Source organism: Rhinatrema bivittatum, chromosome 1, assembly GCF_901001135.1.
Source record: "Rhinatrema bivittatum chromosome 1, aRhiBiv1.1, whole genome shotgun sequence".
Taxonomy (NCBI): domain Eukaryota; kingdom Metazoa; phylum Chordata; class Amphibia; order Gymnophiona; family Rhinatrematidae; genus Rhinatrema; species Rhinatrema bivittatum.
Window position 1 is genome coordinate 98,170,764 of NC_042615.1, and position 1,153,433 is coordinate 99,324,196.

The window sequence follows — 1,153,433 nt, forward strand, 5'->3', positions numbered from 1 at the left end:
TGACAAGGTAATACTCAGGACTCATCCCAACAATCAGGACATTTCACTTCCCATCTTCTTTCCCAAACCACACAAGAATAAAAGGGAATCTCTATTCCATTCCTTGGATTGCAAACAAACTTTTTAGCTTACTATAAACAAAGGACCCCTCCTCATTGGAAATCCTTGCAATTATTTGTCTCTTTCAACCCTAACTCGCTAGGAGTAGCAGTCTCCAAGAGGACAATATCCAATTGGATCACAAATTGCATTGAATTCTGTTACAGTTTAGCTCAGGTGCCCTTATTGAGTACAGATTCTGCTCATCAACTGTGAGCCATAGAATCCTCCATTGCACATCTATGAAATGTACCCATATAGGACATCTGTAAAGCTGCTACTTGCTCATCAGTCCACACCTTTACCTCCTATTACTGCCTAGACCAGCTAACAGCTTCAGATAGCAGTTTGGGACAAGCGGTATTACCAAGTATGCTTAACCAGAAAACTATGTCCATGGGGGATTAAGGTTAAAATAAATACATTCTGATAATATAGCAAGAACAATGAAGTTGCTTGCCTTTGTTCTATACCTTACATTTTCTTTTTCCCTTAAGCTTGGGACTTCCAAATAGCATGGCTAATTCAGCCTGCTTATTGACAGGAAAAAAGCAAGTTTGCTTACCATAAACTGTGTTTTCCGAAGATAGCAGGATGAATTAGCCATGTGTACTCTCCCTGCTCCTGGACATGTTTTCTCTATCTTTCTTTCATCTATTTTACACAAAATCATCTATGGAGAACAAACAGATTGGTTAAATACAGGGAGGAGGAATAGCCTAGTGATTATAGCAGTTGGCTATGAACCAGGAGACCAGGGTTCAAGTCCCGCTGTCGCTCCTTGTGACCTTGGGCAAGTCACTTTACCCTCCATTGCCTCAGGTGCACACCTTAGATTGTAAGCCCTCTGGGGATAGAGAAATACCTACAGAACCTGAATGTAAACCAATGTGATATCTCAGATCGAATGTCGGTATATAAAAAAAATAATAATAATAAACCACAGAGAAACTTGAGATCAGCTAATACAGTACTGCTAACAATACCATCTGTAAAATCTGCCCATCTTGGTCAGGTATGAGAAAGAAGTATCTCCCTGGCTGGCCCAAAACTGTAGAATGAGATGCCTGTTGAGTTAAGGACCCAAGCAGAGAGAAAATAATTTAAAAAGAATTTGAAAACCTGGCTTTTTGGAACTGCATTTGGAGGGAGTGACTAAGAGCTATTTTTAATACTATTTTAAGTATTTATTTATATAACATGAGGCACTTAATTTTTAAAAACTGAGGGAGACATTTTATAGCATATATATATCAGGGATTTTAATGTATTTTTAAATTGTTTTAGCAGGAATATATTTTACTATGTTTAATTTTGTTTTATTTACTGTTTTTTAGGAACAATTGCTCTTTATCTAATTTATTGTTATTTATGTTTTATACATGGAAACCGTTGTGATGGCCAGTCTGAACGATGGAATATAAGAGCTTAATAAATAAATAAATCTAATTATAGTGCTGCCTTCTAGCTTTATTACTCTCACTGAAGAGATCAATACTCACTTCGCACAGGAAGTGTCGCACAGGCGTAGCAGAATCAAAACTTTGACTCGGAGAACAGAATGTCCGCGAGAGCGCCATCGGTGACTACCCAAGTAGCATGGCTAATTCATCCTGCTATCTACGGAAAACAATTTTTACGGTAAGCAAACTTGCTTTTCTCTTACTGGCTGTTTGTATTCAGTGAATAATAGCACTTCCAACAGTTTTGGCAACCCAGATGGGACATGGAGAGAGGAGGAGGCCAGTGTGGCGTCTCTGGTGAGTAAAAGGGACCTTTCCTTTTCACATGAAGCTCTGTGTGTCCCCTACCCCCACATAAGGAAATTCACTGATTAGGAAAGAGACAAATTTGACTTTTAGATTTTTGGCATTTGAGGTTAGCCTCTATATCTAGAGCTTAGGGGTTCCATTGCAGGTCAGTCAACTAGAGTATTTACCCCTAGGATGTCGGGCAGATTTCCATGGTAGCTGTGGGGCAAGTATATGATTGGGTGAGCCTAGGCAAACCCCAGGAACATGGAACAGGTGGTTCCCTGAGCAGTGCTGGGAAGGAGATCTCCATGGTGTTGCAAAAGAGATCTTGGAATAGTAATAGTGGTGTGAACTTGAGGGTTAAAGCCACTGGGAAGATTCCCCCATTAGAGACAGGTGGAATCTGTTTCTTAAGTCAATAAAATTAAGTGTGAAAATATGCTTAAGACTGAATGTATGTTTTGTCTGTTTTTTGTCAGAGTAACTTTAAATCTTGTGAAATGCATGAGTGGGCCAATTTTGTGTTTAAATCGTTTAAATGTTTTTGAAGTCTTAATTTTTCTTCCTGTAACCTCTGGGAGACCCGAGTAGTTGTAATAAGCTTATTGCATAGAGAACATAATTCTCATAGAATCCTGCCCATTGTGATAAGGAGCCTGAGTTTTAGCTTAATAAGCATAATAATTGATTACGTTTATTTAACTGATGCAGATTATTGCAACTTTGTGTATGTACATTAGAGATGTGCATTCGTTTATGACGAATTAGGCAATTTCAACGAAATTGCCTAATTTGTAGTGGTTCGGGGGGCCCTGCCCCCGAAACAGATTTTCCCCGAACTACGAGAAAAATTTGTTTTTCGGGTTTGTACGGGGGGAGGGGCACATTTTATTTTTTTTAAATAAAAAAACTACCCCAAGCATTAAAATTTAGTATGTCACAGGGGCTGACCAATGGCACCAGTAGCCCCTGTGACATAGTATGGGCAAAGGCTATCGGCGCCATTTTGATTACTGGCAGCGACGGCGAGATCGCTCCTGGACCCCTGCTGGACCCCCAGGGACTTTTGGCAAGTCTTGGTGGGGGGTCAGGAGGCCCCCCAAGCTGGCTAAAAGTTCCTGGGGGTCCAGCAGGGGTCCCGGAGTGATCTGCTGCCCTCGGGCCATCGGCTGCCAGTAATCAAAATGACGCCGATAGCCTTTGTCCATACTATGTCACAGGGGTTGCCGGTGCCATTGGTCAGCCCCTGTCACGTGGTAGGAGCACAAGATGGCACCAATGGCCATGTGACAGGGGCTGACCAATGGCACCGGTAGCCCCTGTGACATAGTAGGTCAGAGGCTATCGGCGCCATTTTGAGCGAGGTAGGCCCAAAAGTCAGAAAGCATGGAGGGACAAATCACTCGCGGGACCCCGCTGGACCACAGGGATGTTGGTAAGTCTTGGGCAAGGATCAGGATGATGGGGGGGCTTGTATTTAATGTTTTATAGTAAATTTTAATGCTTGGGGGTGGGATTTTTGAGCTTCGTTTTCCCGCATCGTTTTTTGGGCCGGTTTAGTTTTTCCTGCTTAGTGTTTGCATTTCTCCCTGCTTCCTGCACTTCCATACTGCTCAGTCTTCAATCTGGATCTGTGTCACTTGATTCAGATCCATTGAGAGGTGGACTTGCTTCTCAAACATCGGCGATGGAAATAGTGAGGCACCAGTTCTATAGACGGGGGTTCTACTTCTTCTATTTCCTTATTCCCAAGAAATCTGGGGGACTGAGATCAATCCTGGATTTAAGAAGCTGAACAAGTGCATATTCTGGGAGAAATTCAAAATAAACTCCCTCCACTGAAAGTTTCTACCAAAGATTGTGTCAGCTTTCCATATTAATCAAGCCATCATGCTACCTATATTCTTCCTGAAACTTCATGCACATGAAGAGAGAAAGCCATTTATATCTTAGACTGTAAATGATTCCTGGCTTATTACAAAAGAAGAACTCTGCCTTGTCAAGCTTCTCAACTATTCATCTCATACGATCCCAATAGATTGGGAATAGCAGTGGCCAAATGTACATTGTCCAACTGGCTAGCAGACTGCATCGTGCACTGCTGTAGGCTACCGTAACAGGCCTTCAAATTACAGGCATTATCAAGGCTCATCTGCGAGCTGTGCCTCTCGGGCATCTGCAAAACTGCAACATATTGTCAATACACACTTTTACGTTCCGTTATTGTCTGGACAGTCTCTCAAAGAGTGACAAATTTAGGCAAGCATTTTTGTGTAGCCTGTTCATCCAGTAATGTACTCTCCATGGAGAACTGAGGTTGCTTATTCAGTAAAGAATCCACTGTAATCCTCAGCTTAGGATTCTCCACATGTTTTGGCTAATTCAGCATTCTTATTGATGGAGAAATTAAATATGCTTTCCTGTCGTGTAGCCAGATGGACTCAGAACAAGTGGGTATAGTGTGCTCGTGCTAGCGGTTGGAGACGGATCTGACGTCAGCACGGCTACATATACCCCCACAGGAAGTGAAGCACTTCAGTAATTTCCGTCTCCAAAGCAGTTTGGAGAGCCTGCACACTCGCTGAGCGTGTTTCCAATCTACTTTCTATTTTCTACTTTCTACTTACTAAATTTCTACAGGAACATCGAGCCCCGCACTCCTGCGGTGATACCATTCGGTCCCTCCCCCAGTTGAGTTTCCCAAGGTGATTTCCGAGATCCCTCGGAGGTTTAGGCCTCGGTCCGGTGGCCGAATCGCGGCAGGGACCTAGCCCCCGAGCAAGAAGGGCTTGGGTCGGGCTGAGAGGCGCCTCGGTCCCGGCGTGGACTTGGGAGGCAGCGGGTGCATTCCTCAAGCGCAGCAGTGAAGGTATTTCCCCTCTCCCCCCGCAGCCGGAGACCACCCGGGTTTCAGCCGGGAAGTGCCGAGGATCAGGTAAGGCGTACAACTTTTACTTTTGGTCTCCGAAGTACGAGGATCGGCGGCGTTGCCTGTATGCGGAGGTCGCCATTTTGTCGGCCTTGTTCAGGTATTGAGCGCCCATGATAGGCGCCTGTATCGTATTAAGCGCTTCTTATTGAGCGTATATTGCATATTGTTGAGCATATATTGTATTGAGCGTATATTGCTGACCGCATATTATTGAGCGCATATTGTATTTAGCGTATATTGCTGACCGCATATTATTGAGCACATATTGTATTAAGCGTATATAGCTGCCGCTTCTTATTGAGCGCATATTGTATTAAGCGTATATAGCTGCCGCTTATTATTGAGCGCATATTGTATTAAGCGTATATAGCTGCCGCTTATTGTTGAGCGCATGTTGTATTAAGCGTATATAGTTGCCGCTTATTATTGAGCGCATATTGTATTAAGCGTATATAGCTGCCGCTTATTGTATTGGGCGCTTATTGTATTGAGCGCATATCGCTGCCGCATATTATTGAGCGCATATTCTTCAGCGCGCAATGGAACAATCGAATGCCCCGGCGTCCCCTGATTCCGGCGTGAAAGCTCTCGGCCTCTGCTCAGCATGCCAGCTCAGAGCCACGCACAGCGAGGAACCAGACTCCCTTTGTGCCCCATGTGAGGAGGCAGTGGGAGCCTCGGGCCAGGACCAGTCTCAACCGAGGTTTGTTGACAGTTCCCCAGGGGCCACCCCGGAGCTAGCGGGCAGTCTCGAACAACCTGGGATCCCGGGGGACCTGGTACTCCGACGACTTGAGACCACTTCCATTTCCTGGGTGGATCTCTTTAAGGGGATCCATGCCTTTGTACAGATGCAATCAGCTTCCCGTCCAGGCCCTGCTGTTGCTGTTGCTGCTGCTCCTGTTGCTGCTCCAGCGGATCCTGCCCCTGGACCTTCGCGCCCTTATCGTGGGCAAGCACACCCGCCTCCGGCCAGTCCGGTTCAGGCGGACCCTGATGTTTCAGAGGACGAATCAGAACCCTCCGAGGAGGGGGAACTTCCCTCGGGGATTGAGCCATATCGAACCATGAGGCGGTTCTTTCCCAAGGAAGATCTCTCCAACCTAGTATCTCAGTGCCTGGCGGAGTTGGATATTACAGGCCCCAGCACTACGATGCCATCTACACAGAACCCTCTGCTGGAAGGTCTTCGTCCTACAGCCTGCCATTTTCCCTTCTTGCAAGCCGCACGGCAACTGATAGATCTGGAATGGGCTGCACCAGCAGCCTCATTCAAAGGGGGTCAGGGCCTGATAGGCATGTACCCCCTGGATCCGGCAATCAAGGAGATGCTGGTGTGCCCTCAGGTGGACGCCTTGGTTAGCGCGGTGGTTAAGCGCACTACCATTCCAGTAGAGGGTGGGGTGGGGGGGGGCGGCCCTCAAGGAACCTCACGACCGGCGACTGGATGCCATCCTGAAACAGACATTTGAGGTGGCAGCTCTGTCTTTGCGAATCGCAACCTGCTGCACAGTGGTGACGCTTTCCTGTTTGTCACAGGTCAGGAACAATGCTCCAGCAGTGGACATGGAGTCCGCTCTCTCATTCCTCACGGATGCTGCATCCGACCTAGTCCGTACAACAGCCAAGGGGATCTCATCTTCTGTAGCTGCCAGGAGGCAGCTCTGGATACGGAATTGGTTGGCCGATGCTCCTTCGAAGACACGCCTCACCAGAATGCCCTTTAGGGGTTCTTTCCTGTTCGGCAGCGACCTTGATAAACTGGCCAGCACATGGGGTGCCTCTCCAATACCTCGACTGCCGGAAGACAGGTTCAGAAGGAACCAGCGTGCCTTTCCGAGGCCATCCAGAGGCAGAAACTCCCAGCGCTTCATTCCCTATAGGGGTCGCTACCAGGCACCTCGTCCTCAGGCCAGGAACCAGTCCTTTCGGCCCAAACAGCAGAAGAGGGGAGCCGGCTCGGGTTCAGGGCCCGGCCGCACCTCCCAATGAGAATCAGCCGATCCATCCAGGGGATGGAGCCATAGGGGGCAGGTTAACCCTCTTCTACCCCAGATGGGTCGAGATAACGTCGGACCAGTGGGTCCTCGCCATCATCCGAGAGGGTTATTATCTGGACTTCCATCACACCCCTCCGGACAGGTTTGTGGAGTCTCCGTGTCCAAGCCACAAGAAGACGGCATTAGAAGTTACCCTGGTGAGGCTCCTGTCCTTGAAAGCCATAATCCCAGTACCTGCATGGGAAATGGATTCTGGGCACTATTCCATTTATTTCATGGTACCCAAGAAGGAGGGCACTTTCCGGCCCGTACTGGACCTCAAGTCAGTCAACCGATACTTAAAGGTCCCGAGGTTTCACATGGAAACTCTGCGCTCAGTCAAGACCGCAGTACAGCCAGGAGAATTCCTCACGGCCTTAGACTTGTCAGAAGCCTACCTGCATATCCCGATCCATCCGGATCATCAGCACTACCTACGCTTCAAGGTTCTGGGACGCCACTTCCAATTCCAGGCTTTGCCCTTCGGGCTAGCCACGGCGCCGCGGACCTTCACCAAAGTGATCGTAGTGGTAGCAGCGGCGCTCAGATGGGAAGGAATCCTGGTCCATCCCTAACTAGACGACTGGCTGATCAGGGCGAAATCACGAGAGGAGAGCCATCGGGCAACCAACAGAGTGATCGCCCTTCTGGAAAGCCTGGGATGGGTAGTCAACCTAAACAAAAGTTGCCTACAGCCTTCCCAATCACTGGAATACCTGGGAGTCCAGTTCGACACTCAGGCAGACAAAGTCCGTCTCACCACCAAGAGAAGGTTAAAACTTCAGACGCGTCTCCAGTCCTTGATGGCGGCCAGCCGGCCCATAGCTTGGGATTATCTGCAAGTTCTCGGCCTCATGGCATCCACCCCGGAAGTGGTACCCTGGGCAAGGGCCCATATGAGACCTCTACAAAGCTCCCTGCTCTCTCGCTGGAGTCCCCGCTTCCGGAATTACTCTGTGCATCTACCTCTACCAGCCAGAGTGCGGACCCAGTTACGGTGGTGGTTGCAGCCCAACCACACGAGTAGGGGGTCGAAGATGTCATCCCCTACGTGGATTCTGCTCACCACAGATGCCAGCCTGAGCGGATGGGGAGCACACTGTGAAGAACTCACCGCACAAGGGCGGTGGAACAGAGAAGAAGCGGGGTGGAACATCAACCGCCTAGAGGCACGGGCAGTCCGGTTAGCCTGCCTGCACTTTGCTCACAGACTGCGGAACCGGGCAGTCAGAGTGATGTCCGACCGCCACCACGGTGGCATACATCAACCGTCAGGGTGGAACCAGAAGCCGACAGGTGTCCCTAGAGATAGCCCCGCTGATGGCTTGGGCGAAGGCGAATCTTCAGGACATCTCCGCTGTCCACATTGCCGGAAGGGACAACACCATGGCAGACTTCATCAGCAGAGAAAGCCTAAATCTGGGGGAATGGCAGCTGTCGCCCACAGCCTTCAGATGATTGTGGATCACTGGGGGATTCCGGACATGGACTTACTAGCGGACAGGTCCAATGCTCAAGTACCCAGATACTTCAGCCGCAAGCGAGATCCGTTCTCTCACGGGATCGACGCCCTGGTTCAGCCATGGCCTCCAGGGGCCCTGCTATACGCCTTTCCTCCATGGCCCCTGCTGGGCACCCTTATCCATAAGATTCAGAAGCACCGGGGCCTAGTTCTTCTAGTGGCACCAGATTGGCCAAGAAGACCCTGGTATGCGGACATGAGAAGACTACTGGCAGGGGAGCCCCTTCCCCTGCCTCCGCTCAGGGACCTGCTACGTCAAGGTCCCATCCTTCACGAGGATCCAGCTCAATTCTCTCTTACGGTCTGGCCATTGAGAGGGCTAGGCTGAAGAAAAGAGGTTACTCGGAGCCGGTGATAGATACACTCCTCCGAGCTCACAAGTTTTCCACATCCCTCACCTACGTCAGGATTTGGAGAGTGTTTGAAGCCTGGTGCGACACTCATGGCACCAATCCACATGCGACTACAATCCCTATTGTTCTGGATTTCCTGCAGGATGGACTTCAGAAGGGTCTCTCCCTCAGCTCCATCAAGGTTCAGGTGGCTGCGCTGTCTTTCTACGGTCCCAGGAGGGATGGCAAGACCATTGCCACGCATCCAGATGTTTCCCGCTTCCTGAAAGGAGTCAAGCACATTCGTCTGCCACTGAAGTGGCCAGTGCCTTTGTGGAACCTCAACATAGTTTTGGATTTCCTCGCGGGATCCACCTTCATACCCCTTCGGGGCCTGTGTCTCCATTCTCTCACTTTGAAGATGGTGTTCTTGCTGGCTGTGTGTTCAGTACGCCGCATCTCAGAGCTACAAGCACTGTCTTGCCTTGATCCTTTTCTCAGAATCACTCCTGAGGCTATCCATCTTCGCACGGTTCCATCCTTCTTGCCTAAGGTAGTCTCTCAATTTCACCTCAACCAGACCATATCCTTGCCAACCATGGCAGGTTTGAAGAAATCTGAAGAAGGGCGTTTGCTACGCCATCTCGACATCGGCAGATTGCTGCCCAGATATCTGGACATGACAGACACAGTACGAAAGACTGACCATCTGTTCATCCTTCACAGCAGGAAGAAACAAGGAGAAGCGGCCTCATGGCCCACCATCGCCCGCTGGATTAAAGAAGTCATCAGAACGGCCTACGTAGAGGCCGGTAAGTCACCGCCTCTACAAGTCAAGGCCCATTCTACCAGAGCCCAAGCAGCATCTTGGGCGGAATCTAGGATGCTGTCGCCTGCAGAAATATATGTAAAGCGGCATCATGGTCCTCCATCCATACCTTCTCCAGGTTCTACCGTCTGGATGTCCAGGCCAGGGAGGACACAGCATTTGCGAGGGCAGTCTTACACGGTCCTCAGGCAGCCTCCCGCCCAGTCCGGGAGTAAAGCTTTTGTACATCCCACTTGTTCTGAGTCCATCTGGCTACACGACAGGAAATGGTGAGATTACTTACCTGATAATCTCGTTTTCCTTAGTGTAGACAGATGAACTCAGCATCCCGCCCAGCTGCCAGTACACATGGGTTTCACCGATTCAAGGTAAGCCTTATCACTTCTTACATGAGTGCGTCCACTCTGCCAGGTGTCGACGCCTTCCGGTTGGGAATGCTGGCGCTCTCCAGCTACTATCAGTCGGTCAGGGGAATCCTGTTTTCTCTATTTCATTGATCGTCAGTACACATATATCCATAACAGCTTTTGCAAGGAAGATTACTGAAGTGCTTCACTTCCTGTGGGGGTATATGTACCCGTGCTGACGTCAGATCCGTCTCCAACTGCTAGCACGAGCACACTATACCCACTTGTTCTGAGTCCATCTGTCTACACTAAGGAAAACGAGATTATCAGGTAAGTAATCGCACCATTACTGTAAATGTTGTTTTCCATAGATAGCAGGATGAGTTTGCCATACTAAATACCACCCCTGCCTCCCTAGAGTCTCGACTCCCTAGCTAGACTCTCTTAAATCAACTGAGAGGGCTCATAAGACAGTGTCCAAGTGGGTTCAATAGTGCAAAATCTTTACTAGCTATGAGAAAGGTTCGATTTGTGCCGCTGGATGACAGCACCCACATGTTATGGCTTATTCATCCTGCTATCTACAGAAAAAACTGTTTACAGTAAGTAAACTTGCTGTATCCTAATAACAGTAGTAGTAGAGGGCACTCCATAAAACTAGCAACTGGCAGATTTAAAACAAATCATAGGAAGTATTTTTTTTCACTTGGTGCATTATAAAGCTATAGAATCTGTTGCCAGCAAATGTGGACAAAGCAACTAACATAGGGTGACATTTGCTAAGCATTTTCCCCATAGATAGAGAATGGGAGAAAATCTTTAGAAAATAGGCCCCATAGTTAGGTTCAAAAGAAAATTGGATATGTTCCTGAAGGAAAAGTCCATAAACTGTTATTAGCTAGGTAGATTTAGGAAATGAGATTCAAGAAATATTGGGGATCTGCTGTGTACTAGCTGGAATTTAGTCTGATCTAGCATGGCACGTATGTTTGTTTATTTATTTTATTTATTTAGATTTATATTCCACTTTTTTTTTCAGCACCTCAAAGCAGATTACATTCAGGTACTGGAGGTATTTCCCTATCCCAAGAGGGCTTACAATCTAAGTTTGTACTGGAGGCAATGGAGGGTAAAGTGACTTGCCCAAGGTCATAAGGAGCAACAGTGAGACTTGAACCCTGGTCTCCTGGTTCATAGCCCACTGCTCTAACTACTAGGCTATTCCTCCTGCACTTCTTATGTTTGTTTCACATAAAGTATCATTTATCAGGGCTGGACAGATAGCTCAGTGGCAGTGTTGTTTGCTGCCACACAGGAAATCTGGGTTCAATTTTGAGCCTAGCTTGTGTACCTCAGATTGGCAAGGTCTGGGATGCTACAGTGGCATTGTTCACATTCCCTGGCAGATGATTATCGGCAGGGATCTCAGTCCTTGCACAAAGGCAGCACCTAGTAGTAAGACTGTAAACACACATCCAGACACACACAATGCATACCAATTTCAAGGTTCGAGATAGAGCTGTGGTCTGTGGCCCCTGACCAAAGTTTATCACTGTGAGGGCTAGGATAGCTAGAAAAGGGAAGGATACATTTAAAATTAAAGGCTAATTTCACTGTAGTTAAAGTAGAGAGCAGTTCCAAGTGAGCAGGAATGCAGAAGGAGGAGAGTGCTGGGGCAATATAAAAAGCATCATTTCTCTTTTCTTCTTTATATGCCTCTTTCTTTCCTGCTCCTATTTTCTCTTATTCATTCTGACTCACTTTTTTCTTCCATTGACAGTAGATTTATGCTGCAATTGTTCTTGGATATGTACTTGTACTTTCTATTCATTACATTGATGAACAGAAATTGGGGAACTGCATTGATGCAAACAATGCAATGTACAGAAATTAAAAAAAAAAAAAAAAAAAGAAGTGAAGTATACATTGAAGGGGGCACAGATACATTCTATAGAGCAGTGGTTCTCAACCTTTTTTCAGCCGGGACACACCTGACAGATGGTTCTCACATGCGTGACACACTGAACATGTGACCGTCATGGGGCAAAATGTAAATATACATTCTGCATCCTCAGGAACCCCCTCGACCCCCAACAGTGGGTACAAAGCAGAACTAGGGCATTGCCCATACAACTCACCATACAAAAAAAGATATTCTGGTTCGGATGACATCTCAGTAAAAGCAAAACAAACTCTCTTTACTGGCAGGTACAATACCCATCCTTATGAAAAGATAGTAATTTACCATTATGCATGTCCTATTGAGAAAACACAACAAATACGATTGATCAGATAAGATTTACTAGCCTACATGCTAGTAAAATACCTCACCTCTGTCATACCCCCAGAACTGACCTTCACCAAGTACAGAAAGACCACAAATTATAAATATGGAGACAAACTGGAATGGAAAACCAAAACAGCCACTCTGCATGCAGTGCAAGCCTGGGGAAATATAGTACTTAACATAATAATGCACACAAACTAACCCGCACAAAGTTAAACCTGTATTATGGAAAACACTCAAAACAGTAACAACCCTATCTATGAAAAGGCAACTACAAATATTTAACCAGGCCCTAAACACTAATATACTTCCTATTAGGAAAACAGAATAAGCCAAGCTGCTCTAGATCTCCAAACAGAAATAACTGTAAAGCTATACTAATAAATGTTACAAACAACTGATGAACAGAATAACATCCAACAATTAAAAACTCTTAAAAATTATTAAAAATTGTTCAAATATCAATTTAAATATTTCAAAACAGCAGACACATCACATAATACCTAATAATTAAAATGGCAGTCAATCAAGAAAAATAAACTTAAAAAGCTACCTTTACTTACCCTCTCCAGCAACTCTCCTACTCCTTTCCCTTGCAGGCCAATAGCACTCACCAGAAGCAGCAGTAGCTGCTGAAGCTCTGTCCTCAACGTCCTCTTCCTTAGTGCCCACAACCAGTCAATCCCACACAGTCTCTATCACACACACACCAGTCACCTCCCTGACCAGTCTGTCTCTCTCACACACGCACGCACACACCAGTCACCTTCCTGACCAGTAGAAGAGGACCGGAAGGCTCATCTGCATACTGCTCCCAGCATCCCCCGGGAGAGGAGTCCAGAGGACACCGCAAGCGATCCAGGGATTGAATTCCACAGTCCTAGCTTCCAGGGGCCCTGCACCCTTTGCAGTAGAAGAGGACCGGAAGCACGCACAGTTCTCCAACCCTTCAATTAACTGAGTGAAGATCAATTTAATGGTGGCTATAGAGGATTGGTAAGTATTGCTTTGGGAAATCTTTGGACTTATTATTTATTTATTTATTTAAAACAATTTTCTATACCGTCGTTTAGTGATATACCATCACAACGGTTTACAAATAGGCACATAAATAAATTCAAGATGGATTGTACTTTAACCAGAGGGTGCCGCAGTTGTTCAGATACATGATTCAATATTATAAGCTATATGTAAAGTGTATTAAAATTCCCTTTATGGGCTAACCGTAGATGCGGTATACTGTAATTCTTTAACTTAATACTTAAGTGTGATAAAATAAAAATAAAAACACACATGTTCTCAGGTGACTTTTGCTTGTGTGTATAAGTCCTTTTCTTGTTTCTTAGTACTACCTATTTCCCATTCTCACTTTGAAAGGCTTTTTTGAAAAGCAATGTTTTTAAGCTTTTTTTGAAAAGTTTTTGATCCCTCGTTAGTCTTATTTCGGGTGGCATTGAGTTCCATAATATAGGGCAGACTAAAGACCGTGCTCTCTCCCTTACTTGTGTCAGTTTAGCTGTCTTTACAGAGGGTATGGTTAGTAAGGCTTTATTTGCTGATCTAAGATTTCTTTGGGGAACATGTAGTCTTAATGCAGTGTTTAACCAATCAGTATTTTCTTCATTAATTATCTTGTGGATTGTGCAAAGTGTTTTAAATTGTACTCTTTGTTCGATTGGCAGCCAGTGTAATTCGGCAAGAGTTTGAGTGATGTGGTCCCTTCTGCTTTTTCCAGTTAGGACTCTGGCTGCAGAGTTCTTAAGATTTGGAGTGGTCTTAGTGTTGAATGTGGTAATCCAAGGAAGAGTGTGTTACAATAGTCTGTGCTAGCGAAAATAAGTGCTTGAAGAACAGTTCGAAAGTGCACTTGGGTTATAAAAGTTTAGTGAAGGGTGAAATAAAGGGATACATTCTTTAGAGTTTGTGTGTGACTGAGGTAATAAGCAAGCCAGAGATAGTTAATTCTAATGTCTGTCTTTCCAACCCACTCAACCCTTGAATTTTTAGGCAAGAGACACTTTCTCATAAAAATCAAGTACTCTAATTCCAACTCCCTTAGTATTCTAAACTTAACTAGGAACTCAATAAAATTAAGATGAAAGCAGCAGTCAGCAGCAAGAGGGGGGCTTTCCAGTCTTTTGCATTGAGTGTCAACATGTATGGTTTTTTACCCAACAGTGAGAGATTGTATGTGTGCACTCTGTGCAAAGAGCGCCTGGCTCTCAGGGAACGAGTCTGATCTCTGGAGGCTAGAGTAGCAGACTTGGAGGAGCTAAGGCAGACAGAGAGGTACATTGATGAGACTTTCAGGGACATAGTAGCCAAGTTCCAAATCCAGTCTGGCAGCCCCAGTGCTGCCTTGGATCAGAAAGGTCTCAGTAGGAGAACATCACCCCGATGTAGCAGGAAGTGATCCTGTAGCAAGGACCTACTCTCCAGGTGATGTATTGTCCTCTTGCACTGAGGACAAATCTCCCAGGGCTACTGCCCAGGAGGGAAGGGTTAGACCGGCCATCATAGTTGGAGATTCAATTATTAGAAATGTAGATAGCAGGGTGGCTGGTGGAGTTGAGGACCGCCTGGTAACTTTCCTGCCTGGTGCGAAGGTGGCAGACCTCACGCGTCTCCTAGATAGGATTATATACAATGCTGGGGAGGAGTCGGCTGTCGTGGTACATGTGGGCACCAAGACATAGGAAAATATGGGGGAGAGGTTCTGTAAGGCAAATTTAGGATTTTAGGTAGAAAGTTGAAATCCAGAACCTCCAGGGTCGCATTCTCTGAAATGCTTTCTGTTCCACATGCAGGTCCTCAGAGGCAGGCAGAGCTCCAATGCATGGATGAGACGATGGTGCAGGGAAGAGGGATTCAGTTTTGTAAGGAACTGGGGAAACATTTGGGGAAGGGGGAGACTTTTATGAAAGGATGGGCTCCACCTTAACCAGAGTGGAACCAAGCTGCTGGCACTAACTTTCAAAAAAGAGATAGAGCAGCTTTTAAACTAGAACAAGGGGGAAAGCCGACAGTCACTCAGCTGTGCATGGTTCGGAGCAATGTATCATTGAAGGATACTAATGAGAAACAGGAGAGTTAGGGCATCCCAACAGAAAGGTTCCAATAAAAGAAAACGTAGCCCATGTGCCTGTATATAAAAAATCACCGAAGCTAATGATTTCCAAATTATCCCAAACAACTGAAAAGCAGGTTGTTAAAACAAACAAAAACCACACTTTGAAATGTCTGTATGCCAATGCCAGAAGTCTAAGAAGTAAGAGTTAGAGTGTATAGCAGTAAATGATGAGATTGACATACTTGGTGGAAGGAGACAGTGCTATATCAGGGTACAAATTATATCACAGTGATAGGGAGGATAACTTGGTGGGGGTGTGGTACTTTATGTCCGGGAAGGTATAGAGTCCAACAGGATAAAGATCATACAAGTGACTAAATGCTCAGTAAAATCTATATGGATAGAAATCCCATGTGTGTTGAGTAAGAATATAGTGCTAGCAGTATACTACAGTCCACCTGGACAAAATGGTCAGACAGATGATGAAATTCTAAGAGAAATCAGGGAAGCTAACCAATTTGGCAATGCAGTAATAATGGGAGATTTCAATTACCACAAAGTCACTGGTGCAAGTAAAGGAATAAGGTTCCATTCATTAATATAAGAATCTTTATTAAGCCAAAATTTATAAATTATTCATTTAACACGGCAACTCCATACGGGTAGCAGCAAGAAGAGTTAAAGTCCCCCGACACGGTCCCGTGTTTCGCGGTGGCTGCATCGGGAGGGACCAACAAAACGTTTATTCACATCTCTTAGAGTTTCACAGGGCGCTCCTGTGAAACTCTAAGAGATGTGAATAAACGTTTTGTTGGTCCCTCCCGATGCAGCCACCGCGAAACACGGGACCGTGTCGGGGGACTTTAACTCTTCTTGCTGCTACCCGTATGGAGTTGCTGTGTTAAATGAATAATTTATAAATTTTGGCTTAATAAAGATTCTTATATTAATGAATGGAACCTTATTCCTTTACTTGCACCAGTGACTTTGTGGACTTGTTTATGTGCAAGATTGCTTCTGTACTTTTCTAGATTTCAATTACCCCAATATTGACTGGGTAAATGTAACATCAGGACTTGCTAGAGACATAAAGTTCCTGGATGTAATAAATGACTGCTTCATGGAGCAATTTTTTCAGGAACCAACAAGAGAGGAAGCTATTTTAGATTTAATTCTTAGTGGAATGCAGGATTTGGTGAGAGAGGTAACGGTGGTGGGGCCACTTGGCAATAGTGATCATAACATGATCAAATTTAAACTAATAACTGGAAGGGTAACAATAAGTAAATCTACAGCTCTAACACTAAACTTTCAAAAGGGAAACTTTGATAAATTGAGGAAAATATTTAGAAAAAAACTGAAAAGGTGCAGCTGCAATGGTTAAAAGTGTTTAAAAATGCAATCTTAGAGGCTCAGTCTAGATGTATTCCACGCATTAAGAAACGTGGAAGGAAGGCAAAACAATTACAGTCATGATTTAAAGGTGAGGTGAAAGAGGCTATTTTAGCCAAAAAAAATCCTTCAAAAATTGGAAGAAGGATCCATCTGAAGAAAATAGGATAAAACATAAGCATTGTCAAGGTACTGTATTTTTCGCTCCATAAGACGCACTTTTTTCCCCCAAAAAGTGGGGTGAAAAGGTATGTGTGTCTTATGGAGCGAATATAAAAAAAAAACTAAAAATCTAACAAACCCTCCCCTCCCTCCCCCAAGACCTGCCAAACATCCCTGGTGGTCTAGCGGGGGTCCAGGAGCGGTCCGGGAGCGATCTCCTGGGCTTGGGCCGTCGGCTGCCAGTAATCAAAATGGCACTGACGGCCCTTTGCCCTCACTATGTCACTTGGACCAACCAATGGCAGCGGTAGTCCCTGTGACATAGTAAGGGCAAAGGGCCGTCGGCTGCCAGTAATCAAAATGGCGCCGACGGCCCTTTGCCCTCACTATGTCACTGGGGACCGACCGCTGCTATTGGTTGGTCTCGGTGACATGGAGAGGGCAAAGGGCCATCGGCGCCATTTTGTTTACTGGCAGCCGATGGCCGAAGCCGAGGAGATCGCTCCCGGACCCCCGCTGGACCACCAGGGACGTTTGGCAGGTCTTGGGGGGGTCAGGAGGGTGGGGGTTGTTAATTAATTTAAAGGGTTGGGATTGGGTTTTTTTTTGGGGGGGGTGGGGTTCCCAGAGAAAGAAAAGTTTTCTGATCTGGGGAGTGGACCGAAATGGCCCTCCCCAGACCCGAAAACAAAATGGGGAGAAAAAAAAAAAGCTATGCACTCCCCTAATTTGCTCCATAAGACGCCCAGACGCAGAGCTGGTTTAGCACAAATTTTTTTTTTTTTTTTTTTATTTTCCCCCTCTGAATCCTAGGTGCGTCTTATGGTCAGGTGCGTCTTATCGAGCGAAAAATCCGGTAAGTGTAAAACACTGATAAGACAGGCGAAGAGAGAATTTCAAATGAAGTTGGCCACAGAGGCAAAAACTTATAATAAAAACGTTTTTAAATATATCTGAAGCAAGAAACCTGTGAGGGAGTTGGATGGACCATTAGGTGACCGAGGGGTTAAAGGGGCTCTTAGGGAAGATAAGGCAATTGCAGAAAGACTAAATGAATTCTTTGCTTCCGTGTTTACTCATGAGAATGTTGGGGAGATACCAGTTCCGGAGATGGTTTTCAAGGGTGATGAGTCAGACGAACTAAACCAAATCACTGTGAACCGGGAAGATGTAGTAGGCCAGATTGACAAACTAAAGAGTAGCAAATCACCTGGACTGGATGGTATGCATCCTAGGGTACTAAAGGAACTAAAAAATGAAATTTCTGATCTCTTAGTTAAAATTTGTTACCTATCATTAAAATCATCCATTGTACCTGAAGACTGGAGAGTGGCCAATGTAACCCCAATATTTAAAAAGGGCGTGATCCGGGTAACTATAGACCAGTGAGCCTGACTTCAATGCCTGGAAAAATAGTGGAAACTATTCTAAAGATCAAAATCGTAGAGCATATAGAAAGACATGGTGTAATGGAACGCAGTCAACATGGATTTACCCAAGGGAAATCTTGCCTAACAAATCTGCTTCATTTTTTTGAAGGGGTTAATAAACATGTGGATAAAGGTGAACCGGTAGATGTAGTGTATTTGGATTTTCAGAAGGCACTTGACAAAGTCCCTCATGAGAGGCTTCTAAGAAAACTAAAAGGTCATGGGATGGGAGGTGATGTCTTTCATAGATTACAAACTGGTTAAAAGACAGGAGCCAGAGAGTAGGATTAAATGGTCAATTTTCTCAGTGGAAAAGAGTAAACAGTGAAGTACCTCAGGGATCTATACTTGGACCGGTGCTTATATATATATATGGAATACGATGAGTGAAGTTATCAAATTTGCAGACGATACAAAATTATTCAGAGTAGTTAAATCACAAGCGGATTGTGATACATTACAGGAGGACCTTGCAAGACTGGAAGATTGGGCATCCAAATGGCAGATGAAATTTAATGTGGACAAGTGCAAGGTGTTGCACTTAGGGAAAAATAACCCTTGCTATAGAAGAGAAAGAGAGAAGAGCAAGACAGGCAAGCCTGTCTTGCTCGGCGTTTATAACTTGGGGAGAATCAGCGAAGGAAGGGACGGCCAGAGGGTGGTGGGTTTTAGGAAAGGTGGGAAGGAGGGCCAATGAGGAAAGGGGAATCAGAGGGCGGATTAGCCAATAGGGTTAAAGGACCGAAGTGAAGGGAGGTGGTAGCGACGCCAACGGTCAGCAACCTGAGGGGAAGCTAGGTGGCAAGACTTGTTTTTTAGCAGGTGGGTAGGTTGTGTGAGACAGAGACGTTGATTAGTGAATTTGTACAAAATTAAATAAACAAATAATTCTAAAGAGCGAGGGAAGGTTGAGGAGGTACTGACTGCCGCCTTATACTTGAGTAACGGCTTGACTAATGCCTCGCGGCAGGGAAAAAAGTGCTAGGCCCGACCAGGGTGTAGAGGCGGTATACAAGAAAGGGCGTAAAGCCCAGGGTAATATGACGAGCGCTTCCAGACAGCATACGGAGCAGGTTTTCCGGGAGCAGGATCCAGTGCCGCCACCACCGAAACAGGCAGCCAGCTCGGGGGAAAGCGGTCCAGAAGTGGCCCCTGAGGAGGAGGACGCGGTCGCTCATAAGAGCGGGCAGGGCACCAGGCTCCAGGTCCTGGATATGTCCTACAGTGCTTCGGGCAGTGATTTTCAGGTGTCGCCACCCAGCAAACAGGTTTCCTTGCCTTCGCCGCCCTTACCGTCTGAGCATCAACAGTATGCCCCCGCAGACGCGAGGCCAGAGGAAGCAGTCGGCGAGAAAGACAGACAGGCGATCGATGGTGGGGCACTCTGAGTGCAGGGCCGGGACACATGGGAGAGAGCGGGCGTGTGCACGAAAGATGGCGCCCAGCAAATTTGGGTGGGAAGGAATGGGTCGACAGGCCGCAAGCCTGAGCAGATGCGGAAGAAGCCGGCAGACAGAAATCGGGAGCTGAGCTGGGAGTGCGTGGTCGGAGCCGGGGTATACACCGAGTCACTTTTGAAGCGGAGGGTTGAGCAGCGCGGTGCGGAGAAGTAGCAGAACAAGCATGTGGTGAGTGCGGGCATTTTTATTTATTTATTTAACAGTTTTTTATACCGACCTTCATAGTAAATAACCATATCGGATCGGTTTACAGTTAACAAGGTATAACAGTGGTAACAATTCAGGTAAACAAAAAATGAACAATAGGAAGGAATAAGTCAAAGTTACAATCAACAGGGAAATAGAACTTGGAAGCTTGGAACAAGCTGGAAAGAAGATAAGGCAGGAAATAAATATAAAGTGATATCATAGAGCGTACGGGTTAAAGCTTAATGGTGCTTTAACCTGTAAGAGTCAGGGTCCATTCGGGAGTGTATATGCCAGCGCGGGTAAGCGTGAAGGACAACTAGTGATTGTCAGGTGGATCGGCGAAGGCTTGGTGAAAGAGCCAGGTTTTAAGCCTTTTTCGAAAAGTTAAAAGGCAAGGCTCCAATCTGAGATTTGATGGGATGCTATTCCAGATGGATGGGCCAGCTATCGAAAAAGCTCTGGCTTTGGTCGTCGAGAGGCGAGAGGCTTTAGTAGGAGGGCACTTCAGAGTGCCTTTGAGAGTGTCTCTGGTTGGTCTGCTGGAGGAATGGAGTTTGAAAGGGATTTCCAGGTCGAGTTGAAGATGATGATGGATGGTTTTATGAATAACGGTGATTGATTTGTATAGAATTCTGAAATTAATTGGTAACCAATGAAGGTTCCTGAGGATGGGTGATATGTGTTCACTGCGGCTGGTGCTGGTCAGCAGTCTCGCAGCCGCATTTTGTATCATCTGCAGTGGTTTGGTAGTGGATTTGGGGAGGCCTAGGAAAAGGGCGCTGCAGTAGTCTATTTTGGCGAACAGTAGCGCTTGGAGGACTGTCCTGAAGTCATGGAAGAATAAGAGTGGTTTAAGTCGTTTTAGAACCTGTAGTCTGAAGAAACAGTCTTTGGAGGTTGTGTTGACCATTTTCTTAAGGTTTAGTCGATTGTCCAGTATTACCCCAAGGTCTCTAACCTGCTTACAGGTAATGTGGGACATGTGTGGTGATGGTGAGGGGGTATTGTTTTCAATTGAAGAAATGTGGAGTAGCTCTGTCTTAGAGGCGTTGAGAACCAGGTTTAAGCTGTTGAGTAGATTAGTGATGGATAGAAGGCAGTTATTCCAATGGGTAAGCGCTTTTGAGATTGATTCTGTTATCGGGATTAGAATCTGCACGTCGTCTGCGTACAGATAATGAATTAGGTTGAGATCTGTTAATAATTGGCAGAGGGGGAGGAGGTATATGTTAAAGAGGGTTGGAGATAAGGAGGAACCCTGAGGTACACCAAGAGATGCTTTTGTTAGGGGAGACTCTTTATTGTTGATTTTGACTTTAAAAGTCCTATTGCTGAGGAAGGACTTGAACCAGTTGTGGGCAGATCCGGAGATGCCGATATCTGCTAGGCGATCCAGCAGGATGGTATGGTTGACGGTGTCAAATGCCGCCGAGATGTCTAACAGGACTAACAAAAAGGAGTGTCCTTTGTCTAACCCCATGATAATATGGTCAGTAAGTGAAATGAGGAGGGTTTCCGTGTTACGTGATTTACGGAAGCCATATTGCGAGGGGTATAGGATCTTGTGGTCTTCAAGATATTCAGAAAGCTGGGTGTTTACCAGTTTCTCCGTTAGTTTGGCGACGAATGGGAGGTTAGAGATGGGTCTGAAGTTGGATAGTATGTTAGGGTCTAAGTTGTGTTTCTTGAGGAGGGGCTTTAGTGAAGCTGTTTTTAGACTGTCTGGGTAGCTTCCTTGCATTAGAAGGCTGTTTATGATACTGGTCAAAGGTCCTGCAATCACATTTGGGATGAGGAGCAGGAGTCTCGATGGGATGTTATCAGCTGGATGGCTTGATGGTTTCTGTCTTTTTAGAAGGGATTCAATCTCTTTAGTGGAGATAGATTCGAAACTGTCAAATTTGGGTCTAGTAAGAGACTGGGTATTCTCGTCTGACTTGAGAGGTGTAGTATTTGGAGGAAGGAGGGCAATGTTGTTCAAGATCTTCTGTTGAAAGAATGAGGCATGTCACGCTGGTGACCAAGCAGTCTATAATAGCTAACCGGGGGGCAAGATTGGGTAGGGGATTGGCACCGGCGATATTAGGGAGGTAGCAGAGGGGACTGGCACGGGAATTCAGGAGCATGAGGAGGGAGGTGGGGAGTACAGGCGGACAGAGTTTGACATAGGGGGAGGGGATAGAGGGGAGGTAAGTGGGAGCCGGGATACATTAAACTGGATTAGGAGGCAAGAGGGACAGGGAGACGAATGGGGGGACAATATCCTTGGAACGGAGGCTGCTGGTGGTGTGTCTTCATTTGCAGGAGGAGCGCTCAGACAAGAGCAGGGAGCGTCGATGGAACAATGGAGGGGAATGGTCTAGGGATGAGAGGGACTACCTCGGTAGGCAGCGGGTCGGTGTTGAAAGCAGAGGAGCACAGGTGGTTATGGTTCATTTGACCCATGGTTCGACAGCAGGTAATGAGGGTGAGGTTATCAATACGAGACCGGCTCACAAAGCTAATAAGACAAAGAAAGGGCACATGGGGAGTTCTAGCTCCAGTTTGGATTCCTCGACTTCATCCACGTCGGATAGTAGTGCTGCAGCGGCATTGAGAAGGGCAGGGGGGTCGGGGCAGAGCCAGGATATGGGGCATTCTGTATTGGCATCACTCAGAGTTATGGGAAGGGGTTCCCAAAAAATTACAAATGAGGATCAAGAGAAGAAGATATGTAAACATTTTCCGCTTGTTAGAGGGCAGGAGGGGAGATAAGAAGGCACACAAGAAGAGCAAGAAGAGGAAAGTGGACTGCAGCGCTGGGTCAAGATTTCCCAAAAACATAATTAATTAGGTGAGAGATTTCTTTAGATTAGCCAGCGTAGTGGGGCATTATCAGCCAGATCAATATGGAGCCCTGTTGTCTTATGGGGATAGTATCTTGGAAGCACTTAAAGATTATAAAGGGTGGGCATGGTTAAATTATGACGAGCGCTTTTGGGAAAAAATGGCGGGGAATAGGTTTATGTCATGGTAAACTCAGGAGATTAATTTATGGTTGACCCAGATGACCAATAAGGGTGCAGGGTCGGGGAGAGCAGGTCAAGGCGCTATCACAACAGGAAATGAGGGAGGTAGTGTAGGAGCTAGTTATTCGCATCCAGGTAAAGCACCGGGGAATACAGTCAAATCTAGCAATCAGAAGATGGCGGCGTTCACCACCGACATGTTTTGGAGATTTAATAGGTCCAAATGCTTATTTCCGGATTGTAAGTTTAGGCATGCATGCTCGGCATGTAACGGATCACATCCCGTAGTTAAATTCGGGACAGTGCAACCGGCGCCAGCGGGCAAAAATGCGATACAGGGAAAACGCATATAAAAAAAACCCCTTTATATACATAATACTACATGGGGATCAGGGGGCGGATTTCCGGAAAAGGGAGGGAGAGAGGGAGTTTCCAAAAAAAAATTGAGGAACAACATAAGAAGAGAACTTAAATGTTATATTCGTGATAAATTACTCGTGCAAATACTTAAGGGGGAGGGCGAGGTTTACAGGAATGTATTGTCCATGTCCTTGCAGAATTTTATGGGTATACACAGAAGGGCGATGGATGGCCAGCAACTAGCATCAGGCACGGTGTCGAAGAGGAATGGGAGCTGCTCCGATGTTCAGTTGCCCCAGCGACTTGGAAGGCCTACCTTCAAGGAGCTAAGATGGTCATGGGTTTTTTGCAAGATAAAGGGTGGACTGGGGGTCAGGTGTCTGAACACTCTGTAGTTGAAATTATTATAGGGTCCAGGAGGGTTGGGTATTCGGTGGCATCAGTACGGTCCCATTTAGTGGGTTTTGCGTTCTTTCAAAAGGTATGCGGGTGGGGCAATCCAGCCAGCAGTTTTAGGGTAAAGAAAGTGTTAAGGGATTGGGAGCAGGGTTCGAATAAGATGGAAGATGGAAGATTTAGATTGTTTGCATCTTTGCCGCAAGTTTGCAAGTCACGTTATGAGGTCATGCTGTTTCGAGTTTCGTTTTCCTGGGTGTTTTTCGGTGCGCTATGGATTAGTGAGTTGGTAGCGTTATCACGGCGCAGTGTACGAGATGTCTGTCTCTAATATCAGTTTGTATAGTTGCTGGAGTCCGATGTAAGACTCTTCATTGCAAAGTCAAAAACAGACCAAGGGGGAAAAGGAGTCGTTATTAAGTTAGGGCGCGATGTAAACCGAAAGGTGTGTCCAGTGAGGCTAGCCGAGAAATATATGGAAGTTAGACCGAAACATGAAAGGGCCTTTTTGATTCATGAGAATGGGAGTCCTTTGACGCGTTATCAATTCGGGAGCGTGTTGAGTGCAGTCATCGGTAAGATGGGACGGGATGTGCGGGTATACAGTTCACATTCCTTTCGCATCAGAGCGGCAACCTTGGCAGCCGAGGCAGGTCTCTCGGTTAGTAGTATCAAGGGCTTGGGGAGGTGGCAGCCAAATGCATTTCGGTCATATATTCGATCATAAGGGTCCTTAAGGGGACGGGGGACGGGGGGGGGGGGGGGGTTTGGGGTGTAATTAACGATCTGAATCTATTTTGCATAAAGACGGGGGTCGAAGACTTTTTCAGGATGTGCCTGGATCGTGGGCCATTCATACATCCACAGGGTGCAAAGAAGAGCGCTGAAACGTCCTTACGGGGGGAATTTGGAGTTAGACAAGAAGGTATGGCGGGTAGCGTGGTTTAGTAAAAGGGGTATGATTTGGGACGAAATCCTACCTTTCCTGTATGAGAGGATCGACATGTGGGGAGTGCCAAATATTCTCATCATTCACTTGGGTGGGAACGACATTGGATATAGAACATACAGGGAGTTACTTACCTGTATGAAAAAAGACCTGTCGCAGATTTGGATACGGTGGCCGCACATGCGCTTCGGTTGGTCTGACAACATAATTTGTTTACGTAATATTTATTTATTTATTTTTAGATTTTTTTTATACCGGTGTTCCTGTATGAAATACAGATCACATCGGTTTACATTGAAACACAACATAAATTTTGCCTAGAGGCATTACATAGAACAAGGTTATGGAACTTGGAACAGGGTAAACTAGTTCAAAATTAACATTGTAATGTAAACATATTTGCTAACAATTCTCATTGAGCAGCAAAAACAAAAACATAAAAGCAAAACAGTAAATGTCACGAGTCCTGCAGCAAGAGATTGGATACAGAGTCGAGTAGTAGTATAGAACCTGGGGTATGCGATGGTGAGGAACTCTTGCTGGCTGTAGGGGAAAAAATTGCTTATGGTCCTGGAAAAGCTTGTTTAAAGAGCCAGGTTTTAAGTTTCTTTTTGAATGTAGAGTGGCAGTCGTTAAGTAATTACATTTTAAATTAATACAGAAAAAGTTATTACTTAGATATGCTGAATTTTAAATATTTTGAGCAGAATTTCCCTAGAAATTCACTGTAAGAGTGTCCCTTACACTCGCTCTCCCTACTCCCCTGGCCACTTTGCCCTCTCAGACCCCAACTCCTCCACCTGCCAGTATCTCTCCCCTCCACTTCTAGGCTCAACCTCTTCCACTTTATTGCTAGAACCCAGAGTTTGACCCCGTTCTCAGTACTGCCCCTCACACAAGCTCCCTCTGTCCCTCCCTCTCTCACACACATGCTCCCGCTCTCTCACACACACCCTCATACAGGCTCCCTCACTCTCTCGCACACACACATTCTCTCATACAGGGTCCCTTCTCTCTTGCATACACACCCACACAAGCTCCCTTTCTCTCTCACACATACATCCTCACTCAGGCTACCTATGTCTCTCTCTCTCACGCATTCCTTCACACAGGCTCTGTCTCACACATACACAATCCCTTCACACAGGCCAGCACCCTCACATACACACAATCCCTTTTTCATACACATGAGTTCCCAGTCTCTCACACACATACACAATCCTTCACAATTTCCTCATATAGACTCCCTCTCTCTGGCACCCACACTATAGTAAATAATATATAATATATAATATAATATAATATATAATAGGGAAGAAGTACTTTGGCAAACGGGAATCAAAAAACTGAACAGGCAATTGGGTAAATGGATGGGGTGGGAAGAGGGATTTTGGATTAGGCACACGTGGTCGTGGATGGAGGAAGCAGGGTTGTTCGCGGGCGATAAGGTCCATTTATCCGACGTCAGTATGGACCTGTTTAACTACTCCATATAGGAAGGGTTGGAAAGGGAAGTAGAAAATTGGTAGAGCTGCAGTTTTGGGGGGAACAAGTTGAGTAGATCAACTTGTTTGTGGTGGAAAAAACGAGCCCAAGAGGAATTTGTAAGGGGGTTTACAGGGGGGGGGGGGGGGGGGGAAGCCTCATGTAGCCGGAGGGGGGCCGCTACACAGGGGACCGAAGAACTATGGGGTCTGGTTCTCGATATTAGCTTGCTCTCGCTGGTACAAGGCGGAGTGAGCGGGTTGGGGGGTGGGTGCTGTTAATTCACCATTGGGGATAAGGTGGTGGAGAAAGGGGAGGAATAAAGGGGGGGGAAGTTGAGTTGAGTTTATTCAAGTTTGTAAGGGTTCGGGTTTAGTTGTAGTAATAAACTGCGGCGTATATAATCCCAGTTACTGTATTTGTGTATTTTATTCAAGGGGGAAGGCAGGTCGAGCTGGTATTCTACACGATGTTAGGTTCCATATTAGAAACTACCACCCAGGAAAACGATCAAAGTGGATAATACTTTAAAATCGTCGGCTCAGTGTGCTGCAGCAGTCAAAAAAAGCAAACAGAATGTTAGGAATTATTAGGAAGGAAATATTAATAAAACGGAAAATGTCATAATACCTCTGTATTGCTCCATGGTGAGACCGTACCTTCAATACTGTGTACAGTTCTGGTTGCTGCATATCAAAAAAGATATAGTTGCGGTGGAGAAGGTTCAGAGAAGGGCAACAAAAATGATAAAGGGGATGGAACAGCTCCCCAATGAGGAAAGGCTGAAGAGGTTAGGGCTGTTCAGCTTGGAGAAGAGACGGCTGAGGGGGTTCATGATAGAGGTCTTTAAGATCATGAGAGGTCTTGAACGAGTAGATATGAATTGGTTATTTACACTTTCGGATAATAGGACTAGGGGGGCATTCCATGAAGTTAGCAAGTAGCACATTTCAGACTAATCGGAGAAATTTTTTTTTTTCACTCAACGTACAATTAAGCTCTGGAATTTGTTGCCAGAGGATGTAGTTAGTGCAGTTAGTATAGCTGGGTTCAAAAAAGGTTTGGATAAGTTCTTGGAGGAGAAGTCTATTAACTGCTATTAATCAAGTTTACTTAGTGAATAGCCACTACTATTAATTGCATCAGTTCACCAACTTGAACGTTTTCAAGGGAAACCTTGTCTGGTGGTTTTTTGTACGGAGGTTTTTGATCAGGGTAACCAATTTGCAGTTATCCTTTTCTTCACCTCCATCTATTATTCTTTTATTATTTTTAAAGATATTTCTGAAGATATTCACTTTTTTTGTTTTTCTTATTTATTCTTAAAATCCCTTCTCCCCGGCTGCTTTACCGACCCACTACTATTTTTATTTCATACTTATCAAGGTCGCCGCCTTTGTTGATGTTCATGCCATGCCTGCCTGTCCGACATTGGCCATGTTTCGGCACTGTGTGCCTGCTTCAGGGACTGCGGGAGAATTTACTGTGCCCTATATCGGGTTCACAGTATCCATATCACCTTCAACATATAACAGTGTTTACTTATACAATATGTTATAAAAACATTATTTCAAATTGTTTTCAATTTTAAATCTATTCCCACCTTCTCAATGAACAATTACTTACTTTTCAATTTGTCACGTGTCAAATGCGCGACGCCTTCCGTGCTTGTCTGTTGTGCAGGTTGAGGCTACCTTAAGTGTGTGCAATCTGGTTTGATTGTCCTCTCTGTATTCCTCCTCTAGAAGCTGTTATTTTACTTTTTGAGTGACCCAATGAATCTTCTATTGCTAACTACAAAACCCTTATGTTACGTATAATTCTATTTTTGTAACCAACCATGCTATCTTATTGTTTTTATTTTAATTTTTGCAATTTTTCTTTTTTTGTGGCTGGCGGACCTGATTGAAGTCTGTGTCGTTTTTGGCTTCTTTGCTTTATTTAAAGGGCGGACCTGGTGGGGAACTAGTCCCCACTACGTCCGCTGGGTGTTCCTATTTTTTACTTGACGTCACTAATTAACATTGGGGGCGCATCAGTAGCATGGGATCTTCTTGGTGTTTGGGTAATTGCCAGGTTCTTGTGGCCTGGTTTGGCCTCTGTTGGAAACAGGATGCTGGGCTTAATGCACCCTTGGTCTGACCCAGCATGGCAGTTTCTTATGTTTTTATGTTCAGTCTCTTCCCCCCCCCACACACCTCCATGACCAGTCTCTGTCTCTCTATCACTCACACTCACACCCCTCCCTGACCAGTCTCTGTCTCTCTCTCTCACACACACACACCTCCCTGACTAGTCTGTCTCTCTCTCACACACACACATCTCCCTGACTAGTCTGTCTCTCTCTCTCTCTCACACACACACCTCCCTGACTAGTCTGTCTCTCTCTCTCACACAAACACACCTCCCTGACTAGTCTGTCTCTCTCTCTCACACACACACCTCCCTGACAAGTCTCTGTCTCTCTCTCTCTGTCTCTCTCTCTCTCTCACACACCCCTCCCTGACAGTCTGTCTCTCTCACACACACCTCCCTGACCAGTCTCTCTCTCTCACACACACACACCCCTCCCTGACTAGTCTCTGTCTCTCTCTTACACACACACCCCTCCCTGACCAGTCTCAGTCTCTCTCTCACACACACACACCACTCCCTCCCTGTCCAGTCTCTGTGTCTCTCTCTCACACATACACACACACACCTCCCTGACCAGTCTCTGTCTGTCTGTCTGTCTCTCTCTCTCTCACACACACACACCTCCCTGACCAGTCTCTGTCTCTCTCTCTCACACACACACACACCTCCCTGACCAGTCTCTGTCTCTCTCTCTCTCTCTCTCACACACACCTCCCTGACCAGTCTGTGTCTCTCTCTCTCTCTCTCTCACACACACACACACATACACACACACCTCCCTGATGGTCTCTGTCTCTCTCTCTCACACACTCACCTCCCTGACCAGTCTCTGTCTCTCTCTCTCTCACACACACACCTCCCTGACCAGTCTCTGTCTCTCTCTCTCTCACACACACACCTCCCTGACCAGTCTGTCTCTCTCTCACATACACACACACCTCCCTGATGGTCTCTGTCTCTCTCTCTCTCTCATACACACACACCTCCCTGACAGTCTCTGTCACACACACACCTCCCTCCCTGTCCAGTCTCGTCTCTGTCTCTCTCTCTCACACACACCTCCCTGACCAGTCTCTGTCTCTCTCTCTCTCTCTCACACACACTCACACACAAGTCACCTCCCTGACCAGTCTCTGTCTCTCTCTCACACACAGAGCAGTCACCTCCCTGACCAGTCTCTCTCTCTCTCACACACTCGCACAAACACACACACACACACGTCACCTCCCTGACCAGTCTCTGTCTCTCTCTCTCTCACACACACACACACAGTACTCATCTCCCTGACCAGTCTCTGTTTCTCTCACTTAGATACAAGTTCTCAATAACACAAATGCTCTTGCTCCCAAGCTGTCACTCATACACACACAAGCTCACATGGAGCCTCTTCTCATTGTTTGGCCCAATAAGCCTGGCCTCCGGTGGCACACATAGTCTCTTCAGCTGCTGCCATCCTGCCTTCCGTCAGTACACAGGGTCTCTCCACTCTTCGGCCCCGCCCCTGGGGCAAAGGGAAGCACAAGTGGAGCAGTAGGACACTGAGAGCTGCGATGCACCTGCCAGTGCTTGGCGACACACTGGTGTGTCACGATACACCGGTTGAGAATCGCTGCTATAGAGGATAAAAACAATCCTTGGAGTTGATGCTCTGATATATAAAGGGGGGAGTGATGCTATTCTAGAGTCAAAGGACATAAGTTTTTACAGATGCTCATCTTATCGGAGGGGAAAAGAAGAAAGCAAAGGAGATGGCAAGAACAATCTTTCCACCTGCTGATTCACTACATATATTTGTTTATTGTATTTATAAACTACCTAACACTAAGAAGGCCTAGGCGGCAAACATAAAAACATACACAATTTAAATCAAGAATAATAGAAAACAACATACACTATTAATTTGTTTAGTTTCTCCTGGAAATGAACAAATTAAATCTCTTAGTGATTTTGGAATGGACAAAATCTGATATTAAATAAAGATGCTGCCCCTGAAATTTGAGGTCATGAATGAGGAAGGGAAGCAAGTGGCTGCCCTAAAATGAATGTGTCAAAATCAATACCAGGATGAGCTGAAAGAGCTGAGCAAACATGAAAAAAAAAATATGCGATAGAAAATAGGCCTGGGTTTTTTTTTTTTTTCTGTTTCACTTAAGAGCAAGCTGTTTCTACTTCCTACTCCCCCCTTGCCTTTTTTTTTTTTGTTTTAATCATCTTGCCTCTAACAGTCAGACACAAAAGGGATATATCAGTCAAATTTAGCATCTGGTATGTAACATAATTTACAAAAATGGGAATGTGACAAAACATAATTAAAATAAATACAAAGGTGGTCTGTAAATAGCCTTCTATATCTACTCAGTCATGTTAGATGTAAATATGTACAACCAGTTATCCAAAGGGAGAAGTGACCTGAGCTCAAAGAGCTGAAGTCAATTTGATCTAACTAAGGAACGTCGGTCATTTGAACTTTGTTAACAAATGATGAGACTTAAGGTTTTAAACATCTGTTTAGAAAGGATTAACACTACCTAGAATCACACTAACAGCAATAGTTTTTGATTGGCATAGACTATTTTTAAGCACTGTGTGATTATAAAATCAATGTATTCTCCAATAAACATTCTCTTATCATGGAGCTTCATGTAACGCAACTTTTTATTTATTTATTTATGTTTTTTGAAAATTCCATATTTAGAGAATCCTAAAACTAAACAGATACATACAAGGTGTGTATCTCTTTTATTTCTGAATGTGAGGTAATAAAATACCAAAGAACAAGCTGCAAGCTGTTATCGAGTTGGTACTCAAAGAATTAATTTTATGCTGGCATATAATTAGAAATGAGTCTGTGCATCATGATTAAAATGGTAACTATGGCAACCAGAGAGAGCAAAACGGGTGTTAGGAGACAGCCGCAACAGACCGATACTAAGTTCCTTTCCCTGAATTTGATTATTCGAACAGAACTGTTATTACAAATGACCATGCTAATGTTTGAAAATATAATCTATTATAATAAACTTTTGGACCGATTCATTTATTCAAGTCTGATTATATTGGATGAACCTGCTATACTCTAGGGATTGTAGATTGTGTTTCTTTGGAATCTGAATTCAGTAAACTGAGGAATCATTTTACATGCTGAAGAAGTATTCTGTGTGGTAGTCCATGCTGTGAAATATATCAAGAGATGGCGATGCAAGGGCTACTCTCTAAATGGCTATACTAGGGGTTTCGAATAACTGGTTCCATTCCACTAGTGTAATTGACCAATAGTGGATGCCTTCTGCGGCTCAAAAAACTGTTATGCCTTATTCACACTACAGTCATGTCTTTTACTGCTAAAACCAAAAAACCTAGCCACCAGGGGAACAGAAAAGCATCCATTTTACTTTGTGCATACCTGGTAACTTAACAGTGTAACAGTTTTCTTAAATTGATTCAAAGAACACTACCTGAGTAGATTTGTTGCATCTTAATGGTTGGGCATAGTTTGAAATTCATGTGGTCATTTAAGCTACAGGTGTAACACATATCATACCAATTTGCTGCTCTCTTCCACCTATACTTTAAATTTTAAATCTGCTAGCCAGAAAAATACCCTTCACTCCAGTGGGATGACAGCAGACTCACCTGTAGGTCCTGGTTATGCGGAAGGAGGTATGGTATGAAGAAGACTAATATTGCCAATTATTTTCTATTAGCCGTAATTTACAAAATCCATGTTAGCATTTTGCATGTTTGTATAGCATCAGCCTATGAGCTTTACTATTCCTGTCCATGTTCCTTAAAGAAGCATCACATGTAAGAATAAATTATTTACTTTTGCTATGTCAGAAGCAACACTACCTAAATTCAAAATATCAACATCCTTGTCTTGTGGTTCTGCTCTTTCTGTTTTGGTTTTATTCCTGCATCTTTCTTTTTTGTCCTAATTTAGTTTATTTTCTACAGTTTTATGCTTGTATTGGAAAAAAAAAGATGACCCCTGTTTGATTAAAAAACCCCCCAAAACAAAACACTAAACTCAAGTTGATCCTAGTACCTGTATGTACAAATCTAAGTAATAAATAGTAGATTCACATACTATATGTTGTTTTGTTATAAAATACTAACAAAAACACAGAGTGAATCAAATATTTATTTGTTAAAAAAAAAGGTAATCTCTGAAATTGTTATGCTGTTGTTCATGTTATGCTCATATACCAGGGGTGGGTAAACTATGGGCTTCTGGCCAAATTCTGCCTATCACTAGCTTTCTTCTGGCTCACCCTTCTCTTGTAAAAGTTACATTATGTGTGGCCCTTTGATGCTCAGACTTGGCTGCCAGAGTGTCACTCTTGATGATGCTTTAAAACACATGACATCGGGCCTTGACTGATGTCAGAAATATGGGCAGGCAGGTCAAAGCAATGGTGACATTTAATGACATGCTGGCCACCCCTGCCAGCAAGAAGAGGCCCTGTGCCACAGTGCTTTGTAGTGAAATGCTGGCAGGAGTGCTATCCTGCCTCTAACAAGGAGCCTCACAGCTCATGGTAATGTGCTGGCAGGGTTCCTACCCTCACTAGTAAGAAGAGGCCCTGAACTACAATGCCATGTAGTGATGTGCTGGCAGGGTTCCCACTTCCCTGCTAACAAGAAGAGATTCTATGCCATGTAGTGATGTGCTGGTGGGGTTCCCACCCCCTGTCACTGAGAAGAGGCCCCAGATGGCAGCGGGCCCAGAGTTGACCTAACAGGCTTCTGGAGCCCAGCCAGCAGGGAGGAGAGGTGAGTCATGTGGTAGGTTGTAAAGGGAAGGAATATGAGTAAGGGAAGGAAAGGAGGTGAGGGTGGTGAATGACTGAGAGGGAAGAGAGTGAGTGGGGGAAGGGATGGAGTGAGTGAGAAGGGAGCGTGACTGAGAGGAAAGAGGGTAAGAATGAGAGAAGGGAAGGGGAATGAGGGGGAGTGAAGGGGTAAATGACAGGGATGGGAAAGGGTGAGTGGGGGTGAGGGAAGGGGACTGAGTGGGAGGGTGAGTGACTAAGAAGAGAGGGAGGTAAGAGTGAGTGACCTGAGAGGGGAGGGAAGGGGGGTTGAGTGACTGGGGGGGGGGGAGGTGAGGTGGGCGAATGACTGAAAGGTGAGAGGGAAGAGAAGGGGAGGAGGTAGAAGACAGGGTAGAAGGATTCGTGAGTGTGAGTTTGTGTGTGAGAAAGTTTGTGTGTTTCCCCCTACCCACTAATCCACTACAATCTCAGGGTGACTGGAAATCAGAAGTTCCCAGGCATGGAAAGGGGGAAATTTTTTATCCTTATTAATTTAAATTATTGGGTATGAACATAAGAAATTGCCATACTGGGTCATACTAAGGGTCCATCAAGCCCAGATCCTGTTTCCAACAGTGGCCAATCCAGGCTACAAGTATCTGCCAAGTACCCAAACACTAATTAGATCCCATGCTACTGATGCCAGTAATTACAGTGGTTCTAAGTCAATTTGATAAATAGCAGTTAATGGACTTCTCCAAGAACTTATCCAAACCTTTTTTAAACCCGGCTACACTAACTGTACTAACCACATCCTCTGGCAACAAATTCCAGAGCTTAATTGTATATTGAGTGAAAAAGAATTTTCTCCAATTAGTATTAAATATGCTACTTTCTAACTTCATGGAGTGCCCCCTGGTCCTTCTATTATCCAAAAGTGAAAATAACCGATTCACATTTACCCATTCTAGACTTCTCATGATTTTAAAGACCTCTATCATATCTCTCCTCAGGCATCTCCTCTCCAAGCTGAACAGCCCTAACCTCTTTAGCATTTCCTCATAGGGGAGCTGTTCCTCCCCTTTATCATTTTGGTCGCCCTTCTCTGTACCTTCTCCATTGCAGCTATATCTTTTGATGTGGTTGTATTTCTGAAATATTTAATTAATTTTTGGGAAGTGTTAAGTGTTTGTTTGTTTTTTTATCCTTATTCTTCTTAATTATATGTTTTGAAATATTCTTTTTATTAGTATTGTTTACTATTATGATTAATTATTTATATTTCTTGATTTTTGTTTTATGAGGAATTGTGATTATTGCACTGCATACGAGTCTGGCATGTAGTGGTTCCACTTCAGTTTTTTTGTCTGAAATTTTCTATTTTTACTATATGGTATTTTTATTCTTATTTTGGTGAGGGTCTTTCTATGTATTTGACTGAGGGGAAGTAGTCTGTTAGCCGGGAAAACGGTTTATATATCTTGCCCTTAAAATATATCTGTTAGGTTGAAGGTTTTGCTGATTTTGGTAGAGGCTGGGATCTATGATTGCAGGGCTCTTCAAGTTTTTACTAAGCGGTTTAATTTTTATTGGAGCATTTCAATTGATAGATGCCAATTTTGTTTGTTTTTAAAATTATGAATGTTAATTTTGTAAACCGTTGTGATCTTGATATGGAGCGATGGTATATAAAATGTCTAAATAAATAAGTACTAAAAATGGTGGTGCTTAAGGCTATTGGATACTGAGATGCCTGCAGCAAGTGCTGGGCTTTGGTTGTGGCGAGGAGCTCCCAGGGGGACCCTTTCCACCCTATTGTGGCCGATTAACTTGTAATGTGGCCGCAGCACAAAAATGTTTGCCCAGCCCTGTATTGTACTGTATACATCAGTGTGATGCCTACAATGGATTTTAATAAAGATTCACACAATACCACCCTCGTTTACCTGCTTTCATAATAACATAAGGTGGTTTCAAACTACTATAATAAAATCTGTAGTAGTCCTTCCAGAAAAGCAAGATTTATTATCTCTGCAGCAAGTAATAGTCAATTAAAAGATGCTTCAACCTAGGCTATACAGAATATCAAATTATTGTGGGGCCATTAATCAAAATGATGTATGCATGTAAACTTCTGTTTACCCAAATAAAAAGTTTTATTTCTCCCCATTCTCCTTTATGGGTAAAAGTGTACACACTGTGAAGAAAGCACTTAAAGGGGCAGGGAAAGATATAGGAGGAAAAGTATGCATAGACAGACCAATGCAGTAATCTGCGCATTAAGAACTTATGCGCTGAATTTCAGCGCACAGTTTTAATGCAGAAATTATGTTTTTTAAAAACTCCCTGATGCAGTAAAGCTGTTGCTATACTAATGCATAGGGAGTTAAAAAAAAAAAAAGCATTGACACAGGCTGAATGTACATTTTAACTTGGGGGAGGGGGGAATGTTATTGCTGAAATAGACAAGGAAGCGATAAATATTATCTGGTTACGTGGTAGCTTCCACCGCAACTTAGCTGGCTAAGTACTGACTTATCCGGCTCTCTGGCTGCAGTTCACTGCTGCCACTTAGCTGGATAAGTGCTGACTTATCCAGCTTTCTGGGTGACCTGTAGTCAATGGGCTTCTATTGCTGCTACTTGTGCTGGCAACTCTTGAGGGAGTTTTGACTGGCTCCCTTATTCTATAAACAGAACACAATAACAATACAGATTCATCAGTGAATGAAACATATATTATGCACTAGTGATCCTCCTCTTCAATGTATTACAAGTATATTAAATAGACTGTCATAATAGGCATCATCAGAGAAGATGTAAGCACTTTTACTTTCTTCCGCCTTATATATAATCATAGGCCTATGGCTATATGCCAAATATTTTGTGTGATTTTTTTTCTATGTAATTAAAACATAACAACAGTCCAAGAAACTTGTCTTGTGATTTGCCATGCATAGCAGAAAAAAATGCCAAATAGCCACCATGGAAAATTTTCAAGAAACACCCGACTTTTCTCAGCCCATTATGGGACCATGTTTTGAACTCAACAGTTCTTCATCAGGGTGCTGCTATTAAAAGCTGGTCTAAAAACAAAAAAAATTTGTATCAGATTTAGCATAGAAGTATTCAAGTTCTTACTGCCAAACAAAGGACTCACTTGCCTAGTGGTGTCAACTGGAATTATGACAATCGTCCCCGTCCCCCCCCCCGGGCCACTTATCTACACATTTTTTTGGCACATCAATCAAATGACGTCACTGACAGTGGCAGGAACTCTGTAGAAACTAATCTACATAACTACAGTAACAAATACCAGTCAATCTCATTATTGAGGCCATCAGGTTGAATTGTTTTTGTAATTGAGCAGGTATGTCGGATCCCCACCTTGTTCATTCCTGCGTACATGCTCAATCTCCCGCCACAAGATCTTTAAATTGGTGAGAGAATTCAATGCAGTGCTGTACCATCAAGGCTTGCAGTCTGCGGGTAGATATACAACTGTGGTGTTCGATTATGCGTTTGCGCACTAGACTAGATGTTCTTCCAATGTATTTCTTCCCACAGGGACAAATGATCATGTATACAACATTTGAGGTTGTGCAATCGATTATAATGATACGCATTATATACCATACCCATGGTGTCCTCACACCAAGATGGGCCGGGAATAGATTGGGGGTGCAGTGGGTGTTCGATATGTGGACAATGTCCCTTTTGAGCAGAGACTTCCTCAGCATTTTCTGTTGCAATAACAGGCAACCATGAATGTACAACATGATCACATATGTTCTTAACATGCTTATATGCTATCATGGGTCTATCTGAAAAAACTGTTTGTAATTGCAAAAGTGGCCAATACTTGTGTATTAATGAAGCCATGGCAGATACTCTTGCCGGGCACTTTAATACACAAACAGAATTCTCATCTGTGCGATCATCATTATTATCCAAAAGAAACAATCGTCTTTCGACATAGCTTGCCCTTTTGAACGCACACTTGATAATTCTATATGGGTATCCACAATTGAATAACATTCTGAATAGAAGTTCCGACTGTTTTATAAATTCTTGAGTCATGGAGCAAATCCTTTTCAACATTAAGAATTGTCCCATAGGTAAATTCTCTCACACATGATATGGGTGGAAACTATTGCAATTCACTTTGACTAGATTTTCGAAATACACTAGTCCTCAACAGCTAACAGCTGTTAAGGAAGAAAAAGATTACGTAATAGGATTTCTTATTTCCAAAGAGGCCAATTTTTTGACCATCGAACATTCAAAGATCCCTACTATCTATATGGTTCCTAAAATCCATAAAAATATGGAATGTCCTTCAGGAAGACTCATAGTTGCTGCTATTGGTTCTGTACTGGAGTCACTTTCAGTATTTGTTGATCATTTTTTACTATTAGATCATATGTATGCAATACTACAAATATGTTAAAGATTTTGGAGACTGTGACTGATGTACAAAATATGCAGTTGGTCACGTTGGATATACAATCTCTATATACAAGTATTCCACAGGAGGCGGCACTTCAGGTTATACAGAAACACATGTGCACCCTCATAAAATTCTGACTGAATTTATTGATACCATAGCTGATATAGTGTTGCGAGAAAATTTATTTTCTGTGAAAATCTTTTACAAAGAAATTCATGGTACGGCTATGGAGGTCTCTATGGCCCCCAGCCTTGCAAACCTGTACATTGCTAGCTTTGAGGAGTGTCATTTATATATAGCGTCCTTTGGGCCTGATATATTGATGATATATTTTTATTATGGTGATTGAATGTCACAGCATTAAAATCCTTTTTCACATGGCTAAATACTTTGGATTCAAATTTGGACTTTACTAAGACATACCATTCACATAGTATCAGCTATGCAAAGATACATTTCTTAGACTGCTGTTCAACTTATATGTTTTCATTGCAAAAAAACACAAAAAAATTTGGCATATAGCTGCAGAACTATGATTATATATAAGGTAGAAGATAGTAAAAGTCCCTTATACTATATGCACCTCTGCTGCAGCCATGAGGGGCCAGTAGTATGTCTATCTTAGAGAAAAAGTGAGATAAGGGAGATATGATAGAGACATTTAAATAACTCCATGGTTTACATGAATAGGAGGCAGGCCTCTTTTAACAGAAAGGAAACTCTAGAATGAGGGGTCATGAGATGAGGGTGAAAGGGAGTAGACTCAGGAATAATCTAAGGAATTATTTCTTTGACATCCAGTGGGGAGCACTGAGAGGAGAGGATCACCTTGGTGGTGGCTGAAAGGAATCAGTAAGTTCTACTTGGGAAATTGTTTGAAAGTATTGGGGAGAAATAAACTATTGGGGTATATTTTTTAGTGTGTTTATTTTTTTAAATAGTCAGTAAGGCAGATAATAAACAGAAGTGGATGTGTTTGTATTTCCACATCCTCCCAGCCCTAGCTCATCCTTTAATTTATAGGCAGATGCCACTTTCACACTTAAAAAAAAAAAAAGCCTTTTAACTTCACTTCACGAATTCCCCACACCTTATTGAGAGTTTGATCATTCCCATGTAGGCCACTACCAACTATATAGTGAATACACTATTACATTTAAAGGACCCTAATTAGACACATTCCTGATCCCATAGCAACCTAAAACTTAACTAGGAACTGAACAAATTTGAGATGAAGGCAGCAGTCCATCAGCAAGGAGGGGCCTCCCAGTATTTTGCACCTGGTATCATATGTATGATGGCTGGATGGCTTGCTAAGTGGGGTAGGGAATGTTAAAAATATGGCTGCAGGGGTGATTGCTCAGGGTTAGGGTGCTTGGATGTACTTATGAGAAGTAGGCACTAGTGGCTGGAGGGCAGGGACCATTGTCCCCCCTGCCTCCTCCTGTCTTGTCTGGGAGGAAGAATAACGGCAGAGGTTGGATTAGGGAGCACAGTGCTTTGTCTGCTCTAGATGCTGCTTTGCATCCCCCCCACCACTGTTGCTTTTTTGCCACAGTCTACCCCTGTTTGGGGCAGGAAAGCCTGTAGGCATTCTGCTGCCTGAGGTCAAATCACTAAGAGAGCCAAATGGGACAGTCCTGTTGCATGGGGATCCCTTGGAGCTTTGCCCTTATGGTGATTTGAAATACTGTAGAGGGGGAGGCAGGAGTCTGGGTTTCCACAGGTTTGGAGAATGTGTGTCAGTGAGAATATTTCTAGGAACCTTGCAACCCTACCACATTACCAGTAACTCTACCATCTGCCCTGCCCCCTGCTTCAATATCTGACCCCCTTGGAAGATGGGAGATGGATGAGTAGTGGAGGTCTGTGTGTGGTGCTCTCTCTCTCACATATCATTTCCACACACTCCTGCTCCTTCTCTTCTTCCATACTCTTTCCCCTAACTCCTCCCTTTTCCTATTCTTCCCTCACTCACATCCCCCTCCCCCTTTTCCTTCCCTCCCTTTACTTTCCTTCCCAACCTCCCCTCACACCCCAGGGGTCTTCCTACTGCTAGCAAGAGGTGGAAATCCTACCAACACTTCACTAATCTGTGAAGTGCAGGTCTTTTTGTCTTACACACAGAGGAGTGGCAAATTGGTAAACCATTCTGCTGCATGGGTCTTCTTCCTCCTGCCCTTGTAACCCACCTAGATTGGTAGGTTTTTTTTTAGCATTCAGACAGGTTAATCTACATCAGTGGATTATGCACCTCTACCAGCAGATGGAGACAGAGCAAAGCTGACAACATGGTATATATACTGCTGCACCAACATCAGCCCTCCTTTATTCTTCTTCTGCAGTAGATGGTAGAGATGGAGAATCCCCCTACTGAGGATTGCTTAAAAACAATTAAAAGGAGAAAAGAAGGAAATTAATTTACCTCGCTCTCCTGTGGTGATACCTTATGGTCCCTCCCTCAGTTAAATTTTCCTGAGGTGATATCTGCGTATCCCTCCTTCAGTAGAATGCCTCGGTCCGCTACCTGGTTTTCTGGCATGGACTTCTCTGTAGAGAGAGAAACAGCTGAGAGGTTAGTGGGTGCAAGAAGCCGATCGTGGCAGTGAATGCTTTTGCCTTCTCCCCCCGCAGCTGAAGACTGATTCTATACTCGGCCGGGACCGGTTGAGGTTTGGTAAAGAGTAAATATTAAAAAAAAAAAAAAAAAAAGTGAAGAATTCCCTTCCCCTTTTGGTCTCCGAGTCCCAGCGCACCGATCCAACGTCCATTCCTACCTCTGAGGGAGCTTGGGGAGTTGTGATAGCTTGGCGGGTTGAGCAGCTTTTTGGCTAGGCCCCACTCTCAGGCTTTGCTCAGACACCGGGTAGTAGGCCGCAGTGGCGTTTGTGTGCTTTTCTACTTGAAAATTTCTGACGTCAGTGAGCTTGAGTGGGCGCCTAAATTTTGGGCGTCCGTAGTGTGCTCTTATTGGACAGAGCTTATTTTGGGTGCCCTGTCAGACTCTCTTATGCATACATGCAATTGGGCGCAGAATTGTCAGACACCTTTGGGAGCGTGCTGCTAATGGGTATTTATTCATGGCACCAATAGCAAAGACATATACTCAAATTAACCACCAAGGAATGTAATGATATTAGAAAAAATAAATTAGCATCATTCCATAATCTTCACAAACTGGACTAGAAATGGCAAAAAATATTTTTTTATCCTTTGAGCAAAAGGAAAAAAAATTTAATCCAAAAAAGGTTTTAATCAAAAAAATGTTTTGGAAGAGAATGATGGTTTCATAATAACATAAAAGCTATTACCATCCCAGTACTCAACGCCCACAATAAAATATAATCATGAAGCATCAGCCTCGTTCCTCTTTTAAATGTCCATATTTTTATTGAAAACATTTTTTGTAAAAAATAACTACTGATAAATTGTACTAAAGTGAAGCTACTACAAATACGAAATATATCAATTAAAAAATGGAATTTTTTTTGAAAAGTCAGTATCCCAATTCACGCGGTCCAATTGACCTTTTTTGTTTAACTACATGGATATCATTGGTTTTACCATTGTTGCCTGTTTTCATTGGTTAGTTTAAGATCACATATATATCTAAGGTTTTGCCTGGTTTTGGGGCTCCACTAAAGAAGAGAACTCAGTGGGCATAGAACAAACGCCCCCTGGTTTTGGTATGGATACTTCTACCCTTTCTAAGGTGGAATGTTTTCAAGGACTGGAGTCCTTTCTTTAGGCACAGTTATTTATTATTTATTTATTTAACACTTTTATATACCGATATTCATGTAAAAAATTACATTTAACTTCGGTTTACAGCAAAATGAGAACAAGCATGTAAGAATGCATTACATCAAACAAGGGATACAAGAACTGGGATCAACAGAACAAATAATAGGCTCTTCCAGAGAGCAGGAGATTAAAAGGGACAAAGAGTCATGTTACTAAGAGATTAACACAGTGTCATGTTGCTAGGGTACATAACTTGGACTGATCCTCTGAAATAGGAAGGATAAACTGAGAGCTAGTCCATTACTAGAAGAGGTAGAATGCTGGAAGGATCATCTGAAATTAAGGAAAGGCTTGATCGAACAGCCAAGTTTTTAGTCTTTTTTTGAAGTAATCAGGCATCGTTCTAGCCGGAGCTTGGTGGGAGAGCGTTCCATTGCGGAGGGCCAGCTGTGGAAAGAGCTCGTTTCCTTAATGTGGTTTTGGCGGAGGGGGCATAGAGAGTGTCTCTATAGGCAGATCTCACCGGTCTGGAGGGTATGTGTGGACGAAGTGGGATACTAAGAACAAGAGGAGTGAGATTGTGAATGCCTTTGTGTAAGACCATTAGGACTTTGTACATAATTCTAAATTTGATTGGGAGCCAATGCAGGTTCCGCAGGATGGGTGTAATATGTTCTCTTTTATTGGTCTTAGTCAAAATCCTGGCTGTGGCAATCTGCAACATCTGTAAGGGTTTGATGGTGTTTGCTGGGAGACCGAGCAGAAGCGAGTTGCAGTAGTCAATTTTTGAAAAAATGATTGATTGGAGAACTGTATGGTAGTCTTGGAAGTGGAGGAGCGGTCTCAGTTGTTTTAGGACTTGTAATTTAAAAAAGCAATCCTTTGTGGTATTATTGATAAATTTTTTTAGGTTCAGTTGATTGTCCATGATGACTCCGAGGTTTCTTACTTGGGAGGAGAGGGATGGTTGAATGGTGGGATGATTGTTGGAAACTACATAATTGACATCCTGGGAGACGAGGAGGAGTTCAGTCTTGTTGGTATTAAGGATTAAGTTGAGGCTTGTGAGAAGATGGTTGATAGCTTGAAGGCAGTTGTTCCAGAAGCGGAGGGTTTTGTGTAGAGTCAGTAATCGGGATGAGTATTTGAACATCATCAGCGTATATGTAGTGAGTTAGCTTTAGGTTGGAAAGTAGCTGGCAGAGCGGGAGAAGGTAAATGTTGAAAAGGGTAGGGGATAGGGAGGAGCCTTGCGGAACTCCCAAGGTTGAACTGATGGGTTGTGATTCTTTGTTGTTGATTTTGACCTTGTAGAATCTGTTTTTGAGGAAAGACTTGAACCAACTAAGTGCAGTACCTTTGATGCCGATGTCAGCTAGCCGATCCATGAGAATTGAGTGGTTCACAGTGTCGATAAGTCGAGGAGAATGAGCAGACAAGGTTGTTTATTGCTGAGATTCAGAAATATGGTGTCTGTTAGTGAAATTAAGAGGGCTTCTGTGTTTAGAGATTTACGGAAGCCGAACTGAGATGGGGCTAAGATTTTGTTTTCGTCCAGATATTCTGAAAGTTGCTTATTGACTATTTTTTCCAAGATTTTAGAGATGAATGGAAGTTGGCCGGGTCATCAGGTGACAAATTGGGTTTTTTCAGTAGCGGTTTGAGAATGGCAAGTTTCAGGGGGTCTGGAACTAGGCCTTGTGTTAAGGAGCAGTTAATGATTTCTGCAATAGGCTTGGCAATGGCTTTAGGGATGGAGATGATAAGATTTGATGGGATCGCATCCGTGGGGTGGGATGCAGGTTTGAGCTTCTTTAGTACGGTTTCAATCTCTAAGGAGGAAGTAGGCTTGAAAGCTTCCAGGCTTATGGTCTGTTGTAGAGAGGCAGAGTAAGGGGGGGGGGGGAGGAGGCTGACCCTTGTTGGCAATTAGCGGTGATATCAGATTGGTGATTTTTTTCTTGAAGTATGAGGCGAGCTCTGAGGCTTTGCTAGCCGCTTGATCGTCCGGAATAGTTGTGGGAGAAGGATTGGTGAGGGTTGAGACGTATGAGAATAAAGCTTTCGAGTCGAAGATGAAGTGGTGGATTTTCCGTGAGAAGAAATCTCTCTTTGTTTGGAGGATGGAGATCCTATAGTGGTGCATGAGAGATTTGTACGCAGCCTGGTTCGTTGATGAAGGATGTTTACGCCAGAGGTGTTAACTGCTTCTTAGTTGGCGGAGCCAGCCAAACCTAAGAGTTCAGGATCGCAGACTGCGAATTCCCGCATACCTGGTACCACGGGTAAGCATCTGTGTATGTCTAGACCTGCTGTGGGTCATGCTGATAGGGACCCTTACTCCCTGGAGGATAGAGAAATTCTTCCATAATTGGAACTGTATAGAACAATGTTGCCGGGTCTGATCTCCCAGACAATGAAGATGCTAAGGGTGCCGGGTGCTGATTCCATTTTAGTTTCTTTGCATAAACCTTTATGGATGTTATTCAAGAATTGATTAATATTGAATGGGGCGCCTCTGGAAGCAAATTTTAAAGGGTGATGAGCCTTGGAAGTGCTCTACCTCCCTGGATCCGGCGGTGAGAGAGAGCAGTTGCGCTTTCCGAAAGTGGATGCGCTGGTGTGTGCCGTCACCAAGCAGATGATTACCCCCGTAGAAGTGGGAGTGGCATTTAAGGATGAGCAGGGTAGGAGAATTGAGGCTATCCTTAAGCAAGCTTTAAGGCGTTGGCAATGAATTTGCAGATAGCCTCTTGCTGCTCCCTGGTGACTTGTTCTTTCTTGAGTTTTCTCTTAGGAAGTCGATGAGTCTGGTTTGAATTCCAGGGCAGCGATGGAATCGGCAGCCCTTTTGATTAAGGGCTAGGACCTAGTCCACATTTCTGCCTGAGGGGTGGCTTCGGTGATAGCAGCCAGGCGTCAGCTATGGCTGTGGAATTGGTTGGCAAATACAATTTCAAAGTCTAATCTTACGAAATTGTCTTTTCAGGATCCCTCTTGTTTGGGAGTTAAAAAAAAAAAATAGGGGTTTCAAATGTTTTTGACCCCCACAGAGGAGTGGCTATATTCTGGAGTTTCTCGGCGTTCCTCGGGACATTTTCATGCTGTCTCCCTGCAGCTGTCTGCAGAAGAGGCAGGCAGTGGTGTGTATATTGTCAAGGCTCTTCAGCCTGCAGGCCATGATCCCAGTGCCCATGTTACAAGAAAATATGGTCCGACATTCCATTTATTTCATTGTACCTAAGAAGGAGGGTTCCTTTCGCCTCCATCCTGGATCTCAAGGGAGTCAACTGGCTTTTGCGAGTGACTTGTTCCTGCATGGAAACCTTATGCTTGCCAATAATGGGAGTACAATCGTGGGAGTTTCTTATGTCTTGGGATTGTCGGAGGCATAATTGCATATTCCTGTCTGTCTGGAGCAGCAACGGTTTTCTACGTTTCACTGTTTTGGGGTGACATTATCAGTTTCGAGCTCTACTTTTTGGTTTGGCCACCAAGCCCAAAACCTTCTCCAAGGTCATGGTGGTGATAGCAGCAGTGTTGAGAGAGGACGGCATTCTGGTCTACCTGTACTTAGATGATTGGCTAATTCGGATCAAGAGCATGAAAAACAAATATTCAGGCGTCGCGCAAGGTGATCTAGCTACAGGAAATAGGTTAGGTGGTGAACTTGGCCAAGAGCAATCTGCGGCCATCCCAGACATTGGAGTATCTCAGTGTTCTTTTTTGACACAAAGTAAGGCAGGGTGTTCCTGCCGGAGATCCGCATTCAGAAACTGATTGTGCAGGTGCGACTATTGGCAGAAACAATACGCCAGGCGATGTGGTCTTTTTTACAGGTGCTTGGTTGATGGCAGCTACCCTAGAGATGGTTCCATGAACAAGGGTTCATATCCCTTTTCTTACTTGATATTCCTCTCTCTATGCAGCCCAGCATTCTTCTGGCTTTAGCTATTGCCTTGTCACATTGTTTCACCGACTTCAGATCGTTAGAGACTATCACCCCAAGGTCTCTCTCCTGCTCCGTGCATACCAGCCCTTCACCCTCCATCGAATACAGTTATTTTGGATTTCCACACCCCATATGCATGACTCTGCACTTCTTGGCATTGAATCTCAGCTGCCATATCGTCGACCACTCTTCCAGCCTCCTTAAATCCAGACTCATTCTCTCCACTCCTTCCAGCATGTCCACTTTGTTGCAGATCTTAGTGTCATTCACAAAAAGACAAACCTTATCTTCTATCCCGTCTGCAATGTTGCTCACAAAGATATTGACCAGGACCGGTCCCAACACCGATCCTTGTGGCACTCCATTTAACACCGCTCTCTCTTCAGAGTAAGTTCCATTTACCATCACACACTGTCTTCTGTCCGTCAACCAGTTTGCAATCCAGGCCACCACCTTGGCACTCACTCCTAAGCTTCTCATTTTATTCACCAGCCTCTTGTGCGGGACCATATCAAAAGCTTTGCTAAAATCCAAGTAGATGACATCGAGGGCTCTTCCTCAATCCAATTCCTTAGTCACCTATTCAAAAAGGTTGATCAGATTTGTCTGACAGGACCTTCCCTTGGTGAAACCATGCTGCCCCTGGTCCATCAATTCTGCTGCTTGTAGATAGTACACAATTCTTTCCTTCAGCAGCGACTCCAATACCTTTCCCACCACTGAGGTGAAGCTAACCGGCCTGTAGTTTCCAGCCTCCTGTCTGCTCCCGCTCTTGTGAAGCGGGACCATCGTCGCTCTTCTCCAATCACTCGGCACCACTCCCGTTTCCAGGGAGCTATTGAACAGGTCACACAGAGGAGCTGCCAGCACATCTCTGAGCTCCCTCAGTATCCTGTGATGAATCTCATCAGGCCCCATGGCTTTGTCCACCTTCAGTTTTCCTAGCTCTTCCCATACATTCTCTTCCATAATCGGAGTTTCATCCATTCCGCTTCCCTCCAGTTTCTTGTTAACTAGTGTCGGTCCTTCTCCGGGGTCTTTAGTGAATACCGAACTGAAGTACTCGTTTAATATTTATGCCATTTCTTCATCTGTCTCCACCCATTGATCCTTTTCACCTTTCAATTTCAGTATACCACTTTGGACTTTTCTCCTTTCACTGATGTATCTGAAAAATGTTTTGTCACCTCGCTTTACCTCTTTGGCAATCCTTTCTTCCGCTTGAATTTTCGCTTTCTTGATTGCTTTCTTCGTTTCCCTCAGTTCCACCAGGTATTCTTCCTTGTGTTCCTCCCTTTGGGATTCTTTATATTTCTTGAATGCTGTTCTTTTAGCTTTTATTTTGTCAGCCACCTCCTTTGAGAACCAGATAGGTTTCATTTTTCTCTTGCTTTTCTTTACTTTTCTAACATATGGTAATTTCTCCTTTTAGTTTGGTCCACTTCTACTCTCTTGTTCTCCCAGCCTTCTAGTTCTTCCTCCAGGTACTTCCCCATTTCATCAAAGTCCGTGTTTTTGAACTGCAGAACTCGAGTCTTCGTGCTTCTTCTCCGTATCCTATTTGTGATATGAAACCATACTGTTGATGATCACTGGTGCTGAGGTGGGCACCCACTTGGACATTATTTATTATTTATTTATTTAAGAACTTTTAATATTCCGATGTTCTTGAGACACATTGCACCGGTTTATAATTAACTCAAGAAAGGATGAATTACAATGAACGAGGAACAGGGAGTGGGAGCAGGCGAGAAAGGGGGTGAGGGGGCGGGAAGGAGAAAGAAAGGGAGAAAGAGAAAGGGCAGAAGTAAGAGAAAAAAAGGATCAACCATAATAATGGCATAGGGAACTTATTTACAACATTTCTTAAATTACAGCAGTGGGGGTGGAGTACACAGGGAAGGGTATGGGACATGAACAGTTAAAAGGAAAAATACACAACCAAAATCAAGAACATAAAAGGGGGGTGGACGAATTCTGAGTGGAGGGGGGTAGGATTGTCTAGGTTTGATTGGCCTCAGGGTAGGCCTGCCTGAAAAGCCATGTCTTGATACTTTTTTTGAAAGAGTGCAAAGATGGTTCAAGACGTAGGTGGGTGGGGAGAGAGTTCCAAAGGGTCGGGCCCGCAATGGTGAAGGCTCTTTCTCTGGTCGAGGTAAGGCGTGCAGTTTTAAGGGGTGGAGTGTGTAGAGTGCCCGCAAGGGCGGATCTCACAGGGCGCTTAGAAGAATGGAATTGGGGCATTATCTTGAGCCAAGCGGACTTATTTTTATGGAGCGCATTGTGGAGGATGGTGAGGGTTTTATATTGAATACGGAAGGGGATGGGTAGCCAGTGCAGATCCTTTAGAATGGGGGTGATGTGTTCTCTCTTACGGGTATTGGTTATGATTCTCGCCATGGCGTTCTGTAGGATTTGCAGGGGTTTAATAGTAGAATATGGGAAACCTATAAGCAGGGAGTTGCAGTAGTCTAATTTAGCGAGGATGGTCATTTGCAACACTAGACGGAAGTCTTGGGCATGGAGGAGGGGTTTAAGTTTTTGAAGGATGTGGAGTTTGTAGAAACCCCCCTTTAGTAAAGACTTAATGTATGGTTTAAAGTTAAGGTGTTGGTCAAGGGTGACTCAGGTCTCTTACAGAGGGCGGCGTGGGGTGGGTTAGTGTGGATGAAGATGTGGGTTCTAGTTGATTAGTGATGATAAGGATTTCTGTTTTTGCTGCATTAAGTGCTAGGTGGAGGTTGGATAATAGAGAGTTGATGGAGGCTAGGCAAGATTCCCAGAATTGCAGGGATTCTTTGAGGGTATTTTGAATGGGGATGAGAATTTGTACATCATCTGCATACAAGAAGAAGTTGAGGCCTAGGTCGGCGAGGAGGTGGCAGAGGGGCAGGAGATAAATGTTGAAAAGGGTAGAGGATAGGGAGGACCCTTGGGGAACGCCTTGTGTGGGAGGAAAGTGGGAGGATTCAGACTTGTCAATTTTTACTACGTATTCTCTTTTTGAGAGGTAGGAGGAGAACCATGCAAGTGCTGAGTCAGAGATACCTATCACTGCCAGCCGGGAAAGAAGGATTTGGTGATTGACCGTGTCAAATGCTGCTGAGATATCTAGGATGGCAAGTAAATATGCTTTCCCTTGGTCCATGCCTATGAGTATAGTGTCTGTGATAGCTAACAAGAGATTCTCGGTATTACCTTTACGGAAGCCAAATTGGGATGGGTGTAGGATATTCTGGTCTTCGAGGTAGTCTGTGAGTTGAGCGTTGACTACCTTTTCAAGGATCTTGGAGAGGAAATGCAGGTTGGAGATGGGCCGGTAGTTTGCTGGGTCAGAGGGGTTGAGGGTAGCCTTTTTAAGGAGAGGCTTGACGACGGCGAGTTTGAGAGGGTCTGGGACTTTGCTGGAGGTCAGTGAGCAGTTTATTATATCGGCAAGGGGTTTGGCTATGGTGGTGGGAATGAAGAGTAGAGTTGTTTTTTTTTAAATTCTTTATTTATTAATTTTAATACATAAACAAAAACAATTTGCTTATAATGAAATATTGCGTTTCCAATACCAAACATATTATTATTTTGCCACCTACATTATTAGACAACACAAAGAATATACCTTCCATGAAATAACTTTTTTAGATATTATCTAAACAGTGGTGACCAAAATCTATATAATTTTTTAACATTATTTAATGTATTGAATCCCGCTCCCAGCAAAATAATTATTAATGGATCCGGAAATCTTTTAAGGAACAAATTGAAAAAAAAAATTATATATTCATGATTAACTGACTGCTCGTAACAACACCTCTTAATTTTCAATTTAGGTTAAGATGTTAATTTTCCAGGCCTCGATAAACTCCTTTAGTTGCTCAGGAATAAAAAACACATAACGTTCATTTTCTTTCATGAGAAAACACTTGCAAGGAAACGGGAGAGTAGAGTTTTTGAGGGGATTGTATCTGCTATGTGTGACGCAGGTTTCATCTTTTTTAAGATGGTTTCTATCTCCAGGGTTGTTGTGAGGTTGAGGGCACCAAGACTGCTGCCGTTTATGATTAGGAAGGGGGGGGGGGGAGTGTGGGTGGACTTGATAGGGAGGCAGAGGAGGATATTGGAGATTTTGTTATGGAAGTACTTTGCAAGTTCTTCACATTTTTCCTTGGGGTTTTCTTCGTGGGATATGGGGGGAAATGGTTTTGTGAGATTTTCAACATAGGAGAATAGAGCATTAGAGTTGAATTGGTAGCCATGGATTTTGGATGAGTAGAAGTCCCGTTTAGTTTGGAGGGTGACTTGACGGTATTTGTGTAGAGACATTATCTCCATTAGTGAGAATTAAGTCGAGTATAGCTCCCTCCCTTGTGGTTTCCATTACCATTTGTTTGAACAGAGCCCCTTGCAGGGCATCCACTATCTCTCTACTGCTGTTAGATTCTGCAGAAGGGATTCTCCAGTCTACATCCGGCAGATTAAAATCTCCAACAATCACCACTTCTCCCTTCTTTCCCATCTTTTGGATGTCTTCAACTAGATCTTTGTAAAGCTCTTCCATTTGATTTGGAGGCCTGTAAATCTCTCCAATAGAAACGGAAGCCCCATCATCTTTTTTTTAGGTCGGCCCATAGTGCTTCTTCTTTGCCCCATCTTCCTTGCAGCTCAGATGCTTGGATATTGTTTCTGACATAAAGAGCTACTCCTCCCCCTTTCCTGTCCTCTCTGTCCTTCCTTAACAAGTTATAGCCTGGTATTGCCGTATCCCAATCATGAGAGTCCGTGAACCACGTCTCCGTGACAGCAACAACGTCCAAGTCTGCCTCCACCATTAGGGCTTGCAGATCTGGGATTTTATTGCCCAAACTACGAGCATTTGTGCGCATAGCTTTCCAGCTTTTCTCGTTCAGGTTACTGCTTTTCTTGGACTCCTTTTGGGACTTATTTAGTTGAGTTTTGTTAACCACTTCACCCTTTTCCATTGCATTTGTTTCTGCAACCCCCGGCTTCTAGTTTAAATGCCTTATGACATAGGATTTGAATTTATCTCTTAGAATCCTTTTTCCTGCCACAGAGAGATGTAAGCCATCTTTGACATAGCTTTTTGTTGTTCCATACACTGCCCCAGCCCCCAATAAATCCAAAACTTTGTTTCTTACACCAGGATTTGAGCCATACATTGAAGTTATCAATATGGCTTAGTCTCTCCTTCCTCTGTCCCTGAACAGGTAACACTTCTGAAAAGGTGATGGTTGTGGCCATGTGACTAATCTGTTTTGCTAGAGACTGGAAATCTCTCTGTACCGCTTGGATCCTGTTAGTAGCAAGGTCGTTGGTTCCCATATGGATGATTAATATCAGCTTTAGAGTTTTTGCTTTCTTCTTGGATCGTTCTGACTATCTGAAAGGCATTTCTGCTGGCCGATGATCCTGGGAGGCATTTAACTGTAGTGTTTCCCTCTAGAAGAGTTCCCAAATTAGTGCCTCTAATGATAGTCACCCAGCATTCAGCCATAAAAGATATGATTATAGCAGAGTGGGATGCCTTGTACACAGCCTTAAATGCTAGACCTATAATGGCAAGTTGTACCTTTAAAGCAGTAATGGTAGAACAATTCTTTAAAGGGCCTAAGGTAGACGACCCTGTAGCGGCAGTAAGAAGGAAAACAACTATTCCGGTGGAAGGATGCTCAGCCCTCAAAGATTCGCAGGACCAGAAGATCGAATCTTTATTTATTAAAGAGGTCCTTTGAAATTACCAGTTTCTCTTTACAAACAGCACTTTGTGAGGGATTTGTAGACAGGGCTGCTAGGAAGGGTATTAAGTGCCATCAGTCTTGCACCCCCCACCTCAAGATTTATCTACTGGCAGCCCTTCAACAGTTAGCGGAATGAGCTCCTCTGATGGCCTTCAGCCTCCTCCCATGATTTTGATGTCTCTCATAGTGACTGCCTAGTTTGCCTAATGGAAGTACCAGCTCTGAATAAGAATTAATTCCTTATTTATTTATTTTGTAAGTTCTCAGAAATCTTTTTTTGATCATTTTGTTATATTTATATTCCATCTTTCAGCCACTTCAAAGTGGATTACAATCAGGTATTGTAGGGATTTCCCTTTCTCCAGAGGGTTCACAGTTTTGTACCTGGGCAATGGAGGGTGAAGTGACTTGCCCAAGGTCACAAGAAGCGAGATTTGAATCTTGCCTTCCCTGGTTCATAGCCCACTGCTTTAACCACTAGGCTACTCCTCTCCCTTATGATATGAAGAATTCTCACTAACTTTTCTATGAAAACCAAACTCATAACCTTTTGGATCTTTATATAGGACAGAATGCTCAAAAGTCGTGCAGATGTTGGGTGGTTTACTTGTTACCAAATTATTTAAGCACCTGATTCTAATTAGCCAATTAATTGTGCTATAGAAACATGGGATTCAATTACTATTTCACATACCAATTCTGAATTAGCCTTTTTGTTCCTATTTTGTGTCTCAAGAAACATAGAATTGTTTAGAAATAGAGGGTATAAATTAAAGACCAATTTAAATTAAAGGGAATCCTAGTAAGGACTTGTAATTTTCATTATTATAATTCCAGTTCACAAACTCTTTCTGAGCACTGTTCATGCGTAGACTTGCTGCCCTGACCTTCTCCAGCCCCCAGACCATCTCTAAGGCTCACACTCAATATGCAAATATGTTATGTTTCCCAATAGCAAAAAGTACATGTACTATTATATAGTGGGTGTACTGTTTACCCACAGAGTGACTGAACCATGTTATGAAATGCAGTTTATGCCTGTGGTTACGTTCCTTTCCACAGGAATACCATAATATGAAAAACTTGTGTTCCTTATCCTGCTGCACCAGACCAGACTAACGGGTTATCGCGGCCTATTTGCAGATGGAGACAGAGCATGAACCCTTTTTCAGTGACATCATTACTTGGTATATAGGCTGGTGCTGCACTGGTAATAGCAGACAGTGGACACATGCTGGGCTTGGATTTCTTGGCTCCCAGATCCATGGCCTTTGCCCCAATCCCGGATGGCGATTGATCCCAGGGCAAGAGCTTGCATGCTTTTATCCTGATGTAGCTGGATCTTGGCTCCTAAGGCAACACTTTCTGTGACTGTTCCTCTAGTGGAGCAGGTCTGGATCATAGCTCCCAGGGTTCCCTTCAGGGCCTGGTTGAGCAGCATCTGGTAAGCGACTCCCAGGTTCCCTTCAGGGCCTGGTTAAGCAGCATCTGGTAAATGGTTCCCAGGTTCTCTTTTGGGCTCGGTTGATCAGCATCTGGTAAGTAACTTACTGGTTCCCTTTGGGCCTGGTAGAACAGGACCTGGCAGGTTGCTCAGCACCCTGTGGTTAGCTTCCAGGTCTGTTGGGGGAAACGTTTGGCAGTTACCCTCTCTGTCTGAGGCTTGTGAGTGTGGGCCCCCTTCCCCCATGCTGTTTAATTCTTTTATATCTAGACTTTACTGGGCTAAGCAGGAGTAATGCTGCTTTTATCAAAAAAAGAAAAGAAAAAATTGTAACGGCAGCTGCTGTCCTTCAGTAGCTGCTTCTGAAGAGAGTTTACTGAGACGTGAGCAAGGAAGGGCCTTCTCCTTTCTGTAGACCCTCTGAGGAGGCACAGGTATTCACTGCTGTGATGAGACCTGCAGCCATTGGGGAACACGGCCTGCCATTATAAGTCACTCTGGCTTTTTTCCCTCTCAGAGATATATTTGGACGGGGGCCGCTGCTTTTGTGGAGACAACCCTTAAGGGGAGGATCTCTGAAGCCCGACAGGAATCTTTTTGGTGGCAGGCTCTGCAGTTATTCAAAGAGAGCTGGAATTTTCAATTGTTTGTCCTATGCATGGAAAAAGCCTCAAAGCAGAAGGAAGAAGACAAACCTTGCCTCTTCGGTAGCCCACAATGCCAGTGCCAGACATCAGTTTGAGGTATCTCTTGTGGCCTCATATTTGTCACTCATGCCGATATTGGTTAGAAGCCCTTGGCCGAGCGAGTGACCAGGCACTTTTTTCTTTACATGTGTACAGGTGATGTAAACCCAGTGAGACTGCACTTTCAGCACAGGGCTCATTTTCAGCGGGCATCATGTTAAAAGCATTATAAAGGACTGCAGTTTAAACCATACATGGAGAGCCTGTTTTACGCTCTCATTCGTGGGAATGTCCCAGGTTCCAAGTAAAAAGTACTGCGTGCTCCTCTCAGACTCCTTGAGTACTAGTCCTTCTCGAGCCAGTCACTTAAAACATTTTCGGCCTGATACAGTAAACCACGCGGGAGAGCGGGCGAGTGCCTGCTCTCCCGGCGCGCACAGGCCACTCTCCTGTGCACGCGATTCAGTAACTTAATTTATTTAAATTAGGGCCCGCGGTAACAAGAGGTGCTAGAGACACTAGCACGTCCCTAGCGCCTCTTTTTTTCACGGAAGCGGCAGCTGTCAGCAAGTTTGACAGCCGACGCTCAATTTTGCCGGCGTCGGTTCTCAAACCCGCTGACAGCCACAGGTTTGGAAACCGGACGCCGGCAAAATTGAGCGTCCGGTTTTCAACCTGCGAGCCCATTTAAAATTTTTCTTTATTTTTAACTTTTTTTTAACTTTTGGGGGCTCCGACTTAATATCGCCATGATATTAAGTCGGAGGGTGCACAGAAAAGCAGTTTTCACTGCTTTTCTGTGCACTTCCCCGGCACTGACAGAAATTAACACCTACCTTTAGGTAGGCGCTAATTTCTTAAAGTAAAATGTGCAGCTTGGCTGCACATTTTACTTAACTGTATCGCGCAGGAATAACTAATAGGACCATTAACATGCATTTGCATGTTGCGGGCGCTATTAGTCTCGGTGGGGTTGGACGCGCGTTTTTGACACACTATTACCCCTTACTGAATAAGGGCTAAAGCTAGCGTGTCGAAAACGCGCGTCCAAATGTTTGGTTAACAGTGCGCTCCACCGGAGCACTAGTTCCTGAGTGTTGCAGTCCATGAGCCATAGTGGAACTCTTCTTCCCTCTTGCTAAGCACCTTCTTCCATACTGGAATCTAGTGTCCTTCCTCCCTAGGCTGGATAATGAACCCCGGGCTCCTAGGTGGCCTCCTCCACCAGAGGTATGATGTCCGTAGGTTTCATAATATTGAGTGATTTTTAAAAAAATATATTACGGATTGACTAGGAAAGCTTTCTCTTTTAACCAGTGCCATTCTTCTTATCCAAGGTTGTTTTTGCCTTCAGTTAAAATGGCGGTATCTCTTCCAGTGTCGAATAAAAGGGAATGTGATAGTAAGAGTAGACTCTCCCCTTATTAAAGGCTCTTTGAACCATTCTCAGATATTTAAAAGTTGGCTAATTCCTTTTGACTAACCAATAGGCCTTTATTTAGTGGACATTGTGGAGAGAGGCAGCTTCAGAATCCTCATTGTCTATGTAAATCAAGCAGATGAACCCCTCAGCATTTGTTGAAGGGTCAATAGTTTGTGAAGGTACTCTGCGCTCATTCTATGAGGGCTCAGGCTTCCTCGAGCAGAGTCTAGAGCACCTGCTCTGGAGGACATCTGTAAGGCAGCCACCTGGTCTTTACATTTTCTCGTAGACACTATTAGTCCTGTAGAAATTCTGCACTGCATAAGAACATGCCATACTGGGTCAGACCAAGGGTCCATCAAGCCCAGCATCCTGTTTCCAACAGTGGCCAATCCAGGCCATAAGAACCTGGCAAGTACCCAAAAACTAAGTCTATTCCATGTTACTGTTGCTAGTAATAGCAGTGGCTATTTTCTAAGTCAACTTAATTAATAGCAGGTAATGGACTTCTCCTCCAAGAACTTATCCAGTCCTTTTTTAAACACAGCTATACTAACTGCACTAACCACATCCTCTGGCAACAAATTCCAGAGTTTAATTGTGCGTTGAGTGAAAAAGAACTTTCTCTGATTCGTTTTAAATGTGCCACATGCTAACTTCATGGAGTGCCCCCTAGTCTTTCTATTATCTGAAAGAGTAAATAACCGATTCACATCTACCCGTTCTAGACCTCTCATGATTTTAAACACCTCTATCATATCCCCCCTCAGCCATCTCTTCTCCAAGCTGAAAAGTCCTAACCTCTTTAGTCTTTCCTCATAGGGGAGATATTCCATTCCTGCAGAATTCCCCTCCTGTGCAGTTGCGCAGAATCTGCGCAGAATTTGGCAAGCCCGGGTATGCTGTGAGCCGGCCGGCCTCTGCTCGTGCCACGCCGGGGCCTGCTTCATTTTCTCCGCGAGCAGGAAGCCTCCCCTCTCTCTCACATGCAGACATACCCTCATACAGCCTCCACCTCTCTCACTCACCACTTCATAGAGGCTTCCTTTCTCAAGCATACACCCTCACACAGGTCTCTCTCATACACCCTTGCCCACTGGCTCCCTCTCTGGCTCAGCCCCCCCCCCCCCCACCACACACACACATAGGTTTATCTCTCTCACACATACACATATCTCTTCACACAGGCTCTTTCTTATACATACACACACCCTCACACAGGCTCCCTCTCTCACGAACAAGCATCATCACATACACACAATCCCCGTTTCACATACAACAGCACCCAATCTCTCACACAGATGCACACGCCTTCACAATCTCCTCACATAGGCTCCCTCTTTCTGGCAGCCATACCCACACCCACGCACCCTCACATATGCTCTATCTCACCCACCAGGCTTGCAGTCTTATGTACACTCACACACTCTCTCTCACTGAGGCCTGCTCTATCTTTGCCGTGGAGAACGGCCCGCTTTTGGCGAAAAATGAGCAGGCCCCGACATGCTGCGAGCAGAGGCCATTCCATTCATGATGAAGATGGAGCAGACCTCAGTGAGAGTGCGTATGTGTGTAAGACTGCGAGCCTGGGGGGTGGGAGAGAGCATGTGTGTTGGTGCCAGAGAGAGGGAGCTTATGTGAGGAGATTGTGAAGGAGTATGTATATGTGTGAGACATTGGGAGCTGGTGTGTGTGTGTGAAAAAGGGATAGTGTGTATGTGAGGTTGCTTGTTTGTGAGAAAGGAAGCCTATGTGAGAGTGTGTGTATATGTAAGAAAGAGAGCCTGTGTAAAGGGATATGTGTGTGTGTGTGAGAGAGAGAGAGAGACTGTGAGCATATGGGTGAGCCAGAGAGAGAAGCCAGTGTGCAGGGGTGTGAGAGAGAGATAGATAACCTGTGTGAACGTGTATGCGTGAGCATGAAAGGGAGCCTGTATGAGGGTGTGTGGGTCCGCAAGAGAGAGATTGAGCCTGAATAAGGGTGTGTGGGTGCGTGAGACAGTGATTGAGCCTGTATGAAGGTGTGTGTATGTGCAAGAGAGAGAGAGAGGGAGCCTGTATGAAGATTTTCGTGTGTGAGAGAGAGGGGGAGCCTGTATGAAGGTATGTGAGAGAGAGAGGGACAGAGGGGAGCCAGTGTGAGAGGCAGTATTGAGAGAGGGGTCAAACTCTGGAAGTGGTGGTAGAGTGGAAGGGGATAGTGGCAGGTGGAGGAGTTGGGGCCTGAGAGGGCAAAGTGAAAGGAGACTGGCCAGGGGAGTAGGGAGAGAGGGTGGAAGAGACACTCTTACAATGAACTTCTAGGGAAATTCTGCTCAAAATCTTTAAAACTCTGCATTTTTAAGTAATAACTTTTCTGTATTACATTTTAAATTAATTACTTAGACTGTCTTGTAAATTGTGTTATTTTGACCCAATATAAAGCATGCAGAATTTTGCAGATTAAGTTTTTGTATACAGTATTTTTAATTTTTGTGTGCATAAATTTACATTTTTTGCACAGAATTCCCCCAGGAGTAACACTATGTAGTAGATGTGCAAGTCAAGGGAAAATACTGCCTTAATTCAAGCATTCTCGGAGCAGCCTATCCCTGATTCAGCCTATCCCTGTTGGAATAGGCTTGGGTATGTCAAACTAGTCTGGACTGGTGTAGCAGGGTGTGATAAGAGAGGTGACATTTAATTTTATTTATTTAATTTCCTTTCCTTGAGTCCTGCTACACCAGTCCAGGACCCTCCCAGGGCTTGCACGGTTATCCTTGGCAGAGGACCTTGGGTTTTTGTAAAAAAATTTGATTTCACCTTCGAAGTGTGCCAAAGACTGCTGCTTCTGTGCTTGTTTATCGCTCCTGTGGCAATACTTGGCATTCCTGAACATACCCAGATCAGTCCAGACAAGCAGGTTTTATTCATCCCTACCAGCAGATGGAGGTAGAGAACAAAACTTTGGGCACTGCCAAGTATACGAGAGTGCCACCTGCAGTCCCTCAGTATTTCCCTACCTTCAGCAGATGGTAGAGGTGCTAACCCTACAGTACCGAGTGACTGGATATTTTAAGGAAAATTGCTCCCCGAGGTGACGGGCTCCTGCAGAAGGGTCATCCCTCGGGTTGAGCCGGGCAAACAGGGGGTTGGATGCCCCTGGCCAGCTTCAGCCAGTGGTCTGGTTCCCTCAGTGGGCCCGAAGCCCCTCCGCCTGCCCAGGACAGAGAAGAACCCTTACTTTTATTTTTGTGCTTTCCTTTGTGTCTGGCCTTTAAATCTTTGTTGTGTAAAAAAAAAAAAAAAAGTCACCTGCAGCTGTCTGCTTTTGCAACAGCAGAAGCATGTGGCAGGCTGTGCGGCCTAGCAGGCTCAAATCCTCGGCGAGATCGTCGGGTGCAGGCCGGGCAGTAAGTGGGCAGATCGGGGGATCATTCGGAGGAGGTTGGTCCCAGTCGGGGAACATTCACTCCAGTAGGGGCTGGCTGTACTCCTGAACGAGCCGCACGGTTTTCAGTGCACACTGACATTCACACAAGTATTTGCGCCTGCGTGCCCGTTTGAAAGTTACCATCCCTTTGAGTTGTGAAGAACTGAATTTGTGAATCTTTTTGGATCTTAATCTACTTGGCGTGCACCCATATTTTAGTTGAAAGAAGCTATAGTAAAAAAAATCTTCTCACTGAGCACATTCGCCATTCCTTGGAATCAGGATGCGACCTATGTGTTTTTATTGAGACCACTGACTTCGAGAAAGAAATAATCCCATACTTTGTGACATTCGTTTATTGGAAATAATAAGGTAGATAGTATTGACTAATAAGTTTTCCAATTGCATTCCAAATAAAATTTGTGATATAATTCAATAACTAGGAACGTTTCTTCCTTTTTTATTTTTTTGCAATTTGAAAGTTTCTGGGTTTAACAGCATGAAGTTTTGAAGAGAAAGCAATTAATAGGTAAAGTGCTTAGCCAAAATAAATATTGTTTGATAGAAATAAGAAATGTATCTGTTTTATGGTCTTTATCTCGGCAAGTTAACTTTTGTAGTTCCATTGTGTGGTAAAAGGATCTACTTGTGGTATTTCACGATGATGGGATAAATTCTACTGTACTGTTCCCAGAATCTACAGTTTGGTGGTAATTCTGAGAACCCATATGTATGCAGTAATATTCTGTTATAATTGGAAATAATGGTATGTTCTTTCCACTGGAATATCTGAATATGGATGTTTTCTCTCTTTCCCGAGTTGCTTTCAGCTTTTATAGCCCTAGTACGAAAGAAGCTGTATATCCAACTCCTTGCATCTATTTATTTAATGTAATTTATCTATTTTTATTTAACTTCTCAACTGAGTGAAGCTTGGTGAAATGTAAGTTTTAGCATAGCAAGTAGACCCTCTTTCTGTGGAAACTGTCCAAGATTTTAACTTATTGTCTGTGCAGGTGCAAGGCAGAGAAGCAAATGCTTTGAGCACCTATGAGGGGGGGTTTAGCAGGAATCTGGTGGTATTTTCTAATGAAAAGGAATATAGCTAGAAATTACTATAACTTTTTCTAGTTTGATGTTTTTCCTCTTTTACAGACCCTATGAGGAATGACATAGCAATTCTAGATCTTCCAGGTGTTCTGCTCCTTTTGTCTCTTAAGGTGGATTTCAATTGCCTCAGCTGATGCTCTGGAAGCAGCTTCATAACTTACTTACATGGTATTCTATATTTAAATGGTCATTATTTTTGATCCTCATCCTGACATTTTTCTTGGTAGAATGGGTCGATGAACTTTTCCTTTTTTTTTCTTTTTAAAACATTGGTTCGAGTCTTGGTAGTGGTGTAAACCACTGCTGTGTTTGAATGTATTGAAAATCTACTTCATAATCAACTTATTTAACCTTATCCTCTTGTTGGCATCTTGACCTTTATTTTTGTTTTAAGAAAGTTACCTTTTCAGGCAATATTATATTACCTAATGATTTTGTTAATGGAAACTCCCACAGTTGATCTATGCCTGTCAAATTTTGATAAGCACATACAGATGGTTTTTTTTAAATCAAATTTTATATTCCACAAAGCGTGGAGATTATGTGATCATTTTTGACAAAATTGTTTTCCTTTTGCTTTTCTCTGCTAAAGGATATCTTGCCAGAAAGTGACTCTCTTTAATTTGATGATTGCCAATCAGAGAGAAAATTTGATCAAAATTTCTCCACAAAGGGAGCTGCAATCCAGATGTGATATAATAGGAAAGTGTTTCCTTCCTGTTGGATAAGCGATGGGTTGCCTGTGATTTGGAGCTTTGACAGCTCTGGAGTGCGTTTCAGCGCTACTATAGTTACTGTGCTGTACTTCTAGGGCTGATGAAGCCTCTGTGCCACAGTTCCAGTGCCAGTATGCTTAAAGGTGAATTTTAAAAGCGATAACGTGTTCTTCAACTGGGAGATGGATACCCATGTATCGCTTATTCATGACCACTCGATTTTATAAGCTGGCCACGTATGTGCACAAGTACCGATGCGCGAATATCTCGCATCAGGAATAAAAAGAGAGGAATTTTGTCAGGGCATGGGTATTCCGGGGCGGGGCTTAGAGATATGCGCGTATGTATGTATGCATGCACATGGGCGCATATCCAGGTTCACTGCAGCGCAGCTTTACTTCTGCTGTAGCTGAGGTGTAAGTCAGAATAAAACAATTTCTAGCCATATATGAATTGACTGAGGGGTCTGGGTTAACTAGGGGGAGTGCAGACTAAAGAACCAGGGGGGTCGAGGACCCAGCTGTAGACTGCACAAACTGGTGAACGAACTGGTGAAACTGGTCATGTCCTGGATGCGCATATGTTGTTAAAATTCCCTCACTTGCGCGTCTCAGTCATTTCTCTGCTGTGCATGTACACGCTTAAAGTAAGCACACATACACAAGTCCAGCCTATTTTATAACATGTGCGTGTACCTGCACTCAGGATATAAAACTGCAGTTCATCTGGCCGCTCTCATTTTAAAGTTACTGTCCCTGTACGATATGCCTTTGATGCTAATGTAGCCACTGTACTTTGGCTCCGGCTGTAATACAGTCACTCCGCTACGATTCTGGTGCCAGTGAGTTTTGTGCATTATTGCTTTGGTGCCAATTGTGCCTATGCCATATTTTGAAGCCAATTTCACTTACGGTTATGTGTCTTGATACTGATGAACTGTGCTCCAGCTATGGTGGACTTATGCAGCATCGAGTTAAATGTTTGAAATTTTGGTGCCCTTACATTGCTCTATGAATATTTTTTCAGCACTACTACAGCCCTTTACACCACGTGCTCACCGCAAAAGTGTTTTCTCACCTGTAGACCCTAGTGCCGATGGCACTTCAGCATTAGATAATGAATATATCAAACTTTGACACTACTGTTATATCTCATCTTATATGGCTCATGATAGTTTTAAAGTGGATATCTCCCTGGAGAGATTAAGGCTCTCCATTTCTCTCACATGACTTCCTTAACAAATTAGTAAATCGTTTTTTACTGTCAGGAGATTGTATGATCAGGCACAAGGAACCTTTACTCCCACAGGGGTGTCTTTTTTTTTGTTTTTAGCTAGTCATTTCAGGCAGAGATCTGTTGATCGGGTAAAGTTTAAATTTTCCTATTCTTCCTCTGACAAATTCTCTTCTTGTGACTTTTCTAAACTAAATACTAACTTAAAAACTAAAATTTTTTATGGCATTGTGAAGGAGAAAGCAAATGTTCCAACAGTTCACGGAGTGGATAAAATTAGATTGAAGCAGCTTGCGCAGTGGCACTGACTTGAGAAGGGACTGCGCATGCTTAGGAAAACTCCAGTGAAATCCCGAGCTATGAAAGAGGCACACACTCGTCTTGTTGCATTTGGATGACATCACCAAAATGCGCAACTGATTTGTCTAACTTGTCTACAGAGAAAAGGTATCACAGCCTGTAGGGAACCCATCACGAATGATGCACCTTGACTGCCTAATATCACAAAAAAGTTGTCTCTGTTTCATGAAATTGTGAGAAAAGATTCTGCAAATCCTATGTTAAGTTTGATTCTTTAGTTTCCACCATCTTCTTTGGCTGAGAATCAAGGCCTTTTCCAAGCAATGACCCTTCTCTGAGAAAAATTTCAGAAGGTCAATTTTGGAAGAAATCTCTGCTGTACATTGTCTCAGCTAGTGGGGTCTACTAGTGCAGTAGTTCTCAACAGATCTGTCGGGACACAGTAGTGTGTTGCAAAGACCCAGAGGTGTGTTGCAGATTCAGCAGATCTTTCCTCATCAGCCTGGGCAGGAGTTAGCTGACTTCTCTTTTATTGGGTGTGACTGGAATCTGCTCTTTCTTCCTTCTCTTCTTCCTGGCCAGTGGGAGGTTGTTCCTTCCTCCATCCAGATCAGAGCGCGATATCACCAACTCCTGTTCATATGGGCCCGTAAGGACACCAACTTTATCTTCCCCTGTTTGTCCTGGCAGTGAGGTTGCTGATGTTCTTTTCACCCCATGGGGCCTGGATGTGAAAATAGGAGCATAAGGGAGAAAAGTGCATGCTCTGTAGATCCGCTGCTGTTGCCGCCTCATCTTCCTATCCTCAATGCTTCTTGCCCTCACCTGCCCCTGATAAAGAGGGAGGGAGATCCTGGATTGGACAAGTGTTTTCTGCTGCCTGGGAGCCAGGAGGAGGGGGAAATGTATTGGGCAGGAAGGCGTGGGAAGATAGGGAGTCGAGGGTGGAGGAAAGGAGGTTGGGGTTGCTGGGTAAGGAGAGATTGAGGAAGGAGATGGTGAGATGGAGGTATGGGGTGTCTGGGTCGGGGAGTGGGGACTGGGGTATGCTGAGCAGGAAGGTGTAGGAAAGAGGTGGTCAGAAGTATTCTGGGTAAGGAAAGGGGAGGGAAGGGCAGAAAGAGTTGAACAGGGGGGAGAGAGGGAGCCCGGGGAAGAGGATGTGGGATGGTGGGTGTTGGGAATGTTGGACAGGGATATGAGCATGTGAAGGGATGATTGAATAATTGGGAGAATTGCTGATGGGGGCATGGAGGGGAGTAACTGGCTACACGGGCCATACACTATCAGTTTTGAGAATATGCTTTCTCTTCTTTGAACTTTGCTTAGTGTAGGAGGAAATATATTTTTGTTTCTAGTCTCCAGTTTTGCACTGCATGCAGAAGGTGGTCTTGGGGTTTCCATTCCAGGTTTTGTTTACACATTTGTAATTTGTGGTCTTTTATTCTATATTTGGTGAAGACAGGTCTGTCTGTGTTCTGTATGTATGCGACTGAGATGAGGTACTTTACTAGAGGTTTGTATCAGCCTTAGTTGTTGTATTTTCTCAATATTGTATTGCACTGGTGGTGAACTGCTGCCTTTTCATGGGTAGGGCTATTGCTGTTTCATTTCTTGGAGTTATTGCTGCTGAGGTATGGCAGGTTTGATAAACATGTACAGAGTGGGGTTCGTTTGTATTATTCTACAATGCACCTGGTAGTAGAGGGAGTTTGTGATATTGTTATTAAGATGACACCAGAATCAGAATATCTTTTTTTGTATGGTGAATTGTACAGGGAAATGTCTTAGTTCTGCTCTGCACCCATTCAGGCCTATCCTGTAAACAGCCCGATACAGTAAAGTCCGTGGGAGAGCGGACGAATGCCCGCTCTCCTGGTGCACGCACCAGCCCTTGGCCGGTGCGAGCGATTCAGTATTCAAATGAGCTGACGCGGTGCAAACGAGGAAAAGGAGGCGCTAGGGACACTAGCGCGTCCCTAGCGCCTCCTTTTGGCCTGGAGCGGCGGCTGTCAGCGGGTTTGACAGCCGACGCTCAATTTTGCCGGCGTCGGTTCTCGAGCCCGCTGACAGCCACGGGCTCGGAAACCGGACGCCGGCAAAATTGAGCGTCCAGTTTTCGGCCCGACAGCCGCGGGCCCGAATTCAAATTTTTTTTTTTTTTTTTACTTTTGGGGACCTCCGACTTAATATCGCTATGATATTAAGTCGGAGGGTGCACAGAAAAGCAGTTTTTACTGCTTTTCTGTGCACTTCCCTGGCGCCGGAAGAAATTAGCGCCATCCTTTGGGCGGCGCTAATTTCTTAGAGTAAAATGTGCGGCTTGGCTGCACATTTTACTTACTGGATCGCTCGGGCATACCTAATAGCGCCATCAACATGCATTTGCATGTTGAGGGCGCTATTAGGTGCCGCGGGTGGGCCGCGTGTTTTCCTCCCCTTACTGAATAAGGGGTAAGGGAAAACACGCGTCCGGAGCAGGGTGACAGTGCGCTCCGACAGAAGTGCGGCCGTGTTTACCCTGCTCCTAAGCCGCTTCTAACTCACGTTCCGGCCGCGTTAGCCCTTCCTGCGATCCTGAATCCCCTTTAACCTACTCCTACCGCGTCCTAAATTCCCCGGGCAACCCCTTCCGCCCGCGGCATATATATTGCATGCAAACGAGCGAATTAGCTCGATATTGCATGCAAACGAGCCAATTAGCTATTCCCCTAGCATCCCGTAACCCGCGCCCCGACTAACGCTACCTTTCCCTGCCGTTTTGTCGCGCGTTTAACCTGCAAATTTACCGCCTACCCTGACCCAGGCGGTAGAGGCATGGGTAAGGGTAGGTGGCAAGCTTTCCCCCAGCCCCCGCTCACCTGCCCCGGCCGCGATCATGGGTGCCGGTCTCCGTGGCAGCCCCAGTCCTCTCCCCTACTCCCGAAGCCAAAAAAAAAAAAAAGCGAAAAAAACGTTGCAGCCCCCCTCCGATGTCCGGACTGGGGCTGCCACGGAGACTGCAACGGCAAAGCGACTTTTCAGTGTCCCCCGCCCCCTCTCGGAGCAGGGCGCGAAAAGCCGCCTTGCTCCGGGAGGAGGGGGGCCACTGACAGCGGCGAAGCTTTCCCCCAGCCCGGACACCGGCGAAGCCAGAAGACAGCGGCGGAGAACGGCGAAACGACTTTTCAGTGTCCCCCCTCCTCTCGCAGCAGGGCGCGAAAAGCCGCCTTGCTCCGGGAGGAGGGGGGACACTGACAGCGGCGAAGCTTTCCCCCAGCCCGGACACCGGCAAAACTTGCTGTTTTGCAGCCACGAGCAGGAACGCGAAGATCTGGCTCCGATAGCTCCTCCCGACAAGATGGCCGCCTGCACGGGGAAAGAGTACAATTGGCCGCTGAAGACGTGACGTCTTCAGCGTCATGACGTCACGTATTCAGCGGCCAATTGTACTCTTTCCCCCAGCCCGGACACCGGCAAAACTTGCTGTTTTGCAGCCACGAGCAGGAACGCGAAGATCTGGCTCCGATAGCTCCTCCCGACAAGATGGCCGCCTGCACGGGGAAAGAGTACAATTGGCCGCTGAAGACGTGACGTCTCAGCGTCATGACGTCACGTATTCAGCGGCCAATTGTACTCTTTCCCCGTGCTGGCGGCCATCTTGTCGGGAGGAGCTATCGGAGCCAGATCTTCGCGTTCCTGCTCGTGGCTGCAAAACAGCAAGTTTTGCCGGTGTCCGGGCTGGGGGAAAGCTTCGCCGCTGTCAGTGTCCCCCCTCCTCCCGGAGCAAGGCGGCTTTTCGCGCCCTGCTGCGAGAGGAGTGGGGACACTGAAAAGTCGTTTCGCCGTTTCTCCGCCGCTGTCTTCTGGCTTCGCCGGTGTCCGGGCTGGGGGAAAGCTTCGCCGCTGTCAGTGGCCCCCCTCCTCCCGGAGCAAGGCGGCTTTTCGCGCCCTGCTCCGAGAGGAGGGGGGGGGGACACTGAAAAGTCGCTTTGCCGTTGCTTCCTGGTATCTGTCATTTCAAATGACATTTGAAATGACAGATACCAGCGTGGCGTGAAGCCTTAGGCCCGCGCACCCAGGATCCTGTATAGGCGCTCTATCCAGTATCCTGGGTTGCGCGGGCCTAAGGCTTTTCGGACGCGGCTTACATTTACATATAATTAGGCTTCAGGATCGAGCGGTAGGTGAGCTGCACTGTGCGGGCGGTAACCGCGGGTGCCGTAGGCACTAACGCAGCTCTTCCTACCGCTCGGTACTGGATAGGCCTGATTGTTAGGAAGCGGAGGACTCTTGTGGATGCAGAGCATATGCTTATATTAAGTCCCATGATGGTCACGTGTTCAGTGTATCATGCATGTGAGCATCATCTCTCAGGTGTATCCTGATAGGAAAAAAAAGGTTGAGAACCACTGTACTAGTGAGTACTGAAGCCGCACGTGATTTTACTGAACTCATGGTATTTGTTGAGACTCTTGAGTATCTTGCTGCTGCTCATAACATAGGTAAAACAGACAGAAATTGTAACTTGACAGACCCTTCTGCTGTTTGACCCTGTGCATTATTCAACCTTTTCAGCATAACTCTGTAGATGTATTCCAAAAATGGATTCCAAAATTGAATTAGGCCTTTTCAAAACCAACCAACTCCAAATCCTCCTCACCTATGCTCCACCAGGACTTCTTGACTCTGACGCCTCCCCCATTATAGAATTTATTGCAAAACATACAAATCTGGACTCCCCAGCCATGATCCTAGGGGATTTCAACTTCCATGTTGATAATATCCCACGCACCACCAATTGTGAGGCATTTCTCACCTCCCTCACAGCCATAGGCTTCAAGCAGATCATCAACAAGCCCACCCACAAAGCAGGACACACCCTGGACCTTATTTTCATAAACTCCGGCCTCACACACTCTTACACCCCCAAATGCACCCTGATACCCTGGTCGGACCACTCTGCTACCTTCACTATGGAAGAAACCCATGATACACAACCCCTTCAATCCTCTTTTCACTATAGGAGAGCATGCCAATCCGATGTCCTCAGCAATCACCTAGCCAAAGAACTTCCTCACTTAGACCTCTCAAATCCCAACTCAGCTCTCCTTTCCTGGAGCAATATCACAGAGACAGTAGCAAATACACTATGTCCACTATCAACCAAAAAAATCAACCCTACCTCGCACAGAAAACAACCGTGGTTTACAAATGAACTACGAAACCTCAAACAAAATCTCAGACAGGCAGAAAATAAATGGCGTAAAGCCCCATCCACCCGCACACTATCTGCTTACAAATCTGCCCTCCACCTCTACAGGCATTCAACCTTACGATCAAAAAGAGATTTCTACGCACAAAGGATCCACAACCTCACTTTCGACACTAAAGCATTATTCTCCTACGTATCTAATCTAACACAAACCAGCGTCCCATCTATTCCCAACCACCAAGCACAATCCAAAGCTGACGAACTGGCACTCTTCTTCCAAAGCAAAATCTCAAACCTCTTAACTCTTCTACCTCCATGTCCATCCTCCTCTCCTAGCTCCTACCATCTCCCAAACAATGAGATTTCACTTGAATCGTTTGAACCCACTACCGCTCTGGAGATTCAAACTCTGTTGAAGAAAATGAAACCCTCCACCCACCCCAACGACCAAATTCCAACTAAACTACTCTTGCTGATACCTGACACCATCTCCAAACCTCTGGCTGATATCATAAACTGCTCCTTATCACAAGGTATCTTCCCAGACACCCTTAAACTCGCCTCTCTTAAACCTCTTCTAAAAAAGCTAACTTAGATCCCAATGAACCTAATAACTTCCGCCCTATTTCTAACCTACCTTTTATAGCCAAGATTATGGAGAAATTAGTCAACTCTCAGCTCTCGGATTATCTCGAAGATCACAAAATACTCCAATCTACCCAATACGGGTTCCGTAAGGCACTAAGCACCGAATCCCTACTCATCTCATTGACTGACCACCTCATCATGAGTTTGGACAAAGGACAATCCTTCTTACTAATCCTTCTTCACCTCTCAGCGGCTTTAGATACCGTAAACCACTCCATCCTCCTCGACCGACTAGCAGACATCGGAATAACAGGAACTGCCTTTAGTTGGTTCAGATCTTTTCTCAGTAACAGAGGCTACAAAGTAAGAATCCACAACAAAGAGTCCCCTCGCATCAATTCCTCCCTAGGAGTTCCTCAGGGCTCCTCCTTGCCCCCCACCCTTTTAAATATATACCTACTACCCCTGTGCCAACTGCTAACTAATCTAAAACTAAAACACTTCCTATACGCTGATGACGTCCAAATCCTGATCCCAATAACAGAATCCATTACAAAAACAATCAAATACTGGGAAAATTACCTCCAAGAGATCAACCTCCTCCTCTCTAGCCTAAACCCTATACTCATTCCAGCCAAGACTGAAATCCTCCTCATCTCACCGGATGACAGCAATACACCTCAAAAGTCACTAAAAAATAACTTTGTCACTCAAGCTAGAGACTTGGGAGTATTAATAGACAACCATCTGAATCTAAAAACATTCATCAACAACACAACCAAGAACGGCTTTCATAAACTGCAAGTACTAAAAAGAATTAAACCTCTTCTTCACTTTCAAGACTTCAGAACGGTCCTCCAAGCTGTCCTATTCTCCAAGATAGACTACTGCAATTCCATTTTGCTAGGTCTACCCACCTCATCAACCAAACCGCTTCAGATGCTTCAAAATGCGGCAGCCAGAATACTGACAAACTCGGGCAGAAGAGAACACATCTCCCCCATCCTAAAAAATCTTCACTGGCTTCCTATACGTTTCAGAATTCTACACAAGTCCCTGACAATTATCCACAAAATCATCCACAATCAAGTACCTCTTAACCTTCAAATCCCACTCAGACTACACACCTCATCCAGACCGATGAGAGAAGCCTACAGAGGATCCCTATACACCTCTCCAACCAAAGCGACTCACCACATAAGCACAAGAGAACGGGCCTTCTCTACAGCGGGTCCAACCATTTGGAATACTGTTCCCTCTGAACTCAGACAAGAGCCCTGCCTACTGACTTTTAGAAAAAGGCTTAAGACTTGGTTATTTAAACAAGCCTTTACATAAATTCACTGATTTCCATAGCTAAGGCCTCCGATTCGGTGAAGTGAAGTGACACATACCTATAGAGAAAAATGCCAAAAAAGAAAAGATCTCTTCTTATATATTTTCTAGAACTCGCAGAACACTCCAAATAACTGGCATTATTTTCGAGTTACCTATGCTCTGTCGTCTTCTTCCCCCAGTTTTTTCACCCCTGTTTTATTGTAACTTTTTTACTTCTTTACTATGTTAATGTTTTAAGGTTATTGTACCCCAGTTTTCTGTAAACCGACATGATATGACACTCTCATGAATGCCGGTATAAAAAAGCATCAAAAAAATAAATAAATAAAATGTATGTTGACAAGAGAGATGTATTAAGCAATGTTCCTGTCAGGTAAAAAAATAAAAAAATAAAATAAAAATAAAATATATATATATTACAATGTCCTTTCAAGGTAGATTCAGAGCATCCACAGAATGTCTGTCTGAATTGGAATTTTTGTTCCTTTAGTCACACCTGAAATTGTTCCCTCTTCCGCTAGATAAAGGCTGTGCAAACTTCATTATGCAAAAATATAGTTTTATTTGGGCTTTTTCATTCATTTACTGTAATTTGTTTAATTGTTGAATGTACTAGAATAACTTTCAATGGATTCTTTGCAAAAATAAAATAGGCTGGCTTTTAAGAGACCTATTTAAAATATTTTTTTACCCATGCCTTCCAAAGTTCGGGATGGGTTATAGCAAAACATACATAATAATTAAAACATAAATACTAAAAACCATATGTATTTAACCAGCATGATCCATAAGTGCCACATTACACTGTGGTCCAAGCATTTGTGCTGTCTATTGCCGATTACTGTAACTCCCTGTTTATGGAACTGCTTTAAAAGCAGCCCACCTGATATTGGGCAGTCAGCATTGGGAGCATATATCCCCAAGGTTGTGGGAGCTTCACTGGCTTCCTGTAAGATACTGGATTGAATTTAAAATTTTAATTTTGGTTTATAAGGCTTTTAAATTAGAGAGCCCTAGTTATTTGGCAAACTTACTGAAACCTTATGCCCCAATCATGTGTTGAGATCTGGTCATAAAAATCTATTAGCAATTCCTACAATCAAGACAGCACGGTTGCAAGAAACATGTTCAAGAACACTTTTAGTTCAGGGTCTAACTCTTTGTGGAACTCTGCCTATAGCCCTGCGGGCTGTCAGTGTTATCAGTGTTATTCAGAAAGTAGTTGAAAGCACACTTATTTATGCAGGCTTTCAAACTGTAGGGATAAAGATTGCTCTTTGGTACTCAAACAGAAATTTAGATATTGTTTTTATATTATTGATTTTATGTTTTATAATTGTTTTAATTAAGGTATTTATCATGTATGATTGTTAAGATGATGATTCAGCTGTGATCCACCTAGCACGATTTACCATTATAGGCAGAATATAAATATTTCTAAAATTAATTTAATTAGACTTCTCAAAGGCTTCTTTAAAGAGATGGGTTTTAAGTAACTTTTTAAAGAATTTTGTATATTGTGTGTTCCTGATATTAATAGGAAAATCATTCCATATTTTAGGTCCAACAATTTGAAAAAGCCCTGTCCCACGTCTCTATCATATGGGTTTCTCTCTGAGAGGGAATATCCAGCAGATTTTGAGTTTTAGAACAGAGGGATCAAGATGAGGTATATATTTAGAGGGTTGCACTAATCCATTGTGTATTTTTGTTCATTAACAGCTTATGTGTAATGGCTGCTGTTTTATATATAATTCATTGGTGGACTGGAAGCCAATGAAGCGAGTGTAAAACTGGTTTTTTTTTGTGTTCAAAATTCAGTTTCCTAGCGTGTAGACAAATGGACTCAGGACCAGTGGGTTTATGCTCCCCTGCCAGCAGATGGAGACAGAGGAAGCTGATGTCATAGTATACATAACCCTGCAGTGACCTAGCCTGCCAATATTCTCTGACTCCAGCAGAGGGTGGACAAGCATCTCCCTATGGGGATTGCTTTGAGCTTTTTGAAAGGAAAAATTTGAAATTCTAAATACAGGAAAAGAAAGCTCCACTCTCCTGGTATGATACCTAAAGGTCCCTCCACCAGTAGAGAATTCCTGAGACAATACCTGTGGTCCCTCAGAAGTGTTCCTTGGTCATAAGAACATGCCATACTGAGTGTTCCTTGGTCATAAGAACATGCCATACTGAGTCAGACCAAGCATCCTGTCTCAAACAGTGGCCAATCCAGGCCATAAGAACCTGGCAAGAACCCAAAAACTAAGTCTATCCCATGTTACTGTTGCTAGTAATAGCAGTGGCTATTTTCTAAGGGGCGGATTTTAAGAGCCCTGCTCGCGTAAATCCGCCCGGATTTACGCGAGCAGGGCCCTGCGCGCCGGTGAGCCTATTTTACATAGGCCTACCGGCGCGCGCAGACCCCGGGACTTGCGTACGTCCCGGGGTTTTCGGAGGGGGGCGTGTCGGGGGGCGGGCCCGAACCGCGCGGCGTTTCGGGGGCGTGTCGGCAGCGTTTTGGGGGCGGGTACGGGGGCGTGGTTACGGCCCGGGGCGGTCCGGGGGCGTGGCCGCGCCCTCCGTACCCGCCCCCAGGTCGCGGCCCGGCACGCAGCAGGCCCGCTGGCGCGCGGGGATTTACGTCTCCCTCCGGGAGGCGTAAATCCCCCGACAAAGGTAAGGGGGGGTGTAGACAGGGCCGGGCGGGTGGGTTAGGTAGGGGAAGGGAGGGTAAGGTGAGGGGAGGGCAAAGGAAAGTTCCCTCCGAGGCCGCTCCGATTTCGGAGCGGCCTTGGAGGGAACGGGGGTAGGCAGCGCGGCTTGGCGCGCGCCGGCTATACAAAATCGATAGCCTTGCACGCGCCGATCCAGGATTTTAGTGGATACGCGCGGCTCCGCGCGTATCTACTAAAATCCAGCGTACTTTTGCTTGAGTCTGATGCGCAAGCAAAAGTACGCTGTTCGCGCTCCTTTTAAAATCCGCCCCTAAGTCAATTTAATAAATAGCAGGTAATGGATTTCTTCTTCAAGAACTTATCCAATCCTTTTTTAAACCCAGCTGCACTAACTACACCAGCCCATCCCCTGGCAACAGATTCCAGAGTTTAATTGTGCGTTGAGTGAAAAAGAACTTTCTCTGATTAGTTTTAAATGTGCCACATGCTAACTTCATTGAGTGCCACTAGTCCTTCAATTATCCGAAAGAGTAAATAACCGATTCACATCTCCCTGTTCTAGACCTTTCATGATTTTAAACACCTCTATCATATCCCCCCTCAATCGACACTTCTTCAAGCTGAACAGTCCTAACCTCTTTAGTCTTTCCTCATAGGGAAGCTGCTTCATCCCCTTTATCATTTTGGTCGCCCTTCTCTGTACCTTCTCTATTGCAATTATATCTTTTTTGAGATGCAGCGACCAGAATTGTACACAGTATTCAAGGTGCAGTCTCATCATGGAGTGATACAGAGGTATTATGACATTTTCCATTTTATTCACCATTCCCTTTCTAATAATTCCCAACATTCTGTTTGCTTTTTTGACTGCCGCAGCACACTGAACCGATGATTTCAATGTGTTATCCACTATGATGCCTAGATCCCTTTCTTGGGTGGTAGCTCCTAATGTGGAACCTAACATTGTATAACTATAGCATGGGTTATTTTTTCTTATATGCATCACTTTGCACTTATCCACACTAAATTTCATCTGCCATTTGGATGCCCAATTTTCCAGTCTCACAGGGTCTTCCTGCAATTTATCACAATCTGCTTGTAATTTAACTACTCTGAACAATTTTGTATCATCTGCAAATTTGATTACCTCACTCGTCGTATTCCTTTCCAAATCATTTATAAATATATTGAAAAACACGGGTCCCAATACAGATCCCTGAGGCACTCCACTGCCCACTTCCCTCCACTGAGAAAATTGTCCATTTAATTCTACTCTCTGTTTTCTGTCTTAGCCAGTTTGTAATCCACGAAAGGACATTGCCATCTATCTCATGACTTTTTACTTTTCCTAGAAGCCTTTTATGAGGAACCTTGTCAAATGCTTCTGAAAATCCAAATACACTACATCTACTTTGTCAAACGCCTACACTACATCTTCCGGTTCACCTTTATCTACATGCTTATTAACCCCTTCAAAAAAGTGAAGCAGATTTGTGAGGGAAGACTTGCCTTGGGTAAAGCCAGGCTGACTTTGTTCCATTAAAACATGTCTTTCTACATGTTCTGTGAATTTGATATTTAGAACACTTTCCACTATTTTTCCTGGCACTGAAGTCAGGCTCACTGGTCTGTAGTTTCTTGGATCTCCCTGGAGCCCTTTTTAAATATTGGGGTTACATTAGCCACCCTCCAGTCTTCAGGTACAATGGATGATTTTAATGATAGGTTACAAATGTTTACTAATAGATCTGAAATTTCATTTTTGAGTTCCTTCAGAATCCTGGGGTGTATACCATCCAGTCCAGGTGATTTACTACTCTTCAGTTTGTCAATCAGGCCTACCACATCTTCTAGGTTAACCGTGATTTGATTCAGGCCATATGAATCATTATCCATGAAAACCTTCTCCGGAACACCCACTTCAGTAAACACAGAAGCAAAGAAATCATTTAATCTCTCTCTGATGGCTTTATCTTCTCTAAGTGCCCCTTTAAGCCCTTGATCATCTAACAGTATAACTGACTCCCTCACAGGCTTTCTGCTTCGGAGATATTTTAAAAAGTTTTTACTGTGAGTTTTTGCCTCTATGGCCAACTTCTTTTCAAATTCTCTTAGCCGTTCTTATCAATGTCTTATATTTAACTTGTCAACGCTTATGCTTTATCCTATTTTGTTCTGTTGGATCCTTCTTTCAATTTTTGAATGAAGATATTTTGACTAAAAAGGCGATGTCCTTTCGTGGATTACAAACTGGTTAAAAGACAAACAAAGAGTAGGATTAAATGGTCAATTTTCTCAGTGGAAAAGGGTAAATAGTGGAGTGCCTCAGGGATCTGTACTTGGACTGCTGCTTTTCAATATATATATATATATATATATATATAAATGATCTGAAAAGGAATACGACGAGTGAGGTTATCAAATTTGCGGATGATACAAAATTATTCAGAGTAGTTAAATCACAAGCAGGTTGTGATACATTACTGGAGGACCTTGTGAGACTGGCAGATTGGGCATCCAAATGGCAGATGAAATTTAATGTGGACAAGTGCAAGGTGTTGCATATAGGGAAAAATAATCCTTACTGTAGTTACACAATGTTAGGTTCCATATTAGGAGCTACCATCCAGGAAAAAGATCTAGGCATCATAGTGGATAATACTTTAAAATTGTCGGCTCAGTGTGCGGCAGCAGTCAAAAAAGCAAACAGAATGTTAGGAATTATTAGGAAGGGAATGGTTAATAAAACAGAAAATGTCATAATGCCTCTGTACTGCACCTTGAGTACTGTGTGCAATTCTTTTTGCCGCATCTCAAAAAAGATATAGTTGCGATGGAGAAGGTACAGAGAAGCGCAACCAAAATGATAAAGGGGATGGAACAGCTGCCCTATAAGGAAAGGCTGAAGAGGTTAGGGCTGATCAGCTTGGAGAAGAGATGGCTGAGGGGGGATATGATAGAGGTCTTTAAAATAATGAGAGGTCTTGAACGAGTACATGTGAATCGGTTATTTACACTTTCAGATGATAGAAGGACTAGGGAGCATTCCATGAAGTTAGCAAGTAGCACATTTAAGACTAATCAGAGAAAATTCGTTTTCACTCAACGCACAATTAAGCTCTGGAATTTGTTGCCAGAGGATGTGGTTCGTGCAGTTAGTGTAGCTGGGTTCAAAATAGGTTTGGATGAGAAGTCCATTAACTGCTATTAATCAAGTTTACTTGGGGAATAGCCACTGCTATTAATTGCATCAGTAGCATGGGATCTTCATGGTGTTTGGGTAATTGCCAGGTTCTTGTGGCCTGGTTGGCCTCTGTTGGAAACAGGATGCTGAGCTTGATACACCCCTTTGTCTGACCCAGCATGGTAAGTTCTTATGTACCCCCGATCTGGCTGTGAGAGAGCGTTTGCGTTTTCTCAAAGTGGATGCTCTGGTATGTGCCGTGTCTAAGCGGACAACTATCCCCAAAGAGGGAAGAGTGGCCTTGAAGAATGTACATGATAGAAGGAGCGAGGCTATTCTTAAGCAAGCCTGAGGCAGTGGCGATGAATTTACAGATTGCCTCCTAATATGTGCCCTAGTGGCGCGATCTTGTCTGCTTCTCTCTCAGGAGGTTGATGAGTCTGAAGGAAGTTCCATAGCGGTTGTGGAGCCTGTTGCTGCCTTTTTAGCAAACGCAGGCTGTGATTTGGTCCGCACCTCGGTCAAGGGAGTGGCTTTGATGATAGCAGCCAGGTGTCAACTCTGGTTGCGAAATTGGTCAGCTGACACAGCTTCCAAAGCCAATCTTACCAAGATGCCCTTTAAAGGCTCACTCTTGTTTGGGAGCGAGTTGAACAAACTGGCTAGTAAGTGGGGCAAGTCTCTGGTGGAGGGCTGTGGTTCCGGTACCCACATCTCAAGAAGGTATGGCGCGATATACCATTTATTTTGTTGTGCCCAAGAAAGAGGACTTCTCTCATCTCAAGAGGGTCAACCATCACTTAAAGCTGACTCCTTTTCGAATGGAAACTTATGCTCTGTAATAATGGTGGTACAGTCGGGGGAATTTCTGACCTCCTTGGATCTGGCAGAGACTTACCTTCATATTCCCATCCAATTGGAACACCAACCCTTTCTACGCTTTGTGGTGTTGGGGCACCATTATCAGTTTTGGGCGCTGCCTTTTGGTATTGCCACTGCTCCCAGAACATTTTCCAAGATTATGGTGGTGGTAGCGGTGGCCTTGCGAAAAGAAGGAATCCTGGTGCCACCCGCATTTGGACTACTGGCTGATTCGAGCCATTACTCAGTAAGAGAGCTGCCTGGTGACACACAAGTTGATCTCATTGCAGGAGCTCGATTGGGTGGTGAATCTGACCAAGAGCAATCTTCAGCCACCTCAGTCGTTGGAGTATTTGGGGGTCCAGTTCGACACGGGAGAGGACAGATTTTTCCTACCGGAAGTTCGGATCCAGAGATTGGAGTCTCAAGTGCATCAGTTGATGAACACCGTATTCCTGACGGTGTGGTCCTACCTGCAAGTACTTGATTTGATGGCAGCTACCCTGGAATTGGTGCCATCTTCAGCACTCTCTGCATTCTTGTTGGAATCTGCAATTTCAGGATTATGCAGTTCGGCTCCACTTGCTGCTGGAAATCTGCTCCCGCCTCCAGTGGTGGTTGCAGGAGGATCATCTGAGAAAGGGAGTCCCCTTGTCCTCTCCGACCTGGTTGGTATTCACAACAGATGTGAGTCTCCATGGTTGGGGGGGGGAGGGGGCTCACTGTCTGGAGTTAATGGCCCAGGACCGCTGGAATGCCGGAGTCCCGCTGGAACATCAGTCACCTGGAGACCCTGGCGGTACGGCTGCCATGCTTGTATTTCAGCCACAGGCTGCAGAATCAAGCGGTTCACGTGATGTCGGACAACATAACAGTGGTGGCCTATATCAATCCCAGGGAGGAACCAAGAGCCAGCAAGTGTTGCAGGAAATAGACCAGCTGATGGAATGGGCAGAAGGTCATTTGCGATGATTCCAGCTTCTCATATTGCAGGAAAAGACAATATAAGAGTGGACTTTCACAGCAGTGAGCATCTGGAATCAGGAGAGTGGGTGTTGCCAGCTGAGGTATTTCAGTGATTGTGGATAGCTGGGGCCTTCCGTTCTTAGTTCTGCTGGGGACTTCTCAAAAATGCAAAGGTTCCTCGCTTCTACAGTTGCAGGAGAGATACATTATCCCTGGGCATAGACGTTCTCATACAGGTCTGGCTGGAAGAGAGATTGCTTTATGCCTTTCCTCTGTGGCCCTTGCTAGGCAAGATAATTTGCAAGATCGAAGGCCACAGGAGGCTAGTACTCCTTGTGGCGCCGGATTGGCCCAGGAGTCCTTAGAATGTGGATTTGCAATGACTCCTGATGGAGGCCCCCCCTTCGTCTTCCGCCGCACAAGGATCTGCTTCAGCAGGGACTGGTTTTCACGAGGATCCAACTCTATTCTGTCTTACGGTTTGGCCCTTGAGAGGGCTCGCCTGTTAAAGCGTGGTTATTCCTATGCAGTGATTGCCACTTTCCTCCACATTCTCAAGCTCTCAACTTCCTTGGCTTATGTGTGGGTTTGGAGAGTTTTTGAGGCCTGGTGTGAGAAGCGGGGGTTTCTTCACTGTTCAGTTAATATCCCTCTCATTCTGGATTTTTTGCAGGATGGATTGACTAAAGGCTTGGCCCTTAATTCCTTGAAGGTGCAGGTTGTAACTTTTTCCTGTTTCAGAGCCCTGGTAAATGGTGTTTCCTTGTCTTCTCATCCTGATGTGTTCCGTTTTTTTTGAAGGGAGTGAAGCACCTTAGGCCTCCCTTGAGGTTACCGGTTTCATTGTGAAGTCTTAATTTGGTGCTGGACATTTTGGCAGGCCCTATGTTTTGACCACTGCGTAGCCTTTCCTTACGGTTGTTGACTTTGAAGACTGTGTTCCTGGTGGCTATATGTTCTGCGCGACAGATTTCTGAGCTGCAGGCCTTGTTTTGCTGGGAGCCGTTCCTTCGGGTGACTCCGGGGGCGTTACAGCTGAGTACTGTTCTATCCTTCTTGCCGAAGGTAGTCTCGGACTTTCATTTGAATCAGACCATCTCCTTGCCATCCCTGGATAAGGTCAGGGATACGGAGGAGTTTTGCCTTTTGTGCTCCTTTAATGTTAAGCATCTTGTCGTGCGGTATCTGGAGGTCTCTGAGTCTTTTTGAAAGACAGATCGCTTGTTTGATCTCCATAGCGGGAGTAAGCATGGTGCTCCAGCTTTGCAGGCTACCATAGCTTTGTTGGATTAAGGAAGTGGTTGGCTGCATATGTGGATGCTGGAAATACATTGCCGGCTCAGGCAGTGTCATGAGTGAAGGTTAGTCTGTTGTCTCCCGTCGATATCTGCCGAGCTGCGATGTGGTCCTCCTTACACATTTATTCCAGGGTTTAATCGTCTGGATATGCAGGCCCGGGAGGATGCTGCCTTTGCATGTGCGGTGTTGATTGTACCGCAGGCAGCCTCCCACCCTGTTGGAGAGTAGCTTTGGTACATCCCACTGGTGCTGTCCATCTGTCTACATGCTAGGAAATGGAGAAATTTCTTACCTGATAATTTTGTTTTCCTTAGTGTAGACAGATGGACTCAGCTTCCCGACCTCTGCTGCCACCTGAGTGTGTCAGTAGTCCTCCTTTGGGGCTCTGGGTCCCAAGGGATTACCTGTAAGTGTTCATCCACTCCCTAGCTTGGGGTACCTAGAATCTTATGTGAGTTCAGTGTTTATGGTTGGTTGAGTACAGTTCTGGTTACCTGTTTTTAATCATGCTTTTAATCAAGTTTTTTTTACTAATCTGCCCACAGTTGCTTTTGAAGAGAATACTGGCAGACTGGGGTCACTGCAGGGTTATGTATACTGTGCCATCAGCTTGCTCCATCTCCATGTGCTGGCACGGGAGCATAAATCCACTGGTCCTGAGTCCATCTGTCTACACTAAGGAAAACAAAATCAGGTAAGTAATTTCTCCATTATGAGATTACATTCTTCAGAAGTGAAATTGGTTCTTCTTGATTTATCAGTCTAGAATGGTGTTTCCCGACTTTTTCAAGCCCATGGCACACTTAGAGTAATAAAAGTGTTGTAATGCACACCAATCTCCATAGGGCAGGCAATGCAAACATGGAGAGGACTTGTATGGTCAAAAGAGAAGCATTGAAAGCCCACCAATATCTTTCAAATTTTAAAACGAAGGGAGCGAAGGGACAGAGATGCACCTAAACTTGTCACAATGGACCAGTTTGCTCTGTGTACAAGTGCAGGAGAAGTGAGAAGTCTGTGATGTGAACTGCCATCTCATCTAGTTACCTTGGCTGCCTCACGTGGCTGCCAGAGCTCCTCCAAAGCTGCGGCTCACAACACTCAGAATGAATTGCATCCATTGCTCCATGCATGCTCTCCCTGTCTCACTCAGCCTGGGGATAAGGCAGGAAGAACTCAAAGGAAGAAGCTCAGAAGGGGAAAAGGAGAAGGTACTGTGTGTGCCAAACAAAGTGGAGTAAGTTATCAGAGTCTTGCATGGTGCCTATTTATTTATTTATTTATTTGTTTATTTATTTGGTGGTTTTTTATATACCGCGGCACGTTAATAACATCACCTCGGTTCACAATAAACAGTAAATTAGCAACAGGCTTTACAGACAATGTAAAGAAATGAGAACATATATCATAACGTGATAAATAAATTAAATACAAAATGTAATACATTTAACACTTAAACTAAGGATTGTCAAAATCTAAGGATAATGGCAGATTTAATTGCAAATAATTGTGGGGAGAGCGACCGATAAAGTTTAATAGCGGTAAATAAGGAGTAATATTTGTGAGTAAGCGTGCTGCAGCATTTTGTAGCATCTGTAGCGGTTGTATGTTGTTTTTGGGGAGACCAAGTAGTATGGCATTGCAGTAATCTAGTTTTCACAATATAGTGGCTTGCAGCACTGTCCGGAAGTCATGTGGATGCAATTACTACTCTCCAGGACTCATACTCCACCTAGGAAGAAGAGGAATGCATGAATGGACATGTTTTCAGAAAGGAGCTTCTACATGTTTAAGAGCCACTACTGGTGACTGTTTGTGCTGAGAGCAGAGTTCAGCTACTAGTCTGGTTCTGAACATCAGGCAATGGTGACTTTTCCATGGCACATCTGATCAGTTCTGAAGGCAGATGAGTATGATACTACTACAGTTGCTTCTACAGTTGCTACCTCAATCAGGTCATTCAGGGAGGCTGATCCAGTTCTGGTTTTGTCCCAGTGCATACAAGTAATTGTAATTCTGATATCCCTAAGAAAAGTAGGACTGAATCTTGCATGCAAATGCATAAAATTAGAAAGAGATCAATGTTGAGTTGAACTGGTGAAATTCAACTCTTACTATGTTGTCTTCATATATGGCATATTCTGTCATAACTGGAATGGAAAAAAATCCATTTCACAGTCTTGCAAACATTTCTGCATCAGTATCCTCTGTTTGATCATCTGTTTCCTCTAAATGTTTGGTCTCCTTTAATATAAAATGACAACTTTATCACCTTGTTTCCCTTGTGGCAGAAATTATTTAAATATCTCAGCAATCCAAGTAATCATGTCAGGTGTTAAGTTAAATTGAGCAGAGCTGTTTTGATTAAAGGAACTATGAGCCTCAATGTACTTCTGACATGACATTGCAGTCACTGCCTTTACTTTTAATGCCTTCTAGTTCCTAGATTATTTACATAGTGACACTGTAGAACTCTGGGTGGGCCTGAATACTTGGTATCAGTGCTGTGTACTGCCATATAGGAAATCTGGGTTTCATTTCTGAGCCCAGGCCTGAATGTACCAATAGACAATGTAGGCAGTTGCCTCCAATACAAAAAGTGCCATCTGATCCCAATACCAGGTAACTCTCCAGAAATACATTTGAAAGTTACTCCCCTTTAGGCTCCTGCAGGGAACAGGAGGAAGGGAGTAGGACAGTTTTCTGTTCTGCAGTGTCTGTTCCAGCCTCATTCCTCCCCTCCTGTGTTATCAGGCTGCATGTAGGGAGAAATGGGAGGGAAGGGGCTGTAGTAAACACAGCTCAATCTACAATTCTTTGTGATCCCAGGATTTGGGACACAGCTGAAGACAAAATGGCAGAAAAGGAAGGAGATCCCAGAGCATAAGTCAGGGAGCTGTGAATGATATATAGAGGGTGGAGGGGGAAATAGAGTGCTGGAGTCAGGCCTTGAAGAAGGAAGGGTGCTGGGGTTATCCCTGGAGATGGGATAAGAGATGGAAAAAGAGAGGTGAGTGTCTTGAGAGAGTATGAATTGGTTGGAGGAGAGTGGGAGGGAAAGTTGATATATTTCCCATCTCACTCCAGCCCTCAACTGCTAATTAATAGCAGTTTCAGGAAGACCATAAGAAATTGCCATACTAGGTCAGACTGAGAGTCTTTCAAGCTCAGCATCATAAGAACATAAGAAATTGCCATGCTGGGTCAGACCAAGGGTCCATCAAGCCCAGCATCCTGTTTCCAACAGAGGCCAAAACCAGGCCACAAGAACCTGGCAATTACCCAAACACTAAAAGGAACCCAAAAAGCCCGGGGTTTAAGTATTGTACCTGTGGAAAAATCATGTCGATGACCGGGCATAATTATTGCTATTTATGCCTCTGTCCCGACTGTGGAAAGATGTCCCCACGGACCAGAAGACAGAGAAAAGAAAAGATGGAGAGATTGAGGCAGACATATGACCCCTCTCCGATGGATGATCGATCGACTAAGTCCTCCCCGGGTAGGCAAAAGCCCCGATCCGAGGCCCCTCGACACGTGCATTTGGCATCTGAGGGCCATGCGTCGCATAATGCGTCAGCATCCACGCATGCTTCGGCTGCTCCGCAGAACACAATGCATGTGCCGTTAACACCGGCGTCGCGTCCTGCGTCGATGCCTTGTACGAAGCTACCGACACATTAGTCGACCCCCATCAAAGAAGTCGATTTCTAAGACGCACCACGATGCATCTTATCAGTCTACACGCAATTACATCAAAAGACTAAGAAACCTTCTCCCCCGCAACCGGAAAAACCAGTCTCAACACCGACAATTCCGAATAAATCGGGGAAATCTCTGTCAAAGACAAAACATACTACAACTCCATCTCATCAAGGAGGTCATGACTCTCTCTTATCAGGTGTTATTATTGAGGACTCTCCAGGGGGCTGGGAATCATCCCCAGATCGTGAAGCTCGTCCTAAACCATCCAAGAAGAGACCAATGTCTCCTCATTCATCAATCCCTAGGACGCCGTCTAAACGATCGAAAAAATTGACCAGATTACCTGTCCATCCACATCGTCAATCAGCTGAAGAGACAATGTCTCAAATAACTACGCTGTTACATATGTATTTTCATGGTTTATCATCTGATCCTAACGTTTTACCACCTGATCCTCAGATTCCTACATCACCGCAGGGGTCTCTGGATCCATCTCAGAACCTACCATCTCCACAACAATCACCTCTCTCTTCTGTTCACACTATCTCACCAGATCCTTCTCCGGTATCATCGCCTGGAAGCTCAATGGGTATTCCATCGGACCCCCCACAAGATCTTCCTCAACCAACTTCCCACCGGAAGATTTAACTTATCCTAAATTCCTAGAAAAACTGGGATTAGCCTTAAACATAGAAACTCGAAAACTCCCAGATCTGAGATCTGAAGTTATGGGGATTCTCCAAATACTAGATGTTCCATTTGAACCAACTACTCTACCTCCCCACCAAATATTGGAGGGTCTTATGGATAAAGTGTGGGATACTCCACACCTTCTTCCATCTATTTCTAAGAAAATAGATTTAAAATACCGGATGCAGAAAACTTCCCACTATGCAAACGTACAACTTCTGCCCAATTCAACAGTCGTTGAATCGGCAATGAAGAGAGCAAAGAAAAACCGGCTATACTCCAACACACCCCCTGGAAAGGACAATAAACTCTTAGATGACTTTGCTAAGAAAATTTATCAAAATTCTATGCTTAATTCTAGAATCAACCACCACCAATTTTACATAATACAATATTTATTTAATTGTACTCAACAGCTTCAGCCTTTTCTTACTATGTCACAGGGAGATGGTCCACTACCTCAGCCCTTCCGGAATCTGCAGGAAGGCTTGCGTCATTTGTTGCAGACATCATATGAAGCCTTTGACACCTCTGCATGATCATCAGCTACTTCCATTTCCGCTAGACATCTGGCATGGCTCAGAGCCAGAAGCATTAGAGAGGACGTACACGACAGGCTAACTAATTTGCCTTGCAGACCAGATAACCTCTTTGGAGAAAAGTTACAAGAAACGGTTGTCTCTTATTAAAGAACAGAATATAGCTGTCCAGTCTTTCACGACGCCCCCTGGACACGCCTTTGACATCTAGACACTTCTTGGGTCAATATAGAAGAGGTTACCACTATTGCAGACCATACCGCTACTATCAACCTTACCAGCCTAGTTATAGGCAACAACCTTACCAGCCTCAAAGACAGCAATCCCAACTGCAAGGACAGAGAACACGTCAAAGAACACCAAGACAACAAAAACCACAAACCTCTCAACAGATGCCAAAAGCAGTCTTTTTAAATCATCTTATCTTGCCACAACAACAGTTTCACGTGGGGGAGACTATCATTATTTCATTCCCAGTTGGTCCACAATTACCACGATCGATGGGTTTTAAGTATTATACTTCAAGGGTACCAGCTGCCATTTCAGCTCCTTCCCAGTTCTTCCACATCTCACTTTCAAGACTCCCCAAAATCAAGTCTCTTCTCTCATGACAGAAGTTTCCATTCTCCTTCGCCAGAAGGCAATCCATCCAATTCCCTCTTCTCAGAAGGAGAACAATTTCTACTCCCAATATTTCCTCATTCCAACGAAGTCGGGAGGCCTACGCCCTATTTTAGATCTTCGAGCCCTAAACAAACACCTCACAAGAGAAAGATTCAAAATGACTTCTCTCAAGTATTTCCCTTTCTACAAGCGAACGACTGGATGTGCTCACTGGATCTAAAGGATGAGTACACTCACATTCCAATCCACAAGGATTTTTGGCATTACCTTTGTTTTTAAGATGTGAGTCATCACTAACAATATAAAGTACTCCCATTTGGGGTCTCCTCTGCCCCGTGAGTATTCACAAAATGTCTTGCTGTTGTTGTGGCACACTTACGCAAATAGGGAATCAACATATTCCCTTTCTTGGACGACTGGCTTCTGGTGTCTCAAATCCACAACTCCTGAAGCAACAAGTGGAATGCACACTCCTTTGTCTACAAAACTTGGGATGGATAGTGAATTACGAAAAGTCTCAACTCCATCCCTCCCAATCCATTCAATTTATAGGAGCATTGATTCAAACACCACTATCCAGAGCTTTTTCTCCCTCTGGACAGAATCAAAACCTTACAGTCCCTTTCTCAGAATCTTTTACGTTTGACAATAGTTCCAGCTCATCAAATACTAGTGCTTTTGGGACATATGGCGGCGGCAATTCATGTAGTCCAGAATACCTGTCTGCATATGAGATGTCTCCAGTGGGGTCTAAAATCTCAATGGAATCAGTTGACCCAGCAAATGTCTCACAAAGTAAGCGTGACACGCTCCATGAAAAAAAAGACCATCAAATGGTGGCTCCGACCATCCATTCTGGAAGAAGGAAGCCCTTTCCAGCTTCCCCCCTCATCAGATAATACTCACAACAGATGCTTCTACGACAGGCTGGGGGGGGGGGCCCATCTCCTACAACCTTGACACTCAGGGTCTTTGGTCCGCAGCAGAACAAAGTCTCGCAAATAAATCTGCTGGAATTAAGAGGCAATCAAGAACTCTTTGATATTCCAGTCATGGTTACGGGGGGAAGTCGGTAATGATCCATACCGACAATCAAGTAGCCATGTTCTATATCAACAAACAGGGGGGATCGGGTTCGTTGACACTATATAGGAATGGGCAGAATGCAACAAGATCTTCTTACAGCATCCTACCTTCCAGGTCTTGCGAATACAAGAGCGGACAAACTAAGAATTTTCCATCCCCACGAATGGTTGCTCAATCAAGTGGAAGCAGACAAGATTTCCGCACAGTGGGGAACTCCGGACATAGACCTCTTTGCATCAGAAACCAATTGGAAAGTGCAAACGTTTTGTTCCCTTCTTCCCAGTGCACACAGAATGTCACAGGTCGCTTTCCTGATTTCTTGGGGGAAAAGTCTTCTGTACTCTCTTCCTCCCATTCCGCTAATTTCACGCACAGTTTAAAAATGTATTGCGGACAAATCAGACCTAATCCTGATCGCTCCAGCGTGGCCGAGACAACCATGGTATCCTTATCTACTTCATCTCTGTCACCCAGCCATTATTCTTACCGAAAGACCCTTTTCTTCTTTCTCAAGATGCAGGAAATTTGATTCACCCCCTGCAGTCCTCCCTTCATCTGACAGCATGGAAATTGAACGGCAGTTACTCAGTTCTCTGAACCTTTCTCCAGACATCTTGGACATTCTCGTAGCATCACGAAAGCCTTCTACAGGAAGAATTATGCTTTCAAATGGAATAGATATTCAAAATGGTGCACCAATCAGAGGCTTGACCCTCTATCTTGCCCACCTGAGACGCTGTTGACTTATCTCCATCATTTATCACGCTCAGGCCTGGCAATAACTTCTATTAGAGTTCACCTTAGTGCAATTGCAGCTTACCATCTCACGAATGACGGCTGTTCCATCTCTACCCATCCGTTAATCTCCAAGTTCATGAAAGGCTTGCTTCGTCTGCACCCACCCTTCAAAAAGCTGATAGTACCATGGTATATTAACATAGTTCTTGAATCGTTGATGAATCCACTCTTTGAACCCATGTTAAACTCCATGCTTAAATTCTTAACGTGGAAGCTGCTTTTCCTAGTGGCCATCACTTCGGCCAGACGAATCAGTGAACTTCAAGCGTTAGTGATCAATTTTCCTTATCTTCAATTTCACCGTGATAAGGTGGTTTTACAAACCCACCCTTCATTTCTGCCGAAGGTAGTGTCTGCTTTTCACCTGAATGAAACAATCTCTCTTCTGGTTTTTTCCCCAAAACCACACTCTGACGATCGACAGAAGTCTCTTCATACCTTAGATTGTAAAAGAGCCTTAGCATATTACAAGAACAAAACAGCCTCACTCAGACGTTCATCTCAGTTATTTGTCTCCTTCAACCCAAACAATCCAGGTCAAGCGATATCAAAAAGAACACTCTCTAATTGGCTTACCGCCTGCATCCAATACTGTTATTCTACAAAAGAAATACCTCTTATTGGTTCTATAAAAGCTCATCAGATTAGAGCCACTGCAGCTTCTATAGTGCACATTCAAGGAGTACCTATCTAAGACATTTGCAGAGCAGCAACCTGGTCATCTGTTCATACGTTTACATCACACTATTGTCTCGATCAACAGTCTGCTTCAGATTCCTCCTTGGGATCTGCAATTCTAAAATACTTTTCATAAATATTGAGGGCTGTCCACCTTTCATTGGTTGCAAAAAAAACCAAAAAACTTTCTCGATTCTGAATGTCTTTTGCAACCTATGTGCTTGGGACTCCCACTGTGCATGGCTAAATGCCCTGCTTATCGCCAGAAAAAAGCAAGTTTGCTTACCGTAAATGGTGTTTTCCATAAATAGCAGGGAGTTTAGCCATGCACTCCCACCCACCTCCCTGGACAGCCTTCCCTCCTCACAACACCTACACCAGCACTTAGCTTGGAAAACCAACTGAGAGGGAGCTCGAGGATCGCAGGAACCACAGAGCAGGCGCACTTCAAAGCTCTTTGAGCTAAGAGAGTAGCTCTGCCTTCGTGACATCACGGATGATGTCACCCCACTGTGCATGGCTAAACTCCCTGCTATCTATGGAAAACACCATTTACGGTAAGCAAGCTTGCTTATATTAGTAATTCCTAAGTTTAGGGCTAGAGGTTTGATTATTATGTTATCTCTCCTTAATCACACAATTTCCGTGGTTTCTTTGGGTTTAAAGTTAGTTCAGTTGAAAAAGTTTTTGTTGTATGGCCGTCATGGTTGCTGACAGAGATGAGGCAGTTTTTTTTAAATGTTTTGTCGAAAGGTATGTAGAATTATATGTCATCTGCATATTTGCTTTCATCCTCATTTGCTGTATCTTTCTTGGTCGCTGTTAACCCATTTGTTGCCTTCTCCAACTGCTCTGCTCTGTTTTCCTGCTTCTTTCTCTTAATGTTTCTTGGATGCTTCTGCACATCTCTTTTAGCTCTTTGTTTCAGATCTCTTCTTTGTAGCATTTCTGCAGCAGCTTTTAATGACTTAAAATTATATCACATACATATTTTTTTCCTTAATTTTTGTTATAAAGGTCTTAAATTTGGGTCAGTTGCTTTTAATAGCTTTTCCTTGGATAGTATGCTTAATTCTTCCAGTTTAAGTGCTTTCTTTCTTAACCCTCTTGATTTAAATATAGGGTTTGTGATATAAAAATAGTAGTGTATTATCTTCTTTTTGTCTTCGGAGGTTCAAGTAACTGTATCTCTTCCTTTTCTTTTCCTTATCTTTGTGAGCGACATTGCGGAAGGGATAGAAGGTAAGGTATGTCTTTTTGTGATGACACTAAGATCTGCAACAGAGTGGACACGCCGGAAGGAGTGGAGAGAATGAGACGGGATTTAAGGAAGATGGAAGAGTGGGTCGAAGATATGGCAGCTGATATCAATGCCAAGAAGTGCAAAGTCATGCATTATGGGGAGTGGAAATCCGAATGAACTGTATTCAATGGGGGGAGAAAGGCTGATGTGCACGGAGCAGGAGAGAGACCTTGGGGTGATGGTGTCTAATGATCTGAAGTCGGCGAAACAATGTGACAAGGCGATAGCTAAAGCCAGAAGAATGCTGGGCTGCATAGAGAGAGGGATATCGAGTAAGAAAAGGGAAGTGATTATCCCCTTGTACAGGTCCTTGGTGAGACCTCACCTGGAGTATTGTGTTCAGTTCTGGAGACTGTATCTCCGAAGAGACAGAGACAAGATGGAGGCGGTCCAGAGAAGGACAACCAAAAAGGTGGAAGGTCTTCATCAAATGACTTATGAGGAGAGATTGAAGAATCTAAACTTGTACACCCTGGAGGAAAGGAGGAGCAGAGGTGATATGATACAGACTTTCAGATACTTGAAAGGTTTTAATGATCCAAAGACAACGACAAACCTTTTCCGTAGGAAATAAATCAGCAGAACCAGGGGTCATGATTTGAAGCTCCAGGGAGGAAGATTCAGAACCAATGTCAGGAAGTATTTCTTCACGGAGAGGGTGGTGGATGCCTGGATGCCCTCCGGAGGAAGTGGTGAAGACCAGAACTGTGAAGGACGTCAAAGGGGCGTGGGATAAACACTGTGGATCCTAAGTCAAGAGGCCGTCAATGAAGAGTGGTGGCTCGCCAGACTGACGGCTACTTCTGCCTGGAGATAATACCCTTAGTCAATAAACATACACATGGTTACTGTGACTCCAACATCGCTCTAAGCTTCAACAGCAAGAGGAAATGTGGAAAAAAGGATTTGCACTCAAAGCGGGGAGTAGCTGGCTTGTTACGGCGGTTACTACCCCAAACCAAATAAGCCTGATACTTCACTTTCAATGCATATCCAGCATAGCTCTCTGCTTCAACGGCAGGGGTGAAGAAAAACTGATACTTCACGCATATCCAGCATAGCTCTCTGCTTCAACGGCAGGGGAGAAGAAAAACTGAATCTTCATGCATATCCAGCATAGCTCTCTGCTTCAACGGCAGGGGAGAAGAAAAACTGATACTTCACACATATCCAGCATAGCTCTCTGCTTCAACGGCAGGGGAGAAGAAAAACTGATACTTCACGCATATCCAGCATAGCTCTCTGCTTCAGTGGCAGGAGAGAAGAAAAACTGATACTTCACGCATATCCAGCATAGCTCCCTGCTTCAAACGGCAGGGGAGAAGAAAAACAACCAATAAGGGCTGAATAACATAGTCTGGGTAAAACAAATAAGCATGGGTGTAGCTTGCTTATTGCGGCGGTTACTACCCCTACTACCCCTAACTAATCAAGCTTGATATTTCACTTGGATGCAGCTCCATCACTGCTCTCTACATTAATGGTGGGGGTGGAAGGGAAATAGAACCAAAGAGCTAAGAGAAACAGATAAGTATGAGAAAAGAATGTGTGAAGCTTGCTGGGCAGACTGGATGGGCCGTTTGGTCTTCTTCTGCCGTCATTTCTATGTTTCTATTTTTTAAATTAAATTCTGTTGTCTATCAATTGCTACAGTGGGTCCATGAACAAGTTCACCATGGCCTATAACTGTACCTGGATTATCTTTATCTGAAGAATCTATATTATTGCTAATCACTATCAGCCCTAGTGGTGAGGCTAAGGGTGGGCACCTATTTATACCGGACAATGCGCGGCCAATATGAATTTTTCTTTTTATTTTCTGTCATACTTTAATCATAGTGTTCACTTTGCTGAGGTTTAGTCCAGATGTAATTCAAAGAGGTCACGATATGAAGAGACTTGGTGGGAGAAATTTACTACATTCAATTTGTTCTCTTACCTCAGGCCTACCCTTTCCTTTTCTGTAGGTGCCTTGTGGTGTTTATGCCATTATAGTCCATGCCCTATGCTCCTCTTTAGGTGCCTTGTCATGTTCATACCTTGCTTGTTGGTGCCCGTTCTTGGATTTTAGGTGCCTTGTGTTGCTCATGCCATTGTTGCTGCTGTTTTGTTGCTCTTTAGGTGCCTTGTGATGCACATGATACTATTGTTGGTGTCTTTTTTTTTTTTTTTTCTTCCCCCCGTATAGGTCAGCTGCATACCTGAAGGCCAATCTAGGCTGGGTCCCCCCTAGAAGAGTTGTGGTTAGGTGATGGAGGAGACCCCAGAGCAGGAAGGGGTACTGGGCAGAGAAATGTTGGGAGGGAGGTGAAGGGAAATGCTAGGAAGTGGGGATGGAGGAGAGAGAGGAAAGAGATGATAGAAAAGGGGAGAAAAAAGAGAGGTGAGATGCTGGGAAGGGAAGAGAAAGGGGAGATATGCAGTCAGGGGAAGAGAGAGAGGCTGGAAAGGGGGAGATATTAGAAGGAGAAGAGAGGGGGATATGTGAATGGAATTAGAGAGGGAGTGTGGCACTGTGTGCAGTCAGAATGGCCAGAGAATAGATGCAGGCTATAGGGTCTGGTTATTCATGAACTTTTATTAATTCACAACAGAAAAAAAAGAACTCTGCGTCTCTTGCAGCTTAAAAACAAAGTAGCAATACCATAACTTAATCTCTCAGCCTGGGCCTTTCCTAAGGTTCCTCCTGTTTCCCTGGGTCTTCCTGTTCCCTCCTGGGCCTGGCTAGATATACATTGTTTCAGGGGGCTCTGCCTGGACCAAGATTCCCTGTTGTCCGAGACTTAAGGTGGACTGGACCTTATTTCTAGATCCAGCCCTTTAAAGTATTCTGGGGTTTGCTTGTATATACCCCTTCAGAGGGAGAAATGCTGAGGAGAAGAGATGCTGGGAGGGGAAAGAAGAGGAGAAGGATGCTGGGAGGTGGAGAGAGAGAGGAAATATGCTGGTAAGAGAAGAGAGAAAAGGGAGATGCTGGGCAGGGGGTTGGTGCTAGGCGAAAAGAGAGGGAGATTCATGGGTGAAGAAACCCAGTGAGGGAGAAATAGAGGGATGGGGGAAGGCCATGAAGGGGAGAACTGGAGGGTGAAAGAGGAATAGAGGGGGTGAAATCTGAGTGAATACAGAGGAAGAGATAAAGAGCTGGATAAAAGGAACAAAATAAAATAAAATTGAAGATTAATATTGGAGACAGATGTAGGGGAGGAAGTGAAGAAAGTGGGGAAAAACATTAAATGACAGGAGACCCTGGAAAAAGATTTAGAAGATCAACAAGATGAAAGCAGAATAAAGAAACCAGGACCTATGCAATTAGAAAAATAAAATGACCAGACAATATGGGTAGGACAAAATGTTATTTTTCCTTTAGTGATTGAAATAAGTCAGCTTTGGGAATATGCATCTCTTAATCTTTGTACTATGCTTAGTACAGGAGAAAAATTTCTAATTGTATTTTTCTAATGTTGCACTGCATGCAGACTCTAGCTTTCTGGTGCTCCTACTTCAGTTTTTATCTGAACTTTTGAAATTTTGATCCCTTATTCTGTATGTTGTGTGGATGTCAGAGTTCTGCGTGTGTAACTGAGCTGAGGGATACAATTACTATGCAGTTTCTGTGTAAGCATCTGTTGCATACAGCTTGCGTTTTTCTCCTAGGAGGTGTATTGATGTTCTAGGACTCAGTGTAATATTCTCAGTGTTACTTTTGAGTCTCTTTTGATTTGACAGGTATACTAGATATATGCTGGACACAATATTCTAGGAGAGGTCTCACCAATGACTTGTATAGTGGCAGGTTTACTTCCTTTTTTCTTCTGGTTATGGCTTTCCCTACGCATTCCAGCATCCCTTGGCTCTAGCCAATGCCTTGTCACCCTGTTTCACTACCTGTGTTTGGAGAGGGCTTAGGGAAACCTGGATCATATTTTGAGGGGGGAGCAGTTATTGGTGGTGTAAGAGGGGAGGGGGTAGGGAGCAGGGCGGGGGAGGGGCGAAGGACAGAGGTGTAGGGTTAGGGTGGCAGGTTTCTCTTCCAAATAGTTAGCAGCCCTAACTTTAGTAAACTACTAAAGGTACCCTGTATGTTTCCCAGCAGCTGCTGATTCATCATAGCACTGCTGTGAAACAGGGGAAAGTACATGAAACCCTGGAGCTGTGAGATTACCCAGAAAGCAGTATTGCACTAAGGAGCCTACATCTACAGCCCTAGACTTCCCACAGTTCAGAGCAGAACTGTTGTCAGTTACCTGCTGCCAGCAAGTTGCTGTAAAACATTTTTCTTGTCTGCAGAGAGAAGGGTTGGGACCAAGAATCCTATCTCCCTGTCTAACCCTCCAGCCCTGCAGAACTCGCCTTCTGCACCCACTCTAGCACTGTACAGAGGTACCCTGTATGTTCCTCCTCCACAATTCGGGTATTGGGCGCCCTAGGCGACCCTTGCGCTGCCGCCCCCCCTCCCCGGTCGTGCCTTCCCCCTACCTGTTTCGGTGAAGACTGCGTGCTTCTCAGGGTGCTGAGCCGTAGGGGATGCCGAAGAGCAGCTATGTGGTGCCGCAAGCGGTGGCCTGTCCCGCTCGCGGCAAAGAGAAATAGAAACGGTGGGCGCCGAAACAGGTTAGGGAGGAGGGGGCGCGACGCTGTTGTGCTGCTCGCGACCCTGAGAAGCACACAGTCTCTGTTTGCCGCGAGCGGGATAGGCCCGGCTTGCCCGCAGCACGTAACTGCTCTTCAGCGCCCCCTACGGCTCGGCGCCCTAGGCGACCACCGAAGTTTCGCCTAATGGACGCGCCGGCCCTGGTTGCTAGCTAACCTGCTGGAAGTCTGCTGCTTCTACACCAGGGAGCACGTGGAGATAAGTAAAGCATTCTAAACCCTGACAGCAGAGCCGATTGCCCAGAGATTTTCCTTGCATGTGTTTTCCTTGCTCTGAGTGCCTGCATAGCACTAAATACACAGCCTGCATTACTTTAGACTGTGCCATCTGTTTGCACTTCACTTCAAACACTGCTGGATGTACAGGCTGAATAGGATTTCACTCCTGGATAAATAATCCTTGCTTCTAAAACTGGGACACCCTTGTTGTCATCTGCATCAGCAAATATACAGTTGAAAAAAACATTTACCCAGGAGTGTCCTTCGTATACCAACCCCCTGCAGCCTTTTGTGAACAGTGTTTTTCTTTTTAAGAAAGGTCGGGGCCCCACAGAGTTTTGTTCAGGGTTTTGTATGGTGGGTACACATGATCAGGACTGGGGATCGAGTTGCGCTTGGTGGATTTTCTTCTAGTACACTGGTGCCAATATATTTTAGGGTTGGGGTAACTGCCTTCTTCGTATAACCGGGTACACTGGTTTTGAGGTAGATTGTTCATTTGATCTAAGTGGTTATTCTGTTTGTATTTTCCCTTGGGTTTACTATTTCATCATTGCATTTATGGTTCTCTCCACCAGGTAAAAGAAAACCAATTTAAGTGTTACAGTATGTGGTGTTTTATCTTGAGTCACTCTGCTCAGGAATTAGGGATATTAATAGCACTGCATCAGGGGTGCCTGGGTCATTTCCCAGTATCTGAGAACTCACAACCCCATCTGGTTCTATTACACGTGGGCTGGTGGGGGCTTCTGTTGCAGCCCACATCCAGCTATTGGCGGCAGGGTTTCCCCCACGTCGCCTGGTGGGGGTGCTGCACAAATACACAAGAATATCATGTAACAAGCAAACAAAAACCATGAATATCAGATCTAATCAATCAAGACATACCAAAAATAGTGTATTCTTTTATGAATCCCCTTTCCAGAAAGGCAGAGATCATCATAGCTACACTAAAATAGCAATTATCATATGGGTGCAGAGCAGAACCAGAACAGTTAACATTTACAACCAAATATGCAAAAACAAAATATATTCAAATTCTGGTGTCACCTCAGTAAAACAAAATCCTTCCACTGTTAAACACTTTGTAAATTAACACAAACCCCTGCAAAAAAAAAAGACATCTAGAGCCTTGCCATGCTATATGTAGCGCCCCCACCAGGCGACGTGGGGAGAAACCAGCCACCAATAGCTGGAGGTTTGCTGTAGCAGAAGACCCCCTCCAGCCCCTATGTAATAGGGCCAGATGGGGGTTGTGGGTTCTTTAGATACTGGGAGAAATGATCCAGGCACCCCTGATTCAATGCAGTTAGTACCCCTGTTCCTGAGCAAGTGACCCAGGATACACCACGAGATGCTGAAACTTTCAACACAACTTTACTCTTTGTCAAAGGTGAAGAGGCATAAATTCAGTGGCAAAAGAACAGCAGAATAATGCCCCACAGTAACAGATATATGTATATGGGTGTGTATATATATCCTGCTTTGATAAAAAAAAATATATACATATATACACATATATACACACATACACAAAATTACATTTAAATATCTATCCCATTTCTTATGTAGGGATTCTCTAGATTCCCACTGTACAGTTTATCCTTAGCTTATACTCTAGGCTAGGATCTTAGGTAAGAAGTAGGAGTTTGCAGGCACCTCCTGTGAGATTACTTGGACTGGTCAGCAGCCTCTGTAAAAGGAAGAGGAGTATGACATTTGTAGTTAACATTGTGGCATTTCTAGTTTCTTATTCTTGAGGTTTGGAAACGTTTTAGAGTTCTCCCCATTTTAAGACCCACAGACAGAAGAGGGCTATAACTGATCAGTACTCTCCCCCTCGCCTTCCCCAGGGACTGGCAGGGAGTGTTTCTGGGAGTTGGAAGGAGGGTGGTGTAGGAGAGGCTTGTTTTTGTGTGAAGGTTGGTCTTGCCTCAGGAGGATTTTCTTCCTGCCTAGTGGAAGTCAGGATAAAGTGCTGTAATTCCCTGCCTGCAATACAAATGAGGGATAGCAATGTCTTGGCAAAGAAGAAGAGGAGAGTTTTGGGAAAGAGTTTTGGTCCTCTTTGTTTGGGAGGAATTTTTGCTACCAGTTCCGGCTCTGGAGGAGGAGAAAAGATTTTGATTTTTGTACTTTCTAACCCAGAGGTCCAAGAAAAGCAAAGGAGAAAGAGATCAGAACGCAGTCCCGACTAGGGAGCCACCTTCTATTACTCAAGAATGTTGAATTTGTTTCTTAGTGCCTGCCATCTGAAAGGACACTAACTCAACTGTGCAGGTCTGAGACTTTTGGAATTTTGTTGAGAAGAGAAATGGAGAATTTTGGTTGATAATTGAAGATATTATTTGGTCGCAGTAAAATTTTTGTTGGAATATCACACCAGCTTGATCTGTATTTTTTGTGAGAATACAAGGTGCCCCTAAACAAAGACAATCCCAGTTGTGAGCACATCTGAAAGAGGAGATATTGTGCTTTTTCCCCTGGTTTGGAGGTTAATCCTCCCCCACTAGAAAGGATCCAAGCACCCTGGGGCCTATGGACTGTGAGGAGAAGAAGAGAGAAAGTGAGTTTGGCCCAGGACAGCATGTACCTCTATCTTCAGGAAATCCACCGAAAAGTGGGGTCACACATATAAAATATATTAAGTATGTATTTTGAAAACTAGTCAACTCTGTTTTTAATGAAGCATATTTGATCAGCTAATGAGCTTTACTCCTTAAATGAAATCAGTTTTTTTTCCTCAGAAGACATTGTATAGTTAATTTCCTGGATTTGGTTGGTTTATTATTGGCTGTATTTTTACATAAGAACATAAGAAATTGCCATGCTGTGTCAGACCAAGGTCCATCAAGCCCAGCATTCTGTTTCCAACAGAGGCCAAACCAGGCCACAAGAACCTGGCAATTACCCAAACACTAAGACGATCCCATGCTACTGATGCAATTAATAGCAGTGGCTATTCCCTAAGTAAACTTGATTAATAGCAGTTAATGGACTTCTCCTCCAAGAACTTATCCAAACCTTTTTTGAACCCAGCTACACTAAATGCACTAACCACATCCTCTGGCAACAAATTCTAGAGCTTTATTGTGCATTGAGTGAAAAAGAATGTTCTCTGATTAGTCTTAAATGTGCTACTTGCTAACTTCATGGAATGCCCCCTAGTCCTTCTATTATTTGAAAGTGTAAATAACAGATTCACATCTACTCAATCAAGACTTCTCATGATCTTAAAGACCTCTATCATATCCCCCCTCAGCTGTCTCTTCTCCAAGCTGAACAGCCCTAACCTCTTCAGCCTTTCCTCATAGGGGAGCTGTTCCATCCCCTTTATCATTTTGGTTGCCTTTCTCTGTACCTTCTCTATCGCAACTATATCTTTTTTGAGATGCGGCAAAAAGAATTGCACACGGTATTCAAGGTGCGGTCTCACCATGGAACGATACAGAGGCATTATGACATTTTCTGTTTTATTAACCATTCCCTTCCCAATAATTCCTAACATTCTGTTTGCTTTTGTGATTGCTGCAGCACACTGAGCCGACGATTTTAAAGTATTATCCACTATGATGTCTAGATCTTTTTCCTGGGTGGTAGCTCCTAATATGGAACCTAATATCGTGTAACTACAGCAAGGGTTATTTTTCCCTATATGCAACACCTTGCACTTGTCCATATTAAATTTCATCTGCCATTTGGATGCCCAATCTTCCAGTCTTTCAAGGTCCTCCTGTAATGTATCACACTCCGCTTGTAATTTAACTACTCTGAATAATTTTGTATCATCCGCAAATTTAATAAATTTCCAGATCATTTATAAATATATTGAAAAGCACTGGTCCAAGTACAGATCCCTGAGGCCCTCCACTGTTTACCCTTTTCCACTGAGAAAATTGACCATTTAATCCTACTCTCTGTTTTCTGTCTTTTAGCCAGTTTGTAATCCACGAAAGGACATCACCACCTATCCCATGATTTTTTACTTTTCCTAGAAGCCTTTCATGAGGAACTTTGTCAAATGCCTTCTGAAAATCCAAATATACTACATCTGCCGGTTCACCTTTATCTACATGTTTATTAACCCCTTCAAAAAAATGAAGCAGATTTGTTAGGCAAGACTTGCCTTGGGTAAAGCCATGCTGACTTTGTTCCATTAAACCATGTCTTTCTATATGCTCTACGACTTTGATCTTGAGAATAGTTTCTACTATTTTTCCTGGCACTGAAGTCAGGCTCACTGGTCTATATTTACCCAGATTGCCCCTGGAGCCTTTTTTAAATATTGGGGTTACATTGGCCACCCTCCATTCTTCAGGTACAATGTATGATTTTAATGATAGTTTACAAATTTTAACTAATAGATCAGAAATTTCATTTTTGAATTCCTTCAGTACCCTAGGATGCATACAATCCGGTCCAGGTGATTTTCTTTCTATGTTGATGGCTTGTAAGATATGTAACTGTTTTGTCTTACTGCAGTTACCTTTCAGGATTCTTTCCCTTGGGTGTTTTTTCTATTGTCATATCTTCATTAATGTCTTCATGGATTTCTTTCTTGAACTATATGTTTATATGCTGTTTTAATTATTTTATTTGTTCACCTTATTTTGTAGTCCTTTAAAATATAATTCACATATTTGAAAATCTAATAAATAGAAAATTTAAAACATAGATTTTGTGAAAGACCACAACACTAAAAAGAAAATTCCATAGATAAAAACTACTTTTTATTTTTCTTAATGGAAATCGATCGTCATTTCATGCAGTTGGAAGACCTCATTGTGTAAGTCTGCTGATAGCTGTGTGTGGAGTTAGAAAGTCTTTCTTTGGGGGTGCAAATCATAGGGAATGTGAGAGTCAGAAAGCCTTCATTGTGGAAGAAAGCCACAGATAACTTGGGATGATAGTATATGAAGTCAGGGTTCTTTTTTTCTCTTAGGATCAATAAGTGTTTCTCAATGTTTCCAAACCCAAGGGCCACCTAAGGTAACAAAAATGATGTATGGCACACCAACCTCCACTGAGCAGGCAATGCGGACTTAGAGGGGATTCATATGGTCAAAAGAAGAGCTAGGAAAGCACTGAAAGTCCCACCAGTCTATCTTCCAAATTTTAAAACAAGGGGAGAAAGGGGTCAGATTAGACACACATGAACTTGTCAAAATGGACAAGTTCCCTCTATATACAAGTACAGAAGAGGAAAGAAGTGAGTGTGGAGTGGGCAACCGGCTCAGTTAATTACTTTGCCTACTGCATGTGTGTGGCAGAGTTCCTCTATTGCTGCTGCTCCCAGCATTGAGTGAGTCACATCCAATTCTCAGTACATATACGCCCTATCTCACTTAGCCTAGGGATAAGACAGAGGATGGATTGACTTGCCAGGAGGAGGAAGATAAAGAGATACTGTGCTCAGCACAGAGCAGAGCCAGCTATCCAAGCTCTGCATGCTACCCATTTATCTATTTATTTATTTATTTATTTAATATTTATTGACCACCTATCAAAATTCCTAGGTGGCATCCAAGCCAAACATTCATAAATCATAAAACATAAAGCAAATCTGTAAACATAAAAATAATAACAATGAAACATAAACATAAAAACATACATGACTAAAACATTTCATAATACATAAAATAGATATCAGTCCTCAAAAATAATGGCACAAAATCATCATTATGTGAACATTCTTTCATCAAAGCCAGCACAGACAGCATTTTCATACCCATGACTCCATTGGGTACCTTCTTCTTCACAATATTGTCCTCTAAAGGCCTGCTGAAATAGGCAAGCCTTGATCATTTTCTTTAGTTTAAACAATTTGATTGGTTTTTCAAATAAACATAAACATACAAACAACAGAGGAAGGTTGGTTCCTCACCTACCCTCTGAGATCAAACAACCAACTTACAGAATACATCATCTCCTTCCGCCCTCCCCAACCCCCCTTTTCCTCCCTAACCCTCGTCGTCCTGGTCAATGGAATGTCCACAGTGAACATAACTATGTTATCAATATGGGATGGTCCATCAGTCATTCAGAACCAAGCTCCGAGCCCGGTGTGGCAGTTGCTGTAAATAGAGCGTCCAGGTTTTAAGAAACATCTTCCGCCTGCGAGGAGTGACATGTGAAGACAGGTTTTCCATGGTCATCAAAGCATGAAATTGATTCCGCCACGCCCAGAATGATGGGGGGGTCGTTGAACGCCAAACTGACAAAATTATCTTTTTTCCAACCAAGGTAGCCTTGTGTAATAATAGGCGAGAGCCAGGATCCCGGATCTGAATAGGGGAAATACAGCCAAATAGAAGCCATAAAGGAGAAATAGGGAAGGCCACATCTAGGACATCAGCCATGTAGTCAGCTATCTTGCCCCAAAATCTACGTATTGGGGGGCAAGACCAAAAATCATGAGAAAGAGTGCCCACCGAAGTTTGACACCTCTGACACAGCTCAGAGCTTCTTATAGATTGCTGACAAGCGATTTGGGGGGGGGGGGGGGAGACATAAGCTCGGCTTAGGAACTTATACTGCATTTCCCGGTAGTATTGGTTACCAGAGATCCTGGCTATCCGTCGGAAACATACCCGCAATATTTGGCAAGTGACCATAAATTCCCCATCTCGGTTCCAACGGGTAGCCAAGTGTTGACTTACATCCAGTTGGCCTTTTTTTCTTAGGAGAGCATGATAAGCAGACAGAGACGGGACCTTAGCCTGGGCAAAATGGAACACCTCATCCGCCTCATACCTCGAAGGCAATTTAGACGGCTCGGGTAATGAGGTGATATAATGGCGAATTTGTAAGTATGGGAAGATATGAGATTTCCCCAGCCCTGAAATTTGACCAAATTCCGTAAAGGTCAGGATCTTCCCCTCCCTAGACAGTAATTGCCCCAACCAGTATAATCTTCGGGTTTCCCATTCCTGAAAAGAACCGTTTTGGGAACCTGGTGTAAAGTCTACATTCCCCTTTATCGGTAGAAAGTAAGCACATTCGCGTGAGATTTTAAAAATTCTGGCCAACCGTTGCCAGGTGAGCCTAAGCGGTTTAATCACCGCCGCCTGGGATAAAAAGGGAGGGAGAGATGCGGCCTGCGACTGGAGGACATAAGAAAGCGCCAGGGGATGGGTCATCGCTCTGTCTGCTGCCTGTACATCATCCTGCTTTGTGTCTAGCAACCATGCACGGAGCACCCGCAAGTTACATGCCAAATTATACAGTGCTAAATCAGGAAGACTCAGACCTCCATCCCCCCATCTTATCTGGAGCCAGGTCAGGGGAAGCCTCGACTTCCCACCCCGCCAAATGAACCTACGAATAGTACTATTCAGCAGATTAAGATCTTTCTTTTTCAGCCATAGTGGTATATTTTGCAAAAGATAAAGCCATTTAGGCAGTATGGCCATTTTAAATAGGTTGATACGGCCCCCCAAGGAATTGATCATTTTCTTAATCTTTGTAGAGTACTTTCCCTTTCAGTTCTTGGGGAAATGAGTTCCATAAAACCAGCCCCTGGATGTAAAAGAGATGCATGCAGGATTTGTACAAATGAATTACTCTAAATGATGGAACATTAATTACCACATTCAGAGCTTATGCTATAGTTAGGAAGGAGAGGCATTCATGCTTTCAAATGTTCTCAGAAAGGAGCTCCTATATGTTTAAAAGCCTCTGCTGGGGTCTCTTGTTGCTGCCAGATGCTAAGATCAGAGCCCAGGTGCTGGCCTGGATCTGATCACTGGGCAGCGATGACATTTTCTTAGCCTTTAGACAGGAGGATCCAGAACAAGTGGGTTATGCACCTCTATCAGCAGATGAAGACGGAGCTAAGCTGACATCATAGTATATGTACCCCTGCAGTGACATCAGCCTGCCAGTATTCTCTGTCTCCAGAAGATGATGGACATGCATTTTCCTTTTGGACTACTTTAAAAAAAAAAAAAAAATAGATAAAGGAGAAAAGAAGAAATTAAAGGAGACCATATGCACCGCTCTCCTGAGGTGATACCAAAAGGTCCTTCACTCAGTCCAGTTTCTCCTGGGGTGATATCCATTCGATCGCTCTCCCAGTTGAGTACCTTGGTCCAGTAGCTGGTTTCTGGTGTGGACTTAGCTGATGGGAATTCCAGCTGAAATGCTAGCAGTTGCAGGAAGCTGTTTCCGGCGGTGAAGACAGTAGCCCTCTCTCCCCACAGCTGGAGACTGGAGCTGTACTCAGCCGGGAGGGGCTGAGCTTAGGTAAAGTTATAAAAACAAAAAAAATGAGATTAAGGGGGTAGAGAGTATTAAGGACCCCTCCCCCATTCCTGTCTCCAAAGCCTCAGCACGCTGATCTGACTTGATTCCCACCTCCATGGAGGGTTTGGGGATCACAGCATCTGGCAGGTTGAGCAGCCTTTTTAGGCTAGGCCCCATTTTCGGGCTTTCCTGTGGTGCCGCATGGTTATGTTCATGTGTTTTTGTTCTGCACATGTCCGCCGCACATTTGGGCCTGCAATTGGTTCACATCTGCGTGTCCAGGTGGGGCGTTTGCCTGTGCCGCGTACTTGGACATCCAGGTTTTTTTATATGCGTCCAGGTTTCAGACGTCCAGGTTTGTGTTCAGTTTTTGGACATCAAGGTTGGGCGCCTGGGATAGACATTCTTTTTTCTTGGCCGTCCTTATTTTGGACTGACGAGCAGTTTGACGCTCTGTTGTCCAGACGTTGTTGAGCTTGTTGATAGTGGACGCATTCCATGGCCCTGGTGATAATGAAGCCTGAGTGCCTTGTGCTGTGTGCTGCTTGCCATGTTAGGGCATTGCACCCTGGTGTTTCCTCTAAAGTGTGTCAGCGTTGCCTGGAGGTTCAGGTAGAGTTCTCTGGTGGATTTTGCTGTCCCTGACCCTTCCCTAAAATAGTGGGAATGGGGCCGGAGTGGGATGTGTCAGATGTTTCAACTGCTTTTGAGGCCTCCCTAACTGGATCGTCAGCAGGGGAGGAACACTCAATGGGTACTAGACCGCTGCCCCCCTGCTTTTCATGGATTCTTCCACCTTTTTCTTGGATGGAATATTTTTCAGGGGATACAGTCCTTTCTACAAGACATTAAAGGTGGAGCCAACCAAGGTTGACAGTCTGAGATTGCAGACTGTGAGATCCCACAAGGCTGGTGGAGCGGGCAGGCGCTGGGGTACATCTTGCCCTGCTGCGAGGCATTATCATGATGACATGAATAATGATGTGAATCCCTGCTCCCTGGAGGTTAGGGATATTCCTCCGGTTTGGAGCCATACAGGAAGTGTTCCATTTCTTCTGAGGGATGAATTGACATTTCTGGGTTCCAGATGCTGAAGGTTATTGATGGTACCGGGTGCTGAGACCCCGGCTGAGCCAGGAAAGATTCCCATTTTGATTTCTTCTGGTAAAGCCTCATGCTTTTTCCCCTATATTGGAGGCCATTCCAGAATTGATTGATCTTGAGTGGGATGCCGCTGAAATGAATTTTAAAGGGGGCTGAGTCTTGGAAGGAATGTACCCCCTGGAGCCAGCTGCAAGAGAGCAGTTATCCCTTCCAAAAGTGGATGCGATTGTATGTGCTGTCCCCACCAAACTATTATTCCCGTAGAGGGAGGAGCAGCCTTGAAGGATGCACATGATAGAAGAATTGAGGCCATCCTTAGGCAAGCATTTCAAGCAATGGCATTGATTTTGCAGATAACATTTTATTGTTCCCTGGTGGCTCGCTCTTGTTTACTTTTCTCTCAGGAGGTCGATGAATCTGGTGTGAATTCCAGGGCAGTAATGGAACCAGCAGCTGCGTTTTTGGCAGATGTGGGCTGTGATTTGGTCTGCTCCTCAGCCAGAGGGGTGGCTTTGGTGTTAGCGACCAAGTGTCAGTTATGACTGGGTGGCCGATATGACCTTCAAGTCCAACCTACAAATTTGCCCTTAAACACTTGCTTTTGTTTTGGAGCGAATTGGAGAAAAAGACCAGGAAATGGGGCTAGTCCCAGGTTCCTCGATTGCTGGAGAATAAGAAGCAGATGCGATGTCCCTTTAGAATGAGAGTTGTTCTAGGGAATCCAAACGTTTTCTACCCTACAGAGGAGTGGCCTTTCAGAGGACTCAAACTTTGGATAGGTCTCAGTCCTTTCATCCCAGACAGTCCAGACCGTGGGTCAATATTTCGTCAGATCAGAGGGCCTTGGAGGTGGTACGAGATGGATGTGCACTGGCGTTTTTGTTGTGTTCCTTAGGACATCTTCCTGCCACTACGCACAGAAGAGGCAGGCAGTACAGCATACATTGTCAAAGCTCCTCTGTCTGAGGATTGTGGTTCCACTGCCTATGTCTCAGAGAGAAAATACAGGCAAATATTCCATTTCTTTCATTATGCCCAAGAAGGTCTCTTTTTGCCTCATCCTGGATCTCAAGGGGGTCAACTGACATTTGTGGGTGGCTCGTTTTCACATAGAAACTTTGCACTCCGTGGCCATGTAGTTGGGGGAGTTTCTGATGTCCTTGGTGTTGTCCGAGGAATACCTGTATATCTCCCCATCTGACTAGAGCATCAGCGATTTCTACGTTTAGCAGTTTTGGGCGTCATTATCAGTTTCGAGCGCTACCTTTTGGTTTGCCCACCATGCCTAGCACCTTTTTTCAAGATGATGGTTGTGGTGGTGGCAAAGTTGAGAAAGGGTGGGATTCTGGTCTACCCTTACTTGAACCAATTGGATGCTTGGGGCCAAGGTTCTGGAAGAGAGCCTAAGCTCGGTTGGGTGGTGAACCTGCCCAAGAGCAGTCTTTAGCCTTCCCAGTCGCTAGAGTCTCTCCGTGTCTGGTTCGACACATAGCAGGGCAGGGATATCCTGCCAGAGGGTCGTGTTCAGATGTTGATGACGCAGGTGCGTCTGTTGGTGAACATAATACGCCCAATAGTGTAGTCCTATCTAAAGATGCTCAAATTGATTGGCGGCGACCCTGGAAATGGTACCGTGGGTGACGGTGCATATGCGTCCTCTTCAGCGCACTCTGCTGTCTTGTTGGAGCCAACAATCTCAGGACTATTCAGTTCAGCTTCATCTGCCAATGGAGGTCTGCAGACGCCTGCGGTGGTGGTTAAAAGTGGATCATCTGAGATAAAAGGGAGTTTCCCTAGGCTCTCCGGACTGGCTAGTACTCACGACAGGTGCAAGCCTCCAGGGTTGGGGAGCTCACTGTCTGGAGCAGGCAGCGGAAGGGCGCTGGAGTGTAGAAGAGTCTCTCTGGAGTATCGATCGGCTGGAAGCCTGTGCGGTCTGGTTGGCATGCTTGCGGCTGGGCAACTGAGAATCAGGCGGTTCGAATATTGGACAATGTGATGACAGTGCTTTGCATCATTTGGCAGGGTGGAACCAAGAGCCAGTAAGTGTCACAGGAAATAGCCCAACTTATGGAGTAGGCGTAAGTGCATCTTCAGGAGATCTCAGCCTCACACATTGCAGAAAAAGACAATGTAAGAGCGGACTTTCTCAGCAGACAGAGTCTGGATCCAGGAGAATGGGAATTGTCAAACGAGGCGTTTCAGGTGGTAGTGGATCATTGGGGCCTCCCGTTTCTAGACCTACTGGTGACTTCTCGCACTTGAAAGGTTCCTCGTTTACTCAGTCACAGGAGAGATTTGTGTAGGAGTGGCTGGAGGGCGAGCTGACATATGCCTTCCCCTGTGGCCCATGTTGGGCAGGGTGATTAGGAAGATCGAGAGTCTCGGGGGATGGTGCTTCTGGTGGCACCAGATTGGCCCAGGAGACCATGGTATACAGATCTGTGAAGGCTCCTAGCAGTCTTTCCATTCCGGCTTCCGGCGCACAGGGATCAGCTGCAGCAGGAGCCTCCTCTTCACGAAGATCCAACTCAATTTTGTCTGATGGTATGACCCTTGAGAGAGCTCGCTTGTTGAAGTGTGGATATTTTCTGCAGTGATTGCTACTTTGCTGCGAGCAGGAAAGTGTTCCACTTCCTTGGCTTATATGCAGGTTTCGTGATTGTTTGAGGCTTGGTGTGAAGATTGAGAGGTTGTTCCTTGTTCGGTTTAGATCTCGCTCATTTTGAAATTCTTGCAGGATGAATGGAATGAAGGGTTGGCCCTTAATTCCTTGCAGGTACCAGTTTCGGATGTTACCTGTTTCAGGGGTCAAGTGAATAGCGGTGTTCTGGTGGCAATTGTTCAGCGCGTAGAGTATCCAATCTGCTGGCCTTGTGATGGCGGGCGCTGCCTCCTTTGAATGATTCCGGGGTCAAGACAGATGCTTACTGTTCTTCCTTTTTGCCCAAAGTGGTTTTGGATTTTCACCTCATTCGGTCCATTTCCCTGCTATCTTAGGACAGGGAAAGAGATTTGGAGGTATATCACCTGTTGCAACCCTTGGATGTCAAGAAGCATATCATGAGGTATCTGGAAGTTTCTAACATTTTAGGAAAATGGATTGCTTGTTTGTTCTTCGGGGTGGAAGTAAACAGGATGAGCCGGCTTCATGGACTATAATAGCTTGCTGGATTAAGGAGGTTTTCACAGCCGCGTATGTGGATGCTGAGTAGCCATTGCCTAGTCGGGTTAGAGCTCATTCAGCTAGGGTTCAGGCAGTGTCATGGGCGGAGGTTAGATTGTTGTCTTCCGACAACGTTTGCTGAGTTGTGACATGGTCCTTATACGCCTTTTCCAGGTATTATCTTCTGGATGTGCAGGCTCAGGAGGACGCAGCCTTTGCTTGTGCAGTTTTGACTGGACCACGGGCAGCCTCCCACCCTGACTGGAAGTAGCTTTGATACATCCCACTTGTTCTGGATTCACCTGTCTAAACGCTAAGAAATGAGAAATGACTACTTACCTGATAATTTCCTTTTCTTTAGTATAGCTATATGGATACACCTTCCTGCCTTTGGTTGACGGATGGTTGTGCTATTGTCCTCCTGCAATCCTGTGTGTTTCCAGGGGTTACTGGTAAGTGTTAATCCAGTCCCTAGACTAGTTTTAATACATTGTTTGTCTGAGCTCTGTATTTCCTGTTGACTGAGTGCTGGAATGGTTATCTGTTAATAATCAAGTTTTGTTAGTCTGTCCACATCTGGCTTTTGCAGAGAATACTGGCGGGCTAATGAAATTGCAGGGGTATTTATACCATGATGTCAGCTTTGCTCAGTCTCCATCTGCTGGTAGAGGTGCATAACCCACTTGTTCTGGATCCACCTGTCTATACCAAAGAAAAGGAAATTATCAGGTAAGTAGCAATTTCTCATTCTGTGGCAAACCTGATAGGGTCTTAGGGCACTCTGGTTGAGAAACACTGGAATAAATGAGCTATGCTATGGAATCTCTATAGTCTTTCTCCCAAAATTATTTTGTTTATTTGTTTTATAATTAATTATTAGCTCTATGGAACTAAAACACATAACGTTTTATTTTTCTTGGTTACATGAATGAAAAATAAAATATAAATAATGAAACACTGTGAATCTATTCTTTGGAGTACTGGCATTTCCTGAGTGAAATATAAAATTTAAGGACAAACTAGATAACATACCTGGCAATTATGGTAATTTCCTTATAATTACGTAAAAGTATGTTTCTGAGCCTAAATCTTACTAGAATGCAAACACCATGCTAACAGACAGGCCGATTCTGTAGGAAATGCGGGAGATCGGGCGCTCCGTTTTGAGCGCCCACTCTTCCGACACGCGCCCAGCCACCTCTCCTGGGCTCGCGATCCTATGTTTAAATTCGGGGTCACACTAAAAGGAGGCACTAGGGACGATTTCGCGCCCCTAGCTCCTCTTTGGCCCAGGAGAGATGGTTCTGGTAGCGGGTTCAGGAACCCGATGCTAAAATTTTAGGAGCTTCTGTTTTCAAATCCGCTGACAGCGATCGGTTAAGAAAACTGATGCTGTTAAAATATCGCTAGGTTATTAAGTTGGAGGGTGTACTGACAAGCAGTATTTTCTGCTTTTCTGTATACTTTTATGAGCGTAAATTGTGAGGATTAGACACACATTTTACTTTTTGAATCGGGGTGACTGACTAATAGCCTCATCAACATGCATTTGCATGTGATGAACAATTTTAGTTTTCAGGGGATTTGGCTCTGAGTTTTCGAAGCGCTAAATCCCTTACAGTAGAAGGGGTTATAGACTCCCATCGAAAACACGCGGCCGAGCGCACTTTACAGAATCGGCCTGAGAGTTAAGAACATAAGATGTGCCAGACTGAGTCAAACCAAATGTTCATCCTATCTCTGATAGTGAGCAATCTGGGTCACGAGTACCTGGCAGATCTTAAAGAGTAGATCCATTCCTTGTTACTCATTCCCAGGAATAAGCGGTGGCTTTCATAAATCTGTACCTTTTCTAGTTCTGCTATAACATTTTTTAGATGGGGTGAACAGAACTGCATACAGTACTCAAGATGTAGTTGCACCACGGATATAGAGACATTATGATATTCTCCTTTTTATTCTTCATTCCTTTCCTAATAACTCATTACATTCTATTTGCTTTTTTTTTTTTTTTTGACTGCCACTATACACTGAGCTGAAGATTTCAATGTATTGTCTTCTTTGACTCCAAGATCCTTTTCCTGGGTGGTGACTTCTAATACGGAACCCAGCATTGTATTTCTATAGTTAGGATTATTTTTCCCTATGTGCATCAATATGCTATCACTGTCTTGTCACCCTGCTAGCCTATCAGTTCCTTCCCCCTCCCATTCACTGACCATTGTAATGTAATCTAGAATTCACTTCTATGTTCATCTTTTGTTCTGACCTGATTATTTTGGTTTTGACCTGAGAAAGGGAGTGCTAGCTCCCAAGAGGTAGTGATGATATGCACTGTATTAAGTTAGTCCAATAAAAAGGTATCACTTTAGATCATTTGTTTTTTTTTTGTTGTTGTTTATTGACCTTTTATTTCCGTGCATTCAATTATAGGGCCTTACAGGTTAAGCCTGTCTTCATCGTAGAATACTTGTTCCCAGCCCTTCAATGAGTGGATCAGAACTTAACAGAAATTGGAAGTGTAATCCACTTGTAAAGGTAGGGTTACACTATTACATATACAAATACTGAACATTTGATCAGTTAGCAGACTGAAAAGAAAATGTCTGGAACAGACAAAAATATATATTGAGGCTCAGATATTGCAGGTTTGTATTATCAATGAAAAAATGCATTTGAAATAACATTCTCAACAGTTTTATGCTGCTCTAAGTCTTTGCTGACCTCTACTGGAAAAAAAATAATATTATAAACATCAAATTTAGCAAACCTCCATTGTTCTCATTTTACATCCTTTAAATATCACCCTCCTCTAAAAGGAGATTCAGGAGCAATTTTTAGAGCCCCAAATGCAAAACAACTTACTCATTTTTAGTGTATTCCTTTAAAATTTTTCTTATGCATTTGCTTTGTCTATACAGATATCTTCCAAATCATTTGAGCTAGGGCAACCACATTTTTAGGATAGGTATATCTGTATACAAGCTAGAAACCAAAATAATAATTTTCAGTATGGAAACTTATGGAAGTTTTGCATGCACATTCTTTTTGAAAATTGGTATGACTTATCTGCGTATTTGGTTACAAATGTATATGGGCTTTTACAAAATTGACCCCAGTATGAATGGAACTAGCTCAAAATTGAAAAAAAATTAATACTTTTTTCTTTTAAATTTATGAATCTAGTATGAAATTGAAAAGAAAAAAATAATTTTACAAAGAAAGCAACAAAAAAACACTTATTAATTCCACTCATGCTTTCAGCCAGTCATTTTATATTGTGCTGGTGGAAAACACAGGTGAATAGAACTGATTCTGCAGCATTATGTGGCAATTTTCTGGAGAAGCTATCACCAAAAGACTTGCACCGTAATGCTACAGGAGAAACTGCAGCATACGTAATTCTGCCCGGTAATACATACACTGCTTAAGCCTATGAGAGAAACAAGACTGCAGCAGTTTTAGTAGATATGATATTCAAATATTGTTAGTTTACCACTTATGATGGTGTGGACTGCTGAGGGTGTAACCCAAAATCAGGAGTGGGCTGTGCACAGACAAGGTGAGATTGGTGGGTTGCAACTGGAGCATTAACAGGGTGTCTTCTGCTTGTGATGGCCATCTTCTACTCGGTTTGAGCCCTCAGGTGCTGGTGGCCTGCAGGACTAGGACAACAGGAAACACAAGGCATATGTGGAGACAAGGATAAACTCAAACCTGGAGACATGAAGACACTCACAGAACCAGTCTGGATACATTACGAACAGGATACATGAAGCAATCTAGGACAAATCAGGAACAAGAAATGTAGGACCAAACATAAGGCAACAAAGTAGGGCAAACACGACCACAGTCTAAGGCCACGAAGTAGGTCCAAGGCTGGATTTAGGCATAGGAAACATAGGTGCATATCTTGGGCATCAATTCTGAAGAGATCTAAAAATGGGCACTTCCCCTGCTGTTCTTTGAAATGCCCTTATCCCCTGTTCACAGTGTATAGGTTCCATAATCTTAAATCAGGCCCTGAGTAGGACTAAACAAAGAACCACATGTTGGACCAAGTTCTAGCAAAGTATTGACAGTGAGCCTGGAATATAACTGTGTCTACACAGGATCTAAGTGGCCACCAACAGAAATTGTGGGCCATAGAGCTGGAAGGACTAACTAAGAGTGTTTGAGGCCCACAGAGACCCTCTGCTGGCAGGAGGCAAGACTGCCCAAGAGGACCTCACACCACCCCTTTTTCTTTTTCATGTTGGAGTAGGGAATGAGGGTAGTGTGATGACTTTTTAGGAAGACATGCATATTGCATTAAAAATATATTTGCGGTCAAATTGGTCTTATGCCTTCTGTTTTAGATGAGGACAAATAATAATGCAAAAGAATATTTTTGAAATATATAATAGGAATGGCTGCACTTCTTTGAATCATGGAAGAAGTCTTGACCACATTTTATTCTAAGATCTGTTTGAATTGGATAGCTATCCTGGATAAGTACCGTATTTTGTTGATACAAAAATTGATTTTTGAAAAAATATTAAGTTCCAAGTTGGAGACCTACCTTTTCCCTCCATGCTGATTCTTTAAACAAAAAATATTGATCTTGGATTATGATCAGAAAAATAATTTCTACCAAACCTTGACTGACCACATACTATTCACTCAAGTCAAAATTTACAGGATCCAAAAATCTGACTTTCTAATTAGAAGATGTCTTAAATGAATGATGAACTTTTACTTCATGGTGTTATATAGAGTAGTTTTAGGTTGATGTTATGATTCAGTGAAAACAGCTCTGCAAGGTCAAGTATAAAGAGAGAGGCCAGACCTGGATGACTAGGCTTTTTATTCCCCCTCCTGCCACCCACCCCCACCAGACTGGCGATTTAATCATTTCAACTACTGCTGTGTTATCGCACCAGAATATCATCCTCCTCCTGCTTAATATGAGGTACCTCACATCTGCAGGGCCTACACAACTGGGAAGAGCTTGAGGAAGGCGATATTGATTGTGACACCTGAACCCATCCACTCACTTAGCCATGAGGCTGTGCATCATGCCCCTTGACAACAGACCCCGAAATCCAATGTGTATAGAAGCATTGAATTACAGGGAAGATCAACACTGGAGACAGAAGAGGGAGCCACATTGAAACTTTATTAAATTCTGAGATGAAGGCTTCTCATACTGCCTTATCTTCTTTTGATGTAGTAGAGTCCTGGATTCTGTGACTGTCATGTTGCATACCTATTGTGATCAGCATAAGCCTCTGTAAGAGCATTTAACCCATAGGAATGACACTGCATGTGAATCCCAGAGATCCAATGAGTGAGCACAGTTGCTTCTTTGCTGATAGGGTCTCTCATACCATTCTATTCCTTTTTCTTTATCTCCTATACCCTCCATCTCCTCAGATTCCTCCATCTGGGATGGAGGATTGCGATGGTATGGAATGGCGGATGAGATTTTTAATTGATGTATAATGTATGCAGATGTTACCTGGTTGAGATTGGGTTTATATGAATTTATTTAAAATATCTGGTTCACTGCCTTTTCAGTTCTCAGGAATCGCCAAAGGCGGTGTAAAATAAACATGAATAATAAACTTTCAAATAACAATAAACATTTGTGCCATTCTCCAAAGACAAGAGGATGGTAGTCCTTGCTCATGGGTGACACCATCAGACACACTGAGCATGCTTAGCATGCCGCCCTCCACACGTCAACACGGGGTCCCTCTTCAGTCTGTCTTTTTCCGTGAAGCTAAAGCCTCTCGGCTGTGGAGCTCGCACTTTTTTGCTGTGGAAAATAACTTTTTTTTCTTCCTTCCCGAGTCCCGTTGGGTCCCTATGCATGTTTTCACGTCTTTTCTCATGGTATTGGTAGTTTATTTTGGTACTTTGCAGTCTATTATCGCCTCCCAGTGGCTGCCGAGCATCAACTGCGCACCGTGTTCTTTTTGCCATGACGTCATCTGGCTTCTGCCACTGCCCCCAGTGCCCCCAGACGATGTCCATCACAGACCCCCACAAGGTCTGTCTCATGTGTTTGGGGGCATTGCATGACGTCTGTGGCTGTAACCTTTGTGCCCAGATGACCCCCAAGGGTCGTCGGGCAAGCCTGGAAAAATGGAGAAACTGTTCGGCACTAAAAAATCAGAATCATCAACTTTGGTGTCCGGGACTTCAATGCCGCAAGGAAAGGGAATCTCGGCCTGACCCCCTCTGTGTCCCCTCTCTACCAAGCTCCAGCCGAGCAAGATTGATATCTTCACGATCCAGATTAGGTTTCTCTCCATCTCCATCGATTCCAGGATAGGACTGAGGTGAGCACCAGGAAAAGTCCAGGAAGCACCGACACCAGTCTTCCTCCTCAAAGACCTCAGACCATGGGAAGACATCGACGTCATCTGTGCCTGCCCTGAAGCGGTCCCTTTTGGAGGCTGTTGTACACCCTCCGGACATCCTGAGGATTCTTGGCGGTCCCCATCGATACCGGTGGAGGGTTATGTCCCTCCACCACGATGCCGGTGGCAATCCAGTTCCTCTGCCTTCTCCTCCTCAAGTCATCTTGTCCTTGGCAGCCTTTGAGGAGGAGTTGGAGAGACGTGTGCGACTGGTGGTTGGCCGGGCACTGCAGGGCATTCAGCCTCCAGTTCCACCGGGGCCGCCACCACTGCAGGAGCCAACTCTAGTGGTGCTTGCATTTCTGTTGGAGCGGCTGGACCTACTGCTCGGTGTCTACCGGTGCAGTCAGCTTCGATGCCCCGAGTCCCTTCACTATCGAAGGGTGCATTGCTGCTGCCTCCACTGGTTCCCATTCCAGTGCGTGATTCCTTAGATGAGGAAGGTCCATCGGGGTTGACAGCATGATGCCCTGACAGGCGCTAGCCCTCCGGGGCCTTTGGACCTGGTACCCTCGGAGCCATCGATTCCCCTAGCGCTCCCGATGCCTATGGATCCACTGGTGCCTTCAGTGCCGACTTCGGTTCCACTGATGCTCCCGAGACTGCTGGGGTCTCGGCTTAAGAATCCGGTGGGGGCTCCCCCTCATGTGTCTCCGGGCATTCAAAGTCAGGAGGAAGCCCCACATAATCCTTGGGAGGGAGAGGCATCAGTTTCCTCCACAGAGTAATCTGGGGACCTGCCTTCCGAACCCTCTCTATCAGAGGAGAGGCGTAAGTCCCCACCAGAGGATCTGACTTTTGTTAGATTTGTGAAGGCCATGGCGGAGTCTGTGCCTTTCCAGCTCTTAACAGAGCAAGATTTTAGACATAAAATGTTAGAGATCCTGCAATTTATTGATGGTCTTAATGAAGTGGTGGCTGTGCCAGTACATGACATTTGTTAAGTAGCTAGTCATTTGTCTCTGGGAACATCCCATCTCCATCCCTCCAGTGAACTGGAAGACAGATGCGGTATATCTAGTCCAGCCCATCACAGGTTTTGAATGCTGGCCGCTTCCACACCAGTCTGTGATAGTGGAATCGAACTTGAAGAAGGCAAAGAGGATCTGGACTCGAGCTTCAGCCTCCCTCTGGGTCGTGAACACAGAGCTGTTGACGCTCTTGGATGGCAGGTATTCCAGGGCTCAATGTTGGCAGCCCAGGATTGCCTGCTATCAACTTTATATAGGCCAATACTCCAGAAACCTCTGGAAACAAGTCCAAGATTTGGTGGAACATCGCCCACAACAATTTTAGGACAAGTTTGAGAAAGTAGTTCAACAGGGCCTGGAATGTGACAAGCATGGAGTCCGCTCTGTGTATGATGTGTTTGAAACCGCAATAAGGGTTGTGGCGGCCAGCATTGGGGCTTATCGCATGGCCTGGCTGTGCCTTTCCGACCTCTGCCCTGAAGTGCAGGATCGTCTGGCGGATCTTCCCTGTACAGGAGAGAACCTCTTTGGGGACAAAATTAAATAGTCCTTCTCTTGTGCCACCATCTATCACAAAACCCTTCAACAGTTGTCAGCCAGCACTTTGGACATTCAGCCCTCGGGCAAGAAGCCTCCCAGACAGTATACAAGATGCCCATTTTACCGGCCACGAAAGTATTATCCGCCAACATCCAGAGCAAGACCCCAGCGGGCGCCAGCTAGATCAAGGGCACGGCAGCCCCGTTCTCCTCAACCAGCCCCTGCCCCACCTCAGAATCCTGCCTCAGGGTTTTGACTGGTGGCGAGGGGGTTTGAGCCAGCAAACCCTACCCCAAGACACCTATTGCCCCCACCCCCAGTGGGGAGCTGCCTGCAGCTCTTTGCCGACCGATGGATTTCAGTCACCTCGGACAAATGAGTCCTGTCTGTCGTAAGGCAGGGGTACAGTTTGCATTTCCAAAGGACTCCTCCCCATTCTCCTTGGTGCTTTTGGTGGAGAGATGCAGAGAACCAGCAGATACTCGAGCAGTCAAACCAGTGCCGCTAGGCCAGCAGGGAGATGGATTCTACTCCAGGTATTTCCTGATTCCCAAGAAAACTGGTAGCCTTTGCCCCATACTAGATATGAGGGCATTAAACCATTTTCTTGTAAGAGAAAAATTCAAGATGGTCTCGTTGGGAACCCTGATCTGGCTCCTCACTCTACTCCCTCAATCTCAAAGATGCATATGCCCATATCTCCATTTCTCCCTCAGATTGGAGGTATCTTTGATTCTTGGTAGAAGAGGAACACTGCCAGTATCCGGTGCTGCCTTTTGGCCTGGTGTTGGCACCCCACGTCTTCACAAAATTGCTATTGGTGGTGGTGGCCTATCTCAGGAGGCAAGAGGTACATGCCTTCCCTTACCTCGATGATTGGATCATCAAGAGTGATTCCAGGCAGGGGGCGTTGCATTCCCTACATTCTACCATACATGCCCTGGAGGGCCTGGGATTTCTAATCAACTTACCCGAAATCCCATCTCCAGCCATCACTACAATTGGACTTCATTGGAGCCAGGTTGGGTAGTGTCCAGAGGAAGACCTTCTTACCCCAAGACCAGGTAATGACCCTCGCTTCTCTGGCAAGGGTAGTCTCCTGCAGCCCTCATGTTTTGGCACACCGATATCTGTGCCTTTTGGGGTACATGGCAGTGACAGTTCATGTCACACTGTTTGCTCGGCTGCAAATGCACAGGGCACAGTGGATGTCGCGCTCACAGTGGCGCCAAGCCACCCAAGATGCTGGGGGTCGTATCCTAGTCACCACTGCACTTTGGCAATCCCTCATGTGGTGGGAAACTTTATCCATTCTGGAGAAGGGGATGCCTGTCTAGGTCTTTCAGCCCCAGATCATCCTCACTACAGATGCATCTCACACGGGTTGGGGAGCCCATGTTGCAGGCCTAAGCACCCAGGGCCATTGGTCCGTGCAGGAGCGATATTTCCAGATAAGCTTCCTGGAGTTACAAGTGATCCGTTTCGCCCTCAGGGCGATCAACAAAAGTAGTCCTGGTTCAAACCGATAATCAAGTGGCGATGTGGTATTTGAACAAGCAAGGCAGGATGGGATCGTACCTCCTCTGCCAAGAGGCAGTGCAGATTTGTCCTGGGCTCTCATGAGGGGCATTTTCCTCCGAGCCGTGTACCTCCCGAGGACAGACAACATCCTGGCAGACTCATTGAGTCGGGCCTTCTGACCCCACAAATAGTCCCTGAAACAGAAGGTTGCAAACCGCATTTTCCGCCTGTGGAGGAGACCCAGACATCGATCTGTGCGCTTCCCCAGAAAACAATTAAGTGGATCATTTCTGCTCCCTGGACCAAGTGGGCAGGGGATTGGTGTCGAATACCTTTTCACATCACTGGGGCACCGGTCTTCTGTACGCTTATCCTCCCCTGCCATTGGTCTCGAAGACACTTCAAAAGCTCATCCAACAGGACAGAGGCACCATGATCCTGATCACACCCTTTTGGCCATGCCAGATTTGGTTCCCGCTTTTACGGGAACTGGCCTCATGCCCTCCGATCCGGCTGGGGACTGCTTCAGAGCTGATCATATAGGACCAGGGCAAGCTACGCCACCTTAACCTCCGAACCTTGTCCCTCACGGCATGGATGTTGACCGGGTGACCGTGCAGGCCCTGGGCCTTTTGGATGACGTGTCTCAGGTTCTCTTGGAGTCCAGGAAGCCTTTCACTTGAGATCTTACAATCTCAAGTGGAAGAGGTTCTCAGTTTGGTGTGGAGTGCACAGTCTGGACCCGTTCTCATGTTCCCCACCAAAGCTTTTGGACTACCTGTTGCACCTCTCCGAGACTGGCTTGAAAACCACTTTGCTGAGAGTTCACCTCCGTGTCTTCGGGGCATATCAGGGGATGGATGGCTCTTCCATTTCCACCCATCCACTTGTAGGGCATTTTATATGAGGCTTTTTGCAATTTAAGCCTCTGACACGGCCCCCAGCGGTCTCTCGGGACCTCAGTGTGGTCTTGTCCCATTTCATGAGGGCTCCGTTCGAGCCCCTGCGATCTTTTGATCTGGAGTACCTATCCTGGAAGGGTAGCTTCTTGGTGGTGGTCAGCTCAGCGAGCCGGGTCAGTGAGCTTCAGGCTTTTGTGTCATATTTATTTATTTATTTATTTATTTATTTATTTAAAATCTTTTCTATACCGTCGTTCAGTAAAGTACCATCACAACGGTTTACAATGAGGCACATATCCACCTTATACAAAATTTTGTCATAAGGTGGTTCTGCGTACATACCCGAAGTTCCTTCCAAAGATGGTCACAGAATTCCATCTCAATCAATCCACTGTATTGTCTACCTTTTTTCCAAGTCCTCACACTCACACTCTGGATTGTAAAAGGACCCTGGCCTTTTACCTGGAACGAACAGTACCTCACTGTCTGTCTATTAAACTCTTTATCTCCTTCAACAGACACAGGTTGGGAGTCGCAGTGTCCAAACAGAACTTATCCCATTGGCTAGCGGACTGTATTTCTTACTGCTATGCTCAAGCGGGACTACAACGAGGGCCACATCAAGGCTCATTTGTTTCGGGCCATGTCTGTTTCAGTGGCTCACTTGCATGTTGTACCCGTTCATTAGATATGCAGAGCGGCAACCTGGAGTTCTCTCCACACATTCGTTTTTCATTATTAAGAACATGCCATACTGGGTCAGACTAAGTGTCCATCAAGCCCAGCATCCTGTTTCCAACAGTGGCTAATCCGATTTGATTTGATTTGATTTGATATTTGTATCGAGAATGTCGGTATATAAAAAAATTCTAAAAAAAAATCTAAATAAATAAATAATCCAGGCCATGAGAACCTGGCAAATACCCCAAAACTAAGTCTTTTCCATGTTACTGTTGCTAGTAATAGCAGTGGCTATTTTCTAAGTCAACTTAATTAATAAAAGGTAATGGACTTCTCCTCCAAGAACTTATCCAATCCTTTTTTAAACACAGCTATACTAACTGCACTAACCACATCCTCTGGCAACAAGTCCCAGAGTTTAATTGTGCGTTGAGTGAAAACGAACTTTCTCTGATTAGTTTTAAATCTGCCACATGCTAACTTCATGGAGTGCCCTTTATTCTTTCTCTTATCTGAAAGCGTAAATAATTGATTCACATCTACCCATTCTAGACCTCTCGTGATTTAGAACGCCTCTATCATATCCCCCCTCAGCCATCTCTTCTCCAAGCTGAAAAGTCCTAACCTCTTTAGTCTTTCCTCATAGGGGAGCTGTTCCATTCTCCTTATTGTCTGGGCAAAGATGGGCGACGTGTCAGACATTTCGGTCAGTTTGTCCTCTGTAATCTATTTCAGATATGAAAACCCAACTCTTCTTTCCTTGGACCCTTTCTTTGGGTACAGGTTTGCTCCCAAAGTTTTAGCAGCTCTAGTTGTGCATATTTGCCCCTGTTAAATGCTGCCTATGTTGCAAGCAGCCTGTAGCTACATATTCACCTTTGTGTGAGGACTACCTTCCTGCTTGTCCTTGGAGAAAGCAGAGTTGTTTACCTGTAACAGGTGTTCTCCAAGGATAGCAGAATGTTAGTCCTCACAAAACCCACTCGCCACCCCGTGGAGGTGGGTTTCTTTCAATCTGTTATTTTATTTTTTCGCAAATTCTATATTGTAAGACTGAAGAGGGACTGTGTGTGGACGCATGGAGGGTGACTTACTGGGCATGCTCAGTGTGTCTGTCAATTTCTAGAAACTTTGACAAAAGTTTTCTGTGCCAGGCTCCATCTGATGATGTCACCCATGTGTGAGGACTAACATCCTGCTGTCTTTGGAGGACACTTGTTACAGGTAAGCAACTCTGCTTTAATATTTCAGAAATCTCATACATAACACCCAACCCATTTAACTCCACCCTCAATCACACATCTTATTTTTTAATAAAACTGTCAACCAATATTAATATATAAAGCATCTGACATTATTGATTAGAAAAGAGCCAAGTCTTAATCTTATAGCAAAAGTTTACATAATCTTTGTCATATCTAATGCAGTCAGTGTGTTTTTGTTGTTCAATGCTTTAAGGCTTATTATGATAGGAAAATGAGGTATCAAATAATATGGTACTAAATTAATAAATAATGCCTCCTTTCTCATTCCTCCGCATTTCTTAACCCTTGCCTCTATCAGTCCTCCATTTCTTTCTTTCCTCCTTCCTCCTCCAACATCTGTTCCTGCATCTTCCCACCCCCTGCATTTTCCCCTTGCCTTTTGCCTATCCCCTGCATTTCTTCCTTCCCCAACATTCCTCCCCTATTCTTTCCCCCTTCCCTGCCACTTCATCCCATCTCTCAGCATTTTTCCTTGCCATTGTGAGTGTCAGTCCTGGGCTGCATGCTCTCTTCTTCCTCCTCACCATGCCTCAGGTAATTGGTCTGCAGTTTGGCTTCATGTTCAGCAAGCCCAAGGGGACAGGAGGAGGCAAAAGAATTAGTCAGTTACTGCACGCTGAGGAACAGGGAGAGTTGCAAAACATGTACCAGGCCCACTCAGTGTGGTATGACATGTCTATGGCTCCCCACACATCTGGGCTCGGCTGTCTCCATGGATCACCTTGATCTGCTTATAAAGTTGAGCACCTGAGTAAGATCACCTTGATCTGATCACCTTGATCTGCTACACCCTCTCAAACTGCACTCGACGGCCAGACCTTTAAGGGATGCCTACAAGGGATCCTTACATGTTCCTTCTATCAAAGTTGTGCACCACTCAAACATCAGAGACCGGACATTCTCTATCACAGGTCCCTCCATCTGGAACACCATGCCTCCGGATCTCAGGCAAGAAACTTGTCTACTAACTTTTAAAAAGAAACTAAAGACATGGCTGTTCTGCCGAGCCTTCCCCTCCTCTTGTCCAACAGCTTGACTTGAATTGTTCCAGTAATTATTTAAGGAAATAAATGCTAAATCATGTTACAAGTTACTACGAGGACGGCTCCTTGCCCTTCACATATTCTCTTGTATATTGCACTTTATCTTCATTTCCCCCTTTCTTGTTTCCTACTCCCAGTTAAGGCATCCTTGTTATAATGTAACTTTATACTCCTTCAATTTGTCTCTTGTTGTTTGGTTTGGTTATAGTTACGGCCTTGTTCGATGTAAACCGAGTTGATTTGATTTGTATCAAGAAAGTCGGTATATAAAAGCCTTAAATAAAATAAATTAAATTAAATAAAAGCTAGAGGTGCTGCTGCTTTTCTGTATCCTGCTGGGCCAGATGTGTAGTGTGCATTGTACTGGAGGAAGGGTGCTTATGCTCACACCTTAGGGGTACAGTGCAACACATCTCTTTCTTTAGGTAGGAGCTTTCTGCTCTTGTGCAGGAGAACAAGAGATGAACTCCTGGAGAGGGAGACTCTAGCCTAACGCAAGGGACTTGGCCAGTCAGCCACTTGGAAGCACAAGCAGTGAGTTTATACCCTTTAGTGCACATATAGTATCTTCAGAAAGGACGCATTGTCTCACCTTTTAAAAAGTAGTATATGTGTGCATTGTTTAAGGATTTCACTGATGTGTGTTCTGTGAAGGCACCATGTGCTGTTTAGTGAAGAAAGAGGGAGAGATGAAAAAAGGGAAAATGGAGAGAAAGTAAGATAATTAAGGGATAGATGAAGGAAGGGTACAGAACATGAGACTGGGAAAGAGAAAACTAAAAGTAAAAAAAAAAAAAGATTTGTTGAAGATCAGAGGCTGTAAAACTTAGAAAATTCAACTAGAGTTTTAAAACTATGTGTGTATTGAAATTTCCCCTTATCCCTCTTATTTCACCATTGAAACGTTTTAAATCCTTCCTTAGGGAAATGTTACATGTCCATGAGGAAGGTTTGCCTCTTACTAATAAGATTTTCTACCTTCCCACTGAAAAAAATTCGGTGGAAGGTATATCAGCTTCTGGGGAACTTATGGATGTCTCAACAGACAGCTTGGACTTATCTGGCTTCCTGGAGAGATTTACAGAAGAGGTATCTAGCAGGTGTTTGTAAGTTACTTTTGCATTCCTGCAAGATGTGAACTCTATTTTACATCTGTATTTTCAAAATTTTAAATCCTTATTTAAGGGGTTTAAAGTCTAGATATTTCCTGATTTGACTAGGCCAACTCGGAAGTGCAGGAAGATGTTTCTTTTTATGTGCTCTGAGATGTTAGTATTTCGTGCCACGTGCATAGTTTGTTTTCTATGTGAATGTATAGCAATATTAGCCTCAGTTAAATATATTTTCTTTGAGCCATCTCAAACTAAGATTTTTGTTGGACTAAGAAAGTAGCTATAGACTAGCCTTGTGATCAACAGCTTAGGATTAGTTGCAGTAAGTCGATTCACATAGAAGTCACGATTCAGATAAATTTTCTTTTTACATTTTTCTTTTTTTTTTTTTTTTAATTCTCTTTTTTATTATTTTCATTCAAGAGTTAACAATACATATTTAAATGCATCTTAGTAATATAATCGAATGAATAAACATTTAACATAATAAAATTACATACTGGAAAGATTATTTGTCCTTTTCATAGGATTATTTAAGGAAAATAGAAGTGCTTCTTCTTGAATCGAACGGTCAAAAGGAAAAAATAAAAATATACATATAGTAATTATGCATCGTTGATCCCATTTCATACATTACCGGACATTATAATGCAAGAAGATTCTTTAACTCTTCGGGATCCGTAAAAGAATAGTTTTTACCATTCAGTTTAACTAAACATCTACAAGGGTATTTCAAATTAAAATATCCACCCTTTTCCAAGACTTTCCCCCTATACTGTAGAAAATTCTTCCTACGTATTTGCGTTATTTTCATTAAATCTGGAAATATCCATATTTTATCACCATAAAAGGTGGTTGTCCTATTCTGAAAGAAAGATCTCATTACTAGGTCTTTATCTGTAGAGAAAGCCAGTTGAACTAATAATGTCCTCCTAGACTTAACTATTATCTCATCCTGAGATTTTTGCAAAAGTTCTGACAATTCTATGGAAGTACTAATAGCTTCTTGTTCATTTTGTTCTTTTTGTTCTTTTTCCTCTTCTACTTTCCTATCCTGATCTACTTTAACCTTTTTTCCTCCTAAGTAGAATGCCTTTACAATAACAGGAAGACTTTTCTCAGACATTTTTAATATTTGCATCAGATAGTTCCTGAATAATTCAATTGGATTAATCTTTCTTATTATAGGAAAATTGTTGACTCTAATGTCCAAAGATCTCACAGTATTTTCTAATATTTCCAATCTTCTACTCACAACTTCTTCTGATGTAACTTGTTGACTTTGTATCTTTTCTATTTGTAATATTCTTTTCTCTAATATATTCACTTCCTTTTTCTGTTCTTCTAATTCTGCAGTATTTGATACAGATGACATAGATGTCTGCATTACTACTTCGGTTAGCTTATTAATTGATATATCTAGCTTAACCATGTAATTCCATAGTGTTTCCAAGGTGATACATGCCGGCTTTGAGATATTTTCTACATCAATAACTACCTTAATATTCCCATTCTTTTCTTTATCCATTTTATTTATTTTTGGTGTACTAAACTCTTTAGGGGAACTCTGTAAAATGCTCAATTGGACTTTCTCTTGATGTTTCTGATTCAGTTCTAATACTTCCTTTTTCTGAATGGAACTATCTTCTACTTCCGATGGGTTTAATATATCGTCCTGCTCTTTTTACATTTTTCTGTATAGTTGTATACCTATGGAAAGCCCCCTAAGTATTTTTCTCTTGAATCTTCTCAGTTGTGTGGTCTCTTTGAAGTGTTTATATTGAATTTACTTTAGTTTTCTTTTTTTTATTACTGTGTATTTTTTTGTATACACCTTTGTTTTCTCTTCAGATATTTTTATATTTGACTGAAATTTAAATGCAAATGCTTGCCAAGATCCAAGAGTCTTTTTAAGAGGCTTAGGAAAGAAAGCATGGGTAATCCTCTACTGATCTGATAAAAGGGGCGTTTCTATCCAAAGCTAGTGGCAAATGTATTAAGGGATTACTTACAAACTGTTTACTGACCTTGATATCTAGCATTCTCCTATATGCACTGGAAGAAGATTTGTTTTAGAACCAATGGGTCGATACAATAAACCATGTGGGAGAGCTGGCGAGCGCCTGCTCTCCCGAGGTGCACCCAAGCTACTCTCCTGGGTGCCCTATTCACTAAGGAAAGGTATGCAAATTAGGCCCTGCGGTAAAAAGGAGGCACTAGGGACACTAGCGCTTCCATAGCGCCTCCTTTTTGACAGAAGCAGCGGCTGTCAGCAGGTTTGACAACCGACATTTAATTTTACCGGCGTCAGTTGTTGAACTGCTGACAGCCACATCCGTTTTCCAACCCACGGGCCGCGGGCAGATTTTATTTTTTTAAGATTTTTTATTTTTTTTTATTTTTGGGGCCTCCGACTTAATATCGCTATGATATTAAGTCGGAGGGTATACAGAAAAGCAGTTTTTTTCTGCTTGTCTGTACACTTTCCCGATGCCAGCCAAAATTAACTCCTGCCTTTGGGTAGGCGTTAATTTCTGAGAGTAAAATGTGCGGCTTGGCTGCACATTTTACTTTCTGTATCTCGCGGGACTAACTAATAGGCTCATCAACATGCATTTGTATGTTGCAGGCGCTATTGGTTTCGGGGGGGTTTGCCACGCGTTTTCGACGCGCTATTGCCCCTTACTTTATAAGGGGTAAAAATAGCGCGTCGAAAACGCGTGGCCAAACGAGGGCTAACAGTGCGCTCTGCCAAGCGCACCATACTGAATCGGCCCGTAAGAAAGTAGAAAAAAGGTCTAGGACAGAATAAATGTTTTGCACACAAGCATGCAGCAGCCTTTACCAGTCCAGGCTACTTCCCAGAATGCTGAAATAAAAAAGGCTGAAGCTCCACACAGCATCACAGGCAATGAGGAGATAACTGCTCACAGCATCTTCTCTGTGAGTGACACAGCAGAGATTAACAACTGAGAAGGAATTGAAAACTCAGAGACCGTGCCTGCAAGTAAGCAAAAGACACCGCTCGCCATACCTGGATGTTGTTGCTGTTACCATATCAACATTGCACAATGCACCTCCTCCTGGGACAACTGAGGCCTCCCATCTCCTAAGAGAATGAGGGCAACCCTTGCCCGACAGTCAATGCCATTCTCCATTCCAGAGTCACTTTGTGGCTCAGTCATGCAGCAATTGGTAGGAGCTGGAGGGCAGGGATTGACACTGAGCTGGCTTTGATATGAGTGCGGCAGGTTTTGCTGTTTCTGCACTTTGGCGGTGTGCCAACTTCTGCTCTGGCACATGTAGGAACAGAATACACAACTTTAAAGAGGTGTGACCAGACCTGACATGATGTGGGAGGACAGGCAGGGCTGGGCATGCCACATGCCACAGAGGAGGAGTGGTGGTAGGTTAGAGGATCTGCAGGATGAAAACTGACTAGATTGGTATCATATAAGTGTCTTTCATGTCACTCAAAGGCACAGTGCCATAATCTGGTGTCAACTTAGACATAATTATAAAAGAAATATATAGAAAAAGATAATCAGTGCTCAATATTGTTAATGTATTCTAAAGAATCTTTGTGCACTTCATATCATAAGCCCATAATATAAAAGTAATGCAAAAATACTTAGTTTTTAGTAAATAGAATCCTCACAGTCTGCTGGATGGAATTTAGGACTAACCATTGCCGCTTGAAGATAAAAGGTATCCTCATATGATATCAAGTTTACTACATCGACAGTTCCAGCAGATCTTCAATGTGAAAGTGTCACGATAAATGTTAAATGCAAAAGTATCTATGTGGTGCCAAATGCCTGACACTGCAGTGTTTTGGTTATATCACCTGAATCAAAGGCCACAACTGGAGGAAGAATATAAATTTACATGGAGGCCAGTCTCATAGAGTTCATGAACAGCTCAGGAACCTGCCATCCTGAAATATTTTTTTCTGTATTGGGAAGGAGGGTGTTTCAGGGCTCCATGTTAGTAGCCCGTATCACCTCCTATTGTCTGTACATGACCCAATATACATGTAATCTCTAGAAGCAGATCCTGGAGGTGGCAGACAGCCTACCCCAACAGCCCCAGGACGCACTTATATCCATTGCTCAGAAGGGCTTGGAGTGCGGAAAGCATGAAGTGCGGCCTACCTATGACATCTTTGAAATGGCAGGCCGAGTTGTGGCCGCCGGTATTTCTATGAGGCGTCTTGCTTGGCTCCGTGTCTTGGACCTTTTGTCCTGTGGTTCAGGAAAGGCTGGCTTACTTACCTTGCACCGAGGATAACCTTTTCAGTGACGAAGTGAAGGATGCGGTCGCACAGCTGAAGGATCACCATGAGACACTTCAGCATCTGTTGGCCTGTGTATTTGCTTCCTCTTCCAAGAGGTCATTGAGACTGGGTCCAAGAAGGCCCTTCTACAGGCTGAGAAAGTACTATCCTCCTGCCCCTTGCTCCTGCCCGCAGCAGGTCAGTTCTAGGGGCAGGTCCTGGCAGCAGCGGGCCCCCAAGCCTCAGCCCCTGCCTCAGACTAGCCCCACTAGGGTTTTGACTGGCTGCAGAGGGAGCACAAGCTAGGGTTTTCAACCAGAGGGCCCACCAATCAGGGACTGCCTCCAGTTCTTTGCGGACCAGTGGCTATCTGTGACTTCGCACCAATGAGTCCTGGCTATCATCCGTCACAGTTACAGGATGAACCTTGTGGAGGATCTGCAGGATTCGCCCCCATGTCCATTTTGGGATCTCATCTTGCATCCAGAGTTGCTCCTAGCAGACCTCTCTTTCCTCTTAATGGCCAGGGCTGTGGAGCCTGTCCCTTGGGACCAGCAGGATCGAGGTTTTACTCCCGTTATTTCTTGATTCCAAAGAGAACAGGAGGCCTCCGCCCCATCCTCAATCTGTGAGCCTTGAATAGATTTCTCCAAAGAGAAAAGTTCAAGATGGTATCCCTGGGCACCCTGAATCCCCTCCTGCAAAGAGGGGACTGACTTTGCTCCCTCGACCTACAAGACCTATGCACACATCGGAAACTTCACAGATCACAGGAAATATCTCTGCTTTGTGGTGAGTCATCAACATTTTCAGTACTGCAAGCTCCAGTTTGACCTGGCTTCTGCACTGTGGGTCTTCACAAAGTGTCTGACCGTGATCAGGGCCTATTTGCGCCAGTGGGGGATCCAGGCAGGAGCTTTGCAGTCACTTCACCGCACCATTCGGGTTCTGAAGTCCCTTGGGTTCCTGATCAATTACTAAGTCCCAACTTCATTCGTTGTCATGGCTGAACTTCATAGGAGCCGTGTTAGATGCGATGCAGGCGAAAGCTTTTTTGCCCCATGACAGGACAGACACATTGATGTCCCTGGTGGGGAAAGTCCAGCAGCGCCAGAGATTATCAGCACAGCATATGCTGTAGCTACTAGGACACATGACTGTGACCATCCATGTCACCCCTTTTGCCCGTCTCCACATGCGCCGGGCCCAGTGGTCCCTGTGATCTCAGTGTGCGACATGCCATCCAGGGAATTCAAGTTCGCATCTAAGTCTCCCCCTCTCTCAGGACCTCCCTGTCTTGGTGGAGAACTCCTTCCAATCTGGAGCAGGGCATTCCCTTCCATGCTCCGCCCACCCAGATCGTGCTTATCACGGATGCCTCCCACCTGGGTTGAGGGGCCCATGTCGACGGCCTCCACACCTAAGGCCTCTGGACCACCCAAGAAGCTCTGTGTCAGATCAACTTCTTGGAGCTGTGGGCAATTTGGTATGCTCTGTCATCCTTCCAGGATCGGCTAGCTGACAGGGTGGTCCTCATCCAGACCGACAGTCAAGTAGCTATGTGGTAAATCAACAGCAGTTTAACCCTGTACAAGGTTCCAAGCAAGAAAATAAATCTACCTGCCTCATCTTTAACAGTTCTTTCCAATATAAAGGAAAGATTTTGTTTATTAAAACTGCCACTCCTCTCTGCCTTCTGGAGATAGAGGTAAAACCAAATATATCTAATCTTTCCTCAATTTTAAATGTTCTGCATCAGTCAAATATGTTTCCTGCAAATAGGCAACCTGAACCTGTGCTTTCTTCAAGAAAGTAAATATCTTGGTGCGTTTAATAGGTGAATGTATACCATCAACATTGAGGATAGCAATTTTCACATTAGCCATTGTCACCTAGGGATAGAAGGGCAAAAGGATTTGGGAACCCACCAACTGTAAAAGCTAACAGCCCATCACCCATAATCCAGTGGAACTTAAAGTAGTCCCCCATCAACCCAAACTACCACCCCCAACCAATATCATATATATATCATAATCCAAATAAACCTAAAGTGATCTCCCACCAATCCAAGCTCTTCACCCCCATACAAACATCATACATATGCAGTCATCCAACATACCAGTCAACAAAACATTTTAACCAATTCCCCTCTTGCTCCAAGGGAGAACTCCCCCATTGTTTCTGCCACATGCCCTTTACTTCTGCAACCAGGAGAATGCACCCATGTGAGGACCCCTTAAAAACACTTTATCAATATGACCTCCCCCCCAAGAGCACAGTAGAAAACAATAGCCTGCGTAACAATAAATCAATCAATAAATATATTTTTATTGTATATAAAAGTGAAACTGTCTGGAATACAGTGGGGCATTACAAACCTGTCCCAGAAAAGACATCTCAAGTCAGCTGTATGATAAAGAGAAAAAAAAAAGAAGGAAAAATGTTATTGAATGAGAGCTGCATATCCAGATCCCAAACCATTACTTGAAAATGAAGCTATACTGTCAATTCTCAAACCCAGTAAGAGTGGGCATCAATTTTTGGAACACAGTGTGCCATGAACCACTGTAAACTCCATGATATCAACTGAAGTTGGAAAGTACATTCAATGTGTCACCTAAAATGATGGAAAACACAGTGTCCATAATGAATAATCAAAACTGGACTCCAATTCCAAATTGGTTGTTCCAGCTTCTGCAGAAATTGCTCCACTTGCTGCTTAGAGGTGAAATAGAATATTTTACCACCATGCCCGACTCAAAGTTTAGCAGGGAAAAATAGATTGAAGCTCACTCTCTTATGAAACAGCTCAGCACATATGGGGGACATTTCTTTCCTTTGCGAGGCAACATGCTTAAGTAATCATTAAATGTCAATAAGCGCTGCCCTTCATATTCAACTGGCTGTCGTGCTTGAAAAGCCTGAATAAGTTTTATCTTGTCAGAGCAATTCAAGGTTCGGGCAACCACTGGATGCGATCAACCGCCATTTTATTTTGGTAGTTCTACTCTGTGCGCCTGCTCGCATGTTAGGATATAATGTTGCAGGTCCAGGCCTAGATGTAGATGCTTAAAAATATGAACCAGCTCCACTTCTTTCACTGTTTCAGGTTAACCTTATAAGCTGCAGATTTTTCCGCCTTCCCTGTTTTTCACATCTTCTATTTATTAGAGGAGCTGCTCATTCTCCTTCCTCAGCTCTGCCAGTCAGGTCGGGAACAGAATCCGCTGCAGGTCAGTAACAGAATCCTCTTGCGTTTCAGTTTTGTGCTCCGCCTATGAGAATCAAAGTTGTCTCAGATTTCATCCATAGCAGATTGTAATTTAGAAAGCTGCTGAGACTCCCTTTGAAATATTGACAATCTCTTCCTCTGAAAGCATTGCAATGGCATTTTTCTGAGGCCTCCTTCACTGGCTCAGAAGCCATTTTACTCTCAACTCTTTTGGGCTTGTCACGAGTCACCCAGTCAGCCTTAATGCTCAGGTCTCCAGCCTTAGAAATCATAAATCTGTTCATAAGATAGCAGCAATTTGTGAGCAGCTTTATAATAAAAATGCAAAAAAAAAAAAAAAAAAGAGGTGCAGGTAGATTCTAAAGGGTCCTCCCAGAACAGCTCTAGCTCACATCCAGTCAGGTACAATGTATCACCGTAAGGCCATAATAAATAATATTTTGTGTACATAAAACATGATTTATGCACATTACCATGTGCAGAAAACATGATTTGTTGCTTCTAAAAGAGTGTTTCCAACCTTTTATGTCTAAGGCACACCTATATTAACAAAAATGTGAGGCACACCAGCCTTCATGGGGCAGGCACTGCAGACATGGAGATGATTCATATATCCAAAAGAAGAGCTAGAAAAGCTCTAAAAGCCCTAATAAGTATTTCTTCCAAATTTAAAAAAGGGAAGGAGGGAAAGAGGCATATGAGGCCATCACAGTGGACCACTCACTCTATGTACAAGTGCAGAACATAAGAACATAAGAAATTGCCATGCTGGGACAGACCAAGGGTCCATCAAGCCCAGCATCCTGTTTCCAACAGAGGCCAAAAACCAGGCCACAAGAACCTGGCCATTACCCAAACACTAAGAAGAACCCATGCTACTGATGCAATTAATAGCAGTGGCTATTCCCTAAGTATAATTGATTAATAGCCATTAATGGACTTCTCCTCCAAGAAGTTATCCAAACCTTTTTTGAACCCAGCTACACTAACTGCACTAACTACCTTCTCTGGCAACAAATTCCAGAGCTTTATTGTGCGTTGAGTGAAAAAGAATTTTCTCTGATTAGTCTTAAATGTGTTACTTGCTAACTTCATGGAATGCCCCCTAGTCCTTCTATTATTCGAAAGTGTAAATAACCGAGTCACATCTACTTGTTCAAGACCTCTCATGATCTTAAAGACCTCTATCATATCCCCCCTCAGCCGTCTCTTCTCCAAGCTGAACAGCCCTAACCTCTTCAGCCTTTCCTCATAGGGGAGCTGTTCCATCCCCTTTATCATTTTGGTTGCCCTTCTTTGTACCTTCTCCATCGCAACTATATCTTTTTTGAGATGCGGCGACCAGAATTGTACACAGTATTCAAGGTGCGGTCTCACCATGGAGCGATACAGAGGCATTATGACATTTTCCGTTCTATTAACCATTCCCTTCCTAATAATTCCTAACATTCTATTTGCTTTTTTGACTGCTGCAGCACACTGAGCCGACGATTTTAAAGTATTATCCACTATGATGCCTAGATCTTTTTCCTGGGTGGTAGCTCTTAACATGGAACCTAACATCGTGTAACTACAGCATGGGTTATTTTTCCCTATGTGCATCACCTTGCACTTGTCCACATTAAATTTCATCTGCCATTTGGATGCCCAATCTTCCAGTCTTGCAAGGTCCTCCTGTAATGTATCACAGTCTGCCTGTGATTTAACTACTCTGACACAAGTCAGTGTGGTGCAGGGAGCTTTTTCAGTTAGTTACCTTGGCTGTCACATATGGCTGCCAGAGCTCCTTCACTGCTGCTGTTCCCAACACTCAGCGAGTCACATCCAGAGCTCAATGAATGCTCTCCCCATGTCACTCAGCCTGGGGATAAGACAAAGGCTGGAAGGACTCAAAATGGATAAGATGAGGAGGCACTGTGTGCAATGTTTGTGCTGTACAAAGCAGGGCCCAGCTATCTATGCCCTGCATGCTGCCCATTAATTACCATACTCAAGGGCTCCTGCTGTTGCTAGGATAAAGAGGCATGCAATTTACACATGTTCTCAGAAAGGAGCTCCTGCATGTTTAAGAGCCACTGCCACTGCTTTTGTTGCTATGAGGTGCAGAGAGGAGAGCCCAGGTGCTAGCCTGGATCTGAGCATTAGGCAGTGGTGACCTTTCTTGGCACCTGATCAGGTCTGAAGGCACACTGGTTGGGAAACACTGTTCACAAAACGTGAGTTAGGATCACAAAACATGTTTTATGCGCATAAATCCCAATTTGTGCCCAAATCCCGAGTCCAGAACCCCCCACGCTATGAACTCCAGGTTCAGCCCATTGACTAATATTAATCCCCAGAAACTTTATTCCACCTTTGATCCACCATTTCCAGCATTAAGAAAACACGAGTTAAGCCTATGTACCTGTCTGCATCGGGGAGTATTAGCTGATGCCTTTAATATGGGATTTACATGGAGGAATGATAATTTGTCCCCACAGTTTAACTCACATTTGTGTGCGCTAAAGTCCTTGATAAACTGGGATTAAAATTGCATGCTGAAAAATGTATGCATAACTGCATGCTAATGTGTGCACAGCCAAGCACACCTTATTGTATCAGGCCTAAGAGAGCCCCTTTTAACTTTGGAAGAAAAAGTAAGCATGCTGAGGGGAGAGCTTTCAAAGCTTTTATTGTATTGTATTTGAAAAACGCTATCCTTGTATTTTTCAAAGGGTTCTTTTGTGGTGGGTTTGTTTATGAGCTGTCAAATGGATGGTGACATGCTACTCTTTCTGCTCCTCTTCTAGATTTTTATCTTCTGTAACTTCTAGCAGGGTTTTTTTTATGCCCTTTCCCTCTGTCTCCTACAGGGAGCCCAGACTTTCTCACCTTGTACTCTTTATCTTCTCTTGCTCCCTTTGCCCTTCTTTCCTTAGGCATCTGCTTATTTCACTGAAACCCTTTGCCCCTCTTTCCTTCCTCTGTGCTCCACTGTTAATATACCTCTCCCTCCCTTATGTGTCTGTCCTCCCTTCCCTTCTCTGTACATCTGTCCTTTTCCCTCACCTTCCCTTGTATTTTGCTGCACACAATCAAAGGAACCAGGGTACAAATCCCACTACCGCTCCTTGTGACCTTGGGCAAGTCACTTTCCCCTCCATTTTCTCAGGTACAGACACAGGGTGTGATTTACTAAGGCTTTTCTCCCATGCTATTTCAATGGCAGGAATGCTTAGTAAATGAGGGCCTTCGATTGTAAACTCTCTGGGAAATAGGGAAATACCTACCGTATCTGAATATAATCCACTTTGAAGTGCTGAAAAGTGGAATATAAATAAATAAATAAAATAGATGGGGCAGAGAATGCCCTGTTGTAAGGATGAGTTTCTATTAGAAACAGCGGAATCTTGCCCCGGGCTTCTCCCAGATATTCTGTGCCCCACCATCACTTTCCTGGTGGCTACAGGTTCTAAAGAAACTTGCTACTGGAAAACTGTAGAACCTCAAAAAAACAGGCACATGTTTTCAAACAGGACGGAGACCATGAAAGCTGTTATCAGCAGAACGCGAAAAATGAACAAGGGTGTGAAGACTTTTATAAGCCACTGAAGTAAAGGTTTAAGTTACATAAAAGAAGTTCTTTATTTTTCTCCCTTATCATATGTTCGTATTTCTGTAAATTTGAAAGAATGGGGCTATTTTGGCTTGTTTGGGGACATAAAGAAGAAACAATGTCCCCCCCCCTTCCCACCAAAAAAACCCTTAAAGAATGCCTCAGGCAAGCAAGTACTCTCCCAGGAAATAAACATTCTCAGTGTTAGACCTTCTGCAGGGCGATAACTCGCCTGTGGCAGTAGGGGGATGCTTCCAAAGCTTTATTAACATCCCATGCCATTGAGATCTTACCCCTATTCATAACATTGCTTGAATAGTTTTTGCTTCCAAGAAGCCAAATAATGTTTTCAAGTGCCTTTTTCTGTCGTTACAGCTTGATAGGAATTTGCTGCACGCTGTCACTGGTGCATCTGCAGGTTCTTGCAGATATGTGCTTAGGGATAGTTAGGAGTGTCATTAAACACCTGCTTCTATAGTGTTTCATTGTTCAGAGCACTGGATAGACATTCATTTCTAGCCAAATTAGCTTCACATTGTTGCTGTTGGTGATACCTCTGTCTGTGTGTGTTTTGTATAACTAAGCCTGCTACATTCGTTTATATGTTAAACTCCGTTATTTTAAACTTAGTTATGTATAACTTATTATACTAATTGTGTGCTTTCGCTCTCTACTCTCCCATCCTGTAAACCCCTTGTTCTTTGTAACTTTATTTTCATAGTTAATTGGTTACCCCTTGTTTCAATGTAAACCGGTACGATAAGACACCAGTCTTGAGTATCGGTATATCAAAAGTATTTAAATAAATAAATAAATAAAATGAAGCTATACACAAACACACACAATACTTTCTTTGTATAACAGGGATTGTGCCAGTGCCTAAAGAGGATTGGTATCAAGATTTTGAATTATTCTAAAATTAATGTATAACAGTACATTTAAGAGACATAATTTGTGTTTTGTTGTAATCAAGATTTGATACAAAGGTGGTTGTTGCTAAGTAGTGCCTCTGATTTTTTTCTCTAATTGTGAGTAGAAAAACTTTTTAAAATATTTTCCGCAGAGAAAGGAAGTGGAGGACTAATTTTACACCCTTGGGAATTGTGCACTGGAAACCCCCCCCCCCCAAAATAATGCATAATGAATTATTTATACATTGTGGTGGTAATTTTCAAAGAGTATAAAGTCGGTACATAGTTTCTACCTGCGACTTTACATTAATTTTCTAAGCAAAAGTACATGGTGTGTGTTTGAAAATAATCTCTGGAAAACTACCCACATGCAATTACACTTTGTAATGCGTGCGACTAGTTTTTCCAGCAAAATTTACACACATATTTTTATGAAATCAAAAGGTATATATCTAAATCAGAATACCTCCCTGGCAATACGCATGTGGTATGTGGGTAAAATATGTGCCTACAAGTATATTTAACAAAAACTGAACATTGCCATGATTAAGTTGCTGGCTATCTCGATTTTCAAGCTAGAATTAGGTAAAAAAAATTACAGTGTAGTCTAGTTAAACATAACTTTTTAAATTTAATATTTACTGTATAAAATTCAGCAACTTCTTAAACATTGTATGAATGCACCATAAAAACTAGGACATTGATGATAATGCAAGACTAATATTGAGAGCGCTCCACAAAAACCTGTTTTTTGTTGAGCCATGTTTGTTTTTATTTAAAAAGCCAGGCAATGATTGGCTCGGTGGGTGCTGCCCTCCTCCTTCTTCCACCCCCTTGTTACAAACTATGTGCTAAATTATGTGAACTCCTAATTGCATTTTTCCCTATGGTAAGGGGTAGTAAGCATATTAAAAAGCTTTTTTTAATTTTAATTTTTTATTCTTTGCATTAAAATTAAATCACAAGGAAACATGTTTATTCCACTCTCGAAATAGACAAGAATAAAGACAAGATACCACATCACATGAAAGAACAGTGACACGCCTCCTCCTCCTACTACTACACATTGATATAACACTACACAACATATGTAGCGTTGTACAAAGAGAGAGAGAAGAGGTAGTGAGGTGCTGCAGAGGGAAGACATTTGTAGATTAGAAAGAAGAGCTTGAATATATGCGGGAGAGAATAGAGAGCCAAATGCAGTGCCTTCAGAAGAGAGGTTATGTGAGCATAGTGACTTTGGCGAAAGATAGATTATGCAGCTGAATTTAGGACAGATTGCAGTGGAGAGAGTTGGTTTGCTGGGAGACCTGTCAGGAGCAGGTTGCAACAGAGTAAGCGGGAGTAGATTAGAGAATGGATAAGGGTTCTGGTAGTGTGTTTAGAAAGGAAAGGATGGATTTTGGTAATGTTATAATGAAAGAAACACATTTTAGCAGTGTTTTGGATATGCGTAGAGAAGGAGAGAGAGGATTGGAAGAGGACTCCAAGGTTACGGGCTGAAGTGACAGGGATGATGTTCGTGTTGTCCACAGAAACAGAGAAAGGAGGACGAGGGGAGCTGGGCATGGGGGAAAGATTAGGAGCTCTGTCTTGACCATGTTGAGTTTAAGATAGTGGTGGGACATCCAGGCAGCGATGTCAGACAAGCAGGCTAAGATCCGGGACTGAATTTCTGGTGAAATTTCTGGTGTGCAGAGGTAGATCTCCGGGGAGTCAGCATAAAAATGGTATTGAAAGCCATGAGAGGAAATCAGAGCACCAAGGGAATTAGTATATAGTGAGAAGAGGGCCCAGGACAGAGCCCTGAGGCACAGCAATTGATAGTGGAATGGCAGTAGATGAGGAACCACCAGAGGAAAAGCTAAACGTGTGATGGGAGAGGTAAGAAGAGAACCAAGACAGGATAGAGTCCCGAAATCCAAGCGAGGACAGAGTATCAAGGAGTAGGTAGTGATCAACAGTGTCAAAAGCAGCAGACAGGTCAAGGAGGATGGGAACAGAGTAAAGTCCTTTGGCTTTAGCCATAAACAGGTCATTGGAAACTTTGGCAAGGGCTATTTTGATTGAATGTAGAGGGTGAAAACCAGACTGGAATGGATCAAGAATAGCTTGAGATGAAAGAAAGTCAAGATAGTGGTAGTGAACAGCATATTCAAGTACTTTGGAGGCAGAAGGGAGATGGGCAGTAGTTGGCAGGATGGGTAGGATCCAGTGAGGGTTTTTTTTTTTTTAAAGGAGTGGTATGATTACTGTTGTAATCCTCTTGTTAACCTACTATTAGCTTCTCCACCTGAGGTAATCCTCTTGCTAATCTACCATAAGCAATCTCTACCCCCTCGCATACCAGATCCTTACCCTCCTCCTGCCACAAAAGTAACTCTGAGTACCTCAGAGAAGGTGGTGGTCATTTCGGTTCCGTTTCACTCTTGTACGTTATTTATTTTATATGTTAGCATTTTGTATTTAACATCCTGGGTCCCAGTTCGATGTAACCCCTATTCTATGTAATGTTTTTCCAATTAATTTGTTTCGCTGTAAACCGATGTGATATGTATTGTTACATGAATGTCGGTATAAAAAAGTTCAAAAATAAATAAATAAATTTGAAGGTAACAGGAGCAGTAACAGTGGAAAGTGATAGATTGAAGATGACGGATGAGTGCAGTGGAGATGGAGCTGAGGAATCAGGTGGGGACAGGGTCAGAGAAACAAGTAGTTAGTTTGGATGAAGAGAGAAGACTTAGCAGTTTCCACCACTGTGACTTTAGGAAAACAAAGGAGGAGAGAGTGGTGGAAGCTAGAGAAGGGGAAAGGCAGGTAAATATGAAATAGTTGAGAACTCAAGATTAATTTTGTGATTCTTGTCATAGAAGTAGTCAGCCATAGTCTGGGCAGAGAGAGAAGGCGAGGAGGGAGGCGAGGGAAGTTTGAGGAAGGAATTGAGAGTGGCAGAGACAATAAGGGGTTGGATGTAAGAGAGTTTGTCACATGGACATAGTAGTCTTGTTTGGCAATAGCATATTGGAAGGTGATCAGCAAGAATTTGAAGTGTATGAAGTCTGCATGGGCACAGGATTTTAACTAGAGATGTTCTGCAGAGTGGGCACAGGAACATAGGTAGCAAATTCTCGGGGTGAGCCAAGGCTGGCGTAAGAGGAGGGGCAAGAGTGTCAAAGGCTGAAGAGAGTATAGTGTTGTAAGAAGAAACTGCTTCATCAACAGATTCAGACAAAGTTGTGGAAGAAAGGAGAGATGAAACAGCAGTGGAAAAGATGAAAGGAGCAACAGCTTGGAGATTGCTGAAAGTCCTATCAGACAAATCTGATTTTTTTGTTTGGGTTACAAAAGAATTGGATTGAGGAAGAGCGCTCTATGTCATCTATTTGGATTTCAGCAAAACTTTTGTTATTGTTCCACATAGGAGGCTTGTAAACAAAGTGAGAAGCTTCGGAGTGAGCTCCAAGGTGATGGAGTGGATTACAAACTGGTTGACTGATAGGCGACAGCATGCAATGGTAAATGTAACTCACTCTGAAGAGAGAGCCGTGTTAAGGGGAGTGCCTTGATATCTGTTGATGCACCTCCATCATTGCTCTTTGCTTCAACGGCAGGGGGAGAAGGGGAATTGGATTCGTTCAGCAACTGAGGGCCCCGACTTTTACAGTCTGGGGGTAACTTGCTGATGTGGCTGATGCTACCCTTAAACAACAACTCAAACATTGCTGTCTGCTTCAACAGCAAGGCATAATAGGGAATTGGATTCATCAGCAATCAACGAGGGCTAGTGTGGGAAACTAAGCATGGGGGTTGGTTACGGGGAACGGTATTCAAACAGCCGAGGGCCCTGACTTTTATGGTCTGGGAAACATATAAGCATGTGGTAACCTGGATGGCACAGGCTTACTGGGCAGACTGGATGGCCCATTTGGTCCTTTTCTGCTGTCGTTTCTATGTAAAACTGAATTCTTCTTCCTTGCACCATTGTCTAATCCACACATTGAGACTCCAGAGCTCTGCCTGCCTCTGGAGACCTGAGTGTGGAACAGGGAGCATTTCAAGGAATGCTATCCTGGAGGTTCTGGTTTAAGCTTTCTATCTAATAGCCTAAATTTGGCTTCCAGAACCTCCCTCCCACATTTTGCTATATCGTTGGTGCCCTCCAATCTCTGAATGATGATACTTGCCTCTCTGCTCAAAGAGGCATTTGGACCGCCTGCTTGACTCCAAAACTCAGCCCCGGATCACCTGCAGTGCTGCTTCCCCCCTCGGTGGCTGACCACGCCTCCGCCTGACATCATCACTGGCTTCCTATAAAATATAGAGTAGAATACAAAGTATTAACAGTCACGCACAAAATCATCTGTGGAGAAAAAAACTGACTGGCTCAGTACTGCTGTAAAATACAAACACCACAGCGTAACTTACGCTCAGCCAATCAAGGCTTATTATCTATTCCCTCAATAAAAACTACTCAATTAACACAAGTAAGAAATAGAGCAATTTCACTTGCCAGTCCAAAATTATGGAACTCACTACCTGTTCAAACTCGCCTACAACAAAACATAAAAATCTTTAAAAAGCAGGTCAAAATATGGCTCTTCAGGAAAGCATACTCTGATTCTAATTGATATATACCCTTAATATATATTATACCACAATTTCTAACTCTCACTTTTATCATAGAAAATTTTTATCCGTTATTATATTTTATGCATATTTGATCATTGATAACTATTACGTGTTCTTATAACTCTTAATTATGCCAATAATTCTACCATATACTATCTGATAACTTCTTATTTTAACTTTGAAACATTTTATTTGTTCTTAATATTTTAAGTATAAATGTGCCTTGACAGCTGGCTCCTCCCCAGCACTGTCTAAAATCCTATCTAGGTGACACGTGAAATCTGCCACCTTCGTACCAGATAGGCATATTACCAGGCAATCTTCGTGCCCACCTGCCACCCAGCTATCTACATGCCTAATAATCGAATCGCCAGCTATGACAGCCAACCTAACCCTTCTGTTCTGGGCAGTAGCCCTGGGGGAGACCTCCTCGGTGCAAGAGGACAATGCATCACCTGGAGAGCAGGTCCTTGCTACAGGATCATTTCCTGCTGCAGCAGGTTGATGCTGTCTGGCCAGGAGAACTTCCGCCTCCAAGACAGAACCAGGGCTGCCAGACTGGAGTTGAGACTTGGCTACTATGATCCTGAAAGTCTGATCTATATACCTCTGTCTGTCTCAGCTCCTCCAGATCTGGCACTGTAGCCTCTTGAGATCGGTCTCATTCCTGAGAGACAGGAGCTGTTTACACTAGGTGCACACATGCAACCTCTCACCGGTGGGTAAAAAAATCATACACATGACTTGATGTAAAAGACTGGAAGGCCCCATCTTGCTGCTGGACCACTGCCTTCATCTTAATTTTGTTCAGTTCCTAGTTAAGTTTAGGTTGCTTTGGGAGTAGGAATACATATAATTTGAGTCCTTTGAATAACCCCTAATCTTTGTACCTTTTGAAAGAGTAAACCGATTTGCATTTACCTATTCCATTATGCTTATTATAGACTTATATCCTGTCTCCCATTAGCCATCTCTTCTTCAGGCTGAAGGACCTCCCTCTTTAGCTTTTTCTCACAGAAGAATCATCTCATCCCCCATCTCTGCACCTTTTCTAATTCAGCTGTATTTTTTTGAGATGCGGTGTCCAGAATTGCACACAGTAATCGGTGTGGTCATGCCACGGAGCGATATAGAGGCATCATGATATTTCCTGTTTTATTCTCCGTGCCTTTTAAAATAATTCCTAGCATTCTCTTTGCTTTCTTGGCCACTGCTGCACACTGAGCAGAGGATTTCAACGTATTGTCAGTGATGACGCCTAGATCCTTTTCCCAACTGGTGACTCCTAATATAGCTGTAATTTGTTTTGCTGTTCACTATGGGGCGGATTTTCAGAGCCCTGCTCGCCTAAATCCGCCCAAAACCGGGCGGATTTAGGCGAGCAGGGCCCTGCGCGCCGGTAAGCCTATTTTACATAGGCCTACCGGCGCGCGCAGAGCCCCGGGACTCGAGTAAGTCCCGGGGTTTTCGAAGGGCGCGTGTCGGGGGCGGGCCCGAACCGTGCGGCGTTTTCGGGGCGTGTCGGGAGCGTTCCGGGGGCGTGGCTACGGCCCGGGGCAGCCCGGGGCAGCCCGGGGGCGTGGCCGCGCCCTCCGGACCCGCCCCCAGATCGCGTCCCGGCGCGCTAGCGGCCCGCTGGCGCGCGGGGATTTACGTCTCCCTCCGGGAGGCGTAAATCCCCCGACAAAGGTAAGGGGGGGGCTTAGACAGGGCCGGGTGGGTGGGTTAGGTAGAGGAAGGGAGGGGAAGGTGAGGGGAGGGCGTTAGAGGATTCCCTCCGAAGCCGCTCCAATTTCGGAGCGGCCTTGGAGGGAACGGGGGTAGGCAGCGCGGCTCGGCGCGCGCCGGCTATACAAAATCGATAGCCTTGCGCGCGCCGATCCAGGATTTTAGTGGATACGCGCGGCTCCGCGCGTATCTACTAAAATCCAGCGTACTTTTGCTTGAGTCTGATGCGCAAGCAAAAGTAGGCTGATCGCGCTCCTTTTAAAATCCGCCCCTATATGCATTACTTTGCACTTGTCCACATTAAATTTCATCTGCCATTTGCATGCCCAGTCTTGCAAGTTCTCACAGTCCTTTTGTGATTTAACAACTTTGAATAATTTTGTGTCATGGTGCTCATTAAATTTCTGTCTTTTTCTTAATTGTTCATTTTTCTGCTTTCTCCTTCCAAAAAGTTTCTTGTAAGGCATTTTTGTGGGAGGTTAACTAACATATCTATGGCTTCCTCTTTTTATTTCCAAAATCACTCTTATCACAACTCTCTAAGGACCAGATAGATGTACTTAACATTTACCCCATATACACAAAATGTGAAAATCTCCTTTAGTACATCTGTTCTTACGTGGAGTTTCTTTAAACAGTGCAAGGAAAAGAATGGAAAAGGGGCTCAGGAGTAAGAAATATAGCCAGGGTTGCTTCTTATATATTGAAAATGATAAAACCTCTTAAATCCTGGATACCAGCTCAATTGTTCAGAACAGTATTGCAGTCCCTAGATCTGGGGCAATTAGATTACTGCAGCAGTTTATATGTGGGAGTTGCTGGATAAGCTGCTGCATGCTCTACAATTGGTTCAGCATGCAGCAGCACGTGTATTTAAGGGATTACCAAAATATGAGCACATTTGCCCAGTGATGAGAGAATTACATTGGCTTCCGGTTAAGTACAGGTCACAATTTAAACTGTTAGCAAGCACGCATACATTGATTTTTTTCAGAGAATCATTGTATATGTTAAATAAAAAGATTCAGAGGTATATACTTGCACGCTTATTACTCTCTGAAGGGAAAATGTTGTTGCAAATACCTGCAACTAGGGAAATTAGACACCAACTTACTCGTGTAAGGGCTTTCTCATTTGTCTCGCCAACAATGTGGAATGCCATTCCATTGCAGCTATGGGAAGAAAGGGATGTTAAAGTATTTAGAAAGGGTGTTAAAGCAGTTCTTTTCAGGGGAGCATTTGGATGAAGAAATCGATCAGAGTTTTAAAACAGTGAATTATGTTTGTTACATATATTTTATGTTTTATCACAATTTATTTTTTGTAAAGCTTTATTAATTTTTTCAACTTGCCATAATCCATGCTTCTTTAGGAATGATGTATATGAAATATTGCTGGCCATATGATATTAAGGGACATTGTGAAGATAATAATCCGATAACACTATGGGCTTAGCATTCTTTTTATGTAAACTCCACTTAAGAAATATGGACCATAAAGTGACTTACTGGATTAGAAACTGGTTGAGTGGAACACAACAAAGCGTAGTAGTAAACAGACACATTGAAGAAAGGGGTTTTAACAGTGTTGTTCTGCAGAGGTTGGTTCTCCAGCATTCTTTTTAGCAATATTGTGGAAGAGCTGTTAGGAAAGGTTTGTCTTTTTTTGGATGATATTAAAATATGCAACAGGTTAAACACCCTGAAAGGCATGTAAACATGCGAGAGGATCTAGTGAAGCTGGAGGAAAGGTCTAGATTGAGTCTGGCGGCTAAGATTTAATGCAAAAAAGATGTAGGGTCATGCATTTGGGTTGCAAAACCAAAGGAAGCAGTACGGTATAGGGTGTGAAATTCTGTGCACAAAACAAGAGCAGCATCTGGGGGTGATCCTATCCGATGATCTCAAGTTGTTGAAAATCAAGAAGGATGCTTAGATGCATAGGAAGAGAAACAGCCAGCAGGAAAAAGGAGGTGATATTGCCATAAGAACAGAGATCTACCATACTGGGTCAGACCAAGGATCCATAAAGCCTAGGATCCTGTCTCCAACAGAGGCCAATCCAAGTCACAAGTACCTGTCAAGTACACATGCATTAAATGGATCCCATGCTACTAATGCCAGCAACAAGCAGTGACTATTCACTACTGATTAATAGCAGTTTATGGACTTGGAACTTATCCAAATGTTTTTTAAATTCAAATACACTAACTGCCTTAACTAAATCCTCTGGCAACGAATTCCAGAGCTTAATTGTGCATTGAGTGAAAAATAATTTTTTCTGCTTTGTTTTAAATGTGCTACTTGCTAACTTCATGGAGTGCCCCCTAGTCCTTGAATTATCTGAAAGAGTAAATAACCGATTTACATTTACCCATTCAAGTCCTTCCATGATTTTGTAGACCTCTATCGTATCCCTCCTCAGCCATCTCTTCTCCAAACTGAACAGCCCTAACCTCTTTAGCCTTTCCTCATAGGGTAGCCTTTCCATTCCCTTTATCATTTTGTTTGCCCTTTACTGTATGTATGTTTGTTTATTTATTTAAAGGAACTTACTGCATATTCTGCTCTCATTCATATTATGTTTGAGGTGGATTACATGTTGAATATACAAAAAGGACACACATTAAAATAATAAAATTACAATCACAAAGATAAAATCATAAATAAGATAGAAACAAAAAACACTACTCAATATCAGTTTTTGCACATGATGTTTCAATTAGTGACTACCTCACCGAGAACGTCTGTAAATAAGTAGACCTTTAAAGCTTTCTTAAAAAACTTTGAGCATGTTAATAACCAGAGTTGTTCAGGCAAGGTATTCCAGAGTTTTGGACTAGCAACAGACATTGGTCTTTCCCTTGTCGTTTCCAGATGGCAGGTTTTAGGGGAGGAATCTCTAACAAGTTCTTATTGGCTGATGTCAAAGTGTGTTGGCTTGTAAATGTGCAACACAGCATTAAACAATGGTATAGACTCATTATGAAGCAATTTATGTATTAATGAAACAGTTTGTATTGACTCTGCCACTGGTAATCAGTGCAAAAAGATAGGGGTGATATGATCACTTATCCTTATACTGGTCAGTAACCGACCAATTCTGGACAATCTGCATTGCATGAATTATATTTGTTGGAAGTCCTGCATACAGAGAGTTGCAGTAATTGAGACCTATTTAAAGGAGTGCTAAAAACACTGTTCAAAATTCCTGAGGGTTGAGGAGTGGTCTCAGCTTCCTGAGCCATATGCAGCTTATAAAAGGAGGTTTTCCCAATGGTCTTAATATGGGTTTTCATTAACAAGTTTGCATCAGTAATCATTCCCAAGTTCCTCACATATTGTTTGATGGGAATACTGTGACCACTAAAGCTAAATATTGAGGAGTGTTGGGTAATGGATCTTTCAAAGTAGTGAGAATAATTATCTCAGTCTTCTCCACATTTAGCATTGATTTATTATAGAATAAACATTGCTTAATAGAACTCAAAGGGAGACAAAGCTAAAGGTTTGAGACCATGAAGAGTGAAAAAGGGACAAAGAATTGGATTTCATCAGGGTAAACTTTACAGTTTACACTGATCTAAGCCAAAACTTTGTGTAAAGCGGTAAGATGTATGTTGAATAAAGTTGCTAATTAGGCAGAGCCCTGAAGTATTCCAGAGATTATAGCATTCCAATCTGATACAGCTCCGCCAATCCTGATTTGTTGAGAAAGATTGCATAAGACTCTGATGAGACCTTATTTGGAGTACTGTGTACAGTTTTGGAGTCCATATTTTCAAAAGAGCATAAACTGAATCAAGTGGTCCAGGGGTGGAGGAGTTGACGTTTGGGATGAGGGGGTGGGGCTGGGCCTACAACTTTTAAACCTTTTTGTAAAATTTTTAACAGCTCTGGCTGCAGTGGGTGTGGGAGAAGTGGGTCTCATTAGAACCTGCTGACTTTTACCACTCCAGCCAGGGGAACATTGGGAGCTGCATGGCTCCTTTAAAAGATGGCCACCTCAGGATGAGGGGCCACAGTTAGCTGAGTACCACCAAAATGGTCCCAGGCTAAAGGACTGCCATGAATTGAATGGTTCAATTGGTCCAGAGCATCCCCCATCTGCAATTGTTGCACAGGCCCTGGGGGTCTCGCAAAATCCCCTGGCCCACACCCCTGCCGGCCCTTGAGGCAACCAAAGTTTCAAAAATAAACTTTAACCCCCCCTGAAGTAGTAGTTCAGGTCTCGCCTCCAAATCACTTCTATTTCTCAAACAGTCCGGAAGCCAGCCCCTACACTAGCCCCCCATTCCTGGCTGGTATGGAAAACCGAAGATTTGCGCAGGTAATCAAACCGAGGTCCTTTGCATGGCAGTGCGCAGTACTGCCACTGAGCTACTGGTTGGCCCCTTGTTGAATATCTTATAAGTTTTTGCTCTTGTCTATCGCAAAATCCACAGAATTATTTTTTTCTGAAATTTGGGATACTTATATGGCTCAGGACTCACAGAGGGGTACATTTTCAAAGGTACGCGCGGGCGTCCATGTGCGTGCGCTACCTGGCACGCACATTTAGATGCCCGATTTTATAATGTGCGCATGTTATAAAATCGGGGGTCGGCACGCGCAAGGGGGGTGCACAATAGTGCATCTTGCGCGTGCCGACGCCCGCGCCCTTCCCCCATTCTCTCCCCCCTAATCTAACCTTCCCACCCTTTCCCCTAACCCTCCTGCCCCCTAGTCCTATCCAACCCCCCTCCCCAATTCCATTAACTTACCTTTTGCGCCTGCTCCGGGCAGGCGTAAGTTGCGCTTACCAGCAGCCTGGTGGCACGCAATCCTCCGACACAGCGGCAAATGGACGCTGTGCCGGAGGCATCTGGCCACGCCCCTCGGACCTCCCCGCCCCTTTTTCAAAGCCCTGGGATTTAGCTGCGTCCCGGGGCTTTACGTGCGCCGCCGGGCCTTTATAAAATAGGCCCGGCGCGCGTAACCCCCATACGCGCGAAAAGCTTTGAAAATCTGGCCCAGAATGTTTGCCAGTTTTCAGAAAAAAAATTGTTTTCTCATTGAAATCATCCCACACTGTCCAAGGTCAGATGTTTATACAAGGAGTGCAAAGCAACATAGACATAGAAGATGGCAGACCCCTGCCCAAAAGGTAGATATGGTACAGATAAAGCATAAGATGGATACATGGACATGAGAATGCAAAGCCAAGAGCAGACTATGATGATTGTAGCAGAGAGGGCATAGTGTATGCTGTAGACTGGAGTTTGTATAGTAGACTCCACTGAGGTGAAGAGAGCTGTGGCCGATGAGAGCCTAAGGTGAATAACTGGTCTGACGTTCTCTTCACTCCCCCACATTGCAGAAGCAGGCAGAGAGAAAGATAGGTTAGGACAGAATTACTGCTCGCAGTCTTCAGTAAGGTCAAATTGCTAGCAGGAGAGAGCTGGAAAGAAAAGAACAATAGGTGGGAGGTGCAGCAGGGAGGATAAAAGAAACTGATTCCAGCCTTTCAGCAATAGGTAACTTGGAATTTGAACTGAAATTATTTTGAATGACATTTAGTTTAATGTTCTTGGAGGCCTATAGCATCAGAGAGCTGATTACAGGCACTAAAAAGGCTGTGGAAGGACCAGGGTTGCTGACTGCAGTGGTAATAACACGAACAAGGTATGCAGATGACATTCAGATAGTAGTTTCATTGGATGTGGACAGACAGAGATATTTCAGAGTTGGAATCCAAGTTGACAATAGTATCAAATTGGTTTTTGCAAAGTAAATTGAAATTAAATATAAAGAAGACAGAATTGTTGGCAACTGGTGAACTTACTGGTGAGTTTCAACCTTTAACCACGGTAATCAAATCTGAAAAGACGATTTCATTGGTTAAGATGAATGATGTAGGCATCAGATTAGATTCTAGTTTGTCGATGAAATGTCATATATCACACTTGATTCAGGGACTTTATTAAATGCTGAACATGGTAAAGTGACTTCATCCATTTTTAGAATCACCTGTATTTAAGACTGATCCAAGCATTAATTACATCGCAGTTGTATTACTGTAACAGCCTTTATGGGGGCTTTCCAGAAAAGCTCATTAGTAAGCTTCAGGTTATTCAGAACACTGTGGCCTGGTTAGTGATGGGGGAGTCCTGAAGGACTGCAGTTCAGTCAGTATTGTATAAATTGCACTGGCTGCCTATAAAATTACGATCACAGTTTAAGATCTTGACATTGACCTTTTGGGTATTGAGAGGTATGGATCCTAATTATTTGTTGAAAAAATTGCAGTGGGATATACTGAAGTGATCATTGCAGTCCAGTCAAGGGACCTTATTGGTCATTGCAACCTTTAAAGATCTGAGGCATATTCCTTTGTGGTCCAGGGCTTTTTCCAACATTGCTCTCTGCTATGGACTCTCTCCTGCTTGATGTTAGGTTAGAGGAGGATTAAATGACCATTTGGAAAAAAGTGAAAACATGGTTGTTCTCTCAGATATGATATGCATTCATTGGGTGGTGGAAAGAGATGAGAGAGGGAACAGAGGAAAATATGATAAAAATTAAAACTGATTTGATTGTATATATTGTATATATGTTTCATTATTTTTTTATGTTAACTTATTTGTTTTAATGTATGTTATTTTGTACCCTGCCTTAGGTGATTTATTAAATTGGGGAGGCTAGTAAGAAATATATTAAATAAATTCATCTGGCTGAGGAAATCAAATATAGATACAATACAATTTAGTTAAACTGAGCAGGTTTGGAGTCAGGTTCATGTGCCCATGAGGAAAAGAGAAGGAATGCCAGAAAATAGGTAATTTTTCATGTATGCTGATGGTTCCCTGCTAACAGCACTTCAGTTTAACTAGTTATTGAAGAATACTCTGGCATAGGTGGGGCAAATAATTTGGGAAGTATTGGTTTAAAATAGGATCAGCAACAGAAGGTGCAGCTGAGTGACAATGTTATTAAAGAATTTGAAATGGGACTCTGACAGTTTCAGAAGTTACGGTATTTTAGAGTACAAAAGTGAGTACAAAAGTTAATCCATCTCTTGGATATTTAATGACTCCTTATGCTGATAGCAGGGTTTTAAGTCAGCAGTGCATCCCCTTCCCCCTTTCCATCTATTTATGATCATTTGTTGCTCTCTAGATAATAAAAGATTTTGGTCAGTCTCTTGTTTAATCTTTTATCTATTGGGGATGTAGATATCGTTTCTATGAGAAAAAATGGTTTGTTGGTTTGATTACTGACTTTGGATTGTTGGGTAATGGAAGTCTGCCAAGAGCATCTGCATTGCTTATGATTACAAATTTGAATATAAGCCAGATCTAGCCAAGCGCAGAAAATGTTAAGGCATATCTCTAAATCACAGTAATCAAGGATATGGCAGTAGATTACACTATTTGCAGTTACTTGTTTACATAAGAATTTCCATACTGGGTCAGAACACGGTTTTATCAAGCCCAGAATCCTGTTTCCGTAAGTGGCTAATCCAGGTCATAACCTGACAAAGTCTCAAATAATAGATAGATTCCATGCTGCTAATTCCCAGGGATAAGTGGTTTTCCCCAAATCTACCTGGTTAAAAACTGTTTATAGGCTTTTCTGCCAGGTTCCTCATCTTCGACCTTGGCACTGGAGAAAGTCTGGGCTGAGCATCATGGGAAGACTAAGAAGCATCAGCACTGGTCCCTGTCGATAGACTGTGCCAGGCTCGGGGATGCAGTGGCTTTTGCCACGATGCCCCTGAAGCGACCCTGTGACGAGGATTGCCAATCCTCCATCGATGCCTGGGGTCTGCGAGGGTCTCCACCGGTCCTGGTGTCAGTTGCTGATTCCCATTGAGGATCCGAGGAAGATCTGGCCACCCCTCCTTCCTCCCAGTCGCTATTGGCATCGGCAACATTTGAGGAGGAGCTGGAGCGTTGAGTCCAGCTGGTGGTGGAACGGGTGATGAAGGCCTACGGTCCTGTGGTACCGACAGAACCGGAGCCGGTACCTCCTGTTCTTGAAACGCTTCTAGAGAAGCTCAAAGTGCTCATCGGTGCCATACCAATCCAATTGGTATCAGTTCCTGGGCTGGCACCAGTGCCCAGTGGGAGACCGAGGCCACCTCCTACCAATATGGTGGTCATTGCCAGTTCCTATGAGGAAGAAGCTCCACCAAGGCCAGTGGAATCGCCGAGGCCTTTAACCCATATCCAGTTCAATCTGTGCCTGTACCTCTGGATGTTGACCAAGCACCTAGGGCCCCATCCCCTGTGATATACAGTGAGGATGAGGCTCCCTGTGATCCCTGTGTGGATGATCAGATGGAGTCTTCCTCTGAGGACTCGGATGATCTCCCATCAGACCCTACTCCTCCAGAGGAGTGAATGAAGTCTCCACCTGAGGACTTAACCTTCGCAGGTTTTGTGGAGGCTCCTAAAGAGATTGTGGCGGTCCCAGTACAGGAGATTCTTTTGAGTTGCTGCTGAGGATTTGGGAACACTCCTCACAGTGTCTCCTGTCAGTATGAAGGCAGACAGGGTTTACCTTGTCCAGAATGCTGTCAGATTCGATAAGCGTTAGCTGCTCCACCAGTTGTTGATGGTTGAATCCACCTTTCAAGTGGACCACGCACTCTCGAACTCACCCCTCAGTGCCCCTGGGGAAGGACCACAGAGCAATGGACGCTCTTGGGCGGAAGGTGTTCCAAGGCACCATGCTTTTTGCCCACATCACTGCCTACCAGCTCTTCATGAGCCAATATATGCAGGATATCTGGAAGCAAGTGGCTGAGCAACTGCCTCAACAACAGCAAGATATGCTCATGTCGCTGGTGCGCAAGGGTTTGGAGTGCAGAAAACCTGAAGCCTGTGCAGCCTACGATGTTTTCAAGATGGCATCAAGAGTCTCTGCAGCAGGAATTGGCACCCGCAGAATGGTATGGCTGTGGGCCTCTGATCTCTGACCGGAGTATAGGAACGACACTCTGACCTGCCGTGTTCAAGAGAGAATCTCTTTGGAGATAGTGAGAGGGACACTGTGGTCCACATTCAGGACCATCTCGAGAACCTCCTACAACTCTCCGCCAGTGCTCCAGACCCGTCCTCCTTTTCCAGGTGGTCATCGAGGCAGGGGCCAAGGAAGTTCTGACTGGGCCACAGGGAGCATCAGCCAGTCGCCTGTACCTAGGGCGATGGACTCTTGGGTCCTTTGCGAACCAATGTCCTCGTGTAACCTCGGACCAGTGGGTTCTGTCCATCGTCCTTCATAGGTACTAATTAAATCTATTGGGTGTCCCACCAAATTGCCCTCCATGCCTGTGTTGGAGGCCGGTAGTCATCAGGAAGTGCTGCTAGCGGAGCTCTCCTCCCTCTTAACGGCCAGATGGTCGAGCCCATTCCACCATGGCAAAGAGGGTGGAGATTTTACTCCAGGTACTTTCTGATTCCAAAGAGAACAGGAAGACTTCGTCCCATCCTAGACCTGAGGGCCTTGAACAATTTTCTAAAAAAAAAGTTCAAGATGGTTTTCCTGGACACCTCGAACCCCCTTTTGCAAAAAGGGGACTGGCTATGCCCCCATCCTACAAGACGTATACACCCACCTCGAGATCTTCCATGGTCACAGAAAGTATCTCCGGTTTGAGGTGAGAAAACAGCAATTCTAGTATGGGGTGTTGCCTTTCGGGCTCACGTCCACCCCAAGGGTATTCGCAAAATGCCTGTTCATGGTGGCAGCACACCTCTGCAGACTGGGAGTGCATGTTTTTTCCCTATCTGGATGATTGGCTGGTCAAGAGCATGTCTTGGGCAGGGGCAGCCATGTACATGCACTTGACCATTCGGGTGTTGAAATCACTAGGGTTTGTTCTCAGCTACTCAAAGTCCCATCTCATTCCATCACCTCAATTGTATTTCATCAAAGCCCTGCTAGACAAGGCTTAGGCCAAGGCCTTTCTGCTGCACTAGAGGGCTGTCACAGTAGCGGCTATTACGGCATATATTCCACAGAGCCAGCAGGTATCGGCTTGGCACATGTTGAGGTTGTTGGGCCACATGGCCGCTACCATTCATGTTACCCCCTTGGTATGATTACACATGTGCAGAGCCCAATGGATCCTGAGGTCTCAATGGCAGCAGGCCACATAGAGCCTCTAAGATTGCATCTAAGTCATCCCATCCCTCTGGAACTGCTTGTCCTGGTGGCGGATACTTTCCAATCTGGAAGAGGGAATCTCCTTTTGCAGTTTTCCCACGCAAATTGTGTTAACCACAGATGCATCTACCCTGGGGTGGGGAGCTCATGTTGATGGGCTCGGCACCCAGGGCTCATGGTATACTCAAGAACATTCATGTCAAATCAGCTTCCTGGAGCTCACTGGGGATCAGTACGCATTATGGGCTTTCAGAGATCTGCTGTCCAACAAAGTTGTCCTGATCCAGAACAACAACCAAGTAGCAATGTGGTATGTCAACAAGCAGGGAGGCAAGGGGGACTGTCCCTCCTGTGTTAGGAAGCGGTCCAGATCTGGTCATGTGCCCTGTCCCACGGGTTGGTGCCTAGGGCCATATACCTGGCCAGGACAGAGGATGTGGTAGCTGACTTGCTGAGTCGAGCCTTCAAAACCCATGAGTGGTCCCTGGAACAAGAGGTAACAAATTGGATATTTCACTTCTGGAGGAGCCCAGAGGGAGATCTATTTACATCCCCCTGCAACAGAAAGGTGCCTCAGTTCTGCTCCTTGTACAGGACAGATGGCAAGCCAGCCTCAGATGCCCTTGCCTGCCATTGGGGGCACAGGTGTTCTGTATGCGTATCCTCTGATTCCCTTAGTGGTGAAGACTCTCTTGAAACTTCAGGAGGATAGAGGGACTATGATTCTTATAGCCCCTCACTGGCTGAGTCAGGTTGGTTTCCATTCCTTCGGGAGTTGTCCATCTGGAGACAGATCAGTCTGGGGATTTCAACAGATCTCATCACGCAGCAAGTTGTGGCACCCCAACCTCCAGGCCCTGTCTCTCACAGCCTGGATATTGAGAGGTTATTTCTTCAGCCACTCGATCTTTCGGAAGATGTGTCTCGAAAAGCCTTCCATTAGAATGTCCTTTGGACTGAAGTGGAGGAGGCTTTCCATGTATTGTGAGCAGAAGGCGTAGATCCATTCTCCTGTCCCACAAAAAAACTGCTTGATTACCTTCTACACCTATCAGAGGCTGGCTTAAAGACTGCCTCCATTAGGGTCCATCTTAGTCGAATTGGCGCTTACCACCACAGTGTAGATGGTATGCTCATCTCTCTACAGCCTATAGTTGTACTTTTTATGTGGGGTCTGCTTCAGATGAAGCCTCCCATAAAGCCTCCCGCTGTGTCTTGGGACCTCAACGTGATTTTAACTGAGCTGATGAAAGATTCTTTCGAGCCTCTGCACATCTGTGATCTGAATACCTGACATGGAAGGTCATATTTTTGGTGGTGGTCACTTCAGCGTGCAGGGTCAGCGAGTTCCAGGCCTTAGTGACTTATCCACCTTATACTGAATTCTATCAAGACAGTATTATCTTGCATACGCACCCTAAGTTCCTGCCTAAAGTAATGATAGATTTCCATCTTAACCAGTCAATCATCCTGCCAATATTCTTTCCCAGGCCCAATTCACAAATGGCAAATGAGCACTGCACAGTTTGGACTGCAAGCGAGCCTTAGCCTTCTATCTGGAGCAGACAGATGCCCATAGACCAGGGGTGGGCAAGTCCAGTCCTCGAGGACTTGCAGAAGGAGATGCAATCTGCTAGCCAACTGAATAGTGTCTGTTTGGCAATGCTAACGCCCAACCTATTCTTATCAAAAGTAACAAAAAGTTGGGTAAACTGTCTATGGCAGGGGTGGGCAATTCCGGTCCTCGAGGGCTGCAAACCAGTCGGGTTTTCAGGATATCCTTAATGAATATGCATGAGAGAGACCTGCATACACACTGCCTCAGTTGTATGCAAATCTATTTCATGCATATTCATTAGGGGTATCCTGAAAACCTGACTGGTTTGCAGCCCTCGAGGACCGGAATTGCCCACCCCTGCCATAGACAGTTTACCCAACTTTTTGTTTCTTTTGATAAGAATAGGTTGGGCGTTAGCATTGCCAAACAGACACTATTCAGTTGGCTAGCAGATTGCATCTCATTCTGTTATACCCAGGTGGGAATGCATCTTGAGGATCATGTCAAGGCTCATTCTGTCAGAGCCATGGCAGCATCCGTGGCCCTCTTGTGAGCAGTTCCCATGGAGGAGATCTGCAAGGCTGCAATGTAGAGTTCTCTTCACACATTCACATCCCATTACTGTCTGGATAGGGATAGCTGATGTGACAGGTTCAACCAGTCTATCCTCAGGAACCTGTTCGAAGTGTAGAACCCAACTCTTAACTTAGGGCCCATTGTTTGGGTTCAGGCTGTCTCCCCCTCTGTTAACAACTGTACCAGTGTTGTGCCCGTTGGCACCTGGGTTAGGTGTCTTTTGGTCTTCTTTTGTGTTGGATAGAAGCCTGTAGCTAGGGATTCACCCATGTGTGAGGACTTCCATCCTGCTTGTCCTTAGAGAAAGCAGAGTTGCTTACCTGTAACGGGTGTTCTCAAAGTAGAGCAGGATATTAGCTCTCACGAAACTCACCTGCCCGCCACCCCAAAGAGTTGGATTTCTCCTGTTTTTATTTTATCGTAATTGTATGTAACGAGACTGAAGAGAAGACCCTGTGTGGTATAGGGCATGCTCTCAAGCTCAGAGTGCCTAGTCAAAATCTTTGACATAAGTTTTCTGTATTGGGCTCCATTTGATGATGTTACCCATGTGTGAGGACTATCATCCTGCTGTTCTTGGAGAACACCTGTTACTTTTTACTGTTACTAATAGCAATTGTAATATCTCAACTGTGCATGTGTCTTCTTTATTAATGCTTTTACTCAAACTTGTTGACCAGTAAACAGTATGTGTATGTCATCAACTAGTTTTAAATGGTGGCCACAACCAGTAATAAAGCTTCTCTTATGATGGATGCAGATGCCTGAATATTCACTTCCATTGTTATGCTTTTCCCATTTGATTTCAACATTCATTTGTAAGGGGGTTGATTGTCAAAAGGATTTACATGCGTAAAACCTTTTTTATGTGCGTAAATTGACTTTTGAAAATTAACCAGGCGCCAACTTGATTAGTCATGTACTTTTATGTGCAGTTGCAAGACAAATTTCAGGGGATAGAGTTAGGGCAGGGAAAGGATTGATAAAATATGAAACCTATTAAATGCTTACTGATATAAACTGAATATATATAATTGCACAGCACAGCTGTAAATGTGCAATAATATACTCATACTTGCTAACTTATGTAGTATAACTACAGGCAGCCATTTAGCTTGATCTGTTTGGATCTGGAGCAACCAGAGGGAATGGACTGCAGCGAAAGAGTAGTGTGGTGGGATAAAGAAAGAGACTGGTAAGAACATAAGAAAATGCCATACTGGGTCAGACCAAGGGTCCATCAAGCCCAGCATCCTGTTTCCAACAGTGGCCAATCCAGGCCATAAGAACCTGACAAGTACCCCAAAACTAAGTCTATTCCATGTAACCATTATTAATGGCAGTGGCTATTCTCTAAGTGAACTTAATAGCAGGTAATGGACTTCTCCTCCAAGAACTTATCCAATCCTTTTTTAAACACAGCTATACTAACTGCACTAACCACATTCTCTGGCAACAAATTTCAGAGTTTAATTGTGCGTTGAGTAAAAAAGAACTTTCTCAGATTAGTTTTAAATGTGCCCCATGCTAACTTCATGGAGTGCCCCCTAGTCTTTCTACTATCCGAAAGAGTAAATAACCGATTCACATCTACCCGTTCTAGACCTCTCATGATTTTAAACACCTCTATCATATCCCCCCTCAGTCGTCTCTTCTCCAAGCTGAAAAGTCCTAACCTCTTTAGTCTTTCCTCATAGGGGAGTTGTTCCATTCCCCTTATCATTTTGGTAGCCCTTCTCTGTACCTTCTCCATCGCAATTATATCTTTTTTGAGATGCGGCGACCAGAATTGTACACAGTATTCAAGGTGCGGTCTCACCATGGAGCGATACAGAGGCATTATGACATTTTCTGTTTTATTCATCATTCCTTTTCTAATAAATCCCAACATTCTGTTTGCTTTTTTGACTGCCGCAGCAAACTGTACTGACGATTTCAATGTGTTATCCACTATGACACCTAGATCTCTTTCTTGGGTTGTAGCACCTAATATGGAACCTAATATTGTATAACTATAGCATGGGTTATTTTTCCCTATATGCATCACCTTGCACTTATCCACATTAAATTTCATCTGCTATTTTGATGCCCAATTTTCCAGTCTCACAAATCCTCCTGCAATTTATCACTGTCCGCCTGTGATTTAACTACCCTGAATAATTTTGTATCATCTGAATATTTGATTACTTCACTCGTCATATTTCTTTCCAGATCATTTATAAATATATTGAAAAATAAGGGTCCCAATACAGATCCCTGAGGCTCTCCACTGCCCACTCCCTTCCACTGAGAAAATTGTCCATTTAATTCTACTCTGTTTCCTGTCTTTTAGCCAGTTTGTAATCCACGAAAGGACATCACCACCTAACCCATGACTTTTTACTTTTCCTAGAAACATCTCATGAGGAACTTTGTCAAACGCCTTCTGAAAATCCAAGTACACTCCAACTACCGGTTCACCTTTATCCACATTTATTAACTCCTTAAAAAAAGTGAAGCAGATTTGTGAGGCAAGACGCAGGAGCAACTTGCAGTACTTGGAAGTAGGTGAACTTGGTGTTCTGCTGCTGTGGCAAATTGCATTTGGGAGCTGCCCTTTTATAGGACAACACCGGTGATGTCATCTTCAGGGGCCACAGGGATTTTCCTTCTGTGGTCCCTATAAAAGGCGAAGAGAGACACGTGCGCCTAGTGTTATGACTCCGGAAGTGGACCCCTGTTCCGAAGTAAGGTTATCACTGCCAAAGGGGGAGTTAACCCTCTTTGGTCCTTACTGTCGGAGAGCAAGGCTTGAAGGTTCACCAGTCGAGTAAAAGACTTCGCCCTGGAAGCTCGCGGTTCCGCCAGGAGGAGCCTGTAGGAACCCGGCCGCTGGAACTTAGGAGACTCCCTCAGGACTGAAGATTGGTCTGGATGCAGGCGCCTCCTGCAGGTCGTTGATTCCAGATGGCTGGCGCCTCCAGCAGGTTGAGTCAGTCCAGGAGTCGAAGCCGAAGAGTAGTCGAAAGCCGTTCCGAGGGTCGAAGCCAGAAGAAGGGTCCGCAGCCAGTCCAAGGTCAAGCCAAACGAAGAACAACAGCCGGTCCAGGGGTCGAAAGACAAGAATCAGTCCAACAAGGAAGGAGAATAGAAGCGGTATGAAAACCAGGAACGGAGACCAGGAACACCAGCGCAGAATCCGGAACTAGAAGCCTCAATACCAAGGCAAGGTCTGAGGGGCAGATCTTGCCTTAAATACCAGGATGAAGGAGGAGTCACAGAAGGGAGCCACAACCATTTCCTGTCGTGGCCCCTTTAAATCTTATCTTCATCCTCGCGCGCTGCTCTAAGGCAGCCAGGAAGGGGGAGGAGTCAGCTCAGCCCCGCTGGGCTCTGCGGCCAGCCTAGGCAGCGGCCAAGGCCACGGGAAGAACGCTGAAGGAGGCTCCCTGCTCCTGCAGGATCCTCCGGGCTCACCCGACGCCGCGGGTGAGTACCTTGTCCCGGCGGTCATGACACTTGGCTCCGGTCGTGGCTTGCTGCGGCCGGCGGCCATAACAATACCCCCTCCTTTAGGCCTCCTTCTAGAAGCCTTGGGTTTATCTGGGTGTTCATTGTGAAAGGTCTGGAGAAATGCTTTATCCAAGATGTTCTTAGCAGGCTCCCAGGAATTCTCTTCCGGTCCGAATCCTTCCCAAGTCAGCAAGTATTCCCATATGCGACCTCGTTTATGGACATCAAGTACCTCATGCACCTGATAAATCGTCTCTTCTTCTGCCCTAGGCGGTGCGGCTTCAGGGACCTTGCGGGCAGGCCAAGTGAGGACCAACGGCTTCAGCAGAGACGTGTGAAAGGAGTTATTGATTCATAATGTCGCTGGTGGACGAAGTTGATAGGTCACAGGACCTAGTTGTCAAAGCACCAGAAAGGGCCCAATATAACGAGGAGCTAGTCGCATGGACGGAACTCTCAGGCGGATATGCCAGGTGCTCAGCCATACTTTTTCACCTGGACGGAACCGAGGGCCTGGTTGACGGTGCCTATTGGCAAAGTTTTTGGCAGAGAGTGCTGCTTTACGTAGCATCTGCTGAGTATGGACCCATAGCCGTCTTAATTGTGTAGCAGTGAGCTGTGCTGCTGGGGATGGAACCGGTAATGGCAAAGGCAAGGGTGGTCTGGGTTGCTGTCCAAACGTGATCTGAAAAGGTGAAGCCCCCGTAGCCATACAGGCGTGAGAATTATGGGAGAATTCAGCCCAAGAGAGAAGAGTTGCCCAGTCATCTTGGCGAGAATTGATATATACGCACAGAAATTGTTTTAAAGTACGATTCGTACGTTCAGCCTGTCCATTGGCTTGCGGGTGAAATGCGGTAGTAAAGTCCAAAGAAATGTGAAATTTTTTTACAGAGATTGCGCCAGTAACGTGCAGTGACCTGAGGACCTTGGTCAGAAACAATGTGCTGCGGCAGACCGTGAAGTCTGAAGATATGGCGCATAAACAGTTGAGCCAACTGAGGAGCAGACGGGAGGGAGGGTAGTGGGATAAAGTGGGCCATTTTTGAAAATCGGTCACTACCACCCATATAACAGTATTGCTCTCTGAGGGCGGAAGTTCCACAATGAAATCTGTGGAAATGTGTTTCCAAGGTTTCAAGGGTGCCGGTAATGGTTGTAACAGTACTTGTATTTTCCCAGTAGGAATCTTATGTTGGGCACAGGTTGGACAGGAAGCCACATAAGCTTTTATATCCTTACACATTCCAGCCCACCAATAGTACTGTTGTAAAAGTGTCTGGGTCCGGGCTCATCCTGGGTGTCCTGCTAGCTGAGAATCGTGTCCCCAGGCCAACACTTAATTCCGCAGTCTCTTAGGTACCACCGTTTTTCCAGGTGGGACCGTGAAGGTGGCGGCTAGGGTGATGCAGGCCAGATCTATAATATGCTGAATGGGTTCTTCTGTGTCTTTAGTGGAAAACGATTGGGATAAGGCATCAGCTTTAACATTCTTGTTAGCTGGGCGATATTGCAGTTCAAAGTGAAAACGTGTAAAAAAGAGTGCCCACCGAGCTTGGCGCGGATTCAAACGTTGGGCCTGTTGAAGATATACCAAATTCTTATGATCCGTACATACCGTTATACGGTGTTGAGCTCCTTCCAGCCATTGCCGCCACTCTTCAAAAGCCAGTTTTATGGCAAGTAATTCTTTGTCCCCAATGGAGTAATTATGTTCTGCTGATGAAAATTTCTTAGAAAAATAGGAGCAACGATGGGAGGTCCCTGAGATGTCATGCTGGCTTAAAACAGCTCCTACTCCTTCAGCAGAAGCGTCCACCTCCACAATAAATGGACGTTTAGGATCGGGATGTCGAAGACGGGGTTGCTGGAGAGAAGAGCTTTTAAGGGCTTGAAAGGCCTGCTCAACTTCAATAGGCCATTCCTTGATGTTCGACCCTTTACGGGTAAGCGCGGTAAGGGGTGCGGCCAGTTTGGAAAAGTTCTTAATAAAACTACAATAGTAGTTTGCGAATCCGAGGAACCGCTGAAGTGCACGTAATCCTTTCAGCTGGGGCCACTCTTTGATACATCTTAATTTGGAAGGATCCATCTGGAAACTGTGTTTGGAAATAATATACCCCAGGAAGGGTAAGGATTCCTGTTCAAAGATACATTTTTCGATCTTGGCGTATAAACGGTTCTCGCTTAAATGTTGTAACACCTGAATCACATGTTGCTGATGTGTCTGTAGATTGGAGGAAAAAATCAAAATGTCATCAAGGTAGACTACCACGCATACATAAAGTAGGTCTCAGAAAATCTCATTAATGAGATGCTGGAACACTGCAGGGTCATTAGTCAATCCAAAGGGCATATCAAGGTATTCATAATGACCATCTCTGGTGTTAAAAGCAGTCTTCCATTCATCACCCTCCCGAATCCTGATTAGATTATACGCTCCTCGTAGATCCAGTTTAGAGAACACTCTGGCTCCCTGTAGTCGGTCAAAAGGTTCCGCTATCAGCGGTAGAGGGTATCGGTCCTTGATGGTAATCACATTAAATCCACGGTAGTTAATTCAAGAGCATAACGTACCGTCTTTTTTTCCCAACAAAGAAAAACCCGGCCCCTGCTGGAGACTTGGACCATCGAATGAATCCCTTCTGTAGGTTTTCCTGGACATATTCAGTCATAGCACGAGTCTCCAATGCTGATAACGGATAAACCCTATCACACGGTGGGGAAGTTCCAGGAATCAGGTTAATGGTGCAATCAAATTCCCGGCGTGGAGGCAACATATCTACAGCGTTCTTAGAGAAAACATCGATGAATTGTTCATACTGGGAAGGAAGGCCCTCCAGACAGGTGGTGCAGATAATGGTACTAGAGTCACTGGATTCTTTAATGCAAGTTCCACGACAGGCTGGACCCCAATGAACCAGTCTTAGTGATGTCCAGTCTAACTGTGGGTTGTGCCGTTGCAACCAAGGAATCCCAAGAACAACTGGGTGAATGGCTTTCTGAACGATATAAAAGGTGATGCTTTCGGTATGATTTGGTGCAATATGGCAGTCCAAGGGAATTATGTGATGAGTTATTCTCCCTGGTAGAGGGTCTCCATGGATGGAAGAGATGATTAAAGGCTTGGGGCACAGACTGGTAGGGATATGTAGTTGTTCCACCATATCTTGCAGGATGAAACTTCCTCCAGCCCCAGAATCTACTAACGCCAATGTAGAAAATTTGTGATCTCCTAGAAGCAGGGTTATTTGTAATGTGAGCGGAGGAGCAGGAGTAGTGATGCCTAGAATCCAAGGAGTGAGGCAACTCACGGGCTGCCATTTCGTCTTTAATTTTGGATGACAATCCCTCCAAAAATATGGTCCGTAGACAGTTCTCCTCCCAATGGAGTTCTGATGCAAGAGTTCTAAACTCTATGGTGTAGTCTGCCAGTGGATGACCTCCTTGGCGGAGTTGAAGAAGCTTGGAGCCAGAGACTACTTGTTTCCCTGGATCATCAAAGACTGTTTGAAACAGATTCAAGAACTGAGGAAGATTTTGTAGAATAGGATCTGATCGTCTCCAGTAGGGGGAAGCCCATGCTAGTGCCTTGCCTTCCAACAAAGATAAAATATACGTAGTCTTGATTAGATCATCCGGAAACAGAGAAGCTTGTAGCTGAAAATGTATATCGCATTGGTCGAGGAATCCTTGACATGAACGAGGTTCACCAGCATAACATGGAGGAATAGGCAAAGAAATCATAGATCGGGCATTACCCAGCCTTACGGATGGTGGCGGAAATGATGGAGGAGCTGTCTGGACCGCAGTAATGGAATCCAGTCGGGCGTTGAGTCACTCCAGGGAGGCGGCAATAGATTCTAATATCCGTTACTGCTCCCTGACTTTCTGGGCTAGTCCGGGAATGGCCTGACGAGCAGAAGCCTCTGCCGGATCCATGGCCTTGGTATTCTGTTATGACTCTGGAAGTGGACCCCTGTTCCGAGGTAAGGTTAACACTGCCAAAGGGGGAGTTAACCCTCTCTGGTCCTTTCGGAGGGCAAGGCTTGAAGGTTCGCCAGTCGAGTAAAAGACTTTGCCCTGGAAGCTCGCGGTTCCGCCAGGAGGAGCCTGTAGGAACCCGGCCGCTGGGACTTAGGAGACTCCCTTAGGACTGAAGATTGTTCTGGGTGCAGGCGCCTCCTGCAGGTCGTTGATTCCAGATGGCTGGCACTTGAAGCCATAGTCGAAAGTCGTTCCGAGGGTCGATGCCAGAAGAAAGGTCCGCAGCCAGTTCAAGGTCAAGCCAAACGAAGAACGACAGCCGGTCCAGGGATTGAAAGCCAAGAATCAGTCCAACAAGGAAGGGGAATAGAAGCGGGACGAATACTAGGAACGGAGACCAGGAACACCAGCGCAGAATCCGGAACTAGAAGCCTCAATACCAAGGCAAAGTCTGAGGGGCAGACCTTGCCTTAAATACCAGGATTTCCTGGTATTTCCTGTCGTGGCCCCTTTAAATCTTATCTTCATCCGCGCGCGGCTCTAAGGCAGCCAGGAAGGGGGAGGAGTCAGCTCAGCCCCGCTGGGCTCTGCGGCCGGCCTAGGCAGCGGCCAAGGCCGCGGGAAGAACGCCGAAGGAGGCTCCCTGCTCCTGCAGGAGCCTCCGGGCTCACCCAACGCCGCGGGTGAGTAACTGGTCCGGGCCATGGACTGCCGCGGTTGGCGGCCATGACAGTCGGCCCCGGTCACGGCTTGCCGCGGCCGGCGGCCATAACACCTAGGGAAGCTGCAGTGCACTAGAGTCGGTGGCATTCTGCAGCATCATGACCAGCGGCTTCCTGCCATGCCAGGGAGTGGCACCTTGCTGTGTCAACAGGGCTTCCCCACGCCGAGCAATGGCATGACTGGCCCAGGGCTGGAGGTAAGGCTGACGGTTCATGAGGTTAGCCTGCAGACCACCGAATGCAACATACAAAGGATAAAACATTCATAAAATAATTGTACAAATCAAATGGATAAAAAGCATATATAACGTCAACTTAAAATATGCACAAGATTTGCAACAAAGATTTAAAGTTAGTGCCAGCAGTCGAGTTCCATCCTGGTTAAGGTGGAGCCCATTCCGTTGGAATAGGCTTCTCCTTCCCCAGAATATTCTCCAGTTTCTAACAAATCTATAGCCCTCTTCCCTGCACCATTTCTTTATCCACGCATTGAGACTCCAGAGCTTAGCCTGCCTTTGGGGGTCCCATGTGTGGAACAAGGAAAATTTCTGAGAATGCAACCCTGGAGGTTCTGGATTTCAATTTCCTAGCCAAAAGCCTAAATTAGATTTCTAGAGCCTACCTAAACTTTTGAATATCTACCCCAATATATATTAGGACAATAAAAGGAGACCTAGGATTAAAAACAGAAAAAGCAGTAACAGCAAGATAAAACTATAAAGTGATATTCTGAGGTATTTGGCTAGTTTTGCTGTTTTATATCACAAGTCCATGTCCGATTCATGTGCATGAATGATTTATTCCAAACAGGTAGGTGACTTGCAACTAAAATCAAACATAGGCCAATGATAGCAGTGAGTGAGCATAGTGGAAAATGTGGACAGGTAAATAAGTATAAGGGGCTGCGTTATGGGGGTAATTTAATACAGGCAGCATAAATTTGCAGGCAGTTATGTGCCCAAGATAAACCAATTTTCAAAGCAAACTTAACATGTGTAAGTCCGCTTTGAAAATTACCCAGGTAAATCTACATGCAGACAATTACACTTGCTATTTGGCATGTCTAGATTTACACCTATGCCTTTTGGGCTTGATTTTAAAAGTGATTTATGCACATAAAGCCCTGTTTAGTGCACATAAATGTTGCTTTGAAAATCAGTTCGAGGGTTGTGCATGTAAAAGTTTGCCCAAAACCTCATTTTATGCAGACGTTTATCACATTAGGAAGAAGGCATTCTGGAAAGAAAGGGTCGGAATTGGGGTGGAATAAGCGTTTTATGTGCTTGCTTTTAATTTTTAGAAGTACGCATACACATATAGAAAGTTATATCTGCTCAGGGGCAGGTGCCAAGACAACCCACACATTTTCAAAGCAGACTGTTGCTCTGTATGTAATCTGTTGTAATGTTAATCCCATGAAATAAAAAATAAATGCCTGTAACTCTCGCCATTATCCAGACTCCACCCCTCTAGAATTCCTCTCCCTTAAGGATGAGCATTATTTTTCTAAAGGGCCATTTCTTTGGAGCACTACAGTACGCATAGAAGCCCCTTTCCAAGTTACCCTTTCTATGTTGTAAAAACTCACTTCCTAGATATCTAATGCTTTCTGCCTCACAACCAACACTTATGAGTTATTTTTAGTTAATTGATAGTAATTGCCTGAGCAGGCATTTCTGGGTAGACAATGGCCTTGCAAGAAATTACCATTCTGAAGGGTATTACTTTTATTATGACCTGTCTAGCTTGAAAAGAAAAGAAGCTGGCTGTCCTTATTTTCTTCTTGCAGCACTGGCAGTGAGTTGCCATGGCAATGAATAATGATCCTTACTGTGAATCAATCAGAATGCAGAATTCTTGTCCTGATGTTTGAAATGACTACCACCACACGCGCACTCAATTTCTACTTCAATGTGTACTGTGCTCTGTTGTGTTTTAATAAATAATTGTAAAACCCTATGTATCTTAAATGAACATTTCATCTCAGACTATAATAGTTCAGTAAACTCTTCATAAAAATAAACTAGGACAGGGAAAGCAACTGTAACTGTTATGAATAACTACTGTAAGTGTGCAGTAACTACATTTCAGCAAAAGGAAAGCAAATAATGCAAGTCATGGGTAAGTCTATTTATTTATTTGTTTATTTATTTAGAGTTTTTCTATACCGGCATTCATGATAAAATCACATCATGCTGGTTTACAATTAACAAGGGGTGTAGATGAAACATAAATATGGAACGAGTGCAAAGAAACCATGAAGTTACAATAAAACAAGGGTGTTCAAACTGGGAGAAGCTAGATAGATTTAACAAAACGAGGAGTAATTATTTATAGTATGTAAATAAGCTGTTTAATGAAATTTATAAACTGCTTTCCTGATTTAAACAAATCACTCAAAGCAATGTAAAATCATAAATACATTAATATACAACATTAAAATGATAAAATAAAGTAAACCAGTAATTCTGAGTGACCGTGCTTTCTTTGAGTTGTAGGGTAGATAATGTGAAGAACACTGCTACAATCACTTGTAATCCAGTGTACGTGTAGTTGCTAAAGTTTTTAAGATTAGATTAATTGGTGTGCATATTTTGGTGCCATTTCCATAAAGTCTAAAAATGTAGCTGGACATTTGTTCCTGTGTAGCTTATAGTTCAGTTTAAAAAAAAAAAAAAAGGGTAAAATAATAAAACAAAATTGATTTTGGGGGAGTGGAAAAGTGACTTTTCCAAATGTGCTTACTAATATTCTTAAACAAATTTATCTTCACTTTGCCAAGAATAAATTTAATAATTATTTACTATTATTGAACTCATACTTATTCCTTCTAAAGTGTGCTCCTTTTTGGATGCATAGCATATCAAAAGAGCTTAAAGTGTGATAATCTTCAAAGCTCAAGAACATCATCACATTTGGATGATAATTATGGTGGTCTAATAAAAACAAACTTCACAGTCTGCAAAGAATCCAGTTTTGTTGGAAGAATTGAAAACTGTATACTGTCTCTGGCTTTGCCATTCCGACATACAACAAACACACCTTCATAGCCCTAGTTTATTACAAACCATAGACTTTGGCAAAGTGCATCTACTCACCAGTTGATAAAGAAAAGCAATTTCACTACATCATAAATAGATGATTATATTTACAAAAGTTGCTCTCTCACATATCCTATAGTGAATAAAGTACTGTTGTTTGTTTATTTATTTGTTTTTCTATACTGACATTCTATTCAAAATTTCACATCAGTTTACACATAACAGAATTGTGGGGTTAGTACACTTAGGGGTACATTTTAAAAGAGAGCACGCGTACTTTTGTTCGCTCATCAGGCGCGAACAAAAGTACGCTGGATTTTATAAGATACGCGCGTATCTTATAAAATCCGGGGTCGGCGTGCGCAAGGGGGTGCACATTTGTGCAACTTGCGTGTGCCGAGCCCTGCGCGCGCTGCCCGTTCCACCCCCCCGCATCTTCCCCTACCTAACCCACCCTCTCGGCCCTATCTAACCCTTCCCCCTACCTTTATCAGAAAAGTTACTACTGCCTCCGGGCAGTAGTAACTTATGCGCGCCGGCGCGGCAGGCCCCGACATAGGCTGCTGTGTCGGGGCACTCGGCCATGCCCCCGGACCTTCCACAGGCCCCTGACCACGCCCCCGAACGCCCCTTTATGCAAGCCCCGGGGCTTGCGCGTGCCGCCGAGCCTATGCAAAATAGGCTCGGCGCGCACATGGGGGTTTTAAAAGGGTTACGCGCGTACCTCCTTATATACGTAACCTTTTTAAAATCCAGCCCTTAATACGCAGACAGTAAAGGTCAAAAAAACGTTTTTGGCAATATCTTTCAGTAGGACTAATTTAATATGTTTTTGATTAGCTCTCCAGGGCTATTGCCCCTTCATCAGATCACTTCCTGTGTGAATGATTATGGTGCCTACAGTAATTAGCACTTGCTGAGATACCAGAACTTTTCTGTTAGTATAGTTTGTTTAAAAAAAAAAACGGAAAAAAAAAAAACCAGGGTTGGGCAGAAACTAAAAAAAGGTGGATATTTAAAGATTTACCTGGTTAAATTACCTTATCTCTTAAAAATTTGGTTCTTTTAACTAGCTAAATTTGTGCAGTTAAAATTGCAAGCTGCACAAATTTATCTGGATATATGTGACGGACCCTCCAGTTGGGTCACCAGTAGGACTTGGTGGAGCCCTTTTTTCAGCCAGAGAGAGAGAGAGAGAGAGAGAGAGTATGAAGGGAGGATGCAGTCAAATACATCCTCTCTTTCTGCAGGGTCTGGAATGGCCAGACCACTTGAAATAATATATAACCAAGCCCTTGCTACAGCTTGGAAGTCAGTGTATTTAGGTTAGCAGAGAGTGCAGAGGTGTCAGGATTTAACTTTTGTTGTTTTACAGGCCCAAGTAAAGTTCGGCTAACTCAGGCTGTTGGTCCTGACCAGGGTCGGAAGGGATTTCCTCTTCCAGTACACAACCAATCTGGTTGAGTTCCCTCTTGGTCTAAGTTTAGGGATTTTTTTTACTTTTATTTATTTAGGAGCCTCCCTGGATACTTGGGCCTGTCTTGCACATAGGTATTGGGGAACTCTTTTTGTGAACTGCCTAGGGATAGTAAAGATTCACCCCTGAAGTGGTGGGGACCTGCTTTGAGGAGGGGACTCTGCTGTTGTTTTTCCTAGGACAAGCAGAATGGTTGTCTTCACATGTGGGTGACATTATCCGATGGAGCCCAGCATGGAAAACTTTTGTCAAAGTTTCTAGATGCTTTGACCAGCACCCTGAGCATGCCCAGCATGCCACTATCCGCACGTCCATGCGAGGTCCCCCTTCAGTCTCTTCTTTTCCACGGTGCAATTGCCTTGAGGTTAGTGGAGCTCCACTCTTTTCTTGTTTTTTTGCTGAAAAGTGTCATCTTTTTCCTTTTCCGCGGTCGGTGCCTTCTCAGCGTGGTAGGTTAAAGTTGCCTTAGTTTTTGCTTCTTTGCAGTCGATTCTTGACATCTCGCTTATCTGTGACTGCCGGTCATCGACCGCATGCTGGGTAACTTTTATGGCATTGTCCGGTTTTCATCGGTACCCCCAGTGCCCGCAGACCATGTCCATCACTAATCCGCATGATGTTTGTATCCTCTACCTGGGGGCCTCGCAGGATGTCCGATGGTGTCGCAGGTGTGATCAGATGACCCCCAAAGGCCATTGTGCACGTCTTGATAAGATGGAGAACCTTTTCGGTTATTCCAAGTCTGCTCCATCCATACCTGTGTCTGAGTCATCGACACAGAGAGGTCGTGGGGAGCCCTTTGATGTGCTCTCTCTCACTACTCGTCTCTTCGCTTTTTCGAAGGATCGCGGGGACGGTGACAGATCATGATCTTACCGATGTCCCAAACATTGGGATCCTCTGCCTCCTTGGCACCAGGGAAAGACCGGGCCGAGTACTGTGGGAGATTTATTTATCTATTTATTTATTTATTTATTTATTTATTTACTTATTTAGAGTTTTTATATACCGACATTCTTGAAAAAAAAATCAAATCATATCGGTTTCCATTGAAACAGAACAATCGCGGTTATGGCGTTACATTAAAACAAATCGTCGAATAACAAGTATAGATAACAGGTATAAATAGAACGGCAAATATAAATAACAAATATAAATGACAATATAAAACAAATATAAGTAACAAGTATAATAGAACAGCAAACGGAGCTAATAGGTCGCAAGTCGACAAATAACGAAGATAAATAGAATCGCAAAATAGTGGTGATAGGCGTTGATAGGCGTTGTATGATATAGGGCGTCAAGAGGGTATCACTATGAACCTGAGATCCCGCAAGCATCAACACAGTTACCGTCTGTGCATGGCTCTGGTTCTGGCGCAGTACTGGCGGCGGCTATACTGCCACAGAAGCAACTTCAGCCATCGGGAGGCCCCATCCTTCGATGTCCTCGGGAGTCCCAGGCATTCCCCACCAATATCTGTGTCGGGCACCATGCCACTTCAGAGACCTGAGGAAGAGCCGGTGATGCCTCGTCCCCCTCCTTCAGTCCTGGCCTCACCGGACATTCAGGAGGAACTGGACCACAAGGTTCAGACCGCGGTGCTCAGAGTTCTCCAGAGCGTCTAGCCACCCGTGCCACCGGCCCCTATACTGGTGCCCGAGTCTCCGCCGGCTAACCTAGCACCCCTGCTTGAACGTCTGGATGTCCTTTTAGGTGCCCTACCGATGCAACTGGTGCCAGAGGGGGCCTTTGATTCCCCAATGGCCACTGATGCCCACGACTGGAGCGATCCCGATCCTTGGATCCTCCTCCGAGGAAGACGTGACCAGTGCCGCGTTCCCGAGGCCTTCGTTCCCCTAGCATTTACCGGGTCCTTCTGGCCTCCTTTGGCCCTCGGTCCCCTTGATGCCAAGGGAACCGTTCATTCCTGTGTTGCCCTCAAGGCCTCCAAAACCATCTGAGCCCAGGACTGCTATCCCCCACAGGCCTCGCCCACGTCACGCTGGCACTACTGAGGAGGAAGGGCTTTACGACCCATGGCAGGATGATTCCATGGAGTCTTCCTCTGACTACTCTTACGACCCCCCTCTCAGAGCCTTCCCCACCTGAGGAAAGGCATCCTTCTCCCCCCGAAGATGTGTCCTTCGTGGGGTTTGTCTGTGCCATGGCTGAGGCTATCCCCTTCCAACTGCTCATGGAAGAGGATGCGCGACACAAGATACTGTGTTACGACTGTCGCTGCCCAACGTCTCCACTCTGCCCACCTTACCTTTTTTGCGACTCCTCCGCGGCAACCAGATGGACGTCTGGTTGCCGCGGCGTCCGCCTGCCGTCCTCTCCGGCGTCCCCGGTCCGGCTTGGGCGCTGCATCCCGCCATGTTGTCCAGGTACCATAGAGCGCGTGCGCCGCTCGGCCCTGCTTATTCTCTCTTTGGCACGAATCTCAGGGGCGTCCCCCTGTGATGATGTCACGCATCCTGTATACAAAAACCTACACTTTTTGCTAGCTAATCGAGTTAGCAAGGGATCACCTTACGGATGGGATTCGCTCTCAATACCTAGCTACTCTGCCTCTCCAACTTTTGGACTTTATCCTAACGGGGTACCCGCTCCTCGGGGGCCTCTCTCATTTCTTGCAGGTCGCTATCAGGAACCGGTACTCGCTCCTCGAGGGCCCATGTTCCCTGACTCGCTGCCGCTCACCCTTCTTTACTTGGTGCTCAACAAGCCTCCATCTAATGTTGGAGTGGTGCTGAGTGCTTTAGCCGTGACAAGCGGGTTTTACAAGCCTTGGGTTTCGTGATCAACTACCCAAAATCCCACCTCTGCCTGTCTCCTCAGCTGGACTTCATAGGTGCCAGACTATGCACGCTGCAGGCAAAGGTGTTTTTGCCTCGCTATCGGGCTCTTGTCCTCGCCTTGCCGGTGGCCTCCATCCGCAGCAGCCGGCAGGTGCTGGGCTACATGGTGGCTTCTGTCCATATTACCCCTCTCACCCATTTGTGCATGCGGAAGGCTCGATGTGCCTTGCGGTCACTGTCGCGATAGGCCTCTCGGGACCTTGAGACTTGCGTTGCAGTCATGGAACCTCTGCGGGCATCTCTGTCCTGGTGGGAACACCTCTCCAATTTGGAGCAGGGGATTTCTTTCCAAACTGCTCCACTTCAAGTGATCCTCACTACTGATGCCTCTCCTCAGGGCTGGGGAGCCCATGAGCTTGGCCTTCACACGCAGGGTCTCTGGACCGCTCACAAAGCCCGCTGACAAGTAAACTTTCTGGAGCTTTGAGCGATCCATTACGCCCTATGGACGTTCAAAGACCAGTTGTCATACAAAGCAGTCCTAATCCAGATGGACTACCAAGTGGCAATGTGGTACATCATCAAACAGGGAGGCACTGGCTCGTTCCTCCTCTATCACTAGGTGGTACAGGTGTGGACCTGGGCCCTATCACAGGGGATGTCTTTGCGGGTAATGTACCTACATGGGACTCTGAATGTGTTTCTCCTTCCAGCCGCACGAATGGTCCCTGAACCCGGAGGTAGTGGCCAAACTGTTTCATCGGTGGGATACACCAGATGTGGATCTCTTTGTGTTCCCACACAATCACAAGGTGAGCAGGTTCTGCTCTCTGTCGTCAGGGAGTGGACATCTCACCTGCGATGCCTTCTCCCTCGACTGGGGAGAGGTCTTCTGTATGGCTACTCTTTGCTCCCGCTCCTCCTGAAGATCCTCTGAAGCTTTAAAGGACAGAGGGACCATGATCCTTGTGGCGCCTTTTTGGCCTAGACAGACTTGGTTCCCTCTCCTGTGGGACCTGTCAATCAGGCTCCCCATCCTGCTGGGGACTGCGCCTAATCTGCTCACGTAGAATCAGGGCACTCTGTGCCATCCGAACCTCCGGGCATTGGGCCTGACGGCTTGGATATTGAGTGCCTAGTTCTTCAAACTTTGGCCCTCTTGGACAGTGCCTCCCAAGTGTTGGTGGCTTCTAGGAAACCTTCCACCAGAAAGTCCTTCAGCTTGAAGTGGAGAAGATTCTCCATCTGCTGTGTGGAGCAGGGCTTGGATCCATTTACTTGTCCCCTTCCCCAGCTGTTGGACTACCTGTGGCACCTTTCCGAGTCTGGGCTTCAAACCAGCTCAGTCAGGGTCCATCCCAGCGCTGTGAGTGTGTGCCATCGAGGCTTTGCTGGTATACCCGTATTGGTGCAGCCTTTAGTAGGTTGTTTTATAGGGGTCTGCTCCAGCTGAAGCCCCCTCTTCGGCCCCCTGTTGCATCCTGGGACCTCAACATTGTCCTGGTGTAGCTCATGCGTCATCCCGTTGAGCCGCTGCGTTCCTGCAACACAAAGTTTCTCACCTGGAAAGTTTTATATTCCTGGTGGCGATTACTTCAGCTCGTAGGGTCAGTGAGCTTCAGGCCTTGGTTACGTACCTGCCATACACAAGGTTTTTTCACAATTGTGTGGTCTTGCGTATGCACCCTAACTTTCTGCCTAAGGTTGTGACTGATTTCCACCTTGATCAGGCCATCTTTTTACCCACCTTCTTTCCTAGGCCTCATTCCCACCCAGGGGAACGGGCTCTTCAAACTCTGGACTGCAAGAGGGCCTTAGCTTTAGATTGTACAGCCAGTCACAGGCAGTCCACTCAGCTCTTTGTGTCCTTCGATACAACAGGCTGGGAATGGCGGTGGGTAAACAGACTTTGTCCAACTGGCTGGCGGATTCCATCGCCTTCTGCTATGCCCAAGCTGGCCTTCTGCTGGCCGGCGAATTTAAAGCTCACTCTGTGCGGGCCATGGCGACGTTGGTGGCCCATCTGCGAGCAGTCCCCGTTGTCAAAATTTGCCGTGACGCAACGTGGAGTTCTCATCACACGTTTGTGTCTGTCTACTGTCTAGACAAGGATGGGCATAAGGACAGAGTCTTTGGTCAATCCGTCCTGCACAATTTGTTCCAGACCTGAACCCAGCTCTTCCTGTCTAGTATCCCTGGTGGGAGCCAGGCAGTCCCCTGCTGACCAACAGCCCTGCAGTTGTTGTTACGCCCGTTGGTATCTGTTCAGTAACTGTAGGTCTCACCTGCTAACAGGGACAGCCTGGAGCCTGGTACTCACCCACATCCTGCTGTTCTAGGAGAACACCTGTTACAGGTAAGCAACTGTGCTTTCTTTTAGGGGAAGAATTCTAACAAAAGTGGATCCAGGAGGGAGGCTTTTGGCTGCCCCTTCCTTCCTGCTAAAAGTAAGAGAATTGCTTGTTTCAAAGAGGGTCCCATACATCAAATATCCAGAGAGAGTACTAAAGAGACTGTGTAAGATCAAGGAGATCTGCTTTACGTGAGTAAAAGAAAATAATTCACTGGGGACACCCATCTGGTGTTTACCACCCTGGGGAGAAAGAGAGTGTACCATAGACTTTGCTATTTTTATCAGCTTGAAAGGGGTTTTGACCATCCTAAAGACCCTGCCATTTGGGAGCTCCACTTTACCTTAATCCAAGAAGAGTGGGTGTCTGCCTTGCCCTAATATGGAAAGAAGAGGCTGTAAAGGAACTGATAGAGATTTCTGTGGTGCTGCAGTTTGTTTTGTGACATTCACCATCATTGCTTAACAGTAAAGCCTTTTATTTTGGACATATTAACCAAGTGGCTCCAGAGTATTTATTTCTGCACTCATTTCACGCACAACAGAGACCAGTATCCTCCTAGGGGAAACACTAGGAAATGTGTAAGAAAACCACCCCTGTCACATCAGGATCTGAGAGGAGTCTTTCTTCCTCCAGTCTAGCGAATCCACACCTTGGGAAGTAAATGAGATACAAGAGCTAGTCAGGGTTCCTGCCCCAAAGAGTATAAATAACTTTATGGCTTTACTTGTGCTAGACTGGCACATAGGGATGGGGTTACATATAAAAGAGATTAGGACTGAGTGGGTCCAAAGTTGGCAATCCTGCCACACCCCTAGCAAGCTTGCCCCCTTTCTCCCCCCACCCCCCACCCCCTTTCCCATTATCTCTCCATCTAAGTAATAATAGTAGGGCAGTAGGGATCAGGGAGGGGAAAGTAATTGGTTGGTGGGATGGGATATTTGTGTTTGTGTGGTGAGCACTCTTTCGCATGCGCCCCTTGCACTCCTTCTCTACTTCATTTCCTTTACCAATTTCTTCTCCCTTTTCTCCTCTTACTCCCCTCTCTTGCAACATGCTATATTCGTGATATGTACAAAACAACCCCCTCTGGAATCCCTAATCCAAGAACAGACACTCTGATGTGGTATCGGGGTTATAATAATAATGAGGACTTCTGCACTCTGTACCTCCAAAGCCTGCATCTTTAGGGGGATTAAAATATCCATGCCCCCACTCCTACAGCTTTGAAGAGATGCTGACATGGTTAAGAGTTCTAGGAAACTTCATCCTCACTTGGCTTTTCTTGGCAGGTCTGTAGAGCCCATGCCTCACTACTATAGTTACCTTTCCTCCATGACCAGCATTGCCTCCATGACGGCTAAAAAAAATCTTCATGGATGCCCTTTCTTTGGCCCAGGTTGCTCCAACTGCACAAGTAGCTTTAACACCAGCAATGCATAGTGCAGCCAGTTAGTGGTGGCCTTCCACTGGCATATCTCACCCAAGTTGCTCTGTCACGCTGCCACTTGCACTTCTGACTTCAGGTGTCTGAAATGGCAGCAGTAGTGGAATGTGTTCCTGTCCCCGCCACTGCAGGCCAGGTCAAGCTCCTGCGGTTGCTGTCCTTGGGCCATAGTTTGGAGACCCCTGCCTCAAATCCTGCTTGTCTTTCCCTGCCACCAGGTCCTTTCTTTCCAGCTGATAAATCCATTTCACATTTGCTCTGTAGAGTATATCACAAGCTGTGATGTGGCCATATTAAGCTTGCAAATCTTATTAAAGCCATTTCTGTGTGCTTGTAATTCAGGTATGCTGCTCCCTCCATGGAAATAATTTGGTAACTCTGATACAGCACAGTCTGCCTTAGAGCTAGGCAGTGCTGTTTCATTTCACATTTAGTAGTGTGATCATCTTTGAAAGCCACTGTAGAATGGCTTCTTTGTGGCCTGTATAAGCCCATTCCTTCTCTATAATCTCCTGTGATGTAGTAAGACACATGATAAATCTGTTAGACTTCCCTAGAATGGGATTTGTTTTCCTGTCCTCTGGCTTCTCTGCTTCTAATACCAGGGATAATACCATCTATCTTGTTAAGAGCCCTGTGCCTGATTTTGTGAATAACCTAGGCCAGTTGGACTGGGGATGCTGCCAAACCAGCATTCATAGGCCCAGTAAGGGACAAAGTCCCAGCCTGATGGTCAGACCCAGGATACATGAGTATCAGGTAATGAAAGAGCCACAATCGGACCCTAACCAAAGGATAAATACTGTAATGTTTGGGTTAGAAAGAAGGTGAGGGATGGAAAAAATAGGAGAAAAATCACTGGGTATTTGCAAATAAAGGCTTATGATGCCACAGCATCCTTAATATTTTCCCAAGAGAAGACCTGGCACAAAAGAAATTAACTGTTTTATTGTATAACCAGTGAAAAGCATACTAGTGTCTCTGTGATAGAAAAAAAATTGCTTACTATAAAGGTGCTTTCTGTAGATTGCAGGATGAATTAGCCCTTACATATGAGTACATCATTTAGCAGCATCAAACAGACTCATTTCTCCAAGCTAGTAGAACTTTGAGCTCTACTAAGCATGTGTGGGAGTTGCCTTATGAACCTTCTCAGTCTATATCAGAGGTTGGGGAGTACACTATCAGGAGCTGACAGCGCAAGGGCGCTGGAGCGCAGAAGAGTCTCTTTGAACATCAATTGGCTGGAAGACAGAGCAGCCCGGTTGGCATGTTTACAGTTCGGCGACAGGCTGCAGGGTCGATCGGTCTGAATAATGTCTGACAATGCAACGACTGTGGCTTACATCAATTGGCAGGGAGATACCAGGGAGGTTGGCGAGTATTCCATGGCTAATTCATTCTGCTATCTATGGAAAACATTTATGATAAGCGAACTTGCATTTTCCATCAATAAGCAGGTTGAATTAGCAATGATATTTGGGGAGTGCCAAGCCAAGGGTTTCAGTGGAGCATTTTCTTAGTAAGCAACCCAGCCCCCACCGTGGAGAGTAATCTACTACAAGAACAGATTTACTGTCAGTCTTTGAGAGGTTATCAAGGTGGTAGTGGGATGTAAAAGTGTGAACTGAAGACCAGTTTTACAGATATCTTCGATGGGTACTTCTCAAAGATGTACAACAGAAGCAGCCTGGCTCTCACTTGCTGATGCTTAGGCATAGAGATGGTGAATGCATTCATATAGCCAGTTAGACAAAGTAAATTTGGTGACCACTACTGCTACCTAGTATGTTGGGGGTTGCATGAGATGAACAGTTGGAAGGTTTGACAGTGCAGCTGAATTTGTTTCTTGTAAAATGCTAAGGCCCTTTTGCAGTTCAGATTATGGAGGGCTTTTTTGACTTCATGTGCATCAGGCCTAGGAAAAGTAGGTAGCAGATGGGTATGGAGAACCACTCTGTTGTAGAAGAATTGTATATATGGAGGATAGTAGATGGAAGCTTAGAGTTTGCTGACTTTTCTAGCTGAAGCCACTGTGATGAGGAGCACTACCTTCCATGTCAAGTACGTGAGAAAAGCTGATTCCAGTGGCTCAAAGGGAAGCTTTATTAGTTAGAAAAAGACTACATTTCTTAGCATCTAGTCAGATGATTCGGGAGCAAGTGGGTTATGCACCTCTACCAGCAGACAGAGCAAATTGATGTCACAGTATATATACCCCAGCAGTGACATCAGCCTGCCAGTATTCTCTATCTCCAGCAGATGGTGGACGTGCATCTCCCCACCAGAGACTGCTTCATTTTAAAGAAAAGGAGAATTAAGGAAATAAATTTGCTCCGATCTCCTGCGGTGATACCAAATGGTCCCTTCCACAGTTGAGAATTCCTGAGGTGATATCCGTGGTCCTTCAGATGATCGATTTGGTCCGTTAGCTGATTTTTCAGCCAGCGTGGACTTAGCTGTTGAGCGACTGAAAGATAGTGGGTGCAGGACGTTGAGCACTGCGGTAAAGGCACATGCCCTCACTGTACTTCACCAGGTAAGGCTGAGCTCCGGTAAATATAAAAAAACCCAAATATACAGAGACTTAGACAGAGGTTTTATGTTGTTCAGGGCTTCCTCCTTCCTCGGTCTCCATAAATGGTGCGCCTATCTGACGTTTGTCCTGTTCCGTGGGAGGTCGAGGGACATGGGCAGCCTGGCGGGTTGTGCAGCCTCCTTAGCCTAGGCCTGCTTTGAGGCTTTTTGCTGCATGCTGCATGGTAGGCTGCAATGGCATTTCACGCGCTTTGTAAAGTTGCCTTCTACAGGATTGTCAGTCCGGCATCTATGTCTAGCTGTGCGCCCAGGTTTTGGACACAGTTGAGCTTTGTAGTGTGTGTGTTCATGTTAAGTGACGCCGTAGTGGCTGCATACTTAGGCTTTTTGTGCACTTATTTTTTGGGCACCCAGGTGTGTGCACCTAAGTTTGGACGCATAATTTTTGGGCACCTAGGTTGAATGCGCATAATAAAGAAACCCCAAAAAACCCAGTAAAACAGGCAGATGCATGCCTCTGGCCGCTGCTCAGTACGCTGTAATGGCACTGAACTTAAGCCTAAGCATCTTTATCTTTGCAATGCTTGTCATATTTAGGAATCTCGGCCAGAAGCGCCTGCTAATTTGTGTCAGCACTGTTTTGAGGCTAAGGGAGAATTGTCTTCCACTGAAATCACTAAGCCTAGTTCTTTCTAACCAGATGTGGGTCTGGGTAAAGATGGCTCAGATGGGGTGCCTGATTTTGGAACTCTCCTAACTGGCTCCTCAGCAGGGGAAGGTAGCTCAATAAGTATATACCCCACGTACCTCCTAGTCTGGATGCTTCTACATTTTCGTGGGTAGGATTTTTCCAGGGGTTGAAGCCTTTCTAAGTGCAGTACTCAGCCCTGTCCAATCCTCCTAGAGCAGAAGCACAGGTAGGAACTTTGCCTGGACCTTTTGTTAAGCGCCAGAGTACTCCTAGAATGGTAGCAGGACCTCTGGATAGAGATCGGGATGGCATGGATGATGACGCCGATCCAGCCTCTCTGGAGGATGGTGAAATTCCCCTCTGATTAGAACCATATAAAACTGTTACAGTTCTTTCATAGAGATGAGCTACCAGCTTTGATTTCCCAGACCTTGAAAATGCTTGGAGTTCCTGAGGCAGATTCAGTGTCTGAGCCAAAGAGAAATCCCATTTTTGTTTTCTTGCGTAAAGCCTCTTGTTTTTTCTCCGTGATGGAGGCCATTCAAGAATTGATTGATCTTGAATGGGGTGCCCCAGAGGCTAATTTCAAAGGGGGTTGGGTTTTGGAAGGCCTATACCCTCTGGATCCAGTGGTTAGAGAGTGCTTTTGTTTTCCGAAGGTAGATGCACTTGTGTGTGCAGTCTCTAAGTGCACCACTGTTCCTGTGTAAGGAGGAGTGGCCTTGAAGGATGCTCATAATAAAAAGGTTGAAACTATCCTTAAGCAAGCATTTGAAGCAGCGACGATGACCTTATAGATCGCTTCTTGTTGTTCTTTGGTGGCTCGCTCTTGTTTGCTTCTCTCCCAGGAAGTTGATGACTCTGAGGTAAACTCCAGGGCAGGTATGGAACCAGCTGCTGCTGCCTTGGTACATGCGAGCTGTGATTTGGTCCGCACTTCAGTCAGAGGGGTGGCTTCAATAGTAGCAGCCAGGCATCAGTTATAGTTGAGAAATATCATCCCATTCTGGACCTCAAGGGCATCAACCGTCATCTGTGAGTGAAGCATTTTAGCATGGAAACATTGTGCTTGGTGATAATGGCCATGCAGTTGGGGGAATTTCTGATCTCTCTGGATCTGTCCGAGGTGTTATCTCCACATTCCAATCTGACTAGAACATCGTTTCCTGCGGGTTGAGGTTCTGGGATGCCACTTTTCGTTTCAGGTGCTATCTTTTGATCTGACCACTGTTCCCAGAATGTTTTCCAAGGAAATGGTGGTAGTTGAGGCAGAGTTGAGAGAGGATGGAATCCTAGTACACCTGCATTTAGACGATTGGCCAATTCATGCCAAGTCACTGGAAGAGAGCTGCCTGGTGACTCACAAGGTGATTTCCCTGTTGTGGGAGCTCGGCTGGGTGTGAACCTAGCCAAGAGCAGTCTTTAGCCTACTCAGTTGCTGGAATACCTGGGGGTTCAGTTCGACACGAAGCAGGGCAAGGTGTTCCTGCCAGAAGCTGAAATTCAGAAGTTGCTAGCTCAACTCTGTGTGTTGTTAAGCACTCTGTGCCGACTGTATAGTCTTAAATCAAAAACTCAATCAAACTGTATGTATATGACGTAGGCTATTAGTGAAATTCAAAAAAACATCATATTTTCAACATATACATAGAGCTGCTACCGTGTAGTTTATATTACAATATAAACTAGACTGTATAGTCTTACCTGGCAGCAACTCTGGAAGTGGTACTATGGGCATATGCATCCTTTTCAGTGCTCCTTGCTGTCTTGGTAGCATAACCAGTCTCAGGGCTATTCAATTCGGCTCCACCTGCCAATGGAGGTCTCCTCCCAACTGCAGTGGTGGCTGCAGGTGGATCATCTATTGAAGGGAGATTCCCTATCCCCACCGGACTGGGTAGTACTGAAAACAGATGCATGTCTCCTTGGTTGGGGAGTTGATTGTCAGGAGCTGAAAGCATAAGGGCACTGGAGTGCAGGAAGAGTCTCTTTGGAACATCAATTGGCTGGAAGCTAGGGCAGCCCGGTTGGCATATTTACGGTTTGGCGACAGGCTGCAGGGTCGATTGATCTGAATAATGTTGGACAATGCAACGACTGTGGCTTACATCAATCGGCAGGGAGATACCAAGAGCCAACAAGTGTTGCAGGAAATAGATCAACTTATGGAATGGGTAGAGGTCATCTCCAGATGCTCTCAGCCTTGCACACTGCAGGCAAAGACAACAGAAGAGCAGACTTTATCAGCAGGGAGAGTCTGAACCCAGAAGAGTAGGTGTTGTCAAATGAGGCATTTCAGCTGATTCGGGATTTCTGAGGTCACCTGTTCATAGACCTGTTGGTGACTTTGTGCAATGCAAAAGTTCCGTGATTCTTCAGCTGCAGAAGAGATCTGAGGTCATTGGGGATCGATGCCCTAGTGCAGGAGTGGCCGGAAGACAAGTTGTTGTATGCCTTTTTTTCATGGTCCATGGTTGGGCAGATTGATTTGAAGGATTGAGCGCCACAGAGGGCTGGTGCTCTTGGTCGCTGCAGATTGGCCCAGGAGACTGTGCTATGCAGATCTGCTGAGGCTCTGGTGGATTTGCCTCTTTGACTTCTAGTGCACAGGAACCTGTTGTAGCAGGAACCTTTTCTTCACGAAGATCTGACTCAATTTTGTCTTATAGTATAGCCCTTGAAAGGGCTTGCATGCCGAAACATGGATACTCTGTAGCAGTGATTTCCACCTTGCTAAGAGCTAGAAAGTTCTCCACTTCCTTGGCCTATGTGCGGGTTTGAAGAGTGTTTGAGGCCTGGTGTGAGGATCGAGGTACTCTTCCTTCCTTGGTCAAGATTCCGCTCATTTTGGAAATTTTGCAGGATGGCTTGAATAAAGGCTTGCTCTTAATTCCTTAAAAGTACAAATAGCTGATCTCGCCTGTTTCAGGGGTCAGGTAAATGGTGGATCCTTGTTGGCTTATCCTGAAATGGCCCATTTTCTGAAAGGACTGAAACATCTTCGTCCTCCTTTGTGGTTTCCGGTGCCTCTATGGAGTCGTAATTTGGTTTTCAATTTTTTTGGCAGGCCCTACATTTAGACCGCTGCGTACTCTGCCCTTGCGGTTGCTGACCTTGAAAACATTTTTCCTTGTGGTAGTCTGTTCTATGCGTAGGGTTTCAGAACTGTGGGCTTTGTCTTGCTGGGAGCCATTTCTCCAGGGTGGTACAGCTTTTTACCGAAGGTGTTCACTGAGTTTCACTTGAATCTCCCTGCCATCTCTGGACAGAGAGAGAGATGTAGAGGAATATGGTCTGTTGCGACCCTTGGATGTCAAGAGACATACTGTCAGGTAACTAGAGGTTTGCGGAAGTCGGCTTGCCTGTTTGTCCTTCATGGCTATACTAGACAGGGAGAGCCAGCCTTGCGGACCACAATAGCTCGTTGGATTAAGGAGGCAGTCATGGCTGCATACGTGGACTCATGGAAACTGATACCTAGTCGGATTAGGGCTCTTTCCACTAGGGCTCAGGCAGTGTCATTGGCGGAAGTTAGATTGTTGTCTCCCATCAACATTTGCCGAACTACAACATGGTCCTCCTTACACACGTTTTCCAGATATTATCGTCTGGATGTTTAGGCTCGGGAGGATGCAGCCTTTGCGCGTGCGATTTTGACTGGACCGCGGGCAGCCTTCCGTCCTATTTGGGAGTAGCTTGGGTACATCCCACTTGTTTTAGATTCATCTGACTGGACACTAAGAAATGAGAAATTACTACTTACCTGATAATTTCCTTTTCTTTAGCACAGTCAAATTAATTCAGCTTCCCTACATTGGCTGCCGAATTACTGTATATTGATCTTCCTGTGTGCCTACGTGTTACAGAAATTACTGGTAAGTGCTATTCCAGTCCCTAAACTAGTGTTATTACATTCTTGTCTGAGCTCAGTGTTGCCTATTGGCTGAGTATTGAAATGGTTATCTGTTTTTAATCAAGTTGTTAATCAAGTTTTTTTGCTAGTCTGCCCACAGTTGCTTTTGAAGAAAATACTGGCAGGCTGATGTCACTGCAGGGGTATATATATACTGTGTCATCAGTTTGCTCCGTTTCCATCTGCTGGTAGAGATGCATAACCCACTTGTTCTAGATTCATCTGACTGTCCTAATGAAAAGGAAATTATCAGGTAAGTAGTAATTTCTCTTTCAGGTCCCACAGATTAGGTGAGCTCTGTACTGGGGGCTTGATGTACCATAGACCTTTCATGAATCGAGAGATTAGTGGATGAGTAGAGATTGGTTTGCTATCCACTTAAGTGTGGTAAGCCACTATAGTTCTGAGGAGCACTCATACCGAAGAGGTGGCGAGACCTGAGTCAGAAAGGTGGAACAAGTATTTCAGAAGATGCTTGAGTTTGCAAGAAAATAGGTCCAAAGCATTTTGTTGACCCCATTTGGAGTACCTATTCCATCTAAAGGCATAATTTCTTCTAGTTGATGGCTTTTTACATGAGAGTAGAATGTCCACAGACTCTATATAGATAAGTGAAGATCCACAATCGCTGAGTGCTCAACATCTAAGCTGTGAGGGTGATGTTACAGCCCCGGGACCTCCACTTACTTCAAGGCCGGCCTGGGCCGCTGGAACGTTGACAAGGCCCGTCCTGGCCTTGGCTGTGGCGCTCCGCCGCATCTGGCCCTGCCCCCTAGGCATGTGCGCATGCAGGGGTTCAGAATTTAAAGGGGCCAGTGCGGGAAACCACAGGACTGCCTCCAGATGACGTCAGACGCTGCAGGGATACTTAAACCCTGCATCTAGACTCTTAATTTGCCTTGCAACGAGGTTCACTCTGTTTAGAGTTGCTAGTTGCTGCTTCGGATCCCTGATCTGGTCTTCGGCTTCTGACTTCTGGCTTTCGACTCCGGCATCCGTCCCTGGACTTCCGATTCTGCTTCTGTCCTTGGCTTTGTCTTCGGCTTCTGACCCCTGGCTTCCGACCTTGGCTCATCCACTGACTTCTGGCTTCAACTTCCGTTCCTGGCTGGACTCCAGCTTCTGGCTTCTCTTCATCCACTGGTATCCGGTTCTTCGCCCACTAGGGGGCCTCGCCTAAGTCCCAGTGGCTCGGGTCCTCACAGGCTCCTCCTGGGGGGACTGCGGGCTTCCAAGGGTGAAGTCTTCATCGACCTCTTGGTGCCAGCTGCTTCTCTGGCCTATCTCTTCTGGTCCTCGGTCGCAGAGGATCTCGCCTAAGTCCCAGCGGTTCGGGTCCTCATGGGCTCCTCCCGGGGGGCCCGCAGGCTTCCAAGAGTGAAGCCTTCCAGGGTCATCTCTTCAGCACTGCCTCCCGGCTGCAACGTCCACTATGGGTTCCCACAGAGCATCACCATCCGTCTCAGCCAACTCAAGGGTACACGTTCCTAACAGGTGAAGGCTGAAAGGTTGGAATGATACAGTGTCCCATCTTCCTGTTTTAACAATTCACTGTCTGTTCCCAGATGTATGGGAGGACTGCTGGAAAATTGTACAAGATATGCAAGTTAGGGCTATGAGGATTAGCGAAGCACAGCCCTGGAAAATCGTCTGCACTGTCCTGGTGATTAACAGTAATGGCAGAAAAACAAATGTGAGTTTTGTCCCCCAATTGAGGAGGAAAGCATCCTGAGCCTGTCTGAGTTCGCTTGGCAGAATTTGAGTAAAATTGATTTAGTTTTGTGTTCTGTTGTGATGCGAATATGTCCACCAACATCAGACCCTATAAGCTGAACAGTTCATTTGTCACTGATTGCTGTAGAGACCATTGCGTTCGCAAACAAAACCCGCTGAGTCAATCTGCCAGCATGTTGGAATAACCTGGCAGCTAGATAGCCTGTTAGACAGCTTTATTTCTTTCCACCCAGTTCCAGATTTTTAGGGACATGATCCCATACCTCCTTCCATTTTTTACATCAACAACCAACTTGGTTGTTTGGTTTGAATCAGGATGCTTTTTCCCTGAAGGAGCATGCCTGATTACTCTAGACTCCAGTAGATTTTGACAACTGCTCTCCTGAAAGAGACCAGATGCCCTAAGTTTGAATGGTTCCAGTTTGCGTGATCCCATCCATTGATGGAGATATCTGTCACCAGTACCATTTGGTAAGAGAGGGACTGAAGAGGGGCTCCTTCCTAGAGAAATCAAGGGTGCAACCACCACTGAATCCCTTGTTTCATTGCCTGTAATTTGCACCAGAGACCACAGTAGTTGATTAGTTAATCTCATGGGGTATGTAGACCCCGTTGGAAGTAGCGGATAAGAAGGCAGGTCTGTAGAACCACATGAATAGTCACTGCCATGTGACCAAGGACCATGAGGAGTCTTCTCCCTGTTGAGCATGTAGAGGACAGTAACTTGCAGATATATTGGTGTTTGCTCAGGATGCCGGAATGCTCTTTCTTGCAGCAAGTCTATCCAAGCCCCGATGAATTTGAGTTTCTGAATGCATTCCAGACTTTATTCTTAAAGTTTACCAGAAAACACAAGTGATGCAGAAGACAAATCTTAGTGTGCAGGGAGTGGAGCACTTACTCTCGGGAGTTCGCTTTGATTAGCCAGTTGTCCAAGTATGGGAAGACTTGTATTCCCCAGTGATGCATATTCGCCGCCACTACCACAAAGCATTTTGTAAAGATCCTTGGAGCTGACAACAGGCCAAATGTGAGTACTTTGTACTGGTAATAGGAAGAATCCACCTGGAAGTGGAGGTAGTACCTCTGTGAAGGGTGGATGAATTTGTGAACATATGCATCCTTTAGATCAAGGGCACACATCCATTCGTCCTCTAAGTAAGGGAGAATCATGCTAAGGCAATTCATTTTTAATTTCTCTTGAAGTATATGTATGTTCAGATGTCTTAAGTCCAGAATGGGCCGCAATCCCCTTCATTTTTATGGGGATAAGCAAATATTGGGAACAGAAACCCTACACATATTGACATGCTGGGATTGGCTTCATCACTTGTTGTAGAAGTGATTGGACTTCCAGATGAAGCTGCAGCAGATGATATTGATCCAGATAGAGTGCCAAGCAATGTGAAAGAGATGGTGGTCAGGAGAAACGTATCCAGTACATAGAGTACATGGTTTTCAGTTGATGGGTTTCTTGGCTGGAAGTGGTTGTTGATGCTGGGCCAGAAGGAGCAGCAGACGATACTGTTGAAAAGACTGGTGGGGCCAGTCTGTGGAAGTATAGTCATTTTTATGGGTAAAAGTGATGACTCGATGTGCAGGGCTGTTCAGGAGCCATAGAGAGAGATTACACTGCCACGTTTTGGTCTTTTATCTGAGTGATCTTTTCCCAGGGCTTTTTGCCAAAAAAAAATTGTCCCCAAGCATGGGAGTCCTACAGTTTCTCATAAACGTCCTCATAGATACTGCTTGTCCAAAGCCATGACATACATCTAGCTCAAGTGGAGGCTGAGGAGGTATGTGAAATAGAATAAAATCATTCATAGACAGATCAGAGTAGGTGGCTGATGCCGTCTTCCACATCCAGGAGTGGCTGGAGGTAGTAGTTGCCTTGCTTGATGGAATGTAAGAAAAGCTTTAGCTTTTAAATATAGTCTTGAATATATTGTGTCATGTAGAATTGGTGGAGAGATATGAGAGCAGAAAGCATTGTGCTTTGAAAGTCCTTCTTGCTGAAGTTATCTAGACATTTGTGGTCTTTTCCTGGGGGAGAATTCAAGTGAATGTGTGTTGTCTTTGCCTTTTTCATAGTAGACTCAACCGCTATGGACTGATGAGGCAGTGACATCAAAATCCAGTGATTGTTGGACTCTGTATTTGAGGTCCAGCTTTCTAGCCATAGGAGTGCCCAAAATGGGAGCTTTCTGCATCCTTATCTGGAGAGTGTTGAGGATGTTGTGAATTGGAAGGGTTTCTGGTTCAGCCAGGAGTATCCAGGATCTGAAGAATGCCAAGGAGTTCAGAACAGGAGGGAGGGGGTCTGTCTTTGCAGACATGGTTGCCTAGCATTGCTTCCATTTTTCCACAAACTTGGAATAGGTGAGATCCTCTAGGGGCATGATATGGTCTGGAGGATGCGGAAGTGGGTGAGAGAATATGCTGGTAGTGTCTTCATCTGAACCTAAGGGCACTGACTCACTTATCGAAGACTCCAGTGATGAAGAGAGTGAACCAGGAAGTACTTCCAGTTGACCCCAGTTGGCATTAATATAATGCACTCTGCCATAGTCCAAAGAACTTTACATCTTAAAACATCCATAATCATAAAATCAATACAAATAATAAAGTCTAAAATGAACAATTCACTATCAAAGACAGTTAAAACAAAAAAGTAAAAATGATAAAATACATATTTATTGGACTCTGCTGCGATAGCGTGGGACTATTAAAAAAACTAACCCTAATCAAGGCGAAATTGGGGCTCTAGTCTGTGGTATTGCCTTTGCTCTAGAGGAAAGGAGAGGCTGGAATGTTCCTTCTATCTCCTTGGTCAGAGAGGTAAAGAAAATCTTTACCAAATCTGTGATTTTGTCGAGCGACTTGTGTGTCTTCTAGCTTGTGTTAGGTGGTGGGACATCCTCTTCCGAGACCAGAATAGACTTCTTCATTAGAATGGGCAACCTCTTGGAGGTGAGTAGGACTAGAGAGGATACCAATTCTGCAGTCTCCAGCTAAAGTCCTTCTGCCACTATTCTAGGTGGAGTAAGCGCCCTGGTTATTGGAGCGGGCAGAAGCAACTTGACTCCTTCCCCTGCAGATCTAGGATGGGCCGTGTACAGCTGTGTTGGCAGAGCAGCTTAATAAAGCAAAGGCTGAGGCAGATGCTTCGGTAAATTCAATGGGTTAGAATGCTTAGACTCTTTAGATGGCTTGACATACTTCAACTGGGCTTTAGAGATGCATGTTGAGGAATCTGGTACAGGACAATGATATTATTTTGGTTGCATCAAGGCTGTGGCGGGCATCCATGCAATGTGCCTTAGAGAGAATCAAGTGCACTGTGTAACTGAAAAGTGGAGGTTTTGATGGGAATCTGTGCTGCTTGCCTCACAGGCTTCAGTGCATCTAGTACACCAGTGTTTTGAGCGCATCAGTACATCGTGCGTCTGGCAAATGGATATACCATGCATAGAGAGCGGGCCCTCTCGCTGGTCCCACCCTCTGGAATACCATGCCACCAGACCTACGACTAGAGCCATCTTCCCAAAAATTAAAAAAAAAGCTAAAAACTTGGCTTTTCAAGCAAGCTTTCCCTGAATAACATCTCACCCCCTTCCTCACCTTAATCCTCCCCCTCTCTGTATGCCTCATCTTTGTCAAGCTCTTTTCTATCACTACCCCATGTATCCTTATGTAATTTACTTGCCTTCATAATGCCCTCATAATGCGCCTCTGTTTACTCTAATTTATATATTTCTCACCTGCTCCTTCTCCCCTTTTCATATATTAACTCTGTTTTCCATGCTCCATGTAAGCAACTCTATCATGCTCAATGTTACCAAATATTATACCCCATTATATTATTCCCCACACTGTAAGCAATTCAATCATGTTCATTGTTACCAATTATTTACCCCCTCCAAGTTTTCTCACCCTGTTCTTTGTATTTCGTTCAAGTTCTATGTAAACCGATATGATGTACCCACAAATACCAGTCTATAAAAGCATTTAAATAATTTAAATAATCAATGCAGGAAGCATTGGGCAACTTGATGCATTGTGCATTGGGAATGCCAATGCTTCTTATGCCAGGCCACTATGATAATGTCATCATCATCGCTAACGATGGCTGCATCGATCAGTGCCAATGCACTGTGCTTTAAATGTTTTTGCTTCTTCGATGCAGGGCTGCGATGGCTCCAGTGATTGATGTTTGTCTTTGAAGCAGGGTGGCTAGCAAAACTTGACCTATGGCTTCAACCTGAGCAGATGGGAGAGATTTTGAGGAGCTCCTGCTCGCCTCTTTTCCTGGTGAGGCAGATGCTGCTGCTGCACTGTGGGACAAGGACCTACTGCAACTTTGGAGAGATTTATGCAGTTCCTTGATATGAGGCATTCTAGAACGCTATATTCACAGGCATAACGGTTCTTCTGGTCATGCTCCAGCCTGAGGCATCAGTAACACAGCTCATGGCCATAATCTTGGCCCAGATAGAACTTTTAAAACTGCTCACCATTGCTAGAAGGTAGGGCCATGCTGTTTTTTTTTGGTTTTTTTTTTTGAGTAACACTGAAAAGTGCTGTTGTGGGGCTGCAGAGGCAGTGAGGCAACTTAGAAAAGATTTTTTTGAAGCAAAGAACATCAAAAGAAGAGATATTTAGAGAAAAACAAGAGGAGAGCCAGAGTACAAATCTGCACTTGTGCTTAGACAAAAGAATTACTGAGGAGGCTTAAGAGGCAACACCTTCATGGGAACTCACACATGCTCAATAGGGCTCAAAAGTCTATTGGCTTGGAGAGAGAAGCCTGTTTGGTGCCACTAATTGACATCTCCCACATGCAATGGCTAATTCAGCCTGCATATCAACAGAAAAAAAAAGACCAGAGAGTCCTCCTCTTATATATGCCTAGCCTGGAATGAGCTTCTTCTCATCTGTGAAGAATTTGAACTCTTAAATCTACTCCAGATAGGTATCTGATACCTATATTGATTTAGAAATGGTTTAAATTGCAGTGAGGCAGTGCCCCTAGTGTTTCCCCTAAATGCCTGGTCCATCTTAAATCCACTAAGGAGAGTGTGCTCTATGGTGGGATCCTGCAGGGCAGGTGGGGCTCAGAGAGCGTAACCAGAGATTGAGAAATAAGAATGGGATCCAGGTGGGGATAGCCAGACCAGGCCCAGGTCTCCAGGAGGAAGGCAGCTCCTATACATAACACTGTCCAAACACTGCGCAGAGATGAAGCAGTACAAACTATGAGTAGAGAGAGAGTACACTGTCTGAAGGTAAAGGATATGATTGAAGCTGTGAATAAAGATTATATTTTAAGAAAGGCTGGAGTCAGACTAGTTTTATCTCCAGGCCTCTGGGAATCACCGCTCGTTCCCACACATGCCTTTTACATAATTCTTAGGAAGAACTGCATTATTGTACTTTTTATATGTTTTATGTATCCCCCTTTTGTCTAAATTTAATTGTAATTTAAAATAATTTATAATCCACCTTTCCTTGTTAAAAATCACAATACGATATACACAAACAATAACTGATAAATAAATAACATAAATAATATAGAGCAAGGGTTAAAACAATCAAACATCATAAGTATTTCGTATGACATATTAATATGAAAATCAGCATTAACATTTCTGCAGATCTGGGATCCTTATCTGCAGGCTTTGCCACACAGAGCACACAGTTGGATTTTGAATGACTGATATATTTTCTCTACTGGTCTGTCCCAGGACTGCTAGTCGTTGTGATCTGGCTCTCACATCGCAGTATGAACGTGTTTGGCTTGGTTGGGGGTGAGGGGTGAGTGACAAGCTGGGGTGTTAGCTAATTGGTTTGTTAACAGGTATTGCTTCACGATGTTGAATGCTGAAGGGCCACTGTGTTCAGCACGCTGTGTTGTTATTGATGCTATGTTGGAAAAAGCAATAAAAATTGTTAAACAAAAAAAACAAAACAATTAATCATAATAGATACTTCATATAAGATATACAGAGGGTAATTTTCAAACATTCCGCATAACATGCTGCAAATATAAGGATAAGTTACACAAATTTCAAAGCAGACATACGTGCTTAAATCCACTTTGAAAATTATCTTACCAAAACGACCCTCCACAAGTTACACCTGCTGTTTGTTGCACATAAAATGTCCTTGAAAATATACATGGATATTGTTATGGGAGTCTCAGTTTAGTGGACCCTGGGGCCGACCTGCTGGAGACTGGGAAAGGTGGTCAATGTCTCTAATGAATAGCAGGCCGGGAGGCAGATGTTCAGGCAGGACGTAGATGCTCTTCACCCTGGAAGCTGGTACTCCCCCGGGAGGAGCCCGTAGGAGCCCGGCCGCTGGGACTTAGGTGGGTTGTGGATTAGGACAGGTAACTGGAACCAGACTAGGACAGTAGCAACACTGTGACTGGGCTCGGGTTCTGGAACCAGGCAGGAACTGTAGCAAGACTCGGGTACTGGAACCAGGCAAGAACTGTAGCAGGATTCGGGTACTGGAACCAGGTAGGAACTGTAGCAGGATTCGGGTACTGGAACCAGGCAGGAACTGTAGCAGGCAAGCAGGAACCAACCAGGTACTGTAGTAGGCAGGCGGGAACCAAGCAAGCACTGTAGCAGGCAGGCAGAACCAAGCAGGTACTGTAGCAGGCAGGCAGGCAGGAACAAGCAGGTACTGTAGCAGGCAGGCAGGAACCAGGCAGATACTGTAGCAGGAACGGAGCGACGAAGCAAAGCGAATCACTCTGGGGCACAGCGCAACAGGAAACCGGGAGGCTAACCCATTGCAAGGCAAAGACTGGATGGCCGTGGCCGGCTTAAGAAGGCCGCGGCTTCTGACGTCAGGAGTTGGGCGGAGTCACCACTGGCGGGAAACGGCCTAGAAAAGCACCCAAGTGGCGCACGCGCGTGCCTAGGAGCCGGGCGTCCAAGGGAGACCTCGCAGCAGTGCAGCCCCAGCGGGGACGCCGCCAAGCAGGCCGCAGACCAGGCCTCTGGAAGCGGGAGCAGGTCCGGGAGCCCGGAGGTAAGGGCCTGGCCTCGGTGCTCGCGGCCAGAACCGCAACAGATATGTTCAAATTTTCTAAGTACTTGCCAGGTTCTTATGGCCTGGATTGGCCACTGTTGGAAACAGGATGCTGGGCTTGATGGACCCTTGGTCTGACCCAGTATGGCATTTTCTTATGTTCTTATGTTCTTAAGTATGCTGCAGGAACAACTCTGCTAAGTCCAGTTAAATTATATGTGAATGTGACGTATACATGTTAGCTTACCTTACCTACATATTAGGAGGGCAGTTTTGTAAAAGACCCTTTCTGCACATAAAACACTTTTACACCCAAAAGTCCCTTTGAACATTACTCGCATAAGGTCTTAATCTACCTTTGCAGAGCAGACCCCAAAATTTAATAAAGTAAATAATTTGAATCGTCAAAGAATAAAATTAGCTATTGCTACATCTAGCACTAAGCTTGGAAAAATGTTATTTCTAGAATAACCGGTGAATTTTAAAAGCCCGATGTGCACCAAAAACAGAAGCTACATGATTATGTCGGGCTGGTGCGCACCAAGCGGATTTTAAAAGCCGCCCGGGTATGCGCATATCTCCCGCTGCATACACAAATGAAAAGTTCCAAAAAAATGGGCAAAGTGTGGGAGAGGAATGGGCGTTCCTGGATTTTAATTTCAAATTAGAGACTAAATACTTACGAACACAGGCACGTGCTGGAGTCCCCTCTGCTATGGATAATGTGTAAGTAATAAAATAAAGGTTAATAGATTGGCGGGGTTTTAAGGGTCGAGGCTAACAGGAGAGAAGGCAGGCTATTAAACTAGGGGGTTTGAAAGCCCTATCCCTTATCTGGGCGAACTTGGAACGAACTGGGAAAATGGTAATGGTGTCGGCGCATGTGTGTTTTAAAATCCCCCCTCTTACCCGGTAGAAACGGCATTTGCGTGCACAGGTGGGCATCCACTTAAAATTGTGTGTACATTTGCACACGTTCAGGCTATTTAATTACATGTACGCGTATACGTGTGTATGTTATAAAATTACTGCATTCCTGGGCGCAGGCTGACGAACGTGCGACTGTCTGCATATTTAGCCACCTTTGATTTTATGAATTAAATCAAAACAATGAAGGGCATGTTACCTGCAATGTTTGGTTTACTATGTAGCAAAATTATTATGGTTTAATGTTTTATGACTTTTTAAGGAAAACAAAGAATTGCAATATTAAAATATGATAAAAACATGGTGATGAAGCAATATGTTGCTGCTTTTTACTGATTGCTACAATGTGGTCATGTGATATTTAGCTAGAAAAAAAGCTTACTGTTTTGTGTAGCTGAGCTTGTATGTTACTCCGATACAAAGTTAGAGCAAATAAATAGAGAACATTAAAAAAAAAAGGAAAAATAGATTAGGGGATAGCAAATTGAACAGATATCTATTAAAGAGCTGCAGTTGCCAGGCTACTGACTCTGCCGTTCTGTGAATGCGTGTGCTTGCAGTGCGACACAATGCTCAGGTTTTCCTCCTGCATCCTTTAGGAAGTGTGCACTGTTCTCTGGACAGGCAGGGCTTTAGTTCCTTCGTTAGTCAAACGAAGTGGGTTCGTTCTGCATCCAGCCCAGGAGACTGCAATTTGTGGAGCAGCAAGGATTTGGAATGGACATGGAAATTCTTAAGTGGTTCACAAAAAATGATACCTATGCTAAGGTAGGGAATAACACACCCATTTGTGTCAGTGTACTTACAGTATGCTTTCTCTACTTGTATATATAGATAGATAGATAGATAGATTTGTATACATATAAAAGGCATAGTACATGTTGCAGCCTTTTCTGTGTAAAAGAATGTTCTTCAGGAAATATACTTTCAATATAGCATTGATTTCTACATTTAGTAGCCAGAAAAGATGCTGTACAATACAATTTCGTTCTAGCTGATTACCAAAGAAAACACATTACTGGCTTCCCCTGTTTCTGTGGAAACTAGGCATTTTAATATTAGCTGCTCTGGCATTTTGTTGATTTTGTAGATTTTTGGGGGGAATGTATCTGATCTTTCAGTACAGATGTGTAAATGGTACAGAATTACTGACTCAGTTCATGGAAGGTTGTTTTAATATAGCTACAATAATATGATATATAATCAAAAAATGGTGAATACCGCACATGATTGCTAAAGGACTAGCACATCATCAGAACTGTGTTAAACACACATTTAAAAAAAATGAATTTGCTGCCATTTTGTTGAGACTGAGCCTTGGCTGAATGCAGCTTTCTGTCTCATACTCCAAGCATGGTTGATTAAAACCTGTAATCTTAGGGGAAATCAACAGGAGACTGTTGCGAGGAGTGGTGGTGACAAGAGATGCAACAGTCACTTTTCAGTGAGCTTGAACTTATTTTTACTATGATATTACCTATCGGGAATAGGGAGAAGGCATTTCTTTTATCATTACTTAGCAAATAATGTGTCTTATAAATGTACATTTGAATTTCAGTGGAAGTACAAGGTGTCTTAAACCAGTGTGGGAAGTGCCATTGCCTACAATGTGTTAATGGGTGTCAAACAGTTTAGTAAGAAAATACAACTATGTTGTAAAGTATAATGTAAACCATCAAATTCACAATATATATACTTTATTTAACATACAGAATAGTTTTTTTTTTAAATCAAATATAATGAAAATAGGTTCAATACTAAATGAAACAGAAAATATAGGTATACAAACCTGATAAACAAATGAGGTTATATCTGCATTATATATATTTTTTATCTTAAACTATTTTATACATGAAGGGATTAGTCACTTGTGCTTTTTCATCTGTCCCCTTTCTCTGAAAACTAAATCAGACTGATGTAGAAATTGATCACCAGTATTTCCATTATTTTTTAACAATCTGGGAAATGCTATCCAATCATTTGTGTGTGCGTGTAATTGTTAATTTATGTTATAGATATAGCAAAGAAGAGAAATGAATTGTACTACAAATATTTCTCTAAGAATAGAAATTCAGTAAGGAATGAGTAATTTTTCAGCAGTAAATATGATAAGGGTGCAATAAGTGGAAAACAAGATGCTTTAATACTGTGCATATTATTGACATAACTAATGGACCTTGTTTTCTATGAGAGAAATATCTTTCCTGTTTCTGCTAACAGATGAAATTGATGTTGTCTCTTGTTTATGGTGTGTTTTAAGGCAACTATAGATATCAACTCAAATGCAATGAAATGACAGTGATCTTCCAGTAACCTCACAAAAATAAAGTGCTGGTAAAACAGGCTGATGAGTAGGAAAGTAGTTTTACAAATAAATAATCCCTAAAATGCAAATTATTAAGTCTAAGCAAATCTCTGATGTGCAGTGCTGTCCTGGTGAATAGTAACAGTCCTACTATATGTATTATGTTATGAAGTTTGTGAATCTTTATAGAAATAGTCAGTCATAGTCTGGGCAGAGGGTAAAATGGGGGAAGGAGGTGAAGGAAGTTTGAGGAGGGAATTGAGTGTGGCAAAGAGACAGCAAGGGTTGGATGCAAGAGAATTTGTCAGATGGACATAGTAGCCTTGCTTGGCAAGTGCAATAGCAGACTGGAAGGAGGTCAGCATGAATTTGAAATGTATGAAGTTGACATGGGCATGGGAGTTTAGCCAGAGATATTCTGCAGAGCGGGCACAGGAACATAGGAAGCTAATTCTAGGGGTGAACTAACGCTAAGGTTTGGTGTGCCCTAAAGGATGGGTGAGGAGAGTATAGTGTTGTAAGAAAAAAACTGCTTCATTGGCTGACTCAGAAAATGTAGTGGAGAAATGAAGAGATGAAACAGTAATGGAGAAGGATACAAGGGTTAACAGCCTGGAGATTGCTGAAGGCATAAGTGGTGAATGGATGAGGCTATGGGGAGAGTGGTTTAGTATGAAAGTTATCAGATGATGGTCTGAAAGAACTGAGCTGGAGGAGTTTGAGAGGAAAGGACTAGTTTAGAGCAGTGGTCATGTTTTAAGTAGGGATGGTAGAGCAGATTTGGAGATTAAATGAGGATGTTAAGGGATGTAATTTTGAGGCATAAGAATCAGAGGGGTCATCAACATGGAGGTTAATCCACAAGAGTAAGGGAAGTGGAAGATAGTTCAAGGAAGAAGGAAAGTCAGGAATCAAAGTCAATGAGAAAGGAAGTGGGGGATTTATCAGGGGGTTGATAAATGACAGTTACTTGGAAAGGTAGTAGAGTGAATAGGCGAATGGACTAAGCCTCACAGGAAGAAAAAGCGTGGGATTAAGGTGGAAGAAGTGTTTAAAACCTACAGGAGGGGGAGAGCAGCAGTCCAACACTACCACCATGACCTACTGTGCAAGGCATATAGGAGAAAAGGTAACCTACATGATGGAGAGCAGCAACTGAAGCATAGAAATATAGAAATGACGGCAGAAAATGACCTAATGGTCCATCTAGTCTGCCCAGCAAGCTTATGCTAGGATCTGCTGCATCATGCAGGCATGGCCAGCGCTAGCTTCTGCACCACCCTGTGCATAGAGTCCCTGCTGCCGCCGCATACTTTGAGCTCATACTTTGAGCTCATATCCTCTTCCAGGGGCCGAAGAATGAGAAAGCGCCATCGCTGCCGACCGGATGGCCTACCACCTCCCCGGGTGTGCCGCTCCGTGCAATTGCATGATTTGCACACCCAGTCGCGCCAGGTCTCCGTGCAGGTTACTCCTATACTTATTAGTTTCCCATACCGTAAAAGTCAGGGCCCTTCTTGGTGGTTGTCTGAATGCAATTCCCTGTTACTTGCCATTGAAGCAGAGAGCAATGTTGGAGTTGCATCAAAAGTATCTGGCTTATTGGTTAAGGGTAGTAACAGCCGAATCAGCAAGTTACAACTATATTTATTTGATTCCCCAGACCGTAAAAGTCAGGGTCTTTGTTAGTTGCTATCTGAATCCAATTCCCCTTTTCCTCTTTTCCTCCTGCCGTCGAAGTAGAGCAATGAGGAAGTTGCATCAACAGTACCGCCATATTTCGACAAGGGCTGGCCGAGAATATAAAGGATGAATTGGCTGGCAGGGATCCCCCGGATTCTTTAGAGGAACTTATCCGGCTAGCCATTCGACTGGACCTACGATTTCAAGAAAGGGCGCGGGAACAGACTGCCACTCGAAGGACCTTTCGATTAGCTCCCACCTTTCAGCAACCCATCATCGTTCCGCGACCGACTGAAGCACCCGGGAACGTTGAGGAACCCATGCAAATTGACAGATTTCGTTTAACTCCTGAGGAACATCAACGGCGAAGATTGAGAAATCTCTGCATGTATTGTGCTGGTTCAGGCCATTTCATTAACAAATGTCCCAACAAATCGGGGAAACTCTCGGACCTAGGTCGGGTAGGAGAGGCCTCCCTGGGTCCCACCATTCCCTCTCCTCAACTACTAATTCCAGTAACCATTATTCTTAAAGACAAACCGATTCAACTTCAGGCTTTCATTGATTCAGGGGCGGCCGGCAATTTCATTGAAGAAAGCCTGGTTAAAAGCCATAATATTCCTGTGGAACCATTACCCATTTCCCTTTCAGTTACCTCGGTATCTGGACAGCCCGTGGGAATTCGGATATCTCACATTACCAAACCCATTTTACTGAATTCTAGAGTTCTTCATCAAGAGAGCATTCAGCTGTATGTTCTTCCATTCTCGGTCAACCAAATAATCTTGGGTCTACCCTGGTTAAGGACACATCAACCTCGACTGGATTGGGCCTCTTTACAACTTACCAGTTGGAGTCCATTCTGCTTTCAAAATTGTCTAAAACAAGTTCAGAATTGTCGAATCCAAACTACGCAGCTCTCTTCCAGTATTCCCGCCCCTTATGAAGACTTTGCAGATGTTTTCAGTCAACAACAAGCTGAGTCTTTACCACCTCATCGACAGTACGATTGTGCAATTGACCTTCTCCCCGGGAAGATTCCTCCCAGGGGTAGGATTTATACCCTATCAGAACCCAAATCGGCAGCCCTGAAACAATATATCGAGGAGAACCTAGCATGAGGTTTCATCAGACCTTCCACGTCACCAGCTGGAGCAGGTTTTTTCTTTGTTAAAAAGAAGGATGGGTCCTTAAGACCCTGTATTGACTACCGATGGCTTAACAACATCACCAAGAAAAATAGATATCCTATTCCCCTTATTTCGGAACTATTTGATCGGATTAAAGGAGCTCAAATCTTCACTAAATTGGATTTAAGAGGGGCCTACAACTTGATTTGAATACGAGAGGGAGATGAATGGAAAACGGCTTTCAACACCCACGATGGACATTATGAATACAGGGTAATGCTGTTTGGTCTTTGTAATGCCCCTGCCGTATTTCAAGCCATGATCAATGACATCTTTTGCGACATCCTCTATTCTCATGTCATTGTATATTTGGATGATATATTAATTTTTTCCAACAACCTGAAACAGCATCAGCAGCATGTGCGACAGGTTCTGCAGCGTCTCAGAGAAAATAAACTGTTTGCCAAATTAGAAAAATGTGTGTTTCATAAAGACCAGTTACCATTCCTGGGATATATCATCTCCAACAAAGGATTATCCATGGACCCGGGCAAACTTAAAGCCATTTTGAACTGGCCCTAACCGATAGGGTTGAAAGCTTTACAAAGATTTCTGGGCTTTTCCAACTATTATAGACAATTCATTCCGAATTTCTCGTCTCTAGTGGCTTCTCTTACTGCTCTCACTAGGAGAGGAGCGCCTATTCAGAAATGGCTGGAGGAGGCCGTCAATGCCTTTCTTCAGTTAAAAAAGAAATTCACCAAGGACCCATGTCTCAAGTGCCCCGACTCCTCCAAACCCTTTATCCTAGAAGTTGATGCCTCTGCAGTAGGAATGGGTGCAGTCTTGCTACAAATGGCAGACGATGGAAATCTGGTGACGTGCGCCTTTTTTTTCGAGAAACTTTTCATCTGCGGAGAGAAATTATACCATCGGAGATCGGGAACTTTTAGCGATAAAGTTGGCCTTTGAGGAATGGCGTCATCTCTTAGAAGGCTCTCAATATACTGTGACTGTTTACACGGACCATAAAAATCTAGAATACCTGGCGAAAGCTCAATGATTAAATCCTCGACAAGCCCGTTGGGCACTTTTTTTTTTTAGCAGGTTTAATTTTGTTCTGCATTTCCGACCTGCTCAGAAGAATCTGCGGGCGGACGCTCTCTCGAGAAGCTTTGATCGTGAAGATATACCTGACCCCCCTCGATACATAATAGATCCTGCACAGATACAGCTGGCTGCCACCTTCACGGTTCCCATTGGGAAAACTGTGGTTCCCAAACGATTGAGATTAAAAGTTCTTCGTTGGGCGCATGACGCTCAACTAGCAGGGCATGCCGGAATTTCACGTACCAAGGAGCTGGTATCCAGACACTATTGGTGGCTCTGGTGGGAGAAAGATATTAAGGCCTATGTGGATTCCTGCTCGGTATGCGCAGCTCAGAAGACTCCTCGACAGAAACCCTGTGGTCTTTTACAACCATTACCTGTCCCCACTAAACCGTGGACTCACATTGCCACCGATGTTATCACTGATCTTCCGACTTCGGACAATAACACTGTCATTTGGGTGGTGGTGGACCGTTTTTCCAGAATGGCTCATTTTATTCTGCTGCCGGGATTACCTTCTGCATCAGAGTTAACTCACCTATTTCTTCAACATATTTTTCGTCTTCATGGCTTACCTCTCAGTATTGTTTCAGATAGAGGGGTGCAATGTACAGCTCGATTTTGGAAAGAACTGTGCAAACTTCTACGAATCAAACTTGAGTTTTCTTCAGCCTACCATCCTCAATCCAATGGACTCACGGAATAGACGAATCAATCTCTGAAGGCTTTCCTTCGATCTTATGTCAATCAATGACAAGATAATTGGGCTTTCTTGTTGGTCTGGGCAGAAATCTGCCATAATAATCATTTAACCAAGCTACGGGGAGGTCTCCCTTTTTTGTAGTCTTTGGTAGACACCCATGACTCCCGTTGCCTATTGCTACCTCTTCTATTTGTCCGGCCGTTATAACACAACCAATCGCCTCTATGATCAAGTTGTGGGGGGAGACACGAGCCTTACTATTAAAGAATGCCGCTAGAATGAAGACCCAAGCGGATAAGAAGAGATGTCCCTGCACCTCGACTCCAGGCTGGAGATCTCGTGTGGTTGAGCATGCGCAATCTTCGATTATGCATGCCATCATTAAAATTTGCGCCTTGCTTTATTGGTCCTTTCCCTATTGAGAAACAGATTAATGCAGTCCACCTTATAGACTGTGTTTACCCATCCTCCTTGCGGGATTCACAACGTCTTCCACGTGTCTTTACTCAAACCCTGCCATTATATCTTGGCCTTCAGAAGGAGAAGGCCTAATACGCACATAATACAGAATGATAACCAATTCAAAGTGGAGGACATCCTGGATTCCAGAAGGTGTAGGGGACAACTCCAATATTTAATTTCTTGGAAGAACTTTGGACCTGAAGAGAACACTTGGGAACCTGCTCATAATATACAGGCACCTCGATTGCTTAAAAAGTTCCATCAACGCTCTCCTCTCAAGCCCAGACCAAGAGACAAGAGAGGAAGGCCTTGCAGGGGGGGTACTGTTACCTGCAGGAACTCTCCCGATTGCGTCGGCATTTCCCCCCTAACACTGGCTTCTCTCGTGGTGCGGCTCCGCGCGAATCGGGGCTTGGCCATGCCCCTTATGACGTCAGACGCCGGCGGAAGCGTGGGGCAGCGTGGAGAACTCTTGCCATTATATTAGAGAGCCTCTTCTCTTTCACCTTGCTTCGGCCACAAGTGTGTTGGGGAGTTTCTTTGCTGTGTTTCCTGCTGCTTCCTGCCTGCTTGACCCAGACTGCTTTTTGGATTACTCTGCTTGCTGCCTGCCTTTGGATAAGTTGCCTTGGTTCCTGTTGCTCGCTGCCTGCCCTGATCTGGACTGTTACTGGATTACTCTGCTTGCTGCCTGCCTCTGGATAAGTTGCCTTGGTTCCTGTTGCTCGCTGCCTGCCCTGACCTGGACTGTTACTGGATTACTCTGCTTGCTGCCTGCCTCTGGATAAGTTGCCTTGGTTCCTGTTGCTCGCTGCCTGCCCTGACCTGGACTGTTACTGGATTACTCTGCTTGCTGCCTGCCTCTGGATAAGTTGCCTTGGTTCCTGTTGTTTGCTGCCTGCCCTGACCCGGACTGCTACTGGATTATGTTACCTGCTGCCTGCCGCTGGACTACTCTTTCTGGTTCCTGTCATCGCTACTGGCTCTACCTGGACCACCAGGGGTTTCCTACCCAACGCCACTCTCCGAGTTTCAGGTTCCAAGGGTCTCAACTACTCAAGGTAAGCGGTCACCGGCCTTGGTTCCACATACCATTGTAACACCTTGTACTCTTTTCTTCATTTCCATCCTCTAGCCTTTAGGGAACCACAGTGTTTAAAGCATGCCCCTTTGAATTCTTTCACAATTGGTGTCTTCACCACCTCCTCCGGAAGAGCATTCTAAGCATCCACCAACCTCTCCATGAAGAAATATTTTCTGACGTTGGTTCCGAGTCGTTTTCTCTGGAGTTTCATTTTGTGACCCCTAGTTCTGATTTCTTTCCAATGAAAAGGTTTGTTGATTGTGCATCATTAAAACCTTTCAGGTATTTGGAAGTCTGTATCATATCTCCCCTGCACCTCCTCTCTTCCAGGGTGTACATATTTATGTCCTTCAACCTCTCATAAGTCATTTGATGGAGATCCCCCACCATTTTGGATGCCTTTCTCTGGTCTACCACCATCCTGTCTCTGTCCCTTTTGAGATACGGCCTCCAGAACAGAACACAATATTCAATTACTCCAGATGAGGCCTTAACAAGGACCTGCAGAGTCCTCAGCAGAAAGCCAGGTTTCAATCAAGGCAAGAAGATGAAGAGTATGAGAGATAAAGAGATCATAAATATAGGCAAGCTTGTTGGAGATAGAGGTAATTCCACAGGGAGAATGAGAAAAAAAGAGAAAAGGTAAAGTGAAGGGGAATAGTGATAAGATTGGAGGGGTAACTCTTTGATATGAAAGGATGGGGTGAAAATTGCCTTGGAGGGCCAGGATTGGGATTGATATCCATGTCTGAGAGTAGAAGGAGGAGGAGAATATGTAGAAGAGTGGTAGAGGTGTGATGACAGCGATAAGAGTGAGATGCTGTCAGGGAGCATGGAAATAGCTGGATGAGAGGAAGAAAACTTTGAAACGCAAGAGCAGTAGACAGTGCAGATGACAGAATGGGATATGAGATAAAGAATGTAGGTAATATAGAAGATGGACTTGGTGTTAGGAATGGTTTACATCAGGGAATAAGACTGGGGAGGATTAGCATCAGGAAGAGAACATTTAATGGGGCTATAGGAAATAAAAAGAGGTCTGCAACCTCCCCAGTACCTGGCCAGCTGCTCAAGGAATGCGGGGCGGGAGCAGTTCAGGCCCAAGGTGAGTTGTGGTGCGTCAACAACTGAGGCAACTGGGAAAGTATGCAGATGACTACAACCTCCCCAGTATCTGTTTCCCTTTGTGAACTCACACAAAAGAGAAGGGAGATGCAGGGAAGATATACAGTCCACGACTTAGTTAATGGATAAAGTAATTTTTCCTTTTTATTTTTCTGTGAATTCAAAGCGGCTCATCCAAAGCTCATTACGATATGAGACTATCCTCAACAAGGTCCCCCAATTAAAAAAGAAATGAATTTCATCAATACATACATACAGACTTTAAATGGGGACAGAACTCTTCATGAAAAAATTTACCGTCTCAATTTTTCAACAACTTGTGCTTCGCCCCTGCCCAAAATTGTATGTAGGCAAAACCATCCGACTGGTGCGTACCAGGATGATTGAACATCGTTCTAATATTCGGACTGGCCGAGAGTCTGCACCTTTAGTTCCCCATTGGGTCAGTTGTGCGCACACTGAGATGAATTTAAAATTTCTGGTAATTGATACTGTACCTCCTCCTGTATGAGGGGACAATTTTTCTGAAATATTAATACGAAGGGAGCAAAATGGATTTACAAACTGGACTGTTGAGCTCCTGGAGGCCTTAACAACGAAATAGAATGGCATTATTTCATTTAATGGGATTTCGGTACCTGCTTTGTTGCTATTTGATTTTGATTGGTGGATACGTTTTGTGCTGGTGTTGTCTGACTGGTGCAGCTTTTTCGCGCCAAAACCTTCCCTTTAAATTCCTGTTCTAGTTGGTACTGTCCGCTCTCCCTCGTTTCAGATATGGACGATTAACTAAGGTATGTGTCTCGGCGTCATGAAGAGTTCTGCCCCCATTTACAGTCTGTATGTATGTATTGATGAAATTCATTTCTTTTTTAATTGGGGGACCTTGTTGTGGACTGTCTCATATTGTAATGAGTTTTGGATGAGCCACTTTGAATTCACAGAAAAATAAGAAGGAAAAATTACTTTATCCATTAACTAAGTCGTGGACTGTATATCTTTCCTCTGCATCTCCCTTCTCTTTTGTGTGGATAATTTTTGGAGTGCTGCTTTTGTCTCCTGCACGTTTGTTGGATTGTATCCCTTTGTGAACTGCCAGGTTCTGGTGTAGAGGGCAGTGCTTTTTAAATGCGTGACAGAATTGGGAGGGTTGAGGCAGCAGTCCCCTGGATTTGCTCAGCTTGTCCAATGGTCTCCTGATTTTATTTATTTATGAATCACTTTACAGATTGAAACACTTGTCCAAAGCGATGATTTATGATATTGGGAAGTTATTTCCTCAAGATCCCCCTGGAGAAATAATGCTGATGATACTATTGTATATTATAACCAGGTTAAGAATTTGCTGTGACTGGAAAAGCTGAAAATCAGTTTGTTTGTTTTTTTATGAAGTTCATATCTAATATAGTTGCTTAATATAGTTCTTGCAAAACCTCTAAAGAAGTAGAAGTCCTGGACAACAAGGTTTTAAGCTTTCATGCATAATGTCATTCATTTATAGAAGTCAATGTAGTCAATTCTCCTTCAGTCTCTTTAGGCTCCAAAAGATGGATATTTAAGAAATACATGTTTGCTGAATAACAACTGTTGAAAAACAAAAGTCTAATCAGGAGATATGCAGAGGAGTCAAAAATATATTTGGCATAACGCAAGCCAAAATTATGAGCATGTAGGAGGCGCAGAGTCAGTGTACACTCAACAATGACATCCTCTTGACCAGCTCAAAAGTGATTATTCACCCTCATGCTTATACTATTCTTATTTGCTGCTCTGTCTTAAAAAAAAACCCTGAATGTTTACGCTTGCCAAGATAAGGAATATCGCTAAAGGATCCTGTGCTGTAACTGCAAAGTACACATTCTTATCCATAGGGGAGATTTTATTTAGTTTCTTTTCATAGCATTGCCATTTTACTCTATCACAGACTATAAGAGGGAGGGGTCACAAAACTTTCTTTTGCCTTTTTTTTTTTTTTTTTTATATGGACCAAAGAAGCTGGAGACATTTTTTAAGTTGTACTGATCTTTTTTGGGTCCTAACTGGAAGGGGTAGGATGTGGAGAATGGGTAGGGGGAACTGCCAGGGGGAATGAACGGTACTCCGCTATAACTGTGTCCCTTTGGTTATCTTTTTTCTACAAGATCTTAGAGATGCCTCTTATGTCTATTCCAATATCTTCGCAGTCATGATACTTTTAATATCCCAGTTTTAACTGTATCAGACACCTCACTCAACCATGAACTCCTGAGCGACTGATGAGTTTCCCTCCAAGATCTAATTTTGAAAGTTCCTTTTTCATTCTTAATGCCAACAACTGGGTTCCAGTCTGTTTTAAGTGGAGCCCATCCTGTATAACCTGTGCTATTGTGATGTATGAGATATATGCAGCCGCAATGAATGTTCTTCTAAGAGTTTACCAGCTAAGTTTACCAGCTAAGGTTTAGTACAATAATACTAACAGCAGTAATAAGACCATATTAAATAATTAAACATATATAAAATATGTAAAAGGTTGATGGTTGTGTTACATATAATATAAATACAGCTATTCAAATTCAAGTATATTAAATTAATTGAAAAGTAATGAATAGATTTAAAAACCATAAAAAGATCTGCAAGTAGGTACCTCATTAGTTGAGAAGGAATTGGGATGGAGTGTCTGGTGCACAGAGATGCCTGGTGTGCCATGTTAAAGAGCACACAGACAAATAAAATTTGTCTAATGTTCAAATTCGAGCTACAAATCCTACAGGCTAGTATATCCCTCAAAATAACTCTATATTTTCTGAATGAGGTATTGAAGTCTGAGCCCAGGACAGGTAAGTGATCTTTTTAGTTTCACACAGTGAGTTGTATAAAGGAAGATCTAGTTGGGGTCTCCATATTTAAGAAACTGTGAAACTGGCTGCTTCCGCTCAGCTTCCCTAGTCTGCAACAAAATGTGACCTTGAATAAGTGTCTTTTTGGTGAGTGAACTATTCTTCTAAATTTTCAGGTTAATATTTTGTTCCTGTTTTTTTCTTTTTAAAAAAAAAAGCCTCAAAAAAGCCATGAAAGAAATTTCAATTTTAACCTCCCCTTCTGCTTCCCCTGAAACTAAAATTCCCAAACAAGCCAACAAAATTCAGGCCAGTCCTGAATGTTGGCCATAGTTGCACAGATGTCCTGGTTTAGGCTTCCTCTCTTTTGGGGCTGGTGGAATATGGGGCTTCACAGAAGTGATACATTCATATTTCAGAAGAGGAGGAGGATGACTTAGTTTATAAATAGTGCTAAACGAGTCAGCACTAGACAGGTTTATCCTTACAGCCCTTGTCCCACAGGAAGGACTTTTTCATCAAGGAAATTTCTATGGGAAATATGGGTGAAGAGATGGAAGGTAGGAAAGAAAATAGGGCATAAGATCAACACAAAAATGGTGAAAAAAAGCTATTTGTTTCTATAGCTTGACTCCTTTTTAGTAATAACCTTTGATTTTGTTTTGTTTTACAGTTTTTAGTCATGTTAATCTATTTATTTTATTCTTCATTTACAATGTGTTGCATTCTGTTTGCTTGTCCTTGTTTTATAAACATCAATTATAGAACATGTCGAAAACTCATGTTTTCTTTAACCCAGTTTAACGATGCATCATTTTTTCTTGTCTTAACTTCATGTTTCTTATTGTAGGCTAAAATGTCACAGGTCAAGCAGGTGGGTCTTTTAGCTGCTGGATGTCAGCCTTGGAACAAAGATGTATGTGCTGCTAGCGGTGACAGATTTGCATACTGTGCTACTCTCGCTATTTATGTCTACCAGGTATGATTTCTATTTATGAAGAAATGGACGACTTCATTCCTTTTGCTATGTGTTCTGAATTTATCACTCAAGCTTTGGTCTCTTTAGAATATGCTCTCTATTACAATAATAATTGTAGATTTCTGTGATTTTAGGAAGCATGCCGGAATCTGTTCTTGTTCAGTATGTGATTATACACACAGCTCCATGGTTTTGTTTTTTTTTGCAATTCTGCTGCAAAAGCCACAAAATCTGACAGGTCTCTGCAGAATGTTGTGAAAGAAATAATGAATTGCCTGATCTGATACAATACTTTCCACCCAGATCTGCAAATTCCCCCACCCCACAAACCCCATACTTTGCTCTCCCCATTGATATTTTCATTTCTTCACAGATCCTCTCCCCCCCCTCCTGTAACATCTCATCTCTCCTGAAGTGAGAGTGTTGGAGCCAATCTCTTTGTTTTATCAGTAGTGACTGTGGCAGCATCAGGAAGTCACCAGGAAGACTGAGATATAAGGCAGCCAACATGTTTGCAGGTTTCACTTTCTCCTGCCTTCCATGAGGGGATGGTGCCAGTAAGCATACTGACTAGCTCAGTCTCTTGATTACGTCCTGCTGCTGCTTCAGCCAGTGGTCCTGGGATTGATCTCAATACTCTCATTGCACTCACTTTTGAAGAGGTGAGGATCACAAGAGAGATGGGCATTGAGGAAGGGGAGGAAATGTCTGTTATGGAGGAGGAGACTTACAGGTTGGTCGAGGTGGAAGATAGGAATTCCAAAGCGGGGGGGGGAGAGGAGAGGGATATCCATGGTCAGATTGTAGAGGAAAAAGATTTGCACTAGGGTAGAGGGGAAGGCAGGACAGGGTCCATGGCAGGCAGGATAAAAGAGGAAGGTTCACATTTGGTGGTGAGGAGAGAGAGAAGGCCCTACTCTCTTTCGCTCCTAATTCTAAATATTCCTCTTGGTCTTGCTCCTCCATTCCAGATCATCCTTTCTTCTCCATCCTCCCTCCTGATCCCTCATATCTCTCTTATCCTCTCACCACAATCCCTCTATTCTGTCTTCCAGTCCTTCCTTCCTCCCCAATCCAAGATTTTCCTCTATCTTCTCCCCACTTTGTTTGTCTCCCGATGTTTCTATTTTTTCTATCTCTTTCATCCCTGATACTCCTCCACCTCAATCCCTGAGATCCCTTGTCCACTTTTTCCTAATCCCCTCTCTCTGTCTAACCTATTCCTTATTCGCTTTTACCCTCCCTCGCGCATACATCTGAAATCCCTTCTCCCATATCTAAAACAAACAGAAAAAACAAACAAACAAATCAATTAGCCAGCCACACAATAAAGATTGAAAAACCACTTTGAAGTTAATTTTCAAAAGGGTTGGTTTGGGTAATTTTTGGAGTACTGTGGACAAATGCTGAATTTTAAATTTTTTGCCCTGCTGATCAATTGAATTTTACCTTTGTACGTCATTATCCGGATAAAATTTAGCTGGATAAAAAGCAGGATGGGGAGGGGTGTTCTGGGGTAGGGCTTAACTTTAGCAGGGTAGCACTGATATGCACTACCTGGGTAAAGTTAGTTGGGAAAGTCTGATCGTGAAGATCACTAACGGAAAGTTACTTGGGTAACTTTTAGCCAGATTTATTCAGCAACAGATTTGAAGGGGTAAGTGCTGCTGAATATCCTGGCTGAAGTTACTCAGGTAACTTCCTGCTCTCCACACCTCTCACTATGGTCCTCTTTATTTTTATAATGTAAAATATGGTTTACATTATTTAGTCCTTCATAAATTCAGGAAGATTACATAAATGAACTATGTTCATTTATGTAATCTTTGACTCAGAATGTTCCAACTTTTGCTATAGAATGTACCTTAACCTGCCGCAGGAAACTAGGGACTGTATCTATACATTAAATTATTTAGAGGCCAGTATTCAAAAAGCTGGCGAATAGACAAGTTATCTGGCTTAAGTTAGCTGTATAACTTTTCCTGGATGTACCCACCTAAAGTTATCCAGTGAGTATACCTTTCGACAGATAACATTCAAATCTAACCAACTACATTTTAAGATAACCAGTTTGGTTTGAAAGTTATCCCACCATGTGTGGCCAGATAACTTGCTACTTAACTAAAACATTCATTAAATTTGTTACCTTTCTTTGCCTGTTATTTCATGGATAAGATCGATAGGATTTGTATTCATCTGAATGGATGGCATAACATAGTTTCTACCCTTCATACTGTTGAATGTGAGGGAGATGAGTGGACTACATTTAGAATCATTTCTTTGAATGAACTTATCTTCATGGTGGGAAGTTTAAAATCTGCTTTCAGTTTGGTTAAGACTTTAAAAGATGCCTCTTATAGTTTTCTTTCGTCTGTGGTTAATAAGTCCCTGAATGTGAGGGGGTTATACCACTATCCATTAAAAAGTGATCATTAGGATGGTGCAGAAAGATGACGCTTTGTTTTCGGATATGGTATCCACTTACTGTTCAATATCTAATTTGCCAGTGCTAAGCAAAATATTAGAAAAATGTGTTAAGCAGCTTGAGGAATTCTTGGAGGGTAATTCAGTTTTAGATGTTTGTCAATATGGTTTTCATAAGAAGCATGGAACAGAAACATTATCTCTTTCTTTTGTTAGATGTCCTTTTATGTGAGTTGGATTAGGTGCAGTCTGGGATTTTGGTCATCTTGACCTTGTGCTGGCCTTTGACACAGTGGCTCATGGGCTATTAGCACAGCTTGCCTGAATTGTGGTGGGTGGGTCAGTTTTAGCTTTACTCCTACCTAACTAGTAGAAAACAATGGGGCCGATGCAATAAATTGCACCAGGCTTAGTGCACAGGATTACACATGATTGGACACTTGTTTTGGACGCGCTAGACTAGCACCTGATGCTATCAGGAGATTAGCACATCCAAAATGCATGCCCAAACAAAGGTGTAGCTGGTAGTGCCCATCACATGCAAATTCCATGTAGAAAGGGCTATTAGCTGTTCCACCACCCCCCTCCCCCCCATATGCCGAAAATCACTAGGCAACCAACGCACGCTTTTAAATGCAGCACATTTAAGTCCAGCCCCAGAGATGGTGTAAGGTCAATCTGTGAGTCGAGGGCTCATGAGAAATTTAAAAAATACTATCCTCTGTGGTTCCTCCTACTTAATATCATTGTGACACTTTCTGCTTTTGGTGTTGAAAAATATATGTATATTGATTTGATTTTAAAAAAAAATTCTTCTGGATGCACAATTTAGATGCCCGTAGCAAGGGGCGTTTAGCTATGGGTGTCTTAAGCAACCTCAGCAAAATCAGAGAGAACAAGTGGGATTAAAAATGTATGCTCTTATTGAGCGCCCGATGCAATTGTGGGCACCCGATGCATTTGAGCACTATAGACGCACCATTCTCCCTGAGCCCGTCCTATTTTACAAAGCCTCTCATTTAAATAAAGCATCGGGTGCTCAGGGGATGTGGCCGCGTGTGCGTTAGGAAAACGGGTGCTCAATAGGAGTGTCCATTTTCAGCGTGTTTCTTACTGCATCGGCCCCAATATGTGCAGTTGGGAGAAGTATCTTCAGATTGGATGTCTATTTCTTCTGGTGTCTCCCAAAATTCATTTTTATCTCCTATTTATTTCAATAAATACCTGCAGCCTTTATGTGAAATTTTACAGAAGCTGAGGAACTTTCATTTTTTTGTGCTGCCCATGTTCAATTTTTTATTCTAGTAGAAATGAGCAACTCCATAGGGGAATTATTCTTCAAGAAGTGTATGGAGGCAGTGGAAAATTAGCTTAAGGAAAATATGTTAGCATTAAATGTGGCAAAAACTATTATGGATTGGTAGAGAAGCACCAGAATGTTTGCCTGTATTTGAATATGATGGATTACGAATTCTGGTTGTAAATGTGGCCTGTAATTTGGGTGTTGTGTTGGACTGTAGTTTATCCTTCAAGAACTAAATCACGCAGGTGGTAAAGCTGTATTTAAGTTGAAATTATTGAGGCCCCTTAAATGGTTGTTATCTGCAGGCTTGTTTCAGACAGTACTGCAAGCCATAATTTATGGTCTATTAGACTATTGTGATGGCCTTTATATGGGATTGCTTCAGAAGCATCTTAGAGCGTTGCAGTTAATTCAGCATACAGTGATTCATATGTTGACTTGTTTGAAGTGTTCAGATCACATTACACCTGTAATATGTAATTTACACTGGCTTTCGATAGATATGAGGATTAGATTTAAAATAGTTGCTTTAGTACATAAACTCAAGGAACTCTTGTTCCTTTACTAATAACTTTTTGACATATACGCCATAAGCGTATACTCCGTTCTTCAAGTGTGCATTTGTTGGCTGTACTTTCCCTACAGAACTCTGTTACAGATGGATGAAACTTGCCTTGAGTTACAATGAAAGCCATGAGCTAAATACCCAAAATAAATAAATAACACACTGCTGTGCTTGTTCATATTTTGCGCCACTTCTTTGGAATGCTTTGTTCTTGACATTGCATGAGGAGAGGGATATAAAAATATTACCGAAACATGTGAAGGCATTGGATTTAGTGAGGCTTATGGAGCTGAGGAATGATTGGTTGATTTTTTTGATGTTTGTCTGATTTTATATTATGTTTCATTCTGTATGCTTTATTAAGTGTGTGATTTGATTATGAATGTTTTAATTCTGTACTGTGCACTGAACAAAATAGAAGATGTGATATTAAAATGTTTTAAATAAATATATTCAAAATATAATTGGTTAAGTAGCTGCAAAATAGAACTTAAAAAACCCAAACATTGGGGCCTTCATGCCTGAACCCCCAGCCCCTTACCCCAGAAAGCACTTACAAATAAGTGCAGGTGAGGTGCCTGATTTCCTCTCCCCAACTCACCAAATTAAAAAAAAAATGTAGCAGGCGCTAGTGCCCTGAAGCTGCCACCCCTTTTTCCTGTTTCAGTGCTGCAAAATCACAATTCCTTCCCCACCCACACGTAATGTCTATTCCACCCCGGACATCCTCCTGAATCCCAAAACCCCAGCTGGGATGGGATAAACACTGTGGATTCCTAAAAGGCTAGAGGATGGGAATAAATAAAAAACGTAACTGGCACGGAGTGGCAGTTACTACCCTTAAGAGAAACATGGGGGTAACCTGCATGGAGCGGCAGTTACTACCCTTAAGAGAGACATGGGGGTAACCTGCATGGAGCGGCAGTTACTACCCTTAAGAGAGACATGGGGGGTAACCTGCACAGAGCGGCAGTTACTTCCCTTAAGAGAGACATGGGGGTAACCTGCACGGAGCGGCAGTTACTACTCTTAAATGAAACATGGGGGTAACCTGCACGGAGCGGCAGTTCCTACCCTTAAGAGAGACATGGGGGTAACCTGCACGGAGCGGCAATTACTACCCTTGAGAGACATGGGGTAACCTGCACGGAGCGGGTTTGGGCGGGGTTTATGAAAAATGAGGGATGTTATCGTTGTGTGCGATAGCGTAATGCACGTTATCGCACATTTTAACACTAGAAATAACTACACCTTTTTTCCTGGCGTTAAGCTGTGTGATATGCCTGAAACCTGGGTGCTATCAAGCTAGGGAGAGAGTACAATGTACAAATCTCATCTTTTTGTACCTTTTCTCATTCCAAATCATATCAAATCTTCACTGATGTGTACTGTGCTGTCCGTACCTCTGACTGTGCATTTGAAACTACCCTTCAAACCTTGGACCACCACCAAAACCTCACCTCGAGTTATTAGTTGACCCTTTTATAGTGATATAAATAGTTGACTAATATGAGAGCCTTATATTTTCTGTCTCTCTCTCACTCGCGCTCTCTGCTCTTTTAGAGCAGCCCAAAACAATCGCGGGTATCATAAATTTAATGTGCGTTGTGGGAAAATAGCGCACCTTCCAGTTCCTCAAAAATTAAACTGGCCACGTCCGTTTATCACGGGTGTTATTCATGCGAAATTTATAGCATTTTGATAAATTTAGGGGTTAGCCAGATATCGTTGAATATTGGCTAAGATAACTGGATAATTGTTTTCTGTCCCAGAATGCCCTTCGTCTGCTTTTTTTAATCTAGTTACGTTTTAACTGGATTATCACTTATCCAGCTAAAGCGTAGCAGTTGATGTACATATCAAATTTGTCTAGCTAAGTCTGGAACTTAGCTGGTTAAATGCTTTTGAATATTGACCTCATTTCTTTTTAAGTGTTTGAAGTTTTACTGTACTCCAGTGATCTCTTCCATGTCTCTTGTCTCAGAAAGCTGGTAAGGAAGTTTTTTTTGCTGTTTAGCTTTCTTAATTTTGTATACTTCATTATTTTAAGTTTCCTTTGCTCTAGAAATGGATAGGGATTTAGTAATGAAACTTTTTTTCAAGAATACATCACTTCAGTGTTTGGAAGATAAGGTAAATGTTTTTCCTGATTTTCCTAAGTCCATACAGATGCAGCGAAAATCCTTTCTTCAACTAAAACCCCTAGTCTTGCGATTAAGAGCATCCCTTTTTAAAAAATGTTTTACCTGCAAATGTGTTGTGGTATTTTAAGGGAACAAATTTATTTTTTATGATTCTGTGCAGTTAAAAAGGGTTGTTGATGACAAATCCAGTGTAGAGAGATTTATCGACATATTAGAATATTGGTTTTGGAGTACTTCTGGTATTTAAAATTACTTGCCTAATTGGTATCATCTGTCTCTCCAGTTATAAACTTTGTTTTATGATCAATTTTCTATATACTCCTTTTTTCTTATTTGTTTTCTTAAACAAACCTTTCTTGTACCGCAAAATATTTCTTGTTGTACAATTGAAAATTCTGTAAATAAGTAAAAAAACCCCAAAAGTTTCAAATACAAAGTGGTTGATTTTAAAAGCATTGCTCGTGGAAAAATATCCACATATGCATGTATGTGGGCTGCACGCGAGCAATGTGGATTTTAAAAGCTGCAAAATATGAGCATATTTACTTGTGAATGTGCCAAAAAAAAGGGTGCAGAAAAGGGGCGGGACATAGGTGTTTCGGGACCTGGCCAACACTTATACGTGTAACTCCATATTTTAAAACTGGAGGCCACAGCGTGTATTGGCTTGTTAACTGTGTAACTACTGCTGTTCCTCATGAAGAGCAAGTCTGTAGATCTCATGTTTTAGGGTTTATGGGACAAGGTGAGAGGTCCGGGTCAACTGGGGTGGTGTGCAGGATGAAGAAATAGAGGGATCTGGCAAACTAGTGGACTAATTGGAAAAACTGGGAATGCCCCTCGAGTGAGCAAGTTTTAAAATTTGCTTACATACATGCCTTAAAGCCGGAAAAGTTCTATGGAAGATAACGCGAAGTAGGCTTGCTCAAGTAACCTCTTAAAATTAGGAGCGTACTTATGCACGGTAGGCATATTTTAAATTATACCCGCGCAAGTGCATGCATGATTTAAAATTCCAGCTTATCTCCGCTTTTGCGTCTATATGTGCACATATGGGCACTCACTCATTTTAAAATTGGTCTGCAAGGGTTCTATTAAGTTATATCTATTATTATTATTATATCTATTAAGTTCTATTAAGTTATAATTGCACTATCTTATAACTTGCTTAATTCATATACACTATGTAAATTTGTACATAATTCTTATCCTGTAAGCACCCTCTCCTGCTTTTTGCCCTTCTCTCCAGTTAGAATTTGTTTAACCTATCTTTTCTCTAACAGCCTAGTTCCACGTTCCCTGTTATAATGTAACTTTTGCTTTCTCTGTTAACTGGTTCCCCCTAGTTTATTGTAAACCGGTCCGATAAGACCTGGTCTTGAGCATCGGTATATTAAAAGAATTTAAATAAATAAATAAATATCAAAATTGAATCGTAAAGCCCGATTTTAATGCAAGCACCAGCAGAGTTTTTAAAACTCGATTTACTAAAAGGGAAATGCCTGTAGTAAATCCAGTGTTACAGCTTTTTTAGATGCCAAGGCTTATACACAGAACTTTGCTGCTACTCCCTCATATGTTTTTAAGAAAATTCTTGCAAGGTTTATCCTGATGCAGGTGGATATTCTGAAACATGGCCATGTTGGGACACTTAACATATTTTAGAACCAATTCTATTATGTCTTACAATTTACTATACATGGTTTATAATTACATTTATTTTATATGTTTGTTATCATTTGACATTATATGATATGTTGCTGCAAGTTTTATAACTCTAGTAGCACCAGTGTGGTGTTCTTACGTCCTTTTTCTTGTTTCCAGTAGTAACTACCCTTAACAGAAGGCATGAGGGTAATCTGCACGGAACGGCAGTTGCCATCCAAGCAACTTGCTGGGCAGACTGGATGGAACATTTGGGTCTTTATCTGCCGGCATTTACTATGTTGCTATATTTTTCTTTCCTAGCCTGAATATTAGAACTGTTTGAAACCTCTGAAAACTGCAGCCATTAACAATCAAATGTTGTCAGTAATAATAATAATAAAGACCAAAATATTTACTGTAAAATAGTACTCTGACAGATTAACAACCTTTGGCATCAGGACCTTAATTGCTTAATAATGCTCTCCAGTTTGTTTATTATTGCTTAAGCATCCTGTAAATTGAGATGTTGGTAAAACATTTTTTTTTATTATACCTACTGCAATTTGGCGGTATATTTTTATGCGTAAATCTTCATACGATACACTTGTATTTTATTCAGTGTTTCTCACCAGTCAACTGCATAGTTTGTAGACTCCAAATGAAAACATACTGAAATATGTTTTTCAAATTTATTTATTTATTTTTAGCTGGATCACCGCTATAATGAATTCAAACTTCGAGCAATTATGTCTGAGCATAAGAAGACAATCACAGCTATCTCCTGGTGTCCGCACAATCCTGATTTGTTTACAAGTGCAAGTGCAGATAATCTGGTTATCATCTGGAATGTATCAGAACAAAAAGTTGTGGCAAGATTAGACAGTACAAAAGGTATTTGTGGACTATGTTCTATTTTATTAGCAAAACGTTGGCTCTTAAAATGTATTCAAAATATTCTCCGAGGACAAGCAGGATGATAGTCCTCACAGATGGGTGATATCATCAGATGGAGCCCGGCATTGAAAACTTTTGTCAAAGTTTCTAGAACTTTGACTGGCACACTGAGCATGCCCAGCATGCCACTATCCATGTGGGATCCCCCTTCAGTCTCTTTTTTTCCGTGGTGTTAGTTGCCTCACGGTGGTGGAGCTCTGCTTTTGTAGTGTGTGTTTCTCCAATTTTCTTACCCTGTTTTGCGGGTTTTCAGTGTCTGGTCCCCCCTTCTCTGGTCGGTATCCCTTTGGTGGTGTGGTAGGTTTATTTTTATCTTCTTTGTGGTTGATTCCCGACATATTGCTCCTCGGTGGCTGCCAGCCATCTATCACTCGCCAGCTGTTTTTCATGGCGTTGTCCGGTTTTCGGTGCCCGTGGACCATGTCGATTACCGAAACGCACGAGGTTTGTATCCTCTGCCTGGGAACATCACACGACGTCCGAGGGTGTCAGATGTTTGATCAGATGACCTCCAAGGGCCATTGTGCCCGGCTGGATAAGATGGAGAAACCTCTTTGGTCCCAAAATGTCTCCTCCATCCACTCTGGCATCGGAGGCGTCGACACCTAGGGGCTAAGGGGAATCGCGCAACATGCTGTCCCTATTCAAGCCCCCTGCGGGTTTGTCCAGGGAGAGAGGAGCCGGTGGTAGGCCATCTCCTGTGTCGGCGCTCTCAAAGACATCAGGCTCTTCAGCTTCCTCGGCACTGGGGAAAGATAGGGCTGAGCATTGCAAAAAGTCATAAGAACATAAGAAATTGCCATACTGGGTCAGACCATGGGTCCATCAAGCCCAGCATCCTGTTTCCAACCATGGGCAATCCAGGCTTCAAGTACCTGGCAAGTACCCAAAAACTAAGAAGATCCCATGCTTCTGATGCCAGTAGTAACAGAGGCCATTTCCTAAGTCATCTTGATTAATAGCAGGTAATGGACTTCTCCTCCAAGAACTTATCCAAACCTTTTTTAAATCCAGCTACACTAACTGCACTAACCACATCCCCTGGTGGCAAATTCCAGAGTTTAATTGTGCGTTGAATGAAAAAGAATTTTCTTCGATTAGTTTTAAATGTGCTATATGCTAACTTCATGGAGTGCCCCCCTAGTCCTTCTATTATCTGAAAGAGTAAATAACTGATTCACATTTACCCGATCTAGACCTCTCATGATTTTAAAAACATCTATCGTATCCCCCCTCAGCCATCTCTTCTCCAAGCTGAACAGCCCTAACTTCTTTAGTCTTTCCTCATAGGGGAGCTGTTCCATCCTCTCTATCATTTTGGTTGCCCTTCTCTATACCTTCTCCATCACAAGTATATCTTTTTTGAGATGAGATGAGATGACCAGAATTGTACACTGTATTCAAGGCGCGATCTCACCATGGAGCGATACAGAGGCATTATGACATTTTCCGTTTTATTCACCATTCCCTTCCTAATAATACCTAATATTCTGTTTGCTTTTTTGACTGTATTATCCACTATGACGCCTAGATCTCTTTCCTGGGTGGTAGCTCCTAATATGGAACCTAACATCGTGTAACTATAGCATAGGTTATTTTTCCCTTTATGCATCACCTTGCACTGATCCACATTAAATGTCATCTGCCATCTGGATGCCCAATTTTCCAGTCTCACAAGTCCTCCTGCAATTTATCACACTCCACCTGTGATTTAACTACCCTGAATAATTTTTTATCATCTGCAAATTTGATTACCTCACTTGTATTCCTTTCCAGATCATTTATAAATATATTGAAAAGCACTGGTCCCTGTACAGATCTCTGAGGCACTCCACTGCCCACCCTCCTCTACTGAGAAAATTGTCCATTTAATCCTCCTGTCTTTTAACCAGTTTGTAATCCACAAAAGGACATCGCTACCTATCCAATGACTTTTTACTTTTCTTAGAAGCCTCTCATGATGAACTTTTGTCATATGCCTTCTGAAAATCTAAATACACTACATCTACCAGTTCACCTATATCTACATGTTTATTAACCCCTTCAAAAAGTGAAGCAGATTTGTGACACAAGACTTGCCTTGGGTAAAGCCATGCTGACTTTCTTCTATTAAACCATGTCTTTCTATCAGAGATGTGCATTTGTTTTTCATGAATTAGACAATTTCAACGAAATTTTCTAATTTATAATGGTTCGTGAGCACTGAGAAACAAACAGAATTTTTCTGAAATTTCGGAAAAATTCATAGTTCGTGTTAGTGTGCACTAACAGGAGTTAATGAACTTTAACTCCCATTAGTGTGCGCTAACACAAAAATCGGGACCCATGAAAAAAAAAAAAAAACCGGGGGAAAAACAAAATTTCCCGCAGGGGATCGAAAACGAAGCCCGAACTGATAGTGGTTAATAATGCACATCCCTACTTGCTATTTGTTCTGTGATTTTGATCTTTAGAACACTTTCCACTATTTTTCCTGGCACTGAAGTCAGGCTAACTGGTCTGTAGTTTCCTGGAACATCCCCAGAGCCCTTTATAAATATTGAGGTTACATTAGCCACCCTCCGATCTTCAGGAACAATGGATGATTTTAATGATAGGTTACAAATTGTTACTAATAGATCTGAAATTTCATTTTTTAGTATCTTCAGAAAAGGTGCATACCATCCAGTCCAGGTGATTTACTACTCTTCAGTTTGTCAATCAGGCCTACCAAATCTTTAAATACATTTCTCACAGGACAAGCAGGATGGTTGTCCTCACAAATGGGTGACATTGAGGATGGAGCCCAACCACGGAAAACTTCTGTCAAAGTTTCAGGAACTTTGACTGGCCCCTACTGGGCATGCCCAGCACGGCACTAACCCTGTAGCCAGCAGGGGTCTCCCTTCAGTCTTCTTTTATCCGCGTAGCAGTTGCCACGCGGTTAAGGAGCTCTTACCACATTCCTGACAGGAATCTCTTCAACTTTATTCTTGAAGAAAAAATTGCCCCTCAGGGGTCTCCCTTCTTCAATTTTTACTCTGCGGTACTTCGGTAAGTTTTTTGCCGTCGTTTTTGTAGACTACCGTCGAATTTGGCCCTCGAGGCCTGTTGGCAGTCGACTGTCCCGCGGCTAAATTTTTGGCCTATGGCCATGGCGTCGGGGTTCCGTCGATGCCCGGACTGCACACGTACTATGTCCATCACAGACCCACATAGAGTCTGTGTTTTGTGTTTAGGGAGTGAGCATGATGTCCTGACTTGCACCAAATGTGCCTTAATGACACCAAAAGGTCGCAAAGCTAGAATGGAGAAGATGGGACTCCTTTTCCATGCTCACACTCCGACGCCATCGATTGCATCGACGTCATCGGAACTGGCACCGTCGAAGTCCCATCATCATCGACAGCCTCCCGGTGACCGTCCGCGATCGACGTCTTCACAGCCATCGACGCCTGTCCCTTCCCCCGAAGATAGAGGGGATTGGAAAGACAAACATCGCCATCGACATCATAAGTCTCGGACCGTGGAGGAATCAAAGTCATCGACCTCCGAGCTGCCCGAGCCTCCGTCGAAGAAGTCTCGACCAGAAGTGACACCGTCCACTCCTGTCTCGCAGACACCGAGGCAACCCTCACCCCTCCGGGGTTTGGGAGCCGCGATTCCACCGGTGACGGTGGTCCCTCCTGCTCAGCCTCAGCCTCCCTCTCCCGTAGAGCCGGGTCTTGTTACCCCAGGTCTCCGGGTAGAACTGGACCGGCTGGTCCAGGAGGCCATCGATAAGGCGATGCTACGGTTCCAGACTCCTTCGGCACCGACCCCGGCACCGAGAGTGGAACCGGTCACCGACCCGATTCCAGCAGCACTGGCACCGCTGCTTGCTCGGATGGAAGCGCTTATGAATGCCCTTCCACCGGCAACACCCGGGTCACCGACAGCCTTCTCATCAGGTGGAGAAACACTGTACCGAATTCCCCCTTCGGGGGTAGTTCCATCGGTGCCTTGTCGTCCCTCGCCACCGATACATTCCTCGGGGGCGATATGCACATAAGCTCCACCAAGATTTTCGATGACTGCACCGATTCCTTCGATGCCGGCACCGATTCCATCGAGGAAATTCTCGATACCCCCGGTAACTCCTTCGAATCTCTCGGAGCCTCAACCGGGGCCTTCAGGTATACAGCCCCCTCATGTACTACAGGTCAGCAGCCTGATCCTTATGACACCTGGGGTGATGATACCTCTACTGACACCGATGATTTGCCTTCACCACCCTCTCCTGCGGAGAGTAGAAAGCGTTCTCCCCCTGAGGACCTCTCTTTCATAAATTTTGTGAAGGACATGTCGGAGTTGGTCCCTTTTCAGCTTCAATCAGAACAAGATGACAGGCACCAGATGATGGAGTTGCTCCAATTCTTGGATGCCCCTAAAGTCATCACCTCTATTCCAATTCATCAGGTTTTTCTGGACCTTCTAAAAAAGAATTGGGAATCTCCTGGTTCTGTTGCTCCAGTGAACAAAAAAGCTGACTCTACTTATCTTGTACAGTCAGCACCTGGCTTTCAGAAACCACAATTAGATCATCACTCTGTTGTGGTAGAATCAGCTCAAAAGAAAGCTAAAAGATTAAAGCCACATTCTTCCATACCTCCTACTAAGGAAAATAAATTCCTAGATAGTATAGGTAGGAAAGTATACCAAGGAGCTATGCTAATTTCCAGAATAGCTTCTTATCAATTGTATATGACCCAATACAATAGGGTCATCCTGAAACAGATGCAAGAGTATTCAGATGCCTTACCAGAGCAGTTCTAGCCACAGCTTCAGTCCCTACTAAATAAAGGGTTTGAAGCTGGGAAGCATGAAAAGAACAGCTTATGACATCTTTGATGCTTCCACTAGACTTTCTGCTACGGCCATCTCTGCCAGATGCTGGGCTTGGCTTAAGTCGTCTGACCTTCGCCCGGAACTTCAGGACAGGCTCTCTGATTTGCCCTGCCTAGGGGATAATTTATTTGGTGAGCAAATTCAGCAAATTGTTGCAGAACTGAAGGATCATCATGAGACACTAAAACAGCTCTCATCTATTCCTTCTGACTTGCCTTCTAAACAACCATTTAAGAAGGACTCAAAAAAATCATTCTTCCGTCCACGGAAGTATTATCCCCCACTAGCGAAATCTAGGCCTGCGAGGCCTTACCATAAAACTCAGCCTCGTCAGTCTCGAAAACAAAAACCCGCAGCAGCTCCACAACCCGGCCCTGCATCGGGTTTTTGACTTTCAATTAGAGAGCAGATGCCAAATCCCTCTTCCAACTATACCAGTAGGAGGTCGGTTAAGCCACTTTCTAGAAAAATGGCAGCATATCACCATAGATCAATGGGTGATAGCGATAATTGCACAGGGTTACCACCTCAACTTCCTGACTCTCCCTTCGGACTCCCCACCCCTGCAGGCGTGGAGACTCACCGATCACTCTATTATTCTAGAGCAGGAGGTTTCCCTTCTCCTCCAGTCAAACGCTATAGAACCCGTTCCTCCCTCACAACAAGGACTAGGGTTCTACTCCAGGTGCTTTCTGATCCCAAAAAAGTCAGGAGGACTTCGACCAATCCTGGACTTACGAGCCCTCAACAAGTACATTCACAGAGAGAAGTTCAAGATGGTAACCCTGGGCTCGCTTCTCCCTCTGCTGCAAAGAGGGGACTGGCTATGCTCTCTAGACCTAAAAGATGCCTATACTCACATTGCGATAGCTCAGTCTCATCGCAAATACCTCCGTTTTTTAGTAGGCCGAAATCACTACCAATACCGAGTGCTCCCTTTTGGCCTGGCATCTGCACCACGAGTTTTCACCAAATGCCTTGTGGTGGTTGCAGCTTTTCTCAGGAAGGAAGGTGTCCACGTCTACCCCTACCTGGACGATTGGTTAATCAGGGCCCCAACCCAGCAAATTGCTCGGTCCTTCCTGACCCTAACAATTCAAACTCTGCTTTCTCTAGGGTTTCTTGTCAATTACGAGAAATCCTACTTAGTCCCATCTCAGACCTTATCCTTCATTGGGGAAGACTTGGACACCTTACAGGCAAAAGCCTTCCTTCCTCATCCATGGGTTCAAACCCTTGTGTCCCTAGCTCGCCAGCTGCAGTCTCAACCTACAGCTACAGCTCGCCACTTCCTCATTCTACTGGGACACTTGGCCTCCTCAGTTTGTGTGACTCCTATGGCTCGTCTGGCCATGAGAGTCACACAATGGACCCTGAGATTGCAATGGACCCAAGCTGTTCAGCCTCTGTCCTCCATTGTTCGCATCACCGATGCACTCCGTCTGTCTCTTTCCTGGTGGACAAATCAATTCAACCTCCTACAGGGCTTGCCTTTTCTTCCACCAGACCCTCAGATAATCCTCACCACCGACGCTTCCAACATCGGTTGGGGAGCCCATGTAAACAATTTACAAACTCAAGGATTCTGGTCACTAGAGGAAGCCAAACACCAGATAAATTTCCTGGAGCTGCGAGCAATTCGCTATGCTCTCAGGACTTTTCAGGATTGCCTATCGAACCACGCAATCTTAATTCAGACGAACAACCAGGTGGCCATGTGGTACATAAACAAGCAGGGAGGCACAGGCTCCTTCCTTCTGTGTCAGGAAGCTGCGCAGATTTGGGCAGAAGCCATCTCCCACTCTATGTACCTCAGGGCCACCTACCTGCCGGGAGTAGACAATGTATTGGCAGACCAGCTGAGCCGTGTCTTCCAACCACACGAGTGGTCACTCGACCCCTTGGTAGCGACCTCTCTGTTTCACAAATGGGGTTATCCCCACATAGACCTCTTTGCGTCCCCTCAGAACCACAAAGTAGACAATTACTGCTCTCTCATTCGGAGCCAGCACTCTCGGCCGAGGGATGCATTCTCCTTCACGTGGACAACCGGTCTGCTCTATGCATTCCCTCCACTTCCTCTTCTGTCGAAGACTCTCGTGAAGCTGCGTCAGGACAGGGGAACTATGATCCTGATAGCACCGCACTGGCCACGCCAAGTGTGGTTTCCCATACTCCAGGATCTCTCCATCCGCAGGCACATTCCTCTGGGAAAGGACCCGCATCTGATCACTCAAAACGACGGATGCCTCCTCCATCCCAACCTCCAAGCCTTGTACCTGACGGCATGGATGTTGAAAGGTTAGTCCTTCAGCCTTTTAACCTTTCAGATTCAGTTTCTCGTGTCCTGATCGCTTCACGAAAGCCTTCCACAAGGAAATCTTATTCCTACAAATGGAAAAGGTATACATCATGGTGCACTTCTCAGTCCCTTGATCCCCTTTCCTGTCCAATTTCTAAATTCTTGGACTATCTCTGGCATCTATCAGAATCAGGTCTAAAGACCTCTTCCATTAGAATGCATGTCAGTGCGGTAGCCGCCTTCCACAAAGGTATCGGGGGTGTCCCTATTTCAGTACAACCCCTTGTTACACGCTTTCTTAAAGGCTTGCTCCATTTGAAGCCACCTTTACGTCCTCCGGCCCCATCTTGGGACCTTAATTTGGTTCTTGGTCGCCTTATGAAACCACCTTTCGAACCTCTTCACTCCTGAGACCTAAAATATCTCACATGGAAAGTGTTATTCCTTTTGGCTATCACTTCGGCTCGCAGGGTTAGTGAACTTCAGGCCTTAGTTACCTATCCGCCTTACACTAAACTCCTGCAGGACCGGGCGGTACTCTGCACTCACCCTAAGTTTTTGCCTAAGGTAGTTTCGGAGTTTCATATTAATCAATCCATCATACTACCTATCTTCTTTCCCAGGCCCCACTCCAACTCCGGGGAACAGACTCTGCATACCCTTGACTGTAAACGAGCTCTAGCTTTCTATCTAGACCGTACAGTTGCCCACAGGAAGAGCACTCAATTATTCATCTCTTTCCATCCTAACAAGTTAGGGCAACCTGTGGGTAAGCAGGCTCTTTCCTCCTGGTTGGTGGATTGCATCTCCTTCTGCTATCAGCAAGCTGGCATTCCTTTTCAAGACCGTGTTAAAGCACACTCTGTGAGGGCCATGGCGACTTCAGTAGCACACCTTCGATCGGTGCTGCTTCCTGACATCTGCAAGGCTGCAACCTGGAGTTCCCTCCATACATTTGCAGCCCACTATTGTTTGGACAAAGCTGGAAGACAGGATTCCATCTTCGGCCAATCTGTCTTGCGTAACCTTTTTCCAACATGATGTACCAACAGCCTTCCACCTTCCCGGTAGGGTGCGGATGCCCTCTCCCAAATTCCACCCCAGTTGTTGTGCCTGTTGCACGCCGTTGGGTGCATTTGGTGCATGTTAGGACATCCTCAGCTCGGTACTCACCCATTTGTGAGGACAACCATCCTGCTTGTCCTGTGAGAAAGCAAATGTTGCTTACCTGATGTAACAGGTGTTCTCACAGGACAGCAGGATGTTAGTCCTCACGAAACCCGCCCGCCACCCCGCGGTGTTGGGTTCGTTTTTATTTTATTTTTCGGCACTGCCTGTAGCTTTGAAACAAGACTGAAGGGAGACCCCTGCTGGCTGCAGGGTTAGTGCCGTGCTGGGCATGCCCAGTAGGGGCTAGTCAAAGTTCCTGAAACTTTGACAGAAGTTTTCCGTGGTTGGGCTCCATCCTCGATGTCACCCATTTGTGAGGACTAACATCCTGCTGTCCTGTGAGAACACCTGTTACATCAGGTAAGCAACATTTGCTATCTCTTTCAAATTGCTTTCAAAATGACTCCTATCAAACAACAATTATTTTACATCCACACCACCATTCTTCTCTCTCCACATTTTCAACTACATGGCACTTACTTCGATTATGTTATGTCTGAATGTTGAAATTTAATAATTTATGGATTTTTATTTATTGTTTTTATTTTTATATTATAGTTTTTTGTAATTTTAATTGAAATTTTATTTTTATGATTTATATTTTTGTACACCGTTTTGACTAAACCTTGTTTGTAAAAGCGGTATAGAAACATTTTAAAATAAAATAAATAAATAAATAGGTTAACCGTGATTTGGTTCAGTCCATTTGAATCATTACCCATGAAAACCTTCTCCAGAATGGGTATCTCCCCAACATCCTCTTCAGTAAACACCGAAGCAAAGAAATCGTTTAATCTTTCTGCGATGGCCTTATCTTCACTAAGTGCCCCTATAACCCCTTGATCATCTAACGGTCCAACTGTCTCCCTCGCAGGCTTTCTGCTTCAGATATATTTTAAAAGTTTTTACTGTGAAATTTGCCTATATGGCCAACTTCTTTCAAAATTGTCTCTTAGCCTGTCTTATCAATGTCTTACATTTAACTTTCCAACTCTTATGCTTTATCCTATTTCCCTGAAAACACAGTCACCGGTCGCCATTGGCGCACAGCTCCAAAACCGGTGCAGCACTGGTGGCAGCCGTGTCACCACTGAAGCAACCCCGTGGTGAGGAGGCCTCATTCTCTGACCGACCTGGGAATCCCAGGCATTCCCAACAGATATCGGTTGCCGGGCATCGAGACTCATTGGGGCTCTGAGGAGGCTCTGGTGATGCCTTTTCCTCCTCCATCAGTTCTAGCTTCACCAGACTTCCAGGAGGGGTTGTATCACAGGGTACATATGGCGCTGCTCCGAGCCCTGTGGGGTATTGCTCTGCCCCTGGCATCGGCCCCCATACCAGTGCTAGAGCCTGTGCCAACTCTTTTGGCACCCTTGCTAGAGCATTTGGACATCCTACTCTGTGTCCTTCCGATGAACTGGTGGCCGGGGGACCCTCTGTTCCCCAGAAGCCACCGATGCCCCCCCCCCCCCCCCCCAGAGCGATTCCCATTATTGGGTCCTCTGAGGAGGAAGCCTTCCTGCAGCCACTGGCGCCGTTGGGTCCTTTGGTCCTTGCTATCTGAGTTCCCCAAGCTTGTTCCTAGGGCATCGGGAGCCTCGGTGCCTTTGCTGCCCTTGATGCCACCGGTGCCCCCAATACCCTCAGTGCCCAGACCCAAGGAGCTTGGATATGGTCCATCCAAGCAGGTCCCCAAAGTGTCTTAGTGAGGAGGGCCCATCTGACCCTTGGAGAGATGATACCTCGGAGGCTTCTTCTGAGGACTTTGGTGAGCTCCTATTGGAACCTTCACCACCAGATGAAAGGCGCAGGTCTCCCCTGGAAGATCTTTCCTTTGCAGGTTTTGTCTGGGCCATAGCTCAAATCATCCCCTTTCAGCTCCTCCCAGAGGAGGATGCTCGACATAAGATGCTGGAAGCCATCCAGTTCGTCGACAACCCAAAGGAGATAGTGACTGTCCCAGTCCAAGATATTTTTAAGGAACTTCTCCTTAGTATTTGGGAACATTTGGTGTCAGTTCCTCTGGTTAACAGGAAGGCAGATGCCATCTATCTGGTCCAACAGGCTTTGGGAATTGAGAGGCGCCACCTCTCTCACCAATCGTAATGATGGAGTCCGCTCTCAAAAAAGCCAGGCGCTCTTGTACCCATGCCTCTGCCCCTCTGAGCTGGGATCGCTGGATGCCCTAGGTAGAAAGGTATTTCAGGGAGCTATGTTCATCGCCCGCATCGCCTCCTACCACTTATATATTACCCAATACAACCGGAACCTGTGGAAACAGGTCCAGGAGCTATCGGAATGCCTGCCACAGCAGCAACAAGATGTGTTCTCTGTGATAGTACAGCAGGGTCTGGAGATGGGAAAACATGAGGTGAGGTCCACCTACAATGTTTTCAAGACGGCAGTGAGAGTAGCTGTAGTGGGCATTGGCACCCGCAGGATGGCCTGGCTCTGTGCCTCAGACCTTAGACCGGAGGTCCAGGAGGCACTGGCTAATCTGCTCTGCGCGGGAGCAAATCTCTTCGGGGGACAATGTGAGGCGGTAGCCCAATTGAAGGACCACCATGATACCCTTCAACAGCTATCGACTATGCTTCTGATCTGCCATCCTCTGTCAGGAAGTCCTCACGACAAAGCTCAAGGAAATCCTTCTATTGTCAAAGGAAGTATTACCCTCCAGCCTCGCGGGCTCGCACACCCTGCGCTGGTTCTAGTTGTTCTCATCAGCCTCAGACCCCCAAGTCTCAGCCAGCCCCCCCAGCAGAGCCCCACCTTGGGGTTTTGACTGGGAGCGAAGGAGCGCGAGTCAGCCTGCCATACTTCCAGCATCCTCTGGTTGGGGGCAGGCTGCTTCGCTTTGCCCACCGCTGGCCCCTCATTACGTCAGACTGGTGGGTTCTCACAATCATCCGCCAGAGGTATCAGCTGAATTTCAGGAATATTACTGTGAACTTCCCCCATGTCCATTGTAGGGTTCATCCGCTCTGCAGGAAATACTTTTGACAGAGCTCTCCGCCCTTCTAATGGCCGGAGCGGTAAAACCCATTCCCTTCTGCCAGCAGGGCTGAGGGTTCTATTCAAAGTATTTCCTGATACCAAAGTGAACCGGGGGGCCTATGCCCCATTCTCGATCTCAGAGCCTTGAACAAATTCCTTCAAATGGAAAAGTTAAAAATGGTCTCTCTGGGAACCCTGATCCCACTCCTCAGAAGAGGAGACTGGGTCTGCTTCCTCAACCTGAAAGATGCCTATGCCAACATTGCAATCTTCCCAAGTCACAGGAAGTATCTTCGCTTTGTGGTTGGAGAAGCTTACTACCAGTATCGAGTACTGCCGTTTGGTCTGGCCTCAGCCCCTCGGGTCTTCACTAAGTGTCTGGCAGTGGTGGGGGTGCACCTTCGATGTCAGGGAGTACATGTGTTCCCCTATTGGACGACTGGCTGGTCAAAAGCGCCTCCCAGCAGGGAGTGCTGCACTCTTTAATTCTGACCATCCGAGTGCTGCAATCTCTGGAGTTTGTCATTACCCAAAGTCCCACCTCTGCCCATCACCCCATAGGAGCCAGATTGGACATGATTCAAGCCAAGGCATTTCTGCCCCGCAATCAGGCACTTGCCCTGTCATCGCTGTTGAGCTTGGTTCACAGCCATCAGCAGGTTCCTGCTTGCCTGCTGCTTTGTCTTTTGGGCAACATGGCTGCCTCTGTCCAGGGCAATCTGTTGGCCCACCTCTGCATGCGCAGGGTGCAGTGGATATTACAGTCGCAATGGCAACAGGCATCCCTGTACCTCGAGTCACATGTCTACATCACACCACCTCTGCAGGTCTCCCTGTCCTGGTGGGAGAATCTCTCCAACCTGGAGCAGGGAATCACTTTTCAGGCTGCCCCACCTCAGGTAGTACTTACCCGCGATGCCTCCCCCCACAGTTGGGGGGGGGGCGCATGTGGACAACCTCCATACGCAGGGTCAGTGGACGGCTCAGGAATCTCTATACCAGACAAACATCATGTAGCTTCGGGTGATTCATTACGCTCTTTGGGCTTTTTGAGACCACTTGTGCCACAAGGCAGTCCTTATTTGGACAGACAATCAGGTGGCAATGTGGTACATCAACAAACAGGGAGACACGGGATCATTTCTCCTCTGTCAAGAGGCGGTACGGATTTGTTCCTGGGCTCTGTTGCAGGGCATGTCCCTGAGAGCGAAGCATCTAGCCAGAGCAATGAACGTGATGGCGTACGGCCTGAGCTGTACGTTTCAGCCACACGAATGGTCACTGAATCCAGCAATGGCAGCCCAGATTAACTCCATCTGTGGATCTCTTTGCCTCCCCCTGCAACAGTAAGGTGAGCAAATTGTGCTCCCTATTTAGGACGGACAGACTTCCAGCCTCGAAAGCCATTGCCCAGCTTCGAGGCACAGGTTTGCTGTACGCATATCCTCCTCCACTGGTCATGAAGACTCTCTTGAAGCTTCAGCAAGACCGGGGGACCATAATTCTCGAGGCCCCGTACTGGCCCAGACAAGTCTGGTTCCTGCTTCTTCGGGACCTGTCGATCAGAGAGCAGGCTCCATCTGATAATGTCACCCATCTGTGAGGACTAGCATCCTGCTGTCCTAGGAGAACACCTTTTACAAGTAAGCAACTCTGTTTTCTTCATAATTAGAGTTGCCAGTAGGCATCATTTGTTTGGGATAGGTTGATCCAGTCTGAGATTTCCTTCATTGCATACACAGGAGTCCATTTACTAAACTATGCTAACTGCTGAATTTGGTGCCTAACCTGCATTAAACATGTATTAATGCACAATATCAGTAATGCCTGCTTAAGCATAAACAATACCATTAAAATTTCAGGCCCAGCACACAACAGATGATAATGGGCTTAGTCACAAGTAAATGCATATAATACAGTTCATTAATATTAAAATGGCTTAACAAGGGTTGCGATAATTCTCCTAGGACAAGCAGGATGGCAGTCCTCACACATGGGTTACATCATCGGATGGAGACCGGCACGGAAAACTTATGTCAAAGTTTCTGGAACTTTGACTGAGCATGCCCAGCATGCCCTATTCCACGCGTCCACACTGTGTCCTTCACTTTCTTTTTATCCACGGAGCTTACGCCTCATGATAGAGTGAGCTTTTGAAAACATTTTCACCGACCTTTTTGGTCAGTGAAAATGAGTTCACTGAACACTGGTTCCTCTCGGTTCCCTCTAGTTTCCCCAATCAGGTTTCTCAGTGGTTCGGTAAGTCTTATTTTGCTTCTGTCCCCCCCCCCCCCCCCCCATGGTGGTAGTACCTCTGTGCCTGCTGGTGTCAACTACCCACCGTCACTGTCTCTCGATTTTTCCCTTTTCTTTTCGTTCCTCATTGCCTCATCCAGTTTCCGTCGGTGTCCCCAGTGTCCGAGGACCATGTCCATCATGACAAAATGGAGAAACTGTTCAGGTCAAGGAAGTCTGAGACATCCCTGTTGGCGGCATTTTTACTGATAGACCTGGGAGTCGCAACGATTGACACCGATCCATCGGCATCGGTGGGGCTGTCTGTTTAATCGATGCTGTTGGTGGATAGGGGCGTTGGGGACTGGCCCCTGTCAGTCTCTTCCAAATTGAGGACTTTGGGTTTGTCGACATCACTGTCAGCACTGGGGAAAGTTCGGGCCGAGCACAGAGTGAAGCCAAGGAAGCATCGGCACCGGTCAGCCTCGATGCACGGTGAGGGACTCGGGAAGGCGCTGGCTCATGCCGTGATGCCCCCGAAGCAACTCCGTGGCGAGGAGTGCCCATTCTCCATCGATTCCAGGAATCTGCGATTGTTTCCACCGGTCCTGTTGCCAGCGTCCAATCCGCCTCAGGGACCGAGAAAGATGTGGCCACCCCTCCCCTCCCACTCTGTTTTGGCATTGGCAACTTTTGAGGAGTTGCTGGAGCAGAGGGTTCAGGTGGCGATGCAGCGGGTGTTGCAGAGCATGAAACTGGCGGCACCAACGGTACTGGCACTCGCCCTGCTGGAACTGCTGCTGGAACATCTCAATGTGCTTATCGGTGTGTTACCGACCCAATTGACATCAGTTATCAGGAGGCCCAGTGATGCCTAGCGGGGCACCAATGCTTCCCCTGACTGATATGGTGCTCATTGCTGGTTCCTCTGAGGATGAAGCTCCATCAACGCTGGCAGAGACACAGAGGCCTGCAGCCCTCCCCCATCCAACTTTGCCGAGGCCGGCACTGGTGCCACAGATGCCCATATCTCTGGACGAAGGCTGATCACCCAGGGCTCCATCCCATGTGGACTACAGTGATGATGAGGCCCTATATGACTCCCTGGGGGGACGACACTGCGGAATCCTCCTTCGAGGACTCGGAGGGTCTGCCTTCAGAACAGTTCCTCCAGATGAGCGAAGGAGGTCTCCTCCAGAGGACATGACCTTCGCAGCTTTTGTACGGGCGATGGCAGAGGCCATCCTTTTCATTTAGTAATGGAGGAGAATGCCAGGCATAAGATGCTAGAAATCCTCCAGTTCGTGGATGCCCCTAAAGAGATTATGGCGGTCCCAGTTGATATCTTTAGGAAATTTCTGCTTAGGATCTAGGAGAACCCCCTCACAGTACCTCTTGTCAACAGGAAGGTGGATGGGGTTTATCTCGTCCAACAGGCTACCGAATTTGAGAAGCATCAGCTGTCTCACCAATCGATCCGCTCTGAAGAAGGCCAAGCGCTCTTAGATCCACGCCTCTGTGCCTTAGAAAAGGATCATAGAACGATGGATGCTTTTGGGAGAATAGTGTTGCAAGGGGCCATGCTCATTGTCTGCATTGTCTCTTACCAGCTCCACATGAGCCAATACTCTTGCAACCTGTGGAAGCAGGTGCAAGAGGTGGCCGAGCGACTGCCTCAACAGCAGCAAGACCCCTTCTTATCGCTGGTGCATCAGGGCCTGGAGTGTGGAAAACATGAGGTTCGTTCAACCTATGATATTTTCAAGACGGCAGCAAGAGTCTCTGCAGTGGGAATCGATGTCCGCAGAATGGCATGGCTGCGGGCCTCGGATCTCTGACCGGAGGTACAGGAAAGACTCGATGACCTGCCGTGCATAGGAGAGAATCTCTTCGGAGATAAGGTGAGGGATGCAGTGGCTGAATTGTGGGATCAGCATGAAACCCTCTAACAGCTCTCCGCCAGCATTTCAGACCCACCCTCAGCCAGGAGGTCCGTGAGACAGGGTCTGAGGAAGTCTTTCTAGTGCCAGAGAAAGTACTATCTTGTGGCCCCTTGCTCCCTTTCGCAGAGAGTGAGCTCATGAGGCCATCCCAGACAACTGAGAGCTCCTAAGCCCTAGCCAGTTCCCCTGCCAAATCCTGGGATAGGGTTTTGACAGGATTGCAGGATGTATATGCCAGCCACCTGTACCCGAGATGCTGGACCCCCCAGTCAGGGGCAGGAAACAGTTAATTGTGGATCGGTAGCCCAGTATAACCTTGGACCAGTGGGTTTTGTCCATCATCCATCAAGGATACCAATTAAACCTATTGGGTGTCCCACCAAATTGTCCCCTGTGCCGTTTTGGGGACCAATAGCATATTAGAAAGTACTACTTCGGGAGATGTCCACCCTTTGTCCACCAGGGCAAAGAGGGCAGGGATTCTACTTCCGGATTTCAAAGAGAATGAGGGACTCTGTCCCATCCTAGACCTAAGGGCCTTCAACAGATTTCTCAAAAAAGAAAAGTTCAAGATGGTTTCCCTGGACACCCAGATTCCCCTCCTGCAAAAAAAGGAGTGGCTATACTCCCTTGATTTAAAGGATGCATACACTCGCATTAGGATGTTCCCAGGTTACAGGAAGTATCTCAGATTTGTGGTTGGAAAACAGCACTTCCAGTACAGTATGTTTCTATTCGGGTTAGTGTCTGCCCCACGTGTCGTCACAAAATATCTGGCCACGGTGGGGGCGCACCTCCGCAGACTGGGAGTGCATATTTTCCCGTACTTGGACTTTTGGCTGGTCAAGAACACCTCTCAGATAGGGGCCGATCGGTCCTTGCGCTTGATGATCCGGGTGTTGGAGTCACTAGGGTTCATCATAAACTACCCAAAGTCCCATCTCAGCCCATCATCTTGATTGGACTTCATAGGAGTCCTGCTAGGCAAAAGTTTCCTGCCGCGGTCCAGGGCAGTCACCTTGGTGTCCATAGCTGCTGTGGTTCAACAGAATCAGCAGGTTTCAACTCTGCACATGTTGAGGCTGTTGGGCCACATGGCCACAACTGTCCATGTTACTCCCTTGGCACATTTACACATGCGCAGAACCCAATAGACCTTGAAGTTTCAGTGGCGCCAGGCCACACAGAGCCTCCAGGCTCGCATACGAGTCACTCCACCTCTCCGGGACTCTTTTGTCCTGGTGGCAGGTTCCCTCAAATGGGGAATGGGGAATATCCTTCCAAAATCCCCCTACCCAAATTGTCCTAACCAAGGATGCATCCACCTTGGGATGAGGAGCTCATGTAGAGGGCCTCCCCAATGCAGGGCTTATGGTCCTCCCAGGAAACAAAGTGTCAGATCAACTTCCTGGAGCTCTGGGCAATCAGGTATGCACTATGGTCTTTCAGAGATTGGCTGTCAAGCAAAATTGTCCTGATACAGACAACCAAGTTGTTACGTGGTATGTCAAAAGTAGGGAGGCACAGGGTCATACCTCCTGTGCCGGGAAGCAGTCCTGATTTGATCCTGGGCCCTATTCCATGGGATGGTACTCAGGGCCATGTATCTGGCCGGAATGGAGAATGTGATAGCGGACAGACTGAGTCATGTCTTCAGACCCCACGAGTGGTCTCTGGACCAGGGGGTAGCGAACTGGATCTTGCACCTCTCGGGAATCCCAAATGTGGACTTGTTTGCATCCCACTGCAACAGGAAGGTGATGCAGATCTGTTCCCTGTACAGGTCAGATGGAAAACCAGCTTCGGAACCCTTTGCCTGACATTGGGACAGGGGTCTTCTGTACGTGTATCCTCCGATTCCTCTAGTCACGAAGACTCTCTTGAAGCTTCGCAAAGATCGATGGACTATGATCCTCATAGCCTCTCATTGGCCTGGTCAGATTTGATTTCCACTCCTTCGGGAGTTATCTATCCAAAAGCTGATCAGTCTTGGGACTTCCCCATATCTCATCACACAAGATCAGGACAGGCTGCTGCATTCCAACCTCCAGGCCCTGTCACTCACAACCTGAATGTTGAGAGTTAATCCTGCAGCTTCCAGAAAGCCTTCTACTAGAAAGTCCTATGGACTGAAGTGGAGGAGGTTTTTTGTGTGGTGTGAGCAGAAGGACCTCGATCCTTTCTCCTGCCCCCCACAAAAACTGCTTGACTATGTTCTATACCTATCGGAAGCTGGCTTGAAAACCAACTCTGTTAGAGTTCATCTTGTTGATTATACCCGGGTCAACTGCTTGGAAGGCAGCTATGCTCACCACTATACCACCAACGCAATGCAATTGGCGCATACCACCAAGCTAAAGATGGTACATCCATCTCTGTTCATTCGATAGTTGTACACTTTATGTGGGGCTTGCTTCAATTGAAGCCTTCCCTAAGGCCTCCTGCTGTGTCTTGGGAACTCAATGTGGTGTTAGCTCAGCTGATGAAAGCTCTTTTTGAGCCACTGTGCTCCTGTGACCTGAAATACCAGATCTGGAAGGTCATATTTTTGGTGGCAGTCACTTCAGCGCACAGGGAGAGTGAGCTCCAAGCAGAGTCTTATCCACCTTATAATAAATATTATCATGATCAGGTGGTCTTGCGTATGCACCCTAAGATCCTTCCTAAAGTGGTGATGGATTTCCATCTTAACCAGTCAATCGTCTTGCCAACATTCTTTCCCAGGCCCCATTCGCAACAAGGCAAAAGAGCCCAGTTTGGTTTGCAAGAGAGCCTTAGCCTTCTGTCTGGAGCAGACAGAAGCCCATAGACAGTCTACCCAACTTTTCATTTCCTTTGATAGGAATAGGTTGGGAGTTGCCTTTGCCAAACAGACACTATCCAATTGGATAGCAGGCTTCACCTCCTTCTGTAATGCCCAGACGGGACTGCATCTTGGGGATCACGTCAAGGCTCCTTCAGTCAGAGCTATGGCAACGTCGGTGGCCCACTTGTGAGCAGTTTCCATGGAGATCTCCAAGGCTGCGACATGGATTTCTCTCCACACATTCGCATCTCACTACTGTCTGGATAGGGATGGTCAACGTGACAGTAGGCTCAGCCAGTCTGTCCTTTGGAATTTCTTTGAGATGTAGAACCCAACTCTCCCTGCTATGGCCCATTGTTTGGGTTCAGGCTGTCTCCCCATCTGTTACCATCAGCACTGTGGTTGTTTGGCCCATTGGCACCTGGTTGGTGCTTCTTGGTCCCATTTTGTGTTGGGGAGCAGCCTGTAGCTAGGGATTCACCCATTGAGGACTCCCATCCTGCTTGTCCTTGGAGAAAGCAGAGTTGCTTAAGAACATAAGAGCAGCCATACTGGGTCAGACCAAGGGTCCATCAAGCCCAGCATGGAATAGATGTAGCTTTTGCATACTTGCCTGGTTCTTATGGCCTGCATTGGCCACTGTTGGAAACAGGATGCTGGGCTTGATGGACCCTTGGTCTGACCCAGTATGGCATGTTCTTATGTTCTAATATAGCCGAGATATCCAGTTTTGGAGTTTCTATTGAGGCTAAAACTTGCATGTCGTTTTTGTCCAATGGCCTCTTCTTGACAGGAGGAATGTAATATAACCTTGAGACTAGAGGAAGAGTCTGTTCATTGATTTTAAGTATTTCCAAGAGGTATCTATTCCACATGTCTTTAGGAAGAACATGTGGTAATTTAGGAAAATTTATGCATCGAAGATTTCTTCCTCTAATTTGATTCTCCATGTTTTCAAGTTTGAATTGGAAAGATTAATTTTCTTTAGTTAAAGCATGTTGTAAAACAGCAGTGCTTTCAGATCTTGTAATATAGCTTTCCAACATTTTTTTTATTTTCACAGCTTTCTTTCTCCAATTTTGTTAAATGGGACTCCACATTCTTGACATTCTCAATAAGAGGGCTAATTTGAACCATAATATTTTTATTCACAGTCTGTATAGCTTCCCAAATAGTCTCTAAACTGAACATAACTGGTCTTACCAGTTCCACTGGGTTAAATTGTAGGAAATCCACCAGTTCTCCTTGATCCTGCTGTGCTGCAACCCTGCCAGCAACCCCCCCTGCTATGCAGCAACCCTGCCAGCGTCCTCCTGCAGTCCCCCAGGCTCAACGTTCGAAAGTTTGCCGCCCACGTCTTCCATTGGCTCCCGATCTCGCTGCAGGGACAGATCTCATGCTTCTGCTGGGTTCCCAGGGGCAAATCATTCCTCCGGGGACAGAGATGTTAGTAGCTCAGCGAGGTGGTCAGGCTCCACTTCCCCCCGATCCACCTCCAGCGAGCCAACTCCCGGGGGCAAAGTAAAAGCTCCTCTTCGGACGTGAGCGTCCATCGGGCCGAGGGTTTGGAGGGAGAGCGGCTGAGCCTTCCCGCTCTCTCGCCCTCCGTTTTCGAGCCGAGTGTGGCATTGAAGGAGAAAATTGAGACAGAAGGAAAAAAAAAGATGCTCACAAGCTCTGTGCTCAAATGTTTTATTTTTTAAGATATTTTGAACTGTAATAAAATGTGATTCATGAATGTCTCAGTTTAAAACTTCCAGTTGGAAGCATGCAGGGGTGAAATAGGAAGGATAGGATTATAGCATTCCTTTTGGCCTCAAAATGTATTCATATTCACAACTATAAGAAGTTGTACTAAAAATTCACTCACTGTTTCTTTGTTATATGAAGGAAGAAGAATTGTATGATTACATCTGAAAGCAGTCTATTCCTAGCCATAAGGTTGCTTCTTGTTCCGTCTCATCAGTCTTACTAGAATTAGGTGTGAATAAGTTCTGGCATTGCACTTTTCACAGTGATACTATTCCAGAAAAAGAGAAAAGGGATATCAACTAATCCTATAGCTTCATGACATCCAAACTATACCCCAGAAATACCCAAGGCCTCTTTATGCTTAGCTTAATTCATCCTATGATTAAAAGAATATGAAGCTATTACGGAACATATCCCTGGTAAAGCTTCAGTCTTTTACTTCCTGAAGTCCTAAAGGGAAGGTCTCAAACACATTTTGTTTTCTGTTTACATAGCTTGGGTGGCATTTCTTGCATTTTGCTGTTTGTTTTGATTGTCTCAACAATTGCTTGTCGCTATTTCTGATAGAACTATATTTCCCAGAGCACTGCTAATAGTGAAATTCCTTTGATAAAATTCTGCATGCAATATTAAATTTAAATTTGATATACTGCCTTATCATACAGAACCTCAAGGTGGTTTATATACTGTAAATCAAAATACTCAATACATAAAATAGACAAATAGTACTCATTTCCCACACAATACATAAATTAATAAAACTCCATTTAATAGACATTCCATCAATTATTCGTTAAATTAAACAGAAATAATATGAAAATCTTTTGACTGCATACTCCTAATCTCTAATTTTCAATGTGATTGAGGATATAAGGTTCTATTACAAGTCCAGCTCTCCCTCCATCCTGCCAGTGTTCCTGATAACCTGTGCAGGGCCCTCTAACCACTCCAGTTTGAACAACGTGGGGTCCTATGACTTGTGGGCCTGCAAGTTCTCATGGTTCAATCACAAGACAGCTATGGCATCAGGTGTTTGGAAAATAGTTGAAGGCCCTTGCACAGGTTTGTAATAATAATAATCCAGATTACAAGTCCACTTTCCAGAAGTATTGAGTAAAATAGAAGCTACACATAAAGGCAGGTATGTATGCATAAGAATATTTTATATAAATTATAAGCTTGTTACAAATCTCTATATGCTTAGTACTGTGCTGCTGAGAGAGAGAAAATGTGTATAATGATTCAGAGCTGATAGAAGCAGTGATAATTACTTGTAGCAGCGGAGACGAACATTTTCTACAATTAAAATATTTTGCAAGGCTTGCAGACTTTCTTTTCTCAGCAGACAACTAATATTATCTGCTTATGAGAATGTAACAACTACTCTGTGGACAAGTACAATTATCAGCCACACAAGTGAAAAAACAGATAACACTTTCAGATCTCAGAAAGACCAAGGTCTCTGAGTATGTGTAGGCCTTCCTGTACAGCCACTACCCCACCAGATTACTCAGAATGTTTTCTTCCACAGCATGAAAAGGCAAGGTTTGCTGTCTTAAAAACTATAGCTGCACATAATCATTTTTTTCCTTCAGGGTTTTTTCTATTTTCTTTCTTTTCTTTTTCATTCATGAATCTGAGGACTGAGTTTGATTTAGCTTCGATCACACTGTAATCGACTTTGAAACCACTGACCAGCCATGAAAGGCAGAATAGAAAAATTAGATTAAATCTTCTCTTTACTCTTCCCCTCCCCTACTACCCACAACATCTCCTCATCATTCTTCTCTAAACATCTACCCTTCTCTTTTTCACTACTCCAACTTTCCTCCCCCCCCCATACCATGCATCTTTCTTTTTCTCTTCCTCGCTCCTCTTCAAGATGGCAGATGACAAGCCGGAGTTCAAAAGATGTTCCCATTGCTTTTCTAAAATGATTCTCTCACATCAGCATGACTGTTGTGTCCAGTGGTCTTCTCACATGGCCTTCCCATGAATTTTCCTATAGATTGCATTAATGGGAGTTGGAAAATCAAATCTGATATTCTTTTAGTATTTTTTAAGTAATCGAGAATGTCAGCTATAGCGCATCCTTTATTGTACCTAATTCATTTCTCCAAGGGCCATAAGGTCAAGAGATTACATACTGAAGGAGTTTTAAAAATCTCCTCAGGCTTCCATCTCAGCAGTTAAGGTGAAGTATTCTTCAGCTCAGAGGCCATCAACTAAATAAAAAAATGTTCACTTTTCTCAATATCAGTGCCATGAATCTGAAAAGTCTTGGCACAGAAAGGGTGGTGACATAAAGTCTAGTGCCTCTATGCTGAAATGTGTATGTGCCACATTGACTGTCTCTTTATCAGCATAAAGTTGACCTCCTTTGGCATAGTCTCTCCTCAGCACCAAAACCTTTTTGGCACCATCTACCATCAAAGCCATGATACTATCTGGTACAATTCTGGAGACTGCACCTTCAAAAGGATATAAAGCAGATGATCTAGAGGGTAGCTTCTAAAATGGTCAATGGTGATAATGGTAAAGCATAAGGAGACAGACTTAAGCATGCATAAACTAGAGCAGATGGTCCCCAAACTATGGTTGAGGTTATTTTTCTGGCTTGCCTACCTTCAAGGAAAAACATAGTGTCATGGCACATTAAAAAATATATTTTCTGCCGCTTAATGGCATGGCTGCAGTCAGGGCGGTATGTCTTTTTCCTAAGGACCATAGAACCTCAACAATTCTTCAGGTATCAACCTCCCTCAACTGGATATCAATGACTAGCTGTCTACCATAAATCTTAAGGATGTGTGTACACACATTCCATTTCAGAAAAATTACAGGAAATTTCTCTGTTTTACCATTATCATTATCGAGTTCTTCATTTGTGTCTCTTGGCAGCTCCAATAGTAATCATTTATTTATTTATTTTATTTAAGACTTTTTATATACCGGAGATCATGTACTAGTACATGCCTTGTAGTAGTTCTTGCTCATCTAGGGCTATACAATGTATTTGTTTATTGCTACTTAGTCAACTGGTTCATATAAGGCTGATCCTTTCTACAAATTCATTATTCCACTTTTCATATGATGAGAACCGTTCAATCTTTCAGATTCATCATCAGTTTGCTAAAACCCAATATAAAATCCTCTCATATGGTCAATGGTGTATAGAAGTCTATCTTGATGAAACACAAGGGAAAGATTTTCTTTCTTTACACACAGCAAGAGTCTTCAACAAAATTCTGACACGCTTAAAAAAAAAAAAAAAAAAAAGTTACAGCTTACCGTTTTACATGGATGTTAGGTCACATGCTAGCAACAATCCATGTCATCCCTTTCGTATGCCTTGCCATGAGACCAGCTCAATGGCATCTAAAATTCCAGTGGAACCAGCATCTCCCAACTACTATCTTACATCATGCAAATATCTACCACGCTATTCCATTCTCTCACATAGTGGTGGAAGGAACCCTGGTAAATATCCTAATGTACCTCACATGCCTTCCAATTTGGTATAAGGCTAACCCTAGAGGAATATCCCTAAGCACTCCCAGGTCCCCACCTAATTATATCAAATACAACTAAAAAGCCATGCTAACAGACTCAAATAGGTAGGAATGTATCCACGTTTATTTGCAGCTTCCAAACAATAAACATAATGTTTCATAATATTAGATAAGATAAATCATCACACATTATTATGACAATTTCAATGACCCAGTCTAGCCTAGACCTGTTACTATTCTATATGGTTAGTTTCTGGTAAGTCTATTCACCTTCAAACATCTTATTATTGCCCTTTTAGTGTATGGTCAGCTCTGTTTTAGAAAGGAAGAAGTACAAATTCCACTCCTCATGGAAATCTCTCACTCATAATATGAAACTGGGAATTGCCAGCAGCCATCTGCTTGTCTCCAGAAGATGTCCTTATATCCTCTATGGATCTGTTTCTCTCTTTTTCTGCATTATTTATGATATAAAGAAAGGCAATCAATCAAATACTAAATAAACTAAACTAAAAATAAACTAAAGCAGATACTCTGAATGCTGCAGTAGTTGTGTCTGCTGTGGATCGTGTCACTAATACTATAAACCTGTATTGCAGCCTATGTTAGGCAGTGATGCAAAGCTGTTATTACTTCAGTGATGCTGCAAAGCTATGTGTGTTTTATTCAGTATCTGTCTTTTAGTTGCTTATAATTTTTTCAGCTTAATCAGAGGAAGTCTTGCCATAACATAACAAACTCTGTTCATGCAGGATAGTTGAACTTTTCCAGTTCTGCAAACTTGACTCACTATTTGCTAAATGTTCAGGACTTGACACAATTCACTTACTAACATAAAAAATTCAGCACTTTGAAAGATCAACAGATATTTAAGCTATCCTTGCAGTTTCTTATGTCCATCTTTGATTAGTTAAAGACCACTGATGTATATCTGGCATTTGCACAACTTTCGGCTAATTATCCAGTTCAGTTTGTGATTATCTAACCTACCATCTGCTGTAAGAAAAATGTTCCTTCCCTTCTCCCTTATTGCACAGAACAAGAAGTTCAACAGGAAGCTAAAACAAAAGCAAAAAAACATTTAGCTTCTAGACCAAGAAAACCAGGGTTTTGCTTAAAGTCAGCAGAATTCAAAGAAAGGAAAAGGAAGAAAAATTATCAAATCTACCTTTAAAAATGAATTGCTTACTTCAGTAATAAAAGGAATATATATATGTGTAAAAAACTGAGGCCAAAAAATACACTGGTCTTTAACAGTACTAATTTACAAAATGTTTCCAACCCGCTCAGAAGTATTTTCTTTCACCAGCATCAGTATCGGGTAACAGTAACTATAGATGCTTGGGGAGCTCACTTCAACCACCTATATTCTCAAGCAACCTGGCTGACAAAAGAAAAATTACTTCATTTGAATTGAGAGCCATATTTGGTGCTCTGAAGGTATTCAGTCCCTTGCCAAAGAATAACTGTATCCAACCCGACAACCAAGAAGCCATGTTGTAAACCAACAACAGGGAGGGACAAGCTCGTTCAATTTTTATCAGGAAGCCTGCAGGATTTGGAAGTAGGTAATTTCCTAAAGAATATATTTTCATTATCTTTTAAGGAGAGAAAATAAGCTAGCAAACATAGTACGTCACCAGTTACAGCCACATGAATGTCATTAGATAATTGAGTAGCCCAGGAACTGTCCCACCTCAGGGGCATTCCAATGATCGATCTATTTGCAACACCATTAAACAACAAAGTTCCCATGTATTGCTCCAGGATACCAGCATAAAACAGCCTGCTGGCAGACACTTTCTCAGTTCCATGGAACCAAGGACTGGTTTATGCATTTCTCCCAATTCCAGTTATAACCAAGGTCCTTTAGAAGAGAAAGATCAAATGATTTTAATAGCTCCATTATGGACTTGCCAAGTCTGGTTACTATGACTACAATGCCTAGCTGTTCAAAAACCTGTAAGTTTGTGCATTGCAAAAGAATCTCCATCAATCCAGTTAATTTTGTTATATCAGGATTGCTGTTTAATGTTTTCGTAAATATTTATTTCTGATGTCATAAATATTCCTGTAAAACTTTCTTGTTAAAAGGAGTTTAAATACAACAGGAGAAAGATATATGATTCGCTGATGCTTTCAATATGGCCTGTAAATGGAAAAACAATATTTGACAGACATAGTATATATAGTATATATGTATAGCATGTAGTAAAACTAATCCAGCATTCCATATATATACATATTTTTCTGTTTCAGGAATCCCTGCCTCCCTTAGTTGGTGCTGGAATTCAGGTGAAGCTGTTGCGTTTGTTTCTCATAGAGGTCCCTTATACATTTGGACTATCTCAGGGCAAGATAATGGGGTAGCTGTTCATAAAGAAGCCCACAGTTTTCTGTCGGACATTTGCCTGTTTAGATGGCATCCAAAGAAGAAGGGAAAAGTAGTGTTTGGACACATTGATGGGAGTCTCTCTATTTTTCAACCAGGTAAAATTATTTTTAAATACTACATATTCATCCAGTTATAATACACATTTATTTTTAAGGATGTTCAAGGGCTTTCATTTTGTTGTGTCCTTCTAAAGCAAACGCTAAGAACATAAGAACAGAAGAAAATGCCATACTGGGTCAGACCAAGGGTCCATCAAGCCCAGCATCCTGTTTCCAACAGTGGCCAATCCAGGCCATAAGAACCTGGCAAGTACCCAAAAACTAAGTCTATTCCATGTTACCATTGCTAATGGCAGTGGCTATTCTCTAAGTGAAGGTTATTAGATGCTGTAACTTTAATTTCAGTGGTGTATTCATTCACTTCTTTTTAGTAGTTGTAAGCATTCAACAAGATGTTGTAAACTGCCTCTTAAGGTTCTTTCAGGTTTAAATGTAACAGTTGAGAATGTATTTTATACAGATAATCTGTAGAATTCATTTTCAGAATCAGCAGTAATTATAAAATAGGCCTTGAAAGTTTTATGAAGGTGCAGTACTGAGGGAATGCACAGCTTTCTAGGAAAAGTGCTGAATTATGGAATTCCATCCTGTTGTCCCTTAGATTAGAAAAGGCCTCCTGCTGAGAGAGGAGACAGTAGTACTAATTCAAAACAAGGGTTCTTAGATAACTGTACACACAGACTGAACTCTATAGGGAATTTTTTTTCTTCCTAGTTTAAACTGTTTGCTTCATGCAGGCCTGGATTTAGTGCAGAGTTTTACTTTGTTTTCTCATGGCCAGGAGCTAGAACTTTTTTTTTAATTTAAACCCTTTTTGTGCCCGGAAGCCAAATCTTTTGCAGTTTAAATCCTTACTGTGGCCAAGCAGCAGACTGCGTCCTCCTAGACCTGGATATTGAGAGAAGTTGTTGTTGGAACTTGGAAGAAAATAACATTTATTTTGCATTCAAATCACTGAGCTCCACTTCAGAGTGTACTGGAAGAGTGTGACCTTCACATATGGTGATAGCGATAGAATGTTATTTCTTGGAGCCTGTCCACGGGGACAAAGAGCCCAGTGCTGTTTTTTGTTTGACTGTATTATGATTAGAAATTCTGTAATATTATTATTGATCAGTTTTTGCTTTTTGTTAATATTGTGAAAGCTATAAATAGTTTTAAAAAAGATAAGAAATCAGAACTTCGAGTCTACCTTTACCAAACAGCATGCTCTCAAAAGTCAAATTGTGGCTGGGTAAAAAAAATAAATAACCTTTCTGGTGCAGTACCGAAATGCCTAACTTAAAAACATAAAAAAGGAACTCTACCTCTCCTTTGCCATAAAGTCTTGATTATAAAAAAATAACTGGAAAAAGGTAAATCTGATGAATTATCCCTTGGGCTTGCTAAAAGGCATTTCCTATGTCCTTGGAAAACCTCTGAATAAAAAAGAGGAGTGAATGCCAGAATAAGGAGGAGATGCATTTTTTGCTCTACAATTTTTTTTCAAATCTTGGCCACTGTGGGAATGGTTGGTTCACAGCTATTCCTTTCCTCTCCTCCTGCTCTACAAAGATATATGCTGATAGGGTCAAGGGCATAGCTGCATTTTCTTCAACATTTATTCAGTGAGCATGAGTTGTGCATTTGCACAGAGAAAAATAGCTTTAAAACATGTTCTCCAATGATATATTTGAATATTGAGAAAACCAATCCCTCATACCTCTTTGGGTAGATTAATGTTTTGTAATTAATATGTGCATTTTTTTCCCTGCCAAAGATAGTAACATACGGCAGGAAAGGATAAAATGATTCATCCAGTCAGCCCACCAAGTTTCTTATGATAGTATCTGCCACACCATGCAGGTTAAATATATCTCACAAAGTAGTTTCACAATGATTGAAAAACAGGTCTAGTTATGGGTATCCGAGAGATTAAAAACAATATCTGAAGAAGGATCAGCATTTTGACAATCTTGACTCTTCCCTACCAAGAAACAGCCATATCTTTGTTTGCCCAGATCTATCTAATTACTTCTAACAATTTTCAATAATTTCTATTGATATAAAAATGTCTAATCATTCATTATTGTTACATCTAAATATTTAAAGTGGTGTCTACCTGACTACCCTTGTTGGCAAGAGCAATTTTTCTATCCCCAGATGTCTTACAGGCCATTATTTTGGCCTTAGTAAAAGTAACTGAGAATCCCGAAATTAAACTAAAACTACCATACAAATCTATTAACTGTGGAATCGAAGCAGTTTGATCCATTAAATATATTATAAATAAATAAATATTAGATTATAATCCACATACAAAATTATGGACTGTTTCCTCCCCTACTGTAATCCCCAGAGTTATCCCTATTTTCTTTTCCTTAGGCAGCAAGTGACTCAACTGCTAGGACACAATGTTGATGGGCAATTTTGATGCATGCTCTGCACTAAAGAGAAAGAAGAGGTTCAAACATTAGTCTTCATCACAGTCAAAGGAGCAAGATAAGAGTCTTAACTCAGCCAATAAAAATGGCCCAAAACTAAATTTAGGCAAAATCAAAACAGTGGAAGACCAAGCCATCGAAATATATCCGAGCAGGAGAGGAGTGATCACAGATTCAGCTGTCCATAGTTTTAGGAAAGTTTGGGTACAGATCTGAGGTTCCTCTTGATGCAGCTAGTTCAAAACACTATCCATGGCAGGGGACCATTTATTTGGATTAAAAACACAGTGTTTGTGACAAAGCATCATACTTTAATAAATTTTTGTACCAGTGTTTTACTAAAACTGTGGACAGCTGAATATGTGACCACTCCCTCTCCTGCTTGAATATATTTTGATGATTTGGTCATCCACCATCTTGATTTTGACATTGTTACTGTGATGTTGTTGAATGGCATCTCTGAAACATCCTGACACTTTCAGCTATTCTGATGAAGTGCTAACATCTTTGTTTCGGAAGCATCTCTTTTTGCATGTCCAACTACAGAAACTCCTGCTGTGTCCTGGACTGATGATATTACTTTACAAAAGTGGGCTACCCAGGTAGAACTTCGTGGCGACTCTTATTGAGTATTGCAGAGTCTGGATTCCCCGTGGACTCCTTTAGAGAACCAAAATTTCACTCTGACAATTCTCTGTTCTTTACATGTTGGAACCAAATACTCAATAAATGTGTTTTTGACCTTATGATCCTTATTGTTGAGAGAACGAAAAAGATGGCTTTCACTCTTGAAGAACAGGTCCAGCTACAAATTGACATTTTCAAGCTTCAACTTCCCGTCGACTCTTTCACTGCTCAACTTGTGGACTTTAACTCCAAGTTGGACACCATTATGACTGACATGAGTGTGAACCTTTTATGCTGTGGCGTAGTTGATGCAGCCGCGTAGGCGAACCTATGAAGCCTACACCAACTGCCGGCAAACGCGCTCTGATGCAAGACAAGTTGGAGCATTCCCTGTACCAGCTGCCTTCCCCACAGGTTCAGCCCTTAGGTTCTGGCAACTGGCAGGACTTTAGAGAGCAAGAGTCCAAGGGCAAACTGCAGACTGGAGGTAACGGGACAGGCCAAGGTTCAGGGCAGGTGGCAAGTAAGCATAGTCAGTTGCAAGGCAAGAGGTCAGATCGCATAATGTCCGGGGGTGTGCATTCTGTGCCCAGATGACCCCCAAGGGTAGCTGTACATGCCTTGATAAAATGGAGAAGTTATTTGGCTCCAGGAAGTCTGATCCCTCGAACTCAACTTTGGGGGCACCGACACCTTGGGGAAAAGAGGACCTGGTGGCTACCGGTCCCGTGTTATCTTCTCCTCTGCCAGGATCCTAGGTCGAATTAGGCACTGGGGACTGCCTCTTTCTATTTCTTCTTGTTCCAGGTCCAGATCTTCCCCATCTCCCTCGGCTCTGGGGTAAGACCAGGCCGAACATCGGGGGAAATTGAGGAAGCACCACCATCGGTTGCCATCCTCGCATGAGTCCAAGCTCGGGAAAGCACCGGCATTGGCCAAGATGCCCCTGAAGCGACCCCGGGCCGGGGAGGCATCATCCTCCACCATGGCCGAGGGCCCAAGGCAGTCCCCACTGGTTCCAGTGATTGGCTCCCCCCTCGGGGCTCCAAAGGGGACCTGGTCTCGCCTCCTCCTCAAGCTGTCTGTTATAAATCTCCTCCAGGAGAGGGGAGTTAGCAATCTGTTATAAATCTCCTTCAGGAGAGGGAGGAGTTAGCAATCTGATGTAAATCTGCTCCCCAGAGGGGCGGAGTTAACAATCTATTATAGATCTCCTCCAGGAGAGGGAAGAGTTAACAATCTTTTATCAATCTGCTGCTAGGAGTTAGCGATCTGTAGTAAATCACCCCGCCAAGGAGAGGAGTTGGCAATCTGTTATAAGTCCGCTAGGAAGTTGGCAACCAGTTATGGATCACTCCTCCAAAGGACAGAAGCTTAACAGGTGGTGGGAGGGACCACCGGCTAGGCTGGAGTATGGAGACAAACACAGATAGTTATTTTATTAGACAGGAAGTGGAACCACCAGAGGTGGCAGTAGTGAGCTGATGTGCCCGGCAGGGCTGAAGTCCCTCAGATACTGGAATTGCGGTCTCTGTGTTGCTGAGCTGTAAAGAGAGACTATAGGTAGTGAGTAGACAGGGTATGCTAGATACTTAACCAGTAGTAGATGATACACTCACAATTGTAGATATCTGTAATGGCTTCTATGTAATAGAGAATCTTCATCATATTCAGGAACAGGAACAGGAGCCGTAGGCGTGTACTGGTTCCTATATGCAGTCTGGAATGAGAACTCACAATATCTGGGGAGCAGATTTACATCAGATTGCTAACTGGCTAAAATTACACAATGTTGGGTTCCATATTAGGTGCTACAACCCAAGAAAGAGATCTAGGTGTCATAGTGGATAACACATTGAAATCGTCGGTTCAGTGTGCTGCAGCAGTCAAAAAAGCAAACAGAATGTTGGGAATTATTAGAAAGGGCATGATGAATAAAACGGAAAATATCATTATGCCTCTGTATCGCTCCATGGTGAGACCACACCTTGAATACTGTGTACAATTCTGGTCGCCGCATCTCAAAAAAGATATAATTGCGATGGAGAAGGTACAGAGAAGGGCTACCAAAATAAGGGGAATGGAACAGCTCCCCTATGAGGAAAGACTAAAGAGGTTAGGACTTTTCAACTGGAGACGAGACGGCTGAGGGGGGATATGATAGAGATGTTTAAAATCAAGAGAGGTCTAGAACGGGTAGATGTGAATCGGTTATTTACTCTTTCGGATAATAGAAAGAGTAGGGGGCACTCCATGAAGTTAGCATGGGGCACATTTAAAACTAATCGGAGAAAGTTCTTTTTTACTCAATGCACAATTAAACTTTGGAATTTGTTGCCAGACGATGTGGTTAGTGCAGTTAGTATAGCTGTGTTTAAAAAAGGATTGGATAAGTTCTTGGAGGAAAAGTCCATTACCTGCTATTAAATTCTTAGAGAATAGCCACTGCCATTAGCAATGGTAACATAGAATAGACTTAGTTTTTGTGTACTTGCCAGGTTCTTATGGCCTGGATTGGCCACTGTTGGAAACAGGATGCTGGGCTTGATGGACCCTTGGTCTGACCCAGTATGGCATGTTCTTATGGAATAGAAGAGAGTCTTTGGAGAGTTTTAGGAACATAGGCCCTCGTGGAGCGAGTACCGGTTCCTATCTGCAATCTATAATATTAATTCACAAGATATAGGTTTGCGATATAGGTTTGCGATAGCTTCTGAAATAGAAGAGAGTTGAGAAAGGGTTTTAGGAACATGGGCCCTCGTGGAGCAAGTACTGGTTCCTATCTGCAATAGTGACTCATGATCTCCGTACCTGTGATAACGTCTTAGACAGAAGGGAGTCTTTGGAGATTAGGAACATAGGCCCTCGTGGAGCGAGTACCGGTTCCTATCTGTTATAGAACTCACAGTATTCACGCCTGCGATCGCTTCCAGGTAGTAAGGAGTCTTCTGAGCATTCAGGGACGTAGGCCCTCGAGGAGTGAGTACCGGATCCCGTCTTAGCAATTTGAAATCGAGAAGAGAGAGCAGGGCCCCTGAGGAGCAGGTACCCCTTGGTAAATTTGTGGAGGCAGAGCAGCAGAGAAAGAATTCCCCTTGCTAACTCGATTCGTAGCTGCAAGCAAAGACCTTTTGAGTTGGAAGCGGATGACATCACTACGGGGGGATGCCCCCGAGGTTCACGCCCTTGCCGGTACAAACTCTGGAGCGCACGCGCCCTTACGTCATCAGGAACATGGCGGATCTGCAGCATCAGGCCAGCCCAGGGATTCCAGGAAGAACGGCGAGGAGAAGCCACGGCAGCATCTGTCCATCAGACCCGAAGGGAGTCACCACTAAGGTAGAGAGGGTGGAGCGAGGGCGAGAACAGGCACGAATACAACACTATCTTATCTTTGTCAGCGTTTGAGAGGAGTTGGAGCACAGAGGATGGTTGGTGGTTGGCCGAGCCCTACAAGGCATCGAGCCACAGGCACCATTGGGGCCACCTCTGCCAGAGCCTGCTTCATCAGTGCTAGCACCGTTGTTGGAGCTCCTTGGTGTGCTGCCGATGCAGCCATTGCTGATGCCTTGGGTAGAACTGATACTGCCTGCATCTGAGGCTATTCCGGTGGTTGATTCCTCGGGTGAGGGGGAGCTGTCGGGACCAATGCTTTCACGGAAGACACCACAGCTGACGTTGCCTGGAACCCTCTCCTTGGAACCCCTGGTTCCCTCGGGGCCCCCAGTTCCCTCAGTGCCTCAGGAAACTGCGGGGTCTCCAATGCCTGAGGGGATCTCAGAGCCTTTGGAGCCTCATCTTAAGGGCATAACTAGGGCTCCTGCACCGGGGTCCCTGGGAACCCTGAGTGAGGAGGACACCCCTTATGACCCCTGGGAGGATGAGGCATCCCTATACTCTTCATAGGATTCCGAGGACCTGCCCTCTGAGCCGTCTCCCCAGAAGGACTTGATATTTGCCAGTTTTGTGTGGGCCAAGACAGAGTCTACCATTCCAGCTCCTCAATGAGGAGGACTCCAGGCACAGTATTCTGGAGGTCCTCCAATTTGTGGATGCGCCCAAAGAGGTGGTGGCAGTATCGTACATGACATTTTCAAGGACTTATTTGTTCGGCTTTGGGATCACCCCATTTCAGTACCCCCGGTGAACTGGAAGACAGACGTGGTGTACCTAGTGCAGCCTACCATGTGTTTTGACCGGTGTCAGCTTCTGCACCAGTCTGTGGTGGTGGAATCCGCCCTCAAGAAAGCAAAAAGGTCTCAGACCCATACTTTGGCTCCTCCAGGCTGCGATCACAGGGCCCTGGATGCCCTGGGAAGGAAAGTCTTCCAGGGTTCCATGCTGGTGGTCCAGATTGCCTGTTACCAGTTATATATGGGCCAGTACTCCAGGAACCTCTGGAAGCAGGTTCAGGTTCTGGTGGAGCGTCTCCAGCAACAACTTCAGGAGGACTTCCTGAAAGTTGTCCAACAGGGCCTGAAGTGTGACAAGCAAGAGGTCGGGTCCGCCTAAGATGTTTTTGAGATGGCGGACAGAGTGGCTGCATCGTGCATAGGTGCCCAGAGGTGCTGGAATATTTTGTGGACTTGCCCTACACCAGAGTGAATCTCTTCGGAGATAAAATTAATGAGGCAGTGGCACAGCTGAAGGATCTTCATGAGAATCTCCAGCATCTCTCAGCCAGCACCTCTGACTCATGATCCTCTGGCAAGAAGTCCTCAATGACAAGACTTAGACATCCTTTTTACTGCCTGAGGAAATGCTACTCACTGGCAGTCAGGGCACGCCTCTGGAAAGTATGTACTCCTCGCACACAGCCAACGCCCCAGCAGAGCCCTGCCACAGGGTTTTGACTGGCCGTGAGGGAGTATAAACCAGCAACCCGTACCCTTGATGACAAACCCCCCAGTTGGAAGCTGACTGTGGTTTTTTGCAGACCACTGGCCAGCTATCACCTCAGACCAGTGGGTCCTATCCATCGTGCATCGGAGGTACAGGTTGAATTTTCAAAGGGTTCTTCAGACTCTCCTCCTTTCCCCTCTTGGGATATTTTGGAGAATCAGCAAATACTGTTGGAGCTCTCCGCCCTTATAAAGACCAAGGCAATCAAGCCCATTCCACCCTGTCAGTGAGGCAGAGGGTTTTACTCCAGGTATTTCCTGTTTCCCAAGAAAACAGGAGGCCTCCAGCCTATTTTCGACCTGAGAGCCTTGAACAAATTCCTAGTATGGGAAAAGTTCAAGGTGGTCTTGCTGGGTACCCTAATCCCTCTCCTGTGAAGGGTAGACTGCCTTTGCTCCCTCAGTCAGAAAGATGTCTATGCCCATGTTGTGATTTCCCATGTCTATCGGAGGTACCTCTGATTTGTGGTGGGCGAGGATCATTTTCAGTACCGAGTGCTGCCTTTCAACCTGCCGTTGGCGCTTTGTGTCTTCACAAAGTGCCTGCTGGTGGTTGGTGCTCACCTCCTGAGACTGAGTGCAGGTTTTTCCCTACCTGGACGATTGGCTCATCAAGAGCGGCACCAGGCAGGGTACAGTGCAGTCTACACTCCACCATTCGGGTTTTGGAGACCTTGGGTTTCCTGGTCAATTACCCAAAGTCTCAGCTGGTACTGTCTCTGCAGCTGGATTTCATTGGTGCCAGGTTCGACACAGCTCAGGCTCAAGCATTTTTGCCCCAGGACTGGGCACTCGCCTTAGTGTTTCTGGTGGCAACAATCTCTGAGTCGCAGGTCTCCGCGCACCATATGCTGCGGTTGTTGGGTCACATGGCAGCAATTGTCCATGTCACCCCTTTCGCTTGGCTATACGTGTACAGGGCGCAGTGGATGCTGTGGTCTCAGTGGCATCAGGCCACTCAGGACCTTCCGGAGCGGAGGAGTGACCTGGACGTGCACCCGGAGTCCTTATCATGGTGGGAGACCCCGTCCATCTTAGAGGTTGGGGTCCTCTTTCAGGTTCCCCCTGCTCAAGTTATCCTCACCTCAGATGCTTCCCACCTGGGCTGGGGAGCCCGATTTCTGGGTCTGCATACCCAGGATCGGTGGTCCACATGGGAGGAACAGTGTCAGACAAACTTTCTGGAGCTCCAAGCGATCCGGTACGCATTGTGGGGTTTTCGGGATTGCCTGACCAACAAAGTGATCCTTGTTCAGATCAACAATCAGGTGGTGATGTGGTACCTAAACAAGCAGGGAGTCTGAAGATCATTCCTCCTCTTTCAAGAAGCAGTCCATATTTGGTTGTGGGTTCTGTCCCAGGGCATCCAGCTCTGTGCCATGTAATTGCCAGAGACTAAGAATGTGGTGGCGGACAGCCTGAGTCATTCCTTCTGCCCCCACGAATGGTCCCTGAAGCAGGAGGTTGCAAATTGGATCTTCCGTCTCTGGGGGACCCCGGACGTGGATTTTTTTGCTTCCCCCTTCATAAAGAAGGTACATCAGTTCTGCTCCCTTTGACCGCCATTGTGGCAAGGGCCTCCTGTATGCGTACCCTCTGCTTCCACTGGTGTTGAAGACTCTCCTGAAACTCCAACAGGAACGGGGAACCATGATTCTCATCGCCCCCTACTGGCCGCGGAAGATCTGGTTCCCACTTCTGCAGGATCTCATTTTATGGGATCTGATCAGTCTGGGGACCTCCCCAGACCTCATCATGCAGGATCAGGGCAGACCACGCCATCCCAACCTCCGGGCTTTGTCCCTCATGGCTTGGATGTTGAAAGGATAACTTTTACAGGCCCTGAACCTCTCGGAGGATGTGTCTCGGGTCCTGGTAGAGTCCAGGACCCGAGACACATCCTCCGAGAGTACTAGGAAGTTCTATGGCCTGAAATGGAAGAGATTTTCTGCTTGGTGTGAGTGCCAAGGCGTAGACCTGTTCTCCTGCTCCACCTCGAAGTTTCTGGACTACCTTCTACACTCTCGGAGACTGGCCTGAAGACCATCTCCATCTGAGTCCATCTCAGTGCTACTGGGGCTATCTCCATGGGGTGGATGGGTCGTCCATCTCAGTGCAGCCTATTGTAGGGCGCTTTATGCAGGGCTTGCTTCAGCTGAATCCTCCCCCTCAGGCCCCTCTCTGTCTTCTGGGACCTCAACGTGGTCTTGGGCCACCTTATGAAGGCTCTGTTTGAGCCCCTGTGCTCCTCTGACCTGAAGTATCTGTCCTGGAAGGTCCTCTTCTTGGTAACGGTCACCTCAGCGCACAGTCAGTGAACTTCAAAGTTTGGTGTCTTAACCACCTTATACAAAGATATTTCACAATAGGGTGTTCCTGCCGAAGGTGGTGACGGAATTCCATCTGAACCAGTCCATCATCCTGCCCACCTTATTTCCCAGGCCACATTCACACCAGGGCAAACGGGCCCTGCACAGTCTAGATTACAAGAGAGCCTTAGCCTTCTACTTGGAGTGGACAGCAGGCCACAGGCAGTCTATGCAACTCTTTGTCTCCTTTTATTGGGAGTTGCCATTACCAAGCAGACTCTGTCCAACTGGCTTGCAGCTTGCATTTCTTTCTGCTATACACAGGAGGGACTATAGCTTGTGAGCCGTGTCAAGGCTCATTCTGTCAGAGCCATGCCAACCTCGGTGGCCCACTTGCGAGCAGACCCCGTAGATGAGATCTGCAAGGCTGCTTACAAACAATATAGGACAAACAGCACTCATCCAGGTGCCAAATGGCACAACAACCTAGTGCTGCTGCAACAGGGGGAGACAGCCTGAACCCGAACAAGGGCCTTAGGCTGTCTCCCCCTGTTGCAGCAGTACTAGGTTGTTGTGCCATTTGGCACCTGGATGAGTGCTGTTTGTCCTATATTGTTTGGAAGCAGACTGTAGCTAGGGGATTCGCCCATGTGTGAGGGCTACCATCCTGCTTGTCCCAGAATTGTTTACCTGTAACAGGTGTTCTCCTAGGACAGCAGGATGTTAGTCCTCACAAAACCTGCCCGCCATCCCAGGGAATTGGGTTTCATTATGTTTATTATTTTATTTTTCGTAAATACTATATTCTGAGGCCACACGGATAGTGGCATGCTTAGTGTGCCTAGTCAAAGTTCTAGCAACTTTGACAAAAGTTTTCTGTACCGGGCTCCATTTGATGATGTCACCCATGTGTGAGGACTAACATCCTGCTGTCCTAGGAGAACACCTGTTTACAGGTAAGCAACTGCTTTATCCATGGATGTCCTGACCATTAGCACCAAGGAAGAAAGTCACCTTTGACTCTTTGTCTTCCTCAGACGACTCCTCGGGTGACGAACTCCTGCACTCATCCTCCTCTGGCTCTTCTTTGTCTACAGTTCCCTCTGTCTTTTTTGGACCAGCATGCAGATTCCTGCCCACCCAGACAACAGTGATCCCATGGCTGCTTTCAACCACCCAGTGCTTCACATCTGCCAAGAATTACCAGATCTCAACATCTTCTGCAAAAGAATCCCTGGCACTGATATGTGCACAGACATCATTAGTTATCAATTTATCATTCTGGACCATATCACCAACTGAGACTGCACTCCTTTGCCTCACTATGATGCTTTTGATGCCTTGATGTTTTTTTCAGTGCTTCCTTCACATATTCTGGATTAGACTATTCTTCTCTACTCATCCCTCTATACCTGATGGTTCCAGAATATTGTGCAAGTCTCTTTGGCACCCACCTGACCAAGCTAATCCTTTGCTAGTATCTTTTGAGAGACTTATGTTTGATTTACAGAACTTTGAATCAGAACATCGATACTTTTTTAAAATTATGCCTAATTTGACCGCCTTGCCTTGACATCACTCCTGTCTGACAACAAAATTATCATTAAACTTGCATACAAGGGAGGTAGCATTATTATGGATTGCACTGCTTATGTGACCTTTATCTACTGACTCTGCTTTTGTACTATAGGATCAGATTTCTGCCATCATTCTCCAATTCATCAATGCTTACATCACAAGAAGCTAATTTTCTTACGATAGCCCCAGTATTGCCTGCGTATATACATCTCTATGTTTGAAGGCAGTTTTTGATCCTTCATTAGACCAAACATCCATAATGTTTTTATGGTATGGGATAGGTCTGAAATTCAATTTATGTGTTTCTAGACTAGCTCAACACTTTGAACTCATATCTTTGGTTCTCTGCAGTTGAACATCCATCTGAAGTTTCTTTCTTGGACATTGTTATTGATGAACTATGGCTGTTTTTTAATACAATTTTCAGAAAAGCCATTGACAAGAATAATTTATTATCACGTAATAGTTATTTCCTGTGCTCCTTGAGTGGACAGTTGAATCTGTGACCACGCCTCTCTTGCTCCAAAACGAAAGCCAGCATACTAACTAAATAGGGCCATTCAGTCATACAGAAAGCTTTTTCAGCATCAAATGAGACATTAGTGGGCTGATTTACCAAACACCTGATATTGTCAAACTCATATTGCCCTTTTATGAAACCTTCTTTGTCAGGATGCACTATTCTTGTGATATAAGTCGCCATTCCAAAACATAATAGTTTTGCAAAAAATGTATAATCCAATTGAACAAAAAGTTTGGCCTATAATTGGTTTACAACATGGGATATTTCCCCTGCTTGTGGATTATGGAGATTGAGGTATCGTAAAAGATTTTCAGGTAAACTAACTTTTATCAGAACTTCATTAATGATGTCTAATAAAATCGGAGCAAAACAACAACCCATGGATTGTCTTATGTAATTTTGTAAGCCACTTAGGACCTCAGATATAGTGGCCTATAACATTTAAAAATAAATAAATCAATCTTGTCCCGCCTCCCTTAATATTCTTTAAACTCTTAATTACCCTTTGCAGCTTCTAGTAAAAAGAAAGACTTATCAGTGAAGAACTGTGAATCCCCATCTATCGTTGGTAAATTTAAATTCTCTAACTACTGAGATATATAACCTTGATCCATTGTGTGCTGTGAAGAATATATCACTTTGTAGAACTCAGCAAAACATTCTGCCTTTGGATTAGGTATGGCTGTTTCAATCATTTTATAAGGTTTGATCTTATTGATTTTCTTTTGAATTTTCATCAGTTTATCATAGCATAGATTTAGCAGGTTTATTTGCATGTTCATCAAAGTACCATTTTCTCCTTTTCAGATCGTATGCCATATGAGAGCTCTCAAGTGCATTGATCCTATCCCCTGACATTAATTAATTTTTGCAGGATATCTTCTTTTATATTGTTTATGCACAGCTTCCAACTGTAACAGCTGAGCTTTAGGTGAAGCAATGTTATCTTGCTTTTGCTTCTCGACTGCCAAGAATAAGGGTGTGATTTGTCCATGAAGCACTGCTTTAGCAGATCCCATACAGTGAAAAGATTACAATTTAACTGTAATAAGGATGTTAAATATTCTCTCCAAGAATCAGTAAACTTTGCCTCAAAATCCTGGTCTATTAATCAACGTCTATTCATTGACCAACATTTGGGAGTTTCAGACTTCTTTAGGTCAACAAGGAGGGAAGTATGATCTGAGAGCAAAATAGATCTAGTATCACATGCTTTTGTGTATTTAATAATTCACATAAGATAAAGCAAAAATTGATATGTGAGTAGGATTTGTACACCAATGAGAAAAAATTATAATCTCTTCCCTCTCTATTCTCCTCAGTCCCCATTTCACACAGCTCTAATCTTTTAAAAAAGATTTTAACTGTTTGGTGCCACGTATATTCTCCAGTTTGTTTTCAGATCAGTTTGAGGAAGAGAATACATTTAAAATAAATCCCTTCCCAGGCACACATTTTCAGTTTGGGGGAAAAATCATTAAAAAATACAGATAATTCAAAATTTGGATCACAAATGTTAGCAAATTTAAATGTCAAGCCATTGTTTCCCTATTAAAATAACATACTTTCCATTTTTATCTATTACCTGCTCTTCGACTATGAAAGAATAATGTTTAGCTATTAGAATTACAACTCTTTTTAGAAATGTAGGAAGGAGAGTAACTTTGGCCAAAGCAATTCTTTTAAAGTATAATATGTTCGGGGGCAGATAGATGATGTTCTTGTAAAAATGCTATAGAGACTTCTGCTTTCTGTAAATTAGTCAGTAATCTTTTCCTTTTTGTTGGGCTATTCACCCCCTTAAACATTCCATGAGATTAGTTTTAAAAGCTATAATTTAAAATCAGGGAAGAAGTTAACTGTAAAGGAAAAATTTGAATTTCTGTTATCACTTGAGGAAGAGAATATTAGTTCTCCATAGTTAGTCAAGAAATGTATTGTTAGTCCAATAACAAGATATCACCTCATACCATGGAGGTCACAGGTAGGATACCAGCCTCCATCTCCCTCCCCTATCAACACACAATATAGAAACAGCAGCAGTCAGACACAAATCAGAGCTAGAGCAAGGATGAAAAAGAGCAAGAAAATAAATGAAAGAAAAAGAACATGAGTCTCATGATGCATACAAGAACAAAGGTCATCCAAATTAGTATTGGGTCAAACAGTAAAAGAAAAGGATATGTCCAGCAGATATCCAAAATAAAATAATAAACATAACCTGGGTGGTGGTGGCAGAGTCAAGATGGCAGGCAGGCTGTAGCTGCAAACTGGAGCTCCATGCGAGAGAATCCAGTCAAGGTTATCAAGAGGAAATAGAAACAAAGACCCTATTCAGATACATCATCGCTGATGGTCAACTCAATTGACTCATTTGTCGCCCATATCATACAGTTTATATTTTCAATGGGAGAGTAATTGGGAGAGATGGGAGTGTGTCTCTGCCTCTCATGAGATGTCCTTGAGTTCCAATGGGAGATCACCCTTTCCTCTCCACATTTGGTAGCAGCCAGTGTCAGCCAGTGTTGTCTCCTTGGGAAAATCATCTCAGTCTGATGATGCAGTGAGCTTGATATCGAAAGTGTAGATGGAAGCCAGTAATAATACCTGCAGTTATTTGTGTGGAAGCTATATCTGATCCCTTGAATCAGGGTATGGGAGAACGTGTTGTGTTGAGCTAGGAGCATCAACACAAGTGATGAAGGAAGAAGTGATGAGAATTTGTCTGTTTTTCTGTCTCTCTTCTCTCCCCCCAACCCAATTAAATGTGTGCAGGCTCCCTTGCTTAGGACTCCTCCTGATGTTTCATTGGGATAGGTTTGGGCTATGGTATCCCAAATGGAAGCCTCCTGCATTGGTTGTGTTTCTCAACTTTGTGACTTTACCAAAGAAACCTCTGAAAAAATTATCTCTCAAGATAGACTCTTATTTAAACAAGGTGAAGGCCTTGCAGAGTGTGAAAAGAATACTGCAACTCTTTTGGCTACAAATCAGCACTTAAGTTAATCAGTTTTTGCATACAAAGGCCTAGATTCATCATTTTGCTCTGTTTATCTCGTGAATAATGCGCACAATATAAAAAAGGGGCGTGTGTATTCTAATTGTCGGCCTGCAACAGCTAAATAACGCATGCAGTATTGCATCATCACGTACTACCCTGCATCATCACGCAGTATGTTTTTTTTCCTGTGTAAATATTCCTTCTTGCTCGTGCCTCTTTGAGGGTGTGTCAGGAGTTTCTTGCAAGGAGGTAGGTAAGTGTTGTTGGTGAATAGTTGGAGGTTATTTAGAGTGATTACTGATTGCATTGTCTTGTTTGCTATTGTCCTCTGTTTCCCTTTCCCTTTGACTTTTGTCATCTTTGTTGGAGTGAAAGTTTTTGTTTGTTAGTCCAGTTTATCTGTCTGTTTTTTTGTGTGGAGGTAGTGAGGTGTATGTGTGTGTGAAGGAGGTATGCTTGGAGGTTGTGGAGAGGATGGAGCATGACAGGTATGGGGAGAGAAGAGAGAAGAGGCATCAGGATAGGAGGGGGAGGGCACTGGAGAGGGAGGGGGAGGATGTGGGCAAGAGTGCTGGAGAAGGAGTAGGAGTAGGGACAAGTGCAAGAGTAGAGAGAAGCAGCATGGAAGGGATAGGAGGGTGCGGGAGGGGGAAAGGTCTAGTCAGGCGAGTTCAGGGGAGGAGTAGAGCAGGCTAAGGATAGACAGAGAGGGCAGAGGGCGAAGGGAGTTGGTAGGCAGGGGAGAAGGGAGCAGGACAGAGAGTGAGGAAAGGGAGGACACCTCTCTGGAAGAGGAAGTGGCACCTCCTTCAGTTAGCCAGCCAGCACCACATGTTCCTCTAAGGGCCATAAAGTTCAGCATGCAGGAGAACGACCTGGTGATTGCAGGGGTCTTGCATAACTATCCCCTGGGTCCATCAAGTCCAGCATCCTGTTTCCAATAGAGACCAAACCAGGCCACAAGAACCTGGCAATTACCCAAACACTAAGAAGATCCCATGCTACTGATGCATGCTACTGATGCATGTCTGGGGCCTTTGGGTTGACAACACATAGTAGTGCTGCATGTACCTGTTACCTTACAGCATTACTATAGCTTTTGGGGTGCCAATACCTCTTTCTCTGTTCTTAGTTGTAATCATGATTCTGCCTAAAGGGTAAGATGCAATGCCTGTATATGTAATGATGCCATTTTAATGTATTAATGTACAGGTGTACACTGATTATGCTGTTTATGAAATGCACAATGTTTTTTTGTTCTTAGCTATCTTGTCCTTGCAGAATGTGATTACCTAAGACATTGACTTTATTTAAAACTGTGCACTGCATATGTTTGACAATAAAGGGGTAGATTTTCAGACGAGCGCGAACAGCCTACTTTTGTTTGCGCTCCAGGCGCAAACAAAAGTACGCTGGATTTTAGTAGATACGCGCGTAGTCGCGCGTATCGGCTAAAATCCTGGATCGGCGCGCGCAAGGCTATCGATTTCGTATAGCCTGCGCGCGCCGAGCCGCGCAGCCTACCCCCGTTCCCTCCTAGGCCGCTCCGAAATCGGAGCGGCCTAGAAGGGAACTTTCCTTTGCCCTCCCCTCACCTTCCCCTCCCTTCCCCTACCTAACCCACCCGCCCGGCCCTGTCTAAACCCCCATCCTACCTTTGTTGGGGGATTTACGCCTCCCGGAGGGAGGCGTAAATCCCCGCGCGCGAGCGGGACTCCTGCGCGCCGGGCTGCGACCTGGGGGCGGGTACGGAGGGCGCGGCCACGCCCCCGGGCCGTAGCCATGCCCCCGTACCCGCCCCCAAAACGCTGCCGACACGCCCCCGAAACGCCGCGACGACCGGGCCCGCCCCCCGACACGCCCCCGACACGCCCCCCTCCGAGAACCCCGGGACTTACGCGAGTCCCGGGGCTCTGCGCGCGCCGGGAGGCCTATGTAAAATAGGCTTCCCGGTGCGCAGGGCCCTGCTCGCGTAAATCCGCCCAGTTTTGGGCGGATTTACGCGAGCAGGGCTCTGAAAATCCGCCCCAAAGTGTTCACTGCAAGAATCTACTACTGTGTCCTTTCATTGTGTGGTTTTGTGTTCATGGTTTTGAAGGTTAAAGCTTTGCTCTCCACATGACCTTGCATGCTAGAATGCCATGCCTCATTCCAAGTATACAGTTATCGAGCATGCAAGACCATATGGCCAATGGCATAACGTGAAAGCTGAATGTATGCTGGTAAGGAAGACAGGCAGAGGTAAAGAAGAAGATCATTTCTGGGGACCTTCACTATTGCCTCTTGTTGCCTTCTTCACACACCATACCATTTGGTTACCCATGCTTACATGCGTGTGTATGTGACTTGCTCAGTACCTTCATGGGCAAACATAATATAATGTACTTGAGTGGTGTAAAGTCGAACTTTGAGTCGTCATGGCACAAGACATTATTTTCTGCCCCCTTATTTCTGTCAGGAGTGCAAGAGTTTGTGAAGACAATCATTAGTAGCTTACACTGTAAACCTAATTCGATGTGTAGTTGCTGACTCTTGGAACACATTGTCAGCTGCTGGGTGACAAGTATGGAAGAGGAGTGAGGGAGTACCATCTGCTGAACAGTGTCCATGGGCAAACACCAGAGGGCCTAGAGGGATGCTGCTGGTGCTGGGAAGCAGGCAGACTTCCACTCTCTGCCTCTCTCCCCTGTACTGGCATGGCTTGGGGGTCTGTATAATATGTGTAAGGTAAAGATTACCTTACAGATAGCATTCAGATCCCAAAGGCAGGCCACTACAGGAATGGCAATCAGTCTGTGGAAGTCTGCCTGCTTCCCAGCACCAGCAGCACCCCTCTATGCCCTCTGCTCTGCACCTGAGATGATTATGTACCACACACTAGGCATTCGTTCCTCCTCCCTACTTGTCACACAGCAGTTGACCCTGTGTTCCAAGAGTCAGCAACTACACAGGGTAGTGGAAATGAATGTTTTATTACTGGACAAGTGAAGCTCCTACAGAATTTGAAGGCAGCTCTACTGTACAAGTGAAGCTCTTACACCATTTGAAGGCAGATATAGGCGCACCACATCTATTTATTTATTTATAACTTTTCTATACCGATATTAGTGGGGACATCATATCGGTTTACATCGAACAACAAAGCATAAAGAAATTACATAAAACAGGGAGGTGTGGATGGAGAGATAGGAACTGTAAGAAAGTAGGTTGAAAGTACATAGGAATCAGGCTACTCTGAAAGATAAGAGAGCCAAAGAACTTTGGGATTATATTTGTATAACCAGATAAAAACAACACAAATAACTATATATAAGGGTTCGGCATGGATTTGCATAGAAGGTACAGGAGTGTTTGCATGGTACCAGTGTGTTTGCATGGTGGTGAGAAGGGTGTTATTGTTGATAGGCTTGTTTGAAAAGCCAGGTTTTCAAGTTGGCTCTGAATTTAGAGGTACGAGTCTCGAGTCTAAGATAGGGGGGCAAGGAGTTCCAGAGCGTGGGTCCAGCAATAGATAGGGCTCTTTCCCTTGTGGTAGTAAGGTGTGCTTTTTTTAGTGGGGGTATGTGGAGTGTTCCATTATTGGAGGCTCTGGTGGATTTGTTGGAACGTACAGGGCAGAATGGCTCAACGAGCCAATTTGAATTGTGTGTGTGTGTATAGCTTTGTGGGTCAATGTTAGAGTTTTATATATAATGCGAGAGGGTATGTATGCACAAAAAAGGTATTGTCCTTCATATGGGCGGAAAACAGTAGGTCTACCATTCCACCATCTACACAGCACAAAGTGACTGTTAAAAGATGGGGGCTGGTATGCCAACCTCTATGTGAAGTGTGCAAGATATAGAGAGGTGGCAAACGAGACCAGTGCCATAGAAAAGGGAATATGCAATAGGAGTTTGGCAACGCCTCTGGCACGTGGCAGGAAAACCAACAGTACCCACAGCCCCCCATACACCAAACCCATGCCCCAGGTATCTCAGTAACATGCAGTGTATAAAGCAGCATGATAGTAATCACTCATCAGGACTTCCTTGTGCATCAACCAGTCTCTGAACATCCATATGGCATAATGGATCGCTCAAAGCTCCAGAAAGTTTATTTGACAGCAGGCTTCATGAGCGGTCCAGAGACCCTGCATGTGGAGGCCATCCCCATGGGCTCCCCAGCCCTGAGGAGAGGCGTCAGTAGTGAGGATCACTTGAGGCGGAGCAGTTTGGAAGGGAATCCCCCGCTCAAAATTGGAGAGGTTTTTCCACAAGGGCAAAGACGCCCAAAGAGGTTCCGTGACTGCAACACAAGTCTCGAGGTCCTGAGACGCCTGTCACCATTGTGACCGCAAGATCCATTGAGCCCTCCTCATGCCCAAACTGGCGAGAGGGGTAGCATGGACAGAAGCCGTCATGTGGCCTAGCAAACAGAGCAGAAGGCGGGCAGTCACCTGCCAGCTGCTGCGGACGAAGGCCGCCAGCAAAGTGAGGGCAAGAGCCCGATCGCAGGGCAAAAACGCCTTTGCCTGCATTGTGTCTAGTCTGGCACCTATGAAGTCCAGCTGAGGAGACAGGCAGAGGTGAGACTTTGAGTAGTTGATCACGAACCCCAAGGCTTTTAGAGTCCGCACTGTCAGGGCTAAAGCACTCAGCGCTATGCATGGAAATCACTCTTGATTAACCAGTCATCTAGTTACGGGAAGACATGCACCGCATGACACCTGCGATATGTAGCCACCACTGCTAGGCTTTTGGTGAAGATGCAAGGGGCTGACGCCACCCCCAAAATGCAGCATCTTGGAATAATAGTAAGCCTTCCCCACCACGAATCGGAGTAGCGACTCACAATACTGAACCCAGCATTGTATACCTGTAGTTGGATTATTTTTCCTTTTGTATATCACTTTGCATTTTTCCACATTAAATTTCATCTGCCATTTAGTTGTTACAGTCTTCTAGGCTCACAAGTCCTTCTGCAGTTTCTTGCAATCCACTGCTGTTTTAACAAATTTGCATAATTTTGTGTTATCTGCAAATTTGATAACCTCACTTATTCCCTTTTCCAGATCATTTATGAATGTTAAACAACAGAAGTCCCAATACACATCACAATGGTACTCCACTAACGACTTTTCTCCATTTAGAAATTGATCATTTAGTTCTAACCTCTGTTTCCAGCCTTTTAACCAGTTAACAGTCCTCAGTAGAACACTGCCTTCTAGCCCATGTCTTTGTAATTTTCCGAAAAGTCTCTCATGATCCACTTTGCAAAATGCCTTCTGAAAATCCATACACTATATCAACTGCTCATCTTTACCTACATGCTTATTTACACCTTCAAAAAATTCTAAAAGATTGGTAAGACAAGACATCCCCTTGCTAAAACCATGTTCATTGTTCCCCATTAAGCCATGTTTATCTATATGCCCAGTCATTTTTGCTCTTAAGAATGGCTTCTACCATTTTTGCCTGGTACAAATTTTATTCTAACTGGTCTATTGTTTACTGGATTACCCCAGAATCATTTTTAAAAGTGAACATCACATTGGCCACCTTCCAGTCTTCAAGAATCTTATCTGTTTTAAATGATAAGTTACAAATTACTAGTAACGGGTTAGCAATTTCATATTCTAGTTCTTTTAAAACTCTGGGATGGATGCCATCCAGTCCCAGTGATTTGTTACTCTTTATCTTGTCAATCAGATCATTAACATCCTCCATGGTCACAGATATTTGTTTTAGTTCCAAATTTCCAACATTAAATAATGTTTTGGGTGTGGGTATGTTCCCAACATCCTCCTCAGTAAAGACTGAGGCAAATAATTCGTATAGTTTTTCTACTATTTCCTTCTCTTCCCTGAGCACCCCATATGCACCTCGGTCATCTAGCAGCCCAACTCATTCCCTAGCAGGCTTTTTGCTTCAAATGTACTTGAAATTTTTTTTCTTAGTTTTTGCTTCACTGGCAAGCTTTTTCTCAAAGTCTTTCTTGGCCTAACTATTGTTTTCACATCTAACTTGTCAGTGCTTATGTTTTTGCCTATTTTCATTATATGGGTTTGTTTCCATTTTTTAAATGATGCCCTTTAGCTTTAACTGCCTTCTTTACCTCATGGAAGAGTTATTCTGTTTAATGGACCACTCTTGATTTTGCAGTAATGAGACTCACCATCATTCTTCATGTTTTGTCAGACACTGGAAGCAAACACTACCATAAACCTATTCAGTTACTTTACAGAAACAATGTAATTGCCAGCTTTGTATTGGTCTCTACCTATGTCTTGAAAATACCATCTTAGTATGGTCAGGTCCTATACATGTGGGACCTCCAGATCCCATTGGTTCCACTTGTGTTATAAATCATCAGGCAGCTCATCATCCCATTTTATAGGTCTCTCCCATCATAAACCATGAATGTGTGGAGCTCAAAGCCAGATTCATCCTCCTCAGTTTGCCATATTTAGCCAAAAACCTTCAAAGATGGTGAGCCTAATGGTTTGTTGTCTGTCTGATTCACTCTACCAATGTGCTTTGAGTTCTTCAAAATTGGTCTAACACTTCCAAGGGTCCATTCCTGCTGCTGAGAAAATTTGTCTAACCTTTTGGTATATGTTGAATGCTTCATCTACATCATTAGTTCTCATTTACATAAGGGAATTGAGGAGAGGACTTTCCTTCTTGCTTAGATGATCTCCTGCCCTGGAGACACTTCCGCTGATGTCATCAGGAGGCATTTCGACTCCTCTATATAAGGCAGTGCCCTGTGGTCACAAGTGGGGACTGAGGAGAAGAACCTGCCCATCTGCTTCGCTGTTTCTCTGGTCCTGGAACATTTCCTGCCAGTTGGGGAGCCCTGGAGACACTTCTGCTGATGTCATCGCGAGACGCCTGGTCTCCTCCACATAAGGCGGAACCCTGTGGTGCACAGCCGCCGGTGTGCTGCTGAAGCCACATGCTAAAGGGCCACACCCTGGGAATAGGTTTTGGTATCAGAAAAATTAGATCTTAAGAACATAAGAAAATGCCATACTGGGTCAGACTAAGGGTCCATCAAGCCCAGCATCCTGTTTCCAACAGTGGCCAATCCAGGCCATAAGAACCTGGCAAGTACCCAAAAACTAAGTCTATTCCATGTTACCATTGCTAATGGCAGTGGCTATTCTCTAAGGGGCGGATTTTCAGAGCCCTGCTCGCCTAAATCCGCCCAAAACCGGGCGAATTTAGGCGAGCAGGGCCCTGCGCGCCGGTGAGCCTATTTTACATAGGCCTACCGGCGCGCGCAGAGCCCCGGGACTCGCGTAAGTCCTGGGGTTCTCCGAGAGGGGCGTGTCGGGGGTGTGTCGGGGGGCGGGCCCGGCCGTCGTGGCGTTTCGGGGGCGTGTCGGCAGCGTTTTGGGGGCGGGTATGGGGGTAGGCTGCGCGGCTCGGCGCGCGCCGGCTATACAAAATCGATAGCCTTGCGCGCGCCGATACAGGTTTTTAGCAGATACGCGTGGCTCCGCGCGTATCTACTAAAATCCAGCGTACTTTTGTTTGCGCCTGGAGCGCAAACAAAAGTAGGCCTATTCGCGGAGTCTGAAAATCCGCCCCTAAGTGAACTTAATAGCAGTGCTGACTGATTGGCAGTGCTGACTGATTGGCAAGCTCCTTATTCTCTTTTCAACAACTTGTTTTCTTTCTCTCATTATATTTGAATTATGGTGCAAAGGAATTGACAGTTGTGAGTTTCTTCTGCATGGCCTCTCTCCTCACAGCAAACTGTTCCACAGTTCTTGATGGGGAACATTGAACTGCTGAGCTTGGGAGAATTCCTATTGCTGGTTGCACTGGTGGGATAGCGCTGAACCTTCCAGAGGCTGAAATAACTTTAAACCTCGAGAACCGCTTACCTCTTTTGGCAACGGATTCCAGGAACAGTATTTTGTCCACAGCAGCTGTGGCTTGGATGGAGATGAGTGATGCAGTCTCGGCTGTGGAATAGTTTGTGTGGGCAGACTGCTGATGTCTTTTTATAATCAGCCTTGGAGAGACCTGCAATCATTGGCCTGGAGGATGTTTGGCAGGCTATAATGATCCTGGAAAGGACTGTGAGGAAAGGTTTGGGTGATTTCTCTTCCAATATAGAGTCAATGAATGGACAGATATCTGTAACTCAGTTGGTTATTGTGGGCCAAGAGAGGATCAAAGTTTTGAAATCTCAGAACTTGGTGTCTCAAGAATTTTAGAGTTCCTTCGGTTAAAGACAGCGCTGTTATACACAGAAGATTAGACATTTTTGAGTACAGGTAGAGTTTTTTAAATCTTCAAATACTTAATTTTCCAAGATCCCCTCTTATTGGTCCTAAAGAGCTTATAAAGAAGTATATGAAAAAAAGTCTTGTGTATTTCAGAGGAGTCTCTGCCCCTCCTATTTAAGATTTTGTATTTACCAAATAAGAAAAAGGATGATAGTGACAGATATTTCCTCTGTTTAGTCTAAAAGTTTGAATTTAATTAGTTTTCTTGAGCAGTTCACTGATGTGGTAAGAGAGAATGCAACTTTGTTGATTTCCTGTTTTCTCAATCTGATTTAAAACCTTATACTGCTGATTTTTAGTAATAAATATTCTTCCTTCATGGGTCAGGAAGTACGGGTTTTTCTGGATGCTTGTAAGCAGACTCAGAATAGGAAGCAATCTCTTTTTCAGTTGTAAAAAACTGTTAGGTTTAGGGGTAGTTTTTCCTAAGATATCCTGCTAAATGTTTAATTGTAAGCTGGCAGTAGATATAGTTTTTTTCAACCTTGTCAATAGAAGTCTCTTTTGGATAGCAGGATTGTTGTGATTCCTGCTTCTATCCCAGAACCTGTTTAACTCATCAGAATGTGGTTTATCCTTTTCTTTTTAATTGTCGTTTCAGTCCTCACTTGTACTCCCAATACTGGGGACTTGATAGAGTATTATCTTAATTGATTTACTTATTTGGAAGATTGTTTACACTGTAATTATTCTGTATATAATACTCTGTAAAGCAGTCATTTTGCTGTTTGTATATATGTTTTAAAATTATAAAGAATGTTAAATAAAATATCATCTACAAAAAGGCATTCATTTAGCATTTGACATACAGTGGAACAGTCCATCTGATGCTGTTTTATGTGATGTCTTATTGATGCTGCCAGCCTCAACAGGTTTGCAGTTTTGGTTCCTGTTCCTAGTGGCTGTTTGAGTTCTTGAACCACAGAAATCTAATTATCGCAATTCTGCTCTGCTAGCGAAATCTGGAGAAAGGGCCTTGCTATGTCTGCTGTGAATGCTGTCTTGCACTGGCAGAATCGCAGTACCGTACTTAATAAATCTGGGTTCAGATTTGGCCCTGTGCATAAGCAAACGTTAAGGGGTAGATTTTAAAAGGAGCACGCATGCATCCATGTGTGCGTGGTTCCTGACGCGCGCACATAGATGCGCCGATTTTATAGCATGTGTGGATGATGTGCACGGGGGGGGGGGGGGGGGGACACGAAAACAAATTTTTGTTAACTATGCGCGACAACGCAATTGAGCCTCCCCCAGTTCCCTCCCAGTATGCTCCAATTAAGGAGCAAATCCACTGAGCAATTAAGTTTTTTTAACTGTTCTGGTGACCAGCATTGAACAGTCTAATTACATTCCTTTTCAATCCAATGGAATTAGTGGAACACTTTAACGGGTGACCTTCATCTGATTGTGGATTATAAACCTGTTCGTAAAAAACTGAAGGCAGGTTCAAGAAGCGTTCTTTAGTTGCTGTGTTAGCAGTCCATTACTCTCAGATTACTTTTAGTGGGGCTAAGGGTGGGTAATTTTTATGCAGCGCCTTTATATGAGTAAATCATTTTCGAAAATTGTCCTCTTAAAATAGCCAGTGGCAGTGATGTACAGCAAGTAGATCAGGATTTACATGCTGATAATAATTAGAACATTTGCACATACCCGAAAGTAGTAAAAATAGAAAATTCATTGTTAGATCAGCAACTTTTGTAAAATTGTTTTCTGGGGACATTCTTTAACCTGGCTTCTGTTTAGGTTGTATCTATACAAACAATTATGCAATAACTTTGTTCTCACAATCAGATACTGCCACTCACCATCACTTTCATACTGATGATTGCAGTATTTAACTGAGAGCAAACATTGTCTCGATCTTTGACTATTCTGTTTCTTTACTGAGGATAACAGATGATCTCTCCATTCAGTCATTGCTGCCTGTTTGTGTATACACAAAAAGATTCAGTATTTGAATTAATATTTTTCTAACTTTTACAATTAAAAAGTTGATAATGAGACAATCATAGCTTAAAAATGATTACTTTCATTGTTTATGATACCATTCACAATAGTTAATTGAAAATTTGCTATGGGATATACAAGAGATTGGGAAGGAATAAAGCACAAAAATGCATGTAATTCACCTGGTGATAATGAGGTTAATCAAAATTCATATTAAGTGCTTGTGAACATATTGTACTGGAGCCCTTGTGTCACCAAACCAGCTTTTCTTTTCTTTTAAGGCTGCAAGAGTCAAAAACATGTCCTCAGACCTGAGTCTTTGGAAGGAACGGATGAGGAGGATCCAGTCACAGCTTTGGAATGGGATCCACTTTCAACTGACTACCTTCTTGTTGCTAATTTACATAATGGAATTCGACTGGTAGACTCAGATTCACTCTCTTGTATTACGACATTCAGTTTTCCAAGTGCAGCTGCATCAGTGCAGTGTTTAGCCTGGGTTCCTAGTGCTCCAGGGATGTTCATAACAGGCGGTAAGCACACTTTGATTGAATTTTTAGAAATATGGAATTTAGACTCCATCATGCATACTTCTGGGATTTTTTTTGTTTGATGCTGGAGATCATCCATATGCTCTGGAATGTAGCTATAAATCCCTTATTGACTTAAGAAAAATCATTAGAAACCATGGTTTTCCAGTGGGAGCACTGAGAGGAGAGGATCACCTTGATGGTGCCTGAAAGGAATCAGTAAGTTTTTGCTTGGGAAATTTTCTTTGGGAATATTATTTAGTTGTTAGTGTGTGCTTGTGCTTTTATTAGTCAGTAAGGCAGGGAATAAACTGAAAGTTAGTCTGTTTGTATTTTTAAATAGTCAGTAAGGCAGCTAATAAGCAGTAGTTATTTTGTTTATTTTTAATAGTCTGTAAGGCAGCAGAAGTTACAGTGATTGTATATTAAAAAAAACAATAAAAAAAAGTAGCCAGAAGCTAGAAATAAGCTAGGAGCAGTGTATACCTAAGTAAAAAGGTTGAAAAGTTCAACACTCACCTCAGAAAGGTGTTAAGGTAATGTGATTTGGTTTGATTAGGTACTAACATTTGTTAATCAAGAGAGCAGTGAGTCACTCTGGCTGACTAACTGAAGTTAGACTGTATTTACCAACCCATCCCTAGCTCATCCTTTAATTTATAGGCAGGTGCCACTTTCACAAAAAAAAACCCCTTATTAAGATTTTGATCATTTCCCTGTAGGTCACTACCAGACATATAGTGAATTCACTAAGACATTTAAAGGATGTTAATTAGACACATTCCTACTCCCATAGCAAGCTAAACCTTAACTAGGAACTGAACAAATTTGAGATGAAGGCAGCAGTCCAGCAGCAAGAGGGGGGCTTTCCAGTCTTTTGCATTGAGTGTCACATGTATGATTTTTTACCCGCCGGTGAGAAATTGTACATGTACATGCGATGCAAAGAGCTCCTGGCTCTCAGAGAACAAGTCCGATCTCTGGAGGCTAGAGTGGCAGACCTGGAGGAGCTGAGGCAGACAGAGAGGTATATAGATGAGACCTTCAAGAACATAGTAGTCAAGTCCCAACTTCAGACTGGAAGCCATGGTGCTGCCTTGGAGGAAGAAGGTCTCATGATCGGAAAGTATCAACCTGGTGCAGCAGGAAAGGATCCTACAGCAAGGATCTACTCTCCAGGTGGTGCATTGTCCTTTCGCACCAAGGATGTGTCTCCAAGGCCTACTGCCCAGGAGGGGAAGGGTTAGGTCGGCCATCATAGTTGGAGATTCGATTATTAGGAACGTAGACAGCTGGGTGGCTGGTGGGCGTGAGGATCGCCTGGTAACATGCCTACCTGGTGCGTAGGTGGCGGACCTTGCGCGTTGCCTAGATAGGATTTTAGACAGTGCTGGGGAGGAGCCGGCTGTCGTGGTACATGTGGGCATCAATGACATAGGAAAATGTGGGAGGGAGGTTCTGGAAGCCAAATATAGGCTCTAAGGTAGAAAGCTTAAATCCAGAACCTCCAGGGTAGCATTCTCTGAAATGCTCCCTGTTCCACGCGCAGGTCCCCAGAGACAGGCAGAGCTCCGGAGTCTCAATGCGTGGATGAGACGATGGTGCAAAGAAGAGGGATTCAGTTTTGTAAGGAACTGGGGAACCTTTTGGGGAAGGGGGAGTCTCTTCCGAAGGGATGGGCTCCACCTTAACCAGGGTGGAACCAGACTGCTGGCGCTAACCTTTAAAAAGGAGATAGAGCAGCTTTTAAACTAGAACAAAAGAAAAAGCCGACAGTCGCTCAGCAACACATGGTTCGGAGGGAGGTATCTTCAAAGGATACTAATGATGCATTAGAATTAGGGCATCCTGACAGTGAGGTTCCAATAATAAGAAAAGTAGTCCAAATGCCTGTAACTAAAAACTCGCCTGAGCTAAAAAATTCTAACTTATCCCTATCAATTAAAAAGGAGAATGAAAATACAAACAAAAAACAAACTTTGAAATGTTTGTATGCTAATGCCAGAATTCTAAGAAGTAAGATGAGAAAATTAGAATGTATAGCAGTGAATGATGACATAGACTTAATTGGCATCTCAGAGACATGGTGGAAGGAGGATAACCAATGGATCAGTGCTATACCGGGGTACAAATTATATCGCATTGACAGAAATGAGCACCCGGGAGGTAATGTGGCTCTTTATGTCCGGGATGGCATAGAGTCCAACAGGATAAACATCCTGCATGAGACTAAATGCACAATCGAATCTTTAAGGATAAAAATCCCTTGTGTATTGGGGAACACTATAGTGATAGGAGTATACTACCATCCACCTGGTCAAGATGGTGAGACAGACAATGAAATGCTAAGAGCAATTAGGGAAGCTAGCCAAATTGGTAGTGCGGTAATAATGGGAGATTTCAATTACCCCAATATTGACTGGGTAAATGTATCATCGGGACATGCTAGAGAGATAAAGTTCTTGGATGGAATAAATGACAGCTTTATGGAGCAATTGGTTCAGGAACCGACAAGAGAGGGAGCAATTTTAGATCTAATTCTCAGTGAAGCACAGGATTTGGTGTGAGAGGTATCAGTGGTGGGGCCGTTGAAGTTCCCCGTAGTAGGTAACAGGATGAATACAGATGACGTATAGTGGGAGGTCTTGTGGAGAGACATTTAAAAAGAGCATGGTAACTATTGAGTGCACAGCCATGGCATTTTTTGAGAATGAAGAAGGAGTTGGGTCATAAGAAACTTTGGTGAAATTATGGAACAAAACTATTAAGGTTGGTAGTTGATATTTATGGGTATTTTGAATGTTTAAACTAATGGTTGAGTAGTTTGATAGTAATATATGTAGTTGGGATTCTTTTATAGCAATGATGGCGTTCTTTGAGTAAATGAATATAACAGCCATAAAGACTGTGGCTGAATGCTGAAAGAAGGGAGAGGAAATATCAGCAATAGATTCTATAGGGTATTTGAATTACCCGAAGAAGTGGTTGTAAAATAAGAGGAGGTGATATATGGTGATACTTGATGGATGAGATTTAAAGTATCTAGGTGAATTGTGCATCGAAACGATTAAAACATTTTAATAATGAATGTTAGTTTGAAAAAAGATTGTTTAAGATTGAAATTGACTTTGTCATGTTTGTATCGATAAGAATAGGTTAATGAAGATTGACAGACCAATTATGAAGTATTATTGAATATTCCCTACATGTGCAATAAATAACTGATGAGAGATATATATTGGATGTTCCCTGTATGTGAAAACAACAAAAATGATGAGAAATGGATCCCCTGAGGAAACCATCGGGTGAAACAGGAGTCTCTTGTCGGGCGGGTTTTTTAAAGAATGAAGTGAATTGGGAGTTGTTGAAGGGAGTGTTTTATAAAGAAGGGAAAGGAAAGAAAGAAAAAAAGGGAACATTTTGAGTTTAGTGAGTTTTTGAAGAAGGGAGTAATTCCAAAATATAGTAGTTTAAAAGATAGGACAATAAAGGAAAATTGTAGTAACAAGATAGAGGGGAATTAATTCAATTAAAATAAAGCTGCTATTTGATGTATGTCTTTAAAAAAAATGTATTTCTGATAGTATTGTATTTGTTTGAATGAGGGAGGTATGAGTGATCATTAAAAATGTAATGTCAATGTTTTTATAAAGGAAATGGTGTTTGTAATAAAGTAAGATATGTTTTCAAAAATATAAACAGGTATATATTGTTTGATTATTCAAGTTAAATGTAAGACTAATGATGCATTAGAATTAGGGCATCCCGACAGTGAGGTTCCAATAATTAGAAAAGTAGTCCAAGTGCCTGTAACTAAAAACTCACCTGAGCTAAAAAATTCTAAATGAAATGAAAATACAAACAAAAAACAAACTTTGAAATGTTTGTATGCTAATGCCAGAAGTCTAAGAAGTAAGATATCCCCTAACGAAAAGTCTAAGAAGTAAGATATCCCCTAACGATAACAACCCCTTCGCCAATAATGCAATTATTCCACTAGCTAGCCAGGTTAGAGACCTTGGGGCCACCCTTGACTCTAGAATGAATTTCAAAAAGTTCATTAACACTACAATTAAAGAATGCTTCTTTAAGCTACAGGTCCTGAAGAAGCTAAGACCGCTCTTACACTTCCAGGATTTCCGTTCAGTGCTGCAAGCCATACTGTTTTCAAAGATCGACTATTCCAACGCTCTACTACTCGGTCTTCCCGCCTCTTCTACTAATTCTTCCCGCCTCCTCTACTACTAAAACTGTTTTAATGTAACTTTTTCACTTCCTATGTTTTTATTGGTTTCCCCTTGTTATTTGTAAACCGGTACGATAAGACCTGTCTTGAGCATCGGTATATTAAAAGAACCTAAATAAATAAATAAATAAACCTCTACAGATGCTGCAAAACGCAGCAGCCAGGATCCTTACTAACACACGTCGTAAGGACCACATCACACCTATTCTAAAAATCCTTCATTGGCTACCCATCCAATATAGAATACTATTCAAGACTCTCACCATCATCCACAAATCCGTATACCAGCAATCCACACTCCAACTCTCCATCCCTCTCGAACTACATACTTCCGTAAGGCTGATCAGATCCGCCTACAAAGGTTCTCTCAAGGCCCCCCCTAACAAATCCTCGGTCCACAACTCCATTCATAAGCGAGCACTTTCGACTGTGGGTCCGCTCCATTGGAATTCGCTTCCCCCAGATATACGCCAGGAACAATGCCATCTCTCCTTCAGAAAGAAACTGAAAACCTGGCTGTTCACTCAAGCTTACCGTTGAAGGAACCTTTATCAACCACATTGACTCTCACCCTGACCGCTTCCCTAACTCCCCCCCCTCCCTGTCTTAGTCCTTGCCCAGCCACCACCCCCCTTGCTTACCTCTCCATGTTTCCCCCGTCCTCAAGATATATGAATAATTACCTAAGATAAACCTACAGCCGAGCTCAATCTAGCTGATTATGTATCGTTTTCTATTGTTTTTCATTGTTTTCACTGACTATTTTACCACTCTTCAGTTGTTATCGTTTTAAAAAATCTTTCCTGTCCTCCAGCTCCCATGTTTTTCGCTCCCTGTTTGATGTAACTTTTACCTTCTTTATAGTTGTTAATTGGTTTCCCCCTGTTCTATTGTAAACCGGTACGATAAGACCGCGTCTTGAGTATCGGTATAGTAAAAGAATTTAAATAAATAAATAAAATAAAAGATGGGAGAATTAGAATTTATAGCAGTAAATTATGACATAGACTTAATTGGCATCTCAGAGACATGGTGGAAAGAGGATAACCAATGGGACAGTGCTATACATGGGTACAAATTATATCGCAATGACAGAGAGGAGCACTTGGGAGGAGGTGTGGCGCTTTATGTCCGGGATGGCATAGAGTCCAACAGGATAAACATCCTGCATGAGACTAAATACAAAATTGAATCTTTATGGGTAGAAATACTTTGTGTGTCGGAGAAGACTATAGTGATAGGGGTATACTACCGTCCACCTGCTCAAGATGGTGAGACGGACAGTGAAATGCTAAGAGAAATTAGGGAAGCTAACCAAATTGTTAGTGCGGTAATAATGGGAGACTTCAATTACCTGCTAGAGCAAACTGCACTTTAAGGAAATATCACATCATACGAGAAGTGCAGGGAAATTGTCAATCCTGACAGAAGACTCCAATCGGATCTCAAAAGTGCAATAAGTTTTTATTGATTCATTAGGCAGCTCCACTGATTTAAATCACAGGTAACTTTACGGCGTCCCCCGACACGGTCCCGTGTTTCGCTTACGGCTGCATCGGGAGGGCTCGCCAGCAGGAATTCACATATGAAGTACTAAAATTAAATAATTAAGAGGTCAGGATGCTATATAGGACTTACAGCCGAACAACAATACAAACAAATTAAACACCACTCTTACCTGACAGCTGGTGTGTTCAATTTTGACAGGGAGCGCACTTGCTCTGAACGCTGTCAGGTATTTAAAGAATGGCAAATGGCGCCAAAAACTACAGGTGAACCAATGACGCGGAGCTGATAGCCCCGTTCATTGGTTCCCATTCCTGTAGCTCGTCATAGCAGCATTGAATGTGACCAAGCTTAACTGTGAGATCTAGGTGAAAAGGAACCATTCTATTTCCCGATTAAGTCCTTTCGGGGTAACTGAATCTAAAATAAAAATCCACCGCTGTTCAATGCGGCCAAGTTGTTCTGCATAACAGCCACCGCGAGCAGGTCGTGGAAACACCTCAATGACAATAAATTTAAGATCTGTGAGATTGTGAGATTTTTTTACCCAATGATCTACCAATGGTTCATTTTCTCTGGAATGCCGCGTCATTGGTTCACCTGTAGTTTTTGGCGCCATTTGCCATTCTTTAAATACCTGACAGCGTTCAGAGCAAGTGCGCTCCCTGTCAAAATTGAACACACCAGCTGTCAGGTAAGAGTGGTGTTTAATTTGTTTGTATTGTTGTTCGGCTGTAAGTCCTATATAGCATCCTGACCTCTTAATTATTTAATTTTAGTACTTCATATGTGAATTCCTGCTGGCGAGCCCTCCCGATGCAGCCGTAAGCGAAACACGGGACCGTGTCGGGGGACGCCGTAAAGTTACCTGTGATTTAAATCAGTGGAGCTGCCTAATGAATCAATAAAAACTTATTGCACTTTTGAGATCCGATTGGAGTCTTCTGTCAGGATTGACAATTTCCCTGCACTTCTCGTATGATGTGAGACTTCAATTACCCCAATATTGACTGGGTAAATGTATCATCGGGACACGCTAGAGAGATAACGTTCCTGGATGGAATAAATGATAGCTTTATGGAGCAACTGGTTCAGGAACCGACGAGAGAGGGAGCAATTTTAGATCTAATTCTCAGTGGAGGAACTCCTTACCTGGGTAACATCAAGCTAGGTTGAGAGAACCTTGCCCAAATCTCATCTTGGAGTGAGTTTCCTCACTCTGAAGGCCAGCAAATCTTCACAAGAGACCACTGTTCTGTTCGTACGTCTCACGTTGAATGTAAAAGTGGCCCCTAACCCCCTACACTCATACCTAAACCCCACCTCGAGTTACTAGGTGGGCCTCCCATAGGGATACAAATAGCTGTCTAGGGAGGAGGCACTATAGCAAGTCTCTCTCTCTCTTTCTCTCTCTCTCTCCCTCTCCCCCTCCCCTGAAACAGGCCTGTCCGGAAACATCATGAACCGCGATATACTGGCAATGTAGCCCAAATTGGGCTAATAGTGCGACTTGCGATAACACCCTTTCGCATAGCTGATATCGCAATTTGCGATACACATGCTTATTAGCATAAGGTATACCCCTTTTTGATATCGCATGCGATATTGGAAAATGAGGCCCTTAGTTTTTGGGTACTTGCCAGGTTCTTATGGCCTGGATTGGCCACTGTTGGAAACAGGATGGTGGGCTTGATGGACCCTTGGTCTGACCCAGTATGGCATTTTCTTATGTTCTTATGTTCTTAAGACATTGATAAGACAGGCTAAGAGAGAATTTGAAAAGAAGTTGGCCATAGAGGGAAAAACTCACAATAAAAACATTTTTAAATATATCCGAAGCAGAAAGCTTGTGAGGGAGTCAGTTGGACTTTTAGATGATCGAGGGGTTAAAGGGGCAATTATTTATTTATTTATTTATTTGTGGTTTTTATATACCAGACTTCGTAGGACAACATTATAACTTCAAAATGAGCAAAACAGAGGCTTTACATAGAACTTATAGGAAAACAGTGAATAAAACAAAATTAAATAAACTATATAATGAATGAGGCTATTAGAGAAGATAAGGCCATCGTGGAAAGATTAAATGATTTTTTTTGCTTCAGTGTTTACTGAAGAGGATGTTTTGGAGATACCCGTATCAGAGAAGGTTTTCATGGGTGATGATTTAGATGGACTGAACCAAATCAAGGTGAACCTAGAAGATGTGGTAGGCCTGATTGACAAACTGAAGAGTAGTAAATCACCTTGACCGGATGGTATACACCCCAGGGTTCTGAAGGAACTAAAAAATGAAATTTTAGACCTATTAGTAAAAATGTGTAACCTATCATTAAAATCATCCATTGTACCTGAAGACTGGAGGATGGCTAATGTAATCCCAATATTTAAAAAGGGCTCAAGGGGTGATCCTGGAAACTATAGACCAGTTAGCCTGACTTCAGTGCCAGGAAAAATAGTGGAAATATCAAAATCACAGAACATATAGAAAGACATCGTTTAATGGAACAAAGTCAGCATGGCTTTACCCCAAGGCAAGTCTTGCCTCACAAATCTGCTTCACTTTTTTGAAGGAGTTAATAAACATGTAGATAAAGGTGAACCGGTAGATGTAGTATATTTGGATTTTCAGAAGGCATTTGACAAAGTTCCTCATGAGAGGCTTCTAAGGAAAGTAAAAAGCCATGGGATAGGTGGCGATGCCCTTTCGTGGATTACAAACTGGCTAAAAGACAGGAAACAAAAGAGTAGGATTAAATGGACAATTTTCTCAGTGGAAGGGAGTAGGCAGTGGAGTGCCTCAGGGATCTGTATTGGGACCTGTACTTTTCAATATATTTATAAATGATCTGGAAAGAAATAGGACAAGTGAGGTAATCAAATTTGCAAATAATACAAAATTGTTCAGATTAGTTAAATCACAAGCAGATTGTGATAAATTGCAGGAAGACCTTGTGAGACTGGAAAATTGGGTATCGAAATGGCAGATGAAATTTAATGTGGATGAGTGCAAGGTGATGCATATAGGGAAAAATAACCCGTGCTATAGTTACCCAATGTTAGGTTCCATATTAGGAACTACATCCAAGAAAGAGATCTAGGTGTCATAGTGGATAACACATTGAAATCATTGGTTCAGTGTGCTGCGGCAATCAAAAAAGCAAAAAGAATGTTGGGAATTATTAGAAAGGGAATGTGAATAAAACAGAAAATGTCATAATGGCTCTGTATCGCTCCTTGAAGTTAGCATGTGGCACTTTTAAAACTAATCAGAGAAAGTTCTTTTTCACTCAACACATAATTAAACTTTGGAATTTGTTGCCAGAGGATGTGGTTAGTGCAGTTAGTATAGCTGTGTTTAAAAAAGGATTGGATAAGTTCTTGGAGGAGAAGTATATTACCTGCTATTAATTAAGTTGACTTAGAGAATAGCCACTGCTATTATTAGCAACAGTAGCATGGGATAGACTTAGTTTTTGGGTACTTGCCAGGTTCTTATGGCCTGGATTGGCCACTGTTGGAAACAGGATGCTGGACTTGATGGACCCTTGGTCTGACCCAGTATGGCATGTTCTTATGCACTTTTGTATCAGTTATAAAGAAAACCAAATGTTAAGGTTATTGAACCTGTTTCACACTGATTTGCATTGTTGCAATTACCATCCCATTGGTTATTTAACCAACAAAATAAAATAATGTGAGATATTAAGCTTTTCTGTAATGGGACGATTCATGGGAGAACAACAAAATTTTGCTGAATACATTAAAGAATATTAAAATAAACCTAAAAAAATCTAGTTTTCTTTCATTTTCTGGTTTTCCATAATGTGTTCAAGACTTCCTGAGGTCCATATTCAAAAGCATTTAGCTAGATAAATCAGAAGTTATCTGGCTAAATGAAGATTTGGGAACTTATCTGGCTAAATTCTAGCAGGATAATAAATTGGGCACCTTTCTAGCTAATATTAAGATAGCTGGATGTATTGCAATGCAGTTGTGCCACTGTGTATATATAGATTAAGTTAGATAAGTTTATTTGGCTAACTAGCCGAGCCACACAGCGGCTAAATATGGATCTCAAATTGAGCTAAGGTTTCAAGAGCCTTCTTGTAGCATGATAAATGCAACATTTATAATTTCCCCCTTCAATTTTGGATATCTTGTACTGTTCCAGAAGATCCTTTTGAATGTAGTGGGATACTTGGCAGTATACATTCAGGTATTTTGGCAAAACAGCAGGTAACAAATGTTTCTACTGTATGTAATCAAAATAATGGCTATAAATGAAAACTGTTGACTTGTTGGCTGTGCCTGTAGCTCTTGACTAGCTTTTTACAGAGCCTTGTGTTTGGACATGGGAGAGATGGTGCATTAGAGGGAATTAAAAGGAGATGTGGAGTACAAATGTGGAAGACAAAAGTGACTGTCCTGAATAGGGACATAATCTTGCAGGAGATCACACTCTGTGACTGGCAGCTGGGCTATATCCTTAGCATTTTGGACAGGATAATTGAACAGACTGGATGAACTGACTGGTCTTTTTCTGCTGACATCTACCCTGTTACTTTGTTGCTATATGAATAAACTATATAGTGTACATCAAAATCTAAGCAAGACTTAATAGTTCTCATACTGATTTTTTACAGTGTTGCCATCAAATATCCTATGTAGAAAGGTGGTATGAATGGTATTGCTGGCATTTAGATGCTCAAATCTGAGCATTAAGCTCAAAAATTGGCCCTTTTGAAAATTTACTAGGGCTGAGTGCCTAAATTTAGAATCCTAAAAAGTGGATGATTGAGGGCAGAATTAGGGCAGGGACAAATGTTTTGTGTGCTTGGCACCTAACTTAGGGTCCTAAATCTTGTCAACTGAATAGCAGGCCTTAATTTTGACTCTTAAATTTAGGTAAATTTTCTGCTTGAAACTGGGAACCCGATTATTGAAAATGAACTTAGCGAGATAAATAAGACTTATCTGGGTAAGTAGCAGTCCTGAATATCCAGCTATGTTCAGGGGTTGCCACTTAGATAAGCTACATAGCCAGCTAACATACATAGCTGGATAGTCAGTAGGTGGGCAGTGGGTGGATCGGAGTGGTGCTACTTAATGCCTAACTTAATCAGATAAGTAGTGATATTTGCACTTATCCAGTTAAGTTTACTAGATAAGTTAGACCTGCCATAGATCAGATTTAATTTAGGAAGATATAACTTATCCTGCTAAGTACTGACTTTTACAAGGATATTCAGTGGCATAGCTGTGTTGCTGAATATTCCATGTAATTTAGCCAGATAAGTTGTATCCGCCTAAGTTTCATACCAGGATATTATTGAAAATTGGGCCCTTGGGTCCTAAATTTAGGTGCTCAGCTTTTTTTTAATATTCGCCTCATAGTGCTTGTGTTAGCGAATTATGGTTTATATTGTCTTCATTAATCAAGCGTTAACATAGGGACTTGATACTAGCTGTTCGTGCAATACATACACATACTTGCCCCTTCTCCCTGAACAAAATGCACAGAACAACAATGTGGCATTAAATAACGGCCGCAGTTTATTAAAACATAACCCGAGCCAGCAAATTATACAAAATTCCAAAGTTAATTCCCCCAAACCTCCACCGCCCCCATGCCCCTCTTCGCTTACCACTGCGTCTCAATGGTAAGCCGACTTTAGGCACCCCCCCATCACTCACCCCGCCACGGCACCAGCGAGGGTAAGCATGCGGCCTGAGCATTTGCCCCCCCCCTTGCTCTTTAGGCCTTCCCGTGTAGCAGCCCCAAACTACACGAGCATTTCCCCCCCCCCCGCCGACTTTAGGCACCCCCCCATCACTCACCCCGCCACGGCACCAGCGAGGGTAATCATGCGGCCTGAGCATCGGCCCCCCCCTTGCTCTTTAGGCCTTCCCGTGTAGCAGCCCCAAACTACACGAGCATTTCCCCCCCCCCCTCCAATGTCCTTTACAATTCCAAATAATACATTAAACATATGGCTCGGGTTTTTCCGCCTCCACTGCGACATATATACAAACACTCATAATATGATTAACAGCAATATAAAATTTCGGGAGGGAGGGAGGGAAGCAAAAACCTGCCCTCTGCTTGCTGTTGAATTCCCAACTGCCGTTCTAAGCTCTGCTCCAGCCTATTGTTTAACTACTGACCAATAGCATAACAGCATTCAAATTGCTGATGCTGCTATCGGTTACCAAACTCCCCTTTTTTCCCCCACCCCCACCTGCCTTTGCTAATCCTATTCCTTACTCACAGCTGCTCAAGCCCATGTTATCTGCGTCGGGCCCGGACCGCCTTCCCTAACATAGGGACTTGATACTAGCTGTTCGTGCAATACATACACATACTTGCCCCCTCTCCCTGAACAAAATGCACAGAACAACAATGTGGCATTAAATAACGGCCGCAGTTTATTAAAACATAACCCGAGCCAGCAAATTATACAAAATTCCAAAGTTAATTCCCCCAAACCTCCACCGCCCCCATGCCCCTCTTCGCTTACCACCGCGTCTCAATGGTAAGCCGACTTTAGGCACCCCCCCCCATCACTCACCCCGCCACGGCACCAGCGAGGGTAAGCATGCAGCCTGAGCATCGGCCCCCCCCCCTTGTTCTTTAGGCCTTCCCGTGTAGCAGCCCCAAACTACACGAGCATTTCCCGCCCCCCCCCGCCGACTTTAGGCACCCCCCCCATCACTCACCCCGCCACGGCACCAGCGAGGGTAATCATGCGGCCTGAGCATCGGCCCCCCCCTTGCTCTTTAGGCCTTCCCATGTAGCAGCCCCAAACTACACGAGCATTTCCCCCCCCCCCCCCCCAATGTCCTTTACAATTCCAAATAATACATTAAACATATGGCTCGGGTTTTTCCGCCACAAACAAAGGCAAAATATTTGCCTTTGTTCCCCCACTGCGGCCAATTAACCTAAAAGCTGCTGCTTGAAACCTTCCTCCAGAGCATTATTAAATAAATCAATGCCCACGTCAGAAAGATGAACCCCATCTCCCAAGAAAAAACCACCTAAGGTTTCCCATGACCATGTGTGTCTAACCCAAAAACCACCTTGTTGAACTAACCATTTACCGACTTGCCTATTCAATTTATTTTTTAACACCCTTTCGCCATAAAGGCTCCGTGGAGTGTTTAATACGAATTATAATATCAGACCAGCCAATTTTAGTATTATGCATGTAATTAAGGTTAGTAGCCAAATGTTTGCGTATGATCGCTACTAATTCACGACATGTGAATTTACCAATATCATTACCCCCCAGATGAATGATAACAATCTTCAGAATTCCCCATCTTATCATTTTATTCTGGAGAAAGGTAAGCAGATTCCCCCAACGCATTCCCCCGTTGCCGAACCAGCGAACAATCCATTCTTTATGATTCAGATTCTGGTTTTCGCCATAAGGCCTCTTCCCCGCTCTTCGCAGAGCACGATGCAAAAGAATGGCCCACGACCCAAGCACATTCACGGATCCACGCCACCCTTTTTATTTCTGCAAAACAAATTTTTTCAATTACTTTCATGCAGAACATCGTATTCCCATATTCCAAGAAAAAGCTACTTCCTTACATAACTACGATAAACCTCCGACTTCCAGCGTCCCAGCACTTGAATTCTCTGGGCAGACCACCCCAATTCCGCAGCTGTAGTTGCTGCGCCGATCCTAAATGAATGTGCCAAATATTGCCCCGCTTCCCACCCCAAACCAACAACCGCACAGAATAAACTGAACCACTGCTCTTTCATCAACTTCTCCCCCATTCCATCCCAAAGAAGACAAAAAACGAGACACTAATCCTCTGCCTGCTAAGTATGATCTCCATGTAGCTGTAGCCAGGGATTGTCTGATCAAATTCCACGTTTCTTCGTGCCAAGATGCCAAAGGTGTTCTGGTATGCTCTCTCCCAACAAACTGGCATGAGGAGCTTCGGCCCTGAAGACATCCCACTTAAAACGCGAAAGAGCATCAGCAATCATATTCAAATTCCCCGGTACATGTCTTGCCCTTATGGTTACATTCAATTTTAAACATAACATCACCATTTCTCTTAACAAAGCAGAAACTCTCGGACACTTTGCTGTTTGCTTATTGACTACTTGGACCATGCACATATTGTCACACCACCAAACTACTTTCTTGTTAGACAGTTCCTTGCCCCATATAGTTAAAGCAACGATGATAGGAAAAAGCTCCAAGAAAGTTATATTCGATACTAAACCATCTGAAACCCATTGCTCTGGCCACTGCGCTGCACACCACTTGCCCCTAAAATACACACCGAACCCAGTTGCACCTGCTGCATCTGAATACAATTCCAAGTCTATGTTAGAAATCTCATTCTCCTGCATCAAACAAATGCCATTAAAAGAATTCAAAAAGTCTCCCATATTGCTAATTCTTCTTTGACTGCTTGTGTAATCCTAATAAAATGGCGACCGGCACGAATTCCTGATGTTCTGGCAGACAACCTGCGAATGAATGCTCTACCCATCAGTGAATTGGTAATAACCGAAAAGCTGATTCAATATCAGCTTTGGCTAACAAGGCCCCAGGACCTGCCTTACGGACCAAGTCAATGGCTTCATCGAATGATGCATACTTGACTGAGCACGCCTGTTTAGGGATGAAATCATTAACTGAAGATCCCTCAGGGTATGACAAATTAAGAATTAACCTAAATTTTCCCTTTTTTTTTTTTTTGGAATTACTGCTAATGGTGATAAGTGCATATGCTCAAAAGGTTTACAAGGAAATGGCCCGGCTACTCTTCCATACTGAAGTTCCACCTGTATTTTATCTCGTGCGACCTCAGCCATCCGATAAACGGATTTAGAATTCTTAGCCCTCCCCCCTACCCCGGGACCTTCATAAGGGATATGGAAGCCGCATCTAAATCCCTCAGACAACATAGCAACAGCATCTCTGTTCGGATACGATTTCAAACCTTCAACTAAAGCTGCAAAAAACTATGGGAGAGTCAGCCTTGCTATACCATGGAGATTCACTTAGCGCTTTGATAACATTGGCACCTTGACCTTGCTGACATTTGACAGCCGAATGCGCCCCACTCCCCCCCCCCCCCTCCCCGCAAGTGGCACATGCGTACCTGAATTTACATTCAGGGAACAGGCAAGTGAGCTTATTAAACCTCCAACAGATGTCAGACTCGCTTCCCGTACTTTTCGTACCAGACTCGATTTTGCGAAAAGTTCCGAGACCACAAAAGGAAGTATTCTTACCAATACTGGAGGATAAAGTACCGGAACTAGCACTAAAGCCAGCACTCCCTGTCCCACTTTTACTAAAATTGATTCCGTTGTTGGTCATCTGAGTTAACCATAAATGAATGTCCTGAGAACCCCATGACAAATTTGTTCCCAGCCATTTTATCCCAGAACGTTTCTTCATAATTGAGCCATGCCCAACCCTCATAATCCTTAAAAGCTCCTAGAATACTATCTGCGTAGGACAGAAGTGCTCCGTACTGAGTAGGATCAAAATGACTAACAACACTTGCTAATCGCAAAAACCCCCGTACCCAATTGACTATATTCTTAGAAATTTTTTTTTTTAGGCCAGCACTACCTTTCTTATTCTTCCTTTTAGACTTCTTAGATGTTTTCCTCCCCCTTTCTTCCCTCTAACAATTTAAAATATTAACAAAATTTTTTTTTTTTTTTTGCCTAATCCTTTTAACTAACCGGGTAGGCACCTCCTCCCAAAGCTCCATTAAAGAAGCTAAAGCCGGATGACCCATATCATAACATGGCCCTACAGATAAAGCCGTATGCTGACCTGGCCCCTTGTCGCTAGTACTCGAGGAAGACGAAGAAGAGCTTAAACTACTACTAGAATGAGACCTCCTTCTCCTCTTATTATCTTTCTTACTCTCCCGAGCACTATCTTTTGAAGTCTTACCTTGCTCAGCTCCCAAAACACTGCTGCCTTGTGTTCCCGATGCCATGCCACTCCTGTCATCCGCAACATTCCTCTTCATTCCTTTCTGATCTCCCTGAGCAGTAAAGGCTTGCGCTGACGTATCCAACTCCCTCCAGGCCTCACGACTGGAAGGTCCAGGCACCTCATCATCGGCTTCATCTGCAAAACAACCTGTATCCGCAACAATCCCCCCCCCCCCCCCCCCCCCCCCACCACCAAATCCCCTTTTAGTGCTCCTAAATGCAAAGGGATCTTTTGTAAAGGAGCCCCTTTTTGCTTGCCCACAAGGGGCCACCCTTTTTATTCCAACATCCTGAGGATAAATCTGATTTAAAGATGCTCCTAATTCTGAGGGCCAACCTCCTATACCTTCCTCACCTCTCCCTCCACCCCCTGCACCTGCAGAAAATTAACAAATCCTGCTTTAGCCATGTGACCTAAAATATTTGCAATAAAGGCAGCTGTATCCTCGGCGCTAGCACCGACGGGCACCGAAGGGGCAACTGGCTGACTGGGAAGTCTGCTATCAGATTCATTATCCCCTGCTGGGAACTTGCTCTGGGAAGAATCTATTAACTCGCTCTTTACTCTGCTGCTTGCCTGTTCTAGCAGCTCTTTTAAAACACTGCCCTTAAAAGAATATCCCGTCATAACAGGAGATATAGCAGGCAGGCGTCGGCTAGAGAATGGGGGTTTTCTACTGACACTAGAGCAGGCACGCTCCTTCTGTTTCTTAGCCTTTATCGGATTCACATTTAAATGTAAATCACTCTGTAACCCGAAATCAATTGGTTTCTTCCCAGTAACCTCAGCACTGACAGCCTCCTTCACACGGAGGCGAAAAAACAGGTACAAGGTTGGGGAAACCGTAAGCAGTAGGAACACTGACACGAGGCTGTCCCATAGAGGCTGGGATTTGCCTGAAAGGAGAAGAGGAAAAAGGGAGGGAAACAGCAGGTTCTGGGCCGCTGTCACCTGAATCCGTGAGGGAGGAGGGACAGCAGGGCACGAGGGAATTGGGGGGGGGGGGGGGGGGGGGGACGTCAGTGGGTGAAGACGAAGCCGGCTGGGGTCCAGACCGGCAGTCACTTACCAAATGAGGCCTGCTGTGATCTGTAGAGACCGTCCCCCTGCCAGCCCGTGACGACCTCGCTGAGGAACGGGATGAAGTTCTACCCGATGCGGCCACCTCCGGTTTGTTTTTGACTCTCTTCATTTTGCTAAATAACTAACTAAAAGACCGCGAAAATGACAGTTGGAAAATCCTCAGCGCAGCAAAGCAAAAACCTGCCCTCTGCTTGCTGTTGAATTCCCAACTGCCGTTCTAAGCTCTGCTCCAGCCTATTGTTTAACTACTGACCAATAGCATAACAGCATTCAAATTGCTGATGCTGCTATCGGTTACCAAACTCCCCTTTTTTCCCCCACCCCCACCTGCCTTTGCTAATCCTATTCCTTACTCACAGCTGCTCAAGCCCATGTTATCTGCGTCGGGCTGGGACAAGCCCGGACCGCCTTCCTTTCAGACTGAGAATAAATACAAATTGTCTTCCAGATTTAGATTGGCTATTTGGTTAGACATTACCAGTAAAGAGACACGGGGTGAGAAGTTCATTTACATGAACTTTCTTGCCCATTGCACAATGCATATAGAGCAGCATAGGCCTGAAAAACTACAAACTTGTCTTCATTGAAGTTTTTTGATAACAAAAGTTATTCCATATATTCTAGGATGAATTCTGGCACACTGACAATATATTTCCAGCTTCTTCCCTACTGTTCATTGGTCTCTCTTGTGTCTTAAAAACTCATTGACTTCTTAGTTACTAGAGATGTGTATCGGATGGCCCAATCGTTTCAGGCTTTGTTATCAGGGAATCACAGGAAATTTCGTATTTCCCACGGTTCGGGTGGTTTTTTTTTTTTGGCCAACCCGAATTTCGAGTTAGCGTGCACTAACCCCGAAAAACGAAATTTCGTGAAAAGTTCCTTCATTTTTTGGGGTGGCCGAAACAGGATGAATGCACATACCTAGTTGTTAGCAATATATTGGCTGTTGTATTGAAAATGAACTTTTGAGTACATGGCATAGGACCCCCTGGAGATGTTGTCAGGATTTAAGTGTCTGGCACTGTGGGAATTTTTAGATAGGCAAAAAGAAGTTTGGTATGAAGAATGACAGAACAGCTTACTTGATAGTACCTTTTTTATATAGGAGCAGACATTTGCTAGTTAATTGACAATACATTGACAGACAGTGTTGAAACATTCAGGACTATTTGTTGTTTAAGATAATGTTAAAAGATATGTACACTACACAACTATGGACAGAAAATTAGTAAATGAAAACCTCTGTTTTTGTATTAGATTCTCAGGTTGGTGTGCTGCGTGTGTGGAATGTTTCAAGAACAACACCCATAGATAATTTTAAACTTAAGAAAACAGGCTTCCATGCTTTACATGTACTAAATTCTCCTCCAAAGAAAAAATGTAAGTATAAATGTGTGTCCTTTTGTGTTAATTATTTTAAAAATAGATACAGTACATAATTTACTAATAGAACAGAGATAAGCAAGTCCGGTCTTCAAACATTACAAGTTGATCGAATTTTCAGAATATTCACGCTGAATGTGCATGAGTTGTAATGGAGACCGTGCATGCAAACGCATCTCATGAATATTTGGTGTGTATATTTTGAAAACCTTACCGGCTTGTGTCACTTGAGAACCACAGTTGTCTATATCTGGATTAGAATATAGATGGCATTGCTGAGTCTTCTGATAAATTCCAGCTAAGGTAAGTTAAGTAGTAAGAATGTGCAAGCGACCCCGTGATAATCCACAAAGGGTTCCATTGAAAACATTTGCACTGTTTTGCTATGCATATGATATGCTTTCCTATTCTTAACAGGGCTTCCCAATGTTTTAGCCAATGCTACCCTATTTTAGTACTGAAAATACATATGATGTCAAAGAATGACCAAAAGAAATTAACAGGGTTGTGGTGCCCCTCCAGAAATTATTCCACTTTCACTCTTACTACTCTCCAGCTGATCTCCTCTTTCAACCTCCACCCCCTCCAGAGGACCTCCTCTTTTGCTCTTCTCTCTCCAGTGAACTCCTATCAACTCTGCCCTTCCAGTTGATCCCCTCTTACGTCCCTCAGCTCCTCCAGTCCTTTTCACATCTATACAGCTTGATCCTCTTTCAACCCAAGCCCTTATTATAATCCTGAACTGATCCTGTCATCCCCTAACTCCCATCTCCAATCCCCTCTCCCTCACCTCCTCCCCTCCAACCCTTCTCTCACACCCCCTTCAGCTCATCCCTTTTCACTCCCCAGCTTTTCTATTTCATCTACCAGTTGATCTTCTGTCATTCCCCCCCCCCCCCACCCCACACGCTCCACAGCCAATCCATCTCCAGCTGATGTAATCCTCAGATCCCTCTCTTCAAACAGACCCTCTGCCAAACATTTTTCTGGCCACCTGTGAGCAGCAACATTTTCCTTTGGGTCTCAGGTCAAAAGTGTCATCCTCTGGTGGTAAGAGAGGATAGACTGATGGCAGCAGCAACATTTTTCTCTTGTGTAGGTAGGTGAGGCGGGACAAGCAATGGCCATCTTTATCAACCTGTGCACACTCCCCTACACTCTTGGCTGGTCTCAAGCCCAACAATGATCTGCAAGAGGAGTGGAGGAGTAACCCAGGAGTGGGCTACGAACCAGAGAAGTCAGGCTTAAAATCCCACTGCCATTCCTTGTGACTTTGGCAAGTCACTTTAACCTCTTTTGCCTCAAGTACCTATAGTACCTGAATGTAATCTGCTTTGAAGTGGCTAAAATGTAGAATATAAATCTAAGTAAATGAAAGCCAGTGTGGGGACTTTGAGCCAGTGCAAACTCACAGTTTCTGCAATGGACCTGATCTCTCCTCACTCAGGGCTTCCTATTATGACAAACTCATGTGAGGATGGGGCCACTGCAGGGCCTGTGAGTGTTTGCTTGCTCACAGGCCCCATGCTGACTTCACTACTAATGCTGCTGGTGCCTGAAGAACACTGCCATTTGAGACACTTCAGCTGGTTTTGTGACCTCATTTGATATCCTGACCCACATTCTGGGAAGCACTGTTTTTGAGTCTGCACCTGTTAGGGCATAGACAAACAGGAGGCTTGAAGCCACAGTAAGTTTAAATGTAGTGGGTAGTATGCTTATTTCCAAAAATTGTTCGGAGATAAAAGCATCACTTCTTTGATGACTCAGTCTTGTGTGTACTGTAGTCTGATCTCATTCATTCAGGATCAGCTTCCAAAGCAGGGGCATATCTATAGAAGCTACAGGTGGGGAGGGTCCTTGGGGGCCTGTACCCTCTCCCATAGCAGCAGGATCATGTGACATCTGAGTCCGTCCTTAAAACTGCAGCACTTAACAGGGCTTGGAGACAGTGTAATCACTTCCAGTACATGATCTCTTGCACCTTTAAAAAGGCTAACTTGAACAGGGAAACAACACTGCCCTTGGGTTAGTCCTGAAAAGATTGAGACCTTCAAAATCTGTCGGTTTACTTTTAGCAGGCAATTATCCCCACCTTTCAGCACATTAAAAGTTCAAGAATGCCTGGCCTGGTTAGAAGTCTGTTTACATAATTGCTCTATAGCAGCCTAAGAGATTAACACTTGATTAATGTAGCTGCCATAACCAGAGAGGGAGAGTAAGAGACAGCTAGGGCTTTGGAGAGAATGAAAAGACAAAGTACAATGTTACCAGAAGAGTTTTTTAGCCACTGCAATGAAGAACTACATAAGGTGGGGTAAGGGATTGGGGTGGAGTGGAAGGTTAGCACAATGCCCCCCATGTAAATCTTGCCCTCCTCTCCTAAATATTCAGTTCTGGCTACACTCCTGTTGCAAAAATTACAGTTTTTGGCTTCTTTTGCACCCTGGTAGTTTACAGCTTCCATGCCAGCATAGTCTTTACACACAAATCAGATCAATTTAGTTAGCTTTCTGGGAACAATCTAGCAGAAGTTACTTGGTTTATCAGCACTCGCAATAGCCTCAACTTCCCAGCCTTTTGGATCTGTGTTCATCATTCTCTGGACACCTTTGAAGCCCTAGGGAAAAGGGGGTTTTCTTTCTTCTAGCAAAAACAGCAAACACTGCACCCAGTTTTGCCCAGGCTGTCTCTCAAACTTCTCAGAAGGCCTAACGGGGCTCCAGTTTCTCCCTCTTTCGTAGAGCACTACCCTCATGGATCTACCAAGAACATGAGTTGGCTTCTGCTTGCATTTTTCCTCTGAAATTCTATTCTCTGGTTCTGCTTTTTTTATCACATTTTTAAAACAGGGACTTTACACCCCGCCACAATAACCCAACATATTAAATTCCTTTCATGAAAAGAATAGCAAAAGTGAGACTCTTAGTATAGTATTAACAAAACATTTTTAACCTTAAAATATCCTTAATTAAAAACACATTTTTTAGTGACTGGTTCATAGTATTTATACATCTGTCATATGATCATGCACCTTGGCTCTGCTTACCAAAGTACTTGATATGATTTGGCCTTTTACGACCAATGTAGCTGGTCTAGTAATACGATGATTCTCAGCTTAGTCCTCAGGACTCAGCCATCCAGTCAAGTTTTTAGGTTATCCATAATGAATATGTAATTGAGGCAGTCCAGGCAAATCTATTTCATGCATATTTGTTGTGGATATCCTGAAAACTAGACTGGTTGGGTGTATCCCAAGGAATGGGTTGAGAAACACTGCTTTAATGAATAAAAAAAGTCTGTGATTTTCTCTTTGTTTTTATCTGATCTTCTGTCAGATCATGGTCCTAGGCATCAGAAACCTTCAGTGTGCATCTTATCTCTCAAAGTAACATAGTATTGTCAGCAGAAAAAGACCAAATGGTCCATCCATATCTGCCCAGCAAGTTTCCTATGGCAGCAACTGCCGCTCGATGCAAGTTACCCCCATGCCTTATGTTAAGAATATAATACTTATTTTATCGCTGCATAGAGAGAGGAATAACCAGTAAGAAAAAGGAGGTGGTGATGCCCCTTGTGCAGGTCCTTGATGAGGCCTCACCTTGAGTACTGCATTCAGTACTGGAACCCATATCTCAAAAAAGATAGAGGCAGGTTGGAGGCTGTCCAAAGAAAAATGTTGTATTTTGGACATTGAAGTGTGGGCCCTTGGTCGTTGCAAGAGATGGAACCTCCCAACAGGGCGGAACCCTGCGGGGACTTGCAGCGATAGGCTAGCTCCAAGCAGAGATGGACACAGAAAAGCATAGTTTTTATTGTACTGCAATGTAGATGATGACCCGAGGAGTGGGTACTGGTCTAGCCAAAAGAGAAGGTCTCTGGTGGCGATGTTCCGTCTGATGACTGCAGAGTAGAAAAGGCAGTAACACAGTCTCACCACATCCTGAAAGGGAGATGGGTCCAGCAATGGCCCTTGAGGCAGGGCAAGCCTGGAACCCAGGCCCATATAGAAAGGCCAGTAGATCCGGAGGTGGACTGCAGTGAGACAAGGCAGAGACAGAATAGGAGCGGCAGTACTCACTATGTAGTTGGGATTTGCAGTAGAAGAGAACCCCTGAGGAGCGGAGGTCTGGGATGAATTAAGGCCCCTGAGGAGTGGGTACCTTTGGCGTCCTTGTTGGTAGCAGATAACCCCGAAGGGTATGGAGGAATGAAGCAAGGCCCCCGAGGAGCGGGTACCTTAGGTGTCCTTCAGGGAGGAAACACAGAGCAGAAGGCATCAGGTCACCAAAAGAATCAACAGAAAGGAAATCCCTGGAGAAGTGGAATTAGAAAGAGAGTCCTTGCTAACTCACCAGAGGACTGAAGGAAGGATCCTTAAATACCCCTGCAGGGGCGAAGGACATCCAGGGAGTTGGCCCAAGGTTTTCCCACCCTGGCAACTTAAATTAAAGGGCTTTGATGGCGCGCGCATCTTAGCAGTGTCGGGGGTGGGGCCTAATTGGTGGCGGCGTCTCAGCTGCGAAGGAAGGCCTCGCGACTGCTGGGCAGCCCCGATGTGTCGCCGAGCTCTGTGTCGGAGAGCACAGAGGTGGGAGGCCGACCGCCGCAACAAAAAATGACTAAAATGGTGTGGTGTCAGCATCGGAAGATTTATGAAGAGAGGCTGAAGGATCTGAATATGTATACCCTGGAAGAGAGGAGGTAAAGGGGAGATACCTGAAAGGCTTTAATGGTGCATAGTCGTTAAACCTTTTCCATTGGAAAGAAATCAGTAGAACCAGGGTCATGAAATGAAACTCCAGGGAAGACGAATGAGAACTAACGTCAGGAAATATTTCTTCACAGAGGGCAGTAGATGCCTGGAATGCCCTTCCGGAGGAGGTGATGAAGACAAAAACAGTGAAAGAATTCAAAGGGGCATGGGATAAACACTGTGGAACCTTAAAGGCTAGAGGATGGAAATGAAGAAAAGAGTGCATGGGAGTAACTTGCTGGTGTGGTAATTACTATCCTTAACAAATAAGGCTTGATAGAATCTAACAATAGTAGAGAGATAGTGGATGCCCTGCAAGGGGGCTCTGTTCAAACAAATGGTAGTGGAACCCACAAGGGAGGAAGCTATACTCGATTTAGTGCTCACTAATGTAGATAACGTCTCTAATGTCCAGGTGGGTGCCCACTTCAGCACCAGTGATCATCAAACAGTATGGTTTCATATCACAAATAGGATACGGAGAAGAAGCACGAAGACCCGAGTTTTGCAGTTCAAAAACACAGACTTTGATGAAATGGGGAAGTACCTGGAGGAAGAACTAGAAGGCTGGGAGAACAAGAGAGATGTGGAACATTGGACCAAAATAAAAGGAGCAATTACCAAGGCAACTAATCTATATGTTAGAAAAGAAAAATGAAACATATCTGGTTCTCAAAGGAGGTGGCTAAAAGAACAGCATTCAAGAAATATAAAGGATCCCAAAGGGAGGAGCTCAAAGAAGAATATCTGGTGGAACTCGGAGACGAAGAAAGTAATCAAGACGGCAAAAAGTCAAGCGGAAGAAAGGATTGCCAAAGAGATAAAGCGAGGTGACAAAACATTTTTCAGCTACATCAGAGAGAAGAGAAAAGTTCAAAGCGGTATAGTGAAATTGAAAGGTGAAAAGGATCAATGTGTGGAAAGAGACGAAGAAATGGCAGAAATATTAAACAAATACTTCAGTTCGGTGTTCATTAAAGAGGACCCTGGAGAAGGACCATCGCTAGTTAACAAGAAACTGGAGGGGAGTAGAGTAGTTGTAACTCCATTTATAGTAGAGAATATATGGGAAGAGCTGCGGAAACTGAAAGTGGACAAAGCCATGGGGCCTGATGAGGTTCATCCAAGGATACTGAGGGAGCTCAGAGATTTATTTATTTGTTTTTATATACCGGTGTTCGATTTACATGTCATATCTGTTTACAAATAAATTGAAAGGTGTGGGAAGGGAGTCCTTTCCTTTTGACAGGTACAGTAAATGATTAGAGAAATGTCATAAGATATTATAGCAGCAATATGGGTAAACAGTGCCGAAATAGCATAAATAATAAGTGTAACAAAAAGGAATAGAAGCATAAATAGTGGTATAATAGTAATTAGCATTGGAATAACAGGGTAACAATAATGATCATTAGGTATATTTTGTATCAAAGACAGTAATAGGAATAAATAGCATTAGTAAATAGCATAAATAGAAATATAATGGCAGTAATTAGCATTCGAATAACAGGGGTGAATTTATTGATGCAGTGGTGGGAGAGGGAGTTGCTCTGAGTGCAGGGTTAGGGTCTGGTTTAGGGTTTGTTCGTGTGTGATGTTGGAAAGACTTTGTGGAATAACCATGTTTTAAGATTTTTCTTGAAAGATTGGGTGGATGGGTCTGTTCTTAGTTCTGTGGGGATTTTGTTCCATAGGATGGGGCCGGCAAGAGAAAATGTTCTTTCCCTTGTTGATATCCATTGAGTGGCTTTAGGGGGTGGTGTTTGTAGGAGGCCAGAGTTTGAGGAGTGAAGATTCCATGTGGGTGTATGGAGGAGAAGTGGGGTAGGCAGCCAGTTGGTTTTGTTGTTGTGGATGATTTTGTGGAAGATGGTTAGAGTTTTGTACTGTATTCGCTGAGGGATTGGAAGCAAGTGTAGGTCTTTGAGGATGGGTGTGATGTGGTCTGTTTTCTTGCTGTTTGTGAGTGCTCTGGCTGCTGCATTCTGGAGTAGTTGAATGGGTTTGAGGGTGGAGGCTGGGAGGCCTAGTAGTAGAGCATTGCAGTAGTCCAGTTTAGAGAAGAGAAGAGCCTGTAGAACTGTTCGGAAGTCTTGAGGGTATAGCAGTGGCTTGAGCTTTCTTAGGGTTTGGAGTTTGTAAAATCTGTCTTTTAGTAGGGGGGGGATGAAGATAAGAGGATTTACATTCCGACAACAACCAACAAGGACTGAATTGCATAATCTGGGTAAATAAATAAGCGTGGGTGTAGCTTGCTTGTTATGGCGGTTACTACCCCGAATCAATTAAGCCAATACTTCACTTGAAATACATATCCAGCGTAGCACACTGCTTCGATGGCAGGGGGAATGAAGAAAAGAGATTTACATTCAGACAACAACCAACAAGGCCTGAATTGCACAGGCTGGGTAAACAAATAAGCATGGGAGTAGCTTGCTTATTGCAGCGGTTACTACCCCTAACCAATTAAGCTTAATACTTCATTTAGATGCAGCTCCAGCACTGCTCCGATAAGCATGGGGGTAACCTGCACAGCACGGCAGATACTTTCTGAGCAAAATGGATGGACCATTTGGTCCTTTTCTGCTGTCATTTCTGTGTATCTATGTATGCTTCTGCAAGCAATATCAAGCAACTGTCAAACCCATAACAAACTTACTGCAACATTTTTACTGGTAAGCAGCCTTCCTGTTAATTTCAACAATACTGCTTTAATGTTCTTTGCTTTTTGGACTTGGCCGTAGAAGCTTTATCTTCATTGTCAGCATATCAGTGCTCCCCCATATAAACCGTAAACGTTGGTGCCCTGCATTGGCTGTCTTCAGTATCCAATACCCTTTTTTCCCTGCCCTGCCGTTGAAGCACTTTACATAAAAACATAGAATCTGATGGCAAATAAGAACCATAAAGCCCATCTAATGCCCAAATTTATTTTAGGAAAAACCTTTTTTTATTATTATTGAGCAAGAGAGCAACATTATTCCATTAACAGTTTGTAGCAATCCACAAAATACATGTACATACTTTCAAGTAACATACATGCAATTTTCAAATAGTAGCAAAATAGCAATTTTGTATTGCTCTCTTACCCCTCTATATTACCCACCCTTGCCCATCCCCAAAACAACCAAACCTAGGTAATCAATCTAGTTTCAATGAATTTAAAATGGAACTGCGTAGCCTAGGAGATAAAGATACTAGATATGGGTACCAAATATCTAAAAACGTCGTCTTCTATTTTCATTGGACAGAAAGTTTTTCCATAAGCAGAAGTTGGTGCATTTGAATCCTCCATTGCTTTAAGGTAGAGGAATCCCTACTCATCCATTGTACCAAGATGCACTTTTTAATAATATAACGGACTTCCTAACATACATTAATGAATTATTGTCTGACATATTATAATCATCAAAAATATCAAGTAAGCCTAGAACCACATCCAGTGGTTCTAGGCTCCTTGCCCAGGTAGAAATATGACTGTGATACCTGTCCAAAACTTTGAATGGACGTACACCTCCAAAAACAATGAAAAAAATTCCCAACTTGAATCTCGCATTTTAAACATCTACTGTCCGACGCAAAGTACGTAGCAGTGAAAAATATAGTCTATGGATTACTTTAAATTATATTTCCCGGAGATTGGCACTTTCTATAAGCTTATTCACCTGATCAAAAGAAAAATTTAAATCATCCTTTTCCAAAGGGATACTTAAATCCTTTGAACATATTTCCATCAAATTTGCAAGAGAGTCTAAATTTTTTGTGCCTATCATATGTCTATACAATTTAGAAATCAAGCCCTTCTCATATACAGCTGTCTCCAGTGCCCTTTCAAATCCACCTGCCTTAAAATTATCTCTCTGACAGTGTAGCAAAGAAGCAATATAATGGTGTAATTGTAAATAAGTGAAAAATGCCTATTATCTAATTGAAATTTGTCCTGCAGCGCTTGAAAGGTGATAATTGTTTGGCAAGATTCTGCAAGCATCTGACCAATCCTCACATATCCTCTCTCTTCCCAAATACGAAAAACCTCATGGTCGAAACATGGTTGAAATGCTTTATTACCCTTAATTGAAAGATAGAGATTCTCAGAGGTACATTATAATGCTTGCGGACCTATTGCTAAGCCTGTATTATAGGCAGGTACAGTGTGCTACCTCGTAGCCCTATAGGGATATCTGCAATCGTGCCATGTAAAATATATGACAGTCACTGGGGAGATCATAATGCTATCCATGTCTAGATCTGTCACTGTAGTCCGCCCTGTGAGCCAATATCTAATTTTCTTAAATACACACTCCACATTATACATTTCCAAATTGGTCAAGTATACACCACCGTTTCTACCACTATATTATAGCCCTGAAAGTTTCAAACAGGGTTTATTCCTATTCCAGATAAAACGAGAAATTATCCGATTCCAGGCCAAAACATCCTTTCTCAGAAGGCATAAAGGCAATATTTGAAGAATGTATAACCATTTCAGTAAGATAACCATTTTTACCAATTGAATCCGGCCAAGCCAAGAAGGCAGAAGATGTTGCCAACTATTTGTTAATCTTTTAGTATACATTAATAAGGGGTCCACATTGCTACGTATACTTTTGAAACATCTCTAGTTACTTTTAAACCTAAATAAGTAAGTTCTCCCTTGCCCAACTCAATGGAAAAGAATGCAATTATTCTGAAATATCTAATGCTAACAATTTCCCCATATTTGAAGCCCGGATAATAATGCAAAGTTGTGCAGTATGTCCATTAATTTAGGTTAAGATGTCTTATCTGGAGATATACACACCAATAAATCATCAGCAAACAATGCTATTTTCATTGCTTTGGCTCCACGTTGTATTCCAGCTACCAATCAATCAGTAAGTATACCTCTGGCCAAAGGTTCCATACTTAAAATAAATAAAAAGGGGGAAAGGGAGCAACCCTGTCTAGTACCTCTCATCAGGGGAAAAGCTTGCAAAATCAAACCATTCGCTGTTACTGCCACTGCCACCAAGGAGATCAATACAATATTTATTTATTTATTTTATTTATTTATTTATTAACTTTTATTTACCGACATTCGTGAAACACATCATGCTGGTTTACAAAGAACTCAGGCGGGAAATACAATAAAACAATATAAAACAATATAACAAAATAACAATATAACATTGATAGCAGAAACAAGAATCAGAATACAAAATGAACCAAAATGGAGCAATAACAAAAGGGGGGAGGAAGGTCGTAGGGAGGGAGGGAGGATAGGGGGGAGTGGGAAAGGGGGGCTGGGGAGCCATCATATATATATATATATATATATATATATATATATATATATATATATATATGCCAATAGAGACATCATATCAATGTACTGGCCTTGGAATCTATATTTATGCAAAATAAATGATCAAAGACTTTTTCTATATCGTAACTTACCAAACGTGTATCCCCATCCTTCTATTGTCCACATATGAGACTAGCCATAATTCTGTGCACATTAATCATTACAGTATGGCCTGGCACAAATCCTACCTGTTCTGGTGATATAAGGCTTGGCAAAATTTGTTAAAGCCTATTGGCTAATACTTTTGCATAAATCTTGCTATCTGTATTCAAAAGTGATATTGGCCTTTAAGACATGGTAATTTAGAATCCAGTCCTTTCTTAGGAATAATTTTAATAAGAGCCTCTTTCAAGTCTCTAAAGAAAGAAAGAAAAAGAATTTGCAATCTGAGAATCTTAAAAACCTCTGCCAGAAATCCATCTGGACCAGGAGTTTTATGACATTTAAGGCTCTGTATCACCTTTGAAATTTCTCCCCCAGAAATAGGTTGATTCTGATTATGTTCCCCGGTCACAAAAAGATTTCAGATTAGGGACACCAGATTCTTCTTGAGAGCACAGATATCTATAAAAATGATGTAAAATGTCTAGAATCGATTTATTAGAACTATGTCTCATTCCCTGATCATCCTGTATCACTGGAATAAACCTCAAGCTGTCCATAGTCTTGATTAATCTCGCCAGACTTTTCCCCACCTTATTTCCAAATTGAAAATATCTGTGTTTTTGGTATAAAAGAGTGTTCAAAGTGCGATGGTGAATCAAGGTATTCACCTGTCCCTGTGGTATAAATTTTTTTTCCGGTTTTCTTCAGTCATATCCCTCGCCAAAGTACGGTGTGCTCCCTCAAGTGATCTCTCTAATCGAAGAAGCTCCTTAGCCCCTTGTTTTTTCCTATAATTAGAGTAAGAAATATTGCCCTGTAATGCAACCTTTACTGTTTCCCAGTATAATTGAAGATTGTTTGCATGTTGGGCATTATGTTTTGCAAACTCTTCCTATTTGATAATCAAGACTTCCTTGAAATTAGCAACTTCCAAGAAATAATAGGGCATGTGCCACAAATAAGTCTTATCCCTTCTACAAACCCCCACCCCCAAATTACTGGGGAGTTGTCAGAGATCTTGGGGGAGCCTGATTTCTACTGATTTTACTTTAGAAAAACAAGTTTCTGAAACTAAAATATACTTTGACATTGATGAGCTCTAGAAGTATGTGCAAAGCCTTTGGCTCCAGGGTGTAAAGCCCTGCAAGAATCCACCAAGCTGTTATAAATCTGCTGCTCGGAGTTAGCAATCTGTTATCGAGCTCCTCCTGAAGAGGGAGGAGTCAGCAATCTGTTATGGCTCTCTTCCTGGAGAGGGAGAAGTTAACAATCTGTTATCAATCCCTGCTGCTAGGAGGAGCAATCTGTAGAAACTACTCTCCAGGGGCGGAGTTAGAATCTGTAATAAATCATCCCGCCAAGGGGAGGAGTTGGCAATCTGTTATAAGTCCGCCAGGGAGTTAGCAATCTGTTATGGATCACCCTGTCATGGGGAAGAGCTAACAATTGTAATACTTTGTAGGCGGAGTTAATGATCTGTGGTGGGTTGGCTTCCCACAGTGTGGCAGTCTGTATAATACCGCTCTAGTAGTGTAAGGAATGAACACTTAAAGTAAATTGGAGAATCCCTGGGCCGATGGCAGATGACAGCGCCCCCCAGGTGGATATCCCGAGAGGGACCACCGGCTAGGCTGGAGTATGGAGACAAACACAGATAGTTCTTTTATTAGACAGGAAGTATAACCACCAGAGGTGGCAGTAGTGAGCTGATGTGCCCGGCAGGGCTGAAGTCCCTCAGATACTGGAATTGCGGTCTCTGGGTTGCTGAGCTGTAGAGAGAGACTATAGGTAGTGAGTAGCCAGGGTATGCTGGATACATAACCAGTAGTAGATGATACACTCACAATTGTAGATATCTGTAATGGCTTCTATGCAACAGAGAGTCTTCAGTATATTCAGGAACAGGAGCCGTAGGAGAATACTGGTTCCTATATGCAGTCTGGAATGAGAACTCACAATATCTGTGTATGAGATGGCTTCTGAAATAGAAGAGAGTATTTGGAGGGTTTTAGGAACATAGGCCCTTGTGGAGCAAGTACCGGTTCCTATCTGCAATCTGCAATAATGACTCACGATCTCCATACCTGCGATAAGGTCTTAGACAGAAGGGAGTCTTCGGAGATTAGGAACATAGACCCTCGTGGAGCGAGTACCGGTTCCTGTCTGTAATAGAACTCACAGTGTTCACGTCTGTGATCACTTCCAGGTAGTAAGGAGTCTTCTGAGCATTCAGGGATGTAGGCCCTCATGGAGCGAGTACCAGATCCTGTCTTAGCAATCTGAAATCAAGAAGAGAGAGCAGGGCCCCCGAGGAGTGGGTACCCCTAAGTAAGTTGATGGAGGCAGAGCAGCGGAGAAAGAATTCCCCTTGCTAACTCGATTCGTAGTTGCAAGCAAAGACCTTTTAAGCAAATCCTGCCTTAAATGAAATTGGTGCAGAGGCAGCATAACACCATCCCACCCAATCTCTCTTTAACTTATTATGTTCAACTTCTGACAAGTGTGTCTCTTGTAATAGGGCAATACTCGCCCGTAACCTGCATATATGGTACCTTTAAAAACATTTTTCTCCTAGAACAAGCCGGATGGTAATCCTCACACTTGGAGCCTGGCATGGAAAACGTCTGTCAAAGTTTCTAGAACTTTGACTGGCACACTAATCATGCTTAGCATGCCTTAATTCACGTGTCCACGTGGGGTCCCTCTTCAGTCTCTTTTTTTTCCGTGGTGCTGTCATCTCGTAGTCTTGGAGCTCATTCTCTTTTCTTCTGGAAAACTTCCACTTTTTAGCTAATTGTTGTCTTTTTTCCTGCGCCAGGTCCCTCTTGGTTCCCCCTGTGTTAGTTATTCCTGTGGTGCGGTAAGTCTTTGTTGCGAGGTCTTTTCCCCATAGTGGTGGCCCGCAGGCCATCGACCGTTCATGGGCCTTGTTTTTCGTTATGGTGTTGGGTTTTCGTTTGTGCCCCTAGTGCCTTCGGATTATGCCCATCGTGTGCACCCTCTGCCTAGAGGCATTCCACGACATTCGGGGATGCTGGCTTTGTGATCAGATGACTCCCAAGGGCCGGCGGGCCCGCCTCGACAAAATGGAGAAGCTTTTCTGTTATAAGATGACTGAGCCTTCGACATCGGCTTCAGTGTCTTCGATGTACGGAGCTGGGCTCTGGCTGGCACAGGTTCTTGCCGCGATGCCCCCAAAGCATACCTGAGGTGAAGAGGCATCGGCTCTCCATCAATGCTGGAGTTCCGAGGCGGTCTCCAACAATTCCGGAGCCGGGTACCGACCTCCCTCAAGGCTCCAAGGAAGATCGTGCCACCCCTCCTCCTTCTCAGCCAACGCCCCAGCATGCCACTGGCTTCAAGAAGCATCAGCGCTTAAGGCCGCAATTAAGAAGGCCAAGTGCTCCCAGTCCCATGACTCGGCTCCCCCGGGGAGGGAACATTGTGCCGGGTCAGGAAAGTCTTTCAGGGCACCATGCTGATAGTCCGAATTGCCTCCTACCAGCTCTATATGACGCAATACTCCCGTAACCTCTGCAAGCAGGTTCAGAAGGTGGCCGACCAACTACCCCAACAGCAGCAAGAGGCGTTGCTGGTGGTCGCACATTAGGGCCTTGTGCAGGAAGCATGAGGTGCACTCCACCTACGATGCGTTTGAGATGGTGGCCAGAGGTATAGGAGAGGCTTGCTGACTTGCCATATACTGTTAAAAATCTCTTTGGCGATAAGGTGAGGTATGCGGTGGCTCAGTTGTGGTACCACGACGAGATCCTGCACCTTTATGTCAGCACTTCTGACCTGGCCGTCTTCATCCAGGAGGTCAGCATGGCACAGCCAAAGGTGCTCTTTCTATCCTCAACGGAAGTATTACCTGCTGGCATTTTGCTCCCGCCCACAGAGGGTGAGCTCTCAGGGTTGCTCCAGGCAACCGTGAGCTCCCAGGTCTCAACCAGCACCCCAACCAATCTCCGCTCTGGGGTTTTGACAATGGGATGGAGTGAAAGCCAGCCACCTGACCCCCTGGTCCGAGGTCAACTATGATTGTTCGCGGATTAATGGCTTGATGTCACCTCGGCCCAAGGGGTTCTGTCCATCATCTGGGTGGGGATAAAGGCTGAACCTATTGGGTGTTCCGTCAGATTCTTCTCTGAACCACCTTTGGGGGCCAACAGCGTCACAGGAGATCCTTTTGGCAAAGCTCTCCGCCTTAGTAACGGCCAGGGCGGTTGAGCCTGTTCCACCAGGACAGTCGGGATGGGGTTTCTACTCCTATTTTCTGATTCAAAAGAAATTTTATTTATTTATTTATTTAATAACTTTTCTATACCGTCGCTAAGTTATATACCATCGCAATGGTTTACAAATAGGCACATAGACTAAGGTAAGTAAATGTAGGACATCTTACATTCTAACAGTTGCCAATAAAGTTCGGTTACAATTTCATAAATAAAATCATTATTTGAGTAATGTTGTTCAAGTCCAGGTATATTATTGAGTTACTATCGCTTTGAAATATTACTTCTTAAAAGTAGGATTGATTAAATTCATTCTCCTCTGCATTACCTTGTACTTTCATTCTCTACCCTCCACACTCTTTAGTGAAGGCTTTTTTAAAGAGCCATGTTTTTAGATTTTTCTTAAAAGTTTTGAGATTATTCAGTAATCTGAGTTCGGGTGGCATCGTGTTCCATAGTATGGGCCCAGCCAATGATAAAGCCCTTTCTCTCACGTGGGTTAATTTTGCTGACTTTACTGAAGGTGAAATCTGGGGTTCTCCGTCCCATCCTGGATCTGAGGGCCTTAGACAGATTTCTAAAAAGTGAAAGGTTCAAGATGGTCTCTCTTACGAAAAGGGGACTGGCTGTGCTTCTTCGATTTAAAAGACGCCTACACTCACATCAAGATCTACCAAGATCACAGGAAGTATCTCAGGTTTGTGGTGAGTGAACACCACTTTCTGTACAGGGTGTTACCACTCGATCTGGCCTCCACACCATGGGTCTTCACCAAGTGCCTGGCTGTGGTGGGGGCACATCTGCGAAGGTTGCGAGTGCAGGTTTTCCCCTACCTGGACAATTGGCTGGTCAAGAGCACTACCCAGGTGGGAGCAACGTGTTCCCTGCACTTTACCATTCGGGTGCTAGAGTCATTGGGGTTCGTTATCAACTACCCGAAGTCTCATCTCAGCCTGACACCTCAGCTAGACTTCATCAGAGCTGCTGGACACAACTCAGGCGAAGGCCTTTCTACCCTACACATGAGTGCTGACCTTGGTGTCCCTTGCGGGGGTACTGAAGTGGAGCCAACGGGTCTCCACAAGGCAAATGTTGAGGCTGTTAGGGCACATGGCTGCTACTATCCATGTTACAGTCTTTGCTTGCTTGCACTTGCACAGGGCCCAATGGACCCTGAGGTCCCAGTGGTGTCAGACCACCCAGAGCCTCTGGGTTCTCATCTGGGTTACGCTGTCTTCCTGGGACTCCTTGTTCTGGTTGGGGAACATCTACGATCTGAAGCAAGGGGTGTCATTTCAGTCTCCCCCTGTTCAGGTTGTTTCACCAGGGATGCTTCTATCCTGGGGGGCCCATGTGGAAGGGCTCCACACCCAGGGACTGTGGTCCATCCCGGAAGCACAATGCCAAATCAATTTCCTGGAGCTCCGAGCGATCTGGTACGCTCTCTGGGCTTTCTGGCCGGCAAGGTGGTCCTGATCCAGACCAGGCTGTGATGTGGTATATCAACATGTAAGGGGCACGAGATCATTCCTCCTGTGTCAGGAAGCAGTCCAGATCTGGTCCTGGGCCCTGTCCCAGGGGATGGTGCTCCGAGCCATGTACCTGGCCAGAACGGACAACGTGATAGCGGACCGGTTGAGTTGAGCTTTTAAGCCCCACGAATGGTCCCTGAACCAGGTGGTGGAGAATCATATCTTTTGTCTTTGGAGATTCCCGTATGTGGATCTGTTTGTATCCCCCTGCAAAAGGCAAGGTGGCTCTGATCTGCTTCCTGAACCGGACAGACGGCGCTTCAACCTCGGACAACTTTGCCTGTACCTGGGGTCATGGCCTTCTGTACGCGTATCCTCCGATCCCTTTAGTGATGAGGACTCTCTTGAAGCTTCACCAGGACTAGAGGATTATGATTCTCATAGCCCCTCATTGGTGAAGGCAGGTCTGGTTCCCGCTCCTGCGGGATCTCTCCCTCCAGGAACTTCCCCAGACTTCATCACTCAGGATCAGGGCAGCCTGCGGGATCCCATCCTTTGGGCCCTGTCTCTCACGGCCTGGATGTTGAAATGTTGATTCTGTGGCCCCTTTCTAAGAAGTCTTATGGGCTGAAGTGGAGAAAGTTTTTGGTATGGTGTGAGCAATGTGGCCTGAATCCCTTTTCTTGTGCCACTCACAAACTGCTTGATTACCTCTTCCACTTCTTGGAGGCTGGTTTGAAAACCAACTCCATTAGGGTTCACGTGAGCGCAATTGGAGCTTACCCCCAAACTGTGGTGAGAAGTCCATGTCGCAGGCTTGCAAATCTCCTCCATAGGAACTGCTCGCAAATGGGCCACCAAAGTTTCCATGGCTCTGACAGAATGAATCTTGACATGACCACCAAGCTGCAGGCCTACCTGTGTATAACAGAAAGTGATGCAATCTACCCACTGGGTCAAAAAAATTAGCTTTGCTGCCAACTTTTTTCACTGAGTGAAGTGCAGCTTATCCTGATTGCACTAGTAATATTGGGCTGGTTCCACCTATTGTCCTGCTTCCAGACACATGCCCAGAACCTCTTGTAGTCCCAGATCCTCTTGCCTCTCTGCTGAGTACCCAACTTCTCCTGCCTGACTCCTCCTGACTTTTTCTACTGGTCTCTTTCCTCCTACTGCCATAGTCTAGCCCAATGTTTCTAACCGCCCAGCTTTTCTGTGCACCCAAATTACTTCAGCCATTCCAATAGGATTCCAACTCCTTCAACAGCCTCAATATGGGCCCAACTCTTCTAGCCACCTCAATATCAGCCTGTGTCTTCCCAGGCCCTTTTCTGTAATGCTTTATGTCCAGGCCTTCCTGAATTGTGATTAGACCTAGCATATTGCATGGTTATGGAGGAATAGTCTAGTGGTTAGAGCAGTGAGCTATGACCCAAGGAAATTAAGATTCAAATCCCACTGCTGCTCCTTATGATCTTGGAAAATTCACTTTACCCTCTGTTGCCTCAGGTACAAAATTAGATTGATGTGCCAAAAAAGCGGAATATACAAATTAAATATCTGAAATAAATAAAATATCCCTATCCCTGTGCTCTCTGTACCTTCTATTTCTGTATGCTTTCATTACCATTTGACTAACTTCTCTAAGTGCCTTTAACAGGATATTTGCTTTTAAGTTTGTGTTTAATATTTTATTCATTTCTGGGAAGTGATTTTAAGTGGCATGAATTTGATGAGAGCAGTCAACTCTACCTTATCTTATTTCATGCCTTTCTTCAAACTACACCTAGTTGATGACCAAATGTAATATAGTCCCCAATGAAAGTATAAACTAGCGTGAAATGTTGCAAAAAGGAAACTTACAGGCATGGTCATTTTTTAATAGTTTTACTTTTTCATTAATGTAGTAAATTAACTGTAGAAATTTAGAATACAAGAAAATGTAATTGATATACCAAATATTGTTCTCAAGATTTACCAAGATATGTTTTCTCTTTTTTCTTAAGCATTTTCAACACATTCCCCTACCAAAAGCCATTATACATCATCTACTAGTGAGGCTGTTCCACCTCCAACTTTCACTCAAAACCAAGCCTTCTCCCTCCCTCCTGGTCATGCCGTATGCTGTTTCATGGATGGTGGAGTGGGGCTTTACGACATGGGAGCCAAGAAATGGGACTTTCTTAGGGATCTGGTATGACTTTACCTTACTCTACAAAATTATCCAATAAGACGATGGTGTTGATAGTATCAACCCTTTTGAGTTCAAAATGTATCTGATATTAAAAGGATATCACCTTCCAAAAAGAAATTCCTGGATAAAGTGATTAAGATATAGTATTTGTTTTTTGTCTGATGTGATGTAAGGAAATGAGTAGAAAACATATTTTCCTGCTTATTGCTATGTACTATCTTGTAGATTGTTTCCACCCATATTTCCCTCTTTATAATCCCACACACCAGACAGCGTATTTAGGCAGACTGGAATCCTTGCAAGCCTCAAGGGTGAGAGGTAAGTCTCATTCCAGATGAATCCTCAGCAGGGCCTGCTATAGAAGTGCCAGCCATCTTTCCCGCTTTCCTAAGTGTCTCCAGTTCACATGCAGATTTTTATATTTTTGTTTGCATTGTTATCATTTTAGAAAAAAATATGTAAATAACTACCGAAAGAGAATGACTTCTATATGCATCTGTTGTCATAAGTAGACTTCTAGACTTTATTAAAAAAAAAAAAAAAAAAGTAGCTGAAAACCTGAAAGAATGCACATACTGCATCATGTACACATAGTGGTGCCCAGCAATGCTAAACAGGGTGGGGGAATCCTTTAACAACAAGAATCCATTTTATTGAAGTTTTTGTGGAATTATACATTTTTTTCTTTTCTTTAAATGTATTGTCTTATCACAGTAAGAACCATGTATAGAGCGCCTCTTAGACAAGGCTCTTCAATTGGATTCAGAACATATGAAAAGAGAAGCTGAAGACTATTTCATATCATGAAAAACTTTCATAGGTTAAGAACTTAAGAAATGAGATTCTGGGTTAGACCAATGGGCCATCAAGTCCAATATCCTGTCTCCATCAGTAGCCAGTTTGGCTCTCTTAGAAGTATCCAGCAGATCAAAATGGGAAGATCCATTGCCTGTTGTAATCCCTAAGGCTACCTGGCTAATAGTTGTAAATGAACTTGTCCTCCAGCAACTTGTCCAAACCTTTTTAAACTCAGCTATACTACTGGACTTGAATATGTTCTCTGACAACAAATGATACAGTTTAATAGTGTATTGAATGTAAAAAACAAATTCTTAAATTTGTTTTAAATCTGCTACTAGTGTCCCCTAGTGTTAGTACTGTTGGAAACAGTAAGTAACCATTCGCTATTTACTTGTTCTACAATACTTGATTTTATAAACCTCTCTCATATCCACTGTCTTTTTCAAGCTGAAGAGCCCTAACTTGTTAAACCTGTTTTCATAAGGGAGCCATTCTGTACCCTTTATCATTTTCATTGCTCTTCTCTATTCCTTATTCTAATTCACCTATATCTTTTTGGCATGTGGCAACCAGAACTGCGCACTTCACTCAAGATGTGGTCGCACCATGAATTGATATAGGGCATTATTATATTTCCTCTCTTGTTTTTAATTCATTTCTGAATAGTTCCTAAAAAATTTTTTTTATGGCTGCTGCATATTGAGCTGAGGATTTCAGTGTGTTGTTCACAATAACTTTTCCTGAGTGGTAACTCCTAACATGCAATCAAGCATTAAATATATATAGTTAAGATTATTTTTCCCTGTGTGCATCACTTTGCACTTGTCCACTTTAAATCTCAACTCTCAGTTAGTTGCCCAGTTCCCCAGTCTTGCAAGGGCCTCCTCCAGTTCTTCACAGCTTGTATTTAAGTATTTTCAATAATTTTTTGTCATCTGCAAATCTGATAATCTCACTCATTGCTCCCATTTCTAGATCATTGTAGAATGTTAAACAACACTGGGGCATCTCTCTCCATTGGAAAAAACTTATCAGTTAGTCCTACTTTTTGTTTTCTATCCTTTAACCAGTTACTAGTGGACAAGCCTTCTACATCATGATTTTAATTTGTGGAGGAGTCTCTCCTGAGGGACTTATCAAATGACTTCAGAAAATCCAGATACAATATATTGACCAGCTCACCTTTAACCTCATATTTATTTACACTGTCAGACAATTTAATAGATTAGTAAGGCATGATTTTTCTTCATTAACTCCCTCCTGGTTCTTGCTATCCATAGGCCCAGTAACTTCCTCCATTTATCCTAGCACTTTGACTAGTCTATAGTATCCTGAATCATCCCTGGAGCCCTATTTAAAAATTGACATGTTGGCTACCATCCAGTCCTCAAGTATAGTGGCAGATTTTAATGATAGGTTGCAGATTAATTAGTAAGAGGTTTGTAATTTCATATTTGAGTTCTTTCAAAACTCTGGGGTGAATACTATCAGGTCCTTGAATTATTCATTAATAATAATATGCTTTGCATTTACAGTATATAATGGCTTTCATCCAGCCTACATCTCATGTTCTGTATAATTTAATGCCTTATAAAATCCTCTAGACATATCTGGGTTTGGTAAATTTGCTTACCAGTTGTTTTGCTTCGCTTGTGTGACAGTTCCTAAAATGAAAATGGAAGAAGGAATAATAATAATATAGTCCTTCTCATACTGCTACATCAGTCCAGAACGACTAAGTTATGTTACCTTTCCAGCAGATGAAGGCAGAGCACATGACTTTTTCGCTGACATCAACACTATTTACGTGTTGTGCAGTGACAGTTAAAGCCAGATTCTCTGCCTTCAGCAGATGGTGGTGCAGCAAGTTTTTGATTTCCATTTACCCTATTCTTTAAATTTAATTAAAACAAATTAAAACCTGCAGTAAATACTGCATTTTCTGAGCTGTTCGTGGGCCAGGCACCTGAAATATTTCAGAGTAGTGAACCCTTAATTCATTGCTTCCAGCCCAACAAGGGGTGTTGGCTGAGCCTAAAAGGAGCTTTGCGCTATTATTTAAGATAGAGGATCCTCTGAGAAATTACTGGCATTCCTTTAAACTCTCCTTCCTCATATTTTCTATGTAAGCAAATACAAAAAAAGGGGGGGGGGGGGGGAGTTAAGAAAGTAGATATTCACACAGGAGAAATCAAAATATATTACATAGCCAAATGCTGCCTCGTTTTCTGTAAGAAAGGTCACTTTAAAAGTATGTCACTATACTGTAAATTTAAGAAAGTCTTATGCTGAAGTGAGGCCACCGCTGTATGACATGCATGTGCAGATGATCTAAGGCTGCAAATGGCACACAATTTCAGATTGCCTATGTGACAAAATTGGTACAGAGGACTCTTCAAAATCAAAGCAAATAAAATCATTTTGAAGGCACAAACTCAAATAATGCATTTACAGCCATATCCAGAGGCAGTGGCAGAATCCTAGACAGCCATTGTATCTGGAACAGCTCAAGCTTTTTACAGCATTGAACAGCAGCAGACACATTTTAATGCCAGAAAATGAGCATACTCTGGAAGTAGAAAGTAATACAAGCTTTCCTAGCACCAGTGAAGTTTCAGCAGAGTTTTTCAAATTTCTTCATCAGGAATTTTGTGCTTTATAGAAATCAGGGGAAGGATTAGAATCTTCAATTGTAAAAGCACAAAAATCACCAACTACTTCAGGCCAATTCCCAGACAGATTTTAAATTTCTCCAGAAACTAGTGACACAGTTCTTTCACAATGTAGCAACTACCATATATATACATAGAGGTTAATAATAGGGGGAGAAGATGTGCATCACTAGAAGAAGGGGAAATTAATTTAGAAGGAGAAGAAGATTCAGCAATCAGATTGTTTTATAAAGATGAGATTTCTGCATTATTTTCACAGGTAAATTTGTCTCTGAGAATCTGCAATCTTTGTGAGGTTCGCCTTAGAAGTCGCATCTGCTGACCAGTTTCACAGCCATAGCTGTCTTCTGGCTGCTATCACTGAGGCCAATCCTCTGGACAGGGTATAGTCAAGGTCAGAGGCCGCATTCACTAAAAAGAAAGCGGCAGGCTCCATAGCTTATCTGGAATATGCCCCTGAGTCATCCACCTCTCTAGAGAGGAGCAGGCATGAGCGAGCCACCAGGGCACAGCAGGAAGCAATCTGTAAGGTCCTTGCTGTCGCATCAAAGGCTTGCTCAAGGATGGACTCCATTTGCCTATCAGTAGCATTCTTTAAGGCCGTTCTTCCCTCCACTGAGATAGTTGCTTCGAAACAGCACAGATCAGCGCATCCAATTTAGAGAAGCGCAGGCGTTTTCTCGTTACCAGATCTAGTAGGTTTAGAGCTTCTAATGCTCGACAACCTTTAAAACTCGCTTCAGGGGCATTCCATTCCAGGTCAATCAACTCCTGCATGACTTCCAGTACTGGAAAATAGCAAGAGGCTTTCCGTAGAGGCATCAGAAAGGGATTCTTCTTAGGTTCCGTCATGGAGTCTGCCCCAGGACCTCCCAGCGTCTTCAAAGTCTGGGAAACCAGAAAAGACAATTCGTCTCTATGGAAAAAACATAACATGGTCCAATGTGGTTCTAAACCTGGAGGGATTTCTCCATCTTCCAAGGAATCTGGATCCCCTTCTTCGGCCGTGCTGTCCGAGTCCCTGTCAGGAACTCCCTTGATGAGACGAGGCATGTCTTGAGGTCTTCTGATAGGGCTGGGATAGAGACACCTTTCTGGCTGTGGTTCTGTCCGGACAGGGTAAGTGAAGTAGACTGTGCCTGTTATGAAGGCTTGAAGGCCTTGAAAAAATTCCACCCAAGGGAAGGCCGCTGGGTCGATACCTAGCCCAGGAAGAGTAGGTGCCGCTGAATTTCCATCTCCTACGGAAGACCCAGCCCTGGGATTATTCAGATCCAGGGTGCTTCTGGTTAAGGTTGTGGCTGACCCATCTTCCAAATGGGAACAACCGGGCTTGGTAAATATCTGGGGAGGTCAACTCTCCCTGGGCCTCCTCACAGTGCTGACGTAAGTAAGAATCCAGATCAGACTGAGTAGCCCTAATATGGCAAGCAGTGCAGAGAGAATGGCGCTTATGTTTCTTTGCTGCTGGAGCCATTAGCAAAGGCAGTTGTGAATTCATCCGGCTCACGCTTGAAGACTTTGTACGCACAGATTTCGGGCACTTCAGCTGGCTGTGGCGAGGCGCATGCACAGCCCGTGCGGTCAGGAATTTGCGCAGTCAGTGCACCCATCGCTACCATCGGTACCCCTTTTAGACTGTCCTGGATTCTTCGATACCATCGGTACCCCTCCCCCCGCGGTTCACTGATGCCATCAGTCCCTGCATTGTTTTTATCAGTGCCATCCATGTTTTTCATCCATGGCACTGATTTTTCCTTGGGTTTCATCAGTGCCATCATTGCCCGGATGGATGCCATAGACGCACACCTTTGTCTTGTTGGTGCCATCCATGCCCGGGTCGATGCCACCATTGCCCAGGGCACTTCCATCGATGCCAGGGTCATTTCCATCAATGCCATCCTTTATTTTATTGATGTCATCGATGCCTAGGACATTTCCATCGATGGCATCCGTGCCAGGGTCGATTCCACCGATGGCATTGATGCCAGGGTCAATTCCATTGATGGATTCATTGCCAGGTCGACTGCATCGATGCCAAGATTGATGGCGTCGATGTCTGGGTCGATTCCATTGGTGTCATCGATGCCCAGGTTGGTGGCATCGACGCCAATGTCGATTCTACTGGTGGCATCAATGCCAGGGAGGATTCCATCGATGCCAATGTCAATTCCATCGATGGCATCCATGCCAGCATCGATTCCATTGGTGCCCATGTCAGTGCCATCGATGCCCATGTCGATGCCATCGGTGCCCGAGTTGATCCAATTGATGCTGTCGATGCCCGTGGCCATGCCACCGATACCGTCGGCACCCTCCTCCATACATCGATGTCCTCGACGCCCACGTCGTTTCCATCGGTGTCTTCGACTTTCCTATCGATGCGGTCATCGACTCCGTTGATGCCGGTATCATTTTTCCGATGCCAACGATGTTTTTTCGATTATTCGATGCCACATTGTTTCCATAGATACCTACGCCGATGCCATCAGTGCTTCCGTCACTGTCATCATTGCTCTGCCCAGGTCATCGACGTTTTTTCACATATATTTTTGACGATACCCTAGAGGCCGCTTCGGCCGCCATTGACACCATCAATACAGACATAGCACCTCCACATAATGCCCTCGCCTAAACATAGTGCTCCATGCTTTGGGTTCTTATTAAAGCCCCGTATTAGCCTACAACACTACATAGTGCCAGGAGCAGTGCATGCATGCTGACAGTCCGTCATCACTCGCCATCCAAGACAGCGAGGGCACCCATCTCGGCGCTGGGGAAAGACCGGGCCGAGCACCGTGGCACGCATCATCATTTACATGGTGACCGTCCGCCACCGACGCTATCCAGCACATCGGTCCTATCCTTCTCAGTGCTGGAGAACGCCCGGGCCGAGCAACATCACTACTGCCATCGTCACTGTTCCGCACAGTGCTGGCAGACCTTGGTGCTCCAGAAACACCGGAATGAGTTCTGTAGAATTCTGCCCTGGCGTCACGAGACATCGAGCCGCTGCGACGAGGACCGGGTTCATAAGCCAAAGATGGCTTCCCTGTTTCTGTGGTGTGCCCCACCGACATTGGTGCGGGATTGTGGCCCTTCACAAAATTACTGTGGTAGCGCCAGCCACGCTCAGCCTGTCTCGTCTATACCTGCACCACCATACCAGGCATCAGAGTTGAGACGGGCGTCTATGTCCGACAGGCTACCCCTCGATGACTCCTGAAATCCACGGAGCCAGCAATCTTCGCCGGCTCGTCCTTCGGCGATCCACTTCGGATGATAAGTACCCGCTTCTGTGGCATTCCCATTGAGATGTGTTCTCTAATTCGGGCCACATGGTTTGAAAAGTTCTATGTCATGTATCTTTCAAGAACCGTATTAGTGTCACATATTGTTATGCCAGCTATGTCAGCCACAATACCAAGAGAAACCTCTCTATCATTTCTTTGGGATTGCATCAGGACATCCTCCCATTTTCAGCAACGGGGCTCTGTACTGATTAATACTCTGGCTTCTGGTTCCTAATTCAGAACCAAAGTTCCAGATGCATTTGCTGATCTGCTAAACACGAGATCCAGCAAATACTACCTCAAGTGCAAGTCCACCTCGAAGCCTGACGACAGGTCTCGATGTCTCCTTGTACAGCACACAGAAATGCGGGTAAGACTTTACCACTCACGCTCCCGTGGGAGGTTACATGATATCCAGATTACATCAGCCCCTCCAGTTGGACACCTCCTGGTCTCCCAACTAGCCGGATATCAGAGCGGCCACCCCACTTTGTACCAAGGTTCCCGGTACACTCCCCCAGACACTACAAAGTGCAGGAGGTGGGGTTGGGGAGTTTTAATTAGACTATTCTTTCTTTCAACGGAAAGTAGTTACTCTCCGCCCATCCTGGACCTTAGAAATACCAACTTTCTTCAGAAGGCACAGGTAAAATGGTATCTCTCGTCACCATGCTACCATATCGCAGTAAGTACATTACCTCTAATCTTTCTGTATGCTTCATGGTGAGTCAACAATATTACAATCCCAAGCTCTGCCGGTTGCACCAGCTTCGGCAACTGGGGTATTTCATTGAATCACTATTGGTGACTGCTGTTTCTCTACAGAGTGCAACATCATTCACACTTTCCTTGCATGGACAGCTGCATAACCACAGTCAGTCCACGCAACGAGTTCTAAATTCTTCATGACTCACTATAAATTTACTATCTGGGATTACTGTCACTGCCATAAATCCCTTATACAACATTTCTGGACACCACAGTCACAATGACCTTCCTGTCCAGCAACCGCATAGACATTCTAATAAATTCCTACATGTCCCTGCGCGCTTATTCCATAACCTCAGCCCCTCAATTCTTCATTGTCGGGCTATGGTGTTTTTTCACTATGCACTTTCCTCATAGATCCAAAACTGCTATGGGTTAGATTCAGTGAAATTCCATTATCAGTGGGTCTAAGCTGTTCAGCCGCTTACGTCCCTCATCTATATTGCAGATCTAGAACCAAAACCTAGTCTGATCCTGCTCATGCTCACATTTACTCAGTAAATTTTACTTGTAAATTTGACCTAGTGTTCTCAACTCAATATGCGTCTATTCCACGCCAGGCACAGTTTCACATAAACTTCCTGGAGCTTGTAGCCATGAGTTATACCCTTATGCCTTCCAATACTGCCTCTGCAACAAATCTTTGTGCATACAGACAGACAGCATAGGAACAATGTGCTTTCCAACACACAAGCACGCACAACCTCTTAGCTGCTCTGCAAGGAAGCTGCGCAGCTCTACCCTTGGCCCTTGCTCACTATATGCATCCTTGGGCCACTTATCTAAGAGACTTACTGAACGCACTAACAGACCTTCTCCATATAGGTTCCATCCTCTCGAATGGTCTCGGGCTACATGTGTGGCGAGAAAAATCTTCTAGCGCTGAGGTCAACCGAACTTGCCCTCTGCGACCGAATCGAACCATACAGTGCACGGATTCTACTCCCTATACAATTTTCCAATGCGTTCCCATAGACACCTTTCTTCCATCAAAGGCCTCTTAAATGTGTCTCTTCCGCTGCCTCTCATAGCCAGCACTCTTCTAATGCTGAACCGGGACGGGGTTCACTGTTCCTCAGACCCACGTCCTGGCCGAGACCAGTATGCTTCCCATACTTCTCAATCTATCACACCAGTAACCAATTTGCCTTCTCTCCAGTCAGTCACAATCGTAGACTCACTGATGTTCTCAGGTACTGGTAGCGTCACAAAACCTTCCACACATAAATCCTACCATTCAAAATGGCATGATTTACCACATGACGCATACAAAAGGGTATTACCCTTTTTCTTTTTTCTACACCACTCTTTTCTCTTACTCCCTTGGATTCTGCTCCCCAGATATCCTCCACATAGGTACACCTCTGTTCCAATTGGTGTATCGTTTGGGAGTGGGGATACCCAATCAACGGTAAACCCCTTCTGAGTCAGCTTACCATGGATTATCCACTGATCAAGCCACCTCTATTTTCACTAGTCACGGAATGGAACCTATATTTCGTGCTTATAGGTCTCATACGTTCTCCGTTCGAGCCTTTCCATTCCTCTCATTTCACAGTTTGGCATGGGAAATTCTTTCCCTCATAAAAGTCATTTCTGCCAACAGGGTAAGTGAGTTACACACCTTGTTAAATACTCATCCGACCCTGCGTTCCTCCATGACCGAGTGGTTTTACGTATTCAGCTTCATATCCTTCTTAAGGTAGACGTTGCATCTCACCTTACTCAGAATATACTCTGCCCATTTTTCCCAACACCTCTCTCTCACCAAAGCGAGAGGGTTTTCCACTCCTTGGACAGTAATAGTGCACTTGCATTCTATCTAGATCACACTACACTCCATAGGAATTCCACCTAACTCTTTCCTTCTGTGGCAAGAGTCAAGCTGTGAGTTCCAGTGGGCAAACAGACCTATTCCTCCTAATTGACGGTCTGCATCTCTTTTCCTACCAACAAGCAGGCATTTCACTACAACACTGTGTGTAACCACACTCTGTTGTGTCCGTCCCAGCCTCAATAGCTTCCCCTCGGCCGCTGCTGCTTGTACATATTTATCAGGCTGCAATCTGGAGCTCTCTCCATACCTTCGCAGCCCATTATTGCTTAGATACGACTAGCCAACATGCTCCATGTATGGCCAGTCCTTCTACTCTTATTCTTTTCGGTTTAACTACCCAACATCCTTCCACCAACCCGTTACAGGTTTCAGGATGTCCTCCGTTCCAAATTCCACCCCCGTCATTGCGCCTTTTGCTCATCTTGGGTGCATTTGGTGCACTCTCGGGCATCCTCAGCTCAGTACTCACCCATATGTGAGGACTACCATCCTGCTTGTCCTGGGAGAAAGCAAGTGTTGCTTACCTGTAACAGGTGTTCTCACGGGACAGCAGGATGTTAGTCCTCACGAAACCCACCCACCACCTCGCAGAGTTGGGTCTGTATACGTTTTTACTTTTATTTTAGTTTCGCTTGCGCTTTTAGCTATAAGACGAGGCTGAGGGAGACATCTGTGGTTCCAGGGATAATTGTAGGCTGAGCATGCTCAGTACACTCAGTGTGCCAGTGTCAGTCAAAGTTTTGTAGAAACTTTGACAGAAAAGCTTTCCGTACAGGGCTCCATCCTGTGATGTCACCCATATGTGAGGACTAACATCCTGCTGTCCTGTGAGAACACCAAGAGGTAGGCGATCTATGATAGCCGTCAGGAAAACAAAAACAAAATAGATGCCTCAGTCTTATTTCAGTATTTATTAGAACAGAGATGTGCTCAATGAATGCCCAGGTAAGCAACAATTGCTAAGTTGAATGTTTGATTTCAATAGGCTGCTGCTTTAAAAAAAAAAACTGAAGAAAAAGAACTTTTATAAGCTCATTAAATATTATTCATGTATACTCCATTTGCAAGGGTTGCTGTTGTAATGCTCTGTAACTAGACTACATTGCATGAGGCCAGCATGGGCAGAAGCATTATTAAATAAACAGAAGAATATGCAGATTAACCAGATAGCACTAGCTACTTCTTCCCTGTTGTTCTGTGACAATATAGAAAGAAATTATTAAAGACTAGCTTGCTCCTGGCCTTGCTAGAGATGCATTTGTTCACTTATCCATATCATAGAACAATAAAGAAATGCATAAGACACAAAAGTGTACTGAAAAATGTTCTTCAGCATGTTTTTGGAATTGAAAGACATTTCTGTTAAGGAGTAATTCTTCAAAGCCATTTACACGCATAAAGGACATGTTTATGCACGTAATGAGCATGTTTTAAAATTGCCTGGGATTTGTGGTAAAAGTATGCACATGCATACTTTTATGCACACAAGAAAAAGAGACATTCTGAGGGGAACAATTGGGGTGGTGTTTGAATTTTAAAAAGTATGGGGTACATTTTAAAAGACAGCACGCGCGCGTACTTTTGTTCGCGCACCAGGCGTGAACAAAAGTACACTGGATTTTATAAGATGCGCGTAGCCGCTCATATCTTATAAAATCCAGGGTCAGCGAGCGCAAGGGGGTGCCCATTTGTGCAACTTGCACGCGCCGAGCCCTGCGCGCGCTGCCTGTTCCCTCTGCCTCCCCCCACCTTCCCCTCCCTTCCCCTACCTAACCCACCCCTCCCCCCGGCCCTATCTAACCCCCCCTACCTCTATCGCACAAGTTACGTCTGCTAGAGGGAGGCGTAACTTTGCACGCGCCGGGCCTGCTGCCGTGCGCCATGTTCCGGTCTGGGGGCTGGTCCGGAGGCCGCGGCCACGCCCCCGGAACGCCCCCGGTCCGAAACCACGCCCGCGGCACCGCCCCCGGATGATGCGCCGACCGCATCACGCCTCCTGACAAGGCCACCCCAAGAAAGCTCCGGGACTTACGCTCATCCCGGGGCTTTGTGCGTGCCGGAAGCCTATGCAATATAGGCTCGGCGCGCGCAGGGCCGTTTTAGAAGGGTTACGCGCGTACCTTATGCGCGTAACCCTTTTAAAATCCAGCCCTATGTGTAGAAATTCATCCCCTCAGAGAGCAGCTTGTTATTTCACATAATTTTAATTGGTGTAACTTTGCATGTATCTGCTGTATAAGTTTATTTTATTTATTTATTTAAACATTTGTAATATCGCTTGTTTGTAACATCTAGGTGTTTTATCAGCAACATTATAAAAATTACTCTCTGAAATAAAAAAGGTTAACTTTTAAACCTGCATGCATTCATCCATGTGCATGTGGTTCCCTGCGCATGCACATGGTCGTGCCGATTTTATAACCCACGCGTGTCGACACACGCATGTTAGAGAATCTGCAACCCGCATGCACATGTGCGCCTGATTTTATATCGGCGTGCGCATGTGCGTGCGAGCGCTGACTCACATGTGTAATGGGAGTAAATGTAACAAGCGTGCAGCAACACAATAGGACCTTTCCCCAGGTTCCTCCCAGTCCGCTCGATAAAGGAGTGGACTGGGAGGGAACTTCCTAAACCCCCTAGCTAACCTGCTTCCCTTTTCCCCTATCCTCCCCAACCCCTAAACCTCTTTATCGGTTTTTTATTTGTTTTTATACTTACCTGCTCTCCGGGGCAGTATTAGGTTTCACGGGCTGGCTGACTGTCAGCTCGCACTTCAGCAGGACAGAGCCTAATTACGCTGTCCTGGCCCACCCATGTCCCACCCATGCCCTACTCTTGGCCTGCCCTTTTTTGGTTAGCTGGTCATTCGGCGCATACCGAGAGATATGCGCGTGGCCTTACCACATGGTATCTCCCGGCATATGCGCGTGTATGGCTTTTAAAATCGAGCCATTAATACATACTTAGGATTTGAGTTTTTATATGGGGTTCTTTTTCAGTTGCAGAGTGGCCAATTTGTTTACTATATTCAGCAGCATGGTCATGGTGCTCAATATTCCTGGCTATGTAAAAGTTAGCCAGGTAAGTTTATCTGGCTAACTTCAGGACTTCTGTCCAGCAGTCCTAAAGTTATCTGGTTTTATTAACTAGATACCAGCTTCATCCTGGACACACCTGACAGCTGGCTAAGTTTTTAGCTTGCTAAAAACTTGTCTTGCTATGTAGGGCACAGTCAAACCGGCAGGATTTTTCAATCCTCTAGTTTGTCTGGCTAAGTCTGAACCTAGCCGGAGAAATCACTTTAAATATTGACCCTATATTTTATGTGCATGTGTCACTATTGGGTATGATATGTTTTCTGTATGGGAAGAGGCTATGTATGGATTGAATGAAGTTTTACGGTATTTGATGCATTGTTTGGGGATTTTTATTTAAGGGAAGGACTATGTGTTGTAGGAGTGATAGTGTTGTGGCATCATTGTATTGTATAAAAGTTTAGATGTACATTTTTGAAGAATTACTGTTTAATTATTATATTATGATATATATAATAATTAGTGCTTTTATAATTGTCCCACAGACTTTCATTTTATATTGCATCTTAGTTAAAAACACTTGTTTGTTATAACACCCTTTGGGCTGTTAATAGAGGCAGTATATCAATGTAAATAATAAATAAATAATGAGAATCTTAAAAGTTGTGAAAAAGGAGGATACATTTATAGAATTGTTATTAAAATCTCTGTAGGGTGTAAATTAAACATGTTTCAAGAAAAATGGCTCTTCATTAGGAAATGCATTGAGGTTACTATGGAGGACTTTAAAATTATATTGACTAGAAGCTTAAATTTATTATTCTTGTGAAGGAATAAGGGATATTTGCCTCATTTATATAATCCTCCATAAACTGTAACTCTGCATCTTTGGTAACTGCCTGTACACACTGTTGTAGCACTGACAAACCCGTGAACCTCAGTGCTGTGTCATTTTCTCTCTGGATGTTGAAACATGGATTTATTCTTTTGTAGATTTTAGTTTCATGCTGTCTGTTCAATGTTGCAGATTTTTTAAACTAGCATGAAAAGTATTTCCAGGTTCTCCCTTAATAAACCACACAAAACTGTATTACATTTGCAGAAATATAAAAGTCTACTGAAATTAAACAAACCAATTTTGAATATGATAATCTTATAAATGTATCTTCATGTAGGATTATCCTAAGAGTATCTTCGGTACATTTTTTTGCTAGAACATTTGCATGTTGACATTTACTTCACAGTAATCTATATCCACAAATCCTGCAAAAACTGTACTAAAACATTTATACCATATTTCAATCAATCAAAACCTCACCTTCAGTCTCGTATATATTACTCAAAATATGTGCCTATTCTTTACTCCATGGAGCTCAACTGATCCGGTTCACGTAACTGACCAGATGACATCTTACTTAAGATAAGTCCCCCTGATGCAGGAGATCTGAAATACCAGCTGATTTATTTATTTAAAAGGTTTATATACCGCTTTTACAACAAAAGTTCGTCAAAACTGTCTACAGGTAATATACATAATGTCAGGGTTTGGTTCTCTTATGTCATAGTTCTTTTCTTATACTTTTGTCTATAGGTGTTATTATTTGCAATTTATAAAACTGTGCACTAAAATTGCTTTGGATGAATTTTACTATTTGCGTTTGGTTGTGGGTGGATGATTGAGAGGTCCGGGTAACATCCTACAATAAGGAAGTCTTACACTTTTGCCCGGCTTGCTGACACCCCAGATTCTGATTAATATATGAGGCTGAAGATAAGTTTTTGCTTGATTGAAATATGGTATAAATGTTTCACTTTTACATTGGTATAAATGTTTCACCTTTACATTGTATCTACTTTTCGAGTGACTAATTTTACAACACTCTTCCTACCTTGTTATGTATATATATACATATATATTGGCTAAAGATGTTGCTACCTTTCTCTCAGTCTTCCAGTGCAGTTATGTGAAGACAAACACACTTTTAGCCTCGTAACTGACGTCCAGCTCTCACAAAACATTTGGATTATAGACTAGAAATAAACTATAAGAGACTGAACATTAATATTCTTCTGACAGATGACGGTACCTTGGAACCTGGCTGATTTAGCCAATGTGTTTGTCAGAATTTTCCAGAAAATGAAGCATTCCCACCTGCATATCACCTTTGTATACTGTATATTGTAGACTCGGAAGTTATACAGTATGAAAACAGTTAGTAATATTCATGACTAGTTTTGACACACTAGGTTAACTTTATGTTTAAAGATTATAGTGTTAACTTTGTAAAATATCATTTTAGGGACATGTTGAAACAATCTTTGATTGTAAATTCAAACCAGATGACCCCAACCTTCTAGCTACAGCATCGTTTGATGGCACCATAAAAGTATGGGATATAAACACGTTAACCGCAGTATACACTTCTCCTGGTAATGAGGGAGTCATTTATTCCCTTTCTTGGGCTCCAGGTAAGTTTGTTTTGCTCTAGATGTATGAACATGCAACAATTATGAAAGCTTTCTAACCTGCCTTTAATAAATGTTTTTAAAGGGGATCTGAACTGCATAGCTGGTGCAACATCCAGAAATGGAGGCTTTATATGGGATGTTAAAAAAGGGAAAATGATAACCCGATTTAATGAGGTAAGAATACATTTTTAAGCTATAATGTTATTTTCTAATCTCTGTACATCATTGTAAAATAATTTCTCAAATCAAATTGTTTCAGTTATTAAAAAAATGTCTTATTGTTCTGTAGTTATTTTTCTTAAAATAGCGGTCCATATTCACAAGATTCGTTGGGTGGGGGGAGGGTTCCTAAGTCTGCATTCATAGACTGCAGAATCAATATGAATAGGTTTCCTCTCATCTTTTCAGTCTGACAAATTTTGGGGAAAACTCTGGTCCAGAAATTCAGTGTGGTGTTTTGTTGGTTTTATTAATTACTCAACATAATGTTGAAAAGTCATGAAATTATACTCAAGTTCTTTATTACAAAGGCAAGTTTTGAGAATTTTTCCAGATTTGTCAAAAATAATGCAAGAAAGTTGGAAAAGTTTCCTAGCTTTGAGACAGGAGGCCTTGTGGCTAGGTGTTTCCTTTTTACTAAGAAATCCATGTAAATGTGTGATAAGATATAATAATAATTTATTTTCTTTGATCTGGAACATCTGAAATCCTTCCTTGATTCGAGAAGTCAAACATCTTCACCGGCTCCCACAGGAGGATCTTTAATGATATTAGTATTAGTGCAGATTTTTGTAATCATGTTAAGCTAATTTCTTTTTTTTTTTTCTTCTTCTAAGTCTCTTTGTTTTCCTGTTCTTCCTCTCTATCTTTAGATTTATATTATGTGGCTTTGGGAATTGTATTGTATTTTGAATTATATTTGATGTCGATTCACTTTATAATTTATGCTTTGGTAATTATATAGTTTATTAGTGGTTTTATTGTAGAGCGATTGTACCACTTTGAAAATCAATAAATATAAATTGTCCTAGTACAATCAGGGTGGTAGTCCTCATATATGGGGACATCATCGGATGGAGCCAGGCACAGAAAACTTATGTCAAAGTTTCTGGAATTTTGACCAGGCACACTGAGCATGCCCAGCATTCCCTATACCATGTGTCCTTGCGTGGTCCCTCTTCACTCTCTTTTTTTTTTTTCTGGGAGCTTTCACCTTGTGGTGAAGTGAACTCGTGGCTTTCTTTTAAAATTGCCTTGGAAAACTATTTCACTGAAATTTTCGGTTTTTCACATGTCTTCTTCAACGTGGGTCTCTCTTTGGTTCCCCTTAGCCTCTCAGGTGTTTTGGGTGGTTTGGTAAGTTTATTTTCGCTTCTGTTCCACCTGAGGTGGCGGTGCCTCACCCGCTGGTGTCAGTCGCCTGCCGCCATTCCTCTGTGGTTCGTATCGGCATGGCTTTGTCCGGTTTCCGTCAATACCTCCAATCACAGACCCACATGATGCCTCCAATCACAGACCCACATGATGTGTGTATCTTCTGCTTGGGGGCATCGCATGATGTCCAGGATTGCCACTTGTGTGACCAGATAACCCCGAAGGGGCATCGCGCTCGATTCGACAAGATGGAGAAGCTCTTCGGGTCGAGAAAGTCCAAGCCATCGGCATTGGCACTGATGGACCTTGGAGCCGCACCGATGGACATGGAGCTATTGAATTGAAGAGCTGTCGGTCCCGTCGATGCTGCCAGCGGAAAGGGGCACTAAGGACTTGCCCCTGTTGGTCTCTTCATTGAGGTCATCATCATCGACCTCCACAACAGGGAAAGACCAGACAGCGCACTGAGGGAAGCCAAGAAAGCATCGGCACTGGTCACTTCAATACACAGTGCCAGCTCGGGACGGCACCGGCGCATGCCGTAATGCCCCTGAATTGACCCTGCAGTAAGGAGTGCCCATCTTCTATTAATGCCGGGGGTCTGTGATGGTCTCCACCAGTCCTGGTGTCAGTTGCCTATCCACTTCGGGGATCCAAGGAAGATCTGGCCACCCCTTCTGCCTCCCAGTCTGTTTTGGCATTAGCAACTTTTGAGGAGGAGTTAGATCGCAGAGCCCAGCTGGCAGTTGAGTGGGCCTTGCGGGGCATCAAGCCAATAGCAACGATGATGCCGATACCCGCACTCTCCCTACGGGAATCACTGCTGGAATGGCTCAGTGTGCTCATCGGTGTGTTACCGACCCAGTTGGCGCCAGTTCCTGGGAAGCCATCTATGCCTGGCCGGGCAAAATTGCTTCTCCTGACCAATCCGGTGCTTATTGATGGTCCCTCCGAGGAGGAAGCTCCATCGAGGCTGGCAGGGACCCCGAGGCCTGCAACCCCCATTCAGCTTTGCCGGTGCCACCAGTCTGATGCCTCTGGATGAAGGCCAAGCACCTAGGGCCCCATCCTTTGTGGATTACAATGAGGATGAGGCCCCATATGAACCCTGGGCGGATTACTCTGCAGAATCCTCCTCAGAGGACTCAGATGCTCTCTTCTCAGAACTGTCTCTACCAGAGGACCTAATCTTTGCAGGTTTTGTGAGGACAATGGCTGAAGCCATCTCATTACAGTTGATGACGGAAGAGGACGCCAGGCACAAGATGCTGGAAATCCTTCAGTTCTTGGAAGCTCCTAAAGAGATAGTAGCAGCCCCGGTGCACAAGATCTTTAGGGAGTTGTCGCTGAGGATCTGGGAGCGCCCCCTGTTAGTTCCTCCCGTAAATAGGAAGGCGATTGGGGTTTTACCTCGTCCAACAGGCTACCAGATTCAAAAAGTGTCAGCTGTCACACCAATCAGTTATATTCGAATCCGCTCTCCAGCAGGCCAAGCGCTCTCGGAGCCATGTGTCTGTGCCCCTGGGGAAGGATCATAAAGCAATGGACACTCTCTTGAGAAGAAAGTATTCCAGGGAGCCATGCTCATTGCCCGCATTAAAACTTACCAACTCTACATGAGCCAATACTTGCGCAACTCTTGGAAGCAGGTGCAGGAAGCAGCCAAGCAGCTGCCTCAACAGCAGCAAGACACCACCTGATCACTGGTGTGTCAGGGATTGGAGTGTGGAGAACACAAGGTTCGGTCAACTTATTATATTTTTGAGACAGCAGTGAGTCTCTGCGGCAGGAATCGGCACCCACAGAATGGCCTGGCTGCAGGCCTCGGATTTCTGACTGGAGGTACAGGAAAGACTTGCTGACCTGCTGTATATAGGAAAGAATCTCTTCAGAGATAAGGTAAGGGACTTGGTAGCCCAATTTGCGGGATCACCATGAGACCCTCCAGCATTTCTCCACCAGAACTTCAGATCCATCTTACTCAGCCAGGTGGTCTGTGAGGCAGGGTCAGAGGAGGTCTTTCTACCTCTGGCTCCTTGCTCCCATTCGCAGAGGGTGAGCTCTCGCAGCCGTCCCAGGCACAGGTGAGCTCCCCAGCCAAATCCAAGACAGGGTTTTGACTAGATTATAGGGAGCATGAGCCAGCCACCTGTACCCGAGACACTGGAACCCCGGTTGGTGGCAGGCTATGGTTCATTGCGAATCAGTAGCCCAGTATAACCTCAGACCAGTGGGTGCTGTACATCATCTGTCAAGGGTACCAATTAAATCTATTGGGTGACCCTCCAAATTCTCCTCCATGCCCTTTTTGAGGGTCAATAATGAATGAGGAGATACTGTTAAGGGAGCTCTCCACCCTCTTAATGGCCAGAGCGATTGAACCTGTCCCATCAAGGCAAAGAGGGCAGGGATTCTACTCCAGGTACTTCCTGATTCCAAAGAGAACAGGGAGACTCCATCCCATCCTAGACCTCGGGGCCTTGAACAAGTTTCTAAAAAAAAGAAAAGTTCAAGATGGTTTCTCTGGGAACCCTGATTCTCCTCCTGCAAATGGGGGACTGGCTATGATCCCTTGATTTAAATGAGACACACTCACATCAAGATGTTCCCAGGTCACAGGTTTGTGGTGGGAAAACAGCACTTCCAGAAGAGTGTTGCCGTCCGAGCTAGCATCGGCCTCACATGTCTTCAAAAAATGTCTGGCCATGGTGGGGGCGCACCTTCGCAGACTGGGAGTGCATATTTTCCCATACTTGGACGATTAGCTGGTCAAGAGCGCCTCTCAGGCAGATCGGTCCATGCGCTTGACAATCTGGGTGTTTGAGTCACTAGGGTTTGTTTTCAACTATCCAAAGCCCCATCTCATCCAGTCACCTTGATTAGATTTCCTTGTTGCCCTGCTAGACACTGCTCAGGCAAACGTTTTCCTGCCGCGATCCATAGAGGACACCTTGGCGTCCACAGTGGCACTGATTCAACAAAGTCAACAGGTATAAGCTCGACACATGTTGAGGCTGTGGGCCACATGGCCGCAACTATCTATGTTACTCCCTTGGCATGCCTTCATGTGCACAGAGCCCAATGGACCCTTAGGTCAGTATTGGCCAGAGAATGGTGAAAAAAAGTGGAAAAAATGTGGTGTATCCTTCCCTGCAGGTATACAGAGATATACCATGGGTACCTTAGCTTTACCTCTCCTCCTCCCAACAATCCAGTCAGAACTCAGAAGGAGCGAAGAATACAAGGAGGCAGACTGGTGGACTGCCGCGGCAAGCACAAGTCACCTGTTTGTCTATCAACCCCAGGTGAACACCTCACTGCGAAAACCAGCAGGGAATAACCCACTGAGATGGAGCCCTCAGTCTTCTTGAAACACTGGAAACTGAGAGCGATTGCCCCAGGGGAGAAATCCCGAAAGCTCCACTAGGAGACAGGAAGCCAGGGAATCGCAATCGCAAACCCGGGTAGAACATGATTTCATTACCAGCCTGGAAACCTGAAGGGCATCAAGGCACTCCTAGGGCGATCTCGAAACAGAGTACCAAGCACATGGCTGAGGTATCCGTACCCCAGCCATGATTGCATATACTTCCCCTTTTAAGGGAGCACATGGCCCAGTAATGGACCAACGTTGCATGACACAGGATTCCTCTGTCCGCAGACAGAGTGATTCTGAAAAAGGGGGAAGAATAGCTTGCACACTACCACGAGCAGCGGGCAGTGCCTTTGTTGTGGGGTACTTGGCCCCCAACTCCCTCAGCCAAAGACATAGCAAAAGGGAGAAAGGCATGATCACCCAGCTGATGGACTGAAATGCTTCTCACAGAGGAGGGTCCTGTAGGCAAGAATGTCTGACGATAGCGATCCTTAAGGAAGATGCCCACAGAATCCAGCAGATACTAAAGTGACTCCCAATCAGGGGGAAACCTGGAGGGTCACCAGGGAGCAACACTGGACAGTCTCCCCCGTGGATTGACCTGCTGCATCTTAGAGCGCCGAGGGGAGAGTGCTATCCTTGACTTTTCTTGGGGCTGGTGCCTGTCAGAGCAGTTCTATCCCTTGACTGGAAATGAAAAATGAGGGACACCTCTCAAAGGGGTGAACAGTCAGGCATCCAGAGGGGAATCTGAAAGGGTTGCCCTGGAACCCAATTGAATCTCTACTTCCAGAGGGGAGAGGGAAGCAGTAGGATTGGGGCCTCCCAATCCTGAAAGACCTAGCAACTCTCCGAAGGAGAGATGACGTACAGTCACTGATCGCTGAGGTGCTGAAGCGACCAACCTACCCCAAGCAGCCAGCCTCTGATAGGGAAAGGCGCCACTGCAGTCCCTGAAGGGGCCCCAGCTGAAGACTGTCCAAAGACTGCTGCTCTCCTTCCCCAGCCTCCAAGGAGATGCACCAATGCGGAGGATTGTGGCCCCAGATGAGAGAGAAATCTTTTCAGGGACAGAGCCCCAGGGACTATTCCACAAGAAAGGGGAGTCTGACATGATAGCAGTCGAAAGACACATTCCTCTGCTGAGAAAGGAGAAGATTCCCGAGCCACTCTCTCGATGTCCACTCTCCTCAGGATCCGACCAGGAATGCAGTCCTAGGTCAGTCCTGTGGCTGCAGACACAACCTGTTGTGACTGCATAGAGGGAAATCCCCCCCCCCCCCCCCCAGAACACACACACACAAATGCCCAGGCGGCAGAGGGCAACTGAAAGCCCTTCACCGCAAAAGCATACTAGGCAGAACTCATGTAGTGTTAACCCTTCAACGGATGGCGACACACATATGATCCTAAACTCGGTGCATGTGGGAGAAATTCAACGCCCCAGCAAAGATCGAGAACCACATGCTAAGTGTCATTCCAGAGGTATGTAGTGATACCTCCCCCGCCAGTGCTCCTTAGCACTATGTAGTGTGGACTGACTCTGAGGCTGAGACCATGACGAAAGATGGCTTAGTATGATGAAAGAACCTTAGTATGGTTGATGACTGCACAAACAGGGAGAATGCCGCCTGCCAGCATCTGAGGCATTTGGCCTTACCTTTCCCAACCATTCAAGCTGCGCATCAATGTCACAGTAACTTCAGAGGCGCGCAGAGAGCAGTGGGACGACGGCATCCCCAGCACCACTGGTGCTCTGGGTAAGGCATGGTGGAGGGTGGCAGTCTATGGCGTTGACCCCTCCAGTACCTCATAACGCTTCACAGAGGCGGGTCCTCGAAACTGCATCGGAACCGGCTCAACTGTGAATCCCACAGGGAATGACAGCAGCAAAATCCCTGGCGATCGCAGTTTTTTATGGAGTACAAAGGACATAGCCTGCCATCTCCGACTGCAGCCACCGGTAACCAGAGCAGTGTTGGTGCCTGTAGGGCCCATGGCGCTTTCGCGCTCACCAATGCAAATCCACTATCAGGCACCCAATGATTCTGCACCCAGGGCCTTGACTGCATCGAGAGTACCATGGGCATCGAGGGCACAGCGGCATCGATGGTACCGTGGTCACCACAGCATTGAGTGCACAGAGGGCACCGTGACATTGAGGGCACGATTGTGCCACACCAAGGTACTAAGGGCAGCTCGGTACTGATGGGAACGCGGTATCGATGGCAGTGCGGCCTTGAAGCATCAGCGGCATCGAAAGCATCGACTTGTGCTGTACTTCACCCCCCTCAATGCCCAAGCCGGTGCGACGAGTCTCCAGTTCCACTGGTGCTGATGGCTCAAAAGGCCTTTACAGCATCATGGGAAGTCTCGCACCTTGATGGCAACAAGGGTAACTGTGGTCCTAGGCAGCGTCAAGGGTGACCATGGTCCCCAAAGATGGGCCTGGTCCCTGACGCAGTCCCGACATCGATGCATTGGATGAACGGTGCACTGGTCATAGCTGTGCATGGGCAACTGTTCATGGGCATGGCACCGAGGTGCGGCAGCAAGCTACTAGCCCAGTCTCCGCTCACACTCTCTCCCAAGGAGACTGTATTGCCAAGGCTGGCAAGCAGGAGGGGGAGGCAACATCATCCAGGGCTCCTGCCCATGGAGACTAGTTCCTTGAAATGTGGGGAAGATGAACTCTCCACCCGACAGGAACGGCATGGTCCTCGATCCTTCCACCGTCTGAATCCATCAATGCCCGGGTAGAACTCAGGTGAGTGCCCAGGCTCAGCGGCCTACACGGATCACTGACAGGCTGCATAAGTCAGTTCTGACAGCACTGTGGAATAAGAGGAAAAAACAGATAGATACAAAAACTGCAGGAGCAGGTTTTTTTTTTGTTTTTTTTGTTTTTGGGGGTTTTTTTTAAGTAACAGACTCTGCCAGGCTGCACAGGGGAAAGCCCACCATGCGGCTGGCAGACAGCTGGAAAGAAGAAAAATAGAAGAATAAAACTATTTTAAGAGAAAAGGGAAGAAAAACAGCTGCAGCTCTAGAAAAAAATCACAAAAACTGTGAGAAGAGAGCAAAGCTGAATTCTGTGAGCACACGGCTTCCGTGACCACATGGCTTTGCGGAAAAAAAAAATAGTCTGAGAGTCTCTGCCTAGGGGCAGTGTGATGACTGCAGCTGCATATGCTCAGTAAGGCATTTGAGATCAAATTTCCCTGCTGGTCTCCATCCAATGATGTCACCCATGTATGAGGACTACCAACCTGCTTGTCCTAGGAGAACATTTTTCTATCCACTAGATTTTACCCACCATAGGTATCTCAGTGATTACTTTCAGTTATGTATTTTGGGTCTAACAGTCTCAGGATTTCTCACATTGCCATTTTCGGAAATTCAGAACTTGTTTGATACTGATCTGTTGTCTGGTGTCTACACCATATTAAAGCAAGAAATGGCAATCTTTTGTGCATTGTATTTTGCCCGCTTCATATTGCAGTGATTGTGTATTAAAGTGTTATCTAGGAAAGAAACCGGAAAGTTTCTGGTTGACTGTAGCTGGCTTAATCCATAGGGAGGCACAGAACTAGATGGTCAATGAAGGTCTAATCTTTATTCAGTGCTATGGTGATAACAGTAGGAGAAAGAACTGCCGGGGGGGGGGGCCCTTTATCAGTGACCTCCCTCCTTAGAAAAATTACTAAAAGAGAGAAAGACAAGCGTGCCTGTTATTATTGACAAATATTTTATATTTTTGAAGCATGGAAAGAATGGTATCTTTTGCATTGCCTGGAGTCATAAAGATTCAAAAAGAATAGCCACATGCAGTGGTGATGGATTTTGGTGAGTATTGCACATGTATAGTGGTTATTTTTGACACAAGTATTTATTGTATAATTCTTTATGTATACCTGATTCCAATGGATGAAATTGCCAAATTACTTTAAATAAAAGAGTAAAGTATAAATTAGTATCTTAGAGCTATTGTGATCATCATTCTCCATATGCTTGAGGACCACTGACATCTTTAAATATCTTTTGCCTCTGTTTAGAGGCCTTATCTTCTTGAAATACTATGAATTCGTTGCTACATTATCTATCAGCCAGGATATTAAAACAAGTAAACATTTTCAGTGCCAGCATCAGTACTGTTCCCAGATTAGGAAGATACAATCAGGCCATTACTCTATCCTAGCGTTTAAGTATCCTTGAAACAAGTAATGTGGAGCTAATTCTCAGGTTCTCTTCTGCTTCCCAAACCATACATTTTAAATTTTATGTCATTTGATGGTATCTTATTAGACAATTGATCTAACAGTTAAAAAATAAGTTGATTGATCCTATAGTGTCTTTTATTATTAAGAAGAGCAGTAAGTGCTTCAGTAGAGAAAAAGATTAAAGGTGAAACTGTGCACAGTAGAAAAAATATGCAGATGATGATGGAATTCCACTGAACTGTTATATAAATCTCTGTATCATCTGTATTCTAATAAGGGTATAACAAAAAATGTCTTTGGTCTGCTTGTCCAGAATAGGGAAGAATATAAACTTTTTAAAATAATGCCCCTTATTTTTTTTTCTTTTTTGTGCCTTCCCTGTTGATAATTACAGTACCTATTCTTTAAAACAGAATCATTTTGGTTTTATAGTACATGTCATTGCTAATCAAATGGTTGACATGGACAGTATGAAGTCAATAATTCTCTCCTGGTACAGCAAAAATGTATAGTTTTTCCTTTATTTGGCCTAAAATGTCCTTAGACAAAATAATACAAGAAAATAAAAACAATTATTCTAAAATGCCAACACTGCCCTTTTCTAGAGAAAGACATAAACCCAAAATACATTCCAGAAATCAAAGAAAAATCATTTTATGTGGACTATGAATAACCTATAGAATATTGATGAATTCTTAATTGATTTCAGTATTATTCGAACAATTGATGGCAAAATTCTTCACAAGTACAAACACCCAGCTGCAGTTTTTGGTTGTGATTGGAGCCAAAACAACAAGTGAGTAACGCTTCATTTCTTTAACTAATGCAATAGTACCCTTTGATTGAAATATTTGCAATTCCGCTACTTGCTATACTAGTAAACAGAATTAACTCTCAGACTAAATGCTATGAGATCTTGTAGGGACTTCACAACCTGGTTGGTTTATATCTTATAGTGTCATTTATTTCCATTCCTCCACCTTTCCTTTGCTAGCAATGGTAACACTAAGGCAAATGCTTCCTTCCTGACCCTTAATTTGCTTTATTGCAATGTTGCCAAGAATGAAACTGAGTAGCACTGTATACCATAAGGGGCGGATTTTAAAAGGCCCGCGCGCGTAAATCCGGAAGGATTTACGCGCGCAGGGCTCTCGCACACCGGCGTGCCTATAGCCCCGGGACGCGCGTAAGTCCCGGGGCTTTCGAAAAGGGGCGGGAGGGGGCGTGGCGCCGGCCTGGGGGCGTGGTCGAGGCCTCCGGACCAGCCCCCGGGACCGGAGGACGGAGTGGGGCTGCCGGCCGACGCGCGCAAAGTTACGCCTGCTTTCAGCAGGCGTAACTTTGCCGACAAAGGTAGGGGGGGGTTTCGATAGGGCCGGGGGGTGGGTTAGGGAGGGGAAGGGAGGGGAAGGTGGGGGGAGGGCGAAGGAAAGTTCCCTCCGAGGCCGCTCCAAAATCGGAGCGGCCTCGGAGGGAACAGGCAGCTCACGATGGGCTCGGCGCGCGCAGGTTGCACAAATGTGCACCCCTTTGCGCGCGCCGACCCCGGATTTTATAAGATACGCGCGGCTAGTATCGCGCAAGTATTTAAAATCTACCCCTAAGGTTTTGGTGTGCTAAATGGAACAATAACTCACGTCATAACAGTCTCTTAGTTAATTAATGAACATTAGCATTTGAAATAAGTAGCCATGCAAAAATACCTGTTTGGCTATGTATGTTTGTCCTGTTGCACTAAGGTAATATTGCAGGAATGATTTATTTGATAGATTATCTAAATTTGTTTTGGCCTTCAGGAGGTGAATATCACTCAAATACAGTATCAGGTTTCCACAAATAATTCTTATTATTCAACAAGGTATCCCAATGCTATTCTGGCTTTTTTTCAAACTCGTGAAATTATTTTCACAAGGGCTTGAATAAAGATATTTGAAACAAACATATGGTACTGCCCACCTATACTTTCCATTGTCAGGCTTCTTTCTTCCTCCGATTCCAGCCACAGATAGCTATTCACCCACGTAGTTATGCAGCTTTTATTCATCTCTCGGTGGCTTGCAGATGCAAGACAGGCCAACTTCCTATTTACTTAAAGAGCTCCTATTGTTTCCTTTGAAAGAAAAATACAATTTTTTTTTTCTTCCATGAAAGTCATGGGCACAGGTGCATGCTTGTACTCTATGCAATTTCATTAGAATGAAAGCGAAAACACTATCTCAGGAAAAAGTTTTAAAACAGACCCATTTGTAAATTGGCAACTTTTTTAAAAAATGTTTTTAACTTTTTTTTTATTGCAATTTCATAATTAAACACGAGAACTTGTAACAGAAATTCTGGGCCTAGAAACATCAATTATCTAACTATAATTGGAGCAAAAAAAACATAGTCCATTTCCTTGACCCAATATTTAAGGAAATTAAGAGGAAGCCAAGAAAAATAGAGCAAGAAACACCAAGAAATAAATGAAAAAAGAAAAAGCGAGTAATGAGAAGACTGTATCGACTAATTTAATATAATAACTGACTAGTCAACATTAAGACACTGGTGATTTATGAGAATCAAGAAGAAGCCTCAGTTGAGAAGGCTCAAAGTATACATATCTAACACTTTGCAATTTGAGAATACATTTACCAAGGGCTAAAACCTCTTGGTGCATTTCCAAAAACCTTTTCCTACAATCCTGATCTTGTAATATCCAGAAATATCCAGATTTTTTTTCCATAGAACAAAAATCTATTACAAAAAAAAAAAAAATCTCATATCGATATCTCTATCCTGAGGAAAAATGAAAGACAGCAATAGAGTGCATCTATCTGAAACTGCCATAGGACCTGATCCTTCCAATCGGTCAAATTAGAGCCAATTCGAGCTCCTTGACTATACCTTGGGGTCAATACATTGGATCCCCCTTTATTCTCATCTGGTAGAAAATATGCTTTAACTAAATGTGGTAATGCATCAGAAGAAATCTTTAAAATTTCAATCAAATATATTTTGAAAAGATCCAATGGAGTTATATACTCCATAAAGTGAGAATTCAGCACCCTAAGGTTTACAAATCAAAGAGTATTCTCCAAACTTTCCAATTTTTTCGCATGAACTAATCCATCTTTTCCTTCTTACTAATCCATCATTTTCCGTCTTACTCCAAGTTATTTATTTCCTTGTTACATGTAACTGCTTTTCTGCACGATTGTTCAAATTGTAAAGTTTATTATAATTGCACCCCTGTTTCTTGTGAACCAGCATGATGGGACTACCGTCTTGAATGTTGGTATATAAAAAAACTTAAATAAATAAATAAATAAATAAATAAAATCTTGTACCAAATTAGACTGGGTATTGTGAATTACAGAAACCCATTTATCCAAGTTCTCCAACTTTCCTTTTTGGGTAACAGCCATTGTCTCAGAAGCCTGAATCCACTGATACATATCAGTAGTCATCAGCGTTAATAAAGAAATGGATTTCTCTAAAGAGACTAATGTTGCCCAAACAGACTCCAAAGTAATAACTTTGGGTTTTACCAGTACATTCTGGTGTCCAGTAAACACTTTCTCCAACCTGCTGGTGCTTCCCAAAGGATTCTTATTCCCAGCAGAGTCCTCACCTGCAGAAGGAGTGGCAATCAAAATGAATTCATTAAGCATAATTCTCCTCTATATCCAGAAAGGAGAATGGATGTGTGCTCTCAATCTAAATAATGCGTATTCTCATATACCCATCCATCCTTCCTACTGGTGCTACCTTCACTTCCAAGTGGATTCTTCTCATTGTCAATAGAAAGTACTCCCCTTTTTGGTGACTTTTGTCACCAGCTATGAGACTATTCACCAAATGTCTCGCAGTGTTGTAGTAGGCAAACCTGCATAGTCAGGGGATTCAGGTTTTCCTGTACTTATTCGACTGGTTAGTCACAGCAACCTCTCGGGAAGAGATGTTGCTCTTCTTGTACAAAACAATCTATCTTCTTCAGGAATAGGGATTTCTAGTGAACTTCAAGAAATCAAATGTAGTTCTGACTTTAGTGTGCTTTTTTAAATTCCTGGTCTAACCGATTTTAGCGCAGGTTTTATTATATTGGCCCCCATATACTCTGGGTTCAACTCATTTCGAGCCTTAAAAGTAAAAAATAGTGTTTTAAATAAAACTCATTGGACAATGATATTTGAATTTTCTGATCTGATATATAGGAATTTTCAGAGCTCTTACTGAAATATAAATAAATCACATCCAGTGTTCTCTGTGATCCAATACCTCGTCAAAGAAATCAATCAGGTTTGGCTGACATAGTTTCCTCTTGAATCATGTAATCTGCTGGATTCATTCTATTTCAGTATCCTTTTCTTTAGTAAGAATGCCATTAATTTAGCCAACACTGAGCCAAGCTAAATAGAATGCACTTGCCAGCATTTCCTTTGTTCCCTTTTCTCTGGTGAGGGATTATATCTATCCTTCAGTCTTTGAAAATGAAAGCAAACTAACAAATAATCAAAGCCCCATGTTTAATGTAGTATTTTTCTCTTGAGTGTGGTTTACTGGTTGTAGCTAGAGCTAGAGTTGTAGTTAGAGCAGGACCCGTGCCCTTCCACCAAGAGAGGCCACATCTTGCCAGTACTCCTCAAGGTCAATACAGCACTGGCCATTTTCGTCACTGGCACCTTTCATACATTAACAATGATCAACATGAAATCAAATCATTAGACATCAGCATATGAGTATCTGCCTTTGCTAAGCAAATTCTATAAAATAATCAGCAATTTAAGACAGGGCTACAATCAAATCGTCTGCACAAAAAAGGCAAACAAGATATTGCTCAATAAGAAAACCAAAAAATAATATAAAATTACCCATAGTAACTGTCCCCCCCACCTCCCTTATGAGTATTAATGTTGTTTAAACCTGGTATTGAAGTCTTAGGAAGATATATGGTAGATAAGCAAGGAATAAGAACATTTCTCAGATAAATTTCATTATTCATATATCCTTCCATAAGCTTACTGTCTATAGTTTGTCACAGTTAAAGAAAGGAATCTAAATATCCAAAAAAAGTGCTAGTTTGTTTTTCAAATACCACATTAGCTTTTCCGTTTCCACTATATCTCAAATCTTTCACATCCACTCTAAGCAAATTGGAAGATTTTCAGTTTTTCAGTATCTAGCCACCACACATCTTGCAGACAATAACAAATTTTGAACTAAATTCTCATCCTTGAGATATTACCTTTCTTTTCATCCCCATTATTAACAATGAATTGCCTAGTGGTCTATCTACCCCAGAAATTCTTGAAATAGAAAACGGTACATCATTCCAAAATTCTTGAATACATGGATACCTCCACCATAAATGATCAAAAAAATCCATTATCCAAATTTCCTGATCTTATCTCATGTCTAGCACTTCATCTCTCTTGGTGAAATCTTGTGATCACTTTAATTTCCTTGTTCTTCCTTCAGTCCAAGTGAGGATGAGAATAAGTGCTACGAGCACCAGGTAATCCGATAACATGACTAGCATCCGACTCCTGGTGCATCCAGTATAACTCCAGCTGTAAGAGCAATGCTGGACTCATAAGGAGCCAGATGCCAGCTCTCAGTTTCTGGTTGTGTTAGGGGGATTGCCTAGGGTGGGGGGGGGGGGAGGAAAGGGCACCAATAGGCAAGTAGGGAGAGGGGGGGATTGGGCTGCCAGGTGTAAGCTTGGCTTCAGTTGCGTACGGGCTGAGTGATCAGGTAGCCAGGCCTGCACCATTTTTCTTTTTTTTTTTTTGGCTGTGGCCACTTAACCAGATATGACTTTTTGAATATATTCCATTAAGTAGCAAATTATCCAGCAACCTTTTAGCTGGATAACTTTAACCTAAATGGCTATATTCAGACATTACTGCTTAGATTTGAAAGCAACCTGGCTAATGTATGTTGGATAACTTTATTCGGACATATTTAGCAGGTCATTTATACTGCTGAATACTCATACCTCCTAAGATCATAGTGGACAAAGATGGTTCAATAGTCAAGGTAGGTTGGGGTTGGGTAAATCCATACCTGGATTCAGTGAGGAACCAGATGTCAATTACGTCTCCTGTTCTCTGTCCACTCTGGTATCTATTAGCTGCCAAGTAACATGATGATCCATCAAGCCCTTAATGGAGGCTGCCAGTCAGGAACCCCCACTAGCCAAGTGCGGTTTGGGCAGAAAGGGTACGCCCTTTTGATACATGGCTATGGCCACATGCCGGTAGTGACGCACCACAGCTACACTGATTTTAAGGAGCCTGATGTTGTGGGGCAATGACATCAGCATTTTCATTCCTCAGCAATAAGGAAGGGAAGAGAAATCCCACCAACTGATCTCGGCAGCACTCCTTCTCAGCTGGTATCCTAAACCCTGCCACAGCCACACTGATTATTAAAAAGCCTGGTGTCTCAGGGCAATTATACCAGTACTCTCGCTTCACAGTGGTAAGGAAGGAAAGGGAAGTCTCCATTGCCTGATCTCGTCGACACTCCTCCTCTCAGCTGGCATCCTCATTACGAATTTTCCAAACAGGTCACATATGCATTACTCTTATGTTCGCGAGCAAAAGTACACACAAAGTGGGCATGTTTGGGCCATGTCAGGATGGGATTTGCACATTTGCGTTTACTTTGCTATTTTCTAAACAATGTTTGCACGAATGTCATCAAGAATGCACAAACACTTTTACTTCTGTTAATTAATGCACCACATTCAAACTTGTATTGTCTTTTTTGACCTGGTATTTGGCAGGCTGGCTTCTACCAGCAAGTGAACTCGTCAGCAGGTTAGGAAGAGAGGCAGAGACGGTGGGAGGAAGTCTGGGAAACCGTGGTCGAGGGCAGGTTTGTTTGTCTGGATCCTTTACTTTTATTAGGTTTGTCCTTCAGCCTGATGAAAGCTTCGCCTGTTTTGTTTTGTTTTTGGAGGGGGGGGGCCTGTCAGTGAATAGCACCATATTTCAGAGAGGTTTTGTGTTTGTGTATGGTGACTGTGTGTGTGTGTGTATGTGTGTGAGTGAGTGAGAGATACTGGGGCATACTGGAGGGAGGTGAGTATGTGTGTCAATGGGGCAGACTGGTGGGAGAGGAGTGTGTGTGAGTCCTTGGGGCATATGGGGGTTGAGTGAGTGGCTAGGAGAAATACAATCCAAAATGAGTTTAATAAACTTATGGATATTCATGGCACAACAGCTGAAGAGAGACAAAAGTACTTCTTATATAGGACTAGGGTACCGTTCTTGGATCTGCCTGAGGAGCAAGTCTTATGCAGGCTCAAGTTCAACAAGTAAGCAGTTAGAGCAGGACCTGTCCCCATCTACCAAGAGAGGCCACATCTTGCCAGTACTCATCAAGGTCAATACAGCACTGGCCCTTTTCAACACTGGCACCTTTCAACCACCTCTAGGAGTCACAGCTGGAATAAAACAGTCAGCCACTTCCATATGTATTGATTAGTTCCTGGCTGCATTTGTCAAGAAAACACATCTTTTATATATCTTCCACTCAAAGAAGACAGTAACAGCAATAACAAATGATGACCGATTTCTACCAAATTGAATGTTTCTCTTCTGTTTTGGGAGCTGTTGATAATACCACGTCCCTATAATGGCATTTGTAGGCAACAAGGCCACTACTGAAATCACAAGGGCTTCCACTCCCTCAACATGCAGGTGGTCTGCGATGCCAAGAGGATCATCATGGATGGTAGTTCCCAGGATTCAGGGATCCTGTCACAATGGTTTACATCCTCTCACAGTCATGAATTATGACCACTTCCAAGAAATTCATATCACTGGAGGTTGGCTTCTAGGTAGGTATGCTGCTTTTATAACTATTACTCCACAACTAACCTCTTCCCTTGTATCTTCCTCATATATAGGTGGACTTATTCCTTAGGCCCAGGAGGCCTGCTCAAGCCTCTATCAGGAAATAGTCCCTCTGCCTACCAATATGGGATATCTCACTCTGCTCTTCTCTGCCTTCTTCCTTATAGGTGATAGAAGATATCCACTCAAAACCTGCTCATGATCCTGCTGGGTATACCCACAGACGACAACAGATGCATGCTACAACAGGACCCACTGGCAGGGTCATTGAGAGAATCTTTTGCCTACTGTCATTGAGAGAATCTTTGGCCTACTGAAAATATGTTTCTAATATCTGGACAGATCAGAAGGATGTCTTAACTACAATCCGACAAAGGTCTGTGAGAACTTTGTAGCCTGCTGCATGCTTCAAAACCTCACCAAAACCAAAGGTCTGCCTCCTCCAGAGGGACAAGATGATCATCTGGAGTAGGAGATGGTGGAATTGCAGAGATACATCGCCAAACTCATCAGCAAGCTGTAGAGGAAAGGAATTCTCTGATTCAAAGAAATTTTCAACAGTGAAAGTGCATTTATTTACAATAAAAGGTGATATTGTGCATAGAGAACACAACTTTAATGCTTTCTAGGGTGTCCTCTCTTTTTTGTGGTGGTGGTGGGGGCTCTGGTGTCTTCTACTGGCCTAGTCTAGTGCTCCTCTGCAATGGCGTCTGGTCACTACTCTCAGTGCCTTCGGAGGGCACGGACACTAAGGGCAGTGGCAGGGCATAAAAACTGCAAGAGGACTGTGGAAGGGAGAATAGTTTCTGAGAGCTGACACAAGGGGGCCTGAGGATGAAGACTTTGCCAGCAGTGATGTTCCTTTGTTCTTCAACAGCAGCACAAGATGAGCACATCACCATGTTAGCAGTGGGGAAGTTCTCCATTTGTGTCTTCATAGGGGGAGCCTTCCTCTGCAGTGGTGGAGGTTTTGCTGGAAGAGGCATCCGTGCAGGTGGTGTAGGCACTGGACGATGAGGTTCCATCATGGATGATGATGGATGCACTGAGGGAGTCTTCCATGGGCTCTTGTACAATCCAGGGTGGTGGTGCAAATTCTGGGGGAATCTGTAAACCGGGGCCCAGTGGCTGTCAGAGAGCATTCCATGCAGGCTGTGGTTGGCACCGTGGCATCTATTGCAGGATATCTCTCCAGAGTGCTGTCATGGCCTGCAATTCTCCCTGCAGCATCCAGCTAAGGCCCTGAATCTCTTCTCTGACACCATTCATTTCTTCCCTCATCACTTCCTTCTGTTCTTGGATGTCTTCCTTAGGCCTTCTATCTGATCTTGCCACTCTTTTATTGAGTTGCAACATATGGCTCTCTACTGGAGAAGCTGCCCTCTTCAAATCACTTGCCTTCCTCCTCATCTACAGCATGCTGCAAGACTTCTGGAGTAGTTGGCTAGGTGTGGTAGCCCTGGGCTTCCTCCTCCAACAAAGCTAGGCTGCACACTGCATCTTTTTCCACATCCCTTTCATACTTCTATCTGTCAGCTCTGGACTCTGCTGACCCCTCTTCTTCATCCTCATTCTTTTCCTCCGGACTTTCTTGCAGCTCTCATGGATGCCATCAAGCCCTTTCAAGGCCACTGGGTCTAGGGCCATCTGAATTATGGTCAGTCTTTTTCCCTGCAAAAAGGAGAAGTGTCCAAACTGTCACTCCAAACTTTTTATATCAGAGTTATCTTCTTATCCACTAGATCTTTCTTATAAGCATGGAGAGCAGCTCAGTGGGCCCCAGACAATAGCCTCCAGTTACTCAGGATAATTCAAATCTAGAATTCCCTTGGGTGTCAAAGATAGCATCATGCACTTTTTATTCACCTATATGCATGGACAGAAAGTTGTCTGACAGTTCGGTGTAGCTCTAGCCTGTAGTCATTATCTACTGTTTGGACCATTGAAGATCTCTAATAAGCTATTTGTGTATATTTATACATGCTATGACATATTATTATACTTATGATATATAAGAGTCTCATATGCCAGGGGTGGCCAACTCTTGTCCTCGAGAGCCACAAATAGACCAGGTTCTCAGGATATCCACAATGAATATGAATGAGATATAGTTGCATACAATGGAGACACTGTTTGCAAATCTCTTTCATGCATATTCATTCTGGACATCTTGAAAACCTGGCCTGTTTATGGCTTTCGAGGACCAGAGTTGGCCACCTCTGTCATATGCTTTTCTTAACAGCACTGCTCATCTTGTTGGCCTGAGAATATGAAGTGTCCAGATCGCCAACCCCTCATACTGCAGCATCAGAAATGGTGCTGAGAACCAACTGTTCAGCTTGGATGAATATTGTCTGGCTGTCAGGACCCTCAGCCCTCTTTTGGGACTGTTTGTTTGACATTGCTTTCAATGTGTTGCCATTTATGACTGAGGACTTACACACTCTTGTTGTAGAAGCATGTATTCAGTCAATGGTGGATTTTCTCCCAGGTTCACACTTTCTAGTAGGATCCCACTTTCCATGACTCTTTCCCCATATAAGATGTGCTGCACGTTTTTTACCTCTTTCATACGAGAGTCCTTCTCCCGTAGCTGGAAGTTAGGTTTCCTAAATAGGGCTCCCCTTCTAAACATTGTGCAGTTAGGAAGAAATGCTATGAGATCTGCCCTTAAATAACTGCATTCATGCATAAAAACCACACATAAAATGTACATATGAACGTTTATAAAATAGCAATTTTCACATGGAACATGTACATGTGTATATTCACGATATATGTATGTGTTCAGTGTCTATAAAGTAGTGGTATACATGTATATTTTTGTTATAGAAGGGTGTGTGGAGTTAGTCCATAACAGTAGTTACTGGATGACTCCAGGTCCTCAGGGACAGTGAGTGCCGGTCCTGGGTTTATCCCTTTGTATTCTATGATGGTAAAGCCAGGACCAGCTCAGCCTATCCCTGAGGACTTTAGCCATCTGGTAAATCCATATGCTAATACTGTAAAGATAGCAAGGCATGTGCTGATAGCTATCAATTATCAGTGGCAATGCACTTTCTTTTATTGGCCTCTCATTTTTATCTCAAAGAGTGACGACCCTTCGTACAACTATAAACAATCCATTGAGTTACTACAAAGGTCCTGTTTATTAAAAGTCATCTGGGTGTTAGTTCCCGCTGAGACATGCTATTTCTATCCTTCAAATGCTATTTTGTGTGATTGATGTCTGGGAAGCAGCTGAGGGAAATGACAGTTCAAGCCATGCTTCAGGTGATTGACCCCAAGCAGTGAAGGCTTGCTTTGAGTCCTTCTCAATTTTAGGAGGTGCAGGTGGGTGAGGGGATGAAGTAATGGAAACATCAATTCCCTGATTGCTCACAGCTGTGAGTTTTAATGTGAGAGGCCTCAAATACTCCTTTAGCCTACATGTCTAGTGGAAGATAGGGCCCTTGAGGAAACCTGTCTTCTGGCAAGCTTTCCTCCTGTGGAATGTGGGTCTGTCAAAGATATAGGCGTGGGCACAGTGATGAAGGAATTTGCTGCTGGATGCTGAGAGTCTTCTGGAGGTAAGCAGGCACCTACTGGGGAGCTAGGAAAGCACTAAAAGCCCCAACACTATATATTTCAAATTTTAAAAAGGTAGAGAGGGAGAAAGACACATATGAGGCTTTCACAATGGACCACTCACTCTATATACAAGTGCAGGAAAAGTGACAAGTCGGTGTGGTGCAGGAAGCTGGCTGAATTAGTTAACTTGGCTGCCACATGTGGATGCACTGCTGCTACTCCCATCATTTAAGAACATAAGAACATGCCATACTGGGTCAGACCAAGGGTCCTTCAAGCCCAGCATCCTGTTTCCAACAGTGGCCAATCCAGGCCATGAGAACCTGGCAAGTACCCAAAAATTAAGTCTATTCCATGTTACTGTTGCTAGTAAATAGCAGTGGCTATTTTCTAAGTCAACTTAATTAATAGCAGGTAATGGACTTCTCCAAGAACTTATCCAGTCCTTTTTTACACACAGCTACACTAACCACATCCTCTGGCAACAAATTCCAGAGTTTAATTGTGCGTTGAGTGAAAAAGAACTTTCTCCGATCAGTTTTAAATGTGCCACATGTTAACTTCATGGAGTGCCCCCTAGTCTTTCTATTATCTGAAAGAGTAAATAACCGATTCACATCTACCCGTTGTAGACCTCTCATGATTTTAAACACCTCTATCATATCCCCCCTCAACCGTCTCTTCAAGCTGAAAAGTCCTAACCTCTTTAGTCTTTCCTCACAGGGAAGCTGTTCCATTCCCCTTATCATTTTGGTCGCCCTTCTCTGTACCTTCTCCATTGCAATTATATCTTTTTTGAGCTGTGGCGACCAGAATTGTACACAGTTTTCAAGGTGCGGTCTCACCATGGAGCGATACAGTGAGTCATATCCAGTGTTCAGTGAATGCTTCCCCATGTCACTCAGCCTAGAGATAGACATAGGCTTGAAGAACTCCAAAGATGGGGAAGATGAGGAGGTGTTGTGTGCAATGTTTGTCCTGTACAAAGTAGGTCTTAGCTATCTATCCCCTGCATGCTGCCCATTAATTATCACACTCCAGGGCTTATGCTGTTGCTGGGAAGAAGAGGCATGTAAGTACTCATGTTCTCAGAAAGGAGCTCCTAAAAATTTAAGAGCCACCAGTGGTGTCTCTTGTTGCTGCAAGGTACTGAGAGCAAAGCCCAGGTGCTAGTCTCGATCTGAGCTTTAGGCAGTGGTCACTTTTCTGTGGCACACTTGATCAAATCTGAAGGCACACTGTTTGGAAAACACAGATTTAGCGAGTTAGATTCAGGTATGGTAAGAATTTTCTCATAATTTGCAACAGAGTAGACACCCAGGAAGGTGTAGAAACCATGAGGAGGGATCTTGTGAAGCTTGAGGAATGGTCTAGAGCAGGGGTGGCCAACCGGTGTCTCACGAACTGCATGCAGCACTTTGAAACTTCATTTGCGGCTCCCAGATAAAAATCCTCCCGCACTTTTGATACATATTTAAGTTGTAAATTTAAGTTAGTCTGTCTGCTTCCTGCAAACATCGATCCTTCCACCTTCTCAGGAGCCATCTCAGGTATGATGAGAAGGGGGGGAGGATCGATGTTTGCAGGAAGCAGACGGACTAACTTAAATTTACATCTTCCGCAGAGCTGACTCCTGAGAAAAGGGAGGATCATTGCATGCCTGTGCACTGTTTTGGCTGAAGGAGTGAGCAGCATAAAGGCAGGCAGCTTATACAAACAACGATCCTCTCTCTTCTCACGAGCCGGCTTGGGCTGAAGTTGTAAATTTAAGTTAGTCGGTCTGCTTCCTGCAAATATCATCTACCTTCTCATCCTGCCCGAGCCGGCTCCTGAGAAGGGGGAGGACCTGAGGGGCTGCTCAGACCATTCATGTTGCTGGTGTTAATCGCAATGGCTCCATGCCTGGTGAGCCACTGCAACCAACACCAAAATCTCATGTTAACCTCCCTGTTTGATGGTTTTGTTTTCTCCATGGTGGCAGGAACTCCTCTGGACTGCTCTTTTAAACATGACCACCATTACTTTCAGCCGCGATGATGGGAAATAGTTGGCTGCTTTTTTTTTCATGTGCTGTGCATATCTAAGTGGGAGACACCTAAGACACCTCCCACCATTGCCTCAAGGACTCCTATTGCTCTCCTCTGCAGATGGCCCCCCTCAGTCTTGGCCAATGCAAAAGATAAAACAAAACAGAATAATTGGTGGGAGGGAGAGCCTTGCAGTATGCACTTCCCCCCAAGAAAGACCTCCAGAAGCATTAACTGGAAGCCCATCCATTCTCCTGGGGCCTTGCCTGGATCCTCCCCAAACATTAATGTATGTAAAACCCTTTTTTTTTTTTTTTAGAACTGTCGGTTTGTGTCATTCCACATGTTTGTGAGCGAGCATCAGTGAGTGTGTGAATGTGCGTAGGTGTGTGCATCAGTGAGCATACTTGTATTTATCTGTGAGTATGTGGAGAGTTGGGTGTGACTGAGTTGAGAGTGTGAGCGAATGTGTGTCTGAGTGGTATTAGTGAGGTGCTGTGATTGTGTGTGTTACTGAGCATTTATCTGTGAACATGTGTATGAGTGAGAATGTGTTGGAGCGTGAGCGACTGTGCCAATGGATGCGAGAGCGCATGGGTGTGAGCGAGAGTGTGTGCAAGAGTGCATGGGTGTGAGCAAGCATATGTGTGTTAATGAGCATTTTCCTGGCGTGTAGCCAGATGGACTCAGTACGAATGGGGATAGTATCCGCGTGCTAGCAGTTGGAGACGGATCTGACGTCAGCACGGGGTATATAGCCCCACAGGAAGCGCAGCGATTCAGTAATTTCCGTCTCCAAAGCAGTTTGGAGTGCCTGCACGCTGTTCAGCGTGCTTTCCAAGCCTACTTTACATTTTCTATGATCGTGCGCTTGTTCTCTTCAGCGCCCTATTGCTGCCGCATATTCTTACTATTGTGCGCCTGTTGTATTACGCGCCTATTGCTGCCGCATATTATTGTTATTGTGCGCTTGTTGTATTGAGCACCTATTGCTGCCACATATTGTTATTATTGTGCGCCTGCTGTATTAAGCGCCTATTGCTGCCGCATATTCTTCCTATTGTGCGCCTGTTGTATTAAGCGCCTATTGCTGCCGCATTTCTTCTTGTGCGCCTGTTGTATTAAGCGCCTATTGCTGCCGCATATTATTACTATTGTGCGCCTGTTGTATTAAGCGCCTATTGCTGCCGCATATTCTTCCTATTGTGCGCCTGTTGTTTTAAGCGCCTATAGCTGCCGCATATCATTGCGCGTTTGTTCTATTTGTATGGATCAGCGAGCAGCCGCATCCTCAGCGGCGCAACCGCTCGTCTCAGGCATTTCAGCCCTTGGCCTCTGCTCTGCATGCCACCTTCGAGCCACACGCAGTACTGAGCCAGACTCACTATGTGCCCAATGTGAGGCAGCAGGGGGACCCTCCGGCCAGAACCAGTCTCAGCCGCAGTTTCTTGACAGTTCCCCTGGGGCTACCCCGGATTTGGGGGGCAGTCTTGACCATTCAGTCCCGGGGGATCTTGTACCCCGGCGATTAGAGGCTGCTTCCATTTCCTGGGTGGATCTCTTTAAGGGGATTCATGCCTTCGTCCAGATGCAGACGGTTTCCCATCCCGGCCCTGCTGTCCCTGCTACTCCTGTGGTTCCTGCTGTTGCTGCGGTTCCTGCGCTAACTGCTTCTGCGGCGCCTGCTGCGGCCGCCGCTACGGTGGCAACGCCTAGGGATCCTGTGCCTGGACCCTCACGGCCTTATCGGGAGCGGGACCTCCCGCCACTGGACAGTCCGGATCAATCGGACCAGGAGGTTTCGCCGGACGAGTCCGACCTCCCGGATGAGGGGGACCTCCCCCCGGGGATTGAGCCATATAGAACCATGAGGCGGTTCTTCCCTAAGGAGGACCTCTCGGACCTCGTGACTCAGTGTCTGGCGGAGTTGGATATCACTGGTCCCGGTGCTTCGGTACCTTCTGCGCAGAACCCCCTGCTGGAAGGTCTTCGTCCTACAGCTCGCCATTTTCCTTTCTTGCAGGCAGCTCAGCAACTCATAGATTTGGAATGGGCGGCGCCGGCGGCTTCCTTCAGAGGGGGCCTGGCCCTGAAAGGCATGTACCCGTTGGCACCGGCTCTCCAGGACCTGCTGGCATGTCCTCAGGTGGACGCCTTAATTAGTGCTGTGGTCAAGCGCACTACTATTCCAGTGGAAGGGGGGATGGCCCTCAGGGAACCCCATGACAGACGAATGGACACCATTCTGAAACAAACTTTTGAGGTGACAGCTCTGTCTTTGCGGATTGCGGCCTGCTGCACTGTGGTGACTCGTGCCTGCTTGTCTCAGGTCAGGAACAACGCTCCAGCGGCTGATATGGAGTCCGCTCTTTCCTTCCTCACCGATGCCGCATCAGATTTGGTTCGCACTACAGCCAAGGGGATTTCATCCTCTGTGGCCGCCAGGAGGCAGCTCTGGATACGGCCGTGGTCGGCTGATGCCCCTTCGAAGTCTCGTCTCACCAGGTTACCCTTTCAGGGCTCGTTTCTGTTTGGCAGTGACCTTGATAAGCTAGCCACTACCTGGGGTGCCTCTCCTGTGCCTAGACTTCCGGAAGATCGATCCAGGAGGGGACAGCACTCCTTTCCACGGCTCTACAGGGGCAGGAGTTCCCAGCGCTTTGTTCCGTATAGAGGGCGCTATCAGGCGACTCGTCCTCCGGCCAGGAATCAGTCCTTTCGGACCAAGCAGCGCAAGCGTGGGGCTGGCCCAGGCTCAGGCCCCGGTCGTGCCCCGCAATGAGAATTTGCCGATCCATCTGGAGAACGAAGCCATAGGGGGCAGGTTGACCCTCTTCTACCCCAGATGGGTCGAGATTACGTCGGACCAGTGGGTCCTTGCCGTTATCCGGGAAGGATATTATCTGGATTTTCATCGTCTTCCCCCGGACAAGTTTGTGGAATCTTCATGTCCCCGACACAAGAAGGCAGCGTTAGAAGCTACCCTGGCGAGGCTCCTGTCCTTAAACGCCATCCTCCCAGTACCTGCCTGGGAAGTGAATTCTGGACACTATTCCATTTATTTCATGGTACCCAAGAAAGGGGGCACTTTTCGGCCTGTGCTGGACCTCGTCAGTCAATCGCTACTTACGGGTACCAAGGTTTCGCATGGAAACTCTGCGCTCCGTCAAAGCCGCAGTCCAGCCCGGAGAATTCCTCACGGCATTAGACCTGTCGGAAGCATATCTTCATATTCCGATCCATCCGGATCACCAGTGCTACCTGCGCTTCAAGGTTCTGGGCCGCCACTTCCAGTTTCGGGCTCTACCCTTCGGGTTGGCCACATCCCCACGGACTTTCACCAAAGTGGTAGTAGTGGTGGCAGCGGCACTCAGGCGGGAAGGGATTCTGGTCCATCCCTACCTGGACGACTGGCTGATCAGGGCGAAATCTCGGGAGGAGAGCCTGCGGACAACCGACAGAGTGATCGCCCTTCTGGAAAGCTTGGGCTGGGTAATCAACCTCAGCAAGAGCTGCCTACTGCCTTCTCAGTCAATAGAGTATCTGGGAGTGCAGTTCGACACTCGGGCAGACTCGGTCAGTCTTACGACCAAGAGACAGTTGAAACTTCAACAACGCATCCAGCATCTGATGGGAGCCAGTCGGCCCATAGCCTGGGACTATCTGCAGGTTCTGGGTCTCATGGCATCCACCCTGGAAGTGGTGCCTTGGGCGCGGGCCCATATGAGACCTCTACAGCATTCCCTGCTCTCTCGCTGGAGCCCCCGTCGACGGGACTATTCCACGCACCTTCCTCTACCGGCCAGAGTTCGGACCCAGCTGCGGTGGTGGTTGCGGTCCAACCACCTGAGCAGGGGGTCGAAGATGTCCTCGCCCACGTGGACCTTGCTCACCACGGATGCCAGCCTGGGCGGCTGGGGAGCACATTGCGAAGAACTCACCGCGCAAGGGCGATGGAACAAGGGGGAGTCAACGTGGAACATCAATCGCCTGGAGGCCAGGGCAGTCTGCTTGGCATGCCTTCGATTCGCTCCCAGACTACGGCACAGTGCTGTCAGAGTGATGTCCGACAACGCCACCACGGTGGCCTACATCAACCGGCAGGGCGGCACCAGAAGCCGACAAGTATCTCTGGAGATCGCCCCACTGATGGTTTGGGCAGAGGCGAATCTGCAGGACATCTCCGCCGTCCACATTGCCGGGAAGGACAATACCACGGCAGACTTCCTCAGCAGGGAAAGCCTGAATCCAGGGGAGTGGCAGCTGTCCCCCACAGCTTTCCAGATGATCGTCGATCATTGGGGGATTCCGGCCATGGATTTACTGGCGGACAAGTCCAATGCTCAGGTACCCAGATACTTCAGCCGCAGGCGTGACCCGTTTTCGCACGGCATCGATGCCCTGGTCCAGCCATGGCCTCCAGGGACTCTACTATACGCCTTTCCTCCGTGGCTTCTGCTGGGCGCCCTCATCCACAGGATTCAGACACACCGGGGCCTAGTTCTTCTAGTGGCACCAGACTAGCCAAGACGACCCTGGTACGCGGACATGAGAAGACTACTGGCAGGGGAGCCTCTTCCCCTGCCTCCTCTCCGGGACCTTCTACGTCAAGGTCCCATCCTCCACGAGGATCCAGCTCAATTCTCTCTTACGGTCTGGCCCTTGAGAGGGCTAGACTGAAGAAGAGAGGTTACTCGGGGCCCGTGATTGATACACTCCTCCGAGCTCGCAAGTTTTCCACATCCCTCACCTACGTCCGGATCTGGAGAGTATTTGAAGCATGGTGCGACACTCATGGCACCAATCCACATGCCACCACCATACCTATCGTGTTGGATTTCCTGCAGGATGGGCTTCAGAAGGGTCTCTCCCTCAGCTCCATCAAAGTTCAGGTTGCGGCACTGTCTTGCTATGGTCCCAGGAGGGATGGCAAGACCATCGCCAAGCACCCAGATGTTTTCTCGTTTCCTGCAAGGGGTCAAGCATATTCGTCCGCCACTAAAGTGGCCTGTGCCCTTATGGAACCTTAATCTTGTTTTGGATTTCCTCGCGGGATCCACCTTCCGACCCCTTCGGGGCTTATCTCTCCGGTCTCTCACCTTGAAGTTGGTGTTCTTGCTGGCGGTGTGCTCCGCACGACGCATCTCTGAGCTACAAGCACTGTCCTGCCGTGAGCCCTTTCTACGGATCACTCCGGAAGCTATCCATCTTCGGACGGTTCCCTCCTTTCTCCCTAAAGTGGTTTCACAGTTTCATCTTAACCAAACTATCTCCTTGCCTACCACGGTAGGTTTGAAGAAATCTGAAGAAGGCCGTTTATTACGCCATCTCGACATCGGCAGATTGCTGCCCAGGTATCTGGACGTGACTCAAGACCTGCGAAAGACGGACCACCTGTTCGTCCTACACAGCGGGAAGAAGCAAGGTGACGCAGCCTCTCGGCCCACCATTGCCCGCTGGATTAAAGAAGTTGTCAGAGCAGCCTACGTGGAGGCTGGGAAGGCGCCGCCTCTACAGGTTAAGGCTCATTCTACCAGAGTGCAAGCAGCATCTTGGGCTGAATCCGGGATGCTGTCGCCGACTGAAATCTGTAAAGCAGCGACGTGGTCCTCCCTTCATACCTTTTCCAGGTTCTACCATCTGGATGTCCAGGCCAGGGAGGACTCGGCTTTTGCAAGGGCGGTACTACATGGTCCTCAGGCAGCCGCCCGCCCCGGCGGGGAGTAAAGCTTTTGTACATCCCATTCGTACTGAGTCCATCTGGCTACACGCCAGGAAATGTTTGGATTACTTACCTGGTAATCCCCTTTTCCTTAGTGTAGACAGATGGACTCAGCATCCCGCCCAGCTGCCTGTGCACATGGGGTTCACCGGTTCCAGGTAAGCCGGGCATTTGTTTACATAAGAGCGTACACTCTACCAGTCTCTGCGCTTTCCGGTTGTGAATGCTGGCGGTCTCCAGCCACTGTCAATCGGTCAGGGGAATCCTGTTTTCACTTTTCACTGGGCGTCAGTACACACATCCATAACAGCTTTTGCAAGGAAGATTACTGAATCGCTGCGCTTCCTGTGGGGCTATATACCCCGTGCTGACGTCAGATCCGTCTCCAACTGCTAGCACGCGGATACTATCCCCATTCGTACTGAGTCCATCTGTCTACACTAAGGAAAAGGGGATTACCAGGTAAGTAATCCAAACAATTTGAGCCTGGGTGTGTTAGAGCACATGAGTATCTGTGTGTGTGAGTGTGCGGGTGTTAGCGAGAGAGGGAAGAAAGTTTGTGCATCAGCAACCGCCCCCCCCCCCCCCCCCCCTTTGTTCCCACTAATCCATGACAATCCTCAGAGTGGAGGATTTTAAAATTTTTAATTATTGGGTAGTGTTTGATGTATCTGCTGTTCTGGAAATTTAAAAACATGGGTTTTTATTTATTTATTTATTTATTTATTTATTTATTTATCTATCTATCTATCTATCTATTTATTTATTTATTTTGGCAGGCGTTTTATATACCGTCATTCCAGAATAAGATTATAATGTTTTACTGTGGTTTTAATTATTGAATGTTCTATTCTTCAACTGTTTGAAATATTTCTTTTTATTACTTTGGTTTTACTGTTATGAATGATGTTTTATATTTTTTTATTTTATTGTTTGGTGGTTTATGAGGAATTTCAAAGTTTCTGTTTTTACATTGTTGCACTGCATAATACAGAGTCTGGTTTGTTGCAGTTTCCAGTTCAGTTTTTGTATGTTTCTGTTTATAATTATGGTCTCTTTATTCTGTAATTGCTGAGACTGTGTTCTACCTGTGTGACCAAGGTGTGAGGTATTCTACTAAGTATGTAGTTTTAGTGTGGGTATCTATAGTAGTCTGGCTTATTCTATTTTCCTAATAGGAGGTGTATTGTTGTTTTAGAGCCTAGTGTAATATTTGCAGTATTGCCTTTTCATTGGTAGGGTTGCCTGTCTACCTCCTACAAACAAACTGATGCACCCTTTTCTCAGGAGTGCTGGCAGTTAGTGCTGTTTTTGTATGGGAAGTTTACTATTTTGTAATTGTATTTCAGTTTATTCTTAGCTTTCTGAGGGCTTTTATGTGAAGTGGGTGGACTGAAGTTTGAGAGGGGCAGCTGGCTATGGAATCGGTGAGTCTCCTAGAGAGTAGGAGTGCCAAGAAAGGGTGGGAATGGGACATGAAGGGGACTCTGATGCAAGTTGCGTAAGGCCTGACAGCAACAAAGAGCTTTTCATAATGATATGGCAGTTCTGGGTTGGCGGATACTCATTGAGTGAGCATATGTCCAGCAGCACAACAACAGAATGTTTGTCTGTTTATGGATCAGTACATTTTGCCTTTGGAAGAAGAAGAAAATGTGTCTTTCAGTTTAGGATGAGATGGAAAGTGTGTCTGTCTTTGTGACTGGGAGATAGAGAGAGGGTGTGTGTGTGTATGTGTTTGTGACTGGGAGGGAGAGAAAGAGAGGGAGGGGAGTGTCTGTGTCATTGTGGCTGGGAGAGAAAAAGAGGAAGGGAATGTGTGTCTGTGGCTGGGAAAGAAGGAGGGAAGGTTTGTGAGGAATGGGCAGTAGAAAAAGGTGATATTGCCCCATATAAGTCCCTGGTGAGATCTCATTTGGAATATCGTGTATAGTTCAAAATGGTGCACCTTCAATAACTTATAAACTGGATGAAGTTGGTCCAGAGGCTGCCTACTAAAATGGTCAATAGTCTTCGTTATAAATAGCGACCTTCGTTTTCAGTTTTTATTTTATTATGCCTGGAAATTTCAATGTTAGAACAATAAAAGTCAGTGAAAAAATGTTTGATATAACGGACAGGAGAAAAATCAATGGGAACTAATTTTTCCATAGATTTCTCTTTTGTTCTAATATTGAAATTCACAGGCAAAATAAAATAAAAACTGAAAACGAAGGTTTCTAGTTATAAAGCATATGGGGCAGACTTAAAGATCTAAACATGTATATACTAGAGGAAAGCAGAATGGGGAGATATGATGGAGACATCAATGCATAGGAAGCAGGCCTCTTTCAGTGGAAATAAGGCTCTAACAAAGAGTCATGAGATGAGGGTGAAAGTGGGTAATCTATGAAATAATTTCTTTATAAAGAGAGTGGTGGATGCATGGAATAACCGTCCTATGTCATTGGAACCTACATGTACCATGACAGCTGGTTCCTCCCCAGCAATCTCTAAAATCTTGCCTAGGTAATATATGAAGTCTACTACCTTCATACCAGGTAGGCAAGTTGCCAATGGAGCCTGATGCCTACCAACCACTCAGCTATCTACATTCCTAATGATCAAATTGTTAAATATAGTTGCAGTCCTAACCCATTGCTCCAGGGACCACACCCCTGAAGACACATTCTCATTGTGAACAGATACAGCATCATCTGGAGGGTCGTTCCTAGTTACAGTATCACTTCATGCTACACCAAGGAGATGGTCACCTTTCAAGTCACTTGCTGCTTTGAATTAGCACAAGGCCTGCAAGTCTGTAGTTGGGAATGCTTTACCCTGGTCCATGAAGGTCTCCACTATATACCTCTCTGTCTGTCTCAGTTCCTCCAGGTCAACCAGTTTGTTCTCCAGACTTCAGACTCGTTCTGAGAGCCAGGAGCTCTTTGCATTGGGTGTATACTTGCAACCTCTTACTAGCAGATCGAAAACCATACATGTGGCCCTTGGTGAAAAGACTGGTTAATCCCTGTCTCACTGCTGAACGACTGCATCTCTATATTTGTGGAGTTGTTAAAGTTTTTAAAGGTGTTTAAGGAGTGGGTATGTTTACATCTAAGGATATTTTTAATTGGATCATTAATTGTCTTTAAATATAATGTTTCTAAATTTATTAGGTAAATTTTTTGTTTGTCAAACACCAGAAATAGGAATAAAATTAGTCAATTGATAAAATCAAAGTTAATTGCATATTATTCAAAATCACTAATTGACTCTTATTTTGAGGATTTTCCTGCTAATGGAGGTAATAATATATATATATCAAAAAATGCGATTGGATTGGTAGTAGATGGGGAGGGTAGAGTGGGAACTACTCTACCAGGACTACTTGCCAGGAATCATATCTCTCATCTCAGATTAAGTTAGTAATATTTGCAAATTTACACTTATAAACTTGGAATGAATGCTAACCTTAAACCAGCCCACAAATAGGTAGACACAGGGATGGTAACTTTTAAACAGGTGCAAAGGCCTTTTCAATAGCTGGACCTCTCCTCTGGAACACTCTTCCTTCCAGTCTCAGACTACAAAACAACACCAAACTGTTCAAAAAACTACTCAAAACATGGCTCTTCAAGCAAGCATACAAAGACTGAATAGGTTAAACCAACGACTTTGACAATCCCCTTCATCCCTACTCCTCCACCCGCCCTAACTACCACATTGCCCCTCCTCTTTCCATTAAACTCCCCCTCCAGACCCAACCTCTTTTCTTCCCCTTAGCTCATCCTCCAACCCAGTACCCATCCACTCAACACACTACCTGATCATCTTAACATTCTTATCACTTGACAATGTATCACTAACCTACTGTCAGTATTGTTCCCAAGATCTGATACTCACTCTTGTTTATGTAGCCCCCCTTATCTTTTGTATATATTCGCTATAATTGTAAGTCTGTTAAAGTATGTCCATGTTTTAACAGTATTGACAAACTTAGACCTTTAACAGGTCTTTTGTATATATTCTTTTTAATTTTAATTCTGTTAAAGATGTTCCTTTGAATTCAATGTATAGCGTTGTTAAAAATGTAAACCGGAGTGAAGGCCCCCGCCAATACTTCGGTATATAAAAACTTATAAATAAATAAATAAAATAAAATGTGCGCACCTTCGTCAACCCGCACCCAGGGACATGGTCATTTTATAAGATAGGTGTATATATGCGTGCACGATATAAATTACCCTAGATGCGCTAACATAGTAATGACGGCAGAAAAAGACCAAAATGGTCCATCCAGTCTGCCCAGCAAGCTTCCCAAGATAGTAACTGCCGCTCCGTGCAGGTTACCCCCATGTTTCTCTTAAGGGTAGTACATGTGTATACAAATACTGTATCACATACGTTGGGAAATGTTGCAAGGGAAGCGTGCTGATGCTATTTGCCGTTTTACCAGTTCATTCCAAATTTGCCCAATTGAGGGATAGGACTTCCAAACCCCCCTATTTATTAGCCTCCCTTTCTCCCGTTAGCTCCAACCCTTAAAGCACCGGTGAATTGCCAAATTTTTTTTTGTTTTAAAACGCACACGGCATCCATAACAGAAGTAAATTTACGCGGCAAGTGTGCACCAGTGCGTGTATATGTGTGTGTATATATATATACACACACACACACACATACATTTCAAGTGTACATCTTGGAACGTCCAAAGCCCGCCCAGACTATGCTGATGCTCTGCTGCTTTTTCTAAACTTATGTGTGCGCATAGGGGGAGATACGCGCGTACATGGGAGGCTTATAAAATCTGCTCGGCTTGCGCTGGCCGAACTTGTGTGGGTATCTCCTGGTTTTGGCGCGTTCCGAGTTTTTTAAATTCACCTATAAGAGCTTAATCCCCCCAACAAATTTTGTTGCAATATTTAAATGGTCTTTTCCAGCGATTCCAACTGGACCTCAGCAAATGCAATTTTTTCTGTTAGCACTTTCTTAGGAATTATTTCAAACAAAAATATTTCATAACAGTCTTCTTCTGAAGTTAAAAATTACCCTCTCAGCGAATCTTGTTTCTAGTAGTGCTTGCCCTTTACATCTTCTCAGATCATACACCAATGATTAGTTGCCGAGGAGCCAATTATTTCATCTTCTCAGCCCAAGTAAGTGACCTTTTCACACTCATAATTATAAACTTAGAATTAAATGCTAACCTTAAACTGGTTTATATAATAATAGTTTAATCCTTCAGCAAAATTTTTTTTGCAAGATTTAAATACTTTTTTCCCAGCAAATCCAACTTAACATCAACAAATGCAACTTCTGGCAACTTTCAAATCCATTTATGCAGGGAAAGCAGTACTTATTTTTTGTTTCCTTTTTCTCCATTGATTATAGTGATGATATAGCTTCTTATCAAAAGGGATGGGTTGAACCAGACCAGATTTAACCCCATTGCATGCATGGAGATGTAATCCTGTTGTTCACAAAATCTACAGAATAAAACCTGAATTTTCACAAGTTTGCCCCTTTTTGATTTGGAGCTATATGATTCCTATAGCAGGGTGTATAAATGTTTTACAGATATTTCAAAAGGTTGTTTTTAGATATTAGAGCGTGGGTAAATCTTGGTGCCTTGAGGCCCTTGCTGTGAGTATTCTCAATATCGGCTTTCCACTTCATTCCAGGGAGTTGGGGAAGGGAAAGTAGCCAATGGGATTTTGGTTTGAAATCCCTGTGCATATTTTCACATGCATACTTTGTATTTGCTTCAAAACAGGGAGTTTCTCTTTTAAAATTAACTTGCAGAATTCTTTATCTCAGCCTGTTTTATTTTCTTGGTTTCAAAGCCTGTGGAAAAGCTAATGTACCGGGTTAGGGTCAGGCATCCTAATGTTATATACGGTAGTTATGGAGTCCAATGATGAGGTTGAGTTATATTAGTTGAAGGGGTTGTTCTCTTCCTCATTGGTAATATGGGGTCTTCTTTTATTTCTTTTAGTGAGGATTTTAAAGGGGTTCCTTTCTTAAGCTTTGTTTGATGAAAATGTTGTTGCTTTTCCATGTTACTTTATTATGAACTTATCTGAGTTGGGAACAGAATTTATAATTTTTTTTTTACTGTGGTTTTACTTTTTTCATATTCTTTTGTATTTCTTTTTGTATTCTTTTTTTACATTTATTGTTTGCTGGCAATATGATCTTGTTTGTATTATAAAAAAAAAAAAAAAGCTTGCAGGCTCAAAATGAAATGCCTGTGCATACTTTCTTTCCTCTGACTTAACCCTTCACCTTTTTACCCACTCTAAGGGGCATTTTCAGACAAATGTTTAACCTGGGTAAATACCTTTTTATCTGTAGAAAAAGGTTTAAAAATGACCCTGTAAATGTTGTATTACTTTCAACTTTATGAGGGGGAAGCCTTTAAATTGAAAGTTCATTTGCTGTTTTACAGGGACATGATAGCAACAGGCTGTGAGGACAAAAATGTCCGTGTCTATTACTTAGCAACCAGCTCTGATCAGCCCCTGAAAGTTTTTACTGGGCACACCGCCAAAGTGTTTCATGTGAGGTGGTCTCCGCTGAGGGAAGGAATCCTTTGCAGTGGCTCAGATGATGGGTATGTATTTCTGTATTTGCACTCCATCCCATAACTCACAATTATTAAATTGTAGAGGAAGAATTTTAATTGTTTGTTATTTATTATTTTGATTTAACTTAAACACTTGTATTCTCCCTTTTCAAATTTTGGATCAGGTTCATACAAAGCAGATTGCATTTCATAAATGAAACATACATGTACATTTACAAAATATACAGTATTACAAATGACTAAAATCTTTACAACAAATTAATACATCTATAATATTCAATTGTAATCAAAACAAGCTGCCATATAATATTTTTTATATTTTCTTTGTTATGATATTTATTGTGATAGCATATTTTAGTTTACATTTTTGCTATATACCTGTTTCTTAGCGTCCAGACAGATGAATCCAGAGCCAGTGGGTTATGCACCTCTACCAGCAGTTGAAGACTGAGCAAAGCTGACATCACAGTATATATATCTCTGCAGTGACATCAGCCTGCCAGTATTCTCAGTCTCCAGCAAATGGTGGATGTGCATCTCCCTACTGGGGATTGCTTCAAGTTTTATAAGGAGAAAGAAAGAAGGAAATTTAATTCCCCTCGCTCTACTGCAGTGATACCAAATGGTCTCTCCCCCAGTTGAGAATTCCTGAGGTTATTTCCGTGGTCCCTCAGAAGAGCCCAGTAGCTGGTTTTTAAGCTGGGTGTGGACTTAGCTGTTAAAATACCTGAAAGGCAGCGGGTGCAGGAAGCTGAACGCAGTTACGGTACATGCTATCTCCCCTGGAGCCAGAGACTGACTATGAACTCATCTGGGACATGCTGAGCTCAGGTAAAACTTAAAATAAAAATAATAATTAAAAAAAACAGAGAACAGAGAAGGAGGGTATTTTTGTAGGACTTCCTCCTTTCTCCGGTCTCCTTGTTTGGCGTGCCAATCCGATGTTCATTCCCGCCCCGAGGGAGTTTAAGGTAGGGCAGCCTGGCAGGTTGAGCAGCCCTTTTGGGCTAGGCCCCACTCTTATGCTTTTCTCTGTGTGCCACGTGATAGACCGCAACAGCGTTTTCGAGTGTTTTCCTACGCATTAGGCTGCCTTCTTCAGGACTGTCAGTTCATGCGAGTGCCTCTGGCTGTGCATTCAGTTGTACACCCAGTTTTTGGATGCTTAGTTGGATGCCTGCTTGGGCGTCCAGTTGGTAGCGGTGTTTGATTTAGGCACGCTCTTGCCTATGCACACAATCTGGACTTCATTGAATGTGCTCAGTTTTTGGGAGCCCATGGAGGAAGGAGCAGCCTTGAAGGATGCGCAAGATAGAAGGATTGAGGCCATCCTTAAGCAAGCATTTGAAGCAGTGGTGATGACCTTGCAGATAGTTTCTTGTTGTTCTCTGGTGGCTCGCTCCGGTTTACGTCTCTCTCAGGAGGTCGATGAATCTGGAGTGAATTCCAGGGCAGTTATAGAGCCAGCAGCTGCCTTTTTTTCAGATGCAAACTTACGATTTGGTCCGCACCTCAGTCATAGGGGTGGTTTTGGTAATAGTGACCAGGCATCAGTTATGGCTGAGAAAACTGGTCGGCCTATGTCACCTCCAAGGCTAACCTTACGAAGTTGCCCTTTAAAGGATCTGTCTTGTTTGGGAATGAGTTGGAGAAAATGGCCAATAAGTGGGACGAGCCCCTGGCTCCTCGGTTGCCAGAGGATAAGCAGACGTCATGCTCCTTTAGCATGAGAGGTCATGCTAGGGGATCCAATTGTTCCCATCTGGCTAGAGCACCAATGTTTTCTTCATTTCGTGGTTTGGGTCACCATTATCAGTTTTGAGCACTAGCTTTTGGTCTGGCCACCACGCCCAGAACTTTTTCCATGATTATGGTGGTAATGGCGACAGAGTTGAGAAAAGATGGGATTCTGGTATACCTGTACTTAGACGACTGGTTGATTCAGGCCAAGTTTCTGGAAGAGAGCCTCCTGGTGATGCGCAAGGTGATCTCCTTATTGCAGGAGCATGGTTGGGTCTTCAGCCATCTCAGTTGCTAGAGTATCTTGGTGTTCGGTTCAACAAGAAGCAGGGGAGGGTTTTCCTGCTGGAGGGTTGTATTCAGAGGTTGTTGGCACAGGTGAGTCTATTGATGAACACAGTACACCTGACAGTGTGGATTGATGGCGGTGACCCTGGAAGTGGTGCCATGGGCAAGAGTGAATATTCATCCTCTTCAGCGCACTCTGCTTTCTTGTTGGAACTCACAGTCTCTGGACTATTTGATTTGGCTCTACCTGCCGATAGAGGTCTTCTCTCAAATACAGTGCTGGTTATAAGAAAGGGGATTTCCCTAAAATCACTGGACTGGCTAGTACTCAGGGTTGGGGAACTTACTGTCAGGAGCTGACAGCGCAAGGGTGCTGGAACATCAATTGGCTGGAAGCCCCGTCAGTCCAGTTGGCATGCTTGCAGTTTGGCGATAGGTTGCAGAGTCGAGCGGTCCAGATAATGTCGGACAATGCGACATCAGTGGCTTACATCATTAGGCAGGGAGGAACCAAGAGCCAGCAAATATTACAGGAAATAGTCCAACTTATGGAATAGGCAGAAGTTCATCTTCAGGAGATCACAGCCTCAAATATTGCAAGAAAAGACAATGTAAGAGCAGACTTTCTGAGCAGGCAGAGTCTAGACCCAGGAGAATGGATATTGCCAAATGAGGTGTTTCAGCTAATAATGGATCGCTGGGGTCTTCCATTTCTGGACCTTCTGGAGACTTCTCCCAATGCGAAGGTTCCTCGATTCTTCAGTCGCTGGAGAGATCCAAGGTCATTGGGTATCAATATTCTTGTGCTAGAATGGCTGGAGGACAAGCTGCCGTTTGCCTTTCCCTTGTGGCGCATGTTGGGCAGAATGGTTCAGAGGGTTGAGAGTTACAGGGGGATGGTACTTCTGGTGGTACAAGATTGGCCCAGGAGACCATGGTATGCAGATCCCCCCCTCCGGTGTCCATCACCCAGGGATCTGGTACGGCAGGGGCCTGTTCTTCATGCAGATTTGACTCGATTTTGTATTAGTCTGGCCCTTGAAAGGACTTGCTTGCTGAAGCGAGGATATTCTACTTTGTAATTGCCACCTTTCTATGAGCAAGACAGTTCTCCACTTCTTTAGCTTAATTTTGGATTTGGCAAGTATTTGAGGCTTGGTTTGAAGATCAAGGACTTTTTGCCTCATTCAGTTAAGATCCTGCTCATTTTGGAATTTTTGCAGGATGGATTGAATAAAGGGTTGGCCCTTAATTCCTTAAAGGTACAGGTAGTGGCGCTTGCCTGTTTTAGGGGTCAGGTGAATGGTGTATCCTTGGCTCATCTAGATGTGGCCCATTTCTTGAAAGGTGTGAAACATCTTCATCCTCCCTTGCGGTAACCAGTGCCCTTGTGGAATCTTAATCTGGTTTTGGATTTCTTAATGGCCCCTACATTTCGACCGATGTATAACCATTCCTTGTAGTTACTGACCTTGAAAACGGTGTTACTTGTAGCGATTTGTTTGATGCATAGAGTATCCAAGTTGCAGGCCTTGTCTTGCTGGGAGCTGTTCCTTCGAGTGACTCCAGATGCGATACATCTGCGTAATGTTCCTTCCATTTTGGCAAAAATGGTGTCAGATTTTCACTTGAATCAGTCCATTTCCCTGCAGTCTCTGGATAGGGAGAGAGATGAGGAGGAATATCACCTGTTGCGACACTTGGATGTTAAGAGATATTATTGTGAGGTATCTGGAGGTTTCTAGATCTCTCAGGAAGATGGATCACCTGTTTGTCCTCCACAGTGGTAGTAAATATTAGCTCACTAGATAAGGAGATAATCACGGCTGCGTTCGTGGAGGCTGAGTAGCCGTTGCCCAGTCAGGTTGGGGCTCATTCCACTAGGGCTCAGACAGTGTCATGGGTGCAAGTTAGATTGTTGTCCCGTATCAACATTTGCCGAGCTGCGACGTGGACCTCTTTATACACCTTTTCCTGATATTATCATCTGGATGTGCAGGCCTGGGAGGACGCAGCCTTTGACCGTGCAGTTTTGACTGGACTGCGGGAAGCCTCCCACCATATTCAGGAGTAGCTTGAGGACATTCCACTGGTTCTGGATTCATCTGTCTAGACGTTAAGTAATGAGAAATTACTACTTACCTGATAATTTCCTTTTCTTTAGAACAGACAGATGAATCCTGCTTCCCGTCCTTGGCTGCCGAATGATTGTGCTTTGGTCCCCCTGCGTGGCTGTGTGTTCCAGGAGTTACTGGTAAGTGTTAATCTAGTCCCTAGACTAGTGTTAATACATTCTTTGTCTGAGCTCAGTGTTTCCTGTTGGCTGAGTACTGGAATGGTTGTCTTTTATTAATCAAATTTTTGTTAGTCTGTCCACAGTTGGCTTTTGTAGAGAATATGGGCAGGCTGATATCACTGCAGGGATATATATACTGTGATGTCAGTATATATATCCCATAATAGAAACAAGCACCCAAAGACATTTTTTGGGGAGTTACAATATACTATCCAATTCACATTCAAAAAACCCCTTTCTGGATTATTTTCGATAAAATCTGTAAACACTCAATAGGTCACAAACTGTGAATCTTGTCATTCAAAATTCCAATACTATTCATGCAGGAGGCTGCCAGATCTGTGTGTTGACCCAGACTAGCCTCACTGTTTAAATTGGACAAAAATTTTTGAAAGATGGAGGGCAGGTTTCCTATATACGAGTTTAAAACCCCAACCAGGGTGAACTCAAATTTGTACATATAATCATAAACCGGACCTCCTCCATCCAATTTTTTAAGAAATGTGCAACCAGTTCAAACACCTCTATCCATTTTCTTAGTGTGATTTGTTCATTTTTTTCTTTTTTCTTTTTAAATATCATAAACAGCTGACTTCATAAAATGATTTTAAAAGTCCCGACTTATCTGGTAATAGTTGACAACTGCCAAATCTAGCTTGAACAACAGCTTGTTCCATACCTCGTTTAACTTTAACTTAATAGAAACGTAAAAGATTCAGAGTTGTTCTTGTAAACAAATGGGATTTTTAACACAACCCATTGTCAACTATTACCAGATAAGTCGGGACTTTTAAAATCATTTTATGAAGTCAGCTGTTTATGAAAGAAAAAAAAATGAACAAATCACACTAAGAAAATGGATAGAGGTGTTTGAACTGGTTGCACATTTCTTAAAAAATTGGATGGAGGAGGTCCGGTTTATGATTATATGTACAAATTTGAGTTCACCCTGGTTGGGGTTTTAAACTCGTATATATGAAACCTGCCCTCCATCTTTCAAAAATTTTTGTCCAATTTAAACAGTGAGGCTAGTCTGGGTCAACACAGAGATCCGGCAGCCTCCTGCATGAATAGTATATATATCCCTGCAGCTCTCAAAACAGCTATCAAACACTCTCCCTCCTCAGAGATTTAGGGGTTCTTCTGGACAGTCAATTCAATCTTAAAACATTTATCCATAATACCACTAAGGAATGCTTCTTCAAATTGCAAGTCCTTAAAAATCTGAAACCTCTACTGCACGTACGAGACTTCCGCCTGGTTTTGCAATCCATCATCCTCTCAAAAATTGACTATTGCAACTCCCTCCTCCTCGGTCTCCCTGCGATCTCTATCAAACCACTGCAGATGGTCCAGAATGCCGCCACCAGGATACTCACCAATTCCAATAAAAGAGATCACATCTCTCCCATCCTCCAATCTCTCCATTGGCTACCCATTAAATGTAGGATTTCTTTCAAAGTTCTCATGATGATCCAAAAGGACATCCATAACATCTCCCCTCTCAAACTAAGCAGCCAACTTCGCCCACACACCTCAGACAGACCGGTTAGAAAAGCGTACAAAGGCGCGCTGTATGCCCCTCCTGCAAAAACCACCCTAAGAAAGCGAGCGTTATCAACAGCAGGGCCTTCTCTATGGAATACGCTGCCCCCGGATCTTTGTCAAGAACCATGCTCTCAGACTTTCAAAAAAATACTTAAAACTTGGCTCTTTAGTCAAGCTTTTCATGAGTCCTAAGCACACTCTGATACTGCCTTTTGGACAATGACCAGGGCTCGTTTGAGTTGGAGCACACTGCAGTGCTCAACCCAGTCCTGTCCCAGGCCTTATCATTAGCCATTCTTCCTTCCACACTCCTCCTCCTACTCTCTTAACTCCACATTGCTTTCGTCCTCTCCCCCCCCATCCCTCCGCCCCCTTTCCCATTTCCACCTAGTCCCCCCCATTCTTCCGTAATTTACCCCTATTTCATATGTTAGTCAATATTAGTTTTTAGTTATTCTATATTATATTTGTTCAGTTGAAGCAGTACTTGGTTGGAGATATATATATATATATATATATATATATGTATATTGACATGGGTGGTTTATGTTACTTGTTGTCTATAAGTTTCAATTTCACAAATGTTCATTGTATTCGCTCCCATGCGAAGGTTATTTGTTATACTGTAAACCGGTATGATCTGTACACTCTACAGGAATATCGGTATATAAGAATTCAAAATAAATAAATAAATAAATAAATAGTCAGCTTTGCTCCATCTATATCTGCTGGTAGAGGTGCATAGCCCACTGGTTCTGGATTAATCTATCTGTTCTTAAAAAAAAATTTCAGGTAAGTAGTAATTTCTCATTTGAATTTAGAAATGCACCTGGTGTCAGAAGTAAAGAGGCAAATATCCTAGAAAATGGTGCAACTTGGGAATACAGATATTTATTTCATTTATTTTTGACCCAGATGCTAAGCACGGAGAGCTCTACTTTAAAATGAATTTTCACCATAGCTAGAGAATGAGCAAAATCATCTGAAAAACAGAGCTCAAAATGTTTAGGAATTTTTGAAGTTCCAGGATATGCACAGAGCTGAAGCTGAATCCATTATATATGTGCTGAGAAGATCTGACACCATTGCTGTGAAGGCATGATCAGATGTGTTATCTTGTTTTGCTTTTCCTGTTTGTTATTCTGGGTTTTCGATCCGATTTAGAAATTGACTGGGTAGCTGCAAGCTATTTTTCAAAAGGAAACTCCCCACAGAATTCTGTTTGAAAATTCAGGACCAATGGCAATGTTCTACCTATGGCATTGAACTTGCTTTAGAGCACATGCAGAGAATGCAAAGTAAAGTATGAATAGGGGATTTCTCTGTCTAGCCTCGTCCCTTTTTCCTGTGGCAAAAATTGCATGCACTGTTTCACAGCATGTATATTTTCAACTACAGAGGGGAGGGCAATTTTCAGTCCAGGGAATTTTCCCAGGCAACTCTTTTGTTAAATTCCTTTGAAAATTGTCTTCCTTGGATTTTATCAGACTGTATTGTCAATGTTTTATCCACAATTATTTTCTGTTTATTCTTGGCCTTTTGGTTTTAAGTATTTTGGTGTACAAAACTCATATCTTCCTGTACATCACTTAAAATTTCTTGATTGAAAAACAATTTGCTTTGCAGAAATTATCCCATCCCTTTGACAGATCTCCATTTCTTCCAGATTCTGGTGAACATCAGAGGGAGACAGAAGAGAGATGCAGCTAAGATTGCCAATCAGCCAGAAATTTATGGGTGTTGTAAAGATATTTGTGAACATTATGGACAGGTCCATTTTTCTGCTGATTTTATAAGCAACTCATAAACTTACAGGCAATTGGCAGCCCTACCTAGCACGTTATTCTTTCTCCCTCTTCCCATTTTATTTATTTATTTATTTATTTATTTATTTATTTCGTGATTTTTTATATACCTCGGCACATTAATAACATCACCTCGGTTTACAATAAACAATAAATCAGCAACAAGCTTTACAGTCAATAAGAATTCAGGTGTACATAGAAAATATCAATTAAGAATAAATTAAGAACCAATTAAGAACAATTAACAAATAAACTAATGATAAACATTTAACTTTCTCTACCCTCTCACTGGCACATTCTCCTTCGCCATGGCAGATGTTCTTTTTCCCCTTTCCCTTGACATGCTCTTCTCCCCCTTGCTTTCCTCTTTTCACACTCTCATAGTAACATAGTAATGATGGCAGAAAAAGACCAAATGGTCCATCCAGTCTGCCCAGCAACCTTCTCATGGAAATATCTACCGCGCCAGGTAGTCCATGCTGTTACACCTAATCCTTATGATTAGAGTAGAAATATTTACAATCAAAAACCAAGCAACTGTCAAACCCATAAACGATTACTGCTAGCAACAATTTTACTGGATTAGGATCCTTCCAGAAAATTCCAGCAATGTTGACTTGCTTTGCTTTTGGACTTGGCCATAGAAGCAGTTCTGTGCTTTTTCTCTTATGTCTGCATATCAGTACCCCCAGACCATAAAGCTGGGGCCTGTGTTGATTGCTGAATCCAATTCCATAAGAACATAAGAAATTGCCATACTGGGTCAGACCAAGGGTCCATCAAGCTCAGCATCCAGTTTCCAATAGCGGTCAATCCAGGCTACAAGTACCTGGCAAGTACTAAAACTCTAAGTTAGATCCCATGCTACTGATGCCAGTAATAGCAGTAGGTGTTCTCTAAGACACCTTTATTAATAGCAGTTAATGGACTCTCCTCCAAGAATTTATCCAAACCTTTTTTAAACCCAGCTACACTAACTGCACTAACCCTTTTTTTTCCGCCCTACCATCAAAGTGGAGAGTAACGTTGCAGTAATGTCAAAAGTATCAAGGTTTATTGGTTGAAGGTAGTGATCCCTGAGCTTCTGATAAGGGTAGTAACTGTCAACCCAAGTGGGTTACCCCCATACACTTTCTTTGTTTTTTTCATTTTTGTCCTCTAGCCAGAGTGTTTATCCCATGCCACTTTGAATTCTGTGATTGTTTTTGTATTTATCACTTCTGGAAAGGCATTCCAGGCATCCATCACCCTCTCAATGAGGAAATATTTCCTGGCATTGGTTTTGAGACTTCCCACTGAATTTTCATTTCATGACCCCTAGTTTTACTGTTTTCTTTCCAGTTGATAAGGTTCAAAGTTCATGTATCATTAAAACCTTTCAGATATCTGAAGGTCTGTATCATATCTCCCATGCACCTTCTCTCATACAGGGTATACATGTTTAGGTCCTTCAGCCTCTCCTCATAAGTCATTTGTTAGAGACCCCACACCATTTTGGTTGCCCTTCTTTGGACCGCCTCCATCCTTTCTTTATCCTTTTGAGATATGGTCTCCAGAATTGAACACAGTACTCCAGGTGTGGCCTCATCAAGGGCCTGTACAAGGGGATTATCACCTCCTTTTTCTTACAGGTTATTCCTCTCACTGTACATTCCAGCATTCTTCTGGCTTTTCTGTTGCCTTGTCACATTTCTTCGCCGTCTTCTGATCGCTAGACACTATTACCCCAAAATTTCTCTCATGGTCCCCTATCCTAGGGGTAGCATTGTCTTAGCCCCAGTTCAGCTTTGGCCTGAGCTATGGTGGCGGTGGCGGTGGCAGTGGCAGCAGCTTCTGGGCCCGGGCCCTCATCATCGGAAGCATCTTCTAAGTATTTCTGCAGGCGAATTGTAGACAGAGGTTTCTAACCCGGCACCTATCACTTTTGGCTTTCGATGATGTCAAAGGTAGCCAGAAAAGAAGCGTACATATTCATGGTCTGCTATAAGAAACCAATGTATCATTAATTATGCATGTCCATTTTCTTGCATTTTTATGGGCAGCCCATAAATGTATGGGCTATTAGCAACTCTATATTCAAGAAAAATTCCTCCTACTCATATGTTGCTCAATATATAGCATTTAATAAGACCATCATATTGCTATGCCACTGTGCACTAAAGACAAGTGCTGTTGACGCTGCATTTTTTAATCATTGGTCTATAAACAGTCTACCAATTCTGTCATGGATTCAGAAAGGCTAAGCTCAGTGTCAATGTTGAACCAAGGCAAATTTCCAGAACCAATTTCTTATTTAATTTAATCTATGTCATCTTCCCCTCTATTTGTTTCTGTTTGTGGGAGGTATTTTCGACCCTATAGGCCTGTTCATTATGCCCAGCGGCAAGCCCCACAATTAGGTCCCAAAGGGACTTCCAGCATTATAACAGCTGATTTTTTAATTTCTAGTGGCTTCAAAAAGGTTTTATTTACCTCCACTCCTTCAGCATTTGGTGTTATTGCAGTTCCTCCTGCTGCTTCTCTCTCTTCTATCACGGCGGAGGCACCATTAAACCTCTCCCATTCCCCAACTGCGCCGAGCTGCCAATCTTCCCGGGTCTGACCTGGGGACTCCTTCCCCTGTAGCACCAGCTGGCCGACGGAGTTAAGGTGAAATGCTTACAGCTGCAACCGCGGCTCTGGAGGGCTCAACGTTATATCCCCAGGAGGTGTTGGGGCTCCCCCCCTCCCCATTCCTCCAGCGGGGCTCGGCATCCTCATCTGTAATATGGGGGAAGCGAACTGCAGGATGGTTCTCTGTCTGGCAGAAAGTTGAGGTTCAGATGGGAAAACTCTGTTTTCCTTTCCTCTTATGAGGCATCATAAAGGTAAAAGTTTGCTGAAGAAAATCTTTGAGGGTTGCCAGGGCATGGGCAGTAAGCGTCCGTTCCTTTTGGATTTTCCTCCAGAGGATCTAACTTTTGCGGGCTTTGTTCGGGACATGGCTGAAGCCATCCCGTTCCAACTCGTGACAGAGAAGGACGCTCAACATAAGGTGTTGGAATTCCTCCAATTTGTGGATGCCCCAAAAGAGGTAGTGGCCATTCCCAGCCACGATATATTTAAGGAGTTACTCTTTCGGATCTGAGAACACCCCATCTCCATCAGAAGGCAGATGCAGTCTACTTGGTACAGCAAGCCTTGGGTTTTGAGAGGCGCCAGCTCCCACATCAATCAGTTGTGGTAGTCTGCCCTCAAAAAGACCAAGCGCTTCCGCACCCACGCTTCCACTTCCCTGGGTTGGGAGTATAGGGCGTTGGATGCCTTGGGTAGAAAGGTGTATCAAGGTGCCATGCTAATCGCCAGTATTGCTTCCTATCAGCTGTATATGACCCAGTACAACCAAAACCTGTGGAAGCAGGTTCAGGAGTTGTCCAAACGCCTGTCCCAACAACAGCAGGACGCTTTTGTGGCAGTGGTCCAACAGGGCCTGGAGTGTGGTAAACACGAGGTGAGGTCCACCTATGACATGTTTGAGATGGCAGCTAGAGTGGCAGCCTCGGGCATTGGGGCCCACAGGATGGCATGGATCTGAGCATCTGACCTCCAGCCGGAGGTTCAGGAGAAGCTTGCGGACCTGCCCTGTACTGGTGAGAACCTGTTTGGAGACAGGGTCAGCATCTGTCGGACAGTACGTCTGATCCACCGTCCTCAGCCAGGAAATCCTCGTGCCAGGGCTCCAGATGGTCCTTCTATTGCCAGAGGAAATGCTGTCTTCTTGCCTTGCACACACAAACTCCACGCATGAACTCTTGGGGCCACCCTCGGCAGCAAAGGACCTCTAGGCCTCTGGCTGCAAGGGAGCATAAGCTTTACCACTGTTCCTTTGACGCCATGCCCTCCGGTCACAAGTCGGTTGTGGCTTTTTGTGGACCACTGGATCCAGGTTACCTCGGACCAGTGGGTCCTGTTCATCATTTGTCGAGGGTACCAGTTAAACTTCCTGGGTGTCCCCCATGGATTCTCCCCCATGCCCATCTTGGGGCCTGTTCTTGCATCAGGGAATACTCTTGACAGACTCTCTGCCCTAATAATGGCTGGATTGATCGAACCCGCTTCACGGCGGCAGCAGGGGCGGGGGTTCTATTCTCGTTATTTCCTGATTCCAAAGAAAACAGGGGGGCTCCACTCTATTCTGGACCTGAGAGCCTTGAACAAATTTCTTCAAAGAGAAAAGTTCAAGATGGTCTATTTGGGCACCCTAATCCCACTCTGCAAAGTGGAGATTGGCTTTGCTCCCTCAATCTAAAGGATGCCTACACCCACATTGAGTTCTTCCCTGGTCACAGGAAGTATCTTCGGTTTCTCATGAGCGAGAGGCACTTCTAATACAGGGTGTTGCTGCTCAGCCTTATTTCTGCCCCACAGGTGTTCACCAAATGCCTGGCAGTAGTGGAGGTACACCTCCGCCGACGGGGGGTGCACATGTTTCCCTACTTGGATGACTGATTGGCCAAGTACACTACCTAAGAGGGGGCATAAGTACATAAGAAAATGCCATACTGGGTCAGACCAAGGGTCCATCAAGCCCAGCATCCCGTCTCCAACAGTGGCCAATCCAGGCCACAAGAACCTGGCAAAAACCAAGTCCATTCCATGTTACCCTTGCTAATGGCAGTGGCTATTCTCTAAGTGAACTTAATAGCAGGTAATGGACTTCTCCTCCAAGAACTTATCCAATCCTTTTTTAAACACAGCTATACTAACTGCACTAATCACATCCTCTGGCAACAAATTCCAGAGTTTAATTGTGCGTTGAGTAAAAAAGAACTTTCTCCAATTAGTTTTAAATGTGCCCCATGCTAACTTCATGGAGTGCCCCCTAGTCTTTCTATTATCCGAAAGAGTAAATAACCGATTCATATCTACCCGTTCTAGACTTCTCATAATTTTAAACATCTCTATCATATCCCCCCTCAGCCGTCTCTTCTCCAAGCTGAAATGTCCTAACCTCTTTAGTCTTTCCTCATAGGGGAGCTGTTCCATTCCCCTTATCATTTGGTAGCCCTTCTCTGTACCTTCTCCATCGCAATTATATCTTTTTTGAGCTGTGGCGACCAGAATTGTACACAGTATTCAAGGTGCGGTCTCACCATGGAGTGATACAGAGGCATTATGACATTTTCCGTTTTATTCACCATTCTCTTTCTAATAATTCCCAACATTCTGTTTGCTTTTTTGACTGCCGCAGCACACTGAACCGACAATTTCAATGTGTTATCCATTATGACGCCTAGATCTCTTTCTTGGGTTGTAGCACCTAATATGGAACCCAACATTGTGTAATTATAGCATGGGTTATTTTTCCCTATATGCATCACCTTGCACTTATCCACATTAAATTTCATCTGCCATTTGGATGCCCAATTTTCCAGTCTCACAAGGTCTTCCTGCAATTTATCACAATCTGCTTGTGATTTAACTACTCTGAACAATTTTGTATCATCTGCAAATTTGATTATCTCACTCGTCGTATTTCTTTCCAGATCATTTATAATATATTGAAAAGTAAGGGTCCCAATACAGATCCCTGAGGCACTCCACTGTCCACTCCCTTCCACTGAGAAAATTGTCCATTTAATCCTACTCTCTGTTTCCTGTCTTTTAGCCAGTTTGCAATCCACGAAAGGACATCGTCACCTATCCCATGACTTTTTACTTTTCCTAGAAGCCTCTCATGAGGAACTTTGTCAAACGCCTTCTGAAAATCCAAGTATACTACATCTACCAGTTTGCTTTCTGCGTTTGACAATTCAAGTGCTGCAGTCTCTCAGGTTTGTCATCAACTTCTCAAAATCCCATCTCTGCCCATCGCCTCAGCTGAGCTTTATCGGTACCCAGCTGGACACAGCTCAGGCCAGAGCATGTCTTCCCCATGATTGGGCACTTACTCTGGCATCTCCTGCGAGCCTGGTTCCTTGGTTCGTTTCCTCATGTGCAGGGCTCAGTGGACCCTGCGGTCTCAATGTCAGCAAGCCACACGGGATCTCTGTGAATGTGTCTGCGTCATGTCGTCTCTGCAGGTCTCCCTGTCTTGGTGGGAGAGTCTACTCAATCTGGAGCAGGGTGTTCCTTTCAGTCTCCCCCGACACAGGTTGTACTTACCACAGATGTGTCCACCCTGGGTTGAGGCGCACATGTGGACAGCCTCCACATGCAAGGTCTGAGGTCTGCTCAGGAAGCTGAATGCCAAATCAGCTTCCTGGAACTTCCTGCCCACTACATGCTTTGGGCATTCTAGGATCGCTTATCCAACAAGATAGTCCTGATCCAGACAATCAGGTTACGAAGTGGTACATCAACAAGCAGGGAAGCACTGGGTCATTCCTCCTGTGACAGAAGGCAGTACAGATTTGGTCATGCGCTCAGTCCCAAGGCATGCCCCTGTGGGCCATTACCTGGTTGAGATGGAGAATGTGGTGGCGGACTACCTGAATCAAGCGTTCCGGCCCCATGAATGGTCCCTGAATCCAGTGATGGCGAATCGCATCTTCAGTCTTTGGGGGATCCCGGACGTGGACCTCTTTGCCTTCCCCTGCAAAAGCAAAGTGAAGCATTTTTGCTCCCTTTTCAGGGGAAACAGAAGGCCAGCCTCAAGCGCCTTTGTTCACCATTGGGGCAAGGGCCTTCTGTATGCGTATCCTCTGCTTCCCCTGGTAATGAAGACTTTCTTGAAGCTCCAACAGGACAGGGGGAATATGATTCTCATTGCTCCCTGTTGGCTGTGGCAGGTCTGGTTCCCACTCCTGCAGGATCTCTCCATCAGAGAACCGATCAGTCTAGGGACCTCCCCCGACCTGATCACGCAGGATCATGGCAAGCTGCGCCATCCCAACCTCAGGACATTGACTCTGATGGCCTGGATGTTGAGAGGCTAGTTCTGCGACCGTTTGACCTCTCTAACGATGTGTCTCAGGTCCTTGTAGCTTCCAGGAAGCCTTCCACCAGGAAGTCTTACAAACTGAAGTGGAAGAGGTTTTCCATCTGGTGTGAAGGCTATGGCTTGGATCCGTTTGCCTGCTCCACTCTGAAGTTGGTGGACTGCTTGTTGCACCTTTTGGAGGCTGTTTTAAAGACAAATTCAGTCAGGGTACACCTGAGTGCCATCAGTACTTATCACCAAGGGGTTTGGCGGTATGCCCTTCTCAATGCAGCCCATAGTGGGGGTTTGCTTCAGCTGAAGCCTCACCTGTGGCCTCCCATTGTGTCCTGGGACCTTAAAGTGGTGTTGACTCAACTCTTGCAAGATCCTTTTGAGCCTCTGTGCTCCTGCGATCTGAAGTACCTGATCTGGAAGGTCATCTTCCTTGTTGTGGTCACTTCAGCACGCAGAGTCAGTGAGCTTCAGGCGTTGGTGACGTATCCACCCTACACAAAATTATTTCATGATAGGGTGGTCCTGAATACTCACCCTAAGATCTTACCTAAGGTGGTGACTGATTTTCATCTTAATTAGTCAATCCTTTTTGCCCACCTTTTTTCCCAGGCCTCATTTGCACCAGGGCGAACGGGCTCTGCACAGCTTGGATTACAAGAGGGCCTTAGCCTTCTACCTCGCGCCGTCAGCAGACTACAGGCAGTCCACGCAACTCTTCATCTCTTTCGATAAGACTAGATTGGGAGTTGCAGTTGCCAAGCAGATTTTGTCAAATTTGCGAACCTTCAGTGTGGAGGCCGTATCAAGGCTCACTCCATGAGAGTCATAACGGCATCAGTAGCCCATTTGGGTATGGTTCCCATAGTCGAGATCTGCAAGGCTGCAAAGTGGAGTTCCCTCCACACGTTCGCAGCTCATTACTGTCTGGACAGGGATGACAAACATGATAGCAGCTTCAGCCAATCTGTCCTTCGGAATACCTTTCAGTTGTAGAACCCAACTCTCCCTGCCTAGGGCCCATTGTTTGGGTTCAGGCTGTCTTCCTCTGTTTCCAACAGCACCATTGTTTTTTTGTGTCCGTTGGCACCCGGTTAGGTGCCTGTTGGTTTTCTTGTTGCTCAGGAACAGCCTGTAGCTTGGTATTCATCCATGTGTGAGGACTACCATCCTGCTTGTCCTAGGAGAAAGCAGATTTCCTTACTTGTAACAGGTGTTCTCCTAGGACAGCAGGATGCCATTCCTTACAAAACCTGGCCGCCACCCAGCAGAGTTCGGTTTCTCCTAATTTTGTTATTTTAATTTTTTGTAATTCTATGTTACGAGACTATAGAGGGACCTGCGTGGATAGTGGTATGCTGGACATGCTCAGTATGACAGTCAAAGGTCTAGAAACTTTGACATAAATTTTCCGTGTGGGGCTCCATCAGATTATGTCACCCAAGTGTGAGGACTAACATCCTGCTGTCCTAGGAGAATACCTGTTACAGGTATGCAACTCTGCTTTATTAACTAAATGGAAAATAATTGAGAATTCTACAAGGAGAAGGAATTTATTTTTTATTTACTTTTCTAAATTTCCACTGGTTTCTACTAAAGAAATGTTCAGAAGATATTTATTGGAAGTACCTGAGTGCCTGAAGCACTCGATACCACCACTGTCAAGGATATATTACCTTCCTCCTTTTAATAAAGAAGAACCTGTGGCTGGTTAACAGGAATTGTCTCCTACTTCTGATAATTCTTTGGATATTATTACCTTGTTAGAGATTCAGATATATTATTGCTAAATCTTTGACTCTAATAGTTTCCTTGACATTAGAGCTGGATGGAAATTGGCTCTTAAAGCTTTATTTCAGACATCATAATTAAACTTTTCTTCTGCATAGGATTAAACATAGGGTTAATACCTACAGTACCTGAATGTAATCCACTTTGAAGCGCTGAAAAAAAAAGTGTGAAAAGTGGAATATAAATTAAATAAAATAAAGATTTTCCAGATATAGCAAAACAAACACAGAAAAGACATGTTGATGAGATTCAGGGTCTTACGGCTAGGGACACTGTTTTTTTTTAATTTTATTAATTTCCCTGTAAATGTTATATCAAGTCTGCCCGATCCAGTCTGCCCAGCAATCTTATTTTGTATTGGATCCACAGACCTTTAGTCTGGGCCCATTTTTTTTGTCACTAGGGTTCCAATTCCCATCCCCCTGTTCTGTTGAAGCTGATAGCGTTGCTAGGATGTTGTATATTATATAATTGTTTTGTATTTTATATTTACCAGACTATACATTCTCACCCTTTGTCATGTAATTGTTCTGTAAACCCCCATGACTCTTGAGTTTAGCTCCCAATTGTTATTAACCTCCATGGCTCTTAGATTTAGCTCATTAGGGATCCCCAGAGTCTATCCCATGTCTTTTGAAGTCCTTCACTGTCGTCTTCTTCACCATTGTTACTGCTATACCCCCATGATTTAGCTCCTTAGGGCTCTTAACCGTCTTCTTCCACACCATCTCCTCTGGAAGGGCATTCCAGGTGTCCACCACCCTCTCCGTGAAGAAATATTTCCTGACATTCAATTTGAGTTTTCCTCCCTGGAGTTTCATATTGTGACCCCTCTTTCTCCTTATATCTGTCAAATAGAAGAGGTTAGTTTTATGTCAGAGGTTAGTTTTATGTCAGTAGTTTTTAGTTGTGCATCGTTTATATCTTTCATATATCTGAAGGTCTGTATCATGTCCCCTCTGTGTCTCCTCTCTTCCAGGTATACATATTTAGGGCCTTCAGCCTGCCCTCATAGGTCATATGATGGAAACCTCCCACGATTCTGGTCACCTTTCTCTGAACCGACTCCATCCTATCTCTGTCTCCCTTGAGATATGGATTCCAGAACTGAACACAGTACTCCCAGGTTAGGCCTCACCAAGGACTTGTACAAGGGAATTATCACCTCTTTTTTCTTGCTATATATTCCTCTTTCTATGCAGCCCAGCATTCGTTTGGTTTTAGCTTTCACCTTGTCACACTGCTTTCCCATCTTCAGATTACTAGACACTATGATCCCAAGGTCCCTGTCTTGCTCTGTACACATCAGCCCTTCACCCCTCAGCACATTCAGTACCTTTGGGTTGCCACAACCCCAGATGCATGACTCCGTACTTCTTAGCATTGAATCTCAGCTGCCATGTTTCAGACCACTCCTTGAGCTTTCTGAAATCACATCTAATTCTCTCCATCCCTTCTGGGGGGCACCCTGTTGCAGATCCTTAGTATCATCCGCGAATAGACAGACTTTACGCTCTATCCCTTCCACTATATCGCTCACAAAGATATTGAACAGCATCTATCCAAACACAGATCCTTGCGGCACACCACTTTACATCTCTCTTTCTTCAGAGTAGGTTCCATTCACCATCACACTCTCTTCGGTCTGTCAGCCAGTTTGCAATCCTCATCACCATCTTGTCTCTCAACCCTAAACTTCTCATTTTGTTTACAAGTCTTCTGTGTGGGACTGTATCAAAGGTTTTGCTAAAGTCCAAGTTTATCACGTCTAGCATGCTTCCCTAGTTCAATTCTTTAGTCACACAGACAAAGAAATCTATCATAGTGAATCAATGTTGTATTACATCAAGCAACCTCCTGGATTCTAGATAGTTTTCTATCCTTTTCTTCAACAATTTCTCCATTAATTTTCCCACCACTGAGGTGAGGCTAACCAGCCTGTAGTTTCCAGGTTTCTCTCTGTTTCCAGGTTTCTCTCTGCTCCCACTCTTAAGTAGCGGTACCACCATCGCTCTTCTCCAGTCTCTCGGCACCACACCTGTATCTAGTGATCTATTGAACAGGGCACTTAGCAGACTTGCCAGCACTTCTCTGAGTTCTCTCAGCACCATGGGGTGAATTTTGTCCGGCCCCATGGCTTTGTCCACTTTTATTATTCCTAGCTCTTCCCATACCTTTTCTTCAGTAATTGACTTTTCGTCTATTATACTTCCAACTACAGTCAGATGAACCAGCGGTGATCCATCTCCTGCATTTTCTTTGGTGAACACTGAACTGTATTTGTTTAATATTTGTGTCATTTCAATGTCCCCCTCTACATACTGATCTGTGTCATCTCTTAATCTCATTATGCCTCTTTGGACTTTCCTCTTTTCTCTGATGTATCTGAAAAATGATTTGATTCCCTTTTTAACCTATTTGGCAATTCTTTCCTCCGCCAGACCTTTTGCTTTCCTGATTGTAGGAGTAATGAAGAGGCATCAGACAGCTTTCATGGCAGGCAGCAAAAAGGAGAAGGCAAGAGACCTAGCCCTCACGAGGCTCTTCCTTTTATTGTACATTCATACAAAGGCAGATGATGTGTCATTACATGATTGGCTACTTTCCCATAGCAACAGACGAGTCCTTACACTATTGGCTTTGGCTCAGGGGGTGTGCACGGATCATTTCATTGGCTGCTGAAATCTATACCTCCTGACTTTGTCCTGCCTCTGACTAGGGAACACCCAGCCCCTCCCCCAGGAATTCAGGGCCAACAGGTATCCTTTCCCAGGCAGAGACTTAAGCACAAGTGATGCTTTTATTCAGGCAAAGTTCAGGGAGAAGGGAAGTTAGTGTTTAAACCCTGATGAAATGGCTTGCTGGCAAGCGCATATTTCCCACACTGATTACTTTTTTTTTTCCCTCAGTTTCTTCAGGCATTTTACCCTGTGTTCTTCTATTTGGAATCTTTTGTATTTCTTGAATGATAAATACAGTGAGCATGATAATCAGTGCTGACCGGATACGTAACTTAGCCAGATATGACTAATCCGGCTAACCCTAGATTCATCAAAATGCGATAATAATGCATGGATAACGCCCGTACTAAGAAAAAGGGGCGTGTTTATGGAAATTTTAGAATTACCGCACCACATGATAACATACAGCTTCGCATCAGTAGTATCATGTGGTGCGATAAACTTCACACCCTGCGATAATTCCTATTTCACATCTCCTAAGCCTATCTATAAGGCCCTTATAGTAGTCAAATATTTATATCTCTATAGAAGGGGCATCTAATAGCTCGATGTGTTGATGGTGATTTAGGGTTTAGGAGCCAGTTTTCCATGCAGAGTGATACGAACGAACAGCACAGTACACCTCGGTGAAGAGTTGACATCATTTGGAGTGAGGAAAGTCTCACCAAGATGACATTTCTATATATTCTCTCACCCTAGCTTGGTGGACTCTATAACAGGATACCATCAAGCTAAGTCGAGAGAACATAGTACAAAATTTCATCTTTGTGAGACTTTCCTCACTCTAAATGATATCAAATCTTCACCCAGGTGTACTGTGCTGTTTGTCTGTCTCTCTCTACCTGAAAACTGGCCCCTAAACCACCAGCAACACCTCACCTTGAGCTATTAGATGCCCCTCCTATAGGCATATAAATAGTTGCACACTGTGAGGGCCTCCCCAGAGGCACGCACTCTCTCTCTGTCTTTTTTTTCTCTCTCTCTCTGTCCTCCTCCTCCTCCCTCTTCTCTCTCTCCTAAGCCCAGAAATGGCTGAAATGCAATTCGGAAAATTTATTGCGAATTCCGTTATGGCTGTTTCGTTCATATCGCACAGCTTAACGCCAGAGAAAAAGGTGTAGTTGCCACTCATTTTCATAAATTCTGTTATGTAGCGGGTGTTTTAGTGTGCCCTTGGGCCTCAGCCCGACCCCAGATGGATCCAGGACCGAACCGAGGGTTGTCGGCGTATTCCAGCACCGCGGGACTACGGTCTTACCCTCTGCCAGGCCTGCAAGCTCCCAGTGCCAACATGATGATGTTGGTAGGGGAACGGTCCTCCGACCGTTCCGAGCCCTTTCGGACCTGCCGCTTGGATCAGCATGGAGCAGCAGGCCGGCCTGAGGATGAGGGCAGACGGAGGCCTTGACATGAAGACATGACACCAAGGTTGATGCATTGGCATCACAGACTAGGGTTGTTGAAGACATGACACCAGGGCTGTTGAAGACATGACACCAAGGCTGATGCAACGGCACCAGGGACGAGACAAGGAACTTGATGAAGTCCAGACGAGACGAGAAGCTGGGCAGGAGGACATTGGCACTGTGTCTCAGGGCGCCCTACTCAGCCCACCTTCACGGGCGGACCCAATGGGCTGGTCGCGGACCACCCTGTCCCACTGCGCGCCCTACACAGCCCGAGAAGGCTGGTCACGGACCACGCAGAGAGTGGGACGAGCACAGGGAAGAATCCAGCCAAGGCAGAACTTCGACGACAGAGCCATATGTCATCCGGAGCTCCACAAAGGCTGGCAGGACAAGACGGCTCAGGAGCACAGGAACGAATTCCACCTGCAGGCCACTCCAAGCTCGGGAAAGACATCATCCGAGGGACCAAATGCCTGACAGGAACAGAAGGCTCGGGAGCGCTGAAGACACAGGAGCAGGACACCAAGGAACCTGGGACATCAGGAAGCAGAAATCAAAGACGAGACACCAGGACACCTGGATGGGGATCTCAGGCAATCAAGACATGACATGAAGACGAGACGATGAGGAGCTCCACGAAGAAGACCTGATGGAACTCTGGCAGGCAGGAGCCTCCAGAGTGAAGTAACTCCGATGCAAGGCAATGAGGAATAGTAGGAACAGCCCTTTTATAGGGCTAGTATAGGAAGTCAGTCTCTAGGTGGGGCCCATGGCATATCCGGCCGTGGGCCCTTTAAATTCTGAAGAGAGGCGTGGCCGCGCGCCTAGAGGCCAGGAAACAGGAACTGTGCAGGACCTTGGACAGCGGTCCTGCACTGACATCTGCGTAGGGAGCAGGGCTGGGCCAGGACGCAGGCCCCGATGACGGTAGCGGCTCCAGCCACTGCAGGAGGCCCCGGGGGCAGCTCCAGCCGCCAATCCAGGCCGGGGCTTGCGGCCTCCGGCCGTGAAGATCCCAGGGATGTCGGCGGCGGCTCCATGCCGCGAAGATGCCAGAAAGTCCGCAGCTCCGGCCGTGGTGAAGAGGGGACCCGATGGGCGGCCTCCGGGCTGCAAGGGGAAGGCAAGGTCCGTGGCTCCGGCCGCGTGGGAGGCCCGACAGCGGCTGCATCGTGCCGCGAAGGGAGAGGCAGCAAAAGGGTAAAGTACCTGCTCACGGGGATTAGCTCCGCAGCAGGGTTCATAACAAATTCCACCCAAACTCCTCCCTAATCCCACCCCTTCCCGTGCACTTGCATTATTATCGCATGCATTATGGCTTTAACGCATGCGTTAGCGCGTGTGTTAATGCCATAACGCATTTTCAAGAATGACTCTGTAAGTTACAAGGGATATTCAGCGGTATGGCTATACCAAAGCGCTATTATGCCAGATTAGTTAAATCCAGCTAAATTTGGTCAGCTCTATGGCCGATCTAATTTATCCTATTAACTGGATAAGAGCGAATATCGCTATTTACTGGTTAAGTTAACCGGACAAGTTTTGCTGTTTAAAGTTGTAGGGCATGAATGTTTATGGTGCTATTATTTTTAATGTTAGTTTTAATTTGTTTTTATTTTTAAGTTTATTCATTATGTATGTCTGGTTGTAAACCGTTTTGATTAATTCTTTTGAATTGTAAAGGCAGTATATAAACATTTTTAAATAAAAAAAAAAAAAAGTAGTGCTGCCCACTGCTTGCCCGCCCACAAATTGGCCAGCTATCTAGTGGCTGCTATCCAGCGCTAAATGCTCTTTCAAATTAAGACCAGTATGTACAAGAAGACCTATCAATACCATCTCCATGTTAGTGCTCTAATTTGTGTTCTCTTTTTTGATATAGCCATGGGAGGCTGCAGTCCTTTTCGCATTATTTGCTTGTTTTTATATATCTTGGTGTTATTGAATTCCCCTTTATAATGGATTTGAAGTACAGTTGTATAGTTTATTTTCCTTTACATTTTTTTTATATGTTGTAATTTGTTCAGTTCTTGATTTTTTTCTCTCAACATTTTATATTGAATAATAACACAGTGACATAGTAATGACAACAGATAAAGACCAGATGGTTCATTCAATCTGCCCAGCAATTTGATTATGGTAATAACTGCCGCTCTCTGCAGGTTACCCCCATTCGTTCCGTTAAGTGTAATTTGAACTTATAAATAAAGAGTTAAAACAAATTATTTTCTAATTTGAAGAGGCACCAAAAATAAATCTTTAATTTTAGCATATTTTTATGAGTCTGTCTTTTTTTCTCACAGGAAGGTACAACTACCTGCAGGGCTTAGATCTGATCATAAAGCCAGTATAGCACTCAACCTGATAAAATAGTTTGAGGCTTCAGTGTTGCCTTATTTGTGTATAGCTTTATAGACTGAAGATAGAATTGGATCAGCTTAAACTAGAACTGCCATAGTTAAAAGGATTTCCTTCCATATCCAAACTTCTGCAAAGGATCAGTCAGATTATTACTGGATAGATTTTGATGGGTTTTGATAGGACAAGACCTGTGAGTTAGACGTAGCCTCATATGATACTGCTTCATAATGCCTTCATAGCAATAGCAGTAGAAAATATGCCCACATATGTATCTGAGGCAGACACAAATATGAAGGAGGAGACCTATCATAAAATGTAAACCCCCCCCCCCCCGTACATTGATGGAATATCGCAAAACAGGAACAATGACAAAAGAAGATAGTGGTAAATGAAACTTTACTCTGAAGGGAAAAAAGGGTGACTAGAATGGCTTAGGGATCTGGCTCTTGCCCTGACTCTGCCCCTGGACACATCTACCCTGACAGCAACTCGTGATTGGCTGGCAGGGCCTTTATAATAGCCAGGACTTTGTCTGGCTTCCTGCTTTTGCATTCATTGATAAGAAGAGCACACTTTATCTTCATTTGTCTTGGGTCATCCTCTAGCAAGCCCTTGGATTGCATCTTTGGAGCTGTTTTTTCCCTCCCTGACTCTGTCCCTGGACATTCCCACCCTGACAATGTCTTGGAGCACTCTGGTAGGGCCTTCAAATGGGCCACTGCCTACAGGCCCATTGGCTGCAGGCCGCTGATGAAGAGCGATAACAAAGAGTGTGCTTCTTTGTTTGTCCCTTAGTTTGCAAGCTTCGCTGTAATGTTATTTTTATACTTTGTTCCCTTATTTAGTCACTTTTGTAATTGTCATGGCATTTGATTTGATGAACATGATTACAGCAGTGTAAGGTAATGGGTGCTATTCTCTTTTTCCCAAAGGTCACCCTCCCTGGCGATATGATAGGCCAGTTGTCTGTCGTTATGTTCAACATACCATAGTTGGTAATGATCACAATCTTGTAAGGTATACGCCTTTGCTTTTTGCATACCTAAAACCAAGTTTGAAATTATTTTTGCTTTAATAATTTATGCTAATTTGAATTTTTTTGCTACTTTATCGAAACCTAAACAATGCAATCCCATCAAGGGAAATGGCAAAGTAAAAATCAATAAAAATTCACCATGCATAAACATTGAGACTTGAATCAAAGTTTTTACATGGTGAATTATTATGGATATTTACTTATCGAAACCTGGCAACAGGAATCTGATACTTTTTTATTGAATTCCATATGTCCTCCATGTTACTCATTTTACTATCAGACCAGGTGGAGTAGTGGCAATATATAGAGATTCTATCATAATTCAGTCTTCCGACTTGAGCATAGGAGTTGGCTATGAGAATCTCACACTGAAGATTCAGGATTGGTACCTAGTGTTGCTATATCTCCCTCCTTTGTTAGGGATTATATAATTACATTTACTTTAAGATCTAGTAAACTGATCTTAATAGATGATTTTAGTGTTCATAAAGATATGGTTTCCAAGAGTTAATGTTTTGAATTTCAGATGCTATTGTCTATTTTATATCTTCAAGTCTTAGTCTAAACCCTGATCCATAAAGCAGGCTACATCTTAGATCAGATAATTGTTTCTAATGAGTATAATGATGGTAATCTGATCCTTGTTTTAATGAATGATCCGGTCTTATGGGTGGACCACCATATTTTAAGATTTGCTTTAAATATTCCTTTGCAAAAATCTTTATTGGTCTTTTCTAACATCTGGAAAATGTTCCATGATAATTGGGTTCTTCAGAGGGTGGGCTGTCTAGTATATGATGATAATAAATTAGTAGATTTGTTTAATTCCACATTGATTTTAACCATGGAAGACATTGCACCTGCAAATTTGCATAAAGTACTGTATCTTAATGACTCTGTACCATGGTTTAATCAAAAGTTGATTTAAATAAAAAAAGAATAGTAAGTCAACTTGAGCGGAAATGGCAGAAAAAAACAAACTCACTCAAAAAGTTGGCTTTTAACCATGCTTGCAGAAATTATAAACTGCTTTTTAATCAGTTAAAAAAAGGATTATTTCATCAGCTAATTAAGTAGGTAACGTAATAGACCTAAAGAGCTTTTTTTCTGCGGCAAAGAATCTAATAAAAACCTTTCAAATCAAGCCAATTCTGGATTGTGTAATTAAGACTGATGTTCTGTTGAAGAAATTGGATAACCCAATAATTTAATTGCCTATTGATGAGGACTAGAATTCTGGTGACCAGCTGGCACACTTTTAATCTGCCTTCATCAGTAGAAATTTAGAAGCTTCTCTCTAACTCAAGACACTCTTATTGTCTGACTGACCTATGCCCCATTGGTGCTTTAAAAATGGGAAAAGATAATTTTTTTAAGAATAATTGTTGATATTGCAAATCACTTTTTGCAAGACAGCATTTTTCCAGTTGCATTTTAAAAAGGCATTTGTATGCCCTGTTGTGAAATGTATGACTCTCTTTGTAGATGCCTATTTTAGTTACAGGCCCATCTCCACTTTTCCAACATTAGCGACAATTATGGAGAAAATAGTACTACAGCAATTTACAGTATTTTTGGATGATCATAATATTTTAGGCCCACCTCAATGTTGGTTTCTCCAAGGGCACAGTACGGAAACACTCCTAGTGTGTGTCAGATTTTGTTTTACTTTGTACAATTGATGTTAGTAAGGCCATAATCACATGTTTAAACATTACTGCGGTATTCGATACAGTGAGCCACACAGGTTGACAGAAAATAGATTTACATAGTGGGAACCTTTGATTTCATGTCACCTAAGATTGTCGTGTGTGTGTGTGGGGGGGGGGGAGCATGCGCACAAACACTCATGTGCACTCACACACATACTCACTCACATGTTCACTCACACACATACATGCTCACTGTTCCCCTACCAACATCATCATGTTGGCACTGGGAGCTTGCAGGCCTGGCAGAGGGTAAGACCGTAGTCCCGCGGTGCTGGAATACGCCGACAACCCTCGGTTCGGTCCTGGATCCATCTGGGGTCGGGCTCACCCTCCATTGACGCTGTTGTGCTGTTTCAAGTCCCATCTCCCTCTCCCACCAAACAGCCAAAGTACCTGCTGCTTGGTACTGCCAGTATAGTGTTTCAAGTGGGCCACACCCACCAGAAGCACTTCCCGACACGCTCCCCGGCTCCACAAAAAAAGAAGTGAAGTGCTGCTCAGTATGAGAGCATCAGCAAGCATGCTGCTGAAGGAGAGAGGACATATCTGGAACCACCAGTAAGGATGAATACTGTTGCACTGGCAGGGAAAGAGAGAGATTCTCATTGTGAGTGTGGGGAAAGAAAGGGACATGCTAGGCAAGATATGGAGGTAGAGATAGGGATGTGCTGAATGGGTGAGTGGAAGAATCTGCTTAATATTCTTTTATTGTAATAACGTCTGTCACCGTAATAAATTCCGATATTTATCCAGAAAAACAGCGAGTCACTTTTTTTCCACTGATTTTCGCCTGTTTTGTTATCATCCTAATTAACCCTGATAAATTCCTGGGGAAATTTTAAAAAATAAAAACTGAAAATGAAGGTCCCTACATCTATGCTACAGTCGATTTCTCAATGTTTACAGGAAATTACATTTTAGATATCTTCTAAATAAGACTTGAGGCTATGTGGCTGTCACACTCACTTCCTCCAGAAATGTGTTTGGAATTAACAATTGATGATAATTTTATACCATTTGTGGATTCAGTCCATAATTTAGGGCTCACTCAGAAGCCCTGCCCCAAGCCTCACTCCCATTGTAGCCCTTTAAAAAAATATATCATCCCCAAAAATGTCCCCCACCCCATTCCACTCAAGATTTCATAATATCTTGTTTGGGGGGGGGGGGCTTAGAGGGCGTGAATAAAGAGGAGGTATTCAAACACTGCACGGAGCGGCAGTAGCCACAGAGGCATTCAAACACTGCACGGAGTGGCAGTAGCCACAGAGGCATTCACGGAGCGGGATGCCAGTGGCCAGTAGTTGGTGTTCCACCTTCACGGAGCGGAAGGATGGAGGGCTGCTATCTCAAAAAAATAAAAAAATAAAAACAGGGGTGGGTAAGAGTATGGGGTAAGGGTGTGGCCTGCTTGTTGCAGCGATTGCTACCCCTAATTGAGCTGGACGTTCACTTGAATGCGGATACGGCGCTGCTCTTTAGATTGGTGGTGGGGTGGAGGGGAATTAGGGCTGGAGGGTACTGGAAGCCAATAGTAACAGGTGGGAGAGAAAAAAAAGGGGAAAAATGGATAAAGTGCGTGGCTTGCTGGGCAGACTGGATGGGCCGTTTGGTCTTCTTCTGCCGTCATTTCTATGTTTCTATGTTTCTATAAAAGCAATGCTCACTTGCTTCTTTCATTTCAGCTGCCATTTTGAAAATGGCACCAGTTGACCGGTTGACCCCAAGTGAATATAATCAATCACTCAATCAGTGCTATTTTGAAATGGCAGCCAGAGAGGCAGGAGTTGGTGAGCTTCTTTTCTGCCCCAGGAACCTTCTTTCAGCTATTAGGTAAGCTTGGGGAGGCTTCAGAAAGAGACATGCGGAAAGCAGATTTGGGGATGATCTTTTATAAAGGCCACAAGGGACAAGGCTTCTAACTATGCACTTTTTTGCCTCCTGGGAGGATTGGAGAAGTGGGCCATTGGCCCACCAGGGATACTGTCACTTTTGGGGGTTGGCCCTGATTCAGGCCACGTGCTGCTGCACATGAAGCCTCACTCCCCCGCCCAGGCTGTCAAATACAATAACTTCAGCTCTTTGAGGTATTTATTTATTTAGATATTTTATATACTGTCGTTCCATGTAATGATCACAACTGTATATAGAAGTAACATTCATAACTATTAATCGACAAATCTTGACAGTATACATAGGTAGTGTTCTTCTCAAATGAAATGAAATGTTCCAGTTCATATTAAATTGCTTAGTAAAGATCTAAGACTTAGGCATGTAATACAGGAAATAATATCCCATAATAGTCTGTACATTATTTTAAAATTATGTTCTCTCATTATGTTTTATTCCTCATGCTTCAATTAATATCTCTTGTCTATCTTGTTATTTTAGATCTTTATATTCTGATGTTTTTAAGCTAGGTTATATGCATTTTTGAATAGCCATGTTTTTAGATCACATGTAGATCTCTTGCTGTCTGGTATCACTCATAACATCTCGGGTAGAGAATTCCAAAACTTTGGACTAGCTGTGGAAAACATGCAATCTCTTACTCGAGTCAGATGTGTATTCCATATAGTGGGAACAGTCAACAGTCCTTTATTTTGAGATCTTAGTGTTCACTGAGGTGTGTATGGTTGTAATGTCACGCCGATCATGCCAGTGAAAACAGGCCCACAAAGCCTTTTTAGCGCACCCATTTTTATGAATGGCACATTAATCAGCTATTTTGCATGCTTTCGGATTACAGCAGCTCATTAATGTACTCTTTGAATAAATTGTTGCATGTAGTAAACTCTGCATGAAAGTTTACTACAGCAAAGCAGAAAGCTACAAAAATATTTGCAAAAGTTGTTTTCATAACAGAATTCACACAAAATACCCATGCTTTTCTATTTTTGCACAGTTTGGGAATTTTGCAAAATTTTTCAAATAAAACTCTTTACATGAAAAAAAAAATCACAACTTTTTATATTGGCCTTGTAGCCGGTTTATGTGACTTCTAGTTCAAATTAGCTAAATTTGTGTGGGTAACTCCATCCATGCAAATGGCTGTCTTAAATCTAATTGCAGAAGTTTTATGTGGTTATCTTTAACCAAATATTCATCCACATACTTAATCAGTTAAGTGGAAATGTATATCTGGGCAAAGTTAATTGGTTAAAGTTAACCCGTAAACTGACTGTTCTTTTGCCTCTGTGTATTTGCCCTTTAGTGACCAGGACCTTGTAACCATGTGATATGTCTTGTACACCACTGTATATAGTCACAATGCTATGCAAATCACAAAAATCCTTATTTTTGTGCATTCAAGTGGACTAACACGGCAACCAAACTGCTTTATGTAAATAATATATCAGTACAAAATAAATGTAACCATGAATCCAGTAAAATACTATAAATTAACTGTGTAAAAGTATATCAGATAGATTTTAATAGAAACTTTTAGTTGAAATTAATTGCAAAATAATGCCTTACATTTGTGGTCATGTTACTAGTTACGCTGTGTTACTGGTCAACTGATCTATTCTTTTTTTGGTCTTGCTTTTTTCAGTACTGTAAGAATATGGGATTATACACAAGATGCTTGCATAAGTGTTCTTGGTGGGCATACCTCACCAGTGCGTGGGCTGATGTGGAATACAGAAATCCCCTACTTATTAATCTCAGGGAGCTGGGACTACACAATCCGGGTGTGGGATACAAGAGATGGCACCTGCCTGGATACAGTCTATGATCACGGGGCAGATGTTTATGGTAAAAACGTCTTACCATTGTTTTTACTGTTTATCTGACACAAAAATAAATTTGTTTTGTGTGGGGAAAAATGCAAAGAGGTCAATATTCAGCGAGCTAGTGATCATAAATGTTACCTGGATAACTTTAAATGTATATGCAGCAGAATGTACCCAGATAAGTGTTCCACTGAATAAACGTGGATACATTTAATCTGTTAAATTTAGGCCAGTGTTTTTCCCAATCAGACTTACCTGGCTAAAGTTTATCTGGCTAGAGCTTAATATCAGTGCTAGTTGGATAAAATATAAGTCATGGCTTTGCCCTTCCTCTTTTTATCCTGCTATATTTTAATTAGGTATTGACCTACCCAGCTAAACTTTTGCCTATTGAGAGACCTCTACTCCCTGTTTCTGCTCCTGTTTCCCTGTCTCAGGGGATTCAAGGGGCTGGTTCATATATAGTAGGTAATACTGGCGATATTTCCTTAAGGGATGTTTGGAGTACAGTTAATCGTATTGAATTAAATTTGGCCAATGTAGTATCTCAATTATGTGAATTTTCGAGTGGCACATCTGATAAACTATCTGAGGTGGATAATAAGTTTAATAATATAGAAACACAATTGGAGTTAGAGAAAGGTGCAGTTGCCAATTTACAGCAGTCAGTAGCTGCTGGTATTAAAGATAGTTTATTATTACATCATAAGAATGAGCGGTTGGAAAATCAGTTGAGAGCTAATAGTCTACATTTACTGAATGGCCCTTATTCTAGGTTAATTTCTGGTAATGAGCTCTTTAAGAGACTTGTAATTGAAGTTCTTCAATTTACACCAGATAAATATTTTTTTGCTTTTTCCAATAGTTGTTATCTTCCTGATAAATCTAGAGACCTGAATCCTGTAGAGGGGACTATGGATGTTTTGTCCCCCTCCCCAAGTTCAGATGTTACTTTATTTCTTCAGACGTCTTATGATGTTATTTCTTCTAGAGCTACACTGATTGTCTCTTTGGCCTTGAGCAGTGATAGATCTTTAGACAATATTTTAAATATAAGAATTCACTGTTCTGTGGCCAAAGAGTACAAATCTTCCCTGATGTCTCTAAGGAGACTCAGTTAAAGAGGAAATTATTTATACAGATGAATCCGAAGCTCTTCTCAATGGGAGAACTTTTTTCTTGAAGTTTCCGTGTAAATGTGTAGTTAGTTATCAAGACAATAAGTTGTAGATCTTATGCATTTGGAACATTTATTGTAGATAAATTGACATGAACTTCAATGGAGATTTTGTGTGCTGAAAGGGATATTCGATCTATTGTATTAGCGGTCCCTACTAATGTTGACTTTAATATGTATGGTGTCTTTGATTTATTATATTATATTTGCTTCTTTTTTGATATTTCTAGTGTATGTATCATATTTTATTTGATTTAAAAAGCCTAATAACGTATAAATACGTCTTACCTGCTTTTGATCCCTGCATTCCCAGCCTTGGGGATATCAGTAAATCAGTTAGCAGTGCCATGACATTTTGAATCTGATTAGGTGGATAATAATCAGGCTAGCCATTTCTTCCTTAATCATTCTGGAGGTCCAGAACATATGTAGTTGGTTTTGAAATAGTTAAATCCCTCTACTTCAGTATGATATTATTCTGAGAAGACATAAAAAGACGCCCTTCTTGAGGTTTAATCAAGTTATCTTTTTCTAAACATCTCTAATTCCTGCAGAAACTGAATAATTCTCTCTCAAACAAATTTTGCAAATGAAATTACAATCAGATTTTCCTTGCCTTTTATAATGATCAATAGAACTGGGCTCATGGAGGAGTTCCTTAACTACCTGAAAAAGTTCCTAACAACTAAAAACAGTCTGTAACCTGCTGGAAAGAAGATGATGAATATTATAATTTATTTTTTTTTTTACTGTTCAGTCCGTAGCCTGGTCCAGGGCATACAGATCTGGACTCAGCACTGTATGCATCGCCTTCTCTACAGTGGTGCTTGCTGAGGCCTCTTCTGATGTTTTTACTGTTGCTGGGTTTTTTTAATCCTCTTTCTCTTGGCTTCTGGTACTGCTGCAGTTAGAGCACAATAATAAGAGGATCTATGGCAGTGAAGCAAGTTCTCCTTTCTTCCTTCCTTATGCACTTGGGACAAAGTAAAGGAATCCTGACTCCTGATGTGTAGACACAGTGTTCCGCCCAGTTCTATGCGAGTATATTTTGAATGCCCTTCTGCCAGAAGAGAAAGCAAGATAGCTGCTGTGTTCTCTGGCAATGCAAAAAGAAGTGAACTGGGCAGACTAGATCAACTTTATGAGCCTTATCTGGCACCATATTCTATGCCCCTATTTTAATAAAAAACATATGGAAAGATGGCAGTATGGACACCACATAAGAGGGCTGCTGTCATTTGGATATTGTGACTTGAAGGATATTCATGACTCTTCTTTGCTTCTAGTACTTTACTACCCTTTCAAATCCTTGTATGATTGATAACCATTCTCTCCTTGGCTATTACTATGTAATTGTCTTTCTGCACTTAATTTGATTTGTTGATTTGAAACCTGATCTTTTTATTAGGGCTAACTTGTCATCCCAGTCGACCATTCACCATGGCATCTTGTTCCCGTGACTCTACAGTGAGGCTCTGGTCATTGACACCTCTAATAATTCCTCTTCAAATAAATATCCTGGCAGACAGGCCTTGGGAAGAGATTATAGGCAATACTGGTATGTATCTTTTTTTATGTTGTAATATTTTACTGTACATGTTCTTGAGCAAATTTTTGTTTCCATGTATGTCTTTATTTTTGTTTATCAGATCGTGCTATGGAGCCAGGTGCACCACCACTGCTCTGTGGTAAAGTGTCCAGGGATATTAAGCAAGAAGTAGATAAACTAACCGGTAATCTCAGAGGGAAGAAACTAAGATGGTTTTCAGAATGCCTCTCTGTAAGTATTTCTTATGAAAAATGTTGATGTAGAGAGCTAAGAATATACAATCTGGTCCACTAAAAACACATAGCGGCCGATGCTATACAGGCTCAGCCGAGTGCACTGAACGCAGATTGTATAGGTGCTAACTAATCCCCTTATGCAATAAGGGGATTTACACCTCTACAATGCTCTGACACAGAGTGAAACTAATAGCGCTCATCATATGCAAATCCATGTGAATGAGGCTCTTAGCTATTCACTCCCAATGCAAAAAAAAATATGTGTCTAGGACGCACATTTTAGCAATCAGAAATTAATGTCTGCTCAGAGCAGGTGTTAATTGCTGAGTGCTTCTAAAACTAATACAGAAAAGCAGAAAAAACTGCTTTTCTGTACTGCCTCCTACTTAATATCGTTGGGATATTAAGTAGGAGGAACACTTAATATTAATTTATTCACTCCTTCACTTATTGCCCATTGGTCTTTTTCACTGACATTTGTCAGTGAAAGGACCAATCCCCTTTCAGGACAGCCTTCTGAAAGGCGATTGGTCCTTTCACTGACATGTGACAGTGAAGGGACCAATCAGCATTAAGTGAAGGAGTGAATAAATTAATATTAAGTGCCCGACTCTTTAATATTGATTTACAATCTCCTTAGTTGCTGGTAGTCAGATTCGGGGAATGGAAGCTGAATTTATCAGTATCCATTTTCCTAACCTGTGCATGTGGTTAGGAAAGAGGGCGCTGAACACTCAGCACCCGCTTTCAGTGCAACCTTTTTGCATCAGCCCCATAGTATATAAAAAAGAGTAACGTATGTTTTCTCTGCCTCTGGGAGTTCTATCATGGCTGGGTTCCAACCCAGTCATCATGTCTTATTATTAAAATGGGATACCGTAGAAGAAAGCGCACCCACCAGTTCCCCATTACCACACTGCAGCTGTGACAGCTATGTACCCCTAGATCTTTCCTCTTGCGTAATATAGCGCATCAGTCGCGACCACATTCTATAAAATTTTGGTAAAGAGTCCCATCTGAGGGCTGTTAATTTCTCCATATAGTGTATCTGCCGTAGTTTAACATATAACTGAAATAAGGTCGGTGGAAGCTGAAGTTTCCAGCGAGCTGCGATCAATAATCTAGCCGCTGTTGTGATAAAGAGAAACATTTTCTGCTTTTTATCATCTAGTGTTGGGTGGGGAAGCCCTAAGAGCCAAACTTCTGCCTGCAGAGAGAGTCACACTCCCCTCACCTTTTCTACTAGGGTTTGACAAATACCCCAGAAGGATTGTATTCTGGGGCATTGCCACCACATATGCCAGAAGGAACCTATCTGAGAGCATTTGTGCCAGCACTGGGTGGACCGTCCCGGTAGCCATTGTGCTACTCTGGCGGGTGAATAATGCCATCTATACAAAAGCTTATATCTATTTTCCATCAGAGATGCTGACATCGAAAAACAGCTCAACATCCGAAAGCATTCCTCCCACTTGTCTGATCTGGGTGTGTGAACACACCCAGGTCATGTTCCCACGCTACCAAATGCTTGGCTTTGCGTTGGTACTATTAATAAGCAATTGATAGACTTTGGAGATGACCTTTTGCAAGTGTCCTGCCAAAATGCAGTAGCCTTCAAACACTGTGCGGGGGCATTGTAAGTCCTGCCATGGTCCCAGGGTACCCAAAAAGTGTCTAATTTGAGCATAAGCTGAAAAGTCTACATTGGTGAGGTGAAATAGTCTGCAATTCTTCAAAAGGAATCATTGCTCGAAGCCACAATTGACCCAAGGGTGTTAACCCTCTTTCTTCCCAACGGCGAAAAGCAAAGTTCCGGTGACCTTCCAGAAAGTCCCGAAGATATCTGAAAGGGGACAAGACAGAATATTGTTGTTATAATTAGTGAGGTTTGGGTGGACCCTTGGACACTGTGGCAGCTGACCACACCCACAGGGGGAAGTCCCGTGAGGGGCCACAAGTCAGGCTCAACTCTGGACACACAGACACAGATATTTTTTTATTTAGACAGTTTGAGAAGCTACCAGAGGTGGCAGTAGTGAGTAGAAGATGAGGCCCGGCTGGGCTAGTATTCCCCAGCAGTTCCTCCGGTAGCAGTGCTGTAGTGGAGAGAACTGAGAAAATGAGTACAATAGAACATTCACGGATTCCCAAGTATGGAGCAGCCCTGAGATAGAGAGAGCTGGCCCTCGAGGAGCGGGTACCAGATCCCTGGGAGCAGAGAGACTCGTTGGCAAAGTACTCACACAGCGGATCCACGTTGGAGATGGCACTGGCGCTGGAATGGAGGCAGGCCCTCGAGGAGTGAGTTCCTGGTTCCAGACAGACAGCTCAGAGGAGTGGATGATAGTAGTACTCACTGATGGTGTCTGTAGCGAATTCTTCCAAGTAGAAGAGGAGATAGATGCAGGCAGCGAGTCAGAGAACATGGGCCCTCGAGGAGCGAGTACCGGTTACCTGATAGCGACCTGAAAGAAACAAAAGAGGCCCCCGAGGAGCAGGTACCCCGTTAGCAGAAGAGTCCAGTAGACGTTGGAGAGCTGGGTACAGAGGGCGAATCCCATCCGTAAGAATCCCCTTGCTAACTCAACGGCTAGCAATAAACTGTAGGCTTAAATATCCGGGCAACGTGACGTCATCACAGGGGGACGCCCCTGAGGAACACGCCAATGAGGAAATAAGAATGAGGGCCGCACGGCGCGCGCGCCTTAAGTAACCTGTAGAACATGGCAGGAGGCAGCGCCCAAGCTGGTCCGAGGACGTCGGAGAGGATGGCAGGCGGACGCCGTGGCAGCCAGGCATTCGTGAAGAGCAGGAGGAGCCACAAAAAAGGTAGGCGGAGTGAAGCCATCGGGAAGTGACGGTCGCAACAGTTGCTTTGTACCAATTAAGCTAGATTTCCACCTTTTCCAGATCAATAATGTAGTTCGGATACTTATGGGGAATGCTTGTAGATCCTGTTTAGGGCAGGATAACGGCCAAAATAAGGCCTGGATTGGAGTACCACCCACTAATATTCGTTCTATCTCAACCCACTGCTTAGGGGAGCTCAGAGCATGGCTATCAATGACAAACTTTAATTGGAAGGCCCCATGAGAGTGAAGTACTTTCAGGTATTTTTTAAATGTTATGTAGGAATCTTCTCCGAGGACTTTAGGTAAATTTAATTGGCTCTGGAGAACTTGACCCAATTTCTGGAAAGCTCATCAGAGGAAGTATACAAACAAGCTACTTTGTTAGTAACTTTTCTTAATGAGCATGATGTTAGTCAAATAATGCAGAGGTACTTTAAAATATCAGTGCTAGTTTTCTTTCTCAAGAGATTTGAATTTATCCAGATTTTACTAGAGTTACTAAGGAGAGAGGGCGAGCGTTTCTCTCTTTAATATTGTGCTGGAGGTGGACCCTTGGCCTGGTGCAGGATTGGTACGGCCCTTTGGTCGGCCCCAGAGATCGCCTGCCACCAGGAGGCAGAGCACAGGAGGAGACGGAGGCTAGCTGGAGCTTCGCCAATAGCAACCCGGGGTTCCCTCAGGTTGAGCCCTTGGTTACCCAGGCCTCCTGGTCTTAGGTGGGCCTCGCAGGGTCTCCTAGACAGAAAGTTCAAGGGTGAGCGGTCGGTGTACAAACAGGGAAGTCCAGAGGTCACAGGAGGCCAGAAGTGTCCTAGTGTATAGCGAGGATCAAGGCCAGAGTATCAGTCCAGAATGGTCAGTCAAAGCAAGGTCAGTAACAGAGGGAGTGTGATTCATCGGGGAGCATCGGGTTCGGGTTTCTCGCACTTGGTCCTTTAAGTAGAGCGACGTCGGCCGTGCGCGCACGTGCACGCTTACTTAGGGGTGGAGCTAAGGAGCAGGAAGACGCGGAGCCCCTCCAGGAGCTCTGCTGTGAGACCGGCATTGGAGACGGTGAGCGGGGGAGCCGGGGATGCTGAGAACTTGCTGCAGCGGCAGAGGGAGTGAGCCCGGAGCTGGTAGACGGACGGGAGAGGTGAGCAGAACTGGCCGCGGAGCGCAACAGTATATCCCCCCCCCCTTCTAGGCCTCCCCCTTACTGGCCTGGCTTGTCAGGATGGGCCCTGTGTAACTCCGCAAGGAGTTTCTTGTCGTATATGTGGTGGAAGGGCTCTCAGGAGTTCTCCTCCGGCCCAAAGCCCTCCCACGACAGGAGGTACTCCCAATGGCCTTTCTTCTGGTGGATGTCGAAAATCTCTTTGACCTGGAGGACGTCCTACGGTTCCACGGTGAGCTGAGACGGTGCAGGAGGTTTGCGAGAGGTCCAGTTCAGGACCAAGGGCTTTGATAAAGAAACGTGAAATGTGTTGTGGGTTCCCATGGAACTGGGGAGCTGCAGCTGATAAGTTACAGCTCCAATGCATCTGATAACTGGAAATGGCCCTTTAAATTTGGGGGCCAAACATTGAGAAGGTAATCGTAGCTTAATGTGTTTCGTGCTAAGCCAAACTTTCTGGCCTGGGCGGAATAGAGGAGCAGTGCGACGGTGAGTATCAATGAAGCTTTTAGCTTTCTCAGCGGCTTGGCCCAGTCTTTCATTGACTCGATTCCAAAGGCGGCGAATCGTCTGTGCTGTAGACTGGGCAGCAGGCGAGGGCACGGAGATTGGCACTGGCAAAGGCATGCGTGGTTGGCGACCGAACACCACAGAAAAGGGAGAGACATCAGTGGCTGAGGCAGCATGGGTATTGTGGGACAACTCGTCCCAAGGCAAGAGGTCGGCCCAGTCATCCTGTTGATCATTGACATATGTCCTTAAGAATGTCTTCAAGGATTGGTTTGTCCTCTCGGCTTGGCCGTTCGCCTGAGGGTGGTAGGCCGAAGTCTGGTTCAACGAGATATAAAATTTTTTGCACAAAGACTTCCAGTATTTGGCAGTTAATTGTGACCCACGGTCAGAAACGATCTCTTTGGGGAGACCATGTAGACGGAATATGTTCTTCAGGAAGAGTTTTGCTCGTTGAGGAGCTGAAGGGAGACTCGGTAGTGGAATGAAGTGTGCCATTTTTGAAAAGCGGTCGATGATGACCCAGATGACTATGTTGCCCTTTGATGGGGATAGATCGACGATGAAGTCAGTAGAGAAGCTTGACCAGGGCTCCATGGGAGCCGGAAGGTGTTGAAGAAGGCCCCAAGGGCGACCAGTGGGAGGTTTATGTTGTGCTCAGATGGGTATGAGTCCACATAACTGCGGGAGTCCTTGACCATGTTAGGCCACCAGTAGTATCTTCTTAGCATCTCAAGGGTCCAAGCCTGGCTGGGATGGCCGGCCAACTTCGAGTCATGAGCCCAGCGAACGACGCATTTTCACTGACGGCGTGGAACCACAGTCTTCCAAGCTAGCACAGTGTTGATGACTGTGAGGATTATACAGGCTAGGTCGATGATGTGCCTAGGAGTGTCAGGCGTACCCTCTGGTTCGAAAGAACGGGAGAGAGCATCCGCTCAAGCATTCTTGGCTGCAGGATAATAACAAAGTTCAAAATTAAAACGTTCAAAGAACAATGCCCAGCGGGCCTGTCTGGGGTTCAATAACTGGGCTTCCTTCAAGTGTTTGAGATTCTTATGATCTGTGAAGATCGTGAATTTATGCTGTGCTCCTTCTAACCAGGGGTGCCACTCTTGAAGAGCTAATTTCACAGCTAGGAGCTCACAATCTCCGATCGTATAATTTTGCTCTGCAGGGGAAAATTTGTGAGAATAGAAGGAGCAGGGTACTAAGGCTCCCTTGGAGGAATACTTGCTCATAACTGCCCCTGCCCCAATGGCGGAGGCATCGACTTTGACGATGAAGGGGTGGTTAGGATCTGGGTGAAGTAGACAAGGTCCGGTACAGAAGGCCTCTTTCAAGTTGTGGGATTGAGCCTTGGGGCTCCACATTTGGTAGTTATTACCTTTCCTGGTCATGGCAGTGAGTGGGGCAGCTAATGTGGAGTAGTTGAAGATGAAGTTCCTGTAATAGTTGGTAAATCCAAGGAACATTTGTAGGGCGCGGTGGCCTACTGGTTGGGGCCAATCTCGGATTCCTTGGAGTTTTTCAGAATCCATGGTAAAACCACGATTGGAGATAATGTAGCCCAGAAACGGAAGACGAGTCTGTTCGAAGATGCACTTCTCTAGTTTCGCATAGAGACGGTTGTCCCTGAGACGTTGGAGGACTGTTCGAACGTGAATGGTGGGATTTCAGGTCCTTGGAGAAGATCAGTATATCATCTAGATATATCACGACAAACATGTATAGTAGGTCCTGGAAGATCTCATTCATCAAGCATTGTAAGACCGCAGGGGCATTACAAAGTCCGAAGGGCATCACTACATACTTGTAGTGGCCGTCCCTGGTATTGAAAGCGGACTTCCGAATATCATCTGGCTGGATCCTTACGAGATTGTATGCCTCTCGGAGATCTAACTTCGTAAAGATCTAGGCTCATTGGAGGCGATCAAAGAGTTCGCTAATGAGTGGCAGAGGATAGCGATCCTTGCGGGTTACGGCATTTAGCTTACAGTAGTCGATGCAAGGACGTAAACTGCCATCTTTCTTCTTCACGAAGAAGAATCCGGCACCTGCCGGGGAATTGGAGTGTCGCATGAATCCCTTATCCAGGTTCTCTTTAATGTACTCAGACATAGCCTTAGTTTCCGGTAGCGAGAGAGGGTAGGTTCTGCCCTTGGGAGGCGTGGTACCCAGTAAGAGCTCAATGGGACAATTAAACTCCCGGAGTGGAGGCAGGATGTCAGCATTCTGTTTGAAGAATACATCTTGGAAGTCTTCATACGGAGCAGGTAACCCGGTCAGGGTTGTAGAGTTCAAAACGGTGACTGCTGGAGATACGACGCAGGCAGTGGTTTTGGCACTGGGGTACCCACTAAATTAACTGCAGGGATTGCCAGTCGAAGTGAGCTCTTACTGGGTACCACGCCTCCCAAGGGCAGAACCTACCCTCTCTCGCTACCGGAAACTAAGGCTATGTCTGAGTACATTAAAGAGAACCTGGATAAGGGATTCATGCGACCCTCCAATTCCCCGGCAGGTGCCGGATTCTTCTTCGTGAAGAAGAAAGATGGCAGTTTACGTCCTTGCATCGACTACCGTAAGCTAATGCCGTAACTCGCAAGGATCGCTATCCTCTGCCACTCATTAGTGAACTCTTTGATCGCCTCCAATGAGCCTAGATCCATGCACTTGTAGCCATGGAAGTCCGAGGATTACTGGGTACATAGAGCGCTTCAGGACATATATAGAGATCTCTTCCTCATGGAGGGTTCCCACGGAGAGGCAGAAGGCTACGATGCGATGAGTGATACGTCCAGGAAGATGCTCTCCTTGGATGGAAGCAATGCGGAATGGAATGTCCAGAGGCTGGAGCGGGATCTGGAGCAGTTTGGCGATGTCGTCCAGAATGAAGTTGCCACTCGTCCCGGTATCCACAAGGGCGGTTGGGGCAAAAGATTGTGGCTCTCTGAAGAGAGAGACACGGGGAGTAGTAATTGGGAGGCCAGTAACGGTTGCGCCCAAGCTCGGGATCCCCGTCGGGCTCAGGCTCAACAGTTTCCCGGACGAACTGGGCAGGCTTGCAGATGTCCGAAACCATCACAGTACAGACAAAGGCTTGCCTTCTTACGTTGAAGGCACTCTTCAGGGGACAAGCACCCACGGTTGATCTGCATCGGCTCCTCGGGTGATGGAGGAGGTGCCGGTAAGACCTTTAACTGAGGGCTGGTAGCACGAACTGGGCGTATGACTGAAGGCCGAGATAACTTTATCTCCTGATGACGTTGACGTAGGCGGTGATCCATCTTGCCAACCAAGGAGATAATATCATCTAGAGATGTGGGAATCTCGCGAGCAGCCATCTCGTCCTTGAGGGCAGGAGATAAGCCATCCAGATAGATTGCCCGTAGGCAGTCCTCTTGCCTTCCCAGTTCTGTGGCTACTGTCCTGAATTCTACCATGAATTCAGTGAGCGAATGTGAGCCTAGACGGAGATGGAGGAGCTGGTGACCTGCAACCGCCTGTCGGCCGGGGTCCTGGAAGGTCCGCTTGAACACGGAGATGAAGTGGGAAAGATGATGGAGGACGTCATCAGAACGTTCCCAGAGTGGGAAAGCCCATGCCAGGGCCTTCCCTTCCAGGCGTGAGAGGATGAAGGTGATCTTGGTATTTTCGTTTGGAAACAACTCAGGCTGTAGTGTGAATTGCATAAAGCATTGGTTGAGGAAACCTCGACAGAGGCGTGGATCCCCATTGAAACGGGGTGGAGTAGGAAGGCCAGAGATGCCCATGAGAGTGTGGGTTGAGCCCAACCCCAAGAGTTGATTATGACAGCATCTTCTAATTGAGACCGTAGTCTCTCCACTGATGAAGTCAATGCTTCAATGGTATGCTGTTGTTCTCAGACATGAGAAGCTAGGCCAGGGATGGCCTGCAAGGCGGGAGACTCAGCCGAGTCCATGGCCTTGGCAACCTGTTGCACTGGAGGTGGACCCTTGGCCTGGTGCAGGATTGGTACGGCCCTCCGGTCGGACCCGGAGATCGCCTGCCACCAGGAGGCGGAAGCCAGCTGGAGCTTCACCAATAGCAACCCGGAGTTCCCTCAGATTGAGCCCTTGGTTACCCGGGCTGCCTGGTCTTAGATGGGCCTCGCAGGGTCTCCTAGAGAGAAAGTTCAAAGGAGTGCCCACCACGAACAAGGGTGCACAGTCGGTGTGCAAACAGGGAAATCCAGAGGTCGCAGGAGGCCAGAAGAGAGTGTCCGAGTGTATAGCGAGGATCAAGGCCAGAGTAACAGTCCAGAATGGTCAGCCAAAGCAGGGTCGGTAACAGAGGTCAATCCGGACGTAGTCAGGTCAGACAGAGGTCAAGTTCCAAGTGGCGATCAAAAGTAGTCTGAGTTCAAGCAGAGGTCAGGCAGCAATCAAGAGTAGTCGAAGTTCAGGCAGAGGTCAGGTCAGGCAGCAATCCAGAGTAGTCAGAGAACAGGCAAAGGTCAGTACCGTGAGATCAGTCCGAGGGGTACTACCAGGAATGGAGAGACGAAGGAACAGGAGATGCTGGAACAGTGGAACTGGAACAGGAGACACAGGAGCAAAGACACTGGAACGCAAGAAGGCAAACTAGAGACACCGGAGTGTATGACCAGATTGCCAAGGCACCGTTCAGGGGAACGGGCCTTCTCTTTTATACAGAGGGAGTGTGATGTCATCGGGGAGCGCCGGGTTCGTGTTTCCTGCACTTGGTCCTTTAAGTAGAGCGATGTCGGCCGCTCATGCGCCTAGGGGCGGGGCTGAGGAGCAGGAAGACACAGAGCCCCTCCAGGAGCTCCGTTATGAGGCCAGCGTTGGAGACGGGGAGCCAGGGACGCTGCAAACTCGCTGCAGTAGCAGAGGGAGCGAGCCCGGAGCTGGTAGACGGATGGGAGAGATGAACAGGACCGGCCACGGAGCGCAACATTTAAAGCCTCACATAACATCTCTTGGTTATTCTTTCTCATTAAGATACCCTTGCAAATGTTTAGTTCGTTCTGAAAATGAATCTTTTATATTTTTTTTTCCGAAACTGTTGAAGTCTTTTATCTATGCCAGGAATATAACTACCTAATCCCTATTAAACATCTAAATCGTGAAGATATGATAAGTAAATAAGGCAGAGGTTTACATTAATCCTGTTATGTGTATAAATATTCCTTATGGCTCCCGAAAATTTCGTCCCCTCTCGTACCTCTGTTGCCTTTATAGAGGGGAGTAAGAGTAATAGAAGATTATTTGCTGTGGTTTCTTTGTAATTGGAAATATTATTGTTGAGATTAAGCATTGTATTGAATTAATGATGTATTAGGAAATGTTTACTTTTGCTCCTTTGTTTTTTCTGGAAGTAAGTGTTATTACTTGAATATATATGAAAATGAATAAAAATAAATTTAAAAAAAGGAGGAGTGGCCTTGAAGGATGCAAAGAATAGGAGGATATCATTAAGGTGGCCTTTGAAGCAATGGCAATGAATTTTCAGATAGCTTTCTGTTCCCTGTTGGCTCGCTCTTGTTTGCTGCTCTCTCAGGAGGTCGATGAATCTGGCGTGAATTCCAGGGCAGTGATGGAGCCAGTAACTGCCTTTTTGTCAGATGCGGGCTATGATTTGGTCTGCACTTTGGTCAGAGGGGTGGCTTCGGTAATAGCGGATAGGCATCAGCTATGGTCGGCTGATACAACCTAGATGTCTATCCTTTTGAAGTTGCCCTTTAAAGACTCGCTCTTATTTGGGAGTGAGCTGGAGAAAATGGCCAATAAGGGGGGTGTGTCCCTGGTTCCTCAAGAGTTCAGACGTTTTCGATACTACAAAGGAGCGACTTTTCAGCAGGCTTGGCCTTTGGGTAGATCTCAGTTCTTGCTTCCCAGGCAGCCAGGACAGGGTTCAGGCTCAGGCAGTGGAGGACCCAGAGCCTTTCAATAAAGGAGTGCCAACTCCCATCAGGGATATGGAGATATGAAGTCGTCTATCTCTCTTTTTTTGTTTTTATCAGAGGTGAATCAAGATCACGTCACACCAGTGAGTACTGGAAGTAACAAGGGATGGCTATGCACTAGAGTTCCACAATGTTCCTTGGGATGTGTTCATAGTGTCTCCCTGCAACTCTCCTCAGAAGAGACAGGCCGTAGAGGTTAAATTGTCAAGAGTCTCAGCCTGCAAGCTGAAGTTCCAGTGCTCATGTCTCAAGTAAATATGGGCTGATATTCCATTTATTTTGTGGTGCCCAAGAAGGAGGGCTATTTTCATCCCATCCTGGATCTCAAAAGAGTCAACCATCATTTGTGTTTGACTTATTTTCGTATGGAAACCTTGTGCTCAGTGATAATGGCAGTACAGACGGTGGAGGTCCTGACGTCTCTGTATCTCTCCGAGGCATACCTGCTTATTCCCATCTGACTAGAGCATCAGCAGTTTCTGTGTTTCGTGGTTTGGCGACATTATTATCAGTTATGAGCACTACCTTTTGGGTTGGCCAGCGCACCCAGAACTTTTTCCAAGGTTATAGTGGTGGTGGCAGCAGAGTTGAGAAAAGATGGGATCCTGGTACACCCGTACTTGAACGACTGGCTGATTCGGGCCAAGAGTCTAGAAGAGAGCCTCTGAGTCTCACACAAGGTAAGCTGCTTGTTGCAGGAGCTAGGTTGGGTTGTGAACCTGGCCAATAGCAATCTTCAGCCATCACAGTCACTAAAGTATCTCGGTGTTCAATCTGACATGAAACAGGGCAGCGTGTTCCTGCCGGAAGGCCCTATTTAGAAGCTGATGGCACAGGTGCGTCTATTGACGAACATGATATGCCCGACAGTGGGGTCCCATCTTCAGGTGCTCGGATTGATGGTGGCATCCCTGAAGGTGGTGCTATGGGTGAGGGCCCATATGTGTCTGCTTCAGTGCTCTCTGCTGTCTCCTTGGAGCCCACAGTCTCAAGATTACTCAATATGGCTCCACAAAACTAATGGAGGTCTACTGTCAACTATGGTGGTGGCTAAAAGCAAATCATCTCAGAAATGGAGTTTCCCTAAGATCACCGGCCTGGCTAGTACTCACAACAGATGTGAGCCTCCAGGGTTGGGGAGCTCACTGTCAGAAGCTGACAGTGCAAGGGTGCTGGAGTGCAGAAGGGTCACTCTGGAACATCAATTGGCTGGAAGCCCGGGCAGTCTGATTGGCATGCTTGCAGTTCAGTGTCAGGTTGCAGGTTGAGCAGTCCGGATAATGTCGGACAATGCAATGACAGTGGCTTACATCAGATGACAGGGATGAACCAAGAGCCAGAAAGTGTCACAGGAGATACACTTCTGCCCAATCCATAAGTTGGTCTATCTTTAGGAGATCTTGGCCTCATACATTTCAGGAAAAGACAATGTAAGAGCAGACTTTCTCAGCAGGGAGAGTCTGGACCCAGGAGAATGGGAATTGTCAAACGAGGCATTTTAGCTAATAGTGGATAGCTGGGGCCTTCTGTTTCTGGACCTGCTGGCAACTTTTCCCATGGGAACGTTCCTCTGTTCTTCAGTCGCAAGTGAGATCCAAAATCATTGGACTTCAATGATCTCATGCAGGAGTGACTTGAAGGCAAGCTGCTGTATGCTTTTTCCCCCCATGGTCCATGTTGGGTAGAATGATTCGGAAGGTTGAGAGTCACAGGGGATTGGTGCTTCTGGTGGACTCCCCCTTACGGTTTTTGGCACACAGGAATCTCCTACAGAAAGGGCCTGGTCTTCATGAAGATCCGAATCGATTTTGTTTTTCGGTATGGCCCTTGAGAGGGCTTAATTGCTGAAACGTGGATATTCTGCTGTGATGATTGCCACATTGTAACAAACAAGAACGTTCTCCACTTCCTTAGCCTATGTGCGGGTTTGTCAAGTGTTTGAGGCTTGGTGTGAAGATCGAGGTGTTCTTCCTTGTTCAGTTAAAATCCTTCTCATTTTGGGATTTTTGTAGGATGGATTGAGTAGAGTTGGCCCTTAATTCCTTAAAAGTTCTGGTGGAGTCTCTTGCCTGTTTCCGTGGTCAGGTGAATAGTGGGTTTTTGTCGGCTCATCCAGATATGGCCACTTCTTGAAAGGAATGAAGCATCTTCGTCCTCCCTTGTGGTTACCGGTGCCCTTGTGGAGTCATATTTATTTATTTATTTATTTATTTGTTTGTTTTTATATATCCCGACATTCAGCATATGTTATCACATCGGTTTACATGGAACAAGTTAAATGGGTTACATTGTAACAGGGTGTGGAACTGGGAGAACATAACAGGGAGAGAATAATTTAACAAGCTAGTAAAGGATAACTGTATCTCTTATGATCATTTAGGTACATAGAAGCTTAACATTATGCGTTAATTGGGTTTCAAAATATGTCTTAATCTAGTATTTTATTTTTTAGCAGTCCCTACCTTTCGATCGATACGTACCCTTTCCCTGAGGTTACTGACCTTAAAAATGATGTTTTCTTGTGTCAATTTGTTCTGCACGTCAAGTATCCGACTACAAGCCTTGTAATACCGTTTCTACGAGCTGCATACTGTTCCTTCCTTTTTACTAAAATTAGTCTCGATTTTCACTTGAATCAGTCCATTTCCCTGCCATCTCTGGACAGGGCAAAAGATGCGAAGGAATATCGCCTTTGAATGTCTCAAGGCATATCATGCAGTATTTAGAGGTTTATGAACCTCTCAGAAGTACGGAACAGCTGTTTATTCTCCATGGTGGGAGTAAAAAAGGTGAACCGGCATTGCGGGCTACAATAGTCTGCTGGATTAAGAAGGTAGTCACAGCCGCGTATGTGGATACTGATCAGCTGTTGCCTAGCGCTGCAATGTGGTCTTCATTACACACCTTTTTTAGACAGTATCGCCTGGATGTGCAGGCCTGGGAGGATGTAGCCATTGCACATGCGGTTTTGATTGAATGGTGGGCAGTCTACCACCCTGTTCGGGAGTAACTTTGGTACATCCCATTGGTTTTGGATTCACCTGTCTGTACGTTAAGGGGTAGATTTTAAAAGGAGCTTCTAAGATCACAACTAATGCAGTGGAAGGCACAATCAGATGACTTCGAAGTGCAGTTGAAATTAACTTCAGATGCCAGAGCCAACCTAGGTTCGTGGCTCTCGGAGAGGAATATGACAAGAGGAATGGCCTTGAAATTGTTATACTGTTTAGTGATTATGATTGGATACCAGTCTCATTAACTGGTTTGCTCATTGTCAGAGCAGCTTTGGAGAATTGTGGGAGTTTGTTTGAAACATTGTGGTTCATCAATCACCTGGAGACAAGAACCATAAGGAAAGCCCTTTTAGCATTTTGTATTCTGGACTGGTCTGGTGAGATAAGGATGGAAAAAATTGGTTTTTACCTGATAATTATTTTTCCTTGAGTTCTAATAAACCAGTGTAGGGTCTGTCCCTGCTTGAGCTGACCACCTGCTGTGCAATAGTTCTTTTTCGTATCAGCGTGTTTCTGAAATGTTGGTTAAGCACCAAATCTAATGTTCTCTGTCTCCATCTGCTGGGGGGAACCCATGTGTTCTGGACTGGTCTAGCAGGACTCAGGGAGCAAAAATTATCAGATAAGAAACCATGAGGGGAGGCAAGATGGCGGCATAGGCGGTCGCATACCCCTGAGCTCCGGTATCGCAAAAGTGTTTCATGCAAAAAATGCCAGCAAAACGGAAAGGCAAGCTCCGTTCCTACCCTTCTGAAGCGGAGTTAATGGCTGCTCAGCGCTTGATTACCTCGTATGCGACGGCTAAGGAGTTTGAGACGGGAGGAGCAGGCTCCATTGTGGGAACCGTCGAGGAAGCGTCGGTTTCCCCGGGAGAAGTCACCTTGAGCCCCCCGGACCCTCGTAAGCCCGATATTGTTCTTCCTCCGGAACGCCTGACGACAGCTGAGGCGCAGACCCATGAGGCCAATGCGATTGGCTCAGCAGAGGGGGGTCAGAGGGCGGAAGACGCCGAGTCTCAGCAGGAGAAACCCGTGGACTCTGGAACAGCAGGGGCAGGAAAGTTTTCTTCGCTGCCCCCAGCATCTACCCCGACTCGGGAGGGGCTCACTGAGGCCCTGGATGGAGCAAAGGCGCCGACTTTACCAGGAGGAATCAGACTGGATGGAATATCTCCGGTTTTGAAAACGGGTGAGTCAATGTCTAGACCCCGTTTTTCAATGCCTGTAAAGCCAGATAATATTACTCTGGAAACAATATGGGATATTTTGGCCGCGCTAGTAAAATCGATCGGTGGGTTCCAGGATAATTTGGAAGCAGTAGAAAATAAATTGGAAGAATGTGAGAACCAACTGAGTGAAATAGTCCCAAAATTGACAACGGTTGAAGCTGAGGTAAAGAAAAACCAAGACTGCAACTTGAAAATTATAAAGGATATAAATCAGGTTTCAAAGAGATTGGAGCACTTAGAAAACTTCTCAAGGCACCTAAATTTAAGATTCCTGAACTTTCCTAAAATAATTGGAGAGCCTCCCTATATCACATTGAAGAAGTACTTTGTTGAGACTTTAAAATTTTCAGAAGGAGAAGTCCCATTAGTGAATAAATCGCATTTTTTGTCTATTTCAAATAAAAATAGAAATGTTCCATCGTTGAATGTTAATGAAGGGAACTTGACTAGGTTTCTAGAGGACTCAGCAATGGAATACTATGAGACGGCAACACTTATGGTATCGTTTATAACAGAGAAAGATTTATCTGAAACCATGAAGCGTTACTTTAAAAATATAGAATTACAATTTAAGGGAACACAAGTACGTGTTTTCCCAGATTACGCCCCTGTTACTCAGAACAGGAGGCGGGAGTTTCTTACTTTAAAATCTCAAGTCCTTGCTCTAGGTTTTTCATATATTTTAAAATATCCATGTAAATGTATGGTAAAATCTGCAACTGATACTTTTGCTTTCCAATATCCTGAGCAACTGAGATCTTTTTTAAATGCACGGAGAGTAATTAATATTACTAATACATAATTAACATCTACGAGGATCATAGAGAAGTAAATTCCTTTATCTATGTTAGGCAAATACATGCATAGGTATGTTTTTCTTGCAATATCTTCCTTTAAGTTTCGACCTCCTCTCTGATGTTTCGTGTGGGATACAAATGTGTAAAATGAATGTTTGTGAAAAATTTTTGCCTCGAGAAATGGAGGGCTAATTAAGATTATTGTATTCCTTTTTTCTTTTCTGTAAGTAAGTGATGGCTTGCTGTAAATTTTGAAAATTAAAAATAAAATTTAAAAAAAAAAAAAAAAAAAAGAAACCAAATTTTTGCATATTTAAGTCTCTCTCTACTGTTAGGGCCTGCAGATCTGGAACTTTATTGCCCAAACTATGAATATTTGTGCTCATGGTTTTCCAGTTGTTTCTCTTGGTATCCTTTTCTGCTCTTTTACTTTAGAGTGGACTATTGAGGTGATTTCTTCTGTTATTTTCTTCATCTACTTCGTGTTTGTTGGGGGTGATATTCCAAGTCCATTGCCTTCTCTCTGGCCACCCCTGCCCTCTTGTTTAAATACCTGGACAAATGATCTGAATTTCTCACTTAGGATCCTTTTTCCTGCCACAGAAAGATACAGGTCTTATTTACTATATAGTCTTTTCCTGTTCCACTCCCAGCCTCAGCTCCCAATATATTTAAAATCTTCTTTACATCAGGTTTTGAGCCACATATTGAAATTGTCTATATGGTATAGCCTTTTCCATGATCAGATAATACTTCTGAAAAGGCTATGATCTTCACCATGTAAACAAGCTGCTCCCCCAGAGTCTGGAAATCTCTCTATACTGAAGAGATTTTGTTTCTAGTGAGATTATTGGTCCCCCACATAGATTATAATATCAGATTTATAGTCCTAGCTTCTTTAATTGCATTGATACTCTAGTTTGCATTTCTGCTAGTTGAGGATCCTGGAAGGCATTTAATCATTGTATATCCCTCAAAAATGTGTTCCCATATTTTAGTGCCCTTGGTAACTGAGTCAGTTTTCTGTTTTGATGTTTTTTGACTATTCTTGGGGTTGTGTATACATTGGGTATTAATTTTTATTTCTGATACCTGTTACAATTCCTGGTCTCAAGAAGCCTGTTCCTACCTCCCACCACCGGGCACGAACCGCGGCCCTTCTCGCTTTGGCCGCACCTGCAGGCTGCCTCCTCGATCCTGCCGCTTCCCGGCTCGGCTCAGGACTGCTTCTCGCCTCCCCCTATGCGGCAGAGCGGTGCCACCACCTTGACCTCTGCACGGCCTGCCTCCCAGCCGCAGTGAAGGAACAACGCCATGCCGTCCTTGCCGTCGCAGCCACCTTGCTCGGCCCCTGCTCCTAGGCATGTGCACGCGCCGCCGGTCAGAATTTAAAGGGGCCGCGGTGGGAAAAGTTCCCAAGGCCCCTAGTGACGTTGCCAGCCCTGAGAGTATAAGGCAAGCTCTGACAGTCAGAGCTTGCCTTGGCAATGGGTCTCCTCGCTCTCGTTTGCTCAAGTTCCTGAGTTGCTGTTCCAATTCCTGTACTCCTGTTCCTGCATCCGCCTCTAACCTCTGGACCGGACTTGACCCCTTGTACAGGTCCTTGGTGAGGCCTTGTGTTCAGTTCTGGAGACCATATCTCAAAGGAGACAGAGACAGGGTGGAGGCAGTTCAGAGAAGGGCAACCAAAATGGTGGGTGGTCTCCATCGAATGACTTATGAGGAGAACTTGAGGAACCTGAATATGTATACCCTGGAGGAGAGGAGGAGCAGGGGTGATATGATACAGACCTTCAGATACTTGAAAGGTTTTAATGATCCATGGTCGTCAACAAACCTTTTCCATTGGAAACAATTTAGTAGAACTAGGGGTCACGATTTGAAACTCGATGGAGGAAGACTTAGAACCAGTGACAGGAAATATTTCTTCACTGAGAGGGTGGTGGATGCCTGGAATGCCCTTCCGGAGGAAGTAGTGAAGACTAAAACTGTGAAGGATTTCAAAGGGGCATGGGATAAACACTGTGGATCCCTAAAGGTTAGAGGATGGGAATAAATAAAAAGCTAAACCAGCACAGAGCTGCAGTTAATACCGTTAAGAGAAACATGGGGGTAACCTGCATGGAGCGGCAGTTACTACCCTTAAGAGAAACATGGAGGTAACCTGCATGGAGCGGCAGTTACTACCCTTAAGAGAAACATGGAGGTAACCTGCATGGAGCGGCAGTTACTACCCTTCAGAAAAACATGGGAGTAACCTGCACGGAGCGGCAGTTTCTACCTTGGGAAGCTTGCTGGACAGACTAGATGGAACTATTTTGGTCTTTTTCTGTTGTCATTACTATGTTACTATGTTATTATATTCTGCTGCCTGCCTCTGACCTCTGGACCGGACTTGACCACGCATTCTGCTGCCTGCCTCTGACCTCTGGACCAGACTTGACCAGGCCTGGCCACGATCTCTGCCTCTCGCTTGGCCCACTGGACTGGATCTGATACTACTCTTGGCTTTGGCCTTGGGCCTCTCTCTCCTGGTTGCCACCATGCTCCCTCGCCAACTCCCTGGGACCATCCTCGCAGAGGCCCACCTAAGACCAGCCGGCCCCGCTACCCAAAGGCTCAACCTGCGGAGAACATGGGCTGATAGTGGCGAAGCTCCAACTGGCCTCTGCTTCCCATCGGCCTCGCCACCCGACAATGGGGACCTGTGGAGGTTTCCCCCACAGGTGGCACCAACACCACCTCGAGCCAAGGGTCCACAAACGCAACAATACCACTTCTGTTTCCACTTCTAGAGTATTGCCATTTTCCAGTGCAAAGAAGGCATTTTGAATGGGTATCATTTGGAGAAGGGGGTATGTTGGTGTCACAGGTCTGACCCTACCAAAGCACATAGTAACCCATTTATACCTGAATTTGCAAATACTCTGTGGGAATGGAGGCTGGTTTCCTAGATGTTGCATAGTTGGGGAGGTTTTTCTAATGATAACTAATTCGTCTTTGGCTCCTTTAATTGTAGCGAATTCTGCTTTAAGTTGAGTCAACTACATTTTCATTGTAAAGAGCTTGCAAATAGATGGGGCAAGCTCAAAGCTTTGAGATGGTCTGCCTTAAGACTTAAGGCACCACATTTAATACATCAAATAATTTAATTTGTTTTGATATAGAAGACTTTTGTTATGATAAAGAATTGCAAAGTACAGTGAAGCACTTTAAATATATTTATTTATTTATTTATTTAACAGTTTTATATACCGAAGTTCTAGTAACAAAGTTACTAATCAATTCGGTTTACATTGTAACAATAAAATTGACAGAATATAGAATAATGTCTTACAGAGAACAGGGAAGATTTAATTTGGAAATAAATAAAATAACTTAATGAGAGCAATAAATAACTTCAACGGAGCAAGGAGAGTACAATTTAAATACAATATAATATAGGAGAATATATATTCGGAATTGACTGAGTCGGGCCTGAGGACGATTATTGAATAGTTCAGAATAGTTATTGGGATTAGGAGAATGCTTGATTAAACAACCAAGTCTTGAGTCTCTTTTTAAAGGTGGGTGTCGATTGTTCCAATCTCAGGTCAGGAGGGATAATTGAATATAATTGAAGATCATTAGTTATGTCTCGTAGGTAGACAGTATAAGAAAAGTAAGCTCTTATGTGGATGGGAGAGGAGTAGAGAGGGAGGGTTTAGACAGTTGAGATTTGCAGCAGAATTATTTTTAAAGGCAAGAAGTCATTATTAATCAACTACTCCTAAAGAGAGGGATCTAAGAAATTTGTCCTTTTTAAAAGCCAGAAAACTGTTTCTACTCTAAGCCCTTTTGCCCTATTGTTCTCTGTTTATTTCATTGAAACCGTCAGCTCAGTATGCTGAGGCAGTCAAAAAAGCAAATAGAATCTTAGGAATTATTAGGAAGGGAGTGGTGAATAAAACGAAAAATGTCATAATGCCTCTGTATCGCTCCATGGTGAAGACCGCACCTTGAATACTGTGTACGGTTCTGGTCACCACATCTCAAAAAAGATATAGTTACACTGGTGAAGGTACAGAGAAGGGTGACCAAAATGATAAAGGCGTTGGAACAGCTCCCTTATGAGGCAAGGCTAAAGAGGATAGGGCTGTTCAGCTTGGAGAAGAGACGGCTGAGTGGGGATATGATAGAGGTGTTTAAAATCATGAGAGGTCTAGAATGGGTAAATGTGAATTGGTTATTTACTTTTTGGGATAATACAAGGACTAGGGGGCACTCCATGAAGTTAACAAGTAGCACATTTAAAACTAATCGGAGAAAATTCTTTTTCACTCAACGCACAATTAAGCTCTGGAATTTGTTGTCAGAGGATGTGGTTAGTGCAGTTAGTGTAGCTGGGTTTAAAATGATTTGTGTAAGTTCTTGGAGGAGAAATCCATTAGCTGCTGTTAATCATATTGACTTAGGTTTATAACCACTGCTATTACAGCATGGGATCTACTTAGTATATGGGTACTTGCAGGTACTTGTAGCCTGGATTGGCTACTGTTAGAAACAGGATGCTGTGCTTGATAGACCCTTGGTCTGACCCAGTATGCAATTTCTTATGTTCTTAAACTAGCCCCCTACCCCAAAGACGCACAGGTACAAAATACATACAAACTTTATACTTTGTCCAACATAATTTGGAAAAGCAAGAAATATGGCATAGCCACAGGATTGCTGAAAGTTTTAAGTTGTCCCTCTTTCCAGACCTGTCATTTTATCTCATATTTAGAGACTCAAAAAACTATATTGTCACATTTTCTGGTACTGTTTCAAGATTTGAAATAAATAGTTTTTATGAAGAAGCCAATTCAAACTATTTACACAGCGAACATCTTTTTGGCTGACTCAGGCCTTCCCTAGTAAATAAAGCATGAGATGCATAACTGCACATCTGCCAAGCAGTGAGTTTGATTTGTCTCATATTGGCTAGTAAGCAGAAACATCCAAATTAATATTGTGACATAAATAAAGCTGTTACTGTACTGATGGCCCATGGTGTAATTGGATTCTATAAGAGGGGTTTGAAATTAGCAGTGGACGATAGACTGCTTCTTGATTCAATACTGCTCTGATTTTTTCTTGCCTCTTTATATTGAGTTAGATGGGTAATTCTTTCAGGACTGCATCTGTACAGGGGCCCAGCAACCAGATAGGTTTATTTATTATACTTTAGTTTGCCCACATTGTTTCACAGAATTCTGATAGGTCTGTCACGGGTTTAAGTGGCAGCAGAGTAGTAAAGACAGAAGTGCTAGTCTCCCAGTATAGCTTGTTCCTTTGAATGGTTATGAAATTTTTCAAATTTAAAACATCTGAAGTATCAGTGTGGCATATGAGCATGACTGTTATACCATCACAATAAACACACCAGGCACTGAATAAGGATGTAAGCCACATGAAGGGGCTGCCAGGTAAATGCAGAGAGATGCAGTGTGCATTTAAATGTGTTTGCTAGGCAGAAATTTGTGATGCTTAATCACATTTAACCTGAGCTCGCTCTTTTTTTTTTTTTTTTAATAATACAAAGTTCTAAACTTTCTAAATAGAACAAAGCCTATTGCCTGAATTTGTTAATGACAAAGCTACAAACTAACAGTTAATAACATTAAAATACTGAGTGTATGTTAGAATTGTGTAGCAATATTTGAGTACATTTTCAAAGGTATTGTGAGGAAAAGTAGCATATACTTACATAAGTACTATATTATTGCATACATGCTATTTTATAAACCTGGGAAGTGTGCAAACATTTGGGTTTTGCACACAAGGATACAAAAAAGGGTCAGTCTAGGGGCATTTGAGGCAAGGCCAAGAGATATGTGCAAAAATTAATTTATGCACATAAATCTCTTATCAAATATCTAACTGATTTGTTCTGTTTTATACCTGCTAATTGACTAGAACAAGTGAAATAAGACTTGTCTGTTGTCTGCAATTTTTGGGTGGGAGGTTTGGGTGTACTGGTGGGGGTTCAGAATGAAGTACATTTCTAGGTGAAATGATTGACAAACTGAAGAAAAGTAAATCACCTGGCCTGGATGGTATACACCCCAGGGTTCTAAAAGAACTAAAAAATGAAATTTCAGAACTATTAGTAAAAATGTGTAACCTATCATTAAAATCATCTAATGTTCCTGAAGATTGTAAGTTCGCCAATGGTAACCTCTATATTTAAAAAGGGATCCAGGGGTGATCTGGGAAACTATAGACCAGTGAGCCTGACTTCAGTGCCGGGAAAAATCATAGAAACTGTTATAAAGAATAAAATCACAAAACATTTAGATAAAAATGGTTTGATGGGACACAGCCAACATGGATTTACCCAAGGGAAATCTTGCCTCACAAATCTCCTACATTTTTTTGGAGTGAATAAACATGTGGACAAAGGTGAACCGGTAGATATGGTGTATTTGGATTTTCAGAAGGCATTCGACATCGTTCCACATGAGAGGCTTCTAAGAAAACTAAAAAGTCATGGGATAGGAGGTGATGTCCTTTTGTGGACTGCAAGTTTGTTAAAAGACAGGAACAGAGAGTAGAATTAAATGGTCAGTTTTCACTGTGGAAAAAGGTAAACAGTGGAGTGCCTCAGGGATCTGTACTTGGACTGGTGCTTTTTAATATATTTAAAAAGGATCTGGAAAGGGGTATAACGAGTGAGGTGATCAAATTTGTGGATGACACAAAATTATGCAGAGTAGTTAGATCTCAAGCGGATTGTGATGAATTGCAGGAGGATCTTGCGAGAAATTGGGCTTCCAAATGGCAGATGAAATTTAATCTGGACAAGTGCAAAGAGATGATTATAGGGAAATATAACCCTTGCTGTAGTTACATAATGTTTGGTTCTATCTTAGGAGTTACCACCCAGGAAAGAGATCTAGGCATCATAGTAGATAATACATTCCCTGTATGGTGATTTCAAGTACATGTGCAAGTAATTATTTTCCAAACATATGCGCACACTTTAAAATATACCTGCCTCTGCGTATAAGCCAGGGCTTTTATGCATACACATTTTTTTTTGTGTGTGCAAAGTATATGTGTGTATGCTTACAAAATAAGTAAACTAAGCGCTATCATTGCATTACAAATATTTGTGAGTACTGAAACACATGCGGGTACTTTCAGAGCAGGTATATTTCACCTACTGCACAGTTTATAAAATACTAGGTTAAATTTCTGTACGTGCACTTAGGCGCAGAAATCCAGTACTGCAAATAGGTTGAAAAGTTCAGCTCATAGACTGCATCTAGTTCACTTGCTGAATGATTAAATGCCTCTGCTTCCCCGCGGTGCTTATTCAGCTGTTTAATGCAAGGAAAGAGACAAATATTGAGTGCTATTTTATCTAGCTTACTATTTCTGTTAATTGCTTTTTACTTTGCTAAGAAAAATCTCTGCCGTTTATTGATTATTTTTTTTCTGTGCTTCTTTTAATGTTTTTAAGCCTCCAGGAGGCAGTAGGAATTTGTGGGAGCTCGTTGCTGTACTAAAAGGCCAAGACGACAGTTTACTTCCCCAAAATTACTGTAAAGGCATCATGCACATGAAGCATCTGGTCAGATTTAAAACAGTAAGTCAAGTTTTCAAGTAGTATTGCTGTACTGCTCTGCCAACTTTTCTACTCTATAAGCTTGATCTAATAGGCCATGTTTATAAAGAGAGAATCTCAACGTAGCCTAGAAAACTTTTATGAATTGATTTTGCATGCTTTAAAATGAGTATTTAATTCTGAGTGTGTTTTAATGTGGGTGACTAAATTCAAACTAGACCACATCTCAATGTCATTGCCATCACTCCCATTCCCCCCAAAAAACCTAACAATCTTGATTTCTCTGATTTCCGCCCAATTTCATCATTACCTTTCCTTGCAAAAATAACCGAATCAGTTGTTTTAAAACAACTTACTTCTTTCCTCGACAAATACTCACTATTAGATCAATATCAATTTGGTTTCAGACCCAACTATAGTACTGAAATGCGAACTTCATACATCTCCGTTTTTCTAGATCTTTCTGCTGCCTTTGACATCATAAACCATCAGATTCTCCTTACCCACCTCTCAAACTTAGGAATATCTGGAACAGTCCATAATTGGTTTCAATCATATTAAAAAAACAGATTCCAGCAAATATTCATAAATCAAACTCATTCTATTCCTTTTGCTCTAAGCACAGGTGTCCCACAAGGATCCGCCTTATCAGCCGCTTTATTTAACATATACCTCACACTCCAAATGTCAGTTATTGTCCATTCTTGGTGAACATATAGGATATATACTGATGACATCCAATTTTACTTTCCAACCAAACATACCTGGAATGACACAATTAAATTTCTAGTACTCTTCCTTTCTACAGTTGGTATCCAAGCTTATTTTAAACCTATCAAAACCTGAAATACTGATTTTAGGAAACCCCCAATTCAACAATATCCTGGAATCCATTCTCATAGACAATTCTACCATCAATATCATGAAACAAGTCTGCAATCTTGGTATCATAACTGATCCAAAACTAGACTTAACTGCATACATTAAAACATTACTTAAAACATCTTTCTACAAACCTTGCCTTCTCAAACATATAAAACCTCTACTTGACTCAAACCACTTTCACACAATACTCCAGTCATTAATTCTTTCTGGCCTAGATTATTGCAACTCGCTATATCTAGGCCTTCCTCAATCTACTATCCGCCCACTCCAGCTTCTTCAAAACTCAGCAGCCCAACTCCTTTCCAACAGCAGGCCCTATGATCATATTTCACCAATACTCCATCAACTGCATTGGCTTCCTATTAAATGACACATCCAATACAAAATTTTGACAATTATTCATAGCCTGATTTACAATAGTAATTCCACATGGTTATCCGCAGCATTATATGTATACACCCCTTGCAAAAACCTCAGATCTAAAAACAAGCTCCTTTTACAGATTCCATCCCCCAAAACAACAAGACTAACCATAACCAGAGAGCGAGCATTTTCAATTGCAGGCCCCATTCACTGGAACACACTACCTCCTGATTTAAGACTAAATGCCAACAAAAACAGATTTCAAGCTTTCCCAGACTTGTGTGCCATGATTATCTTTTCGTTTCTCTCCCTTTTAGATCTCCAAATTGAAGCAATTATTTTCTCTTAATTTTTATTACTTATTTCTCAGAAATATTTTATTTTCATTTTTAACATTTATGTTGTTGAAATTTTGTTTTAATACTTATGCTGTCAATATCACTTGTTTTAGTCTTATGTCCTAAATTACATAATGTATGTTTTCACTTTTAACCCACCCTGAATTTTGGAGGGTGCGGGAAATAAATACCTTAAAATAAATAAAATAAATGTATATTTAATTTTTAAAATAAATATATATTGTCTAAAGGGTGTTAAAATGTAGATATGCCTTCATCTATCACACTAGTTGCCTCTGCTAACTGTAGCAAATCAGTGGATAAAAAAAACATGAACATTTTCAAATATGGCTGTTTGAATAGTACATTTAGAAAATAATTTAAAACAGCTTACTGCAATTTCTTCTGGGATAGAGAAAATGTAACATAGTTACAGGAATTTTCTATATTTGGTTGTTTTATCTTTTCAACAATACTGGTGGAGTTTAGGTTGTCACTCATGATGGTGTGCTGGGGTCACCTATTTCTGGATTTGCAGGTGACTTCAGCCAACAAGAAGTTCCATGATTTTTCATCAAAGATGAGATCCGAAAGCTCTGCGTATTGATGCTCTTGTTCTAGTGGGGCAGGAGGGCTTTAATACTTCCCGCCATGGTCACTATTAGAGTTGTTTGAAAGATCATAAGCCATACTGCAACCATGCTTCTAGAGGTTCCGGATTGGCCCGGAGACTGTGGTGTGCTGATCTGCAGAGGCTGCTGGTTGGCAGTTCTCGCAAGAGACCACCTTGGATGGCTCTATTGCGGCAGGGACCCATCCTACTTGATGATCCATATCGATTTTGTCCTTCAGTTATTGAACTATGATTAACCATGATTATTCTGCTGCAGTGATTCCAACTTGCTCTGGGCTGGAACATTTTTTACATCTCTTGCTTATGTTAGAGTTTGGATTGTTTTCGAGGCCTATTCCAGCTGTATATATTCCATATATATATATTTCCATGTATTTTTCCGCTGATTATAATCCATGTTTCTGTATTATTAATTTATTGTTTTATGTTAATTTATAGTTTGTAATTTTGTTAACTTATTGTTCAATTACTTAACTCTGTCCTATCTTCCGACATCCATGTTTTTACTCTCCCTGTTTTAATGTAACTTCTCTTTTCCACTTATACGTTAATTGGTTTTTCCCCTTGTTCTAATGTAAACCGGTACGATAAGACCTGGTCTTGAGTGTCGGTATAGTAAAAGAAGTTAAATAAAATAAAAATAAATAGTGAGAGGAATGAGGTTCTCAACCTCTCAAGTGGAAATTCCATTAATTTTGGTGGAAGTTCTTGCCTCTTCTATGGGATGAGTCATTGGAAGGCCTTAGTTTTCCTCTCAGGATGTGTCTCAGTTCTTGAAGAGAGTTAAGAATCTTCATCCATACCAGTGCCCTTGTGAAATCTTAATCTGGTTCTAGATTGTTGGTGAGTCCTGCCTTTCGACCACTATGTAGTCTCTCCTTGAAGTTACTTCCCCCGTTATTTCTAGGTGTGATTCCAGGAATGGTGCAGCTGCAGACAGTACCTTCTTTTGTTGAAAGTGGTTTCGGAGTTTCACTTCCATCGGTCTGTTTTCCTGCCCATGCAGGGCAGGCGTAGAGATGAGAGTGAATATTGTCTCTTGTATACCTTGGATGTCGAGCAGTATCTGAGGTGATGTTTGGAGGCTTCTAAGTCTGTATGGAAGTCTGCTCAATTGTTCCTGCTCCATGGTGGTAAATAATAAGGGGAGCCAGATGAAAAAGGATGTAATCACTGCCACCTGTGTGGATGCCGAGATTCTTTCCTCTAAGTGACTTAGAGCGTATTCCACTAGAGCCCAGGCGGTATTGTGGGTGGAGCCTTAGTAGGTTCCGGCCGAGTTTTCCTGGGCAGTGATGTGGTATTCCTTGCATACCTTCCCAGGCTTTACCGCTTGGATGTTTGGGCTTTGAAGGACGCAGCCTTCACACATGCAGTGTTACCTGAACCGCAAGCAGCCTCCCACCCTTTTGTGAGTAGCTTTGGTGCATCCTACTTATGGGGATTGGCCTACCTGTTCTGCTAAACATCTCAATTTCAGTGCTGATAGCTGGAAGAGAAGAATATGATATACTACTCACAGAGAAGAATTATGTTAATCTCTAGAACTATAAATAGTTTGCTTATTTCTGATTTGGGTTTTTCTTAGAAGCCTTCAGGTTAGAAAGGGATTTATAAAATGCTAGTGTTAGCTTGTTTACTGGTAATATTGACAGGCTGAGGTCAGCAGGGATGCCTATAAAGCAGGACATCTCTGTCCTGCTATTGATCACTGTCTCCATCTGTTGGTCGGTGGGCATAACCCATTCATCTGAATTGGTCCAGCTGGATTCAAGAAAAGGAAATTATCAGGTAATAATAAATTTCTCCTTTTGTTTGTGTAGGACCAAGAAGTTCATCTTGCACAGTTTCTAAAAGTGAATATTGTTTCTACAGAGGAAGCTGTTTTATAAACATATAGGGGTAGATTTTATAAATGTGCGCACATGCGTACTTTTGTTCGCACACCAGGCGCGAACAAGAGTACGCAGGATTTCAATAGATACGCGCGTAGATACGGATACTTTTTCCCTTCAAGAAAGGGTATATAGTTTTTAAAATGCAAAACTATGCACTTCATTGCATTCCTTGCCTATTCTTGCACCTGGGAATACTTCCACTCAATCCATAATGTGCATATTTTTACCCATGAAGAAAGTGAAGTGTTTTCAAAAAAACTCTTATTGGTGCAAATGCCTTTTGAAAATTGCCCTCTAAATGCATTAGGATAATACCAAGAAATGCTGAATGTTTCTCTGATGTCCTGGTGCCACGTGATAACTCTAAAGTGCTTTTATAAGAAAAAGATAAGTTAATGCTTTGTTTTTTTCTTTCAGTCTAAAGCACAAGAACTTACAACTGTTAAAATGTCCAAATTTGGCGGCGGCATCGGTGCACCTAGCAAGGAAGAAAGGTTGAAAGAGGCAGCAGAGATACATTTGAGATTAGGACAGATTCAAAGATACTGTGAACTTATGGTGGAACTTGGAGAGGTAAGGTGCCTGACTCAAAAAAAAAGAACAAAAAAATCTTTAAGCTTATTTTGTTGTGTCTTTGTCCAATGTGAGTGAGATTGAATAGCAGCTCTGATGTAGCAGATATAGGCAGACAGATAATATGCTCTGAGCCAGAGTACACTTGGCTGCTTCCTAATGGATGGAGATAACATTTCTCCATGAACAAGCATAATAAAGCAGCAACATAAGACGGGTGATGTCATCCAATGGTGCCGAATCAGCCTTTATTCTCTCCCAGCCCAGAAACTTCCCAAACTAATATCACCAAGCACCCTCCCTCAGTCTAATTTTGTCTACTTCACAAATGGTCAGATTGTCTCTCTCTCTTCTCAAATCAGCCATGTCTATTCTTAAAAAAAAAAAAAAAGACAGAAAATGTCCACATAAATCCAGAAGAACATCTTGTGATAGCTCCGAAGCCATTACAGAAAGAAATGGAAAAAGTCCTTTCAAATTTTGTGGGAAATGACTATATAAAACGATTTCTGCAGAGAAGCTTAGGCCTAGATCATGACAGTTTGACTTGCAGCCCCTTGTGGCAGAATATCCCCAATGGTGCTGAAATTTGAGTTTAAAAGCTCTTTGGAGTACAAAAGGTCTGAACATCATAGGAAACAAAAATGATCCCCATCAATGGACTCTTCCTTTTCAGAAAGATCATGGAATAGGTAATTGGTGCACAAAGATTAAGGGGCTAGATCATCTACGCCAAGTCATTATGACAGTAGTACTGAACTATTGACACCAAGAAGAGTCAGTGTAGAGCCCTTGTAGTAGAAAGAAAATAGCTTGGAGCGGCCTCGGAGGGAATGGAGGCAGGCTGCGCGGCTCGGCGCACGCCGGCTGCCCAAAATCGGCAGCCTTGCGCGGGCCGATCCAGGATTTTATAAGATACGCGCGGCTACGCGCGTATCTTATAAAATCCAGCGTACTTTTGTTTGCGACTGGTGCGCCAACAAAAGTACGTGAACACGCATTTTTTTAAAATCTACCCCAATGTCAACTTGATTAATAGCCGCTAATGGACTTCTCCTCCAAGAACTTATCCAAACCTTTTTTGAACCCAGCTACACTAACTGCACTAACCACATCCTCTGGCAACAAATTCCAGAGCTTTATTGTGCAGTGAGTGAAAAATAATTTTCTCAGATTAGTCTTAAATGTGCTACTTGCTAACTTCATGGAATGCCCCCTAGTCCTTCTATTATTTGAAAGTGTAAATAACCGAGTCACATCTACTCGTTCAAGACCTCTCATGATCTTAAAGACCTCTATCATATCCCCCCTCAGCCGTCTCTTCTCCAAGCTGAACAGCCCTAACCTCCTCAGCCTTTCCTCATAGGGGAGCTGTTCCATCCCCTTTATCATTTTGGTTGCCCTTCTCCGTACCTTCTCCATCACAACTATATCTTTTTTGAGATGCGGTGACCAGAATTGTACACAGTATTCAAGATGCGGTCTCACCTTGGACGATATAGAGGCATTATGACATCTTCTGTTCTATTAAACATTTCCTTCTTAATAATTCCTAACATTCTGTTTGCTTTTTTGACTGCTGCAGCACACTGAGCAGACAATTTTAAAGTATTATCCACTATGATGCCTAGATCTTTTTCCAGGGTGGTTACTCCTAATATGGAACCTAACATTGTGTAACTACAGCAAGGGTTATTTTTCCCTATATGCAACACCTTGCACTTGTCCACATTAAATTTCATCTGCCATTTGGATGCCCAATCTTCCAGTCTTGCAATGTCCTCCTGTAATGTAATGTATCACAATCCGCTTGTGATTTAACTACTCTGTAATGTAACCCCAATATTTAAAAAAGGCTCCAGGGGCGATCCGGGTAACTATAGACCAGTGAGCCTGACTTCAGTGCCGGGAAAAATAGTGGAAACTATTCTCAAGATCAAAATCGTAGAGCATATAGAAAGACATGATTTAATGGGACACAATCAACATGGATTTACCCAAGGGAAGTCTTACCTAACAAATCTGCTTCATTTTTTTGAAGGGGTTAATAAACATGTGGATAAAGGTGAACCGGTAAATGTAGTGTATTTGGATTTTCAGAAGGCGTTTGACAAAGTCCCTCATGAGAGGCTTCTACGAAAACTAAAAAGTCATGGGATAGGAGGCGATGTCCTTTCGTGGATTACAAACTGGTTAAAAGACAGGAAATAGAGAGTAGGATTAAATTGTCAATTTTCTCAGTGGAAAAGGGTAAACAATGGAGTGCCTCAGGGATCTGTACTTGGACCGGTGCTTTTCAATATATATATAAATGATCTGGAAAGGAATACGAGTGAGGTTATCAAATTTTCAGATTACAAAATTATTCAGAGTATTTATTGATTTATTTATTTATTTTAGTTTTTTCTGTACCAGCATTCGTGAGAGTGTCACATCATGCCGGTTTACAATAAACAGGGGAGTGATGAAAGGTATAGAGAACAAAGTAAATAACATGTTGAACCAAAAAACAATTACAGTTACAATAAAACAGGGATAAGTACAACTTGGAGCAGAGAAGTGATATGAAAAAATTAACATAATATATTAATCTAACTTTGACAAGGTACATTTACAAAGATTTGATGAGGCACATTAACAGGAGATTGTGGTAATTGCTAGGAATTGTCCATTTGAACTAATAGTAGGATTTATTATGTGAGGGTAGAGATAGCAAGTGTTGGTTTTCTGCATATGGGCAGTTATTGGAAGATGGTTGGAGGTGAGTTAAGGTTTAATCCGAGTCTGGGAAGGCTTTTTTGAATAGCCACGTTTTGAGTCTTTTCCTGAAAGTTGGTAGGCAAGGTTCCTGCCGTAGCTCCGGTGGGATGGAGTTCCAGAGCGGAGGTCCTGCTGTGGAGAAAGCCCTGTCTCTTTCTCACAAATCACAAGCAGACTGTGATACATTACAGGAGGACCTTGCAAGACTGGAAGATTGGGCATCCAAATGGCAGATGAAATTTAATATGGACAAGTGCAAGGTGTTGCATATAGGGAAAAATAACCCTTGCTGTAGTTACACAATGTTAGGTTCCATATTAGGACTACCACCCAGGAAAAAGATCTAGGCATCACAGTGGATAATACTTTAAAATCGTTGGCTCAGAGTGCTGCAGCAGTCAAAAAAGCAAATAGAATGTTAGGAATTATTAGGAAGGGAATGGTTAATAGAACGGAAAATGTCATAATGCCTCTGTATCGCTCCATGGTCAGACCGCACCTTGAATACTGTGTACAATTCTGGTCACCGCATCTCAAAAAAGATATAGTTGCGATGGAGAAGGTACAGAGAAGGGCAACAAAAATGATAAAGGGGATGGAACAGCTCCCCTATGAGGAAAGGCTGAAGAGGTTAGGGCTGTTCAGCTTGGAGAAGAGACGGCTGAGGGGGGATATGATAGAGGTCTTTAAGATCATGAGAGGTCTTGAACGAGTAGATGTGACTCGGTTATTTACACTTTCGAATAATGGAAGGACTAGGGGGCATTCCATGAAGTTAGCAAGTAGCACACTTAAGAATAATCGGAGAAAATTCTTTTTCACTCAACGCACAATAAAGCTCTGGAATTTGTTGCCAGAGAATGTGGTTAGTGCAGTTAGTGTAGCTGGGTTCAAAAAAGGTTTGGATAAGTTCTTGGAGGAGAAGTCCATTAATGGCTATTAATCAATTATACTTATGGAATAGCCACTGCTATTAATTGCATCAGTAGCATGGGTTCTTCTTAGTGTTTGGGTAATTGCCAGGTTCTTGTGGCCTGGTTTTGGCCTCTTTTGGAAACAGGATGCTGGGCTTGATGGACCCTTGGTCTGACCCAGCATGGCAATTTCTTATGTTCTTATGTAATAATTTTGTATTATCCACAAATTTGATAACCTCACTCGTCGTATTCCTTTCCAGATCATTTATATATATATTGAAAAGCACCGGCTCAAGTCCAGATCCCTGAGGCACTCCACTGTTTACCCTTTTCCACGAGAAAAATTACCATTTAATCCTACTCTCTGTTTCCTGTCTTTTAACCAGTTTGTAATCCACGAAAGGACACCGCCTCCAATCCCAAGACTTTTTAGCTTCCTTAGAAGCCTCTCATGAGGGAATTTGTCAAACGCCTTTTGAAAATCCAAATACACTACATCTATCGGTTCATCTTTAGCCACATGCTTATTAACCCCTTCAAAAAATGTAGCAGATTTGTTAGGCAAGACTTCCCTTGGGTAAATCCATGTTGATTTTGAGAATAGTTTCCACTATTTTTCCCGGCAATGAAGTCAGGTTCACTGGTCTATAGTTACCCGGATCCCCCCTGGAGCCTTTTTTAAATATTGGGGTTATATTGGCCACCCTCCAGTCTTCAGGTACAATGGATGATTTTAATGATAGGTTACAAATTTTAACTAATAGATCAGAAATTTCATTTTTTAGTTCCTTCAGTACCCTCGAATGCATATCATCCGGTCCAGATAATTTGCTACTCTTTAGTTTGTCAATCTGGCTTATTATATCTTCCAGGTTCACAGTGATTTCATTCAGTTCATCTGATTCATCGCCCCTGAAAACCATCTCCAGAGCTGGTATCTCCCCAACATCCTCATTAGTAAACACTGAAGCAAAGAATTCATTTAATCTTTCTCAAATGGCCTTATCCTTCCTAAGAGCCCCTTTAACCCCTCCGTCATCTAAGGGTGCAACCGACTTCCTCACAGGTTTCTTGCTTCAGATATATTTAAAAAACGTTTTTATTATGAGTTTTTGCCTCTATGGCCAACTTCATTTCAAATTCTCTCTTCGCCTGTCTTATCGGTGTTTTACACTTAACTTGACAATGCTTGTTTTATCCTATTTTCTTCAGATGGATCCTTCTTCCAATTTTTGAAGGATGTTTTTTTTGGCTAAAATAGCCTCTTTCACCTCATCTTTTAACCATGACAGTAATTGTTTTGCCTTTATCCTATTGGACTCTATACCCTCCTGGACATAAAGTGCCACACCCCCACCAAGTTGATCCTCCCTATCATTGCGATATAATTTGTACCCTGATATAGCACTGTCCCATTGGTTATCCTCTTTCCACCAAGTCTCTGTGATGCCAATTATGTCAATCTCATCATTTGCTGCTGTACACTCTAACTCTCCCATTATACTTCTTAGACTTCTGGCATTGGCATACAGACATTTCAAAGTGTGTTTTTTGTTAATATTAACCTGCTTTTCAGTTGTTAGGGATAATTCGGAAATCATTAGCTTTGGTGATTTTTTTACATATAGGCACATGGACTATGTTTGCTTTTAATGGAACCTCTCTGTTGGGATGCCCTAACTCTCCTGTTTCATTAGTATCCTTCAAGGATACATTTCTCTGAACCATGCACTGCTGAGTGACTGTCGGCTTTCCCCCTTGTTCTAGTTTAAAAGCTGCTCTATTTCCTTTTTGAAAGTTAATGCCAGCAGCTTGGTTCCACTCTGGTTAAGGTGGAGCCCATCCTTTCGGAAAAGTCTCCCCTTTCCCCAAACATTTCCCCAGTTCCTTACAAAGCTGAATTCCTCTTCCCTGCACCATCGTCTCATCCACGCATTGAAACTGGAGCTCTGCCTGCCTCTGGGGACCTGCACGTGGAACAGGAAGCATGTCAGAGAACGCTACCCTGGAGGTTCTGGATTTCAGCTTCCTACCTAAAATCCTAAATTTAGCTTCCAGAACCTCTCTCCCACGTTTTCCTATGTCGTTGGTGCCCACATGTACCTCGACAGCCGGCTCCTCCCCAGAACTGTCTATAATCCTACCTCGGTGATGCTTGAGGTTTGCCACCCTCGCACCAGGCAGACAAGTTACCAGGCAGTCCTCACGTCCACCAGCCACCCTGCTATCTACATTTCTAATAATCGAATCACCAACTATGATGGCTGGCCTAACCCTTCCCTCCTGGGCAATAGCCCTGGGAGACTTGTCCTCAGTGCAAGAGGACAATACATTACCTGGAGAGCAGGTCCTTGCTACAGGATCACTTCCTGCTACACCAGGATGATGTTCTCCTACTGAGAGACCTTTCTGATGCAAAGCAGCACTAGGGCTGCCAGACTGGATTTGGGACTTGGCTACTATGTCCCTGAATGTCTCATCAATGTACCTCTCTGTCTGCCTCAGCTCCTCCAAGTCTTCTACTCTAGCCTCTAGAGATCGGACTCGTTCCCTGAGAGCCAGGAGCTCTTTGCACCGAGTGCACACATACAATCTCTCACCGGCGGGTAAAAAATCATTCATGTGACACTCAATATACTTCCTATCCCAAAGAAAATGGGAGATCTTCATCCAATCTTAGATCTCAGAGATTTAAATTATTTTCTAAAGAAGGAAAAAATCAAGATGAACTCATTAAGTACATTCCTTCCACTCCTTCAGTAACAAGAATGGTTGACATCACTAGATCTGTATATGTAAACTGCTTAGACAGTCAGATTACTGCCCTATTCTGCGGCATATAAAAATGTATAAATAATAATAAAATAATCATAGACCTCAGTCACTTATGCGCATATTTGGATCAACAAAAATACAGGAAATACCTAAGATTTACCCTTGAGGATTGACAGTACCAATACAGCATACTGCCCTTTTGTCTAATGGCAGCTCCAAGAAATTTTATCACATTTCTAGCAGTAGTAGTAGCTCACCTGAGAAAGCAAACTTTGCTTGTCTTTCCACACCTAGATGACTGACTAATATCGAGTACATTTTATAAAAACTAAAAAAAAAAAAATGATATAAAGCAAGTAGTAAGCAAAATACACACTCCTGGATTTATTATAAAATTCGAAAAATGCAGAGTGGTTCCAAGTCAATGGATAGAATTCATAGCTTCAAAACTAGACATGGCCAAGGGGGGAAGCTTATCTTCTTCTCCAGAGAGCGAAAAAAATAAAAATACTTAAACAATCTTTATTTGAGGGAAGCTAGACTACAGCACAGAAATACATGAGAATATTGGGTCATATGGCTTCAACGGTAGAAGTTACACTCTAGCAAGGCTCAAGATGCGACATGCTCAATATCACCTAAAAAACAATTGGGATCAATACATCCAACCATAACATATCAATAACAAAGGAACTATTGTATTCGCTAAAGTGGTGGACAACAACTAAGAATCTTGTTCAAGGACAAGCCATACACCTTGTTCAAATACAGAAAATATTAACAATAGATGCATCAAGCCAAGACATGGGAGTGCATATCAGTTCAATGTGCATACAGTGTCTTTGGACAAAGCAAAAATTAACACTTCAGATCAATAATTTAGAAATGAAAATGATCTACAATGTTCTTTGAGGGTTCAAAACTTAGCTGAATGAGAAACAGATGGACAATGAGGTTGCAATGTTTTATATAAACAAGCAAGGGGGAACATGCTCTTACCATCTTTGTAAGGAAGCCCTGAGCATTTGGAGGTTAGTAACGAAAAGGAGAATTTAGATCTCAGCGGTCCATCTCCCAGGAAGACAATATCATAGTAGACTTGTTGAGCCATCAACTCCAACCATACAAATGGTCACTGAATGAAGAAACATTGCACTACCTCTTAGAGCTTTGGGGAGTCCTGACATAAGCTTCTTCACATCACCGTTCGATCACAAACTGCAGCAAGACCAACTGACCAAGCACTGGCAATGGATGCATTTACCATATGTGGGATAGTCGAGTAAGTTTCATAGGCTAGAGGCAGGAACCACACTGACTCCAGTCTTTCTTCTTGCAACTTTCAACTTACAGCATACAAACACTAGTAGACTGCCTACCTTCAAGCAGTGTACTCTCAACTTAGCTTCCACCAGAGAGGGATCAGGATTTCGCTTCTCTGGAGACATGGGGCCTCGTTTTTCTAACTGAGCTACGACTCTTATTTTGCCAAGCAGGATCCCGCCCACAAAGCCCTCTCCCTCTATGGGTTTTAAGATGGACCAGGCATCCAGCTTGGTCCCGTAGAGGTTAAGGAGGAGAGTAATAGGGCCACTCATTTACATACCCTCTCTCTCAGCTTGAACCCATTAGGGTGAGTGCTAGCAGTCATCCTGGATCTCATCCAGGAAGGTGAATTCACTCCCTAATAGACACCTTCTGGCCTCCTGCAAGATATATTCTGAGTTGAGGTTATATAAGGTCATGCTCCCTCCTCTCATTAAGGATTCCCCAAATACCACCATTACCACCACCCACTGCCCCTTTTGACCTATGTCCAACTCCAGTCCTTCAACTAAGTTCATTGGTTGCTCTGTGCTCCACTCCTTCCCCAGCCTGTCTCTCTGGACTTTTGGGAGTTCCTGTAGTGGCTTCCACTCTTTACCCACTTTATCTAAGGAGTCTTCTGACTCCTCTGTGCTGTGTTTACCTGCACTGCCACTTTCTGGCCATTCTGCCATGGTTGCATCTGGTACTCTGCAGTACCTGCTCCTGGCCTTTCTGCAATGCCTCTCTTGGGTCTTCCTGCGGCACCTCTCTCTTGTTTCTGTGCAGCACCTGCATCTTGCCACTTGACAGCAATTCTGTCTAGCCTCTCTGCAGTGCCTCTGTCGGGCTCTTTGCGGTGCCTCTGTCGGGCTCTTTGCGGTGCCTCTGTCGGGCTCTTTGCGGTGCCTCTGTTGGGCTCTTTGCGGTGCCTCTGTCTGGACTCTTTGCAGTGCCTCTAACTGGCCTTTATGCAGTACCTGCGTCTGGCCTCTCTGTAGTGCCTTCGTTTAGCCTCTCTGCAGCGCCACTCGCTCTGCAGCGCTACTTGCTGGCTTCTCCATGCTGCTTTCTTCAGGCTAGTCTATGCTGCTTCTAATAGGCTACTGTATATTGACTTCTCCTGGGTAGTCCATGTTGCCTCTTTCAGGTCAGGCTGTAAAGCTCCACCATGAGGTCTCTTGCAAAGCAGTCACAGTCACTGCAGGTTCATTTATCTTGCATTCATTCTTTTCACTTCCATTCAGCTCTACCTGTTTTTGTAATTCTGGCTTATCTTTTGCCACCTGGTCCAGTGACATGTTCACTAGTTCCATGCCAGGTTTTCTTGTAATGCTGCCCCATTTTCTATTAGCAGATTTGGATACAGTTTACCTCCAGGAGTCTGATGCATGAAACAGAGTCAACCCATTCATATTATGGGACAGTTTCTAGTAGGCTTCTTTATGATATCACCCAGTAATGCATTGATACTAGCTCTAATTTTTATATCAGCTTCCTGAAACAAGTTTTAAACGAGTGGTTCTCTAACCAGAAGGTATAGTGTTCTACTATGGCAGGAGTGACAAACTCCAGTCCTTGAGAGTCACTAACAGGCCTGATTTTAAGGATGTCTATAATGAATATGCATGAGATAGATTTGCATGCACTGCCTTCATTGTATGCAAATCTATCTCATGCATATTCCTTGTAGATATTTTGAACATCTGGCCTGTTTGTGGTTCTTGAGGACCGGAGTTGGCCACCCATGTACTATGGGTTATTTTTCCCTCTACTCCCTCTCTATAGCTTCTCAGGTTCATATTTTAGAACACCTCTTGAAGACTCTTGGAAGTGTATAATGTGACAAGTATTTGTTCCTTGTGACCAAAATCTTTAGAATTATCCCCAGTAAGTAAATAAATAAATAAAGTCATTCTGTTCTGCTTAGAATACATTAACATTTTGTTTCACAATGTGCTGGTCACCCAGGAACCAGCACAATGATCCAGAACTAAGATACAGGCAAATCACTTCTGTTAGAATTATTTTGTAGTCTGTTAGTTTTAGAAACAGTTCATAATATTTTCTTTCTCCTACTAAGTTATCATAAGGAATTCTTCCTCTCTCTTCCCTTGATTTTCATGTCCTCTGTTCTATCTTGTACATATTTCCCTAAGATGGTGACTACATATCCTAGTTTGCTATTTAGCTTACTTGGCTATTAACCAAATTTCCCATAAACTGGAAAACAACATCTATCTTCTGTCTCGCACTGAGCTACTCTTATACCATTTTTCCCAGGATTATTATGCTGAATAGTAACTATGACAACCATGTTATTACTACAGGTTAGAACAAACAATCTAAAGCTTAGATCATTTTCAGAGCCTAAGATAAAGAGGTTGTCATAATCAGACAAATTTTGGAACCAGGTCAAATAATTTATATTTACTGAAAGTGTTTAACCTTTCAGCATTTTGATCTAGCTAGCTCCTCTACTTTTCCAGTTATAATTTAGTTAACCCTCTCACTTCATCTGGGCAATGTGCCTGGATTATCACAAGAATGAGCCCCCCTAGGGAAAACAATCAATGATAAGTAATATACCCGCACATCTAAATGTAAATATAACACACTAAGAATGTACACATAATCAAAAAATTATTTTAGACCAAATATATATAATTTTGACTCTTCATTGCTTCCTAAAAATATTTATTTTATAATATCAAAAAATTAAAAAATTTTTAGAAAATTTTTATAGATACACTGGTTATCATCATTTTTTCTAGATGTTATACAAACTTCCAAATCTTATATGCAATTCAAGAATTGTAAAGGATCTCAAAAAGAAGAACACAGGAAAGAATATCTGGTAAAACTTAGGGAGATAAAAAAAATAATCAAGAAAGCAAAAAGTCTGGCAGAAGAAAGGATTGCCAAAGAGATAAAGCAAAGTGACAAAATATTCTTCAGATACATCAGAGAAAGGAGAAAGGTCCAAAGAGGTATAGTGAAATTGAAAGGTGATCGGGATCAATGTGTGGACAGAGACAAAGAAATGGTGGAAATATTAAACAAATACAGTTCGATGTTCACTAAAGAAGACCCCGAAGAAGGACCGTCGCTAGTTAACAAGACCGTGGAAGAGGGTGGAGTAGACAAAACTCTGTTTACAGAATATATAGGAAGAGCTTGGAAAGCTGAATGTGGACAAAGCCGTGGGGTCTGATGAGGTTCCTCCCAGGATATTGAGGGAGCTCAGAGATGTGCTGGCAGGTCTGCTGTGTGACCTGTTCAATAGATCCTTGGAAACAGGAATGTTGCCGAGTGATTGAAGAAGAGCAATGGTGGTCCCGCTTTGCAAGAGTGGGAGCAGAGAGGAGGCTGGAAACAACAGTCCGGTTAGCCTCACGTCAGTGGTGGGAAAATTAATGGAGACTCTGCTGAAGGAAAGGATAATGAACTATCTACAATCTGGTGGGTTGCTCGGTCCGAGACATCATGGATTCACCAGAGAAAGGACCTCTCGCATGAATCTCATTGATTTTATTGATTGAGTGACTAAAGAATTGGATCAGGGAAGAGCGCTCAATGTGATTTACTTGTATTTTAGTAAAGCTTTTGATACAATCCCACATAGAAGACTCATGAATAAAATGAGAAGCTTGGGAGTGAGTGCCAAGATGGTGGCGTGGATTACAAACTGGTTGACAGATAGAAGATAGTGTGTGATGGTAAATGGAACCTTCTCTGAGTGCCACAGGGACTGGTGTTGGGACCGGTTCTGTTCAATATCTTTGTGAGCGACATTGTGGAAGGGATAGAAGGTAAAGTTTGTCTATTTGTGAATGATACTAAGATCTGCAACAGAGTGGACATGCTGGAAGGAGTAGAGAGAATGAAACATGATTTAAGGAATCTTGAACGGTGGGTGAAGATATGGCTGCCTGGATTCAATGCCAAGAAGTGCAGTACAAAAGAGCTGTATGTGATGGGGGGTGAAGGGCTGTTGAGCACGGAACAAGAGAGCAGTTTGAAGATGGTGAAGTAATGTGACAATGCAATAGCAAAAGCCAGAAGAATGCCAGGCTGCACTGAGAAAGGAATAACCAGTAAAAGAAAAAGGGGGTGATAATCCCCTTGTACAGGTCCTTGGTGAGGCCTCACCTGGAGTACTGTGTTCAGTTCTGGAGACTATCTCAAAAGGGACAGAGACAGAATGGAGGCAGTCCAGAGAAGAGCGACCAAAATGGTGGTGGGTCTCCATCAAATGACTTATGAGGAGAGGCTGAAGGTCCTAAATAAGTATACCCTGGAGGAGAGGAGGTGCAGGGGAGATATGATAGAAAACTTCAGATACCTGAAAGGTTTGGATGATGCACAATCAACGACAAACCTTTTCTGTTGGAAAGAGATCAGTAGAACTAGGGTTCACGAAATGAAACTACAGGGAGGACAACTCAGAACCAATGTCAATAAATATTTCTTCACAGAAATGGTGCTAGATGCCTGGAATGCCCTTCCAGAGGAGGTGGTAAAGACAACAGTAAAAGATTTCAAAGGGGCATGGGATAAACACTGTGGATCCCTTAAGGCTAGAGGATGGGAATGAAGAAAAGAGTGCAAGGGGATAAGTTGTTGGTGTGGCGGTTTCTACCCTTAACCAATAAACCTTGATGCTGTTGATGCAACTCCATCATTGCACTCTGCTTCAACGGCAGGGGGAAAAGAGGTAAAGGGGTCTTAAATTCAGACAGCAACCAACAAGGGCATTGAATTTCACAGTCTGGGGAAACAAATAAGTATGGGAGTAACTTGCTGATACGGCTGTTACTACCCTTAACCAATAAGCCTTAATGCTGTTGATGCAACTCCAATATTGCTCATTGCTTCAATGGCAAGAGGTAATGGGGAACTGGTGCAAACATTAACCAACAAGGGCCCTGATTCTGACAGTCTGGGAAACTTACAATTATAAAGGCGGCTTGTATGGCCAGTAGTTACTATGATAAGCTTGCTGGGCAGACTGGATGGACCATTTGTTCTTTTCTGCTGTCATTTCTATGTTTCTATGACAGTATATCCAAAACACAATTTAAACCCACTTTAATTCCCCTAAAATCACACTCAAACTATTATCATACTTCACGTGAATCATCCAAACCAACATACCATATAAATTAAAACTACTTGATGTAATTGCATAGAGAAATACAGTATTCTCCTTCTTATTACTGGGACCTATATCCCCTCTTTCAAATATTTACATTTCTACTTCTTCTCTGGCATTCTATGAGATGCAGATATATCTAGAGAGATGCAGACATATCTCAGTGTGGGTATAAGATAGCCAATACTGCCCTGGAAACAGCACAGCAGGAAACAACCCACCACCTGCTTTGTCCTTTCTGACTATTTAGCAGAGAGGAATCAGGATCAGGCAAAGCTGTCCACCTTCTCTTCCACAGAAAGAGAAGATAGGGATGAGCAGGGCTATCTGCATCCTCCCTTCCTGCCTGCCTGTTAAAACACTGAAGAGTAAGATATAAGTAAGGCCAGCTGCTTCCTTTTTCATACTCACCTGACAAAGCAGAGAGGAGATGAAGCTGAACTGAACAGTACTGTCTGCCTCTCCGTGCGCCCCCCCCCCCCCTACAAAGTAGAGAGGACCACATGCCTCACCACTACCAAAGAAGAGATGAAAGGTATCAGAGGAAAGTCACTTGCTCTACTATCTATCTATCTATTTATTTATTTATTTATTTGCTTGCTTGCTTGCTTTTATATGCCGACATTCACTGGGGTACATCACATTAGTTTACATGTTAGCGTGGAGAAATAGTAGGACGAACGGGTCTTACTATTTTTACATGGAACGGAGGCAGATCAACAGTTAATACAATTACATTTTAGCAGTGGTGAACATTGAAAGAGAATTGATTCAAACAGCTCAACAGGGCAATAACTATAGTTACAAGGGGAGGTGGGCATCTCTAGTTATTTACATGGGGAAATCTGTACATAGGAGACATATTGGGGCTTATTGAGGTACGCGGGCACGTCTAAAGGTTAATTAGGATTGTGATGTTTCCATTTTTATTGTGATGTCTGGATGGGGATGGGGAGAGTGGGTGGGGGGGGGGGTTAGGCTTGAGGGCTGAAAGGCTTTTTGGAATAGCCAGGTTTTTAGGGGGTTTTTTGAAAGACTGGGTGGAAGTCTCCAATCTGAGTTGTTCAGGGAGTGTGTTCCACAAAGAAGGGCCAGCTATTGATGTGGCGCATTCTCTGGTTGTGGTGAGGTGTGCTTGTTTTGCGGAGGGTATGTTTAGCAGGCCGGTGTTTTTTGATCTGAGGTTTCTTTGGGTGTGATGGTGGTGGAGGGCATCTTTTAGACATTCTGTGTTTTTATTGTGTATTGATTTGTGTAGTAGGGTAAGGGCTTTGTATTGGATTCTGTGGGATACTTTCAAATGTAAAAGATACCAGAAAAGCGAGAAGCCAGAGATATTTTCAGTATTTGTGTTTTCGTTTTACTTAAGTGGGGTGGTTGAAATTACATTTTCCAAAACAGAGTATGTATTTGTGTGGTTTAAGTGTTGTGGGAGAAATTAGAGTCCATGTGAAGCTATAGGAAGAGCTCAATATCAAAGGGGTGGCCAACTCAAGGGCCTTATACAGGCCTAATTTTCAGGATATCCATAAAGAATATGCTTGAGAAATATTTACATACAGTGGGGGCCATGTTTGCAAATATAGTTCATACATTTTCATTGTGGGTATCCTGAAAACCAGACCTGTTTCTGGCTTTTGAGGAGTAGAGTTGACCATCTCTGTAATATGCAAAGGTTGAGAACCGCTTTAAGTTAATCTGCTGGCCACAGCCAGAACAGAGCTGAGTAGAGGAAAACATAAAATTAAAAAATCATATATTGCTCACCAATGCCCACCTTTCACTTGACTATTAAAAGAAAATGGCCCTAACAATGTAATGAAGTATTTTAATACAGTGTTTCTTAAGTCAGTCCTGAAGTACTTACCAACCAGTCTGGTTTTCAGGATATCCATAATGAATATGTATAAGATAGATTTGCATACTTATTGTGGATATCCTGAAAACCAGACTGATAGTCCAGGGCCAGCTTAAGAAATAGAGTTTTAATGCATACTACATATAGTTCTAGGTGAAAAACTAAGAGCTTTATTCAAAAAGTGTTATTGAATAAGTCCCTTAGAGTGCTATTTACTAAGCATTTTTCCCAGAGACAAAATGGAAGAAAGCCTTTAGTAAATGACCCCCCCCCCAACTTTGAAGTACCATAGAAATGCAATAGAAATATTTATTTGTATTGATTTATTGAGTTTGATATTCAAAACATGTTTAGCGCTAGATTCCTGGATAAGTAGGACTTATCTGGCTAAGTAGTGGCTGCTAAATAACTAGTTAAGTTGAATACCTAAATAACCAGATAAGTTGAATATCTGAATAACCAGATAAGTTGTGAGCTGGTAGTAGGCGGATCAAGGATATCTAAGTAGCCTTATTCAGCATTAGGCGGTTAACTTCTGGCAAATTAGACTTGCTTAATACAGGTTTAAATTTAGACAGATAAGACTTATTCATCTAAGTAGTGCTTACTATGGGGATCTTATAGAAACATAGTTTTTGGGTACTTGCCAGGTTCTTGTGGCCTGGATTGGCCACTGTTGGAAACAGGATGCTGGGCTTGATGGACCCTTGGTCTGACCCAGTATGGCATGTTCTTATGAAAAATGGCATATTTATTCTCAGAATTTGTTTATTTATTTAAAAACTTTTTTACAGGCCTCATGTTAACAATAACTAATAGGGTCATTCATCAAAGTGCGTTATGGCCTATTTAAACTAGTTCATGGTGACTCACTAATTTGGACCTGTATTTTATTGCGGCTTTATAGACTTTCAAGACAGTTACACTCATTAAATAAAAATCTATTAGGTATCCAGCAATGAGAATTGCAAGGCTTGATATAGCAAGGAAGAGAGTGTTCTCCGTTGTGAACCCCATACTTTGAAATGCCCTGCCTGATGCCCTGCGCATTTGTACAAATTAAAAAGTACTTAAAAGTAAGCTAAAAACACTTTTATTTAAGAAGGCATTTGATATTGATGCAATGTAGACTATAATTTTATAATTTATGCTAATTGTCATCATCCAATTTACCATCCTATCTTTGTTAAACTTTATAGAAGGCAGAATCAATTTTAGATTGTATCATATGTTTTATATCATTGTAAAGTTTTTTTTTTATGTTTTGCCTATTATATATGTAATGATGTAAACTGCTACGAACAATTTTATGGAGACAGTGTTATAAAAACTTTTTAAATAAATATTCATCCATTTGTAAAATAATAGGATTTCCAGTTATAGAGTTGCTAACCAACTCCATTTTAGCAAAACAGATCCATACATTTCTAATTTTATCCTACTGTATATATAGATTTGTAATTGTTCAGAACAACCAGTCTGTGCATGGGACTGGATCAACATGTCCTGGATCAGCCATCATAAGATGTTGAAATTATTAGAAACTAGAAACCTTATTCAATAATAATTTTTTTCCATTTTTTACAGAATTGGGAAGAGCCCTTTTTGAGCAAGGCCCTAAGGCATAGTTATCTTTTTGGCAAAAACTGGCATTCAAGGACATCTTCATACATGGGTTTCCACTGAATTCTAAGTTAATGAGCCACTTAACTTAGAATTTTAGTAAAATTTTGCATGGACTACGTGCTAAAGTTTACTATGGTCGAAGGGCCTTTTTGTTATTTGTTTTGCAAACAGGTCTCATGCCCTTTAAAATGTGGAAAAGCTGGAAATGGCCATTTTGCACATTTTAATGTACGTAGGCATTGTTTGTGAAAGAAATTGCAGCTTGTTACATTCACCTCCATGTCTTTAAAGCAAATATTTGAAATGCCTGCTGCAGGTAAATGAAATCAACTACGATAAACAATTCAGTGCTCAGTAGCTTTGTGATTGGTCAGCAGTTCTCCTAGGTGAACTACAGAATTTCCTCAAGCTCAGAATAAATACCAGCCACATACCTCAGCTTTGTTTATAACTTTGTGTATAACATGGTAACTTCCAGTAGCTAAAGACAGAGTTGTTTATCAGGACATGATTCCTACAGGAAATTAGAAACATATGATAGCAATAAAATTGATCCTGCTTTTAACAGTGTCCTTTAACATTCATAATATTATATTATTTGAAGTAACTAGTATCAGCATAGTTGAGTCAACCCATTTTTCTGTTTTAGTGGGACAAGGCATTGTCAGTTGCACCAGGTGTTTCTATGAAATACTGGAAGAAGTTAATGCAGAGGTAAGGCTCATAAATTGATGTATGTAAAAGACTATTTAAAAAAAGAGTACAGACTAAAACAAATTTAAAACATCACTGTAATGCAGACTACCAAAATTGGTCATGTTGAAATGTTTAGGCATGAGTATGTTATGATGTTTTATAACGCTATCTTATAGCACTTTAAACAATTTAGATGTAAAAACAAATGAGGTAGATATTTGGTGGGCTAGTGAATGGGAAAGTCAGTTGGTTAACTGTACACAGATGTTCAGCAGCACTTATCCAGATGTGTGCCACTGAATACACTCAGCTAAAGTTACCTGGATAAAGTTATTTCGGTAGCTTCAGAGCAGGGGTTTTCTGATCAGATTTATCCAGTTAACTTTAACTGGGATATCAGTGTTCACTGACTAAAATTTAACCACACCCCCAGAGCACCTCTATCATCATCTCTTTCTCCAGCTAAACTTTGGGCGGGCAGTGTGTTACCCAGACAAAATTTAGATAGGGAGCAGAGAGGAAATTTTCAAATCTTGGCTTTTTTCTGGGTAACTCCAAAAGCTTCCCAGACAATTCTTTTGAATATCAGCCTTAAAATATGTACAAAAACATGATTTCCTTTTTTTTTTTTTTTTTTTTTTTTTGTGACACTGGAACTTCCAGCATCACTCAACCTCAGTTGGGTCTTATCAGGGACAACTATCAAGGAAAATAGAAATCCCAGCATGCACAACCTAGATGGGGAAAAAATTTAAAATAAAAATGTTTCTACCTGCAAAGGATATAGAGTAGAGCATTTCAATGTAGTTAAGGTCTATGGCTGGCTGTGAGGAAGTGCTTCTTTCAAAGGATGTTGCTTTTATGTTTAGATTTAGGGCTCTATTTAAACGTATTACAATATGCCCACTTTGAGAGACATTTTTTAACACAGCACATAAATTAGCCGGCAAATATAAGTATAAGCTACACCATTTTTCAAAGCAGTCTTATACGCATAAGTCCATTTTGAAAATTATCTCAGCAAAAGTACATGCCCACAATTATACTTGCTATTTGTTGCATATAGTTTTGCTGAGATAATTTTCACTCTTTAAAAAAATGTGCATAAATCCAAATCACATCCAGACTCTACTCCCTAGAACACCTCTCCCCTATGCACATAAAATTATGACATATTAGTCAGACAGTTGTCTAAAGGGCCATTTCTGTAAGTACTACTTTATTCAAGAAGCACTTTTGAAAATTACCCTCTCTATGACCCACATTAGCAAGGACTGGAGTAATATAGCTTTATTTGGAGAGTTATTGATAAAGTTACATAAATTTGGATTCTAACAAGATGTGCATTTATCAGATTTAGCTATCTCTTCAGGTCTGGGCTCAGTCATTATCTGCAAAATATCTTCCCATCACACACAGCCAGCAGGAAAGCTAAGTGGCAGCTATTCACATTCTGTCAGGTATGGGCAGAAACTGATTATAATCTGGACCCCACTGGTCAAAGCTATTGGCCAATTCCTTGGACAATGTATTTCTTTGTGTCTGTGTAAAAATCTACCACCTAAGGTTCAACAAATTTCCTACCCCATATATCTGGTAAAATTCTAAAAAATCTGCCAAACTTAAAAATGAATGAAATCTGCCTGGTTTGATTTTGACTTCTAATGTTTCACATATCTCTTTGTAAATAATTCATTCCTTAATTAACTTAGTTGTTCTTCACTATACTTATGATAGCTTTAAAACTGTGTTAGCTGTGTGTGTATACTGGAAAAATCCTTCACTAAATAAGAAACCTAGACATGAATTGAATCATCCAATACTGATCAGAAACTCTGCCTTCCACCCTCACCCTTGCACCATAATATGTAAATCACAACCGACAATCCATGAATTACTGGATGGGATCATCATAAAAAATTATTGTGTATCATTTATTGAGGATTTTATATAGATCATGAACTACATATCATCATTTTTATTTTGCATTCCCCACATTGGAAAAATATCACCCATTCTAACTCTAAATGGTATTTCCACCCTTTGATTTCTACAGTAGTGTGTAGAGTATTGTGTAGAGTATTCCAGAAGGCCAGATGAATCCTGCAAATTATTCACACAAGAAGATTAAGAAATGATTTATAAATCTAATCCTGAAATCACTGGGTAGGGTAGTGGGATCACAAAGCACTTAAAACAAGTGAATTTCAGTATATTGTCCAAGGGGTACACAGATCATGAAGTATGGATCACAGATTTTGAAATCAGCAAACCTATCTCTACTAGAAAACATTTGCAGAATTTTTGTTTTACCTGGCAAAGCTGGTATGTGGGATGGGGCTGTGCCGAGTCCATTCACAAATTTATTTCATATTCTGTAGTTTGTAACCCATCTGCTATGATATTAAAAAGCTAGGGGTTTTTTGCCTTCACTAGGCGAGCAGACCAGTTGATTCAGGAAGAAAATGATGATGTCATTCCCTATTGTATAGCTACTGGTGATGTGAAGAAGCTTGTCAATTTTTTTACTTCTAGAGGTCAACTTAAAGAAGCTCTGCTTGTTGCACAGGTATTGTTGCAAACTTTGAGGTCAGTCTCGAATATGTTAATTTTTTATGATTAAATATATTTGAAGATGTTGAAAAATTAGAGGTTAGATACTGCATTTCACTGTTCTGTATTTTTTCCATAAGATGTTGAAGTAGCTACCATGAACAGATATTGTGTAACATGAATAGTAGGGTCAAAACATCTTTCTACTATAGCTTCTCCTATTTACTCATCTAGTTTTTATACTGTGCAACATGATAGTTGACCACTCTGAATATAAAAGTAACAGCTTTGGAATGTAGGAGAGGAGGATTTATTTATTTTATTTTTTATTTATTTATAAAATTTATGTATTGCTTCATAGATCTTACCATTTGATCTTACAGAGTTGGGGGGACAGCAAGGGAAAATGCTCTGAAACAAGAATAAGCTGAGGAGACAGAAGGAGCTGACAAGAGAGATACCTACATTGTATTGAGAACCGAGTGCTGAGATATAGGGAAGAGTGAAGGAGGGCAAGACCTGGAAAAAGAGAAGAAACTTGAATTGAATGTAGAACAGACATCAACCAGCCAGAGCAGTCCAGACATATTGGTTATGCTGCCCACCAGCAGATGGAGACAGAGAACAACAGGTTTGCTGATAGCCCATATAAGGTCTCATGCTGTCAGCCCATATAAGGTCTCATGCTGTCCTCTGCCTGCCAGTATTCTCTGTTTCCAGCAGATGGTAGGCAAGTGTCGCAAGCTTTCTGAGTCCTACTTCTAGCCCAGGTGAAAAAGTTGTAAATTGACTGCTGTAAGGATGATAATCCCTAACACTCTCCCCTGGATGAGTTGCTCCTGGGGTGACTGTCCTCTACTTTCTTCCATGGTTTTACTGTTCCTGAGGTGAAAGTTTTGACTCCCTCCCTCAGTTGATCTGCTCCTGGGGTGACCCAGTGGAGCTTGGCTTTGCAGCCAGGGGGATTTTGGGGGAAGAGGTCTGTTGCCTTTCTTCTATCCTTCTGGAATCTCCTTTTTCTTTAGGATTTCCTCCCTCCTTGTTTCTCCCTCATCTCAGTCTTCCTCCTGTCTGGACAAGAAAGTTTTAAAAGCAAAGTAAAAAATAAAATAAAATAATAGTTTAAGAAGTTGCTGCAGGTGTACTATCCCGTTGTTCAGGAGACCTAGATAGGAGTTTTTTGTTGACTACTTGCTGGCATAGGGGAATGAAGGGAGGTCATGGCAGTGGTCATAGCAGCTCAGGAGGAGTGCAGGAAAAAGCTCCATTTTTGTGACATGTGTGGAACGCATCAAGCAAGTTGGAGGGAGGATTGAGATGCAGGGTTTGGGCAGAGAACAGGGAAAAGGGCATTTGGAAGGATGTGATTCATCCTAGGGATGCTGCTTCTGAAGAACCGTCAGTTGAGTCTGCTCCCACCGGCAGGCTTGGTGTTGCAGAGGAAATGGTGGACATTTTGAAATTGTATGATTTCAGGGACATGGAAGAATAGCGACCGCGCTGTTTCCTACAGGTTTTGGAAGCAGGTTCCTCTGGGCCTTCAGCATTCAGAGGGCTTGGGACCCTCTCTGTAGGCCAGGAACCAGCTCTTACCCATTCTTGGCCAATGTTATCAGCAGAATATTTCCTGTGTCAAAATTCAAATCTTGGGCTGTCCTCTTGCCAGTCTTCTGCTCAGGTAGCAGGACAAAGCATTTTTTTGTAGAAAGGGGGCAGAGGTAAATTTGGAGGAATAAAGGCTTTCTGAGGTCTGATGATTCTCAGTTGGATTTCAGGGGTTCCAGGTTAGTGATGAAGAGAGAGTATTCTCCTGCAGAGGAGGGAGATTCCTCCATAGTTTGGTTATTTCATAATGAAGAACTTCCTTGAGGGTTTTGAACATTTTGGAGGAAAATTGTGAAATGGATGAGTACACTGCTAAAGATCCTGTTATGGTGTGTATGAAAAAGCCATCCAAAGCTTTTCTGTGCCAAGTCCATCAGGGATTTAATTTCTAGGTAGTGCAGAGCTTTCCAAACTTTTCATGTTGGTGACACACTTTTTAGACAAACATATTTCACGACACAGTAATTCAGTCTACTAGCAAACCAGAGGTTAAAAGTTGGTACTGGAACATTCCAGAAGCCAATTTTAAGGGAGGTAAGCCTCTGGCTAGACATTTAAATGCTCAGGAAAGGGGATAATTTAGGACTTATTTATTTATTTATTTTATTTATTTATTATTTTTATATACCGACATTTTGATCTCAATCGAGATATCACACCAGTTTACATTCAGGTACTGTACACGTATTTCTCTATCCCCAGAGGGCTTACAGTCTAAGTTTTTGTACCTGAGGCAATGGGGGGTAAAGTGACTTGCCCAAGGTCACAAGGAGCGACAGCAGGACTTGAACCCTGGTCTCCTGGTTCATAGTCCACTGCTCTAACCACAAGGTTAGATGTGTGTGTTGTCACAAGAAGGACTACTATTCCTGTTGAGGATGGAGCCTCCCTCAAAAGATGCACAGGACAGGAAAATAGAATTAATGCTTTTAAGCAAGCATTTGAAGTGGCTAGCTATGCTTTGCAGGCAGCTGTGTGTAGTGGCATTGTTGCTAGGGCTGCTTTGTGTTTGGCGTAGTTTATGCAGGAGTGTTCCTTGGAGGGCTTTGACTCGATCCTGCATCATTTTTAGAGGATGCTTCTTATGATTTGGTTTGCACTATAGCCAAAACTATGGCTTCAATTATTAAAGCTAGGTGGCTCTTGTAGCTGCATAATTGGTCAGCTGATTCCATCTCTAAGACTCAATTGGTGAAGTTTCCTTTTAAAGGGAAGCTGTTGTTTGGAGAGGACTTGGAGAAGTTTGTGAAAGCCTTGGGGGAGTATAAGACTCCTCAGTTACCCTGCAGACCCCTTGAGAGTCATTTTCATAATCGTCGGAGAAAATCAGACAGGTCTTCAGGTGGTCAGCGAGCCAGGCCTTATAACAAGTTTCATTTATTTTACTCCAGTAAGAGAGAAGGCACCAAGGACAGTGGAGCAGCCAGTGCTTCAGGTTCCAGGAGTGCCCAATGAAAGATGCACAGACCCAGCCTTCGGGGGTTATAGATGGACAGCTGTCAGCTTTTTACTGAAGGTGGGCCCAAATAACTTCAGATCAATGGGTCTTGAATGTGGTGAAGGAGGGCTATGTTCTAGAGTTTTCCCGTCCTATTTCACACGTTTCTATGGTGTTCCCTTGTTGTTCAATGAGAGGAACTTTGTGTAACTCTCGAATATCTTGTGCAGTGAGGAGGGATTTTCTGGCACTCACTTCTCAGAGAGGTCAAGGTAGATACTCAATTTATTTCATAGCTCAAGAGAAGGAGGGAACTTTCAGCCTATTTTGGATTCAAAATAGGTCAACACAGCATTGAGAGTGACTCATTTCAAGATGGAGACCTTAAAGTCAGTTATAGTAGTGGTACAACAAGGGGAATTTCTAATGGCCTTGGATCTGATGGAAGCCTACCTTCATATCCCAATAAGGCAAGATGATCAGAAATGCCTTCATTTTCTGGTACTGGGAGGTCATTTCGGGCTCTAGCCTTTGATTTGGCCACTACCCAAAGAACCTTTTCCAAGGTAATGGTGGTGGTAGTGGCAGTCCTTTGTCTGGAAAATATTTTGGTTCATCTGTATCTGGACAATTGGCTGATCAGAGCAAAGTCAGCTCAGGAGAGCAAAGCAGCCATAGCCAAAGTGGTGCAATTGTTGCAAGAGATTAGCTGGGTAGTCAATTTTGGTAAGAGCAAGTAGGTACCTTCTCAGACCCTGGAGTATCTGGGAATGTTGTTTGACACAAAGAGGGTCATTTTCCAAGGAGTTACCGCGGGTGATAATTCTGCAAATCGTGCTAACAGCTGTTAACGTGATTTGCGAATGCAAATGTTTAATTTTGTATGCAGGGGGTGGAGTTGGGGCGGAGCAAATGTAAAGTAGGGAGGATTTATCGTGTGCCGCGAAACAGCCACAGTGTTAGCACGGCTCCTAACGCAGCCAATAACTACACCTCTTTCATTTGCGTTAAGTTGTGCGCTAGAGGCCGGTAAAGGTTTATCGCGGTTCACGATGTTTCCGGACAGCCTGTTTCAGTATGCTGCAGGCTGGAGAGAGAGAGAGAGAGAGAGAGCATGAACACCTGGCCATAATGTTATCTCCCTAGATAGGTATTTGTATCCCTATGGGAGGCCCACCTAGTAACTCAAGGTGGGGTTTAGGTATGAGTGTAGGGGGTTGGGGGCCACTTTCACATTCAACATGAGACGTACGAACAGAACAGTGGTCTCTTGTGAAGATTTGCTGGCCTTCGGAGTGAGGAAACTCACTCCAAGATGAGATTTGGGCAATGTTCTCTCCACCTAGCTTGTTGTTGCCCAGGTAGAGTGTCCATCAAGCTAGGTGGAGAGAACATTGCCCAAATCTCATCTTGGAGTGAGTTTCCTCACTCCGAAGGCCAGCAAATCTTCACAAGAGACCACTGTTCTGTTCGTACGTCTCATGTTGAATGTGAAAGTGGCCCCCAACCCCCTACACTCATACCTAAACCCCACCTCGAGTTACTAGGTGGGCCTCCCATAGGGATACAAATACCTGTCTAGGGAGGAGGCACTATAGCAAGTCTCTCTCTCTCTCTCTCTCTCTCTCTCTCTCTCTCTCTCTCTCTCTCTCTCTCTCTCTCCTGCTGAAACAGGCTGTCCGGGATATATACTGGCAATGTAGCCCAAATTGGGTTAATAGTGCAACTTGCGATAAGAGTGTTTTGCATAGCTGATATCGCAATTTGCGATACACATGCTTATTAGCATAAGGTACACCCCTTTTTGGTATTGCATGCAATACCAATGCGATATTGGAAAATGAGGCCCAAAGTTTGGTTGGTGAAGTTGATAATGGAAAGGATTCAAAAGCCTCAGATTCAGATTAGAGTCTCAATAACGTTTTGGAGCCCTTCAACCTGGAGCTATCTGCAGGTGTTAGGATCCATGGCGACGACATTGGATCTAGTCCCTTGGGTGAAAGCTCACATGATACCTCTACAGAGAACCCAGCTGTTGAGATGGTCTCCTTAGACCCAGGATTATTCCAGAAGACTTCTGTTGCAGCACTAGATCAGGAGGAATTTGGTGGTTGATATCGGATCATTTGGAGCGGATGATAGACCCCGAAGCTACTCTGACTGATGCCAGTTTTCTTGGTTGGGGGGTGTGTTGTCAATAATGAGTGGCTCAAAGCACTTGGACTTGGGAGGAGGCCAGATGGTCCATCAGACGGTTAAATGTGAGAGCCATTCAGAAGGCTCTCTTACATTTGTCCCTCAGCTTCAAGGACAGGCAGACAGGATTCTGTCTGATCATGCTACAGTGGTAGCACATGTAAATCAGCAAAGAGGAGTTTCATTTGTTTTTTCCAGTGGATATTTGGAAAGGGTGACCTGGTCCTCTGTCGGATAAAAAAAAGTTATGATGCAAACAAACAAAAATAACCTCCCAGCCTACGCATAGCTGTGGGAGGACCTGGCTATTATATATCTCCATTGAGCAACTTTTGGTTTCCCTTTTTTATTTATTTATTTATTTATTTATTTATTTATTTGTTTGTTTGTTTAGGTGTTTTTGTATACCGGGATACGTTGGGAACATCATCTCGGTTCACAGATAACTTAAAAATAGCAACAAGCTTTACAAAGAACAAGGAATAGAGTGTAGGTTAATAATAAAAGTAACAAAGAAATTCCAACAGGTAACACAACAGGTATTGTAACAAGCTATTTACAAAGTGTACATTAAAGTGAGGTCATTGTGACTGAATGGAATAGGTATCAGAATGAGTATTGCAGTGAACATATTGAACAATTGCAGTGAACAATCTTAGAGGAGAGCGATTTGATATGCAACACTTCATCTTTCATTATATTTATTAGAGATACAATTCTACATGGCTGTGGCACAGTTGCTCTATTCCTCCAATCTCCCCTTAGCCCTCGGGGCTCATCTCTAATATCTTTCATTACCAGGACAATGTAACCAATCAGTGCTTCATTCCCTAATGACACGCATTCTTACATCACATCATCATTCTTATTGACACATAATTGATCCAATCACAGACCCAATTTAGGGTCCGCTGCCAATAAATTGTCTATTTGGAACAAAATCTGACAACTGAAATAATTTTTCATGCATACTAGGTGCCATCAATTACATCATGCTAGGTGTAATTTGCAAAGTCTAATGCAACATTGCACAATCCATCCTTCAAGTCAGTACGTAGCCCACTCCATATTTTGATTACAAGATGTCCAAACAAAATCTAACAGTACATTCACTACTTGAGATAACAACAACTCAGAGCACAACATGCTTGATTTAGTTCATTTGAATCATCACCCTTGAAAACAGTCTCCGGAACGGGTATCTCCCCAATATACTTGTCATTAAACACTGAAGCAAAGAAATCATTTAATTTTTCCACGATTACCTTATCTTCCCTAAGTGCCCCTTTAACCCCTCGATCATCTAACGGTCCAACCGATTCCCTTGCAGGCTTTCTGCTTCGGATATATTTTAAAAGGTTTTTATTGTGAGTTTTTGCCTCTGTGGCCAATTTCTTTTTAAATTCTCTCTTAGCCTGTCTTATCAATGTCTTACATTTAACTTGCCAACGCTTATGCTTAATCCTATTTTCTTCTGATGGATCCTTCTTCCAATTTTTGAATGAAGATCTTTTGGCTAAAATAGCCTCTTTCACCTCACTTAGCCATGCTGGCAATTGTTTCACCGTCCTTCCACCTTTCTTAATGGAATGAAAATGGTATACCATCGCATTAAAAAAAGGTGGAAGGAAGGAAGGTAACCTATCATTAAAATCATCTGTTGTACCTGAAGATTGGAAGATGGCCAGTGTAACTCCGATATTTAGTAAGGGCTCCAGGGTAGATCCGGGAAACTATAGACCAGTGCACCTGACTTCAGTGCCAGGAAAAATCGTGGAAACTGTTATAAAGAATAGAATCACAAAACATTTAGATAGACATGGTTTAATGAGACACAGCCAGCATGGATTTACCCAACGGAAGTCTTGCCTCACAAATCTCCTACATTTTTTTGAAGGGGTGAATAAACATGGACAAAGGTGAATCGGTAGATGTGGTGTATTTGGATTTTCAGAAGGCTTTCAACAAAGTCCCACATTGAGAGGATTCTAAGAAAACTAAAAAGTCATGGGATAGGAGGCGATGTCCTTTTGTGGATTGCAAACTGGTTAAAAGACAGGAAACAGAGAGTAGGATTAAATGGTCTGTTTTCACAGTGGAAAAAGATAAGTGCCTCAGGGATATGTACTTGGACTGGTGATTTTTAATATATTTGTAAATTATCTGGAAAGGGGTACGACAAGTGAGGTGATCAAATTTGCAGATGACACTAAATTATGCAGAGTAGTTAAATCTCAAACAGATTGTGATAAATTGCAGGAGGACCTTGTGAGTCTGGAGGATTGGGCTTCCAAATGGCAGGTGAAATTTAACGTGGACAAGTGCAAAGTGATGCATATAGGGAAAAATAACCCTTGCTGTAGTTACACAATGTTAGGTTCTGTCTTAGGAGTTACCACCCAGGAAAGAGATCTAGGCGTCATAGTGGATAATACATTGAAATTGTCGGCTCAGTGTGCTGTGACAATCAAAAAAGCAAACAGAACGTTAGGAATTATTAGAAAGGGAATGGCAAATAAAACCATGGATGTCATAATGTCTCTGTATCGCTCCATGTTAAGACCATATCTTGAATACTGTGTGCAATTCTGGTCGCCACATCTCAAAAAAGATATAGTTGCACTGGAGAAAAAGCAGAGAAGAGTGACCAAAATGATAAGTGGTTGGAACAGCTGCCCTGTGAGGTATGGCTAAGGAAGTTAAAGCTGTTCAATTTGGAAAAGGGATGACTGAGGTCTAGAAAATTATGAAAGGACTTGAAAAAGTTAATGTAAATTGATTATTTACTCTCTCAGATAATAGAAGGACTGGGGGGCACTCCTCGAAGTTAGGAAGTAGCTCATTTAAATAAAATCAAAGACAATTCTTTTTCGCTCAGCGCATAGTTAAGTTCTGGAATTCATTGCCAGAGAATATGGTTACAGCAGTTAGTGTAACTAGGTTTAAAAAAGGTTTGGATATGTTCCTAGTGGAAAAATCCATAAACTTCTATTAATTAATAAGCAACAGTAGCTTGAGATGTATTTAATATTTGGGTTCTTGCCAGGTACATGTGACTTATTTTAATTTTTATAAATATCCACTGTGCTCTCCATATCATCAGTCCATTAAATATAGAGATCTTTAAGAACCCAGAAAAAGTTATTTTTTACTCAAATGTTGTAACTCTCTGCCTTCTTTGTAAAGCATTATCCTCTGGATGTACGGGACAGGGAGGAGGCAGCATTTCGCATAGGTGTGCTAAGAGCAGGGTTGGTAGTCCTGCCTATGTAGAGAGAACTGGTGCACTTCCCATATCTCTGGACTGGTCTGGTTGGATGATGAAGAAGAAACAATTTGCTCTTAACTGATAATTTCCTTTCTTTGAATCAAGCCAGACCAGTACAGAACTCTCTACTGCTGCCAACTGACTGCCAATAAATATTCTGTTTTTCTGGCTATGTGCTCTGTTGTGGTTGTTCACACAGTGATTCTGTTGATTGGGATCATGACTAATGGAGCCATGAGTTTCCCTTGTTTGGGTGAGTAATCGGTTACGATTTTTTCCATTAGCTTTTCTTATTATCCTTTTCTAACTATTTCCTGGAAGGCCTTTAGTTCTAGGCAGGGAATTTGTCTACATTTTTTTGTATTAACTTCTTACAAAGAATAATAGGAAGCTGAGCACAGCAGGTGACCTTAAATGAGCTGATGGCAGCAAACCTGTTGTTCTCTGTCTTCATCTGCTGGACTGATCTGGCTGAATTCAAGGAAAGGAAATTGAGGTAAGAAATTTCTCCATAGGGGAGCAGGCAAAGGCAGAATTGCAGGAGGGGAAAATGGTTCTTATTGATGCATCCTGAATTAATTAAAATATAGAAAGTAAGTTTGCAATATTTTTTCAAGAGTTACTTTATTCTTTAAAAATTTCTAAATGTATTTTTATCTAGGTTGACATTTATAGTATATAGTACTCTAAGGATTGCCACGTATAAATTACAGTGGTATCAAAAGATGGACATGAATGTTTCAGTAGATGATGAAAAGACATGGGTACATGGGTGCAGTGATTATGATGGTTTTATAGCTATATTCATACCTATCGAATGACAACTGGATTGAGATTTTTGGATGCTAATAACATTCAGGTATTACTAATAATCTGAACTAGATTTGATATATTGACCTGGGGTAAACTATTTATCCCCCATAGATGCAGAATGAGAGAGAGGCCTTTGTGAATCAGGCCCTTAATGTCTCTATGCCAGTCCCAGAAGCCATGTAATCCCCATGGAATTTTGGTTGATCAGATCATTTTTAATATAGATATTCCATTTCTGCCCCCTTCAAGAAAAATCCACAATGTGGAATTACTATATGCATGAGTCATGATTAATATATTGAGTTGAGGGTAAAAGAGGGTAGACTCAGAGGTAATCTAAGGAAATATGTCTTTATAGAGACGATAGTGAATGCATGAACAGTGTACATATGGAGGTAATGGAGGAAAGAACATTATCCGAATTCAAGAAAGTATGGGATAAATACAGGGTCTCTGAGAAAGTAGTAGGGATTGTAAACTGAATTTGTTGCTGTGAATAGGCAAACTAGATAGGCCATATGGTCTTTTTCTGCTGTCATGTTTCTATGTTTGTATCTGTCCAAGGGGTTTATGTACTATGTATTTTTCCCATTAATTTAAAATGGGGAACCCCATTAGTACATCAAGCTCTAAACAAAGAATAAGCCTTAGTTCAGTGATAATAGGACTTTTGCTAAAAATATATAGCTACACCATTTTTAAGGTCCCATTTTTCTTTTCACTGTTCATTTGTACAGTTCTCCACTCATGTAAAAGAAAAGAAGGAAAGAGCAGAACTCAAAAAAGGGAGAGAAACGCTTTAGGTTTAATCATACTATGAAGAAACAGCTCCAGTTTGTTCGCTGTAGAATCAAGTTTTTTTATTGAATCATTAGAAAATTTCGAATTTTCCCACAAATTCTGCAGTCCCAAGGGTATACTGCAAGCTCATTTTCAAAGAGAAACTCTTTGCAGAGTTTAGCTTTAAAAATGCCGTTGGCATACTTTACATCTGGCTCAGGAGCAAAGTAAATGCATGAAAGTGGAATCTCTGCTTGTACTTTCACACTCGTCAGCCTACTTTTCGTAAAGATAAAAGAATGCATTCTGTAAAACGTCTATACTTTAATCCATCAGTTAGCAGGCTGAATTAGCCATTACGTATGGGTGACATCATCTGGCAGTTCCAAACGGACTCGTCACTCCAAGCTAGTAGAGCTTCAAACTGTACTGAGCATGTGCAGGCGTTCCCGCATGGGTGTTGCCTCATGAGTAATTTTTTGTCCGAGCACAAGTACGGATGTAAATTTTATCTTTCCTGTATTTTTTTCTTTAAAAATCCTTAGAACATTTTAATTCCACAATTTTTTATTTCAGTTTCCACTTAAGTTGCCTCGTTGTCTCATTTTAGTGCTACCAAAATGAAAAATCATGACAACAAAATATGGCCTTCTCTTCTACTATCATGGCCAGACAAAGAAATCAACTATAGTGAACAGTTTCAAACATTGTAACTTTAGATAGATTATGTCCCTCACTGACTGCCACGAATTGTATTACTGATGCCTTGGTCTAGAATACAAAAACTGGCAGATATCACAATATATAACAAAATTTAACACAATATACTAAAAAATTAGTGACATATAAATTAATTATAATCTTTATTGTATACAAAATTTCTAATAAAACATTTCAGCAATATTGCAATATTTTTTATTTTTGTCAGATACACAGAGTATGGAGTTTACTGGAAAATTATATGTACTCTGTGCATTGAAGAAGGTGAAACATTCTTTTTTTTTTTTTTTATTTTCTTTATTGAATTTTCATTTAAGATTATCAAACAAAAATATCTGAAGGTAATACAGATGTAATTACATAACATAATAAAAAATACCATAAACTAACATCTCTTTTACCCAACCTATAATATGGGGAAGCTTTTCCATAATTATCAAATAAACTTTAACATTCTAAATGTGATGCACTGGCACTGTCGACATAGCCATCATTGGCTCTGTCAGTGCCAGCAGCATCATCAACGCATGGCACATTGACTCACCAAATGCATCTTCCATCAATGTAATCTATGCATGGAACATTGAAGCACTCGATGCTTGACCAATCAAAGCACTCAATGTTCGGAACTCCAATGTACTCGACCCATGATGCACGAAGCACCAGTGCATTTGATAGACCAAAGCACGTAATGCATATTTCATTGGTGTAATAGACTTGATGCTCCGATATCATGGAAATGTGCGACTTTGATGCATACCGAGATATCTATTTTGCGGTATTATGATACTTAGTATCTTATATTGCAGGATACTACTATCCACAATGCAAGTACCCATGGCGCACTTCCAATGCATTGTTTCAATATCGCCAACTCGCACCAGATTCCTTGACACACTTCTTAAAGGGACCCACTGAAGGTATACCAAAGTATCCAAGGTGTCTAAAAACTCTAACTCGTTGAAGTTACAAATGTATCTAACACAGACATATTTATCAGGCTGCTTTGCTAACATAGCTCTACGCAGCCTATCCTAACTCTGTGGGAAAAGGGATCAGATTGCCCCTGCCATCACTGATAACCAGGGTACTCACTCTACCTACACTAATGGTGGAAGGACTTTGCTTGGAGACTACAGAACCAATGACCTCCACAGTACCATTTACTGCTCTTTTTTTTTTTTAATTAAATAACAGAACAACAAGAAACAACATCAAATATGACAGTGAGTTTATATAATCCTTACTCATTGGAGTTGATGAAAAAAAAGCATTGGAGCCCACACTTTCTGATAAGTGACCGGCACTATTAACTGTCACCCTCTCGTATTTACAAAAAGTTGACACAGCATTCCAACACATATTAACATTTAAAACTGTTATCTTTCCAGTTCAACAGAAGCAAATGAACTGCAATCAAAAGTAGAAAATTAAGCAATTTACATTCATATTTAGTGAGGGAATTAGAGTTAGAGATTTCCCAATAAGAATAGCAAAGAAGAAAAACTCACAAATGCTCAAAATAATACAAATTCTCTCCCAGATTAAAGATCAATAGGGTTGCAAGTTTTGGCAAGAAAATAACACATGTGCAAATGTATCTCCGTTAGAATGGCAGGATCAAATCACATCAGAACTAATATTTCTAAGCTTTCCAGCTTTCACCAGAGTCCATATGGCTTTGTGTGCCACAAAAAACATAGAGTAATAGAAGCAGTTAGGGAAACCCTTGTAGATTTGGCTAAAAAATATTTCCATTGCTTTTCATCCCAAAACAAACACAAATCATACTCCCAAACTTTCTTAGTTCCTATACACCATTTACCAACTGCCACTTCCAGTGGGGTCTACATACCCAGTGGGATCAACTAAATCAACTGCAGTCATCAAGTGCAAATCATAGCGTCTATGAAATGGGAGTTACAGTGGTGGAGCCCCTCTTTGCTCACTTCCATATCAAGTGGTTCTAATAATGGATGCTTCCACCAAATATCGGGGAGCATACACTGGAACCGTTGAGATGCAAGGCATCGGAACTCTTCTGGAGAGCCACTATCCAATCAGTCTTCTAGGGTTGAGAGCAATCTGGTACACTGTATCAACATTTGCACATCTTCTTTAAGGGAAGAACATCCTGCTTCAAACAGACAACCAGGTTGCATTGTTTTAAGTCAACAGACAAGGAGGAACGGGGTCATGGCTTCTCTGCCAGGAAGCCTTAAAAATTTGGAATTGGGTGGAAAGAAATTGAACTGCTGTACAGGCTACCTATCTGCTGGGCATCTCCAACATGCTGGCAGATCGACTCAGTAGAGTATTTCAACAACATGAGTTGCTCTACAGCAATCAATGGCTGACAAACTCTTCAGTTTATGGGGTGTACTGTCAGTGGACCTTTTTGCATCATAGCAGAACTGACAGCTAAATCGATTCTGCTTAATTCTACCAAGCGATCACTGGCTAGGTCAAAACACTTTCCTCCTCAATTGGGGAAAAAGCCTCATGTGTGCTTTTCCACTGTTATTGTTTATTCTTAGAATAGAGCAAAAGGTTCGTCAGGACTATGCTCATCTAATCCTCATAGCTCTGGCGTGGCCCAGACAGAACTGGTAAGCATATCTCATACAGCAGTCCTCCCATACATCTGGGAACAGACCTCCACTGTTGACTCAGAAAGAACAGGACATTGTATCATTCCAACCTTTCAGCCCTCAACCTTATAGCTTAGCTGTTGAGTGCTCAGTGATCAAGGATCTCCATCTACCTACAAAAATTGTGGGCATACTGGTCTCATCTAGAAAATCTTCCACTAGAAGAAATAATGCCTTCAAATAGCACAGGTACTCCAAATGGTGTCATTAAAATCCTTTAAACCCATTTTCATGCAAGCCTCAGCATCTTCTGAAATTCTTGCTCCACCTTTCTGGCTCAGGCTCGCCACCTCTTCTTTACAAGTGCACCTCTGTGCTATAGCGGCTTGCCATACTCAAGTAGTCAACAAAACTGATCTCTACCCATCCACTGATATCTCGTTTCATTAAATGTCTCTGGCATGTCAACTGCCAATATAAAAGCCACTTGTTCCGTGGGACCTGAATGTAGTTCTTTCCCAACTGTTTGAGCCATTGGAGTCAGCTTCTCTAAAATACTTGACATGGAAGGTGGTGTTGCTCGTCACAGTTATTTCAACTAGGAAAGTCTGCGAACTCCCAGCTCTCGTCCACTATCCTCCATACATGCAATTATTCCACAGCAAGTTGGTTCTCCATACTCACCCGAAGTTTCTTCCAAAAATAGTCTTGCTTTTCATATCAATCAATCTATTGTACTGCCTACCTTCTTTCTAGCCCCCATGCATATGAAGGTGAAAAAGCCCTAAATTCTCTGGACTGCAAAAGGGCCTTAGCATATTACAAGAAACAAACTCAGTTGCATCGAAAAAATTCCCAATTGTTCATCTCACAGTTCCAACAGACTAGGAGCAGCTGTTGCCAAGAAAACCTTCTGTAACTGGCTGGCTGAGTGCATTGACCACTGCCACACCCTTAGCAGGACGCAAATCAGACTCTGTGAAGGATCATCAAGTGAGAGCCATGGCTGCTTCTACTGTGTATCTTCAAGAAGGTCTTCCATTCTTACCTTTATGTCCCATTACTTTCTTGATAACCTCTGATAGCAAATTTGGAAAAGCAGTTTTGTAAAGTCTTGTCTTGCGGTAATCCAATCTCCACAGAGAGAGTTAGTTTGCTTACTAAGTAAACACTCTGCTGCAAACCTCAGCTTGGGACTTCCCATATGTGCTGGCTAATTCAGCCTGTTTATCGATGGAAAAAACAAGTTGCTTACTGTAAATGGTGTTTTCCATAGATAGCAGGATGAATTATCCATGGATTACCCACCCGTCTTCTCCAGGAGTTGACTACATAGCTAGATTAGCTTTGGTATAGACTGAAGAGGCTCATATGGCAACACCCATGCAGGAACTCCTGCATATGCTCAGTAGAGCTCAAATGTCGACTAACTTGGAGAGACGAGTCTGTTTGGTGTCTCTGGATGACGTTACCCATATATAATGTCTAATTCATCCTGCTATCAAAGGAAAATACCGTTTACAGTAAGCAAACTTGTTTTACCCACATACAGGGGAGTGGGGCAGTAATCAAACCACATTTTTACACAGGTAAACATGTTTGCCTTGTAAAATATTTTGATTATTGCACCCTAAATGTTCAATAATGTCTCTCAGATCATAAGAAAATTTGATTTTAATAATTTTAAAGATTGAGTGGGTGAAAGCATATTATGTTATCTTTTCCTAATTTCTTCCTTACTTTACAGGCAGCTTGTGAGGGAAATATGCAAACCCAACATGTGTTAACACCGGCTATATCACCCAGTTCTGATGGAAACAACATGGATGATTTCAATAAGTGAGTGTCAGTGATATCCAATCTGACATTTTTTTTGGTGGCGGGGGAAGGGATGTTTTTAGGTTTTTATTGTTGTATGAGTGATATTGTAGAATAACCATTGTACAAAATTCTTTTGTATCCTGATTCACATTGTTAATAGGGAATGTAGTACTCTTTTAGATAATAAATGTTATTCAACTCACCCACATGAAAGTATATGGAAACACTGTTCCAACTCCCAAATACTTGTGTAGGCTTGATGTGGAGAGCACTGAGAACCTTGCATCACCAGTCAGCAACTATCTTGAATTTTACCGCATTGTTGCACTTGAATAAGAGAAAAAGAAGTTCCTTTCATGTTATGCTATTCTCCATTTGTCTGTGAATAGGGTATGCTTTTATGCTAATACCTACTGCATAGATCAGCCAGCATAGATACAGATTATTCAAACTATTATCATGGTGTTTCTGAAGGATAACTAATCAACTATGGTTCCAAACTGTAATCTGTGGACTGTGGGTCATGTGGGGGAGTCCATTAAATGACTCCTGTCCTGCAAACCTTGCTCCAAAGAAGCAACAGAAGAGACATGAGCCAATGATAGACAACTCAGCCTCTCACCACCAAGTCTCCCTGCCACAGAGTTGTCTCCGCACCATGAAGGAAGTGGAGAGAACAAATACTATACATCAAAACTGAAAAAGAGTGGCATTGGCAGCACATGGATGGTAAAAAAAAAAAGCTCTCAATCCTGGATTCTTAGTACATACTTCTACTCTAAGCAGGACGTGCACAAGAAAGGACCAGGATTAGAAGTGGTAAGAATTGGGACATTGTAAATAGATGCTTACCTCTTCTGCAGTCCTTACATTGCTTCAGCCACCATTACCAATGAAGGAAGGCATATAAAATGGGTTGGCTGGTAGGGGGAACGAGAGGTGAAGATGTGGGAGAAGGTGAGATCTGGAGATATCGGAAATTGGAAGACATTGAAGACACCAAATAAAATTTCCTTACTGACAATTTCTTTTCATATTATAAAAGTTGTGCAACATTCAAAATCTTCTTCTTTGTAAAATGTTACAGTTTCAAGGTTATTGCCCTTATTCAGGAAACCAAAATTGCACATTTCATTCTTAGCCTATTTTCTATATATAGAATATTGTTCTCTATCTCTAAGCAAGGAGTTAGAATAGACTTACAAATATGGGTAACATATTTCCTAAAGGAAATGAAGAAAGCATGCATGGGGATAACTTGCTTTTGCAGCAATTATTACCCTTAGCAGAAAGCATGGAGAATACTACCCTTAACCAATAAGCCTTGATGCTTTAATTGCAACTGCAACATTGCTCCCCACTTCAAGGCAAGGAGAAAAGGGAAAGTGGATTCAGACAATAACCAAGAGGGCCCATGGCTTCTACTGTCTGGGGTACTGATACGCAGACATGAGGGAAAAAGCACAGGACTGCTTCTATGGCCAAGACCATAAGCAAAGCATGTCAATCAACATTATCTGAGCTTTCAAGATCTGAACTTTTTATGGGTATCATAAGGTTTGGGGATAAATGCACAGAGCGACAGTTACTACCGTTAAGAGAAATATGGGAGTAACTTGCACAGAGTGGCAGTTACTACATTAGGCTTGCTGGTCAGACAGGATGGACCAAAAGGAAAGGAGTGTGAAATGCTTTTGCTGTCATTTCAAAGGCATATGATGCCTTTGAAATGACAGCAAAAGCCTTTTGCTGGGACATTAACTTCCATAGGTCGTCTTGATGGCAGATGTGTTGCTTTACAAATGACATACAGGAAAAGGGGAAAGGCTTGCTGGGTCGTTATGTAAAGGAAAAAATCTTTCTGCAGTCTTATCAACTCTGATTTACCTTCCCCAACTAGGAAGCTATGGGAAGGATTTTCCCCAGCAAATATTTACTTTCTCTAGCAAGTATTTTCTGGAATCTTCTGAACCCAGATAGGAGTGAATGACCTAGATATGGGAACGACAAGTGAAGTGATCAAAGCTGCTGATGATACAAAATTATTCAAAGTTGTTAAATCACAAGAGGATTGTGAGAAATTGCAAGAGGAGCTTGGGAGAGTGGGCATCCAAATGGCAGATGACATTTAATGTGGACAAGTGCAAAGTGATTCATATAGGGAACAGCAACCCAAATTATAGTTCCACAATACAAGGTTCCACTTTGGGAGTCATCACCCAGGAAAAGGATCTAGATGTCATTATGAATAATATGTTGAAATCCTCTGCACGGTGTACAGCACTGGCCAAGGAAACAAACAGAATGCTTGGAATTATTAGGAAAGGAATGGAAAATAACAGAATATCATAATGCCTCGCTCCGAGGTGTAACCACACCTTGAGTATTGTGTGCAGTTCTGGTAACTGCATTTCAATAAACACATAGCAGAATTAGAAAAGATAAAGAGGACAACCAAAATGATAAAGAGGATGGAATGATTTCCTTATGAGGAAAGACTAAAGAGATTAGTGTTCTTCATTTTGGAAAAGAGACAGCTGAGGGAAGATATGATAGAGGTCTATAATAAAAAAAAAAAGTGGAGTGGAACCAGTAAATGTAAATCAGTTGTTTACTCTTTCATAAAATGCAAAGACTAGGGGTCATTCAATGAAATTACTAGGTGAAACATTTTACAGAAATAGGAGAAAATATTTTTTTAACTCAACTATGGAATTCGCTGCTGGAGGATGCGATGAAAGATGTTAGTATAACTGGGTTTAAAAAAGGTTTAGACAAGATCTGGAAGAAAAGTCCATAAACCATTATTAAGGTGGACTTGTGGAAATCCACTTTTCATTCCTGGGATAAGCAACAATTTATCAAATATTTGGGATCCTGCCAGGTACTTGTGACCTGGAATGGCCACTGTTGAAAGCAGGATACTTACAGCTAGATTCATCAAAATGCTACAAATATAGCAGAAATAGCACCCATGATTTAAAAAAAAAAAAAAAAAAAAAAGGGCGTGGTTAGGTTAATTTCCTATCTTCCGCATTGCGTAGGCTATTTCCGTGAAGCATGAAGCATCAGCACATCGCTGATGTAAAGGCTGAATTAGCCAGCACATATGGGAAGTCCCAAGCTGAGGTTTGCAGCAGAGTGTTTACTTAGTAAGCAAACTAACTCTCTCTGTGGAGATTGGATTACCGCAAGACAAGACTTTACAAAACTGCTTTTCCAAATTTGTAATTAGCCACATATGTAATTAGCCATGTGCCACATCATTAGCCACATCATGCATAGATTAATGCAGGGTGTGTTAATTTTTTGGTTTATATATATACCAGCTTCCTGCAGCTGCCTCTTTGCGGGTGTATCGAGAGTTGGAGAGAGAGGAAGTAGGTGGTGTTGGTTAGTGGATAGTTCTGTTAGTTAATGGAGATTAAGAGGTTAGTGATTAGGAGACCAGATAGTTAGTGGAGGTTAGGAGGTTCTTGCAAATACTAAGTGAGCTGTCCTGTTTGGTGTTCTCATCTGTTTCCCTTTTCCTTGGTCTCTTGTGTTTTTCCGTGTGTGAAAGTTTTTGTTAGTTTGCTAATTTGTCTGTCTGTCTTTTTATGTGGAGGAGTGAGGAAGTGTGGAGGAGTGAAGAGTTGAGGTGGTTGTGGTAAGGAGGATGAAGTATAAGAGGCATGGGGAGAGAGCAGAGGAGAGGAGGGAGGACAAGGGCAGGAGTGCTAGGAGGAGGAGGGAGGACCTGGAACAGGAGTAGCAATAGGCAAGAGAGAATGGATAGGAGGAGGTGGGTGGGAGAGGGGGATAGGCAGGCGAGGATGGAGGGAAGAGGGTGGCAGGCTAGGGGGATAGAGAGAGAGGGCAGAGAGGAAGGAAGTTTGTAGGCTGGGGGGAGGAAGGGAGGGGAGATGTGAGTGAGAGCAAGGAAAGGGAGGACACATCTCCAAAAGTGGAAGTGGCATCCCCTTCTGGCAGCCAGGCAACAGGACGCACTCATCTGAGAGCTCTCACGTTTAGTATTGAGAACAATGAGATGCTCATCACTGGGGTCCTCGAGCCTTAACCAATGAGGAACTGTGCAGCCTGGACATCGAAGACAGCAAAGGGCCATATCTGGTGCACCGTTACCCAGGCGATATCAAGGTGGAGCGGTGTGCAATGCAGTGCAGAGCAGGTGGCCCACAGGTACCAGGACATCAAGGTACAATTAAAGATGAAGGTCTATAGCTGCAACAAATACTTTCAGCAGACCGGCAGAGGGAACCCTTTTCCCAATTGTGCTCACGTCCTTGGAAGAGCGCCTCATCCAATAGCTGGGACCAGGTTTGTTTGATGGCATGGCTGAGTGGCTAGACACCACACGAGCCAGAGCCGATAAGTTCATCTCACCTGTAAATGGCAAGGCTGCTATAATTGTGCACATCATTTGGCATAAGATGCTCACATTGATTGAGCTGCAAAGTGTGCGTTTCATACCAAATATTCCATGTGTGTACCTCTTAGCTTTAGTACTTATGCCTTCTTCTTTGTTTCCACTGCTCTCGCCCAGACTCTGCCAGTCCCATCTGTCAAACCCCAGGGACCAGCAGTGAAGCCCCAGAGAGCAGCCGCACAGCTGGACTTTTCCATGCTCCCTTGCTTATGGATGCAGAGATCCAGCTCAGTGAGGAGGAGGAGCAGCAGCAACACAGCCCACTCCTGGAAGCCCTGGGGCTCAGCAAGCCCACTGATTGTGAGCTTGAAAATTGTGGCCTTAATGGACGAACCCAGCCTGCAATGGGACACTGTTCAGTCAATGCAACCTTGCTCCAGCATACCACATTGCCAGCTTGAGGCAGTAGGCACTGTGGCGAACCAGCCCCCTCATGCCCCTTCTGGAGCCTGAAACCTCATATCACCACAGGACTAGTACATACCAGCTCTGGCACTAGCACTGCCACCAGCACCATCACTGAAACAGGCCTCCATGCACGAGAGCTAGACCGGCTGGAAAGACGCCATCATGTCAACCTATACCACATATGGGCAGCTAGTGCATCTGAGGAGGGCAGTCAACGGGCATACCCAGGCCCTGCATATCCAGATGGCAGCGCAAGCACAGGCTCTCACAATAGGAGCAATGCCAATCAATGACCTCACCAGTATGATGACACAGATTCTACAAAGAAGGCTGGAGCCTGCACCTGTGCCTTCCCCAGCATCACAGGACTCAATGCCACCAGCATTCCCTGTTCTGAGAGACGACCCAGGGTAGGCCCCTCCAAAGACATATCTCCCCCAAGTGACAAGCCACAGCATGGCAAAGGGCCATAAAGGATGTAAACAGCTGGCCTCTAATGGCTAAGAACAAGACTTTTTGGACAAGCCTGGCCAGGCCTCTGTACAGAGTTTCTTTGCTGGCTAGATGGAAGAAGCAAGCTGGGTCCCTCCTGATTACCAAGTTCCTGACCCGGCTAGATGGAAGAAGCCATCCGGGCCCTTCTTGACTACACAGTTCCTGTGCCAGCTAGATGGAAGAAGCCTGCTGGGCCCGTCATGACTACTGAGTTCCTGTGCTCGCTTGATGATGGGGGCTGGTCTACTGTGTGCTACTGTTATCCTGCAGTCTACTTCCAATGTCTTCCTTGATGCTCTGCTCGTACTCCAGCCTCTTTGAGGCCATCTCTAGTCATGGTCCAGCTGCTGTCTCTTCTCATCATGTCTCATCTCCTGCTCCTGATGCTGGTATTTCATCTCATTTCTTCCTTCTGCTGTGTACATGCTGGTGTCTCGTCTCATCTCATCTCATCCTGTTGATGCCTCCATGCTGGTGTCTCATGTCATCTCATCCTGTTGATGCCTCCATGCTGGTGTCTCATCTCATCTCATCCTATTGATGCCTCCATGCTGGTGTCTCATCTCATCTCATCCTGCTGCTACTTCCATGCTGGTGTCTCATTTCATTTCATCCTGCTGTTCCCTCTATGCTTATGTCTCATCTCATCCTGTTGCTGCCTCCACGCTCTTGTGTCTTTTCTCCTAAGGCTCCTGCATCCACGCTGCTGTGTCTTTTTTCCTGGGGTTCCTGCCTCCTTGCTGCTGTCTCTTTTCTCCTGGGGCTCCTGCCTCCACGCTGCTGTCTTTTCTCCTGGGGCTCCTGCCTCCATGTTGCTGTGTCTTCTCCTGGGGTTTCTGCCATGCTGCTGTGTCTTTTCTCCTGAGGCTCCTGCCTTCATACTGATGTGTCTTCTCCTGGAGCTCCTACCTCCGTGCTGCTGTGTCTTCTCCTGGTCCTCTGTCTCCATGCTGCGTTCTTTGGTCCTGGTCCTGCTGCCGCCTTGGTGAACTGTGCTGCCTTGGACATTAGGCTTTCCCCCTTTGAGTGCATTCTTTTTACATGGACTGTCTGGGGCCTTTTTCTTGCCATAGTATTGTAAGGCTGCTATCAGCCCTAACATTGGAATGTACTGTAGCTATTGGGGGTGCCACTTCCGCTTTCTATGTTCTTTGCTGTAATCATGATTGTTCCAATAGGATAAGATGCTAAGCCTTTATATGTAAACAAAAAATAAATAAATAAATAAATATGTAATGATGCCATCTCTAACAGTGTGGGGTAGATTTTAAAAGAAGCGCGATCAGCCTACTTTTGCTTGCGCATCAGACTCAAGCAAAAGTACGCTGGATTTTAGTAGATACGCGCGGAGCCGCGCGTATCCACTAAAATCCTGGATCGGCGCGCGCAAGGCTATCGATTTTGTATAGCCTGCGCGCGCCGAGCCGCGCTGCCTCCCCCCGTTCCCTCCAAGGCCGCTCCGAAATCGGAGCGGCCTCGGAGGGAACTTTCCTTTGCCCTCCCCTCACCTTACCCTCCCTTCCCCTACCTAACCCACCCACCCGGCCCTGTCTACACCCCCCCCTTACCTTTGTCGGGGGATTTACGCCTCCCGGAGGGAGACGTAAATCCCCGCGCGCCAGCGGGCCTGCTGCGCGCCGGGCCGCGACCTGGGGGCGGGGACGGAGGGCGCGGCCACGCCCCCGGGCCGTAGCCACGCCCCCGTACCCGCCCCCCAAACGCTGCCGACACGCCCCCGGAACGCCGCGACGACCGGGCCCGCCCGCCGACACGCCCCCCTCCGAGAACCCCGGGACTTACGCGAGTCCCGGGGCTCTGCGCGCGCCGGGAGGCCTATGTAAAATAGGCTTCCCGGCGCGCAGGGCCCTGCTCGCGTAAATCCGCCCGGTTTGGGCGGATTTACGCGAGCAGGGCTCTGAAAATCCGCCCCTGTATGTATAGTTCTAAACTGAATGTGCTGTTCAGTTCATTTACAATGTTATGTGCTATTTGTTATCTTGTCCTTACAGAATGTGATTATCAGATTCGTTGACTTGATTTGAAACTGTTGACTAGATTTGTTCGCTAGTAAAGTGGTCGCTGGTTTGAAAAATACACTTTCTGGTTGGGTCTGTTCATTTTGTGGATTTATCTTAAAGGTGCCCTTGCACATTCCAACTAGCCACTTATCTGGCAAGCCAGACCATATGGGCTAGGCCATACAACTGAATGCTCTGTGTATGCTCTCAAGGAAGACAGCAAGAGCTAAACAGGAAGTTCCTTACTGTGGAGCTTCACTATTGGCTCCTGTTGCCTTCTTCAGACAGCATACTCTTAGCTAACTCTTGGGTACATGGGCCTGTATGTGAGATGGACACTAGCTAATATGCAGCTCCATACGCTGTCCAGTACAATAGGTGTCAAAATGCTTGGCTATAGGTGCAGTAGCTATGTCTTCACTTTGTGGGGGCCCAATTGTCTGTAGAGCTATGCGCCGGTTATTATGCAGCGATAACCCATTGGCCTCTTCCATAGTGAAGATATATCACCTTTGACCATACAATGGCCCTTCTCTCTGGCAATGCATCAAATGCTCTTATGGCATCACTCTTTTGTCAGAGGCCTACTTGAAAAGTAACTCAAGCACAAGATGTGGTTCATCTGAAGTAGCTGAAATGTGCAGCTGCAGGTTCCAGAGCCAGAGAGTACATTGTGTAGCTGTAAAACTTGTGTGATATTAAGGGGAAGTTATAGTCATCACCACACAAGACTTTACCTTGGGCCTCATTACTTGTGTCATCACGTCACTTAAAAGGCTATCTGTACCCAATCCTTTTTAGGTTTCACACTAAAGAAAATGTCATCTACTGGCAGGCTGCTGGAATAGGGTGTCAGCTGCTGTGTGACAACTGAGGAGGAAGAGTGAGGGAGTTGTCCTGTAGAGAATGCCCACAGGCCAAAAGCAGAGGGACTGGAGGACTGTTGCTGCTTGGGACCAGGCAGACTTCCACAGACTGGCTGCCTCCCCTATACTGGCCTGGCTTGGAGATCTGTATAATACGTGTAAGCTAAAGATGACCTTACAGGGATTATACTGATCCCCAAGCCAGGCCAGTACAGGGATGGTAGCAGGTCTGTGGAAGTCTGCTTGGTCCCAAGCAGCAACAGCAGCCCTCTAGGCCCTTTGCTCTTGGCCTGTGGGCATTCTGTACTTAACACAACTCTCTCACTCCTCCACTTGTCACACAGGAGCTGACACCCTGGCACTGAAAGTTTTAGATTAAATCTGTCCCCTAGATTCTACAGCAAATATGTGCCACCACTTCTATGTATGCATAGTAAATATATTGCACTACAAATGGCATAATCCAGGTAGCCTTACCCTGCCAGCTTATACAGATGGCAGAGTAAGTGTCAAATGATGTTCCCTAGTTGGCAGCCTCTATGTCAACTGTCCATGATATGATCTACATAGAGGAGGCTAAGGAGGCCACTGACCAGAAAAAGGGATCCTCAAATAGGACTGCTGCCAGGCCTTAGGCACCTGCAAAGCAACCCAACCCCACAACCTCCCTCCTCTCCCCCCCCCCCCCCCCCCCCCCAGTATCTGCTACATACTGCTACTAAACCCTCTCCCAGACCATTCCTCTGAATAATCCCAACATTGATGGCATTAGGGGGCCATTGGCACTCTGTGTTCCTGCCATCCCTGCATCCCCACATTCAGTGGACAGCTTCTTAACACCCACAATCCCCCTCCCAAAACTACTAAGCCTCCCTGGCAGTGGAAGCTCTGTGAACCCTGCACACCCCCAATAAACTGGACTATTAGGCCCACTTCAGGTACTAGATGGAAAAGCCTCAGGGCCGGGGGGGGGGGGGTGGAGAGATGCCCATTACAGGCAGATATCAACTCATCCCAAAACATGAGACTGGATATTTGAGGTCTTGACACTGTCAAGTTCATTCCACCCCCACCCCACCCCCCCAACGCAAGTTATAAACAGTCAGCTGCCTAGAGGGATTGTAAGCATACTACGGTGAGCCCATTCATAGAGCAGCCCATACTGTCATCTCTCTGAGGCACCCCTTCTCAAGAGTGGAAGGACTGGATCACTGCTGTCCAAAGCCAGTGTGTGCAAAATGAATACATACACACGGCCTGCTTTGGGGTATGCATTAATTGGTAAGGGAGGGAACTACGAGCCAACGTCATCCTCTAGACATTGAGATTGACAGAGGCTAACAAAGCAAATTACTCAGTGAGATGCACACTGATACACATATCTATTGGCTACTGACTACCTGCCAAGCGACATCAATCTTTAATAAGTAGATATATGCAGATGAAATACAGATAGGTCCCCCAACATGGACCGTGTTTCGCCACTCCAGCTGCATTGGGAAGGACAGAAGTCCAGAACTAAAATAAATAGATAAAAACAAGGATCCAGAATAAAACAAATACATGGCTACAAGATCTAAACTCCAAACAATATATGATGTAAGAAAACGTACCTAGTAATTAAACACATCCTCTAGGAACTTATCCAAACCTTTTTTAAACCCAGTTACACTAACTTCTGTAACCACATCCTCTGGCAAAGAATTCCAGAGCTTAACTATGTGCTGAGTGAAAAAGAAATTTCTTTGATTTGTTTTAAATGAGCTACTTGCTAACTTCATGGAGTGGCCCCTAGTCCTTCTATTATCTGAGAGAGTAAATAATCGATTTACATTAACTTATTCAAGTCCTTTCATGATTTTGTAGACTTCTATCATCTCCCCCCTCAGCCGTTTCTTCTCCAAATTGCACAGCCCTAACGTCTTTAGTCTTTCCTCATAGGGCAACCATTCCATGTCCCTTATCATTTTTGTCGCCCTTCTCTGCACTTTTTCCAGTGCAGCTATATTATTTTTGAGATGTGGTGACCAGAACTGCTGTTGCCTCCGTCGGTCTCAGATGGCTTCGACCCTTGTGCTTCATCTTTTTCTCTGCTCTCCCCGCTAGCCTTGGGAAAATGGCTGCTGCCACATCTGCAAGCCGTGTCCTCCGGCATCCCCGGAACGGCTATGGCAAAGCCTCACGCCATGTTTTTCCTAAAGGCCTCCTAGGGTGCGCGCACGCCACCCACATCTTTATCCACATTATGGCGGGAACCTCGGGGCCGACCCCCTTGAGTGACATCACGCCATCAGGGTATTTAGCCTATGCTTGTTTGCTAGCTCATTGAGTTAGCAAGGATTGGACTTGTCCGGTCTAAGCTACTCTGCACTTCCTTGCTGCTGTTGGAAGCCCTCTCTGCCCTTCGGGATATACTCTAATCTGGGTACCCGCTCCTCAGGGGCCCTCTGCTTTCTTTCAGGTGCCTTACTGGGATCAGGTACTCACTCCTCGAAGGCCTGCTCTCCCTGCCTCTGTGCCTCTTACCATCTACTTCTACCTGGTGAAATCATCAACCTTACAGCTACCATCTAGTGAGTAATTCTCAGTCTGTCTCATCTACAGCTCTGCCATGCTGGGAAACATACACCTGGATATCCCTATACCATCTTGGTGAGACGGGTTCCCTCTGCCGAGGGTCCCTGGACTGCTACCTCTGGATCAACTCACTACTGCCACCTATGGTGGTATACATCAGCTGTACAATAAAAGACAAAACTCTGTGTTTGTGCGTCCTGAGTCTAGCCCAGTACTGTGGCTGCGCATGGGGCTCCTCCCCATGGGCGTGGTCATCTCCCACAGTGCACAAGAATCCACTCAAACACCTCGAAACCATAACAACTGCACACAGTATTGTCGGTGTGGTCTTACAATGGAGCAATACAGAGGCATTATGACATCCTCTATTTTATTTTCTATTCCCTTCTTAATAATTTCTAACATTCTGTTTGCTTTTTTGATCGCCACAGCACACTGGGCTGATGATTTCAATGTATTATCCACTATGACACCTAGATCTCTTTCCTGGGTGGTAACTCCTAAGAAAGAACCTAACATTGCATAACTACAGCAAGGGTTATTTTTCCTTATATGCATCACTTGGCACTTGTCCATGTTAAATTTCATCTGCCATTTGGAAGCCCAATCTTTCAGTCTTGCAAAGTCCTCCTGCAATTCATCACAATCTGCTTGAGATTTAAAACTCTGCATAATTTTATGTCATCCTCAAATTTGATAACCTCACTCGTACGCCTTTCCAGATCATTTATTATTAAAAAGCACCGGTCCAAGTACAGATCCCTGAGGCACTCTACTGTTTCCCTTTTCCATTGTGAAAACTGACCATTTAACCCTACTCTCTATTTCCTGTCTTTTAATCACCTTGCAAGCCACAAAAGGACATCACCTCCTATCCCATGATTTTTTAGTTTTCTTAGAAACCTCTCATGTGGGACTTTGTCGAACATCTTCTGAAAAAGTAAATATACCACATCTACCGGTTCACCTTTGTCTACATGTTTTTTCACCCCTTTCCACTGAGAAAATTAACCATTTAATCCTACTCTCTGTTTCCTGACTTTTAACCAGTTTGTAATCCACGAAAGGAGGAGATTTGTGAGGCAAGACTTCCCTTGGGTAAATCCATGCTGACTGTGTCCTATTAAACCATGTCTGTCTAAATGTTTTGTGATTTTATTCTTTATAACAGTTTCCACAATTTTTCCCAGCTCTGAAGTCAGGCTCACCGTTCTATAGTTTCCCGGGTCATCCCTGAATCCCTTTTTAAATATCGGAGTTACATTGATCATCTTCCAATCTTCAGGTACATCGGATGATTTTAATGATAGTTTACAAATTTTTACTAATAGGTCTGAAATTTCATTTTTTAGTTCTTTCAGAACCCTGGGGTGCAAACTGTCCGGTCCAGATGACTACTCTTTCTTCAGTTTGTCAATCAGGCCCACCACATCTTCCAGGTTCACCGTGATTTGGTTCAGTTGATCTGAATCATCACCCGTGAAAACCTTCTCTGGAATGGGTATCTCTCCAATATCCTCTTCAGTAAACACTGAAGCAAAGAAATTGTTTAATCTTTCCGCAAAATCTCACAGTAAAAACTTTTTAAAATATGTCCGAAGCAGAAAGCCTGCAAGATCACCTCAAAGGGACTTAAGATCCAGCTCCACAAATTGATGGAGGCATCCCATTTCAGTTGCTGACAGAAGAGGATAACAGGAACAAAATGCTATATATCCTCCAGTATGTGAAGACTCCCAAAGAGATCGTGGTAGTCCCAGTGTACAAGATACTTATGGAGTGATTGATGAGGATGTGGAACATCCCCTCACAGTGCCCCCTGTTAGGAAGGTGGACACAGTTTTTCTAATCAAAAAGGCAATCCATCCTCAAGAAGGCCAAACGCTCTTGTACCCATTCTTCAGCATCCCCAAGGAAGGATCAGAGAGTGATGATGCTCTTGGGAGGAAGGTGTTCCAGGGCGCTATGCTCATTGCCCACATATTGGCCTATCAACTCTATGTGAGACAGTACATGCACAACATCCTGAAGTAGGTGCAGGAGGTTGCTGAGCAACTGCCACAGCAGCAGGAAGACACTCTCCTGTTGCTAGTGAATTACAATCTGGAGTGCGGAAAACACGGTGTCTGTTCGACCTACAATATTATTGAAACAGCATTGAGGGTATCTGTAACAGGAATCATGGCTGCAGGCCTCAGATCTCAGACTGGAGTTGCAGGAGTAACTCGCTGATGTGCCATGAGCGGGGGAGAATCTTTCAGAGATAAAGTGAAGGACACGGTGACAAAGATCAGGGATCACCATGCGACACTCCCAACAGCTCTCCACTGGCACTTAGGATCTGTCCTCTTCAGCCAGGAGGTCATCGAGGTTTAGGCCCAGGAAGTCCTCCACCCCTCACTTTTGTTAGCAACACCAGTCCCCTTGCAGCCGCCCCAGACAACATAGGGCCCCGAAGCCCCAGCTGGCAACTCAGTCAACTTTGAGGATGGTGGTTTGATCGGATCACAGGGATCATAGCCAGGTTGCCCATATCCAGAGCGATGGACCTGCCGGTCAGGGAAAGGCTGCAGTTCTTTGCAAACCAGTGGTCCAGTGTAACCTCGGACCACTGGTTCTTTCCATTTTTCATGATGGGTACAAATTATACCTTTTGGTTGTCTTGAAAAATTATCTCCAAGCCTATTTTTGGGCCTGGTAGTACAACAGGAGTTACTAATAGCCGAGCTACTATCAGGGCGGTCAAGCCCGTCTCACCAGGACAAAGAGGGTGGGGATTTTACTCCTAGTACTTCCTGATACCAAAGATAACGAGGACTCCATTCCATCCTAGACCTAAGGACCTTGATCAACTTCATCAAAAAAGAGAAAAGCTCAAGATGGATTCCCTGGGCATCCTAATCCCCTTCATGCAAAAAAGGGGACTGGCTAGGCTGTCCCAATCTAAAAGACGCCTACACCCACATAAAGATCTTCATACATCACCGGATGTATCTCCAATTCAAGGTGGGAAACCAGCATTTCAGTATAATGTTCTGCTGTTTGGGCTTACATCAGCCCTACGTATCTTCACAAAATCCCTAGCCATGGCCGTGGTGCATATTCACAGACTGGGAGTTTATTTTCCCATATCTAGACATTTGGCTGGTCAAGAGCACCTCAATCAGGATCTGAAGCGTGCATACGCTTGACCATCCGTGTGCAGGAGTTATTAGGGTTTGTTGTCAACTTCCCCAAGTCCCATCTCAACCTGTCACGATAATTGGACTTTATTGGAGCCCTGTTAAACATGGCTCAAGCCAAGGCCTTCCTGCCACAGCAATGACCATCATTCCGATGACCATCGCAGTGGGAATCCAACAGAGTCTGTAGGCATCAACATGGCACATGTTGAGGCTGTTGGGCCACATGTCTGCTACAGTACATGTCACTCCTTGACATATTTGCATATTCGAAAAGCCCAATAGACCTTAAGGTTGCAGTGGTGCCAAACCACTCAAGACCTCCAGGATTGCCTCAGAGTCACCTCGTCCCTCAGGGTCTCTTTGTTCTGGAGGCGGGAAATCTCAAATCTGGAACGGAGTATATCCTTCCAAAGTCCTCCCACCCAAATTGTCCTTACCAGGGATGTGTCTAGCCTGGGCTGGGGTGCTAATGTAGTTGGACTTGGCACCCAGGATTTATGATTAGGTACATACTGTGGGCTTTTCAGAGCTTATACAGACCAACAACCAAGTAGCCATGTAGTATGTCAACAAGCAGGGAAATACAAGATCGTACCTCCAGTGCCAGGAAGTGGTCCAGATCTAGACATAGACCTTCTTCCACGGGATGGTGCTCAGGGCCATGTATCTGGCTGGAAGGGATGATATGATAGTGGACAGACTGAGTCGCACCTTCAGAACCATGAATTGTCTCTGGACCCAAGGGGTCGTGAATCAGATCTTCTACCTCTGGGGAAGCCTAGAAGTGGATGTCTTTGCAGTGCCTTGGAACAGGAAGGTTCTTCAGTTCTGCTCCCTGTACAGGACATGTGGCAAACCAGCCTCAGATGTCTTTATTTGTCATTGGAGTGAGAGTCTTCTGCATCCTCCATTTCCACTGATAGACTCATTTGAAGCTTCATGAGGACAAATGGACTATGATCCTCATAGCTCCATATTAGCTGAGACAGGTTTGGTTTCCACTCCTCCAGGAGATGTCCATCTAGAAAGTGATCAGGTTGGGGACTTCCCTAGATCTCATCACCCAGTATTGAGGCAGGTTATGCTATCTCAACCTCCAGGCCTTGTTGCTCACAGCCTGGATGTTGAGAGGTTGATATTGCAATCACTTGATTTCTTGGAAGATATGTCTTGGGTCCTAGAGGCTTCCAGAAACCTTCCACTGGAAAGCCCTATGGACTGAAGTGGAAGAGGTTTTCCAAGTGGTGTGAGCAGAAGGCCCTAGATCCTTTCTCCTGCTCCCCGCAAAAACTGCTTGACTACCTTCTACACATTTTGGAAGATGGTTTGAACACCCACTCCCTTAGGGTTCATCTGAGTGCAGTTGGCACATATCACTGTAATGTAGTCAATATGTGCATCTCTGTACAGCCTATAGTTGTATGTTTCATGCAGGGCCTGCTTCAGTCAAAGCCTCCACTAAGGATTCCTGCTGTGTCTTGGGACCTCAAAGTAGTGTTGGCTCAACTGCTGATTGCTCCCTCTGAGCCACTGTACTACTGTGACCTGAGGTACCTGACCTGAAAGATCATATTTTTGGTGGTGGTCACTTCATCACATAGGGTCAGCGAGCTCCTAGCCTTAGTGACTTATCCACCTTACACTACGTTTATTCGTGACAGGGTGGTCCTACGTCTGCACTCTAAGTTCCTGCCTAAGGTGGTGTTGGACTTCAATCTTAACCAGTTCATCATTCTGCCAATATTTTTTCCCAAGCCCCATTCACACCAAGGCAAATGAGCCCTGCACAGGTTGGACTGCAAAAGAGCTTTAGCCTTCTGTCTGGAGTTGGGGATCGCCGTTGCCAAGCAGACACTCTCAAATTGGCTTGCAGACTGCATCTTCTTCTGTTATGCCCAGGCAGGACTACATCTTGGTGTGGGTCACGTCAAGGCTCATTCTGTTCGAGCTATGGAAGCATCGGTGGCCCACTTATAAGCAGTCCTCGTGGAGAAGTTCTGCAGGGCTGCAACAAGGAATTTCATCCACTCATTCACATCACATTACTGTCTGAATAGGGATGGCCGATGCGACAGTAGGTTTGGCCAATCTGTTCCCTCCTAGGGCCTGTTCTTTCTTTTCAGAGTCGTCCCCGTCCCCCCCCTTGTTACCAACAAAACTAGTTGTTGTGCCCTTTGGCACTTATTTTGGTGTTTTGTTGGTCCCTTTTTATGTTGGGGGACCACCTTTATCTAATGATTCACCCATGTGAGAGGACTGCCATTCTACTTGTTCTTAGAGAAAGTAGTGATGCTTACTCGTAGCAGGTGTTCTCCAAACTATTAAGATGGAGATAGCAGTCCAACAGTGAAATGGGGGCCTTGCTGTCTTTTACATTGAGTGCCACATGCATGATTATTTACAAGTTGGTGAGAGGTTGTATTTGTACACCTAGTGCAAAGAGCTCCTGGTTCTCAGAGAATGTCTGATCTCTGGAGGCTAGAGTAGCAGACCTGGAGAAGCTGAGGCAGACAGAGAGGAATATAGATACACCCTTTCAGAGACATAGTAGCCAAGTACCAACTCTAGTCTGGCAGCCCCTGTGCTGCTATAGAGCAGCAAAATCACCTAGATACTGAATATAAACCCCTGACTAGAGAGACCAATAAAGACCAGCTTTAAGATTCAAAAAAGTAAGAAATTTATTTAATGGAGAAAGGCGTGGTTTCTCCAGAAGCAGCAGGCATTACAAAGCAATGGTGTATGCCCAAACCCTGCTCAGCCCTAAACTGCCAATGCAAAGGGTTATAAAGGGTTACCTTCAGCCAATCAACAGGTGATTGCATTTACTCGCCCCTTATCTCATAGCCAATTAATAAATTTGTGCATGTGGGCAGAAACCTCTGTTGTAATTTCCAAGAAATAAGTCCAGTTAACTTTCGTTTTCTGAAGTATGATGTCATCTGTGCTGATGGTTAATCCCGTAGGTTTCGTTTTTACTCAGCTCTGAAACCTCTTGTGCTGGCTATTCATACAGGGCCTGATTTTAAAAAGCATTTACTCGAGTAAAAACCAGGTTTACTGGAGTAAATTTACTTTACCTGAGTAAGTGGGTTTTTGAAAATTGCTACAATTTATGCCATTGACTTGTCTATAGGATTTATTCACATAAGTGCAATTTACTTGAGTAAATGGCTTTTGAAAATTGCTACAATAGTAGCTACATTTACGCATGTAACTCCTTTTGAAAATTACCCCCACAATGCAGAGCATCAACTTGATGTAGCAGGAAGTGTTCCTGTAGCTAGGACCTCTCTCCAGGTGATATGTTATCCTCTCGATCAGAGGATGGGTCTCCAAGGACTTGTGTCCAGAGATAAGGGTTTCGTTGGCCATCGTAATTGGTGATTTGATCATTAGGAATGTAGATAACTGGGTTGCTGGTGGACGTGAGGATTGCTTGATAACTTGCCAGCCTTGTGCAAAGTTGGTGGACCTCTTGCAGGCTGTTGTGGTACATGTGGTCACTAACAACATAGGAAGGTGTGGGAGGGGGAGGTTCTGGTAGCTAAATTTAGGCTTCCAGAATTTAGGTAGCTTCTCTGAAATGCTCCCTGTTCCAAGCGCAGGACCCCAGATCCAAGCAGAGTTCTGGAGTCTCAATGTGTAGATTAGTCAATGGTGCAGGAAAGAGAGTTTGCTTGGATAGGAACTAGGCAACATTTTGGGGAAAGGGGGAGTCTATTTCGAAAGGATGGTTTTTACCTTAACCGGAATGGAACCAGGGTGCTCTCACTAACCTTTAACAAGGAGATAGAGCAGCTTTTAAACTAGAATATTGGGAAACACCTATAGTTGTGCTCAGCAGCGCATGATTTGGAAGGAAGTATCTTCAAAGGATACTAAAATAACAGGGGAGTTAGAGCATCCCAATAGGTTCCATTAAAAGCATATGTAGTCCATTTGCCTATAAATTAAGAGCAAATTGAATTAAAAGATTTCAGGTTATCACTGTCAACTGCTAAGAAAGTTGTATATACAAATAAAAAGTGTATCTTAAAATGTCTGTATGCCAATCCCAGAAGTTCAAAAAGTAAAACGGACTTAATTGGCATCTCAGAAACCTATTGGCATCTCAGAAACCTATTTTGTATATGAATTTCAATGTTAGAACAAAAAAAGAAATCAGTTGAAAAACTACATTTCCACTGACTTTTCTCCTGTATGTTATTTAAAGTCATTTTTCTACTGACTTTGTTATAACATTGAAATTCCCAAGCAAAATAAAATATAAAATGAAAGTTAAGGTCCTTACCAATGGGACAGTGCTATACCAGGATATACTGTAAATACATGTCAATGATAGGTTAGATCAAGTTGGTGGTGGTGGGGGGCACTTTGTTAGGATAAAATTCCTGCAGGAGACCAAATGCACAGTGGAATCTTTGTGTGGAAATTCCGTGTGTGATGGGGAAGAGTATAATGTTGGGGGTATTCTGCCATGAACAGATGGACAATAAAATACTAACAGAAATTAGGAAAGCTATCAAATTTGGCAGCATAGTAATAATGGGAGATTTCAATTATTACAATATACTGGTGCAGGATAATGAATCTTTAATCACCACAATTTCAATAATAGTCATAATCAGTTCCAATGGATAAAGGATCTCAATGTTAATGATGGCGACTCCAAACCGTTCAAGATGACAGCGTTTAAATTGATCCCCCGACACGGTCCCGTGTTTCGCCAGGCTGCGTCGGGGGGGACCAAGGGTATATTTAAATCTAAGATATAAAAACACAGATATCAGTCAGTATAAAAAAGGTGAAGAGGGCTACATAGTACTAACCTTTACTGATGTACATACCTTTACAGAGATACCCGGAGCGCGCAAGCCCGCACAGGTGTGAACCATTTAAACAAAAAGAGGCGCGAACCCTGGCAGCTCTCGCGAGAGCTGTCAGAGCTAACAGCTGGTCTCGGTGGATCCGTACAGTTAATAAAATAGATTCCACTCAATTTCTTTGTTAAGTCCAGAGGGAGCTACAGTGTCCAAAGTAAAGATCCACCGCTGCTCCCTCCGACCCAGGATCTCGGGGTAGTTACCGCCCCGGGAGGGGCGGCGCACCACCTCGATCACCAGGAAGGAGAGGTCAGCGATGGAATGCTCACACGCCAGCCAGTGGGACACTAGAGGTTCATCAAGTCTATGTAAACGGATATTAGAACAATGTTCTATAATCCGAGTTTTCAACATACGGGTGGTCTTACCTACATAAAGAAGAGGGCATGGGCATTTCACTATGTATACAACCCCTTTAGTAAGACAGTCCGAGGGAGAACGGAGTTTAAATACCCGTCCACAATTGGGGTGCAAAAACTCAGATGTGGTTGTGGTGTGACTGCACATAGTGCAGTGATCACAGGGTCCATGCGTGCCTAGACTCTCGGGTTGGTGGATAGCTGTGTCAGTGTGAACTAACGTGTCACGTAAGTTCCTGCCACGCCTGAAAGTAAAGCGCAGCGGACTGTGTAACAAGTCTGTGAGGGACAGAGCGGACCAGTGTCTCCGTATCGTCTCAGCAACGGATCTACCCATAATCGAGAAAGGCAAAATACAATTGTTGGACTCATCTGAAGGATTGTGGGATGGTAAAAACAGCCATTCCCGATTCGTGTATAGTGCTCTTTTAAAAGCTCTCTTAATTACCCGATACGGATAGCCACGGGCCAAAAACCGGCTCACCATACCCTCTGCTTGTGTTAAAAATTCAAGGCGAGTCGAACACAACCGACGTAGGCGTAAGAACTGCCCCGTGGGTATATTATCGCGCAAAGCGCGAGGGTGACAGCTCTGATATTGAAGTAGGGTATTGCGATCGGTTTTCTTCCGGTGGATAGACGTTTCAAAAGTATCCTGACCAGCCGTAATAAGAATATCTAAGAAGGCAATTTCCCGGTGGTGAATACAAAAATTGAATTGAATGTGAGTACTAAGAGAGTTCAGCCAGTCCAAAAAACAGTAGAATTGTATGTCCGTACCCTTCCAGATCACAAAAACGTCGTCAATATACCGGCGCCAAAGGAAAACAAATTCATACCAGTCAGATGGATAAATAAAGTGACTCTCAAAGTTATCCATAAAGAGACAGGCAAGACTGGGGGCCATCGTGGCCCCCATAGCTGTCCCTTTAATCTGTTGGAAAAATAAGTCATGAAACTGGAAAAAGTTCTTCGTGAGCGCTAATTCATACACTTGCATCGTTTCTTCCGCTTGCTTAGGCTTAAATTGTTTTTCTTGGATGTTGATGGTTCCACAGACATGTCGATCATGCGCCCGCGGTCTCGGTGGATCCCCCCCGGTCCTATTGACGTCTCGCTCGGGGCTTTTGAGCGTCTAGTTAGTAAAGATGTACGTAACCTCTTTTTATCTAAACGTTTCATCCGGTATAACCTCACTAGAGATGAAACACGTGCACTGACGTCTCTGAGTAGAGATCAGTCGATTATGATAAGACCAGCGGACAAGGGGGGAGGGGTGGTGGTCCAGGACCGGGCGAATTATGATATGGAAGTTTTTCGCCAACTGAGTGACAGTGAATTTTATAGTCCATTACTTACTGACCCTACTACTGAATTACAAAATACTATAAAACAGGTTGTTCAGGAAGCGTTGGATCGACACATGATTACTCTTAAAGAATACAAATTTCTTGTATCTCCACATCCTATTACCCCTCAATTTTACACGTTACCTAAAATTCATAAATCTTTAACACATCCGCCGGGTCGCCCTATTGTCTCAGGCATTGGGTCTATCCTTGAACCCTTATCCCAGTTCGTTGATCATTTTCTTAAACCATTTGTCCCATTGATTCGATCGTATGTTAGAGACTCTGCTGATTTGATCTCTTTATTGTCTGCAGTAACTACCCTTCCCCACCCTTTTTATTTTGTTACACTGGACGTAGTCTCGTTATACTCCAATATACCACAGTCTGAAGCACTTCAAGTTATTTCATACACCCTGGAGAAACGCCCGCGACCCCATAGAGTATCTACTTCGTTTCTTATGCAATTGACTGAATTAGCGCTCACGAAGAACTTTTTCCAGTTTCATGACTTATTTTTCCAACAGATTAAAGGGACAGCTATGGGGGCCACGATGGCCCCCAGTCTTGCCTGTCTCTTTATGGATAACTTTGAGAGTCACTTTATTTATCCATCTGACTGGTATGAATTTGTTTTCCTTTGGCGCCGGTATATTGACGACGTTTTTGTGATCTGGAAGGGTACGGACATACAATTCTACTGTTTTTGGACTGGCTGAACTCTCTTAGTACTCACATTCAATTCAATTTTTGTATTCACCACCGGGAAATTGCCTTCTTAGATATTCTTATTACGGCTGGTCAGGATACTTTTGAAACGTCTATCCACCGGAAGAAAACCGATCGCAATACCCTACTTCAATATCAGAGCTGTCACCCTCGCGCTTTGCGCGATAATATACCCACGGGGCAGTTCTTACGCCTACGTCGGTTGTGTTCGACTCGCCTTGAATTTTAACACAAGCAGAGGGTATGGTGAGCCGGTTTTTGGCCCGTGGCTATCCGTATCGGGTAATTAAGAGAGCTTTTAAAAGAGCACTATACACGAATCGGGAATGGCTGTTTTTACCATCCCACAATCCTTCAGATGAGTCCAACAATTGTATTTTGCCTTTCTCGATTATGGGTAGATCCGTTGCTGAGACGATACGGAGACACTGGTCCGCTCTGTCCCTCACAGACTTGTTACACAGTCCGCTGCGCTTTACTTTCAGGCGTGGCAGGAACTTACGTGACACGTTAGTTCACACTGACACAGCTATCCACCAACCCGAGAGTCTAGGCACGCATGGACCCTGTGGTCACTGCACTATGTGCAGTCACACCACAACCACATCTGAGTTTTTGCACCCCAATTTTGGACGGGTATTTAAACTCCGTTCTCCCTCGGACTGTCTTACTAAAGGGGTTGTATACATAGTGAAATGCCCATGCCCTCTTCTTTATGTAGGTAAGACCACCCGTATGTTGAAAACTCGGATTATAGAACATTGTTCTAATATCCGTTTACATAGACTTGATGAACCTCTAGTGTCCCACTGGCTGGCGTGTGAGCATTCCATCGCTGACCTCTCCTTCCTGGTGATCGAGGTGGTGCGCCGCCCCTCCCGGGGCGGTAACTACCCCGAGATCCTGGGTCGGAGGGAGCAGCGGTGGATCTTTACTTTGGACACTGTAGCTCCCTCTGGACTTAACAAAGAAATTGAGTGGAATCTATTTTATTAACTGTACGGATCCACCGAGACCAGCTGTTAGCTCTGACAGCTCTCGCGAGAGCTGCCAGGGTTCGCGCCTCTTTTTGTTTAAATGGTTCACACCTGTGCGGGCTTGCGCGCTCCGGGTATCTCTGTAAAGGTATGTACATCAGTAAAGGTTAGTACTATGTAGCCCTCTTCACCTTTTTTATACTGACTGATATCTGTGTTTTTATATCTTAGATTTAAATATACCCTTGGTCCCCCCCGACGCAGCCTGGCGAAACACGGGACCGTGTCGGGGGATCAATTTAAACGCTGTCATCTTGAACGGTTTGGAGTCGCCATCATTAACATTGAGATCCTTTATCCATTGGAACTGATTATGACTATTATTGAAATTGTGGTGATTAAAGATTCATTATCCTGCACCAGTATATTGTGATACTTGCTTACGTGCAAGGTTTTCTGCTCCTTCTCAGTTTAGATTTCAATTATTCCAATATTGACTGGGCAAACATCACATCAGGAGGCTAGGGAGATAAGGTTTCTAAATGAAATAAATGACTGCTTCATAGAGCAACTGGTCTGGGAACCAACTTGAGAGGGAGTCATTTTCGACCTAAATATTAGTGGAACAAAGGATTTGGTGTGAGAGGTAATGGTAGTGGGGCTGCTCTGCAACAGTGATCATGATACAATCAAATTTGAGTTAATGACTGGAGGGAAGACATTAAGTAAATCTACTGCTCCATCATTTGACTTTCAAAAGTGAATCTTTGATAAAATGAAAAAAATAGTTAGAACCCCCCCCCAAAAAAAAGTTTACATCAGGCATGGATGTTGTGTAAAACTTCCATTTTGGAAGCTCAAACCAGATGTATTCCATGCATTAGAAAAAGTGTAAAGGAAAGTCAAATGACTTCTAGCATAGTTAAAAGGCGAGGTGGTGAAAGATGCTATTTTAGCCAAAAGAACTTCTTTCAAAAACTGGAATAGGGCTCCAAATGAAGAAAACAGGAAAAAGCATAAGCATGTTAGAGTAAAACATTGATAAGGCAGGCAAAAAAAGAAATTGAAAAGAAGCTTGTCGATGAGGCAAAAACTCATAATAAAACCTTATTTAAATATAACTGCTACAGGAAGCCTGCAACAGGGTCATTTGTACTGTTAGATGATCAAGGGGTTAAAGGGGCATTTAGGGAAGATATGGCTATAGCGGAAAAACTAAATTACTTCTTTACTTCAGCTTTTACTGAAGAGGATGTTGGGTAGATTCCTATGTAGGAAATGATATTTAACGGTGGTTATTCAGAAGAACTGAAAGAAATCACAGTGAACCTGGGTGATGTAATAGAGCAGATTGACAAATTAAAGCATAGCAAATCACCAGATGGTTTACACACCAGAGTTCTGAAAGAAATCAAATATGAAACAAATCTATTACTAGTAATTTGTAACCTATCATTATAATCATCTGTTGTACTTGAAGATTGGAAGGTGGCCAATGTGATGCCAATCTTTAAAAAGGTCTCTAGGGCTCCTGGAAACTGTAGACCAATGAATCTAACTTCAGTACCAGGCGAAATAGAAATTATTATAAAGAATAAAATTACAGAACATATAGAAAGGCATGGTTTAATGGGACACGGCCAGTATGGATTTACACAATTTAAATCTATCCTCTCCAATCAGCTACATTTTTTTATAGGGGTTAATAAACATGTGGATAATGGTGATCCAGTGGATAATTGTGTATTTGGATTCTCAGAAGGCGTTTGACAAAGTCTCCAATGAGAGACTCCTGAGAAAAATAAAAAGTCATGGGATAGGGGACAATGATATTGTGGATTGCAAATTGGTTAAATGATAGGAAACAGAGAGTAGAAATAAATGGTTTTCTCATTGGAGAAAAGTAAACAGTGGAGTGCCTCAGGGATCTGTACTGGGACCATTGCTTTTTAATTATTTATGAATGATCTGGAAAAGGAGCGAAGAGTGAGGTCATCAAATTTGCAGACACACAAAATTATTCTAAGTAGTGAAATCACAAGTGGATTGTGAGAAATTGCAGAAAGACCTACAAGACAGGGAGATCAGACATCCAAATGACTGATGAAATTTAATGTGGACAAGTGTAAAATGATGCACCTACGGAAAAGTAACCCACACTGTATTTACACAATATTAGGTTCCATATTAATAGTTACAACCCACAAAAAAGATCTGGGCATCATTGTGAACAATACTTTGAAATCCTTGGCTTAGTGTGTACTGGCGGTCAAAAAATCAAATAAAATGCTAGGAATTATTAGGAAAGAAATGGAGAATATCATAATACCTTTGTATTGCTCCATGGTGGGGACCAAGCTGCACATACTACAGTATGTGCAGCTTGGTCCCCACATCTCAAAAAATATAAGATGAACTGGAAAATGTTCTGAGAAGAGCAATCAAAATGATAAAGAGGATGGAACAGCTCCCTTATGAGGAAAGGCTAAAGAGTTAGGGCTGTTCAGCTTGGAGAAGAAACAGCTGAGGGCAGATATGATAGAGGTCAATAAAATCATGAATGGAATAGAATGGGTAAATGTGAATTGGTTATTTACTCTTTCAAATAATACAAAATCTAGTTGGTACGCCATGAAGTTAGTAAGTAGCACATTTTAAACAAATTGGGGAAAATTCTTTTTCACTCAAAACACAATCTGGGAAACTTATTGCCAGAGGATGTGGTTAAGGCAGCTAGTCTAGATGGGTTTAAAAAAGGTTTGGACAAGTTTTTGGAGATGTCCATAAACTGTTATTATCCAGATAAACTTGGGAAATACCATTACAAATCAGTGGACCTTAATAGCATGGGATCTATCTATTGTTTGGGATTCTGCCAGGTACTTGTGATCTTGATTGTTTATTTATTTATTTTATTTATTTATTTAAAAACTTTTGTATACCGTCGCTAAGTCATGTACCATCGCAACGGTTTACAAATAGGCACAAAATAAGGTATATATAGTTAGTTTATCGTACATTCTAACAAGTGCCAGTTAAGAACGGTTACAATATCATTAATAAAATCAAATTTTTGGGTAGTGCTGGATTAGTCCAGGAAAGTTATTTGAGATACTTTTATTTCAGTCTACTTCTTAACTGTATTATGTATTTATAATATTGTAATGTCATTTATTCTTAGCTGCGCTTTTCTGTATTTTCGTTCACTCTCTCCCTCTCTACCCCACTGTTTCTTTTGGAAAGGCTTGCTTATAGAGCCATGTCTTTAAGGTTTTCTTAAAGGATTTGATATCACTCTGTAACCTGAGTTCAGTGGGCATTGTGTTCCATAGGATGGGCCCAGCCTGTGGTAAGGCCCTTTCTCTTACTTGGGTTAGTTTTGCCGATTTTACTGTAGGGATTGTTAGTAGTGCCTTGTTAGATGAACGAAGGTTCCTTTGTGGGACATGGACTCGTAGGGCTGTATTTAGCCAGTCTGCTTCTTTATCATATATTAATTTGTGTATGGTGCATAAGGCTTTGTACTTTATCCTGTATTCGATTGGTAACCAATGTAGTTCTGCTAAAGTTTCTGTTACATGGTCCCTTCTTTTTGGAAATAGGATAGTGGGCTTAATGGACCCTCGGTTTGACCCAATATGACAATTCTTATGTTCCTATTTTCTGTCAATAGGTTTTATGCGCATAAGTGCACTTTAAGCACATAAATGGGTTTTTGAAAATTGCTATGATATATACTACTTTTATATATGTAAATTGTTTTGAAAATTACCCCTTTAGTTTGTAAAGTTGAGGAAACACTAATCATATCATCCAATTGGAAAGTTATAAATTTCTCTATAGTGTTTGTCTCCTTCCACAGTTCCTCCATCATTATAATCTCTGGCCTCTTCAAACTGCTTACCCACCCATAGCCCAATAAGGAAGGAACAGGGGTTAGTATCAGTCCAGCTCCAAGTTCTAAAGGGCCTTCTGGGTACGTCACATTCCCCACATAACCCAGCCTCATCAAGCTTCCAGTCCCTGGTCCATTCTCCTCACTCACCAACACCAGAGGGGGGCTCACAGCAACGGGGTCACTTAATTCTAGCTCAGATAAAAGGGCCCCTCAAAAGCATGCTCTGTCTTGCACAAATTCCACTGAATGCAACGCTCAGCTGCCTGTCTTTGTCCTTATTGCTCAGGGACCTAGAGACTATGAGTAAGCATTGGGACTCAGGAACATTTCCATGTGCACCTGAAAAACTTCACCCACAGAAAGTTCAGCAATGGAGATCACTAATGTTTTACCAGAAACCTAGCTAACAAACTGGGCAATTTGATACCTGAAGGCTAAGTGGGTGTTGGGAGGGAAAGACCCTCACTTGGCCTTTCCTCTTAACATCGATAAATTTGTTATGTTAATTGAAGAAACAAAGCAATGAACTTGACTCAACAGAGCTGTAGTCTGTAGTTGTTAACCCATAGATACCATCTTGGGACCTCCATCCATCATCTTTTAGTCTTTACTTATCAGACAGTAGCTGAATCAGAAGAAAAGGAGAGGATGCAAGCAGAAGAAGGAAAGTCCAATACAAATAGTATGGCTGGTTATTTCAGGCTGTTTTTGGTTAGAGGAAATTATAGCTTACAAAATGTTGTGCTGTTTTGCTTTCTGATTAAGGCTTGGATTTATCAAAATGTGATAAGTATCGCATGCGATAGCAAAAGGGGCATGTTTTATGCTAATATATAGTTTATTGCAATTTGTGCTAATTACCTATGCAAAGAGCTAAGTTAGCTCAAATTGTGATAACAGCCATACCTGTTGTATTTCCTGCATACAACCACTGGGGGACCATTGTTAATGGTGTGAGAGAGAGAGCCTAGCCTAGCCATAAAGTCCTCTCCCTAGATAAGTATTTGTATCCCTATGGGAGGCCCACCTAGTAACTCGCGGTGAGGTTTAGGTCTTAGTGTAGGGGGTTAGAGGCCACTTTGACATTCAACGTGAGACGTACGAACAGAACAGTGGTCTCTTGTGAAGATTTGATGACCTTCGGAGTGAGGAAACTCACTCCAAGATGAGATTTGTGCAAGGTTCTCTCCACCTAGCTTGATGGACTCTCTACCTGGGTAACATCAAGCTAGGTGGAGAGAACATTGCACAAATCTCATCTTTGGGTGAGTTTCCTCACTCCGAAGGTCATCAAATCTTCACTAGAGACCACTGTTCGGTTCGTTAGTCTCACGTTGAATGTCAAAGTGGCCCCTAACCCCCTACACTAATACCTAAAACCTCACCTTGAGTTACTAGGTGGGCCTCCCATAGGGATACAAACACCTATCTAGGGAGAGGACATTTTGGCTAGTCTCTCGCTCTCTCTCTTTCTCCCCCCCCCCCCCCCCCCCGCCCCCAGATAGCTAGGCTGGTGCTCTGGGAGCATTGAAACCTACTAAAACAGGCCTTTCAGGAAACATTGTGAAATGCGCTAACACCTTACCACCCCGTAATGCAAGCTATCGCACAGCTTAACACTACTGAAAAAGGTGTAGTTAAAATCGCATTAAGTCTGTGCAATAGCACTTCGCAAACTGCCAAACCCAGCCCACTCCCGCCCCTAATGCCTCCTCTTTTTCAGATTTGCATCGCACCATACGATATGGTGCTATCGCATGCGGTAAGGGCCTATCGCATGCGAAAACGCCTTAGCGCATTTTAATGAATGACCCTCTATGTTTGCTATTTCTATCTAGGTTTTCCCCTCTGATTTTAGTTAGAAATCTAGAAACTTGACAGCAGAAAAAAAACATGAGGTAGATATTCAAAAAGACTATCTAAGTAAGTTAGCCAGATGAAATTTATCTAGCTAACTTACAAGGAATATTCAGCAGCACAATTAAAAAATTTCTACTTTGCCAGATGAGTCATATCTGGCTAATTTTAGACCTGTTATTGTGAAGGTCTAACTTATCAGGTTAACTTAATTGGTTAAGTCTGTATATCAGCGTTTATCCAGCTAAGTTAACCAGATAAGTAACTCTTCCACAAAACATTCATTTCCTGCCTACCGCTTGGCTGGATAAATACTTATCCGGATAAGTGGCAGCTGCTAAATGCAGCCAGATATTCAGCCACCACCACTTATCTCACTAAGTGGCACTCAATATCGACCTCCTTATGTCCCATCTAGTTTACTCATCCACACCAACTGTTCAGCTCTACAATTCCTATCACTCCCTTAGAGATCCCTTGTGCTTGTCCCATGTTTTCATAAATTCATTATACTGTTTTGTCTTCATAACTTGGGAAATTGTTCCAGGCATCCATCACCCTTTCAGTAAAAATAATAGTTCTCCTAGGATAAGCATGATGGTAATTCACACATGTGGGTGACATCATCTGATGGAGCTGGCACAGAAAACTTTTGTCAAAGTTTCTAGAAGCTTTTGCCAGCATGCTGAGCATGCTGAGCATGCTGCTATCCATGTCCTCCTTCAGTCTCTTCTTTTCCACAGTGCAGTTGCCTCGCGGTTCGTGGAGCTGCTCCTTTTTCAGGTTTTTCTCCAGAATTTCAGGTTTTTCTCCAGAATTTCATGTTTTCCCGGTTTTTTCCTCATCGGGTCCCCCTTTGCGATTGGTAGAGATGTGAATCGGAACTGAAATCCGACCCGATTCTGGTTCCGATTCACATCTATAGCGATTGGTGCCTCCTCAGCAGTAGGTCTCTTTTCCCTTTTCTCCAATTTTTTGTGGTCAATTCCCGACTTCTCACCTCATGATGTCCGCCAGTCATCGACCACACGCCGGGACTTTTGGTATGGCGATGACTGGTTTTCATCAGTGTCCCTAGTACCTGCGGACCATGTCTATCACGGATCCGCACAAGGTTTGTATCCTTTGCCTGGGGGCCTCGCACAATGTCCATCGGTGTTGTCTCTGTGATCAGATGACTCCCAAAGGCCGTCAGGCGATCCTCGACAAGATGGAGAAACATTTCGGTAACCCTAAGTCTACTCCTTTCACTCCTGCGTCGGAACCATCAACACCAAGAGGCTGCGGGAAGCCCCTCGATACGCTCCCCCTCGCTGCTCCTCTCGCCAGTTCTTCTACAGATCGTGGGGTCAGTGATAGGTCCTCGATGGTTTCACTGCTGTCCCGGACATCAGGATTCTCTGCTTCCTTGGCGCCGGGGAAAGACCGGGCCGAGCACCAAGGGAGATCCCGAAAGCATCACCACTGGTCGCCATTGGTATATGGCTCCGGTTCCGGGCAGCACCAGCAGCTGCCGGGCCGCCATTGAAGTAACACCGGCCGCTGGAGCCCCCATCCTCCAATGCTCTCGGTAATCCCAGGCGTTCCCCACCGAGATCTGTGCCAGGTACTGTGACACCTCGGAGATCCAAGGAAGATGCTTCGTCCCCCTCCCTCAGTCCTGGTCACTCCGGACTTTCAGGAGGAATTGGACCGCAGCATGCAATCCACAGTGCTCAAAGCACTCAGAGCGTTGAGATGCCGGCCCCTCATACCGGTGCCCAAGCCCCTGCCCTTGATGCTAGCACCTCTGCTCGAGCATCTGGAAGTCGTCTTAACCACCCTTCTGATGCAGCCGGTGCCTGAGGGACCTTCAGTTTCCCGTTGGCCACTGATGCCCTCCACTGGAGCGATTCCAGTTCTCGGGTCCTCCGAGGAGAAGGATGCAGCTGGTACTGTGTTCCCCAGACCATGGTTCCCTGAGCCTTTGCCGTATCCTTCCGACTTTCTGCGGCCTCCACTCCCCTCCGTGCCAGGGGAACCGTCGATGCCCATGGTGCCCCCAAGGCCTCTGCATCCTTCAGAGCCTAGGATTGATACTCCTCGCGGACCTCACCCTCGTCATGCTGGGCTTATTGAGGAGGAGAGGACCCTTACAATCCCTGGGGAGATAATTCCATGGAGTCATCCTCATTTGATTCGGACGACCCCCTTTCAGACCCCTCCCCGCCAGAAGTGAGGCATCAGTCACCACCCCCCCCCCGGGGACTTATCCTTTACGTGATTTGTGAGAGCTATGGTCGATGCCATTCTGTTACAGCTAGTCACAGAGGAGGATGCATGTCTTAAGATGCTGGAGGTGCTCCAGTTCATCAACGCCCCTAAAGAGATTGTGGTGTTCCCAGCCTCAAAATCTTTAAAGATCTCCTCCAGATGTGAGAGCACCCCATTTCTATCTCCCCCGTCAACAGGAAAGCTGACACCACTTATTTGGTTCAGCAAGCCATGGGGTTTGAGAAGCGGCACCCCACCACCACCACCACCAGTTGGTGGTCGTGGTGTCTGCCCTCAGAAAGGCCCGATGCTCCCACACATATGCCTCAGCCCCTCCAGGATGGGAGCATCAGGAGCTGGATGCACTCGGCAAAAAGGTGTTCCAGGGCGCCATGCTGCAAGCCCGCATTGCCGCCTACCAACTATACATGACCCAGTACAACTGGAACCTCTGGAAGAGGGTCCAGGACATTGTGGAAGGTCTGCCTCAGCAACAGCACGAGGCGCTTTCAGGCATCGCCCTCCTGGGTCTGGAGGCAGGTAAGCATGAGGTGTGTTCCTCCTATGATGTCTTCTAGACAGCGACCCAAGTGGCCACACTGGTTATTGGCACCCAGAGAATGGCCTGGCTTAGGGCTTCCGATCTCCATCCAGGACAGGCTAGCCGACATCCCCTGTATAGGTGAAAACCTCTTTGGGGATAAGGTCCGGGATGCGGTGGCCCAGCTGAAGGACCATTATGACACCCTTCAGCAGCTTTCCGCCAGTGCCTCTGATACCCCAGCTTCAGCCAGGAAGGCCTCCAGGCAGGGGTCCAGAAAACCCTTTTATAGGCCCATCTTGCACCAGTTCCAGGGGCCTCTCTCGCTAGCAGCAGGCACCTTGACCCCAGCCAGCCCCCCCCAGCAAACCCCAGCCATGGGGTTTTGACTGGCAGTGAGGGAGTGACAACCAGTTGACCATATCCCTGTCAGAAGATGCCCCAGTAGGGGGTAGGCTTCTCGGCTTTGCCCATACTGGGAAGAGAACGTCTAAACTTCAGTCTGATTCCGGAGATCTCTCCCCCATGTCCATCGTGGGGTTCATCCGCCCACCAGGTCATACTTCAGACAGAACTCACTGCCTTCCTCGTGGCAGGCGCAGTGGAACCGGTCCCTCGCCTTCAGCGAGCTTGAGGATGTTCTATTCAAGGTATTTTCTCATTCCGAAAAAGAATGGTGTCTTGTACCCCATTCTCGAACTTTGGGTGTTGAACAAGTTTCTTGGAAGAGAAAAGTTCAAGATGGTCCCTCTGGGCACGCTGCTCCTACTCCTCAGAGAAGGAAGACTGGCTGTGTTTCCTCGAACTCAAAGAGGCTTACGTGCACATTGCCATCTTCCCCAGCCACCGGAAGTACCTCCGCTTTGTGGTGGGGAATGCACATTACCATTACAAAGTGCTGCCCTTTGGGCTGGCATCGCGTTTCTACCAAATGCCTAGGGATGATGGCCGCCTACCTCAGGCGTCGCTCAGTGCATGTGTTCCGCTACCTGGATGATTCATTGCTCATGAGCGACTCCCGCTCAGGAGCCTTGCATGCTCTGGCCCTGACGGGGCAGACGCTGCAGGTTTTGGGGTTTATCAACTTCCCCACGTCTCATCTCAGCCTGTCTCTTCAGCTGGACTTCATAGGCGCCAGAATGGACATGGCACAGGCAAAAGCTTTTTTGCCCAAGGACCGAGCAATTGCCCTTGCCTCGCTGGCTACCCTTATACGGAACAGACGGAGGGTACCAGCCTGCCTTCTGCTCTGGCTGCTGGGCCACATGGCGGCCTCTGTCCATGTGACCTCTCTGGCTCACCTCTGCATGAGGAGGGCCCAATGGACCTTGCAGTCCCAGTGGCGACAGGCTTCCCAGGATCTTGAGGCTCCTGTCACAATCACGGACCCTCTGCGAGGGTCTCTATCCTGGCGGCAAGATCTTTCCAACCTGGAAAAACGACTTCCCTTCCAAACCTCTCCGCCCCAGGCAATTCTCATCACCAATGTTTCTGCTCAGGGCTGGGGAGCCCATATGAATGGTATCCACACACAAGATCTCTGGACTGCCTCCGAAGCCTGCTGTCTGATAAACTTCCTGGAGCTTTAGGCAATCCGGTATGCCTAAAGTGACCAGTTGTCGTCCAAGGAAGTCCTGATTCGGATGGACAACCAAGTTACAATGTGGTATATCAACAATCTGGAAGGCATGGGTTCATTCCTGCTGTGCCTGGTGACGGTGCAAGTGTGGATTTGGTTTCTCTCGCAGGGGATGTGTCTGCATGCCACGTACCTGCTGGGTCGTCTGAATGTCTTGGCAGATCACTTAAGCTGCTCCTTTCAGCCTCACCAGTGGTGCCTCAACCCGGGAGTGGCGGCCAACTGTTTTGCCGCTGGGGCACACCGGATGTGGACCTCTTCACTCCTCTCACAACTACAAGGTAAGCAAGTTCTGCCACCTGTTGTCAAGGGACGGAAAGCCGTCCTGTGATGCCTTCTGCCTTCTCCCTCCACTGGGGAGAGGCCTGCTGTATGCGTAGCCCCCCTCTGCCACTCCTGCGGAAGACATTGCTGAAGCTTCAACAGGACAGCAGGACCATGATCCTGGTGGTGCCCTTCTGGCCACGTTAAGTCTGGTTCCCCTTCTGCAGGACTTGACAGCGCGGGCCCCCATCCAGCTGGGGACACCCATCTCATTTTTCAGAATCAGGGCACTCTGCACCATCTGAACCTCCGGGCATTGGCCCTGACTGCTTGGATGTTGAGCACATAGTCCTTCAATGTGCAACTCATTTTTTCATGGAAACCTTGCACTCAGTGATAATGGCAGTACAGTCAGGGGAGTTCCTGACATCTCTGGATTTGACCGAACCATACCTGTATATTCCCATCTGACTAAAGCATCAACGATTTCTGTATTTCGCAGTTTTGAGGTGTCATTATCAGTTTTGAGCGCTTCCTTTTAGTTTGGCCACTGCGCCCAGAACTTTTTCCAAGGTCATAGTAGTGGTGGTGGCGGAGTTGAGAGAGGATAGGATCTTGGTACTTGGACAACTGGCTGATTCGGACCAAGATTGTGGAAGAGAGCCTCTGGGTCTTGCGCAAGGTGATCTCCTTATTGCAGGAGTTCGGTTGGGTCATGAACCTGGCCAAGAGTATTCTCCGGCCATCTCAGTCCGTAGAATATCTCGGTGTTCTGTTCAAAACAGCACAGGGCAGGGTATTCCTGCCGGATTGCCATATTCATAATCTGATGGCGCATGTGCATCTTTTGACGAACACAATACGCCCGACAGTGTAGTCCTATCTGCAGGTGCTTGGATGGATGGTGGCAACCCTGGAGGTGCTGCCATGGGTGAGGGCGCATATGTGTCCTCTTCAGTGAACTCTGCTGTCTCATTGGAGCCCAGAATCTCAAGACTATTTGATTCAGAATTTGCACTCAACTGCACTGGTGGTTAAGAGTGGATCACCTAAGGAAGGCGCTTTCCCTAAGGTCACGGACTGGCTAGTACTCACGACAGATTCGAGCCTCCAAGGCTAGGGAGCTGACAGAGCAGGGGTGCTGGAGTACAGAAATGTCTCTCTGGAACATAATCGGCTGGAAGCTGGGGCAGTCTGGTTGGCATGCTTGCAGGAAAATGTCATAATGCCTCTATATCACTCCATGGTGAGACCACACCTTGAATACTGTGTACAATTCTGGTCGCCGCATCTCAAAAAAGATATAGTTGAGATGGAGAAGGTACAGAGAAGGGCAACCAAAATGATAAAGGGGATGGAACAGCTCCCCTATGAGGAAAGGCTGAAGAGGTTAGGGCTGTTCAGCTTGGAGAAGAGACGGCTGAAGGGGGATATGATAGAGGCCTTTAAGATCATGAGAGGTCTTGAACGAGTAGATGTGACTCGGTTATTTACACTTTCGAATAATAGAAGGACTAGGGGGCATTCCATGAAGTTAGCAAGTAGCACATTTAAGACTAATCGGAGAAAATTCTTTTTCACTCAATGCACAATAAAGCTCTGGAATTTGTTGCCAGAGGATGTGGTTAGTGCAGTTAGTGTAGCTGGGTTCAAAAAAGGTTTGGATAAGTTCTTGGAGGAGAAGTCCATTAACGGCTATTAATCAAGTTTACTTAGGGAATAGCCACTGCTATTAATTGCATCAGTAGCATGGGATCTTTTTAGTGTTTGGATAATTGCCAGGTTCTTGTGGCCTGGTTTGGCCTCTGTTGGAAACAGGATGCTGGGCTTGATGGACCCTTGGTCTGACCCAGCATGGCAATTTCTTATGTTCTTAGGTTGGCGACAGGTTGCAGGATTAAACGGTCTCGATAATGTCTGACAATGCAGTGACAGTAGCCTATATCAATTAGCAGGGAGGAACCAAGAACCAGCAAGTGTCACAGGAAATAGACCAGGATCAAACAGTCCGGATAATGTTGGACAATGCAATGACAGTGGTTTATATCAATCAGCAGGGAGGAACCAAGAGCCAGCAAGTGTTTCAGGAAATAGACCGACTTATAGAAGGGGTGAAAGTGCATCTTCAGGAGATCTCAGTTTCACACATTGCAGGAAAAGACAACATAAGAGAGACTTTCTCAGCAGAGTCTGAACCCAGGAGAATGGGAATTGTTAGACAAGGCATTTCAGCTAATAGTGGATCTCTAGGGTCTGCCATTTCTGGACCTGCTGGCTACTTTTTGCAATGAAAGGTTCCTCAATTCTTCAGTCACAGGAGAGCTCCACAGTCTTTGGACATTGATACTCTCATGCAGGAATGGCCAGAGGACAAGCTACTGTATACCTTTCCCCTGTGACCCATGTCTATCTATCTATCTATCTATTTATTTATTTATTTATTTATTTGCAGGTTTTTATATACTGTCATTCAGTGTTCCATCACAACGACAGATTGGTTCGATGGGTCAAGAGTCACAGACGGATGGTGCTTCTGGTGGCACCAGACTGGCCCAGGAAACCATGGTATATGGATCTGCGATGGCTCCTAGTAGATTCCTCTCTCCTGTTTCCAGTTCACAGGAATCTGTTGCAGCAGGGGCCTGTGCTTCACGAAGATCCAACTCGATTTTATCTTATGGTGTGGCCCTTGAAAGGGCTCACTTGCTGAAACATGGATATTCTACTGCGGCGATTGCCATCTTGCTGTGAGCCCGAAAGTTTTCCACCTCTTTAGCCTATGTATTGGTTTGATAAGTGTTTGAGGCTTGGTTTGAAGATCAAAGGGTTTTTCTTCGTAAGGTTCAGATCTCGCTCATTTTGGAATTTTTTCAAGATGGTTTGAATAAAGGATTGGACCTTAATTCATTAAAGGTACAAGAAGCGGCTCTTGCCTGTTTCAGGGTTTAGGTGAATGGTGGACCCTTCTTGGCTCATCCAGATGTGGCCCATTTCTTGAAAGGAGTGAAAAATCGTCATCCTTCCTTGCGGTTACTAGTGCCCATGTTGAGTCTCAATCTGGGTTTGAATTTTTAGCGAGCCCTACGTTTTAACCGATGCGTAAACATTCCTTGTGTTTACTGACCTTGAAAATGGTATTTCTATTGGAGATTTATTCTGCGCTTATAATATCCAAGCTACAGGCCTTGTCTTGCTGGCTGCCGTTCCTTTGAGCAATACAGCTGTGTACTGTTCTTTCCTTTTTTGCCAAAGTGGTCTCGTATTTTCGCTTGAATCCATCCATTTTTCGTTATCTCTGGATAGAGAGAGAGTTGCGGAAGAATTTCACCTGTTGCAACCCTTGGATGTTAAGACACGTATCTGGAGGTTTCTAAACCTCTCAGAAAGATGGATCAACTGTTTGTCCTCCACGGTGGAGGTAAACAGGGTGAGCCAGCTCTGAGGGCTACGATAGCTCACTGGAATAAGGAGGTAGTTACAGCTGCGTCAGGTTATGGCTCATTCCACTCAGGCACTATCATAGGTGGAGGTTAGATTATCTCCCGTCAACATTTGCCAAGCTGCGACGTGGGCCTCCTTACACAACTTTACCAGGTATTATCATCTGGATGTGCTGGCCTGAGAGGATGCAGCCTTTGCACGTGCGGTTTTGACTGGACCGTGGGCAGCCTTCTGTCCTAATCAGGAGTAGCTTGGGTACATCCCCAACTGGTGCTGAATTCATCTGTATAGACGCTAAGAAATGAGAAATTACTACTTACCTGATAATTTACTTTTCTTTAGGATAGACAGATGAATCCAGCTTCCCGCCATTGGCTCTCAAATGAGTGTGCTGTGGTCCTCCTGCATGGCTATGTGGTCCAGGGGTTACTGTACGTGTTGATCCAGTCCCTAAACTAGTATTAATACATTCTTTGTCTGAGCTCAGTGTCTCCTGATGACTGAGTTCTGGAATGCTTTTCTCTTGTTTCAAGTTTTGTTAGTTTGTCCACAGTTGGCTTTTATAGAGAATACTGGCAGGCTGGTGTCATTGCAGGGATATATACTATGATGTTGACTTTGCTCTGTCTCCATCTGCTGGTAGAGGTGCATAACCCACTGGTTCTGAATTCATCTGTCTATCCTAAAGAAAAGGAAATTATTAGTAAGCAGTCATCTCTCATTCCCTCAAATACTTTATTTTTGCAGGGAGATTTTTCAGCGTTTTAAAGATATTGGGGTTGGTTCCAATTTTCCCATACTATTTTTATTTACTCACTGGTGCTTGTACCTCCCATGCTCTAGTAATTTATTACTCGAGTGGCTTCTGCCCTGCTGCCCCTGATTACTGTTGGTGAATCCTGCCCTTCTCGCCTGATTTTCCTGATCACTACTATGAATTCTTGCAGTGTTCTTTAGAACCAGGTTGTGTGTGCTAGGGAGGTGTGTGTGCATGCATGTATGTCTCTGTGTATCATCAGAATAGTTTCTCTTTCTGATAAAAACAAAATCTTTATTTACTCTCAAACTTGAAATATTTACTGTAGAATTATAGTTACAACCTTGTCTACATAACTTCTCCTTATAAACTATTTCAGTTCTGGAATCCTTTGAGTGTTTCTCATCAAAAGCCCAACAGTCTGACTTGTAAAAGTCAACGGGAATTGGAGAATTATAATCTCAATTTTTTTCATCTTGTAGGATTGTTGTGATCATGCTCAGATCTTTTTATGTTCCAGGCTTCTTCAGAGAGTGAGCAGAGAGCTAGCAGAATGGTATTTCCAGGATGGCCGGGCAGTTCTTGCTGCATGCTGCCATTTGGCTGTGGACAATATTGAGGTAAATTGCAAGAAATACTAAGGATGATATTCAAATGCTTTATATAGGTAACTTTTGAGTTACCCACTCGAAAACTTATAATATCCCCCCCCCCCCTCCTCCAACCACATAAATTTTGTGCATGCTTTTTATGCATATAAAATTTTTCTGCACAAATAGTGGCATTGATGGAGATGTTCTGAGGGTGAGCACACATATTGCATGTTATCTGGCTAAAATTACTCAAACAACGCTGGACAGAAAAAAAGCTGTCCTAACTTTATCCAGGTAAAATTACATGGATAACTTCACCTGCATGGCTTATCCAGGTAAGTTCTGCTCCATGAAAAGTTAATCTCGAAACTTTACCTGGATTAATTTGCCATTCACCAGCTCTCTTAATTTTGAACTCACTGTATCTGTTAATTAAGTAATGTTCATTTCATATATTTTGAAAGAACTGAAAAATGAAATTTCAGACCTACTGCTGGTAATCTGTAAATTATTAAAATCAGCTATAGTACCTGAAGACTGGAGAGTGGCCAATGTAACACCAGTTTTTAAAAAGGGTTATAGGGGTAATCTGGGAAACTACAGACCTGTGAGCTTGATGCCAGTTCCAGGAAAAATGGTTGAAAGTATTATAAAGAGCAAAATTACTGAACATATATATATATATATGCTGCCTTGGAGGAGGAAGGTCTTATGATCAGAGAGCATCAAACTGGTACAGTAGGAAATAATCCTGTAGCAAGGAACTGCTTTCCAGGTGCTGCATTGTCCTCTCACACCAAGGATGTCTCTCCCAGGGCTTCTGCCAAGGAGGGAAGAGTCAGGTTGGCGGACATAGTTGGTGATTCGATTATTAGGAATGTAGATAGCTGAGTGGCTGGTGGGCATGAGGATCACCTGGTAACATGCCTACCTGGTGCAAAGGTGGAGGAGCTCGCACGTCACCTAAACAGGATTTTAGACTGTGATGGGGAGGAGCTGGCTGTCATGGTACATGTGGGCATCAATCACATAGGAAAATGTGGGAGGGAGGTTCTGGAAGCCAAATTTAGGTTCTTAGGTAGAAAGCTGAAATCCAAAACCTCCAGGATAGTATTCTCTGAAATGCTCCCTGTTTCAAGCGCAGGTCCCCAGAGGCACAAAAGCTCTGGAGTCTCAATGCGTGGATGAAACGATGTGCAAGGAAAGAGGGATTCAGTTATGTAAGGAACTGGGGAACCTTTGGGGAAGGGGAAGTCTTTTCCAAAGGGATGGCCTGCTGGTGCTAACCTTTAAAAAGGAGATAGAGCAGCTTTTAAACTAGAACAAAGGGGAAAGTCACTCAGCAGCGCATGGTTCGGAGGGAGGTATCTTCAAAGGATAGTAATGAAGCATTAGAGCTAGGGGATTCCCAACAAAGAGGATCCATTAATAACAAAAGTAGTCCAAGTGCCTGTAATTAAAAACTCACCTGAATTAAGATTCCAATTTGACCCTGAAAACTGAAAAGCAGAATGTTAATACAAACAAAAAACAAACTTTGAAATGTTTGTATGCTAACGCCAGACGTCTAAGAAGTAAGATGTGAGCATTAGAGTGTATAGCAGTGAATGATAGACTTAATTGGCAAATCAGAGATATGGTGGAAAGAGGATAACCAATGGGATAGTGCTATACCAGGTACAAATTATATCACAATGACAGAGAGGAGCGTCTTGGTGGCAAAGTGTCGATATTGCCTGGGATGGCATAGAGTCCAACAGAGTAAAGATCCTGCATGAGACTAATTGTACAATCAAATTTTATGGGTAGAAATCCCTTGTGTGTTGGAAAAGAGAATAGTGATAGGAGTATTCTACTGTCCACCTGGCCAAAGTGGTGAAACGGACAGTGAAATGCTAAGAGAAATTAGGGAAACTAACCAAATTGGTAATGCAGTAATAATGGAGAGATGTCAATTACCCCAATATTGACTGGGTAAGTGAAACATCAGGGCATGCTAGAGAGATAAAGTTCCTGGTTGGAATAAAAGGCAATTTTATGGAGCAGTTAGTTCAGGAACCAACAAGAGGGAGCAATTTTAGATCTAATTCTCAGTAGAGCACAGGATTTGGTAAGAGAGGTAATGATGGTGGGGGTCACTTGGCAATAGTGATCATAATATGATCAAATTTGAATTAATGACTGGAAAGGGGGACAGTATGTAAATCCACGGCTCTAGCACTAAACTTTCAAAAGGGAAACTTTGATAAAATGAGAAAAATAGAAAAAAAGTGAAAGGTGCAGCTACAAAGGTAAAAAGTGTGCAAGAGGCATGGACATTGTTAAAAAATACCATCATAGAAGCACAGACTGTTAGAGATCTAGCTCCTACGGAAGGGAGGAGTCAGCAATCTGTTATAGATATACTCCTCAAGAAGGGAGGAGTTAGCAATCTGTTATAGATCTGGCCGCCAGGGAGGCGGAGTTAACAATCTGTAAGCGATTACCCCGCCAGGGAGGCGGAGCTGGCAATCTATTATGGATCTGCTCCTCAGAGGGGAGGAACTAACAATTTGTAATACTCCGTAGATGGAGTTAATAATCTGTGGTGGGTTGGCTCCCACAGAGTGGCAGTCTGTTATGATACCACTCTAGTAGTGTAAGTAATAAACACTTAATGGAAATTGGTGAATCCTTGGGCCAGTGACAGCGTGCCCAGGAGGATATCCTGAGAGGGACCACGGGCTAGGCTGGAGTATGGAGACAAGCACAGATAGTTCTTTTATTAGACAGGAAGTAGAACTACCAGAGGTGGCAGTAGTGAGCTGATGTGCCCGGCAGGGCTGAAGTCCCTCCGATACTGGAATTGCGATCTCTGAGTTGCTGAGCTGTAGAGAGAGACTATAGATAGTGAGTAGCCAGGGTATGCTGGATACATAATCAGTAGTAGATGATACACTCACAATTGTAGATATCTGTAATGGCTTCTATGCAACAGAGAGTCTTCAGTATATTCAGGAATAGGAGCCGTGAGCAAGTACTGGTTCCTGTATGCAGTCTGGAATAAAAACTCACAGTATCTGTGTATGAGATGGCTTCTGGAATAGAAGAGAGTCTTTGGAGGGATTTAGGAACATAGGCCCACGTGGAGCGAGTACCGGTTCCTATCTGTAATCTGTAATAGTAATTCACAAGATATAGGTTTGCGATAGCTTCTGAGATAGAAGAGAGTCTGTGAAGGGTTTTAGGAACATGGACCCTCGTGGAGCGCGTACCAGTTCCTATCTGCAATATGAAATAGTACTGTACCAGATAGAGGTATGCAATAGCTTCTGAGATAGAAGAGAGTCTGTGAAGGGTTTTAGGACCATGGGCCCTTGTGGAGCGAGTACCGGTTCCTATCTGCAATCTGCAATAATAACTCACGATCTCCGTACCTGCGATAATGTCTTAGACAGAAGACACTCTTCCGAGATTAGGAACATAGGCCCTCGTGGAGCAAGTACCGGTTCCTATCAGTAATAGCACTCACAGTGTTCACGTCTGCGATCGCTTCCAGGCAGTAAGGAGTCTTCTGAGCATTCAGGGATGTAGGCCCTCGAGGAGCGAGTACTGGATCCCGTCTTAGCAATCTGAAATCAAGAAGAGAGAGTGGGGCCCCTAAGGAGCGGGTACCCCTGGGTAAGTTTGTGGAGGCAGAGCAGCAAAGAAAGAATTCCCCTTGCTAACTCGATCCGTAGTTGCAAACAAGACCTTTTAAGTTAGAAGCGGATGATGTCACTACGGGGGGACACCCCCGAGGTTCGCGCCCTTGCCGGTACAAACTCTGAAGCACGTGCCCTTACATCATCAGGAACATGGCAGATCTGCAGCGTCAGGCCAGCCCGGGGATTCCAGGGAGAAGCGGCGAGGAGAAGCCGCAGCAGCATCTGTCTATCAGACCCGAAGGGAGTTGCCACAAAGGTAGAGAGGGTGGAACGAGGGCAAGAATAGGCACGAATGCAACACAGACCAGATGTATTCTATGCATTAAGAAAGGTGGAAGGAAGACAAAACGATTACCAGCATAGTTAAAAGGTGAGGTGAAAGAAGCTATTTTAGCCAAAATATCTTCCTTCAAAGATTAGAAGAAGGATCCTTCAGAAGAAAATAGGATAAAGTATAAGCATTGGCAAGTTAAATGCAAGACACTGATAAGACAGGCTAAGAGAAAATGTGAAAAGAAGTTGGCCCTAGAGGCAATAACTCACAATAAAAACTTTTTAAAATATATCCAAAGCAGAAAGCCTGCAAGGGAGTCGGTTAGACCGTTGGATGATCAAGGGGTTAAAGGGGCACTTAGAGAAGATAAGGCCATCGCGGAAAGATTAAATGATTTCTTTGCTTCAGTGTTTACTGAAGAGGATGTTGGAGAGGTACCCATTCCAGAGAATGTTTTCATGGTGATAATTCTGATCAACTGAAACAAATCACAGTGAACCTGGAAGATGTGGTAGGCCTGGTTGACAAACAGAAGAGTAGTAAATCACCTGGACTGGGTGATATACACACCAGGGTTCTGAAAGAACTAAAAAAAAATTTGTAACCTATCATTAAAATCATCCATTGTACCTGAAGATTGGAAAATGGCCAATGTAACCCCTATATTTAAAAAGGGATCCAGGGGAAATGCGGAAACTAGAGACCGGTGAAGCCTGATTTCAGTGCCGGGAAAAATCGTGGAAACTGTTATAAAGAATACAATTACAAAACATTTAGATAGACATGGTTTGATGGGACACAGCCAACATGGATTTACCCAAGGTAAATTTGACTTACCTCACAAATCTCTTCCTTTCATGGATTACAAACTGGTTAAAAGACAAGAAACAGAGAGTAGAATTAAATGGTCAATTTTCTCAGTGGAAAAGTGTAAACAGTAGAGTGACTCAGGGATCTCTACTTGGACCCATGCTTTTCAATATATTTATAAATGATCTGGAAAGCAATACGACGAGTGAAGTTATCAAATTTGCAAATCACACAAAATTATTCACAGTAGTTAAATCACAAGCGGATTGTGATACATTACAGGAGGACCTTGCAAGAATGGAAGATTGGGCATCAAAATGGCAGTTGAAATTTTATGTGGACAAGTGCAAGGTGTTGCATATAGGGAAAAATAACCCTTGCTGTGGTTACACGATGTTAGGTTCCATATTAGGAGCTACAACCCAGGAAAAAGATCTAGGCATCATAGTGGATAATACTTTGAAATCGTTGGCTCAGTGTGCTGCAGCAGTCAAAAAAGCAAACAGAATGTTAGGGATTATTTGGAAGGGAATGATTAATAAAACAGAAAATGTCATAATGCCTCTATATCGCTCCATGGTGAGACCGCACCTTGAATACTGTCTACAATTCTGGTCACCGCGTCTCGAAAAAGATATAGTTGCGATGGAGAAGGTATAGAGAAGGGTGACCAAAATGATAAAGGGATGGAACAGCTCCTCTATGAGGAAAGGCTGAAGAGGTTAGGGCTTTTCAGCTTGGAGAAGAGATGGCTGAGGGAAGATAATGATAGAGGTCTCTAAAATCATGAGAGGTCTGGAATGAGTAGATGTTAATCGGTTATTTACCCTTTCAGATAATAGAAGGACTAGGGGGCACTCCATGAAGTTAGCAAGTAGCACATTTAAGACTAATGGGAGAAAATTCTTTTTCACTCAACGCACAATTAAGCTCTGGAATTTGTTGCCCTTTCCAGATCATTTATAAATGTATTAAAAAGCACCGGTACAAATACAGATCCCCGAGGCACTCCACTGTTTACCTTTTTTCCACTATGAAAACTGACCATTTAATCCTACTCTCTGTTTCCTGTCCTTTAACCAACTTGCATTCCACAAAAGGGCATTGCCTCCTATCCCATAAGAACATAAGAACATGCCATACTGGGTCAGACCAAGGGTCCATCAAGCCCAGCATCCTGTTTCCAACAGTGGCCAATCCAGGCCATAAGAACCTGGCAAGTACCCAAAAACTAAGTCTATTCTATGTTACCATTGCTAGTAATAGCGGTGGTTATTATCTAAGTCAACTTAATTAATAAGTCTCTCGTTCAATTGTAAACTACTATATTATGTTGCTCTGAATGTACATTCAATGTAATAGTTGTTTTCATGTAAACCGGAGTGAAGGCAAATTGCTATACTTCGGTATATAAAAGATTTGAAATAAATAAATAAATAATAGCAGGTAATGGACTTCTCTTCCAAGAACTTATCCATTCCTTTTTTAAACACAGCTATACTAACTGCACTAACCACATCCTTTGGCAACAAATTCCAGAGTTTAATTGTGCGTTGAGTGAAAAAGAACTTTCTCCGATTAGTTTTAAATGTGCCACATGCTAACTTCATGGAGTGCCCCCTAGTCTTTCTATTATCCGAAAGAGTAAAAAACCAATTCATATCTACCTGTTCTAGACCTCTCATGATTTTAAACACCTCTATCATATCCCCCCTCAGCCGTCTCTTCTCCAAGCTGAAAAGTCCTAACCTCTTTAGTCTTTCCTCATAGGGGAGTTGTTCCATTCCCTTTATCATTTTGGTTGCTCTTCTCTGTACCTTCTCCATCGCAATTATATCTTTTTTTGAGATGCAGCGACCAGAATTGTACACAGTATTCAAGGTGCGGTCTCACCATGGAGCGATACAGAGGCATTATGACATTTTCCGCTTTATTCACCATTCCCTTTCTAATTATTCCCAACATTCTGTTTGCTTTTTTGACTGCACAGCACACTGAACCGACGATTTCAATGTGTTATCCACTATGACGCCTAGATCACTTTCTTGGGTAGTAGCACCTAATATGGAACCTAACATTGTGTAACTATAGCATGGGTTATTTCTCCCTTTATGCATCACCTTGCACTTGTCCACATTAAATTTCATCTGCCATTTTGATGCCCAATTTTCCAGCCTCACAAGGTCTTCCTGCAATTTATCACAATCTGCTTATGATTTAACTACCCTGAACAATTTTGTATCATCTGCAAATTTGATTAACTCACTTGTCGTATTTCTTTCCAGATCATTTATAAATATGTTGAAAAGTAAGGGCCCAAATACAGATCCCTGAGGCACTCCACTGCCCACACCCTTCCACTGACAAAATTGTCCATTTAATTCTACTCTCTGTTTCCTGTCTTTTAGCCAGTTTGAAATCCACGAAAGGACATCGCCACCTATCTCATGACTTTTTATTTTTCCTAGAAGCCTCTCATGAGGAACCTTGTCAAATGCCTTCTGAAAATCCAAGTACACTACATCTACAGGTTCATCTTTATCCACATGTTTATTAACTCCTTCAAAAAAGTGAAGCAGATTTGTGAAGCAAGACTTGCCTTGGGTAAAGCCATGTTGACTGTGTTCCATTAAACCATGTCTTTCTATATGCTCTATGATTTTGACCTTTAGAATAGTTTCCACTATTTTTCCCAGCACTGAAGTCAGGCTCATTGGTCTATAGTTTCCCAGATCGCCCCTGGAGCCCTTTATAAATATTGGGGTTACAATGACCACCCTCCAGTCTTCAGGTACAATGGATGATTTTAATGATAGATTACAAATTTTAACTAACAGATCTGAAATTTCATTTTTCAGTTCCTTCAGAACCCTAGGATGCATACCATCTGGTCCAGGTGATTTTCTATTCTTTGGTTTGTCGGTCTGGCCTACTACATCTTCCAGGTTCACAGTGATTTGATTCAGTTGATCTGACTCTTCACCCCTGAAAACCATCTCCGGAACTGGCATCTCCCCAACATCCTCATTAGTAAACACAGAAGCAAAAAATTCATTTAGGGCCAGATTTTATAACATGCGCGTGGGCGTAGATTTGTTCGTGCAACCTGGGGCAAACAAATCTACGCCCGATTTTATAATATGTGCGCGCTACCGCGCGCATGTTATAAAATCCAGGGTCAGCGCGCGCAGGGGAGTGCACAATTGTGCAACCTGCTCTCGCCGAGCCGAGCAGCCTGCCTCCATTCCATCCAAGACCTTTCCGAAATCGGAGGGAACTTTCCTTCCGCCCACCCGCACCTTCCCCTCCCTTCCCCTATCTAACTCTCCCCCCAGCCCTAACTAATCCCCCCCCCCGACCTTTATTGAAGAAGTTACGCGCGCCTGCTCTCCATCCCTCGGCCCAGTGGCTTTTCCGGAGGCCTCGGTTCTGCCCCCGGAACGTCCCCGGGCCGGCGCCCCACCCCCAGAACGCCCATTTTTTCAAGCCCCGGGACTTACGCGTGTCCCGGGGCTTGTGTGTGCTGCCGAGCCTATGGAAGATAGGCTGGGCGCGCAGGGGGAGGCAGGGGTAGGTTTTCGGGGGTTGCACGTGTATCTTACGCTCACAACCCTTTGAAAATCTACCCCTATGTCTTTCTGTAATGGCCTTATATTTCCTAAGAGCCCCTTTAACCCCTTGGTCAGCTAATGCTCCAACCGACTTCCTCACAGTTTTATTGCTTTGGATATATTTTTAAAAGTTTGTATTATGAGTTTTTGCCTCTACGGCCAACTTCATTTCAAATTCTCTCTTCGTCTGTCTTATCAATGTTTTACACTTAACTTGACAATGCTGATACGTTTTCCTAGTTTCTTCAGATGGATCCTTTTTCCAATTTTTGAAGGATTTTTTTTGTCTAAAATAGGCTCTTTCACCTCACCTTTTAACCATGCTGGTAATCGTTTTACTTTCCTTCCCCCTTTCATAATGCATGGAATACACCTGAACTGTGCATCTAGGATTGTATTTTTAAACAATTTCCATGCCTGTTGTATACTTTTAACCTTTGCAGCTGCACCTTTCAGTTCTTTTCTAACTATTTTCCTCATTTTATCAAAGTTGCCCTTTTGAAAATTTTGTTAGAGCTGTAGATTTACTTATTGTCCCCCTTCCAGTTATTTGTTTAAATTTGATCATGTTATGATGACTTTTGCCAAGTGTCCCCACCAGCGTTACCTCTCTCACTAAATACTGCATTCCACTAAGAATTAAATCTAAAATAGCTCCCTCTCTCATTGGTTCCTGAACCAATTGCTCCATGAATAAGTCATTTATTCCACCCAGGAACTTTATCTCTCTAGCATGTCCTGATGTTACATTTACCCAGGCAATATTGGGGTAATTGAAATCTCCCATTATTACTGCACTGCCAAATTGTTTAGCTTCCCTGATTTCTCTTAGGATTTCATCATCTGTCTGACCATTTTGTCCAGGTGAATAGTAGTATACTCCTATCGCTATACTCTTACCCAACACACATGGGATTTCTACCCATATAGATTCTACTGAGCATTTAGTCTCTTGTATGATCTTTATCCTGTTGGACTCTATACCCACCCGGACATAAAGTGCCACACCCCCACCAAGTTGATCCTCCTATCCTTGCAATACAATTTGTACCTTGATATAGCACTGTCCCATTGGTTATCCTCCTTCCACCAGGTCTCTGTGATGCCAATTATGTCAATCTCATCATTTACTGCTATACATTCTAACTCTCCCATCTTACTTCTTAGACTTCTGGCATTGGCATACAGACATTTGAAAGTATGTGTTTTGTTTGTATTAACAACCTGCTTTTCAGTTGTTAGGGATAATTTGAACATATTTAGCTCAGGTGATTTTGTACATATAAGCACATGGACTACATTTGCTTTTATTGGAACCTCTCTGTTGGGATGCCCTAACTCTCCTGTTTCATTTATATCCTTCAAGGATACATTCTTCCGAACCATGCACTGCTGAGTGATTGTCTGCTTTCTCCCTTGTTCTAGTTTAAAAGCTGCTCTATCTCCTTGTTAAAAGTTAGTGCTAGCAGCTTGGTTCTACTCTGGTTAAGGTGGAGTCCATTTTTGGAAAAGTCTCCCCTTTCCCCCAAAGTGTCCCCAGTTCCTAAAAAAACTGAATCCCTCTTCCCTGCACAATCGTCTCATCTACGCATTGAAACTCCTGAGCTCTGTCTGCCTCTGGGGACCTGCAGAAGAAACAGGAAGCATTTCAGAGAATGCCACCTTGGAGATTCTGGATTTTAGCTTTCTACCTAAAATCGTAAATTTGACTTCCAAAACCTTTCCCACATTTTTCTATGTCGTTGATGTTCACATGTACTACATCAGCCAGCTCCTCCCCAGCTGTCTATAATCCTATCGAGGTGATGCGAGAGATCTGCCACCTTCGCACATTGTCCACTCCAGCCACATGTGATGCTGCTACCCATGTTAGGTTCTTCTCTGCCCAGGCAAATAGCTCCTGAGCATTCAGAGCCACCCCATGACTCTCTTTCCCACTGTGGTGGTTGATATACGCCACCATCATAACATTGTTGGAAAAGACTCTCAATGTTCGTGCCCGCACCTGCAGAAGAAACGAAAGTAGTGCCCTGTGAACTGCTCTTGTGTCCAACCAATTGATAGACCAGGACTCTTCCCTTACTGACCATTAGCCTTGAGTCATTCATCCTTGACAAACTGCTCCCAAACCCTTGAGGCTGGCATCTGTGGTCACTACTACCCAGTCCGGAATCTTCAGCTTCAGATTGGTACGCGACAGGACTGTACCTGGAACCCTCCTGAAGTGGCAAAGGAAGATGAAACTCCTCTGACAGCAGATTCCAGTGGGACAAAAGCACCCTCTGCAGAATCTGTATGTGAGCAAACCCCCACAATACTAACTGTAGCGAAGAAGCCATAGAACCTCGGACCTGCAAATGATCCCAGACCCTGGGCACTGGAAGCCGTAGCAACTGCCAAACCTGCAACTGCTGCTTTGTCACCAAGGTAAGGAAGACCTTGCTTACTCAAATATCGAACAATGCCTCCAGATATTCCATTGACTGGGACAGGACCAGATTGCTCTTTGCCAGGTTCACTACCCAACCTAGAGTCCTCAATAGACTCTTGGCTCGCTGAACTGAGTGATGACACTCCATCTCCAACTTTGCCCAAATTAGCTAATCAACTAAGTAAAGGTGAACCAGAATACCTTCCCTCATGAGCGCCACAGCCACCACTACTCTCACCTTCATGAATATCTGTGGCGCTGTCTTCAAACCAAAAGACAAAGCTCAAAATGATAATTTTCCCCCAGCACCACAAACTGCAGAAACCTCTGATGATCTGGATATATGGGGATATGCAGGTAAGCTTCCTTTAAATCTAATGATGCCAGATACTCCCCTTTGCAAGCAGCCGTTATGACTTCACGCAAAGTCTCCATACAAAAATACGGCACCCACAGTATCGCATTGACCTTCTTCAAATCCAGAATGGGCCAGAAGGTATCCTACTTCTTCAGAACTATGAAATAGACGAAGTATCTTCCGAGCTCCTACAGGGGAACTGGAACTATGGCATCGAGAGAATGCAGTCGCTGCAACTTTTCTCGCACCTCCTCCTGCTTGATGTGGGATGTGCAGTGGGTCACTAATATACACTGACAGGACACTGAAAATTCTAAGGCGTGGCAGTCTCTTATCACCTCCAGCATCCATTGATCTGTGATGATCCTGGCCCACTTCTCGTAAAACAGGGCCTCCACCAAAGAGTGGACCAGCATGCCCTCATTGTGAGACTTTGCCTCCTCTGGCTCCTTGTCCGGAGTTATCTCGAGAAGGTTTATGCACACCTCGAAATAACTGCTGCCTTCCCGCACCTTGCCTTTGGGATGAAGTCGAAGAGCTCCTGTTGGAACAAAATCTTCTCACAACCCCAAAACGAGCATGAGGTGGGAGATACTTCTTACTGGGCTTCTTATCCTTTCGCAACTTATTTCCCTTCAACTCTCCCAAGTGTTTCATCAGTTGCTTGAGATCCTCCTCAAACAGCAGCTTTCCTTTCAAGGGAAGATTGCACAGCTGTGACTTGGACCACTCATTAGCCGACCAATTATGCAGCCACAGAAGTCTCCGCGCCGAGACCACGCTGAGACCAAATTCCTGGCCGAAGTCCTGACCAAATTGTACCGCGCATCTGCAACATAGGCCACCCCCGCTTCCAAGCAGGTGGCCTGCTTGGCCTTGGCTGAAGCTCCTGACTCCTTCTCCTGCACCTTCTGCACCCATCACAGTCAGACCCGCTGCATGAGACTGCTACAGATTGCCACTTGCAGACTCAAAGCTAAGACCTCAAACATCCTCTTCAGCTGAATCTCTAGTTTTCAATCTTGGACAAGGTGGCCGACCCTGCCATTTGAATAGTCTTCGTCTTGGTCACCGCTGAGACCGAAGCATCCACTTTCAGCATCATCAAGAGTTCCAGCATCTCCTCGGGCAAAAGATACAACTTCGCCCCAGCCCTACTGATCTTAAGCCCTGCTTCCGGAGAGTCCCACTACTAGGTCACCAGCTTTTTTGCCTTTTTAGGCAAAGGAAAGGTTTTTGGGGGTCCCCGAAGCCCATCTAGGACCGGGTTCACTCCTTCATTGTCTGATTCTTCCTGCACATTCTTAAGTCCCAGCTTATCCAGAACCTGAGGAATAAGAGGGCGTAACTTCTCCTTTTGAAGCACGTGGACCATCCTAGAGTCATCCACCTCCATTACCGGTAACTTCTCAGGCTCTGACTAACCCATCCCATCTGGAATAGGAGCCCTTTTATCGCCATCCAGATCAGGTGATGGATTATTTATTTATTTATTTTATTTAAATTCTTTTAATATACCGATGCTCAAGACGAAGTCTTATCGTACCGGTTTACATCATAACCGGGGGAAAACCATTTAACTAGAAAGAAAGTTACAATAAACAGGGTGTATAATTCAGGGCCATTAAGAGAGAGAGAATTAGTTTAACTTAACGCTACTAAAAGAGTAGTGCAAAAAAGCAGAAAATAATTGACTAGCTTGGGGTGCTGATTTAGCAGCTAGTTTAAATAAACAGTTCGAGCATAACAGTTCCTTTGGATAAGGGGCAGAGGAGGCAACCGAAGGGGCGAGGGAGGGCAGGGGCCAGAGGGGGGCAGGGGAAGTGGGTAAAGGGTCCAGGTGAGGAGGAAGGTAATAAGGAAGAGGTGTGAGAGTCAATGCTGGTTGGGGAGTGATTCTTCAAGGGAAGGCTTGAGAGAACAGCCAGGTTTTCAGTTTCTTTCTAAAGGAGAGATGCCATTGTTCCTGGCGTAGATCTGGGAGTAGAGAATTCCAATGATATGGTCCAGCGGTGGACAGTGCTCGTTTTTATCCACAGGATTACCTCCAGAAGCCCCCTGAGGATCCCCCACTTTGTCCGAATCTGTAAAAGACTCCTCATCCTCTTCCAATTGACCTCCAAGGCCCAGGAGATGGAGGATCCCCCCAGACCTCTCTGGAGACCTCCCTTTGTGCCTCTTAGCCAGAAGTGGAGATTTCTGGAGCAACAGCCACTTAGCTCCTACTCCCTGCTTGACTAAATACGCCTTGTGGAATAGGAGGACAGAGTCTGTAGAAAAGGACTTTGATTCATTAGCAGCCCCGCTGACTGCCTCTTCAGCAGGCTCCCCCATGTTATCTTGTTCCCCAAGCAATCCCTGCACCATTGGAGACTGAGGGGGAGGAAAATCCCTGGCTTCCCTGGAAGCTGCCTGCTTTTGACCATGCAGTGTCAAAATGCCCGCCATTCCCTCTGTATCTCCCAAGGCCTGCACAACAACTCCCGACGATCAGGTGACCCACTGGGATGGAGCCTCCATGGAGGATCTCTCGCCCCCAGAGACATATGCTGTTCACAGTGTGCCTGCAGAGAGCACAGAGAGACACGATCATCTCTCTCTGCAGACCCAACAAATCTTCCCATGCTCAGTGGCCAGCGCCATGCTGCTACATGCGCTTCACCCAAGCGGTGCGACTAGAATCAGCCTTTACATGCTCGACCTTTCCTACCCTGGGCAGGCAATCGTGTGTGCTCCCCAGCTCACCCTCCTGCTTTGGCTCCTGCAGCCCGGACACCAACGCTGTGGTCACCCTGCGCTGCTCCTTTCCTGGCTCTCAGCTGCACTATTTTTTTTTTTTAAAGATACGGTCCCCAAGGAAAATAAAAAAAGGGTACTTTCCTGTATCCGCTGGCAGGCACTGGTGAAGGGACCACAGAAGAGCTGAGGGAACCAGAACCCCTGTTTTTCAACCCTCTGGATGCTTCGAGTCGAGATCACAAGGGATAACCAACACCCTACATGCTCAGCTGTTCTTGAAGGCACCTAACACCTCTGGGAGCTACTCCTCTTCTATTCCTTATTCTTTTTTCATTTTTTTTTTTACTCCAGAACTGCAGGTTTTGCACCTCTACCATCTGCTGGAGACAGAGAAATACTGAGGATTGCAGATGGCACTCTCGGTTATGCAGCAGATAGGGATGCAAAACCCATTTGTCTGGACTGATCTGGGGTATGATCAGGAGCATAATGCCTCTGTATCGCTCTATGATGTGACCACACCTTGGGTATTGTGTGCAGTTCTGGTCACCGCATCTGGGAAAAAAAAAATAACAGAATTATAAAAGATGCAGGGGATGGAACTATTTCCCTATAAGGAAAGGCTAAAGAGGTTAGGGCTCTTCAATTTGGAAAAGAGAAGGCTGAGGGGAGATATGATAGTAGCCTATAAAATAATGAGTGGAGTGGAACAGGTAAACATGAATCAGTTGTATACTCTTTCAAGAAGTACAAAGTCTATGGAACATTCAACAAAGTTACTAGGTGTTACCTTTAAGACAAATCAGAGAAAATATTTTTTTTTCTCAACACATAATTAAACTCTGTAATTTGTTGCCACAGGATGTGATGAAAGCTGTTAGTGTATCTGGGTTTTAAAAAGGTTTGGACAAGTTCCTGGCAGAAAAGTCCATAAACCATTATTAAGGTGGATTTGCAGAAATCCACTACTTATCCATGGAATAAGCAGCATGAAATATATCTACCCTTTGGGATTCTGACAGGTACTTGTGACCTGGATTCGCCACAGTTGGAAACAGGATACTGGACTTGATGGACCTTTGATTTGGCATGTGCATTCGTTGGTTATTCGGGTCATTCGATTTGCAGTACGCACATAACTTGCACACTCAAGGTCCCTGGATAAAAATGTAAAACTAATGCAAACGCCTACCTTTGGTCTTTCTCAGTATGTCAAATCTTATGTTCTAGGTTTAAAATATAAAGTTAAACCATAACTTTATAAAAAAAAAAGGCAATGTGCATTTCAATAGCTATATTTTCTGTCATATTATACAATATATTTTTAGTCAAGAAAAGCATAAAAATGTATTCTATTGGCTTATGTGATTTTTTTATGTATGCATTTTATTCATTTATATATGCATTTTTTAAATTCTTTATCAAGCTTTTTAATTTACAAAAACAAAAGTTTTGTAATGAATATATGGAGAAAGAACATTTCCAATAAATTGAGAAAATTACATAAACCAAAATTATTCTTCCATTTTAACCAAAAATCATATATCAAAGGGTGTCCTGGAAAATTAAAGCGAGACTTAACATAAAAATATATATCCAGGTAATGTTTTTAACACACTATTCCAGCAACTTTAATTTTATATGCCTATTGGGGATGAAGTGGTCAGTTTTCTTATTTATGCATTTTTATATTCTGCAGTTTCCAAAAATATTTCTGTTCAGTGCAATTACAAACAGAAAGATCTAGAATACCATAGTACTTAAACACATATTAAATCATCAGTAATACATAAAAAAATTAACATATTAAAATCAAAAAAGCATTAAACATAAACATTAAAACACAGCTGCAGTGTAATTAAAAATCACAATCACAAACTTCCAAGATTAGGAATCATCTTGCACAAACAAGAAAGCTTTCAGTTTTCTCCACAACTTGCAATAATATTTCCTCTGTCAGTTTCTGGGGAGCGCATGCCCCAATGTTGAGCAAGCATATGGAATAGTCTTACTCTAGTTTTGTCAAACATTTCATAAAACAACTATTTGGAAAGAGTAGTGGATGCATGGAGCAGCCTCCCAGTGGATGTAAAAACTGAGAGAAGTAAAGAATGCATGGGATAAGCATAGAAGATCCATAGTTACAAAAAGTGAAGGGAAAGTCAGAGATTAACTTTGGTCTACTATAGCATTGTAGAAGGAAGCAAATTGGGCAGACTAGATAGGCCTTATGATGCTCATCTGCTATCATGATCTGTTTCTAAAGGAAAAGTAACAGTGTGCTCTGGTACATAAGATATTTTGCCAGTAGGAAAGAAGAGGTAATATTATCTTTGCACAGCTATTAGATGGCCCTCCTATAGGCATATAAATAGTTGCACACTTTGAGGGCCTCCCCAGAGGTGCTCTCTCTCTCTGTCACTCTCCTTCTCTCTCTCTCTCTCTCTCTCTCTCTCCTTCTCGCTCCTTTTTTCTCTCTCTCTACTCTTCTCTCTCCCTTTACCTTCTCCCTTCTCTCCTACCAAGCCCAGAAATGGCAGAAATGCAATTCAAAACATTTATCTCGATTTGCATTACAGCCGTTTTGGGCATATCGCACAGCTTAACGCCAGGAAAAAAGGTGTAATTATTTCTGGCATTAAAATCGTGCAATAGCATGCATGTGATATTGCCCCTCATTTTCATAAATCTTGCCTAAACTCCTCCTTAATCCCACCCCTTCCCAAAATTTGCATTCGCGTTATGCCATAACGCATTTTGATGAATGACCCTCTTAAAAATTACACCTCAGAAAAAAATGGCCGGCCACTGCCCTATGCATTTTCCCATCACCAGAGGAAGCAAAAAGCAAATCATGTGGAGTCAGGGTCAGTTCAGTCATCATGGCCCAATTTATACACTTTAAATAATCTTTAATAATTTTTGTTATTTAGAAGTCAATATGCAAAGCCTTTTTGCGGGTAATAAAAGGGACTTCAGTGGAGGTATTCCAGGGTAGGGATAAACTTAAGCTGGTGAACTCACATAGTCCGTGTTCTCCGGCTAAACTTATGCACATAAATCTTGTTAAAAAAAAAAAAATCACCATCCTAAATGTATTCATATAAAGTCAAGTGGACAAGTTTCTCTGAGGACGCGCAGGGTGGCAGTCCTCACACATGTGACAGTGTGTGATGGAGCCTGACGTGGAAAAATTGTCAAAGTTTCTAGAACATAGAATGAGCCTCACTGGACATGCTTATGGTATGTCATTATATGACACATCCATTTAGGGTCCCTTCAGTCCCTCTTTTTGTGCGGAGCCTTTAGGTCATGGCTTGAGCCTCTTCAAATTTTTTCTCTAACTTTAGCATGCAGTTTCTTACTTTTTGGATGTTCCTCATGGTATCCTGCAGTTGCTCTCCTCGTAATTCCCTAGGTAAGATTTGTCAGCATTTTTTCTAAATTTATTTTAACTGTCATTCCCCAGAATGGTGGGGCCATCTGTGCCTCCCGGGCATCGGCCCTGTATCATCAAGTTTGATTTTGTCTCTCTTTTATTTCACTCCAGCATGTCTTCAGGATTCTAGCGATGCCCGTAGTGTAACAGGGCCATGTGTATTACAGGTCCCCATAATAGATCTGTCCTGTCCACAGGTGCTGCAAGTACAGGTAAATAACCCCAAAAGTATGATGATCCTGACTCAAGTGTCAGATCCATCCATCAGTGATATCGACATCAAAGAATCCCAGAGCTGAACTGATGGCAAGTGAGCCATCATCTTTGGGGGAAACTATGGTTCCCTTGATGCTGGTAGCTGGTAGGGATCCCAGAAAAAGATCATCGTTCAAATCCTTCTGGTTGAAGAAGAGTTGTGTCCCTCAAGGAAGGCCCATGCTTAGCATCGAGGAAAGCCGAAGAAGCATCGACATAAGTCTCTATCGGTGCTTGGTGCTGGGAGCAAGGATGGTCCAGCTCATAAGAACATGTCATACTGGGTCAGACCAAGGGTCCATCAAGCCCAGCATCCTATCTCCAACAGTGGCCAATCCAGGCCATAAGAACCTGGCAAGTTCCCAAAAACTAAGTCTATCCCATGTTACTGTTGCTAGTAATAGCAGTGGCTATTTTCTAAGTCAACTTAATTAATAGCAGCTAATGGACTTCTCCTCCAAGAACTTATCCAATCCTTTTTTAAACCCAACTACACTAACTGCACTAACCACATTCTCTGGCAACAAATTCCAGAGTTTATTTAAAGAGAACCAGTTGCACTTTCTGAACCAAAATTGACAAAAAATATAAGGATTTTACTTCAACAGCTCCAGGCAGGGATAGCTCATCCTTAGTGAATATTGGGGGCTCGTGACAGTCTCCACCGGTCCTGATGTCTGCCACTGATCAACTTCCCTGTTTTGAAGAATATGCGGCCACCCCGTTCTCCTTCCCAATCGGTATTGGCATTGACGATTTTCGAGGAGGAGCTGGAAAGAGAAGTCTGGTAGGCTGTGCAAAAGACAATACAAGACTTTGCTGCCAAGGCATCAAGGGCACTGAGGCCAACATCAATGATCCATGAGCCACTACTCAATTCCCTTCAGGGGTTCACCGGCACTACATCGACATTATCACCAGTGTTAATACCTGTTCTATCGACAGTGCCCGAAAGGGTCGATGGCAGCCAGCCTGTTGTTGATCTCCAGTTCCCAAGGAGAGGAAACTTCCCCAAGGCATTGAATTTCCTTGGGGTTCAGGCCCACAGAACCAGTTGCTCCAATCCATGACCCACTGACTGTGGACAGAGCACAGAGAGAGCCCTCACCAGAGGCCTGCAGTGAGTCAGGCTGTCAATTCTCTTGGAGGTACAGATATGCCTCCAAAAACATTTCTGATGAGATGTTTATGGGTCTCCCTCCAACCCCTCTTCTCCACAAAGAGAAAGAGATCCCTGCCGGAGGACCTCTCCTTTGAAATATTTGTAAGGGAAGTGGTGGAGTCCAGGAATAAGATGCTGGATATCCTTCAGTTCATGGAGGCCTCAAGGAGATTATGACAGTCCCAGTTCACAAAATCTTGCTGGAGATCCTGATGAGAATGTGGGAGAACCCACTCTCAGTGGCTCTTGTAAATAAAAAGATGGATACCGTCTATTTCATCCAGAAGGCTCCCAGATTCGACAGGTGTCAGTTGCCACACCAGTCAGTAATCATGGAATCCACTCTCAATAAGGCCAACAGGTCTGGTATCCACTCCTCAGTGTCCCTGGGGAGGGATCCTAGAGCCATGGATACTATTGGGAGAAAAGTTTTTCAAGGGATTATGTTTATTGCTCACATAGTGGCCTACCAACTCTTCATTGGCTAGACTACATGCAGAACTTCCTGAAGAAAGTGCAGGAGGTGACCAAGCAGCTTCCTCAGAAGCAGTAAGATGCCTTTCAGTCACTGGTGATCAATGTGTTGGAGTGTGGAAAACAATCGACCTATGATGTTCTTGAAGCAGCATCAAGAGTTTCTGCCATGGGGATAGAGGCTGGAAGCCTCAGATCTCCAGATTAAAATGCAGAAAAGACTTGCTGACATGCCATGTACTGGAGAGAATTTATTTGGAGATGTGGTGGTGCAGATCCATGATCATTGCACGACTCTCCAACAGTTCGCCTCAGCCACTCAGATACAGCCTCCTCATCTAGGATGTACTGACGATCAAGGCAGAAGAAGCACTTCTTACGCCCAAGAAAGCACTATCCTCTGCCCCTTCAGTCACGTTTGCAACAGGCCTCTCGGGTCCACTCGAGGCAGCCGAGGGCACCTAAGCCCCCAATGGCAACCCAGTCAACTCCAGCAATGGGGTTTTGATTGGATTGTAGAGGGCATGACCAGGTCCCCTGTACCCATACCAGAGGATCTTCCAGTCAGGGACAGATTGCGGTTTTGCATAAACCAGTGGATCATTGTAACCTCGGATGCATGGATCTTCAGCATTATCCGAAGAGGATACAAATTAAATGTATTGGGTTTTCGGCCAGATTGGCCCCAAACCCATCTTTGGGTCAGTCGCCAAATCAAGAACTGCTATAAAAGGAGCTCAAGTCCCTCTTGACAAACAAGACAGTCAAGCCTGTTCCACCAGGGCAGAGAATTCTGAAAAAAAAAAAAATCAAGGGGACTCCATCGCATCCTAGACCTAAGGGTCTTGAACAAGTTTGTCAAAACAGAAAAGATCAAGATGGTTTCCCTGGGCACCTTAATTCCCTTTTTCAAACTGGGATTAGCTATGCTTTCTCAATCTCAAGAATGCCTGTGCTCACAGGAAATATCTTTGATTCATGGTAGGAAACCAGCACCCCAAGTATCTTATTCTTCCATTTGGGCTGGTGTCTGCCCCATATGTCTTCACAAAATGCTTTGTCATTGTGCCAGTGTACCTGCACAAACTGGGGGTGTACATGTTTCCTTATGTGGACGATTGGCTCGTCAAGGGCACTTCTCAAGCAAGAGCTGAAGAATCAGTGCACAAGACTGTCTGGGTGCAGGAGATGCTAGGGTTTGTTATCAACTACCCCAAGTCTCATCTCAGTTCGTCAGCTCAATTGGAGGTTTTTTTTGTGTTTAATCATTTTTATTGTCAATCAGAAATAAGATACATCACATCAGCTAACAACATAATAATTCAAAAATAACAGTATGTGAGCAAAACCATAATTTCACACTTGAACACAAGATTTGACATGTATTAATCCATTATGAAACAATTGTAACAAAAACAAAAATGATGTAAACTTCTGAGTAACTTTCTCAGCGTTCCCCCCTCCCTCTCCCCCACTGGGCATAGCAGTATTTGGATTCCAAACAAAAAAAATGAGAAAAGAGAAGAGATTCATCAGGACACGGGACTGTTTGGCTGGGAAAATGTGGAAACGAAAAAACATAATATCTGGTAAATACATGGGACTATGTGCAACAGAGAATATCAACAGCAGGACGGCCAGCCATATGAAAACTATACATCATCAGGAATTAATTCTAACATCATTGAAAGAATTGTTGACAGCACTAAGTAGAGGCAATGAATAGAGGGTCATTAACCTGTGAAATTATGATGATTGTTGCATTTCTAACCATGTGGAATAGGGTTGCCATATTTTAATAAATACATTTAAACGGTCCTGGTGCATTGCTGAGAGTCTACCCAGCTGATAATATAACCTTTGTTGCATATTGGCAAGGCTTGGTATTTAGTGATCTCTCCAATGTAACGCTATTTCTGCTCTGGCTGCAATAAAGACTTGTAAAACAAAGCGCTGTGTTTCTCGTTTTTGATCAGGAATTGGTAAGCCCAGGAGCACATGCCACGGTTCTACTGCCACTTTAATGTGCAGGATCTGTGAGAGCCATTGGTTCACCTGTATCCAATAGCTAGTTATCTGGGTACATGTCCACCAAATATGATAGTAAGTGCCCACTTCGCCACATCCCCTCCAACACATCGTTGATATTTTAGAATTAAATCTGTGTAATGCGGCAGGTGAATAGTGCCAACTGTATATTAATTTATAACAATTTTCTTACAACCAAGTGGATATAGAACATGTGTGTGCCATGGTATATATAAGATCCCAGTCCTGGTCTTCCAGGGATATCTGAAAATCTGTTTCCCCAGTTTGTTCTGTGTTTATGTATTCCTAAGCGTTTGTCATTAAGAAGAGCATATATTTTGGAAATAGCGCCCCTGAGTGTCGATGCTGATTTACAATAGTTTTCGAAGAGCGTACCAACCATCCTCAGAGTGCCATTCCTTTTTTCTTTATGAATGAAATGGTAAACTTTGGCATAAAGTAAAAAGTCTAACTGACCAATGGGATATGTGTTGCTGAGTTGTGAGCTGGTCATTAGAATACCTTGTTGTATTACATGTTCTAATCTCGTGATGCCAGCCACTTCCCATAATTGATGTTGTTTAGAAAATGCTGACATTGGGGTTACCGTGTTAGTGAATAAACGTGTCATTGGCGAATAGGGTTCAGGTCCTACTAATGTGGTTTTCCACTTATACCACATCTGTAGGGTAGTATTCAATGCATATGGGATGTAACTAACATGCTCCCACATCAGTCTGAATTGCCAGGGTATAGCCGATATTGGAAAAGATCCCAACATGGCCTGTTGCAATCTTACCCATTGTGGTAGCTCATGTGTGCGGTGAATAGCCACCAAAGCCCTTAGTTGTGCTGTGCCAAAATACCAGTTTAGATTGGGTAACTGGAGGCCACCCCTACTCTTGGTTTGAAATAATGTGGGCCTCGCAACTCGTGGGGGACGTTTGCGCCAGATGAATCCACAGATAATTTGTTGCCATTTTTTGAGAAAAATCAATGGGATACATATCGGGATTGTCGTAAAAAAATATAAAAAACGTGGCAGTACGTTCATTTTAACTATTGCCAATCAGCCCAGCCAAGAGTGGGTATGCTAAAGCGACTTCTCTAAATTTTGTTTGATAGAGGTAATGAGTGGTATGTAATTTAAGGTAAACAATTGCCATGTATGAGAGCCTGTACGCACCCCTATATACTTAAGAGAAGTGGTGGCCCATTGAAATGGGAATTTCCGACTAAGAGACTGTGCATTCCTAGGGGGTAATGTTAAGTTGAGAATTTCAGATTTTTCATAGTTTACTTTCATTCCAGATACAGAAGTAAACCTTTGTAATTCCTCCATTACTCCATGTAAAGAGGTTTCAGGTTCCGTGGGAGTGAGCATAGCATCGTCTGCAAATAATGATATTTTAAAGTGATTATCGCCCCTGGATATACCGCGCACAGTGTTAGACCCCCTTAACCTGGTGATAAAAGGTTCCAAGAATAGGGCAAATAAGAGGGGGGGTAGCGGGCATCCTTGGCGGGTCCCTCGCTGAATTGGAAATGGATTCCCTTAACCACCATTGGCCTTGACTCTGGCAAATGGTTGTTCATATAACTTCATCAGCCAAGTGAGAAAGTGTGAACCAAAAGCCATAGATTGTAGTGTCTTTAATAAAAATGACCAATGAACGAGATCAAATGCCTTCTCAGCATCTAGACCGCTGGTCGCGATGAACCAAGTCTATAATATCTACAATTCTACGGACATTGTCTGCCGCTAAGCGCCCAAGGACAAATCCCACCTGATCATTATGCACCAACCCCAGGAAGAACACCGTTAAGTCTAGCATCCAGTACTCATGCCAGTATCTTCAAATCTATATTGATCAGAGATATCGGCCGGTAAGACCTGCATCGTGTCAGTTCTCTACCTGGTTTGGCGAGAACAGTAATACCAGCTGTGTTTGTGACCTTAGTGAATGACGTGCCAGCCAACAGGGAGTTAAAGGCGTCAGTAAGGGGACCGACTAAAACCTTTGCAAGTTTACGATAATAGGAACCAGTGTATCCATCCATTCCTGGCGCTTTGCCAGATTTTAATTTTGTGATGGCAGCTAGGACTTCAGAGGCCTCTATTGGTTTATCTGCAAACTCCTGTTGTGAAATGGTAAGTATTGGGAGTGACACTGACTACAGATAATCATCAATATCTCTATGTGATATGGACGTATCTTGTGCATACAATTGGGCATAGAATTCAGTGAGAGAATTTCGAACTTCTGCAGACGTGGTAACCAGTTGTCGTGTACTATTATGAATTTTTGCCACTACAGTGTGTGTTCTGGCGGCCCGTAACTGATTTCCACCGATGGCTCCGGTGCCCTCTCCAATTCAATTTACACATTGACTGTATACCATTACCACCCTCATGCGAGGCCTTCTTATCCTCTATGTCAGCCATGGGCTTCACACAAATTATTTCCAGCCCTACCCACAAAGCCGGTTACACCCTCAACCTGATTTTTACAAACTCCCACCTCCTCACAACCTCAGCCCCCAGCTGCACCCCCATACCCTGGTCCGACCACTCACTCATAAAAACAGTCCTCTCTATAAATAAAGTATTCTGCCCAAACAACAAACAAAACAATACTATACACTACAGGAAGTCTTGTTCCCCAGAGGAACTGTCCCTATCCCTTTCAACCTGCTGAATTTAGACCTCACTAACGAAGACACGGCCTACAGTTCCTGGAAGAAAATCACTAAACACATCGCTGATGAAATTTGTCCCATTAACACCAAAGTAATAACACCATCCAACCCAGAAAAAAACCTTGGTTCACTCCGGAACTTAAAGCCCTTAAACTCCAATTACGAGCCAAGGAAAAGAAATGGCATGTGGCCAGAGGATGTGGTTAGGGAGAAGTCCATTAACTGCTATTAATCAAGTTGACTTAGGGAATAGCCACTGGTATTACTGGCATCAATAGCATGGGATCTACTTAGTGTTTGGGGATTTGCCAGGTACTTGTAGCCTGGTTTGGCCTCTGTTTGGCCTCTGTTAGAAACAGGATGCTGGGCTTGATGGACTCTTGTTCTGACCCAGTATGGCAACTTCTTATGTTCTTATGGCATAAGAACCCCTCCCCTGCCCTTCAGACTTCCTACAAACACACCCTTCACACCTACAGAACATCCATTATGAAAACAAAAAGAGACTACTACGCCCAGAAAACCCACAACTACCAATACGATGCTAAAGCCCTCTTTGCTTATGTCTCATCCCTCACAAACTCAGCTCCCCCTCCTATCTCAGATAATGACGCCAAAAACAAGTGTATGGAATTAGCTAATTATTTCCACACCAAAATCACCAACATTATCTCGAAATTCCCACTAACCTCCACCCTCCCTCTTACTAACCAAAAAACACCCTGTAACACTCTCATCTCCTTCGAACTACCTCGGCTTCAGAGATAACAAGACTCCTAAAGAAAATGAAACCCTCCACTCACCCAAAAGACTCCATCCCTACAAAATCTCTCCTTGCTATCCCAGACTCCATAGCCAAACCTATCTCCGAAATTATTAACCAATCCCTCACCCTAGGCAGAGTCCCCGCCGAGCTGAAACAAGCTACCCTCAAACCCATCCTGAAGAAACCCAATTTAGACCCCGCAGTCCCTGCCAATTACAGACCGATATCCAACCTATCGTTCATAGCAAAACTCATGGAAAGGGTAGTCAATGTTAAGCTCATAGAACACCTTGAAAGTCACAACACACTATTCCCTTCTCAATTCGGCTTCCAAAATTCTTCAACACGGAAACCTTGCTAATCTCTCTCACCGACACAATTCTCAAAGGGCTAGATAAAGGCCAAACATACATCCTGGCCATGCTAGACATCTCTGCAGCCTTCGATACTGTCAACTATAAACTCCTAATCAACCGCCTTTCTGATATCGGTATCGCAGGCTCAGCCCTAAACTGGTTTTCCTCTTTCTTAGACAACCGCTTCTACAAAGTCAAAATTGGCAACCATGAATCAAACTCAGTCAAGTTATCACATGGAGTTCCCCAAGGCTCTTCCCTCTCCCCTACCCTTTTTAACATTTACCTACTACCTCTATGCTAACTTCTTGCAGATCTTGGACTCACTCACTATGTATATGCTGACGATGTCCAGATACTCTTCCCGGTCACGGATTCTGTAACAAATGCCCTTAAAGCCTGGGATAAATGCCTCTCCTCAATCAATAGTCTTCTCACTAACCTTAACCTCGCCCTAAACACCTCGAAAACTGAATTACTCTACATCTCTCCAGCCTGCCACCCTCCACCATCTCCTCATCCCTCCCATCCCTTCTCACAACATGTTAGAGACCTAGGGGTCACCCTTGATGACCACCTCAATCTCCAAAAACACATAACCAACGTTACAAAGGACTGTTTCTATAAACTACACATATTGAAGAAATTAAGACCCCTCTTACACCACAACGATTTCCGAACAGTCCTCCAATCTACACTATTTACAAAGATCGACTACTGCAATACCCTACTCCTGGGATTACCCGCGTCCACCACCAAACCTCTGCAAATGCTGCAAAATGCAGCAGCTAGAATTCTTACCAACTCTCACAGGTCAGACCACATCACTCCAATCCTCAGAGATCTCCACTGGCTTCCCATCCCAGCTAGAATCCTTCATAAAAGCCTAACTATTATCCACAAAACCCTTCACAATAATGAGATTCACTGGCTTAATGATTCTCTCCAGTTTCATATCCCCAACAGACCTACTAGATCCGCCTACCTAGGGACCCTGACCACCCCCTCATACAAATCCACCCAGCTCACTTCCACCCGAGAACGTGCTCTCTCCATCGCTGGCCCTACAGTATGGAACTCGATGCCTCCAGACCTACGGTTGAAGCACTGTACAAACACTTTTAAAAAAAAGTTAAAAACCTGGTGTTCAAACAAGTATTCATGTACCCAACCTTGTCTCCGTCCTCACACCCGGTATTATTACTGTAACAATGTAATTTCTATTGCTACATAACTCTCATACAGCCAATCTGGTAAACTTCAACTATTATACATTGTAACTACAATATACTGCATTAACTATTGCCTCTTAACTGTTATTTAGTATGTAATATAATCCTCTCTTAACAAAGTTGCTCTCAACAAAATTGCTCCTTTAACGAATTTGTTTAATTTTCTGTCTTCTTCCTTGCCATTCTACTCACTTGGTCTCCCTGACCGTTCCATCACTCTTGTCCCGTTCCTTACAATTCCCCTGTTAATTGTAACTTTTATCCTTCCTTTCTTTCTATTTAGTTTTTTGTACCCCAGTTGTATGTGAACCGATGTGATATTCGATTTGAATGTCGGTATATAAAAGTTATAAATAAATAAATAAATAAGGATCAGCACCTGTCCCTCTAGGAACTAGAGGGGGACGGGGTGGTGGGATACCTGAAGGCCCTTGTCTAGGCTCTGAAAAGGAATTGGAGGAATTATCGGAGGCACCGATGGGAAAAGGGGCATCGAAGGTACCGGCGCAGGAATCGAGGGCATCGATGGATGGCTCGGTGGCGCCGACGGACATATCGGCACAGATGGTTGGATTTGTGGCGAGGGACGTATCGATGGCTGAGGCAGGACTCCGGATGGAGGGATGGTGGAACGGTTGTTTCTCCTCCCGATGATAGTGTAAGTGGAGAGGGCACCGGAGCCATCGGTGGAAAAGCAGCAACGAGCGCTTCTATCCTGGATAGCAGCGATGCCAATGCTGCTGGAATCGAGTCGGTGCTCGGTTCCACAATCGGTATAGGTGTCGGTGCCGGAGGAACCTGGAGTCGTTGCATCGCCTTGTCTATGGCCTCCTGAACCATCCGGTCCAGTTCTTCTCGGAGACCTGGAGCAAGCAGCCCCGGCTCCAGAACAGAAGAAGGAGGCAGAGGCATAACCGGAGGGACCAACGTTAAAGGCGGAGTTGCGGCTCCCGATTCCCTTTTGGGTGAGGGTTGCCTCGGTGACCTGGTCACCGAAAAGGTCGGTTCCTTTTCTGGATGGGGTTATTTCGATGGTGGCTCGGACGATGGCGAGGTCGATGACTTCACTCCCTCGATGGTCCGAGGCTTACGATGTCGATGGCGATGTTTCTCTCTACGATCCCCTCGGTCCTGAGGGGGAGTAGAAGATATCGAAGGCCGAGATGTCGTTGATGCCGGATGGTCACCGGCCGATGGTCGATACTGGCACGAAGTTGACGGTGCCGGTTCAGACAATGTCGATGCAACGGACGGAGTGTGGGTTTGAGCACGGGAGAGAAGTTCCATCTTCTCCATTCTGGCCTTGCGACCTTTTGGTGTCATTAAGGCACATTTGGTGCAGGTTAGGACATCGTGCTCTCTTCCAAGACACATTACACAGACTTTATGAGGGTCTGCGATAGACATGGTGCGAGTACAGTCCGGGCACCGACGGAACCCTGACGCCATGGCCATGGCCATGGTACGGTCGACGGCCAGTAGGCTGCGAGGGTCAAACTCGACGGTAATCGACGGAAAACTGGTAAAACCTTACCAGAGTACCGTGACTTGAAAAATGTTAAAGGAGGGGACCCCAGTGGGGCAAATAAACTTTTAGTAATTCCGTGAGGAAAATTCCTGTCAAGAATCTCTGCAGAGCTCCTTTACCGCGAGGCTGCTGCTGCGCAGAAAAAAGAAGACTGAAGGGGGACCCCTGCTGGCTGCAGGGTTAGTGCCATGCTGGGCATGCCCAGTAGGGGCCAGTCAAAGTTTCTGGAAACCTTGACAAAAGTGTTCCATGATTGGGCTCCCATCCTGTGATGTCACCCATATGTGAGGACTACCATCCTGCTTGTCCTGTGAGAACATAAAGAAATAATCAATTCTTGAGTATGTACAATGTGGATTCGAGTAGAAGGTGTATGTAAGAACGTGATTTGAGGAAATTGTACCCTCCAAATGTCAACTATGCTCCAGGTGTCCATAAAGGAGCGCCATCCCCTTCTAGTAGGAGAATTCACATTTTTTCCGGAATTAGAATCTAACTGTGGGTCTTGTACAAAATTAAAATCACCACCCATAACAAGATCCCCTTCCAGGTGCTTCTGAAGTAGTTCATTAAGGATCTGTATAAAAGGTAGCTGATTTGAATTTGGGAAATACACATTTAACAGTGTAATGATATGCTTTTCCCACTCTTATCTTTACAAGAATATATCTACCAAGCGGATCCAAAATATGCATGATCTCTTCATGCACTAGTGGTCGAGAAAGTAGGATGCCCACCCCTGCATATTTATTGCCCTTTGTACTAGCCGCCCAATGTGTCACTGGGTATTGTGGGAATATCAGGAGACATTGATGGTGCTTTCGGACATGTGTCTCTTGGATGAACACAATGCCTGCTTTTTGCCTTTGTAATTCTCTCTTAAGGAGCATGCGCTTTTTAGGAGTATTAAGGCCTTTTACATTTAGGGAACAAATTTTAGTTGCCATTTAACCCTTGATCATATAGTGAGATGTGAAAAATAGTGCAAAGGACCTCAGACCGAAGCAAGTACCCATTAGAGGAGCCAACCCTCTGCAGCACCCTCTGAACATCCAATCCAGTCCCATTGAAATCCCAACCTCTACTATACCAGCCCCATTTTGCCCGTTGAAATCCTGACCTCTGCCCAGATATAGAAAAAAAAATACCACATGTCCCGATGATTCCCCGTTCATTTCCTAGAGTATCCCCGAAATCTCCTACGGGATACTAACCTCCTGAGGGTCTGCATCAACTGACACTTAACGGGCCCCTCACCCTGTGCCCATTCTCCCCAAGCCCTGCATACAATGATAGGAAACGGTGAAACCCGCTATAACCAAATTATTCAACCAATAATGGGATATCAATATGAGCAACTACCCCCTTCTCCTACCAAAGACTAACGTAATACTTTGCTACTAAAACAAACTGTGCTTGTGAATTGTCAATTACCTTACTGGGGTTACTTTCATGACCACTCTTCTGCTGCAGTAAGATTTGAGTCCATATGATTGAAAAGAAAGGAAATCACATCAGCCTTGTTTTGAGCTAGTGATCGGCTGTTGTCGGCGTAGCCTCTTGCCGCCCTTTTCTGCTCTCTGCCATCTTGGTGCACATCCATCTTCTGTGGTTGCCGCCGCCATTTTGGAGGCTTGGAATGATACTCGAAGCTGTGCTTTGGTAAAAGCTACGACAGCTTCCTCCAATGTAGAAATCTTGAATGAGATGCCTTGAACCTGGAAGGTGAGTCCAAACAGGTAATTCCATCGGTATTTAATGTCATTTGCCCCTAAGGCTAGCTGTTACTTCCCGGAACTCGTATCACTTTTTAAGAGTGACAGGTGATAGGTCCTGATAAACTGAGAGGACGTGGTTTGCGCCATTTTATTTCTTTCTGCTGCCTAGCGATGGCATGTATTTTTCTTTTTTTGGGTAACTGGTGAAACAGAGAACTATGTCTCTAGGCCGGTCCTCGCTTCTCGGGCCCAGAGCTCTGTGTGCGCGTTCAAAGGTTATCTCCGAAGGAATAACATTTGCTCCATCTGAGTCTGCACTGCTCATAGCAAGTAAAAAGGAGCATATTTGGGCTGCCACTTTGCGGGTATCAGCGAATTCGGTGGAGTCCAGAATTCCCCATATCCGGAGATTGTTCCTCCGGCTCCTGTTCTCCAAATCTTCCATTTTAGCTTGAAGTGTTAGAATCTCTGAATTCGCGTCTGAGAATTGTGTGTTCAGATGATTAAGAGCGTCCCCTTGGCTGTCCATTCTGTTCTCCATTTCATCCACCCTGTTGCCAAGTGCTGCCAGATCTTCCTTTAAATCAGCGACAGACGCTGTGATGTCTGCTTTATACTGCTTAAGATCAGCTCTCAGCTCGACAATCCATTGCCGGGCCTTGTCTCTGGTTAGGAGAGATGTATTTGGGAGCGAGTTTTGATCGGTGTCTTCTCCGCGTCTGTCGGCTAAATTTGCGGGCTCCTCTAGCTCCCGCTCGTTTCTGTTGGCGCCATCATATCCTACCTCCTCCTGATTCTTCTCGTAAGAAAACTGCCAGAGATCGGTGGTTTTCCATTTTGTAGTCATTATCAGTGACAGCAAAGTATAGCCCTCGTAGGTGACTTTGTTTGTGAGAAAAGCACTCAATTTCTGGAATTAAAGGCTCGAGGGGTACGGAGCTCAGTAGCTACGCGTCCGCTCGCATCGGCTGGCAACAGCGCCCCCCCAGCTCAATTGGAGTTTTATCAGAGATCTGCTAGACATGACTCAGGCATTGGCTTTCCTTCTGCAACAAAGGGTCACTGCTCTGATGGCTGCAGCTGAGGAAATTGAACAGATTTAGCAGATAGCTTGGCAGTTGTTTGTTGTCGAGCTTCATGGCCTCGACAGTGCATGTGACTCCCATGGTACGTCTATTCCAGAGAAGAGCCCAATATTACTTAAGATCTCAGTGGCTGCAGGCCACACAAGATCTGAGGAAGAACATCAGAATCACCAAACCATTCAGGGATTTCCTATCCTGGTGGCGGGACAGTTCCAAACTGGTCAAAGCCATCCCTTTCCAAATTGCTCCAATCCAAATTATCATCACATCAGATGCATCCAACCTGGGTTGGGGAACTTATGTAGATGGCCTTTGCACCCAGGGCTCTTGGTCTGCCCAAGACCGGTTGCATCAGATCAATTTCTTGGAGCTCTGGGTGATTTGGTATGCTCTAAGGGCTTTCCAAGATCAGCTTCCAACAAAGTTGTTCTCATCCAGAATGAGTCAGGTGACGATGTACTACATGAACAAGGAGAACGGTACAAGTTCATACCTTCTCTGTCCAGCTATGTGGCTGGACCATTTCTCATGGGATAGTTCTCAGAGCACTTACCTGGCCAGCATAGAGAACATGTTGGTGGACAGATTCAGTCAGTCTTATCTGACTGCATCCACATAGGTGGTCCCTGAATCAAAATGGAGAATCAGATCATCTGGTGAACTCCTGCAGTGGGCTTGTTTGCATCCCTTGGAACAAGAATGTCCCGCTCTTCTGCTCCAGACAGAGGGAGGGTGGCCAATTAGCCTTAGATGCATTTATCTTCGTTTGGGGCAAGGGTCTTCTGTTTGCCTATCCTCCACTTCACTTGGTAGCAAAGACTTTTTGTTGAAGCTCAAAGAGGACAAGAAGACCATGATATTTTGGCTGAGATAGATCTGGTTTCCTCTCTCCGAGAGATAACCATCAGAGAACTTATCAGTCTGGGGACTTTCTCAGATCTCATCACTCAGGATCAAGACCAGTTGTGTCATCCCAAGCTCAAGTCCCTGTCGCTCACTGCATGGATGTTGAGAGGCTGATTTTGCAATCCCTTGGTTTGAGGATGTCTCCCCCTTTTTTTTTTTTTTTTCTTCAAGGATAAAGAAGTTCTGTGGACTAAAGTGGAAGAGATTTGCCACATGATGTGAGAAAATGGCCCTAGATCTTTCCTCCTGCTCCACACAAAAACTACTTGAGTACTTTCTACATTTGTCTGAGAATGGTATCAAGACCAACTCTACTAGAGTCCACCCTAATGCGATTGCACTTACCATCACCATGTAAAAGGTAAGTCCATCTCGGTACAGCCTTTACTTGTATATTTCAAGCATGTTTATTGTTCATATGAAGCCTCCCATCAGACTACCCACTCTGTTGAGGGTCCTCAACATGGTGTTGTCCCAGCTGATAAAAGCTTCCGTTGAGCCTCTGCACTCCTTTGACCTGAGGTACCTGACCTGAAATGTCTCATTTTTGGTGGCGGTTACTTCAGTATGCAGGGTCAATGAGCTTCAGGCTTTAGTAAATTATCAACCTTATACTAAGTTTTACCATAATAGGGTGGTCCCGCATACCCATCGAAGGTTCTTGCCTAAGGTGGTGTTGGAATTCCATCTTAAGCAGTCAATCGTCCTTCCAGCATTTTTCCACAGGCCATATATTCACCAGGGAAAACAAGCACTGTAGAATTTGGACTGCAAGAGACCCTTGGCCTTCTACCCGGAACAGCTTGAAGAAGAAGTTGGGAATTACCGTTGCCAAACAGACTGTCTCCAACTGACTAGCAGATTGCATCTCTTTCTGTTATGCCCAGACAGGATTGAATCTGGCTGGCCATGCCAAGGCTCATTCTGCCTGAGCCTGGCATAGTCGGTGCCTCATCTATGATCATTCTCCATGGAGGAGTTCTGCAAGACTGTGATGTAGAATTCTCTCCGTTCATCGCATTAGTCTTTGGATAGGAATGGCTGACGCAACAATAGTTTTGGCTAATCTGTCCTTTGGAATTTATTTGAGGTATAGAAACCAACTTTTTCCCACCTAGGACCAGTTGTTTTGTTTCCAGGCTGCCCCCCCCCCCCAATAGGTTAAATATAAATACAATAAAGGCTTGTTGCCAACAAAAACATTATTGTTTTACCCATTGGCTGTGGTTTTGTTTCCCGATTTTCACTGGCCTGTAGCTAAGAATGAACCATGTGTGGACTGCCATCCTGCTTGTCCTCTGAGAAAGCAGAATTGCTTACCTGTAACAGAGTTCTTTGAGGACAGCAGGATGTCAGACCTCACAACCCTCCACCACCACCACCACCACCTCCCCGTGGAGTCAGATTCTCCTCAATTTCTTTTTTGCTAAAAAAGGACTGAAGAGACCCCCACATGGGCACATGGTATAATGGCATGCCGTAAACATGTCCAATGCGGCTCAGTCAAAGTTCTAGAATCTTGACATAGTTTTTCCATGCTGGGCTCCACTGGATGATGTCATCCATGTGTGAGGACTGACATCCTGCTGTTCTCAGAGAATATCTGTTATAGGTAAGCAAATCTACTTTATTCAGAAATACTTAGCAGGAGAATTCCTTACGTAAATCTAGCCGAATATGTGGAAAAGTTACATGTGTAACTTTACCTGGATGAATTTGCCACTCACTGACTTACTGAATTTTATTCTCTTAGAGAATGATGTTCAGTGCAATTTGTCTAGTTAAATTCTAACTTATCTGGACAAATGGTGGGATTAGAAAATCCCTGCTAGCTCACAGCCTCCAAGTTATCCAGATAAGTGGTTAGCTGGATAAAACTTGGCAAGATAATTTGGAGGAATTCTGGGGTAGTTTTTGGGCAGCTTAAGTTAGCCAGCTAAGTGCCTGAGTCATCAATGCATTTTCCCATAGACACAGAATGGGAGAAATGTCTTAGTGAATCAGGCCCTAAGTTATCCAGCTAGTTCCAATATTCAGAATTAGCCAGTTAACTTATCCAGCTAACTCTCAGAGTCATTTTTCAAAATGTGATGGGCCGTTATCATGTGCATTAGGGCATTATAGCATGCAATAACACCCTAAAACACACAATAACGACCGCATTGCAATGCTAAAATTTAAATGAGGGAAAGGGGAGGGGTTTGGTTAGGGTTTTAAAAAATTTTGCGCCCGGTTGCTCTGCGGGCGATAATGTTTCACACATCGCCGGCAATAGCACCTGAAATAACTACACCTTTTTCATGGCGCTATTGGGGCGATAGTGTGTGCCATGGCTGCAACCGCGGCGGGAGAAAATGCACTGCCGTGATGTGGCCAGGTGCACACTCTCACCCCGCCCCACCCTTTTTCTGGCCACGGCTCATCATTCCCTATATTTATAGTGGAATGATAAATCCTACAGTCTGGTTGTGCTGTAAAGCAGCCCTAAAGTTCTCTGGATAAACTTATCTGGCTAATTTTAAAATAGTCAAGTATATTCAGTGGCACAGCCATGCCCTTGAATATCTCAGCAAAGTTAGTCACACAATTTTATTCGTCTAACTTTGTCAGTTGCCTAGTGGTTGAATATGGATCTCTTGATGTTTAAATTAATCAAAGCAAAGAAGGAGGACATCGCAAAAATTAATAAAGACAATATTTTTAGGATTTACAATATATGAAATGTTGGAAAGAATAATATAAATAGTGCATCCAAAGTACACATATGCGCCTGGCATACACACCACATATAGACATTCATATGCACCCACCTCGCCCCTCATGCCCACAACTCACCAATATCCCTCACCCTCGTACATCCCACAAATTCCTGCCCCCCACACACATACCTGTTCCCAGCACACCCACAGACATAGGGAAAATAAATTATGGAGTTTTTCAGGTTCCTCCCCAAACATACACACACAACCTAGTGGATATACTTTATATATGTGTATATATATATATATATATATATATATATATATATATATATGACTCTGTATGTGTGTAAATTGGGCATGTGCTCGCAGGGGTGTGTTGGGATAAGTGTGTGAGTGTTTGTATGTGAGGTTTTATATATATATATATATATATATATATATACACTCACATACAAACACTCACACACTTATCCCAACTACATTTCCACACCCCTGCGAGCACATGCCCAATTTACACACATACAGAGTCATATCCCCAAAAAAAACCCTACCCTCACAGCTCCACTTAAGCATTACTCCGCCACAGAATTCCCACAAACCTACTTAACATACATTCATCTCCCAAAACACTCATTTAACACCCCCCACATATACATACACTCCCATACCCCCAGACGTCCCTACATGCAACCTCTCCATACATATCCAGCATACACACAACCCTCAACCACAAACATTAAACAATAAGCTGCTTCACAATCACATCTACTATCTATGCACAGTCATACCCCTAAAAAATATACCCCACAACCCCCATACACACACACACGCACAGAACCCCATAATAAACTGCTCCCATATGCATACCTACACTTCTGTCCCACCAGATACTCACTCACATACACATCCCACTTATACTCTCCCTTACACTCATGCCCTCCATTCCCTCCACAACTATATACACACACTCCTTCAACAAATTTAAGTTGGAAAACATTCCCAAAGCTATGCCTTGGCAAGCTTTCCGTTTGTAAATATCAAACTATAAAAGTACTGAACATAACTTAAAACCATAAAAGTCTTTATTGACTCCCAAAAGAAAGACTTTTTTAATTTGAAAGATTCTCAGCATTCTTTGTTGAACTTCCAGAAGGGAACTCAGAAAGTTATTAGATGATCCATATAAATCCAGACACAAATACAGTGTTCCACTCCTACAAGAGCTGCACCAGGGGAAATTTCAATGTTTTTGGAATCTAACAAGATCACAACCTTAATAAGATAAAGGGAGCAACAAAGACATTGCTATTCTCTTTTGATAATGGAAAGAAAACTTTCAAACGGGACACCACTAATTCTTCTCTAATGTGTTCCAATAGTCAAAAAAGTGTTCTATTAGCACAGCTGAATAGTCCCCATTGCCTCCTGCTCACTGGAACAGTTAGCTTATTCGTTTGAAATTAAATCCTGTTTTTTGTTTCTGTAAAATTTGCACCAAAAGAAAATAACTAAACTTAACATAAGAAATGCCATACTGGATCAGAGCAAAGATCTATCAAGCCCAGCATCCTGTCTCTGACAGTGGCCAATCTGCATCAGAAGTACCCGATAGGATCCCTGAGAATAGATCCAATTTTTCTTGCTCAGAAAGGAATAAGCTCTTGCATCTCCAAGTCTACAAGGCTAATAGTTTATGAAGTTTGCCTCCAGGTTCAAACCATTTTTAAATTTGGCTATGCTAATTGTTTTCACCACATCCTCTGGCAACAAATTCCACAGTTTAATTGTACACAGAGTGAAAAAATACTTTCTCTGATTTGTTTTTAAAGTGCAACTCATTAGCTACATGGAGTACCCCTAATCCTAGTACTATTGGGAATGGTAAATAACCATTTCCTGTTTACCCGCTCTACACAGCTAATAATATTATAAACCTCATATCTCTTCTCCAGGCTGAAGTGCCATAACCTGTTTAGTCTTTCTTCCTAAGGGAGCCGTTCCATTCCAATTATCATTTTGGTTATCCATCTCTCCACCTTTCCAAGTTCTGCTATATCTATAGTACCTAAATATAATCTACTTTGAAGTGCCTGAAAAGCGGAATATAAAATAAATAAATAAATACTTTTTTTTAGATGGGGTGACCAGAACTGCACAAGGTACTCAAGATGTGATATCTTCCATTTTATTTACCTCTCCTTTCCTTATAATTCCTTACATTCTATTTGCTTTTTTCACCGGTACTGCACACTGAGCTAAGGATTTCAAGTAATCTTCCACCGTGATTCCAAGATTCTTTTCCTGGAATATGGAACCCAGCATCCTATAATTATAATTTGAATTATTCTGCCCTATATGCCTCACTTTGTATTTGTCCACATTAAATTTAATCTGCCTTTTGATAAACTTCTTTACATAATTTTCAAAACAAATTCTGATTAAATTAGCAAAAAAGCTCTGCTATTAATTAAAAAGTATAAGTTTAAAATAAATACAAGTTGCTTAGTACAATGAGCTCTGATTAGTGCCTGCATAACTGAAAATCTGATTTCCTTTGTGAACAAGCTTGCTATGGCAAACCTGATTCGTGGGAATGAGTTGGAGCTGGCAGTCTGTATGGGTACAGTCTTAGGAGAGAATGCAGCTCAAGCAACACATTATGCACTAGAGTTACTGGCAAGAAAATGTATGACGGTAACAACATGGTAAGAATTTTAATTTTCTGATGTATTGTACTTTTAAGGGTAAATAATCAAAGGACTTTATGTGTTAAACATGTGTTTCTTTTAAGAACAAGAAGGATCAGAGGTAACCCAATGTGAAGATTTGACTTCAAAACTTCTAGAGGTTTGAACGTATGCATCTGGGCATGTGCAGCCTGAACCATGTTGCCACGTTTGCATGGAGTGCCTTCAGTCTCATCTTTTCTGAGAAGCCCATAGGTCATGGTACTCTGTGCTTGCTCTCTTTTCCTCTCACTCTGCTCAGCAGATTTTTTTCCTACAGCACAAGAATGGTTTATCATGGGGCTCCACCATCATTTTTCACCCCTTCTAGTCCCCTAAGCAGGATTTTCATTTAAATTTCAAGTTTTCTTTGTATTTTGTCAGCCACATGGTACATCAGTATTAGAGAATTGAGCAACATTGGTTGTAATTTTTCTCCATAAATCAAGTCATTTCATTTTGCCTAGTTAATTTTTCCCCTGATGCTTTAATCTACACAAAGATTTTTCCAGGTCACAGGAAATATCTTAGATTCATATTAGGGAAGCACCACCTACAATATCACATGTTGCCCTGTGACCTAGTGTCAGCATTCTAAGGGGTTCACAAAATGTCTTGCTGTGGTGCTGCACATCTACGCAAATTAGGGATGTACATGTTTCCCTTCCTGGACAATTGGCTAGTCGAGAGCACAACTCAAGGAGCTGCTGCAGAATCAAATCATAAAACCATCCATGTTTTAGTGTTGCTAGCGTTCGTCATGAACTACTCACATCACACTTGAGTCCTTCATCTCAATTGGAATTTATAGACAAGACTTAGTCGAAAGCCTTCCTCCCACAAGAGAGGATTGTTGCATTGATGACTACAGTTAGGAGACAAGAAAGAGTCATCAGATATCAGCATGGGACATGTTGAGGTTGTTGGGCCTCATGGCATCACCATTGCAGATTAATTCCTTGGAATGCTTCAATATAGACCCAATGGACCCTAAGATCACAATGGAATCTAGTCTCTCAAGATCTTTGGGATAGCATCTATATCACCTAACCTCTAATGGACTCCCTGTCCTCGTGGCTGATTATTTCCAATCTGGCCAAAAGAATACTCTTCCAAATTCCTCCTCTGTAAATTGTCCTAACTATGGATGCATCCAATGTGGGCTAAGGAGCTCACCTAGATGAGCTTTGTACCCAAGGCCTTGATATGCTCAGGAAAAGTTTCATCAGATAAATTTAATTGAGCTAAAAATGATATGGTATGCTCTAAGGTAGGGGTAGACAAATTCAGTCCTCACATGCCACCAAAGGTGTTTCCCACTTGCCGAAAATCTGTTTTGCTACCCCCCCCCCCCCTCTCCAGGGACCACTAGTGAGGTTCCAAAGTTCGATTTGGTCTGTCCACCAGGAAATTCTCCTTCCTCTTCATCCTACCCCAGATCAGTCCAGACAAGTGGGTCTAAGCATCCATACCAGCAGATGGAGGCAGAGAACAAAACTTTGAGGCACTGATACATATCCGAGAGTGCCACCTGTAGTCCCTCAGTATTTCTCTGTCTCTAGCAGATGGTAGAGGTGCAAACCTGCAGTCTGGTAGTTAAAATAAAATAAGATTGGTTTAGGATTAGAGAGAAGATAGAATGCTGAAGACAGAGCTCCGAGAGGTGTTAGGTTCCTTCGTGGGCCATCCCTCTGGTTGAGCAGGGCGAGCGGGGGGTTGGAAATCCCTGGCCAGACTTGACCCTTGATTCCATAGAAACATAGAAATGACAGCAGAAGAAGACCAAACAGCCCATCCAGTCTGCCCAGCAAGTTTCGCACTTTTTTTTCTCATACTTATTTTTTACTCTTGGCTCTTAGTAACCTTTTGGTTCTATTTCCCTTCTACCCCCACCATTAATATAGAGAGCAGTGTTGGAACTGCATCTAAGTGAAATATCTAGCTTTATTAGTTAGGGGTAGTAACCGCCGCAATAAGCAAGCTACACCATGCTTATTTGTCTACCCAGACTAAATAATTCAATCCTTGTTGGTTGTTGTCTGTATATAGATCCACTTTTCTTCATTCCCCCTGCCGTTGAAGCAGAGAGCTATGCTGGATATGCGTGAAGTATCAGTCTTTCTCCCCTGCCATTGAAGCAGAGAGCTATGCTGGATATGCATTGAAAGTGAAGTATCAGACTTTCTCCCCTGCCGTTGAAGCAGAGAGCTATGCTGGATATGCGTGAAGTATCAGTCTTTCTCCCCTGCCATTGAAGCAGAGAGCTATCCTGGATATGCATTGAAAGTGAAGTATCAGGCTTATTTGGTTTGGGGTAGTAACCGCCGTAACAAGCAAGCTACTCCCCGCTTTTTTGTGAATGCAAATCCTTTTTTCCACATTTCCTCTTGCTGTTGAAGCTTAGAGCAATGTTTGGGTCAGAGCAATGTTGGAGTCTCATTAACCGTGTGTAAGTTTATTGAATAAGGGTATTATCTCCAGATAGTGCCTTCATTCCCGCGAGCCACACACTCTTCATTCACATCCTCTAGACTTTATGGATCCACAGTGTTTATCCCACGCCCCTTTGAATTCCTTCCCAGTTCTGGTCTTCACCACTTCCTCCAGAAGGGCATTCCAGGCATCCACCACCCTCTCCGTGAAGAAATAATTCCTGACATTGGTTCTGAATCTTCCTCCCTGGAGCTTGACTCAGAACCAATGTCAGGAAGTATTCCAGGGGAGGGCATGGTTCCCTCACTCCCCCTAAGGTCTCTCACCTAGGCTGAATGGCTGCCGCGTCCTGGAGCTTTCAGAAACAGGAAAGTAGTATTTTCATTTGCTTTTACTGTTCTGTGTGGCTCAGCAGGCTGTTTCTTTAAGAGATTAACTTAAAAAAAAAAAAAAAAAAAGGTCAGAAGCTGTTAGGCCTGTTCATTTTTTCTCCGTTGCAGCGCCTGAGGTGTATGTGAGCTTGGCATTGGAGTGAGGAGGAAACCGCATGGCCTGAAGCCAGGCAGCGGTGGCCGCACCTTTATTTTCTCCTGCTCAGGGTTATTTTTAGCTGCGAGACGCGTCGCGTGCGATGCCATCTCCCGCTCAGCGCAGGAAAGCCTGTCGGGCCTGACGGGAGAGGCGCAATCTCCTCAAGGCAGCCCATCTCTGCCCTGCCTGTGTCTCTGGAGGTGAGGGAACAATGGCAAAGGGATCATGGGGCAGACGCTGCACACATGCTGCAGGTCCTGTGCAGGAGACCCCGGGGGGGGGGGGGGGGGGGGGAGTGAAAGAGACGGCGACCATTTTAGCTCCACATGGCAGGAGCCCTGACATGGATGGGGAAGGCAGGGACTCCCCTCCCCTACTTTCTTCTTTGCATCAGGGGCCTAGAGGAGGGGGAGATGTGCTCGCAGATGCAGGGGAGGACCCGGCGCCGTGGAGCAGGGAGACCGCTACGGATTTTCAGAGGATTTTGTTTTATTAATGCATGAGGCCTATCTCGCCAGGCAGGAGCTGGTGGCAAAGAGGCCAGCTTTTCAGATGATCTGAGGCAAAGCTAAGAAGGCTTGGTCTGAGGCGCTTCCTAGGATGGGGGGCATTTTGCGTCTGTTGGATCTGGATAAATCATGAGGGGCGGATCTTTCCTCCGAGGATTCCGATGGCGCTGATCCTCAGGGTGGCAATCCACAGGACCCGCAGGTGGACCTGGGCTCTGGTCATGTTGTGGATCCGATGACTGACCTGCTGGGGGACCCGGATGCGGATGAGGTCTGTCTGGCAGAAAGGGATGACCCGAGGGTGGTCAGGTTATTCCATAAGGAGGAATTGCAGCATCTCATCCCACAGGTTCTGAAGGAGCTAGGGATTAAGGTTGCTCAGGAGGATTCCGAAAATGAAGGGATAAACCAGGTGTCGGAGGGACTGCATGGACCTCTGAGGGCATTCCCTTTGCCAAAGCAGGTAAAAAAGCTGATTGACTAGGAATGGGATTTCCCAGAAGCTGGTTTGAAGGTGGCCAGGGCTATGGCCAGGTTGTATCCCCTGCCAGATTAGAGCAGTGGAAACTGCCAAAAGTGGATGTGGTGTGTGCCTGGACTCATTTTGGAAATCTAATTTTCTTCTTCAGGGAACTATATTGTATTCAGAACAATGTTGTTTGTTGCTGTCTCTTTCATAAAAAAAAGTAGCACTTTTATGTAGTATTTTGCATATATGAAATTAAGGATTCCTCTGAAGAAGAAAATTTGATTTTCAAAACACAGCCCCTGTCTGGTTTCTGCAAGAGTCCAGGTGCACACCGCTTCAAAAAAGATATTTTTTTATGTACATTCTCTTGGTATATTGCATTTGAAAATGTATTTAAAAAAATATTGAAGCATGGATGGAGTGGGGCAATGATGACACTATGACTAGCCGTTCTTAGTAAAGATTTGGTAGCCTAAATATATGAGCAATTTCCGTAACATGCTGTTTTTTGTTTTCAGAGATTATTTGTTACAGGTGATTTGTTTGCACACTGTGGTGATTTTTATCTTGAGTGTATTTTTTTTTAGTATTGGTGTGACCAATGACATTCATTTTGAGAGCAGCTTTCAAAAACCAAATTCATCTAACAGACGCAAAATCCAAAAGTATTTTGAAAATATCCTACCCTATATCCTTGGAAAAGTGCCAGCTTTGTGCCACAATTCAAAACTTTTACCAGCCTTTTTGTGGATGCATTCCTGGGATAAGGTTAGGGCCAGGGATGCAACAGCACACACATTTTTGCCAGAAGTATCCACAGAAAAAGGAGGTGTACATCTATGCAGGTAATTTTCCTTGGATAATTTTCAAAGTGAAAGTACATGCATACTCTCCCTGGTACCAAATAAGAGAATCCATAGCTTGGTTTGGTGGTAAAGTGGTATTTCAAATCTGTAACTGTTGTGTTTTGGGATAGAGCTGAGTTTTCTTAAGATTCCTGATTTTCCACAATTCTGCAGGCATGTTAAGGGCCGCAAAAACTGACCCTTGCACTTCCTGGGATCTCTTCTCAATCTCTCTCCTCTGAGAACCCTTTCCTTCCCCATCTCTCAGAACCCCTGCATTACCCCCATTCTCTCTAGCCTTCCTCCCCTCCCAGCAAGATCCCTTTTTACTGAAAAAGAACCAAATAAACTAACCAGACACTCAAGAAACGTCAGGAAACATTTTTAGAAAGTAAAATTAAAATCATTTAATATCACGCGTATGTAGATATATGCAAATGGTACTAATGACACATAATTGCCACAAAATTTTCAAACTCTTGTTAGTATATCAACTCCTGAGCTGCCGCAGGATAATGGAGTCTGGGATTTGGTAAGTGTTTCATGATACACCTGGACCCTGAGGGACAGAAGAAACAGGGTAAAATGAGCCATATGAAAATGCCCAGCCTTTATGTAGGTAAACGTGCACGTGTTGCTCCAATCACACATACTTTTATCCACATTCTCGAGGAGGGGTGAAGCCAGGGGAAGCCACATCACACACAGTTTTGAATATATCTGCAGAGAAGAAACAGGTGCAATATTTCTGTGGGTACTTTTTCCTTGGGTAGTTTTCAATGGGAAAATTGCACATGTACTTTCACTTTGAGAATTGGTGCAAAATCCGTTGATAAAAAGTATCTGCAGATTTTGCTTCTGCTCACACAGTTTTCAAAATTGCCTACACCAGGCCTGCTTCATCAAGATTGTTTTTCCATAGACAAAATGGGAAAAAAAGCCTTAGTAAATTGGCCCCCATTGATTCTTGAAAGGAGGCCTCATTATTTAGAGCAGCCTCTGAAGGCAGGGTGATTATTAAGGATCCTCGTAGCCATTTTTATATCAAACAAAAATAAAGAAAGAAAAACTGAATGTCATACATTATAAAAAGGCAATGGAGATAAACATTGAGAGACATTTCACATTTGGTTTGGGTAAGAGATCTTTCTGCCTTAACCTTATGCTGCTAAAAACATGGAGGAGAATATCTGGCTAAGTAAATTAGCCAGATAAACATATACGACTAACTTAGCCATATATTCAGCAGCAAGACCACATCACTGAATATCCCTGAATAAGTTTGAGGTAGTTGGATAATTTTATTCAACTAACTTTAGACCTGCTCAATATCAGGCCTGCTTAACGCAAATTTTAACTACACCTTTTTCATTTGTGTAAAACCATGCGATAGGGCTTTATTGTGTGTTGTGATGTTTTTGCACATGCTGTTTTTAGTGGTTTTAAGCTCCTGGAGAGCCAGCCTAGCTATCAGGGCCCTCCTGTGGGAGGGGGAGAGAGCCTAGCCTAGCCTAGCCATAATGCCATCACACTAGATAGGTATTTATATCTCTATGGGAGGTCCACCTAGTAACTCGAGGTGAGGTTTAGGTATTAGTGTAGGGGTTAGGGGCCACTTTGACATTCAAAGTGAAACGTTCAAACAGAACAGTGCTCTCTTGTGAAGATTTGACAACCTTCAGAATGAGAAACTCACCCAAAGATGAGATTTGTGTAATGTTCTCTCAACCTAGCTTGATGGATTCTCTACCTGGGTAACATCAAGCTAGGTTGAGAGAACATTGCACAAATCTCATCTTTGGGTGAGTTTCCTCACTCTGAAGGTTGTCAAATCTTCACAGGAGAGCACTGTTCTGTTCATAAGTCTCACTTTGAATGTCAAAGTGGCCCCTAACCTCTACACTAATACCTAAACCTCACCTCGCGTTACTAGGTGGGCCTCCCATAGAGATATAAATACCTATCTAGTGTGAGGGTATTATAGTTAGCCTAGTCTCTCTCTCCCCCCCCCCTCCCCCCACCTGGTTGTTGAAGGGCCCTGATAGCAAGGCTGGCTCTCCAGGAGCTTAAAACTACCAAACATGGTCCCCCCCCCCTCAGTGGACCATGTTATCGCAAAGTGCCAAAAAGTTATCCCAATTTGCACTGAGATAGTGCTTCGCATAGGTATTAGCGCAAATTGCGATAAACTACCTATTACCATAAAACACACCCCTTTTACTATTGCATGCGATATTTAGTGCATTTTGATAAATCCAGGTCTAAGTTAGCTGGATAAGTAGATCCTCCCTAGAGCACCCCTGTCCCACCCCCCAACTCAACAAGATAACTGTTTAGCTGGATAAATAATTATCTAAGTGGCAGCCGTGAATGCAGCTGGATATTGGAACCTTGCCACGTGTTCAGGTAAGTCCCAACTTATCCAACTAAGAGCTGCTGAATATTGCTCCCCCCCCCCCCCCCCCCGTGCTTGCGAAACTAGGATAAAATGAAAACTAGTCAAGAGGATTCATTTTAGCAAGTGTTAATAAAATGATGTTAGAATTTTTTCTTTTTTCACTGCTCCTTTGCTGCTAGTTGTTTCTATTATTCTTTGTTTCTAAATACAAAGATAGTTATACTTCCATGTTAATTAAAAAAACAAACAAACAGTTTAGAACTGGTTACTCTTGTGCTTATTATTACTTTGACTTTCTTTTAGCTTTCCATCCCTGGGATACAGGTATTTTGCTGCTTGTACAGAAATGTATTTTATTAAGGGATCTGTACACTAATGTGTGTTAAAAATGTACATTAATATCCATTTTTATGTCACTATTACAGTACATTCAACTTGTTATTCATTAAAGGGTGTAAAGCTAAGCTTAGCTTTTAGTGAATTGAGCATTAACAGTGTAGCCAGTTAAAGCATATGATTTACTGGCTACAGTAAGACAGGCCCTGCTAGGAGCTGTTATCCACTTTCCCTAATCCCTCAGCTGAGTATCAAACTATCAGGCTTTCTGAGCCCCCCTTCCCATCATAAAGACAAAAAAGCATGTGGCTGCCCAATACCCTTTCCCACCCAAGGACTGAAAATGAGGGGCTCTCAGGCCATAACTTCTCCCAGACCTTCAGGCTCCTCTCAGTATACTCTCCCTCTCTACTCCTTCAGATGCATTCCAAACTGAAGTTTGAGGGCAAGATGTAGAAGTGTTCCTTCTAGTCTCCAACTTCACTTCGAAACAAAAGTAGATAGGGCTCATGGTAGAGGATGTCAAGGCCCAAAACCCCCTTGTTTGCAGTTTTCGGGTAGGTGGAAGGTGGCTCAGGTGGCTACATGGTTTGGTACTTGGAGGGGACTGAGGGTGTGGGGATCTAGGTCAGCTACATGATTTGCTACTTGGGGTGAGTGGAAGTGCAGTTTTGGCAAACACAAGTGTGGGATGGAACTTCTGCGTGAAGGAGTCTTCATCTTGACTTTGGAGAGAGATCCATCTCCATCGAAGCTTGTATTAACCCCCTGTAGCTAATGCTACAACTTATCTACACCTCCCAAACAGGCTGATCCAATATCCACGCAGGAAAAACAGGCTGTCATGATTGAACACTCGCTTTCCTAGCATGCGCCCATCATCTCTCCAGGTGCACAGTGCAGTAGGCAAATGAGCTGCTGCTTTAAAAAAGAGGCGTCAGGGGAAACTTTGCATCCCTAGCCACCTCCTTGGCATTTGGCACCCAGGAGATGTGGCTGTACACGGGTTAGGAAAACTGACGCTCATAAATTGAGCATCCGTTTTCATAACCTGACCACCATCAAGACTGTTTTAAAAAATCTTTTTTCACGTTGCTGCTTTCTGTTGTTGCGCCAACCTAATATAGCCATGATACTAATCTGAGGAACCACAGAAAAGCAGTATTTTCCGCTTTTCAGTTAAACTTTTGGGGCTTCTCAAGACTTAATGCCAGCTCTGGGGCTGGCATTAATTTTTGAGGGTTAAAATGTGCGTGTCAGGTGCACATTTATTTTTTACATAAGTGGGTACTAGCTAATAGCTTCATCAATGTGGCATTTACATGTGATGAGCGCTATTAGCTATGCACTGATTTGGACACGCTGATCTCCTTATTGCATGAAGGGTTATGGATGCGCAGCCAACCATGGGTTTACCTGTGCGCTAGCCTGAGTGCATGGTATTGCATTGGCATGTAAGTGTAGTTAAGTTGTAAAGTTAACCAGTGGTTTAACCAAAATCACATTACTTTATATGATTTGTGCTGTCCTGTATGAATATTAATGAGCTGTTTTGCATGAATTTGCATGTGTTTCAACTCTAGCATTTTCATTACATTAGTTAACATTAATTACGTCTTAACATTAACACAGACTAACATGTTAAAGTGTATTAAATATGCAAGCATTAAGGTGCATTGTAGTGTGATAATGCAAATTAACTTGTTTAATGCATCTTAACGCTTGTATTAGTATCAAACAAGGCACAGATGTGGATACCTACCCTTCGTTGCCATCTCAGCGTGTATGTCAACTTGTGTGTATATTATCAGCCAAAACATTCAAGGGTATGCAAACTTTTGAACAGGACCATTTTATTATTTCCCTTATAGCTATGATTTGTTTAATGATTGTGCTATTCTGTAATGCGTAATAGTTTTAATTTGAAACACATTAAGAATAAGAGACAAGTGTTTTGTCTGATCATTCATGTTTTCATAAAATTTTACATATTTTACAAATTCTTATCTTACTTATTCGTAAGTAGTTTGTACTTGTGAGTGCTATTTTAGATACATCAAAAGTATGCCCCTATTTTGGGTTTCGGGCATAAATAAGGGGCAGTCCTAGGGCACTCTGTGATGGAACTAAGAGTTGTACACATAAGTTGCTGTTTAACAAGAGACTTACACGAGTACATTTGGCAACTTATTTGTGCAATTTTAAACCTGCTAATTAACTTCTGCACTTGATATCAGACTCATCTGTGGTCTTTTGTTAGTTGGGTGGGAAGTCTGGGAGAATTCAGGCTGAAGAACCACAAAGGTCTAATGACCTGGAGAAGGACTGGAAGAACTGGTGGAGTTATCGGTAAACTGGTGATTTCATTATGCACACATTTTAAAATGTAGCAAATACTTTATATAAATCAGCAAGTTGTATTTTTTGCACGTAAAATATATGTGTATATGTTTATAAAGTAGTTAGGAAAAGTACGCACTTTCAGTGCATTGCAGTGTAATGCCAAGTGCTCAGGACTAGACAGAACAGGCTGGACTCTGGCAAAAATCTTTATAAACTTCTTTATTGGTGAACAATAATAAAACAACTTGTCTGGTTTGTGCAGTTCAACAAAACAATTGTAACTTAGTTTGTCATCTTGAGGCTTCTGTCTCTCTCTGCTGCCCCCTCAACCCCTGGCCTATTGCTTGTAGTGATCCACTGTAGCCCAGAATCCCTTGCTGGGTTGGGAGTTAAGGAGGACCGATACAGATAGTTGTAGCTGGTCCTTTAAGGTGTTCTGAGGAAATGTTTTATATGCTCCCTCACAAAGCCTTCTCCTCAGCTCAGCCTTGTCAGGCCAGGCATCCAGCCGTGCCCAGGCTACGTCCTCACCAGTGACCCACCCCTGAGTGGGCTGCCCTGATTCCCTGTGAGCTGGCTTCACAGGACTGTAAACTGGAGTCAATCGCATCCCAGAATAAATAGATATGGGAGCTCAGGAAGGGCTCCTGCTTCCTTAATGGCTTGACTTGCCGGGGTCATCAGCAGGACATGACTGGTTGGGTATTACTGTCTGTCCCCATGTACGCAGTTAAGTGTCTCTCTTTTCTTGTGATTGATGTATTCTTTTTTGAGGAGGACATCACAAATGAGTCTTGCCAAACCCTGAATCCACCAACGCTTGGGTGGGCACTTCATCCAGTTCCACCTGAATCACAAACTCCTTACGACACTCATTAGGAACATCCACTAAGCTACAGTTTTACAGTTTTGCACTTTTGTGAACATGTTCAACCAGTCTTGTTCCCATTTTATGTTCTCATTAAGGGGTTCTGTGTTTGGTGCCTCTTTCATGCGCTGTTCCTCCTGACAGCAGACACTCCATGTCGTCCTACCATGGACGCACTTCAATGTTATGGTCCATGGCCTTACAAAAAGATCATGCCCACTTGGTGGGTTCATCTTTGCCTTTAGTCGTTCCCTTTGAAGGCTCTTTATTTTTGAACTTTCCAAAGCAGTTCTCCTGATGACCATTCCCTGCACAAAAGGAAAAATTGTCCACAGTTTCATTCCTAGAGTGGGTTGAATTCCCTGAGTACATTTCTTCTTCCAGGGTGAGGATTTTTCCTGCTTTGTAATTTTTCCTTTATTCCCAAAGACTTTACATTCTGGTGTTGGCTGGATCACTAAGCTGACAGCCATAACTTTAGGTTCTTCAAATTGTCAGTCCCTTTCCAAATGACCTCTCCGATCACAGTTAAAGCATGTGGAAGAGATTGTGGCCTGAATTTTCTAGGTACAGATGACACGCTATCCGACTCTAAGGGATGCTGCTGGGGACCTCCACTGTCTGTGCTTCTCCAGATAATTTGTGCGGGCTTTCTTTCTAGCATCCTTATCATGTCAGGCATTAATTGTGCTTGGTAGAAGGTGTCCATCATTTCTAGAGCTCTTTCCAATGTAAGCCCTTTGTCTCGGCAGAGCCAATTCCTCATGGGGCCGGTCAAGCCCGTCTAAGAATTGTTCCAGAAGCACCTGTCAGGCTACTTTGAGGCCAGTCTTTTTCTCCAGCTGTAATCACTTCTGGCTGGCATCCTTCAGGCAATGAAATGGGTTTCAGGGGCTCTCCCCGGGCTGCAGGAACCCTCGTCAGAACTGCTGCTGGTATGTTTCTGAGGTATACCCAGCTCTTGCCAGGATAGCGGCTTCGACTTTCGCATAGGTAGCCCTCCCATCCGGGTTGTCTTTTTGGAAAGCCATTTGAATCCTATCTATGAGTAAGGTAGCCAAGTATGTAGTCCAACTGGCTTCCAGGCAAGCCGACAGGCAAGGGGTTCTCTCAAAATTTTCAGGAAGGCTTCCAGGTCCTCACCTGCCTTAATTTTAAACAGGATGTGAGGTAACGGATTTGCCTGGGATATCCTGGTAACAGCGGTCTGCATGGCCTATGCTACCTGTATTAGCACTGTATTTTGCTGTATAAGTTGTTCAAGCAGCACCTGCTGCTGGTCATTTTGAGTTTGTATGGCTTTCTGAAAATGCTGCTGACCTGTAGCAAGAGCCTGGATCACTTGCTCCATCTTTCCTGCTTTCTGAGCCACCTTCAAACTGGATATTTCTTCAGAGAAGGAGAGGGAGGGAAAAAAAAAAAAACTTACTGGTCTGTCCAGACCTGACTCACTGTATGACCCCTGACTGCACAGGTGGGTCTCCTCCCCCCCCCCCCCCCCCCCCCCCCCCCCCCCCTTGGCCTGATATAACTTCAGTTAGGTGAGTGGAACTGGGAGGTCCCAGCAGAAAAGAAAAAATAACTCTGTAGTTTTGTTTTTCTCTTTGCTATGGCTGTGGGCTTCTGCCTTTGCTCCCTGCTTAGGCAAGAGATCCCCTTTCTGACATCATATGTGATGCTGAGCACTCAGGACTAGCCAGAGAAGCAAACTCCAGACTGGCCTCTAGCAAACAATCTTTATTAGCTTCTTTATTGGTGAACAATAATAAACAAAACAATTTAGCTAGTTTGTGCAGTTCAACAATACAATTGTAACTTTCAGTTCATTATCTCGAGGCTTCTGTTTCTCTCTGGGGCCCTCCTCATTCCTTGGGCCTTTTCCTCTTATCCCTGCTTGCAGTAATATACCCTAGACCAGAATCCTTTGTTGGTTTGGGAGTTAAGCGGGACTGGTGCAGATAGCTGTATGCAGTCCTTTAAGGTGTTCTGAAGAAGTTTCTTATATGCTTCCTCACATGCAAGTATTCGCTCACATGTTGGGGGGTAGATATAGGCGTATTTTATAATCTGCATGTACCTGATATGCACAGGTTATAAAATACTATCGAAGTTCTCCACATGGCCATAAACACGCATATATGGGATTGTGCAGAATTATTAGAAAGTTAACCTCCCTCGTACTTGATGTCTGCTACTGGTGTTCAGCATCTGTATATATGCATGACTTTTAATGACATCCTTGTTGACCTTGATATGTGCCCTTTCTCCTTTGCATAGGGATTTGGCAACAGATCTTCTCATGATGATTCCTAGCAATGACCTGTTATTAGTGAAGCTCTGTGCTTTCTACCCAGGATGTACTGCTGAGATAAATGATTTGCATGAAAAGGTATGCATAAGAGTTTTGTTATTTTAGCTATTACTTAATTACACTTGCTAAAATGAAGTTGTAGCACAATCAAATGTTTGTGAATTAGCTCATAAATTAAGAATGCATACTATTCATTTTTCAGTTTGGCTGTGGTTATTAATTATAGGTTAATGTTCTTAAATGTATGGCAATAATGATATAGCCTGCAGCAGCATTAAAAGTGGAAGTGATTCTCTGGAATCAGCGCTCCATAATACCATGGGGCTGACACTGTTTCTGCTGTCTTTCTTGCTGGAGGGATATAAACACTTGTAGTAATAGTAGCGGAGAAATGATTTATTAATAACATTGAAACCAAAAAGCAGAATGTTTGGTTTCCTTTTACTTTTGTTTGTAAAGAGGAGGAGATTGCTCAAGAACTACACTTAAATAAGCCTTCATTATGTTCAAATAAAGATAGTAACTCTTTTTTTTACAAATTTGTTCCTTTTCAGTGTAATCTCCCAAGTTTAGAAGAGTGTATGCAGTTGGCTGAGGCTGGAGATGCAGCTGGAGATGTCTTTGAAGCTGTCAAGTATTATTTGTTATGTTCAGAACCTGAGAAAGCCCTTCCTATTGGAATTCAGCATGTAAAAGGTAGATTTTTTTTTAATGGAAAATGTTAATCACTCAAAATAATCACTGGTAAATGTCCATTGCATGTTTCTATATTGTCATCTTTCTCTACATTGTTAATAGATCAACTTAGTAACTCAGACTGGACGCTGGACTCAATCTACCCAATTCTTGATCTTCTCAGCTACATCCATACTGAAAGACTGGTTCTACATAAATGTAGTGAGTGAGTATATTCCCCTTGATTTACTGAACATAAGTTCCCTGCATTTAATTTTCACTTATCTAGTCTTGTATTAAACTATTCTTCTATAGAATATAATCGTATATAAATTTGTAATGGAGCTTTTATAGATATATAACCATGAGGTTGATATTCAAAGGGGTTTGTCCAGGTAACATTTGACTTACCTAAGCAAACCCTGATTTTAAATTTCCAGCCCCTATAACTAGGTAAATTTTAACCAAATAAGTCATTATCTGGATAAAATGTATCCAGATAAGTTAAAGGTGTTCTGGGGGCTTTTTGGGGAAGAGTTAACTTAGTTGGATAACTTACCTGGCTAATAAAAATTAGCCAGATAAATTATTCAGCTAATTCTGGACAAGTCTCAGAACAGGTTTAAGGTTATCCAGGTATGTGTACCCAGATGACTTTTATCGTAATCAGCTATATTCAAAATATAGCTGGTTAAGTGGTAAAAAAAAAATGTAAAACAATCCTTGCAGGCCTGCAGACCTGATCTCCAATCCTAAACCCTCTCTTTCTGGAGGAAAGGAGGAGCAGAGGTGATATGATACAGACTTTCAGATACTTGAAAGGTTTTAATGATCCAAAGACAACGACAAACCTTTTCTGTCAGAAAAAAATCAGCAGAACCAGGGGTCACGATTTGAAGCTCCAGGGAGGAAGACTCAGAACCAATGTCAGGAAGTATTTCTTCACGGAGAGGGTGGTGGATGCCTGAAATGCCCTTCCGGAGGAAGTAGTGAAGACCAGAACTGTGAAGGACTTCAAAGGGGTGTGGGATAAACACTGTGGATCCATAAAGTCTAGAGGACGTGAATGAAGAGTGGGTGGCTCGCGGGAATGACGGCTACTACCTGGAGATAATACCCTTACTCAATAAACATACACACGGCTAATGCGACTCCAACATTGCTCTAAGACTCCAACATTGCTCTAAGCTTCAACGGCAAGAGGAAATATGGAAAAAAGGATTTGCATTAAAAAAAAAAAGCCGGGAGTAGCTGGCTTGTTACGGCGGTTACTACCCCAAACCAAATAAGCCTGATACTTCTTTTAATGCATATCCAGCATAGCTCTCTGCTTCAACGGCAGGGGAGAAAGACTGATACTTCACGCATATCCAGCATAGCTCTTTGCTTCAACAGCATCGAAACGGTTCACAACAAATAAAACAGTTAAAAATTAAAATACATAGTAAAACCTAAAGCTAGCCTACATTACTAAAATACATTGTAAGACCTGAAGCTAGCATAAAATCATGAGAGGTCTAGAACGGGTAGATGTGAATCGGTTATTTACTCTTTCGGATAGTAGAAAGACTAGGGGACACTCCATGAAGTTAGCATGGGGCACATTTAAAACTAATCGGAGAAAGTTCTTTTTTACTCAACGCACAATTAAACTCTGGAATTTGTTGCCAGAGAATGTGGTTCGTGCAGTTAGTATAGCTGTGTTTAAAAAGGGATTGGATAAGTTCTTGGAGGAGAAGTCCATTACCTGCTATTAAGTTCACTCAGGGGCGGATTTTCAGAGCCCTGCTCGCCTAAATCCGCCCAAATCCGGGCGGATCTAGGCGAGCAGGGCCCTGCGCGCCGGTAAGCCTATTTTACATAGGCCTACCGGCGCGCGCAGAGCCCCGGGACTCGCGTAAGTCCTGGGGTTCTCCGAGGGGGGCGTGTCGGGGGCAGTCCCGGTCGTCGCGGCGTTTTTCAGGGCGTGTCGGCAGCGTTTTGGGGGGCGGGTATGGGGCGTGGCTACGGCCCGGGGCGGTCCGGGGGCGTGGCCGCACCCTCCGTACCTGCCCCCAGGTCGCGGCCCGGCGCGCAAGAGGCCCGCTGGCGCGCGGGGATTTACGCCTCCCTCTGGGAGGCGTAAATCCCCCGACAAAGGTAAGGTGGGGGCTTAGACAGGGCCGGATGGGTGGGTTAGGGAGGGGAAGGTGAGGGGAGGGCAAAAGGAAGTTCCCTCCGAGGCCGCTCCGATTTTGGAGCGGCCTCGGAGGGAACGGGGGTAGGCTGCGCGGCTCGGCGCGCGCCGGCTATACAAAATCGATAGCCTTGCGCGCGCCGATCCAGGTTTTTAGCAGATACGCGCGGCTCCGTGCGTATCTACTAAAATCCAGCGTACTTTTGTTTGCGCCTGGAGCGCAAACAAAAGTAGGCCTATTCGCGGAGTATGAAAATCCGCCCCTTAGAGAATAGCCACTGCCATTAGCAATGGTTACATGGAATAGACTTAGTTTTTGGGTACTTGCAAGGTTCTTATGGCCTGGATTGGCCACTGTTGGAAACAGGATGCTGGGCTTGATGGACCCTTGGTCTGACCCAGTATGACATTTTCTTATGTTCTTATGTTCTTACTACTCAACATTTCTATAGCACTACTCAATATACACAGAGCTTTTGAAAGTTAAATGCTATTGTAGATTTCTTTAGTGTCCTCCCTTCAGATATTAAGTCAGATTTGATCATTATGATCACTATTGCCAGTGGTTCCAAAACCATTTGTACTAAATCCTGTGTTCCACTAAGGACTAGGTCTAAACTAGTGCTCCTTCTTGTTAGTCCTTGTAAAAGCTGCTCCATGAAGCTGTCATTTATTTCATCTAGTAAATTCACCTTCTTAGCATTTCCTGACATGATTCTTATTTACCCAGTCAATATTGGGATAATTGGAGTTACCCATTATCACTGTGCTGCTAATTTTGATAGCTACATTAATTTCTTTTAGCACTTCATTGTCTCTGTTCATTCTGGCCAAGCAGATGGTAATACATCCCCAATATTATTTTATCCCCCTTTTCATGTGAAAATTCTACCCATAAGGAATCTATAGTGCATTTTGTTTCCTAAAGAATTATTATCCAGTTCGACTCAATGCCTTCTTTAATATATAGTTCCACCCTTCCACTAATTTGATCCATCCTATCATTACAAACAGGCCGATACAGTACAGTGCGCTTCGGTGGAGCACACTGTTAACCTGCATTTGGATGCACTAGCTTTACCCCTTATTCAGTAAGGGGTAATAGCATGTCGAAAACGCGCGTCCAACCCCCCTCCCCCAGACTAATAGCGCCCGCAACATGCAAATGCATGTTGATGGCCCTATTAGTCATTCCCGTGCGATACAGAAAGTAAAATGTGCAGCCAAGTTGCATATTTTACTTTCAGAAATTAGCGCCTACCCAAAGGTAGGCGCTAATTTCTGCTGGCACTGGAAAAGTGCACAGAAAAGCAGTAAAAACTGCTTTACTGTGCACCCTCTGACTTAATATCATGGCGATATTAAGTCGAAGGTCCCGAAAGTTAAAAAAAAGTTAAAAAAAAATAAATTTGAAATCGGCCCGCGGCTCGTGGTTTGAAAACAGGATGCTTAAATTTTGCCAGCGCCCGGTTTCCGAACCCGTGGCTGTCAGTGGGCTCGAGAACCAACACCGGCAAAATTGAGTCTCGGCTGCCAAACCCGCTGACAGCCGCCGGTCCTGTCCAAAAAGAGGCAATAGGGACGCGCTAGTGTCCCTAGCGCCTCTTTTTACTGCCGGCCCTAATTTAAATATTTTTAGTTTACTGAATCGCGCGCAAAGGACACAGGCCTGTGCGCGCGCCGGGAGAATGGGCCCTCGCCCACTCTCTTGCGAATTTTACTGTATCGGCCTGAATATAATTTGTACCCTGGTATCATAGTATCCCATTTGTTAAATTCCTTCCACCAGGTTTTTGAAATGCCAATTATATCTACTTCTTCATTCAGTGCCCATTTTACTTATTAGATTTCTAGCATTTGTATACAGACATTTCAAAGTATGTCTTTTGTTTGAAATAAAAACCTGCGTATCGGTTGAGAGGGGTAATTTGGAATCATTCAACACTGCTCATTATGTAACAGGACCTGGGCCACTTTTGCACTTATTGCAACCTCTCTTTCTGGAAGCCTTAACTTCTCTGCTGTGTTAGTGTCCTTCAAAAATATCTCATTCCAAACCATTTTCCCCTGAGCAATTGTCAGCTTTCCCCATAATCTAGCTTAAAAGCTGTTTTGTCTCCTTTTTAAAGTTTACTGCCGGCAGCCTGCTTCTACCCTGATTAAATGGATCCCATCCTTCAGGGAAAGGCCTCTCTTCCCCAAAATGTTGCCCAGTTGCTAACAAACCTAAAGACCTTTTCCCTGCACCATCTTCTCAACCACTTATTGAGACTCTGGAAATCTGCCTGCCTCTGGGATCCTGCACGTGGAATGAGGAGCATTTCTGAGAATGCTACCCTGGAGGTCCTGGATTTCAGCTTTATACCTATAATCCTAAATTTGTCTTCCAGAATTTCCTTCCTGCATCTTCCTATGTTATTGGTACCCACATGTAGCAAGGCAGCCGGCTTCTCCATAATATCTTCTAAAATCCTATCTATGTGATTCTTGAGGTCTGCCACCTTTGCATCAGGCAGGCAAGTTAGCAAATTATCCTCATGTCCACTAGCCACCAACTATCTAATGATCAAATCACCAACTGGATTGACTGTTCTAACCTTCCCTCCTAGGCATATGTGCCTCTGGAGACATATCCTCGATTTGAGAGGATGCTACATCATCTTGAAGGCAGGTCCCTAGCTACAGGATTGCTTCCTGATATAACAAGTTGATGTTTTCCTTTCAGGTGGACTTTCTCTTCCAAAGCAGCACGGGGTTCCCTGAGTGGAGGTGGGGCTACTCTACTATGTTCCCAAAGGTCGTCTTTATATACCTTGAGGAAGGAGAAATCCCAGTCACACTGAAAATGGCCACCATCAAACCTATAAAAAAAAAAAAAGAACTGGACCCAAATGACCTAAACAACTATAGACCCATCTCAAACTTATCCTTCCTAGCCAAATTAACTGAAAAGGTAGTTCTCAAACAACTAAATTATCACCTAGAACAAAACAACATCCTACACCCAGTCAAAAAAGGCTTCCGAAAACACTGTAGCACGGAAACCTTACTTCTAACTCTATCAGATACAATTCTAAGAGGTTTGACAATGGACAACCTTTCATTCTAATCCTACTTGACCTATCTGCAGCCTTCGACACAGTCGAACAGAATAGCCTATTCAACAGACTACAAAAATAGGGCTGATGGACATTACACTAAAATGGTTCATTTCCTTCCTACATAACAGATCATTCCAGGTAAACATTAACAACATCAACTCAGACCCAATCCCACTTGAAACAGGAGTACCCCAAGGTTCAGCATTATCGGCAACCCTGTTCAATATATACCTCCTCCCTTTATGCCCTTTATGCCAACTACTATCGAGTCTCGGAGTCACATACTTCATGTTTGCTGACGACATATAACTAATCATCCCCATATCAGACAACTTAGAAAATACCTTAAACTTGCAGCCTCCTATCTCAAAAACATAAAGATCCTTCTAATCCAAATAAGTTTACACCTCAACATAGACAAGACGGAATACATTCTGCTTGAAAGAAAAATCTCCGAAGAAAACACCCATAACACCATGGTTCTAGACGATATTATCATTAAACCAAGAGAAAACCTCAAAAACCTAGGAATATGGATCAACCCTGAACTGAACCTCAAACTTCACATAGCCATGAAAATTAGAGAGGGCTTCTATAAATTACAGATCCTTAAGCTCCTAAAACCACTTCTTAACCCACCAGATTTTAGAACCATACTCCAATCCCTGATCTTCTCAAGCTTCGACTACTGCAATCCCGTTCTCATTGGACTCCGCAAAAATACCACACACCCACACACCCACTCCAAATCCTTCAAAATGCCACTGCAAGAATTCTCACCAGACAAAAAGAATTTGATCACATCACACTAACTCTAAAAGAACTTCACTGGCTACCAATTGAAAAACAGATAGAATACAAAACATTCTTCATCATCAGCTTCGATTGTCTGATAGCATGCTGTGTATTAGCAAGATCAAGTCAGGGTGGAGTGAATGATGCAGACGTTCTTTGTTTCCACAGGAGATTCTGGATAGGGTTGCAGAAAGTGGCTTCTCACACAAGTCACTTATTCCCAACACTCCGGTGGAGCTGAGGTGCAATGGTGCCTTCTGTTCTACCCGCTGTGTCATAGAACGCACCTTTGGAGTTTTCAGAAGTAGATTTCGTTGTTTGGACAAATTGAGGGGAGCTCATTGCTGTATTCTCCTGGGCACTGGGGAATCTCTATCCTGCATATCTCCATGACTCCTCCTCAGTTGTCACACAGCAGCTAACATGGTCTCAGAGAAGGCTGTAAGTAAATGACATTTTTTGAGGTGTCTGACCTAAAAACACTTAGTATTTTTAATGCCTTTTAAGTGGAGTGTGGACACAAGTTAGGAGCCCAAAGTAAAATCTTGTCGGGTGATTAATGTCACTTCACTTAACACCACACAAGTTTTAAATGTACACTGTGTACTGTCTGGGCCTGGAACCTGCAGTTGTACATTTTGGTACCATACAGATGAACAAGAAATAGGGTTCTATGTATTTTTCTGACTAACGACTTATGTGATGGCAGCATTCAGTGCTAGAGCCAGAGAGAAGGCCCATTGCTTCGTCAGAGATGATATATCTTCACCACGGTTTCTTATTGCTGCGCTATGACAGTCATGTAACTATACAATCTAGTGATCACCAACAGAGTGAAGACATACCTACAGCACCTCTCGCCAACCATTTCTACATCTAATCTACTGGACATCATATGGAGATGAACATTAGCTAGATATTGCCTGTCTCGCATACATGCCCATGTGCCCAAGACTTAGCTAAAAGTATGCTCTCTGGAGAAGGCAACAGTAGGAAATTGTGAAGCTCCACAGTAAGGAGTTTCAGGTTTGCACTCGCTGTCTTCTTTTGGAGCACACATTGAGCTTTCTGTTTAAAGGCCTAAGCCATATGATCTTGCCTGTAAGACATTTGCCTAGTTGCAATGGACAGTGGTACTCCAGCATTCAAGGTAAAATGGTTCCCAAAATTTGGTCGTAGTGAACCCTTAAGAAATAAACCACACAATGAAAAGATACAACCAGAAAGTTAAGTCAAAATATGTCACTAATTTATTAACCAATTGTAGTCAACAGATTGAAAGTAAGTCAAGGTCTTTGGTAATCACATTCTACAAGGACAAGAGATCAAATAGCACATGAAATTGAACTGAAATGCCCACATTTAGTGTAGAACTGTACATACATGGTTACAAATGCCAACATGACATACAGTATTAGCATCTTATTCTTTTGCAAATTCCAGATTATAGCAAAGACCACAGAAAGTGGAAGAAGCAACCCAATAGCTACAGTACAGCACTAATGTTAGAGCTGATACTGGCACAACTATATGATGGTAAGTAGTAAACCCAGACAGTCCATGTTAAAAGAGTGCACTCAAAAGGGGGACAGCCTAAGGGCCACGGCAGCAAAGTTCAAGAAGGAGGGCTAGACAATTAATGTTAAAAGAGTGCACTCAAAGTGGGGACATCCTGAGGGCCTCAGCAACAAAGTTCAAGTAGAAAAGGCAAAACAGTCCAAATTGAAAGCATGCACTCAAAGGGTGTACAGCCTAAGGGCCGCGACAGCAAAGTCCAAGTAGATGGCAGCAGGACCCAGACTGAAGAGCACAGCATGGAGGCAGCAGAACGCGGACTGGAGAGCACAGCATGGAGGAAGGAGCACCAGGAGATGACACAGCAGCATGGAGGCAGCAGCAGGATGAGAAGAGAGGAGATCCAGCATCAGGACCAGGAGATGAGACATGAAAAGAAGAGATACTAGCATCAGGACCACAAGATGAGACATGATGAGATGAGCACCAGCAGCAAGACTGTAATTGGAGACCTCATGAAGGAGGTAGGACTATGGGCAGAGCATAGAGCAGGGCATAAGAAGCAAGCAGCAGGACAACACATGATGACAGTAGACCATCCCCATCAGCAAGCAGGTACAGGAATTCTGTAGTGAGGACAAGCCCAGTATTCTTCTTCCATTTAGCTGGTACAGGAACTCTGTAGTAAGGATGGGCCTGGCTTGTTTTGACAAGTCATAAAATCTTAACTTTAATCCATAACTTAATTCCTAAACCATCTGCTATATGGTTTTGCTCCTCTTTGTGTTTATACCAACCACCGCATCAACTCCGCTGTACAAACAAAAACCTTTTTCAAATTCCAACGATTAAGATCAAAAGGCTCGACAGAACCAGAAAGTGTGCTTTCCCAGTAGCAGGTCCCTCCCTCTGGAACTCAATTCAGATACACTCAGGCTTTTGACAAACCCAAAGGAGTTTAAGAAACAAAAATCTATTTATGCGCTGTCACATTCGGAAAACTCCAGGTAGAATGATCCCTCACTTCTTATTTTCCTTCTCCTGTGTTCCTGAAGTTTTTAGTTCCTTTTGAAATTTGTTATGACTTGTTTTCTGTTATATTTTTACTGATCATATGTTTTAATGTTTTTAATTATGTATGTTTATTTCTTGTAAACTGCCTAGACCTACACATATTGTATAGGTGGTATATGCAAGATTTTAAATAAATAAAGTCATATTTGAGTGAAAATTGTTTTCTTTAAAAGGTTAACTACTTGGGATGAGGTGGGGGCGGGGGGGGGGGCCTCAGTGCCTTTTCCTCGCCTGGGCTTTTGGCTGGTTGGGTTGGCATACTTTGGGAGGGCTTACCCCTGGGCTGTCTCAATAGCTGGGGACTGCTGCGTGGCATCGACTCCTGGGAGGATGGGGATGGCACTGGTTGGAGGCTCAGGAAATCTTTCAATTAGTAGGGTGACAGCAGATGTGAGGTTGTTGACAGAGGTGGCAATGCTGGTAAGGGTCTGTGTTACGGCAGCTGAGTGTTCCTGCAAAGCATTGGTGGTCCTGATCTGAGCCTTCCTCAGACGCACCAGCTCTGCCTGTATGTGGTGCAGTTGGAGGCCATGCCTCCTCTCGATGCGGTCAGTGGTTTTGTGGACCTGCTATTTCTCTGCTGCAGGTGCTGCTGGTGAAGACCGAGGCACTGTCTGTCGGACCAACACTGGCATGTCCAAGTTGGTGTCCTGATCAGGCTGGGTGTTTGTAGGATCTGGCTGGGAATGGGTGTGTTGGAACGAGTTGGGGATTGAGGCACAGTCTAAGACATCCTATCTCATGACTTTTTAGTCATGGGATAGGAGGTGATGCCCTTTCGTGGATTACAAACTGGTTAAAAGACCGGAAACAGAGAGAAGAATTAAATGGTCAATTTTCTCAGTGGAAAAGGGTAAACAGTGGAGTGCCTCAGGGATTTGTACTTGGACCGGTGCTTTTCAATATATATATAAATGATCTGGAAAGGAATACGACGAGTGAGGTTATCAAATTTGTGGATGATACAAAATTATTCAGAGTAGTTAAATCACAAGCGGATTGTGAATCATGACAGGAGGACCTTGCAAGACTGGAAGATTGGGCATCCAAATGGCAGATGAAATTTAATGTGGACAAGCACAAGGTGTTGCATATAGGGAAAAATAACCCTTGCTGTAGTTACATGATGTTAGGTTCTATATTAGGAGCTACCACACAGGAAAAAGATCTAGGCATCATAGTGGATAATACTTTAAAATCGTCGGCTCAGTGTGCCGCAGCAGTCAAAAAAGCAAATAGAATGTTAGGAATTATTAGGAAGGGAATGGTTAATAAAACGGAAAATGTCATAATGCCTCTCTATCGCTCCATGGTGAGACCGCACCTTGAATTCTGTGTACAATTCTGGTTGCCGCATCTCAAAAAAGATATAGTTGCGATGGAGAAGGTACAGAGAAGGGCAACCAAAATGATAAAGGGGATGGAACAGCTCCCCTATGAGGAAAGGCTGAAAAGGTTAGGGCTGTTCAGCTTGGAGAAGAGATGGCTGAAGGGGGATATGATAGAGGTCTTTAAGATCATGAGAGGTCTTGAACGAGTAGATGAGAATTGATTATTTACACTTTTGAATAATAGAAGGACTAGGGGGCATTCCATGAAGTTAGCAAATAGCACATTTAAGACTAATCGGAGAAAATTCTTTTTCACCCAACGCACAGTAAAGCTCTAGAATTTGTTGCCAGAGGATGTGGTTAGTGCAGGTAGTGTAGCTGGGTTCAAAAAAGGTTTGGATGGGTTCTTGGAGAAGTCCATTAACGGCTATTAATCAAGTTTACTTAGGGAATAGCCACTGCTATTAGTTGCATCAATGACATGGGATCTTCTTGGTGTTTGGGTAATTGCCAGGTTCTTGTGGCCTGGTTTTGCCTCTGTTGAAAACAGGATGCTGGCTTGATGGACCTTTGGTCTGACGCAGCATGGCAATTTCTTATGTTCTTTTGTCCAAGCTGGTGTCCTATAAGGCTGAGTGTGTGTAGGATCTGGCTGGGGAATGGGTGTGTTGGAGCGAGGTGGGGACTGCCCAACTTGGTCCCATGGCATGAGCCTGGAGAGAGTAAGATTCATATCCAGTTGCAGGGGTGAGCCAAGGGGTACAAGCAGCTGGTACTCTTCTGGTGGCTGCTGGAGCTGCTGCTGCTGCTCCTCCTCTTCCTCACTCCATTGTGTCTGTGTGTCCAATTGTAGGGTTGCCGCATGAGCTGCTGCTGGTGCTGCTGCACTGCTGGTCCCTGGGCTACGCTGCTGGTTGTGGGGGCTTGACGGCTGAGACCAGTAGTTTTCCGGCAAGAGCTGTGGAAATAAGACAACAGAAGTATTAAATGCTAAGAAGTTCACGTGTAAAGTTTGGCATAGGATGTGCAGTTAGCATCAATTCATCAATCAGTGCTAGCATCTTATGCCAAAACATGTGTACATCTATAGCAGACTTGACATCTACAGATGAGATGAACTTACTGGCCCCAACTCACATGGTGTCCAGGGCCTCTTCCATCCCCTCAAATATATCCAGTCCCAGCCATTCAATCAGGCACTGCTCTATGGGGGTCAGGATGATGGGCAAGGGGCTCCTCCTCCTCCCGTCTGTCTCTGATATTTGTTCCTGCTTGCTACCTTACTCTTGAGCTGTGCCTATATATCGCCCTCCTGATTCCACTGCTCCAGGATCTGGCCTGGGCAATGGTGCTCTATATCTCTCTCTTGGCTGCCCTGGATGTCTTTGTGGCTTGGTTCCCGAAGAGCAGACTGTAGTTCTCTAGAGCCCTGGCGATCAGCATCTCATTGTCCTCCACGCTCAACTTTAAGGCCTTAGACGAGGGCACCTGGCTGCCAAATGATTGTGTTGCCACTTCTGGAGAAGTGTCACTATCCTCACTCTCGCTCCCATTCCCCGCTCCCTTCTTTCCCCCTCCTGCACCTATTCCTGTCAGGGCTTGAACAAGGTTTCTTGATCTTGCTGTTGCTCTTTGTGACCTTGGGCAACTCACTTAACCTTCATTGCCTCAGATACAAACTTAGGGGCCTATTTACTAAAGCTTTTCTCTGCCCACTCTGTCTATCCCTAGCTTACCTAACACACTTGCCTTCATATCCCCTTTTTCCTCCCTCCACCTACTATCCCTTCCCTCCTCCCTATGTCTACTCCTGTCCCTACTCCTACTCCTCCTATCACTTCTGCCCACCTCCTCCCTCCTTCTCTCCTCCCTCTTCCCACTTCTCTGTCCCCATGTCTCTCATGCTCCATCCTCTCCAAATCCTCACCGTCACCACTAATACTCCTCATCACCATCACTCCTCACCACCACCTCTTCTCCTCACTCCTTCACACAAAAAAGTCAGAAAGACAAAATGGACAAATTAACAACAACTTTCATTCCAACAAAGAACACAAAAGACAAAGGCACAGGGAAACAGATGAAAATCACTAAACAGTAGACACAGCACTCAGAACCTGCTAAATATCTCTTATCATCTTCAGCCACTAACTCTACTCACCTCCTCTCCCCTCTCCCACACCTGACATACCTCAAAGAAGCAGCTGCAGGAAGCCTGTATATATAAACCAAAAAAAATAACATGGGATGCGTAAAATGACCCATGATGTGCATGATGCGATAATGTTGCGCGGGTTGTGCAAATTTGCTATGCGAGTATATTCCCTAAGCACGCTCCTTTTTTATCGCAGCTGCTACCATGCCATATTTTTGCTTTATTTATAGCATTTTGATAATTCTAGGCCTATGTTTGGTAGATGAACTCCATCTCTGCTGGACGGAGTGACTCAAATTTACTCATACTCTTGGACCTCTCTGCAGCATTTGCCATGGTTGATCATAATCTCCTCCTTGCATGACTGCATATCATCATGATCACACCCAAATGATCCTATAGGATTACTTTCTCCACTCTGAACGCACTCCTTTGTGGAGTGCCCCAGGTCTCCATCCTCTCTCCCACTCTTTTCAACATCTACCTAGCCCAACTGGGTAAACTCATCTGAGACTGCCACATTTGACAATATCCAATTATTAATCCCAATAGGCTCAATCCAAAAACACAAACCATCAACCATATCAAGCAGTCTCTAGAAAAAAATCAGAAACTGGGTACAATACAACAAACTCTAAATTATCAAAAGACAGAGATATTTTGGATAGGGAAAAAGGATCTTCCCCAACACCCTTTCCCAAATGTGTCCCTTGTGTGGATTACTCTCACTCTTAGCTGTCAAGTTCGGAGTTAGGTTTTATCCTGGATTCCAAACTGACCAGTAAAACTCAGGGCCAAGCCATGATAAAAGCAGCTTTTTTCCACTTCTGCCAGCTTCGCCTCCACCCACTGCTACATATCACAGCCTTTTCAACTGTGGCCTGGACTACTTTGCTGTCATGCCTGGACTATAGCAGTGCACTGTTTGTGGGGATCCACCACTTAAAACTAATACAAAATGCTTCTGCTCGCATGATCATGAACGCACATAAAAACCCAATCCTGGCTGCCAACTGTATACTACACAAATTTCAAGATCCTAACTGTAGTTTATTAATCCCTCAAAGATCTGACCCCCAATCTGTCTTAGCAGCTCACTCATTCCCTGCAGACCTCCCTGCTCACTACGCTTAACATCCCAGACCTTTCTGGTGATACCTTCCCCAAGAACCATGTGCCTCACAGCTACCAGGAGAAAAACATTCACAGGACCTGCCCCCACACTCTGAAATGCCCTGCCCCAGTACATCAGAACCTCCCCAGACCACCTAACTTTCAGGAAAGTCATTAAAATCTGGCCTTTTGAGGCAATATTTCACACTAGTGAATACTAGGGGCCACTACGACCTCACCCAAGTCTCCCTAGACTGCATTCTCCAGAAATCTACCTTACCCCCAACTGGTTGCCTATCCAATCTCTTCCACCATCCCTCAAACCAAATCCTACTTCAGTTCCCTCCCCATCCCTCTCAACGCTGATTAGTTGAAATACCTGCCCCTACTTGTACACCTCTCTGAACTTCCTAAGCACTATCATTATTTATCATTGCTTACTGCAGCTGATCTTGTTCACTAATGAAATAACTGATTATTGAAAATTTGTTGTAATTGTCTCTGAACTCTGTGTTGAAAGAGTATGGAAAATTTGATGTAACTTTCTTTGAACTCTGTTGGAAAAGCATATCATAAAAAACAATGATGATGCTTTGAAAATTCTGACTAAAATCTGTAAATAAAAAGTACCCGCAGATAGTTGGAAAATTATCCTTATAGGGCTATTTGCAAACAGCTGGAATTTTCAAAGCGGACTTATGCGCATAATTCTGCTTTGAAAATCTGCAGGATTCCTAGTACATGTGCTGACACACATGAATGAAATTATACGTGCTTATGAGGAAGTATAACTTTTGTATGTGTATATTTATGCGTGTGCTTTAGAAAATAAAAAGTATGCAGGTAAATCTTTTCCTTGTCCTGAATTCACACCTGACCACATCCTACCCCCTCTCCCGGAATGTCTCTTGCAAGCGTGCATTGTCCCCGGTTGATTTTCAGACGGTGATCATATGCGTAAGGTTTCATGCACATAAATCCTTTTGAAAAATCAACCCCTTAAGATAGTTGAACATTCCAAAACCTTCCTGCCTTATCTGTTTGCATAGTCTGATCTCTGTGTTGGTCTTTCACAGTGGCAGATTCACACAGCCCAGCCCATTCTTTCTTCCCTTGTGGGTGCTTCTGCCGAGCTTGTGCTGCCTTGCTGTAGCTACCACTAGACCTATTGGGGTTTAGGAAACTATCATTGTTCCTGCTGCATTAGTACCATAGGGTCTCACTGCTGATGGTCTCCTCGCACTGGGTAGGATGGATACTGCTGCCCACCAGGCCACAGCTATTGCCAAGCCTGCTGCAGCTGGTGAGAAGTGCCTGCCTGAGTCAGATATTTTTTGAGTATCGAGGAAAAGGTTGGTGCCGCAAGCTTGGCAAATATTGGGTGCTGTGCTTTTCTACCCCCTCACTGTAGACATTCCCACCACTGTATCTAGATGAGGAGGTAGAAGAGCGGTGGCCTGCACTTTTGAAGAAGAGATATAGTTGGAGGATAAGAAAGTGTTTGATGGAGTTAGCAAATTTTTAATTGAATTATTGATGTATATTCCACCATTCATGGCTGTCAGCTACTTCAAAGTGAATTACATTCAGGTATTGTAGGTATTTCCCTCAACCTAGAAGGCTTACAATCTAAGGGCCTCAATAGAAAATTGCACTACTGGGGGGCGGTGGGGGTCCACCCGGGGGGGCGGTCCTGCTATTGGGCGCGAACTAGGACGTGAAAAGGCACCTACCTTTTCGCCATCTGCGGCGTCTTCGCGGAGTCAGCCCCGGTGACGCCCCGACTCCTCCTCTTCTGGGGACGACTCCGCCCCCATCCTGGTATCGCACGCGATAAGGGACTTTTCACATGCGAAACGTCCTTTATCGCGTGCGAGCCACTTAGAAAATGACCCCCTAAAAGGCTAATTTACTTACCGTAGTATTTTTTTATAAAAACAAAATGAGAGAAAAGCTTTAGTAAATAGGCCCCTAAGTTTGTATCTGAGGCAATGAAGGTTAAGTGAGTTGCCCAAGGTCACAAAGAGCAACAGCAAGATCAAGAAACCTTGTTCAAGCCCTGACAGGAACAGTCAGTCTGTGACTGCTGCAGTTACTTTTTATTTATGAAGTGGCTTTTCCAGCAACTGATGTATCACTGAAACAAATCTGCTTTTTGAGAAGTTAGTATCAGTGTTGCAAACCCTTCAGCACCAGTAGTTTAAAACTCAGAGCCATCTGCAGAAACCCATCATCAGCTCCGTTGATTTTACTGAACCTATAATAGGCTGCTGTGACATTTTTATAGGGCAACTGCTAACTGGTGGTAATTTTTGAAGTGTCAGCCCTGCATTATAACTAATGAATGTTCTTCTGTTTTAGAGTTCGAAATGAGCTGCTGATATTATGTGGTTACACTGGAGCTTTGCTTGCAATTAGAAGACATTATACCAGCATTGTACCTGCACTTTATGAGTATACAAGGTAAATGTCCAGTTTATTTATTTATGTATTTATTTATAGGAAGCATATTTTGCTTAAGTGTATGTTATATTTTATTCTCTCTTTAATTGATCTTCTCTCATCTCATGCTGCTACTATGTTCTGTATTGTCAGATTTCAGAACTCAACAGTTCTGACCCAGCCTAGTACCAAAGGGGCCTAAGATATCCTGTAACCTGACATTACCACAAAACCTGTTGCAATACCACTCTGAAACTTGATCACTGCTATGTTTTGCTTTGGCCAGCATTAGTCACTGCCAGTTTAGTGTTTATAAGGCATGTGCATTGTTTAAAATCAATGGATAATATGAACTGAAACAGCTCATTTTAATTACAGTCAATTTTATCTGAAACAAATGTATGGGTGTTTTTCGTTTTGGTAAATATTGAGTTGTATGAGGATAACTTTCAAAACTGCTTGGGTGTGCCCATATACGCATGATTGTGAACTCATGAAAATTTACTACTGTATTTTATAACCTGTGTGCAAATGATTTGCGCAGGTTATAAAATACGAATATATATATATGCAGGCAAACATGCTCACGTATGTAAAAACCATGTGCCGCGAAAATTTGGATTTATCCGACTAAGTAGCAGCATTTAGCCAGATAAGTATGAAAAGTGCTAGTTTCTTAGCATCCAGATAGATGGATTCAGAACCAGTGGGTTATGCACCTCTACCAGCAGATGGAGATGGAGCAAAGCTGACATCACAGATAATATATACTCCTGCAGCCTGGCAGTATTCTCCATCTCCAGCAGATGGTGAATGTGCCTCTCTCTACTGGGAATTGCTTTAAGTTTTAAAAGGAGAAAAATAAGGAAATGTAATTTGCCCCACTGTCCTGTGGTGATGCCAAATGGTCCCACCCCCAGTTAAGAATTCCTGAGGGGATTTCTGAGGTCCCTCAGATGAGTGCCTTGATCCGGTAGCTGGTTTTTCAGCCAGCGTGGACTTAGCTGTTGAAACAGCTGAAAGACAGCGGGTGCAGGAAGCCAAGCATGATGATATATGCCCTCTCCCCCTGCAGCTGGAGGCCAACTCTGTACTCAGCCGGGACGGGCTGAGCTCAGGTAAAGTTAAAAAAAAAACAAAAAACTGAGGAGGGTTTTTTGTAGGGCCTCCTCCTGTCTCCGTGCTCAGCATGCGAATCTGACATTCGTTCCTGCTTCGAAGGAGTTTAAGGGATATGGGCAGCGTAGCTGGTTGAGCATCCCTTTTGGGCTAGGCCCTGCTCTTAGGCTTTTCTCTGTGCACTGCATACTAGGCCGCAGCGGCCATTTTTGCACGTTTTTCCTATATGTTAGGCTGCCTTCTTCTGGACGTTGGTTCGTACAAGTACATCTGGCTGTGTGTCCAAATTGTGCACCCATCTTTTTGAATGCTTAGTTGGATGCCTGCTTGGGCATCCAGTTGGTAGCAGTATCTGATATCTGCACGAGCTTGCCTGAACGCATGATCTGGGCTAGGACACTTAGTTTTTGGGTGCTCATCATGCACATGTTTATGCGCTTAAATTTTAGGATGCCTAACTTGGGGAACCCTTAATTTTGGACGGATATTTTTACAGTGCAAATTCAGCGGGAACCCTTAATTTTGGACGGATATTTTTACAGTGTAAATTCAGCTGGACGCACTCCTTTTCAGTAGCCTGTTAAGCAAACTGATGGTGCCTATAGCTAAGAAACCTAAGCGCCTTTCCCTCTGTACTGACTGTCATATTGGGGCATGTTAGCCTGGAGTTCCCGTTAAATTGTGCCAGCACTGCTTAGAGGTTCGGGGTGAATTGCCTTTGTCTGATTTTACTAAGCGCAGTTCTTCCTAGCCTGATGAGAGCCTGGGTAAAGACATGTCAGAAGAGGCGCCTGATCTTGGAACTCCCTTAATTGGTTCATCAGTGGGGGAAAGGTAGCTTCAGGGACACAGGACAGGTGCCTCCCATCCTGGATCTTAAAGGGGTCAACCGTCATTTGTGGGTAACTCATCTCCACATGGAATCTTTGCATTCAGTGATAATAGCCATGCAGTCAGGCGAGTTTCTTACCTCTTTGGATCTGTTCGAGACATACCTGCATATTACCATCCAGCTAGAGAACCGTTTTCTGCAATTCATGGTCTTGGGTTGTCATTATCAGTTTCGAGCACTACCTTTTTGTCTGGCCACTGCGCTTAGAATTTTTTCCAAGGTTATGGTGGTAGAGGCAGCAGAGTTGAGAAAGATTGGATTCCTGGTACACCCGTACTTGGACGACTAGCTGATTCAGGCCAAGTCTCTGGAAGAGAGCCACTTGGTGACCTGCAAGGTGATTTCCTTGTTGTAGGAGCTCAGTTGTGTGGTGAATCTGCCAAGAGCAGTCTTCACCTGTCTCAGTCTTCACCTGTCTCAGACACAAAGCAGGGCAGGGTTTTCCTGCTAGAGTGTCATATTCCGAAGTTCTCTGAATGGGTGCATCTGTTGATGAACACAATATGCCCTCAGTGTTATCCTATTTACAGGTGCTTGGATTGATGGTGGCGACCCTGGAAGTGATGCCATGGGCGAGGGTGCATATGCATCATCTTCAGCACTCCCTGCTGTCTTGGAGCCTCAGTCTTAGGACTATTCGATTCGGCTCCACCTGGTGATGGAGATCTGCTCTCAACTACAGTGGTGGTTACAAGTGGATCATTGAGGAAAGGGGGGTTTCCCTAAAATCTCCGCACTGGATAGTACTCACGACAGATGCGACACTTCAGGGTTGGGGAGCTCACTGTTAGGAACTTGATAGTGCAAGTGCGCTGGAGTAAAGAAGAGTCTCTGGAACATCAATTGGCTGGAATCCCGGGCAGTCTGGTTGGCTTGCTTGGAGTTCGGCGACAGGTTGTAGGGTCGAGTGGTCTGGATAATGTTGGACAATGCAACGACAGTGGACTACATCAATCGGCAGGGAGAAACCAAGAGCCAGCAAGTGTAGCAGGAAATAGACCATCTTATGGAATGGGTGGAAGTGCAGGAGATCTCAGCCTCAGACATTGCAGGAAAAGACAATGCAAGAGCAGACTTTGTCAGCAGGCAGAGTCTGGACCCAGGAGAATGGGTATTGTCAGATGAGGCATTTCAGCTAATGGTGGATTCCTGGGGTCTTCCTTTCTGGACCTGCTGACAACTTCTCACATAAGAAGGTTCCTCGATTCTTCAGTCACAGGAGAGATTCAAAGTCATTGGGTATCGATGCTCTTGTGCAGGAATGGCCGGAAGACAAGTTGCTGTATGTTTTTCCCCTATGACCCATGTTAGGCAGAGTGGTTCAGAGGGATGGTGCTTCTGGTGGCACCAGATTTGCCCAGGATCTGAGAAGGCTTTTGGTAGACTCCCACCTCCAGCTTCCGGCACACAGGAATCTGTTGCGACAAGGGCCTGTTCTTCATGAAGATCCAACTTGATTTTGTCTTACAGTATGGCCCTTGAGAGAGCTCACTTGCTGAAGCGTAGATATTCTACTGCTGTCATTGCCACCTTGCTAAAAGTGAGAAAGTTCTCCACTTCCTTAGCTTATTTGTGGGTTTGGTGTAGCTTGGGGAGAAGATCAAGGTGTTCTTCCTCATTCAGTTGAGATCTCGCTCATTTTGGAATTTTTGCAGGATGGATTGAATAAAGGGTTGGCCTTAATTCCTTAAAGGTGCAGGTAGTGGCTCTTGTCTAACCACCACCAAGAAGAGGCTAACTGCTCCCTCCTCTGTGAAGCTGGACCACAACCGCTCTTCTCCAGTCTCATGGCATAACTCCCTTTTCCAGGGATCTTTTGAACAGGTCTTTCAGCAGACCCACAGCACATCTCTGAGCTCCCTCATTTTCCTGGGATGACCCCCTCCTTTGGTCCCATGGCCTTATCCACTTTCAGTTTTCCTAGCTTTTCCCATATATTCTGTTCTGTAAACAGAGTTTTGTCTACTCCATCCCCAGGCTCTTGTCAACCAACAACGGTGGTTCTCCAGGGTCTTCTTTAATGAACACCTAACTGAAGTATTTTTTAAATATTTTTACACATTGTTCTTTGTTACCTTTCAATTTCACTATACTTCCCTTCTTTCTCTGATATATCTGAAAAAGGTTTTGTCATCTCATTTTACCTCTCTTGCAATCCTTACCCTCTGCTTGACTTTTTGCTTTCCTGATTTCTTTCTTATTCTCCCTCAATTTCATCAGGAATTCTTCCCTGTGTTCCTTTTTTTGGGATTTTTTATACTTCTTGAATGCTGTTCTTTTTGCCTTTATTTTTTCAACCACCTCCTTTGAGAACCAAATTGGTTTCTTTATCCTCTTACTCTTTTTTTATTTTTTAGCAACCCCAACACAGTCCATGTTTCGGAATGTTTAACCAAGTACTGCATCAGGGGGAATAACTTCATCCTTTGAAGTCACAATTTATTTCATACGGCTGCTGCTTACTCATATGGCATCTACCATGTTGGGGTTGCTCACTTTCGGGCCGGTAAAAGTTATCCGTATAATCTACCCAGATAACTTTCCTGCTCACTGGCTTGCTGAATAGTGAAGGTATTATATATGTGGAGGGCTATTATCAAATGAATCTAGCTGGCTATATCCATTAGCCATTACACATGTAAAATAGCATATACCAGACTATATGGTATTTAGAAACCTCAACATAACACACATAAATCAGGGTCCGGGAGTCAATTTACGCATGTAAAAAGGGATGGGTCAAGGGCAGTCCAAGGAGGGGCCAACATTTTTGCGAGTAAGTTGCTATTTTATAAGCAATTTGTGCATGTAAATTTGGCACCTTACTTGCGTATATTTCCGCCTGCTCAATATCTGGAGTAAGCGATCATTAACATCTTAAAAGTGAAAAAATGACAGGCTGAGTGAAATGGGGGGAACTTCAGGCTGAAGAGTCAGGAGGGTCCTCATGAGCTCCAGATGGACTGGGTGAACTGGTAGATTAATGTTAAAAGTAGTTAGTTAACTGCCAAGCGCATATTAGAAACTTCCCTGATTTAGGCTTGTAAAAAGCAGAATTTCAGATGGCGGGGGGGGGGGGGGGGGTAATGCGTCTAAATAACGTGTGTGAAATCTACTTGCATATGCCTTTAAAATTTGAAGTAAAAATACACGAGTATGTCATTTGCATAAATTCTGATTTATCTGGCTAAATAGCAGCATGCACAACTTAGCTAGATGTCTGAAATTGCTACTTGCATGGTTCACAGTTTTTACTTGCGTGAGCACATTTGCATGCAAATTTACTCGTATTTTATAATCTGCACCTATTGTTTGTGTTCTGTTTATAAAATACTATAACAGTGATGGCAAACTCCAGTCCTCGAGTGCCACAAACTGGCCAGGTTTTCAAGATATCTACAATGAATACGCATGAGAAAGATATGCATGCACTGCCTCCATTGTATGCAAATCTATCCCATGCATATTCATTGTGTATATCTTGAAAACCTGGCCTGTTTGTGGCACTCGAGGACTGGAATTCGCCATCACTGTACTCTAACAGCCTTGCATTCACCCATATACATGTATATGTGGGAACGCACAAGCAGTTTTGAAAGTTATCCTTGTAGTTTTTCCCCCATATAAGTCAGCTCACAGAAATAGTAGGTTGAAGTATATGTGGGTAACTTGTGCTTCCATAACTTTTAGGTAAATTATCAAACATGGACGACCTGGCTAGTCTGTGTTTGAACGTTCTCTAAAGGTAATAAGATATACAGTTCTAGCAAAATTTGCAAACTGAGCAAGTTTTTAAAAATTACCCTTTTAATATATAATTTTTATCCCCACTTCTAGTCAACTTTTAAAACGCAGAGAGGTGTCTGTGCCCCTACAAATTGAACAGCTTTCTATGGAACTCGATGCTTGGAGGGCCTGTACTCAGTCATTTAATAAGTAAGTACAGCAGGCTTAGTAGACTAGAAAAAACTATAAGACCTACATTTGAACACTGTATATTCTTGCATGATGTTACATTCCTTGGAATGTTGATTCCCAACCCTTCAACATTCAGGTCTCAGCTGATAAAATTGTCAATATTCTGGGCCTCATCTGACCTAGTGAGACATAGACTATAGGGGGTGTGGTCGTGACAGCAGGAACTGAAGTGTAAAACAGTGAGGATATTTGCCCTTCTTTCAGCCCCTCAAATCTTTCTTGTTCTTTTTCCTTCTGTCATCCTTTTTCTCCCCAACCATCTTTTGCTGTTTCAGTTTATTTCCCATTAAAAATTAGTCCAAAATAATTGCAGATGTGAAAAAATTTTAAAACAAGAAATAGTCACAAATAAGCTTAATAATATCACTTTTGCAGGATATATATGCCTTACACAGAGAAACCTTTGTTTATAGAGGATGGACCATCATAACACCCTGCAAAGTTGTTCAGTATTTTCACTGCTGAAAGGTCATCAATAATCATCGGTCAGAAAATGGATTTTTAAAATGCTTATAAAACCGTTTTTTTAAAAAGTTATTGAGGATAACTTAAATTTAACCGGATATATATAAAAGCATATAACCAATTAAGTGCCCCCACATACACACACAAAAAAAGATAAGCTGAACGGGCCTAGTGCCCAATCTTCCACCTCTCCCCCATCTATGTGATTCCGATGTTGGGTCCTGCAGCTCAATCCTCAGTTCCCCAAAGAATGAAAAAAGAATGTATGGCCTTTCATGCCTCCCTGTGTAAGTCATTTGTAATCCACACAAATCTACTGACTTTTTAGGGGGTCAAATACTTTTGCAAGCCACTATATATGTATGGTCATTCTCACAGGTGAGGATAACAACAAAGAATAGATGCTCAAGGGTCTTTTTCCAAATTTTTAATTGGTGGAGACGTATGTGATTAATTAAAAGTGCCCAACTCGCGCCAAGTTTCGCTACATTCCGGTGGCTGCCTCAGGGGCTTAAATGAGAGCACACTGAATAACTATTAGTTAATTCCATCAACACCCGCATTACAGACGTATCTTGAATAAATAATGTAGCGCTTAAGCTTCTCCTGGTTCCATTCTCAAATAGCGCCATATACGTGTTTCTGCGTGTCAGTGTGTGCCGTCTCCACTTAGTACAGAATAAAGAGCATATTGGCCCTCTGATGTGTGGGTTAACTTAAGTGATATGTCATGTTCACACATAAATTTACCTGAACCTTGCAGAAGTGTTCCTGGGGTTGGGGGTTAGATCTGGGTTTTTACTTAGGCGCATTCATATAAGTTTACATGCAAAATTTACATGCTCTGGATAGCAGGAAATGTCAGTGGGAAAATTTTCAAATTGAATGTACACACGTGCGTTCCCATTGAAAATTGGTGTAACTTATACATGTATTTGTCTTAATAAGTTACCCAAAATGTTACAAAATGTCCCTGCCTATAAGACATATGTCCTTTAGTTTCACAAACATTTTATATTTGGGAGCGCACTAAATGTATTACAAAATGTTATGTATCATGCAAATACTGTAATTGTATTAATTGCACATGCAGATCAAATGAAGAGATGCCCTATACCCCTCCATCAGAATCACAAAGAAAAGTTTATGCAACATTGTTGGCACAAATAAAAGAAGAACCTCTTAATGGAATGATTGGGCCTGATTATGTAACAGGATCAAATCTTCCAAGCCATTCAGATGTTCACATCTCCTGCCTGACTGGATTAAGAATACAGGTACTGGTTCAATTCATAAAATGGAACAGATAGGAAAGAAGAGAAAGGGAGGTTAAAAAAACAATTTGGGAATTCATGTATGCAAATGTTTGTAATCTAGCCAACAAAGTCATTGACCTAGAAGCCATCAGGATGAAAGAGGACAGTTATGTAGTTGTAGTAAATGAAACATGATTCAGTGATAAGCAGGACTGGTAGTTGAATATAAGGACAGGTTGTGTGAAAAGAGTGGGAAGAGTACCTTTATATGTTAGGAACAAAATAAAAGCCATTGAGATACCAACTGAGCAAGAAGCAACTGAATTGCTGTGGGTTCTCTTAAACAGACCTAAGGTGTCTATTTCATTATCATCCTGCTAGTGGGTTATCTCTGACTATGAGCAGATGGAGACAGAGAAAACACCTTTTTTCAGTGAGATCATCACTTGGTATATAGGCTGATGCTGCACAGGCAATAGTCAGCAATTCTCTGTCTCCAGCAGATGGTGGATACATGCTAGACTGGTTCAGTAAGATTCCTTGGCTCCCAGATCCATGTCCTTCAGGCCAAGACCTTGATGAATTTAATCCCAGGTCAACAGCTTTCATGCTGTTTTTCCCAGTGGAGCAGGACCTCGACTACTAGGCAACAACTTTTGTGATTGTACCCCTAGTAGAGCTGACCCTTGATCATGACCCCCAGATTCCCTTCAGGACCAGTTGAGCAGTACCTGACTCATGACTCCCAGGTTCCTGTACAAACCTGGTTGAGCAGGGCCTGGATCATGACTCATGGGATCCTGTCCATGCCTGGTTGAACAGCTTCTGGTAACTGACTCCCAAGTTCCCTTCGAGATCTGATTGAGCAGTGTCTGGTAAGTGGCATCCAGATTCCATTTGGGGCTTGGTTAAACAGTGTCTGGTAAGTGACTCCTGAGTTACTTTTAGAGCCTGGATAAGCAGCATCTGGTAAGTAGCTCCTAGGTTCCCTTCTGGAGCACTCACAGGGCCTGGCAGGTGGCTCGGGACCCTGTGGGTGGCTCTCAGGCTTTCAGCTAAGCCTGGTTGAGGCTTGCAGGAGTGGACCCACTCCTCATTTCTCCTTTCTCCTTCAAGTCCTATTTCCCTTCCCCCTCCTCACACCCCCCCCCTCCCAACACACACACACACTCACATGCTGGAGTTTAATTTCCGTATCTCTGGATTGGCTGGTCTAAACAACAACAGTAAAGCTGCTTTTATCACAAAAAAAAGAATAATATAGCCACTTGCAGTCCTTCAGCATAGAGGTTTTACAAAGTTGCTAGCAGACAAGGGATTTCTCCTTTGTATAGACCCTTCAAGCAGGCGCAAGTATTCACTGTTGCGGTGGGACGTGCAGCCATATGAGAATTTGGCCTCCTCTTATAAAGTCAAACGCCTCTTACATTTTTTTTTCCTTCTAAGAGGTATATTTGGATGGGGGCCCACTGCTATTGTTGAGACAATTGGCCCTTTAAGAGGAGAATCTCCACAGGCTGCTAAGAGTGTGTTAAAGTAGTAGACTCTGTGACCATTCAAAGAGAGCCATAATTTTCAGTAGTTTGTCCCATACATGGGAAAAACTACAAGGCAGAGGGAAGCAGACTGCTTTGTTACCTCAGCAGTCCATGCTGGCAGCATTAGCCACCAGTTTGGGATATCCCATAAGAACCTAAGAAGTTGCCATATTGGGTCAGACTGAGGGTCCAACAAGCCCAGCATCCCATCTGGCAAATACCCAAACATTAAATAGATCCCATGCTACTAATGAAGTAATAGCAGTGGCTATTCCCTAAGTCAACTTGATTAATAGCAGTTTATGGACTTCTCCTCCAGGAACTTATCCAAACCTTTTACAAACCCAACTAACTGCCCTAACCACATCCTCTGACGACAAATTCCAGAGCTTAATTATACATTGAATGAAAAAAGAATTTTCTCCAATTTGTTTTAAATGTGCTACTTGTTAACTTCATGGAGTGTCCCCTAGTCCTTCTATTATCTGAAAGATTAAATAACTGATCCACATTTACCCATTCTAGTCCCCTCATAACTTTATAGACCTCCATCATATCCCCCTTGAGCTGACTCCTGTCCAAGCTGAACAGCCACAACCTCTCTAGCCTCTCTACAGGGGAGCTGCTCAAGTCCCTTTATCACTTTGGTTGCTCTTCTCTATACCTTCTCCAGTGCTACTATATCTTTCTTGAGATGTGGCAACCAGAACTGCACACGACACTCTACGTGTGGTATCTCTATGGAGTGATACAGAGGCAGCATGACATTTCCCGTTCTACTCGCCATTCACTTCCCAACAATGCCCAACATTCTGCTTGCCCCTTTGACCATTGCAGCTCTCAAGCCAATGATTTCAATGGATTAGCCACTATGGCACCCAGATCCTTTTCCTGGGTGGCAGCCCCCACCGTGGAACCCTAGATATCGATCAGCCCATTCATAAGATGATGAAGACAAGACTTGTTAATACAAGTCACACAGTAGGTTAGTACTTCTATTCGGGATTATGAAAGAAAAAGGCTGGTTCCTCTGGTGCTCCCTTGGTCAGGAGGAGGTCAACAGATGTCCTGATTCAGTTGGAAACCCTTGCTTTGTCAGTCTGGCAGTGAAGCACAAGGAGTTCTTTCTTCCCTGGACCTTTTAGAAACTTCTGTTAAATTCCCATTGGGGAAATATTTAGAGGTTCTCTTTGTCCCTTTGGGTTTTATATTCAAGAGAAGCATTTCTGCTGTTAACCCCTGCTCTTTGGACTTGCCTCAGTGGCAAAGTCCTTCCCTCCAGAGTTGGAAGGACATGTCCCATCCTTATTTTAATCCATACTTGTCATTCAAAGGCTTAGAAGTTTCTGTTAACCTCATCCAAGGGGGCTCAAGTCCTCTGTGTCTTGGGCTGAATGGTGAGCTATGCGGGAAGTCTGGTGCCTTCCCAGTCTCTGGGTTTTCTTGAGGATTTGACTAGATAACAGCGTACGCAGAGGCTTCCTGACTCAGGTAAGAGTCTATAAATGGTTAGATCAAATGTGGGACTTCTCCCACAGAGGTCTCCCAGAGTGTAGGAGAATCACCAGCCTCTGGGTTCTGGATGACCTCTCTGGATCTAATTCTCTGGAGCCAGGACTCACCTACAGCTTCAGATATCTTTATTGTCCTGCTAATCCACACAGTCAAAGCACTTCAGAGTGTGTCTCCCTCTTCCATTCCATCAGGGATGGCCTGATGTGTATGGTAGGTACCATGATCTAAAAAATGGAATGCACCTGAATCCTCCCAGATATGGGCTATGGGCGTGTCAGCCTGGTGTGCATAGTGCAAGGAATCTGATCTATAGAAGAAGAAGTGGGTGGTCTATAAACAAACCGGAAACCAAGGTTATCAGACCAGCCTGGTTATAGTTTCTGCCCTTAATAGTTTCTTATATGAACGGGCAAGGGGACGTTCAGAGACCAGTGATAGCCCAGGAAACAAGCAGGTTGTTCTGATAATCAGAGCAGAACTTACTGTGGTGTTTAGCAATTCGTATTGCAAGGATAGCACATGTTCACTCTGACTTCTTCAACAAGAATAAGTTGATCCCTAGAGTGTGAGAGCTCAGACTGGAAGCTTTTCTGAACAGAATAGATTATTGGGTTCCCCACAATTGGATCTGATGGCAAATCACAAACTTCGAAGGCTATCAGATGTTTCAGCTTGCAGGAAAAAGAAAAGTTCAGCAATTGCTTGTAGCCCAGTATACCAGGAACTACCTTTGTTGTTTGTCCTATTAGCCTAATCCTTGAGGAGTCCATACCATAGAAAAGGTGCCAAAAAAGGAAGACAAGAAAAGCAGCAAGCCAAGAAAAAATAGCTGGAAAGCTATGAGAACAAATGCTTGTACTCTGTGTAACAAAATTCCAGATCTGCAGGACATAATGGTGGAGGCAGACTTGGATATTGTTGCTATTATAAAGACGTGGTTCAGTTTGTCTCATGATTGGGATATGGCCATACCAGACTATAACATATTAAGGAAGAATAGAGATGACAGAAAAGGGGGAGGAATAGTTCTCACTAACAAGAACAATATCCAAACATTTGAAATTCAGGTTTTTTGGGGAAAGGAGGAAGCACTATGCACTGTATTAAAAAGAGATGATGGTACATCTGTCTACACTTATGTGGTCTATAGTAGGGATGTGAATCGTTTTTTGACGATTTAAAATATCGTCCGATATATTTTAAATCGTCAAAAATCGTTAGGGCCACGATACAATACCAATTCCCCCGATTTATTGTCAAAAAATCGTAAATCGGGGGAAGGGGGAGGGCAGGAAAACCGGCACACAAAAACACCCTAAAACCCACCCCCGACCCTTTAAATTAAATCCCCCACCCTCCCGAACCCCCCCAAATGCCTTAAATTACCTGGGGGTCCAGCGGCGGTCCAGAACGGTCTCCTGCAATTGAATCGTGTTGTCTTCAACCGGCGCCATTCTGTGCCGCCATTTTGCAAAATGGCGGCGCAAAATGGCGGCGGCCATAGACCAACACGATTCGACTGCAGGAGGTTGTTCCGGACCCCCGCTGGACTTTTGGCAAGTCTTGTGGTGGTCAGGAGGCCCCCCCCAAGCTGGCCAAAAGTCCCTGGGGGTCCAGCGGGGGTCCGGGAGCGATCTCCTGCCGGCGCCATTTTCCGTACGGAAAACGATTTGCGGCAGGAAATCGCTCCCGGAGGGGGTTCGGGAGGGTGGGGGATTTAATTTAAAGGGTTGGGGGTGGGTTTTAGGGTGTTTTTGTGTGCCGGTTTTCCTGCCCTCCCCCTTCCCCCTTCCCCCGATTTAGCTACGGACCGCCGCTGGACCCCCAGGTAATTTAAGGCATTTGGGGGGGGGTTCGGGAGGGTGGGGGATTTAATTTAAAGGGTCGGGGTGGGTTTTAGGGTGTTTTAGTGTGCTGGTTTTCCTGCCCTCCCCCTTCCCCTTCCCCCGATTTAGCTACGGACCGCCGCTGGACCCCCAGGTAATTTAAGGCATTTGGGGGGGGGGGTTCGGGAGGGTGGGGGATTTAATTTAAAGGGTCGGGGGTGGGTTTTAGGGGGTTTTAGTGTGCCGGTTCACGATTTTCACGATTTTCACGATACTCTAAACACCCAAACGGCGACAATACGATTCCCTCCCCCTCCCAGCCGAAATCGATCGTTAAGACGATCGAGGACACGATTCACATCTCTAGTCTATAGGGCCTCAGACTCAGAGATCTGGCCAAAGATATCCAGTAGGTGAGAAGGAAAGGTGAGATGTTGCTTGTCGGTGACATTAATCTGTCAGATATGGATTGGAATATCCCTTCTGTAGAATCTGCAAGAAATAGAGAAACTGTGGATGGCTGTCAAGGGGCTCTGTTTAGGCAAATGAGGATGGAACTCACAAGGGATGCTCACAAATTGAGACAGAACCTCTAATGTCCAGGTGGGTATCCACTGAGCACCAATGATCATCAGATGGTATAATTTCATATATTAGCCAAGACAGAGAGAAGTCACACGAAGACCAAGGTCTTGGATTTCAAAAATATGGTCTTTCATAAAATGGGAATATACCTTGAAAAGGAACTAGAAAGCAGGAGGAAGATGAGTGAAGTGGAACGTTGTGGGAAGTTTCCTAGGAGATCAATATTCAAAGCCATTTAGCCAGATAACTCAAAAATTATCCAGCTAAATGGCAACCTTTAAATATATGGCCACTTATCTGGCTAAATTATAGCCAGATAAGTCATCATCCGGCTATAATTTAGCTGGATAAAAAAGAGCCGTTCCAGGCCGTGACTAAATTATCCAGCTAATGTAACCAATTTTCAATTATAAACAGCTTAGTTAACCAGATAATTTAGACCTGCTTTGAAGCAGGTCTAAAGTTATTTGCTGGATAGCCAGCCACTTAACTGGATATCTTTCAGTGATATCCAGTTAAGTGCAGTTGTGTACCTAAAAAAAAAAAAAAAAAATTCACTGTGGGCCCTGTTCTGATTGCCATCCTTCAGCTCAAATGTAACAAAGCCCTTGCTGGCCATAATAACCCCAAACCCCTTCACTACTAAAATCACGGCGATGGCCCTCCAGGTCTCCTGGCCTTCCCTCCCCCCACCATTCACCCCGCAAGGCAAAGTCACCACCCTACAATTTGCCCCAGTGCCCCCATCCCCTCTGCAAGGCCTGCCACCTACACAGTACCTTAAAATATGTCCTTATGTGACCTAGGATCACAGACTGTGATGATCCCATGTGCTTCCAGACTAGCCCTTAGCAACCATGCTGGAAGCATAAGGTATCAGAATAACTGTCCAGCTCATCTTCCTCATTTTGGCATAATATTGATTCTGAAGGAATATCGGTGTAACCCCAAATAACAATTGTGGATAACCTCTGACTGTATCTCAAGTGGAAGCTGCAGCTGTAGGAAGTTTCTGGTATAGATAACCTTACAGTAGTTTATCAGATTTACCCAATAAACGTGATACAAATTCATTAGCTTTAGGGAGCAGATACAGACATCTTTTATGAGATAATTAATTTATTAGCAGCTTAAGGTTAAATAAGAGTAATACAGTACAATTCTATTTTTTGTTTGTTATGTTAGTTTCAGTTTTACAGTGTAAGCACTGTCATGTAAGATAAGCAGAAAATAAATGTTATCGTTAAGCTCAACTTAGAATTATGCAATTGCCAAAATAGATTAGTTCAGCTGTAAGGTAACTTAAGCCAGTGCCTCGCTTTCCTTTATAAGTACTGCACAAGTCTAGGATCACTCCTATAAAAGGACTCCATCTCAATACCAAGGGATTAATCCAGTGGAATCCCTTTTAGTGGATAACAGATAAAACCCCGACAGTCTCACAGACATCTCCATGAGATAAGCTAGCAAAAAAGGGGTAAAATTCACTAATTGGCCAAAAGTCCTTCAATGGGAATATTTGTAAACAATTGCAGTAACGTTAATGAGCAACTGTACTGAGTACCTGAAACTCAATTTTATCTGGAAACTCACAGTTATTAGTGATCTGCAATCAGTTCAGTTAACAAAGCTCTCTTAGCAGAACTTGGGGAATCCATGAAAAAAACCACAGGGAAAAACCCTTAGCAAATGGTCTTTCAAAATATTCCAGTTTCCCCAGGATAATGTCAGACATCCATATCCATCTGGGTAACTCAGAGTCCTTTTCTCCAAGTCCCAACTTGATTGAATATTCAGTTCCATAAGGGTTCAGTGTAGATCCAGATTGGCTATTGCTACCTCCTATAGACACAGGATTGGTGATATCAGGCAAGATACAAAGTTTCATTAAGGACATGTTCTCACTTCTGGTTCACCTCATTTGGGAGGTAATGGCAACTCTCTGATATGAAGAAACAAACGCAGTCTTTTCTCCTCTGTGTAAAAACAGTCTCATATAAAGTTGCCAAAAACATCACATGGCTGCAAACTCCATGTCTGCATTGCTTTAGGCCTGCATTTTTACTCTGTCTGTTTGCATAGAAATAGCCTCAAAATTCATGATGCACATCCTGTCTAGGGCCACTGGCATTTGCCCTACAATACGGATTTACTTCAGGGCTCGCCGCTCTCAGCTATCCTGTTTAACATATATTTATTCACTATGGGGTAGATTTTCTAAAAGAGCGCGATCAGCCTACTTTTTGCTTGCGCATCAGACTCAAGCAAAAGTACGCTGGATTTTAGTAGATACGCTCGGAGCCGCGCGTATCCACTAAAATCCTGGATCGGCGCGCGCAAGGCTATCGATTTTGTATAGCCTGCGCGCGCCGAGCCGCGCTGCCTCCCCCGTTCCCTCCAAGGCCGATCCGAAATCGGAGCGGCCTCGGAGGGAACTTTCCTTTGACCTCCCCTCACCTTAACCCTCCCTTCCCCTACCTAACCCCACCCACCCGGCCCTGTCTACACCCCCCCTTACCTTTGTCGGGGGATTTACGCCTCCCGGAGGGAGACTTAAATCCCCGCGCGCCAGCGGGCCGCTGCCGCGCGCCGGGCCGCGACCTGGGGGCGGGTACGGAGGGCGGCGGCCACGCCCCCGGGCTGTAGCCACGCCCCGTACCCGCCCCCAAAACGCTGGCCGACACGCCCCCGGAACGCCGCGACGACCGGGCCCGCCCCCCGACATGCCCCCCTCCGAGAACCCCGGGACTTACGCGAGTCCCGGGGCTCTGCGCGCGCCGGGAGGCTATGTAAAATAGGCTTCCTGGCGCGCAGGGCCCTGCTCGCGTAAATCCGCCCGGTTTTGGGCGGATTTACGCGAGCAGGGCTCTGAAAATCCGCCCCTATATGTATATATGTTTTCACTATATGTATATATGTTTTCACTATATGTTTTCCTGCCTGGATGTCCACTATTGGGTATACGTTGATGACATCCGTTTTTCTTTCCAGTCCTTTCCGCCGGTCAGATACAGCCCAGATGGTTTACTTGCTTGCCATCTTCTAAAGCATAACACAACCCACATATACCAAAAAATATTATTTTTCCTTTTGTCATTTTGCTATGTGAAATTTAATCACTTTTAATAAATATTAAAAATTGAACAAAAAAATTTAAGATGTACAGTGGTCGTTTCATAAATGAGCACAGGTACTATCCAGGTTAACCCAACTCTTGTTTTTAATCATGAACAACCCACCATCCACCTGCTTATTTATATCACTTTAATCAAAACTTTCAAAAATTCCCCAAAACTTCAAAATTCATTTATTAAAAAGTTTTATAATAAGGACACCTCGCCGCTACTCAGTTTTAAACACACAGTTCTGTTGCAAATGGCAAAAAATTGTTTTTCGTCTTAAACACGATGTAAAAGGGAACACTTAATTGTATCAGCTGAGCGAATGCTCTCGTGGCTATAGAAAGTGACGACATGAAAGAGCACTTATCTTGATGTACAAAAGCCCTTAGCTTAATAGACTAAACAGGAGCGCTTGATAATTAGTTGGAACGAATGATAAACCATTGTCTAAAGTTTGTTGTTATACCAAACTCAATTGTATATTTGAAAAATTGATTATGGCCGTTGACCTTTGTTCCCCTGTTGTCGAGTCCATCTTGTGTACTTTGGTTCCTGTGGTGTTTTGTGACGTTCCTTTTTCTGTTGTTGGTAATCCTTTCTTAGCTTTTGTTGTCCCCCCGCATCCTGGAAATAATCTTTAGGCCTGCAGGATTCCACATCCTCCTGCTCATCTGACCCGTTCAAATTGTCTCCAGACGAGAACGCAAATTGTACCTTTTTGGAAGGTTTATCTGCCCCTTTTTGTCCATCCAAGTATAAACTTTGTTGTTAGAATAATTCAACTGGTCACGTTTGAATTTTTTTATTTTCACTTCCTTGATACCACCACGAAATTCATCAAAAAGCACCCGAGATTTTAAAAAAAAAAAAGGGGGGGGGGGGCGTGGTTAGGCTAATTTCCCAGTTCCTGCATCGCAACATGTGTTACATTTATTGCACCCATGCTATTTTTCACATCACACATTGATTAATCCACCGCAGGCACATTACTGACCAAAAAGGGTTTTATCGCAAATGGTGGTTCAGTGAGAGAGAGACCAATATGTAAGTTTACTATTTATACTACTGTAAGAGGGGGCACTTTTAACTTGGGTGAGGTTTTAGGAGTGGGGTAGGTTTTGGGGGGCTATTTTACATACACATTCAAAAAAACATTTCGGCAAGCACAGCACACAGAAAAAAGGTGTTGTTATTTCCGGCATTAAAACCTGCGTTACTCTATTGCATTTGATGTTAAGAGCTGCTCATTACCATTAACACTGCCCAAACTCCTACCTCTTGCATACCAAATCTGACATTTGCATTCTAATGCATGTTGCGCTATTTACCACTCATGTTACGGCAGCTTATCAAACCACTGTCATAGGCAAATAATTTTAGGACAATACTTCAAGCCTTATTGTTTACCAGGCTTGATTATTATAATACACTTTACTTTGGATTCCCTATTTCCACATTAAGACCACTACAAATTGCTCAAAATGGTTATGGTTTAAACAGAAGGCAACATATTGTGCCTTCATTGGCTCCGTTTGCTGGCATGTGCAATACAAAGTAAACACTATAATCCAAAAGTTAAAAATCTATATTCCATCTCTGTTTGTCCCAATCCAGACTTCTTTCTGTACATTCTCTGAAATTTACATGTCTGACCCAAATCAGAGAATATGCCTTTTTGGTCACAAGCACCATTTTGTGGAACTTCATGCCAGAATCTTTTATGTCTACCTCATGTTCAAACCTTTTCAAGAAATTATTATAAAATTTTTGTTTCAATTAGCATTTAAGTGTGATTTCTAGCCATCCCTAATTCTACTCAAGCCATTATCTACATTTATTTATTTTATTTAGATTTTTATATTCTGCTTTTTGCACTTTTTATGTAGTTATTGTAGTGTTTGGTGTGTTACTATTTTATTGCATGTCTTTATGATCTGTTTTTATCTATTTATTATGAATGTATTTTATTGTAAACAGTCTTGAATCTCTGACCAAACAGTATAAATTTGTCTTAAATAAATGGCAACAAATCTTTGTCATGAATCGTGCTGCCCGTGGGTGCCCCCGCGAGCAGGCACACTCACCACCATGTTATCTTCACCGATGCGGCAGGACGCCGCCGTCGGCCTGCCCATGCGGCCCGGAGGCCGCCTGCGATCCTCTTCTGCTCTCCGGTCGGAGCCGCGGCCCTTCTGCTTTTCTTCGGGGCTGGGAGTGCCCCTGATGCTGTCTTCTGTCTTCGCGGCGTTTAGGCCGCATCCCCGGGCTGGCCAGCGGCTGGAGCCGCCCCTGGGGCTCTTCGCAGCGGCTGGAGCTACTGCCAACGTCAGGGCCTGCTCCTCAGGCCCTGCCCTTTGTCCTACGCGACTACGTCGGTGCAGGCCGCTGTCCGCGGTCCTGCACAGCTCCTGCACTCTTCTTAGGCGCGCGGCCGCGTCTTCCTTTACAATTTAAAGGGCCAGACACAGGAAGTGTCTTGGCCCCACCTTGATGACTGTTTCCTGCTTCAGCCCTATAAAGGGCTGCTCTGTCAGTTGTTCCTGGCCTTGCATCGTCGTGGAGTCTTCGCTCTGGAGGCTCCTGCCTGCCAGAGCCTGTATAAGGTCTTCTCTTCATGGAGCTCCTCGTCGTGTTCATTGTTCAATGTCAAGTCTTCGTGCCTGAGGTCCTCGTCCAGGTGTCTTCATCCTCTATGTCCTGGTGTTCCTGCCTTCCGTGATGTTCCTTCCTACTCCATGCCTCGTCTTCGCTCTCGAGCCTTCTGGTCCGGTAGGCCGGGGGTCCCTCAGATGCAGTACTCCTGAGAGGACTAGCCTGCCGGTGGACGGTTGTCCTGTGCTCCTGAGCCGTCAAGTCCCGGATGTGTGTTCCTGTGCTGTCCCGCTCCCGTCGTGGTCCGTGACCAGTCTGCAAGGGCTGTGTAGGGCACGTACTGGGACAGGGTGGTCCGCGACTCAGTCCCGCGGGTGGCCTGAGTAGGGCGCCCTGAGAGACAGTGCCAATGTCCATGCCTTGTGTTATTTATTTATTTATTTATTTATTTATTTATTTAGCATTTTTATATACCGACGTTCTCGATACAAATATCAAATCAGGTCGGTTTACATAAAACAAAACAATCGCGGTGAGGCGTTACAATAAACGGAGTTTCAGAACATGAGAATAAATATTAAATAAACAACAGTGACTCATCAAATGACGAGAATCTATATAGTAAATAACATGTAATAAAATAGATAATGGTGTAAATAACTAACTTGAAATAAAATAAATAATAAATAGAATAGTATAAAATATATATGTAAAGACAACAGTAACTCGTTATGATACGTGAAACATGTAGAGAATAACTACATGTTTTGTGTTGCCTTTATGGATGGCAAGAGTCTCGTCTTGGATGCCTCGATCCCAAGTGTCTTCATCCCTGGATGCCGTTGCATCAGCCATGTGTCTTCGTCCCTGGATGCCGTTGCATCAGCCATGTGTCTTCGTCTCTGGATGCCCTCGCATCACTCCATAGCCATGTCTTCATGTCAAGGCCCGTCTGCCCTCAACCTCAGGCCAGGCCTGCTGCTCCATGCTGCTCGCAGCAGGTCCGAAAGGGCCCGGAATGGTCGGAGGACCATTCACCTTCCATCATCCTCGGATGTTGGCCATGGGAGCTTGCAGGCCTGGCGGAGGGTAGACCGTCAGCCATGCAGGGACACCGTCAACCCTTGGCTCGGCCCTGAAGGTCTGGGTCGAGCTGAGGCCCATGGGCACACGAAAAACACCGTTCTCAACACTTTATATAAGAAAAGTAAATAAAATGAACAGGAAACCAATGTGACTGTCTAAGGAGATGGCTGAAAAAATAAAGGCAAAAAGATCAGCATTAAAAGAAAGTACAAAGAAACTCAAAAAAAGGCATACATGGAAGAATATCTGGAGAAGCTGAAAGAATCAAGGAAAGAAATGAAGATAGCAATATATCAACTGGAAGAGACAATCACCAATGAGATAAAATGAGGTAACAAAACATCTTTCAGATATATCCGAGAAAGAAAGGCCAGAGGTGGTCTTGTAAGATAGATAAGAGAATAAAGATGAAGAAATAGCAAAAATATTAAACAAATAATTTGGCTTAGCATCCACTAAAGAACTTGGAGAAGGACCGTTCTGGCTGGCAAGAGTACAGATAGAGGAGGGGAAGATACCACCCCATTTATAGAGGAGATTGTTTGAGTGGAACTAGAAAAATTGAATATGGCCAGGGCCAAGGGGCTGGATGAGTTGCATCCCAGGATACTAAGGGGGTTCAGAGATGTCCTGGCAGGTCCAGTGAAGGACCTTTTCAATAGGTCCTTGGAGACAGAAGTAGGGTCACAAGATTGGAAAAGGGTGGTTATAATCCCGCTTCACAGAAGTGATAGCAGAGAAAATGCTGGAAACTATAGGCTAGATAGCCTTATATTGGTAGTAGGAAAATTAATGGAGATTCTGCTGAAAAAAAGGATAGTGAACTATCTACAATCCGTTGGATTACTGGATCCAAGGTAACATGGTTCTACTAAAGGAAATGCCTGTCGAATCTGATAGATTTATTTGATTGGGTAACTAGAGAATTAGGTCAAGACCGAGTACATGTGATTTACCTGGATTTCAGCAAAGCTTTTGATACAGTCCCACATAGGCTCGTGAACAAAATGAGAAACTTGGGAGTGGATCCCAAGGTGGTAGAATGGATCACAAATTAGTTGCTAGACAGATAAAACTGAATAGTGGTAAATAGAACCTATTCTGAGGAGAGAAGAGTCATAAGTGGAGTGCTTCACAGATTGATTCTAGAACCGATTCTGTTCAATATCTTTGTGAGTGATGATATGGGAGCGTTAAAAGAAAAAGTTTGCCTTTTTGCGGATGACACAAAGATCTGCAACAGAGTAGACATACTTGAAGGAGTAGAGAGAAAGAGAGGAGATTTAAGAAAACTCAAGGAGTGGTCAAAGGTTTGGCAGCTGGGACCCGGTGCCAAGGAGTGCAGAGTTATATGTTTAGAGTGCAGCAATCTGTATCTAAAGGGGGGGGGGGGGGAAGGGGGAAGACTGATGTGCACAGAGAGGGAAAGTTCTTGTGGTGATAGTGTATAGAGTGAGGCATAACCAGCAGGAAAAAAGAGGTATAATACAGGTCTTTGGTGAGGATTCACCTGGAATCCTGTTTTCATTTCTGGAGATAATTTCTCAAAAAGGAATGGACAGGATAGAAGCGTTCCAGAGAAAGGCAACCAAAATGGTATGGGATCTACATCAAAAGCCATATGAGATGAGCCTGAAGGATCTGAATATGTAATCTCTGGAGGAGAGGAAAGATCGAAGAGATATGATACAGACCTTTAAATACCTGAAAGGAATTGATGCACAGGAATCAAACCTTTTCCCGTGGAAAGAAAGCTGTAGGATTAGGAGTCATGATATGAAACTCTAAGGGGGTGGACTCAGAAATGTCAGGAAATATTTCTTCACAAAAAGGGTGGTGGATGCATGGAATGCCCTCCTGGAAGAGGTGGTGAAGACAAGAAACGTAATGGAATTCAAAAGGCCATGTGATAAACACAGAAGATCCCTTGTGGCTAAAGGATAGAAATTAAGAAAAGGGATAGCCTATGTTAACTGGGATAACCTATACGAAGTGGTAGTTACTACCCGCAACAGAAGGTATGGGGGGTAATCTGCGCAGAACGGCAGTTACTACCCTAAAAAAATCTTTCTGGGCAGACTGAATATACCACTTTTGTCATTTTCAGCCAATATTTACTATGATTTTGTGAGTGTGTTAGTGCAGAGAGGAATATTCTTCAGCAGTGATCCTGTCTGCTTGAATATCATTAAACTTGAGGCTTCTTTCAAATCTCTAACTGTATCACCCTGGTGGGTGGACATTACATCCATGCTGACCCACCTGCAAAGGGGATTTTGAAAACAAGATGGTAGCCCTCACATATGGGTGACCTCATCAGATGAAGCCCTGTCACGGAACACTTTTGTCAAAGTTTCTAGAACTTTGACTGGCACACTGAGCATGCCCAGCATACCACTAACCCAGTAGCCACTAGGGGTCCGCCTTCAGTGTCTTTTTTTTCCGTGCAGCAGTTGTCTCGCGGTTTAGGAGCTCTGTGAGAAATTTCTCACAACTTTCCTCACAGAACTATTTGAAGTTTATCTTCTTAAAAATCCCTCACTGGGGTCCCCCATCACGCTCCATTCCCTCCGGTACTTGCGGTCGTGCCTGACAGTCACTGACCACGCGCCCGCCAAATTTTTGTCATGGTGGCCGGGTTTAGAAAATGCCTCGAGTGTCCAAGGACCATGTCCATAATGGACCCGCATGAAGTCTGTGTTTTGTGCTTAGGCTGTTGCACGCCCCGTTCGCGTCCGGCTCACGCACGGGCCTGCTCACCTCTTTGGCTCCCCTGCAGGTCCTGGGTTGGCCTCCCTAGCAGTAGTCATGAGCTCTTCCAGGCCTCGGTGTCCCGCAGCAGCGGTCGCCGGGCCTTCCTCTGCGCACCATGCCTCACACCAGAGTTTGGCGCCTTCTGTGGAGTTGGCCACTCCCCTGTGCGTGTGCGGACCGCTCAGCCTCTTGTAGGGCTGGGGGCAGGTCCTAGCTCCGCGGCACGCCCTGATTGAAGGAACTACTTAAGGAAGTTCCTGCCTGCACTTTCTTGCCTTGGCAATCGGGTCGGCATATTGCTAGATTGTCACTGCGGGCTAAACTTGTTCCAGTCTCGTTCCAGGATCCTTCTTTTCCAGCCTTATTCCTGCATCCTACTGTTCCAGTGTCCTTCTGTTCCTGTGTTCGTCTGTTGTCTCCCCAGGTAGTACCTTCGGACTGTCTCTCTGGTACTGACCTCGGCCTGATCCTTGATTCCTCTGCCTGCCTTCTGACCCCGGCCTGCCTGTGACCTCGCCTGACCTCCGGAACCTGACGTCTGCATTGTTGACCACTCCTTGGACTGACCCTCGGATTCTGACCTCTGCCTGATTTACCACATCTCCTGGATCTGGCTCTGTCCCTTGCCTTGTCATCGCCTACGCTGTTTTGGTCTTCCTTGCTCCACCTGACCTCCAGCCTCGAACACGATTGCGCTCCTCTCCTGTCTGTGGGCACACCTGTCTATCATCTCTCCAGGAGACCCTGTGAGGCCCACCTAAGTCCAAGCGGCCCGGGTCCCTACGGGCTCCACCCAGGGGGACCGCGGGCTTCCAGTGGTGAAGCTAATCCTAGCCTCTGTCTCCTCCAGTGCTCTGCCTCCTGTAGGCAGGTGCTTCCTGGTCTACCAGGGAGCAGTTCTCCACTGCTCCAGGACAAGGGTCCACCTCCGAGCGCAATATAGGCCCCTCGCACGATGTTTATTGATGCCCTAGTTGCACACAAATGACCCCCAAAGGCCATCGCGCTTGCCTGGACAAAATGGAGCAGTTATTTCCTTCAAAACGCACTGCTCCATCGATGCCAATTCAAGCACCATCGACAGTGGAGGGTCCATCGACCTCGGAGACGATTCGCCAGGAGCATCGTGGTCAGGGTGACCGTCCATCAAGGACATCAGTGTCATCGTCCTCGGTGCCGGGAAAGACTGGACCGAGCACCGAGGGAAACATCGACACCGGCACAACAGGTGTCCCCAACGATGCCGGCACCAATACCACAGTGGCATCAGCTTCCATCCAGCCACCTGCGAAGAGGGCCCAGGAGGAGGAGTCCCCATCCTCCTCTGGACCCGGGACTCCTAGGCATTCCCCACCGATACCGGTGCCAGGTACTGAGCCTCCACAGGGACCCTGTGGAAGCTCCGGTGACACCTAGCCTGCCTCCTACCCCGATTGCCGTGCCACCCATGCCGGCTTCCCGGGAGGAATTGGACCGCATGGTCCAAGAGGCAGTGCTGAAAGTCTTACAAGGCTTCCAATCGCTGCCAGCGCCGGCCCCCATACCAGCCCCGGAACCGGCTCCCTCGATGTTTGCACCGCTCCTCGAGCACCTTAATACGCTCACCTGTGCCTTATAGATTCCTCTGCCACTGGACACACTGGCATCGAGTCGTCCATCAAGGCCTCCGCAGGTCCTGATTCCAGTACCAGGTTCCTTGGAGGAGGAAGGTTCGATTCCTGGCCACATCCCTCCACGGGAACCGTTGATGCCAGAGCCCATGCCATGGCCATCGGGGCTACCAGTACCCAAGCACACCTCATCTTTCTCAGTGCCCTCAATGCCAACACTGATTCCATCGATGCCAGCATCGATTCCATTGATGCCGTCCCACCCTCTCAGCTTCAGCATACTTCCTTCTTCAGGAGTTCCACCGGGAGAAGGGGAAAGTCCCTATAATCCATGGGACGATGCATCCTCAGATAATTCTTTGCCAACTTCTGAGGACTTGCTCTCAGAGCCTTCACCACCGGAAGAAAGGCGAAGACCTCTGCTTTGCCAGTTTTGTCAAAGAGATGTCTGAGACCTAAACCATTTTCACTGGTTACGGAGGAAGATGCTCACCATAAGATGTTGGATGTCTTACAATTTGTAGATGCTCCAAAAGAAATAATAGCAATACCGGTACATGAAGTTCTTTTAGACCTCATGCACTGCCTGTAGGAACATCCAGTTACGGCACTCCCAGTCAAAAGAAAGACAGATGCCACCTACCTGGTGCAACAAGCCCCAGGTTTTCAAAAAAGTCAGCTGCCCCACCACTCTGTAGTCATGGAATCAGCTCTGAAAAAGGCTAAATGATCGTGTCCACATTCCTCTGCTCCAGGAATCGAACAGAAGGCATTGGATGCGTTGGGATGAAGAATTTTCCAAGGGTCCATGTTGATATCGCGAATTGCAGCATATCAATTATACATGACCCAATATACCAGAAATCTCTGGAAACAAGTCCAGGAAATTGGGGAGACGTTGCCTCAACAACAACAGGAGACTTTGTCCTCCATCCTACAAAAAGGAATGGAAGCAGGCAAACACGAAATCAGAGCTGCCTACAATTCTTTTGAAACAGCATCCAGAGTCTCGGCAGCAGGCATAAGTGCTAGACGCTGGGCCTGGCTTAAGGCCTCAGATCTTCGCCCAGAAGTGCAGGACAAACTTTCAGATCTACCCTGTACCGGAGACAACCTGTTCAGGGATAAGATCCAGATGGCAGTGGCCCAATTAAAGGACCATCATGAGACCCTGCGCCAGTTGTCAACTGTCTCCTCAGATGTTCCCTCTGTAACTCGCAGGGTCACACGTAGGGAACCAAAGAAACAATTCTACAGGCCACGCAGATATTACCTTCCTGCATCCCATGCACAACCAGCTCGGGCACCTCAGAGGGGATATGCGTGCCAAACGAAAACATCTAGACCACAGCCAGCTCCACAAGCTGGCCCTGTGACTGGATTTTGTCTCTTATCCAGAAAGCAGCAGCCATATTCCAGTGGGGGGCCGCCTTTGCCACTTTGCAACAAGTTGGCATCCAATCACCACGGACCAGTGGGTTTTGACTATCGTAACCCACGGTTAACATCTAAATTTTTCAAAAATACCCCCGGACTTCCCACCCAATTCATCCTGGAGCTGGGACGACCACACAGGAAAACTCAAGTCAGAGCTCTCAACCCTTCTGTCGGTCAGAGCCATGGAACCGGTTCCACCGAATCAGCAAGGAAAAGGGTTCTACTCCAGATATTTCCTAATTCCAAAAAAGACCGGCGGCTTCCAACCTATTCTGGAACTCCGTGCCTTGAATACATTTCTTCGCAAGGAATGGTTCAGAATGGTATCCCTGGGCACTATGCTTCCTCTACTTCAACAAGGGGATTGGCTCTGCTCTCTGGACCTTCAAGACGCATTCGCCCGTATTGCGATCTCCCCTCCTCATCGCAAGTATCTGCGATTCATGGTGGGTCACAGTCATTATCAATACAAGGTACTACCATTCGGCCTAGCCTCAGCGCCTCAAGTTTTTACGAAGTGCTGGCAGTCGTGGCTGCGTAGTTACACAGCAAAGGCGTATACGTTTTTCTATACCTGGACGACTAGCTCATAAAAAGCCAGTCAAAACAAGGAGCCCTCTACTCTCTTGGTCTCACCATAAGGCTTCTAAACTCATTGGGATTTCTAATCAATCCCAGTTGACACCATCTCATCTTCTCTCCTTTACAGGAGCAGACCTAGACACAACACTGTACAGAGCATTCTTACCCAACGACCGTGCGATTACGCTGTCCAACCTTCGCCGTCGGAAGAGGGCCTCAGCTGGCCAGCTACTCAGGTTACTCAGCCACATGGCATCAACAGTCCATGTCACCCCTATGGCACTTCTTGCAATGAGAGTGACCTAATGGACTCTAAAATCCTCTTGACAACAAGCTACTCAACCGCTGTCGTCTCTGGTACACATAGCCAGCCAGCTTCATCTGTCCCTTGCCTGGTGGACACACAAAGCCAACTTACAAGTGGGTCTTCCTTTCCAGCAACCGGCTCCTCAGGTGACCTTAACTATGGATGCCTCCAACCAAGGCCTTCAAACTCAAGAGACTTGGACAACAGCCGAAGCAACTCATCAAATCAACTTTCTGGAGCTTCGAGCGATGCGGTACACCCTTTATGCATTTCAGGACTGCCTTTCCAACAAAGTTGTCCTGATTCAAACAGACAACCAATTTGCAATGTGGTACCTGAATAAACAGGGGGGCACGGGTTCTTATCTGCTCTGCCAGGAGGTGGCGCAGATTTGGTCCTGGGCCCTGTCACATTCCATTTTTCTGCAAGCCACATCTAGCGGGCACTCAGAATGCACTGGCAGACTGCCTCAGCCGACGTTTCCAGCCCCACGAATGGTCTCTGAATCCCTTGGTTGCGAGCAGAATCTTCCACCAATGGGGGTCATCCGACCATCAACCTCTTTGCATCCAGTCAGAACCACAAAGTGGAATGCTTCTGCTCTCTGCACAGGGACCGGCAAGCACCAGCCGGGGATGCCTTCACCTGTCCCTGGAACAAAGGCCTGCTTTATGCATATCCTCCGATTCCGCTAATAAGACTCTCGTGAAGCTACACAGAGGACTGGGGTTTAATGATTCTCATAGCCCCCTATTGGCCGTGCCAAATTTGGTTTCCCATACTTCTCAACCTTTCTGTCCAGGACCCCATTCGCCTGGGTACGTCGCCCAACCTCATAACACAGAATCACGGCAAGTTACGCCACCTGAACCTCCAGGCCCTCTCTCTGGCGCCCTGGATGTTGAAAGGCTGATACTATAACCGCTCTCAACCTTTCAAACTGACGCTTATCTCAGTCCTAGTAGCTTCACGAAGCCTTCCACACAGAAATCCTACTGCTCTAATTGGAAAAGATTTACTCTTGTGGTGCATACAGAAGGCTTGGATCCCTTTTCTTGCCCCACATCGAGTCTGTTTAGATATCTGTGGCACCTCTCGGAAACTGGTCTTCAGACATCATTATCCAAGTTGCACCTTAGTGCCATCTCTGCTTACCATCAAGGAATAGGGGATGCCCCAATAATGGCAGAACCCCTGGTGAGTCGCTTCATGAGAGACTTATTACAGCTTAAGTCTTCTCTATGGCCACCGGTCGTGACATGGGACCTCAATGTGGTACTTGCAGGGCTTATGCATACTCCTTTTGAGCCCTTGCACTCCTGCAAACTCAGATACCTTACATGGAAAGTTCTCGTCCTAGCAGCCATCATGTCTGCTCGCAGGGTAAGTGAGTTACAGGCCCTTGTAACCTACTCACCCTATACAAGGTTCCTCCATGACCGGGTGGTTCTCCACACTCACCCTAAATTCCTTACTAAGGTAGTAACTGATTTCCATTTAAATCAGTCCACAGCCTTGCCCACTTTCTTTCCAAGACCTCACGCTCACCCAGGTGAGGGAGCTCTCCACACCTTGGACTGTAAGCGTGCTCTTGCGTTTTACTTAGACCACACTACAGCCCATAGGAAGTCCACCCAACTCTTTAAATCTTTTATTCAGAACAAACTTAGGAATGTGGTGGGCAAGCAAACACTGTCAAACTGGTTGGCAGACTGCATTGCATTCTGTTACCAGCAAGCAGGCCTTCCACTACAGGGATGAGTGAAGGCACACTCAGTCAGAGCAATGGCAACGTCAGTAGCACACTACCGTTCAGTACCAATTGCTGACATCTGCAGGGCTGCGACATGGAGCTCTCTCCACACCTTCGCAACTCACTACTGCCTAGATAAGGCTGGACAACAGGATTCTGTCTTTGGCCATTCTGTCCTAAGAAATTTGTTCCCAGTATAGGAACCCAACTCGTCCTACCTCGACCTGCTGTGAATTTCAGGCTGCCTCATCCTTGCCAACAGCATCCCAGTTGTTGTGCCTCTTGGCCTCATATGTATGACTCAGCATGTAGCTTGTTATTCACCCATATGTGAGGACTACCATCCTGCTTGTCCTGGGAGAAAGCAGAGTTGCTTACCTGTAACAAATGTTCTCCCAGGACAGCAGGATGTTAGTCCTCACGAAACCCACCCGCCACCCTGCGGAGTTGGGTTCGCTTACGTTTTATTATTTTATTTTTCGCTCGTACTTTTGCTGCAAACGAGATCGAAGGGGAACCCCTGGTGGCTACAGGGTTAGTGGCATGCTGGGCATGCTCAGTGTACCAGTCAAAGTTCTAGAATCTTTGACAAAAGTTTTCCGTGACAGGGCTCCATCTGATGATGTCACCATATGTGAGAACTAACATCCTGCTGTCCTGGGAGAGAACACCTGTTACAGGTAAGCCAACTCCTGCTTTATTCGGTGGACCTCATGAGAAGAGGGCAGCTTCACACTCCTCATTATCCATGTAATCAGCAGATGGTCCCTCTTCAGCCTTTTGGTTGAAAGGTCAACAGGTTCCAAAGGGGCGTTGTGCTCATTCTACAAGGGCTCAACTGCCTCTTATGCAGAGTCCTACAGCTCCTCGCTGCGGAGAACATCTGTAAGGCCACTTTTGGGGGGGTCTTTACATTTTCTCATAGGCGCTATGATTGGAATGTGTAAGCCAAGGAGAGATACTGCCTTGGGGTAGAAAATTCTTGGGGCAGCCTGTCCTTCTTCCCACCCATGTTGGAATGGGCTTGGGTACGTCCCCCACTATTCTGGACTAGTGCAGCAGGATAATAAAAAGTGAAATTTAGTTTTACCTGTTAATTTCCTTTCTTGAGCCTGCTTCACCAGTCCAGGAGCCTGCACTGTATCCTTGGTAATCGACCTTGGGTTTGGCAGAACATTGAGTTCCACCTTCAAGGTGAGTCTGAGGCTGCTGCTTCTGTGCTGTTTATCTCTCCTGGAATGCTGCTTGGCATGTGCGGAAATGCGTGAGATGTTGTCCCTGTTCAGCAGAGATTGCTTTCTAGGCAGGATGGACAGACAGGAGATATTCTTCTCTCTCTCCTTTTTTATGAAGTCCCTATTTATTGTTCTGAAAGTTAATTGTGGTTGTAGGGGCAGTTGGTATTTTCTGTGCTTTGACATTATTGCCAGTGTAGTGATAATGTCACTGAAAAAGGATGTGCCCTCTGCTAGTAGACGGAGATAACCCATTAGTCTTGACTGGTATAGCAGAATTCAAGGAAAAAAATTAACAGGTAAGACTAAATTTCACCGGGCACCTTGTCACGGATATGGCCAAGCCTGGCCAAATTGATGTGGGAGACTAGGGATCTTCTAAAAATAAATGCATTTGTGGCAGTGGGACAGAGATCAGGGCATTGCTCCTCTCTTGCCTGCCTGCCCTAAAGAGAATCATTGGTGGAAGTGTGAGATGCACAAATGTGCCCCCAGGATCCCCTCACTCACCCGCTCATTCAATGAAGCAGGAGAAAACAACCAGCCTTCCAGCACATCCTTGGTCCCCTCCGCAGCTGGGCCAAAGAATCGCACTTTGAATCATGTGCTTCGAAGGGCGACGCTTGGGCCCGATAAAAGAGGGAAGAAAGAAGGGGCTTCAGGTGCTGCAGAACTGTCCCGTCTCCTCTCATTTCATTTAATGTGTGGGTGAGTGAGGGGCTCTGAGGAGAGGGGAGGAAGATGCAGAGTGACTTGGCAATTGCACGGGGGAGGGTGAAGGGAGGGAGGGTATGATCTGAGGATTGCAGGAGGAGGGAGGGACACAGTGAACTGAGGATGGAGGAAGGGAGGGAAAGAGTGAACTGGAAATTAGGGCAGTGGGAGGGAGTGAGTGAACTGGGAATTGTGGGAGAGGAGGGATGGAGTGAACTGGAGTTAGGAAGGGAATGAACTGGGGATCATGGTGAGAAGGGAGAAAGGGATGGGATGGGGCAAACATGAACCAGCGTGAGTGAGTGATTTGTGGGAAGAGAGAGAGGGTTTTGATGGGGAAGGAGTCGGTATGAATGAAGGGATCAAATGGCGGTTGGGAGAAGAAAGTGAAAGAGGGAAAGTGAGCTATCAAAGGGGCTTATTCTCCCTTTGGAGAGGGATAGAGGGGAAGGAGGTATGATCGTGGGTTTTGGCTTTCTTCCTTCACCTCATTCCAATCTTCCCTCCTTCTCCTCTTCTCCTATCCTTAGTCTTCCTTCTTTCCTCCTCCTTTTTCTTATCCCAGTCTTCCCCCTTCTCTTCCACGCCTTCCCAAAAACTTCCTTGCTTCCCACCTTCCTAGCCCTAATCCTTCTTCCTCCATCCCACTTCTGATCCCACTTTTCTTCCCTCCCTCGCTTCCTCTCATCCTCTCCTCCCTCTTCTTCTGTCCTCCTCCATTACTTATCTCTCTATCCCTCCTGCCTATGATTCCTTTATCATTTCCCTCCTCTCCAATCGCCTTTTCCATTCCTAAATCTCTTCATTTCCTTCCACCCCAGCCTTAATCGCTAAAAATCCATTTTTTCTTCAAATAAAGAATCAAATAAATTAACTGTACTCAGAAATGTCTCAAGCAACTTTTAAAAAAAAAAGTTTAAAAAAAAGACATTTATTTAAATTTAAAATATTATACAAAACTATGCAAATTTGCCACATAATTGCCGAATAATTTCCAAAAACCTATCATAGAATTTGCCAACTCTTGCTGCAGAATCTTGAACCAATATAGATCAGAACCAAACTGTACTAGAGCAAGGGTCCTGGATTTCACAAGGGCTAACTTTAAGAAAATTAATAACCTTCAGGCCGATACAGTACAGTGCGCTCCATCGCTGCTCTTGGACGTGCGTTTTCCCTTACCCCTTATTCAGTAAGGGGCGGAAAACGTGCGTCCAACCCGCGGCACTTAATAGCGCCCTCAACATGCAAATGCATGTTGATGGCCGTATTAGGTATTCCCGCACGATACAGAAAGTAAAATGTGCAGCCAAGCCGCATATTTTACTTTAAGAAATTAGCGCCTACCCAAAGGTAGGCGCTAGTTTCTGCCGGCACTGGGAAAGTGCACAGAAAACTGCTTTTCTGTGCACCCTCCGACTTAATATCAAGGCGATATTAAGCCGGAGGTCCCGAAGGGTAAAAAAAGTAAAAAAAAAAAAAATGTAAAATGGGCCGGCGGCTGTCGAGTCGAAAACCGAACGCTCAATTTTGCCAGTGTCCGGTTTCCGAGCCCGTGGCTGTCAGCGGGCTCGAGAACTGATGCCGGCAAAATTGAGCGTCGGCTGTCAAACCCACTGACAGCCGCCGCTCCAGGCTAAAAGGAGGCGCTATGGACGCGCTAGTGTCCCTAGCGCCTCCACCTAATTTAAATACTGAATTGCGTGCACCAGCGAGTGGCTGGTGAGCACGCTGGGAGAGCGGGCATTTGTCCGCTCTCCCGCGGACTTTACTGAATCGGCCTGCTTATCAGGAGTAGGGATCTAAGAGAGCAACTATGGCCAGCAATAGAAAGGAGTATTGGAATGGCAATCATTTATTGTGTCATGCATGTTACAAAGGAAAAGAGAATGAAGAGAGATCACTATGGATCGCCAAAGTAGTAGGGGGGAAAGTAAGAGGAAACAGGATAGCTTCAAGAAATACAATCAAATTCAGAAAGAAGAGTACAGGCCAAAATTACCAAGCGAAACAAAGCAAGGTAAGAAGGATAGTTAGGAAAAGACTGAAATGGAGTAGCATATTGTTGAGTCAGTAATGGTAGCAATAAAACATTCTTTAAGTATTACTAAACAGAAAAATCTCTTTTAACATACCTATCACTTTTAAATATTGGGTCAGCACAAATTGAAATCTTCCACCTATGCTACAGATTTTGGAGTAATAATTGATTCTGATTCTTAATATGAAAAAAGCACATTAACCTTAAAATTAGAGAGGGCTATAATAAGTACATAACCACTAAAACAATTAAAGCCTCTCCTCAATCATAATGATTTTTGATCTGTGCTCCAAACATTAATTTTTCTAATTTAGATGATTGTAATGAGTTTTTCTGTAAGTACTTGAGACCACTCCAGTTACTCCAAAAAGCTACAGCAATAGTCTTAGCAGGTAGAAGAAAATATGACCACATTACTCCTACATTAATTACATTGCACTGATTAATGATAAAATCTAGGATTAATTACAAAGTCTTATGCTTAATACACAAATCACTGGATAATAAGGTTGAATGGCTAAATGCATCCATTCATTTACATATCCCTCAACAAAATTTAAGATCTGCTAACAAAGACTTGCTGTGGATCCCCTCAGTTTGAACTGCACATCTGAGCAAAGTAAGAGTGAGAGCCATTTCAGTCGCTGGTCCTAAATTGTGGAACTCACTGCCCGAGAAATTAAAGATGCAAAGGACTTTTCTGTTTTTAAGAAAGGATTGAAGACATGACTTTTTAAATCAGCTCATGATATTAATACTTAAAATTAGGGCTTTTCTATACTGGGCGGCATGAAGCGTTAGAAATTGGAAACTGGATGATTAATTGGTGTCCTTGACTTTTATTTTATTTAATCTTATGTTATTATATTTAATTTTAAGTTTTTATCTTAATTTGATTTATTTTATTTTGTTTTTTTATATTGTTTCTTACCTTTGATGGCTTGCTTTATATTGATGTTATTTATTTGTATATCTTAATTTGTATTTCCTAATTTTATGTACCTGCCAATTATTTTATTTTATATTGTAAACCGTTGTGATTGATTACAGAACAGCGGCATACAAGCACAATAAATAACTGAAAAGAGGACAAGCAAAAGGGGATTAGTAAGAACCAAAGGGTAGAATGAGTTTAAAGATGATGAGGATCTGAAGAAAGCAAATATCTTAAACAAATATTTTTGCTCAATATTCAGATTAGAGAGGGAGGGTGAGGGGCAATAAGCAGAGATATCAGGGGCTGTAGGGTGATCATATTTCTAGAAGCTGAGGAAATAGTATACATATCACAATTTTGCCTGCTGCACAGTCTTCCCATTACCAGGGGTCCTCAGAGAGCCTTGCGAGCCTTTTTGAAAGTTACCTCCTCGCTAATTACATAACATCCAAGCTTGAGCCCTAATTAACCCAGTCTGTCCAGTCCCTCAGTGCCTCTTTATTGAGTCACCTCAGCTCTCTGACCTGGCCAGCCTTGTAGCCTTCTACCTTATCTAGCCTTATGGCCTGCAAGACTTCTGCCTTGCCTAGCATTGTAGCCTCTGGACCTTCTGCTTGCCTAGCCTTGTGGTCTCCAGGCCTTGTGGCCTCTGGGCCTTCTGTGTTTTCTGTTCTGTTTGGCCTTGTCCTGTCTGGATCTTGTCTAGTTCTTGTCTAGTCCTGTCCTTATCTTGCCCAGCCCTGTTTTTTCCTTATCTGTTTCCCTGGCCTTGCCCCCAGTCTGTGCTCTGTAACTAATCCAGCCTGTTTTCTGTATTCAGCCCCCAGTCTGAGCTCTGCATCCATTCCCCAGCCAGTACCTAGACCCAGCTCCTAGCCCATCCCCAGCTTCCAGTCTGTGCTTGAATCCAGCCCCTGCTGTGATGTTCAGGAGGAGACAAGCCCCCAGAACCCATGGGATCAATCTGCGGGGAAAGGGACTGGCTAGGGAGAAGATTAGCACCAGCCCAGCTCTGCATCCTGCACTACTTCTGCAGTGGTGCAGTGGTGCACTCTGACTCCAACCTGCAGCCCTCTGACAGAATGAAGAGGCCAAACAATCCACGCAGGAGTGGGTGCAGGGCTTCCTGCCAATCCAGTAAGTCTGGAACTGATTTTAATTATTACTGACACTAACAATCATGTTCCTCACCCAGCAATTCCATCCATTCTAGATTGTATGTGTCACTAAGTTTGCTGTCAAACTTAGAACCCACCAACTTTCCCTGAATGCTTTCACAGTTATAAGAACATAAAAAGTGCCATACTGGGTTAGATCAAGGATCCATCAAGCCCAGTATTCTGTTTCCAACAGTAGCCAATCCAAGACACAAGTACATACTGTTGCTTATTAATTAATAGCAGTTCATGGATTTTCCTCTGGGAACTTATCCAAACCTTTTTTAAACTCAGTTACACTAACTGCTGTAACCACATCCTCTGGCAATGAATTCCAGAGCTTAACTGTGCCCTGAGTGAAAAAGAATTTTCTTCGATTTGCTTTAAATGAGCTTTTTGCTAACTTCATGGAGTACCCCCTAGTCCTTCTATTATCTGAGAGAGTAAATAACCAATTTACATTAACTTTTTCAAGTCCTTTAATGATTTTGTAGACCTCTACCATATCCCCTCTAAGTCGTCTCTTCTCCAAAGTGAACAGCCCTAACTTCCTTATCCTGCCTCATAGGACAGCCATTCCATGCCACTTATTTTGGTTGCACTTCTCCGCACTTTCTCCAGTGCAACTATCTCTTTTTTGAGATGCTGCAACAAGAATTGCACACAGTATTCAAAATGCAGTCTCACCATGGAGTGATTCAGAGGCATTATGAAATCCATCATTTTATTTGCCATTTCCTTCTTAATAATTCCTAACATTCTGTTTGCTTTTTTGATCTTCAAAGTACATGGAGCCAACGATTTCAATGTATTATCCACTATGACGTCTAGATCTCTTTCCTAGTTGGTAACTCCTAAGATAGAACCTAACATTGTGTAACTACAGCAAGGGTTGTTTTTCCCTACATGCATCACTTTGCACTTGTTCACATTAAATTTCATCTGGCATTTGGAAGCCCAATCTTCCAGTCTCGCAAGGTCCTCCTGCAATTTACCACAATCCGCTTGAGATTTAATTACTCTGCATAATTTTGTGTCATCGTCAAATTTGATCATCTCATTCATCATACCCCTTTCCAGATCATTTGTAAATATATTAAAAAGCACTGGTCCAAGTACAGACCCCTTAGGCACTCCACTGTTTACCTTTTCCACTGTGAAAACAGACCATTTAATCCAACTCTTTGTTTCCTGTCTTTTAACCAGCTTGCAATCCACAAAAGGATATTGCCTCCTATCCCATGACTTTTCAGTTTTCTTAGAAGCCTCTCAAGTGGGACTTTGTCAAATGCCTTCTGAAAATCCAAATACACCACATCTACCAGTTCACCTTTGTCACTCCTTCAGAAAAATGTAGGAGATTTGTGAGGCAAGACTTCCCTTGAGTAAATCCATGCTGGCTGTGTCCCATTAAACCATATCTATCTAAATGTTTTGTAAATTTATTCTTTATAAAGTTTCCACAATTTTTCCCGGCACTGAAGACAGGCTCATCGGATATCTTCTTAACCCAGCCAAGTGAAAATGCAAAAAGTATCAGTATGCTAACCCTCACTTCGCACAGACCCACTTTAATTGTGGGGTTTTAATTAGTGACTGGTTTTATACAATCTTATGAAAGAGAACCTAGCCCAGATACTTTGAAACCTTCAGCACACACAGCCACAACTAAAACTAGCCAATCGAAGTTAAAGTCAGTACCTGTGGGTGTAAAAGCTGCTTTACAGTCTGGCACCCTTTCTCTTTTTCTGCCCCATGTCAGATTACCACCATTCCTAAGCCAGCTCCTGATATGCAAACCTTAGATTCTAACAGCAGGGAAGCTGCCTCTCAAGACGTACCCAGCATAGCCTCTTTGGAAATCACAGCCATAAATTGCTAGAAATTTTTTAAAAATTTACCTGCAAAGGCAAAATGTGTTCCTAGATCCAGTCAGAACAATCAGGAGCCAGTTAATGCACTGGGTAACCCTGCTCCTGAATTTTGAAACAGGGAAAGCTAATTGATTCTGCCTCTAGAATTCAGCTCCCCTCAGCTGTAGGCAACAAGCTGTTAACAGCTTCAGCTCCTGACTCTTAGCAGGGTAATGTGCATCATTCTCACCTCTTTCATTTGTGAATCCCCTCTGAGGGAACAAGGCTTTGAGACTAGCTCCATTCCAGCTGCGCAGAATCCTCTCCAGTTTCCTGTTCCCACATCTGCAGTTCTGTTTTCAGGGATGTCCAGTGCCTCAGTTCAGCCATTAAACAATGTGGAAACACCATTAATTCCTTCTACACATCCTATCTTATCTTCCCAACCTGAAGGAAATAGTAATTCCATCTGAAGTCCTGCTAGTCTCAGCTGTGCCTCAGCTCCAGGAGGAATCCATTCCATTCATTCTACTCCAGGATAGTCAGGAGGAGACAAGCCCCCAGAACCCATGGGATCAATCTGCGGGGAAAGGGACTGACTAGGGAGAAGACTAGCACCAGCCCAGCTCTGCAGATCCTCTTCTGAGGAATTCCATTTCGGCCATTCCAGCCAAACCAGCCCAGCCACCCAACACTGAGGGGATGCTATTCCAGCCACCTAGCACCAAGGAGATGCTGCTCCAGTCACCCAGGACCAAGAAGATGCTGAAATAGCCATGCAGCGCCAAAGGGATGCCAGCACAGCCATCCAGCACCAGAGAGACCCTGGCCCAACAACCCAGGTCCAGAGAAATCCTGAACCAGCTACCTAAGGCCAGAGAAACCCTAGTCCAACTACCTGTTGCCAGAGAGACATCCATTCAGCCACCCAGTGCCCGAAAGATGCGGGCCCTATCCAGCGCTCAAGAGATGTGGGCACAGCCACCCAATGCCCAAGAAACTTCAGTGCTTCTTCATTGAGTGTATAAATTACCTCACTTTGTAAAGGCGCTTCTCTGCATATATAGGACACAAGGATATTACACAGAATTTAGTAGGAGCAAATATAAATTTATTATTGCATATCCTTAGGAGATACAAGACAGCCAGACCTACAACACAGGTAGAGCATTAATGCCTGTCTCTCTCCTAGTATATCATGAGGGCTGCATTTTATAGGTTTAAACAATACAGAAATGCCTATGAGCTATGATGATAATCACTTACGCAGTATGACATAGTGAAATAGGATAAACTAAAAACTACTTTAACCTGAAACATCTCCACCCACATTAAGGCCCCCTTTAAGACCAGCCTTGCATTTGCCAGATGTGAGCAGCAATCTTCTGAGGTTCTTTGTCCTGTCAATATGTCAATCTTGTCAATCTGCCTTCCATCCTCATGGGGCATTAGGAAACTCTGATTTCAGTTGGGCCCCTCAATTTGAGACGGTAGCCTGAGAATGTGGCCTCAGCCATTTGCCATCTGTAACCTCATGACCTTCTAGCATAGGCTTTGAAGAGCCTAAATGTATTCCAGATGTCTTCCAAAGTCTTGAATCTAAGGTCAGTTAAAGCTTTTTTTCTATGGCCAGAGTTGCAGGTAGGCCACAGACAATGAAGGCTTCTGGGTAACTGAGTGAGCCAAAGTCTTAGCAATAGTCTCCATATTAGGCTGCCCATATATCATTTCCCTCTTGTGCCACCTTCAAATGGCAAGAGTGGCACACCAACAGATCCACGTCGATGGGCCATAGAAAAGGGGGCCTAAAAAGTGTTTCCTAGTAACTAACCTTGGTATTTATCAGGTGTAGAGAACAGGTGTGTGTGTCCCTCTAGATTCCTAATTGGTGTAAATGATACTCATATAAGCATAGGCATTCACTAATTAATCAAACAATAACATTAAAACTGAATTACAATAGAGATCATCCAATGCTATAGTTGAGCTGCAAGTGTGATAATAATATCATAACTTTAGTCTTAAACTAGAGATTAAATTGCATAAGGAAGAAATACCATATTTAAACTAATAGTCTAAAGAGAAAGGACTTGTTCTTAATAATCACATACTATTAAATCAAATAATAATATAACTAGCATAAAGATAGGAGAGAACTAAAAATCATTAAAGAAGAAAGTATGCATATTCTTGCTACACTGTTTATAATGGGTGAGTCTGTGCAAGGAGAACTGTTTCATACTGAGAACCAGGGATAGAAGTAGATAGATGTAGCAGAGAGAAGGAGGAGTGCGAATATGTGATAGAAGAGAGAAAGAACATTGAAAACAACAAGAGCCAAAATCAGTTTAAAGAAGATAGGAAATACAGAAAATACTAACTTACGCAGCTAAGAAATTGAAGGAAGCCATGAGAATAGCGAGTAAAGCCATGAATCAGCAGCAGAATTAATACCACCTTGTGCATACATAATATGAGACAGATTACAAAGGTGTTGGAAAACATATGACATGTTATGTTCATAAGCCACAGTGGGAATATAGGTACAACATGCAGTGCCAATGATAACACAGACTCCACCCTTAGAAGCAAGAATAGAATCTAAGACTAGACGATTCTGCTGAGTAGTGATTGCAGTTGCCCGAAGTTCAGCATTAATAGCAATAAGTCCAGCAGTAGTTAAATTAACAAACTGCATAAATTGATAACGGATAGTCTGAATCCATTTGGCATTTGCAGCAGCTTGGACACCAGGTGTCAGCCAAGAAGCAAAAAATATTTCAGTTCGGCTAAACAGTTTAAATACATCAGGTACATCAGTTGGAGTAAGATAAGCAGAACGACGCACATGATTTGAAAATACAGAAGGTGAGAATATAGAAAGGGGAGAAATAAACACAGGAGCAGCTAAAATCACCATAGCACAAGTACCACGCCATCGGAATGGAAGAAACGGATAGACAGAAATACCACATTGCCAGAAAACATCCATGAGAGGCTGTGAACCAAATTCTAGATACATAGCATGATAGACAGTATCACAAGAAGAGATACCTAAAAAAGGTCCAGTACCATTTTCTGAAAAGCAAAAGGGGAAATGGGTAAGCGCAGTATGAAACAAAGGGCCTGGAAAAGGAGGTGGCCAGGTATTAACAACAGAAGCAAAATGAGAAAACGTACAGGTAGGTGAAGGGAGTATAGGAATAGGAGAAACACACAGTGTAGGTGCTACAGAAGTTCCACAAATAGTCCATTTTTCTCTCTCTCTACAAGAATAAGTAAGATAACTAAGCTGACTGAGTAAATGCTGAGGACAAGGAGGGGAAGTCTCATTAAGAACAGATGCATTCCACAAGAAAAGCATAGCAGAAGGGGAAAAACCAAATTTAGTATGTTGATTAGGGTTAGAAGCAGGGGGAATAGAATAAGGAGGTCCAAAGGTGTGATTAACATAAAAAAAGCAGCAGAAGAAGAAATAAGGGAAGAGACTTGTGTTGGAGTGCCAGCAATTGGACAGGCAAGAGCATGATAATAGCAGGAAACATTTGAAGGAGATAATGGTATAGTAAGAACAAAACCTGCCATTTGAGTAGTATGGAAATGTTGAGAACAAGCAATACAAGGAGTGTTAGGGTATGATGTAATAGAATGTTTATACATTGATACCACATATTGGTAGAAAAAGGTGTGTGTGTGGGTAAAGAGAAATTAAGCAAAAGGTCAGGGGAAAGAAGCATAACAGAGAAAGGAGGGAAAAAGAGTAAAGAGAAGACAGATAGATACATGATTTCTAAAAATTATTACCACTAACAATGAATCTAATAGATCTATTAGGAAGAAAACAAAAATAATGATTAGCGAACTTAATACCTTTTCTAGTTTAAAATATAATAAAGAAAGAAAACATGCACCTACTAAATGATACTCCAATTGTTCAAAGATCAGTCCTTCAAAGAACAAAAAGGTCCTTAGATACTCCTAAGAATCCTACAGAATAAAATAAAGTCAGTTCAAACCAGTGAGGCTGCAGAAGCAGATATGAAAGAATAAAGTCTCAGCAAATAGCCTCTGTGCTTGGACACGGCCTCAAGTCAGCTAAGTGTGTGAAGGTAGTGTCAGCATCTAAGCGAGCAGCTGTAGGAGTTAACGTTGTTATTCTGTATGGTCCACTGTACAACGGATCTTTCCACGTTCGGTGGGTAAAGTTGCGTCGATAGACTAAATCTCCTGCAGAACAACAAATGTAGCATTACTCCACTAGAATAGGAACAAGGAGGGAGCAAAATATTACAGACCTATTAGTTTAACATTAGTGGTGTGACAGCACCCAAGCTCTGGAAGTCTCTCACAGAAGAGCTTGCCAAATGTTCAGGAAGCATGTGCAAGCATAGTTTTTCTTTCAAACCTTTAATGGGCAGTATCAATAACTGGGCATTCCAGAAGAGTCAGACTCTGAGTCACCCAGCACCGTAATCTCCCTGTTCCTTTCCTAACTAAGGGCCGGATTTTAAGAGGTACGTGCGAGCGTATATTTGTGCACGCAACCTGGTGCGCACAAATGTACGCCCAATTTTATAACAAGCACGCGCAGCCGCACACATTATAAAATCCGGGGTTGGCGCACGCAAGGGGGTGCACACTTGTGCACCTTGCACGCACCGAGTCCTAGGGGAGCCCCGATGGCTTTCCCTATTCCCTCCGAGGCTGCTCCGAAATCCGTCCCCCCCTTCCCCTACCTAACCCGCACCCCAGCCCTACCTAAACCCCCCATACCTTTGTTATGCAAGTTGCGCCTGCCGGCCAAGTGCCAACACGCAATCCCCTGGCCTAGAGGCCCTATGGAGGCCTCTGGCCATGCCCCTGCCCCTTTTTTCAAGTCCCGAGACATACGTGCGTCCCAGGGCTTGCACACGTCCCAGGGCTTATGCAAAATAGGTTCGGCGCATATAACCCCCGTACACACATAAGGCCAGCTGGATTTACGCGCAAGGGGCAGATTTTTAATCTTATGCACGCAGGTTACATTTGTGCGCACTACCCAGCGCGTTCAAATGTACACCCGATTTTATAACATGCGCGCGCCACCGCGCGCATGTTATAAAATCCAGAGTCGGCGCACGCAAGGGGGTGCGCACTTGTGCACCTTGCACACGCCGAGCCCTAGGGGAGGCCCGATGGCTTTCCCTGTTCCCTCCGAGGCCACTCCTTCCTTCGGAGCGGCCTCGGAGGGACTGTTCCTTTCTAACCCACCCCCCTGCCCTACTAAATCCCCCCCCCCCACTACCTTTATTGCAGGAGTTACGCTGTGCCGGCATGCCAACCCCAGACCCCCCCTTTTTCAAAGCCCCAGGACATATGAATGTCCCGGGGCTTGCCCGCGCCACCAAGCCTATGCAAAATAGGCTCGGCGCACATAGGGATAGGTTTTAAAGGGTTACGCGCGTATATTATGCGCGTAACCCTTTGAAAATCTACCCCTAAGTGTATACTTGATTCCATACAGCATACTTAAAAATCAGAGCCACATGATGCTATTAATGTTCCCATTAACTTATTTATTAATTAGGATTTATCTGCCTTTTTGAGCGACTGTTCATGCAAGGCAGGGTGCAACATCTTGGATAAATAAAGATACAGTTTCATAGACAGGTAAACAAGAGTGCGATAAAATGCAAATGGGAACATTAATGAAAGAGGGAATAGTGTGATACCTTGAATCTAGTGGGTTACAGGATTACAAATAGCATAGATTTGCAAGTGGAAAATCTTGTCAATTTAGTTAGACTTGTTTGATCAAGTGACCAAGGTAATAGATCACAGAAGTGCAATAGATGGTGGCCTATCTGGATTTCAGTAAAATATTTTACACTGTTTGACATAGAAGACTGGTGAGCATGCTAGTGTGATAGGGTCCCCTAATTTGGATCCTTACTCCCTTGAGCCTATGTTTGTGATGGGATGGTATAAGTGAACCTGGGAAATTTGCTAAAAGCTGGATTGATAAAAACCGTGCTCCAAATTTGCAGCAGGGAAATTGGCTCGGTACTGTTTCTTTTTCCTGCTGTAAGAAAAGAGGTGCCAGCAAAGAAATGTTTCAGGTTAAATGCAGGATTTGACTTGTGCTGCAAAAAGGTTGTGCATCTGCAGAAACCAGCAGTTATCTGGTTAACCAGACACAGTAACAGAGGAGAGATCACCTGACATCAGGAGCCAATGAGAACAGCAGAATTGCCTGGCAAGTGCTGGCAGCTTTTTGACCAACTAAAATGCAGAGAGCAGAAGAAACACAGGTTTCCTAGTTGGGGGGGCTTCCCCCTAGTGTTGTGGCTACAGCCATTAGTTTGCACAGCCAGAGCCATGGAAGCCAGGGTTGGGAGATGAGAGTTGAGAGCGGAGTGCAGAGAGAGGGAGAGGGGGAAAAGTAGCTCTATGTGTTTGGAGAGTAAGGCGAGCCAATTTGGAGAAAAGGCAAAAGAGAGAGCAGCCAGACTGCTCTGGGAAGGGAGGACAGGAGACAGAGTACCATCGAGCTCGCAGACCTTGGATCCCAGAGTTGGGGGTTGCAGTGCCCACCAAGATTCCCCTTCTCCTGTCCATCCTCCCATTGGTGATAAGAGTTAAGTAGAGGGGCATAGAAAGGGAATTTCCCAGTATCTTGTCATTCAGTCGTTTTGTTAAGGACACAGCCCAAAGACTGGAGAGTGGGGTATCAGAATCCTGTACGCCAGGAGGCCCAGCACTGAGTTGAAACTACAGCTGAGAGAGTTGTGTGTGCCGGGAGCAATGTAGTGGAAAGAAAAATCAAGGGAGAATGAAGAAAACCTAGTCAGTGGTGAATTCTCCTCATTTAAATCTCAGAGGAATGGCAGTTATCCACACTCTGCATATTGCTCAGGTAGCTTGGGCCCCCAACAGTTTTCTAGGTATTTATCTGTGGTTTTTCCCTTCCCTATTTGTGCACAAATACAGAAATATGAAAAAATTAAAACATTTTCTGATTACCTAGAAGTGCTATCTATGGTTGTTCAATATAGACGTGTTTGTAATGTAAGTCTAGTGCTTACTTAACTGCATATACTATTGTGTTCTATGTTAATTGTGCCTTTGGTTTCATTGCTGTTAATCCTGTGCTTTTTATCCACTGATTTTCTCAGTAATTATATCCTTTCCCCCCTTTCCCTCTATCCCTCTTGTTGCTTTATGACAACAGTAAAAAGAAAAAGTATTTTCAGTGGTGTGGTGGGTTTTTCTGCTGGCCCCCATTCCAAAGGGGGGTGGGGAAAGGGACCCTGGAGGGGAAACAAAATACAGAAAGGTGGAAGAGGTTTATCTACTCCAGTATTAATGTATCCACACCCCCCCTCCCCCACTCTGTTCACTTCTACAAGTGGGGTTCATTCGTCTTGTGCAGTCCCCCTTCCCTTGACAGTAGCAAACCTATGTAACTTGAGGGGGATGCTACACTAGCTAATCTGTAAGTAGCAACAACATTTAGAAACTAGTTGTGAAATTAATGGACAGTGACCAGCAGTGTGCCACAAGGATCAGTGTTAGGTCCATTCCTCTTGAATGTCCTTATAATGGCATTGGGGAAGGTCTGCCTGTTTACATATATGAAATGAAAATTTGCAACAGATTAGACATGCCAGAGGGAGTAAACAAGAGGAAAAATGATTTAAAAAATATGGAAAAATAATCAAAGATATGGCAACAACACATTCATTTAAAAAAGCTAAATCATGCATTTAGAATAAAGAATTGCAAGGGCTATATACTTTTTTGGAGGTGATGAATCAGCCATCACCAAACAGGAAAGAAAACTGGGAGTCATCATTTATGATGACCTTAAGATAGCAAGTCAGTATGACAAAGCACTTGGGTTCATAAAGCGGTATCGCTACTAAAAAGAGGAAAGTAATATTATCTGAGGACAAGCAGAATACTCAATCCTCACATTGGGGTGACATCATCTGATGGCGACTGGTGTGGAAATATTATTTCAAAGTCTCTAGAAGCTTTCAGCATGCTCAGTGGATCATGTGCAGCCTGACCCACATCACTGCATCACATGGGGCCCCTTCAGTCTTCATTTTTCTATGGAATCCTTTAGTTGCGGTGCTGTCTCTGCTCTTTCTTTCTCGCTTGCTCTTGTTTCCGTGCAGGAACTGTTTCTTGCGTACATGAACTGTTTTTTGTGGAACCTCGCTGTTGTTTTCTCACATTTCTAGTGTTCTTAGGCTTTTCAGTCATTTTTCAAATTTCTATGGTTTTTCATCAGCTACGTAGAAGACCAACGCTGCATCGAGCGGCATCAGTCACAGATTTTTTTTTATCATTGAGTTGTTTCATTTTGCTGGCAGTGTATCAACGTTGAGGGGACTTGATCCTCCTTGACATTGAGTATTAGGAACCAGGAAGAACTGTAGAGATAGACCATCATTTAGTAGTTCCTCCTATCCAGACAAAGCACAGGGTTCTGCTTCTTTGGTGCCAGCATCGAAGAGCTCTGATGACATACATCGGACGAAGGCCAAGACACATCAGTATAAGTCTGTCAATAAATGATGATGATGGGAGCATGGAAATTCTGGTAGAAACAAAATGTAATAAGCCGGGTGACAGCATTTTGTATCAATTGCAATACTCTGATCTGATTCTTAGGAAGCCCACAATATAGTGCATTACAATAATCTGATACAGTTGAAATGAATGCTTGGACCAGGGCGCATGAATCACCTTTAGAAAGAATATATTTAAACCATCTGAGCAAAAGTTTGTCAAAATGGAATCTGAAATCACTCCCAAATCTTTAACTTCAACAAAAAAATTATCCAAAAAATCATTGACCCTCAGCTGGGGTACAGATGCTGGTGAAGGGCCATGGTTGGTCCAGAGTGCTTCTGTTTTAACTGCATTTAACACTAGTTTGTTTTGCTTTAACATAAATTTACAGCTTATATGCACAATGAAACAAATATCCACAGCAGCCAATGAATTACCTTGAATTGGTAAAAACAGTTGAAGATCCTCAGCATAGAGCTTAAATTGAGCCCCAAGTGTGATGATAAGAGAAAGAAGGCCAGCAAGTATAAATTGAAGAGCACCAAGCACCAAATTGAAGAACACAGCAGAGTAATCTTCCATTCTGAGCATCAGTCACCATTCCTGATCTGTTGTTGATGGCCAGACAAAAATGGTTAAAACCAATGTATTACCTATTCATCAATGCCAGCCTTCTACAAATGCATTAAGATGTCTGAATACCAGACTCAAAAGCAGCAGATGTCAAGTAAATCAAAAATAACATCATCCCTCATCAAATTCCTGCAACAATGAATCTTATCTTCCAAGAATTCTTGTAGCTGTGATAAGACAGCCTTTTCCAGTGCTTTTGCAGCAACAGTAGGTAAATTAGATATCGGTGTAAAACTAGCAAGCTCTGCAGTCTTAAGGTTCTGTTTTTTAAATACTTCAGGAACAATAGCTTTGCTCAATGATATGTTAATGATATTACAAAGTAGGTCAGCAAACTACAAATTAAGCGCTCAAAGGCTCTAATATGGCCTTGTGGCCAAAGGACAAAAATTACCTAAGATTGCTCATGAGCTTTTTTTTATCTTCTCTATTGCCCCAAAGGGCAGGATGAGGACAAGATGTTACCAAACAGAAAGTGTTCGGAGTGTCTACCATAACTGATTTCTGAAGATCAATCATTAATTTTCTATCTCAAACATGGAGGGTCCACTTATTCTCTTGCTGTGTTAGATAGCTCCCTTGGGTGATTCAAAAGAGGATTTTTTATTTATTTTTTTGCCAGCAACAAAAATATTTTTGTAGTCTAGCTGAGAACCCTTGAACAATACTTTATGATCAGAATCCTGTACCCTACACTAGGGATGTTTGGTTTGGGAAAACCACTTTCTTTAATAGGGAAAGAAAAGAAGAAAACCGAAGGCCATGCTTTGCCATCTTGGTAACATACCTCACTTTTAGTGGCGCAACCGTGTCTAACATATTTGCCAAGTTAACGTTAGTAGGATCAAAGTTCCCTTGTAGCTTTTCTCTCTGTGTGACAAAACGCAAGAGGTCTATAACTCCAAAATGGTTAAGTGTAGCATCTGACTTAATGCAACTCAGTAAGTTTGGTCTGAACTTAAGATCAATAAAATGATGGTTAGATCATAAAATAAAGTAAGAGACTAATTGCGACATACCAGCCTCCATATGCCAGGAATCGGGAAATAGCAGCAAGTCTAGTGTGTGCGCAGCTTTTTATGAATTGGGACATGTATCAACTAAACCAGTCTGAGGGCTGACAACATCAGCAAGAAATCCTAGCTGACCTTTTAACAGGGCTATCCACTTGGAGATTAAATTCCAGTCATTAACATATTACTGTATTTTAGATAAAGTATGTTAGGTCTTGATTTGGAGTACAAAACAATACACATAAGTACCAAGCAAGTTTCACAAGCAGAAACTCACTCCTTTGTTTTACACTCACTTGAGGTAACTAGTGTGATAGCGAGAGCACCGTGAAACATTAAAAGCACTCCTCCCTCCTCTTTTGCTCACTCTCGGCTGATGTAAATATTTTTATCCTGTGGATCAGAGTTGGGAGATAATTAATTGATCAGTATCAGAATAGCACAATTCTGCTGTAGGCAAGATGTCATAAACATCACCATACAATAGCTCAAGGATAGTTTTTCATTTAACAGGTGTTTATATAGCCTGTTTTTAAGGTAGCAAAGTCATATTGCTTAGGACATGTCACTGTATGATAATCGCTTCAGATAATTGAGCACTATGGGTCACCTAGAGGTTGAAATTCAAGGTTTAAATTTATTTGGACAATATTTTCCAGTTCCATTAATGTGGGAATGGGGACCGCCTGTGTAAATAATATCACCCATTATCAAGTTGCTCATGAAAACCAAATAAAAGAAACACACAATTAATTTAAACGCTAACAATAACCAATAATCAAATTATTAAACACAAGCCCATTATTTAAATGAGCAGGACAAACATACCCACTCACAAAGCTTTAAAAGGGTCATTAATAGAACACTCTTGGTATAAATAATATAGGCTCAATTCAGGAGGCCATCATACTTGATCCACAGTGTCTTAACAAACTACCAAAATCTGGCAAAATAAAATAATAGTAAATGTGCCCTAATGGTACACCAAGGGATGCATTAACTAGTAGATTTCAAGAGTCCTGCGTGCTAAAGCCGGGCGATACACGCCTCTCTCAGGCTGGTGCACGCCATGCGAATTTTAAAAAGTGCCCGAGTATGCACATATCTCCAGGTATGCACACAAATCAAAAAGTTCAAAAAGGGGTGGGGTGTAGGCATTGTCTGGGCAGGGCTAGGGCGTGTCGGGGTAAGACCAGGAGATGTGTGCTTAAATACTTATGCTCACAAGCGTGTGCCAAGGGTCCCTACCGCATAACTTTTCTTCTGCTATGGCTGGCGAGAAAGTAAAAAGATTAAAAACTCAGGGCTAGTCAGGGGGGGTTTAAGAGTTGGGTCTAACAGGGGAGAAGGAAAGCTTTAAAACTCGGGGGATTAGGAAGTCTGATCCATTAACTGGGCAAACTGGGAATAAGGGTTATTGCATCGGCGCGCATATCGAATAAAATCCCCCCACTTAGAGCCAGCATTTGTGCACACATGCACACATCCATATAGAATTGTGTACACGTGCATACACATATATGCACGTATGTTATAAAATGGCCATATCTCTGGGCGCAAGCCAGCATATGTGCATACATGTGCGCCTGTGCGGCTATTTCAAAACTACCATCTTAGGGACTCGGCCCTTAGGTATGACCTTCTAACATTGGTTCACCTAATGGCCAAGCTTCTTTGGTCTTTTCAGTGCTGACCTCACAATGTAGGAGGTGACAGGCCCACAGGAGTTAGCAGCAGGCCAACAGAATTGGGCAAGATGCAGTCAGTTTAGATGAACAGCACAGCAGAGGCAAGCAGTTCATGCAAGTAACAGTGATTAAAGTGCAGAATTCATGGACATATGGAGCAGCTTCTCAGCCTCACTTGCCTTTCTGGAATGCATAGATGCTGTCCTTGTGTTGGCAGCTGAGAATAAGGATGATCCATTCCCACTGGTGGCACCACCTGTGTCAACCCTAGCGCTGAAGTGCAGCATTTTTTCCAAGATTCATGTATTCCTGAGGAGTTTCTTTGAGCTCTAGAACCTAAATCCAGCCCTGCTAGGGCCTGTTGTTTTGTTTCTAGGCTTCCCCATTAAAAAAAAACAAAACAGAAAATAAAATAGCCTATTACCATAAAAAAATGCTTTTTCCTGTTTGCTGGTGATTTTCCTCTTTTTGTGTTTGAGGCAGCTTGTGGCTTGGGATTTCCCATTTGTGAAGCTTGAGCATTCTGCATGTCCTCAGAGAAAGCAAAATTGCTTACCTGTAACAGGTGTACTCTGAGAACAGCAAGACATCAGTCCTCAAGATACCCTTCTGCCTCCTCTTGAAGGGGCTTCACGTGACATGGGTTGGGTCACACATCCTCCACTGAGCATGCTGAATGCTTCTAGAAGCACTGAAATAATTTTCCCTCACTGGGCTCCATCAGATGATGTCACCTGCATAAGAGCTGACAACTTGCTGTCCTCAGAGAACACCTGTTACAGGTAAGCAATTCTGCTTTACATTTCTGCATTTACATTTCTCTGGTGAGACTCTACTTTGAGAACTGTGTTCACTTCTGGATACTACATCTACAAAAGGACATTTACAAGGTAGAGGAAAATTAGAGGAGGGTCATCGAAATGTCCATTCACAGAAAGAGAGAGAGATAAATGTGTATTCTCTAGAACAAAGTAAGGAAAGGGAAATATGAAACAAATATTCAAATATCTAGCAGGCTTCAATAAAGTACTAGAAAGAAACATTTTCCATAGAATGAAGGTTTCAAGGACAAGGGGGTTATAATATGAAGCTGAAGGCAGGAAGCACAAGAGGAATGTGAGAAAATACTTTTTCACTAAGAGGGTGATGGACAACTGAAATAGAGTTCCAGTGTATGTTATAGGGGCAAAAAAGTGGTAATATTCAAGTATACAAGGGATAGACACAAAGGAACCTTAGTGGCAGAGAGAATCAGAAACCCATAGAGCAAGTAATACCTATGACAGCACAGGTCTGTCAACACTTTATACTGTATGTTTTTAAATTGGGAACATCACTACAGTCTCTGTCCTGAAAACCCTTCATTATCGGGTCTTTTTACAGCAAACGGATGACCTTCTACATGAGCTTAGGTTTAGTGCATTGATAGTACGATTTTACTATTTGGAGGGAGTGACATGGAGTAGATCCTTATGGTTCCACTACAAATGATCTCCAAAATTAGGGAGTAACTAGTATCAAGTAGATGAAAAGAATGACTAGTATACTGAAACCTACCACTCTCAGGAGTTCAAAAAGAGATATCTAGAGAATGGTAGGATCATTCTATTGAAATGTACAGAGGATCAATGAAGATCAATTTGGAGTGAAGGAATTTTTATGAAAAAAACAGTTAAAAAATAAAAAAGGTGGCAAGACCCGTGATTGTAACGAATGGTCATCTAGACTGCAAAATCAGATTCTTTACCAGTACTGAGGTCTTTTCCTCTTTCAAAAAATTATTTTGAAATTTTTTGAGATAAATAAAAATAAAAGACAAACATTTTAATTGTTTAGCATAAAACTTTATTCATACATAGTGGAGACTTATATGAATAATTAAATGGTTTCAGTATACTAAGTCATTTTTTTCATCCACTACAAATGCAGCAACAAACTGAAAAAATAAATAATTTTATAATCGTTATGTCCCTGAGGGATATCTGTGCATCCCACATTCAAAGTACTTTAATATCCTTCATCCACACACTGTCCCTTCTCTGCGTTCTGACATAAACTGAAAAACTGCAATGAATCAAAAACATGCATTTACTTTCAGCAGAAAGTAGCTCTGCATGAAAATTGGGGAAAAACAGATTCTAGATTCTACTGCCATACCTTAAAATAAAAATATATTTCTGGCCACAGCTAGAAAAATGTATCCATTTTTTCACGTGGAGCTATTCTAATAAACAAAGTTTTAAATTGCATTGTATTAATCCAGAATTTCTTTCATTTTGGGCAAACGTCATTGATTACTCATACTTTGTATTATTTCTGCTACTGGCATTGGCATTTTACAGGGTCCAGTGTTTTTCCTTGAAGATGGAAAATCAGCCATTTCGTTGAATGATGCTCTGATGTGGGCAAAAGTGAATCCCTTCTCACCATTAGGAACAGGAATACGATTGAATCCCTTCTGAGAACGTGTTATGCTGTACTACTTTTCTGGAGTTCTTGCAAATAATCACCTTCCCCTAAGTTAATAGCACTTTAAACTTGATCTTTTGACAGATGGGAAGACGGCACTTGGTTCTATGCCAATAGATACAGCTATCTTATTTTTGCATATGTAAATGGTGAAGTCATAGCAAATTATTCATTTTATTTTTTTCTACAAAGAGAAGAATGTTCAGCAATTGGAAAATCCAATGAACAAATGTTGCATCATAATACAGTTTGCAGCCATGCATTAAATGAGTGGCTAGTCTTGAGTTTCATGCAACAAAAAAGACAGCAGCTGTTTTCATGAACAAATGGATAAGCTATTTAATAGAGACATGTTAATATCAACCAAAACACTAAAATGGTTTAAACTGTGAAATTTAGCATATATCTTTTTAAGTATGTAAGATATAAGAGACCAGCAAGATTTGTACTGGATTTCAAATTGTGATAGGAATCTGTTATCTAGTTTTGTGCTTTTTTTTTTTTTGTTCTATTTATACCCTTATAACTCATGCTTTATACAAATTTATCAGAAAAGGAGAGCAATGAAAATAAATGGATGCATAACCAAATTGGTTATTTATGACCAGAATGACGCAATAGGCATTAGTTATATCACTTATACTCATCTGTCTGGTGTAAAATTTGCTGAGCCAGCACCTCATAGAGATGCCTGTTATGAATGAAACACCATCCATTTTTGGCAGGTATGAAACAGATGCTTCAGAAGGGCCCATGGCCTTCCTTTACAAATTTCTTCAAAGGATTTGCTAAATTGATTGAAATGCTATCCTTTTTAAAGGAAACTCACAACAAGCTAGTATTGCTAATAATTTTCTCGTAAATGCCTTTAACCAAATTATTACCAGTCCCTCTTTTTTTCATTCCTAAGGAAATGTTGGTGCTTAAAATGTTTAGAAACTGCTACTATATAAATCAGGATACAGCTTATACTGACCCTCATCAGGACCCCAGACAGGCACAATGCTGATCAACATGTAAAGTCTGAGTACTAAATGAAAAACTGAAGACAGGACTCAGAAATAAATTCTAGTGTATTGGCATATTAAAATATTGTAAAAGTATAAATGCACACAAAATAAAATGTTAGGACATAAAGGAAATATAAAAGGAAGACCAGAAAAAGGAAGCATTCAGGTGAAGACATAGACAATTCGTATTTTGAGGAATCTAGCTAGTACTGCTGCTTAAAGCCATATGGGTTAAATAAATATTCATTGTACAAAGATGTTTTAAAGAAATAGTTACTGAAGTTTGCCTATTCATATTTTTTATGAGTCCGATTACCTGTCTGGATAACTCCTTGCAGTACTGTACTATCAAATTCCCAGTAGTTTTTTTTTAACCAAAGGAGTATGTTGGGGTGTAGTCCTTTGCTAAGTACATAATAATAATCACTGTTCTTATTTAGAATTATAAGAAACCTTTCAAACCAGCATGATCACAGTACTACAACTGCTACTTATACATTCTATATTGCTACTAGATGAATGCAAAGAGCTTTAGTTCTTAATACTTCAGAAACATACTTGCAGTTACCACTGGGGCGGATGACCGGGCAGCATGTTTCTGACAAAGACCTGTATATCTGCTTCCAAAGGAAAAAAGGGGGGGAAACTATATTTCTCCTTGGACAAGCAGGACGAATCTAGCCACACAAGTGGGTGATGCCACTACATGGTGTCAACACAAACACAATTTCCAGAGCTCAGAAAGATCTAGAAATCTTTCTGAGCATGTGCAGGATGTTCCTGTGCAGCCAGCACTGGATGTGCCTCCTCACGCCAAAAGATGTTTTTTGCTCTCAGCTGCTGCTGTATTTTTCACATTTTTGCAGGTTTGTCGTAGCATTTTTGTTTCTTTTCTTTTAGTATTTTCTTTTCATTTGAGCCACTTCAACAAAAAAAAAAAGTTTTCATTCCTTTTGGTCTTTTATCTTAAATACCAATGTTGGAGAAAAGTTTCATATCACGTAAAAAAAAACAAAACAACAAAAACCTTTCAAAATCTTTTCTAAATGCAGCTACAGGATGTCCAGCCTTATTCTGTATGATCCGTCTTCACTACCTGCTATTTTCACATCATATGGCTGATTGTTCTGCATGTGGAAGAATGTTCCCCCCATCACTAGTCCCAAGTGCTTTCATATAGAGAGCTTAAATTAAAATTTCAAATGTTTTCTCCCTCATAAAAGGAAAGAAGGAGCTCAGACCAGTACCTAAAAAGAAGTCCGAATCTTCTAAGCATCGTAGCCACAATTTACCTGGCTCTTGCATGGAATATAAGAAAGAGAGAAAGAGGTCTCCATCGGTGGCATCAACATCAAAAAGGAACTGTTGTGCCAAAAACAACAGCACCATCTACTTCCAGCACCAAAGATCCTTGAGACAACAATGCTATCCAAGCTGCCAATTTGGTGATGTTTATAGTGTAGACAAGTTTTAGTGCCAACGCAATTCTTCAGTGCAGAGAATAATTTTCTATATTACTTCTGTGATATATCAACAGAGTACATCAAAATATTTTGTATAAAGGGGTGCCTTTATACAAAATAAATGGTTAGAATACATTCACAATTACATGAGAAAGATCCCTCCTACTCCTCCATCACTAATAATGGAACCTATTCTGGAAAGGTTTACAACTGAACTACAGTCTCAGTCAACAATTCCTCCCTACCAAAAGTTTCTAAAGACACAAGGAGAAACCTCATAATTCAGTATCATCAAGAGATAAGCCATCTTTTTAAAAAGCTCCAATTTTAATCTTTGATTTTGATAATCAGTTTCATCATTTGAAACACATTCCTTTCAATCCTTTGAAATTTCTATAGAACTAACATCTGATCTATCACCAGAACCAACAAGAACTACTACTCCACCAGATGACACATCTTACTCAGATTTTATTGAAAAGATGATTCCATACCATTTAACTCGGAAGAAGAAATGTCCTCCAAGGAGGAGTTTCCTGGAATGCTTACATTTATACAGCACAAGTAAAAAAGACCCAAATTCGTATAATATGTAACTAAATACATTAAACAAAGACCTGTTATATTTGGATGAAAATTGAGTGTACCTTCATACGATGCGAATACCTGGTTCTGCTATCGTGTCTGTGAGCCTAATTCAGGCTTCTAAATCATTAGGTACCTCAATGCGTTGCTGTTAGATTGTGTTAATGTCCACTTGTTTATGTGCTCTTCAAAATGAAATTTGAACTACTGAATATTATGACACTGGCCTTAGCCACCACTTATCTTGTGCAGTTCAAATTTCACTTTGAAGAGCACATAAACAAGTGGACATTAAAACAATCTAACAATAACGCATTGAGGTACCTAATGATTTAGAAGCCTGAATTAGGCTCACAGACACGATAGCAGAATCAGGTGTTCGCATCGTATGAAGGTAAACTCCATTTTCATCCAAATATAACAGGTCTTTGTTTAATACATTTATACAGCTGCATAAAAGCAATGATCATTCCCATATACAAAGCACTTCAAGATCTTCAATCAAAAGTCTGGCAAGCATATCTCAATGTGTCATCAGTAGATAAGAAAATAGACTTAAGATATAAAGTTAGCAATGTTGAGGTATAGGAAAATTCAACTCCCTCATGATTCGGTAGTCATGAAAGTGGTTTTATGTTTCAACAATTTTTATTGCATAAGAAACAACAGTGCCAGCTGAGGAATATGCAGCCCCCCAGCAGGTGATCACACACAAAAGCAATTTACACTTTACAATATGTACTAACCTTACAACGTAAACAAACCCTCCCCCCCCCCCCCCCCCCCCCCCACCCACTCCCATGCTCATTCAGTTCAATGAGTACCCTTCAGTTAAGAAAACTGTGAAACACAGCATCAGTACACTGCAGAAGAGGGGTCAGGCATTCACGATGAGACTCCAGGAACGATGCGGCAACGATTGGAGATAGCAATCCCAAATCAACAGGAATCACCACCGGTGAGATGGAGACGCTCCGGATGCCATATGTTCCATTTGCATCAAATGATGCAATGAATTCCTCCACATCCAAAATGTAGGGATTTCAGAACCCTTCCAGAGCAGAAGAATAAGGCGTTTCCCAACCAAACAGGCCTTCCGAACTAGCTGACAGGGTCCCCACCCTCATAGAATTGAAGAGGGAATACATTCAAATAAGAGCACCTCCGGGGTAACAGGAACAGCCATATCCAGTAGATCTTCCAGATATTGTGTTATACGGCCCCAAAACGTTTTAATCAAGGGGCAACTCCAAAACATATGGAACAGGGGCCGTATTTGGGACACAGCGCTGTCCTTGATAACTTGGCGAGATGCATAACATGGGGAGAGAAATACACTCTATACAGGAATTTAAACTGCATTTCTCGGTAATACATATTTGTAGTTGCCGCAGATATACACCGGAAGCCTGACTGGAAAATGGAGGGGGTAAGCACCAACTGACCCTCCTTGTTCCATCTCTCAGCCAAAGTGGCACCAACATCTACTCTTGTCAGGATCCTGAGGTCCTTGTAATAGATTGACAAGGAGACGGCACTAGATCGATCAAAAACGAAGAGAAAGTCCAATGCCTGAAACACGGTTGGTTGACGTGCCTCAGAGGGTATGGATTGAATATAGTGTTGGACTTGTAAGTACGAAAATACCTGGGAGCTGTGGATATCGTATAGGTCCCTTAAGTGCTGAAAAGTAAAGGTCTTCCCCTCCCCATCAAGCATATGGCCCAATTGTACCAAGACCTTAGCGGCCCAAAGGGCAAACACCTGGGAGTGCAACCCCGGCATAAAGGCAGCATTACCCCGTATAGGCAGCAAGTAGGCACACTGACGGCGGATCCCCATCCTCTTGATTAAGTGGGCACAAGTCTGGCAGATCAGTTCCAGCAACACGAGGAGCTGTAGGGATTCCGGAAGACCGCCGCTAGAGGTCTGTAAGACATACCGCAAGTCCAACGGGGCCACTAATGCCTGTTCCACCGAAACATTAACATATGCGGAGCTGCCTACTATCCACCCACTTATGAGCCGCAAGTTCCCCGCCAGATTGTAGGAGGTCAAATCCGGGATTCCCAAGCCTCCTCGCCCCCAGCATTCTTTCAACCAAGCCAAAGGTATGCGGGCTTTCTTGTCATGCCAAATAAAGGAGCGTAATGCCCTAGCAAGGGCCATCAGGTCCCTATATTTCAGCTGTATCGGCAAATTTTGGATCATGTAGAGCCATTTGGAGAGGAGGATCATTTTAAAAAGGTTAATATGCCCCCTAACGAGTGGTAAATCCTGCCAAGTCTGTAACTTGCCCAGTGTATGCTGTAAAACTCGGGGTATATTGAGCCGATAAAGATGGTTCAGTCGAGGGGAAATATATATCCCAAAATAGCGTATAGATTCATTGGCCCACTGTAGCGGAAAATCGGGGCCCCAGTCCTTTTTCAATCCCTCAGGAAAGGCTAGTGCCTCTGACTTATCCCAATTCAATCTAAGGACCGAGACTGCCCCAAATTCTTGAAACAATGTTAACAAGGGTGGTAGGGGAACGTAAGGGCTCCGTCAGAAAAACCAAAATGTCATCAGCAAACGCTGCGTATTTGAAAATTGTCTCTTGGAATTTAATCCCTCTGATCTCTTTGGTAGCTTAAATCGATAGGAGAAGAGGCTCTAGGGAGAGAATAAAAAGCAGCGGCGATAGAGGGCAGCCCTGTCTGGTCCCCCTATAAATCAAAAAGGGTTCAGACCTTTGACCATTCACAATAATAGAGGCCATCAGTCCCATGTATAATAAGGCCAGTGCCCTGTAAAACAATCCATCAAATCCCATATCTTGCAGGCATTGGAATAAGTAATTCCATTCAACCCTGTCGAATGCCTTTTCAGCTTCAAAGCTGACAACCAAATAGAGCGCTGCCACCTGGTTACAGAGAGCCATTGCATTTAAGACTAGCTTAATATTAGCTAATATGTAACGATGTCGCACAAAACCCACTTGACCTGGAGCAGTCAAAAGAGGCATAATAGTAGCCAAAAGTCTGCCAATAACTTTTGGTCAAAATTCAATAAGGAAATAGGCTGGTATGAGGCAGGAGAGAAGGGGTCTTTTCAAGGCTTGGGAATGAGGGTAATATGAACCGAATTGGTAAGTGGAGGATATGCCCCCCTCTGAATCAGATCATTGAAGGCCCGCACTAAAGGTGAGCTAAGGAGGTCAATCAGGGTCTTGCAAAATTCCGCTGTATAGCCATCTGTGCCTGGGGCTTTTAGGCACGGTGCATGGCAAATTGCTCCCCTAACCTCCTCAACGGAGATGGGTTCATTTAAATAGGCCCACTGCGCAGCAGAAAGCTGAGGGAGTGGCGCCCGTGGTTGAAAACTGCTGAAACCCACTTTCTGGGCCCCCTCCAAGGTATACAGAGGCACATCATAGCGCCTAAACATGGCCACAATTGTTGGAGTATCATTAATAATTCGCCCCGAGGGATCACGGAGGGCTTTAACATGTCTGAGGCTGCGCGCCGATTTGACCAAATTCGCCAGTAATTTCCTGGCCTTATTACCGTACTGAAAAAGCTTGAATTGGTAATAGACCAGACTTTTTTTGTCCTTTGATGTATTAAGGTGTTCCTGGTTTGTTTTGATGTGAGTGATCAGAAGCTCCCGTTTTGCCCTTTGCAGCTGGGCACTAAGCGCTAATAGGCGCTTGTCCAGTGTCTTCTGTCTGTGCGCCAAATAGGAGATAATATCCCCTCATAAAACAGCTTTGGCCACATACCAATACAAGGTGGGAGAGTCAACTGACTCACTATTGAACGACACATATTCGTGCCACTTAGTATGCAGATGGTCTTGGAATTGGATGGTCAGCCACATAATATGGATATCGCCAGGGCGGTCGCACTGAAGAGGAATGAGAGTCCAGAAATTCCACCCAGACTGGAGCATGGTCAGAAATAATAATATCTTCAACGCCTGTGGCCATAATAAAAGAAAAGGCATGCGCACTGACCAACAAATAAGTCCAGTCAGACATGGAAAGAGTGAGCTCGGGAGATGTGTGTAAAGGCTCTATCAGTGGGATTTAGAGTTCTCCAGGCATCCACCAAATGAAGGGACTGCTCAAGATACTGGATCCCCCTACTCGGCTTCCGCCCCAAGGAAAGAGACTGGGAAACGTCTAATAAGTGGTCCTTAACAGCATTAAAGTCACCCCTACCACCAAAGTATTAGTTATATAGGGTTGCAATATCCCATTAAGGTTCTTAAAGAAGGAGTGATCGTAGGTGTTGGATGCATACAGATTACAGTATACTACTGGGACTTTATCTAGGTTTGCTATCAACACGATGTAGAGACCCAAGGGATCCTTTATTTCTTTCTGGACCATAAAGGGCAAGTTTTTATGAACCAGGACTGCGATTCCTGTGGACCTAGAGCTCGCTGAAGTGAAATGCACAGTTACCACCCAACTTTGCCTTAATTTTTTATGCTCCATGTCCATGAGATGTGTTTCTTGTAAGAATACGATGTCCACATGCTTCCTTTTTAGGGTAGCTAAAATCTTAGCCCACTTAATGGGAGAGTGAATGCCACCAACATTCCAAGAGACTACTCGAGTTCTGTTCCGATTCATCTATTTGCCTGAGATCACAGGGGCATCCACCAAAAAAAAATTGACAATGGAAGAACGGGCTCTCCCAGCTGAGGCCCACCCTTCAATCAGGCAAAGAGATGATTACAAGAGCCCTGACCTCAGAAAGTAAACATGAAGGCTACTCAACATAGCAAAGTGCACAAGAGCATTTCCCCCTCCCTCCCCTCCCCCCCAACCCTATCCTCTTTACCCACATTCGAGTTCCCCAACAATACCCCGAGGGGTATTTGAGATCACCACCAGACATGCTGGGTACTAATCCGAGCCACAGCCCCATCCTCACTGTATATATCCAACACTTCCTCCAGCAAGGGGCAGATACTTGTTCCACAAATTTAGCCCCTCTGAGAGGGGGAATTAAAACAGCAAACAGGGCTCATCTTACCAAATCAGGACAGCGAGAGAGAAAACTAGGATATGCCCTGCGGATAAACACGGGAAGCCATTATCCACCCCGGCAACGTTAATAATGAGTAACCAAGTTAACCTAACGGAAAAGTCCAATGTCCCAGCTGAAAAATACCAGGAGCATGTGCCCAACCTGAAGACTGCTCCCAGCCAGTTAGTAGGAAGGCAGCTATGACATGCTGGCTGGTCTAAAGACCAACTTTGGACTAGACTCCCAAGCAGTAAACTGTTTCCATCATAAGGCACCCAATCTAACAAACAAAGAGGTTAGGATAGCAAAATAAAATCTCCCAACCCTCTACGAAGACTCTCTCAGTGGCTCAGCCGAACTGGAGTTAATGTTGTCTTGTTCTGACACAAAGCACTGCAGGGTATCAGGGTCAGTGAACCAGCACACGTCCTCGGGGATTCTGTACAGTTGCCTTAGCTGGGGTAGACCAAGACAGCCCACATCCCCAGATTGAATAGCTTGCTGCAATAGGGTGCGAGGGCACGCCACTGGGCCGCCAGCGAGGCAGTATAGTCTTGGAAGAATAGTATTTTTTTTATTATTGTATACCAATGACTTCCCAGAGCGGGCACAGCAAAAATTCTCTGCTTTATGGGTGAAATTAAGTATTTTAGTGATTACCACTCTGGGCTTGTCGACCTGTGCTCTACTTGGCCCCAGCCGGTGCGCCTGCTCCACGCAGAGAGGGCCATGCTTCTGGGAAAGGCTCAGTTCTCAGGTTAGCCATGTCTCCAAGAAATCCGTGACGACCCGCTCAGCCAGGTCCTCCGGCGGTCCAACAAAACGTAAGTTGGACCGGCAGGAGTGATTTTCAAGATCCTCGAGCCGCTCCTCCTGCTTCTGCATGGACACTTTAAGCTGCACAATTTTGGCTTGGGCCACGGCAAGGCCATCTTGGGTAACCGACACCCTCTGCTCCACTTCCCCAAAGTGCTTCTCGTAGCCGGCCAAAGTCCTGGAGAGCTCAAGCAGCTGCGCCTAAATCTTTTGCAGCTCAGGGGCAAGCGCTTCCACCACTGCCGTTTTGATTTCGAGCGCCACCGGCACCACATCTGGGGAGCCACCATCTTCCTCCGGTGCGGACTCTGCAAGGCGGGCCTGGTCTCACTCCCTTTCTTTTTTAGCCTGCCAAGCTGCCATGCAAGCCCCAGAAGTAAACTGTGCGATGTACTCACTTGCACAGAAGTGCCCAGAACTGGCAAAAAGGTGGTTGACCAACTTGGATGGGGCTGGATGCATGGATCAGGACCCGAGAGGGGAATCTACATCTGTTCCCCTCAGTGCATTACATGATCTCCCTCATGAAAGTGGTTTTAAATAAAGCAAAGAAGACTTAAACATTCCAGTACACCTCCTGGTAAAGATGCAAAATTGATGGACACTGAAAGTAAAAAGATGTCCCAATCAGTAATGCTACAATCGAGGATTTCAGCACACCAATTTCAGATGGTTCAATATTTATACAATATTTTGCAAGATCTCAAAAAAGATATAGTTGCGATGGAGAAGGTACAGAGAAGGGCTACCAAAATGATAAGGGGAATGGAACAACTCCCCTATGAGGAAAGACTAAAGAGGTTAGGACTTTTCAGCTTGGAGAAGAGACGACTGAGGGGGGATATGATAGAGGTGTTTAAAATCATGAGAGGTCTAGAACGGGTAGATGTGAATCGGTTATTTACTCTTTCGGATAGTAGAAAGACTAGGGGACACTCCATGAAGTTAGCATGGGGCACATTTAAAACTAATCGGAGAAAGTTCTTTTTTACTCAACGCACAATTAAACTCTGGAATTTGTTGCCAGAGAATGTGGTTCGTGCAGTAAGTATAGCTGTGTTTAAAAAAGGATTGGATAAGTTCTTGGAGGAGAAGTCCATTACCTGCTATTAAGTTCACTTAGAGAATAGCCACTGCCATTAGCAATGGTTACATGGAATAGACTTAGTTTTTGGGTACTTGCCAGGTTCTTATGGCCTGGATTGGCCACTGTTGGAAACAGGATGCTGGGCTTGATGGACCCTTGGTCTGACCCAGTATGGCATTTTCTTATGTTCTTATGTTCTTAAGAAAAAAAAACAGTCATCAGCTCTGTCATCAGATATTCAAGATAGATTTATTCTGCATATTAATGATGAAAAAGATTATACAAAGCATTTAAGGCAATTTATGATGACTTTGATACATCCAGGTCAACAGTTATAGCAGAAAGGTTCAGAAGAGGCGCATGCCTAAAAGTATCAGGCCTAAGAGAATATGTGCTTATCAAGTTAATTGATGCGCCATGCACAGGGGAGAATTAGTTTGGTGTCAAAGTAAAATTATCTGTAGATATGATTAAAGATCATTACTCCACTTTGCATCTACATGAAACACTTTTCATAAAAGACAATCCAACAACAGCCTTTCGGAAAACACTTACTAATCTTGCAGAAGATATCAACCTTACCCACATTATAAGCAACAACAACAATAACAAAAAAGATCTCACCCTAGGGACAGGACTCAGTAGAGATCTATCCAATAGTTTATGCAAAAATCTGGTCTTCAGTTATGACTACCAAAGTTGGGGCCATTCTTTTTCTTTACCTTTGAAGACTCTTCCAGTGGGGGGAAGACTTTGCAGCATTTTCACATTCAGTGGTCAGTCATCACTACAGACCGTTGTGTTTTAAAGATAGTTCATGAAAGTTGTTGCCTAAATTGTCTGGAACTAATACCAGTCAATCCTCCACATCATCATCTGCTTCCCGTAGTTCAAATCCAAATGCTAAAAGAAAAACTTGACTCACTATTCACAGCACATGATATAGAACTAGTTCTAATCTCTGAAAGAAGAAAATGATTCTATTCTAGATATTTTTTGATCCCAAAAGAGTCAGGAGATCTCATCCCAGTTTAAATCTATTCAATCTAAACAAATTCCTAAAAATGGAAAAATTCAAGATGAACTCTCTTAGCATCATTCTCCCTCATGTAGAAACTGGGGATTGGCTGATAACCTTAGATTTAAAGGATGCTGACATGCATATAGCCATTCACAAGAATCACAGGGAGGTACCTGTGCATCATAGTAAACAAAAAACATGATCAGTAATGAGCCCTACAATTTTGTCTATCAGTAGGTACGCAAGAGCATAAAATATGTCATACTGGGTCAGATCAAGGGGCCAACAAGCCCGGTATCCTGTTTCCAACAGTGGCCAATCCAAGTCACAAGTACCTGGCAAGGACCCAGACATTAAATAGATCCCATGCTACTAATACCGACAACAAGCAGTGGCTATTCCCTATTGATTAACAACAGTTTATGGACTTCTCCAAGAACTAATCCAAAACTTTTTTAACCGAGCTACAATAACTGTCTTAACCACGTCCTTTGACAATGAATACCAGATCTTAATTGCACATTGAGTGAAAAAGAATTGTCTCTGATTTGTTTTAAATGTGCTACTTACTAACTTAGGGGGTCATTTTCAAAGGAGTTACGCATGTAAATGTGACATACTATCGTAGCAATTTTCAAAAGCTATTTACTCGAGTAAAGTGCACTTACTTGAGTAAATCCTATGGACAATTCAATGGCATATATTGTAGCAATTTTGAAAAGCCCACTTACTTGAGTAATGTGTATTTACTCGAGCAAAAACCAGTTTTGCTCGAGTAAATGCTTTTTAAAATCTACCCCTTAATGATGTGCCCCTTAGTACTTGTATTATCCGAAAGAGTAAATAATTGCTTCACATTTACTCATTCAAGTCTCTTCATGATTTTGTAGCCCTCTGTCATATCCCCTTTCAGCCGTCTCTTCTCCAAGATGAACAGCCGTAACCTCTTTAGCCTTTCCTCATAGGGGAGCTATTCCATGCCCTTATCATTTTGGTTGCCCTTCTCTGTACTTTCTACAGTGCAATTATATCTTTTTTTCAGATATGGCGACCAGAATTGCACAGTATTCAAGGTCTGATCTCACCATGGAGCGATATAGAGGCATTATGACATCCTCCGTTTCATTGCCATTCCCTTCCTAATAATTCCTAACATTCTGTTTGCTTTTTTGACCACCCCAGCACACTGAGCTGATGATTTCAATGTAATATCAACTATGATGCCCAGATCTTTTTCCTGGCTGGTAACTCCTAATATGGAACCTAAAATCGTGTAACTCCAGCATGGGTTATTTTTCCCTATATGCATCACCTTGTACTTATCCACATAAAATTTCATCTACCATTTGGATACCTAATCTTCCAGTCTTGTAAGGCCTTCCTGCAATTTATCACAATCCGCTTGTGATTTAACTACTCTGAATAAACTTAACTAGTATTCACCAAGTACCTGATAGTAGTAGTTATACATGTTAGACAGAACAATGCATTAATCTTTCTATATCTAGGTGATTACCTAATATCAAGAAGATACTCAATAGAAGGAGAACAAACCACATCCTACATCCCAGATACTCTTCTCTCATTGGGACTGTTAGTAAAGTTCCAGAATTCCCACTTAACTTCAATATATTAAATAGAATTCATAGGAGCTTATTTGAACTCTAAAGAAGGGAAAGATTTCTCCCTATACAAAGGATGAAGAACTTAATTTATATCATTCACAAGTTGTCCAATCAGCCATCAGTGACAGTCAGGACCTTTATGAAAATGTTAAGCCATATGACAGCCACTGCCTGTCATTCCTCGTGCTGGTTTACACATGAGTCAAACCCCATGGCATTTGAAACTTAGTTCGAATATTCAATCGGTGTCTTTCAGAATAAAGATCACCAAGACACTCATTTGGTCCCTATGTTGGTGGATCCAATTTTTGAATCTTTTTTGTAGTCAAAAATTTCATCCCCTGCAAACTCAACAGATATTAATGACATATGTCTCCACACAAGATTGGGCTTCCCATCTCAATATGACATGCTTGCACTTGAACTACACAAAAAAAAAAAAAAATTCCATGTAAACTTTGTAGAACTGAGAGCCATACTCAAAGCTCAACTTGTCTTTCAGAAGTGGCTAAAGGGAACATTATTTCAAATACAGATGAATAGTCAAGTAGCCGTGTATTACATAAACATATATGGAGGCATGGGATTTGCACTCCTTTGCAGAGAAGAATGCAAAATATATAAATGAGAACTGTAAAGAAGATACATTTGAAAGTAAATATCTCCCAGAAAAACTCAATATCTTGCCAGACTCCTGTACTGTCGACAATGGCCTCACAAATAGTCTCTCCACCCACCACAGCACACTCTTTTTTCCAGCACTAGAGAACTACTACTTATCACCTCTATAGCGCTACTTGACATTTACAGTGCTGTATGAAAAACACATTAGACCGTTCCTTCTCAGTAGAGCTTACAGTCTAATCTAAAACATACAGAGCAAAAGATACTTTGGGAAGTTTATTTATTAAGAAACTGTAGATGGTGAAAACCAGAAGATTGGGTTGAGAATAGCTTGAGATGGAAGAAAGTCAAGGCAGCAGAAGTAAGCAGCATGTTTGAGTAGTTTGGATGCAAAAGATAGAAGGGAAAAGGGATGATAGCAGGGCAGGTATGGTCCAGTGAGGGTTTTTTGAGGAGTGGTGTAATCACAGCATGTTTGAAGGCAATGGGAACAGTTGTAGTGGAAAGTGATAGATTGAGGATGTGACAAATAGAAGAGATGAGTGAAGGGGAAATAGAGATGAGGAGCTGGTTGGGAATGGAGACAGAGAGCCAAATAGAAAGTTTAGAGGAGGAAGATGAGAACAATTTTCTCCATTGTAATTTCAGAAAAGGAGTAGAGGATGGGAGGAAGAGTAAAGGAATGAAGTTGGGAAGGGAGAAATAGAATGATCTGGTTGAAAATAACAATAATTTTGTAAACCTTATCATGGAAGTAGTCTGCCATAGTCTGGGCAGAGAGAAGAAGAGGTGGAAGTTGAAGGCAGTTTGAGGAGGAAATTGAGTGTCGCAAGAAGATGATGAGGGTTGAATGCAAACAAGTTTGTCAGATGAGCATATTACTTTTGCTTGGCAATTGCAAAAGCAGACTGGAAGGAGGTCAGCATGAATTTGAAAGCGAGCACAAGAATATAGGAAGTGAATTCATGATTGGGGAAACTTTTCATAGCTCCATCAAACCAGAAGCTTTTTCAGCACTGCTCAAAAAGACCAATGCATACAAATCTATCTCATGTATATTCACTGAGGATATCCTGAAAACCTGACTAGCTGGGGGGGGGGGTTCCTCAGGACAGGTTTGGGAACAACTGCTGTAATACCAGACACCTTTGTCATTCCATGGAAATGACACCTTCTTTATGAATTTTCACCTCTTCCTGCATGTCAAAAACTATCTTCAAGTTAAGAAAGGACAAAGGAAACTTAATTTTTAATGCACATTTTTGGATGCATCATTTGTTTCCATGACAACAAAACTAGCTCTTGCTCCACCAATATCTCTTAATATTTTCTACATTAACACAAAACAAGAGGTTCCTTCTTCACCCCAACCTTCAATCACTAGCACTAACCTCATGAATATTAAAAGCCAATTAGTGCAATCATTGCTTTTCCTGCACAGATAAGAGACTTAACTTTTCAGCAGGAAAACCTTCTAGACGCTCATATAACTGTAAATAGAAAAGATTCAGGATTGAAAACTAACTTTTCACAGTACATCCGAATGCTATTGCAGCCTATCACCACTGCTTGGAATTTCTTCCAGTCTTTCACCATCCCATGATAGCTAAATTCATCAAAGGCCTCTACCATTTTTGTCCTCCAGGTAAAGTTCCTTCTACTTCATGGCACCTCATGCTAAGTTAATTTGTCTACCATTTCAACTTTTAGCAACAGTGGATCTCAAGTTTATATTCTGGAAAGTGTTATTCCTAGTAGCAGTAACGTCAGCAAGCAGAATGAGCTTCTAGTAAGCAGTGTTCCTTACACGTAGATTTAAAAAAATAAAGTAGTCCTGAGGTCTCACCCTAAATTTTTACCAAAGATTGTTTCTCCATTCCATTTATATCAATCCATTTTCCTGGCAACATTTTTTCTGATACTTCATTCCAGCAAAGGTGAACAGATTCTTCACACCTTAAATTGTAGAAGAGGTTTCTTGTTTTACTTTAAAAAAAAAAAAAAAAAGTCCAAGCCTTTCAGAAAATCTCCACAACTGTTTCTTTCTTATGATCTGGCTTATCAGCAAAGAAGCAAACCTTATGTCCATGGCTCTCAGACTCCATTTCCTATTACTACACCAATGCTGGAAAGCATCTTCCCACCAAAGCAAAAGCCATCATTCAAGGGCAACATCAACTTTGATAGCTCATCTTCATTCTTCCTGAATTCAGGATATCTGCAAAACAACCACTTCGTCCTCTATACATACTTTTACTAAACACTGCTATCTCAAAGAGGACTCTCACAATGATAGTTTGTTTGGCCAAGCAGCTTTAAGAAATCTTTTTAACTAAGAGTTTAACTTTACCTTCTTCCTCTTTAGGTTGCAATTCTTGTATATAGCAAAAATTCAAATATTTCATTGCAAAAGTCGGCTTGGGACTCCTCGCTTGTGTGTCTGCATTTGTCCGGCTTGCCCACGAAGAAAGCAAAGTTTCTTGCCAGTTAACAGGTATTCTCTGTGGACAGTAGCTCAAACCAGCCACACAATCCTACCCTCTTCCTCTAGAGTTGAAGCTTAGCTAGTGAAGGGACTGAGGAGAACATAAGAATTTGCCATACTGGGTCGGACTGGGGGTCTATCGAGCCCAGTATCCTGTTTCCAAAAACGGCCAAACCGGGGAAGACCCTTCATGAGCAGAAAGACTTCTAGGTCTTTCTGAGCTCTGGAGAGAGTATGTTCCATGTCAGCGCTGTGTGATAATGTCACCCACTTGTATGGTTGTTTATCCAGCTATCCACGGAGAACCCCAGTTACGGGTAAGCAACTTTGCTTTAGGAGAGAGGCATTGAAAGATAATGTGCTCTATCTAGGATCACATAAAAAGTCAATATTGTGATTCATGAGTGAAACATATCTAGTACTGTATCACCTGGTTTAGACATAAATTGTTTACAGAGGAAGATATATATATCTAGCTCCAAGAATAGATTTGTGTGGATTGGCACTAGCATGTTGAATAAGTTTTAGAAGATGTTTACAAATAAAATTTTAGTATGAAGGAAAAACACTGGGTACTTATTAAAATATGGTTACTTCATTCTATTTTTAATCTTTAAAGATGTTGGATTTCACCAGTGATTACTAGTCTATTTCCTAGATGCTTTTTATTTTTGTTTCCAAATATATAGAGAGAAGAAAATGGCTAAGAGAATCATGCACCAAATAGCCAGTGTGTATTAAAACAATAATGGTTCTTTTAATATATAGGAAGGCAAAATATTTCTCTCTATTTTTTTATGGCCACTTATTCTGGAAAGCTGAAGGGTTGAAAATTTATATTGAAATATCCGAGAAGAAAAACGATCTTATAAGGCAACAGAAAATTGGCAATCAGTTGGCTTTCCCCATGTCTTTAAATGTTATAATCTCTAGAGATGGCGGCTCATGCAGCTCAAGAATTGTAATGTTATGTTATTGAAGTTACAGACATTAAAAAAAAATCAGAACATAATTATGGTTCCAATTGTACTGTTATCAAGTAAAACAGTAAACACTTCAAAAATGTTTTCATTTTCTTTTTTGTTTGTTTGTGATTATCTTTTATGAATGTAATTTACTTTAGTTCTTTAGTATTCACAGTCTTTTAATAGTTGGTATTGAATAACATGGCCATTAAGAGGTATTAGACTTGTCAGATGGTTGCCTCTTGAAAGTTCCACAGTGTTTATTAAGCACCATTCTGAAAGGAGAGGGCTGCTTCTTACTACCCGAGAGATCCATATTCAGAGGCATTTAACCCAATAACGTGAGTTATCTAGATAAATGCCGACTTTTGATAATTTTGGGCACTTATCCAGCTAATCTTTAGCCAGATATCTCATTGGCTAAAATTTACAGGGATAATGTAGGGACGTTCTGAAGGCGTTTCTGAGAGGAGTTAGGTTAGCCATATAAGGGGGTCATTTATCAAAATGCGGAAAGGCGTTTTTGCATGTGAAAAGCCCCGTTAACGCATGTGATAGGCCCTTAACACATGCGATAGCACCATATCGTATGGTGCAATGCAAATCTGAAAAAGAGGAGGAGTGGGCTGGGTTTGCCAGTCTGTGAAGTGCTATTGCACAGACTTAACTACACCTTTTTCAGTAGCGTTAAGCTGTGACGATAGCTTGCGTTATGGGGTGGCAAGGTGTTAGTGCATTTTGTGATGTCTCCTGAAAGGCCTGTTTTAGTAGGTTTAAAGCTCTGAGGGGGTGAGAGAGAGAGACTAGCCATAATGTTCTCTCCCTAGATAGATATTTGTATCCCTATGGGAGGCCCACCTAGTAACTCGAGGTGAGCAAGGTGAGGTTTAGGTATTAGTGTAGGGGGTTAGGGGCCACTTTGACATTCAACGTGAGACGTACGAGCAGAACAGTGGTCTCTTGTGAAGATTTGATGACCTACAGAGAGAGGAAACTCACCCAAAGATGAGATTTGTGCAATGTTCTCTCCACCTAGCTTGATGTTACCCAGGTAGAGAGTCCATCAAGCTAGGTTGAGAGAACTTTGCACAAATATCATCTTGGAGTGAGTTTCCTCACTCCAAAGGTCATCAAATCTTCACAAGAGACCACTGTTCTGTTCGTACGTCTCACGTTGAATGTCAAAGTGGCCCCTAACCCCCTACACTAATACCTCGAGTTACTAGGTGGGCCTCCCATAGAGATATAAATACCTATCTAGGGAGAGGACATTATGGCTAGATGCTCATGCTCTCTCCCCCCCGGGACCATTAACAATGGTCCCCCAGTGGTTGAATGAAGGAAATACAATAGTTATGGCACTTATCGCAAAGTCTGAAAATGTTATTGCAATTTGCGCTAACTTAGCTCCTCGCATAGGTAATTAGCGCAAATTGCGATAAACTGTATATTAGCATAAAACACACCCCTTTTGCTATCGCATGCGATACTTATCGCATTTTGAGAAATCCAGGCCTAAGTTATTTATTAAAAAAAAAATTTACAAATCGCCTTCCAGATCTTACAATAAGTTCTTCTAAAACAATGTATAACAGAAGTAAAAACAATAAACTCATTACAAAAATAACAATATTATAAAATAACTTAAAACTACAAACAATGTTACTGCTAGTCCTAGAAAGAATCGTAAGTTGCGACTCAGAAACATTCACCTAGTTATAGATTAATGCTCAGAAATCATCAACCAGGTCTTCCAATTACAATGAAATTGCATTAAACAAGTTTCTTCTCTAAATGACAAGAGAAGATCATTCCACAGCTTAAGCACTGTTGTGGAAAATGATCTATTTCACAACTTCACATGCCAAAAAGCTCTTGGTGATGGAATTTGGGGCTGATGGCAGTATTGAGAGTACAAATTCCTGGTTGATGGGTTCCAGCGAAGCCTTAATGACATATGAAGAGGGCCCACCCCACTCAAGATCTTAAATATGAGAACAAGAAATTTGAACTTATATCGTAACCTCACTGGAATACAGTGTAATTTTTCCAGAAGAGGAGCTGCTGATTCACGTCTGGAGCAACCCATAACAATTCTAGCTGCCATGTTCTGTATTACCTGGAGCCTTCTAGTCAAAGTGCCAGGAAGGCATCAAATATGGCATTGCAGTAATCCAATACAGCAATTACTAAAGCATACACCACAGACTTTAACGCCACAAAAGTCACAAAGGATTTAAGCTGTCTCACTAACTCTAAGTGCCCATAAGCTGTTTGAAGGACTGAATTAATATGACTTTCTATTGACCAACTAGCATCTAACCTGACTCATAATGATTTCACTTCATTGGTGGGTTTTAAAGTATCATCAATAAGGAACAAAATTTCCTCCAATTTGTTTACTATCCACAGTATTTCTGTTTTTGTGGAATTCAATACCAAAGAATTTTCTCTCAACCAAGTACTAATAGCAAACATACAATTTTCAAGTTGGGAAGTAGAGATGGCAACATTCTTGATCTAGCAGAAAAACATATCCAGCTAAATCTGGTCTTGCCCGAGAGCTATATTAAAGTTAGCCGGATAAACTTATCCTGCTATCTTTAAGATAACCATCTATATTCAATAGTGCAGCAAAGTTAACCAGATAAGTTTATCTGGCTAACTTTACAGCTAACCCAGCTAACCCAGCCGCAAAAACTTATGCACTAATTGAATATAAGTTTGAAAGAAAAAGAAGGTAAATGGTCGGTCCGCTAGATGGGGGAACTGACGGGAGAATTGAGCAATAGACAATATAGTTAAAAAAGTAAAAGAAAATTAATATAAAAATTGGTTTGAAAAAACAAATAAAGAATAAAATACGGGAGCCAACCTAGGGGGGCAGTCAGAACACAAGGCTGCTTCAGGATCGGCACCCGCACAAATATCCTCATAACAAGCAGTTCCCTTGTTATGTATTTGGTTGCAGTAACTTTACAGTCCGGCCAGTGTCTGAATATGGACCTCCATCAGATTAATATTCAAAAAAATTCTGAGTCCCTAAATATAAGTCTTGTTAGGTTCCTATTTTCAGACAAACTTAGAACCCTAAATTTTCAGTTGAAAATATACCTACATTTAGAGTCCTAAAACTTAACAAGTAGAAGTCCTGTGCAAGCCAAAATCAAAAGATACACACACAAGTCAGGCTGGCGCAGACTAAGCAGATTTTAAAAGGCACCTGCGTATCCTTTACTACGTGCACAAATACATTTTACCAAAAAAGTGTCGAGGCATAATATAGGTGGGGCGTGGGCATTCCTGTATTTCACAAATAAACTAATGCGTACATACTTACATGCACAAACACATGCTGGGGGTCCCCTACCGTGTAACCTTACTTCTGCTGTGGATAGGGTGTAAGTCAGAAAACAAATAAAAGTAAAGAGGTGAGCGGGGTTTTAAAGGTCAGGGTTAACAGGATAAAAGGGATTAAACTAGGGGAATTTGTAAGTCCTGTCCCTTGCCTGGGTGAATTGGGAACTACTGGGACTTGCATCGACGTGTGTCTATTAAAATCCCCCCCACACTTATGCAGTAGAACCGGCATTTGCGTCCATAGGTGCATATCTTAAAATTGCACGCACATGTGCATGCTTGCAGCCTATTTTATAATGTATGCATATATGTGTGTTTGTTATAAAATGGCCACATCCCTGGGCACAAGCGCCTGCACAGCTGTTTAAAAATTACCGTCTAAGGTTACTAAATTTAGGCCTGCTATATATTTGTTAGATTTAGGTCTCTAAGTTATGGGGTAGATTTTAAAAAAGAACGCGATCGCGTACTTTTGTTTGCACTGCAGGCGGAAACAAAAGTACGCTGGATTTTATAAGATACGCGCATGGCCGAGCGTATCTTATAAAATCCTGGATCGGCGCGCAGCCTGCCTCCGTTCCCTCCGAGGCCGCTCCGAAATCGGAGCGGCCTCGGAGGGAACTTTCTTTCGCCCTCCCCTCACTTCCCCTCCCTTCCCCTACCTAACCCACCCCCCCCCCCCCCCCGGCTCTATCTAAACCCCCCTCCTTACCTTTGTCCCTCGATTTACGCCTGCTAGAAGCAGACGTAAATCTACGCGCGCCAGCGGACTGCTGGCGCGCCGTCATCCGACCCGGGGGCTGGTCCGGAGGCCTCGACCACGCCCCCGGGCTGGCGCCACACCCCCGGTCCCACCCCCGACATGCCCCCTTAAAAAACCCCCGGGACTTACGTGCGTCCCGGGGCTCTGCGCGCGCCGGCGGCCTATGCAAAATAGGCATGCAAGGGCCCTGCTCGCGTAAATCCTCCCGGATTTACGCGAGCAGGGCATTTAAAATCCGCCCGTATGTGCCTTGTGCTAAAAATCTGTGCTAAGCACCTAACTTCCCTCCCATACAAACACATACACCCTAACTGGTGTATAAGTCAGTAAAGTCTGGAGCTCACTAACTCTAAAGGTTAAAATGACCATTATCAAAAATACAACATCCCAGGTTAGGTACTTGAACTCACAAGAGGTGAGATGCTTTACAGGAGTGCTTCTCAACCCAGTCCTCAGGGCACACCTAACCAGTCATGTTTTCACAGTATCCATAATAAATATGCATGAGATAGATTTGTATACAATGGAAGAAGTGAATGCAAATCTATCTCATGCATGTAGAATCCTGAAAACCTGACTGGCTAGGTATGCCTCCAGCTTTACAGGGTCTCTTTATCAGCTGGGTTGAAACTATGTTGATGTTCGATGAAATTGTAGGAGTTCTGTGCACAAAACAGGAATAGGATCTGGGAGTGATTGTATCTGATAATCTTAAGAAGGTAAGTGATGGCAACAGCCAGAAAGATGCTTGGGTGCACAGGGAGAAGAATAGCCAGCACGAAAAAGGAGGTGGTACAACCTCTTTAAAACCTCTAGTGAGACCTTATTTGAATTAATATGTGCAATTATGAAGAATACCCTTTCAAAAGAATATAAACTGAATAGAGTCTGTCCAGAAGGCAGCTACTAAAATGATCAGTGTTCATCATAATGTATATGAGGATAGACAAAGACTGACATGTATACCTGGGTGAAAAGGAGGGAAAGGGGAAATATGCCAGAGACAGGAATAAATGCACAGGAGATAGGCCTCTTTCAACGGAAAGAGGCTCTGGAACAAGGGGTCATAGGATGAAGATTGGAAGAGGTAGACTCGGGATTAATCTAAGGAAATATTTCTAAAAAGAAAGGGTCATGAATGTATAGAACAGCCTCCTTGTGGATGTAACAATGAGGACATGATCAAAATTGAGAGCATGGGACAATCAGAGAATTTCTGATGGAGAAGAAGGTACTGTAAAGCTAAGAAGGAAATATAGATGGGCCATATGGTTTTTATCTACTGTTATATTTTATGTTTCTATGTTTAGGATAGGCTTCAAGTAAAGCAAACCCCACACAAACATAACAACTAGAAGCTGAGTTGAGCTGAAGTTAAGTTCTACCAACTAGTGATATGCAACAACTGGCTAAATTTACTTTTGATCTAAAAGGAGCAGCTCTATTGCAAGAGCAGTACACTATCAGGTGGAAGACTTGTGTTCAATTCCTAGGCCCACCTTCTGCTGCCTGAGATAACAGGCTGAGAATGTTGCAAAGGAGAGAACCTTGGCCATTGTTTAACAATGACATTTAGTGACCAAACTTAAGGTTCACATTAGCTGGGTTCCAGAGGCAGCCATGGTTTGTGGCCCCAAGTGAAGGATATCACTGTAATGGCTGAATAAGAGTTGGGATGGGAATATAAAATAAATACAAACACCAGGTAGTTGTGAATGATGACTCAAAGTGCCACAGCAGAATAGATGTTGGTTCCAATTGAGCTGGAAGACCAAATGGAGAAGGAAGAAACTGCCAGGTCAAAAAAATATCTATATAAAATGTACTCGGCAGCTTAAAGGAGCTGTCTTCACACCAAGTGTCAAACCTCCCCTTTTTGAAATTTATATTACCTTCTAGGAGGCTCCTTCCTACAAAACCTAAGGACTTAAGACACTTTCTCAGAGAACCCAGTGCTACTATTTAATAACCTTTCGACACTCAGACTACAAGGGCTATAGACTGGATGGTCATAGAGAGTAGCCTTGGTTCTGGATTATTAGGCTTGAAGATTCCATCCTGATAGATTCTTCAAACACCTGACTCCATTAGGAGACAGTACCACATATGAGGGTCAAAGAGCCTCAGACCCTTCTGAGTTTTACCAAGGTTTTGGCTACCAGAGGATTGGAAAAATATACATACATGAAGCTTTTTCGCCCAAGAAGGAAGAAGATGGCTGCTACTAGCCTATATCCTGTTCTCTTCTTCAAAACTGTGGCAAACAGATCCTTCTCATGTGGTATCCACTTGAGGATGATCTTGTCTGCCATATCCTCATCTAGAGATCGCTAATGGAGATCTAGCAAGTAATGACATAGGATCCTATATACTAAGTATTTTTTTCTATAGACAAATTATAAGACAAAATTTAGTACATTGGCCTCTTATTCTGTCTGCTAATATGTTTTCCTTTCCCATCCAGTAAGTGGCCCTTAGGAATATCCTATGAGAGATAGCCCAGACCAAAACCCCTGACTGTGCCTTCACACAGGAGATAGGATACTATTCTTCCTTGCTTGTTCAAATAGTATTACTAACTGGTTGTCTGAACTAGGACAATTGTTCTTGTCCAACCAGTTTCTAAATGTGTTTTGTGTATTCAGGACAGTATTTTCATATCTAAACATTACTGTGACTTTTTTCCTCAGAGAGACATTGGTTGTGGAGTTCCTCTAGGTGAGTTCCTAGGTTGGGTATATCTGTGATTTTAAAAAAATTGATGTTATATACATTAGAAGGATAATCCATTTGTAAATATGGAATAGGACACTCATCAAGTCAGAGAAAATCTAAGCTGTTCCCTGATCTCAGTGCTGTATAGAAGTCTCTGAGCGACTTGACACTAAAGAGCCAGTGTACTAATCTGTATTAAAATTGGCTGTTAACTCGCATTAAAGGCTCATTTTAATTCTGGCATTCTCTGTCAATTTAAAAGCTCAAAATACTGAAGGCTTTACATCCTTCAATTTATAAGGCCTTAACAATTTGTTTTACTGAGATTAGCATAATGAGTTCCCTCCCCTCCTCCCCACCATGTACTCAATAAGGGGCTCCAAACCTTTGTTTTTATTTCCCCCCCCCCCCTCAACACACTTCTACACACACACACACACACACACACACACCAGTGAATAAGTAAGGGCTCCAATGCCCTGATCTAGTCTCCCCCCAAGTGAGCAAACAAGGACTTTGATGCTCAAATACGGTCCTGTTACCTCACTGAGAATTGCCCACCAGGGTACCAGAACTCTTTTTATAAGGGCCCCTTCCCACCCCACACCCTGGTCTACCTGTTTGGAAGTCTTGAAAATGAACATCTGCAGACAGACAGGAACCCTTCTCTCTCCTGGCCCACTGTTGCCAAACTCCAAAATCGTATCCAATGACTTCACAAACTCCTTTGCCCCACAGCACATGCAAAGCAAAGGAGAACATGAGATCACTGTGTGGCAGTTTTTCGTTCAGCAGTAGGAAAGAGGAGTGTTCCCTCCTGCCCCCAACAGGCCCATTGAAGGGGCAAGTCGGGGAGAGAATGAGCCATGGAGGGTGAAATCAGGGCACGGGAGACCCTTATTGGCAGTACTTGGGGGAAGCAGGGGCATGTGGGTGCCTGGGTGGCCAGATCATGGCATTGGAGCTCCTCCTTGTTCAGTGATAGGACAGATCAGAGCATCTTCTTGTTTAGGGGACGGTGTGAGGGTAATTTAGGGCCATAGAGGCCCTTGATTGTCACTTGGTGGAGAATCAGGCCTCGGGGTCCCTTTGCTGATGAGGTGAGGGGAGAATGGCATTTCAGCAGGCGTATTAGTCTGCTGAGACAACAAAATTGCTTACCTTGTAATAGGTGTTATCCCAGGACAGCAGGATGTAGTCCTCACATATGGGTGACATCACTGACGGAGTCCTATCCCGGAAAACCTTCTGTCAAAGTTTCTAGAAACTTTTGACTGGCATCCTGAGCCTACTGAACATGCCCAGCATGCCATGATCCCTCTAGCCACAGGGGTCTCCCTTCAGTCTCGTTTGTAGCAATGAGCGTTAGCCAAAAATAAAATAATAAAACGTATCAGACCCAACTCCGCGGGGTGGTGGGTGAGTTTCGTGAGGACTACATCCTGCTGTCCTGGGATAACACCTATTACAAGGTAAGCAATTTTGCTTTATCCCAGGACAAGCAGGATGCTAGTCCTCACATATGAGTAATTAGCAAGCTACAGGCTGTGTCATATTTGTATTGGACCAACAGTGTACAACTTGTGCAACAGGCACAACAACTGGTGTACAGTTGGGAAAAATGAGGCAGCCTGAAATCACGAAAGGTTGGATGTGGAAGGAGTTGGATCATGCTGGAAACAAGTTCTTTAAGACAGATTGTCCATAGGCTGAATCGTGTCATCCTTCCTTGTTGAGACAGTAGTGAGCCGCAAAGGTGTGAAGAGAACTCCATGTTGCGGCTTTACATGTGTCAGCCATTGGCACTGAACGATAGTGTGCTACTGAGGTTGGCATTGCTTTTACTGAGTGAGCCTTTACTCACCCCTGGAGAGGAAGGCCTGCTTTTTCATAACAAAATTGTATAAAATCTGCAAGCCAATTAGATAGAGTTTGCTTGCCCACCGCTTTTCCAGGTTTGTATTGATCAAAAAAAAAAAAGCTGGGGGGATTTCCTATGGGCTGTAATGCGATCTAAGTAGTACACAAGCGCACGCTTACAGTCCAAAGTGTGTAAAGCCCTCTCTCCTTGGTGAGAGTGCGGTTTTGGGAAGAAAGTAGGCAAGATGATGGATTGATTCAAGTGGAATTCCGTAACTACCTTGGGGAGAAATTTTGGGTGTGTACGGAGTACCACTCTGCCATGGAGGAATTTTGTGTAGGCTGAGTATGTAACAAGTGCTTGTAACTCACTAACCCTTCTCGCAGATGTGATGGCTATTAAGAAGATAGTCTTCCAAGTGAGAAATTTAACATCACAGTAATCCATGGGTTCAAAAGGAGAACGCATGAGCCTTGTTAAGACTACATTAAGGTCCCATTCCGTGACTGGTGGTCGGTGTGGAGGTTTAAGTTGAATTAAACCTCTCATAAACCTACTAACGAGGGGTTGTACTGATATCGGTGCATCCCCAACGGTATTGTGATAAGCTGAGATTTCACTTAAATGTACTCTTTCAGATGAGGTCTGGAGACCAGAGTCTGAGAGATGCCATAGATAGTCTAATAAAAATGATGTAGTGCAGGAAAAAGGGTCAACACTGTTTTGTGTGCACCACGTGGTAAACCATTTCCATTTAGCACGATAGTTCTTTTGTGTGCAGGGTTTACGTGAAGCTACAAGCACTTGAGAGACATTAGTTGAAAGATTGAGAGGTTGTAGAATCAAGCTTTCAACATCCATGCTGTGAGGAATAGGGATTGAAGGTTGGGATGACGCAACCTGCCCTGATCCTGAGTTATGAGAGTGGGTGCTGTGCCCAGGCGAATTGGGTCTCTGATCGAGAGATCGAGGAGTATTGGAAACCATACTTGTCGAGGCCAATATGGGGCTATGAGTCTCATGGACCCTTTGTCCTGTTGTAGCTTCACTAGGGTTTTGGTTATTAACGGTATCGGGGGAGACGCATATAGAAGACCTGAATTCCAGTGGGGAGCAAAGGCGTCCCTGGGTAAGTGGTTTCTCTGCTTGTGCAGGGAGCAAACATTGTCCACCTTGTAATTCAGTTGTGATGCAAAGAGGTCTACTGTTGGTTGGCCCCAACGTTGAAAGATCTTGGTCACTACTACTGGATCCAGAGATCACTCGTGAGGTTGGAATTGACGACTGAGATGATCCACCACTACGTTGTGAATGCCTACCAGATAAGTGGCCCGAAGAAACATTGAGTGTGTTAGAGCCCAGTTCTAAATCTGTGCTGCTTCTTGACAAAGGAGATATGAGCCCGTAACTCCCTGTTTGTTTATGTACCACATGGCTACTATGTTGTCTGTTTGTATCAGAACAGTCTTGTGGGAAAGGCAGTCCTTGAACGCATGCAGCACATAATGTATAGCTCGAAGCTCTAGAAAATTTATCTGAAATGTAGCTTCGAGTTTTGTCCAAGTACCTTGAGTCTGCAGATGACCAATGTGTGCTCCCCACCCAAAGGTGGATGCATCTGTAGTTAACGTTACTTGTGGAATCGGTTGTTAGAAAGGTAGGCCTGTGAGCAAGTTGTCCATGTTTGTCCACCATAGGAGCGAGGACCGTAGTTGCTAAGTTACTTGAACTGGATAAGACAGTGGTTGAATGGCTTGTATCCATTGGTTTCTGAGTGTCCATTGAGTAACTCTCATGGCTAATCTGGCCATAGGAGTGACGTGAACTGTGGAGGCCATGTGACCCAAAAGAGTGAAACATTGATGAGCTGTTATTTGTATGCGTGCGCGGAGAGAGCCTGCTAACGAGGCGAGTGTCTGTGCATGGTCTTTTGGAAGGAAACCTTTTGATGTTATGGTGTTTAAATCTGCTCCGATGAATTTTAACAGGTGAGATGGTATGAAGTGGGATTTCTGGTAGCTGATGAGGAATCCCAGCGAATGGAGTAGAGTTATTGTGAGCTTGAGAGAGTTGAGAGCTCCTTGTCTTGTTTGGCTTCTGATTAGCCAATCGTCCAGGTAAGGAAACACATGCACGTTTTCCTAGTGCAAGTGGGCAGCTGCCATTGCCAGGCACTTTGTGAAAACTCGAGGTGCTGAGGCAAGACCGAATGGTAGTACCTTGTATTGGAAATGTTGACTTCCTACTAGGAATTGCAGATATTTGCGATGAGGAGGGAATACTGGAATGTGAGCGTAAGCGTCTTGAAGATCCAGGTAACAGAGCCAATCTCCTTTTTGAAGCGTAGGTAGCATGGTGCCCAATGATACCATCCTGAATCTTTCTTTTTTCAGGTATTTGTTGAGTTTCCGGAGGTCCAATATGGGACATAGACCTCCTGTTTTCTTTGGAATGAGGAAATAAAGGGAATAGAATCCTCTGCCCTGCTGAGGTCGGGGAACTGGTTCCATGGCCCTGGCTCTCAGAAGGATGGATAATTCTTTTTGTAAGAGTGTGGATTGATTGTTTACTGTCCAAGATGAGGTGCGTGGAGTATCATTTGGTACAGTGAGAAAGTCCAGGTGGTACCCTTGAGATGTTATCGAGAGTATCCATTGGTCTGTAGTGATGTGCGATCAATTGTGCTGGAAGAAAGTGATCCGACCTCCTACTGGCAAATTTGGGGTCGGATTGACAGGTAGGCTTCTGTTCCCCGGTGAGATTTCAAAATCCCGAAGTCGGGCCTGTTTGCGGAGGGGGTTGAGCTCTAGGTGCTCTTGGTTGTCGGGTCTGCAGTCTTTGTGCTGGCCTAGATGACCTTCCATGGGCAGGAGGTGGATAGTACCTCCATGGTCTATAATATGGGCATTTTGAATCCTTCCTTGGGAGTCTTCCTGAGGATTTTTGGGACTCCTGAGGAGCAGAGGAGAGCTGTCGCAAGGTTTCCGAATGTTCCTTCAGTTGGGAAACTGCCTCTCGTACTTTATCTCCAAAAAGATTGTCCCCTGCACAAGGAAGATCAGCAAGGTTCTCTTGTACTTCTGGTCTCAGGTCGGAGGCCTTGAGCCAGACCCATCTGTAGGCACTTATGCCAGTGGCAGACATTCTAGATGACGTCTCGAAGCTATCATAAACTGCATGAACTTCATGTTTCCCAGCCTTCAGGCCCTTATGGATGATACTACTGAGGGAATCTTGAAATTGTTGGGGAAGAGATTCTGAGAGTTCCTGAATTTGTTTCCACAAATTATGCCAATATTGTGTCATATAGAGTTGGTAGGACGCAATTCTGGATACTAGCATGGACCCCTGAAACATTTTTCTGCCGATGGTGTCCAAAAACCTGTTGTCTTTCCCAGGAGGATTTGATGAATGAGGTTTAATTCTTTTTGACCTCTTCTGAGCTGACTCTACTACTACCGATTGATGGGGTAGTTGAATTTTTTGGAAGCCTGGGATATGCTGGACTTGGTACATAGCATCAGTTCTTTTATTCACTGGTGGTATGTTGCAGGTATGCTCCCATAGCCTGTGTTGTAAGTCGACTAGGACTTCGTGAACTGGTATTGCCAGGACTTCTTTAGGTGGGTCCATGAATTGTAATACCTCCAGAGTCTTCTGTCTAGTATCCTCTTCAGATTCCAGCTGAAAAGGGATGGTATCAGCCATGTCTTTGATGAAATTTGAAAAAGAAAGGTCCTCTGGAGGGGATTTCCTTCTTTTCTCTGGAGGAGAAGGTTCTGAGAGAACTTCTCTGAGGAAGAGTCAGTATTTGGATCCTCCCAAGTGTCCGATGGACGAGGAGGAGTCGATGGCATAGGAAGAGATGGCATCGACGGCATCGATGGTTTCTCCAATGGTTTCGATGGAAATAGTGGAGAAAACGATGGCTGTGGATGTGAGATTCCCGATGGACCTGGGTTAGGTTCAGGCATCGGTACTTCCTTCACTATTTCTTCTTCCATCGGTCTTGGTGCCGGGACATCGGGTGGTTGTACCGGAATAGCACCGATGAGTGTGTCCAATTTCGCTAAAATTGGCGCGAAAAAGGACCTATCCGGCATCGGTGTTGGCTGAACTGGAACCGGCAATGGAGTCGGCTATGGCATCGGAATGGGCACCGGTGATGGGAGTGGAACCGGTACCGGCGATGGTGCTGGCATCAATGGTGGAACCGTGATCAGTGCTGGCATCGGAGGCATGTCCCAGAGTGCGTCTCGAACTGCCTGGCAAATGTAACCGTCCAGTTCCGCCCTCATAGCTGGTGAAACCAGAGAAGCTACGGGGGAGGCAGCGAAGGCGATACCGGTACCTCCACTGGGCCCTGTGGAGGTACGGTTCCCGGCACCGATATCGGTGGGGATCGCCTAGGAGTCGAAGGCCTTGGTGGACATGGAGAGCCCTCTCTCCAAGGCTTCTTTGGAGTTGATTCAAGACTTGTCGATGGAACTCCGGTTATCGGATCCAATTCAGGATCGTGTGGCCTCCGGTGTCAATGACGATATTTCTGCTGATGTTCGATGCCTTTTTCGATAACAGATATAGACTTTATCAATGATTTTGAAGGGGTCGGTGAAGGACGATCGCCTGCTTCATCCAGTCTACGTTTTGTTTTGAGGACAACCTTCCTAATCACTCCAGCCGGAGACGACTGTGTGGAAGTTGAGGTCGATGGCATTAGTTGAAGATGGAATAAATGTTCCATTTTCTCCATGCGCAGTCTTCTGCCTTTCGGCGTCATCTCAGCACATCTTGGGCATGTCGAAACGTCATGTCCCTCGCCGAGGCAAAGTACACACTCGATGTGTGGGTCCGTTATGGATATAGTGCGGGAACAATTTGGGCATTTCTTGAAACCCATAGCCATAGCGAAGGCCGGACAGCCATCGACGACCTTCTGACACGGTTTAGCGGTAACGGAACCGACCGGAAAAATTTAAAGACTTACCGACGGTGGAAAAAAGAGAGACCCCTAAGGCGCTTTAAAAGTTTTTCCGAGTTTTTTAAACATTTTTATGTAGTGAAAATTCACCACACAGGACTCCTATAACTGCGAGGCTAACGGCTTTGCGGAAAAAAGAAGACTGAAGGGAGACCCCTGTGGCTTGAGGGATCATGGCATGCTAGGCATGCTCAGTAAGCTCAGGATGCCAGTCAAAAGTTTCTAGAAACTTTGACAGAAAGTTTTCCAGGATAGGGCTCCATCAGTGATGTCACCCATATGTGAGGACTAGCATCCTGCTTGTCCTGGGATAAAACAAAAAATCTTAACTACACCTAGGGACCTTCGTTTTCTGTTTTTATCAGTGTTTATAGTAAAGAAGAAAAACGGGAGTAAAATAAGTAGAAAATACTCTTTTTCCCACTGAATTTTCTCCTGCTTTTGTTAATTATAATAAACACTGATAACTTTCAAGGAAAAATAAAATAAAAACTGAAAACAAAGTTAGCTAACTACACCTCACAGTCCCTGCAGGTTAGTGCAATTCATGGGTTTTTTATATGTTTACATTTAGTGTGATAAGTTCTGGTATGGAACTTTGATTTCAATTCTAGAAGCTTTTAGCATGCTCTAAGGGACATCTGCAACTATAGTCCCCTCCCTGCCTCTCAGGCAGGTCCCTTTCTTCCACACAGCCTGTAAGACATGGTTCTATGTTCTCTCTCACAGCTACCACAGTGAAAATGTCCAGAACAGCAGAAGCTGTTTTTTTCTAGCAGTGCCTTACCTATTTCTTTTTCTCCTTTATGTTCCTTTTGATAGTTTTTTTATTACTTTGTGTTTTTTTATCCTTTTATTGCTTTCTCTCTGCTGGCCGCATGGTGCGTGGGCACTGGATTCAGTGGCAGCCTGGTAGGGAATCTTTTTTTCTTAATCTTGATAAATTATGCTACCCTACAGTTTATTAATTTCTTCTGTTTTTTCAGCCTTTGTCTGTTTTTGCCTTCATCAGTGTCATGCATGCCTCTAGCCTGGGGACTTGCCGAGAACCCATCCAGCAGCAATTCCATGAAGCTGGTATCAACAGAGGTCCAGATGGTGAAAGACTCCAGGACTGGAATGTTCCCATGGGAAAGAGAGCTCATCCTCCCCACATTCATGGGAACTAGTCTCCATGGGCCCATATTAAATTTCATCTCTGGTGCCCTGGACAACATAGCCTCCTTTCCTGCCAAGGGGCATTATTGCTGGGAAGAAGTAGGAGGCACCGGTCATCACACGCTGCTGGCAAAGGTCACCATCGAGCACCATCCAGTGCTACTGAGCACCTGGTGCCATTGGGTACCGCATTAATATAGATAAAGACTGTTGAATGTATGATGTAATCTATGACAATTATTCAAAACAACATCATATTATACCATCAGTATTTGCCGTAGCCTGTTGGTTAGCTAGATAATGAGACCTCATATATACTATGGCAGGGTACTGCCATAGTATATATGAGGTCTCATTATCTAGCTAACCAACAGGCTACGGCAAATACTGATGGTATAATATGATGTTGTTTTGAATAATTGGGTACCGCATGGCATTAACTGCTGTTGAGATTGGTGCAGTTGTATCTTGCACTGGGCAATGAGCATGGTCCACCTCCCTTGCAGAGCACCGCTGCGAGCACTAGCAGGATAATTACTGGCTCACACAGTGGTGTGGAGTTTTACTGTAGTCTGGGTATACACAATATTGCTGACACTGCATCTTTAAGTGCCACTTGCAGCAGGGTGAAGCACCACTGCGCTAATGTAAGTGGTGCTTCACCCTGCTGCAAGGTTGCAACCCTAATTGCAACCTTAGCAGTGACACAGACACTGCTAAGGTTGAGTGCTGATGTGCCATTGCCACTCAGTGCCCTTTTCTGGGCGTCCCTTGGAGGGAAGGGGGCATCACAGCTGCCCTCCAAGATTGCTAATGTGCCTGGATGTCTCTGATTCCTACAAGCATAGGGTATGCTCCTATTTACTCCTGGGCAGGCCTCCCAGATGGGGTGGATACCGGCACTGTGAAGTTGGGGATGAATGTCCTTGTTCCCACCTGCAGGGGGAGGAGTCAGGTCTCCATGTTCTCCCTCCTGGGGCAACTTGCCCTCCGGTACCCTCTTTCACTGGAAAGTTTCCAAAGCTTGAATTACATAGTCTGGGGTAAACAAATAAGCATGGGTGTAGCTTGCTTATTGCGGCGGTTTCTACCCCTAACTAATTAAGCTAGATATTTCACTTAGATGCAGCTCCATCACTGCTCTCTACATTAATGGTGGGGGTGGAAGGGAAATAGAACCAAAAGGTTACTAAGAGCCATGAGTAACAGATAAGTATGAGAGAAAAAAAAAGTGCAAAACTTGCTGGGCAGACTGGATGGACCATTTGCTCTTCTTCTGCCGTCATTTCTATGTTTCTATGTCTATGTTTCTATGTTTAAGTTCTTGATCTTGCGGGGTTATGTCTGTTGATGGCACAGCCTTTGCTTGACCAGAAATCAAAGCAGCTCCTTCTGGTCTCCTATATGGAGCTTAGGAGGGGAAGGAAGGGTTGGATAGACCCTTTTTGAGTCCGTAGTATATTACAGTTTGGCACCTGCTATTTGTGCTGTTGATAGTGGACTATGTTGGGGGGGGGGGGGGGCGCTCCCCCATATCTTATCCAGTCGACAGCTGGTTTTCACTCTGACATCGTAGATATGAACCCAGGATTGAGGAAATGTTACCTGGGTCCTGATAGTACCATTGTGCCACCTCCAGATATTCAGCTCCCATCACAAATGAGAGTCAAGGGGTCTGGTCACATAAATGCTGTTAACCTCTGTAAAGGTTGAGAATGTCATCCCATCCGGGATGTAAGTTTGTTATTTTAGGCTTGCTAATAGGAACCCTAGTGGATTTCCTCTCAATGCTTTCGTTTCTGCTCGAAGAAGATGTTTTCACTTTCCCTTCTCAGGCTGGCCTTGTATCTGGGTTCCTATTTTCTTCCTCAACCATTCTCCATACCCTGTGAGTCCCAGGGACCCATCTGGGGAGGTGTCCTTGCACTATCTCTTTGCGCCTCCACACAGCCTAGATGCTGCATTGTATTTGGGAAGCTGTCATGAGCTGCGTCTTCTTGCAGTGTGAACAACAGATTCTGTATGGTAGGAATCTGCTCCCCAGCAGCAGGTGGAGATTCCTCTTACACGAGGAAGGTACTTTGCATATTCTTGTTGGGCAGCACCTTACTGCTTCGCGTCCTCTCTGCCATTTCAGTGTCACACTTGCACCCTACAGTATTTTCTGTGGAGAGTAGCTAGTTCCATCCCCTCTGATTCAGCACCTCCAGAATTACTTTCAGCTGCAAAAGCCGCACAGTTTTTTAATCGAATACTGCTGTTGCCTAGCACGCTTTCTCCTAACCATGGTTGCATTCACCCTGAGTTTGGGATCTCGCATAAAAAGCTCCACACCCAAGGTGCAATTATTCAGGGATTTTTCCTCTCCTCTTTCAGGAACTAGAAAAGATGCAGAGGAAGGTGACAAAAATAATAAAGGGGATGGAACATCTCTCCTATGATAAGAGATACAGGCTAGGGAAAAGAGATGATTGAGAAGGGGACATGATAGTAGATTATAAAATCAAGGGTGGGGTGGAATGGGTAAATAAAGAATGGTTATATATCCTTTCAAATAATACTAAAACAAGGGGACACTCCATGAAACTAACAACCAGTAGCTTTAGAACAAACTATAAAATTTCTTTTTTTTTTTTTACTCGGCCCATTATCAAGCTGTGGAATCTGTTGCCAGAAGATGTAATCAAGACAACTAGCATAGCAGGGTTTAGAAGAGGCTTGTACAAGTTTCTGGAGGAAAAGTCTGTAACACATTAATAGCCAGATAGACATAAGAAAGCTATTGCTATCCCTGGGCGCGAGTAACTGGAATTAGATCTTTTCTCCTAGGACAAGTAGAATGGTAGTCCTCACATGTGAGTGACATCATCCAATGGAGCCCAGCACAGAAGTCTGCTTCTATCTGTGCATCCATGCAAGGTCCCCCTTCAGTCTCTTCTGTTCCTCGGGGCAGTAGCCTTGCGGTTGAGGAGCTCCAAATCCTCGAAAGTGTTTTCTGTCTTTTTGGGGGGGTTTTCTGCGTCTGGTCCCCCTTCGCATTTGGTTACTCCGTTTGGTAAGTACCCTTGGTTTTTGCCTTCATTATTTGCGGTCGATTCTCAACTCCCAAACTGTGGTGCCCATCGGTCATTGACTGCGTGCCAGCCTCTTTTTTCGATAGCGCCAGGTTTTCAATGGTATCCCCAGTGTCTAAGGGCCATGTCCATCACAAATCCATATGAAGTGTGTATCCTCTGACTGGGGGTCTCACATGATGTCCAGGGATGTTTGTGTGACCGATTGACCCCCAAAGAGCGTCGTGCGTGCCTGGATAAAATGGAGAAGCTCTTTGGCTCTCCAAAACCCTTCACTTTGGTATCCTCCACACCAAAGGACGGCGGGGAACCATTCCCCATCTCTTCCCATGCTGGTCCCGCTCTCCATTACCTCTAAGGACCGGGAGAGGGAGATCGATCCTCAGTGGTCTCTTCCCTCCCCCTAACCTTGGGGTCATTGTCTTCCTCGGCACCGGGGAAAGACCAGGCCAAGCTTCATAAATCCAGGAAGCATTGACACCAGTCACCGTCCCGCCATGGGTCCGGTTCTGGAGCAGCATCGTCAGTGGCTGAACCGCCATCAAAGCAGCACTGGCCACCGGAGGTCCCATCCTCCGGTGCCCCCGGTAGCCTGAGGCTTTCCCCACTGGCAACGGTGCTGGGTGCCATGCATCCTCATGAACCTTCCAAGCATGTGCTGGCAATGCCTTGTGCCCCTCCATCAATCCTTATTACCCAGGACTTTCAGGAGGAGTTGGACAGCAGGGTGCAATCAGCAGTACTCAAAGTACTACAGAGCATCGAGTTCCCAGCGCCACTGGCCCCCATTCTGGTGCCCGAGTCTCCGCCTTCAATGTTTGTGTCTCTGCTTGATCGTCTGGATGTCCTTCTTGGTGCCCTAGCAACCGGTGCACGAGAGGCCTCCAATGCCTCCTTGGCCACTGACGCCTTCCACCAGTGTGATCCTGATTCCAGGGTCCTCCGAAAAGGATGGGGCCTTGGGGACCAGGCGCCTATGCCCACGGTTCCCCAGGCCACCGCTGGTTCCTCCTGGCGTACCGCGGCTGATGCTCCCCTCGATGCCCTCGATCCTCCGAGTTCTCAGCCTTCCCCTCCAGAGGAACAGAGTCGATCTCTGCCCGAAGACTTGTCATTTGCCAGCTTTGAAAGGGCCATGGCAGAGGCCATCCCCTTCCAGCTCCTGTCAGAGGAGGATACCCATCACAAGTTGCTGGAGGTCCTCCAGTTCATCGATGCTCCAAAGGAGATTGTGGCGGTGCCAGTCCATGACATCTTTAAAGAGCTCCTCCTCTGTATGTGGGAACACCCGTTGTCGGTTTTCCCGGTAAACAGGAAGACTGATGCAACTTATTTGGTTCAACAGGCCATGGGCTTTGAACGGCGGCACCTACCCCACTAATCGGCAGTGGTGGAGTCCACTCTTAAACATGCCAGACACTCCCGGACACATGCTTTTACCCCGCTGGGGCGCGAACACAGGGAACTTGATGGCATAGGGAGGAAAATGTTCCAGGGGGCTATGCTGGTTGCCCATATTGCAGCCTACCAGCTATACATGACCCAATACAACCACAACCTGTGGAAGCAAGTCCAGGAGTTTGTGGAGGGCCTTCCCCCAGCAACAGCAGGAGTCCCTTGCAGCTATTGCCATGCTGGGGCTTGAGGTGGGTAGACCTAAGGTCGGGTCTACCCATGACATTTTTAGACTGCAGCCTGCCTAGCTGCTGGAGGCATTGGCATCAGATGGTTGGCTTAGCTCTGGGCTTCTGGGCTTTGACCAGAGGTTCAGGACAAGCTTGCCTACCTCCCCTGTACAAGAGAGAACCTGTTTGGGGGTTAGGTGAAAGAGGTCATGGCGTAGCTGAAAGATCAGCATGAGACTCTTCAGCAACTCTCCGTCAGCCCCTCTGAAGGCCCTTCCACCGCCAGAAGTCCTCCAGTCTGAGCTCTCGCAAGCCCTTCTACCGGCCGAGGAAGTACTTTCCTCCAGCTGCCCATGCTTGCACGCCTTGGTCAAGCCCTAGAGGTTGTGGCCGGCAGCAGTGAGTTCTGAGGGCCCAATCAGCCCCTCAACATGCCCCTTCCACCGGCTTTTGACTGGCGTCAAAGGGATACAAGCCAAACACCAGTTCCCCTGGCGGTCAATCCCCCAGTCTGTGGCAGGCTTCTTTGCTTCACCCGCTGTTGGGAAGCAATCACTTTGGACCGTTCGGTCTTCTCCATTGTCCACCAGGGCTAACACCTGAATGACAGCAGGCTCCCAGAGACCACTCCCCCATGTCCATCATGGGGTACGCCCGCCCATCAGGTCGTCCTTCAATAGGAACTTTCTGCCCTTCTAGTGGCAGATGCAGTAAAACCAGTCCCCTGCGAGCAGTGGGGCCATTGCTTCTACTTGAGATACTTCCTCATTCCAAAGAGGAACGGCGGCTTGCACCCCATCCTCGACCTCGGGGCATTAAACCGATTTCTCGTAAGGGAAAAATTCAAAATGGTCTCTCTGGGCATGCTGCTCCCATTCCTCCAAAGAAGAGACTGGCTCTGCTCTCTCAACTTAAAGGAGGCTTATGCCCATATTGCAATTGTCCCCAACCACAGGAAGTACCTCCGCTTTCTGGTGGGGACAGCACATTTTCAGTACAAAGTGCTACCCTTTGGGCTGACTTCAGCCCCACTCATCTTCATAAAATACTTGGCGGTGGTGGCTGCCTACCTTAGGCGTCACTCGGTCCACATCTTTCTGTACCTGGACGATTGGCTGATCTAGTGTGACGCCCACTCCAGGGCCCTGAATGCACAGGCCTTGACGGTTCAGACCTTACAGACATTGGGATTCATTATCAAATTCTCCAAGTCATATCTCAATCCGTCTCCACGGCTGGACTTTATCAGCACCAGGTTGGATACGGCAAAAGCAAAGGCTTTTCTGCCCAAGGATCGAGCAGTTGCCCTCTCCTCGCTGGCCACCCTCGTTCACACAGAAAGGGGGTGCCGGCCATTCTGCTACTCTGCCTGCTGGGCCATATGGCGGCCTCGGTCCACATGACTTCCTTGGCCCGACACCGCATGAGGGACCCTCAGTGGGCCTTGCGGTTCCAGTGGCGGCAGGCATTCCAGAATCTGGAGATGCCAGTGATGGTCACGGACCCTCTTCGCCTCTCCCTGACCTGGTGGGAGGCTCTGTCCAATCTGGAAACTGGGCTCCCTTTTCAGCCTGCGCCACCACAGATGCCTCACCCCAGGGGTTGGGGGCCCACCGGACTGCCTGCATACCCAGGCCGTCTGGTGGGCCTGGGTATGCAGGCCCACCGGACCTTAGCACTGCGGCCAAGGCCTGCTGCCAGATAAAACTTCCTGGAGCTGCAAGTGATCTGGTACATGTTGTGGGCCTTCCAGGACAGGCTGTCCTCCAAGGTCATCCTCATCAGAACGGACAACCAAGTGACGATGTGGTACATCAACAAGCAGGGCGGCACGGGCTCCTTCCCACTCTGCCAAGAAGCGATACAGGTCTGGGATCGGGCCCTTTCCAAAGGGATGTATCTGCGGGCCACCTACCTGCCGGATCCCCTGAACATGCTGGCGGACCGCCTCAGCTGGTCCTTTCAGCCACACAAGTGGTCCCTGAACCTGGCAGTGGCAGCTGACTTATTCTGTCGCTGGGGCACGCCGGACATGGACCTGTTCGCCTCTCCCCACAATCACAAGGTGAGCATGTTCTGCTCCCTAATTCCAGGGAAGGATCATCCGGCCTGCGACGTGTTCTCCCTTCACTGGAGACGAGGTTTCATGTACGCGTAGCCCCCTATCCCACTCCTCTCGAGGACTCTGACGAAACTGAAAGAGGACAGGGGACCATGATCCTGGTGGCACCCTCCTGGGCAAGGCAGGTGTGGTTTCCTCTGCTCCTGGACTTGTCAATGAGCACACCGGTTTCGCTGGGGACGGCTTCCAACCTCCTATCGCAGAACCAGGGCACCCTGCGCCACCTGAACCTCCGGGCCCTGGCCCTCATGGTGTGGATGTTGAGAGCATGATCCTCCAGCCCTTACAGCTCTCGGATGGTGTCTCCGGGGTCTTGATTGAATCCCGGAAACCTTCCACCCGGAAATCTTACAGCTTGAAGTGGAAGCATTTCTCCACCTGGTGAGGCGGCCACAGACTGGACCCTTCCTCCTGTTTGCTCACCCTGCCTGCTGGATTATCTTTGGCACCTGTCTGTGTCTGGCACCCACACCAGCTCGGTCCGAGTATACCTCAGCGCCTACCAGCAGGGTGTCGCCGGGGCACCCATTTCAGTCTAGCCACTGGTCAGGCGTTTCATGCGGGGCCTGGTTTAACTGAAGCCCCCACTTCACCCACTAGCAACCCCGTTGGATCTCAACATTGTCCTGGTGAAGCTGCGGTGAGATCCAGGCCCTGGTTACGTACACTCCCTACACGAAATTCTTTCATGATCGTGTGGTGCTGTGCACGCATCCAAAATTTCTTCCGAAGGTGGTGACTGCTTTTCACATCAACCAGTCAATTATCCTTCCCACGTTCTTCCCACGGCCTCACTCTCACCCGGGGGAACATGCTCTCCACACCCTAGACTGCAAGTGGGCACTCGCTTTCTACTTGGATCGTACAGCGAGCCATAGGCAGTCTATCCAGTTCTTTGCATCTTTTGACACCAATAGGCTGGGAGCAGCAGTGGGGAAGCAGACCCTATCCAACTGGCTAGCGGATTGCATTGCCTTGTGTTACGAGCAGGCAGGGCTCCAGCTGGCTGGCAGGGTGAAGACTCACTTTGTGTGGGCTATGGCAGCGTCAGTGGTCCATCTGCATATGGTCCCTGTTGCCGAAATCTGCAGGGCCACGATCTGGAGTTCTCACCACATATTCGCGACTCACTACTGTCTTGACAGGGATAGTTGCCAGGATAGCGCTTTTGACTAGTGTGTCCTCCGCAATCTATTTCAGTCCTGAACCCAACTGTTTTCATCGTGCTCTCTGTGAGACCAGACTGCCCCTGTTTTTCCCACAATGCCACTGTTGTGTTGTGCCCATTGGCAACTTGCTCGGCTACTGTGGGTCCCTCTGATCACATGAGGCAGGCTGGAGCTCTGTAATCACCCACATATGAGGACTACCATCCTGCTTGTCCTAGAAAAAAGGGCAGTTGCTTACCTGTAACGTGTTCTCCTAGGACAGCAGGATGTTAGTCCTCAGGAATCCTCCCCACCTCCCCATGACATTTGGTTCACCTTCGGTTTGTTATGTTATTTTTCTCGCTCTTATTTTTGCTATGTTACCAGACTGAAGGGGGAACTTGCGTGGATGTGCGGATAGCAGCAGGCTGGGCATCCTCAGTCTGCCAGTCAACGTTTCTAGAAACTTTGACAAACTTTTTCCATGTTGAGCTCCATCGGATGTCTCCCACATGTGAGGACTAGCATCCTGCTGTCCTAGGATGGGACAGCTTCATGGGATCTGCCAGATACTTGTGACCTCAATTGGCCACTGTCAGAGACAGGATCCTGGGTTTGATAGGCCTTGGGCTGACCCAGCATGACATTTCTTATGTTTTTAAATGCTTCTCCAACCAAGCCATAAGAGGACATGCTTCTGCTGAAAACTAAGAACATTTGGATCCCCCTGGTGGTTTACATATGCCTCTGTAATTACATTGTCTGATAAAACTCCAACTGCTAGTCCTTGGAGAATAAGTGCAAACTGAATGAGAGCCAGTCGTATTGCTCTATTGTTCAAGCAGTTGATGGACCGTTTCTTCCACCATCCAAGAGCTTTGTGCCACAAACCTTGACAATCAGCTCTCCAACCTAACAGGCTGGCATCCATTGCTACCATTATCGAAGATGGAGATTCAAGATCTACTCTCTTCTCCATCAATCCAAACTTATCCTTGTCTGTTCTGGGACTACGAGTCTCATTGAGTAGTTCTGTGTACAAGGATCCCACCTGGATAACAATGCCCTTGGTAAAGGCGTCATACTACCCAGGAGGGAAGGGTTAGGTCATCCGTCATAGTTGGTGATTCGATTATTAGGAATGTAGACAGCCGGGTGGCTGGTGGGCATGAGGATTACCTGGTAACATGCCTACTTGGTGCAAAGGTGGCAGACCTCATGCTTCACCTAGACAGGATTTTACACAGTGCTGGGGAGGAGCCGGCTGTCGTGGTACATGTGGGCACCAACTACGTAGGAAAATGTGGGAGGGAGGTTCTGGAAGCCAAATGTAGGCTCTTAGGTAGAAAGCTGAAGTCCAGAACCTCCAGGGTTGCATTCCCTGAAATACTCCCCATTCCACACGCAGGTCCCCAGAGGCAGACAGAGCTCTGGAGCCTCAATGAATGGAAGAGACAATGGTGCAAGGAAGAGGGATTCAGTTTTGTAAGGAACTGGGGAACTTTTTGGGGAAGGGGGAGTCTTTTCCAAAGGGATGGGCTCCACCTTAACCAGGGTGGAACCAGACTGCTGGCGCTAACCTTTAAAAAGGAGATAGAGCAGCTTTTAAACTAGAACAAAGGGGGAAGCCGACAGCAGCACATGGTTCGGAGGGAGGTATTTTCAAAGGATACTAATGATGCATTAGAATTAGGGCATCCCAACAGTGAGGTTCCAATAATAAGAAACGTTGTCCAAGTGCCTGTAATTAAAAATTCACCTGAGCTAAAAAAAATTCCAATTTATCCCTATCAATTTAAAAGCAGAATGAAAATACATACAAAAGCACACTTTGAAATGTTTGTATGCTAATGCCAGAAGTCTAAGAAGTAAGATGGGAGAATTAGAATGTATAACCGTGAATAATGACATAGACTTAATTGGCATCTCAGAGACATGGTGGAAGGAGGATTACCAATGGGACAGTGCTATACCGGGGTACAAATTAAATCGCAATGACAGAGAAGAGCATCTGGGAGATGGGATGGTGCTTTATGTCCGGGATGGCATAGAGTCCAACAGGATAAACATCCTGCATGAGACTAAATACACAATCGAATCTTTATGGGTAGAAATCTCTTGTGTGTTGGGGAAGAGTATAGTGATAGGAGTATATTCCCAGCCACCTGACCAAGATGGTGAGACAGACAGTGAAATGCTAAGAGAAATTAGGGATGCTAACCAAATTGGTAGTGCAGTAATAATGGGAGATTTCAATTACCACAATATTGACTGGGTAAATGTAACATCGGGACATGCTAGAGAGAGAAAGTTCCTGGATGGAATAAATGACAGTTTTATGGAATAATTGGTTCAGGAACCGATAAGAGAGGGAGCAATTTTAGATCTAATTCTTAGTGGAGCACAGGATTTGGTGAGAGAGGTAACGATGGTGGGGCCGCTTGGCAATAATGATCATAATATCAAATTTGAATTAATGACTGGAAGGGGGACAATAAGCAAATCCATGGCTCTAGTGCTAAACTTTCAAAAGGGAAAGTGGGGTGCTTCCCTGAAGGTGTACTAGAATAAATTCTTGTTTTCTTTGCCTTTTTACAAGGCGGATTCCATGACAATAGACTGGTGAGGTGTTGGACTAGTCCAAATCCTGGTGATTTCTGTACTCTATATTTAAGGTCTAACTTTCTTGCCATATGGCAAGGTCTAACTTTCTTGCCATAAAAGAATTAGATCTAAAATTGCTCCATAAAACTGTCAATTGTTCCATTGTGGCATTTCCCCACATTTTAATTTGCAACTGTTGCAGTATATTGTGATCTGGGATAGCTGCTGGTTCTGCTAGAGTGTCCAAAATTTGAAGGAGACCAAAGACTTCTGTCTTAGGAGCTTTATCTTTGCATACATTTGACAGAGGCCAGAATACAAATGTGAAGTCTAGAATGAAGGCTGGTGTGCATGGAACCTAAACTGGTGAATATGGAGAACCAGGACCAATGGGAAAACTTGAGAATTGTCGGCTTTCCAGAGCAGTAAGAGGGCACAAATGCTGTGGCCTTTTTCTCAAAATGGCTGCCTGGGGAGCTTGGCCTAGAAGTGAAATAGGGGAATATCAAATTAGAGAGGGCGCTGGCTCTACTGCCTTCTGAGGGAGGCAGGCCACAAGCTGTGATTGTCAAGTTTCATAATTATGGTGACAGAGAATGAATGCTAAACAATGTAAGACTGATGTGAGAAATGCATTATAAACAACATAGCCTTTTCTTTTGCCTGGACTTCTTGCAGGCACTGCAAAAAGTTAAAAAGATTCTGAGTCAAAGGGGCATTTCATATGCTATGCTGTACCTGGCATGCTTGAAAATTGTGGTGGATAATAAAGCCCACATTTTCAATGCGGTGGAGGAAATGCGTAGATTATTATGCAGCAAAGGAGAAGCAGCATCTGCCAGTTCCATATATCGGAGGACGAGCCACAATGAAAGATGAATACGTTAAAGGGCTTGAGGACTTGAGATCAGTGGTAAGATCTTGACAGAAGAATGCTGATGACTTTTTCATTCGGATTGGGGAAGCCCAAGACTCTGCTCTTGCCCAATTCCAGTTTTATGGACAGAGTTAGGAAAAGTCTTGTCTTTTTAATTATTATGGTAATTTATGTTTTACTTTTTTGTTTCTTGTTATTTTCTTTATCATGACCTATTCAGGAGGCCTTTTTCTACTTTTGATTCACAATCTTATTGCTTATCCTGCGATTTGGCAAGCCCTTTCTTGGGCTATTACTGTACTGTTGTTTGTGGGATGAAAAGTAGGCGCCCTTTTTTGCAGGATGCGGAATATCCTCCTGGTTTGGAAAAGTATTTTAGTTTTTATCCCAGGACAAGCAGGATGCTAGTCCTCACATATGGGTGACATCAGTAATGGAGCCCTATGTACGGAAAACTTCTGTAAAAGTTTCTATGAAACTTTTGACTGGCACCAGAGTGCCTACTGAGCATGCCCAGCATGCCATGATATTCCCTGCCACAGGGATCTCCCTTCAGGCTTCTTTTTTCCGCGAAGCAGTTAGCCTCGCGGTCTCTAGGAGTCCTGTGGAATTCTCCACAACTTTAACTTTGAGAAAAGTTAGAAAACTTCAAGCCGCAAAGGGTCTCCCCTTAGTTAACACCGATCGCGGTAAGTTTTCGATTCTCGCGGTTCCGTTCCGCTTTTTCAAAACATTTTTTGTCCTGAGTCATTGGCCGTCGACGGCTGTCCCGCCCCAAAATGGCTTCAGGCTTCAAAAAGTGTCCCAAATGCACCAGGAACATGTCCATTACGGACCCTCACCAGGACTGTGTCCTCTGTCTTGGTGAAGCCCATGATGTTAAAACTTGTCCCTTGTGTGCCACGATGACATCAAAGGGCCGTCGTCTCCGACTGGAAAAAATGGAGCAATTGTTTAAAATACAACTTGTTTCAGCTCCATCCACCTCAACTCAATCGTCTCCGGCTGGGTCGATTCGAAAAATCGTGTTCAAAAATCGTCTACCAGGTGAGTCGGGAGATGCTCCCTTTTCCTCCCCCTCACCATCGTCCAGGGCGTCGACATCGGGCAGTGAAAAAGCCCGCGAAAAAGAAAAGCATCGCCATCGGCACCGTAGGCCGCATACGGCTTCTGCGACCTCGATACCCGGCGAGCCATCGACAGAGGGCGGTACGCCTACTAAGAAACCTCGGCTCCAGGATCAGGCTTCAGAGCCATCGACTGGGCGATCCCCGCCAATTCCGGCGCAGGGAACCGTGCCTCCTCAGGGCCCTGAGGAGGTACCGGCATCGCCTTTACCGCCTCCCCCCATGGGTGCTCTGTTTTCACCATCCATGCGGGCGGAACTTGATGTGTATATACGTCAAGCGGTCAGAGATGCTTTCATCGAGGCGATGCCATGACCTCAGCCGTCTACGCCAGCGATGCCCTCGACACCGATCCCGATGACATCGCCGGTTCCAACACCGGTGCCCTCGATGCCGATTCCGCCAACATCATCACCGCAACCATCGATGCCGTCGATGCCGATACCGCCGGTTCCGGCGTATGTACCACCGATGCCGTTGATTTCCATTCGGCCACCGGCACCAATGCCACCATCGATGACAGGTCAGGAATCCTCCATTTTTCAACCATTAATGGATAAATTGGACTCCCTAATTCAAGCTTTTTCTACTTCACCTCAGGATTTCGATTCAGATCCACATCAAGAACCAGTGCCTGGTCCATCAGGAATTATTCCGCCTATCAGACCACATACACCAATGTCTGAGGTTCCCTTTAAACCAGAATCTCCACAGATGGATAGTCAAATGCAGGCAATGGTGAACGTCCTTGCAGAGGTATGTCACTGGTAGAAGATACTGGAGTTGGAGAATACTCAGTGACTTCGTTGAGCTGTATGAAAGGCTTCCTGGGGTGATAAACTGAAGATAACCACATGGGTTCCCCTGGATCCAAGGAAGTAAGGTTGGCACACCATGTGATCTCAAGGAAGACAAGGTCTCTTCAGGGAGACAAGGTCTCTTCAGGCATACTGGACCACTGGAAGATAGTAATGCAGTCCTTAGCTTGGCAGTGAGGCTGAACAGCAAAGCAGATGGCAAGGAATCAGGATATTCCAATCCGGATACTGGTGGCTTGGAATGCTGCATGAGGGACGCTAGAGGACTCATGATGGCGAGCTCTGGGGGCAAGATAGCACACGATGGTGATCCTGGGTAGGATCCATTTGCATGGAGCGAAAGCTGGATCAAATCATGGATACAAGGTGATTCGCTGAGATGAGGTCAAAAAGTGAAACGCAGGAAGATGACGTCTGCGATGAACTGACAAGTAATCCATAGCTGGAGTCACCCTTGCATATGTGGAGAGAAACTTCTGGTTGAAGCTGGCTCCATGGCAAGCACTCGGACAATGCAAGCAGGAGTGAAGTCAGAAGCAAGGAGACGAGGACAAGTCTAGGGTGCAGGTGCCTCCTGCTGGTCGTAAGAACCAAAGACCTGGTGTGAGATGTGGAATACACTTAAATGAAACGTACTCTCTGATGCTTGAGAACTCTGGTCGCTGAAGATACTGGATGCTAGATGTGGAAGCTGGGTGCAGGCGCCTCCTTCAGGTTGTATGAAACCCAGGGAGTTGGACCAGGATGAAATCGTAGTGGGAAGAATGGAGATGAATTCTGGAACAATGGCAGGCGCCTCCTGCTGGTCATGGAAGTTCCAGGACAAATTGAATTCTGAGATGGTCTGGATGCAGGCTGTTTGTGGGAACCAAACAGCTGTAGAGGAAAGACATGGAGCAAAAAATTGGTTAAGGCATAATATTAAATGACCAGGAAACTAGGAGCAAAATTCTGGGCAAAAATCAAATGATCAGAAGGGCCAGGAACTAAGATGAAAAAATTCTCTGGGCAAAAACAAGTTGAAGAAGATCCAGCAACTGAAGTAAAAATTTCCAGGCAAAAATCAAAAACAAACAAAATGTCCAAAAAACTGGAGCCCATCAGGCTCAACTCACCGAGTTCAGGGCCTTCGGATACTGTTACGAGTGCGGAGGCGCGGTCGTTTCTAGTACAGGTGTTGTGAGCCCTTGGGCCAAGGCATGACTCAGGGAGAAGCCCCAAGAGACACCGCGGGAGGTGAGCTGGTGTGAGCACGGGTAACATGGAGCAGGACAAGGCTGGAATGAAGACAAGGAGACGGAAGGTCTGACCCTCTACCGGACCTGCACGCCCCAGGATGACCGACAACGCAATGTTGATCAATGAACAGTCCTCCGACTGTTCCAAGCCCTTTTGGACCTGCCGCTGAGTAACGGCAATAAGTGGCAGGCCGAACAGAGGACAAGGGCAGATGGAGACCTTGGAACATGGAAGACTCTTGGACATAGACATAGGCGAGGACACTGTGGACGAAGACTCAGGCAAGGACACTGTAGACGAAGACTCAGGAACAAGCTACGGCAGCAAGAATATACAGAAGCAAGATCAAAGCATAGGATCAAAGTGCTGGGTCGAGACTGCGACGCAGTGTGCCCTACAAAGTCCACCCGCGGGACTGTTCATGGACCACACTGGGCTTGAAGCAGGCTCTAGGAGTGATAATGGAAGCTGATACTGGAACATGGCGAAGTACTGAAGAGGCCTGCACCGGGGCGCGCCCTACACAGTCCACCCACGGGACTGGTCACGGACCACACCGGTGCAGAGCAGGTTCAAACAGAGTCTTTGGCATGGACGGATGCAAATGCAAGGGGCTCCGAAGACTGGGACAAGATTCAAGCACAGGATTCAAAATACACGATTCTTTAGACAACTCGGAATTCGAAACTTCAGGAGACAAGCAGAAGTCTTCCAGAGGCTTGCACTGCGCAAGAGAAGATGGCCTTGTACCGTGAGGCGCCCTACACAGCCCGCCCGTGGGCTGGTCATGGACCATGATAACGGCACGCTGCGAAAGTGGACATCATGGAACCAAGGCATGGAGGCAGAGGCGATAGCAAAAGGCGTCAGGAAGGGCATCGGACATCAGGAGATATAAACGAAGGACATCAGGAACACAAAGACAACTGGAAGCATGGACGAAGGACATCAGGAACCTGAAGACATCTGGAGGCACGGACGAAGGGCATCAGGAACATGAAGACAACTGGAGGCACGGACGAAGGGCATCAGGAACATGAAGACGAAGCCATCAAAGCAGGAGAAGACCACGCAGGATCTGCACTGGTCATGAAGCACAGACAACTGTGGAACCTGATCCAAAGGCCAGGAGTGACAGAAGAGAGGTCCTTATATAGGGTTGAACCAGGAAATGAACACCAGCTGGAATCCGGTGGGAATAGGAGCACTTCCTGCTACTTGCCCTTTAAATACATTAAAGAGGCGCATGCCGGCGCCTAGAGGAGGTCCCTGGAGGAAGCAGGACCATGGACAGCGGTGTCTTCCTGCAGGCAGACACGAAGGAGTAAGCAGGCTTCAGGGCGGCCTCCAGGCCGCAAGCTGACATCGGGACAGCAGCGGCTTCCCCTGCCGCTCAAAGAATACCTCGGCGGCAGCTTCAGGCTGCAAAGGCAGGTCAGTTGCGGCTCTAGGGCGCAGAGAGATGCAGGTGGGCGTGGCCTCCAGGCCGCATGCGGATGGCGTTGGCAGCGGCCCACCACGGAGGCTCTCAGCGCAGGTACACCCTTGCTGAGCAGGGCAGAAAACTCCTGCGGCCTCTGGGCCGCGGGGGACGGCAGCAGCGGCAGACTGCCGCGAAGAAAAGCAGGTGGGTGGAGGGGGCTGCCCGCGGCTCCTCGCAGGTAGAACAGTAACAATCTTGAATATTATTTATGAACCCAACACTAAGAGATACATTATTGACAGATGGAATAGCGATCTTCAGTTGGGATTAGTTGAAAAAGATTGGCATGATATTTGGACATCAATTTTGGAGGGCTCTATAGTAAAAAGGTTTTGGTACAACATGATAAAGAACTGATTTTACAGAGGAGTATTTCTTAGATGCCTCAGTTGTGTCCTTTGAGAGTGTGCAACAATCCAGACTTGTTGAATCATACTTAACACCTGGTTTGTCATCTCCTGCATGTGGCACGATTGACCATCACTTCACAATGGAAGTCGTTTCCACTACTGGCCTTTTGGAAGAATTGTGTGGCAGAAATTGCAGTTATGGAACAAATTACCTTTAGGCTCTATGGAAATCTCACAGGCTATGGTAAAGTCTGGGGCCCTTATTGGATTTGGAAGGAGTGCTGTCAGTACAAGATAAACTGTGCTATTGGCTGTTATTCAGTATATTATGCTAAAATGTGTCCATTAGTTTGCCTATGCTCCATTTTCTTTGTTTTGATATTTGTTTGCATGAAAATGTTAAATAAAGAATTGGAAAAGGTCATTCAGAGAAGAGGCATGCTCTGGAAGGTCCAGTAGTGGGTCAGAGGGTAGTCCTGCGATACCTCTTCCAAACCCGAGAATGGGAAAACTAATCCTGGACCTCAGTGATGAGGTCCTTCAGTCGCATTGGAGGGAAAGTGTCCTGGTGGATAATCTCTGAACGAATGGCTGGACTCTGCTGCAAGTGAATGAGATGAAGAGGATCCTAGCAGGAGGTTTGATGATGTATTCACCTGAATTAGGAATACAGGGACTCCATCCTGCAAGAGTGCACTAGCAAAACTGGAAAGGACAGGATAGAAAGTACCTTCTTTCTCTTTAGCCAAACAGGTAAAAAAAACTGCTACTTGGTTGAGAGGCTGACTTGTCCTCTGATCTGGTGTGCACGATGGAACATCTTCTTTGGAAACTAGTATAGGCCCTTGCCCTTGAATGGGAGCTATTCAAAGTAAGAGGAGCCAGAGAACATATTAGATTTGGCATCTCTAAGCATAAGCCTCCTGCTAGCAATCTTGTTGGTGTATGAGTTCTAGTGATTGGAGGAGGTAGAGGTATTACATCTTCTGTGCCTGATATCGGGCAACCAGCATAAAACTGCATTGGTAATTTGACATGATAATGGTCTGGGACTTGAGGAATCATATGGTATGATGACAGCATCGAGGCTTTTAGCTTTGGTGCTGCCAAAGACTTATACTTCAAAAGGTGCTGAATGCTACGGTATTGTTGTGGGCCGCATGCTTCAATGGCACCGACTTACCATTCTTTGAGCAAGCGGCAATGCTGCCAGTGTGCTATACCTTGATGCACCATGCATCAATGCGCATGTGTTACTACACCATGCAAAGAAGTGGCATGCGTCGGTGGCACCGATGCATCGTGCCTGGAAGACTTATGTGTCGATGAAAGCTAATGCTTTTTTGATGCTGGTTGCTCCAGCAGCTCAGCAGAGAAATGCCACTTCTTCAATGCAGGACAATCAACACTACTCCACCCTTAGGGCCGGATTTTAAAAGGGTTACGTGCATAAGGTACGTGCGTAACCCTTCTAAAACGGCCCTGCGCGCGCCGAGCCTATATTGCATAGGCTTCCGACGCTCGCAAAGCCCCGGGATGCACGTAAGTCCCGGGGCTTTCTTGGGGTAGGCGTGTCGGGGGGCATGACGTGGTCGGTGCGTCATCCGGGGGCATGTCGGGGGGCGTGACGCGGTCAGTGTGTCATCCGGGGGTTGTGCCGAGGGCGTAGTTTCAGCCTGGGGGTGTTCCGGGGGTGTGGCCGCGGCCTCCGGACCAGCCCCCGGATCGGAACATGGCGTGCGACAGCCGGCATGGCGTGCGCAAAGTTACGCCTGCCTCTAGCAGGCGTAACTTGTGCGATAGAGGTGGGTGGGGGGGGTTAGATAGGGCCGGGGGTGGGTTAGGTAGGGGAAGGGAGGGGAAGGTGGGGGGAGGTGGAAGGAAAGTTCCCTCCGAGGCCGCTTCGATTTCGGAGCGGCCTCGGAGGAAACGGGCAGCGCGCGCAGGGCTCGGCGCGTGCAAGTTACACAAATGTGCACCCCCTTGTGTGCGCCGACCCCGGATTTTATAAGATACGCACGGCTATGCGCGTATCTTATAAAATCCAGCCTACTTTTGTTCGAGCTCGCTGTGTTTTACAATGTACCCCTTAGGTTTTAATCTGTCTTACTATTGGGGGGAAGTCACTGAGGAGCTCTTGTTCAACTGTTTTCCCCAAGAGACAGACAATGCTGCACTGCGGAAGAAGTACCAATTGCAACTTCTAAGAAACTTATGTAGTTCATCCATTTTATATGCGCTGGAGCATTAAATGTATGGGGACATCTGTCCACTATTGTAGTATAGTTTGTAATCATCTGTAATGGACATTACCATGCTGCAAATACCAGTTCTTAAATCCACCTACTATTGACTTCTTTTTGCCAGACATGAGAAGGCAGGGGTTTTTTTTGTTTTTTTTTAGTAGCACTGAAAAGTGCTTTGTGGGTATTGCTGAGGCAGTGAAACAACTAAGATGAAAAAACAAGATTTTGAATTGAAAACAAAGGGCCTCATTTACTAAGCATTTTTCCCCTGGTTACAGAATAGGAGAAAAGCCTTGGTAAATTAGGCCCAAAGACTGAAGAGAAAAATATACAAATAGACTAGGTGCATGTCTATGCTGTGCTCAGACAAAAAAAGATTGAGGAGGCCCTCGAGGCAACACCTACATGGGAATTCCTGGACATGCTCAATAGAGCTAAAAGCTCTACTAGATAGGAGAAATGAATCAGTCTGGTGCCGCTGGATGATGTCACCCATTTGTCATGGCTAATTCAGCCCTGCTTCTCGACAGAAAAAAGTATTTTAAATTACTTTATCCATAAAGTAATCCCCCTTCTACAATTTGTTACTTAGAACTGCAGTCTGTTCACAAATTATTAGTTCCCGTATTTGTGACAACTTATTTACTGGCACACATTAATTTAGCTCTTCCCTAGCAGAACAAAAACATTCATTAGTAAAAATGAAAAATACAATGAAATGCTATAGTCAGGTTTGACTATTTATTCATTAAAATCAAAGTTTTCACTTTATCATCATTGAATGTAATTGTCCTTGCAAGTTTCTCAGTTCCTCAAGGTCTCTTCCTTTCACTGTTCAATTACCATTGTAAGTCAACCTTCAGACACTGGATCAGTTGACATGTCACTTCTAGGAGCTTGTTTCACCTGAATTTCTTTAAAATGGACACTTTCTTTACTTGTGACTTCTGAAAGTGATGAGCCTGCAACACAAAACATAGACAGGAAATAGTAAACAAAACAACCATCGGGGTAACCTGCATGGTGCTGCAGATACTACCTTAAGAAGCTTGCTGGGAAGACCATTTGGTCCTTTTCTGCTGTCATTACCATGTTACTTTATGTTACTATAAGAACATAAGATTTGCCATACTGGATCAGACTGAGGGTCCATCAAGCCCAGTATCCTGTTTCCAACAGTGGCCAATCCAGGTCACAAGTACATGACAGGATAACCAAAGGTCAACAGATTTGATGCTGCTTGTCCCAGAGATAAGCAGTAGAATTCCCCAAGTCCACCTTAATAATGGTTTATGAACTCTTCTTCCAGGAACTTATCTAAAACTTTTTTAAACCCAGCTGCACTAACACTTCCACTGAATAATAACATTTGTATGTTAAGACTGTGTGTAATGATGTTCTTCTTGCTGCTATACTTTTGATGCTTAACTGATACACACCATTGGCTTACTATTTAATAATAAAAACCTAATGAAGCTCAAGTTATTTACTAGCAAGAATCCATAGTAGAGTAATTTCTGCACCAGTGCCGGAACAGAAACTAGGGTGTGGCACAATTCTTTTCAGATAAGTTTACCAGAGCTGAACAAAGGCTGTGAGTTTATTCTAATCAGTCTCTGTTAATGGCTTATTATGTTGAGAAGATCTCAGTTTGTGACTGACCAGGATGTCTTCTCTATACTCATGAAAGTTTAATACGGTAACGTAACGCAAGGTCCTATTTACTAAGCTGTGATATTTTATTGCAGGAGGGGCAAAATATTATGGGGAATAGTCCTGCGATATTTGGCCCCTCCCCAACAAAACTAAGTGGCAGAGTTGCGATAATATTTGTTATCATGGAAAAAATCCTCACTAAAAATATCACCACAAAAAGGTGAAAAAAACAATGGAAGACCCCCTCGCCACCATTGGCTTAGAAAGGCATGTGGCCCAAAAAGTGACACCCCCCCCCAAGAAACTGATGAAATTCCCCCCCAAGTGTTGTGGAAGATCCCTCTCCTTGTTGAGGTGGCCCCGTAAAAGAAAAAAGTAGCCAGAAAGTTCGTCTGATGATAACCTGCCCTGTACCCAAATTCCTCTTCTTTGAAAAAACAACCTTCTGGGAATGAAAACCTCCCAGGCATCCGAAAACCCCCGCCCACCCATATATGACAACTATTCCCTGGGGTCTAATGGCCCCCACCCTCCCCAATCTCCCCTTCCATTAAAGAAATACCTGGTGATCTAGGATGGAAGCCCCTCACCCAAGCCCACCCCTCATACCTTAAGTTGAAGTCCCTGGTGGTCCCTTGTGGCCAAGGGTGCCCCTTAGTCCCTAGGCCGGTCAATGCCATGGGGTAAAGGCCAATTGGCATCATTTTGAAATATGTCATTGACCGACCCAGAGCCTAGGGGCTCCCTGAAGCACAACGGGACCACCAGGGACATCAAGTTAAGGTATGGGGGCTCCAGAGGTGGTGGGCTAGGTGGGGGGTTCCACCCTAGATCACTAGGGATTTCTTTAATGGAAGGGAAGTCAGGGTGTGGGGGGCCATTAGACTCAGGGACTAATTGTAATTCATGGGTGGGGGGATGGGGGTTTTCAGATGACTGGGGAGGGTTCAATCCCAGTGTTTTTTGGGGGGGTTTTTCAAAGAGGAGTTTGGGTAGGAGGCTGGGTGTCACCGCACAAGCTTTCTGGCTACTTTTTTGTTCCCCAGAGACTAGTTGTTATTTATGGTGAGCCCAGAGGATCTTGAGGGGCAAATGGGATTTGGATGTCTAAGGGTAGGTTTCAACCTTAGAGGGAGTTCTTTCAAAGGAGAGAGATTTGGGTAGGGTGACCGGGCATCGCCGAGCAAGTCTTCTAACTATGTTTATTCTATTTTCATTTTATATAGGGCCATCTCAACAGGTGGCGGAAGGATGTGCAGGGGTGTCTCCCAAGTTTTTCACTTTGAGGGGAGTGATTATTCTTGGGCCGCATGGCCTTTTAAATAGCAACATCAGAGTATCGGGACAGGCATTCACTTCCCATTGCTCCGGGGAATAGTTAGCTACAGCTTTTCATTTGTAGCTTTTTGAAAATAATGTGGCTTATTTATTTATTTATAACTTTTCTATACCGAAGTTCAAATAACAGAGTTAATTATCACTCCGGTTTACATTGCAACCATAAAAAAACAGTGACAAAATTGTCTTACATAGAACAGGGGGAGAGAAAAACTTGGATACAGCTTAAGCATGGGGAGTAACGTGTCAAAACTGGTAAGAACTGATAAGAGTTGGCTTTTTGGGGTAACAAAGTATTCCGAGGGAGGGGGTAGGAATGAGGGATTGGAAGGGGGGTTGGAAGGGGGGGGGGGAGGGTAGCGGAGGGTTACCATAGATTTAATGAAACTAATATACATATATTAAATAGCTTAGGCAGCGGAAGAAAAAGTGCTTAGGCATCTGAGCTTAGGAAGAGAAGGTCCGTGGAGGATGAGGCAAGGACGAGTGTTATGGGAAGGCTTGTCTGAATAGTAGCGTCTTAAGTCTCTTCTTGAATGTAATTGGGCATTGTTCCAGCCTAAGGTCCGGTGGGAGCAGGTTCCAATGTTTGGGGCCTGCGGTGGAAAAGGCTCTTTTACTAAAGGAGATTTTGAATGTAGGTGTTCTAAGAGTCCCTCTTTGCGCTAATCTCAGAGGACGGGTTGAAGTATGAAGTTGCAGGGGGGGGTCGATAGGTCCAGCGGAGAGATGTTAAGAATGGCTTTGTGGGTGATTACTAAAAGCTTGTAGAGGATTCTGAATTTGACTGGGAGCCAATGGAGCTTCTTAAGGATCGGTGTTATGTGGTCCCTTTTGTTAGACTTTGGGGTAGATTTTCAAATACCGCGAATAGGCGTACTTTTGCTGGCGCATCAGGCGCAAGCAAAAGTACGCGGGATTTTAGCAGCTACGCGCGTAGCTGCTAAAATCCTGGATCGGCGCGCGCAAGGCTATCGATTTCGTATAGCCGGCGCGCGCCGAGCCGCGCAGCCTACCCCCGTTCCCTCCGAGGCCGCTCCGAAATCGGAGCGGCCTCAGAGGGAATCCTCTAACGCCCTCCCCTCACCTTCCCCTCCCTTCCTCTACCTAACCCACCCGCCCAGCCCTGTCTAAACCCCCCCCTTACCTTTGTTGGAGGATTTACGCCTCCCTCTGGGAGGCGTAAATCCCCGCGCGCCAGCAGGCCTCTTGCGCGCCGGGACGCGACCTGGGGGCGGGTACGGAGGGCGCGGCCACGCCCCCAGATCGCCCCGGGCCATAACCACGCCCCCGGAACGCTCCGGACACGCCCCAAAAACGCCGCACGGTTCGGGCCCGCCCCCGACACGCCCCCTCGCCAAACCCCGGGACTTACGCGCGCCGGTAGGCCTATGTAAAATAGGCTCACCGGCGCGCAGGGCCCTGCTCGCCTAAATCCGCCCGGATTTGGGCGGATTTAGGCGAGCAGGGCTCTTAAAATCCGCCCCTCATTGAGTATCGTTGCATTCTGAAGCAACTGGAGAGGTTTAATGGAGTTGTCTGGAAGGCCTTGAAGAAGAGCATTGCAGTAATCGATTTTTGAAAAAATGATCGCTTGTAAGACAGACCTGAAATCTTGAAAATGAAGGAGGGGTCTTAGTCTTTTTAATACTTGAAGTTTGAAGTAGCACTCCTTTATTGTGTTGTTAATGAAGCCTGTGAAGCTCAATTGAGTGTCCATGACTACCCCTAGGTTTCTGACTTTGGGAGAGATGGTTGGGAGTGTTGTAGGGGGTAGGTTGTTTAGAGAAAAGTTACCATCCTGTGTGGTTAAGAGGAATTCGGTCTTGTTTGTGTTGAGAATCAGGTTAAGATTTGAAAGGAGGTTATTAATGGAGCATAGATAGGTGTTCCAACGACGTAAAATACTGTCCAGAGAATCTATTATCGGTAGGAGGATTTGGACATCGTCTGCATACACGTAATGTGTTAATTTGAGCTCGGAGAGGAGTTTACAAAGCGGGATTAGATAGATGTTAAATAATGTTGGTGATAACGACGAGCCTTGAGGGACTCCAAGGGTGGAACTGAATGGAAAAGATTCTTTGCTGTTTATCTTGACTATGTAATATCTGTTCTGGAGGAAGGATTTAAACCAGTTTAAGGCTGTGTTTTTGATGCTGATGTCGGTTAATCTGTCAATGAGATAGTCGTGGTTAACTGTGTCGAATGCGGTGGTTAAGTCCAGAAGGATGAGCAGGCAGGGCTGTTTTTTTTCAAGGTTCAAGAGGATTTTGTCTGACAGTGATAACAGCAGAGATTCTGTGTTTCGGGATTTACGGAAACCAAGTTGTGCTGGGGAGAGGATGTTGTTGATTTCAAGGAATTCTGAGAGCTGTTTGTTGACTATTCTTTCGAGGATCTTCGCAATGATAGGGAGATTTGCAATGGGGCAAAAATTAGCTGGGTTGTCTGTGGAGAGGTTGGGTTTTTTTTAGTAGAGGTTTCAAGATGGCAAGTTTGAGAGGGTCAGGGACATGACCCTGGGATAAGGAGGCATTAATGATCTGGGCGAAGGGCTTAGCGAAGTTTTTGGCAGAAGCTATCAGTAGGTTGACTGGAATCGAGTCCAGTGGGTGAGCGGATGGCTTTAGTTTTTTTAATATGGATTCGATTTCTAAGGCTGATGTGGATTCAAAAATATCTAAGATGTCTGCCTGTGGAGGTATGACACCGGGTAGTTGTGTGTGGTTGGGGATGGGAGGCTGAGAGGTGGAGACCGTATATGGTTTGCTTGTAACATTGTTATCTATGCAGGAGGCAAGTAAGTTAGGTATTTTGTTCATGAAAAAAGTAGCCAACTCCGTGGCTTTGTAAGATGCTTTGTCATCTGGAATTTCTGATGTCGGCGGTTTGGTAAGGGATGATACCAAGGAGAAAAGGGCTTTAGGGTCAAAGATGAAATGGTGAATTATGGCTGAAATTATGGTGAAATATGAAATTATGGTGAAATATGAAAAGTATGGTGAAATATGGCTGGCTTAGGCCAGCCATATTATTTTATTTGCACAGGATTTCCTATGCATTAGCTGCTTTGCATGCATTTGCAAAATTTATGCATGTAAATCACATGCTAAGCAGCTCATTGTAATAGTGGCATCTTTCCGCCCAAAATAATGTGCCATATTGCTGCGATATGGGTATATTGCAAAAAACCCAGCATTTATCGCGCAATATACCCATATCGCAGCTTAATAAATGACCCTCTCAGTTAGTTGACAACAACCTGAAAACAAGTACTAGCTGTCTTCCTATATAAGAATTCTCTGGCATCAGCAACTGCAGAAACCATAGCAGTGTAAACATGGTGATACTTAAATGAAAATATGAAAACCATAGTATACCTTCTTTATACAAACTTCCATCTAACAAACTGCAATAGAATAATAATTAATCCAATCCAGAACTGTATTAACTGACTAATCCATTAATGCCTTGAATGCCTGTTGATGGCTGATAAAAATATAGTGGCTGTTGTCTTGTGTGTAATCAACACTATACTCCCTGTCTTTCTTATAACTATTTAAGTGATAGCAATCAGTGTATTTCCCCACCCTAGGATCTTAATGAAGAGAGATTCAGCTACAAAAGAGATATCGCATCAAGTTGGTCCAAAAGAAGCATATTAATGCATATACCCACCAGTCATATTCCTACAGCTGATTCAGAGCCCTGCTATTAAGGGCAAGTTTTCCTTTACATATACTATGCACATAAGGAAATAAGCAACCTTTGTCCCTTTGCTCAGAATGCTGATTGTGTCACTGTGATGCTTGTAGCCTTCACAAAACTACAACAAATATAAGGGCATAAGTAGCTGTTTGTTTATCTGACAGGTCTCCATCTAGCATCTATACCCTATATTTTACTACATACACCAATATCAAAATAATTTGAAGATACCCAGAAGCTCACTTGGCTTCAAAGATACAGTCCATCAGCTAGTCTTACATAAGATTTGCCATATTGGTCAGACCAAAGGTCCATCAAGCCCAGTATCCTGTTTCCAACAGTACCTGGCAGGATACCAAAGGGTAGACAGATTCCATGCTGCTTATCCCAAGGATAAGCAGTGGATTTCTGCAACTCCATCTTAATAATGGTGTATGGACTTTTCCTCCAGGAACTTGTCTAAACCTTTTTTAAATGCAATTACACTAATAGCTTTCACAACATCCTCTGGCAACAAATTCCACAGCTTAATTATCTGTTGAGAACAAAAATATTTTCTCTTAACTTAATTGTATGTCACTCTTTTTAAAAGAGTGAACAGCCTATAAGAAAATTATTCCTCACCTGCTAATTTTCGTTCCTGTAGTACCACGGATCAGTCCAGACCATGGGTTATGTCTCCCTTCCAGCAGATGGAGTCCGAGCAAAAACTGTAAGGAAAGCCCCTAATAGGTTGGAGCGATCTCTGCGGCCCTTCAGTATTATGAATAACAAAGCTATAAACAGCACACAGTATGGATCAAAACAAGTGGAAAACCATGAATACTTAACTTAGTGAACCCGGAACGAGAACATATAACTTTTAGAAACCAGTTGCAGAATAAGTTCTACATACGTACTTGTAGAAAGAACTTGTAAGAAGAACTGCCAGACAGATATAGAGAGAAGCAGGCGAGCCGATCCCAAAACCTTACCCCATAACAGACTTAGGGTGGGCGTCTGGACTGATCCATGGTACTACAGGAACGAAAATTAGCAGGTGAGGAATAATTTTCTTTTCCCTGTATGTATCCGGATTAGTCCAGACCATGGGATGTACCAAAGCTTCCCTACGTAGGGTGGGCCCCTGATAGCCCAGCTCGAATGACTTGAGCTCGGAATGAGCCGAAACCCAGAGCCTGGGCATTCAAGTGATAGTGTCTGGCAAAAGTTTGCAGCGACTTCCAGGTAGCCGCTCTGCAAATCTCTTGTGGAGAGACAGCCCAGCTCTCAGCCCAGGAGGCTGCTTGTGCGCGAAGGGAATGAGCTTTGATGCTGTCTGAAGGAGAACGACCAGCACCGATATATGCAACAGAGATAGCTTCCTTCAACCAGCGAGAAATCGTGGTCTTGGAAGCCTTGCCTCCCTTCTTGGGACCACCCTAGAGAACAAAGAGGTGGTCCGTGACACGAAACTCATTCGTTGCTTCCATATATTGGATGAGAACCCGCTTGACATTGAGACGTCAAAGCTCCCTAGGACTGTCGACCGGGAAGGAGGGCAGTTCCACTGACTGATTCAAATGGAAGGAGGCGACCACCTTGGGAAGGAAGGAGGGAACGTACGTAAGGAAACCCCTGAATCAGTGAAGCGTAGATAGGGCTCCCGGCATGAAAGTGCTTGAAGTTTGGAAATCCTACGAGCCGAACAAAGAGACACCAGGAAAACCGTCTTGAGCGTGAGGTCCTTAAGAGAAGCCTTGGCAAGAGGCTCGAAAGGAGACCCACCTAGAATCCGGAGGACCAAATTGAGACTCCAAGGAGTGAACCGGAGGTTTAACATGTTTTCACCCCATAAAAACTGGATTATGTCTGGATGGGAGGAAAGAAGCACTCCATTGAGAGGACGTACCAAGGCTCCAAGGGCCGCCACTTGAACCTTCAACGAGTTGTATGCCAAGTCTTTCTCCAACCCTCGCTGCAGAAAGGAGAGAATGTGGGCAATGGAAGCGTGGCGGGGAGTCATATGCATAAAGGTACACCACACTTCAAACACTTTCCAGACCCGGATATACGCAATGGATGTGGAGTGGAAAAACACTGGACCCTGCCGGAGCAGGTTCAGCAGATGGCCTAGGTGAAGAGGCCCGTCCACAGTCAGGTTGACCAAGTCTGCGAACCACGGTTGGCGAGGCCATTCTGGTGCTACAAGGATTACCGGACCGTGGTGAAGTTCTACCCTCCAAAGAACCTTCCCTACCAGGGGCCATGGTGGAAACACGTAGAAGAGCACATTTTGTGGCCAGGGACGAGCTAGGGCATCCACTCCTTCTGCACCGTGTTCTCTCCTGCGACTGAAGAAGCGCAGGGTTTTCGCATTCCAGAACGTCGTCATGAGGCCCAGGAGGGGGGACCCCCAACGATGGACGAGAAGTTCCATTGCTGCTTCGTAGAGTTCCCACTCCCCTGGGTGCAGGTGTTGATGGCTTAAGACGTCCGCTTGAACATTGTCTACTCCCGCGATGTGGGATGCCGCTAGCCTTGACAGATGGAGCGCCGTCCATGCCATCAACATGTCCGCTTCCAGGGCGACCTGATGGCTTCTCGTGCCTCCTTGGCGATTGATGTATGCTACCGTGGTCCCGTTGTCAGGAGGATTCTAACCGCTCTTCCTTGGACCGGGGGAGGAAACGCTTCAGCGCGAGGCGGACCACTCTGGTCTCCAGACGATTGATAGACCATGTCGCCTATTCGGGAGACCATGTCCCTTGAGTAGACTGCGTGCCGCACACTGCTCTCCAGCCTGAGAGACTGGCATCCGTAGTGACGACCACCCACTGTGGGATGTCCAGGTCCACCCCGAGTAACAAGTGATCCAGACTGAGCCACCAGAACAGGATGTCCTTGGTCGAATCCGACAGTGGGAGGGTGGCTTGAAAATCCCAAGACACTGGCTTCCAGCGAGAAAGTAATGTCCTCTGAAATGGACGCATATGAGCAAAGGCCCACGGCACTAAATCTATAGTCAAAGCCATGGATCCCAGCACTTGAAGGTAGTCCCAGGCCGTAGGAAGGGAGAGATTTCTGAAGCGTTGTACCTGAAGGAGGAGAACTTGTGCCCGTTCGTAACGAAGAAAAACCTTCCCCCGCTTGGTACCAAAGTGCGCTCCTAGAAAGTCTAGCGTCTGCGATGGAGCAAGACTGCTCTTGGCGAGATTGACGATCCAACCTAGGGAGCGGAGGAGAGAAAGCACCCTGTCGACCACTAGTTGGCAGAGGGCCCGGGACTTCGCTCGGATGAGCCAGTCGTCCAAGTAAGGGTGCACTAGAATCCCCTCCTTCCGCAGGGCGGCTGCCACAACCACCATCACCTTGGTGAACGTCTGCGGCGCAGTCGCCAGCCCGAAGGGCAGCGCCTGAAACTGATAATGAAGCCCAAGGATTTTGAAGCAGAGGAAGCGCTGGTGCGCAGGGAGGATGGGAATGTGCAGGTAGGCCTCCATGAGGTCCAGGGAAGCCAGGAACTCTCCTTAGTGTACGGCTGAAATCACGGAACGCAAGGATTCCATCCTGAAATGTGGAATCTTGAGGGACCTGTTGACCATCTTGAGATCGAGGATTGGACGGAAGGACCCCTCCTTCTTGGGGACTACGAAATAGATGGAATAATGACCTAGACCCAGTTCCGCCCGAGGGACAGGGATGATGGCTCCTAAGTTCCGGAGACGATCGAGTGTTTGACGCACAATAATTTGCTTTGTCATTGGCCCGCAGGGGGAGAAAATGAATCTGTCTGTTAGGAGACGAGCAAATTCTAACTCGTAGCCGTGTTTTAGAATATCCAGGACCCAGTGGTCTTAAGTGATTTTGACCCACTCCTTGTAGAAGAGAGACAGCCATCCCCCTATCTTGGGGGTGGAGGAGTGGGTCAGCAAGACTTCATTTGGAGGACTTGGAAGCCCCTTGGGTGGGGGGAATCCCTGGTGTTTCATCGGCCTCGAAAGGAATGAGACCAGGACTTCGAGCGAGAGGAAGCCAGCCTTTGCGAGACCGGTCTTGACTGTCGGAAACAACGCTGACCCCTGAAACGGGAGCAAGTTGGATTGAAGGTCCTGGAAGCTCGATACCGATCTTCAGGCAATTTATGCACCTTGTTCTCACCAAGTGACTGGATGAGCTAGTCTAATTCCTCTCCAAAAAAGGAATTTTCCCTTGCAAGGTAGGGAGCCCAGCTGAGCTTTGGAAGAAGAATCTGCTGACCAGTTACGGAGCCAAAGCAGTCGTCGAGCCAAAACAGCAGAGACCATGGACCTGGCAAGGACGCGGAGCAGATCATATAGAGCCTCCGCCCCATAAGCGATAACGGCCTCCAGGCGGTCCGCTAACTGTGCCTCCTCCGGAGGTAACTCCTGTGTACTGAGAAGCTATTGCATCCAGCGAAGACCCGCTCGTTGCATGAGGGAACTACAAACCGCCACTCTAACCCCCAGGGCAGAGACTTCAAAGATCCTTTTCAAGTAAACCTCGAGCTTACGATCCTGAAGATCCCTCACAGCTGTACCCCCTGTGACCAGAATAGTTGTCCTCTTCATAGCAGCGGATACTGAGGCATCAACTTTAGGAACCTTCAGGAAATCCAAAATATCTTAAGGGAGAGGGTACAACTTGTCCATTGCTCTACTAACCCTGAGAGAGGCGTCGGGAGTATCCCACACCCTGGATAACAACTGGAGCAGCATGGGGTGGAAAGGAAAAGTCTTCGCTGGGGGACGGAGTCCCACCAAAACCGGACCCCCCTTCCTACCTGTCGTGATTGCGCCCACGGAATCCTGTGGGGCCTCGATATCCAGTTCTTCCAGGACATGAGGAATAAGAGGATCGAGCTCAACGCTGTGGAAGAGCCACAAGACCCGGGGATTGTCCCCTTCTGTTTGAGGGCATGGAACTGGGTCGTCCAGGTCCGGGTCCTGAAATGGATCCTGAGGAGGGGGGGGGGGGGGGGTTGGCACGGGGGAATGGGAGAGTACCCGTACCCTAGAGGAGCTGTGCAGATCTGCTGGGATTGAAGGGACCCCAGCTCCAGTGGACCCCTGAGAAACCTGTGGTCCTGCACTCAGTGGGACCTCGAATCCTTCACCCAGGGAGAGTCCAGCTCCCAAGGGGTGGGTGGAAAAATCCACAGAACCCTCAATCCTGCTGACTTTAGGAGGAGGGGGTGCTGGAGCTGGGTCCTGCTGCTGTGCAAGTCGTGCTATATAAGCACTATGAAGTATCAGCACAAAATCCGTCGAAAACGGACCTGGGGGAGGGGCCGCCATAGGGGCTGAATCCAACTGCCCTGGAGGGAGACCCGAATCGGGGGGGGGGGGGGGGGGGGGTTGCCGGGGTGAGGATCAGAGTGGGTGGTTAAACGCCGGGGTCCAAATCGGCATCGGGAGGTACAGGAGCTGAAGGTTGTGAAAACAAAATGGCCGCCGTCCCCACTTTGGAAGGGAACAGGTCCGGCCCTCTTGGAAGCGGGCATGCTTGAGAGCACGAACTTAGGCGTCCCGCTGGCCTTGAGGAAACCTTCCTGCCGGGGAGGCACCTCGTACAGAGGCCCTCCCTGGAAAGCCGCGATCCGGGCTCTCCACAGGCCGAGCATCGCGACGAGCGCGGCATGGGAAAGAGAAAATCTCCCAAAGACTGTCAGCAGCAGAGCAGCAGGTAAAACCTGATTGTCAGAGGAATGACGCCTCTCTGAACCTGCTGCCCTGAGGAAACGGCGTCTCGGGGCAGCCTGCTGCTGCTGAAGGGGGAGAGGTTGGACCACCAACGTGCACCCCGACAGCACAAGACAGTAAGTAAGAAATTACACCTGAAAAGAAAATGTACAGAGGACTTACCCCCAAAGAAGCAGACAGAGAAGCAGAAGGGAAACAGTTCCTGACAAGTTCTATCTGCAAGCTTTAAACTTTTTTTTTTTTTTTTACAATTGATCCATAGTAAGAAATAGATAGATAAAAGGAGACAAAACAAAATTTCTAATGAAAAACCTACTGGGGAACCGCAGGTGCCCTGTTCATCTTCTGGAGTCAGAGTAATACTGAAGGGACGCAGAGGGCGCTCCAACCTATTAGGGGCTGTCCTTACAGTTTTTGCTCTGATTCCATCTGCTGGAAGGGGGACATAACCCATGGTCTGGACTGATCCAGGTACGTACAGGGAATATTTATTTTTCCACTTCACTCATTATTTTGTAGACCTCTATCATATCTCCCCTCAGCAGTCTCTTCTTGAAACTAAAGAGTCCTAACCTTTTTAGCCTTTCCTCATAGAGGAATTGTTTCATCTCCTTTATCATTTTGGTTCCCTTCTCTGTACCTTTTCTAATTCTACTATATGTTTTTTTAGATGTAGTGATCAGAATGCACACAATACTCAAGACAAGGTCACACCAAGGAGCAATACACAGACTTTATGATATTCTCTGATTTATTCTCATTCCTTTCCTAAATTATTCCTAGCATTCTATTTTCCTTAGCTAAGTCATTTGATGAAGACCTTCCACCAAAAAGGTGGAAGGTCTTCATCAAATGACTTATGAGGAGAGATTGAAGAATCTAAATATGTACACCCTGGAGGAAAGGAGGAGCAGAGGTGATATGATACAGACTTTCAGATACTTGAAAGGTTTTAATGATCCAAAGACAACGACAAACCTTTTCCATAGGAAAAAAATCAGCAGAACCAGGGGTCACGATTTGAAGCTCCAGGGAGGAAGATTCAGAACCAATGTCAGGAAGTATTTCTTCACGGAGAGGGTGGTGGATGCCTGGAATGCCCTTCCAGAGGAAGTGGTGAAGACCAGAACTGTGAAGGACTTCAAAGGGGCGTGGGATAAACACTGTGGATCCATAAAATCAAGAGGCCGTCAATAAAGAGTGGGTGGCTAGCCAGAATGACGGCTACTGCCTGGAGACAATACCCTTATTCAATAAACATACACATGGTTACTGTGACTCCAACATCGCTCTAAGCTACAACAGCAAGAGGAAATGTGGAAAAAAGGATTTGCACTCACAAAGTGGGGAGTAGCTGGCTTGTTACGGCGGTTACTACCCCAAACCAAATAAGCCTGATACTTCACTTTCAATGCATATCCAGCATAGCTCTCTGCTTCAACGGCAGGGGAGAAGAAAAACTGATACTTCACGCATATCCAGCATAGCTCCCTGCTTCAACGGCAGGGGAGAAGAAAACCTGATACTTCACGCATATCCAGCATAGCTCTCTGCTTCAACGGCAGGGGAGAAGAAAAACTGATACTTCACGCATATCCAGCATAGCTCTCTGCTTCAACGGCAGGGGAGAAGAAAAACTGATACTTCACGCATATCCAGCATAGCTCTCTGCTTCAACGGCAGGGGAGAAGAAAAACTGATACTTCACGCATATCCAGCATAGCTCTCTGCTTCAACAGCAGGGGAGAAGAAAAAAGGATTCGCACTCACAAAGCGGGGAGTAGCTGGCTTGTTACGGCGGTTACTACCCCAAACCAAATAAGCCTGATACTTCACTTTCAATGCATATCCTGCTTCAACGGCAGGGGAGAAGAAAAACTGATACTTCACGCATATCCAGCATAGCTCTCTGCTTCAACAGCAGGGGAGAAGAAAAACAACCAATAAGGGCTGAACAACACAGTCTGGGTAAAACAAATAAGCATGGGTGTAGCTTGCTTATTGCGGCGGTTACTTCCCCTACTACCCATAACTAATCAAGCTTGATATTTCACTTGGTTGCAGCTCCATCACTGCTCTCTACATTAATGGTGGGGGTGGAAGGGAAATAGAACCAAAGAGCTAAGAGAAACAGATAAGTATGAGAAAAAAATGTGAAGCTTGCTGGGCAGACTGGATGGGCCGTTTGGTCTTCTTCTGCCGTCATTTCTATGTTTCTATGTTTCTATTGCTGTACACAGAGCAGAAGATTTCAACCTATTATCAATAATGACATCTAGATCCTTTTCCTGAATGGTGACTCCTAATGTGGAACCTTGCATTGTGTAACTATAATCTGGGTTACTCTTCCCTAAGTGCATAACTTTGCACTTGTCCACATTAAATTTCATTTGCCATTTGCATGCCAAATCTCCTAGTTTTGCACGGTCCTCTTACAATTTCTCACAATCCTGGTGTAATTTAACAACTTTCCCTTTTCTCTATGAAAGCTCCAGTATAGGGAGATTAAAAAAAAAACCCCACAAAACTTTGGCATCTTGAATTTAACAAGGCCTGCAAAGGTTCGATAGAACCGGGCTTCCCAAATCTGTCCATGTGACTCCACAGCCTGTCAGGGTTTCAGGATATCCATAATGAATATACATGCAATATATCTGCATACACTGGAGACTGAATATATGCAAAATTATTTTAAGGATATTTATTATGGATATCCTGAAAACCTGACTGGCTGCCAAGACAGGTTTGTGGAATGCTGCTATAATATGTTCTGAGAACAATTGTGATCCTTATTTCCTTATGCTGAATGCAGCATGAATTGTATATTTAAAAATATTAAGATGTAAGCATATACTTGAAGCAGTAGCACTAGGAAACAGTTGACTCTTCAACAAACAAAACATCTGTAATAGCTTTCTTTTTGATTCAAATTTGTATTTAATTGCTGAGGAGATGGGAATGAAGCACTGAATAAACTGCACAGAGCAGAAGCTACAGCCCAGAACAATAGTGCTTCCAAGAAAACATGGGATAACTCTCATGGAGCAGCAGTTACAGCCCAAAAGCAACACTGGTAATGCCTTGTACTTCCTACAGATTGGGGTAGATTTTCAAAAAGCGCGAATAGGCCTACTTTTGCTTGCGCATCAGACTCAAGCAAAAGTACGCCTGATTTTAGTAGATACGCGCGGAGCCGCGCGTATCCACTAAAATCCTGGATCGGCGCGCGCAAGGCTATTAATTTTGTATAGCCGGCACGCGCCGAGCCGCGTTGCCTACCCCCGTTCCCTCCAAGGCCGCTCCGAAATCAGAGCAGCCTCGGAGGGAACTTTCCTTTGCCCTCCCCTCACCTTCCCCTCCCTTCCCCTACCTAACCCACCCGCCCGGCCCTGTCTAAACCCCCCCCTTACCTTTGTTGGGGGATTTACGCCTCCCGGAGGGAGGCGTAAATCCCCGCGCGCCAGCGGGCCTCCTGCGCGCCGGGCCGCGACCTGGGGGCGGGTACGGAGGGCGCGGCCACGCCCCCGGGACGTAGCCACGCCCCCGTACCCGCCCCCAAAACGCTGCCGACACGCCCCCGAAACGCCGCGACGACCGGGCACGCCCCCCGACACGCCCCCCTCGGAGAACCCCGGGACTTACGCGAGTCCCGGGGCTCTGCGCGCGCCGGGAGGCCTATGTAAAATAGGCTTCCCGGCGCGCAGGGCCCTGCTCGCGTAAATCCGCCCGGTTTTGGGCGGATTTACGCGAGCAGGGCTCTGAAAATCCGCCCCATTAGCACTTACAATCCTAAATGGCAGTGGTATAACTGAATTGGGCCTCCAGGAAAGTTGAAGAATCTGCATGGAGGGGACCATGGCTAAGCCCAAACTGAATGAGCATTGGGAAGCTAGAATTTAACATGGAAGGGCCCTACTAACAGAGATGGAGGAATCCATCACTTTAATAGATTTTATGCATAGTTGGGAAGATACAGAAAAGTAAGGAAAAGTTGAGGTTGGTTAAAAGATATGGGGGAGAAAAAATTGGTGTTGGATTACATGTGGGAACTCATACGTGCATCTACTCAAGTTCAAGAAAATCAAATGGGCAGACAAGATAGGTTATTTTAGTCATTATCTGCTGTTGTTCATTAGGCTACTATATATATATTAATATGTAAAGTTTTTGAAAGCTCCTCCTACATAGTCACTCCCATCATTACGAACCCAAGCAAAATGGTTCATGATAGACTGACTCCCATGAGAACCTAATGAAGATATCACAAAGATACTTGTAAAACATGGAAGTCACAGAAACAGCTGAAAAGTGGTCTCAAACGAGATTTTTAGAATAAAATATTAGAAAAATAAAGGAAACATTAGAATAGGACATAGTAACAAAATTACATAGTAAATGTTGGCAGATAAAGACCAAAATGGTCCATCCAGTCTGCCCAGTAAGGAGTCATCAAGTTTAGGTCTATGCACACACAAAATAATTTCTGTAGGAGGAAGGAGAGGAGAAAAGAACTGTTTACTAGGGGTGAGGTTCCCAGCCCCTACGGACCCTGCTCCACCTCTCTGATGTCATTTTCTCGCGACCAACTTACCTCTACAAAGCCGCCGCTGCCGCGGCATTACACAAGGAAGGAGAGGAGAAAAGAACTGTTTACTAGGGGTGAGGTTCCCGGCCCCTATGGACCCTGCTCCACCTCTCTGACGTCATATTCTCGCGACCAGCTTACCTCTACAAAGCCGCCGCTGCTGCGGCGCGCAGCATCCGCCGGCACGTAGTTTAAGCCACGTGCTGTCGAAGGGGCGCGCGACTTGGCGCGCGACTTATTTTCGACTTGCTTTTGAATTGCTGGAGAATGAAAGAGAATTGTATGCTATCATAACTGTTCCAGTACTCTCCTAAACCTCCCAGAGGACCAAGGAATTCGTGGAAGGAAATCCGGTGGGTAGGAACCTCTTATATTTGACTAATTCTAGTATGCCACACACTAAGCGCAAGGGGCGTTTGCGCATGGATCCCTCTGTACAGCGCAACCTCTCCTCTCGCAGCAAGTAATAGAGGGTTTTTTCACACCGGTGGCAGTTTCAACACCGGGTGCTAGGTCCGCTGAGGGTATAGGTTTGGAGCATAACCTTACCCTCTTGGACATTCAGACCTCTTTGAGCCCCGGAGCACCTCAAACACCATCACACCCAACCCCGGGACACCTTCAAAGTTCAGTTCATGAGAAGCAGCTGGTTGCTAGCGGTCTCATGAACTCAGAGGAGGAACTGGAAAAGGATACCATGGGAAAAGATGTAACAACAGAAGGATGTGAAGAGAATTTGGCAACGGAAATCTTAAAGATTTCAGAGGCTTGTCAAGAGGGAGGGGAATTATCCAATCTCAATATGGAGAAAATAGTTCAACCGGAGGTAATTACGTTGGATTCTATATGGAAGGCCCTGATGACTGGAAAAATCGATAACATTATTAACCAACTCTATAAATGCATCTCAAAATTAAGGGGCAGATTTTAAAAAGTTGCGCGAGCTTGTTCGCGCAGCAGGCGCGAACAAAAGTACGCCTGATTTTATAAGCTACGCGCGTATCTTATAAAATCTGGGGTCGGGGCGCGCAAGGCTTCGCAAAATCGGCAGCCTGTGCGCGCCGAGCCGCACAGCCTGCCTCCGTTTCCTCCAAGGCCGCTCCGATTTCGGAGCGGCCTTGGAGGGAACTTTCCTTCGCCCTCCCCGCACCTTCCCCTCCCTTCCCCTACCTAACCCACCCCCCCAGCCCTATCTAACCCCCCCCTTACCTTTGTCGGCAAAGTTACGCCTGTCGGCCGGCAGCCCCGCTCCATCCTCCGGTCCCGGGGGCTGGTCCGGAAGCCTTGACCACGCCCCCGGGCCGGTGCCACGCCCCCGGGCCCGCCCCCGAAACGCCGCGTTAGTAGGCCCCGCCCCCGACACGCCCCCTTACAAAAGTCCCGGGACTTACGCGCACCGGCGGCCTATGCAAAATAGGCGCGCCGGCGCGCGCAGGCCTTTGAAAATCCGCCCCAAAGTGAATAATGTTAACTCTATGGTGAATACTCATGAGGTAAAGATAAATGAGATCTCTGCTCAATTATCATCTATGAAAGATATACAGGTGAATTTGATTAAATCAGACGAGTTAATGAAAAGAAATTATGAAAAAATTGAAAACAGGATGAGGTATTTAAATTTGAGATTATTGAATTTCCCAGGTGTGAAATTAATCTCACTTAGAGAACAATTCAAAAAATATCTGATGAATGTACTCTTAATATCACATGACAAAATACCTGCTCTTTCAAAAATATATTTTGTTCCCAACAAAGGAATTAGAAATGAAGCTAGAGTATCAGATGTTAATATAGAAGCAGAGTTAACAGCTTTTCTTGAGGCACCTACTGAAGAACAAATTGAATTTAGAGGGACATTGTTAGTATCCTTTGTTCATGAGATGGATAGAGACATGATTTTGAGAACATTTCTTCGGAATCGTGACAAAATGTATTACGGTCAAAAAATATGGATCTACCCAGATCTTACAAAGGATACTCAGACTAGAAGGAAAACTTTTGTAGAGATGATGCAAGAGGCTAAATCATTAGGGATTCAAGTGGTTATTAAGTATCCATGTAAATGTACGTTAATGTATAAGAATAACAAATACATTTTTTATGAACCGGTACATTTAAGATCTTTCATAGATAAATGTAAGAATGAGACTGGTGATACCTGAACTAATTGAGGTATAAGTAAAGAGAGAACCTGTTATTTTCCTTATTCTACTATTAGAATTTACTTTTTGGAAGCTCCTGTTAAATTTCTGTGGTCCTTATATTACCTCATAAGTATGTTACAGAAGAGTAGTTTATATTAAAATGTTAGGTTTATCAGGCTGATTACCTTTTGATTGTATATGTTATAAACTTTCTGTTATCTGTAGATGTAAGGAAAAAGGAATAAATGGAGAGATTACTTACCTGATAATCTCGTTTTCCTTAGTGTAAGCAGATGGACTCAGAACAAATGGGTATAGTGTGCTCGTGCTAGCAGTTGGAGACGGATCTGATGTCAGCACGTAGTACATATACCCCTGCAGGAAGTGCAGAAGCTCAGTAATCTTCCTTGCAAAAGCATTATAGATATATGTGTGACTGACCGATTGATGAACTAAACATGATTAACCTGACCAATTGATAGTAGATGGAGACCGCCAGTGTTCTCAACCGGAAGGCGTCGACACCCGGCCGGGTGGATGCCCTATGTAAGAAAACATGGCTTACCTTGAATCGGTGAATCCCCATGTACATCGGCAGCCGGGCGGGATGCTGAGTCCATCTGCCTACACTAAGGAAAATGAGATTATCAGGTAAGTAATCTCTCCATTTCCTAGCGTGTAGCAGATGGACTCAGAACAAATGGGATGTACAAAAGCTACTCCCGGACTGGGTGGGAGGCTGCCCGAGGTCCGTTTAGGATTGCCTTGCAAATGCTGTGTCCTCCCTGGCCTGGACGTCCAGACGGTAGAATCTGGAGAAGGTATGGATGGAGGACCACGTTGCCGCTCTACATATCTCTGCAGGCGACAGCATCCTAGTTTCTGCCCAGGAGGCAGCTTGAGCTCTGGTAGAGTGAGCCTTGACCCGTAGAGGTGGTGGTTTTCCCGCTTCTACGTAGGCCGCCTTGATAACTTCTTTGATCCAGCGAGCAATAGTCTCCCGTGAGGCCACTTCTCCTTGCCTCTTCCCACTGTGAAGGACGAACAGGTGGTCCGTCTTTCGTACGACTTCCGACATTTCCAGGTATCTGGACAGCAGCCTGCCGATGTCGAGATGACGCAGTATTCAACCTTCTTCCGACTTCTTCAAACCTTCCATGGTTGGCAAGGATATGGTTTGGTTGAGGTGGAAGTGTGAGACTACATTGGATAAGAAGGAAGGAACCGTGCGAAGATGGATAGCCCCTGGGGTGATTCTGAGAAACGGATCGCGGCAGGACAGCGCTTGTAGCTCTGAGATGCGGCGTGCTGAGCATACGGCCAGCAAGAACACCATCTTCAAGGTTAACAAATGTAGGGACAGGCCTCGGAGGGGTCTGAAGGTGGGTCCCGCTAGGAATTCCAAAACTAGGTTGAGGTTCCACAGGGGCACTGGCCATTTCAGTGGCGGGCGAATATGTTTGACTCCTTTCAGGAAACGTGAAACGTCTGGGTGTGTGGCAATGCTGTTGCCGTCACTCCTGGGGCCGTAGCAGGATAGCGCTGCCACCTGAACCTTGATTGAATTGAGGGACAGACCCTTCTGAAGTCCATCTTGCAGGAAATCCGGAATGATGGGGATTTTGGCAGCATGTGGATTGGTGCTGCGAGTTTCGCACCAGGCTTCAAATACTCTCGAGATCCTTATATAAGTTAGTGATGTGGAGAACTTGCGTGCTTGGAGGAGTGTATCTATTACCGACCCTGAGTATCCCCTTTTCTTCAGTCAAGCCCTCTCAATGGCCAGACCGTAAGAGAGAATTGAGCTGGATCCTCGTGGAGAATGGGACCTTGTCGGAGCAGGTCCCTGTGAGGGGGCAGGGGTAGAGGATCCCCTGCCAGTAGTCTTCTCATGTCTGCGTACCAGGGTCTTCTTGGCCAGTCCGGAGCCACCAGAAGAACTAGGCCTCTGTGCCGCTGAATCTTGTGTATAATGGTGCCCAGCAGGGGCCATGGGGGAAAGGCATATAACAGGATCCCCTGAGGCCATGGCTGTACCAGGGCGTCGATCCCGTGGGATAGAGGATCTCGCCTGCGACTGAAGTATCTGGGTACTTGAGCGTTGGACCTGTCCGCTAATAGGTCCATGCCCGGAGTCCCCCACTGATCCACAATCATCTGGAAGGCCGTGGAGGACAGCTGCCATTCCCCCGGGTTTAGGCTTTCTCTGCTGAGGAAGTCTGCCGTGGTGTTGTCCTTCCCGGCGATGTGGACGGCGGAGATGTCCTGGAGATTTGCTTCCGCCCAAGCCATCAGGGGGGCTATTTCTAAGGATACCTGCCGGCTTCTGGTTCCGCCCTGTTGGTTGATGTATGCCACCGTGGTGGCATTGTCCGACATCACTCTGACTGCTCTGTTTTGAAGTCTGTGGGCAAATCGCAGGCAGGCTAACCTGACTGCCCGTGCCTCTAGTCGGTTGATGTTCCACCCCGACTCTTCTCTGTTCCACCGCCCTTGGGCGGTTAGCTCTTCGCAGTGTGCTCCCCAGCCGCTCAGGCTGGCATCTGTGGTGAGCAGGGTCCAAGTTGGGAAGGACATTTTTTACCCCTGGCTCATGTGGCCGGACTGCAGCCACCACCGGAACTGATTCCGTACTCTGGCCGGTAGAGGTAGATGCACCGTGTAGTTCTGTAATCTTGGGCTCCACCGAGATAGGAGGGCGCGTTGTAACGGTCTCATATGAGCCCGTGCCCATGGTACCACTTCCAGAGTGGAGGCCATTAGGCTGAGGACCTGTAGGTAATCCCAAGCTGTGGGCCGGGTGGTGCTCAGCAGATTCTGCAAATGATTCCGGAGTTTTGATTTCCTCTTGGAGGTCAGACTGACCTTGTCTTCCTGGGTGTTGAATTGGACTCCTAGGTATTCCAGCGACTGCGAAGGCTGTAGGGAACTCTTGTTTGTGTTGACTACCCATCCTAGGTTTTCCAGAAGAGATATAACTCTGTTGGTTGCCCGGTGGCTCTCCTCCGGTGACTTTGCCCTGATCAGCCAATCGTCTAGGTAGGGATGGACGAGAATTCCTTCCTTCCTGAGTGACGCCGCCACCACTACTATTACCTTGGTAAAGGTCCGCGGCGCGGTGGCTAACCCGAAGGGTAAAGCCCGGAACTGAAAGTGCTGTTTCAGGACTTTGAAGCGTAAGTAGCGCTGGTGATCCCGATGGATTGGGATATGCAAGTAAGCCTCTGACAGATCCAGGGTTGTAAGGTACTCCCCTGGCTGTATTGCACTTTGGACTGACCGCAGAGTTTCCATGCGAAATCCTGGGACCCTTAAGTGCCGGTTGACTGACTTGAGGTCCAGGACGGGTCTGAAGGTGCCCACCCCCCTTCTTGGGTACGATGAAATAAATGGAGTAATGCCCAGAATTTATCTCCCATGCAGGCACTGGGATTATGGCTTTTAGGGACAGGAGCCTCCACAAGGTACCTTCCAGTGCCGCCTCTTGAGGGGTGGACACGGAGATTCCACAAACTTGTCCGGAGGGGGATGAAGGAAGTCCAGGTAATACCCTTCTCGGATGATGGCGAGGACCCACCGGTCCGAAGTAATCTCGACCCATCTGTGGTAGAATAGGGTTAGCCTGCCCCCTATGGCTTCCTCCCCCAGATGGGTCGGCTGATTCTCATTGTGGGGTGCGGCCGGGACCCGAACCCGAGCCGGTTCCCCTCTTGTTGTGCCTGGTCCGAAAGGACTGGTTCCTGGTCTGAGAACGAGGTGCTTGGTAGCTAGTCCTGTAGGGGTTGAAGCGTTGAGAGCTTCTACCACTGGATGGCCTAGGAAAAGGGCGCTGGTTTCTCCTTGACTTGTCTTCTGGTAGACGGGGTAATGGAGATGCGCCCCAGTTTCTCGAGGTCGCTGCCGAACAGGAGGGATCCCTTAAAGGGCATTCTTGTAAGGCGCGTCTTGGAGGAGGAGTCGGCCGACCAATGTCGTAGCCAGAGCTGTCTCCTGGCTGCCACTGAGGACGACACTCCCTTGGCTGCCGTACGGACTAGGTCGGAGGCAGCATCAGTGAGGAACGAGAGAGCTGATTCCATTTCTTCTCCCGGGGTGTTTTTCCTGGCTTGTGATAAACAGGAACGCGTAACCATGGTGCAGCAGGTCGCAATTCGTAGGGACATGGCTGCCACCTCAAAGGCTTGTTTCAGAATGGCGTCCAGGCGCCGGTCATGTGCATCCTTGAGGGCCGCTCCTCCCTCCACTGGAATGGTGGTGCGCTTCACAATTGCGCAAACTATGGCGTCTACCTTGGGACACGCCAGCAGCTCCTTGGTTGCCGGGTCCAGGGGGTACATGCTAGACAAGGCCCGACCCCCTTTGAATGAGGCCTCCGGCGCATTCCACTCCAGATCGATTAGCTGCTGTGCTGCTTGTAGGAGGGGAAAATGGTGAGCCGTTTGACGCAGGCCCTCTAGCAGGGGGTTCATTCTAGGTTCCCCTGGGGTGCCTGGGCCCGGGATAGCCAGCTCCGACAGGCATTGAGAGACCAGGTCTGGGAGATCCTCCTTAAGAAAGAAGCGTCTCATGGTTCGATACGGCTCTATCTCCGAGGGAAGTTCTCCCTCCTCAGGGAGCTCACCTTCTTCCTCAGAGTAATCTGAGTCCCCCCATAAGTGGGGCTTCCGGGTGGCGGGTGGCCGTGCCTAGGTCTTGATTGTCCAGGGGCAGGGTCATTCGGTACGTATGGGTCCGTTCGGAGATCAGCCTGCATCTTGACAAAGGCGTGAATCCCCTTGAATAATTCCACACAGGAGAGCGAAGCAGGTTCTAGCCTTAGGGGCACCAGGTCTCTAGGGTTCCCTGGCTGCTCACCGCGGCCTACTAGGTCCGGGGTGTTCCCTCAGGAACTGGCAGTTAATCTGGGCTGGGAACCGGCCCTGGCCTGGAACTGCCAGGGCCTCCTCACATTGGGCACATAGGGAGTCTGCTTCCTTGCTCTGTGTGGCTCTGAGGTGGCATGCTGAGCAGAGGCCTAGAGCTCTTATGCCTGATTCTAGAGGTGCCGGCTCTGCGGACGCATAGGCTCTCATACGCTCCATCGCGTCTGTTATCTTTATGCTCCGGTGTGCTCTCAGCCGAAAGTATGCGCCTTGTAATATGCGCGAAGACGTGCGCCTATTAATGTGCGCCTATCAATGTGCATCTATCAATGTGCGCCTATGAGCGTGCGCCTATCAATGTGTGCCCAATTGCTTTCGGGCGCCTAACATACGCGCCTGTTGCCTGTGCGCTTAGTCGGTCTAAATGCTAGATCGAGGCGGCGAACCAGGGCAGATGGCGACAGCGAGCAGGCAGGCAAAATGGCGACCTCCTTGGCGGGCCACCCCGTAGGCAGACCCCGCTAATCCTCGCTCTTCGGAGACCAGCAAAGTAAAGATGTACGCCTTACCTGATCTTCGGCGCTTCCCGGCTGTGACCCGGGCGGTCTCCGGCTGCGGGGGGAGAGGGTGATTACCGTCACCACCGCGCTCGAGGAAGTGCACCCGCTGCCTCTAGGCCGCGCCCAAACTCGTCTCGCTCGGGGGCCAAGTCCTTACCGCGAACGGATCGGGACCGAGGCTGCCTCTACACCGCGCCCAAGCCCTTCTCACTCGGGGGCTAGGTCCCTGCCGCGATTCGGCCACCGGACCGAGGCTCCTACCTCCGAGGGACCACGGAAATCACCTCGGGAAACTAGACTGGGGGAGGGACCCGAGGGTATCACCGCAGGAGTGCGGGGCTCGTCTTCAGGTAGAATTCTTCAATGAATTTAGAATTTGGAAAAACGCTCAGCGAGCGTGAAGGAGCTCCAAACTGCTTTGGAGACGGAAATTACTGAGCTTCTGCACTTCCTGCAGGGGTATATGTACTACGTGCTGACGTCAGATCCGTCTCCAACTGCTAGCACAAGCACACTATACCCATTTGTTCTGAGTCCATCTGCTACACGCTAGGAAATAAAGAATTAAAAAAAAAAAAATTTCTGTAGCACAATATTAACTCCCTCCTTTCCCCAAGTCTTTTACTTGTTCTCTCAATACCTTTTCCATGATTGTCCTGACTATGCCCATAAAAGGATGCTTTTAATCAATGAACAGACAAGCTCATATATTGAGAAATCTAGCTTGTACAGCTATTTTAAAGATTTGTGACATTTATATTTAGAAAACACTAATGAATGCTTACTTGATGATGAAGACTTTGATCGCTTTTGTTTTAGCAAGTTGTACATATTTTCAATTGTGCTTGGAGAAGGAGGCAGTCTAGCAGCAAGCTCCCCTAAAGTTGGCATACGGTTAAATCGTTCTTGAAAAAAAAAAAAGAGAAATGACATCAGTGCAGTTAAGCAAGTCATCATATTCTTTTTTTAAATGTATGTACAGCTTTATAATTTTACAAGGAAAAATATGTATTTAAATGGACTTTTTAACAAATTCATACAAGCAGGAGTGGAAAAATCCTGGGTGCCTAGTCACATGAGCGATTAAAGTTCATGGCCTGACATGGACTTCTGCAGCCTGGCCACATTGAGGAAGGCAAGCTGCCCAGCGTCTTCACTCCAAGGAGTGAGGTGATATTGTAAGGAACATCTTGTGGTCTAGATATACCTGAAAAGTGCATTCAGTGCTCAGTTTTATATATACACATTTTATTTTCATATATCCTTTATATTAAAGATTAAAGGCCAGAAATCAGCTTACACAGACAGACAACTACTTCTGCTTTCACTTTTTTAGCTACATGCTGCTGCATCAGTATATATCTTTAACAAAGCTTTGCAGAACAATATAGCTACTTTAAATCACTCATTCTTCTTCCACCCTCCCTTGGTGGGCGGGTGGAAGATTTAATGTAGCTATATTGAACTGTAGAAATGTCTACTATGCAGCCAGAAATATCAGATAGGACTTTCACAAGGGAGACTTGCATCTACATCACAGTCAGCTGTACCTGGTCAAATGGACATGAACGCAGCACATTAGTAAAAGATGTCTAGATGAGACCAACCATAAAGGAAAACTCAGAAAAGTACTGTTGACCCTCTTTCACAAAAAGAATAGATCATGATCATCTGACAATGCCAATATGGGCTAAAGAAGTAGGGCTGGGCACTCAAATAGCTCTTCAGTGGAAGTGAGTGAATTCTGACCAATGAGAATCTGACCTCAAAGGTCTAGTCATTGGTATGGTATAGCATCCACACATGATGCCAAAGTAGGACTGGTTTTGACATTTTTAACCTTGAGTACAGGAACTTGGAGATCAGATTGTAACAAGAGAACAGGAGACTCAGCAGACTGTGACAGCTACAAAACTATGCCCTGCTGAGGGATCTTCCTGGCCAGTGGATGTTTCCGAAGGTCAAGGATTTGGGTGAGATTGACTGTCTATAATTAGTCTTAGAAGACAGCTAATTGGAGGCATTCTGGAAAACAAATGGGGTTGAAATTTGTACACTAAACCCTGGTGCTTTCCTAATTTGATCAAGTTATTTTGGAACACAGTACAGAGGTCCAGAGCTGAAAGGTTTCACCTTGGAACTCAGGCTACATTATTGGTGTAGCATGGCCTGATTACCACCAGAGAAAGAGGCGATACCAGTGTTAGATCAAATAAACATTTGTGTGGTACAGTCAATTTGTTGCTAAGGGAAGAGGTGATGCTAGTACAGCCCGAAAGCCATGGGCTGCTGCAGCAAATTGGGGTGCAACTGCAGCCCAATGTGAGCCCTGCCAAGCTGTCAGATTTGGTTAGTGAGAGCAAGAGACGAGGTGAGGGAAGAAGAAAAATAGACTGGAGAAAGAGGCTGAGGAAGAAAGAAGAAAGGCAAAAGGGGAATGTAAGAGAGGAAGAGGCAGGAAGAACAAAATAAAAAAAATGCAACCACTCTCCTGAAGGATCCTGTTTACTAAACTGTGAAACTGCAAATAATTATAATCTAAGAAATCTAAGAAAAGCAAAATTGCTTACCTTGTAATAGGTGTTATCCCAGGACAGCAGGATGTAGTCCTCACATATGGGTGACGACATTGATGGAGCCCTATTGCGGAAAACTTTCTGTCAAAGTTTCTAGAAACTTTTGACTGGCCCTGTGAGGCCACTGAGCATGCCCAGCATGTCATGATATTCTCTGCCACAGGGGTCTCTCTTCAGTCTCGTATGTAGCAATAAGCTTTAGCAAAAAATAAAATAATAAAACGTATTGGACCCAACTCTGCGGGGTGGCAGGTGGGTTTCATGAGGACTACATCCTGCTGTCCTGGGATAACACCTATTACAAGGTGAGCAATTTTGCTTTATCCCAGGACAAGCAGGATGCTAGTCCTCACATATGGGTGATTAGCAAGCTAGAGGCTGAGTCATTTTGTAGTGACGTATTGTTGTTGAAAATGAGGCAGCCAAAAATCACAGCAGGTTGGATGTAGAAGGAGTTGGGATTAAACTGGAAACAAGTTCTTTAAGACAGATTGTCCATAGGCTGAATCTTGTCATCCTTCTTTATCTAAACAGTAATGAGCTGCAAAGGTGTGAAGAGAACTCCATGTTGCTGCTTTACAATTGTCAAGAATTGGAACTGAACGATAGTGTGCTACTGAGGTTGACATTGCTCTTACTGAATGTGCTTTTACTCGCCCTTGGAGAGGAAGGCCTGCTTTTTCATAGCAAAACTGTATGCAATCTGCTAGCCAATTGGAGAGAGTATGTTTACCCACTGCTTTTCCCGGTTTGTTTGGATCATAAGATACAAAGAGCTGAGTGGATTTCCTATGGACTGCAGTGTGGTCTAAGTAAAATGCTAACGCACGCTTACAGTCCAAGGTATGTAAAGCCCGTTCTCCTTGGTGAGAATGAGGCCTTGGAAAGAATGTGGGTAAAACTATGGATTGGTTCAAGTGGAATTCCGTAACTACCTTGGGGATGAATTTTGGATGTGTACGGAGAACCACTCTATCATGTAGGAATTTTGTATAGGGTGAGTACATGACAAGTGCTTGTAACTCACTAACGCTTCTAGCCAATGTAATGGCTATAAGGAAGATAGTTTTCCATGTGAGAAATTTAAGATCACAGGAATTCATGGGTTCAAGGAGAACGCATGAGTCTTGTTAAGACCAAATTCAGGCCCCATTCTGTGACTGGTGGTCGAATTGGTGGTTTAAGGTGAATTAAACCTCTCATAAATCTACTGACAAGAGGATGTAAGGATATTGGTGCATCTCCCATCTTGTTATGGTAAGCCAAGATTGCACTTAGGTGTACTCTGACAGATGAAGTTTGGAGACCAGAGTCTGAAAGATTACATAAGTAGTCTAGTAGAGAAGTTGTGGGGCAGGAAAAAGGATCAATACTCTTTTGCCTGCACCACAAAGTAAATCTTTTCCATTTCGAAGAATAATTCTTTCATGTGGAAGGTTTACATGAAGCTATAAGCACTTGAGATACATTGGTTGAAAGACTGAGTGGTTGTAAAATCAAGCTTTCAACATCCATGCTGTCAGGGATAGGGATTGAAGGTTGGGATGGCGCAACCGACCCTGATCCTGAGTTATGAGAGTGGGAGCTACGCCCAGGCGAATTGGATCTCTGATCGAGAGGTCTAGAAGTATGGGAAACCATACTTGTCGAGGCCAATACAGGGCTATGAGAATCATGGACCCCTTGTCCTGTTGTAGCTTCACTAGAGTTTTGGTTATGAGCGGTATTGGAGGATACACGTATAGAAGGCCTGAGTTCCAAGGGCAAGCAAAGGCATCCTTGGCTGGCTGGTGATTCTGTCTGTGTAGAGTGCAGAATTTGTCCACTTTGTGATTCAGGCATGACGCAAAGAAGTCTATTGTTGGTTGTCCCCAACGTTGAAATATCCTGGTCGCTACTAAGGGATCCAGGGACCATTCGTGTGGTTGGAACTGACGACTGAGTCGATCTGCCACTACGTTGTGAATGCCTGCCAGATAAGTGGCCTGGAGAAACATTGAGTGTGATAGGGCCCAATCCCAAATCTGTGCAGCTTCTTGAAAAAGGAGATATGAGCCCGTACGTCCCTGTTTGTTGATGTACCACATGGCTACTGTGTTGTCTGTTTGGATCAGAACAGTCTTGTGTGAAAGGCAGTCCTTGAACGCTGCAGCGCATAACATATAGCTCGAAGTTCCAGGAAATTGATTTGAAATGTTGCTTCGAGTTTTGTCCACGTACCCTGGGTTTGGAGATTGTCTATGTGAGCTCCCCAACCCAAGGTGGATGCATCTGTAGTTAAAGTTATCTGTGGGACTGGTTGCTGGAAGGGTATGCCCTTGCGCAAGTTGTCCTTGTTCGCCCACCAAAGTAGAGATGAACGTAGCTGGTGGGTTACTTGAATTGGAGAGGACAGTGGTTGAATGGCTTGGATCCATTGTGATCTTAAAGTCCATTGAGTTACCCTCATGGCTAGTTTTGCTATAGGGGTGACATGAACTGTGGAGGCCATGTGGGCTAGCAAGGTCAGAAACTGCTGAGCTGTTGCTTGTTTCTTTGAGTGAAGCAAGTTTGCCAGTAGGGAAAGTGTGTCTGCCCGATCCCCGGGGAGAAAAGCTTTTGAAAGTATGGTGTTCAATTCCGCACCTATGAATTGAAGCAGGTGAGACGGAATGAGGTGGGACTTTTGATAATTAATGAGAAAGCCCATTGAGTGAAGTAGAGTAATGGTTCATCTGAGAGAAGCCAGAGCTCCTTGTTGAGATTGACTTCTAATGAGCCAGTCGTCTAAGTAGGAAAAGATATGGACACTTTCCTTGTGCAAGTGTGCTGCTATTACTGCCAGACATTTGGTGAATACTCTGTGAGCAGAGGCAAGTCTGAATGGTTGTACTGGAAATGCTGATGACCCATCATGAAGCGCAGATACGTGCGATGAGGAGGGAATATTGGTATGTGAGCGTAAGCATCTTGAAGATCCAGAGAACAAAGCCAATCTCCTGTTTGAAGAAGTGGAAGCATGGTGCCTAGAGAGACCATCCTGAACTTTTCTTTCTTCAGAAATTTGTTGAGATTTCTGAGGTCTAGGATGGGACGTAGGCCTCCGGTTTTCTTTGGAATGAGGAAATAACGGGAATAGAATCCTCTGCCCTGCTGAGTCCAGGGCAACGGCTCTACAGCTCTGGCTCTCAGAAGGGTGGATAATTCTACTTGTAATTGGATTATGTGATTTTCGCTTAGAGGAAGAGGTCTTGGAGGAGAATCTCTTGGAGTTGAGAGAAAATTGAGTTGGTAACCTCGAGTTATTATTGCACGTACCCATTGGTCTGTTGTTATTTCTAACCAATGGTGGTAGAAGGAGGATACTCAGCCTCCTACCGGAAGATCTGGTTGAGGATTGAAGAGATGGCTTTGGTCTCTGGGAGATATCTCAAAAGCCTGCAGCCAGTCCAGTCTGCGGCAGAGGTTGAGGTCTAGCCGCCCTAGGTTGTCTGGGCTGAGCTCTTTGCTTCGGCCTAGAACATCTGCCCCTTGGTGCTGGAGGGTAATAACACCTCTGTCGATAGAAGGGTCATCTAGATTCTTTTCTAGGAGGCCGGCGAGATGACTGGGTAGTAGAATCCTGTGGAAATAACGATAGTTGGTGCAGGGTTTCTGTGTGTTCTTTTAATTGAGCTACAGCATCTTGCACTTTAGAACCAAAAAGGTTGTCACCAATACATGGTAAGTCAACTATCTTTTCCTGGACCTCAGGCCTGAAGTCTTAAGCCATGCCCAATGTCTTGCACTTATACCAGAGGCTGCTACCCTGGAGGCTGTTTCAAAACCATCATAAGCGGCTCGGACTTTGTGCTTGCCAGCTTCAAGTCCTTTGTGAATGATTGTTTGGGCTGCTTCTTGATATTGCTGTGGTAATGAAGTTGAGGCACCGGAATCAACATCTGTTGATCCTTTAAGGCCTGGAGCACGGCTTGACGTTCCTGCGTAACAGCTGGTGCAGGCAGAGCAGCTGTACACGGTGGCAGTGGAGGTGTCAATGTTCCTTCCACAGAGCCCTGTGGAGGTTCGACAACTGGTGCGTCGCCACGGGATGAAGGCCTCGGCATCGGAGGTACCAATGTTTCCTTGATTCTAGGCCATTTTGCGGTCGATTCCTCTGGGGAGAGAAGCGCCTCTGGTATCGATGGGTGTCGGTGCCGATGGCGATGCTTCGAACGGTGTTCGGTCGCTGACTTCGTTGATGCTATCGATGGCGATGGATGGTCCCCCGACCCCTCTGGACGACGTTTTTTCAAAATTATGCGTTTGGAGACTCTGGCCGGAGATGATTTAGTCGATGTGGAGGGAGATGGCAGAAGTTGTAGATGGAATAAATGCTCCATCTTTTCTTGGCAGGCCTTTCTTCCTTCACAGTCCTTTCTGCACATTTGGGACAGGTTGTTACGTCGTGTTTTTCCCCTAAACAAAGTACACACTCAAGGTGTGGGTCTGTAATGGACATTGTTCGATTACAGATGGGACATTTTTTAAATCCCGTGGCCATTTTAATGTCGACAGCCGTTGATGAATGAGAAGAAACGTGAGAGGAAAAAAGTTTTACTCAAAGAGTAAAAACGAGACAAAGATTTACTCACCAGCCAGTGGAAATCTGAGAGATCCTGATGTGGGAGAGAATGAATGAAATCTGATTTTTAGTCAGACAAAAAACTGTGAGGAAAACTCACAAAGGCTCCTGCTCCGCGATGCCTACAGCAGCGCGGAAAAACGAAGACTGAAGAGAGACCCCTGTGGCAGAGAATATCATGACATGCTGGGCATACTCAGTGGCCTCACAGGGCCAGTCAAAAGTTTCTAGAAACTTTGACAGAAAGTTTTCCGCAATAGGGCTCCATCAATGATGTCACCCATATGTGAGGACTAGCATCCTGCTTGTCCTGGGATAATCAGTAAATTGCAAATAATTATAAATCTTTATTTATTTATTTTATTTGTTTAAAATTTTTATATACCGGCATTCATGTTGCAAACACATCATGCCGGTTTACATATAACAGGGGTGTACAGTGAACAATTCAATAACCTATTTGTGTAGAAGGAAGCAGTTACAAATAACAAGGTAAAAGAACTGGGAGGAGAGAAGAAAAGGGAGAGAATAACATTAGGTATAGGTATTTACATTAGTAATAACATTTTTACATGTGGAAGTGGTAGAATCTGGCTGAATAGAATTAATCGGTGTCCGGGAAAGCTTTTTTAAACAGCCAGGTCTTAAGTCTCTTCCTGAAGGTTGGGAGGCTGGGCTCCTGTCTAAGGTCCGGTGGGATGGAGTTCCATAGAAGGGGGCCGGCTGTTGAAAAGGCCCGATCTCTCAAGGTAATGTGTTTGGTAGTTCTGGCTGGGGGCACTTGAAGAGATCCTCTGAGTGTGTCTCTTGTTGGTCTGGAGGAGTTATAAATTTGGAATGGGAATTGTAAGTCGAGTGGGGTGTGTTGATGGATGCAAATAATTGTAAATCTAAGAAATCAGTAAATTGCAAATAGCCTTGAGGTATAGCAAGTTTGCTTACCATAAACAGTGTTGTCATAGAAACATAGAAACATAGAAATGACGGCAGAAGAAGACCAATCATAAGAACATAAGAAAATGCCATACTGGGTCAGACCAAGGGTCCATCAAGCCCAGCATCCTGTTTCCAACAGTGGCCAATCCAGGCCATAAGAACCTGGCAAGTACCCAAAAACTAAGTCTATTCCATGTAACCATTGCTAATGGCAGTGGCTATTCTCTAAGTGAACTTAATAGCAGTCAAAGACTGGATGGACTGGATGGACTTAATAGCAGTCCATCCAGTCTGCCCATCCAGTCTGCCCAGTCCAATCGGTCCATCCAGTCTGCCCAGCAAGCTTCACACTTCTTTTTTCTCATACTTATCTGTTTCTCTTGGCTCTTAGTAACCTTAGGTTCTATTTCCCTTTCGCCTCCACTATTAATGTAGAGAGCAGTGATGGAGCTGCTTCCAAGTGAAATATTAAGTTTGATTAGTTGGGTAAGTGGCAGCATAGCTCTCTGCCGTTGAAGCAGAGAGCAATGCTGGATATGTGTGAAGTATTAGTTTTTCTTCTCCCCTGCCGTTGAAGCAGGGAGCTATGCTGGATATGCATTGAAAGTGAAGTATGCCTTGAAAGTCACATTAACTATAATCAAATATTGAAAAGCCTAATAATTGGTAATTGAATAAGCTTAATAATTGGTAATACCTATAGGCCATGAACCCATCCCTGGTTTTTTTTTTTGGTTTTTTTTATTTTTTTAATTGGGAGATGGCAGCCCTCCATCCTTCCGCTCCGTGAAGGTGGAACACCAACCACTGGCCACTGGCATCCCGCTCCGTGAATGCCTCTGTGGCTACTGCCGCTCCGTGCAGTGTTTTGCTGCCTGCTCTTTATACGCGTCCTCTAGACTTGATGGATCCACAGTGTTTATCCCACGCCCCTTTGAAGTGCTTCACAGTTTTGCACTTCACCACTTCCTCCGGAAGGGCATTCCAGGCATCCACCACTCTCTCCGTGAAGAAATACTTCCTGAGAGATTACCCAGATTCTCCATAGATAACAGATGAATTAGCTATGACATGTGGATGATGTCATCAAGTGGGAGATGTCATCCGGTGGAAGTGAATGAACCTCTTTCTCTTACCTAGTAGAGCTTTTTCTCTGCTGAGTATGTGTGGGAATTTCTGCACAGACGTTGCCTGATGAGTCCCCTCAGTCAAATTTAGAGCTAAATCCAGCAAGGCAATCAAATTGCCAGGGAAAGTGGCAGATATTTAGCATGGCTAATTCATCCTGTTCTCCACAGAGAATACCTTTATGGAACATAAACTTGCTTTCTCTTGTCAACAAACATGGCTGAATTAGCCATAACATGTGGGTAGTCCCAAGCTAAGGGTTGCAGTGGAGTATTTATTGAGTAAGCAACCCATACTGTATTGTGATGAATAGACTACTGGGTGAACAGGCTATGCAAAACAGCTTGCAAATTTACTATCACTCTTAGAGATATTATCCAGATAGTAATGGGGCTAATGACTATGTTGAAGCTTTTCAGATGTCTTCAAGTGGTATGGCTTGCAGATGAGCTACTGATATAGCTATGGCTCTAACTTGATGAGCCTTGATGGTTTCTGTAATGTAACATAGTAACACAGTAAATGACAGTAAATAAAGATCAAAGGTCCATTCAGGCTGCCCAGCAAATTGCTTTTGCAGTAACTGCTGCTCTATGTAGCTTACTCCCTTGTCTATTTTTAAGGGTAGTAACTGCTGCTCTGTGCAGGTTTCATCCATGCAGAAGTGTTATACCTAAAGTTATCATAAGTTACTCCATTTTTTCATTTCTAGTCTTAAGAATCCACAGTATTTATCCCATGCCCTTTTGAATTCTATCACCATTCTCATCTTCACCATTTCTTCCAGGAGGGCATTCATGCATCCACCACCCTCTCTGTGAAGAAATATTTACTGATATTGGTTCTTAGTCCCCCGTCCCCCCCCCCCCCACACCCACCTGAGATTCATATCAAACTTCTAGTTCTGGCCTCCTGATGTATAGTAGTGCATGATGCAATCTGCTAGCCCGTTAAACAATGTATATTTGGTCACTGCTATTCCCAGTCTGTTAGGAATGTAAGAGACAAATAATTGAGAAGCTTAGCAATGAAGCTGAGTTCTATTTTTGTAGTAAGCCAAGCCCATTTTACAGTCCAAGGTATGAAGGGTTTTCTCACCTTCATGTGCATGTGGTCACAGGAAGAACATAGATAACACAATAGCTTGATTAATTATGAAAAGCCGATATTACCTTTGATTTTGAATTTATGCAGACCACCACCCTATTGTGGATGAATTGTGTGTAAAGCAGATAATGAATTAAAACTTGAAGCTCACTGACTCTTCTAGCTAATGTTGTTACTACTACTACTACTACTACTTAACATTTCTGTACTGCTACCAAGAATAGTACTTTCCATATTATAAATTTGAGAGAAGCCTCTTCCAATGGTTCATATGGCGGCTTCATCAGCGCTCAATATATAAGTTGTCAAGCTGAGGGAGGGAAGGTTTGAATGAAACAGCCCTCTTCTTGAACTAATAAGGATGGGTCTGGGAAATTTCACATGATGCGCTGCATGCCCTAAGGGCGTTTTTCTTAGTCGCACAGTAAATGCTTCCCTCCTAAACTTTCAATTTGGCAGCCTTTGATTCACAATCCACAGCTCACTTTTTACACATAGGGGTAGATTTTATAAAAGTACGCCGGATTTTAATAGATACGCGCGTAGCCGCACGTATCCTTTAAAATCCGGGGTCGGCGCACGCAAGGCTGCCCAAAATTGGCAGCCTGCGCACGCCGAGCCGCACAGCCTGCCTCTGTTCCCTCCACCTCCCCCTGCACCTTCCCCTCCCTTCCCCTACCTAACCCATCCCCCCACGACAGCACTTGCCTCACAAGTGGGCATGGCGCAGAAAAAGGGAGCACATCTTTTCCTCCCAGAACCACATTGCTGGATATGCCAGAAGAATATGTGGTTAGCAGGTATCACCTCAGCTCTCAGGCTATCCTGGAATTATATGAAGAAATCAGAGGGGATCTGGATCCAGTCATGGAAAGGTCCCACGCTATACCGGGCCTCACCAAACTATCGTCCACCCTGCATTTTATGGCATCCGGCTCCTTCCAAATGACAGGGTGGTCAAGCGAATGTCTCAAACCTCTTTTTCCCGCTGTCTCGGCCAGGTCATAACAGCTGTATATGTCTGCATTTATCGCTACATAGCATTCCTTATGACAGACAGGACTTGAATTGAAGAGAGGCTTTTATGTCATTGCCACCTTTCTGAATGTTCTAGAAGCTATCGACTGCACTCACGTAGCCATCATCCCACCTCATCAGAGGGAGGAGATCTATCACAACAGAAAGCTCTTCTACTCCATCAACATGCAAGTGGTCTGTGACGCTCAACTGCACATCCTCGATGTGGTGGCCAGGTACTTGGGAGCCACGCAAGTTTTCTTTATACTTAGGCAATTGGTCCTGTTTGAAAATTTTGAGGACGGGCACTGTTGGATCTTAGGTAAGACACATGCTTTTTTTCCTCCCTTCTCTCTCTGGCTATGTCTTTCCAGACAACTAATGGATACAGGGAGTTGTAGGGAATGTAACAGCATCGGGTATAAGACAAGTGACTTGTACAGTTAGGTCTAAAAGCAGGTGCGCCAGGGCCCATCTTTCTCTCTCCATGCTGGAGAGGCCTGCTAATGTTATGTGCCCAAACAATGCACTTGCACAAAGCTTTGTGGCTGACCAGCCACAACACACACTTTCTACGGATTCACTTTAAACAACAGGCTTTTCAAATTCTCCCATTTGGAACAGTTGAAATCTCACTTGATAATCACAACCTTTTAGTGTCCACACTGCAGGGACTCTCAGATCAGGTGTGCCCTGTTAGAGATCAGTCAGCCAGGATGTTAGCCACAGTTTTTGACCATCACACTGGTAAAACAGAAGCTGTGGCCCGTGCATTTAAGGCCTAGCATATTCACCGTGTCAGGTCAACAAATGTGTATCTCTGGAGGACATACTGCAGAACAGACAGGGATTTGCACAAGCACTCTACCAGGTGGATGTTTAGCTGCTGTGACATGTGTGGCAGCTGTCATGTACAGCTTCAGTGTTAGAAGAGTGCTACAAATGGGTAGTGATAGCTTGGTAGTGAATGACATGCACACATTTAGTAGGAACTCCAGATGCAGTTTCCCATTCTGGAAAATCTGACACAGCATAAGCAAGTGCTTTACTGTTCATATAGTGTCACAGAAAAAGACGCCATGGATTTTGGTTTGGGAAAAAGACTTTTAAGGCTCATGCTAAATTAGAGCTTGGCTTCCACTGTTCGAGCATGCTGTGAGTTGGATATGAAATCAGAAAATCACGGTGGTGTAATTGATGCAGTTCTTTTCTCTTTGCCGCAGAAGATTTGGGATACAATTGCAGGACCTGGCTTCTCACCCCCATAGCTATTCCCAACAAGCCAGCAGAGATGAGGTACAATGAGGCCTTATGTTCTACCCACGGTGTCATAGAATGCACCTTCGGGGTTCTCTAAAGTATATTTCACTGTTTGGAGAAAATGAAGAGGGGAGCTTTAATGTATGCCCCACCCAGAGTAGCGGAGATAGTGCTGCTCTGCTGTGTATTCCATAAACTCACTCAGCGCCATGGTATCCCAATAGACATACTTCAAGATTTATCTGAGGATCCCCCATGTCCACATGCTGAAGCCAAGGACACCAAGCTGATTAGCAGCCAGCTTCGGCAAAGCATCATACAATGCTACTTTTCTTGTTAGGCTTCAATTATCCCTTCCCCTTCCATGGAAAAGAGCCTAACAGATTGTTTCCGGCTGCTCGCCTCCCTCTCTCTCTTTCTTTTACTCATTGCTCCTCTGTCTGGCTCACTGTGTCACAGAAACCAAGTAGGCCTAGTTAGGCTACATCTTGACTAAGGAGCAAAAGACTGTAGTACAAAAAGTATACTCAAATTAAAGATTACACCATAGACTTGTGGCATGCCTAATATTTTCTGACTGACAGTGAGTCTAAAACTGCCAAGTCTCGTAATAATGTTTGTGAAGGTCTGGCAACACTGTGTAAATAGCTTGCACTGTTTTGCTTGCAGCCCCACAGCTTGGACCCTGTCCAAGGCTTCATGTGTGGGCCAGATAGTGGCATAGGTATGAGAGAACTCCAGCAGAGTCTTGAACATGGAGCCCAACTGATCTAGAAATTTAACTAACAACCTAACCTCCCCTCTCCAACTTCCCTCCCCTCCCCCCTCCCCCCTCCCTCCATCTCCTGCCTGTCCATTACCTCAAATAGTTATATTCCATGTATATACTCTGATAATTTGTTAAATGTTACCTTCACTTCTTCTCCCCCTCGCCCCTGTTTTCTGCCCCCACCCCCGTTTTCTAAAATGTTTCATCTGGTTGTATGTAATGTTTCATCTTCTGTTCCACTGTTCTCTGTAAACCAATGTGATGTACCCACTAACGTCGGTATAAAAAAGCATTAAATAAATAAATAAATATAAATCACAAATAGCTCAGCTGCTTAAAGGCACAGCCTAAAGCTACAGGTTGAAGGTTTAAGGCAGACCTGGGCAAGGGGCGGCCCGTGGGCTGCATCCGGCCCGCCTACTGTCTGTGACCGGCCCGCCCATCTTAGCTCAGAGTTGGAGATGTGTCCTGATCTACACTGCTGAGAGCAGACGCTTGATTGTGGTGCTCCCGGCATCGGCTCCATGCGGAGCTCAAACAAACATAACTAGAGCGGGTCTGGTACCTAGAGTCAGCGCAGAGAAAAGCCCGTAACTGCGAGTGGTACCGGAGTTACATTGGGTACCACGCGCTCCCTCCCCTACCCCCTGCAGCGGCGTGCCGCCATTACAGGGCCTGAGCGCATGCCCATCGGTGCAAGGGAGACGCTGCAGCTGGACCCCACATAGCTGCCGTGTAGCAGTATCTGCCGGGATCCGTGACCTCAGAGACTGAGAGCTGCAGTAATCAGTCCTTCCTGCTTGCTATGTAGTTATTGCCCAAATCCAGGGAATATTTAGCGCTCTGTGACAGGCAGCACAGTATCACTGCTGGAGTTTTATTCTTCTCTCAAAGAGGAAAACTTTCCACACATAAGGAGGCATGCTCAGAGGATGTTAGTTCTCTTTGGATCTACCTACATATGTGAACAAACATTCTCAGTGATGAAGTTCAACAAATCCAGATACAGATCCTCGCTCAGTGATGATCACTTGTGTGCTGTTCTTCGCATATCCACCTCAGATATTCAACCTAACTCCAATGCACTTGTTCAGGCACAAAACAGGCTAGATTTCTCTCATTGAACATTTTCATGTTATTGTAATGTTTCATTTAGTGTTCTTTATTAAGTTAAAGGGATGTCGGTCTTTGAAAAACTTGCTATTTTAGGTCAAGATGTGATGTTAGTTTTTTAAACACTGTAAAAGTTGACAATTTTCTAAAGTGAACAATCACAAGTTCATTAAAGTTCATCATCTCATCATTAAATAATGATGTAATTAGGTCCTCCATATTTTCATTGAATCTTTGTATTGTTTAACTTACTGTTTGTTTATGAAGGGATAGTATATATACTATATACAGTATTGGGTAGAACTGAGTTAATTATATTAGTCCGGCCCTCTAAAACCATCCCAATTTCTCATGCGGCCCCATGGGAAAATTAATTGCCCACCCCTGGTTTAAGGTATCAATCACAGACTTGTCATTTGACAGCCACATTCCCTAGCTGAGATCCATGTGCATCTGAAGATATGCACCTGTACATAAGATGCATTTTGTCACATGGGCCTGCAAACACACTGATGACAGCACTGCCTTAGCTGTTTCAGAGATAATGTTGACATTGGAGTGCTGACTTAGCAGCCCGTCACTTAAAGCCTCTTGGAAAGCACATATCAAAGATAGTGTCAATGCCTAATTTCTTACAGGTCATTGCAAGCTTGCATACGTCATTGGGGTTGGACAGAATCATACACCACTGGGCTCTGCTACAACTAGTTAAGCAACCTGTCAACTCTCATGTACAGATGGTGAGAGCCTTGGCCGTTGGGCTGACTTGTTGGTTCTGTTAGCTGCTCAGGGAGGCTTGACAAGGATGCTGAGCTGAGTATCTGAAAGCTGCTTTGGGAATAGGATGCTATCATGCCTTTACATGCTTTGCAAAGTTACCTCTGAAATGGATAGGTCAGAGTAAGTTGGGTGATTAATATAACAGCACCAACATGTCATCTAACAAAAGATACCCCTCATTTAACCCAAGGCAAAACTGTGTTTTAAGCTCTGGACCTAGCCTGACAGGTCACAGGTAGCATTGGGAAATATTGAGATGCAAGGGTGCTGCTTGCACCTTAGCCTGTGTAGCTCAAGGCTAGTCATGTTGTCCTGCCTTCTATAAGTACATACAAAATAGGCAGAGTAGTTGGTTTGTTTAAATTGGTAGTAGCTGTTACACTCCTTATCCTATTTTTGGCCATCCTTAAAGCAGCTAGGCTCCAAACTCCCAGGGAGATAAGCTTGCAGAATGCAAAAATTCCAAGCAGAGTCACCACCTTTCAGGTAGATTCTGGTTTGAGGCCCTTGCTTGCCACATGACTGGCATGACTAGTGGCGATTACAGCAAAGCAGATGTTCTATGGTGTTTGAGCATTTGGTACATTGTGCATACCCAGTCCAGGGCAGATATGTTGATAGATTCTCAATCATCAACTCTGTGCGAAGCATTAAAGATAGAAAAGGGGATGTCAGGTCATGCCCTCATGAGCCCACAACCAGCCTCTATACAAAGCATGCCACTGTGCAAAATGTATAGGCCAACTACTTCCAGATATCATGTGGTAGGCATTATGACTTGTTCAGTTTCAGTGTGGCCCACCTGAGTGGTAAAGGGGCCCCTGTCTGTAACTAATACATATTAGTTATCATGTATGCCTCGAACAGATGTCTGTAATGCTGCTAGGGGTAGAGAATATTCTGTGAGAAGTAAGGACTCAGACAACATCATTAAGATGTTGTCTGAGTCCTTGCACAGAAAGGAACAAGGGGGGAATCGCCCGAAGCCCTTGATCGCAAACAAGCAAGCAGTGAGTAATTGCAAGCCGCGCCCCCGAAAGAGACACCAGCCTATCAGAGCAAGAGGAGAAGCCCTTTAAATTTCAGAGACGCCCAGCGGCGTCGCGCGCCCGAAGGAGCGCGACCTAAGGGGCCTGCCCCTTAGCGCGCCCCTTGGAGCACCCCAGGACCCAGGAACAGCAACTATTCTACCTCGCACAGACAAACACATCAACGATACCAAGCGCTCAAACCACAACAATCACTATCCTTTCACTCAACTCTCTGATTTCTCAAACACCTATCAATCATCCGCCAGCTACATTCATCAACATACTCTCACACTCACCCGGACCTTACCTCACACTCCCCAGCAATCTGCATGACTACATCTATTGTCCTCAACCACTCAAAAGGTATTCCCTAAGCCTAGCCAAGCACACTGGAGGAGATTTACAAATCCAGGAAAACTCATACCACCACAACAGAACGTTTATGGATAAAACTACTACGCTACCGCAACCGATTTGACCCACTACCGCCTACCGTCTCCCAGCGTTTAGCCACGCCCTTCACCTCACCTTTGGGCCCTCCCGAGGCTAGGATCGACGCCCTCACCAGCCCGTTAAATTCAGGGTCTGCCCCGACACTGTGCACCACAGGATCGCGTCATAGGAGCAGGAACCTCGTGCACCACTCAGTGCAACCACCAAGTACCTCACCAAGACCGGGCTGTTTCTCAGGCATCTTTATTGTTGCCTCTATTCTCTACTTTACTCTCAGGCTCTGTTGTCAACTGCCTGTAATTATGCTCTCCTTCCCTATCCCCACGATAAAAAACCTCTACTCTCAAAGGAAAATTTCCCTTCATCCCACCATCCTCCAGCACAATCGTCTGATCCCCATCATGACCTCCCCCCTAACTCAATTCCTGGGGCTCTCTATCTTCTCATTAACACTTTTTAATGCCCAATCCATCACAAAAAAAAACACATATCATCAACGACTATCTACTTGACTCACAACCAGATATCTGTGGCATTACAGAGACCTGGCTGAAACCCACAGACATCACACTAATTAACCAATTACCCATGCACCTATATGATGTTTTCTCAATTCCTAGACTGAAAAAGAGGGGAGGCGGACTGATCTTAGCAGCAAAAAAAGAGCTAAGATTAACACTACAAAGCACTAAATTCAACTCCAAACTTGAATGTGCTCTGTTTAACTCTAAACAGCTACAGATCTGCTTAATTTACGCCCCACCTGGTCTTCTAGAATCAGACCCTTCTCCATTGGTAGAGTTTATTGCAAAACACACCAAAGCCGACACTCCGGCCATCATAATGGGAGACTTCAACCTCCACATTGATGTAATCCCTCACTCCCCCAACTGTGAAGCACTGCTTTCATCCCTAAAGGCTATGGGATTCACACAAATCGTTAACAGCTCCACGCACATGGCTGGACACACGCTAGACCTCATTTTCATAAATTCAGGTCTCACTCAACCCTCACCACCTCATTGCATTCATATCCCTTGGTCTGACCACCGGATGATCACAACCGATCTTGCTATCAAGGAAAACCCAGCTCCTACCCTCCCCAAAACCACGATTCACTACAGAAAATCCTGCACCTTAGAGGACCTTAGATCCCATCTCTCAACAGAAATTGCCAACTTGGAACTCTCAGACGCAGACTCAGCTATCGACTCCTGGCTCAATATCACAAATAAGGTAGTGGAAAAAATCTGCCCTTTACAAACTAAAGAGCTAGACCCTCACACTCAGAACAGAAAACCCTGGTTCACACAGGAACTGAAAAAAATCAAACTAGAACTAAGACGCAAAGAACACCTATGGAGAAAGAGACCCACCACTGATAATCAAACTGAGTATAAAACCCTCATGCACACCTACAGAAATAATATCCTCCGTACAAAAAGAGACTACTATGCCAGTAAAATTCACAATTTCTTCTTCGACGCCAAAGCTTTGTTCTCCTACGTCACAGAACTTACTAAGCCTAACGCTCCAGTCATCCCAGATGAACAAGCCCACGCCAAGTGCTCAGAACTCGCACTTTTCTTTGAAAACAAAATCCTCAAACTTATAGCCCCTTTGACATCCTCGAATACGGGAGCACCTCCTCACTGCCCCCCCGGCATAGACCAGAAAGCACAATTAAACTCCTTCGAACCAACTACCTCCCTGGAAATCGAATCTATGCTCAAAAAGATGAAACCCTCCACTCATCCTATTGACCATATTCCATCTAAATTATTGCTCTCCATTCCAGAAATCATCTCCAAACCTCTAGCGAAAATTATCAACTGTTCGCTATCTCAAGGAGCTGTACCGGATACACTGAAACTATCCACACTCAAGCCACTTCTTAAAAAACCCAATCTGAACCCAACTGACCCAACAAATTTTCGCCCCATTGCTAACTTGCCATTTGTAGCCAAACTTATGGAGAAAGTAGTGAATAGACAACTCTCAGAATACCTAGAAGAAAATAAAATTCTAGCTCCAGCACAATTTGGTTTCCGTAAATCCCTCAATACGGAATCCCTCATCATTTCTCTGACAGACAGAATCTACTCAGGCCTCGAAAAAAAGACCTCATACTTGCTGGCCCTACTTGACTTATCTGCGGCCTTCGACACGGTGAAGCACTCCATACTGATCAACCGTCTAGCTGACATCGGTATAGCAGGAACAGCCCTGGACTGGTTCAAGTCATTCCTAGACAACAGAAAGTTCAAGGTCAGAATAAACAACAAAGAGTCGCACCCGGTCAAAGCCACTCTTGGAGTCCCTCAAGGATCCTCTTTATCTCCTACTCTATTTAACATCTACCTTCTACCCCTATGTCAACTCCACACTAACCTAAAAGTCACACATTTTATCTACGCCGACGACGTCCAGATCCTGATACCAGTCTCAGAATCAATAACTAAAACACTCAATTTTTGGAATAACTGTCTACTATCCATCAACACACTCCTCTCCAGCCTCAATTTGGTGCTCAACACCTCAAAAACCGAACTGCTACTCATCACACAGGATGAAAACGCTCCACCAGTTCAAACGCCCTTGACCACACATGTAAGAGATCTAGGAGTAACCATTGACAACCAACTGAATTTAAAACAATTTGTCAATAACACAACTAAAGAATGTTTCCACAAACTTCATGTATTAAAAAATTTGAAACCTCTCCTCCATCTACAGGACTTCCGTACGGTTCTCCAAGCTATCCTATTCTCGAAACTAGATTACTGCAACTCCATCCTAATCGGCCTTCCTGCAGTTACTACAAAGCCACTACAAATGACACAAAACTCCGCAGCCAGGATCCTGACCAACACCAGCAGATCCGAACACATCACCCCTATACTTAAGAGCCTACACTGGCTCCCCATTAAGTTCAGGATCCTCTACAAAGTGCTAACTATTATACACAAAACCATCCACTCACAAACAGGACTCAAATTAAATCGCCCTCTACAAGTTCATACAGCCTCCAGACCCATTAGACAAATGTATCTAGGCACCCTCTATGTACCCCCAGCCAAGTCATCAATGAAGAAACGTGCCTTCTCAATAGGCGGTCCCACACACTGGAACAATCTACCATCAGACCTCCGCTTAGAACCTTGCCTGCGGACATTCAAGAAAAAATTGAAAACTTGGCTCTTTACGGACGCCTTCACTTAAAGCCCCTTGCTATCCTGAAAGGCCCACACTTAAGCTGTACTATTCTTATCTAATACCTGTAATCGCATATTACTCCTAACATCCCCTACGTTCGAGGTATATCCAACTCAACCAGTTTAACTAGTTTCTTACTTCCGCACAGTTACACATACTGTTTACTACTTATTTATTCTTTTATTCTTATTCTTATTTATTGTTCTATGCATTCTGTTTACTGTTCTATGCATTCTGTTTACTGTTTATTGACTTCTGATTATTGATTATTGTTCTATGTACACCATATCTATGGTAATTCCTAATCTGGTTATATATAAACCAAAGCGATATGTACCAGTACATGATCTTTGGTATATAAAAGTCTTTAAATAAATAAATAAATTAACAGGAAGGGACAAGCATGGCACAGACATCATTGATGGTTGATGACAAACTGTCTGGCAACATCACAATTGGGACTGGGTAAATAACCTGGAGGTAGCTATACCAAATAATGACAGACTACATGAGTAGGTCTGTGTGAGTGATGTGCTATGTTAGCCTCTTGTCTATATTGGTGTCTGGGGGTGATATAGGGATCATTGTATATGCAAACATTTAGCACACACTGGCTTGTGACACAAGCAAACCTGTGCTTCCATTCTTTATGGTGGATGCCTCTGTTTTGTGAATGCCTAGGATGGGAACAAATGGCATATTTCCTAGCGTGTAGCACATGGACTCATTACAAATGGGTATAGTGTGCTCATGCTAGCAGTTGGAGACGGATCTGACGTCAGCACGGGTACATATACTCCCACAGGAAGTGCAGCAACTCAGTAATTTCAGTCTCCAAAGCAGTTTGGAGCTCCCTTACGCTCGCTGAGCGTTTTTCCAAATTATAACGACTAAATTCTTAGAAGAAATCCTATCTGAAGACGAGCCCCGCACTCCTGCGGTGATACCCTCGGGTCCCTCCCCCAGTTGAGTTTCCCGAGGTGATTTCTGTGGTCTCTCGGAGGTGAGCGCCTCGGTCCGGTGGCCGGATCGTGGCAGGGACCTGGCCCCCGAGTGAGAAGGGCTCGGGCGCGGCATAGAGGCAGCCTCGGTCCCGGTAAGGACTTGGCCCCCGAGCGAGACGAGTTCGGGCGTGGCTTAGAGGCAGCGGGTGCACTTCCTCGAGCGTGGCAGTGACGGTAATTACCCTCTCCCCCCGCAGCCGGAGACCGCCCGGGTCGCAGCCGGGAAGCGCCGAAGTACAGGTGTACATCTTTACTTACTGGTCTCCGAAGAGCGAGGATTAGCAGGGTCTGCCTACGGGGCAGCCCGCCAAGGAGGTCGCCATTTTGCCTGCTCGCCGTCGCCAGCCCTGGTTCGCCGCCTCGATCTAAGCGGGACGACGGGCACGTATGTTAGGCGCACGTAAAAGATTTGGGCGCCCATTGTTTGAGATGCGCGCATGCTTACGCGCACGTTGATAGGTTGATACGCGCATTGATACGCGCACGCTGATACGCGCATATTTGATACGCGCACATTGATACGCTCATATTTGATACGCGTACATTGATACGCGCACGTTGCTAGGCGCACGTGATACGCGCACGCTGATACGCGCACATAAGCGCTCCTTGAGAGGAGATCAGACGCGATGGAGCGTATGAGAGCCCATGCGGCCGCAGAGCCGGCACCTCCAGACTCAGGCATAAGAGCTCTAGGCCTCTGCTCAGCATGCCACCTCAGAGCCACAGAGCGAGGAAGCAGACTCCCTATGTGCCCAATGTGAGGAGTACTTGGGAGTTCCAGGCCAGGGCCGGTCTCAGCCCAGTTTGACTGCCAGTTCCTCAGGGAACACCCCGAACCTAGCAGGCCGCAATGAGCAGCCAGGGAACCCCACAGATCTGGTGCCCCTACGGCTAGAACCTGCTTCCCTCTCCTGGGTGGAATTATTCAAGGGGATTCATGCCTTCGTCAAGATGCAGTCTGATCCCCGACCGGACCCATACGTACCGGATGACCCTGCCCCGGGACCCTCAAGACCTAAGCATGGCCACCCGCCACCCGGAAGCCCCACTTATGGGGACTCGGATTATTCTTTTTTTTTTTTTTTATTTATATTTTTCAAATTATAACATTTACAATGAAATGATATAATCAAGTATTACATAATATTTACATCACACTTTTAACAAGAAAATAACAATATTCTAGCCCACATTTTTGGAGGAGGAGAGAGTTACTAACTCTACAGCTTTGACATTTCTTTAAACAATCCTATATCCCCTCTTTACCCTTTCATAAGGCCGGGGTTTTATCTATGATAAATCGTTGCAGGTGGGATGGGTCAAGAAATATAAACTTATTATTTTGAAACAAAATCTGGCATTTACATGGAAATTTTAGGAAAAAGCTAGCTCCAATATTCAGCACAGATTGTTTCATGGATAGGAAAAGTTTCCTCCGTGCTTGTGTGGCACGGGAAACGTCCGGGAAGACTTGAATTTTCTGTCCACAGAAATTTCGTTCTTTATTTTGGAAATATTTAAGAAAAAACAAGTCTTTATCCCATTTCAAAGAAAAAGAAACTAGCAAAGTTGCTCTCGAATTTATCAAGTCCAAGGAGTCTTCCAAAAAGGTAGAAACCCCTGGGCTTTCTAAATTGTCCACTTCTCCCTCCTGATTCTGCTCTATCTTTCTTTTAGGTAAATAATATAGCCTAGAGAGTGCAGGAATTTTCTCTACTTCAAACTGTAATACCTCAATCACATACTTTCTATATAACTACTCAGCCGAAAGTAGTCTGGAAATAGGAAAATTTAGTAATCTAAGATTACCAGATCTTATTTCATTCTCTAGGCTTTCTAATCTGCTATGCAATAACATTATCTTTAATAGAAGCAACATTTACAGTCTGTAAATTACTTACTACAGGGTTCAATTTTGCAACTTCCTGTTCTAATCTCTCCGTTCTTTTATCCAATTCTACAAATTTTTCCCTTGTTTCCACTGAAAAGGTCTGTACATTTGACATAAACCCTGACATTTTCTTGTCTATCTTAGCAGACAATTTCCACACATCTAACAATGTTACCTTTTCTGGTTCAGCAATGCTTTCCTCTCTATCATTACTTAATCCAGCAATGATAGATGGGCATTTAACCTTAACACAAACATCAGTTGCCTCGCTATCCAAAGTTATCACTTCTGAATGTATAGTCCGTTCCGGTGGTGCTCCATCACCACTTAGGGTTTGTGTCACTCCTCTGGATTGGACTATAACTTCATCAACTACATTTGTTGCTTCTCGTGCGGGAATTGGGGATGATTGTATAGCCCTGGGGGTTTGAGTGGTTCCTAAAAAGGCATTCCCCTCATTTATCCCCCCATCATTGGACTCATCAGCAAACACCACATGGGAGTCCATTGGGCCAATTCTTTTCGGCATGGGAGTAGTAGGAGAGGAGGCGTATGTTTTTGATTTTCTTTTCCTTCCCATATTTTTCTCCCACAGGGGCGCGCCCCTTTGGCGCGTGGCTTTGGCTGCGCGCCGCTGTGCCCTTGTTTTTGTAGCTGTCCCGGGGCACTCACCGATGACGTCACTGGGGCGGGGTTCCGCCTCTCCCTCTCGGCCAGGAAACAGTTCTCTTTTCTCTCAATCTACACAAGGTAGAACTGGACGATGATTCCCAGCGCGTAGGTCTCTCACTCTCCTCCTCACTCTACACGCCGCTGAGCCCTTGTTTTTGTAGCTGTCTCGGGGCACTCACCAATGACGTCACTGGGGCGGGGTTCCGCCTCTCCCTCTCGGCCAGGAAACAGTTCTCTTTTCTCTCAATCTACACAAGGTAGAACTGGACGAGGATTCCCAGCGCGTAGGTCTCTCACTCTCCTCCTCACTCTACACGCCGCTGTGCCCTTGTTTTTGTAGCTCTCCCGGGGCACTCACCGATGACGTCACTGGGGCGTGGTTCCGCCTCTCCCTCTCGGCCAGGAAACAGTTCTCTTTTCTCTCAAACTACACAAGGTAGAACTGGACGAGGATTCCCAGCGCGTAGGTCTCTCACTCTCCTCCTTGACTCGGATTATTCTGAAGAAGATGGCGAGCCCCCCGAGGAGGGAGAACTTCCCTCGGGGATAGAACCATATCGAACCATGAGACGCTTCTTTCCTAAGGAGGATCTTCCAGACCTGGTCTCTCAATGCCTGTCTGAGCTGGCTATCCCGGGCCAGGGCACCCCAGGGGAACCTAGAATGAACCCCCTGCTAGAGGGCCTGCGTCCAACGGCTCACCATTTTCCCCTCCTACAAGCAGCACAGCAGTTAATCGATCTGGAATGGAATGCACCAGACTCTTCATTCAAAGGGGGTCGGGCTTTGTCTAGCATGTACCCCCTAGACCCGGCAACCAAGGAGCTGTTGGCATGCCCGATGGTAGACGCCATAGTTAGCGCAATTGTCAAGCGCACCACCATTCCGGTGGAGGGAGGGTCGGCCCTCAAGGATGCACATGACCGGCGCATGGACGCCATTCTGAAACAAGCATTTGAGGTGGTAGCCATGTCCCTTCGAATTGCGACTTGCTGCACCATGGTGACGCGCTCCTGCTTATCACAAGCCAGGAACAACACCCCGGGAGAAGACATGGAATCAGCCCTCTAATTCCTCACTGACGCTGCCTCCGACTTAGTCCGTACAGCAGCCAAGGGAGTGTCATCCTCAGTGGCAGCCAGAAGACACCTCTGGCTACGAAATTGGTCGGCCGACTCCTCCTCCAAGACTCGCCTTACAAGAATGCCCTTTAAGGGATCCCTCCTGTTCGGCAGCGACCTCGAGAAATTGGCTAATAAATGGGGCGCATCTCCATTACCCCGTCTACCCGAAGACAGGTCAAGGAGGACCCAGCGCCCTTTTCGTAGACCATCCAGAGGTAGAAGCTCTCAACGCTTCAATCCTTACAGGGCTCGCTACCAAGCTCCTTGTTCTCAGACCAGGAACCAGTCCTTTCGGACCAGGCACAACAAGAGGGGAACCGGCTCGGGGTCGGTCCCAGCCGCACCCCGCAATGAGAATCAGCTGACCCATCTGGGGAAAGAAACCATAGGGGGCAGGCTAACCCTATTTTACCGCAGGTGGGTCGAGATTACTTCGGACCAGTGGGTCCTCGCCATTGTCCGGGAAGGGTATTACCTGGACTTCCTTCATCTCCCTCCGGACACGTTTGTGGAATCGCCTTGTCCGCCCCTCAAGAGGGCGGCGCTGGCAGCTACCTTGGAGAGACTCCTGTCCCTAAAAGCGACAATCCCAGTGCCTGCATGGGACATAAATTCTGGGCATTACTCCATTTATTTCATTGTCCCCAAGAAAGGGGGCACCTTCAGACCCGTCCTGGACTTCAAGTCAGTCAACCAGCACTTATGGGTCCCAAGATTTCGCATGGTAACTCTGCGGTCAGTCCGAAGTGCAATACAGCCAGGGGAGTATCTCACATCCCTGGATCTCTCAGAGGCCTATTTGCATATCCCAATTCATCGGGATCACCAGCGCTACTTACGCTTCAAAGTCCTGGATCAGCACTTTCAGTTCCGGGCTCTACCCTTCAGGTTAGCCACCGCGCCACGGACCTTTACCAAGGTAGTAGTAGTGGTGGCGGCGTCCCTCAGGAAGGAAGGCATTCTTGTCCATCCCTACCTAGATGATTGGCTGATCAGGGCAAAGTCACCGGAGGAGAGCCACCAGGCAACCAACCGAGTTATATCTCTTCTGGAAAGACTAGGATGGGTAGTCAACATACACAAGAGTTCCTTACAGCCTTCGCAGTCGCTGGAATACCTAGGTGTCCGATTCGACACCCAGGAAGACAAGATCAGCCTGACCTCCAAGAGGAAATCGAAAATCCGGGATCACTTGCAGAATCTGCTAAGCACCGCTCGGCCCACAGCTTGGGATTACCTACAGGTCCTCGGCCTAATGGCCTCCACTCTGGAAGTGATACCATGGGCACGGGCCCATATGAGACCATTACAGCGCGCCCTCCTATCTCGGTGGCGCCCACGATTACAGAACTACACCGTGCATCTACCTCTACCGGCCAGAGTACGGAATCAGTTACGGTGGTGGCTGCAGCCCGGCCACATGAGCCGGGGGTCAAGGATGTCCTCCCCAACCTGGACCTTACTCACTACAGATGCCAGCCTGAGCGGCTGGGGAGCCCACTGCGAAGAGCTAACCGCCCAGGGGCGGTGGAACAGAGAAGAGTCGGGTGGACTATCAACCGACTAGAGCCACGGGCAGTCAGGTTAGCATGCCTGCGATTTGCCCACAGACTTCGAAACAGAGCAGTCAGAGTGATGTCGGACAACGCCACCACGGTGGCATACATCAACCGACAGGGTGGAACCAGAAGCCGACAGGTATCCTTAGAAATAGCCCCCCTGATGGCTTGGGCGGAGGCGAATCTTCAGGACATCTCCGCCGTCCACATCGCCGGGAAGGACAACACCACGGCAGACTTCCTCAGCAGAGAAAGCCTAAACCCGGGGGAATGGCAGCTATCGCCCACAGCTTTCCAGATGATTGTGGATCAGTGGGGGACTCCGGGCATGGACCTACAAGCGGACAGGTCTAATGCTCAAGTACCCAGATACTTCAGTCGCAGACGAGATCCTCTCTCCCACGGGATCGACGCTCTAGTACAGCCATGGCCTCGGGATCCTGCTATATGCTTTTCCTCCCTGGACCCTGCTGGGCCCCATTATACACAAGATTCAGCGGCACAGAGGCCTAGTTCTTCTAGTGGCCCCGGACTGGCCAAGAAGATCCTGGTACGCAGACATGAAAAGACTGCTGGCAAGGAATCCACTACCCCTGCCTCCACACAGGGACCTGCTGAGACAAGGTCCCATCCTCCACGAGAATCCAGCTCAATTCTCTCTTACGGTCTGGCCATTGAAAGGGCTCGACTGAAGAAAAGGGGGTACTCGAGGCCGGTAATAGACACACTCCTCCGAGCACGCAAGTTCTCCACATCACTAACTTATATAAGGATCTGGAGAGTATTTGAAGCCTGGCAGCACCAATCCGCATGCCGCTAAAATCCCCTTCATTCTGGATTTCCTGCAAGATGGACTTCAGAAGGGTCTGTCCCTCAGTTTAATCAAGGTTCAGGTGGCAGCGCTATCCTGCTATGGCCCCAGGAGTGATGGCAATAGCATTGCCACACACCCAGACGTTTCACGTTTCCTGAAAGGAGTCAAACACATTTGCCCGCCACTGAAGTGACCAGTGCCCCTGTGGAACCTCAATCTAGTCTTGGAATTCCTAGCGGGACCCGCCTTCAGACCCCTCCGAGGCCTGTCCCTCCGTTTGTTAACCTTGAAGATGGTGTTCTTGCTGGCCGTGTGCTCAGCACGCCGTATCTCCGAGCTACAAGCGCTGTCCTGCCGCAATCCGTTTCTCAGAATCACTCCAGGGGCTATCCATCTTCGCACAGTTTCCTCCTTCTTACCCAAAGTAGTCTCACACTTCCACCTCAACCAAACCATATCCTTGCCAACCACGGAAGGTTCAAAGAAGTCCGAAGAAGGTCGAAGACTGCGCCATCTCGACATCGGCAAGTTGCTGTCCAGATACCTGGAAATGTCGGAAGCAGTACGAAAGACGGACCACCTGTTCATCCTTCACAGTGGGAAGAAGCAAGGAGAAGGGGCCTCACGGGCGACTATTGCTCGCTGGATCAAGGAAGTTATCAAGGCGGCCTACGTAGAATCGGGAAAACCACCACCTCTACGGGTCAAGGCTCACTCTAACAGGGCCCAAGCGGCCTCCTGGGCAGAAACTAGGATGCTGTCGCCTGCAGAGATATGTAAGGCGGCAACGTGGTCCTCCCTCTATACCTTCTCCAGATTCTACCGTCTGGACGTCCAGGCTAGGGAGGACACAGCATTTGCGAGGGCAATCCTTAACGGACCTCGGTCAGCCTCCCACCCAGTCTGGGAATAGCTTTTGTACTTCCCATTTGTAATGAGTCCATCTGCTACACGCTGGGAAATGTAGAGATTACTTACCTGATAATCTCGTTTTCCTTAGTGTATGCAGATGGACTCAGCATCCCGCCCGGCTGCGGGTATACATGGGGATTCACCGAGTCACGGTAAGCCATGTTTTCTTATATAGGGCATCCACCCTGCCGGGTGTCGACGCCTTCCGGTTGAGAACACTGACGGTCTCCAGCTACTATCAATCAGTCAGGGTAATCATGTTCGTTTAATCAATCGGTCAGTCACACATATATCCATAAAAGCTTTTGCAAGGAAGATTACTGAGTTGCTGCACTTCCTGTGGGGGTATATGTACCCGTGCTGACGTCAGATCCGTCTCCAACTGCTAGCACGAGCACACTATACCCATTTGTAATGAGTCCATCTGCATACACTAAGGAAAACGAGATTATCAGGTAAGTAATCTCTACATTCCACCTTGGCCTTTCACTGTTTTCTAATTGAGTTGAGGGGGGGTGAAAAATAGTGTATGAATGCATATTTCCTAGAGCACTTTGCCGGATGAGTACATATCTGCCTGTAGTGTATACAGACCTCCTGCCCCTGATACCTGATGCTCTCCCACCCAAGAATTAGAGTGGGCCTCTTTCTTCTGATATTTAGGGGATGTGCCTATTTGGAAGAAATTCAGCTGGCAAGAAGACTGTGTCTGTTTTTGGGGTTGGGGGTTAAGATGATGCTCACTGCATTTGGGGATACAGGAATGCAAGGAAGTGGGAGGGCCTCTGGCGCCCTCATAGCAGCTATCAGGTTCTCCTGATAAAAGGGTGGGGGGAGTGTTCTGTGCCAATGTGTTGATAGCGAGGGGTAGGTGGTGGCCGGATGCCTGCCAGCAAAACATATGAGAGCTTATGTTTTTAGAGACACAAGCCTACTTCAGCACTTATCTGAGTAACCTATCCTATTAAGTAGACCTAGAAGCTGCCACACAAGGCCCCTCTCACTTATATCTTTCTCTGCCATATGTACATGCTGCCTGAGTAGGCCAACAAATGATCCATAGGTTCAACAGAATAGGGGCCACTTAGCTCCAGAAGATTATAGGGGACAGGTTCAGCTACTAACAGGAGCCACATCACTTGTCTTCTACACAGCCTCATGATTATACACCTCTGTCTACTTGCAGCCTTGTTTAACACCATGCCAGCTGCTGTGTGCCAACTGAGGAGTGAGGGAGTTCTGTAGAATAAAGAATCTCTACATGCCAAGAGCAGACAGCTAGAAGGCCTGCTGTTGATTGGGACCAGGCAGACTTGATAGACTGGTTGCCACTCCTGTACTGGCCTGGGTTGTGGGATGATCAGATGATTCTTACCTAACAGTATATACAGATCCATAACCCAGGCCAGTACAGGGGTAGCAGCAAGTCTGCCTGGTCGCAAACAACACAGGCCTCCTAGCTGTCTGCTCAAGGTCATGTGAGTCTGTTACCTAGTATATCCTTAAGACAAAAATCACACGATGAAAAGACCCAACTAGAAAGTGCTTTTTCAAAACCTGTGACCACTTTATTATACAAAAAAATGTCGTCAACAGATTCAAAGCAAGTCAATGTCTTTGAGAATCACAATCTGCAAGGACAGGATATCAAATAGCACATAACATTGTATCTGAAATGAGCAGCACATTGAGTGTAGACCTCTATATACACTGTTACAAACGGCAACATTATATATGCAGTATTAGCATCTTATACTTTCGCTCAATCGTCACAGCAAAGAACATAGAAAGCAGAAGTGGCAACCCATTAGCTACAATACAGTTCTAATATTATTTATTTATTTTATTTATTTATTTAAAAACTTTTTTATACCGGCATTCGTAGGACACATCATGTCGGTTTACAAAAAACTGAGAAGGAAAGGAAATTACAAAGAACAGGGTAGGGGGTAACTGGGTGAATATACAAGTATAAGAGAGTAAAGTTAAAAGGCAGCGATACAACTATTTGCATTCGATTCGGATTAGATATGCAAAAGAACTAATAAACAATGTTACATGGCATGTGCAATTGATACATTTAGTATATGGAACTTATTTACAGTGCAACATGGCATGTGTACTTGATATACAGTGATGGTTGCGGGGTGGGGGGGTGAGGGGGGGAGGGGGCAGGGGGGGTGGGGAGGGTTGAAGAGAAAAAGGTAAGAGGATATAGGGTAGGGTGGGATTGCGGTGAATCAAGGAAAAATCGGTTAGGATTGGGTGGAATTAGGGTATGCTTGTTTAAAGAGCCATGTCTTGATTCCTTTTTTGAAATGGCTCAGGGATGGTTCTAAGCGGAGATTGACGGGTAGGGAGTTCCAGAGGGTGGGGCCCGCAATGGAGAAGGCTCTATTCCTAGTGGCGGTGAGGTGCCCAATTTTAAGTGAGGGGGTTTGGAGAGTACCCGCAAGGGAGTTTCTAGTGGGACGGTTAGCTTAGAGCTGATAGCAGCAGAATTATGTGATGGCAAGAAAAAGGCCCATGTTGAAAGAGTGCACTCAAAGGAGGGACAGCCTAAGGGCCATGGCAGAAGAGTACAAGTGAAGGCATACACAGTCCATGTTGAAAGATTGTACTCAAAGGGAAGACAGCTTAAGGGCCACAGCAGCAGAGTTCAAGTGAAGGCCCATACAATCCATGTTGAAAGATTGCACTCAAAGGGAGGACAGCCTAAGGGCCACAGCAGCAGAGTTCACCAAGAAGGCAGCAGGACCTGGACCAAAGAATGAAATATTGAGGCAAGAGACCCAGGAGAAAACACAGCAGCATGGAAGCATGAGGCCCAGAAAAAAGAAACAACAGCATGGAGGCAGCAGCAGGATGAAATGAGACATAGCAGCATGGAGACAGGAGTAAGAAGAGATGAGATGACACGCCAGCATGCAGGTAGCAGCAGGATGAGATGAGACACCAGCTTGGAGGCAGCAACAGGATGAGATGAGACACCAGCATGGAGGCAGCAGCAGGACCATGACTGGTGACCCCAGCAAGGAGGCAGAGCATTGAGGAGAGCATTAGAAGTAGGCAGCAGGACAACATTGGCAGACAGTAGACCATCCCCATCAGCAAACCCGCACGGGAACTCTGCAGTAAAGATAGGCCCAGCAGGCTTCTTCCATCTAGCCGGCACAGGAATGTAGTAGTGAGGAAAGGCCAGCAGGCTTCTTCCATCTAGCCGACACAGGAACTCTGTAGTAAGAATGGGCCCAGCCAGCATTTTCCATCTAGCCAGCACAGGAATTCTGTAATGAGGTTGGGACCAGCAGGCTTCTTCCATCTAGTCAACACAGGAATTCTGTAACGAGGCCTGGCCAGACTTGTTTCCACACGTCTTGTTACTTGCTGATATATGCCACCACTTCTGAGGCATCATGGCCCTTTCCACACTGTGGTTTGCCACTTGGGGGTAGCATATCTTTGGGGGCCTCCCCCAGGGCATCTGTCGGGCCAGGGACTGCTGCAGAAAATGGAATCCTGGGATGCTGGGGAACACACAGGTGGGGGGTCCAGCATGCTTTGGAGAATGAGAGTTAAGATGCTGGTCAGGTTCTTCGATGTTGCCACTGTGATGAGAGTTAGCGTGTGGACTGCCGTCTAGTCACACAGGCCCTGGGTATTACTGCTGATAGCTCTCCTCAGGTGCATTAGCTCTGTCCATTTGTGGTGATGGTGTACACTATGCCTCCTTTCCAGGTGGTCTAGCTCCTTGTGCACCGAGGGCTCTGTTCGTGTTTGCGCTGGTGCTTTGCTGGGAATGGTTGGAGCTCCTGTTTGGGCCTCCAAGCCTGGCATCATGAGGCTGGTGGTCTGCTCCAGCTCAGTGCCTGCTGCCTCATGCTAGTGATGTGGTGTGCTGGAGGTAGGATGTGCTGGATCAACTGGCTCCCACTGTAAGTTTGGGTCGTCCATGAAGCCGGATATGTTGATGCTTACATTGAGCGGGCTTGCTGAGTCAAGGGATAGCAGCATCTGCATCTGCTGAGGAGGCTGGTGATGCTGCTCCTCTTCCTCACTGAACTGAGCCTGTGCATCCATCAGTAAGGGGCCATGGAAAAGTGCTGTAGCACTGCTGGTCCCTGGGGTTTGACAGTTAGGACCAGCTGAGTCCTGGGTGAGAGCTGTGGAAACAAAGAAGAAGACATAAGTACCAATGATAAGAAATAACAAGTACTGTTTGGCATCAGATGCACACTTTGCATCAATCAATTTGAGCAACTTATGCCAAATGATGTGGACAACTGTAGCAGCCTTGCCATTTACAGGTGAGGTGAACTTACCAGCTCTAGCTCGCTTGGTGTCTAGCCGCTCATCCTTGCTCTCAAAGACATCAGTGCTCAGTCAATGGATGCAGTCCTCCTCCAGTCGGATGTATATACTTGTTTTGGTTAGCCACCTTGCTTTTCAGCTGGGGCCTAGTTGTTGCGGTACCTGTGGACCACCTGCTGCACACTCAGTTTCATGCCTGGATATGGCGTGGGCGATCATGCGCCAGATCTGGCCCTTGACTACCCTTGATGTTTTAGCCACACGGTTGCTGATCAGCACGGAATAATTCTCTAGGACCCCTGCGATGATCATTGAATTGTCCTTCATACTGAACTTCAAAGCCTTCAGATGAGCGCGCCCTGCTGCCTGGCAGCCAGAACGGGGCACCATTTCCACTTCCGGAGAGGTGTCCTCCCTTTCCTCAGGTTCACTTCCACTCCCCTCTCCCTTCCTCCCCTCCCCTCCCTCACACCTGCCTTACCAGCTATCATCCCCTCTGCCTTCTCTGTCTATAGCTAGCCTGCAGTCCTCCTCCCTCCATACTCGCCTGCCTATCCCTTTGCCCCTCCTGCCTCCTCCTATCCCTTCTCCCCTACCTATCTGTATTCCTGTCCCTGTCCCTACTCCTATTCCTCTCCTAGCACTTCTGCCCTTGTCCTCCCACCTCCTCTCCTCCATCTTCCCCCTCCTCTTCTCATACCTCTTCTCTCCTCTCTTCCCACGCCTCTCAAGCTCCATCCTTTCCACTCCTCAATCCTCCACACCAGCATCAGTAGCACACCACCACCACCACTACTCCTCATCACTCCTCTGCACAAAATGACAGACAGACAAACTCGGACAAACTAACAAAAACTTTCACCCCAACAAAGAAGACAAAAGACCAAGGTAAAGGGAAACAGATGACAACAGAAGGCAAGACGTCACACTCAGAAATCAAAATCTATAAGCTCCTACTCCCACTAATCCACTCACCAACTCTCCTCTCCTCTCTCCAATACTTGACACACCCTCAAAGAGGCAGCTGCCTCTTTGAGGGTGTGTCAAACAAAGAAAATGAATGCGCCATGCATAAATCTATGTGTACCGCGTAAAACAATGCACTGATGCTACACGCGACATGACAATGTATCACTGTTCCTGAAAATTACCTATGAAATGCAGTACATAAGAACATAAGAAATTGCCATACTTGGTCAGACCAAGGGTCCATCAAGCCCAGTATCCTGTTTCCAACAGTGGCCAATTCAGGCTACAAGTACCTAGGAAGTACCCTAACACTAAGTAGATCCCATGCTAATGATGCCAGTGATAGCAGTGGCTATTCTCTAAGACAACTTGATTAAAAAGCAGTTAATGGGCTTCTCCTCCAAGAACTTATCCAAACCTTTTTTAAACCCAGCTACACTAAATACACTAACCACATCCTCTGCCAACAAATTCCAGAGCTTAATTGTCAGTTGAGTGAAAAATAATTTTCTCTGATTAGTTTTAAATGTGCTACTTGCTAATTTCATAGAGTGCCTCCTAGTCCTATTATCTGACAGAGTAAATAACAGATTCACATTTATCCATTCTAGACCTCTCAAGATTTTAAAGACCTCCATCATATCCCCCCTCAGCAGTCTCTTCTCCAAGCTGAATAGCCCTAACCTCTTTAGCCTTTCCTCATAGGGGAGCTGTTCCACCCCTTTTATCATTTTGGTCACCCTTCTCGATACCTTCTCCAGCGCAACTATATTTTTTTAAGATGCGGCGATCAGAACTGTACACAGTACTCAAGGTGCTATCTCACTATGGAGCGATACAGAGCCATTATGACATTTTCTGTTTTATTCACCATTCCCTTCCTAATAATTCTTAACATTCTGTTTCCTTTTTTGACTGCTGCAGCATATGAGCCAATGATTTCAATGTATTATCCACTATGATGCCTAAATCTTTTTCCTGGGTGGTAGCTTCTAATATGGAACCTAACATTGTGTAACTACAGCAAGGATTACTTTTCCCTATATGCATCAATTAGCACTTGACTACATTAAATTTCATCTGCCATTTGGATGCCCAATCTTCCAGTCTCACAAGGTCCTCCTGCAATTTATCACAATCCACTTGTGATTTAACTACTCTGAATAATTTTGTATCATATGCAAATTTGATTACCTCACTCTTTGTATTCCTTTCCAGATCATTTATAAATATATTGAAAAGCACGTGTCCAAGTACAGATCCCTGAGGTACTCCATTATTTACCCTTTTCTACTAAGAAATTTGACCATTTAATCCTGTTTCATAAGAACATAATATATGCCATACTAGGTCAGATCAAGGGTCCATCAAGCCCAGCAACCTGTTTCCAACAGTGGCCAATGAAAGTCACAAGTACCTGCAAGTACCCAAACATTAAATAGATCTCAAGCTACTGTTGCTTATTAATTAATAGCAGTTTATGGATTTTCCTCTAGGAACTTATCCAAAACCTTTTTTAAACCCAGTTACACTAATTGCATTAACCACATCCTCTGGCAATGAATTCCAGAGCTTAACTATGTGCTGAGTGAAAAATAATTTTCTTCGATTTGTTTTAAATGAGCTACTTGCTAACTTCATGGAGTAACAGCCCCCCCCCCCCCCCAATCCTTCTATTATCTGAGAGAGTAAATAACCAATTTACATTAACCTGTTCAAGTCCTTTCATGATTTTGTAGACATCTATCATATCCTCTCTCAGTCGTCTCTTCTCCAAACTGAACAGCCCTAACTTCTTTAGCCTTTCCTCATAGGGGAGCTGTTCCATGCTGCTTATTTTTGTCACCCTTCTGCTCTCCATACCTGTGATTTTCTAATTTCCAGTCACCCTGAGATTGTCATGGAATGGGGGAGGTAGGGCCACACAAATGTTTTATTCTTAGTTACATACAACAACACATTCATTCACTCCCTCTCTCTAACATACACTCCCTCTCTCTCCTCCACAGATACATTATTTGTGTGGGTTTGCCTATGAGAGGCCATATGTGACACATGAACTCTCACAGGCACACAAACATACACATACACACAAGTACACAGGCTCTTGCACAGACACAGGGGTGGCTCAAGGCAATCTACTGCCTAAGGTGAGGGAAGAGATGGTACCACCTCCCCTCTCACCCCCTGAGGCACGGCATAGCACAAGTCAAATCATTGAGATGGCAAGGAGGTAATGTCCCTCTTGGAGTCTCGCCCTTTTGATGATCTGAAATGCTGGGGAAGTGGGCAGATAGGGGTCAGAATGTCCAAATGTGTGGGAGATAAGAGTGTCAGTGATATTTTTAAGAAGCTGGCAATCCTGCCACATTCCTTGGAACCCTACCATCTGCTTCCTGTCTTTTAACAAGTTTGTAATCCACAAAAAAATATCGCTTCCTAACCCATGACTTTTTAGTTTTCTTACAAGCCTGTCATGAGGGACTTTGTCAAACGACTTCTGAAAATCCAAATACACTACATCTACTGGTTCACCTTTATCCACATGTTTATTAACACATTCAAAAAAATGAAGATTTGTGATGCAAGACTTGCCTTGGGAAAATCCATGCTGACTGTGTTCCATTAAATCATGTCTTTCTATATGCTCTGTGATTTTGATCTTTAGAATAGTTTCCACTATTTTTCCCGGCACTGAAGTCAGGCTCACTGGTCTATAGTTTCCTGGATTGCCCCTGAAGCCCTTTTTGGGGTTACATTGGCCACCTTCCAGTCTTCAGGTACAATGGATGATTTTAATGATAGGTTATAAATTTTAACTGAAATTTCATTTCTGAGTTCCTTCAGACCCCTGGGGTGCATACCATCCAGTCCAGGTGATTTGCTACTCTTTAGTTTGTCAATCTGGCCTACTACATCTTCCAGGTTCATAGTGATTTGGATCAGTTTGTCTGCCTCATCACCTCTGGAACCGGTATCCTCCCAGCATCCTCATTAGTAAACACAGAAGCAATGAATTCATTTAGTCTTTCTGCAATGGCCTTATCTTGCTTTATAGCCCCTTTAACCCCTCGGTTATTTAACAGTCCAACCGACTCCCTCACAGTTTTCTTGCTTCGGATATATTGAAAAAAGTTTTTATTATGAGTTTCTGCCCCCTACGGCCAACTTCATTTCAAATTCTTTCTTAACCTGCCTTATCAATGTTTTACACTTAACTTGACAATGCTTATGCTTTTTCCTATTTTCTTCAGATGGATCCTTCTTCCAATTTTTGAAGGATTTTGTTTGGCTAAAATAGCCTCTTTCACTTCACCTTTTAACCATGCTGGTAATCGTTTTGCCTTCCTCACACCTTTCTTAATGCATGGAATACATCTAGACTGCACTTCTAAGATTGTATTTTTAAACAATGTCCACGCCTGTTGTACACTTTTAACCTTTGCAGCTGCACCTTTCAGTATTTTCTATTTTCCTCATTTTATCAAAGCTTCCCTTTTGAAAATTTAGTTTTAGAGCTGTAGATTTACATATTGTCCCCCCTTCCAGTCATTAGTTCAAATTTGATCATGTTATGATCATTATTGCCAAGTGGCCCCACCACGGTTACCTCTCTCACTAAATCCTGTGTTCTACTATGAATTAAATCTAAAATAGCTCCCTCTCTCATTGGTTCCTGAACCAATTGCTCCATGAAGCAGTCATTTATTCCATCCAGGAATTTTATGTCTCTGGCATATCCTGATGCTACATTTACCCATTCAATATTGTCTATCTCATAATTCACTGCTATACATTCTAACTCTCTCATCTTACTTCTTAGACTTCTGGCATTGGCATACAGAGATTTCAAAGTGTGTTTTTTGTTTGTATTAACAACCTGCTTTTCAGTTGATATGAAGAATTTGGAATTCTTTAGCTCAGGTGAATTTTTACTTATAGGCACATGGACTACTTTTGCTTTTATTGGAACATCTCTGTTGGGGTGCCCTAACTCTCCTGTTTCATTAGTATCCTTCAAAGATATGTTCCTCTGAATCATGCACTGCTGAGTGACTGTCTGCTTTCCCCCTTGGTCTAGTTTAAAAACTGCTCTATCTCCTTTTTGAAAGTGAGCACCAGCAGCCTGGTTCCACTCTGGTTAAGGTGGAGCCCATCGTTTTGGAAAAGTCTCCCCCTTCCTCAAAAGGTTGTCTAGTTCCTTTCAAAACTGAATCCCTCTTCCCTACACCATCGTGTCATCCACACATTGAGATTCCTGAGCTCTGCCTGCCTCTGGAAACCTGCACATGGAACAGGGAGCATTTCAGAGAATGCCACCCTGGAGTTTCTAGATTTCATCTCTCTACCTAAAATCTTAAATTTGGCTTCCAGAACCTCCCCCCCCCCCCCCCCCCCCATTTTCCTATGTCGATGTCCACATGTACCATGACAGCCGGCTCCTCACCAGCACTATCTTTAATACTACCTAGGTGATGTGTGAGGACTGCCACCTTTGCACCAGGCAGGCAAGTTACCAGGCGGTTCTCAAGTCCATCAGCCACCCAGTTATCTACATTTCTAATAATCAAATCACCAACTCTGATGGTCAACCTAACCCTTCCTTCCTGGGCTGTAGCCCTGCGAGACTTGTCCTCAGTGTGAAAGTTTAACGCATCACCTGGACAGTAGGTCATTGCTGCAGGATCACTTCCTGCTGCACTAGGGTGATGCTCTCCAACCGGGAGACCTTTCTGATCTAAGGCAGCACTGGGGCTGCCAGACTGGATTTGGGACTTTGCTACTAAATCCCTGAAGCTCTCATTAATATACCTCACTTTCTGCCTCAGCTCCTCCAGGTCTGCCAATCTAGCCTCCAGAGATCGGACTTGTTCTCTGAGAGCCAGAAGCTCCTTGCACTGGGTGCACACATACAATATCTCACTGGTGGGTAAAAAAATCATACATGTGACACTCGATGCAAAAGACTGGAAAGACCCTGCTTGCTGCTGAACTGCTGCCTTCATCTTAATTTTGTTGAGTTCCTAGTTAAATTTAGGTTGCTAAGGGAATTGGAATTAGAGTACTTTAAATTCATAAGTGCATTCACTAATTAATCTGCTAGTGACCTACAAGGGGATGATTAAAATCTCAATAAGGCTGAGGATATAGTATGATAGGAAATTAGCCTAATCACGGTATTTCTGCTATATTTATAGCAAATCGATGAATCTAAGCCTTAGCTATGAAGATCACAAAATCTTAATCTTTCAGGATTATTCTGCTGCTTTAGCAGTGGTGGCATAAAGTTTTTGATCCTGTGTGTGCACAACTGGCCAAGAAGAAAATGCATTTGACTTTGTAGTATCCTGCTAAGCTTCGTGTGGTTCACCAGAGCAACCCATGTATTTTTGATACAGCAGAAGCCGCTACCATTTTTCTCCAAACTTTGGCTGATTAATCATTGCTGAGATAATTTTTATCTTAGTTGCCAATCTGATTTGGTGAATTAACCTCTTTTGGAAGTGGATTCCTGGTGATTATTGATTGGAGAACTTAAATATCTTCAATTCTTTTTTGGAGAAATTTTTTTTCTTTTCATATTTGGATATTCCTAAGCTGCATGGAGAATCCCTCCATTTTAAGTCACTCTTTGGCATTCTCAAACATTTCTTTATTGCAGATTGAATCTTGAGTTTGTGCCCAACATGGATTGATTTATTATGTTATGGGCTTTGTTTTGGTTTTTTGCCTATTTATGTGATCTTTGCTTGAGTTATATTAGATTTGATCTCTACATTTGTACAATGTTTTTTTAGAACTTTAATCTTTGTATTTGAGGAGGGAAGCTCTGATAGCGCATCTTGTGTGTGTAACAACTGTAGCTGGTAGTTAATATTTGGAAGGGTTATTATTATTATTTTTGTTTTCTTTTTCCTGGGTGAGTAAGGTATTTTCTCATAAAACCTTTTTCTTTGCTGGGAAAGCAGGAATTATTGTTGGGACCTATGAAATTTCTTTTCATGTATCCACATTCCACTTTTTGGTTTAATGGTTTTTTTGTTATATGTGGAGGTTTAGCTTCGGAAACATAATCTGTTAACTGATTTCTTTTTTTTAAAAGCCTTAGGCCAAGATTCACTAAGCTGCAATATTTTATCATGAGAGCAGCCCAATATCAAAGGGGGCAGTCTTGCGATAATTTGACTCTCCACAACAAAATATCATGGCAGCATCACCGCATTCTTTTCTCTCATGGAAAAAGTCCATGAGACAAAAGAAGCTGGCTGAGGCCTATTCAAAGCGAGATGGCAGCCTGAAACACAAAGGGCCGCCATTGTTTTATAGGGTACTCCAGCCCAACATGGCTCCCTATCACAAGTAAAGAAAAAGTCACCAGGGGTCTTATTAGACCCCTCTGTCCACCCCGAGGCCTCCAGTTGAGGCAGTCCCACAAAAACAAAACAGCTTAAAGGTGTCGCATGATGACACACCCCCCTGTCAACACTCTCCTTATTCACTCAACCCTCCCTCAAAGAATGAGCCCCCCAGCCCCCCAACATGAGCCCTGACTTTTACAGTGTGCAGTACTGACACACAGACATATGGGAAAAAGCACAAGACAGCTTCTATGGCCAAGTCCCAAAGCAAAGAACATCAAGCAGCACTGCCTGTGTTAGGGTCCCGGGACGTTCCCCGAGACCGTCACCTACCTCGCGGCCCGGGCCGGCCGCAGGAGACCCTCGATGGGCGACCAGGCCGGGTTCGCGGCCTACCGCGGTGCTCCCCAGGAGAAGGAGACGCCGTCGACGGCCCACGACTGGCCCTGCCCCCTAGGCGCAAGCGCGCGCCGGGGGCTTAACATTTAAAAGGGCCAGCGTGGGAATTGCTGGTCAGCTCCCCGGGTGTCGTCAGACGCTGCCGGGTTATTTAAACCCGGCAGCTACATCAGGACTTCGCCTTGCAACGAGGTTCCTCAGCTTTCTGAGTGTTAGTTGCTCCTGCTATCCTTGGATTGCGTCTCCTGCCTTCTGGACTTCAACCCGGCTTGTATCCCGACTTGTCTTCAGCTTCCGCCCTCTGGTTTTGGTATCGATGTCTGACTCCTGGCTTCTGACCCGGCTCGTCCTTGGACTCTGACTTCGGCTTCTTCATCATCTCAGGTTGCCGGTACTTGCTGGCTCAGAGGATTCTCCTATGGCCCAGCGGCTCGGGCTCTCACGGGCTCCTCCTGAGGGAGCCGCGGGCTTCCGAGGGTGAAAACTCTTCAGCCACCTGGGTCCAGCTGTCTTTCGTCCATCTCACCGGCAGCTGCTCAGATCCTTGGTCGCATAGAATCCCACCTAAGCCCAAGCAGTCCGGGTCCCTACGGGCTCCTCCTGGGGGGACCTCGGACTTCTAGTAGTGAAGCCTCATCCGAGTCTCTTCCGTGCCGCCTCCCAGCGGTGAAGCTCGCTGTGGTCCCCCACAGTGCACCATCCACCGCCTCAGCTGGCTCAAGGGTCCACGACCGTAACAGTTTGCAAGGCCATGGACCCGGCGGACCTTGCAGGCCTGAAAGCCATTCCGGGTATGGCCCAGAGGCTGCAACAGCAGCAAACCTGCCTTGACACCCTGATGGCGACAGTGCAAAGGCTAGCCGACCGTGTCGGTGGAGCCACGGCTGCCAGTTCCGCGATACTCGAAGCTGGGGTTAATTCCGGACCTACTACACCCATCCAGATGCTGGTACCTTCGCGGTTTTCAAAAGTCATGAAGCTTTGCCGGGGCTTCCTGAACCAGTGCTATATTCGGTTCAACCTTCTTCCGCTTCGGTTTCTGACAGACTGGGTCAAGACAAGCTTCATTATTTCCCTTCTGGACGGGAGGCCCCTGGCGTGGGCCTCCAACCTCTGGGAGCGCCAGGACCCTTGCCTGGACAACCTGGTGCACTTTGTCTCCGCCTTTAGGCGGATCTTCGAGTCCTCCCGCAAACCTACTGCCACATCAGAGCTGCTCCAGCTACGTCAATGTAACTGTCCTTTGGCAGAACACGCCGTGGACTTCCAGACTCTCGCTGCCAAATTGAACTGGGGGAGTGACAGCCTGCACGGTAACTTCCTGGAAAGACTCTCCCCTAAACTCCAGGATGAATTGGCGGCCAGAGACCTCCCAGATGACCTGAATGATCTCATTGATCTAGCAGGCCACGTGGACCACCACATCCAACGCCGGATCCAAGAGAGGAGGTCAGCTCCTAGACATGGGACCTTTGGATCCACTCCTTCCCGAAGTGGGAGTTCTCCACCAGCCTCTTCAGGGGCCCAAGATGCCAAACCCATGCAGGTGGGTCGGGGACCCATCTCCCAAGAAGAAAGAAGGAGACGCCGGTCTCTGGGCTTATGCCTGTACTGTGGTGACAAGGGCCATTTCCTTGCCCGTTGTAGCGAGCGTCCGGGAAACGCTTGGACCTAGGGACAGTTGGGGAGCTAACCCTAGGTCTCACCACTTCCGAATCCCCATGCATCATGCCAGTGACCTTACTCCTCCCCGAGGGGGAGTTCGACACGCAAGCCCTGATTGACTCTGGAGCCGGGGGGAACTTTATACTTAAGGATTTAGTGCAGCAACTCCAGATTGGAGTGCAGCCTCAAAGGCCCCCTCTCCGCGTGTCCTCTATTCAGGGGAGACTCCTTCCTGGCACCATCGCTACCTGCACCAAGCCTCTCATCCTACGCACGGGTATTCTGCATCAGAAGGAGATCTCCTTCCTCATCTAGAGAAGTCCATGCATCTGGTCATCCTGGGGCTACCTTGGCTTCGGAAGTAATCGCCTGTAATCTCTTGGGATTCCCTCCAGGTGGCATCCTGGGGACCAGCGTGCTTTGATTCCTGCCTGGCTACAGTCTCTCGGCCACCGATACCTCTCCTGACCTCAACCGTGGGTCTGCCACCCAACTATCAAGACTATCTCGACGTGTTTTCCAAGGAGAAGGCCGAAATCCTCCCGGAGCACCGTCCCTTTGATTGCGCAATCAACCTGCTCCCGGGTACCACGCTGCCACGAGGACGGGTCTACCCGTTGTTCCTTCTGGAAACCCAAGCCATGTCGGCATACATTCAGGAGAACCTGGACAGAGGGTTCATTCGACCATCTCAGTCCCCGGTGGGAACAGGCTTCTTCTTTGTAGCAAAGAAAGATAGGTCCCTTCGACCCTGCATCGATTACCGTGGTCTGAACAGCATTACCCGACGGGATCAATACCCTCTGCCTTTGATCCCGGAACTTCTGGACAGGCTACAAGGGGCCAAGGTGTACACCAAGCTGGACCTCCTTGGGGCGTATAACCTGGTACGGATTTCGCCCTGGTGATGAATGGAAAACTGCCTTTAACACTAGAGATGGCCATTATGAGTACTTAGTCATGCCCTTTGGCCTCTGCAATGCTCCGGCAGTTTTTCAAAACCTTATGAATGAGGTCCTCAGAGATATGCTCCACTCCTCAGTCATCATTTATCTCGATGATGTGCTCATATACTCCAAGGACCTGGAGACGCACCGCCAGGATGTCTGACGAGTGCTACAGAAGCTGCGAGATAATCAACTGTATGCCAAGTTTGAGAAGTGCATTTTCGAGCAGGACTCGTTACCCTTCCTAGGGTATATTGTATCCTCCACCGGGTCTCTTATGGACCCTGAGAAGGTCGCAGCGATCAGGGACTGGCCACAACCACAGGGGGTGAAGGCGCTCCAACGCTTCCTGGGATTTGCTAACTTTTACCGGCAGTTTATCCCCCACTATTCCCAAAAGGTGTCTCCGCTGACGGCCCTTACCAGGAAGGGCGCTGATGCTAAGCACTGGCAGCAGACTGCTGTACGAGCCTTCCAAGACTTGAAAGAGGCGTTCCTCCTAGACACCTGCCTCCGTCACCCAGACCCCCAACGCCCGTTCATTGTGGAGGTTGATGCCTCCGACGTGGCGGTTGGGCCCGTTTTGAGCCAGTTATCCAAAGGAGGGAAACTCTTGCCGTGTTCCTATTACTCCCGCAAGTTTTCCCCTGCTGAGAGGAACTATGGCATAGGGGATAAAGAGTTGCTAGCCATCAAACTCACCTTTGAAGAATGGCGCCAATGACTGGAGGGGGCCCAACACCCGACAACTGTCTACACAGACCACAAGAACCTGGAGTATTTGTGTTGCGCCCAGCGCCTTACTCCACGGCAGGCGCGCTGGTCGCTTTTCTTCAGCCGGTTTAATTTTGCTCTCCGTTACCGACCTGCCTCCAAGAACGTTCGAGTGGATGCCCTCTCTCCCGTACGACGGAGACAGAAGATGTTACCCCCCTCACCGCACAAAGTGGGCCATCTTAGAAAATCGATCGACCGTGACCCAGATCACGGTCTTCCCATCCGACACTGGTAAATCAACAATAAAGTCGGTGGACAGGTGGGTCCAGGGCTCGGTAGGAATCGGAAGCGGCTGAAGAAGACCCCAGGGACGTCCGTGCAGGGTTTTTTGCCGAGCGCAGGTGGGACATGACTGGACATAGAGGTGAACGTCCCTCTTCAGTTGTGGCCACCAGTAGAATTCTGATAGGAGGTCCAGGGTCCTGGCCATTCCTGGATGTCCTACGGTCAGGAAGTCGTGGGCCCAGGCTAACACTCTCCGACGGGAACGGATGGGCACTACAGTCTTCCCCGCAGGAGCCACCTCAACAGCTGCTAAGAGATCCTTGGCCGGGTCCAGGGGCTTAAAGATCCGCGGCGCTGTGGCTAACCCGAAGGGTAACGCCCGAAACTGAAAGTGTTGGTCCAAGACTTTGAAACGTAGGTAGCGCTGATGATTCCGATGGATTGGGATATGCAGGTAGGCTTCTGACAGATCTAGGGATGTGAGAAACTCCCCTGGCTGTACTGAACTTTTGACAGATCGCAGGGTTTCCATGCGAAAGCTGGGTACCCGTAGGTAGCGGTTGACTGACTTGAGGTCCAGGACGGGCCTGAAAGTGCCCTCCTTCTTGGGCACTATGAAATAAATGGAATAATGCCCAGAATTTATCTCCCCTGCAGGCATTGGAATAATGGCTTTGAGGGAGAGAAGCCTCTGTAGGGTAACATCTAGCGCTGCCCTCTTGAGGGGTGAACAAGGAGATTCCACAAACTTGTCTGGCAGGAGCCGAAGAAAGTCCAGGTAGTACCCTTCTCGGATGATGGTGAGGACCCACTGGTCCGAGGTAATCGCGACCCACCTGAGGTAAAAGAGGGTCAGCCTGCCCCCTATGGCTGCTACCCCCGGATGGGCCGGCTGATTGCCATTGTGGGGTACGGCCGGGGCCGGAACCCGAGCCGGCTCCCCTCTTATTGTGCTTGGGACGAAAGGACTGGTTCCTGGCTTGCGACCGAGGTGCCTGGTAGCGAGTCCCGTAAGGTTTGAAGCGCTGAGAGGTTCTACATCTGAGTGGTCTAGAAGACGGGCGCTGCCTCCTCCGTGGTCTGTCTTCTGGTAGACGAGGTAAAGGAGAGGCGCCCCATTTATTGGCCAGCTTCTCCAGGTCGCTGCCGAACAGGAGAGATCCCTCAAAGGGCATTCTCGTGAGACGAGTCTTGGAAGAGGAGTCGGCCGACCAGTTACGTAGCCAGAGCTGCCTCCTGGCTGCCACTGAGGATGACACTCCCTTGGCTGCCATACGGACGAGGTCGGAGGCTGCATCAGTAAGGAAAGAGAGAGCCGATTCCATCCCTTCTCCTGGGGCGTTGTTCCGAGCCTGAGATAAGCAGGAACGCGTCACCACCATGCAGCAAGGAGGGAATTCTCGTCCATCCCTACCTGGACGATTGGTTGATCAGGGCAAAATCGCCAGAAGAAAGCCATCGAGCAACCAACCGAGTGATTGCTCTGCTAGAGAACCTAGGCTGGGTAGTAAACTTAAACAAGAGTTCCCTACAGCCGTCTCAGTCGAAGGAGTACCTAGGAGTCCTATTCGACACTCAGGCAGACAGAGTCAGCTTGACTCCCAAAAGAAGAGAAAAGCTCAAGAATCGTCTGCAGGCCCTGCTGCGCGCCATCCGGCCACAGCTTGGGATTACCTCCAAGTCCTCGGCCTGATGGCATCCACTCTGGAGGTGATACCATGGGCACGGGCGCATATGAGGCCGTTACAACGCGCACTCCTATCCAGGTGGAGCCCGTGATCACAAACTTACACCGTACACCTCCCTCTGCCGGCCAAGGTACGGACTCAGCTGCGACGGTGGCTGCAGCAATGCCACAGGAGCCGGGGGTCCAGGATGTCCTCTCCGACCTGGACCCTGCTCACAACAGACGCCAGCCTGAGCGGCTGGGGCGCACATTGCGAAGGACTCACCGCCCAAGGGCGATGGAGCAGAGAAGAGTCGGGATGGAACATCAACCGACTAGAGGCACGGGCAATCAGGCTAGCGTGCCTGCGACTTGCCCACAGACTACGACACAGAGCAGTCAGAGTGATGTCAGACAACGCCACCACGGTGGCACACATCAACCGACAGGGCGGAACCAAAAGCCAACAAGTATCACTGGAAATAGCTCCCCTGATGACTTGGGCAGAAGCAAATCTCCAGGACATCTCCGCCGTCCACATCGCCGGGAAGGACAACGCTGCGGCGGACTTCCTCAGCAGAGAAAGTATACATCCCAGGGATTGGCAACTGTCACCCACGGCGTTCCAGATGATTGTGAAGCATGGGGGACCCCGGGCATGGACCTACTAGCAGACAGGTCCAACGCTCAAGTACCCAGATATTTCAGCCGCAGGCGGGATCCTCTGTCTCAGGGGATCGATGCACTGGTACAACCATGGCCCCAGGAGATCCTGCTGTACGCTTTTCCGCCATGGCCCCTGCTGGGCGCCATTATACACAGGATTCAGCGGCACAGAGGCCTAGTTCTTCTAGTGGCCCCGGACTGGCCAAGAAGACCCTGGTACGCAGACATGAGAAGACTACTGGCAGGGACTCCACTACCCCTGCCGCTGCATAGGGACCTGCTGCGACAAGGTCCCATACTCCACGAGAATCCGGCTCAATTCTCTCTTACGGTTTGGCAATTGAGAGGGCTAGACTGAAGACACGAGGATATTCCGGACCGGTAATAGATACACTTCTCAGAGCACGCAAGTTCTCCACATCACTAACTTATATAAGGATCTGGAGAGTATTTGAGCTTGGTGCGAAGCTCATACCACCAATCCACATGCCGCTAAGATTCCTATCATTTTGGACTTCCTACAAGATGGTCTTCAGAAGGGTCTGTCCCTCAGTTCCATCAAGGTCCAAGTGGCAGCACTTTCCTGCTACGGTCCCCGGAGTGACGGCAACAGCATCGCCACACACCCAGACGTTTCACGCTTCCTAAAAGGGGTAAAACACATTTGTCCGCCACTGAAGCGGCCCATACCTCTGTGGAACCTTAACCACGTTTTGGACTTTCTAGCGGGACCCGTCTTCCGTCCACTTCGAGGCCTGTCCCTCCGTTTGTTAACCTTGAAGATGGTGTTCCTGCTGGCTGTTTGCTCCGCACGACGCGTCTCAGAGCTACAAGCACTGTCTTGCCGTGATCCGTTTCTCCGAATCACGTCAGAAGCCATCCATCTTCGCACAGTCCCTTCCTTCTTACCCAAAGTAGTCTCGCACTTCCACCTCAACCAAACCATCTCTTTACCTACCACAGAAGGTTTGAAGAAGTCAGAAGAAGGTCGAATTCTACGCCATCTCGACATCGGCAGGCTACTGTCCAGATATCTGGAAGTGTCCGAAGCAATACGAAAGACGGACCATCTGTTCGTTCTACACAGCGGGAAGAAGCAAGGGGAAGCAGCCTCACGGGCAACTATCGCCCGCTGGGTCAAAGAAGTTATCAAGGCAGCCTACGTAGACGCGGGAAAATCACCGCCTCTACAGGTCAAGGCTCACTCTACCAGAGCGCAAGCGGCCTCTTGGGCAGAAACTCAGATGCTGTCACCTGCTGAGATCTGTAAGGCGGCGACGTGGTCCTCCCTCCATACCTTCTCCAGATTCTACCGTCTGGATGTCCAGGCCAGGGAGGACACCGCATTCACGAGGGCAATCCTGAACGGACCTCGGGCAGCCTCCCGCCCAGTCCGGGAGTAGCTTTTGTGCATCCTACTTGTTTTGAGTCCATCTGCTACACGCTAGGAAATGTAGAGATTACTTACCTGATAATCTCGTTTTCCTTAGTGTATGCAGATGGACTCAGCATCCCGCCCGGCTGCCAATATTCATGGGATTTCACAGGCTCAAGGTAAGCCATGTTTTATTACGTAGGACATCCACCCTGCTGGGTGTCGACGCCTTCCGGTTGAGAATCCTGGCGGTCTCCAGCTACTATCAACCGGTCAGGGTAATCCTGTTTAAATTAATCGATCGGTCAGTACTCATATAGCTATGACAGCTTTGCAAGGAAGATTACTGAATTGCTTCACTTCCTGTGGGGGTATATGTACCCGTGCTGACGTCAGATCCGTCTCCAACTGCTGGCACGAGCACGCTATACCCACTTGTTTTGAGTCCATCTGCATACACTAAGGAAAACGAGATTATCAGGTAAGTAATCTCTACATTTTACCGATCCTACTGCCAGATAATTTGCTACATAACCGAATATCTTTAATAGATACCTGGCTAAGTAACACTGTCATAAGAAATCAAATCAAAAGAAATAAAAGGACTAGTGGGCCAATCTCTTCCCTCCCCCACCAAAATATCATACAAACGTCCTGCTGGGCCATTCTCTCCTCACCCCCCCCCCCCCAAACCTTATAATGCTGCAGAAATTGGGGGTAGTGTACTTGGGCCTCCATCCTGGCTTTTTATAAATCACCAGATCAGCCTGACCCCCTCCCTTCTCTTCTAATTATCTGTCTGCAAGGATAATAAATGGTGCTAGCCCTCCCTTCCCTGATCCCCCCCATCCTCCCCCTCCCCTGATACCTTAATTTTTCATGCTGGGAGTGAAAGACCCTCACTCCCACCCCCAGTGCCTCCAGCGTGACTTCTTATTTGAAGAATTTTCCTGCCTTTCGATCAAAAGTACATATATGAAAATATGGTTAGGGAAAAGTTTTCTATTAGCAAAGATGACCCTGTTTTTCTAGGAGTATCGACTTCTTAGTTTTCAGTATTGCAGGAATGACTTATACAATCTTGTGCTCATGGAGAAGATGTTGCAAGCGACGTAAACATGAGCTCCTCTTGCTATGGCACAACTGATGCAACCTCGTGGATGGGGCTCTGAGGTCTGCGCCAACAGCAAGCGAATGAGACTTGGCACAAGCCAGGCTATGAATAAGTCCAGGAGGCTGTGAGGATGGTCATATCTAAAGGGCCGGACAAGCTGTGAGGATGGTCATATCTAAAGGGCCGGACAAGCAGCACAAAATAACAGAAGATTTGGGTAAAAGAAGGGTCTTCCAAGAAAACACATGAATTCTTACAAGTTTAGACTCTTATCTCATAATGCTAGAAGTCTGCTTTCCAACGATTTCACTTGAGCTACCTTAACTTGAATAATAGATGTCACTATTTTATTGAAGAGTCTATGAGCATCATATTCGTTGCCTTTTTTCCATTTTTTTTTTATTTTGCTATGACAAGGGGGGGAGGGAAGGGAGAATAGTTTAACATTGTTTAACATTGTGAAATTATAAGCAATGTTTCATTGATATAAAGAGTTATGCATAATTATGTTTTATCTGATCCAAGACGGATCGGAGGATTGCTGGACAGCTTTACCAGACATGCAAACCAAACTTATCTGGGCCTTGCTGGAGTTATGAGGATCAGTCGAGCATGGACTTTGAACACTTTTTGCACCATTCTGGATATCAATGGTATCAGTGGAAAAGCATACACGAGATCTGTATTCCAAACGAGCAAAAAAGCATCCTAAGCAGATCTATGTTTGTTAGGAAGAATGGATCAAAACCTTTCTAGCTTTCTGTTTCTGTAGTTGTATATCTTGATGACATCCTGATCTTTTTTTTTTAAAGACCTTGAATCTCATCGAGATCATGTTTGGATCATCCTTCAATGCCTGAGAGAGAACCATTTGTATGCCAAGCTGGAAAAATGCCTGTTTGAGCGTAATCGCTTACCCTTCCTAGGGTATATCATTTCTGACGGAGGATTTTCTATGGATCTATGGATCCAGAGAAAGTCCAGGGGATCCGTGACTGGCCCCAGCCAGTAGGCCTATGGGCCTTACAACGTTTCCTTGGCTTTACCAATTATTACCGGAGCTTCATTGCTAATTATTCTTCCCTAGTTGCCCCGCTCACCGCCTTGACTAGGAAAGGGGCCAACATTCGGGTGTGGACACCTAAAGCACTAGCCACCTTTCAGACAATCAAGGAGGCTTTCTGTTCCGGCCCCTGCCTTCAGCATCCGGACCCTAAACGTCCATTCGTTGTAGAAGTCGACACCTCTGCAATTGGCGCAGGAGCCGTCTTGAGCCAGTTTTCCCCTAAGGGTAAACTGATACCTGTTCTTTCTACTCACATAAGTTTTCTCCTACGGAACAGCGTTATACCGTTGATGACCGTGAACTCCTCGCAATCAAGTTGGCACTCCAAGAGTGGTGCCCCTGGTTGGAAGGGGTGCAACACAAGTTTACCATCTTCACTGACCATAAGAACCTTCAGCACCTTAAAGAGGCTCAACTCCTGAACGCCCATCAAGCCCGATGGGCACTTTTCTTCGAACGATTCAACTTCGTCCTCTGTTTCCGCCCAGGTTCCAAGAACCCCCGTGTTGATGTGCTATCCAGATCATTTGAACCTAAAGACATCCCTGAAGTTCCTAGCTTCATTATTGACCCCGCCTGTATATCCCTTGCTTTGACCACTACAGTCCCTACTGGGAAAACAGTCGTTCTGCGTAGATTACGTGAACGAGTTCTGAAATGAGCTCATGATTCCAAGTTGGCAGGACATCCGGGTCATGCCAGGAACTTGCGAAGACACTATCTGTGGCCCAATATGGTGCAAGATTCCCGAAACTATGTGGACTCGTGTCCCATCTGTGCCCAATGGAAACCGCCTACTGGAAAGCCTTGGGGCTTACTTCAACACTCCCAGCACCTTCCGAGCCAAGGTCTAGTATCTCGACGGACTTTATTACAGACCTGCCTCCATCCCAGAACAATACCGTGATTTAGGTCATCACTGTTTTTCTAAAATGGGTCACTTCATTCCCCTGCTGGGCCTTCCTTCAGCCCCAGAACTGGCGAAGCTGTTTCTGAAGAACATTTTTCGCCTTCATGGACTCCCCAAGGAGATTATTTTCCATCGGGGACCACAGTTTGCTGCCAAGTACAGTGGGCCCTCGGGTTACGACTGGCTCAGGTTACGACCAACATTTAAGGTTTCAGGTTACGAACAAATTTTGAGTTACGACCGAAATTCTGGTTTTGAGTTATGAACAGATCTCGAGTTACAACCAAAATATTTTGGGAGAGAAAGAGCCTACCCATAATACCCTCACGCTAGATAGGTATTTATATCTCTATGGGAGGCCCACCTAGTAACTCGAGGTGAGGTTTAGGTATTAGTGTAGGGATTAGGGGCCACTTTGACATTCAGGGTGAGACGCACAAACAGAACAGTGCTCTCCTGTGAAGATCTGATGACCTTCGGAGTGAGGAAACTTAGCCAAAGATGAGATTTGTGTAATGTTCTCTCAATCTAACTTGATGTTACCCAGGTAGAGAGTCCGTATGCAGATATCGAAAAGGAACTGGTGGAGGAGGTGAAATTGTTGTTTCTGGTAGGCTAGGCACATTTTATAACTTTTTGGTGAGTTCACTAGGAAATTATTGGTGTTTCTGGTAATTAATGACCATATACAACCATTTTTTATTATAGAAATGGTTAGGTAACAGGTGCTTTTGGGAGGTTCGGAACGCATTATTGGTTTTCCCATTATTTCCTATGGAAAAAATAGTCTTGACTTACAACCAACTTGGGTTACAACCAGCCCTCTGGAACCAATTGAGTTCGTAAGTTAAGGGACCACTGTATTGGCGTTCCCTATGTAAGAAGTTTAATACTTCCCTAAGCTATACATCGGCCTATCATCCACAGGCCAATGGTCAAGCTGAAAGGACCATTCGGACTCTGAAGACATTCCTCCACTCCTATGTAAAGATCAACAGGATAACTGGTCTGATCTTCTTCCCTGGGCTGACCTGTCACACAATACTCATGTTGCTACAGCCACCGATGTATCTCCGTTCTCCGTGGTATTCGGATGGCAGCTTCAGCTGCCTCTTCCAGTTCCTCTGACCGTTCCTTCACCAGCGGCACAATCCATGGCTCATACCATTCGTCAAGTATGGAACCAAGTAAAAGAGAATCTTTCCCAAGCCGCTGAACACTCCAAGCATAATTCTGATGCTCATAGATGTCCTGTTCCACTCTTCCGTCCTGGCCAGAAAGTGTGGCTAAGCGCCCGACACATACGACTGAGACTTCACTCTCATCGCCTGGCTCCGAAATACATTGGACTATTCCCTGTAATCCGAAGAATGGGAGCTGTATTGTATCAACTCCAGCTACATCGTGCCATGAGTATCCATAACACGTTCCATGTGTCCTTATTGAAGCCATTGGTCCTCTCCGGGCCCTCACGTAGAGCTCCCTCTCCTCCACGGGTCTCTACAGAACCTGATTCTTCTCTCCAGGTAAGACAGGTCCTCGACGTCTGTTGGCGTCGAGGGAAATGGGAATACCTACTAGCCTGGGAAGGTTATGGGGCCGAGGAGAATTCGTGGGAACCATTCCTCAATATCTTTGATAAGGAACTCCTGAAAGCCTTTCATAGGGATCACCCTGACAAACCATGGCCACATAAGGGGGAGGCCTAGAAGGGGGGTACTGTTACGCACCCTGTTCACGCCCGGCCCGCGCACGAACCTGCTCACCTCCATGGTTCCACGGCAGGTCCCGGGTTGGCCTCCCTAGCAGTGCTTCAAGCGCTTCCAGGCCTCCATGTCCTGTGGCGATGGTCGCCGGGCCTTCCACTGCGCACCAGGCCTCACGCTGGAGCTCGGCGTTCTCGGTGGTGTTGGCCGCGCGCGCACGCGTGGACTGTCTGGCCTCTTGTAGGGCCAGGGGCGGGTCTTAGCTCCGCACCCTGATTGATTCCCTGATATAAGGAAGTCCCTGCTTGTACTTCCTTGCTTTGGCAATCGGATTAGTGTCTTGCTAGATTGTCGCTGCATCTGAAACTTGCTCCAGTCCTGTTCCAAGTCTCATTCCAGGATCCTTCTGTACAAGTTCTGTTCCTGCTTTGTTCCTGCATCCTAGTACTCCAGCGTTCTTCTGTTCCTGTTCGTATGTCCGTCTCCCCAAGTAGTACCTCCGAACTGTCTCACTGGTACTGACCTAGGTATGCTCCTTGACCCGCCTGCCTGCCTTCTGACTCCAGTCTGTTCCTCGACCTGCCTGCCTACTGCCTGCCTTCTGACTCCAGTCTGTTCCTCGACCTGCCTGCCTGCTGCTTGCCCTCTGACCTCAGCCTGTTCCTAGACTCATCTGCTTGCTGCCTGCCTTCTGACCCTGGTCTGCCTGTGACCTCGTCTGACCTCCAGAACCTGACCTCTGCTTTGCTGTCTACTCCTTGGACTGACCCTCGGACTCTGACCTCTGCCTGCTTGACCACGTCTCTAGATTCTGGCTCTGTTCCTAGCCTTGTCATCACCTACGCTATTCTGGTCCTCCTTGTTCCATCTGACATCCAGTCTCGAACCTGACCGCACTCCCCTTTTGTCTGTGGGCACGCCGGACTTCCATCCTTCCAGGAGACCCTGCGAGGCCCACCTAAGTCCAAGCGGCCCAGGTCCCTATGGGCTCCTCCCGGGGGGACCTTGGGCTTCCAGTGGTGAAGCTCATCCTAGCTTCTATCTCCTCCAGTGCTCTGCCCCCTGGGGGCAGTTGCTTCCTGGTCCCTACCAGGGAGCCATTCTCCACTGCTCCAGGACAAGGGTCCACCCCCGAGAGCAACAGGAGGCAACTTGCAGGATTGCTTGATGCCTGCATGCCCATTTCCATATCTTTATTGCTTCAGGCCAGAGAGTCCATGACCCTATGCTCTCTTGTTTATTCACGTAGAACATGGCTATTTGGTTGCTGGTTTGCATGAGAATGCTCTTTCCTTGGAGGAGGCAAGTGAAAGTTTTTAGAGTGTGCCTGATTGCTCTCAATTCTAGGAGGTTGATTTGAAATTGTCTTCTAAGAATTTCCAAAATCCTTGAGTTTAAAAGGGCCTGTCTAGGCCCCCCAACACTTTATGGAGGCATTCATTGCTGACATAACATGGTGAGGGACTAACCAGAGTGGTCATCCTTCCTGAAGGATTTAGAGATCTAGCCACTAGCATAAGTCCTGTTTTATTTCTTTTGAAATATGCACTTTGGTTTTCAATGGTTGAGTTAGTTGGTCCCATTGAGAGCAATAGTTCCACTGCAGTTTTCATATGCGCAGACGGGTTACTGAAACTATATGGATTACAACTGCCATATGGCCTACAACAATCACCTCTCTGGCCAATGACTGATATGAGTTCAACAGGCTGCATACCAGGCTGAGAGTGTTCACCCGAACTGGCAGAAGGAAAGCTCTCTCTTGAATAGAATCTATCAACCTCCAATGAATTTGATTTTCTGAAAGAAAATTAAAGTAGATTTCTTGAAATTCACCAGGAATCCAAATGATTGTAGTAGTTTTATTGATTTTTTCAGGAAGATTAACACATCTTCCTGGGAATTCACCATCACAAGGTAGTCATCCAGAAAAGGAAAGACTCAGAAGCCTTGTCATCACAGATGTGCTGCTACTACAGCCAAGCATTTAGCAAATGTTGCTTACCTGTAACAGGTGTTCTCACAGGACAGCAGGATGTTAGTCCTCACATATGGGTGACATCACAGGATAGAGCCCAATCACGGAACACTTTTGTCAAAGTTTCTAGAACTTTGACTGGCACGTACTGGGTATGCCCAGGATGGCACTAACCCTGCAACAGGCAGGGGTCCCCCTTCAGTCTTGTTTAAAAGCTATTGTATGTGCCAAAAAATAAAATAAAAAATGTAACGAACTCAACACCGCAGGGTGGCGGGTGGGTTTCGTGAGGACTAATATCCTGCTGTCCTGTGAGAACATCTGTTACAAGTAAGCAACATTTGCTTTCTCACAGGACAAGCAGGATGGTAATCCTCACAAATGGGTGAGTACCGAGCTGAGGATGTCCGAGTATGCACCAAATGTACCCAAAGACGTGCAACAGGCACAACAATTGGGGTGGAATTTGGTAGCGGGCATCCTGAACCCTAACGGGCAGGTGAAAGGGTGTTGGTACATCAAGTTGCAAAAAGGTTGCGCAAGACAGATTGGCCGAAGATGGAATCTTGTATTCCAGCCTTATCCAAAAAATAATGGGCTGTAAAGGTATAGAGAGAACTCCAGGTAGCAGCCCTGCAAATATCAGGATGCGGCACCGAGCGGAGGTGCGCTACTGAAGCTGCCATGGCCCTGACAGAGTGTGCTTTAACACAGTCTTGAAGTGGAATGCCTGCTTGTTGATAGCAAAAAGATATGCAGTCCGCTAACCAGGAGGAGAGAGTCTGCTTACCCACAGGTTGCCCTAATTTGATGGAATGGAAAGAGACAAACAATTGAGTGCTTTTCCTGTGGGCAGCTGTATGGTCTAGATAGAATGCTAGCTCCCGTTTACAGTCAAAGGTATGCAGAGCCTGTTCTCCTGGATTGGAATGGGGCCTGGGAAAGAAGGTAGGTAGTATAATGGATTGATTAAGATGAAACTCCGATACTACCTTAGGCAAGAACTTACGGTGAGTGCGGAGTACTGCCCGGTCTTGCAGAAGTTTAGTGTAAGGCGGATAGGTAACTAGGGCCTGTAACTCACTAACTCTGCGAGCAGATGTGATCGCCAAAAGAAAAATCACTTTCCAGATGAGATAACGTAGATCACAGGAATGGAGAGGCTTGAATGGTGGTTTCATGAGCTGACCCAAAACCAGACTGAGGACCCAAGAAGGGGCCGGATGGCGCAGAGGAGGCTTGAGGTGAAGCAAGCCTTTCAGAAATCGTGTTACAAGGGGTTGTGCTGAAATAGGAACATCCCCAACACCTTTATGGAAGGCAGCTCCCGCACTGACATGCATTCTTATAGAGGAAGTTTTAAGACCTGATTCTGACAAGTGCCACAGATAGTCCAAAAATTTCGTGGTGGGTATAGGGATCAAGTGATTCAACAGAACACCATGATTTAAATTTGTTCCATTTGTAAAGGTAAGATTTTCTCGTGGAAGGCTTTCGTGAAGCAATAAGGACATGGAAAACTGGCTCCGAAAGGTTGAGTAGCTGAAGAATCAACTTTTCAACATCCAGGCCGTCAGGGATAAGGCCTGAAAATTGGGGTGGCGCAGGCACCCGTCGTTCTGAGTGATCAGAAGCGGGTCCGTTCCCAAGGGAATGTGCCCGCGAATGGAGAGGTCCTGAAGGATCGTAAACCACACTTGGCGTGGCCAGTGAGGTGCTATCAGGATCATGGTTCCCTTCTCCTGACATAGCTTCACGAGAGTCTTTGAGAGAAGCAGAACATAAGAACATAAGAAAATGCCATACTGGGTCAGACCAAGGGTCCATCAAGCCCAGCATCCTGTTTCCAACAGTGGCCAATCCAGGCCATAAGAACCTGGCAAGTACCAAAAAACGAAGTCTATTCCATGTTACCATTGCTAATGGCAATGGCTATTCTCTAAGTGAACTTAATAGCAGGTAATGGACTTCTCCTCCAAGAACTTATCCAATCCTTTTTTAAACAAGGCTATACTAACTGCACTAACCACATCCTCTGGCAACAAATTCCAGAGTTTAATTGTGCATTGAGTAAAAAAGAACTTTCTCCGATTAGTTTTAAATATGCCCCATGCTAACTTCATGGAGTGCCCCCTAGTCTTTCTACTATCTGAAAGAGTAAATAACCGATTCACATCTACCCGTTCTAGACCTCTCATGATTTTAAACATCTCTATCAAATCCCCCCTCAGTCATCTCTTCTCCAAGCTGAAAAGTCCTAACCTCTTTAGTCTTTCCTCACAGGGGAGTTGTTCCATTCCCCTTATCATTTTGGTTGCCCTTCTCTGTACCTTCTCCATCGCAATTATATCTTTTTTGAGATGCGGCGACCAGAATTGTACACAGTATTCAAGGTGCGGTCTCACCATGGAGCAATACAGAGGCATTATAACATTTTCCGTTTTATTCACCATTCCCTTTCTAATAATTCCCAACATTCTGTTTGCTTTTTTGACTGCCGCAGCACACTGAACCGACGATTTCAATGTGTTATCCACTATGACGCCTAGATCTCTTTCTTGGGTTGTAGCACCTAATATGGAACCCAACATTGTGTAATTATATCATGGGTTATTTTTCCCTATATGCATCACCTTGCACTTATCCACATTAAATTTCATCTGCCATTTGGATGCCCAATTTTCCAGTCTCACAAGGTCTTCCTGCAATTTATCACAATCTGCTTGTGATTTAACTACTCTGAACAATTTTGTGTCATCTGCAAATTTGATTATCTCACTCATCGTATTTCTTTCCAGATCATTTATAAATATATTGAAAAGTAAGGGTCCCAATACAGATCCCTGAGGCACACCACTGTCCACTCCCTTCCACTGAGAAAATTATCCATTTAATCCTACTCTCTGTTTCCTGTCTTTTAGCCAGTTTGCAATCCACGAAAGGACATCACCACCTATCCCATGACTTTTTACTTTTCCTAGAAGGCTCTCATGAGGAACTTTGTCAAACGCCTTCTGAAAATTCAAGTATACTATATCTACCAGTTCACCTTTATCCACATGTTTATTAACTCCTTCAAAAACGTGAAGCAGATTTGTGAGGCAAGACTTGCCCTGGGTAAAGCCATGCTGACTTTGTTCCATTAAACTATGTCTTTCTATATGTTCTCTGATTTTGATGTTTAGAACACTTTCCACTATTTTTCCTGGCACTGAAGTCAAGCTAACCGGTCTGTAGTTTCCCGGATCGCCCCTGGAGCCCTTTTTAAATATTGGGGTTACATTTGCTATCCTCCAGTCTTCAGGTACAATGGATGATTTTAATGATAAGTTACAAATTTTTACTAATAGGTCTGAAATTTCATTTTTTAGTTCCTTCAGAACTCTGGGGTGTATACCATCCGGTCCAGGTGATTTACTACTCTTCAGTTTGTCAATCAGGCCTACCACATCTTCTAGGTTCACCGTGATTTGATTCAGTCCATCTGAATCATTACCCATGAAAACCTTCTCCATTACGGGTACCTCCCCAACATCCTCTTCAGTAAACACCGAAGCAAAGAAATCATTTAATCTTTCCGCGATAGCCTTATCTTCTCTAAGTGCCCCTTTAACCCCTCGATCATCTAACGGTCCAACTGACTCCCTCACAGGCTTTCTGCTTCAGATATATTTTAAAAAGTTTTTACTGTGAGTTTTTGCCTCTACAGCCAACTTCTTTTCAAATTCTCTCTTAGCCTGTCTTATCAATGTCTTACAATGTCTTAACTTGCCAACGTTTATGCTCTATCCTATTTTCTTCTGTTGGAACCTTCTTCCAATTTTTTAATGAAGATCTTTTGGCTAAAATAGCTTCTTTCACCTCCCCTTTTAACCATGCCAGTAATCGTTTTGCCTTCTTTCCACCTTTCTTAATGTGTGGCATACATCTGGACTGTGCTTCTAGAATGGTATTTTTTAACAATGACCACGCCTCTTGGACATTTTTTACTTTTGTAGCTGCTCCTTTCAGTTTTTTTCTAACAATTTTTCTCATTTTATCAAAGTTTCCCTTTTGAAAGTTTAGCACGAGAGCCTTGGATTTGCACACTGTTCCTCTTCCAGTCATTAAATCAAATTTGATCATATTATGATCACTATTGCCAAGCGGCCCCACCACCGTTACCTCTCTCACCAAGTCCTGTGCTCCACTGAGAATAAGATATAAAATTGTTCCCCCTCTCGTCAGTTCCTGAACCAATTGTTCCATAAAGCTATCATTTATTCCATCCAGGAACGTTATCTCTCTAGCGTGACCTGATGATACATTTACCCAGTCAATATTGGGGTAATTGAAGTCTAAATCCAAAAAGTGCAGAGTATAGACTTTTGTATGTCCTGATCAAAGGAGAATTCCAAACAATTGATGTGAATGCAATTTATAATTTTATTGCGGCAACTCCACTGCATAATACTATTACGGCAAAATAATTTTCAAGGTGCCCCAACACGGTCCCGTGTTTCGCTGGTGGCTGCATCGGGGGGACCAACAAGGAATTCATACAAGCTGTAATTTAAAAGGATTAAAAATCAGGACAATAAGCAATGGACTGACGCCGATGTACAATTTTCAAGACAGTAAATAAAACACATACCTTGGTACAGAAGATTCAAAAAATGGCAGGCAGTGCGTTTTCCCTCAATACAACCAGGTATTTGAAGAGGTTCATATTTATCCTTCACACTGGTCAAATCACATAGCATTATGGGTACGTTTTATTGATGACATCTTCATTATATGGCGGGGCACCGATGTCCAATTTTTGATGTTTTTTGACTGGTTAAACTCTCTCAATTCACACCTTCAGTTTAATTTTTCTATAAACTCGTTGTCACTTCCGTTTCTGGATATTATGGTTTCAGTTCAAAATAATACATTTCACACTACAATTTTTCGAAAAGACACTGACCGTAATACCCTATTAGCCTTTGACAGCTGCCATCCGAGAAATCTTCGCAGAAATATTCCAACCGGTCAATTCTTAAGATTACGCCGTTTATGTTCAACTCGTGAAGAATTTTTAAATCAGGCACAATTGATGACAGCTCGTTTTTTGGCTAGAGGGTACCCCAACAAAGTCATTCGGAATGCCTTTAAACGAGCATTTTATATTAACCGTGATTTACCCCAGTCATCCTCATCTGAGCCGTCTAACAATTGTATTCTTCCCTTCTCGCCTTTGAGTCGGGAAGTTACTAAAATTATCCGTACACACTGGAACTCCTTATCCCTACATCAGCTGTTCCAGGGTTCCCTGCGGTTCACTTTCCGCAGAGGGCGCAACCTTAGAGATAGATTGGTACATGCATTCCAAGGTCGGGTTGATGCGACCTCTACTGGAGAATACCTACATCAGCCTTGTGGTCATTGAACTGCGTGCCACCATACAGAGTCCCTTTCATTCTTTCAACATCCTATCTCTCACAAAACTTTTTATTTAAAATCTAATTCTGATTGTACGTCACAGGGGGTCATTTATGTCATCAAATGTCCCTGCCCTATGTTATATGTTGGTAAAACCTCCCGGAAAATTAAAACCAGAATTTTTGAGCATTGTTCAAATATTCGTACATCTTGCGACCAAGAACCTCTGGTCTCGCACTGGATAAGTTCGTCTCATAACATTGCTAACTTATGGTTTGCTGTGATTGAGGTAGTTCCCAAGCCATTCCGGGGAGGTAAGTATTTAGAACATTTGGGCAGACAAGAGCAAAAATGGATTTTCACTTTGGACACAGTCTCTCCTACAGGTTTAAATCGCGAGATTGAATGGCACTTGTTCTCTTAGCCTTGCTCACTGATTACACTGTCATTGTTGTCCGTCTGTGTACCTGCGGGGCGCTGAGCATCTCGGGAACCGCCGATTGGTTCCCTCGAGAAAGGTGATCAACTCACCTGTAGTTTGGAGCCCAAATTCTGCCTTAAAATACCTGGTTGTATTGAGGGAAAACGCACTCCCTGCCATTTTTTGAATCTTCTGTACCAAGGTATGTGTATTGTTTACTGTCTTGAAAATTGTACATCGGCGTCAGTCCATTGCTTATTGTCCTGATTTTTAATCCTTTTAAATTACAGCTTGTATGAATTCCTTGTTGGTCCCCCCGATGCAGCCACCAGCGAAACACGGGACCGTGTTGGGGCACCTTGAAAATTATTTTGCCGTGATAGTATTATGCAGTGGAGTTGCCGCAATAAAATTATAAATTGCATTCACATCAATTGTTTGGAATTCTCCTTTGATCAGGACATACAAAAGTCTATACTCTGCACTTTTTGGATTTGGATTTCTCTGTAGTGCAGAACCCTGCTTCTGGTTTTTTGGTAATTGAAGTCTCCCATTATTACTGCACTATCAATTTGGTTAGCTTCCCTAATTTCTCTTAGCATTTCACTGTCCGTCTCACCATCTTGACCAGGTGTACGGTAGTATACCCCTATCACTATAGTCTTCCTCGACACACAAGGGATTTCTACCCATAAAGATTCAATTTTGTATTTAGTCTCATGCAGGATGTTTATCCTGTTGGACTCTATGCTATCCCGGACATAAAGCGCCACACCTCCTCCCGAGTGCTCCTCTCTGTCATTGCGATATAATTTGTACCCTGGTATAGCACTGTCCCATTGGTTATCCTCTTTCCACCATGTCTCTGAGATGCCAATTAAGTCTATGTCATCATTCACTGCTATACATTCTAATTCTCCCATCTTACTTCTTAGACTTCTGGCATTAGCATACAAACATTTCAAAGTTTGTTTTTTGTTTGTATTTTAATTCTGCTTTTTAATTGATAGGGATAAGTTAGAATTTTTTTAGCTCAGGTGAGTTTTTAGTTACAGGCACTTAGACTACTTTTCTAATTACTGGAACCTTACTTTCGGGATGCCCTAATTCTAATGCATCATTAGTATCCTTTAAAGATACCTCTCTCCAAAGCATGCGCTGCTGAGCGACTGTCGGCTTTCCCCTTTGTTCTAGTTTAAAAGCTGCTCTATCTCCTTTTTAAAGGTTAGTGCGAGCAGTCTGGTTCCACCCTGGTTAAGGTGGAACCCATCCCTTCGGAAGAGACTCCCCCTTCCCCAAAAGGTTCCCCAGTTCCTAACAAAACTGAATCCTTCTTCCTTGCACCATCGTCTCATCCACGCATTGAGAATCCGGAGCTCTGCCTGCCTCTGGTGACCTGCGCGTGGAACAGGGAGCATTTCAGAGAATGGTACCTTGGAGGTTCTGGATTTAAGCTTTCAACCTAAGAGCCTAAATTTGGCTTCCAGAACCTCCCTCCCACATTTTCCTATGTTGTTGGTGCCCACATGTATCACGACAGCCGGCTCCTCCCCAGCACTGTCTAAAATCCTATTTAGATGACGCGTGAGGTCCGCCACCTTCGCAACAGGTAGGCATGTTACCAGGCGATCCTCACGCCCACCAGTCACCCAGCTATCTACATTCCTAATAATCGAATCACCAACTATGACGGCCGACCTAACCCTTCCCTCCTGGGCAGTAGGCCTTGGGGAGATATCCTCAGTGTGAAAGGATAATGCATCACCTGGAGAGCAGGTCCTTGCTACAGGATCCTTTCCTGCTGCACCTGATTGGTGCTCTCCCATCATGAGACCTTCTTCCTCCAAGGAAGCACCAGGGCTGCCAGTCTGAAGTTGGGACTTGACTACTATGTCCCTGAAGGTCTCATCTATATACCTCTCTGTCTGCTTCAGCTCCTCCAGGTCTGCCACTCTAGCCTCCAGAGATCGGACTCGTTCTCTGAGAGCCAGGAGCTCTTTGCATCGCATGCACATGTACAACTTCTCACCGGTGGGTAAAAAATCATACATGTGACACTCGATGCAAAAGACTGGGAAGCCCCCCTCTTGCTGCTGGACTGCTGCCTTCATCTCAATTTTGATAAGTTCCTAGTTTAGTTTTAGCTTGCTATGGGAAGTTTAGTTTTAGGTTGCTATGGGAGGGAAGTGGAGGGAATGCATATAGGGGACCAGTTGCCCATGAGAGGGAGAATGCGTCTCTTGGGTGTGAGTGTTGGCTGCGAGTGAGAGAGCAAAAGTTCTCTACTTTGCGGTTCTAAGGTGACGCAAAGAGGTCTATGTGGGGATAACCCCAACGTTGGAATACTGAGTCCGCTAGAGTGAGGTTGAGAGACCACTCGTGCGGTTGAAAGGCGCGACTCAACTTGTCCACCAACACATTGTCCACACCCGGCAAGTAGGTGGCCCTGAGGTACATCGAGTGGGAGAGGGACTCCTCCCATATTTCTGCCGCTTCCTGACACAGTAGATAGGAGCCCGTCCCTCCCTGTTTGTTGATGTACAACATGGCCACCTGGTTGTCCGTCTGAATTAGGATGACCTGGTTGGAAAGGTGATCCTGAAATACCCTGAGAGCAAATCTGATTGCTCGTAGCTCCAGGAAATTTATTTGGTGTTTGGCTTCCTCTGGAGACCAAGCTCCTTGGGTCTGGAAATTGGCGACATGTGCTTCCCAGCCGAGGTTGGAAGCATCGGTGGTGAGAATTATTTGAGGGTCTGGAGCCTGGAAGGGTAGGTCCATAATTGGACGAACGCCGCCTGACCTTTTGGGGATTAGAAAGTACCGGGAATACAATCCTAGGCCTTGTTGGGAGTAGGGCACTGTTCCAGGAGTGGCGAGTGGTCAGATGTTTCCCATGTCAGCCGAGGTGGGGAATCAGGTGGAATGGAGAGAAAGTTCAGGTGATAACCCTGAGAGATTATGGCAAGGATCGAGGGCACCAGTGCAGGCATCGAGGGCATTAAGGGATGGACCGGTGGCACTGATGGCCGGATCGGCATCAATGGCTGAGGCATCGGCAGGACTCCTGATGGAGGAATATGGAACGGTGTTTCTCCTCCCGATGAAAGAGTAAGTGGAGAAGGCACCAGTGCCACTGGTGACCCAGGATCCATTGGTGGAAAAGCTGCTATAAGCGCTTCCATCTTCGAGAGCAGCGGTGCCAATGCTGCTGGAATGGGATCAGTGGTCGGTTCCACAATCGGCACTGGTGTCGGCGTTGGAGGAACTTGGAACCTGTGCATCGCCTTATCGATGGCCTCCTGAACCATCCGGTCCAGCTCTTCACGGAGACCTGGAGCAAGCAGCCCGGCTCCAGAAGGGAAGAAGGAGGCAGAGGCATAGCCGGAGGGACCACTGTTAAAGGCGGAGTCGCAGCTCCCGATATCCGTCCAGGTGAGGGTTGCCTCGGTGACCCGGTCCCAGAAAGGGTCGATGCCTTTTCTGGACCGGTTTCTTCGATGGCGGCTCGGATGATGGCGAAGTCGATGATTTTCCTTCATCGATGGTCCGAGGCTTTCGGTGTCGATGCCGATGTTTCTCTCTACGATCCCCCTGATCTTGAGGGGGAGTAGAGGTTATCGATGGCCGGGAAGTCGTCAACGCTGGACGGTCACCGGCCGATGCCTGATGCTGGCGCGAAGTGGACGGCGTCAGTTCGGACGATGTTGATGCAATCGACGGCGTCGGAGTTTGGGAACAAAAGAGAAGTTCCATTTTCTCCATTCTGGCTTTGCGACCTTTTGGTGTCATTAAGGCACATTTGGTGCAAGTCAGGACATCATGCTCGCACCCAAGGCACATTACACAGACTTTATGAGGATCTGTTATGGACATGGTGCGAGTACAGTCCGGGCACTGACGGAACCCTGACACCATGGCCTTTGAAAAATTGAGCCGTGGTGCGGTCGACGGCCAGTAGGCCACGAGGGCCAAACTCGACGGGAATTGACCGGAACCAGGTAAAAAACTTATCAGAGTACCGCAGAAGCAAAAATTTGAAAGGGGGACCCTGTGGGGTACGAAAGTTTGCAGTAATTCCATGAGGAAAATTCCTGTCAGGAATCTCTGTGGAGCTCCTTAAACTGCATGGCTACTGCTGCACGGAAAAAAGAAGACTGAAGGGGGACCCCTGCTGGTTGCAGAGTTAGTGCCATTCTGGGTATGCCCAGTAGGTGCCAGCCAAAGTTCTAGAAACTTTGACAAAAGTGTTCCGTGATTGGGCTCCATCCTGTGATGTCACCCATATGTAAGGACTATCATCCTGCTTGTCCTGTGAGAAAGTGAATACTCTCTATGCTGTTGACAGACCAAAGGACAGCACACCCTACTGATAGTGGGAGAAGTCCACCATAAAGTGTAGGCAACGGTAGTGGGAGGAAAGGAAGAGATTATTAGCATAAGCATCCTTTAGATCCAGAGCACACATCCACTCCCCCTTCTGGATGAAAGGAAGAATTGTGTGGAGGGAGTTCATTTTGAATTTCTCCCGGAGTATGTTCATTTAGGCTTTTAAAATCCAGGATGGATCTCAGTCCCCTGGATTCCTTGGGGATAAGGAAGTAACAGAAGTGCAACTCCCGGCCATGGTGTAATGGAGGAAAAGGTTCTATGGCCCGCTGATTGAGGAGCGACTCCACTTCCAGGTGGAGTTGCATTGAGATAAATGGATCCAGATTGAGGGCTGAGCGATGAGGAAGCATTGGAAGCTGGGAGAAACACAAGCAGTATATAGACTCCATGATTTTGAGTACCCAGCAATCTTTGGTGATCTTGCACAATCATCTGGAAAGTTCTGGATCTTCCCCTCTACTGGAGGGGACGGTTGCTGGGTCTGAAATGTGGTCATAAACGTAGCAATTCCTGCACAGGCTTAGTAGCACAAAAGCTCTAGTAGCTAAGAGTGAGAGGTCCAATCAGTGCCGCTGCATGACATCCACATATCATGGCTAATTCAGCACTGCTTGTCAATGGAGAAAATTAACTTTCCCCAGAAGCATCACCAGGCTAAGTGTCTAATGATGCTCCCAGGGCTGGCATGTTAAAAGGGCTGCAATTTCCTATTGAATTGCTCCATGCCCTCCCCAACCTACTGTACAAGGAAACTCTGGTGGCCTTTAAGGACACAAACAAGTCCCCCAGCACGCTTCTATGGTCCCAGTTAAGTCTCACCCCTTGCAATAATCCCACCCCTCTTCAAATAAAGGACCCCACATTGTCCCCTTTCTCCCCAACTTAGCCCAGAGACTTGGGGTCGAAAGGGAGCAGGCGTGATCCCAAGTTGCTCCTGGTCCAAAATAGCACCAGTTGACACATAAGTGGAGCAAAGAAGAGCCTGTGATAAACTGGTGGAGCAGGAGTGACTGGGGACAATATGATGTTCTTGACCACAGAAATGTGAGTAAAATTCCCACAGAATTTACTATACTGATGTACTCAGGCACCCCAGTTTAATAAATCTTGTAGGAATTTTCTTGTGGTAAAAGTGTTGGAATGCATTATTTTTTTAACATGGTTTTGTAAATTATGTCTGAAGTGAGTAAAAACAAAAGTAAAATAAGCTAAAAGACATATATAAAAACCAAAGTAAAAATAAAGAACAAAAATAATAAGAATAAAATTATTTTCCACTGACCCCTACAAACATTGACTAGTGCCTACTCACTTGGGTCCTCTATTCTTTCTTCATGTCTGTGTTGTAGATGTCTATCAATTATAGTCTGAATTTTCTGCTGGTTGGTGAGAATGTCTTGTTGTGACATTATTTCCGTTATCCGAATGTTATTCTTCACTGCTTTTGTAGCAGTTGGTCTAGCAACCATTGGTAACATCTTCTGGTAAGCAGTATCTGTCAAGTCAACCTTTTCATCCCGAATAACTTGAATACTAGGAAAGGGAAACAAATTCAATGACTAACAACAGAAAAAAAAAACAATCAGCAGATTCACAAACGTGGATTAGGATGGAAAAGTAAAACTGTATTTTGAGAAATTATTTGACACATTTTAAAATAATTCAGCTAGCAGAATAACTAATTCTTAAAATGTTTTAAAGTTATTATAAAAACAGTATATTAAAATGAAGTTTGAATAAGACTACAGGAACCAAGAGAGGTACTCAGTACAGAGAAATGAGAGGTAGACAAATTTAGAAGCCAAAAAAATAATAAAACCAAGGATAGAAGAATTTGCTAAATGTTTTACAAGTTGTTTATAGTAAATGAGTTATTAAAAGTAGTGTAATGATCTGATGAAGCGGCTACAAGAGCGAAATAAGAGAAACATGGTGAAGCAGAGCAAGTTGAAAGTTACCAAGAGCACACTAGACTGCAAATACTAAGGAAAGAGACAGGTTTGATCCTTGGTGCAAAGAACACAAAAAAATAGTAAAGGACTTTGTGGAAGAATGGTAAAAGAAAACAGAGACAGTTCACTAAAGTTGGGGAGCTACTAAATAAGGCCGGTCTAGGATGCTTTGAACCTGGTATTGCAATGTGAAAAAGAACAATGAAAAATATTGCTGAAAAGTGTTGAAGAGAATGAGGCAGATAAAACAAAATCATAAATTGCTAAACCCAAAAACACAGAAATTAAAAAATAACAATGGCAGTTTCAACTACGAACACCAATAATAATCTCACTTTGAAAATATAGGTTTGTGACCAAAGGCTCATATATATCAAAGAATATGAATGACCATCGTATAGCACAGGTAAAAGCACACTAAGGATGCTTTATAACCTCAACTTTGCGCTGGAAGTTTTAATCATCAAGATTTGGACACAGGTATGCTCATACCTTCTGCTTATTGTTCAAGATTTTTTAAGCTGCAAATAAAACATCCAAATATTCTTTGACCAGTTTTGTGTAAATAAACTTTTCTGCATGTTAATTTTTGCACCTGGATAAGGAACATGTCTCAAACACAAATTTTCAAAAGAAAAACGTAATAGGTGTATGATGAAATGTCCCAGATGTTACAAAATAGCTTTCTTTCCCAGATTTTTAAAAACCTTCTTAAACAACCTGACATTGCATGTTTTGGAAGGATCATTCCTCTCTTCCTCAGCGGCAAATCAAACACACGGATAAAGCATAACCCAGTATATGTCATGGAAAAATTGAGACTCAAGGTAGCAGTACTATAATTCAAAAAGACGATATGAGTGCATGTTCTTTAATTTCGGAGAAATCTGAATGCTGCCAATGGCTTGCACTACTTTATTTTCAATATCCACTCCATGAGTATCAGAGACAGAAATCTGAGGTGATGGACTCTCTACCTGGGTAACATCAAGCTAGGCTGAGAGAACATTGCACAAATCTCATCTTTGGGTGAGTTTCCTCACTCCGAAGGTCATCAAATCTTCACAAGGGAGCACTGTTCTGTTCGTACGTCTCATTTTGAATGTCAAAGTGGCCCTTAACCCCTACACTAATACCTAAACTTCACTTCGAGTTACTTGGTGGGCCTCCTATACAGATATAAATACCTACCTAGACTTTGGTCACGTGATGCTGTGAGGGGAGAAGTCGCACATTTTCCCTTCTCCGCGCCCTTCGCCCACCATCTAGACCCATCCATCCATAGGGGACCTTCAATTTGTGCTGCTTAAGCCCCTCTGTTCTTGCACGGCGGTGTGGTAATTTTTTGGCCTCCATGACTTCCCGACAAGCCAAGAAAGAGAGAGAAAAGGAAAAAGAGCGGGGGAAGCCTGCAGAAGGCCCGATTGAAGGGGAGGAGCAACCCCAAGACGCTAGCTTGCCGGCGAGCATGGCGGATATCAGGGCGGCGATGCAAGAAATAATTAAACCTGAATTATTACTAATCTCTTCTAAACTCACGGAATTGACCAGCTCTATTCAGACCTTCGAAACGCGTGTTGAGGAAGCAGAGCGCAGGATTTCCGATTTGCAAGATGGCCACCATTCGATGCAACAGGAACTTACCTCGCTCAAGCAAATGGTGACCAAGCATGCAGAGCGTATGGAGGATTTGGAAAACCGCTCGCGGCGCTCCAACCTCCGTTTCGTCGGCTTACCGGAAACCCTTTTGGATCGCGAATTGCCTAAGTTCCTGGAATCCTGGCTTCCCTCTGCGTTGGATCTGGTGCTACAACACGGACCCCTTCGTATCGAGCGCGCACATCGCTTGGGCCCTAAGAGGCCTGACGACTCCCGGCCCAGGGTAGTAATAGCCAAAGTGCTGAATTTCATGCATAAAACGGAGATTCTCCGGGCTACACGGAGCGGTAAAGCGCTACAGTATGAGAATCAGCGAGTCCTGGTGTTCCAGGACTTTTCGGCGGCGGTGGCCCAGCAGCGCCGTGCCATGGCGCCGTTTTGCTCTAAATTGCATGCGCTAGGGGATAAAGCCATGTTAGTCTACCCGGCCCGACTGCGTGTGCCCACCAATGCCGGAGTTCGCTGGATCACAGACCCGGGGGAGGCTGCGAAATTTGTGGCAGAGCGAGAGCAATCTTTGCCCCCGGTGGCAGGAACCTCGTGAGTGTGTTGATGCGGAGGCCCCCTGCAAATGGAACGATGTCTAGCCCTTGATTGTGCTCCGTTCACAGGAGGCGAGATGTCAATTTCGGCGGATTACTTCAGTGTTAAATGGCGGCGGGTGTTGGGTCCGGGTTTGGACCGCCTGCTGCCCCCAGTTTTTGCAATGGGTTGGGAAGTGAATCCTGCGCTTGGGGAAGTCCTGTGCAGCTACTATTTCGGGGTGCTGAGTTTTTTTTTTGTTTTTGTTTTTTGTATTTTTATTATACCCTCTCACATCCGGGACTGGTTTATCCTGAGAACACTCACACCAGCCTTTGCTGCAGGTTAAGGACTTCTTTCTCATAAGGCTTTTTGATTGCTGTGTTTCTATCTAGGTTCTTCTATTGTGTCTTAGATTTATTGTTTCAGGTAGAGATGGATGGGTGGGTCTGGTGGGGGGTGGGGGGTGTTGGTTATTGCATTAGTGATTCCAGCTCCTATTGGAGACTACATGGGGACTGTAATGGTTATTCCATTGGGGGACGGGGGAGGGGTGGGATGGGGGGGGGAGTGGGAGAGGGGTGTGCGTGGGGCCAGTTCCCTGGATCGGTTGTATGGGTTATGGGTTCTGTTATTCTTGTGCAGGTCCAAAGGTTCATTTGCTATGTGGAAAAGTTGGCGTGGGGACCCCAGCTGGGAGGGCCCTCAGGCTGCTATGTTGACATTCTAGTTTGCTATTATAGCGTTTGGCCCCTGAGGCTTACCTAAACTATGCTTCCCCAAACGTTTAGAATATACTCATGGAATGTATGTGGTGTTAATTCGCCAATAAAGCGAACAAAAATCTTGTCTGTCCTCCAACAGAAAAAGGCGGATGTGATCATGCTTCAAGAGACACATCTTGATGATGCGGAGCATCGTAAATTGTGTCAGCGGTGGGTGGGGGCTGTGCATTATGCATCAGCCACCTCACGCTCCGCTGGAGTGGCGATCTTAATCCGTAAAAATGTACCCTTTTCTGTCCTTCAGGAGATTAAAGATCCGCAAGGACGTTATTTGATTCTAGCTGCTGAATTAGACCACCAACCCATAGTCTTATGTAATGTATATGCTCCCAATAATCCACCCATGGACTTCTTTTGCCGGGTCTATGGAGCGTTATTGCCCTATGTCGACCAAAATATAATTCTCGGGGGTGACTTTAATTCTGTAAGAGACCCCTTGCTGGATAAGACATCTGCCAAACACAGAGTTGAGCCGCCTAGTAAAGGTATTCAATTTCTTGAAAAGTCCCTACACTTATTGGATCCCTGGAGATTGTTACATCCTGGGGAAAAGACCTTCACGCATTTATCCAGGGCCCACCCGACACAGGCCCGGTTGGATTATTTCTTCATTAGCTCCAGTCTGTTGCACCAAGTAGTAAAAGCTGACATCGCTGACATCATAGTGTCAGATCATGCACCAATTTTGTTAGAAATGAGTGGTTCCCAGCCGCTATCGGGAGGGCATTGGTGGCGCTACCCGTATTATTTGGCAGAGGACCCAGTGTTCCATGACTACTTAAGGGGGAAATGGGAGGAATACCTGCAGTTTAACAGTGAGCATCGGTCTGATCCCATTCTGCTCTGGTATACAGCCAAGGCGGTCCTGCGGGGGGATGTGATTGCTTTTACGGCCCGGCGACGGCACTTGTTGGATAAAAGATTGGTGCTGTTGTCTACCCAGCTTGGACGGGCTCGCAGGCAGCTGCAACAGATTCCCAGTCCTGGGGCTAGGGAGGCGTACCTCGCCATCCAGAATGAGGTTAATACCTTACTGCATCAGAGGGCTAAGAAGGGGTTGGCATATTACCAATATCGAATGTTTCAATTTGGGAATAAACCCGGGAGGATGATGGCCAATCTGGTTAAGTCCCAGCGGGCTTCCCGACTCATCCCAGCGATTTATGATTCCTCGGGGCGGTTGGTGAGGGATACCCCCTCTATAATACGCTCCTTTTCTGAATTCTATTCTAGTCTTTATACCCAGGAGCCAATGAATTGGGGAGCGCTTGAACAATTTTGCAGCCGGGTGCACATTCCCCGATTAACTGTGGACCACCAAGGTGCCTTGAATCAGCCCATTACTGAAGAGGAGATTCGGAGGGTTATCAAAATGGCCCCCAAATATAAGGCGCCAGGGCCTGATGGCTATACAGCTGAATTTTATAAAATTATGCCGGAGTCTTTAATTGAATCTCTCACTCACACCTTCAATGCTTTAATACAGTCAGGTTCCTACCCTCCACACACGAACTGTGCCACAATTACCTTGATTCCCAAGCCGGGGAAGGACCCCTTGCGGCCGGAGTCCTACAGGCCGATCTCCCTCCTCAATGTAGATCAAAAATTTCTGGCCAAAATTTTGGCAGACAGACTGGCGGTTCTGCTGCCGGATTTGCTGGGCCCCGGCCAGGTGGGTTTTGTTCGTCGTAGGTACGCCCTTACCAATATTAGGAAAGTCATCGCTGCAATGACACTGGGTCAACTGGAAGATATTCCTCACCTGGTGGTTAGCCTCGACGCTGAAAAGGCGTTTGATCGCGTGGAGTGGCCTTACTTATTTCATCTCCTTCAATTGATGGGGATCACGGGGCTCTTCCTTGACGCAATACGGCTGTTATACAATGCACCCATGGCCACTATTGGGCTTAATAATTCGCACTCTGCAGCTTTTTCTATTCATAGGGGTACCAGGCAGGGTTGTCCGCTATCCCCCTTACTTTTTGTGTTACAGCTTGAACCATTCTTGGGAGCCATTCAAAATGCCCGAAATATAAAAGGTATTCGACTTCAGTCTGAAACCTTTAAATATGCAGCATTTGCGGATGACATTCTGGTATTCCTGACAGACCCGGTACCCTCCTTGGCTGCGCTCTTGGAGTTAATTCGACAGTTTGGATCCTTTGCGGGCCTCAAATTGAACCTTGGGAAATCTGAAGCTTTACCATTTCCCCCTTTGTTAAAGCAAGCTTGGGGACCTTTGTTTCCTTTGTCATGGGCGCCCTCCCGAATCCGCTATCTGGGAATTTCCATACCGGTTCAATTGCCCTTATTGTATTCTAGTAATGTCACCCCACTTTTAAAACAAGTGACGGAGAGGATGGAGGTTTGGCAGAAACTTCCCTTATCCTTGTTCGGTCGCCTCAATCTGTTTAAGATGATAATTCTCCCTAAATGGCTTTTTTTGTTTCAAAACCTGCCCATTCTTCTTACGGCCCCGGATCGGCGAAGGCTGGAGATGGCCATGCGGCGTTTTTTGTGGCAAGGCAAGAAGGCGCGTATACCTCTTCGCTTTCTACAGCCTCGTTGGGGGCAGGGCGGATTGGGGGTCCCGAATATGCAACTTTATAATGTAGCCGGGAATCTCAGGCTTATTCGAGATTGGCTTATGGGAACACCAACTTTTGTTGATCTTTTGGTGGAGAAGGCCCTGGTCGCCCCGCTGGGACTGACTTATGTCTTACAGGCAGACGCCTCTAGATTCTCTTATCCCCCTCTGGTGGCGGCCTTATTGGCACCCTTAAGACGCACTTGGCGGGTGGTAACCCAAAAATTGGGCATCCCCAGACAATGTGCCTATCTATTGCCGATTAGAGGTAATCCCGATTTTTCCCCGGGCTCCCAGGCAGCGGGATTCCGGGATTGGACGTCCCGGGGCATTGAATATCTTGGTCATGTTTTGGATGATGACGGTAAACTCATGTCTCATAAAGAAATTATTGCGCAGTATGGGTTATCCTTCCGTCATGTCTTTCCCTACCTGCAACTGCACCATTATGTACATTCGCTCCCGCTGGAGATTAGGCCAGCGCAGATTTTTTACAAGTTGGATACCTTTTTTGCTCTCTCAACGCGGAAGGTGCCCACGTTAGCCAATTATTATAGGAAACTTCTGGGGAACAATTTGGAGGAAATTACTGCAACCCTGGTTGGACGATGGAATGGGATGGGTGGGATGGTGGTGACGGCGGCTGACCTTCGCAGTTGCTTCCGCCATATCTCTAGTGTCTCCTCCAATACTTACTATCGGGAGATGCAATTCAAATTTTTATGGAGAGCCTACATTCCTCCTACTAGGGCGGTGCATTATATCCCAGGGGCCTCCAAACAATGTGGGAAGTGTAACATGACGGAAGGTTCTTTGCAACACATGTTTTGGGATTGCCGGAAGGTGCGGCACTTCTGGGCACGGATAACTCGTTATTTGGGAGGGTTACTAGATGAGGTGATACCTGTCACTATTAAATTGATATTGTTTGGACAGTTTCCGCCCGGCCGGCTCAAAGGTCGGGGACCGAGACTGTTCGTCCGGAAGGCCTGCGCAGTTGGAAAGAAGATGATCTTAGTGAACTGGCGGTCTCCAGACCCACCCTCCTATTGGCAATGGCGCAATCACTTTCATCGCTTGTTATTGATGGACAGACAGTGGGCAACTACATCTTTTCAGAGGGAACGTCGCTTTCTCAGTATTTGGGACTTTTATCTCCAGTCTCTTACTCCACAAGTTCGTAGTCATGTATTGAATGGCATGGCCACGCAAGGACTACACTCTTTGTGATCCAATTGGACCTGAAAGACTGATGACCGACTGGGGCGCTGGGGGGGGGGGGGGATGGTTGCTCTGAAAGGGGGGGGGGGGAGGGCGGGGGTGGGTGTAGCTATTCCTGAGTTGGATGGTTGATTATTTCATACGCCCCACTACTGGCGACCACGTTGTTTTTGTATATATACTGCATTGTTGGGCTTTGTTGTACGATCCTTACTGTTCTCTAACTTGGCCTTTTGGTAAATCAATAAAAACCGTTTGCCATAAATACCTACCTAGGATGAGGGCATTATGGCTAGTGTCTCTCTCTCTCTCTCCCCAAAGGGCCCTGACAGCTAGGCTGGCTCCAGGAGCTAAAAACAGCATCTGCGAAAAAAATCGCAAAGTGTGATAAAGCCCTATCGCTCGGCTTAACGCTAATGAAAAAGGTGTAGTTAAAACACACATTAAAGCTGTGCGATACGGCTTCGCAAAATTGTTAACCCAGCCCACTCGGTCATAAATCACGCCCCAAATGCCTCCCTTTTTTCTTATTTGCATCGCACCATTCGTTATGGTGCTTTCGCAGGCGTTAAAGGTGTTTCTGCATGCGTTAAAGGGGCTTAACGCATGCAAAAACACCTTAACGCATGTGAAAACGCCTTATATCAATTTGATAAATGACCTTGTTAATTTGAAAACTGTCTTGGATATGGGTGATATTGGTGGAAATGCATAATTTGGGAGTGGAGGAGAAGCTTAGAGATTAGAGTGATAGGCTGTGACCGAGGGAACCTTGGATTCAAATCCTGCTGACACTCCTTGTGTCCTTGGGCAAGTCATTTCACTCTCCTTTGTCTCAGGTACAAACTTGGAGCCTAACTTTCAAAACTATTAATGGTACTGCATTTGAGTGCATAAGTAGACCCCCAGAGATTTACCCTAGTATTTGAGAGGAGCAGATCACCTTGCTGGTGGCTGAAAAGAATCGGTAAGTACTGCTTGGGGAAATTTTAGAACTTAAAAAGTTTGGGGAAGAAGTAAAGTATTTGGGGAATATTCTTTAGTGTGTGTGTGTCTGTATTAAATAGCTCATCAAAAGGCAGGCAAAATAACCAGGAGCATTATGTGTTTGTATTAAATAGTTATTCAGAGGGCAGGCAAAAACCAGGAGTTTGTATGTTTGTATTTAAAAGCTAGCCAGAAGGTAGAAATAAGCTAGGAGCTGTATATACCTGTTGAAAAAGGCCAATTACTCACCTTGGAAAGGTGTTAGGCTAGTGTGATTGATCTGATTAGGTACCAAGGTTTGTTAATCAGGACAGCAGAGAGTCACTTAGGCTGACTAACTGTAGTGTAAATCTCCAAAGAGATTGTTTTGTACTAATTTACTTTTGAAGCACAAGATATATTGCAATGGAAGAGCTCAGTAATCCACAATCAGTAGGAGAACTGAGAGGAGTGGATTACCTTGCTGGTAGCTGAAAAGAATTGGTAAGTACTGCTTGGGGAAATCTTATAACGTAAACGTTTTCAGGAGAAGTAAACTATTTAGAGTATATTCTTTAGTGTGTTTGTATTAAATAGCTAGTCAGAGAGCAGGCAAAATAACCAGGAGTATTGTGTGTTTGCATTAAAAAGCTAGTCAGAGGGCAGGCAAAGACCTGGAGTTTCTGTATTTGTAATAAATAGCTAGTCAGAGGGCAGGCAAAAACCAGATTTGTGTATGTATTAAATAGCTAGTCAGAGGGCAGGCAAAAACTAGGAGTTATGTGTGTTTGTATTAAATAGCTAGTCAGAGATCAGGCAAAAACCAAGAGTTTGTATGTTTGTCTTTCCCTCCCTCCCACCCACTTACCCCTAGCTCATCTTTAATATATAGGCAGGTGACACTTTCTCACTAAAATAAATAAATAAATAAATAAAATAATTGGCTTTTTAACTTAAATTCAGAAATTCCCCATGCCTTATCAAGAGTTTAATCATTCCCTTGTAGGTCACTACCAGATAAATAGTGAATACTCTAATACATTTAAAGGACCCTAATTGTACGCATTCCTATTCCCATAGCAACCTAAACTTAACTAGGAACTGACCAAATTTAAGATAAAGGCAGCAGACCAGCAGCAAGAGGGGGGCCTCCCAGTCTTTTGCATCGAGTGTCACATGTATGATTTTTTACCCACCGGTGAGAAGTTGTGTGTGTGCACCCGGTGCAAAGAGCTCCTATCTCTAAGAGAATAAGACTGATCTCTGGAGGTTAAAGTGGCAGACCTAGAGGAGCTGAGGCAGTCAGAGAGATATATAGATGAGACCTTCAGAGAAATAATAGTCAAGTCACACCAGTCTAGTAGCCCTGGTGCTGCCTTGGAGAAAGGTTTCCTGATCAGAGCATCAACCTGGTACAATAGGAAATGATCCTGTAGCAAGGACCTGCTCTCCAGGTGGTGCATTATCCTCTTGCACCAAGGATGTGGATGTGCTACTGCCCAGGAGGGAAGGGTTAGGTCGGCTATCATAGTTGGTGATTCGATTAAGAATGTAGACAGCTGGGTGGCTGGTGGGCATGAGAATTGCCTGGTAACATACCTACCTGGTGTGAAGGTGGCGGACATCACACATCACCTAGATAGGATTTTAGACAGTGCTGGGCAGAAGCTGACTGTCGTGGTACATGTCTGCACCAATGACATAGGAAAATGTGGGAAGGAGGTTCTGGAAGATAAATTTAGCTCTTAGGTAGAAAGCTGAAATGCAGAACCTCAAGAGTAGCATTCTTTGAAATATTCCCTGTTCCATGGGCAGGTCCTCAGAGACAGGCAGAGCTGCGGAGTCTCAATGCATGGAAGAGATGATGGTACAAGAAAGAGGGATTCAGTTTTGTAAGGAACTGGGGAACCTTTTGGGAAAGGGGGAATCTTTTCTGAAGGGATGAGCTCCACCTTAACCAGGGTGGAACCAGGTTGTAGGTGCTTAAATTTAAGGAGATAGAACAGCTTTTAAACTAAATCAAAGGGCAAAGCCAACAGTCACTCAGCAGCGCATGGTTCAGAGGGAGTTATTTTCAAAGGATATTAATGAAGTATTAGAGTTAGGGCATCCCAAAGGAGAGGTTATGTAAATAAGCTTAGGGGTGCAGGGACCTGTCTGCTACAAGACATTTCCACTTCTCCTCCCACTTCATGATCCTATGTTCAGGAAAAGAAAACATGTTCTCCTCAGAATTAGATTTTTATTTATCAGATTTGGCAGAATTTAGCATTTAGAAGTTAACAAAATTTCCAGGCCACTAACATCCTGGCCACTAAGCACCAGTTTATCCTAAAGAATGTTCTGTACCAAGGGTTGTTTCAAACATGCCATAAAATCTAGCATGCCTAATATATTAATTCTTATGGCTAACTTACCCCTGTACCAACTTCAGGCGATTTCCCTGTTTACCTGTGAAGCAGGCCCTGGGATAGAGGTCTAGAGAATGTGGGCAGGGAAGGAGGCTTGCTTCTGGGTCTGGTACTGGCAGAGCTGCCAAGCTGTCTGAGGGCTTGCTTCTACTGGTACAGGCAGAGCTGCCGGGCTGCTCTTGGCTCCTCACTGCCTCAATCACCATGCCACTGTCCGACACTAGGCAGGGCGTCTCCTCTCTCCAGTCTCCAGGCCACACCAAGTCTTCTCCCTCCTCGATAACAGGGGTTACTGGGGCTGCTTTGGGTTCACTCCCTTTCTCTTTATTTTCCCCATCTTATACTTTCTAGCTGATAAATATGCATAAGCTCGTGCATAATCATGTAGTGAATGGAGGGTCTTTGCCACATTGCAGGACTTTTCCCTCCTCCCCTTTTCTTCAGGGGGTTCTGAAATGTCTGGACTGAGGCTGTATGCCAGCATCAGCATTTCTCCATTTCAGAATGTTCCCCCTTCATCCAAGGATGGGGGTACCTCTGACCTCTGGATTTCCCTTAGCTGCTCCGCGACGTCTGCTTATGAGCTTCAAATACTCTCCAGATCCTTATATAAGTTAGTGATGTGGAGAACTTGCGTGCTCGGAGGAGTGTGTCTATTACCGGCCCCGAGTATCCCCTTTTCTTCAGTCGAGCCCTTTCAATGGCCAGACCGTAAGAGAAAATTGAGCTGGATTCTAGTGGAGGATGGGACCTCGTCTCAGCAGGTCCCTGTGTGGAGGCAGGGGTAGTGGATTCCCTGCCAGCAGTCTTCTCATGTCTGCGTACCAGGATCTTCTTGGCCAGTCCGGGGCCACTAGAAGAACTAGGCCTCTGTGCCGCTGAATCTTGTGTATAATGGCGCCCAGCAGGGGCCATGGAGGAAAAGCATATAGCAGGATCCCCTGAGGCCATGGCTGTACTAAAGCGTCGATCCCGTGGGAGAGAGGATCTCGTCTGTGACTGAAGTATCTGGGTACTTGAGCACTGGACCTGTCCGCTAATAGGTCCTTGCCCGGAGTCCCCCACTGATCCACAATCATCTGGAAAGCTGTGGGAGACAGCTGCCATTCCCCCGGGTTTAGGCTTTCTCTGCTGAGGAAGTCTGCCGTGGTGTTGTCCTTCCCGGCGATGTGGCCGGCGAGGATGTCCTGAAGATTCGCCTCCGCCCAAGACATCAGGGGGGCTATTTCTAAGGATACCTGTCGGCTTCTGTTTCCGCCCTGTCGGTTGATGTATGCCACCGTGGTGGCGTTGTCCGACATCACTCTGACTGCTCTGTTTCGAAGTCTGTGGGCAAATCGCAGGCATGCTAACCTGACTGCCCGTGCCTCTAGTCGGTTGATGTTCCACCCCGACTCTTCTCTGTTCCACCGCCCCTGGGCGGTGAGCTCTTCGCAGTGGGCTCCCCAGCTGCTCAGGCTGGCATCTGTAGTGAGCAAGGTCCAGGTTGGGGAGGACATCCTTGACCCCCGGCTCATGTGGCCGGGCTGCAGCCACCACCTTAACTGATTCCGTACTCTGGCCAGTAGAGGTAGATGCACGGTGTAATTCTGTAATCGTGGGTGCCACCGAGATAGGAGGGCGCGCTGTAATGGTCTCATATGGGCCCGTGCCCATGGTATCACTTCCAGAGTGGAGGCCATTAGGCCGAGGACCTGTAGGTAATCCCAAGCTGTGGGCTGAGCAGTGCTTAGCAGATTCTGCAAGCGATTCCGGAGTTTCGATTTCCTCTTGGAGGTCAGGCTGATCTTGTCTTCCAGGGTGTCGAATCGGACACCTAGGTATTCCAGCGACTGCGAAGGCTGTAAGGAACTCTTGAGTATGTTGACTACCCATCCTAGGCTTTCCAGAAGAGATATAACTCGGTTGGTTGCCTGGTGGCTCTCCTCTGGCGACTTTGCCCTGATCAGCCAATCGTCTAGGTAGGGATGGACGAAAATGCCTTCCTTCCTGAGTGATGCCGCCACCACTACTATTACCTTGGTAAAGGTCCGTGGCGCGGTGGTTAACCTGAAGGGTAGAGCCCGGAACTGAAAGTGCTGACCCAGGACTTTGAAGCATAAGTAACGCTGGTGATCCCGATGAATTGGGATATGCAAATAGGCCTCTGACAGATCCAGGGATGTGAGATACTCCCCTGGCTGTATTGCACTTCGGACCGACCGCAGAGTTTCCATGCGAAATCCTGGGACTCGTAAGTGCCGGTTGACTGACTTGAGGTCCAGGACGGGTCTGAAGGTGCCCCCTTTCTTGGGGACAATGAAATAAATGGAGTAATGCCCAGAATTTATGTCCCATGCAGGCACTGGGATTATTGCTTTTAGAGACAGGAGTCTCTCCAAGGTAGCTGCCAGCGCCACCCTCTTGAGGGGCGGACAAGGCGATTCCACAAACTTGTCCGGAGGGAGATGAAGGAAGTCCAGGTAATACCCTTCCCTGACAATGGCGAGGACCCACTGGTCCGAAGTAATCTCGACCCACCTGCGGTAAAATAGGGTTAGCCTGCCCCCTATGGCCTCTTCCCCCAGATGGGTCAGCTGATTCTCATTGTGGGGTGTGGCCAGGGCCCGACCCCGAGCCGGTTCCCCTCTTGTTGTGCCTGGTCCGAAAGGACTGGTTTCTGGTCTGAGAACGAGGTACTTGGTAGCGGGCCCTGTAAGGATTGAAGCGTTGAGAGCTTCTACCTCTGGATGGTCTAGGAAAAGGGCGCTGGGTCCTCCTTGACCTGTCTTCGGGTAGACAGGGTAATGGAGATGCGTCCCATTTATTAGCCAGTTTCTCGAGGTTGCTGCCGAACAGGAGGGATCCCTTAAAGGGCATTCTTGTAAGGCGAGTCTTGGAGGAGGAGTCGGCCGACCAATTTCATAGCCAGAGGTGTCTTCTGGCTGCCACTGAGGATGACACTCCTTTGGCTGCCGTACGAACTAGGTCGGAGGCAGTGTCAGTGAGGAATGAGAGGGCTGATTCCATTTCTTCTCCCGGGGTGTTGTTCCTGGCTTGTGATAAGCAGGAGCGCATCACCACGGTGCAGCAGGTCTCAATTCGTAGGGACATGGCTGCCACCTCAAAGGCTTGTTTCAGAATGGCGTCCATGCGCCGGTCATGTGCATCCTTGAGGGCCGCCCCTCCCTCCACCGGAATGGTGGTACGCTTCACAATTGCGCTGACTATGGCGTCTACCATCGGGCACGCCAGCAGCTCCTTGGTTGCCGGGTCTAGGGGGTACATGCTAGACAAAGCCCGACCCCCTTTGAATGAAGCTTCCGGTGCATTCCACTCCAGATCGATTAACTGTTGTGCCGCTTGTAAAAGGGGAAAATGGGGAGCCGTTTGGCGCAGGCCCTCTAGCAGGGGGTTCATCCTAGGTTCCCCTGGGGTGCCCTGGCCCGGGATAGCCAGCTCCGACAGGCATTGAGAGACCAGGTCTGGAAGATCCTCCTTAGGAAAGAAGCGTCTCATGGTTCGATACGGTTCTATCCCCGAGGGGAGTTCTCCCTCCTCGGGGGGGTCGCCATCTTCCTCAGAGTAATCCGAGTCCCCATAAGTGGGGCTTCCGGGTGGCTGGTGGCCGTGCCTAGGTCTTGAGGGTCCCGGGGCCGGGTCATCTGGTACGTATGGGTCCGGTCGGGGATCAGACTGCATCTTGACGAAGGCATGAATCCCCTTAAATAATTTCACCCAGGAGAGTGAAGCAGGTTCTAGCCGTAGGGGCCCCAGGTCCGTGGGGTTCCCTGGCTGCTCACCACGGCCTGCTAGGTTCGGGGTGTTCCCTGAGGAACTGGCAGTCAAACTGGGCTGTGACCGACCCTGGCCTGGAACTCCCAGGGCCTCCTCACATTGGGCACATAGGGAGTCTGCTTCCTCGCTCTGTGTGGCTCTGAGGTGGCATGCAGAGCAGAGGCCTAGAGCTCTTATGCCTGATTCTGGAGGTGCCGGCTCTGCGGTCGCAGGGGCTCTCATACGCTCCATAGCGTCTGATCCCCTATCAACGTGCGCCACTATCAATGTGCGTCGATCAATGAGTGCCGATCAACGTGCGCCTATAAATATGCGCCTATGAATATGCGCCTATCAACGTGCGCCTAGGAATGTGCGCCTATCCACGTGCGCCTATCAATGTGCACCTATGAATATGCGCCTATCAACTTGCGCCTATGAATGTGCGCCTATGAAGCGCGCCTATAAACGTGCTTATCAGCGTGCGCCTAGTAACGTGCGCCTATCAGCGTGCGCTTACAATGCGCGTAGTAATGTGCGCCTATCATACGCGCCAGTCGCCCCGCATAGCCCGAGGCGGCGAACCAGGGCGGATGGCGACTGCGAGTAGGCAGGCAAAATGGCGACCTCCTTGGCGGGCTGCCACGTAGGCAGACCCTGCTAATCCTCGCTCTTTGGAGACCAGTAAAGTAAAGATATACACCTTACCTGATCTTCGGCGCTTCCCGGCTGCGACCCGGGCGGTCTCCGGCTGCGGGGGGAGAGGGTAAGTACCGTCACCGCTGCACTCGAGGAAGTGCACCCGCTACCTCTATGCCACGCCCGAACTCGTCTCGCTCGGGGGCTAAGTCCTCACCGGGACCGAGGCTGCCTCTATGCCGCGCCCGAGCCCTTCTCACTCGGGGGCTAGGTCCCTGCCGCGATCCGGCCACCGGACCGAGGCGCTTACCTCTGAGGGACCACGGAAATCACCTCGGGAAACTCAACTGGGGGAAGGACCCGAGGGTATCCCGCAGGAGTGTGGGGCTCGTCTTCAGGTAGGATTTCTGCAAAGAATTTAGTCAATATAATTTGGAAAAACGCTCAGCGAGCGTAAGGTAGCTCCAAACTGCTGTGGAGACGAAAATTACTGAGTTGCTGCACTTCCTGCGGGGTATATGTACCCGTGCTGATGTCAGATCCGTCTCCAACTGCTAGCACGAGCACGCTATACCCATTTGTTCTGAGTCCATCTGCTACACGCTAGGAAATCTGCAAATTTCTTTTTACAGAAACTGAATTTGCACTGGATACACCAAAAAGGAAACCCAGGACAGAAAAGATAATAGATCCAGCAATTAGCCCAATAAACCTTTTGGGCCATTCTAAGTCTTTTCTAATGGGTTGGATCATAATTTTGTCCAATTGGCAAGAATGTTCTGAACATTCTAGGTAACATATTTCAGATGATCCGTGAACCAGGCTTTAGTTGCACGAAAATGCATGTTAGTGAGCGTGGCCCTTGTGCGTGTAACTTATGCGCACAAGGAATATGTGCGTGTAACTTTAGGCGCACATGTAATTTGTACGCCTAAGTAAACTTGTGCGCCCAGCCCGAATCTACGAGAGGAGCGGCGAATAGGGCCAAGATGGCGACGGCGACCACGAGGGCAATATGGCGACCACTTCGGAGGGTCTTCATGTGGGTAGATCCTTGGATCTAACCGGGGCCTGGCCCTGCTAGGGCGGATCAACCCGGCGGCACTGGTCCCGGCCGGTGACCAATGCGACTCCTCGAACCTCGGAGACCGGAGTCAATGCTGAAGATTTCTATCTTACCTTGTCTTCGGCGCTTCCCAGTTTCATTCCGGGCGGTCTCCGGCTGCGGGGGGGAGAGGGCAAATACCTTCACTGCCACGCTCGAGGGTGCACCCGCTGCCTCTCAGCCGCTCCCGAGATCGGTGGCTAGGTCTTCGCCGTGATTCGGCCGCCGGACTGAGGCTCACCTCCGAGGGACCACAGAAATCACCTTGGGAAATCTCAACTGGGGGAGGGACCCAAGGGTATCCCCGCAGGAGAGCGAGGCTCGTCTTCAAAGGTAGTTTTTGTCTTCAAATTTGGGTTTTCTTTGTAGAATTGGTTCTAACGCTGCGAGAGCGTGCAGATAGTCCCTAACTGCTATGGAGACGGAAAATACTGAAGAGCTGCACTTACGCAGGGGTATATATACTAGGGGCTGACGTCAGATTGAAATCTGATCCGTCTCCAACTGCTATCAGGAGTACACTATACCCATTGGTGCTGAGTCCATCTGCTACATGCTAGGAAACTGCTATTAATTAATAAGCAGTAGTACCCGGAGATATATTTAATTTTGGGTTCTTGCCAGGTACTTGTGACTTGGATTGGCCTCTGCTGGAAACAGGATACTGGGCTTGACGGACCCTTGGTCTGACCCAGTATGGCATATATTAAGTTCTTATGTTCTTAGCCTTTTATCTCACGGAATGCTAAAAGCATCTGACACTAAGGAGTTGGGTGCCGGTGTCTTCAAATAGCGAAGGAGCTTGTAGTTGCAAAAGCTGCAAAGAAGTCAGGTTCCCCAGAGTCAAAGGAGAAATTGCGCTATGTTGGGATGGAGCAACCATTCGTGGGGTTGAAGATGATGACTCATTGAGTCCACTAAGATATTGTCCTTGCCCAGTAGGGCTTTCTTTTGAATATCACTAGTTAGGTTTACTGGATAACATTAAGCTTAACTGGCTATACTGGCCATGCTGACTTAAGGAAAAAAAAAATCCCTAGCAGCCCGAATCAAAGCCACTTCACCCAGGCTGCAAAATAAGGGTCCTGCTGGGCTAAGCCTCTAATATCACCCCTGCGCCACTCTCACTGCCCCCGCCCCTGCACAGCCCTCTGACAGAATTTTATCACCAGTCGAAGGGGTCTGGAGTTGGCCTCCCCCCACCTGCTCTCCCATTCCACAGAAACTGCCAATAATCAGCCCTATTTTGCCTCCCCCCCTCCCCAACTCCAACCATCCGACCCTACCAATATATTTTTAATTCTCTCTTCTGCTGGGATCATGGTTATTGTTTGGCCAGCTGCGGGGTAAGCCCGCAACCAACTGTACTCACTAGCTGGCCCTAGCTCCTAAAATGGCGTCAAAGCTGCTGGCACACCGCCATCGCTCCTCTGTTGGTGCTCCTCTAGGCACGCGCCCAAAGATAAAGGCTCCGTGATGGGAAAGGAGCAGATGCACCAGGAAATGATTTCAGCGTTGACTGGGGATTTAAACCCCAACTATGCTTCCAGCTGGTACCTCAGCAATAGGTCTCCTGCCATGAGCACTATGTTGTATTCCTTGTTCCAGCGTTCCTATTCCAGAGATCCTGTTCCTGCTTTTCATCATTCAGCCTGTCTCATGCAGTTTTGTCTTGCCCAGCCTGTCTCATCCAGTCCTCGTCCATTCATTGGCCTGATCTCCTGGTATTGACCTTGCTTTGGCTTGGACTTGACCACACTTGCCTGCTGCCTGGAGCTGACAATATGACATTTGCTTGTCACCTGCCCTGACCCTTGGCCTGTTCCCAGTATCTCCTGTCTGCTGCCGGTCCTGACTCCAGCGTGATCTTGACTCTTGCTCACCCTACCACACTAGGGACACACCTAAGTCCTGCCAGCCGCCAGAATCCAAGGGCTGAACCTGCAGGGGAGGCAGCTGGTATAGGTGAATCTCAATCTGTCCCGCTTTAGGGCACTGTTGGTGTAGGCCTCGTAGGTTCGCCTATGAAGCTGTGTCAACTATGCCACAGCACCAAAGGTTCACACCCATGCCACTCATCACAATGGTACACTACCACGATCTCAACTTACACTTTCTCTGTCATTATGTTGTGAGTTATCTAGTTAAATGGCTTTGAATATTGACCCTGAGGACTGGTAGAATGAAAAATAATAAACTACAAGAATGAAGAAAAAAATAGAACCTTCCAAACAGATCTGGCAAACAGCGGAAAGAAATAGCAATGTCCTTTTGCTCCAGTGGAGGAAAGAAAAATGGCAGAGGAGATTCATGTGGCAGAGGCTATGCAGGAATTCCTACATATGGTCAGAAATATTTCTAGATCTTTCTGAGTGTTAGCGAACACATTTTGTGTCGGTTCCATCCAGTGACATCACCTACTTGTGTGACTAAACTGAGTCCTGCTTGTCCATGAAAAATGTTGTGTGCTGACTATGCACTACCATGAAGAATAAAGTTGATTCCTGAACATGGCTTCTGCTCCTCAGGTCAGCCATGATTGTGCAAGCTCTAAAGGCAGCAGTGATGGCACCATAGAGGAAGAAGTCTCAGTCACTGCATAAAAGTTACACATGGTTAGACTCCGAGTACATATGGTCTAATGGTATCATCTAATGGTGTCTGGCCAAGAGAATGCCACTACAAGGAAGGGACAAAGAAGACGGGTGGGGGCTACAAATGAGGCAAACATTCTTGAATAGTTGTAAATGAACGCTGCAGCTGGAGGTGCTGCAGCTCTCGTAGGAGCCACTTCCAACTGAACTGGAAACACAAATGAGCAGGAGAAAAATACCAGGCCCAATAAGGTATTATTTTATTTATTTGTTGTACATATTCAGAGTTTTACAAGTAAATAACACAAAATTACAGCAGAATATAAAAAAGAGAAGCAAATAGTGTGGGACATTTACTAGTCTGCATTAGGGATTTACAATGCAGTAAAACAGTGTATACCATGTGGTAAATGCCTTAACACAAAAATAATACAAGGTATGTCAAATAATACGCATTATCTTCCCCCGACAAACCCGGTGCAATGTGAATATTAATTTGAGCAAATCAGCTCATTAATATGGTAATAAAATATCACAGCTTGCCGTGAAGTCTACAAGCCGCATTATTTTATAGAGCATTAGCTACATCTTAAGAAATGGCCAAAGTTGAAAAAGTAAAAAAAATAGAAGGTTCAAATCCCTGGACAGGCCTCCCCATTTCCAAAGTCAGACCCCAGCCCCTCCTAGTACTTGTTCTAATAGTCTCTGTGGTCAGGTGGAGTCAGGAGGGCCTCCTAGGGCTCCGGGCCCAGGAGTTGCCATTGTAAAAATGGCACCATGTAAAAGAGTTTATGCAGTTGACTAGTGCCAATTTTAATATGCTAATGTTGGGCCTGGAGCCCCAGGGAATGCTCCAGGCTCCACTGTACTAAAAACAATGGTGGGGTCAGATGCTTGAGGGGAACTTTTCCTGCTGAAAGTAGGTGGGGTTTGGAAATGGGCTGAGCCAGAAACTTGAATTTTAATTTATTTTTTACTTTTCAGATTTGGGTAGTTTAAAGGATCACAACAGAGGGTGGGACAGTGGGTCTCAACAGACCCTCACAAGTTTTTATTCTATGGGGAGGGTAGTATGTGGGCTACCTGGAATCTTTAATAGACAGTATCTCAAGACTGCAGGGTCACAATCGCATTGAGCATTTCACTATGGCATTTTTCCCAGCAGTGTCAACTTTGCCATTTCAAAATGGCATGACTGTGTTGTGAGCGTGTTATGATCTCTCTGTCACATTAATTTATTGAACACACTACAGGGTCTTTGATTAAACTCGTCAATGCTTTCTGAAGAAGCTGTCCAGGTGAAATGTTGGGCTGATATTTTATCACTAATGGTGGGTGACCTGCACCCGTTTAGAAGCAAAACTGATGTCTGCTTATCGAGTGAATAATCTATATTGTTCTGGAAATTAGATAGAAAACAGGAAAATTAGTTCTTACCTGATAATTTTCGTTCCTGTAGTACCACGGATCAGTCCAGACAGTGGTTGAGCCTCCTTTCCAGCAGGTGGAGACAGACTAAAACTTGAAGGATGCCCTATATCAGGACAGAGCCTATCCTCTAACCCTTCAGTATAACGTATGTCAAGGCAGAAAACAACAAACCCAAGAATAGGATCAAGCAAGTAACCATTAAGCTCAAAGGAGCAACTATAGAATAATATAGAAACATGGTATACCTATACGCTCTTGCATAAACTTGGTATAAAAAAACGACCAAGGCTTCCGGTGTAATTGCTCAGTAATCTTGCACAAAGTGAAATATGAAAATCTGCGAACCTGCAAGAAAACAAGCTTCGAGAGGACAGAAAGACAGAAAGGGAAGGGCATCTGGACTGATCCGTGGTACTACAGGAATGAAAATTAACAGGTAAGAACTAATTTTCCTTTCCTGTACGTACCCGGATCAGTCCAGACAGTGGGATGTACCAAAGCTTCCCTAAAGTGGGTGGGACCGAGACAGTCCCGCTCGAAGCACTTGCCGCCCAAAGGAACCGAAAACCGGAGCGTGCACATCCAGACGGTAGTGCCGAGCAAAGGTGTGCAGAGACGTCCAAGTGGCGGCCCTGCAAATCTCCTGCGGGGAGACAGATTGACTCTCCGCCCACGAAGTAGCCTGAGAACGCAGAGAATGGGCCTTCAGACCCTCAGGAACTGGATGACCTTGACAAAGATATGCCGAAGAAATGGCTTCTTTCAACCACCGCGCAATCGTGGCCTTAGAAGCCTGCTTACCCAGGTTGGGACCACTCCAAAGGACGAAGAGATGGTTCGACACACGAAAGTCATTGGTAACTTGGAGATAGCGAAGCAAGACTCGTTTGACATCTAGCCGACGAAGGTCGCCACCAGCCAGACCCGCAATCTCCTCCGGAGAGAACGCGGGCAGTTCTACCGACTGGTTTACATGGAAGGCGGAGACAACCTTAGGCAAGAAGGAAGGAACCGTCTTAAGAGAGATCCCGGAATCAGAAAAACGCAAAAAGGGCTCCCGACAGGACAGCGCCTGTAGCTCGGAAATCCGGCGAGCAGAAGAGATAGAGACCAGAAAGACAGTTTTGAGTGTTAGATCCTTGAGCGTTGCGTGGCGAAGAGGCTCAAAGGGAGTCGCACAGAAAGCACGAAGGACTAAGTTGAGACTCCACGACGGACACGTGGCACGAGAGGGGGGGGCGGAGGTGTCTATCACCCCTCAGGAAACGAATCACGTCCGGGTGAGTTGCTAAGGAATGACCGTCCACCCGACCCAGGAGAGAGCCGAGCGCAGAGACTTGAACGCGTAGAAAACTGAAGGAGAGGCCCTTAGAGAGACCCTTCTGAAGAAAGGAAAGAACCAGGGGGATCGAAGCGGAGTGTGCCAGAACACCCGACTCCGCACACTCAGACTCAAAAACCTTCCAGATGCGCACATAGGCCAGGGAAGTTGACTGCTTTCGGGCTCGCAGCAGGGTGGAGATAACCTCCTCCTTATAACCCTTACGCCTCAGACGACGCCATTCAAAAGCCAGGCCGCTAGACAGAAGCGATCGGCCTGGTCGAAAATACAGGCCCCTGCCGGAGGAGACAAGGAAGATGCCCGAGGCGGAGAGGCCCGTCCACCGCTAGATTGACGAGATCCGCGAACCATGGTCTTCGCAGCCACTCGGGAGCGACGAGAATCACTGGTCCCCGGTGGAGTTCGATTCTCCTGAGAACTTTCCCCACCAGGGGCCACGGGGGGAACACGTACAAAAGGACGTCCACTAGCCAAGACAGAGCCAGAGCATCCACGCCCTCTGAGCCGTGCTCCCTCCAGCGGCTGAAGAACCGACTGGCCTTGGTATTGCGCAGAGTCGCCATGAGGTCTAGGTGAGGGGGACCCCACCTGTCTACTATCAGAGCCATGGCCGCGTCCGAGAGCTCCCACTCTCCCGGATCGAGCGACTGACGGCTGAGGAAGTCGGCTTGAACATTTTCCTTGCCCGCGATGTGGGAAGCCGCAAGGCACTGTAGGTGTCGTTCCGCCCAAGAGAGGAGATGGCTAGCTTCTAGGGCTACCATGGGACTGCGAGTGCCCCCTTGGCGATTGATGTAGGCAACTGTGGTGGAGTTGTCGGACAGGACTCTTACCGCCTTGCCGCGGATCAGGGGAAAGAACTCCTGAAGAGCCAGGCGTACCGCCAGGATTTCCAGTCGATTGATGTGCCAGCGAGACTGAACCGGCGACCAGGTTCCCTGGGTGGATTGAGAGAGGCAGACCGCACCCCAGCCCAACAGGCTGGCGTCCGTGGTCACTATCGTCCACTGTGGTGCTTGAAGAGGCATCCCTTGCAGAAGATGAGGAAGAGACAGCCACCACTGTAAGTCGTCGACAGTAGAGTCCAAAAACGGAAGGACTATGTGAAACTGCTCCGACACTGGCTGCCAACGGGATAGCAAAGCTTTCTGCAACGGACGCATATGAGCAAAAGCCCAGGGGACGGGGTTAATGGTGGAAGCCATGGAGCCCAGAACTTGCAGATAATCCCAGGCTGTCGGGGGAGGTAGCACAATCAGATTCCGGACCTGATCGATCAGCTTGAGGGCGCGCGCCCATGGTAAGAAGACCTTGCCTACTCAGGTGTCGAAGTGGGCTCCCAGGAATTCCAGCTCCTAGGAGGGCTGAAGCTTGCTTTTGGAAAAGTTCACTATCCACCCGAGGGAAGCAAGGAGATCCAGTACGCGATCCACCGCCTGTTGGCAGGAAACTGCTGACTTGGCCCTGATGAGCCAATTGTCCAGATAGGGGTGGACGAGAATCCCCTCCCGGCGCAGAGCCGCTGCTACCACTACCATGACCTTCGTGAAAGTGCGGGGAGCAGTCGCAAGGCCGAAGGGGAGTGCCCGAAACTGGAAGTCCTGATTGAGGATGTGAAAGCGAAGATATTTTTGGTAGTCGTGGATGGGAATATGGAAGTATGCTTCTGCGAGATCGAGGGAAGCAAGGAACTCTCCGGGACGGACTGCCGCAATGACCGCACGCAGGGTTTCCATGCGGAAGTGGGGGATCTTGAGGGCCCGATTGACCCTCTTGAGGTCCAGGATTGGGCGGAAGGACCCGTCCTTTCGGGAACGGTGAAGTAAATAGAATACTGGCCGGCGCCAATCTCCCTCTCCAGAACTGGGACCACCGCACCCAAATCCAGAAGTTTGGAGAGAGTTTGTACCACCGCGTCCCTCTTGGCCCGTCCGCAAGGCAAGAAAAGAAAGAGATCCGGCAGTTCCCTGACAATCTCGAAAGCGTACCTGACTTTGATAATGTCGAGGACCCACTGATCCGATGTGATTTTGACCCATTCCTCGAAGAACAGGGAGAGGCATCCGCTGAGGTAAGGAACCGAGGAATGAGTCAGCTGAACTTCATTGCGTGGCAGGTTTAGTGGTGGCACGCTCGGGCTGGCTCACGAAAGGGCTGCCTCCCACGAAAGGGCTGCGACCAGGACTGAGCACGAGAAGAACCCCTCGAGGAACCGCCCCACCCCCGAGAAGCGAAACAACGCTGACCCCTGAAATGAGAACGGGAGGGCACGAAGGTTTTCATTGGTGGTGATTTAGATGGACTGAATCAAATCACGGTGAACCTAGAAGATGTGGTAGGCCTGACAAACTGAAGAGTAGTAAATCACCTGGACCGGATGGTATACACCCCAGAGTTCTGAAGGAACTAAAAAATGAAATTTCAGACCTATTAGTAAAAATGTGTAACTTATCATTAAAATCATCCATTGTACCTGAAGACTGGAGGATAGCAAATGTAACCCCAATATTTAAAAAGGGCTCCAGGGGCGATCCGGGAAACTACAGACCGGTTAGCCTGACTTCAGTGCCAGGAAAAATAGTGGAAAGTGTTCTAAACATCAAAATCACAGAACATATAGAAAGACATGGTTTAATGGAACAAAGTCAGCATGGCTTTACCCAGGGCAAGTCTTGCCTCACAAATCTGCTTCACTTTTTTGAAGGAGTTAATAAACATGTGGATAAAGGTGAACCGGTAGATATAGTATACTTGGATTTTCAGAAGGCGTTTGACAAAGTTCCTCATGAGAGGCTTCTAGGAAAAGTAAAAAGTCATGGGATAGGTGGCGATGTCCTTTCGTGGATTGCAAACTGGCTAAAAGACAGGAAACAGAGAGTAGGATTAAATGGGCAATTTTCTCAGTGGAAGGGAGTGGACAGTGGAGTGCCTCAGAGATCTGTATTGGACCCTTACTGTTCAATATATTTATAAATGATCTGGAAAGAAATACGACGAGTGAGATAATCAAATTTGCAGATGACACAAAATTGTTCAGAGTAGTTAAATCACAAGCAGATTGTGATAAATTGCAGGAAGACCTTGTGAGACTGGAAAATTGGGCATCCAAATGGCAGATGAAATTTAATGTGGATAAGTGCAAGGTGATGCATATAGGGAAAAATAACCCATGCTATAATTACACGATATTGGGTTCCATATTAGGTGCTACAACCCAAGAAAGAGATCAAGGTGTCATAGTGGATAACACATTGAAATCGTCGGTTCAGTGTGCTGCAGCAGTCAAAAAAGCTAACAGAATGTTGGGAATTATTAGAAAAGGAATGATGAATAAAACGGAAAATGTCATAATGCCTCTGTATCGCTCCATGGTGAGACCGCACCTTGAATACTGTGTACAATTCTGGTCGCCGCATCTCAAAAAAGATATAATTGCGATGGAGAAGGTACAGAGAAGGGCTACCAAAATGATAAGGGGAATGGAACAACTCCCCTATGAGGAAAGACTAAAGAGGTTAGGACTTTTCAGCTTGGAGAAGAGACGACTGAGGGGGGATATGATAGAGGTGTTTAAAATCATGAGAGGTCTAGAACGGGTAGATGTGAATCGGTTATTTACTCTTTCGGATAGTAGAAGGACTAGGGGACACTCCATGAAGTTAGCATGGGGCACATTTAAAACTAATCGGAGAAAGTTCTTTTTTACTCAACGCACAATTAAACTCTGGAATTTGTTGCAGAGAATGTGGTTCGTGCAGTTAGTATAGCTGTGTTTAAAAAAGGATTGAATAAGTTCTTGGAGGAGAAGTCCATTACCTGCTATTAAGTTCACTTAGAGAATAGCCACTGCCATTAGCAATGGTTACATGGAATAGACTTAGTTTTTCGGTACTTGCCAGGTTCTTATGGCCTGGATTGGCCACTGTTGGAAACAGGATGCTGGGCTTGATGGACCCTTGGTCTGACCCAGTATGGCATTTTCTTATGTTCTTATGTAAGGACTGGGCACGTTTAGGACGGTCCTCTGGAAGCTTATGGACCTTGTTATCAGCCAAAGAATCCATAAGCTTCTCGAGATCCTCTCCAAAAAGCATCTTACCTTTGAAGGGCAGCGTGCCCAGCCGAGTCTTCGACGACTGATCAGCCGACCAATGGCGTAGCCAAAGGAGCCTCCGGGCAGCCACCGCCGAAACCATCACCTTCGCCTGCACACGGACCAGATCGCAGAGGGCGTCCGATACTTAGGCGGTTACGGCCTCCAGACGTTCGGCCTGCTCTGCCTCTTCTGGCGGAAGTTCCCGGGCGCAGAGTAACTGTTGGACCCACTGAAGGCCTGCCCGCATCATGAGGCTGCTACAGCAAGACGCCCGGACCCCGAGGGCCAAGACGTCGAAGATGCGCTTCAAGTGAGCCTCTAACTTACGATCCTGTGGATCCTTCAGAGCCGTGGAACCTTCCACCGGAATCGTGGTGTGTTTGGCCACCGCAGAGACATACGAATCCACAGAGGGATATTTCAGCAGCTCCAAACCTTCCTCCGGGAGGGGATAGAGCTTATGCTCCACTGTGTGACCTGTTCAATAGATCCCTAGAAACGGGAGTGGTGCCGAGTGATTGGAGAAGAGCGGTGGTGGTCCCGCTTCACAAGAGTGGCAACAGGGAGGAGGCTGGAAACTACAGACCAGTTAGCCTCACTTCGGTGGTGGGAAAAGTAATGGAGTCACTGCTGAAAGAGAGAATAGTGAACAATCTACAGTCCGGAGAATCGATGGACCAGAGGCAACATGGATTCACCAGGGGAAGATCCTGTCAGACAAATCTGATTGACTTTTTTGACTGGGTAACCAAGGAATTGGATCAAGGAAGAGCACTCGATATCATATACTTGGATTTCAGCAAAGCTTTTGATACGGTTCCGCACAGGAGACTGGTGAATAAAACGAGAAGCTTGGGAGTGAGTGCCGATGTGGTGACCTGGATTGCAAATTGGTTGACGGACAGAAGTCAATGTGTGATGGTAAATGGAACCTTCTCTGAGGAGAGAGCGGTTATAAGTGGTGTACCGCAAGGATCGGTGTTGGGACCGGTCCTGTTCAATATCTTTGTGAGCGACATTGCGGACGGGATTGAAGGTAAGGTTTGTCTTTTTGCGGATGACACTAAGATCTGCAACAGAGTGGACACGCCGGAAGGAGTGGAGAGAATGAGACGGGATCTAAGGAAACTGGAAGAGTGGTCGAAGACATGGCAGCTGAGATTCAATGCAAAGAAATGCAAAGTCATGCATATGGGGAGTGGAAATCCGAATGAAATGTATTCGATGGGGGGGGGAAGGCTGATGTGCACGGAGCAGGAGAGGGACCTTGGGGTGATAGTATCTAATGATATGAAGTCTGCGAAACAATGCGACAAGGCAATAGCAAAAGCCAGAAGAATGCTGGGCTGCATAGAGAGAGGAATATCGAGTAAGAAAAGGGAAGTGATTATTCCCCTGTACAGGTCCTTGGTGAGGCCTCACCTGGAGTACTGTGTTCAGTTCTGGAGACCGTATCTTCAAAAAGACAAAGACAAGATGGAAGCGGTACAGAGAAGGGCGACCAGGAAGGTGGAGGATCTTCATCAGATGACGTACGAGGAGAGATTGAAGAATCTAAATATGTACACCCTGGAGGAGAGGAGGAGCAGAGGTGATATGATACAGACTTTCAGATACTTGAAAGGTTTTAATGATCCAAAGACAACGACAAACCTTTTCCGTAGGAAGAAAATCAGCAGAACCAGGGGTCACGATTTGAAGCTCCAGGGAGGAAGATTCAGAACCAATGTCAGGAAGTATTTCTTCACGGAGAGGGTGGTGGATGCCTGGAATGCCCTTCCGGAGGAAGTGGTGAAGACCAGAACTGTGAGGGACTTCAAAGGGGCGTGGGATAAACACTGTGGATCCATAAAGTCAAGAGACCGCCAATGTTGAGTGGGTGGCTCACCAGAAAGATGGCTACTGCCCGGAGACAATACCCTTATTAAATAAACATACAGATGCTTACTGTGACTCCAACATCGCTCTAAGCTTCAACGGCAAGAGGAAATGTGGAAAAAAGGATTTGCTATCACAAAGAGGGGAGTAGCTGGCTTGTTACGGCAGTTACTACCCCAAACCAAATAAGCCTAATACTTCACTTTCCAAGCATATACAGCATAGTTCTCTGCTTCAACGGCAGGGGAGAAGAAAAGAGGGTTCGCACTCACAAAGCGGGGAGTAGCTGGCTTATTACGGCGGTTACTACCCCAAACGAAATGTGCCTGATACTTCGCTTTCGATGCATATCCAGCATGGCTCTCTGCTTCATGGCATGGGAGAGGCTGATACATCAAGCATTTCCAGCATAGCTCTCTGCTTCAACAGCAGGGGAATAAGAAAAGCTGAGGCTTCACGCATATCCAGAATAGCTTCAACTGCAGGGGAGAAGAAAAAAAAAAAAAAAAAAAAAAGGATTTGCACTCACAAAGCAGGGAGTAGCTGGCTTGTTACGGCGGTTACTACCCTAAACCAAAAGGGCCTGATACTTCACTTTCAATGCATAACCAGCATGGCTCTCCGCTTCAACGGCAGGAGAGAAGAAAAACAACCAATAGGGGCTGTATGACATAGTCTGGGTAAAGGGAATAAACATGGGTGTAGCTTGCGTATTGCAGCAGTTACTACCCCTACTACCCCTAACTAATCAAGCTAGGTATTTCACTTGGATGCAGCTCCATCACTGCTCTCTACATTAATGGTGGGGGTGGAAGGGAAATAGAACCAAGAGTTAAGAGAAAATGATAAGTATGAGAGAAAAAAATGTGTGAAGCTTGCTGGGCAGACTGGATGGGCCGTTTGGTCTTCTTCTGCCGTCATTTCTATGTTTCATTGCACGCCCCACCCGGAGCGCACTCTCAGGGGCCTCCCATTCCCGCAGGATTAGAAGCTTGAGCATGGGGGTGGAAGGGAAAGGTCGAGGCTGGAGCCCGGAGCCCCCCCAGGACAGGATTCATATCCTTGGGCAGCAAGGCCATGAGATTATCCACAGAAGGACTCTCCAGACCCAGCTCCTGCAGAACAAAGGGAATGAGGGGCTCCAATTCCTCCTTACGGAATAAGCGGAGGGCTCTGGGGTCATCCCCCTCTAAGGGGGGAGGGGGCATCCGCCGAATCCGGGGAAACGGCGGGGTCCGAGGGCCCGGGAGACACCGGGGGAGAGGAAGGGGGGCACCCCCGGGACCACCCGCACCAGAACTGGCCCCTGGGGCTCCGCAGCCGGTCCAGGGGTCAACGGCGCGGAGTGAGGAATTTTTGGCGGGGGGGGGGGGGGGCTTTCGTCCTGCTCATGCAAGCTAGCTAAATAAGATTTATGCATGAGGAGGACGAAATCCGCAGAAAAAGGGACCCTGGATTTGACGGGGGGGGGGGGGGGGGGAGAGGAGGGGTCAGGACCCCCCTCCTGGGGACCCGCGGGGTTCAAGTCGGGGGTTAAATCAAAAAAATCTGGCCCCCCAGCCCCAGGGAGCTCCGAAATCGGCCCCGATGAAAAATCCAACATGCTGCCGTTCCTGGGCTCTGCCGACCCGGGAAAGGCCTGGCCATGCCGGGAGAAGAGGAGCCCCGGGCTAAATTTGCTTGTCCTGCCGAGGAGGGACCTTCCCCACCCGGCAGGCAAGCAGTACAACCTGCGAAAAACACGAGGAGGGCAGCCCACAAGAAAGGCAGGCTGCCTGCCGGGACATAGCCGAGCCGTGGCTAAAGAAAAAAAAGTAGAAAAAAAGCTTTGATTGACAGCCTGCAAAGCAGGAGAGAGCAGGAGGGAACCTGCTGCTTCCTGCCTGTCTGGCTGCCGGTTCAAGGCCTGCTAAGACCAGAAAAAGTAAAAAATGCTGGTCAACTGCTGCAAATAAGTTAGAGGTAGGTGAGTACCTGCAACTTATTTAAAGTTTAAAACTTTTTTTATTTTATTATTATTATTATTTTTTTTTACTGAGCGCAGCAGCGGGTTCAAAAACCCTCTCGGCAGCCAGATGGGGGGGGAACGAGACCCCAAGAGACTCGGTCCCCACACCTGGAAGCGTCCACGGACTCAGGCTATGCAGCGCAAAAGGGGCAAAGCCCCCCTGAGCCGGGCAAGAGCTGGGAGACGGAGCCGTCTCCCACACAGAAAAAAGAAAAATCACTAAAAAGGGCAAAAACTTCTTCCTTTTTTTTTTTTTAACAAGTGAGAACCAGAAGAAATACTTGCTTGAGCCTAAAAGAAGACAGAAGAAAAGGCTGACTAGCCTACAGCAGAGAACCGAAGGGGAAATGCTACACCTGCTGGAGACAGACGAATACTGAAGGGTTAGAGGATAGGCTCTGTCCTGATATAGGGCATCCTTCAAGTTTTAGTCTGTCTCCACCTGCTGGAAGGGAGGCTCAACCACTGTCTGGACTGATCCGGGTACGTACAGGAACTGTTGTTTCCAATTGGATGGATTATTTCCAGCTTGATTAAAATATAAAACTTTAACTGAGATTTTGGAAATATTAATTGAATTCACTGACGATATTTTTCTACTTTTGGATGAGAAGGAACTGTACTGAGAAGTGATATACAGATTAATAAGTTGGACATTGTATCAAAGATTTTTCTGTTTTCTAATTTTTGAATGAAGGCGATGTGCCTTTAAAATAAGTTTTTTTGCACACTAGATCTGGGTTGTTGGTTTTTTAGATCTATATAATATTTCTGGGTGGGATAATCTATGAGGTATTATGTTAGGTTTTATAAGATATGTATGAGTGTATGTGTGATGAATGATTGTGTAGGTTGTGATTGATCCTGTGTAGTGGTTATATTTTTATAATATTTTGCTACTGTGATTGTTTTAATTAGCCAGGAGATGTATATGATTGTAAGTATACCTTTTTGAACTTATTTGTGAATTGATTCATATGGGAATTTTGTAAGATAAAAACTTATTGAAATTATTATTGAACTGTACCATACATTCCCTTTGTGAGGTATTAAGTGATTGCTTTATGTATATGGGTACCTTGTTTGTTTTGTTGTGGGGTTTTTTGTTTTTTTTACAATACTTGCCTACATCAAATAAATGGAGGTATTCATTATAATCTTCTCCAACACTGAGAGGAGAGGATCACCTTGCTGGTGGCTGAAAGGAATCAGTAAGTTTTTGCTTGGGACATTGTCTTTTTTAAAAGTATTGGGGCAAAGTTAACTATTTGGGAATATTATTTAGTGTGTTTGTGTGTTTGTGCCTTTAATAGTCAGAAAGGCAGTGAATAAACAAGTTAGACTGTTTGTATTTTTAGTCAGTCAATAAGGTAGCAGTAGGTAGTGTGTTTATTTTTAAAAGTCTGGAGAACTGAGTGTTCTCCAGACTTTTAAAGAGCTGTTTGTATTTAATACTAACTGAGTGCTTGTATTGAAAAAAAAAAAAAACAACAACCCAAAAAGTAGCCAGAAGCTAGAAATAAGCTAGGAGCAGTGTATACCAAAGTAAAAAAGTTGAATAGTTCAGCTCAGTTACTCACCTTGGAAAGGTGTTGAGGTAGTGTGATTGGGTTTGAATAGGGACCAACATTTGTTAATCAAGGGAGCAGTAAGTCACTCAGGCTGACTAACTGAAGTTAGACTGTTTGTATTTCCCAACCCTCCCACCCCTTGCCCACCTACCCCTAGCTCATCCCTTAATTTATAGGCAGGTGCCACTTTCACAAAAAAAAAAAAAATCAACAAAAACTTTATTGAGAATTCGATCAGACCCCGGTAGGCCACTACCAGACACATAGTGAATTCACTAATACATTTAAAGAAAGTTAGACACATTCCTACTCCCATAGCAACCTAAAACTTAACTAGGAACTGATCAAAATTGAGATGAAGGCAGCTGTCCAGCAGCAAGAGGGAGGCTTCCCAGTCTTTTGCATCGAGTGTCACATGTATGATTTTTTTACCCACCGGTGAGAAGTTGTACATGTGCATGCGATGCAAAGAGCTCCTGGCTCTCAGAGAACGAGTCCGATCTCTGGAGGCTAGAGTGGCAGACCTGGAGAAGCTGAGGCAGACAGAGAGGTATATAGATGAGACCTTCAGGGACAGAGTAGTCAAGTCCCAAATTCAGACTGGCAGCCCTGGTGCTGCCTTGGATTTCAAGAAGATCTCATAATGGGAGAGCACCAACCAGGTGTAGCAGGAAAGGATCCTGTAACAAGGACCTGCTCTCCAGGTGATACATTGTCCTTTCGCACTGAGGATATCTCCCCAAGGCCTACTGCCCAGGAGGGAAGGGTTAGGTCGGCCGTCATAGTTGGTGATTCGATTATTAGGAATGTAGATAGCTGGGTGGCTGGTGGGCGTGAGGATCGCCTGGTAACATGCCTACCTGGTGCGAAGGTGGCGGACCTCACGCGTCACCTAGACAGGATTTTAGACAGTGCTGGGGAGGAGCCAGCTGTCGTGGTGCATGTGGGCACCAACGACATAGGAAAATGTGGGAGGGAGGTTCTGGAAGCCAAATTTAGGCTCTTAGGTAGAAAGCTTAAATCCAGAACCTCCAAGGTAGCATTCTCTGAAATGCTCCCTGTTCCACGCGCAGGTCACCAGAGGCAGGCAGAGCTCCGGAGTCTCAATGCGTGGATGAGACGATGGTGCAAGGAAGAGGGATTCAGTTTTGTTAGGAACTGGGGAACCTTTTAGGGAAGGGGGAGTCACTTCCGAAGGGATGGGCTCCACCTTAACCAGGGTGGAACCAGACTGCTGGTGCTAACCTTTAAAAAGGAGATTGAGCAGTTTTTAAACTAGAACAAAGGGGAAAGCCGACAGTCGCTCAGCAGCGCATGGTTCGGAGAGAGGTATCTTTAAAGGATACTAATGATGCATTAGAATTAGGGCATCCCGACAGTGAGGTTCCAATAATTAGAAAAGTAGTCCAAGTGCCTGTAACTAAAAACTCACCTGAGCTAAAAAATTCTAACTTATCCCTATCAATTAAAAAGCAGAATGAAAATACAAACAAAAAACAAACTTTGAAATGTTTGTATGCTAATGCCAGACGTCTAAGAAGTAAGATGGGAGAATTAGAATGTATAGCAGTAAATGATGACATAGACTTAATTGGCATCTCAGAGACATGGTGGAAAGAGGATAACCAATGGGACAGTGCTATAACAGGGTACAAATTATATCGCAATGACAGAGAGGAGCACTCGGGAGGAGGTGTGGCACTTTATGTCCGGGATGGCATAGAGTCCAACAGGATAAACATCCTGCATGAGACTAAATACAAAATTGAATCTTTATGGGTAGAAATCTCTTGTGTGTCGGGGAAGACTATAGTGATAGGGGTATACTACTGTCCACCTGGTCAAGATGGTGAGACGGACAGTGAAATGCTAAGAGAAATTAGGGAAGCTAACCAAATTGGAAGTGCAGTAATAATGGGAGACTTCAATTACCCCAACATAGACTGGGTAAATGTATCGTCGGGTCACGCTAGAGAGATAACGTTTCTGGATGGAATAAATGATAGCTTTATGGAGCAATTGGTTCAGGAAACGACGAGAGCGGGAGCAATTTTAGATCTAATTCTCAGTGGAGCACAGGACTTGGTGAGAGAGGTAACGGTGGTGGGGCCACTTGGCAATAGTGATCATAATATGATCAAACTTGATTTAATGACTGGAAAAGGAACAGTGTGCAAATCCAAGGCTCTCGTGCTAAACTTTCAAAAGGGAAACTTTGATAAAATGAGAAAAATTGTTAGAAAAAAACTGAAAGGAGCAGCTACAAAAGTAAAAAATGTCCAAGAGGCATGGTCATTGTTAAAAAATACCATTCTAGAAGCACAGTCCAGATGTATTCCATACATTAAGAAAGGTGGAAAGAAGGCAAAACGATTACCGGCATGGTTAAAAGGGGAGGTGAAAGAAGCTATTTTAGCCAAAATATCTTCATTCAAACATTGGAAGAAGGATCCAACAGAAGAAAATAGGATAAAGCATAAACATTGGCAAGTTAAATGTAAGACATTGATAAGACAGGCTAAGAGAGAATTTGAAAAGAAGTTGGCTGTAGAGGCAAAAACTCACAGTAAAAACTTTTTAAAATATATCCGAAGCAGAAAGCCTGTGAGGGAGTCAGTTTGACCGTTAGATGATCGAGGGGTTAAAGGGGCACTTAGAGAAGATAAGGCCATCGTGGAAAGATTAAATGATTTCTTTGCTTCGGTGTTTACTGAAGAGGATGTTGGGGAGGTACCCGTAATGGAGAAGGTTTTCATGGGTAATGATTCAGATGGACTGAATCAAATCACGGTGAACCTAGAAGATGTGGTAGGCCTGATTGACAAACTGAAGAGTAGTAAATCACCTGGACCGGATGGTATGCACCCCAGAGTTCTGAAGGAACTAAAAAATGAAATTTCAGACCTATTAGTAAAAATTTGTAACTTATCATTAAAATCATCCATTGTACCTGAAGACTGGAGGATAGCAAATGTAACCCCAATATTTAAGAAGGGCTCCAGGGTCGATCCGGGAAACTACAGACCGGTTAGCCTGACTTCAGTGCCAGGAAAAATAGTGGAAAGTGTTCTAAACATCAAAATCAGAGAACATATAGAAAGACATAGTTTAATGGAACAAAGTCAGCATGGCTTTACCCAGGGCAAGTCTTGCCTCACAAATCTGCTTCACTTTTTTGAAGGAGTTAATAAACATGTGGATAAAGGTGAACCGGTAGATATAGTATACTTGGATTTTCAAAAGGCGTTTGACAAAGTTCCTCATGAGAGGCTTCTAGGAAAAGTAAAAAGTCATGGGATAGGTGGCGATGTCCTTTCGTGGATTGCAAACTGGCTAAAAAACAGGAAACAGAGAGTAGGATTAAATGGGCAATTTTCTCAGTGGAAGGGAGTGGACAGTGGAGTGCCTCAGGGATCTGTATTGGGACCCTTACTTTTCAATATATTTATAAATGATCTGGAAAGAAATACGACGAGTGAGATAATCAAATTTGCAGATGACACAAAATTGTTCGTAGTTAAATCACAAGCAGATTGTGATAAATTGCAGGAAGACCTTGTGAGATTGGAAAATTGGGCATCCAAATGGCAGATGAAATTTAATGTGGATAAGTGCAAGGTGATGCATATAGGGAAAATAACCCATGCTATAATTACACAATGTTGTGTTCCATATTAGGTGCTACAACCCAAGAAAGAGATCTAGGTGTCATAGTGGATAACACATTGAAATCGTTGGTACAGTGTGCTGCGGCAGTCAAAAAAGCAAACAGAATGTTGGGAATTATTAGAAAGAGAATGGTGAATAAAACAGAAAATGTCATAATGCCTCTGTATCGCTCCATGGTGAGACCGCACCTTGAATACTGTGTACAATTCTGGTCGCCGCATCTCAAAAAAGATATAATTGCGATGGAGAAGGTACAGAGAAGGGCTACCAAAATGATAAGGGGAATGGAACAACTCCCCTATGAGGAAAGACTAAAGAGGTTAGGACTTTTCAGCTTGGAGAAGAGACGACTGAGGGGGGATATGATATAGGTGTTTAAAATCATGAGAGGTCTAGAACGGGTAGATGTGAATCGGTTATTTACTCTTTCGGATAGTAGAAAGACTAGGGGGCACTCCATGAAGTTAGCATGGGGCACATTTAAAACTAATCGGAGAAAGTTCTTTTTTACTCAACGCACAATTAAACTCTGGAATTTGTTGCCAGAGGATGTTGTTAGTGCAGTTAGTATAGCTGTGTTTAAAAAAGGATTGGATAAGTTCTTGGAGGAGAAGTCCATTACCTGCTATTAAGTTCACTTAGAGAATAGCCACTGCTATTAGCAATGGTAACATGGAATAGACTTAGTTTTTGGGTACTTGCCAGGTTCTTATGGCCTAGATTGGCCACTTTTGGAAACAGGATGCTGGGCTTGATGGACCCTTGGTCTGACCCAGTATGGCATTTTCTTATGTTCTTATGTTCTATTTTACTAGGTCTTCCTTCATCCTCCACCAAACCGCTTCAGATGATCCAGAATGCTGCTGTCAGAATACTGACAAGCACGAGGAGAAGAGACCACATCACTCCCATCCTCAAAAACTTACATTGGCTGCCAATACACTTCAGAATTATTCATAAGTCCATCACCATGATCTATAAAGCCATCCATCACCACACTCCTCTTAACCTACAAATCCCGCTCAGACAACATTCCGCTTCCAGACCCATTAGAGAAGCATACAGAGGATCACTTCATGTACCACATACCAAAACCACACAACATCTAACATTCAGGGACCGGGCCTTCTCTACAGCAGGACCACCGATATGGAATTCCATTCCACCGGATCTGCGACAGGAGCTCTGCCTCCCAACTTTCAGAAAAAGGCTTAAGACTTGGTTATTTAAACAAGCCTTTCCAGACCCTGCCTAAATCCCAATTCAACATTAACTGCAGTCAGACACTTCAGAACTTTGTAAATACTATAAATAATTATGCCTCGTTCTGTTAATTCTCTCTAGCTTATCCCTCTTCTCCCAGTTTGGACAGCCTTGTTTTATTGTAACTTCATGGTTTCTTTGCACTCGTTCCATGTTCTTGTTTCATCTACACCCCTTGTTAATTGTAAACCACCATGATGTGAGAATGCCGGGATATATAAAAACCCTAAATAAATAAATAAATAAATAAATAAATAAATAAATAATAGGTCAGTCAGACAAAAACCAAATTGTCAAAGAATTGAATCACTCTAGATAAAGACATACAATTCAAAAACAAACCAGAATCATAAAGCAGATAGGGATCATCATATGGGTTAAGGTAGCCATATGCATTCCACATGCCTTTTAGGAATCGCAGGTCTATATTTAGGGATCAGGTACAAAGTGGAGCAAAAAAGTACAAACTGCCTGCAAGTTAAGTTTGCTGCCACAGTTCTAAAATAGCACAAATCTTTCCCAAGGACTTAATTTCCTGCAGCTTCAGGAAGGAAAAATCCACAAGAAAAATTCTGTAAACAAAAACTTGTACAAAAACACACTATAGAATATTACTCAAAATTGTTAAATTTAAGAATTAGACTTCAAGTTTTATTTCAACCATTGCAGTTGTGACAAAGGGGGGGGGGGGCTTCAAACAAGCAGCCTACAGACAAGACTGAGGCTCCAGAAGGCAGAGGGAGCTCTGAAGGGAGGGCCAGGGGGAACACTGCTTCAAAGGGGAAAGAAAAAGTAAGCCAAGAGATTGGAGAACCAGGAGGAACAAGCACAGGCTGTTGAGAAATGTCGTTTTCAGATTTTTGGCAGAAAATTAGGATCAAACCAGTGGCTAGTGATAGGTGGGATGTTACTTGGCACACACAGCTGAGTCTGATTAGAAAGGCTGCTGCATTGAATCAGTGTGGATTTAATCCAGAGAACACTGCCTTTCAGGTAGACAGGAGGCAAAAGGGGAGCCAGGAAGGAGAGCTCAACCACACCCAGACGCAGAGATGCCCAGAGCCTTTGGTTAGCGATTTGAAATCTGCAACAGGTGCAGTTAGGAAGAAGGTTCTATATGGTCCTAGGGAATTGGGCTAGCTTACAATGGCTGGCTCTGAGCGATGTGTACAACGAAAATGATAGCAGATCGTGCATAGCCCAACCAGCGGTCTTTTACATTGGTACAATATTCCATAACTATAAAACACTAAAACTTTTATTAACATGAAATTCGAAAGGCTTAAAGTAAACACAAGATAAAATTAAAATTGCTACAGATAGCACTGATAACAATATTATTGTTTTAGAGATTTTCAAAGACCAGTTTTATAAAACCTGTCAGTGTCCTTATAATGTGCTGGAAACGTACTTTTTTTTGGCAAAAATGTAGATAAGGAAAAACAATATAAAGGAGCTGATGTAATATGACTCGCGCTAAAACCTGTGTTGATTTTTCTGCACTGATTTTTTTGTGGTGCAGGGCAAAATCCAATGGAAGAGCGGGATGTAATACTAGTTGCATATCTTAATTAGATACATGCATAAAATCCAAGTACACCAAACACATGCACCACAATGCACGCAGTAACGCATGTTCATGGCCCTATGTAGTAAATCACATAGACATTCATGTGTAAATATCCGCGATCGATTCTCAGGGCGAAAGCCTTTCTTTTTTGAAAAAATGAATGTTAGTGGTCCAGAAGTTGATGTGAAGGTGGGTAGAGCAATATCTAACCCCTTCATGATCGGACTCTGACTGCCGGCGAGAGTGTGAAATGCAGATCAGCGATTCTGCCTTCTCTCTACCAGTTCTATCCGCTACTTGGCTGGCCTGCAAAAACATTAAGAACCTGGTCTCCACACAGGCACTTTCACTTAAGTTCTGCCCTGACCCAGGCGCTAAAAAACCCACATTAAAAAAACTCACACTAACCAGATCTCTCTGCTAGCGCGGCTCCCTGCATTGCCCATAATTAGAAAATTGCCTCCTTTGCATGGCCTTAGCATGCACTCATGCAGACCAAGCCACAGGTTGATAAAGCAAAATTGCTTACCTTGTAATAGGTGTTATCCCAGGACAGCAGGATGTCTATTTTATGGGTGACATCAGTCTATTTTATGGGTGACATCAGTAATGGAGCCCTATGTACGGAAAACTTCTTTAAAAGTTTCTATGAAACTTTTGACTGGCACCAGAGTGCCTACTGAGCATGCCCAGCATGCCATGATATTCCCTGCCACAGGGGTCTCCCTTTAGTCTGGTTTTGTAGCAATGAGCGTTAGCCAAAAATAAAATAATAAAACGTATCGGATCCAACTCCGCGGGGTGGCGGGTGGGTTTCGTGAGGACTACATCTTGCTGTCCTGGGATAACACCTATTACAAGGTAAGCAATTTTGCTTTATCCCAGGACAAGCAGGATGCTAGTCCTCACATATGGGTGATTAGCAAGCTAGAGGCTGAGTCATTTTGAGGTGAAGCAACAGTGAAGTATTGTTGTTGAAATGAATCAGCCGAAATCACAGCAGGTTGGATGTAGAAGGAGTTGTTATTAAACTGGAAACAAGTTCTTTAAGACAGATTGTCCATAGGCTGAATCTTGTCTTCCTTCTTTGTCTAAACAATAGTGAGCTGCAAAAGTATGAAGAGAACTCCATGTTGCTGCTTTGCAAATGTCTAGAATAGGTACAGAGCGAAGGTGTGCTACTGAGGTTGACATTGCTCTGACTGCATGTGCTTTTACTCGTCCTTGAAGAGTAAGGCCTGCCTTTTCATAACAAAATTGTATACACTCTGCTAGCCAATTTGACAAAGTATGTTTACCCACTGGTTTACCTGGTTTGTTTGGATCATAGGATACAAACAGCTGACTGGATTTCCTTTGGGCTGTTGTGCGGTTTAAATAGAAGGATTTTTTATTTATTTATTTATTTATTTTATTTTATATACCGGCAACCGTTTGCACATCGTGCCGGTTTACAAGTAACTTATAAACAAGGAATATATAGGCGAGGCCTTTACAAAGAACAATATGTAACACAGTAACAAAGCAGATAACTAAAAAACTTGGGGAAGGAGGGATAGAGACAAGAGGGGGGGTGGGGGAGGGTGAGAACAGATACATAAGGATAAGATATATACATGGATTTGAGGAGCAGATGGTATGTACATTGGTTATATATGGAATTGTATAAGTGCAGATAAAAACAGACACATTATTTTAAAGTAAGGGTTGAATGAAGTGTTTGAGGTTCTTAGAGGGAAAGGGGGTTAAGTGTAGGGTGTGGTTCCTGGGGGGGATTAAAGGATTTTAGGGGGGTATTGGTGAGAGATGAAGGTTGGGTGAGAGTGTTAGTAGGTGGTGAAAAGGATTGGGGGTATGCTTGGAGGAAGAGCCAGGTTTTGAGATTCTTTTTGAAAGTGGGAGTGGAGGATTCTGTGCGTAGGTGAAGAGGCATTGAATTCCAAAGGGAGGGGCCTGCGAGGGAAAGGGCTCTATTGGTGGTGGAAATGAGTCTTGTGGATTTTATGGAAGGAGCAATAAGGGTTCCTTGGAGTGATGAACGGGTAGGTCTAGTGGAGGTACGAGGAAGGAAAGGTGGGTTTAGCCAGTTGTAATGCTCGTTGGTGATACTTTTGTGGATGAGGGTAAGCGTCTTGTAAATAATTCGTGAGTGAATGGGAAGCCAGTGGAGATCAATGAGGGTGGGGGTAATGTGGTCTTTTTTTCTTACATTAGTGAGGATGCGAGCGGTAGCGTTTTGAAGGAGTTGGAGAGGTTTGATGTGGGTGGCAGGGAGTCCAAGAAGGAGAGAGTTACAGTAGTCAATTTTAGAGAAAATTAAGGATTGGAGTACCGTACGGAAGTCAGAGAAGTAGAGAAGGGGTTTGAGTTTTTTGAGGGTTTGAAGTTTGAAATAGCAACTGCTAAGGATGGATTTGATGTATGGTTTGAAGGTAAGTTGGTTATCAAGTATGATACCAAGGTTTCTTGTGTTAGAAAGCAAATTGGGGGAATGAAGAGTGGAGGGAATGGGTATGGATGCATGTTTAGAGGAGATGAGGAGGAGTTCGGTTTTTTGTGGGTTGAGGGCTAGGTGCATGTCAGTGAGGAGCTGGTTTATGGAGGTGAGAATAATGTTCCATTTTTGGATTGCGATGAGTACAAGGTTTGTGAAGGGGATGAGGATTTGCACATCATCCGCGTAGATGAAGTGTGTAATACCAAGGTTGGAGAGGAGGTTTGTAAGGGGGAGCATGTAAATGTTAAATAAGGTGGAGGAAAGGGAGGAACCTTGAGGAACGCCACAGTCGAGATTGACAGGTGGGGATGTAAAGTTGTCAGTGAGGACTGTGTAGGTACGGTTTTGGAGGAAGGACTTAATCCAAGAAAGAGCAGTACCTGAGATTCCTATACTAATGAGGGTGTTGATGAGGATGTTATGATTTACGGTGTCAAAGGCAGCGGAGATGTCCAGCATGGCAATGAGATAGGAGTTGCCGGCATCCATTCCTTTGATGAGGGTATCAGTAAGGGAGAGAAGTAGGGATTCAGTACTGAGGTGTTTTCGAAATCCATATTGTGTGGGTGGGAGAATGTTGGATTGTTCTAGGTGGTCAGAGAGACGGTGGTTTACTAATTTCTCCATGACTTTGGAGAGGAAAGGGAGATTGGAGATAGGACGGAGGTTGGATAGGTTGGAGGGATCAAGGGACGCTTACAGTCCAAAGTGTGTAAGGCTCTTTCACCCTGATGGGAATGAGGCCTAGGAAAGAATGTTGGTAAAACTATTGATTGGTTCAAGTGAAATTCCATGACAACCTTAGGAAGGAATTTTGGATGTGTATGGAGGACTACTCTGTTATGCAGGAATTTTGTAAAAGGTTCGTATGTGACTAGCGCTTGTAGTTCGCTGACCCTTCTAGCTGATGTAATGGCTATGAGAAATACCGTTTTCCAAGTAAGGTATTTAAGGTCACAGGTATTTATGGGCTCAAATGGAGAACGCATAAGCCTGGTTAATACTACGTTCAGGTCCCATTGTATGCTTGGGGAATGAACTGGAGGTTTAATGTGAGTTAGGTCTCTCATGAATTTACTGACGAGAGGCTGTGTAGAGATAGAAGTGTCCCCCAGCTTGTTATGATAAGCTGAGATTGCACTCAAATGTACTCTTACAGATGAAGTCTTAAGACCAGAGTCTGAGAGATGGTATAGGTAATCTAGTAGTGAGGTAGTGGGGCAAGTGAAAGGATCTAGTGCTTTCTGAGTGCACCACAAAGTAAACCGTTTCCATTTGTAGGAATAATTCTTTCTAGTGGAAGGTTTACGTGAGGCTATCAGCACTTGAGATATAGTGGTTGGAAGGTTGAGTGGTTGTAAGATCAAGCTTTCAACATCCATGCTGTCAGGGACAGGGATTGAAGGTTGGGATGGCGCAGCTGACCCTGTTCCTGAGTTATGAGATTAGGAGCTACTCCCAGGCGAATGGGATCCTCGACTGAGAGGTCTAGAAGCGTGGGGAACCATACTTGTCGAGGCCAATATGGGGCTATGAGAATCATGGTCCCCTTGTCCTGTTGAAGTTTCACTAGAGTTTTGGTTATGAGCGGTATCGGTGGATACGCATATAACAGACCTGAGTTCCAATGGGGAGCAAAGGCGTCCCTTGGTAGGCTGTTCTGCTGCCAGAGGAGAGAGCAGTAATTGTTCACTTTGTAGTTCAGATGGGATGCAAAGAGATCTATTATTGGTTGACCCCAGCGTTGAAATATCTTGGTTGCTAGCGTTGGGTCTAGAGACCACTCGTGTGGTTGGAAGTGACGGCTGAGGCGATCCGCTACTGTGTTGTGGATACCTGCTAGGTAGGTGGCCCGTAGAAGAATCGAGTGTGCTAGGGCCCAGTCCCAAATTTGAGCTGCTTCTTAACAAAGGAGGTAGGAACCTGTTCCCCCTTGCTTGTTGATGTACCACATGGCTACTGTGTTGTCCGTTTGGATCAGAACAGTCTTGTGTGAAAGGCAGTCCTTGAACGCATGTAGAGCATAGCGTATAGCTCGAAGCTCCAGGAAGTTTATTTGAAAAGAGGCTTCCTGTTTTGTCCACGTGCCTTGCGTCTTTAGATGAGCAATGTGCGCTCCCCAACCCAAGGTGGACGCATCTGTAGTTAAAGTCACTTGTGGAACTGGTTGCTGGAAAGGTAGGCCTTTGAGCAAGTTGATCATTGATGTCCACCAGAGAAGGGAAGATTTCAGGTCTTTTGTTATCTGAATGGGAGTGGACAATGGTTGAATGGCTTGAATCCACTGATCTTTGAGTGTCCATTGCATTAGGCGCATGGTCAGTCTGGCCATGAGAGTGACGTGAACTGTTGAGGCCATGTGTCCGAGTAGGGTGAGGCACTGATGAGCTGTAACTCGAGACTGATTGCGAATAGAGTGCACTAGGAGAATGAGCATTTGAGCACGGTCTCTTGGAAGAAAAGCTTTTGCTGTGATGGTGTTGAGATCTGCACCTATGAACTGCAACTGGTGAGATGGTGGGAGGTGGGATTTCTCGTAATTGATGAGAAACCCCAAGGAGTGAATCAACTTTATCGTAAGCTGGAGAGAAGTGAGAGCTCCGCTGTGCGTTTGAGTCCTGATGAGCCAATCGTCTAAGTAAGGAAATACATGCACTCTTTGTTTGTGAAGATGTGCTACCGCTACTGCAAGACACTTTGTGAACACTCGAGGTGCAGAGGCTAGGCCGAATGGTAGTACTCGGTATTGGAAGTGTTGACCTTCGACCAGAAATCGCAGGTACTGTCGATGAGGAGGAAAGATGGGAATGTGAGTGTAAGCGTCTTGAAGATCCAGAGAGCAGAGCCAATCCCCTTTTTGAAGAAGAGGTAGCATGGTGCCTAACGATACCATCCTGAACTTTTCTTTCTTTAAAGATTTGTTGAGATTTCTGAGGTCCAGGATAGGACGTAGGCCTCCGGTTTTCTTTGGAATGAGGAAATATCAGGAGTAGAATCCTCTGCCCCACTGAGGCCTGGGAACTGGTTCTATGGCCCTGGCTTTCAGAAGGGTGGATAATTCTACTTGCAGGATTGTGGAGTGATGAGACACTGTCCAAGATGAAAGAGGAGGATTTTCGTTTGGTACAGTGAGGAAATCCAAGCGGTACCCGTGAGCTATGATTGAGAGTACCCATTGGTCTGTTGTGATGGAGGTCCAAGTTTGATGGTAGTAAGCTATTCGACCTTCGACAGGTAAATGTGGAAGTGGATTTCGAGAATGGTTTCTGCTCTCTGGCTGGTTTTCAAAAGCCTGATGTGGATGCAGTAGGCGCAGGCTGCTGGGGCCTAGCAGGCCTCTGTCGAGTTTGAGAACGCTGTGTAGGGCGTTGCTGTCTGGCTCTGGTAGCAGGAGGATAATATCGTCGAGGGCGATAATACGGTTTCCTGACTTCTCTTCTAGGAGGCCTCCTAGAAGGTTGGTGCGTGTCTTGAGGAAGTTGAGACAATTGTTTTAGGGTTTCCGTGTGGTCTTTAATGGTTGCCACTGCTTCTTTGACCTTGTCTCCAAAAAGGTTTTCTCCTAGACAAGGTAGGTCTGCTAACCGTTCCTGCACTTCTGGCCTAAGTTCAGAAGATTTTAACCAGGCCCATCTCAGAGCTGTGATACCTGAGGCCGATAAACGGGAGGCTGTTTCGAAAGAATCGTAAGTGGCTCTCACCTCGTGCTTGCCTGCTTCTAGGCCTTTATGCACGAGACGGAGGAAACCCTCTTGAAACTGATCTGGTAGGTGTTGGGAAAGAGCTTCAACCTGTTTCCACAGGTCACGCTGATACTGGTTCATGAATAATTGGTATGAGTTTATCCGTGAGACCAGCATTGCTCCTTGGAAGATCTTTCTTCCTAAACTGTCCAGGAAACGACTGTCTTTACCAGGAGGTGTGGAAGCATGTTGTTTCAGTCTCTTAGCCTTTTTCTGGGCTGATTCAACCACTACAGATTGGTGTGGCAACTGAGATTTCTGAAACCCTGGAATGGGTTGAACGAGATATGTGGCATCAGCTCGTTTATTAACTGCTGCCACAGAGCCAGGGTGCTCCCACATCCGGTACATTAGCTCTTGCAGGACTTCGTGCACTGGAATAGCTAGTATTTCTTTAGGAGGATCCACGAACTGAAGGACCTCCAAGGTCTTCTGCCTAGTGTCTATTTCTGAGAGGAGAGAGAATGGAATAGTGTCCGACATCTCCTTTATGAAGTTAGAGAAGGAAAGATCTTCTGGTGGTGATTTCCTTCTGTCCTCTGGTGGTGAAGGTTCAGATAGGATATCTTCTTCAGATGATATATCATTCTCTGAGTCCGTACCAGTATCCAGAGGGTGTCCTGATGGTCTAAGAGGCTTAAAGGGACCTCAGACATTGATGTATGTGGTCTGATCGGCGGAATAACTCCTGATGGACCAGGCACTGGTTCTTGACGTGGATCTGAATCGAAATCCTGAGGTGAAGTAGAAAAAGCTTGAATTAGGGAATCCAATTTATCCATTAATGGCTGAAAAATGGAGGATTCCTGACCTGTCATCGATGGTGGCATCGGTGCCGGTGGCCGAATGGGAACCGACGGCATCGGTGTTACATACGCCGGAACCGGCGGCATCGGCATCGATGGCATCGATGGATGCGGTATCGCTGGAATCGGCATCGAGGGCACCGGTGTTGGAACCGGCGATGTCATCGGGATCGGTGTGGAGGGCATCGCTGGCGTAGACGGCTGAGGTCGTGGCATCGCCTCGATGAAAGCATCTCTGACCGCTTGACGTATATACACATCAAGTTCCGCCCGCATGGATGGTGAAAACAGAGCACCCATGGGGGGAGGCGGTAACGGCGATGCCGGTACCTCCTCAGGGCCCTGAGGAGGCACGGTTCCCTGCGCCGGAATCGGCGGGGATCGCCCATTCGATGGCTCTGAAGCCTGATCCTGGATCCGAGGTTTCTTAGTAGGCGTACCGCCCTCTGTCGATGGCTCGCCGGGTATCGAGGTCGCAGAAGCCATATGCGGCCTACGGTGCCGATGGCGATGCTTTTCTTTTCGCGGGCTTTTTCACTGCCCGATGTCGACGCCCTGGACGATGGTGAGGGGGAGGAAAAGGGAGCATCTCCCGACTCACCTGGTAGACGCTTTTTGAACACGACTTTTCGAATCGACCCAGCCGGAGACGATTGAGTGGAGGTGGATGGAGCTGATACAAGCTGTATTTTAAACAATTGCTCCATTTTTTCTTGTCGGAGACGACGGCCCTTTGAGGTCATCATGGCACACAAGGGACAAGTTTTAACATCATGGGCTTCACCAAGACAGAGGACACAGTCCTGGTGAGGGTCCGTAATGGACATGTTCCTGTTGCATTTGGGACACTTTTTGAAGCCTGAAGCCATTTTGGGGCCGGACAGCCGTCGACGGCCAATGACTCAGGACAAAAAAATTTGAAAAAGCGGAACAGAACCGCGAGAATCGAAAACTTACCGCGATCGGTGTTACTAAGGGGAGACCCTTTGCGGCTTGAAGTTTTCTAACTTTTCTCAAAGAGAAAGTTGTGGAGAATTCCACAGGACTCCTAGAGACCGCGAGGCTAACTGCTTCGCGGAAAAAAGAAGACTAAAGGGAGACCCCTGTGGCAGGGAATATCATGGCATGCTGGGCATGCTCAGTAGGCACTCTGGTGCCAGTCAAAAGTTTCATAGAAACTTTTAAAGAAGTTTTCCGTACATAGGGCTCCATTACTGATGTCACCCATATGTGAGGACTAGCATCCTGCTTGTCCTGGGATAAGTAGGTTTATATATGCGTTTTTTCCCACACATATACCCTTATTACATAACTGTCTAGGGTTTGCGTAGGAAACTGCGCGGATAAACATGTGCATAGTATGCACTGAAACCCTCGGCAGCATTACCGCTGCTTATTACATCAGCCACAAAGATAGGTTAGATTTAAATCCCAATATAGCAAAGTAATGGAAATCTGGGTAAGGGACCTAGGGGCAGATTTATTAAAGTTTACTAATATAGGCCGTTAATGTAAATATGAGGTGTTCACTGTTATTATGCTTGGCCGACTGCGGCAGGCATGCAGCAGCTGGTCACTCTTATCCCTGAGATGCCGCCAGGCCTGCCTTTTTCAACATTGCACCCAGGCGCGCGCACACACATCATAACGCTATAGCTCCCATGGCATGAAATCCTTCTCAGCACCAGATAACAATATCACCCTCACAGGGGGATTTAAACCCCTGCCCTTCACTCCACTGGTACCTTCGCAACAGGTCTCCTGCCTTCAGCAGTGTTAGCTGCCCAGCATTCCTGCCTCATTCTTGTTTCTACTTGTCATGCATTCTAGCCTTGGTCCTGTTCCTGTTTGTCCTGTGCTTCTGCTTGTTCCACATTTCTGCTAGCTCCTGTATTCCTGCTCCATTCCTGGTCCTCTACTGTGAGTCTGATTCTGTTCTTATCCTGCTTCCCTGTTCATCCTGTGTTGTCTCTGCCCCAGTTTGATTCCTTGTCACCTAACCTTGGACTAGTCCTCGACTCTGCTTCATCATCTGCCTGTACTGACCTTGGATTGGACCTTGACTGTGCTTTATTTCCTGCCTGCCCTGACCTCGATTCTGCTTTGTCTTCTGCCTGTCTGTGTCAGGTAGTAAAGTATAGTTTTTGAAGAAGTCATCTTGATGGAACAAGCGAAGAGTTAAATTTAGTCCCTTATGAGAGAGAAAAAACAGTTATGATATATTTATGATGAGTTACAGTTAAAAGGATGCAGTTTTGTGCTTTGTGCATAAATTCTCAATGAAACTTGTCTTTTAGCCCCCTCTTTCCCTCTAGTATGATCAGAAATTAGTAGGTCGATAAAGAATAAGTTATACTCCATTATTATGTACAAAATCAGCACGTACCTTGCTTTGAAAGTAATATTTCTGACAAAAAAATTTCAGGGACACAGTAATGCTTAAAGAATAAAGACAGGATTATGGGCTGTTAGATGGCACCCCTTCACAGCCCTTCATAGCCCACAGTACCCTCCTTTCGCAGCTTACCATTAGCCCCCTCGCTCTCCCTTCACAGCTCACAGCGCTCTTGTTGCAGCCCCCACTTCCCCCTCCTTTCCTCCTAACTTGAAGCCTGCAAGCTTCAAGGTCTCACACACACACAAAAACAGAAATACAGAATACAAGATGGAGGCAAGACCTTAGTCAGAAGCTAACAAGACCACTTAGTGCCAGCTAACAGAGAGGGAGTTAAATCCTTGCCTTGAGTAGCTCTGCTTGCAACAGTCAAGCATAACACAAGTAGTTTTGCTAGTTCTAAAGAATGGAAAACACCAGGAGCTTGCCCAGATTTAGTTATAGACACAGCATAACCTGCGCATCAGTTTTACAGACCCTTTTATGTTGGTTTAATAGTAGAATAATGTCTGAGTTAATAGTTATATGATTTTCTTTTATTTACATGACATTTATGATATTCATGTATACTTTATTATTATGATTCTAATGTCCAGAGTATGTTAGATTCAGAGAAAGTCAAAGGTTAGTAGTTACATGTGAGAGAACGAATGTCTGGACAATATGGCAATTACAGGTAGTGAATACAAAAATTGGAAGAAGGATCCATCTGAAGAAAAAAGGAAAAAACATAAGCATTGTCAAGTTAAATATAAAGCATTGATAAGACAGGCTAAGGGAGAATTTGAAATGAAGTTGGCTGTAGAGGTAAAAACCCATAATAAAAATATTTTACATATATCAAAAGCAGGAAATCTGCAAGGGAGTCGCTTGGACTTTTAGATAACAGAGGGATTAAAGGGACACTTAAAGAAGATAAGGCCATTGGAGAAAGACTAAATTAATTCTTTGTTTCTGTGTTTACTAATGAGGATGTTGGGGAGGTACCAGTTCCAGAAACTGTTTTCAAGGGTGATGATTCAAATGAACTGAACTAATTCACAGTGAACCTGAAAGATGAAGTAGGCCAGATTGACAAACTCAAGAATAGCAAATAACCTGGAGCAGATGGTATACACCCCAGGGTTTTGAAAATGAAATTTTAGACGTATTAGTAAACGTTTGTAACCTATCCTTAAAATCGTCTATTGTACCTGAAGTCAAGAGGGTGGCCAATGTAATCCTGATATTTAAAAAGGGCTCTAAGAGCGATCCAGGAAACTATAGACAGGTGAGCCTGACAGCAGTTCTGGGAAAAATAGTAGAAAATATTATAAAGAATAAAATCATAAAACATATAGACAGACATGGTTTCATCAGACACAGCCAGCACGGATTTATCCAAGGAAAGTCCTGCCTCACAAATTTGCTACATTTTTTGAAGGAATTAATAAATATGTGGATAAAGGTGAACCGGTACATGTAGCATATTTGGATTTTCAGAAGGCATTTCACAAAGATCCTCATAAGAACATAAGAAATTGCCATGCTGGGTCAGACCAAGGATCCATCAAGCCCAGCATCCTGTTTCCAACAGAGGCCAAACCAGGTCACAAGAACCTGGCAAGTACCCAAACACCAAGAAGATCCCATGATACTGATGCAATTAATAACAATGGCTATTCCCTAAGTCGTGAGAGGCTTCTAAGAAAAAAAAGTCATGGGATAAAAGGCAATGTCCTCTCGTGGATTGCAAACTGGTTAAAAGACAGGAAACAGAGAGTAGGAATAAATGGTCAGTCTTCTAAGCAGTAAAAAGTAAATAATGGAGTGTCTCAGGTATATGTACTTGGCGGTGCTTTTCAATATATTTATAAATGATCTGGAAAGGTATATGACGAGTGAGGTGATTACATTTGCAGATGACCCAAAATTATTCAAAATAGTTAATTCACATGCAGATTGTGATAAACTGGAGGAGAACTTTGTGAGACTGGAAGATTGGGTGTCCAAATGACAGATGAAATTTAATGAGGACAAGGGCAAGTTGATGCATATAGGGAAAAATAACCCATGCTATAGTTTCATGATGTTAGGTATCATATTAGGAGTTACCACCCAGAAAAAATATCTAGGCGTCATAGTGGATAATACAATGAAATTGTTGGCTCAGTGTGCTGCGGCAGTCAAAAAAGCAAACAGAATGTTAGGACTTATTAGGAAGGAATGGTGAATAAAACAGAAAATGTCATAATGCCTCTGTGTCGCTCCATGTTGATACCACAGCTTAAATATTGTGTGCATTTCTGGTCACAGCATCTCAAACAAGATATTGCTGCACTGGAGAAGATACAGAGAAGGGCACCCAAAATGATAAAGGGGATGGTACAGCTCCCCTATGAGGAAAGGCTAAAGAGATTGGGGCTGTTTAGCTTGGAGAAGAGACGGATAAGGGGGGATATGATAGAGGACTACAAATTCATGAGGGTACTAGAACGGGTAAATGGAAATCAGTTATTTACTCTTTAAGATAATAAAAGGACTAGAGGATACTCCATGAAATTAGCAAGTAGCACATTTTAAACAAATCATAGAAAATTCTTTTTCACTGAATGCACAATTAAGCTCTGTAATTCATTGCTGGAGGATGTGGTTAGGGCCGTTATTATAGCTGGGTTTAAAAAAATATTTGGATAAGTTCTTGGAGAAGTCCATAAACTGCTATTAATCAAATTGACTTAGGGAATAGCCCTGCTATTACTGGCATTAGTTTCATGGTAGCTATTTAATGTTTGGGTACTTGCCAGGAACTTGTAACCTGGATTAGGCACTATTGGAAACAGGTTGCCGGGCTTGATGGACATTCAGTCTGACCCAGTATGGCAACTTATGTACAAAGACAAGAAAAGCACCATTTCAGAGAACACATGCAGTAGTTTTTTTTACTTATCAGTTAAGTTTGGCAATATTTCAAGAGAGTTAGGAAACAATGAAAATTCCCACAGAGCATGTTCCATCCAAAATGGTCTCCTTAGGCACCTTGATTCCTCTTCTTCAAAAAGGAGATTGGCTCTACTCTCTCGATCTGAAGGACGCCTACACCCAAATAGCGATATTTCTGCCTCACAGAAAGTATCTCCACTTTGTAGTGGGCCACAGACATTTCCGATACCGGGTGCTGCCATTTGGCCTTGCCTCAGCCCCACAGGTCTTTACGAAATATCTGGCAATGGTAGGGCCACACTCTGTTCCCCCCTACCTGGACGTCTGGCTCATCAGGAGCACCACGCAAGAGGGTGCTCTACACTCCCTCCACTTGATGGCTAAGGTACTACAATCACTGGGGTTTGTAATCAATTTCCCCAAATCTCATCTGTGCCCATCCAAGCAGCTAGTATTCATTGGGGCTCTCTTGGACAGAACTCTGGCCAGAACGTTCCTTCCCAGAACCGCACTCAGACCCTGGCTTCGCTGGCACACTCCATCTGACAGCATTGGATGGTCACTGCCCGGGTACTGCTCTGCTTGCTGGGCCACATGGTGGCATAAGTTCATATCATTCTGCTAACCCGGCTAGCCATGCGGGTAGTGTAGTGGACACTCCTCTCAGTGGCTCCAAGCCACCCAGGACCTCTTGGCGCCAGTACAAGTCACCTCACCCCTTCGAGACTCCCTTGCCTGGTGGGAGGACCTGGCCAACTTGGAGAGGGGCCTCCCCTTCCAAGCACCATCCCCCCAAATGGTTCTGACCACCAATGCCTCCACCTTGGGCTGGGAAGCACATGTGGGCAGTATCCATGTGCTGGGAAGCACATGGATACTGCTCTGACCACATGTGCTGGGAAGCACATGTGGTCAGAGCAGGAAGAGAGTTACTGCTCTGACCACATGTGCTGGGAAGCACATGTGGTCAGAGCAGGAAGAGAGTTGACAAATACATTTCCTGGAACTGCGAGTGATCCGGTATGCCCTCTCGGCGTTCTAGGATCACCTGGCCCACAAGGTGGTTTTGATCCAGACCAACAACCAAGTTGTGATGTGGTACATAAACAAGCAGGGAGGCACAGGCTCCTTCCTGCTTTGCCAGGAAAAGGTACAAATTTGGACCTGGGCCCTGTCCAAGGGCATGTTCTTGTGAGCAGTCTACCTTGCAGTCTACCTTGAGTCGAACATTCCACCCCCATGAGTGGTTGCTCAACCCGATAGTTGCAGACAGAATCTTCTGCCTTTGGGGTGTTCTGGACATGGATCTCTTTGCCTCCCCCCGGAATTACAAAGTAATCCACTTCTGTTCCCTGTACAGGGAGGAAGGGGAACCAGCCTCGGATGCCTTTACCCGGTTTTGGGGCAAGGGCCTACAGTACAAGTATCCTCTGCTCCTGCTGATGGGGAAGACTCTCATGAAGCTCCAGCAGGATGGGGTCACCATGATTCTAGTTGCCCCATACTGGCCACGACAAGTCTGGTTCCCGATCCTGCGCAACCTATCGATTGATCTGGGAGCCCATACGTCTGGGCACCTTCCTCGACCTGATCACACAGGATCAGGGCAGATTGCGCCACCTGAACCTCTGCTCGTTGGCCTTCACTGCCTGGATGTTGAAAGGGTAGTCCTGCAGTCCCTCAACCTCTCTAATACTGTGTCGCTGTTACTGGTGGTTTCCCGAAACCTTCCACCAGGAACTCTTACCAGTTGAATTGGAGGAGGTTCTCCATATGGTGTGAGGTGAAGGGCTTAGACCCTTTCTGGTGCCCCACTCCGCGACTATTGGACTATTTGTGGTCCCTCTCGGAGTCTGGGCTACAGACTACCTCGATCAGAGTTCACCTGAGTGCTATCAGTGCTTATCACCAGGGGATAAGTGGTACACCCATTTCTGTGCAGCCCTTGGTGGGCCACTTCATGAGGGGCCTGTTGCAACTAAAGCCCCCTCTGCATCCTCCTGTTGTGTCCTGGGACTTCAACGTGGTACTAGTACAGCCTCCTTTCGAGCCTATGTGCTCCTGCGAGCTTAAACATCTCACCTGGAAAGTCATTTTCCTGATTTTGGTCACCTCCGCTCGCAGGGTCAGTGAGCTTCAGGCGTTAGTGACGTATCCACCCTATACCAAATTCTTTCATGACAGGGCGGTACTACGCACTCACCCTACGTTTCTGCTTAAGGAGGTGACTGATTTCCATCTCAATCAGTCCATCGTTTTGCCCACCTTTTTTCTGAGGCCCCATTCCCACCAGGTTGAACGGACTCTGCACAGCCTGGATTGCAAGCGTGCTCTTGCCTTTTATCTTGAGTGCACAGCAGCCCATAGGCAGTCCATGCAACTCTTTGTCTCCTTTGACAAAGGCATTGTGGTGAGCAAGCAGACCCTGTCCAACTGGTTGGTGGACTGTATATCCTTTTGGTGGACTGTATATCCTTCTGCTAGGAGCAGGTGGGCCTTCCACATGGAGGCCGCAACAAGGCACACTCAGTTAGGGCCATGGCAGCTTCGGAAATGTCTATGGCCCACTACGAAGGGAAGATACTTCCTATGAGGCGGGAATATCGCTATTTGGGCATAAGCGTCCTTCAGATCGAAAGAGTAGAGCCAATGTCTTTTTTGAAGGAGAGGAATCAGGGTGCCTAAGGAGACCATTCTGAAATGTTCTCACTGCAAGAACCTGTTTAGCGCTCTGAGGCTGAGAATGGGGCGAACGCCACCTGTTTTCTTTGGTATCAGAAAATATTTCCAGTAGAACCCCTGGCCCTATTGAGAGCGGGGCATGGGTTCTACTGCTCCGGCCTTTAACAAGGCCGAGAGCTCCAACTCGAGTTTCCTGATGCCCCAACAGGTCCCACATTAGTGGTGATGGAGAATCTGCCGGGACTGTCCTGAAATTCAGACAGTAACCGTGTTGTACGATGGTCAGAACCCAGCAGTTGGTGGTAACAGGAGGCCAGCGGTCTGTGAACAGACACAATTGGCCCCCGACTGGTGGATAGAGGTCCATGGGCACTGCAAGTTGGCATCCATTCTCTCACTCCCAGTCAAAAACCCACAGCTGGTCTAGGCTGTGGGGCTGGTTGGGACCTGGGGGCATGCTGTTGGCGAGGCTGGCCCCTTGTCTTACAGCATGGTGCCCTGGCGCGGGAAGCCGGTTAGTATCTCCTCTGGTGGTAGAAGGACTTGCGAGGTCAGTGATGCAGAGACTTGCGCATGGAGGACAGTTGGTCCGAGGTACTGGCTGAAAAACTGCTGCAAGGTCTCAGTATGGTCCTTGAGCTGAGAAACTGCGTCTCTGACCTTGTCCCTGAAGAGATTTTCTCCAGTGAGGGCAGGTCCGCCAGCCTTTCCTGGACCTCTAGCCGAAGGTCAGAGGCCCGAAGCCAGGCCATGCATCGAGCACTAATGCCCACAGCCAATACCCTGGCTGCCGTCTCGAAGACATCATAAGTTGATCTCACCTCATGCTTCCCGGCCTCCAGGCCCTTTTGTATTGCTGTTGAGGCACGTGCTCTGCCAACTCTTGAACTTGTTTCCACAAGTTCCTGCTGTATTGAGCCATGTACAACTGGTAGGAGGCGATACGGGCAATCAGTATCACCCCTTGGAAGATCCTCTAACCAAGGTTGTCCATGGCCTATGCTCTCGGCCTAGAAGGATGGAGGAATGGGTATGAGATCTCTTGGCTTTTTTTAAGGCAATCTCCACTACCATGGATTGGTGGGGGAGCTGGCATTTTTGAAAGCCAAGTGTCTGTTGGACCAGATAAAGGGCATTTGTCTTTCGGTTGACCAGTGGAACACAGCCCGGGTGTTCCCACATTCGATATAGAAGTTCTAAAAGAATTTCATGAACTGGGATGGCTACTACCTCCGTCGGACATCCACAAACTGGAGAACTTCCAGCATTTTGTAGCGGGCGTCCTCCTTGAGCAGTTGGAAAGGAATGGCTTCCGCCATAGACTGGACAAAGCCCGTGAAGGAGAGGTCTTCTGAGGAAGAGCGATGTCTCTCATCCGGCAGAGAGAGCTTGGAAGGCAAGTTGCCAGAGTCATCAGAAGAGGATGCTGATGAATCATCACCTCAGGGATCGTATGGCACATTTTCCTATCTAATGTCCACAGGAGGACGGCAAGAGAGGCCAGCGCCCATGCCTAGCAGTAGCGGCACCGAGGGTTGTCTTGGCAGCCTCAGTGCCAGGAGCCTCTAGGGCAATGACGGCACTAGGGGCAACAAAGGCACCGGAGGCCCAGAGGGCCCCGAGGGAAGCGACAGCCCTGGGACTCCCGATGGCCCAAGAACGGGCTCGGGGAATGTAGGCACCTTTGAGGGCCTCAGGCGCGGCTGTCTATCTTTCTCCACAGAGGATCCAATAATCAATATCACTCCAGAGGGGGACCTCGGTGGCCGATGGGAAACCAAAGGGAACCCTCGGCACCAATTGCATTGGTAGAATGCCCAACAGGATGTCAAGATGCTCCAGCAGGGGTGCTAGCAGCACAGGTGCTGGCTCCGGGGCCAGTAAGGGGACCAGCGCCGGGGGCAGTTCAATACTCCAGAGGGCTCGGAGCACCTCCTGTTGCACCCTGCAGTCCAACTTCTCCTGAAAGTCCAGTGATGATAATGCGGACAAAGGAGGAGGAGGAGGACGAGGCATCACTGGAGTCTGCATGGGGGCCAAGGAGGCTCGGTTCCCAGCACCGCACTTGGTGGGGAATGCCTGGGACTCCTGGGTTTGGAAGAGGATGGGGCCTCTTCGCCACAGGGTCATTTCGGAGGAGACTCGGCATGAGCTGGTGCCCCTCCAGAGCCTGCACCAGCACCATGCAATAATGATTGCAGGTGCCGATGTCTGTGTTTCCCTCAGTTCTCGGCCCGGTCCTTCTCCAGCGCCGAGGAAGCTGATGATCCAGTTGTCTTGGAATGGTCAGATGATGGAGAGGGCCAGTCCCCTGAGCCCTTCTCTTCACGAGGAGGGATCAGATGGGACGTAGAAGGCGATGCTGAGTCGGAGGGGTCTACGTGATCCCTTGGTGTCGAAGTCCCTGATGCCGGAGTTGACGAAGCCGACTTTTTGGCGCCAAAATGCTGCTCCATCTTGTACAGCTGGGAACGAAGGCCCTTGGGGATTCATCTGAGCACAGTTGGGGTACCTGCAGACGTCGTGGGAAATCCCCAGGCAGAGGATACAGACCTCGTGCAGATCCGCGGGTACTGGGGGCACTTACAAAAACCGGAAGGTGCCATGAAAATAAGCCGGCGAGCGGTCAATGGCCAGCGACCACCGGGAGACGACACGCTTGGGAATCAACCGCAAGGAATGAGAGAAACACCTACCAAGACGCCAGGGGAACAGACAATGAAAAGGGACCCCGCACGGAGGAAATCCTTGATAAAAAGATATTTTTGAAAATTTTGGAGAGAGCTCCGAGAACCACAAGGTGACTGCTTCATGGAAAAAAACGAGACTGAAGAGGGACCCTGCAGTGCCGGGCTCCATCTGATGATGTCACCCACCAGGATTACCATCCTGCTTGTCATAGGAGAACAGAATTTCTTTTGTAGAATACAGATATGCCAAAAGATCTGTACAGGAATACTTTATGTTGGTGAAAGTCAAGTATTTACCAAGTCTCCTTTTTAACAGCAAAAGGGGAAAAAAGCCATTTGCATGGCTTGGGAATATATCAGAATATACACCATAGTGTCTTTCATTAATGCAGAGCCCCACTCTGTGGTACTTTTGTGATATGATAAATAACTACTAAGAAATAGTGTACATTTCAGTCTATAAATCTGTTACATCCCCTTCTGCACACTTTGCTCAACACAAGCCTAATTCCTTTCTGCTTCATTTCCTCACATCTAAGTCTTTTCTCTTGCTATCTTCTACTTTGATAACTTACACTCCCTTACAATATACCAGTTCCCCTTCTCTCTCCAGTGTTAAGAGCCACCTGAAAAATGTATTGATTCAGAGAGGCATGCCATCAGTCTCCAATTTATGAATGCACTGCCCATCAAATGTATGTCTCACACTTGGGTTATAAGCTGTTTGTATTAGGGCATCTGTATGATTTTTGTTAATTATTGATTGCACCCTCTATGTTTATCTTGCACAGTGTGCATACACTATCAGAACTATATTCAAAATAGTCTACAATCACTAAAGTCGTTGAATCCATAACTTACATAAAACTGGAAGCCAGTTCCCTGGAAGTGAAAACCTACAACTCTTATCTGAATATCTACAGCACTGCTCAGTTCCTATAATTGAAAGGGTAACTGAACTTTCATGGCAGAGTTTGATTTGAAATCCTACAAGTAATTTGTAGATAACCAATTTATTACTATATTTGCTTGCAGTAGATCTTGTTGTGACATAAATAGTTATACATTGTAGTACTCACCCTCTGCTTGTTAAGGTAATATAGATGCTTTGTAGCAAAGCTTCTGCTGCTCCTGGTTTACAGTGAATTGTCCCATCAATCATTTCTTTGGAAAAATTCAATTTTCTTTTTCTAAAAAACTTTAAGAAAGGAAACAATATTTTAGACCAGTGGTGCTCAACTTGTTTTCTATCAGGACACACCTGAGAGATGATGCTCACATGCGTGACACACTGAACACATGACCATCATGGGACTTAAGATAAGCATATGCTCTGCATCCACAGGAGTCCTCCGCTTCCCAACAATGGGTGCAGAGCAGAACTAAGACATTCCCCTGTACAACTCACTATACAAAAAAGATATTCTTGTTCTGGTGTCATCTTAATAACAGCATCACAAACTCCCTCTACTACCAGATGCATTGTAAAATAATACAAACGAACCCCACTCTGTACATATCTAGCAAACCTGCCATACCTCAGGAGCAATAACTCCAAGAAATGAAACAACAATAGCCCTACCCATGAAAAGGCAGCAGTTCACCACCAGTCCAGTAAAATATTGAGAAAATACAACACATAAGGCTAATACAAACCTCTAGTAAAGTACCTCATCTCAGTCGCATACATACAGAACACAGACAGACCTGTCTTCACCAAATACAGAATAAAAGACCACAAATTATAAATGTGGAAACAAAACCTGGAATGGAAACCCCAAGACCATCTTCTGCATGCAGTGCAAAACTGGAAACTAGAAACAAAAACATGCACCTACACTAAGCAAAGTTCAAAGAGAGAAGGAATGCAAATTCTCAAAACTGATATAGTATGGCCCTTGTACCCAGTTACTCCCCTCCATGCCCCCATCACCCCACACTTCTCCCAATTACTCAATCATCCCTTCACATGCTCATATCCCAGTATAACATTCCCGATACCCTCCACCCCACATCCTCTTCCCTATGCTCCCTCTCTCCCCTGTTCAACTTTCTTCCCTTCCCTCTCCCCTTCCCTACCTAGAATAACTCCTACTACCTCTTCCCTACCCCTTCTTGCTCAGCATCCCCCAACTCTTTGTTCCCCTTTGCCCTTTGCTCACCTTTCCCCCAACCCAGCCACCCCACACCTCCATCTCTCTTCCCTGCCCAGCAGCCCCCAACCCCTCCCTTCTCTGCCTCCCCCTACCCAGCAACCCCAACCTCCTTTCCCCCATCCCTGACTCCCTATCTTCCCACGCCTTCTTGCTCAGTAAATCTCCCTCTCCTCCTGGCTCCTAGCCAGCAGAAAAGACTTGTCCAATCCAGAGTCTTCCTCTCTCTTTATCAGCAGCAGATGAGGCAAGAAGCACTGAAGAGGGGACGATGAGGAGACAGCAGCAGCGGATTTACAGAGCATGTACCCTTCTCCCTTATGCTCCTGCTTTCACATCCAGGCCCCATGGGATGAAAAGAGCATCAGTAGCCTCACTGCCAGGCCAGGCAGAGGACGATAAAGTTGATGTCCTGCTGGGCCCATATGAACAGGAGTTGGTGATATTGCGCTCTGATCTGGATGAAGGAGGAAGAAAAACCTTCCACTGGCCAGGAAGAGGAGAAGGAAGCAAGAGCAGCTTCCAGTCATACCCAATAAAAGACAAGTCAGCCAACTCCTGCCCAGGCTGTTGAGGAAAGATCAGTCTTCTACTGGCTCTATGACACCCCTCCCGAGACTTTGCGACACACTAGTGTGTCCTGACTCACCTGTTGAGAACCACTGTTTTAGACTATTCCTTATATTGAAATAGAGGTGGGCAAGCCAAAATATTTTCAGTGAGCCGAGGAGTCTGCTTGGTTTTATTTATTTATTAAATTTATAAACCAACAGTCTGCAATCCTAAGCAGTTTACAAAAAACGTACATAATCATTATACAAAGAACCATTAAAATGATAAAATGCAATTAATAAAAGTCACAAACTACAAGACATAAACCATAATATAAAATCACAAGATCAAAAAAATAAAAATATTAAAACAATACTAAAAACAATAAAAGAATAAAATAGAAACTAACATATACTAACAAGTGAACCTTATTGCCCTTCTGCATTAATTAACATGTGTATAGCCTCATTAAACTCTGCTTTTGGCATACTTCAACAAAATATTGCCTTAAGTAAAAGCCTGCTGGAAAAGATGCATTTTAACCATTTTTTCTAAATTTCAGCAGAGAACTGATTTTTGATTTCTCTCGGCAACATATGTCATAAAATTGGGCCTTGTACATAAAAGAGGTGTTCATGGGATTCATCTAGCCTAATTTGTCTAAAAGATGGTACACATAACAGTCCTTATGAGGCTGAGTTGAGATTCTGAGTAGGCTGATAGAGCTTAAGAAACGCATTAAAAGTAGAGGAGACTAGGCCATTAATACCTTTAAAAACCTTAAATTTGATTCTCCAGGTGACAGGCAACCAATGTAACTCTACAAGTGCTAGTGAATTGTGCTCACAAATGGATTTTTCAGTGGCCAGGCAAACTGCCACATTCTGCACATACTATAGTGAATGGAGTGTGTACTGTATTTACTTATATTTGATATCCCGCAATATCATAAAAAAGCCTCAATGTAGGTTAGAATAAAATCTTGCACAATACAAAGTACATTACTTACAGAGCATAATTAATCTCACCCATAATATATACTCACAATAAATCCCATCCTATGTATGTTTTATTTATTTTATTTAAAATTTCTTATTAACCACTTCCTGACTCAAAATAGGGTCATCCGAAACGGTATACAATAATGAACATGCACAATCAACATTTAACATGTCAATCAAGAATACAAAACAATCATAATAAACATGCTAATTACACATTTTGCAGAGCACAGGAAAAATACCACAACCCACTTCCATCCAATAATTTAAGAATATATACACCTCAAAATACTTTAAGATAACAAATTTCTTAGCATACGGACAGGTGAATCCAAAACCAGTGGGTTATGCACCTCTACCAGCAGATGGAGGCGGTGCAAAGCTGACATCATAGTATATATACCCCTGCAGTGACATCAGCTCACTTGTATTCTCCATCTCCAGCAGATAGGGGCGGATTTTCAGAGCCCTGCTCGCCTAAATCCGCCCAAAACCGGGCGGATTTAGGCGAGCAGGGCCCGGCGCGCCGGTGAGCCTATTTTACATAGGCCTACCGGCGCGCGCAGAGCCCCGGGACTCGCGTAAGTCCCGGGGTTCTCCGAGGGGGCGTGTCGGGGGCGGGCCCGGTCGTCGCGGCGTTTAGGGGGCGTGTCGGCAGCGTTTTGGGGGCGGGTACGGGGCATGGCTACGGCCCGGGGGCGGTCCGGGGGCATGGCCGCGCCCTCCGTACCCGCCCCCAGGTCGCGTCCCGACGCGCAGGAGGCCCGCTGGCGCGCGGGGATTTACTTCTCCCTCCGGGAGGCGTAAATCCCCGGAGAAAGGTAAGGGGGGGTGTAGACAGGGCCGGGCGGGTGGGTTAGGTAGAGGAAGGGAGGGGAAGGTGAGGGGAGGGCGTTAGAGGATTCCCTCCAAGGCCGCTCCGATTTCGGAGCGGCCTTGGAGGGAACGGGGGTAGGCTGCGCGGCTCGGCGCGCGCCGGCTATACAGAATTCATAGCCTTGCGTGCGCCGATCCAGGATTTTAGTGGATACGCGCGGCTCCGCGCGTATCTACTAAAATCCAGCGTACTTTTGCTGGCGCCTGATGCGCCAGCAAAAGTACGCCTATTCGTGTTTTTTGAAAATCTACCCCATAGTGTGCATGCATCTCCCTACTAGAAATTGCTTTAAAAAAAAAAAAAAGATTATTCGCCTCACGCTCTGTGGTGATACCTTTATGGTCCCTCCCTCAGTTGAGAATTCCTGAGGTGATTTCTGTGGTCCCTCAGATGAGTGCCCTGGTCCGGTAGCTGATTTTTCAACTGGCTTGGACTTAACTGTTAAAAAAACCAAACAAAAACAGCTAAAAGGCAAGCAAGTGCAGAAAGCCGAGCACGGTGGTGAATGTTTATGCCTTCTCTCCCCACAGTCAAAGACTGACCTTGTACTCAGCCAGCATGGGCTGAACTCAGATAAAGTGTAATATATATATATATATATATATATATATATATATATATATATATATATATATATATATATAAATAAATAATAAATAAATAAGGGGAGCTGATGAGTAGGACTTCCTCCCCCTCATTTCCCAGTTTCCGTGCTCGGCGAGCGATCTGACAGTCATTCCCGCCTCCGGTGAAGTTCAGAGGACAGGGGTAGCCTGGCAGGTTGAGCAGCCCTTGCAGTTAGACCTGACTCTAAAGCTCATCTGGTTCGCCGTGTGGTAGGCCGCAGAGTTTTCATGCTTGTTATAAAATTAACGCATCCATGTGTGCATGCCATAAACAGCATGCACATGGACGCCTGCACATCCAAAATCTACCCCTTATTTGTGAGCACCTAATATTTTGGGTGCTTTAATATTAGACATCTGTTAGGACATATTGGAAGACTGATGCCTCCCATAGAGAAGAAGCCTAAGCACCTTGCCCTATGTGTTGCTTTTCATATTTGGGCATCTTAGCCTGGTGTTTCCTCTATTTGTGTCAGCGCTGTTTGGAGGCTCAGGGAAAATTACCTCTGTCTGATTTTACTAAGCCTGGTTCTCCCCAGCCTGGTGCAGAAATGGAAAAAGTTGCGAGAAGGATCGCTTGATTTTGGAGCTCCATAACTGGTTCGTCAGAGAGGGAAGGTAGTTCAGTGAACAGAGGACAATTGCCCCTGATTTTGGCATGGATCCTTCCACCTTTCTTAGGTAGAATTTTTTTCAAAGACTGCACTCCTTCCTTCAGGCATAGACCCTGGCCCCGGCCAATCTTAACAAGTCAGGATCGCAGGGGGTAAAATCCCGTAGGACTACGCCTGAAGCCAGTCTTCCCGATAGGGACCCAGATAGCATGGATGATGAGAACGATCCTTACTCCCTGGAGGATGGGGAAATTCCTCTGGGATTGGAGCCATATAGAAATATTTTGCAGTTCTTTCATAGAAATGAGTTACCGGCTCTGATTTCCCAGACACTGAGGAAGTTAGGAGTACCTGGGGCTGAATCGATGTCTGAGCCAAAGAAAGATCCCATTTTGATTTTGCTTGCTTAAAGCCTCATGTTTTTCCCTATTATGGAGGCCATTCAAGAATTAATTGATCTTGAATGGGGCACCCCGGAAGCTAATTTTAAATGGGGACAAGCCTTGAAAGGACTCTGGATCCAGCTACGAGAGAGCAATTGCGTTTTCCGAAGGTGGATGCGCTTGTGTGTGCTGTTACCAAGCAGGCAACTATTCCCGTAGAAGGGGGAGCGGCCTTGAAGGATGCACAGAATAGGAGAATTGAGGCTATCCTTAAGCAGGCCTTTGAAGCAATGGCAATGAATTTGCAGATAGCTTCCTGTTGTTCCCTGGTGGCTCACTCTTGTTTATTGCTCTCTCAGGAGATTGATGAATCTGGTGTAAATTTCAGGGCAGTGATGGAACCAACAGCCGCCTTTTTGACAGATGAAGGCTGCGATTCGGTCCGCACTTCGGGCAGAGGGGTGGCTTTGGTAATAGTGGCCAGGCATCAGCTATGGCTGAGAAATTGGTCAGCTGAATCAACTGCGAAGTCTAACTGTACGAAGTTGCCCTTACATAGTTGCTCTTATTTGGGAGTGAGCTGGAGAAAATGGCTAATAAATGGGGTGAGTCCCCGGTTCCTCAATTACCTGAGGATAAGAAACAGGCGCCGTGATCCTTCAGATGTTTTCGACTCTACAAAGGAGATGCTTTTCAGAGGACTCAGCCTCTGGGTAGATCTCAGTCCTTTTGCCCAGGCAGCCCAGATGAGCTGCAGGCTCAGACAGTGGAGCACCCCGAGCCTCCCAATGAAGGTGTGCCGACTCACTTCCAGAACAGGAGATAGGTGGTCACCTTGCTTTTTTTTTTTTTTTTTCAGAGGTAGGTCGAGATAATGACAGACCAGTGGGTTCTGGAAGCGATAAGATATGGCTATGTGCTGGAATTTCGCAGTGTTCCCTTGAATACTGTGTGCAGTTCTGGTCGCCACATCTCAAAAAAGATATAGTTGCACTGGAAAAAGTATAAAGAAGGGTGACCAAAATGATAAAGGGGATGGCACGGCTCCCCAGTGAGAAAGGGCTTGGAGAAGAGATGGCTGAGGGGGGATATGACAGAGGTCCCCAAATTCATGAGAGGACATGAACGGATAAATGTGAATCGGTTATTTAATCTTTCAATAATACAAGGTCTAGGGGGCACTCCAAGAAGTTATCAAGTAACTCTTTTAAAACAAATCAGAAAATTCTTTTTCACTCAACGTATAATTAAGCTCTGGAATTCATTGCCAGAGGATGTGGTTATAGCAATTAGTGTAACTAGGTTTAAAAATGTTCTGGATAAGTTCCTAGAACAGAAGTTCATAAACTATTATTAATCAATAAAGATTAGAAGCTTGGGATCTATTCATAAAAGGCCCGATTTTAAAAGGGCCGTGCACGCATTGTGCGTATTTTACAAAGGGCCCAACCAGGCACATAACTTCCGTTATGCAGCGAAGTGCTGGGCCTGCTGAAAGGGGCGGGCAGGGGAGCATGGTCTGGCTGGGGAGGGGCAGGCTGGGAGAGCACCATTAGCCACTGTCTGGGGAAGCGTGCGCCGGCAGCCGGCCAGTGCATTGTCTGGGGAAGCGTGCGCCGGCAGCCGGCCAGTGCATACATCTCCTCCAGAGAAGCAGCAAGTATTAAAATAAAAAATTAGGGGCTAGGAAGGGTTAGGTTAGGCGTTGGGGAGGAGAGGGGAGGGGACAAGGTAGGAAGAGTAGCGACACGGGTAGGCCTTCCTCAGACCGCTCCTTAACTGGGGAAGGTCTACCAGCATCGCCACACGTACATTATAAAATTTCCCCCTCCTGCGCAAGTTGTTAAAATCTGGCACATATATCATGTTTTCTAACATGCACACAGCAATACGCACATGTAATAAAACTGGCATGTCCATGTGCATGCGCCAGGAACCATGCACACATGGACACAAGCGCGGCATTAAAAATCTACCTTTTAATGTTTGGGTCCTTGCCAGGTACTTGTGACTTGGTTGGCCACTGTTGGACCCAGGATACTGGGCTTGATTGATCTTTGGTCTGACCCAGTATGGCATATCTTATGTTCTTATGTTACGTGGTCTGGATAATGTTGGATAATGCAACGATGGTGGCTTACATTAATCGGCAGGGAGGAACAAAGAGTCAGCAAGTGTTACAGGAAATAGCCCAATTTATGGAATGGGAGGAACTGCATCTTCAAGAGATCTCAGCCGGAGACCGGTGACGTCACCTGCTAAGATGGCCGCTTAAGACCTCGGCTCCCCTCTCCTCCACCCTTAATCCACCCCCATCGGTGCCTAGCCGGATCTGCGGACTTTGAATTTTGCTGCTTTGGGGTCCCTGCACACCACACATGGCTACACCACGGAAAAAGCCTGATTTAAATCGCTTCTCATTTGCGGCGGCGAGCACAGTGGTAGCACTCGAGGAAGGAGGCAAGATGGCGGTGATCCCGGAGCCTGTGGGGGAGGCGGAGCCGGCAATCGTGACCGCGGATGCGGAGGTCCCAAACCGGGGTGAATTCCGCACCTGGTTTCAAGAATTGCGGGGGGACATGGCCCGCTTCCGTCAGGAACTCGGAGATATGATTGAGAGCACGAAGAAAGATGTCCGCGAACTGGAACGGAGAGCGGACGAAACTGAGCAGGGCCTGCAGGACACGCAAGCGGAGCTAGACTCGGTCCGGGAGGAGCTGGGGCAGCTTCGAGACGCTCATGAGGAGCTCCATTCACACGTCGAAGATCTGGAAAATAGAACCAGGCGAGTAAATCTCAGATTTCGTGGGGTGCCAGAAGGGGACGCCTTTAAGGATTGTACACAAGTGGTGCAAGACATATGTGCTTATTTGTTGGACCCGGAGGGCATTCAGGAGAAGCCGCGTGAAGTGGTTCTAGAGCGAGCACATAGAGCTTTTGGTAACCCGAGGAACAAGCAGACGAGGGACATAATAGCCTGCTTTCACAGCTTCCTTGTCAAGGAAGCGGTAGCACGAGCGGCGCGAGCCCTGGGATCTATCACCTGGAAAGATTGTAAAATTGAGGTGTTCCAGGACCTGGCAATCTCTACTATCCGGAAAAGGCGTGAATTTAAGGATGTTATTACTATACTTCGCGCCCAAAATATCAAGTACAGATGGCTCTTCCCATTCGGTCTACTTTTCTCGATAAACGGCGTACAGTCCCGCGTACAACGAGTGATGGAAGCGGAAGACATACTGCGAGCCGCCGGATTACCAGCAGCAGGTTCCGAGGGGCCCTCTGCATCTACTGAAGCGAGTAATAGCGGGAAAAGTGACCGCCCACGCTGGAAAAGAGTGAACAATGGGGGAAGAAGATTACGCCGCAGATCCGCGGGCACCTCGGGACTCGAGGAACCAGGATGAGCTAGCCTGGACTGTGATTTGGAGTCCTGGTGAGATGGCGGTAACAGCCAGAGTATGGAGGACATAGACTGAGTTTGAGTTTTGATGATATTACTGGACCTGTGGTATACAGTGGATTGACAGGTGGTATGCTAATCCATGAGTGACCATGATTCTGAACTCACGAATACTACAGGGGGTTAACTGTTCACACTGTTATAATTGTTTTTGTGTTCATTGATATGGAGGAGAGGGGACCATGTTAAGGTCATGCGGTGACGTTAGGTCTCAAATGGAGGAGATCCACTCTGGACAGAGTGGTTGGAAGTGGGGAAGGGGGGGGAGGGGGGAACAAGGATAGGAGTACTTGTGGGAGTAGACTAACTCCACTGGGCGAGAGGCGAATAGTTATGAGTAAAGCCTATGGAGGGCCAAGTCTCAGTGGCCGTGCAGTGACTTTACTGTGGCTTTGGTCGCACTTAAACACAGCGCCATGAAGCCTTTAAAAATACTTTCTATTAATGTCAAGGGCCTGAACGCATATCACAAACGACAAATGTTCACACGCGATATGGCTCATCACAAGGCAGATATTATTTTCTGCCAGGAAACCCACATTAGAAAACGCTACGAGCGTTTGCTGGTTTCTAAAGGGTACCCACAAGTTTTTCATGCTGCAGCCACTGTTCACAATAAATACACAGGGGTCGGGATATTGTTTGCTAATCAGGTAGTGGCGGATGTTTTCTCTGAAATCCGGGATGTGGAGGGTCGCTATATTTTAGTAAAAGCAACCATCAATGAAGAAAAGTATACTTTCCTGAACGTGTATGCCCCCAACGCAGATCAAGTTGCGTTTTATACGAAACTATCGGCTGTTATTAGCGACTGGGCGGAGGGGCGCCTCATTGTGGGGGGAGATTTTAATATTACGAGATACCCATACCTCGATAATTCCCACAGTGGGGGAGTGGGGGGAAAACTTGCACGAACAACGCTTAAACATCTGGTGGGAGATCGTGGTCTCCTGGACATTTGGAGACTGCGTAATCCCACATCTAGGAACTATACATTTTTCTCCCACCCTCATAAATCCTATTCCAGGATTGATTACTTTCTGATAGATAAGGATTTAGTGGGTAAGGTCCTGGAAGCAGAGGTGGGCACTATTACATGGTCCGACCATGCCCCAGTTTGGCTAACTCTACAGACCAAAGACTCCCGGGCTGGCACAAAATTCTGGAGATTGAATGACCGATTGCTTGAGGATAAGGGGTTTGTGTCTCAGCTCAAGCAGCACATTAGCGATTATTTGGATATTAACGAGAATGGTGAAGTTACACCAGGGATTGTCTGGGATAGCCTAAAGGCTTATGTGAGGGGTCTGTGCATAGCCCGAGCGGCGTATGTTAAGAAGGAGAGGGACCGGGAGAGACTTTCTCTCTTGGAGAGAGTGGCTAGATTAGAATTGAGGCACAAGCGTACTCTAGACCCTGGTCTTTTACAACCCCTTCTGGCCGCTCGGCAGGCGCTACAAGTTTTAGATGGGGATCAGATAGCGTACCAGCTACAGTTGCTGAAACAGCATCATTTTGAATGGGGAAACAGGGCTGGGAGACAGCTTGCCCGTAAGCTAAAAGAAAAAACAGCGCAATCCCAAATTACTAAGATTAAGGGAGACCATGGGCAATATGTGTACTCTCAGCATGAAATTGGGCAATGTTTCAATCAATTTTACCGAAACTTATACGACTCGGAGCCCCTCTGCACGGTGGCGGAGATCGACCAATCTTTACAAGCTGTTGATTTACCGGTATTATCTCCAGAGCAGTGTACTGTGCTCAATGAGGAATTGAGGGAAGGGGAGATATCTCTTATCATTAAGGGTCTCAAGTTGGGAAAAGCTCCTGGGCTGGACGGGTTCACCGGAAAATTTTATAAAGTCTTTAGTGTAGAATTGCTACCTCCGTTAGTGGCTATGTATAATGATCTTAGGGGGGGGAGGAATAATCTCTAAGGAATCTAATACCGCAGGAATCACGGTGCTGGCCAAGCCCGGTAGAGACCATACTCTTTGCGGGTCGTACAGGCCAATATCCCTGATTAACATTGACCTGAAAATTCTGGCGAGGGCGCTGGCTCTACGCCTCGGTAGAGTAGCTCCTAGGTTGGTGGATAGGGACCAGTCGGGTTTTATTCCTGGCCGGCTCGCCTCGGACAATGTACGTAGGGTAGTGGAACTGATGTGGTGGGCACAGACTAATGAGATCCCGTCGGTGCTTTTGACGGTGGATGCCGAAAAAGCGTTCGACCGGGTGCATTGGCCGTATTTATTTAAGGTTATGGAAGTTATGGGCATAGGGGAATTTTTCATTAATTGGGTTAAAAAACTTTACAGTGGTCCGCATGCTCGAATCAAAATCAATGGGGCTTATTCAGACCCTTTTGCAGTTAAGCGGGGCACGCGTCAGGGCTGCCCACTGTCTCCCTTGTTGTTTGCCCTCTCGTTAGAACCCCTTGCCGAGAAAGTACGGCATCATGCGGGCATACACGGCATACCGGTACAGGATTTAGAATTCAAGATCTCGCTTTTTGCAGACGATCTTTTATTTACTCTTAGTAAGCCAGAGCTCTCCTTACCAGTCTTATTAGAGGAGATTCGGGAGTTCGGGAGACTGTCGGGCTTTAAGATCAATGCTGACAAGTCTGAGCTGTTAAATGTTTCCATGACAGAGGACCAATATGAGTCCGTGGGGAAGGCATTGCCATTTCGCCAACCTAAGGAATCTATAAAATACCTGGGGGTTAAACTGGGGGCCCATCTAGATTCTCTATATAAACTCAATTATGAATCATTGTGGTCTCAGATACAACAAGATTTGGACAGGTGGGATAGAACTGATATCTCTTGGCTTGGCAGGATAGCGGCCATTAAGATGAACATCTTACCCCGGCTTTGCTATGTCTTTCAGACGTTGCCGGTGGCGGTGCCGGATGGGGCTATTAGGATATGGCAGAGAAAATTGTTCCGCTTTATATGGAAGCATAAGCCACCCAGGGTTTCTAGGTCTATTTTATATAGGGATAGAACGAGGGGAGGTCTTAATGTCCCCAATCTTAGTTGGTACTATACTGCAATCATACTAGGTGTGATAGTCAGTTGGCATGCGACGGGCGCACCTAAATCCTGGATTGCTATAGAGCAGGCAGCGTCCGGAGACTTTCCCTTAGCCACCAGGGTGTGGAGTAAGGATATAGGGAGAGTCAACGTCCCTTCTCTGACGCCGTTCACCCAGGCTGTGTTGAGGCTTTGGGCAGTTTGGAGGCCCAGGGTGGCGGGGGCCAAGAGGATTTACCATTTGACCTCCTTTTTGTGCAACACTGGGTTTCCACCGGGATTGGATAAAGCCTTTTCAGATAGATGGACATGCATGGGGTTGACAAAGGCTGGACAAATGTTTCAGGGGTCGGCTGTGTTGGGCATGGCGGAGATCCAGGAAAAGTACGGGGGAACGCGAAGGGATTGGTATGCATACCTGCAAATTACCCACTTTTTAAGATCGGAAGGGGTGCCCGGGGAGCTTTCCAGAGGTAAATCCCTATTTGAATCCTTTTGTGATCAGCGCGGCCCTTTGTCCAAACCGATTTCTCGGATCTACTTACTCCTTAGTAGTGCGGATAAAACCAAAGGGTCCTATCAATTACATTGGGAATCCGATTTGGGTCAAGCAATAGAGGACCATGAGTGGGATCGCTGTCATATGCTAGTGGGTAGGAGCTCTATATCCGCAAACATCAAAGAAAACGGATATAAATTAATGTATAGATGGTACTTGTCCCCGGACAAATTACACCGTATGAACTCCCGAGTCAGTGGTACTTGCTGGAGATTATGCGGCGGTAAGGGAACCTTCTATCACATGTGGTGGGAGTGTCCTAAGATACAAGCTTTTTGGGCTATAATTGCGGGGTTTGCAACCAAGGTTCTGGGAGTTTTGATACGACTGGATCCCAAGGGTTGTCTCTTAAGCCTGGTGAACGAGGATCTCAGTGACAAGCATACCACGTTGCTAATACAGATATATATCGCTGCTAGAAGTGAAATAGCGTTCAGATGGAAATCTGATGTTGCCCCTACATTGTCGCAGGTCCATTCACGATTGGAAAGGATCTATCAGATGGGTTACCTAACCGCACTTCGGCATGATCGGGTGGCTAAATTTCAGGCTGTGTGGGCACCTTACCTGGCATGGTTGCAACAGTAGGCTGGTCTTCGATCTACTCGTCTGTGGAGATTGCATAGGGGACACGTGGGGGGGGGAGGGGGAGAGGGGGTAGGGAACTAGAGGGAGGGGAGATGACTAGGGGGGGGAAAAAACGTTGAGAGGCTATTGCTTGCGATTGGGTATGGAAATGTAATCCGGCCTCAAACATGAGACGAGACATTGGTTGTTTATGACTGTTTTATTGATTACAATTGCAGCTTGTATTTTTTACCTGTTTCTAATCTGGATATCATGATATTCTGTCTGTCATGCCTTTCATGCATAAATAAAAATTTGCAAAAAAAAAAGAGATCTCAGCCTCGCACATTGCAGAAAACAACAATGGGGCCGATGCAATACAGTGCGCTCAGCCGAGCGCACTTTTAACCTGCAGTCGGACGCGGGTAGAATAGGCGCTAATCAATCCCCTAATGCCTTAAGGGGATTAGCCATATTCAACGCGTGTCCAATGCGGAGTGAATCTAATAGCGCTCATCACATGCAAATGCATGTGAATAAGGCTATTAAGTATTCACTCCCGATGCAAAAAAAAAAAAAAAAGTGCCTCGGACTCACATTTAACTGTCATCTATTAACGCCTGCCTGGAGCAGGTGTTAATAGCTGAGCGCATCAAAAAAAAGTACAGAAAAGCAGAAAAAACTGCTTTTCTGTACTGCCTCCTACTTAATATTGTTGTGATATTAAGTAAGATGAAAAATAAAACAAAAAAAGTAAAAAAAAAAAAACCCAGACTGTCAGACCCATCATGAAAACCAACGCCGAGTTTATCGGTGTCTGTTTTCCTTACCGGTGTTAGCCACGAAAACCTGGCGTCTGTTTTCCTTACCAGCGGATGGCCCCTTGGGGGCGCCTGGGGTGCATTATGAGAGCGGGCGTCGCCAGTTCAGTGCCCGCTTTCTACGTGACTTTATTGCATCGGCCCCAATGTAAGAGCCAACATTCTCAGCAGACAGAGTCTAAATCCAAGTGAATGGGAATTGCCAAACGAGGCGTTTCAACCAATAGTGGATCACTGGGGCCTTCCATTTATGAACTTACTGGCGACTGCTCACAAGGCAAAAGTCCCTCGTTTCTTCAGTCGCAGGAGAGATACAAAGTCTTTGGGCATCAATGCCCTCTTGATGAAGTGACCAGAGGACAAACTGCTATATGCCTTTCCAAAGTGGCCCATGTTGTGCAGCATGATTTGGAAGATCAAGGGTCACAGCAGGATAGTGCTTCTGGTGGCACCAGATTGGCACAGAAGACCATGGTATACTGATTGTGAAGGCTCCTGATGGACTCTCCCCTCCGGTTTCCGGTGCACGGGATCTGCTAAGGCAGGGACCTGTTCTTCATACAGATCCAAATCGATTTTGTCTTATGGTATAGCCCTTCAAAGGGCTTGGTTGCTGAAGCATGGATATTCTACTGCGATGACTGCCGTCTTGCTACGAATGAGAAAGTTCTCCACTTCCTTAGCCTATGTGTGGGTTTGGTGAATGTTTGAGGGTGGGTATGAAGATTGAGGGGTTCTTTGTTCGGTTAAGATCCCGCTCATTTTGGAATTTTTGCAGGATGGATTGAGTAAAGGATTGTCCCTTAATTCCTTAAAGATACAGGTGGCAGCTCTTGCCTGCTTCCGAGGTCAAGTGAATGGAAGACCCTTGTCAGCTCATCCGGATATGGCCCATTTTTTGAAAGGAGTGAAGCATCTTCGTCCTCCCATGCAATTACCGGTGCCCTTGTGGAGTCTTAATCTAGTTTTGGATATTTTAGCGGGCCCTATTTTTCGACCGATTCATAAACTTTCCTTGAGCTTACTGACCTTAAACATGGTGTTTCTTATGGCAATTTGTTCTACGAATTGAATATCCGAACTACAGGCCTGGTCTTGCCGGGAGCCATTTCTACAAGTGACTCCAGGGCATTACAGCTGCATACTGTTCCTTCCTTTTTACCAAATGTGTTCTTGAATTTTCACGTGAATCAGTCTATTTCTCTGCTGTCTCTGGACAGGGCAAGAGATGCGGAGGAATATCACCTGTTACGGCTCTTGGATGTCAAGAGGCATATCTTGAGTATTTTTAGCGGGTTCTGAACCTCTCAGAAAGACAGACCGGCAGTTTATATTCCATGGTGGGAGTAAACAGGGTGAGCCGGCATCGCGGACTACAATAGCCCACTGTATTAAGGAGGTAGTCAATGCTGTGTATGTAGATCGTGAGCAGCCATTGCCTAGTCAGGTTAGGGCTCATTCCGTTAGGTGTCAGGCATCTTTTGGTCAAACAACCATCTGGCAGGCAAACCCAACTACTCTATCAAAAATCTGCACAAATAACCCAGCTTTTCCACTCTTATGGAACTTCATATAATTTATTTCCTCACAGAGTTCCAAAGGGAGACAGTTCCACAAAATAAGAGGTAAAAAGCTGTTTGCAGTGTAAGAGACTGTCCTGCTTTACCCAGAGAATCTCAAACAGTGACTGGTCAAAAGATCTCACTAAGCAAATAGGAGACCAAATGAATTAGCTAAGAGAAAAGAGAGAATATTTTCACTTTGAAACTTCCTATAGCCATAAAATGTGTGCATTTACTTCTATCTGATTTTTCTGCAGATAGATTTTTGCTAGAAAAGTACACACAAAGGGTCTGATTTTCAAAAGCACATTATATGCTCAGAACTGGGTTTTACATACGAAAATCCACTATACCCGTATGTGGCTTTTGAAAATTACTATAATATATAAGAACATAAGAAATTGCCATAATGGGTCAGACCAAGGTCCATCAAGCCCAATATCCTGTTTCCAACCGTGGCTAATCCAGGCTACAAGTACCTGGCAAGTACCCAAAAACTAAGTATATCCCACACTACTGATGCTAGTAATAGGAGTAGCTATTTTCTAAGTCAACTTAATTAATAGCAGGCAATGGACTTCTCCTCCAAGAAGTTATCCAAACCTTCTTTAAACCCAGCTAAACTAACTGCACTAACTACATCCCCTGGCAAGAAATTCCAGAGTTTAATTGTGCATTGAGTGAAAAAGAATTTTCTCCGATTAGTTTTAATTATGCTACATGCTAACTTCATGGAGTGCCCCCTAGTCCTTCTATTATCCGAAAGAGTAAATAACCGATTCACATTTACCCAATCTAGACCTCTCATGATTTTAAACACCTCTATCATATCCCCCCTCAGCCGTCCCTTCTCCAAGCTGAACAGCCCTAACCTCTTTAGTCTTTCCTCATAGGGGAGCAGTTCCACCCCCTTTATCATTTTGGTCGCCCTTCTCTGTACCTTTTCCATCGTAACTATACTTTTCTTGAGATGCGGCGACCAGAATTGTACACAGTATTCAAGGTGCGGTCTCACTTTGGAGCAATACAGAGGCATTATGACATCCTTCATTTTATTCACCATTCCCTTCCTAATAATTAATAACATTCTGTTTGCTTTTTTGACTGCCACAGCACACTGAGCCGAAGATTTCAAAGTATTACCCACTATGACGCCTAGATCTCTTTCCTGAGCGGTAGCTCCTAATATGGAACATAACATCATGTAACTACAGCATGGGTTTTTTCCCTATAATCATCATCTTGCACTTATCTACATTAAATTTCTTCTGCCATTTGGATGACCAATTTTTCAGGCTCACAAGGTCCTCCTGCAGTTTATCACAATCCACTTGTGATTTAAACACTCTGAATAATTTTGTATCATTTGCAAATTTGATTATCTCACTCATCATATTCCTTTCCAGATCATTTATAAACATATTGAAAAGCACAGGTCCTAGTACAGATCCTTGAGACGCGCCACTTTTCCACTGAGAAAATTGTCCATTTAATCCTGCTCTGTTTCCTGTCTTTTAACCAGTTTATAATCCACGAAAGAACTTCGCCACCTATCCCATGACTTTTTACTTTTCTTAGAAGCCTCTCATGAGGAATTTTGTCAAATGCCTTCTGAAAATCCAAATACACTACATCCACTGGTTAACCTACATCTACATGTTTATTAACCCCCTTCAAAAAAGTGAATCAGATTTGTGAGGCAAGACTTGCCTTGGGTAAAGCCATGCTGACTTTGTTCCATTAAACCATATCTTTCTATATGTTCTGTGATTTTGATCTTTAGAAAACTTTCCACTATTTTTCCTGGCACTGAAGTCAGGCTAACTGGTCTGTAGTTTCCTGGATCGCCCCTGGAGCCCTTTTTAAATATTGGGGTTACATTAGCCATCCTTCAGTCTTCAGGTACAATGGATGATTTTAATGATAGGTTACAAATTTTAACTAATAGATCTGAAATTTCATTTTTGAGTTCCTTCAGAAGCCTGTGGTGTATACCATCCAGTCCAGGTGATTTACTACTCTTCAGTTTGTCAATCAGGCCTACCACATCGTCTAGGTTCACCATGATTTGGTTCAGTTCATCTGAATCATTACCCATGAAAACCTTCTCCGGAATAGGTGTCTCCCCAACATCCTCTTCAGTAAACACCAAAGCAAAGAAATTGTTTAATCTTTCCATGATGGCCTTATCTTCTCTAAGTGCCTCTTTAAACCCTTGATCATCTAACCGTCCAACTGACTCCCTCACAGGCTTTCTGCTTCGGATATATTTTAAAAAGTTTTTACTGTGAGTTTTTGCCTCTACGGCCAACTTCTTTTCAAATTCTCTTAGCCTGTCTTATCAATGTCTTACATTTAATTTGCCAGCACTTATGCTTTATTCTATTTTCTTATGTTGGATCCTTCTTCCAATTTTTGAATGAAGATCTTTTGGCTAAAAAGCAGAGTTGCTTACCTGTAACAGGTGTTCTCCCAGGACAGCAGGATGTTAATCCTCACATGTGGGTGACGTCACTGGACGGAGCCCTGTCATGGAAAAATTTGACTGGCACTGGCACACTGAGCATGCCCAGCATGCCATTATCACTGTGTCCACAGGGGTCTCCCTTCAGTCTCATTTGTAGCAAAAAGTGCGAGCGAAAAATAAAATTAAAAAATGTATACGGACCCAACTCCACAGGGTGGTGGGTGGATTTCGTGAGGACTAACATTCTGCTGTCCTGGGAGAACACCTTGTACAGGTAGGCAACTCTCTTTCTCCCAGGACAAGCAGGATGGTAGTCCTCACATGTTTATTTATTTATTTGTACAGTTTTTTATACCATCATTCGGTTTAGCCCTCATAACGGTTTACAAGATTCAAACAGAATACAGATAAATTATACATAGTTGATCATCTCAAAAATAACAGTGGGAGGGATGGAGGGAAGGGGGAGAGGTCAGGGGGGAAAGGAAGAGATAGAGAGACAGGGAAAGGAGGATGGTAACGGTATTGGGATTTATTCATCTTAGAGGTGGACTCTTAATGTTGTTTCTTATAAGTTCAAATTGGTATGACTATGGTTGATGCCGGTTGTTGTTTCTGTTCCTTTCTTGCGTGGGTTTGGTCGGTGGTATTAATTGTAGTTAGATTGTTGATTTAACTGATCGTTAATGTAGACTTTGTGGAAAAGCAAAGTTTTTAGATCTTTCTTGAAAGTTTTGATGTTAGTTTGTGTTCTCAAATCAGGTGGTATGGAGTTCCATCTTTTGGGCAGGTGATGGAGAATGCTCTATTTCTTGTGGTTGATAGGTGAGCATCTCTGATGGGAGGAATTGTTATACAAAATGTGTTATTTGATCGAAGGTTCCTGTGGGTATTTTGTGGAGTGATTTTTAAACCTGTTTGTTTTTGATGGTCGGAGTATACTAATTTGTGTATAATGGTCAAAATCTTATATTCAATTCGGGATTTAATAGGAAGCCAATGTAGTGAAGTTAATATGGGGGTGATGTGATCGTTCTTTTTCTTTCCAGTTAGAATTCTAGCTGCTGAGTTCTGTAGAATCTGCAGAGATTTGATGTTGTTGTATGGAAGGCCAATCAGAATGGAATTGCAGTAGTCTATGGTTGAGAAAATTCTTAGTTGCAGAACAGTTCGAAGTCTAACGAGTTTAGGAAAGGTTTTATACGTCTTAGGATTAGGAGTTTGTGATATCCTTCTTTGATTTTGGTTGTTATGCCGTTATTGTAGGATAGGTTTCTGTCAATGATTACTCCAAGGTTTCTGGTGTGAGTGACAGGGGATATTGGGTTAGTTTGATTGTTAGTTGTTAGTTGAGGTGGTGGTGTTAGATTGGGGTTTTTTGTCCATGATGATTATTTCGGTTTTGTCAGTGTTGATTATGAGTTTTAATTTTGTAAGGAGTTGTCTGATTGAGTCAAGTAGAATAGATGTTTCTTTATATGTTTCGTCAATGGATTGATTAGCAAGCTACAGGCTGACTCTAATTACACCAGGCCAATAGCAGACAACTCGTGTGCAGGTACCATAATTGGGGTGCTATTGGCAATGATGAGGCAGCCTGACATCACAGCGGGTGGTTGTGGAAGGAATTGGGGATTAAAGAGGAAGAAAGCATATCAAGACAGGAAGGCTAAAGGCAGTGTCTTGATAGACTTCCATATGTAAGAAGTAGTGGACTGCGAATGTGTGAAGAGAGTTACAAGTCGTAGCCTAGGAAATGTTGGTAACTGGTACTGAACGAAAGTGTGGTACCAATGTTGTCATGTCTGTTAGAGAATGTGCCTTCATTCACCTCTGGAGAGGAAGGCCTGCTTTTCATAGCAGAATTTGATAGTCTGCTAGTCAGTTGGAGAGAATTTGTTTGCCCATTGGAACTCACAGCTTGTCTTTGTCAAAGAAAGAAAGAGCTGGGTGTGTTGTCTATGGAGCACGGTGCAGCCTAGACAGAATGCAAGTGAACGCTTATGGTCAAAGATGTGGAAAACTCAGTCGCCCTGGTGAGAGAGAAGCCTTGGGAAAAGTGGCCAGAGTATATTCTGAGTAAGGTGAGAGGCTGCGTCTACCTTGAGAAGAATATTAGGGTGAGTATGGAGGACCACTCGGTCACGGAGGAACCTAGTGTTGATAGTGTATGCAGCAAGGACTTGTACTCACTGACCCTTTTAGCAGAAGGGATGGCTACGAGGAAAATGCTTTCCCATGGTAGAATGTTAAAAGTTATAGGAATGCAAAGGCTCCAAAGGGAAACATATGAGTCTTGTAAGCATTACATGTAAGCCCCATTCCGTACTCAGTGATCATAGAGGAGGCTTAATCTGTAGAGAATCTATGATAAGCTGACTCAGAAGGGGTTAAGCCATTAATCGGGCATCCCCTACTCCCAGGTGGTACGGTGAAATGGAACTGAGGTGTACCCATGCAGAGGATGTCTGGGGACCAGAACCCGAGGGGTAATTTAGATAACCTAAGAGATGGAGTAGTGCAGAAAAAAGAGGATAATACCTTTTTATGCATATCATGTGGTAAACCGTGTCCATTTGGAATGGTAAGATTTACATGTGGAAGGCTGTCGTGAAGGTACCCAGTACCTGAGAACAGTGAGTCTGTGTTATGAGACTGACCTGTGGGCAGGCGAATTGGTTACTGGAGTGATAGGTTGAGAAGTATGGGGGAGCATACTTGTCAAGGCCAGAATGTGGTTATGAGAATTATTGGAAACCTGTCCTGCTGTAGCATCACCAGAGTTTTGATTATGTGCGGTATCGGAAGAGACACATATAGGAGGCCTTTGGTGCAGGGCAAGCAAAGGCATCCCTGATAATGCATTTTGATGCATGTTTAGGGAATAGAATCTGTCCACTCTGTGGTTTGATTCGGACGCAGAGGTCAAAGATTGCTTGACCTTAGCGCTATAAGATTTTGCTCGCTACACATGGATTCAGAGACCATTTGTGAGGATGGAGACATCTATGGGGATGGTCTGGCAAAGAGTTTGGTATGCCTATCAGATAAGAGGGCCGAAGATGCATGGAGTGAGCAAGGGCCCAGGGCTAGAGCTGCACGGCCTTCTGGCACAGCAGATAAGAGGCTGTGCGTGCTTGTGTGTTGGAATACCACATTGCCACTATGCTGTGTGTATGCACAAAGGTTTGTGTCAGAGGCAGTATTTTAAGGCATAAAGGCAGAATGATGGCTAATAGCTCCAGGAAGTTTAGGTAAAATTGTTCATGGAGCGGAGTAGACGCATTTTGGGTTTGGAGGGTTTTAATACGAGCTCCTCAACCCAAGATGGATGCGACCGTGGCCAAGATCATCTGAGGATTTGGTACTGGATCGGTGATATGGATCAATGACGAAAGCGGTTGAACTGCTTAGAGCCACTGAAAATTGAAAATCCACTGAATCTTACTCATGGCTAGAGTGACCATATGAGTGACATGGATAGTGAAACCCCCGTGGCCCAGTAATAAAAGGATTGATGGGCTGAGGCTATGTTGCGTGCACGCAGAGATGTGGAGAATTTGAAAGAATGTCTGCGCGGTTGTTGGGCAGTAAGTCTTTCACGACTGTAGTGCCCCGAATTGCTCCATATGGGATTTATGGTAGGTGATCAGAAATCCCAGGGAAATTTAGAAGATTTATAGTGAGTGTTAAGAGAATTTAGCTTCTTGCTCGGATTGACTCCTTATTAGGCAGTCGAACAGGCAAGGAAAGGTGTGAATGCTGTTGTTCTATGTAGATAGGCGGCAGTCACTGCTAGGCATTTGGTGAAATACACAAGTAGTCGAATCTAGGTTGAATAGTGAACTTGGTATTGAAAATATTGTTAACTCACTATGGAGCACATAGAAAGACCAGAGGATAGAGGCAAGCTATTTTTTGTAATAATCTAGAGCTACCCTAGAGTCCTTCGAGCCCACCACCCCTTTGGAGATAGAATCAACACTCAAGAAGCTGAAACCATCCAATCACCCGATGGACCACATCCCAACAAAACTTCTGCTCCTCATCCCAGGCACCATCTCCAGATCTCTGGCCGACATCATTAACTGCTCCCTTGCCCAAGGAACATACCCGGATGACCTTAAAACGGCATCTATTAAACCTCTTCTGAAGAAACCCAACTTGGATACTAATGTGCTTTCCAACTTCCGACCCATATCCAATCTCCCGCTGCTAGCAAAACTCACCGAGAAGGTGGTGAACACACAGCTTTCGGACTACTTGGAGGAACACAAAATCCTATACCCCTCCCAGTATGGCTTCCGCAAGTCTTCCAGTACTGAAACCCTCCTCATCTCGCTAACAGACCACATCCTCATGGGCCTAGATAAAGGGATCTCATTCCTGCTAGTTCTCTTAGACATCTCAGCGGCATTTGATACCGTGAGCCATAGCATCCTTCTCAATCGTCTCTCAGACATTGGATTATCTGGATACGCCTTCCAATGGTTCAGCTCATTCCTCAATAATAGAAGCTCCAAGATCACTATCAACAATAAAGAATCTCCTAACTTCAAATCTACTCTAGGTGTTCCCCAAGGCTCTTCTCTATCCCCCACCCTCTTTAATATCTACCTACTGCCTCTCTGCCAGCTCCTTACAAACCTTAACCTAATTCACTACTTATATGCTGACGACGTTCAGATCCTGATCCCTATAAAAGAATCCCTTCCGAAAACGCTTTCCTTCTGGGAGAACTGCCTTAAATCCATCAACCACTTACTCACCAGCCTGAACCTGGTCCTCAATGCAGCCAAAACAGAAATCCTTCTCATCTCCACCGACCACTCTACCAACCATGATCAGACAACCTCTATTCCTCAGACCACTCAAGTTAGAGATTTAGGAGTCACCATTGACAACCATTTGAACCTAAAAAAATCAATCAACAATATTACGAAGGATTGCTTCTTTAAGCTACAAGTTATGAAAAGACTCAAACCCCTCCTCCATCTCCAGGACTTCAGAACTGTCCTTCAGTCAACAATATTCTCCAAAACCGACTACTGTAACACTCTCCTCTTAGGACTCCCGATCTCTGCCACTAAACCACTGCAGATGCTCCAGAACTCAGCAGCCAGGATATTAACCAACACTAACCGGAGAACTCATATCACTCCTATACTTAGAAACCTACACTGGCTGCCTATTAAATACAGAATTTGCACAAAGCACTCACCATTATCCAAAAATCCATACACAACCAACTACCTTTAGACCTTCAGTTCCCACTCAAACTATACACATCCGCAAGACCCATCAGAGCGGCACACAAAGGAACCCTTCAAGTTCCCCCAACTAAATCCACTCGTCTAACCTCCATGAAAGAATGGGTATTCTCCACAGCTGGCCCCATCATCTGGAACAACCTCCCGACTGATCTAAGACTGGAACCCTGCCTGATTACCTTCCGAAAAAAACTCAAAACTTGGCTCTTCGTCCAAGCCTTCCCTCAAGCCTAACATCGCAACAGTTCTTTCATTTAGCCCAATAGTCTAATTGACCGACACAGCCAATGTATAGTTATACGTTTTTCTTTCTCCAGTTTCTTCTGTCCTTTATTTCCTGGCTACCCTAGCCCCCAAGTTTCATTCTCCCTGTTATTTGTATCTGCGCTTCGGCCTTCCTGTTATATGGTTTGTAAAGTTAACCCCTAAGTTTGATGTAAACCGGCCTGATATGAAGCTTGTCATGAAGTTCGGTATAGAAAAATGTTAAATAAATAAATAAATAAATAAATAAATAAATAAATAAATAAGGGAAGCATGGTGCCGAGAGACATGATTTTGAAGTTTCTTTCTGAAGAAATTGTTAAGAACATAAGAACATAAGAATATGCCATACTGGGTCAGACCAAGGGTCCATCAAGCCCAGCATCCTGTTTCCAACAGTGGCCAATCCAGGCCATAAGAACCTGGCAAGTACCTCAAAACTAAGTCTATTCCATGTTACCGTTGCTAATGGCAGTGGCTATTCTCTAGATGAACTTAATAGCAGGTAATGGACTTCTCCTCCAAGAACTTATCCAATCCTTTTTTAAACACTGTTATACTAACTGCACTAACCACATCCTCTGGCAACAAATTCCAGAGTTTAATTGTGCGTTGAGTAAAAAAGAACTTTCTCCGAGATTTCTGAGGTGCAAGATGAGCGGAGATCGCCTGCATTCCATTGAAAGAAGGAAATAGTGGGATTAAAATCCTCCGCCTTTTCGCGTCCAGGGAACGGTGCCCCGAGCCCTGGTGCTCAGTTGGATGGCCACTGTTGCCTGGCAAGGTTGAAGAATCTAGGAGCCTGTCCGACCGTTGGTCTCAGGCGAGAGCATGAGTGATAAAAGGTCTTTTTACTGTCTCTATCTGCCGTGCAAGAAACGTAGAGCTATCGCAGGTCTCGTGGTGGTCTTGCAAGTGAGGCACTATCTGCTGGAGCTTTTGCTTGGCAGATAAGTAGTTTATCCTGGAGTTAGGGCCATAAATCGGAGGCTGGAAGTCAGGTTACTATTGAGTACAGCATCCCGTTACTGGTAACGGGAGGACTTCTCAAAGTAATCTTGAGTTGCTGGCAGAGAGGTTCCTTTGTTGTTGTGTCAAACATAGCTGGTAAATATGTGACACCCCTATGGTTCTTGGAGGATGTAACAACCTAGAACCTTCCGAGAACATCTGGTTTGTTTCAGTGACCAGGTCTCGATGGGATCAGCGCTGAAGCAGGTGTAAGTGCCCATCGCCCTTCGTGGTGGAGGCTCAGAAGGACGAGTCTGCGGCGATGACTTAGGCTGTCGTTGGTAGGTGTCGCAACAAGGCGGTGCCAAAACAGTGCGAATATCGATGTCTCTGGCATTAGTAGATTCCGGGAGGCATCAAGGATAGCCTGATGGACGTAAATGTCCAGCTCGACATTAGAAGCTGGTATAGTAGCGAAGCTACAGAGGAGACAGGCTAGGCGTTACTGGCGCTTCCAAATTATTTTGTGGTAGCTCAGAACCCACCATCAATGTCGGTGGGGAACACCTCGGCGCCTCGTGTAGAGAGGAGCACAGGACTCATGTAGCTGGCCCACTTCACAACTGGCTCAATGGACATTGATGCCGGTGTGGTATAAGTGCCGGCACCGAACGTGGAATCCACGTCGGTGCAGGCTATATCCCTTGGTGCTCGGCCCGTCATTCTCCAGCGCTGAGTAAGATGATTCGTACAGTACTCGGCCCGGTCATTTTCCAGCACCGAGTAAGGTAATGCGTACGGTGCTTTGCCCGGTCATTCTCCAGCACCAAGTAAGATGATTCCCCTGGTGCTCGGCCCAGTCATTCCCCAGTGCCGAGAAAGATGCCCTACCTATGTCGGATGGCAACTGGTGATGGACTGTCATCTTGCCAGCACTGCTCCTGGTACTGTTTATCGCCCAAGAAGTACAAGGTTCTCTGGTTTAGAACACAGAGTATGGAGCGTTTATTCTTTAGTCGAGGGTATTGATTAAGTTCTTCGGTAGTAGCGAAGGTATCGATGGCGGCATTGAAGGTGGCATCGAGGGCATCAGCGAAGGCATTGATGGCATGGGTGAAGCACCGATGGCATCGACGGAAGCAATGATAACATCGACGAAGGGATCGATGGAATAGATGTGGCATCGATGAAATGGATGGCCATCGATGGCGGCATAGACGGGATCGCTGGCAGGATCGATGAGGACATCGATGGCAGCGATGGAATCGAAGGCATTGATGGCATCGGTAAGATCGACAATGGTATTGATGGGAAGATGCGGGAATTTATGGCATGGATGGGATCGATCCTGGCATCAATATGGGCATCAATGGCATCGATGGAATGGACATGGACATCGATAGGGGCATGGACGACATTGATGTGGGCATCAGTATCAAAAGAGGCATTGATGGCATGGATGAGGGCATCGAAGGAATTGATAAAGGCCCCGAAGGAATCGATGAGTGTATCGATGGCGGCCCTGGTGGCAACGGTAACTGTGGACATCCCTATCCTTGTAGCCCCAATGAACCTGGTGGAGGATTGCAGGAAGGACACTGGCAAGTATCATGGGGCTGACCGAGGGTGAAATATAGGGAGAGAGAAGGCCGCAGTTCATTGGTAACCTGGGAAACCATGAGGTGACAGGAACCGACTAAAAAACAGGGCATAGTACTCACTGAGCATCGATGAAATGTACGTGAAGGGAGACCCATGTAGGGAAAAATTATTTGTGAAGTAAAACTTCAAGTGTTTCCTTGAGGAAAAGTTGTGAGAAATATCTCACAGAGCTCCTGAAAACAATGTTAACTGCAGCGCGGAAAAAAGAAGACTGAAGGGAGACCCCTGTGGACAATCAGTGTGCCAGTGCCAGTCAAAGTTCCTAGAAACTTTGACTGGCACTGATTCCATGACAGGGCTCCGTCCACATGTGAGGACTACCATCCTGCTTGTCCTGGGAGAATAGCCTCTTTCACCTCACCGGTAATCATTTTGCCTTCCTTCCATCTTTGTAGCTGCTCCTTTCAGTTTTTTTCTAACTATTTTTCTCATTTTATCAAAGTTTCCCTTTTGAAAGTTTAGCGCTAGAGCTGTAGATTTACTTACTGTCTCCCTTCCTGTCATTAATTCAAATTTGATCATATTATGATCACTATTGCCAAGCAGCCCCACCACCGTTATCTCTCACTAAATCCTGTGCTCCACTAAGAATTAGATCTAAAATTGTACCCTCTCTTGTCGGTTCCAGAACCAATTGCTCCATAAAACTGTCATTTATTCCATCCAGGAACTTTATATCTCTAGCATGTCCTGATGTTACATTTACCCAATCAATATTGGGTAATTGAAATCTCCCATTACTGCACTACCAATTTGGTTAGCTTCCCTAATTTCTCTTAGCATTTCACTGTCCGTCTCACAATCTTGGCCAGGTGGACGGTAGTATACTCCAATCACTATAATTTTCCCCAACGCACAAGGGATTTCTACCCATAAAGATTCAATTGAGCATTTAGTCTCATGCAGGACCTTTATCCTGTTGGACTCTATGCCATCCCACACATAAAGCACCACCCCACCTCCCAGATGCTCCTCTCTGTCATTGCGATATAATTTGTACCCCGGTGTAGCACTGTCCCATTGGTTATCCTCCTTCCACCATGTCTCTGATATGCCAATTAAGTCTATGTCATCCTTCACTGCTATACATTCTAATTCTCCCATCTTACTTCTTAGACTTCTGGCATTAGCATACAAACATTTCAAAGTGTATTTTTTGTTTGTAATTTCATTCTGCTTTCTAATTGATAGGGATACATAGGAATCTTTTAGCTCAGGCGCTTGGATTACTTTTCTTATTAATGGAACATCACTGTTGGGATGCCCTAATTCTAAAGCGTCATTAGTATCCTTTGAGGATACCTTCCTCTGAACCATGTGCTGCTGAGCGACCATTGGCTTTCCCTTTTGTTCTTGTTTAAAAGCTGCTTTATCTCCTTTTTAAAATGTAGTGCCAGCAGCTTGGTTCCACCCTGGTTAAGGTGGAGCCCATCCCTTTGGAAAAGACTCTCTCTTCCCCTAAACGTTCCCCAGTTCCTTACAAAACTGAATCCCCCTTCCTTGTACCATCGTCTCATCCACGCATTGAGATTCCGGAGCTCTGCCTGCCTCTGGTGACCTGCGCATGGAACAGGGAGTATTTCAGAGAATGCTACCCTGGAGGTTCTGGATTTCAGCTTTCTACCTAAGAGCCTAAATTTGGCTTCTGGAACGTCCCTCACACATTTTCCTATGTTGTTGGTGACCACATGTACCATGACAGTCGGTTCCTCCCCAGCACTGTCTAAAATCCTATCTAGGTGATGTGTGAGGTCCGCCACCTTTGCACCAGATAGGCATGTTACCAGGCGATCCTCACGCCCACCAGCCACCCAAATGTCTACATTCCTAATAATCGAATCATGAACTATGACGGCCGAAATAACACTTCCCTCCTGGGCAGAAGCCCAGGGAGACAATTCCTTGGTGCGAGAGGACAATGCACCACCTGGAGAACAGGTCCTTGCTACAAGATCCTTTTCTGCTGCACCAGGTTGATGCTCTCCGATCATGAGACCTTCTTCCTCCAAGGTAGCACCAGGGCTGCCAGTCTGAAGTTGGGACTTGGCTACTATGTCCCTGAAGGTCCCATCTATATACCTCTCTGTCTGCCTCAGCTCCTCCGGGGCTGCCACTCTAGCCTCTAGAGATCGGACTCGTTCTCTGAGAGACAGGAACTCTTTGCATCAGATGCACACGTACAACTTCTCACCGGCGGGTAAAAAATCATACATGTGACACTCAATGCAAAAGACTGGGAAGTCCCCCTCTTGCTGCTGGACTGCTGCCTTCATCTGAAATGTGTTCAGTTCCTAGTTAAGTTTTAGGTTGCTATGGGAGTAGGAATGTGTCTAATTAGGGCCCTTTAAATGTTTTAGTGTATTCACTATATATCTGGTAATGGCCTACAAGGGAATGATCAAACTTTCAATAAGGTGTGGGGAATTCATGAAGTGACCTTAATAGGGCTGATTTTTTTTTTGTTTTGGGTCTGTGAAAGTGGCTCCTGCCTATAAAGTAAAGGATGAGCTAGGGATGGGTGAGAGAGGGGTGGGAGGGTTGGGGAAAACAAACACACTAACTTGTTTATTAGCTGCTTTACTATTAAAAAAAACAAAACACTATTTAAAAAACAAACACTAACTTCTGTTTATAAGCTGTCTTACTGATTATTTTAAAAACAAACATACAAACACACTAATAAATATACTCCCAATTGTTTACTTCTCCCCAATACGTTTAAAGAATTTCCCAAGCAGAGCTTATTGGTTCCTTTCAGCCATCAGCAAGGTGCTCCTCTCCTCTCAGTGCTCCCACTAGATTGCCATTGAATTGTCAATAGTTTTACCTGCATTAAATTCACTTAGGGCCTGATTTTAAAAAGCATTTACTCGAGTAAAAACCAGGTTTACTGGAGTAAATTCACTTTACTTGAGTAAGTGGGTTTTTGAAAATTGCTACAATATATGCCATTGACTTGTCTATAGAATTTACTCACATAAGTACACTTTACTTGAGTAAATGGCTTTTGAAAATTGCTACAATAGTAGCTACATTTACGCATGTAACTCCTTTTGAAAATTACCCCCTTAATGCGAGTATATGGCTTTTGAAAATTGCTACAATAGCATTATATTAAATGCCTAAATCCTTTGAAAATTCATCTGAATGATTTTAAAGTGCCATCTACTTGAGTTTTTCATCTCCTGAAACACTAACATGCTCCAGAGAACACCTCATTATGGGATAATTTTCTAATAGTATGCAATAATTTTAAATCAAGTATTAAACTGAAAATTGTAAATGAAGTCTATGGTAGATTTAGGGGGGGGGGGGGGGAATTTGCATGTAGGAACCAATTTTTCCTTTACTCAATGCACAATTAAGCTCTGGAATTCATTACCGGAGAATGTGGTAAAGGCAGTTAATGTAGCTGGGTTTAAAAAGGGTATAGGCAAGTTCCCAGAGAAAACCATTATAAAGCATTATTAACCAGGTAGACTTGAGGAAAACCACGGCTTATTCCTGCATGTATGCAAGATGGAATCTATCTATTATTTGGAATCCTGCCAGGTATGTGTGACCTGGATTGGCCACTTTTGAAAACAGTGTACAGGGCTGATGAACCAGTTCTTATATTCTTAGGGCCAAATTTTCAAAGGGTTAAGCGCGCCGGTCCTATTTTCAAAAGGTCCGGCAACGTGCATAAAGCCCCGGGACGCGTGTAAGTCCAGGGGCTTGCAAAAAGGGGCGGTCCAGGGGCGGGGTCGGGGCCAGAGGCCTCCACACGGTCGCTGTGTCGGGGATCGCATGCCTAATCACAAAACATCACCATAAATTGTAAATGTTTCTTTATATATTTTTTTGTGTGAAACAAGACCTCATATATCGTATAAGAGAGACTCGCCAATTGTCTGCACTTGCTCTCTACGGTATTAAATAGCCGTTTTACTACATGAATTTGTATCATATGTAGTTATTCACCACTTATAATCATTGGTCCTGGTTACACACTTTTTTTTCAAATTTAAATTATATTTTTCGCCTGCACAAGAAAGGAAAAAAAAAAAATCACACATGCTCCAACAGCATTTTTACAGCTTAACTCAAAGGATAAGTGTTTATCACTATATAATTTAAATTTGAAAAAAAAGTGTGTAACCAGGACCAATGATTATAAGTCGTGAATAACTACATATGATACAAATTCATGTAGTAAAATGGCTATTTAATACCATAGAGAGCAAGTGCAGACAATTGGCGAGTCTCTCTTATACGATATATGAGGTCTTGTTTCACACAAAAATATATATAAAAGAAACGTTTCCAATTTATGGTGATGTTTTGTGATTAGATGTTATAAACTACATCGCTTGGTACAGTTTTGAGATATAGGGGATCGCATGCCGGCAGTCGACCAGCACACACAACTTACTTCAGCCCCAGGGCTGAAGTAAGTTTGGAAATAAAAGAAAAACAAAGAAAAAGGTAGGGGGGAAAGGGCGGGGGAGGTAGGGGAAGGGAAGGGAAGGTGGGGTGGGGAAGTTCCCTCCGAGACCGCTCCAATTTCGGAGCCACCTGGGAGGGAACAGGGGAAGGCAGTGCAGCTCGGCGCGGGCTCGGTTCGCACAAGGTGCACAATTGTGCACCCCCTTGCACGCGCTGAGCTCCGATTTTATAACATGCGTGCGCCTGCGTGTGAATGTTATAAAATCTGGCATACATATGTGCGTGCCGGGTAGCGCGCACACACTTACGCCCGCGCGCTGGTTTGAAAATCTACACCTTAATGTTTAGCTGATCATTTCATTTGAAAAGTTAACATATTCCAGGCAACTTTTATATCTTGTCCTCCTGTGTCCCCATAAAATCTGGAAAAAGGTTCCATGCGTTTGAGATGTAACTCATATGACTGGCTATTCAAGGTGGAGGTCAATAAAGCTCTGATTGCTATAAACTCTCTGACATCCCCCCTAGCCATTTTGGATCAGTGGAAATCAGAAACAGACCTTTGTTGAGCCCATCAACAGAGTGGTAAATGCTTCACTTTCAGAGGACATAGTTCCTGCTGGTCTAAACAAAGCAATTATATATCTGGTAACAAAAAAGCAAGCTAAAGACATTAATAATCTTTCACATATCTCAAATCTCCCATCATTAGCAAAAGTGTTAAGAAATGTGTTCTAATTCATCTACAATAGTTCTTGGATGAGTATATTATATTTTTGATGGATATAACTTTACCACACTGGCAGTACTTAAAGCCAGTCGTTTGGGAGCCATGTTAGCACTTAAAAGTACTGTTGGTTCTCTTCTATCACCAGCAAAAAATCCGAGAAGAGGAGAAAAATGCTCCGCGTGCGAATGGCAGCGCGAAAGTAAAAAGACTGAGGAGAAGATGGCACTTGATTGTGCGGGAAGATGTGCACAGTCGCACAGAGCAAAGTTCTGTGATCTCTAGAAGAAAGCTCCGCCTCAAGGGCCACCAGAGGACGTCCTAGACAGCATGGCTAATTCAGCCCTGCTATCAACAGGAAAAGATTTCTGCGCAGACTTTTGAAAATGCAAACTCCTGCCCTTGAGACTGCTCCCATTCACTGCAGGTAAACCTATGCATACTTTGCCTGTATGTGCATAAATTTACACACATAGGAGTAGATTTTAAAAGGTTGCGCGCGGGCAAACGTGTGCGCTACCCAGTGCACACACATGTACGCCCGTTTTTATAACAGCAGATTTACGCACGTAACCTTTTTAAAATCCGGCCCATATTGGGCAGGCAGTTTTATAAAGGGTCAATTCCAGGAGTTGTTTTACCCATGAAAATACCTTCAAATATTAGCCTCCTAATAATAAAGTTGTTTTTCAACCTTTCTGTTATGCCTAGATATTTTTATTTTGCTTTACCTTCATTATTTTCCTCATTTTAGTTTTCATCTCTTTGTTTTACATTTCATTGCTTTCTTTCTCCACTTTCTTCTGTCTTCTCTTCTCCCACACCTTCTGTCACTATAGCCAGTTGTTTTCTCTCCTAAAGGTGTCTTTTCTTTTGCTTACTTCTGCCCATCTAAAATTCTTTTCTACCCTACTTGGTCTCTGCTGTAGATTTTCCTCCCTCCAGTCTTTGGGCCTTCTACCTACCAGTTCCACTTCCTCTCATACAGGCTTGCTATCCAATTTTACATGCCTCTAGCCCTTTCCTCTGCTATCCCCTCTTCAATTTTCTCCTTCTCTGTCCAGCATCCTCCCTGATATTTTTCCTTTTCCCCAATATTTTCTCTTCCACTTCCCATCCCATCCCTTTCTTTTCCCTTCCCCATCCTCTCTCCTCCTCCCCCACAAAGGTAAATCTTCTTTCTCTTGCAACCTTTCCCTCTTCCATTCACTTTTCTCCCCCCTCTACTTGCCAATCCCCATCCTTTCCTCCCACCCAAGGCTGACCCTCTCATTTTATTCCCTGAGCTGGCCTTCCTCCATGGCTGGCAGAAAGAAGAGAGCAGAGCTTCATGTTTCATCTGCCTCTTCCTGCTGCCTGGAATAAACTCATAGTTTAATAAAGCAGAACACTATAGTTCATGGAGTTCAAAGTGCCAGTCGAACCCCAGATGGCAGGAACTGGCAGACATGGCATGAAGTGCAGATGCTCTCTTCCTACAACCAGATTGCCATATAGGGAAAGGGCTTATCACACCTTCATGCCCAGCCTCTGGGAAAGTCAGCAGGATCCACAGAACATTCCACCATTTACCACCAGAAATTCCAATGTGATCCAAGCAAACAGAGGAAAGTACCCAGTGATGGGCATCTGTATGTGCTTGCTCCACTAGCTGGTTTACAGTACGCTGACTAAGAGCCAGTGTAGTTTCTACAAAATAAGGGACAAACTGTCTTTATACTCTGTACCTGAAATAATCTTGGCTACAGACTTCTGAACCAGCTGGATGCAATTCAAGTGCTTTTTCAAGATTTCTACTAAAAGATTATTGCAGTAATTTAAGCATTTAAATACAGCCTCCTTGTATGTCTTTTTGTCTGAACATCAGATTCTGATATCACAAAAAAGCTGACCTGTATATAATTCTGTTACACATAAAAATCTGTTCTTGTTTAGCATTAACTTGCCAGAGTCTACATGTTATTCTTTAGACAAATGTGTTTATCTGCACTTTCGAAAGATGCTTCCAATAATTATAGTAAATATACAGTGTTAGGGAAGGTACTTTTCAGTCTGCACAGTGGTAAAGTCTATGTGTACATTGTATATGCACACTTTACTGAGTATTTCCAAAGCAAATTTATGCATGTAAGGAGAAATTTAGTCTTACCTATTAATTTTCTTTCCCTGAATGCTGCTGCTAGACTAGTCCAGATGTGTGAGTTTATATTATGCTGCCAGCAGCTGGAGGCAGAGAAGCACAAACTTTCAGTAACATCATCACTGCCTATAATGAGTGGTACAGACTTTGACAGTATACTTATGTCAAAGCAATAGAATAAGAAACCCTCTATACAAGAGACAACTATAAAAAAATTAATAAAAACTTGGAGAACAGGAGGAAAACCGCCAAAATCCTCTCTCAAAATTTCAACAGAAAAAAAGAGAAATGAGAAGGAAAAACAGCCAGAAAGAAGATATAGAGATACTTGAGCCCCCTTCAAAGAGCGAGCTTGTGACACTGCCATAAGACTAAAGGCCTCTCAACCAAGGACAACTGAATGCAGTCACTGACTTCCCAGAGGGTTCTGGACTGATTCAAGCAAAGAAAGTTAACAGGCAAGATTAAATTTTTCCTTGCTTATCATCCTGCTAGACTAGTCCAGACATGTGATCAGAACCCAAGCACTTTCTATAATGGGCAGGAAGACAGGGCTACAAAGATAATGCCTGCCCAACTTAGCATCACTCTTGGCCCACATATCTTTAAGTACTTAACAAATGAATGAAAAGATGACCAAGTGGCTGCCTTACAAAAGTATTCCAGAGCAACCACTTTAACTCTGCCCAAAGGAAACCTAAGCTGTTTCAGAGTGAGCATGAAGTACTTCAAAAACCTGCAGACCCTTCTTAAAGAATATTAAAAGGATCAACCTGGACAATTATGTTTCTGAAGCTGCCTCCCTCTTGCATGGCGTGCCAAATAATTAAAACCTTATGAGCTTTCTGAAATAAATTAGACCCCTCTAAATATATAAGCAGAATTCAACAATCATCCAAGAAGCAGGAAGAACAAAGGTGGCCAAATATGAATTTGGAGCTGCCTCTCCCTGGTGAGGTCCATAGCTACTTCCAAGTGTAGGATATGACACAAATGTAATAAGCGGGAAGACCTCTTTCTACCACAGCATTCCCCTTTAGAAAATGCTATTGGAAAACAAAGAATGACTCAGTGGAGATACTAAGCAAGGATCTCTTTTTTTTTTAACTTTTTATTTATTAGTCTTTACAAATAATAAGAAAGATAAACTTTGCAATAGTAATAAAGAGACAATATTAAAGAATTCTCTTAAAGCAAATAATATCTAAAAAAAAGAAAACATAGCAATCTCTCATTTATCATAGGAAAAAAAGGGAGGGGGGAGGAGAAAAGAAAAAAAGAGGAGAGCAATGAGAACATACAATTTCGGAAATGCTGCTTGAGTTACCATGTACACATTACAATGTGACCCATACACTTAATCTACAAATTAACTGCAGGAACCTGTCGCTCTAGCATTCAAGAACTCCCATAGTTGTTCTAGAGAAAAAAAATATATATGTATTATGCATTTACAGGTGTTTCATAACAAAAAACTGTCAGCTAAAGTAATAACTTCAGGGCGCATTTCCAGGAAAACTTTGCAACGTAATTGAGTAGCTCTAGCAAGGTCTGGTTAAATTCGGACCAAGCCTCCAAGAAAGGAAACATTTAGACTCTTGAAGTAAAATTTCATAACAAGTCTTAAATCCTGCTCAGAAAAGAAAGACACAAAGTAGGTCTTTCAGTCACTTACGCATTGGAATTTTCTAAATATTCAGATACTATTAGAAAAATCCACCCCATTATTCGAAGGACAAGACTGAGTAAGATTCTGTCTCTGAGGAAGAAACAAAACCTTCATTATAGCGGAAACAACATCCGAAGGAATTTTAAGAGCTTCATGCATGTATTTCTTAAACATGACCAGCGGTAACTCGCCAAGAACCTTAGGAAAATTCAGCAACCGCAGATTCAAATACCTCAGATCATTTTTCATGGATTCTAGCCTTCTCAAGGAAGAGATTTGTTCCTGAATAATTACAGCATTAGAATCCTGCAGGCTTTTAATATCATTATTCAAAACCTGAATGGACGAGGAATGTTCCTGAAGTATCTGCTGGTGGTCTCTTGCAACTGAGACCAACCTTTGAGAAACAGACTCTAAATGCTGGGACTGTTGTTGAAAGTGAGGGACACAGCTGCAATTAAGTCCCAAAGAGAGTCAAGCATGACCAGCGCCAGTTTTTTAATCTCAAAGGGGAGCCGAAACACTTCACCTCCAGTTCCAGCCACACAATTGCTCCCCTCCACCCTGTGAAACAGAGGAGCTGACTCCACCAAACGCTCCTCTCTCCACGGGTGTCTTTGGCTGTAAGCCAGTGGAGGGAATTGGGACCCGATCTGAGCAAACGCTGGCAGCTCCATCTGACTGAGGCTGCTCAGTGAGGACATCACCCGGTGCCTCAGCAATGTCGGCAATGTCCAGAGGAGAAGCCAGCAGCAGTGGTCGTGGGTCCGGAGGGCTAAAGGACACCTCCCCAGGCAAAAACAAAGCTCCTCTCTCCGCCACACCACCAGGGCTTGAAGCCCTCAAATCTGGGGTAGGAACGGCATACTCGAAGATGGAGAGCTGGTCCGAGGGAACGCAAGGCTCGGATGGGAAAACACGAACTTTCCCTTTCCTTTTATGAGGCATAGTTGTAAGTTGGTATAAAATAAAGGAGATCTTAGGAAACAAACAGAGTAGCAGAGAGAGATGTCCGCTCAGGCAGCCATCTTGTTCCTCCCCCCCCGGCAAGAATCTCTTTGAGATAAGACCTATAACACCGAATACATCTGGCTAAACATAAGACCACTACTAGCACCATCTTTAAAGGGAGAACCTGAAAAGATAAATATGTAAGTGGCTCAAAAAGAAGAACCACCAAAGCACCAAGCACTAGACTAAGATCCCATTGAGAAATCAAAGCTTAAAAGGGAGACAAATATGTTCAACTCCACAAAGGAGCAAGTCATGTGGTTAGGAAGCACCAGGATACCCTGAATTAAATCCCTGAAAAAGGGAAGCCATCACCAGAACTCTCAGGAAAAAGCAAGTTTGTTTACTGTAAATGGTGTTTTCTGCAGATATCAGGATTAATTAGCCATGATCTGTGGATGATGTCATCAGGAGGCACTGAACAGAACTGTCTCCAAGCTAGTAGAAATTTGAGATCTACTGAACATGTGCAGTAGTTCCCATGTTGATGATGCCTCGGAGGCTCCTCAATCTGTTTCAAAGTTAGTATGAAGATAGTCTACTGATCAGGGAGAACGGCAGGTATCTCATGGCTAATTCATCCTGTTATCTCGGGAAAACACCATTTATGATAAACAAACTTGCTTTTTTCCATTGATAAGCAGAACTGAATTAGCCATGATCTGTGGGGAATCCCAAGCTGAGGGTTGCAATTGAGCGTTTTGTGTTATCAACCTGGACTCCATCATGAAGAGCAGATTTTACGTATGAGATGGTTCAGTACTGCCTGTCCTACTGCACTGTCTGTGGAAGCCAAAGCATCTAGGCAGTAGTAGGAAGCAAATGTATTCACCACTGATCAGATAGCTGTTTTACAAATGTCTTCAACTGGCACCTTTCTGAGGTGCACAATGGAGAAAGCTGTTGCTCTAACCTGGTAAACGCTGACTGGATTAGAGAGATCGAATCCAGCTGCTGCATAGCAGTGTTGAATGCAATTTGTAATCCAGTTGGAAAGTGTTCTCTTGGCTACAGCTTGTGCCAAGTCTCTTGAGATAAATAGTTGCAACGTTTTCCTATGGAAATGCATACTGCATTTATAATAAGCAATGGTGTCTTTGCAGTTCAACAAATGCAAAGTTTCTCACCCTCATAAGTATGAAGTTTTGGAAAGCAAGTAGGAAGAACTACTGACTGATTTAAGTAGAATGCAAGCACCACTTTTGGCAAGAACTTAAACTGTTTCTCAGAATACATCCCATCATGGAAGAATTGCATATAAGGTGGGCGGTGAACCAGTACTTGCAATTCACTGACATGTCTAGTAGAAATAACTGCTACCAAGAAGAGTACTTTCCAGGTTAAGTGCTTCAGAGACACAATCTCTAAGAGCTCAAACAAAGCTTGCATTAGTTTCATGAGGACTAAATTAATGTCCCATGGGACCAGCAGCCTACAAACTGGTGAGTGCAGTTGCAACAGACTTTTCATGAATTTGGAGATGAAAGGCTGCATGGAAATAGGCGCTCTGTTCTCTGGAGAATGGTAGGCTGCAATAGTGAGATGCATGCATGTTGATGCTATGGCAAATCCAGACTTCAAAAGAAAGTGGATAGGACAACAGATGTCTGAGTTTACAAGTGAATGGGTCCAAGTTCTGTAACACACACCATTCTGAGTAAAATTTCCATTTAAAAGAGTAACTGTGTCTCAGGGATGATTTTCTTGCAGAAAGGAGTATATTCTGAATTGGTCCTGGTAGGGATCACTGTGCTAGGACCAAGCACTCAACATTTATGCTGTGAGATTGAGAGCTGGAAGAGCAGGGTGCAGAAGTGAGCCTCCTTCTTGAGATAGATGATATGGGTCATCTCCCAGGTGAATGGAGGTCTCATATATAATTGAACTAGATATGCATACCACGCTTTTCTTGGTATCAGAGAAAAAGTGAATACAAGGCCTGCGTTCCAGGGAATTAGGAAGACATCTGGTGCTTCGCATTTTGTACTGGGTGGAATGGAGCAGAATTGATTTAGTTTTCGGTTCTGTTCCATTGCAAAGAGGTCGATCCAAGGTTGATCCCTAGAGCCTGAACAGATGATTGGCTATGGTTTGATTCAAGGACCATTTTTGTGGGCAGAATATTCTGTTGAAATTTGTCTATGCAGTGGCAGAATATTCTGCTGAAGCTTGTCCACCATGGTGTTTGCAATTACTGGTATATAAATAGCTTAAAGCGTGGCCTTGTTTTCTATTGCCTATTGCCTTATGTGTAGGGTTTCTTGGCCCAGGATCTATGATCCGGTTCCCCTTTGTTTGTTGATATAGAACATTGCCACTTGGTTGTTTGTCTGGATTATTATGTTGTTTCCTCTGAGGATGTGCTTGAATACACATAGCACATTGTGCATTGCTCTGAGTTCCAGTAAGTTGATTTATAAATGTTGTTCTCAAGTAAACTATACCCATTGTGTCTTGTAGTGACCAGTGTGGGCTCCCCAACCCACAGTGGTGGCATCTGTGACTAGTATGACTTGATATGGCACTGGTTGAAGGGGAGTCCACTTAAGTGTAAGATCACAGGGCAGCTGAACACACTCTATTCTCTGGGAAATTAGAGCTTAGACCCATTCAGACTTTTTCCAACAACCTTGCCAATTATCACGTGCCCATGAAGGTGCGCTTGCTGAGACAGACTTTAGATGCTGAATCTGACCTAGATACACAGCCATAACAAAGGCCCATATTTTAAAGGAACTCCTACTAGGGTCATACGTTGCATCTGCCAAAAGGGCACAATATTGCTTGAATCACATAATCCCATGCTGTGGTGCAAGGGCAGCCACTCCAGGAGCTCACTTCACCTCTTTCATGGAAGGGAATATAGCTTGTACATAGCCTAAGTCCCAGGGCATACTTCTGGCCTTTTCAAGGATGGGATCTTTCCCAGGACTCTCCTCAAACTACAGATCCACCCTTTGGAATGAAAAGCATATCCTACTCTGGACTCAAAATTGATAACTAAAGGGACTCCTCCCTTAGAGAACTTGTCCCTATTATATATTTATAAATCCAGGCATCCGTGAGAGCTATCCACCTTCATGTTCTCCTTCCCATTGGCTCCAGGTGAAACATAGGAAGGAAGGGCTTTCCTAGATTACCCAAATCTTTCTAGCCAGCCTAGCATACCCTAGAGTTGTGCCTCCTCATAGAAAGGATGGGGAAGAAACCAAACCCAAGGAGCTCCTGCAACCCCTTCTTGCACAAAGCAAAAAAACCCTTAGGAGGGGAACACAGAGGACATGGTGAGGATCCCAGATCCACACTCTCAGAAACCCACCATGGGGATGAAAAGCTTAGGCTGAAGAAGCCCTGAGCGCACAAGCTGCAAGAGGGCTGTGAAGAATTTTAAAATGGCTGCTGACATGCTAAAAACAGTCTGCCACCGATAAACCAGATTTCTTCTATGACGTTCTTCGTAAAGCCAGCTCCCCCACAAAATGCAGTGTCACCCAGGTGGCATCAGGACACCAAAAGGCCATCTGAAAATCAGTAAGGCTGTGGATCCTGCTAAATGAATTCATCTCCTGAGCAGCAAACTCAGGTGGCATCAGGTCTACCTAAGGTCGGTCACTGCAAAGTGAATGATCCTACCAAAGGAATTCACCCTCAGGTCAGAAAGATGGGACCAGGTCTCTCCAAAGGCTGGCCAATCCTCCATAGTGGCAACTCCCGCCAAAATTACCTCTAGAGTGGCGAATGCAGGTAGTGACATGTCCTCCAAAGAGTCAGCTGAGACATTCAGGTGTGGTGAACCTCCCAAAAAATCACGCCTAGAGGCTGGAATACCTCAATAATATTGGCCCCATGCAAAAGCCCTCCAAGGCACACTCCCACCATACAAACAGGGGAGTCCACATCCATGTTGCCCATGGCATTGCTGCAGCAGCCCAAAGAAACAATGCTGGCTTTTTTCTCAATCAAATATATTTTTAAATACAGCTTTAACACGGTCTCCCTAACAAAGGAGGTTCATTGATAGCAGAGGAAAAGAAAAAATGGGAGGAAAGGGATAATGACAGAAGAAAAGGGAAAGGGAGATGGGGGAAACCCCCAGCCCTGGGAAAAAGGAGAAGCCTGACAAAGGCTACCTTTCCTAGCCCCACCTGACTTCTCTCGACTCAACTGCACCCTGCAGGATCCTGGGAGCCAGAACTTAATCAGGAGACCACGAGAGGAACTCTTGGGAGCTCTACTAGGAGAACAATCATAAAAAGAGATGTTACTCTGGGAACATTAAAGCCCAAAGACTGAAGACATGGGTGCCGATGAACCCTGCTGCACCAATTCAGTATATACTACCATCTGCTAGAGACGGAGAACACTACCTAATGCCCAATCTGCATAAGCAGTGATGATGTCATTGAAAAGTCTGTGGTTCTGTCTCCATCTGCTGGCAGGATAGTATAAAACCACGTGTTTGGACTGAGCTAGAAGAATGATATGGAAATTTGCTTTGAAAATACTTAGGTGATTTGGCTGCATACATGCACGCATTCCCACGTACAAACTTACACCTGTTCAAAGCAAGGCATAAGTGATATGGGGTAACTTACGCACATAAGGGTAGATTTTAATACATGCACTCACACATGGCTGTGCTGATTTTATAACATGCACGCGCATGTAAGGCCCGGCCACATGCGTAAACCTTGGTATTTACGCGCGGGGCCAATTTAAAATCTACCCGATACTTTAAAAAATCAAAAGGTATGTACGTAAGTCACAATTATCCCCCCGGAATACATTTTCTTAGTGTGCGTAAAAGAAACTGATTTACTTTTATGCGCACTAGGTCCATGCCAATTACATGAAAAAAACAGGGTTTTATATATCTTAAGTTGTTTTGAAAATCAGGCCCATAGAATAAACTGGATATTTACATAGAAAACAATCTAGTGACAGACTTAGCTACTCACCCTTTCAAGCACTGCCCAGTTGCCCAGCTTAATTGGTAATGAGTTTCCATTTCTAAATGAATGCATTTGAATGTCTTCAGGATAATACCAAAAGAAAATCTCTGCTATGATGTAGCCATTTGAAAGGTCTCTAATTGATAAAAAAAAAAAAGAGAGAGAAACAGCATCTATTAAATATTGTGGCATGGATCTCCAATCAACAAGTGGCACTCAACTTTTGACTTACTTATTACTTAACAAATCATGAATATTTTCTAGAATTTTAGAACAGAAAAGAAAGAAGCCACTGGTATCCAAAATTCCTACTCACTTTGCACTGGGAAGCCCCAATTAACTAGGACACCCACATATCAGCAATTTGTATCAATAGTGCCCAGAATTTCAAATATTTCTACATTTTTTCAGGCTTGCGATGAAAAAGATATTTGTAAAAATTCAAGCCTCAGTGTCAAAGTTAATTTATACTGATCCCCTACCCTGTTGAAGCATCCACAAGTGCCCTATATCAATACCCAAGGAATATGATGGTAGATAAGGCCCATCCAGTCTGCCCATCCACATCTTCTGGTCAGCTGTATAGCTTTTTCCTCTCACTCAGAGATCCTCTGTATTTATCTCATGCTTTCTTGAATTCCAATACTACCCTTGCCTCCATGACCTGTCCAGGGAGGTCATTCCATGTATCCATCACTCTTTCTGTAAAGAAATATTTCCTTAAATTACTCCCAAGTCTGCCCCCTTTCACCCTCATCCCGTGACTCCTTGTTCCAGATTCTTCTTTCTGTGGAAAGAAAGCTTGTCTCCTGGGCATTTATTCCTTGAAAGTATTTAAATGTCTCTTATCATATCTCCTTTTCCCTTCTTTCCACCATATGTTTTCTCACACACACACGCTCTCTCTTGCTCACTCTCTCCTACACACACATACTCTCTTTCTCTTACACATAAATACTCTTTCAGTCAAGCCAGGCTGTTTTTCAGGCTGCTGGCAGGATGGGGTTCACCAATGGGTCTCTGTTGTTCTTTGGGTGGCCACCAGATTGAGATCCACTGATAGCCCTGCCAGACCTCTGCTGTTCTTTGGGTTGTGGGTAGGCAGGTAGGCCCTCCCCCCACTTCCCCACAAGCAGCTGTGGCCTTTTTGCCAGGCTCACCCTTTTTTAGCTATGCCACTGCTAGTGACATATACAAGGTCAATATAATCTCATTTTTCCTGAGAATACTGTTAGCTTTCCATGTTGCTTTATTACATTAACTAGCAAACTTTAGGTAATCTGAAATTATTCCTAAATCTCTTTCTCGTTTGAAAGTGTTCAATTCTTCTCCTAAATGATAAGTAGTAGCTAATGGATTTTTACAACCCAGATACACAATTTTCCACTTTTTAGCATGGAAACTAATTTGATAAACCTTTGATCTTTCTTCCAGTATTTTCAAGTCTCCTTTCATTTTTACACCTGTTCTTGCACATCCACTCTGTTATGGATTTTTGTACCAACTGCAAACCCCCATGTCCCTCTGCAACATCTATATAAATAAAAATGTTAAATAGTTTGTACAAAATCGCTAATCTCAGAAACCACTGAACCAATTGCTTTCAAATTTGGACACAACCTTCATTTCACATACGGGAAGGTTCTTCTGTACTTACATTACAGATATGTCACACCTGTGACAGGTAAAATAGGTTTACAAATTGGCTCCACAAAACAGCGACATCTGGTGGATGTCAGCGCAACCTCTTACACCTTTCACAAACACTCACACACCCCACACACATGACAAATGTATTTAATTCACACACCCTCTGAACACACAGAAATCCACACTCCTCACACACACACCCCACACACACACACACATGCCAATTGGACTTACTTCACACACCCTCCCAAAACACACCAAATTCCAGGCTGCTACACCGGGGGGCCACGCACATGCCACATGTTGGCAATTCCCACACCCTCCGAACTCACACAAAAAACACCCTCCTCACACCCCCCACGCACATGCCTGTTCTACTTACTGCCCACACCCTCTGAACACACACAAAAGCGAAAACAGGTCCGTGCTGCTCCAGCAGGGGGCCAAGAACAGTCCGGGACACATCGTGTACACTACGGCCGTCGGCTGCCAGCAATCAAAATGGCGCCGACGGCACTTTCCCTTACTATGCCACTCGGAGACAACAATGGCGGTAGTAGCCCATGTGACATAGTAAGGGCGAGGGCCCATCGACGCCATTTTCAGGACTGGCAGCCAGCGGACCTTTGCCCTTACTATGTCAGGGAACCTAGCGCTCCCATTACTCCTCCACAGTGACATAGTCAGGTCAAAGGGCCGTCTGAGCCATTTTCATTGCTGGCACCTGACGGCCCGAACCCAAGACTTCGATCCTGAACCGAACACCCGCTCCACCGACTGACTGTTTGCACAGTCTTCCGGGGGGCTGCACGGTGGGGGGCCGTAGTTATTTTCTTGCGCGTGTTCAGGGGGGGGAGGGGGTGTTTCGGTCATTCTGCAACCCTCGCAGGGGCCGGAAGGGTGGGTTACTGTATTTCGCCGGGGGGGGGGGGCCAGGAGGGTGTGGGGTGCGTATTTAAACACTGCGTTTATGGTGCGGTTCTTTTGGGGTGGAAAGACGGAGGACACACACAAACACAAAACGTCCCTGATCTCAGAAAGGCACCAAATTAGCCCTCTACAAAACACTTAACTAAATAGAGAGTGCTAACTTGGTTAGGCACTCCCCTATTTTGATACAGAACACGCACAACCTCCCACTGACGGACCACGTTTACCACCACCAATTTCTATTTCGGTGTTTTTTGCTCAATCTGCATCCTAGCTGCTTCTTACAGTCTGGGTCCTCTTACCTAAGAAAGCATACATTTCAGCGGAGGGAGAATGAGGGGAGAGGTGAGTGTGAGGGGAGAGAGTTGGAGTGGGGACAGGGGAGGGAAGGGGGGGTGAGTGACCAAGGGGGAGGAGGATGAGTGACTGAGATAAATGAGCAAGGGGAAGGGGGAGGGAGGGTAAAGAACCTGACTCTGCCACTGCAACGCGTGGCCGGGTACAGCTAGTTGCTAATAAATTGAAAAGAACTGGTCCTAGCAAGAAGTACTAACTTGCTTGTCTAATTTGCTTTCCCTGCCTTCCTTATTTTTTCCTCTTAATTCTACCTTTTCTCTTCCATTGTTGTTTTTTTTTGTATTTTTTAATGTTAAACTCAGGAGCTGGCGTAAGTTCCGAAATAAAGAAAATAACAAAAGGTAGAGACTTCAAAGGGGTCGGGAAGAGAGGGGAAGAGGGAGGGAGAGTAGGTAGGCGGGTAGGAAAGTTCCCTCCCAGTCCGCTCCTTAATTGGAGCGGACTGGGAGGGAACTGGGGGAGGCCCGATTTTGTCGCGCATAAACAGGGCAAATCTCCACCCCCTGCATGCACTGGCCCGGGTAGCGCGCGCCCATGGAAGCGTGCGCGTATTTTTTAAAAATCTACCCCTAAGTCTTTTAAAATAACCAGCATAAATTTGACTCAAGAAATCAAGTTATTTTGTCCCACCAGAAGTTCCTTTGGAATTGAAATTCCATTTACTTTGGAAAAGTTTTCACCTAAAATGGGTAAAACTCCGATATAGCATGGCGAGATGGGTCCTCCTAATCAAACAGATCCAGTAGTAGTTGTCTATCCTCCTTCTTAAGCTTGGGAATACTTAAGGAACTGTAAATAAGTAAAAAAATGATTTTGCTCCACACTAAATGTATCCCATAATTCACAAAAACTTTTCATGTGGACTTCATCCCCAAAGAGATGCCACATAGTCTGTAGACCCAATGAAGCTCACTTTGAAAAAATACCCTAATCTGAATCCCCGTTGGAAATTTAAATTTCCTGCAATAGGAAGGAAGAAACCTTATAATTCAGTTTCCAGCTCAGACATATCAATCGCCAAGTTCTCAAAAACAAATTAATCAATTCACTATGTTGCATATGTAGAGGGATTTGGGAGGGTGCACCATGAAGTAAGAATCTAAGATATAATGGAAAGACCAATACTTGTTCACATCTTTGAGGTGTGTAGTAGATAGTATTCAACATCCAATGTGTCTGAGCAAATACGCCACATTGTAATGCTGCAAATTAGCAAGTCCTATTCCTCCCGCTTTCCACTTCCCCATTAAAGTAATCAAGGTAACGCATGGTTTTCGATGTTTCCATAAGAAACATTGGATCAAAGACTCTGTAGCTAATACAGGTATCTCCCCAACATCCTCTTCAATAAACACCAAAGTAAAGAATTTGTTTAGTCTTTCTGCAATTACCTTATCTTCCCTAACAGTCCCTTTAACCCCTCGAATATCTAATGGTCCAACTGACTCTCTCGCAAGCTTTCCGCTTTGGCTATATTTTTAAAAAAGTTTTTATTTATGAGTTTTTGCCTCTATGGCCAACTTCATTTCAAATTCTCTCTTAGCCTGTCTTATCAATGTCTTACATTAACTTGCCAATGCTTATGCTTTATCCTATTTTCTTCAGATTGATTTTTATTCCAGTTTTTGAATGAAGGTCTTTTGGCTAAAATAGCCTCTTTCACCTCACATTTTAACCATGCCGGCAATCATTTGGCCTTCCTTCCACTTTTCTTAATGCATGGAATACATCTGAACTGTGCTTCTAATATGGTATTTTTAAACAATGTCCACACCTGTTACACACTCTTAACCTTTGCAGCTGCACTTTTCAGTTTTTGATTTTTGGTTTTTTGGGGTTTTTTTTAACTATTTTTCTCATTTTACCAAAGTTTCCCTTTTGAAAATTTAGTGCTAAAGCCGTGAATTTACTTACTGTCCCCCTTCCAGTGATTAATTCAAATTTGATCATAATATGATCACTATTGCCAAGCTTCCCCATCACCATTGCCTCTCTCACCAAATCAACCAGCATGATGTGATTGTATCATGAATGCCGGTATAGAAAAACTCTAAATAAATAAATAAATAAATCCTGCACGCCACTGAGAATGAGATCTAAAATTGCTCCCTCTCCCTCGGCGGTTCCTGGATCAATCGCTCCATAATACTGTCATTTATTCCATCCAGGACCTTAATCTTAATATGATTCAATTCAAGATGAAATTTAATATTGAACCATACAATGCAATGATCACTAGATCCTAAATTTCCCTTACCCTGAGGTCAGTGACACTGCTTCCATTTGCCAGTACCAGATCTAGCATGGCCTCCCCCTGAATGGGCTCTTCCACTAATTGCTTGAAGAATGCCTCTTGTAGGGCATCCAGGATTTCCTCACTCCCAGCTGATTTTGCAGTCTTTAGACTCCAATTTACATGTTGGCAGATTAAAGTCACCTAAAAACAGGACTTCCTTTTGCATGCCATGTGGTGTTGCCTCTTATGATGTTTAAATGTTTAAATACATCTGTTACCAAGTTTGGATGTTTGCTATCACTGCCATTAGCAATGGTTACATGGAATAGACTTAGTTTTGGGGTACTTGCCAGGTTCTTATGGCCTGGATTGGCCACTGTTGGAAACAGGATGCTGGGCTTGATGGACCCTTGGTCTGACCCAGTATGGCATTTTCTTATGTTCTTATGTTCTTATGTACAAAGAATCATTTTAGGATTTTCCATGGCAGCCCAAAGTCATTGACTTCTCTCTGCTCTCTCTTAATTTAAGAAGCTACCATACTGTTAGAACATGGAAATTATTATGCTGGGTCAGATCAAGTTCCATCGAGCCCTGTATCCTGTCTCTGACAGTGGCCAAACAGGTTTCAAGTAACTGGTAGATCCATAAAGTAGATCTGATTCCTGTTACTTACTCCTAGGGATAGCAACAGCTTTCTTTAGTTGTAAGGGCTAATAATGTGTTATAGTCATTTCCCATCGATAGCAGGGCTGAATTAGCCATGCTGTCATGGGATCTGTCAATCAGGCCCGGGAGGCGGAGCTTGTCAAAGCAGATTACAGAGCTTTGCTCTCTGCGGCTGCGTGTATGTTCCCGCGCAGGAAAGTAACAGAATCTCCTCAGTCTGTTTTTTCCGCGAGCGGGAACGCACGCGGAGCTGTTCTCTCCTCAGTGCTGAAATTTTAAAATGGCAAAATCAGGGTTTAAACCCTGTCATTGTGGTAAGGTAATGTCACCGACGGACACAACCGATGTAACAGCTGTCTAGGATCAGATCACAATAAGGAAGATTGTGATTTTTGCTCTAAGATGTCACCTAGGGCACTGAAACAAAGGGCCTATAGGCTTCAGGAACTTTTTGCCTCAAGGAACCCGTTGGAGGCTCATTCATCGTCTGGCCCATTAACTTTATCGGCTCCATCAAAAAAGAGAAATTTGTCGCCAGATCCTCAATCCTCCAAGAGAGGTATAGGGAGTGCGAAACGACGAAGGCCAATGGATTCTAAGAAATCCGCAGTGCCTATAGAGCCGCAACGTACCAGATCGCCGCCAGAAACCTTGGCGCCGACACCTTCGCTGCCTATGGCGCCGTATGAGAGTAAAAATGTATCGGTGCCGAGAGAGACTGAACTGATGTGCGCGGCGCCGAGAGAATCAAATATGCGCACGGCGCCATTGAAATCTAAGTGTACGGCGCCGACTACAGTGAGATCTATGCGCACGGCGCCGAGGACATCGGCGCCAATAACCTTTGCACGCACAAGATCAAAAAGATATGCGCATAACTCTACATCTGCGCACAAGGACACAACCGCGCATAAGAATACAACTGCGCACACATCTACAGATGCGCATAAATATATTACTGCGCATACATCTTCATCTTCGCATAGGTCTATACTTGCGCATAAATCTACACATGCGCGTAAGTCTACATCGGCGCATAAACATAAATCCGCGCACAAACACAAATCTGCGCATAACTCTAAATCGGCGCATAGATCTAAGTCTGCGCATAAAAAGCGTTAACCTGCACAAAGCTCTTCTGTTGGAACTGATACCACAGAATGTTCATCACGTGGAAGTCAGACAGACTCGTCGTCTAATGATAATTATAACCAATCATGGCACTCTCATCATAAAAATTTAGCAAACAGGAGTGCAACGTGGGAAATAAGTCCTTCCACTTCTAAATCATCACATAAACGGCCTTTCAATACCTTCTCAAACAGAGAGGTAATACAGGTTCTTTCCTCTAACACTTCTACAGATTCAGAAGATTTGAGGAATATATCTTTCAACAAAAGACAAAGCGATATAAAGGTAACTAATACCTCACCTCAAAATAAATCAAAACACCTTAAAGAAGGTATCTCATAACAAGATGATAGTATGACAATGCCCCTTCATACAAGAGAGGCATTTTATCAATTGTCCCAATCTTTAGCAGGTTTTTATGAAACGCTTCAGTCATCATTCAAAATGACTAATATTGCTGAGGACAGTTCTCCAGAACATAAAGCACAGCTTAATAAAGAGCCGTTGGTGGACCCACCAACATCTTCCATGATAAACCCACCAATCTCGCCAACTCATACACAGGATACATCTTTTGATTCTCCTTCAATACAAGCATCCCCATCATCATCTACGGGATTTCCGTCAGATCCGCAGGAACAACCTCAGGAGCCATACTCCCCTCCGGAAGACCTTACATACCCAAAATTCTTAGAAAAATTGGGAACAATATTGCATCTAGAGGTACAAAAAGAAGCAGATCCTAGAGCAGAAACCTTTGGTCTTCTAAAGATTTTTGATACTCCAGGGGAACCAACATCTCTTCCACAGCAAGAGATCCTGCATTCTGTCTTACAAAGGTCCTGGGATACGCCTTATGCAATTCCAGCCGTTTCCAGGAAAATAGACATTAAATTTCGTATGAGAAAAACATCATTATACACTCCTACCACAATTACCGCACGCTTCAATTGTAGTTGAGTCGGCGATGCAAAGATTCAAGAAAACAAAGTTGCATTCCCTTTACCCACCAGGGAAAGACAACAAATATTTGGATGAGTTTGGCAGGAAAATATATCATAACTCAATGTTGACTGCACGAATTATGCAGCATCAATTCTATATGGTACAATACTTATATGAGGGCATGCAAGCTATGAAGGGTATGCATTCCTCAATAGGGGATCAGATACCTCAGCCTCTTCATGACATGGAAGAGTGTTCTCGACACCTTTTGAGGTCAATCTACGAAGCACATGAAACATCATCCAGGGCATCAGCAACAGCCATTGCAGCCCGCAGACTAGCATGGTTACATTCAAGTTCGATACGTGAGGACTTGCACGAGAAACTAACAAACCTCCCATGTACAGGAGATAACCTGTTCGGAGAAAGATTCCAGGACGCAGTAAATAAGTTAAAAGAAGAAGCTCTAGCAGTACAATCACTAACATCACATCCTATTTATTCGACTACACGTCGCTATATGGGATCTACTCGTAGGCTATCATATGCCAGAAGACCTTATAGATCTTATCAGTCTTTTCGTACCCAACCATACCCTTCTTACCAGCGTCCTGCCCCACAACACAATACATCAAACCAACATAGAGGCAAACCACGTAACCAAAGACAGCAAGCACAACCACCGGCTACTGCAGCAAAAGCGACTTCATCTTTTTATTCAGCCGCCACCACAACATCAAGCTTCTCCAGGCAGAATTCGTTCTTGCCTGGAAGCCTGAGAAAGAATAACATCAGATCAATGGGTTTTGGAGATAGTACGTCACGGTTACCAACTCCAATTTGTCACAAAACCCATATTGCCTCATCTTTCCACACTCGGGATTCACAATTCCCATCCACAACTGGGGGAGGAAATTGCTTTACTTCGCAAACAACAAGCAATTCGACAAATTCACCCACACTCCAATTCAGCAGCATTTTATTCCCCGTACTTCCTCATACCGAAGAAGTCGGGGGGCCTTCGCCCCATACTAGACCTAAGGGAATTGAACAAATTTCTCACCAAGGAGAAATTCAAAATGGTGTCGTTGAAGTCAATTCTTCCTCTCATTCAAACCAACGATTGGATGTGCTCCATCGACCTGAAGGATGCTTTCGCTACAGGCATCAACACTACCAGTACAAAGTTCTTCCCTTTGGCCTTTCGGCTGCACCCAGGGAATTCACCAAGGGGCGGATTTTAAAAGCCCTGCTCGCCGGCGCACCTATTTTGCATAGGCCGCCGGCACGCGCAGAGCCCCGGGACGCGCGTAAGTCCCAGGGCTTTCTAAAAGGAGCGGGGAGGGGGCAGGCCCGGGGCGTGGCGCCGGCCCGGGGGCGTGGTCGAGGCCTCCGGACCAGCCCCCGGGTTGGGTGACGGCGCGCCAGCAGCCCGCTGGCGCGCGCAGATTTACATCTGCTTTTAGCAGGCGTAAATCTGCCAACAAAGGTAAGGGGGGGGTTTAGAAAGGGCCGGGGGGGGGGTGGGTTAGGTAGGGGAAGGGAGGGGAAGGTGGGGGGAGGGCGAAGGAAAGTTCCTTCCGAGGCCGCTCCGAAATCGGAGTGGCCTCGGAGGGAACAGGCAGCACGCGCTGGGCTCGGCGCGCGCATGTTGCACAAATCTGCACCCCTTGCGCGCGCCGACCCCGCATTTTATAAGATACGCGCGGCTACGCGCGTATCTTATAAAATCCAGCGTACTTTTGTTCGCGCCTGGTGCGCGAACAAAAGCACGCGATCGTGCAATTTTTTAAAATCTACCCCCAAATGCATGATAGTGGTGGTGGCTCATCTTAGGGAACAAGGTATAACCATCTTTCCATATCTGGACGATTGGCTCATACTCGGCCCAACTCCAAGCATTTTACTAGATCACCTCCATCAGGTGATACACTGTGTACAAGAACTAGGATTGGTGATCAATTTTCAGAAATCACATCTACAACCAACACAACAGTTGCAGTTCATAGGCGCATACCTGGACACTACGTGCAACAGAGCGTACCTCCCAGACGACAGAATATCACATTTCCGTCACCTTCTCTATACCTTGAATCATACTCAGAGACCGTCGGCGAAACAGGTCTTGGTAGTCCTGGGCCACGTGGCAGCAGCGAATTTCACTGTTCCCAACACCAGGCTACACATGAGGCGCCTACAATGGGGACTAAAACGCCAATGGAAACAACATTCACAACCATTGACACAGAAGGTATTGCTAACGGCCGAAATGAAAAAAGATATAACATGATGGCTCCTAGACTCCACCCTGTCCAAAGGAGCGTTGTTCAGCCCCCCTCCTCACAATGCAGTCCTAACCACAGATGCGTCTCACAAGGGCTGGGGTGCACACCTCGAGATTTACGAAACACAAGGGTTATGGACAGTCTCGGAGCAGAATCTGCAAATAAATTTATTGGAACTCAGAGCGATTCGCAATGCATTACGAGTATTCCAAGACCACCTGAAAGGACGCAGGGTCATGATCTACATGGACAACCAAGTAGCGATGTTTTACATCAACAAACAAGGAGGGTCCGGTTCATGGCCCCTTTGCAAAGAGACTCTGATGATTTTCGAACATGCTCACCGAAATTCCATACATCTTCAAGCAACTTACCTACCGGGAGTTGCAAACACAAGAGCGGACAGACTAAGCCGCATCTTTCACCCTCACAAATGGACGCTCAACACAGAAATAGCCCAAGACATATTTCTGCAGTAGGGGACACCTTTGATAGATCTCTTTGGAACAGAGATCAATGCTCAGGTTCCCAAATTCTGCTCGATAAGACCAAGTCAATTCAGGATCGCTCAAGATGCCTTCCTCATTCCGTGGACGACAGGCCTTTTGTATGCCTTTCCTCCCATACCTCTCATAACAAGAACAATTCAGAAGTGTATAGCGGACAAAGCTCAACTGATACTCATAGCCCCGGCAAGGCCAAGGCAACCATGGTACAGTTTCCTGCTCCGACTATCCATCAGAGATCCAATTCCATTACCGAATCGACAAGATCTTCTCTGACAAGATCAGGGAACACTTCTACATCCGCTACACTTGACAGCGTGGAGATTGAGAGGCTCCTTCTAACAGAACAAGGAGTTTCCACTTCAGCAAAACTCATTTTGTTAGAATCAAGGAAACTCTCAACCAGGAAAAATTATAGCTATAAATGGAAACGTTATTCTACCTGGTGCATGTCCAAAGGTGTACCACCATTGGACTGCTCACCGGAGTTCCTTATTGATTATCTTCATACACTATATATAGCTGGTCTAGCAACATCATCCATCAGAGTTCACCTCAGCGCCTATCATAGACCAATCAATGAGATGCCTATATCCAATCACCCTTTACTGACTCGTTTCATGAAGGGATTAACTCACCTTCGTCCTCCAATCTCTAAACCTCCAGTTCCATGGAACCTCAACATAGTTCTGGAACAGCTCATGCTTTCCCCATTTGAACCCATGGACTCAGCGCACATTAAATACCTCACATGGAAGGTGGTATTCCTAGTTGCAGTAACATCAGCACGAAGAGTTAGTGAGTTGCAGGCTTTGGTCCATTATCCTCCATACTTGCAATTTCATCACCAGAAGGTAGTTCTCTGAACTCATCCATCCTTCCTACCGAAAGTAGTTACTCTATTCCATCTTAATCAGACAATGGAATTACCAACTTTTTTCCCTCAACCGCACGCAAACGATAGGGAAAAACTACTGCATACACTAGATTGTAAAAGAGCTTTAACACATTACAAAGAAAGAACAAACTCGGACTCCCGTGTTTCTCAACTCTTTGTTTCCTTCGGCCCGAAGGCACCTGGCTTGCCAGTCGCTAAACGCACCATCTCCAGCTGGGTAGCGCAGTGCATCAAATTCTGCTATGACAAACAGAATTTAAAATTACATTCTACTCCTAAAGCACACCAAGTTAGAGCAGTAGCAACCTCCTTGGCACACTTGAAGAATGTGCAACCCATAGACATTTGCAAGGCAGCTACATGGTCATCACTGCATACCTTCACATCTCATTACTGCCTTGACCAACAAGCAGCCACTGATGCAAAGATAGGGCAAGCAATACTGCAATCTCTATCCTCCAACAAACGGTGACTGCCACATTGCCAAAGATCACGTGCAAAACATATATCATAAATAACGTGATCGGGAGCTTGGGACTCCCATGACAGCATGGCTAATTCAGCCCTGCTATCGACGGGAAAAAGCAAGTTTGCTTACCGCGGGAACATACACGCAGCCGCAGAGAGCAAAGCTCTGTAATCTGCTTTGACAAGCTCCGCCTCCCGGGCCTGACTGACAGATCCCATGACAGCATGGCTAATTCATCCTGCTATCTACGGAAACATTGTTTACGGTAAGCAAACTTGCTTTTTCCTCCAGGAGCTTGTCCAAACCTCTTTTAAACCTTGTTATGCTAGTCCCCTTGATCACACCCTCTGGCAACAAATTCCATAACCTGATAGTGTAGAGCAGGGATGCGAACTCCAGCCCTTGAGGGCTGCAAACAGGCCAGGTTTTCAGGATATCCACAATGAGCACACATGAGAAAGATTTGCATCCAGTGGAAGCAGTGCATGCAGATCTTTCTCATGCATATTCAATGTGGATATCCTGAAAACCTGGCCTGTTTGTGGCCCTTGAGGACTGGAGTTCGCCATCCCTGGTGTAGAGTGAAAATGTACTTTATATGATTTGTTTATCTGCTGTTTGTTAGTTTCATGGACTGTCCCCTTGTTTTAGTATTATTTGAAAGGGTAAATAACCATCCTTTATTTATCCATTTCACCCCATTCATGATTTTATAAACTTCTATCATGTCCTTTCTCAGCCATTTTTTTCCGAGCGAACTCTAGCCTGCATAACCTCTCATCATAGGAGAGATGTTTCATCCCGTTTATCATATTTTTCACCCTCTTCTGCACCTTTTCTAGTTCCATGGAGAAATTACTACTTACCTGATAATTTATTTTCCTCTGAGGATGGCAGGTCAATCCCACCAGTGGGTTGTGCACCTCTGCCAGCAGATGAAGATGTAGCAAAAGATGATGTCATGGCCATATAGTCCTGCCCCGACATCAGCCCGCCAATATTCTCTAGAAAAACCAAACCGTGGACAAACTGATTATACTTGAACATTATCATCAACAATCAACCATTCATGTTTCCAACCCAACAGGAACACTGAGCTCAGACAAAAGAAGTAATACATGCACTAAACTAAGGGGGCCAGAATAGCCACTTCCCAGTCTTCATCAAAGAGCAAGAATGTTCGCCCTGAAAAGGCTAACCATAAAATTAAACATCGGCAGCCTAGGACAGGTCTGGGATTGACCTGCTATCCTTAGAGGAAAGGAAATTATAAGGTAAGAGGTAATTTCTCCTTCCTTTGCATTCTGGCAGGTCAATCCCACCATTGGGATGTACCAAAGCTAACCCCGAAAAGGGCGGGAGGCTGCCAGTGGTCCAGTCACAACCGCTTGCACAAAAGCAGAGTTCTCCCTAGCCCAAACATCCAAGTGGTAATGCTTAGAAAAGGCATACAAAGATGACCACGCCACCACTCAACAAATCTCAGTAGGCGACAACAAACGAAATTCCGCCCGAGTCCTCATGGAATGTGAGCTAATCTGTTTCGGCAAAGCAACTTCAGCAGCCACATAGGCAGCCATAATGACTTCATTAACCAATTGGCTATTGTTGCCCATTTCGCTGGTGCTTCCTGTTCACCACCCAAACCGGCGATCAACTATCGAACAGATTTAGTCACCTCCAAGAGGCACAGCAAATGTCAATGGACATCTGAGGAACGCAAAAGACAATACTCACTTTCATTTCTGTCCCTGTTCAAGGTGAGCAGGGAAATAGACTGATTAAAATGATACTCTGAAACCACTTTTGGCTATACCGCTCCCAGAGTCATACGCATAGAAGGTTCATGCAAGATGAGCCTGCCGCTTGGATACCCAACACATAAAACAGATCAACTGCAAAGAAGGCAGCTACATGGAAAGGGCACTCAGTGGCTGGACCTGCCAAGAATTCCAGGACCAAATAAGGTTCCACCTAGGCACCAGAAGCCGCAAGGAGTTGGGGGGGGGGGGAGCAAAAATGCTACACTCCCATTAAGAAATGGGACAAATTTGGACAGAAAGAGAAAGCCCTTCCATGGACTCATTCTCTACAAGCAAGGGCTGCAACTTGAACTTTTGAGGTGCTAAGGGAAAAACCTTCAACAAACCACCCTGTAAGAATTCCAAAAATAAAGGAATATCCACCCTAAAGGTGAAGAGCTTCTCTCAGAACACCAGGCCTCGACAGAACTCTCCAAACCCTAACCTAGGCTAGGGAAGTAAAAAAAAAAAAAGATTCCTGGCCTGAAGTAAAGTATAAATCACCGCAGGCAAATAACCCTGCTTCAACAACTGATCCCATTCAATGGCCAACCGCAAGACAAAATCAACCCAGATCCTCGTGTATGATAGGTCCCTACCGCAGCAAATCCTTCTGAGGCGGTAGCCTAAGGGGACTGCCCCCCAGTCACTTCTGGAGATTGACACAGCACAGCCTTCGAGCCCAATTAGGAGCTACTAAAAGGATGGTGTTGGCGTGATTTACAATCTTCTGGACAATCCTTCCAGGGTGAGAATGCAAACAGCAGGGCGCCACATGGCCACTCCTGAGCGAGAGTGTCGATGCACAGCGCCTTTAGGTTCCACCTGCAACAGAAAAAGCACAGAACTTTAGCAGTGTTGAAGGTCACCAACAGGTCTAAGTCCAGTAGGCCCAGTAGTTCACAAGGAGCCGAAGAGCTTCATCTGCCAGCTCCCATTCTCCTGGGCCCACATTTCTCCTACTGAGTAAGTCTGTTCTGATATTGTTCTTTCCGACAATGTGAGAGGTGGATATGTCTAGAAGATGTTGTTCTGCCAACACCATGAGCACCTCTACTTCCTCTGACACCTATTGACTCTTGTTTCTACCTTGATGATGGATGTAAGTCACCATCACTACAATGTCTGACATTATTCGGGCCATTCAAGCCACTAGACACTTGGCACTTCCAATCTGTTGATGTTCCCCTGTCGCTCCTCTGTCTTCCAGTGACCTTGCACCATCAACTCTTGACGGCGAGCTTCCCAGCCCAGAAGGCTCACATCTGTCATAAGTACTAACCAATCAGGAAACTCCCTTCCTGAGATGAACTGCCTGTAACCACCATTGCAACTGAGACCTCACCTCTAATAGTAAGAGCAGTCTCATCGCATAGTCCTGCGAATGTGGGTTCCATCCGGAAAACAACACGTGTTGAAGAGGGTTGCATATGTGCCCTTACCCAGGGAACTATTTCCAAGGCAGCAGCCTTCAACCCTAGGACTTGTAGATAAGACCACATGCTCGGGCAAACAGTGTTCACTAGGGTTCAAACTTGAGCCATCAACCTTTGGAGTCTCTGGCAGAAATACTCTGTCCTGTTTTGTGTTGAAAAAGAACTCCAAGATACTCCGGAATCAGAATTGGCCTCAAATTGCTCTTTGCCAGATTCACCATCCAGCCTAGCTCCTCTAATAATGAAAGTACCTTGTGAGAAGCGTGAAGACTCTCTTCCACACCCTTGGCTGGAATCAACTAGTCATTCAAATAGGGCGCCACTACCAACACCATGACCTTGGAAAAGGCTCTAGGTGCAGTGGCCAAACTGAAAGGCAAGGCTTGAAACTGGTAATGTAAATTCAGAATAGCAAAGAAATGGTTGATGTTCTCAGCAAATGGGAATATTCAGATATGCCTCCGTCAGACCCAGAGACGTGAGGGATTCCCCTGCTTGTACTGCTATCATGACAGTGCACTGTTTCTATCCTGAAACAAGTGACTCGCAAATGATGATTGACGGTCTTGAGAGCCAATATGGGTCAAGAGGATCCTTCTGAGGAATGTGAAGAAATCATAGAGCATACCTGTCCCGAACAAACTCGAGGACCCATCAATCTGAAGTAATATGGACCCTCCTGTAATAAAGATGAGATAGGTGGCCACCTATCTCCTGCACCAACAGGTGAATCCACAAATCCTCATTAGGAAGACTGAGAAGTCCACTTCACCAGCCCGAATACTTTTCCTCGGGGGCAAAAGGACTGAGATCTGCGGAAAGTATGGGCTCTATGGGACGAACTTCCGCTGAAAATGCCAGTAGTCTCGAGAATGGCAACTTGCCTGAAAAGTCCAGAAAACCAGCTTCTTGCCTTCTGGCAAGCGGGGGACCTGAGTTTCCCCCCACACCTGTGCCATTTTCTCCAAACCACTGCCAAATAAAAGTGAACCCTGAAAGGACAGCTTGGAAAGATCGGACTTCGAAATGGTATCCACTGACCAGAAGCACCTCCTCTGGTGGCTGTGAGAACCAGGTCACAGCCCACATCAGCTAAGAGGATAGCACCCGGAACCACCACAGCTCTGTTGTCGTAAGTGGGGCTGCCAGATTCTTGAGAAAGATGCAAGGTAGCTCGAGCTACCAGGGAACAACAAGAAGTAATTTTTTTAAGTTCAATGCCACTCCCTCAAGGCATTTTTTAAAATAGCTTCAATTCTTTTGAGCATCCTTAAGAGCTGCACCTCCCTCTACCGGGATAGAGGTCCAATTCATGACCGAACACACTAACTCCAACACATGTCCAACCACAGGGAAATGCAACTGCTCTCTGGCCCGCGAATCCAAAGGATATAACCCACCGAGGCATGCCCCCTTTTAAAGGACACCTCTGGCACATCCCATTCCAGATCAAGCAACTCTTGAATTGCATCCAGGAGGAGGAAGAAACATGAGGCCCTGCATAGGTAACTAAAATGGAGTCCTTCTTCTGCACGCCTGAGGAGTCGGCCTCAACCACTCTGAGGGTCTGCAAGGTCTGAGGAATCAAGCTCAGCCATTCTTCTCAATGAAAGAAACGGAGAAGAGTTCAAAGTGGCTCAAATCAGAGTGAATCTTCTTTTCCACAACAGGAGAGCCACTGCCATCAGCACTGGTATCATCTCGATCCACCTGCACACCACGCCACAGCGCTTGCCCATGGTGGCAGGCACCAAAGAACTCTGAGCACACGGTCCTAAACTAGTAGGTACTGTACAAAGACAACTGCCCCTGTAGAAATGTCTGTAATGTCTGTAATCCCTGGACGAATTCCACCCCGGAAAAGGAGGACGGGTCCATTCCAGGTCCCATAGGCCTGAACCTGACATCCAGACAGCTACATCAACAGAAGTAGGGGGACACCTGCCTCGTTTCATCCTCAGTCCCACTCCTATCACAGCAAGAAGATGGACCATCGTCGGCAAATTCAGAAGGAGGCAAATCCCCACAAGCATCCAGGCAGCACTGAAACAGGATTGCAGAAAATTCTGGCTGTATCACCATGATGTGGCATGCAGCACAAATAAATAAGCACTTAAACTTCTTTGCTGCCAGCGCACTGTTTGAAATGCGATCAGACAAATATAGACCTGCACTCAGCTAGACGCACAAAAAGCGCTTCCAATTACCTGCACGTAAGAACCGTGCCCAAAATGGGTGCACAATGTGCATCCAGGTATACACGCTTAGTATTCTCACCCAAATAGGCGCACAAACCATGCATCCAGGTACACACCCTCAAGGAAAGCCCAATCTAGGCACACAAGTTGTACATCCAGAAGGAAGGACGCCTAACTTGGACACACAAGATGTACATCCAAGGGACAATCCAGCCACACACCCATTCGCCACAATAGGAGATGCGGCAACAGACATACGAGATGTGCAGGCGCATATCGATGGCACACAGGGAAGGTGCACAAACCATTATGGCCTACCACACAGCAAGAAGCCTGAAAGCAGGGCCTAGCTACAAGGCTGTGCAACCCAGAGTGCCTGACTCACTTTCACACCTCACAGAACTCCCCAGAGACGTGAGTAGGAAAGCCAAACGCCGAGGAAAACAGCCCCAGTAGGTAAAGTCCTGTTACCACTCAAGGCTCCTTGACGCTAAAGGCTCCCTGCAATGCCGCCGCCAGCGGCGTTTCCCGGCTGTAGCACGACCCGGCGTGAATCGCATCCTTGCTCCGCCCACCACGGCACGTCATCACTCCTCCCGGAAGTCCCCGCTTTTACGCGGGAAATTCAGATATTTAAAGCCCCGGTTCCAGCACAGCACTTCCTCGGCTACAGGCTTGTTTGTGCTGGTGCTCGCATTGGATTCCCGTGATTCTTGTGTTCCCTACTCTGGACTGTGCCTGGATATTGCCTTCTTGCTGCCTGCCCTTGACTCGGATTGGATTTGGTTCTTCTCTTGCCTGCTGCCTGCCCTGCCTCTTCAGGCCATCCTGTAAAAATTCCAGGATCTTGGCCGTTCGCGGGGGCACCCCGCGGCCCTTGCATCAGGCCTAAAATATTCTCCAGATCCGTATGTATGCCTGAGACGTTGAGAATGTCTGAGAGCAAAGCAAGGTGGCAATCACGGCCGTTGAGTAACCGCACTTCTTCATGCGAGCCCTCTCAAGGGCCAGATCATAAGAGAGAACTGAGACAGATCTTCGTGAAGAATCAGGTCCTGCTGAAGAAGGTCCCTGTGTGGGGGGGAGGCACCGAGGACTCCCCACGAGGAGCCTTTGCATCTGCATACCACGGGAGTCTCGGCCAATCCGGGGCCACTAGGAGGACTAAACCTCTGTGGTGTTCTATCTTATGGATGATCTTGCCCAGTAAAGGTAATGGGAGGAAGGCATACAGTAAGTCCTCCTCTGGCCAGGTCTGGAAGAGGGCGTCAATCTCTTGGGATTGCTGATCTCGTCTGCAGCTGAAGAACTGGGGGACTTTTGCATTGTGAGATGTGGGCAGTAGATCCATGGCCGGGGGGACCCCAGCGACTTACAAGAAACTGGAAGCCTTTGGTCGACAGTGTCCATTCCCCTTGGTCCAGGCTTTCCCTGCTGAGGAAATCCGCTGTGACATTGACTTTTCCTGCAATGTGGGAGGCTGAGATCCCTTGTAGGTTTAACTCCACCAATTCCATAAGGGGGTCTATTTCCAGAGACACCTGATGGCTCTTGATTCCTCCCTGACAGATGATGTAGGCAACCGTTGTTGCGTTGTCCAACATCACCCGGATTGCTTGCCCCTGGAGCCTGTGGCTAAACTGCAGGCATGCTAGTCTGACCGCTCGAGCTTCCAGGCAGTTTATGTTCCAGTTCGCATCTTCCTTGTTCCATTGTTCCTGGGCTGTCCCCGCCGCCCCCCCCCCCCCCCCCCCCGAGACCTCTTTGTCCTGTCTTCCGGTAGTCGGGGCACTGGAGATTCACCCCACTTACTGGCTAGCTTCTCCAACTCGCTTCCGAATAGGAGGGATCCCTTAAAGGGCATCTTTGTGAGGTTTGCCTTAGAGGTTGTGTCCACTGACCAGTTCCACAACCATAGCTGTCTTCTGGCCGCCAACACTAACGCTACTCCTCTGGCTGAGGTAGGCACTAGGTCTGAGCTTGCATCTGTCAGGAAAGCTGCAGCGGGTTCAATCGCCTCTCCGGTGTGCGCCCCAGAGCTATCTGCCTCTCTCGCGAGGAGCAAGCAGGAGCAAGCCACCAGGGCACAGCAGGAAGCGATCTGCAGTGTCATTGCTGTCGCGTTGAAGGCGTGCTTAAGGATGGATTCTAACCACCTATCGTGAGCATCCTTCAAAGTCGCTCCTCCCTCAACAGGGATGGTTGTTCGCCTCGAGACAGCACAGACCATGGCGTCTACTTTGGGGAAACGCAGGCGTACCTTGACCGCTGGGTCCAGAGGATACAAGGCTTCCAAGGCCCGACCTCCTTTAAAGCTTGCCTCCAGGGCGTCCCATTCCAGGTCAATCAATTCCTGGATGGCTTCCAGCATTGGGAAATAGCAAGAAGCTTTATGAAGAAACACCAGGATGGGTTTCTTCTTTGGTTCCGTCATAGGGTCCATGCCTGGAACTCCCAGAGTCTTCAGGGTCTGGGAGCGTAGTGCCTGTAATTCATCTCTGTGGAAGAAACGAAGCATGGCTGGTATGGTTTTAGGCCTGAAGGGATTTCCCCGTCCTCCAGTGGGTCCCCATCGTCATCCGTGGTATCTGGGCCCCTCGCTGGGGAACTACTGGATAAGGTCACGGCTAACCCGTCCTCCGAATGGGATGGGTCGGGCTTGGAAAATGTTTAAGAATCCAGCCCTCGCTGGGCCTCTTCACAGTGCTGACACAGGCAGGATTCCAGGTCAGACTGTGCGACTCTAATATGGCAGGCCGTGCAGAGAGAGTGTCGCCTGAACTTCTTTGCTGCCGGGGCCATTGCCTGTGTGGTTTGTGCGTTTAGCCAGTTATTGTATATCGTGCGTGCACAGACTTGTTTTGGCGCGCGTATGTGTAAGCGGTTGGTTGTGTGTGAAGTTATGCACGCAGTTATGCGCACGGTTATGCATGCAGCTATGCGTGTATTTACACACACGTTAGGTGCACAGAAGGCCGGCCCACATCGCACATACCGACGGCCAATCTATGCTAACAAAGGACATAGATTGGTTATGTCCTGGTAAGCCTTTCCTAAAGGATACTACAGAAACTCTGTCTGGTTTGTCCTCTGACAACGTTTGACAGAAATGTAAGATTACCATGACAAAGTATAATTAATTCTCTGAAACCAAGGTTGCTGTTGTAAATAATATTTGGTTAGTTAGCACCCCTCTGAAAGAGAATGCTATTTCTAATAAGCATAATGTTACCAGTAAGGTTCCCTTACCTAATAATGTTTCTTTAGTCACAGTATCTAAGAACGTAATAGTTACTGTAGGGGGTGTGCCCTTTAACTACCTAGAATCTACCCGGTTCACACAGAGGTAGAAATCCTGGATGTGTTTTGGGACCATGAAATCAAATTTGTTGAAAACCTGTATATCTTTTATGCTGTAAAGACTCTCACACTGTTGAACTGTCTGCAGACCAAGACACAGCAGAAATTGCTGACTACAATTATGATTCCGGAGATGAAAGTATTTTACAAACTGACTATATCCTGTCTTATGCCTTACCTGCCCTAGGCATGATGTTCGTGGCCCACCTCCTATTTTCAATCACCCTTTTTAAAAGAGTAATGACTCTAATAAGATACACACGGGAAAGGTCTCGCTGGAATGCCATGCGCTTGCAAGACCTCCCACAGCCCCCATCTCTGGAACTGTATGAGATACCGGATAATCAGTGATCACAGTTTGTCATTTTCCAGACTAGGGAAAGGAGGTTTGCACACACACAAATATTCTACCTCAAGTCTAAGATGATGTCCCTATCTCATATTTCTACCATACGTACCATGTGAAAGCTACATTATTTCCCTATTTCTTTTTATACCTTTATATATCCTATTCCCAATTTATTTTCTTTCAATATAACTATTCCTAAATGACTTTATTTACTATTATTCTATTACATTATTACATTACTAGCCTTCTGTTATTACCATTATGATTCCTTTTAATTACCATGACTATTGTTGCATTATTCCTACCTCATATTGATGTCTTCATCATTGGTGATCATACATTTCATATAGCTGAGCCCTGCATAGTAGCCTGATAGTTATGCTTAAGCAGTGATAAGCTCTCTTGATGGCTCATCCTGCTTAAGAATGGGAAAATTAGGGCAATATCCCATTTTTAACCACTGAAAGCACCCAATATGAAACATAATAGCCAAAGATGGATACTGACAAGTGTGCTGACAGGCCAAAAACACTGTCTTAGCTGAAACAAGAAGCTTTGCCCAAATGAAAACTTTAACTAGAACTGAACAATACTTATCAAGATCTACTTGTCTGCTACTCAGCTCCTGTGTAAATAAACAACAAGCAACCAGAGGGACAATGCAGCAACTTTAGCTCAAAAAACAGAGGTCACTGTCCGGCCAAGAGAAGTCCATAGGGCAGAGGGTCCCCACCCATGGATGAAGGGGGAGCACTCAAATGGAGAAAAAGATGACATGGCCAACAGCACTGGTCCAGATGTGGCCAGATCCCATCCTCCCTGAGGAAAAGGGGAAGGGTAAGAGATCTGCAATGCGGCAAAGACCCTCCATGATTATGCACGCGCTTATGCATATTTATCAGCTGGAAAGTATAAGACGAGGGTAAATAAGGAGAGAAGAACTGGACCCGAAGCAGCCCCAGCATCCACTGCTATTAAGGAAGGAGAAGACTAGGTGTGGCCATGAGACCAGAGAGAGGAAACGCCCTTTCTGGGATCTGACAGTAGCGCGGAGTTTGCGACAGCCAGGAGCAGAGAGAACCCGGCAGCTCAGCCAGTACCAGACAGGAAGCAAGCCCCCTCCTCAGACAGTTCTCCAGTCTTCCAGACAGAGCCTGCTTCAGAGGTAAACAGAGGGAAATTGCCTGAAGTTGGGGCCAGGGATAGTAAGTTATCCATAAGTATTAATATAATAGGCAGACTAAGGTTTATGGCATGTTTGAAACCACTCATGGTACAGAACTTTCTTTAGGGTAAACTGGTGCTCAGTAGCAAGGATATTAGAGACGTGTTGTTGTTATCTTCTAAATGCTAATCCTGAAAAATTTGATAAATAAAAGTCTAATTCTGTGGAGAAACACATTGTCTTTTCCTGAACTTAGGATCATGAAGTGAGGTAGGAGGGGAACCGGAAGTGCCCTGTAGCAGACAGGTTCCTGAATCCCTAAACCTTACCTACACTAACCAGCATCATCGTGAGATCTGGAGTTAATCTATGTCTGCAATGAGAGGGACATGCCTCAGCGCTTCCTGTCTCTATAGGAACCAAACCACAGCAACATCCACAATGCACCAGTGCAGGAGCACTAACCAGTGTAGAACCAGGGGAGATTCTAGTGCAAATGCCATAGTAGCTTTTCCACACCACGAGGGAAAGATCATGAACATAAGAACATAAGTGAACATGAGTGAACCTTAATGTCTCTAAGCACCCACATTTCCCCACTATAGAGTTTACCTCTTTATTCCATGTTACCATGCTCCTCCTCTCCAATGTTTCCTTGTACCATTATTAAGTCACCTTATTCTCCTGTTAAAATTGGATATATGCTATATTGTATTTGTTATAAGGCACCTTAGCCTAAGTTTTAAAACTGAATGTTCAATGTTCAATCCTTAATGTTGTAATGTATCAATAGTAAGACACCCCCGTCATACTATTCCAACAGTTATAATGTGAACCGATGTGATGTACTCCAATGAATGTCGGTATATAAAAGCAATTAAATAAATAAATTAATTTATTCCACTCAGATTCAGATCTCTGTTTACAGAGTGGCAGATATAAAACTAAAAAGGGACAAAAGTGGATAAAAGAGCAGTTCTTGTGCTCAGGATATGCACTTCAGAGTTGGCAGATTGTGTACTTGTTACTGGGAAAAATATCTGGAAGTTAGATTAATGTTTCCTAATCTTTTCAAGCCCAAATCTTGTGTGGCAAACCAACTTCCATGGGGCAGGAAACAGGGACATGGAGAGAATGCATTTGGTCAAAAGAGCTTAGGAAGCACTGAAAGTCCAAGCAATCTCTCTTCCAAATTTTAAAAGAAAGCGTGAGAGAGGGCAGAGAAACACAAGAACTGTTGCGTCCGTCGGTCTCAGACGGCTTCGCCCTGTATGCCTCACCTTGTTCTCGGCTCCTCCCGCTTACCTTGGGAAAATGGCTACCGCCACGTCTGCTTGCCGCCCTCTCCAGCATCCCCGGAATGGCTATGGCGTTGCCTCCCACCATGTTCCTCCCAAGGTCCTACTAGGGTGTGCGTGCGCATGCTACCCTCATCTTTATTCTATGGCGTGAACCTCGGGGGCGTCCCCCTCGAGTGATGTCACAACATCCAGGTATTTAGCCTTCCCTTACGTGCTAGCTAATCGAGTTAGCAAGGACTGGATTTTGATTTGGACTCCTCTGGTCTACGCTGCTCTGCCGCTTCCGTGCAGCCGCTGGAAGCTTTCTCTCTGCCCTTTGGGGTAACTACTATCCTGGGTATCCGCTCCTCGGGGGCCCTTCCTCTTCTTTCAGGTACCTTACTGGGATCAGGTACTTGCTCCCCGAGGGCCTGCACTCCCTGCCTCAGTGCCTGGAACCATCTACTTCTGCCTGGTGAGAACCTTCTATATACAGCTACCATCCAGTGAGTAACATAACTCTGTCTATCTCATCTACAGCTTTGCAGTGCTGGGAACCTACACCAGAAGCTATCTATTCAACTTGGTGAGAAGGGTCCCTCTGCCGAGGGTCCCTGGACTGCTACTTCAGAACCTGCTCACTACCGCCACCTCTGGTGGCTTATCATGCTGTACAATAAAAGACAATTCAGTGTTTGTGCGCCCTGAGTCTAGCCAGTACTGTGGCTCCTCACGGGACTCCTCCCGTGAGCGTGGTCACCTACCACAGTACCTAGGAATCCACTCAAACACCTCATAACCACAACATGAACCCATCAAAATGGAACAATTCTCTCTATATACAAGTGCAAGAGAAGGGAGATGTCAATGTAATGCAAGAAATATAGCTGCCGGAGTTCTTCCCCTGCTGCTCCAACACTCAGAATGCTCAGTCAGTGCATGCTTTTTCTCTGCTTGGGTATAAGACAGAGGCGAAAAAAAAGACTGAAAGCACTTAAAGGAGGAAACTTAGGAGGGGGGATGATGAGGTGGTGCACTGCACCGCTGAATATACAGAGCTAATTAGCTGGATAAGTGTGCACTGCACAAAGCAGGGCTAGCTATCCATCCCCTGCATGCTACTCATTAATTGCCACACTCCGGAGCTCATGCTGTAGCTAGGATTATACATACATGTTCTCAATCAAGAGTTCCTATGTTTAAGAACAACCACTAGTGATTCTTGTTGCTACAAAGTTTCTGAGAGCAGAGCCCAGGTGCTGATCTGGATCTGAGCATCAGGCAGTGGTGATTTTTCTGTGGCACAAAGGTTGGGAAATGCTGGCAGGCTAATGCAGAAAGATGTGTTCAGTTGAATGCACATTTCTGTGTGCAAAACTTACTGCCGATGCAGCAAGGAGATCTGCGCACAAAAAATATGCATCTCTAAATGGGAGTACTGCTTAACACCTTTGCATGGAAATCCCATGGAAATACGGGTATTAAGTAGTACTCCCCAATGCAGAGAGACTGCATTTGGCCAGTGCACCTTTCTTAGCACTGGAAATTTAACTCCTGGGTTAGCGCTAGAGTTAAGCTTCCAGCACTCCTGCTCTGGCACTTAAAAGACCTAAAAAAAGAGGAAAAAAGTTTTTAAAAAGTTTTAAATCAGACTTATCTGGCTAAGTAGCAGCTGCCACTACTTACCCAGATAGGTACAGATTTATCCAGCTATCTGGCAGCTGCCAGATAAGTCAGTACTTATCCGGCTATCTGGTGCGGGTTACCACTTGACTGGAAAAATACTCGGAGTTGATATGCATGTCAGGGATTGAGGGACACCCCTCCTCGGAGTTAGAATGATAAGTTATCTGGCTAACTAGTAATTCGAGTCCTACTGTAGCCATGTATATTGGGTGGTGTAAGCTGCACCGCTGACTATACAGAGCTAATTAGCTGGTTAAGTTTGTCCAGTTAATTAGCAGAGCCGCACAGCAACTGAATATGGAGTCCTAAGTGTCCTACGGTATCTATTTTAATATTCATCTGATTTTTATATTCTGCTTTTTGGCACTTCAGATATCTAATATGCAATAAATTGTTTTAAGTTGAAATAGTTTACTACTGCTGCCGGCCATATACTGGAGCAGGGATGGCTCCACATTGGTGGTGGGGGAAGGGGGTCCTCTACGCTGCTGGTGGGGTGACGAGGGTGTTCCTGGGACTAGCAACAACTCGGGGTGGCGAGTTAAGGTGGGGTTTCGGGAGATAATGACAGCCGCGAGTTGGAGGGGGTCCAGATTGCGGTCTCACCAGCCTGACGCCGCCTACTCCTTACCTACGAAAGATCAAAGGGAAGAAGGTCAGGTCGAGGCTCTGCAGCCATTTCAACAGGTCCCGTGGCAGGCCTGTCCTCTTGGGGGTCTGCGGATAAGATAGGACAATCCGGCGCGGCTGCGCTGCCATCCTGTGCTCATTGGCCGGGCCGCGGCTGGACTCAGGGTGAGGAGGCGTCAGCCCCCTGCTCCCGTCCAGCAGCAGCTCGAGTCCGGTGTCGGACACCGTGTCCGCGCGGAGCCGGACCGCCTACCTCATGCCCCATTGCTTCCCATCCCCATAGCAACGGAACCATAGAAACCCCCACAATGCAACGCTGCCACAACACTAGCCGGTATAGGAGAGAGCTATAAGGTAGACATTACAGCGCATGCTCCACAGCAGTTTATCTGTGCTGTGAGAATGGATGGGTAAGGGTGGATGCTGCCGATTTATAGTAATTCTCAGTTGCCTCCAAGCGGTGAGCGCTTCCTTTCACGTTTCAGAGTTTCTGGCTATGCACTAATTCAGAGCCTTGCCCTGATGAAAGGAAAGCGGGCTGCTTGCTATTGGTTTTCGCTTGTCCTGGCAGGCATCAGCAGAGTAAGACGAAAAAAGGCAGGTGCCCCTCTACCAATCCTCTAGTAGAACGAAATCTGAACAGGCTGCGGTTTACCTCTCTGCTCCTGAGAACCATCCAGCCTGCGGATGGGTGGGAGGAAATTATTAGTTTATTTGATTTATATGTATATTTATATTTCAGACACTCTACGTTCATTTAAGCAGCCATGGGTTCCATAGCAATTTTCAGAGGTACGCAAGGGGAGTGCGAGTCTCTCCCTCCTCCACCTGTGTGTATTCGTAAAAATGGTCCATCCACCCTGCCCAGCAGTTTGCTTAGGGTACTAACTGCTGGTATGTGCAGATAGTCCCATGTAATAATGTTAACTTTAGGTGTAGCAGAGATTACTCCATTTCTCCATTTACATTCTCTAGCCATTAGGGATCCTCTATGAATTCTATTACCGTTCTTGTCGTTGCCACCTTTTCCAGAAGGGCTTCCATTCATCTATCACCCCTTCCATGAAGAAGTGCAGGAAAAGGGTATTTCCTGATATTGTTCCCCTAGTTTTGCAACTTTATCTTTACATCAGAAAAGGTTTGATGTTTTGCATCATTAATTCTTTTTAGGTATTTGAAAATATGTATATCTCCCCCATCTCTCTCCTCCAGGGTATATATATTTAGGTCCTTCAGTCTGTTCTCATTGTGGTTGCCTTTCTCTGGACTGCATCCATCCTATCTTATCCTTTTTTACATATGGTCTCTCCAGCACTGAAACACAGCACTCCAGGCTTCAGCATTGACCTGTACATTTTGCTTAATGGTCCTCTCTCCCTGCATCTCTCACCCTCTCCATCTGTGTCTGGCTATGGCTCGCCCCCTCCATCTGTGGCTATTTATATCTGTAGGTCTCCACCCCAGTATCTGAATGTGTCTCTCCTTCTATGTTTTTATGTCTTTTCTGACATGGAGAATGTCATATAAGTAGAAAACTTCAAAATAAACTGAGTGCTATGTCTGCAATTTCTGAGCTAAGGTCATGAAGAGTAAGACTGCAGTCACTGTCCCTTTCTTCCTCCTCACATATTCTCTCATTCAGTCAAAATGTACTGGCACATTACTGCACAGAGAAAAGCATACAGTACACCTAAACACAGGACAGTAAATCTTTGAAGACACACAAATGTTGCTCAGTCACTGATGAAACAGCAATGTTTTAATATGAGGTTGCATAGTTTTGCTGCAGAGAGAGCAGATTGGAAATTACAGGCTGATTAGCCTGACCTCCATAATAGGGGAAATTAATGGAAATGCTACTGAAGGAAAGGATAATGAAGAATCTACAATGCAATGGATAGAAGGATATAAGGTAGCATAGTTTTACCAGAGGGAGATTGTGTCAAATGAATCTGATTGATTTCTTTGATTGATTAGAGAATTAGATCAAACGCATGTGCTTGATGAGGTTTACCTGTGTTTCAGCAGAGCTTTTGATAACAGGTTTATTAATAAACTGAGCAGTCTGGTGGTGTGTTCATAGTGGTGGGCTAGATTAGAAACTGATAAGGTGAAAGACAACCAAGGGTAGTGATAAATGGAATTTAATCAGAAGAGATGAAGGCGAGTAGTGGAGTAGCACAAGTATTGGTCTCTGGGCTGGTTCTGTTCAATGTCTTGTTAAGCAATTACTGCAGAGAGGTTAGAAGAAGAAGTTTGCATGCTTGCACTGACACAAAGATATGCAACACAGTGGACATATTTGAGGGAATACACAGAATGAGACGTAATCTAAGAAAGCTTGAGGTCTTCTTGATTCTTTGGCAATTTAAATGCTTTGCAAAACATAAAAATAATGGCAGAAAAGGACCAAATGGCCCATCCAGTCTGTCCAGCAAGCTTATGGTAGTATCTGCTGTGCAGTACAGGTTACCCCCATACTTAGTTTCCCAGATTGTAAAAGTCAGGGCCCTTGTTGGTTGCTGTCTGAGTCCAGTTCCCCCTTATCTCTTGCCATTGAAGCAGAGAGCAATGTTAGAGTTGCATCAAATGTATCAGGCTTATTAATTAAGGGTAGTAACAGCCGCCTCAGCAAATTACCCCCATTCCTATTTGTTTTCCCAGACTGTAAAATTCAATGTCCTTGTTGCTTGATCTCTGAATCTAAATCCCCTTTTCCTCTTTTCTCGCTGCCGTTGAAACAGAGAGCAATTCCTCTTTTTCCCCTGCCATTGAAACAGAGAGCAAAGATGGAATTGCATCAACAGTATGAAGGCTTATTGGTTAAGGGTAGCAACCACCACACCAGCAGGTTACCTCCATGCACCCTTTTCTTCATTTCCATCCTCTAGCTTTTAGGGATCCACAGTGTTTATCCCATGCCCCTTTGAAATCTTTCAGTTTTTGTCTTCAATACCTTCTCTGGAAGTGCATTACAGGCATCCACCAGCCTCTTCATGAAGAAATATTTCCTGTCATTGGTTCTGAGTCGCCCTCCCTGGAGTTTCATTTCGTGACCCCTAGTTCTACTGATTTCTTTCCAAGGGAAAAGGTTTGTCAATTGTACATCATTAGAACCTTTCAGGTATCTGAAGGTCTGTATCATATCTCCCCTGAACCTCCTCTCCTCCAGATCTAACTTATCTGGTTAAGTCTAGTGATCTAAGTCTAGCTTGGTTAGGTCCTTCAACCTCTCCTTATAAGTCATTTGATGGAGACCCCACCACCACCATTTTGGTCGCCTTTCTCTCTACCGCCTCCATCCAGTCTCTGTTCCTTTTGAGATACGGTCTCTAGAACTGAATACAGTACTCCAGGTGCGGCCTCACCAAGAATCTGTACAAGAGGATTATCACCTCATTTTTCTTACTGATTATTCCTCTCTTTATGCAGTCCAGCATTCTTCTGGCTTTAGCTACTGCCATGTCACATTGCTTCCCCATCTTCAGATCACTAGACCCTATTTCTCTTGCTCCGTGCACAACAGCCTTTCACCCCCATCACATACAGCTCTTTTGGATTACTGCATCTCACAAGTATGACTCTGCACTTCTTGGTATTGAATCCCAGCTGCCATATCTTTGACCACTGTTCAAGCTTCTTTAAATCCCATCTCATTCCCTCTACTCCTTCCGGTGTGTCCACTCTGTTGCAGATCTTAGTATCATCCGCAAATAGTCAAACTTTACCTTCTATCCCTTCTGCAATGTCGCTCACAAAGATATTGAACAGAACCGGTCCCAACACCGATCCTTGTGGCATTCCACTTAACACTGATTTACATGGACCAGGAGAGAGTCCTTGGAGTGATAGTATCCAATGATATTATGTACTGTATTTAATGTTCTACTTATATAATTTACATATATTTCTGCAATTAATTAATTTAGCATGGGTTTTCACCTACACTAAACCTACAATTGATAGTGCTGTTAAGGCCTGGTTTACTAAGTCTTTCTCCCATTCTGTGTCTATGAGAAAAATGCTTAATAAATGAGACTATTAGCACACATGCTCACACTTAATGCACATGCTTCATTGAGGTTGATATTCAGTGCCACTTAGCTAGCTAAGTTCGGATTGAGTTGGCTAAGTGGTACTGTTTGAATATTTGGCTGTGTTCAATGGCCGCCACTTATCCAAATAACTATTTATCTGACTAAATAGTTATCTAGCTAAATGGTGGTTGGGATGGGGAAATTCTGGGGAGGGGTTACTTATCTGACTAGCTTTGCTAGATAATTGGTGATATTCAGACTTAACCAGATAAGTTAGACCTGCTATTGTGCAGGTCTAAAGTTAGCCGGATAAACATATCCAGCTAACTTTTAGATAGCTGGGTATATTCAGTGGTACGCTGCTGAATATCCTGGCTAAGGGGATGATGCATCAATCTGCAGCAGTGCTCTAATGCACACTTTATATCGTGTATATAGCTAAATATTCACAATATTTTGCATCTCCCTGCCCAAATTCCCTTCCCTGGTACAATGGTCTCTTTGCATGCAATCTGCTTGCATGAATAATGCAAATGTATGCAAAGAAGGTCATTATTATTCAATTTGATGTAAATATTTTATTGTGGCTAACCGAGAAGATAGTCAGCCGCAATAAAATAACTATATCTATTTAAAATGCATTAAATGTGCAGCGGAATGCCCGAGGCTCCCACATCACATTTAAAGTGGCAGGAAAAAAAATTGCAACAAATGGAAAGGATGAGTGTGATCAATGCTGATCCTCATCTCAACCGGGGGCCAATAGTTGAGGTGGCCCCGACTCCCCTAAAATGTTAAAAATTTAAAAAAAACACCTACATGGTAATGGCCCCGGCCTCTCCTTCGTGCCTCCCCAAAGTACAAAAATCAACCCCAGCCCCCAATCTCAATCCCCCAACCACCCAAGTGTCAGTGACAGACTTCAGTTGTAAAAAACTTTTAAAAGTCTAAGTCCCCACTCCCCTTCCTACCCAACACCCCCCCCCCCCCCGTACCTAAAAACAGATCCCATGTCAGAGCCGGATGCACCCTCACATCTGGTCTGATCGGCACCATTTTCCACGTGGCCAAGGTCCGATCCCTGGACCTTACCCCAGTCACAAGACTGGGGCAAGGGCAGGTCAGCACCATTTTGCAATAGTGCTGACGAGGCCAAGCACGAGAGTACACCCAGCCCTGACACGAGATCTGTTTTTAGGTATGGGGAGGTGCGAGAGGGGGGCTCAGGTGGGATGGAGGATGGGGACCAGGAATTTATTTATTTATTTATTTATTTTACAATCTGGGGGGTCATTGCAGTCACTTTAGGGGGTGGGGGGATTGGGATCAGGGATGAGGGCCATATTTTACTTTTGTGCTTTGGGGAAGTGGGAAGGGGGTCTGGGACATCACCACGCAAGTCTTTTTTTTAATTTTCAACATTTTTGGGGAGTCTTGGCTGCCTCAAATGTTGGGCCCGGATTGAGACGGGGGTCAGCACTGACCCCTGCTCAGTCTCCCCATGTGGCCAAAATATTTTTTTGGTGGGGTGCCAGTGTCCCTTTAAGGTGATGATGGTCCCTTGAAGATGGGGGCCACCATCGCGTTAAAGGGCCACTAGGTGCATTCTTTTGTCCTATGGTGTTTGGCTGCGAAATAAAAACCTGCCACAGAGCCGCAATATTTTTTCAGGGGAGGGGCCCCCTCTATCACGACAAGAAACACCCCCCCCCCCCCCCCCCCGCAGTAGTGGGACCCCTCCTACGATAAAACATCTCGGCTTGATGCATCTAGAAGTACGTTAGTCAGATATATTTATGCATCTGACTTGCTCAGCTGAATAGTGGCTGAACATGGACCCAATAGTTTCTCCTCTTTCTATTTTCCATGTCAGTTATTTGATTCTTAACTTGTTTTCATTATTTTTCCTATGCTGACTATAATTATAGTGGAGTCCTATAAAGTCAATACTCAGTTTTTGTGCTGATTTTGAGAAAATTGTCATCTCCGTAGTCTGTGGTGATATATTTTAACTATCTCATTGTACAATCCTATGAATATAGGATATGCCATACTGGGTCAGACCAAGCAAACCATCCCTCCTCCTAATTCAAAACAATCTCAGGGCACCTGGATATCAAACATTCCCAGGTATGTAGAGCAAAACATTTTTTGTATCATCATTTTTCATTATTGGGCCTGTGTGTCTGCTATTTTGAAATATTTTATTGGTATCTAGACATTTTTATATGAACTTTTAATTATTGGATATTCCATTCAGCTGTTTCAAAGTAATCTGTTCTTTTTGTTAGTATGGTTTTGCTGCTATTGATTTTATATTTCTTGATTTGTTTTAGAAGGACTGGTGATGTTTCTCTTTTTCCTTTGTTACGCTGCATACAGAGACCCTGGCTTGTTGCAGTTTCTAATTCAGTTTTTGTCTGCATGCTTCTTCATATGCGTTTTGGTCTCTTTATTCTCTTTATTCACCCCCTCGGTGACGCTGCCAGCGTCATCGAGTCCCACGGAGGATAAAGCCCCAATAGGGACCCCGCAGGCGCCGTGCCCTCCTGCCTCCAGGACCATCCGAGGCTTTTTTGCTGTTTTTTCCCCTTTACAGGCTTTTTTTCTCTCTCTTTTTCTCCCTCACAGGTCTCTCTGCTGCCGAGCCTGCTGGGACTTCCGGGTCTGGCCCCTCCCCCCTCGGTGATGCTGCCAGCGTCATCGAGTCCCACGGAGGATAAAGCCCCGATAGGGACCCCGCAGGCACCGCACGCCGGCGGCGCGCACCGAAGGGGCGCACCAAAGAGGCAGGCCCCTTTGTACGCCCCTTCGTACACACCTGAGAAACACCTGAGAAACCGAGGAACCAAATACAACAGCTCCATACGTCTACCAACTTTCAACATGGACAAAGAAAACGAACCACCACTGGTTTATCCAATTTCCATCTGCATGAACAAAAGTAAATATGAGAACAATTACTTAAGAACCAATACAAGGGAAAGAACAAAAAATACAACAAAACCCTCATGCAATAATTTGGTACAGATAAAAAAGGACCCTTTCTCTATCTCCAAATCCCCTGCAATAAACAAACTAATCATGCTAACATTCATCCTAGTAAATGCACATTCAGTTGCAAAAAAATTCCCAATCATCACGGATTTACTGTATGACAATAAGCCAAACTTTGTTGCAATAACAGAATCTTGGTTAAAAAAAACAGATGTAGTTCTAAAAAACCAAATAGCACACAAAAACTACGAAGTATTTTCAGTCCCAAGAATAAACAAACGTGGAGGAGGTCTCTTATTAATTATTGAAAAAACCTTTAAATGTAAACCTATCCAAATAACACCCCCCCCCAAAATCATGAAATTTCCATTTTTGATACAACCAATATACAGATATGCCTTATCTACTGCCCACCGAGCCTCCTAGAATTAAATATATCACCACTAATTGAGTTCCTTACCACACACTTAAACATATCTAGACCAACCATAGTGTTAGGAGATTTTAATCTTCACATGGATGTCCACCCATTATCCAACGCATGCCAAGCACTATTAGACGCTATGACAGCATTAGGCTTCTCACTAATAACAAACAAACCAACACACAAAGTGGGACATTCACTGGATCTCACCTTTATCAACCACAATTATCTAGAACACTGCAAATCTGAATACACACAAATCCCATGGTCAGACCATTTCCTTATTCATTCCGACATAAAATTCCTTAAACCCCAAATCATACATAATCATAAACCCTTAGAGTTCAAATACAGACCACCTTTTAATACTGAAAAACTAAATGACAAACTAGAAGATAAACTAACAGACATTGATTTCAACAACAGCAGTTCTGCCACAGAAACATGGTTAGAAACAACCAAAAAAATAGCTGACGAAATAAACCCCATCAAATCGATACAGAAAAATGAAGCAAGACATAATAACCCCTGGCATAATGCAAAAGTAAAAGATACAAAAAGGACTCTAAGAGCATTGGAAAGAAAATGGAGAAAACATAAAACATCAGAGAACTTAACTAAATACAGAAAACATCTAGCTTTCTACAAACAACTAATACTTAATGTTAAGAGAGAATACTTCAGCATTAAAATAGAAAAATTTGCAAATAATCCAAGAACACTATTCTCAATAGTTTCAAACCTGACTAGTGACAAACAGGAATCAACACAAAACCTACCAGAAACAAAATGTAATGAAATTGCCAAATTTTTCAGTGACAAAATCACTAAATTAAGAGACAAACTTCCAAATACTGCCATCCAAGAAATTAAAATGCAAAAAAGGGATGTAATCCCATGGACATCTTTCACTGAGGTATCTGAAATGGAAGTGGAACAGATGCTAAAAAATGTAAACCCCGCCCCACACAAAATTGACACAATACCTACAATTGAACTGAAGAAATCAGCTAACATAGTCGCCCATACGCTGACTAAAATCATAAACCTATCCCTAGAAGAAGGGACAATGCCGGATATACTGAAAGGAGCAATAATAAAACCAATAATCAAGAAAAAAAACAGTGATCCCCTTATCCTAAACAACTACAGGCCAGTATCAAATCTTCCTTTAATAGCTAAACTAATCAAAAAAACAGTACAGAAACAGTTAGCTGAACACCTGGATAACAATAACATACTGTACCCATCTCAACACGGTTTTCGAAAACACTACAGCAGTGAGACTCTTCTCCTCTCTCTAACAGATAAGATCCTGAGAGGCTTTGATAGTGGTAAACACTATATTCTACTAATGCTTGACCTATCAGCAGCCTTTGTCACAGTAAACCATAAAATACTACTAAATAGACTGGAAGAAATCGGATTACACGGCCAAACATTAAAATGGTTCAGTTCATATCTAAAAAACAGGTTTTTCCAAGTTCAGATCAACAACACAGTATCAGAAAAAATTAATCTCAAAACAGGAGTTCCACAGGGATCAGCACTATCTGCGACCCTCTTTAACATCTACATGCTGCCATTATGCCACCTACTTGCAGGACTAGGAATTATCCACTACATTTACGCCGACGACATCCAACTAATTCTACCCATAGACGACACTTTAGAGGAAACACTAAACCTAGCCAACATGTATCTAAGCATTATAAAACAACTACTGACACAAATGGAACTTGTAATTAATATTGATAAAACAGAATTTCTTCACTTAGAACGAAAAAACTCTGAAATCAGTCAAACCTCAATAATTCTCAAAGACAACCAGAAAATTGAACTAACTGGGAAAGTACGTAACCTGGGAATAATTATAGACCCTGAAATCAATCTGAAACAACACATATCACTAAAAGTAAAGGAAGGTTATGCAAAACTCATGGTACTCAGAAAACTTAAACCACTACTAACTAAAAATGACTTCCGAACAATACTACAGGCACTAATTTTCTCCAGCACAGACTACTGCAATGCCCTTATGCTTGGACTACTAAATACGACATTAAGACCACTGCAAATACTACAGAACACAGCAGCTAGAATACTAACCGGAAAAAGAAGGCGGGACCATATAACTGAAACCCTAGCAGAGTTACATTGGCTACCAATTGAACACATAATTAAATACAAAACACTATGTATCATCCACAAACTAATTTATGATGAGAAATCAGATTGGCTAAACACAGCATTACGGGTACACACGCCACACAGGAATCTCCGATCAGCAAATAAAGCACTCCTAACCATTCCATCAGTTAAAACAGCAAGACTGACCCAAGTGAGAGAGAGAGCCCTATCACTAGCAGGACCCATAATCTGGAACACAATGCCTCCAGAGATCAGACTACAAAATGATCTAAAGATATTCAAGAAAAGTTTAAAAACATGGCTTTTTAAACAAGCATTTTACAAAGAGACGAAAGAATAGAGAGAAATTATTCAGGAAAAACAGAAAGTAGAACTTTACAATAGATTAGTCTATGAACTCTACACCACAACAAACATAACTATAATACTATGTGTGATAAAAACTACCCGTGTAAGTACCTTTGGTACAACTGGTCATGAACTACTTCGCGAAATGTCTATGTCTAATGATATATTGTAACCGAACCTTTAACGGCACCTGTTAGAATGTACTATAGTACGCTTTTACCCTCATTAAATATGTGCCTACATGTAAACCGTTGCGATGGTATTTAACTTAGCAACGGTATAGAAAAGTTTTTAAATAAATAAAAATGTGATTCAGGTGAGGTTTTCTGCTGGTGTGTAGTTTCTGTGTAGGGCTCTATAGTAGCCTGGCTGGTTCTGTTTTCCTAATAGGAGGTGTATTGATGTCTTAAGGCCTGGTGTATTATTTTCAGTATTGCCTTTTCTTAAGTAAGGTGTTTACTGTGAGTACTGGAAATTGGTGCTGTTTTGGTGTAGGATGTTTACTATTTATGCAATTTCTGTTCAGACAGTATATGTATCTTTCCCTTGTGTCATTCTTAACAATAAAAATAATACTGGGCCTTTATTTTTTATTTCCGTCGTGAATTGTAATGAGTAGTGTGTCACACATGTGAGCGTGGTCTGTCAGGTTTGTCATGATGGGAAAAAGGTTGAGAACCACTGCCTTAATACACTGTTAACAAGCTCGATAAGCACTAGTAGGCAAAGGACTGCTGGGTGCTGGAGATGCAGGATCACTGAGGTAAGGAGAAGACAGATGAAATGAGGCTCTTTTTCCCTAACTCTTTCCTCCTATCTGCCGTGGTGATCCTGATCCTCCATTCCTGGCCCCCCTCCCATAAATTTGCCAATGGTCCTTATCTCTTCCACAAGGATCCTAAAGCCCCTAAGTCTAATCCCCTATTCTTGGTGATCCTCAAGCCCTTTCTCTCCATGGAGAATCATCCTCTCTTGCATCTCATTCTTGACCCTAAACTTGACATGAAAATTCATATTAACTCTGTGATTAAAAATTCTTTCTATAAATTACTCCTACTCTGATACATTAAACCTCTACTTGAACCTACAGCCTTTATAACTATAATATAAGCTTTAATCCTTACTGGCCTTGACTATTGTAATTCACTCTACCTTGGTCTACCTCAATCTTTGCTTAGATCACTTCAACTAACACAAATGTGGCAGCACATCTCTTGACCAATACAAAAATTACATGACCATATTTCCCCAGTTTTATTTAACCTACATTGGTTACCTATATACTGGAGGATTCAATACAAAATTTTATCTACTATCCACAATCTTATCTATAACAATAAAAGTCTTGGCTTTTATCTATTCTTCATCTTTATATTCCGTCATGCAATCTTCGATCGAAGAATCAACTCCTACAGGTTCCTTCCCCCAAAACCACCAGGCTGGCAATTACACAAGACCAAGCCTTTTCCATCACTGGCCCCATTATTTGGAATTCTACTCCATCCACACTGAGAGCTATATCCAACAAAAAAGATTTTAAGAAAGTTTTGAAAAATTATTTAAGCAAGATTTTAAAGATTATTGTGAATCGTAAGTTTTATTTCTGTCTGCCTAGTTGTTTTTCTTTTTAAATGTATTATGCTTGTTCTTTTGTAAACCACTCCGAATGCTGGAGGGCACAGTCAATAAATCTTTTTAAATAAATAAATAAATAAATAAATGCATACATACATAAATACAAATAAAACTCTCTCCCTCTCCCTCCTTGGCCAGTAAAATATAGGCCTCCTCTTCAAGTCAGAATTAGCTGGCTTATCTCTTCCTTGGGAGGAAGAAGCAAGCTGGTGTACACTGTCTGCTGTCCTCAGTTTCCTTGAACATGGGTGTGGGGGCCTGCTCTTTGCCTTCTTGGGAATGGAAGGAAGGGAGTAATGTCATGTGCTCTTCACACACACACTCTTCCGTCTTCCCCCCAGCAAACCCATTCCTGTCCCCACCCCTCCTTCGCTCCTTTCTCCATCCCCTCTGATCACTTTACTCACAGACTGCACCCCACTCTAATCCTCTCATTCACCCCTGCAAACATCTTTGATCCTGATTCATTCTTTCCCCTTCCCGCCCCCCTCCCCCCACCATGCAACCCCCAGCCTCTCCAATCTCTTCACTCTTTTGCCCTCCCACATCCCATCACTCATGTTCCTTCCACTCCCCTCCTCCCCAAACATCCTTCATTCTCTCTCTTGGTCCTTTCGTTCTCACCAGTGTGGTCACCAGCAGCAGAAGCAGCAAGGCCTAGGATGAAGGCATGATAGTCAGGAAGCCAACACATCCAGGAGCGATAGAAACAGGCTGACAGGCATTCACCCTGGGGGTTTTTTTAGCTTAGCCTCCTAAATTGTGCTGGGAAATTGCACAAAAATCAAAGCCATGTGGCTGCTCTTGTCTCAGTTAAGCAGCTCCAAAACTCTCTGTTTTTCTCTTCTTCCTCAAAGGGTTGGGAGGGGGGCATAAATGATCCATGCAACTAGTGGCTATGGTCTGCTTCTGCAGGGGAGCCAGAACTGATACACACTGACAGCTCTCTTGGGTCCCAGAAAAAAGGTGACAGAACGCTGTTCTGGATTGTTCTGTCAGAAATTCAGCCCTCTATAATAGGCACGAAAAGTGATTGAAATAGTATAAGTTTGAAAGTTGTGAGCAATAGTGCCATTCATCAAGGACAGGGTTGAAGCCTTGACAGTTGGCACTTCTGCTCACAAGTTTCACACTTGTGCTAATCCAAACCCTTTCTGTGTCTGTTCTTTGCTCGGCAATGTCTGCTTCAGTATTACCCCTTCCACTTCTGTTCCCAGAAATACAGGAGTAGAAGTGAGGGGAGGGGGAATAAAAAGGGGAGAACCTGGATTAGGGAGCAGAGTAGCTGGTCTCTTCTCTGTGTGCTCCAGGCTCACTTCCTCCTTTTTACTTCCCTGCAGGCTACCTGGACGGGAGAGACTGGAGAAGAATACCTCTGTTGCTCTGCCTCTTAAGCCTGAAAAGAAGTGCCAGAGCTGCACTCCTGCCCATTCCCCCACAAATTAAGCCCTGCAACTGAGCATGTGCGAGAGTTTCCATTCAGGCGTTGCCTTGTGAGCCACCTCAGTCATTTTTTGTCCAAGCACTTGCACAGACATGTACTCTTTCTCCTCCGAATATTTTCACAAACTTCATATTTTTTGGACCAATTAGTCATCTTTTTGTTGCCTCATTCTCTCGTTAGCCTTCCAAAAGCACCTTTCAGTACTAAACCAAAAAGAAAAGTGCTAAATTGCGGTCAACAAAAGCTGTGGCTCTCATATCAGGCCTAGCCTCCTCAACATGTCTCAGAAAAAGGAGCTAACGATGAGCGATTTTTAAGCATTGTACCGTATTTGTGGAAAGGTAATGTCTATTACAGATGGCCACAAACTGTATTACATCTATTTGTACCAGGATCATAACCAGAAGAACTGTTACACGTATGGACAGATGTCCCCATGTTCCCATCCATCCAGGGATCATTGTATAGAGAGGCTGTGTAAATCTTTGCTGAGTCACCATAGATACTCCTCCCACAGTGCAGCATCATCTTCCTCAGTGGGTAAAGACTGGAGCAGCAGCTCCTCCAAAACTCCTTCATCAGCATAGGCTGAAGCTGTGGGGTTGAGTGCTTCAAGCTGTGACTTGAAGAAAAAGCTCCACCAGTTTCTCGAGCTGGAATTGGCATTGAAAAACAGAAGTACTTGAAATGTGATGCTTCGATTCTATCATTGACCACGGTACTCAATTTACCTTGATGCACAGACCAAGAGTCACTGGTGCACTCTAGTCTGCATGCATTGTCAAAGAACACAACACATGGTGCATCAAGGGAATCGATGCATGATGCATTGATACAATCAACTCATGGTACATCGCAAATGGGAATACGTTGCATCAAAGCAGTGGCACTGGCTGGACACTTGACACATAATGCATTGATACATACAGTATCGATATACCCAATGCATGGTTCACCGAAGAAGATGCATCAGTGCTCTGAATCTTTAATGGATCCAGGGCTCATCACTCAAGCCCCAAGGAGACAGTGCATGGTCCAACAGTGCATTTTCAGTACAGTACTCCAGACTCCTTGATGCAAATGGACTATCATGCATCACAGCATATCAAGTTTCAGTCTGCAAAGTCTTCGAAGAATGTGTCCATGCCAGACCTACAGATTCTTCAAGCAGCTTTGCCCACTCAGTTGTATATGACCCATCCCAAGTCAGCTGGGGAAGGGGTTAAGTTGCCCTTCCCACCTCCAATAAACAGGGTGCTTACACTGTCTTAATTAATTGGTGGAAGGTTTCCATCTTAAGCAACCAGCACCTATATGCTCCATCCTTCCAATTACTTCAGGCCAACCACAGTCTCCAGCACAGGAACCAATTCTTGTCTCTGAAAATGTAGTAAATATCTCAAATCTTGCTAAAAAGGACAAGCAACTAAGATGGATCCTCTTAATTGGCTGTGCATAGCCCAAATAGGCCAATGAACATTGGCCTATTTGGGCTATGCACAGCCAAATACAGTACTGTGTACATGACAAGCCCGAAGGATTTATTAGTCTTGCTAGCCAAGCTGGCACCAAAATGGGGCCAAAAGGAACATCAGCAGAGATGATCCGGTGTGGGAATCAGGCCTGCAATAATATTGTGGCCTCTTTTTATGGTCCTAAATGTCCATCCGGGATCATGGTTTATCAGAGCCTGCCAAACCTGTGTAACTATCATTTATCAAAACTGATCACTTGTTGAACTGTACAGCAAAGAAACTGATAAAAGAGTGGGAAGCTCTGCTAATTAAAGGTCTTAATTATGCATTCACCTGACTATGCATGAGTTGCTAAATTATGCATAGTTAGCCCTTAAAAAAAGGAAAGCTAACAGCACTCTTAGTCGTCTGTATTCGGCTCATCATTACCCATCTGAAGAGAAAGAATCAGCCCATCTAAGTGCTGTGGCTTTCCACCCCTGCTTTGCCCCTATGCATCCTAGGCCGAGTTGACTTGTAGAGACAGGATCTAAGAGACTTGAGAGTTGAACAGTCTGTCGCTTCAATGGCCATGATTGTCCTTTCTGCATCTGTGCTAGAGACTGGTGAAGGGAGGGGCCTCCTGACAACCCAAGAACTTAAGCTACTGCCAGCCACATGGTAAGATCGTGGGCTCCATTTTCTACCCCGTGAGTTAGTAAGGTAGAGTTTATTAGCATTCAAACATAAGTCTTGGCTAAAGAGCGGTGAGACCAGCAGAAATTAATGGTAATTGGATAAACACTGGCTGTCAAATATGCTTTTGTAACTATTGCTGTGTTCCTAATCGTCTATATGTGTATTGCCTGAAGTGTTAAGCTTAGCCCTGGTAACCTATGAATAAAGGAGATTAGTTCTAATTCAGACAGTTGGGTAATTTTTGTAACAAAGAACAGGAGGGATGCTGGTAAATAGTAGGTACAAATATAAAGGAAGGTGGTGTTAGAAATCAGAGTTTTTCTCCCTACATGGAGGATATTCCACAGCCTATTGTGACTTAGAGACCTTACTGTGGAACAGACCTCCATTTTGGTTAAAATTTTCTTCTCTGCCTTTTCTAAGCAGACAGATGAATCTCTTCAGCCTGTTCTTTAGAAACTGGCATCAGCAATTCTCCCTAGTGGAGTCCTGGTGTCACTTATATGGCTAAACACTTCTTCAAAGACGATTATTAGAGTTTCTTCCTCATCTCACCTTCCTCATCTCAGCTCACCTTTGATGCAACTCCAACATTACTCTCTGCATCAATGACAGGGGATGGCAGGAAATTTGAATCATACAGTTACCAACAAGGGCCCTGAACTTGGTGGTGATGAAACAGATAAGTATGAAAAAATAAGTGTGGGAGCTTGCTGGGCAGACTAGATGGGCCGATTGGTCTTTTTCTGCCATCATTTCTATATTTCTATTTCATTCCATTGTGGCGGAGTGGAGCAGATCAGAGGTCATGGACCACCAGAATGTTGGATTCGTGGACCCTTGAGCCGATCGGAACCGAACGGTGAACTGCTGCAAGGTAGCAGCAGTGGCCCCGACCGGGAGGCTGCAAGGATGGAGATGTGGCTGGCCCGAGGAGGACCCTGGGAAGCCCTTTGCGACCAAGGGCTTTGGCAAGGAAGCCGGGAACGGATGGAGCTGACGCAGTGGTGAGGAAGTCTTCGCCCTGGAAGCCGAGCCTCCCCCGAGAGGAGCTCGAAGGAGTTCGGCCGCTGGGACTTAGGAGATTCACCCTGGAAGCCGGAGTCCCCCCAGGAGGCGCCTGTAGGGACCCAGCCGCTGGGACTTAGGAGAGCCCGCGGGGGCAGAGTCAGACGGGATCCAAGGTCGAGTGCCTGAGGGTCGTTGCTCACCAGTCCGGAGTCAAGTGCCAGAGAGTCGCCGCTTGCCAGTCCAGGGTCGAGTGCCTGAGAGTCGTCGCTTGCCAGTCCAGAGTCAGAAGCCAGGGGATCACCGTGAGCCAAACCGGGGTCAGAAGCCAGAGAATCGTCGTAAGCCAGTCCAGAGTCAGGAGCCAGGGAACACCGTAAGCCAATCCAGGATCAGGAACCAAAAGACCAAGGGAGCACAGGAACGCAGCAACTGGAAACAGGGAAACCTGGGATCTCGTTGCAAGGCAAGGAGAAGGTCTCGGTGCAGGGTTTAAATACCCTGAGAGCGTCTGACGTCATCCAGAGGCAGTGCTGCAGTTTCCCGTGCTGGCCCCTGTAAGATCCGGGGCCTGCCGCGGAGAACGCCGGCAGCCAGCATGGCGCGGGGGCGCCGTTCTCGGGGCCTGCACGGCCCGACCGCGGCTCGGGGGAGCCCGGACTCGCGACGGGACCGGAGGGGGACCGCGTCGAGGTGAGTGGCGATCCCGGGGACGGCCCAGGATTGCAATACAGAAGCCACATTCTTTGCTAGTAGGTGCATCTCCTGACTCTCCATCTTCTTCCTTACATTCCTGGGTGAGTGACCTAGTTCCTCTGAGTTCAGATGTAGACTTCACCTTCTACCAGAGCTCTCAGAGCATACATCACCTCCGGAAGATATCTCATATTCAGAGTTTGATGTCCATTTACATAAGGGCAAAGACGCTGATCTCCTGGCTCCTACAAATTCTTGATACTCCATTGGTGCTAGTAGCATTGTCTTTACATGCTCTGCAAATGAGGATGTGGGAAACACTTATCTCTGGTATACCAACTGCAAGAAAATTGGACTTGAAATACGAGTGCAGCAATCTCCAGGATTTGAAGTGTCGAAATTACCACATAATTCGGTAGTCAAATCTATGATGAGAAAATGTGAATCCACTTCAATTCAACATCAGGAAAGGACCACAAGTTTCTAGAGCACTTTCGCAAAACAAGTATTTCAAGCTTCTGTGCTAACTGCCCATATAACTATTCACAAATTCTATATGGTCTAGTATATTCACAACTGTCTCCAGAAGTTAAAAACCTTTCCTCCAAATACATGAAGAGTCTTCAAACTATCAGCAATACTATCTGCATTTTCTTCCAGCACAACATCAACATCCTCTTGCCTCCAGACCTAGACAGAAGGAGTGCTATCAACCAAAGACTACCAAATCAGCCCAGCCAAAGCCTGGAATGAGATTTTGGTCCCCTCGACCAATCTGCACTGGTCTATTCTGGTTGATGGCAGAATCCAGGTTTTTTAAACAAGCAGCACCAAATAGTCCTTCAAATAGTGCAATTTGGGTATCGCTTGCATTTCTCCCCCCTACCACTTCTTGTTGTTCAGCACTTCAGCAGGATCCATCACATTTGTCACACTTCATCTGGAAGTTCAATCACTCCTAAAACAATAGAGTCCTTACCAGTGTTGCAGCATGCCTGGGGTTTTTACTCCAGATATTTTCTTATCTCCAATAAATCGGGGGGATTGCAACCTATTCTGGATCTCAAGACATCTGAACAAGCACATACATTGAGAGAAATTCAAGATGAATTTCCTCAATATAATTCTACCATTCATTCATAAGGGTGAATGGATATATACCTTGGACCTCAAGGGTGCTTACCTGCTCATACCTATCCACCATTCGTATTGGTGCAACCACTCTAAAACGGGGTCCAGATTTCCCTATAAATGCATGGCTCAAGATTTACTGGTGGCTACAACCTCATGTCCTCTGATAGAGGGCTCCCCTTCTCCTCCGTCTATACCAAGTAACATTGACAACAGGTGCTTCAACTAAAGAATGGGGCACTCACTTGGGACCCTTCAAACCCAGGGTGCCTGGTCTCCTGCGGAAAGTCAGTATCAAATCAACCAGCTAGAATTGCGAGTGATGATAAATGCTCTGATTACATTCATACATTTTCTTCAAAACAAGAGCATCCTGATCCAGACTGACAATGAGGTTGCCATTTTAACAAAAAAGAGGGAATGGGATCATGACCGTTCTTTCAAGAAGCTCTCAAAATCTGGACATGGGCAAACATAAATCAAAAACACACCGGAGCACCACTTGCATTCAAAATATATCAGCTGAAAAAAGAAACTCTTTGAGAAGTGTGTGGCACAACCATCATAAATAGCCGCAGTATGCTTGTGGCTTATGTTGAAAAGCCCGTAATGCTCTGGGCTTGTCTAATCATAGGTTGTAGGAACACTTACAATGCACCAAACAGGGCTATTTGTGCAGCGCAGACACTGTGAAAATTTCAATAGCTAGTGTATGCACTTATCTTAGTCCACGTAAATATTAGATGGCAAACAATCCTGAAGAGCTTCCTCCCGACACCACAGTGTTTCGGAGTCTGTTACTCCTTCTTCAGGGACCTTCAGGGGAAAATGAGCCACCTACATAAATTCAATATTACTCGGTCAGTCCTTTAATTGAATAAACAGCGTTTGCTTGTGCGGTGCACCGTCAGAAGTGCAGCCTGCCAGCGTTCTGTTTGACAGTTGACCTGGCAGTTGACAACTGACCTGGCAGTCAGAAGTGCAGCTGGCAGGCTGCACTTCTGACGGTGCACCGCACAAGCAAACGCTGTTTATTCAATTAAAGGACTGACCGAGTAATATTGAATTTATGTAGGCGGCTCATTTTCCCCTGAAGGTCCCTGAAGAAGGAGTAACAGACTCCGAAACACTGTGGTGTCGGGAGGAAGCACTTCAGGATTGTTTGCCATCTAATTTTTACATGGACTAAGATAAGTGCATACACAAGCTATTGAAATTTTCAGTGTCTGCGCTGCACATATAGCCCTGTTTGGTGCATTGTAAGTGTTCCTACAACCTATGATTAGACAAGCCCAGAGCATTACGGGCTTTTCAACATTAGCCACAAGCATACTGAGGCTATTTATGACGGTTGTGCCACACACTTCTCAAAGAGTTTCTTTTTTCAGCTGAATTTTCATATTGTGACTGTTTCTCCTTTTCAAGCTGCATTTTGGGTCATAATTATTTGACTCAAAATATATCAGCATACGCAAAAAAGTGTAAGAATAGAATAAGTTCCTGGTGAAACGTTTTAGCTGTCACAAATAATGTTTTATTTCAGCAACTCCTTAGTTTAAATACAGTCTCTTACTGAAAGTCCCCCAACACGGTCCCGTGTTTCGCCATGGTTTCAAAACCATGCCAGTTTGACACAGATCGTTGTTAAAACTAATCCCCCCCCCCCCCGAAGCAGCCGGGTGGCGAAACACGGGACCGTGTTGGGGGACTTTCAGTAAGAGACTGTATTTAAACTAAGGAGTTGCCGAAATAAAACATTATTTGTGACAGCTAAAATGTTTCACCAGGACTTATTCTATTCTTGCACTTTTTTGCGTATGCAAACATAAATCAAGCCATATTACAAGCCTCTTACATTCCAGGTATCACCAATACATTAGCCAGTCACTTCAGCAGAATATTTCGTCCACATGAATGGTCTCTCAAACAATCTGTAGCTGCAAGCTCTTCATATTATGGGGTCAGTTATCATTGAACTAGTTTGATTCACAAGAAAACAGTAAACTAAATCAAGTCTGCTCTATCTTTCCAAGCGATCTTAAACTGGCTCGGGATGCTTTCTTTCTCAATTGCGGATCAAGCTTCATGTACGCATTTCCACCAATATCACATCACCAAGACAGTGCAGAAACTTCTTCAAGCTCATGAGCCCCTGATCCTCATAGCACCAGCATGGCCCAGACAAGGATGCAAATTGTCTAATGCAACTTTCTAGCATCCTCCCATACCGCTGGGAGAGACCCAACACTGCGCACTGCTCGCTCAAGACAACAGAATATTTTATCATCTCATTCTCTCAGCCCTCAACATAATAGCCTAGATGTTGAGCCCATCAATAGCATCACTTACCTGCAGAAATTGTAGACATATTAGTCTTCTATAGAAAACATCAACTAGGAGTTACGCCTTCAAGTGGAATAGATATTCCAAGTGGTGTCTCCAGAACACATTTGATCCCTTCTTATGTAAATCTCAATATCTATTACAATATCTGCTTCATCTTTCAAACTCAGGACTCGCCACTTCTTCAGTGCACATGCACCTCAGTGCCATAGCAGCCTCCCATCATAATATGTTGGACATAAAATCCATCTCCACTCATCCATGGATATGTCATTTCATGAAGGAACTGTTGCATGTCAAACTGTCTGGTCAAAAGCCTCCCATGTCATGGGATTTAAATGAAACCGCCAATAGGAAGTGGAGATGATGAACGGTGTATGATAGTGGTGATTAATCATAAGCAGAAATTGTACAGGGCTGAAAGATCATGGGGTCCTTGTGGTGAGTTAATCAAAAGATGAATATGCAGACTGAAAGCAAATGTTTCCACCTTTTATTGAAGGATACTTAGAGTGAAGTTTCGGTCCCCCGACATGAGTCGTGTTTCACCACATGGGCTGCGTCGAGAGGGACAGGGGCCTAGAGGACACTGATATTAAATAATGTTCCAAAAAATCAGTAAAAGAGATTGCCAAAGGTTGGAAACAGGTGCCGTGCGGAGGAATTTTCAAATGAGCTGCTTCCAAGTTATCAAGGCCCTTGTGGAGTCGCCGTCATTGCTCAGCAGCAGGTTATTAAGCCAATCTTTTATAAAGTCTGAAATTTCTCTGTAAGCCACCAGTTGTGGCTACTTGGAAGCAGCTCATTTGAATATTCCTCCGCAAGGCGCCTGTTTCCAACTACAGGCTCTTTGTACAGTATCCTCCATTTCTGTAAGTTTTCAGATCCCACCCCAAGTTTCTTCCAAAAGTGGTCTTGGTTTTTCATATCAATCAGTCCATCCTACTGCTTACATTCTTTTCAAGGCCATACGCACATGAAGTCGATAAAGACCTCCATTCTTTAGTATGTAAATGGGCCCTGGCACATTATAAAAGAAAGACTAGGTCCCATCATCAAACCAATCAACTTTTAGTCTCCTACAACCTGAACCATTTAGGAATAGCGGTTGCCCAGTGCACTGTATCTAATTGGTTGGCTGAGTTCATTCATCACTGCTACGACTTAGCAGGTTTACAAATCACAGACTCAGTTAAAGCTCATCAAGTGAGAATTATGGCCTTCTCAGTTGCTCATCTTCGCAAAGTACCCATTGAGAATATTTGCAAAGCTGCAACTTGGTCTTCAGTTCATACCTTCCAATCCCATTATTGTCTTTGTTAACATCTCAAAGACAGACAGTAACTTTGGATAAGCAGTATGCAAAATCTCTTCTCGTTAAAGTCCAGTCTTCACGGTGGAGTCCAGGTTGATTACTAATTAAAGCTCTACTGCAGCCCTGAGCTTGGGATTCCCCACAAGTAATGACTAATTTAGCCTGCTTATCGACAGAAAACACAAGTTTGCTTACCAGAAATAATGTTTTCCATAGATAGCAGGATGAATTAGCCATGGAGTACCTGCCTGCCTTCCTGGAGAGTTGACTACATAGCTAGCTTAACCCTGGTACTGACTGAAGAGACTCAAGAGGAAATTCCGACCTGGGAACTCTTGCACATGCTTTAGGCTGTACTAGCTTGGAGAGACAAGTCTGCTTGGTGCCTCTGAATGACATCACCCACATATAATGGCTAATTCATTCCACTGAATGGAAAACACTGTTTATGGTAAACCATCTTGATTTCTGGTATTGGTGCATTTTTGGGTCATAGACTTTGTGCAATCAAAATGCTGTAGGTTGACAGTATCTACTACTTGTCTTTCCAAGACAATATGGATTGTTAAGGCAATTGTAACCATAATTCTTTATTTCATAATGCACAGAAATGTATATTGAGGAATTCTGCTTGGTTCTAGTCAGAATCCTTCACATTTGTGCTATCAGTAATTTATTTGCTATTAACATATAACATACTTATATAGTAATGATGGCAGAAAAGACCAAATGGTCCATCCAGTCTGCCCAATAAGTTTCTTATGGTAGTAACTGCCTCTGTGCAGTTTACCCCCTATGTTTTTGTTAAGGGTAGTAACTGTCACTCCATGCAGGTTATCCCCAAGTCTTTTTTGTTAAGTAGCTAGATACTTTCATTCTCTTCTCTCTTGAGCATCAGATGTCCTATAAATTCTGTATGTCATGGTTAGATACCTAATTATTATGTATGTTTTATGTACACCACTTAGGGCCTGAGGCATAAACAGGTTATAAATAAAATAGATGAAATGTTAAGGGTAGTAACTGCCAGTCCGTGCAGGTTACCCCCAAGTCTTAGGTTGAGGATAGTAATATTTACAATCAAAATCAAACAACTGTCAAACCCATGACAAAATTACTGCTAGCAACATTTTTATGGTGTAAGCATGCCTTCTTGATGATTCAGTGCTACTAGAAGGTGCTTTGCTTTTGGACTTGGCTATGGAAGCAGTCTTGTGCTTTTTCCCAAATGTCTATGTATCAGTACCTGGACTGTAAATGTTGGGGCCCAGCATTGGCTGTTTCTGAATCCAATGCCCCCCCCCCCCCCCCCGGTTAAAATGGAGAGTAATGTTGCAAGTTTACATGGGGAATGTTCAGCCCTATAAAAGTTTGCCAAAGTAAAATCTATACTACACTATTACAGACCTTTAGTATATAGCGTAGCATGTATTCAGTTATTGGTGCAATATGTTAATACAATATTTCACTGGCTACATAGTTTGAATATACACTTCTTTATTAACATATTTGACACTACAAAATAAAAATTGCACTTATTTACATCACCTTTTTTGCTCTAATTTGCTTGACAAAAGTCAAAGTGTGGAAGAACTATTGATTATTCACAATATTTTATTCCTTTCCAAGCAAAGGGTATTTTAATTGTTACATACAGTTCAAACTAGTTAAACAGATTGTTATGCAAGTGGTGTTATGTTGAGCACTTGCCCATTAGTACAGAGAAAATTAGCTGTGTTAAATCATTGAATGCATGCTATCACATGTCCAAGATAAGGGAGTATGAAAGAGCAGGGATGAGATGCATGCTAGGGTCACATTGCTGCATGGCTGCTAGTAGTTGAAAGTAATTGAAGGGAAGCTTAAAGCAAACTATTGTGTGTGTGTGTGTGTGTGTGTGTGTGTGTATTAGGGTGTAATTTGAACCAGCCTGCATTAATTTCACAGCTAATGTGTACATAAATTGCATCAATTATCAAAGCGAATTTAAGCGCTAAGGTTCCTTTGAAAATTCTCCCATCCACACTACCCCCACACAATTAAACTTCCTATTATGTATGCAGAACCTTTTCTGAAATATGTGCATATTTTTGAAAATGCAAAAGTATACATGGAATTCCAATCCACTCCCAAAAACGCCTCCACTCAGTTCAAGTAATTTTATGCACATACATGATACACACGTAAGTTTACCTGTATGCTGCTCCTTGTGACCTTGGGCAAGTCACTTTACCTTCCTTTGCCTCAGGTACAAACTTAGGGCCAGATTCATTAAGACTTTTCTGCCATTTTGTGTGTCTGGGAAAAAACCTTAGTGAATCAGGTACTTAGACAGTAAATTTAAAACAAGCATGCAGGCGCCCATACACGCATATGGGCGTGCGAGCGGACATATGCTGGAATTTCAAATCGTGCACGCAGTTGCGCAAGTATGATTTAAAATATGCCTACCATGCATAAGTCTGCTCCTAATTTTAAGCTACAGGTATTACTTCAGCAAACATACTTCACATATCTTCCTTAGGACAATGTCAGCTTTGACACGCGCAGGTAATCAGATTTTAAAACATGCTCGTGCTAAGGACATTCCCAAGTAGTCCACCAGTTTGCCCAGTCTATCTCGAGATCATCCAGACCCCTGTGGTTCTTCAGCCTGCATCCACCCCCCCATTTAACCCTGACCCCTCACCCTGTTGTCGGAGGCCTAAAAAGCGATTTCTGCAGACTTACACCTCATCAGGAGCAGCAGTAAATAGATGCAGCTAACAAGCCGCCGGGTGCTGCAGCCTCCAGTTTTAAAAAAAAGTTTTATACGCATAACAGCCCACCCTGGAACTCCCTTGACCCTCCCCCCTTTTCTGCCCTCTTTTTGTCGTGCACAAATACATGCATAATTATCTTTTAAAATTTGTGTCACTCACCCGTGGACCACACTCACATATATGAACCTTTTAGTAGGAGAAAAGTTTTTAAAATTTGCCACTTAGATTGTAAGATCTCTGAGGAAAGGGAAATACCTATAGTACCTGAATGCAATCCACTCTGAAGTGCTGAAAAGTGAAATATAAATCAAATTAAAAAAAAAAAAGCAAGTTTGCTTACTGTAAACAGTATTTTCCGTAGATAACATGATGCATTAATCACGCTTTCTTGAGTAACTTCATCCGACAGTGCACAGGCCAGAATCTTCTGAAGTTGCAGAGTTGTGATGCTCTGTTCATGCGCAGCAGTTCCCGTGCAATTGTCTCGCTCTGGTCTCCTCAGTTGATATCAAAGATTGTAGAATAGAGACTAACAGGGAGGCAGGTGAGTACACATGGTTAAAGCATCCTGCTATCTGTAAAAAAACACCTTTATGGTAAGCAAACTTGCTTTTTTCCGTCCATAAGCAGGCTGCATTAGCCATGCTTTCTTGGGGAATCCCAAACTAAGGGTTGCTATATCCCCTGAAGGGTAGCATGATCTTTATGTATTATTATTATTATTATTATTTTTGCAACCCGTCTACCTGTGTGGCAGTCTCTAACTATGCCCTATTGAACTCAATACTGCTTTTTCCAATTCTGAAAGCTTGTCTGATTCTGAAAGCTTGTCTTTAGTTTTTTATGTGGTTTTGGAAAGAAAATTGGTAGAGCGATTGATTCATTTAGGTGAAAAGCACTTACTACTTTAGGTAAGAATTTTGGATGTGGTCTGAGTACCACTTTGTCTGGGATGAATTGTAGATACAGAGGAGTATACACTAAACCTTGCAGTTCACTGCCTCTCCTTGCAGACATGACCGCTACAAGGAACAGAACTTTACATGTGAAATATTTTAATGGTGTAATTTGCGTGAGTTCAAATGGGCTTGTCATTAGTATCGTCAGGACTATGTTGATGTTCCAGGGTATGACAGGTTTTTGTATTGGAGGATGCAGGTTTAGCAAGCCCTTCATGAATCTAGAACTCAACGGGTTGTTGAAATGGAAAGATTTCCGATTTGTCATTATGCGATGCAATATGCTGCAGATGGACCCTTACTGACGATGTCTGTTCAGGACAGACAATACAGGTAGTCCATTAAGAGATCTGGAGAGCAATGAGGGGGAGTCTATTGATAGTGTTTTACACCACTCCATGAAACACTTCCATTTAAAAAAATAGTTATAGCATGTTGAGGAATTTCTAGATGAGAGGAGAACATCTTGTATGTGCCATGGGAGTCATAAAGATGCTAAAACTTCATGTTCCATCTCCATGCTGTTAGATGGAGCAATTGAAGAAATGGATGGAGGAGCATTCCATTCTCTTGAGTTAGTAGATTCTGGTGATCCCCCAATAGGCTGGTGCTATGAGAATCATATTTGCTTTGTCTTGCATGTACTTCTGTACCGTTCGTGTACTACGTAGGAGAGAAAAATCTTTGCAATGGAACAGAATGCAAAATTGCAAAGAGGTCTATGAATGTGTGATCAGGAGTTTGAAGATGCCATTGGTCACTTTTTAGTCTAGTTCCCATTTGTGTGGATGAAAAATCCTGCTCAGTCTGTCCACTTGTACGGTCACTGTGCTTGTTTGGAAGGTCGCTCAAAGCGTGATCAAATGCTTTATCGACCAGTCCCATATCAGGGTTGCTTCCTTGCAAAGGACTAAGGAACCCAAGCCCTCTTGTTTGTTAAAGTAAAACATGGCAACTTGATTGTCCGTATAGATCATTATTGTTTTCCCTGTTAGAAATCACTTGAACACCACTAGTGCTTTATAAACTGCTCTGAGCACTGGTAGGTTGATCTGGTAAGTGGATTCTTGCATCAACCCACTGTCCTTGAACTAGCTACTGTAGCAGATGCACTCCCCAACCACGGGTGGAGACATCAGTGGTAAGAATTAGGGAATGAGGGCGTGGCCTCAGTGGTGCTCCCTCTGTTAATACTTTTGGTTTGAGCAATCATGCTATGTCTTGCTTCATGGAGTCTGTGAGCATTATTCTGGCAGATATTGGGTAGAGCCTTTGTGACCATTGTGTTTTTAACTCCACTGCAATCTCCTCATCTGGGCCATATGGCTGCAGCCATATGGCCCAGTAGAACTAATAACTTGCGAACCGTCATTCTGATGCAGTGTCTGAGTTGCAGAGTGAGGAGTCTTACGTGCTGTTGTCTGTCCCTGGGCAGAAATGCTCTTGCACAGATGGAGTCTATTACTGCTCCAGTAATCTGAATCATTCAAGTTGGTTTGAGGACCAATTTTTCATAGTTTATTATGAAACCCAGTGTTTCTAAACAGCGTATCGTTTTGAGGAGATCCCACTAAAAGGCTTTCACTGTTGGTGATACTATCAGTAGTTGTCGAGAAATGGAAAGATGCAGTGAAGATGAACCACAGCCACTATTAAACACTTGGTAAAGACACATGGGACAGAGGAGAGTGCAAAGGGGAGTACTGTTCACTCTCTATCTGAAAGCACAGGTATTGCAAACATGAAGGGTGTATTGGTATTTGTGCATATGCATCTTTGAAGTCGAGTGAGCACATCCAGTCATTTGGTTGTATTTACGGTAGTATGGATTTAAGAGTTACCAATTTGAATTTCTCTCTTCGTAGTATTTTGTTGAGAGGATGGAGGTCTAAGTTTGGTCGAAGATCTCCTGTATGTTTTGAAATGAAGTAGTGAGAATAGAATCCTTTGCAGATAAAAGCTGCTGGAACACATTTGATAGCATTCCTTGTAAGCAATTTCTTTGCTTCTAGGCACAGGAGAAAACGTGTGACACATCCTGAGTGGGTGGGGCTAGATGCGGGAGTGTTGTAGTGAATGAAATCCAGATGGTATCTGAATTAGAGGATGTTTAATACCCGGCGATCTGATGTTATCAGGGACTATGCTTAAGAGTCTGCCCCCTACCTTCATTGGTGACTGTGGCCTGATGTGTTCTAAAAACCCTGCTGGTTCTTAGGCATTGACTGTTGCTGTTGTTTTGCTGGCCTGCGATCTCATTGGGTCCTCTCTGGGGAGGTTCTTGTTGTTTGAAGCAAGATTGATTGTTTGTGGCTATATGGTACTGGCCATATGGTTTGGAAGGCTTCCTCTGATAGAAGGGTTTCTTATATTGAGAATAATATCATTTAAAAGTAGGAAATTGCTCCGACAGTAGTGTGAGGGACTGTACTGCCACGTTCTGTTCTTTGATTTGGGCTATGGTCTTCTTCAGCTTGTCACCAAAAAGATTGTTCCCCAAACAAGGGAGGTTGGCAACCTTTTCATGGACATCCTCTCTTATTGCACTGGCCCTTAGCCACACCATGCAATGCAGTGCACCGCAATGGAGGTTGCAAATGATCGTGCCATAGTTTTGAATGCCTCATACACTGAGCGTAAGAGATGCCTCAGCCTTTCCTCCAAATTCTGAAGTAGTTTAGGCGATATCTGATCATCCGACTCCACACAGACAAAGGATTACAACTGCTGGAGGCAGTCATAGATATACTGCACCATATAGAATTGATGTTGCTCAGTCCTAAATGTTAACATTGAATTGTGAAACAAATTTTTCCTGAATTCATCTAGGATCCTGTTGTCCTTGCCTGGTGGTGTACTGGCATGAGGCTTGGACTTTTTTGCTTTCTTCATGGTTGACTCAACTGTGACAGTTGTACGTGGGAGTTGGATTGGCCCATAGCAATGAGATGACTTTAACATAAACTTTAGATCCAGTTTCATGGCTAGTGTGCGGGGACTCCCAGCATTTCAGCAAGACTTTATCCAAGACCTCGTGTGAAGGCATTGCCACTGGCTCGGATGGAATATCTAGTATCTTTAGAATGCCAAATACTTCCTTAGGGGAGTCTGGCATCTTACAAACCTCCACCTTTAACACGCAGCCCATCTTTTCCATGAATCTAGGATAAGTCAAGTCCGCAGGTGGAGATGTATGTTCAGGATGTTCTGGTGGCTCATCTTATGGTAGGCTGGTTGATGATGGTGGTGATAAAGGAGGCAAAGGACCTGAGCAAGGGAAGGGTGCATCACCAGAGACATCAATTAATAATGGTAAGTCTTGATATGAGTCCACAGCTAGCAGGAGAGTGTGGTTGAAGCTCTTCTCAGTATCGGTGGTTGCATCCAAGGGTGCAAAATAGAAAACAGGCCCAATATAATGGAGGAAATTTGCTCTATAGCCTGTCTGAACTTAGATTGTGGGCTGTCTAGTGGTGGAGCTGTTGGCAGGGGAACCCAGTAGTGTCTTGGAGAGTCTGTGGGCTCTTGTCAGAGGGATAGCAGCTCTATGAATCTCTGAGGGTGGGGAGTGGAGCGGCAGGTATTGAAGAGGTTCCTCTGTTGGCCTCCTGTCCCTTGGGAATAACTCCTCTTGGAGATATGATTGCTTTGGTTTCCTGGTCGCCAGATGAGATAAACTTGAGCAGACCTCTATGTTGCTCTGAGAGGAACCAGAAGAGATCAGAGACGGTTCTCTGAATGTTGAAGACCAAGGCTGCTGTGAATACATTTGTAGGACGGGCTGTAATTGGACTCTCTCTCCAGGCTCCGGTTCTGTATGTCTCTTTGAAGGTCTTTGTGGAATCTGAGTTTCCACAGATGCTGGACATTTAACAGGCTCAGTGGCTTAGGCTGTGTTGCCTGCTTTGTTTAGAAGTTAAGTCTGTTTTTGACGACTTCTTCACCAACGCGTTACTTCACCCTCTTCCTGCACCATGGGACAATGCTTGTGAGGTGTATCGAGATACGTCAAGAGTGATGAGCATCGCGTAGTGGTACCTGAATATGAGGTGCATTGCGTGGCGGTGTCAGTCTGAGATGCGTCACACCATAATGTGTCGATTTGAGGTGTGTCGTATTGTGGTGCATCAATCCTATGGGTGTTGCAATGTGGTGCATCGAGTGGTGGTGTCTTCAATGGGCTTGCCAAGGTAAGAGAGGCCGATTTGGCATGCTTTTGTGCTTGTGTTGCTGTTTTTGCCTCAGAGGGTTTAGCCTTTTTTGATAAGGCTGTACTTGGCCCAATGGATGTCGCTCTCTTATATTTCTCATGCCAATGTGGTTGGGGGCCTGACAAGTAGAGCATGGAGAGTCGGGGGGGGGGGGGGGTGTGGAGCTTCCTGATAAGGATCTTACCTCGGTCTCCTGGAGTTCGGCAGTTTTTGCAGCCTGTTGACGCTGTGCTCTTGGGGATATTTTACCACAATGGCGGCAAGTCACTTGGTCATACTCCGGGCCGAGGCACAGCTAACAATAGATGTGCCTGTCTGTAACAGATATTATGCGCCGAACTGGCAATACTTGAACACCAGAGCTTTTGTTTCTGCCATGTTTAGTTCTTAAAAGTGCTGTTTGGGGTATCCCAATTGCAAAAAAATGAAACTGAGGAGAGAGAAGGTTTGTGTCTGCACCATAATGCGGATGAAAAAGAACTGAGGAGACCAGAATGGGCCAATCATGTGGGAACTGCTGTGCATGAGCAGAGCATCACAGCTCTGCAACTTTGAGAAGATTCCAGACTGTGCGCCACTGGATGACGTTACCCAAGACAGCATGGCTAATGCAGCCTGCTTATCAATGGAAAAAAATAGATATGGGGCAGCTGGTTTTATAACAGGCTATTTCCATCTGACAAGCACTGTTTTACTATTTGAAATGTCTTTAAAAGGAAAATTTCAAAGTATTTTCCCTTAGTAAAATGCATTTTACTAACATAAATCAGCTGTCTCAGACTTGCCAACCTTCACAACCTGGTTAAAGTCCATGCATTTCCAAACAGTTTGAAAATTGGTGTAACTTATGCACATAACTTGTGACATAAGATATATGGGAAAATTCAAAATTACTGTTCTCCCCCCCCCCCCCCCCCCCCCCCCCAAGGCACTTTGTGTGCCACTTCCACTTTGTTTTAATGGCCAGTCCTGCATCGAGTGCATGAGCGCTAGGAGTACCATGTGCCCCACACCTGACTCAGGAAGGAAGCACTGTGCCTATCTGTGGGCACTGTGGGTAACCAGAGCAGGTCCATTGCTCTCCTTGGTCCCGACAGCTTGTGGTGGATGTAGGGCTGACCATGTAGCAGGATCAGCAATTTCATTCCTGACCCCCACTTTTTGACTTGAGTGGCCAGCATACCTTACTTCAGAGTTTGCTGAGCTGCGCAGCATGCCAGGATGAGGTGCACAACCAGTGCACTCACTTCTAGGTTTACCCACTTGGTGTACTGAGTCCAGCACCCTCCAGTTCTCTAACAATCTTGGAGAAGAGGCGGGAGCATGGGCATGACACCCTTCTTGCTGATTCTGGGGCCTGATTGAGCAATTAAAAGTAGATGGATGAGAGCAGGGGGGTGATAGCACAGAGCTAAAAGAAGCTTCCTTGCTGGACATTGGCCCCTTCCTCCTGGCCTCCTGCACTGCATCAACACTTTTCCCAACCCTTCCCCCATGCAATGTTGCCAAAGAACACATGCGTCCAATTGGTATTTCAGATAATCACAATTGACTAGTTTTAAAAACAAATATATATATTTTTTGTTGTTATTGTACTGTAAATATACAGTCCAGTGCAACAATTTTTTTATACTTGTATTACACATTCTATGTGATTTGTCTCAGGACCAGGGTACCCAAGCCTGAGGAGGGATGGGGCAGTTGGAGAGGGGAGAAGGATTATAACTACCTAATATATAACTTTCTGGCATGGTCAAGGTTTGTTAGTTGCCTAGGTCAGTAATTCCCAGCCCTCTTCTGGAGGCACATGTAACCAGCATAACATAGATTTACACACATTGGACACCTAGGGTATGCAAATCTATCCTGTACATATTCTTTGAGGCAATCCTGAAAACCAGACTGGTTAGGTGTATCCCCAATAGAGTGTTGGGAAAACACTAGCCTGGGCCATTCAGGCCTCAGTATTCCAGCAGGTGATCTAGAGGGCTGGCATTCTTGCTTGCCTGTGGTAGACTGCCCAGTAATGCCTAGCTGCTACTTCCTTCCAAAGGGGCCATGGCCTTGCTTAGTTATGGGAGGCTAGCTAGTCTAAGTGGGTGGGGTTGGTTTAGAATCTGTCTGCTCCTCCCTCACTTCCTTACACATACTAGGAAGACTTGGGAGCATATTTATTTATTTATTTATAGGTTTTTATATACCGACAACCGTTTGCACATCGTGTCGGTTTACAGATAACTTAAAACTTTTTGGCAGTGTCATTACATAGTTGATTATATTATTATTATCTATATAAAAGGCATGTGTCAGTTGTTTGTGGCCACCAGGCGACGCCCAGAACAGTGGAAAGCATGTGGCCACCAGGTGACGCCCAGAACAGTGGAAAGCATGTGGCCACCAGGTGACGCCCAGAACAGTGGAAGGTACACTGTGCAAAGACGATATGCTTTGTTTGTAAATTATTGTTGCAGAAATACAGAAGCATATGCACACAGGCAGAGAAATGCACACATACGTGCACACACATAGACTATTAGTGACCAGACAACAAATCTATGCCTGGTTTCACTAATATAGCAAATGTTGCTTACCTGTAACGGTGTTCTCACAGGACAGCAGGATGTTAGTCCTCACATATGGGTGACATCATCAGGATGGAGCCCAATCACGGAAAACTTCTGTCAAAGTTTCCAGAACTTTGACTGGCCCCTACTGGGCATGCCCAGCATGGCACTAACCCTGTAGCCAGCAGGGATCCCCCTTCAGTCTTATTTGAAAGCTACAGGCAGAGCCGAAAATAAAATAACAAAACTTTACGAACCCAACACCTCAGGGCAGCGAGCGGGTTTCGTGAGGACTAACATCCTGCTGTCCTGTGAGAACACCTGTTACAGGTAAGCAACATTTGCTTTCTCACAGGACAAGCAGGATGGTAGTCCTCACATATGGGTGAGTACCGAGCTGAGGATGTCTGAACATGCACCAAATGTACAACAGCATGCAACAGGCACAACAACTAGGGTAGAATTTTGTAGAGGGCATCCTGAACCCCACCGGGCAGGCGGAAGGGTGTAGGTACGTCACATTGGAAATAAGTTACGCAGGACAGACTGGCCGAAGATGGAATCTTGTCTTCCAGCTTTGTCCAAGCAATAGTGGGCTGCGAAAGTGTGGAGAGAACGCCAGGTGGCAGCCCTGCAAAAGTCAGGAAGCGGCACCGATCTTAGGTGTGCTACTGAAGTCGCCATGGCCCTCACAGAGTGTGCTTTACACGGTCTTGAAAAGGAATGCCTGCTTGCTGATAGCAAAGAGATATGCAGTCCGCCAACCAGGAGGAGAGAGTCTGCTTACCCACAGGTTGCCCTAATTTATTGGGATGGAAAGAGACGAATAACTGAGTACTCTTCCAGTGGGCAACTGTATGGTCTAGGTAGAACACTAGAGCCTGTTTACAGTCAAGTATATGCAGAGCCTGTTCCCCTGGATTGGAATGGGGCCTGGAAAAGAAGGCAGGTAGTATGATGGATTGATTAATGTGAAACTCCGAAACTACCTTAGGTAAAAATTTAGGGTGAGTGCGGAGTACCACCTGGTCCTGCAGGAGTTTAGTGTAAGGAGGATAGGTAACTAGGGCCTGTAACTCACTAACCCTGCGAGCTGAAGTGATAGCCAAAAGGAAAATCACTTTCCATGTGAGATATTTTAGGTCACAGGAGTGAAGAGGCTCGAATTGTGGTTTCATGAGCCAACCAAGAACCAGGTTAAGGTCCCAAGAAGGGGCCGGAGGACGTAAGGGTGGCTTAATATGGAGCAAGCCCTTTAAAAATCGTGTTACGAGGGGTTGTACTGATATAGGAACATCCCCGACACCTTTATGTAAGGCGGCTACCGCACTGACATGCATTCTGATTGAAGAGGTCTTTAAACTGGACTCTGACAAATGCCAGAGATAGTCCAAAAACCTTGGGATTGGACAGGAAAAGGGATCAAGGGACTGTGAAATGCACCATTTATAGGAATAAGATTTTCTTGTGGAAGGCTTTCGCGAAGCAATCAGGACACGAGAAACCAAATCTGAAAGGTTAAGTGGTTGAAGGATTAACCTTTCAACATCCATGCCGTCAGGGTCAAGGCCTGAAGATTGGGATGGCGTAGGCATCCGTCGTTTTGAGTGATCAGATGCAGGTCCATTCCCAACGGAATGTGCCTGCGGATGGAGAAATCCTGGAGTATAGGAAACCACACTACTCAAGTCATTTGTTAATGCTAGGGTGATATCAGTTATATCCCCCAGTGAGCACTAAGAGAGATCTAGAATATAGATATCAGTCTCTATAGATACCAGCTGATAATTGTTAGATGTTAGAAATTTCCTGTTTAAATTACTCCTAGAAATTTATCTCCTCAGTTTCTTTATTAAGATTAAGCCAAGAGAATGTTTGATGTACATGTATATGTATATGATTTCTAATTGGCTGTATCTCTTTTCCATATGTAAGGTTTGTCTTTACTAAAATAAGTGAAAATCACAATAAAGATATAATATAAAAAAAAAAGGAAACCACACTTGGCGTGGCTAGTGAGGTGCTATAAGGATCATGGTTCCCTTTTCCTGACGTAGCTTCATGAGAGTCTTCAAAAGAAGAGGAAGTGGAGGGAATGATAGAGCAGACCGGTTGCCCACGAGATGGAGAATGCATCTCTGGGCTGAGAGTGCTCGCTCCGAATGAGAGAGCAGTAGTTGTCCACTTTGTGGTTCTGAGGGGACGCAAAGAGGTCTGTCTGGGGGTATCTCCATTGGCAAAAGATTGAGGTCGCTACCGAGGGGTTGAGAGACCACTCGTGTGGCTGGAAGACAAGACTCAGTTTGTCTGCCAAGACATTTTCCACTCCCGGCAAGTAGGTGGCCCTGAGGTACATCGAGTGGGAGAGCGCTTCCGACCAAATCTGTGCAGCTTCCTGACAGAGAAAGAAGGAGCCTGTGCCTCCCTGCTTGTTGATGTACCACATGGCCACCTGGTTGTCCGTCTGAATCAGGATGACGTGATTTGACAGGCGTTCCTGAAAAGCCCTGAGAGCATATCGCATTGCTCGAAGTTCTAGGAAGTTTATTTGATGTTTGGCTTCCCCTGGAGACCAAGACCCTTGTGTCTGTAGATTGTCCACGTGGGCTCCCCACCCAAGGTTGGAAGCGTTGGTGGTGAGAATGAGTTGAGGAGCTGGCATTTGAAAGGGCAGACCCTGGAGGAGATTGTTGTGAGACAGACGGAGTGAGTCGGTGATGTGGACAATGGTCGACAGAGGCTGAACAGCTTGAATCCATTGTGACCTCAGAGTCCAATGCATGAGTCTCATGGCCAGGCAGGCCATTGGTGCGACATGGACTGAGGACGCCATGTGTCCTAAAAGGACGAGGAATTGGTGAGCTGTTGCTGTATGCTGAGACTGCAACTGGTGAGCGAGAGACACAAGGGTTAGTGCTCATTGTTGAGGGAGAAAGGCTTTTGCCTGCAAGGTGTCCAAATCTGCCCCAGTGAACGACAAGGTTTGAGATGGGACTAAATAGGATTTTTTTGTAATTGATGAGAAATCCTAGAGAAATTAGAGTGTGTAGGGTCAAATTGAGGGACGACCGAGCGGCTTGCTGGGTTGGAGCCCTGATTAACCAGTCGTCCAGACAGGGGTAGACGTGAACACCCTCTTTCCTGAGAAAAGCTACGACAACCACGAAACATTTGGTAAAGACTTGTGGTGCCGATGCTAGGCCGAACGGAAGCACACGGTATTGATAGTGCTTTGGGCCTACTAAAAACCTGAGGTACTTGCGATGAGCTGGAGTTATCGCAATGTGTGTGTATGCGCCCTGAAGGTCCAGAGAGCAGAGCCAGTCTCCTCTTTGCAGAAGAGGTAGAAGCGAACCCAAGGTTACCATCTTGAACTTTTCTCGCTGTAGGTACTTGTTGAGAGCACGTAGGTCCAGAATTGGATGAACTCCCCCGGATTTTTTGGGGATCAAAAAGTACCAGGAATAGAACCCTAGGCCTTGCTACGAGAGAGGGATGGGTTCTATTGCTCCTAACTGGAGAAGAAGAGAAACCTCCTGCTCCAGAAGGACAGAATGGTCGGATACTCTCCATGCTGCAGAGGTGGTGAGTCCAGTGGAAGAGCAAGAAAGTTTAGGTGGTAACCCTGAGCAATGATTGCTAGCACCCATTGGTCGGTTGTGATTGATTGCCACATGCCGTGAAAGTGGCACAATCGACCTCCCACTAGTATGCTTGGCAGAGGAATCAGGCTGCTGCTCTGCAAGTGAAAGTCAAAAACCTGAAGCAGGCCCCGGCTGGGGAGCTGCTTGCGGCTTTTGCTTCCGGGCCTGGCGAGGCTGAGGTTTTTGGGAAGGCCTCATAGTTCGGGACCTTGCTGGTGGAGGATAGTACTTCCTTGGATGGAAGAATGACTTCTTAGAGTCCTTCCTAAAGGGCTGTCTTGAGGGGAAGTTGGAAGGTATCAGTGAGAGCTGTTTAAGGGTCTCATGATGGTCCTTTAATTCAGCCACTATTTGCTGGATCTGTTCACCGAACAGATTGTCTCCTCCAGGTGTCAGATAGCCTGTCTTGCACTTCTGGCCGAAAGTCAGAAGATTTGAGCCAGGCCCATCATCTTGCCGAAATGGCAGCTGCAGACACTCTAGTAGAGGTGTCGAAGATATCGTAAGCTGTTCTTATCTCATGCTTTCCTGCCTCAAACCCTTTGTTGACAAGGATTTGAAACTGTTGTTGGAATTGGTCAGGCAGGGTTTCAGAGAAGTCCTGTATCTGCTTGAAAATGACCCTATTGTATTGGGTCATATACAGCTGGTAAGCAGCAGTTCTGGAGATGAGCATGGCCCCTTGGAACACTCGTCGACCAATATTGTCTAGGAACTTGTGTTCCTTAACAGGAGGGGTAGATGAGTGAGCCTTCGTCCTTTTTGCTTTCTTTTGAGCCAATTCCACCACAACTGAGTGGTGGTCGAGCTGATATTTTTGAAAGCCGAGGGCTGTCTGTATTAAATAGGTAGTATCAGCTTTTCTATGGACTGGGGCAATGGATCCTGGGTTTTCCCAGTTCTTTTTGAGGAGATCAAGAAGAACTTGATGAACGGGAATAGAAGTGATCACTTTAGGGGCATCCAGGAATTGGAGGAGCTCCATCATCTGGTGCCTATCATCCTGCTGCGTCTGAAGCTGAAAAGGGACCAACTCAGACATTTCCTTCACAAAATTAATGAAAGAAAGGTCCTCTGGAGGAGAACGCTTTCTACTTTCAGTAGGAGAGGAAGGTGAAGGTAAGTCATCGGTGTCTGTGGAAGTATCATCACCCCAGGTGTCATAAGGATCAGCAGACTGACCTGTAGGACGAGAAGGGGGTTGGATACCCGAAGGCCCCGGCTGACGCTCCGAGAAAATCGAAGGAATCGCCGGGGGCACCGTGGACGGCCTGGAAGGCATCGGTGCCGGTATCGAAGGCATCGATGGCGCCGATGTGCGTATCGCTCCCGATGAATGAATCGGTGGCGAGGGACGAAATGGCATCGATGGCTGAGGCAATACTCCCAAAGGAGGAATGCGGAACGGTGTTTCTCCTCCCGATGAAGCTGTCAACGGGGAGCGCACCGGAGCCATCGGAGTCCCGGGAATCACCGGTGGAAGGGCGGTCATGAGCGCTTCCATCCGAGATAGCAGCGGTGCCAGTGCTGCTGTCATTGGGTCGGTGGCCAGTTCCACTCTCAGTGCCGGTGTCGGTGCCGGAGGAACCTGGAGCCATTGCAATGCCTTGTCAATGGCCTCCTGGACCAGCCGATCCAGTTCTTCCCGGAGACCTGGAGCAAGCAGCCCCGGCTCCGTGACAGAAGAGGGAGGCGGAGGTACAGTCGGAGGGACCACCTTTACAGGCGGAATCACGACTCCCAAACCCCGATCGGGTGAGGGTGGCCTCGATGTCCCGGTCGCAGGAATGGTCGGTGCCATTTCTGGATGGGGCTTCTTCGATGGTGGCTCGGTCGATGATTTCGCTCCCTCGACGCTCCGAGACTTATGATGCCGATGGCGATGTTTCTCCCTACGATCCCCTCGATCTTGAGGGGGAGTAACGGGAGTCGATGGCCATGAAGACGTCGATGGCAGATGGTCACCGGACGGAGGTCGATGCTGGTGCGACTTCGACGGTGCCGGTTCCGATGACGTCGATGCGATGGATGGCATCTGGGTGTGAGCACGGAAGAGGAGTCCCATCTTCTCCATTCTGGCTTTGCGACCTTTTGGTGTCATGAGGGCACATTTGGTGCAAGTCAGGACATCATGCTCACGGCCTAAACACATTACACAGACTCCATGAGGGTCTGTGATAGTCATGGGACGAGTACAGTCTGGGCACCGACGAAACCCCGACTCCATGGCCATAGAAAAAATCGAGCCGCGGTAAGGTCAACGGCCAGTAGGCCGCGAGGGCCAAACTCGACGGTAATCGACGAAAGATGGTCAAAAACTTACCGGAGTACGGCGGCCTGAGAAAAGTTAGAGGAGGGACCCCTATGGGGCAATTTAAGTTTAATTAACTCCGTGAGGAAAATTCCTGTCAGGAATCTCTTCAGAGCTCCTAAACCGCGAGGCTACTGCTGCGCAGAAAAAAGAAGGCTGAAGGGGGACCCCTGCTGGCTGCAGGGTTAGTGCCATGCTGGGCATGCCCAGTAGGAGCCAGTCAAAGTTCTGGAAACTTTGACAGATGTTTTCCGTGATTGGGCTCTATCCTGATGATGTCACCCATATGTGAGGACTACCATCCTGCTTGTCCTGTGAGAAGCTCTGTTTCTGAAGCCCTGCCTCTCATGCTTCTACTCACAGGCAGGCATAAGCACACACAAGCTCACTGTCAGGGGCAGCAGGATTCAAACCCGCGGCCTCAGGAATTGGGAACCAGACAATAGAGCCACAAGGACTCTGAAATTGCAAAGATTTCCCGAAAAAGTTCAGGAGAAGAAAAGACAGAGAACTGCCCATGCCAGTTCCCTATTGGACCAGCAATAGTTGAGGCCCTAATAGCTGCAGTTAATAAGGAAGTCCTGTCTATAACACCTTGGTTGGTCCAATGGCTTAGCTGGCTTATCTGTTGATCTCTGGCCATTGTCATGTTCCATTGCCAAGCCTGTGCCTCAGTTCCTGCCCTTGTGGAAGTTGTTTGGCTTCGGTTCATGCTTGCCTGTTTCTGTCTTCACCTACCTCCCTGTTCCAGTTTCCAGTCCTGCACTCAACCCAGCCTGGTCACTGTTTCCATAGGAAGTCCTGACAGCTGCCTAAACCCACAGGCTCAACCTGTGGGGAATGGCAGCTGTCATAAAATGAAGACCATCCAGCCTGTCCAGGCCTTCAGAGCAGTGCAGACACTGACACTCGCACAAGCTTGCACAAATATGCATGCAGGGTTATGCAACTGTGCCCACAAGCTTCCACTAATTAAGTTGGAAACTACAATTGGCTTCCAGCATGCTTATTACTGCCATATGTAAAGAATCTTAACAACGCTCAGGGCCTTGGAGAGAGGTCTGTTTCCCCACCTGACAGGGAATCTTGGAATTCGGAGAGAGAGAGGGGCTTTAGCAAGTGACTGGGGAAACTGAATTTCTTAAGTCAGTGAAACTGAGAGTGGCCTCTTGAGATCCTCAGCGAGAATCTCATCTCAGGGGGTTACATGAACAATAGAACTAATGGGGTTTTCATAACCTAGAAGCAGTGAAAGAAAGAACTGGATCATGTAAAAGGTATAAGTATAAGATGAAATTCATCAAAATGGTAGTATCAGAAATGAATGAAGTGGTTGCTAGTCTATGCCACATAATATTTTAAGACTAAGTTAGAGTGAAACAGATTTCTTTGGACTGGGAAAGGACATAAATAGTTCCCAATTTCAAAAAGAGATCTCCACCAGAGCCAGGCAACTACAGATCAATTATCCTAATATTGAAGTCAAGGAAAATAATGGAAGTCGTTATACAAGAACCCTTAGGAGACTAGTCTGGAGGCTTAGTGGCAGTGATGTATACAGCTGTGTAAGAGGCCCAGGTTTGATTCCTGTGCGTGGTTCTGCTCCTCAGACTATTTGGAGCTGGGGAACCTGTGAGGGAAGGGAAAGTGCAAGAGTCCTGGTTATCATGCTTTAGCATTACCTACTGTTTGAGTGCATTTGTGCCAAGCTCTGGAGCAGTCAGTGCCTCTCAGCTAGGACTGTCACTTTGACAGTTGGATTAGATAGGAGGGAGTTAAAAAATGGTGATGTGTAACTGGTATTTTATTGCATACTTTCAAAAGTATTCCTTGCTCTTATATCACAAGGTCAAGACTCTACTCTGCAAATCAGGAAGCTACCAGAAGTGATGAGGAGCCAACAAAAATTGTTGAAATACTGAGTAAAACACATCTTTAAGAAAAAAAAACCAAAACCTTAAAAACAGAAAAACAACCCTGGTAAATCATTTAAGTGTCAGAAATGAAGTGTTTACAAGAAAAAGAAATACTAATAGCTCCCACATATCCTTTTATTTTGTCCTGGCAAATAATAATGCCAGATTGATAGCACTGGAAAGTATAAAATTATGAATTATTCCTAAACTAGGGACAACACTAGCAATGATGGAGCAAGCTTCCCAAATAAGTGTCAGTGCTGGCCTAGACAGAGAGCCACTTCTGGAAGTAAGATGATAGTTGACTCTGTCTTCCCATTCAATTTGTGGTTTTTCTGTTAAAGTTGCAGCTTGTACTAATTGTATAGTTAGTCACCTAGTTGTCATGGTGGTTTACTGATATGGTATTTATTCCTGATAACTAGTGTGAGATCACTACAGTAACACATTTTGCAGAACACCTGTAAAGCAAGCATATAGTGTGATTTTAAAGAAAAGGCTGTGAAATAAAACTAACTTTTGCTTATTACTTGTCTGTAATGGATCTGAATCCGTTAAAAAAAAAGGACTTCTTTTCAGGCCCTAGATATGGCATATGACAAAGATGATACAATTGGCTAGACACTGAGCAAGGAAGTAGGGACTTTTGGGAGCACAATCTCTGATTGGACAGCAAAACCTTGTAAACTGATGTTTACATTTTCTCTTTTAATGATTTAATATCTTGCTTAAAACAAATAAACCTCTGGAAGAAAAGACCCAGAAGAAGAGTTGCTAGGTATATAGAGGAGGTTGAGTAGTAACTTGGCTCTAGGCCTACAAATAAGTGAGCTGGTCCTGATTTATTTTTCAAGTCCTATTTCACAACTTTCTGTTAATTTTTCAATATGAAACATTTTGAAACAGAAGTTGAAAAAAAACAGGATTATGCCACCTATTCCTTATGACCTGGAGTTAGGTGACCACCCCACTCGCTCCATGTTCTTTGAATGGGCTGAGCTAGGTATGGTTTTATCCCTTTGTACCCAGGAACCTTTTCTTAGAACAACTGGAACTGCAATCCATAAATGCAGTGAGGTAAAACCAGGGCTGCCTCAGCCAGTCCTCATGACATGGAACAAGTTGGCTATCTTAACCCTAACATGCGCTTCAAAAAATAACTTGAAGAATGAAAACGGCAGGTGTATCAAACCAAAGCCTTAAATACAACTGAATGCCAATTTTTCAAAGGCATTGCCGCAGGTAAAACAATGTTTTATGTGCAGAAATGGGATCTTTAGCAAATTGCTTACCTTCTCCATATACATTAACAGTATACACATAATGCCAGTACACGTGTACTTTTATGTGCAGAGAGAGGAGGCGTTCCTGGGGAGGGGGTTAATACTAAATGCACTTATGTGCATACGCGTACATGTGTGATTTTGCTGGAAAAAGTACCCACGCAAATAGGAGGCTGTGTCTGGGTGAATTTTTTCGGATCCAATTTTCCCCTTGAAGATCGATTTAAATCCTGTTGGTAAAAAGTACCTGCAGAATTTATAAATCTGTGCGCAGTTTGAAAAGTTTCACTCACAATGAACAACAAAATAACGAATATCAGTGAAAATAGCTTTTCTCAGTGGATCAGCCCATTCTTTCATGCTATTTTTCAGTTCTGTGGCCTAGACCTGTGAGAGTATGGGGATGCATGGGGGTGTGCGTGCATATGGAGAAAAGGTGCACTCAGATAAGTTTGTCATAATAAAATGACTTTCTGGAGCAAAGAATGAATAGGGTAGTAAGTAAAAGGTTAGCAGCAAGGTGAAATTTTCTTTAAATATTTTTGTTTTCTTTTTTTTTTTTTTTTTTATAAGAAACACATCTGAAGTATACAAATAAAAACAAATACTTGTGCTTTGATATTTTTAAAAATTCGCTATGCTTTCTCGATACTGAAGAAAATCTGTCAGTAATTTTGGCAACTGCAGTTGTGGAACAAGATGAAGCCTGGATCTACCTATGCAGTTTCGGATACACAGCCGACACAACTGGCAGAGTGAGCATGGAGTAGCTGGAAACAAAACAGCGAGTTAATTAAAGAATCAATTTGTCATAACTGTATAAACAAAACTTTAATACAGGTATGTGCAATATGACATGCAGCTTTCTTGTGAAGTCATCAGATGTATTTTCTTTTTATCAGTGTTTTTTTAGCATTTTAAAAAACTGTATGAATCAATAACTTAATAGTAAAATAAATTCTCAGAGCCCTAAAGTTGTCTGTGTGTCCATTATTAATTAAAAGTATATCACCAAATTGGCTATAAAAAAAGATATGCGATAATTTGCATCTGCCCCTTAAACAGGTTTCAAAGAAGTTTAAAATAGTACATGCCTTTGGCAAGTTAGAGAAATACTTAAACATTCCTTTATAAACTGCAAAGTAATAATGCCCACAGTATAAAATCATACTTTCAGCATAAATGAATAAAATGCAATTTCTGGACAGCAGCCTGCCTCAGGGTAAGCAAAGCATGAAATTGTCTACAAATGTATTCATGTTTTTCTGAAGTGCAATCCTGTTTATATCTTTGTAACTATATTGTAATTTATGGGATACATATTTGGATTATTTTATATTATTTGTATATGACCTAAACCTGAATTTCTAATACGACATATAGCATATTTTGAAAGTGTCATAAAAAATCATTAACTTTCTTGAAAATATATGTAAAAATGTATTTTTTTTATTTATATCATATATAACAAAATTATTCTAGATGTTGTCATACACACAAATAATTCAGAGGAAACTGAATAAACCAGGTATTTTTCTTCAGAGAATAATGCTATCTCAAGTTGAAACATCACAAAGCAATTCATTTTTATTGAATATTCTAGCACTATTATTCTCCGAGGACAAGCAGGATAGTAGTCCTCACATATGGGGACACTGTCAGATGGAGCCCGATACGGAAAACTTATGTCAAAGTTTCTAGAACTTTGACTAAGCAGACTGAGCATGACCAGCATGCTCAGTCTGCAGTCTACAATGCATCCATGCAGGGTCCCTCTTCAGTCTCTTTTTTTCTGCAGAGCTGTGAGCCTCGCTATTTGAATAAGCTCAAAACTTGGCTTTTTGCCGTGAAGAAAACTTTAGTTGTTCACGTTTTTTCAGGATTTTTCCTCTTCATTCAATCGCCAGGTGCCTCTTGGTGCCTTCCCATAGTGTCCTCAGGGTTTTCAGTGTTTCAGTAAGTTTTCTTTTGTGGTCGATTCCCCCGTAGTAGTGGTGCCTCGTTCGTCTTTCAGCCTTTTCCAGTCATGGCCATTTCCAGTTTTCACGGTGCCCCCAGTGCCCGAGGACCATGTCCATTACTGATGTTCATGAAGAACGTATCCTCTGCCTGGGGGCATTGCATGATGTCCAGGGTTGCCGCTTGTGCACCCAGATGACCCCAAAAGGATGTTGGCTTTGACTCGACAAGATGGATCAGCTCTTTGGGTCGAGAAAGTGCAAGCCATCAGCATCGAAGGACTTCAGAGCCACATCAATGGATAGCATGCCATCGACATCGATGGGACCATCAGTTCCACTGAGGTTGCTAGTGAATAGGGGCGCTGTAGACCGACCATTGTCAATCTCCAAGCCAAGGATGCTGGGTTCGTCATCTTCGACCTCAGCATTGGGGAAGGACTGGGCCAAGTATTAAGGGAAGCTTAAGAAGCATCGGTCCCCATCGATGCATGGTGCCAGGCACAGGGATGAACCGGATTTTCCATGAGGAACACCCATCCTCCATTGATGCCCAGGGTCTTTGATGGTTTCCACCAGACTGGTCCCAGTTGCTGATCCCCCTCATGGGTCAGAGGAAGATCTGACCACCCCTCCTTACTCCCTGTTGGTGTTGGAGCACTGAGTCCAGCTAGTGGTTGAGCGGGCACTGCAGGGCTTCGATCCAATGGCACCAATAGCACCGTAGCTGGTGCTGCCCATCCTCGTACCACTTCTGGAGAAGCTCAATGTGCTCATCTGTGTGTTACCAACCTAGCTAGCATTGGTTCCCGGGATGGAGGGGCACTGAAGCCTCCCCGTACCGATATGGTGGTCATCACTTGTTCCTCCAAGGAGGAAACTCCATTGGGGCTGGCAGAGGCACAGAGGTCTGTAGTCCCCTGTCCAATTCCACCGGTGCTTGCACCTCTGGACTTAGGCTGAGTACCTAGGGGCCCATCCCCTGTGGCATACATTGAGGATGAGGATCCTTGTGAACCCTGGGGGAATGATCAGATGGAGTCCTCCTCCTTGGAATCGGATGGTCTCCCATCAGACCCTTTTTCTCCAGATGAATGAAGGAAGTCTCTAACTGAGGACTTAACCTTCGCAGGGTTTGTGAGGATGATGGCGGAGGCCATCCCATTCCAGCTTTTGACAGAGGAGGATGTCAGGCACAAAATGCTTGAGATTCTCCAGTTCATGGAGCCTCCTAAGGAGATTGTGGGGGTCCTGGTACACAAGATCCTTAAGGAGTTGCTGCTGAGGATTTGGGAATATGTCCTCACAGTGCCTCCCATTAATAAGAAGGAGGACGGGGTTTATCTCATCCAGAAGGCTGCTGTATTCGATAAGCGTCAGTAAGGGCAGAATCTGCTCTCAAGAGGGCCATGTGCTCTCAGACCCATTCCTTGGCACCCCCGGGGAAGGACCACAGAATGATGGACATTCTTGGGAGAAAGATGTTCCAGGGCATCATGCTTATTGCCTGCATCGCTGCCTACCAGCTATACATGAGCCAATACTCACGGGACATCTGGAAACAAGTGCAGAAAGTGGCTGAGCAGCTGCTCAACAGCAGCAAGACACCCTCATTTCACTGGTGCACAAGGGAAATACGAGGTCCATGCGACCTATGATGTTTTCAAGACAGCATCGAGAGTCTCTGCAGTGGGAATTGGCACCTGCAGAATGGCATGGCTGTGGACCTTGGATCTCCGACCGGAGGTACAGGAACGACTCACTGATGTGCCGCGTACAGGACAGCATCTCTTCAGAGAGAGGGTGAGGGATTCTGTGACCCAACTCAGTGACCATCACAAAACCTTCCAGCAACTCTCTGCCAGTATTCCGGCCCCATCCTCTTCTTCCAGGAGTACGTCGAGACTGGGACCAAGGAAGTTTTTCTTTCACCAAAGGAAGTACTATCCACACCTGTCAACAATCGGAGCTCCCATGGCCTTCCCAGGCAGTAGAGAGCTCCCTAGCCCCAGCCGGCTCCTCAGTTAAACTTAGGATGGGGTTTTGACTGGGCAACAAGGAGCGGAAGCCAGTTGCTCGTACCCAGAATAATGGACCCTCTGGTTCTGCAGGCTGCAATTCTTTGCGAACCACCAGTGTAACCTCAGACCAGTGGTTCTGTCCATCGTCCTTCAGGGTACCAACTGAATCTACTGGGTGTCCCGCCAAATTGCCCTCCGTGCTCATTTTGGGGGCCGGTAGTGCATCAGGAGGTATTTTAAACAGAGCTGTCCTCCCTCTTAATGGCCAGAGCGGTTGAGCCTGTACCGCCAGGGTAAAGAGGGCGGGGATTCTACTCTAGGTATTTCCTAATTCCAAAGAGAACAGGAGGACTCCTTCCCATCCTAGACCTGAGGGCCTTGAAAAAGATTCTAAAGAAAGAAAAGTTCAAGATGGTTTTCCTGGGCCCTTTGATCCCCCTTTTGCAAAAAGGGGACTGGCTATGATCCCTCGAACCAAAGGATACATACACCCATATCAAGATCTTCCCCAGTCACAGGAAGTATCTCCGATTCGTGGTGGGAATACAGCACTACCAGTATTGGGTGTTGCCGTTCAGGCTCACATCCGCCCCATAGGTCTTCACAAAATGACTGGCCGTGGTGGCACAGTGCACCTCCGCAGACTGATTGTTCACGTCTTTCTGTATCTGGACAATTGGCTGGTCAAAAGCAAGTCTCAGGCAGGGGACAACTGGACCATGCACTTGACCATTCAAGTGTTGGAGTCACTACGATTCGTCCTCAGCTACCCAAAGTCCTATTTCAGCCTGTCACGTAAATTGGATTTCATATGAGCCTTACTAGGCTTGGCTCAGACCAAGGCCTTTTTGCCTCGCCAGAGGGCCATCGCCTTGGCGACCATTGCAACAGAGGTTCAACAAAACCAGCAGGCATCAGCCTGGCACATGTTGATGCTGTTGAGCCACATGGCCGCAACAGTCTATGTCATTCCCTTGGCACGCTTGCACATGTGCAGAGCCCAATGGACCGCTAAGCCACTCAACGCATCCAGGATTGCATCCAAGGCACCCCGTCTCTCAGAGACTCATTGTCATGCTGGCGGGTACTTTCCAATCTGGAACAGAGGATCTCCTTTCGGAGTCTCCCTATGCAAATTGTGCTAACCACGGATGTGTCCACTCTGGGATGGGGAGCTCATATAGATGGGCTCGGCACCCAGGGTCTGTGATCAAGTCAAGGACATTCTTGTCAAATCGATTTCCTGGAGCTTAGGGCACATGCTATGGGCTTTCAGAGATCGGCTGTCCAACAAAGTTATCCTGATCCAAACCAACAACCAAGTAGCCATGTGGTATATCAGCAAGCAGGGAGGCATAGATTCATACCTCCTTTGTCAGGAAGCAGTCCAGATACAGTCATGGGCCCTATCCCATGGAATGATGCTCAGGGCCATGTACCTGGCCGGGTCAGAGAACATGGTAGCAGACAGGCTGAGTCAAGCCTTCAAGCCCCATAAGTGGCCCCTGGACCAGGAGGTAGCAAATCAGATATTCCGCCGCTGGGGGAGCCCAGACGTAGATCTGTTCATGTCCCCCTGAAACAGGAAGGTGCCTCGGTTCTACGCCCTTTACAGGTCAGATGGCAAACCAGCCTAAGATACCCTTGCCCATCATCAGGGAAAGGGACTTCTGTATGCATATCCTCCAATTCCTTTAGTGGCGAAGACTCTCTTGACGCTTCAGGAGGACAGAGGGAATATGAACCTCATAGTCCCTCATTTGCTGAGAAAAGTCTGGTTTCCACTCTTGCGGGAGTTGTCCATCCGGAAACCGATCAGTCTGGAGACTTCCCCAGATCTCATCACGCAAGATTAGGGCAGGCTGTGACATCCTAATCTCCAGGCCCTGTCGCTCACAGCCTGGATGTTGAGAGGTTAATGCTGCAGCTGCTTGATCTTTCAGAGGATGTGTCTCAGGTCCTGGTGGCTTTTAGAAAGCCTTCCACTAGAAAATCCTATGGACTGACGAAGAGGAGGTTTTCCGTGTGGGGTGAGCAGAAGGCCCTAGATCCGTTCTCCTGCCCCACACTAAAGCTGCTTGATTATCTTCTACTCCTTGATTACCTTCTGGCTTATAAAGCAACTCTGCTACAGTTCATCTTACTGCGAATGGTGCATACTACCAAGGTGTAGATAATACACTCAACTCTGTACAGCCTATAGTTGCACATTTCATGCAGGGCCTGCTTCAATTGAAGCCTCTCCTATGGCCTCCCCCTGTGTCTTGGGACCTCAACGTGGTATTAGCTCAGTTGATAAAAGCCCCTTTTGAGTCAACTGTGCACCTCTGACCTGAAGTACCTGACCTGGAAGGTCATATTTTTGGTGGCAGTCACTTCAGCATGCAGGGTCAGTGAACTCCAGGCCTTAGTGACTTATCCACCTTATACTAAGTTTTATCATGACAGGGTGGTCTTGCATACGCATCCTAAGTTCCTGCCTAAGGTGGTGATGGATTTCCATCTTAACCAGTCAGTCGCCCTTCCAATATTCTTTTCCAGGCCCCATTCACACCAAGGTGAATAAGCACTGCAGTTTGGACTGCAAGCGAGCCTTAGCCTTCTATCTGGGGTAGACAGAAGCCCATAGACAGTCCACCCAACTTTCTGTTTCTTTTGATAAGAATAGGTTTGGTGTTTATTTATTTTTATTTATTTAAAATAATGTATATACCGCAAATTAAACAGGGTCTGTCTGACTAAGCGGTTTACAACATTTTTAAAACATACATAATAAAAAATTCGCAAATTAAAATAAACAGAGAAAAATAAAATAACATTTACCGAAGGACATTTAAAACGTTTGACATGTGCCAAACAGACTCTATCCAATTGACTAACAGACTGCATCTCCTTCTGTTATGTCCAGGAGGGACTGCATCTTAGGGATCACGTCAAAGCTCATTCTGTCAGAGCTATGGCAGTGTTGGTGGCCCGCTTGCGAGCAGTTCTCATGGAGGAGATCTGCAAGGCTGCAATGTGGTCTCGCCACACATTCACATCACATTGTTGTCTGGATAGGGATGGCCGACCTGACAATAGGTTTGGCCAGTCTGTCCTCTGGAACCTTTTGAGGTGTAGAACCCAACTCTCCCAACTTAGGGCTCGTTGTTTGGGTTCTGGCTGTCTCCCCCTCTGTTACCAACAGCACCAGTGTTGTGTCCGTTGGTTAGGTGTCTGTTGGTCCCCTTTTTGTGTTGGGGAGTAGCCTGTAGCTAAGGATTCACCCATGTATCCTCAGAGAAAGCAGAATTGCTTACCTGTAACAGGTGTTCTCTGAGGACAGCAAGATGTTAGTCCTCACCTGCCACCCCACGGAGTTGGGTTTCTCTTATTTTTTTTATTTTTAATCATAATTCTAGGTTAAGAGACTGAAGAGAGACCTCGCTGGGCATCTTCAGTGTGCCTAGACCTCGCTGGGCATCCTCAGTGTGCCTAGTCAAACATAAGAACATGCCATACTGGGTAAGACCAAGGGTCCATCAAGCCCAGCATCCTGTTTCCAACAGTGGCCAATCCAGGCCATAAGAACCTGGCAAGTACCCAAAAACTAAGTCTATTTCATGTTACCGTTGCTAGTAATAGCAGTGTCTATTTTCTAAGTCAACTTATCCAATCCTTTTTTAAACACAGCTGTACTACTGCACTAACTAGAAACTTTGACATAAATCTTCTGTATAGGGCTCCATCTGATGTTGTCACCTATATGTGAGGACTAACATCCTACTGTCCTCAGATAACACCTGTAACAGGTAAGCAACTCTGCTATATATTTTCTTTTACAAAAAATGAACATCCATCTTACCTTCGTGCAGAAGCAACAATCTTTCCACCAAGCTACTTGGCGTAGCTACTTCAACAGGTCGCCTGTAATCTGTGTTTCTGGCATTAAGATCGGCCCCAAAGTCAAGCAGTAAGTTTACAATCTCTGTGCTGCTCTGCTGAGCAGCAGCATGTAGCGGAGTATCTAAATGCCTGCCTTTTTGTACATTTGCACCTGCAATATGAAATGTATATCGAGAAAATGTAAGGCAGTGCTTAAAAAAAAAAAGCCTGAAAAACTAATCTTTCAGGATGACTGGAAAACATGGCATCAATACAGAAGCAGATTACTTATTTCACTGGCACATAGATATAGAGTTATTAAACAGAGATCGGTATGATTGATTTGTTGACCAACAGTTGATGCTATCTGATAAATATTCAAAGACAGGTGGTAGCTGAGTTTGTAACTCAGTCTACATCCAAGTGTACACATTTATGTATCATTACAAGCATTACAATTGATATACTAGTTTGCACTCTCACTCAAAAGACTAAAAATTGTTATAAAAAACTGAACTAATTTTACACCTACAGACTGATGTAATAAGGTGTGCTCTACATAGGGCACATTTTAACCTGCAGTTGCACACACATTTTTTCTGTGCAAACTCTATTAGCAATGTAGCAAGGAGTTTTGCGCACAAAAATGTGTGTCCAAGTTAGATTTAAAGGGCCATGCAAAATTTTTGTAAAAGGCCAGTAAAATTCAAAGAAAGATGTGCAGGGGTAAAAGCTGACCATCTCCTCACGCCAGGGCTGCCACTCTAGGCGGCCCCAACATGCCAACTTCAAAAAAGGCATCAAAACTTGGCTCTTCCTGCAGGCCTATCCCGACTCTAACCAAACCTAATCCCCCTTCCCCCTGCCACCTCGCCATTCCACCCCCTGCCACACCTCCCCAAGAAAAGGTTAATTATGCAATCTATTGAAATGTATAGATTTTTGTTGATGCTGTTTTGCCAGTAAGGATATTGTTAAAACTGATACTTCAGTTCCTATCCACTTCTATCTCCTTCTCTTCTATACTTGCTTTTCACGCTCCCTCTGGCGCTTGCTTTCTCCCTACCCCCACTCTCTCCCTTTTCCACCGCTGCTCCCCTTCCCCTCTCCCGGTTATTTGTAATTTCTATTTCCTTTCTCTCCATGAGTTTATTGTGAACCGGTATGATGTGACCCACGAATATCGGTATATTAAAAGTTCATAAATAAAAAAAATAAAAAAGTGAAAAAACAGAAGTTAGCCATTTGCGTGATGATGGCCTCCCAACCCTGTCAAAACTCAATAAAGTGTATTTCCCCGGCCCCTTTCATTTTTATAATGTCCCAGCAGTTCCCCCCCCCCCCCCTTCCTTCCACTCCCAATAATAAAAAAATAATCATAGGGGTATAGGGCCCCTGAAACGTACCCTCCCCATCAGATCCTCCAAGTGTTAGAAAAACGTGTTGATGTCTCGTGAATAGTCCCCGAAACCCCACTCCCACATCCCCTACTTCTAAAATGAAAAAAGGATCCAGTGTTTTGAAAAATGGTGCCAACCGGACCCCAACAGTCAATCCTTTTTCATTTTGGAAGTTAGGGGTGCTCAAAGCAGGGGTGGGGGGTTATCCACTAGATCCCAATGCGTTTTTCTAACACTTGTGGGATCTGATTCGATCCCACAAATTATACCTCAATAATTATTTTTATTAGTGGGGGGTGGTAGGGGGTGGTAGGATAGGGGGAACTGCTGGGACATTATAGTAATGAAAGGGGCTGGGAAGGATACACTTTACTGAATTTTGACAGGATTGGAAGTTGGGGGCCATTGTTGCACAAATAGCTAATGTTTAGTTTTTCACTTGGCATAGCCCACTGTAAGAGGGGAACTTTAAGCTCAGGGTGGGTTGGGGGGAGGGAGGCGGTGTTATAAGGGTCTGCAGACCACCCCCCCAAAACCCATCCTGAGTTCAAAGTGTACCTCTTACAATGGGAAATATATAGTCATATTCTCTCTCTCTCATCACTTGTGTGACTACATGCATAAAGGCTCAACACATATGCGCGATAGAGTTATTTTAAAGGATTCACGTTGACTTGCACACACAATATAAAATTAACCGTATTTTTGCTCACGAGTCCAATACGTGTGTTTATGGGTGCATACATGATCCTTTTAAAATTTACCTGTATGGATTCAATTCACACATTTGGAGGTTGGAAAAAAAAGTTGAGTTAACTAGGTGTTTGGGCTGACTAGTAGGATTGTGCAGGTCAAAGAATATCATTTTGTGTTGTTATTTCATTGGGAGGAGGTTGTTGCCCGAATTTTGTTTAATTCGGGGCTATTTTGGGGTTGGGCTTTTTTTTTTTTTAGTTTTAGTTTGGGTTTTTTTTTAAATTTCTGCAAATAGTGTGCACTAATCAGAAATAGTACATTATAAACAATAGAAAATAAAAAAAAATTGTGGGGATTATTCTATTGTTTCTTTTTAAAAACAGTATCAAATGATATAGACAATGTCTTTTCAAAGAAAAGCACATCCCTACTGACCAGTGAATACAAATAATTGTTATTCAAAGCTGGAGCAGAAGCTGCATATAGAATGAATAGCATTAAATTGGGGAATATCTTAGCTGCCTGTTTTCCCTATGTATGAGCCCAATTATCCACTAGCAGATGTGCAAAATTGCTTGGATGACAGTTTACTATAGAAAAGGGCAGGAAACTACATTTAGCATGTTTGGGCAATATTGTTAGTGCATGATGTCTAGGGAAGTGGAAGAACTGAAACAGAAGTGGAGAAATATGACAGCACAGGTTGTATACAATTTGTACAGAATCAAAGGGCACGGCAGATGCACAGGAGAGGGGTCACCCATCTCACTGCAAATCATTTCCCTGGGTCACTTTTCTAAGTGCAAATCATATCTTTGATACATAGGTTTGTCTCTAGATTGCTGTGAATGCTGCAACCAAATTGGGCCTTTCAGCAGCATATCCCTGCAGTAATCACAGGACTGACTGACAGGAGGAGCAGAGCCAATCGAGGGAAGGTATTCACGTTATCCTGTCTCCCACCTGAGCAGCTGCCTGATTAGATATTTAAGAGCTAGGGCCAGACAAACATCAAATTTGCAGCGGGTTCCAGGATAAGATAATTCTAAACCTATTGATTCTTATCTTATTTCTCATCACTCATTGGCTCAATCTTCTTTAGAGAACCAATCCACCTTGGAAGATGGGAGAAGCAGTAATATGTTCAGAAACACTTTCTTATGCTTCCACAGCTGCCAACATAGAGAACTATCTTTTAAAGGTTTGGGCAGGGGAGATCAAAAAGAGAGACAGCAGGGGAGGAGAGAGAGGGCTCAACTGAGAGAAGTGCTGGGTGAGTGAAGAACCTGCATAGTGAGAAGTGGAGGGATGAGAAAGAGAAAGCCATGGGGTGAGCAGAGGGGAGACATAGAGAGGGAGGCCTGTGTAGGGAGGGGTGAAGAGAAGAGAGAAGGCTGCACAAAAGGAATGGAGAGGAGAGAAAAGACAGCCTAGGAAGGGAGGGGTGGAGGGAAGAGAAATAAGGCAATAAGAATGGTAATGGGACAATGAAGGGAATAAGAGTAAGAAGGTTGCATAGCTGTTTGCTATACATTAGCTAGACATACTCTTCAGTCGAGTCACAAATTTATGTGATTTTCACTTGTTATAGTGCAGTATTTTTGATACTAAAGAGAAAAATATAATTGAAGTATAAATAGATGAACATTTTAGTTAGGAGGCTTCTTTCTTCCTTTGAGGGTGTTATCCTCACAGTGAGCTCAGAAAAGGTTAGGTTATCTATCTCCTGAACTCTTCTTGAATTAGTTCTAAGTGACCTCTGAGAGCTGGGTTTAAAGTCCCCATTTCCCCAAATTGTTTTATCACCACCCAAGAAGTAATGATCTGAAAATGTTGCTGAAGTTTAAATGTATCATTAAGTTATATTGAAATAAAAGTTAAATAAAAAAGGAAAAAATATATAATGATATATATATATATATATATATATATATATGATGTCTTTTTATTGGACTAACTTCATACATTTCTCAGCTTTTAGGCATTAGTACTCCATTCCTTGGGTTAGAATAGAACAATACTACTTCAGTAAGCTATGTATGTGAAAGAATTAAACAAACTGCTGAAGCCTTTTCCCAAGGATGATGTAAACAAGTAATTAGAACACATATGTGAACAATCTCCCAAAATCCAAACATAATGTAGCATTTTAATAGCTGTATTGTTCCTTAAGAAAATGGAAAATGTAGTTCATGAGTTTTCGAGACCATGTAGCTCCCTTCTTCAGATAAGACTGTAAGGCTGATGGAAGCACACATAAGTAGAAAATGTTATGGGAAAGGAATTCCCACAGTAGAGGTCTTCAGAAGGTACTCTACCCTGTAATAAGAAGAAATACAAGACTTGCTGATAGCAGATTAACATTCATAAATGACAACAGATCACAGAAAGAGGAAGATAGGCAACAATATCTGGATAAAGATAAGCTGGGAAAATAGGAGCATGAAGAAGCAAATGAAACTAAAAACAGCAAATATGGTAAAATAGAGGAACAACCTTTTTTTATAAGCTAGTGATAGAAAGAAATGCAAAGTGGCATTGCTAGTCTCAGGGGAGAAGGGGAGGAAGATATAGAGGCTAATGCGGAAAAAACAAAATTGCTTAAAGTTTTCTGTATAGCATTTACTGAGGAAAGGCCAGGAGTAGGGACCATAAATGTTAGGTTTTGTAGGTTTCATGGACCCTTGACCGAGGTGGGAGTTGACTCTACCTGAGGGGTTGGGCCCCACCATTGGGAGGCGAGGTGGAATGGAAACACAGGCAACAGGACCACGGCTGTGGCTCAGGAGAGAGGAGGCGTAGAAGAGCTGTCTGCGTTACAGCCACGTGATCGCAGGCACCTGCACTGAAGCAGTACTGCGGGGTGTCCCTAGGAGCAGGGTCTGAGAAAGAGAGAGAGTTCCAAGGTATCGCAGTACTGGGCAAGTCAGGAGATAGGATATACCAGAGGAAGGATCTCCTATGCAGAGATGCACAGAGCAGGCCCCAAGGAGCGGGGAAGTGTGGAGTTAGGATCTCTGGTGTAGTAATATTGAGGCTACCCCAAGCAGTGGAGAAGTGTAGAGACAGGATCACTGGTGTTGCAGCGCTGAGAACACCCTGAGGAGCGGGGAAGTGTAGAGACAGGATCTCTGATGTGGTAATGTAGGGGCTACCCCGAGAAGCGGGGAAACGTGGAGACAGGATCTCTGGTGTGGAACACAGTCTACCCCGAGGAGCGGGGAAGCATGGAGATAGGATCTCTGTCGAAGTAGCGTTGAGGTTACCCCAAGGAGTGGGGTAGTGCAGAGACAAAGTCCCGGAAAAGGAAGCACAGAGCAGGCCTCCAAGGAGCGGGTACCCAGAGCCAGAGTCTTCAATCAGAGAGCAGAGATCCAAGGCAGGAACTGCAGGTCTGGAGAACAGGAACAAGCACCAGAGGAGCTCAGGAAACTCATGCCAAGTCGGTTAGCATAGGCGAAAGGAGGTGCCTAAGTATCTCAGACTTGTGATGTCATCAGCTGGGGACAGCCCCAGAGTTCCCGCCATTGGGCCTTTAAATGAAGGACAGGTGGCGCTCACGCCTAAGGAGGCCCAGAGTTGGAGAGTGGGTTGGCAGCGTCCCAGCCACCATGAGGAGCATGAAGAGCCAGAAGGAGTGTGGTGGCAGCGGCTGACTACAGCCACAAGTTCACCGGGAGTGGAGAGCCAGGCATGACATGACGTGAGTTGGGTTGGCCGTGGACAGCCGTGGCCGACGGTCATAACAATAAAAAATTGATACAAATAAGACTGGAAGTGTAGTAACCTCAAATAATTTTCAGAAACTGTGTTTGTAAGGAGCTAACAAAACTTAAAGTAGGTAAAACGACGGGGCAATGAGGGTTTAAGGGAACTTATCTTCTGGCTCACATTTTCAATGCTTCTTAAGAGATGGGAGTAATTCCAGAGGACTGTAGACAGGCGGGTGTGGTTCCTTTACATAAAAATAGAAATAAGGAGGCTAGGAACTAGTCTGACCTCTGTGGTGAGTAAATTAATGGACTATAGTGCAGTTTCTGGAATCCAAATGATTATAAGATCAGTGACAGCAAGGTATTTCCAGAGGTAGCTGTTGTCAGACGAATCTGATCAATTTCTTTGCCTAGGTGACCAGAGAAATAGTTCAGAGAAGAGCACTAGATGTAGTGTACATGAATTTCAGTAAGGCTTTGACAGTTTCACATAGGTGACTTATAAATAATCTGTAAAAGACACTCGTGCACTCGAGTGTAAGATGTATATGCACTGGAAGTGAACAATGTTGTAATGTATAAAGTCACATGAAGAGGTATTAATTATGCATACGTATTAGCTTTTTAGGTATCATGAATAATGTTGGGCATGATTTGAATGGTGTGGATGGAAGTATGAATGTAGTGTAGGGAGGGTAGTGAAAGGAGTGCGATGTTTTAATTATAGGGTAAATATTTCCTCACATAGCTGGATGTATGTAATATATGTATTTAAACTAATAAAATTGCACATATAATAAAGTTTTGGGCAGTATATATTGCCGAGTTCCTCTGGAATGTTGATTTAGTTTATAAATAATCTGAGCATCCTTGGTATGGGCCCTAAAGCAGTGGCGTAGCTAGACAATTTGGTGCCCGGGGCAAGAGACTTCTTCGGTGCCCCCTCCCTCCATCAATGATTTGCATCTTGCGTAAAAATTGACGGTAAGATTGCAAGTCAATGCAAGAACTTAGCCCCTGCTCTGATTCATACTGTACAGTATTTACTATAACTACTAATATTTCTTTCTACCTAGGTAATTTACATGATGAAAGCACCAAAGTTGCTGCACTGATCTTTCTTGGAAAGCACGCTATTTAGTCACCACCCTGATGTAGAGCAGTACAAATGTTTCAAAATGACGAAGTGTAGTTGTAAGAGAAAGTGCACGGTTTTTATTACAAAAATATAAACACCTTCTGAGGTCAACTCTGGCAAGCTATTCAGTGAGCTAGTCGGAGCGGATGAACAAAGCAATAACAGATCGGCAAACCCCAGGAACTGTGACTTCCCGATGTACGAGGGAGCCAGGCCTGGTTCTGCTTATCGCCGAGAAAACAAGAACTACAAATCCCAGCAAGCCACCGGGTACAAGCAGACCTAGCCTTGCTGACCAGGTAACCCCCACAATATTATAGTATTACTATTACTGGTTTAACATACTCCCAGGATCTGTAGTAAGGCACATAAACTATGAACAGAATAACATCCAACAATTAAAAACTCATAAAAACTATTAAACATTCTCCAAACACCAATAAAATATTTCAAAAAAGCAGACATCACACAATTAAAATGGCAGTCAATCAAGAAAAATAAACTTAAAAAGCTACCTTTACTTACCCCCTCCAGCAGCTCTCCTACTCCCCTTCCCTGCAGGCCGTGGCACACACCAGAAGCAGCAGTAGAAGCTAAGCTCTATACTTATGGTCCTCTTCCTTAGTGCCCATGTCTCTCACACACACACCATACCAGTCATGCCCCCATGACCAGTTTCTGTCTCTCACACACCAATCATCTCCCAAACAGTCTTTGGCACACACACACCAGTCACCTTCCTGAACAGTTTCTCTCATGCCATACACACACACACAGGCTTCCCACTCCCGTGTTCTACTTACATATATGGGCTTCTCACTCTCATAATCACTTTCTCTGTCTCTCTCTCTCACACACACACACACACTCACTCACCAGTCTCTCACTCCCATGCTTGTTCTCTCCACATGCACAGGCTTCTCATTCCCATAATCACTTTCTTTCTCTCTCTCAGACACACACACACACACACACACTCACCAGTCTCTCACTCCCATGTTCTCTTTCAGATATACAGGCTTCTCCCTCCCATGATGTGTCTCACACATACCCAGGTTTCTCACTCCCATGCTCACTCTTCACGTGCACAGGCTTCTCATTCCCATAATCACTTTCTCTCTGTTACACACACACCAGTCTCTCTCATTTCCATGCTCACTCTCCACGTGCACAGGCTTCTCATTCCCTGAATCACATTCTCTCACATTCACACACACCAGTCTTTTTCTCTCACACACACCATCACCTTACCAAGCAGTCTCTCTCTCTCATGCATGCACACTCACCCAGGTTTCTCACTCCCATGCTTTTTTTCACCCCCACAACACCAGGCTTCTTACGCCCATGCTTTCCCACATACCCAGACTTCTCACTTCCATGCTTTTTCTCTCTCACACACACACACACACACATCAGTCACCTCCCTGACTAATGTCTCACACTCTCACATACACATCAGTCATCTCCCTGAGCAATCACACCTGTTCTATTGTAAACCGGTACGATAAGACCTGGTCTTGAGTATCGGTATAGTAAAAGAAGTTAAATAAATAAAATAAATTGTCTCTCACATACACACACACATCAGCTCTCTGACCAGTCAATCACACACAGGCTGGCTGGCTGCTTCTCTCTCTTTCTCTCACTCACTTCCTCTCCCCTCCCCCGGAGCACAAATGGGAGCTGCAGCAGCCCCCGCAGGCCAAGAAAGAAGAATCCCATCGGCCGCGGGAGGCTCATGCTGCTGACTCCTTTCTCGATTACCGGCTGCTTCAATTGCTCGGGGACCGATGCTGCAGCCGCCGCTGCTATTTTATCACGCGGCACGGCTCTTTCTCCTTCCCGCGCACCGCGTATTACTTCCTGTTCCGGGAGGGGGGGCAGGCGCGGGAAGAAGAAAAGGCCAGCCGCAGGTGCCACAGCTTCTTCTAGCACCGAGCACACTGAGCTTGAACGTGTTGACAGCCCGGCGGCAACGGCAGCGGGAGAGACCGAGAGCGGGCGACACACCTGCCGGTGCTTGGCGGCGCCGCGGACCGGCAAAAAACTCCCACGGCCTGGTCCCGGTCCGCGGACCGGTGGTTGGGGACCCCTGGGCTAGAGCACAGGCGCCCCTAAGTAAATTGAATTACCATTACTATAAATCTCTCATAACAAAACAAAACAAAAAAAAAAGACGATCTGCCAGTATTCAACAACACTTACATCTGGGCTTAAAATACTAATTTCTTTTTTTATTTAAATAGCTTTTTGGTGCCCCCTTAGACCCGGCGCCCGGGGCGGTTGCCCACCCCTCGCTACGCCACTGCCCTAAAGTGACTGATTGGAATAGAAACTGGTTGAGAAGAAGGCAACAAAGAGTGGCAATAAATAGAACTCACACCAAGGAAATGGGTGTTACTAGCAGTATGCTGTAGGGCTTTGTCCTTGGACTAATTCTTTTCAACATTTTCCTAAGTGATATTTTGGAAGGACTATGAGGAAAGATTTGACTTTTTGCAGATGATACCAAAATCTAAACAAGGTAGACAGCCAGATGTGGAAAACACGAGGCAGAATCTAGCAAAGTTTGAGGAATTGTCTAGAGTCTGGCAACTAAGATTTAATGCTAAAAAAACTGTGACAGTGTAGTCTGTTGAGAGTGTGACCTCCAAGACCAGAGTGGTCAGTGCATTTGTAAAGCAAGTCAAATGGGTTCCAACTGGGACAGCGGCAGCACATCTTCTGTTGCACTTACCACCTTCCCCTTGGATTGAGTCCTCAGATACTGGTGGCCACCAAGGCTTAGGACAGTAGGCCCTGAACAAAGACTCAGCATGAACAGCGGATGAAGCATAAGTGAACTGGAACAGGAGGACCAGATGAGATAGATCAGCAGAAGCAAAGAATATGCTGGAGTTAACGCAACGAGACATACTCTGGAAGCAGGACTCCAATGAGGGAGCTGAAGAATGAGAACCAAGCTCTGGCAACCTGCCTGGTATCCTGGAATATAATGTGTCCAGACACGAAACAAAATGGCCACCAGCAAGAAGTGCAGGCCAAGTAGGTGGGAGGACCTACTTGACCTCCCTGAAACTACTCCCTGCAGTCCAGAGAGTCCCCTGCTGGCAGGAGGCAAGACCTGCCTATTGAGACCTCACAGTACCCACCCTCCCATACACACACAATCAATTTTTCAAGAACAGCCTCTGGATGTCCCTTAGGCTATATTATGAGAAGCCTTTTTAGAAGACTTAGTGCATGAAGATTGTTAGCATGAACCCAGGACTTCTTTTCAGGACCAAAACCCTTACAATGAGCTAGATTGTTTTTTTTTTGTGGGATACCTTAGAATCCAGAAACCTCTAATTCAGGTTGACCATTGATCGAGCTTGGATTTGAAGGTGCTTGGTTTCTAGCAAAAGGATCTGGTGTGGCTGGGTTCAGTAAAGAGACATGAAAAGAGGAAGGAATCTGGAGGGTATCAGGAAGCTGGAGACGCATTGTCACAGCACTGATTTTTTCTGTAATGGCATAAGGACCTACGTGGTGCAGGGAATTGCAAGCGTAGGTTCTTGGTAGACACCTAAGACTGTATCACCCACTTGATACGGGGTTCTTGTTTATGACAGTCTGCACATTTTTTCTGCCGAGTTGTGGCTCTCTCTAGATTGCTATGCTCCTGCATCCAACTTGTCTGAAAATGCTGAACCAGATCATTAGCCCCAGGAACTTCACTAGCCATGTCAGAAGAAGGCAAAGAAATGAGATGAAGACCATAGCTCATAAAGAATGCAGACATCATTTTAGATTCACTGACATGCCTATTGTGGGCAAACTCCACCCAGAGAAATAATTTCACCCAGTCTTCTGATGAATAGTAACAAAGCATTGAAGGAACTGCTCAAGGTCTTCATTGATCTTCTTCAAAAGGCCGTTAGTCTGAGAATGATATCCAGAAGAGAATGGATAAGTAAATGGGTAGAATTAGTTTTAGTCAAATGTGCTTGTTTATAAGTTTTTAAAGAAATTTTAATTTTCCTGTATTATCTGGGTATAGTTTTGTCTTATTGAATATGATTGAATATTTGTTATGTATGTATTGTTCTTCGCACTGAACTGCATTGCTGAAAACTATGGAATGTAAGCTTTCTAAATTAATAAACTGAAATTTAATTTCAAAGTCCCTTCAGAAGCCTTTCCAAACCTTTGTAAGAAACTGAAATTCTCGATCTGAAACAATCGAAGTTGGGAAACCATGGGTAGTATATAGGGTAGGGTACTTGGCCAGCTAATTCTGACAGGTCAGGTCAGCTAATTGGTGTTCACTTTTAGGTTAAGCCCAGTCTACTTTCTGACTCTTTCAGCCAATAAAAGCATTTAAATCTGGCCTAAGCCCTGTCCCTTGCCGCACCTTAATCCCGCCCCAGCCATCATTTTGATTACATCAAAGAAAAATGTCATAGCTATGCTCCAAAGCATGCCCCCTTCTAGCCAGTTTTGATGACATCACTAGAACCAAAAATACCTTTTACCGAGATGCGCTGGTAGTATGGGGACAGGAGCATCACTGCTGAGCATGTACAGGCTGATCTTGCGCACTAAGGGGCAGATTTTCAAAGGGGTACGCGCGTAAGATACACGCGTGCCCCCGAAAACCTGCCCTAAGTTCCCCCTGCGCACGCCGAGCCTATGTTGAATAGGCTAGGCGGCGCACGCAAGCCCCGGGACATGCGTAAGTCCCGAGGCTTTCCTGGGGGGCGTGTCGGGGGGCGTTGCGGCGGCGTGTCATTCGGGGGCGGGGCTGCGGGTGTGGTTCCGGCCCGGGGGCGTTGTTGAGGCCTCCGAATCTGCTCCCGGGCCGGGTAATCGCATGGCCAGCGCCTCAGGCAGGCGTAACTTGTCGAACAAAGGTAGGGGGGGGTTTAGATAGGGCTGAGGGGGTGGGTTAGGTAGGGGAAGGGAGGGGAAGGTGTGGGGGGGGGGGGGGGGGGAAGGAAAGTTCCCTCTGAGGCCGCTCCAATTTCGCACAGCCTTGTGCGCGCCGACCCCAGATTTTAAAGGATACGCGCGTATCTATTAAAATCCGACGTACTCTTGTTTGTGCCTGGTGCGCGAACAAAAGTACGCGCGGGCGTACTTTTATAAAATCTACCCCTAAATCTAACTGTGGAGAATGTGGAGGCAGCCATTTTTAATGATATCACAGGAAATTACATCACTGTTGAACATGAGCAGCACAGGCTTTTTGTTTTTGGAGCCAATCATGGAGCATGCGGAGGCAGCCATTGTTAATGATCTCACAGAAAATGACCACCACTGAGCTTGCACAGTAATTACTGTCATTTACAATGAAGACTAAAAAAACCAGGTGGAACTTGTGCTTTTTTCATTTAAGAATAAAAACCATATTTTGATAATCTAAAGAGTGATACTTAAGGCTTTTTTTTCTCTGCTTCACAAAGTAAACACCAATCTAAACTTTTTTCACAGCTCACAGCCTTCCTCCCAATTATTCACAGCTGCCGAAAGGACAGACAGCAGAGGCTTTGTGAAACAGCTAATGTTAGGATAAAAAATCATTCTATCTTTTTTTTCCACTGCCCATATATATCTCCTTTACAGACAGCCTACAGCATATGCAGTGTAGAATTTTAGCCCATGCGCCGCATCCTCTCCTGTTTTGTAATGGGGAATGGAGAAGGTTGTAGTTTTTTCTTTTTTTTAAAACACAGTTTTAAGCAGAGATATAGAATTACAAGGCAGACCCTCACCAGATACAGAATAGAAAAGACACCAGATGCTGGAGAAATTTAAAAAAAAAAACAAAAAAAAGAAATGCAGTCCCTCTGTGTGCTCTTCAAAATACAGAGTATTAGGGAATCATAGAGAACATTTAAAGAATGAGCAGGAAGGGAAGAGGCTATGTGCTGAAGGGCATCTGCAAGGTGGATGCTAGGGGCTTCAGAAAGAAAATGTGTTTTTCAGAAAAGGATTCACTTGTTTTAAAGTTTTTATAACACATCGGGAAACAGAATAAGAACATAAGAACATGCCATACTGGGTCAGACCAAGGGTCCATCAAGCCCAGCATCCTGTTTCCAACAGAGGCAAATCCAGGCCATAAGAACCTGGCAAGTACCCAAAAACTAAGTCTATCCCATGCTACTGATGCTAGTAATAGCAGTGACTATTTTCTAAGTCAACTTAATTAATAGCAGGTAATGGACTTCTCCTCTAAGAACTTAACCAATCCTTTTTTAAACCCAGCTACACTAACTGCACTAACCACATCCACTGGCAACAAATTCCAGAGTCTAATTGTGCATTGAGTGAAAAAGAACTTTCTACGATTAGTTTTAAATGTGCCACATGCTAACTTCATAGAGTGCCCCCTAGTCCTTCTATTATCTGAAAGAGTAAATAACCGATTCACATTTACCCATTCTAGACCTCTCATGATTTTAAACACCTCAATTATATCCCCCCTCAGCTGTCTCTTCTCCAAGCTGAACACTCCTAACCTCTTTAGTCTTTCCTCATAGGGGAACTGTTCCATCCCCTTTATCATGTTGCTCGCCCTTCTCTGTACCTTCACCATCGCAACTATATCTTTTTTGAGATGCGGTGACCAGAATGCGGTTACCAGAATTGTACACAGTATTCAAGGTGCGGTCTCACCATGGAGCGATACAGAGGCATTATGGTATTTTCCATTTTATTCACTATTCCCTTTCTAATAATTCCAATCATTCTGTTTGCTTTTTTGACTGCCGCAGCACATTGAACTGACGATGTCAATATGTTATCCACTATAACGCCTAGATCTCTTTCTTGGGTGGTAGCTCCTAATATGGAACCTAACATTGTGTAACTATAGCATGGGTTATTTTTCCCTATATGCATCACCTCGCACTTATCCACATTAAATTTCATCTGCTATTTGGATGCCCAATTTTCCAGTCTTGCAAGGTCCTCCTGTAATGTATCACAATCTGCTTGTGATTTAACTACTCTGAATAATTTTGTATCATCTGCAAATTTGATTACCTCACTCGTCGTGTTCCCTTCCAGATCATTTATAAATATATTGAAAAGAGAGTCACATGATGTGAATGAGCTGAGCAGGACGTGTCTGACACTGCTCCGGACGCCACGCCGCCTTTTCACAGGTTTTATCTACTTTCTATTACTTCTTAAGCTCTTGGACAAAGGTACCAAAGACGGCTCATGTCCATAGTGACATATATGGATAAATCCGTCGATAAAGCTGCCTCAGGGCGGGAGGAAGGAGAAAGAACGAGGCCGGGGCCCCAAAGACAAAATGGTGACCGCGGTTCCAGGGAACAAAGACCTCACCTTGGAACAGTCAAAGAATGAGCAATTGCTGGTGGAGATTAAGAAATATTGTGCTCGGCGCTGGACGAAAAATTGGCAGGCATCGGGAAACAACTAGAGGCAGTTAAATCTGTACTTGCCGACCTAGGCCCCCGAATGGATCAAGCAGAGGGGCGCATATCGGTATTGGAGGATGATTTACTGAACTGTACCATGAAAATAAACGCACTGGAGAAATTACTTGGAGACCAGGCCTCAAAAATAGACTACCTCGAAAATAGGACGAGACTCTCCAAACTCCGATTTCTCAGCTTCCCGGAATCAGTAGAAGATTCGAAACTGGGAAACATCTTGGAAACATGGCTCCCATAAGCCTTAAACTTACCAGATCTGAAAGGTATTTTCTCGATTGAACAGGGGCATTGCCTTGGCGCCAAAGGAGGGTCTGAGGCCAGACCAAGGATCGTTATTGCTAAGATCCTTAACTTCGCCCACAAAGCAAGGATAATGCAGACTTCCTGGAAGCACCCCAAGCTGGCTTATCAGTCATCAAGAATCCGAATATTGCAAGATTACTCAGCCAAAACACGGCCCTAAGAAAAACTTTTTCACCAGCTTGTGCGTCCTTATTTCAAAAACAAATTACATTTTCTCTTGGATTTCCAGCAAAACTCCGGGTCTGGCATGAAGGCCAGGTTCAAATATTTGAAACACCCAAGGTGGCACAAGAATTCATTGACAAGAAACTGAGTTAGGAGAAAGGAAGTGACTGAGCCGCATTTCTGATTTCATTTTCAACTAAAGCTTTTCCCACACCAGCAGACAACCATCATTGGAATGACTGTTATTCACATTATTCAAAGCCCAAAATCACTTTTTACATTTCAGAGACTCTGCCTGAATAGGCACAAAATGGTCAATGGAGGCTTGAAGGCCTGGCAACGATCTCCCCTTCTGTGAAATGCAGTCTCCAATATGGCAGTATGCAGCTACAATTACCAGGAAAGATGGGACTACCACTTAACAGCGAAGGGAGGAGAGTTTGAGATGAGATACGAAAGAACTTATATTAACTCCGGACAGATGCGATGAATGACAGACCCGAAGGGAGAACCCCCTCCCCTTAATGAACTCTGGCGGAGTGGAAACAGAATTTACTAACGACGGTCAAAATAACACTCAAGCCCTTGGCTCAGTTTGGCAATAAGGGTAACAGGGTACAGAAGCTAAGAAACCTTTGCTGTATGATGGTTGACGGAAATGCTTTTTCTAATTATTTATTTATTTTAATTTATAAGCTTTTATATACTGAAGTATTGGTGAAGGCCTTCACTCCGGTTTACATTTTAACAATGCTATACATTATTGAGAAAATCAGGGGCAAAGGCGGGCAGCATGGTTTCCACTCACATACCACACATGACTCCAATTCCCCTTGTTAATGGGGGAAATTGCACTGGGCAGGGTTTTTTTGGGGAGAGGGAGGGGGAGGGGGGAAAGGGTTCTCGGGGATACTGGGGGGCTGGTATAGAGATACAGAATGATTGGAGGTTAAAGCATTGGGGTGAGGTGAAGGTGTTAGATTGGCAATCAAGGGAAGAACTTAAAGAACACTTCTGGTTTTGCTGCTATTTAGGCGGAGAAGATAAATCATTTAGGGTACACTACAAGATCATGGAAATAGAAACAGAGAGAGAGTTGATGCACAGTGGGGGTAGGCTGGGAGCTCCACTGATCAGCAGACTTAAATTAACCATTAGGAAACCTTTGCATATAACCCTTAAGGAAAAAGATGGGTACCCAGATATTCTCCTGGAATGTTCACGGGCTAAATTCTCCAATAAAAAGAAAAACACATATTACAACACCTGAGGAAAAGTGGAGCTTCAATAGCCTGTCTCCAAGAGACTCGCTTATCGGATGTAGAGAGCTCCAAACTGCGCCGAGACTGGGTAGGCACTTGTTACTATGCAGTGGCAAAGGGTAGAAGGGCGGGAGTAGTGATACTCCTTCATAAAAACTTTATCTTTAATTTTACTCACACAATAACAGATCCAGAAGACCGATATGTCTTTGTTAAGGGAATGTTACAGAATTGAGAAATTTCACTATGCAATATATATGCTCCGAATGAGTATTCTCATTCTTTCTTTCTCCAACTTTTTAATTTGTTAGTGCTCCACGCCCAAGGTCACCTTTTTGTAATGGGAGATTTTAATTGGGTAATGGATCCATCCATTGACAAGTGTCCTACAGAATGTAGGGGGAAATTCCTACAGGTTAAAGGACCGAACTACCTATGCCATAAACTAGACCTGCTGGATATATGAAGAACATCCAGAAGAAAGGGATTATATTCATGTCTCTAGAGCCCATGCAACCCTTTCTCGCATAGATTATATCCTAGTTTTTACAATCAAGAAGGCAGGTATCGGACAACAGGTGATTTCAGACCACGCCCCCATTTGGGTTGAGCTTTTCCCTTTTGCAGATCAAGTGCAGTCTTATTCTTGGAAATTCCCAAGTTTTTTAAGTATGGACTTAGAATTTCAAACCTTCTTAAAAGACAAATGGGAGGAATTTATGTCATATAACCAAGTCCATGGGGACACACCACATCTCCTTTGGGAAACTGCCAAAGCAGTCATGCATGCTGAAATCATTGCTTTCGTGAGCAAAAGAAAGAAACGTACAACTAGAGCGATTTTACAGTTGGAAGACTGGATCTGAACGGCAAAACGTGAGCTAATACAGACCCCTACCCCCGGAAACAAGAATATTTACTTTGCAGCCTAGGAAAGCCTAAATTCCTTGCTCCAACACCGAGCCCAACAATCACTGGTAACAAAGCAGGTAAATTCCTTGCTAATATAGCTCGGACGGCCAGAAGCAAGACACTTATTACTAAAATGAAAAACAAATCAGGGGAGGAAGTAGCATCCAGAGCAGAGATTTGTGAAGTTTTCAAACATTGGGACGGATTTTAAGAGCCCTGCTCGCCTAAATCCGCCCAAATCCGGGCGGATTTAGGCGAGCAGGGCCCTGCGCGCCGGTGAGCCTATTTTACATAGGCTCACCGGCGCGCGCAGACCCCGGGACTCGCGTAAGTCCCGGGGTTCTCCGAGAGGGGCATGTCAGGGGCGGGCCCGGTCGTCGTGGCGTTTAGGGGGCGTGTTGGCAGCGTTTTGGGGGCGGGTCCGGGGTCGTGGTTACGGCCCGGGGCGGTCCGGGGGCGTGGCCACGCCCTCCGTACCTGCCCCCAGGTCGCGTCCCGGCGTGCTAGCGGCCCGCTGGCGCACGGGGATTTACGTCTCCCTCTGGGAGGCGTAAATCCCCCGACAAAGGTAAGGGGGGGTTTAGACAGGGCCGAGGGGGTGGGTTAGATAGAGGAAGGGAGGGGAAGGTGAGGAGAGGGCGTTAGAGGATTCCCTCCGAGGCCGCTCCGATTTCGGAGCGGCCTCGGAGGAAATGGGGGTAGGCTGCGCGGCTCGGCGTGCGCCGGCTATACGTAATTGATAGCCTTGCACGCGCCGATCCAGGATTTTAGCGGATACGCGCGGCTCCGCGTGTATCTACTAAAATCCCGCGTACTTTTGTTGGCGCCTGGAGCGCCAACAAAAGTACGCCAACGCGCCTTGTTTGAAAATCTACCCCATTTTTTTTAATTCATATTTTATTGCTTTTTCACAAAGTATTTTCACAAACTTCAACAGGAAAAGAAAAGATAGGTATTATAATCATTTCAATCAAGACCAAAAATACATAATAAAAATAAAAGATAACAATACTAATACCTTTCTTACAGCGAGGAAAAATATAGAAATGACTGGCCTGATACATATGGGAGTTAATAGGTAATATTTAAAGAAAAAACTGGCATTAACGGATATGTCAGATTACTTAATCATGATTGTTTTACTGGTCTTCTTTAATGATGTTCATCACATTTCTGGCATACAGAAAGGATTTAAGGTGCTCTATAATTGTAAATACATATTTTTCATCTTTACGCCTTATGAAACACCGACAAGGATATTTAAGTACAAAAGAGTACCCTAAAGCTAAAACTTGAGGCCTCAAGCCTAGAAACTCTTTTCGTCTAATCTGAGTCGGCCTAGATAAGTCAGGGAAGATTTTCACAATTTGGCCATGGATTCTACACCCATGTTTAGGAAATAATTTTGCATAACTTTGCTTATGTCTCCTTCTGTGACAAAAGAGACCAGCAAAGTTCCTCTATCTACAATTTCTATAGCCGAACTTTCAATAAACTGAATTAAGTTTTCCAAAGCTTCCAAGTGATCTCCTCCTGTTCTTTCATAGATCTCATCAGAAAATAGGCTTTATTAATCATGGGTATTTGAGCTTGTTCAAATTTTAGACATTCAGAAAAATACTTTTTCAATGTGCTTTGGGTATTCTCACCCAAAGCCCTAGGAAAATTAAGAAGTCTCAAATTTAAATGTCTTGTAAAATTCTCAAGATATTCCAGTCTCTTAAATTGTATACCAATATCTTTAATCAATTTTACATCCACGACTTGGACTTGAGAGACTTTATGTTCAACTTCTGTTAGTCTAATTCCCATATCCTTTATTTGTCTTCCCAGGTTTGATTGTTTGTACTTCCATTTCCACTTTAGAATATTTTCTTTCACAGACGTTTGCTATTTTAACCAAATTAGCAACCATATCCCAAAAGGTATCCAGTGTGACAACTGTCGGTTTTGGGGGCAGTTGAAATAACTCACCCCCTGTCTGGGCAGTCGGTGTTCCAGCTGATTCCAATGCCTGGGCTTCCCGAATCCTGCGTTCTTCTTCCTCGGGATCAACGGGGACAAAGCTATATCCAGTCCCTCCAGCTCTCCAATCCATGCTGTTTCTTTCGGACTTGAGAAAAGTTGCACCGCAGGCATGGTCTCGCTCTCTCGGTGTCCCCCTCCCATCGGATAGATGACCTCATCTCCCTGTGCCGCTCCCGAGGGATACCACGGAGAGGGAGCTCCGTCATCTCCTGGAGATGACGGAGCTCCCTCTCCGCACATTGCAACAACGTTTTCATCTCTCTTCCACTCCGACATCGGGGCTGCATAGGCTGTGATCATTTTTTGGCCACTGGGTAAAATGGGCTCAGGGTGGTACACCCAAACTTTACCTTTACGTTTAGTGGCATATTTTAAGGAAAATCAAATTTCTCCCCGAAGAGCGGCAGCTCATGCAACCTCTCACGCCACCATCTTTGCCGGTCCTCGTTTTCAAAACATTTTATGAAATTCTATATACAGATGATGCTCCAGGTGGGTGGAAGGAGGAAGATCTTTTCTTTAAAGATCTATCTCTCCCCAAACTTTCAGAGTCCCAGATAAACTTGTTATGTTCTGTGTGTCTAGAGTTAGACAGTGGGTCCCTGGGTCGTGGTAAGGGTCGACTCCACCCACAGGGAGGAGCCCTGTCTTGACTCACCACGACAGGCGGAGTCTCAGTGATGATGGACAACAGAGCTTATTAGCTGCCTTACTGACTATTAAAAGCACAAACACACTAAATGATATATCCCAATAGTTTATTTCTCCCCAATACTTAAAAAAAAAAAAATTCCCAAGCAAAACTTACTGATTTCTTTCTGCCACCAGCAAGGTGATCCTCTCCTCAGTGCTCCCACTGGATTGTCTGGTTGATTTTCTCAGTTATAGGACCCCACGCCCCCTCCTTTCTCATGCTGCCTTTAGTGGAACTGTAAGTTCCCCTCTCCTTTTTCACACACTCACATGCTTTTTTTTAAATGAGCAGATTTAAAATGCAAGCATTAGTGTTTTCACAGAAAAACGCTATCTTATAAAAAATGTTATGAGGCATCACAAAAGAGCAGGGCAATCCAGCCACATCCTAGATGTGGGAAATAAAGTAGAGGAGCACCTGCACGGCATGCCTTGGATAAAGATACCATGCAGGAACTGCTATATAAGACTCTGAACCAATAAGTAAGAAAAACACTGTTTGTACAAATGTAGCTTTTTTTTTTCAGAAAATAATAAAAATGGTCATTTCTTAACACAGTATTTATGGAAGATTCTTTTATTGTTTTTTGAAATCATATACTGTACATTCAAGCAAAGTATAGTGAGGTAACCTGCTGGTGTGGTGGTTACTACGCTTAGCAGAATGCATGGAGATTACTACCCTTAATCAATAAGCCATGATGCTTTTAAAGCACCTTTAATATTGCTCCCCACTTCAATGCAGGAGGAAAAGGGGAATCGGATTTAGGTAACAATCAAGAGGGCCCTGACTTCTATGATCTAGGGTACTGATACTCAGGAGTAAGGGAGAAAGCACAGGACTGCTTCTATGGCCAAGTGCACAAGCAACGCAGCTAAGCAGCACTGATTGAATTTTCAAGAAAGCTCATCACCGAGTGAAAATGTTGCTAGCTGAAATTTGTATGGGTTATCATAAAGCTTGGTAAAACTGCACGGAGTAGCAGTTACTGCCCTTAAGAGAAAAATGGGGGGTAGCCTGAATGGAGTGGCAGTTAATACCTAGAGAAGCTTCCTGGGAAGACTAGATGGATCATTTGGTCTTTTTCTGCCATCATTGCTATGTTACTATGACAATAAACTGAAATACACGCCTAAGAAAAAGCTTAAAGAAGAAACAATTACAAAGAAAATACAAGACTAATTATTGAATCATGGGGATCAAAATTATCCAAAATGCAGGATTTAAAGTCAACACATATACTCACTAGATATTATTATTAGGAAAAACCATATTTTGCAGAAAGCCATCCAATTGTGCAGGATCTTTAAAGACATATTTATTTTTCCCCAACCTTAACTCACATCTACAAGGACATTTCAATAGGAATGAGGCTACAATCGCTACTACCTCCTGCTTCTTAGCAAGAGAAATCTTATGATGCAATTGCGTCAGTCTAACAAGGTAGGGGAATAATGCAATTTTCATCCTAGGAAAAAAAATTCCCCCACTTCCAGAACGTCAGACTTTCCCTGTTTTTTTTTTTGTGATATTACATAACATTTTTTCAAGATGGCTTTCTTCTGTCAAAGGGGCAGATTTTCAAAGGGGTACGCGCGTAAGATACACGCGTGCCCCCGAAAACCTGCCCTAAGTTCCCCCTGCGCACGCCGAGCCTATGTTGAATAGGCTAGGCGGCGCACGCAAGCCCCGGGACATGCGTAAGTCCCGAGGCTTTCCTGGGGGTGCGTGTCGGGGGCGTTGCGGCGGCGTGTCATTCGGGGGCGGGGCTGCGGGTGTGGTTCCGGCCCGGGGGCGTTGTTGAGGCCTCCGAATCTGCTCCCGGGCCGGGTAATCGCATGGCCAGCGCCTCAGGCAGGCGTAACTTGTCGAACAAAGGTAGGGGGGGGTTTAGATAGGGCTGAGGGGGTGGGTTAGGTAGGGGAAGGGAGGGGAAGGTGTGGGGGGGGGGGGGGGGGGTGGAAGGAAAGTTCCCTCTGAGGCCGCTCCAATTTCGCACAGCCTTGTGCGCGCCGACCCCAGATTTTAAAGGATACGCGCGTATCTATTAAAATCCGACGTACTCTTGTTTGTGCCTGGTGCGCGAACAAAGTACGCGCGGGCGTACTTTTATAAAATCTACCCCTAAATCTAACTGTGGAGAATGTGGAGGCAAGCCATTTTTAATGATATCACAGGAAATTACATCACTGTTGAACATGAGCAGCACAGGCTTTTTGGTTTTGGAGCCAATCATGGAGCATGCGGAGGCAGCCATTGTTAATGGATCTCACAGAAAATGACCACCACTGAGCTTGCACAGTAATTACTGTCATTTACAATGAAGACTAAAAAAAACCAGGTGGAACTTGTGCTTTTTTCATTTAAGAATAAAAACCATATTTTGATAATCTAAAGAGTGATACTTAAGGCTTTTTTTCTCTGCTTCACAAAGTAAACACCAATCTAAACTTTTTTCACAGCTCACAGCCTTCCGTCCCAATTATTCACAGCTGCCGAAAGGACAGACAGCAGAGGCTTTGTGAAACAGCTAATGTTAGGATAAAAAATCATTCTATCTTTTTTTTCCACTGCCCAGTATATATCTCCTTTACAGACAGCCTACAGCATATGCAGTGTAGAATTTTAGCCCATGCGCCGCATCCTCTCCTGTTTTGTAATGGGGAATGGAGAAGGTTGTAGTTTTTTCTTTTTTTTAAAACACAGTTTTAAGCAGAGATATAGAATTACAAGGCAGACCCTCACCAGATACAGAATAGAAAAGACACCAGATGCTGGAGAAATTTAAAAAAAAAAAACAAAAAAAGAAATGCAGTCCCTCTGTGTGCTCTTCAAAATACAGAGTATTAGGGAATCATAGAGAACATTTAAAGATGAGCAGGAAGGGAAGAGGCTATGTGCTGAAGGGCATCTGCAAGGTGGATGCTAGGGGCTTCAGAAAGAAAATGTGTTTTTCAGAAAAGGATTCACTTGTTTTAAAGTTTTTATAACACATCGGGAAACAGAATAAGAACATAAGAACATGCCATACTGGGTCAGACCAAGGGTCCATCAAGCCCAGCATCCTGTTTCCAACAGAGGCAAATCCAGGCCATAAGAACCTGGCAAGTACCCAAAAACTAAGTCTATCCCATGCTACTGATGCTAGTAATAGCAGTGACTATTTCTAAGTCAACTTAATTAATAGCAGGTAATGGACTTCTCCTCTAAGAACTTAACCAATCCTTTTTAAACCCAGCTACACTAACTGCACTAACCACATCCACTGGCAACAAATTCCAGAGTCTAATTGTGCATTGAGTGAAAAAAGAACTTTCTACGATTAGTTTTAAATGTGCCACATGCTAACTTCATAGAGTGCCCCCTAGTCCTTCTATTATCTGAAAGAGTAAATAACCGATTCACATTTACCCATTCTAGACCTCTCAATGATTTTAAACACCTCAATTATATCCCCCCTCAGCTGTCTCTTCTCCAAGCTGAACACTCCTAACCTCTTTAGTCTTTCCTCATAGGGGAACTGTTCCATCCCCTTTATCATGTTGCTCGCCCTTCTCTGTACCTTCACCATCGCAACTATATCTTTTTTGAGATGCGGTGACCAGAATGCGGTTACCAGAATTGTACACAGTATTCAAGGTGCGGTCTCACCATGGAGCGATACAGAGGCATTATGGTATTTTCCATTTTATTCACTATTCCCTTTCTAATAATTCCAATCATTCTGTTGCTTTTTTGACTGCCGCAGCACATTGAACTGACGATGTCAATATGTTATCCACTATAACGCCTAGATCTCTTTCTTGGGTGGTAGCTCCTAATATGGAACCTAACATTGTGTAACTATAGCATGGGTTATTTTTCCCTATATGCATCACCTCGCACTTATCCACATTAAATTTCATCTGCTATTTGGATGCCCAATTTTCCAGTCTTGCAAGGTCCTCCTGTAATGTATCACAATCTGCTTGTGATTTAACTACTCTGAATAATTTTGTATCATCTGCAAATTTGATTACCTCACTCGTCGTGTTCCCTTCCAGATCATTTATAAATATATTGAAAAGAGAGTCACATGATGTGAATGAGCTGAGCAGGACGTGTCTGACACTGCTCCGGACGCCACGCCGCCTTTTCACAGGTTTTATCTACTTTCTATTACTTCTTAAGCTCTTGGACAAAGGTACCAAAGACGGCTCATGTCCATAGTGACATATATGGATAAATCCGTCGATAAAAGCTGCCTCAGGGCGGGAGGAAGGAGAAAGAACGAGGCCGGGGGCCCCAAAGACAAAATGGTGACCGCGGTTCCAGGGAACAAAGACCTCACCTTGGAACAGTCAAAGAATGAGCAATTGCTGGTGGAGATTAAGAAATATTGTGCTCGGCGCTGGACGAAAAATTGGCAGGCATCGGGAAACAACTAGAGGCAGTTAAATCTGTACTTGCCGACCTAGGCCCCCGAATGGATCAAGCAGAGGGGCGCATATCGGTATTGGAGGATGATTTACTGAACTGTACCATGAAAATAACGCACTGGAGAAAATTACTTGGAGACCAGGCCTCAAAAATAGACTACCTCGAAAATAGGACGAGACTCTCCAAACTCCGATTTCTCAGCTTCCCGGAATCAGTAGAAGATTCGAAACTGGGAAACATCTGGAAACATGGCTCCCATAAGCCTTAAACTTACCAGATCTGAAAGGTATTTTCTCGATTGAACAGGGGCATTGCCTTGGCGCCAAAGGAGGGTCTGAGGCCAGACCAAGGATCGTTATTGCTAAGATCCTTAACTTCGCCCACAAAGCAAGGATAATGCAGACTTCCTGGAAGCACCCCAAGCTGGCTTATCAGTCATCAAGAATCCGAATATTGCAAGATTACTCAGCCAAAACACGGCCCTAAGAAAACTTTTTCACCAGCTTGTGCGTCCTTATTTCAAAAACAAATTACATTTTCTCTTGGATTTCCAGCAAAACTCCGGGTCTGGCATGAAGGCCAGGTTCAAATATTTGAAACACCCAAGGTGGCACAAGAATTCATTGACAAGAAACTGAGTTAGGAGAAAGGAAGTGACTGAGCCGCATTTCTGATTTCATTTTCAACTAAAGCTTTTCCCACACCAGCAGACAACCATCATTGGAATGACTGTTATTCACATTATTCAAAGCCCAAAATCACTTTTTACATTTCAGAGACTCTGCCTGAATAGGCACAAAATGGTCAATGGAGGCTTGAAGGCCTGGCAACGATCTCCCCTTCTGTGAAATGCAGTCTCCAATATGGCAGTATGCAGCTACAATTACCAGGAAAGATGGGACTACCACTTAACAGCGAAGGGAGGAGAGTTTGAGATGAGATACGAAAGAACTTATATTAACTCCGGACAGATGCGATGAATGACAGACCCGAAGGGAGAACCCCCTCCCCTTAATGAACTCTGGCGGAGTGGAAACAGAATTTACTAACGACGGTCAAAATAACACTCAAGCCCTTGGCTCAGTTTGGCAATAAGGGTAACAGGGTACAGAAGCTAAGAAACCTTTGCTGTATGATGGTTGACGGAAATGCTTTTTCTAATTATTTATTTATTTAATTTATAAGCTTTTATATACTGAAGTATTGGTGAAGGCCTTCACTCCGGTTTACATTTTAACAATGCTATACATTATTGAGAAAATCAGGGGCAAAGGCGGGCAGCATGGTTTTCCACTCACATACCACACATGACTCCAATTCCCCTTGTTAATGGGGGGAAATTGCACTGGGCAGGGTTTTTTTTGGGAGAGGGAGGGGGAGGGGGGAAAGGGTTCTCGGGGATACTGGGGGCTGGTATAGAGATACAGAATGATTGGAGGTTAAAGCATTGGGGTGAGGTGAAGGTGTTAGATTGGCAATCAAGGGAAGAACTTAAAGAACACTTCTGGTTTTGCTGCTATTTAGGCGGAGAAGATAAATCATTTAGGGTACACTACAAGATCATGGAAATAGAAACAGAGAGAGAGTTGATGCACAGTGGGGGTAGGCTGGGAGCTCCACTGATCAGCAGACTTAAATTAACCATTAGGAAACCTTTGCATATAACCCTTAAGGAAAAAGATGGGTACCCAGATATTCTCCTGGAATGTTCACGGGCTAAATTCTCCAATAAAAAGAAAAACACATATTACACAACCTGAGGAAAAGTGGAGCTTCAATAGCCTGTCTCCAAGAGACTCGCTTATCGGATGTAGAGAGCTCCAAACTGCGCCGAGACTGGGTAGGCACTTGTTACTATGCAGTGGCAAAGGGTAGAAGGGCGGGGAGTAGTGATACTCCTTCATAAAAACTTTATCTTTAATTTTACTCACACAATACAGATCCAGAAGACCGATATGTCTTTGTTAAGGGAATGTTACAGAATTGAGAAATTTCACTATGCAATATATATGCTCCGAATGAGTATTCTCATTCTTTCTTTCTCCAACTTTTAATTTGTTAGTGCTCCACGCCCAAGGTCACCTTTTTGTAATGGGAGATTTTAATTGGGTAATGGATCCATCCATTGACAAGTGTCCTACAGAATGTAGGGGGAAATTCCTACAGGTTAAAGGACCCGAACTACCTATGCCATAAACTAGACCTGCTGGATATATGAAGAACATCCAGAAGAAAGGGATTATATTCATGTCTCTAGAGGCCCATGCAACCCTTTCTCGCATAGATTATATCCTAGTTTTTACAATCAAGAAGGCAGGTATCGGACAACAGGTGATTTCAGACCACGCCCCCATTTGGGTTGAGCTTTTCCCTTTTGCAGATCAAGTGCAGTCTTATTCTTGAAATTCCCAAGTTTTTTTAAGTATGGACTTAGAATTTCAAACCTTCTTAAAAGACAAATGGGAGGAATTTATGTCATATAACCAAGTCCATGGGGGACACACCACATCTCCTTTGGGAAACTGCCAAAGCAGTCATGCATGCTGAAATCATTGCTTTCGTGAGCAAAAGAAAGAAACGTACAACTAGAGCGATTTTACAGTTGGAAGACTGGATCTGAACGGCAAAACGTGAGCTAATACAGACCCCTACCCCGGAAACAGAATATTTACTTTGCAGCCTAGGAAAGCCTAAAATTCCTTGCTCCAACACCGAGCCCCAACAATCACTGGTAACAAAGCAGGTAAATTCCTTGCTAATATAGCTCGGACGGCCAGAAGCAAGACACTTATTACTAAAATGAAAAACAAATCAGGGGAGGAAGTAGCATCCAGAGCAGAGATTTGTGAAGTTTTCAAAACATTGGGACGGATTTTTAAGAGCCCTGCTCGCCTAAATCCGCCCAAATCCGGGCGGATTTAGGCGAGCAGGGCCCTGCGCGCCGGTGAGCCTATTTTACATAGGCTCACCGGCGCGCGCAGACCCCGGGACTCGCGTAAGTCCCGGGGTTCTCCGAGAGGGGCATGTCAGGGGCGGGCCCGGTCGTCGTGGCGTTTAGGGGGCGTGTTGGCAGCGTTTTGGGGGCGGTCCGGGGTCGTGGTTACGGCCCGGGGCCGGTCCGGGGGCGTGGCCACGCCCTCCGTACCTGCCCCCAGGTCGCGTCCCGGCGTGTCTAGCGGCCCGCTGGCGCACGGGGATTTACGTCTCCCTCTGGGAGGCGTAAATCCCCCGACAAAGGTAAGGGGGGGTTTAGACAGGTGCCGAGGGGGTGGGTTAGATAGAGGAAGGGAGGGGAAGGTGAGGAGAGGGCTTAGAGGATTCCCTCCGAGGCCGCTCCGATTTCGGAGCGGCCTCGGAGGAAATGGGGGTAGGCTGCGCGGCTCGGCGTGCGCCGGCTATACGTAATTGATAGCCTTGCACGCGCCGATCCAGGATTTTAGCGGATACGCGCGGCTCCGCGTGTATCTACTAAAATCCCGCGTACTTTTGTTGGCGCCTGGAGCGCCAACAAAAGTACGCCAACGCGCCTTGTTTGAAAATCTACCCCATTTTTTTTAATTCATATTTTATTGCTTTTTCACAAAGTATTTTCACAAACTTCAACAGGAAAAGAAAAGATAGGTATTATAATCATTTCAATCAAGACCAAAAATACATAATAAAAATAAAAGATAACAATACTAATACCTTTCTTACAGCGAGGAAAAATATAGAAATGACTGGCCTGATACATATGGGAGTTAATAGGTAATATTTAAAGAAAAAACTGGCATTAACGGATATGTCAGATTACTTAATCATGATTGTTTTTACTGGTCTTCTTTAATGATGTTCATCACATTTCTGGCATACAGAAAGGATTTAAGGTGCTCTATAATTGTAAATACATATTTTTCATCTTTACGCCTTATGAAACACCGACAAGGATATTTAAGTACAAAAGAGTACCCTAAAGCTAAAACTTGAGGCCTCAAGCCTAGAAACTCTTTTCGTCTATCTGAGTCGGCCTAGATAAGTCAGGGAAGATTTTCACAATTTGGCCATGGATTCTACACCCATGTTTAGGAAATAATTTTGCATAACTTTGCTTATGTCTCCTTCTGTGACAAAAGAGACCAGCAAAGTTCCTCTATCTACAATTCTATAGCCGAACTTTCAATAAACTGAATTAAGTTTTCCAAAGCTTCCAAGTGATCTCCTCCTGTTCTTTTCATAGATCTCATCAGAAAATAGGCTTTATTAATCATGGGTATTTGAGCTTGTTCAAATTTTAGACATTCAGAAAAATACTTTTCAATGTGCTTTGGGTATTCTCACCCAAAGCCCTAGGAAAATTAAGAAGTCTCAAATTTAAATGTCTTGTAAAATTCTCAAGATATTCCAGTCTCTTAAATTGTATACCAATATCTTTAATCAATTTTACATCCACGACTTGGACTTGAGAGACTTTATGTTCAACTTCTGTTAGTCTAATTCCCATATCCTTTATTTGTCTTCCCAGGTTTTGATTGTTTGTACTTCCATTTCCACTTTAGAATATTTTCTTTCACAGACGTTTGCTATTTATAACCAAATTAGCAACCATATCCCAAAAGGTATCCAGTGTGACAACTGTCGGTTTTGGGGGCAGTTGAAATAACTCACCCCCTGTCTGGGCAGTCGGTGTTCCAGCTGATTCCAATGCCTGGGCTTCCCGAATCCTGCGTTCTTCTTCCTCGGGATCAACTGGGGACAAAGCTATATCCAGTCCCTCCAGCTCTCCAATCCATGCTGTTTCTTTCGGACTTGAGAAAAGTTGCACCGCAGGCATGGTCTCGCTCTCTCGGTGTCCCCTCTCCCATCGGATAGATGACCTCATCTCCCTGTGCCGCTCCGAGGGATACCACGGAGAGGGAGCTCCGTCATCTCCTGGAGATGACGGAGCTCCCTCTCCGCACATTGCAACAACGTTTTCATCTCTCTTCCACTCCGACATCGGGGCTGCATAGGCTGTGATCATTTTTTGGCCACTGGGTAAAATGGGCTCAGGGTGGTACACCCAAACTTTACCTTACGTTTAGTGGCATATTTTAAGGAAAATCAAATTTCTCCCCGAAGAGCGGCAGCTCATGCAACCTCTCACGCCACCATCTTTGCCGGTCCTCGTTTTCAAAACATTTTATGAAATTCTATATACAGATGATGCTCCAGGTGGGTGGAAGGAGGAAGATCTTTTCTTTAAAGATCTATCTCTCCCCAAACTTTCAGAGTCCCAGATAAACTTGTTATGTTCTGTGTGTCTAGAGTTAGACAGTGGGTCCCTGGGTCGTGGTAAGGGTCGACTCCACCCACAGGGAGGAGCCCTGTCTTGACTCACCACGACAGGCGGAGTCTCAGTGATGATGGACAACAGAGCTTATTAGCTGCCTTACTGACTATTAAAAGCACAAACACACTAAATGATATATCCCAATAGTTTATTTCTCCCCAATACTTAAAAAAAAAAAAATTCCCAAGCAAAACTTACTGATTTCTTTCTGCCACCAGCAAGGTGATCCTCTCCTCAGTGCTCCCACTGGATTGTCTGGTTGATTTTCTCAGTTATAGGACCCCACGCCCCCTCCTTTCTCATGCTGCCTTAGTGGAACTGTAAGTTCCCCTCTCCTTTTTCACACACTCACATGCTTTTTTTTAATGAGCAGATTTAAAATGCAAGCATTAGTGTTTTCACAGAAAAACGCTATCTTATAAAAAAATGTTATGAGGCATCACAAAAGAGCAGGGCAAATCCAGCCACATCCTAGATGTGGGAAATAAAGTAGAGGAGCACCTGCACGGCATGCCTTGGATAAAGATACCATGCAGGGAACTGCTATATAGACTCTGAACCAATAAGTAAGAAAAACACTGTTTGTACAAATGTAGCTTTTTTTTTCAGAAAATAATAAAAATGGTCATTTCTTAACACAGTATTTTATGGAAGATTCTTTTATTGTTTTTGAAATCATATACTGTACATTCAAGCAAAGTATAGTGAGGTAACCTGCTGGTGTGGTGGTTACTACGCTTAGCAGAATGCATGGAGATTACTACCCTTAATCAATAAGCCATGATGCTTTTAAAGCACCTTTAATATTGCTCCCCACTTCAATGCAGGAGGAAAAGGGGAATCGGATTTAGGTAACAATCAAGAGGGCCCTGACTTCTATGATCTAGGGTACTGATACTCAGGAGTAAGGGAGAAAGCACAGGACTGCTTCTATGGCCAAGTGCACAAGCAACAGCAGCTAAGCAGCACTGATTGAATTTTCAAGAAAGCTCATCACCGAGTGAAAATGTTGCTAGCTGAAATTTGTATGGGTTATCATAAAGCTTGGTAAAACTGCACGGAGTAGCAGTTTACTGCCCTTAAGAGAAAAATGGGGGGTAGCCTGAATGGAGTGGCAGTTAATACCTAGAGAAGCTTCCTGGGAAGACTAGATGGATCATTTGGTCTTTTTCTGCCATCATTGCTATGTTACTATGACAATAAACTGAAATACACGCCTAAGAAAAAGCTTAAAGAAGAAACAATTACAAAGAAAATACAAGACTAATTATTGAATCATGGGGATCAAAATTATCCAAAATGCAGGATTTAAAAGTCAACACATATACTCACTAGATATTATTATTAGGAAAAACCATATTTTGCAGAAAGCCATCCAATTGTGCAGGATCTTTAAAGACATATTTATTTTTCCCCAACCTTAACTCACATCTACAAGGACATTTCAATAGGAATGAGGCTACAATCGCTACTACCTCCTGCTTCTTAGCAAGAGAAATCTTATGATGCAATTGCGTCAGTCTAACAAGGTAGGGGAATAATGCAATTTTCATCCTAGGAAAAAAAATTCCCCACTTCCAGAACGTCAGACTTTCCCTGTTTTTTTTTTGTGATATTACATAACATTTTTTCAAGATGGCTTTCTTCTGTCAAAGGGGCAGATTTTCAAAGGGGTACGCGCGTAAGATACACGCGTGCCCCCGAAAACCTGCCCTAAGTTCCCCCTGCGCACGCCGAGCCTATGTTGAATAGGCTAGGCGGCGCACGCAAGCCCCGGGACATGCGTAAGTCCCGAGGCTTTCCTGGGGGGCGTGTCGGGGGGCGTTGCGGCGGCGTGTCATTCGGGGGCGGGGCTGCGGGTGTGGTTCCGGCCCGGGGGCGTTGTTGAGGCCTCCGAATCTGCTCCCGGGCCGGGTAATCGCATGGCCAGCGCCTCAGGCAGGCGTAACTTGTCGAACAAAGGTAGGGGGGGGGTTTAGATAGGGCTGAGGGGGTGGGTTAGGTAGGGGAAGGGAGGGGAAGGTGTGGGGGGGGGGGGGGGGGGAAGGAAAGTTCCCTCTGAGGCCGCTCCAATTTCGCACAGCCTTGTGCGCGCCGACCCCAGATTTTAAAGGATACGCGCGTATCTATTAAAATCCGACGTACTCTTGTTTGTGCCTGGTGCGCGAACAAAAGTACGCGCGGGCGTACTTTTATAAAATCTACCCCTAAATCTAACTGTGGAGAATGTGGAGGCAGCCATTTTTAATGATATCACAGGAAATTACATCACTGTTGAACATGAGCAGCACAGGCTTTTTGTTTTTGGAGCCAATCATGGAGCATGCGGAGGCAGCCATTGTTAATGATCTCACAGAAAATGACCACCACTGAGCTTGCACAGTAATTACTGTCATTTACAATGAAGACTAAAAAAACCAGGTGGAACTTGTGCTTTTTTCATTTAAGAATAAAAACCATATTTTGATAATCTAAAGAGTGATACTTAAGGCTTTTTTTCTCTGCTTCACAAAGTAAACACCAATCTAAACTTTTTTCACAGCTCACAGCCTTCCTCCCAATTATTCACAGCTGCCGAAAGGACAGACAGCAGAGGCTTTGTGAAACAGCTAATGTTAGGATAAAAAATCATTCTATCTTTTTTTTCCACTGCCCATATATATCTCCTTTACAGACAGCCTACAGCATATGCAGTGTAGAATTTTAGCCCATGCGCCGCATCCTCTCCTGTTTTGTAATGGGGAATGGAGAAGGTTGTAGTTTTTTTCTTTTTTTTAAAACACAGTTTTAAGCAGAGATATAGAATTACAAGGCAGACCCTCACCAGATACAGAATAGAAAAGACACCAGATGCTGGAGAAATTTAAAAAAAAAAACAAAAAAAAGAAATGCAGTCCCTCTGTGTGCTCTTCAAAATACAGAGTATTAGGGAATCATAGAGAACATTTAAAGAATGAGCAGGAAGGGAAGAGGCTATGTGCTGAAGGGCATCTGCAAGGTGGATGCTAGGGGCTTCAGAAAGAAAATGTGTTTTTCAGAAAAGGATTCACTTGTTTTAAAGTTTTTATAACACATCGGGAAACAGAATAAGAACATAAGAACATGCCATACTGGGTCAGACCAAGGGTCCATCAAGCCCAGCATCCTGTTTCCAACAGAGGCAAATCCAGGCCATAAGAACCTGGCAAGTACCCAAAAACTAAGTCTATCCCATGCTACTGATGCTAGTATAGCAGTGACTATTTCTAAGTCAACTTAATTAATAGCAGGTAATGGACTTCTCCTCTAAGAACTTAACCAATCCTTTTTTAAACCCAGCTACACTAACTGCACTAACCACATCCACTGGCAACAAATTCCAGAGTCTAATTGTGCATTGAGTGAAAAAGAACTTTCTACGATTAGTTTTTAAATGTGCCACATGCTAACTTCATAGAGTGCCCCCTAGTCCTTCTATTATCTGAAAGAGTAAATAACCGATTCACATTTACCCATTCTAGACCTCTCATGATTTTAAACACCCTCAATTATATCCCCCCTCAGCTGTCTCTTCTCCAAGCTGAACACTCCTAACCTCTTTAGTCTTTCCTCATAGGGGAACTGTTCCATCCCCTTTATCATGTTGCTCGCCCTTCTCTGTACCTTCACCATCGCAACTATATCTTTTTTGAGATGCGGTGACCAGAATGCGGTTACCAGAATTGTACACAGTATTCAAGGTGCGGTCTCACCATTGGAGCGATACAGAGGCATTATGGTATTTTCCATTTTATTCACTATTCCCTTTCTAATAATTCCAATCATTCTGTTTGCTTTTTTGACTGCCGCAGCACATTGAAACTGACGATGTCAATATGTTATCCACTATAACGCCTAGATCTCTTTCTTGGGTGGTAGCTCCTAATATGGAACCTAACATTGTGTAACTATAGCATGGGTTATTTTTCCCTATATGCATCACCTCGCACTTATCCACATTAAATTTCATCTGCTATTTGGATGCCCAATTTTCCAGTCTTGCAAGGTCCTCCTGTAATGTATCACAATCTGCTTGTGATTTAACTACTCTGAATAATTTTGTATCATCTGCAAATTTGATTACCTCACTCGTCGTGTTCCCTTCCAGATCATTTATAAATATATTGAAAAGAGAGTCACATGATGTGAATGAGCTGAGCAGGACGTGTCTGACACTGCTCCGGACGCCACGCCGCCTTTTCACAGGTTTTATCTACTTTCTATTACTTCTTAAGCTCTTGGACAAAGGTACCAAAGACGGCTCATGTCCATAGTGACATATATGGATAAATCCGTCGATAAAGCTGCCTCAGGGCGGGAGGAAGGAGAAAGAACGAGGCCGGGGCCCCAAAGACAAAATGGTGACCGCGGTTCCAGGGAACAAAGACCTCACCTTGGAACAGTCAAAGAATGAGCAATTGCTGGTGGAGATTAAGAAATATTGTGCTCGGCGCTGGACGAAAAATTGGCAGGCATCGGGAAACAACTAGAGGCAGTTAAATCTGTACTTGCCGACCTAGGCCCCCCGAATGGATCAAGCAGAGGGGCGCATATCGGTATTGGAGGATGATTTACTGAACTGTACCATGAAAATAAACGCACTGGAGAAATTACTTGGAGACCAGGCCTCAAAAATAGACTACCTCGAAAATAGGACGAGACTCTCCAAACTCCGATTTCTCAGCTTCCCGGAATCAGTAGAAGATTCGAAACTGGGAAACATCTTGGAAACATGGCTCCCATAAGCCTTAAACTTACCAGATCTGAAAGGTATTTTCTCGATTGAACAGGGGCATTGCCTTGGCGCCAAAGGAGGGTCTGAGGCCAGACCAAGGATCGTTATTGCTAAGATCCTTAACTTCGCCCACAAAGCAAGGATAATGCAGACTTCCTGGAAGCACCCCAAGCTGGCTTATCAGTCATCAAGAATCCGAATATTGCAAGATTACTCAGCCAAAACACGGCCCTAAGAAAAACTTTTTCACCAGCTTGTGCGTCCTTATTTCAAAAACAAATTACATTTTCTCTTGGATTTCCAGCAAAACTCCGGGTCTGGCATGAAGGCCAGGTTCAAATATTTGAAACACCCAAGGTGGCACAAGAATTCATTGACAAGAAACTGAGTTAGGAGAAAGGAAGTGACTGAGCCGCATTTCTGATTTCATTTTTCAACTAAAGCTTTTCCCACACCAGCAGACAACCATCATTGGAATGACTGTTATTCACATTATTCAAAGCCCAAAATCACTTTTTACATTTCAGAGACTCTGCCTGAATAGGCACAAAATGGTCAATGGAGGCTTGAAGGCCTGGCAACGATCTCCCTTCTGTGAAATGCAGTCTCCAATATGGCAGTATGCAGCTACAATTACCAGGAAAGATGGGACTACCACTTAACAGCGAAGGGAGGAGAGTTTGAGATGAGATACGAAAGAACTTATATTAACTCCGGACAGATGCGATGAATGACAGACCCGAAGGGAGAACCCCCTCCCCTTAATGAACTCTGGCGGAGTGGAAACAGAATTTACTAACGACGGTCAAAATAACACTCAAGCCCTTGGCTCAGTTTGGCAATAAGGGTAACAGGGTACAGAAGCTAAGAAACCTTTGCTGTATGATGGTTGACGGAAATGCTTTTTCTAATTATTTATTTATTTTAATTTATAAGCTTTTATATACTGAAGTATTGGTGAAGGCCTTCACTCCGGTTTACATTTTAACAATGCTATACATTATTGAGAAAATCAGGGGCAAAGGCGGGCAGCATGGTTTCCACTCACATACCACACATGACTCCAATTCCCCTTGTTAATGGGGGAAATTGCACTGGGCAGGGTTTTTTTGGGGAGAGGGAGGGGGAGGGGGGAAAGGGTTCTCGGGGATACTGGGGGGCTGGTATAGAGATACAGAATGATTGGAGGTTAAAGCATTGGGGTGAGGTGAAGGTGTTAGATTGGCAATCAAGGGAAGAACTTAAAGAACACTTCTGGTTTTGCTGCTATTTAGGCGGAGAAGATAAATCATTTAGGGTACACTACAAGATCATGGAAATAGAAACAGAGAGAGAGTTGATGCACAGTGGGGGTAGGCTGGGAGCTCCACTGATCAGCAGACTTAAATTAACCATTAGGAAACCTTTGCATATAACCCTTAAGGAAAAAGATGGGTACCCAGATATTCTCCTGGAATGTTCACGGGCTAAATTCTCCAATAAAAAGAAAAACACATATTACAACACCTGAGGAAAAGTGGAGCTTCAATAGCCTGTCTCCAAGAGACTCGCTTATCGGATGTAGAGAGCTCCAAACTGCGCCGAGACTGGGTAGGCACTTGTTACTATGCAGTGGCAAAGGGTAGAAGGGCGGGAGTAGTGATACTCCTTCATAAAAACTTTATCTTTAATTTTACTCACACAATAACAGATCCAGAAGACCGATATGTCTTTGTTAAGGGAATGTTACAGAATTGAGAAATTTCACTATGCAATATATATGCTCCGAATGAGTATTCTCATTCTTTCTTTCTCCAACTTTTTAATTTGTTAGTGCTCCACGCCCAAGGTCACCTTTTTGTAATGGGAGATTTTAATTGGGTAATGGATCCATCCATTGACAAGTGTCCTACAGAATGTAGGGGGAAATTCCTACAGGTTAAAGGACCGAACTACCTATGCCATAAACTAGACCTGCTGGATATATGAAGAACATCCAGAAGAAAGGGATTATATTCATGTCTCTAGAGCCCATGCAACCCTTTCTCGCATAGATTATATCCTAGTTTTTACAATCAAGAAGGCAGGTATCGGACAACAGGTGATTTCAGACCACGCCCCCATTTGGGTTGAGCTTTTCCCTTTTGCAGATCAAGTGCAGTCTTATTCTTGGAAATTCCCAAGTTTTTTAAGTATGGACTTAGAATTTCAAACCTTCTTAAAAGACAAATGGGAGGAATTTATGTCATATAACCAAGTCCATGGGGACACACCACATCTCCTTTGGGAAACTGCCAAAGCAGTCATGCATGCTGAAATCATTGCTTTCGTGAGCAAAAGAAAGAAACGTACAACTAGAGCGATTTTACAGTTGGAAGACTGGATCTGAACGGCAAAACGTGAGCTAATACAGACCCCTACCCCCGGAAACAAGAATATTTACTTTGCAGCCTAGGAAAGCCTAAATTCCTTGCTCCAACACCGAGCCCAACAATCACTGGTAACAAAGCAGGTAAATTCCTTGCTAATATAGCTCGGACGGCCAGAAGCAAGACACTTATTACTAAAATGAAAAACAAATCAGGGGAGGAAGTAGCATCCAGAGCAGAGATTTGTGAAGTTTTCAAAACATTGGGACGGATTTTAAGAGCCCTGCTCGCCTAAATCCGCCCAAATCCGGGCGGATTTAGGCGAGCAGGGCCCTGCGCGCCGGTGAGCCTATTTTACATAGGCTCACCGGCGCGCGCAGACCCCGGGACTCGCGTAAGTCCCGGGGTTCTCCGAGAGGGGCATGTCAGGGGCGGGCCCGGTCGTCGTGGCGTTTAGGGGGCGTGTTGGCAGCGTTTTGGGGGCGGGTCCGGGGTCGTGGTTACGGCCCGGGGCGGTCCGGGGGCGTGGCCACGCCCTCCGTACCTGCCCCCAGGTCGCGTCCCGGCGTGCTAGCGGCCCGCTGGCGCACGGGGATTTACGTCTCCCTCTGGGAGGTGTAAATCCCCCGACAAAGGTAAGGGGGGGTTTAGACAGGGCCGCGGGGGGGGGTTAGATAGAGGAAGGGAGGGGAAGGTGAGGAGAGGGCGTTAGAGGATTCCCTCCGAGGCCGCTCCGATTTCGGAGCGGCCTCGGAGGAAATGGGGGTAGGCTGCGCGGCTCGGCGTGCGCCGGCTATACGTAATTGATAGCCTTGCACGCGCCGATCCAGGATTTTAGCGGATACGCGCGGCTCCGCGTGTATCTACTAAAATCCCGCGTACTTTTGTTGGCGCCTGGAGCGCCAACAAAAGTACGCCAACGCGCCTTGTTTGAAAATCTACCCCATTTTTTTTAATTCATATTTTATTGCTTTTTCACAACGTATTTTCACAAACTTCAACAGGAAAAGAAAAGATAGGTATTATAATCATTTCAATCAAGACCAAAAATACATAATAAAAATAAAAGATAACAATACTAATACCTTTCTTACAGCGAGGAAAAATATAGAAATGACTGGCCTGATACATATGGGAGTTAATAGGTAATATTTAAAGAAAAAACTGGCATTAACGGATATGTCAGATTACTTAATCATGATTGTTTTACTGGTCTTCTTTAATGATGTTCATCACATTTCTGGCATACAGAAAGGATTTAAGGTGCTCTATAATTGTAAATACATATTTTTCATCTTTACGCCTTATGAAACACCGACAAGGATATTTAAGTACAAAAGAGTACCCTAAAGCTAAAACTTGAGGCCTCAAGCCTAGAAACTCTTTTCGTCTAATCTGAGTCGGCCTAGATAAGTCAGGGAAGATTTTCACAATTTGGCCATGGATTCTACACCCATGTTTAGGAAATAATTTTGCATAACTTTGCTTATGTCTCCTTCTGTGACAAAAGAGACCAGCAAAGTTCCTCTATCTACAATTTCTATAGCCGAACTTTCAATAAACTGAATTAAGTTTTCCAAAGCTTCCAAGTGATCTCCTCCTGTTCTTTTCATAGATCTCATCAGAAAATAGGCTTTATTAATCATGGGTATTTGAGCTTGTTCAAATTTTAGACATTCAGAAAAATACTTTTTCAATGTGCTTTGGGTATTCTCACCCAAAGCCCTAGGAAAATTAAGAAGTCTCAAATTTAAATGTCTTGTAAAATTCTCAAGATATTCCAGTCTCTTAAATTGTATACCAATATCTTTAATCAATTTTACATCCACGACTTGGACTTGAGAGACTTTATGTTCAACTTCTGTTAGTCTAATTCCCATATCCTTTATTTGTCTTCCCAGGTTTTGATTGTTTGTACTTCCATTTCCACTTTAGAATATTTTCTTTCACAGACGTTTGCTATTTTAACCAAATTAGCAACCATATCCCAAAAGGTATCCAGTGTGACAACTGTCGGTTTTGGGGGCAGTTGAAATAACTCACCCCCTGTCTGGGCAGTCGGTGTTCCAGCTGATTCCAATGCCTGGGCTTCCCGAATCCTGCGTTCTTCTTCCTCGGGATCAACTGGGGACAAAGCTATATCCAGTCCCTCCAGCTCTCCAATCCATGCTGTTTCTTTCGGACTTGAGAAAAGTTGCACCGCAGGCATGGTCTCGCTCTCTCGGTGTCCCCCTCCCATCGGATAGATGACCTCATCTCCCTGTGCCGCTCCGAGGGATACCACGGAGAGGGAGCTCCGTCATCTCCTGGAGATGACGGAGCTCCCTCTCCGCACATTGCAACAACGTTTTCATCTCTCTTCCACTCCGACATCGGGGCTGCATAGGCTGTGATCATTTTTTGGCCACTGGGTAAAATGGGCTCAGGGTGGTACACCCAAACTTTACCTTTACGTTTAGTGGCATATTTTAAGGAAAATCAAATTTCTCCCCGAAGAGCGGCAGCTCATGCAACCTCTCACGCCACCATCTTTGCCGGTCCTCGTTTTCAAAACATTTTATGAAATTCTATATACAGATGATGCTCCAGGTGGGTGGAAGGAGGAAGATCTTTTCTTTAAAGATCTATCTCTCCCCAAACTTTCAGAGTCCCAGATAAACTTGTTATGTTCTGTGTGTCTAGAGTTAGACAGTGGGTCCCTGGGTCGTGGTAAGGGTCGACTCCACCCACAGGGAGGAGCCCTGTCTTGACTCACCACGACAGGCGGAGTCTCAGTGATGATGGACAACAGAGCTTATTAGCTGCCTTACTGACTATTAAAAGCACAAACACACTAAATGATATATCCCAATAGTTTATTTCTCCCCAATACTTAAAAAAAAAAAAATTCCCAAGCAAAACTTACTGATTTCTTTCTGCCACCAGCAAGGTGATCCTCTCCTCAGTGCTCCCACTGGATTGTCTGGTTGATTTTCTCAGTTATAGGACCCCACGCCCCCTCCTTTCTCATGCTGCCTTTAGTGGAACTGTAAGTTCCCCTCTCCTTTTTCACACACTCACATGCTTTTTTTTAAATGAGCAGATTTAAAATGCAAGCATTAGTGTTTTCACAGAAAAACGCTATCTTATAAAAAAATGTTATGAGGCATCACAAAAGAGCAGGGCAAATCCAGCCACATCCTAGATGTGGGAAATAAAGTAGAGGAGCACCTGCACGGCATGCCTTGGATAAAGATACCATGCAGGAACTGCTATATAAGACTCTGAACCAATAAGTAAGAAAAACACTGTTTGTACAAATGTAGCTTTTTTTTTTCAGAAAATAATAAAAATGGTCATTTCTTAACACAGTATTTATGGAAGATTCTTTATTGTTTTTTGAAATCATATACTGTACATTCAAGCAAAGTATAGTGAGGTAACCTGCTGGTGTGGTGGTTACTACGCTTAGCAGAATGCATGGAGATTACTACCCTTAATCAATAAGCCATGATGCTTTTAAAGCACCTTTAATATTGCTCCCCACTTCAATGCAGGAGGAAAAGGGGAATCGGATTTAGGTAACAATCAAGAGGGCCCTGACTTCTATGATCTAGGGTACTGATACTCAGGAGTAAGGGAGAAAGCACAGGACTGCTTCTATGGCCAAGTGCACAAGCAACGCAGCTAAGCAGCACTGATTGAATTTTCAAGAAAGCTCATCACCGAGTGAAAATGTTGCTAGCTGAAATTTGTATGGGTTATCATAAAGCTTGGTAAAACTGCACGGAGTAGCAGTTACTGCCCTTAAGAGAAAAATGGGGGTAGCCTGAATGGAGTGGCAGTTAATACCTAGAGAAGCTTCCTGGGAAGACTAGATGGATCATTTGGTCTTTTTCTGCCATCATTGCTATGTTACTATGACAATAAACTGAAATACACGCCTAAGAAAAAGCTTAAAGAAGAAACAATTACAAAGAAAATACAAGACTAATTATTGAATCATGGGGATCAAAATTATCCAAAATGCAGGATTTAAAAGTCAACACATATACTCACTAGATATTATTATTAGGAAAAACCATATTTTGCAGAAAGCCATCCAATTGTGCAGGATCTTTAAAGACATATTTATTTTTCCCCAACCTTAACTCACATCTACAAGGACATTTCAATAGGAATGAGGCTACAATCGCTACTACCTCCTGCTTCTTAGCAAGAGAAATCTTATGATGCAATTGCGTCAGTCTAACAAGGTAGGGGAATAATGCAATTTTCATCCTAGGAAAAAAAATTCCCCACTTCCAGAACGTCAGACTTTCCCTGTTTTTTTTTTGTGATATTACATAACATTTTTTCAAGATGGCTTTCTTCTGTCAAAGCATGAATTTTAAACCTACTCATTTAAAAAAAACTGTGAGTGTGAAAATGGAAGACGGGTGGTGGACCTGCAGTTGCACCATAGGCTACTGGTCTTGAGCAGTGTGAGAAAGCAGGGGGTGAGTGGTTATTCTCATTAAAAAAACAAAAACTGGGGGGTAGATTTTCAAAGGGGTACACGCGTACGATACGCACGTACCCCCCCGAAAACCTACCCCAACCCCCCCTGCACGCGCCGAGCCTATTTTGCATAGGCTCGGCGGCGCGTGCAAGCCCCGGGACGCGCGTAAGTCACGGGGCTTGCATGGAGGGGCGTGTCGGGGGTGTGTCGGGGGGTGTGCCACGAGTGATGCGGCGTTTCGGGGGCGGGCCCGGGGGGCGTGGTGCCGGCCCGGGGGCGTGGTCGAGGCCTCCGGACCAGCCCCCGGGTCGGGTGATGGCTCGCCAGCAGCTCGCTGGCGCGCGCAGATTTACGCCTGCTTTCCACAGGCGTAAATCTGCCAACAAAGGTAGGGGGGAGTTTAGATAGGGTCGGGGGGGGGGTGGGTTAGGTAGGGGAAGGGAGGGGAAGGTGCGGGGGGTGGAAAGAAAGTTCCCTCCGCGAGGGAACAGGCAGCGCGCGCCGACCCCGGATTTTATAAGATACGCAAGGCTACGCGCGTATCTTATAAAATCCAGCATACTTTTGTTCGTGCGCGTGGAAATTTATAAAATCTACCCCAAAGTAGACTTTGTGAAAAAGGAGGGGGGGCCTGCAGTTCCTCCACAGGCCACTGGTTTTGGGTGGCATGAGAAAAGAAAGGGAGAGGGATTCTGCTATCTGTTGTTGCCTAGCAACTGAGAAAATCACCGGACATGCATTTTGTTTCCCAACCTCATTCTGACATGGATGCTGTTCCTCATTGCTGGGGTTATAACTTTAAAATCAGTGGATTCTTTTCACAAAAATACATTTTCTTTCTAAAGCCCCTCAATACATTTACACATCCCTCTTTCCGTTACTGCTTGTTTTTTACATTTTCTCTGTGTATCACTAATATCTTTGCAGTTTGCACTGCACACAGAGGGACTGCATTTCTGGTTTTCTATTTCTGCAGCATCTGTTGTCTTTCTATTCTGTGATCCCTTATTCTATATCTGGTGAGGGTCTGCCTTGTAATTCTACATCTCTGCCTACAAGTGAGTTAAAAAAAAAGTCTGATGCCTTCTCCATTGCAAAAAGAGGAGAGAAGGAGGGCATGGTCTGAAATTCTACACTGCACATACTGTAGGCTGTTTGCGAAGGAGATATGTGTGGGTTATGGAAAGAAAAAAGACAGAAGGATTTATTAGACTAAGATTAGCTGTTTCACAAAGCCTCTGCTGTTTGTACTGCCTGCAGCTGTGAATAACTGGGAGGGGGCTGTGAACTGTGAAAAAAAAGATTGGATCAACATTTACAATGTAGGACAGAGAAAAAAAGTCTCAAATATTGCTCTTTAAGGGGAAAACGCAGACATTTTTATAGTTTAAATGAAAAAAGTACTACCCCTTCCTGGTTTTTTTTGGTCTCCTCTGCAAACCACAGCAGTTATTGTGCATGCTCAGTGGTGATGTCATTTCCAATGAGACCATTACAAGTGACTGCCTCGGCATGCTCCATGATCAACTCCAAAAATGAAAAGCTTGACTGCTCATGCTCAGTAGAGATGTTTTTCCTATGAAATCATTACAAATGGCTGCCTATGCATGCTCCATGGTGATGTTTAGTGTGCATGATTGGCCTGCATATACTCAGTAGTGATGTAATTTCCTGCCCCCATATACCCAGTGCCATCTTGGCAGTGATGCAATTTCCTGCCCCCATACCACTGGCAACATCTTGGTAAAATATATTTCTGTTTCAAGTATATACCATTAAAAAGGGACAGAAAGGGGTGTGCCCTCCTGTGATGCTATCAAAACCAGTCAGAAGAGGGCATGTTGTGGTGTGACTATGACATTATGGGGTGCGGCTATGGCAGTTTTCTGTGATATCATCAAAATGACAGCCAGGGCAGAGCTAAGGTGGGACAAGGGGCAATGCTTAGACCTGAAGTGAACTCTGGTTGAGAGGGACAGGGAGTGGGTGGACTTAACCTGAAAGTGAACTCTGATTGGCTGACCTCACCTGTGAAAATTAGTTTGATAAGTACCCTACCCTATATTCTGCAGACAATTTCTTACATAAAAAAATGATGTTATGGTGCTGATTGTTGCGACCGTCGCTGCCCGATGGCGTCACTCCGCCTACCTTTCCTTTCTTGTGACTCTTCCTGCTCCTCATGGACGCTTGACTGCCGTGGCATCCATCTGCCATCCTCTCCGGCGTCCCTGGACCGGCTTGGGCGCTGCCTCTCGCCATGCTCTCCAGGTACCTTAGGGCGCGTACCTTGGTGCGTTCCTCAGGGGCGTCCCCCTGTGATGACGTCACGCTGCCCGGATATTTAAGCCTACTGTTTATTGCTAGCCGTTGAGTTAGAAAGGGTGATCTTACGGATGGGATTCGCTCTCCGTACCCAGCTACTCTGCCTTCCAACTCCTATTGGACTCTTTCTGCTAACGGGGTACCCGCTCCTCGGGGGCCTCTCTTGCTTCTTTCAGGTCGCCATCAGGTAACTGGTACTTACTCCTTGAGGGCCCATGTTCCCTGTTTCACTGCCTGCATCTATCTCCGCTTCTACTTGGAAGAATTCGCTACAGACACCATCAGTGAGTACTATCATCATCTACTCCTCAGAGCTGTCTCCCTGGAACCAGGTACTCGCTCCTCGAGGGCCTGCCTCTGTTCCAGCTCCAGTGCCATCTCTTACGTGGAACCGCTGTGTAAGTACTTTGCCAACAAGTCTCTCTACCTCCAGGGATCTGGTACTTGCTCCTCGAGGGCCAGCTCTCCCTATCTCGGGCTTCTCCATATTTGGGACTCTATGAATGTTCTATTTTACTCACTTTCTCATTTCTCTCCACTACAGCACTGCTACCGGAGAAACCGCTGTTCCAGCACCCTGGAGAATACTAGCCCAGCCGGGCTACAACATCTACTCACTACTGCCACCTCTGGTGGTTTCTCAAACTGTCTAAATAAAGAACTATCTGTGTTTGTGTGTCCAGAGCTGAGCCTGACCTGTGGCCCCTCACGGGACTTCCCCCGTGGGCGTGGTCAGCTGCCAAAGTGTCCAAGGGTCCACCCAAACCTCACTAACTATAACACTGATGGCAGCTTAAGAATATAAGAACATAAAAAATTCCATACTGGGTCAGATCAAGGGTCCATCAAGTCCAGCATTCTGTCTCCCACCATGGCCATTCCAGGTCACAAATATCAGCAGGATCCAAAAGAATAGATCTATTCCTTCTTGCTCATAAGCAGGGATAAGCAGTGGCTTTCCAAAATCTACATGGCTAATAATGGTTTATAGATGTTTCCTCTAGGAACTTGTCCAAATCCAGCTACACTAACTGCTTTTACCACATCCTCTGGCAACAAATTCCATAGTTTAATTGTACACTGAGTGAAAAAATACTTTTCGATTTGTTTAAAAAATGCAAATTATTAGCTTCATGGAGTGATCCCTAGTCCTAGAACTATTTGAAAGGGTTAATAATCATTCACTGTTTACCCATTCCACCCCACTCATGATTTTATAAACCTCTGTCATATCTTCTCTCAACAGTCTCTTCAGCAGGCTGAAGCTTGGGCATGGAAACAAAATGTGAAAAATGATCCACTACCACCAGGGTCACTGTACATTCAGATAAAATTGGAAGATCAGTAATAAAATCCATGGAGAGATGAATCTAAAGGTTATTGTATTTGTTGTTCTCAAGCTAGCCATACACGTAGATAAGGTGATGGCAAAAGTCAGAAAGATGCTTTTGTGCATGAGAGGAAAGGTCAACAGAAAAAAGGAGGTGATATTACCTCTGTATAAGTCCCTGGTGAGACCTCATTTGGAATAACATGTTAAGTTCTGGAGACCGCACCTTCAAAAGGATATAAGCAGGATGGAGTCAGTCCAGAGGATGGATACTAAAATGGTCTTCATAGTAAAGCATATGGGACAAACTTAAAGATTTAAGCATAAATATCCTAGAAGAAAGGAGAGATAGGAGAAATATGATAGAGACATTTAAATACCTCAACAGTATTAAAGCACAAGCGGTGGGTCTCTTTCAATAGAAAGGAGACTATGGAATGAGGGGTCATGAGATAAGGGTGAAAGGGGGTAGACTAAGGAGTAATCTAAGGAAGTATTCCTTTATAGAAAGGGTAATAAATGCATGGAAGATCCTCCTAGTGGAGGTGGTGGAGACAAGGATAGTATTTGAATTCAAGAAAGCATAAGACAAGCACAGGGGATCTCTGAGAGAGTGCTAGGGATTACAGAGCTGAGCAGCTGTGTGAACAGACAGACTAGATAGATACTGTATATGGTCTTTTATGCCATCATGTTCCTATGCTGTGACAGGGCAATGTAATAAAGGGATGGTTATGGACTACCTGCCTAAAATAGATACGAAAAGAAGTTAAGATCTCATATTAGCTCAGCAGTCCTTTTAGCTCAGCAGTAGAGTCCCGGGAGTCAAAAAGATGCAGGTTCAAATCAAAGATTTCCTGTTGTAAAATAAACTTTGTCAATTTGGAGTGAACAGTGAATAAAGATCCTATACTAATGCACCTAAACTACCATGCCCACAGCATAACACAAAGCCATAAACCTATTTGACTCAATATTGTGTACCTTATCCAGTGCAAAAATGTCTCATCAAGCATTATGTAAGAAATACTGTGATACATTGCAGGAGGACCTTGCAAGACTTGAAGACTGGGCATCCAAATGGCAGATGAAATTTAATGTAGACAAGTGCAAGGTGTTACATATAGGGAAAAATAACCCTTGCTGTAGTTACACAATGTTAGGTTCCATATTAGGAGCTACCACCCAGGAAAAAGATCTAGGCATCATAGTAGATAATACTTTAAAATCGTCAGCTCAGTGTGCTGCAGCAGTCAAAAAAGCAAATAGAATGTTAGGAATTACTAGGAAGGGAATGGTTAATAGAACGGAAAATGTCATAATGTCTCTATATCGCTCCATGGTGAGACCACACCTTGAATACTGTGTACAATTCTGGTCGCCGCATCTCAAAAAAGAAATAGTTGCGATGGAGAAGGTACAGAGAAGGGCAACCAAAATGATAAAGGGGATGGAACAGCTTCCCTATGAGGAAAGGCTGAAGAGGTTAGGGCTGTTCAGCTTGGAGAAGAGACGGCTGAGGGGGGATATGATAGAGGTCTTTAAGATCATGAGAGGTCTTGAACGAGTAGATGTGACTCGGTTATTTTCACTTTCGAATAATAGAAGGACTAGGGGGCATTCCATGAAGTTAGCAAGTAGCACATTTAAGACTAATCGGAGAAAATTCTTTTTCACTCAACTCACAATAAAGCTCTGGAATTTGTTGCCAGAGGATGTAGTTAGTGCAGTTAGTGTAGCTGGGTTCAAAAAAGGTTTGGATAAGTTCTTGGAGGAGAAGTCCATTAATGGCTATTAATCAATTTTACTTAGGGAATAGCCACTGCTATTAATTGCATCAGTAGCATGGAATCTTCTTAGTGTTTGGGTAATTGCCAGGTTCTTGTGGCCTGGTTTTGGCCTCTGTTGGAAACAGGATGTTGGGCTTGATGGACCCTTGGTCTGACCCAGCATGGCAATTTCTTATGTTCTTATGTAAAGGCCAAACACACACTCCAAACCAGGATGAACCACCATCAATGCATTATATTTGACCTGTAAATTAACATACCTATGGGACAGCATAAGATACACAATCAGCAACTTCTCCGGGTTGATGATGTGACAGGGTGCGTCAGGGACATCTTCAGGTGTGAAGGAGCATGAGAGGGCATCTGCCTGGACGTTTTTATCAGCAAGACGGTATTTGAGCAAGAAATCAAATCGGTTGAAGAATAAAGACCACCGAGCTTGGCGATGGTTAAGTCTCTGTGCATGACGTAAATATTCTTGTGATCAGTGAACACTTATCTGGTGTTGAGCACCTTCTAACCAGGGACGCCATTCCTCGAATGCAAGCTTGATAACAAGCAATTCTTTGTCGCTGATGCCATAATTTCTCTCGGCTGGTGAAAAGCGTCTTGAAAAAAATGAGCAGGGATGGAAGCATATGCGTATCACTCTGCTGACTGAGCAATGCCCCTACGCCGACATCCGAGGCATCAACTTCCACGATGAATGGCCGAAGAGGGTCAAGATGACGTAGGCAGGGTTTCTTGAGGAATGCCTCTTTAAGAGCTTGAAAGGCAGAGATGGCATCCGGAGACCACTGTGATGGGTTGGCTCCTTTTCTTGTCATGCCAGTAAGTGGTGCCATTAAAGTCGAGTAATTCTTGATAAATGTGCAATAATAGTTAGTGAAGCCTAGGAAACGTTGGAGTGCTTTAATACCAGTAGGCTGAGGCCAGTCTTGTATGCTTTTGGTCTTCTGGGGGTCCATTTGAAAGCCTTTGTTGGACACAATGTATCTCAGGAACGGACAGACTCTTGATGGAATGCACACTTCTCAAGCTTGGCGTATAGACAATGATCTCGCAGCCTCTGCAGGACTTTGATAACATCAGCTTGATGGCTCTGGACATTACTGGAAAAAATGAGGATGTCGTCCAAGTATGGACTACTTGGACTACTCCACTACTCCTCGGACTACCATCGTCTAACATCAAACCACTCCAAATCCTACAAAATGCAGCTGCCAGAATCTTTACTGGCACAAAAAGAATGATCATATAACCCCTATACTTAGCTCACTACACTGGCTCCCAATAAAATTCTGAATAGAACACAAAACACTGACCATCGTACATAAACTATTACATAATGAACAAACAGACCAGGCAGGTTTAAACCTCACCCCCCATAATACGCAACGAAACCTATGATCAAACAACAAAGGCTTTCTGACAGTCCCCCCCATCAGAAATGCACAACTGAGCACAGAGAAAGGGCATTCTCCATCGCCAGCCCCAAAATCTGGAACACCCTTCTGACAGAATTAAGAATGCAACCCAACCTAAAAACATTCAAGAAGGATCTAAAAATATGTCTGTTCTACAAAGCCTACAATGACACTCAAGAAACATAACAACCGTTTCATAACAGACCTCATAACTGAACCCAAGCAAACCCCACAACACTCAAACAACCAACAAGACCACTTAACATGAACAAGCTGCAACAAACAAGATATCGTTCTGTTACCCAACTATGTCTGTACTCCTGAATGTAGCCTCATCCTAATGTACATATTCCATTAACTAACGACTGACTCTGATTCGATACATACTCCGCCTATGTAACCCATCCTATACCGATCGAATTTTGTAAATCTTTATGATCCATGTTTCTCGTATGTACTCTCGCCCTATACCGTTCATATGTAACCCGTCCTAAACTGATCGAAGCTTGTAAACCAGTATATTCATGCTTCTCCTATGTAAATCGTCCTATACAGATCGAATCTTGTAAACCGTTATGATGGCGATACCGAATGACGGTATATAAAACTCAACAAATAAATAAATAAATAAAATAAGTATATGACCACACACTGGAATAGCAAGACTCACAGGATGTCGTTCATCATATTTTGAAAAACGGCTGGAGCACTGCACAAGCCAAATGGTATCACTAAATACTCGAAGTGGCCATCGCAAGTATTAAAGGCCGTTTTCTACTTGTCCCCTTGATGAATGCGAACCAGGTTGTAAGCGCCCTTTAAATCTAACTTCGTGAAGATTTTTGTGCCTTGGAGTGGATCAAACAATTCTGAAATTAGTAGTAGAGGATATCGATCCTTGATGGTATTTATTTATTTATTTAAAAACTTTTCTATACCGTCATTAAGTTAGATAACCATCACAACGGTTTACATAAGGGCACAACAATGAAACATATGGGTGGTATAGATTACAAATTGGTTATGTGCCATCATTGTACGGTAACAGTTCATAATTAAAAACCAAGTGTGTATGTTAAGCTTGTTTGTTGGGAACATTTAGGCGGTTTGGTTTTACCATTACAATGCATTGGTAGGTTAAAAATAACAGCTTCTAACTTAGTGCATCTTTATTCCTCATCTGGTAATTTCATTCAGACCTCTATAGTCAATGCAAGGGCAAAGGGATCCATCCTTCTTGCCGACAAAAAAGAATCCGGCTCCCGCCGGTGACTTAGATGGTCTAATGAACCCTTTCTGTAGATTTTCTTGAATGTTGGCCGAGATGGCCTTTGTCTCAGATAATGAGAGTGGATAAACTCTTCCTCTGGGTGGCTCTGTGTTCGGTTTCAGGTTAATTGCACAGTCGAATGGTCTGTGTGGTGGAAGCACATCAGCTGCTTGTTTAGAAAATACATCTTGGAATGATGCATTCTGTGGTGGTAGACCAGGGAGCGCAGTATAAGTGGCCAAGCATGGCAATGGTGTTACCTTTTTTAAGCATCTGTCATGGCATGTCGGACCCCATTGAGATAATTCCATTGAAGACCAATTGAACTGGGGAGAATAGTCTTGCAACCATGGGATACCCAGTACTATAGGGTAGATAGCTTTCTCCAAGAACGTGATGGTCTCGATATGCAGGAACCCAGTGTGTAGGAAGGCGGGTTGCGTGGTAAGCAAAACGTCTCCTGGCAACGGCTCGCCATGTATGGATGAGAGCAGCAGCAGTGTGGGTACTGGTTCGGTAGGAATGAGTAGCTGTTCTACCAATCTTTTCAGAATAAAATTCCCATCTGCACCAGAATTGACTAGTGCTTGTGTTGTGAACTTGAGCGGCCCAGAGATGATAGAGACCAGGAGAGTCAATGGAGGAGATGGTGCAGTCAGACCTAGGAAGAGTCCTCCGGTGGATCCTAGGTCTGCATGTTTCCCAGACAGATGGGACAAGTTTGGACTGCATGACCAGCCTTCCCACAATACATGCAGAGGCCCATCTTTTTGTGAAAACGCCTCTCCTTAGCGGTTAAGAGACTCCGGCCTAATTGCATGGGTTTGTTCTCTTTTTCAGGATTGGGTAGTGTCTGAACCAGAGCTGAAGGCAAGGAGCGAGTGCGATTACCTCCAGAAGTGTGTTTCTTGGGAGGCTTTACCTCAGCAGATCGCTCTCGGATACGATGATCAATCCTTCCAGCGAGATCCATAAGAGAGCTTAGAGTGTCAGGCAACTCCTGTGCTGCAAGTTCATCTTTTATACGAGAGTTGAGGCCTTCTAAAAAGATAGCTTTTAAACAACCCGAATCCCATAGGAGTTCAGAAGACAGAGTTTTAAATTTGATTACATAGTCCAGGAGTGGTTTAGTCCCTTGTTGGAGGTGTAGGAGTGCTGAACCAGCTACAGACTGGCATGCAGGATCATCAAATACAGATATGAAGAGAGTCAGAAAGCCAGGCAAGTCATTCAGGACTGGATCATTACATTCCCATAATGGTGAAGCCCAAGCCAGGTCTTTCCCATCCAACAAGGACAAAATATATGTTGTCTTGGTAATTGCTGTGGGAAAGTACAGTGGTTGTAAGGAGAAGTGCATACAGCACTGGTTTAAAAAGCCTCTACACAACAGGGAGTCTCCTGAGAAACGTGTAGGGGCAGGTAAAGGAACTGTACTATGCCCGGTAATAACCGGGGGTGATGCACTCAAATCAGCAGTAGGAGAAGCATTCAGTCTGGTATTCAGCTGATTAAAGGCGGTAGTCAACGACTCCAAAGTTCTCTATTGCTCCGAAATCCATTGGGCCAGGCCAGGAATGGCCTGTACGGCTGAGAGCCGTACAGGCCGTACAAGGGCCCACAAACCAAGTTATGTTTTAACTTGGTTTGTGGGCCCTTGGGTCGTGGAGAGAGCTGACTCCACCCACAGAAAGGAGCGCTGTGGGGACTCTCCATGACAGGACGGGTCTCAGTAGTGATGGACACAAGAGTCAAAGAATATTTATTATACAGCAAAAAGAAAGCCGAGGAGTGGGTTGTAAACTCAGTCCTGGAATTAGAAGACCTGGGATGGATTCTCCGGTAGTGGTCCGCAGAGCGGGGTAACCCGGGGAATCCTTGCTTTTTGATAATCTTGTGCGTGGTTGCTCCGGTAGTGATCCATCGTGCGGGGTAGGCCAGAGGCAGATGTGAGTAACTGATACAAGACAGCGTAAATCCGGTAGTGGTCTGCAAGGCGGGGTAACCCGGAAAGTACTTGCTTCAGATATAGCTTGTGCGTTGTAGCTCTGGTAGTGGTCCGCAGTGCAGGGTCAGCCAGAGGTAGGTGTAGGCAATTGGTACAAGACAGCATGGATCCAGTAGTGGTCCACAGAGCAAGGTAACCCGAGGATCTCACACAGCAGGATAGATGAGGTAACAAAGAGTAGGTCTTTGTACTCACAATGCAGTTGAGAATACGTAGTAGCAGCAGCAAAGATCCGATGCAGGCAAACTCACTCAGCTGAAGAAGGTGAGACGGCAGGAGAGGCTCTCCAAGGAGCGGATAGCCCTGAGTGCAGCAAGGCCCCCGAGGAGCGAGTACCTGAGTCACTCAGCCTGGAACGCAGGTACAGCGATGCGAAGCGTCTCAGAGAAAGGAATAGCAAGATGGAATCCTTGCTAACTCGTAGGTAGGAAAGTCCAGTTAGCTTAAATACATGTAAGCAGTGACATCATGCGGCAGGGACGCCCCCGAGGTTCCCACCATGACTTGCACAAGAAGGAAGCAGGCGCGCATGCATGTGCCCTAGGTTACTCCGGGTTCAAGATGGTGACCAGGATTGCCCTCGCCGTCCCGGGAACATCAAGGAGGTCAGTGTACAGAGGCAGAGACGGCCATCTTAGCCAGAATCGAGGCTACTGGGCAAAATGAGGTGAGCAGCAAAGGTCGCAGCCCTCTGCGACTGACGGGCACAACATTCACCAATTTGTGCGGCGACGCATTGTCGGGCTTCCCCAGTTCCCTCCCAGTCTGCTCCGCTGTAGCAAGTTGCCGGCGCGAGATCCCCCGGCACAGCGGCAAATGGCCACTGTACCTGGCGCTTCTAGCCCTGCCCCGCCCTCCGAACCTCCCTTCCCCGCCCCCCCTCCTCGCCCCTCTGCCGAGGCCTGGCTTTTGTGTGCATAACAGGGGTTACGCGCATGGCCACGCCCCTTTTAAAATGTGCGCGGCGCGCACAGGGCCCAGCCATGCACATAACACCTGTGTTTTACATGCGCTGGCCATTAAAAATTGGGCCGTTATTGTTTAAGGGTAGTAACTACCACACCAGCAAGTTAACCCCATGCATTCTTTTCTTCATTTCCATCTTCTAGCCTTTAGGAATCCATGGTGTTTATCCCAAGCCCCTTTGAAATCATTACACCTTATTCAGCAAAATAACTATCAGGCCTATCCAGTACCGAGCGGTAGGAAGAGCTGCGTTAGTGCCTACGGCACCCGCGGTTACCGCCCGCACAGTGCAGCTCACCTACCGCTCGATCCTGAAGCCTAATTATATGTAAATGTAAGCCGCGTCCAAAAAGCCTTAGGCTCGCGCAACCCAGGATACTGGATAGAGCGCCTATACAGGATCCTGGGTGCGCGGGCCTAAGGCTTCACGCCACGCTGGTATCTGTCATTTCAAATGTCATTTGAAATGACAGATACCAGGAAGCAACGGCGGCGACAGCGCAGAACCAACGGCGAAACGACTTGTCAGTGTCCCCCCTCCTCTCGGAGCAGGGCGCGAAAATCCGCCTTGCTCCGGGAGGAGGAGGGACACTGACAGCGGCGAAGACAGCAGCGAAGCAACGGCGAAGACAGCGGCGAAACGACTTTTCAGTGTCCCCCCCTCCTCTCGGAGCAGGGCGGAAAAGCCGCCTTGCTCCGGGAGGAGGGGGGACACTGACAGCGGCGAAGCAACGGCGAAGACAGCGGCGAAACGACTTTTCAGTGTCCCCCTCCTCTCGGAGCAGGGCGGAAAAGCCGCCTTGCTCCAAGAGGAGGGGGGACACTAGCAACGGTGAAGCTTTCCCCCAGCCCGGACGCCGGCAAAAAACTTACTTTTTTGCAGCCAGCCATGAGCAGGTCACGTCTTGAGCGGCCAATTGCATGCTTTCCCCGTGCAGGCGGCCATCTTGTCGGGAGGAGCTAAGGCAGGCCAGATCGTGTTCCTGCTCATGGCTGGCTGCAAAAAAGTAAGTTTTTTGCCGGCGTCCGGGCTGGGGGAAAGCTTCGCCGCTGTCATCTCTCTCCCCCCCTCCCGGAGCAAGGCTGCTTTTCGCGCCCTGCTCCAGGAGGGGGGGAGAAGAGATGACAGCGGCGAAGCAACTTACTTTTAGCTTTTAAGTTTTTTTCGCTTATTTTTTGGATTCGCCGCTGTCATCTCTCCCCGCCCCTCCTGGAGCAAGGCTGCTTTTCGCGCCCTGCTCCGGGAGGGGGGGAGAAGAGATGACAGTGGCGAAGCAACTTACTTTTAGCTTTTAAGTTTTTTTCGCTTATTTTTTGGATTCGCCGCTGTCATCTCTCCCCCCCCCCCTCCCGGAGCAAGGCAGCTTTTCGCGCCCTGCTCCGGGAGGGGGGAGAAGAGACAAGCGGCGAAACAACTTACTTGCATGGGGGAAAGCGGTCTCCGTGGCAGCCCCAGTCCTCTCCCCTCCTCCCGAAGCCAAAAAAAAAAAAAAGCTTTTTTTTTTTGGCTTCGGGAGGAGGGGAGAGGACTGGGGCTGCCACGGAGACCGGCACCCATGATCGCGGCCGGGGCAGGTGAGCGGGGGCTGGGGGAAAGCTTGCCACCTACCCTTACCCATGCCTCTACCGCCTGGGTCAGGGTAGGTGGTAAGTTTGCAGGTTAAACGCGCGACAAAACGGCAGGAAAAGGTAGCGTTAGTCGGGGCGCGGGTTACGGGATGCTAGGGGAATAGCTAATTGGCTCGTTTGCATGCAATATCGAGCTAATTCGCTCGTTTGCATGCAATATACATGCCGCGGGCGGAAGGGGTTACCCGGGGAATTTAGGACGCGGTAGGAGTAGGTTAAAGGGGATTCGGGATCGCAGGAAGGGCTAACGCGGCCGGAACGTGAGTTAAAAGCGGCTTAGGAGCAGGGTAAACGCGGCCGCACTTTACAGGATAGGCCTGTATGTATGTTCTTTGGTTGTCTAATTTCCATTTATCTTGACTAAATCTATGTATAATCCTAGGAAATTTGTATACAATATTATATTCCTCTTTATGTATTTTCTTTTCTTCCACACTAAATATATCTGTTCTTTCTATCTACCCAAATGATAACAGTTCCATTGGTATATAGCATTGAAATTTTTAAGTGAATACAAAAATACCTGCATAAAGAAGCTTTCTAATACAATGGACCTGCTGAGATTTACATGCTACATAAAGAGGAGATCCCAAATGAGGAATGTCTTGGTCAACATCTATACCCCAAGAAATCAAAACTTCCAAGCATTCGCTGTGACCTGCCGATGCAGAGAGAAAGAAATGGTGTTAAACATTATCAAAGATACACTCTTTCCCAAATATACTCAGCTCCAGACTTAACATTAACCATTTTTCAGAACAGGTTGATCTAGCCCCTGGTATTAATCCCATTGCATGCATGGAGTTCTAGTTTTGATTTGCCTATGAAAAGCAGGACCACAAGTTCCTGGTTACTCTTGGGTCAATCAGGATTGGATCAGCCCATCAAGAAAAAATAAAACTGATTGGTAGCTCCTATTTAGTATTCATTAAAACTATATTCTCTTGTATGCTTAGAGACAAGACATCTTACCTTTACTGGATGCTTCATGAGTTGGTGAAGGAAGGCATGATTCCAAATGAGCTCTGGCACCATATTCCAAGAGAAGATCCACACAACTAGCACTGCCTCTTGAACATGCGTTAAATAATGGTGTTATCCCATCAATTGTGGCAGCATTCACCTAGAATATAATAAATATGTCTAACTTGAAATAAGGGGCATCTGATGTGTTTTAACTGATATGCTTACAAAGTTTAAAATTTTAAGGCATATAAAGAAACAGAATACCAGTGGACGTGTATTTAACGAGTACAAATTACAATTCACACACTGGTAGTAGTTTTAAATATTTTTATTTATTTGGATTTATTACCCATCTGTTTGCGTAAGAAATTCAACCAAGGCTGGTATAACAATTTAAGTGGCCACAAATATTCCTGGATTTATGCTTACTATAGTATAAGGCACTTAACATTATTTCTAAAACTTAAATAACTGGTAATGCCTACTATAGAAAAATATATAATAACATAACAAACTTAAGTTGGGTTAAGATAGATATGCATTTCAACCAAATACTATAGTTTAGCAACATGATTCGGGCATTCAAAATGGTGCACTGGCAGTTTATTGCAGCTTTTTAATGTATGTTTCCATGGGTAGATGTTGTTATTATGTGTGTTTTAGTGGATCCTTGGGTGCTGTGGAGATGACCATGCCCACGGGGAGAAGCCCCGTGAGGAGCCACAGCACTGGGCTAGACTCTTGTAAACAAAACACCGGAATTGAACTCTTTATTATACAGCTTGAAGTAGCCACCAGTTGGCAGTGGTGAGTTTCAGTGTCAGGGACCTCGGCAGAGGGAGCCCTTCTCTCCTAGGTGATGTCAGGAGGTTCCGCAGCAAGGAGTTACTGTGGATGAAACAGATGAGATATTAGAGTACTCACTCGGTGTTAACTGTTATGGATGTGATTCCACCAGATAGTTGTCGTAGGTACAGGCACTGAGGCAGGGAAAGCAGGCCCTCAAGGAGAGAGTACCTGTTCCCTGAATGGCACCTGAAAATAGAACAGAGGGCCCCCGAGGAGCGGGTACCCAAGTTAGTAGCAAACCCCCGAAGGGCAGAAGGAAAGCTTCCTGCAGGCAGCAGGGAAGCGGCAGAGTAGCGCAGACAGGAACAGTTCATGACTATACGAGTCTATTCGAGCCCTTGCCAACTCAATGAGCTAGCAATCTTGAGAAGTAGATATGCCCGGATTGGCATGATGTCAGATGAGGGAATGCACTTGAGGTTCGCGCCACTGAGCGTACTTAGACGTGGGTTGCGCGCGCGCACACCCTAGCAGGTACCTGGGAGGAGCAATGGCATATGGCTGCACCATAGCCATTCTGGGGACACCAGAGAAGTCGGCTTGACGATGCTGCGGTAGCCATCTTGCCCAGGTAAGTGGGAGGAGCCAAGATAGGGGTGCAATAAGCAGGGCGAAGCCATCGAAGACCGTCTGATGCAACAGTAGAGAGTTTGTCAGTAAAGGGCTGGTGGAAAAGCCATGCTTCCTGAAATGGGAGTAGTTGTTTATATGGTGGAGCTCTTCCAAAAAGGAGTTTCCAAAGGCAGGTATTACTTACAAGAAGGATCATTGTCATGTATTGACTCTTATGATTTATTTTGTCGTTGAAACTGAAATAACGTTGAGGACCTTAGTGGTCTGGGGGACATATATAGGAATAGTCTCTCTCTCATGTAGTTTGATCAGCCCTCCTCTTAGTGCTTTGAAGATTAGTATCAGGGTTTTGAATTAGGATCTGTAGGGGACTGGCATCCAATGTAACCTGTATAAAACTGGTGTGATAATGATGTGTAGTTTGCAAACTTCTATCAACCATGTAGCAGATTTTTGAATGACATTTAACTTGTGGAGGGTCTTATTTGTAAGACTATTCTATAGAGCATTATAGTAATGTGTGCTAATTGTTGCATGAACTATTATTATTAGGTTGCTTTTTCGGTGAGACAGCAGAGTCTTCATAGGCTGCATAGCTTGAAAAGACAGCTCTTTACTGGAAAAAGGAATGACAAATGAGGTGATCAGATTTGTAGATGACACAAAATTATTCTGAGTAGTGAAAATGTAAGTTAAGAGGTAGCATATACAGTATTTCCTTTTGGACTAATTTTTATATATTTTGGTTTTATATAGACATTAGTAGTTAATTTATTTTAGGTAGATCATATAATCTTGTCTTTCGGCCATTTCTTTCTTTAATTCTGCTGGTTTCCTCTGTCCAGCTGACCTTTCACTTTATTGTCTGTTATTTTAAGCTTCCTGTTATTTTTCTGTACTGTGAGATAAGGAAGAGGAAAAGTCTAGTTTGCTTAAGGTAGATGGTAGTTTAGCTAGCAATCACAAGCTGAACTGTTAATTAGCCAAAGGCTGGGTAACTGTCATAAATATACATCAGCGGTCATCAACTCATTAAAGATAGACATTTGAAACTGCAAAAAAAAAACAAAAAAAAAAAAAACCCAAACCCATTTGTCTTACAAGGTGCTGAATGTGTGACTTTAGTAACTGAACTGTTTCAAATCCTTGACATCAGAAACACAAGCTATCAGAAGGCAAGTAACCTCTGATGAATTGGGAAAAGTTTTCAATATCTTGCACGAACAATTTAAGATTACTTACCTGGTAATCTCCTTTTCCTTAGTGTATGCAGATGGACTCAAAACAAATGGGTATAGTATGCTCGTGCTAGCAGTTGGAGACAGATCTGACGTCAGCACGGGTACATATACCCCCACAGGAAGTGAAACAATTCAGTAATCTTCCTTGCAAAGCTGTTATAGCTATATGTGTACTGACCGATCGATTAATCAACAGGATTACCCTGACCAATTGATGGTAGCTGGAGACCGCCAGTGTTCTCAACCGGAAGGCGTCGACACCCGGCAGGGTGGAAGACCTATTATAAGCAAAACATGGCTTACCGTGAGTCAGCGAATCCCTCTGTATACCGGCAGCCGGGTGGGATGCTGAGTCCATCTGCATACACTAAGGAAAAGGAGATTACCAGGTAAGTAATCTTAACATTTCCTAGCGTGTAGCAGGTGGACTCAAAACAAATGGGATGTACAAAAGCTACTCCCGGACTGGGCGGGAGGCTGCCCAAGGACCGTGTAGGATTGCCCTCGCAAATGATGTGTCCTCCCTGGCCTGAACGTCCAGACGGTAGAATCTGGAGAAGGTATGGAGGGAGGACCACGTCGCCGCTTTACATATCTCTGCAGGCGACAGCAGCTTAGCTTCTGCCCAAGAGGCTGATTGTGCTCTGGTAGAATGAGCTTTGACCTGTAGAGGTGGTGGTTTTCCCGCCTCTACGTAGGCTGCCTTGATAACCTCTTTAATCCAGCAGGCGATGGTCGGCCGTGAGGCCGCTTCCCCTTGCTTCTTCCCGCTGTGCAAGACGAACAGGTGGTCCGTCTTTCATACTGCTTCTGACATTTCCAGGTATCTGGACAGCAGTCTGCCGATGTCGAGATGACGTAGTATTCGACCTTCTTCCGATTTCTTCAAACCTTCCGTGGTAGGCAAGGATATGGTTTGGTTGAGGTGAAAGTGGGAGACCACTTTGGGTAAAAAGGAAGGAACTGTACGAAGATGGATAGCCTCTGGAGTGATTCTAAGAAATGGATCACGACAGGATAGTGCTTGTAGCTCTGAGATGCGGCGTGCTGAACACACAGCCAGCAAGAACACCATCTTCAAAGTTAACAAACGGAGAGACAGGCCTCGAAGGGGCCTGAAGGCTGATCCCGCTAGAAATTCCAATACTAGGTTAAGGTTCCACAAGGGCACTGGCCACTTCAGTGGTGGGCGAATGTGTTTGACTCCTTTCAGGAAGCGTGAAACGTCTGGGTGCTGGGCAATGGATTTGCCGTCATGTCTGGGACAGTAGCAAGACAGCGCTGCTACTTGTACCTTGATGGAGCTGAGGGAGAGACCCTTCTGAAGTCCATCTTGTAGGAAGTCCAAAATGATAGGAATCTGTGCGGTATGCGAATTGGTGCTGTGAGAATCGCACCAGGCTTCAAAGGTTCTCCAGATCCTGATATATGTTAGTGATGTGGAGAACTTGCGTGCTCGGAGGAGGGTATCTATCACCGGCTCTGAGTATCCTCTTTTCTTCAGTCTAGCCCTCTCAATGGCCAGACCGTAAGAGAGAATTGAGCTGGATCCTCGTGGAGAATGGGGCCTTGCCTTAGCAGGTCCCGGTATGGAGGCAGAGGTAGAGGATTCCCTGCCAGTAGTCTTCTCATATCTGCGTACCAGGGTCTTCTTGGCCAGTCCGGGGCCACTAGAAGAACTAGACCTCTGTGTCGCTGAATCCTGTGAACAATGGCGCCCAACACGGGGCCATGGAGGAAATGCATATAGCAGGATCCCCTGAGGCCACGGCTGTACCAGGGCATCGATCCCCTGAGCTTGAGGATCCCGCCTGCGGCTGAAATATCTGGGTACTTGAGCGTTGGACCTGTCTGCTAATAGGTCAATGGCTGGCGTCCTCCAGTGATCCACAATTAACTGAAAGGCTGTGGGTGACAGCTGCCATTCTCCCAGGTTTAGGCGTTCTCTGCTGAAGAAGTCCTTCCCGGCGATGTGTACGGCGGAGATGTCCTGAAGATTGGCTTCTGCCCAAATCATCAGGGGAGTTATTTCTAGGGACACTTGTTGGCTTCTGGTTCTGCCCTGTCGATTGATGTATGCCACTGTGGTGGCGTTGTCTGACATCACTCTGACCGCTCTGTTGCGAAGTCTGTGGTCAAATCGCAGGCACGCTAGCCTGACCGCCCGTGCCTCCAGTCGGTTGATATTCCACCTTGACTCTTCTCTGGTCCACCGTCCTTGGGCGGTGAGCTCCTCGCAATGCGCTCCCCATCCGTTCAGGCTGGCATCTGTGGTGAGCAGAATCCAGGTTGGGGAGGACATTCGTAACCCCCGGCTCAAGTGGCCGGGCTGTAACCACCAGCGTAGTTGCTTCCGCACTCTGGCTGGTAGAGGCAGGTGTATGGTGTAGTCCTGTGATCGTGGACTCCATCGAGATAGAAGGGCGCGTTGCAATGGTCTCATATGAGCCCGCGCCCATGGCACCACCTCCAGAGTAGATGCCATGAGGCCAAGGACTTGTAGATAATTCCGAGCTGTGGGCCGGCTGGCGCTCAGCAGGACCTGCAGATGATTCCGGAGTTTTGACTGTCTCTTGGCGGTCAGGCTGACCTTGTCATCTTGGGTGTCGAATTGGACCCCTAGATATTCCAGCAACTGGGATGGCTGTAGGGAACTCTTCTTTATGTTGACTACCCATCCTAGGCTTTCCAGAAGAGCTATAACTCTGTTGGTTGCCCGGTGACTCTCTTCCAGTGACTTTGCCCTGATCAGCCAATTGTCCAGGTAGGGATGGATGAGGATTCCTTCCTTCCTGAGCGCCGCTGCCACTACAACTGTTACCTTGGTAAAGATCCGCGGCACGGTGGCTAACCCAAAGGGTAAGGCCTGGAATTGGAAGTGCTGATTCAGGACTTTGAAGCGTAAATAGCGCTGGTGATCCCGATGGATTGGGATAGGCTTCTGACAGATCTAGGGAGGTTAGAAACTCCCCTGGCTGCACTGAATTCTTGACAGACCGTAGAGTTTCCATGCGAAAGCTGGGGACCCGTAGGTGTCAATTGACTGACTTGAGGTCCAGGATGGGCCTGAAGGTGCCCTCTTTCTTGGGTACTATGAAATAAATGGAATAATGCCCAGAAGTCACCTCTTCCGCAGGTACTGGGATTATGGCTTTTAGGGCCAGGAGCCTCTGTAAGGTCACTTCTAGTGAGTGGCAAACAAGGAGATTCCACAAACCTGTTCGGCGGAAGCCGAAAGAAGTCCAGGTAACATCCTTCCCGGATGATGGCGAGGACCCACTGGTCCGAAGTGATCTCGACCCACCTGCGGTAGAAGAGGGTTAGCCTGCCCCCTATGGCTGCTACCCTCGGATGGGTCGGCTGATTGTCATTGTGGGTTACGGCCGGGGCCAGAACCCGGACCAGTTCTCTTCTTGGTATGCTTAGCCCGAAAGGGCTGATTCCTGGCCTGAGAACGAGGTGCTTGATAGCGAGACCTGTAGGGGTTGAAGCGTTGCGAGTTTCTACCTCTGGATTGTCTGGAAACAGGACACTGGCACCTTCTTGACCTGTCTTCTGGTAGACGGGGTAACGGAGAGGCACCCCATTTAGTAGCCCAATTCTCAAGGTCGCTGCCGAACAGTAGGAGAGAAGCTGTACTGTGTGGGTGGCTGTCCCTTGGGAGGACAGAGCCTGAAGGAAGGGTGTCATTTCGCCTTTTGATAGGAATGTGGTTTTCTTATTTAACGGTTGTTAGCATCACTTTCACTTTTAGTAAAAGTGAAAAATGCTGAAAGGAATGGTGATTCTGTGAGAGTGTAATATGTATGTGAGACAGGGAGGGTGCTTCTGTATGTGCGTGGTGTATATGTGAGTCAGGGAGGGTGCTTCTGTGCGTCAATGTGTGTGCGTGAGAGAGATGGAGCATGTTTTTGGCTGGCTTATGGCTGTGAGAGAGGGCATGTGTGTGATTGAACCTGTTTGTAAGTGAGATAGAACATGTGTGTGATTGAAAGCCTGTGTGTAAGTAAGAGAGAGCGAGAGCATGTGTGATTGAGAGAGACTGGCCAGAGAGGTGACATGTGTATGTGTGAGAAAGGCTGATCAGGGAGATGACTGGTGTATGTGTGTGTGTGTGTGTGTGTGTGTGTGTGTGTGTATGTGAGAGAGAGACTGGTTGGGAAGAGATTGGTGTGTGAGAGACAGAAACTGGTCCTGAGGGTGTGACTGGTGTGTGTGTGAGAGAGAGAAGAGACTGGTTGTGGTCCCTAAGAAAGAGGTCTGTGAGGACAGCTTCAGCAGCTACTGCTGCTTCTGGTATGGCCTGCAAGGGAAAGGAGTAGGAGAACTGCTGGAGAAGGTAAGTAAAGGTGGCTTTTTAAGTTCATTTTTCTTGATTGACTATTATTTTAATTATTGGGTAGTATGTGATGTGTCTGCTGTTTGAAATATTTTATTGGTGTTTGGTAAAGCTTTCAAAATTTGCATGAGTCTTTAATTATTGGATATTCTATTCATCAGCTGTTTTGAAATTATTTTATTTGTATGATTTTATAATTATGATTAATGATTTATATATCTTTATTTTATTGATTTGTTTCATGAGGAATGGTGAAATTTTTGTTTTTCCATTGTTACACTGTATAGAGTCTGGCGTGATGCGTTTTACAGTTCAGTTTTTGTATGCACATTTCTATTTATACTTTATGTGGCTTTATTCTATATTTGGTGAGGGTTTGTGTTCTGCATGCAAAGACTGAGATGAAGCATTCTTTTAGCATGTGGTTTCTCTGTAGGGATCTGTAGTTGCTTAGCCTGTTCTGTTTTCCTGATAGGAGGTGTATTGATATTTTAGATTCTGGTGTAATATTTTTGGTGTTCTTTTTCATAGGTAGGGTTGTTATTCTTTGAGTGTTGGCAGATAGTATTGTGTTGATACGGGAGGACCGTGCTGAAATATATCATAATAGGTATGATGCCATATGAATTCCAAGATGCAAAGTTTTCTTGTTGGCATCACAACTGTGCATGAAATTATCACAACAACTTGTATATTAATTTTACCTCAGAATGTCATTTTTCATGTAAAATATGTTATAAATGCATAATTTAAAATTGTGTATGGGGAGGGGGCGCCAGACTGTAAGATTTGCCTAGGGTGCCTAATACCCTTGCACCGGCCCTGTCCAAATGGCATTGAAATTTAATGTGGACAAATGTAAAGTGAAACAAATAGGGAAAAGTAAACCACACTTTAGTTATATGATAGGTTCCATAATAAAAGTTAACATTCATGAAAAAGATCTGGGCATCATTGTGGACAATAATTTGAAATCCTCAGCTTAGTATGTGGCAATAGTCAAAAAAGCAAATAGAATGTTAGGAATTATTAGGAAAGGAATGGAGAATAAAATGGACTTACATTTGCTCCTGCTTCAAGAAGGGTTCTTGCACAGCCTACATGATCTCCCAGACAGGCTTCATGTAGAGGAGTTACCTGGTCAATCGTCAGACTATTCACATTGTATCCCTACACATGTAAGAAACAACATATTATAGTAACCTAATAATCTATATAAATTTTTAGTCTATATTTAGTTTTTAAAAAATGGTTCTATACATGAATATTAAATTTATGAAGTCTTATTACTGTTAAATACTTTCTTCTGATCTCTTGTGCTTCAGTCTACATTAGTAGTTCCCAAATGTTGGATTGTGATCCCCAAATGGTGTTGCAAAATCAATGCATAAGATATATGCAGCTCCAGACTCCCTCCCTCTGGATTTCCACCCCAGCCTACAACCTGCAGCAGCACTCAGCTAAGATAGATTAGTATGCACTACCTCCACTGTATGCAAATCTATCTCATGCATATCCATTATGGATATCCTGAAAACCTGACTGGCTAGGTATGCCCAAGGACTGGTTTGAGAATTCCTGCTTTACAGAGATAGAATTTAGCTTAGTTTTCTTCAGGGGAAATGTAATGAATTCTTGGGCATCTGCCAAGATTTATGTAGAAATTGCATTATATAGATCTGGTAAGAGGCTATGAGGAACTGAAGCATAGTGTTTTCATAATGATTTCGGAGAATCTTACCTGTCGCCACTGAGGCATGGGTCCTTAACTTCTTAGAACTTATAGAGTGGAGTTAACCATCACACTGTAATGTGGCAACTGGTCCTTGTCAAATCCTTCAGCTGCCCTGACACAGTACTTAGTGTCTGCTTTCTTACCAATAGTAAGTATGATATGGAGTAATATATATGTAATATTATGATGATGATTATGTGTGGGGTCTCAAACACCCTCTGCCATACATCCTGAAAGAGAGGGTGGATGGGCCCTGCCACTATGAGCATCTAGGTATATCAGATGGTCAGGAAATTAAAATTTGAAGGCATTTTACAAGAAGTTAATAAGTACTGCATAGCATATTATAGTATGAGTTTTACTGAGCATAGTTGTGGGCTGCCAGAACTATTTGTAGTCTTTTCACCTGCATCAGGGTGGGCACTAATCAGGGTGGGCACTAATGGATTTTGCAATGCTTTCTGGGTGCTGAAGGTACCTGCCATGGGGCAGATGATGAAATCCTGCTCCTGTAAGAACAGTGTTCAGGGCTTCCCCACTTGTACTCAGGGTATACCCCTTCTGCTGCACCAATTTACAGTCACCTACTTGAGATCGAAGGAAACCTAAAATGTTTTTTCATCTTTCTGTCTTCTCTGCAGATATTTTCACTCTCTCTCAGTATTTTATGACTTACAACTAGGGCACATGAGCAGATGCTAGAACCATTCAAATATAAACCTTCAGATTCTGGGATAGTGCTAGGTGACACTGGATCATCTTTTTTAAGGTATTAAACAGTTTTATCGAAAAAGAAAGAGAATACATAGATCATCACAGACAAAAACCAAAAGTGAATAGAGAAGAGGTAAAATCATAACAAGCCAACTCATAAACCACACCCCAAAACTAAAACAAAACCCTAAAACTATAACTGCATAGCATCCTGTACAGATTCAAATTAAAGCTGTTCCTAAATCCAAAATTAATATTCATAACAAAAAAATACATTAACAAAATACAAGAAACTGAGCATCAAAAATGAGGCCAACCACTACCCCTAAGAACAACCATGTTCAGAAGAGTTATCCAAGTTATATTGACATCAGAATAATACCATGCACTAGCCACAGCGCACGACTCAACATACGATTAGATGCGCAACCGAAACCCCTGATGCAAAACAGGGGTTAGGGCGTCCAAAACGCACGTCCAACTGAGCGTGTAGCTAATAGAGCTCATCACATGTAAATTCATGTTGATAAGGCTATTAGCTATTTCTCCATGATGCAAAAAAAAAAAAAAAAAAAAATGTGCCCAACTCGCACATTTTGCCCTAAAAAATTAACGCCTGCCCTGGAGCGGGCGTTAATTCTTGAGGAGCCCAAAATCTTTACAGAAAAGCAGAAAATACTGCTTTTCTGTAGTTACTCTGAAAAAGAGAACCCTAAAAAAAAAAAAAAAAGTATGCCAGCAGTCAGGTTAGGAAAAGGGATGCTCAATTAATGAGCGTCCATTTTCCTAACCCATCACTGTGCATAGGTTAGGAAAACGGAGACTCATAAAACTGAGCATCCATTTGTTTACCTAACCCACTCACAGCCATGGGAGCCCAATGTTGAGGAGCTGCTAGGGATGCAAAATGTTCCTTAGCACCTTCTTTTTACTATGGCAGCTGATTTAAATATTAAATCGGGCACCCAGGAAAAGTGGATCGGATGCATTAAAAAAGTGGATGCTCAATCATGAGTGCCTGTTTAACGAGCACCAATATTGCATTGGCCTGATTTTGCTCTAGATCCTTTATTCAAACCAATTTAAGATTATCAAGTCCACCTCCATTAACAGCCTGCAAATAACAGAAACCACATTTTTCTGCCCTGGAGTATTTAGAATCAGTTTTTAAAAAGGTAAACCTCTACTACACATGGATTTAACTGGATCCTTAAGGGACCATCCCTTGAACTGTAAATATTGAAAAACAGGAACATTATTAATATCTAGCACTGTACATCAATGGTTTATATCTTTTTTGAATGGAAGGTCACAGAAAGTGGTGGTTCATGATTCTAAATCTGCTCTTTTTGATATTAAAACTGGAGTCCTGCCAGGTTCTGCATTATCGATATCACTATTTAATGTCTATATTATGCCAATCTGTCAGGTTCTTTTGGAACTCAACATTGATTATCAAATTTTTGCCGATGACATCCAGTTTTATATCCCAATTAAGGAAATCATTGAAAGATGCACTCGATAAGCTTGTCAGCTGTGTGCTCATCCTTCAAATGTAGCTAGTTAATAACAAATTGTCCCTAAATATGAGCAAGACAGAGATCTTATATGTGGCTAGGTATCCATTTGACAGTATTCCTGAAAAGATATCCATTGAGGATGTCCAAACTTACTATAGACAACAACAAGTTATTAGTGTGAGAGCAAAAGAATCCGAGAACGTCTTTTAAAATAAGAGAAAAAACATCTTCTCCTGGGCTTATACCCATACTCATATCATTGATCATATTCTTAACTTCCTGTATAGTAATTAAGACCTCTAAACCCTCAGCAACCTCTCCCGATAATTCAGGCAGAACAAGATTACCTAGCAATGCAGTGATTTCATCACCACTAGCTACCAACTCAGAAGTATACAAAAACTTATAATATTTCCTAAACACCTCATATGTTTTCCTGGCAATACAAGAAATCTCATTAAGAGTCCCAATATTTTTTATCAAGTTATAATTGATAGAATCTTTCAACTTTGCACTAATATCAGCCTTATTCCTTTTATTGCAGAGCAATTGTTTGATCCATCTAAGAATCTTGCTGCTTTCTGGTTAACAATAGTCTTTAAAATAGCACTTTTATGTGACACATTCACTCAGTTCTAGCTGTTTCTTCCTGTTCTTTAAAAGATTGATTGTGTACAGCATCCAACACTATTAACTTCCCTCTAATAGTTACCTTAGCTGCCTCTCACAGAGTAGTTCCAGACACTTCACCATTATCATTTATCTTAAAAAAAAAAACCTCCTCAATGGCATCAGCCACAGATGAACAAATTTTCTCATGCTTTAGTAAGCAATTGTCTAACTTCCACTCTCTTAAAGATTGGTCCCTTATGCCAAACTACATTTCAACACAATCAGGGCATGATCTTGCCACTCAATGAGGCCCACTTCTACAAAGCAAAGTGATCCCAAATCTTTCATATCAATAAAAATGAAATAAATTCTAGATTAAGTGTTATTAGAGTAGAGATACCTCCAAGAATCCACCAATCCATTTTCAGTAAACAAATACTCAAATAACTGGCTGGGAGTTGAACCAGTTTTATCTAACCCAAGAGAAAGGACCAAATTAAAATCACTCCCAACAAATATTATCCTCTTGAAAGAGGACATCAAATCTTAAAAACATGTAAAAATGAAGTCAATTTGCTTGACATTCTGAGTGTAAACAGAAACAGTTAAGGCAACACCTACTACCTTACCAGTAACAAAAATGAAACATCCTCTCGGATTCCTTCTAACTTTAGGTACTACAAAAGGAACATTTCTTCCAAATAGTATTCCCACTCCTCCCTTCTTAATAAGAAGAGGGAAAATATGTGCATTTCAGATCAATTCTCTATCAATTTTAAAATGTATTTCTTGAATACAGTATACCACGACTCCTCTCCTGAGGAGCATACTTTTTTTTAACAGGTGAATAAAGCCCCTTCACATAGGGACGGTAAGTTTAAATTGAGTGTATGGGTGCCCATATACACACATACACAGGAACTTTAAATCATTTGCACAATTGTGCACGTACAATTTAAAATACACAAAGTGCATGTATCTGCTCCTAATTGTAAACAGTTGCATAAGCAAACATTCGTCGCGTATATTCCTTAGCACTTTGTGGTTTTAACACAAGCACATAAGCGGATTTTAAAGCATACACGCATGAAGGACAATCCCAGTTTTACCAATTAGTCTACCAATTTGCCCAGTCTATCTCGAGGTCACCCAGATTCCTCTGGTTAACTTCAGCCGGCACCTCCCCCCATTTACCCAGACCTCTCACCCACTCGTTTTAGGGCTAAAAAGAGATTTCTGAAGGCTTACACCTCATCAAGAGAAAAAGTAAATATACGTGGCTAAAAGCTTACCATGCACCGCGACTGCTAGTTTTAAAGTACAGATTTATGCATTAAATGTTGACCTCAACCTGAAATGCCCTTGGCATGCCTTGACTCCACCCCTTTCTCCTGTGCACGTGCATATATGCACATAATTGGGCCAATTTAAAATTCGAGTCACTCGCACTCGGCCCAGGTACTTACATGTATGGGCTTTGTAATGTGAGCAACTCTTAAAACTTACCTCTTAATGAACAAGAAACTTCAAAAGGTTGAGACATTTTTACACTGTAACAGTATCATCATCACTAGGAACAAACTCAACCATCTGCTATGTGAAAAAGAAATCACTTTGAACTACATAAAAAAAAAACCCCAAACAGAAAAACCAGAAACAAAAAATTCACATTCCCCCTATATCCTAGAACCTAAGATAACAAGCCTGTTATATGAATCTAGTCTAACATTACCAGCCTGATAAAAAAGTTCAGAAAAAGGGAAAAACCCTGCCAAACCCATGCTAAACGATAGACCCCTAATGTCGTCCTCTAACTTTTAATTTGAGGAGGGAACCAATATACCTATGTGAATGAAACTAAATCCCCACTCCACTGGATGTAAACCATTATTTGCGCATTCCTAATAGACCATCATAATAGGCGTCATTGTGTGGCAATCCATGCCTGTCAATCACTCTGCCTTATATTTAATCATAGGTCAGTCCATATACTTTTTTAAAGGATTTTTTGGTGCTATAATTCTGCGTGTGAAAATTACTTAAAATGTCCTCTGTACCATTGACACCTTTAGCCAAACATATTATCTTCTTAGTATTTGATACTCTAGTACTTAGCTTTGGGTTGTAAGATCACAACTCCTGCCCTCAGTTCTCCAATCGGATCATCCAGTAATGTGAACAATACCACATTACTGCATTAAAGCCCAACGCTGTACAGGTTTCGGACGGTGTCGTCCTTCCTCAAGGGCAAAATTCGTTACTGCATTAACATGGCTCTCGGCGTTTTTTTCATGAAGCATGAAGCATGAAGCATGAAAAAAACGCCGAGAGCCATGTTAATGCAGTAACGAATTTTGCCCTTGAGGAAGGACGACACCGTCCGAAACCTGTACAGCGTTGGGCTTTAATGCAGTAATGTGGTATTGTTCACATTACTGGATGATCCGATTGGAGAACTGAGGGCAGGAGTTGTGATCTTACAACCCAAAGCTAAGTACTAGAGTATCAAATACTAAGAAGATAATATGTTTGGCTAAAGGTGTCAATGGTACAGAGGACATTTTAAGTAATTTTCACACGCAGAATTATAGCACCAAAAAATCCTTAAAAAAAGTATATGGACTGACCTATGATTAAATATAAGGCAGAGTGATTGACAGGCATGGATTGCCACACAATGACGCCTATTATGATGGTCTATTAGGAATGCGCAAATAATGGTTTACATCCAGTGGAGTGGGGATTTAGTTTCATTCACAAACCCATGCTAAAGCCAGACCCAGTTAGTACCTCTTACTGTAAAGATGAGAGTATGCAAGAGGGGCGAAAATAACACACCAAAATTTTAAGAAAAAAAAACCTGGAATCAATTCTCAGCCCCCCAGCAAACCCCTGTGAAAAAGAGAAAAGCATCTTGCACAATAATAATTATTTTAACCACTCCCACCAAAAATAAGGAAAATAAGTATAGGGAAAGCAAAGAGAAAGCGCCCACATCCAAATAATATCTTATCCCCAATAAACATACAAGTAAATGTACTCCCACATAAGTAGAAATATACCCAACTCAAGACATAGCAAGTTTGCTTACCAAAAATGGTATTCTCCATAGACAGCAAGATGAATTAGCCATGACACGTGAGTGATATAATCCAGTGGCACTGAACAGATCTCTCTCCTTTAGCTATTAGAGCTTTATGCTCTCCTGAACAAGTGCAGGAATTCCTGTCCTGGCATTGCCTCGTAAGCCCCAAGTTGATTATAGAGCTAAATCTAGCTAGGTAATAGATACTCCAAGGTGGTGGATTAGTATTTAGCATTGCAAATTCATTTATTTATTTATTTGTATTTATTTAACCATTTTATATACACAACGGTTTACATCATGACATGTATATTATAGGTAGCCAATTACAATCACTTGATGTGTTCATGTATCATACATTTTAGTGACAGACACATACATCATACATTTTAGCAGTAGACACATACATTGAATAAGGGGGCAGAGGAGGTGAGATATACAGGGATAAGGTAGCTGGAATGAGGTAGAACTTTTAGTGTGAGGTACTGGAGGGATGTAAAGTTAGGGGTTGAGAGGAGAAGTTTCAGATATATTTATTTGGACTGGGATGGAAAGTAACATGGTAATGAGTTCTTTAGTTCGGTTCATAATGAATTTGACCATGCGGGAGTAAGTACTGATTTCAGTAAAGAATTAAGTTAGGTTGTATGCATTTTGAAATAACCACGTTTTAAGGTCACGTTTGAGTTTCTTTGTTTCAGTAGTCAGACGTAGAGTCTCAGGTAGAGTTCCAAAGTATAGGTCCTGCAATGGAGAACATTTGGTTTCTTATTTTTGTCCGAGATTTATTCTGTAATGATGGCACAGCTAGTAATCCTTTTTGCTGAGATCTTAGTGATCTCTGTGGTTTGTACAATAGTACCACTATCCCTACCAGGCCAGTGTTGTCAGACTGGAGGGAGGAATGAATTCATGTTAAGACTTTATATTGGATTCGGGATTGTATCGGTAGCCAGTGCAGAGCTATCAGAGATTGCGAGATGTGATCAAATTTCCTGGATCATGTTAGGAGCCTAGCTGCAGCATTTTATAGTAGTTGTAGTTCTTTTATAAGGCTTTTAGGTGCTCCGAGAAGAAGGGAGTTGCAGTAGTCTAAGTCTGAAAAAATGAGGGTTTGTATTACCATACGGAAGTCTACATGAGTCAGCAATGGTTTCAATCTGTGTAGTAATCGCAGTTTAGCATAGCCTGATTTGATTAATTTGTTTACTTGTTTTTCCATTGCTAGGTTCTCATCAATCTGTATTCCTAAATCCCGCACTTGGTCTGAGGGTGTAACATTGAAGTTACCTAGGTCAAGTGTTTTTGGGGACATTGTAGGAGGGTTTCTTCTTAACAGAATGATTTCAGTTTTTTACTGTTTAGAGATAGTTTGAGAATGGATAGTTCATGTTGAATAGCATTCATGTGTGATGCCAGCGTCTGTACTGTATTTTCAACAGAAATTGTGCATGGTATGTAGAACTGAATGTCATCAGCTGCGAGATTAGTTTCGAACACAAAACGATTTGATCATATTTCACCCATTCTTTCCCATTTGAAATGGTTATCAATCTCTGAACGCATTAAGCATAAAATTTCCATGATAGTGTTTAAACTTCTTAGGCCTGACTCGACTCCATGGTCTAATGCAATGGTTCTCAATCTTTTTTCTGTCGGGACACACCTGACAGATGGTTCTCACATGTGTGACACACTGAACCTGTGACCATCACAGGGCTAAATGTAAACATGCACTCTGCATTCCACAGGAACGCCCTCGACCCCCAACAATGGGTGCAGAGCAGAACTAGGGCATTCCCCGTTCAATTTACCATACAAAACAAGATATTTCTGGTGACATCTCAATAAAAGCAACATAAACACGCTCTCCAACCAGATGCAATAGCCCTCCTTATGAAAAACAATAATTTACCATCAATGCATTTTCTATTGAGAAAACACAACAAATAAGATTGATACAAATGCCTACTTGCTAGTAAAATACTTCACCTCGGTCACACACATAGAATCAACCTTCACCAAGTACAGAAAAAACACAAATTTCAAATATAGAAACAGAAACTGGAATGGAAACCCCAAAAAAGCCACTCTGCATTCTGTGAAAAACAAAAATATAGCACCTATCAGATTTCCAGGATCTGAAATAATTTACACAAACTTATCTGCACAAAGTTACACCTGCATTATGGAACTCAAATAGTAACAACCCTACCTATGAAAAGGCAGCACTGCAAATGTTACACCAGGCCCTAAACACCAATATACCTCCTATTAGGAAAACAGAACAAGCCAAGCTACTATAGAGCCCTACCAAGAAACTACAAGCTTGCAGAACACGCTTAGCTGGGTCACACACGCAGAACAGAGACAGACCCTCACCAAATATAGAATAAATTGACCATAAAGCTAATGTTTCTGTTTTGCGTTGTTTTACTGCATACAGAGTTTGACTTCTTGCTGTTTCCAGTTCAGTTTTTGTCTCCACATTTCTATTTATACATTCTCCGAGAAATATAAAATAATTCTAAAACTAGAATATAATAAATGTTTCAAAGCAACTAATAAATGGAACATCCAATCATTAAAAATTTTCTAAATTATTAAAAATTCTCCAAACACCAATAAAATATTTCTAACAGCAGACACATCACATAATACCTAATAATTAAAATGGCAGTCAATCAAGAAAGTTAAACTTAAAAAGCCACCTTTACTTCCCCTCTCCAGTAACTCTCCTACTCCTTTCCCTTGTATGCCAATAGCACATACCAGAAGCAGCAAGGGCTGCTGAAGCTCTGTCCTCACGCTCTTCTTCCTTAGGGCCCATGACTGGTCTATCTCACACACACACACATACACACACACACACACACACCAGTCACCTGCCTGACCAATCTCCCTTTCTCTCACACACACCAGTCACCTGCCTGACCAATCTCTCTCTCTCACACATACACACCAGTCACCTGTCTGACCAATCTCTCTTTCTCTCTCTCACACACACACACACAGACACCACACACACACACACACACCAGTCACCTGCCTGACCAATCTCTCTTTCTCTCTCACACACACACACAAGTCACCTGCCTGACCAATCTCTCTCTCTCTCACACATACCAGTCACCTGCCTGACCAATCTCTCTCTCTCTCTCTCTCTCTCACACACACACACACACACATACACACACACACACCAGTCACGTCCTTGACCAATCTCTTTCTCTCACACATACCTGTGACATTCCTGAGCAGTCTCTTGCTCTCACACATTTCTCTTAATTACACACACATTCTGTCATACGCTTACACACTTGCTGACTCAATCTCTGTCTCACTCACCCCCACCCACAACACACATGGCAGCTACAGCACAAGGTAGCCGGTATGCTGCTATTAAAAGCAGTGTCCTGACAGGCTGGAAGTCAGCAGGAGAGACCTCCCTAGCCCCACAGTGCTAAGAAGGCAGCTCTCAACTGCTTGCTTGTGCTGCGATCGATCGGGGCACAGAGCAATCAGCTGAGAATGTAATTTTATGCTTTTCTCCCCACCCCAGCCTTATTTTTTACAGTTTGATTATTGTTAATTTTATATTTTCTTGCTGGTGTCGCGCTGGAGAGAGAAGAGGAGGTCGGAGCCGGGGAGGGGGGGAGCAGCGGCGCCATGCTCCTTCTGCAGCAGCAGAAGCAAGCATGACCTTTTCTTCTTCCCATGAGCCCGGTAAACATCACTTCCTCTTCCGAGCCACAGGGGGGGGAAGAAGGAAAGGTCATGTTCATGTTGCCGGCTTCCACAAAACACTGCTGCCGTTCCCCTTGGGGCTTGAATGTGCTGATAGCCCGGGCAGGAATGGCAGCAGTGTTCGTCTCACTGAGGTGAAAGGGGGGGGGGGGGGGAGAGCAGCGGGTGGGTGACACACCTGCCGGTGCTTTGCGACACACTAGTGTGCCGTGACACACCGGTTGAGAACCACTGGTCTAATGCTTTATTAAGAATATATCAGCCGACTCGTGAATTGAGGTCATCTCAACGTGGATTACTTGATATACCCTCCATCCCCCTTGCTCATCTTACTACCACACGTGAAACAGCTTTTTCTGTTGCGGCCCCCTGACTTGGAATTCTTTATGGGGCGGATTTTCAGAGCCCTGCTCGCGTAAATCTGCCCAAAACCGGGCGGATTTACGCGAGCAGGGCCCTGCGCACCGGTGAGCCTATTTTACATAGGCTCACCAGCGCGCGCAGAACCCCGGGACTCGCGTAAGTCCCGGGGTTTTCGGAGTGGGCGTGTCGGGAGGCGTGTCGGGGGCGGGGCCGGAGCGTGCGGCGTTGCGGGGGCGTGTCGGCAGCGTTTTGGGGGCGGGTACGGGGGCATGGCTACGGCCCGGGGGCGTGGCCGCGCCCTCCGAACCCGCCCCCAGGTCCCGCCCCGGCGCGCAGGAGGCCCGCTGGCGCGCGGGGATTTACGCCTCCCAGAGGGAGGCGTAAATCCCCCGACAAAGGTAGGATGGGGGTTTAGACAGGGCCGGGCGGGTGGGTTAGGTAGGGGAAGAGAGGGGAAGGTGAGGGGAGGGCAAAGGAAAGTTCCCTTCTAGGCCGCTCCGATTTCGGAGCGGCCTAGGAGGGAACGGGGGTAGGCAGCGCAGCTCGGCGTGCGCAGGCTATACGAAATCGATAGCCTTGCGCGCGCCGATCCAGGATTTTAGCCGATACGCGCGACTACGCGCGTATCTACTAAAATCCAGCGTACTTTTGTTTGCGCCTGGAGCGCAAACAAAAGTAGGCTGTTCGCGCTCGTCTGAAAATCTACCCCTATCTTTTGAGGTGCGTGAACAAGATAATATAAAAAAATTCAGGTGTTCCTTAAAAAGCTTCCTCTTCCAATATGCCTACAGTGGGTTCTGAATAACTGACGATGGTTAAGGTATCTTATTGGTTGATCTGGTTCCTTACAGAGTATTGTTTGGAATGTTTTGTGTGTTTCTTTTATTTTATTTTTTATTTATTTTTCTTATTTTAATGATGTGATGTTGTTTTGTAATGTATTATGTATTGTTTTTTATTTTTACATGTAGTATTTAAATTGCTTTATGTATGTTTTATTGTAAATCGCTTCGACCTTTTGTGTTAAGCGATTAGTACATTTTAATAAATGAAATGAAATTAAGTAGAAAGTGATTCCTAGATTGGATAGTAATTTACAGAGTGAAGCATGTAGATGTTGAATAGAGTTGTGGATAGTGCTGAACCCTGGGGGACACCAGCGTTGATCGGGAAGGTGTCAGACATGTGGTTGCCTAGTTTGACTTAGAATGTCCTTTTGATAAGGAGGTGAACCACTTCATTACATTGCCATCAATTCCAATTTTTATCAGTTGGTGGCATACAAGGGTATGGTTGACAATGTTGAAGGCTGCCAAGAGGTCAAGTTAGCACCAGGAAATAAAATTCGTCATAGTTAAATCCTTGTCATATGGGGTCAAGGATATGAGTAAAGTCTCGGTAGAGCAATTTTTTCTGAATTCAAATTGGTTTGGGTGTAAGATGTGGTGGTCTTCTAGTTGTGATAGTACGGCTTTTTCCAGAATTTTGGATAAAAAGGGCAAGTTGGATATAGATCGATAATTTTCCCAATTATCAATACTGCTGGTTTTATTTTTTAGGATAGGTTTTATCACTGCTTGTTTCACCATGTCTGGGACTAGATCTTCTACTAGAGATTGATTGATCATGGATGTGATTGTTGGAGTGATCGTGCTGTGAATTAGTTTTAAGGAGCTAGCTGGGATGGGGTCAAAAGGGTGATTTACGGGTTTTAACTTAGAAATTATCTGCCAGATTTGAAGTTTATATATTCTGTCAAAGGTGGTCCATTTAGCTGGTTCATGCGTATCTTCTTGTTCCTTGGTCAGTGCTGTAAATTGATTTTTTAGTCTGGATATTTTTTCAGAGAAATGAGGGGCATATTCGTTGCATGCATTATTAGAGAAGCAGTTGTTGTTCTAGAGAACGAAGGGTCCTTGATTAGTTGATTAACAACATCAAAGTATAATTTAGAGTTAAAAATCAATCCATGAAATCTGTTTAGCATAGTGTTCTTTCTTCACTTTGTTGATAGAAGTCCAATATTGAGAAAGCAGTGATATGTATTTTCCAAGCAAATCTGATGAGTGGTTTTTCTGCCAAAGTTTCTCAGATTTTCTCAGTAATTGTTTTGCATGCCTTGGTTCTTCATCTTACCAAGGTTTCTTTTGTTTAAAGGAATGTTGATCGGGTTGTATTGATTTTGTTTGTATTGGGCTTAGGTCATTCGCTATTCCATTAACCATGTTATCCCATGTGTCAAATGATGCAGAGGCATTAGGAAAGTTGAGGTCGAGTAGTTAACATTGGCAGTCTGCACTTCCGTGGTCGTCCCCCGCACACACCCTCCGTGCCTCCTCCCCCCCCAACGCCCCACATATCACACCGCACTCCATCTTTGGTGAAACAAAGGCCGCAGCATTTATTAACATTAATTAACATGAATCAACATAATTACATTACCGGTACCCGAGCCGTCTGTGATCTCAACCCTAGTGCATTCCGGGCGTCAAAACCGCCACCATCTTACCGGCCCCCCGCCGTGACCAAGCCAGGGGACCATTCCTCCAGGCCGCCCACGCCTGAATACATGCACTTTCTTTTCCCGAGGACTTCCGGTCCCTCCTGACCGTGTCCTCGGGGTCCCCCCTTACCTACCGACTCGGGTACCCCCGCCATGCTGCGACAAGTCCGTCCATTATTGCCTCTTCTTCCCTTGTCTCCGACTGCCTCCGCCACCTTGCGGCATCCTTTTACTCCTCTGGGTGGGTGGGTGGGTGGGGAACTGGCGAGCGCAGGCAAGGGAAAGGCCGAGGCCCGCGCTCGCCGCCCCTTTAAAGGCCCCCTGGTGTCTCTAGAGAGACCCCGGGCCGACGTCATCGCGTCGATGACGCACGCGGCGGCGCCGGCGCATCCTCAACGCGATGACGTCCGCCGCTCTCCGCCCATGGGGGAATCGCGCGCCGCCGCGGGATCGCCCAGGATCTCAGGTAGGGTGGTGGGGGGTCCCCCCCCCTCGGCAGACGCCATGTTAAGGGGGGGGCCCTCCCCGCACGAGGCGAGTTGGCCCCGTTTAACATTGGCAGTCTGCACTTCCGTGGTCGTCCCCCGCACACACCCTCCGTGCCTCCTCCCCCCCCCAACGCCCCACATATCACACCGCACTCCATCTTTGGTGAAACAAAGGCCGCAGCATTTATTAACATTAATTAACATGAATCAACATAATTACATTACCGGTACCCGAGCCGTCGGTGATCTCAACCCTAGTGCATTCCGGGCGTCAAAACCGGCGTCCGCCGTTTAAGCCAGTCCGCCACCATCTTACCGGCCCCCCGCCGTGACCAAGCCAGGGGACCATTCCTCCAGGCCGCCCATGGCTGAATACATGCACTTTCTTTTCCCGAGGACTTCCGGTCCCTCCTGACCGTGTCCTCGGGGTCCCCCCTTACCTACCGACTCGGGTACCCCCGCCACCAGACTGGGACAGTGCCCCACTTGTCCCAGGCTCCCCCCTTAATGCTGCGGCCCAACCTTGCAGAGCACCCGCTCCAGAGTTTCCTGTATGGCGTTATTAAATAGATCGTAACCAATATCGGACAAATGAACCTGGTCCGGCCTATACAGGCCGGCGCAAGGCTCGTCTGCCCATTCATGCCTGATTTGGTGAATGCCCCTCTGTCGGGCCCATACCCCAACCTGCCTATTAATCTTCTTCCTGCCCCTGCCCCACAGCTTGCTACTCTGCCATTTGATCCTAGGTATAATATCTGACCAGATAATAACTGTTCCTGGTGCCAACCCCATGATTGCCTAAGTCTCTCTTAATCATCTCTATCAGTTGTTTAGCCGAATGCGCCCCCAGGTCGTTGCCCCTGAGGTGAACGACTATGGCCTCTGGTTGTCGAGACGTGGATATTTTGTGCCTCAGCTCCGACAGCAGGTGTTCCCATTTCATTCCTGACCTTCCCATCCATTCCAGGGTGACTCCTTCCGGAGCCATCCCCAAGTGTATACCGTAAGGTCTTTCCTGCGCCCTTTTGGCCGCCCATCTCATGAATGAATGTCCTATTAACCATGCTATCCTCCTCGGGCTCCGTGGATCTGCGGGTGAGATTAAATGCATTAGTTACCCGTTTGCACGAACCCCGGCCTCACGTATCGCTTAGCCACTGCTGATCACCAACGACCGATCTTACGTATGACGTCAATTGGCATACCCGCTTGCGCCGCGCTAGTCGCTACCCCAATCCGGAAGGAATGTGTTCCGTAATCTTTCGGGTCCAATCCTATATTTTCTAAAGCCAAGCGCAACATCGCTGCAAACTGGTACCGAGTCAGCGGAACGCCGTCTCTATGAACCAGCAAGTGATCCCCGCCTACTGGTCTTAATCGCAGATAGCTCTCTAAGTTCCGCACCGGGCATGTCACCAGCGACCCCCCTGCAGCCAATATGATTTCGACCCCTTTTGCTTTTTGGTCTGTCTTTGATTTGTGCACCCGAATTCTCATGAGCCGATCCTGCACCTGTACGTTGTCGTACAATAACCCGTTGCGTCCCTTATCCTTTTGGATGGGGCTACCAACTCGCCAACCCTTAATGCCGCAAAAAACGCTATACAGAAGGCCGCCCTGAACAATCCCACCTCAAATGGGTCGGTGCAGACATGCTGTACCGCGTACCACAATCTGACCAATAACTCATGCGTGATGGGCCGTCTTTTATCGCCTTCCCAAGCTACCTCCTTCGCCCACCCCGCTAACATCTTCTTGACTATGAAGAAGCTGAAAGGGTCGCCCAAACCTTGCGCCTTGGTAAAGAAGGCGAAACCGGCCAAGTGGTTGATCGTTGCTCCTCTGGACATTCCAGTCTCTTTTGACCATGATATGAACCGGATTATCTGGTTGGCCTCCACCACCCCGGTGGCAATACCCTGGCCCCCCATAAACTCCTGCACCTTAGCATAACCACGGCAGTAGGCTTTCCATGTTGCTGGGGCAACGGACGCCCTCAGCAATCCCTGCTCGACCTTGTTCCAATATGCCATAGGTGTTCCGGCATTGGGACTCCCTCCGCCTCTGCCTCCGGCACCTGTTGGCGAAAGAGATCCCACTTAGCCCGTGATAATGCGTCCGCCACCTGATTCCGAGTGCCCGGCACATGTTTGGCCCTTATGGTCATGTTCAACCGGAGGCTCTGCAGAACCACTTCCCTCAACAGCCCCGCCACCCGCGGACAGTGGGCTGCCTGTTTATTCAGCACTGTTACTACAGCCATATTGTCACACCAAAAAACTATCCGCTTGTTATGCAACCTAGGGGCCCAAACTGTGATTGTTACCAAAATTGGAAAAAGCTCGAGGAAGGTAATGTTCTTCACCAAGCCGTCGTCCTTCCATGCCTGCGGCCATGGCGCCGCACACCATGAACCCTGGCAATATGCCCCGAATCCCCATCCTCCCGAGGCGTTGGTGAAGATGTCCAAGTCTCTGTTGGACATTGCCTCCTCCTGCCACATTGCTACGCCATTGAACTTATCCAAAAACTGTAACCACATTACAATTTCAGCCCTCACTGGTCTAGATATCCTAATGTGATGGTGCGGTCGCTTCACCCCTTTTGTCGCTATTGCCAATCGTCTTAAGAAAGCCCTCCCCATGGGAATTACCTGAGTCGCGAAATTGAGGCTTCCTATCAAGGATTGCAACGCTGTTAAGGTGACCTTCCTAGCTGTCATTGTCTTTCTAAGCAAGTCCCGTAGCTTACATACTTTTCCTAACGGCAGTCTCGATGTCATTGTCAACGTATCTATCTCTATACCTAAGAAAGATAAGGTGGTAGCTGGACCTTCCGTCTTTTCCAGCGCCAAAGGGACGCCAAATTCTCGGGCCATTTCCTGAAATCCGGCTAATGTCTGTGCACAGGTGGCCCTATTGGCCGGTCCGACAAACAAGAAATCGTCCAGATAGTGGACCACATTGCCGTTCCCTGTCCTTTTTTGTAGTGCCCAATGGAGGAATGTGCTAAACATCTCGAAACAAGCACAAGATATCGAACACCCCATGGGCATACACTTGTCAAAGTAGTATCTACCGTCAAATTGAAAACCTAGGAGCGGGAAGCTGTCGGGATGCACGGGTAGTAGTCTGAATGCGGACTTTATGTCTGCCTTGGCCATTAGAGCCCCTTGTCCGCATTGCCTTACCAACGCGATTGCTGCATCGAAGGAAGCGTATTGTACCCTGCAAGCCTCCTCCGGCAAATGGTCGTTGACAGACTCGCCCGGGGGGTATGACAGGTTCTGAATAAGCCTGAACTCCCCCTGCTCTTTCTTGGGCACTACTGCCAAGGGTGAAACCATCATATCCTGGAAAGGTGGGTCCTCGAATGGACCCGCCATTCTTCCCAATTCGATTTCTCTAAGGACCTTCTGTTGTACTATGGCCGCGTGTCTCACTACAGAGACCGCATTACCTAAGCTCGCGCTCCTAATTTTTCCTTGAAATGGTATCCTAAAACCGTATCTGAAACCCTCCCTAAGCCTGGCAGCATCTTCTCTTTTAGGGTACTCTGCCAGCCATTCCAACATGTTTACCAGACGTATCGGTGACGGCGCCTTGCTGATGACGCTATTGCTTTCCCCCCCCTCCTAGAGTACCAGCCGACCCCTGCCCCTTCCTAATGCACTTGCTGGCTGGGTGCGGTGCGGAGCACAAGGAGCATATATGCCTAAATTTGCATTCGTGGAAGGTGCAACCTGCCTTGTTGTATCTCCAACACACTTTATCCTTGCTATACCCGCTTTCCCCCCAAGTATTACTCCCCGGTGTTGGTGTCCCATTAGCCGCCTTTCCGCTCCCATGGGCCCCACTGGTGTCAAAGACTTTGCTGGTCATCTGACGTAGCCATAGGCCGACGTCCTGCGTTCCCCATGACAAGCCTTTGTTTCCCTCCATTTTATCCCTAAATTGCTCGTCGTAATTCAACCAGCACCACCCTTGATACTCCTTGTAACCTTCGAGTATTGCGTCCGCATAGCTAAGCATGGGCGCATACTGTGACGGGTCCGCCCTTCCCATGACGCTAATCATCCTCAAAAATGCTCTGGCCCAATTAACTATGGTTTTTGCCACTTTTGCTTCGCCCGCTTTTTTCTCCTCCTTCTTTCCCCTCTTCCTTCTCTCCACTGCCCCCTTCCTACCCTCCAATATTGAAAATATATCTATGTACTCTCTTCTCCTTATTTTGCTTCGCAGGGCCGTTGGGACGCTTTCCCACAATGCCGCTAAGGGCGGCAGTGCCATTGGAGCCGCTGCGCCTGCTCCCTCGGACCCGCCCGCCGCTGATAGCACTCTTTCCCCGCTGCTCCCATCGGAATCGTCCTCCGACGAGTCAGTGGAGGAGTCTCTGACCTTCCTCCTTCTCTTATTACCCTTCTTATTCGCCGCTCCCTCCTTGTCTCGTTCTCCACTGTTCCGCCCGCTGGGTGCCCCCGCTCCGACCACCACGTCCGCTGCTCCAGCCTGCACTTGTGGCTCGCTGTCCTCCCCCGAGCTCGTCTCGCTTCCTCGACACTCAGTTCCTGGTGTAACCTTGCCTCTGCGGGCCTCGCTCTCCGCAGTCCGTTTCTTGCGTTGCGGCCTCAATCCGCTCTGTCCCTCTCGCACTTGGGCAGACTTCAAATCCTTTTGGGCTCCCACGGCCCTATCCGGAGTGGCCATCGTGCCCCCGGCCGCCTGGTTGTACCACGGCAGAGGCACCTGCCACCATGGTGGGTACATGTGCTGCTGATAAGGGTTAGCCATTGTGGCCAACCATGCCTGGGCACCTTGCTGGGTTCCTCCCGCCACGCCTTGTGACGAAGCCTCTGGTGATGGGCCGGATGCTCCCGAGGGTGGCACGGCTCCCATGCCTGTTGCAGGCCACATGGGCCATCCCCACTGGAATGGGCCTCCTTGTCCCGACTCGAGCCGCATGCCCGTAGGCTCGTGTTGTCTGCCTTGTCCGACCGGCGCTGGCTGCGCCTGCTGCCGCCCCCTTCCGCTCTTCTTTGCCTGCACCTTGTTGGCCTTTTCCGCCGGCCGTGCCTCTTTGAAATTTCTAGTCATTGGTCCTCGCCTCCTCCCGGCCTCTCGTTCCCCCTCTCCCAATCCTGGGGCAGGATGCGCCGGTCCGTCCCGTAGATCCTCGCCCCTCTTCTGCCTTGCTCCCCCCCGGGCTCTCGCTGGTCCTTTCCCTGGCATGTTCCCAATCAACACACAGGACTGCTTTCTGTCTTTATTCACAGTTTATGATTGTCTACTCACGGTTTTGGCTTCCAACCGATGGGGGAGGGGAGCACTGGGGCTTCCTTGTTTGCTCCTGCAGTCAGCTCCGGATTCCTTGCGGTCGGTTGTCCACGTGGTGCCCTGCGCTCGGCTGTGCCGGGAGTTCCGCCTGCCTCTTGAAATTCAATCAGCTGCCTCCCAAATTCTCCTCAGCACTGCTTCCGTATCCTGCAGCTCCTTGACGCAGAGATCTGTGCTGTCTTTCCAGAGCCACCCGATGGCTGATTCTCCTCCTGGTCCCGGTCGCGTGGGCTCCACGTGGATTCGTAGCATTAACCTTGCAGGGCTGAGGTCCTTATGCTGCCATGCGCCGCGATCCGCTTTTTTTTTTTTTTTTTTAATTCCTTTCTCCGCACTGCAGCTGCTCGTGCTGCAGTGCTGCCTGTGTGACCGGCGCTTCGATCCCGGAGCCGCAGCTGATCCGGGTGCCGAGGACACCGCCCCAACGCAGCAGTTCACTCGAAATTACTTCCTGGGTCCTCGATCGCCTCAGGCACCCGCTCGGCGCCTGCTCCCGCTCCTCCGACCCTCCGAACGCCTCACTGTCCCGCCGACGCCGCGCGCGGCCTCCTGCCTTGCCCCCTAATGCTCCGGGCGAAAACGGCTCACTTCCACGGCTCACGAACCGGCGAGCGCAGGCAAGGGAAAGGCCGAGGCCCGCGCTCGCCGCCCCTTTAAAGGCCCCCTGGTGTCTCTAGAGAGACCCCGGGCCGACGTCATCGCGTCGATGACGCACGCGGCAGCGCCGGCGCGTCCTCAACGCGATGACGTCCGCCGCTCTCCGCCCATGGGGGAATCACGCGCCGCCGCGGGATCGCCCAGGATCTCAGGTAGGGTGGTGGGGGGTCCCCCCCCCTCGGCAGACGCAATGTTAAGGGGGGGGGCCCTCCCCGCACGAGGCGAGTCGGCCCCGTTTTATCTTTTATAGTGTCAGCGAGTAGTTCTGGCTCCTTTTTCTGAGGTGAATGGCTGGTTGAAGTTTGGGTTTTGTATTGTTGTGCTGAAGATGGTTATATTAGCTTTAAGTAATTGATGGTCAGACCAAGGTAGAATCATGTGAGAGGTATTTATCCTGCAATTGTTGTGGTTGGTGAATATAAGATCTAGAGTATGCCCAGTTTTGAGTGTAGGTTCAGTTACAAATTGTGGCCATCCCATGCCTCCATGGTTCCTAAAAAGGTTTCACATGTTGAGGATTTGTTTGTTTTATCAACATGTAAATTAAAGTTACCTACTCTGATAATAGATTCAGGTGAAGGGAATGCTTTGGTGAATGCTTTGATAAGCGCTGAACAGTCTTTTTGAAGTAGTCCAGGGGCACTACTGTGGCAATTGTGGCAATTTAAGTATTTCCACTTTGTTAGGAGGGTTAACCTCTAACTTGTATGGAATAAGTTTGAGCCCTTTTTTACTAATGATTAGTAGTCCCCTGCCTCTCCGTTTAGGACTAGGGAAGTGAAAGATATCATAATTGGGATGTTCAATTTGATTTAAGAGTGTGTAATCATTATTGTTCAGCTAGGTTTCGGTGATGCAGAAGATGGCCGGGTTTAATTCTTTGAGTAAATTGTTTATTAGTGGGATTTTGTTTGCAATAGACTGTGCATTTAGAAGAAGCAGTGAGAACATTAGGTAGGAGTGAGCTGCTGAGGAGTTGTTTATTGTGGGGTATATTAGGTAAGTGTTTCTATGCCTTTTAATTTTAGGAGATCTTCTAAGGTTTTTATGTGAACCATATTCTATCTTAGATGTTGTAAGGTATTCCTGCTCCATTATTCTTGTGTTGTGTTGTCAAGGCAGAGGAGCAGAAGAGAAGAGAATCTACAGGCCTCACTTCAGGCACACACGAAAGGGCGCACAAAAGGGCAAGCTCCTTTGTTGTGCTCATCGGCGCAAGCGCCTTCGGTGTTGCAGCCTCTCTGGATAGATGCCGGCAGTGTTGGTGGGTGGTCGCCGGGAGGTGGGCAGGCCGAGGGAGGATCCATGAGTTGGTGTCAGCACCCATATGGGCTGTTTCCTGTGTCGCGCTGCCGACCCGACCCAATACAGCCCCAGCCACACCGGAAGCAACTGTGACCAATCCGGAAGAGAGAGAGGCAAAAAACCTGTCGCGAGAATCTGAAATCACCGGCAGAGAGAGAAAGAAAAAAGGAATCTCCGAATAAGAAACCCCCCCCCCCAACTGAGAAAAAGAGAAAAATCACTGATTCAGGAGCCACCGAACAAAAAGAAAACAGAGAAAAAGAATACTTCACAAAGTAAGGGCCGCGCCATTTCTTAGGGCCGCCCACGATCCCTCCCTGTGCCCCCAAGCCACCAACCAGGCTTGCGAGCCGCGTCCGCTGACGCCTGGGAGGCCGGCCCTCACTGCCCTTTAAATCTGGGCATATCTCTGCGGCGCCGCGCACCGGGCGTCGCGCGCACGAAGGAGCGCGACCTAAGGGCCTGCCCCTTGGTGCGACCACCGGAATGCCCATAAACAGCAAATTGAGACCGGAGCTCTCTTGAATCTAAAGTCCCGACCGAAAATACCTCCTCTGCCTGCGCTCCTCGTCTCCTCCTTCACCTCCTCATGCAGACCGGCACTAGACTCATCGGAGTCCGGGAAAACTAACACGCCTCGCAGTTTTAGTGCACCCCCCTGGTGCACCACAATGTGTTTGCATTGTTTTTACACACTGTGTCCATCTATCTCCACCTTCCTCTTTGGCCCCTCCCTGACTACTTGCAATTGATCCCCACACTGCTTTCTTGAATCTCACCCCCCCAACATACAACTATGTCACCAATCTCATGCTCATGCTACTGTCCACTCTCCACCCAAAGAAAATACTACTCAAAACATTATTTCCCCTACCCTTACCCCCTCCACCCAGCTACAAAGAAGGCTAATCCCTGTCCTATTATCCCTCCTCACTCAATTTCTAGGCCTCTCCCTAATATCCTTACTCCTTTTCAATGCCCAATCGCTCCAAAAGAAAATGCATTTACTTCATGATCTCCTCACCGACAACAAGCCCGAGATCTGCGCCATAACTGAAACATAGCTAAAACCCCATGATATCTCTCTTCTCAACCAACTACCCACTGAAATTTACGACTTCTTCTCTATACCCCGCAAAAAGAAAAGAGGAGGAGGATTACTCCTCATAGCAAAAAAAGAACTAAAACTTATCTCCCAAAAGTGCAACTTTCCCACTAGATATGAAATTGGCTTTTTTAAATCAAAACTCCTCCAAGTGTGCCTTATCTACATCCCCCTGGTCTCCTAGAGAATGACTCCTCACCTCTTATCGAATTCTTTGCTGACTCACTTTCCACTGATCTCCCTACTATTCTCCTTGATGATTTTAACCTCCATGTTGACTCTTACCCGCAATCTCCAGCTTGTGAAGCCTTCATTTCCTCTCTTGAAGCAATGGGATTTACACAAATCATACACTCCCCCACACACAAGGCTGGTCACACCCTTGACCTCATTTTCACTAACTCCGCCGTCAATACCCTCAACTCCCCATCTTGTCTAGCTGTACCATGGTCTGACCACACAATCATTAAAACTACCCTCGCACTACAACAGTCTACCCCCTCCCTCTCACCTCATCCACACTCCTTTGAATACCGTAAAACTTGTCCTTTAGATACCCTCACAACAGCTTGCTCAAGTATACCCGACCAAATTGACCTCTCCTCAGCTGACAATGCCATCTGCACTTGGTTTGAGGTCACCCTTAATATTGCAAACCAAACATGCCCTATTACACTGAAAACTATTAAACCTGCCCAATCAAACAAAAAACCATGGTACTCGCCTGAACTCAAAAATCTCAAAACACTCCTCAGAACCTCAGAAAGACACTGGCGTAACCATCCCTCCCCAGCAGAAAAACCCTCTTATTATCAACTCATGCACAACTACAGGAAAGCTATTCTACAAACTAAACAAGAATATTATGCCAAAAAAATTCACAATCTCCAATACAATGCCAAGGCTCTCTTTGCCATGATCTCTAAGCTTACCAATTCCACTCTAACCCAACCACAAGAACCGACATCTAAAAAACGGTGCAATGAACTAGCCTACTTCTTTCAAAACAAAGTCACCACACTCACTGCTCAGTTTTCCCTCAACTCTGACAATGTGATACTACCCACTATCAATCAGTCAGCTACACTCTCCTCCTTTAAACTCTCCTCCTCTCTGGAAATAGAAAATATATTAAAAAAGATGAGACCTTCCTCACACCCTTCTGAAACAATTCCTACCAAACTCCTCCTATCCATTCCTAAAACCATTTCTAAACCCCTCTCTGACATACTCAACCGATCCTTGGAACAAGGTTCAGTCCCTAACATACTAAAACAAGCTGTGGTGAAACCCATTCTTAAAAAACCCAATCTTGATCCCTCAATTTTATCTAATTTCAGACCCATCTCCAATCTCCCTTTCCTTTCTAAAATCCTAGAAAAACTAGTAAACTCTCGCCTATCTGAATATTTTGATCAACATAATATCCTCTCTTCCACACAATATGGTTTCCGGAAACACCTCAGTTCAGAAACCTTGCTTCTTTCCCTTACAGACACTATAATCAAAGGAATGGACAGTGGCAACTCCTATCTCCTGGCTATGTTGGACATCTCTGCAGTTTTTGATACTGTTAATCACCGTATCCTTATTAACATTCTCATGAGTATTGGTATCACTGGAAATGCCCTTTCATGGATAAAGTCCTTCCTACAAAATCGACACTACTCAGTCACCATTGATAACTATGAATCCGACCCAATTAGCCTTGACCGAGGCGTTCCCCAAGGTTCCTCTCTCTCCTCAACTCTATTTAACTTATACATGCTCCCTCTTGCCAATCTCCTCACCAGTCTAGGTATCAAACACTTCATCTACGTAGATGATGTTCAAATTCTCCTCCCTTTTACAGACTCCCTTCAAACCGCTCTCCAAAACTGGGAATCTTGCCTCACCTCTATTAACCTACTACTCACCAGCAGGCACCTGGCTCTCAATTCTCAGAAAACGGAACTCCTCATTATCTCCTCTAAACGCCCTTTACCAGCCATTCCCCCATCTTACTCATCCATAACCTTCCCCACTCACACCCGAAGCCTTGGTGTTATGATCGATGACCAGCTCAAACTGAAACCATTTATAAAATCTATCCTCAGCGACTGCTTCTTCAAGCTGCAAATGATTAAAAAACTCAGACCACTGGTATATTTCACAGACTTTCACACCGTCTTACAGTCTATTGTTTTTTCTAAAATAGACTATTGTAATGCCCTCCTACTAGGCCTCCCTTCCACCCATACCAAACCACTACAACTTTTACAGAATGCCTCAGCACGCATCCTCACAAACTCAAAAAAGAGAGACCATATTACACCAGCACTCATGGAGCTACATTGGCTACCAATTAAATCGAGAATCTTATACAAATCCCTATCCCTCATTCATAAATGCATCATAAATGAGAACACTCATTGGATCAACCCTCCACTCATACCACGTACCTCCTCAAGACCCACTCATTCCAACCACCAAGGAACGCTCCGACCCCCTTCGATCAAATCCACCAAACTCATCTCCATAACAAAAAGAGCCTTTTCACTGGCTGGCCCCACCCTATGGAATTCCATGCCTCCAGACTTACCCACTGAAACCTCCACCCCTAAATTAAAAAAAAAACTAAAAACTTGGCTGTTTCTACAGGCCTTCCCCTCAAATACCCCTCATTATTTCAAACCACCCGACAATGTGATTGAATGAATGCAGAGTGTTGTTTTATACTATATTGACTTCAGTGATTATTGTATTAAAATATTGTAATATTGTAAATATTGACTGGTATATACAGGTTTCCTGCAGATATAGTTCTCCTGGCCTTGTTGTCTAGCATTTAATAATCTTAATATCTAAGATTATCCCTTTACAACCTCTAATATGCCTTCAAAGACACTGTACCTAGTTAATCTATATTTCAAAAATATATCGTATTATCCTATGTTTAACCTCTTGATACAGTTTTTGTTCTCTGTAAAGGCTACGCCTGTCGTCATGGCGACACTGTTTATGTTTTATGTAAACCGATACGATGTGCATACGGATGTCGGTATATAAAAATGCCAAAATAAATAAATAAGCAGAGATAGCAGAGTTGCTTACCTGTAACAGGTGTTCTCCAAGGACAGCAGATTTTAGTCCTCATACATGGGTGACATCATCAGATGGAGCCCAGCATGGAAAACTTCTTTCAAACTTTCCAGAACTTTGACAGCATACTGAGCATGCCCAGCATGCCCTATACCATAAGCCTACATGAGGTCCCTCTTCAGTCTTATAATTTAGAATTAGATCAAAAAAATAACAAAAGAAGAAACCCAACTCCACAGGATGGTGGGCAGATTTCATGAGGACTAACATTCTGCTGTCCTTGGAGAACTCCTGTTACAGGTAAATAACTGCTTTTTCCAAAGCAAGCAAGATGGTAGTCCTCACACATGGGTGAATCCCTAGCTACAGGCTGCTCCCCAAAACAAAAGGGGACCAACAGACATCAACCAGGTGCCAACGGGCACAAAATCAACAGTGCTGTTGGTAACAGAGGAGGAGACAGCCTGAACCCAAACAATGGGCCCTAAGCAGGGAGAGTTGTGTTCTATACCTCAAAGAGATTCCAAAGGATAGATTGGCAACTGTAATGTCAGGCCCCTGTGTACAGCCCAAAGTCAACTTGGTCCTTGATGCATCAGCAGGGATCTGTGGATCCTCTTGTTGCTCTATTAAATTTAGCAAGTATGGCTGCATAAGAAGGTTTCTATTCCATCTTCATCAAAACCCAGAAATGTGAATAAAAATAGACCAGCCAAGAAGAAAGAGCAAATGTCCAGAAAAAACTGGTTTCCAAGTGAAAGCACAAAGTAACTTGATCAGAATCCGTTCAATTCCCAGAGAGAGAGACAACCCAGGCAAAAACTAACTTAAAAAATGTAGATAAGAGAGTCCAACAACAAAGAGAACACAGTACATCTCACCATGAGAAAATGTCATATACTTCCATATAGTACTTAGAAAAGCATGAATAGGCCAATCACAGCCTCATGACCCAGCAGCTTAAGAACATAAGAACATAAGAAAATGCCATACTAGGTCAGACCAAGGGTCCATCAAGCCCAGCATCCTGTTTCCAACAGTGGCCAATCCAGGCCATAAGAACCTGGCAAGTACCCAAAAACTAAGTCTATTCCATGTTACCATTGCTAATGGCAGTGGCTATTCTCTAAGGGGCGGATTTTAAAAGGCCTGCGCGCGCCGGAGCGTCTATTTTGCATAGGCCGCCGGCGCGCATAAAGCCCTGGGACGCGCGTAAGTCCCAGGGCTTTCGAAAAGGGGCGGGAGGGGGCATGTCCAGAGCATTCCCGAAACGACGCGGCGTTTCGGGGGCGTGCCGCGGCGTTTTGGGGGCGGGCCCGGGGGCGTGGAGCCGGCCCGGGGGCGTGGTCGAGGCCTCCGGACCAGCCCCCGGGACCGGAGGATGGAGCGGGGCTGCCGGCCGGCGTGTGCAAAGTTACGCCTGCTGAAAGCAGGCGTAACTTTGCCGACAAAGGTAGGGGAGGGGTTTAGATAGGGCCGGGGGGTGGGTGGGTTAGGTAGGGGAAGGGAGGGGAAGGTGGGGGGAGGGTGAAGGAAAGTTCCCTCCGAGGCCGCTCCGAAATCGGAGCGGCCTCAGAGGGAACAGGCAGCACACGTTGGGCTCGGCGCGCACAGGATGCACAAATGTGCACCCCCTTGCGCGCGCCGACCCCGGATTTTACAAGATACGCGCAGCTACGCGCATATCTTATAAAATCCAGCGTACATTTGTTCGCTCCTGGTGCGCGAACAAAAGTACGCGATCGCGTATTTTTTAAAGATCTACCCCATAGTGAACTTAATAGCAGGTAATGGACTTCTCCTCCAAGAACTTATCCAATCCTTTTTTAAACACAGCTATACTAACTGCACTAACCACATCCTCTGTTAACAAATTCCAGAGTTTAAATGAAGATCTTGTTCGCACCATCCCACCACAGCAAATCCTCCACCCATCAGCTAGAAAAAACAGTGCGTAGCACTCCCCCAGCAGCCAAATCAAACAGTCGCTTCTTTTTCAAATGTGCCACCATGTCAAGGGCAGACTGAATGAGCTGTCTCAGATCAGGACTTCTTATCTGTGCAACGCTCCTGGCCTTCGAGATGTCAGCGAAAAGATACCACAGGAACATTAAAGAGGAAGTAACATGCCAGAGAGTGCAAAAATAACACGTAAAAGGTACGAAAAAGAAACCAAATAATAAAGGGTTTTATCCCAGGAGGCAAAAGAAAAAGGATTACACAGCCATCTTAGGTTTGGCTCTCTGGCATCTCCTAGGTGATCTTTAAGTTACAATATCTGGGAAAACATTTGTCACATGGCATGATCACTGGAAAGCTGAAATGTGAAACATTCAGGGTATGCAGCTTGAGCAGAGAAACATTCAAGATGTTGGCAGATAAGGACCACTTGGTCTACCCAATCTGTCACAGGTCTTGCTTGATCTCTGTGCTTCTCCCTCCCTCCACCACTAAGGTCCCTTTGTATAAAAGCCTCAAAAAATGGTCCTATAAAAAGGCTGATGATGATCACAACTCCCAGGTAATTAAGATTTGCTCCATCTGTCTCTGGGAAGCTCCAGAGAGAAAGGCAAGAAATGAACATCCTACCAATGCTGGTATAGCTGAGATAAGCAAAAGATACACCCCTTCCACCCCTAGGGTACAATGATGGGGGCGAGGAGTAAAAGCTTAAAGTTTAGATAAATAAGAACTAGATTTACTTGTAATCCATAGGTTGTCAGGTGATGCAGATAAATAACTATATTTTATGTAATGGGGGAAGGTCACAAAAGAGAAGTTGCAGCTCAGAAAGTAATGCAAAGTCTTATGCCAAAGTCTATGCTCTTGTGTGTCTGTCAGGAAGTACACATGCTTCCCCAAGAATACTGGATGAATCTTAAATCTTTACTCCCAGATCCTGGAGCCTTTTTCAGATTTTTCTGTCTGGAGATATAGCAGTCAATAGCTTTCCACACTGTAATACAGGGACAGGAAATCCTGCTGCAGCTCATGCTGTCTGGGGCCAATGCAATAAGTCGCACACTGAAAAAGGTCTATAGTCCCCTGTGCCTTAGGCAGACCAATGTAACTCCGCCCCCCCAAAAAAAAACCCACCCTGAGTTGAAAGTGTCTCTCTTACAGTGGGAGGTATATAGAGTGTCAGATTATTTTTCTTTCTCTCTCCCCCCTCTGGTGTTCAGAACCACTCTGGCTCAAAATCATGCCCCGTTTCTTTTCTGCCTCCTTATTCTGTATGTGCTTACTACCCGGCTTCTTAAAATTTGCGTTGCTCGCACATGGCACACATGCATGTTTATGGGGCTGTTTTTGCGTGAGCAACACTTTTAAAACCTACCTGAATATGAGCATTCGTTTTTATCCTGCTTCTTCTGGCCAGTTTTGCTGGGGTGGCTGAAGACACTCATAGCTAAGTGCCTCCTTGCTATGGGCATCTAAATTGTGCATTCAGAATACATTTTTTTATTTTTTATATCAAGTCAGTATACATTTATTTTCCAACACCACAAGCAGTAAATTTAATTGTCACAGCAACACTAAGTAGGAGGAACTACAGAGGACAGTATTTTTTAGTTTCTCATTATCCCTTGATTGGCAGATTGACTTTACGTCACCTCCAGGACTGGAGTTAAATTTGTGAAAGTTAAAAAATGTGTGTTGGGCCCAGAGATTTTCTGCATTGGGGGTAACAGCTAATAGCATCATCTACATGGAATTTATACGTGATGGCCGCTATCGGTTATGAATTTATTTGGGTGTGTGTTTTGGATGCACTAATCTTATTGCATTGGATGCTAGTCTAGAGCATCCAAAACACATGTTCAACCATCTGTAAATCTGTGTGCTATGCTGGGCACACCTTATTGCATACGCCTCTCTTTGTTCTTTTGATTACCTGCCCTACTTAAGCACGAAACATACTGTCCAGATCCCTGCAGAGATTAGCAAATCTCTACCAGCTGAGACAGAGCTAGCCTTTCTCCCAGGACAAGCAGGATGGTAGTCCTCACATGTGGGTGACATCATCAGGATGGAGCCCAATCACGGAACACTTTTGTCAAAGTTTCTAGAACTTTGACTGGCTCACTGTTATGGTTATTGGTGTTTGGGTGGATCCTTGGACACTGTGGCAGCTGACCACGCCCATGGGGGGGCCAGACCCGTGAGGAACCACAGTGTCAGGCTAAACTCCGGACAGACAAACACAGATTTGAATCTTTTATTAAACAGTATATGGAACCACCAGAGGTGGCAGTAGTGAGTACTGGTTGTAGAGCCCGGCTGGGTGTGTCTCTCACAGAACGCTGGAACGGTTACTCTGTAAGCAGTGCTGTAGTGGGAAGAGACTGAGAGTTATGAGCACACAATAGAATTAGCATTCAGAGTCCCAAGTAGAATAGGAGAGCTCCAAGACAGGGAGAGCAGGCCCTCGAGGAGCGAGTACCTGATCCCTTAGAGCAGAGAGACTCGGTAGCGTTGTACTCACTAACAGTAGCCAAGATTTCACTAGACGAGAGATCTGGCACCGGAGCAGAGGGCAGGCCCTCGAGGAGTGAGTACCTGATTCCAGTGAAGCTGTACTGTAGAGAGAGATGTTTCTTGTACTCACAGATGATGACTGTAGTTAGTTCTTCCAAGGAGAAGGTTGCAGGCAGCGACACAGGGAACATGGGCCCTCGAAGAGCAAGTACCGGTTTCCTGATAGCACCTGAAAGAAGCAGAAAGGCCCCCGAGGAACGGGTACCCCGTTAGTGACCCCGAAGGGTAGTAAGAGTTCCAGTAGACCTGGAGTGGCAGAGTAGCTTAGGAACGGAGAGCAAATCCCATCCGTATAGTTCTGGTTGCTAACTCGACGAGCTAGCAAATGAAGTAGGCAGATATAACCTGGAATCGTGATGTCAGAACAGGGGGATGCCCCTGAGGTTCGTGCCAACCTGGAAATAAAGATGAGGGTGGCGTGCACACGCGCGCCCTAGAGGTACCTTGAAGGAGCATGGTGGGAGGCAGCACAAAAGCCGGTCCGGGGACACCAGAGAGGTCGGCAAACAGACGCCGCGGCAGCCATCAGTCCAAGATGAGCAGGAGGAGCCACAAGTAGAGAGAGGTAGGCGGGGCGAAGCCGTCTAAGACCGACAGACGCAACACGCACTGAGCATGCCCAGCTTGTCACCAACCCTGCATCCAGCAGGGGTCCCCTTCAGTCTCTTTTTTTCTACACAGCAGTAGCCTCACGGATTTCTGGAGTTCTGTGAGAATTCCTCACAATGTTTTCCTCACGGAAACTTACTTCAAAAATCTAAAAGTTTTCCCCCATCCCGGGGTCCCCCATTGATCACCGACCTCCATTGACACCGGTAAGTTTATCTCGTCCCTTGTGGTCGGTTCCCAGCGGTGCTTTCTTCGGTGTCTGACGGCCACCGACCATGTGCTGCCCTTATTTTTTCAAAAAGATGGCGACTGGGGTCAGAGGACCATGTCCATTATGGACCTTCACGATGTATGTGTCTTATGCTTGGGGCCCACTCACAAAGTCCAACGGTGCACTAGCTGTGCACAGATGATGCCAAAAGGCTGTAGGGCCTGCTTGGAGAAGATGGAGCACCTTTTTAAACGAAAGTCTCCGTCTACTCCAGCCAAGGCTACACAGAGTCAGAAGCCTTCCCCTTCAAAGACTCCATCTCCATCGAAGTCTCAATGCCATCGAGACACCGGTGACCGTCTTTTACCAGCTTCTTTATGTTCGAAGGCATTGACATCTTCCGCCTCGGTGCCGGAGAAGGACCAGACTGAGCATCGGGAAAAACACCATCACCGCCATCGACGTGAGCCTTCTTCCAATGCCGCCACCAGAAAGCCATTGACATCGACAGAACCACCGGCCAAGAAGTCCTGGGGAGAAGGGGCCCATCCCCCTCTGGACCTGGGACACTGAGGCATTTCCTACTGGCACCGGTGCTGGGAGCCGAGACTCCACTGATACATGTGGACCCTCCGGCAATGCCTTCTGACCCTCCAACCCCAGTGGCTGTGCTGCCAACCTTCTGGGAGGAATTGGACCGGATGGTCCAAGAGGCAGTACTCCAGGTACTTTGGGGATTCCAATCTCCACCGGCACCGGCTCCCATGCCGACACCCGAACCGATGCCCACCATGTTGGCTCCGCTTCTCGAACACCTGGATGCCTTAATCGGTGCATTGCCATCGGTGCCTGCTCCTTCCTTGCCATTGGCACCTCCAAGACCACAGACACCGATACATATTCCGTTGTCCTCGGATGAGGAACACATTTTACTGATGCCGGAGCCGGTTTCAGGACCATCGGGTCTGTTGCCTCCCCGATGTCCATCGAAAGCACCGATTCCATCGATGCCATCACTGTCCTCGGTGCCCGCATTGGTGCCTCCACCTTTCCCATTGGTGCCACCACCAGATCCGGCTTGATTTGGACCCTTACCTCCATCTGAAGAGCCATATGGTGTTGGAGATGCACCATATGATCCCAGGGGGTGATGATTCTTCTGACACTCAGGACTCGGATGAACTCCTATCAGAGCCTTCACCCCCAGAAGAATGCCACCGCTCCCCTCCTGAAGACCTCACATTTGAAACTTCATTAAGGAGATGTCTGAAACCATCCCTAATAAACTACAAACGGAGGAGGATGCCATTCATAAGATGCTTGAGGTACTACAATTTGTGGATGTCCATAAGGAGGTAAAGGCAGTTCCAGTACATGAAGTGCTCCTTGATTTGTTACAATGCACCTAGGAACACCCTGGCACAGTTCCACCAGTGAACAGAAAAACTGATGTCACCTATCTGGTCCAGTCAACTCCAGGGTTTCAAAAAAACCAACTACCCTATCAATCTGTGGTCATTGAGTCTTCCCAAAAGAAAGCCAAGAGATCCCGGCCTCATTCTTCTGCCCCTCAAGGTAAATAACAGAAATCCTTGGACGCCTTCAGACGAAGAGTCTTCCATGATTCTATGCTGATGGCATGTATTGCAGCTTATCAGCTATACACGACTCAGTACTCAAGAAATCTTTGGAAGAAAGTCCAAAAATTCTCTGAAACCCTACCAGATGAATATCAGGAAGGACTTACCACAATCCTTCAGAAAGGACTCGATGCTGGAAAGTATGAAGTGAGGGCAGCATTTGACATCTTTGAAACTGCCTCAAGAGTATCGGTGGCAGGCATAAGCACCAGATGCTGGGCATGGCTCAAGTCCTCTGACCTACACCAGGAAGTCCAAGAAAGTTTGGCAGACCTTCCATGTACAGGGGACAATTTATTTGGTGACAAAATTCAAGAAACAGTAGCGCAACTAAAAGATCACCATGACACCTTGCGCCAGCTGTCCACTCTCCCCTCGGACTTCCCATCTACCAAGAGGTCTTTTCGGTGGGATTCTTGAAGGATATCCTATAAGCCACATAGGTATTACCCACCTCCATCCCACACTCGACAGCCTAGACTTTCCCAAAGAGGTCAGCCTTGACAACCCAGGGCCTCAAAACCCCAACCAGTCCCGCAGACTGGTCCAGCATCAGGGTTTTGACTCCTTACTAGAGCGCATAAATAAACCCCCACCTTCCACACCCATTCCAGTAGGAGGCCGCTTGTGCCATTTTGCCAACATATGGCACACAATTACAACAGACCAATGGGTCCTTTCTGTGGTCACCCACGGTTACCATCTGAACTTCCTCACGCTACCACCAAACCTTCCACCTTCTCCAGCGTGGGGGTCTAACAAAACACACTTCATTTCTTGAGACAGAGCTCTCGACCCTCCTGCGCTCCAATGCCATAGAACCGGTACCTCGGCTGCAATGGGGTCAAGGATTCTAATCTCGGTATTTTCTAATTCCAAAAAAGTCAGGCGGTATTTGTCCTATTCTGGACTTACGCACCCTAAACAAACACCTCCACAAAGAAAAGTTCAGAATGGTAACCTTGGACATCATGCTCCCTCTACTGCAAAGGGGAGATTGGCTCTGCTCTCTAGATCTTCAGGAGCCTTATGTCCACATTGCCATATACCCTCCTCATCGAAAATACCTCAGGTTTGTAGTAGGCCACAATCATTTCCAATACCGAGTGCTGCCATTCGGCCTAGCATCAGCACTCCATGTATTCATGAAATGCCTGGCAGTAGTCACAGCTCACCTGCGACAAAACGACATCCATGTCTATCCGTATCTAGACGTTTGGCTCCTCAGACATCCATCCTGACAGAAAGTGCTCCACTCCCTCCATTTCACCATCAGTCTATTACAATCCTTGGGGTTTCTAATAAACTATCCCAAGTCACATCTGTCTTCATCACGCACCCTTTTGTTCATAGGAGCAAATCTAGACACTGTCCAGGCCAAAGCATTTCTCCCAAAGGACCGAGCACGCACATAATCAATCTTGGCCAAAGCAGTGCAGACTCGCCCAACAATTATAGCTCGTCATCTACTAACTTTGTTAGATCACATGGCGTCCACGGTTTATGTAACCCTAATGGCTCGGCTAGCCATGAGAGTAACACAATGGACTTTAAAGTCCCAGTGGTCCCAATCAAATCAACACATGTCCCACATTGTCCACGTCACCAACCAGCTTCATCTCTCACTAGCTTGGTGGATACAGGAGTCCAATCTTCAGATAGGACTACCCTTCCAATCTCTGCAACCTCAAATTACTCTAGCAACAGATGCATCCAACCTGGGTTGGGGAGCCCATGTCAACAACCTCCAAACCCAGGGAACGGACTACAGAGGAAGCAAAGCACCAGATACATTTTCTGGAGCTCCGGGCAATTCGATATGCCCTCTTCGCTTTTCGGGATTGCCTCTCCAACAAGGAGAGGCAATCCCGAAGACAACCAAGTAGCAATGTGGTACCTCAACAAGCAAGGGGGCACAGGCTCTTACTTGCTATGCCAGGAGGTGGCACAGATCTGGGCCTGGGCTCTCTCCCATTCTATGCTACTGAGAGCGACCTACCTGGCAGGCATGGACAATGTAATAGCGGACAACCTCAGCCGGAACTTTCATCCCCACGAATGGTCCCTAGAGCCCACTGAAGCAAACCAAATTTTTCACCAGTGAGGCCGCCCACACATAGACCTCTTTGCATCAATTCACAACCACAAAGTGGACAATGTCTGCTCTCTACACCACAGCCACAACACACCACCACGAGATGCCTTCGCCCACTCGTGGGCAATGGGTCTTCTATATGCCTACCCTCCACTTCCACTCATCAGCAAGACTCTCGTGAAGTTACGGCAGGACGGGGGCACAATGATCCTCATAGCCCCTCACTGGCCGCATCAGGCCTGGTTCCCAATCCTACGCAACCTCTCAGTCCAACAACCAATTCGCCTGGGCACAGATCCAACTCTGATAACACAGAAGAATGGGCTATTGCGTCATCCGAACTTTCACTCCCTGTCTCTGACAGCTTGGATGTTGAAAGGTTAATACTACAATCCTTTAATCTCTCTGACAGTGTGTCCCAGGTCCTCATAGCTTCATGAAAGCCTTCTACTAGAAGATCTTATCATTTCAAATGGAAAAGATTCTCCTCATGGTGCACCACAAAAGAAATAGATCCCTTTTCCTGCCCCACAATAAGGTTCCTGGACTATCTCTGGCACCTCTTGGAGTCTGGCCTACAAACGTCCTCCATCCGAGTGCATGGCAGTGCCATAGCCGCTTACCACAAAGGTGTAGGAGATGCCCCGATCTCTGCGCAACACCTTATAGGTTGCTTTATGAGAGGCTTGCTACAACTGAAGCCTCCACTGCGTCCTCCGGTTCCGGCATGGGACCTTAATGTTGTGCTAGCATGTCTCATGCGACCTCCGTTCAAGCCCCTGCACTCCTGTGAGCTTCGACATTTCACTTGGAAAGTGATCTTTCTAGTTACTATAACATCAGCTCACAGAGTCAGTGAGCTACATGCACTGGTAACATACCCACCGTATACCAAATTTCTTCACGATCATGTGGTACTTCGCACTCACCCTAAATTCCTACCAAAGGTAGTTTCTGATTTCCACTTACATCAGTCCATAATACTTCTTATTTTTTTTCCAAGGCCTCACTCACAACCAGGTGAGTGGGCTCTGCATTCCTTGGACTGTAAATGTGTGCTTGCCTTTTATTTGGACTGCACTGCAGTCCATAGGAAGTTCACTCAACTGTTTGTCTCCTTTGATACAACCAAATTGGGAGTTCCGGTGGGCAAGCAGAACCTGTCCACCTGGCTGGTGGACTGCATTTCCTTCTGCTACCAACAAGCAGGCCTTCCACTACAGGAACAAGTAAAAGCACATTCAGTAAGAGCCATGGCAACGTCAGTGGCGCACCTCCGTTCTGTACCTCTTGCTGATATCTGCAAAGCTGCCACATGGAGTTCCCTCCACACATTTGCAGCTCATTATTGTCTCGACAAGACTGGCAGGCAGGATTCCATCTTTGGCCAGTCTGTCCTGCGTAATTTGTTTCCAGTTTAATAACCCAACTTCCTTCCTGCAACCCACTGAGAAACTCAGGCTGCCCTCCTACCCAAAACCATCCCAGTTGTTGTGCCTGTTGAACGTCGTTGGGTGTTTTTGGTTCATTCTATTCGAGTATCCTGTAGCTCACTATTCACCCACATGTGAGGACTACCATCCTGCTTGTCCTGGGAGAAAGCAGAGTTGCTTACCTGTAACAAGTGTTCTCCCAGGACAGCAGGATGTTAGTCCTCACGAAATCCGCCCGCCACCCCACGGAGTTGGGTTCGCTTACGTTTTCTTATTTTATTTTTCGCTCGTACTTTTTGCTACAAACAAGACTGAAGGGGGACACCTGCTGGATGCAGGGTTGGTGGCATGCTGGGCATGCTCAGTGTGCCAGTCAAAGTTCTAGAAACTTTGTGAAAAGTGTTCCGTGATTGGGCTCCATCATGATGATGTCACCCACATGTGAGGACTAACATCCTGCTGTCCTGGGAGAACACCTGTTACAGGTAAGCAGCTCTGCTTTATCCCGTTTCTGTCTCTCTCCATCTGACTTCACCCAAAACCCGGGCTCCTTCAAACATTCACCTTCTCTATCCATTGGCTCTTAGAGTCATGTGTCCTGTAGCATAGTACAGTCACATGGGCAGTGACTGCTAAAGCAGTAATGTTATAGTTGTCTGAAAAAGTCTCAGCATTAATGTTCTGGCTGATTCTCTGTGAGAAGCACATAGAAAAAGATGAGGACACTGCATATTATTCTATGTTTTTTAGATCATGCATAACTAATGGTTAAAAAGTATTAATGTTTTGATCCTTAGATCCCAGTGGCCACCATGTTGATTTATTCAAAACTCATGAATGATCATGGAGAACAACAGGGTGCTGTGAAAAAAAACAAAACTTGATTTTTAATAGCTGGATATCTTTAAAAATGTATGTGTGTTTTAAGAATCATGAAAAATAGTAGGTACATATATGATAAACTTCTACTAAGAATTGACAATTCATCAGAAGATAAGCCACCACGATTCATTCGGAGCAAGCAACAAGAAATAGATCTACATTTTGTGATCTACCTGATACTTTTGACCCACACTGGCCACTGTCGGGGACGAGATGCTGGGCTTGATGGACATTGGTCTGAACCAGCCTGGCATACCTTATCTTATGCTCTTATGTTCTTATGGTAAATCCTTGGATAACAAATATATGATTGCTGCCCCTTCATGATCTAAGATTTTATATGATGGTGTGGCTATGCTGGGATCTGAGACACATAGTGACCACATCTTCTTTGTCATTGTCCCTTATGCTAAGGCAGTAAAAAAAAAGACTTCCTAGTATTATATTCATTAATGATTCATCTATAGTGATATCAAATGTTTCCAAGATACAAAGAGGTCATAGTCAGACACAGTCTGGCTAGCAAAGAGACGGATAAACTTATCTGGCTAACTTTGGAGGTACATTCAGTAGTGAAACCGCACTATTTAATATAGCCAGCAATCTTAAAGTTAGCCAGCTAACTATCAGGGTCATTCATCAAAATACATAAAGGCGATAATGCATTAATGCCATAATGCATGTGATAATAGCATTTGGGAAGGGGCAAGATTAGGGAGGAGTTTGGGCAGGGTTTATGAAAATGAGGGGCAATATCACATGGTTTTAACTACACCTTTTTTCCTAGCATTAAGCTGGGCAATATGACTGAAACAGCTGTAACGCAATCCGCAATAAATTTTTTGAATTGCATTTTGGCCATTTCTGGGCTGGGGGGGGGGGGTGGTATAAAGAGAGAGAGAGAGAGAGAGAGCCTCTGGGTAGGTCTACACAGGTTGCAACTATTTATATGCCTATAGGAGGGCCAGCTAATAGCTCAAGGTGAGGTGTTGGTGGTGGTTTAGGGTATAGAGGCCAGTTTTTCATGCATAGTGAGACATATGAATATCACAGTACACCTCAGTGAAGACTTGACATCATTTGGATTGAGGAAAGTCTCTCAAAGATGAAATTTTGTACTATGTTATCTCACCCTAGCTTGATGGTACCCTGTTATAGAATCCATCAAGCTAGGGTGAGAGAACATAGTAGAAATGTCATCTTTGTGAGACTTTCCTCATTCCAAATGATGTCAAATCTTCACCAAGGTGTACTATACTATTCATACATCTCACCATGCATGAAAAACTGGCACCCAAACCACTACCAACACTCATGTCAAGCTATTTCTCTCTCTTTCAGTGCGAGATGTGAAATAGGAAGTATCGCGGAGCATGAAAAGTTTACCACACTATGCAATACTACCTATGCGAAGCGCTATGTTACCATGTGGTGCGGTAACTCTAAATATTACTGTAAACACTCCCCTTTTTCTTATTGTGGGTGTTAGGCCTGTGATATTACAGCATTTTGATGTCTCTAGGGGTTAATCTGCCTAATTTTAGGACAGCTCTTTGGCCTGACCATACTTAGCAGGCTAAATCATCCAGCTAACTCTGAATATCAGAGCTAGCTGGCTAACTTAACCAGCTAACTCAACTCCTCCCACTTATGCCCTTGTAACACCCCTAACTTAGCCAGCTAAATTCTAGCCAGTTATCTCATTAGCTGGCTAGAATTTGCCAGACAAGTGGCCAAATATTCATTTATCCGGCTATCTTCAGAGTTAGCCAGCTAAATGCTTTTCAGTATGGACCTCCAGAAATGTAAAGTAATTCATCTAAAGATAAATAGGATCTTTTAAATATTCTAGTTCATCTTGTTTAAATTTGTCAAATTTAAATTTCATCTCAGGCTGAAAAGATTTTTTGGATTTTTTAATTTCATCTCAGTAAATTTTCTAAAATTTGTTAAGTGTTTAACTTAGCTGGCCAAATTTTAACTTCTAATTTAAACTGAGTTTTAGCCAAATGTAGCCAGCTACATTTTTTAGCTAAAAATCAAACTAAACCTAAGTGGATAAAATTTAGTTGCCTAGAATTAGGGCACTTCACTTTTCATTCCTAAACAAAACTGGCTAGTCCTGAAAATCAGCACTAAGTGGATAAATCTTCTGTCACCTACCACATTCAAATGAAAAGTGTAGGGCAATCCTTCTCCCACATCATCCCCTCCCTTCCACTAGATAGAAGAAGTTGGCCATCTTCCCTCCCTCCCCCATCTGCAAAATATAAATCTGCATTGCTTTCAATACCTTCTCGCATTTAGATCCTCCAAAAACTTTCCCAATAACCCCAGCTTAGCCAGCAGGAGGATTCACTTACAAATACTGATGAGTAATTTCATCAAGAAAGTTGTATTATAAAGTCCTCTCATTACTATTCTGTGAAAATTTGAGAGAACCAATAGTTAATGTATACCATGGGTAGTCAGTTCTGGCCATCAAGAGCCATAAACAGGGCTGGTTTTCAGGGTATCCACAACGACTATACAAGAAATACAATGGAAGCAGTACATGCAAACCTATCTAATGCATATTCATTTTGGATATCCTGAAAACCAGACCTGTCTGTGACTCTTGAGGACTGGAATAGGCCACCCCTGATATATTCAGTATATGTCAAGGGATGATTCTAGAGCTGCACCCCTTGTGTTCTGCCAGTCTGGAATAACCTTCCAGACTGGCTAAGAAAAACCAGGCGGTGTTCTGACCTTTTGCAAGCAACTAAAAACGTTTTTGTTTGTTCACAAGTAACAACATTCACTCAGGGAAAATGTATATTTTAATTATCAAGCTGAATTTATTTTAATATTGATGATTGTATTTTGTATTGCTTTATTTAATGTTTACAGTATTATTGTTTTGATTATATTGTGATCTGTGTTGCGCCCGTCGGTTGCAGACAGCTGTGACCTCTGATGTTCACCTCCTTTTTCCCTGCACCAGCAATTCTTGGAAGAGTGGCAGTCTCCACCTGCAAACGCCGCCTTCCCCAGCATCCCCAGGACGTGAGCGATCCTGTCCGCCATCTTGAATCGGGGATTACCTAGGGCACGTGCGTGTGCATGCCAGGCCCTCTCTTAAACACATCATGGAGGGAACCTCGGGGGCGTCCGCTCCGCATGATGTCACCCGCCAGTGTATTTAAGCTATTCGGACTTTGCTTCCTACAAGTTAGCAAGGACTTCCTTCCTGCTGAATTCCACTCCTCTTGGAGACGCTTCACTATTCGCTACTCTGAACTTGTTCCTGTACTCTGGGTCTTGAATGCTTTAGGTACCCGCTTCTCGGGGGCCTTGTCACGTTCTGGCTATCTGCTCCTTGGAGGGTCTTCCTGCCTGGAGAATCCATCTACTCATATTGGGACTCAGCCTTGTTCAGCCTTGTGAGTACCCTACTCGTTTGCTACTATCTTGCTGATGGAACCTCCAGTGTACCCCGTGCCTCGGGCCACTACCATGCTCGCCTCAGCATACCTGCTTCTACACTTTGGAGTGAGTACCATCATCTATCCTGCTCTGCTGACCTCCTGCACTTCTCTTATCAACATCAGTGCTGATTCTTGCCATACCCTGCGCTGCAGGCCACTACCGGATCTACCTCTGAGAAGTGTTCATCTAGAGGAGGAGATCCTTGTCATAACCTGCTCCACCGGCCACTACTGGGAATATCATTGCTGAGCCACATTACTACTCTGGACTGCGTCTTCCATCACACTCTGTGGGTACTTCACCTACATTCTAGTCTAATAAAGTCTCTTTACTAACTGTGTCCGTCTCTGCTGAGGCCACGCCTATTGTGGTGAGTCCCCACAGGGCTCCTCCCTGTTGGTAGGGGTCAGCTCTCACTAAGATCCAGGGTCCACAACCATACCAGAACATAACAATCTGCCTAGCATTTGTATCTATTATTAGTAGAATATAAATTGTTTTAATATATAAAATAAATAATAATATACAGATAAAAATACCAGCATTCTATATTCAAGTTAAAAACGTTTACTACCATTTACACAGTAGCGACAGTATTTTAAAAGAATAGAAATATAAAGTCAAACATAAGTTTTCTACCTGGGAAATTAAGGTTTTTAGAGCAAGGAGGCGTCCTTGGCTGGCTGCTTCATGCAATGGTGAACGATCTGCCCACGAACCTGGAAAACAATAAGACAAAATGAATAGGGTCATTCATCAAATTGTGTTAGGGCTATAATGCTTGTTATATCACGTATATCGCGTGATATATGTGATATTTTGCATGTCCCTGCCCAGATACCCTCACCTATTACAATCACTTTCTTTGCATGCAATTTGCCTGCATGAATAATGCAAATGCATGCAAAGAAATTCATTACTAGGGATGTGAATCGTTTTAGGACGATTAAAATTATCGTCCGATAATTTTAATATCGTCTTAAACCGTTATGGAACACAATACAATACAGATTCTAACGATTTATCATTATAAATCGTTAGAATCGTGAGCCGGCACACTAAAACCCCCTAAAACCCACCCCCGACCCTTTAAATTAAATCCCCCACCCTCCCGAACCCCCCCCAAATAACTTAAATAACCTGCGGGTCCAGCGGCGGTCCGGAACGGCAGCGGTCCGGAACGGGCTCCTGCTCCTGCATCTTGTCGTCTTCGGCCGGCGCCATATTCCAAAATGGCGCCGAAAAATGGCGGCGGCCATAGACGAAAAAGATTGGACGGCAGGAGGTCCTTCCGGACCCCCGCTGGACTTTTGGCAAGTCTCGTGGGGGTCAGGAGGCCCCCCACAAGCTGGCCAAAAGTTCCTGGAGGTCCAGCGGGGGTCAGGGAGCGATTTCCCGCCGCGAATCGTTTTCGTACGGAAAATGGCGCCGGCAGGAGATCGACTGCAGGAGGTCGTTCAGCGAGGGTTCCGGCGCCTCGTACGGAAAATGGCGCCGGCCATACGCGTATGGCCGGCGCCATTTTCCGTACGAAAACGATTCGCGGCGGGAAATCGCTCCCTGACCCCCGCTGGACCTCCAGGAACTTTTGGCCAGCTTGTGGGGGGCCTCCTGACCCCCACGAGACTTGCCAAAAGTCCAGCGGGGGTCCGGAAGGACCTCCTGCCGTCCAATCTTTTTCGTCTATGGCCGCCGCCATTTTTCGGCGCCATTTTGGAAAATGGCGCCGGCCGAAGACGACAAGATGCAGGAGCAGGAGCCCGTTCCGGACCGCTGCCGTTCCGGACCGCCGCTGGACCCGCAGGTTATTTAAGTTATTTGGGGGTGGGGGATTTAATTTAAAGGGTCGGGGGTGGGTTTTAGGGGGTTTTAATGTGCCGGTTTTTCGATTTTTTCGATTTTTTTAACGATTTTTCACGATTTTTCACGATATTTTACCCCCCCAAACGGCAACAATACGATTCCCTCCCCCTCCCAGCCGAAATCGATCGTTAAGACGATCGAGGACACGATTCACATCCCTATTCATTACTAGGCAATTCTATGCTAATATTTTATCACAGCCGACCAGAAGGTGCTCAACTGCAATAAAGTAACTACACTTCCCTGGTATGTGTTAGATGTGCGGCAGGAGGCCCAGGACCCTAACGCGGATCCTGAGTCTCCCGCTGCACATTTAATGCGGCAGAAAAAAAAAGTAGCCAAACAGGGAGGTTGAGCGGGGGGCGGGGTCATTTCTGACCCCCCTCCCCTTTCAACTCGGGACCGCTGGTCGAGGTGGCCCTGACTCCCCAAAAATACAAAGTTAAAAACATGCACGTGGCGGTTGCCCCCCCAATACACAATCTCCCCCTTCCCTTGGCCCTCCAATTGCCATAAACCATCTGGTCTGGGCGATTTGCTACTCTGTCAATCTGGTCTACAATATCTTCCAGGTTCACCATGATTTGGTTCAGTTCATCTTAATCATCACCCTTGAAAGCCATCTCTGGAATGGTTATCTCCCCAATGTCTTCATTTGTAAATACTGAAGCAAAGAATTAATTTAGTCTTTCCATGATGGCTTTATCTTCCCTAAGTGCTTCGTTAATCCCTTGATCATCTAATGGTCCAACCGACTCCCTCGCAAGCTTCCTGCTTTGAATATATTTTAAACAGCTTTTATTATGAGTTTTTGCCTCCATAGTCAGCTTCTTTTCAAATTCTCTCTTGGCCTCTTATCAATGTTCTACATTTAACTTGCCAGTGCTTATACTTTTTCTTATTTTCTTCAGAAAGATCCTTCTTCCAATTTTTGAAGGAAATTTTTTTTGGATAAAATAGTCTTTCACTTCACCTTTTAACCAAGGTGGCAGTTGTTTGGCCTTCCTTCCACCTTTCTTAATGCATGGAATGCATCTGGACTGTGCTTCTAAGATGATACTTTTAAACAATGTACACACTCTTAACCTTTGTAGAAAAAAACTAAAGGTGCAGCTATCTTCCTCATTGTATCAAAGTCTCCCTTGTAAAAGTTTAGTGCTAGAGCCGTAGATTTACTTATAGCCCCCTACTAGTCTTTAATTCAAATTTGATCATGTTATGACCACTATTGCCAAGTGGCCCCATGACTATTACCTCTCTCACCAAATCCTGCATTCCACTAAGAATTAGATCTAAATTAGATCACTCTTCATGTTGTTTCCTGAACCAATTGTTCCATGAAAGCAATAATTTATTACATCCAGAAACTTTACCTCTCTAACATGTCCTGATGTTACATTTACCCAGTCGATATTGGGGCAATTGAAATTTACCAATATTATTGCATTGCCATATTGATTAGTTTCCCTTATTTCTCTTAATATTTCATCATCCGTCTTATCATTCTGGACCACCTGCAGCATGTGCATCAGTCTGAAGTTGGATGTGTGCTATATAATAAATCTCTTAATCAAAAAATTCTTATAGTGACTTACAATAACTATAAAAATACAATTGCTAATCACAACAAAATACAGTAATTACTATGCATAACACCAACTAAAGTAATGTATCGCATACAAATACTAAAAAGCAGTATACAGTATACAGAGAGAGCTTCTAACATAAACTTAAATATATATCAAGCAAAGACTACCCTTGAGATTTACAGAGGCAAAATTTTGTTTTGGTTTATTTGTTTTATTTGTTTTATTTGTTTTATTTGTTTTATTATGTGGTTTGTTTCAAATGTAAAAAACAATTTCATGTATTCAATCCATTCATTTTTTTTCATTTCCCATTAAAGTCAATGGTGGAAGCACTGCAGCTTATTTTGAGCTTCAAAATTAGGGTTTTCTAATCAATTCTAATGAAAATTTTGGGTAGACTTCAATAGAAGGGGGAAGCGCACACCAATGCACCAAAAGTGGCAGAATAGTCTAAGGCAGTGGGTCTCAACCTTTTTTCTGTTAATGACCCACCTGACAGATGATGCTCACATGCATGACTCATTGCACACTACATTTAACAGCTATACTAAAAAAAAAAAAATACTAGATATTTTATTGTTGAAAATGATGCAGGAGAAAGATAACATTCTTTAATTTCAATAACTGCTTATAAAATATCATTATTAAATGTTATTGTTTCACAAAAATGTTAATCTTTGGTTACTGCATCAGTGAGAAATCTGGGACTGATATGCATACGTAGCACACAGCTTTTCGATACAGACACTCTCATGCATTTCACTGTCAACCTCAGAAAGTTCTGACCTCCTCTGGACTTTATACGGAGCAGAGTTAGGAAATTTCCCCTTTCAACTCACCATACAAAAAATATATTCAAATTCTGATATCCCCTCAGTAACAGTATTTCCCTGCCAGCCACTTTGTGAAATAACATGAAAACCTCCTAAAAAGATATTTAGAAATTATATAGCATATCAGCCATACCATAAGAGTACTAACACCCAGGTCTAGAACAGCAACAACTTTACCTATGAAAACGCAAAACTGGAAATATAGAACACAGTTCACTTACTATTGGAAAAACAAAGAAAGCCAGATGGCTCTAGATTCCTAGACAGAATCTACATCCTAGTTAGCAGAATCTCCCACCTCTGTCAAACATGCAGAATGCAGACTGACCCTTATCTAATATAGAATAAAATACCATAATTTATAAACAAGCACACAGAGAAAAACTGAAACTCAAAAAAAAAAAAGGGGGGGGAGGTGGCAGATCAGGATACAGCATGCTTGCAACATGTATGGCTTGGATTAGTGGTGGCAGTGATTTGAAGGAAATGCAGCAAAAGGGAGCGGTGATGAGGAATTATAAGTACCAGCTCCCTACTCTGCACTCTCCTGAAGCAGCAAGCACATGTGGCTGTTATAAAAATCATAGGCTTGCTATGTCAAATTTTTGGTAACACACCTTCCACCCCTTGGTGATACCCCAGTCTAAGGCACTGTAAAGGGAGAAGAGGGTACCAGCAGTGGTGGGAGTTCTCCACAATACCACAAAAGGAAAAAAACAGCAGCAAGAGTGGCAAGAACACCCAAAGCAGCGTGAGAGGGACAAAGTGGTACCAAGTGTGTCATGAACATCCTAAAGCAACATGAAGGGGGAACAAAGCTTGAAAGGTAACAGAAAAAAATGCATTCATGGATAGAAGGACAAAGGAGTGCAAAGAGTGGCATAAAGAATCTAAAGATGCCATGAGAGGTGCCAATCAGCCACCCACAGTGGGAAGAACATCCCAAGGTGTAGAGTCTGGGGTATATTAGCAGAGTTGTAGCAAGATCCTCATGCAGTAGAGTAAGGGCATGGCAGCTAAGCAGCGTGGCAACAAGACCCCCGAGGTGTATATAGTAGCAAGGTAATTGTTAATAAGACCCTCATGCAGTAGTGCCACTGAATGGCAACTAAGCAGAGTGGCAACAGGACCCCCAAGGTATAGCATAAGAGGTGTGGCAGTAAGGCAGAGTGGTAGCAAGACCCCCATGCAGTAGTGCCAGGGCATGGCAGTTAGGCAGAGTGGCAACAGGACCCCCCAGGGTGTAGTATATAGCAGCAAGGAAATGTGGCAGTGAGACCCTCAAGGTGTAGCACAAGGGGTACAGCAGCAAGAAAAAGTGACAGCAAGCCCAAGTTGTAGCATAAGGGTTATAGCATCAAGACAGAGTGGCAACAAGACACTCACAATTTAGCATAATGAGTATGGCAGTTTGGCAGAGTGGCAGCAAGATCTCAAAGCTGTAGTATAAGGGCTGTGACAGCAAGGCAGAGTGGAAGCAAGACTCCCAAGGTATAGTATAAGAGGTATAGCAGCATGTCAGAGTGGCAGCAAGAACTCCATAAACAGCATAAGGAGTTTAGCAGCAAGTAAAAGTGGCAGCAAGACTCCCAAGGAATAGCATAAGGCTTATGGTAGCAGGCAGAATGGCAGCAAGACTCCCAAGTGTAGCATCAGGGGCATGTATGGCAGAAAGGCAGAGTGGCAGCAAGACCCTGCCCCCCCCCCCCCGGTTTAGCATCAGGAGCAAGGCAGCAAACAGACTGGCAGTAAGATCCTCAAGATAGAGTCTAAGGTATGTTAGCAAAACTGAGTGGCAGCAAGACACTCCCCAGAGATAGTTCAAGGGAATGGCAGCAAGGCATAATGGCAGCAAGACCTTCAATGTGTAGTGTAAGGGGTACAGCAGCAAGGCAGAGCATCAGGGGCAGCAATGGCAGGAAGACCATTAAGTGTAGCATAAGGGGTATAGCAGCAAGGTGTAGAATAAGGGATATAGCAGCAAAGAAGAGTGGCAGGAAGACCCCAAGGCATAGTGTTGGGGGACACAGGAGCTAGGCAGAATGGCAACAAGTCCCCCAAAGTATAGCATGAGGGGTAGGGCAATAAGACTGAGTGGTAGCAAGAACCCCAAGATGGTACAACAGGGGTATGGCAGCAAGGTAGAATGGAAGTAAGACCCTCAAGGTGTAGCCTCAGAAGCAGGGCAGCTTTCACCTTGATTGTCCTTCATTTCGTCTGCTTGCCTACTTCTCCCACCTCAGCTTCATCCTGGCCACTACCTCACGTAGGAATTTCTTGGTTGCTATAGTTACCAGTCTCACTGCAGCACTCTTCAATGGAACATAGACTTGAATGGGAATCATAAATGAATGAAACAAACGTTTTCATTTATATTTGTAGGCACCCTCTATTTGTATCAGGGGGTCACATATGAACCAAGAATGGTCTCATTTGTTGCATTCGTTTCAAATGAATGTGCATCCCTAAGTAAAACTAAAATGGTAATAGTTTAAGATCAGGTCTTATACTTCTAAGCCTCTTTCCTATACCAACTCCTGTACTACTGAGCCTGACACTACACACATTGTCATAATATAATGCTATAAGCCAATATTTGTGTTTTGCTGTTGTCACATTAACAAGTTTGGCATTCAAAGCTCCATATTTAGCTCAAAATCATGCAATGCCAATTGATTCACATATGCTGAATTACATTCTTTGTGCAAACACATCCCTTAAAAATGTGACTGAAATTTCTTATGCTACTTATTGCAAAATAGTGGTGTAACATGGATCTTTGTGTTCTAATCTGACAGGGTATGTACATGGCAGAGAAACTGCTATACTGGCCACAGCCTATAATATGTACAATATATAATCACAAACCTGGGTCAATATCCAAGATTTACATGTAAATTTACATGTAAATGCTTTTGAAAATCGGAACCGATACTCCTGGTCAAAGTGGAGTAAAGTTCCTTGGGTAAGTGTTAATCTATAGGACGGAACCCAGAGTTTATGCTGCAGGGGTCCTGTACTCGGCATTTATGAGCAAAAAGTGATTTGTGCAGCTGTTATCTTGAGCACATAAATCATGTTTTCTGCGCACTAAGGGGTAGATTTTAAAACGTGCGAGTGTCCATGTGCGCACAGTTCCTGGCGCGCCCACATGGATGTGCCTATTTTTTAACATGCACACGTCACCGCGCGCATGTTATAAAATACAATACCCAAGCGCACATGCACACCCAATTTTAATATCGGCGTGCGCATGTGCAGGTGGATCGCAACTCACATGTGCGGGGGGGGGGGGGGGGAATTTTTTAAAGTACATATAGCGGGCCTTTGCCCAGTTCCCTAACCCCCTAACTGACCTTCCTCCCTTTTCCCCTCTCCATCCTGCCCCCTAAACCCCACCTAACTACTCTGTTTTTTATATTGTAAAACTTATCTGCTCCTTTGGCCAATGTCTTGATCAGCCCCCGCCTCGTCCAGACCCTGCACCCCCGGCCCGCCCCTTTCAAGGTATCTTGGCACTTCAGTGCATATCAGGAGATACGTGCGTGGCCGGGCCCGTGCTGAGCGATGCGGCTATTTTATAACATATACGTTATATATACATGCATGTTATAAAATAGGCTGGCAGCACGCACAAGTGTGCCCAGTTTTAATTTGACACCCACTTGTGTGCATAAGCGAGCAAATTTTAAAACGTGCACATGTGGTTGGGCCCTGCACGTGCCAAGCGCATTTTTGAAAGGACCCGATATACGCAGACGTGCCAGGCCAGCCAAAAGGAGCAGGCCAGGGGCGGCGTCTGGGTGGGGAGGGGCCTGTCGGGACAGTGGCTATTAGACTCTGTCCCTGGGGAGCAGGTGCTGGCAGCCGGCTGGCGTGCATAACTTACTTCTGCTCCGAAGGAGCAGATAAGTTAAAAAAAAAAAAAAAAATAGGGTAGCTAGATAGCGGTTAAGGATTGGGGTGGAGGGGAAAAGGTAGGAAAGTTAGGTATGGGGGTAGGGAACTGGGAAAGGCTTACCTGCGTCGCCGTGCGTATATTTTTAACTCCCCATTACGGGCGTTGGATGACACCCGCCCACACATCTGTGCCCGATTATAAAATCAGCTGTGTATGCGCATGTAGATATCGTATTTTATAACATGCGTGCCGCGATGAGCGCATTTTATAAAATTTGTGCGTCCATGTGTGCGCACCAGAAACTACTTGCATGCACAGGTCTTAAAATCGACCCCAAAAGCCTCTTTTATCGGAAATGTGAAAAAATTTTAAAAGGGACGCATACCGACGCCATTGCAAGTTTTTACCAGTTCCTCCTCAGTTCGCCCAGTTACCAGCTATGTCCTCCAAAGCCCCCTGGGTTTGATAGCCTGCACAACCTCCCCCCTCCCGAAATAGCTCATTATTTTTTTTCTTCACACCATCCATAGCAGAAGTAAAGTTACATGCACGTTGGATTGTGTAACATTTTAGGCGCAAATTTCTGGTAAGTCTTGAACTGCCCACGTACTGTCCACACCCCACCTCTTTTTGAGAAGTTCTGAGATGTGCGCGCTGTAGGAGATTTGTGAATAATATATCTGGGCGGCTTTTAAAATCCACTCGGTGCACACCAGTCCAAAATATTCGAACATCCCCTAATTGATGCACATGTCGGCTTTTAAAATTTACCTTTAATGGAGAAATTACTTACTTACTTATTTATTTATAAGCTTTTCTTTACCGACATTCGTAAGGCACATCATGCTGGTTTACAATGAACTGAAAGGATGAAAATACAATAAAACATGACAGGAGGGTTGGCAGGCTGGGGAGGGAGGATAATTACTTACCTGATAATTTTGTTTTCCTTAGTGTAGACAGATGGACTCAGGACCAGTGGGTTTATGCTCCCCTGCCAGCAGATGGAGAGGGGAGCAAGCTGACGTCACAGTATATATAACCCTGCGGTGACCCCAGCCTGTCAGTATTCTCTTCAAAAGCAATTGTGGACAGACTAGCAAAATACTCATCAATTAAAACAGATAACAGAACTGTGCTCAACCAACCATAAACACTGAACTCACATAAGATTCTAAGTACCCCAAGCTAGGGACTGGACGAACACTTACAGGTAATCCCTTGGGACCCAAAGCCCCACAGGAGGACTAGTGATACACCCATGTGGCAGCCGAGGGCGGGAAGCTGGTAAGTAATTTCTCCATTTCCTAGCTTGTAGACAGATGGACTTAGGACCAGTGGGATGTACCAAAGCTACTCCCCAACAGGGTGGGAGGCTGCCCATGGTCCAGTCAACACAGAACGTGCAAAGGCTGCATCCTCCCTGACCTGCACATCCAGACAATAAAACCTGGAAAACGTTTGTAAGGAAGACCTTGTGGCAGCTTGGCAGATATTGATGATATAACAGTAACTTCCGCCCAAGACACTGCCTGAGCCCTAGTAGAATGGGCCCTAACCTGAGTAGGTAATGGCTTTCCAACACCCACATATGCGGCCGTGACCACCTCCTTAATCCAACAAGGTTATGGTAGCCAGCGAAGCCAGAGCTCCCTGCTTACTCCTGCAATGGAGAACAAACAGGTGATCTGTCTTTCGAAAAGACTGACAGACTGCCAGATACCTCACGACGAGACGCTTAACATTCAAAGAGCACAAAAGGCGAAACTCTTCCGCATCCCTGACCTTATCCAGGGATGGCAAGGAGATGGACTGATTCAAATGAAAGTCCGAGACTACCTCGGGTAAGAAGAATGGAACAGTTTGCAGCTGTAACTCTCCCAGAGTCACCTGAAGAAATAGCTTCTGGCCTGGGCGCGCTTCGGGAGAGCGGGCGCTAGCTGGCTCTCCCGTAGGTTTTTGTGTATCGGCCTGTAAGTAAAGGAGATTTTTCATATTGTTAAAACCTTGACAACACCTATTGTCAGGAATGTTGATAATTTGCCAGTTGATAGATGTGATGATTTTGCGCGTCACATTGAGAAAGTTTCTAAATTAGTTAAGACCTTTAATACCTCTGACCTGCAGCAAAAACCAACAGAGGTCTCCGATGAGATTAGAGGTCATTTATGGGAGAACTTTCAGAAAATTCCAAGTATAAAAATAATTCAAATGATCTCAAATATGAGAATCACCTTTTATCCCATGAGCTTTTGCTCTAATGCCATTTTTAAGGTCTTACAAAACAACCGAGTCATTCATCAAGCTGCGATGTGGCCTTAACTCATGCGATAATACCCTACCGCGCGCCATATAGGCTGCATCGTGACGGTACTATTCAAATTAACTGAAGGGGAGGAGTGTGGGCGGGATTTAGGTGGCGTTATGTCCTGGCAGTGCTGCAGGCAATAATGTTTTCACATTATCGCCTGCAGCATAACGAGAAATAACTACCTTGTCCCGTGGCGCTATGGGGCAATAGTGTGCGGCGTGGCCACACCACAGCAGGCAAAACCTCACCACTGCAATGCAGCTGGCTGCAGACTATTGCTCCCCCGCCCTTTTTTTGTTCACAGACCATCATTCTGCTATAAATATAGCAAGGGAGGCAATGCATGCAAATCTATCTCATGCATATTCATTGCAGATATCCAAAAAACTCAATTGGCTGGAGGTCCTCCAGGACAGGTTTGGGAGCCTCTGCGCTAGATCATCACATTTTACTGTTATGTTTACAGCAGATAGTTTTATCATCAGTAGTATTAGTTTGGTTCCACTCCTTCCTGACTGGTCGTTTTCAACAAGTGGTGTTGTCGGGAGCAAAATTCCATTTTGTGCCAGTTAATTCTGGGATTCCTCAAGTTTCAGCTTTGTCTACCATCTTGTTTAATCTACATATGTTCCCACTTTGTCAGCTGCTTGCAAATTTGGATGTGGGTTATCAGTTTTATACTGATAATATTCAATTTTTTATACCCATCCACCATCCATCTTTCAAAGTCTGAGTCTATTCAAAAATTGACTCATTGTCTCGAATGTATCAACAGGTAGCATTTTGAAAATAAATTGGATTTAAAATTAAATAAGATAGAAATTGTATTTCTGTCTAGATACCTAGTTTTGGAACCCCTGCCTATTTTAACACTAGATAATCTTAACATTCAAATTTTATCTAAAGCTCATAACTTGGGAATTATCATGGACTGTTCATTATCTATGAAACCCCAAATTGAAAGTGTTTTTCATAAATGTTTTTACAAACTCTGCCTTATTATACACATTAAGCCATTCCTTAGCACAGATGATTTAAAAACTGTCATAAATGCTCTGATTATGTCCTCTGTCAATAACTGCAACTCCCTTCTGTAGGCCTGCCTCAATCCTCTTTGAAGGCTTTACAAATGATTCAGAATTCATTCGTGAAAATGGTGATCACATCACCACTGTTTTAATTATACTTCATTGGTTACCAATTTTTTGGAGAGTTTGTTTCAAAATGTTATTACTTGTGTTTAAAGCTGTTCATGGTCTAGCCCCTTCCTGCTTTAATTTCATCTTAAAAATGTATCAACCGTCTCTTACTCCAAGGTCCGCTTCCCACAACCTTTTAGAGATTCCATCAGCTCACTAGACACTACTGGCCAAGTCCAAAAACCGCATGTTTTATGTAGCAGGTCTGATTTGATGGAATGAGCTGCCAGAGAAACTTAAAACAGAGACAAACCTGTTACACAGTTCAGAAAGAAACTCAAGGCCCATGTATATACTTTGGCCTTTGAGTAAAGGATGGGGTGCTATTTACTACTATTATCTATGTTTTATTATTATGTTTAAACAGGGAGTCTTGTTTTTAGCTGGGTTACTGTTTCATATTGTATGTAAGTTTATTGAAGTTGGTTATTTTCTTTTAGTATTTGTTTTGTATATTAAAATAATTTCTTTAAAAAATATTATGTCTTAATTTCTCTTGTTATCAACAATTATCCGGGTCATTTATCAGTTTGCGTTAGGGCCTTACACGTGCAATAACACCTTAATGCACAATTGAGTATTCCAGTGGAAAGAGTTTATGGAAATGAGGGTCAGTAGCATTCAATGCAATATAGTGCTGGAAATAACTACACATATTGTTTAGTGCATTGTGCTTGTGATACGGAGTAAATATTTGAGAGAGAGAGAGAGAGAGAGAGACTCTGCATAGAGCCACTCTGGCATTCTCTATATATGTACCACTGTAGAGGGGCACTTTGAATCAGGGTGGGTTTCAGAATGTGGGGTGGGGTTTAGGGAGTGGTGTTACAGAAACATTCTGAGGTATTCATAGTAAATTAACATCACTAAAGATTTGTAGTCATTATAATGGATGAAAAGTAGAGGAGTAGATTTGTGATGTACAAACTCCATCCCGATTGAAAGTGCCCTCTACAGTGGTACATATATAGAGAGTGTCAGACTGACTCTATACAGAGTCTCTCTCTCCCCCCCTCCCCCCCCCCCAGATGTATTAACCAGCATGCGAAGCGAAAAATAGCACAAGTGCAAAAATTTATCACGCCTCTGGGAACTGCCTATGCCATGTGGGAGCAGGATAATTAGCCTAACCACACTCCTTTTTTTTTTTTTTATCACAGGTGCTATTTCCACTATATTTATAGCATTTTGATAAATCTAGGCCTATGTATGTAAAATTGTGACCCACTTAGAATTGCAAATAAGTGGGATATAAATTGTATAAATAAATAAATGTACAATATACATATCTGTTGTGCACAAAATACTGGTATTATTTTGATGATTATAGCCACATAGATAGTCTTACTTAAGAAAATTGCTTTCAGATTTCAGTGATAAATGATTTTGTTATCATGTCACAGGAATGCATTCATTTTAATTTTTCAGTTGTGTTCTTAACATATGCAGTGTTGTACAGGACAGCTTAATACAGGGATACAATTAATGATTAATACATATCAGACAGGTAAAACAGAGTTGCTGCCCTAACAGTTTGCAATCTGAGAATTTACAATCTAATCTTTAAAAGAAATCCACCTAATCTTACTTAGATATTACAAAGGGGACATAAAGAAGAGTAAACTCAGTAAGTTACAGATCTCTAACTACAGTACAAGCAAATATCTTCTGTTTCAGCAGTAAAGTAAAACTAAAGCAAGTTTCTGGTGTTATGGTCTCCCAATCAAATAGCTCATGCACACAAATCTCAGCCTATATTTAGAAACAGCATTAGTTCCAAGTCATCTGGTATATCATTTACCAGTACCAGCAACATGCACTGCTCAGCAAACACAACTGAGACAGACCAAAAACATTTGGACAAAAGCCAAAGGCACAAAATTAATAAACAAGCCATACTGTACCTAAATCTCCGTCTCCCCATGGCACTTCCAGCAAGTTATAATGCATATAAATAGCACTCATATCTATTTAACACGAACTTTCAAATTTTTCCCTATAGACCAGCCATTTTGAAAGGAAAGAGAAGCTCATTTCCATATGAATTGTAACCTCCTCTGTAAACTGAGATGGTCAAAACTCTGATGTCTTTAGTTTTATTTAGTCTCAAACTCTGTCTTCAGCCCCCCCCTCCCCCACCCCCACCTCAATATGCAAAACTGCTTTTCTTAATGACATTAACAGATTGAGCAAACCTCGTATTGCTTATAAATTTCAATTTTTCCAAATATGTTTTCTTGTATTCTACAAGGCAATTCCTTGTGATAACTGTGAGACAGAGAGAAGAGAGAAACCTAAATTATGGGAAAATCCCGGGTGATCACAAACGAAAAAAACATGATGCCTCAGCCCCCGATCCCTTTTTCCCGTCATGACTGGCCACAAATGGGGTTGGAGCAGGTTCTGACTAAGTTGCAATTCTGGGTGTGGAAACCAAAATACACTGAAAAGTGAATTTTAAAAGCCAGACGTGTGCATTAATTAGATGATGTGCAAATATGTTGGGTTTGCACACGCTGAGTGGAGTTTAAAAGCCACCTTAGATAGATGCGTAAATGCCGCAGCATGCACATCTCGGAAGTTTTCAAAAAGGGGCAGGGCGTGAGAAGGGCACGGGCATTTTGGGGCATGAAGCTGAGATCTGCGTGTAAATACGTGATCCAGCGTGCGCCCATGCCCCCTGCCAAGTAATTTTACTTCTGCTATGGATGTCATGTAAGTTATAAAATAAAGATAAATAGGCAGATCGGCAGGGTTGTAAGGGTCGTGAATAACTGGGGGAAGGAGGTCTATCAAAACATGGGAGTTTGGATGACCTATCTCTTAACTGGGTGAACTGGTAAAACTGGAAATGGTGTCATGTGCACCCCTTTTAAAATCCCCTGATTTATATGGTAGAAGCTGCATTTTTACGCACTTGTGTGTGCCCACTTAAAATGTGGCACACGTGCTCACGGCCAGGACATTTTATAACGTGTGCAAGTTATAAAATAGTCGAGTCCCTGGGAGTGGTTGACGAATGTGCACACATGCGCCCACGTGCCGGTTTAAAAGTTACAGTCTGAATAAATTTAAAAAGTAATAAAATGTACAGGAGTACTTTCCTATATTCTCTGTGTAAGGACATCTTAAGGTCCTCAAGAGTGAGATTTCTCGCACTTCCAATTAGTAAGATTATTTTTTATGCTTTCTCTGAAAATCGAGTATTATTGCTTAAAAGAAATTAAAATAATACTCTCCAGGCATGTTTTGAATGACTGGAGTGTTTGCCACTATTTTCTTGCTGGAAAAGAGAACAAGTGTTTGTATTATTATAGAAATCTCTACATCTTTCATTCATTTCATTTTTTTTTTCTGACTACATGTGTAGTTTACTTTATAAAAACAACACAGATACCACTATGCACAATAGTAAATATGATTTACAATAAAAATCATGGTAATAGTTACAAAACATCTTACCATTGCACATCTCAAAAGAAATCCCTCACCCGAAAAATTTCAAATTTTCCCCGCAAGATCATGTGAAACTCTAAAAGTACATCCTGATATCAACAGAAACTGTAAGTTAAAGTGGATCTTGATTCAAAGGGAATTTCTCATTCTCATCTTGTGAGGCTAGCCAATCATGTTGAGCTACTTACTGAAATTCTAGCCATAGTGCCATTCTCACTATTTTAACCTGAGGTGGCCTGACATTGCTCCCTTCAGTAAAGCCTATTCTCAATGCTATTGAACAAATATTCATAATTTTAGCTGGTGGAGGAAAGACGATAACTCACTTCCAAGATGTAATTCATATGGCGATCTATTCCACAAATCTGGTAAAGCCTAAGAAATTGACTAAATAAGAGAGAGGTGTTGATGAGCATCAACCCCCACCAACAACCTAGCACTCTTTTGAGGCAACCCTAGATAGAGTGGATTGCAATACTCTAATGTTGTTTATTGCTACATAAATTATATGAGCTAACTGTGAAAAATAGGGCTGAATTGCAAAATTTTACAACTGATGGAATCTTTACATCTAAAGTGAGACTAGAGTTGATGACTATACCAAGGCTACGTAGCCTATTCTCTAATGCCATAATCATGGGAGCCTGTTATTACACAGTTCTGCTGAACCTACATTCCCCTGGATATGCTAGGGTTTAATCACAATCCATGGCTTCTTAACCAAAGTGAAACTTTTCCCAAACCAAAATTAAAGCAATTAAATGCCCCTTCATGATCAGGCCCCAGTGTGACATACAGCTGTGGCTCCTCATAACAACTGCTATGTATGCCCCACACATATAAGAAGGGAAAGATTTTTCTGTTTGGAGACATAACTTTGATTTTCTGGTTTCTTTGCATGACAAATGTAAGTAGACCAGATTTAAAACCAGATTTTACAACCCATCTTGGAATCTGAAACAAAAGGAAGTCAGAGAAACTTTCACTAAAATAAACAAGCATATCATATATTTATTCCTTCTTACTGATTCAATTCCATTCTAGGATTCTTTATCTATAAAAAATAACATTAAATTGTTTGCAGTCACATTTGGAACTTGTAATGAAAACTATAGGAGACGGATGAGAAAAACATTAATTCTGGTTTCCGAAGTATTTCTAAAGGGTTTGACAGCTAACATTTGGGGGCAATTTTTCAAAGGGATTTTCACAGGTTTGGTTATTACACTATTGTACTAGGCTTCAAATTCTTTGTAGGCATACAACAAACAAAGTTGAAAACTTTGAAAATTAGCCCCTCCCATGGAGAAGAGGGGCAGTGCCAGAAGAAGGGCAGACCCAATAAAGTACACACGGTGATTTAATTTTGAAATCGCCGTAAATTCTTGTAAAGTACATTCCTGTCGCAATGGCCCACTGCAGGATTTTCAAAAGGAAACTCCCCAGCGCATTTCCCTTTGAAAATTGGCTTGCCGGCCCACCTGAATTTTGCAAGCCACTGACAAAGTTTCAGAATTGCCCATCTGAAAATAAATGCTTGCCTTTCATGTTTTGAGTCATCATTTTTTTGGGGGGTACCATGCTATTGTGAACATACAGATTCTTTTAAAAAGATACTTTGAATGTTTAGATATATTTTATATCTAATAAATTGCATTTCTTTATGCCTTGAGGGTGTTTTGTTTTCTTGCTAAGTGAAGCATTACCCAAGACAAATTAGGATATACAGTAAATTCAATTAACAGAATGCAGAGTTCACAGGATTTCTTGCAGCACCAAAAAAAAGCAGCCACATAATCCATGGTTGCCTTTCATGTTAAAATAGTTACATTCAAATAAACAAACAGGCTAGATTATTTCTTTAACAACGCTTACATCCAAGATCTATAGCTTTCTGAACTGAGCTAGCATGCCACGCCAGATTGTAAACCGACTGCTAGACTAACCTTGGCTGGTAAGAATTCCCCAGCTGGTTTTCCGCTTACAAGCAGGAAACTCTTCTGAACTTTCTAGACTTCTTTTCTTCAGGAACTGGCTCCTGTAGTCCCACCATCCGGCAGTGGTTTTTGACATGCTTCTACAGTCTTCTCTTTCTCCAGACCTCTTGCTGTCGCTGGGGCAAACTCCCTCTGCAGAAGTCATATCGGTGGCAGAATTCTTGGCTGTTTCCCCTGCAGCTTTTCACAAATGCTCTTGTCTAGCTACAACAGGCTGAAATCTTTTCACTAACACTTGCTAGGCTGAACTATTGGGTGCAGAGTGGGGGAAGGGAAGGACTGCACTAGCTTTTCTATTTTTAACACTGAGAATCAGCTTAGGTATAACACAAGACTTTATTTACATTATTTCTAAAAAAAACACATGCTTTTTTTTCTTTTGATTTAACCCTTTGAACCCTTCTGTAAAATATTATTAAAACTAAAATAATGGGCATAACATAACAGGTCTAGCTGTTTATTAAAGAGCTCAAAACAAAAAATCCTTGAGAAAGAAGTATATGCAAAATTTCACAAGAGAATTAGACTTTGGATAAATAACATCCTTGAAATCACATAACAGGGTTGACCCACCTATTTTATGTCTGGAATAAAGAGGCAAATAGCTATTCAGCCAGCGCCATAATTTTTTTGTTTTAATTTCTATTCAAAACAACCAGACTTGAGGGAGGCTAAATAGTTATGAATTGGGTGATAAAGAGCATGTAATGAAGCATTTTGGGCTCATCCAGTTTCAAGCTATGAAATGCATTTGACCATTTCATGAATACATTATCCTCATTAACCCTTTTTTGACATGAAAAATCGTTTAGGTTATTGTTGGCTCTTTATAGAAAAATACAAAGAATGCATGGACCATGATTTAAGCATGATCTAAGGGCAAGAAACCAAAATGCCTGACCACAGTTCAGTTTCCATATTTATTTATTTGGGTATTTATCACATCCTTATGATGCTGCTGTTATGCACTCCGCCCATGGCCGTCCCGTGCACGGGACCGCTCACATGCATAGTTCCTCAGCGGGTCCCGGGACGACCTCCCTCACGGTAGTTGCTAGTCTAGCTAGACCCCGGCAGTCTGCGGTCACGGTCGCCAGGCCTTCCACTGCACGCCAGGCCTCACGCCGAGGTTCGGCGTCTTCCTCCATGCTAGCCATGCCCATATGTGCACGCTCGCAGCCTGCCCCGAGACTTGTAGAGCCGAGGGTGGGTCTGGGTTCCGCGGCGTACCCTGATTGAGCTACGATATAGGGAAATTCCTGACTTCACTTCCTTGCCTTGGCAATCGGGTCGGCTTGTATGCTAGATTGTCTTCGCGCTTGTTCCTGATTGTTCCTAGTCTCGTTCCAGGATACTTCTGTTCCAGTACTATTCCTGACTTGTTCCTGTATCCTCGTTCCTGAGTCCTACCTGTTCCTGTGTTCGTCTATCTACCTTCCCAGGTAGTACTCTCGGTCTGACTTCTGGTACTGACCTCGGCTTGTTCCTGACCTGTCTGCCTGCCTGCTGCCTGTCTACGACCCTTGCTAGTTCCTGACTCGTCTGCCGCCTGCCTCAAGACCCAGCCTGTTCCCAATCTACTCATCTGTCTGCTGCCTGCCTCTAGGACCTCAGCCTGTTCCAGACCTGCTCGACTGTCTGCCGCCTGCCTCTAGACCTCTGCTTGCCTCTGACTACATCTGACCACCGGTATCTGACCCTTGCTTCGGTGACCACTCATCAGACTGATCTATGGACATTGACCTTTCGCCTGCCTGACCATGCCTCCAGATTCTGGCTCTGTTCCTTGTCTTGTCGTCACCAACTCTGTTCTGGTTCTCCCTGCTCTAGCTTGAACCTGACCGCGTTCCTTCTGTGTCTGTGGGCACGCCGGACTATAGGGATGTGCAGACCAAAAGTTTAAGTTCATAAGTCCATAAGTCGAAAGGGGGGGTCAATTTCGGTCAATATGGACATATGTACAATTCCATAAGTTGAGTCTATGTCCATACGTGCACCGATTCCCTAAATAAAAATTTAAACCCCTCACCCTCCTTAATCCCCCCCCAAGACTTACCAAAACTCCCCAAGCTGGCCAAAAGTTCCGTGAGGGTCCGGGAGCGGACGCGCGGGGAATCACGTGACGTCGCGTCACGCCAACGTCACGTGGTCCACCGCGGTTCCGCTCCCGGACCCCTCATTGGACCCAAATGGCACTTTTGGCCGCGGTGGACCACGTGACGTCGGCGTCACGTCGGAGTGACGCGACGTCACGTGATTCCCCACGCGTCCGCTCCCGGACCCTCACGGAACTTTTGGCCAGCTTGGGGAGTTTTGGTAAGTCTTAGGGGGGGGGGGATTAAAGAGGGTGAGGGGTTTAAATTTTTATTTAGGATCAACAATCGCGATTTCCAACGTATTCAACATAGCTATGTTGAATAAGTTGGAAATCCGATCGTTTTCGCCTCATCACTTTTTTAAGTTAAAAAAAAAATTACGTTGCGTTTTACATATATGTTGAAAACGAATGCACACCCCTACCGGACTATCATTCTCCCAAGAGACCCTGTGAGGCCCACCTAAGTCCAAGCAGCCCAGGTCCTTACGGGCTCCTCCCGGGGGGACTGCGGGCTTCCAGTGGTGAAGCTCTACCTAGCCTCTGTTTCCTTCAGTGCTCCACCACCTGGGGCCAGTTACCTCCTGTTCACTTTCAGGAGCCATTCTACCCTTGCCCCAGGCCAAGGGTCTACCCCCGAGCGCAACAGGTTGCCAAGGCCATGGACTCAGCGGAGCCTCCCGCCTCAAGGGCCCTTCCAGGACTGGCCGCCACAGTGAAACAACATCACCAAGCCTTAGAGACACTGGTTTCTTCGGTAGAAGAACTGCGCTCTCAATTACAAGATACAGCGATGGCCAATCCTGTGGGCCTCTCGGCCTCTATGCTTCCTAAAGAAACGTTGGTACTTCCTGCACCCCCTAGGTACAATGGGGATCCACGCTCCTGTCGTGGCTTCCTTAATCAGTGCTTTATCCAGTTCGTACTGTAACCCTCATTGTTTTTGAAGGAGATTACCAAAGTCACCTTCATTCTGACCCAGTTGGAAGGGAAGGCTCTAGCATGGGCCTCTCCCTTATGGGAACGTTCTAACCCCATCCATTCCAAGTTATCGGACTGTATTACTCTGATTAAGCAGACCTTCGGAGACCCAGGCCGCATGGCTGTCGCCAGTCATAGTCTACTCCACCTCCATCAAGGGTCAAGAACCCTCTCCGAATATACAGTGGAATTTCGGATTTTGGCCACAGAACTTGGGTGGCAAGAAGATTGTTTGAAAGCCATCTTCCTAGATGGACTCTCTAGTACTCTAAAGGATGAGCTCGCGGTCCGTGAGACTCCCACATCTCTAGAAGACCTGATCTCTCTTGCCAGTAGGATTTATCATTGCCTCCAGCAAAGTCGCCTAGAAGTAAAGGCTCCACGCCCATCTGCTGCACGCCCCACAAGTGCATCTCGCTATCCAGTGAAGAACCCGGTGTTACCATCTTCTACCACCGTGGAACCTATGGAGGTGAATCGTGGGCGATTATCTCCGACCGAAAATCTCCGTTGGAGGAAGGAGGGGCTTTGTCTTTACTGTGGCACTTCTGGACATCATCTGCAGTGTTGCCCAGTCTGTCCAGGAAACTGCAACACCTGAGCCCGGCGAGGGTCCCGAGCTTGGGCGCGACTGTTTCTGGCCCTCAACTCTTGCTTCCTGTAACCTTGGGCGTTAAGGCCCAAACCTTCGTGACAACTGCTCTCATCGATGCCGGCTCAAGCGTTAGCTTCATAACGGACAACATTGTCAAACTTCTGAAAATACCTCTTCACTCCCTTGAGGTGAGTCTTCGGATTGCCTCCATTCAGGGGGAACATCTGCCAGGTCTCATTACTCACTAGCAGTGGTGATCCATCTCACTGTAGGTACTTTGCATCAGGAGGAAACATCCTTCTACGTTCTCAAGCGTTCTACCCATCCGGTGATCCTGAGGCTTCCCTGACTCCCGGCCCATGAACCTCAGTTCGATTGGCAGTCCCTGCAGTTGGTACAGTGGAGCCCGAAATGCCTGAAGACTTGTCTGCATCCAGTGTCCCCTGTGATACCTGTTTTAAAATTAGTTACTCTTCCAGGTCTACCTCCGCAGTACTCTGACTTTAGTGATGTGTTCTCTAAGAAGAAAGCGAATACCTTACCTCCATTATGCAAGTTCAATTGTCCTATTGAACTCCTGCTGGGCACCATGCCTCCCAAAGGCAGAACTTACCCGTTGTCCCAGCCTGAAACCCAGGCCATGTCGGAATATATTAAGGAGAATCTTGAAAAAGGGTTCATTCGTCCTTCTGATTCCCCCGCAGGAGCGGGGTTCTTCTTTGTGAAGAAAAAGGATGGTGGACTCTGTCCCTGTATTGATTACAGGGGTCTCAACACAATAACCCGTAAAGACTGTTAGCCGTTACCCCTGATCAGCGAGTTGTTTGACCGTCTTGAAGGGGCATGAATCTTCTCCAAACTGGATCTGAGAGGTGCATACAATTTGGTACGCATCCAACCTGATGATATCTGGAAGACGGCTTTTAATACCAGAGATGGCCACTACGAATATGTGGTAATGCCTTTTGGGCTATGCAATGTGCCAGCCATCTTTCAGCGCCTCATGAATGAAATCTTCCAAGATCTCCTGTACAATTTTGTAGTCGTCTATCTCGATGACATCCTGATCTTTTCTAAAGATATAGAGTCACACCGTGAACACTTCCACATTGTTCTCCAACGTCTGAGGGAGAATCACCTGTACACAAAGCTAGAAAAATGTTTATTTGAGCAGAACCGCTTACTCTTCCTGGGATACATCATCTCCGATCGAGGATTTGTGATGGACCCAGAGAAGCTTCAGGGAATCCGCGACTGGCCTCAGCCAATAGGCCTCTGGGCGTTACAACGCTTCTTAGGATTCACTAATTATTACCAGAACTTCATTGCGAATTATTCTTCGATAGTTGCCCCACTCACTGCTATGACTAGGAACGGGGCTAACACCTGAGTCTGGATGCCGAAAGCTATTGCTGCCTTCCAGAGAATTAAAGAGGATTTCAGCTCCGGCCCTTGTCTCTACCATTCCGATCCCAGACATCCATTCATTCTGGAAGTTGACGCTTCTGCGGTCGGCGCCGGAGCCATCCTGAGTCAACATTCTCCCACAGGCAAGCTAGTACCCTGCTCGTTTTACTCTCATAAGTTTTCCCCCACGGAACAACGTTACACCATTGGTGACTGCAAACTCCTTGTGGTCAAATTGGCGCTTCAGGAGTGGTGCCCCTGGTTGGAAGGGGTGCAACATAAGTTTACTATCTACACGGACCACAAGAACCTCGAACATCTCAAAGAAGCTCAACTTCTGAACCCCCGTCAGGCCCGGTGGGCCTTGTTCTTCGAGAGATTTAACTTCAACCTCTGCTTCTTTCCAGGGTCAAAGAACCTGCGCGCTGATGCACTCTCTAGATCATTTGAGCCAGAGGACGTTCCAGAGGCTCCCAGTTTCATTATTGATCCTGCTTGTATTACCTTGGCGGCTACTACCACAGTTCCAGTTGGGAAGACTGTCATATTCTGCCAGTTATTTGAGCATGTGTTAAAGTAGGCTCATGATTCCAAAATGGCAGGCCACCCCGGTTGAGCCCGGACCTTGGAGATGCTGAGAAGGCATTATTGATAGCCTACTATGATACAAGATTCCCGAAACTTCGTGGACTCATGTCCCACTTGTGCTCAGCAAAAACCACCTTCAGGTAAGCCTTGGGGCTTGCTTCAGCCTCTCCCAGTACCTACTGAACCATGGTCCAGCATTTCTACAGATTTTATTATAGATCTGCCTGTTTCCTAGAACAACACGGTGATATGGGTTGTTATCGACCGCTTCTCGAAAATGGGACACTTTATCTCTCTACCGGATCTCCCTTCAGCCCTGGAACTTGCTAAACTTTTTCTGAAGAATATTTTCCATCTTCACAGACTCCCCAAGGAGATTGTGTCCGACCGGGGACCACAGTTTGCCTCCAAGTATTGGCATTCCTTGTGCCGGAAATTCAATATTACTCTGAACTATACATCGGCCTACCATCCTCTGGCGAATGGACAGGCCGAGAGGACCAGTCGGACCGTGAAGACATTTCTACGTTCCTACATAAATGATCTACAAGACAATTGGTTGGAGCTCCTCCCCTGGGCTGAGCTGTCGCATAACACTCATTTCGCAGCAGCCACCGACACATCTCCGTTTGCAGTAGTCTTCGGACGGCAGCCCCGACTTCCTCTTCCTGTACCTTTGCCGGTTCCGTCTCCAGCAGTTCAATCCATTCGCCACGTGTGGACCCAAGTAAGGGAGCAACTGGCACAAGCTGCAGAATGCCCCAAGCGCTCCTTTGATCTTCATAGATGACCTGCTCCACTCTTTTGTCCAGGCCAGAAAGTATGGTTGAGTGCTCGACACATCCACCTAAGACTACCCTTGCACCTGCATAGGACCGTTTCCGATAATGAGCTGTTTCCTATCAACTCTAGCTACCACGTTCATTGGGTATCCACAACACGTTCCACGTGTCCCTGTTGAAGCTGTTGATTCTCTCCTGGCCCTTTCGTAAAGACCTTCCTGCTCCGCGTGTCACTGCAGAACCAGACACGTCTCTCCAGGTAAGAGAAGTCACAAGAGAATTAAACTTTGGATAAATAACATCCTTGAATACACATAACAGGGTTGACCCACCTATTTTATGTCTGGAATAAAGAGGCAAATAGCTATTCAGCCAGCGCCATAATTTTTTTGTTTTAATTTATATTCAAAACTGAACCAGACTTGAGGGAGGCTAAATAGTTATGAATTGGGTGATAAAGAGCATGTAATGAAGCATTTTGGGCTCATCCAGCTTCAAGCTATGAAATGCATTTGACCATTTCATGAATACATTATCCTCATTAACCCTTTTTTGACATGAAAAATCGTTTAGGTTATTGTTGGCTCTTTATAGAAAAATGCAAAGAATGCATGGACCATGATTTAAGCATGATCTAAGGGCAAGAAACCAAAATGCCTGACCACAGTTCAGTTTCCATATTTATTTATTTGGGTATTTATCACATCCTTATGATGCCACAGTTACATACCCCGCCCGTGGCTTCCCGCGCATGGGACCGCTCACCTGCATAGTTCTTCAGCGAGTCTCGGGACAACCTCCCTCACGGTAGTTGCTAGTCCAGCCAAGCCCCGGCGGTCTGCGGCGGCAGTCGCTGGGCCTTCCACTGCACACAAGGCCTCACGCCGAGGTTCGGCATCTTCCTCCATGCTAGCCACGCCCATATGTGCGTGTGCGCAGCCTGCTCCCTGACTTGTAGGGCCGAGGGCAGGTCCAGGTTCCGTGGCGCACCCTGATTGAGCTACAATATAGGGAAGTTCTTGACTTCACTTCCTTGCCTATCGCGTCGGCTTGTATGCTAGATTGTCTTCGCGCTTGTTCCTGCTTGTTCCTAGTCTCATTCTAGGATCCTTCTATTCCAGTTCTATTCCTGACTTGTTCCTGTATCCTCGTTTCTGAGTCCTGCCTGTTCCTTTGTTCGTCTATCTGCCTTTCCAAGTAGTACCCTTGGACTGACTTCTGGTACTGACCTCGGCTTGTTCCTGACCTGTCTGCCTGCCTGCTGCCTGTCTATGACCCTCGCTAGTTCCTGACTCGTCTGCCTGCCTGCCACCTGCCTCAAGACCCAGCCTGTTCCCAATCTACTCGTCTGTCTGCCGCCTGCCTGTAGGACCTCAACCTGTTCCAGACCTGCTCGCCTGTCTGCCGCCTGCCTCTAGACCTCTGCTTGCCTCTGACTACATCTGACCTCCGGTATCTGACCCTTGCTTTGGTGACCACTCCTCGGACTGATCTATGGACATTGACCTTTCGCCTGCCTGACCACACCTCCAGATTCTGGCTCTGTTCCTCGCCTTGTCGTCACCAACTCTGTTCTGGTTCTCCCTGCTCCAGCTCGAACCTGACCGTTCCTTCTGTGTCTGTGGGCACGCTGGACTATCATTCTCCCAGGAGACCCTGTGAGGGCCACCTAAGTCCAAGCGACCCGGGTCCCTACGGGCTCCTCCCGGGGGGACCACGGGCTTTCAGTGGTGAAGCTCTACCTAGCCTCTGTCTCCTTCAGTGCTCCACCCCCTGAGGCCAGTTACCTCCTGTTCCCTTTCAGGAGCCATTCCACCCTTGCCCCAGGCCAAGGGTCCACCCCCGAGCGCAATAGCCACTTAGGGCAAGTTACAGTGGATACATAGGAGCCAATGAAAAAAGAGCTGCATTGAAATTGGTGCTATTTTTCTGCATGTATTTTTTTGAGCGTGTGTGGCCAAGAACAGGTAGCCCTATGGGATGTAATAAGAGAATGGCATGCAAAGGAGATTCGCACAAAAAAACACATGCAAGACCAAATACATGTGCCAATACCTGCAGAAAAGCCCCAATGCAGAAAACTGCTGGGAAAAACAGGTACTAAAGTAGGCGCTAATCGAAAAATGGTGCAGACTCATTTCTAACTGTTTGAAGTTACTACTATTAAAAAATATAGTTTTAGCTCTTACCACTTTGGCACGTTTACTTCATTGCTGGAGTTAGTGTGATTGTCTGTGCAGACATTTCCTCACCAAGTGCCCAGGGATGCTTGGCATGCATGGATCAGCCCCACCAGGAGAGAGCAGGAGCTAGGACAGATGGACTTAACTCCTGCCCTGACCCAAGCTCTAAAACTCCTGTACTAAAAGATCTTCCTGCTAGGGTGGCTCCCTGCATAGGCTGTGAATAGATAGTTGCCTCTTTTACATGCTATTTGCATGCATTCATGCAAAACCTGCCTAGGGTTTTTGAGTGGGTTTGTGCGCACATTTTTTCCACGCTAACCTCGTTATTACATACACAAGTAAGATTAGCAAAGAAAACCGCATGCAATTATGCCTTCAAAAACCCGCAGCAAGTTTTGCACAGCTTATTACATTGGTCCCACAAATATTTCAGCCAACATTCACAATAAATAACAATAGCAAGAATGCAGTGCAATGCCCTAAAATGCATTTACAAAGGGAGCATTTCCCCAAATCTTCCCATAGCCTGGGTTAAATAAAAAGGTTTTCGAAGCCCTTCTGAAAAATAAATGCACCAATAAGAAACACACCGATTGTGGCAACTTGTTCCAACTCTGTGGGATTGCCCAAGAAAAAACATTGTGATGAGCAGTAGCTGAATTTGTTGAATTCAATGTCGAACCTCTAGCAAATTTTTCTCTTGGGTATGCAATGGGCAAATGGGATATAGAGCACCAACTAATCCACCAAATACCCTAGACTCAACACATGCAAGATATTAAATAACGAACAATGGGGTAGATTTTAAAAGGAACGCGGTGGGGTACATGTGCGCTCACTTCCCGGTGCCCACACATGTACGCCCGATTTTATAACTTGCGTGCGCAGGCGCACGCAAGTTATAAAATCAGGGGTCGGCACGCGCAAGGGGGTGCACAATTGTGCAACTTGCGCACACCGAGCCCGCTCTGAGCCGCGCAGCCTTCCCCCGTTCCCTATCCCCCACTCCACCTTCTCTTCCCCTACCTCCCCTGCTTTTTCCCCCTACCTTTTTTGTATTATTTTTTTTCTGTTTCAAAACTTACTTCAGTCCTGGGGCTGAAGTAAGTTGTGCACGACAGCCGACTGCCGGCACACGCTCCCTGGCACAGCAGCAAATGGCCGCTGTGCCTGGAGCCTCTGACCCTGCCCCCGGACCGACTCACCCCTTTAGTAAAGCCCCGGGACTTACAAGCGTCCCAGTTCTTTATGCACGTCACGGGCCTTTTGAAAATAGGCCCGGCGCGCGTAACCCTTTGGAAATCCGGCCCTTAGGGTTTTAAATTTCACCCAATGGCCAATTGTTAATCAGTGGAATGAATTAAGAATGAGACCAACATGATTTCTCAGTCTTGCCTGTACCATGAATCTGGCTGCAGCATTCTGTATTAGCTGAAACACTCTGTACTCCTTGCCAGTAACACCAATCAATTCATGACTACCTTATTTATCTACTCTCAAACAATTATTCATCCCTGCTCCAAAAGAATGAATGGGGAAAACCACAGCACTTACACATACACAGAAAAAAAATCTTATCACACACAGAAAATAAACCAACAACGGCTTAGTAAGCTACAGAGAACGAGGAACTGCTAGTATGCAAGACTAACGTGTTCAAATGAAAAAAAAACAACACTTTTTCATCTATGTAATCTTAATTTTTCATACTTCACTCACAGTTGTCCTCTCCATGAAGGGGCAGCGTTCACAGGAACTAGCCAGATACCTTTACCTTCCACACATTATGCAATCCTCAACCCCTGCATTGCTATCATTGCCTACCAATCTCTCAACCACCTTACACATGCTAGCAAAGGGTACTGACCACAGGAGCCTCGTATGTTACATAGAAGGGTTCCATCACTGCATCACCAACAGTCATATCATAATAGAAGAGTTCTACCTTCATACATCTCATTCCTACAAGTACCCTACCAGCCTCTACAGCATGCCATTCATATATAGAACATATTGGCTGGCATACTATCATCGAGTCTACCCTCTGCTGTCAGTGCTCTGAACAGAGATGCATATCAGTATTCATGGAAGTAACCAGTAACAATTAACTATAATGATAGATGCTATTAAATTATGTTTATTAGTTCATTTTTATAATTTTATTTTTATCATATTTATTTATTTAGAACATTTGTAGCCCTATGAAACTCAGCGAGTAACAATGTACACTAACTGTTGTGTTCACTGGTCTGTGGGCTAACTTGTGAACCCTTACCCTCGCCTCTCAGTCGAAGTCCCGGTTGGGATAAGATGTTCTCATGGCAGGATGCAGCTCTCATCCGATCCAGGTCCCGCTCCTCTTCACAGCAACATGCCGTCAGCTTCCTTCACAGCTGGACACCATCAGCTTCCTGCCGCCGTGCTTCCCCTAGGCATGCATGCAGCCAATGCTGGCAGATTTAAAAGGTCCATGGTGGGAAAAACCCATTGCATAGGCTAATAACCTCATGCAGCTAGGCCTATAATAGGCCTACTGACCATCACTTGTTGCTCCAGTGTTTCTTGTCTTTAGTTTTCCAGTTCCTGTGTTCCTTGTCTTATTTATTTATTTGTTTATTTGTTTGTTTGTTTATTTATTTATTTTACAGCGTTTGTTACCTGCCCTTCCTATGGTCAGGGCGAGTTACAATAAAAACTTGCACAGTTCAAATAGAAACAAACAGTTCTCCAGCATCTGTGTTCCTCGTCTTCTGTTCTCCAGTTCTAGTGTTACTTATCTTCAGTTCTTTATTTTTCTTGCCTTTGTGCCTCTCCTGCTCCTCATCTTCTTGCCCTGCCTATCCATCCCACCTTTTCCTTCAGACAGATACCTGGTATTGATTTTGGTCTGACTTCTAGATTTTCTTGATCGCCGCCTGCCACTGACCATCGCCTGTCAACGGGTATGCCTCACCTGCTCTAGGCCAGCTACCTTGACAGATCTCTCTGCCATCAGCAGAGGCTCCCACCTAAGACCTGTTAGTCCCAGCACCCAAAGGCTCAACCCGAGGGGAATGTGGGCTGGTAAAGGCGAAGCTCCAGTTGGGCCTCTGCCTTATCCGGGTCCACCTACTGACAGTGAGGACCTACAGATCTCTTCCCTGCAGGTTGCGTCAACCCCACCTCGGCCTAAGGGTTCACGAATACAACAAAGTCATTCATAGTATACAGTCAAAACAAACAAATTAAAGCATTAGTTGATATTGAATGTAACTTTATATATAATTGTATATTTATATTGTATGTAACATTGTTTTTTAGGCATTGTAAACTGCTGCTTTGATCACTGGAAAAAGCAGCCATACATTAATAAACTGAAATGGAATCATGTCATTTACAAACAAATATAGGCAGTTCTCATCCTTATGACTTTTGAGGTCTGATGATTTAAACGTATGGATGTTCCAAATGGACAACCATTATCCCATTTTAGAATGTATGTTTCTATTTTCTGACATGCAAGTGTCAGATGGCTATGGGGCAGAGAGTAGTAATGTGCCAGTGTGTGCCATGTTAACATCAGCACATGCAGAAAGGGGATGCTACTGAGCATATCAGCGTGGATAAGAAGACATGCTACTGACGAGATCTACAGATATCATAATAGCCCCAGTCATGAATACTAGGTTTAAGTTCTAACAGATTTGTAAACCTGTTTGGGAAAGGGATTTTTGAATTTTGAAGAAACAAATTACAGTCTGATTTCTGCTCCTCCTCCTTCTTGGCACAATTACCATTTTTTTTTTTTTTTAGATTTTTATTAATTTTTAAATTTGCATACAAGAATTAACTTGCAAAGAAACAATGGATATAGTATTCCCAAGGATAACAAACCAGCAAGAAAAACAGAATGAGGGTAGAAAAACAGTTATATTAGGGAATGACAATAAAAAGAAGAAAATAAAAATAATGAAGAAAAAAGCAATAATGTACAACAAAGTTGGAATACAGCTTTAAATGCCATTTTAAACTTCCTGAGTATTGGAAACATTCTTTTGCTCAAGATAAAAATATAACTGTTCTGGAGAGAAAAAGTGGTATTTAGAACAAGCATATGTGACAATACATTTACAGGGATACCTAAGTAGGAAAGTGGCTCCTAGAGCCAACGTTTCATGATGCATTGCAAGAAATAGTTTCCTTCTTTCTTGGGTAAATTTTACAACGTCTGGATAAATCCAAATTTTTTGAGCTTTAAGGAAATAAAGTATCAAAATCATTAAGGCCAGTTCAAACACAATAGTAACCAGAAGAGTCCCTCTTTCTTCAGCCTCTAATAATGAACTTTCAAGTAAAGCCAAGACCTCTAGTTCAACATCTTGAGCAGAACAGCCCAAGGGAGGACCAGTGGAGTTTCTACTTCTTCTCCCAAGAGGCAGAAAAAAAAGTTTTACTAATAGGAGGGCAACCTTCTTCTGGTATTCCCAAAGCCTCTGTGAAGTATTTCTTTAAAGTGTCTCTAACCATACTTCCGGATATCTTAGGAAAAACTCAGAAATTGAAGTTTCAGGTGCCAAGAAAAATTCTGAAACTGTTCTAACTTCCTATGGACTAAATTTTTATCTTGACTGAAAGCAAAATTTAAGATTCTGCACTTGAACTTCTTTAAGCACTGAATTCACCTTATTCTCTAATTCCTGGGATTTTTTTTTAGATTGAGCTTTGCACAAGTCAGAGACTGTTTTAACCAAGAAACAGATATCAGCATAGAAATAGCATTATGAACTTGGACAGTAGTGGGAGGAGAAAGGCCTAGGCCAGAGCATCAACATCAGTATAAGGAGAAATGCCTGGGCCAGCTATTCCCTGGCAGTATGGGGAGCGAGGCCTGGGCTGGAGCTACCACGAAGAAGGGGGAGGGGGAGGGGCAGAGGCTGTTTCTTTGTAGGAAATACCGGATACTTTACCAGACAGTAGCTGAAGTCCTGTACTTTTTTCAATGATAGGCTTTTCCGTTTTATGAGGTTTGCTATGCCCTCTGCTCACATCCTCCTGTACTAATATTATTATTATTTTATTTTATTTTGCAGCACATTTTAAACTCACAAATGTATAACTCGGGTACACATTTTTCATGTGGTACGTTCAAGATTCATATTTGTCATTATAGAACTTTCTTTATTATGGCTTTTTGTATTGCCTATTTTATGCCTTTTTTATGTTTTGCAGGACGCCTCCTCTTTTAGAAACCTTATAAGCTGTACACTTTGGATTGGGTTTATGTTTTGTATCCAATGTTTTTTACTGTTAGCTGTAATATGTGCCACTGTTCTCATTAAGAATTTTTCTGTTTTTGCATAGATAACAACTTTTGGGTCCCTACTTGTAGGTCCCTCCCTACACAGCTCCTACAGCGAAACACAGCCATATTGGAGGACTGTATGTCTTTGATACTCCTTTAAAGTCTACAATAAAAGCTGTTTTGTGAAAAATAAAAGAAAGTCTTCACTGCATCATTTACTTTGATTAATTTGGAACATCACTGTTGATTGGTTTCATACTCTATTCTTCGTTATGTGCTTCTCTGTGTGGTTCAAGTTTACTCCACACTAACTTTTTGCAATTTTTTCAAAGTCTGCCACATTAGTTTATTAGCAACAAATTGATTATGGATGAGCTGCTTTGCATGCATTAGATAATTTTATACATGCAAATGTATGCAAAGCAGCTCATTTTAATAGGAGGAGGAAATCTTTAAAGACATTGTGTGTTATGGCCACGATATGGCGATATTGCACGTTAAACGCTGTTTATCACTCATTATAACCAAAACATGACTTCGTAAATGTACCTATAATATTGTACATGAGGCAATGGAGGGTAAAGTGGCTTGCCCAAGGTCACAAGGAGCAGTAGTGGGATAGGTCAACCTGTAGAGAATTTCTAAAATTGGACAATTCATTTAAAATGATACTATCAAAACATTCTTTTGGCACAGCCAAGAAGACATGGCATATATATATGCTGGATCAGATACTGAAGAGAAAAGAGCTTACAAGTTTCCAAGGGATAAGAATAGAATTTATCTTAGCAAGTTCTCAAAGATTTGGGAAGACAATTTTCAAATAACGTGATGAGTTAGCTGGCTCATTTTCAAAAAGAAATACCCCATGGAGTTTCCCTTAGAAAATTTTGTGCTTGCAGAATTTGCAGGTTTAACTGCCATCAGGCATTATGTGCAGGAAGTTGAAAATAAACTCTCCACGTGTACTTTGCTGGGTTGGCTCTGGTCTTATCCTTTTTCTATGGGGGTCATTTTCTAAAGCTAACGCACGCGAAAAGTCCCTTTTCGCGTGCGATAGCTAAAAAGGGGCGGAGTCAGGGCGGCGTCTGCCCTGGAAGAGGAGGAGTCAGGGCGGACGCCGCGAAGACAGCGTGGATGGAGAAAAGGTAAGGAGCCTTTTCGCTTCCAATTTCGCGCCCAATAGCACCACCTTTTACGATGGCGCTATTGGGTGCGAAAGTGGCAGCGATCACACCGCGGAGGTGCGATCGCTGCCGGCTATCGAAGGCCCACCCCCGCTTCACCCCCCTTCCCCCCTGTACTGCGCAATTCACGCAACCGCGGTAGTTTAATAAATCTAGGCCTATGTGGGAAAAAGTGTATGTGCTGTGACCAGTGGACAAACTTTTCTGCATATGGTAGAGATAGGGAATTTTCAAAGGTGCTTTCTCCAAGTGTAAACACCAGAGAATCCCTTGAAAATTGCCCCCAATTGACTTCAATTGAGGTACTGAATATTAACAGAAAAAATTAATATCCATCATTGCAAGATGTATCAGATTTTTAAAACATGATAAGGTGCTAGCATGCTCTAAAAGGGCTTTGAAGAGGAAAAGGGGAAAGAGGGAGGTCAAAAATATTTGTTTAATGTTTGCAGAATGGACCTATTGGGCCTTGGTGAAGGGTACACAAAATATGGGGAAAATACTTTTGCGCCCTATATGGAACATGCAGGATGGACTATTGGAGCAAATCATTATGGGTTTTGATGTCTACATCCGTTAGACATTGCATTTTATTTCTCAACTGAAAGTCTGGGCACAAATAAAGATCTCTAGTTATAAGAAGAGATTAATAGATATTTTACTAGCCTCAGCCTTAAATCTCACCTGGAAGGATAGTTCCTTCTTAGAAATACATACTTGGTAGAATATTGTTGCGGTCCCGACCGCCCCTCTCCTGATAGGGCTCAGGCCCGCCTACCTCCGCTCCAGTGGTCGCCGGATTCCGCCCGGTCCGGGTCCCGGTGGGTCCTCTCTTCACGCACTTCCCACGTGGCGGTCGCCATTGCGGGCCTGTTCCTCTCTGGCCTCACGCACGTGAGGACGCCCTTCTTGTGCGCCCAGCTCCCGGAAGCCCGGCCCCGCCCTCGCGGCTGACGTCACGCCCGGCTCCCGATAAAACCAGTGTTCAGACGTTCCCTAAACGCCTTGCAACGAGGTTCCCAACTTCGTAGTTGCTTCCAGTTGCGTTCCTGTTGTCATCCAGCTGCCTGCCTCTGACTCCGGTTTGCTTCTGACTCCGCTTCAGCCCGCTGCCTGCCTCTGACTCCGGTTTGCTTCTGACTCCGCTTCAGCCCGCTGCCTGCCTCTGACTCCGGTTTGCTTCTGACTCCGCTTCAGCCCGCTGTCTGCCTCTGACTCCGGTTTGCTTCTGACTCCGCTTCAGCCTGCTGCCTGCCTCTGACTCCGGTTTGCTTCTGACTCCGCTTCAGCCTGCTGCCTGCCTCTGACTCCAGTTTGCTTCTGACTCCGCTACAGCTCGCTGCCTGCCTCAGACTCCGGTTTGCTTCTGACTCCGCTACAGCTCGCTGCCTGCCTCAGACTCCGGTTTGCTTCTGACTCTGCTACAGGCAGCTGCCAAGCCTACCCGGGTGTCACGAACTCTTATCTCACTCTGCCTGCCCTGGTTCCGGCATCCCTGCTGGACCAGTCCTTCGACCCGCTCTTCTCTGCTACTGATAGGCCTCCGGCCTTCTCTCCGCCTCAGCTTTTCTGGACATTCATTAACAGCGCCTAAGTCCCAAGGACCCGGGTCCCTACGGGCTCCTCCCGGGGGGTCCCCGGCTCCGGGTGAAGCCTTGCCAGGTTGTGTCTCCGCCTCCTGGCCTACCCTGTCACCTTAGGTAGGCCGGCCCAAGGGTCCACTATCCTGTCTAGCAGCATCAAGCCGCAACAGACTATAGTGTTTAAAACCATACAAGGAATATGGAACAATGAGCAATCACACTAGATAAATACCCAAAAAACAGGTGTGTTACAAACAAGTGTATTATTGATGGTACAGACAGCCACAAAATGGATGTTGTAAATAAGCAAGAATTGTCTTCAGAGTGTGTACATAGCAGAATTTATTGAACAATAAGTCCCCCGACACGGAATCGTGTTTCACATGGGCTGCATTGGGAGGGACAGCATACATGTGATAAGGAATCCATACAAATAAATTGGTGAAAAGGAATTCTAAAAACAAACAGAAAGCATAGCAATAAATATGTAGGAAGGACCATCACAAAATTTGGCAAAAAGCAGAGGAGAGATAATGCATACCCATACCCAACATAGCACGAATTATAATAATGCCATGTACATCAAAACATTCCAAAAGAGGGCTGCTGGGGACAAATAATATAGAGCAAATTAGGACAGAGCATGCCAAAAGTTACAAAGTAATGATTTTGACAAAGAGTATCAGAAAGCATACTCACTGTTGGTATCACATAATATTGAATGCAGGATTAGATACTGGCGGGTAAACAATATGAAATCATCCTAAATACAAGAAGGAAAAAGTGAGGGCTTAAATGTAGTACAGTAAAAGATGGGGGATCTGAAAACAAAAAGAAAATACTTACATAACTAGTGAAAAAGTGATGAGGCAGAGTACATGAAGGGTTTGAAGATAAAGAAGACTGTAAATAACAAAGACGAAAGTTAGGAGTACAGGGTAACTTATTGAAGGAGCAGAAGAAGGTATTTGAACACAGTCCAGAGGAAAAAGGCAACGACAGTGGAAGATGTGGAATAAAAATTAAAAAAACAAAAAGCAAAAACTTATGGTTAAAGTAAAAGAAAACAAATGGAGGGGCAAAGGGTAATATATTACAAACAGCAAAGATCAACTAAAGGAGGAATTTGGAGAGATACTAGTGGAGTAAAGTAAACATTAAGAGGCAGGCAAAAAGGTACAAAAGGCTGTGCATAGGTTGAAAAAAGGAAGCAAATGCAATAAACTATATGTAAACCGATGTGATATGTCAAATCGAATGTCGGTATAGAAAAATAAATAAATAAATAAATAAATAAATAATTGGGGCAAAAACAAAAAAGTAATTTAAAATGAAGTAAAAGTGAACTCATAAGAATAAGATAGGTGTGTAAAATGGAGGCCGAGGGCTGTCAGTGTGGCAAAGGAGAAGCAAATGAAAACGCAAATAAAAAATGGGACGAAGTGCCAGGGGAATTGGGAAAACTACGAACATTGTAGGGGATAAATACATAAAAATAAATTGTGAAGAAAATAAAAAAGCTATGTAAAAGGTGAGGGGCAGACCATGGTGGGAATGACATTTCTACTATGTTCTCCCGCCCTAGCTTGATGGACTCTACAACAGGGTACCATCAAGCTAGGGCGAGATAACATAGTAAAAAATGTCATCTTTGTGAGACTTTCCTCACTCCAAATGACGTCAAATCTTCAATGAGGTGTACTTTGCTGTTCGTACGGCTCACTTTGCATGAAAAACTAGCTCCTAAACTGTAAACCATCAACAACATCTCACCTCAAGCAATTAATTGCCCCTCCTATAGGCATATAAATATTTGCATACTGTGAAGACCTCCCCAGAGGCTCTCTCTCTCCCTCTCCACTCCACTCTCCCTCTCTAGCCCAGACATGACCAAAATGCAATTCAAAACATTTATCATTAATCACGTTACAGCTATTTCTGTCATATCATACAGTTTAAAACCAGGAAAAAAGATGTAGTTATTTCCGGCATTAAAACTATGCAGTAGCATGCGTTATGCTATCGCATGATGTGATATTACCCCTCATTTACTAACTCTCACCCAAACACCTCCCTTATCCTGCCCCTTCCCAAAATTTGCATTCGCGCTATGCGATACTGCTATTATCGCATGTGTTATGGCATTAATGTGTGCATTAACGCCATAATGAATTTTGATGAATGTCTGTATTTGTTCTTGATTCACTAAAGATTTTTCTCATAGACACAAAATGGGAGAAAAGCCTTAATGCACCTGGCCCTTAGGTGCCTAAATTTAGAAGCTAAGCTTTTTTTTTAATTTTTATATCATCCTTTATACAAATGGTTCTGGCACATAGCACTGTTCTATGTCATTGTACTGCTCATACCACACAGCAATCCTATATAAAATTATAGCTTTATTAAAGTTAGGTACTCATATTTCTTTCACATCACTTCTCTCACACCAAATGCAGCTCAGCTTACAGGTCATCACTTAAAAATCATGTGACTTGCATAGCCTTACACAATAGAGGTGATAAATAAAATAACCAGAACTTGGTTAAAGGAAACTGTCCAGGATATCAGCCAGTAAGAAGCTTTAAATATTTGTTTGAAGGAGCACCAAATAATCAGCCTGCTTGGGGTCCCACATGTCTCAGTCTGATCCTGAAAATAACAACAGATATAAGACATAAATTAAAATTAATAAATATTAATTATTAAAGTGGACTGCTGGAAGAGAGACTCGGGGCCATTTGAGGATCACTGGCAGTTTCATCAGTGACTACCGCATATTTGCAGCGAAACTGGCAACAAAGAGCAGGGCATTGCTTTCTCTCCCATTATATCCAGGCCTCCAGTAATGTCATAACTTCTGCGATATGTGCCTATTAAACCAGGGCCCCGCAGTGCAAATCGAGAGAGCTGGAAGAGAGACTGGGGGCTATTTGGAGAAACACCAGCAGTATGAACAGTGCCTACCGCATATTTCAGAGAAACCAGCATCAAACAGCAAGGCATTGTTTTTTCTCTCACTACATCCAGCCTTCCAGTGATGTCGCAGCTCCTGTGATATTTGCCTATTTAAACCAGGGCCCCACGGTGCATAACCACCAGAGCCGATGGGAAGAAAAAGGAAGGGAAAAATATCATCATTGATTGCTTTAACCATCGGAGGACCTATGGATGAGCATATTTGATGATCTACTTAGCAGCTTACTGAGGATGAGAATAGAGAGAATCCCTCTTGAGGGATCTCTCTAAGTCCAGGTGATAATCCACCTCTTCTATGTTGAAATCCCGAGGGCGGCTGTCTCGGCGACTTCCAAGTCCCTTACCTACCTCACCTCCAGGGCAGGGACTTTTCTAGTTGTTACCTTTCTTACCTCACAAGAAGTTCTGCTTTTCATTTAGGGTGATAGCAATTAATTACTTGTACAATTGGCATAGGCATTTCTACTACTTCCGGGGTGGGGGCAGCCCTCTCTGAACAAAACTGTCTCATTTCAAGTAAAAAATGCAAAAGATAACAAATCACTAAACTAATAAGTAGAGCACATAATAAAACAAAACTGAAACTTACCCCAGTGATGGCACCTGTCATTTTGTCAGCAAGTTCAGCAGCCGCTTTAAATCATCCGAGTCACGGCACCAATATGTTGAAATCCTGAGGGCGGCTGTCTCGGTGACTTCCAAGTCCCTTACCTGCCTCACCTCCAGGGCAGGGACTTTTCTAGTTGTTACCTTTCTTACCTCTCAAGAAGTTCCCAATTTACTGCCTGAGGCTCGTAGCACTCAGGGGTTTTCACTGCGCTGGCTGGATTGTTATAGAAAACACTCACAGCCTTTATATTTCTCAACTGCAACCACAAGGTTCGATTACTGATATTGTTCCATCACACTTTATGAACCCTAATTTCAATGACACATGATCGAGTATGTTGGAGGCCGAGCCATCTGGGGTAGGAAGTCTCAAAGGGAATAATAAACCTATTGAGGTTGCTCCACCCAGGCTGTCATCAGCTCCTCTTCCAGAGGTGGTGCTTCCCCCTGTGGTTACTCCAGAAAGGATAGCTGTAAACCATACTCCATGTATGTTAAAGACTCATTGCGGCTGATGTGCAAAATGTTATGGTGTCATAGTATTAAAAGGCAACAAGGTATCTCATGTTGTATACCCAAGGCACACAATTTAATATACCCTACTTCCTAGAATAAGTGACCCAGACTAAGGAATCAACAAACTCTATATGGATAGCAGGGATTAAAATAATCAATACATTTTCACTTTCTTTATAAGAATAACCAAGTAACTTTTATTCAAAATAATAACTTTTTCTTATTAGTTATCTAGCATTGTTATTAAATAACATCATGATTTTAAATAAATAAATAAATCATATATAGATAATATATATATAATCAGTGACGTTGAAAATGGTATTTCTTGTGGTGATTTGTTCTGTACGTCGAATATCCAAGCTGCAGGCCTTGTCTTGCCGGTAGCCATTCCTTCGGGTAACTCCAGGGGCGATACAGCTGCATACTGTTCCTTCCTTTTTGCCAAAAGTGGTCTCAGATTTTCACTTGAATCAGTCCATTTCCTTGCCGTCTCAAGATAGGGAAAGAGATGAGGGGGAATATCACCTGTTGCGATCCTGGATGTCACATATGTGGATGTTGAAAAGCTGTTACCTAGTCAAGTTAAACCTCATTGCACTAGAGCTCAGGAAGTGTCATGAGTGGAAGTTAGATTGTTGTCTCCCATCAACATTTGCCAAGCTGCAACATGGTCCTCATTACACACCTTTTCTAGGTATTATCATCTGATTGTGCAGGCTCGGGAGGATGCAGCCTTTGCACATGTGGTTTTGATAGGACTGCAGGCAGCTGCAGGCAGCCTGCAGGCAGCCTCTATTCAGGAATAGCTTGGGTATATCCCACTGGTTCTGAATTAATCTGTGTGGGAATTAGGAAATGAGAAATTACTACTTACCTGATAATTTCTTTTTCCTTAGACCAGACAGATTAATTCAGCTTCCCACCCTTGGCTGCTGAATGATTGTGTTATGGTTTTCCTGCATGGCTATGTGTTCCAGGGGTTACTGGTAAGTGTTAGCCCAGTCCCTAAACTAATGTTAATGCATTCTTTACCTGAGCTCAGTGTTTCATGTTGGCTGAGTACTGGAATGGTTATCTGTTATTAATCAAGGTTTTGCTAGTCTGTCTACAGTTGGCTTTTGAAGAGAATACTGGCAGGCTGATGTTCCTGCAGGAGAATATATACTGTGACTTCAGCTTTGCTCTGTCTCCATCTGCTGGTAGAGGTATATAACCTACTGGTTCTGAAGTAATCTGTCTAGATCGCTTGTCTCATCCTGTTTCTCTGTGTTATCCTTTTGTTTCCTCTTGACTTGTTTCTCTGGCAAGTTATAGAATTTTAATAGATTTCTGTGGACTATTTTAGTTTCACCATTTCTTGTTTTTATTTAATATGTGGAATATTTGAATTATAAGAGCTGTTTTCCCATATATCTTGAATTTTCTTTTGTCCGCTAAATTTTAAATTTCTAAGTAGCACTGATTCTCCTAGTCTGATTATTGTATTTGGCATTTTTTATTGTAATATTTTTTCCTGATTTAACATTTCTTTCATAGACTGTTTCCTTAAGCTTTCTATTTTATATCCATTTGTCTAATTTTATTATTTCATCATTTTTTTCTGTTCTTACTTGGAAATCTCATATGAGTGTAGCATTTCTCCTGCACATCAGGTAGAATAGTGTGTGCCGTTCTGAGCTATTTTTGTGATTGTCCAGGCACCATGCGGCAGAATGCTGGTGACTGTTGCCCCCACTGCTTTCCTTAGGTGCGCATGCGCTGATGTTGCCTAGATCCACCTGCTGGCAGTGAGGACCTGCAGGGCTCCTCCCTGCAAGTAGAGCTAATCTCATCTAAGCCCAAGGATCCACAGACACAACACTGCATATTAGATAATCTTTGAATTTTTCTTCAGCAGCCTATTTCAGTGTGAACAACTCTAGCTTGAAAGTGCTGTAATAGCTATAATTTCTTTAAGATTTTTTTTAAACCATGGCTTGCAATGCAATCACTTGTTCCTGGCCTTCCTGTACTTGGTTCAACACAGCTCCCTAACCCTTGAAATTTGCATTCGTGGCGAGGATGAATGCCAGCTTGAAATTTGGGAAGGCCAGAAATGGAGCAGAAGTTAGTTTTTCAATTAATTGCATAAAAGCTTGTTGCAATTGCATTGAAATACTTCCGGGGTGGGGCTTTTCTTGCTTTTACCAGTTCGTTTATGTACAGTGGTGGCGATCTGTGCAAAAGCAGGGACGAATCTTCTAAAATAATTAGTGAATCATAGAAATCACTGTACCTCCTTGGTACAGTTTGGGAAGGGCCAAGTCTTGAGAGCATGTGTCTTAGACATGTCTACTGACACTATTGTTCTGATACTATGTGTGTTGTGCAGCGCTAGGAGAGCACTTACCAAGAGATGTGTGTTCTTGGGCCAAGGCTTGACCCCAGAGGAACTCCGAAGAGGTGCTGCGGTAGGCGAGGCATGCCCGAGCATGGGCTGGACAGGAGCGAGGCTGGACAGATGACTGGAGATACTGACCCTCCTCCAGACCTGCATGCTTCGGAAGACCAGCAACGCAATGGTGGTCTTATGAACAGTCCTCCGACCGTTCCAAGCCCTTTCGGACCTGCCGCAGGGTACAGCAAGAAGCGGCAGGCCGGATGGAGGCCAGGGCAGCAAAGACCGGAACATGAAGATTCAGACGAGACTTCAGGGACAAGGTACTTGGATGCACAGATGAGACTTCAGGAACGAGATACTTGGATGCACAGACGTAGACTCAGGAACGAGATACTTGGATGCACAAATGAGACTCAGGTATATGGACAGTGGCACGATCCCTCAGGGTGCCCTACTCAGCCAGTACTACTGGTCTGGTCTCGGAGCACCTTGTCCTACATCCGCAGGAGCGGGACCAGCGCAGGAAGGAACGAGGTACTAGGCTTTCAGAAGACTCAGGAGCGAGGTACTTGACTTTCAGAAGACTCAGGAGCGAGGTACAAGGCTTTCAGAAGACTCAGGAATGAGGTACAAGGCTTGCATAATGAAGCACCCTACTCAGCCCGCCCGTGGGGCTGGCCGCGGACCACGATATGACACGCCACGGGGTACAAAGCAGTGCACCATGAAGCGCCCTACTCAGCCCGCCCGTGGGGCTGGTCGGGGACCATGACATGGCACACCAGGAGGAGTGGCACGAGGAACCAGGGGTTCAGAAGAGCTAGACAGGATCACGACATGACACACCATGGGGTACAAGGCATTGCACCATGAAGCGCCCTACTCCTCAGCCCATTCGATGACTTCCTGTATTAATTCAGGGTATGTCAAAGGCTGACCTAATAATCTCTTCATCTCTCATCGGAGACCTATATCTCTAAAACCTATCATAAACCTCTCTGTCAACATGGCTCTGTCATCTCCCATGCACCTTGGCTCCCTGGATATGGCTCTGTTCATTTTTTCTTGCAAGTGATATACATAAGTTCTCAAATCTTCATCTATGAATTGTAAAATTCTTGAACTCTAACACTAAGGGGTATTCTTTTTTAATCCACTGACACATAGTATACTGTGTCTCTGGCCTAGTCTATAAGATGATCATTTATGACCTCAGGCTGGTCTTCTTCTGGTATGCACAGCATCTTTAGCACAGCCTTGGTTCACTCAATCCATTCTTCTACTGTAATGTCCTCATACTTTTTAGGAATCACGGCAAAATCTGGTATTTTTTTTGTCCTTGGTGCAGATGGGAAGAATAAGGAAAAGAAAAATAGAAACTTCATCACTGATTGCTTTAACCACCTGAGGACCTATGGATGAGCATGTCTGATCTACTCAGCAATCTACTGAGGACATGAGTAGAGAGAATTCCTCTTCAGGGTCTCTCTAAGTCCAGGAGATAATCTACCTCCACTACAACCAGAAGGTCAGTTTTCAATTACTGATCTTGTTCCATCAGACTTTATGAACCCCAACTCAATGATATATATCTACTATGTTGGAGGCTGAGTCTCAAAGGGAATAATCAATCTGTTGAGGTTGCTCCACTTAGGCTATTTGTGGCTCCTTTTCCAGTGGTGGTGCTTCCCCGTGTGGTTACTACAGAAGGAATAGCGGAACCAAAAAATGTTACCTTGTTAGATGTACGAAAGCTCATTGCAAAATTAGATAAAAACCTTCCTCACTCTGTCTCTCAACTTTGCACTTTTTCCTCGGAGAAACGACTCAATTTGGAGGAGTATGAAACTAAGTTGCACAAGCTGGAAGGATCTGTTTCTGCACTGGTACCTCAAGTTACAACATTACAGACTTCTTCTGTATCTGGTATTAAGGACAGTTTGTATATTCACAATTAGAGACATTAGAGAATATTCAGAGATCCAGGAATTTGAGATTTTTGAATTTTTCTGAAACTAGGTTATTATCAGCACAAGAAATGTTTAAGAAATATATTTCTGGGATTTTGTTTATTCCTGTTTTTCCAGGAAGAAAATTTTGTTTATTCCTGTTTTTCCAGGAAGAAAATTATATAGGAAATTTATATAGGAAAGAGGGTGGGTTAGTTTGTCTTTAGATAGCCCTGGGGTTTCTACATTTTTAGAGGCCTCTATAGATAATAATTGTTATTATCTGAGCAAGATAAAGACCCGGTCTTTAAGAAATATTTTTTCTGTAAAGACTTTTCTTTTTGTGGTCAAAAGATCCAGTCTTTCCAGATGTTTACCCGGCTACCCAAGCTCATAGGAAACAATTTTTATCTTTAAGACAAAAAGTAGTGGATAGATATTGGAGCAACTATTTTCCCTTAAATATCCTTGCAAGTGTTTAGTATCATATCAGGATAATAAATGTTGTGTGGTTTGATCCTGCCCATCTTGAACATTTTCTTATTGTTAAGACTGAGGAATAACTGAATCAATCTAATTTGAGTTTGGGATGTTGAAGTGGGATACAAGTTAATTTAATAAAGTATTCTCCTCCAGTCTCTCTGGATATTTTTATTATAAAACTAAGTGGTCTTTCTTATAATCTTGTATAATCTTCCCTATATGTGGGCTTGTTATGAAGTGCCATTATTTTTCTTTTTTATGTTTGATTCTATTGGTATTGTTCATATCTCTTGAATTATTTCATTGCTATAAATAAATTAATGAAGTTTAAATTTAAAATTCTATATTATTAAAGTGTATGCCACACAAAATTACATATTTAAAGATGACTACTTTGCTTCTGGCTCCTAGAAAGGGTCATGGCATGGACTATGATTTTGCCCTGGACTTCTGCCAAACTGTTCCCTTGAAGGACCTCTCTCCCTCCTCTGGCTCCAACCTCTGCTCTTCCAAGGGTCATAGCAGGAACATGTCATCGTATGGCTGAAAAAGAAGGGAAAATCATAACCAATCAAGTACTTAACATCCTCCTTAAACCCTGTGTAATAAAAATACTAACCCAACTTTAACATGACACCAAAAGAGAGAAAAGAACATTGCTAGGCAAGGGAAATGGCAGAGTCAGGAAACCATAACCAAGAAAAGGAGCTAAAGAAAAATAGTGCAGTTCATTATTACAGTCAAAGAATGAACATTGTACTCTATAAATACTGACCTATAACCAAAAAAATATATATTTATTTATAGCACATTGATAATCAAGTGCACTTGCATGACATTAACCAGATGAATGAAATCATGCCCTACACAATATGTACATAGAAAGCATCATGAATTGACCAATAACTACCACTACAGGCATCTAGAATGCATGGCATTGTGTCAGCCTGTTAGTATTAGCATGCTAGAAATCAACTAGTCTGATACTTTCTATGCAGCAGCTATGCTTCCAAAGTTGCAGACATTATATGTAGAAAGCATATGATTCCATTCTTGCGAACAGACAGTAATATATACAACCATGCAAGTACTCTATACAGCATAAACAAATATACTCACCAAATAGGTGCAGAATACTCATCACTGCTGCCCCCTGGCAAAAGTTATTAACCTGAGACATCCTGTAATCACCGGGATACCCTATAATTCCAATTATCTCAAGCCTGATAGCCTGGTGGCAGGATGTTTCAGATACTCTCACACTAGGAAAGCAGTTGCCTTTTCCACCCCAATCTGTAAAAAATAAAAAAATAAATATTTCAAAAATTATCAATCTAGACAAGTTATATAACTTACAGACATCTTGTGGCATAGTAATTAGTATCAATAATACTATAAAAATATACCTATGCACAGATAGGACACATCAACTATTCATATGCTTAAATCTGATTGTAGAGAGAAATGTACTTAGTAGGGGTAGGCAGGACAACTTTCCAAGGTACCTCTTTCAAGTCCAAATACCTCATTCTGGAGTACTTACTGTGGATATGGTTTCTGCCTTGGTCCACAATTAATAAATTGGGCAGGTCCCGCTGCAGCCTCTTTGTTGCTCTAATGAACCTGGTGAAATATTGTTTTCTGTTGTATGTACTTTGGCTTAGTTTGATCTGGTACTAGCAAATGGAGAAGATAATATGCAGTATGTGGTAGCTATGTAATCTGAATATTTATTTTTAGCTGTTTTAATTACTATAGTATATTATATTTTTATGATGAAAATTGTATTTTCTGTTTTATTGAAACCATGTATTGAATTTATGAAATTGTATTTTTTGAATGTAAGCTGCTTTGGGCAGTCTTTTTAGATTGAAAAGTTGGGGTATAAACTTAAATATAAATACAAAAAAAAAATCTCAGGCAAAGAATTAAATTATGTGAGGGTCATAGCACTGGAGTTATGGATATTACAAAGGCAGCACAAAAGAGGACTTTAAAGAGCCCCTGAGCACGTAAGTAGTCTTGAATGAAATGATGGGATATGGGATTTGGAAAATCTGCTGGCACTATTCATTTTATTTTATTTTATTACCTGCCTTTCTGAATAAATTCACTCAAAGCAATTTACAGCATATTAGAAATAGCATTACAGTATATGAAGAGAGTGATATATGATCTGAGTTATTACCCTTTTGACCTAGGAAAGATGGATGTGTATTTAATATAAATGTGTGTGGAAGAGCTTGTGAGACATGTTTTCCATGCCCATTATTGCATATGTGTACTCTTATCCTGTAGAATGCTACATTCACATCTGATTATCATCATTATCTTTTGCAACTTTCAAAGCAGTACCTTGGGAAGTCTTTGATTAGATAGAATTAATTATGTGTTTCTTGTGTACTCATGTGTACACTACAATGTGAAGGCAATGTCTAGAGGAGATGCTATACTGATGAGGATAAAACAAAGCTTAGAAACAGGTAGAGACATTTATTTGGTAAATGACTTGGTGTACTATATGTGACTATTTTATAAGTGATACAGAAAATGTATAACATTTCTTGTAAATATTATAGTTAATTTGCAAGCAAACATATTCATGTTTGCTTTTATCTTTAAATTCTCCTGTTTTCTCCATTTTTCCATTGTGTAAGAGTGTGTTCCTCATTTAAATGAGGAAATGAGGCAATTTAAATGTAGGCAATTGTTTTGGCTTCTTGTCTTTAGTTTGCACTGACATCATGGAAGCATCTTCAGTGTGCTTCTTCTACCTATTACTGATATTGTTGACATCTAGAGAGCAACATGTCCAAAAAAGGATAATGAGGCTCACCCATATTTTAATGAAGCTGATAATTTACTATATGATAGTGAAAGGGAGCTGGGCTTACAAATTGCACAAAGGAGGTTTATGATCAAAAAACAGAGTTCATAGTTAGAATGCAATTGTAATCACATTTTCTGAGACGAGCACTCTAATAAGAAATTATACTTATGCGACAAGATTAAATTACAAAGGCGAGGGTCCTCATATAATACTAGCCACAAGTAATTGACTGCTCAGTCTTTCCAGTATTTTACTTTGCTAGATAAACTTATAATCGGGGTCCCACATGCTATTCTTGTGCGATATTATTTAATAATTATTTAAATTAATTTAAAACCACAAAAATACTGCATGAGTCTAGTCTATGGGGCCCCGATTACAAATTTGTCTAGAAAAGTAAAAGGCTGGAAAGACTGAGGAGTCAATTGCCTGTCACCAGTAATATGAGGTCCCTCACTTTTCTTAATTAACCTTACCATAAAAGATGTTTATTCAGCATCTCTGAGATATATGGGCCTCTCCACTGCTTTTTCTTAATACAGAATATGATTATTTATATTTGCTGAACTTTCAGCTGTAAATTTTTCTGAGTTTGGTGAATCAAGCCCAAAATTAGTATTATTTTAAAAAAGTGCCATTCACACTTAATAATAATATATTTGTATTTCTGGATTACCTTTCCAATCTTTTAGCTCAAGGTGGTTTACATCATAACAAATGAAGGCTGAAATGTCCCCGTTCTTAAAATTTCAGCATATTAGCAAAGAACGTTTAGAACAAACAGAGGCACACACCAAGCATAGAAGGATCAAGAGCCTGATTCAAGGCTGCATGGTGACAGTGCCAATGATACAGGGCCATAGTACAGGCTGGGTATTTGATTTCCAGTCTACATTAATCTGGATCTTCAACAGGATCCTCTTTGTTCTCCTGCTAGACAGAGAAAAAATAAAGTGAGGAGAAGTGAAGTCAGAAGCCAGATAATCACAGATTATTTCAGCTGTAAGTGCTGAAATAATTTCACTAGTACCCCACCAGGGAGGCAAGACCACCTGTAACACCCTTTTCACAGCACAGCTTCCCTCAGATGCTCTCCCCTTTAGTGGCCAACTACTTTTCCCACTCTTGCCGTGGAATACGCAGGTAGTAGTGAATATGACATAGTAAGGGAAAAGAGCCAGGGATTCAGGGCCCTCTGAATATCCTACTTAATGTATAGTTAGAGCCTTGCAGGCCATAACACCAAACACCTCACCGGTTGCCTTCCAAGGCAACCAGATGTTGATAATACCATCCATGAATCTTCTGTAATACAAGTCCTAACTACACACCTTCAACTGAACCTTTGGAAATCATCCAGATTTTGTGGGTGGAAGATGGAGTCAAGGATGGCCAGAGGGGAGGCCAATGTTGGGTTGGGAGGATAAAGGGATAAACAGGTGGGATAGGCCCTGAAATAAAACAGTTTAGCAGGCAGTAGATGGCAGGATCCTGAACAAGTGAGGAGAATAGGAAGAGAGATGGCAAAGGGGAGAAGAAGGGAGCAACCTCCCCAAGTTTCATGTCTAGTTCCTCTTTTATCTACTCTAATCACTTGTGAGAAAAGAGAGCATATGTAAAAAAGGTCTCTTCCACTAAACCAAACTCTATAACAAACATATTTTACCATAATAAAAAAAACTTGTATTGAGAAACCATATAGCAAAATTGTTACATATGTCATATACAGTATAAAAGGCAACAATAAAACACATGATTAGAATATGTATAAGGCAAAAAAACATGACTATTATTCCCTTATCCAATAGAAGACAACACAGAAGGGAAAGCATGCCATTGGTAAAACCTGCTAACATTAAGCAAAAGAAGGGCTAATTTAAATTCAGATGTATCCATCCACACTGCAGTTATTTCCATGGATGGTTCATTAAAGCATTTGCAAAAAAACCGAGACTAGAATTCCCTGCCAGCCAACATTCATTAGTATTCTAGTGCTCCACTAGCAAAGATTGCAGCTGGACAAGTAAAGTGAAGTACAGTACTGTAGGACATTCTTTACAAACTACTTGTTTGTTACATGATAATGCTACCAGTGTTGCTGCTAAAAAGCTTCCCAAACTCCCTCTTCAGTTACAGAATGCCACAGACAATGAAGCAGCTAAGAGTAATTCTTTGCTCACAAACCCACTCACTATCTTGTTCCTTCCACACATGCATCCAAATAAATCACCTTGTCATAAAATCCTGAGTTCAAGACTTACTACACTTTCCTTTTCATACGGGCTGATACAGTAAAAGTCGCGTGCGATTCTGTATTCAAATGAGGGCTCGCGGCAAAAAGAGGCACTAGGGACACTAGCGCGTCCCTAGTGCCTCTTTTTGGACAGGAGCGGCAGCTGTCAGCGGGGGCTGTCAGCGGGTTTGACAGCAGATGCTCAATTTTGCCGGCATCGGTTCTCAAACCCGGTGACAGCCATGGGTTCGGAAACCGGACGCCGGCAAAATTGAGCGTTCAGTTTTCAACCCGCGAGCCGATTTCAAATTTATTTTTTTTTAACTTTTTTTTAACTTTTTTTTAACTTTCGGGACCTCCGACTTAATATCGCCTTTGGGTAGGCGCTAATTTCTGAAAGTAAAATGTGCGACTTGGCTGCACATTTTGCTTTCTGAATTGCGCAGGAATACCTAATAGGGCCATCAACATGCATTTGCATGTTGCAGGTGCTATTAGGTTCGTGGGGGTTGGACGCGCGTCGAAAACGCACATCCAATCATGGGTTAACAGTGTGCTCCACCGGAGCACACTGTACTGTATCGGCCTGATAGTTTGTAAGAAGAGGGGGATGGAGCAAACAAGCTGGAAAGAGAATTGTATAGAAATCAGGAGATAAACCAAGTTCACATCTACCCAAAGTTCAGGAAAAATAAGGAGACAACACAACACAAATGTTAGATGAAAACTTGCAAGGGAATATTTAAAAAAAGTTTCACTTAGCTTGCATAGTGTTTTTGACCTTTTATGAAAATCTGGGAATGTCAGAAAGTAAATACAGTATGTTCAAAACAGCATCATATATATAAACCAGAATTAACTAGCTATTCCCATGTAGTCTTAAACTTTCTCTTGCAGAGTTAACCTCATATTAATTTTTGGCGGGCTTTTTTTGCTTAGCCCTCATGCCATTCATATATAGGTGGTACATAAGTAAGTCACCAAGAGATTATAATCATTGGTTACTCTGCAAGAATACTTTAGGTTATTTGTGATATTTGTGTTTGCAATGTCCAGGCAGTGCGGTTAATAAGCTAATGTAGCAGGAAAAGAACAGCTCAGATATCAAAATGGCCAGGGCCTGACACAGCTCGTGTTTCTGTTACGCTTCCTCAGGGGCCAGGAGATGCCAGATCTAAATTTAAAAAGACAGAGTTTACCTTAATGATGCCCAGAGCTGACTTCATTAAAACCGCTGAACAATTTTATACATACGATTACACCGTCTGTCCAAAGGTTACTTCTGCTACCAGGATGCAGCTATCGCCGGACAGCAGGATCCACCATTTAAACTGCAGGTTTTAAACCTACTTGCTTCTTGGGAAGGAACCAATCAGAGGATGAGGTTTGGTAGACTGGGAGCCAATAGAATGCTAGAATAGCGAGGACCATTCGACAGTGTCATTTAATCCCTGGGGAAATTCAGAAGCTAGTGTGAATATCCACCATTGTTCGCGGTAATTTAATGAAAAGGCGTGATCCCCTCCGCGTTGGTGTTCATTGATTTGTTCTAAAATTGTCCATCGCAATTGATCAAAAGTGTGTCCAACATTCAAGCAGTGACCCACCATAGGTGCCTCCATGTTGCCAGTATTAAGTCGGCTTCTGTGTTCGTGGAGTCGTATTTTGATTTTCCTGCTCGTACGACCCACGTACAAATAGGGGCAGGGGCATTATATGACATAAATTACCGAAGATGAATTGCATGTGGTGATGGATCTTTTGTAATATTTATATCCTGTTATGGGATGTTGCCATTCCGTACCCCATCAAAAACATGATCCTTTTCAGAGTCGGATTTCTGTAACTAAATTTATCCGCAAACTTCACATCAAACTTTATTGTCATATGAATGAGATCCCAGTAGATCAGCTCTCAGTGGTGCGCCCCAAGTCTAAATGGAACCCTCCAGGACCCCTTGATTCTTCAATCAGCACGTTTAGGGATTTAGTTCTTAAAGATATTACTACATTTGAAAACACAATCACCCATCCATACATCAATTTTTCATCTTCATCCCGGGAAGCTCTTCGGTCCCTGTCCTCCAACTCACAAATTGTAATTAAACCGGCTGACAAAGGTGGAAGCATCATGGTTCAGGATCGCAACCAGTATATATCATCCATATTAGATCATCTTTCAGACAATAAATATTACAAACAATTACCGGGTGATCCCACCAAAGAAATAGCTGAATTGATAGATTCATTATTAGAGGAAAAACGTACTCCGTTTTTAACGCGGAAGGAATGTACATTTTTGCAAGTTAAACATCCAAGGATTCCAATTATGTACGGGGTTCCTAAAGTGCACAAGTCACTTCAAAATCCACCTCTGAGACCCATTGTATCAAGCAATGGGTCAATACTGGAACCATTAGCTATTTTTCTGGACATTTTTCTTAAACCAAAAGTAAATAATATGCGTTCTTTTGTTCAGGACACCACACATGTGCTCAAAATATTGGATGCCCATAAAATGTTGGAAAAACCTGTGTTCTTAATGACAATGGATGTAGTGTCCCTTTATACCAATGTTTCTCACGAAACAGCCATTCGCACTATTGATGAATGCCTTCGAGACTCCATGATCAGATCCAGAATCCCTTTTCACTTCGTATATTAGATAGCCAAAATAGTTATACAGCACAACTATTTTTCTTTTTTGGACCTGTTTTACCTTCAAACCCATGGGATTGCGATGGGTTCGTCAGCAGCCCCATCCATAGCCAACCTAATAATGGATAGATTGGAAAGACAACAGATATATGAATCAACATGGTTCAACCATGTCTCGCTATGGATCAGATACATCGATGATCTTTTCATATTTTGGGCAGAAGATCTTACATCTCTGGCAGCCTTTATACAGTGGATTAACACCATTGATGATGACTTAAAATTTACATCGCAACACAGTTCCCACCAAATAGCATTTTTGGACATATTAATTACGATCCAAAATTCTCAACTTACAACTACAGTATTTCGTAAGGAAATAGAGAGAAATAACCTCTTGATGTACCACAGTTTTCATCCTAGGGCATTCAAAAACGGGCTCCCAGTTAGTCAATTTTTTAGAATCAGAAGGCTATGTTCATCTGACAGTGATTTTAAAACTCAAGCTGACATTCTTCCTACAATATTTTTCGCTTGGGGTTACCCGTTTTCAGTAGTACACAGAGCTTATAAGAGAGCATGGTACTCCCCCCGTCAAGCTCTCTTACAGTACAAGTCAAAAGATCCAATGACTAAAGACATATGGGGTAGATTTTCAAAAAACGCAAATAGGCGTACTTTTGCTGGCGCATCAGGCGCAAGCAAAAGTACGCTGGATTTTAGTAGATACGCGCGGAGCCGCGCGTATCCACTAAAATCCTGGATCGGCGCGCGCAAGGCTATGAATTCTGTATAGCCGGTGCGCGCCGAGCCGCGCTGCCTACCCACGTTCCCTCCAAGGCCGCTCCGAAATCGGAGCGGCCTTGGAGGGAATCCTCTAACGCCCTCCCCTCATCTTCCCCTCCCTTCCTCTATCTAACCCACCCGCCCGGCCCTGTCTACACCCCCCCCTTACCTTTCTCCGGGGATTTACGCCTCCCGGAGGGAGAAGTAAATCCCTGCGCGCCAGCGGGCCTCTTGCGCGCTGGGCCGCGACCTGGGGGCAGGTACGGAGGGCGCGGCCACGCCCCCGGACCGCCCCAGGCCGTAGCCATGCCCCCGTACCCGCCGCCGACACGCCCCCTAAACGCCGCGACGACCGGGCCTGCCCCCGACACGCCCCCGACACGCCCCCCTCGGAGAACCCCGGGTCTTACGCGAGTCCCGGGGCTCTGCGCGCGCCGGTGAGCCTATGTAAAATAGGCTCACCGGCGCGCAGGGCCCTGCTCGCCTAAATCTGCCCGGTTTTGGGCGGATTTAGGCGAGCAGGGCTCTGAAAATCCGCCCCTATGTGTACTTACCCATACGGATAAGTCCTACTTGATCATGGAAAGTATCAAAAAACACTGGCACATTCTCCAACTTCATTCTATATTTTCTGATTACCCTATGTTCGCCTACAAGCGGAGCCAGAACCTCAAAGATCATGTAGTACGAGCAGACTCGAATCTTCAGATACAACAGAAGACAGCAGGGTATCACAAACAGAGTGAACAGTGCGACATGTGCACCACTACTATAGAAGGGACGGAATGGCAACATCCCATAACAGGATATAAATATTACAAAAGATCCATCACCACATGCAATTCATCTTCGGTAATTTATGTCATACAATGCCCCTGCCCCTATTTGTACATGGGTCGTACGAGCAGGAAAATCAAAATACGACTCCACGAACACAGAAGCCAACTTAATATTGGCAACATGGAGGCACCTATGGTGGGTCACTGCTTGAATGTTGGACACACTTTTGATCAATTGCGATGGACAATTTTAGAACAAATCAATGAACACCAACGCGGAGGGGATCACGCCTTTTCATTAAATTACCGTGAACAATGGTGGATATTCACACTAGCTTCTGAATTTCCCCAGGGATTAAATGACACTGTCGAATGGTCCTCGCTATTCTAGCATTCTATTGGCTCCCAGTCTACCAAACCTCATCCTCTGATTGGTTCCTTCCCAAGAAGCAAGTAGGTTTAAAACCTGCAGTTTAAATGGCGGATCCTGCTGTCCGGCGATAGCTGCATCCTGGTAGCAGAAGTAACCTTTGGACAGACGGTGTAATCGTATGTATAAAATTGTTCAGCGGTTTTAATGAAGTCAGCTCTGGGCATCATTAAGGTAAACTCTGTCTTTTTAAATTTAGATCTGGCATCTCCTGGCCCCTGAGGAAGTGTAACAGAAACACAAGCCGTGTCGGGCCCTGGCCATTTTGATATCTGAGCTGTTCTTTTCCTGCTACATTAGCTTATTAACCGCACTGCCTGGACATTGCAAACACAAATATCACAAATAACCTAAAGTATTCTTGCAGAGTAACCAATGATTATATTCTCTTGGTGACTTACTTATGTACCACCTATATATGAATGGCATGAGGGCTAAGCAAAAAAAGCCTGCCAAAAATTAATATGAGGTTAACTCTGCAAGAGAAAATTTAAGACTACATGGGAATAGCTAGTTAATTCTGGTTTATATATATGATGCTGTTTTGAACATACTATATGACTATACATCATATACATATACAGTTTGTTTGTATATTAGAAAGTAAATACAGACTTGGCATATTTAATAGAGATGTGCATTCGTCTGGGACGAATTAGACAATTTCAACAAAATTGTCTAATTCATCCTGTTTTGACAACCCTGAAAAACGAAGCACATTTTCCCAGAATTTCTGGAAAATTATTTTTTCGGGGTTAGTGCGCACTAACCCGAAATTCGGGATGGCTGAAAAAAAAAAAAAAGGCCCAAACTGCGGGAAACTGAAATTTCCCACGGCGGGCCGATAACGAAGGCCAAACCGAAAGGTTCAGCCGAAGCACATCTCTAATATTTAGAGCCCAATGTTCAGCAGTGCAGGGAATGGACAAGAAGGTTAAGAAGGCTGATAGAGGTTTTCAGACACCCATCTTCAGAAAATGCACTGAACATATCTCAAACATTTTAAAGAAAATATACCATTGGTCTATAACTACGCTATATTTGCTCTTCAAAGACCAGTAACTACATACCCAGGAAGCTGTTTTCTCTTTGAAAACTCACAATTATAAACTTTGAACTAAATACTTATCTTAAAAACTAGCACACAGAATTAACTCAGCTGGTTAAAATTTCCAATGTTTCTTTAGAGTCAAGAGGAGTTCCGGAGGACTTGAGACAGGAAGATGTGGTTCCTATTCATAAAAGTGGAAGTAAGGAGGAGGCTGGGAACTACAGACCAGTTAGTCTGACTTCTGTGGTGAGCAAATTAATGGAATTGCTGCTAAAACAGTTTTTGGAATCCAATGGGATTGCAAGATCTGAGGCAGCATGATTTTACCAAAGGTAAATCTTGTCAGATGAATCTGATCAATTTTTTTAATTGGGTGAACAGACAGTTGGATCAAGGTAGAGTGCTAGATGTAGTGTACTTGGATTTCAGTAAAGCCTTTGACACGGTTCCGCAAAAGAGACATAAATAAATTGAACACCCTTGGTTTGGGACCTAGAGTGACTGACTGGGTTAGAAACTTGCTGAGCGAGAGATGACAAAGGATAGTGGTAAATGGAGTTTTCTCTGAGAAAAGGGGTGTTACTAGCGGTTTGCCTCAGGGATCAGTCCTTGGACCGGCTCTTTTCAACGTTTTCGTGAGTGACATAGCGGAAGGATTGTTAAAAAAGATTTGTCTTTTTGCCAATGATACCAAAATTTTTAACAGGGTGGACAGCCAGGAAGATATGGAAAACATGAGGAGGGATCTAGCAAAGCTTTCCAAACTTTTTATGTTGGTGACACACTTTTTAGACAAACATAATTTCGGGACACAGTAATTCAGTCTACTAGCAAACCAGAGGTTAAAGGTTAAATGAACAAAATGTATTTTGACAATTTATGTATGTTTCCTTAAATATATACATAATAAAATGTTTCACGACACAACCTATCTTGTGAAAACCTTTCATTTATATTAAAAATATATAATATTCCAAGATTAATGTTATTGTTATAATTTATGAGTAACAATAATAAAACAAAGTTATTGTGTTATTCAATTTACCTCTTTAATGAGATATATGAGCTTGATGGGATGAACACAGCTTTTGAATATTTGGTGCTAATAAAAAAAGTCCAAAGGGTCTTCTGCATAATTTTAAAAAGCTGGCCAGTTTCACACTATATAATTATTTGATAGCCTCTTTTAACTAATTTCTATATGGCTATGAGAGTGGAATTTATAGGAAGGGACAGAATGTCAATATAAATCCTGCACCTCCAGTTCTGTAACTCTGTGCATCCACTGAAATTCCCCCAAACAATGGAGCTTGGATGTTTCCCTTACAGCTCATCATACTAAAAGATATTTTCAAATTCTGGTGTCACCTCACAGTAACAGCAGCACAAACACCTTCCACTGCCAGGCACATTGGGGCGGATTTTAAATGCCCTGCACGCGTAAATCCGGCCGGATTTACGTGCGCAGGGCCCTCGCGCGCCGGCGTGCCTATAGCCCCGGGACGCGCGTATCTTAGAAAATCCAGCGTACTTTTGTCCGCGCCTGGTGCGCGAACAAAAGTACGCAATTGCGCACATTTTTAAAATCCACTCCATTGTGAACTAACACAAAATCCTGCAAAAAAGACACTCAAAATCTATACAGCAATCATATCATAACATAACAGTAATAACACACCGAGGACTCAAACAACAATAACCATACTTGTGAAAAAGCAAGGGTAAATATCACACTGGGTCCTAGAATACCAATACACCACCTACTGAACAAACAAAACAAACCCGATTGCTATAGATCCCTATACAGACACTACATGCTAGCAGAATCTCTCATCATGGTCACACACAAAGGGGTAGATTTTCAGACCGCGCGAATAGGCGTACTTTTGCTGGCGCATCAGGCGCCAGCAAAAGTACGCGGGATTTTAGTAGATACGCGCGTAGCCGTGCGTATCCGCTAAAATCCTGGATCGGCGCGCGCAAGGCTATCGATTCTGCATAGCCGGCGCGCGCCGAGCCGCGCAGCCTACCCCCGTTCCCTCCGAGGCTACTCCGAAATCGGAGCGGCCTTGGAGGGAATCCTCTAACGCCCTCCCCTCACCTTCCCCTCCCTTCCTCTACCTAACCCACCCGCCCGGCACTGTCTAAACCCCCTCCTTACCTTTGTCGGGGGATTTACGCCTCCCAGAGGGAGGCGTAAATCCCTGCGCGCCAGCGGGCCACCAGCGCGCCGGGACGCGACCTGGGGGCGGGTCCGGAGGACGCGGCCATGCCCCCGGACCGCCCCGGGCCGTAACCACGCCCCCGGGCCCGCCCCCAAAACGCTGCCGACACGCCCCCTAAACGCCGCGCGGCTCGGGCCCACCCCCCGACACGCCCCCTCTCGCCAAACCCCGGGACTTACGCGAGTCCCGGGGTCTGCGCGCGCCGGTAGGCCTATTGAACATAGGCGCACCGGCGCGCAGGGCCCTGCTCGCCTAAATCCGCCCGGATTTGGGCGGATTTAGGCGAGCAGGGCTCTTAAAATCCACCCCAAAGAGCAGAGACAGACCCTCACCAAATACAGAATACAAAATAAAGGAGCACAAATTAGACAAAAACTGAAATGGAAACCCCAAGGAGCCAGACTCTGTGTATTAACAATGGAAAAACAGAACCACCATTCCTCATAAATCAAATAAAATCAAGAAACATAAAGCATCAGTTATAATAGTAAAAACATACTAATAAAAGAATATTTTAAAACTACTAATAAATAGAATTTCTATTAATTAAAATCATTTACATTTTTTACAATTTCCCAAACACCAATAAAATGTTTCAAAACAGCACATATATCAAATAACACCCAATAATTAAAACTAATAAGGATTTTAAAAAGCCCCTGCTGTCCATACATGGGAGCTCTTGATTTCCAGTCACCCTGATATTGTCAAGGATTAGGAGGTTATCCTCTCTCTCTCACACATACTCTCACATGTCCATTCTCTCTCACACATACACTGTCACATACATAAACATTCATGCTCTTATACCCACCATAACCTCTCGCTCTCACAGACACTGACACACTCTCACGCACTAAGACATTCTCTCCCCCTCCACACACACCCTCCACACAAACTCTTACTCCCCTGGATTTTCTCATACACACTCATGCTCTCACTCTCTCTGGTTCCCTCACATACACACAAACACACACACCCAGGCAAGTTCCCAATCATTCTCACACAAACACAAACACCCAGGCAAGCTCCCAGTCATTCTCACACACTGAAACTGACCCCCAGGCAGGCTCTCATTCATTGTCACACCTCTCCCTCACCATCCCCCAGGCATGCACACATTCATTCTCTCACACACACAGACCCCCAGGGAGGCACCAATTCCTTCTCACACACACACATACACCACACACAGACAGGCACCTATTCTCACACATACAAACCCCAGGAAGACACCCATACATTCTCATACCCACAACCCCCAGGCAGGCACTCATGCATTCTCACACATATACACCCCCAGGCAGAGTCCAATTCATACACATGCACACACTAAAGGCAGACCCCCCTCTCTTTTGCCAGCAATCTCGGAACCTCTCTCATTCCTCTGCTGCCACTGTCACTGCTGCCACATGGCTATTGGGGAGGTGCCGATTGCTGCTACTGACCCTGAAGCCCATTCTGCTGCCTCTTCTGTGCAGGCCCCGTGGGCTTCCACTTTCTCCATGTTGATCTTGTACATTGTGAGATCCGCATAGAGAAAGTGCTACTCTTGCACATTACCAAAGATTACATGTGCCAATCAGTAAAAAGAAATTTTTTTCTTTTTTTACCTTTGCTGTCTGATCTTAGTTTTCTAATCGGTTGGTCACAGGCTTTTTTGTTCCACCTCCCCTTTCTTATTTTTTTGCCAATTCCTTTCATATTGTCTTTTTTTCTATTTCTTTTCTCTCCATCTTATCTTCTTCCCTCAAACATACAGTCAGGTTCTCTCTCTCACATGCTCTCTCTCATACAATCATTCATACACAGTCTCTCTCTTGCACATGCTGTCTGACTCTCACACACCCAGGCTCTCTCTCACTCCCACATGCTGTCTTGCTCAAGCACAGGCTCTCACTGTCACATGCTCTCTCTCATACAATCATTCATTCACAGTCTCTCTCTTGCACATGCTGACTCTCACACACCCAGGTTTTCTCTCACTCCCACATGCTGTCTTGCTCAAGCACAGGCTCTCACTGTCACATGCTCTCTCATACAATCATTCATACACACAGGCTCTCACTGTCACATGCTGTCTCTCACATACATACAGGGTCTCACATGCCGCCTCTGCAAACATTCAGGTCCTCACTCCCACACACAATCTCTCAACTCATCTCATACACACACTCTACAGGCCCTCAGCCTCTCTCTTAGCTCTGGGCCTCCTCTTCACGGGTCGCTGCAGGATGGGCTCTGCAGCGGCCCTGATCTTCTCGGGCCGATCCGCAGCAGCAGCCCTGATCTTCTTGAGCCAATCCGTGGTGGGGACCCTGCTACCGGGCCTCCTCCTCTTCTCAGCCCGCTGCAACAACGCTGCTCCTCTTCTGCACACGGCTGATGCTCCTCCTCCTTCCTGCCCGTGCGGCTCCGGCAACATTTTTCTTCCGGGGCCGCGTGGGCAGGAAGGAGGAGGAGCACCTGCATGTTTAGATGTGACCTTTTTCTTCGGGCCGTGGTGACGTGAGCTCCACCACGGCCCTGCCGATCTTCCTGCTGTGTGTCTCTGGCACACAGCACAGCGATTCTTCACTGCTCAGCTGCCAGTGGGATGAGGTCCACCGGCGGCTGCATTGGCTCCCACTTGCCGGTGTGTCATGTGCACCGGGCTTGCGCGACAGACCGGCACACTGCAGGTGACACACTAAAGTGTCGCGACACACACTTTGGAAAGCTCTGGTTTAGGGTCTGGCAGCTAAGATTTAATAATGAAAAATACAAAGTAAGTCATTTAGAATGCAAAACCCAAGGCAGAGGGGCAGTATTGGAGATAAAGTTCTTCTAAGCACAAAGAAAGAGCAGGATCTGGAGGTGACTGTATCTAATGATTAAGGTGGCCAAACAGGAGGATAAAGCAACAGCAAAAGCCAGATAGATGCTTGGCTGCATAGGAGAGGAATGGTCAGCAAAATAAAAAAGATGATATTGTTCTGTATAAGTTCCTGGTGAGATTTCAGGTGACTGCACCTTCAAAAGGATATTAACAGGATGGAATCAGCCCAGAGGGTGGCTACTAAAATGGTCAGTGATCTTCGTTCTAAAGCATTTGGAGATAGACTTAAAGATCTAAACATGTACACCCTAGAGGAAAGGTGAAATAGGGGAGATATGATGGAAACATTTAAATATTTCAAGGGTTTCCATGCACAGGAGTTGAGCCTTTTTTTAATGGAAAGGATGCTCTAGTACGAGGGCCATGGGATAAGGGTGAAAGGGGGTAGACTCAGGAGCAGTGGTCTACCTAAAGTATGCGGTGCCTGGGGTGGATACTACTTTTGGCACTTCCTCCCCTCCCCCTACAGTAAGCCCTGGGTCACTCCCTCTCTGTCTCCCCTTAATTGAAACTAGAAAAACGATACTAAAGAAAATTTCCAATGAGCTGATGAATAGAATAACATCCTATAATTAAGAGCTCATACAAAATTTTAAAACTTTTCTAAATAGCAGTAAAATATTCCAAAATGGCAGACACATCAGACACTGAAAAATTAAAACTAATAAGGATGGCAAAATTCCCAACTCTTTATACTACCTGAAATCTTTTGATTTCCAGTCACCCTGAGTTTGTCTTGGATTAGTGGGGCGGCACTAAATTTCTTCACACACACACACATACACATACATACACATACATACACACACACACACACAAAACACAGGCAGAATCCCACTGACACACACACACAAACAACTGACTCCGTCCTGTTAATATCCATTCTCTATCTCTCTCACCCACAACACACACACAACCTTTTTCTTCTCCCCACCCCAGCCTTTTATTTCTTTACAATTTGATTTTTATTATTTTTATGTTTTTTGCTGGTGATGCACTGGCAAGAGAAGGGGAGGTCAGAGCCAGGCCCGGGGGAGGGGGGGGGGGGGGGGGCAGCGGCGCCATATTTCTGCAGCCCCTGGCAAAGTTACCAGCCAGCATCGATCTTCAGCTCCGGGTCCGGGCAGCTGATGGACGGTTTCCCCAACAGCCGTGCAGCAGGAAATCCCAGCGGCCACATTCTCAGCTGACTGCTCTGTGCCACGATGATCGCAGCACAGGCAAACTGCTAAGTGTAGCGGGTCTGGGGAGAGCCTTGACGTGCAATTTCTGTAGCAGCAGCAGCAGCCTGCATGTCCTTTTCTTCTTCCCGCATGCCCGGTAAACATCACTTCCTCTTCCGGGCCTCAGGGGTGGGAAGAAGAAAAGGTCATGTTCCTGTTGCCGGCTTCCGCAAACACTGCTGCTGTTCCCCCTCGGGGCTTGAATGTGCTGATAGCCCAAGCAGGAATGGCAGCAGTGCTTGTCTCGCTGAGGTGAATGGGGGGGGGGGGGGGGGGGGGGGGGGGGGAGAGCAGTGGGTGCGCGACACACCGGTTGAGAACGCTGCTATAGACTATGCTGACCATAGTCTCCACAGGGTAAGAGCTCACCCTGGTGGCAAGATTATTAATAACACTTGCTTACTAATTGTAATTGAATCCTGTTATTTGTGAAAAATGTTCATGAGCAAGGGCCTTTCTTCAGACCATTATTTTTTTTTTTTTGGGGGGGGGAAGAGTGTGACAGCCCCTCCCAGACTGACTACTAGATGCTACTATCCCTGTTCTTAAAACACACTTAATAGGAGCCATCCATCCCTTCAGGCCCTCCTACCATGAAGCGTTGGATTGGATGACTCAATATTATTTAGTCCATACATTTCAACACTCCGGGGATTCAGTTAGAGAGAGCAACTGCAAAGACAAGAAACATTTTTCCACATTCTGGTAGGGCCACCCAGCCTTGCCTTAAGGAGTTTTCTTTCAGAGTGGTTACCTCATTGTGCACTCCCTGCCAGTGGGTCCTTCTTTTATTAATTTACAGAGAGATAGGGGCAAAAGGGCTCTCACCAAGGCACCAAAGACCAATGAGCCTTCTCTAAACCCTATGTAGGCAAGCACCAGTGATGGATCCTGCTGCAAGAGACAGTGATGGCTAGAGGAGTTCTATTTGGAAGGGACTGAGTTCACCCTTCTTCTTTGGGGGAAAGTCATCCTTGCTGGCCATACTCAAAGGACAGGGGCTGAAGACCAGTGAACCCATTCACAACCTGAATGTGGCAAGCACCTGTGACAGCAAGATGTATCCAGTTAAACTTTAAGTCTTTTGGACTTTGCGTTAGTGGGGAGGTTTTTGGATCCCCCTTCCCCACTGGGATTGTAGTACAGGATATCCCATAGATATTTTCCCAAGAGAAATCACCTGAATTAACAGCTAAAGATGAAAGAACAACTGAACCAAAGGAAGGAAGAATCAGAGAGGGAGACCCCCATCCGGATTTCTGCACATCAAGGCACCAGGACGGGCTGGGTGAACAGGGGAAGAAGATGTCTAAAGGTAGGATTTTTGCAATGCAAAGGGGACCCCTGTATTAGGATTCCCTCACAGCCGCTGGGAGAGTATGTACATTTAAAAATCACCATGGGATCTACCCAGAGGTCTGTAATAACGACACCTACCTACACAGAAAGAAAACCCTGTAACTACAGTCAGATGAACATTCATCATTTTGGACTTTATTTAACATTATTAATCAGTAAACTTTATTTTAACACCCAGACCTGATCCTGTCTAATTCTTACAGCCTCATGAGAAGCACTTAGGTACAGCACATTCAGTGGCAACCTTTTCTCAGAAGATATAAATTAGATTGTACGCCCTTGGGACTTAACAAACCCCAAGTAAGGGTTACACCTAGGAGTGAGATTCAAGAAATAGATCAACTATTGGGGATCTGATGGGTTCTTGTGACCCAGAATGACCTCTGCGAGAGACAGGATGCTGGGCTTAATGGATCTTGGTCTGACCCAGCATGGCACTTCTTATGTTCTTATGTTATTTTTGGAAGAATTCAAAAATATGTGTAACCTCTCTTGGTTTGAGAGCCCCCTAATACCGGGGTTACAGTCAATTTTGCCATCCAAATCTCTCATCTTCCTCTAAAATATCGGACTTCTGACCCTGAGTGCCAGGGTTTCACCGACAGGGAGGAGGAATAAACCTCTACGGCCCTACGTTCTATAGGTGGGTATTTCACACAAGTCTCTTAAATTCCCCACTCCTCACTTTCCCTTTCCCAAGTGGTACTCCGGATTCTTTTTTCGTTGCAATTCTCAAGCAGGAATGAAAGCCCTGGGAGTGGTGCTGAAAAATTTTTTTTTACTGCATCTTAAATAATTTCCAGGCAAGAATAGCAAAATTCATCATCATAAAGAAAAGAATGATAACTCCCAGTATTGCAATCTCTTTATCTATCTACAAACTTGAATCAGTGTCCTTTTCCCAGTGATTGAAAAGGAAGAATAAATAGTACTTCAAAACTGGGGATCAAAAATAGAAAAAGCAATCCATTTTCTTTGGCCCAATAAATCTTTCTGAGCACTGCAAGCCCACTTGACTGGTAGACAGAAACGCAGTCTCAGGGGGGTCCGGCTGAGAGTGGAAGGGACATCTTGCCGCCCTGATTAGAGGCTTGGGAACTGAAACGCCTGCTAATTCCAGCTAGCAGTGAGTGATTAAAGATCAGCGAATACCAGCTGCTGAGCCCGAGCCCATACGTCATCATCAGGAGCCCGGGCTTTAAAACCCGAGAGACGCCGGCGCGCTGCCTAAGCCGCGCGTGGCTTAGACCGGCTTTGACTGGGATTTGACCGGGATTCGACTGGCTACCGGAACTATTAAAATCAATGGGCCGCAAAAGGAAAGCAAGATATGTCACATCTTCATCCACAGCGACTATAAGAACTGGACCCATGGATGCACATGTGAGTCGGCAGGGACCACCAAGAATGGACAGTTTGCGAGACTCGTCTGAAGCCTCGCTTAGTCCAGGCAACGCTTTAACTCCCCCCCAACCGAATGAGGATCCGAGAGATGGGCAACTGGATGAGAGGGAACCATCCAACGTGAGTGCAAATGTGGTGCATGTTGCGGTGGATGGGACTGATCCCACTAATTGCCTCAAAGATTCCTTAGTTGGGGCACAAGGTGGGAACCTAGTTGTGACCATTGGTGATACACAGATTAGTTCTGTGGACTCTTCCAATGTGACACTCTCGGACCTCTGGAGGGTACTGGTAAAATTGGACTTGAATTTGACCCAAGTTAATTCCTCTCTCACATCATTGGTTAATGTAAATAGAATTTCAATATTGGAACAAGGTAAAAGATTGAGTGCAGTGGAAGTAATGTTAAATGAAGTAACTGGGAAAATAAATAACATTCAGAATTTGGATAATGTATTAGAGATAATACTCTAATACATACTGATTTGGAAAATTTAGAGAATTTGGTAAGAGCAAAAAATTTAAGGTTGGTAAATTTTCCAATGACCAGATTATTGTCCCCTAAAGAGATGTTGATAAAATATCTAAAAGAGATCTTAATGTATGAAGAGAGTGATATACCAGCTTTCTCTAAGATACATTACTTCCTGTCTAGATCCGATATAAGCGCTAGGATAAATGAGGAAAGTAGTATGGGAATTTCGACATTCTTAGAAGAATCGATAGATGTTATAAATAAAAGAGCAACTCTCTTTGTGTCCTTTATGGCTGAGAGAGATAAGGAATGTGTATTGGAGAAATGTTTTAGAAATAAAGACCTGCAATTTTGTGGTAAAAAGATTTATATGTTCCCAGATGTTTCTAGACCTACGCAGGTCCGCAGGAAACAGTTCTTGGCACTGAAAAGTAAAGTCCTGGAAATTGGAGCAACGTTTTATTTGAGATATCCTTCTAGATGTTTTTTAAATTTTCAGGGCAAAAAATTCAGTTTCAATGAACCATTACAGCTAGAGAATTTCTTGAAAGATAAGTCAAGTTCTAATGGTAACCAAGAATCGATACTTGGAGAAGCAATAGAAGTTAAGATAGATGATGTCCCTTCACAAAATGAGTAATTATGGAAGGTTATTTGTGATATATAGGACCCCCCTCATTATTATTATTTTTAACTTGGGAAAGTTTTTTTGAATATTTATGTAATCTTATTATTTGAGATAATTTTGTCTTCCCAAGTTAAGATTTTATATAGAAATGTGAATTAAACATATTTTGTGTTTTATGTAATATTTTGGAAAATTAATAAAGAAATAATTGAAAAAAAAAAGAAAAAAAAAAAAAAAAAAAGAAACGCAGTCTCAAACCTTTTCCTTCCAAGAAAGGGAGCTTACATTTCAGGCTGGGCAGTTCAAAAAAATAACAAGCCCAGCTCTCTGTAAGACAAAAATTCTCTTTTTTTGTTTTTCTACAACAGGAGAAACTCCTCCTGGTCCATGAGGGCACAAAAACAAGATTTCCCCCTGTTCTCCCAATGTGTAGGCTGTGGGGGCCCACTGAGATCACCAGCAAACAGCTCCAATCTTTCCAAAATCAAAATTACAGTCAAACACTCCTGGAGCATGCTTAACCCAGTTTATAAAGGGGGAGCTCAGCCAATCACTGCAGACGAGTAAGGAAAACTCTTAGGGATGGTCAAAAAAGACTGACCACCTCTCCAAAGGTCTTGGGAGTAAGCAAATGTAGTGCTCCTTACATGTTTATATTTTCTTAAATAATAAATAATAATCTGTAACTTGAATCCATCTTTCAATTTTTTGTTTTACTTTGTTTTACTATGCTTCCATTCTGTTTGATTTGACTTAGTAAACTATACATTCAATTTTGATGTAACCAACACAAAATGAAGCTGACACAAAGGACCAGATTTTAGCCAGGATTTAAGCATTTTGGTTCTATATTTCACACTAGGGGCTTGGTTTATACATCTACTGGGTCATTTATCATTTCACGTTAACTAGCACAATGCACACTAATATGCAAATGTCACATTACTTATGCAAGTGGGAGGAGTTTGGGCAAAGTTAATGGTAATGAGTGGCTCCTAACATCAAATGCAACAGAGTAACGCACAGCAACGCAGAGAGAGAGAAGGGGTGAGGATTGGGGGCATAGTTTTAAATACACAGTCAAAGGTACGAATAGCAAAGTTGACATCACTGAAGATTTTCTGTCATTCGGAGCGATGAAAGGTAAAAGAGGAGTTGATTTGTACAATGTTCTCTCTACCTAGACTGATTGAAGCTAGGTAGAGAGTGCATCAAGTTAGGTACAAATCAACTCCTCTTTTACCTTTCATCGCTGCAAATGACAGAAAATCTTCAGTGATGTCAACTTTGCTGTTCGTATCTCTGACTGTGTATGTAAAACTGGGCCCCCCCAAACCTACCCCACCCCAAGTTAAAAGTGACCCTTCGCCCCCTCTTACAGTGGTATAAAGAGTAAACTTACATATTGGTCTCTACCGAGGCGCTCTCTCTCGGTCGGTAACACGCCTGCGGTGGATTAATCAGCACGTGATGCGAAAAATAGCGTGGGTGCAATAAAAGTATCGTGCATTGTAGAAATTATCTATGTGATGCGGGAGCAAGGAAATTAGCCTAATCTGCTCCCTTTTTTTTATTGCGGGTGCTATTTCCACTATATTTATAGCATTTTGATGAATCTAGGCCTTAGAGAGCAGAAAGGAGGCTGCGATGAATAGTTATAAAGGAGAGCCAGAGAAATAGTGAAAACATGATTCAGCCTTTTAAAAGGCCATCCTCAGATAGCTGAATAACAATACATAGCTATTATAAGCATATAGAGGGTAATTCTGTAATATTGCAGGTAACTTAAATGCAATGACGTTATGCACATATGTTTGCTTTGAAAATTATCCAAAATAGCGTGTACAAACTAATCCAGAGAGTTGCACCTGCTCTTTACAATTTAAAATCAATAATAGACACATAAATCCAAAGTCTGTCTGAACTCCACCCCCGAACACTTATTTTTTTTGTTCATATAAGTATGTGCGCAATCAGATTTTTCACACAATTTTATGTGCACAAATCTTGGGTAATTTTATAACAATATAAATTGTATGAAAGAGACCATGTCAGAGACAGGATGTTGGGTTTGATAAACTTTGGTCTTACGCAGCATGGCAGTTATGATGTTCTTTGGGAATAAATATGTAAGAAATGCTCCTTATGTTTCTAAGAACCTAATCAATGATTCCCAAAAGATATAAGCATACACAGAATAGCCTGGGAGAACAAAATGACACATTGGAAACACATTTTTTTTTAATAAATTAATTTATGTGGTGCTAAACTCAATTGCTTTTGAAGCTCCAAATATAATAATAATAGTAATAGTTTCTGAAGCAATATCCAGCTATTTTAAAAGTAAGATCATCTGCACTTTCTTAAAAGTAACACAGGACAACTGCATGTTAAGACCGTCAGTCGCAGACAGCTGCGACCGATTCAACTCACGACATGTGTTGGTCTGCTCTCATCTCCAGGTCAGCTCACGGCCGGAGCTAGCCACCACCACTGCACATCTCTGGCTTTGCAAGACTCCTTGTGGCGGCTGGGACGCTGCCACCACCCACGCTGACTCCAGGCCTTCCTAGGCGCGTGCACATGCCACCAGGCCTCTCTTTAAAGGCCCAATGGCAGGAACCTCAGGGGCGTCCACGACTGATGACAACACAAGGTTGGGATTCTTAAGGTCCTCCTTCGCCCCTTGCTAACTGACTTGGCAACGAGTTCCTTCACCTAGTGCTTGCTCCTGTCTCCTTGGATCGTGGTTCCTGCATCGGACCTGCCTTTGGCTCTGGACTCTAGCTTGGGTACCTGCTCCTTGGGGGCCTGCTCATGCTCTAGTTAGGAACTCTACCTCCTGGCTTCCCCGCTCCTGGGGTTAGCCTCTGAGCCTCTAGAGACCCTACCTGCCGGCTTCCCTGCTTCTCAGGGTTGCCCCTCGGACCACCTTCCTGCCTGGGAGTCATCACTCTGTGCTTCCCCGTTCCTTGAGGCAAGAGCCTACGTTCTATGTAAGAGACTGTACTCTGTGCTTCCCCGCTCCTCGGGGCAGTGCCTACGTTCTACAAGAGACTGCACTCTGTGCTTCCCCGCTCCTCAGGGTAGTGCCCACGTTCTACATAAAGACGGTACTTCGGGCTTCCTGCTCCTCGGGGCAGCCCTTGATTCTCTATCAGAGATTCCTCTGTGCGCAGCCCCACTCCTCGGGGTGGCTTACGTCACTGCTTCGGAGATTTGACTCGGGCTTCCCCGCTCCTCGAGTCAGCCTATGTCATCAAACCAGAGCCTTGCTCGCTATGCTGTCCCGTCCCTCGGGACAGTCTCTGCTGTAATCCACTTACAGTGCCTGTCTCGCGCTCCCCGCTCCTTGGGGCCTGCCAGTGCTTCTCTGTTGGAGGCTTTTGCTCTGGCACTCTCATCTCCAGTCCAGCCTGAGTACTCTGGGTTCCCTCTGGACTGTGTCTCTACCCCGTTCCTCAGGGCACCCCACAGAATCCTCTCTACTATTTCCTGCGATCATGTGGCTGTGACGCAGGATGCCCTATCTCTCTGCTACTACTCACTGACCTCCTACTACAGCTGGCCTCACCTCCCGACGGTGAGGACATGTGGGTCTCCTCCCCACAGGTGATGTCAACCCTCACCTCGGGCCAAGGGTTCACGAAACCTACAAATCCTAACACTGCAGCTTCTACTGAAAGAATATGCTGAAATTCAAAATTCAAGCAGTCCCTAGGTAACAATTATCAATAATGGAAATATCCAACTATTTTTAAATTTATTTAATGAAAGCATCCACAATTTCTTAATAGTGAAATAGTCATCAGTAGATGCCACTTTTTAGAAAAGAATCATCTGCAGTTGGACATTTCCATTTATAGATAATTATTATCTAGAAGGACCCCTTGCCTTTTGAAAATCGGCATCCTGTTTCAATAGAAGGTGCAGTGACATCACTAGTAGATGAGGCAGCACAGACTAGGGAGAGCAGGTAGATCCCAGAGTGCGGGGAACAGGGAGCCTTTCCTGGAAAAGGTCCTTCCAATTGGCTTTTGCGGCTTCCACTTCTCTACAGTACTCCAGAGCTGGGCCAGCTTTTCACCCTGCTCAGCGGCAGGGACATCATTGGTGGGCAGGGCTCTGAGTCACAGAATTCAGTATATGCTTATTATCCCCTTTCCAGAAATGCAAAGTATCTTCAATGATATTAGTGCCCTATAAAAGCAGAGTATAAGAAGAGAATTGTGCATGCTCATCCTTGGAATGAATATGCTTTAAGGGCAATAAATGAAATATGCTGGCCCGCATCATACTAACAAAACTGCATCATTTAAATACTCTCTGAAACACTTATTCAGAGTGTTTCCATAGGATATAATGGGGAAAGAAGAGAGTATTGGATTAACATTGTTGAAATGTGTAGAAGCGACACAAAGAGGTCTATATACTAATTGATAGCAAATACATGTGCATTAGCGTTACCATCATGAACTACCATGCAAAAGGTTTGGACAAGTTCCTGAAGGAAGTCGATAAATTTATTAACCAAGTAGTCTTGAGAAAGCTTCTCAATCCCCTGCTTCTTTTCTATGCTCTCAATCCCCTGCTTCTTTTCTATGCTCCAAGTTGTATTACTCCCTTGTTTTATTGTAACTGCATACCTTAGCCTTCTCTTGTTTAATGTTTTATTATTATTATTACTACGATTATTATTATTATTATTAAGATAAATATTAGTTTTTACCTTTTTTGTTACCTATCCACTTGTTAATTGTAAACCGACATGATGCGATATCTATTGTGAATGCCGGTATAGAAAAACTTAAAATAAATAAATAAAATAAAGCCATTTCTTATCCCTGAGCATAAGCAGCAAGGAATCTGGAATCCTTCCAGGTACTTGTGATCTGTATTGGCAAATGATAGAAACAGGATACTGGGCTTGATGGACCCTTGGTCTGACCCAGTATAGTAGTTCTTATGTTAAATTCATTTTTTTTAATGACCTCATTAGATTTTATAGATGATATACCATCTAGTTTTAATACCCTGGCACCGTGAGCAGTCTTTGGCATACCAGAGAACAGATTCAGTCTGGACTCTTGCTATCCTTTTGTAGTTTTCATTAATTACAATCAAAACATTAACAAAGCACAAGCCTGCTTTCCTCAGCAGTGCTGGAAATAGAAAATCAGCAGTTACACACATAAATCATTTAGGAAAGTTCTTCTTTTCTCTTAGTCTCATCTGGGGCCCTCTTTCTCTCTGGGTTCTGGCATCTTATCCCTCTCCCAAGAGTAAATGCTCTCCAACCAGGATTCCCTTGTGGACTGCTTAAGGTGGACCAGGCTAAATGCCTGGTCCCAGGCTTTTAAGGAGGGTCTAACATGTATTCTTTTACATACCGGCTCCACAGTTCAACTTTGTCAGGTCGAGCGTCTGCCTCTACCCGGTAACTCCTAGGAAAGTAACTCAGTTCCTAATTTCCTTTCCAACTCTAAGCTGGGACTGGCCATTTCTTTTCCTAGCAGAGGATAGGGTCAGTATAGAGAGACCCTTAGGCCAGAATGTACCTTTCCCTCCCATATCTGTTCATGCCTACGGCCAAACGCAAGGGACCTACTTTCAGGTATGGTTGGCTTAACTTCTCCAGGGTTACCATCCCCCAGCCTTTTTGGGGAATCAGCTAAAGGTTCCTGGAAGACCCACAATTCCCTTTGACACATGTCATTGTGCATCATTGCAACAGTAAAGTCCCTGGTAGTCTTTAGACATTGGGACCTCTCATATTTCCTTTTCCAGTACTGCCTCCATGGTGTGAACATCTTCGACTCTGTGTGCTATATGTTCCTAACATTCCATGGAAAGGCTTCTAGAGGTGATCTCTCCAGGCAGTCTGGGCTAGCCCAGCTGGCCATAAGCTGGCCCCACAAAGTCTAGAACTTGGGATACTCACATTCCAGAACAATGGTGTATGGAAGCTCAGGAAGTATTCCCACTTCTATAAAGGCTTGCCCTGCCGAGGTCATCAGTAAGACCTGACTCGTTGGATATTGTTGCTTGTTACCATATATGCAGATGAATGTCACCTTCTTCCTGTAACTGATCTACATTCCCTGGTCTAGCTTCTTACTAATACGAGTCTTTCAGCACCCTGAGTTTATCAGATCTTGAGTAGGGACCTCATCTAATTCAACGCGGATCACAAAGTCCTTAGGCCCCAAACGAGGAATAGCCACAAAATAACAGTTTTGAAGCTTTGCAAATGTGCATGCCCATTCGCGCCCTCATTCTTCATCTTCATATCATACAGTCTTTAACAACATGCTCGTTCTCTCCACAATGGGAGCATGCCTGTTGGTTTTTTCATTCTTGTCTTTACCGATGGGCAATGTTTATGCCCCTGCCAAGCACAAAGTGAGAAAAAAGGGAAAACATTGGCAATCTCACTATTTGTTTTTTTGAGGTAACCCAGCTACTCTGCTCAAATCCATTGGCTGTCCCCCTTTCAGAGGTTTTCCTTTGTCCTTGTGTACTACCTTTAGTACTGACAGTGTCACCAGGGTGAGCTCTGCGCAATTAAAACTACCAAGGGAACTCTACCCAGATGCCTGAAATAAAAGAGAAATATACATGTATCAGCAGTCAGATGCAACTTCAACCTTATGGACAAATGGACTTTTATTTAATCATTACCAAATCAGTAAACTTTATTTTAAAACCCAAAGCCTGGTCCTTTCTGTTTTGTCCCAGCATCTAACCCCTTGGGATTTATCTTCTATATACACACACTGGAAGCAAAATACCATCTGGGCCATAAGCGAGAGCTTCCTTCCATAAAAATAATCCACCCGGGATAGAAAGTTAAGCATAGGAGTTTATTGCTATCTGGAGCAGCTCCGAAGAAAACAAATATGTTTGTGATTCCTTGGGACTCAACCCTCCCCCTCCCAGTAAGGGTTTCACTAACTTTTGGGAGGTAGTACTCCCTTCCTCGGGTCAGAACAGAATGAACTCTAAATCCTTTCATTATAGAATGTATCTTTATTATATTTAGAAAACTGATAAAGGTCTGTCATGACCATTATTAATAGAACTGTGATCCATCTGGAATGTGAGTTGAGAAGATTCCTCATGGCATATTTTTTCCTCAACAACTGTTGGTAAATGACATTATCAATTGCAACTTGTTAAGAAAGACCAATAGGAAAAGATTACTCTGTTTAATCAGTCACTGAAGACTATGATAATCAGTCTTGCCAGTTTTTTCACCAAAATAAAAAAAGCATTGCCAGGCAAAGAAGATAAATTCAAATGTGCAAGATACTTCTGAACCATCCAGATACAGCTCACAGGGATTCTATTTCTGATTAACTTGCTGTATAAGGAAAAAGGTAATGAGTCCATACTTTGTTTTGAAGCTAATGTAAATTACTTTGCTGTTAAGTTGTTTTTGTAACAACTCAATAAAGGGAATTAAAAAAAAGTCTACAGTTAGCTATGCTAAATATCACAGATACCGGTAGGTTCACACAAAATTACCTGTCTAGCATGCTTTCAAATATGTATTGTTTTCCTGGTACACATGATCACTTCTCTATGAAGATATTTTTTTGGATATGTATAGATACAATATACAGACCCACCTCTAATCAGAGTTCCTGGTCTCCCATGATACCACAGCAAAGACTGCAAAATACAGCCCTTGTTGCAGAATTGCATTGTCCCTGAGGAATCATGGGAAACCACAAACTGTGTCTGAGAGGAGGAAAGAGAACAGACTGAGTCGCCAGGTACATATGGTTGGGCTTCCTCCCCCCCCCCCCCCCCCAACTTATTTAGCTGGCAGGAAGAAAAGGTGAGCAGGGGGTTGGAATAGCAACACACTAACATCTCATGTAGTTCAAAGCACTGGTTGGGCCCTGGAGGAGGATGCAGCCTGAGTGACAGCTTGTCTCTTCCTCTTCTTCCTGTCACCCTTGACTGGCTACAGATGAGGGGAGAGAATGAGGAGTTAAATTGGGGAAGTGGTGAGTGGGGATAAGGAAAGACTTGGAACGGGGAAGGAGAGAGAGATTAGGGGTGTTTTTGCAAGAATGAAGATGGGATGATGTGTGTGTGTATGGGAATCAATGTCTGGAGGAAGGGTGTCAAAAATAAGGGATTGACAAGGTGGAATTGGGTGTGGGTGGGTGTGTGCAAGAGAGAAATAGAGAGGTGAGTGGGGGTTGAAGGAAACTGTAAAATAGATCAAGGTGAAGGGTAGGGAGAAGCTTGAGAAACACAAGAGGGTTAGGTAGGTAGGTGGGTGGCTATGTGTGTGTGTGTCAGTTCCAGCTGTGTATGATCTCCCTCTATCAAATTCTTCTCCCCCATCTCTGATCCTTCTTCCTCCTCTCTCTTTTCAAATCTCTGATCCTTCCCCTCTGTATTAATTTTTCATTACTACTTAGCATGCATTTGGATGCTGCACAGCTCATTGCATCTTTGCCATGTTGTCTGCATTAAGTCCATCTTAACTGTAACACAAACTAAGGCCTTAAAGTATATTAATTATTGCTAGTGTTAACACTAATGCACTTTAGTACAAATACCCTGTTTCTGAAAGAAAGTCCATATATCATTTATAGATTATTTACTTTTATTTTAGAAACTATACCTTCTGGCAGAATTTTTTTATAATTCAGATATGGTTTCAGAGGGAAAAGATGATGTAAGCCCAATGTTACAGTAAAAAACAAAAAAAATCCTATGGCCATTTTTACCCTTTCTTATAAAAGCTATAATTGAAAAATAAGAAGATAACTTTCAAACAATTGTGCACAGCAGTATATATATGCGTATATGGCTGCATGTTGTTCAGTTATCTGAGTGCTGTGTTGCCTCAGAGAGTTCAAATCATTATTTGCCCTTGCAGAGAGTTCAAAAGAATCATTATCTGTGTTCTCCATGTACACAGAGAGTTCAAATCCCTGAGCCTGTGCTCCTGGAGAAAAGGCTGGCCCTTCTCGAATAATTAACAAGTTCTTTTCTGAATGAATAATCTTTATTAGTAAAAGGCAAGAAAGGAATATATAATTAGCTTTCTTGGTAGCAGCACAGTGCATCTAATAGTGATATACTGCCTAATCTGCTCACTTATTACAAGATACATCATTGTCTTATATACAGGCATGGCTGACAGCATCATTTTTTTTTCCTCTTCTGGGATGGCTCCCTTATTTGGAGTTACTGAAGCCTCTACTAAAACTAATGATGTCATAAGTGCCGTTATCTTGGTCAGCGGCGGATTCCTGAGGACAACCGGTCCGGGTATTGGCTGCCCAGGTCGGCCCAGGACACATCACGTGGTCTCCCGAGCGCGGTTCTGTCACGGCCGTGCACGGCAGACCACGTGACTGGAGCGACCGACCCACCGGGGGATGCCCGATCCCCGGAAAGGCCAATCCACCGCTGATCTTGGTATACTCCCTCTTTCCCCGCTCAGGAGCTACGCCTTGAAGTGTCAACAAGTTTTTACGCAAACTGCTTCTGCCTGTCACCCAAGGACTGTTTTGCTTGCTCATAATGACAAATCGCATTCTTTCAGATGTGCAAAGCTGTTCCATTAATTTTCATCATTTAACTGTTTCAACCCAGGCTATTATCAATGTAGTGTCACCATATTATTTTATAACTAAACATATGACATACGTGTGTTTTATAAATTTGCATTTCTACCTTGCAACATATATTCACATGTAGGCTTACATGTGAATGCATGCAATGCATTGAAATAATATACATTAATGCACTGGACACACTGGCTTTTCCTAATTATTTAAAAAATATATGCATGTATATTTTATGTGTGAAAATAAAATAGGACTTAATTGCATATATTAGGATTTCCACACGCAAGTCGGTGAATTTTTAAAATATGTGCGTATCAATGAAATTACCTGTTTTAACAATAACGTCAAGAGTCAAGATCTGCACTTGGCTCTTTACCGTTCCGCCCAATAAAACACAACACTTTCTTGGCTTTATAAAAGGCTGCAGTTTATTAACATACCCGAGCCCGAACAATATAACTATCATAACTATCAGTCAGTTGGACTGTTAGATGATCGAGGGGTTAAAGGGGCACTTAGAGAAGATAAGGCCATCGCAGAAAGATGAAATGATTTCTTTGTTTCGGTGTTTACTGAAGAGGATGTTGGGGAGGTACCCGTAATGGAGAAGGTTTTCATGGGTAATGACTCAGATGGACTGAATCAAATCACGGTGAACCTAGAAGATGTGGTAAGCCTGATTGATAAACTGAAGAGTAGTAAACCACCTGGACCAGATGGTATACACCCTAGAGTTCTGAAGGAACTAAAAAATGAAATTTCAGACCTATTAGGAAAAATTTGTAACCTATCATTAAAATCATCCATTGTACCTGAAGACTGGAGGATAGCAAATGTAACCCCAATATTTAAAAAGGGCTCCAGGGGCAATCCGGGAAACTACAGACCGGTTAGCCTGACTTCAGTGCCAGGAAAAATAGTGGAAAGTGTTCTAAACATCAAAATCACAGAACATAAAGAAAGACATGGTTTAATGGAACAAAGTCAGCATGGCTTTACCCAGGGCAAGTCTTGCCTCACAAATCTGCTTCACTTTTGAAGGCGTTAATAAACATGTGGATAAAGGTGAACCGGTAGATGTAGTATACTTGGATTTTCAGAAGGCGTTTGACAAAGTTCCTCATGAGAGGCTTCTAGGAAAAGTAAAAAGTCATGGGATAGGTGGCGAAGTCCTTTTGTGGATTGCAAACTGGCTGAAAGACAGGAAACAGAGAGTAGGATTAAATGGACAATTTTCTGAGTGGATAGTGGAGTGCCTCAGGGATCTGTATTGGGACCCTTACTTTTCAATATATTTATAAATGATCTGGAAAGAAATACGACGAGTGAAATAATCAAATTTGCAGATGACACAAAATTGTTCAGAGTAGTTAAATCACAAGCAGATTGTGATAAATTGCAGGAAGACCTTGTGAGACTGGAAAATTGGGCATCCAAATGGCAGATGAAATGTAATGTGGATAAGTGCAAGGTGATGCATATAGGGAAAAATAACCCATGCTATAAATTACACAATGTTGGGTTCCATATTAGGTGCTACAACCCAAGAAAGAGATCTAGGCGTCATAGTGGATAACACATTGAAATCGTCGGTTTCAGTGTGCTGCGGCAGTCAAAAAAGCAAACAGAATGTTGGGAATTATTAGAAAGGGAATGGTGAATAAAATGGAAAATGTCATAATGCCTCTGTATCGCTCCACGGTGAGACCACACCTTGAATTACTGTGTACAATTCTGGTCGTGGCATCTCAAAAAAGATATAATTGCGATGGAGAAGGTACAGAGAAGGGCTACCAAAATGATAGGGGAATGGAAACAGCTCCCTATGAGGAAAGACTAAAGAGGTTAGGACATTTCACCTTGGAGAAGAGACGGCTGAGGGGGATATGATAGAGGTGTGTAAAATTATGAGAGGTCTAAGACGGGTAGATGTGAATCAGTTATGTACTCTTTCGGATAGTAGAAAGACGAGGGGGCACTCCATGAAGTTAGCATGGGGCACATTTAAAACTAATCGGAGAAAGTTCTTTTTACTCAACGCACAATTAAACTCTGGAATTTGTTGCCAGAGGATGTGGTTAGTGCAGTTAGTATAGCGGTGTTTAAAAAAAGGATTGGATAAGTTCTTGGAAGAGGAAGTCCATTACCTACTATTAAGTTCACTTACAGAATAGCCACTGCCATTAGCAATGGTTACATGGAATAGACTTAGTTTTTGGGTACTTGCCAGGTTCTTATGGCCTGGATTGGCCACTGTTGGAAACAGGATGCTGGGCTTGATGGACCCTTGGTTTGACACAGTATGGCATTTTCTTATGTTCTGACAACATATCAGCCGAAACATTTCTCCCCCCCCCCCTCCTTTATGCCCTAGCTCCACCACGTCCCAGTGGTAAGCTATGTGCACACCCCCCCCCCCCCCTTCCTTGTCTTACCTCGCCGAGTCCCAGCGAGGATAAGACTTGGCCTTGAGCTTTAGCCCCCTAGCTCATTCCGGCCTTCTTGTGCAGCAGCCCCCCCCCCCCCCCCATGTCCTTTAAACATCCAATATATTAACAATATTCAACTTGGGCTCGGGTTTCCGCCTCCACTGCGACAATTCTGCTCACTTATTGTCACAAAACAGTACATAACAACCATTGCATGTAGGGCAGGTGGGAGGGAAGCAAACAACCCCGCGCAGCCGCTCCTTTTTGCCGCCCAAATCCGACTGACAGGCAAGCACCACGGCATCAGCCGTTGCTTGCCTGCTCCAATAGCGCCGCCGAGATTCAAATCGCTGGTGCCATGCTATTTGCCCTTCTTCATCTTCCGGCTCTCCCCTCGCGACGTCCCCCCCACCGCGGACCTCGCCGCCGCACGCCTTTCACCACGTTAGTGCGTGCAGCGCGGGACAAGGCCGCGCCGCTGCTCATTTAATCCATCAGTTTGCCTAGTACTTCTCCAGGTCATCTAGACCCTTCTGGATCTTCGACCTAAATTCCTCCCAGTTCACTCAGACCTCCGACCTAGTCAGGACTACACAATAAACAGTTTTAATATCAGGTATGCCAAATAAATAGCAGGTGCAAAATTATGCAAGTACATTTGGCAATATACATGCATAAATTTTTTAGAATGCCAACTTAACATGAGTAAATGTTGGGCCTCGCTCCGGAACACCCCTCAACTGTCCCTTTTTTTATGTGCGCATATGTGCTTGGAAAAGTGAAAATATGCGTGTATTTTTACTTTATAAAATACGGAATATGTGTGTAGAGGCGACTTACGTGCTTATATGATATTTTTCATGGGCCTGATTTTCAAAAGCATTTACATGCTTAAAAATGGGTTTTACGTGTATAAATGCACTTTAAAGAGTGTAAGTGGGCTTTTGAGAATTATTACAATATATGCCATACAAATGTCCATAGGATTTACCTGCTTAAGTGCACTTTACATGGGTAAATGGCTTTTGAAAATTGCTACAACAGTAGTTACATTTACACACGTAAATCCTTTTCAAAATTACCCTCTATGTGCATAATTTTTCAAAAATTCATCCCTTGGACATCAAATTACAAATATTTTCGACATTAGACAAAAAAAAAACCAAAAAAAAAAACCCAACCCCCCTACACACACTAACGGCAAATACCTCTAGAACCAATATCAAGGCAAAAAAGATGAGTAAAATAGAAATGTTTGTAAACAAATTGACACAATTTTTTAATTTTGTAATTTTTATGAGGATTGGCATTAAGGAATGGATTGAATATAATCTAGTAGAGATGTGAATCGTGTCCTCGATCGTCTTAACGATCAATTTCGGCTGGGAGGGGGAGGGAATCGTATTGTTGCCGTTTGGGGGGGTAAAATATCGTGAAAAATCGTGAAAAATCGAAAAAACGTAAAATCGCAAAACCGGCCGTAAAATCGCAAAACCGACCCTTTAAATTAAATCCCCCATCCTCCCGAACCCCCCCCAAATGACTTAAAATAACCTGCGGGTCAGTGGCGGTCCGGAACGGCAGCGGTCCGGAACGGCTCCTGCTACTGAATCTTGTGTCTTCAGCCGGCGCCATTTCCCAAAATGGCGCCGAAAAATGGCGGCGGCCATAGACGAACACGATTGGACGGCAGGAGGTCCTTCCGGACCCCCGCTGGACTTTTGGCAAGTCTTGTGGGGGTCAGGAGGCCCCCCCAAGCTGGCCAAAAGTTCCTGGAGGTCCAGCGGGGGTCAGGGAGCGATTTCCCGCCGCGAATCGTTTTCGTACGGAAATGGCGCCGGCAGGAGATCGACTGCAGGAGGTCGTTCAGCGAGGGTTCCGGCGCCCTCGCTGAACGACCTCCTGCGGCGGCCATAGACGAACACGATTGGACGGCAGGAGGTCCTTCCGGACCCCCGCTGGACTTTTGGCAAGTCTTGTGGGGGTCAGGAGGCCCCCCCCAAGCTGGCCAAAAGTTCCTGGAGGTCCAGCGGGGGTCAGGGAGCGATTTCCCGCCGCGAATCGTTTTCGTACGGAAAATGGCGCCGGCAGGAGATCGACTGCAGGAGGTCGTTCAGCGAGGGTTCCGGTGCCTCGCTGAACGACCTCCTGCAGTCGATCTCCTGCCGGCGCCATTTTCCGTACGAAAACGATTCGCGGCGGGAAATCGCTCCCTGACCCCCGCTGGACCTCCAGGAACTTTTGGCCAGCTTGGGGGGGGGGCTCCTGACCCCCACAAGACTTGCCAAAAGTCCAGCGGGGGTCCGGAAGGACCTCCTGCCGTCCAATCGTGTTCGTCTATGGCCGCCGCCATTTTGGAAAATGGCGCCGGCTGAAGACAACAAGATTCAGTAGCAGGACCCCGTTCCGGACCGCTGCCGTTCCGGACCGCCGCTGGACCCGCAGGTTATTTAAGTCATTTGGGGGGGGGTTCGGGAGGGTGGGGGATTTAATTTAAAGGGTCGGGGGTGGGTTTTAGGGGGTTTTAGTGTGCCGGCTCACAATTCTAACGATTTATAACGATAAATCGTTAGAATCTCTATTGTATTGTGTTCCATAACGGTTTAAGACGATATTAAAATTATCGGACGATAATTTTAATCGTCCTAAAACGATTCACATCCCTATAATCTAGTGCCTTTCACAGCATGGATCAGACATCAACACTGAGATATCACTTCCCTAGCGCCTCCTTTTTGTTTTATGGAGAGGTTATGAATTACAGTGCCAACAGATTATGCTGTCTTAATACTTACGATAAAAATCTGCTGTTTACTTTTGCAGTTAGTAAAACAGCAGTTCCATTTTTGGACATTAAAATTGATTTGTCTGATCATGGTTTCAGTTTCTAGTCAATACCTTTGACTTCGTCATCTATGTTCTACTAGACAAGAATTTAAAGGATGATCTATATAGAAATGAGACAGCAATTTCTGGAGCAGGGATTTTGAAATGGGCTCTTAAGCATGCACAGTGGGTAGATCATTCGTTATTATTACAGCCTTGATGGAATGAATCTCAATCTCGTCCAGTGTGTATTCTACCATATTCTTCACAGATTCATCACATACAATGTAGCATGATTATTTAACTATTCACAAATAAGTATTTAAATAAAAATGTAATATACAATTTACAGAGGTTTTGGTAAATGACGTGATATCTCAGTGTTGATGTCTGATCAATGCTGCGAAAAGGCACTAGATTATATTCGGTCCAGGACATAATTCTTTGATACCATTATTAAAAAATAATTGCAAAATTTAAAAATGGTGTCAATTTGTTTATAAATATTTCTATTTTAAACCTCTTTTTTTGTATCTTGATATAAAACTTTATTTATTTATTTATTTAAAATCTTTTCTATACCGTTGTTCAGTAGATTACCATCACAACGGTTTACATAGAGGCACATATAGTAATTTGTACATGCATCTGTTCCTATTAATAGTAATGGAGGTGCCTGATAAGCTCGGTAACATAGTTTCATAATAATGGCTTAAATGTTCAGTGTTGTCTAATCTGACCTGTGACTACAATAAAGGTCAGATTAGACAACACTGAACATTTAAGCCATATATAGAATAGGAAAGTATAACATGAATTCCAAAAGTGACCATACCTTCTTCACTAAGTGCTCATTAGTTGTTGCTTTTGAAACCCAAGGAGACATAATTTATCACTTTGTCCATATATCATCCATTGTACCATTACAAATATTAATATTAGCTGCTATTCCAATATTTCCTTGTGCTGTTTTTCCATTTCTTTCCCTTCTTTCAAGTCTTTAGTACCCTTAGATCTCTCTGCATTTTATATGATCAGAGGAGCCTTATAGATATGTTTCCATAAAATGAAAGCCTTATAGGCATAGGTTGCCTATTTTAGAATTGATTTGTTAACATTTTTACTTGGTCGCTAGAGGGCACCTCTCTTTTTGTCATATTGGTGGCATATAATGATAGTGGAGCATTTAGAAAAGTAAAAAACCCCAAAACATTCTGAGTTTGAAGTCCCTCAGGAAACACTGGCAGCACTGTGACAAGAAAGATACCAGCTACTGACCATATATGTTCATTAACAGTAACTGTGAATAAATAATCATGAAAACCCATTATTTAAAAATCCTAATACATTTAAAAAATAAGCATTTTTGCATATTTTTGTTTACTTGATTAGAGCATAGTCTAAATTATAACTGTGCACGCTCTGAGGTTTGTTTACTATTCATAGTAAAATACCCAAACTATAGTGATATTACACTAGTGTGGCCCTGCAATGCTGAACCATCTCTACAGGAAAGAAAAGATCTGGGATTTTAAAAAACAGAGAATGTTTATGAATGGACTGTCATCTATAACCTTATAATAGAGTTGCCAAAATGTTTCAACTCATCATAAGTGCCATTCTGAGCCAGTTATGTGTTGTTTTAATCTCCCTTCTTTAAGCATTCTGGGGTTTTTTTCCTGTTTTGTCAATACAAGTTCTTAGAGAAGAGAGTTTATAAGAACATCTGAGCCAGTTATGTGTTGTTTTAATCTCCCTTCTTTAAGCATTCTGGGTTTTTTTTCCCTGTTTTGTCAATACAAGTTAGAGAAGAGAGATTATAACAGCAGCACTGACTTGATATATCACTCCTGACAGATTATGAGTTACTTGGCAGCTCTGGTGAATCCATAATTGGAAAACTTAAATTCCAAGCATATATTTCAACATGCTTTGTCAAGACTATAAAATTTCTTTTGTTACATTATCTTTTTTTTTTTCTTTGTAAGGACTATATTTCTATCACTATTCCCAGGTGTCACATGACTAGTCCTTGCCTTTGACCCACAAACTGAGGTTCCCATTCAAAGTCTTGGCTCAAGTGTGGCACCAACTCAATGTTTCATAGGAATCTTGCTCTCAGGTGCTAATCTTAGACCATTAGGCATCACTGGAAAGTGAAACCTAAACTCTTACCCTCCTTTTCCTGACTGTGGGATCTGTACAGAGCCTCTCAGGTATTATCAGGCTCAAGATAAGCATTGCGTCACTTGTGTGATGGCACAAATATATCTATGCGCCACTGAGAAAATGCTTGTGTCTTTAGTAAGCTGCATGCAGCTGAGGATATCATGTTTGAAATTACTAAGTCCAATTCCATGGAAATTCACCTGCAGACACTGCTCAGTTTTGACATGTACTATAAAAAGCAATGAGTTTGTTAGTTATGCTAATGAAAAAAATCATTTAATAAAAAAAAAACAGTGCATGAGTAAGACTATCATACACTTAAGAATAATTGAAATATACAGTAGAACCTTTGCTGGTACAGCATAAAAGTGATCAGGGATTATGATTTAAGGTTAGCAGGAGTATTCCTATTCACCAGTGATAAAACAGTCACCTTTACAAGTTGTTGCATAACAAATTTTCATTTGGGAAAAGTAAGAAGCCAATAATAAAAAAAAAAAACTGACCCAGAAGCCTCGGATTTAAGTTCCTAAAGTTAGATACATTTTCAACCAAACCTAGGTTCCTAAAGTTTTGGACTGAAAATTTCCTAATTTATAGGGTCATTTATCAAAATGCGCTAAGGTGTTTTCGCATGTGTTAAGGGCTTATCGCATGCGAAAAGCGCCATTAACGCATGCGAAAACGCCTTTAATGCATGCGATAGCACCATTTCGTATGGTGCGATGCAAATTCGAAAAAGAGGAGTGGGCTGGGTTTACCATTTTGCGAAGCCCTATCGCATGGCTTTAACTATACCTTTTTCAGTAGTGTTAAGCCATGCGATAGCTTGCGTTAAGGCTTGATTGTATTTTGTGATGTGCAGAGAGAGAAAGAGAGAGAGAGAGATGTTACCCAGGTAGAGAATCCATCAAGCTAGGTTGAGAGAACATTGCACAAATCTCATCTTTGGGTGAATTTCCTCACTCCGAAGGTCATCAAGTCTTCACAAGAGAGCACTATTCTGTTCATACATCTCACTTTGAATGTCAAAGTGAACTGTGACCCATACACTAATACCTAAACCTCACCTCGAGTGACTAGGTGGACCTCCCATAGAGATATAAATACCAATCTAGTGTGAGGGCATTATGGTTGGTCTCTCTCTCTTTCAATCCAGGCCTTTGTGATAAACAGCCTATCACCATAAAACACACCCCTTTTCCTATCACATGCGATATTTAGTGCATTTTGATAAATCCAGGCCAAAGTTAGGTACCTACAGCCTTTGCAAATTGACCTTTCTTCTGCTCCCTCTTCCCACTTCCCTCAATTACTCTATCTCCCCTACTTTATTTCATATACTCTCTCCAATTTGCATGCTCCCTCTCTCTCTACCTATTCTCCCTTGTTCACTTGTTTCTCCCCATTCTCCCATGCTTACTTTTTCACTCCCCCAACTCTCTCTTGCTCACCCTCTCTCATTCTTACTCATTTTCCCTCTCCCCTTTTCCATTGCTCATTCATTAATCTCTCTGACTTCCATTGCTCACTTTTTCACCCACTTCCTCATTAATCACATTTTCCCTTCAATGCTGCTTCCAACTCAGATTGGCTCTCAGTCTTTTCAGACTGTGTGGTGCCTATACTCTTATGCCTCTTCAATCAACATTGGGTTTGTCCGTTTTGTGATGGTTTTAAATTTTTATGTATGCTTTATTGTAAACCACTTTTAGTTTACACTGGTTATGCAGTATATAAATGTATTAAATAAATACATAAAATCATGAGAACAGCCCAACTATACTGAGAAGTATTTTGCCTCGTGCATGTGCATGGGATCATCTTGTACCATTTGGGAGTTCAATGTCAGAGAGAAAGGAGTGAGTTGTGCTCTCTCTTATTTCTTCTGAAACAAAAAGATCTAACATCACACAGCAATGTGGGGATTGCTTTAGTCCATTAACTCTTTTCCTCTTAATGCTTTTGATATGTAAACGCATTTATGGCACACAGACTAGAAAACATGCCTTCACAATGTTTTTTCCATCACAAACCTTTGTGGAGATCCATCATTTTATTTGCACTATCACTATCAAAATACTGTTACACTTCTTATTATCGTTACTGCTATTATGTTCTTTAAAATCAAGGCTCCAAAAAAACCATACTTCTAGTACTGTGAACTTGTAGGTAGTTGCTGACTATGCCTAAGCATAAGCATTATGTGCAAGAAATGAATCTGATCAAGGGGAAATACATAATGCCACTATTATGGCTCTGTTCTCAATGCATCAGACCATATAAGTACAGCAGTATTATACCTGAAAAATACAACAGCAGATAGAATATGACAAGACATATCAGAGGACTGAATGTTTGAATAATACGCTGAAAATAATAATAATGGGGTGTGACAGGAGGATTGAGGTGGGAATGATTCACCCTGTTATTGATCTGCTGTTTGTGAAATATGCAGCAGATCCCTATGAAAATATGCACAACAAAAATAATCCCAGTATTATTCGTTAGTTTTATAAGTGTACTACATTTTCATTCACACTGAAAATATGCAATGGTCTGAAACTTCTCAAATAGAAACTGCAGTATGATCAAAAATACAGTATTGAGGCATAGAAAAACAGGACCAGAAAAATATCTCTGAGAACATCTATTCCATCCCCCCTACTTCCATATAACTGTACCAACATCACCTCAGACACGTTTATCTAAACTGCTTATAAAAACATTAAATGGAAGAGATTCTTATCAATGTATGACATTGATAGCTCAGGCTAAGTGAAAATTTGAAAAGACGTTGCTCATAGAGGCAAAAACTCACAAAGAAAACTTTTTTAAATATATCCAAAGCAAAAAGCCTGAGAGAGATTTGGTTGGACCGTTGGATGATCAAGGTGTTAAAGGGGCACTTAGAGAAGATAAGGCCATCGCAGAAAGATTAAACAATTTCTTTGCTTTGGTGTTTACTGAAGAGGAGAGATACCCTTCCGGAGAAGGTTTTCATGGGCGATGATTCAGATCAACCGAACCAAACCACGGTGAACCTGAAACATGTGGTTGACCTGATTGATAAACTGAAGAGTAGTAAATCGCCGGGACTGGACAATATACACCCCAGGATTCTGAAAGAACTAAAAAATGAAATTTCAGACCTATTTCAATTAATTTGTAACCTATCATTAAAATCATCTGATGTACCTGAAGATTGGAAGATGGCCAATGTATAGACCGGTAAGCCTGACTTCAGTGCCAGGAAAAATCATGGAAACTGTTATAAAGTATAAAATCACAAAACATTTAGATAGACATGGTTTGATGGGACACAGCCAACCTAGATTTACCCAAGGGAAGCCTTGCCTCACAGATCTCCTACATTGATTTGAAGAGGTGAATAAACGTGGTCAAAGGTTAACCGGTAGATGAGGTGTATTTGGATTTTCAGAAGGCGTTCGACAAAGTTCTGCATGAGAGGCATCTAAGAAAACTAAAAAGTCATGGTATAGGAGGCGATGTCCTTTTATGGATTGCAAGTTGGTTAAAAGACAGGAAACAGAGAGTAGGATTAAATGGTCAGTTTTCACAGTGGAAAAAGGTAAACAGTGGAGTGCCTCAGGGATTTGTACTTGGACCAATGCTTTTTAATATATTTATAAATGACCTGGAAAGGGGTACAACGAATGAGGTGATCAAATTTGCAGATGACACAAAATTATGCAGAGTAAAATCTCAAGCTGATTGTGATGAATTGCAGGACCTTGCAAGACTGGAAGATTGGACTTCCAAATTGCAGATGAAATTTAATGTGGTCAAGTGCAAAGTGATGCATATAGGGAAAAATATCCTTACTGTAGTTACACAATGTTAAGTTCTCTCTTAGGAGTTACCACCCAGGAAAGAGATCTAGGTGTCATAGTGGATAATACATTGAAATCGTTGACTCAGAGTGCTGTGGTTATCAAAAAAGCAAACAGAATGTTAGGAATTATTAGGAAGGGAATGGCAAATAAAACGGAGGATGACATGCCTCTGTATCGCTCCATGGTGAGACTGCACCTTGAATACTGTGTGCAATTCTGGTCACCGCATCTCAAAAAGGATATAGCTGCACTGGAGAAAGTGCAGAGAATGGAGACCAAAACGATAAGGGGTATGGACGGCTGCCCTATGAGGAAAGGCTAAAGAAGTTAGGGCTGTTCAGTTTGGAGAAGAGACGACTGAGGGGGGATATGATAGAAGTCTACAAAATCATGAAAGGACTTGAACAAATTAATGTAAATTGGTTATTTATGCTCTCAGATAATAGAAGGACCAGGGGGGCATTCCATGAAGTTAGCAAGTAGCTCATTTAAAACAAACTGAAGAAAATTCTTTTTCACTCAATGCATAGTTAAGTTCTGGAATTCATTGCCAGAGGACGTGGTTACAGCAGTTAGTGTAACTGGGTTTTAAAAAGGTTTGGATGAGTTCCTAGAGGAAAAGTCCATAAACTGCCATTACGGTAATTAATAAGCAATAGTAGCTTGTTTGGGTACTTGCCAGGTGTTTGTGACTTGGATTGGCCACTGTTGAAAATAAGATACTGGGCCTGATGGACCCTTTGTCTGACCCAGTATGGCTTATCTTATGTTCCTTTTCTACAACCTCCTTAAGTGTCTTGTTCCAGTATTTGACTATCCTGATAGTTAGAAATGTCCTCCTAATTCTAAAGTTAAATCTCCCGTTACAATTAAAGCCCATTGCTTCTCCTTTCCTCAGTGGAGAGGAAAGATAATTACCATTCTCACTATATCCTTCCTTTATGTAGATGAAGACTGCTATCAATTCACATCTCAAACTTCCTTCCAGGTTAAATAAATCCAGCTCCTTCAATATATCCTCATTAGCTATATTATCTAGGCCAGTTATCATTTTTGCCACTCTCATTGGACTTTTTCCAAGTTTTCCATAAATCACTCTACATCTGATAAAATAAGCTAATGACAAATCTGGAAATTGTTTGTGCCACCATTTTTTTGCATGTCACCAAAGTCTGAGAGCTCACTCTTCTGCTTACAACGGTTTAACAGAATTTTGGCCTTGACTGCATGGAAGCTTGGGAGTTCACTGACAAGATTCCAGTAAAACATGTATTTACCAACCTCATTATACAATTTCAGCACTTATTCAGAATTCAATCCATCATCCTGTCTTGAATAATGAAAGGGTCACTGTCATACTTATTTTTTAAAAAAAATAAATTTAATTCCTCAGTTTGATAGTACCTGATAGAATCACAGTGGGTAGTTTTGTGTGTGACATTCTCATGGTGGCTTGTTTACATTTGTTTCCTGTTTTGGGAGGATTAGGAGAGTGATACAGTTGTTGTCATTTATTCTATCTCTTTTTATGGGAGTACAAAAATAAGATTAAAGGCTATGTCAACATGACACTTGGGAGCATGCCTGCCTGACTCATACCAAAGGGATGTTTCCAGTCTGGAAATAACATATAAATAAAGCCATTAAGTCATGCTACACAGCAATAGTAAAATACTATTTAAAGATTTAACAGATAAAAAATTCAGCAAAACTAGTAAAATTTGACAGTGGTGGCCAAAAGTGAAGCTTTTGGGGTTTTTTTCTAGTAAAATAAATATAGTAATAATTCCTTAGGCTAGTAATCCTTAAATCTGTTCCTTGAGAAAATTCAACAGGTCTGGTTTTTAAGGTTATCAAAATATGCAAAATGTACCTATTAGATATCCTGAAAACCAAAGCTGTTGGAAGGGTTTTCAAGGATCAGCTTTGGGCAGCACAGTTATTTGGTTGGAGGTTTTGAATGGTCACAGATTTGAGATAAAACTGACTGAAAAGGAATGAGCAATGGCCTTTCAGTTCAGTGAGTGATGTTGGAAAATCTTATTTTCTAAAGAAAGAAAGCAACATGATACTTTTATCTACTGGTTAAACGCTCCATCAGCCAGTTGGCAAGCTATTTTAATTGGGCTATATGTAGGCATTAAGAGAAAGTCTGAGAGAATATGCTGTTTTCAGTAATTTCACATCTTACACTTAAGTTTTGAAAGAGTTTATCATGGGAAGAGACAGAAAAAACACTTTTGGAGGTCAATTTATCAAAGTGCATTAGCACTAATGCAAGCACCAACATTATTTAGTAAACTTTAAGGGGTAGATTTTATAAATTTGCGCCAGTGCGAACAAAAGTACGCTGGATTTGATAAGATACTCGCGTAGCCGCGCGTATCTTATAAAATACGGGGTTGGCGCGCGCAACGGGGTGCACATTTGTGCAACTTGCGCGTGCCGAGCCTGGCGCACGCTGCCTGTTCCCTCCAAGGCCGCTCCGAAATCGGAGCGGCCTCGGAGGGAACTTATTTCCACCCCCCCGCACCTTCCCCTCCCTTCCCCTACCTAACCCCCCCCCCCCCCTTTGTTGGCAGATTTACGCCTGCTGAAAGCAGGCGTAAATCTGCGCGCGCCATGACCCAACCCGGGGGCTGGTCCGGAGGCCTCGACCATGCTCCCGGGCCGGCGCCACGCCCCCGGTCCCGCCCCGGACACGCCCCCGCCCCACCCCTTTAACGAAGCCCCGGGACTTGCGCGCGCCGGTGGCCTATGCAAAATAGGCGCGCGAGTGCCCTGCGCGCGTAAATCCGGCCCTAAACATTCAACAGCATGATTATACAACTTTACCATGTGTTCAAATTCCACTCAACTATAAGATGTTTGGAAACAACAGATCTTAATTTTAATGGGTAAGAGCATAAGAACATGCCATACTGACTCAGACCAAGGGTCCATCAAGCCCAGCATCTTATTTCTACCAGTGGTTTTTATGATTTAGCTTTTATCCTGATTATTTATATCTTTTCCTGCTTTGTTCATTATGGGCTAGATTTTAAAAGCCCTGCACGCGTGCAGGCGCGCCTATTTTGCATAGGCCGCCGGTGCGCGCAAAGCCCTGGGACGCGCGTAAGTCCCGGGACTTCGTAAAAGGGGCGGGAGGGGGCATGTCCGGGCTCAGGGGGCGGTCCAGGGCGGGTCTGGGGGCGTGGCGACGGTTCAGGGGCAGGCCGGGAGGGCGGTCCCGAGTCCCCCAGCATTGCGGCCTGTGCCGGGGAATGCCGAGGCGGCAGGCGTAACTTGCACAACAAAGGTGGGGGGGGGGGATGGGTTAGATAGGGGAAGGGAGGGGAAGGTGGGGGGACTCGGAGGGAACGGAGGGAACGGAGGCAGGTTGCGCGGCTCAGTGCACGCAGGCTGCCGATTTTGCGCAGCCTTGCGTGCGCCGACCCCGGATTTTATAAGATACGTGCGGCTACGCGCGTATCTTATAAAATCTGGCGTACTTATTTAAGATCTACCTCAGCGTATTGTTAATGAGTATGCTGTACATAACCTGCAGTCCCAGATGGGAAGTAGGTGACTTAAAAATGTAAATTAATGATAATTTCTAGACCTCTCATAATTTTAAACACCTCTATCATATCCCCCATCAGATGTCTCTTCTCCAAGCTGAAAAGTCCTAACCTCTTTAGTCTTTCCTCATAGGGGAGCTGTTCCATTCCCCTTATCATTTTGGTCGCCCTTCTCTGTACCTTCTCCATCGCAATTATATCTTTTTTGAGATGCCACGACTAGAATTGTACACAGTATTCAAGGGCGGTCTCACCTTGGAGCTATACAGAGGCATTATGACATTTCCGTTTTGTTCACCATTCCCTTTCTAATAATTCCCAACATTCTGTTTGCTTTTTTGACTGCCGCAGCACACTGAACCGACGATTTCAATGTGTTATCCACTATGACACCTAGATCTCTTTCTTGGGTGGCAGCACCTAATATGGAACCTAACATTGTGTAACTATCGCATGGGTTATTTTTCCCTATATGGTGCACTTATCCACATTAAATTTCATCTACCATTTTGATGCCCAATTTTCCAGTCTTACAAGGTCTTCCTGCAATTTATCACAATCTGCTTGTGATTTAACTACTCTGAACAATTTTGTATCATCTGCAAATTTGATTACCTCACTCATTGTATTTCTTTCCAGATCATTTATAAATATATTGAAAAGGGTCCCAATACAGATCCTTGAGGCACTCCATTGCCCACTCCCTTCCACTGAGAAAATTATCCATTTAATCCTACTCTCTGTTTCCTGTCTTTTAGCCAGTTTGTACTCCACAAAGACATCGCCACCTATCCCATGACTTTATTTTTGCTAGAAGCCTCTCATGAGGAACTTTCTCAAACATCTTCTGAAAATCCAAGTACACTCCATCTCCCGGTTCACCTTTATCCACATGTTTATTAACTCTTTCAAAAAAGTGAAGCAGATTTGTGAGGCAAGACTTGCCTTGGGTAAAGTCATGCTGACTTTGTTTCATTAAACCATGTCTTTCTATATGTTCTGTGATTTTGATGTTTAGAACACTTTCCACTATTTTTCCTGGCATTGAAGTCAGGCTAACCGGTCTGTAGTTTCCCAGATCGCCCCTGGAGTCCTTTTTAAATATTGGGGTTACATTAGCTATCCTCCAGTCTTCAGGTACAATAGATGATTTTAATGATAAGTTACAAATTTTTACTAATAGGTCTGAAATTTCATTTTTGATTTCCTTCAGAACTCTGGGGTGTATACCATCTTGTCCAGGTGCTTTACTACTCTTCATTCAGTATGTCAATCAGGTCTAACACATCTTCTAGGGTCACCGTGATTTGGTTCAGTCCATCTGAATCATTACCCATGAAAACCTTCTCCGGTATAGGTCCCTCCCCAAAATCCTCTTCAGTAAACACCGAAGCAAAGAAATCATTTAATCTTTCCGTGATGGCCTTATCTTCTCTAAGTACCCCTTTAACCCCTCGATCATCTAACGGTCCAACTGACTTCCTCACAGGCTTTCTACTTCAGATATATTTTAAAAAGTTTTTATTGTGAGTTTTTGCCTCTACTACCAACTTCTTTTCAAATTCTCTCTTAGCCTGTCTTATCAATGTCTTACATTTAACTTGCCAATGATTATGCATTATCCTATTTTCTTCTGTTTGATCCTTCTTCCAATTTTTGAATGAAGATCTTTTGGCTAAAATAGCTTCTTTCCCCTCCCCTTTTAACCATACCGGTAATCGTTTTCCGTTCTTTCCACCTTTTTTAATGTATGGAATACATCTGGACTGTGCTTCTAGGATGGTATTTTTTTTTTAACAATGACCACGCCTCTTGCACACTTTTTACCTTTGTAGCTTCTCCTTACTGTTTTCTTCTAACAATTTTTCTCATTTTATCAAAGTTTCCCTTTTGAAAGTTTAGCACGAGAGTCATGGATTTGCTTACTGTCCCCCTTCCAGTCATTAATTCAAATTTGACTGGTAAATAAAAACAAATAAATAAATATTATGATCACTATTGCCAAGCGGCCCCACCACCATTACCTCTCACCAAATTCTGTGCTCCACTGAGAAATAGATCTAAAATTGCTCCCTCTCTTGTCGGTTCCTGAACCACTTTCTCCATAAAAGTGTCAAGTATTCCATCCAGGAACTTTAAATCTCTATCATGTACCGATGATACATTTACCTAGTCAATATTGGGGTAATTGAAGTCTCCCATTATTACTGCACTAGCTTCCCTAATTTCTCTTAGCATTTCACTGTCCGTCTCACTATCTTGACCAGGTGGACGGTAGTATACTCCTATCACTATAGTCTTCCCCGACACACAAGGTATTTCTACCCATAAAGATTCAATTGTGCATTTAGTCTCATGCAGGATGTTTATCCTGTTGGCCTCTATGCCATCCCGGACATAAAGCGCCACACCGCCTCCCGGGTGTTCCTCTCTGTCATTGCAATATAATGTGTACCCTGGTATAGCACTGTTCCATTGGTTGTCCTCCTTCCACCATGTCTCTGAGATGCCAATTAAGTCTATGACATCATTCACTGCTATACATTCTAATTCTCAAATGGGAACTAGACATATAATTCCCTTTGAAATTCCCAAAGGAAAAAGTATCCACAGAAATTTATTTCAAATTTTTCTGTGGATACTTTTTCCAGCTCAAACCATGGCCTAGCCCTACTCTTGGAACTCCATAAAAATGAAGGGGAAAGTATGCACCTTGTGGAACCACGCGTGTCCTTTTAACTGCATGAGGATAGGCAATTTTCAAAAAAGCTAATTTACCTGGTTATTTAGTGGCACTTATCTGGATAAAAGTGCCATGGAATATATTGGATAAAATTATGTGGGTAAGTTTACCGCTTAGGAGACTTTTCAATATCAACCTAGGGATACGTGGATACCCCTTCCTCCCATCCTCCCCCCCCCCAAGGCAAAAAACAAAACAAAACTATAGCAGGCTGAAAGATAACCAATTCCCACCTCCCAGGATAAAAGCAAACTGTAGTGGGCCTAACGATGCCAGTCCTTCCTATCCCCTACCTTAAAAAAAGAGATGAGACAAATCCTCCTCACCTCGAAAGTGTCCAGGAAGCCCTGTGGAAGGAGGAGAGACTCTTACCCATTGGTGAAGGGATCAATTCCCTTTCAGAACTCATTGATAAGGAAGAGACCAAATGACATTCAATACCGTTCTGAATGGGGATTGGTCTATTCAGAGTGAAGTGAATAAATGAACATTAAGTAGTAAGAACCATCAAGCAGCCCCAGCACTTAATATTCAGCCCAGCAGGAGGAGGTAGGAGTCTATTCTCCTTCTGCTGAACTTCCTGGACACTTTTGGGGGGTTCAGGAATGGGGTTGGGGATTTGTCCTTGCACATTTTTAAAGGCAGGGAATTGGGGGAGGGATTGGCATGGATTGGCCTGCTACAGTGTTTTTATCATGGGGAAGAAGGGGGGGAATTGGTTGCTGCTCAGCCTGCTACAGTTTATTTTAATTATGCAGATGGTAGAGTGGGGGATTGAGGTGCCTCTGGCTCTCTACTTTTTTTTTTTTTCTCTACATATCCTGATAACTTTAGGACAGTTATTTGGCTTACCAGAGTTACCTGGATAACTTTGACTTGATAGCGCTGAATATACTGGAACCCTGCCCTGCGAATGCTCCTAGTGATGCCTCCTTGTACATGGGGAGTGGGGGAAAATACTAATATCTTGGGGTTTTTTTTCCAGGTAGCAACAAATATTACCCAGACATACCTTTTGAATATTGACCTCAAAGTTTCAAATAGGTTCCAAAAATCTTTGTTATTCTCCATGTGTTAGTGTTTTCTCATCAATTGAAAATAATTTTAGTTAAAATGAATTCTTACACTTTCTAATGTATACAATTGTTCCATTCATCTGCTATGCTTTATACAAAATCATGATAATAAACTTGTACTTTGTCATATTACTGTAAATCAAAATCTATTTACTTTGATCTCTCTGAATATCAACATTCTAGACTTTAAAAACAATTTTACAGTGTTTTATTTTTCTATTTCTGGCAGTAACTGTTCAACCTGTATGTTACCTCTTTCTTGTCTGTTTGTCTCTTTCTTCCTTATTATCTAGTGGAATTTTACTGCACACTGCTACAGATTATCACATCAACACACCCACTGTATCCAAACATTTTTTGAAATTTAAATTACCTTTATGGTTTCAAGCTTTTTTGCATTGTGTCTATAGGAAAAATGCTTAGTATATCTGGCCCTCTATGTTACAACATATCTCTTTTGACACGAACTTTCACATCTAGATATGCAGTCTCCTGTAATAAACTCCTTTCTGTAATGGCAAAGGGTTTTAAATACCATAACCCAGTGATTTTTTTCTGGGAAAAAAAAGGTGTCAGTACTGACATACAAAATGCATATTTTTGAAGGCCCACAGGGTAAATCAAGCAGCTGGAGGAAAAAGGTGCTGGTACTCCATACCAGCAAGTACCCACTGAAACAAAGCTCTGCTATAACACCTTAGACAACCAATAGTTACTTAGAATCACTATCAGCTTTTCAGATGTAACACTCCCATTAGTGATGTATGTTATAAATATTTACCACATATTTACCAAATATTTAGCACAAGAACATAAAATGTGCCATGTTTGGTCAGAACAAAGGTCCATTGAGCCCAACATCCTGTCTCCGATCATGGCCAATCCAAATTGGTAGGAAGTACTCAGCAAATCCCAAAGATCAGATCCATTCCTTGTTGCTCACTCCTAGGATTAAGCTGTTTATCGCCTTTTCCTCCAGGAACTTGTCAAACACATTTTAAACCCCGCTATGCTAGTTGCCTTGAACACATCCTCCAGCAACAAATTCCACAGCTTGATTATGCATGGAGTAAAAAAAAAAAAAGATTTTTCTACAATTTGTTTTAAATTTCACTGCTACTTTTTAATTTCATGGTGCATCCCCTATCTTAATACTGTTTGAAAGATTAAATACCTGTTCCATTCCAGTCATGATTTTATAAACTTTATTAGATCCCCTCTCGGTCATCTCTTCTTCAAGCTGAAGAGCCCTAATCTGTTTAGCCTTCCTTCATACAGGAGCCTTCCATCCCCTTTATCATTTTTGTTGCCCTTTTCTGTACTTTTTCTAATTCCACTATATCTTTTCTGAATTGGGATGATCTCTCCATTGGGAAAACTGATCATTTAGTCCAACTCTGTTTCCTATTTTTTAACTAGTTAACAAAAAGCAGTAGGACATCGCCTCCTATCCTGTGACTTTTGAATTTCCTACTCATGAGGGACTTGCAAAACATTTTCTCTCCATAGAGGTGCCAAAGCATGAATGGGGTGACACTCCTATTAACTGCAAGAAGGGTTACAATACAATTGGCCTGCCGTTTCATGCACGAGAGTTGCTATTAAAGGAAAAAAGAAACTTCTGCCAAATGACTGAGAAGAATGGAATGATCTATACACAAACATCAATCAGCACTAAAATATAGGCTAATTCAAGCTTGCAAACCTACAAACTGGAGCCTTGCAGGTGACCTAATTTATTATTTAGAAATCAAGAAAGTATTCCAGTTAAATAATCAACAGAAACCAGAGTAAAACAGTAAGGAAAGCAGAGTGGGCAAAGATTAAGACACCTACCTTGCCCTTGAGTGACTGTGTAAAACTCTGCAGCTATCCGTGCTGCCTCTTTACGGTTTCCTTTCACAATGTAGAAATGACTCAGTATGGCAAGGCTGATTTTCACAAACAATTTAAAACAGAACAGAGCAAATATAGTGAAGTAGACATTGGAGAGTTGCTGGGCGAAAGGCCGATTTTCCTCTAGCACTGTCATTGTTGCACGAGAGTCTTTGCCCGTGTTCAGGAACAAGTCTGCAAATGTGTTGGTGAGATCACATGGCTCTGGGCAGACGCTCCCCCGAACAGCTGGCTTTAGGGAAAGAGGATATCAGGCGGTCATGATGCCTGCGGCTCAGCATATGAGAATAATTATTTATACTGTATGGACTTACACTGCATTCACTATAAGCATCTCAGGGGCTGGTGAGGGTAATGGAAGCAACACATTTTTCCCCACTACACAGAATGGAGACATTTTCTCGGGCCTATCAAAAGTTAAGACTGTGTTTTCTGCAAGTGCAAAATGCTTGCTGTTTTTCACAGACCATAAGTACACAGAATAGTTCTTAGGTATTACATGCTAAATTTATCTTTATCTCTAACAAAGCTTGTTTCTTTCAATATTCTTTTCTTCCTTTTACACCCTATAGTCTCTATTTTGTAGCCTTATGCTCCAGTTCAATTTTTAAATTCTCAAATCTTTACACTGGTTACCAGTCACTTATTGTATCCAATACAAGAATGCAATGATTATACATATAGGGGTAGATTTTAAAAGCCCTGCACGCGTAAATCCAGGTGGATTTACGCGCGCAGGGGGGTTACGTGCGCCGAGCCTGTTTTGCATAGGCCCGGCGACACACGCAAACCCCGGGAATGCACGTATGTCCCGGGACTTGAAAAAAGGGGCGGGGCGTGGCCAGAGGCCTTCGTAGGGCCACTCGGCTGGCGCGTGCAACCTACGCCTGCCCGGAGGCAGGCCCAACTTCTAAAACAAAGGTCAGGGGGGGTTAGGTAGGGGAAGGTGGGGGGCAGAAGGAAAGTTTCCTCCGAGGCCGCTCCAATTTCGAAGCGGCCTCGGAGGGAACAGGGAAAGCCATCGAGGCTCCCCTAGGGCTCAGCACGCATAAGGTACACAAATGTGCACCCCCTTGCGTGTGCTGACCCTGGATTTTATAACATGTGCTCGGCTGTGCACGCATGTTATAAAATTGGGCGTAGATTTGTGTGCGCCGGGTTGCACGCACAAATCTACGCCCGCGCGTAGGTACTAAAATCTGGCCCATACTTCTCTGCAATGTATCCTGCCTATGGATAAAATTGAGTTTACTGATCCATATCCCACCATGTGCCCTTCATTCTGCAAGTCAATTTTTGCTTGACATCCCCTCCCCCTGAATGGCCCACTTAGCGATAACACGAGAGTACTTCTTTTCTATTTATTACTTTTTTTCTTAAGAACTTCTTGCTCAGTAACATCTATTTATTTATTTAAGTTGGCCTTCAATGAGCTGGTATGATTTCTTTTATCATAGAATCTACTTGTGCTGTTTCATGATAGCCTTTTACATATGTAAGCTATTTTGTTTGCTTCTGTTTTTATATTATGAATTATTGTATATGTTTACACTGTACCTTGTCCTGAACTGTTTTTATGGAGGGGTAAGAAATACTTTTAAATAAATAATCTAATATATTGGACCTGATTCATCAATGGTATCTTATCATTTTTAAAGGGCCTATTTTGTGTCTATGCTTAGAACCTGAGGGAAAAAAAATCCTTTGGTGATCAGGCCCCAAGTCACAGGTAACATGGTCAGGACAGTTTAATTCACAGTCCCTGGAGGACAGAGGGTCATAGTTATTGTGTAATGGTGACACCTAATGGTCAGACAGAGTCCATGACTACTGGGTTTCTGAAGGAGCCCAGCTAAGAACTGTTTCTGCAATAATTGGGATGAAGTAAGATGGGAAGAAAGATAGAACAGGGGAAAAATTTCCTGGGTAATGGCCAATAGATATTTAAGAAAACATATTTGGTTGCCATTCATTATCTGAAGCTCAAAATTGTCAGGAGTGAATTGATCTCTAATGTATGGACCTTTCATTTTATCCAAGTAATAATATCAATGCACAATTAAACTCTGGAATTTATTACCAGAGGATGTGGTCAGTGCAGTTAGTATAGCTGTGTTTAAAAAAGGATTGGATAAGTTCTTGGAGGAGAAGTCCATTACCTGCTATTAAGTTCACTTAGGGGCAGGCGATGGCAGTCCAATGAGATTGGGGCCACCCTCGCACCCAGAGAACCGCTAGCCACATTGTTTTGCCCTGCATTGCTTTGCTGTGAGATAAAACAAAGCACCATATAGCTGCAATACGCTTTTTTCTGGGAGAAGCCCACAACCGTGGCAATACACCCCTCCTCCAGTGATAGTGGTTCTAGGCCAAAGAGATTTATAAACTATTTTGCCAAAGTCCAGCCTGAAGTCTGTTTTTTGACTACCCTATGACCACTTTATAAATGATCTGGAAAGAAATATGAGTGAGATAATCAAATTTGCAGATGATACAAAATTATTCAGAGTAGTTAAAGCACAAGCAGATTGTGATAAACTGCAGGAAGAACTTGTGAGACTGGAAAATTGGGCATCAAAATGGCAGATTAAATTTAATGTGGATAAGTGCAAGGTGATGCATATGGGGAAAAATAACCCATGCTATAGTTACACACTGTTAGGTTCCATATTAGGTGCTACAACCCAAGAGAGAGATCTAAGCGTCATAGTGGATAACACATTGAAATCGTCGGTTCAGTGTGCTGCGGTAGTCAAAAAAGCAAACAATGTTGGGATTTATTAGAAAGGGAATGGTGAATAAAACGGAAAATGTCATAATGCCTCTGTATCGCTCCATGGTGAGACCGCACCTTGAATACTGTGTACAATTCCGGTCGCCGCATCTCACAAAAGATATAATTGCGATGGAGAAGGTACAGAGAAGGGCAACCAAAATGATAAGGGGAATGGAACAGCTCCCCTATGAGGAAAGACTAAAGAGGTTAGGACTTTTCAGCTTGGAGAAGAGATGGGTGAGGGGGAAAATGATAGAGGTGTTTAAAATTATGAGAGGTCTAGAACGGGTAGATGTGAATTAGTTATTTACTCTTTTGGATAATAGAAAGACTATGGGGCACTCCATGAAGTTAGCATGTGGCACATTTAAAACTAATCGGAGCAAGTTCTTTTTTACTCAATGCACAATTAAACTCTGGAATTTGCTGCCAGAGGATGTTGTTAGTGCAGTTAGTATAGCTGTGTTTAAAAAAAGGATTGGATAAGTTCTTGGAGAAGTCAATTACCTGCTATTAATTAAGTTGACTTAGAAAATAGCCGCTATTACTAGCAACGGTAACATGGAATAGACTTAGTTTTTGGGTACTTGGCAGGTTCTTATGGCCTGGATTGGCCACTGTTGGAAACAGGATGCTGGGCTTGATGGACCCTTGGTCTGACCCAGTATGGCATGTTCTTATGATACCACAAAGAAAGACTTAAAGAGCAAATATGTACACCCTAGAGCAGGGGTATCCAACTATGGTCCTCAAGAGCCACAAAGAGACCAGATTTTCAGGATATCCACAACAAATATTTATGAGACAGATTTGCATGCATATCACCACCTCAAATATTTTTGTATCATCTGCACAGCCCTGTGTCTACAGTGCGAGGGGTTTCTGCACGGCCCTGTGTCTACAGTGCGAGGGGTTTTTGTATCATCTGCATGGCCCTGTATCTACAGTGCGAGGGGTTTCTCAAGCACAGAAAACCTAAGATCTTCAAACGTATGTTTAGCCACAGAACAATGAGAAACTAAAGCAGCTTCCATTCTCCGATGATGAATACAGCTCCAATGTTTAATGATTCTGTCTTAAAAATCTTATTAATCATGACCATCCAACCCAAATCAGTTGCCTAACATAATTTATAATATCAACATACATAATAAAATCACAAACAAAAGTAAATGACACATCAATTAAAAATCACAATACACATAATCAAACACTAAATTGTCCAGCCCATCCTCACCTATACAAGATTACACGAACACCAAACTCGTCATCTTAATAATATTCAACTGCGACATGCATTTGAGGGCAAATTGAACATTGTGCACCCCTAAAATAAACTTAAATCAAATGTAATATTTCACTACAATATGTTACATCACTGTACATAGGCACAGTAACTTTAAAAGAAGTGCTGTTACAGTTGGGCGATAGCCAGGTGTGGTGAACCCCAACTGCAGGGGTGACTCAGAACAGGCGAGTAGGAGCCACAGCAGAATATGAGGTAAGGCTGGTTGAGTCTATTGATCCAGGTGCTGACTGGAAAGAGTCTTTGGTGCTGGGAAGATGATAGAAGTCCCTGGTGCCGGGTGCTGACTGGAAAGAGTCTCTGGTGCCGGGTGCTGGCTGGGAGGAGCCTCTGGTGCCGGGTGCTGGCTGGGAGGAGCCTGTAGAACAAGGTGCGTGGGGGTAAGGGTAAACTTCTGGAAACACTGAAACAGCAAGGGCGTATATGTGGATGTGAGTTCAGGTAAGCGTAGTCTGTACACAGGAACTGAGTGTAGGTATGGGTGGAATCAGGATAGCGTGCAGGTAAGCATGAGACTGAATGTAGGTAAGTGTGAGCTGGATGAGAGAACCAGGGAGAGCAGGACTGACAATGACTGGACTAGACAAACCAAGATAAGACTTACACTGAACAGAAAACACAAAAGCCCAAAGGCAGCGAGGCAAGGAAGCAGGGGGAAGTAGGACAGCAACAAGGAGGGAATCAGGAACAGAGGGGCACAATGAAGCAGGCAAGGCGGAAAGCTACAGGACAGGAAGAGCAGGGGCCCAAGGCCACGGAGCAAGACAGGTAAAGAGAAGCCGGGAGGCGTGCAGGAAGTAACAGGAGGCTAAAGCAGGGAGCCCAAGGGAACTCGATGCCGAAGCACAGAGGCATGGGCTAGGCAGGGTTAAATAGTGAGTTTGGGACATGGAGCAGATAGGTAGGACAGACCGTGCCGGCCAGGGGAGCTTGCTCATGAGGAGGCTGCACAGCAGCCATAGTCATAACAAGTGCGCATGCATATATGTAGGCAGAAGCACATATATGCTGGAATTTTAAATAATCAGTGCAAGTGTGCATGTAGTATTTAAAATAAGCCTAGTGCATGCATTGTACTCCTAATTTTAAGTGAGGAAACATTATTAGCGTATCTTTACTTATGACTTGTTAGCTTTTACAGTGCAAGTGAGCATATTTTAAAACATGCGCATGTGAAGGAAATAACCAGTTTGACCAATCTATCTTTAGGGCACAAAGATTCTTCTGATTCTTCAGCCTGCATTCCCCAAGTTTACTCAGATCCTCACTCAGTCACTTTATTTTTATAAAAGTATTTACATTAATTCCTATGCAAATACATGCACAATTATGCAAATCTGTTACATAATTGCCAAATAATTTGTTAACTCTGCCACTGAATCTTGAAAAATTTGCAGCAGGAAACTGAGGGCATTGAGTATTATAGTATTATGATATATTGTGTATATTAATGATTTTAGATATTTATTTCAGATTGTACACCACTTTGAAGAATTCAAGAATTGTGGTAAACCAAGCTTATAAAACTAGGTATTTGAGGGATAAAACTACAGAGTTATGTACCAACTGCACTTAGCCCAGAAGGTGAAATTATGACTTACCTGATAATTTCCTTTCCTATAGGACGGGCAGGCCTGTCCATACAAGTGGGTTAAGCACTCCCACCAGCAGATGGAAACAGATCAACTGATTCGCTGATGTCACACTCATATAGCCCTGTACTAATATCAGCCTGTCAGTATTCCTGCAAAAGTCAACTAGGAACAACTAATTAAACACTAAAACAGTTAAGTCCAACCTTAAAAACACTTCCTCCCTTAACCATTCACTTTTTTTTTCTTCCAGTGAGAAAAGCACTGGACTCAGATAAGAAGGAAATGCAGAAGCCATAATGGGCAAAGAAGGCACACACTTACCAGGCCCCTAGACAACACAAAGATCTGTAAGATGAGATTTGTGCAGTGTTCTCTCCACCTAGCTTGTTGTTACCCAGGTAGAGAGTCCATCAAGCTAGGTTGAGAGAACATTGCACAAATCTCATCTTTGAGTGAGTTTCCTTACTCCGTAGGTCATCAAATCTTCACAAGAGACCACTGTTCTGTTCGTACGTCTCCTGTTGAATGTGAAAGTGGCCCCTAACCCTACACTAATACTTAACCCTCACCTCGAGTTACTAGATGGGCCTCCCATAGGGATACTCTCTCTCTCTCTCAGGCCTGTCTATTGGGCTAATAGTGTAACTCGCGATATACATGCTTATTAGCATAAGGTACACCTCTTTTTGGTATGCATATGTTGCTTTAGCGATAATTGTTGCACTCAGCTTATGCCGACTGAGTTTTTACACCGTTTTGGAATTTGAGTTATCAATAAAAAAAGAATTGTAAAATTTATATAAATTTTAAATAAGGTACTTATATTGAATTATTCGCAAATATTTAATACAAAAGTTTTTGCCTCTGATAGCGTTAGTTTGTAGTTCTATGCTTTGCCGGTAAAATTTCGCTGTGTTACCCCGATCCTCATCGCATATAAATAATTAAAAAATATATAGAAGTGCATTATATAATTTAATGTCCCTGCGATATAAGGAAAGCATTACATATTTTATTTATATATGCCAGCATGTCATTGAATGCACGACTGCAAAAAAATATAGTCCGGCAAACACGCTTAGTGGTCGCCAATCTAAGTTTATTTCACAGCGACACTTTTTAGTTTATGTTAGCGTAATATTTTCGGTATTTGTAATATTCAATTAATTTTTTGTCTTGCACATTGTCAGTTGGGTGTTCCGTTCTTTGCTAGTAAATTCTGCCACGGCATTTTGACATTCGGAGTAAATAATTAATTCAAACTAGTGTAGAATACATTCTAGCATCTTTTGAATTACAAAGTGAGCATTTTATCACACATTTAAGGTTTTGTTAGTACCCTATGTATAACATTGCACTTGATTTCACGCACTGTTGCAATAATATAGACTGATACATTCGGTTTTTCATTAAGAATTATGTTTATTATTCAAAGAATTTTTTATATAATGTGAACAGTATCAGAGCAGTGCACGCTTTTAGTTTGAAGTATAACATTTTTTTATGATTGCATAATTTGTTTTATGATTGCATAATTAATGTCCTTATTGAATTTATATGGAGCATTTAAAAGTTTGCTCCATATAGTAGCCTGTGCTTGTTTCTTATATGATTATCTTAAAGGAATTTTTTAAGACATAGTATTACATAGATTTTTCAACATTCTATCTGGATTTATTAAGTTACACTGTGACAGTCCGAATTCATATTTGCTGTACATATATTAAGTTGGTGTTAATTAGCATATTTGTTAGGTTAATCAGGTATATTGTGTATTAGATAATAATCATATTCAGAATTACCATTTATGTATTTTCAGACCATTAGATAATTGAAGGTTTTACCATAAGCGAATTGTTGACATATAAAAAAAGAGAACCTCTTCATACAGGTAAATGTATTGTTTTAATTTAGCAAGCATTTTTATTTTTTATTATAATTGATTTTTATCAAGTGTGATTTGTGATTTATTTGTTGGTACCTGTTAAATGTTGGTTTAATTTGCTATTGTGTTGTTAGAATACATATTTATTTATTTACAAGCCGTTAAGACCCGTTAAAACGGGCCTACATCCCTCTGTCTCTCACCTCCCCCTCATTCTCCTCTCCCCTCACTCTCACCACCCACCCACCACCCCCTACCTCCCTCCCTCCCTCCACTCCCCCCCACCCTCCCTCTCCTCTCACGCAGTCCCTCCCTCCCACTCAGTCTCACTCACTCCACTCACGCCCTCCCCCTCTCTCCCTCCCTCTCAATCACTCAGTCCCACTCAACTCTCAATCATTCCCCTCTCCCGCCGTCCTCTCCCCTCAGTCCCACTCCCTCCCTCCCTCTCACCTCAGTCCCACTCACACTCCCTCTCACTCAGTACCCCCCTCCCTCTCAGTCCCTCCCCCCAGTCCCTCCCTCTCACTCAATCCCTCTCTCCCTCCCTCTCACTCACTCAGTCCCACTCCCTCCCTCTCTCTCCCAGTCCCACTCCCTCCCTCTCTCTCCCAGTCCCACTCCCTCCCTCAGTCCCACTCCCTCTCACTCAGTCCCACTCCCTCCCTCTCACTCAGTCCCCTCCCCCCGTCCCTCCCCCTCAGTCCCTCCCTCCCACTCTCTCTCTCCGTCCCTCCCTCCCACTCAGTCCGTCCCTCCCTCTCTCTCTCTCTTCTCCCTCCCTCGCTACTGGCCGCTACCGCCGCCCGCTGCCGCCGCCCGCTACCACCGTCGCCGCCGCTCGCTACCGCCATCGCGGCCCGCTACCGCCGTCGCCGCCGCTCGCTACCGCCGTCGCCGCCCGCTGCCGGTACCGCCGCCGCTCGCTACCGGTACCGCCGCCGCCCGCTGCTGCCACTGGACGCCGCCATTTTTTTTCTTTCTGACGCTGGCTCAGACCAACGTGCTCGCCCGCACATGCGCGGTAGAGCTGGTCTCTACTGCGCATTTGCGGCACGTCGGTCAAGCTTCGTTTATCTAGTAAGATGTGGTATATTTGTTTTAGCCCCTGAGGCAGCCCCAAGCCAGGCGAAACTCGGCCAGAGTCGGGCACATGTAAGAATACTTGTCTCCACTCAAATAAAGGGGTTTTTATTTGGACTACTTTGGTGTCTAATCTGTATTGTTGCTCAATCATTCACAGACATGCTGTCTCACTCACACACACACACAGAGCACCTCAAACACACATGCTTGCTCATTCACTCACCCCTCCCCGCCCGAACTAGCGACAGCAGCAGCCTCCTCCACTTCCAACCCTAAAGGCAGCAGCAACCTCCTTGCCTTTCAACCCTGGCGGAGGAATCCCATCGGTCGCGGGGGTTGACGTTGTTCTTCGTTTTTCTCCGAGCCGCGCTGGGTCTCTCTTCTCTTCTTCGGGCACTAGCATGGTCTCTTCTTCCCGCGCACGCACCCGCTGCTCCCCCCTTCCTCTTCCGGGCCGCAAGGAGGAAGGGGAGGGTGGCAAGCATGCCGGTGCCGCTGACTCCAGCTCTCCTGCCGCGTTCCGCCCGGGCTATCAGCATTTTAAACCCGGGCGGAGGACCTATTTTGCGCGGTAGGGGGAGCAGCTGGGTCAGCTGGGGACCGGGAAGTGTGGCGATACACCTGTTGAGAACTACATAGAGAGCAGCTGAGGATAGGGCTCCCCTTCATTGCTGGAAGAAAGTTAACAGGCAGGATTGAAAATGTATTCAAATTTAGGGAAATGAGCATGCGCTTTCTCTTACCAAGCCTTTAAGTGTCAGACTTAGGCTGAGGAAAAGATGGCAACCCTAACAGCTGCCTACATCTAATAACCCTCTAGATATGCTAAGTCACAGCAATAGAGGACAGTACAAAACTATCGCCAAAACTTTGGACTTTGCAATTTCTTTTCCGAATGTAGTAATTATTTTTTAATGTATTAATTCTGCACTCACATGTAAGTTGTAATGTCAATAAAGTTTTTTTTAGAACGTAAGGGAAAGAGAAGGGATGGGGAAGTAAGGCGGAGCTAACAGGATGGTGGCGCGGTGCATGGTGGGAGTGGGAGAGACGCTGTCAAGGGCTTGGAGCGAGAAAACTAGAAGGCACCGGCAGCTTCACCTCTTTCACTCGCCATGAATACGGCGCTTTCTCGGGCAAACTCGCTGTTTGCCTTTTCGCTGAGTGTTATGGCGGCGCTCACCTTCGGCTGCTTTATCACTACCGCATTCAAGGAGCGGGTGGTGCCGGTGGACCTGCACATCTCGCGGGTCATGCTGTGAGTACCACACCGCGCCCTAAGGAACGAGGAGGGGGAGGCGAGGGGCTTGTTCGAGGGACACGTGCTGCCTGCTCTCGCTGCTCCTGTCGGGGTTTTAATTATTGAGCCCTTGTTTTCCATGAGAAGGTTTTGAGCAACCTTGCTCTAGAGACGAGCGTTAAGGTTTGGCATGAGGGACGAATTATTTCCTGATGCTGCGGGCAGGGATCGTGCTCGCTCACTTTAATAATTTTTTAATGTTTAGGGTACAGCAGCTCCAGGGTTTGTGTGTGCGCGCGCGTGCGTTTCCTCTTCCGGTCTTGCGGCTGCCAGCGCCAATGAAAACGCAACACGACAATCCGACCCGGCCCTTCTCCCTCCTCCTAGTGCTGTCGATGCTGGGAGCAGCAGCTTAAGGAGCTGTCAGCATTCACTCCTTATCTGTAGAACTAAACCGTTTCCTTGCTAAAAACCACATTTTTGTTGTTGACTTTGTTTAATAGTTTGAAGCAAAGAGATGGGTCATTATAAATATTTTATTGTGATATTTTATTTGTTAAAGATTATTTGAACTATACTTGTGTAGTGACTCTAATCTGCTTGTTCTATGGTTTTTCACTAACAGTTGCTCAAATTAAGATGCAAAATACATTTCCAAAAATGATTACTAATATGTCTGTAATATTTCCGAACTTGGCAGGGGAACCTGGAGGAAAACAAAGAAAGTAGAAGAAGATTTTTAAGCTCTTAGGACATACACATAATTTACTTGCAATTCATGTATAATAATTTCCTAGCACCCAGACAGATGAATTCAGGACCAGTGGGTTATGCACCTCTACCAGCAGATGGAGACTGAGCAAACTGGCATCACAGTATATATACTCCGGCAGTGACAGCCTGCCAGTATTCTCAGTTTCCAGCAGCTGGTGGACATGCATTTCCCTACTGGGGATTGTTTCAAAATTTAGAGTGGAGATTTGAGTTGCTCCGCTTTTCTGCAGTGATACCTAATGGTCCCTCCCTCCAGTTGAGAATTCCTGAGGTGATTTCTGTGGCTCCTCAGATGAGTGCCTTGATCTAGTATAGTGGTTCTCATCCGGAGTGTCACGACACACTAGTGTGTTGCCAAACATGCAGGTATGTTGCCACACTTCCCGGTCCCCCGCTGACCCAGCTGCTCCCCCTACCCACGCAAAATAGGTCTTCTGCCTGGGCTTAAAATGCTGATAGCCCGGGCGGAGCGCAGCAGGACAGCTGGAGTCAGCGGCACCGGCATCCTCTCTTCTTCCCGCATCCCTCCCCCCCTGCAGCCCAGAAGAGGAAGTGGTGAGCAGCGGGGGTGTGCGCAGGAAGAAGAGACCATGCTAGTGTAGGCAGCATCGGTCCGAAGAAGAGAAGAGAGGCCCAGCCTGAGGAATGAGCAGCATGGCTCGGAGAAAAACGAAGAACAACATCAAGCTCTGCGGCTGATGGGACTCCTTCTCCACGAGGGCTGAAAGTGAAGGAGGTTGCTGCTTCTTTAGGGTTGAAGGTGGAGGAGGCTGCTGCTATCTCTAGTTCGGGTGGGGGGAGGGTTAGTGAATGAGCAAGCATATGTATTTGAGGTGCTGTGTGATTGAGACAACATGAATGTGAATGATTGAGGCCTGTATATGTGAAAGAGAGTATGTGTATGATTAGGAGCCTGTGTGTGAGAGAGAGCATGAATGGAAATGCATGACTGAGAACCTGTATGTGTAAGTTTGTGGTTGAAAACCTGTTTGTATGAAAGAGTATGCATGTGTGATTGAGATCATTTGTGTGTGAGAGATATCATGTATATGTATGACTAAGAGCCTGTGTGTATAAGTAAAAGAGAGACCATGTGTGTCTGTGTGTGATTGAGATCTGGTTTAGGTGAGGGAGCATGTGAGTATGTGATTGAGAGCCTGTGTGTAAATGAGAGGAAGAGAGAACGCATGTGCGTAAGCATGTTAATGAGAGTCTGTGTGTGAGAGAAAGACAGCATGTATGTGTGCGATCGAAAGCCGGTATGTGTAAGCGTGAAAAAACAGCATATGTGTAATTAAGAGCCTATATAGGTGAGAGAGAAAAAGCATGTGTATATGTGAGTGATTGAGAGCCAGTGAGAGAGAGAGAGAGGAGAAAGTTGCAAGCAAACCATCCCTCCTGCTAATTCAAAACAATCTCAGGCCACCTGGATATCAAAGGTTCCCAGGTATGCAGAGCAAAACATTTTTTGTATCCTTATTATTTTTCATTATTGGGCCTTTGTGTCTGCTATTTTGAAATATTTTATTGGTATCTAGAAATTTTTTATGAGTTTTTAATTATTGGATATTCCATTGATCAGCTATTTCGAAATAATCTGTTCTTTTTGTTAGTATGGTTTTGCTGCTATTGATTTTATATTTCTTAATTTGTTTTAGAAGGACTGGTGATGTTTCTCTTTTTCCTTTGTTACACTGCATACAAAGACCCTGGCTTGTTGCAGTTTCCAGTTTTTGTCTGCATGTGTCTAGTTATGCGTTTTGGTCTCTTTATTCTTTGTTAGGTGAGGGTCAGCACATGTAATTCAGGTGAGGTTTTCTGCTGGCGTGTAGTTTCTGTGTAGGGCTCTATAGTAGCCTGGCTTGTTCAGTTTTCCTAATAGGAGGTGTATTGATGTCTTAAGGCCTGGTGTTTATTTTCAGTGTTGCCTTTTTCTTACTGTTTGAATACTGGAAATTGGTGCTGTTTTGGTGTAGGTGTAGGATGTTTACTATTTATGCAATTTCTGTTCAGACAGTATATGTATCTTTCCCTTGTGTCATTCTTAACAATAAAAAATAATACTGGGCCTTTATTTTTTATTTCTGCCGTGAATTGTAATGAGCAGTGTGTCACACATGAGCATGGTCTGTCATGGGAAAAAGGTTGAGAACCACTGAGACAATGGCATTCCGACTTGAAAGCTGTTGAGCAGAAGAAAATGCTGTATGTTTTGGGTCTTGATCATATATAGATTTTATGCCTGTATAACTACAAATCACTAAAGCAATTTCTTCACATTGTGCATATTGTATAATTCTTCAAGCAGGCTAGAAACAAACTGGACCCTTTTAAAATTAATTTAGTACTTTTAAAACATGTTGTGTGTGAGAATTGATATGAACTTTTTGAATTTGTCCCCAGAAACTATTATATATAGCTTTTCACTTGTTTTAAATTCTTTCTTCCTACATGTGCTTACAATAAGGATGTTTTTGTAGGGATTTGGAAAAGCATTATTTTAAAAGAAATTTATTCCTAGGAAAAATGTAGAAGATTTCACTGGACCTAGAGAAAGAAGTGATCTGGGATTCATTACATTCGATATTACTGCAGATATCCTTTTTGAAAATAGACTTTACTGGAGATTTAATTTTTTTTGTGAAGGCGAGATCCTTACCATGTATCCAGCATGATATCTCATATTGCATGTGACCCCTAAAATTGCATAGCCTGTAAGCATTTGTTAAGGCATTCACAAAAATGATGAAATAGGATCATGTTTCCAAGGTGCGTGATGGATAAAATATACAGAAGCATTAGCTAGCTGAGTATTTTTCAAACTCAGGGTTGCGATCCAGTACTGGATTATGGGACACTGACGACTGAGTCACAGCTCCAATCCTGGACCTGCATCTTTTCTGGGGGAGAAGATAGAACGCATAGAATGTGGTAGCTTTTTGCTGCTGACACTGGGCTCTGCCCAGGTCTTAGGAAGTTTGAGCCACATGGAACCTATATTCCCATGCTGTTCTTATGGTTAAGTGCTAAGAAATGGGGGAGTATTGGAACTGCATGGCTCAAAGTGACTGAAAGCCGCATGAAGCTAATAGGACTGTCAGCAGAAAGTGATTGGGAGGAGGGAGGGCGAAAGGGCACACTTAGATAATAGATTGTCTTGAAATGTATTAAGTAAGCCCTGCATTGATCAAGTATATCTGGTTCACCATGAAAATATGGCAGACTACACTCCATCTGAATTATCGGAATTATGAGGATAGCAATATATCATCTCTAACATTTAAGATCGTATACAGAATATTTTGGGGAGATTCCCCGTCACTGTTATGACTTTGGCATTTAATCCATCGAGTATTCTAACTCCTCAGCTATAGAATTATCCTTAATCTTAGAGCTATCATCCCGTAACCAGTGACATCTCACCTGTTTGTAGATGACTTGAAACTTTACAGATCCTGTGATAGTCATTTAGCAAAACAACTCTGAGTAATGGAGGGTTTCTCAGATGACATCAGGTGACATTTGGTTTGGACAACCTTATTTAAAGGAAAACTAAGCAAAACTGAAAATATCTCCCATAGTAAAGATTGCAATATAAAGGACTTGGAACAGGAAGGTGTATATAAATACTTAGGAGTAGAAGAAGGTAGAAAAATTCGGCATATGGTACTGAGAGAAAAGATCAGCAAAGAGTACTGCAGGAGGCTGATACTGAGACAGAAAATGTGTTGGTTTTTTTCAGCACAGAATAAGATAAGAGCCATTAATCAGCTTGCAATCCATGCACTCTCCTAGAGCTTTGGAATAGTAGACTAGCCCATAAAGATCTTGAAAAATTGGATTTAAAAACAAGAAAAATCTTTCATTTCTATGATAGCATCTATAAGAACCAGTGTATATCAAGATTGTATATACCTAGAGCTAAGGACAGTAAGGATAAGACATGGATGCATCTTTCAGGATCAGAGAATATTTTACAGAAAAATGTTTGCACAGTAGGGAGTCAATTTATATAACTTTTTTTTTTTTTTTTTACATGATGTAGCAAGATTTTAAATAGGACACAAGCATGTCACCTACCTCAGCAGTCACTGGCTGAAACATAGTGTTTGAGTCCTGAAGAATTTTGGAACCCTGTGACTGAGTTTGATTGCTGGTTGGTTTGGTTCTGGCCCAACTGTAAACAAAGCTAGGAGCAACAGGCCTACTTGATCATGACAGGACTTTCTGCATTGCCAGCCGAAACCTCTTGCCACAGTTTTTGTGCATAACATAACCCCAAAGTCTTCCGATGCAGCTGGAAGGGGCTCCAAAGCAAATAAAGAAGCGTATCTTTGCATAATAAATCTGGTTAATACTTATGTACACCAATCAGAGGAGAGGCTCTGTTTTTTTTCTTTTTGGGTTTTTTTTTTTTTTTTGAGGAGTGTGGTGGAGGGAAGGTGATCAGATCTGATTACTTATAAGTAGTAAAACAGTGAAAAAAGGCAGCAGCTAGAGGAGCCTATAGGGAGAGGCATAACAGATAGAAAAATGAGGTATCAATGCCTATTTATTGAGCATTAGTGAAATCTGATATGGAGTATTGTGCCCATTTCTGGAGGTGATACCTCCTGAAACATAAAATGGAGATGGTCCAGAGAAGAATATGCAAAAATGTTACAGGGTCTGGCCTCTGGGCCCTTAAGATGGCAGAAGGTAACAAGTGTCATCCTGCTATCTTAGTTGCAAAATCATATTGTCACTGGACAACCTTGCATCATACTCTAACCAGCATGTGTTGTTATGCAGAGATCCGCTTCTTTTAATACCTTCTGGAGCACCAATTCTCTATCATGAGCATGAGGTTATGATGCTGTATTTTTTTTGAAACTGTGGAGACTGAAATTAGATGCAGTCTAAAGCCATGTTTGAGATGGGCAGCTATTGGTCTACTTGGCCAGCACTACTGACCCAGATTTCCTAGTTTTCTTGCATTTGTGTGCTTCTAGCGGCAGGAAGGGAAACTGACTTATCTTCCCTGTTTCTTGTTTAGTGGAAAACAAATAAGGCTCAGCAGGCCTGGAGTAGGGAAATTGATGGGTTACAGACAGGAAGGAGAGAGGGGCATAATAAGAATTTGAGTCCCAAGAATTCTGCAGGATACTGAAGAAGATATAAGAAAGATAAAAGTATGCTGAGGTACAGGGGGAAGAAGGAGGTCAAGCGATGTGGGTGTTATGAGGGATGAGAGAAGACATGGTATACAAACCTAATGCTCAATGAGTTTTTATTCTGCAAATTAATTCAGATACAAATTATAAATGATGATGAATTGTAAAACTGAAATCCATTATAATCCAAAACAGTCATTTTCATAGAGCGAGAAACTTTTAAAAGGCATTTCCATGAGTAAAATAGTGCCTTACCTGCTCCAATAGCCTGCTATATAAATTGCTCACCTGATATGCATGTAAACGTATGCGCATATGTCATGTATGCATGTAAGTTACCTGGAGTTGGGAAGAGCCTGGCACTTTAAAATTTTTGTTGTTCCAAAAGTGTGAATGTAAATTTTGGGGGAAATTTTCCATGCACATGACAAATGAACCAGTAGTTATGATCGGGTTATCATCAAAACATTTGCAGCCTGATTTAAGCAGCTATTATATAATTATCCCTATAATGCTTTAATTGGGTGACCGTTTTTCTCCTTCAGATCACTAGCTTGTTATATTGAAGTCCTAACAGGAAAAGTATCCTAAACGCCACTAAAATTATGACATCTGTTGCATTGTCATTATTTCAGGTTTACAAATCTAGTTTTGGACTACTAATTTTGTGATTAAAATTTGACAAAATATGTTTTTCTTAACTAACCCACATCTGCAGCCAATTTTTGACTGGAATGTTAAGCAGTTATTCCTATATTTATCTGCTGAATATTCTACAAAAAGTAACGTAAGTATCAAATGGGAAAACATAAAGAACTTTCTTGGGATGTTTGTAGCATGTATTTTACATTTTTCCATCTAGTTAGTAAAATGTTAAATATATTTAGTTTTCTTTTCATTGCTGGTTTAATTATTGCTTCACAGTTCCTAAGATTGTTTTAATTTTTATATTGGTTAACTTAAAACAGTATGGGGGTAATTTTCAAAAAGATTTACGCACATAAAAGTAGTATAAATCGTAGCAGTTACGCAGGTAAAGAACATTTGCGATCATAAAAACCCAGTTCTAAGCATGTAAATTCTTTTGAAAATTACCCCTTGCATTCAGACAGTTGAATCCAAGACCAGTGGGTTATGCACCTCTACCAGAAGATGGAGACAGAGCAAAGCTAACAACATGGTATATACCCCTGTAGTAACATCAGCCCACCAGTATTCTCCATCTCCAGCAGATTCTGGTGGACGTGCATTTCCCTACTGGGGATTGTGTTAAAAAAAAAAAAAAGAAGAAAAAAGAAAAAGGATTATTCGCCCTGCTCTCCTATGCTGATATCTTATGGTCCCTCCCTCCATTGAGAATTCCTGAGGTATTTTCCGTGGTTCCTCAGAATGAGTGCCTTGGTCCGGTAGCTGGTTTTGTAACTGGCGTGGACTTAACTGTTAAAAGGCAAGCAAGTACAGGAAGCAGAGTGTGGCGGTGAAGGTATGTGCCCTCTCCCCCCCCACAGCCAGAGACCAAACTTGTACTCGGCCGGGAAGGGCTGAGCTCAGGTAAAGGGTATGTTAAAAAAGTAATAATAAAGAGAAGGGGAGTTGAGTAAGGATTCCTCCCCCTTACCCTCCCGGTCTCCGTGCTCAGTGTGTGATCCGATGGTCATTCCCGTCTCTGGTGGAGTTCAGAGGATGGGGGCAGCCTGGTGGGTTGAGCAGCCTTTGCGGCTAGGCCCTGCTCTAAGGCGCGTCTGGTTCACTGCGTGGTAGACCACGGCAGCATTTTTGCATGGGTTTTTTTGTATGCCGAAGATTGCCCTCTTTAGTTCCATCAGATCATGCTTATGCGCCCGGCTGTGCAGCCCATTGTGTGCTTAGTTGGGCACCTGGTTGGGCACATAGGAGCGCCTGCCGGGGTGCCCACTTGTGCGCGCACACCTTTTTGTGCATTCTTTCTGAGTGTCCTGGGGAGCTCAGTTTGGGCACTTATCTAAGTACAGTGTTGAGCGCCTAATTTTTGGGTGCACTATTGTCAGGCGCCTGTTGGGGCATATTGAAAGGCTGATGGCGCGCATAACGAAGAAGCCTAAGCGCCTGGCCCTATGTGTTGCCTGCTATATTCGGGCATCTCAGCCTGGTGTTCCCTCTAACTTGTGTCAGCGCTGTTTTGGAATCTATGCAATATTACTATATTGAGAAGTCCTTTTGCATTTGATATTGAGAATATTTGTTTAATATCTTTCTATACTATGGTGCAAAATCACTAAACAGCATGTGAAAAAATGCGTGCTTGCTAAGAAGTTTTTTGTATGCATGTTAAAATTGGCTTTAGTGCCTGAATCAATTAGATATTGATATGCAGATCTTTCACTAAGTAAAAGGTAAAATGGACATTATACTGTGTGCAAGCTGTGCATATCATTATTCCTCTTTATCCCCTCCCCTACCAACAGAATAATAGTTCTTTTAAGAGCTAAGTAGTCTCCCTCTCCTGATGTTAGCAAGGGCCATCTAAATTCTCCCACCTCTGTTAAACCTCTCCAGAATAGATTACTTATCACTCTGAAGGTACCTCAGTCTTTCCCACCAACAAGCAGACGTGAATTAGCCATTATGATATCATCTGGCATCAATACTGATTCAGGACTAAGCTCAGTAAAAACATTTCTAAGCAGGCACAGGAGTGTCCACACACACACACACACACACACACACACACCGACTTGTGTGCCCCCTTAGTCTTGCTTCATTTACTACCCCATGGAAGTGTTTCCAATCTCTTCCTGCATGTGTTTCTGACCTTTATTTGCCTAGTCCAAGGGTGGCCAATTCCGCTCATTAAGAGCCACAAATAGGCCTGCTTTTCAGGATATCCACAATGAATAGGCATGCTAGAGATTTGCATGGACTGCAAATCTATCTCATGCATATTCATTTTGGATATCCCGAATACCAGACTTGTTTGTAGCTCTTGTAGGGAGATATCCCATGTTTAACCACTGAAAGCACCCAATATGAATCATAATAAGCAAAGACAAGTACGCTGACAGGCCAAAAACAGTCTCAGCCAAAGAAAAGAAACTTTGCAAGAAGAGAACTTTAAACCATAACTGAAGGATATTTATCAAGATCTGCTTGTTTGTAAGCTCCAGTGTAAATAAAACCAAGGCTGAAGGACAATGCAGCAACTTTGGCTCAAAAAGCAGAAGTCGCTGACTGGCCAAGGGAAGTCCAGAGGCAGGGGGTCTCCACCCTTGGAGAAAGGGGGAGCACTCTGAAATGGAGAAAACACTGTCATAGCTGACAAAATATGGTCCAGACGTGGCAGGACCCCCTTGGGGAAAAAGACCTGCAATGCGGTAAAGATCCACTACAAGATTATGCATGAGCATAGGCATAGTTATCAGCTGGAAAGTATGACGGGGGGCAAATCAGGAGAAAGGGAGTGGAACCAAAGCAGCCCCAGCATCCTCTGCAACCGAGTAGGGAGAAGACTAGGTGTGGCCAGGAGACCGAAGCGAGGAAACGCCCTGCCTGGGGTCTGACAGTAGCACAGAGTCTGAAAAGGCAAGAAGCAGAGAGAAGCCCAGCCGCTCTGCCAGCACCAGACCCGGAAGCAAGCCTCCTCCCCAGACAGTTCTCCAGACCTTCAGCCAGAGCCTGCTTCAGAGGTAAACACAGAGAAATCACCTGAAGTTGGGACCCAGGGTAAGTAAGTTAGCCATAAGTATTAGTATATTAGGCAGGCTAAGGTTTATGACATATTTTCAATCACCCATGGTACAGAACTTTCTTTAGGATAAACTGGTGCTTAGTAACAAGGATGTTAGAGACACGTGTTATCTTCTAAATGCTAATCCTACAAAATCCGATAAATAAAAGTCTAATTATGTGGAGAAAACATTCTTTTCCTGCATTTAGGATCGAGGGGCGAGGTGGGAGGGAAACCGGAAATGCCATGTAGCATTCAGGTTCCTGAGCCCCTAAAACTTACCTACACTCTTAATGTCCAGAGTTGGCCACCCCTGGTCTAATATTTCTGCTTTTTCAAACTGCTGCCTTGGCAGCTTCTCAACAGAGCTTTTTCAGTGCATGAAATGGAGAAATCTGGGGCTGAGAAGATCATGGTCTGTTGCTTCAAGGCTTGCATCAGTGAGCACCAAATGTCCATCACAGATTTTCATTCGGTTTGTTATTGCTACTTGAATCTGGCTCATGAATCTATCAATTGCTATAATTGCAGCAGGATATCCCTGCGGGCATAACAGCACTGTGCCTGGAAAATGGAGGCTCTGCGGAAGGTGCAGTGGAGCCACTCCTTATCCTGGAGCAAGGCATTGATGGATTCTCTGTGCAGAAAATTGAAGCAGGTTTCCTCCCACTCCTGCAAGTTCAGCAAAGCACCCCCCATGGCACCAGTTCTCAAATTCAGGTTAGAGGATAAGCATGGTGCATAGGAGCAAAGCTCTGGCTGTGGTACAGAGAAGAGTGCCTAAGAAGCACAAGGTATTCCCTTTGGGGCCTTAACCATTGGTGAGGAAGAAGCCTGAATCATCGGTGTGGTTCTCCACCAAAGTGTAACCAGCTTAGACCCCAGGGCAAGGCAAGAGCTCACTGGCACAGGTGCCATCCTTATTCATAGTGTTGAACCCTCCCCCCATGGCTTCGAGTCACCTCTTCTTTGCAAACCCGGTGCTGTCCATTTCAGTGCAGACCACCTCTGCAGTGCAATTTGCTAATACCCCATCTTTAGTGGAGCACCTTGGTACCAAAGTGCAAAATTTTTGTTGTCGTTCAGGAAGAGGTGTGTCTGTCAGACATGGCACCAACCAGTGGGAAGTTTGACACAACCAGTATAGTCACAACTGCAGCTGGAATTGGCCACAGCTGCAGTTACCACTGCAGTCCCAAGCTCCCACATGGCATTGCCAGCATCAGCAGGTCTTAGTGAAAGGGATAAAATCTGAGTTTCTGAAGAGGACGGGTTTGCCAACTCCAGCGCAGGTGATTCCTCAGCCAGTAGTAGCCCAGATATCACAGCTTTGAAGAATATCTTCATTTCTTTGAACCTCCAGAATTGGAGAGGGAGGTTGGAGCCTCTCTGGTCCAAGATAGAGGAAATCTGTCCACATAATGGTGCTGCCCAAAGCTTCACAGAGGCTCATGCTTCACCTCAGGGGCTTCTAGTGGAAGGAGTGAGTCTTCTCCCTGAAATTGTAGATTCATGTCCTCAAGAGGAGTCCCTTCATGGATTGGATGGGGAAGAAGTAGCATCAGTGCTCTCCTGAGTTCCCCTTGGAAGCTTCCTCTTTGGAGCAGCAAAGTTTTTTTTTCTCCCTGGCTACTATTATCGTTGGGAGTCATGGCTCACCATTCTGCCGAAATTGGGAGAGGAGGAAAATTCCACGGGGATTCCTTCCAGCACTTTATCAAACTTGCCCCAGCATACATCTCTCCTGGCAGAGCTCTGCTACTTTGTTTTGTGGATAAGCTGGCAAATATGCTTTCTATCAGTGTCAGTAAATAGGTAGACCCAAGAGCATATGCCTTCGACTGTGCATGTTTTGTTGGCCTCCAGTGAGTGCTGTGTTCATTTCAGCGCATAGACTCTTGTGAGATCTACAGACAATGGTGTGGCAGACACTGATATCTTGCCTTCCAGTGGCCTGAAAGTTGGATCTTAAGTATAGGGTGCAGACCTCATTTGGCTGTTGAGGTGGTTCAAATGCCACACCACTAAAGAACATAAGATTGACTATACTGGGTCAGACGAAACGTCCATCAAGCTCGTATCCTGTTTTCATCAAGGTCACAAGTACCTGGCAAGATCCTGAAAGGTAAAAATAGATTCAATGCTGCTTATTTTGGGGATAAGCAGTGGATTTCCACAGGTCTGTCTTAATAATGGTCTATGGACTTTTTCTCCAGGAACTTGTCCAAACTTTTTTTAAAACCCAGTTACACTAACAGCTTTCACCACACCATCTGGCAATGAATTCCAGAACTTAATTATGCATTGAGTAAAAAAAATATGTTCTATTTGTTTTAAATGCACTACTTAGTAACTTCATTGTATGTCCCCTTGGTAGTGGATGAGTCTGTGTTGAAGCATGAAAGGTACTTGTGATCACTCTTATACTTCCTGTTAAGGACCTGTTGAACATGTTTAGAAAGTCTCCCAGGGATCGATGCCTAGCACCCAGTGTTTGAATGAATATATGCAGAAGCTGAAACCTTTGAAAGCTAGTTAGACCCGGAGCAAGTAGAATTCTGCTGACCTGTAGAGGATATAGAGGAATGTGAGAAGCATTTGATCTCTATGTATGACGTTTTTGACGACAGGTCAAGACTTAAGTGGCTTCCATCAGAGCTTGAAGGCTCACATAGTTGAAAGCAATGGCCTTCATGAAGATGTGCATGACTGGCTGCTATCCCCTGTGTTGTTCAAATTGTTTGGTGACAAGTAAATGGAGACTTTGATTCTGATTAAGGTGCAACAGTCTACCCTGCAGTTATCGTCGTCAGCAGTGGGAAACAAGCCAGTTTCAGCATGACAGTAGAAGTTTTCCTACAAGTATCCACTTTTCCAAAGATGCCTCTTCCTCTCTTTTCAGTGTTCTTGGGCTCCTTCCATTCTTCAACAGCAACTGCCTGCTAGAGGCCAGCAAAGGGAAAGGCACGAGTCACAGGCCCAGCAATAGTCGCAGCCTCAGCCCAGGACCAATTTTTGACATCCCTGACACTTGCCTTCCTGCTTCTTCCAGGGGTGGGGTGGAACCAGCTCTTCTGAAATGGACCAGAATCACCAGAGTCGAGTACTTCCTGAAAATTATGGACTCTGTTTACTGTTTTTCTCACACTCTGATGACCACTCTTAATCTGCCTAGCTGCAGCTGGATATAGAATCAAGCAATTTAGCTTGTTCCTACTTTTGAGTTTAGCTAGATGTTCTGTTCTAGGTATTTTCTGATTTCCCAAGAAGTCAGAGATTGAGATCTATTCTGGACTTTCAACGGCTGAACAACCTGTGTGGGAGAGGTTAAAGAGGAACCTGCTCTAGACTATTCTTTCCTTCATTCAACCAGGGGATTGAATGTGCATTCTGGACTTGAAAGGCATTTGTGTGTCCATCCCCATTCACACCAGAAGTTCCTCACATTTGTGGTGAAGGATATGCACTACCAGTACAAGGTGCTTTCGGCCTCTTAGCAAAAAGCCTTGTAATATTGGTAGGGGGTTTGCATATTCACTTAGCTAATTGTCTTGTGATAGATTCATCTCCAACTGGAGTTTTGAAGTCTCTCGAAGTGACAATTTGACTTTTTCAATCTTTGGGTTTTCTGTTCAACTTCTCCAAGTCCAACCTGATTCCATCTCATAGGACCCTGGATAGACCCTGTCTAAGGGAAAAGCTTTTCTTCCAATCAAGACCCACATTTTTGATGGGCTTAGTGAGCTATTTTTTTTTTATAGCGAGACCAAATGCTAGTGAGATTGGCTCTGGTTCTTCTAGGGTATATGGCTGCAGTGGTGCATGTTGTTCCCTTGGCGCATCTATACATGTGAGGCCTTTAGTGGGCCATTTGAAGCAAGTGGGATCAGTTCTGTTAATAGTTATCGCACCAGATTTTTGAAACCCCTAAGACAAGGTCATCCCTTCAATGGTAAATGAACCCAGAGGTTCTCAAGATGGGCTTCTCGCTGCATATCCCAACATATCAAAAAATCCCTTCTACTGATACTGTCTCCAAAGTGTAGGGTGTTCACACCGAGGCTGCAAGAACCCAGGGGACATAGTCCACAGCCATCTGCAGATCAGCCTGCTGGAGCCCTGAGCTATCCATATGTGTTAGGAGTGTTTCTCTCCTGCTGTTTTGCAAGAGAATATTGTTCTAAAGAGACAACCAGATGGTCTTGCTCTATATGAGCAAGCAAGGGCTTGAACACCCTCTGCAAGGAAGCTCTCCAAATTTTGTCATGAGCTGGTCATCACAATGTCCATCTCTAGAGGTCCAAAATTTGTTGGTACACTCCCTAAGCAGAGTGCTGCGGCCTCACAAGTGGTCCTTGGATCAAAGGATCATGGATCAGTTGCTCAGTCCTTGAGGAATGCCAGTGATCAACCTAAGTCTATTCCATGTTACTATTGCTAATGGCATTGGCTATTCTCTAAGTGAACTTAATAGCAGGTAATGGACTTCTCCAAGAACTTATCCAATCCTTTTTTAAACACAGCTATACTAACTGCACTAACCACATCCTCTGGCAACAAATTCCAGAGTTTAATTGTGCGTTGAGTAAAAAAGAACTTTCTCCGATTAGTTTTAAATGTGCCCCATGCTAACTTCATGGAGTGCCCCCTAGTCTTTCTATTATCCGAAAGAGTAAATAAATTCACATCTACCCATTCTAGACCTCTCATGATTTTAAACATCTCTATCCTATCCCCCCTTAGCCGTCTCTTCTCCAAGCTGAAAAGTCCTAACCTCTTTAGTCTTTCCTAATAGGGGAGCTGTTCCATTCCCCTTATCATTTTATTTATTTATTTTATTTATTTATTTAAAATTTTTATATACCGGCATTCATGTTGCAAACACATCATGCCGGTTTACATATAACAGGGGTGTACAGTAGCCCTTCTATGACGCCTAGATCTCTTTCTTGGGTTGTAGCACCTAATATGGAACCCAGCATTGTGTAATTATAGCATGAGTTATTTTTCCCTATATGCATCACCTTGCACTTATCCACATTAAATTTCATCTGCCATTTGGATGCCCAATTTTCCAGTCTCACAAGGTCTTCCTGCAATTTATCACAATCTGCTTGTGATTTAACTACTCTGAACGATTTTGTGTCATCTGCAAATTTGATTATCTCACTCATATTTCTTTCCAGATCATTTATAAATATATTGAAAAGTAAGGGTCCCAATACAGATCCCTGAGGCACTCCACTGTCCACTCCCTTCCACTGAGAAAATTGTCCATTTAATCCTACTCTCTGTTTCCTGTCTTTTAGCCAGTTTGCAATCCACGAAAGGACATCGCCACCTATCCCATGACTTTTTACTTTTCCTAGAAGCCTCTCATGAGGAACGTTCTCAAACGCCTTATGAAAATCCAAGTATACTACATCTACCGGTTCACCTTCATCCACATGTTTATTAACTCCTTCAAAAAAGTGAAGCAGATTTGTGAGGCAAGACTTTCCTTGGGTAAAGCCATGCTGACTTTGTTCCATTAAACCATGTCTTTCTATATGTTCTGTGATTTTGATGTTTAGAACACTTTCCAATATTTTTCCTGGCACTGAAGTCAGACTAACTGGTCTGTAGTTTCCTGGATCACCCCTGGAGCCCTTTTTAAATATTTGGGTTACATTTGCTATCCTCCAGTCTTCAGGTACAATGGATGATTTTAATGATAGGTTACAAATGTTTACTAATAGGTCTGAAATTTCATTTTTTAGTTCCTTCAGAACTCTGGGCTGTATACCATCCGGTCCAGGTGATTTACTACTCTTCAGTTTGTCAATCAGGTCTACCACATCTTCTTGGTTCACCGTGATTTGATTCAGCCCATCTGAATCATTACCCATGAAAACCTTCTCCATTACGGGTACCTCCCCAATATCCGCTTCAGTAAACACCGAAGCAAAGAAATCATTTAATCTTTCTGCGATGGCCTTATCTTCTCTTAGTGCCCCTTTAACCCCTCGATCATCTAGTGGTCCCTCACAGGCTTTCTGCTTTGGATATATTTAAAAAAGTTTTTACTGTGAGTTTTTTGCCTCTACAGCCAACTTCTTTTCAAATTCTCTCTTAGCCTGTCTTATCAATGTCTTACATTTAACTTGCCAACGTTTATGCTTTATCCTATTTTCTTCTGTTAGATCCTTCTTCCAATTTTTGAATGAAGATCTTTTGGCAAAAATAGCTTCTTTCACCTCCCCTTTTAACCATGCCGGTATTTTTTAACAATGACCATGCCTCTTGGACATTTTTTACTTTTGTAGCTGCTCCTTTCAGTTTTTTTCTAACAATTTTTCTCATTTTATCAAAGTTTCCCTTTTGAAAGTTTAGCACGAGAGCCGTGGATTTGCACACTGTTCCTCTTCCAGTCATTAAATCAAATTTGATCATATTATGATCACTATTGCCAAGCAGCCCCACCACCGTTACCTCTCTCACCAAGTCCTGTGCTCCACTGAGAATTAGATCTAAAATTGCTCCCTCTCTCATTGGTTCCTGAACCAATCGCTCCATAAAGCTATCATTTATACCATCCAGGAACGTTATCTCTCTAGCGTGTCCCGATGATACCCCAATATTGACTGGGTAAATGTAATTGAAGTCTCCCATTATTACTGCAATAACAATTTGGTTAGCTTCCCTACTTTCTCTTAGCATTTCACTGTCCGTCTCACCATCTTGACCATGTGGACGGTAGTATACTCCTATCACTATAGTCTTCCTCGACATAGAAGGGATGTCTACCCATAAAGATTCAATTTTGTATTTAGTCTCATGCAGGATGTTTATCCTGTTGGACTCTATGCCATCCTGGACATAAAGCGCCACACCTCCTCCCGGGTGCTCCTCTATGTCATTGCGATATAATTTGTACCCCGGTATAGCACTGTCCCATTGGTTATCCTCTTTCCACCATGTCTCTAAGATGCCAATTAAGTCTGTCATCATTCATTGCTATACATTCTAATTCTCCCATCTTACTTCTTAGACTTCTAGCATTAGCATACAAAAATTTCAAAGTTTGTTTTTTGTTTGTATTTTCATTCTGCTTTTAATTGATTGGGATAAGTTAGAATTTTTTAACTCAGGTGAGTTTTTAGTTACAGGCACTTGGACTATTTTTCTAATTATTGGAACCTCACTGTCAGGATGCCCTAATTCTAATGCATCATTAGTATCCTTTGATGATACCTCTCTCCGAACCATGCGCTGCTGAGTGACTGTCGGCTTTCCCCTTTGTTCTAGTTTAAAAGCTGCTCTATCTCCTTTTTAAAGGTTAGCGCCAGCAGTCTGGTTCCACCCTGGTTAAGGTGAAGCCCAGCCCTTCGGAAGAGACTCCCCCTTCCCCAAAAGGTTCCCCAGTTCCTAACAAAACTGAATCCCTCTTCTTTGCACCATCGTCTCATCCACGCATTGAGACTCTGGAGCTCTGCCTACTTCTGGTGACCTGCGCGTGGAACAGGGAGCATTTCAGAGAATGCTTCCCTGGAGGTTCTGGATTTAAGCTTTCTACCTAAGAGCCTAAATTTGGCTTCCAGAACCTCCCTCCCACATTTTCCTATGTCGTTGGTGCCCACATGTGCCACGACAGCCGGCTCCTCCCCAGCACTGTCTAAAATCCTATCTAGGTGATGAGTGAGGTCCGCAAAGTTCCATGCTTTCAATCATCTACAGCTCCCAGTTTTGTATTTTTGTTTTGTTTTTGTTTTTTTTTTTGTACTCAACTGGTTCACCAGTCTACTCTTTGCAAACTCCTCAAGTCATCTTATTTCCAGTACTATCGAGAAGGTGAGATTTGATTCTCAGCACCAGCATGGTTATGTCAAGTGTAGTATCCATATAATGTCAGTCTATCAGCTTAACCTCCAGTTTTGTTGGGGAGCTCACAAACTCTCATCACACAAGAGGGCAGTAGATTCTGCCATTCAAGCCTGCTATTGCTGGCCTTCATGGCGAGGACATTGAATGTACAGCGGAAGAGATGAAGGATATACAGATTTTGGCTTGACATCCTTCCACTAGAAGATCCTATAGCTTTAAGTGGAAGAGGTTCTTGACTTGGTGTGGGATCAGCTGGCTGCATCAATTTCCTGTGGCCTGAGGGACTTGCTTCAATATCTTTTCCTCCTCTTCTCTGACCTAAGTACCTCTTTTTAGTTAAAGTTCATTTACGTGCCATTACAGCATATCACTAGCAAGTGGAAGGAGTGCCAATCTCCCTCCACCTGTGAGTATCAAAATTCATGAGAGGTCATGGCATTTCAAGCCTCTGGTCAGTAAACTTCAAGTTCTTTGGAACATCAATGTAGTCCTTGCTCAGTTCCCGTTAAACTTCTAGAGTTGATGAGCTTGAAGTTTCTCATTTGGAAAGTATTGTTCCTTGTCATCATTGGTTTGAAGAATAAGTGAATTGCAGGTGCTGGGTTCTTGCTCATCATCCCTGCACTTGGTCTGCGTACTCACCCTAAGTTACAAAACCAAGCCATTTGTATTCCATATTAACCAAACCGTTGTGCTGCCTACTTTTTCTGAGATTGCATAACACAGAGAAGAATGGACACTTCTCCCCTTTTAACTGCAAAAGAGCCCTACTTAAGAAAAGCTCGACTTCATGTCAAACTTATTAGCTGTTTGTATCCTTTGATCCCAATAGATTGGGACAGGATAGGTGCCAAAACCTTTAATTGACTAGTGGACTATATTATCTACTATTATGTACTAGCTGGCTTGCAGATTAGACTGTCTAGGCTCAAGTGAAGCAATGATGACTTCAGTGGCTTATCTAGTAAAGCTGCTACTTGGTCATTGGTTCATACCTTTTACGTCCCACAGGTAAGTCTAGAAGGGACTGTACATTTGGAAAAGCAGTTTTACATAGCCTTTTCACCTAGTAGTGCATTCTACACTGGTGGGATCCGGGTTGCTTCTTTCAGTAGTGCAATCCTCAGCTTTAGACTTCTCGATTGTGATGACTGATTGATCCTGCTATTTTCACAGAGCCCTGCTTAGAGGTAATCCAGCTTGCTTTTGCCTGTAGGAGAGAATGTAGACTGTTCATGCTGCATTTACAATGGTTCTGCCTAGCAGTGCTTCACAATATATCAAGTTGTGTAGACCATAGTGACAGCAAGGGATGGGGAAAGGTGATGGTGGGGTCAGCTGACCTCCAGGAAAGCTTTTTTGACATTTTGAGGGAGGGGACCATTTGGTTTTGTGTTGGGGTGGAGGAGGGACTGGAAGCCCACTTTGTTTGGGGATTGAGGGTGTGGGGTGTGTGTCTGCTTTTTGTAGAGGTGTGGCCCCAAAAGGCAATCTCTCTCTCTCTCTCTTCCCCCCCCCCCCCCCAACTCTGACCAGCAGCACTCTAACATTTAACTCTAACTCCCAAATAGGCATTAAATTTACTGGTGGTTTGTGATTAGAGTGTTAGGTCTTCTTTGCATATTTTGCATGCACTTGCACCTAGGTTGAGCACATGGGTGCACGCCTGATCTAATGCATATTTTCATCCACACAAAACTATTAGTGATTGAGCCCATAATCAGTGTATATGATACTTGATAGTCTTATATTATCATTGTTTTTCTTTACCATTTTTGTTCATAGTTTGCTGTAGGTTTTAAAACTGTAGGTAGTAGAGATGTGAATCGGAACTGAAATCCGAACCGATTCTGGTTCCGATTCACATCTCTAGTAGGTAGTGTGTACATAACTGATTTACTCTATATATTATCTATTCCTATATGTTTAAATTTCATCCCTGGGAAACAATAGCAATTTACATTATCACTGACAATATATTGGACCAGATGGGTTTTCTCATTGATTCTGTTTTCCATGTAGACTCTGAACCAGGTGGTACTATGGGATAAGATTGTCCTGCGAGGAGATCATTCAAAGCTGTCCTTGAAAGAAATGAAGTCAAAATATTTTTTCTTTGATGATGGAAATGGCTTGAAGTAAGCACATATAAATTACACCTTTGTTTAATTAACTGTATGGTTTCATAAAGGAAACTAAAGTGTGTAAAAATGTAATGTATAAGGTTTAATATGAGCTCACAAAGATGTGTTTTTTGTTAGCACAACATCTGACATTGAAAAGCTGGCTGAAGTCATGTGACCTGAGGCTGGGGAACCACTTGGGATTTTTAAAGGCAATGAATATATAGTTTTTGTATAGCTGTACAGTCACAGGTATATTTTATCCTAAAATGTGTAGTATGCTAACATGGAAAACCCATTTTGTTTACGTGTGTCAATGTCTGCAGTGTAAACTAATTGAAATAGCAAGGTTTACTTTTCTTGCCTGCTCATGATACTGTCTTTGAACTATGAAGATATATTGACATCTATAACTGCAAATAGACAAGTAAACTACTGCCTTTTCACATTCATTCTCTAATTTGAAATTAAGGGGTTTGACATAGATTAAATGAGCTCATGTTCTCTTGTTAGTAACTTTCCTAGATCCCTATTTAGCCTGTCAGTTATGTTTTCTGTGCCACAGTCTGATAGGTTTTTGGAAAAAAGCTGAGGTTACACCTATTAGAAATCCCTAAATTTCTCTGAGAACAAGCAGGATAAGTCCTGACCAGTGGGGTAACCTCATCTAATGGAGCCTGGTGCAGAAGGTTTACCCAAAAGCCTTCTAGAAGCTTTTGGCATGCTAGATTGTGCATGTGCAGCATGACCTGCAGCATATGGAGTCACCTCAATCTTTGTTTTTATGTGGAAACTCCACAGTTGTGGTCCTTCTCTCTCTTGGAGGAAAAGTTTCATAAAACTCTCTGAATTTTCATGCAAGGCCTGTTGGTTCTCTCGATTCCACTCCTCTTTGGTTTCACTTGGTAGGCTTTTTCAATAGATTCCAAGTTTCTTTTATTTTTTAGTCATTTGCTAGGTGTATCAACATCCTTGCATTGTATGGTATCAATATGGTATTTTTCTAATCAAGTCTTTTGATTTAACTTCATTGATGTTTCAGCTGATCTTCTCAGAAACTGAAGAAGGCCAATGGCTTCAGTAATTAACCCAGTGTAAAAGCATCATATCTATCAAGGATCTCCATGAAAGATTTGTGGTTTGCCTGGGGATTGTCCACAACATATCAGAATGTTCCATCTGGCAGAAGATGACACCCTAGAGCAATGGTTCTCAACCGGTGTATTGCCAAGCACACGCAGGTGTGTCACCACACTTCCCGGTCCTCCGCCTACCCAGCTGCTCCCCCTACCCGTGCAAAATAGGTCCTCCGCCCAGGCTTAAAATGCTGATAGCCCGGGCAGAACTCGGCAGGACAGCTGGAATTAGCGGCACCGGCATGCTCTCTTCTTCCCGCCCCCACCCCTCCACCGAAGCCAGGAAGAGGAAATGGTGAGCAGTAGGTGTGTGCGCGGGAAGAAGAGACCATACTAGTGCAGGCAGCGTCTGCCCGAAGAAGAGAGGCCCAGCCTGAGGAATCAGCAGCGCGGCTTGGAGAAAAACGAAGAACAACGTCAACCCCTGCGGCCGATGGGACTCCTCCGCGAGTACTGAAAGTGAAGGAGGTTGCTGCTGCCTTTAGGGTTGGAAGTAGAAGAGGCTGCTGCTGTTGCTAGTTCGGGCGGGGAGGGGTGAGTGAATGACCAAGCAAGCATATGTATTTGAGGTGCTGTGTGAGTGAGACAGCATGTATGTGAATGATTGAGAGCCTGTATATGTGAAAGAGAGTATGTGTATGATTGAGAGCCTGTGTGTGAGAGAGAGCATGAATGGAAGTGCATGACTGAGAACCTGTATGTGTAAGTTTGTGGTTGAAAACCTGTTTGTGTGAAAGAGTATGTGTGTGTGATTGAGATCCCTTGTGTGTCAGAGGAGAGCATGTGTATGTATGATTAAGAGCCTGTGTGTATAAGTAAAAGAGAGACCATGTATGTCTGTGTGTAATTGATTGAGAGGTGGTTTAGGTGAGGGAGCATGTGAGTATGTGAGTGAGAGCCTGTGTGTAAATGAGAGAAAGAGAGAGTGCGTGTGTGAATGAGTCTGTATGTGAGAAAAAGACAGCATGTATGTGTGCGATTGAAAGCGTGTATGTATAAGCGTGAAAAGACAGACAGCATGTGTGTAAATGTGTAATTAAGACCCTATATAAGTGAGAGAGAAAAAGCATGTGTATATGTGAGTGATTGAAAGCCAGAGAGAGAGGAGAAAGTTGCAAGCAAACCATTCCTCCTCCTGCTAATTCAAAGCAATCTCAGGGCACCTGGATATCAAAGGTTCCCAGATATGCAGAGTAAAACATTTTTTGTATCCTTATTATTTTTCATTATTGGGCCTTTGTGTCTGCTATTTTGAAATATTTTATTGGTATCTAGAAATTTTTTATATGAATTTTTAGTTATTGGATATTCCATTCATCAGCTGTTTTGAAATAATCTATTCTTTTTGTTAGTATGGTTTTGCTGCTATTGATTTTATATTTCTTGATTTGTTTTAGAAGGACTGGTGATGTTTCTCTTTTTCCTTTGTTACACTGCATACAGAGACCCTGGCTTGTTGCAGTTTCCAATTCAGTTTTTGTCTGCATGCTTCTAGTTATGCATTTTGGTCTCTTTATTCTTTGTTAGGTGAGGGTCAGCACATGTGATTCAGGTAAGGTTTTCTGCTGGCGTGCAGTTTGTGTAGGGCTCTATAGCAGCCTGACTTGTTCCGTTTTCCTAATAGGAGGTGTAATGATGTCTTAAGGTCTGGTGTTGCCTTTTCTTAAGTAAGGTGTTTACTGTTTGAGTACTGGAAATTGGTGATGTTTTGGTGTGGGATGTTTACTATTTATGCAGTTTCTGTTCAGACTATATATGTATCTTTCCCTTGTGTCATTCTTAACAATAAAAATTAATACTGGGCCTTTATTTTTTATTTCCGCCGTGAATTGTAATGAGCAGTGTGTCACATGTGAGCATGGTCTGTCAGGTGTTTCATGATGGGGAAAAAGGTTGAGAACCCCACTGCCCTAGAGCATTACCAACTAGAGTTGATGGAGAAAATCTTTGGGAGAGTTAAGTTTGGCTACCGGCATTGGAAGGATCAGCACTGACTACTGGTGCAGCGATGTCAGGAAGGCATGGACCCTTAAATATCAGGAATATAGGCCATTGTCCAGGGACTCCAGTACTGGCATCAAGGAGCTCCGATGCTGGGAGTTGAGTGAAGGTCAAGAAGCATCGCCAGAGATGTTTTTGGTGCACAGTACCAGCAGCAGCCACATTCTGGCTGCTACCTTGACACTCCCAAAGCATTTCAGTAAAGCAGACAGCTCATTCTAAGGGATTGCAGCAGCCTCCAAGGGTCCAGATGCTAGCCACTGTTGCAAAGGTGAACCCTTGGACCGTTACAAGGTTGACGAGCCCTACAGGTCCTAGTCGTCAGCTGGTGGAGCTGGCCAGTGCATAGAGCCAAGAGGACCTTCACCAATACCAGCCCTTGTTCCCCGCAGTTTGAGCCATTGGGTACCAGGGCCTGCTGGACTTAGGCGTAGGTCTCAGAAGATGAAAAACTCCACGAAGGGCGAAGGCACGGGCAGAATCAAGGTTCCTTGGGTCGAGACAGGCAGTGATCCAACAAGTCCAGAAAGCATACCAGAAGGGGCAGGTGGCAATCCAACGAACTCCAGAGTGATCCAATGTCAAGCCCAGAGAAGCAATTCAGTAAAGGACAGGGATTGGGACACGTAGTCAGGCAACTAGCTGCTCACAAGGAGCTTGACCTGTTTCTAAGGCAAAACACTGCAGGCAGGAACGGCCTTAAGTAGTCAAAAGGGCTGACGTCATCAGAGGGAGCCGCGGGAACTTTCTCACTGCGGCCCCTTTAAGTTCTGTGGAGAGGCATGCACGCCTAGGGAGTTGCTGATGGGGCCGGGTGTGAGGGGTGGCTCCAGGCCGTGAGAAAGCTCGACGTTGGCAGCGGCTCCCTGCTGCTGTAAGGGAAATCGGGGCTGAACGAGGGTAGTGCCGGGTAAGTGCGGCCAGCGGCCGGCGCACGCAACAGTACCTCCCCCTCAGCAAATAAAGCACTCCTAGCCATTCCTTCAGTAAAAACAGCAAGACTAACCCAAGTGAGGGAAAGGGCCTTATTAGCAGGACCCATAATCTGGAACACAAAGCCTCCAGAGATCAGATTACAAAGTGATCTCAAGGCATTTAAGAAAAGTTTAAAAACATGGCTTTTTAAACAAGCATTTTACAAAGAGACGGGAGAAGAGAAATTATTCAGGAATAGGCAGTTAAGCACCGACACACAGTACTTAGGACGGTACAGTAGAGTAGTCCCTGAACTACACATCACAATAAGCATATTGATAACACCATGTATGATAAATTTACCCGTGAAAATACCTTCGGTACAATCTGTCATGACCCGCTCCTCTAAAAATTATTTTGTCTAATGATATATTGTAACCAAACCTTTGACGGCACCTGTTAGAATGTACTATAGTACACTTTTACCCTACATTAAATATGTGCCTACATGTAAACCGTTGCGATGGTATATAACTTAGCAACGGTATAGAAAAGATTTTAAATAAATAAATAAATAAGATGAGACTTAAGGATCTAAATATATACAATTGTGCTCATAAGTTTACATACTCCTGGCAGAATTTGTAAGATGTATGGCATTTTAAGAAAACATGAATAATCAGACAAACATGTTTTTTTGTTTCAAATTAAATTATTTTATGCATCACAGAAGAGCACAATTATTAAACAAACCATAGCAATAAAGGAAATAATAAAATGATCCTGTTCAAAAATTTACATACTCTTAGTTCTTAATATTGTGTACTGTCCCATTTTGCATCTGTGACTGCTTGCAGTCCTTTGTGATAATTGTAAATGAGGGCCTTTATTTTCTCATTTGGTAAAAGTTGCCCATTCTTCTTGGCAAAAATCCTCCAGATCCTGTAAATTCTTTGGTTGCCTAGCATGACCTGCATGTTTGAGTTCTTCCCAAAGTAGCTCAATGATGTTGAGGTCAGGAGACTCTGATGGTCACTCCAGAATCTTCCCTTTCTTCTGCTGAAGGGGCAACTTGACCTTATGTTTTGGATCATTGTCATGTTGGAAAGTCCAAGTGCGCCAATGCACAGCTTCCTGGCTGAGGAATGCAAATTCTCCTTCAGTATTTTCTGATAAGACACTAAATTCATCCTGCCATCAATTTTGACTAAATTCCTTGTGCCATTATAGCTCACTCCATCTACCACCATGCTTCACGGTAGAGATGGTGTTGACTTCTCTCCAAAAATAGCGTTTATGGTTGTGGCTATAAAGTTCAATTTTGGTCTCTAACTCCAAATTATTTTGTTCCAGATGTTTTGGGGCTTCTGTAGGTGCTGTTTGGCATATTGTAAGTGGGCTTTCTTTCTGGCAACTCTACCATGCAGCCCATTTTTATTCAAATATCTCTTTATTGTGCATGCTGAAACACTCACTCCACTTTGTTTCAGAGAAGCCTATATTTCAATAGAAGTGGCTTGTGGGTTTTTCTTTGCATCCTGGCAAATATTTCTGGTGGTTGTCTGAAATCTTTCTTGGTCTACCTTGGTATTAACAGAACCATAATTTTCCACTTCTTGATCAGAGTTGGAACAGTACTGATTGGCATTTTCAAATCTTTAGATATCTTTTTTTATATCCTTTTCTTGATTTATAAAGTTGAATTATTTTTACTAGCAGATCTTTTGACATTCTTTTGCTTTCCCCATGATTCAGTAATCGCCAAAGTCAGTTCAGCCCTGGATGAAATGCATAAGAGTTTAAAAAAAAAAAACCCCCAAAAAAACCTCATTCACTATTTATACATGGATACTAATTACAATCAAACAAGGCACAGGTCAGGATACCTACTCTTCATTGCCTTCTCAACCTGAGTATGTCAACTTGAGTATATATTATCAGCCCAAACATTCAAGGGTATGTAACTTTTGAACAGGGCCATTTTATTATTTCCTTTATTGCTATTGTTTGTGCTATTCTGTGATGCATAAAATAGTTTAGTTTGATACACATTAAAAATAGCAGACATGTTTTCTTAAAAATGCTACACATCTTACAAATTCTGCCAGGGCGATGTAAACCTATGAGCACAACTATCTACCCTAGAGGGAGAGGATAGACAGAGGGGACATGATACACAATTTTAAATACCTGGTAGATACTGATAATGTTACAGGATTCAAGTCTTTTCTGATTGAAAGGAAAACTATAAGATTCGGGGTCATATGAAGCTCCAAGACTAAGGAACAGAATGAGGAAGAACGTTTTTCACAGAAAGGGTGGTGCATGCTTGGAATGCCACTCTCGAAGACCTGGTGAGGACAGGAATTTAGCAGAATTCAAAAGGGATGGGATAAACACAGAGGATCCATAGTGGATGGAAGAAGGAAATGAAAAACAGATAATGGTAATTTTGGTGTAACATTTCTGCATGAAGCAGCAGTTAGAATCCTAAACACCTTGCTGGGCAGACTGGATGGACCTTTTTGGTCTTTATCTGCCATTATTTATTCAATTCCAGTTGAGATGACAAGCTTAAATGGGACTTGGCGCAATTGTGGCAAATGCTAGCAATTCCAAAACCTGGATGGTATTTATTGATTCTGCAGCACCTCCTTGAAATATGCTTTGCGTAGCCAATTGCCCAAGTAGGGAAATACATGTATCCCCAGTTTGTACAGATGTGCAGCCACCACAGCAAGACCTTTTGTAAATCCCCCTTCAGATTCACTGGATTAGCTATGAAAGAAATGAGGTAGCTTTGTGCGACTTGGCTTGTCGTCAGGGGCGGCTCAAGACAGTCTACTGCCTGAGGCGAAGGATGAGATGGTGCCGCCCCCTCTCCCTTTTCCACAAATGCCCCGGTGCATCCCATTAGGCAAACTAGGCGGTTGCCTGGGGCGCTGAAGAGCAGCCAAATGGGGTCACAAGCGGAGCCTATCCTGCTCGGGGCAAAAAGGAGGAGAGATTCGGTGGCCCACTCATGGCACGCAACCTGCTCGTGGCCCAGAGAAGCACACACTCGGTGGGTACGAATGAGGTAAGAGTTTGGGCTGAGACCAGGGGGAGCTGCGCGACTGGGGTGAGTTCGGAAGGGGGGGGGGGGGGGCAGGCGCAAGGCAGAAGGTTTGCTTAGGGTGTCTTAATACCCTTGCACTGGCCCTGCCCATACATGCATACACACACACATACACTCATTCACTTCTCTCCCTCTTACACACACACACACACACACACACACTCACACTCCCACCCTTTCATATATACATATACACATCACATCCACCTTCTACACACACCTCCCCACACACACCCGCACCCAGCCTCTCATATGTACGTACACACACTGTCATACAGAGACACATCCACCTTCCTCCTCATACACACACCCAACCTTTCATATACATACACGCATGTACACCCTCACCCTCTCATATGCATACACACACCTCACATACATACTCACAGGCTGCATCCCTGCCCCCCAAGCTAGCTGCCACACACACACACACATGCACAGATTGTAGCTTTTCTTGTTCTTCAGCCACCGCCAGCTTTGGATCTAGCAGCAGCCTGCAGCTTTTTTATTTCTTTGCCGCCTTTCTCTTTCGTTGGCTGCCACCGACTTGGGCTCCGGCAGCAGCCCGCAGATTCTTTCTTTTTTGATGATCCACCACGGCTTCTTTTTCCTTTCTCTGCCACCGCCAGCCTGGGCTCTGGCGGCAGCACGCGGCCTCTTTCTTGTTAGTTGGCCGCCACTGGCTCTGGCAGTGGCCTTTCTTTTTTTTTTCCCTTGGCTGCCTGCGCCCACGCTCTTCTTATAATTTCTTGGCCTCTGGCGACCTGAGCACTGGAGGCAGCTTGCTGCCTCCTTTATTTTTTTCCCACTGCCACCGGTCTGGGATCTGGTAGCAGGCCGCAGTCTCCTTTCCCTTTCTTTGGCCGCCACCGGCCTGGGCTCAGGAGGCAGCCCCTGGTCTCTCTTCTCTTCTTTTGGATGCTGGCGACTGGCGGTCTCTCTTTTATGTCTCCGCCAGCACTACAGGTTTTCCAGCCTGAATGAAGGACGAGGCGGCTGTGGCAGGAAGATTCCAGGGGGCAATTTTGCCACCTCAAAATCTTGCCACCTGAAGCAGCAGCCTCACCCTGCCTCATTATAGAACCGTCCCTGCTTGTCATGTTTCCCATGGTTAGTCAGGCATGCCAAAATCTTCTTCTGGAAGCTTTTGTGTAAATCTTCCGCATAGGGCTCTATCGGATGATATCACTCTACTGGTGAAGAGTTACAGCCTGCTGTTCTCAGAGAAAACCTGTTACAGATAAGCAACTTCTGAATTATAGAGGAAAAATTGATCTATAGTCCAATTCAGGACACTCAATTTAGATTTCCTGTGGGTGACTTCTGATCCTTGAGTCAGTGGGGCTGGTGATATTGTAGAGGCATCAATTGAAGCTGCCAGGGAAGGGAGTCCCAGCTATTACATAACAGTGATATCTACTGGCTAGACTCATGGTGCACTTCTACTAGGCTGGGGTGAGAGAGAGAGCAGGGAGGTGAGGTGGGGTACATTTCCGGTGGACTTTTTAGTGTTTTCCTCTGTGAGGCAATTGTATTGCATGGCTCTGTTGACCTGTTGAGGTTATGACAAGGCATTTAGTAGATTTTCATTGATATCAACTACCTTATTGCTGTGACCATTTCCACAAATGATTAATGCCTTTTATTAAAATACTTTGTCTTTATAATTACAAACATCAAGATATACTTGAAATAAAAAAAAATGCAGATTGCTGCCTTTCTTGATAGTGAAACTTTGGCACTTTGAACTTCCCCCATCAATGAGGCTTCCTCAATAACCAATTAATGTTTATCTGCATGTGAGGTTTGTGTCACAATAAACATACACATTCCCTAACAAGCAGGCATAAATCAGCCATAACCCATGTGTGACATCAGATGCTAACATGAACCCAAACTTTGAGAGAGTCTTTCTGAGCATGCACAGGCGTTCCACATGCAGTTGCATCATGAGACCCTCAGTCTTTCTTTGTCCGAGGGGGAAAAAATGGGAATTAGATTCAGACAATAGCCAATACTGGTCCCGACTTTTACAGTCTGTGGTACTGATATGCAGGGGGGGGGGGGGAAGCACAGCAGTGCTTCTATGGTCAAATCTGTCTGTTTTGATGCCAATAGTTTGGGAAGGGCAGTTGCTAAAAAACAAAAAAAAACAAACCAACAACAAAAAAAACTTAACAATTTGCTAACAGACAGCATAGCACACTATTACACTCTAGCTGGCTTACAGATTCAGATTCTGTTGAGGTTTATCAAGCGAGAACCATGGTGGATTCAGTGGTTCATCTTTGAGCCACTTCCATGAAAGACATGTACAAAGCCTCTATTTTGTAGTCTGTACATACCTTCATATCCCACAACTTTGGGCAGGCAGACCTACACAGTGTTCATCCTGTAGTTCACGCTGCACGTCTTCATGTGTGGGATCCAGGCTCTGTTAAAACAGTTGTGAGGGATGTAAAAACATCAATAGATGTGTAGGTCCTTGATAGTTTATTTATAAAACAGTTGTCCAGTAGATGCTCGAATCTAGGCCTGAGTTTTGCCCATGTGAGGGCTGCTTCAGGGGCTGTTAAGCATAAAATGGATTACTTAACAAGATGCACATTGAGCCTCCAATGCCTCAGTTTAAGCAGTGTAATCAATTGATTCCAAAACAGGAGTGAAGTGTCTGTTAATCTCTGTTTGAAGTTCTTATGAATCTAAGGGTGTTGATGTTTTCGTTTGTGAAGATTCATAAAAAAGCTTGAAAGCATATAAACATGTGGTAGTGGGTGTGGTTAGCTCATGTAAAATACCAGCGGGGTAACAGTTATGACCTATCTGTGAAAGGGCTTAAACATAGTGTCAGAAAACTTTAAAATCTGTGTCATACGCCATAGTCTATTCAAACATCAAACAGACTCGGGCATCTACTGGGCGACTGTTTTATAAATAAATTACTATCGAGGACCTCTGGATCTATTGTTGTTTTTACATCCCTCACGGCTTTGCTAGATCACCTTCCTTTCTGTTAAACAGTTGCTCCACAAGGCAATCTTTAGCTTGGGAGTCCCTATGCATTATAGCTGATTTAACCTGCTTTCTATGGAGAAAACAATTTTGCTTTCCTCTATATGAGTTTTTTGTAGACAACAGGATAAATTCACTTACCCACTTACATCCCTGGAGAGTCATTAACCTCATTAAAACATAAGCTCTGGAAAAGGCACAGGGCCTTCCAAAACAGCAATTGCTTATAGGAACTGCCATGCATGCTCAGAAAGAGTTTATCTGAGCTCTGAGAGCTGAGTTTGTGTTGGTGCTGTCAGATGATGTTGCCCATATGCTATTTGTGGAATAAGATAATTGTTTGATTGGAACTTTCCTCCAGTACAAAGCAATTAAGCCTTTTTTTTCATGTTTTTCAGGGGAAATCAGAACATTACTTTGACTCTCTCCTGGAATGTGGTACCAAATGCTGGCATTCTTCCACTCATTACAGGATCAGGACATGTATCTGTTCCATTCCCAGACACCTATGAAACAACCAAGAGCTATTAATTTATTTGGAGTTCAGCATATTTTTATACTTGTACAATATGAATGAATCTCCTCTCCCCAGTCTCCTCTGCCTGAAGTTCCTTTCCAAAGAATGACATACGTAGCCCAGTTCTTTAGTTTTGGTCTAAGTTTTCATAAACAAAAAAGTATTTGAAATGTGACTTTTTTAAATTAAGATAAAAAAAAAAGGTTGTTTGTAACATGAATATAGACCTACCTTATAAATAAAAATTGAAAATCTAACAGTAGTCATGTTGATAGTTTTCATTATTAGCTGTGGGGAACTATAATTATCCAAGTGTTTCTTGATAAAAATCAATTTTTAAATAAGATTCTTGGTATTTTACATATTGTGACATGGGGCATAGTCTAAGGGTGTCTGTGGGGCTGATAGCTACAGTTAGTGTGCAATTTCAAGTTATGGGTCTCAGGATTTTAAGGAGGTGACGTGCCCTTTATACATTGTGGATTTTCTATTGCCAGAATCTCCCCGCACATAAGTTTTTAAATCTGTTACAATAAGGCAAAGGGGTTATCATCATTAGCTTGTGGCTAATCCTTGGTGTAATTAGTTTAACACCACTCAATCAGTAAACAAGACTCTATGCAGAAGACTGAATTTTAATATTTTATCTTCACTGTGTCTTTGACAACCATGTTGGGATCTCACCTTTTTAACTCAAAACAAATCCTGGAACTGGATTTCCATCTCCTTATGGCAATTCTTGTAATATTCTATATCTATTTACTAAAACCCTTATACTATTCCAGTCTGTAGTAATATCTCCAAACCAAGCCACAATTCAGTTCCCCAAATTATTTTTATTCAGTAATAGCTAATGCTCAAGCATAGCAGTAACAATTTGAAACAGGTATATAAAGTAAGGCTTAAAATAGCTCAACTTTTAAGTTTCCAAGCAGATTTAAGCATAAGGAGAAAAGTACTGCTTATAGTCCTACTACTCCTGGGCTGGTTTGCACACACTAAAAGAATGCCATGCTAGAGTTTCCAAGTGATTGATTAGAGCAGTGGTTCGCAATCTTTTTTTCTGTTGGGACACACCTGACAGATGGTTCTCACATGCGTGACACACTGAACCCATATTCGTCACGGGGCTAGATGTAAAAGTACAGTTTGCATCCATGGGAACCCCCCCTACCCCCGACCCACATTAATGGATGTAAAGTAGAATTACAACATTCCCCATACAACTCACCCTACAAAAAAGATGTTCTGGTGTCATCTCAGTAACAGCATCTCAAACTCCTTCTACTACCAGGCTCAATAGCCCTACTTATGAAAAGACAGCAGTTTACCACCAATGCTTGTCCTCTTGAGAAAACACAACAAATAAGACTGATACAAACACTTACATGCTAGTAAAATATCTCACCTCAGTAACACACACAGAACCGACCTAACATACTCCCAGGATCTGCAGTAATGTACATAAACTAATCCACACACAGTTACACCTGTATTATGGAATGCACTCAGCCAGTAACAACCCTATCTATGAAAAGGCAACACTACAAATATTAAATCAGACCCTAAACACCAAATACACCTCCTATTAGGAAAACAGAACTAGCAAGCAGCTATAGATCCCCACACAGAAATAATTGAAAAACTATACTCATAAGCAGAATAAATGTTTCAAAACAGCTATGAACAGAATAACGTCCAACAATTAAAAACTCATAAAAACTATTAAAAATTCTCCAAACACCAATAAAATATTTCAAAAAAGCAGACACATCACATAATATTAAATAATTAAAATGGCAGTCAATAAAGAAAGATAAACTTAAAAAGCCACCTTTACTTACCCCCTCCAGCAGCTCTCCTACTCCTGTCCTCTTCCATGCAGGCTGTAGCACACACCAGAAGCAGCACTAGTGGCTAAGCTCTGTTCACATGGTCCTCTTCCTTAGGGCCCATGACCAGTCTCTCTGTCTCTCTCACACACACACCATACCAGTCACACCCCCATGACCAGTTTCTGTCTCTCACAGTCTTTGACACACACACCAGTCACCTTCCTGAACAGTTTCTCTCATGCCATGTACATACACAGGCTTCCCACTCCCATGTTCTATCTTACATAATCGGGCTTCTCACACACACCCACACACCCAGGTTTCTCACTCCACATGCACAGGCTTCTCATTCCCTTAATCACTTTCTCTTACACACACACACACACACACACACTCATTCCCATGCTCGCTCTCTCCACATGCACATGCTTCTCATTCCCTTAATCACTTTCTTTCTCTCACATACACACACCCCAGTCTCTCTCTCTCACACACACCCTCACTTTACCAACCAGTCTCTCTCTCATGCATGCACACACACACACACACAGGCATCCCACTCCCATGCCCTCTCACATATACAGGCTTCTCACTCCCATGCTTTCTCACATACCCAGATTTCTCACTTCCATGCTTTTTTTCTCTCTCACACACATACACACATCACCTCTCTGACCAGTTTCACACACATGCTCGCAATCAAATACATTCTCTCACACACAGGCTGGCTGTCTTCTCTCTCTCACTTCCTCCGCCCGCCCCCCCCCGGAGCACAAATGGTAGCTGCAGCAGCCTCCTCCAGCCCAAGAAAGAGGAATCCCCTTGGCTGCGGGAGGCTTATACTGCTGTCTCCTTTTCCGATTGCCGGCTGCTTCGATTGTTCCGGGCCATGCTGCTGCTCGGGGGCTGATAATGCTGCTGCCGATATTTTTCCACACGGCAGGGCTCTTTCTCCTTCCCGTGCACTGCAGTGCACATCACTTCCTGTTCCGGGGCAGGCATGGGAAGAAGAAAAGGCCAGCCGCGGGTGCCACAGCTTCCTCTAACAACGCTGCCGTTCCCATTGGTCTTGAATCTGCTGTTAGCCTAGAGGCAACGGCAGCAGGGAAGGAAGAGCAGCGGGAGAGACCAGGAGCACGCGACACACTGGTTGAGAAGCGCTGGATTAGAGCAGTGGTTCCCAAACCTTTCTTCAGTCAGGACACACCTGACAGATGGTTCTCACATGCGTGACACACTGAACATGTGACCGAAACAGGGCTAAATGTAAACATACACTCTGCATCCACAGGAACCCTCTTGACCCCCAATAATGGGTGCAGAGCAGAACTAGGACATATTCCCCGTATAATTCATCATATAAAAAAGATATTCTGGTTTGGGTGACATCTTAGTAAAAGCAAAACAAACTCCCTCTATTAGCAGGTGCAATAGCCCTCCTTATGAAAAGACAGTAATTTACCACTAATGCATGTCCTATTGAGAAAACACAACAAATAAGATTGATACAAATACCTACATGCTAGTAAAATACCTCACTTCAGACACATACAAACAAAACTTACCTTCACCAAGTACAGAAAGACCACAAATTATAAATATGGAGATACAAACTGGAATGGAAACAGAAATATAGCACCTAACACACTCCCGGCATCTGCAATAATGCGCACACACACTAATCCGTACAAAGTTACACCCATATTATGGAACACACAAACTGTAAAAACCCGATCTATGAAAAGGCAACACTACAAATATTAAACCAGGCCCTAAACATCAATACACCCCCAATTAGGAAAACAGAACAAGCCAAGCTGCTGTATATCCCCACACAGAAATAATTGTAAAGCTATATTAATAAATCTTACAAAACAGCAGATGAACAGAATTCCATCTAACAATTAAAACTCATAACAATTATTAAAAATACCCAATAATTAAAATGACAGTCAAGAAAAATAAACTTAAAAAGCCACCTTTACTTACCCTCTCCAGCAACTCTCCTACTCTTTTTCCCTTGCAGACCAATAGCACACACCAGAAGCAGCAGTGACTGCTGAAGCTCTGTCCTCACAGTCCTCTTCCTTAGGGCCCATGACCAGTCTCTGTCTCCCTCACATGCGCAACAGTCGCCTCCTTGACCAGTCTCTGTTTCCCTCACTCACATGCAGTCTCACTTTGACACATACTGTCAATCACTCTTGCACAAACATGCTCTTACTTACATAAACTTGTAAATCACACACACTTGCTCTCTCTCCCTCTGGCCTGCTCTCACTCAGGACCCTGGTTGCACATGAAGTACACAAATTATTCCACTAACATTGCTGCCGTTCCGTCCAGGCAAAAACGGCAGCAGTGTTTAAAAAACAAAAAACAAAACCCCCAAACCTGCCCCATCCATTCTTATTTCATTAAATATAAAGCTCCCTCCCCCCCCCCCCCCCCAGACTCTTCAAGACTTGCCCAAGGTCCCTGGTGGTACAGTGGAGGGCTTAGGAGCAATCTCCCGCTCCCTGAGCAGTCGGCTGCCAGTAATTAAAATGGCGCTGGTGTCCTTACCATGTGATCGGACCACTCAATGGCAGCAGTAGCCCTTGTCACATGTGAGGGCAAAGGACTACCAGCGCCATTTTGATTACTGGCAGCCGATGGCTCGGGAGTGGGAGATTGCTCCTGGGCCCTCCGCTGACCACCAGGGGGGTCGGGAGGGAGGCGGCTTTATTTTTAATGAAATAGGAAGGGATGGGGCAGGTTTGAGGGGGGTTTAAAGCACTGCTGCCGTTTCGCCCAGGCAAGTGGAAGAATTTGTGTGTCTCATGTGCAACTGAGGCAGCGGGACACCGGGAAGCCGCAACACACCTGCCGGTGCTTGGCGACACGCTGGTATGTCACGACACACCAGTTGAGAATCGTTGGAATAGAGAAACTGTTACAACCTGGAGTTTTAATTTATGTAGCTTGCAACACAAGTTACAGACAGTAAGGGAGTACGTTTCAAGCTTAAATGTTCCAGGTTTCCTAAACACCACAGTTTCCTAAAAAATATACAGAGCTGATCAAGCAAGGATCCAAAGTAATGAACTTTCACTACATAGCATTTCCAACGTGTGGATTTCAAAACACAAATAGACCAATTAACATGCATGCAAATTACTCCAGCAACAGTTAAGGTAATTTCAGCCTAATATGACTGGGTGTACACAGCTCAGCCTTTTTGCTGCCTCTAATATTGAGCTTGTTTTTCTCTCTCACTTTCACTCACTCACTTTCTCACGCTCACACTCTCTCTCTCTCTCATTGTTTTAGCCAATAACTTTAAACTTAAAGTAGAGCAAAAGCTCCTCTCCTTGAAATTGTCTAAAGGCTTCATTAGTGTTTGCTGGGGTTTGAATAGGCCCTTTTTCTCTCCCTGTCTTTGTCCTTTTTTTTTTTTTTTTTCTTTCAGAGTTGTCCCTTTCTGGGAATCTCATGAGTTGGGCTATATAAGGACTAGCCTTCTGCAGTGGTTTCGATTACTTTGATTCAAAGTCTATCTGCTGCTTCCTAAACATGTTCCCCAAATCCCCAAGCAAATAGCCTCAATGACCCTGCTGTTTCTAGGCCAGAGACTTAGCTTAGAAATGGGAGTGACCATCTGGTTATGTTGAGACTTCATCAGCACTGGACTTCATTGTTTGCCAGGTTCTGTTTGTTATTCCCCTCTGGTCCCTTTTATGGGAGCAAGCAGCGTATTGGTAAGCTGAGGGAGCGACCCTTTTTTTGTACCACCTTTCTCAAACTAGGTAACAGGAATCCTGGGATTTTGAGTCCTGCTGGAGTAGCCCATTTAGCCCGAGCTTTTGGGATTCTTGCGTGAGAGTGAGGGGACTGGGAGAAGCTCTTGAATTTTTTTTTTCTCTAATTCTCTGAATTTCAGGGGTGAGTTTTTCTCCCCTGGCTTCCTTCTCTTAAGAGAGGAAGAACATTTTTCTTTTTCACTTTGCCTTTAGGTGGTTTTCAGTTTTTCTTGAGAGAAACTGGAGAGGAGACCTGCTACTGCTTTCTTCACCCAAGGTAAAGTCTGTTTTTTTTTTTTTTTTTTCTTTTTACAAAGTCTTCCTTCCTAGGCCAAGCACCTGGAGGATCAGCAGCAGTCCCAGCTCTCCCTCCCCCCCCCCCCCTTTTTTTATTTTATTTTAGAAGAGGTGAAATTGTTTCAGGTTTTGTGGGGCTCTTTTTCTCCCAGTTCCCGTTTCCAAGTTTGGTGTTTGCTTTGTTCTTGGCAGAGTTTTTGTGCATTGTTCATTTTTTTGCTGGGTTTTTTTTTTCTCCCAGTTTTTGTAGAGCTTGGTGATTCTTTTAATTTATTTTCTCTAAGGCAGAAGAAGCAAATTTGCACTGAGCAAAGAGGTTCGAGTGGCCTGTTCACGGTCCTATTCTCCCTAACCCCTTTTCCCACTGAGATCCTAACTCCTCCCTCTCTCAATCCTTAGTCTCCTGAGCCTCCTGTCCCCCTTCCCCCCACCATTTGACAAGGCTAATTCAGTCCTGAATCTTCCACACGAACTCCCTTTCCTTTTTACATTTTTTTCCTTTCACACACAGGAGACACAGAGGGTTGGGTATAATATAGGGAGGTAATACAAGTGTGTCAAAATTAAGGTCCTTCCAGGAAAAGTCCCTTCCTGAATCATGACCGGAAGCTTAACCCATGTCTTGGAGCCACTTTTAAAATCATAATGCCCTGGAAAGAGCCAGTAAAATGTAAACGCAGGAACTCCAAGAAAGAGAATAAAAACAAAATCAAGCAGAAGTCAAAAGAAGATTGGGCATCCAAATGGCAGATGAAATTTAATGTGGACAAGTGCAAGGTGTTGCATATAGGGAAAAATAACCCTTGCTGTAGTTACACGATGTTAGGTTCCCTATTAGGAGCTACCACCCAGGAAAAAGATCTACGCATCATAGTGGATAATATTTTGAAACCATTGGTTCAGTGTGCTGCAGCAGTGAAAAAAGCAAACAGAATGTTAGGAATTATTAGGAATGGGAATGGTTAATAAAACTGAAAATGTCATAAAGCCTCTCTTATCGCTCCATGGTGAGACCGCACCTTGAATATTGTGTACAATTCTGGTCGCCGCACCTCAAAAAAGATATAATTGCGATGGAGAAGGTACAGAGAAGAGCGTCCAAAATGATAAGGGGAATGGAACAGCTGCCCTATGAGGAAAGGCTGAAGAAGTTGGGGCTGTTCAGCTTGGAGAAGAGATGGCTGAGGGGGATATAATAGAAGTCTTTAAGATCATGAGAGGTCTTGAACAAGTAGATGTGAATCGGTTATTTACACTTTCAGATAATAGAAGGACCAGGGGGCATGCTATGAAATTAGCAAGTAGCACATTAAAGACTAATCAGAGAAAATTCTTTTTCACTCAAAGCACAATTAAGCTCTGGAATTTGTTGCTAGGGGATGTGGTTAATGTAGATGGGTTCAAAAAAGGTTTGGATAAGTTCTTGCAGGAGAAATCCATTAACTGCTATTAATCAAGTTTACTTAGGGAATAGTCACTGCTATTAATTGCATCAGTAGCATGGGATCTTCTTGGTGTTTGGGTGCTTGCCGGGATCTTGTGACCTGGTTGGGCTTCTGTTGGAAACAGGATGCTGGGCTTGATGGACCCTTGGTCTGACCCAGTATGGCAATTTGTTATGTTCTTAAAACTGGCTCAATACCATGCCCGGAACTAGGGGGAAGCCAAGAAGCTGTCTAAAAAATTCAGACTCCACCGCCCCCACTACAAGAGCCCAGGGGAAGGGAACTTCAAGTGCTTCAGGCATCCACCAGAGGTTTCAATATCTCAGATGGTCCACGAAGTACAACTAGCGCATCACTCCAGACAGAGAGGAAGTGGGGGAGTCCCTGCCCAATTCCAAGCAAATTAAAATGTGACCATCTTAATTCACAGAAAACAGACACAACAGTCATTGACCCCCTCAGGCGAGACCCCTCAAGATGTCATGCCCAGGGAGAAAAACCAATAGATACCACTGACCCCCAGGGTGGGAATCTCCTGGATGTTGCCAACTCCCATAGGGGCAGTCCCTCAGATGTCGCTGATCCCCAGGGTAGGAGGTCTTTGGATGTCACTGGCCCCCAGAGTGGGAATCTTTTGTGTAGCTCCCCAGGTGGGATCTCCACAGGAAGGGAGATCACCAGATGTAGCCAACCTGCAGAGAAGGAATCCTATGGTTGTCTCCAGTGCCCAGGCTGAGTGTCAACTGGAAGGCATTGACCTCCAGAGTGGAAGCTTCATCTACAAACCGGGGAAGGAATCC

The 1,153,433-nt window shown here is 44.4% G+C and overlaps 4 protein-coding genes and 1 long non-coding RNA gene across 19 annotated transcripts; 3 read left to right on the top strand and 2 right to left on the bottom strand.

Annotated features, from left to right (window-relative positions):
- Window positions 1–65,361: 65,361 nt before the first annotated feature.
- WDR17 (WD repeat domain 17) lies at window positions 65,362–598,578 on the top strand. Of its 6 annotated transcripts, XM_029578099.1 has the most exons (31): window positions 65,362–69,940; window positions 106,493–106,597; window positions 185,931–186,099; window positions 198,603–198,731; window positions 207,522–207,705; window positions 233,611–233,841; window positions 259,683–259,934; window positions 278,025–278,147; window positions 296,069–296,256; window positions 310,966–311,134; window positions 311,217–311,308; window positions 319,648–319,730; window positions 320,814–320,900; window positions 345,698–345,862; window positions 375,029–375,231; window positions 377,795–377,944; window positions 378,036–378,166; window positions 401,168–401,293; window positions 405,808–405,963; window positions 423,009–423,073; window positions 425,492–425,624; window positions 440,767–440,858; window positions 478,289–478,388; window positions 515,187–515,326; window positions 528,357–528,468; window positions 528,945–529,086; window positions 529,189–529,291; window positions 544,687–544,788; window positions 550,616–550,714; window positions 552,315–552,498; window positions 595,360–598,578. In XM_029578099.1, exons 3-31 carry the CDS (start codon window positions 186,049–186,051, stop codon window positions 595,477–595,479), a joined length of 3,912 nt encoding a protein of 1,303 aa, XP_029433959.1. In that variant the 5' UTR covers window positions 65,362–69,940; window positions 106,493–106,597; window positions 185,931–186,048; the 3' UTR covers window positions 595,480–598,578. The 6 variants fall into 6 exon arrangements, 5 of the variants coding, with proteins under 5 accessions (XP_029433959.1, XP_029433806.1, XP_029433893.1 ...); XM_029577946.1 differs by lacking the exon at window positions 185,931–186,099; XM_029578033.1 differs by lacking the exon at window positions 65,362–69,940 and having other exon boundaries at window positions 106,103–106,597.
- Window positions 325,901–328,567, top strand: LOC115076800. Its single transcript, XR_003852871.1, has 2 exons — window positions 325,901–327,932; window positions 328,116–328,567. It is a non-coding gene; the product is annotated as an uncharacterized LOC115076800 (long non-coding RNA).
- Window positions 584,035–859,413, bottom strand: SPATA4 (spermatogenesis associated 4). 4 transcript variants are annotated; one of them, XM_029578517.1, is made up of 7 exons: window positions 859,118–859,407; window positions 833,141–833,270; window positions 792,454–792,572; window positions 735,927–736,147; window positions 671,083–671,202; window positions 646,583–646,701; window positions 584,035–585,348 (listed from the first exon to the last, which is right to left on the bottom strand). In XM_029578517.1, exons 1-6 carry the CDS (start codon window positions 859,243–859,245, stop codon window positions 646,592–646,594), a joined length of 828 nt encoding a protein of 275 aa, XP_029434377.1. In that variant the 5' UTR covers window positions 859,246–859,407; the 3' UTR covers window positions 584,035–585,348; window positions 646,583–646,591. The 4 variants fall into 4 exon arrangements, with proteins under 4 accessions (XP_029434377.1, XP_029434291.1, XP_029434469.1 ...); XM_029578431.1 differs by lacking the exon at window positions 584,035–585,348 and having other exon boundaries at window positions 646,462–646,701; XM_029578609.1 differs by lacking the exons at window positions 584,035–585,348; window positions 646,583–646,701; window positions 671,083–671,202; window positions 859,118–859,407 and adding exons at window positions 699,840–702,428; window positions 846,077–846,203.
- Window positions 859,414–897,510: 38,097 nt separating this feature from the next.
- On the bottom strand, window positions 897,511–1,114,175 carry ASB5 (ankyrin repeat and SOCS box containing 5). Of its 6 annotated transcripts, none has more exons than XM_029578976.1 (8): window positions 1,038,711–1,038,829; window positions 1,028,307–1,028,531; window positions 1,011,848–1,011,927; window positions 971,140–971,247; window positions 963,082–963,232; window positions 962,633–962,767; window positions 908,272–908,463; window positions 897,511–901,218 (listed from the first exon to the last, which is right to left on the bottom strand). In XM_029578976.1, the coding sequence occupies exons 2-8, from the start codon at window positions 1,028,500–1,028,502 to the stop codon at window positions 901,073–901,075; spliced, it is 1,008 nt and encodes a 335-aa protein (XP_029434836.1). In that variant the 5' UTR covers window positions 1,028,503–1,028,531; window positions 1,038,711–1,038,829; the 3' UTR covers window positions 897,511–901,072. The 6 variants fall into 6 exon arrangements, with proteins under 6 accessions (XP_029434836.1, XP_029434750.1, XP_029435003.1 ...); XM_029578890.1 differs by having other exon boundaries at window positions 1,028,307–1,028,537; window positions 1,038,702–1,038,829; XM_029579143.1 differs by lacking the exons at window positions 1,028,307–1,028,531; window positions 1,038,711–1,038,829 and adding an exon at window positions 1,114,017–1,114,175.
- Window positions 1,114,176–1,114,688: 513 nt separating this feature from the next.
- On the top strand, window positions 1,114,689–1,145,536 carry SPCS3 (signal peptidase complex subunit 3). Of its 2 annotated transcripts, XR_003852967.1 has the most exons (6): window positions 1,114,689–1,114,977; window positions 1,118,255–1,118,328; window positions 1,121,597–1,121,673; window positions 1,134,475–1,134,590; window positions 1,134,714–1,134,827; window positions 1,145,156–1,145,291. XR_003852967.1 is itself a non-coding variant. In XM_029579337.1 (5 exons), exons 1-5 carry the CDS (start codon window positions 1,114,835–1,114,837, stop codon window positions 1,145,286–1,145,288), a joined length of 543 nt encoding a protein of 180 aa, XP_029435197.1. In that variant the 5' UTR covers window positions 1,114,699–1,114,834; the 3' UTR covers window positions 1,145,289–1,145,536. The 2 variants fall into 2 exon arrangements, 1 of the variants encoding a protein (XP_029435197.1); XM_029579337.1 differs by lacking the exon at window positions 1,134,714–1,134,827 and having other exon boundaries at window positions 1,114,699–1,114,977; window positions 1,145,156–1,145,536.
- Window positions 1,145,537–1,153,433: the final 7,897 nt, after the last annotated feature.

Coding starts and splice junctions, on each gene's coding strand:
- SPATA4 (XM_029578353.1), bottom strand. CDS start 859,245: ATGGCAGCGCAGCCGCGCCGGATTGTCCTATCTTATCCGCAGACCCCC. Junction 833,271..859,117: donor TTCCCTTTGATCTTTCGTAG/GTAAGGAGTAGG, acceptor TTTATCAATTAG/AGACCTTTCAAATGGCTACA. Junction 792,573..833,140: donor ACTGGGCAGTGCTTGAAAGG/GTGAGTAGCTAA, acceptor CCTTTCTTAAAG/TTTTTTAGAAAAAGAAAATT.
- WDR17 (XM_029578099.1), top strand. CDS start 186,049: ATGGACATGGAAATTCTTAAGTGGTTCACAAAAAATGATACCTATGCT. Junction 278,148..296,068: donor TTCTCCTCCAAAGAAAAAAT/GTAAGTATAAAT, acceptor TTTTTTCTTAAG/CATTTTCAACACATTCCCCT. Junction 405,964..423,008: donor TTATGGTGGAACTTGGAGAG/GTAAGGTGCCTG, acceptor TTTCTGTTTTAG/TGGGACAAGGCATTGTCAGT.
- SPCS3 (XM_029579337.1), top strand. CDS start 1,114,835: ATGAATACGGCGCTTTCTCGGGCAAACTCGCTGTTTGCCTTTTCGCTG. Junction 1,114,978..1,118,254: donor CACATCTCGCGGGTCATGCT/GTGAGTACCACA, acceptor ATTTATTCCTAG/GAAAAATGTAGAAGATTTCA. Junction 1,121,674..1,134,474: donor AATATTCTACAAAAAGTAAC/GTAAGTATCAAA, acceptor TTTTCCATGTAG/ACTCTGAACCAGGTGGTACT.
- ASB5 (XM_029579056.1), bottom strand. CDS start 1,105,207: ATGACAGTGCTAGAGGAAAATCGGCCTTTCGCCCAGCAACTCTCCAAT. Junction 1,011,928..1,105,011: donor CACAGTCACTCAAGGGCAAG/GTAGGTGTCTTA, acceptor ATTGTTTTCCAG/GTTCGTGGGCAGATCGTTCA. Junction 971,248..1,011,847: donor TAAAAACCTTAATTTCCCAG/GTAGAAAACTTA, acceptor TTACATGTGTAG/GGATACAATGTGAATAGTCT.